The 977,487-nt window shown below is 43.0% G+C and overlaps 2 protein-coding genes across 3 annotated transcripts; both read left to right on the forward strand.

Moving 5' to 3' along the window:
* The first annotated feature begins 17,758 nt into the window (after positions 1-17,758).
* On the forward strand, positions 17,759-19,636 carry LRRC30 (leucine rich repeat containing 30). The gene has a single exon (XM_060120915.1). It carries the CDS (start codon positions 18,064-18,066, stop codon positions 18,967-18,969), a length of 906 nt encoding a protein of 301 aa, XP_059976898.1. The 5' UTR covers positions 17,759-18,063; the 3' UTR covers positions 18,970-19,636.
* A 194,909-nt stretch (positions 19,637-214,545) lies between these two features.
* On the forward strand, positions 214,546-968,230 carry PTPRM (protein tyrosine phosphatase receptor type M). Of its 2 annotated transcripts, XM_060121788.1 has the most exons (32): positions 214,546-214,972; positions 395,384-395,506; positions 490,602-490,873; positions 509,944-510,022; positions 519,635-519,750; positions 543,389-543,563; positions 550,929-551,222; positions 650,402-650,710; positions 657,963-658,072; positions 672,015-672,216; positions 675,008-675,110; positions 697,378-697,651; positions 698,659-698,695; positions 729,819-729,951; positions 813,229-813,380; positions 817,670-817,744; positions 822,644-822,831; positions 865,009-865,096; positions 881,257-881,333; positions 884,857-884,893; positions 908,034-908,131; positions 934,134-934,250; positions 934,959-935,009; positions 939,106-939,260; positions 939,496-939,631; positions 941,381-941,530; positions 942,225-942,398; positions 943,394-943,525; positions 947,704-947,829; positions 952,036-952,199; positions 958,222-958,357; positions 967,499-968,230. In XM_060121788.1, exons 1-32 carry the CDS (start codon positions 214,900-214,902, stop codon positions 967,550-967,552), a joined length of 4,410 nt encoding a protein of 1,469 aa, XP_059977771.1. In that variant the 5' UTR covers positions 214,546-214,899; the 3' UTR covers positions 967,553-968,230. The 2 variants fall into 2 exon arrangements, with proteins under 2 accessions (XP_059977771.1, XP_059977772.1); XM_060121789.1 differs by lacking the exon at positions 934,959-935,009 and having other exon boundaries at positions 214,548-214,972.
* Positions 968,231-977,487: the final 9,257 nt, after the last annotated feature.

The following is a 977,487-nucleotide window of genomic DNA, read 5'->3' on the forward strand; positions in this document are numbered from 1 at the left end:
CTCCAAAGTGATTTCTCAGCCATATGGCTGGCTGCAAAAACTCTCTTCTTCCCGTTACCCTATATCAGCCTCTCTGGCGTCGTTCCCCTCAAATGCCTTTCCTTTCTGTCATGGAAAGAACTTGGCTCTGTGCCAGCAACTGCCCTCCAAACTTGCATCCCTGAACTAGTCACCGTTCTTCAGCAGAGCTATGAGCTGTCCAGGGAGCAGCTCCATCCTCTTCAGAAGGCAGCTGGTGGCCAGCTCTTGTTACTGATTCATTCTTTTCAATCTCACTTTTAATCCAAGAAGATTTTCAAGTGATTTGAAAATCACCCCAAAGGGGGTTCTGGTGGAGTAAATCTGCTCCATCACTTTCCATCAGAGTTCAAAGTATGCCTAGGAGATGGAAGGACCAGAGAAGGTGTTAAAGAGAAGGTGGGAATGGAGTTGGACCTTGACACAAAAGTAGACTTAATGGGTGGGGATGAAAACAGAGGACCACTTCAAGCTATTTTCTGAACTTCCAAGCTATTCACATGTTAACTCTTCCCAAATAGAAACATGACAAAAAGAGCTGATATTCTCTTCACATTCTCCGTAGGAGTTGACTAGGAAGGGTTCTAAATCTTTCATCTGGCTTTTTTAGGTCCCTTATATAGGTGATATCATACAGTATTTGTCTTTCTCTGACTTATTTCATTTAGCATGTCCTCAAGCATATCCATGTTGTCACAAACAGCAGGATGTCTTTCTTTCTAATGGCTGAATAATATTCCATTGTATGAATACATACTACATCTTCTTTATCCATGTATTCATTGACAGACATTTAGATTATTTCCATATTTTGGCTATTGTAAAAAATGCTGCAATGAACATGGGAGCGCAGATAACTGTTTAAGATCCTGTTTCCATTTTTCTTTGGATAAATACCCAGAAGTAGAACTGCTGGGTAGTTCTATCTTTAATTTTTTTGAGGAACCTCCAAACTGTTTTCCATAGTGGCTGCACCAGTTTACATTCCCACCAGCAGTACACATGGGTTCTCTTTCCTCCACACCCTGGCCAACATGTCATTTCTTGTCTTATTGATAACAGCCACTCTAACAGATGTGAGTTTTGATTTGCATTTCCCTGATGGTTTGTGATGTTTGTCTGAGGAAATCTAGCTTCCATTGTTTCATTCACAGCCGACACTCCAGTGAATTCACCTGAATTAAGTTACTGAATATGCACAGATCCTTCTTTTCCTTCGTTAGGACTGCTTTGTCCTTTTCTCCATCATTCTCATTTCTAGCCTTTCACCATCTGCCACTGTTTATTTATGCTCTTCCTCATTTCCATTTCATAATTTTTAAAAATACTGACTTCTGACCACAGTTTCATACCTCCAAAGCCCTTAACTGTTTTTTTTAAGCTAGTAAGGAATACTAAAAAATAACAGTACCAAATAACGACATAAAATAAAAACCAAATACCAAGAGCTGTTGGGTAAACTAATAAAACATTACAACTTTTCATCCAAACCAGAATGGATCATGGTGGGTGATTTCTCAAATCCAGATCACCTTTCCTTGGCGGCTGGGTCTCTAAAAAGATCACAAAGTCAGGGAAACCCAACTGAAAACGCAAACATCCTTGTGCACAGGGAGAGCTGCAGGGTTAGTGACAGTTATCCAAACAGAGGGGGTCCTTGCGGGTGGGTGGGACTGGGAGGGGCAAGCTCACTTGAAGACCCGGAGGAGAAAGGAAATATGAGAAAGCCTAGAGAAAAGGTTTGAAAAACGATTTAACAAAGGCCAGAAAAGAAGAAGGAGAAGAAGAAGAAGAAGAATGAGGAGGAGGGGGAGAGAGGAGGGGGAGGGGGAGAGAGGAAGGGGGAGGGGGAAGGAAATAAGGAAGTACATTAGGAAAATTAGGTAGTCAACATCAAAGGAATTGAGTCTGCTTTTCTAATTCTTCCCTTTCCAATCTGCCTGTGTGTATTTACTACACTACCTACCTAGTGTTTCTAGTCCTCTGTCTCTTATTCAATCCAGCATCACTGCTGAGTATCAGACACTTTGGCATCTGCTAGGGCAGCGGCACCAGGATGTGGACCCTGCCCTGAGCAGCAGCCAGAAGGAGGAGGCGGTGATGGGGGAGGGCAGGTGGGACATTGAAGATGTCATTGCAGGGCCGAATAGACTTTTGACAGGGTAATGGTTTTTATTAACTAATTACAAGGCTTAACATAATCCCAAGAATGACATTTTACAGGTTTAACAGATTCAGCAGTTCTATCAACTAACTACATTAGCCCCAATGTCACAATAAAACTCTTCTGTTTACTGAAAGTCTGTAAGACATTGAGCCCTAGGCGTTTTCCCAAAGAGTAGAATAGACAGTGAAACTAAATGGAATAGAAAATAAATGGAGAAAAGCAGGGGGTGGGGAGGGAACAGGAGGGAAAGAACAAAACAAAGAAAGTGCATGGAGTAAATATGAAAAGGACGCAGGGTTTGATGACTACTGAGAATAAGAGCTGGAGGGATTTGGGAAGGTTATCTTTGAAAGTCATTGTAGGAGCACGTTTGCACTCAGAATCAAGTTGACACAGCAACCTCTTTTCCTACAAGAGTATTCAAGAAAGATTTTGTCTTCAGCACCTTCAACAAGCTTCATTTGAAATGGCCTAACCACAGTCAAGTCCTTCCATATAACATCCTGCCAAAAAGTTTCACAACTATCGTTTTGGAGCCAAGTAAATTATTTTTAACCAGTAGACACCAAAGACTCTTTCAAGTAGGTCATCAAACAGAAGTCTGTGTTCTTCCGCTGCTGATTCTAACCTCATAATTCAAAACAGTTGAAAGGTCTAAACACCAACAATGAACATACAAAATGCTTAACAAAAACCTAGCTCCTAAAGTGGGGAGGACTCCCGGGTCTCTGGTTTACCGCCTCTGGATTTATAGATAGTTGAACTGAGATGTGGTGCCCTTGAGTGATGCTCTCAGAGCTACACAGCTGATAGCAAAGCGGGGGCTGAACTTGAATCCCAGCCTCCAGACTCCTGACAGCAGCATCTCCCCCCCACCATACCGCCCTCTCCTCGTGAAGAAATAGTTTCAATCTCCTCTTTTTCTGCAGCCCCTCTGCTTTCAGGATTCTCCCGAGATTCCATATAAGGTCATAAGAGTAAGACTCGTGCATTGAACAGTCTGAGCTCGGGCACAAAAGTGAAATGTTTTTATTTTCTCCAACTGCTGCCTTTAACTATGCTTTCCTCTTCTTATGGCTTAAACACATCTTGGGTAAATTCCTCAGTTCTTTTGTTCATTTTATGTATTAAAAAATGTCCACTACCATTTAAAACTTCAATTTCTTGTTTTCTTGCCAACCCACCATTGAATGATTCTTACAATTTACTTCACACGGAGAGAATAATTGCAACTTATTTAATTGTTCATCTTTACCATTTTTGTTGCATGTTCCATTACTTAAAAAAAATTTAAACACTTTAATTTGAAATAATTTTGGACAGAGACAAGTTCCAAAATGGTACAAACAATTCCTACATATTCTTAGCCCATAATCCCCCAGTGATAATATTTTACTTCTTTGGCTTTATTATTCGGTTTTTTATATATATTATATTTTAAAAATACACTTATATGCACATTTTCCTAACCATTTGAGAGTAAGTTGTAGACATTATGCTTCTTTGCTCCTAAATACACTTCAGTGTGTATTTCTTTTTTAAAAATGACATTCTCCTATATAACCATGCAATGATTTTCAAAGCATAAAATTGACATTGATGCAACACTACAATCTAATCTACAGGCCTTATTCAAATTTCAGAATTATCTCACTAATGTCCTTAAAATAAAATGAGAAAATTAATTTCTTTCTGGTTCAAGATCCAATCAAGCATCACTCATTGCATTTAGTTGTCGTTTCTCTTTTGGCTTCTCTTATCTGGAACAATTCCTTAGTCGGGTGTGGGTGTGTCCGGGCGGAAGGGTGGGACATAAGACTGCGGTTGTGCCATGGCCCGGGGGTGGGGGGATGGGGGGTGTGGGGGGGAGTGGATGGACCACAGAGGGTTCCGGGAGGGTAGCACCAGGTGCCCTGCTACTCACTTTGCTAGTGTCATCCCATCCAGCCTCACTACAGGTCAGTGAGGAGGAAGCATAATCACCATCTACAGACGGGGACATGGAGGGGCTGCACCTCAGCTGCCCAATGCCCTGCGGCTCACAGGAGGGTGGGACCAGGACCTTCCTCAGACAGCACCGAGGCCTCCTCTGAGAGATAGACTAGACTCGGCTTGTGGGACAAAGCTTTGTTCAAGGAACTGCTGCCATGGCGGTTAGATCGGGGATTCTGAAAAAGCAAAACACGAAAGACTGAGCTCATAGACACAGAGAACAGAGTGGTGGTTGCCAGAGGTGAGGGTGGGCGAAATGGGTGGAGGGGGTTAAAAGGTACAAACCTCCAGTGATGAAATAAATGTCCTGGGGATAAAATGTACACCCTGGTGACTAGAGTTAACTTTGCGTTGCATGTTTGAAAGTTGCTAAAAGAGTAGATCTTATAAGTTCTCACCACCAGAAAACAAAATTCTGTAACTATGTGTGGTGATGGGTGTTAACGAGACTCAGTATGGTTATCACGTCACAATATGTACGGATATTGAATCATGTGGTACACCTGAAAGTAATAGAATGTTATATGTCAATTATAGGTCAATAAAAACAATTCTGGATTATGTGATGAGCCCATGCACACAGGACGCGGGTAAATGGAGGGGTGCATTAAACAGACAAATGTCAAAATATAGTAACAGAGAAGCGATTAAAGGCAAACGGGATAATACTACTCAGCCATAAAAAAGAGTGAAAGTTTGCCATTTGCAGCAACATGGATGGCCTTGGAGGGCATTATGCTAAGTGAAATAAGTCAGAAAGACAAATACTGGATGATATCACTTCTATGTGGAATTTTAAAAATTACAACAAACTAGGGAATATAACAAAAAAGAAACAGACTCACAGATGCAGAGAACAAACTGTGGTTACCTGTGGGGAGAGGGAAGGGGGAGGGGCAGTGTAGGGGGAGGAGAGTAAGAGGTACAAACTATTACATATAAAATAAGCTACAGGGCTTCCCTGGTGGTGCAGTGGTTAAGAATCTGCCTGCCAATGCAGGGGACACGGGTTCATTCCCTGGTCTGGGAAGATCCCACATGCCATGGGTCAACTAAGCCCGTGAGCCACAACTACTGAGCCTGTGCTCTAGAGCCAGCGAGCCACAACTACTGAGCCCGCAAGCCACACTACTGAGCCTGTGCACATAGAGCCTGTGCTCCGCAACAACAGAAGCCACCGCAATGAGAAGCCTGCACAATGCAACGAAGAGTATCCCTTGCTCGCCACAGCTAGAGAAACCCCACACACAGCAATGAAGACCCAACACAGCCAAAAATACATTTAAAATATTAAATAAATAAAAATTTTTAAAATAAAATAAAATAAGCTACCGGGATATATTGTACAACATGGGGAATATAGCCAGTATTTTATAACAACTATAAATGGAGTATAACATTTTAAAATTATGAATCACTATGTCGTACACCTGTAACTTACATAATATTGTATATCAACTATACATCAATCAATCAATCAGTAAAAACAATAGACAAATAAACAAACAGGAAAGTCAGGTGCCTTCTCTGTTTTTTATCCTCACATCAGATTTCCATCAGCACCCAGATGTTTGTTCCTTTCAGTGAGCATTTATTGAGCACCTACTGTGTCCTCAGAATTGTTTCAGGGATCTGGGGAGATAAGGAGCTTGAAATCTACCTGAGCTGAAGGAACAGACTGAGACAGTGAACAAATCTGCGGATAAGCGGGTTTGGAAGAGGAGCCTGACTTTGAGGGAAAGCAGTTGCGCTTGGATCTGCCCCAGGACCCCCCTGCTCACCAGGAGAACATGCTGTGACCTGGAAAGAGCTGACTGCTGGCACAGCTTGGCTAAGAGGAAGGTCCAGGAGAGGAAAGGACCAGGCTCGCCCTGCACGGATGAACTTCCTGGCACTCGAGCCCTGGGGCAGCCGTGGAATTGGCCGTCTTTCCTGTGCTCTGTCTAGTATCCATTCATGGGCTACCTATGGAGATGGGTCCTATGCGTTTTATGTGTATTAAGCCATTTAATTCTCACAGCACCCTTATAAAATACTGTGATTATCTCCACTTGACATATGAAGAAATGGAAATACATACAAGCTAAGTACCTTGCCCCGGTTCACATGGCCTTTCAGTAATAAATCTAGGATGACAACCCAAGATGCTCAGTGGCAACCAGGGCTCACGACATTGACCACCAGGCTGGGCTGCCTCTCACTGCGGTGGCTCTGAGCTGGCAGGCGGGGGCATGCTCTAATCAGAGTAGTAATAAGCCACTTTACTAAGAAGAAAAGCTGTGCAGAGGGATGCTGGCTAGTCACATGGTAGAAAGAGAACAGGATTTAGATCAGAAGACTAGGTGTTGATTGAACTCTGATACTAACTAGTTATGCATCAGTTAACCCCACTGACTCTCAACTTCCTCATATTTAACCTAAGGTTAACAATATCTACCTCACGAGTCTTCTGAATATCAGATAGACTGTATAACTGTGTCTAAAACAGCTCCTGGCACTAAGTAAATACGCGGTAAACAGAAGGTGAGTGAAAGATCAGTGAGAGATGCTTCATAGACACAGGTCTGATTGCCCTTGACGAGAGTGTGAAGTTCATGAACAAGGACAAAATAAGCATCAAACGTGTGGGGATGTTCAGTGAATGAATCTAGGGGTGTCTGTGGGGGTGGGGGCGGGTGGTCTATGTGTATAATAGCTGCCATTCATGGGGCAACTGTCATTTACTGAGGTCATCATGAACCTTCAATGTACCATTAATAACCATGAATTAAGGCATTTTGTTATGTACTTTGGGTTTCACCATTACATGCATTTTACAGATGCTTAAGCAGGGACTGTTCTGAGACATGGTGGTCCAGCCACCGTGCACATGTCTATGAAACCTAGCAACAGGCAGGCCTTGCTGCAAAGATGTAGCCAACTTAGCCCCAGAGCTCCTGCCTCCAGCTATGCTACTGAGGAAACCTGGGCTAAAACAGATGAAAAGAAATTTTTTTTTGGTACAAGAAAATACATTGAAGTAGATATGTATAGGAAAAAGCTCGAAATTTACATATGCAAAACATTAACTGGATTGTCTCCATACTTTTCTATACTTTCTATTTTAAAAACTTTAAATCAATAAAATGGTTATTTTAGCAAACGGTTGAAACAGGCACATTTCTTTCTTCCAAAATTAACAGACATGATCTGTAGACATAAGTTGAAAAGCCACAGTGACAATAAAGAGATTTTCAATGGATGTCCCATTAGTGTAAATTCAGGAGAAGCTCTGGGTGTTTTCATAACCTCCTATTTTATACTCTCCTCGTTTCAGTTGTATTTTATTGAGGGTTAAGGAAATAAGAAATGTTGATTTTCATATGTTGAACAAGAATCACTTGGAATATATAACAATGTAGTTAACATGGTAGGCTTATTAAATATGTTTCTATAATTCTATAACTTCTTTAGGTTTTAAAGACAGTCAAATTACTTACATGCCCTGGAATTTCAAAAACTTGTCAACAATGCTGCCCTCTGAGGCTTACGCCAAACTAAAATCCACTCAGCCTCAAAGAGTCTCTTTTGGCAAAAATTGGATGTGTAGGCTTAATAGTAAGTCCCAAAGCCCCACAGCATTTCCTGTTACTGTTTATTCCCCAGGGACCAAACTTAATGTGAGGAAAATAAAAGCTGCCTTGGATTTTTCCTGCTTTCACCAGAAGGCGTTAAGTCTGACTTTCATTTCCCTACAACGGTCTCACTTGTAGTGAGAATCTTGACTCGCAGGGTAGGAAGGGGCTCCGGGAAATCACCGCCTACAAACGGCCCGCATCACAGACAAGGACACGACCCAGAGACTATGACCATCCCCTCTGTGAACCTGCTCTGACTGGAGCTTGGACTGGATCACCATGGTTAATAAGAGGCATCATCCATGTTTCAAAAACTTAGAAGAAACAGTCAGCTATCCACAAAACTCATCCATTTGATATATGAGAATCTCGCTAAAGAACTGAACTATTGATTGCTGGGGAAGATGGCGGAAGAGTAAAACGCGAAGATCACCTTCCTCCCCACAGATACACCAAAAATACATCTACACGTGGAACAACTCCTACAGAACACCTACTGAACGCTGGCAGAAGACCTCAGACCTCCCAAAAGGCAAGAAACTCCCCCACGTACCTGGGTAGGGCAAAAGAAAAAAAAGAAAAAACAGAGACAAAAGAATAGGGACGGGACCTGCACCAGTGGGAAGGAGCTGTGAAGGAGGAAAAGTTTCCACACACTAGGAAGCCCCTTCGCTGGCGGAGACTGCGGGTGGCAGAGGGTAAAAGCTTCGGGGCTGCAGAGGACAGCGCAGCAACAGGGGTGCGGAGAGCAAAGCGGAGAGATTCCCGCGCAGAGGATCGGGACCGACCGGCACTCACCAGGCCGAGAGGCTTGTCTGCTCACCTGCCGGGGCGGGCGGGCCTGGGAGCTGAGGCTCGGGCCGGGAGTCCGGGGAAAAGTCTGGAGCTGCCGAAGAGGCAAGAGACTTCTTCTTCCCTCTTTGTTTCCTGGTGCGCGAGGAGAGGGGATTAAGAGCGCTGCTTAAAGGAGCTCCAGAGACGGGCGCGAGCCGCGGCTAAAAGCGCGGACCCCAGAGACGGGCATGAGACGCTAAGGCTGCTGCTGCCGCCACCAAGAAGCCTGTGTGTGAGCACAGGTCACTATCCACACCTCCTTTCCGGGGAGCCTGTGCAGGCCCCCTATGCCAGGCTCCCGGGATCCAGGGAAAACTTCCTCAGGAGAACGCATGGCGCCTCAGGCTGCTGCAACGTCACGCCGTCCTCTGCCGCAACGTCACGCCGTCCTCCGCCGCAACGTCACGCCGTCCTCTGCCGCCGCAGGCCCGCCCCGCACTCCGCGCCCCTCCCTCCTCCCGGCCTGAGTGAGCCAGAGCCCCCGAATCAGCGGCTCCTTTAACCCCGTCCTGTCTGAGCGGAAAAACAGACGCCCTCCAGCGACCTACATGCAGAGGCGGGGCCAAATCCAAAGCTGAGGCCCTGGGAGCTGTGAGAACAAAGAAGAGAAAGGGAAATCTCTTCCAGCAGCTTCAGAAGCAGCGGATTAAAGCTCCACAATCAACTTGATGTACCCTGCATCTGTGGAATAAATGAATAGACTAACGCATCATCCCAAATTGAGGAGGTGGACTTTGAGAGCAAGATTTATGATTTTTTCCCCTTTTCCTCTTTTTATGAGTGTGTATGTGTATGCTTCTGTGTGAGATTTTGTCTGTATAGCTTTGCTTCCACCATTTGTACTAGGGTTCTATTCGTCCGGTTTTTTTTTTTCTTTTTTTCCTCTTATAAATTATTTTTTTATTTTAATAACTTTATTATATTTTATCTTACTTTATTTCACTTTATCTTCTTTCTTTCTTTTTTTCCTTCCCTCCTTCCTTCCTTCCTCCCTCCCTCCCTTCTTTCTTTCTTTCTTTCTACTTCTACTAATTCTTTCTTTCTACTTTTTCTCCCTTTTCTTCTGAGCCGTGTGGATGAAAGGCTCTTAGTGCTGCAGCCAGGAGTCAGTGCTGTGCCTCTGAGGTGGGAGAGCCAACTTCAGGACACTGGTCAAAAAGAGACCTCCCAGCTCCACATAATAATAAATGGTGAAAATCTCCCAGAGATCTCCATCTCAACACCAGCACCCAGCTTCACTCAACGACCAGCAAGCTACAGTGCTGGACATCCTATGCCAAACAACTAGCAAGACAGGAACACAGCCCCACCCATTAGCAGAGACTGCCCAAAATCATAATAAGTCCACAGACACCCCAAAACACACCACCAGACATGGATCTGCCCACCAGAAAGACAAGATCCAGCCTCATCCACCAGAACACAGGCACCAGTCCCCTCCACCAGGAAGCCTACACAACCCACTGAACCAACCTTAGCCACTGGGGACAGACACCAAAAACAATGGGAACTATGAACCTGCAGCCTGCAAAAAGGAGACCCCAAACACAGTAAGATAAGCAAAATGAGAAGTTAGAAAAATACACAGTGGATGAAGGAGCAAGATAAAAGCCCACCAGACCTAACAAATGAAGAGGAAATAGGCAGTCTACCTGAAAAAGAATTCAGAATAATGATAGTAAAGATGATCCAGAATCTTGGAAATAGAATAGACAAAATGCAAGAAACCTTTAACAAGGACCTAGAAGAACTAAAGATGAAACAAACAACAATGAACAACACAATAAATGACATTAAAAATACCCTAGATGGGATCAATAGCAGAATAACTGAGGCAGAAGAACGGATAAGTGACCTGGAAGATAAAATAGTGGAAATAACTACTGCAGAGCAGAATAAAGAAAAAAGAATGAAAAGAACTGAGGACAGTCTCAGAGACCTCCGGGACAACATTAAACACACCAACTTTCAAATTATAGGGGTTCCAGAAGAAAAAGAGAAAAAGAAAGGGACTGAGAAAATATTGGAAGAGATTATAGTTGAAAACTTCCCTAATATGGGAAAGGAAATAGTTAATCAAGTCCAGGAAGCACAGAGAGTCCCATACAGGATAAATCCAAGGAGAAATACGCCAAGACACATATTAATCAAACTGTCAAAAATTAAATACAAAGAAAGCATATTAAAAGCAGCAAGGGAAAAACAACAAATAACACACAAGGGAATCCCCATAAGGTTAACAGCTGATCTTTCAGTTGAAACTCTGCAAGCCAGAAGGGAGTGGCAGGACATATTTAAAGTGATGAAGGAGAAAAACCTGCAACCAAGATTACTCTACCCAGCAAGGATCTCATTCAGATTTGATGGAGAAATTAAATCCTTTACAGACAAGCAAAAGCTGAGAGAGTTCAGCAACACCAAACCAGCTTTACAACAAATGTTAAAGGAACTTCTCTAGGCAGGAAACACAAAAGAAGGAAAAGACCTACAATAATGAACCCAAAACAATTAAGAAAATGGGAATAGGAACATACATATCGATAATTACCTTAAATGTAAATGGACTAAATGCTCCCACCAAAAGACACAGATTGGCTGAATGGATACAAAAACAAGACCCATATATTTGCTGTCTACAAGAGACCCACTTCACACCTAGAGACACATACAGACTGAAAGTTAGGGGATGGAAAAAGATATTTCATGCAAATGGAAACCAAAAGAAAGCTGGAGTAGCATTACTCATATCAGACAAATTAGACTTTAAAATAAAGACTATTAGAAAAGAAGGACAATACATAATGATCAAGGGATAAATCCAAGAAGAAGATATAACAATTGTAAATATTTATGCACCCAACATAGGAGCACCTCAATACATAAGGCAAATACTAACAGGCATAAAAGGGGAAATCGACAGTAACACATTTATAGTAGGAGACTTTAACACCCCACTTTCACCAATGGACAGATCATCCAAAATGAAAATCAATAAGGAAACACAAGCTTTAAATGATACATTAAACGAGATGGACTTAATTTATATTTATAGGACATTCCATCCAAAAACAACAGAATACACATTCTTCTCAAGTGCTCATGGAACATTCTCCAGGATAGATCATATCTTCGTTCACAAATCAAGCCTTGGTAAATTTAAGAAAATTGAAATTTTATCAAGTATCTTTTCTGACCATAACTCTATGAGACTAGATGTCAATTACAGGAGAAGATCTGTAAAAATTACAAGCACATGGAGGCTACACAATACACTACTTAATAACGAAGTGATCACTGAAGAAATCAAAGAGGAAATCAAAAAATACCTAGAAACAAATGACAATGGAGACACGACCACCCAAAATCTATGGGATGCAGCAAAAGCAGTTCTAAGAGGGAAGTTTATAGCAATACAATCCTACCTTAAGAAACAGGAAACATCTCGAATAAACAACCTAACCTTACACCTAAAGCAATTAGAGAAAGAAGAACAAAAAAACCCCAAAGTTAGCAGAAGGAAAGAAATCATAAAAATCAGATCAGAAATAAATGAAAAAGAAATGAAGGAAATGATAGCAAAGATCAATAAAATTAAAAGCTGGTTCTTTGAGAAGATAAACCAAATTGATAAATCATTAACCAGATCATCAAGAAAAAAAGGGAGAAGACTCAAATCAATAGAATTAGAAATGAAAAAGAAGAAGTAACGACTGACACTGCAGAAATACAAAAGATCATGAGAGATTACTACAAGCAACTCTATGCCAATAAAATGGAAAACCTGGAAGAAATGGACAAATTCTTAGAAATGCATAACCTGCCAAGACTGAATGAGGAAGAAATAGAAAATATGAACAGACAAATCACAAGCTCTGAAATTGAAACTGTGATTTAAAATCTTCCAGCAAACAAAAGCCCAGGACCAGATGTCTTCACAGGCGAATTCTATCAAACATTTAGAGAAGAGCTAACACCTAACCTTCTCAAACTCTTCCAGAATATAGCAGAGGGAGGAACACTCCCAAACTCATTCTACGAGGCCACCATCACCCTGATACCAAAGCCAGACAAGGATGTCACAAAGAAAGAAAACTACAGACCAATATCACTGATGAACATAGATGCAAAAATTCTCAACAAAATACTAGCAAACAGAATCCAACAGCACATTAAACGGATCATACAACATGATCAAGTGGGGTTTATTCCAGGAATGCAAGGATTCTTCAATATACGCAAAACAATTAATGTGATACACCATATTAACAAATTGAAGGAGAAATACCGTAAGATCATCTCAATAGATGCAGAGAAAGCCTTCGACAAAATTCAACACCCATTTATGATAAAAAACCCTGCAGAAAGTAGGCATAGAGGGAAGTCTCCTCAGCATAATAAAGGCCATACATGACAAACCCACAGCCAACATCATCCTCAATGGTGAAAAACTGAAAGCATTTCCACTAAGATCAGGAACAAGACAAGGTTGCCCACTCCCACCACTCTTATTCAACATAGTTTTGGAAGTTTTAGCCACAGCAATCAGAGAAGAAAAGGAAATAAAAGGAATCCAAATCAGAAAAGAAGAAGTAAGGCTGTCAATGTTTGCAGATGACATGATACTATACATAGAGGATCCTAAAGATGCTACCAGAAAACTCCTAGAGCTAATCAATGAATTTGGTAAAATAGCAGGATACAAAATTAATGCGCAGAAATCTCTGGCATTCCTATACACTAATGATGAAAAATCTGAAAGTGAAATCAAGAAAACACTCCCATTTACCACTGCAACAAAAAGAATAAAATATCTAGGAATAAACCTACCTAAGGAGACAAAAGACCTGTATGCAGAAAATTATAAGACACTGATGAAAGAAATTAAAGATGATACAAATAGATGGAGAGATATACCATGTCCTTGGATTGGAAGAATCAACATTGTGAAAATGACTCTACTACCCAAAGCAATCTATAGATTCAATGCAATCCCTATCAAACTACCACTGCCATTTTTTACAGAACTAGAACAAAAAATTTCACAATTTGTATGGAAACACAAAAGGCCCCAAATAGCCAAAGCAATCTTGAGAACGAAAAACAGAGCTGGAGGAATCAGGCTCCCTGACTTCAGACTATACTATAAAGCTACAGTAATCAAGACAGTATGGTACTGGCACAGAAACAGAAAGATAGATCAATGGAACAGGATAGAAAGCCCAGAGATAAACCCACGCACATATGGTCACCTTATGTTTGATAAAGGAGGCAGGAATATACAGTGGAGAAAGGACAGCCTCTTCAATAAGTGGTTCTGGGAAAACTGGACAGGTACATGTAAAAGTATGAGATTAGATCACTCCCTAACACCATACACAAAAATAAGCTCAAAATGGATTAAAGACCTAAATGTAAGGCCAGAAACTATCAAACTCTTAGAGGAAAACAGGCATAACACTCTATGACATAAATCACAGCAAGATCCTTTTTGACCCACCTCCTAGGGAAATGGAAATAAAAACAAAAATAAACAAATGGGACCTAATGAAACTTCAAAGCTTTTGCACAGCAAAGGAAACCATAAACAAGACCAAAAGACAACCCTCAGAATGGGAGAAAATATTTGCAAATGAAGCAACTGACAAAGGATTAATCTCCAAACTTTATAAGCAGCTCATGCAGATCAATAACAAAAAAACAAACAACCCAATCCAAAAATGGGCAGAAGACCTAAATAGACATTTCTCCAAAGAAGATATACAGTCTGCCAACAAACACATGAAAGAATGCTCAACATCATTAATCGTTAGAGAAATGCAAATCAAAACTACAATGAGATATCATGTCACACCAGTCAGAATGGCCATCATCAAAAAATCTAGAAACAATAAATGCTGGAGAGGGTGTGGAGAAAAGGGAACCCTCTTGCACTGTTGGTGGGAATGTAAATTGATACAGCCACTGTAGAGAACAGTATGGAGGTTCCTTTAAAAACTACAAATAGAACCCAGCAATCCCAACATGACCCAGCAATCCCATTACTGGGCATAGACCCTGAGAAAACCATAATTCAAAAAGAGTCATGTACCAAAATGTTCATTGCAGCTCTATTTACAATAGCCCGGAGATGGGCTAAGTGCCCATCATTGGATGAATGGATAAAGAAGATGTGGGACATATATACAATGGAGTATTACTCAGCCATAAAAAGAAACAAAATTGAGCTATTTGTAATGAGGTGGATAGACCTAGAGTCTGTCATACAGAGTGAAGTAAGTCAGAAAGCAAAAGACAAATACCGTATGCTAACACATATATATGAAATTTAAGAAAAAAATAATGTCATGAAGAACCTAGGGGTAAGACAGGAATAAAGACACAGACCTACTAGAGAATGGACTTGAGGATATGGGGAGGGGGAAAGGTAAGCTGTGACAAAGCGAGAGAGAGGCATGGACATATATACACTACCAAATGTAAGGTAGATAGCTAGTGGGAAGCAGCCGCATAGCACAGGGAGATCAGCTAGGTGCTTTGTGACTGCCTGGAGGGGTGGGATAGGGAGGGTGGGAGGGAGGGCGATGCAAGAGGGAAGAGATATGGGGACATATGTATATGTATAACTGATTTACTTTGTTATAAAGCAGAAACTAACACACCATTGTAAAGCAATTATACTCCAATAAAGATGTAAAGAAAAAAAAAAGAACTGAACTATTTTGGGGAGGGGATTAAATCCATTATGCGAAAGTCTTTGGGAATGGTATTTTAACTTTGGCTTCTCCTAGTTGTGTTGGGGGAGAGAAAGTAGGGTTAATGCCTAATTATGTAGTTATTTCTATTATGTGGTTACAGAGTCATTTCTTTACCTATGTTCTCTCCAGACCTACTCCATAGAAACTTGAAAACAGAAAACCATATCCTAGCCACAGTTATTCCAGCTCTGTATACGTTTAAGCCCAGAGTTTTCTTATGGTTCCAGCCAGGGCTGTTGAGTCAGACTAACTGGGTTTGAATTCTGGTCCTGCCATTGAGTAGATACTTGACGTTGGGCAAGCAACTTGATCTTGCATTAGCAACTTGACCTCTCTCTGGCTTCCTTTTCCTCATATTAAAATGGAGTTAATTTTAATATTCATCTTCTATGTAAAGTGCCTAGTGCAGTGCATTTCACATAGTAAATATTCGATCAATATTGGCTATTGATAAGTGCTCAAAAAGTATTTTTTGGAAAGAATGTATTAAGGGGAAAGAGAGAATTGTCACAAAGAAGAAAGCCATGATTCTTTCTCAAACCACTCCAGCTCCTGCTGGTCTCAACATTTCAGATATTCTAACATCATTTCTCAGGCTCATGGAAGCAGAAGAATTCTATTGTCACATGAAATTTACATATATAAGGTGTGATCTGCTCCAAAAACCTAGGATACAAATTTAGTCACGTTACTCCCCTACCCCCTTCCCCAATTAATACCTATGGTATACTCAGATATACCATAAAAAAAAGTCTAGAGTGGGGTTCCCTAGTGGCGCAGTGGTTGAGAGTCCTCCTGCCGATGCAGGGGACACGGGTTCGTGCCCCGGTCCGGGAAGATCCCACGTGCCGCGGAGCGGCTGGGCCCGTGAGCCATGGCCGCTGAGCCTGCGCGTCCGGAGCCTGTGCTCCGCAACGGGAGAGGCCACAACAGTGAGAGGCCCGCATACAGAAAGAAAAAAAAAAAGTCTAGAGTGTCCACCTTTGTCCGGGAATGCCTGGGGCTTAATCAGTTGAAAAGGGTCAGAGCGCTCTCAAATGCCAAGTGGGGCAGAGATGGCCTGGCACTGTCTTACACTTCCTGCCGCTCCACCTCAGTGGATGGGCCTGCAGCTTCCCCGGGGCGGCACCCAGCCAGAGCCCAGCTCAAGGTCCTGGCTTGGTGATGACTGTTCTGAGACCACAGTCAGAGGACCGGCACTGCTGTCCAGGAGGCCCAACTGCTATGCCATGGCTGTGTCAGCAAAAGCCGCAGGCCTGCGGGCCACGCCAGCCGTTGCAAAGCCCATACGCCCTTTTCTCAGAACCTGGGCCATCAACCTCGATATCTCTTCTCCCCTTAACCACAACTTATTTTTAGGATTATTTCACCTATGCAGATGTGTCCGCCTGTGCCCCCGCCTGTGCGTTTGCCGGGGCCGTCACACAAAGCTCCACAGACTTGGCCGGTGGGGGAGCTTAAACAGCAGAAATCTATTTTCCACAATTCTGGAGGCCGCAAATCTAAGAGAAGGTGTTGGCAGGTAGGTTGCTTCTGAGGCCTCTCTCCTTGGCTTGCAGATGGCCGTCTTCTTCCTGTGTCCTCATGTGGCCTTGTCTCCAAACACGGTCACATTCTGAGTTACTGGAAGTTAGGATTTCATCGTTGGGTATTTGGGAGCGGGGGCACGGTTCAGCCCCTGACACCAACAACTGACTACCTACTTAGGATGTAAGTTAACTTGTTCAGTGAGAGAGATGGAGAGAGAGAGATGGAGAGAGGTGTGTACCCAGGGAGGCCTCTCCAGACTCCTTTCCAGGACAATAGGCACCATGCTTTCCTTACTAAGTGGACAGTCAAGGGCTGTCCAAACATTTACAGAGCACCCTACCAAACCCAGGAGCTCTCTGTAGAACAGAGGACCCCAGAGCTTCTCTGGGAGAAAATGGGAGTGTGGTCAAGACCCCTTCACCCTCTCCTCGAGGAATCACCTCTGACCAGTACCGTGTAAAACCTGTCCTGGAGGATTCCAGGTGTCCCGGCTCCTTCTGTTACTTTTTCACAACGACATGATTCACTGCGGTTTGAATCGGTGTATGTTATGTCTGCCGATCCTTAACTCTGGGAGCATAACTCTGCGACTCACATTCAGCCTGGCTTCACTCCACGGTCCGGATAAGCCTGAGACCTGCAGACACCCTGGCTTTATTTTTCCCCTTGGCTTCTTTTCGGAGACGGGCTGGTTAATCGCCCTGCTCAGCTGTGACACCCAGAAAAGCAGAGACAGGAAAGTCAGACACGGCCTCCCCTTGACCTGTTTGCACACACCAGACCAATAAAGTGCGGGCAGAATGACAGTGACAGCTGCCCCGTGGTGTTCAGAGGGATCCGAGAGGTTCAGTTCTGCAGCCTCAGGGACAAGGGTATCATTACAGCCCGGCTGCTCCGAGAGAAGCCACTTCAACCCAGCCTGGAAGACGGGCGGCTCTCGGCGGCGCAGCTAGACATCTGGGACCCCGAGGACCAGGCATCTGGGACCCTGAGAGCCGGGGATCTGGGACCTCCCCCCAAGTCCTACTCACCCTGCGGCACCACCGGCCACGGCTCCCATCACCCGATCGGCTCCCTGCCGGGCTTCGGCAGCTGGGCCGGGAGCCCATCCCCACCTGCGGCGACAGAGGGGCACGAGGAAGGCAGGTAAATGGGGGCCAGGCAGTCTGGTGCCCGCTGCAAGGACAAGGGCCTCCCGGGGCGGGGGGTCCTCCGGGGGAGGCAGAAGTTCTCCCCGTGGGACGATGCTCTGCTCTCGGGGAGGGACCCGCGGTGTCTGCTGAAGCGGGGCCTGCGGCACGTCAGTTTCAGCCTGGTCACCAAGGGCATGACAGATGCTCCCGACTTCCTGTGGAGCCTGTCAGAGGTGCAGAAGCTCAACCTGTCCCACAACCAGCTCCGGGCCCTCCCACCCGAGGTGGGGAAGCTGACACGGCTGGTGGTCTTGAACTTGTGCGGGAACCGCCTGAAGACCCTGCCCCGGGAGGTCAGCCTCCTCCAGAGCCTCAAGGTCCTGTTTGTGCACATGAACTGCCTGACGGAGCTGCCGGCAGAGCTGAGCGCCTGCCGGAACCTGGAGGTCCTGAGCCTGTCGCACAACTTCCTGTCCCAGCTCCCCGCCAGCCTCGCCGACCTCTCCCGGCTGCGCAAGCTGAACCTCAGCCACAACCGCTTTGCGCACATCCCTGTCTGCGTGTTCTCGCTCAGGGAGCTGGACTTCCTGCACGTGGGCTCCAACCGCCTGGAGAACATTGCCGAGAGCATCCAGTGCCTGGCCAGCCTGCAGATCTTCATTGCCGAGAGTAACAACATCCACACCTTCCCCCGCTCCCTCTGCCTGCTCACGAGCCTGGAGCTGCTGAACTTGAACAACAATGACATCCAGACCCTCCCCGAGGAGCTCTACCTGCTGTGCAGACTGGCCAGGATCGCTTGGAACCCCATGGACAAAGGGCTTCACATTTCCCACAACCCTTTATCCAAACCTCTGCCCGAGCTGCTGGAGGGGGGTCTGGAGATGCTCTTTAGTTACCTGAAGGACAAAAAACACACCTGACGTGGGCGCTGGAGACACCAACAGACTTAGCCGGGTACTTTCCTGGTCTAAACCTTCTCCTCTTCCTGTTTCTGTGGGTCGATGCTTGTGCTATTATTTGCTAAATCACACTGAACGCCCCTTCTAAGGAGGCGTTTGCTTTTAGCTCTGTATGTTCTTAATAACCCGCATAATACTATGTTCATCTCCTTCTAAACATTAATTGAAAGAGGACTTGGGTTTTCCCCAAAGAGAAATAATTCTGATTCTTCTGGGGAGCGGTGGGATTCAGCTTTTGGAAGGGAGGACAGCAGGTCTGATTCAAAGTCAATCAAAAGTGAAATATTTGCTAAGTCTGTGCAGTGGGCCAGGTACGATATAGGAGGCATTGACACCATCTGGTTTCAGCCCCTGAATTGGCAACGTGGGTAGCAATGGCAAGACATGCTCCCACCTCAGCCGCCATCAAGCATCACTTGGGACCAAAGAGCAAGCTGGGGCCCTGCCCTCCCGGCAATGACCAAATCAGCCAGAGCTTCCCCATGAGTCCCTGGGGGAAACAGCCACAGGAACTTTGCCTCCAGAATGACTGTTGGGTAACAATCCAGCTGCTCACGCTGACGTCTGGTGGTGAGTGACGGGCGTACAGAGTGATGGCTTTCAGAGAATAAATACAAACGAAAGCTAACATTCAGTGTCCACCTTCTTTCCCAATCCTCCTCTTGCACTCACGGTCACATCCTTGAGCTTTTCTAGAGACACTTGCCAGTGGTTACATTATCCTTTAATAATTTCATTATTCCTCCCGTATACATTTGCCTTCTCAGAGATGAGCTAATAATAGGGGAAAAAAAGTGGCCAAAAGGCAGGAAGGAGGAGGTAAGGCAAAGACAGGCCACCCAAAAAAGTCATTACCTTTTTCACATTCAGAGAAGGGTGATATTTGCCACTTGGCTTTCCCATATGGACATTTAAAGATGAGTTTGCAACACGCAAAACTCTTTAGACAAAAGGATCTGTAAAAATATGGTTTGTTTTGTTTTTAATTCTGAGAGTACACAGCTGTCAGTTAAACGCAGAATCAGGACGAGGAATTACAGAGCTCCTGCCACGAGAGTCCCTGAACCTCACTGTTGTCACAGCAGCCAAGAGCCCCTGAGACATCACGATGTGGTGACAGTTCACGAATTAGAATGAAAAGGTGGCAGTGAACCTACAGTACCTTCAGATCAGTGGAAGTCCAAGCATTCGGGTTTCTTGGCACGTTTGTTTACAGGACACAACGAATAATAGCAAGACAGGAATGGGGGTTGCTGCTAGGATTTATCTAACTTCTTACTACCCTTAGTTTAATTCAGTTAAATTTATATTTATTAGCACCTTCCCTGGGCAAGGACCTCGAGAGGAATAACGCTGAGCTCCTTCTACCAAGGAGCTCAAAGTCTGGTGAAAGAGACAGACCCATGTGGGTTTCCACAATGTGGCAAGTTGTGATCCCCACTAAAGAGAAAGGACTGAAGCAAAGATGACACACTAGATGGCGTAGAGCAGACTGAGTCCCGGGTTTCAGAAACCAAAGGACACGATCAGGATGAATCAGTCAAACCCCCATTCTAGCAGTCGTCTCACCCTAATTCCCCCTTCTGCCTTCACCCCCTGTGGGGAAGGGCCACAAAGCCTGGGGCAGTGGGTGGCTCTTTCTCAGGTTCAGACTCAGGCAGCTTTAGTATGGGGGACTGCGGTCTTACGTCTTCTAAGGGCTGCTCAAGGCGGGGGCGGGGGGGCGGGGGCTGGTGGTGGTCCATGTAACTTATTCACAGGACAAGTGATTTTCCAGCAGACCCCAACATCAATTTCCCATCCAGCAAAGAAGGCAGCCAATTCCTGCCTTTACCATCAGACACCATCGTTCCATGAGCACCTTGGTGCATGAGCTCTTGTGTTGAACCCCTGCAAACAGATCTTACCAGTGTCACTGGGAGGCAACTGCAGTCCCCTCCAGAGCCCCCTCCAGAGCTCCCTCCAGCAGCAACCGGAGACCCGCTTATCCCCGCCAGGCACACACAGGCACACTCAGTAACCACACCCACGTTTGCTTGCTGGAGCCAAGACTATTTAAAGACATCAGAGGAATTCTTACTTGATCTCATGACTCAGTGGGAAATTGTGGGACGCACCTTCCTCTGCAGAGCAGGACTGAGGCTGGAGCTGGAGCCCATATATGCAACTGTCACACAAACACCACTGGTGCCAGGATCGCGCTCATGGTGTCTGCTGCTGAAGACCCACTTGGGCTCACACTGAATTTCCATGACCTTTGCTCTGGCGGAGAGGCAGGCTGGAACACCACCATCACGCTTTTCCTGCTGAGCAATCATTTTATTTCTTCTCCTTGCTTTTTCAGTCACTTGATACCTCACAGTAACTCTATTCCAGGGAAAGAACATAAGCATATTTTGAAGGTGACCCAAGAGCTTATTATACGTCTTGAGGAAAAAGTGCTATCAATGTGGTTGCCAGCATCTATCGGTGCCTTTCAGAGTATAGAAGCGAGGTTTTCTTTGTTAAAGCTCAGCATTGAGGACATCATAAAAGTAATTGCAGCTGCCTGATGAACTTTAGATATTGATTCTTTGTGAATGCTCCTTTTTATCGATAAAGGGAAGTGCTGAGCAAAAACCTGGCTAACGAGCTTGGTTATTCAAAACATTAACGTGGAGGGAATTTGACACAACCCTGGGTGTCTGCTCTCAAATCCTGCAGTTTGCTGACGGGCTGTGAAATGCTTCCTGCTTATCTTTTGTAGTTCTGATACTGCCACATTCAAATAACTCCCAGGTATTTCTAAGGCTTCCAAATCAAAGCATTGAGGCTCACTGCATTGGCTGAGGAGTACGTTTAGCAAAAGAATACGAACTAATTGGGTGCTTGATGTGGGGAGCTGGCTGTTCACATCCTGATGATGGGTTGGTTTGCATATCACTGGGCCCTCTGTAAGGAAGGATCTCAGTGGTGTGTTCAGAGACACCTTTTGAAGCAGCTTACAAGCATACAATTAAGAAATCCTCTGTTCCTAGGAAAGGAAGACAGCTTTGAAAAGACACATCTGTTCAAAGAATAATACCGCTAAATGCATAAAACTGCTGCACATTAGAAAGAAGAGTGTCGTCATTAGTTACTTGTTGACTTAATAAATGGTTAATAGTAGAAATGGGCTCCATTCTCAGGCTTTAGCTAATGCACTGCGTCTCTATATTAACCAGAGAGACAATCAGGGTGCACGTGTACTTCACAACCAGGCATGCCTGCAAAGAGATGGAGAGGGAAAGCTGTCATTATTGGCAGGGATACTTTAAACCCTTTTCTTGTGGGAATGGATTATTGCATTTTAAAATTCCATTTCCTATGCCTCAAAGCACAGACTGAGTATGCATGTGGATGGCTATGCATTACACACAGAGGAAGATGAAAGCACTGTGGGCTTGGTCACTGGAAGACGATGCAGGTATCAACACCCTGAGATGACCAGGGTGAGTGAGGCTCGAAGCTGGGCTGGGGTGCCTCTCATCAGTAACATACATCGGTGAGGGAGAGTCTGGACAAAGTCCAGACTTTCACTACAAACAGTGAAAAACAGAAGATGAGTTCAGGAAATGGTCTTTTTTAAAAAAGCAAACATTAAATCTGTTAGATTTTAGCTAATAGGAAGATACTACTCCATGACTCCATCAATACCTCCTTAAGTATCCACATGTACTCTATCTTCTTATCCCACCAAAGAATTATGTTCAGCACTGTGTGAGATATAGAGAAACACAAAACCTCCAGCCTAGATTAAATGCGCAACTAAGTACTGGTACCCGTGATGTAATTATAATTAATCCAAGAGCATAAAAATACAACTTTTCATAGATTTTAAGAAAAGGAAACAAAATTCAGAGGAACATGAAAGCTATTATAAACAATAATGGGAACAATCTTGACCTTGTTGAGAAAAGAACTTTTGACGAGTGTTCCTTTGACGGTACCCATCAAGTTATATGTTGAATCCAAAGCATTACTAATTAAAAAAAAAATGACAGCATAGTAATAAAAGGGAAGCAGAGAGGGCTCATAATGAATCTGTAAGAGCTTGGGCATCATTAGGCGAGCATAACTGAAAGCTATTAGCATCAAGCTTGCTATGCAGATTTTTTTTAAACATCTTTATTAGAGTATAATTGCTTTACCAGATTTTTTTTAGTAGTGTCCTAGGCATCTATTTGCAAGGAGAGAGCTTATCTCCCATTGCTTAAACTTACTTCTCTTTTTTTTTAACTCTTTATTTTATATTGGAGTATAGCCGATTAACAATGCTGTGATAGTTTCAGGTACACAGAGACCCAGCCATACATATACATGTATCCATTCTCCCCCAAACTCCTACTGTCTAGGACAGGGAACTCTGCTCAATGTTATGTGGCAGCCTGGATGGGAGGGGAGTTTAAACTTACTTCTTATTTCAGCACAGGACAGAAAGTGAAAGTGAACTTGAGTCCATCAGGAAAGTGTCAAAGTATTTCTGGACACTCTGGAGAGAAGCATACATTATGAAATTCACAGGACTACTGGCTTCTGCAGAATGAGCTAGAGCGGCCTATGGAACATCATAGAGTCCCCCATATTCTTTGGTCTTCAGCGACTTGAGTTCCCCAGAAGAGCCAGGACATGCCACTGGGGGCAAATCCACATTCCAGCCTCAGTGGCTTCTTTGGTGTTGCTGGTTCTCTGATTGCAAAGCCACTGGAATTTGTCTTCTTGGCTGACTTAGATCTTCGCATCCAGCATAGGGAAGAGATTCAATCATAATGCATTCATTGAATAGATGAGAAAGTGAACGAGTATGTACAGGTGACTTCACCTGTCCAGGCCTCAGTTTTCTATAAAGTGAGGCGACTGAATTCACTTTAAAGTAAACTCCCTTTAAGCCTTTTTTAGCTTTGAAATTCAGACTGTATTTTTTTTTGTCTTTCCCTTGTCTAATGCCTCAGTAAATAGCTACCTGAGATAAGAATTGTTGTGATGACTCAAGAAAAGCCAAAAACATGGATGAAATGCGTCAAGATCACTACCTCCTTGCAGTACCATAAAAAAAATCATTTAATTTTCAGTGACTTTCAAAAATATGAAAAGAGCTAAGCCTTTATTCAGGGTGAGTCTAGGAGTTTGCAGACCTGTAGATTGTCTGGATTCCATCTCTAACTTATTGGATTGGAGGCTCAGAGGGAGTATTTCTCTTTGGCTTTGTTTGAAAGATTTGAAGCTCCTCTTACGTTTCTGGAAGAGAAGGAATTCCTAATTATCTGTTTCCCAGTAAAAAAAAGAATGAATTTGATTTGATGAAATAATATCATTTGGGTATGCAGAGCTGAAATCTTTTCTCTTATAAAAGAGGAAGCATAATGTGTTTCAAAGCTTGAGTTGAACTCTTGTAATGAGTCATGCCTTCTCTACATCCCAGTCCACATACATATGTGAGTCAAACTTGAATTTTGCTATAAATTTTCCAAAGCAACTCCTGCAGGTGGACACGCAGAAAGCTACAAAACAGCTCTTCCTTTGGTTTCTCTGATTCTTAATAGAATTGCTCCTCTCTCTGCCTCTACTGTTTTAATCAAAGCCACAAATGGGTGATATTTACAGTGTGGAAATTAGAAATTAATGACTATAATTTGGTTTTTGACTACCTCTCCTTCTAGAAAGTCAAATTACAATTGTGTTGGGTAAGAAGTCCTGAATAATTTTGTTGCCATAAGTACTTTGAAAATTCAAAGGATGGTTCTGGTATTATCCTCCTCAGCCTAGGATTATGAGTGAAGGTTCAGGAATATTTTCACTCTGGAAACCACAGGAGTAGTGTAAATTAAGAATCTAGCAAGAAGGATAAATGTCTACTTTATGTTTTATTGTTTTATACTTTCTTCTTATCATGATTGTCTATGGTAAATAATCAAGAAATCTGTTTATTCTCTCAGAAATGTATATGTTTGTTACAGAAAATTTTAATTGTTCAACTAACCACGTAATATGTTGGTTATAGAATAACTGAGTTGATCCACTTTGTTTGTACCTGAACTTGCCAGGGTCTCACGGATTCATCCACTACTGTCATTTTAGCTGGCTTTCTTCTGTGGCTGAAGAGGGAATGTAATCCTTTCTGATCAGAATGAACAGGTTCCTTTTCTTCTGCCACTGAGGTTGTGTCCTTCGTGGTCATCATCTATTGTGCAAAGGCCAAGGATGCATTTGACAAAACCACACGGCCTGTGTGCAGTAAAGGCCTGACTCAGCAGTTCTTGGGTGTTGAAACTCTGTACATTTCAAAGAAAGGTCTGGCCTTTGACCAACTCCTGGGAAATAACCTCTAAGGTTTTAGGATACCCTGTCTGATAAGGGCATCTTTGTTTACCGGGGGCCATGGGTCACACCAGACAGTCTGGGCTCACCGTGTGATTTATGGTGAGGTCTTGGGCTATACAACAGCTGTGTAACCTCTGGAGAGGCTGAGAACTGAGGTACCAAGTTCAGCCACGGGGAGCTCCATGCCTCCAAGACACACTCCCAACAAAAACCCTGGACACCAAGGCTCAGGTGAGCCTCCCTGGTTGGCAGTACTCCATGCACATCAAATATCATTGTTGGGAGAATTAAGCAATGATCATCAAATTACTCCATTAGGAGAGGACAAGGGGAAGCTGTGCCTGATCTCTCCTGGACTCTGCCTGGAGGCACTCCTTTTATCTTTGCTGATTTTAACTTGTGTCCTTTCGCTGTAATAAACCATAATCATGAATATGAGAGATTGTCTGAATTTTATGAGTCCTTCTAGCAAATTGTTGAACCTGAGGGTGCTCCTGTGGACTCCAAAAAGCATGAGCTAAAAAGTAGATTTTATTAAGAAAGCAAGAGAATGAATAAAGAAGACATGTGGTACATATACATATATACAATGGAATATGACTCAGCCATAAAAAGGAATGAAACTGGGTCATTTGTAGAGATGTGGATGGACCTAGAGTCTGTCATACAGAGTGAAGTGAGTCAGAAACAGAAAAACAAATATCATACATTAATGCATATATGTGGAATCTAGAAAAATGGTCCAGATGAACCTATTTTCAGGGCAAGAATAGAGACACAGACATAGAGAACGGACGTGTGGACACAGCAGGGGAAGAGGAGGGTGGGATGAATTGGGAGATTAGGTTTGACAAATACACTACCATGTGTAAAATAAACAGCTAGTGGGAACCTGCTGTATAGCACAGGGAGCTCAGCTCGGTGCTCTATGATGACCTAGGTGGGTGGGATGGGGGGGCGAGGGAAGTCCAAGAGAGAGGGGATATATATATATATATATATATATATACATATAGCTGATTCACTTCATTGTACAGCAGAAATTAACACAACATTGTAAAGCAATTATATTCTAAAAAAAAAAAAAGAATACTTGCTGGAAAAAAAAGCAAGAAAAGGGAAGCGAGAGGTCCTCACATTCCTCCTCCATGTCAGCCGCATGTGGGGTCTGCCCTCCTGGGAGATAACTCACCTGCTGTATAGTTCCTTCTTTTTATAGGGAAAGCCTGAGCACAGTATCCAGACACCTTTGGTGTCTGCCTGTCTGGTTTTGATTCTGGGAGTTATCTAAGAAAGCCAGCTGCAGAGCATCCCAATTTTGGGGGCATGATGGATTTGCCACAAGCGATGGATGTCGCGAGTCCCAGAGAAGACAACCTGGGGTACCATTCCCTCCTCCGCTCCCACTCACTCCAAGCAGCCCGGTGGGAGCTGCCACATCATTTTGGACATTCTTGTTCCTCACACAAACTTCTGAGAATCTATTAGGCATATCACAATTTCCCCCCAGGTGAAATAATTCTACTCTATTCGGAAGTCATTTATAGGTCCATCTCAGTTATTCAGGATATAGCTAAGATCCCAGAGTTAACATCATACATTTTACACATTTATTCATAGGTAAGAGCTTTAAGCCATAAGAATAATGAATGAATGAATGAATCCATCCATCCGTCCACCCATATTATGTTATATAATGATAAATGTATGGAAGAAAAATAAAGCAGTGAGAGGGAATATGGCAGGAAAGGTATTTGTTATAAGGTGGTTGGGAAAGTTGCCAACAGCATCCTGTTGGAACAGAGAGACCTGTAGAAAGTGAGGACATTGTCACGTAGGTATTGTAGGATAAAATATTCCAAACAGAAGAGAAAGCATATGGAAAGATAGACTGTGTCTGGCATGTCCATGGACTGAGGTGGATGCAGGGGAGGGCACTGAGGTCACTTTGGTGTCAGGATGGCTCATGGACAGCTTTGGGCCATTGGAAGGACTTTGGATTTCGCTCTGAGTGAGGTGGGACGCCATTGGAGGTTTTAAGTAGAGAAGAAACACATACTGACTTACATTTCAGAGGTGTTACTTTGACTACTGTTGAGAATAGACTGTAGGGGCAAGAATAAAGCATGGAGACTAGTTAGGAATCTGTTGCAGTGTTTCAAGGGACAGGTGATGGTGGCTTGAACCAGGGCAGAAGTGGTAGAGGTGATCTCATTGTGGAGATACTTTGATAATAGCAGTAACAGAAATTGCTGATGAATTGGATATGAGGAGAGAGAGAGAGAGGGAGAGAGAGAGGTACAGAATAACCTCAATGGGTTTGACTTTAGCAACTGGAAGAGTAGAATTGTCATTTACTGAGAGAAGAAGGGTTTAAGAGAGATCAACATGTTAATTTTGAGATGATTAATAGATTTTCAAATGGGTCTGCTAAGTAGGTACTTAGATAAAGAAAATAGGGTTCAGGGAGAAGTGTCCATTGGAGATTTAGGAATCACCAGCAAAACACACAGGAAGAAGTAAGGAAAAAATGTATCTCTTGTGAAGGGCTTCAATCAAAATTGGTGATTCTTTTTCCTTAAGTTTTGGTACTCAAAGTGCTATGCAAAGTGCTATGAAAATTCCATGTTTGGTGATGCTTGTTTTTTCCAGGTGCTGGATAAATAGGATGTTACTATATCTAGATCTCAGAGCTGTATTTGTGAAAACCCTTGAAATCATCGGTTAACAGGAAGAGACGCTTTCTCTAGTCACATAGAAATCAGAGCACAGAAAGGCAAGTTCCGAGTGGACACCTGATGCCCCATTTGCCTTCCTTCTGCTAAATTACCATCCACAGTCCTACCTGGCAGGTGATTTTAATCAGTCATCAAGTAGACAAATATGTCGGTATTGCTCAAGATTCACCGAAATACAGTTGGAAAAGCCTCAATTTGTCTTCCTTCACCCTTTTTCCTTCTCTGTGTGTTTTAATTTGTTTAGATCTTAAGGAACATGATTAAGATTGTTTAAAACAAGGGTGAGGGGGAGCACTTGCATTTGATTTCCTCTCCAAACTTTGGAAATGAAATTTTTACTCCAATCTATCGTTCTAATAAAAACATTTTAGAGTGCACAATGTGACAAATATAATTGATGAGCTGGCCCTGCATTTTCTTTTACCTGTGTACTGCACATACCTACTTCACCTCATGGCATCTGGGTGGGTCCACAGACAAGGAGCCCAGAAGGCTTCTCTGTCACTCTCTGGTGTCGTATGTATTCTACTGTTTTTCTTGATCTGAATTACTAATGCCCCTCCTATTTAAGCAGAACCAAAGAGCTTTCTTTTGGAACTCTAACTAAATCTGATCTTTTATTTTGGCCTCGTTTCATATTCTCTCCACAGGCATGGAAACACCATGAAGTCAGGTACAAGGAGAAACTATGGTACTTTAGATGATGATTCTTACATGTAAAACAGAGAAACTGCCCCATACATTCTGATCTGGTTTTACGTAAGTCACAGAGAGAAAGGATGCCCCTTCTGGGATCAATGCAGGATGTGATCCATTGTCCCCCCACCCCCCACCCCTTTTCTTTTTGCACAGGGTATTTGAAAGAAAATAAAACAAAATGCTGAACAGTTTTGAAAAACAAAGAAAAAGTCCTACTGGCATGTATGTGCTCTTATTTTACCCACATATTGGTCCATAACCTCATTGTCCTCTGCATCTTGCAAACACAAGTCTTTTTGAACATGTTGTATGCTCCGAGCTCAAACCGCTCCCAACTCAAACCAGATAGCCCACAGAATTTTATCTTCTCTCTGGGAAATTATTTTCTCCACATATGTTTTGATGATGACAGCCCTTTTAATGTCTTGCTGTTCCTCCTCCTTGGGGGAACAGAAATGTAAGGAATAATTTCCTATTTGATACTTGCTTTCTACCCATGTACCACTGCAGTTTGAAGACTGTCTACATACCTGCTAATAACTTACTTTAAATCTATACTTTGGGAAGATGAGAGACAAAGGGGAAGAGAAGAAGGAACTTAAAATAACACGTTTGAGAAAATATGTGTAATATTTGGAAGAAAAGATGATTCACTAATTCTACTGGCTGTATCACATTCTATAAAGCTACATCCATGGGGGATGGGCAAGCTCATTTCTAAGCTAAATTCCATAATTCTCCTACATAGGAAGAATGATAGAATCTCACTCTAAGTGAGGATGTTTTCCTGTATACATCACCTAATTCAAAACTGTCATAGTTCATCATTCATTCGAGAAAAGAATGATCAGCATTTCAGTTTACCTGCTAAAATGACACAGCCATAGGAAAGTAACAGACACACAATTCAAAATTCACAGGATTAATCACCTTTGAAATTAAAATTCCTGATTTTTCTTTTATCAAACTATAGTTGATTTACAATATTGTGTTAGTTTCAGGGGTACAGCAAAGTGAATTCTTTTCAGATTCTTTTCCATCATAGGTTATTACTGGATATCGAATATAGTTCCTGGTGTTATACAGTAAATCATTGTTGTTTATCTATTTTATATATAGTAGTGTGTATCTGTTAATCCCTCCCCACCCTTTGCCTTTTGGTAACCATAAGTTTGTTTTCTATGTCTGTGAGTCTGTTTCTGTTTTGTAAATAAGTTCACTTGTATTATCTTTTAGATTACACAGATAAGTGATATAGTATAATATCTGTCTTTGTCTGACTTACTTCACTTAGTATAATCTCTAGGTCCATTCACGTTGCTGCAAAATGCATTATTTCATTCTTTTTTATGGCTAATATTCCATTTTGTGTGTGTGTGTGTGTGTGTGTGTGTATACATATCACATCTTCTTTATCCATTCATCTGTTGATGCAAAATTCTTAATGTTTTTTAACTTAGAGGATTGACATTATTTTGAATTTTGTGTAAGAAATGAGGCATTGTTATTAATGTCACCACATTATTTCAAATCTATAAAACTCAAATTTTCATATAATATAACAATATTGTATAACTCAGAGACGTGTCAATTATTTTGGTATTGAAGGTAATAGAAAACTGTACCTTGTACCCAATTCCATAGGTCAAGAGATGGCCAAGCATTTGTGTTTTTTCTCTTAATACTACCAGGCTGCCATCCAACCAATACTTGCAAACTCTAGAATTAGAACAAACGAATCTTAAAATTCATCTCATCTAAATTTCTCCCCCATATGTATCTTTAAAAAAACCATTTATGCTCAAACACTCTTCAGCGACAGGGGGCTCACCCATGTGCAAATGGTCCAGTCCATGGATTTCTTGATATGTCTTCTCCTTGTTCTCCATCTCAATAAATGGAACCTCGGGCTTCCCTGGTGGCGCAGTGGTTGGGAATCTGTCTGCCGATGCAGGGAACACGGGTTCGTGCCCCGGTCCGGGAAGATCCCACATGCTGCGGAGCGGCTTGGCCTGTGAGCCATGGCTACTGAGCCTGCGCGTCCGGAGCCTGTGCTCCGCAACGGAAAAGGCCACAGCTGTCAGAGGCCCGCGTACCGGAAAAAAAAAAAAAAAAAGGAACCTCCACCCACCCAGAAACCTGAGATGCATTTTAGCCTTCTCCCCATCTTAGTCCTTCATCTAATCTCTCACCCAATCCTGAGATTCTGCCTCCAAAATCCTCTTTCCACATCCTCCTATTGTCCTATTCAATCCACCACTGGGCCTCATTCTGGCCTCCATATTCATTCCTTTGGTCCCTTTTTCATCCATACTTCACACAGGCACCAAGAGGGACTTTTTTTTTTTTTTTTTTTTTTGCGGTAGTCGGGCCTCTCAGTGTCGTGGCCTCTCCCATTGTGGAGCACAGGCTCCGGACGCGCAGGCTCAGCGGCCATGGCTCACGGGCCCAGCCGCTCCGCGGCATGTGGGATCTTCCCGGACCGGGGCACGAACCCATGTTCCCTGCATCGGCAGACAGATTCCCAACCACTGCGCCACCAGGGAAGCCCAAGAGGGACTTTTAAAAATGCAAACTGGACCATGGCAGACCCCTGCTTAATGTCCTATCAAAATGTACTTGCAATAAAATCCAAAAGCCTTAACACGATCTACAAGGCTTCACAAACCCCAGCTCCACTGTTCATTCTCTTATGAATGTGCACGCATCCTGGCCCTCTTTAGTTCCTGAAGATTCTGAACACTGTCCTGTCTTAGGACTTTCAAGCACACTCTCTCCTCTCCTTGGGATGACCTTGATGGCTAACACCTGCTTGCCCTCCAGGTTTCAGATCAAAAGCACTTTCTCAGAGAAGCTTTCCCTGGCCTTTCACTTTTTTTCCTTCCTAGCGCCTACCACGGTTGAAATTACATGCATATGTGTGTAACTGTGTGCACATACAATTAAATGCATGTCGTCACACATATACACATGTACAACTAGTAAGGATCTATCTCCCACCCCCCATGACAGCACGCAGCATATTTTCCTTATTTCACAGCTGCATTGCCCCACATGTAACTTTCTTTCTGGGTCACATTAAGTACTTAATGCATTGTACAGAATGCATTCATATCTAATTATTCAAAATCATTAATTTGAAAATCGTGCCTTAGTTGAAATTTGTTTTATCAACCAGATGAAATAAAATGATGTATGTTTATCCATCATGAAAAAGTGCTTTTCGGTACAAAAGAAAGTTACATTCATTTAAAAATATCGTACTTGAGAAGCAAAGAATAAACAGATGAGAGTGGTCATCACTTATTTAGGTTAACGCTAACATTAACGGTGCATAATTAATCACGCAGTCATGAGTTAAATGAATAAATGATGACCTTGGGGACCGAATGGCCACCGCGCACAGTATCATCTCATTCACTGTGTGTCTGGTGGATGACATTACCTAGTTGCTGCAGTTTAGTTACATATGTTTCTTAGTTGGTAGTATGTGGAATAAATAATAATTATTTAATGTGATATTGTAAAAAATATAGATAACATTCCTTGAGTACTTACTCTGAATCAGATTTATTTAATTCTTATAAGATCTCCATTACATAGATATCATCTTCCCACTTTACAGGTTGGAAAACTGAAACTTGGAGAGCTTAAATTACTTGTCAGTCTAGCAATGGAAGGAGCAGGGCATCGACCCCAGGTCTGTCTGACTCCACTGTTCTGTCTTCTCTTGGGTACGTTTCCCTGACCTGCCCAGGGAGGGCACAGGGGACCACCTTCCTTTCTGTTTAGATATCTCCCCTTAATAGCACACACAGATTTCTTAACTCAGCTTGATGAGAAAAGACTGAAGTAAAGAGAGCTATGTAGTTTACTGATGATTAAATCCTGTTTGTGCACTTGAACGTGTATTTAAGAAAGAGATTAATATTCAAGCTTGTGCACAGTAGTTCCTGGCATTACTACCAAATTCCCCAATATTGGTATTGGTGAGGCCTCATCTAGGAACTGATCCCCACTGGGTCACACTATAGTGACTTATATCTCTTAATTAATCTCTACAACAACTCTATGAATTAGGTATTTTCCATAAGTAAGGAAAGTGGGGCAAACACTGTGTCCAAGTCATGGAGCAGCCAGCCTGGAGCGAGTGGATGCCTCCTCCCCACCTCCCGGGGATGCTGGGCGCATCCCTGCTTCCTTAGGGAAACGTCAAGAGTCAGGACCGTCATGAACAGGGGGCGCCACCGAGGTAGGGACTGTTGTGGGGTTGATCAGAAGTCAGTGTGAGTCCAAGCTGGAACCAATAAGAGAAAGGAGGGGTGGGCTATGTGAGTGAAACCAGAGGGGGCTGGATGTCCAAGCTTCCAGCACAGGTGCTGAGCAGGTAAATGTGTCCGAGGGCGCTGGCCAGGCGGGCAGACCCCTGCCCATCCTCGTGCCTCCGGCCACCAGCCAGGAGCCTTGGGGGCAGTCTCGTCTGCTTCTGGGAAGGCCTCCCCCTCACCTCCCTGCTCGCCGGCACTGTCCCTGCTGTCACCGTTAGAGTGGACCCTACCGAACCAAAACCAGCTCCTCTAAGGAAGCTGTTCATTTTGAGCTGTGATGGCCTGCGGTCACATCCTCCAAGGACAGACTTTGCACTTTAGCTGCACGGAGTGTGTATCACCACCCTCCCTCACCGTCACGTTTCTCCCACAGATCATCTTTGAGTTCCTAGTGGTTGATGCCCCAACTCGCAGCCCTGGAGAGTCAAGGTGCCTCTGATGTGGGCCTCCCACCCCAGACTCCAGAGCATCCTTGGCTCCTGTGGGCATCTTGTTCCCAGACTTCCCTGGTGTTTTCCGGTGAAGAAATTCTCACGTGGGTTGCGTGCTTGCAGAAAGGGCTCTGTCCTTGCCCCGGTGGTCCATCCTCTCTCTCCCCACAAGCATCCTCTGTCTGACTCTGGGCTGAGGCTGACAGCCGTGGTCTCCCAGGTGGAACGCAATCTGTGACACACTTCCAAACCACAGTCAAAGCTGGCCAGTGCTAAGCCCCCTGCATCCCGGGCTCCAGAGCAACTTTATCGTTCAGGGCTTCAAATGCCAACGTGTCCGCCTAGAAAGTCTATCATTTCTGACTCAAACATTGTAGTAAGTTCCACAAGACATTGTAGTAAGACTTTACTGATTATTTTTTTCCAATAAACGAATGCAAACATTTTTACACCCTGGTTTCAGTTCCAGTAACTGTGTTAAAATATTTGGCTGAGAAAATCGAAGACAGTTGAAAGAGTATTGTAGACATCAACTCAGCCCTTCAACAATGCGTTCAATACCTCGAAAAGCAAGAGGAAATCAAGGATGAAATGGAATAGTAAACAGAGCGAAGGCAGATTTCACATATGGTGGCAGCTCTGTCATTTCAAGCCTCAGACGGAACAGTGGATCAAAATGCCGAACGTGATGGATGAGGCTTGCGTGTCCCAGATGAGTTGCTTTGGCTGCTGACGCAGAGCATGGTTTTTGCACGATGTATTCTAAGTCGGAAGGAAAAGAAATTTAATGTCTGGCAAAGTTTAGTCTCATCCCACGGGAACTTCCATGCCCTGGGATATCCTTGCAAGAGATGGGAGTCCAGGCACGCTATTCAGTGTTTAGCCCCTCAATGGGAGAGACAAACAACAAAGAGATCAACAGCTCTGCCAGGCACCCCGGGTTGGTCCCTTGCAGGATCCTCCCGGGCCATGCCCACCTCTCAGATACTGATTCTGCCCTGTCTCACCAGCAGAGTCCTCTCAAGCCCAAGGCCCAGGCGTCCCTCATGTGTCCTAAAGTCTCCATATGGTAGAGCTTCATTTCCTACCCACTGCAGTGGTTCCTAGTTCCATTTCTGGCTCTGGTTTCCATGCAGAGTCCTCTGAAGCTATCTCCCTCTGCTGGACGAAACTTTATTTGTGGAGGAACAGGGTCCGCCACTGGCTTCTCTGATCCCAGGACTGTGTGGGAGCCCCCTCTCCACTTCCCAAGACGCGGTCATGGGATCATCTATCCCCCACGAGCTGCAGGTGAGACGTGGTCCAGGCCGTCCTTGTTAAGTGGCTGAAGGGGATTAGTGTCACTCGCCTCTCAGGCTCTTTGAAATGTGCCTCTAATTTCAAAAGTCATGAAGTAGAGCCGCCTGTCCTGCACTATATTTATCATGTATTTCAACAAAGCTAATCCCTGTACTGTACAAGGAAACACCTGTGTCCACAGCCTCTGGCTCTGGTGTCCCAGCAGCGCCCAAGCACAGTCGTAGGTATGTGCCCGTGAGGGACACTTGTCCAAAGATGCCATCTGATTGAGTGACCAGAACCTTTTGTGCCTTCTGTGTGTGACAGGAGATTTGTGGCCTCGTGGACGCTGTCCAGCAATGTGTAAATTACCTGGCATAGCCCACTTCTGCCTGAAACCATTCCTGACATGCCATCCGTTGCCACAGAGACCACGTCGCAGTGTTTGTTATATCTTTCTCTCTCTATCATGGGTCTTAACCTCCTTTCATCACTTTTTCTCTCTGGACTGAATTCTAAAACATCTCTTCAGGTCTATCTTTTCGTTTGTTAATTTCTCTTCCTCTGAGTCTGGGTCAGTTAAATAGCATTCACTGAATTTTAAATTTCAGTGCTTATATTTTTCACTTCTAGACATTCTACATGGCTCTTAATCCAATCTCCTAGGTCTTTCTTTCTAATCTCTTCTTCATTACTATTTTTGATCCCTTTTCTTTCCGTGTCATTGAACTTACCCAATGTATTTGCTTTAATGTCTGTTGTCTGATAATCCAACATCTAATATCTTATTCCAGTTTTGCTGAATTTTGTTTCTGCCTCATGCTCATAGGCCTAGCTTCCCTGTACATTTCACGATTTTTAACCATGAAGCTTTATCTGAAGGAACTGAAAGCATCCTTTGAAAACTAGGTTAAAGTTGGGAAGGAGATTCTTTCAGAGAGGATCTGCATTTGCTTTTGTTGGTTCCCGGGTGCCTTACCTACCAGGGATGGCTTTCAGCTAATGTATAGGGTTAAAGTTTTGGACTACCCATATAAGACTCACCTGCTTGAGGCCTGGCTTGTCCTTACGAATACTAGGTGGAAATTTTCTTTCTCTACCCAGCTCAAATCTTTAAAATTGGACATTTCTCCAGCTATCCCCTGGGGAGAGGAATGTGGGTTTATTTCCGGTTCACCTTTATGTTGAGGGCTGGCAATCTGGTTGAAGTTGTGCTCTTTTGTGGGGCAGGGGGAGACTTCTCACCTTGGACAGACCCCTGGTTTTGTTTCCTTCTCCTTATGCCCTAAAAAGCTATGGACATGTAAGCTCAGGTTCGTCTAGGTTTGGCAAATACTTTAGTTTGGCAAATACCTGCTTTGGTAATTCCTGTCTTTCTCTAAATCCCCACTTTCCAGGTCTCTGCAGCATCGAAAACATTTTTAAAAATACAACACCTTAGGGGCTTCCCTGGTGGCGCAGTGGTTGAGAGTCTGCCTGCCGATGCAGGGGACATGGGTTTGTGCCCTGGTCTGGGAAAATCCCACATGCTGCGGAGCAGCTGGGCCCGTGAGCCACGGCTGCTGAGCCTGCGCGTCCAGAGCCTGTGCTCCACAATGGGAGAGGCCACAACAGTGAGAGGCCTGCGTACCGCAAAAAAAATAAAATAAAATAAAGTAAAATAAAATACAACACCCAGGAGTTCCATGGTGGTGCAGTGGTTAAGAATCCGCCTGCCAATTCAGGGGACACTGGTTTGAGTCCTGGTCTGGGAAGATCCCATATGCCTCGGAACAAATAAACCCGTGCGCCACAACTACTGAGCCTGCGCTCTTGAGTCCACAAGCCACAACTACTGAGCCTTTGTGCCACAACTCCTGAAGCCCACGTGCCTAGAGCCCCTACTGCACAACAAGAGAAACCACTGCAACGAGAAGCCTGCGCACCAAGAGTAGCCCCCGCTTGCCACAACTAGAGAAAGCCTGCGTGCAGCAACAAAGACCCAACACAGCTAAAAATAAAAATAAATAAAAATAAATTTAAAAAAAATACAATACCCAGAATTTGTACCTGTTTTATATGGAATCAGTTGGGTTTGGCCATGTGCTAGAGACAAAAACCTGGAATTCAGACTTTATGGAAACGTCAGTTTACATCTCTAGCATTCAAGTAACTTTATGCGTGTATAACATACAGTTTTAATGTGAGTGTTTTGGGTAACATTTCAGAAATTAAGATTGAACAAAATGTTTATTGCCTTTGTTCTGATTATAACAACATTATATGCTCACAGCAGACACTAAATGAAATGGAAAAGTATTGATAAGGAGGTTAATATCACCACTAATCCCACCATCCAGAAGTAGCTGCTATTCATATTTTGTTATATCTACTTTTATTCAGCTTCGATAGGCTATTCTATTTTTAAATAGTTGAAAATTGTTTTCAAATAGATTTATTTAACTGGAAGATGATCATTCTTTTTTGATATGTAAGTCACAGGACAGCTTTATTTCTCTCCTTTCTATTCTGAGGTCGCAGCAGATCAGTTAACTGGCTTGTAAGATACACTACATTCCTCAGTGTAATCTAGCCTGGTGCATCTAATCAAAAGAATCCACTTAGAAAACCACGGGGGAGTAGTAACTGAAGAAACAGTGCCACTCGGTGAGGGGTGTAAAGTGTCCAGCTGTAAAGGACTGAGGCAGAAATGACCTTATCATCATTTAAATACTGCTGTAGGCTGTGTTTGAGCTCACAGGAATGGAAAGGGGGATATGGTGGAACAGGGCCAGGATTGAAAGTGTCATTTGTATTTTACAAATAAAAATGCTTCGATATAATAATATAATTATAATTACAGAAGTTTCACATTAGCTCAGACCTCCAGGGCCTGTCTCTGAGACAGGGAAAGAGGTGCACCCACCTCACACCCCAGGCATCTTGAATGTGACCATCTGGACTCCCTGGGTAGATAGGGGCTCTTTATCCAAGATGCTAAAGTCTCTGAAAAATGACAAAGATCTCCAGTTGAGCTGAAATACTTTGGTCTGTAACCATGCTTTCCTGTCCACTAAAGCCTGGAAGGGAGCCTCCCTGAGTGAACATGGACCCAATTTCCCGGTGCGGGGAGGTGTAAGGAGTGCAGAACATGGGAGAGGATTCCAACGAAAGAACCCAAGGCCACAGGTGTCAGCAAGGCCAAGGAAATACAAGTACCTCTCGTTAGATCCCAGGAGCACAGAAGGTGGAGGGTCATTTTTTGACTCATTTAGAAGTCCTAGCTGGGTGTACGCTACCTTTTGACTCAGAGTCAGACGAAGGATAATACATTGAGCTTTATTTAGGGTGAGTTGGACCCCTTTCCATGACAAAAAGCACAGGCTCTGGTGTCAGAGATGATCAGAGTCTAGGTGCTAAGTCAGCAGCTCCGTGGCTGTGTGAACTCACAAGAGATACTTACCGTGTCCTCTATAACATGGTGATGATAATCCCTATCGTTGCTGGGGTACTGGCAGGATTGAAGGTGATCTCTCTACCTGGCACAGGTAACCAGCAGTGATTTCACCTGACTGTGTAGGTCCATGTGTTCTGGAGTCATACTTTGATCATGATTGCTCCTAAAATAGCTAGCACATAGTAATTTTTTATGTTCCAGTAAAACTTTATTAAAAAAAAAAAGCAGGTGGCAGCTGGATTTGGCTTACTTGTCAGTTTTTTTAATTTTTAATTTTATATTGGAGTATAGTTGATTTACAATGTTGTGTTAGTTTCAGGTGTACAGCAAATTGATTTTTTTTTTTTCCGGTACGTGGGCCTCTCACTGCTGTGGCCTCTCCCGTTGCGGAGCACAGGCTCCAGAAGCGCAGGCTCAGTGGCCACGGCTCACGGGTCCAGCCCCTCTGCAGCATGTGGGATCCTCCCAGACCGGGGCACGAACCTGCGTCCCCTGCATCGGCAGGCGGACTCTCAACCACTGCGCCACCAGGGAAGCCCTAGATTCCTTGTATTTTGAGGAGAGGTGTGTCCAGGTGCAAGCACTGCAGCAAAAGCTCCCAGGTCCCAGCTGGTCTCATTCCCCCCGAGAGACTACATCCTTATTCTTAAGGGGTAAGGGGCCGAAGGTCTCTGCTTCTGAAACTTCTTCCTGCTGGACAGGGGCTGCAGACCGTAGCCTACCCTAGAGGTGTAGAAGTCCCTCACTGACTGTTCCAAGGACCTGGAGGGACCTGGGCTGCTTTCCACTGGAATGCGCTGACTGGGACTTTCCAACAGCTCCAAGCTTCTGAGTTGTGCGCTCAGTGTCTGCTCAGGCATCTGGACCTGGGGGTGGCCCCTTATCTCCAAGCCTTTTGCCTGAGTCCTGATTCTGTCCACGAGACTGACCAGATGTCCGTCCATACCGGCTTTTGATGCACCCCTCCTCCCCTTGACACCTCAGCCTGTCCATCTGCTCCGCTCACGTAGCCGGGATTCCCCACAAACACGTGCACCTGCGGGGAATTGGAAACGGAAGCAGAAAGGAAGACACAAGTTTGCAGGTGTGGCAGAAAGAGGGCGTTGAAAGTTGAGTCCCACTGTGAAAAACGATCAAGTCGTTTTACCTGGAGGCTGATTTAATAAATGATAGCCGTGGGCTTTGGCGTGGGTGGCGCAGTGGTTTAGAGTCCGCCTGCCGATGTAGGGGACACGGGTTCGTGCCCCGGTCTGGGAAGATCCCACATGCCTCGGAGCGGCTGGGCCTGTGAGCCATGGCCGCTGAGCCTGCGCGTCCGGAGCCTGTGCTCCGCAACGGGAGAGGCCACAACAGTGAGAGGCCGGGGTACCGCAAAAAATTAAATAAATAAAATAAATAAGTAAATAAATAAATGATAGCTGTGAGTCAGTAGGGTGGTGTCAGATAAATGAAATATTTAACACGATGTAATAATCCCTCCACTAATGTTAGAATGCTCGCATTTGTTAATCCAAGCACCCCCTGATGAGATTGGCTGAGTGGCTGAACATTCTGGAAAGCTGCTCACTAAATCATGGGACCCCCTTGAGTCAGGGGAGGGAGGTCCTTCTTTCCTGGTCCTCTCAGGGAACCCGGTGTGCTTTCCTCCAATTAACAAACCATGGATTTAAGGACACCTAGAAAATTTCTCTCTCTCTCTCTCTCTCTCCCTCTCTCTCCTCTCTCTCTCTCTCTCTCTCTCTCTCTCTCTCTCTCTCTCTCTCTCTCTCTCTCTCTCTCTCTCTCACCCCCTTGTGGACAGAATTTGCACAAGCCTCCTGCAAACTCCCTTCTCCGGTGGAGGATGCTGGTAAAAGTACCTCTTCTTATCTCCCACCTTGTAATTTGATATCTGCTGTGAACAGAGGGACAGACAATAGACCTTCCCCAGCACAGCGGTTGGTTTGCTTGTTCACAAAACTGGGGTCAGCTGAGGCTTTGTCAACTTTTGGCTTTCTGATGAGCAGCATAAAAGAAAAAAGAAAAAGAAAAAAAAAAGAGAAAGAAGAACTTTTATTCAGAATTCCCAGGCTCACAATAGAGTTGTTAATTCAAGACCAAACTGCTTAGATAAATCGACTCATGGCACCCTATTAATTTATATGTTAAGTACTCAGTATCCATTTCTGGATTATTTTCATTCGATGATCAAACAGTACTACCTCTAAGGGAGACAAAAGCAGTTGTATTGTTCCTGTGTCCCAGAGGCCCCCTTCACTGGCTAAGCCTTCTTCAGCACCACTGCAAACTCACCGAGGACCAGACTGGCTGCACGTGACACGGACGGGTCTTTGCTCCGGCCACCTGTCAATCACTCTGGGAAATATATGTGAAGTCATATTTTTAAAGCTTCAAAGAAAGTTCTTGTTCGATTTCAAATAGGATGACTTCCAAATCTTTGGGAAAGATATGAGCAGGAAGAACCTCGTGCACTAACAGAAAACTTGAAACACAAACCTTAGCAAAGAGCCACGAAAAACAGTCAGTTTTTAAGGACGGGGGAAAATATGCAGAACTTTATATATACAGTGCGATTCAAATTTTAATACGTGCACAGGCATGCATGTGGGTAGATGTTAGAAAAAAGACCAAGGAGAAATGGGCCAGAATGTGTTGGTTTCTATATGAACATATGTTGCTTTCATATTTAGAGAAAACAATGTAACAGCAACAACTACAAAATAAGAAGGTGGGACCAGATGTGTAGACAGATGTGCAGGACATCCCCAGACCAAACCGCTGGTCAGCCTTAGGGGCTGATGGGCATGACGTCTTCCCAAGGGGCTGGGTTAGCAGACCTGCCCAGCCCACCTCTGCTCCCAGCACCCCGTCTCTTTGTCAGGGATGTGTTTCACCATACGAGACACATCATTTGGTAGGAGATGAATGAGTTGAGAAGATATATAGGGCTTAGAAAATGTTTCATTTTTAGAAATGTATCATGCATAGCAATTAAAGGCACCTCATACCTTTCAACAATCATTTTGCGTCAACGGGAAACAACCAGGTTTAACCTAAAATGGAAAAAAATAAGCCAGTATAAAAAAACTCCCAAATATTGACATAGATTTTTTTCAGCCATCATTCCTGGGTCAACATATAATTATTGAAGACCTCCTTTGTGCTTCTAGTCACTGACTGAGGTTTCAGAAGAGAATAAGAAGTCTCTCCCCTCATGGACCTTACCTTCTTCTGGGAGGAGACAGGAAACCAACGAGGAAGGAAAGCATGACGGGGGTGTGTTCATGGTTGTCCAATATTTTAGTTTGCTTTGTAACCGCTATATATGATTTCAGAGAGTGTTAACTCCTATAGAGTAAAATTAATCCAGGCTAACGGTGTAGATGGTAATATGGGGGGAAGCAGCTGCAGAAGGAGGCAGGTTTGGACCAAGAATGCAGAGAAGGTAAGACCCCATCTTATTCACTCTTCTTCCCCCAGACGGCTGAGCACAGTCTGAGGAACTACAGACTAATAGTTTTCTTAGTCAATGTTATCAACATCATAAAAATATCTATTATGACTGACATGCTTTAATAATTTTTTGAGATTTACCTTAAGGAACATTTCTCTGGCCCAGAAAACCTCAGATTATCACTGAAATGAAAATGTCACATCAGCATGAAAAGAAAATGTCATATGAGAAATTAATTTGCCTTTCTAGGCTCCTATTGCAAACGATGTGTGAACACACTTAGGAGAGAAATTCTGGTCAGCTGATACTCGGGTTAACAGGGAACCACCAGATGTCACACTTAGCAAGGCTGATATGCAATGTTAGGAAATTGGGTCACGGGAAAATAGACTTGATACTAGAATCTCACAGAGTGTAACCCAACCATTGATGGTTCAGAGCACCTTGGGGTCTTGTGGTGTCTGCTGTGACGACCCCTTGATTCTGCCCGTGTGCCAGTGAATCACGATGGATTATTTGGTCCACTGCAGAGAGAGATGGCATGAATACACGGGGACAAGAATGGGGACTCTTATTGGTGGTAGGACAGGGCATAAGTCACGTTTCCCCCGCCCCAGTTGTGAAATAAGTCCCACACGAAGTAAAAACAAAGCAGTAAAAAGTTGAAAGATGAAACTTGACAGAAAAAAACCCTCTTACATTGGAGACCATAGTGTTAAGTTATCAGAGGTTATACATGTCCTTGTCTTTGTAAGCAGGGCTGTGGCTCCCACGGCCCCTCTTCACTTTCCTGGGCTGCCAGACAGAGAGGCTGAGCTGGCAGGAAAAGGATGAGGCTTGTCTCCCCTCCCAACTTAGCAGGTCTGAGAGCACCTGTCCTGATCACGTGTCCTTGGTCTGATACCACCCTAGTCTTTTGTGCTTCCTTCTGCCCCCTTGATATGATCGCCGTGTCAACCCTTTTTTTTTAAAAAAAATTTTTAGCTCACCCATGCTAGATAACCCCTGCCCTCACATCTCTCCAAAACTTATTTCAGGAAAGAACTTAACTTAAAACCCTTTGTTGTTTGGAGAAACACATGTGAGTCTGTGTTTTCTTGTTTTCTGTGGTATTTGCATTTTAATACTCACCTTGAATTTTTTCTAAAAGAGCTATGTCTCTTTTTTAGGGTTTTCAGAAACTGATTAAGAATGGTGGTCTTGTATATACACTACCAAAAGTAAAATGGATGGCTAGTGGGAAGCAGCCGCATAGCACAGGGACATCAGTCCGATGCTTTGTGACCACTTAGAGGGGTGGGATAGGGAGGGTAGGAGGGAGGCCCAAGAGGGAGGGGACATGGGGATATATGTATACATATAGCTGATTCACTTTGTTTTGTTTTGCTTTGTTTTTAAAATTTATTTATTTTTGGCTGCATTGGGTCTTCGTTGCTGCGCGCGGGCTTTCTCTAGCTGCGGCGAGCGGGGGCTACTCTTCATTGCCGTGTGCGGGCTTCTCCTTGTGGTGGCTTCTCTTGTTGTGCAGCATGGGCTCTAGGTGTGAGGGCTTCAGTAGTTGTGGCACATGGGCTCAGTAGTTGTGGCACACAGGCTTAGTTGCTCGGCGTCATGTGGAATCTCCCTAGACCAGGGATCGAACCCATGTTCCCTGCATTGGCAGGTGGATTCTGAACCACTGTGCCACCAGGGAAGTCCCTGATTCACTTTGTTGTACAGCAGAAACTAACACAGCATTGTAAAGGAATTATACTCCAGTAAAGATATAAAAAAATAAAATAAAAAGGGAAAATAAATAAATAAATAAGTAAATAAAATGCGTTAAGAAGCAAAAAAAAAAAAAGAAAGGTGGTCTTTTTTTCCCTCATCCAGGGAGTGAGTTAACAAAAAATATTTATTATTATCATCATCATAATGACCACTATGGACTTTCGAAACTCTTCCATAGGCACCATTCTTTCCAGGACCCTACAATGGCATCTATAAGTTGTCAATCATGTCACCTACCTTTGAGGCTTGCTACGGTTCTTGAAAAAAAATATTCGAAGATCCTTCCTAGTTCTAACATCCTGCAATTGACCTGTTCCATGGAACAGGCTCCTGCAATCTTCTTTTTCTGTCTAATCCACAGACATAACTGTTTATTTCGATACAATAACTGTTCATTTTCAGTTGCATCTGCCAGGAGTGTTGCCATAAAGTGTGGCATACTTCCAATCTTCGGGCGATGCGCCTCTTTAAAGACCCAGATGCTGGAGAAAATGCATCCCTTGGAATCACTATGGACGTGTGGTACGTTTACCTGCTCTGAGCTGGGCCAAGCCTGTTGTGGGAACTACGTGATGTAGGCATCATGCATGTATGGCTTCGTGCAACGTTAACATAGAATGTTTGCCCACATCTGGCCGTGTGCTTTGAAATACACACTACTTGTAGGTTCTGACCATGGACAGCAGATGGCGCGCTCGTTTTAGGATTCCAGCTCCTAAGTGCGGCAGTAACCACGGAAAATTTCAGGTGCATATAAAAATTTATGCATTTTTTTTTCTCTGCCAAGCCAGAAATGTACTCCATTTTCTTTAATCGGGTTCATTTGCTTCCTACTGTGTTACTTCAATTGGGTAATAGTCAACCCGGCTTCTCCTCTGGCTATCTTCTTTCCTAGAGCAGGGTATGAGGTTTGAGATTGGCCGGAGTTGAGGGTTAGTGGTCAGTGCAGGTCTGGCAGAGACATTAAGTGCTGTATTTTCCTGCAGGGCTAGGCTGGGTGTCCTTCCTGACAGTTGCAAGTGGCCTCGTGCAGACACCGTCTTGACGGGAGCATGTTTGCCCTGGGTGTGGAGCCTGTCTACTCCCCTGTCTGAGGCAAGGGAGCCTGGAGCCGGGAAAAAGCTTCCCCAGAAAGCTGGGAGGGCGTCTGTGCCAGGCAAGGAGTGTGCTGGGGGCAATTCCCAGGGGCACCCAGCTGACCTCCCGGGAGGCACCTGTGCTCATTCCCAGTGATGGAGCGTGAGCACGCCTTTGGTCAGCTACCGGGCACTGGTTCATTCACTCATTCCTGCAATCATTCATTCCGTAAACACAAGGCCTCCTGTATGCCCAAAGTGCTGTTTGCCCATGTATTAGTCAGGGTCCAATCAGGAGACAAAAACCACATCAGCTATTTTAAGAGAGAGAATTTAATCTAAAGAACTGTAAACTCTGCATAAACTGTTAACCAGGCAACCAAATAGACAAAAGAAGAGAAAGGTATCCTCCGGCGGTGGTGATGGGAGGAGTGGCTGTCCCCTGGGGGTGGGGATGGGGGTGGGTACCATTTCTGGAAGCCCCGGCCAGTCCTGCTGGGTCTTAGCTCTGAGAAGGCTCCGCTCAGCTGGTGCGGGTCTCTGAGCCTGTGTGATGAGAGCGGTTCTGTGAGTGTTAGAAAAACTGCAAACTTGAGTCGGCCGCTGCTGTGGACAGGAAATGCCACCATCGGGGTGAAGAAACGCAGCCAGCAGGGATGCTCAGAGGAATGGTGAGCTCTGGGAGGATCAAGTCCCAGCTTCGTGCTCCCTCCTTGCCGTCTCCCTCTAGCGCCCCCCATTGGCAGGTCGGGGCCAGCGCACAACAGTGATGGGTAGTCAGGGCTCCTGCCTCTGGGGCAAGGTGTAGAGACACTGCCGAGTCATGCATGGAACTTCATTCCCACCCCCATGGGCTGAACTTAGACTGCGAGCAGGACCCATTTCCTCTTGTTGCTCCAATGGGACATAAAATTTCACTAAACGTAACATAACTTATTTCCTCTCTTTTGCTTGAAGATTCAAATGAAATTTCCTCACTCCCATCTTTTCACCTCCCTCCCATCATTACATACTCCTGTTTCCTTAGCCTGGTCTTACTCTTCACAAAAATCAGATATAAGAGCAAGAAAAGTATGTCACAATGTCATCGTGGGTCTTTTGTTGAATGTAAATGGATGTGTTGGATTGAATTAATGCACTTTGAAGCTAGACAGAGCGACTACACTTTCAACAGCTTCCATTATGACGGTAACGTCTTGTTATCAGATCTAATCCATTTGACATACATATATTGGCTTTCCCGTTCTTTGTTAGAATGTTGACTTATGCATTTTTTTTTTAAATCAAGCAAAGTGGAAGTGGAAGGTATTGTGGAGGTTTGGGTCCAAAGGAGAGGAAATAGAATTGAATGGAGAATTATTTTGAAGACCACCTGGTCATTGCTTTTCATCCAGAAAATGCATTTATCAAGGACAATAAGTATCAAAGGACAAGCCTCAGTCCAAACTGTACAGAGGCTGAAAGCTAGGAAGGCAGGTGGTTGGTGAAGGAAGGGTACCAAACTAGAAGTACTGAAGATAGAGGTTGGGCTGGGAATTATCTGTTGGCAGTACATCTCCTGCTGTTGTTTCTCATGGTTCACAGGCCAGAAATTTGGAAACTGCATTTCCCCTCCTCCCTGGCCAGGAGTGCTTGGCATACATTTAACATTCCATCAGTGAGATGAGCTCAGTTGATATTTGGAAAGCGGGAGGAGGATGTTTCTCCCTCTGGAAGCCATGGTTGTGCTTCCAGCAGATGAGTTATCAGCAATTTCAGCCCTGACATTTGTATCAGCCTGCAGAGGTTCATCTAGGGGACCCACAGCAATTCTCTGTAGGTTCCTGACCTGGGGCGACAGCACCTCTTTGGTCTCTAACAGCAAATCTGAAAGTTATGGTGGTGCCTGATTCCCCCTCTTTCAGGCTTCCAGTGGTTTTATAAGCACCTAATTTCCTCTCTTCAATCCTTTCCTGCTTGATCTACTAAAGTGGTCTCTACTTTCCTGAGCAAACTCATACTTAATTCAGAGGTGTGAGGGGAGCACAGTCCAAAAGGCACATTCCTTTATAAAGTCATTTTCTCTGATGAGTAAGTCTTATGCCACCGTGTTTACCAGCTGGACAAGTTTCAAGAAGCTCAGATATTATATTCGCTATATTTTTTGATGACCAAACTTACGTTTGGACAAATCTTGATAGCTTCAGAAACCTCTTCTTCCTGATCCAGAATTAAATATCCTTCCAGTACCTGTAATGTACAAGGGACAGCTGAGGTGACTATTATGAGGAAATGCCTGCCTTTTTTGCTGGTATGAACCAGACAATCCAAATTAGAAACAAGCAGACAGTGCCCTCTTTCCTGTGGACGACGGTAAATGAGAATCACTTTTCACACAGTAAATCTGACTCAAGTCTTTTATGAAAGGTGAAATTTAATATTCATCCCTGGAATGAAGATTCATCTCTTTAAAAGCTGTTCACTGTCTCAGGGTGTTAGTACTCATGTGGGATGGATTGAGATGGTTCCATCAATTCTGTCTTCCCAGGGGTCCTTGATCTGCAGGAAAAGAATTTAGTCCCTGAAACTGAATTATTTTGAACAGTCCTTGTCACAAATAGATTCTTTCTCTTTGCTCTGTCTCCCACTATTTATACTTTTTTCTAGTTTTAATTTGTCTTAAATCTGCATTATATTATGAGTTTATAAATGTAAAATTTTATAAATTGCAGAGGGTTCAATAAATGCTTTGTTATTATTTCCCATTCACAATTTCTTGAATAAGTTCTTTCCTTGTAAATACTGAAAAGTGGAAGGATCTGGTAGCATTGTTGGTCAGAATAACAGTCTAAATGGAGAGCACTCGGTCCATCTGGTCGTGGCATTTCTGAGCAAGGACCATGCTGACCCATGCAGACCAAATCTACAAGGCTATTGTCCTTTCATTTGAGTGATGTGTTTGGTATTTGAGTGAGAGACATTGATTGATAATGCTTAGTATTTGCTGTTCTTTAGTGCTACTACACAGATGATCTTATTGGTTGGTCACAAAGATACGAGGAGGTAAGGAGAACAAGTAGGAACATGCCTCCATTTGACCACTTTGGAAAGACACACACTTTTCCCTGCAGCTGTGACAGCCAGGCACCCCAGTTTGACCCAGACCAGAATTAGTGCAGTCTGCCCTGCTCTCTTGGCCTGGCCCTGATAATCCTTAGGGCAACAAAAGGGTAAGACAGAAAGAAATACCAAAAAAGACAAAAAGACATTTCTCCAAAGAAGACATACAGATGGCCAAGAGGCACACAAAAAGATGCTCAACATCATTAATCATTAGAGAAATGCAAATCAAAACAGCAATGAGGTATCACCTCACGCCGGTCAGAATGGCCATCATCAAAAAAAATCTACAAACAATAAATGCTGGAGAGGGTGTGGAGAAAAGGGAACCCTCTTGCACTGTTGGTGGGAATGTAAATTGGTGCAGCCACTATGGAAAACAGTATGCAGTTTCCTTAAAAAACTAAAAATAGAATTACCATATGACCCAGCAATCCCACTACTGGACATATACCCAGAGAAAACCATAATTCAAAAAGACACATGCACCCCAATGTTCATTGCAGCACTATTTGCAATAGCCAGGTCACGGAAGCAACTTAAATGTCCATCAACAGATGAATGGATAAAGAAGATGTGGTATATATATATATATATATATATATATATATATATATATATATATACAATGGAATATTACTCAGCCATTAAAAAGGAACGAAATTGGGTCATTTGTAGAGATATGGATGGACTTAGAGACTGTCATACAGAGTGAAGTAAGTCAGAAAGAGAAAAACAAATATCGTATATTAATGCATATATGTGGAATGTAGAAAAATGGTGCAGAGGAACCTGTTTGCAAGGCAGAAATAGAGACACAGACATAGAGAACAAACGTATGAACACCAAGGGGGTAGAGCAGGGGCTGGGAAGTGGGGGGTGGGATGAACTGGGAGATTGGGATTGACGTATATACACTAATATCTATAAAATAGATAACAAATGAGAACCTGCTGTATAGCACAGGGAACTCCACTTCGCTGTACAGTAGAAACTAACACAACATTGTAAAACAACTATACTCCAATTTAGAAAAAAGACTAATTTACAATGAGTTGAATAAATTGTTTATCAATATGAAAAAAAACAAGAAAGTTGACCAACCACTGTTTTAGAGGCTTTAAAGTTTTAGATTTTATGTTCCTGTCTATGAGCTACTTCACATTACTTTTTGTGTGTGATATGAGTAGGAATGAAGATCTATTTGCTTACCAGTTGTCTCAACACATTTAACGTGACTTTATTTTCCACACTGAATGGGTAGGTCATTATCTGAACTTCAGTTTCATTGATCTGTTTGTTTATCCTGACATCAGCATCAAACTCTGCTCGATTACTGTAGCTTTGTATAAGTCTTGCAATCAGGGGCTGTTAGTTCTCCAAAACTGCTCACCTATTTCAGGATCTTTTTTGCTCTTCTAGGTTCATTGCATTTTCACATAACTTTAAGAATCTGTGTGTCAGTGTTATAAAAATTTCCATTGTGATTTTGAATGGGATGGCATTAAATCGATAAATCAGTTCAGGGAGAATAAGACCTTTAATACTTCCATTCATTGAACATGGTATGTATAGATCTTCATTTAGGTCTTTATTTCTGTCAGTCGTATTTTGTAGTCTTCAGTGTAGAGGTCTTAAATATCTTCCATTAATTTTTTTCTGTGTATTTTGTTATCCAATGATACTATAAATATAATTGTATTTAAATTTTGGTTCTGCAAATTTGAAGACAAAATAAGAGTCTATTACAATGAGTCAAAAAATTAAAGACATGTTTTTGGTGTAGAAGTTATTATTACAAATTACCTTATAATTCTATGATTTCTACCAAGTGGACATATTTGCTTATGTTGCCACCTCACCCGTATTTTGTTGCTGTTGTTCTTAATAGATGGCAATATTTGCATGTGATTCTGGTATACTAAAAATAAAATTTTCCTTTTAAAGAAAAAAAAAGAAACCTTCAAGAAAAGTAGAAATAAAGCTTGTCCAGCTATTCTAAAAGTCTAAGAGGTGGAGAGAATAAATTTATCCTGTCACTTAAAGAGTTGGGATTCTATAGAGTTGCCACATGATCCAGAAATCCCACTTCTGAGCATATATCTGGACAAAACTATAATTCGAAAGGATACATGCACCCCTATGTTCGTAGCAGCACTATTTATAATACCCAAGACATGGAACCAGCCTAAATGTCCAGTGACAGATGAAAGGCTAAAGAAAATGTGATGTACATACATACATATATATATGAATATTACTCAGCCATAAAAAAGAATGAAATAATGCCATTTGCAGCTACATGGAGGGACCCAGATATTATCATACTAAGTGAAGTGAGTCAGAAAGAGAAAGACAAATACCAAATGATATCATTTATATGTAGGATCTAAAATAAGACACAAATGAACTTATCTATGAAACAGAAACAGACTCACAGACATAGACAACAGACTTGTGGTTGCCAAGGGGGAGGAGGGGTGCAGGAGGGATGATTTGGGAGTTGGGGATTAGCAAACTATTATATATAGGATGCAAACTATTATATATAGGATGGATAAACAACAAGGTCCTACTGCATAGCACAGGGAACTGTATTCAGTATCCTGTAATAAAAACCATAATGGAAACAAATTTTAGAAAAAGAGCCGGGATTCTATTTGACTAAAACTCTAGCCGGTCTTCCAAGCCGCTGATCAAGAACCACGACCACCAAGCGCCGTCAACACAACGAGCCTGCCCCGCATGTTGGTTGGCTGACGCAGGTGCCCTAGAAGGTTCTCCGTATCTCTGAGTGTCTTGTCCCATCTCCTTGACTAGATTGGAAGAGTCTTGGACAGAAACTAGGAACCAGAGAGCCACACACAGCCACCGTGCCTCTCCTGCCTGGCAGCCCAGCTCCCGTGAGGCTGACCAAAACACCACGTGGTCACTTCTGACCCTCCAGCCAGCGTTCCCTGGCAGATCCAAGCACGACTCCTGTGTGGGGAGGGAAAGAGGCAGCCCTCCGGTGAGAGAGTGTCCCCGCTTTCCACACCCACACCCGCACCCTCTTCCCCAGGAGCTTCTCTTCATCCTAATACAGATCAATACATGGGATCAATTGTGTGACTGTGCACTTGTGGGACTGCGAAGACAGTGGGAGCAATGGCCTTAGGGAATGCTAGAATAATGTCATCATTCTCTCTCTCTCTCTCTCCCGCTCTCTTTCTCTCTCTCTCCAGCTTGTCTTTGCTTATTTTGGTAGGTTGGCTTGTTCTTTCCCTTCTAATCCAAACAATTTATATTCACTTGGCATGGGGCGCTGCCGAAACCAGGCTTACATCGTGTCAGTACAGCAACCTCAGAGGAGAGGAGCATCTTCCTCCTCCTGAAGCTCTCTCGTGGGCCTCACGTGGGGGACACACTCACTGCAGTGACCAGCCCCTGGGACGGGGCCGGTGCTATGTGTCCCCAGGCAGGCTCCCAGGAACCACGATTGGTAGCCCCACTGGAAACAAGAGCTGTGGACAGGCAGCTCTCCAGAGGGAGGTACCCACCCCGAGTGTCTATGATGGTGATTCCCCTGAAGAATCAACACATCATCTGTGCAGCAAATTCCTCCTCCTATGGATAAAGGGAACAATGAGAGTGAGTATTTGATCCCATAGCCATACATCTCTGCACAACCACCCACAGGCGAGTTCTCCTGGGGTGAGCAGTGGAATTCAGGCCAGAAGTCATCCTCTTTGGCAGAAGCCGACAGGGAGGCATCCCCCGTGGCCATTTCAGCCGTTGGTATTATGTCTGGCTCAAGCCAACATTATCTGTCATTCAGTTTCAGGAACATCTGACACACCTTTCCATGCTGAGAGCTAATTGCCCTATTTTCAAACCTGGAACTGTCCCTCTTGTGATGTTTTTCCAATTGCAGTGATCTATTTGTCTAGCCAGCAAGCACAGCCAAAGCCAGAGCTATTCTCGAGCGTAGTCGGAGTAGCGAGCAGGGGAATTATTCAGCCACACGGTAAACAAAGGGAAATTCTCTCTGAATCAAAAGTTCCAAAGCAATAGCATCCTTTCCATAACCACACATATATGATGATAAAAATGATTTGCTATCCATTCTTACTCTTCATGAAATGAATGCACTCCATCATGAAAGTTGTGCAGGAGCTCCTTACTTCAAATAAGGCCATGAATACATTACCAAAGTAATTAAGTGAGAACCCAAGTGAAATAGAGCGGTGTTCCCTACCAACAGTTCTCTGTAACCAGATAAAAAAACAAAACAATCCACAGGTTAGACACAGGAGATAGAGAAATAAAAACCAAGGCAATAGACATGTAAAAATAAATAAGATCCACTGCAGAACATTGAGCTGGATCTCACGTTTCTAAAACCCCTCGTCATATTATTTTTATTACCTAGGAAAGAAGAAACAATAGGGACTCACTTTAACCTGAACTTTGAGTTATTACTTTATTATTAATAGTTATTGATCACTTGCTATGTATAAAGCCTTCTGGCAAGAAGTATAGAGAATACAAAAAAAGGGGCATAAACTATTGATCCTGTCCTCCAGGAGATCAGAGTCTAGCTGAGGAATTAAGTTATATCCAGTGCACACAAAACTATGAAACTAGATGACGAGGGTTCTGTGTCCTATAAGTAGAATATATGCAATTTTCCTCTGGATTTTAGAAGAAAAGAGAAATTAAGGCAAGGCTTTTTGGAGGTGCCATTTGGCCTTGGCCTCGGCATGTGCACCAAGGTGTCATAAAAGGGGATGTTAAGTGGAGGGAGGGAAGGGGTGTGCTCCAGAAAAACCTGGTGAGGTCTGGCAAAGAGTGGCGTATGCAAGGAGCAGAAATGCAGATAGGAAGAGCAGGAAGATGCAGCTGGAAATGGAGGTGGTAACAAACCAGTGCAAGCCTTCAACGCTAGGATGAAGCTCTCCAGACCTTCTGTACAGGGACGAAGAGGCTGTCAGAACCTTTTGAGAAGGGGTGTGCTGTAGTCAATGGGGTGATGTAGGAAAATCATTCTTGGTCGTGCAGAAGGACATTGGCATTGGAAGAGGATAAACTGGGGGCATGGAAAGTGGCCAGTAAGCTAGTTAGAGCTTGGGTGTTGTGTTCGTTTGCTAGGGCTGCCGTAACCAAGTATCCCAGGCTGGGGAGCTTAAACAACAGACGTGGATTTTCACAGTCCCAGAGGCTAGAAATCTGAGCTCAAGGTGTCGGCATGGTTGGTTTCCTCTGAGGCTTCTCTCCTTGGCTTGTAGGTGGTAGTCTTCTCCCTCTGTCTTCGCACGGTCTTTCCTGTGTGTGTGTGTGTGTGTGTGTGTGTGTGTGTGTGTGTGTGTGTATCTTAATCTCTTCTTCATATAAAGACATGGTCATATTAGATGAGGGCCCACCCTAATGACCTCATTTTATCTTAATTACCTCTTAGATGCCCTATGTCCAAATACAGTCACATTGTGTGATACTCGGAATTAGGACTTCAAGCTGTGAGTTTGGGGGGTGGACACACTTCAGTCCGTAACAGGCATAATAAGGGCTTGAATGAAGATGGTTTCCTTGGGTGTGAAGAAGAAGAAAAATATCAGGAGGCATCATGAAGGCAGAACTAAAACTCTTAGTGAAATGCTGGAAGTGTGGGGAAGGGAGAAGATGCTGTGGAGACCACGTTTCCTAAAAGGTAAGGGATGGAGGGGAAGGAAGAAGAAGGATGAACAAGGTAACCACAGATAAAAGTTGTTTTTTGTATAGAGGAGAGTTTAACACAAAAGGTAAACAAAGGGAAAGAAGGCAGGAGACAAAGAAACCAAAGGTGGTCTCGGGCAGGTGGAAGAGGGAGAAACGCAAGCCACTGAATTCAGTCTACCTATGGGAGGGGTCATCGTTTCCTTTTAGTTAAGACAAGAGAAAATTTAGAGAGTACAGAAGATTGTGAAGACACGTCAAAATGCAGAAGATGGAAAACAAGGGAATTCCCACCAGGTGGTCTCAATTTTCTTGGTAAAACTCAAGGCAAGATATAGTGGAAACATCTAGATAAGTTAATGAACTGAAGTTTTTTGTTTGGGAATCAAAAAAAGGTGTTGGGGTCCCAGCTCTGCTGTGAGACCCTGAGCTCCTCCTTCCCTCTTTGCTGCTTTTCTAGAACAGGAAGTCTACCTCCCTGAGTGCACCTGAAATATGCATGTAAAATCGTCTTACAAGTTGGAAAGTCCTCTGAAGCCATGGGCTGTTAATCATTGTTTTGTTTATTTATTATGTGGGCGGGAAGATCACCCATCAAGCAGACCCTTTAGGACCATACTGGGTCCAAATGGATCTCAACCTTCATATGCCCTGGGGCCCCATCCTCAGACCAGATTGAGCTGAAATAGACCTATTCTCCAATATGCTGGGCAGACTCCCCTTCCCCGGAGCTTCCCACCTTCGACCATTGGACCCTGAACTTGGTACTTTCCTAAAAAGTTACTGATGTGTCTCACCACGGTGTCCAAAATAATTCACTGCCCACCCAGTAGAGTTAACGTGAAGTTAGCTGGCCCTTCATAAATCACTTCCGTTCTTGCATTTTTTATATCAGGATGTCATATTCCCTTCTAATCTCATATATCACTTCAGGACACAATGTCACTCGCAGATTTTTGAAAAATTGTAGAAAAGATCTTCACTTCTTTGATACATATCAATGACTCTCATTATTCAGAAATTGTCACTATGACTCTTAGATTGATGAACAGCTTGGTTTCCAAAAGTTTGTTTGAAGTCCACTGTTTTCCCCAAGATGAATATTTTCTATTATAAAAATGATATACGTCAGTTAGGTTTATAGGTCAACCTACAAGAATCTATACAACCATAAAAGAGAATGGACACCATAGCCTTACATCACTCTGTCCAAGCTACGGGAAAGCGTTTCGTCTCCCAGCTTCCTCAGAAGCAGAGAGAAGATTCTTTCTCAGAAACACACATCTCAGGACCCCGAATTGGGTCATGTGTCCATTTTTAAACACTTTCTCTGGGACAGGGTGTGTTCATTGACTTCAGCCAGTCAGGAGGTGGGGGTGATGTAAGACCTCCCTGAAACTCCTGGACTGATGGGGGAAGGACCAATCAATACCTGAATAAAGGAAAAAAGAGGAAGGGAGTCTGGATTCTGGACAGCCAGGTACCTCACCCCCATTCACCACACATGTGCTACAGAAAGAAGCAAGAGCAAGAAGTGTTTTCTCTCTGTTCTTTGTATGATGCCAGCTTGGAAACCTCCAACTTCACCTTTCCTCCCTAAATCCCAGCTGCCAGCATACCCAGGCTTCCACTGAGACCAAAGGGGTCCATAGCAGACCTCATGTTTGGAAGCCTAGTGCAGAATAACCCGTTCAATCCCCCCAGTTCTTCATGCCAACCATTCCCCTCTCCCACGCCCTCCCCCTACACCAACATTGGTGTTGCTGATCTCAGTTGACTAGTAAGAAGTTGCTAGATACACTAAGACACACTGAGGTCGACGAGTCACTAACTCAGGTATTTGTGTCGTTAAAGTAGGTGATTATTTCTAACCCCAACATCCCAGTAAATCACGGATTGGTGAAATTTCAGGCTGCATAAACAGAGAGAGATAATAAAAAGAGGAGGAAATGGAAGTAGGTAAGTAAGCCAGCTGTGCCTAAGTCCAGCTGTGCCTGGGTCCAGCTGTGTCTAGGTGTCTTCCTTTGGATGCACTTTTCTTACTATTCCTTCTATTTCATCTATGAACATACCTGGCAGTAGCAGCAGGAGGAAGGAACATGGTAGGGACTGTCGCATTTTCATACGTTACGGACGCCTTCCACATTCATTTGCCAAGTGAAGGCCGCTGCGTGGAGTCATAGATGAGTTACTAGACAGGCAGGTGACGAATGATAGAGACCAACACACTGTATTCCGTCATCGTCCATTATAGGAAGCACTATTATTACATAACACTAAGAAAGGGAAAAAATACTGCCAGTTATAAGAGTCATCAGTGTTAAAAATGAAAAAAAAAAGTGCATTTCGAATTGATGGAATACAGTATGCACCTTCTTTCCCAAACTAGGTTATTTTCTAACTCATTTAAGTGCAGTTTGGAAAAAGGAGGTAGAAGCATCAGAGATCTGAAGATGAAGATTTGAGGAATTCGTTTTCCTTTTTACCAAGAATATAGGCAGGGTTTCCCATTCCTGGGTCTTTTAGACCATCCATTCAAAAACCCATTAATAGTATATGAGCAGAGGCCGTGCACAAGGCACTCTGCTCGGCTCCGTGGGGCGCAGAGAGATGTAAACCATGGCAACAAGCCTCAAGCCGTCGTCTTTATGACTTAGTCGAGAAGAGGAATCACAGAGAATAGAAAAGAAAACCTTAAACAGAAGAAGCCATCATATTGTGTTCCAGATAATTCTGGAAGGATCACTGGGGTCTGGCGCCATAGGGAAGACTTTGGACTTGAACTGGATCTTGTGGAATGGATACAGTCTAGACAGCAGTGGCGGTGTTCTGTGCTCCGCTACCGGGCAAGAGCAGAGTGCTCTGATGTAAAAAGGTCCTGAAGAACCTAGGGGTAAGACGGGAATAAACACGCAGACCTACTAGAGAATGGACTTGAGCATAAGAGGAGGGGGAAGGGTAAGCTGTGACAAAGTGAGAGAGTGGCATGGACATATATACACTACCAAACGTAAAATAGATAGCTAGTGGGAAGCAGCCACATAGCACGGGGAGATCAGCTCGGTGCTTTGTGACCACCTACAGGGGTGGGATAGGGAGGGTGGGAGGGAGATGCAAGAGGGAGGGGATATGGGGACATGTGTATGTGTATAACTGATTCACTTTGTTATAAAGCAGAAACTAACACACCATTGTAAAGCAATTATACTCCAATAAAGATGTTTAAAAAAAAAAGCTGAAAAAAAAAATTCATCAGAGACCTCCCTGGAGCCAGCCACATGCTAATGCCCTCCCTCCAGCCTCGTTAGGGAACAGTACACTGATTTAGTTTCCTCTGCCTTCACTGCATTGATTCTCTCTGTGATATTCCAGCCAGTGAATCTAAACCAGGTTCTTCTCATACAGTTCTTAGCCATGCATCTTGGTGGATTGAATTCTCTTTATGCCCCAACTCTCAATATCCTGGGACTGATTGGTAGAGTTGTTATTTGGGGAATGGTATTCTGAGAGCACTTACTCAGGGAGCCAGGACTACTAAAACCCAACCCATCATCACAACTCTCTCCTAAGTCTCTGAGGTTCAAGGACGATGATAAGTATATTAAGGGCTAAGGAAGTTGGCACTGCCTTTGGTTTTGACCCAAATCCCAGTGTAGAACTCCAATAGGCTGGGCTGGATCTTGACAAAGACTCAGTTGTCCAGGACTGATGCCCGAGTAGTCACATTTCTCTCTTTCCAAACCTAAATTTCAGATTATACTGTTGCACAAAGAAAAGCCATATATTTATATCCCTGACAGATAAGAACTAGAACAGAGAGTCCTCATTTCCTTGTAAGAATTTATGCTCATCTCCAAGTTCAACCTGCCCGAGAATGGGGCCTGATCCGCTGGCTTTGATCATTTCTTCCTTGACCGTGGAGTCAGGCAGGGAGACATCTCTCCCCTGGAAAGTCTCAGGAGTTACCCTCGTTTCTGATCTGCAAAGTAGAATACATCGGACGGCAAAGGAATGAAAACAAAATCACATAGGATTCCCTTTCCAATGAATATCATTTACTGAAAAGAATAAATGATGTGAAACTCTAGGCACTGCAAAGCCCAGGGAAGAGGTGAAATATTCAGAGAATTTTTATATACGTAAAGCAAACAGAATGTTTCACATTAAGATAAAAGAAAGTATTTTTTTTTCAAAAGCAAGTTGGGGAGGGGAATCATGGAGACATGCTTCAATATCAGAATTACTGCAGCAGCTCTGGACTTGGCTTTGTCCTTTGGGCCATCTGAACACAGACAACGGGGTCAGCTCCCAGCTTGGAAGGCCCGCTCTCTCCTCTCCGTCCCCTCCTCATTGGCCTCTATCATGACTCAGCATCTCTGACTTTTCCTGCAATGTTAAATAGTAAAAGGCCCCAGAAAGTTCTTGATTTACTCTTTGTCTTAGATCCATCAACCAGTTCTAGAAAATAACGCTACAAGTCATGTCGTTCTATGGTAACAGCAAACGATGGGTCATTAGTCTCAAAGACCAAAAAAAAAAAGGTTCTAGCCAAAGTTTTGACTTCCTGCTACATTAAAAAAATGGAGCCAGGGAGATTCCCGTTAATCTGCATGAGGTCCTGCACAGTCCCAAGCTCCACCCACTAGAAACTGAACCAAATCTCCAGCCCAGAATATGATTAGCTGATCAGCAGAGGGTTGAGTGATGGGTGGGGACTTGAGACCAGGTGGCTTTCTTCCTTCTCAAAGCCAAATGCTGATCTCGAAGGGAGACGCTTGGCAAGCCAAGGCCAAACTCACATCCCTCTGAGGCCCCATTTCCCGTCACACACACTCTCACTTCCACTCCCACTCCCCCATTGCCCACCACTTTTCATTCCCTGCTTCTCTCAGCCCCTTCAGCCTGAGGGTTCCTGCTTCGGCTGGGGGCTCCTTGCCACGTCCATGGCCACCACGGTCGGGTCAGAGGGTCATGGGAAAACTACATAGAATTAGTCTTAAACACACAGGCACACGCATGCACATACACACACCCCATACGTAAGCATACACGCATGCACACACATACACACACAAGCACACATGCACATACAAGGGTACACACACACAAATTCTTTTTTAAAAATTCATTAGAATGCTTTTTCTCAGACCCACCCAGATTCCTCGCTCTCCCTCCCAGCATTTCCTATTTGAGTTTACAGTTGACAGTGTTACAGTCAAATGCTGGAAATAATAGTCTCCCACTAAATGACACCTGTTAGAAAGTTCCTTCTTTATGGGTTTCAGAACACAGAGTTGGGGTAGCGAGAGGATGAGAGATGGATTCAAGCTCTTCAAACATCACTCTATTGATCTATGTATGAAAAAATATGGAATCTGTCAAGCAAACAGCACTCTGTTCAATGTAAAATGTAATACCAGCTGTGGTAGCCACTGCTGCCAGTACATATATTTCAGGAAGTCAATTTACTTTTAAATGGAATTTTAACATTGGTGAAAGGAGTCACACTGGAACCTTTTTTTTTTTTTTATTTTGTGGTACGCGGGCCTCTCACTGTTGTGGCCTCTCCCATTGCGGAGCACAGGCTCCGGACGCGCAGGCTCAGCGGCCGTGGCTCACGGGCCCAGCCGCTCCGTGGCATGTGGGATCTTCTCAGACCGGGGCACGAACCCGTGTCCCCTGCACTGGCAGGCAGACTCTCAACCACTGCGCCACCATGGAAGCCCCACACTGGAACCTTTATTTATGTGAAAACTTCTTCAGCAGTGAGGAACAATGCACAAGCTCACAGTCTGTAGAGACGGAAACTACACAAAGCTCAGGAGACATGTTTGTTTTCTCAATCATCTATTTACCTGCGGATGCAGTGGGCAAAGACGGAGAAGGAGGTGGGGGGCAGGGAGGTTCCATGGTACAAGCCTGCCAGCTTACCAGCTCCTGGAGGTCCGTGATCAGTGTGAGTGATCCCCTCTTTGGGGCCTGGGGAGCTACCTTCCTTGGGAGAAAGGGGGAAAGGTGACGATGGCAGGGCCACATCACCCTGCTGAAGGTCTACATGGAAGGGAGGTCCATTCTCTACATCACCTCTGAATTAGAGCTATGTGATCATGGGCCTTTTGCTTAACCTCTCTGGGCTCAGTTTCTTCATCTGTAAAGTAGAGATGGCAACCCTTACCTGTCGGGATTTCGTGAGAGTTAAATAAGAGGACATATGTACAAGTGGCGTCGGGGTAGCTAGTCAACAATGAAAAGGTAGTATTTCCCTTTTCTCTTCTTTTTTTCCCCTGAAGTGGAGACTTGTGTCTTGTTCAAGGTCCAAGGGTAAGGTGGATGAGGCCAACCCACCTTTCTGATTCACGGCACGACCAAGGAAGCCTCTCCCTTCCTTACAGGCAGGAGCTGAGGAGGGTCTGAGACTGGTTCGTGCTAACGAGTGGGGTAAACTTACTGGTTAAGGCTTCTTGCTCAGTTAGCAGAGGTGCTGATCTGTCTTGGCCCAGGGGGACTTGTTCTAAGAGCTTAAAAACTGTATGAATAGTAAGCCAAGAAATGCCTGTGGCTGGGCTGGAGACTATCTAAGTAAACAGCAATTCTGCTGATGGTGCATTTTCGGCACCTAGAAGGGGTCCTCTTCTCAGGCAGGACAGCAAGTCCTGTCTCTCCCCACCTTGCGGAGCAGGGAGTTGCCCGTGGGGGAAAGTCACAGAATAACCTCTTCAGGAACAATAGATTCCGACCGTCACGGAGCCATGAGGGAATTTAAGGTCATCTGTCCAGCTCCCATCAGATGTCTGATCCCCCGCGTCCTGTGGGCATCTCGGGTGACCTGCCCGTTGGTGAGCTTCTGGAGCTGTGTGTGTGTCATGCACAGGCCTGTCCTCGGGGCCCGTGGACGGGGGACTCACTGGAGAAACCCCATTCTCTCGGATCGCCCACTTTGGCTCCCTGACTCCTTCGGATGTGACACGAAAAAAGAGTTTTATTAATATTATAATGTACCAGATAATACATGTTAGTTAACAAGAATCCACACAGCTCATTTGGGTTCTAATTAACATCTGAAAATACATTCTCCACTGTAAAATCCATATCATTTAATCACCGAATTACATATTCCGTCCGTGTTCGCAGTTCCCAAATTGTGGTGCCTTTGATACAAATATCATTATAGAATGGATTACATGCTTTTAGTTTGATATCATGAACACTGATATGTGCTTTGGGAAAGATTATAAAGAAATCACTTGAGCACCACGATGCCCCTACCCCCCAGCCCTGCCACATAAGCTTTGGGGAGATCCACACAAGGGCACAAGAAAAATGGACCCCTGACTCTCCTCAACCCCAGAACAGCTTTTAACACATTTATGATTACAGTTTCCCCTTCCCTCTCCCTCTCCCTCTATTTCTCTTTTAAGGCGAAATAGAATCCCCCTTCAAATAACTTTTTTTTTTTCAAAAAACTCACATCCATTGGTGTCCTAGGAAATTTAGGGTCAATTCTTCCTGTGTGTTTTTTTTTCCCTTCCTTTTTACACTGCAGGTGCCTTAGTATATATTGTATTATATAAGTGGATTAATTTTCTCCCTTTTGGCTCTAAAACATTTCATTCAACTTGTTTTGGATTTCAAAGCTCAGTCTTTCTGGGTAGGCAGCACTCTGAGTTTTCAAAACAGACTTCTCACAGGATATTATTTTTGGTCTTTAATCACAGGGAAACAAAATGTGGATTCGGGGCCACGCCCTCCATCCCTCTTTCCTCTCTTCCCCTACCAACCTTGCACCTGGAAAATGCAAGACAAATACAAAATCTAACCTAGCAAAGATCCAGAAATATGCCTGGTGCCATCTTTGTTTTAAGTGAGACCTTCATCTGCACCCGCGCCCCTGGAGTCAGGAGAGGGACCCGTCTGCTGTAGGCTTCCCTCCCGGAGTAGCCCTCGCCTGTATCTCCCAGCTGTACCCCTATTGGCTGAGTGATGAACAGGGTAACTTAACCTTTCTCAGCCTCAATTTTCTCATGTCTTAAATAGTGATATGGTAGCTAAGTCATAGGGTTCTTATGAGAATTAAATGAGGGGCCCATGGAACATGGCAGGCACATGGTAAGCATCCTTAGGGCACCATCATCACCCCTCTGAAGGTTCCTTCCCCAACACGTTACAGAGCGCTCCCCACCCCAGTCTCCTCCCGGCCCTGACAGCCAACACAGCCACTCTCATCCCTTCACTCTCTATTCCTACTTCCTACCGGGGCAGGGAGGCCATTACTTGAAGACAACCTCTCCTGTAACCGACCAGGGCCCTTGGACTCTTTAATCAATAGAAACTGATAAGAGGCCAGAGGAGAATTTCAGGTGGGCAGGATAGGAACTTGGACCTGGCGTTTGTTTCAAGTCACCTGTGACAGGTGTGACAAAGCCAGGAAGGATGGAGAAGAGACAGAGGTCACGGGGGGCCAGAACCTCTCCTCCCAGGGCTCACAGTGGGTGACTTTCTCAGGGACGCCTGAGACGGTTCAGTCAAGGTCAAATCCATCCTGCCCCTCCTTTCATAACGTGGTGGTTTGGGGACAACTTCATCTCACCCCCAAGAGCAGCGTGTGGCTCTGTCCTTAGCGTGTGGTCACCCTTCTCATCTCTCCTTCTTCAAAGATCATTCCTGTAGCAAAGGTGCTCGTGGATACTTTTTAGAAACCAGTAAGGCTCTGTCAGTAATGTTTCCTGGAGGACTGCAAATTTGAGCCAGTGTCCAAAATACAGTAACCTGGTAATAAATCATTATATCTTCTTTTCCAAAGAAAAGTCACTTCCAGGACAGATCTCTGCTTTTGCTTCTCCACAAAATGATGAATGGCTCCGTACAAAGACAGACATTATATTAACCAAGCCAGATCTGGGTGCGCAGCCGGGGCAGAGCTTAGGGGACTGCATGAATGCAACGTCCAGCCTTGACACAGCTCCACTCACCGCATCTCCCCCAAGACCCCCTCATCCCCCCACACTGTGCCCCCCTTGGACTGGAGGCCCCCTTCCCTACAAGCCCTCCCATTGTTCGTCCTCGCCCCGGTGTTTCAGGGCATAATGAAGAAGCTGGCTTGTAACCCATACGATTTTGTCCTGACAGCATCTCCCTGTGTTCCCTCTGGCTGCAGGCTCTCTACGGCAGTCTGGAGAAACTTCTGAAATCTCTCTTCAGACCCATTAACTGGAGAGTGATACAGCTCTGAACCAGAATACTGGATGATTTGTTATCCCAGAAACATTTCATTTTAATCTTTAAGAAATTGCTCTGGGTGATTCTTGGGGAAAAAGAAAAAAAAAACCCTGAAAAACTATAGTTAAATGCTTTCACAGTCAAAACCACTTGCTGTTAAAATCATTGACTACATTTTTTTTGGAATGCTTGACTGATTACATGCTCTCTTCTTTAGATATATTGACAGATTCTCAGGCTGGGTTGGTTCCCCAAGCACACATAACGCATAATCCTTGGCAAAATTACTAAAGGAATCATTTATATGGGCTGGAAGACTGCAGTTCTACCTGGAGAATTGCATTATTTCTTATCTCAACTACCCCGCTGTCATTCTCAAAGTGAGCTCGCTGCGCGGCTCCCCAGGGACCTGCCACCGGGAGGCTGGGACGCTGGCGGCAGCAGCCACCTCCCGAGATGCTGAGCCCGGGGTGTGGGATAGAGAGCGGATGCCAGGTCACTCCTTCCCTCCAGAGAGAGCTTCTGCTCTGTCCTGTGGACACCGAGGCCCCCTGGGCCCCAAAGTGACACTTGAGTGACAGAGAAATGGCTCAGAGGGTGGGTTCAGGACCGGTGCAGGCCTGGCCTTGGCCGAGTTAGGTAGCATCTGGCTAAGCCTGGCATCCGCATCTAGAGTATGGTACCCACCTTGTTTGATTCTATGAGGATGAAATCAGATCAAGCAGCCGAAGAGGCAAGCACGAGGCCCTCAAGTCGCCCTCAAGTCGTAAGCCATCCGGAAACATGAGCCATCCAGCAACGGTCCTGTTCATTCCGCTGCTTCATGACCACATTCTCTGCGAGGCTAACACACTTGTGCTCCCGAACCAAACTGGAAACTCATATTGTTTCATCCCAAGCCTGCTTTTCTGCAAGACTGGAAAGATGGCTGAGATATCCACACCCACCTCCCCCTCGTCTCCCTTAGGAGTGAGGACGTCCTTCCCCGATGCCCCCCTGCTGAATCCCCCTCCCTCCTCATTAGCCCAAGTAGGTGTAGGCTTGTCTGTTCTGAGCCACTTCCTGACAAGGGGAATGGAGCCAATAGAAGGGTCTAGTATAATCCCCGGGCGGGCGGATGTTGGAGGCTCCTGGGATCTCACTCTTAGAAGAGCACTGCACAAGTTCAAGGAGCCAAAAGAAGCCCAGTGAACAAGGGGGCAGGCGTAGGAGGTGAGTTTAGAGAAGGAATCACAGAGGGACTTGTATGGGAGCTACCCCGGGGGTTAAGTAGGGGAATGATAGAATCCAACTTGTATTTTAAAAAGAGCGTCCTCAACACTCACGCGCCAAATGGCACAGAACCAGAGCAGCCTGGAAGGGAGGAGAAGGCAGGGACCTGGATGAGGTGATGTTTCCCTGTCAGGTGTGAGGAAAAGAGTGAGTTTAACACATGCCACAAAGAGGAGAAATCCTTCTGACTGCTCCGAAGAAAGTAGAACTACTGAGTTAAAGGATGATAATATAATTTCCTAAATTAGGTAAACTTAATGATGCAGGGTAATACAACGTCTACTTTAATAACAAAGTCACATAGTCAGGATTATTCTTGGTAGACAGCTGGCCCACGACATCCTTCTAGAAAAAACCAACAGTCAAACCAAAGAATGTTGGATGGTGACACGAAGCATACAAGAGCGTGGACGAAAATGCCCTCAGTTTGGACCAGGAAAAGATGCTAAGATATAAAAACAGGTGAGTTAGAGGAGCAGAAGCACATTGGCGGGATGAGGGGGAAAGATGGGGAATGATTATGGGAAACAGGAGCTGCCAGGACCCAGGATCTCAGAAGACGTGGTTTATAGGAGGGAGGCCAGACACGAGCTGTTCTTTCAAAGTTCCTGCAAAGCCGCTCTCTAAGCAGAGCGCATGGGGGCCTCTCCATGGGTTGAGAGGTGCCGATGGTGGCCCCAGTGTGGGTCATTTCTGTACACACTGAGCACTTTCCCCCCAGGATGGGAGGCCGGGCTCAGCTGTCTGCAGTGATCACCTGCGTAGTCTGCAGTGATCACCTGCGTATCAGATCCTGGGAACACGAAGTGAAGACACGTAACGAAAAGAAGCTGGGTTTCAGACCTAAGAGCCCATGAAAGGAAAACAAATAGACTTAGGTTGTTTTCATTTTTCTCAAAAAAAAAAAAATGTCACCACTTGTCTGAACCGGCATACAAAGTTGTTTCCCAATCAATCCATCAGCAGCTCTAAAAATCCATGCTGATCCACTCCAGAAAATCTGAAAGAAGAAAACCTCTTGAGAGAAGGAATGATTTGCTTGCTCTCTAAATAGACTGTTTGCTATGTCTTTTAACACCAGCTAATGTTTGCAGAACATCATTGAGGTCAAATTGGATAAAACATATTTAGATACAATCAGATCGTTTTGTATTCAAAACAACTTCGAGGAGAAAGGCAGCCTGCTGTCCTGGGATTGGAACCTTCTAGGGAAACGCGACTGAGGATTTGCAGGGTTACTTGGCCTGTATGCTGAATGTTTATGCTGTCGCTGTGTGTTTATGCAGTCCTGACTTCCGGGTGATGTGCAGAGACTCCAGGAAAATCTGCACAAAGGCTGTTTAAGCAGATGGCAAAGCTGGACTTGGGCAGAAAGGGAACTTATTTGTCTCTTTTGTTCTATGTTCTTCACTCCTTTCCAGAATTCTCTATTCCCCACCATTGTAGAGTCTTAGAAGCCCATAGTCTCCTCATATTTGCTTCTGTTTTCTCCAACCTGACTCCCTCCCATGCAAATAGGAGGTTGATATGACGGGCAGGGTCTGGGAGCCAGTGTTGAGTGATCTGCCCTACGTTAGTGTCTCCTTATTCATCCTCTGTGCCTCAGTTTCCCCATCTATAAAGCAGTGGAAATGAAAGTACCCATCTAGCAAGGCTGCAGCTAAGATCAACTGAGCTGATCAGGATGAAGCAATCAGGCAGTGCCGGGGTCTGGTAAACACCCAATAGAGGCAGGTGAGACTGTTACCATTCTTATCCTTCTCCCAAGAGATTTTCATGGTTTCCCCCTTCCCTTCAAAAACTTTTCATCATTTCAGGTCCTCACTGCTGAGGGAGGGCTTCACTCAGTAGTATAGCATTCCAAGCTCTGTCAGTGTCTCTTGATGTCCCCAACCTAATTTTTCACTTCTGTCCTTAAAGCTCATTTGCATCCCGCAGACTCTCTGCCTCATTCAACGTTTGTAGAAATTGCATTTTGTGCCAGGCTCTGTGCTGGGGGAGGTGAAATAAAATGAATGACATTTCCCTAATCTCCCAGGAGATAACAGAGCTCTCCCATGCTGCTCTGCCTTATCACGAGTCACCGGTGGTCTCTGTTTCGCACATTGGGGGATGGATGCATTGGTACAGAGCCGCCGCCATCCATCCACTGCGGGAAGAGGTGGACTGTTGGTCACAGCACTGATCATGATGACAAAGTAAGTGAGTGGATAGCAGATTTGTAGCGAGACAGCTGAGTGGCTATGCCCTTCTGGGTGTATGTTTGTTTTTCTCTCAAGGAGCTCTGGTGTTGAAGTCCAATGTGTGATTTCACTGAGGTTTACAAAGAAGCAACGGTTCACAGAGGCACATTAACTGCACATCTGGATTTGACCTTGGATCTTGCCAGCGATCTTAGGGGAGGAGAGTGGTGGCAGGTCTACAGCCCCTTCCTCTGTGCCCCCAGCACACAGCACTCGGCACGCTGCCCTAGTGACCCCTAGAGTCCACTAGTGGACTCTCAACCACTGCGCCACCAGGGAAGTCCCCCAGCTGCAGATTTTTAAGCAGGGAAGAAGGGAAAGGATTGTGACAGTAGGAAGAGGGTGAAAATCATTATAGAACTGTTTTTTTCTCTTTGCCTTGGATGCAGTTCCATCCTAAATCAGAGGTTGTAATGTTTAGTCCAATCTGCGTTTCTGTAGCATTTAGACATTTACTGATGTTACTTAACTTTGGAAACCTTGTCAGAAGGGGATGGGCTTCAATTTATTTATTCAGTGTAGCAGACATAGTCTCAGGCCTCGCAGAGTTTCTCTCTCAAAATAGGCTGCTGGGCTTCCCTGGTGGCGCAGTGGTTGAGAGTCCGCCTGCCGATGCAGGGGACAGGGTTCGTGCCCCGGTCCGGGAAGATCCCACATGCCGCGGAGCGGCTGCGCCCATGAGCTATGGCCGCTGAGCCTGCACGTCCGGAGCCTGTTGCTCCACAACGGGAGAGGCCACAACAGTGGGAGGCCCGCGTACCGCAAAAAAAAAAATAAATAAAAATAAAAATAGGCTGCTGAGAAAGATTTGTCCCCTGGAATGCCTCCCTTCCCTGAGCTCAAGGACCACTTGGGTACCGAGCATCTAGAGGGCAGGCGTGATCTTTATTCCCTGGTACCTGTGTGGGTCAAGGGGCCAGGACATCTCCTCCTCAGTCCCAAATGTCTTGTCTTCCTCTCTGTTAAAATTTGAGCAGCATTAAAACCCCACATGCCATGATAAAGCCATCATGATGATGAACAGTGGCCTTAACTGCGTATTAAAGGATATTTATGTTGGGATGACGAAGTTAAAACCCCTAATTGATTGGAGACACTTGAGTAACGGGATCCACGGAGCCCCATTAGTATCACATTGACATACTCGCTTATCTTGGTAGCTGATGGCTAAAGGATGCAGATGAGAACCTTGCCCCGCATCCCATCGAGGGCAAGCTTTCTGACCCTAGATTTATGTTTGCTAAAGCAGCAAACCCAGCTGCTGACTTCATGGTCTGAATTACAGATTTTTCATTTAGCTGGACGACATGAATCTGTGGCTCCGATTATGTCTGCACTTACAGCCCCCCCAAATGCCCACCACATTCTAATGCACTTGTTTACCTCCCCCCACCCCAGCCTCCCTTGGAGTAAAAGTACATCTGCAGCGTCCGTCCCCTTGTCCCTCATCCCTCAGCAGAGCTGTCACTAGACAGATGCCTGGACCACTCTCAGCAGCGCCTTCCCCTGTTGTTCTGCTCCTTGCTGCCTTTGTCTCTTCCAAGGAGGCTTCCTTCCATCAGAACTTTCCAATCTAAGAAATAATGAACTCGATCCTCCCCCTCTGTTCAGGGAATGCACAGAGCAGAGCAGAGCAGAGCAGAGCTTTTTAAATTTAACAAGCTTTGACTGAGCCCTGCCTTGCACTGGGCACTAGAGCCCCCTTCCCAGTTTTGGGGTGGAGGGTTGCTCATGTTCTGTGCAACCAGCAATGTATCTGGTCCCAGCTTTTTCTCCCAAACTTTCCTTCCAGCTGATTGGCTTTGGTCCTGGAATTTTGAGACCTAGTCTGCATCCTACATCCAGGCTCTGGTCTTTCCTTTTTCCTTCCTTTTTAATCTTAAATGAAAATATAATCATCCTATACATGCTGTTTTATAATCTGCTTAAAAAATTTTTTTTAATCAATTGCAGTGGTGATACATACTTTGTTTGCGAGTTCATATGTTACCTAAATATGTAAAGTTAAGTCTTCAAAGAATATTTCCAGACTTTTTTAATGCAGAGAGAAACACAAGCATTAAACTATAAATGTACAATTAAAATGAAATTTTAATATACATCTTTTCTTGAAAATTATTTTTTATTTTTATTTAGCACATGGTGGATATTTTCCACATCAACCAATTACATCTATATTATTCTAGATGCACAGGTCAGATGTAACATCATTTATTTAATGTACCCATTCTTGTTAGATATTTAGAATATTTTCTATATTTTGCGATCACAAACAATTATTGGATGAGCATTCTTTTAGCTGAATCATTTTCCCTTTTTTTCTTTTTATTATGGAAAATTTCATCCATACACAAACTAAAGTAAATAATATAATAAAACCCAAACCCAGTACCTAAGTTCAAAATTATCAACATTGTGTCCCTCTTGTTTCATCTGTTTCCCTCCCCAACACACACACACACACACACACACACACACACACTTTTTGTTTCCCTAGAGTACTTTAAAACAAATATGACACTTTCTAAATTCTTTCTAAAAGACAGGAAGAGAAGTATAAAAAAGGATCACCAGATAAGACCTCCTTCCTTCCTTTCCTGTCTCACCCCCACCGCTCTGAGGGCCCTGGTTTCTGGGAGGTTAAGCCCTGTCTCCTGCTTTTCCTACGAGGTTAGAATGGCAGACGTGTTGCACACCTATTTTATAAGGTACGTCATGTCTCACTCATCGTCTTTCTGAATTGAATCGAGTTACTTGGCCTTTCTAAGCTCGAGGGTTGAAATAATAATAATAAGCAGATTGTACGGTTGTCCTGGGCGGTGAATGGGATCATGAAGGTGGGTAGGGAGGCAAGCACAGTGCTGGCATGGAGGAAAAGACACATGGTCCACGCTAAGCCCTTGCCCTTAGGAAAGCAGGTCAAGCAGAACCTCTGAGCACCTGAGACCAGCAGCCTGGCCTTGACCTTGAGGAAGGTGGCTCTACAGCACCAGTATGTGTCCTGACTCGTCTCCACGAAAATAGGCACCCCAGTGCACGTCTCTGCATTGAGACTATGCCGGACCGTCCATGTGACTGTGACATCATCAATCCTCTAAAAGCCAAATGTCTGACCAGACTGTAGTGGGTTAAACCAAGTCCTCTGTGACCTGCATTTCCTTGGTAGGTCTCACATGGGTTCCAGTCCCTGCTCTGTGGCCTGCGACACCAGGTAAGTCATGGTATATCTCTGGGTCATTGTCTCACCTGGGGGACCAGAGCGCTGGATCCCAACATCCCTGAAGGCTATTCCAGCACAGAGGGCACACTTAGAACCTGGAAACACCTTCTCTCCGGGTAGGCTGGAGGCTGGTTGTAGGATGGAGGGTGCACCCGGTGTGCGTGGTGGGGCTGCAGGGCTGGGAGGCCCCAGGGTTTACAGTCACAGACCTGCACCCAAGGCTCCTTCTTCACCAGATCCACGAGTCACGGAAAGTCTCACCCTCATTAGGTTTCTGCTTCCCCAGCTGGGACGCAGACATCATAACGCTGCCTCACAGGGTTAGTCGTTCACTCACTAGCTCCTTCACTCATTCACTCTCCAAACTCCACTGAGTGCCTACAAGGCACGATGTCCCTGCCTGGTCACTGAGAAGACATCAGTGAACAGAACAACAGAACTCCCTGCCTGCTTTCTTGTGGGGATGCATAGAACAGAGGCAACATCCTTTATTTAACTTACCCATCACTGATAGATATTTAGAATATTTCCTTTTTTTTTTTTTTTTTTTTTTTTTTTGGCGGTACGCGGGCTTCTCACTGTTGTGGACTGTCCCATTGCAGAGCACAGGCTCCGGATGCGCAGGCTCAGCGGCCATGGCTCACGGGCCCAGCCGCTACGCGGCACGTGGGATCTTCCCGGACCGGGGCACGAACCCATGTCCCCCGCATCGGCAGGCGGACTCTCAACCACTGCGCCACCAGGGAAGCCCAGAATATTTCCTATTTTAAGATCACAAATGATTATAGGATGTGGTTGGGAGTAGAGGAGAAGTGAACAAAAATGAATTGTAAAATAAGTCGTAAGTTGGATGGAGATAAACGCTAAGGAGAAAATGAAGTGGAGGCAGGGATAAGGGTGATCGATGGACCAGTGAGAGAGGCGACAGGATGGCAGTTTTAGAGAGGTAGCCAGGCAAGACCATGGAGAAGGTGACACTGAGGGATGTGAAGGAGTGAGCCGTGAAGACACCAGGGGGAAGAGCTTCTGGGCTGAGGAAACAGAAAGGGCAAAGGTCCTGAGGCAGGACCATGGTTTAGGGCTGGGAAGGAAGCTAGTACGACAGGAACAGAGGAAGGAGAGGGCCAGGCCAGGCAGGGAACAGGACAGATCATACTGGTCCCTGATAAGATAGATGGATCCTGCCTTTTATTCTTCCTGTGTCTGGGAGCCACTGAGGGGTCCGGGAAGAGGCATGGTATCATCTAACTTAGCACTTTACGAAGCATAGTCTCCTATCTCCTGGGAGTCCCTGAGACCTTTTCAGGGACCCTCATGAAGTCAAAATATTTTCATAGTTGTGTAAGCCTTAATTTTCCCTCTCCATTCTCATCTTCTCATGAGTATACAGTGGAGTTTTGCAGAGGCTACACGACATATAACCTTTAATTGCTTGAAAACAGAGGCAGATCAGAGAATCCAACTGAATTCTATTAAGCCAGACCTTAAGGAGGTCTGCAAAACATACTTTTCAAACTGTATACTGTTACGTTTCTCACTGCATTGTTTTTGTTTTAGAAAATGTTATTTTTCATAAAATTATTTATGTTAATGTGCAATGGGTGTGTTTTTTTTTACTGAATTATTTTTAAATTTTCAGTTTTAAATCATGATACGGTAAATATCAATGGGTATACCTGAGGTAGCAAAGCTTTTGGAGGTCGTCAATTATTTCTAAGGACATAAAGTGTTCTGAGACCAAACATGTGAGCCCCACTGGTCTAAGAAAGGTTTGCACGGACCTCGTGTGTGGTGTCGAGACGGAGGAAGTGATTTCAATAACAGGACGGAGGGTGACTAGGATGGTGGCGCTGGGGCCGTTGAGGAGCGTGTAGAAGGACGTGCCTGGAAAATGCTGCCTGATCTGTACATCCAGAGCCGCGGTACCCGCAGACAGAGGAGGGGAGGGGTGCCAAGTGGGGGGTGGGAAGGGCATTAAGCCATGTGTTCTCTTTCCAGTCAATTTCTCCACGAGGCCCCGAGGGCTTTCTTCCAGCCCAGGCAACTAGCAGCGATTCATCACTGTCTAAGGGGGAAGTTGCCTTTGCAGAACCAAACAAAGGCATTAAATTCTTAACTTTTAAGTTCAAGAGGCTTCTTTTTCCCTCTCCCTCCTCTAAGCTGGGGGAGAGGAAAAGCAAGATAGGTGGGCACTGGCTGCCTCCCCCTCTACCTGTATTGGGGGTGGTGGAAAGGGGGAGAGCCCAGCTGGGCACAAGGACCCAGTGACCGAGGGAAATGACACCAGCTTGTGTCGCCAGCAGTGGACAGGAACAGAGCAGGGTGAGTCCGGGCCAGGAGAGTCTGTCTCCATCTCAGAGAAGACAGGGAGCAAGTTCTCAAGTTTCCTACGTCCCAGAGGAGTCTGTGGTCAGGACAAGGAAAATGCAGAGTGGCGAAAGCCCTTTTGAAGTGACGGTAGAACCCAGCGGACGCGTCAGGGAGGAGTCCACAGGAGAAGCAAAGAGGATGCTCGCATGACGCCACGGGTACCAGCACAAGGAGTACCAAGTCCCAACGACCACTGCTGCTCCCTCCTGAAGGGCATCACAGCGCTGTGTACACGTCCCAGGACTGAGCGAGGAATCCTGAATTGAACTGAGTGCATCCAATCCCCAAGATGACCAAGTCTATCCATTAGGTGGATTGTATTTCTGCCATCAGGAAGCATGAATGAGAGATTAATTGGGTCACAGAAGAAAAGAGAAATGGACATTTCTGCCTGTCTGCATAGCTCTTCCTTGGTTCCACTTACAACATGGAAATATTCATCAAAGAAATACATATTTAAGTCACTAACATCTTAGTCTGAATGAGCTAATCACTGTGGTTCCCAAATGTGGAAGATTGCGTTCCCAGGGGACTTTGGTAATGTCTGGAGGCATTTTTGATTGTCACAACTTGGGGAGAGGGGTTGGTTGTTGCTGGTATCTAGTGGGATGAGGGCAGGGAGGCGGTTGGACATCCTATAACACAAGGGTCAGACTCCACAAGAAAGACCGATCCAGTACCGAATGTCGATAGCGCTGAGGTTGAGAAGTCCTCCATTTCTCTCCTGAATCAAAAGATAGTTTCATCATTAAAGGACTGAATTCCTCAGGGAGGAAGGTCGTGCAGATGGGGAAGAATAGAAATTGAAACTGAGACAGAAAATAAATCCTAGCCTACTCCAGATTTGGAAGGGCCCATAGTTTCAGCACAGTCATTGATTATATGTACCACCAAGAGAAGCGGGAACGTCAGGTTAATTGCATGCTACTTTCAAAAGTACACAAGACAAAGATTCCAAATACTAATAGTATGAGGGGAGAAATAAATTAGGATTTGGGGATTAGCAGGTACACACTATTATATATAAAATAGGTAAACAGGGCTTCCCTGGTGGCGCAGTGGTTGAGGGTCCGCCTGCCGATGCAGGGGACCATGGGTTCGTGCCTCGGTCCGGGAAGATCCCACATGCCGCGTAGCGGCTGGGCCCGTGAGCCATGGCCGCTGAGCCTGCGCGTCCGGAGCCTGTGCTTTGCAACGGGAGAGGCCACAGCAGTGAGAGGCCCGTGTACCGCAAAAAAAAAAAAAAAAAAGGTAAACAACAAGGACCTACTTTATAGCACAGGGAACTCTGCTCAGTATCTTATATTAAACTATAATGGAAAAGAATCTGAAAAAGAATATATATACATATATACGTATAATATGTATATGTATAACTGAATCACTTCGCTGTACACCAGGAACTAACACAACATTGTAATTCAACTAAACTTCAATGAAAATAAAAAATAGTAATAGACACACAATATGACAATCACACTGAGATTTCATTTCATCCCCACCTGGCACGCACAGCCTACACTGAATCTGGGTGAGATTCAGGCCAAGTTAGGCTTACAGATTAGCAAAATCCTACCCTTGGAGGTCAGCGAGTCGCCTTCAATAGTCAAAGGTGAGATAAGCCTTACAGTTCTTATCTACTCCCATTCTGAGGGAGTTGCTTGATCACTTTTCTTTTAAAAAACCTAGTTCAGTGGAAGCTCCGGGCAGAAGTGACCCCTGGCACACACACACAGCCTTTCTCACTCCTGTGTCAGCCGGTCCACCTCCAGAGCCACCAGCGGCCTTCAGGTGGGCTGCTACCCCCAGAGCAGGAGCCTGGGACGCAATCCCCACACCAGGCAGAACACTGCCAGGAACTTGACATCTGTCCTTATCAAACAAATGGGCCACCATTTGTGCTTGGGTTGGTGAGCTGGTACGAGGGAAACCTTTCTGACGATGGAGAAATTCACAGGCATGCAGTTGGGTCAGAAGCCACCAGTCCAGCATTGGTGACTGTCCCCCTCTAGCCCCATTTCTCCAGAGTGTCCTGCGCTCAAAAGCCGGTCATTCTCTTGTCTCTTGCCTGGTTTTCGCGATGCTGTCATTTGGTTTCTTCCTAACCCCATGTTCCTCTTGGGGCTGTCCGACCTCCCCTTCCTCCTGCTATGTCCTTATTTGTTCTTTAACTCTCATCCTCTGCTTCGCTCTCTGTTTGGCAACCTGCCTGGACCTCTCAGCCTCTGCTACCTCTTCTTGGTGGATAACTTCTGGATTCTTGTCTCCCTTCTGAATTCCCTCCTGAGGTCAAGGCCTGAATTTTCAACTATTTACTACTCATATGACTCTCTGCCCAGTTTCATCCTCCATAAAACGAGGATAATAATAGTGTCCGCCTCATGGTGTCATTGTGAAGAATAAATGGGTAATAGCTTGCCACAGGGAAAGTACTCAGGGACTGTTGGCTATTGTTATTATTACTGTTATTATTGTTATCTATTCCTACTTAGAAGCCCAAACACTACGTCAAACTTAGTATGTCCACAACCAGACTCATTTTCCTCCTAAACCTGATTCTTTTTCTCTATCCCACCTTTCCAGTTACTCCGCTTTAACTAGAGTGATTCTATCATTTATTGTGCAAACTGGTACACTTGTAAAGAGAGAGGTCTTCATAATCACACCAGAACAGCAGGCTGAGGGCACGAGAGTCCCAGGCAGCCTGGAGGCTGTGTGATCCTTCTGTCCTGAAACCGCTTCTCTGGACCACCATCCCCTCTAGTTTGCATTAGTAACAGACTCTCCTCACTGAGCCCTCTCCCCTCCAGCTCTCCTCCTATTTTCCCCTACGTATCTTTCCCTCCTGCAAAACTTGCAATGTTTTCTAAGAACTTAAGGAATAGGGCAGGAATTATGTAACCTAGAGTTCAAGGCTTTCTGAGATCGCAGCCAGCGTTTATAACCTCATGACTCAGAACCAAGTCAAACAAATGGGCCACCCACTGCCCGGGGACCTACCCTCCACCTTCCCCTCCCCGCTCCTGCCTTTACTCTGGAATGTTCCTCCAGACTCCCACCCCCAGCCCATCTTCATAGATCCACGTCCTACTTACTCACCACCCAGACTCCTCCACAAAGCCTTCCTACAACAAGCATTGAGAGCGTAAGGGCGTCTGATTTCCTAGCCACCAGTAACTTTCTCTCCTTTGAACTAATATGATACTTTTGTATCCCTTTTGTGGCATTTATCCCCTCTGACCTTGAATTGGAATTGGAGCTACTCGGATTCATGCATTTATCTTCCCATAATATACTGCAAATTCCTTCAGAACAAGGACGTGAATTCAATTTATCCAAGGAACTTAGCACTCGGTAGGAGCTCAGCAGGTATCTGTGATCCTTCCACAGGATCTCTTGAATACTTTTTTACCGACTGCATGTAAAAGTACGTTGACTGAACTTCCTTCCTGGTTTTGTCATCAAATAGTTTCAGCCTATGTACAGTCCCCAGAAGCTGGTTAAAGCTCTCGTTTCCCTTTTTTCCCTGGGGGGAGGGCAGTATGACATGAGGGATGCTTCAAGAGAGCTGGAAAGAGAATGCGAAGGTCATTAATGTTCATACGAAGTCAGTTGCCATCAGGCAGTGACAGTGGGGTTTGCAGACAGGCAAACTGAGAATTGGGAAGTATAATACAGCTTCGCTGACCGACACCCAGGAGAGGTGCCGAAGGGGCTCCGAAGGGCTGTCTCAAGCACCCCCTTCACTTTACCCAGAAGAAACAGCGACACAGAGGGGTGAGCAAGGTGGCTGCGGGGTCACAGACCACGTGTGACATTCAGAACCCCTATCTCCCACCCTTGATGTTTGTATCTTTAGACCCATATTCACGTAAAAGAGATGAGTCACTGGGTTGTATCCCTGGGAAGCAGAAGGGAAACATTCGAACTTGTGTTATCTCTGTAAGTGGAGAACGGTTCCTCACTGACGGGCAGGGTTGGCTTGAGGAGACAGGGTGGCCTGGCATCTGCCCGGCTGGCCGGTCACTGCCTGGGGGTCCACCCCGTAGCCCGCAGCCCGAGGGGAGATGTGCTGGGTCACGTGGCAGCCCCCCTTGCTGAGGTGCGCTGAGGGCCAGGCAGGCTCCTTCCAGAGGCTTCTTACCTGTCCTCACAATGTGTAACTTATCTGCACACAGATGAAGATGAGCAGGGTCAGCCGGGTACAAACGGAGACACACCTCAAATTGTTGCCGGCCTCTTTTTTCTTTTAAGAGCATCTTCTAACCCCTGCCAGGCGACCATTGCTCTTCTACATGTCAAAGGTCCTCTAGCACAGCTGTTGATATCATCTTATACTGTTTGCATGGAATTTCTTCACACTTCTGTGAAACCTCTCCTGGGCATTAGCAGGGTAGAGCTTTCTAGAGATCCCAGCAGAATGAATGGCCGAACTCCCCTGAAATGAGTTTCAGGTGACATCCAGGCCTTAAGGGAGATACTTGGAGGGGGGGTCATGGAGCCTTCTAGTTGTCCTTTAAATCATTCTCTGCCTAAGGTTGGCCTTGAAGGTAAACCTGCTTTCCTTACTGATGCACCTGGGAGTGGGGCCTGAGAAATCTGGATCCTGGACCACCCCCCAGCACGCTAGAGCAGGGCAGCCCTGGGTTCCTCCAGCAGAGGAGAGAATTCTGAGCAAAAGCCAAGTCTGCATTTTCACCTCCCGTGTTGCCTTTTGCTCCCTGAACAGTAGCAGCAATAATAATAATAGACGAATGAGTCTACTTATTAAGAACCTGCTATGTGCCAGGCACTGTCCTCAGTCCTTTACATGCTTTATCTTTGAAGCCGTAATGAGTAAGTGTTTGGATTTGGGTATCAGGTTATCATAGTATATAACTTTGAAGATTTGCTGTAAGAATAAGTGAAAAAATCTCTAAATAGTTAGTACAGGGACTAGTGTATAAGGAGTGTTCTGTCAGTGTTAGGCTTTCAAGATTGGTTTTATTATCCCCATTTTACAGATTTGGAGACTGAGACTCAGAGAGGTCAAGTATCCTGGATTGTATAGCCAGGAAGCAGAGAAGTTAGGATCTGACCCCGCTCTATCTGATTTTGTCCACTGCTGATACTTTCCACTGCTATTAAATATCAGGTATGTTACACCGAGTGTCCCATAGGTTTCTGGAAGAATAATACTCCTGATTCAGGGCATCAGGTTTGTTCCCATTCATTTGACCCAATGAATCCCGTGTACCAGCTCCATAGATCATAATAGAAGGTAAGGGATTTTCACTTCTACTACGATATGGTAGCTGTATGGCAATAAGCAACTTCTCTTTCCAGATTAGCAATTTTACTTTTTAAAATCTGGAGCTCACAGTTCACACATCAGAACCAAACCATAAGCCTTCTTCGTGCCCATGTCAGAGCTGTTGTTCATGGTAGAAGTTCAAGGAATGGGAAGTAGTGAATGGATTTGTGGGGAGTCATCCCCTGGGGTGTATATGTTCATATACAATACTTGTAAGTCACAAGGCAGGCCCACCTGGAATCCCATCCAAGAGGCTACAGAAACTATTACAGCTGTTTTAGCACCAAAAAAGCCTCTAGATAAACTTGCTAGAAGATGGTCCCATGACAACGACCCCAGGACAGCTTGAATCAGATCCAACAAGTGTCCATTTCAGTCTGAGTAAGTGGCCGTACTCCCTCCATTTTACTAGGAAAGCCTGGGCATGACTAACTAGCTCTGTTCTAACATGTTCACCAACATCCTACTATCACAAAGGATGCCTTTTGGGCTTCTTTTCTGCTATTTCACTGCTAAGAGCCCTGAGATATAGGTCCTCAGCCCCTGCCACTCTTATTATGGGACTTAGGACCATTCGTTCACTGTGGTGGAACGGGCTCTAACGCACAGCTGTGGCTGGTCATTGTACCGTCATCTTACTTTTCACTTAACTCATGACCCTCTCTGTGAGCACATGTTCAAAATGAGCATCAGTGCAGCTGTATTATGTACAGCATACACGGCTTTGTTACATCCTTGTTCCCCTTATTGTCTGGATGGCATTGGGTCTGCAGAGCACAGGAGCGTCTCCAGAGAGACAGATGCAAGGCAGCACCAATCCTGTTTTCCACCTCAGTTGCAAAGGAATATTAGAGCTCTTAGTACGTCCTCTAGAACATGTTCAGGCCAGACAGTGTTTTGCAATGTTTGAATTTAAATATTTCTGGAATGATCCAAACGAGTGGTTCTAAAAATATCTTGGTAAAGGACCAGTTTGTTTTTGTTTTGCTTTTTTTTTTTTACTATTTATAATTCATCGCACCCTGATACATATTTTAAATGTGATAAAAATGAATTACTAGAAAAATTAAATGAAAAAGGACATAAAAATATAAGCCCTAAGTTTAAATTAGATTCAGCAAGCATAAAATGACTCTGTCAAGTTCCTATAAAAGTATCTAAATGCTTATTCTCAGTCTGTACTCATCTCATGGACCTGAAACAAATTATTGAGGGCCACCTTCCTGGGATGACGATTTGAGGATGTGTATGTTTCCATGGGCCAGGACGTGCTCTCAGGACCTTCACTCTCCCCTCTCTGACAGCCGGAGTTCTGTGTCTATCTTAAGACCCTGAGCCTGGAGTATCACCTTTGGCTCTTATATTATGACCCTGATTGTATCAGTATCTGGTCTAAGAGCACACCTGACTGTTATCGACTCCATTCACGAACACACAAATCACAGCTTTCCTCTCTGGTTCCTTAAGAAGGGATGCCTTGCTGCTCTGATTAATTATACATCAGTTAATTAATTTGTTGGCTTTAGTGAATTGAATCAATTATTTTAAATGGCTTTTAATTGTTCATATATGCATTATAACAAAAGACAAAAGAGGTTAATAGAATTCAACATGAAAACCTCCCAGGACAGGGGATGGCCTTGTAAAATAAATTATTTAAAGTTTCCCAAAGTGTCTTTGTGAAAAGCCAGTGGTATCTGAAGCAAGACAGGATTCTGTGTAAGCATCCTTTCAGAAGTAATCCTAAATGTGGTGTGAGAATATATTGAAAGATCACTGCGACTCATACAACTGCCTCTAAGCTCCTGCGTGCAGGTCTTTCAGGAAAACTCAATGGCTCCTTGGGGACAGGATCGCCTCCGTCCGTCAGTGTGATCGGTGAGGCGGGCATTGAACGTCTGTTAACAAGAATGGGTGGCTGGGAGGGTTCTAGATTCTCTCTTGTTTCAGGGAAGAAGTGAGAAGGTAGAGTCTGGACAGCACTGGCTGGGGGTGGGGACAGGAGGGATGCTTCAAGGGTCACTTCCTCATCTCAGCCAGTCTAGAAACCTGAAACCCAGAAACCAGTACAGGAAAGACATCCACACAGCTTGCAGCCCCCTGGGAGGGGCAAGGATACACTCAGCCACTCCCTTCCCTCTAGGGCCTTCCTCAGCCGCCGCAAGGAAGATCTTCCATAATGAGCCGAAGTAGCTCTTGGGCTCAACTTCAATATTTTTACTAGGAAGTCCAGCTCATCCATAAATAAGCCTCATTTCACAGGCTGATTCCTGCTTTTGAAAACTGTCTGTCCGATGTTCAAAAGGGGTGGCTGGTAACCAGTAGAATAAAATTGGGTTGGGGTGTTTTTTAAACCATTATTTTTTTTAAGAGTTTTTAAAAAAGATATTTATTTATTTATTTGGCTGCACTGGGTCTTAGTTGCGGCATGCAGGATCTTTAGTTGAAGCATGCGGGATCTAGTTGCCTGACCAGGGATCGAACCGAGCCCTGCATTGGGAACACAGAGTCTTAACCACTGGACCACCAGGGAAGTCCGAAACCATTTGATTAATTCATTTACTGTCCAAACATTTGAGAGCCCCCTATATGCCAAGCTGTATGCTAGGTGCTGGGGAAAGAGAGAAAGCTGTCTGTCTATACTCTCGACAGGATGAGTCTCTGGTCACAGGCATTTACAGCACTGTGTAATGAATGTTACAAAAGGCAAATACTGAGGGCTATAATAACATACTGAAATGCCACTTAACCCAGGCTAGCAGAGTCCTGGAGCTTTCATAAAGGAGGTGAATCTGGAAGGACAGGGCAGGAAGCATCAGCTAAGCAAAAAGTCAGGTCAGAGAGGAAAGGCATGTGGCAGAGAAAGAACCAGAAGACCTGTGAAAAGCGGCACCATTTCTGAGGAGTTTGTCAGGGCCAGGGTGTAGGGTGCTGGAGGTCCAGACTGAACCACACAGGTGATGAGAAGCCATCGTGTGGTTTTAAAATGAAGAATGGCACGACTGGTTCTGTGTTTAGAAAGTGCATCACGGCAGCTGTGTGGAAAATGGATTGGAAATGGGTGAAGAAGGTGAGCAGAAAAACTAGGACCCTGCTGCAGTGATTCAGGAGAAAAGTGATGAGAACCCCAAATAACGAACCCACGTGGCTGGTGATGGAGATGAGGGGTGGCAGTGATGTGGACTCTGTGCTGTGTCACCCAAATGTCCTGTCGGAGAAGGACTTGTTGCCCTGTTACTGGGAACACTGTGGCTGGGCCCTCAGGGATTGTACCTGGAGCGGCACAGAGCCCCTCCCCGAGGTCACTCCCCATCCCACTGTGGACTGATGGCTGGGTGATGGGAACAGGTGCAGGCTTGGCCAAAGTGGTTTAATTCAGGGCCACCCTGGAGGGCTGTTCCAGCCCATTTATTCTGATTTCACTTAAGAAAGCATGGTGAGCTCCTGCTCTAAATCTGGCATCACTCTAGGAGCTCAGAGGAGGCAGGATGGATAACAAATGGTCTCTTCCTTCCGCAAATTCTCAATTTAGTGGAGACTAGCACTTAAATAATAGTGAAGCAGTGTGATGAAATCTCAATGCAGACAGAGGTGTTTACAGAGTACAGAGTAGAAAGGTTATTTTTGTCAACTCTTTCTGAGGTACTACCATCTGGCCCCAACCTGCCCATCCAATCTAGTTTTCCCACTCCCCACATTTGTGTGCTCACTGCCTGTGGGAGGTAACGAGCCTCCAGAGACCCTTGACTTCAGAAACTCATGCCCGCCTCCCCAAAACACACCCATTGGTGAGGGCTGCTTTCTCTAACCAGCAGGATTTTGTGGACATGATGAGGTGTAACTTCTGAGGCCAGGTCATAAGACATCATACTTTTTGTGAAAATACACCATGTGCTGGTTTTCAGGACACTGGACATCAGTCATGAAAGACAGTGGTTGCCATGAGATGGGAAGCAAGTGATGGGGGCCCTGCAACCACCTGAGTTTACTGCCTTGAGAGAGTCCCCAGGGCACATCACAGGAAGGGGGCGACCAGGAGGCTCACTGACTTGAGGAGACAGAGCTGAGAATCTAGGAGAAGAAGGTGGCCAGAGTTTACAGGACAGACTTTGGGAGGACAGAGTGGCATTGAAGGAGAACTCCAGAGATCTGCAGGCCACCCCTGCATGTTCAGCTGAGTACTGAACAGTGTGTGGGGGTGAGGAAAACAACCCAGAGACAGGGAAAGAACCACCCTTTCTTCTCTTAAAGGATGACAAGGACTCGTAATTGACATTCAGAGAGAGCCAGGAATGGTGCCTGTTCCCACCAGTAAGAATGGAAAATCTCATAATTCACAGAGCACTGGGTAAAACATTCAGAAGAGTCTTGCCTCAGCGGGGGATGGCACTACTCTTGTCCCACATAACAAATCGTACATGCAAGACCTGAAACAACCAAACTATTCCTAAACAACTTAATTATATCCCAAAACAAAGCTCAAGAAAAAACTGATAGGAATGCAAAATATCAAGTACCCCAAAAGGCAAAATTCATAATTTCTGGCATCCCATTAAAAAAATTACCAGGCATGCAGAGAGCAGGATAATATGATTCATAATGAAGAGAAATCTCAGTCGATCAAAACTGACCTAGAACTGACACAGGTGTTAGAATTAGCAGACAAGGACAAGCAGTTGTTAAAAGTGTATTTTATATGTTCAAAAAGTTAAGCAGAGACATACAAGGTATAAAAACAACTAAACCCAACTTCTAGAGATGAAAACTAACCTGTCTGTGCTGAAAATACATTGAATGGGATTAGTGGCAGGTTAGCTATCGCAGAAGAAAAGATCAATACACTTGAAGGCAGAAACTATCCACATGACCATAGAAACAGTATTTTTTAAAAACAAAAGGAGCGTCACTGAGCTGTGAGACAACTTAAAGCACCTTAATATACACGGCATTGGAATCTCCAAGGGAGAGCAGGGAAGAAAAATTATTTAAAGAAGCAATGGCCAGGGCTTCCCTGGTGGCGCAGTGGTTGAGAGTCCGCCTGCCGATGCAGGGGACACGGGTTCGTGCCCCGGTCCGGGAGGATCCCACATGCCGCGGAGTGGCTGGGCCCGTGAGCCATGGCTGCTGAGCCTGTGCGTCCAGAGCCTGTGCTCCACAACGGGAGAGGCCACAACAGTGAGAGGCCCGCGTAACGCAAAAAAAAAAAAAAAAAAAGAAGCAATGGCCAACAATTTTTCAAAATTGAAAACTGTAAACTTAGTGTCCCAAGAAGTTCAATGAACTCAAAGCACAGTGAATATGAATTAAACTACACTGACAAATCAAGACAAAATTGCTCAAAAATAGTGATAAAGAAAATTTTAAAATCATCCAGAGAAAAATGATACGTATGTACATGTACAGAGGCACATGCTTAAGAATGACAGCAGATTTCTTGTCAGAGCCAATGTCAGAGATAAGACAATGGAGAAACATCTCTAAAGGCAATGAGTCAACCTAAAATCTACGTCCAAAAAAATATCTTTCAAAAATGAAAACAAAATAAAGATATTTTTAGACATACAAAAGCTGAATGTGTTCATCACCCCAGGAGACTCATCCTGCAAGAAATGCTATTAAAAGAAGTCCTTCAGACCAAAGGAAAAGGATGCCAGATGAAAATCTGGATCTGCACAAAGAAATGAGGAGCCTCAGAAAATAGTAACTAATGGTTAAATAGATGATGGTTTTTTTCCTGTTGTTTAATTATCTTTAAAGATAAATGATTGTTTAAACAAATCTAACCTGGTTATGCAGCCAGCCTCCCTAAGGACTGCGTAAGTGACTGTTGCAGTCCTTCTCTGCCAGAGTGTGTTCGGGTAGAGGGTCCAGAGAATCCCTCTTCTGCCTATCCTGCAGACAGAGAGTAGTTCTCTTTTATTGCTATGTTCAACCCTACGGCCTGCAGCCTCCACTCTGTTGTGCTAAAGACAACGAGCCCCATATTGGACCATTTGAGGTGCTGCAAGCTCCTCCTTAAGGAAGGGTTACGAGCTGTGGCCTACCCCTTCTGTCCTCCTGGCACCCTAGTTCTTGCCTCAAGTTCAGCAGTGAATACACGTCTATTTTATGAGTGAATGAACAAATGAATGCTTAATGTAAAAAACACAAATTTCCAGGTGATTCTACTACATAATAACATGCACAGTATAAACAGGCTGTAATCTAAATCTTGATTCTAAGAAAGTTATTTAGAATTAGCAACATATTTGCCTACATAAAAAATGAGCTAACATTTATCATACATCTGCTATGCTAGACACTTTTCTAAGTTTTTTAAAAGCATTTTTTAAATTGAAGTATAGTTAATTTACAATGTTGTGTTAGTTTCAGGTGTACGGCAAAGTGATTCAGATATAGTTCCCTGTGCTCTACAGTAGATCTTTGTCGTTTATCTCTTTTATATATGGTAGTGCATATATGTTAATGCGAACCTCCTAATCTATCCCTCACAGCCCCACACGCTATCCCTTCTGGTAACCATAAGTTTGTTTTCTATGTCTGTGAGTCTACTTCTCTTTTGTAAATAAGTTCATTTTTATCACTTTTTAAGGTTTCATATATAAGCAATATCATATATTTGTCTTTCTCTGACTTACTTCACTTAATATGATCATCTCCAGGTCCATCCATGTTGCTGCAGATAGCATTATTTCATTATTTTTATGGCTGAGTAATATTCCATTGTATATATATACCACATCTTCTTTATCCATTTCATCTGTTGATGGACACTTAGATTTCTTTCATGTCTTGGCTATTGTGCATAGTGCTGCTATGAACATTGGGGTGCATGTATCTTTTCAAATTAGAGTTTTCTCCAGATATATGCCCAAGAGTGGGATTGCAGAATCATATGGCAACACTATTTTCAGTTTTTTAAGGGACCTCCATACTGTTCTCCATAGTGGCTGTATCAATTTACATTCCCACCGACAGTGCAAGAGGGTTCCCTTCTCTCCACACCATATCCAGTGTTTATTATTTGTAGACTTTTTGATGATGGCCATTCTGACTGCTGTGAGGTGATACCTCATTGTGGTTTTGATTTGCATTTCTCTAATAATTAGTGAGGTTGAGCATCTTTTGACTCACGCTTCATCTCATGGAATCCCCCAAAAGCACCCATATTAGTTTGCTAGGGCTACCTTAATAAAATACCACAGATCGGGGAGCTTAAAGAATAGACATTTATTTTCTCACACTTCTGGAGTCTAGGAGTCCAAGATCAAGGTGTCAGCAGGGTTAATTTCTTCTGAGGCCTCTCTCCTTGGCTTGTAGACGGCCATCTTCTCCCTGTGTCTTTACATGGGCCTTCATTTTGTGTGTGTCTTTGTCCTAATTTCCTCTTCTTATAAGGAAACTAGTCGTATTGCATTAGGGCCCACCCATAGGACCTCATTAGATTCAACTATCCCATTAAAGGCATATCTCCAAATACATCACATTCTGAGGTCCTGGGGGTTACGATCTCAACATACGAATTTTAAGGGGACACAATTCAGCCCATAATAGTACCTATAAGATCAGTTATAACTATCGTTTTCACTTTACAGAGAAGAAAACTGAGGCAAAGTGTCGCTGAACTGTCCAAGCTCACACCTTTAACCAATGTCAGAGCCTGGAAGTTAACACAGGTGGTCTGAGGCCTCCAGAACCACATTCTTACTAAACACACTGCCCTGAGTCACAACTGATCCAACTGTTCTCAGGGTGGGCACATGCTCAGGCTCACCGTCAAAGCCTGATTCGTCAGTTGGAATGGTCCAAAGACCTGAGTGCCGGAGGTATTCAGGCATAAAGGGGAGACACTGAGATTGGAAATTAGCAAAGGGGGCTCCACAAGCAGCAGCTCTGGAGTGTTGGTAGGGTGAGTGGCAACCGGAATATTTGGTGGCCGCAGCCCTTGTGACATTGTGACGGGTCAGAGGACCAATGGCTCTTTCTATGTATTCATCAAGTGGTTTACTTCTGAAGCTGCCTGTATTTACAAAAGAGACCAATGAATAGAGCAGAAGACATAATTAATATGCCACTGGGATCTCAAAATAATATGTGGATTGTTTTAGGGCTTTTAATTTACTTTAACTTTCTTAATGTACTGTAATATACTACACAGATATATGCAATATAATTTAAAATCACTGGAGGCTATCTTTTCTGATAGTAATTAATTTCACAGCGCAGCAGTATTTGACTAAATCTCTCAGGCAGCCAACGGCATGGATTCCTCTTTTCCTCCACTTAAAATGCTCTCAGGAACCTGTCTATTTCTCTAGGCCATTTTTTTTTCCTGGCCTGTTTGTATCCTGTGCAATATTTAGATGTGCCAACCCCAGCTTTTGTTTTGTCTTTATTATGAAGTAATGCACACTCTGAAAGGTTTTTATGAAAGAGCCTATGTGAAACCTAGGGCATTGAGGGATACCCCCCATCCATGTGGTTTCATTCAACAAATATTTAGGCACGATTCTAGGCATTGGAAATGCAGCTGTGAAAAAGTTGTCTCGATGACCAGTGATGTATGACAGGTGAGGACAGGCCTCCAACCTAATCATGACTCTTCTCTTGGCCACTGGAGAAGATGATCCCTGCAGAGGAAACGCCCAGGTACAGGAAAGCCGAACTGGGTCTGCTGGGGAGAAAGTCCAGAATATGAAATTTGCCTGGCCCTGGAAACGCTCTCTGCCCAGGGCTGACCCAGCACCTGGCCCTCCAAGCCCAGTGGTCCCTGCATGGTGGCTTTCAGCCTGTGTGCGTGGGTAGAGAACACATCTGGCTAATTTCTCCTCCACCAGAGGCATGGGAGTTACATTTTATGCGTGTAACCCAAAGAAATCTAAACCTTCAAGTTCTCAGTACAGCATCACATGCCGAAGAAACACCAGTCAGACATCAAAAGGAGCAATTCAAAGCAATTAAAAAATCTGAACACATTTTCAAAAAAGACCAAGAAGGGATTTCATTCATAAATGTGAGCAAAGCTGTTAAAAATCCATTTTTACCATCTGTCTCCCCAAAGCCCCACTCATCGCACAGCAGCTGCCTCCGTCGGCTTCTCAAGGTTCTAAAGGAGACGGGGTGGAGACAAAGAGCTGCATCTGAACTTTTCACCAAGCCTGGCTCGGGACAGAACAGGAGCCTCTGACTTCTGTGCCAATCTCCTGCTCTGGGAGATCGCTGCCTGACTCCCGACCCGGTCCCGTAGAGGATGGGTCCTGCCCGTGCTGCGGGCTGCCCTCCCCTTGGAGGCCTGCTATGCTGTCCTTTTCTCCCGGTGGAGTTTTGGCGAGGGGAATGCAATCACTGGAGGCTTCTTTCTTGAGAGCAGTTGACTTCACAGCACGGCGCTATTTCTTGAGCTGAATCTCTCAGGCAGCAGATGGCATGGATTCCCTCGTGATTCTCTTCACTCGGCTTTGCCTACACCTAAAGGAAAACTGGCTCATGGCGGGGAGACAGGCATAGTATGGGGACGGCAGGACTAGGCTTTGTCCTGTCTGGTACCAAGTGACATCTAAGCTCAGGCTGGAGTGTAAACGTGTCCTGGGCTTTCCAGGATGCCTTCCGGCACTGGGTCAGCAGGAACAGGGGGACGCTTCTGTTGGTCCATCTTCTTCTCCCCATTCTTATTCTGTCCCATCCCATCATTCATGACTATTAAGATACGTTACTTTGGAGGACTCAGCCTCTCTTCTCCCTGCAATCCTTCTCTCCCTCCGTGCCATCAACTCTTAATTAGATCTTCCCTCCCACCCTTAAGTCTACAGTCCATAAATTTGTAAGCCAAGAGTACCTTTGCATCAAGCTCCTCTACACCCAAGACACCTGATCATGTTTGGTACCTGCTTCTAGGCCATCGTCAAAAGCCAAGGAACAGGAGGGTTTGGGAAGCCTCATTGAAAACCTTTATTTCTTAACAAGAATCAGTGATATTATGTATAAGAAGTTTAAATATTTTATATTAATTGTATTAAGAATGTTAATTTTATACTGATTATAGATTTTTTAATTTTGATTTTTTATTGAAATATAGTTGATTTACAATGTTGTGTTAGTTTCAGGTATACAGCAAAGTGATTCAGATATGTATATATATATATTTTAGATTCTTTTCCCTTATAGGTTACTGCAAAATATTGAGTATAGTTCCATTTGCTATACTGTAGGTCCCTGTTTTTATATATAGATATATTTATATATTAAATATAGATATATTTATATATGTATTTATATATTTAATATCTATATTAAATATAGATATATTTATATATGTATATAAATAGATATATTTATCTATTTTATATATAGCAGTGTGTATCTGTTAATCCCAAATTCCTAATTTATCCCTCCCCCCACTTCCCCTTTGGTAACCATAAGTTTGTTTCCTATGTCTGTGGGTGTATTTCTGTTTTGTAAATAAGTTCATTTGTATCTTTTTTTTTTTTTTAGATCCCACATATAAGTGATGTCATATGATATTTGTCTTTGTCTGTCTTACTTCACTTAGTATGATAATCTCTAGGTCCATCCATGTTGCTGCAAATGGCATTATTTCATTATTTTTATGGCTGAGTAATATTCCATTGTATATATATACCACATCTTCTTTATCCATTCCTCTGTCAATGGACATTTAGGTTGCTTCCATGTCTTGGCTATTGTAAATAGAGCTGCTATGAACATTGGGGTGCATGTATCACTGTTGGTGAGAATGTAAATTGGTACAGCCACTATGGAGAACAGTATAGAGGTTCCTGATTATAGACTTTTTGATACTGATTATAGATTTTTTTTTTAAACTAACAGAACAAGAAAGGAGAAAAATTTTCAAAATTGTATGGGGTTCCCACCACTTTTGCATAGTACAAAAATAACCATGTATCTCATTGAGTATGCCAAATTAACTTTGTTATAAGTTTCATTTTACTACAAAAGAAACTAAAGGCGTATTTATTATGGAGAGAGACCTAAAGTTGATACATTTCTACAGTGTTTCATTATATATGTATAATATAAATCTATATGTGTATATTTGTCATAGTTTGGTGTATATCTATCATGAGTTCTGCTATTGCAGTTGTATTTTCTGCTCAAAACTATAAAAAAATTAGAGGAGAGACTACCCTGGTGACACAGTTGTTAAGAATCCACCTACCAGTTCAATATCAAAAAAACAAACAACCCAATCCAAAAATGGGCAGAAGACCTAAATAGACATTTCTCCAAAGAAGACATACAGATGGCCAACAAACACATGAAAGGCTGCTCAACATCACTAGTCATTAGAGAAATGCAAATCAAAACTACAGTGAGGTATCACCTCACACCAGTCAGAATGGCCATCATCAAAAAATCTACAAACAATAAATGCTGGAGAGGGTGTGGAGAAAAGGGAACCCTCTTGCACTATTGATGGGAATGTAAATTGATACAGCCACTATGGAGAACAGTATGGAGGTACCTTAAAAAACTAAAAGTAGAACCACCATATGATCCAGCAATCCCACTACTGGGCATATACCCTGAGAAAACCATAATTCAAAAAGAGTCATGTACCACAATGTTCATTGCAGCACTATTTACAATAGCCCGGAGATGGAAACAACCTAAGTGTCCACCATCGGATGAATGGATAAAGAAGATGTGGTACATATATACAATGGAATATTACTCAGCCATAAAAAGAAACGAAATTGAGTTATTTGTAGTGAGGTGGATGGACCTAGAGACTGTCATACAGAGTGAAGTAAGTCAGAAAGAGAAAAACAAATACCATATGTTAACACATATATATGGAATCTAAGAAAAAAAAAGGTTCTGAAGAACCTATGGGCAGAACAGAAATAAAGACGCAGATATAGAGAATGGACTTGAGGACACGGGGAGGGGGAAGGGTAAGCCGGGACAAAGTGAGAGAGTGGCATGGAATTATATACACTACCAAATGTAAAACAGATAGCTAGTGGGAAGCAGCTGCATAGCACTGGGAGATCAGCTCAGTGCTTTATGACCACCTGGAGGGGTGGGATAGGGAGGGTGGGAGGCAGACGCAAGAGGGAGGGGATATGGGGTATACGTATGCATATACCTGATTCACTTTGTTATACAGCAGGAACTAACACAACATTGTAAAGCAATTATACTCCAATAAAGATGTTATATATAAAAAAAAACCTAGCAGTGGGTTAAAAAAATAATAATAATAAAATAAATAAATAAATAAAAGAATCTGACTGCTAATTCAGGGGACATGTGTTTGAGCCCTGGTCCGGGAAGATCCCACATGCCGCGGAGCAGCTAAGCCTGTGCGCCACAACTACTGAAGCCCGTGCGCCTAGAGCCCGTGCTCCGCAACAAGAGAAGCCATCACAATGAGAAGCCCATGCACCACAACAACGAGTAGCCCCCGCTCGCCACAACTAGAGAAAGCCTGCGTGCAGCAACGAAGACCCAACGCAGCCAAAAATAAATAAATATAAATAAATAAATTTATTTAAAAAAATTTAGAGGAAAAAGAGTTTGTTAGTTGCTAATTAGCAGCTAATTGGATAAACTAATTTTAGCAGTGGATTTAATAGCTGATAATGGCTAAGGGCTTGCCACACCCAGATAATATGCTGCATTTTAATAAATGCCCTCAACATCTTATCTAATGACTGAACAGGAGAAGAAACTTAATTATCTATATTAGGCTAATTTGGAGATATTTTGTAGGATTTTCCAGTACACTGCCAGTCCTACTACAAAGACAACTCAGAAGCATATTTCAGAAGACATATTTCCCTATCCATATGGAACTGGTCTTGTCCTAAGAAAAACAATGTATCACAGCATGCCAGGGAACCTTCTGATAAGATGATCTTTTCAGTTTTTCTAATCTCTTGCAATTTGACAAGTGAAAACTTGAAATGAGACCTCAGTATTTAATCTTGCATATCTTTGACCATTAATGGAATTCAACATTTTAATATATCTTTGGTCATCTATGTTTCTTTTTGTAAGGTGTCTTTTCATAGTCCTTGCTCAGTTTTTAAAGAGTATTTGCCTTCTTTTGGATTTATACAAGTTCTTTATATGGTAAAGGTTATTATGATATTTTAATCAATATAAAGCCCAAAGGTGTAGTAACATAAGTTTCTGCTTTTGTAAATTTGCAGGGATGGGGATTGACTGCAACTGAATGCAATATTTCTGTTCATCTTGAATTCTGCCTTCTATTGTTGGATTACCTGTGTCCCCAAAGGACTGCGCATGACATTGTTCTTCCTGGTCTTTGACATTTAAAATATTTATAATTTGGCCAAGATAAAAAGACTAGAAAAGAAAATATATCAGTTTCTCATAATGAATCACCCACAAGAGATTTTTCCACTGTGTGACTGGCATTGTATTTGCATAAAGTGAGAGGTAAGACGTACGAAGTGTATGATTCATCAGCAAAAAGAATTTCCAAATGTCACATTTAAGCTGCCTTTTACTGATAGCCGAATATGTAATACGGCAGGACCTCATACTTTGGACAAACCATTCTAAGGGGATCTTAGGATCCTTCCCCACCTCCGTGGCCCCCTTGCCCTTTGCTTTCTTATGCTAAATTCATCTTTGTCACCTACCTCTCTCTCTTACTTGTTAGGAAACATTTTAGACATCAAAAACACGCAGAGACTAAGTAGCAAATATCAGTTTGTCCCTACTCAGCTTAACCAACGACTATCAAAAGCAGTGGAAACCCCCTGTATTGTTCTTCATCCAAAATATCCTGTTTCCTCCCCACCCAGAAGTCACTGCAATCCTGGATGGGGTATTTATTCATCCAATGCGTGACTATACTTACGTTACATGGTCATGAACCTTTAAACAATATATAGAACTAACTGGTTTCCATGGTTTTCTAAAGTTTATGTAAACAATATAATGCAACATGTAACTTTTATTCAACGTTGTTTCTGCGATTTATCCATGTGGTTACTTGTAGCTCTAGTTATTTTCACTGAGCATGGTATTCCATTGTAAGACGTTTATTCGACTTTCTCTCCTTGAAATTCATCTTCCACCTTCATTTTCCTTTATAAAGCCAGGAAGTGTTCAGTGTCCCCCATCCATTTTCACCCCCATAATTCCAGAGCATTCAAAAGAGGAAACCCTTTCTCCACCATTAACTTTTCAAAATATTTTTCAGTGTGTGCTGCCTTTGTGCTACTATATTACCCTTTTGCATTATCTGCTATTATCTCTTCTTCATTCTCTATCACTTTATACACAGAGGGAGAAATGAAATGGAAACTTTCCTTTTTTTTTTTAGAAGTCCTGACTCTTATCACCACTCCCTCATTTGGGTACAGTTCAGTATTTACTGACAAGCAGGGCCTCGAAGTTCCCAGGCAGATTCATACTTTACTCCTACTCCAGCCATACTGATATCCTGCCCTTGACCTCTGACTCACTGCCACCAGGCACAAAGTTATGAAATGGACGAAGTTTGTCTCCAGGAACATAAACTTTCCTGATTTGGGGGGGCTCTTTCTCTCATTCAAAGTCTTAAAAAGTTTTGCTTTTGATCACAAATGAAAGCCTGTAGTGTTTTCGGTTCTATCAGAACTTCTGGCCTCTACAAACAGGAGTTGGGGGGGGCGTCCAGGGGGCTGTCTTTGGCCTGGCATCATTGTTCCCTGATAGTTCGTGGGTGTTGGGATCAGAGAATGCCATCTCCCATCCCAGCTTTGCTACTTGCCAGCTCTAAGGCAGTGGCAAGTGACTTACCCTTCCTCTCTCAGCCTACATCTCCTCATTAAAAAAAATAAGTAAACTTCCTCCCAGGATTGAATAGAATTAAACATACCAGATATGCAGAAGCAGGCACCTAGAGCAAATACTAAATAACTTAGTTTTCTCATTTTCTTTCTTCCTCGATGGTTCTCCCCAGAGTTCCATTCACACCCAGGTGGATCTGATTACCTCCCCACCCCAGCATCCACAGGGCTGGGAGCAGAATTTGACTGCATCCCGATCTTCAGAAAGGTCCTCCCTGGTTTCTTAAAACTTGGCTCGAAAAAAATCATAGAAAAAACTAAATGAAAGTGAATGTGCTATATGGACTCAATTTCATTGGAAATAGCCTACATCACGGCTCTTGCCGGAGACGACACAGGAAATCACCATCCCAATGCTGAGCTCCTGGAGTCATGTGGAATGGCTCAGACTTGGGACTTCAGGGTGCACCCCTCAGTCCCCTCTCCCTAAATGGTTTCCGACACCCTGGAGAACCACGCTCCTAATCCTATCTTGGCTCTTAGCCAAAGACCCAGACACCTGTCCATTTCCTCGACGCCTCCCCGGTCTGGATGCACGGATCAGCTTCTCTCGCATGTTTCTAACAGTGCACCTGCTTGCTTCTCCATCCGGATGCCAGAGTTGCATTTCTCCAGAAGACTATTTCAGAAAAAAAAAATACAAGAATTGTTTCATTCATAAGTGAAGTAAAGTCAACTCAAATCAGCCCAGGGCAAAACAGTATGAGTTGGGGCTTTATGGGGTCCTGCAACTTTGAAGGCCAAGGGTAGGCTGGATTAGATGTGGTTGCATCCAAGGGGCACCCCCCCCACACACACACACCTGCAACTAGAGAAAGCCCGCGCGCAGCAATGAAGACCCAAAGCAGCCAAAAATAAAATAAAAAATAAATAAATGTAAACACAACACAAAGCTGCTGAAAGAGGACTGGAAAGCAGTGTGTTTCATGGAGCATAAGGGGTGATTTGAGTGCAAGCATTAAAGCAGTTACCCTGGAGCAATTATGGATGTAAGTGACCTCAGACAGGCTCTGAATTAGCAAGGGATCTCGCCCAGGAAGCCTGAGGTTGGAAGGCGTGCCATCTATTCTTTATGCCGGCAACGCCTCTTTTGCCCTTTTACACACAAACAGAGAAGGAAATACTTCCAGGGCTACTTCTCACAACTGCGGGGGGAAATGTGTCTGCATTCCTGCACTGGCCATTGTGGCCGTTATGATAATAGACAATAGAGGATGCCCTGCAGCTGGAGCGTGGGCTGGGGAAGCAGTGTTCAGACTCCCATCGCGAGAAAGACAGTCCGTGAAAGAGCCAACAACAGTGACAGCTGACGAGTACTCATCTCAGCATCCGGGCTGGGCCCTGTGCAAAGCGATTTCCAGCGAGATTTCACGGGAGCTTCATGACCACCTCCGGGGCGAGCGATTTGATTATCCCCGTCCTACAGACGAGGAAACGGGCTGTAGCTGATGTAAGCTCTCTCAGTAGCTAAGTGGCAAAGCCAGCGTTTGAGCCCGTGTGCTGCTGGCTGCGGACTACACCCGGGTCTCAGGCCAGACCAAGGCCCTGCTGCTGCTCCTCTGCTGTCCAAGTAGCACGTCCACACCCGGCTTGGCCTCAGGTTTTCACTCCTGGGAAGATTTGGGTGGCCCTACGAAGGGGATAGCAGCAATCCAATTTAGGGGCAGAATTAACAGGCTGTGGTGACCCCAGGGCCCCCTGCTACCCCCTTGGCCACCTCTCATTTTGGCTGCTGCTGCACGAGATGGTCCTTGCAATGCTGCCCGTGGGACCACTCCAGGTGCCCACGGCACCTTCGGTTTTTCCAGCCTCAGGTCTTTCTCCAAGGCCCCCAGAGCTCACTCAGCCCAGAGACAAGGGAAACCAGACATGGGAGAAGGATTTGGAAGAGGGAGGCAGCCCTCAGCCATCAGGACTGCGAGTGGGTGAGGAGAAGGGAATGGAAGGAGAATCCTGCGTGTTCCTTAGCAGGTCCCTGGAGGACTGAGCCCAGCCGCCCTGGGTAGGACCCCTCAACAGTGCCCACAGGTGGCTTTTCCTCGTCCCCCACCTTCGTCTTCCCATTTCTTACTCCCGTTCCCTGGCATCACCTAAGAAAGTCCTGCACCCAATGCTTGACTCAGGCTCTGCTTTGGGGGAAACCAAACTAAGACAGGAAGTATTTGGGGTGCAGCCCTTCCCTGGCAAGGACAGCAGTGGAGAAACAACAGGAGTGGCTGCAGGCCTCTCCCTGGGCCTCCCCTCCCCACACTCCCCTGGGACCCTTCTCTGTGTACTGCCCTCGGCTCTCTGGAGCAGACTCTGAGATGAAGAACAAGGCGTGGAGTGGAGATGGGCCCCTGTGAAAGGAAAGCGCTCGGCTGGACTGGAAACCAGGAGGCAGCTGCAGTCCAGGCTCCCGGAGCCTTGACCAACCCTGTGGGCTCCTCTCTGGGTCACTGGATGCTACTGCCCAGGAAGGGCGTGACCTTGGACCCAGCTCTCTGATCTGGACAGCAAGCTCTTCCCTGCACAGAGAGCTGGGCGAACGGCCCTGCGTCTGCCGCGCTGCGGGATGGTACCGTTTGCTCGTGGGCCCATCTGTACCCCCGTGTGCAGGGCACACCCCTCAAAGGCAATGGCCTGAGCTGTTTGGTTCAACAGCCAGCATGTCACCTGACACAAGTAGGCAACCCATACCTGTTAAATGATTGACTATCTAATAATGATTAGAAAAGCTCCTAGTGTGTCCTCCATTTTACAGGAAGAAAGAGCTGGAGCCCAGAGGGATTCAGTGACCTGCCCAAGGTCATAGCCAGGGAGAGGGAGGGGTGGAGCGGCTTTAAATGCAGGATCTTGACCCTGAGTCCACTGGTCCTTCTATCTGCTCTCAGAAATCTGGACGGGTAGTGTTAGGTTTTCTCATTTTGATTCTCTGCAGGATACATACAGCTGGGCAGATTTCCAGCCATATTAAAAATAATAATGAAGAAAAAATCCAGAACTGTTAACCACCTAGGAGCTTCGGGGCTAGAAGGACACAGTGACAGTGCTCTGTCCCCAACACGGAGGGGAGAGGCTGAGTTGTTGCCTCGTGCGCTGGGCGGAGCCAATAGGCATATTTCCTGAAAGGTGATCCCAAGCTCTACTTTTAGAAAAGACTGTTCTAGATCACGCCCACCTGCCCATTTCTAATCCTGCCTCTGGGTGGATGAAATGACCCACTTTGTACACTACCCTCCAACTCTGGGGAGTCACACTTACAGGAGGACAGGTCCTTTGGGACAAAACTATAGCTGAGCTAGGGATGCCCAAGGATCAGGCAGGGTGGCGTTTTATCCACCTGGAGCGAGCCAGGGAGCAAGATGTGCTCTTGTGTCTTCCTGATCACCTAGGCAGAACCTCAGCGTGATAGAGATGCCGTCTCTCACAGCCCAAACCCCAAATGCCGCCTTATCAAGCCACCAGCTGCCGTTCCAGAGGAATCTGATAATTAGTTCCTAAGTTTGGCCAGCTGCAGGATGTAAGAAGAATAGAAGGAAGCTGGGGCCTTGGCGGTCACATTTATAATTAGCAATGTGCTGATTCTCAGGGTGCTCTCAGGATGGAACTCGAATCTCCGCGCTGCACTACTATATTGTGATCCGGGGCTTGGTAGTTACAGCCCTTTGCAGAGAGCCAAGCACCTATTCCTGTTAAGGAAGCAACACAGGGGTCCCGGGCGGCTTCCTCATCCAGTTTAGCAGAATTACTGGGACAGGCAGGCAGGAGGGCCCATAAGTCACAGCCTGAAAGGGCACTTGGTGTATTTATTACACGTACATCTTGGGTCCCTTGTTATTTATGCACTCGTTACTTTGTATTCAACCTCACCTCTCTGAAATATTTCTGAATCTGGGCAAAAAAAAGAAGCTAGAACACAGCTGGATACCTCTACCTCTCTGGTAGCAACCATCAGAAAAGTTTACCAGCTGCTCACCTCCCAGTGTCGGCCAGTGAGGCATACGTGTCACAACTCTTCACGCACCTGCTGTCAAGGTGGCTCTTGCCCTGGGCTGCTCTCCAGCCCCCATCTGTGCATCAGCTCTGCCCTCCTCCCTGCCTCCCCTTCTAGAACTTTCTGCTTGGATCCCTCATTGGCCTCATTAATGACATGACATAAATATCACTGATGACTATCTTCTTGTAATTTGTTCCCTGGCATCTTCTGCAAAGTATTCAATTAAAACCGAATTGGAGATCAGAAAGACCTGGGCAGACAGGCAGCTACTTGCTAGATTTTCCTGCCTGGGGGAGAAGCAGCATTCTCACCGTGTTCAACCCCAGAAACGCAGGCTGGGAACGCCAGCCCCGCCGGGAACTGGTGCCAGGGCTACCTTGAGCCACTGCCCTCAGAAAACCAAGCCGGCGCTGACTCTGGTGGGAGTGCAGCCCGAGAAGAGAAGAAAGTAATCTCCTTTCAGGAAAAGACGTCATTTTCTCCCTGCAGCTGATGGGAGGCGGGGTGGCGTGGAATTCATCAACACAGCACAGCCAGATCTGACCGGGGTTTTGAACAAACATCTTGGGGGTTGTTTAAATTGGAGACAGTCACAGATAAAGACGTATTTGGTCCAGCTGTTTGCTCAGGACTCAGCCCTACTAGCTCAAACGCTGCTCATTGTTTTGAAGGCTTTATATTCCGAAGTTGCTCCCAAGCATATCTGCAGGGGAAGAAGCAGAGCGCTGATCGCATGGGTGAGCTGTGAGGGCCTGGCTGGACTCAGGAAAGAGACGGAGATAAACGCCAGAGTGGGGGACCGCTTACAGTGACCGGATTTTGTGCAGAGGGCGAGACCTCAGGGGACACATCCACTCCCAGCGGCCCCCAGTTCTCGCTGAGTGGAGGGGCCGGAGCATCTGGGATCACCGAGGCCTTTTCCGGAGCCGGGCTTTGGCATTGAGGTCAGATGGAGGGAGAGGAAGGGGAGTGGCTTCCTGTCTGCCTGTGTGTCTCCCAGAGTGGGGCTCCCTGGCCCTGGGCAGGAAAAAGATGGCCTTCTCTGATAGGAATGCTGTTGAATTGTTTGGAACAATAGATTCGGGTCTTGGTAAAGGCATTATTTGAACTCAACTGTTTTGTCGCTTCTGAAAAAAGGTTATGATGTGATCCCCATCTGATTAGCGTGGGACGGGGCTAAGCAATCGCTTTTCTGAAACACCAAAGTCACGACAAGCCTGGCTGTCGTCTTGGCAGCCGCGCCCTGGGATGTCTGAGACTGCCAAGGGCGAAGGGCAAAGCAATATATTCGGAAGAGAGGGATGAGATATATTTTGTGGTCGAACCCCATCCCTACACATCCACGCAAAGGCTCCTGACGGTCCAAGAGCCCAAGAGGGTGTGAGAGAGAAACGCATCGCCTGCTGAGGAAGAGGAAAGTGGGCGTGAGAACGCGGAGTCAGAAGCAGCCCAGGAATCGGGCCACTCTTTCCTTTTCCCTGAAGGGGAGAGACAGAATTGAGGGGTCCTTCTGGGAAGCCACCTGGCTTCTCTGGGCACCAGTGGGTCCCAGACCCAGTTCTCCTTATCCCAGACCAGTGCTCATGGCAAAGTAGGCCAAGCAACCAGGGCTCCTGGGAGCTGGCTGGAGGGTGGAGCCTGGTGGATGAGGGTGAGCTTGTTGAGAGAAAGAGAGACAAACTGGATTGGGTTCCGGTTGCAAAGGGCAGATTGGAGATGAAGACAGGAACATACCTACAGAATGAGGAGCTAAGCCATTAGGGGAGGGGTCAGCAGGGGTAGGGATGGAGAAGGGCTGTCAGCGGGATAGTTCTTTTTTTTAAAAAAATTTTATGGAAGTCTAGTTGATTTACAGTGTTGTGTTAATTTCTGCTATACAGCAGAATGATTCAGTTATACATATATATACATTCTTTTTCATATTCTTTTCCATTATGGTTTATCACAGGATATTAAATATAGTTCCCTGTGCTGTACAGTAGGACCTTGTTTATCCATCCTATATATACTAGTTTGCATCTGCTAATCCCACACTCAATCCTTCCCTCCCCCACTTCCCCTCCCCCCACTTGGCAGCCACAAGTCTGTTCTCTATGTCTGTGAGTCTGTTTCTGTTTCATAGATAAGTTCATTTGTGTCAGATTTTAGATTCCACATGTAAGTGATATCACATGGTATTTGCCTTTCTCTGTCTGGCTTCCTTCACTTAGCATGATCATCTCTAGGTCCATCCTTGTTGCTGCAAATGGCAAGAGGGATGGTTCTTAGCGGGTCACCAGAGGTTACGGTGAAAAGGCCTGGATTCTACCCCACCATGGTATGGCCACGGAGGGACCATGGTACCCCATCGTGAAACAGCTTCATTTAACCTCTTTTGAGAAGTCTTTTGAAGAAGTGTGAAGAAAGCCTAGTTGTTAAAGTGAAAAACAAATTAACTACTATTCCTAAGTATAAAGTGCAGACCTGTTTGAAGGGGCATCTATGGAGCCCAGGAACCCATCTCTGTGGTAGGGAATGATTAGGGAAGGGCTGGAAATTTTTCTTCTTTCCCCAGGAAGAAAACATTTGCTCCATGGAAGCCAACTGTATGTGTGTGTGTGCACCATGAATATTCATGATGGATAAATGCCTGTTGAGACAGGTGCTTGACAGCAAGTACCCAACAAGGACAAAACTCCAAAATGGGAAGTCCCCAACTCACATGCCTGCCTACTGGGGCCGGGCAGAAGTCAGTAGAAAGGGGATTATAATCCTCATAAGGACTCGATTTTGGCCTTCTATTGCTGTATAACAAACCACGCCCAGACTTAAAGGCTTCAAACAGCAGCTTATTATTTTCTCTCATGTCTCTATGGGTTGACTTGACTCAAAGGAGACCTTGCCCCAGGAGTCCCAGAATGTTCCTTCTACATTTTATTAGCCAAGCAAATCCCTCAGATCAGCCCGGATTCAAGTCTCCTTGTTACTTTCTACATTCTTGCATCTGAACAGCTTGCCTTTATCTCCAACGTCCCTTTTGAATTTGACCACCGGTTGGATTCCCAATCTCTCTCTCAAGCTTGCATTCCCCCATGAGGCATCACTCTAGAAGGAGCCTGCTTCCACTGTAATTTGGCTCCCTTTTACTTTGACATGAGCACTGTGCTGGGATAAGAGGAACCGGGCCTGGGATCTGGTCGTACTGCAGGTTACCTGAGTGGCTTCAGAGCAAGACCCTCCACCTGTGTCTCCTCAACTGTAAACGCCCCGTGTTGGTGAGGGGTGACCAGTCACATTACAGGAGAGCCTATGGGGTGGAGACAACGCCACAGCCATCTTTGGAAAAACCATTCCCCACAGCGTCTTAAACTGTCCTCTTTCCAAATGGACTGTTTTTGCTTTGCACATTGATTGTATAGGCACCATATGCAAATAAATGATCACTATACTCTCTCCTAGTTTTCTTGAAACATACAACCCTCCCAGGTCTAGTTTTCATTTTCCTTCTTTGGGTGGAGACCTAGTACAATCAAGATTCCACTTTCCTTTGAAGACATCTGTGAAAGAAATGACAGAGCAAACACGGTGACAAAGGGCAGCCGACGCTCTGGCAGGGAGACTCTAGGGAGCGGTGGGGACTATGGTGAAATGGGCCTGTGGTCCCGTCCCTCAGAGTGGCTGAGTATCATCACATGAGAAAGACTGTTGATTCTATCGCCTCTAATTTACTTTAAAATACTTCAGTGCATTCGGTAGGATTCATATGTGTGTACGGTTTCATTTTAATCAACGCCCTAGGTGCAGTTAACATGAAAGGACCCTTCAAATTAGAAATCCATACTCCAGGTGTGGTTAGTTAGCATTTGAAAGATCCCAGTCAAAAGTCAACATTCCAGACACAAACACTTCAGATATTGCATCTGGATCTGGGCCAAAGGCTTCAGTAATCATCCTGCAAATGGTGACTCTGCCTCCTGGGGTCTTGGGTGTATACCTGCTGTTTGGGGACCATCATACATGAGGTGTGTGCCCATCTGGTCTCTGCAACTGCAGGATTCCCTCAGCTTCACTGAAATCCAGGAGCCCATTGGAACGACCAGATCCCCTGCGTTCACACCTGGCCTACAAAAAGGGGCAACCCTAGAGCTTTTCATGGACGTGGGCGTTTCCCCTCGTTGATACAAGTCTCTATGCCTTAGTGCAGAGTGTCTTCCAGACCTTCCTGAGGCAGCTGGGCGGGGCGGGGGGGGGGGGGATGGATGCGCAGGTCACACATGATTAGTCCAGATCCAAGCTCCTACCTTCCTGAGTCTCGGATTCCCTCCTCTACATTGTGCCCCAAATCTCCCAATTTGTAAGTGTTGGCAAGTGAATTTGGTCCATGATGTTGGCCAAATAAATCCACATCGTGTGACTATGGGCAGTTACTTCACCTCTCTGTGCCTTTGTTTCCTTATCCGTCAAAGGGGGATCATAATAATAATACTCACAAGGCTGTGTCATGGGCTAAGATGAGTATATATTGAACATTTCGCAGGGGCTGACCACACGATAAGCACTATGTGTGTGGACAATTTAAAAATAACTGAGTGCATTTCCGCCAGTCAGATGTCCAGGAGCTGCCTACTCTTGACCTCCCCTCAGTTTTCCTGTTGCCCATTTGCACTGTCCTCTTAGCCTCATGGAGGGGGGCAGAAGTATGATCTGTAATAAAAAGTGCACTAAAGGAAGCCGCTTTACCAATGAGCTGGACAAATATATTTCCAGTATCCAGTCCAGATCCGGGCACAGGGTAGGTGCTTAACAAAAGTGTTGACTTATCTGGACACATTTAATGCCAGCTGCCTCATCTGGAAGCCAACTTTCCCTGGCAGAAATGTTGGCCCAACAGTCTGGCATGAAAGCACCAGAAATCAGCCTAGTAATTTCTCTTCAAGCCTGGCCGACTGGTTAAAATCTTGAGGTTCAAATCGAAGCTTCTAATCTTACCCCCATCACAGTTGGAGTTGCTACCTTAGGAGCAGATGTGTCTGAACTTGAGCACAGGTAGAGGACCGTGGCTTCTTTAGGAAACCCTATTGCTTTTCCTTTTCCTCAAGCCTTCTGTCTCTGAGAACTGAAGAAAGATCAGAGGTGAAGGGAAGAGAGAAAAGGAGCTTGTTGCCTACTAGGTGGCTTGGTACCAGTGACAGAAGGGATTTTTAGAGGAGGCAGGATGTCTCTGAGCAAGGCTTAGGCTCATGGGGAGATGGGAGACAGCAGGGCCCCCGTAGGCCCCAGGGGGAGGTCATCCACGGGGTGTCTCCTTCCTGGAGTGACCGTCCCAAAGCCTCATACCCTCAAGTGGGTGCCGTCGTGATGTGGCAATTGTACCCAGAAGCCTGGACTAACTGCTATGCCTTCTCCATCTTCCCATGGGGTCAACCTGTCCGTCCTCTCTGTACTGTCTGTAAATATGGTCCCCGCACATTTCAGACACTTTTCCCCTGGGCGCTGTCTCAGCCCCCAACTTAGGCTTAACATTTTGAGCTAATGCCTTTTTCTGCCACCGTGTTTGGGGGTAAACAGGAAAGAAGTTCTCATTTCCAATCCTCACATCCATACCCTACGCTGAATGCTTACACAGCATTCCAGAACCAGAGACAAAGTCCATCAAAAGGGTTATGGCTAGAAAGAGAGAGGGACCTCCTACAAGGGAGGGCTTTTCCTAAAACCCTTCCCACCACAGCTGACCCCCCATCCTGAAAAGACCCGAGACGCCTTTGTTCACAAGATGCAGTTGGCTCTCTGGGTCCAGGTCCTCAGAAGAAAGTGAAAATTTCCCTGAAGGGAAAAATTCTCTGAAATTCACTCCCTCCTATGCAGAGTTAATGACACAAATCTGGCAGGACTATGTGATTCTCACTGGAAGAAAATTTCAGGCGAAAACATTCACAATACCATATTTTAGCTCAATTTCGACTCTACGAAGAGTAGCTTATTGATTCAAAGGCTGGATTTGAAAGTCGGTCTGTCCAGGTGTGCACCCTCACTCTACCACTTCCTAATTATGGGATAGACTTCACTCCTCTGTACCTTGGTTGCCCTATCTTTGGAGTGAGCACATTAATCGTTCCTCCTCCATCGGGTTCTGGCGATAATTAAGGGAAATAAGAAATATAGGCTTAGGACAGCGCCCGGCACACAGCAAGTGCTCAGTAAGTGTTGGCCGTCGCTGTTCTTGGGGTTGCTACAGCTCCAGCTTCACTGGTAACTATTTTCTAGTTGGGTAAGATGAACCACAGTTTTGTGTAGGGAAAAAACCTGTGGGTCTATGTGTGGATGTGCTGACTTGAACATCCAGGCACAGAGTTTAAAATAAAATAGGAGAAATAGAGGAAAGGAAACCATAAATAGTTGAAAACCATTGAACTGGATGTAAAAAGACTCGTGGATGTTTTTTAATAGAACAGATATGTACGTGCTGACTAGATGCTCGGAATGTGCTCTATGCTGGGAATTAAAAAATGAACAAAATATAGAGTCAGCTTCCTTCAGGGAGCCTGTGGTCTTGTACGGGGGACTCAGGGGTAAACGGGCCGTTACGGCAGAGCCCAATGTGTGGGGAGGGTCTGAGGTGCTGGCTTGGGAGCCAAGGCTTCTGAGGTCCTTTCAGGATGGGGGGTCAGCTGCGGTGGGGGGCGGGCATTTAGGAAAAGTCCTTACTTGTAGGAGGTCCCCCCCCCTCCATCGTGATCCTTCTCATTGGCCTGATCTCTGGGTCAGGAGTGCTCAGTGAGCATTATATGAGGGGTCTATCGGAAGGGTATTTGGCCCACCTGGAGGGTTTTTGAGCAGAAAGAGATTGTTGAAAGAAGTAGCATCTAAGCCAAGAATTGCAGGTTGAATTAGAATTAGGTGTAGAGCGAGGAAGATCGGTCCTGGTAGGAAGAAAAACGCAAGCAAAGACCACTTAACGGACAGGGATGGTTTGAGGAAGTGCAGAGAATTCACGACAGCCAGGACATTGGAGCTGCCGGGGACGTGAGAGGAATCAGACCGCAAAGGCTTCCAGGTCACGTGACAGGCCTGCCCCTCATCTGAAGGTGGTGTGACTCTCAATGTCATTCTTCGTTGCACGGGCAGATTGGGTCGGAGGGCCAGACTGGGGGCTGCTTGCAGGAATCCTGGTTAGAAGGGCAGCCTGAGTCGAGCTGACGGCAAGAGGAATAGAGAACAGTGCAAGGATGGAGAGGGTGTTGATAAGTCAGAATCCAAGTGACCGGTGATTCAGTGGATGTGGACTGACAGCCAAGGAAACAGGGTGGGAGGAGGGGTATCAGTATTGCAGGTTCGGGCAGCTGAGCACATGATTTTCCTGTTTTAAAAAAAGTTTTGGGGCTTCCCTGGTGGTGCAGTGGTTGAGAGTCCGCCTGCCGATGCAGGGGACACGGGTTCGTGCCCTGGTCCGGGAAGATCCCACATGCCGCGGAGCAGCTGGGCCCGTGAGCCATGGCCGCTGAGCCTGCGTGTCTGGAGCCTGTGCTCCGCGACGGAAGGGGTCGCAGCAGTAAGAGGCCCGTGTGCTGCAAAAACAAACAAACAAACAAAAACAAAACAAAAAGTTTTATTGAAGTAGAGTTGATTTACACTGTTGTGTTAATTTCTGCTGTACAGAAAAGTGTCTCAGTTACACACATATATATCCTTTTTCATATTCTTCCCTCTGCTATACAGTAGGACCTTGTTGTTAATCCATCCTATATATAATAGTTTGCATCTGCTAATCCCAAATAGCACATGATTTTCTCAAATAAGGAGAAAGAAAGAAGGAATTTGGAAACGATATGAGGATGCTGTGTTAAAGGCGCTTTGGGACATCAGTAGAGGTGAGATGTAGGCCATCAGATATAGGGCTCTGAAGGGCAGGATGGAGTGCTGGCTGAGAAATCACACACACACACACACACACACACACACACACACACACATACACACATACACACATGCATGTCTTGGCTCTGTTCCCAAGACTCTATGGAAGGCTGTCATCAAGGGCGTTGGGATTTTGATTGCTGAATGAGTACCGCTTCCTTCCAGAACCCACCCCTCTGGGACAGGATGGGAACACAGCTGGTGCCCAGCAGCTCACATGCCCTGACTCTGGGCACGCCCCCCGGGGGATGGGCTCGCATCAGTTTCGGCTGTGTTGCGCCTTCCTTGTTCGTAGGGGATGAAGATGAAGACTCAGCCTGTCTGCTCCAGAGTGGGGGGCTCCCTGCACTCTCCTCCGTAACTGCAGACAGAGATGAGTATCTTCCTCCACCAACATGAAAGCACGTTCAATGTTGGAGGGGATGCTCGCTTTGGTGCTTATAACTTACTCCCACCAAACACTCACCAGGGCATCCAGGGGAAAAATAACCCCCTTGCCATCCACCAGGTGCGTTTATTGCAGGGACAGAAAAGCCTAAGCAAACCTCACCAAGTGGTCAGAATCTTAACAAGGACGCAATTCCCTTAACATTCAGGTACAGCATTAACCTCATCCATAAGCCAAATTGAAAAACAGCAGAAATAATAATAAAAAGGAGATATTTACGGTGGCAATGTAGGAGAGGGGATAGTAAAGAGAGTCCCCTCCCCCATCCTCAGCCCCTGAGTTCCAGGGTCCTGAAGGACTGGAGACCTTCCATCCTCCTAAACCCCAAACACTCACCTTCCCAGCGCAAAGCCTTGGGATCCTTACGGAAAGATGCCATGACCAGCCTGCATACATTGGGACAGAAGATGAAAGTCGCCTCTATAAAAGTCAGCTTTTATTCTAAAGCAGAAATTTTCCCCATGTTTATGGAAAAACCACCATCTCTGTATGTGTTTTAAAGTTTTCGTTTAATGAATGAGCAAAAATGTCAGGTCGGCTCAAGGGGCAGTCCCTGTGCTGTCAGGGCAACCGGCCACCCTCTGAAGGACACGGGAAGCCGGAGGCTTGGTGGCGTGGATGCTGCCGGATGAGCTGCAACAGTTTCTGAACAAAAACCTGGATAAGGGTGTACAGTGAGGAACAACGGGGCTGGGACAGAAGTGTGAGAGAAATAACAACAATGCTTTGTGTTCAGATCACAGCTTTTGGTCTCGATTTCAAAGCCCTGCCTGCATACGTTAAATGTCCAACATTCACCCGAGGTCAACATCCTTACCCCATTTCACAGATGGGGAGAGCCGCCCAGCGAGGGCCGAGAGCAGCCACACCCACAGGACAGCAACGAATACAGCCTCTTTTTCTCCCACCCAGGCTGCATCCTTCCTTCTGCGTCGGAGTCACAGCCAAAAGCTGAGACTGGAACAGAAGCAAAATCAGCTCAGCCTTTCCTCCTTCAGAGGGAATCCAGGCTCATCCCCGGCCGCTGCACATGGAGGTGTCCCTGGAAGACCTTGCAGAAGCAGGGCTCCCATCTGCTCTCTGTGGACATTTAGTATCCTGGGGACATTTCCGCCAAGTTTATCCCAGGCCCTGGGCTGGATGCTCCTTTCATGACACGCAGGGGCTTTGCGCTGTTTGTGTTCCTGGCCGTGGCTCTCCCAGCCCTGATGACCCTGGATGGGAAGCCCATCAGGTGGTTTCTGTGTGCTGGTGGCTTAGAAATGGGGAGGGGCGGCAGACACAGAGATGGAACCCCCATCTTTAATCCTGTACCAGCGCCAGCACAGTTGGTAACTTGCCTCTCTGGAACTTTGGTTTCTGAGGGGACGATTCCATTTAAAAAGGACACAGTGTTTTCCCATCAGGCTGATGAAATGGACTTCCCTCAATGGTAGGAGGCCCCGCAAATCTGAAAACAGGAAAGCATTTTGCTTTGCTGCAATTCATTTTTTGGTTAAAGAGTATTCAAAGAGGTAGGGAGATAAAACTCATTTTGTCATTTACCAGCCCTGAGGGGAAAAAAAGGAGGGGGGTAGGGTGGGAGCAAAATATGGAAAATAATGCAGTTGTCAAATAGAGCCCAAATGCTGGTCTTGGCTACCTCTCATTTCCTAAGAAATCTTTAAGCCTCCACTTCATAAACCCAGAGTCTGAAACAGACTCTGATTTTGACACTGTCGGTTGGTGTGGCGTGTGACGAGAAACGAAAATCCTAGCGCAACTCTTTGGCAGTAATCGTCTGAACACTTGAAGTGCTGCAGGAATGATTTGCCAGGCCCTGTGAGGAGTATTGGGCTGCTCTCCACCAGGACGTTGGAGGCTGTTTGATTGTCTGTGTTTTTTCCTCTTTCCTGTTTGTTTTCCAAGCAGAGGGGTCAAATGTAGAGCAGCGAAGCAGACAGAAAACACATTTGGATTTTTTGGGTCCCACTTCCTGCTTGTTTCTCTCCTCCCTTCTGTGAGTTTCCCTCTTAAACTCTGTAAACATCGCCTCCCCAATAACATGTCCATCATTTCTATCTTCAGATGCTTGCCTTCTTCCCTGCTTTACCAACACAGTATAGCTCCCTCCGTTCCTCTCTAGATGGAAGCCATTCTAGCTTAAAAAAGTAAGGGAGGTTTTGGGAGGTCAATATGGCGCTCCCCACACTCAGCAGAATTTTTTCCCGTCATAGAAGACATAGGGGCAACTAGGAAGAAATGCTTCCCCAGACCGCTGGTACCCCAGGAAAGTAGCTCCAAGCACAGATCTCACCCGTGGTAAAAATTATAAAACAATGACACCGTGAACGGCCTTGCCACCCGAGCTGTTATAACCTGCAGACCAGAGGCACTGAAGCAAATCTGCTGGGTCCTGCTTGAGCAGTACACACTGGACTTTCAAAACAATGCATCCAGATGGAATGAGTAAACGGACATAGGAAGGCCAAGTAGAGGAGGGAGTAATGAAAGCTTCTCAAGGGCAAATCTGTACCTACCTGAGATTCTTGGTCTCTGCTTGAAGGAAGACAAGATGTTCTTTGCATGAAGATCTGTCGTGGAACAGCTATGCTTGGGATGCACGTGTGGATGAGACGGGCCTGCTGGAAACAGTACCAGGACCCTGTTGAGCAGCTGGGGTGGAGTTCTCAGACATGCCCTGTCTTAGGTTGGCATCCCAGATGTAATCCCCTGGACGGACAAGGGTTCAAGTGCAATTAACCCTTGAGAGGGCACCCAGGAAGCAGCTTTAGGACAGAAAGTGAACAGAGAAGAAAAGGTAGCTAAGAAAGAGCAAGGTAGTTCCCGTGGCAGGTGCCTGGAGCTCCATCCTGCTGTAGAAACCAGGAGCCAGTGTAGAAGACACACTTCCAGACATCCACCAGCTGTTATTGGCTGAGGGCTGCTCCTGGACTCACGGTCCCTCGGCACTTTGGCTTTTACCATGGGTGGATGAAGTTCGCTCTGGAGGCCAGTGAATGCTTCCAGAAAGGAAATCTGGGTGCTGAGAACTGTAAACCCAGTGTACTGAAGTGGAGAGGGCCATGGATACAGGTGGGGTGCTGCAAAGGCCCCTCATGCCTTCTCATTTCTATATCACAATAACATATATACATATTTTTTCTACCAAGCCTCATGGCTTGCAGGATCTTAAGTCCCCTGACCAGGGATCGAACCCAGGCCCCCTGCAGGGGAAGCTCAGAGTCCTATCCACTAGACTACCAGGGAATTCCACAATAGTATATTAAGTGGAACTTAGAGAGTCACGTGGCTCTTTGGTGAGTGATGCTCCTAAGTGGTGGCCCAGAGTTATGTAGATGAGGAATACTAAGGATTTAGAAGATTAGTCGCTGAGTGGCCCGTGGAAGGGAAAGGCTTGTCTGAGAGGGGCTTGGGTAAATTATCCCTATAGATCCTACAGAACAAAAGGTCGTATACCAATTGCATATCTATTCCTAAGCAGGCAGATGAACAGAGGAGGATGAAGGGCCTTTTCCAGAAAGGAAGCCTCCTCCTAATTCAACAGCTGGCGTGTTCACTATGCTCTCCAAATACCTGAGCCTTCTTTTTTATAAAAGCCAGTCCTTAGCGCATGGGCACATTCTTTGCATCCTTGTTTCCGCAACATACTTTGACCCAGCACTGGGCACATAGTAAGGGTATCCAAGAGATGTTTGATAAGTCAGTCAGTGAGTGAATGAGGAGTCATATCTCTCTAACAAAAAGGCTGGTCTTTGACAATTTGTCAGTGACCTTCCCTGCAGGTTTAATATAATTTGGTGTAACCAGAGTGACATAGGACAGCAACAACCATAAGCTTTTGGCTAGTACATCCATCGGACATGAGGATAAGCCTGTGAGGGCAGGGACAGTGCTACGTCACACACCAGTGAATTTCCAGGGCCTTGCAACTGGATTTCTTGGATGAACGAATGAATGAACAACCAATGTAAAGGCACAGGGTGGAATAGCTGCTAAGAGCATAGACTTGGGAATTATGTGGCTTGTGTTCAACTATCAGCTTTGTCCTTTACTGGCTCTGTGACTTTGAGCAAGTTATTTAAACTCCTTGTGCCTTGGTTTCCTCAACTGTAAAATGAGGTTAATAATAGTATCTAGTCCATAAGGCTGTTGTGAGGATTAAATGACTTAATGCATTTAAATCATTTACGATAGTGCCTATAGCAAATAGTAAACCTTATTTAGAGTTTTACTGTTGTTCTGGAATCTCAGAGCCCCCTAAACATCAAGAATTATTTTCCTAAAAAATGAAAATATGGCCAATGTGGCCATTGCCTTTTAAGTAAATTCTAAGTCCCGCTTTCATTGTCTGCAGAACTTTGGAGATTTCACAGCGTACCAGGCAAATGAGTTTCTTCAACCTCAAAAACTTTCAAATATGCAATCCCTATCAAAATCTCAGTGACTTTTTTACAGTCATAGAAAAAAAAATTCTAAAATTCATATGGAATTTCAAGGGACTCTGAATAGCCAAAACAATCTTGAAGAAAGAACAAAGTTGGAGATCTTGCATTTCCTGGTTTTAAAACTTATTATCAAAACAGTATGGTATAGGAATAGAATAGAGAGCCCAGAAATAAACCCTCACGTATATGGTCAAATGATTTTTGAGGAAGGTGCCATTCAACAGGGAAAGGACAGTATTTTCTACAATGGTTTTGGGAAGCTAGATATTCACATGTAAAAGAATGAAAGTGGACCCTTACCTTATGCCACATATGAAAATTAACTCAAGTGGATAAAGAGCTAAACATAAGAGACAAAACTATAGAACTGTTAGAAGAAAATGTAGGAAGAAAGCTTCATGACATTGGATTTCACAATGATTTATTGGATATGACACCAAAACACAGTCAACAAAAGTAAAAAAAGATAAGTTGGACTGTAACATAATTAAAAACTTGTGTCAAAGGAAACAACCAACAGAGTGAAAAGGCAACCCATGGAATGGGGGGAAATATTTGCAAATCTTATATCTAATAAGGGATTAAGATCCAGCATATATAAAGAACTCCTACACCCAACAACAATAACAAAACCTGATCAAAAATGGTCAAAGAACTTGAAGAGACATTTCTCCAAAGAACATATACATATGGCCAATATATATATGAAAATAAGCTCAACCATGAATTATTAGAGAAGTGCAAATCAAAACCACCGTAAGACGCCACTTCATACTCATTAGAATGGCTGCCATCAAAATACACAAAATAACAAGCGTTTAAGAGGATGTGTGCACAGTCCCTTTTGCACCGTGGGTGGGAATGTAAAATGGTGCAGCCACTATGGAAAACAGTGTGGAGGTTCCTCCAAAAATTAAACAGAATTATCACATGTTCCAGCAATTCTGGTTCTGAATACATACCCCAAAGAATTGAAAACAGACTGTTGAAGACATATTTGTACACCTTTGTTCATAGCATTATTCACAATAGTGAAAAGGTGGAAGCAACTCAAATGTCCAGTGACTGGTGAACGGATAAACAAAGGTGGTCTATCCATACAATTCAGCCTCAGAAAGGAAGGAAATTCTAACAAATGTTACCACACGGATGAACTTGGAGAACCTTATGCTAAGTTAAATAAGCCAGTCGCAAAAAGATGAACACTGTATGGTTCCACTTAGAGGAGGTCCCTAGAGTACTCAGGTTCATAGAGACAGAAAGCACAGTGGTGATGGCCAGGTGCTGGGTGGGGGGATGCCGAGGAATGGAGAGGTGTGATTTAATGTGTATTAGATTTCAATTTGGGAAGATGAAAATGTTATAGACATTGTTTGTACAACAATGTGAATGAACTTAACACTATTGAACTGGAAACTTAAAAATAGCTTAAGATGGTAAATTTTATGTTATGTTAAATGTTATGTTATTTACCACAGTTAAAAAACTTAAAAACACACACACAGAATTGAAAAATACAGTTGAATGAATGGAAAGCTAGACCAGGGATCAGGAGATTTGGATTCCTATTCTGAGTTTGGTTCATGCATATCTTAGCTCGACTTAGCTAAAAGATAAGTGAGAAGCAGTACTGAAAAAGCACGTTGAGCATTTTTATTTATTAAAATAAATTTATTTATTTTTGGCTGCTTTGGGTCTTTGTTGCTGTGCGCGGGCTTTCTCTAGTTGCGGCGAGCAGGGGCTACTCTTTGTTGTGGTGCGCGGGCTTCTCATTGCGGTGGCTTCTCTTGTTGCGGAGCACGGGCTCTAGGTGCGTGGGCTTCAGTTGCTGTGGTGCACAGGCTCAGTAGCTCCACGGCACATGGGATTCTCCTGGACAAGGGCTCGAACCCGTGTCCCCTGCATTGACAGGCGGATTCTTAACCACTGCACCACCAGGGAAGTCCCTGAGCACTTTTAAAAAGGATGGTATTGTTATTGAGGACCATTGGCTAATTACGTTATTAAAACACTGCACTAGCAGAACAAACGTTTTTGCCCTGACAAATTGTAGGCAAAAAACAGATGACTGAGAAGTTATCTTGCCGGCTCATATTAACACCCTAATAATAGAAAGAGGGCAAACCTGAAAAAAGGCAGTCATTTACTTAAAAGCAATTTTAAAAGGAAAAAAATAATAACAGTAAATCTGTGACCCAGACTTCATTTGCTATTAGGAATGAATTTGGATGGGTCTTGCACTGTTGCATCATGAAACAAAACTAATTTGAGTTTGGATGATTTTCTGTTTCATATGGTGTATTTAACTCTTATCAGATGGATATATGGACAAATAAGTATTGACATGTGCACAGTAAATTAAGCTAAAGCCATTTTCTTCCGTTAGGAATTTAATGCGGGGAAAGCATTACGCAGGGATGGTTTCTTCAGACACTCGCCCTTGTCAGAGAAAGCTATAGACCTGAGTTATCAACATAGTAGAAAAGGAGAAATGTGGTCCTCACACCCGCGTGCTCGCCCTGAGCCCTGTTGACTGGACTCCGGTATGCCCTGTGTAATGGGCTTGTTGCTAGGTAACAGACACAGGGACCCCGGAAAGCCTTTCCTCGGGGCTGCATATATTTTCTACTAAAGCGCCGGCTTCTGTGGTCTGGAAACTGTTTCCATTAGTCATTGTCTCTGTTGCTCTTCCTCCCATTTGTTTTTGTTCACAGATTCCAATTTAACAAATGAGTTCATACATCTTATGCCATTAAACAGCCGTGTAAAATAGAGACACCGCTTTAATGGTCCTGGTTTACTCCAACAGGTAATTTAATAAAGAACATTTGGCTACTTGTATTTGTCCCTACTTCGTACAAGGAGAGGCGCTGGGAAAAGCATGCAACCAAATGAAAATGTTTCCTAACAATAGAACGCTGTCTTAACTGTGGGTTCAACCAAGCAAATAAATAAATCAATAAAATTGCTCTTTGACAACGGTTTGGGGGAAAGTGGAGAAATTTGAACATGAACTAGGCATTCGATGCTTTTAAGGAATCTTGTTAATATGTTAGAGGCGGAAGTTGCTTTGCCGTTATGTACAAGAACGTCCTCACTTGTTGAACATGATGCTCAAGGTATAAGTGCCATAATACCTGTGAATTACTTTCAAATGGTCCAGACAAAACTATAGATGAAGCAAATATGACAAAATATTAACAATGATTAGATCTGGATGGTGTAATGTGTGGATGTTCATTGTCTGTTCTTTTTTTATTTTTCTGAAAATTTTCATAATGAAAAGTAATTTATAGTAGAAACAAACAGACAAAGAAACCCACAACTACTACCTTAGGAGGAAGGTCTTACTTATAACATGGAAGGTCCATGTTTTCTGCTCCTGCAAAGAATGAGAAGAATTTTAAAGTTAGGGGTGGAGTAGCAAAGTAGGAGGAAAGAGATGGGGGACACAGGGAGGAAAAAGTGTGATGCTGAGGACCCTGTGACGTGAACTGCCATTAAAAAACCCACTGTTGAGTGAACAAGGACTTGTGGTGTTCGGTCTGAAACCGTCATGCCTCTGAAATATTATTCACTCCTCTTGAATCACAATTATTCAGTAAATTGAGCTACACTCAGAATGGGTTGTGAGAGTGAAAAATGAGTCAGGTGTCAACTTCTATGTTGCAGAAAGATCCAACTCACCCATTTCCATGGAAGCTGGGGTCAGAGGTGAGCATGAGAATCTGGTTCCCTGGGAAGTCATGGAAATCTTTGGAAAGGGTTTGAACCCTACGAAGAATGGAATTGGATTTGAAGCAATCTCATCTCGATCTCAGGGCTCAGCTGACATTGGGCCAAGAAATTTTAATCTTTTGTCAAGACTAAGAAGACTGAAAGAAAGTGTTATGTTACCCCATTTGTAACAACGTAGGACATACATTAGTTGATCAGTTAATCAGATCATAGAATAAGTAGAATGCATTTACTGTGACAGTCATTCAATACCTATTTATGGAACATATACTGTATTCTAGGTATATGTTTATGAGCTGAAGACCATGCAGCAGTAGGGGGTTTTATTTTGGCATGGCATTATAAAAGAAGGCTCTAGACATCCCTTGAAGACAGAGCAAAAGAATTTGCTGATAGACTAGATGTGAGATAGCAGAGAAAGAGGGGAGTAAATGGTGACAGTAAATGATACAGGGAGACTGGGGGAGGGGCAGGTTGGGGGCAATAGTAGGAGATCAGGGCCTGGATATAAGCATTGACATCTGCTATCTGACTTCTAGTGAAGATGGTCAGGAGGCAGGTGTTCACGGTCTGGGTAGAGACGAAGAGTTTGGGGTGAGTGTGTGTGTATGACTGTGTGTGTGTGTGTGTGTGTGTGTGTGTGTGTGTGTGTGTGTGTGTGGTTATTGCTGTTTTAAGGGTATCTGGGATTTGTTTTAATCAGGTATGGTAAGACACACAGACACAGAAATAACTATCATGAAGGAAGAGTTTATTATACTCACAGTTCTGTAGAAGCAGGAATCATGGCATGTAGGGCCACGGGGGAAGCACCAAGGTGAGATGGGTGGGCAGACAGAAAGAGAACAAGTTGTGGGAAAGAGCCTTTATTGTGGTTTCCATGAGAAAGAAAGGGCAAAGCAGGGTAAGCAGGTTTAGGGCTGGCTGGTTGGAATAACTTCAGTGGGCTCTGGGGCAGAGGCTGTGTCTATATGTCTGGTACCTGGCCCCAGGATGATTAGGGCAGGTGGATAGTGGCTCTAGATCAGTTGGTTTGCATTTGAAAGGTGGACTCTGAGGCAGGAGAGCTGTTTACTACAACTCGGAATCTGCCAGCCCCGGGAGGGGCAGTCCCTCCAGGGTCAGCAAAGCCCCAGATGTCAAGGCATCCACATGCAGGAACTAAAAAACATGGTTATTACAATAATATTTAAGGCCATGAGCATGGATGAGATCACAAAGGGTTGGGACCCCGTGCACTTCAAGCAAGAGGTCAGCAAGATGAAAAGGATCTTGCAAAGAGAACTGGTAAAAGGAAAAGAAAGCCAGCAGAGAATTTCAAGGGAACCAGCAGAACATGGTAGCCCCAAAGTCAAGTGGATGGAGTGAGAAACTGGGTCAGTGCTACTGATAAAACAAGAAAATGACATGGGGGCCATTGGTAACCTTTGCAAGAACAGTTTTGGTGCAGAAGTGGGGACAAAAACTCAAATGAATCAGATTCAAGAGAGAATAGGAAGGAGGATGTGAGACAGAGTGTCCTCTTCTGGGGTCTTTTGCTGTAAAGGGAGGGCAGAGATGAAGCAGGAACTGGAGTGGGGCCAGTTTTAAGATGGGAAGAAAACCTGTTTGCGTCTGATCAAAGGAACAGGAAGAGGCAGAAGCTTCACGGGAGAGATGCCCAGGGGTAGACGAGAGGGGCCTGAGAGGAGAGTCCAGCCTCGGAGAGGAGCAGGGCCAACTCTGCCAGAGCCTCGGGGGCAGGCTGAGGACCCGGGCACAGGTGCTGGCCGTCGTGAAGATGCGGTGATGGGAGCGGGTGGAAGCGCGTCCACTGGCTTCTTCTTCCTCAGTGGTGATTAGCTTGAAGCTTGTTCTTTTTTCTGATGCTGATTTGATGCTCTTGACTAGATGGGAGACACCATCTGATTCATAGGGAGTGCAGGAGCCTAGCCCACCTCCTTTTTATTTTGGCATGGCATTGTGTACGAAGGAAATTGCAAGAAAGAAATGTAAATCTCTAAATATAGTGACATAAACTAGAAGAATGTGATCCTGATTAAATTGCTTATCCCATGTTGTGAACAAATGTTCGGGAGAAGAAAAAGACCCGCATGTGATAACAGTACACATTTTAACCCTCCTTCCAGTAAGCAAAAAGTTACTGACTTACTAGAGTATTCTAAAGGTACAAGAGAGAGGGGAAAAAAGTGGATTCAGCATTTGACTATTACATCAGCAAGGGCTTAACAGCCTCCAAGGGAGTTCTTAAGAAAGTGGTTTAGGAGGAAGACATGTGCGTGCACACGCAAACCCCGTACACTCAACACGCTGACCCTCCCCCGCCCCGACAGAGCACAGTCTTGGGAGTTACGCTCCAGGCACTGGGACGCCTTTATTCCAACAGCTTATTTTTTTGACCTGACAGTTGTTTTGTGCCGGTCACAATGACACGTCCCCTGCTCCTCTATTATAAATAAAGGCAATTCACAGTGCTCAAAGACACCTATTTTTTCTTTTTTTCCCACGTTCGTAATTTAATCCTCTAAGTGGGTACGGTAGACTTCATGGAGATCACGGGATTCTGAGCCCGATAAGAAATCATCACTGCTCCCGCCGCAGGTGAAGAGCATCCCTGAGAGTCCCTGGTCCAGGGTGCAGGTGCAGTGACAGAACGCCCTGGGCGCCCTAGGCTACGCCATTGCCCACTGATTCTCCCGGAGACCTTCCCAGGGGTTGGGCCTCACCGGGTCTGGGCTGCCACTCCCCGTCAAGGGTCTACAAGGAGTTTCATGAGCAACGGCTGTTCTTGCCTCATTTAGTGAACTCCCCACCACCTCCCAGAACCTACAAGCTTTTCAGATGCCCTGTGAGCATTTATTCACCTCCGTTGGGGGAACGCTTGGCATTCAAATTCAAGTCGACTCACTTGGGCCCTGAAAGTCATGCAACCTTGAATTCTTCCATTTGCTGCTGAGGAGACAGCCACCGTCAAAATTTCTGGCCTGGGTCATGCCTGGCTCTCGGAGAGACAAATCGTAGTCAGCTCCATCATCAGAAAAGATCTGGCAGGCAGAAGGTTGTTATTTGTACAGAAGGCCCCTGTGTTATCTGTTATGCTGGTCACAACTCTTTTTTCTTTTTTTCCAGGCCTCCTTCTCTATCATGAAAATGTATCATAGTTAAGAAAGCTCCCGCATCTGGGGTCCTCTGAGGCCCTCACTGATTTAAACCCTGGGCCGACTTTGCTGTTTGCTCTTTCTTCCCATGGAAACAGAATCCACACTGTACGGCCAGGTTCAGGGGAAGGAGTTATTAGTGTTTACCACAGGGATAGCCAGCACTGCTTCCCAGCTCTCCTCTTCCAGGTCTAGATTACGGATGAATCTTGATTCAGGCCCAGAAACCCTTGATTTATGTCACTAATAAGTATGTGCTTTGTGTTGCAGTCACTGTGAACCGCTCAGAATACGTGATGTGCTGGTCTTAAATTGATAACCATCTGTTGTAGATCATGGGCAGCTCAGAAAAAGGAGACAAGGATGGGAATCAAATACATACGATATGACCGGAACTCAAGATGCAAATCCCAGCCTCTGGGTCAGGGCGTCTCAGCCGAGTCCAAATTACCCAGCACATCATCAACATCAACTTCTTGAGGTCACCAAGAACACACAGACCCTCTTTCGCTTTGTCAATGTCTTGCTTATGCATCAAACTATACACAAAGAACCCTGATCGCACAAATGAAAAATTGCTCCATTATCTGCCTGCCTTATGGGGAAAGGAAGGTCCCACTGCATTAAGAAACAGGTACATTTCAAACACGACATGAGTAAACTTTGACTCCATACTGAAGGGTGCAATGCCTTTTCCCTGCATCTGCACAGAAAAATACATCCTTTCCACGTGAGAAGCTGCAAGGTCCATGGGAAGTCCAGCAGAGCCCAGCACGTGGCCCTTACTGTCTTCCTTCAGTCCCTTGTCCTAGTTCACTTGCTTTCACTAATCAAGATCTCGAAGAAATGTGTCCTCTTAAAGCTTCAGTTTGGTTAATCACTTCATTGGGTTACTTTTCAGAAAGTATTCTTGATAGTCCTTGAAATGGAACATGATTAATGGAAGTTCACCGGAAATATTAATGAGGTTGAAATGCCTTTCCATCCATCTTGGAATTCTGGTACCTCCCCAACCCCCGGGAACTGCATTTTAGTCTAGGCGGCAAGGTAATTGAGCTTTGCACAGTGAATGGCATGAGATGGGTGCTTGTGGGCTCTGATAAGTTCATGGAGGAAGGGTGATCCTTGACATGATGACACTCTAAAATTTGCCTAATTTTTAGAATCTTCTGGGAGCGATTTTTACAGTTTGTATCAGTAACTGTTTCCCCCAGAAAACAGAGGGGGGGTCATCAAATATCTGGCTGTCCTTTTACATTGTGCACCAGGTAGAGACAATCCCACTTCCCCTAAAGTTCTGAATCGTGACATTAAATAGCGCAAGGAAGTAAAAGCATGGCACTCCACCAGGACTGTCAGCTGAGATAGAAAACCCAATTAGCAGCAGCTTTGGCACCTGAGACGCCTGCAAATGGAATGAATTGCCGAAGGCGTGTCTCACTGAGAGAACACTGCCTTTTCATTCAGTTATAGCAGGAGTATGTGCTACTTGATATGGTGCATTAATTGTTTTCTTAGGAAGCGGCAGTCTAAATATAACTTTTAGTACGTGCTTTGGTAAGAGGCATTTTATGTAGCTGGATCTATATATCATCGTTGACTATTTTATTAAATGCTAAAACTTTTCAAGCGATTGTGCCATATTTACAAATTATCTAGACTAGCAAAAACCATATAGGGGCGTGCTCAGGTTAATTACTGCCTGGGAGATTTTGGGGGTCTTGACATATTTTCAATTTCAGTAGGAAAAACTCAGCATTGCTAAGAGCGTTATGCCAGTAACTAATTCCCATAGACGCGGACATGTTGTATGAAACTCAGCTGTCAAGATGGACGGTCTGGATCCACGGCCACGCAACTTAGGAAAGGAGGAATTTTAAATGAAAACTTCTGGAAGACAAGGAAAATTCAGCTAGTCTATTCCTCTCACTGTCACCACAGCGACTACATCCCAAACATTTGTTTCTTGTTTCCTTATAAAGTTAAATTTGAGGCCCAGGTGACTACCACCTCTGGTAAAGGGTAGGGAGGGGGTGAGTACAATTAAAAATCTAGCATCAGATGTATTTGATACGGCAATTTTGTCTTTGTTTTGTGAAATGACGTCATTTTCCACCTGCCCTCCCAGAGCACTAAGGTCTGCTAGAGATGTGTTAGGGACCATTATAGGAACCAACTGGGGAGACTACACAAAGTTTGGGATTAGCAGATGCCAACTAGTATGTATAGGATGGACAAACAAGGTCCTACTGTACAGCACAGGGAACTATGTTCAATATCCTGTGATAAACCATCATGGAAAAGCATATGAAAAAGTAGATATGTATCTATAACGGAGTCACTTTGCCGTACAGGAGAAATGAACGAAACATTCTAAATCAACTCTACTTCAATAAAATTTCAAATATTTCTCATTATGCCCCCTGCTCCCTGCTCTGAAAAGGTCAGCTCCATGTGAATCTCCCTGTAATACCAAGGTTTAAGAAGTATTGGGCTTCCCTGGTGGCACGTGGTTGAGAGTCCGCCTGCCGATGCAGGGGACACGGGTTTGTGCCCCGGTTCGGGAAGATCCCACATGCCGCGGAGCGGCTGGGCCCGTGAGCCATGGCCGCTGAGCCTGCGCGTCCGGAGCCTGTGCTCCGCAACGGGAGAGGCCACAACAGTGAGAGGCCCGCGTACCGCAAAAACAAAAAACAGAAACAAAAAACAAAAACTTTTCACAGGGAATTCCCTGGCAGTCCAGTGGTTAGGGCCGGGCGCTTTCACTGCCGGGGTCCAGGTTCGATCCCTGGTCGGGGAACTAAGATCCAGCAAGCTGCACAGCATGGCCTGAAAACAAAACAAAACAAAACAAAATGTTACACAAATCAGAACAGAATACTAAAAGATGTTCAAATAAACCCCAGGAAGGCAGAAAAGTGGAATAGAAGAAAGGAAAATGAACAGAACATAATTATAAAAAATGTTCAAATAAACCCCAGGAAGGCAGAAAAAGTGCAATAAAGGAAAAGAGGACAAAGAGTAAAGTGGTAGAATTAAGCCTTAACATATTAATAATTAAATTAAGCGTAAATTCAGTTCATCTTAAAACACCAATTAAAAGACGGAGATGGGCAGACTGAATTTATTTAACAACACAGCTATATACTGTTTAAAATAAACATCAAATATATTTGTGTGTAGGTAGGTTGAAAGAAAAAAATGGGAAGAGACGTATCATGTCAACATTAATCGAAAGAAAGCAGAAATTAACCTCCGATCGGGCAGATTTTAGAGAAAGGTGCAAGTTCCCCAGGCTGCCTTCCACCTTCCAGAATCTTCTGTGCTCACTTACTGTGCTATGTCCACGGATTTGTAGTTAAGAGCAAGGAAGGCTGGTGGGAGTAGGAAACAACAGGACCACTGCATCTTGGCCAGAATTGAAGTCCTCAGTACTTTTCTTATTTCTAAAATAAACTAAGCTAGATATTTAAGTAGTTTATTTAAAGAATATTTAAATTATTAAAATAAACTCTCTATGAGAGAACTTAGAACTTACACTGAATTGCAAATCAAAGTGATTTTTACTTTTGTGAATTTCAATTTTGAAAATTTTATTGATTCATTCTCCAAAAATATTCTTGATCGAGGATAGTCTTGAATATTCATTCATTCTCCAAAAATATTCTTGAATAAAGCTAATGTGTGTGCCCACGGTCACCCAATAGGTACGTAGCAGAGTCTGATTGCTTTCCAGGGAAGTCTGGCTTCAAAGCCCACGTCCTTCCCTTGGCTGGCCCCATTCCACCTCTCCTACACACCAGCATAAAACAAGAATGCTGGCTTATGACATTTGCCATGATTTGTATGTTTATCCCCCCCCCCTTTTTGTTTTTTTTCCCGGTACGCGGGCCTCTCACTGTCGTGGCCTCTCCTGTTGTGGAGCACAGGCTCCGGACGCGCAGGCTCAGCGGCCATGGCTCACGGGCCCAGCTGCTCCGTGGCATGTGGGATCTTCCCGGACCGGGGCACGAACCCACGTCTCCTGCCTCGGCAGGTGGACTCTCAACCACTGCGCCACCAGGAAAGCCCTGCTTATCCCCTTTTTGATCTCCATTCCACCCTCAGGCACATCCCTCCTTATGTCCATCCTTTATGTTCATAGATGAAATATATATCAGTAAAGAAAAAAATTGCATAAAACATGGCAGCCTTTTATGAAAATACACCAGATCAAAGGAAAAAATAAACCACTACACAAAGAATCATTGATAACACTAGGGAAAGGGCTTCAGAGAGAGAAAAATCTAGCTTGTTTACCTAATTTCTGGTCATTAAATTGCTTATGGTCCTGAATTCTCATGAGTCACACTTATAAACAGGAGAGCTTCTACAGGAAAAGAAAAGAAGTGAGCCAGGGCAGAAGGAAAGGTGTCCTGGACTGGCTGGCAGAAGAGATGAGGAAGCCAGGGGCGGGTCCTCCTGTCCCCAAGTGTGGGGGGGCAAGACCCTATTTCTTGCCCTCTGTGTCCTGCTTCTGCAAGGGGACAGCATCTTCCCCAGAGGGTGTTCTGCTCTGTTACGGAGAGACCCAACCACACTGGCAAAGGGCCTAACTGGTCTTACTTGCTCTTAGCTGTGCGAAGTTCCACCCATTTAATGTAGGAAACCTGTAATTCTCCCATTTTGTATCACATACTCTCCATGGTCTTACAGGAGAAGTATAGAGGCCTTTTCAGCTGCCTTGACTCTGTGCCTTTCACACCAAACCTCATCCAAGATCGAAGAGATAGGCTCAAGTTTAAGAGCATTAAGTTGCACAAAAATAGGGCACTGCATTTAGACGCTCTCCCCAGAGACTCTGGCAGAGGCAATGGGAAATGGCGAGCTGAAATGTAGAAGTGAACTGGTGGATTTAAGATAGTTGACCAGACTGTGGGTTCATTGCCTGCCGTGATGGACAAAGGGAGACTAGGGCATGGCTATATATTTTTAGATATCAGGTCAAATGGAAAATAAGTAAAGTAGTAAGCTTTTAAAAGGTATTTCTTTCTTTGCCTGTGGACTGAGTGGACATTCCAGTCAGTAAAGAAGTAAAAAGATAGGGCTTCTTCCTTCTCACAACCGTGAAGATCAGTTTTCAGTCCTTTCCTGTGTAGGAAACGGACGAATCCTGAACTGAATGACACAGCCTTATATGTTAGGACAGGCTGATGATCAGAAATCTTTCATTTCCCATATCGTATAAAGAGGCGATGCTGTTTTCTTAAAATTACCTTCTGACAATCTTGTTAAACCTACATCAAACAATAATAGAGCCTATTTTATTCATTCGATAACAAGAGAAACATTCATTCAGAAGCTTTTATCGTAGGATTCCTACGATAGGAATTTAAGTAGTTTTCTTAAACTCTACTTTATGGAGAAATTATGTTCAAAAACCCAATCCATGGAAAGTGCCTCATGCCCTGAGTTTGACAGTTACGTCACCCTCAGGAGATTCCTTCTGCCCCTCTACAGCCCATCCCTCCGTCTACCCACAGACACAGCCAGCCATTCACCTTTTTCCCACAATTTTTTTTTAAGCCACAAATGTGTGTTTCCACTTATGGTGAGGAGTGAAAGAGGGCCACAGGGGTATAAAGAACTTTCGGGGTTATTTTGAAAGATCGTCCAGGGTCTATGTCATGCACAAGTACTATCCATGAAAGGTTAGTATGCGCTCCTTCATTTGCCTAATGCCAGGGAGGGGCAGATAGGGCTGGGGTTAAGCTTAGCTCTGAGCCTTTGAGAAAAGAGGCACGGTGGGGAGACCAGATACGCCCTCTCTTTTTCTCCGGAACCTCGGACAATGCAAATTTGATAGAAGTGTTAGCGCATGTGTATGTGCTGGGGGCGGGGCAGAGCGCTGGGCTAAGCCCTGTGGTTTCCACCTGTGTGGTTTCAGGTAAGTGATTTTGCTCCCAATTTCCCTCACTTCTCCAGTAAAGTGAGAAGGCAGGACTGAATGATCTCTGAAGACTCTTCCGGGTCTACAAATCCGTGTTCAATCATAAACAAGGTCTTTAAAACACCACTGACTGGGAGTTGTTTTAATCAGTTGGAATAAAAACAGAGAACGAAAAATTTGTAAAAGAAAGAACTTTACAGTTCTCTGTATCTCTTGCAGACATTATCCTACACCTGGGTGGTTTGGCACAAGCGTTAGTTCAATTGTCTCTTTTAGCTCTTTTTAACCATTATTTTAATGATTCTGTCGCTGTGATCTTTGAAAATTAAGAGGAAAATGCATAAAAAGTAAACAACATCAATGTCTCTGTATCATGTTGAAAAATACGGTTTTCCTGGAGGAGGTATTAGGTTTACTTTTTAAAGACTGGTGTTTTAAGTTCTGGGTCACTTTCATTTAAAGAGGCTTTTGAAACTAATTAATACAAAAATTATAATTCTCTAACACTGATTTTAGGAATTAGAAGAAAAACAGAAAAATACTTGAGGTCTTTCAGAATATTCCAAACAGATTACCGGTAGAGGCAACCGTAATACTATTTCAAGTTGAGTTATAACAAAAGTTATAACACCTACTTTCTTTTAATAAGAAAACTATCCAGGGAAGGGGCAAGTCAAACTTCAAAATCACTTTTCTGCTTTTTCAGAGATAATTCTACATTTTTCTTCTAATTCTTACACAGTGGATACATGAATCTTGCAAATGTTAAACACAATTATTTTGGGGTTTCTGATCCAGTTTGTGGATTATATCACTTTTTCCCTTCTTTGCAATTACCCTCTGATACCACAAATAAAAACTCAAATAAGTCCATTTTACTACTTATTATTGTAGAATATTTAATGGAAGAAACTAGAATCTTTAAATTATAATGAAATTCATGGGTTTTTGGCAGCAACTTTTATGGAACCAAAAGAAGTCATGTGCATCTTTTAGAGTCTCCATCTAAACCAACTGAAAATGTCATAACGTTTTTTTAATTTAACTCAATTCAGCAAACTGAAAACAATGAGAAAACACATTTCAAACAGCAAGTAAACTTGAAACTTTTCTAACATAATTGTGGAACATGAAAATAATTTCTGAACTTGAACCAAGCTGATAGTTATTTGATTTGCATCTCAGCTCTATAATTTTGTTTATTCATTATCTCATTTAAAAGTTATCATGGATATATCATCTTCAAAAGCTAACCATAAATGGACTTCCCTTGTGGCGCAGTGGTTAAGAATCTGTCTGCTCCATGCAGGGGACACGGGTTTGAGCCCTGGTCCGGGAAGATCCCACATGCCGCGGAGCAACTAAGCCCGTGCGCCACAACTACTGAGCCTGCGCTCTAGGGCCCTTGAGCCACAACTACTGAAGCCCGTGTGCCTAGAGCCTGTGCTCCGCAACAAGAGAAGCCACCGCAATGAGAAGCCCGCACACTGCAACAAAGAGTAGCACCCGCTGGCCACAACTAGAGAAAGCCCGCGCACAACAACGAAGATCCAAAGCAGCTAAAATTTAATTAATTAATTAATTTTTTAGAAAGCTAACCGTATAGATTTTGTTTTAAATGATACATATTAGTGTAGATTGTGCTTATATAGCAAAGTTGTATATCGTTTCAGTAACTTATACAGACATGGTTATATGTGTATATATAGATACATGTATAATGTATATGTCTATACAGATATAATGTAATATATACCATAATGTAATACTGCTATACCTCACAGGTAGCTTAAAAACTATCAAATATTTTAACCATTATATATTTATAATATTTCATATATATATATAACATTTTTTTCTTTTTTTAAACCTTTCTTTCCCTGGTGGCAGGCTGTGGAGTGTGTTCTAAATTTTTAGTTAAATCCTTACTTGTCCATTAGTTCATTTTAGATCAGCTCAATTTCTTTCAAATCCTGAGCATATAAACCTCTGCTAATTTGCATAGCTGTGCATGCAACCTTAAATGTGAAGGAAATTAACGGTAGGAAATTGGAACGTACTGGAGGAGGGGTCAGCAACTTTGGTTGGCCCATTACCCCTGGGACAGGGGACAGCAGTGTCTCAGGTGTCGGGTGTCACCTCTGTGACTGGTTGGAGACAGACAGCGGCTGAACCCTCAGCCACCAGCTACTCCAAGTCCAAGAAGCAGAGGCCCCAACAATACCTTCATTCACAGCTTCTACATACTAACTGGGGACAAAGTCCCACTGAAGGTCAAGAGGGGCTGTAGCTATCAAGACAGGCGGGCTCAAGTGTCACATCGAAGCCAAAAACTTGTACCTGCTGCAATTACAGTGATCAGGGCAGGTCCCCATCCTGGCAGGGCCTCTGTCCTGAGAGGGGCCTTGTGGGCTGGGAGGTTCTGTGTGTGGTCCCCAGTCTCTGGTTCACTGGCCACTGGTGAAGCCATAGTTTAAGCTGTATTTAAACTGTCAAGGAAGAGAAAGCGTTCATTAGAAAACTAGGAACATTCTCCCAAGGTGGTCACATCCTCTGTGCAATGTGCCTGGAGAGACAGGATTTAGGCTTCCTGGAATGTTTGTGACATTCGTGATGAAAAAAGTCAATTAGATTTTTCATAGAACTATTCGAGTGTTTGCTATAAAATGAGAACATTTATTGAGTATTGGCTATAAAATGTGAAGTCCACGAGCTTTTGAGATGTGTGTGCGTGTGTGTGCGTGACTTCTGTCTCTGGTCCACTGTTGTTTCCCATAATGCTAAGCCCTGGCCCATAGGCACTAAGTAAGTATTTGCTGAATGAGGGATTGTTTCAAGCACTATCCGTAGGATTTCATAGTTTACATATAACACGTCACTTAAATGTCAACAACCCAAGTAACACAGATGGTGCTCACACCCCAGCTGGCAGATGAGAAAACCTGTCTCAGGGAGTTAAGTGACTTGCCCTCCATCACACACACAGAGGTGACAGGCTCAGCATTCGAACCCTGGTGCTCTCTTTGCAGAGTCTGTTCTCTTCATCACATCTCACGACTTCAAAGAGTCAGTGCTTCACGCTTACTTTACACTAAAACATAACCAACCTTACCCCAGATATTTCATGGCCAGACTGGTTTCCCTGCTTCTAGCATGTTCTGACACTTGGGAAATAATTTCCTTTCAGATGTGCCATTCTTGTCTGTCTGCTCCTTTAACTGGCCGTGTCTGAGTCTGCCAGAATTGATCAATCTGATGTCATGAGCCTGAATTGATCAATCTGATGTCATGAGCCTGTAAATGCTAACAATAGATTTCAGGATATGGCCGTACTCTCCTTACCTGGGGAGCCCTGACTTGCACCTGCATTACCTACTTGTACGAGGGGATGATGGGTTACTTTTCTTTCAGTGCCACTGAATGAGTTTAGCTCCGAAGGTAGATGTTGTATGGAAATCCCTGGAGAAACAGTTTCTTCATTTCATGCTTACAAGGGACTGTGGGGCAGAGGTACAGTCTGTTACAACCAATGAGCCCACACCTACCCTGAAGGGCGAGCACCTCAGCTTCCACGACTGCTCCCTCCTAAGCCAATGGAGGCTGCCACTGGCTTTTGTCGCACGGGCGCTTGAATTAGGAGCTGGGCTGAGACCAGACGGGCAGCAGATTGGCTATAAAACAATGTGATTACTTTCAGCTATGATAGGATTGGACCATGGGAGCTGCCGGTGAGCCTCTCGATTTTATCCATTTTCCATATGAAGGTCTGGCTAGCTTTTAAAATTTTTTCCTTAAAGTATTACCTTCGCATTAATATTGTCTTTTTGAAAAAGTTTTATAACTTGTCTCATTTGCAGTAAACTTCATTTATGTTCTGGGGATGAGCATAATAATGCAGAATCAAATGGAAGGTAAGGATTATCATCTACCTCCAGGGCTCTTTTGAGTAACAGTCAAGATATATAGAGAGAGGAATAGGCTATTTTCACCCACAAAATTCATGCCCTGCTGGAAACAATATGAACTGGGCAATAACGTTCGCGATAACTATTTGTATTTTGGACATGTTCAATGCATAGAGATTAGAGAAGAAAAATATATTCCAACTGAGCAGCCCACAGCCATTAAAATAAAGTATTCTGTCTGAAAGTTGGCCTGAACTATTCTCCTCTATCTTATTTCCCCCAACGGCCCAAAAATCTAAGAGGGCAATTTAGAAAGTTAAGCTGGAGAGGGGCTAAAGTGAATTCAAGATCTTATGAAATAAATATTACAGGATACAGGGACAAAGAAGCATGGGTGTGCTCTCATCAAGATGTAATTTTTTGTGTCCCAGAGAGAACATGACACTTGCCATCTTGAAAAGACAGCATTGGGTGTTGGGGGTCCATGAGCAGTTTTCTGAAGAGAGGATTCATAACTTCATCAGGCTTCCATCCGTGGGTATAGTTTATTAGGTTATGAAGCATTGTTTTAGCAAAGTATTGAATTTTTCACACTATGACAACATCTGCCTTTTGGTCCTTTAACTAGGATGTCTGAAGGTTTAGATTCCCCAGGGCTCTCAATTGCTTCTAGGAAGAGAGTCAGACCTGGATCTGGGGCGAACAAACTATACCATGGGAGTAAAATGATCTCAAATGAGGCAACATATGTAAACTTCTCAGGCTGCTGTTGAACACACAGAAGGCAATGCATTGGATGGTAGCTGGTTGCCCTAAAAAAAAGTTTATCTCCTCATCTGATGAGCAGGTCACTCAGAGACACTTCCAAGTCTCATTCTGACTCTCCCTGGACAAAGTGCAAAGAAATCAAGAGTGAGGATGATTTCTCCTCCCAGCACCTCCAGCACTCTCCTGCCCAGCGATGGCGGCCCCATCATCTGCTGGATCGTCCAGGGCATCTTTCTTCGTTTCACTCATTACTTGGTCCAGCTTAAATCCCCCCAAAGTAGTTGAAGACATAAAACTTTGTGTAAGGAGCAGTTTCACTGGGTATTAAGACACAGCTAGATTATGAAGACACAGATCAGCTATAGTTGATCTGAAACTATAGACCTCTCAGAGCATTTATTGACAGTCATGGACAACTGCCACAGAAAAGTGCACACTGGCCTCAAGTAGACCTTTAGGTGGGTTACTGGATCCTCACAGCCCATCCCTGAGTCCATGGTTCTCAGATTAAGAAGCCCTACTCTAAAACACAAATGCCATATGATACCACTTATATGTGGAATCTAAAATATTATACAAATGAACTTATCTACGAGAAAGAAACAGACTCACAGACGTAGAGAACAGACTTGTGGTTGCCAAGGGGGAGGGGGTGGGGGAGGGAAGGATTGGGAGTTTGGGATTAGCAGATGCAAACTATTATATATAGGGTGGATAAATAACAAGGTCCTACTGTATAGCACAGGGAACTATAATCAATATCCTGTGATAAACCATAATGGAAATGAATATGAAAAAGAATCTATATCTCTGTCTATCCATCTATCTATATAACTGAATCACTTTGCTATACAGCAGAAATTGACACAACCTTGTAAATCAACTATACTTCAATAAAATAAATTTTAAAAAGACAAGCCCTACTCTAGAGCAGGAGTTCTCAACCTCGACACTCACATTTGGGGCTGGAAGAGTTTTTGTTGAGGGCTGTCCTGTGCATTGTGGGATGTTTGGCAGCGTCCCTGGTCTCTACTCACTAGATGCCAGAAGCCCCCTCCCTCCATCTGTGGCAACCAGAAGTGTCTCCAGACATTGCCCCTCCCCAGGTGAGAACCACTAGGGCGGACACATCCCAGTGGGACTCTATGAAATCATAATGTCGCCAGACTGTCTAGATTCACAAGGGGAACAGGAGCCCGCGTTCGTGTGATATTTTTACCTTCATGCACTCACTTAGCTACACAAACACCCAGTGAAATAGTGGCCACCAATGTAATAAGCAGCAAGTTCAGGTTTAAAGCCGAGTCTTCTGTTGCCAAATCCAGTGCTCTTTCCAGATGCACGGTAAGGTAATTGGACTATAATTCAAAGTTCTAGTGGGAGGTCTGGCCCTTAATCAGCCACGTAAGCCCTTAAATTGTCTACGACTCAGGCTTGCATGGCTCAGCTGCGTAACATGAAGGGTACCTCCGCCTGCTTCCCGGCAAAGTTAGAGGAACAGACTGCTGAGTGATAGCAATTAAAGACGACCCACACCAGTTTAAAGGTAAGGTGTTATTAAATTGAAAAGTATCCATTAGTCTATAAGAATTACATGGGCATCGGCGCTCTGAAATCTCCTTTATGAATAAAATCTTGAAAAATGATGATGCTTGTGGAATATTAAAAACTGAAATGGCCCAGGGATTGGCTGTCATACATGGCATTAATTTCCTTTTGTACGGTCCGGTAGAGCAGGCATATTCAAAACCGGTTGCTCTGTGTTCCAAAAAGAAGCCACTCTAAGAAGAAATAAAATGAGCTAACAATAACTGACTATTATTTTTTTTTTGTCGATTTCCAAACCCTTCATTGGATTTGCAGCCCAACAAGGATGCTATTTGAGTAGAATAAAAATACCCTGACTTGAATCTGTAAAGAATTATAAATGAGTTACGTCTTGCTCTTGCTTAAAAGCAGAAAGCCCCCATGACTCTGAAAAATGGGTGTAAAGGAAGATGAACTGGTAGTGGTGGGTCTTGGCTACAATCACCTCACTGCTTGTTATGGAGCTGCCAGGGACAGTCACCCCATCATGAAGGTAATTGGTTCTTCCCCACAAAACGTGTGGGAGGGAGGCAGAAGAAATCACATCCCTTGTTAGCTTCTGGGATTCAGTGATGCAGGGCATCAGCGGCCCGTCCGGGCATCAGCAGCCGTCCGGGCATCAGATGTTGGTCCCTCATCCTAGGGCTGCGGCATCTTCACAATGATAATTGGAATAATTCTTATTCAGTTGCTCTTGCGGGCCCATGAGGACAGAAAAATTATGCTTAGCCCCAGAGGTCACTTGCTTGGCTAATTTTTCACTAATTATTTCTTAGTTGCTTCTTTTTTTTCAGGACAGAGGGAAACAAAGCGTTCTCTTCTAGGGTTTTATGAAGAAGGGTTTAGAGCCTTTACAAAAGTGCAGGATTCATAGGACTAGGGCTTTTATTTTATTTTTTAAAATTTATTTATTTTATTTACTTATAATTTTTGGCTGCGTTGGGTCTTCGTTGCTGCGCTTGGGCTTCTCATCGCGGTGGCTTCTCTTGTTGTGGAGCCCGGGCTCTAGGCGCGTGGGCTTCACTAGTTGCAGCACACGGGCTCAGTAGTTGTGACTCACAGGCTCTAGAGCACAGGCTCAGTAGTTGTGGTGCACGGGCTTAGTTGCTCCATGGCATGTGGGATCTTCCCGGACCAGGGATCGAACCTGTGTCCCCTGCATTGGTAGGCGGGCTCTTAACTACTGCACCACAAGGGAAGTCCCAGGACTAGGGCTTTAAAAAAGAGGTCAGGACATATACGGTACACTGAAATTGGTCAAGACAGCACCACGCCTACAATATAATTTTTTAAAAGATGAGACTTGGCAGGGTGAGGCACAGCAGGTGAGGGATGATAAGTGATGGGGTGAGAGTAGGCGGACTTGGTCCAGAGATGGCTATGAGGCTAGTTAGGTAATAATAAAAGGACCCTGAGTGAGGCTGGATTCTGAGGTTTATTGAAACACAGATGGAGAAACACTTAGTAGGAACTAGCTAGTCTGAGCATCGCGCAAAGTGGACTGAGCTACTGATAGCTCTCATAAATTGCTATTTAAGACTTAACAACCCGGACTTTGGTACTTGTCCTGTTATCTGATTAGTGTGATTCTGTTGTTGGAAGCACAGGGTCAGAAGGAACCTGTAAGGAGTGAGGGTGAAGAGTTTCCTCCTAAGGGAATTGATGGTCTTGCTGTCACTCACCCCGGACGGGTGCCTATCCCAGGGCAGAAAATGTGGTCGGAAGTAAACATAGGACCAGAGGGCGAAGATGAGCCTCTTCATCTCCCTGGGACCAGGGGTGAGTTTGGCGCTGTGATGGGTGTGCAGCCGCGTGGCACTCAAGGTGGTGGAGACGGGCCGGGGGAGTCAGGGCCGAGGAGATGGGGTGGGTGTAAGTTAACCAGCGTCAGTCTCTTCTGCTGTTTTTGAAACTTCAGTAAAGTCTGATGGAAAGCATGGCAGGATCAAGTTCTGAGAAGATAAGAACTGTTTTTCTCCCACGTCATCTTTTGTGGTATTCACCCTCTATCCATTCCAGCAGTGACACCCCCTGCTGCGAGGTGTCAGACACACCAAGAACAAAGACGTCAAGGGAATGTTTGAATACGTTTTTTTTCCACTGATAACAGAGATGCCGAAGGCTGAGGATTTCTGTTGCCAAGAGTTAGGTTGTGGGGATGCTGAGAAGGATTTATGAGCCCCCAAGGCTGCGACAAGTCAGAGAGAATGTAGGGTGACATTTTGGCAGTGCTTTTACCCAAAAGATAAAAAAGATCAAGCAACCGATGGGAGGAAAGGTTCTAGAGCAGAGCACGGCCAGAGCGCATGTGGCAGGGGTGCCTCGGGAAGGCCCCTTCTCCCTGACCCTCTGGGCTAAGCACCAGGGGAAGAGAGAATAGCCCCCCTGAGGTTGGGGGCATCTCAGCAGTAGAGCCTGAGAAGCAGCTGGTCTTGAAGTAAAGGAGCAGCCTGCAGACAAGGTGTGGCTTGTAGAAACAGATCAGGGGTTTTCAGCAGAGAGGAGCTGGACGTGTACCTCTTCTTTGCTCCAAGCCTCTCCCAACTCCAGAGCAGTTAGAGAGTAAAGTCGATTGTGTTATTTGCACCCTTGTGCCTGGATCCCAATGATACGAGGACATCAGTCAAAGCCGCAGCTGATAACCTTTATTGTTGCAAGCCAGTGGGGTTTTAGTGGGGAGGTTGCTTGTCACAAGCTAATGCAGAAAGCCCATCCCAAAGCTTTCCAAGCCCACAAGAAGGACAGGGAAGGACTGGTGGGCAGGGGACGCTTGAAGAGGCCTTGTGATTCTGAGCAGGGCTAGGATGACACAGAGAGACATGGGTCGACCTGAAGACCAAAACACAGTAGAACATGGGACCCTCAGCGGTAGACCAAGCACGGGAGAATTCAATGAAGAAATGGATGGGACGTTGGCCATGGATGCAATATTGAACTGAGCCGAATAAAGAAGAAATGAATGCTCCCTGCTGTTGAAGCCACAGTGGTTCTTAGATTATGCATGGGGGAAGGTGCTGAGAAGGGAGAGGAAAACATCCCCAAGGATGTACACAAAATAGAGCGAGGAATCCTTAGAACATACTCTCTATTCATTCGGCAATAGCAAGTTTTCTGCCATCTGCGGAAATGGGGCTCAAGAGCTCCATTTATAGAGAAGTCAAGTCTCCCTTTTACACACTTGACTTGGTGACTATGGAATCCAGACCTGCGTGTGTGTGTGTTTTGCGCTGTGGGGATGAATCCCATTGGTGGCAGAGAGGGTGGGGTTGCAGCTGTGCTCCTGGGGACACCTCTGACCTTGAGGCCACGGAGGCCACGTGCAGGGGTAGTGCCTGATCCATGTTCCCGGGACCCCTCACATCCCTGAGGAACGTCTTCAGAGACTAATTTCTAGCAATCAAGCTGCTGGGGCGGGTGCCACAGTTACTCGTTGTAATCTGGTTTGCACAGTGACGGCAGCCATGCTTTATCAGGGGGTCTACTGAGCACCACCCACTTTGAATACAGAGAAGGTTTGCATCTTCTGGCCATTTCCTCAAGTATGCAAGACATTAGAACAGGCTTCGTTGTTCTAGAACTCAAGCTCCATTTCAAGCCCCATTCTGCCCGATGGCAGAAAATGTAGTCTTAGGCAATGACAGCTTTTCTCCATCCCTTCAGGCGTGAACTTCCCTCTGGGGTGGCAGTGGCCACAAGCATATCCCCACTTTGGAACCCTCTCTGGGTTCCCTCACCACTTTTCTGCACATCATTTCTGCAGCCCTCTGCCCTCTCCACAAATTGTCTTTCTGGGGCAGGAAAAATTTTCAAACAATCCACCTTTCTTAGGGCACAGAAGATTCAGGGGGCTGTCCTGTGTCCTCTGCATCCAGACCCACCCAGCTACAACTTGACCTACATAGCTACCCCACGGGCATGCCCAGACAGGAAAGATGCTGGCGGCGCGGGGCGGGGGGGTGGGGACTGGGGTCTCAATTGCTTCGAGGTAAAAAGGAGTGTGTGTGTGTGTGTGTGTGTGTGTGTGTGTGTGTGTGTGTGTGTGTGTGTGTGTGTGAGAGAGAGAGAGAGAGAGAGAGAGAGAGAGAGAAAATTTGGGGGTATACTTCAACTAACACTTCTCAAAATAATCTTGCCATATATCATATCATTTAATCCTCACTGAAATGCCATAAGGAAAATATTATTACCCTAATTTTACAGAAGATAGAACTGAGGTTCAGAGACAGTAAATAGCATGTAAATAAATAGCATGCGACTAAGTAGCATCTAAATAGCTCGCAAAGGTGGTCGATGGTTTATCCGGAGCCCAAGCGCAGATCTGTCAGATTCCAAAGCCTCTGTGTTTTCCACGTTAGCACATTTCAGTTGTTCCCTTTCCTGGGAACTTTTCTTCCATGTTCCAGACAGGGTGCTGGTGTCTCATCTTCCTCCTCCTATTACCTTAGCTTCACCGGCTAGTAGATCGAACATCCATTGCAGAGTTTACTACAGATGCCGTCAGAATGGCCAACAGGCTGCTCTGGGGAGGAGGACTGAGGATTCTTTCTATGGGGGTCACGTGTATTTTCTGCTTAGAACCTATAGCCCACCCTATAGATATATCCTGCAAGGTCCCATCAGCGGCTATAACCATGCTCCCATTTCGTAGCCCCAAACGTGTCCTAGCTCCCATCGGCGTCTGATGGTACACACAGGGGCATAACCAAACCCGGCAACCTTTCATTCTTTAATCCATCCATTAGGCAATACTTTCTCCTGCAAGAGCAAAAAGACCATCTTAGGTGTGTTTTCGAGTCGCTGACACTGAGAGTAAATTGTCGCCTTGAAAGCTCTGGGGCACCCCAAGATGCCACCCACCCGTCTGGAGCAAATGCGCACATTTACAGATGCCTGTGGTTTGCCTAATTACTTTTTCACAAGCCCTCAGAAACCACTGAGGGCTTCAGCTGCACCATGCGTGTGGTTTAATGAGGTTTCCGAACTCCGTGTTATGAAATTGTCACCAGTTATTTGTCAGGAAACAAGCTGCCTTGTGAATAGAGCAGACTTAAAACTTGGGGTACCCACATTTTAATAATAATTCTTTGTAATTACAAAAACATCACATGACTTCAGTTACACGCAACAGATATTTTCTGGGCATTTGTTTTTAATGCACCTGAGTTTTCCAGGTTTTGTGTTCCTCTGAGCGTCTTTGAGGGATTGAAAGTGACAGGCACTGCTACCCTCATCCTTAAATTTGAGAAAGAAATAATGGTTTTCTCATGAAAATAGAGCTCTCCAGTTGATCAATGTTGATTTTCTTTCCTTGAAGATGGATTAACTACTGTACGCTATTATGTTTACCCTCTTCACAACTCATAGTATTTTATCATAGTCATTGCATTCATTTTTTTCTAAAGCGTATTTAATGTAAGTACTATCATCCCTTGGTTATTAAAGGGATTGATTGGTTATTAAGGGGGTGATGATCTGGTGAGTGGATTATTCTTGCCTTTGGCTGGTAGGTTATTTCTCCTTCCTTCTATCTCTTTGGGCTCCTTGCTATGTAACCCCGCTGTTGCTAATTACGAGTTCTCCACACCAGCTGGAGCGTCACTACGGCCCCATCCACCCCTGCTCAGGTCTGATAACACCTCTGTGGCCAGGGGAGCCTCCCATCCCCTGGAGCCACCGGGCCTCCTCTCAGAGTCAGGGAGCTTAGTACCGGGGCCTCTTACCCGCTAGCAGGTGGGGTTTGGAAATAAACTTCTACCAGGGTTTGTCCTCAGGTCAAACTGCATGAGCTTATTCAACTCTCACGATTCACAAAGCCCCCGTGTAGAACTTCTCCAGCCTTTGGGGGAGGGATATCTCGCTGTCCATATTCCTACTCCAGGAATCTCTCGGGTTTCTCTGTCCTGCTCTAGGGAGAACCCAGTCCGTACTCCGGAAAGTAATTAAGTTAAATTACTAATACACGTTCACTGTACAACATTTGGAAAATGCAGAAAAATAAGCACACACAAAACAAGGGTAATGTCATGACCCAGAGATATCCCCAGTTTTTAATCTCCGTGTATATGTCTATTTTATGAAAAGGGATTATATCATAATAGTGTTTTGTTAACTGATTTCTTAAATTAACAATATCTTATTATTATTTTCACATTGCTAAGTAATGCATCATATGACTGCATCATTACTTACTTAACAAATCTTCTAATGCTGCCTATTTAGAGTGATTTCTTTTTTTATGACAGATAAGGGGCAATATAAAAAGATTTCCAAGGATATGGGTGCATATCTTATTATTTCCTTATGATCAATTTCTAGAATTGGAATTGCTGTGTCAAAAGGTAAAGTGAGGGCTCTCTTCTTGACCTGGTTCTACCAGTTCTGCTTCCCACTGCTAGGTTTTCCTAGTCCTGTGTTTGTCAGTTCTGATACTCAGACCCCCTTCAGCAGAATTAGATGCAGATTCTTTTTTTAATTTGATTTTTTTTGTGGTATGCGGGCCTCTCACTGTTGTGGCCTCTCCCATTGAGGAGCACAGGCTCCGGACGCACAGGCTCAGCGGCCGTGGCTCACGGGCCCAGCCGCTCTGCGGCATGTGGGATCTTCCCAGACCGGGGCACGAACCCGTGTCCCCTGCATCGGCAGGCGGACTCTCAGCCACTGCGCCACCCGGGAAGCCTTAGGTGCAGATTCTTGATTGCCCCACCCCCGTGACAGGAGCTGCAGATCGAGTCTGCATACCTAACCCACAGCACAGTTTGGGAACAGGAAAATCAGGCTCCTCCAACCCGTCTCATGTGACTAGGAACGCCGTATGTTAAAAATGTACTGGGCTTTGTTTTATTTTTAGTTTTTATAAATTTATTTATTTATTTTTGGCTGTGTTGGGTCTCTGTTGCTATGCATGGGCTTTCTCTAGTTGTGGCGAGCGGGGGCTACTTTTCGTTGCGGTGCGCGGGCTTCTCATCGCGGTGGCTTCTCTCGTTGCGGAGCACAGGCTCTAGGTGCGGGCTTCAGTAGTTGTGGCACGTGGGCTCAGTAGTTGTGGCGCATGGGCTTTGTTGCTCCACAGCACGTGGAATCTTTCTGGACCAGGGCTCGAACCAGTGTCCCCTGCATTGGCAGGTGGATTCTTAACCACTGCGCCACCAGGGAAGTCCCTGGGCTTTGCTTTAGTCACATATAGTAAGATGGCAGACGTGGAAATGAGTGTCACGAAGAAGTTTATACTCACAGATCCTTAGAAAAGGATGCACACCAAACCACCAGGGCCACATGGGGAAGCACCAGGACCCATCCAGAGACAGAAGAGGACTGGAGAGAGCATGGCCCAGAGCCTGTATTGGGGTTTCCTTGGGAAGGAATGGCGAGGCAGGGTAGGCACACTGAGTAGACTTAGAATTGGACAGTTTGAACAATTTTGGCAGCCCAGGGGCTATAGGGGTGGTCCCTAGCTGTCCGCTACCTGGTCCTGGACTAATTCAGGGCGAGGGGACTGTATGATTACAACCTCCTTTTGAAATAGGTATTTACTAGAATTGAATTAGAATTTTGCTAACCTCTTCAGACTTAATTACAGCTCCACCCTCCCAGATTTCCTAATGACTAGCCCTAGGATTCAGCTTCTAGTAACGCCCACCAAAGTCTCCTGACGCCCAGAATAGTCCCTAAATGAGCCTGCCTCCCGCTGAAACAAGATCACCAGGACTCTGCTGAATTCTCCTCTGTGTCGGTTCACCCAACATCAGGCACAGCTAAGCTGAAGCACCCGAGCCCAAAACAGGTTAGCTTAGTTCAATGTTCTATAGAGAGAGGTCTGCTTGGGGAGAGGCTGAAATTCTTGGCGAGATAATATTTACGAATTAGCTGTGAATTTCAAATATCCCTGCATCCATCTCACTTCATTAGTATGGAATCAAAAATTATAATTATGGAGTAAATGTTTTTCAAAGAGGAGAGAAAAAGCGTTTTTGCCACAATCCTTGTTATTTCTCTTTTGTAGGGAAATCTAAAATTGGACCAGAAAAAACGGGACTATGAGATTTCAAAACTCTCCTTGTGACGGGATTACTACATATTATTATTTCTATTCATAGTTTCATTGCTTCTGATAGAGCTGTTATTACTGGAAACAAAAACACAACAATAACCCTCTGAAATCTTTTCCAGCAAATTCTCTAAATAGGTAGGCATCTTCCTACTTCGTCTCAGTTCTTTTCTAGGGGGTCAGCTAATTTTACCTTTTAAAACCATTGATATTCAAATCCACTATTTCTTTAATATCGAGTTGCTTGCCAAGAATTGTCCAACCTCTTCTTGAGCACATAAGTGAAAATGTCCTTATCTATTGTTAAGGAAGCAACTGTTCTCTGTGATATCCACTGAGGAGGTGGGGACGACTTCCCCCCTTCATCAGCATCCTTCTGTTCATGGGCCGTTTGTTCCTGCCTCACCTGACTCTCCTCAGATGTGTGCAGGAGCTGTAAGTTCCCTGTGGCATCAGCCTGCAGCCTCTGTGCCCTTCCTCAGCGTGACAGCCCTGGGCCGGGGAGAGACATCCTTCGCACAGCTGCAGGGAGGTTTGGTCCTCATTAGCCCTCGGAAAGCTGCCAGCTCATCCGCCTGCCCTTTCATGGACAGGCAACAGGTGACATCCTGCAGCAGCCGTGGCGCCGATAGAACTCCTTGCTCTGGGTCACTGTTGTCACCTGGCGTTTCACTGGTGTTGATCACGTGGGCACAGTTCGCCTTACTAAGACCCTAGGCATCCATTGTGCATTCTGGTCTAGCCCTGCAGGCCAGGCGCTGGGCTGGAGCCATTTTCCACCTCACTGCATGGAAATCAGGGCAGGAAGGAGCAGCAGAGACCTACTTTAAACAGTCTCTCAAAGCTAGGTTTGATGTAGCAACGTCATTGTCAGAGATCAGCTTCTCTGGTCCCTTTATGCACTGATGGAAAGTTCTGGAATGGTCACCGCAAAAAAGCTTTTCTCTCTCCTAGCCCCTGCCAATCATTGTGTGGATCCCTGGTGTTCTTCTAAGGCGGGCCTCCCACCGCTGGCTCCCTCTGTCCCTTTGATGGCCAACCTGGGTGTAGATGCCTGTCTATTCCAGCTGCGCTCCTTCTCAAGACTTTTTCTAAAATGTGAAATGCTGAACTCTAGCCAGCATGATGCCATCTCGTTTTACTTCAGCCAGACCCCAATACTAAAGCTCTGACAAAGACACTCAAACTGTGTTTTAGAAATGAGAGGAGGAAATCCAAGTTTTAGAGCACCACGCAGGAGTGAATGTTAGCTCTTTGCAAAGTCAGTTTGGACTTGTACTCAGAATGGATTGAAAGACAATACAGACTGGATTCAGCTACAGAAAATGGTATGAAAAGTCCCAGACGCAACTTTATGCAGAATATCTAAAACCTCACAGAGAGGGCTTCTAGTGGGATTTTCCCACTGCTTATAAAATGTGTACACTCATGCCAAGAGAAAGAAAAGACAAGCGGGACCACCTCTTCTGTCTGATGGGATAGCCCATTTCTTCACTCTCTTCTTGATAGTTGGCTCTGCAAACACCAGCATCATGTCAGCTGCTGGTTCTACAACGAGAAACGCTCTGTACGGATTACAGTGGCAAACAGGTAATCAATCGTCCACGGGGGCAAAAGGGGGTGCTCTCCGAAATCTGCACACGACTTGTTTCTCTGTCTCCTTTGAAAGAATATCCGTGTTCAGAGACATCTCGGGTCTCATCTGCAGCCTATGTGGAAAGGTACACACGTGGAAACAACACATTTTCTCCAAACATGTGACAAAACTAAGTGATGCTCTGGGGACTGTGCTTGGGAGGGAAGGAGGGAGAGAGCTGTTCTCCGGGAGGCAGTTTGCTGAAACATTTCCTTTCCTGTTCTGTGGCTTGGGAGAAAGAGGAAGCAAAAGCCAGATTGCAGGAGGAAGCCTTCTTTTCTGGAGCCCACTTGTTTGTCAGCCTTACAATGCAGAATAATGTTTGTGACTTGGGGTAAGAAGCAAAGGCTGAGACATGTGACTTTTGCAGGTGTCTTTGGGGGGGTTGGTGGGGCTCTCCAGGGCTCTTTGCCCCCTGTTAGTGCCTTAAAGTTTGTCATCTTTACCACCCAACCCGCCTGGCCCATCAGTCTTTTTTGATCTGAAGTCCTTATTATTTTATATTTTGTTTGGGTGATGGCTGTCTCCACACTCCTGGGGAAGCCGTGCTAAGGAATTCCGTGTCCTGGACTCCAGGAAATAGAGCAGGAACTTGCATTTTGCACAAAGCGTTTGAAAATGAAGCAAAAACAAAAACCCAAAACACGTATTTCCTAAAACTTTGCGGTCATGATGATTTCCATTACTGTAGCATATGTCAATTTGTTTCTTTTTTCTATAAATAACAATAAATGTGTTGGAGAACCGTGTCATTTCTAGCATTGTTTAAAATTTTTCAAATTCAAAAATGATGGGGGCTTCCTTGGTGGCGCAGTGGTTGAGAGTCCGCCTGCCGATGCAGGGGGCGCGGGTTCGTGTCCCAGTCCGGGAAGATCCCACATGCCGTGGAGCGACTGTGCCCGTGAGCCGTGGCCGCTGAGCCTGCGCGTCCGGAGCCTGTGCTCCGCAACGGGAGAGGCCACAACAGTGAGAGGCCCTCGTACCACAAAAAAAAAAAAAAAAAAAAAGATGAATATTTAAGCAATTAGATGGAATTGATGATACATATTTTGTCAGATGAAAGACGTGTGATTGAGTAAATGTGGTTTTCTCTAGGCAGTTGGTAAAGCACAACATTTCTAGCTGGGGAAAGCAGAGTCATTCACATCCCATGGTACCACTGCTGAGCGCAGTTCACTCTCTAGCCCAGGGCACATTACGGGGTCGGGGTGCCCACATAGTAACTGGGGCTCTCACTCGGAGCTTGCAAATGAACACTCAAGGATGAGCTCCATCAGGTGGCTGGAGGCATGGGCTCAGGTGTGAGTGATGCACAGTTTGCAGCCAGAGTTAAAAAGTTTCATTCTAGGTCAATTACACCTCCATTAAAAAAAATTATAACGCAATACACTGGTAGGATTATGGAAAGAGTGAATGATGTTTGACTTATAAGGATGAATACCTAGAAGCTGGTAAAAAATTTTAAGTTCTTAAGTTCACAGAAATCAAACTGAAATCATCCCTTCGTGACTTTGAAGGTGTAATCATAGCAACATAGTCTGTTATATGTTTTTAATGTCCAGGAAATAGTCCTTTGTGTGTTGTCAAAACAATCCAAATAAAAAACACTACAGTCGAGTTAAGTGTGATACGCTTTCTATGTATTTGTATTATTTTGTTTTGTTCCCACACATGGGGCAGAACGTATACCCAGAATAAAAATGACTGATACTTTTTAAGGATTTAGTTTTACAAAAAAAAGCGTTTCAAAATGTTCAGCAGTGGATAGGAGAGACTCTCGTTTACAGCATCTTCATATCACCCTTCTCCCTTTCATGTTTCCTGATTCTCTCTAAATTTGGAATGGTATAAAGACAAAAGACGGAAACAAGCGGGTATGTCTAATAACTGGGCTGTATTTTAACAGGTTAATTCTCCACCAATATCTGGGCTGCCAGTCTAGCTGCTACCTGGCTTCATTTCACAAAACAGCCCCCAGGAAGATCCTTTCTAAAGACAAAGCAGAGTGGCATCTTCCAGCAGAAGAAGGAAAGACCTGTCTCTCCAAGCTGCTTTTTCTATGGACAACGTAGCTACAATCAGAAAAATTGGAAATACCAGGCAGGATTAAGAAATCAATAAATTTTTCCCCTTACAAAAGCCTGTGACTGTGAACAGCTTCACATGGCTTAATTTTTGGTCGTGTAAATGGAATTTAAACTGCAGGCAATAAATCAGGGACACCTTTGATTCATTATAGATAATCGAGAGGAAGCTCTTCTGATACTCAGTGTCAATGGAGTCATAGCTCCAATTTCCTTCAAACTCTACCATCAGTCAAAAGAAGGGACTGGCCCCCGGTGGGGTGGGGACAGCACTGGGCAGTGGGTCACTGCCACCCTCTGTCCAGAGCCTCCTGGGAGCCAGGCACTTACGGATCCATTTTACTGCAGCCCCTGTGGTAGATGGCGTAACCCTCCGGGGTGCAGGCAGCATGACCAGGGCAGTTATTTACCTTCCGGGGGCCTCGTACGCCTGTACAGGTAGCACCCACTTTCAGCTCATCCTGAAGACTGCTTCCCCCCTTCCCACTCCCACCCCCCACCCCGGGCCCCCAAACCCCCTGCTGCCATCTGACTGCAGGCCGTTCCACCAGCCCAGATGTGTGGTCCAGTGCCCACCCTTCACCCTCGCCATGCAAGCCTGTCTTCCTCATCACAGAGAGAGACCGATGTCACTCAGGTCGTGTCCGCAGCCCTCCCGGTCACACAGGGCCATCCTCCTCACGTGCACAGGGGCTCTCGTGGCCCTGGGCCCTTGCACTGACCCTCGGTCTCTCGGGCTCTTCACCAGCCTCCCTCATGCCACCCCACAGGTTCTTTCTTGGGGATCCTATGGCTTTTCCTGCCATTTTAATTTTTGTCTTTGAAAGCCCAGGCTGTGCTAAGGTTCCTGCCCATTTTCTTCAAGGCAGTTCCACAGACTAGCTTAAGTTCCATTTTCCTCTAAGATGCTTCTCTGCTTCTTCCCATTTCCACACGTTCATATCTGTGACAGCACAAAACACCTTGATAGTGTTTTGCAGTTACAACTAGCAGCAACTTTTTGAATTAATGCTGCGCTAAATAATGGCACATTCTACAACTGATGGCATCTTAGATTTAATAAAATACAGCAAAGGGAGGCAAAGAAGATGCAAAGCACTTCTTTGGGGCTGCCCCTGTATCATTGGTACAGAGCACCCAGGCCCCAACACAGCGGTCAGGTCAGGAAGACGAGCTGCCACCCATCCCCAACCAGGGCACAAGAACCTCTGCTTGGCAACCAATATTTCCCCTTATTTCCTTAGGAATTGTGAGCCTGTGAGTCAAAGGCTTTCATAGCTATCATCACACAAAGGGGGAGAGTTGCTGTCTAGACATAGACTATAATTACTAGTATTATTTAAAGTCACTGAAATGCCTGAATGACAGAAAGGAGCAAAGGGTCTCCTATAAGCCAAAAGCCCTACAATGGGCCCCAGCGAACACCTCCCTGGAGGATATGCACCTACTCCAGGTGTTGGGGGTAGGGTGTGCCTGGTAAAAGAAGCTGCAGTGGATATAAACTGTAGGCAGTATTTCTTTCTTTTTTTAAGTTCTCTTAATTTGGTTTCCTCTAAGGTCAATTAAAATCTTGAAAAGCTTCTGCAAGGCAGCACGGGTGCCCACAGAAGCCAAGAACTTGTCAGTAAGTCATTATATTTGTGCAACTGTCAACAGATCCTACCTACCGCCCCTCCTTTTATACTTTTAGAAGTACAACTTATGGTTCATTCTTAGATCTACACTCGTCAAAGCACAGTATTTGGAAAACAACCATAAGACTGTGGCAGTGTATATAAACAGTGCAAGCTTTTAACAAAATAATCCGGCTTCCAATATTTTCTATTTAACCACCTTTAATCATACTTACCAACATGTTTGCTCTTCTTACTCACATCCGTATCCTTTTACTGTTTCTCACAACTGCAAAAATACCCTCCCTCCTGGGCAGGATGGAGGATTTGGATGTGGGCTGGGGAGACGCCCAGACCACCAGAGTGGTCCTCCATGGAACCCTGGACTCGCCTCAGCCGTGGCTTCCCTTCCAGGCCACGGCTGTCACCTACTCCCATGGCGGGCAAGGCCATCTTCCCTGGACAAGCCCAAATCTAAAAAGACATAGGTTGATCTCTGGGGGCTACACACTAGCCATACTCCTGCCAGGGGGCTCTGGTTCCAACACCCAAGGTTGTCCCTGTGCTTCCACTCTTATACTTGGATATTGGACCTTGACAGGCTGCCTCAGCCCATCTGACTCCTGGACCTCAGCCCGTTTGACTTTCCCACCTCCATTTTCAGGGCCTGGGTCTCTCTTTCCTGAGCCCCAGCTGGTGGCTTGAGTTCTTCACCCATATCCGTCATCTTGACATCTTGGCTTGGATGTCTACTGTGCATCTCCAACAGTATATCCTGACTCTAACTGTACAACCTCCTCCCACGGCCAGACACATCCATCTCCCGATCTTCTGCATCTCATTCATGGTCCTATATTCATTCCATTCTTCAAGCCAATATACTAGGACTCATATTTGATTTGACAGTATTAGATCCTTGGGTCTCCCTCTCCCTTCTCTGCTCCCTCCTCTCTCCTCCCCTCCCTCCACCCTCCTCCCCTCTCCTTCCCTCTTTCCCCCCTCCCCTCCCCTCCCCTCCCCTCCCCTCCCCCCTCCCCTCCCCCTCCCCTCCCCTCCCCCTCCCCTCCCCTCCCCCTCCCCTCCCCCTCCCCCTCCCCTCCCCCTCCCCCTCCCCTCCCCTCCCCTCCCCTCCCCCCTCCCCCTCCCCTCCCCTCCCCCTCCCCTCCCCTCCCCCTCCCCTCCCCTCCCCTCCCCCTCCCATGCCCCCTCCCCTCCCCTCCCCCTCCCCTCCCCTCCCCTCCCCCTCCCCTCCCCTCCCCTCCCCTCCCCCTCCCATCCCCCCTCCCCTCCCCTCCCCCTCCCCTCCCCTCCCCCTCCCCTCCCCTCCCCTCCCCCTCCCCTCCCCTCCCCTCCCCTCCCCTCCCCCTCCCCTCCCCTCCCCTCCCCTCCCCCCTCCCCCTCCCCTCCCCTCCCCTCCCCCCTCCCCTCCCCTCCCCTCCCCCTCCCCTCCCCTCCCCCCTCCCCTCCCCTCCCCCTCCCCTCCCCTCCCCTCCCCCCTCCCCTCCCCTCCCCTCCCCTCCCCCTCCCCTCCCCCCTCCCCTCCCCTCCCCCTCCCCTCCCCTCCCCCTCCCCTCCTTCCCTCCCCTTGCCTTCTGTGCGGCCACACCACATGGGCATTCTTGCTGCTTCCCCTGAGTTCTCCGGCTCCCTGTGCCAGGCCCCTCATCCTCCAGGACAACCACGTGCCTCTCACCTTCACCTCCTTCAAATGTCACCTCCCAGTCAGGCCCTCTGAACCAACCTATTTAACACTGTGACCCAGCTCCATCCTATAGGGCCTTCCCCCTCTCTGAGCAATGGTCACCTCTCAAAACACGGTGTAACTTACTCTTTATATTCTGGTAATTGATCATCTGCCTCCTTGAGACCATCATCCCCCTAGAGGCGTGGCTTCTCTCCCTCTTGTTCACGACACATCCGCACACCCAGAATAGTGCCAGCATGTGGTAGGAGCTCCATATATATTTGTCGAGTGAATGAATTCAACAAATCCACGTCCTGAGGAAAAGGGACGTGAATGATCAACACCAGGAAACATTGTGGTAAATTTCCAGGACACATTTTGAAATTTCCAATTTCATAAAAGGAATCCAATGGGGATCCAGGCAGAAGAAGAAAATACATAAAGGCGGCAGGGGGAGCATGTCCCCTGGGTCATCAGTGCCGGACCATAGCGGGCCATGCAACACTCAGCGGGACAGAACAGGCCACCAATCTTATGTAAGAAGCCAAGTTTTCCTTTGGATATAGATGTAGCAGACTGTCCGAACCAGGCAGGAGCCCAGAGGAGCTAGCACCACCCAGCCATCTCTTCTTGCACAAGTCTGCTGAGAACCACTCATAGGAAGGACAGGCCGCGCTTGGCTGTGCGCCGTCTCTGCTTCCCGAGAGCTGTCACAATGCCACTTCAGCCCCAGACCACAAGGCTGTCATCTATTGAGTGATGGATCCGCCTGGGCCAGGGCTTTTCACCTCCTGCCCAACGAAAACCTCACACCCCCATTTAGGAGATAGACGGCCCCATTTTATACATGAGAAATCCAGCGTGGACCAAGTTAAGCTACTCCCCACAGTACACAGGGGTAGAACCAGGATTTCAACCCAGGCACAGTAGCAACCCAGGCCTTACACTACATGGCATTATAAACATTAACCTGGCATCTATCAAACTGCTGGGTGAACAGCACCCACTGGCCTCCTCATAAAGCTGAGAACTCCATCCTGCAAAAGTAGTTTCCAAATCTCTGTTTTTCTGCTTTTCCTACAGTTCAAGAAAATGTCAGAAAGCAGAGTCCCCTCCCACAATCAATACAAAAAGTATTGGGACCTTCCATCTGGAAAAGATAATACGAATAAAGGACCTCATGAATACAATCTTTACTATTCTGAGTGTCATGGATAAAGTTGATGTTCTTTGAAACTTGAGACCAATTAAGAAATAAGTAGAATGGTGGTTACCAGAGGCTGGTGGGGGATGTGGGGTGCTGGGGAGGTGTTTTGGGGTGCTCACTTGGAACTAGTAGATAAATAAGCCCTGGAGAGCTAATGCACAACATCATGATTATAGTCAACAACACTGTAGTATAAACTTCAAAGCGGCTAAGAGACTAGTTCTTAATTGTTCCCACCACAAAAAATAAATGATAATTATGCGACATGACAGAGGTGTTAGCTATGGTGCTAATTGTTTTGCAACACACAAATGTATCAAATCAACACGGTTTATACCTTAAACTGACACAATGTTATATGTCAATTATATTTCAATTAAAAAAAATGAAAGAAGAGGAAGGGGTCTTAACAGTCTATGATAAACCTTTAATGTTCTTACTCAGAAAGGTGAGAGTGGGAGGGAATGAAAATAGATTCAACCTGTTTGGACTCTGTGAGGAATCTCATGCCCTAAAAATCTATTTTCCATGTGAGGATGAAATCATGGACTTGGAATCAGAAAGACCTGCATTTGAGACTTATCCCTTACTTAAACATGTCTTCACTTACCCCACACTCTCACTGTCAGAACAGAGCAATGATTTGTTTCCCTCTGCTCTGAGGACTGGCTTCATTTAATTTGCAAGGAATTATTTGCCTCTGTTTCTGTTGCTACTTGATAAAGAAATATTGCATCTTTTAAGAAATGGTTGGAAGCTCAGACAACAAAACAATAAAGAGAATAGAAAAATAGCAAGAATGAAATAGAACTAATTAGACTTGAACCTGACATCACTTTCCATAGCTAACACCATATATTAGTGCAAAAGGGAGAATAACGGTTTTTCATTTACCTTCATATTTATGTTCATTATGAAAAATCACATAACATATTTAGGGAAATCCTTGGTTTAAGCCAGTGTATAAAAAGCTTTTTATTTGAAGTATATTACACTGGTCTGCTTCTGAGCAAGTAATTTTTTCTGCATAAGGAAAATATTTTTGAAAAGAAAATATTACAAGCACTGTTCTTTTTTATTTTAGAACTATATATTTTCAAATAATGAATACAATATCTACTACTGTTCCACAATATTCTCATTATTTCTATATCATCAGAGAGTATCCTTCTGGGGGTAAAATTTCAGAAATTACCAGAACATGGAGGAACACTTTGTTGTACCGTCATCCTTTTAACACATTTTGTTGAGTAAGCCACAATGGAATTGGGCTTATTTTTGCTTTCCTTAACTGGATCTGTATTGTGAAATGAGGTTTGCATCTTACTACTTCTTACTGTTGCATTCTTTAAAAAATTTTTTTTTAATTTAAGCTTATGAATTCTATTATAAGCAGCATAATTAAAATGAGGTAAGACATCTTTACTCACAGCACTCTGGTTCCTCAGTTGGGGAACTCCACACCTCCTGCCTGAGAAGGGAGAACAGATAGATACACAGCCGACCCTGAACTTGTCCCCAGAGCCACCACTCTGGATGCAGCCTGGCTCCCGTCAGGCCTTCAATCCCAGACTCATCTCCACATCACCTCCCCGCAGCCAGGGCCATCAGGTGGGTACCTCAGGCAGCAGCCGTTCTTAAAGGCTTTGAGGGCCATAAGTGCCCAAGGACCTATGACCATCGTAGGCTTGTGGGGCAGTTGGGGAACCCTACCCACGTGCCCCAGCCTCTGTTGTCCTCATCATCCCTGAGGGAGCCCCTGACCATGTCGTGCTCAGAGTCACCCTCCAGACAAACACAAGTTTTACAACTTCCTCTCTTGGCCAGAACTGCCTGATGGAAGCATGCCAGCAACATGGGGTGGGGGAGGTCCAGAGTCAGCAGGGTGCCCCCCTCAGGGTGCTGTAGACATAAAGCAGCCGCTAGCCACTGTGGTTTTTCAAATGTCAAATTATTAAATGTAAAAAAAGTTTAAAACTCAGTTCTTCAGTTTCACTATCTCACATACACAACAGTCACACGTGGCCAGCGGCTACTATATTGGACAGCAGAGAGTGTGGAAGATCTCAGCCATTGCAGAAAGTTCTCTTGGGCAGCTCTGCTCTAGAAAGCATCATATTTCTCCCAGCTGTTGATTCTGGGTGAGGAGTCCCGCTGGGTCAGCCTGAGTGGAAGAAATCCCAATCTTGTTCTGGCTCTGTCACCAACCTGCTATGGATCAGGGCAGGTCACCTCCTTACCTGTGAGGGCTTCCTGGAATTAGATTTTGGTTTGTAATGGAAGAAGGGCAGACCTCACATGACCCAAGGGTCCCAGGTTACTTGTCTCTGCTGTGGCATTTTGTAGAATCACTTTTATTGAATGTTAGTTTTGCATCATGCTTTCTACTTATGTAAGGACAATCACATACAATTCAGTACTGTGTTCATTTTGGGGAACATTTGAAAAATTATATTACATAGTATTCTCTTTATGAGACCCAACTGGAAAAATTCTCTCAAGTCTCAGGACCAGGACAAAATGTGTTCCACATAAGCAAATAGTGGGCATTTAGGTTTCAAAACAACATGAATATTGTAACTAATCTAATTTTCCTCTTTGTTTTCACAGCAAGGAGGCTCAGAGCAATCCCATTAGAAGCAGTTAGACTGAATCTTATGGTCTACATTTTTCTTCCTAATTGTATCTCTAATAAAAGCTATTGGGAAGCCATCAGAATATTTTTGGGAATGAATTGGAATAAATTATTTTATGAATTGAGGGAAACATATGTTCAGAACCCCCGAATCTTTAAACACATCATGAAAATGCATAACCTAAATCCGTGCTAAGAGAATCCATCTACTGGGAAGATATCCTTAGAAAGACATCTTCTAACCAGACTTGACCTTGGATTTGGAAATTGGGTAGACATGTATTTCTGGAGTATAATAAAAGACCAAAAGATATTAGGGGTCCTGAAGTAAGAAACTCAGATGTTCTAAAGACTGAAAAATGAAAATACATAACTGTTTTTAAGAAGAAGGCTTCATTGCTGTTGTTAAAAAAAAAAAAGTTGGAAGTTTCCAAAACTGTCGTATTAACAGAGTTCTCACTCCTCCCACGTTAAGCATGACTCTATAATCGAAAAACACCTCTTGATGGAAGAATAAATTAGTAAAAGTAAAAGCATCTCACCTCTCAAAACACTTCCATCCTTTTTTGTTGTTTGTTTTGATCACTGTCAAAAGTATACTTTTTATGTAAAATCATATTTTTCAAATAAAAAAGTGTCATAGAAAACTAAATAACTTTCCACTTGGAGTTGTATTGTCATTGTATCAGACTTCATGAAAAAGGAAAAATAAATGTCTTGGAATCAAATTTGAAAATCCAGACTAGAGTGTACCCAGATATAGTATATAAGGATTATCTGGACATCACCGGATTTGTGCGTCCTTACAGTACAGAGCCCCAAAAGAATCTCCTAAACAAACACACCGGTAGGGTTCCAACATGAACATGTGCTCTGTAGTAATCATGTAACAGGGATTGTTTTCAAGAAGAAATGGTATTCAGCCATATACTGAAGCATAAAAAACAACACTGAGTGTTCTTTTCACTAAACATCTGAGAGTCTCTTCCTTCCATATGTATCACACAAATATATGATCATTAGTATATCTATGTCTTCTCAATCATTTTGTCAAGTAAAAGGCACAATAAAGGAGGATTATTTAAGTAATAATAAACGCTGTTTATTGGGAATTTACTATGTGCCAGGCACTCTGACCCTCATTCCTGATGGATTCTCTTATTAACAAACTGTGGGGTAGATACTGTTTCTGTCCTCATTACACAGTGGAGGAAATTGAAAGTAACTTTTCCAGAGTCCACAGCCACGCAGCAATGGATGGGACCCCAAACTGAGATAGCTTGGCCAGGACCCCGAAAGTCGTCTGCAGAGGGGAGGGGACCTGGCTGCAAGTTAATGGTGGAGCTGAGAGAAAACCCAGGGAGAGGGACCCAGATCTCAGCAACCTTCGCTTCGAGAGCTCTCCCAAGCTCCTTCTCCACTGCCCAGAGAGGATGAGAGGGACCATGTCCTTGGAACAACAGGCATGGACAGGGGGACCCAGGACAGATGGCTTCCCCAATATCTGGGAGAGAGAATTCTGACCTGGCTTCTTATCAGCTAATGGTGAAATTTTTCATTTTGCTTCTCCCTGAAGAGAGGACAAATTTGTTTTCACTTACACATGGCTAATTTGCCTGTAGTGTGTTTAATAACCATCATTCTAATTATCAGAATATTCTGACACCAGATCATTGTGACCCCAAGAGGCTCAGGTCTCCTGTCTCTCTGCTTCCAATTCTATTAAACAAGGACGGATCAAAGCCTTTCTTATCAAAGTACCTTTGATTATGACTGCAACAAACAGACACTGAGCTGCCTTGATATCCAGCTTAAATGGCCAGGCATTGTCCACTCACAGCTCCATCCACAGTGAAAGGCCTCATCCAGATACAGATTCTAGACAGAATAAGTAAGACATCCTATTTGAGACCAACATGCTAACATTCACAAATAATTAAATACTAACAACTGGCTGGGCATCTTTGTATGATTTGTGGTCACTTCAACTTAAAGATGCCTTAGTAACATATACACACTACTATGTATAAAATAGATAACCAACAAGGACATACTGTAGAGCACAGGGAACTCTACTCAATATATTGTAATAACCTATAAGGGAAAAGAATCTGAAAAAGAAAAAAGAAATATATGTATGAATTGCTGTGCTGCATACCTGAAACTTACACGATATTATAAATCAACTATACTTCAATAAAAATTTTTTAAATAAATAAAAAAAAATTTGTAGTGCTATAAAAAGGATATATAACTGTGAAGTTGTAAAAGAAAAAAAAGAAGATGACTTAGTTATCCATAGAATGAACATAGGTGGACGCATCCTCCTTTCCAGGTTGAGTAGAAGTGGCTGGAGTGGAGGGAGGGTGGATCAGATGTTTCCCCTTATCTGGAACAAAAGCATCTCAGCTTGAAGACTGAGGCTCTGCAGTCTGCCCAACCCTGTACCTCTGCCCCAGGGGATGCGGTTAACAGGATGGGGCCACCTCCTTGATGAGGGAGGATGCCCAGCTGGGCTTGCCCAAGCCCTGGGTCCTGGCAGCTGCCTCCTACCCTATGAAGACTCTGGCCAGCCTGCAGGATTACTGGGTAAGCAGCCCCAGAGGAGCTATAATTCAAGCATTTTTATGATATTTTTCAGCTCTCTTGGGATCCCCCTCACCATATTTAGACGTTGGCTTTCATTACTCATTCCATGTGAAAGTAAGTGACTGCCTGGATTTCGGTTTAAGATTACAATTGCTGTTTATAAATCTCATTGACCTATTCTTGTTTGTAAATATGTATATAGCTTGTTTAGATACATTTATTTGATTAACACACTTGGGTTCCCTTTATATGTGTTACTTTACATTCTCTCTTGAACGTGAAGGAAAATAGCGTTCCCTCGTCTCCCCCTCTTTCTTTCGCTCTGGTCCAAAGGCAAACAAAACTTGGCTCTCGTTGACCAGCTACTGGGCACCTGGGCTTGCTGATATGATTTCCCATCCCCTCATCAGCCCCCACCTCCCACCCTCACCCTACACCGGCTGTTTAAAGACAAGTGTGTTGACAAACATGCCCTGGACTTTCCGTGCGTTCGTGTTTTGTCAAGTCCAGCAGGTTTGCCGTAGAGCAAGGTGTGGGATGAGGAGCCAATGTAAACAAGAACTAGGGGTCCTAAGAGGGTCTTCTTGAGGGTTTGCCATCCAAGGGCCCTCAGCAGACCCGGACGCTCCTTCCAAGCAAACGGGCAGATCAAAAGCAAAATGATCAAACAGAGTCTTAACAAAGACCTTGAGCTCAGTGTGGTGAAGTGTGAATTGCAGAAGCTCTGCTTCCCGGTCCAGCTCCCCGGGGAGTCAGGTACAAAGACAAATTTTATTGCAGTAATGAAAAAAGCCATTGATTTACATGGTTCTGGAAATGCATCCAGCCAGATGAAAGAACACAAAGGAAACAAGAGATAACACGCTCTCCTCCCAACTCCTCCCTCCCCCTCCCCTCATGGATGTGGATTTCGGGGAAAATATGATTTGTGGATGAGGCAGAGAGAGGGGCTGAACATCAGATGCTGCCTGGTCCCACTGGTGGAATCGTCCAGCTGGTCATCAATATGGGCCGCATGGCAGGCGGACAGCCTCTTGCCAAGCCTAGCCATCCTCATCCCGGCCTTAGCCTATGTTTTTGACAATTACTTGGATAAAGATATAAAATGCATGGAGAGTGTATGTTTGTCTTTTTTTCCCCCCTGCTGGGCCTGTGAACCTCCTTCTTGTGTTTGGAGAATTGCTTACAGAACAAGTCCTGCTGGGAGCAGGGCTCACCTTCGACACCCGATCCTGAAAGAACCAGACGCCTGTGTTCCCGGCCTTCCTTGCTGCTGGGGGGTGGCAAGGCGAGCTAGGACCAGCCGCTCGGCCTCACCCCCCCAGCTCTGAACCAGAGGGTGGGGGCTCAGAGCAGTGACTGGGGGCAACCCCTGCTGGTGGCAGGAGATGGGCTGCATTGTTAGCTCCAGGTTTCTGGGCCGCACCGGCACACCCACCGTAGGGCCACGTCCCCGGTCCAGGGCCAGAGGCTGGGGAAGCTGTGCATCCAGGCACAAGGGGCAGCCACGTCCTCCCAGTGGGGTTTCGTAGGCTGCTTTGTGATGGCATCTTTCCTGCAGCTCAGCCCGCCCTTTCTATGCCTTGGCCCATGGTTCTTCTGTGGCCTTCCCGGTGAAACTCTGAGCCACCCCAAATCTTTACAATCAATTACTTCTCTGCTCGCATCAGCCAGAGTTGATTTTGTTGCAGGCAACTAAGAACATTGACTTTGTGGCATCCTTTCCAAATCTGATGTCCATTAGATGACAGAATTGAGAAGAAAAACGTCCTCAGGAACGCAACCTATTAAGAGGACATCAAGCCGGGATAGCTGTGTGACCCTACAGTTGGGCCCAAGAGCCAACTCCGTGAGATCAGACTGCAGTTGGAGACACTTCTCCAGCCTGAGTTGGAAAACACAGACACTTTGAAGAAACAGAGGGACACCCTCTGGGTCGGTTAAAAAAAAATTTTTTTTTACCGCAGTGCTAGTCAAATATAAAGAAACATAAAATTAGGTATAAACGCCTTAAGATCGTGGCTCATTTACAGTTATAAAACCAAAACAAATTTACAAATTAATTACCAGCAGAACTACAAAAGCAATAACATTAAAATTAACATCATTAATTTAATGCGAGAGGCGATGATGTTTTGCTGAAACTGGTTCATTGCTCACCACACGGTTCGGCACCAACCGCTGAGGCTCAGGGGGCTTCTAGGCGGGGACGGCCCATCTGCAGCCCTGAAGCTAGCAATCCACTGAGCCCTGGGTGCCCTCACATCCATCACTCTTCAGCTTCCTCTGGATCTTCAGCAAGAGGGTTCTCTCCAGGCAGCTGGGCTTCTGTCTCATTGCTCTGACTTAATGCACTGAAATTCCTTCTTCCTCCAAATCAATCCTTCCTTAACCGAGTCCTAACACCCTGGCATTGAACTCACTGGCCCAGCATCAATTCAATATTGACCCTAGTCAAGCCAACTGAGGCTAGGAGGCAAGATCAAATGGTACTAAGATGATGGTTCCCTCAGCATGCATGTTCACAGTGCGGGGTCAGATACCACTTCAGAGAGTAAAAGCACATGGTGAAGCCCTACTTTTCATTCTGGTGCAAATGTCATGGAAATTAGGATGAGTACCCATCAGGGTCCATGTCTGAGGATGTTCAGCGAAGCACTGTCTATGGTGGCAGGAGGTTGGAGGTGACCTAGTTCCCTTCACTGGGAAGGTGACCCGTGGCAGGTGCATACTGTGCTCTATTGTGCAAAAATTAGACCCCATGGAAGTTCACGTATCAACCTGCATGAACCTAAGAACCATGGTAGAATGTGATTTAAAATACTATTTACGGGCTTCCCTGGTGGCGCAGTGGTTGAGAGTCCGCCTGCCGATGCGGGGGACGTGGGTTCGTGCCCCGGTCCAGGAGGATCCCATGTGCCGCGGAGCGGCTGGGCCCGTGAGCCATGGCCGCTGAGCCTGTGCGTCCGGAGCCTGTGCTCCGCAACGGGAGGGCCCACAACAGTGAGAGGCCCTCGTACCGCAAAAAAAAAAAATACTATTTACATTAGCTAAAGATACCTAAAAAAAAAAAAAATGCATTTTGCAAGAAGGCATGCAAATACAAAGATGCATATTACGTTTAAATATTTCCCTGTAACAGTATGACAGGAAGGGAAGTGAAAGATGCTGATAAAAGAGACTAAATATGAAAACAACCAAACTTACTCACTCACTCACTAGCAAATGACAGTACAGCCTTATATGGGTCAATGATAATGTCCATGAACAGTAAGGCTTAATAAACGCTTAAGTCAACACTCTGTACCCAAGGCAAAAAAGAAGAAAGAGAGAGGGGAGGAAGAAAAGGAATGCTGATACTGCAGGGATCTGCCACATACGCAGATTACAAAGTTTCTGGTAAAAATCTTATTTCACGTGATGAGAAAAAAGTCTTTTGAAAGTTGCAATTAGAAAATCTGGCTTTAAAAGACAATAAGAATATTGTTTGATACAGAGTAATGAACAGCTATTAGGATTTGGGTAGTTCCTCCCAGAAGCCTCCTTCTGTCCCACAGATCCACATCTTTAAAAGTAACCCAGGGGCTTCCCTGGTGGCGCAGTGGTTAAGAATCTGCCTGCCAACGCAGGGGACACGGGTTTGAGCCCTGGTCTAGGAAGATCTCATATGCCACGGAGCAACTAAGCGCGCGAGCCACCACTACTGAGCCCACTCGCCACAACTAGTGAAGCCCACACGTAGAGCCTATGCTCCACAACAAGAGAAGCCACCACAATGAGAAGCCCGTGCACCGCATTGAAGAGTAGCCCCTACTCACCACAACTAGAGAAAGCCCACGTGCAGCAATGAAGACCCAACACAGCCAAAAATAAATAAATAAATTTATATATTAAAAATAATGTAACCCAGCCATTACCCTGACTCCAACTTATCCAATGCAAGTCTCCCAAGCGTGATTTGAACGTAATGAACATGGCGCTTTTCTTTACTGCATAATAAGTTTGCACACAGCTTTATCTTTTCAAGCCAGAATAGGCTATGCTATTTCAGTTACATTTGAGTGAAATACCCAAGTCATGATTCATGAAAACATTTCATTAACTGATTATAGATCTTGTCACTTCAGCGGGGGAGCCAAGAAGAGTACTCTGACCTGAAAATCCTTCAGTGGAGGTTGAGTGACACACCAAGTGTTAGAATTCCTTGTCCAATTTCTAGTAAGAGAGGCTAAGAAAGTGACATTTCTTTCTAACCAGGCATCGACCACATATTAAAAAGGGAGGTGAGTTCCATAGCCATCTTGGGATACACGAAAATCCTTTAAGACTTGGCAAATACGTTTTAAAAATAGTGGCTTTGTGTCCACAAGAATCAGCACCTGTTGATTCTTTTTCTTTTTTTCCATCTTTATTGGAGTATAATTGCTTTACAATGGTGTGTTAGTTTCTTCTTTATAACAAAGTGAATCAGTTATACATATACATATGTTCCCATATCTCTTCCCTCTTGCGTCTCCCTCCCTCCCACTCTCCCTATCCCACCCCTCCAGGCGGTCACAAAGCACCCAGCTGATCTCCCTGTGCTATGCGGCTGCTTCCCACTAGCTATGTATCTTACGTTTGGTAGTGTATATATGTCCATGCCTCTCTCTTGCTTTGTCACAGCTTACCCTTCCCCCTCCCCATATCCTCAAGTCCATTCTCTAGTAGGTCTGTGTCTTTATTCCTGTCTTACCCCTAGATTCTTCATGATATTATTCCCCTTAAATTCCATATATATGTGTTAGCATACGGTATTTGTCTTTCTTTTTCTGACTTACTTCACTCTGTATGACAGACTCTAGGTCTATCCACCTCATTGCAAATAGCTCAATTTCGTTTCTTTTTATGGCTGAGTAATATTCCATTGTATACATGTGCCACATCTTCCTTATCCATTCATCTGATGATGGGCACTTAGGTTGTTTCCATCTCTGGGCTATTGTAAATAGAGCTGCAATGAACATTTTGGTACATGACTCTTTTTGAATTATGGTTTTCTCAGGGTATATGCCCAGTAGTGGGATTGCTGGGTCATATGGTAGTTCTATTTGTAGTTTTTTAAGGAACCTCCATACTGTTCTCCATAGTGGCTGTATCAATTTACATTCCCACCAGCAGTGCAAGAGGGTTCCCTTTTCTCCACACCCTCACCAGCATTTACTGTTTCTAGATTTTCTGATGATGGCCATTCTGACTGGTGTGAGATGATATCTCATTGTAGTTTTGATTTGCATTTCTCTAATGATTAATGATGTTGAGCATTGTTTCATGTGTTTGTTGGCTATCTGTATATCTTCTTTGGAGAAATGTCTATTTAGGTCTTCTGCCCATTTTTGGATTGGGTTGTTTGGTTTTTTGTTATTGAGCTGCATGAGCTGCTTACAAATTTTGGATATTAATCCTTTGTCAGCTGCTTCATTTGCAAATATATTCTCCCATTCTGAGGGTTGTCTTTTGGTCTTGTTTATGGTTTCCTTTGCTGTGCAAAAGCTTTGAAGTTTCAATAGGTCCCATTTGTTTATTTTTGTTTTTATTTCCATTTCTCTAAGAGGTGGGTCAAAAAGGATCTTGCTGTGATTTATGTCATAGAGTGTTCTGTCTGTTTTCCTCTAAGACTTTGACAGTTTCTGGCCTTACATTTAGGTCTTTAATCCATTTTGAGCTTATTTTTGTGTATGGTGTTAGGGAGTGATCTAATCTCATACTTTTACATGTACCTGTCCAGTTTTCCCAGCACCACTTATTGAAGAGGCTGTCCTTTCTCCACTGTATATTCCTGCCTCCTTTATCAAAGATAAGGTGACCATATGTGCATGGGTTTAACTCTGGGCTTTCTATCCTTTTCCATCGATCTATCTTTCTGTTTTTGTGCCAGTACCATACTGTCTTGATTACTGTAGCTTTGTAGTATAGTCTGAAGTCAGGGCGCCTGATTCCTCCAGCTCTGTTTTTCATTCTCAAGATTGCTTTGGCTATTTGGGGCCTTTTGTGTTTCCATACAAATTGTGAAAGTTTTTGTTCTAGTTCTGTGAAAAATGCCAGTGGTAGTTTGATAGGGATTGCACTGAATCTGTAGATTGCTGTGGGTAGTAGAGTCATTTTCAAAATGTTGATTCTTCCAATCCAAGAACATGGTATATCTCTCCATCTATTTGTATCATCTTTAACTTCTTTCATCAGTGTCTTATAATTTTCTGCATACAGGTCTTTTGTCTCCTTAGGTAGGTTTATTCCTAGGTATTTTATTCTTTTTGTTGCAATGGTAAATGGGAGTGTTTTCTTGATTTCACTTTCAGATTTTTCATCATTAGTGTATAGGAATGTCAGAGATTTCTGTGCATAAATTTTGTATCCTGCTACTTTACCAAATTCATTGATTAGCTCTAGTAGTTTTCTGGTAGCATCTTTAGGATTCTCTATGTATAGTATCATGTCATCTGCAAAGAGTGACAGCTTTACTTCTTCTTTTCTGATTTGGATTCCTTTTATTTCCTTTTCTTCTCTGATTGCTGTGGCTAAAACTTCCAAAACTATGTTGGATAAGAGTGGTGAGAGTGGGTAACCTTGTCTTGTTCCTGATCTTAGTGGAAATGCTTTCAGTTTTTCACCATTGAGGACGATGTTAGCTGTGGCTTTGTCATATATGGCCTTTATTATGTTCAGGTAAGTTCCCTCTATGCCTACTTTCCAGAGGGTTTTTATAATAAATAGGTGTTGAATTTTGTCAAAAGCTTTTTCTCCATCTATTGAGATGATCATATTGTTTTTCTCCTTCAATTTGTTAATATGGTGTATCACGTTGATTGATTTGTGTATATTGAAGAATCCTTGCATTCCTGGAATAAACCCCACTTGATCATGGTGTATGATCCATTTAATGTGCTGTTGGATTCCATTTGCTAGTATATTCTTGAGGATTTTTGCATCTATGTTCATCAGTGATATTGGCCTGTAGTTTTCTTTCTTTGTGACATCCTTGTCTGGTTTTGGTATCAGGGTGATGGTGGCCTTGTAGAATGAGTTTGGGAGTGTTCCTCCCTCTGCTATATTTTGGAAGAGTTTGAGAAGAATAGGTGTTAGCTCTTCTCTAAATGTTTGATAGAATTCGCCTGTGAAGCCATCTGGTCCTGGGCTTTTGTTTGTTGGAAGATTTTTAATCACAGTTTCAATATCAGTGCTTGTGATTGGTCTGTTCATATTTTCTATTTCTTCCTGATTTATTCTTGGCAGGTTGTGCATTTCTAAGAATTTGTCCATTTCCTCCAGGTTGTCCATTTTATTGGCATAGAGTTGCTTGTAGTAATCTCTCATGATCTTTGGTATTTCTGCAGTGTCAGTTGTTACTTCTTCTTTTTCATTTCTAATTCTATTGATCTGAGTCTTCTCCCTTTTTTTCTTGATGAGTCTGGCTAATGGTTTATCAATTTGATTTATCTTCTCAAAGAACCAGCTTTTAGTTTTATTGATCTTTGCTATCATTTCCTTCATTTCTTTTTCATTTATTTCTGATCTGATTTTTATGATTTCTTTCCTTCTGCTAACTTTGGGATTTTTTGTTCTTCTTTCTTTAATTGCTTTAGGTGCAAGGTTAGGTTGTTTATTCGAGATGTTTCCTGTTTCACAAGGTAAGATTGTATTGCTATAAACTTCCCTCTTAGAACTGCTTTTGCTGCATCCCATAGATTTTTGGGTCGTCGTGTCTCCATTGTCATTTGATTCTAGGCATTTTTTAATTTCCTCTTTGATTTCTTCAGTGATCACTTCGTTATTAAGTAGTGTATTGTGTAGCCTCCATGTGATTGTATTTTTTACAGATCTTTTCCTGTAATTGATGTCTAGTCTCATAGCGTTTTGGTCGGAAAAGATACTTGATAAAATTTCAATTTTCTTAAATTTACCAAGGCTTGATTTGTGACCCAAGATATGATCTATCCTGGAGAATGTTCCACGAGCACTTGAGAAAAATGTGTATTCTGTTGTTTTTGGATTGAATGTCCTATAAATATCAATTAAGTCCAACTTGTTTAATGTATCATTTAAAGCTTGTGTTTCCTTATTTATTTTTATTTTGGATGATCTGTCCATTGGTGAAACTGGGGTGTTAAAGTCCCCTACTCTGAATGTGTTACTGTCGATTTCTCCATTTATGGCTATTAGTATTTGCCTTATGTATTGAGGTGCTCCTATGTTGGGTGCATAAATATTTACAATTGTTATATCTTCTTCTTGGATCGATCCCTTGATCATTATGTAGTGTCCTTCTTTGTCATTTATAATAGTCTTTATTTTAAAGTCTATTTTGTCTGATATGAGAATTGCTACTCCAGCTTTCTTTTGGTTTCCATTTGCATGAAATATCTATTTCCATCTCCTCACTTTCAGTCTGTATGTGTCTCTAAGTCTGAAGCGGGTCTCTTGTAGACAGCAAATATCTGGGTCTTGTTTTTGTATCCATTCAGCCAATCTGTGTCTTTTGGTGGGAGCATTTAGTCCATTTACATTTAAGGTAATTATCGATATGTATGTTCCTATTCCCATTTTCTTAATTGTTTTGGGTTCATTATTGTAGGTCTTTTCATTCTCTTGTGTTTCCTGCCTAGAGAATTTCCTTTAGCATTTGTTGTAAAGCTGGTTTGGTGGTGCTGAACTCTCTCAGCTTTTGCTTGTCTGTAAAGGTTTTAATTTCTCCATCAAATCTGAATGAGATCCTTGCTGGGTAGAGTAATCTTGGTTGCAGGTTTTTCTCCTTCATCACTTTAAATATGTCCTGCCACTCCCTTCTGGCTTGCAGAGTTTCTGCTGAAAGATCAGCTGTTATCCTTATGGGGATTTTCTTGTGTGTTATTTATTGTTTTTCCCTTGCTGCTTTTAATATGTTTTCTTTGTATTTAATTTTTGACAGTTTGATTAATATATGTCTTGGCGTATTTCTCCTTGGATTTATCCTGTATGGGACTCTCTGTGCTTCCTGGACTTAATTAACTATTTCCTTTCCCATATTAGGGAAGTTTTCAACTATAATCTCTTCAAATATTTTCTCAGTCCCTTTCTTTTTCTCTTCTTCTTCTGGAACCCCTATAATTCGAATGTTGGTGCAATTGATATTGTCCCAGAGGTCTCTGAGACTGTCCTCAGTTCTCTTCATTCTTTTTTCTTTATTCTGCTCTGCAGTAGTTATTTCCACTATTTTATCTTCCAGGTCACTTATCCGTTCTTCTGCCTCAGTTATTCTGCTATTGATCCCATCTAGAGTATTTTTAATTTCATTTATTGTGTTGTTCATCGTTGTTTGTTTCATCTTTAGTTCTTCTAGGTCCTTGTTAAATGTTTCTTGCATTTTGTCTATTCTATTTCCAAGATTTTGGATCATCTTTACTATCATTATTCTGAATTCTTTTTCAGGTAGACTGCCTATTTCCTCTTCATTTGTTAGGTCTGGTGGGTTTTTATCTTGCTCCTTCATCTGCTGTGTGTTTTCTGTCTTCTCATTTTGCTTATCTTACTGTGTTTGGGGTCTCCTTTTTGCAGGCTGCAGGTTGGTAGTTCCTGTTGTTTTTGGTGTCTGTCCCCAGTGGCTAAGGTTGATTCAGTGGGCTGTGTAGGCTTCGTGGTGGAGGGTACTAGTGCCTGTGTTCTGGTGGATGAGGCTGGATCTTATCTTTCTGGTGGGCAGGTCCACGTCTGGTGGTGTGTTTTGGGGTGTCTGTGGACTTACTATGATTTTAGGCAGCCTCTCTGCTAATGGGTGGGGTTGTGTTCCTGTCTTGCTAGTTGTTTGGCATAGGATGTCCAGCACTGTACCTTGCTGGTCGTTGAGTGAAGCTGGGTGCTGGTGTTGAGATGGAGATCTCTGGGAGATTTTCGCCATTTGGTATTATGTGGAGCTGGGAGGTCTCTTGTGGACAAGTGTCCTGAAGTTGGCTCTCCCTCCTCAGAGGCACAGCACTGACTCCTGGCTGCTGCACCAAGAGCCTTTCATCCACATGGCTCAGAATAAAAGGGAGAAAAAGTAGAAAGAAAGAATTAGTAGAAGTAGAAAGAGAGAAAGAAAGAAAGGAGGGAGGGAGGGAGGAAGGAAGCAAGGAGGGAAGGAAGGAAAAAAAAGAAAGGAGATAAAGTAAAATAAAATAAAGTAAGATAAAATATAATAAAGTTATTAAAATAAAAAAATAATTATTAAGAGAAAGAAAAAAATTAAAAAACAACAACAAAAAAAACGGACGGATAGAACCCTAGGACAAATGGTAGAAGCAAAGCTATACAGACAAAATCTCACACAGAAACATACACATACACTCACAAAAAGAGGAAAAGGGGAAAAAATCATAAATCTTGCTCTCAAAGTCCACCTCCTCAATTTGGGATGATGCCTTGTCTATTCATTTATTCCACAGATGCAGGGTACATCAAGTTGATTGTGGAGCTTTAATCCGCTGCTTCTGAGGCTGCTGGGAGAGATTTCCCTTTCTCTTCTTTGTTCTCACAGCTCCCAGGGGCTCAGCTTTGGATTTGGCCCCGCCTCTGCGTGTAGGTCGCCTGAGGGCGTCTGTTCTTCGCTCAGACGGGACGGGGTTAAAGGAGCCGCTGATTCGGGGGCTCTGGCTCACTCCGGCCAGGGGGAGGGAGGGGCACGGAGTGCGGGGCGGGCCTGCGGCGGCAGAGGACGGCGTGATGTTGCGGCAGAGGACGGCGTGACGTTGCGGCAGAGGACAGCGTGACGTTGCGGCAGAGGACGGCGTGACGTTGCAGCAGGCGCCGTGAGTTCTCCCGAGGAAGTTGTCCCTGTATCTCGGGAACCTGGCAGTGGGGGCCTGCACAGGCTCCCCGGAAAGGAGGTGTGGAGAGTGACCTGTGCTCACACACAGGGTTCTTGGTGGCGGCAGCAGCAGCCTTAGCATCTTATGCTCGTCTCTGGAGTCCGCGCTTTTAGCCGCGGCTCGCGCCCGTCTCTGGAGCTCCTTTAAGCAGCGCTCTTAATCCCCTCTCCTCGCGCACCAGGAAACAAAGAGGTAAGAAAAAAGTCTCTTGCCTCTTCGGCAGGTCCAGACTTTTCCCCGGACTCTCTCCCGGCTAGCCGTGGTGCACTAACCCCCTTCAGACTGTGTTCACACCGCCAACCCCAGTCCTCTCCCGGCGCTCCGACCAAAGCCCGAGCCTCAGCTCCCAGCCCCGCCCGCCCCGGCGGGTGAGCAGACAAGCTTCTCGTGCTGGTGAGTGCCAGTCGGAACCGATCCTCTGTGCGGGAATCTCTCCGCTTTGCCCTCCGCAGCCCTGTTGCTGTGCTCTCCTCCGCGGCTCCGAAGCTCCCCCGACCTCCGCCACCCGCAGTCTCCGCCCGTGAAGGGGCTTCCTAGTGTGTGGAAAGCTTTCCTCCTTCACAGCTCCCTCCCACTGGTGCAGGTCCCGTCCCTATTCTTTTGTCTCTGTTTTTTCTTTTTTTTCTTTTGCCCAACCAGGTACGTGGGGAGTTTCTTGCCTTTTGGGAGGTCTGAGGTCTTCTGCCAGCGTTCAGTAGGTGTTCTGTAGGAGTTGTTCCACATGTAGATGTATTTCTGGTGTGTCTGTGGAGAGGAAGGTGATCTCCGCGTCTTACTCTTCCGCTATCTTCCCGGAAGCGTCAACACCTATTGATTCTTAACTCCAAGGCATAAAATAAGCTTGTTATGGTTTGGCATTGAATTGAGCTGTCACCTTAAATGAAATCACAGTAAGGAGATAATTATTCTCAATTCTGCAAATAGATGATGTGACATCTCTCGGTGGTATGAAACAGCTACTATCTTGAAACTACTGTCTGACCATCATCCTAGGTGAGGTCAACCAATCTGCGTGACTGTGAGTTATTCATGATACAAATTTTTGCTTCAAAATCTATATGCTTTCCCAAATTTTGCAGTTAGCCAGGGCCTTGGGAGTTTCTCTGCTCAAAAGGCTGTGAGTGGGAGTGATGGGTGTCACGTCTGATCTGAGGAACTGAAGACCTAGAGTGAGTTTCCCGCTCTCTCAACTCCCCACTACGATGACCACTGAGCTCACCTGTGAGGTGTGCAGTGTCCGTCAGACGGGTTCTCTGGGGGATGATGAGGGGCAAGCTCCCCAGACACCTGTACTGGGTGAGTAGCACGGATAAGAAAGACGCTTCTGCTCCATTAAGCCACTGAGATCTGAGGGTCACTTGGTCACTGCAGCGACCTAGTCTATACAGACTAATATTCATATATATATATATATATATATTTTTTTTTTTTTCTTCAGTACGCGGGCCTCTCACTGTTGTGGCCTCTCACTGTTGTGGCCTCTCCCGTTGCGGAGCACAGGCTCCGGACGCGCAGGCTCAGCGACCATGGCTCATGGGCCCAGCCGCTCCGAGGCATGTCGGATCTTCCCGAACCGGGGCACGAACCCGTGTCCCCTGCATCGGCAGGCGGACTCTCAACCACTGCGCCACCAGGGAAGCCCTACAGACTAATATTCATATTGAATAACTTAATTAACAATAACCTAATTTATCACATCTTGGCAGGAACAAAAACAAATTTAAAAGATAACTATCATTGGAGTGCTAAGCAAAAACAAAAAAATTTAAAGAAATTTTTTTAATTCAGAGGAAGAATATCTGGAGGCTGTATCATAGGATGAGGGGAAAAGTAAGTGATCCCAAGAGCAAGTGCTCCTAATTCAGAGGGGGTGTCAGTGGGCTATAGTGTTAACAGAAGAAGGTGGATAAATTGGGTGATTGGGAATGACATATATACACTACGATATATAAAATAGATAACTAATAAAAACCTACTGTATAGCACAGGGAACTCTACTCATTACTCTGCAATGATCTATATGGGAAAAGAATCTAAAAAAGAATATATATATATATATATATCTGATTCACTTTGCTGTACAGCAGAAACTAACACAACATTGTAAACCAACTATATTCCAATAAAAATTAATTAAAAAAAATTAAATTAAATTAAAAAAAAAACAGAAGAACGTGGGTTGCGAGCCAAGCCTTGTAATTTAGGCCCAATTTGAGAAGCTAGAGCAAGGAAGTGAGGGAAGATCTGAAATTAAGATTGGGCCTGGACTGGTTCAAGACAGTGAAAAGAGAGGTGTATTTAAGAGAATAATTGGAAATACAATTTGAAAGTATTTTAATACCGTGATGTGAAGTCCACTGAAAGTCAAGCTAAGGATTTTGTATTTATATTAAAGGCAATAGAGAGTAACTTGGCTTTTCAGATATTTGACTGGAGAGAGAGAAAAAGAGAGAGACAGAGAGAAGCAGGGAGGGGAGGTGTGACATCAACTCACATCAGTGTTCAGGGTGGATTTCAGAGCAGACTGAGGGGAAGTCGGGAGACCTGTCTCCAGGCAGAAGGTGCACTGGGTTGTGATGATGACCAGGAAAAGGAAAGGAAAAGCCTCATGAAGAATTTACAGATATTGGTGAGTGAGTAGATGCAGAAAGCAAACGAGAAAGATGGCTAGCAAGTCATTCATTCATGCATTCATTCATTCAGCAAATACATACTAAGTACCCACCATGTGCCAGGCACTATTCCAGGCACCTGGAACACAGCGGCAAACAAAACCAAGTCCCTGCTGTTATGGGATTTAAATACTAGTCGAGAGATGCAGACGATAAGCAGATAATAAGGCACCAGAGGTTATGTCGAGGCGGGGGGCGGGGAGAAAATAAAAGAACTGGGTGAGGGATAAAGAAGGACAGAGGCAGATCTCCCTGGAAACCTGAGGAGCATCTGAAAAAAGTAAGGAAGCAAACGTATTTAGGAAAAAGAATATATAGACCACCTAGTTCTTTTTAGGTAATTACTTCTAGGAATAGGTATTCCATGCACATGCAAGAAAAGTCAAAAAGTGCAGCAGGTGCACTCTGGAAATTCAGTCTCCTTCCCTCCCAGCACCACCCAGTATTCCCAATGGAGCCAACCAATATGGAGGAATGAATGCATAGAAATAAAGTGTTAACTAGTCATACGTCTACCATTGACATAATTGTTTAATCCTTAAATATTACTATGGCTACTGAGCTAATAATTGAAAATAAACGAGAGCAAATTAAACAGGCAAGTTCATATCACATCTAAACATCACAGTACAAAAAGGGAGCGTTGAAACGTCTCCATTGAAAACAGACGTTATTTTCAGTAATTTCTAACATGACTTAATAAGCAGAATTTCAATATGATATTCAGATTAACTTAAATTTCCTTTACTGTGTCTTTTTTTGACTAAGATGTAAGCATCTGAGAGTGCTAAATATACTCCTTGAGGGATGAATTTTAAAGCAAATCAGCTCTGGCGAATGAGTCATTGTGTGTGACCACAGGTCTGGATGTTTAATTGCTAGCATTTTGTTTGCTGTTCTCCATTGCAGAAGTTGTGCTTGGTGTTTGTTCCTCATTCCTTTCTTTGTCTCAGTCCCTTTTCGTTCAGAATCAGAAACAAAGATTGTCACTTCACAGGGAGAAAGGAAGCAAGGAGGTCAAACCACAATAATACAGAGTCTATTTCAAAATTGGAATTAAGTGTAGATAGGGGCTGATTTTCCAAATGAGTCTGTCTCCTTTTACTGCTAGTATAAACTAATAGCTTAACCAAGATAAATGTTTAAAATATTTATAACCCGCAAGCCTTACATATTTTTTGCAGTCAGGAAATCTTATTTGTTCGTTAAAAACAACGATCTTTTATCCTAGTTTACGTTATGCATCATATTTATCTTAAAGTTTTAAATTCATTTAAAATGAAATGTTTTATTTTTTCTCCCCGCAAGTCCAAAATAGTGGGATTTTAGTGTATTAACTTTTCCAGGAATTTGCCTTTTTGTCTCTTTGTAGTACATATATGTGTGTGTGTATATATATATACACACACACACATATATATACACACACACACATATATATACACATATATATTTAATTACACAAAGATATGTGTTCATTATAGAAATAATAGGAAATATAGCTTAAGTTTTAAAACATTTAAAAGATCTGAAGGTCTGAACTTGAACCATCAGGTGAATAATCAAGATTATTTATAATGAAGATATTCATAAGAGATATTAAAGTTAGACTTCAGTTCATCCCCCAGGATTTAGTTAGGTAATTAGAACACACAAATTTATCACCCACCTTCATTTCATTTAAAAATGAATGCATGGGGGGCTTCCCTAGTGGCGCAGTGGTTGAGAGTCTGCCTGCCGATGCAGGGGACGTGGGTTCGTGCCCTGGTCCAGGAGGATCCCGCATGCCGCGGAGTGGCTGGGCCCATGAGCCATGGCCACTGGGCCTGTGCGTCCGGAGCCTGTGCTCCGCAGCGGGAGAGGCCACGGCAGTGACAGGCCCGTGTACCGGAAAAAAAAAAAAGAATGCATGGTGACTGTGACACTCAAAATTGCTATTAGTTTTTTTCTCTACTAACCAAACAGAGAAGATATTGACTAATTCAACCCACAGCTGAACTATACCTAACTAGTCAGAAATAAGAGGTTGAAATTCCATTTGTAAAATATCCAAAGGAGAAGACTCCCAGTTTTCCCGAATCACCTGTTACTAAATTTCCTTCCTGCTCTGAATAGCTTTACTGTAAAGAAGCTCTTCACTGCAGTTAATTCAAATCTCTTAAGCCATAACTTTAACTCTACTTCTTCTCCTGGGACCAGTTGTGTTTGACTCTATCACCTGTGATGTTCACTTCTCTCCAAGCATCTGTCTTGATTTCTAGGCTGTTTTGGTTTTCCCTTGCCTGTAATTCACTTGTGCTCATTTGTTTGACAGGGACAACTGTTTGAGTTGTGTACTTGTAACACACAAGGACAAGTACACACACCCTCAAGCTCAATTTCCAAAATGGTTATGACCAGTGGGGGCACTTTTTTGGTAAAAATTTGTAAAACCTTGTGAAAATTACCTAAGAAATGCCAAATTCATTCTTACTGTAAAAGATTAAAAAATATAGAGCCAAACACCAATACTTGCTCTCACCTAACTTCACTTACTTCATATCCAACCCTTTCACTGTCTATACTTCGAGTCAATTCTTTGGCATTCTGTCAGCCTGTGTTGACTTTTCCCCCCAAGATTCAATTTGGCCTTATTTTCTCTGTCTGTGTAGCAATAGAACAAATACAGATCCATAGAATCAAAATACAGTTAATCATCAATAGGAAAAAAGTCTTACATCTTCTTATAGAGGCTGGATACTCAGATCTGGTCGCTGCTACTTGACCAGCCATCTGAGTCATACCAGTGACTGGTGTCTAGTTGCTGGTAATCCACCAGGATACACTCAGACAGAAGAGTTTGATGGACATCCTCAGCAAAGCCCCACTTTATCCCCCCACAAAAAGCCCGACTTAACCTCAACAACCTTTCACAGACCTATTACTTTTAAATGGTCTTTCAGGGCATTAAAGGGCCCACTCACTAGCTGAGTGACTTTGGGAACCTCGTTTATCATGATTAAGTCAGGTAGTCGTATTAAACCACTTCTGAGGGCTTCCCTGGTGGCACAGTGGTTGAGAGTCCGCCTGCCGATGCAGGGGACGCGGGTTCGTGCCCCGGTCCGGGAAGATCCCACATGCCGCGGAGCGGCTGGGCCCGTGAGCCGTGGCTGCTGGGCCTGCGCGTCCGGAGCCTGTGCTCTGCAACGGGAGAGGCCACGGCAGTGAGAGGCCCGCGTACCGGGAAACAAAACAAAACAAAACACTTCTGAATTTCTTCCCTGCTTCTAAATTCTTTTATATCCTTTATTTTCTTCAAATAAAAGGCTAACCTAAGATAATTATATTAGCAAGAATATTCCCCCCAAAATAGCAAGCATTTTCCACTGGGAATTTTCTCCCTGTTTTCCTATTTAAAATACCGGTTGAGGCTAACACACCGTTGTGAATCAACTATACTCCAATAAAATTTTTAAAAAAAGAATACTGGTTGAGAGACCTTGACATCCACAACCTAGAATGATTCCTATTCCAGGATCAGAAAGAACCAAGGTATCTTCCCTGAACTATGAAGTCCCTGGCAGGAAAATTTTTCAAAAATCAAGTTCCACAGATGAGGCCAGGCCATAAAGGAGAAAGAAAAATATATTGCAAAAGGGACCAGAAATAGACTGGGTATGAGAGTGGGAAAAAAATATAGTGTCATGGGGTAGAGAGTTGGAGGCTTTTTGAGTTCTGTATTGGTTATCTATTGCTGGGATAACAGTTTACCCCAAAGTTAGCTGCTTGAAACAACTAAGAGTTATTTTCTCTTACTCTTTCTGTGGGCCGGGGAGCTGGGAATGACTTAGCGGGGAGTTCTGGCTCAGGGTCTCTTATGAGGTTGTGATCAAGCTGTTGGCTGCGCCTGCAGTTTCTGAGTTCTTGACAAGGGCTGGAGGATCCACGTCCAGGCTCACTCACATGGCGTTGGCAAGAGGCTTCTCTCCGTGTGGGCTTCTCTGCAGAGCTGATCACAGCACGATTTCCACAAACCAAGTGATCTCCAGGGAGAAGGCAAGAAAGAGATCAAACTAAGAACAGCGTCTTTTATAATGTAATCTCAGAAATGGCATAAAATCACTTTCACCTTATTTTTCTGGTCACAAACACCATCCTGGTGCAACGTGAGAGGGGAGCATACAGGGTGTGAATGCCAGGATCACCGGGGCCATCCAGGGCTGGTTACTTGGCTACCACACCTCCCATGTCACAGCCCCTCTGTTTGGAGATGGCTTTTTGGCATAAAGGAAAGAAAAACTCAGTGTGGACTTTTAGTATAAACAAAAGCTTCACAGGGTATGAGGAGCTAAAGTCAGACTCAAAGGTCACTAATGCTAGAGGCTAGGGGAGGTGGGCAGGGTTGCCTGCATAACGAAGTTCCTAAATGTCCATCGACAGATGAATGGATGAAGATGTCATATCTACAATGGAATATTACTCAGCCATAATGAAGAATGAAGTAATGCCATTTGCAGCAACATGGATGGACCTAGAGATTATCATACTAAGTGAAGTAAGTCAGACAGAGAAAGACAAATATCATATATTACTTATATGTGGAATCTAAAAAAATGATACAAACTAATTTATTTACAAAACAAAAACAGACTCACAGACATAGAAAACAAACTTATGTTACCAAAGGGGAAAGGTGGTGGGGGAGAGATAAATTAGGAATTTGGGAGTAACATATGCATACTACTATATAAAAAAGAGATAACCAACAAGGACCTATTGTATAGCACTGGGAACTATATTCAATATTTTATAATAATCTACATGGGAAGAGAATCTGAAAAAGAATATATATATATATATATATATATATATATAAAAAACTGAATCACTTTGCTGAACACCTGAAACTAACACAACATTGTAAATCAACTACACGTCAATAAAAAAATAGTTAACAGTTAATCAGAGCAGAAGTTGTCAAACTTCTTCTGGAAAAGGCCAGATAATAAATTTCTCAGGCTTAATCTCCAAAATATGCAAACAGCTCATACAACTCAACAACAAAAAAACAAACAACCCAATTGATAAATGGGCAGAAGACCTTAATAGACATTTCTCCAAAGAAGACATACAGATGGCCAGTAGGCACGTGAAAAGATGCTCAACATCACTAATTATTAGAGAAATACAAATCAAAACTACAATGAGGTACCACCTCACACTGGTCAGAAGAGCCATCATTAAAAAGTCTACAAATAACAAATGCTGGAGAGGGCGTGGAAGAAAGGGAACCCTCTTACACTGATAGTGGGAATGTAAATTGGTACAGCCACTATGGATAACAGTATGGAGGTTCCTCAGAAAACTGAAAATAGAATTACCAAATGATCCAGCAATTCCACTCCTGGGAATATGCCCAGACAAAACTATAAATTGAAAAGATACGTGCACCACTATGTTCATAGCAGCACTGTTCACAATAGCCAAAACAACCTAAATGTCCATCGACAGATGAATGGGTAAAGAAGATGTGGTACATATATACAATGGAATACTACTCAGCCATAAAAAAGAACAAAATAATGCCATTTGCATAAACATGGATGCAACTAGAGATTATCATACTAAGTGAAGTAAGTTAGAAAGAGAAAGACAAATACCATGTGATATGACTTATATGTGGAATCTAAAATACGGCACAAATGAATCTATCTGCAAAAGAGAAACAGACTTAGAGAACAGGCTTGTGGTTACCAAGGGGGAGGTGGGGAGGGAGAGGGATAGAAAGGGAGTTTGGAGTCAGTAGACACAAACTATTACTTTTAGAATGGATAAACAACAAGGTCCTACTGTATAGCACAGGGAACTATATTCAATATCCTGTGAAAAACCAAAATGGAAAAGAATATTTAAAAAAAAGAATGTATATATATGTATAACTGAGTCACTTTGCTGCACAGTAGAGATTGACACAACATTGTAAATCAACTATACTATATACAATTATTTTTAAATTATTAATTTAAAAATAAAAAAATAGATTTCTTAGGCTTTGTGGGCCATAAGGTCCCTGTTGCAATGACTCAACTCTGTCATCATAGTCTAAGAGCAGCCACAGATAGTATATACAAGGATGAGCATGAAGGTGGACCAATAAACTTTATTTGTGGCTGCTGACATTTGAATTTTATGTAATTTTCTTGCAACACAAAATATTATCTTTTTATTTTTTAAACCATTTAAAAATGTAAAAATTGTTCTTAGCTCATGCGCTATACAACTGTGGGCCAACTTGGTCCATGGCCTGTGGCTAGCAGATCCCTGAGGCAGAATGAATGTGATGGTGAAGCTGAGTGAGACCTGATTGAAACAGGAGTAATATAGCACAGTGCTGTTTTCCAAGATAAGTTTTCATCTTAATAATATGGTGAATACTTAATGCTCCTCATTAAGTAATCAAACCTCAAAATATATACGATCCCCTGAAAATGCTTATAAGCAACTTTAAACTCCTGATGTTTTAGTTAATTGGAGGAAATGGAATCAGACCAGATATATAGGAGACCAAGATTTAAATCAAAATTTATATCATCTTTTAAAAACAAAAATCTGAAAGTTCTTTTTGCTTAGCACTTGCTATGTAAATATTTCATTTGATCATATTTACTTGTTGAGAATCCTTTTCCCATCCTCCAATAAAATAATTAAAAAATAATTTGACACACGATTAAGAGGATGTATACAATTTAAGCCAAAGGTATTTCGCTAGGGAAAGCAAAGACAGCCATAGGAATTTGAGATTAGGAACTAATCTTTAAGGGACTGAAATTGTGAGACCAATGTAACTCCTAAACAATAGACACTGAATTCATGAAACGTCATTAGTAAAACTGTAAGTAACAGAAGGGCCGGACCAGGCCCTGAACATTATCAAGTCTGCTGTGATGGGTCAGGAGAAAGTTAGTGCTGAGGTCTGAACTCTTGCTCTTTTGAATTTTATTTCATCTGTTAAGAAGATGAGGAATACAATAAGGACAAATTATTTTGCATATTATTTGTGTTTTCCAAATTGGAAAAAAAATGGAATCAGTCTGTTTCCTTTAATGATTACTTAGATTTCATTTCAAGAGCAGGCTGAATGCAGGTCCCTTTAATACAATAATAGGACATAAGCCATCCACTGGGCAGTCTCTTCCCAACTGCCAGTGGCCTCAAAGCACAGCCTTCTGAGCTGTTGCCAGGGTCACTCAACTGAGAAGAAGTGTCCCTGAACTGGCCAGATCACCACATGACCATGCCGTCCATTTCTCGATCTCATGCATGCCCTGCTTCCTAGTTCATGCAGCCATTCAAACATCTATGTTTGAGTTTCTGTAATTTTCCCGGCCCCAAGCTCCGCATAAGAGAACTTCTACCCAGTGCATATATGACTGAATCCCAGCAAGGCTACGTATGGAGCCCCTCACCTCTAAAAATTTTCAGTTGTACAGTCAGAGAAACTCAATCTAACCATTTCCTCTGACATTTATAATAATAAAATACAGAGCCTTTTTTCATTGATTTTATCTTTGTTGTTTTCAAATGTAAGTAGCAGCCAAAGCTAAAAAAAAAGCCCAATAGCATATTCTTATCCTGATTAAGAAATGAACCTAATATTTATTCTACATAAAGAGTTGCTAAGTAATAACTGTATTATTAAATTAGAAAAACAAAATGGTGCTTTTAATATTTGTCTTTTAATCACCTCCAAATAGGACGTTGCGTATTAAGGAAAATACATTTCTGATCACAGTATAGCATCCTTAGTTCAGAGAATCCGTGCTCATACATGGACAAAAGCACTATCTGGATATGATGCGCAGGGCTGTTCTCACTTCTCACATCCGGGAACCCAGCGTGACATCTCAAAGGCATGAGAAAAAGTGCCAGCTAGAGTAGAGGATGCTGCTCATAAACTGTACAACCGTTGTCAGTGGTCAGAAGGAGTTGTTTTCATCGGAGAGACTATAGGAATGCCCCAGCGAGGTCTGATTCTTTACTGATTTCATTTGGGCAGAAGACACACTGCCCTATGAACCACTGCTTTCATTCTTAGGAGGGAGCGCAATTAGTTAGAAAGGAAAGAAGTGTACGCCCTGAAAGACAGATCATAAGAAGGGACATTCCCTTGCTTGAACTACTAACCATCCGTTAGAGATCTAATAAAAGTTGGCACTTGTTGTGATGTCTGAGCTGGGGTGAAGCATGGAAGGCGGGCCCCTGTGTCATTGCTGCGTGGGACGCTCTCCGTTTTCCCACTCAAGCCTGAGAGGTCATTAACCAACATTCTCTCTCTCAAACCTCTTTCCGCCCGACTCTGACCTCTGGAAAATTAGGTGTGCTAATGCTTTAGGACATTTGTCAAAATGGTAGTTCGAACTGATTTAATAAGAAAGGATGCATATAATTTTAAAAGATTTCTTTTCCATGTGTGATATATTTACTCATAGTCATAACTGAATGAGCAGAAGAAGGAGTGTCATTCTCAAGCAGGGAAAGAAACGCTTTTAGGATTAGCAAAAAGAGATATAAATGGTAAGCACCTAATTGCACATCAAAGAGACTTACACGATCTTATTTCCTGTCTTGCCCATTCTGAGTGGAAATCATGTAGATGAAATCGAAACTTCAGCATAAAAGCAATAAACCAATGCATGAATATGCAGTGCCTTATTTACATCCAATTCAAGTCAAAAATGATTTAACGATAGGGATTATGAAGAGTAGTTTTTCTGGGGCGAGACTAGTGAGGTTGAACATACAATTTCAATTCCAGTCAGGAGGGAGACGTTTTAAACTCTTCTTAATCAATACAGAATTTTCCCTATGTATCAATACCTAAGACAATCTATTACGGGTGTTGGGAAAACTGGACAACCACATGCAAAAGAATGAAACTGGACCTTTTTACACCATACACACAAATGAACTCAAAATGGATTGAAGACTTGAACTAAGACCTGAAACCATACAACTCCTTGCAGAAACCATAGAGTGTAAGATCCTTAACATCAGTCTTGGTGATGATGTTTTTGGATTTGACACCAATCAAAGACAGCAAAAGCAAAAATAAACATGTGGGACTACATCAGCCTCAAAAGTTTCTGCACAGCAAAGGAAACCATCAACAAAATGAAAAATCAACCTACCAAATGGGAGAAAATATTTGCAAATCATGTATCTGATGAGGGGTCAATATTCAAAATATGTTGTACAACCTAATAGCCAAGAAAGAAAACAAATGATCCAATTTAAAAATAAGCAGAGGAGCTGAACGGACATTTTTTCAAGGAAGACATACAAATGGCTAAGTGCTCAACATCACTAATCATCAGGGAAATGCAAATCAAAACCGAATGAGATATCGCCTCAAACTCGTTAGAATGGCCATCACCAAAAAGTCAAGAGATAACAAGTGTTGGCAAGGATGTGGAGAAAAACCCTTGTGCACTGTTGGTGCAACCTCTATCGAAAACAGTATGGAGATCCTTCAAGAAATTAAAAATTGAACCACTGTGTGATCCAGCAATTTACTTTTGGGTACATTTCCAAAGGAAACAAAATCACTATCTCAAAGATATATCTGCACCCCCATGTTCATTGCAGCATTATTTACAATAGCCAAGACTTAGGAAACAACCTAAGTGTCCATGGATGGGTGGATAAAGAGGATGTGATATACATATATAGTGGAATATTATGATTATGCGGCCATAAGAAAGAAGGAAATTCTGCCATTTTAGACAACATGGATGCACCTTCAGGGCATTTCGCTAAATGAAATGATAGATAAAGACAAACCCTGTATGATCTCACATATATATACAGGATCTTAAAAAAACAAATTCACAGGAACAGATTGGTGGTTGCCAGAGGCAGGGGTGGGGGGTTGGGGGAAATGGTGAAGGGGCTCAAAAGGTACCATCTTTTAGTTATAAGATAAATAAGTCCTGGAGATGGAATGTAGAGTACGCTGACCATAATTAACAATATTATATTGTATATTTGAAAGTTACTAAGGGAGTAGATCTTACAAGTTCTCATCACAAGAAAAAAAAGTGTGACTTATTTTGGTGATCATTTTGCAGATATACATATATCCAATCATTATGTTGTGCACCTAAAAGTAATACAACATTACGTGTCAATTATACCTCAATAAACCCTGACAGCATAGGAAGTCCTTTCTTTGCCTGCTAATCTGTCTTGAAGAGATCAAATTGCCCAGGTGACAGATTTGCTTTAGCTTCCATGGAAGCTTACTGTGCCCAGGTTAAAGAAATCTTCTACGGGGAACCTAAGTTTTCAACCCATTAGAGCTTAGAGTGATGGGGTAGATGTGTACTGAGAGTGATGGTCAAAGAGTCAATCCTACTTTTACCCCTTAGCTTCTGCACCCATGAAGTCAAGCTATCTTTATACCAGCCAGTAATTCAACACATATACCCCATCCTGAAAGACAGCATCCCCAAGCTCATGCTGTTTTGGAACCTTTAATAAGCCATTCCAACATTCTTATTGCTTCCAGGTAATGAGATGTATGGGAGAGCCCACTGCATTCCATGGTCACGTGCCCATTGTCACATATCTTTGCCATCAAATGGGTCCTTTGGTGCAAGACAAAGCTTTTTGGATTCTGTACCTATAACTGCATCATTCTGTAAGCTCTCAGACAGTGGTGCTTGCAGATGCACTACAGGGGTGGATTGCAAAGAGATAGATGTCACTTCTAATAAGGACAAATCACTCCTCCTTCCAGAGTTGAACGTGTCCAGCGTAACTGACTGTATGGCTGGCAGATCAGACATATCAAAATAGAGCTCCTGATACTCTCCCTCAAACCTGCTTTCCCTCAGTCGTCTCCCTCATAATTAATGGCAACTCCATCCTTCTGGTTGTTCAGGCCAAAAACCTCAGGAAAAGCATTTTCCTCACATTCTACCTCTGACCTGTTAGTAAATCATGTTGGCTCTGCCTTCAAAATACATCCAGAATTCGTCCTCTCCTTCTCCATTGCCACCACCTTGAACTTACCACTGCCAACTTTCACCTGGATTATTGGAATAACCTCCTAACTCATCTCCCTGCTTCTGCCCTTGGACCCCTGAAGTCTATTCTCAACCCATCATCTGAGTGAGCCTGTGAAAGCACAGCTCATATCACATCATCTCTCAGTTCAAAACCTTCTAATGGCTCCCAGTCTCACTCAGAGAAAAAGGCAAAGTCCTTACAAGGGTCCATATATCCCAGTGTGACCCGAGTCCTGGTAGCAGACAGGCTCTAAGGTGGTCCCATGATCCCCCGTTCTGGGATGCCCTGCCCTTGAGTGTGGGTGGGGGCACCATGACTGGTTTCTAACCAACAGGATACAGAGAAGTGTTGGATGTCATTCTTGTAATTACATTGTTTTATACAACATTCTCTCTTGCTGACAGACTCTTTCTCACTCTCCCGCTGGCCTTGAAAAAGCAAGCTGCCGTGTAGTGAATGGCCGGTGGAGGGGCCATGCAGAAGGGAGTTCTATGCAGCCCTAAAAGTTGAGGGTGGCTTCACGGACACCCAGCAAAAAAAAAAAAAAAATCCGTGAAGCTTGCAGTCTTACAGATGCAGGGGAATAGATTCTGCCAACAGCCCAAGAGAGCTTGAAAATGGATGCTTCCCTAGTTGAGCCTCCAGATGAGAACACAGCCCAGCTGACACCTGACTGTTGCCTTGTAAGACCTGAGCTGAGGACCTAGGTAAGCTGCCCCTGGACTCCTGACCCAAGGAAACTGTGAGCTAATCAATGGGTGTTTTTGAGCCTCTAAGTTTGCTGTAATTTGTTATGGGACAACAGACCATTGATGTAGTCCTGTTACTTCTCTGACATCCCTCCAATACTGTTCCTTCATCCACGCTGCTTGAGCTACACAGGCCCCCTTTCTGTGTCCCAGATGAGCCAGACACAAACCCATCAGGAGGCCTTTGCATTCGCTGTGTTCCCTCAGCTTGGGATGTTCTTCCCCAAGATACACACATGGTTTTCTGCCCTCACTCACTTCCTGTTTTCACATGAAAACCATCTGCTTGGTAGGTGTTCCCTGGCCACCTTATCTAATATTTCACATCCCTCCCTCATATCTTAACTTCCTTCCCTGCTTTAATTTTTCCTCCTTAGAATTTATCACTCTCTAACTTATGTTTTAATTATTTATCTTGCTTCTTGCCTTTTCTCTCCACCAGGACAGGGATTTGTGTCAGGTTTGCTGTTATTATTATTTTGCGGTACGCGGGCCTCTCACTGTTGTGGCCTCTCCCGTTGCGGAGCACAGGCTCTGGACGCGCAGGCTCAGCAGCCATGGCTCACGGGCCCAGCCACTCTGCGGCATGTGGGATCTTCCCGGACTGGGGCATGAACCCATGTCCCCTGCATCGGCAGGCGGACTCTCAACCACTGCGCCACCAGGGAGGCCCTGCTGTTATTTTTTGTACGGTGAATCCAGTCCCTGTGGATGTGTGATTCTCTTCTGCCACATTCAATGCTCGGGAGTGGGTACCAATTCAGCGGATGTTTGGGTTTAGCCAGGGTTGGAGTACGATGAGGAGATGGGGGCCCATGGGCTCTGTGTGTTTTCTGGGGACTAGTTCTGGTGCTAGATCATGGAGTCTAGGAGAGAAGTGGGGCATGAAGGTCTGGGGTATGGCTTTGTGAGTGGCTGGTTGAAGTCAAGTGGAATAAAAGATTACTGGGTCCAAAAGACTAAGGAACTGGGAGGCCAAGGTATTGGAGAAACCATTCCTTAAATTCTGAAGTCTCCAAGAATGCTGACTGGGTTAAGAGTGAAGTGACTCAGGTCATCTAAGAAGAAGGGAACATACAGAGAGGTTGGCAATTGACAGCCCTGACCTTGGAAAGTTCAAGATGGAAAAGCAGCCTTCACCCCAAAGCTGAGGATAGTAGGACCCCATGGAGTAGCCGAGTTCCTGTCAGAGCAAGGATCAGAAAACTACCAAGTCCAGCCTGCCCCCTGATTTTGTAAATAAACTTCTACCGGAATACAGTCACGCTTGTTTAAATGCTTCCTAGGCTGCTTTTGCGGTAGCGTGGCAGAGTTAAGTATGCAACAGGTGCAAGAGACAGTATGGCCCTTGATGCCTGAAATATGTACTTCTCTGTCCTTCACAGGGAAGGTTTGCTAATGCCTGAGTTAGAGCAAGAAGGGGAGTGGAATATTCAGGCGAGTAATTGAAGATACTCTGGGACTTTGTTGAGGGTGGACCATGAATTTCAAAGGGACCTTTGGAATGATGTGGGAGAATGGAAAGGGTAGAGGGTGAGGTCAGACTAAGGGCATATTCAGGACAACCTGGCCAATGATGGTGATCTGGAGGCTTGGACTTCCAGCAGTGACTGAGGTAGCCGGGGAGGTGGGAGGCTTAATGGGCTGAACCCCAGGATGCTCCAGGTTGGGGTGGCTGCCCGTGGGTGGAGGTGGCAGCTGGTGGAGCCAACAGCAACTGAAGACCTTGGAGGGTTGACTTGCCCTTGGCTGACGCAGGGGACACGCAGCCGTGAAGGCCTGCGTGGGCTGGACTTGTTAGCCTGTGGTCTGGGGGCAGGGCAACCCCTGGAGTGCAAGCACTGCCCAGTTCCTGGACGGGTGCCTGGAATATAGGGGCAGGAGAGGAAGGAAGGGGGGGGACGGGGAAAGGCAGGGAGGCAAGCAGATGAGCCACAGGAATAACAGTTAAGATGATAACTCTGGGTTACATGCATTAGTTCTAGAAATTCATAAACCAGATAAAATATTAACATGCTTTTCATATTAAAACGTGTCCTATGACCCGAGACAATCAAAGTAAGAAATCTTATTATCAGTGCTAAGGCCTCTTCGGGTCCTAAAAATCCATGGTTCAACAATAGCAAGATACACTGTGTATCTTTTTTTTAATTGCAGTATAGTTGCTTTACAATATCATGTTAGTTTCAGGTGTACAACACAGTGATTCAGTTATACACACACACACATATATATTTTTATATATATATGTGTGCATATATATATATATATATTCCTTTCCAGATTCTTTTCCCTTATAGGTTATTACAAAATATTGAGTATAGTTCCCTGTGCTATACAGTAGGTCCTTGTTGGTTATCTCTTTTAAATATAGTAGTGTGTATGTGTTAATCCCAACCTCCTAATTTATCCCTCCCTCCACCCCCCTTTCCCCTTTGGGGACCATAAGTTTGTTTTCTATGTCTGTGACTGTCTGTCTGTTTTGGAAATAAGTTCACTTGTATCATTACACTGTGTATCTCATTCCTTCTTAATTTAGTATTCTTCTAATCAACTACCTACAGCCGTCACCAGCGATTAGAGCGCTTCTTTAAAACTTACCTGGATTCTCGTGTCAAAACTCTTGCCTCCTAAATGAGTAACACATGGCCGCTGGCGAGCCCTGGCGGAACTGCTCCCACCCCAGCACCCCACCCCGTTAACGACTTCTACCTGCATCAGCCACGGGCAACCGTCCTCACCTTCCATCAAAATAATGACAGGGAAGACATTTCTTCTCCCATCTCTGCTCCACTCTGCTAGGAAGATCCACGCCCCGCAGCTGCAATTCCTCCTCTTTCCCAGCTTCCCATGAGGATGTATAGTTTTGTTATAGCCTCAGAGAAACTTAACCCAAATTCCCGGTAGGTCAGGGCCAATTCTAGAACATTGCACCAGTTAATGACTGCATTTTAATACATCTTTTCATAAGAGCAGAACAACCCTCCTCCTCTTTTCAGTCTGGGAGCTGCCTGCCTGATTTGCATACTGTTAAATATTTCTCAGCTCGGATGCCTTTAGCAAAGGTTTTTTTCCGTGTAAACTTCCTTCTACCAAAGGGCCACCCCTAACAGGAGAAATAAAAACAAGATTCTCAAAAGAAGATTTAATAGCAATTCTGCGCAGAGCTGATCTGGTTTCATCATCGAATCCTTGACATTCCATAGGGAAGAAGCCTAATTGAAGGGTGGAGAGGGAAGGAACTCTGATAGCCAAAAGTTCTGAGAGCCAGAAATGAAATCTAAAAATAATATTTGTCAATGTACCCAGAGGCTATTGCATGATGGGTGCCCACAGGAGAAGGGCTCCAGGCAGCTGCCTCTGCCTCTGCCTCGGGCTGCTTATGTTGATTCGCCAGAAATAGCAACAGCAAGTGTTCACCTAAGGCTTCTGCCATCATCCTCCCAGCTACAAATGTAACTCTCAACCTGAGGATCAGACCGATTCTTACAAAGAACGTCTTCCGTCCCCTTTGTGGGCAAGTCTGAATTTTGCTGCAGTGCTGGGTCTGTTTTCTTTGGAATCAATGAATTTCTAATATTCTTCTAGCTGCTGTCTCTTGTGTTACTACATTTATTTACTTCCTCCTTTCCGTGTGCTTTCTCTACTTTTCCTGCCTTTATTTATTCTTCTTTCTCTGGGCTCTGGAACCCCAGAGGAGGAGCAATTCCAATATGGGAATTCTCGGGAAGACTTCACAGAAATGTTTAACATTCTAGGGAAAGGAAACAGTACAATCAAAGCCACTTGGTATGTTCTGGGACCTATGAGCAGTTTATTGTGGCTAAAGCAACGGCTACATCAAAGCTCAGTCAGACTATGAACCTTTGTCCTAGAGGCAATTGTCAGCCACGGAAGATTCTATGCCTGTGACATGACTGTTGGAACAATTAATGCTATAGAACAATTAATCTTTATATCACGGAGGTCTGCAATAATTATCTATGCCTGCACAACAAATTACCCCCAAACTTGAAGACTTCAAAGTTACTATCTTATGGTTTCTGTGGGGAGGAATCCAGCACAGCTGGTGTCAGCCGAGATGGAGGTCCTCTCAAGGCTAGGCTGCGGGGATCCAGTTCCCAGGTAACTCGAGGGGTTGTTGGCAGGCTCAGTTCCTTGCTGGCTGTTACTTGGATGTCTACCCTGGTTCCCTGAGGCTTTGCTCTGGGTTTCTCCATGGAAAACCCACTTCCTGTCAGCTTCTCCACAGAGCAGCTCACAATATGGCAACTGGCCCCATCAGAGAGAACAAATGCGCAAGCAAGAGAGGGACACCGAGACGGAAGCTGGAGTCCTTGGGGACCTGCTCTCAGAAGGGACATCCAGTTCTCCCGATGTGGTGTCTTCTGGTCATTAGAAGGAGGCCCTTAGGTCCAGGCCCCACTCGGGGAAGGAACTACACAAGGACACAAATACCAAGGGGTGGCAATCATGGGAAGTCGCCCAAAATAGGAGGAGAATCTGAAGACGGTGGTGTCCGTCACTTGCGGCACAGAGGAGTCAATGCCCTCCAGCCAAAGCCGCCAGGAGCCCGCTTGCAGCTGAACAAGCTAATCATTTATTTAAGTGTTGCAAGGGGGAGGCCACACCCCGGGGGAACCTCGCAGTGTCTCAGAAGGTGGAGTCAGATCCGGCTACAGGGTCTGGGCCTCGGTTGGGTGATTGGAAGGCATCTAAGGAAGCAGAGCTCACTGTGGCCTGGGTGCTGTTGAGAGCGGGGGCCCTTCTGTGACTGGGTGTCTCAGTGAATCTTACCCACAGGGAAGAGGGGACTGGGAACGGGATAGAGCTGTAGGTGGTGAAGAAGAAGCAGTCTCTCATTTTGGCTGGGGTGGGGGCGGGGAGGGGGTTTGGTACTTTGTGGTGTCACCGTGACCTTGCTCTTGCCTGTTCTTTGGCAAAATTATGAAGTGGCCTTGTTTTGGCTCCTTTACCAGGGTCTGAGGCCGTTTACTCTAATGGGAGAATGACAGGATCAGCCAGGAGCGCCAAGCCAGCTTCAGAGTGTCAGGGGCTGCCCTTTCCTCCTCAGTGGTCAAGTGAAAAGAGGCCATTGATACTGCAGTTAAGACAAATGGTGGTTGAGAACATGACTCTGCAGCTAGACTGTCTGGATTCAAGTCCTGACTTCACTGTTTACAAGCAATAGGACCTGGGCCCATTAGTGAACCTCCCTGGACTTCAGTTTTCCAAACTTAGAGCGGAAATGATAAGAGTGTTTATCTCATTGGCTTGTTCTGATGATTCAGGAGTTAACATACATGTGAAGTATCTAGGACAAAACTGGCATATGAGTATCATCTGTAATCCTTGAAGGAGCAATTCTGTCAGAGTGGCAGAAGCCAGAAGCCAGGCTGCAGTGGCCAAAGATAAATAGCGATTGATGAAGTAAGTTCGTTATGTGCCGAATAGCCCTTCGAGAGGGATCCTGACAGAAAAATCTGGAAATCACACAGATAGGGAAAGGGAATTGGTTTATCCAAGGTCGTACAGAGCAGTGCTTCTCAAAGTGTTAGAAATGCAAAATCCCCAGCCCTCCAGGTGACTTTTTAACAGTTTTGCTAAAATATAATTGACATACAGTCAATTAGGTCAATTTAGGTCAATCGCATTGACCTAAAATGTACAATTTGGTAAGTTTTGACACGTGCACCCAACATAAAACCATCACCACAGTCGACAAATTCATCACCTCCTGGTAATCCCTCCCTCCTGTCCCCCCACCATCCCCAAGAGATTCTGATGCTAATGTGTGAGAACCACTTTGGTCTCGGGACAAAGCATGTCCTTGGGAGGACCTGAAGTCATGGTCCCCAAAATAGTAATAAAGATGAAATTGTAACTGTGAGGAAAGGAAGAAAATGGGAGGTAATTGGCAAAATCAATGCATGGGAAAGGCAGCTCCAGGCTCACAGACCAGATGAGGATTGTCAGACTCAAGGCTGTGAACAGAGCACATACTCAGTTCTCTCACTGGGCAACAGGGCCGGGGGCAGTGGGGACGTAGGACTTTTGGAAGGTCACCGTCTCATACTTCTGCTAGGAAAGTGTTTCAACTCCAGGTCTGTGGTCATAGCACATCCCTGTCAAGAACCCTTAATGGGGACTTACCTGGCGGTCCAGTGGTTAAGATTCTGCGTTTCCACTGCAGGGGGCGTGGATCCGATCCCTGGTCAGGGGAGTTAAGATCCCTTATGCTGCACGGCCAAAAATTTTTAAATTAAATAAATAAATAATTAAAATAAGCCATGGCTTCCTCTTTAAAAAAAAAAAGAAAAGAAGGAAAAAAAACCCTTAATGGATTCCTTTTTCTATAAGATGCAGTAAAAACAAACAGACAGACAGGAACAAGCTGCAGCAGAGCCATCTCAGCCTGGCTTTCAAGCAGTCTGACCCCAACCGCCCTTCCAACACTATCTTCCCTCTTTCCGCTCCAGTTAGCTCTGGTCGCGTCCCAGGGGGTTGTTTCCTGTTCTGCCTAATTGCTCTCCTTTTCCTCCCTTCAGAGAGCACATCCTCCTCTGCGGGTCCACAGCCCGTCCACTGAAACACTGCAGTTTCCTGAAGCCTCCCCCGGTGGCACACCTGGGATTACTGTCTTTTTGCTTGGAATGGTTATATCATACATGATGGCGTTCTTGTCGAAAGTGGCAAATTCTTAAAGGCAAGGATTGTGTGCATCTCATCTTTGTGTTCTAGCACCTGGCATGCACTGAAACATACACTGAATGTTTGCTGATGAAATGGATGGATGAGCCAATGAATTTGCCCAGAATTCTTCGTCTTTCATTTATATGGCTGAGTCAGGGTACCAGGGTTTCTCAAGCTTGGCACTTTTGACATTTTAGTCCAGATAATTCCTTGGGGTGGGGTTCTGTCCTGTGCTGTTGGGTCTTTAGGAGCATCCTGGCCTCTGCTCACTAGTTGCCAGTAGCATTCCTTTCCCATTGTGACAACCAAAAAAGTTTTTCAGACATTGCTAAATATCCCCTTTGTGTGTGGTAAGGGGAGGGTTTGGGGGAGTAGGATAATTCTGTTTGAGACACTTGAACATTAACTCCCCAGGTGTTCCTATTAAATATTCATTAAGAAAAGGATAGTGGTAATCTAATTCAGGTCAAGGGCAGAAGGAAAGTGATTAACACTTGGAAACCTCCTAAGTCCTAGGAAACTCCCTACATGTTCTAAGTGGCTTCCTTCCCCCATCCCCCCCGTTCCCTCCCCGTTCCCTGCTACTTAGTACTTTATTCCGATAGACCGTCCATCAGTTCCTTTTAACAGCAAAGAAAAATATGTCCTGAACCAGAGTAGTGAAGCTTTAAGAATGGAATGACTTGGGCTTCCCTGGTGGCGCAGTGGTTGGGAGTCCGCCTGCCGGTGCAGGGGACACGGGTTCGTGCCCCGGTCCGGGAAGATCCCACATGCCACGGAGCGGCTGGGCCCGTGAGCCATGGCCGCTGAGCTTGCGCATCCGGAGCCTGTGCTCCGCCACGGGAGAGGCCACAACGGTGAGAGGCCCGCGTACGGAAAAAAAAAAAAAAAAGGAAAGACTTCAAGTCAGTTGGAATTTTGAATAGGATACCACCGTGTCTGAGCTATGCATGTACCTCTTTATCTCCTCATCATGTCCACTGTGTATGATCTACGACCATCTGTTCTCAGGAACTGAAGATGCTAAATCACTTCCCCACATTTGTTATGAGATAAAACCTTTACCATCTTGACTTCATGTGGACAAGTTCTGAAAGTGAGAAAGTCAGGAAGCATGTCATACTCCATCTCCCTGAGCTCTCTAGATGTTTACAACCTTAAGTGTTTCCCCCTCCATCTTTTAGATGCAGTCTTAGTTTTAATATATTTTCTTCCTTATTATAATATGATCTATGGTGTTCATTTTGCAAGTCTAATTCAATGGACCATTTGCTAAAAATGGGCTACTAAAACAGAAGAGCGTCATGGAACCCTAAGCCTCTGTCCAATCAGGCTAAGCCCTCAGCGTACCTCCTGTGGGTACCACTCACTGCCCCATCATTTCCCCCTCCCCTGCTATAGGCAGGTGGCTGCCTCTCTCCTTCACAGCCTCTTCTTTCCAATTCTCCCCTTTCTTCTTTCTTCTCCATCTACATCATGCTGACATTTTCCTTTGATCTTTTCATGCTTTATAGACCCTTTGTCTCTGTTCTCACACTCAGCTTCTGTCTGTGCTGTGTGCTTCAATTTCAAATCACCGGGAACATAAGCTGTATATCACTGTTCCCCTCCTTAAGTCACAACAGCAAAGAAAAAAAAAAAAGAAAAAGAACTCATCTTTCTGCCTGAGCGAAGCCTTATTCATGCAGTTAGTTGGTGGGTCTATTGCTCAGTACCAGCTGGAGCGAACCCTGGACACGATCCTCTTAATGAGAGAACTTCTGATGCAAGTGAAAAGCATATGCTTGTAGGGAGTAGCCTGGAAAATATGGTAAGATACCCACCAGTAGGAAAATCAGATTTCATCATGGTATTCTTATTGTTTTGATATCCTCACAATACTTAGCTTTCCATAAAATTCTAGAATGTGTCTTGGAAGCAATGACATTGGATTTATGTATTAATTTTGAGTGTGTCTCACACAAATGGGAAATATCTTTGATTTGGGTCCTTAACAATCAGTAGGAGATTCAGCAAGATTGCCTCTAGGAAGTCGGCCCCAGGGTGAAGGATTCTGCCATTCTAGGTAGGTCACTGCGACTACATCCATCTGTTTCTTTCCCTCATTGTTAGGAGGAGCATCTATGGCTGTAGATAAACAGAAATGGACATATAACCAGAGGTGTGGATTTGAGTGTACCTATAACAGCTGCTTAACAAATGTTACAAACAAGTTTGGGGAACAGTGATCCATGGTTCCTTCCTAGAAAAGCATTTAGTTCTTTCTGTCTGTGGTCCTCTCTTCTCTTTTGAACTCTTATTGACTCATCAATGTTCCCTGATTACCTGTGCAGCCTGCAGAACTTAGAAGGAAAGACAGTCCAGGTTCTTACTCCCAACTACCAGAAAAGTCTTTCCAAAACAGAAAAATGCTTATTTATCTCTTCAAACCCCAGGGAAAGTTGAGAACTTGACAGACAAGCAAGCTGAGAAAGGCAAATGTGCTTTGCCTAAAACTGAAAGGTGTTGGCAACTTTTGCAAAAATGGAATTAGAGACTGGAGTGATCAGAGAACCAGAGATAAAATATGGAGACCTTATTAATTCCTCCTGAGTGGATCTTCACAATATGGTCTCAGTATTTCATTTGATATGAATTCCCTGAATAACAAATATACCCAAATTCATGTTGCAGTTCAAAATGTATTTTCCAAAGCCGTATACAAATAATCTTGAGTATCCATAACTCTATTATTTTTCAAAAAAAAGAATATATTCTTCTTCATGCTTTTATTAAAGACATTTTAAAAACCAGTCTGCTTTTTTTTCAAATTTATAATTTCATAACATAATATAAAAGGAGTATGCTTCTGTAAACGATACCTCATCTTTTTTTTTTATAAATTTATTTGTTTTGTTTTTATTTTTGGCTGCATTGGGTCTTCGTTGCTGCTCGCGGGCTTTTCTCTAGTTGCGGTGAGCGGGGGCTACTCTTCGTTGTGGTGTGAGGGCTTCTCATTGTGGTGGCTTCTCTTGTTGCGGAGCACAGGCTCTAGGCACGCGGGCTTCAGTAGTTGTGGCACGTGGGCTCAGTAGTTGTGGCTTGTGGGCTCTAGAACGCAGGCTCAATAGTTGTGGTGCACGGGCTTAGTTGCTCTGCGGCATATGGGATCTTCCCGGACCCGGGCTCAAACCCATGTCTCCTGCATTGGTAGGTGGATTCTTAACCACTGCACCACCAGGGAAATACTCCACATCTTTATACTGACATTGACATTTCTCTTCCTGAAAAGAGACACGATAATGCCAATAATATTTTAGCCTTTCTCCCTTATGAACTCAATGAATTCATAAAGGTAAATGTCATAAACAGAGATCAGCAATCATATAGTATATATTACAAGGGATTTCATTTTGATCTGGTGAGAGGTATTGCTTTGCAGTACTTTAAAGATTATTATAAAAATATGGAGGGTTCTTGTTTTTAATATTAACTCTTTAGCTAATGTAACATTTTCTGTCTCTATTCTCTTACAGCTTTTCTCCTTTTTTATTCTCTGAATCACATTTGTTGTGACTGCATCTCCACTGGATGTCCACAAATGTATTATCAGTGTTTTTCCCCATTTTCAGTCATAATAGATCCTTGAATTGTAACCTTTTGGGAAATAAGATTCACCAGTCCATAATTTCAGGTAGTCTTCATGATATTCTGAAGTAAAAATATGGCAAATTGTCAGATCTGGAAGTGAGACAGGCTTCTGACAAAATCCAACACCATTTCATTATATAAAAAATTCCTTGATAAACTAGAAACAGAAAGCAACTTTCTCAACATGATAAAGACCATATCTGAAAAACTCACATCTAACATCACAGTTAATGCTGAAAGACTAGGTGTTTTCCCCCCTTGGTCAGGAGCAAGACCAGGGTATCTGCTCTCACCACTTCTATTCAACCTTGTACTTGAGGTTCTTACCAGGGCAATTAGACAAGAAAAAATAATTTAAAAGCATCTAGATAGGAAAGGAAGATGTACAACTATCTTCATTCACAGTTGACATGATCTTGTATATAGAAAATCCTAAAGAATCCACTTTAAAAAAGCTAGTAAATTGGTTCTGCAAGGTTTCAGGATAAAAGATCAGTATACAAACATCAATTGTATTTCTATACACTTGAACGATCTGAAAAAGAAATCAAGATCTAAATAATTGGAAAAATATCTTGTGTTCGTGGATCAGAAGACTTAATATTGTTAGGATGGCAATACTCCCCAAACTAGTCTACAGATTCGATGCAATCCCAATCAGAATCCCAGCTGAATTCTTTGTAGAAATTGACAAGCTTATTTTAATTTTTTTTTTTTTTGGCTGTGCCAAACAGCATGCAGGATCTTAGTTCCCTGACCAGGGATCGAACCCGCTGCCCCTGCATTGGAAGCGCAGTCTTAACCACTGGACCACCAGGGAAGTCCTGACAAGCTTATTTTAAAATTTATATGGAACTGCAAGGGACCCAGATTAGCAAAAACTATCTTGAACAAGAAGAACAAAGTAGGAAGACTCACACTTCCCAATTTCAGTGCTTACAACAAAGCAATATTAATTAAGCCAGTGGTGGTACTAACACAAGAGATTAAGAGAATAGAAATTAGAGTCCACAAATAAACCCGTGCATCTACTGTCAATTGATTTTCAAGAAAGGTGTCAAGATTATCGAATGGCAAAGAACATTCTTTTCAACAAATGCTAGTGGGGAAACTGGATAATCATATGGAAAAGAATGAAGTTGGGATATATAAAAAAATATAACTCAGGGCTTCCCTGGTGGCGCAGCGGTTGGGAGTCCACCTGCCGATGCAGGGGACATGGGTTCGTGCCCCGGTCTGGGAGGATCCCACATGCCGCGGAGCGGCTGGGCCCTGGAGCCATGGCTGCTGAGCCTGCGCGTCTGGAGCCTGTGCTCCACAACGGGAGAGGCCACAACAGTGAGAGGCCCGCGTACCACACACACAAAAAAAAACCCCACAAAACAACAACAACTCAAAATGCATCAAAGGCCTAAGTGTAAGAGCTGAAACTAAAAAACTCTTAGAGGAAAACACAGGGACAAATCTTTTTGACCTTGGGTTTGGCAAAGGATTCTTAGATATGACACCAAGAGCATGAGGGACAAAAGAAAAAATAGATCAATTGTGCTTCATCAAAATAAAAGCTTTTGTGCTTTAAAAGACATTATCAAGAAAATGAAAAGGCAACCAACAGAATGGAAGAAAATATTTACAAAGTATATATCTGAAAAAGGACTTGTATCCAGAATATATAAAGAACGCTTGCAATTCAATAACAATAAGACAAATAACACAGTTTAAAAATGGACAAAGTATCTGAACAGACATTCCTTCAAGGAAGAATATAGAAAATGAATAGAGTAGTAGAATTTGTCAGTGTGCCCTCACAACCTGTAGGGAAGGAAATATGCTGATTCTAAAGACTATTAGGGAGTATCTTAGGAATGTTCCTAGGATGAACAAAGAACCATTCTTCTTGTTGCATAGTTAGATAGCCCCTAATTACAGCCAGATCTATCTGTTCTTATTCTATGTTCACTAATCAGTCTGCTGATCCAACAGATGACTAACAACCAGCTCCTATCTGAGTGGCCCGAGAGTCAGGTGCAAAGGACCACAAACAGTCATCCTATTAGATACAATTCCCAAGATCAATTAATGGATGAATATGCTCATTTCCAAACCACTCAGTGAGCTGGATCAAGGGAATTGATCCCCTAGAGTCTGCTAATCTTAGATGACTAATAAAATAAACGCACATTCTACATGTGTGGCTCTCATTCAAGTTCAGGTATATCAAGACATGGGGCATAGGGGCTTCCCTGGTGGTCCAGTGGTTAAAACTTCACCTTCCAATGCAGGGGGTGTGGGTTCGATCCCTAGTTGAGGAGCTAAGATCCCACATGCCTTGGGGCCAAAAAACCAAAACACAAAACAGGAGCAATATTGTAACAAATTCAGTAAAGACTTTAAAAATGGTCCACATCAAAAAAATCTAAAATAAAAAAAAAAAGACATGGGGCATAAACAACCAGTTTCTTTTCTCTCTCCCTCTCTCATGCTTTTTTTAATCCCCCCAACTTCATTCATTTCCCATTCACTCAGGCTCAATATCTTAAAGACTTTCTTTGAATTCTCTATCTACATCCTCTTCTAACACTCATCAGAGCCAATGGATTTTTCCTTCTTATCCTTTCTCCCACCTAAGTCTAGCCTTGAGGACAGCATAATTAGTGGAGGAAAATTATTTCAAAGTACCAATTGTTGTGCCCACTCATCCCACCCCTACTCCCACGTCAGTCATTCATTTGTTCCCTAAGCGCCCCCGTAGATCAGAACTAGACAGGAGATGCCCATCGTCACCAGGGAACCAGGAAAAGACAAGGCAACAAAAGCAGAAAACTCTTGATTCTTAAGTTCAAATCCTTGGGGTAATGCTGAGTCAGATCCACATCTGTGACTCCCCTACCTAGACTGAAAAAAAAAAAGAATCTCCAGGCTGAAAAAGAGAGAAATGAGGAGACTGGTTGGCAGAGAAAAAGAAGTAGAGTTAAACGTGAGTGTGAGAGTGTGCCATGCCTTCTGCCTGCTAGCATGAGTCCTGAGAAAGGACATAACCGATCTTCTTCTTAAGTTTGGGGACCCATGAAAAGAAAGTATTTCTGATAGAGTGGGGCTGGGAGATAGCAGACAGCAAAACTCAGAGAGAGAAGTCCCTCCCCAGCCCTGCCCATCTATCCTGCCATCATTGAGAAGAAGCTGGGGGTGGGGCTCAGATGCTGTGACAGCTAGGGACAATCCACCTGGTGCCCTACGGGCTGGTGTGGATGGTGTCTGGAGGATCCCAAAGTCTTCCAGTTCTGGAAACCAGGGTTATCTAAGGGAGGGTCTGTAGGGGCTCTCACAGTCAGAATGAGGGAGCTCTCAAAGAAGGATTCTGTGGGGACAATCTCTGCTCCCAATGACTGTCCAGCCTTTGTCTGAGGGACCATGATCCCACGCCCACACAGAGGACAGATGAGACGAGTGACACTGGGATCAGTTTCCACCATAGTATGGAGAAGGTTAATATGAATGTCTCTCATGTCCTCCTGCCCCACTCCTTCCGCCCCCTCCTGAAATGGTGGAGCTCACAACCCTGAGGACTTGTTTTACCTGGAAGTCACTAGAGTACAATTCTTCAGCAAGTAGAATGGAGACTTAGCACCAGAAATTGAAATGAATTCTAGAGAATGAGGGCAGTTACGGGTTTTGTTTATGTTCTTGTTGCCCACTTGAGTAGGACCTTTCAAATCAGTACCTGCTCTCCTCATATGACTAAAATATCTTTTTAATAAGCTCCCTGCATCCGTCTTACATGCAGCTGCCAGGTTAATCTTCCTAAATGCCCACTTTAACAGCGCATTCGAAGGCTTCCTGTTGCTTTAGGATGAAGTCCAAACTCTTCATCCCGGAGGCATGGTGAAAGGCCCTACGCCATCTGCTCCCCAACTACTTGTGAATATTTTGCTTTCTGCCATTTTCGTTCAGGATCCTCTGTTTCCAGAAAGTCATCCCTCTGACCTCCAACCTCTATGCCTTTGTTTATCTTCTTCTCCAACTACCTTCACCGTATCGTAAATGTTCTCCCTGCTTCTTTTTTTTAAAAATATGAATCTGAAGTTACCCCATCATTTGCTTAACAAACAGCTTTTACAGATCATTCTTGTAGGTTTCTAAACACACCTATCCATTTTCAGTCTGCTATGTTATAAGAAAAGTAGTGATGAGTTGCCATGGGAAACGAGAGGAAGGGGAGATTAGCGCAAGATGGGGCTGTCAGGGAAGGCTTCATAGAAGGTATGCACATGTGCTGGGTCATTAAGCAGGTAAGATTTAGATATACAGAGATAGTAAATGTGGGGGAAGAGGAGTCTGCAAGGAAGAGATAAAACTATGAACAAGGAAATGACCCATACATTTAGGGATTGTTGAATGGTTGAATCCAGCACAAGCTGAGTTCCATTTTCTTAACTCCTAAAATATTTTTTGTCTGTACCACTTATTTTGTATGTAACTGATCTCTATAGCTATGCCGTATCATCTCTCTGTATATACCATATTAAATAAGCTATCTATCAACCTATATATTGGAATGATTCATGCACATGACTTGTCTCCAAGTAGAAAAACATTACCTGGGTGTGGGTGGCATGTCTTAAGGATCACAGATAATTTCTGACTGGGTTGCACCACCTTTATTAATGACAAGACATGAAAAATTAAGGAAACTTAGATACTTGACCTGACCATTGACTTCTCTGTGGAGCTAAATGCCATTTCTTTATCATTTAGAATGTTTCTAGGAAATGAAACATTTAAAGTGACAGATGCACAGATGCTGAGACTTAACAATGATGATTACAGAATCTGAGTATAATAAAAGAAACTACAGCAGACATAGTAGACACGGAAGAGAGAACAAGAAGATCCAAAGTAAGGGTAATTGGTGTTCCAGATGCAGAGAACTAAACCAAAACAAACAAGATGGTTCAAGCATATAGCAAGGACTTTTTAAAAATGCATAACTATATGCTCCATTACTCAGTGGAGCCTCTGATGCCCTATATCATTGCTAGAGTCAGTTATTCCAGGCAGGATATTGAGCTTCTAACATTACAAATTGGAAAACTGGATCTTTTTTTTTAATTAAAAAAAAAATTTTTTTTAAATTTAGTTTTGGCTGTGTTGGGTCTTTGTTGTGGTGTGCTGGCTTCTCATTGTGGTAGCTTCTCTTGTTGCAGAGCATGGGCTCTAGGCACGCGGGCTTCAGTAGTTGTGGCTCAAGGGCTCTAGAGCGCAGGCTCAGTAGTTGTGGTGCATGGGCTTAGTTGCTTTGCAGCATGTAGGATATTCCTGGACCAGGGCTCAAATCCGTGTCCCCTGCATTGGCAGGCGAATTCTTAACCACTGCACCACCAGGGAAGCCCTGGATCTTTCTTCACATAGAAAAAATAAATAGTGGTTAAATTATTTTAGAATTAATTCAAGTAAATTTTGAGTTTAATGGGATTTTGTAGGCTGATTTAGGTACAGAGTCAGTGTTTTTAGTATTGTTTCAGTGTGGAAATGCATTCTGAGTGAGAAGGCCCTAACTTAGAAGGCCCTAACTTATGTCCTAGAACATAAATCACTTTTTCATTTGGGAACTATCTGTATTTTTTTTTTGTAATAGCTTCAGAGCCTCACAGAAAACTATACTCAGAACAGGAGTCTAGTAAACACCTGTTGGAAAAAGAATAGATGTATGTAGGTGATGAAATCTGAATTCACTTGTAAGAAGAATAGTAGTTTGTGTACTGGATAGGAAACCCTCGTATTCTTCAAGTGATAATTATGAGGAATCACAAGCACAAGATAGTTACTACACACTAAAAATGACAGTAAATCTTGTCACAACAGGGCAGAGATGGTGGTTCCACCCATCTCTTGGAAGTTGTATATGGGACAAAACTTTGACCTATGTCCACAAAATGAAAGGATTCAAAGGACCTTGGAAGTGAAAGTGACTTGTGATTGCACAACTCTCTTGGAAACTATTTAACAATTTCCACCCTTAACCTACATTTCATTCACTTATTCATTAATTCATTGTTATTCATTTATTTATGTAGTTCCAGTTACTTATTCAGCCAATGTATGAATTTTCTACTGCTACGGTTGCCAGTAACACAAATTTAGCAGCTTAAATCAATGCAAATGTATTATTTCACAGTTATGTAGGTTAGAAATACAGGTCAGAATGAAGGCATCAACCAGCCAGGGTCTTATCTGGAGGCTCAGATGGGAGTCCATTTGGGTTGTTGGCAGAATCCGGTTCCTTACAGATATAGAGCCAGGTCCTCATTTCCTTCCTTTCTGGCTGCTGGCTGGGGGCTGCCCTCAGCACCTAGAGGTCCCCTCTCCCAGTCCTTCCATGTGAGCCTCTGAACATAAGAGCCAACAAGAGGGCATCGATTCTTCTCATACTTGGAATCTCTCTGACTTCCTGTTACCAGAACAATTCAGAACAGCACCCACCCTATCTTAAGATCCATTACCTTCATTATATCTGCAAAGTCCCTTTTGCCATGAATTGTAACACGTTCACAGGATCCAGGGATCTGGGTGTGAACTTCTTTATGGGGCCATTCTGCTTACCACAGCCAACAATAATTATTGTTGTTACAGACCTTTTTCATTTTTAATAAATTCTCTACTCAGTGAAAGTTGCAGGGAAAAAAAAAGCTGATCATTAACCTTGTTGAAACCCCGCCAAGAAGTGATCTCTTAGTCACATGGTTCACGAGTAACCTAATTTTTTAGCCTTAAAAAAAATCATTTCCAACCCTTAACTATATTAGTGGTTCTCCACTGCTTACTTTGCAAATTATCAAATGTATTTTTTTATGATGGAATCATGAACAGCATAGAGAAATTGCACACAAATATATAACAAGGATATGATCTATGTAACTAATTCACTGCTAAATTTTCTACCATGTGGAGAGATGAGCATTTGCATTCACTGGTGTTGAGAAGTAAATTTCTGGAGGGTGATTTCACATATAGAAAAGCCCTAAAATATGCATATTCTTTGACACATAAATTGCCCTTCTAGAAATTTCTCTTGAATAAATAATAATGGAATGGATAAAGCTCTCACTACAAAAATATTCAAGACAGCATAACATGATAGTAAAGGATTAATGCAATCTAAATATATAAACAAGAAAATGGTTAAGTAAATCATACTTCTTTCATACAATGAAATGTTTTCTGGAGATATTTGGATATCTGACCTCGCAGGGGACCTCCCAGGTCAGGGCCAAACCTGGGAGAACTAGAAAGGGCTTGGATTTTTCCATGCCCAATAAATGCAGGGACAGAAGAAACATCTGCATAGTGAATCCAGACCAAGTTCCAATATGGAGCAGGGAGCATAATTTCCCCTGTCCCTGGGTGGGACTTAGTTGTGATGAAAGACCTCAGACTATGAGAGGTTTCCATAACTCCAGAGCAACACAGGCAACCTGCCCAAGGTTTCCGACATAGAGCCAGACCTGGGGAGACTGTGGCAGGTGAGGGTGCGGGTCCATGCAAGCTCCCTGGAGCTTTCAGGTACAACCCCAGGGCAAGGGGAAATCATGACGGGAGATTAGTTCTTGCTCCCAGTAGACTGAGAGTTAGAAATAAAAATTAAGATGAACTTTATTTACATTTCTTAGATACCTGAGATTTCTACACACAACACATGAACAGAGAAAGTCTAGATACTCTATGATAGTAATGGTAGTTACCCCTCTAGGTGTTACTGTTATGAGTTATCCTAACTTGATTCTTTGAGATTTTCTATAATTTCCATTTGTTAAGATAATGGAATAGGTATGAGTCTTACATGTGGAAGAAATACGATCATTCTTTATTTTCTGTTAGTCTAATATAGAGTCTAAGCACCAGCCATGTAGCAGGTAATTCTACCCCAACTATTCTGGAACTCTCTCCTACACCTAATCAGGCTTCTGGAGCGGATGCTGTATTAAGGTGTGTGAATGCCTGGGGAGAAAAGGGTCCCTAGTATCACCATGTCTTTCACACTGGATCCCACTGTGTCATGAATGAGGTGGGAGATCTGTGGTCTTCCCGTTACCCACACCTGAAACAGGCCTTGAAAATGTGCTTGTCCTGAAGGAGACATCACTGTGTAGCTGAGAGCACATCCGCGAGTTCTAGATTCTGCTCCCAGGAAGAAACAAATACCAGCCCCTCTTGAGCCGATCCTATGACTCTGAGCCTACTTCAATGCCAAAGGCTATGACCTAAAGTTGCAAAAGATGACTTAGGTGGAAATGTGCCTTTTATAGACGTGGTAGGTACGGAAGCCAAGTTTAATCTCTTTTAATGTTTGCACTGCATAGAAGCTTCTCTTTGGATCCATGCCACATGGGAGACTTCTCTCTGCGCTGCGATGAACTCTTATTTCACACACGAGGTCTACTGGTTTGCAGCTCTGATCAAGTGAAAAGGAATACATTCTGAGTTAAGGTGTGAAGTAGTAAGAACAACGTGAAGAAGAGGCAGAGCCCAGAGCAGGTTACAAATTCTGGGCCATTCTCTGCAAGCCTGGGTCTTTTCGTTTTGACTAAACAAATCACAGAGAAGGAATTACTAAGATCCCTTCCTAAGGGGCTTTCCGGCTTAGCGTCCACACAGATAAAACCAGGAAAATTAACTACACTCCACATCTGGCACGTGGCCCAGACTCTCTGTGGGAGAATGATGAGGCCTGGCTTGGGTTACAAAGATCACTGATTAGGTTTTCAGGTGGGGACAACTAAGAAAAAGCAGTAAGACAGTACACGATATATCTAATTGTGATCTTTCTTGATGCAGATAACTCCTTGAAAATAAGGGCATAGACATGTATACCTATCTTTAATTTCTTGATAGAAAAGTGGGATAAAATATATGAGAAAACATGAAAAAATACTTATACCAAGGCAGAATAAAATTTATAACTGTTACAGTTTGACGGTCATCAATGCATTTAATATAAATGGATTTTTCTCATCGGGGCTAAATAGACAATAAACCCTACAGTCAGTTGGAGTCTCTAAGTACACTCAGAAACTTCTGGTTCTGCTTGTTCATTATGTGGTGTTTGAAGACTTTAGAGCAATAGGATATAAAAATGTGTCACTTTGGTCTACTTTGCCTTCAAGTGACAGAGCCTGTATTATCTGCTAATTTTAATTACTGTGGGTCGGTCCTTATCTGTGCCTTGCTGATCTTACGCCTCTAGTCATGGTCTTGAGTGACACTGGCTGACATTCAGAAGACACCCGATGTTTTCTTTTCTAGGGCTTAGAATTCCTCTACCCAGATAAGAGGGCAACAAGCCAGGAGACCCCTCCCTGGAAAGGTCTCTCTCCTCCTAACTGGGGGGCTTACTTGGCAACCGCATGTGTGCATCGCTCCTTCACTAGAACTGGACTTAACCATAGGAATTGCTTTGTTCAGTCCTGAGTGCCCATATTTTACAATCATTCACACTTTTACACAATCGCTTTTTACCCTCAGGGAGTTTTGCCCTTTTGAAAAATTTGAACCATAGTTTTATTATTCAACCTCAGAGAGGAAATACTCATGAATATTCTGCTTTCTCATATTCACATTCATTTGTGAATTCCAGAAACTTTTGGCTGTAATCCAAATGTCCCTGTGTCCATGATACTAGTTCCTCACCATTCAAAGGGACCTTTCATCTCCAGTTGGCTATTAGCAGTGAAGTCAGACTCTCAGAAGAGCTAAGAGAAAACATAAATCGGTGTTCTTTTAAGTCATTCTTGCTTCTTACTGGTGTAAGCCGTCCAGTCTGGGTACTAGAATATGACAGTTTTTGGTGAAATTTGGAACAGAGTCAAAAGGATGACTTCTTTGCTAAACGATAAAAAAATAGATAATTGGGAAAATAGATATACATTTCTAAGGTAATGCCCCCCACCACCAAATGAATACAAATACTTATTAAGTAAGGGATAATTGCATTCTACTGTGTGAATATGAAACTTTAATTAAACAGTTTTCTGTTCTTGGATATCTTTCCAGTTTTAACTTATAAAACGAACATGGCAATGCATATTCATGATTGTTGTTTCTTTAAAAAGTTCTTTCTTTCTTAAAAATATTAATCAAAATTTTCATATTATAAATATGACATTTGTTAAATATAAAACTTTTAAGAAATATGCCTAGGGAAAAAAATTTAAATTACTCATAATCCAGCTCCTTTTAGGATTTGGGGGTTTGGAATATCTGTCTCCAGAATGCATGGTATTCACAGGTGAGATCTTGTGATACTTCACAAGGTGTAATAATAAATACAAGGTGGATAAAATTCCCCATTAAGTGGTAAGTTCCCATCATTTAAATTTTAGCAAATATTTAAATTCTATCAAACATTTAAATTCTATCTGTGAAGGTCATCTCTCTGTATTTCATCTCTATGTCTCCCTAAGGTCCCTGAAGCCCGGTAAAATCTAGTCACTTTAGATGTGGTTTATGCTGGGAATGACAACTACCCTGAATATAAATAGATATCCATTAAGTAACATTGGTCAGAAATCAAAGGTCTACGAGGGCTCTGCCAATGGGTTCTAAATTTCCTGGGCTAAGATAGGGTAATACAAACACTCCAAACTTGCCCAGCCTGGCCATCGGTTTCCCAAATATCCGGAGGGAACTCAGAGCTGCTGTGACATTGCTCCCCAGGAGACAAAGCAGCTCATGGGCGCAGCAAATCAGGGGCTAATCTGTGCCCTAATTGGGGACTTCTCTTCCCTGTGGATCAAAGAAAGCCAGCTTTCCTCTTCCCTCCAGCAAAATGTGTATAAAGGGAAATTATGCCTGACTTATATTAGCGTTTTTGAGAGTAAATAATGAAAGAGCAAAGGGAAAACTAATAGATCCAATGAACTTAAACCTTCCAAATAAAATCTGACAGTTTCAAAAGAAAGGCAAATGAGCCATGTCAGGTTGGGTTGGGGGCTGTGATATTCGGTCCTATCAGAGACATTTTGTTAGCATGGAAAACTCTTTGGGAATAAATAAAAAGGTAGAACTCTGCCTGGTTCAGCACTGAAACTGGTCTTATTGTCAATTTTAACAAAGTTTCAAAAAAGGGGAGAATATGGTGAAACGTCCCAATGTGCACTTGACGTCAGGCTCTCCTGCAAGGAAATGGGCCAAGCCAAATGGAAATGACGTGTAGACCTTTTGAAGTGGAAATGAGTCACTGAAAGGGCTTCAGTTTGGATAAGAAGAGGGCAAATTATAGGAATAATGATCTAAACTGTGCTTATTGATTACAGCTTCATAACAGAACCTTACTAGCATTTGTTAGATGCTTTCACACATATTTTTCAGATAATCTTCCAAACGAATCCTGTAAAATGATGTATCCTCACTTTACCTATGGAGAAACTGACATTAGGCAAGTGTAAGTGACTTAGCTGAGGTCATAAACTCATAAGAGGCAGAGCTACCCCTGACAGTCTGCAAAGGCCGGGCAGTTATTATCCAAGAAAGCGGTGTGGAAAGTACTGTGGGCACACACCACAGACTCGGGCACAAGCTCTTACTGTAGCAAACACAGTTAATACAAGTTTTTAGACATAATCAGAAAGAATATTAAAAAATAAATACAAAATATTATCCTAACTTTATATCAGAGTACACTCCTCTTTGGAATGATATGTGTGATCTTTACGTTCAACTTTTCCAAAAGGAGAAAGGTCAGAGCTGCAGAAGGTCCAGTGATCGGGAATAAAAACAAATCTGCTCTGAGCAAGTGGTGTCTCTTCAACTCAGTGTATCCCTGAGAAGACATTGTCATCACAGCAACAAAATGAGTTCAAGTGGGGCTTCCCTGGTGGCGCAGTGGTTGAGAGTCCGCCTGCCGATGCAGGGGACACGGGTTCGTGCCCCGATCCGGGAAGATCCCACATGCCGCGGAGCGGCTGGGCCCCTGAGCCATGGCCGCTGAGCCTGTGCATCCGGAGCCTGTGCTCCGCAACGGGAGAGGCCACGGCAGTGAGAGGCCAGAGTACCGAAAAAAAAAAAAAAGAGTTAAAGTGCACTGATGTTAAGTCTTGCGTGTATATGTTAACTTTGTCCTCTCTTCTGTCTTCTCCTTTCAAACATGAAGCAGATATCTGCTAGTGTTTTTGCCCCTTCTCCCCAACCCTCATCCATTTCCAGCTGTGCTTCCCTTTTGGGGAACCTCCCCCTCCTGCACTTGGAGTTCATTTGCCCTTGAAAGTCTCTGCCTGTACTCCAAGGATGAGATGGATAAGCCAGCTGACCTGACAGTGCTCAGTGATTGGTTCAGAGTTGGTCATGTGACTCAGGGTGTTAGAACCAGAGCGACCTGCTTTATCTGATGTATTAGTGTCCTGTGGCTGCTGTACCCAGTGAACACAAACCCGGTGGCTTAAAACAACAGAAACTTAGTCTCTCACAGTTTTGGAAGCTAGAGCCTGACATCTGTTTCCCTGAGCCACAGTCAAGGTGTCTGCAGGGCCATGGTCCCTCTAGGGGCTGCCAGCATTCCTAGACTCCTGGACGCATCACTGCCATCCCCACCTCCATGGTCACATGGTCTCCTCCTCCTCTGTGTGTGTGGTGTCTCCCTCCACTTTCTCTTATCAGGAATTATTATGTTATTGCGTTTGAGGTCCACCCGGAGAATCTAGGATAATGTCCCCACGTCAAGACTCTTAACCTAATCATATCTGCAAAGACCTTTTTTTCCTTATAAGATAACATTTACTGGCTTGAGGGATGCCGACCTTCCATCTTTGGGTGGCCATTACTCAGCCTGCTGCATCTGGGCAGAATTAATGACAGGAAACACATCTTTTTCATACTGGACTTGGGCTTGCTTCCAGTGGACAAGGCTGTAGAATTCTTGCCTGAGAAGGGCCCAGCAGGAGAAGTGGAGCAGAACACAGGTCTTGATGACATCCTTTCAGGATTCAGCCAGGCCCCAAACTAGGCCAGCCTCTGGACTACAAGTTATTTTTGCCTCTAAATTCCCTTTTTCCTTAAGCCAGATTTTTTTTTCCACAGATAAAGCAATATAAATTACATCTCCACTATGAGAATACATCTTCTGGAAAAGTGTCTCACATTGAGCCCATTTCATAATCTAGGGGAGTGGAAATTTTCTACTTAAACCCGATCCTTTGGAATATCCATGTGTGCATTTTATGATCGTTTACTTTGAGTCAAAGGTAGAATCAAGTTGTTTCTGAGAATTCCTGTTCGTTTTTTTTTTTTTTTTCTCTTTTTCCATTGTCTGGAGGTGTTTCTTATCCCCTCCTTTCATGCTGTTTTTCTTTCCACTTCACCTGACTCTCACTCCATTTCTTTTCCTTTCTCACTTCAAAGGTCTCCTAACTGAAATGTGCTGAGGCACTTGAAATGTGGTACCTTGGCGAATTACTGTCAGACTCTGTAACCTTTGGATCAGCTAGAATCTTGCTGTGAGAGGAGACAGCAGGTATTGATGGAAGCTTAGAAAAAAGAATCATTAGAAAGTTCACATTGGTAAAGTTCTTCTATGAAGAGAAAATAATAGAAAAGAGTTAAGTTGTAAAATGGGCAATTAGCTGTTGACAATTAAAATGTTTGGTATAAAATATTCTGAGCATATAAAGTAAAATATATGTTGCAGATACAGAGATTTGGGGTCATGAAGCAATGTAGCTTTCAAGATTTAATTTCAAGAAGACGGATTTTTAAAAAGTTTCTTATGGTGTTTCTGCTAACAGGATGGGGAAACTTGGGCTGAACAGTTGGATATGTGCTGAGTGTGTGGCCAGGTGAAAACTAGATTGAAGCAGGTGATGACCCATGTTTATCCAGACATGAATAACAGCAGTTTTAGAAGATCTGCTAAAGGCTCTGTTTCATTTGATGTGTTTATTAGTAACTTCACTCAGGCATGTTTATCAAGTTCAAGTATGACATGAGCTGGGAGAGACAGAGATGAATATACTGAGTGATAGAACCCAAAATGAAACTGTCAAGCTGGATCTTGAACTAAATCTAATGAAACCAAAGTTAAGTGGCCTCTATATTAGGTTCACATTCAAGTTCACAAACTCAAGATCAGGGAACTATGGCTTAACAGCACTTTCAGGAAAAAAACAGTTATTTTTGGTTAATGGCTAGAGCCAAAAAATTTTTTAAGTTGCCAAAAGAGTTCACTGGATCTTGGTTGTCTTGCGACTAACAGAATCTGGAACCGGGGAGATAACCATGACCCTCAGCCCATAGCAATCACTGTGCTTTCAGTGAGAACGAGGTAAACTGCCTTTGGTCCAAAGGATAGGGACCAGGTGATGAGTGGCAGGAGGAAGTACTGAAAAGATGCTTAAGATGCTTAGTGAGAAAAAATATAATTCCAAAGTCATAAGGTGTGTGTTCAACATTTGAAGCCATACAGAGTCCCGGGCCACATTTCAGAAATTTAGATTCAGTAGTTAGGAAAGCGATTTCAGTAATGTATCTTTTTACAAACCTCCCCAGGTGATGATTAGACGGACTGATTTTTAAAACTCAGATTCTAGATTCTAGAGCAGCTTCCAACTTTTTACGCACCTAAGAATTTTTGCTTTCCAAATCGTCCACATCTTTTAAAGTATTCCTTAAAATCGATCCATCCTCAAATACACATCATGTGTTTATCTTTTGCCAGATACAGAGTTGGAGAACGCGGGGATCACTGCTGCTCTCAACCCCAACCTCCAATCACATCAAGAGCTTTAGGAAATGCCCCACCCCCATCTCCAGCCTCAGGGATGATAAATACAGGCCTGGGAAACTGTCATTCTGAAAAAGCTTCCACGATATGCTGAATGTGACATTCAACAAGGCTTTCTTTTGCTCAAGAATTCCGTCTTCCATAAATTGACAAGGTTTATTTCAGGAAGTGCTAGGGAAGGAATGATGTAGGTAGAAACAAAGGCTGGAAAGAGTCATTGACACCAGCTGGCTAATGAGTTACCATTCCACCTCTCCGGATGTGGTGGGCATACACCCACCCTCTGCACATCTGCATGTGACACAGGAGGCCCTGGGGGACCAGACCCATCATTTGTGTCCCTAACGGGTTCTCAGAATTTCACGCGTGTCACCCCATTTCTGCTCATGCGAGCTTGTATGCACTTAGGCTAGGGAAGAGATCCCTGTTAACTGTGGGATTCTGTATTTGAAAATAAAAGACATGCTGAATGTTTCAGACTTTTGTGAAGGCTTCCTGGCAGCCTTATTAATTTGTTCTTATTTTGGTACTCACTGTTCTTTCGTCTGAGTGGTTATTTTAAAATGGGAAAGGAACCTAAATTAGTATTATACATTTTAAGACATACATTTGCATACATCATGAACTTTAATTTATAGTTGGGCCAAATAATTTTAACAGTTGCTGTAAAATCCGTTATTTAATAATAGTTTTTACTACCATACTGAATGCAGCAGTAGACAAGCTTAATAGCCTCGTGTCCACAACAAATTTCCAGCTATTATGTGTACATCCCGCACGCCTTTGACAACTCCATGGACCAGTCAAATTCCCACTGATTGCATTATTTGAATCTTGCTAGAAACTAGTTCACCATGTGCGCACAGTAGTTTTTTAGTGAATACATCTGTTTTTCCGACCTCAATTTCTTTTGCTTTCTCAGATTTACATCATTATAAAAACGACTGTTATTTTCAATAGAATAATTTTCCATAATCATATATGTACCCCTTCATAGGGCATCTGCGATTCAGTTCTAAAGCACAAAGAGGAAAATGTGCATAAATTAACTACATTTAACATTTATACTTCTGGTAGTAAACATAAGAGAAGATTTCAAGGGGGTTAAAAAAAAACATATTTTAGACATATACCAAGGTAGTTAAGTAAGGAAATTTAAATTGGGCCATTGGAGAGAAAATGTAAAAAGTATAAAAATATAACACTAACTTGATCTCTGTTTTTGGCAACTTGCTTTTTAAAGTTATGTTTATTTTCTTAAAAGTGTGACTGTGGTTTTAATTGAGTTACCTAAACTTGAGGTAGTTTTGATTATCTGAATTTAAGAAACTCTAAAAGTATTAAATCTGATTATGCTAAATACTCCATTTATCTCATTTATCTTTGTACCAGCCTCAGTTAACAATAGACTTGTTTTTTGTTGGCTTAATTTTCTAATCATCTACTTTCTATCACCAATTCATTCCAAACTCTACCTACAAATATCTAAATCTCCTCCCAATATGTTTAAACATAGCATTCTATTAATTTCATCTTCTTGGAGACATCTCTCTTGGACTCCTGACCCAGTGCAGTCTTCTCTGGATCTTCCACATGGCTGTTCTCCTAGATGTCCCTATGCTTTAATCCTGAGAATTCTGTCTTTTCTGTGTTGCTTCCCTTGTTATCCCAAATTCTATGCTTTTGAAATTATTGGTTTGCTTATCTGTCAGTAGTTTCCTTAGAAAGGGTTAATTTTTCTGAAACTTTGCATATTTGAACAGGTTTTTATTTCACCCTTATTGCAGTATGGCTGAGAATGTGATTCCAAATAGGAAATAATTCACTTTCAGAATTTTGAAGGCTTTGCTCTGTTGTTTTCCGGCCCTTCTGAGTGCTACTGAGAAGTCGAAGTCATTGTGCGTCACACTGCATTTTCTGAAGCCGTTTTTTCCTCTCTGGAAGCTCATGGGGTATTTTCTCTGTCCAATTGTTCTGAAATTTCACAATGATGTGCTGTGGTTTGGATCTATTTTCCTCTATTATGCTGAGCACTCAAAGGGCCCTTTTAATCTGGAGGCCCTTCTTTTCTTGGAAATTTTCTTGGTTTATTTTCTGATTATTTCTTTCCCACTGTTTTCTCTTTTCTTTCCCCTTGGAACTTCATTATCTAGATAATGAATGTTCCTGGCCTAATCCTGTGATTTTCATCTCCTTGTCTTTCTGTTCTACTTTAATGGAAATTAAATTTTTTCTACTTTAACGAATAAATTCATCAATTTTATTTTCCATCCTTTCTACTGAATCTTTCATTTCTGCTATTATATTTTTAATTTCTCAGAATTCATTTTTATTATCTGGATATTCCTTTTCTCCAACATCCTGTTCTCATTTTAAAGAGGCTCTGTCTCATTGCCCTAAGAGTGTTATTGATAGATTTTTTTCTTGTAGTTTTCATGTCTCTGTCCAATATCTGGTATCGGTTTTTTTTTTCTGTTTATTATTTATGGGTTTCATAGTAGAGATTTTCCTCTGCTTTTTATTAGTCACTGGTTCTCTCCTCATATTTAGAAGTGGGGCTTTATTTTATGGTTGTGAGTTATACCTCAGTAGGGCTCTAAACAGAGAGGGGTATTATGGGGTATGGGGTATTATGAAGCTCCAAGCACATGGGTGAGGCTTGTCAATTTCAGTGAGCTCCTGGATGGTTTCACTGGGAGAACTCCAATGTCAGACTCCACGTCATGTCTCCTGGGCTGGTCAGATTGCTCAGAGAAGAATCTTCCCATCTTCCATCTGGAAGGTGAAAGCCTGGTTGTCAGTGTTCTAGAAGCTGAGTGGGGGAAAAAATGGTTGAGGTGTTTCAAAATTCATTATTTACACTGTCCCTTAAGCTCCATTTTCAACCTGGTATTCCCAACCTCAGTGGTGCCGAATGTCCCCAAGCTGTGTCACCTCCTGTCGTGACTTTGCCTGAACCTTAACCTCTTGTCTTCCGCCAGAGCCGATGAGAAGCCGTCGCCTGCGGAAGCTGACGAAGGGTGATTTGGCCGGGGGCTGTTAACTACATTTGAACAAACTCTTAGCCAATCCTCCTGTTTGCAGTCCACCTAGACCCCTACTTCCTAAAGCCTTTGGGACTTCGGGTGCTTCTTGAATTTCTTAAATGCCAGCGTAGGGTTTGTTTTTCCTTGTTCCGCTGGGTAAATTGCCATTCTTCTTTGCACTTTTCCACTTTCAAAATTTTGTTGCCCTTGCCCCCTCTCCCATTTATTGTCTTTGGGGTTTAATTCTTTTTTCCCCCTTATCCCTTTTTTTAAGGTTTCAATATTTCATTCAAGTTTTTTTAATTAATTAATTAATTAATTAATTTATTTATTTAGCGGTACGCGGGCCTCTCACTGTTGTGGCCTCTCCCGTTGCGGAGCACAGCCTCCGGATGCGCAGGCTCAGCGGCCATGGCTCACAGGCCCAGCCGCTCCGCGGCACGTGGGATCTTCCCGGACCGGGGCACGAACCCGTATCGCCTACATCGGCAGGCGGACTCTCAACCACTGCGCCACCAGGGAAGCCCTCAAGTTTTATTTTAAGCGATGTTAATTACAGCATTTGAAGGGGAGGATCTAATTCCACACAGAATGGAAGACTCTAAAATGTACCCATTAAACTGCTTAAAAATGAACTGAATGGCGAGAATACAGCAGAAGTCCAATTTAGATTCTGAGTGTGCTCACCATGTGATTATCATTATTTGGGGCTTCCGGGAGGAGGCAAAGGTACACGTGTGGGTTCAATATACTAGCTTTAACCCAAAGGACTGATACATTTATGGGTCTTTCTGCCTGCAGTATCTTTTCCTATAAAAGGGGGATAAATATAGGCTCATGATACTATTTATAAGACATAATCATTTTCATCTCTGCATCGCTTTACCCTGTATAAAGCGTTTCACATATATCTCCTTTCGTCCTCCTGATACTTTTATAAGTCAGTTAGGGCAGGTGCTGTTAGTCCTTTTACTTAAGTAAACTGAGGAGCACAGAGGTTCCTTTGCCAGAGGTCACATGCCAGCCAGGGATGGAGTTGGACATGCAGTGCTTCTGGGTGCCTGGGGGTCTGATGGAGCTATTTGAACAGAACAGACAGCAAGGAGAGGAGCACAGCTGATTCTGGAAGCTGACTGAATGTTTACATAATTCAGAAGAAAATGAACGTGTTAGGCAGGGATAAGAGATCTCAGTTTCTATCAAGCAAATGGTTAAAAAAAAATTCCAGGCGAATCTGTGGTTAGGGAAACAGAATGAAACCTAGAAATTTAATCAAGATTTCAAGACATCAAGTTAGATTCCCTGGTAAGGATACGTATGACACAAGTCATTATCTCAGCACAAAGCCCTGTTTCTTAAGGTTAAATACTGATTTTCTTATCTTGGATGTCCTCTGGAAATCTTATTACCCTCATGGCTATTCTTCTGTATTAAAGGAGCATGGAAACACAGAAGGCAGCACACAGTATCTGCAATCACCGTCTACTAGCATCTCTCTCCTCTGCTGAGCTGTACGGCCCATTTGGAAGAAAAATACAGGAAACCTTCGGACTTATCATCCTCTTTTTCATGCTAATCCTGTCATTTTTATCTTTAGCGCCTTATTTAATGAATTAACAAATAGCCATGGAGTCCCTTGGTAGGTGGCCCCAGAGGAGATACAAAGAGGGAAAAGGCGACCTCTGTCCTGAAGAAGTCATCATTTTTGAGGGAATAAGACATCAGATCATAGCAGTGAGGTCGAGATATCAGATCTTACCAAAATATGGGATATTCACATCCTGTCCAAATATGTCATTCAAAATCATTCATTCATTCAACACAATCTGGCTACTTTCCCGGGCAGCTGTTGAGCGATGGTGGCTGACCCGGCTGGATTAGGGCCATGTTGGACTTGGGATTTCTGCAAGAGGCATGCCGTCTTCTTACACTGTCTCTGAAATCGGGCCATTGACTCCACCATTCTTGGGCAGCTCTGCCTTGATGTCTGGCCTCTTAGTTCTACTTTCATACCCTTTATTTATTTATTTATTTATGGCTGTGTTGGTTCTTCATTGCTGCGCGTGGGCTTTGTCTAGTTATGGCGAGCGGGGCCTACTCTTTGTTGCAGTGTGCAGGCTTCTCATTGTGGTGGCTTCTCTTGCTGTGGAGCATGGGCTCTAGGTGTGCAGGCTCAGTAGTTGTGGCTCGCGGGCTCTAGAGTTCAGGCTCAGTAGTTGTGGCGCACGGGCTTAGTTGCTCTGTGGCATGTGGGATCTTCCCAGACCAGGGATTGAACCCATCCATGTCCCCTGCATTGGCAGGCAGATTCTTAAGCACTGCACCACCAGGGAAGTCCCCACATCCTTTTTTCTTCCAATGTTCCACCGCGGCAGGAAGGGTATGGCTCTCTACCTACTGTTCTCTTTGACGTGGACTCTCACATACATCCTCCTCCCTCCTGAGGGGACTGCATCCTGCCCTCGTAGCAGGGGACACAGTAGTGTACCATAGGCAGGGAGAAAGCCCTGCTTGTTGAGAATTAAAAAAAAAAAAAATCATCCCTCTTACCCTGCCGATTGAATTAAGCATCATGAAGGAAATAAACAGAGTATGAAAAAGAGGATAAGAAGAGATACCTGGATTCATTCATGAGAGAATTCCTTCCCCAGGGGAAGGCATTCACTGGAACCTGAAGGATGAGAAAAACCAACATGCAAAAGGCAGAGGGAACCATAAATGAAATCCGAAGCAATGGTAAGTCATGTCCATTAAGCTGATAATTAGGGAGGACAAGCAGATGGGAGGTGAGCTGGGTCTTCTCGGTGTTCCTAGAAATCAGTTCACCCAACAACCATTCCCAGCCATCTTCTCCTATGCTTCCTCCACTAGAGAGGCTGGGAAACTGCGACTGAAATTCCCAGCACCCTGGGAGCAAGACGTGGCCATAGGACACCATTTTTGCTGATGAGCTGTAGCAGAAGGTCCTTTTGGGGTCCTTCCCTTCCCCAGAAAAAGTCAAAAGCCCCCAAGAAGAAGTCATCTTGTCCCTTGCCATTCCTCTTCCTCCCTTCCTGGTGTGCAGAAGGAGGCACTTATGTTTCACAAGGCTGGGAATGAGCAGTAAGACCGGAGGAACATAAGCCCTGCGTGGCGTGGTGGTGGGGCTGCATCACCTGGGCTACCCATCTCCAGGTGAGAAACTATAGCATGGTAACTTCTTTTTTAAACATTTTCTGAGCAGTTTACTTGAATTCATAGTTAAACCTCATAAGAATTTTAAAAAAGTAGGTGCCGTTGTCATCCCAGTTTTTAGATGAGGAAGTTGAGGCATCACAAGGTTGCATAATTTACCCAAGAGACTCGGTTGGTCAGTGGAAGAAGTTGGACTTTGAACACAGGCAGTGTGTACCTCAATCCCATCCCCTTGACCACTGGCTACATGCCAGTGTTGGCCGGGTTTTCTGTTACCCACAGATGACTGTAACCCTAACCTATCCATCCTTGAAGGATGGATAAAGTTTAGACAGCAGCTTTCAGATCATCGTATCAGTACATGTCGGTGCAGTGTGTGCCAGAGGAGGGCAAGAGAGACAACAATTTGATGAAGAATGTAGGCTAGGTAAAGAGACCAAGGTGAAGACAGAAGATACAGCACAGTGAAAAGGCAAATACCGTGTGATATCACTTACATGCGGAATCGAAAATATGACACAAATGAACTTATCTACAAAGCAGACACAGACTCACAGACATAGAGAACAAACTTGTGGTTGCCAAGGGGGAGAAGAGGTTGGGGAGGGATGGAGTGGGAGTTTGGGGTTAGCAGATGCAAACTATTATATATAGGATGGATAAGCAACAAGGCCCTACTGAAGAGCACAGGGAACTATATTCAATATCCTGTGATAAACCATAATGGAAAAGAATATGAAAAAGAACGTATATATACATGTATAACTAAATATATAGTTATATACATGTATATACATGTATATGAAAAAGAATGTATATATACATGTATAACTAAATCACTTTGCTGTACGCCAGAAGCTAACACAACACTGCAAATCAACTACACTTCAGTAAAATAAATTGAAAAAAAAAAGAAAATATAGCAGAGTGAACTAGAAAGGGAACTGCAAGTCACAGATCTACTGGCTACGACTGACTGTGGCTTAATTATACTGCCTTATCTTTAGCAGATCTAAGTCATTCTGTCTTTAAGCCTCAGTTTCCTCATCTTTCAAATGGGCATAATAATCATACACGTCTTTTAGAGTTTCAATGCCCTAGCAGAATGCTCTGCTCCGAGTAAGACTTCAGTAAATATTAGGCCCCAAAACATAGTGAGATAAAATCAAATGTTTTCCTCTGTGGCTTGTCTCATCTTCACAGTAATGACTGTCTGGAATCTTCAATTCAAAATGCAACATTTGGAAACTTAAAAATATTAAAGATGAAGAGAAAGTAAAGATGATCTTTTCTTTGATGTGAGCGGTGAAATGTTTTTTCTTTTTTTTCATATTCTAGTGAAAACCTGGCCTTATTACAGATCACAGGCCCCTGCACACCATTGTTGCAATAACTTAATCTGAGGGAGGATTCTGACTTTGTCAGTGTAATGTTTCTTAATAGTATTAGTCAAGCAGAGCTTGAAGGAACGTACCTATTGACTTCAAAGGATTTGTTTTCAAGAAAGTGAAATAAAAAGGAAATAAGAATTCATGGGAACTGGATTGGGTACCATGATTTCCACACCGAGTTTAGGAAAAGCTCCCTAACCTCCAAACTGTGTTCTGAGAAAACAGTTGTCTGGTACAAAGGCACGAGAACTGATATAAAATGTTAGTTCAAAGCCTTTGGGGAAAAAAAGAGGGACCCAAAGACAGTCATTCTCTCCTTTAATGAACCCCCATGTGGAGAGTGGCTGCTCCGTGGGGAGCTGGTGCCTTTGAAGTGACTGTGAATCAGACAACCAAGTGCCACCTCACGGCCTCTGACTGAGCTAGCAGATTTCCAAGGCTTCACAGCTCCAAAAGAGCCTGCACAAAGCATTTTCTTCCAGGACTGCTTGCAGACTTAAACAAAAGACGCAGAGAGTGACTGTACAGGGACCACCAGTGGACTCTGAAAAAATCTTCAGAAATCAGGGTTTTTTTTTTTTTCTTTGTTTTTTTTCCATATTCAATGAACCAGCCTGAAAACTGTGGCTGACGTGTGTGTGGAAGGCTGTTACCGCGTCTCTAATGTTGCTGCTTCCAACAGGAAAAGCATGCTGCTGGCTCTCCATCCCCAGGGACAGGGCAGACAGGCTTTTCTGGTCAGCGGGGTGCTGCTCTGCAGGCAGTTGTTTCCCCTAGTCCAGGATGCAGGGGTGGAAGGAAAGGGTACAGCATGGCTTGTTTCCCCAGAGGGCCCCTCGGTGTGCAGCAGCCTGAGCATCCTGCCCTCCCAGCGCAGGGAAGGCCCCAGAGAGCTGTGTCCTTCCCCGCAGAACATACAGAACAGCCCGCAGAGGCGACAGACTTTCTGGAGATCAGATGGTTGCCAGGGACTCTCCGGCAGAGCGCTTCCTGTATCTGCCGTTCCCGGGAACACAGGTTTGGACGTGGATGTAATAAGCATATTTTCTAGTACCTTGACGTCACCATGTGGGGTCCACCTTGCTACAGACCCCACGAGTAAGCAGGGAATGTTTTGAGACTATCAACCTACCATTTTACCTAAAATAAAGCAAAAGGAAAAAGTTCCATAGAAACAGATTGTTATAAAAATATGACCTATTTGCAAATCGCGAACTTATAGTCCCACCTGGTAAGATGAAAGAGAAGAGCTGCATAGTAAACTAAAAGTTTAGTCATCGGGGGCCTGTTTATAAAGAACTTGTACCCGACAATGTCGTTGACACTCTTACAACACAATGGGATAGACAGGACAGAAATTATTATTCTCATTTTGCCGAGGAGCAAACGAGAAAGGGCTGTCATGATAAATATTGTGGTTCCCTTGGATGTGGCCTGGTGTTGGGTCTGGCAGCTGATATAAACTCAAATGTGCCCAAAAGCAGAGGCTGTTGAGAAAAGATGGAGGGGAAGCCCTGCTGAAGATCGTCCCATCTAAATGGTAATTGGGCCCAATTAGGTGTTTCTGTCCCATCTCCCTGCGCAGAACCCCAGCACAGAACTTCGTGCAGAGTTGATTCTCTTTAGTATTTGATTTTAAAACCAGCGCTTAATAACTTAATAACTACCTCTAATGATGTGCCAGGAACTATTCTGAACACTTTATATCACTATCTCATTTAATCCTCTCAACAACTCAGTAAAGTGGGTACAATTATTACCTTCATTGTACAGGTAAGGAAACCGAAGCACAGAGAGGTTAAGTGACTTGCCCAGTGTCACACAGACTAACGGTGTCAGAGTTAGGATTTTTAAAAAGAATAGGCAAATGCATTGTCCTAGTATCAGCATTTCAGGAGCTTAATTTCTATTCTGAGGGTAATGTGGGCAAAGCAAAGAACTGAAACCTATTCCCTCTCCCCTTTTAATTAGGCCTCGAGAAGGAATTCCTGGGGCATCTAAAAATTCAAAAAATTTAAGCCTTTATGCACAAGTGGCTTTGAAGTCTGCTTGGAGGAGCCTAGCCTTTTGCTGGTGACAGGTTCTGGCCTCAGGTAGGATACAAACAACTTCAAAAAAGAGCACCTGCCCCCATTCTTTCTTCTGTGCAGGTGAGAACCGGGCTTCACTGCTGAAAGTTTAAATGCCCTGGTTTCTTCTGGCCCCCGTGAACTGCTAATGTGTTTTTCACACACATTCAGAAGGTGAGTGAAGCTGTGAAGTCCTGACTGAGTAAGCCGACTCTGATGGCGAGGGCGTGCACCCAGCAGGGATCTTCTCATCTCTGCGTCCACTCTCCCCACCCCCCAGCGCTGCCCGCGGCTCACGTGCTTCTCCAGGTAGCGACAAGTGGGGGCGGGGGCGGGGGGGGGCGGGCAGAGACTGGGATGCACTCTACACCCTTAGGGCTTTACTTCATCAGAGAGGTTTGTTCAGGGCCTCAGATGCACGCAGAGCTGCCACGTGTAATGCCATTTCTGCAAGCCAGGAAATGGAAACTAATTTAAATCACACAGTTGGGACTCAATCAAGCTGGACTCCAAATTCCAAGCTAGCTCTGTCTCCCACTCCCTCTCTTTCCCCCTTCTCCCTTCCTTCTTTCCTTCCTTCCTTCCTCCTTACCCCCCTCCTTCCTTCCCTTTGTTTTCTCTTCAACGACATACTATCTTTGATCAATGAAAGAATACATCATTGTGAAACCCATACGAGGGGGCTTATTTACATTTTCCATTTATTATCTCAAAATACACTTCCACAATCTCAACGTGCCTCTAAAAAGGGAATTAATCATTGCAGCAGGGCCTAGAGAACAAAACGTGAGTTTTCTAGGACAATGTTTTCCGTTTCTGCTGGGTCCTGTCAACCCCAGTTGAGCCACCTGGGAGGTATTTAAATGATTCTTTTGTCGATGCTTTTCGGCAGGTGTGATAGATACTTTTGATGGATCAGGAACTTTCTGCCTGTGGTTAACCAACAAATTCAACCTAACATTGAGGATAGGTGGGGATAGGTTACGGTCTGTTTTCTTTTTTTATTTACATTTTGACTTTCAGGAGGTTGGGACAAATGTCACAAACAGAGTTACTGATGCTAAAAACACCATCACAGTGCAGACAGTGGGCAGCGTGGGCTCCTGCCCTGGGCCCGGGCCTTCCAGGACCCTGGGGATCACTAACCTATAAAAATAAATGTACTAAGGGGCACGTGGTCACGTCTGTCACTAGGTATCTGGTGCTCAGTGTTGAGAGACCATAAACCATAACCCTAAACATCCAATCTCAAAACCAGCTCTGTGCTGGCTTCAGAGAAACGCTTCACCCTGACTTTTGTCCCCTGGCCTTGGAAGGGCACTGTGAAGATTTCCAGGGTGTGCTGCCACTGACACGCACATGGACACACCGAGGTGTGCGGATAATGTCACGGCAGAAGCACTTCGTTAAAAGTCCAATCAATTAAAAATCAAATCCTTGCTTTCAGGTAGCAGGAAAAGAAAACTGTCTTAAATGTGAGTGAGTGGGGTTTCCTCGTAATGCCAACCACCAATTTTCTTGCTTCGCTTTGGGTTCCAAGTCTGTAAGAAGTCACACACTAGTGTAGTATTTGCATGTGTGAAACTGGGTGATTGAGGAACATCTTTCAAAATGAAATGATTAATATTACTGTTAAAATGGTAGATATGTAGTTATACGTGAAACAGGACACTGATTCTTTACATTGACAACTAGGTGGACATTGAATGCTCACATGGCTAATAGGTTTCTGTTTATTCAAAATTCATCATGTATCACTGAATTTAAAATATTAAAGAAAATGTTAAGCTTTTTATGAATCTTTTTTTTTTTTTTTTTGGGGGGGGTACGCAGGCCTCTCACTGTTGTGGCCTCTCCCGTTGCGGAGCACAGGCTCAGCGGCCAATGGCTCACAGGCCCAGCCGCTCCGCGGCATGTGGGATCTTCCCGGACCGGGGCATGAACCCGTGTCCCCTGCATCGGCAGGCGGACTCGTGCCACCAGGGAAGCCCTATGAATCATTTTATTTCAGTCTTGGTATTCATAATCCTAATTTGTAGTTTGCATTTTACTTCTAGCAGATATCTTTGAATCATTGGGAAGAAAGGAACCTTCAGCAACTATAGGAAAGTAAGTTTAATTTTCTGATTAAAAAATTTTGAATTTACGTTTTTGATGAAAATATACACTCAAATTTTGCATAATTTGAATACACTAATCCTTTCTCAGTGTTTTCCCAAAGAGCCTTCTATGATGACGGAAATGTTCTATATCTGTGCTGTCCACATGTGGCTACTGAATGCTTGCAAGCACCACTGAGGAACAAAACTGGGTGAAATGTGGCTAAAAATGTTCCATACAGAACAGATCATTGCTATCACTAGGACAAAAATTATTTGACAGTCTCGATTATGGCAACATATGAGCGATTTTACTAAAATAAAGGTAGTATTTATGCAGTATTGTTATCTTTGTCAAGGTAGGAACATATAACATATTATATAATAGTTTGCCAGCTTGATGAATAACTTCGAAATATTTAGACATATGATGGGGGCTGGCTTGACAGCACCCCTAACTGTGACCAGCCATTCTGCCTATGTCATCGTTGTCCCCAGAGAGACAGGAGTGTCATGTGGTTGGATTAAAATTTAAAAAAACCTCCCCTGCTGGAAAAAAAAAAAAAAGTGACAAGAAATGTCCCATCGGAAGGACTCCTACAGCATCCTTTCCTTAGAGGAAGTCCAATCCATTCCTTTTGAAGAGAGGCCTTCCATTTGGGCTCAGTGCTGCTTTGGCCAGTTACCTGGAAGAGGGAGTGAAGAAACAGTAGCTTAGCTGTTAGAATTGCCAGGGAAGGAACTGCTGGCAAAAACCCCACCACTGTTTGCAATGTGGATTTCAGGCTAATAAGGGCAGAGTTGGCTTAACACTGTCATGTTTAGAGATCAGAGATAATAGAAATTCATTGGGTCTCCCACTGAGCTTTAAGTAACCTGAGGAAGGGACAGGGCACCTTCTGGTTACCAGGGTAACAGCACTGGGAATCCCTACAGGGCTTTCTCCCCACTGGTGAAGGGACCCCTATCTGCGCAGCTGACTCCCATGCCCCCACCCAGCCACCTCACACACGTCCTTGCCCCGGGGTGGGGTGCTCCAGCTCTAAGGCTGTTCCGTACTTTCTCCTGGGGGTCCCCAGGGCAGTGAGCCCCAGTTGCCCACAGTGGAAACTTGCTCATTCATACACCCTATATTGACTCCACCTCACCCTTCTGTCTCACTTTCCCATTCCTCTTGTACTGCTTCCTGGGATTACTTCCTCAATAAAACCTAAAACCACTTACACTTAAATCCTTAACTTCAGGCCTGTTCCTGGGGCAGCCCAGCGTAAGACAACCTCCAGCCCATAGCTCAGTGCCTGGCAGATATATGGCCTTCTTAGATATTTGCTGAAAGAACTCACATACTTTGCAAATGAAATCATACCTTAATATTAACTTCTTCACCCGACTCAAAGAAGGAAAATGACTAGATTGACATCTCCTTATGTGGATCCATCTCACATCTACTAATATAACAGCTCCACTGGAAAGCACATGACCATTCAAATAAAGGAAATTTGGGCTCCATCACATCACAGGACCTCAGCACCAGGGAAAGCCCAGGTGACAGACCCTCACTGCTGATCCTTGGAGGTGTGTGACCCCCCTGCCTCTCCATACTTAAAAAGTTATTTTGCAATCGAGATAAGGCTCAACAAGTACCTATCTGGGAGAAGAAGCAGGATGATGTAAGGTCCGTAGTATTAAAACGTCAATGATTAATACAGAGCCTTCGAAAGAGCACTTCTGATAAGGATCTAATAAGTGGAATTCTCCAAGAAAGAGGAGCTGTTCGTTGGGCACCAAAATCAAAAGTCCAGTCCCTCAATTTGCCCCGGGGAGGTGACAGCTGTGACATATCCTTGTCTGTTGGTTCTAGGGTCCACTGGAGACAGGGTCGAGGAGAGCGTGGGATCAATGCACTTTCTGGGCCTTTGTCAGTACCGGAGGGAGCCCGGGGCCCACTTGCTTCATGGGTTTGCCCTCTTGCTGGCGCGGTTCCCCGCCCTAGAACACCGTGCAACTCACCGGTAGTTACTTGGTTTCTAACTTAACCTCTTCCCAGGCCTTCTACTGCTTTCAATTAGCTAGGCCTGGCGCCTGCAGCTCCATGTGTGTTATTCCAAAGGAAATAGAAGGATTGCCCCCCGCTTCCCCACCTTTTTCTTTTTTTTCAATTTTACAAACTGAACCTCTTTACTGATGCATTGGAAGCTATTTTATCCACTTAATGAAATAGGCATTCCACACCCAAATGGTAAATTATATATTTCAAGACATCATTTGATTCATTACCCACGCCTCCTCCCGCGTTCCCCAACACTTTGCACCAGACACAGAAATCACAGGTTACGTAGGTCCGTGTGACCGCCGCCTTCCGTGCACGGCCCGCGGCTCGCTCGGGCCCACCAGGGACGGCTGGGACGCAATGAAGCGGCCGAGCGTGTCCTGCTCAGAGGGTGCGAGGTTCCGGGTGCAGGAGCGCGGGTGGCCCGCAGGGCTGCCGGTGCGCTGCGGGGTCTCGGTGCCCGCGGCCGCAGCTAGCTGCCCGGGCGCCCGCCAACTTCGCGGCGCCCCCGGCGCGGAGAAGCCGCAGACCCTCGCAGCCCCGGGATCTGCCGGCTCGCCTGGACCGCAGCCGCCGGGGAGCGCGGGCCCCGCGACTCCCGGTGCCTCCGGCCCTGCCCGCCGACACTGCCGTCCGGCGCCGGGATCGGAGCCGCCTCGCCCGCGGGGCCGCAGGCCGCTGTCCCGCCCGCCGCGCTCGCCAACTCCCGGCGGCCCGTGACCCGGGACAAACTTCTGGCCCAGGCGCGGCCCCTGCGCGGTCACCCTCCCGGAAGCCGGCCGCGAAACCGAAGCTGCGGCGGGAGGGGAGTGGGAGGGAGCGGGTGGCACCGCCCGGCCGCCGCTCTCCGAGCGGTGACGCCGCCCCCGCGGCCACCCCCCGCCCAGCTCCCCCCGAGGCGCCGCGGCCGCCGAGCGCCGGGCGCGGGCCGGCGGGGCCGGGCGCTCACGCCCTCTAGCGGGCCGCGGCGGCGCGGGCGGCCGTGACGTGGGCGCTCCCTTCAGCCGGCCTGCGGGGCACCGCCAGTCAGTCGGGGAGCAGGAGCCCCGCTTGCAGCCGGCGCGGGCTCGGCCATCGGCGCGCCGCCGCCCGGGGGCTGGCTCGCCTGGCGGCGCAGAGGCGGCGGGCGGGACGCGCGAGGCCACGGCCCCGGCCCCGGCCACCGCGGCGCCGGAGGCTCGGGTCCCGAGCCGGGGAAGGAGAGCGGCGGCCAGCGCAGCCGCCGGCACGGAGGGCGGATTTTGGCTCCACGGACGCGCCCTCCGCTCCCTCTCGCAGCGGCGCAGCTCCGAGCGGGGCCGGCTGTAGGGCGGGAGGACCCAGGACCCTCGTCCCCGGCCCCGGGAGCCGCCGGAGTTGGGACTTCTGCAACTGTTAGCACTTTGGGCGTCTGGTTCTGGTTTTGGCTGTTCACCCTCCTCTTCTTGCCGCCTTGGAGGCAAAGCTCCCGGCCGCACTCCGCCCTCGCGCCCACCCAGTGCCGCCGGGAGCGGCCCGGCGCGCACTCAGCACCATGGGGAGACTTGGGACTTGCCTGGCGACTTTGACCGGACTTTTGCTAACTGCGGCGGGGGACACGTTTTCAGGTACGCGGGGCTGCGTCTGCCGGGGCCTGGGGCGCGCGGGCCGGAGGGGGCCCGGGACGCGGGCAGCTCCCAGTGGGAGAGCCCCAGTGGCGAACGGCAGGACCGGGCAGGGGGCGCGGCGGGCCGGGCACCGCGTCTGCTCGTCCCCGGCGCCGGCGCGGGGCCGGCGGCGAGGGCGGGCACCTAGCGCTCCGGCGGGCCGAGCGGACGAGCCCCGGAGCCTGGCCCCCGTCTCGGCACCCGCCTCTCCGCGGCCTGGGCGCGTGTCGGGGCGGACGGCGCCACTCGGAATCCCGGATAGGTTCCGAGAGCGACAGCAGAAAACTTTGCCTGAAGTTGGGAGTTGCAGCCGCCGGCCGCCGGGCGTGGGCGCTGCGCGGTCCTTCCCACGGCGAGCGGCGGCCGGGCCGGGTCGCAGTGCCCGCTGCGCCCGCGCGATCGCCCGACCAGCCAGCGGCACGGGCGGCGGCGGCGATCGTCGGTTCTCCTCCCGCCGCCCGGCTCGCGGCGGCCTTGACCCCGGCTCGTCCCGGCGGCTGCGCTGCTGCCCGGGAGAGCCGAGGCGGCGTCCTCGTCGGTCCCGGCGGGAGGACCGGCGGCCCGGAGGGAGTGGCCGGCCCGCAGGCCCTGGGCCGCCGTGGCTGTGCCCCGCTGGGCTCCCCCTCCGAACCCTCGGCCCCGCGGAACGCCCGACCGGGGGCAGCGGCCAGCCCACCTCTCGGCCCGCGGTGCCGCGTGGGGAGGAAAGGGAGTGGCGGGGAGGTGCCTGCTGCGCGCTGGCGGTCCGAGCTCGGAGAGCTCCTTGCCGGAGGACGCGTGGCCGGGAGTCGGGGGTCTGGAGGGGCGCCAACCCCGCATGGTGTTAACCTGGAACACACGTGGGTGGACAGCCGGCGCTTGCACACCCGCACACTAGCACACTTTCTCGTGTGTGTCAGTTTCATTAAGGTCTACGTAGAATGGTGGCACTGGGCTTGTTTTTCTTTTAATAAAAAGCCCGCTATTTGGCCTTGAACTTAGGTTGCAAAATAGGTTTCTATGTTTATTCGGGAGGAATGAGTAAGTTGAACTTTTTGTTTGTTTGTTTTTTAAATTTCATGAAGGACACTTTCACTGACGGTAAAGCGCATATTTTAAAACGTTTCAAACGTTTGCCTCTGACCGTCAGATCTGTGGAAACCTACATCTTTACTTTCCCGGAGCCCAAGGGACACGCAGGCGCACAGGCCGTGCCCCGGTCGTCCCTGAGCCCAAGGACCCTTGACCACAGTTGGCCGCCGCCAGGAAGCCGAGCGTGGAGTTGGCTGCTCGCTCTATGCTGTCAACTTCAGTAGAGAAATACCCTTTTCCCAAGTTTAATATGTCATTAACTGTCTGGTAATTGCACGTGCGCCGGAGGATTTAACAAATTGATCCACTGCTGTCTGCTATGAACTTGATGCAGATATTGGCCTGCGTTCTTTCTTATTAGTGAATTATGGAGTAGATTCGCCAGTTGTAGAGCCTTGTAACTCATTAGTGTTAGAAGCCAAGGATGAGGGCCTTAGTTGATGGTTTTCTCTTTATTAAGAATCCATAGCTCCCTGCCTGGGATTTGTTTCAAGTTAAGCTGTGTCAGAAAGCATTTGGATGGATTTTCAAGTTGTGGTCGAGGGGGTGGAAAGAAATATTTATGTAGCTTATTTAAATGATCGTTTTCTCATCATTAAAAGGGACTTTAGCCTATGTAGTACTGGCCTGTGTCCTTGTTAATGCTTATGTAAATTAATAGTCAAACCGAAAGAGACTTTTTTTTAAACTCAATTTTAGCCAGATTTTTCTTTCAGAGGAAATATGTCATTCTGTTTGTTTGTTATCATACCATTGATTGAACTGTGCCTCCTTTTCATTTGGAAGCCAGAGTTATCCTAGTATGTTAGAGGGTTAAGAGGAAATGAAGGGCAGTATCCCAGAGAGAATGCTTAGCAACAATGAAATTAAAAAAATTGAAGTTGGCAAAATTTGTGTGTGCAAGGATCAGATAAACTGCAGTGCATTATGCTTTTTCGCTTCACTTTGGGTTTTAGGTAGAACATGTGGGAAGCACTTAATGCTTTGGAAAAGTCTTTTTTTTTTTCTTTGTATGTTGGGAAAGTTAATTCTGATGTTATGAGTGACACTGACACTTGTTTCGCTTTACGAGTCTTCTGGACATTGAAATATTTGGCTGCTGTCCCCTGACATGGGGATCCTTTTAGAGACAGGAGCTCGATGGTAAGTGGCTTGAGGGCAAAGGCAGTTATTTTTCCTTCTTGGTTCTGATAAAGCACTTACATTCACTGTTTGTTGAATAAATTAGTGATGTGACTTCTGATTATTTGCAAACATTCAAATTGTTTGTGAACTGACTGACCCAGAAGGGAGGGAGAGGAGAGATTGTGAGATTGGCTTGCATCGTCCCTTCTTTTGAAATGAACATTTTCATCGCGGATTCTTCTTAGGGCACCCAATGGACTGAATCCCGAGGTTTTATGTAATCAGTGGAGGTTTTTTTTTTTTTTTTTTTTTGTGTGTGTGTGTGTGTGTGTGTATAACTAAGATTTATACACAAGATACTTTGCTGTTTCCCCTCTGCATCCTCATATCCTCTTTTGGAATGCATTCAGAATTGATATGATTGTTGATTAATCATTTCTGGAAGGTACTACACATAATTTGAATGCCAGATATCAGAAATAGAGTGCTAAACATATTGGAAGAAAAAAGAAAAGAATTAGGTTTTTTGTCCAGGAGGACTTTTATTTAGTATATATAAACATTCCATTTTAAACATCACTTTCCATGTTTACAATTTCTAACTTGTTAGGCAAAGTATTGGAGGCTCACTTTCTGCCTTCTATCTAGGCTTTGAATGGTCATTCAAAATAACTCCTGTAAAACGATATACAAGTAAGAAGCAAGGAAGAAAGTGGAATCATTCTTGCTCCTGCTTGAAATTCTCTTTTCCAGATTGAGAAGCCACATAGCTGGGAAGTCATTCCTCTTTGACCCATTTTCTCAAAAGCCAAGTTGTAATATATCCTATGCAAGGAAGTGTTTGGTTTTATATAATAATGAGACTGATATGGTAAGGTCTGGTAAGCAAGGCTTGGTTTGCAGAAGTAGAAATGCAAACAGATTGGTCCTTTGCTTCCACCTCAGTATTTGGAATAGATTAAACCTTAATATAATCTTGTGAATTTGAAACTCTTCTTGAGAAATTTCTTTTTTAAAGTACTCTTTTAAGGACATTTGTGGGAAAACATAATCTGAATGGAGTCTGTAGTTGAGTTAGTAGACCTGTACCAATATTTAGTTTCTTAGTTTTGGATAATTCGACTCTGATTAAGTCAGATGTCAATACTAGGCGAAGACGGGCGAAACATGTACTGAAATCTTTGTACTGTTTTTACAATAGGTTGAAAATTATTTCAGAATACAAGATTGTACAGTACCCTTTACAAAGAGTGTGAATAGATTCGTTTAGCAGTTTGATTAATTTTTTTCTTTTTCAGATAACTAGAGTCATGACATTTTATATTTTTATGGTGCTTTAGTGAGATTGTTCATGGACGTGATGAAAAGATTTCAAGTTTAAATCGGGGTGCAGGATAGCAATATGCCGAGAAATCACTTTGACATTTTTAGTGTTATGTGGATGTAAAGAAGTATTGCTTGAGCTTAATCAATTGTTCCGATCTGGAAAAATCACAGGTTTTAGTCTCTGATGTTTTCAAAGGGTTATTTTACAGATTTTCAGTAGAGAAGTTACTTACATATACTGATACGTAGGTACGTGTGTATGCAATTTGAGTAATTCTAAACGAACACGTAATGAACAAGTAATCTGAATTATGTCTTCACATGATATGAACCCCACCTGAGTCTCAAACATAGCCTTTAGTTTTGGGAAAAGTTGGTTTTAGAATTTAGGTACTTCTGTGACAATTCGATAAAAGTTGATGGCTTTATTGGAAATTGTCGTAGTTTTATAACAATTGTAATTCATTCCAGGAGTTGATAGGCTGTACGTATCTGTTTCAGTAGAGGCACTGTTTTGGATTAAGCGTTGTTTTCTCTCGGTTTTTGTTTTAGGCTTAGTTTTCTCGAATAAGCGTGTATTATCTAAATATCCTAAGACAGTTTTTAGTTAGGGGTCAGGCATTTTAATAAGTAGTTACATACTTTTTCAACAGTATAACATTTTTTTTTTTTAAGGTGGTGTCTATCATGCTTTGTAATTCTAGGATTCTTCTCTTTGAAAACCAACGTTCCCACAAACTTTTCTCCAGGGGCTTCTTATCTTTATGACCACAACCTATTAATAAGCTTATTTTGTAAGTGAGAGAAGGTTTCATTACTAATGTTTTTCAAACTCACTAATGAAAAGTTTAAAGAAGATGCAAAAGCACATAAACCTCCCATCAGAAGAGGATGCTGCTTCTCCAGTTCCTAAGATACTGCCATGGTTTAGTGTTTAGTCATCAGAAAGCCTGCGTTTATACTGTTGCTCCGAAAATCAGTAGGTAGGGCTGGTGTTAGGTGGGGAGCAGGAAAGCTTTAGTCATTACCCTTGGTAGCCTGTGGTCCCCCCGCCATCCAGGGCGGGCGGCTGGCAAGGCCAGAGCCTGATAAAGGGGTGGGAACGTGGGAGAGGAGAATGAAAGAAGAGCACAGGTCTGAGAAGGGAAGGGTTGTGTGTGCTCACCTGTAAGAACACAGCTCTGCAGATCCCGGCAGGCAGGGTCGCTGCTCTTCCCCTCTCTTTGCTGTTAAGGGTGAAACGTATGGAGAGTTTAGGGAGGAGGATCAAAAGAGTGACAAACGGGCAGGGAGAGCAGGTGACAATCCTACACGTTGGTGGCTTTAGGTGGCCTGGGGGAGGGCGTGGGGTGTGTTCAGCCTGTGCTGCTGGTGAGCTATGTGTATATCTGTGATGCTCAAAAACCAGGCGTGCCCGAGGGTCACCGGGAGTGGTCCTTCTCGACGTGGTCTCTATGGCCGACATGGTGACTCTGATGTCCAAGGCCCCTGGCGGGTCCCACAGCATCCCCAGGTGATCCTGGCCATCTTTCGAGAAACGTTGTTCCAAAAGAACAGTTCTTAAAGTGTTGTTCTTGGACTAGAAGCCTCAGCATCACTCAGGAACTTGTAGACAGGCAGACTCCTGCCCCCTCCCCCCCCCCAGGGGGACAGAATCAGAAAGTCCTGGGGGGAGCTGGGGGTGGGGGCAGCAGTAGGCGCTAGAACTAGCCCTCCAGGAGCTTGGGATGCCAGACATAGAGTGTGAGTTCTAAAAGGCCTGGCATCCTCATTCTGCATTTTCAGCCTCCCTTAACAAGAGCTGAAAGGACCTAGGGATGAAAATATAACTCACGTCCATGCACTTGTGAACACCCCTGCCCCCCATCAGCACGGCCCAGGTTATGAACAGGCCGATGGGATGGTGCTGTGACTCTCAGCCTGTTAGGGGAAACCACCAGCGTGATGTTTCAAATAATGGTCTTATCTGGGGAAGATATTGGATCCAGCCAGTTGTGAAACGAAAATGAAAAAAAGTCTCCTCTAATTTTACTTACCACAGTGTAAAGTTTTAATGAAATCTTGCAGTCACGATTAGCCACTGGAAATTTCTCTGGGTTGATACTGTGTTTCGAAGATATTTGTTGGCTTGTTGTAAGAAGGGCGTAGCCCAGTGCACTTATTAAAATGATGCTTTTAATTCAAGTGGATGTTTATTGAGCACTTACTGTTGGGAAGGCCCCTTTAGGGGGTCGGGGAGGCATTGGGGGTGGTAATGGGCAAAGAACAGAAAGATATAGTTAACCGTACTTTGGAAAGTTGTCCAATTATTAAAAGTTTCAAAATCTACTGAAATTGAAAGAAGCAAGGACTGTCTTAGGCGAGAATGAGAAATTTGCATAAAATTTGGAATTTTAATATGGAAATGTGACACTTTGCCTTTGGAAATGAACTTCACTTCCAAACAGAAAAGAGAAGCTTTTCAATGTATACCTCTTTAAAGTACTGATAATGTACTTTAATGTATCTCCTAAGATAGAGCCTCGTTTCTCTGTTAGCCACAAAAGACAATCCCTGACTCTCTGTCATTTAATGCTCCAGGTAAACAAAATCTATTGTGATGTCATTAAACAGATATTTATCTTAAAAACACTGTCGCCAGACTTTCAGAGAATCAGTGGCAGGTGGAGTGCTTTCCACGTGGCAGGCAGGCCTCCTGCTCCCTGCCCCTCCGGCTGCCATCCCCAGCCCATCACTAGATGTAGCTGCATCCCCAAACCCACCTGCCTGCCTCACCCGCAAGGCTTCCCGGATGCATCTACTTACAGCTGAAGGAAGGCACGCTCTTGATGGGCCTTCACCTGCTTGTAACTCATTCACATCAAAAGAAATTCTTTAGTGGAAGTTGCTGCATTAGTCGCACTTCTCAACACCGACCTCAAGACAGCTTTAGGCTCTGCCGTGATTTCTTCTTTTTCTGGCCGTGTCATAAATGGCTGCTATTCTGTGTATAGCAGTGGGACTTGGAGAAGTAGTATATCTGGCAACTACCTCAGAGTTCATGGTAACCACTGGTGCCTTCACCATCAGGCCTTTTGGTAACTGACCAGAAGAGTGGCCACGAGCAGGTGTGTGTGACGTGTTCACGAGGAATGGGGGTACCGCGCTTACATCTGCAGGAGACGCCTTCTCCAGCATCACCGGTTCACGTATATAATTCAGGAAGTCATTGAAATTTGGACATCTGGATTCAGTCCATTTTTCTGCTTAAAACTGAGAAGACTCCTGAGTCGTTGAAAACTTTTTCTATGAAGCAGAAAGTTTGGGCCCCGAGTTGGAGGCAGCGGGAGGGTGGAGGATCTGATGCAAGGCTGTGTCACTTACCTTCAGGCTGGGGCTCCAGGGGAGGGAAACTGTGGTGGTCAATGATCCAGGACCTGCAGCCGAGAGCAGATGGGAGTAAAGTTGTCAGAGACTTGTCAAAATGGAGAAGTTTTTAGACCTTCCCTTGGAGAAGGAGACTAGCGTTTAACAGAATGATTTATTTAAAAATACAACAGCCTAAGCAGAAGCAAAGCGTTTGCTTTGTATGGGGCACAGAGCAGAAACACTTACAGAGCATCGGTTTTTCTTCAGATGGGTGAATGCTCACTTTCATTTCTTTCCTATTCAATATGCAGAAAGCAGATTTATTTCAGACAGTGAAAAGAAGATGTTTTCGTTTGGGTTACTGTGGATGTCAGAGGCCCGGTACTTCTCCCCGGTTCCAGTGGTGGAATCAGAACCGGGTCTCTGGTGGGCTTCTGACCATGGGTGAGGGGGCTGGAACACACCCCTGCAGTCCAGTCTCGATGGGTTCTGTTTGATTTCTCTTCTCAGCTGGTGTAGTTTGAGACATTTTAAATCATGTCATAACCACGTGCTTGAAGTTGGCTTGTGATATTCTCTTTAGACACAAAACTATAAAGTTGTCTAAAGCATTTCTTTTAAAATAAATACTCATAGCATATAAAATCAAGTTACTGAACAGTGTTTAGCATGTAGTAATCACATGGTAAATTAATGAAGTTAATAAATATTTGTTGAAGGAATGAATAAATGATTGAATAAATTTCCCTTAGGGAAGAAAAAATATCAAATTACCTCTGCTTACTGCTGTTTTTTTAATCTTTCTATCAAGTTTGATTTTTTTTTAAAGCATTTGTAATCATCTTAACAGTAGGCCCAGGTTGTGGGTTCGGTGCTTGATACCCTTAGCAATTTATAGGGGCATAGAGATTCAGTCGCTAAATTTAAAGGAAAACAGTTACCTTTTGTTAATTAAATGTGCAAAAGTGAGCCTATAATTTTATCGTGTATAATAAAAATTTATAAATCAGTTATGGCCATAAAGTAGAATTTTGGTATAATACTGATCTCTAAAAAAAAAAAGAAATTTACTATGAGGTAGATTGACCATGTTTCTACTCTAGGAGCATTCGATTTTAGTTACTGGAGTATTAAAAGAACCATGTATCACCAGTAAGAAGTTTCCGTGACAGGCAATAGTATGTATCATCTCCTGTTTTTATTTCTGTTATAGAATGAAATTAATTGCCCCTGCTCAGAGCTCAGCCTGCACCTTTCCATCAGCTCATGTTTGATTCGCAGGCAGGGTCTCATTCCTTCTTCATTCACTGTGGCATATTCTCAGGTGATGAAACTTCATAAAATGAGGCTGCTTTGACAACAATCTTGTGATCTGTTCTCCACTTCCTAGACTTTGGACACCTAGGCCTAGGAACGTGGTGTGAAGTCTCCACGATTGACATCCGTTGGCATATGTCCTGTGTGTATGTTATGGGGGCTCTGGCCCTATTTTCTCTGTCAGTTACCATTTCATCCTGTTCGTGTGGCTTTTTAGAGAGCCTCTCCCTTTGTTGCTAGCCCCTGTGGGGAGCTTGCTGAGAGGCCTGTGTTATCGACCTCGGAAGGTTTGGAGCGGGGGTCCGGCCATCACAGTGGGACTTGGATAACTGGAGGGTGTTGTGGCCTGATGTCAGCTCTGGGGCCCCTGGGGGAGGAAAGAAGGGCAGAGGTGCCCCGGCACGTCAGGTGTTCCTGATTTCAAGTTCTGTTTCTGCCCCTGAACAGCCATGTGGTCTTGGACATGCTGTTGGATTTTTCTGAGGCTTAGTTTCCTTTTCTGGAAAAAATACCTTTTAGGAGTATCCTAAAGACTAAACAAGTGGACCAATGCCACGAGGTTAGGAGGCCTCATGAGGAAAAGAGGGGACCAGTCAGCTCTGCCATCGCGCCTTGTAGGTGTGACCACGCGAACTCCCTGTTTTTCTGTCACAAAGGCTTAAATATTGGCAATGTCATATGGTTCAAACTCATAGATCCCCTTTCTGGGTCCAAGGCTTTGTTATTTGAGTTGCCTGGGGGCTCTGTGGGTGGTGTGTATGTAGATGTGCTTATACACATATCTATGTTATAAACATATGGCCAACATTATGTTTTAAAGAAAAAAAAAAAAACCCTTGAAAGTTACAAAATGGCCCCCTCAGAATTGGCACCGTGAAGAGCCAGCACTGCTTGGTGCTGGAAGGCAGTGTCGGACACCTGCATTGGAATCACCTGAAGCTCTTCTTATAAATGCAGATATGGAGCCACAGAAACTGGTAAAGGAACACCTCTGATGATCTTTTTTTAAAAAAATTAATTAATTAATTTTGTTTTGGCTGAGTTGGGTCTTTGTTGCTGCGCACGGGCTTTTTCTAGTTGTGGTGAGCGGGGGGCTACTCCTTGTTGCCGTGCGCGGGCTTCTCATGGCGGTGGCCTCTCTTGTTGCGGAGCACGGGCTCTAGGCGTGTGGGCTACGGTAGTTGAGGCTCACGGGCTCTAGAGCGCAGTCCCAGTAGTTGTGGCGCACGGGCTTAGTTGCTCCGTGGCATGTGGGAATCTTCGCGGACCAGGGCTTGAACCCGTGTCCCTTGCATTGGCAGGCGGATTCTTAACCACTGCGCCACCAGGGAAGCCCCCTCCGATGATCTTGATGCTCGTTAAAGTTGAAAGCGTACTGGCAGGACGTTAGCAATGACTCAGAGACCCTGCCCTTTGGAGAATTTATCACATCTTTTCTGACTAGTGTTAAGAAAGCATCTGAGGATGGTTACATGAAGTTTCACGTACCACGCTATAATTGACTGGAGACTATTTCTCTTAAGAAGCAGAGGCTTTCTGGTGTCAGAAGAGAAAATGAATTACAAAACACGGTATTTTATAGAAACTAAGCCACTTTGTACCCCGTCTTTCAACTTGGTGACCTCCAGTAAATGTGACATCCATCTGGAATTTTTAGGGTATAATAAAAGAATAAAGATATTTCAGAGAATCAGAACACAGATCATTTTAGATCTTTAGATTTGCAGCTGTGAGCCGAATTTTGAGATGACTCATTCAGAGAAGATAACAAGACATGATGACATTGGGGAGGTAATTTTCCAGCACTTATTTCTATCTGACATTCATTGAAACATGGACACTGTAGAAGAATCGGTCTTAGGGGCCCCATAAGCAGGGGCCAAAAGCGTGGCATTTTTATTGTAGTCGTTCCTAAAAGACTTGCTAACCTCAAAATGGGCATCCCCGTCTGTTACAGCACTTGAAGTTTCCACCAGCTCATCATTTTGACCAAGGAAGAAAGGTGCTTGTTGAAATGACATCTCTGGGAGTGGTGGCTCATTAAGTCATCTTAAATATGACATCCCCAACTCGCTATCACCTCAATAAGTTAATATCCTTAGATGTCAGATTTCTCCCTCGTAAAATGAAGACGTTTGATTCAAGGATCTGTAGGGTCTCTCCAAATACTTAGAGAGTCTGAGGATTGTCACCTGAGTTCACGTTAGTTTGTCAGGTAGCACGGTGTAAGGGAATGAGACCTGGATCCTTGGGTCATGTTTGATAGATGAGGATGAGAGGGTCCCATCTGATGCAGCAGGAAGGTGCTTGTTAACAGGAAGTGGGTGTAGCGGGGATGTTGGAAGGATTTTAGGCGCTTCCCACGTCTGCCATCGGCTGCCTCTGCTCAGATGTGCACAGAGGAAGCCTACTCTTTTCCTCCATACTTGGGGATGTAGCTGCCATCCACAGCTGCCACCAAAGGCTCTGCAGCAACAAGGATGTTTAGGCCGGGCTTTTCTGCGTAAATCTTGGCAACATAGATAAGCCTTATTTCAGGGGCTTAGAATTGATAGTAATAAGTGATAACTATATATTGGGCATTCATTGTGTGCTGGGTACCGTGCTGAGAGGCTATGATACTCTCAAACCTACCGCTGCCCACTAGCTAGTCAAAGCTTGGCTGAAGTCTTTGGTGGGAGCTTTGGGAGGTAAAGTGGTCTCCATTCCTAACAAAGCCAGGTTCCCTGAGCACGGGGTGCGTGCACTGTACTGTCTCTCTCTTCCCCTCCCGGTGCGCACAGATGCAGGTTGCCTTTTCCTGATTTATGCCTTGATTTGATGCCATCCACCTGTACTGAGGTGTGCTCTGTGCAAAAGCATTTCAAATGGAGTGTCGAGTCAGTTAGAAAGATGCTGGGTGATGTTTTATTATGTGATGTAGAATCTTTATAATGACCTTCTGGGGAGTTTCCTTCGGGGTCACAGTTCCAGGAAAAAGTTTGAGTTTCCTTGTGATCTTCCTTCTTGTGGACACAGTGAATTATATAACTCGTCACGTTTTCCTCTTTACGTGGGCTGTTAGGATGCCAGATTCACATATGTGTGCTGTAGTAGTTCGAACTTTTTTGAACAGAAAAGCTCAGTCAAACTGGACTTCATCAAACAGGGGATTTGTGGGCTCTTGCAACAGAGAAGGCTCTGGGTATCCCAGCTGGTCCTAGTGGCTCAAGGCAGTCAGGAGAGTTCTGTGTCTCCCGGGCTGAGTCCTCCAGCTCCAAGCCCAGTGGAAAGAGAAATTCCCTCCCCGCCAGCCGTACAGACCACTCCTGCCGCGGGGCTTGTGGAGTCAGCTCACATCACCTGTCCCCACTTTAACCTCGTGCCCTGCTTGGCCCGCCCACTGGGCCAGGCGTGGGGTCCGCCCGCAGTAGCCACAGGGAACGAGAGTGCGGAAATTGAGGCTTCTCCACGGAAACTCAGGCTCTGTTACCCGCTGGATAGAGTGGCTGCTGCCTGGGCCTAAAGCCGCAAAACACCGAGAGCCACGATCTCTGCAATAGAGCCTTAATTCTGGCTCCTTTCCTGGGCCTGAGTCTTAGTACCCCTCCTCACTTGTCTCACCTCACGCCCCTTTATCATGCTGTGTTTTATATATCATGATAAGTGCATTGAGACTTTTGGAACTGGGTGGTGGTGATGGCAGAAAATAAATGAGTTCCAAGTCTTAGCATCTGAGCATTCAGAACGCAACTTTTGTGTATGTGCACTTCTTTTACGTCCTAGTGACACCAGGAACATGGTCTCAGCTCATTAACAATGAAGAACACGGGTGTGGGAAGACGTCGGGGGGGGGGTGTATGATAGCCGGGTTCAGTAGTTCCCCAACTTATTGTTTAAAGCATCAAAACCTTTTGGTTAAGCAAAATCTTACATAGGTAGAAAAGCATAAAAATCTTTTGGTTAAACAGAATTTGATGTGGGCAGGTTTAAAAAATGACTCTCCAAATTGGAAAAGCGGGTGTCTGATGAGCTACTGCCCAGCAACAGATGCCCCCAGGCTTGGTGGCTTGAACGACAGCCATCTACTGTTCTTCCTGTTCTGTGGAGGGGACGCGTGTCTGCTGGTTGGCCGGCTTCAGGCGGGTCTAGGATTGGCCTCGGCTGGGCTGCCCTTCACGTGGTCCTCCACCCTCCAGCAGGGAGAGTTTCCAAAGAGAGAGCAGAGGGTTGCCAAGGCCTCTTGGCTTACGCCTGGGGAGGGCACGTTGTCACCTCTACCTCACATCCTTCTGGTCACAGCCAGTCACATGGCCAGTCTGGAATCTAGGGTGGGGAAATAGACCTCGCCCTTGGTGTGCGGGGTGGCAGGGCCACGTTCTGAAGGGTGGACACAAGGACAAGGGGAGAATGGGGCCCTACACAGGGCTCTGCCAGGCCCCAGGGCCTGCGTCCCGAGTTGCCTCTGCTTTGCAGAACACAGTTGGGAAATCATTGGCACATGAAAAAAAGGGAAAATAGAATTGCAAGGCCTGCATTCGAGGGCCCACCGGCCACTTGCTTGTCCTCCGAGGGGAAGCTGTTGAGCTCGGTAGACCCAGTTCCTTATCTGTGAAGAGGGTCATTCTGGGATGTTCTGATTCAGAGGTTGGCTTCAGAGATCGCATATGTTAATGGATGGTATACAAAGGAACTTTTACAAAGTGCTGTGTCTCTGGGTGTATTCTGGAGGTGATTCGAGTTTGCTTAAACCTGAGTTCTCATCCTGGCTGTGTCATTCGTCAGCGGGACAGTCACTTGGCTTCTCTGAGGCTGTTTCTTCATCTGTGGAGAGTGATGCTGTCTTCCCCCTTGGTCACCCTGGGGAGAACACAGCGCCCCATCTCTAAGAGCCACAGCCCCTGTTCCTCTTAGAGGCCTGTGACCACAGGATAACCTTGAGCCGTTGTCTGGTGTGTTTCCTTTATGTCTGCAAGCCCCAAAGGGTGTGGGTCCCCAAGCCCCAGGTTTTCTTCCATTTGTAATTCGATTTATCAGCTTATTGCTACATCCTTTGGCTTCTCAGGAGCAAGGGAAGAGGAAATAGGAATATTTCGTGCCGCTAGGTGTCGGTCCTTCACGTGTTCGTTACCTCCCAAAACAGTCCTGTCAGGTGAAATGGTGTCTCTGTCATTTGATGGTTTTCTGGAACTGAGGCCCCAACATTTCAGGATGTGGCACAGACAGTGGGTACAGCTCTTTGTGGATCCCAGGGGACTCCATCCCTCCAGAGCCTCTGGGGCCCAAAGCACAAGGCGTAATTTTTAAGTGTGCTTAAGTATTTCATACAGTTTCTCATTTTGGTGTTAAGGACGATTGTAAAGTTGGGGTAACCCAGCAGTGCACTGTAGCCACTGCTATTTCATAGCCTCTGAAATAGCAAATTAGAAGGAAACGTACTCAGCTTCTAAGTAACTTGCATGAAATGAATGGATGAGAGCCGTTATCCATATTTTTCACAAGCAGAGAAGGGGTGAATGCTGTTTTCTCCATGGTTTGAAATCCTCTAGATAGAATCGTATTTTTGTAATTTCTTGTGTTTAGCATTTGGAGATCGGATTGAGGTGAAAAGTATAAAAACCTTTGCAAAGCTCTTGTCCGTGTGTGTTCGTGGTCTCAGGGGCAAAATGCCACTAAGGTCAGTGAGATTTTATTTAAGACTTTTCACTTCAGGTGGAGGTGAACAGGCCTTTGGAGATGGTTGTTAATCACCTTCTTTAGAACAAATTGCATTTGCTTTTGAGGTTGGACAAAGGCAAAGATAGCACGTAGATCCCTACTGGAAGATTGAAAACACTTCAATGAGTCAGGTCTGATTGCAGTCATCACGGGAAAGAACTATTTGGTATATAATAGTTTACAAGGGTTAGGTACTTTGCTTATTTAAATCACTTTTTTTGTTGCAACATCATTGGGGAGATCTATGCCAAAATAAACCGTGCATTAATAAAAGTAGAATAAGTGAATATTAAGAGGTTATTAGCATCTTACAGAGTGACTTTTTTTTTTTTTTTTTTTTTTTTTTTTTTTTTGCGGTACGTGTGTCTCTCACTGTTGTGGCCTCTCCCGTTGCGGAGCACAGGCTCCGGACGCGCAGGCTCAGCGGCCATGGCTCACGGGCCCAGCCGCTCCGCGGCATGTGGGATCTTCCCGCACCGGGGCACGAACCCGCTTCCCCTGCATCAGCAGGCGGACTCCCAACCACTGCGCCACCAGGGAAGCCCTAGGTTTTTTTAACAGAAGTATTTGTGAAATGATTGTCATTGTTAACAGATGCAAATTTACATGTAAGTACCTATTTTGGAAAGATTCCTGAGCAACTGGAGGTAAAATGAGGGGGTCTGTCCATTGCTAGGGATGAGGGAGAAGCCAGGACTGGACCTTGGGATTCTGATGTTTGGTTCTACCCGCAGGTGGCACGTGATTTGGGTCAGGTCTCCTAATTGTGACTCAGGTCCCAGAAGAATAAAATGGATATTATAATAACTCCTTCGAGTGCCTAAATGATGAGGATCAGATTAAATAATTTAAACATTTGCTTTCTCAGCTGCAAAGTCTTGGCCACTTGTGGTCATCACACACCTGGGTTGGTTGTCGGGGTTGCAGCCTGAGTCAGGACCTTCTGGGGGGCTAATCTGTGTGCCTGCAACCCCCCTCCCAGGCTGGTGTTTAGTGAAAATCAAAAAGCTGCCAGCCCCGCGTGGTCCTCCTTTTGCTCTTTATAGATGGGAAACTGCGGTTAAGTTGGCATCTTTTCTCCTTGGGATGCTTTCTGAGCGCATCCTGTTTGTTCTCTTCTGGACCAGCCCTCATGTGCCAGGATTATCACTGATGCCTCAGTTCTATGGACCGAACCCGAACACGGGGTGAGGCATCTTCCATGGTGGGGAGGATAGTTCAAGAGTTGTTTGTAGGGCATCCTTTTCCAGAAACGAATAATTATCGAGGACTAAGCCTGGACTGAGGCAGGATGAGATCCTCCGCCGGAGGAAGTGGCTGTGGCCTCGAGGTTGAGGACTCGTGGGCTGCTTTGCGCTCAGCCCTTGGGGTCCACGGGTGTCCAAGATGAGGGCTGGCTCACAGGCACCCACAGAAAAACTCGATGGGCACAGGCAGGTGGAGGGCTGGCCTGCAGGGAGCTTGAAGCTGACTCTGCAGGAAGGGAGAACCTTGAGGGCAGCTCCCAAGCCCACAGGGGTGGGTGTTGGTGGAGATAGGACCCCCCAGGGGGCCTGTGGGCACTCCTAGGTGTTGTTCAGAGGGAAGGGAGAGAAGTGACTTCCAAATATCATCTTTAAATGTTTGGGTTTTTTTTTTTTTTCTCTTTAAATGGCATGTCTCCTAAGCAATTAAGTTTTTGAGGTGGTGGTTGTCTACCTAGAGTAGATGCAGAAGGGAAAAGGCCTGGGGAGTTGGGGAGAGGAACCCACTTTTCATAAGTTTTTAAATTGGAAGATCATTTTGTGTCTAATGTGGTGTCTCTCCCTCTGTCCCCAGGCTGTGGAGCCTGTTTGCTGCTGTGTTTAAGGGTCTCTATGCGGGGTGGGAGTTTGGCCACAAGTAGGAAAATGTGGGGTGTTAGGGAACATTCAGGAACCAATAATTTCTTCTTTATTACCACACTTGGTATCACTGTCCCAGGCTTTCTCTTTTTCCTTTTCGTCTTTTCTCCTCCATCTACATCTCCTGTAATAGGTGGGTTTTAAAAGCAAGTGGAGAACAGGTACCTGTACCCCGCTGGACCATCATCCCTCTTACTGTTGAGAAATTATCAGTGACAGGCTACTTGGTGTCCTGTTACTCCTCTGAAGGGTGAGGACAGGACAGAGGGTGTTGGTCCCAACAGAGGGAAGTGGTGAGTGAAAGCATGACCATGGCCATGCCTGTCAGGCAGTGGTGGGTGCTTTCTCTGTTTTATTTCTAACCAGCACAGCAGTTCTTAAGGGTTAAAAGATTATAATACAACGAAGGGACAGCCAATGGTTATTGAATACTTAAAATGTCTAGGCATTATTCTAAGTGCTTTTTATGTGTATTACCTGGTTTAATACTGATAAGCACCTAAATGACCCCCATTTCACAGGCCAAGGAATAAGCTCAGAGGCTAAGCAAAGGGGCGCCTAGCTCAGGCAGGTTGCACGGGCAAAGCCTGAGTCTGAAGCCGCTGAGCCACAGAACCTGCCAGTTCTTTGTATCCGACACAGTCAGAATCCCCCTGCACACACCATGGATGTAACCTGCTTCTATTTCAAGACTCTGCATCTCTTTGTATGTATCCCTTTGACTGATTCGCTGGGAGTCCAGGAGGGTGGACACATGCTTCAGGCAGACAGGGCAGTGGTCCCTGAATGACAGGCTGAAGGAACGGAGGAGAATCCCAGCTCTCGGGATGACTTTCCCAACAGAGTCAACGGGTGGATTTACTCATTCTGGAGACAGTGTTGTAACATAACCAGCAAAACTGGTAAGAGTCAGGAACAAGGTTTGCAAAACTGGTAAGAGTCAGGAACAAGGTTTAGATCCTGCTTTATGAGCTCTTGCTCTAGTTAAATGTTTTTGCTGAACCAGGAGCCAATGCCGGTAAGTTCCAGGATTTGTGGAACTTGTGTGTCCAGAGGTAAAAATGATCAGACACTTCCTTGCACGTTGATAAACTCACACCTGAAATTTTGCATCATATGTTTATACAGTTGAGGAGGAAATTTATGCCCTATGGTAAATACTGACATTTTAAGGTAAGACTTTTACAAAAATCTTATAAAGGCATCCATTAGAGAGAGAATCCAAATACCAAAGGCATTTGATATGTCCATTGGCCATTTAAAAATACATGAACGAGGTTTTCTTTAATTGAGAGAAATTTTACCTGACTAATTTTTCTTCCTGAGCTGTTATTTACATTTTATTTCTCCATAGAATCTTATCCTGTTATAACATGTTTAAACTTGAGAGTCTTTTAGTGATGACTTACCAAACTTCTCTGCAACAAAAAACACGTATAAGAATGAAATTTTAATTCTATTTAATTTCATTTTATCTATTTTAATTTCTAGCAACAGAAATTATTCTTAATGACTTATAAGTTGACAGCTTGATTCGTTTCATTCCCCAAATTGTTCAAAGCAAAAAATTGGAAACCAACTAGTCTCTAAAGGATTTGTTGTCCAGTCCTGCACCTTCTCATTTGCTGGCAGGTAAACCGAGTAGATCACATCTGTTGGTTTTTAACTTAAAGGCAGCTTACTTAACCAGAATTATAGAAATATTCAGAAGTGGTTCTGAAAACAAAAATAATTTTAATATACTTTATAGTCAATGCATGCTTTAAATATACATGTATATTATGTAAATATATATATACATATATATATTGGGTTGGCCAAAAAAGTTCGTTCGGGTTTTTCCATACATCTTATGGAAAAACCCGAACGAACTTTTTTGGCCAACCCAATATTATGTTGAAGAAATATATATGTATATACACATATACACGATTTTTGGTCAAACCTTAGAAATGAAGATTTAGGCTAATCGGTGAATGAAAAAATCTATGATACCATTCCATTTATCATAGCAGTCCTCATCAAAGCTGTCATTCAAATCAACCTTACTTTCTATCAGAAAAAGTCTAACAGTTTTTAATTTCAAATAAGTGTTAATTTGCATTTTGAGGAAAAGATTTAAAAACAGCAAAAAGAAATATGACAGATTATTAAAAGCAGTTTAGTCAAGTTTAAAATGATGTAGATTTAATAGAATTAATTATATTCTGTAATAGGTTATAAAACCATGGCAAATCTATACTGTTTCTCATTAATTTATGGGAATGTAATATAACGGTCACCTAAAATTATGAGGTATTATAAAGTGACGATTAGGGTTAAAAAAGCATGTGCTGTTTTTCTGTTAAATGCATGTGAATGTGTGTATTGAACTCTGGTGTTTTACCTCTGGGAATAAAGAATTATGGACATACTTTCAAAATTAACTACATCAATTTCTGAAGATATAGGGATCCAGTTTTTCCTATGGATGTAAAAGAGAGAAGTACGTGCTACTCAAAATAAATTGACACGGCAGCAAACTAAAACATAGCATGTTTTTGTTAAGAGAAAATATTAAATATTTGCGGGGGTTGACTTTCATTGAAAAACTTGCTTTATAAATAAATGTTTGATAAAGTAGATATTAACTGTTTTACTGTATAATGCAAACAGACCCTAAACTAAATCTCAAGGATTTTTATTTGTGAATTTTTCCTGTGTAATTTGAAAAATGTGGAAAGTGTTGCAATTATATTGAAAAGAATCAGCGTCAGGAACGTCCACATTTTTACCTGTTTGACAGTTGTTTTATTTCCAGCTAATATCATGCTTGAGTGTGAGTATATTTGCTAAAAAAGAATCATTATATTTAAAACTATTTTTTTTGCATTATTATTTACTGGTATCATTTTTTAAAAAATTTTCACCACTTCTTTGGCTGTGAAGTGACTTCTTTATGGTCAAGGGAAGGAAGACGTGTGGTCGTTAAATTTATAATATATCTGATTTTATAACGTTCCACAAGGGCTAAAATATTCTATCTCTAGTATGGTACATTTTCTTACCTTTAAATGAAATATGGATACAACAGGGAAGGTCGTGGAGCCTTACAGTGAGTGGCTGGTGTTTGAGTCATCATTAAAGAAGGCTTCCTTGACAGTTACAGCTCACATTGTTTCTTTGAAGCTCTGGACGTTTTTATACTGGAAAAGTGTGCCTTCCTTTTGTATGGTGTGACATCTGTTGAGAAAAGGCAGGCAGGAAAGGAGGACCTACCTGATGCTAGGACGGGAGTTGGTGCCCTTTCCGCCGTCAGCGCTGTGTACGCCTTAATTTTCCCATAGCCTTAGCTGGGAGGTCCCCTGCTCCGTGGCTCTGTTGGGACTTTCACACTGACACTGGAAATGATGGGGCTGGGCCCTATGACTGGGGGTCCGTAGCCTTTATCTTTCTAGCTAGAGATCTTAATTTTTTAAAAAAGACAATTTTTTAGAGCAGTTTTGAGTTCACACCAACATGAAGAGGAAGGTACATATGCTCCTGCTGCCACCACGCATGCGTGGCCTTCCCCATCATTGACATCCCCCACCAGATGGTATATTTGTTACAGTCGATGAACTTGCACTGACACATCCTTATCACTCGAAGTCCATAGTTTACATTAGGATTCCCTCTTGGTGTTGTGCGTCCTATGGGTTTGGACAAATGTGTAATGACATGTATATGCAGTTACGTATCACTGCCCTAAGAGTCCTCTGTGCTCAGCCTGTCTCTCCCCGTGCCCCTCCTCTGACAGGAAGAGGCAGAAACCCAGCTGGTGAACTTGGGTTTACAGTAAGTCCATTCTAGTCTTGACTAAGTCTGTGACTAGACAAATATTTTATGTTTCTCTGCTTCAGCTCCCCCTCCTGAGATGGAAACAAGTCATTACAATTTAAAAATAATTTAGATGGACTTTAGCTTCTGTTATTAATAATTATTATATGAATACCAAACAATAAACTCCTGATTTGACGTGAAAGAATCTTGCAAAAACATTAGTTTCCCATTGTGTAACTAAATCTGCTGGACAATTGGTGGTTTCCTGTTGAATTCTCACAACTTGGAGGGAACAAGAGACACAGGGGGCTGTAGCCATCCTTCAAACCGCCTGCATGTCTCCAAGGCACTGTATTTATTTGAGATTTCCTTCTCCACTTTGTGTGGCCTTTCTGATGTTTCTTTAGTGCGATGTGGGTAGGAATTGTCTTACTACCTGGATCTTGAAGCACAGGCTAAATGGTTTGTTCAGGCCCTAGAGAAAGCCAGGGCTCTGGTTTCCTGTGAGTTCTAAAGCCAGGCAGCAAAGCTTTTGTGAACCCACTACTTGGGGAAATGATGAAGAATATTATCCCTTTACTAAGAGGAAGGCACATTTCTCCTTTGAATTGCTTTCAGAAAATAGAACACCAGCAGCTAGTCATTTTTTTTTTAGTAATTTTCATACATAAAGATATTTATAATGTGCTTTGAGTGAGACTGGAAAACATGGCAGGATGGTGGGTTATTTGAGATCAACCCATGGGCCAGGGGTTGTTTCCAGAATGATGACCCTCTAAAGCACAGGTCTCTAGAATGTGCACCCCTGGAGTGTGGAAAGGTGATACATCAGTATGCAAAAGGGGGACAACTTTATTTAAATGTGAAAAAAATCCATCCTAAGGGAATGAGTGGCTATGTATGGAGAACCCCCTGAAAGCAATTCGTTAAAGCATTATTTAGAGTAGTGAAAAGTTGGGAACTCCGGGAATATCCAACAATAGAGAATGGATTAAGGCATGGTCTATTCCTATGAGAGAATGTCATACTGATCACAGTATAGAGATGTGAGGCAAAAACTAGTGGCAAAATCATGTGTATAGGATAATGCCAACTTTATCAGATGATTCAAAATGTTTTTTAAAAAAATCTATGGAAATGTATAAAGTAAAAGCAACATATTAATAGTGGTTCTTTCTGGATAGCGGATTTGTTGGTTTTTTGCTTTCTTTTAACTCTTCTATGTTTGCTAGATTTCCTTCGATGTGTTTATATATCCATCTTATGTTGGGAGAAAGTTATTTAAAATAGTTGTTAGGGGCTTCCCTGGTGGCGCAGTGGTTGAGAGTCCGCCTGCCGATGCAGGGGACACGGGTTCATGCCCCGGTCCGGGAAGATCCCACATGCCGCGGAGCGGCTGGGCCCGTGAGCCATGGCCGTTGGCTGAGCCTGCGCGTCCGGAGCCTGCGCTCCGCAACGGGAGAGGCCACAATGGTGAGAGGCCCGCGTACCGCAAAAAAAAAAAAAAAAATAGTTGTTAGGTAAGAGTTGATTCCATGAGTAGTTAACTCAGTAAAGAAATGTGATGATTTGGGGAGTATGAACCAGCAGAGAGGAACCGAACAAGGGAAGGAGGAAAATTCTCAGAGGACACAATCTACCTCCACTTTCCCTTGCTCTAAAATGTGTAAAACACAAACCATATAAACGTAGGTGTGAGAACACACTGCAGTGTGATTTTTAAAAACAGATTGTACCCTTAGCCAGCTGTCTCCTAATCCTCACTTGGCTGGCTTTTCTGTTGGAATTGTTTCTTTGCTAGAATGTTAATGGATTGGTTAATTTGTGAGCGGCACTCCTAATTGTATTAAATCTCTACAACCTTATTAAGCATTTGTGCAGAATTAGATCAGAGAGTTTGGGGAAGCAGCGTGCCAGTGGTCGGAGGGAGGGAGAGACAGGCTAGCAAGTGGGTCTGACCCCATCCCCAAATAATACAGCACAGAGTGAAAACCCCACTGCTGGAAGTTCAGAAGGATTCTAAAGCACGTAAAACAGCCTCCTTGCTGTATATTTAAACACCACTAATGAGAGAGAGAGAGAAAAAAAACCAGAACCAGCTTGTTCTTTTTATTTAGATCTGTTAGGATTTACTTTTATTTGGGGGAAAAGAAATGAGTAAGAACTAACAACATGTCAAGAGTACTAGGTTTTTAATTCTGGTCGCCTGTGTTTCTATTTAGATACCAGGGTAAAGGTGTTCTGTGCTTAAAGAGAGAGAAACGGTTTCAGAAAATAGAGTTGGACCATGTTTATTTTGAAAACTAAAGCCCCAATGGACTGAAATATAGTGCTTCTTAAAATCCATGGTGGGCAGCTACTTTCTGCTGCAAGTAAGGGGGGGGTGCATTCGGCCCCTGAGAAGGCTTAGCGCACCTTCCAGCAGTGGGTTTGGGGAGGATGGATGAGGAAGGTTTAACATTGACCTCTGGGCATCCTGACTGTGTCCCATCGCTTATCTGTAACTATCGGTGTACGTTTCCCCCCAGAGTGGAAAGTTTATTACTCAGGATTATCGCAACAGTAATGGAAAACCAAGTAAAACTTTTTAGCAGCCTTTTGTTAGATTTAAAGTTATCGATTCCTTGTATTGTGTGCCTTAGCACTTTCAAAGGATACTGAAGTACTCTTAAGGATGAAGACGGTTCAAACCCAGAAGCAGTCAGAAGTTTTACTTTCTTGATAGCTCCACAGTACTGTGCTAAGAGTGTTTTTCTTGTCACTGTGGTTTTAAATTGGATGGTCCCACAGGTTTCGAGAGTCACGTGGAAAATAGAAAAATAAAGGCTATCGTTAATTTTAGAAGTTGTACATCATCATGTTTGTGCCGGGGATATGGGCTTGGAGTGTGAGAATAAGGCAGGTAGGACATTAAGGAAAGAGAGGGGGATGAGATGCTGCCTTTCCAGCTCCTGGGGAGCTCAGCTCAGCGTGTCTGTCACACGCCAGGTCAGGAAATCTGTAGGGATGTCCCAGGGTGTCCCCCAAAGCGTTCCTCGCCTCCACTAGGCAGGATCTGCCGTTTCCTCTGCCTGGATGCCATGGGGATGGCCCTGCCCTGGTTGCCACCAGCACAGGGTAGCCTTGTGGCCCTCCCTCCTTGCTGGCTGCAGTGTCCCACCTGCTCTGGACCGTTCCTACCCCGTGATGTGGGGAGCATTACACCCAGCTAGTGGCTGCCAGCCTCCCATCTCAGAGGCAAGGGAAGCGGCTCCTTATTTTAGCCCCTGCTCTGGGGCTGGCGGTGAATTGGCCTGACGTTTGTAGTCAACAGGGTCCTAGAATAGGGGAGTTAAAAGATTGGAGTGTGTGTTACAAAAAAGGGTTTAATTAGTAAATGCAAAGGTGGTGAACTGTGTGTGTGTGTGTGTGTGTGTGTGTGTCTGTGCACACATGTGCTGTGGCTGGGGGTTGAACTGCAGATAAAGGGGCCCTTTGCTTCGGAGCCCTTCCATGGGGGGTGGGGCGGTGTGGAGGCAGAGAGTTGCTGGAGGAACTTTCCATGTTTGTGAGAGGTGAACAGGGGGTGTGGCTTCCCCTCCCACCTGGATCTGAACATTTTCCAGACATGTACAGCAGGTTCCTTCCGTTCCTCCCAGATCTTCTAGGTCCTTGTAATAATGTGAGCACATTTCATGTTGTTACTCAGTTAAATATATAGGATGCTTCCTGGAATAAAATTGGTGGCAAGGAACGTGTGCCGACTGACTGCTTAGTTAATAATTGCTGGTGTGGAGCGTTCCTTTACTTTGCTTTTTTCCCCTTAATTGGCTGAGTATTAACAAACTCCTGGTTTGTTTCAGTGGCGCAGCCAGTTTTTAATGGTTGTACAGAAATTTCAGGACGAAAGCTAAAGAATTAACATAATAAATAATTATTGTTTCCAGAATTTTTTTGCTGTTAGGATTATAAAATGTGTTAAAACACAAAGCCACTGGAGCGGAAAGTAATGGCCCTGACAAGCACGGTGCCAGCAGCGCTCACAACGGAGCAGCCCTTCCCTCGACGCCAGGCAGATCTGCGTCCCACGGAAACGTTTCCTCACATTATGGAAGTGTTCTTTTCCCATCAGCAGTGGAGAATGAAACTCCAGGCTTCTAATTAACCTTGGCTGACGTTTGATTTCATACCCAAGTTCAAGGCAAGAGGTGGTGGGGTCTCCCCGCTCCTGCCAGGTACATGACCACAGGCAAATTTCTCCATTAATGTCAGAACACATCTGTGTGGCTCATTGTCACTGCCACACGTCAGTCATTAATGCATTAGCAGTCACTTCCGTCCACTTGCTTCCCGCTCATTCCCTGCTGGAGGAAAGAGCATGGCAGGAATTTTACTTTGCAGGCCTTTAACCTTGAACCTCTGTGTTCATGACATAAAGAGCTTGTAATGCTTTACAGATTATAACTTGTAACGCTCATATGTTTTCTCCCAGCTGTGAATCTCAACAGCTTGGTGAGGAAGGCCCTACACCCTCAGTTCACAAAGGTGGGGACCAAGATTCAGAAAACGTATGTGGCTTTTGTTCCTAAGTCAGATGGAATGACATTGTTCCTAAGAGGGTTAGAGGGCTCCTTTGAGGATAGAATTGTCTTCACCATGTCTCTCTATGACACCCCTCTCACCTCTTGCCCAGTCTAGTTCCTGAAGATGTTAGGGAAGCAGTAGACATTTTTGATTGTCCAAAGGAAAAAGAAAATCAGATGTATAGAAGAAATGGTAAGATCAATTCCCATTAACTAATTTGAAGTGGGGCATCAAAGGATAAGAAAATTACTAACATAAGAATGGAAAATAACCTGTATGTACCATTAGATATCAGTTGTGAGCTCCCTGGTGATCAGTGGAAGAGGGAAATGCAGGTAATCTTGCTCTGAGAGAGAAACCCTTTTCCTGCGCCTGGGTTTCCGCCGAGGGCTCTGTGTCAGCAGATCCAGTGATGCAATGGGCCATCCTTCTCATGGACAGTTTCAGAGTCATTATGGCAGCATAACGCACGCAGCTGTTTTTTCCTTTCAACCTGACCTCCAGTTTGAAGGAATAACTTAAAACAAGTCAGCGAAGGCAACCCTGTGGGAGGTACAGAGGATGCCTGGCTGATTTGATTGAGGGACAGAAATCAGCATACCTCGCTGAGGGAAAAACTGCTTCTTTCTTAAGTGATCGTCCTCGAAGCCCACTGCTCTACACTGCGTGTTGACGGCCGAGACCTCAGCAGCCCTGTCGCTGCGCTGTGGACTTCTAGAGCCTTCCAGTCTCTGAATGGCCAGGCTGGACTTGGACAGGAGCCAGGGTGCCCTTGAGGCGCAGACAGGACTTGGCTGTGATCCCAGAGAGCCCCACTGTTGCTGATGGCAGGGGCAGACTTTGCTGGGAGGATTTTGGAGCAGGCAGTCACCACGGCTGTAGGAAAACCTCAGGAAGGCGCCTGTGAAGTATCAAAATCTAAGCAACCTCAAGGCTTTCCTGATGTGCCTCGGAGGAGGAATCAGCTGCAAATAGCCCCTGTAGGAAGGAAACAGATTGACCTGCATGTGGAATGGCTTTTTTTATTGGCTCCTTAAGTGCTGGGGAATATCTATCAAACAGTGACTTTTGTTCTGTTCAGCACTTTCAAGGGGGATAGTAATTAGGCACAGGTTGTTTGGGAACACCTGTTCATGACAGTGTCACCCTAGGAGATGCAGCGTGGCTGAGGGATGCTTTTTACCCCACAGAGAAGTCTCAGGTGGTTGCATCCATAGAAGAAAGTGGGGCACAGATACTTCAATAGTGATGTTGCTCTATCTGCACTTTTAATATGTTCACCGTCACTGATAGATAGAGGGCTTCCCTCTTGATATGGTATTATGAATGCTTCTGCTCCCATTTTTGGGTCTTTGCCACGTTCTGTCGTTCATCTGTGAATATTTGAATTTGATGTACATCTCCTATCCTGAGGCCACTTGAAGCAGTGAAGTCTTCATTTACCAAGATAATAATAAAACCTAACATTTTCATAGTTTTGCAGTTTTTATTTTTTCCTTCTCCCCCAAACTAACTGTGTCCTAAAAAAATAATCCCATGAGATTGATAAATAGCTGTCGCATTTTAAAGTTAGGGAAATATACTTAGGCCTGGAAGGGCTAATAACTAGGATGTGAACAGTGGCCTTTGGGGTCCACACCCAGTATTCTTCCCATGACCCCATAGAAAATGTATCAAAAAAAGATGATAGGAAAATTTCCCCAGCTATCTGTTAGTTACAGACTAGGAGAATAAATACTCATGTGTTAAAACGTCGAATTCAAGTTTTTTACTTCTAAATGATTAAAGATATTGAAACGGAAATTCAGAAGTGAACAAAAGCAAATTGAAATGTAATACATTATTTTCAGTTACCTTTTAAAAATATTGTATTTTCTTTCTAGATTTCCAATTATGAAATACTTCTCCACTAAATATTTAACCTTTAATTGGGACTAAATATATAAACTTGATACTTAAGGTGGGTGAGTTTTTTTTAAAAAGAATTACTGAGAAGCGCTGCTCAGGTAAAATCCCATTTGCTATTTTTAGAAAATGACCTAATTTCTCTCTTTCATTTTGGAGGTAAGCGCTAGAGTATTATTTCTTTCTGTGCATAGACTTTTTCCAAGGCGTTATGTTTCTTCCCCCTTCCCCTAATAAGTAGGAGGGTGCTTCTTGGTCATCCCAGTGAAGATTCTCACCAGATAGGCACCTCATTTACAATTAGGTTAATTGTTTTTAATTGAACTTGATCATTCTCTGTCCCCGATCCCTGGAATGCTATGTGGCATATATAGGACGCTAATTTCTTCAATAAGTGAATGAGTTTCATAAATTATTGCATTGGACACCTCACCTTTTACCCTAAAACATCGCTAGCAGAAATCTCGTTATGTAGATAACCTTTTACACTTGATCTTAGCCAAAAGGCCAAGAAGCGATTGTAGATAACCTTTTAAAATGTGTTTGGCACACATACTTTGAATTTAAATCTTCTAAGAACATTTTAGTAGAGTCATTTTTTTGTAGTTTCTTTAATTTTTATATATGATACAGTTACCCCTGTAATTTCTTTTTGTTAAAGATAATATTTCTTTTTTCATAGAGCAAGTTTGGAAAATAGTAAAAATTACAGGAAGAAGAAAAAAATGTTTATAATACTGTCATTCATTCTTACCATAATTCAGTATTTTTCTTTCCAGTTTGTTTGCAAATTGTGTATGTTTTTAAGAATTAGAGTCATAGAAATTTCATCCTTTTCTTTTTTTAACTTAACCTTAAATTGTGACCTTGAATTAAATTAGCCTTAAATAATCTTAAACTATATTTTCCTTATATCCTTAACATTTAAGAAGACATTTGAGAGCATATTTCCACGGCTGCATAATACTCCTTGCTATCGAAGTGTGTTTTTTATGCATTAATGAACACTGAAATGTTCAAAACCTGGAACAATGACATTTCTAAATGTGTTGCATTTACCAACATGGGATATTTTGCATTTTCAAAAATGGACTTTATTGAAAGGGCCCTTTTGAAATGAACGAGAAGTTCTAGACATCACATGAGATCAGATTCTTAAATAAAACAAAGGCTTGTATTTGAAAAACTTCCACATATACGAAACTAAAACAAGATGAAATTCTTTTGATCTTAATTGGAATATATATTGGCTGAGATTTTTTTGTGTCTGAGCTCGGAATTACCAAGAAAATCTTTGGTTTTGCAAAACTCAAAATGTTTATTGCCAACAGCCAAATAATGCCTTCTAGTAAATAGCATGGCTCAAAATTGCGTTCCTGTGTTTATCTAACTGAAATCTGAATGGAGTGCTGTGATCGTATTCTGAGTTGTACATACTTTCATAGGAATGAACACAAAGCATAATTATGAGGTTAAGATAAATGTGTTCAGTGTTCATGAAACGATGTCTACTCATCCAGTCTACATGCATTTATTGAGCACCTACTGTATGCTCAATTCAGTGCTTAATTCTTTCAGGGGAGAGAGAGGAAGTTAGGCACTCAGAATTTTCCAGAATTAAGTAATGTCATCTTTCAGGCAGGTATAAAATAGTGCTGATCTGGTGTCCTTTTCTAACAGGGTTCCAACAACCACTGTCGAGCTTTGCTGTACTAACAGTGTCGCTGATGTCAGCACTTTCTTGGAAGAAGTCTTTTTTGCTTATTCAACTTTGGCCTCCTGTTAGATTTTTTTTTCTGCTAAACATTGCTGTTATCTTAGCTTTTTTTGTTGTTGTTGTTGACTAGCTCTGTGGCCTGAGAATTCAGTTTTGAACTCTTTCTTTTTTTAAAGCAACATAGGTAAGCAAGCCACTGTGTGTACAGTTTAAGATGATTTATACCCACTTACTTGGTAGTCAAGTCTCATTCCTAAAGGATAAACTCTATTCCTAGTAGGGACCCTCACGTTGTTGGAAGTCTGTACATGGTAAAGCATGAGTATCAAGTTTTGGGCCAAACAAAAATATTCTGTCTCCTAATTTTTGCCATTCTGAAACACAGTGGCCTTCTGTGGCTCAAGTAGTTTCATCAAGTGTTTAGAATTTCTTGGCTGCAACCTGTTTCTGAGAAGTTTAACTCAGCTTTTGTTGAGAGAGGTCATTCTTCAGTCACTATGAAGCTATTGTAAAAGTATGTTAAGAGCTGGTAAAGAAAAAGGAACTTGAAGTCTTGATTAGAAAATAAGATGCCCTCCTTGTGCTTTAGGTTTTGAGATGTAGCTAAAATACATATTTTTAATTGCTACAGGGCTGTATTCAAACTTGAAATAAAAAAATGTCTCAGGGGGGATCGGTGGGGAGGGATAAATTAGGAGGTTGGGATTAGCAGATACACACTACTATATAGAAAAGAGACAACCAGCAAGGACCTACTGTATAGCACAGGGAGCTATACTCAATATTTTGTAATAACCTATAAAAGAAAAGAATCCAAAAAGAATCCAAAAGAAGCCTATAAAAGAAAAGAATCCAATATTTTGTAACAACCTATAAAATATATGTGAGTGTGTATATGTATACACATATATATAGAACTGAATCACTGTGCTGTACACCTCACCCTGTCCTCTTGCCCAGGTTCCCGTGTGGGATTCACCCCATGTTCCTCTTGGCAATCTTCTCGTCTTCCATAGTCTAATCTCAGGTCACCTTTCACTGTACTTTTCTCCTCTAGCACGCCCTACTGTGGTGGGAAGGCCATCACTCCCCTTTTCTGTGTTCTCAGAGGGCTTTACCCAATTCTTGAATCCTTTTCCGAACCTATTACAGGGCTTGAGGGCAGGACTCTGGAGCCCAAGTGCCTGGATTTGAAGCCTGGCTAATAATAACAACTACAGAAACAGTACAGTTTTTTGAGCCCTTCCTATATGCTGTTGCTGTGCCATTACAGTGCCCTGGGGGAGAGGTGTTACCACGATCCCCATTTTCCTGATGAGGTGACAGAGGCCTGGAGCATTTAAGTAGCTTGCTAAGGTCTGCTTAGCAAATGGCACAGTCGGCCATATACTCCAGGCGGTAGCCTTCAGAATCTGTGCTCTTAAATATGGTCAGCATCTGTAACCGTATAACAGATTCACTTTGCTGTATACCTGAAGCTAACACAACACTGTAAATCAACTATACTCCAGTAAAAATTAAAAAAAAAAAAAAAAAAGAAAAGATGGTCAGGGCTGCAGAGAGGTGGCCTCAAGTAAGGGCAGGGCAGGGGGTCCCGGTGCACTAGTTTCTAGCACTAACGTGCTGTTAGACCATGGGTGAGTTGGTCCACCTCTGTGAAAATGGTGAGATGGAGTCCTTTTACTCGTCCAGTAAAAGGACTATGGAAAGGGAATTAATAGGAGGGAAATATCAAAAGAAAGCCAGTGAGAAGCTCTGGACAAAGGTTTGGTTGGCTTTGGTGGAATTTCACGTTAACTGTTTGGGTTATCTGGGAAATTTGACGGTGACAAAGCTTCTATAAAAAGCACCGTGTAAACTGTTAGGCAGTATACAAATGTTAAATGATTCTGTTACTCACTTAGTCCCATTTCTGCTTGTACTGTCAGCTTGGAACCTTAAAAATAAACTTGGAATAAAAAAAAGGGGGGGAATGCTTCAGTGAGTTTCAATATATATATGTTGATATTTGACATTAAAACTATTGGGAGAGGGCTTCCCTGGTGGTGCAGTGGTTGAGAGTCTGCCTGCCAATGCAGGGGACATGGGTTCGTGCCCCGGTCCGGGAAGATCCCACATGCCACGGAGCGGCTGGGCCCGTGAGCCATGGCCGCTGAGCCTGCGTGTCCGGAGCCTGTGCTCCGCAACGGGAGAGGCCACGACAGTGAGAGGCCTGCGTACTGCAAAAAAAAAAAAAAAAATCCAAACTATTTGGAGAAAAAGATAAAGTATTACAAAAACGTTTGAGAACAATGTCTTTGGAATAACTTTTATAACCTTTGTCCATGCTCTCCCTTACCTTTATGGTGAAGAAAAAAGTTGAGATTGCAAAACTCCCAAAAATACCTTCTTGTAACTCCATTTTAGGAGAGTCGTTTGGCATCTTTTTGGGCGTATTTGATTTGGATGTTAAGCTGGTTTTTGCTGAGAGCTCCTGCCTGTTAATGTCTGCCAGGCCTTGGCTTGCCCGGCTTTTCCTCCTCCCCCTAGGCCGGGGCTCTGCGAGATCAACGTGAGATGCTGTGGGTGCAGGACCTCCCGTTTCTACCTCCCTCTCTGCTTTGCTGTAGGACAGTTTGTTGGGGGCCCAGAAATACTCCCCCTTCCTCCATCTTCCTTTCTTTCTACTGCTGGCTGGTGGGTTTGGCTTTAAAACGGACAAACTCCCTGCTCCCCTGTCTCAGAATTAGTGATTTCTGCCCTTTCAGGGAGCCGCTGTGAACACACAGTGGCCTGTTGAGTTTCTGCTAAGCCTGCGGATTCACAATGAAGCATTGATGCCGGGGCTGCAGCAGCCCAGCCTGAGCTCCGGCCAGACGCACTTCCAGTGGGTGTTTGGATTTGTCACGTCGGCTTTTGTTTGTAGTCAGATGGGGGGGGGGCTTGCTCCCCCTTCATCTCCATCCTTTATAACGTGGTGATCAGCCGCCTCATAGGTTTTGATGCCAACATAATCCTTTATGAAATCATCACATCACATCACACTTGCTGATTTTTTCCTCATAGGAGAAATGGTTTTCAGGGGACGTATTGATTGGTGTAGTTCCTGTGAATTGTGCCTGATCTTTTATTTGAGATTCACTAAAATGGTCACTCTCTTTGGGAGACCAAAAAATGATTCAGGTTGCGAATGAGTTGTTCCAAGTCTTTTCATGCCGAGCAAGTCTCCATGCTAAATTTTGGACCTCAGGAGACAGATTTAGGGTCCCGAGAGTTAAGAGCGAGACATGGTGGCTGCCTGGCCACGTGCCAGAAGCCGGGAGGTGAGGCTGGTGGTTCGTGGCAGGGCTTGGACGTAGCAGATGCTCTGTCAAAGCAAAACGATACAAAAAACAAACTCCACCTTGATTCGTGTGGAGTATGTGCTAAAATCTAGAAAACCGAGATTCTCTGGTGTGGGAAGTCCCGTGGAGTTCCCAGCATGCGTGGTAGCGCCTGGAAATACTCATTTCAATTCAGATATGTCTGAAGTGGGCCCTGTAAGGGGCTGCAGAGGGGAATTTGCAAGTGGTGTTTGTTTCGGGAATAAGTATTGATGGTGATACCAAAAGTAGGAATATTGAAGGAATGTGTCTACTCAGGAAGAGGAAATAAAAGGACTTTGAAATTTTCGTTTGATATTACCATCCTGTGAGATGCATGGTCTAGCAGAAACTGTAAGCAAAGAGAGAGGTGACAGAGGGCTTGGCTCCTGGAAGATGTCCGGAGGTGTCCTGTCTGCCTGGTGCCACATTTATTTCCACGGGAATGCGTGGGTGGTGAGTGTCACTGCCAGCCCAGGTTTCCTTCAGCTGAGGTTGGAAGAGAAACATTTCTCCTAACTTAGTTCTGGATGGAATGGTAAAACAGTTCAAGTACGCTCCTATTTCTCAGTGGTATTACACAGTAATTTTCAATTTACATTACATTAAAGCTGTCCTAGGCCTCCAAAACAGAGTTCTGGCTTTTCTCTTTGGTGCTACTGCTGTGTTAACATTCAGAATACTGAGGGAAACTTCTAACACAGATGAATTTTTAATGTGATCAACGACTTCAGTTTTACTCACTAGAAACTTAATAAATATTGTGCAGCAAAAAGGCTGTGCTTCTATAAAACTTCAGTGATCAAGTCTTAGAAATTAGCTGTATTTATCACCCCCCCCTTTTTTTTTAAGAGATCGGCAAAAATGTCCCCCTTCCCCCTTTTCTTTGGTAGCATGCTTCATAACAAAAAGTTTTAGGAAAGTAAAGATATTCTTGTTCATAGCACATCAACATTCTTTTCTCCAACAGAGGCAGAAGGAAGGCACGGTGAAAATCAGATTGTCTTTTCAAGACCTTGCAGGGGATCGAGCCAAATCTTCTCAGTTACTTGAAGGATTAGATTAGTTCCTTGGTTTCTCTGGGAGTTGAATCGCCTGCAGTGAGTTGATGTTGAGCAGGCCTCGCTCCTTCTGTTGTTGCCTCTTCTGCACAGTTTCAGTTCTGTTTCGGTTCTGAGGCCTGTGGTAGGGATTTGGGGAGGGGTCTGCTGTGTTGCTAGCCCAGCTGGCCCAGGTCAGCTCCCTAAGGCCTATTTGGGCCCAGACTGAGAGATGGCATGGGGGGAGGTGGTATGTGTGTGGGGTCTGGTCCTCCCCTTGGGATAAGCCTTTGCAGAACAGAAGACACAGGCAGAGGCTGCAGTTTGGAACCAAGGAAGTGCTTCTGGGGATGAGCAGAGCTGGGAATGGGGAAGGCGGGATGCTCTCCTGGATCCCCCCTCAGAGCAGCCATTCCCTTCACTTGTCCTTTGGATGGATCAAGATGGGGGGTGGGGAGGAGGCCTTCAGCCCCTTCCCAGGACTGAACGGGGCGGGGAGGTAGCTGCCTTGCTGCCTGCTTCCTGCCCTTGATACCTCCCTAGCCTTGCTGCCACCTGCTACCTGCTCTGTTTCTGGACTTAAGACCTGGACCATCCTTAAAACCCCTGAGGATCTGGTGGCCTGCATTGGGCACTGGGGAAGAGACTTCTCTGGCTAATGGTGTTGAGGCTGGAGAATCAAGCAGGCGATTTGGAGGCCTTTGGGGTAGGCCTAGCTCCAGGAAGAAAACACACCCAAGCCGTGGCTGCTTCCGGGTCCATCGCCCTCCTTCCTTGAAAGATGCAGGTCAACCTTAGGCTCTGATCCTGGATGGGGGGGAGCCAGATGGGGAGGGGGCCGCGGGAACACTGCTTCTCGTTCTCTACCAACCAGAAATCAGATGTGCAGGTGAAGAGCACCTGACCCTAGGGTCCAGTTCTGAAGTCAGCAGAGAAGGTAAAGCTCTTCTGGTTTTTTTCTCAGGGCAGATTTTGAATTGTCGAATTCACCCGAGGATTACGATTCCTCTGTGCGTTGTATGGGCACACAGTCACGCGTACTACATGCTAGCGGAGTGTGACGATGTTTCACAGCGCCTACCTTTTGGAGGTTGGCAGAGTGGTGCTGTGTTGTTTGGCTAGTTTCTATGGGTTTAAAGCCCAAAGAGGCTCCTCAAGCCCTCCTGCCCTCAGATACCTTCCTGGTTCCTAAGCTTTTCTCCAGACACAGAGCCTGGCTCTCGTTGGATGTGTCTTTTGTCATCTGTACCCTGTCCTGTAGTTGCTGGGGGAAGCTCCCTTGTCAGTTTTGGGTCCCTGGATTCAGAAGCAGATTTGTCTGACCTTCTCGGCCTGGGTTTTTCCACACATGCTTCTGCCTCATTTTGACTGAAGCTGCTCTGTCGAGGCCCCCCGACCCGCCAGCTCGTCCAGTGGCTCCCTGTATTCTTCTTGGCCATCACTGACTTCTTTCTGCTGCTTCCATCTTGCCTTGGAGGTTCCTAACCCGCATGTGGAGTCTCCCATTCGAACTTCACAAATGTCCCGGGGAAGGTGGAACCGGGAGCCGGGTGTGTGCAAGGCCCCGGGTGCAATGCTGTACACGTGCTGCTTCATCAGATGTTCCCACCAGCTGCTGAGGGGAGGGGCTGCTGTCATCACCGTTTCAGTGACGTAGAAACTGAGATTCGGAGCTGCAAGGAACAGAGATGTCTTTTCCACTTTTACTCTGGAAATTCTCACGGCAGCCAGCCGATGCTTCCTTTCTTTGCTCTTTGCATGTGGAAAAGCCCGTAGATAAACCAAGGCCAGAGTGAGTGACGTGCGTATCTCCCACCTGAGGGAGGCAGCCTGGTGGAGGGTTTAAATCTTAGAGCTTACACCCTGGGGACGGATTTCTGGCTCTAAGACTTACTGTGTGACCTGGGGCAAATGACTCAACCTCTCTGTGCCTTGCTACGAGAGATATTGGTTAACTAAATTGAGCATTTGAGTACAATTCTAATAGTCTCCTACCAGAAAAGGCGTAAAGATTTCTCTGGCCTGTGGCAGCCTGATCTGGTAGAGGACAGGGCTGCGGGGCCTTCTTTAGGGTAGGCTTGAGGCTGTTCAGTTTCAAGTTGCTGACTGCCTGCTGAAGGCTAAGATGTCGCTTTCCTAAAATAAGAATCCTGGATGCCATAGGTAAGCTGCTCATTCCTGGCTCTGCTGTCCTCAGAGAACTGATCATCCTGTCTACATAGGTCAGAGTCCTCATGGGTGCTTCAGCCCCACCCCACCCCCCAAACGTGATTTTCTTCCGCCTGCCTCTGAAATTGAATCCCAAATGGTATGGCACTGGGCTGGGGGGCTGGGGGGGGCGGGGGGGGATGGGCAGCCCCGTAGCTGGCCTGTTACCATCTTAGCCTTACCAGCTGCCCATGTGCTGGCCTTTTAGGGACATCAGGCCCTCTTGCTCTGCAGGATCTGTCCCCCACCTGTTCAGTAATGAATGAAACTGTAAAGCTTCCACTCCTTGGTGAGAGAAGAGGCTGAACAGGCCAGCACTCCTGGGAGAGGCATCACATCGACTGATAGTTGCATCAAAGGAATGAGAATCCCCTTTGCTTCCGAACAGATCTTTTTGGAGACCACAGGATAGAAGTGCCCTGAGAATATTGAAATGGAATGGGAAAGAGAGGCAGGGAGAGTCTGGAGGGACGAAGAATCATTTTTCCTGATTCAAGTTTTATTTCAGGCTGGCAGGCTTCTGCACACTCCTGACATCACACCAATTTACATACAGCTTGTCCAAGACAAGAAAAGGTTCTACTAATGTTTTACATTCCACTTTTACGAAAAATCTCAGAGTTCCAGGCAAAAGACAGTCTTGTTGATCTGTAAGATTGCATTAAGAAACCACTCTATTGGTTATCTGATTTTTTTTTCCCTTGAAGCTCCACAATTGGTCTCTGGAATTAGTGTCTGAACTTTCAAGGTCCCTAAAATGAGAATGGGAAGGACGTGGCTCTTCTCCATCGCTGAGAATCCAGATTTCCTTCCGATTTTTCCTTGAGTCTAAAAGCACTCAAATTTTCCATATAGGGCTAAAGGCACTAGAATTTTCCATTCGTGGGTCCCATGCTTGAGCCACAGAGATTTGGGGATGAACTGGAGTGCAAAAAATCGTAGTAGTGTTGGCAGCTCTGAAACAGCTTGAAGAATTTGAGGGGAACTCTCTTGGGAACTGGGGTGGGGCTGTCTGAGTGAAGAGTAGCCTCTCCCAGTTAGAACAGATGTAAGGAGAGAGAGCAAGTCCAGGAACATCTGGAAAACCCTGGAAGTGCAGACTAGTCCCCGTGGGCCGAGAAGGTTGGCAGATCAGCGGCTATGGAGGCAGATGTCAAGGTTAGCTATCTGGGAACCTCTTCACAATCCTGGTTTACTCCCCCAGGGTCCATTTGTGCTGTTATTAAATGAAGACATACTTGTCCATGCCTGTCTAGAGTGTCCTTTCTAGCTAATGTCCTTTAAAACTAAGAATAATTCTATACCCCTTAGAGTTCCTGAGATTTTTTTTTTCTGCCCAGCCCTCTTTCTTTCTTCTTCTGAGATTTTGGTCTTCTGAAATCATAGTGACTTTTGACCTTGTGATCTTTTTTGGCCTTGCTCTAAATGATTGGAGTTTCTGGGTTTTTAACTAATTAATTAATTAATTTTTAATCGAAGGGTAGTTGACATGCAATATTATATTTAGTTAATTCCCTGTGATCATTATAAATTAAGAAGAACCTTTAATTTAAGAGTTAAACACAATTGAGCCCTTACTTATATATTGTCTCAGTCCCTTTTGTTTCATTCAGTAGGCGCTCAATAAATAATATTTGCAGCTGATGCCGACCTAGTCACCTCATCTCTTCCAAGGAATTGAAACACCCCTGAGAGCTGGGGCCATATTGCTCGTGCAGTTATTGATCAGGACGTAAATGTTTGGTTGATTTCAGTGCAATGGAGAGGTGACCCTGTTTGATTAATCTCCTGGGATCAGCAGATGACTACTGTCAATGCCAAGAGGGCTAACTAATAATTTTTTTCACTTGAACCAGGTGAATAAATTGCCCTGTTGCTTAGATGCAGAAGAAGGTTGAGTGGAAATCTGAATTTTCCCTGGTAACGTTCATAGCTTTATTGGGGCTGCTACATAGTTACTGGAAACAGGAAGGTGGCACATGGGTGAATCAGTGGGAGACTGATGGATCTGGCTCACTGAGGCTGTAGGGTTTGCAGTGGGGAGCAGCGTATCACAGTGGAGAAGAACCTTCATTTTCTGCAGAATGATTTAGGGCAAGAAGCAGAACCAGAGAACGTGTGTTAATCAGAATCCAAATCAGACCTACCAATTGTGCAGATGATTTAAGGGTTATTGTGGAAATTTATTTAAACCACCAACTCAGCATAAAACAGCATAAACAGGAGGCAAAGCTGGTGTTGCCATAGTGATAAAGTACACACAGGGCAATGAGCCTACAGTATATGTAAGGCAATCAAGTACATCTGGAATGCTGGTTTCAGAAATAGAAGAAGATGCTACAGGTTTGATTTTATGAGATCAAAGATCATTTCGAAGCCGAGGAACTGAAAGAATATTAAAGAACCCAGAAATGTTCATGTTTGAGGTGATGAGAGCTTCTTGTACGCTTAGAAGGAGGGAGTGAATGATAAGTGATCGTACAAAGAACAAAATAGTTTGTTGTCACTCTGAAGGGATGTCTTTTTCTTTTTTTTTGCTGTACGCGGGCCTCTCACTGCTGTGGCCTCTCCCATTGCGGAGCACAGGCTCCGGACATGCAGGCTCAGCAGCCATGGCTCACAGGCCCAGCCGCGGGGATCCTCCCAGACCGGGGCACGAACCCATGTCCCCTGCATCAGCAGGTGGACTCTCAACCACTGCGCCACCAGGGAAGCCCGGGATGTCTTTTTCTTTAGAGAAAATTGGATCACTTATAGGCAGTTGATCTAGTTAATAATCTGAATTTTATCCGCTCCAACCAAATCATCTGGGTGAACATTTCTTGCCTTTCCTGCCTAATGTGAAACACTAGTTCAGTGTACCTCTCCTTTTTCATAAAGAAATTGTCAGCTGCTAGTGACAAGCAGCTAATGAGTTTGACACGGGATCAGTATTGCCATCAGTCTTTAGCACAGACATGTATTTATCCCATAATGTGGCTTCCTAAAGCATGGACTTAAAGAGTTGTTTTCTACTCCAGGGACATATAAATAAACTTCATTCTAACCACTCTTCTTAGAAGATTCATCAAATTTTTAAGAGAGATGATCAGTCTTTAACTGTTTTTACACATCAGGATGAGACTGGAGTTGAGGATTTGACTCTGACCCATACTTGGCCCTCCTTCACCAACATACGATATTACAATAGGATTCAACCGGTGGCTTTTTCTTTCTGTTTTACAATTTGAGGTTGATGTTAACGTTGAGAATTTTCAGGAAGCTTATCTTCAAAATCACTTGTGGCTTAACTCTGATAATTTTTCTATTTGGGGAGCTGGTTTGATTTTGCTTGAAAAATACAAGTCAGTCATGATCTTACCACTGTAATGAAATCACTGTAGTCATTTGTATATTTCCATTCTGGTTTTTAAAGGAGGATGGTTTATTTCATATTCTCTGCTCTTTGGGTTTATTTGTTCTCAGTGTACCTGTAAAACATTCAGTGACTGGGTGTCAGGTGCAGAGATGACCCCGGCCCTGCAGATTATCTGTGACCATCCCTTCACGTATGGCATGGGGGTGACTGGCGTGGGGTTTAGGGTCAGGAATTGGCACAGGGGAGAGGCCTGAAATTTCTTCTTATGCCCACCGAGGAGGGTGCCAAAGCCTCAGGACCACCAGGGACAGTTGGGCCTCCCCCAGGATGTGGTCACTCGGTGGCAGAGGCTCCGGAAGATGGTGCATCCTGGGGCGGAGCTCTCTAGAAATTTCTGCTGAAAGTCATCTTGACTTGTAAGATTTTCCCTGTATGTCTGAAAAGTTACCTGTGTATCGATACTTGCTGTGCAGGTGTTTTTACCCACACCTTGGAGCTGCAAAACCTAATTGGCTGAGCCAGGCCCCACCAGCCAACAAAGGAGCCACATAGAATGTAATATTTTCCAGAAGAAGTCTGGCTTCGCTTTTGAAGTCACACCCGCGTGTGATCGGTGCCTCTGGTGGCCTCTCATGTCTGCATTCTCATCCTGAAATAGGAGTGGAGGCACCTAGGACTCTGTTGGAGTTTCCCACCCCCTCTGTCTCTCTCTGAAGTTCTCTTTCATTTGCATCCCAGTGACCTTGCACAGAAAGTGTGGGTTGGGGATGAGGGGATCCCTAATCACCATAAGATTAGGGGTCCTGAGAGGGTTTTGCGCAGGGGCTGGGAAGCAGTGGAGGACATACGGGTGGGTGGGGGGATGGAGCATTGCAGCCCAGGCAGACATGGACCAGCATTGGGAAGGACACACTGAAATATGCTCTTGTCCACCACGAGTACTTTCTGGAAAGGCTTTGACTGTCCCTCCCCCACAGTACAGAGACCCCTCTTGGAAAGATCTCTGTGCTTCCCTGACAGACTCTCCACATGCTGCTGAATTAGGGAGCAGGAAGTAGTTTGAGATGGCCTGGCCTTCTTAGAGTCAACCTTTATTCTTAAAGTCCCATCCCTTTACTTTGACGAGCATCGTAAAATGCAGACCAGAGATCTTCAAGATGGTGGAGCAGTAAGATGCGGAGATCACCTTCCTCCCCACAGATACACCAGAAATACATCTACATGTGGAACACCTCCTACAGAACACCTACTGAATGCTGGCAGAAGACCTCAGACCTCCCAAAAGGCAAGAAACTCCTCACCTACCTGGATAGGGCAAAAGAAAAAAGAATAAACAGAGACAAAGAATTGGAACGGGATCTGCACCAGTGGGAGGGAGCTGTGAAGGAGGAAAGGTTTCCACACAGTAGGAAGCCCCTTCGCAGGCGGAGACGGCGGGTGGTGGGGGTGGCGATGCTTCAGAGCCACGGAGGAGAGCACAGCAACGGGGGTGCAGGGGACAAAGTGGAGAGATTCCTGCACAGAGGATCGGTGCCGACCAGCACTCACCAGCCTGAGAGGCTTGTCTGCTCACCCGCCGGGGCGGGTGGGGCTGGGAGCTGAGGCTCGGGCTTCGGAGGTCAGATCCCAGGGAGAGGACTGGGGTTGGCTGCGTGAACACAGCCTGAAGGGGGCTAGTGTGCCACAGCTAGCCAGGAGGGAGTTCGGGAAAAAGTCTGGACCTGCCTAAGAGGCAAGAGACCATTGTTTCAGGGTGGGCAAGGAGAGGGGATTCAGAGCACCATCTAAACAAGCTTCAGAGACGGGCGTGAGCCGCAGCTATCATCTCAGACCCCAGAGGCAGGAACAGACCACTACTGCTGCTGCCGCTGTCACCAAGAATCCTGTGTGCAAGCACAGGTCACTATACACACCCCTCCGGAAGCCTGTGCAGCCCGCCACTGCCAGGGTCCTGTGATCCAGGACAACTTCCCCGGGAGAACGCATGGCGCGCCTCAGACTGTTGCAATGTCACGCTGGCCTCTGCCGCCGCAGGCTCGCCCCACATTCCATACCCCTCCCTCCCCCAGCCCTGAGTGAGCAAGAAGCCCTAATAAGCTGCTGCTTTAACCCCGATCTGTCTGGGCGGAAACAGATGCCTGAGAGAGACCTACACGGAGAGGCGGGGGCAAATCCAAAGCTGAACCCCGGGAGCTGTGCGAACAAAGAGGAGAAAGGGAAATCTCTCCCAGCAGCCTCAGGAGCCGCAGATTAAATGCCCGCAATCGGCTTGATAAACCTTGCATCTGTGGAATACCTGAATAGACAACGGATGCTCCCAGAATTGAGGCGGTGGATTTTAGGAGCAACCGTTAACTTGGGGTTTGCTTTCTGCGTTTGATTATTTTTGGTTTTATGTTTATCTTAGTTTTTAGTGCTTGTGTTCATTGGTGGGTTTGTTCATTCATGTTTGCTCTCTTCCTTTTTTTCTTTTTGTCTTTTTGTGAGTGTGTGTGTGTATGTTTCTTTGAGTGATTTTTTCTGTTTGGTTTTGCTTTCACCATTTGTCTTGGGGTTCTGTCTGTTCGTTTTTTGTTTTTCTTTTTATGAGTGTGTGAGTGTATGTGTCTTTGTGTGATTTGGTCGGTGTAGTTTTGCTTTTACCATTTGTTTTGGGGTTCTGTCTTTTCTTTTTTTTGCTCTTTTGTTTTTCTTCCTTTTCTTCCATGCCTTGTGGCTGGCAGGGTCTTGCTGCTGTGGCCACGTGTTGCGCCCGAGCCTCCAAGGTGGGATAGCCAAGTCTAGGACATTGCACCACCAGAGACCTCCCAGCCCCACATAATATTAATTGGTGAGAGCTCTCCCAGAGATCTCCATCTCAAAACTAAGACCCAGCCCCACCCAACAGCCAGGAAGCTCCAGTGCTGGATGCCCCATGCCAAACAACTAGCAAGACAGGAGCACAACCCCACCCATTAGCAGAGAGGCTAAAATAAAAACAAAAATAAATAAATGGGACCTAACGAAACTTAAAAGCTTTTGCACAGCGAAGGAAACCATAAACAAGATGAAAAGACAGCCCTCAGAATGGGAGAAAGTATTTGCAAACGAAGCAACTGACAGAGGATTAAGTGCCAAAATATACAAGCAGCTCATGCAGCTCAATATCAATAAAACAAACAACGCCACCTAGAGGGGTGGGATAGGGAGGATGGGAGGGAGGTGCAAGAGGGAGGAGATACGGGAATATATGTATACGTATAGCTGATTCACTTTGTTATATAGCAGAAACTAACACACCATTGTAAAGCAATTATACTCCAATAAAGATGTTTAAAAAAAAAATCCAGTGGAAAAATGGGTCTAAGACTTAAACAGACATTTCTCCAAAGAAGATATACAGGTTGCCAACAAGCACATGAAAAGATGCTCAACATCACTAATCATTAGAGAAATGCAAATCAAAACTACAGTGAGGTATCACCTCACACCGGTCAGAATGGCCATCATCAAAATATCTACAAACAATAAATGCTGGAGAGGGTGTGGAGAAAAGGGAACCCTCTTGCACTGTTGGTGGGAATGTAAATTGATACAGCCACTATGGAGAACAGAATGGAGGTTCCTTAAAAAAACTAAGAATAGAACTACCATACGACCCAGCAATCCCATTACTGGCCATATACCCTGAGAAAACCGGAGTTCAAAAAGAGTCATGTACCCCAATGTTCATTGCATCACTATTTACAATAGCCAGGACATGGAAGCAACCTAAGTGTCCATTGATAGATGAATAGATGAAGAAGATGTGGGACACATATACAATGGAGTATTACTCAGCCATAAAAAGAAATGAAATTGAGTTATTTGTAGTGAGGTGGATGGACCTGGAGTCTGTCATACAGAGTGAAGTAAGTCAGAAAGAGAAAAACAAATACCGTATGCTAACACATATATATGGAATCTAAAAAAAAAAAAAAAAAAGGGTTCTGATGAACCTATGGGCAGGACAGGAATAAAGACTTCCCTCATGGTCCAGTGGTTAAGAATCCGCCTTCCAATGCAGGGGATGTGGGTTCCATTCCTGGTTGGGGAACTAAGGTCCCACATGCTGCGGGGCAACTAAGCTCGCACGCTGCAACTAGAGAAGGCCATGCGCCCCAACGAAGACGCAGCGCAGCCAAAAAAAACAAGAACAGGATTCTTTCTTGAAGGCCGCTAAGTGAACTCAGTGCTGGAGCCCCTGGGGACGCGCTCGGGAACGTGCTGGGTAATGGAGTACGAGGTGCCAGCCACGGGCCAAGCCTGTGGGCTCCTGTGCTGTGGTTATGGAGGGGATGCCCTGGGCCCTTTCTAAAGCCCCACGTGTGCTTTGATGAAACGGGGACACGGGCAAGGGAAGAAAGATTGTATGTCATGGAAAGCAGCAGGTTTGGACCCGGGCCAGAGGTCATGTTTGTGTTTGCTTCTTGTCGCTCAGAGGAGGGGCATTTTGGTGGGAGGAAAGTCTCCTTCCGACCCCAGGAGCCACCCTATCACATCAGAGGTGGCCACAGAGGCACAGAAGGCCTTTGCCTGGGGTCAGAGACTGGGGTGCCAAGCAGCAGGAGAAGGAGGAAGGGCCACCTGTTCTCCCTTCCCTTCCCTCGAGGTGCTCTGGTGGGATCCTTCCTCCCTTCTTGTAAGGGGACTCCTGTTAGGGATGCCACCTGTGTTTCAGACACACAGAGTAAGGCCCTTCTGCAGCCATCAGATTCCCACAGACTTGACCCAAAGTAACAGCTGTAAAGCCTTGGGGACTGCTTGCTGATTTCCTTTGGTTTGGGTTCTGGGTCTCAGAAAGGCCCGTGTGCAGGGCAGAGCTTTGGTCCTCTCTCCAGGTACCGGAGTGCACGGCAGGGATGGGCTCCGGAGCATCCCTCCCTCTTTGGCCTCGTCCTCCTTCCTCCCGTCCTGGGCTGGCTTCCCAGAGGGCTGGGAAGAGAATGTGGTTGTCCCGGCTTCTCCCCCTTTCCCTCCCTGCCCACTCCCAGGAGGGAGCTGCTGGTGGCTTCTGGGGCCAGGATTTATGGGAGGCCAAGGTGACCCGCCCGTCTGCACTCATGCGGCCAAGTGGAACCCGGCGTCTCTTTCACGTCTGGCCTGCTTTCCTGGCTGGGGCCCAGGACGTGGTTTCTTAGTGTTTCCACATGTGAGAGGCTGGGCTGGAGCCTCTGACATTGTTCTTACCATCAGCACCTCTTTGATCAGAAGAAGTGCAGAGAGGGAGGCTCTGTATTTACACAAAAAGCAAAAGGGAATTTAAAATAGTATGTTTGAGTAGGTGCCTTGGAAGTGGAATTCACAGCTGAACGGGGCCTCTGGCATGTTCTGAAGCTACCCAACCATGTCAGTCAGTGGATGTGCAGGGATCACTGTTCTGACAGCAGGATCTTGTATGGGGATTTTATAGTTTTAATGGGGATTTTATAGTTTTAAGGTAAGTTTGGAAAGGAAAATTTGGAAAACTTGAAGCGATGGGGAAGCCATTTTTATTCGTAGGTTGAAGAATCAAAATCGTCCTCAGTTTTCAAGTCCTTGCTTAAATGTCACCTCTTCCCTGAAGCCTCCCTGGATTCTCCCTGACTAGCACTAATATCCCCCTGCTTGATGATTTTCTAGTGCCCAGAATATATGACCTTTGTACATTGCAGCACTTACTGTTATTTGTTTAAGTGACTTTGTCCTCCGTTTATCTGTAAACTCTTTGAAGGCATAACCTCCCTTTTTCCATTCTGTTTCCCTGGAGCATAATTACATCCTCAAAAATAAGGATTTATTCAATGGAATCAAAATATATCAGATAGCATTTCTCTTTCTGTGTATGGGAAAAATGTAGTTTTCCTGAGTAAATTTAGAAGATAGCTGTTTCAATGAAAAAACTTAAGGCTTAATTAGAAAACTTAGTTTCAAAGAGGGTTTGCATCAAGCTTGGACACTGGGCGTATATAACTATACATCTATTTCACTGTAAGCCTTTTGTGAGAAGACGGTCATCGTTAACCATGTGACTAGCGCGTGTGGCGGAATGTCTGGGAAGTGGGAGGTTCAGGAATGCCGCAGCGATGAATACATTGAGAACATTTCTGGTTTCAATTTGGTTTACCTACTCTCGGTCTGGAAGATCTGGAACGCTGCCCTGGACTTTTTGGCTCTGTGTGAATTGGCTGTGAGGAAGAGGAGGAATTCTGAGCTTCAGGGGCTGGGATCATGAGAAGTAAGTGGACAGGAATCTTCTCTAAGACGAAGCCATTGAGTCTGCCTTGCTGATGACAGCCCAGGGTTGGAACTATTCTTCCATCATTCATAAAAAAGGTTTTATTTTCACATGCAACTTGCTCATAACATGGCTCGAAGCCCTGAAACAAACAAACCAAAAAAAACAAAACAAAACCAAACCCCCCAAAAATACCCACAAAAATTTTCTGGAAGGGATTACTTAACAGTTCCCATTTCATAGACAGTTGAATAAAACAATGTTGTCTTTCCTTCCCTGAGGGAACTGGGGGTGGGGGACAGTGAGCTTGAATCTCTGAAGGTATCACCGTCAAGGAAGTCTGAGGCTTGTAACTTTCCCTTCCTTCTCCTCATTACCTCCACTTCTGTTCTTCTCATTTAATATTTATTCCACTAGAATAGTACTTTTTTAAAGTGTATTTTTCTCCCTTGCTTTCACTCTGACTTGACACATTTTGGAACTTCTGTTTAATGTGTTCATGAAGTTAGCTTGAGTACGAGTCCTTGGTCTAAGATGTAACATCCAGGCTGAGTGAACAGATTGGCTAAGAATTGTGTCTGGAGAGTTGGTGGTGTTTTGCTTTTGATTCTCAGGCTCTTATACAAGAAAACAAGTCCTTTTCACTGGCTCCAGCCCTGACACAGACCTTCCCCCTTTCTCCTCTGTATAGCACGGTGGCCAGCAGAGTCAACAGGGCAGGGTGGGCAAGGCGAGAGGTGGCCCCCTTCCCAGCAGGAAGGTCAGTTCTCCCCGACAAGGATCACACACTATGGATAATGACCACCAGACCCCTTCAACTTCAGACACACTTGCTCACCTCCTAAGTTATTTCAGTTTGGTCTCGTTCAAATGAGTTTGTCACATTGAAATGGATTAAGGAGAGAGGGGTGCCCACAAGTGGTAAATGAGGAGGAGAAGCCAGATGAGGATTAAAAATATATCTTGAGGGCATTATGCTAAGTGAAATAAGTCAGACAGAGAAAGATAAATACTGAATGATATGGCTTATTGTGGAATCTAAAAAAGTATGACAAACTAGTGAATATAACATAAAAGAAGCAGACTCACAGATACAGAGAACAATCTAGTGGTTACCAATGGGGGAGGGGCAGTATGGGGGTGAGTGGGAGGAACGAACTATTGGGTGTAATATAGACTCAAGGATGTATTGTACAGCACGAGGAATATAGTCAGTATTTTGTAATAACTGTAATCGGAAGATAACTTTTAAAATTTTATAAAAATAGGGCTTCCCTGGTGGCGCAGTGGTTGAGAGTCCGCCTGCCGATGCAGGGGACACGGGTTCATGCCCCGGTCCGGGAAGATCCCACATGCCGCGGAGCGGCTGGGCCCGTGAGCCATGGCCGCTGAGCCTGCGCGTCCGGAGCCTGTGCTCCGCAACGGGAGAGGCCACAACAGTGAGAAGCCTGCGTACCGCAAAAAAACAAAACAAAACAAAACAAAATTTTATAAAAATAAAAAATTTTAAAAATTGAATCTTTTAACCCATAAAAATATGTGTCTTGAATGATGAGGTGACCTGATCAAATAGCACGTGTTTGTAGTCAGGATATTATTGAGAACAACCTCAAGACGTTTTACTAGGGTGTTTCTGAATCTTTTGGTCAGGAATTGAAAGCACTCACTTCATATTTTCACTGCTCATAATAACACAGCTAAAACGGGCTCTTCATAGTAAAATATTATGTTGTCAGAAGCAAACGCAATATAAAATGCTGTGAAAGAAAAAGGAAATGATGATCTGTGTTTGACTGTTGACCTACAGAATACCTGGAGGTAAAAACAAAACGAAACAAAGCTAAAAGTAATTGCTCTCTCATGATTTGAAAATGCTGTCTTTTCAAGTTGATATGTATGGACTTACAAAGGATGTCCTCCAACTGTTGGTCAGCCTATAGGGTGTACCCTAATCGAAGCCATCTTTAACATACCAGTAAAGAGTAGAAGATGTATATTTGGGGAAAATAAGGTCCCAGACTCATAGGAAGTACAATGGCTCTTTAATTTAGGGAGATTGGCACAGGATAAGGTATTGCTAATATAGATAGTGTGCCATCATTGTTCCTCCCCCAATATTCATTCTTCCTTTCTTCCTCCCTCCCTCCCTCCCTCCCTCTCTCCCTCCCTCCCTCCCTCTCTCCCTCCCTCCCTCTCTCTCTCCCTCCCTCCCTCCCTCTCTCCCTCCCTCCCTCCTTTCCTCCCTCTTTCTCTCTTTCTTTCTTATATTGGAGTATAGTTGATTTCCAATGTTGTGTTAATTTCAGGTGTACAGCAAAGTGATTCTGTCACACATATACATAAATCCATTCTTTTTCAGATTCTTTTCCCATATAGGTTGTTACAGAATATTGAGTAGAGTTTCCTGTGCTATACAGTAGGTCCTTGTTGATTATCTATTTTATATTTAGAAGTATGTATATGTTATCATTGTTTTTCAAGTCAAGATCCCAGTAGGTACCAACTATTTTTTACACCACAGCAAAATTAACAAAGAAAGCCTTTCTTATAAATGGCCGACAGCAGAAACTGCTTTTATGGAGAGAGACACCGAGGTAGCCTCTTCAGTAATTAGGGAAGAGCTTGGTTACCTGGTGTGTAAAGAGAGGTCATCTTCATAAAGGAACATAACTTGGGAAATTCATCATTGGTGGTTCACTTAATAATCTTGCTCCAAGATTTTCCATGAAGGAAGTAGTATCTTGATGACTGCAGTGTGTAGTGGTTTGTTATGGTCATGATGGGGCAAGTATTGGAGATCGTAGGGTCGTTGAAAACCATTGCTTTAAGGCACTGGTTTTCCAAATTCTCCTCTGCTGGTTCCCAGAAGTTTTACAAGCACCTACGTTACTAAAGGCTAAAAACAAAACAAAACAAAACAAAAACTTGAGAGAAAAAAATCCAAAAGAAATCCCAAATCCTTATATCCCATACCTGCTATCTTTCAAAACCAAATAATAAGAACCTCAGTTCTGCAACATCTTTCATCATTCTTCTTTTCATAGTTTGGTGTCACTTTTGATTTGAGTTCAAAACTAAATGTTGAGTGCCAGCTTAAATATACCCACACCCACACCCCCCCACACCCCCCACACCCCCCCACACCCCCCACACCCCCCCACCCCCCCCCACACCCCCCCACACCCACACCCCCCCACACCCCCCACACCCCCCCACACCCCCCACACCCCCCCACCCCCCCCCACACCCCCCCACACCCACACCCCCCCACACCCCCCACACCCCCCCACACCCCCCACACCCCCCCACCCCCCCCCACACCCCCCCACACCCACACCCCCCCACACCCCCCACACCCCCCCACACCCCCCACACCCCCCCACACCCCCCACACCCACACCCCCCCACACCCCCCCACACCCCCCCACACCCCCCACACCCACACCCCCCCACACCCCCCACACCCACACCCCCCCACACCCCCCACACCCCCACCCCCCCACCCCCCCACCCCCCCCACCCCCCCCACACCCCCCCACACCCCCCACACCCCCCACACCCCCCCACACCCCCCCACACCCACACCCCCCCACACCCCCCACACCCCCCCACACCCCCCACACCCCCCCACACCCCCCACACCCCCCCACACCCCCCCACACCCCCCCACACCCCCCCCACACCCCCCCACACCCCCCCACACCCACCCCCCCCCCACACCCCCCCACACCCCCCCACACCCCCCACACCCCCCCACACCCCCCACACCCCCCACACCCCCCCACACCCCCCCCCACCCACACCCCCCCACACCCCCCACACCCACACCCCCCCACACCCCCCACACCCCCCCACACCCCCCACACCCCCCCACACCCCCCCACACCCCCACACACCCCCCCACACACACCTGGAACTGTTCTTTTGAATCACCTTAAAAAAAGTAAAACTTAAAAAACTTAAAAAAAAAAAACTCTTCAAACTGTATGATCGGACTTCACCCCTGTGACATTTAGGATGTATGTTATAAAAAAATACAGGCGCTGGCAAACCAGCTCCAGAGCCCTTGTTAAGCTTTTTCCATTCTGCAAAGGCAACAGGAGTGATTGCATTAAATCCTTGCCTGGCAATTTTGTGTGGGACTGGGTATTGAAATGCAGCAAAGCAAATAATGAAGGCATATGTTTACCTATAATTCTTTTTACCTTGGGAGAAGGATTAAATAGGAACAGTTTGGTTGTTGTCAAATTCTTAGCAGTTGCTTTCAAGCATGAAACAGTCCCTGGGCTCTCGGAGGATTTACTTAGCAGTTTGAATAGAGAGGTCTTTACTGCTAATGGAACTGAGATGGCAGGCTTAAGCAATAGGGTGCTTTATAGCCTCTTTAGCCACTTGAGAAGATGTAACATCAAACAGCTGAAACCAGCTCAGTCTCCATTGGTGTTTAGGAAGTTGTGCAAAATTGGTGAATAAATAATTCAGGGTTCGACGAGTGTCTGGACGCCAAAAGTGTTGAGAGTCTCTGAAAGCCCGATTCACGGAAGGTTTCTTTCTGGGAAGGAACTCTGGAAGCGCCTACCTGAGCTTGGCCCCAGGGAACAGTTACAGATGATGACATTTTCTATGAAAGAGTTTTCGCTTGGGATTGACGGAGCTTTGTAAAGAAACATTTCACTGGGGACTCCAATCCTGGAAAAGTGTTATTCATAAAAAAAAAAGAATATTTTATTTTCAGTACAGATGGTTGGCAATGACTGCTTGTGTATGGAGGCATGGATGTGTGTTTAAATGATAGGATAGGGGCTTCCCTGGTGGCGCAGTGGTTGAGAGTCCACCTGCCGATGCAGGGGACACGGGTTCATGCCCCAGTCCGGGAAGATCCCACATGCCGTGGAGCGGCTGGGCCCGTGAGCCATGGCCGCTGAGCCTGCGCGTCCAGAGCCTCTGCTCCACAGCGGGAGAGGCCACAACAGTGAGAGGCCCGTGTACCGCAAAAATAAATAAATAAATAAAATATAGGATAGTGATGATGATGATTGCTTAGAGTCTTCAGTAACTTTAAGCTCTTTGCTATTTGATGGTTAGGATTTAAGAAAATACCTTTTGATGGGGTGGGAGAGAATGAGTCACAGTTTGTCTCATGGTAGCTGGTCGAAGCTTCTGCTTCACCCTGTAGTCGGTCTGTTCGTGATCATGATGGAGACATATCTAGAACGTGTTCTCTAGTGAGCAGGTGGAAAGCAGGTGTCGGGCACCGGCTGGATGGATGCATGGATGTTTGCAAACATCCTGACTCTCCTTCTTGGCAGAGTAAGTAGACCTGTGCTTCCACGTCCATTTGAACATAGGTGGCCACGTGACTTGCTTAGGCCAATTAAATGTGTCACTTCTGGGCAGAAGCATGAAGAGCCAGCGTATGCCTCACCACATCCCATGCCCCCTGCCAGAGCAAACTGCAATATTTTGGCCCCAGTTGAGGAGGACTTTAAAGAGCCCCCGCTGACCTGCAGTGGGCATGGAGGATCTGTGAGAAATGATGCGTTCCTTGGTGTTTTATGATTGTTACTGCAGCATAACTTGGTTGACCCTGACTAGTATAACTCTTGAGGTCCTAGATTCTTCTTGAGGAAAAGAACTGTGCTCAGGAGGCCTTGTAGCTATTTCTTTACCTCGGGCGCAGCAGAGAAATTCCTGCGCCAACCTGTTGAGTCCAAGGTCACACGGCTAATAATTGGTGAGCTGGGATTTCAACCCAGCCCCCAGAATCCTTGCTTTTAATTACTGTAATTTGACTGTTAAATGAAGAAGAGAAGAGTATTCTTGAACTTTTATAAATCATACTTGGACTGCATTTTCTGAAATATGTAGTTTATGGTTCTGTTTTTGGTTTAAGACTCCCCAGGTATGTACTGTATGTACTTTTAAAAAAATATATTTTATTATTTATTTATTTATTTTATTTATATTTTTTGGCTGCATCAGGTCTTAGTTGGGGCACGCAGGATCTTCGTTGAGCTGTGTGGGATCTTTCGTCATGGCTCGCGGGCCTCGCTCTAGTTGCGGTGTGCACGTTTTCTCTCTCTAGTTGTGGCGTGCAGGCTCCAGGGCGCGTGGGCTCTGTAGCTATGGCACGTGGGCTTAGTTGCCCCACAGCATGTGGGATCTTAGTTCCCTGACCAGGGATCGAACCCGCGTCCCCAGCATTGGAAGGAGGATTCTTTACCACTGGACCACCGGGGAAGTCCCTGTGTATGTAGTTTTGCTTTATCTTTTAAGCTTCTTACCACCTCCACTCTCTCTCTCTTATGATGGTTGGGGTCAGGGCTCTCATATGAGAGGAATTGATACCGGGCTTCCTTTGGTCTATACTAGGCACTCTGGTTCATACTGGACTCCCTGTGGTCTATACCGGGCTCCCTGTGGTCTATACCGGGCTCCCTGTGGTCTACACTGGGCCCCCTGTGGTCTATAGTGGGATCCCTATGGTCTGTACTAGGCCCCCTGTGGTCTATACTGGGACCCCTGTGGTCTGTGCTGGGCTCCCTATGGTCTATACTGGGCTCCCTGTGGTCTCTACTGGGTTCCCTACGGTCTGTGCTGGGCTCCCTAATTTATTGGTTTTGTCCTTTCGAAAGGAGCTGTTGATGCAGCTGTTTTCTGTAGGATGAAAACAATTGGAGGAAAAGACCAAGAGTGGTAGTGAACTTGGGACCATGCCTGAGATTTGTGAGTCTAGGTGAGGTGCTGTCAGGGGGCCCCTGGAGGCACAAATGCAGCTGAGACAGGCCTGGCTGACACATCTGCTGGGGGCCGCACTGTGTCTGGGCCCCAGGTCAGGGTGGTGAGGGAGCGGCAAGCCCAAAGGTGGGCTGGCAGCCCTCATGCAGGTGTAGGGCTGGTGAGGGGCTGGGGCAGGGACAGGCCCAGGCCAGCTGCAGCGCTGAGTGAGACGGGGCCTCCGTGGTGGCTGAAGCGGCAAGCATGCTAGGCTCCTGGGCAAAGCTGCACCCTTTTCACCCGAGAGTCGAGAATCAAATGCTCGACTTGGCCAGCCTGTGTGTGTGTGTGTGTGTGTGTGTGTGTGTGCGTGCGTGTGTGTGTGTGTGCACGCACGCGCGTCTGTGCATCTGTGTTGAGGGAGAGAAAGAAAACAAGAATGGGGCTGTTGAAACAAGCCAAAGTTTGGCCAAGTTCTCCTCCAAATCTTTAATCCCTCCAGGATATTTTTTCCAGGCCTAAGAGGAAGAATCATTTTCTAAAACTCTGTCTTCCTGATGTCTCTGTGATTCCGGGGGGTCACTTGTGGAGCATTTTCATCTCTAAATTCTCTGTATGTTAAACTTGCTTTAGTGCTATTTGAATTTCTGGAAATGATCATTTTTTCTATTTTCCTTTTTTGGTGTTAGGTCGTTTCTTGTTGGGATGATATTTTACAGTTTAGTTCCTTAAAAATCGTTTTGCTTACAGTGTTAATTTCACCTTTATTTGAAAAAGGTATGTTTGTTCTTAGTTGGAAATCACTTTCCGTTGTTAACCCTTTTTTCTGATTACGTGAGTCCTGCATCGTCATAGGATAAACCAGAAACTACCACAAGATATCAAAAAGAAAGTAAAACATAATCCAGTTACTTAAAGAAGTACTATTAACAAGTTTTTGTCTTTTTTTCCAGATTTCTGTGTATGTATATATGCTTTATACGTGTGTACTTACACGCAAAATAGTGCATACGCTACATACGTAGTTTTTACAGCTTGCTTTGTTCAGTGACCAAGATCAGCATTATTTTTCCAGGCTGAAAAATAATCCTGGAAAACATGATTTTTAATAGCCGCCTACGATTTTAATACTATTCCGTAATTTATCTGTTCTTACTTTTTGCAGTGTTCGCCATTTGGGTTGTTGGCAGTCTTTCACTATTAATGATGCTGTGTTGAGGGTCTTTGTTTCCATGTGAGTTGAGAGGTGATGAAGGCCTAGAGTAAAAAAATAACTCCTGTTCCTAAGCTCCTCCCATGACCGGCTATGTACCCAAGAGCAACCCAGTGAGGGGATTAGCATTGTTCCCCACAGAGAAACAGGCAGACCAACCCATCCGGTGCCCACAGCTGCAGGCCAGGGAGCTGGGATGTGAACCCAGTTCCTTGGGGATCCAGGCCCAGCTCTTCCCCACCTCTCATTCCGGCGTGGGGAGTGCTGAGACCAAATGATGAAAGGGCTCTTGGCTTATATGTGGAATCTAAAAAAAAAAGATGCAAATGAACTTATTTACAAAACAGAAATAGACCCACAGACATAGAAAACAAATTTATGGTTACCAGAGGGGAAAGTTTGGGGGGAGGATAAATTAGGAGGTTGGGATTATTAACATATACACACTACCATATATAAAATAGACAACCAACAAGGACCTACTGTAGAGCACAAGGAACTATACTCAATAATTTGTAATAACCTATAAGGGAAAAGAATCTGAAAAAGTATATATGTATCTGTGTGTATATATATATATATGTATATATATATATGTAAAACTGAATCACTGTGCTGTATACCTGAAACTAACACAATATTGTAAATCAATGTACTTCAATTAAAAAAATAAATTAATTTAAAAAAATGAAATAGAAAAAGAAAAAGAAAAGGAAATTGTGTGCGAAAAGCTATTATGATTAAACAAGAACCTGCCCATGCTGATCAGACCTGAATATATGGGAAACTATCAAACAAACCCTCCTTCCCCAGCCTTGGCATTTTAGATTAAAAAAAGAAGGCCTGGAGTGGTTGGCCTGAGACCTCTGATTCTCTGAAGCTGTGAGTGTACCACAGCCCCGAGGTTGGTCCCCCATGTTCTTTCCTTCCACTGTGCTGGACTCTTCAGGCCTCCTTAAGACTAAAGAGTGAGGGTCCCAATTCTCTATTCATCGGGGGGCAGATTACATCTGTAAAGGGGCTTCTCCCCACATTACCTAGTTTGAAATCAGTATCTTCCAAAGTCCAAGGGTGGCCGTCCTGCAGACTGGCTGGATTGGAATTCCACCTCCACCTTTTCCCAGCCCCGTGGCCTGGGCAAGTCATTTCACTTCTCTGAGTCTCAGTTTCCTCTTCTGTAAAATGGAGACAGCAAGAGGGTCCGCCCCACGGGCTTGTTGTGAAGACAACACTAGCGACAGGGCAGCTGAGATCTTCAAGGACGTTGAAGGAATCATTTTTTCTTTGCCTCTAACAAAATATATAGAAACTGCAAGAACTTGAAATATACCTATAGCCGTCATTGAGAGTATATATTTCAGAAGAGTATTAAGATAAAAGTGTTGGTGAAAAAAGCTTTTAGAAGACTAAGAAAACTCCAAGTTCAAAGGCTTTTTTTAAGCCGGCACTAGAATGTCATCTCAAATATGCTTCCTTTGTTTTCAGATATGAAAGTTGTTGGAAAAACACAAAACGAAACAAGCTCATCACATATCAATAAGCCAGAGTTCCTGATTTGGCTTCACCTACTAGTAATTTTCCAGCTCTTGGAAATTGAATGAACGCAGATAGATGTGTTTAAAACATCTAGTTTTAAAACATCTAACGAGATGTTTTAAACATTTAAAAATCCCACACGATTTGATTCAGTTCGCTATTCTGGGCATGAAAATGAAGAAGGGATAAGGCCTAATCCTGGCCTGATGGTAACGTCACACTGCAAGGTACAAGAATAGGGAAGGAAGCTTCCGTTGTAACTGCTCCATGCCCTTCTGGAATGGAAACACTGGGCCACAGCAAGGGGGTTGAGGCTCACCAAGATGCATGTGTTCTGTCTCTGTCAGTCAGTGGAGAAGTGGCAGTGATACCAGCGGTGGTGGGCAGTGTGTGACATTGGCAGTCACGGGCCTGGGTTTGAAACCCAAGCCTGCCGTATGCACCTAGAACGGGTCACCCCCATGTCTCCCAGCTTGTATTTTATGTACGAGAGAGAGTCCTTCCTCCTGTGAGGATTGAGTTAACATTTGTGAGCGCATGTGATGGAAGGAGGGCTCCCGGGATTCCCCGGATGTTTCCCGGATGTGCTTCACCTGGGAAAGGGGGCTGCATGGATCAATCATCAGAACTTCATTCTCCGCATCAGGATCATGTTCTAGGTTTTCTTTCAAACTAGGTAATTTTTTTATACTCTGCAAGCAGGTGATGTGAATATGAATTGGTGTGCCTCTGTGAGACAAGCACTCACTTTAGAAACGTTTGTCCCCCCCCCGCCCCTCTTTTAAAAGGGCTTCACAATCCTTGGACCTTGGCAGGTCCATGGAGTGTAGGCCTGATGTACAGAGTTCAGGCAGCAAGAAGATTTCCATTTCACAATCTCATATGTAGGGACCGAAAAACTGCAGCTAGCAACCTGGAGGTCACGACCAGAAGAGCATGTGGGGGGAGATGTCATGGGGAATGGGAGGGAGCCTACACCTCGCCCCCTGTGCCCGTGATAAAGCTGGGGGCTTCATGAACTTAACGGCCTGCTGGTCACGAACAGTAGTGTGGATAGCCGTGCCCCTGCCCGGGATCTGAGCCTGACCTGGGCTCCTCCAGATCCTGCTCTAGGTTGCCGGGATTACAGCTGTGAGGTTTGGGACCGGCTCTGGTGCGCTATCCAGTCAGATCCCCTGGTGGGAGTTGATGGTACTCAGCTGCCCCTCCCTCGGACACCTGACTCTGGCCTCCCCACCCTGTGTGGGCAGCTTAGTGCCCTTCCTGTCTGCAGGGGGAACTCCTGGGTCCCCTCCTCTTCTGGTGGCTCTGGGATGACTCACACTACAATCTGGGTGGAATTAGGAGTCCTCCTGGAAACTTTCTACCGCCTCCTGACCCCATCGACCTGCACAGTCAGCCACTCAGTCCGCACTCTGGGCAGGGCCTGCTCCCTGCTCAGTTTTGTGGCCATCAAACATCATAGTCACTTGGAGCCTCAGACCTTGGCCTTTCCCTTGTCAGGGTCACAGCTCCCTCCCTCGAGGGCCTGGTGAAGCCCTGAAGCTGGACAGGGAAAGCGGTTTACTCTTCACTAACGAGGCTCACGTGTCCTGTCCTCGACCCCCTGATCATCCTGTCCTTGGACTCCCAGCCCCTGGGAGTGGGATCCTGTCTGCCCAGGGCTGGACTCCAGGCCTTGGGGTCCCCTAGGAGGGAGCCTTTGGGATACAGAACGCCCAGGGACCTGTGGTGATGCTCGGTTCATGCCAGCCAATGTTTAGGAAGCACCTCCTCCCTGCTGGGCCTGTGCTGGATCCTGAGGGAGGATGAGGCCCCTGGGTGGGTACCAGGCGCACAAGCCTTCCTGTGCTTGGGCTGGGCTTACCCTCAGCGCCCTTGGAAATGTTTCGGATGGGGGATTTTGTGACAGGGAGTAGAACTGAACTTTAACCCAGTTATTTTCCCTCTAAAAGGAGTAGGAAGGAAACCAATAGTACAGCTTAGTTAGGAAGCAGGTTAGGGAGGGAACCCTGCTACAGTGAGCAGAATTCCATTTATTCCAAATCAGAGGCCCTTATTTGTGTAAATGGGAATCCCGGTGTGGGCAGCTCCCCTGCCTCCTCTATTTGAAAAGAAAAAAGCCAACTGGTTTTTTTCTAAAAGAATTTGCAATATTTTCCAATGGCCATATGACAAGTATACTAAATATATTTCATATTTATTTCAATAGCAATATAAAAAGTATGTATGTCAGGATACATGTTCTAAGAGCCACTATTAGGTTTCTGTATGCCAGGCTGGATTTTTTAAAGTATCTGAAGCATTCACTGCTTTTCACTTTAATATAAAAACATTAAAGTAATTCAGAAACAAAAAATGTTAAGTCATTTAATGATCCTACTTAAAATTAATGCAACTGATTTAGTGTATTTCTGTTATCCCCTGGTGTCCTATTGTTGCACAGTAGTTATTATCTTTGAAATGAGAGTTGAAAAAGATAACATTGCTTTCTATCTGTGTCTTTCATAACATTGCAAATCTGGTGCAAAAACTTGTTTCTAAATCAGACATGTCTTATTCCATTTTATTTAATAGAATAACATATTTAAATCACTGTGTGATACGCCAGAACCATTAGTTGGCATTTTAAGAGTCATTTAAAGAATGTACTTTAATTTACATCAGAAGGAAAACTAAATTAGAATTCAATTCCATCTTCTGTTTTTTTTTACTATATTCAAAATGAAAACTTTTCTTATTTTAAATGCTAGTTTTGTCCATGACGGTTAATACAGTCGTTCAACAAATAATTGGGTGCCCACTCTGTGTCAGGCACTGTTCTAGATGCTAGCAGTGCGAAACAAAGTTGACATGAAGCTCTGTCCTCAGGGAGTCCCCATTCTATTTATGGACACATGTGTGGGCCAGGCACCAGGCTGTGTGCTTTCCATGCAGGAACCATTTTAGCCCTTGTATCAGTCCGAAGAGGAAAGCACTATTATTGTTTCTGTTTATGGAATGAGGACACAGAGGCTTGATGTGGTTTGCAGTCTCCAGGCTCATAGGTGACAGGCTGGGTTTCCAGCCCGTTTCCATGTGCCCTCGTGCTGGTTTTGTGACCACTGTGCAGTGGGAGAGTCCTCAACTAGGTTAGCTTCAGGGAGGACCTGGAACCATCTACATACGGTGTTAGGAACTAAGCTTAAAAAGAGTAGTGGGGGCTTCCTTGGTGGCGCAGTGGTTGAGAGTCCGCCTGCCGATGCAGGGGACACAGGTTCGTGCCCTGGTCTGGGAAGATCCCACATGCTGCGGAGCGGCTGGGCCCGTGAGCCATGGCCACCGAGCCTGCGCGTCCGGAGCCTGTGCTCCGCAACGGGAGAGGCCACAACAGTGAGAGGCCCGCGTAACACACACACAAAAAAGAGTGGTGGGCTGTGGACTCCAGGTGATGGTGATGTGTCAGTGCAGGTCATCAGTCGGCGGGATGGGGGTGGGTGTTGATCATGGGGTAGGCTGTCCATGTGTGGAGGCAGGGAAATCTCTGTACGTTTCCCTCAGTTTTGCTATGAACCTAAAACTACTCTAAAAATGAAAATTCTTTAAAAAAAAAAAGAAGAAAGAAAGTATGGAAGCAGCCTCAGAGGAAGGCCATTGAGATGCTGAGGGCGCCAGCATCTTATAAAGGGGATTTTAAGGAATTACTGAATTAGGATCAATGGGAAGAAGGTTCCAGAAGGCAGGTTCCAGGTCAATATAAGAAGAGCTGTCACCTGCCCACGGAGGGATGGATGGCCTCATTAATGGAGACCCCAGGCCTGTGGGCATGGTCAGGACTCAAGTGTTAGATGCATTCTGGCCTCCTGGAGATGCTTTGATTCTTTAGGTTTAGGTGGGGCCTGATCCTCTGAATTTCCAGTCAACATAATAGATGATCCATTTGTGGGGTGGGAGTCGTGGTGGTGTGGCAGAGGTCACAGAGGTCCAAAAGCCCTTTTTTGAGGAGAGTACATGGATTGTATTAGAAACTGAAATGCCAACGTGGCTGAAACACAGAGAGTAAAGCGAGCATTGAATTAGGAAAACGTGGAGGAGTAGGTCGGGGTGTGTGTGCAGAAAGGGGAGGGTTTGCTGAACCCTGGGAAGGATCTTCCCTGTAACTGGAAATCTTTTAGCCTCAAGCAGCGCAGGGTAACAGGATTATATATGTGTGTGTGGAGTGTACACACACACACACGTACACACACACACACACACATACACACACAGATACACACAGTATTTTTAAAGCTGACTCGGGCTGTGAAGAGGATGGATTTAAAAGTGTGGATGGAGAGGGGCAGGAGTAGATGGCTGCAGATGAGTCCGTAGACTGGGGAAGCATCCCAGGTGAATGAAGATGGACAATGAGGAGGGTTTGGGAGCTAAAGTCAGGAGGACTTGACGATAGATTGGATAATGTGGGTGAGGGAAAGGGAAGAACTAAGGGGGGAGGTGGGGAGAATTAAGAGGGGAGGTTGGGAGAAAGGGAGTGGGATGAATTGGGAGATTGGGATTGATATATATACACTACTATATATAAAACAGATAACTAATGAGAACTGACTGTATAGCACAGGGAACTCTACTCAATGATCTGTGATGACCTAAATGGGAAGGAAATCCAAGAAAAGGGGGATATATGTATATGTATGGCTGATTCACTTTGCTGTACAGCAGAAACTGACACAACATTGTAAAGCAATTATACTCCAATTAAAAAAGGGTGGAGGTTAATGGCAGTTAGTCATGGAGGGAACCCTGGAGGAGGAGACCCAGGGTTGGGGTAGTGTTTTGAATGTAGGGGATCTGAGATGGCTAATGGGAGCTCAGAGGGGGAGGTTGGGCGACGGAGGCCCAGGGGCTGGAGAAAACTGGGGAGCGAGAATAGCCTTACCCAAGGTCCAGGGATAAAGAAAGGCAGAAGTGCCTGATGCTGCCTGCCTGGCGGGGGAGGAGTACCAGGGCGGAGGGAGTGAGTCAGGACAGGAGGGGAGATGAGGCATGAAGGGGATGGCCTTCGACTCCCTGGCTGGAGGTAGCTGGGTCTTCGGGGACAGCCCTTGAGGTGCAGCGTGGAGGCTGCAGATGCTGGAGGAGACAGGAACTGGGAGGACCCTTTCTGAGAAATTGGGTTACGAAAAGGAGCAGAGAAGTAGGGCAATGGCTCAAAGGAGATGTGGAAGGGAGGTTTGAAAACAGTTTAAAACTTGGGAGAGACTTTTGGCCTCTTTGCTGATTTATTTGAGAATTGGAGGGGATGAATTAAAGAAAAGAAAATTTGGAGTAATGCTTTTAAAGTTTCAACTTGGTTCCTTTAAAACGTTTTCCGTCGTGAACTCTGAAGCCATCTTTGAGGGGATGATGGATTTCTGTTGCCAGTCTCTTCACAGGCGAGCCCTGGATAAGGGACTTCTTTGAGACCACAGCTTTGTTTTTCTCCCCTAGAGATAAGATAAAGGCACGGTGAACACCACTCTCTGCCTTATTATCTAAGAAGGGGGGTGGTCCCAGATGCATATTGTAGTTTTAAGAGGTACCAGTGGGCTGAGATCTGCTCACTTTACATCCTCTGAAAGTGAGACCCTACGGCCAGGATCTGATTTTCCTCTTTACTTGAGCATCCCATTAAAATCTGGAGCCCTGGGGACTACCATGCAGAACCATTTTCCCCTCCTCCTGATTTGTTTTTCTGGTCTGCAAATCTGTGTCCTGTTTCATTGAAAACAAATGGACCTCTTTAATTAAGAAGGTTTTAAAGTCATGAGATTGCAAAGTAATCTTGAATCCAATCCTCTGGAATTTTTAACCAAATCACCCAATATCTTTAAGCTCTAAGAATCTGTTCAGCTTTAAATTGAAACTGAATCCCAGGAGAAAATGTTACCAGGTCTCATCAAAACCTGTGTTAATTTCCTTCTTTGTTTTCACTTGTCCTGTCTTAAATAATCAATCAGCTTGCTTTTTTATGGCAGTGAGTCTCAAGTTGGGTAACTGTGATAAGATATAATTCTTCCCATTAACTTGACTGTAATAACACTTTATATTCATAATGGCCAGGAGTTAAGTGACAGAGGGCTGACATTTTAATTTTGTAACACACCAGGGCATTCCTTGTGGAGCTCCTGAGGATGGTAGGGTCCAGTATGGGATTTAGATAATGGTCTGGAGAAACAGATCTGTTTCCTATGTAGATGGATGGTTTTTCTAATACCGTCCCCGTCTCCCAAGTCTGCGCTTTTCCCTGCGATTGTTCTAATGCTATATATCCATCAGGGGTGAGGCAGTAACATTAGCTGTGGACCTTAATGGATTTTTTCCAACTTTACTGAGGTATAATTGACAAATAAAAATTGTGTATATTTAAGGTATTCTCATACATGTACATTTGGTATGTGTATACATTGTGAAATAATTACCACAGTCAAGCTAATTATAACATGCCTATTACCTCACATAATTACCACTTATTTATTTGTTTATTGTGGTGAGAATATTTCAGATCTACTCTCTCAGGAAACTCCAAGTATACAATACAGTATTATTAACCATAGTCATCGTGCTGCAATATATCTCCAGAACTTACCCTGCATAACTGAGACTTTGGACCCTTTGACCCACATCTCCCCATTTTCCATCCCCTCCCATCCCTGCCCTGCATTCTTGCCCAGGCTCTAGAAACCACCATTCTACTCTCTGCTTCTACGAGTTCCACGTTTTTAGATTCCATATGTAAGTCAGACCGTGGAGTATTTGTCTTTCTGTGCTCAGCTTACTTTGCTTAGCATAATGTGTTTTGGGTTCTGGACGTTAATGAAATTTGATTGTCAATATATCCTGTGCTGATTGTACTCACTCAAGTTAAACAAAATTGTAAGGTGCAGGTGGATAAAAACCCAAATGTCAAATGCTGGCTGACCAGTTTACAGTGAGAATGTGATATAGCGTTCTGTGATGGACACGTGGTACCCAGATCTAAATGGTCTCCGGGGAAGCCAGGTGAGAAGGTTGGGTGCCTATGGAATCAGCACAGGGGACGATGTCAGTGGCCACTTGTCATCCGCTGTTTGACATAGTGTATCCATTTCTATTGTAGCGACAGACGTATGGCAAGAACCAGACCATGACATTTCTGTGGCTGTGCCATTTTCCTAGAAGTGCTCTATTGGACATTTTATATGCAACGACATGAATGATATCCTCAGTTTATAGATGAAGAAAGTGAGCCTCAGAGAGGTTGTGTATTGGCCTAAAAGTTGCACAGATCATAAGGGTCGGAATTAGAATTGGAGCTCACATTTAATTCTAAAGGCTGTTTCTATTTACTGTGCCGTACTCTTAAGATGTGGGTGGCCCATAGGTCTTCAGTGACACAAATCATCTCTAAGAAACCTCAGTGCCTCAGCACCTGATGGCCTTTCCAGGAGCAGAGCATCTGGTTCACTTTGCTGAGGCCTTTTCTGAGCCAGGGCAGCTGAAAAAGGCTCCCAGCTGCCACTGGGGACCACTTCTGCTCTAATCAGGGATGTGTAAAATTCTAGCCATCAACTGGGCCTGGAGTCTGGATAAAGTGAATATTACAGGTGATAAATGATCCCAGGCAATTTATCCAGATTTAGGGATGGTTTTGGGGAAGGAGTTGTAGAGAAGAACTGATGAAGGCGCGTTTTAATGGCCTCTCACCAAAGCTGTGTGCTGTTTACTGTTGGAATTAGTATGACTGATTCGTACAGTGCTCTGAAAAGCTGTGAAAACGGCTAGAAAAATTCTGTGATTGCCTCGGTGCCCTAAATAGCCTTATGTCAGCAACTAGCATTAGCAGTCTTTCGTTAATCCATCGGATTTGTGACGCCGCACATCCTAAAGCAGGAGAATCCTCAGGATTAGCCAGGGATGCATCACACGGCAGCTTGTCATTGCGGTAGCGGTGTTGAGACGGCGTGTGGAAACAGAAGCGCCAGAGCGAGATGCTTCTCTCAAAGCAGTAGTGCTCCCCTTTCTTCATTCAGTCCAGGGATCCAGAGAACGTGGGCACATTACTAAACAGCAGTCTCTATCATGGACTCTTACACTCTTCGGAGGCAACTGGGCTTTTTAGTTGTATTAATAAGACGTTGTATAAACAACATTCCAAGTGCCTCTTGGAAAGCGGACCGTCGCTGCTAAGTTCCCAGTGGTTCAGAGTGGGCAACCGCTCCTTGCTGAAATGGCCTCTCCGTCTATTTTGTGAGCACGTGATCTATTCTGAGCCTCCGTCTCCACGTGCTTTGCCCTTCCTTTAATTCGTCTTGGGTCGATTCTGTATCAGAATCACCCAGCAAGTAGTCACGTCTTTTCTGGTTTCTTCAAGCCCCCCAATACCTCCCCGTCCCGTGTTGCTGGTACCCTGCCCTGCCTTCTGTTCAATAACTTCCCCTCCCATCTGCCCTTCCCTCCGCTCAGAATTCTTCATATCCCATGTTGGTTCTTGCATCTCAGGCTTTGTCAAGGCTGAACAGAGAGTGTGCGGGTGTTTGGAGAGTGTGGAGTTTGGCAGATGTGGTTACAGATCTGACCTGCTCTATACATCATTCCGGCAGAGGGACCAGGCACCGCCCACGCATAACTCTGGATTCTCCCATCTTTCTCTCCGGAGACTCCTCCTGCATCTTTCCCATCTCAGTCAGTGACAGTGCTGTTTCAGGCCCCCCAAATCTTGGAGCACTCCTCGCTTCCTCTTTCCCTCTGCCCCACCTTCAACCTGTTAGCAAATGCTGTGGGTTCTACCTTCAGCATATGTCTGACCACCTTCCTTGCCATCATGCAGGACTTGGTTGGTGAGATCCTTCTCCGGGATTATTGCCTTACTAACTGGGCTTACCTGCTCCCCACATGGCCCCATGGTGGTCCACTCATACTTCCAAAGTGTGAACCAATCATGGAATCTTCGGTGGCTTTCTGTTTCATTGGGAAAAATCCAGAATCCTTGTCAAGGCCCCAGGTGCTGTGTGATCTGCTCCCCACACTTCTTTGGTTTCATCTCCTGCTCTTCTCTCGGTCCCTCCTCCCGACACAGGCCCCCCTGTCGTAACCACAGCTTCACACACTTCCTCCTGGGAGCCTGTTCTGGATGCTTCCTCTGCCTGGAATACATACCCCCAGTATTCCTCACAGCTTTTCTCAATTCCTTTAGATCAGATGCCACCCATATCAAAATACTCACCCTATTTATTTTATTTTTATTAAAGCCATTTTTAACATGAAGTATAGTTGATTTACAGTGTTGCGACTACCCTTGTATTATCCATCAAAATACCATTTATTTTTAGTAGTTTATATCCTCCGAGAGGATGTTCTCAATAAAGAAAAGGATTTGTTTTTTTCATTCTGTTCACTGCTGCATCGGTCCCCTCTGTCCCTCTGCCCTGTCACCCCTCTCCCATTTGACAAGCGCAGACCGGTTAAATAAAGTGCAGACCCCTTCCTGTGGCATTTGGTCAAGACTGCAGTGCCCAGGTCCTTATTTAATTTAGGCCATTACAGTGAGCACCCCAGCTACCCCCGCGTGTTTACTGGACTCCAGGTTTGCATTGGCTGAGTCTTTGTTCCTGTGGCCGTGAAGGTCTTTTCTCATTTTTGCTTGTCCACGGCCCATCTTGACTCCCACCCACAGAAAAATGTCTTGGTTTCCTCCCAATAAAATGTATCTCTCTCTGCTCTGAAGTCTGCTGCCACTTATACAGCATCCATCCCATTGGGCCTTATGGAAGTGGTGGATGAGTAGCTATCTCCTCCTTATCCTTGAAAGCTCCTTCAGGATGGATTTATTTTCATTTCATGTTTCAGTCTTGTATCCTTAGTTGTCACCTTGTGGCCTGTGTTGACCCAACTTACTGATAGAAACAGATCTCAATTCATATTTCAAATGATCTCAGTGAGTGTGGAAAGTATATGAATTACTTACTTGAACAAGAAATAACATGCATATAATAAATGAGAATGTGTTATTTTCTTATTATCTTAGGATAATAAACAGTGAATTATTAATAACACACCAGCATATATTTTATTTAATTTTTATGTGTTTAAAATATAAAAAAAAAACTAAATTGGACTTATTATTGGTCCTAAGAGGGTGTTTTTAGGATGTGGGGGGAAATGAGTATTTTTACTTACAAAGAAATCACTAGTTTAAGAAAAAAATTTTAAATGTGCATTGTGCCCTCTAAAATGTTGCCATGTATTTGGAATGTATGCTCTAAATGTATTTGGAATGAACATTCTATGTATGTTAGAGTTTTGAATATTTTTTACAAAAGTATAGAAAAAATAGAAAAAAATGGACTTCTGTTCATTGTGAAATCAACCTTTATTTTATCTTCCTAAATTTAAAGTTCTTCTGATACGAACGGCAAAGGCAATTTTATAATACTGGGTCCAAATCTCATTTTCTTCTTATCTTTTCTTCCCACCAAATAAGTAGCACCTCATGATTTAATGTACTAATAGTTAGCATAAAGTGCATATTACTTTAATACAGAGTAAGCACTCTGTGTTAGCTTTTATTATTCATAAAATGTGACATTCCCTTTTCAGACTCTTTCTTGACTTAGGATTCATCATATACAGCCTTATGTGATACTTATTTTTGTATATCTCTTCTAGCCAACTATTCCTTAAGATGGTAGAGAATTTTGTGCATGGTAAGGGATGAATACATAATTTATCCACCGAAAAAATAATGAACTTGTGAACATTCTTTTAAAATTCAAGTTGCTTTGATTATTTGATGTTCCATAACACGGAGCCCAAACATGGGGAAACACCTGAGCTCAGACAAGTTAATTCCTAAAGGATCCCAGAAAAGCCACTGGAGACAGAAGGAGCCATTGGGAACTAAGCAGGAGTCCCACGTGCCTGTCTACGGCTTCCTGGCTGGGAAAGTTCTCCTAAATTACTAGGGGATGTATTACAGCCTTCCGAGACCTCCAAGGCACCGTAAAACCCACAGAAGGCCCTCTTCAACTGAATTTTATAGACTTGCCCATTTGGTTAAGATTAGTTACTCAGTTTATTTATGGTGACTGACTCATTTGGCTTCTGTTTGTTCAGCAAAGGTAGGAGGGAATGTCAGAGACAGCACAACAGGCAGCGGCTTCTGTTTCCCAGCTGTGCAGTCACAGGCAAGAAAGGGGCCTTTTTCAGAGCTTTTGCTGGGGTCCCTCACGTTTAAGATGAGAGCAGCTGATTTTTCAGAGCCTGGACCTGGCCTGTAACCCGTTCTTTTTTTGTGTACTCATTAACCATCACAAGACTGGGAATTTAGCAGGCATTCAAGGCATCCTTGGAGGGCTGGCTAGTTGATAGACTATGGCTCACCTGCTGAACTTGCTCCATGCGAGTCTTCATCTGGTTCTCCCAAGGCTCTGTGTTTGGCCGGCAGCGTCAGTCATTTTCAGATCAATGAGTGGAATTGATCATTATATTACATTAATTGTATTGTATCATACCATTTACTTTCAAGTCAAAGTGGTCTTCCCTGTCATGATGATATTTATTTTATTTATTCTCGTAATGATTCAAACCTACTGTGTATCTCAGAATTGTTAAGTCACTCTGCTGAGAAATAGCAGGGTCACACCTACACAAGAGGCATCTTCTGAGCTGCTTGCAGCCCAGGAGGAGACGGGACCTGCCCGCATCACTGTCAGGACCAGAGGGCAGGCCTGTTACCTGCTGAGAGGTTTAAGAGGAGGGAATGTTTTTGTAGAACTGGAGAAATCCAGGAGACTTCAGAGAAGAAGGTGCATTTTGAACGAGGCTTTGAAGGAAACTTCGGATTTAAAGAAATGGCTTAGGTGGGAGATTTCGAGTGTAGACGTTATAGTAAGAGAAGGAAGTGGGCACGGTTATTAGTAACTGTGTGGCCATGTCAATGAAGTTATGTAATTCAAAGTGTTAAACTTTTAAACATTAAAAATAAGTTAACTCTTCATCCACGTGTAGGTATCTAAGTACAGTGATGTATTTTGTCAAATTTAAGCTAAATTTGATTTTTCCCCTTTCGTCTCCTTTTGGTGCAGGATATATTTCAGAATAGTTTCGTGTTGTTCAGGTTTTTTTGTTCTTTTCCTGTTTTATTTCTTTTATGTGTTGGGATTCTTCATAGTCAAAATAGAAAAGAAAGTATCAGATGCTGTGCTGTCCTTTGAAGGTAGGTTGCACGGTGTCCCTGGTGGAGGTAAGGACATCAGTGTTTACTCCGTAATGAGTACACGCCACCTCTTTCCCACTGGCCTTGGAGCCGTGCCATTCATTTGTTCACTCATTCAAAAACTATTTATTAAGCACCTACTATGTGCCCCAGACACTGTCTGGTGTCTGTAAATGTGCATGCATGGCTTATGGTATGTTTTATATTTTTTTTCTTTCTCCTATTCCATTAACATTTCTTTGGGGAATATGCTAGGTTCCTAAATATCATCATATGAGTGCGTGTCAAAAAATCTCAGAAGGGAATAAGGACATTGATGAGCAAGATGGGCCGGTTGAAAATGCCATTCCTGTTTTGGACTTGAGTGCAAATATTAAGCACTCTGTTTCATAGAGGTGTGTTAGAACAGAATGCGTTGATACTTTTGAAACATTCCTGGTGCTTTGTATTAATTTAACAGATAATTCCACAGATGAATCAGAGCAGCGTTCAGAAACTTAATTTTTCATTTTGGTTAATCTTCCTACCTACTGGGGTTTTGGTAGTGGCTTAAGCTTGAAGGACTTTTCTTGGCTTTTGACAGAAGAATAGATATTTAAAGATTTTTATACATTTATTAATGCTAAACTTTCTTTAGCCCATTTCAGCTCTTCTCTGATTTGAAGGTGAGTCAAAGACCATTCAGTCAACCAAACAGAAAACTAGAGGTCGGTTAGTTAAAGCCTCACAGGGTATGTCTTCTCTACCCTACCCCATGCTCCCAGTTAATGCCATTCCTGGAGAGACCCAGCCAAACGAGATTAGTAGAAGGAGGCCCAGAATAAAATGATAAAGAGCATTGTATCTATACGAGGAAGCCCTTTTGGAAGACAGAAGTTGAAGGCTAATAGCTTTGACTTTATATGATTAATCTAGTTTCTTTCATTAAAAATTTTGTGCTTCTTGATGTTTTCATCTAGGGCTCAAGGTTTTGGAAGTGGAGAAAGGCAGTGTATGCAATTAAAGTTTCAAATTCTGTTATAAAGAGAACAGTCAGTGTTTCTGCCTGCCCTGTGTTGTACAAACTTCTCGGTGGCTTTTAATGTCCTAAACAGGGGTCTAATGACATGTGCCTTCAGGCATCCACCTTTGTGTCTGTTGCAGTCTTTTCATGATTTTAAGTTCATTTTTATTGATTGAGAATGAGACTGTCTTCTGAGGCAAAATCATGAAGTAGTACATGACTGTATTAAGTTATTTAAATTAGAATTGCAGTTTTAATGCATTTGCTATTTGAGTATTATTAGGTTGATTCTTATGTTAATTTTAGATTTATTAACAGATGTGCTTGAGTCTGAGAGTAATTAATTTTTTCTCTTGATTCAGCAATCATTTGTATAGTCCAAAATGCAGATGGATTTCTTATGGTCTTTTAGAAGATGGTTTTCTTTTGATTTTATCACTTGGTACAAGACATGTTTCATTAGTAACACTTCTAAATTTAATTAAATATTACATTATTCCATAAGCAATAATCATTTCTAACTCTTTTCCTCACAGTGGAAAAGTTGATCTTCTTAAATAAACTTAACCACGTTTGTTTCTCCAACACTGTAGTATTTTACCTTGTGTTTTTTTTTTTTCCAGGTGATGCATTTAAACTAGGTATCTCATTTCCACATTTTTTTTTTGGTTTTTTGTGGTTTTTTTTGCGGTACGCGGGCCTCTCACTGTTGTGGCCTCTCCCGTTGCGGAGCACAGGCTCCGGACGCGCAGGCTCAGCGGCCATGGCTCATGGGCCCAGCTGCTCCACGGCATGTGGGATCTTCCCGGCCCGGGGCATGAACCGCGTCCCCTGCATCGGCAGGCGGACTCTCAACCACTGCGCCACCAGGGAAGCCCTCATTTCCACTTTCAAAGCATTTTTTTTTTTTTTCTGATTTGAGTGACTCGTACTGTTCTGAATTCTTTTACTTCTTATAGATGTGGAGTTAGCAGATCCTTCTACTGTGGGGCTTATGCAGTTGCTTGGTGTTTCCATTGACTGATTTCCTGTGAACAAATCAAATGTCTTTACATTAGTGTTCATGTCCCAGTTAGAATATATCTGTGCTTGAACACTTACCCAGAGAATGCTGCCACCTCTTCTCTTTTTTTTAAGTTTTTTTTTAAAGAGTTGTGTGCAATTTATTTATATTTATTTAAAAATTTTTTGGGCTGCACCCCGAGGCATGTGGGATCTTAGTTCCTGACCAGGGATCAAACCCGCGCCCCCCGCATTGAAAGGCAGAGTCTTAACCACTGGACCGCCAAGGAAGTCCCTGCTGCCATCTCTTAACAAGGGGATCAGTAATGTAGGAAACAGCCTTGTTATCATGCTGTATTTTACTTGTACCCAGATACAAGTTCCTAAGTCGTTCAAAAGAAGTGAATACCAGTCTTTTCCATAGAATTTATTTGGTGGGAATAGTGGGGTAGAGGTGGTCTACAGTTAAAGATGAACGGTAGGATGGAGAAACAATTGGCCATGATAGATACTGACCTGAGAAAGGAAAATGATACTTCAAATAAGTTTCCTGTATCTTCTAAGGTCAAAAAAATGTCATATACTTTCTACTTTATTATACTGATGATTAGCATTTGGGGGTCTTTCTTCTGAACCAGTACAGATAAGCAAGTTTGAAAACCAGAATTATCAGGAAGTAACCCGATTTTCCTGCCTTGGGTCGTCTGCAGATCTCCCAGCCGATTGGGTTGCGTATCATAATTTTAGGTTGTGTCCTTATTCCGAGGATGCCGTGGGAGAGGGACACATACGTAATGGCAGGGCCACTCGACCTACCTGGAAGGGGAGAGGCAGGTCTCTGAAAAAGGAAGCAAACCCACCCACCTAGCGGAGTGGTACGATTGATGGCTAGTGGGGTCTGGCTTTTCGACTTCCAAGCCAAGGTCATTGCCATCAAAACCTTAATGCATGGTCAAAAGGGATGGATTAATTAGGAGGATGCCTGACTCAGTGGAGAATGTTGTCAATTTAATTCTCACTTCGAGAAGTTTGAGTTCCAGAACCTTGACTCGAAGCCAATAAAAGCTTGTAATTACCGTCTTTTGGCACATAGGGCTCTTATAAAACAAATTCATTGTCAGTGATGTGATAAACGTAGACCAGAATAAAGCGTGAATCTGCTTTAAAAAATTTTTATTTTTCTAAATGAGAGTGTAAATAACTCCTGAGGGCATATAAGCTGTGATCTGTTCCACAGGCAGGTCCCTTCAGCCTTTCCCTCCCCCAGCACACCTGGGCCTGGCCCCATGCCTCCTCCTGGGGCTGCTGTCCTGGCCTTTTCATAAGTCATATCCTCATGGGCTCCAACCCACCCAGGCTTTCCAGCTCCAGGGCCCTTTTGTTATCTTCCCAGCCACTTTCTGTTCATTTCAATAGATGTTCCCATTTCTTTCACCAGGTGTTAAATTCCTTGAAAGCAGGGCCCATCTTAAGTTTTTCTGTATTCTTAATTTTCCCAAGGAGAGAGTGCTGAGAATGAAGTAGGAGTTTCATAAGTACTTGTTGTGTTTCTTATTTGATTTGCTATCGGAAGCATCTTTTATATTGAAGGGCCCATGCTAGGCTGAATTGTATTCAACCAGTTCTTCATTTCCTTAGTCATATAAAAGTTCCTGTGTTATTTATCCAAAAGGAAGTCTGAATTACTAAGGAGAGAGGTTATCCAAAGTATAATTCGTAGACAGATTTCCTCAGCCAGTAGATTTAATTTGTCTTTTTATGTTAAATACTGTGTGTTTATATATGTGTGTATATTAAATTTACATTTGATTTTTCCTAATTGTTCTTGGAGAGTTGTTATAAATGTGATCAGAAATATTCCATAGTATCAGAAAGGAGAGGAAGAGACAAGAAAAGTCTTTGTTAATCCCCAAACTGCATAATAACAAGATAGGATTGCTATCATGTAACAAGAGAATGTTTAAATTCTCTCACTCAAGATGTACATATCTTTCAGATATTAATAACAGAAATGTGTGTACTTTAATCATACCCTGTATATAAAACCAGAGGGAGAGTGTGAATCTTAAGAAGAGGGTAATTACCCAAGTCTGTATTTCTGTATCAGATAGGCTGCTCTAATCACTAAACATTTTTATAGAAGTTCATATAATACTGAGAACGTAGTGATTAATCAAAGGTAATTTTATTTAAAAAAAATTTTTTTTTGAAGTATAGTTGAATTACAATGTTGTGTTCATTACTGCTGTACAGCAAAGAGACTTAGTTATACGTATATATACATTCTTTTTCGTATTGTTTTCCATTATGGTTTATCACAGGATATAGAATATAGTTCCCTGTGCTATACAGTAGGACCTTGTTGTTTATCCATTCTGTATATATATATCAAAGGTAATTTTAAAATGGAAGGCTTTTATTTATAGACATTGGTGTTTTAGGATCAGAGAATAGGGTAGTAAGATATAGGTGAACATTTTATTGAATACTCACTCTGGGTCCTGCACTGTGTTTTCATGCATGAGAATCAATGTTCCCTTCCATCCATGAGGCAAGCACTATTGTAAATAATACTCTACAGATGTGGAAACTGAGGCTTCGAAGGGTCAGTAAATGATGTAAGGTGGATCCAGCCCTGACCCCAGGCCCTTGGGGTACTATGAGGGATGTAGAGCACTGTCTGGGAGCACTGAATACATAAGGTGCATACTAAGGGCAGGCATCTGACTTTGCAACCACCTGTTCTTCTGCCTGCATCCATGGCAGACACTGCCCCAAATACCTTAGGATCTAAAAGCAAGTAGCTCTGCTAGGCTAATTGACTCCGTTACGTGAAGAAAAGAAAATTAGACATTTGTTTCCGAGAAAGATTGCACCGAAGTAGAGAGTGCCCTTAAATCGTATCGACTTTTAAGAAGTGTTTTAGGCAAGGAGGGTCTCCAGCTTTTTCCCCAAGAAATGCTCCACAGCATTGTACCCTGGGAGGAATGGAATATAGATTAACCTCCTTCCAGAGAACCATTTGTTCTCTTTCAGAGATGAGGTCTGCTCTTACAAGTTGGGCAGACTTCACACCTAATTATTCTACTGTCATTACAATTTCCTCCCCTAATCCTCAACCTCGTGGAGGTTTTATTACATGGGTTGGTGGCATTAGCCTGTCAACAGCTGGATGAGACAGAAGTTAGAAAATGAACTTTTCAAGGTCAGGAAGCTAAGCGGCCGGAAAAACCAATTTGTCAACTTAAATCATCTTGGGAATGGAAAAAATTATTCCACAGCGTGGGAGAGAAAAGGCTGCAGTGAGCCCCTGCTTTGTTTTCTGCTGTCTCCTGTTGGTTTTTTTTTTTTTTTTTTTTAATAGCAGCATCATGTCTGGATCACAGACGGTTTAAGTGTTGACTTGATTTGTCAGAAGCTGTGGTGTGTGGTCACTTGCGGTGCTTATCTGAACGTTGATCATGAAAATCGTGGGCTCTTTTTACCCTTCTGGCTTAATTACCTGCAGACACATCAGCCTGCAAACACATGAAAAGTAAAGGGGCCTGAGCATTCAGTAATAGCCTCTCAATCGACGTTTTGTTACTTTTTAAAAGACTTTCACCTTTGTATTCGTTATCTTTTAATAATGAGATGTTAATCCATTTTCCATATTTGGGGTGATAGCATATGTGGAAGGAATTTCACTTACTGGTTTTATAAAAATTATTCTTTCACAATATTTAGGAATATATGGTATAGTATTTTATAAAATTTAAATAGAATCTTCTCTTAAAATAGGTGTTCTTTGTGCTCTAAGAGCAAAGACATGGATTCCTTTTTGAAACCATGAGATGGGGGTGTTCACAACAGCAAAAACACATGTTCCCTCATGACGCTCCCATTCAATTTCTTGAGCTTTGTTTTTCCTTCATATAAGTCTCCATAAAAATACAATTTTTTGTATATTGCCATGGCATGAAATAAAAGCCATTATTGGGAAGCCTCTGTTTCTTAGCAAGGCTCAAAGCTATGTTTCTTTTATTTTCAGTATGAATCCATGTTTTTCAGGTTATTTCAATGGACTGAGAAATCCAAATTACTGTTTCATTAAATAGTAAAGCAAATATGCAATTTAAAATAATCTGGGCTTTTTATTTCTTTTTTAGAAGCCCAAAGAAAAGTTGTTAATTTTTACTCAGCTTATCTCTTTCTTTCTTACGTTGCGTTTGTACGTATAAGTACAATTCATGAATGGATAATCTATTGATGAATTTCAAAATATCATTCTGTTATTAAAACAATTTAATATATTGATGAAACCAAATTTTTAAAAAAGTTTTTAAAACTTTTTAAAATGCAAGAAAAGTTGTAATAACCAGGCAGCACATATTTAAATGTAATAATTCTGTAGGAATTTGTTTTTAAAAAATTTCCTGTACACTACTATTACTTATTATAAGAAGAGTGTTTTTCTCTTAAAGGTTGCATATTCACTGAAATGCCATAAATAGAGTATTTTGTGATACTCTGGGGCTTTCCATGACTAAAGATGCTCTGAGATGAATTCGTTTGCAAAATGAGGACTGGGTTTTAAAAATAAACACCCTGTTAATTGTGTTTCTAAATTTAGATCGTTATATACTGGATTATCTTTTCTAAGAGTGAAGAGCACTTTATTTTATTTTCAAGTCAGAAGATTTTTATTTACTGTGGAAACATATTTAACGCAGATGACCAATGAATAATCTCCCTTACTTCTGTAAAACATGCTAATTCATGTCCATCTCATGCTCAACACAGTAGGATTGTGTGTCCAGGAAGAGTCACTTGTATATATTCTCAGCCCTGTTTATGCAGGTTGTATTTGTAATCTAATTAATGTACCAAATTACTCTATCAAGAAAATTGATGAGAGTGGGTAGGGGATAGAAAGAGAGTTGTCCTATAATAAAAACTTTTATTTAATCCTTTGGAACAAAGTTTAATCCTTTGGAACAAACAAGGGTGAGCTGTTTCAGGGGAAAAAAAAATTAAAAAGTTACAGCACTAAGGTAAGCAAACCAGCTGAAAAAAAGAATTAGAAAAGGAATAGCAGAAACCTAGACTGGAAATCTGAGAGAAAAGCATAAATGGTTGAGGTTTATGCAAAACAGATGAGGGGAACCTCTAATTGGCAAATCCAGGAAAAGGCTTTGGCAATACCCCAGAGGATTAGAGGATGACATGCACGTCTGTCATTTAACTTCAAAATAAATTGTTTAATTTCTTTATTATTTTTTAATTCTCATTTTGAAACTCCTTTCCAATTAACTAAAAAAGTAAGCATTCCTGAAGGTTGTACAACTGGACTTCTGCTTTGGCGGTTATTATTAAATATATGTTTAGATATTTTGTAAACATATTCAAGTATATTTAAATATAATTTTAAAATTTATATATATGTTATATATTATATTAAATGTTATATATGTATAATATGAATGTTATATATAATTTAAACTATAAATAAATAAAGTTGATATATGTATATATAAATATATAATTTAAAAATATATTTAAATTTTATAGACATTTAAATATATATTATTTATATATTAATATATAATTATATATATTAATAATATATATTTATATATATATTATTATATAATTTACTATATATTAAAGTATATAACTATATTTAAAATAACCATATATTTCATTTCACTTAATATGTCTACATACAACTTTTGTCAGTTCTTTCAAACAGTTATGCATCTTCTGTCATATTAAGGTAGTTAAATAGAAAAAGAATGTGTTTCTCCCTAAAACTCTTAAAAACCTTGTGTGATTAAACTTTGCAGTAGTTTTGTTGGAAATGTTATGTTTTTAAGTGAAAGCCAGCAAGCATTTAATTAAATATTAAATATTTAATTGGGGTAAAAACCAGTGTAATTTAATTATATAAAAGCAATTTTTAAATAACCCACCTCATTTGACACTATTTATCAGGAGAGCAAGCATCAGGTGCATTAGCATGCCTGTGATTTAATCATGCTTCCATTCTACATATGTAGCCATTTCAGCTATTCCAGGAAAATCTTTAGTGTTTAGAAATGAAATTGACTCGTGACCCATCCATTTTATCCAAGGGGCAAGCGTTGGTTTGCTTTTGGCGTACTTCTAATCGTGAAAAACTAAGAGACACTTTGAGAAAGCATGTGGAAATAAAGCTTAAAGCCGTTTTAGTGGTAGGATGCTGACATGCATCTTGGCAAAGCATTAAAACGCACACATGCTACTCTAAAGCATGTAGTAGCAGTAAATGCCCGAGCTTCTTCCCTGGCTCTGCGGAATACTGCTCATTTGGCCATCAGACCAATGACAACTCAATAGACAATGCAGATGAAGGCCAGCCGTGGTGCCATCACTTTTGGATTTAAAACGCCTGCAGAAATTAAAAGAAAAGGTCCATCTAGTGAGTGACATTGTAGAGCAGTAGACCATTGAGCTGCCCAGATCATCCCGAGCGGGCAGTGTCTCAGATCCAGAATCTGGCCTCTGGTCTTGGAAGAAACATAAGTCGGGTTTTGTCAGTTCTGCAGGATTGGGTCTGTCCCAAGCTAGAGTCATGTTGGTATTTTATTATTTATCATGAGCAAATACGGCAGACTTGAAAAGAACTGGGTGCCCACACCCTTTAGCCAGGACGGCCTTTCTTTGTTGGCAAGCTCTGTGCGGACCCATTAGAATCACACTGTTCTTGGTGGACCTGGAATGGAATGTACTAGGAGGCTTAGGTTTCTTCTGTAAACATGGGCCCGGTTTACACTCGCCCATGTGAACATTAGCAGGAATGCATCCGTGTCCACTGCCTGTGTCCTGCATAGACGGATAAGCTGTCAGGCAGGAGTCCTGTACTTACTGAGCTTGCAGTGTAGACGGGAGGCATCTTGGTCACATACTGAGGCTCCATGAGTGCAGGTGATGGAGGCGGCAAGCCAGGTCTCAGGTCCTTGAGGACTTGACAGCCATCTGAGACCAGAAGGAAGAGAGGGGTTACTCCTGCGAAAGGAGGGGTGAAGAGCACCGTGGGGAGAGGAAGCCCGTGTGTAGAGGCCCCGGGATGCAGGGGACCGGGTTTCCATGGAAAGGGCAGGGGGCTGGTGCTGGGAGGGAGGCCGGGGAAGGAAGGGGAGGGACTGTGGGGCTGGGGAGAGGCGGGCCACTGTCCACTGTCACCCTGGGCATCCTTGTGCTCAGCCTTACTGCCTGCGTGGGTACCCCCGCTTCCTCCACTCTGCCCCGTGTGCCCACCTGAGGCCGTTCTCCTTCTGTTCTTGCCTTTTATTAGACAGGATCCAAATCGGCAGTGTTGGTGGCCAGAGTTGTCAGTGACACGTCTTTGTTTCCTTAGAACCTTCTTTGCGTAGAACTTGCCCTTGAGTTAGTGTGAGGTTGAACCAGGAGTCCCGTCTCAGCAGCTGTATCATGGCACTGGGGACCGTCTCTGTTTTGACAAGGGAGGTGGCCTTGCCGTTTCTCCATTCTTCAGCCTCCCTCCAGGGTCCTCAGTTTTTCTTTTTATGCAAGTAGATTTCTGATGAGCTGCCCCTCACCCCAAGTCCATCTTGAAATCGTATTGTTGGTGGTGGGGGGAGCGTAGGATCCTTGTTGGGGTGGCTCCTGCATCCATTGCCAGAGTGGCACACTTCTGCGATCCCCACACCTAGAGGCCGGGTGTCCCGGGGCATCCTCTCCTCTCCTGTGGCCTCGATGGACGCGGCCAGTGTCGGCCTCGAGAATCTCCGTGGATGACAAAGTGACAACGATGGATCCTTTGATGTGTTTCTTTTAAAGCTTACATTGCGTATCTTCAGACATTTTGGGTTGAATTGTGACGTTTTTGACTTTCAAGTGGCCGTCTCAATGCCAAGCCTCCCAGTTCTGAGGCTTCACTTCCCTCCCTGGTCAGGCTTTCATCCTCCCTCTACTGGTTAGTCATCCCGGTCCCTTCTTAATGCCCAGAAAATAAAGGATCGTTTTTTCGTTTGGCTAGAAGCTCTCCAAAGCCATTTAACATTTATCTGGAACTAGGCATAGTTCCATACTGGTACTTCTATATATTAGTCAATTCCTAATGCCTTTCATTCCTAATCTGTAAAACGGGAAGTTCAAATTTTTTCAGGGTTGGTATGAGGCTCGTACGACATCTGTGTAAAAAACACGTCCACTGCCACGTTTGGGGTAAATGCCAGTTTTCTTCTCTTTTTCTCCAGTCTGGGCTCTTCCAGGATTGCTGCCTGCTGTCCTGCTGTGTTTCTGACTGTGTCTCCCAGGCAGGGCACGGGGCCCTCACACCCTGGGCTCACTTGCTCTTTGGAGAGGAAGCTGTGAACCGGGCATGTTCGTTTTTCGTTACCTGGCTTTGCATTTCACTACGCCCACCTCTCTGCTGAGGCCCTTCTCCTACTCTCCCTGTGCTGAGACCTTCTCCTTCAAGGGCCCCGAGTCACCTTGCCTGTCTCATCTGAGCAGGACTGGCGGCCCAGCGCACTTTGTCCTGATTCTGGGCTGACACTGGCCGCTTCCTCACACTGTGACGTTGTTTGCGTATCTTCGGTAGATGGAGAGTCTTTACGAGTGACTTGCGTTTGCTTCCACCTTGCTTCCTCCAAGTTGGAATGTTTGGGGAGGTCTCTGTATATTTTTAGGAGTAGAGGCAGCGTTCTAGAGGGGAGAATGTCACAGATGGAGGAGAAATGGGTTTCTGTTCCTCCTTTAAGATATGATCTCTAGTACTTTTTGTCCTATGTCTTGAGCACTTTCTGAGGCCACTACAAGCTCTTTTTATCTTTAGCAACTTGGTCATGAGACAAGTTCTGGTGATACCAGGGCTGAGTGAAATAAATTTAAGGTATCATTTTCTTATATATTAAGAGAAACAAGTTAAAATGAGAGGGCTTCCCTGGTGGTGCAGTGGTTAAGAATCCGCCTGCCAATGCAGGGGACACGGGTTCGAGCCCTGGTCCGGGAAGATCCCACATGCCGCGGAGCAACTGAGCCTGCGCTCTAGAGCCCGCGAGCCACAGCTACTGAGCCCTCACGCCTAGAGCCCGTGCTCCGGAACAAGAGAAGCCACCGCAATGAGAAGCCCGCGCACCGCAGCAAAGAGTAGACCCGCTCACCGCAACTCGAGAAAGCCCGTGCACAGCAACGAAGACCCAACGCAGCCAAAAATAAAATAAAGTTATTAAAAAAATTTAGGGCTTCCCTGGTGGCGCAGTGGTTGAGAATCTGCCTGCCGATGCAGGGGACACGTGTTCGAGCCCTGGTCTGGGAGGATCCCACATGCCGCGGAGCAACTAGGCCCGTGAGCCACAACTGCTGAGCCTGCGCATCTGGAGTTTGTGCTCCGCAACAAGAGAGGCCGCGACAGTCAGAGGCCGGCGCACCGCGATGAAGAGTGGACCCCTCTCGCCGTAACTAGAGAAAGCCCATGCACAGAAACGAAGACCCAACACAGCCAAAAATAAATTAAAAAACAAAAATTTTAAAAATGAGAAATGATTTTAAGACGCACATTGAGGGTAAAGATTTATCCTTAAATCAACCAAGCAAAACTCTGATGAACTGTGAACCAGTAGTTTCCTGTCAAGTGCAAGAATTCCATTGAAAAACCCAATCTCCTGAGGGTCAGTTCAGATTGTTTCTCGGATGGTTGAAAATAAAATCCAGTCATAAAATCTTATGTTAGATTTTTAAAGTGTCTCTCTCTCATATATGATAGTTCTGGGCTTTTCCTTTACTTCTTGTGAAAGTGAGAGTGAGAAAATTATTAGATTATCAGTACTCAGAGGCAGCATTCCAGATGAGGGTTCCTTCTAGATAAGGGATGTGTATCACGGACAGTGAGAGGTAATGTGAACCTGTGAAGATGTTGTTTTCTACGAGAGGTTGTCGCTTGTTTCTATTTCAGTTTTAGCCTAACAAGGAAATACGGTATCGTCAGAGGTGGTCTAGATTTGAAAGGCTCCCCGGGTGTGTCTTGGCCACATCCCTAGCCAGCTCTCTCTTGAGTCTGCCTCTTAACAGACGGGAATCTGGCAAATGGTGACGAAGGCTACTTGCCTCCTTGACTTCGAAGCGTGATTGAGGTTGTTGTGTAGGATACAGCAGTGGTTCTCAAACTTTAGTGGGCGTCAGAACTACCGGGAGGGCTTGTTAAAATACAGATTGCTGGACCTCACCCCCAAACTGGGGTAGGGCCTGATAATTTGCATTTCTAACAAGCTCTCACGTGGTGCTGATGCTGGTCTGTGGATGTTTTGGGAGAACCATTGGTGTATAGATAGGTATGTTGAAGTGCTTTGGAAGCTAAGTTTCTATAATATTCTTGGAATAAAAGGTAGATTTTGATCTCCTTACATTAGCCCTATATTTGTTCAGCATAAAAAGGACAAAACCAATGATTGTTTTGCTTGATGAAATTCTTAATGAAAAAAACATCTTGTTTTGTGTCTTCTGTCCCTTACTGAAACAGCATAGAAGTGTCAGATTCCCCCAATCCATAATTTATTGTGGTATTTGGCACGAAGACTTAAAAATTAATAGGAAGCTCAGATATCTTAGCTTAAAAATATTTAATTCTTGGATTAAAGATCCTTTAAAGTTGATCTGAAATGGGTGACAGTCTTTTTTCTTTACCTTTACCTGTGACCAACCCATATTCTCTTAGTGCTAGAAAGAAGACTTTCTGTATAGAGTGCCACAGTGATGTGGAAATTCAGGATCCACACTGGTCTGAAGCACCAGCATCCCACATCCCGTTTATTCATTCACCGTCGGTCAACACAGAAGGTAGAAGGAACATTATGAAAAACACATGGGTCTTGTCAACAGTGGTGCCGGAACAACTGGACATCCCCATGCTGTTTTTACCGACCAGGGTTCTTGGCCTCCTTAATCAATAGAAATTGATCAGAGGCCAGACAAGAAATTCAGGCCAGGCTTTATTGGGGCCCCTGCTGCAGCAGGAGGAAGCAAGAACAAACAACAGGTTCCCTTGCTCGTTCGCCACCCGCCCCCACAAGGTGGTGAGCTGGGGTGAGGGTAGGGGCAGGTCCAGGGGTCAGGCCGGAGGCGTGGCTTAGGTGGTCTGCCCACCCCTTAGGTGGTGCTGTGTGCAGGGGGCATGTGCAGTACCCTGCTTTTGCTCCCAGCTCTTCAGAATTAGCAGTTGGTTTTTTGGTCCCTTTGTATCTTCTTGTCCATAATTTGTGCACAAGTGTGCATGCGCTCAGTTTTTAGTCCCTCATCGTTTCTTTGTATTTTGTTGCTTGAGGAGACGTTTGTCCAGGTGCAAGCGCTGCAGCAAAGGGTCCCAGGTCCCAGCCTGTCTCAGTGCCACAGATGAACATAGACACTGACATTTTCTTTTGCAAAATTTTACTCAAAATGGATCATAAACCTAAATGTAAAATGCAGAACTATAAACTCCTGGAAGATATCGTCGGAGAACATTTAGGTGACCTTGGGTTTGGTGTGATACCTTTTTAGATACAACACCAAAAGCGTGATCCATGAAAGAAAAAAATTGATAAGTTGAACTGAATTAGAATGTAAAAATTCTGCTCTGGAAAAAAAGCATTCTTAGGAGAATAAAAAAAGACAAGCCACAGACAAGGGGAAAATATTTACAAACACATATCTGATAAAGGGCTAATATCCAAAATATATGAAGAACTCTCAAAACTCAACAGTAGGAGAACAAACAACCCAATTAAAAAGTGGGCAAAAGATGTGAATACACACCTCACCACAGAAGATGTAGAGATGGCAAATAAGCACATGAACAGATGCTTGAGCAGTATACCGTGCAGTTAGGAAATTGCAAATTAAAACAGCAGAGATGCCATCATACACCCATGGCATCCAGAATGCTGACAGCACCAAAGACTGGCAAGGCTATGGAGGAACAGGAACGCTCATTCATTGCTGGTAGGAAGGCAGAGTGGTACAGCCACTGTGGAAGACAGGCTGGCGGTTTCTTACACAGCTAAACATAGTCTTACCAAATGGTTTAGCAGCTGTGCTCCTAGGTACGAGTTGAAAACTTATGTTCATACAAGACCTTGCACGTGCCTGTTTATAGCAGCATGATTCATAATTGCCAAAAATTGAAAGCAATAAAGATGCCGTTCAGTAGATGAAATGCATAAACAAACTGTTTTACATCTAGACAACGGAATATTATTGAGCTAAAAAGAAATAAGCTACCAATCCACAAAAAGACCTGGAGGAACCTTAATTGCATATTACTAAGTGAAAGAAAGTCTGAAGTCTACATACTGTATAATTCCAATTGTATGACAGTCTAGAAAAGGCAAACCTCTAGAGACAGTAAAAACATCAATAATACCTTACTATCCAAAAAGATTTTTTTAAAAAATAAAATAGTGGGTGTTGGTGAAGACATGAAGAAATTTGAACCCTTGTACACTGTTGGTGGGAATGTAAATTGGTGCAGCCACTATGGAGAACAGTATGGAGTTTCCTCAAAAAGCTAAAAATAGAACTACCATATGATCCACAATTCCACTTCTGGGTCTATCTCCAAAATAGTAGAAATAATAGAGGTTTGTGCACTCATGTTCATAGTAGCATTATTTTCAGTAGCCGGGAGGTAGAAGCAACCCAAGTGTCCATCGGCAGGTGAATGGATCAAACAAAATGTGGTTTTTACACATAATGGACTATTATTCGGCCTTAAAATGGAATGAAATTCTGACACCTGCTAAAACATGAATGAACCTTGAAAGCATTAGACTTAGTGAAATAAACCAGTCCCAGAAGGACAGATACTGTATGATCCCTTTCTATGAGGTCCCTAGAGGAGTCAAACTGATAGAGTCAGAAAGTAGAAGGGTGGTTCAGAAAGTAGAAGGGTGGTTCCCAGGGGCTGGGGGAGGGTTGGAGAGGGATGGGGAGTTACTGTTTAATGGGGACAGAGTTTCAGTTTTGCGAGATGGAGAGAGTTGTGGTGATGGTTGCACAACAATATAAATGTAATTAACACTCCTGAACCGTACACTTAAAATAGCTAAGATTGTATGTTTTATGTTATGCATATTTTACCACAATTTAAAGCAGGAAAAAAAAGATCAGTGTTTGCTTGGGGCTGGGGCTGGGGCTTGGGGAGGGGTGAATAGGGCAGCGAAACTGCCCTAACCATGGGTATATGACATTATACATTTACCAGAACTCATTGTGGGTCCATCACAGGGTGAGCACTCATGTAAACGTGGACTTAGTTAATAGTAGTGTGTCAATATTAGCTTCTCAATTGTGCAGACGTAGCACACCCCGGCAAGGTGTTCATAGTAGGGGAAACTGAGGGTGGAGGAAGGGAAAGGAAATAGGTAGGAACTCTATTTTCTGCTCAATTTTTCTGTAAACGTAAACCTGCTCCAAAAAATAAAGCCTGTTCATTAAAACAAGCAAAGAAACTTAAAAAACACATGGGGCTAAACCACCAAATGGTACAATTGGGCTCGTTTTTGAAGTAATTCCCATACTGGAAATAGTCCCGGTGAAATCAACTACCTGGGATCATTGGATCGTTAATACAAATATACGGTTAATCTTTCTCTGTGCATCTCACCCCTCCTGCCGCCATCACTGCACAGATGCCCCGGGAAGAATTCAGTGCCACGTTGGAAATAGAACAAGGGCTCGACCTTAGCTTATGTGTTAAATAGGGACATACGTTAGGAGCACAGTGAGAACCGCCTTGGAGGTGCAGCTGGTTACTCGCCTTCCTTTTCAGGGCTGATTGGCTGGATTTCCCTTTTCTTTGAGAGAATTAGGAAAGTTTTCCTTGTTTCCCTGTTTCCTTCATGGAGGGGACTCACTTGTGCAATGGTTTTCTCTTCCCTCCAACCTGGTACCGTGTCCTCATACTGGGGAGAGCAGTGGGCCTGTCCCAGCAGCATCGTTACCGTAGAGTGATGGTCTGGTCCCCTTCCCATCCTCCCTCCTCTCTCTCCTCCCACTCTCTCAGGTGGATGTGGGATTAGGAAGCAGAGACAACCCCATTTTCCTTCCATTTCCCTTTGGAATCTTCTCGCTTTTTAGTAGCCTCACATTTTCAGATGTGCGGTGACCATTTCTGCTAAACTCAGGGTTCTTAACTGAACGGAAGATTGAGAGGAGGTAGTTGTGCCCCGGTCCATTTACTATTCCTTTAAAAGATTCTAAACACGACCGTCTTTACCCCGTGAGCCCAGCGATGCCACATCGTTGGAAGGTTTGAAGGCCAGGCGTCCCCGTGTGCTGCTATTTCTGGATTTCTCATTGACAGCAGCCAGATTACAGTGAAGCCGGTAAACTGACAGTTCCGGACAGGACCGCGATTGCCGTAGGCAGTCGGAGACAGCAGGCCTCTCCGTGCTCCCGACTCAGGACAGGCATTCCTCCTGAGGTGCCTTGTCCTTTCTGATGATGGATTGAGAGAGACAAGCGGCACACGGGCAGGCAGACACCCCGCCCAGGCATTTGGTGCCATTTAACAGCTTCCTCCCGCTCCTGACATTTTCATTTCCCTCCTTCGCCCCGCGCATCACTAACTGTTTGCATCTTTTCTTCTTTACACAGCAGTAATGCAAAATGACAGAAGCCACATCCAAGCTCCATTCCTCATTTCCTCGCTCTGTTCTAGTTCAGTTACACAGTGGGTTTTCCACGAGCTGAGCCACGAAAGGCACATTCCAGCTTTCATTGTACCCTGTACGGGGTGGAGAGGGGGCATCCTTCAAGATAGCCTGAAATCTGCATGAACCATCGCTGCTCAAAAAGCAGCGGGGAAACAGAAAGGTGTTGCATCTATGAGTTCCTCACGCCGGCTTGGGCTTGCCTTGCTGGTCAGGAAGCCTCTTTCCCAGGAAAGAACAATGAGGATTTTCAGTTGTATCCCTTTGGGAAGAGGACTGATGTCTGCTGTTCGTTCTTGAGTGCTTTTCCGGGCTGTGCGGCGACTCAAATGTAGCCTCACAGAATGTGTCTCTTTAGCTCCGGAACGATCCCTAGGAGGCTTGAGAATCTATTTAAAACTTTGAGACTTCCTTTCTTTAAAAAAGGTAGCGCTGGGCTTCCCTGGTGGCGCAGTGGTTGAGAGTCCGCCTGCCGATGCAGGGGACATGGGTTCGTGCCCCGGTCTGGGAAGATCCCACATGCCGCGGAGCGGCTGGGCCCGTGAGCCATGGCCGCTGAGCCTGCGCGTCCGGAGCCTGTGCTCCGCAACGGGAGAGGCCACAACAGTGAGAGGCCCGCGTACCACAAAAAAAAAAAGGTAGCGTTCTTTCATAAATATATCTACTTAAAAACTGAACAAATTCAGTGTGGGCATTGCAGAATGGTCAGTGAATTGATGGAGACATTTTTCAAGATTTTCAGCTTCTGACTTAGATTCCATCAGCTGGCCTCTTTATCTCTTATTTCCAACATATCCCATCACCTGTCCTGTTAGGGATTGCACATTTAGGCCTTTTATTCTTTGTTTTTAATATAACTTTATTTATTTTATTTATTTATTTTTGGCCGTGTTGGGTCTTCGTTGCTGTGCGCGGGCTTTTTCTAGCTGCGGCGAGCGGGGCTACTCTTTGTTGTGGTGCATGGGCTTCTCATTGCAGTGGCTTCTCCTGTTGCAGAGCACAGGCTCTAGGTGCGCGGGCTTCAGTGGTTGTAGCCCGAGGGCTCTAGAGTGCAGGCTCGGTAGTTGTGGCACACAGGCTTAGTTGCTCCGTGGCATGTGGGATCTTCCCGGACCAGGGCTTGAACCCATGTCCCCTGCATTGGCAGGCGGATTCTTAACTACTGCACCACCAGGGAAGTCCCCCCTTATTCTATTTTGAGGGCTTGCTTTCTCCTTTCTCCTCCTGGTAGGGGCTTTGTTGGTAGGTTGGACGTGCAGCCCGACATGACATGACCGTGAAGTGTGACAGAGGAAGGGCAGCCCCTGTGTCCCACTTAGAGCAGGTGCTCACTTGCTGTTTGGTTGACTTAGTAAACAGCCGAGGATGTGACATGTGCTGTTTATCTCACATGAAGTTTGCCTGGTGAACAGCCTGAATGGTGACTGTCAGCAGAGACTGTCTTCTCTCTTTTGGCCGCCTTCCTCTGGGCTCTGGGAGTACTGTGGGCCTCCTCTCCTTCCCCTCTTCTCACCCCCTGTGCTGCAGTCACACTGATGCCATTTCCAGCCCTTAACTCCTTAGCATTGTTTCTGCCACAGGGTCTTTGCACTTCCTATCTCTCTGCGTGGAGCTCAGGGCTCTGCCCATGGATCTTCAGATGGCCAGTGTCTCCATACCCAAATCTCCGTTCATATGCCTCCTGGTAGCTAATGAGGTCTGATGTAGTAGCCTCGTCTGCAACTGTAAGGACACACACACACACACACACACACACACACACACACACACACAGAGCATATCTCCCTCCCCTGCTTTATTTTTTCCACAGACTCTTCTTCTTCTTCCACACTAAATATTTTCATTATTTTGTTTGTTTGTTTGGAAAGAGCCTGAAAAATAGGCATTACTGTCACTAATGGTTTTATTCTCAAGTGGCAATATAGTTACCCAAACCTGTTCATATATGTAGTTGTCCTGGGAGGGGTGAGTGACTGGTCCAGGCGGGGAGGGCACTCCTGTGTGCCTGGTGCTAGCTCGGTGCCCCCTTCCTGGAGCCACCAGACCACTAACAGCCAATGGCCATGGGAAGGACCACATTCTCCCCATCACCTGGCCATCAGCAGGCCTACCTCACAAGCTTTCCAACTATTTACCCTCAGCAGTTCCAACTAGTCAAGTTTTCCTATGCTGGTGACCCACTTCTTTGTAGCCTTGTTTAAAGAGATTTCATCAGAGTGGGACTTCAGTTCATTGAACAGATATTTATTGGGCAAGGACTCCGTGTGAGGCACGGTTCTAGGTACTGGGGACACAGCGGTGAGCAAACACCCTCAAAATCACTGCCTTCCCAGAGTGTGAAGGTACACAGCTAAGTGCCCTAGTTACCTCTTCCTACACAACCAGCCAGACACCCATGCCCGCCCCAAGCTGAGTGACCTAAAAGCACAGCAACCATTGCACTGGCTCAGGAATCCGCAGTCTGGGCTGGGCTCAGCGGGAAGACTCTTCTTGGCTTCATGCGGTATCTGCTGGGGCAGTTCCCATGAGGGCTGGAGCAGGCCTGGTGCACAGGAAAGTAAAAGGGCCCGTCTTTGAAAACTATCAATGGAAAAAAATGCTGTTAAAGGTATTAAAATACAGAACATCTTTCCTTCCTTCCATGGTCTCTTTCTCAACGCGTCACAGTGTTTTTTATTTGTTCCGTAAAGGATGGGTTGCCTTGGACTTGGGGATGCTTGCTGGGCAGTGCAGCCCATTCCTGGCCCCGGGGGTGGGATGGGGTGCCCTGCCTTGCAGTGCAGCACACACAGCCCACCAGCCGGCCCAGATGCCCTGTGCCCCGGCCCGGGGTGGGGAAGGCAAGCCAGGCTTCCCTACTTCACGTGGACCTGCCACCTCAACCTGTAGTGGACTAGTGACCCTCAAGGCGGTGCACCCTCCATGCTGGACATGCTTGGTGCCTGGATTGGGGGTGGATGAGGGTTCACCCACCTCAAGTCACTTGTCACACGTGCTACGGCTGCCAGCTTAGGGGGGTCCAGCCCCTGCCGTGCTGTGCCCTGAAACATCACAGGATACACCCCTATGTTGCTGCCCAGGCCACAGCTTGGAGCAGAGGAGGTGGTGGTCACTGGGTGAGGGTGGGCAGAGGAGCCAGGAGTTGGAGGGGTGGGCAGCTGGGGACCTGCCCCAGGGACCACTCAGGAGCCCAGGCTCCAAGTCCCCTGCTCCTGTTTCCTTGTCTCATGAAGTTTCATGTACAGCATACAAACTCAAAGGTAAAGTTGTTGGGAATTGCAAGATGGTGACCACAGAGCATTAAAGCCAAGTGCAAGTCCACATGAGCCCAGGGCCCGGGTGACAGCACCGATCCCACATCCTCCGCCGTTGGCAGGAGGAGGTGCTTCTTGGTGACTTGCCCAGTGGAGAGCAGGTTGGTGGTGGCTGTCGGCTGGGAGCTCCGTCCAGGCTGAGACGGGCCGAGGGAGGGGTGGTGGCCTCTTCTTTGTGGCATGGTGGCTGGATTCCAAGAACTAGTGTCCCGAGGAAGCCAGGCAGAAGCTGCATGGCATTTTATGATCTAGCTTTGGAAATCACGTAGCATCACTCCCACCGTTAGTGGGGGCGATCACAAAGGCCCACCCAGGTTCCCAGTGAGACTCCACCTACCGATGGAATCATGGAGGTTCCAGGGGAACTTGGGTCTGGATGTATCGTTGGAGCTGTATTTGTAGAAAACATCATCTGCCCCAGTAAGAGAGCTTGTGAGTCAGGGATTAGGGCTGTGAAACAAGTAAGCAGAGCCAGGCAGAAAAGGAGCCTTGGTGAGGGTGAGGTAGTTTACACCATTGAATAGAGGTCAGGTAGTGCCTGTCTGACCTTTAGGGAAAGCTGGAGGTGGAGCCACGCAGGTATCTGGGGAAAGGATGTTCCAGGCAGAAGAGAGAACCTGTGTAGGGTGAATTATGAAAGCAGAGGGGCAGATGCAAAGTGAGAGTGGAGGAGAGAAGTAGGAGAGGGTTTCAGGAAGGGAGCAGGGGACAATCCTTTCACGTCTCGGAGGTTGATGTAGAGCTTTTCCTTGTGTGTACGGAAAGCCATTGTTTTTGAGCGATAGTGCTGTACGTCCTGGCTCACTTTTTAAAGAGATCCCTCTGGCCGTTTTTTTATAGAACAGATGGTACAGGGACAAAGGTGGAAGCAGGCTGACCCATTAGGAAGCTATTGACATATTCAATGCAAATGTTGATGGTTGCTTGGACCAGGTGGTCACGATGGAGGTGATGGAGTGACCAGCCTCCGGATGTATTTTTCAAGGTAGGATTTGGTGACGTGTTGGATTTGAGTTAGGCAGAGTTCAGGGGCACACTCGTTATTTTGAGTTGAAGCACATTTTTAATAAATAATCCTGGGGACCGACTCTGGAATATGCCCGGCTGGAGGAGATGAAGCACAGTTACTTGACTGATAATGATGCCAGATAGTTTCAGGTGTTAGAGTGTCGTTAAGACGGAGTGTTGTCTCTCACTGTACGGTTTAGATTTTGTTAGGTGTTTCAAATTAATCACGAGCATAATTAATAGTTGTAGTAATTAGATTACCACTTTGTGATGATCTGCAGTGCAAGAGAGAATGTGAGGAAACAAGAAAAAGGAAGACCTCGCAGGTCTGTGTCCTCGGTGTCCTCGGTATGAGAGACATCAAAACAGGTCCCCTCTGAGCATTTCCATATTGATGCTTCGTGACAGGTTGGTATGTTACAACAGCTCCATATGGAGACAATTTTAATGTAAAGTGGAACTCTCCTAGGGCCCTTTGGTCCCAAGCCACCAAAAAAGAATTGTTTATGAGGATACTAACATTATAACAATAGTTCTAGTTGAAGTGTGGGTTACTCTGGATAACTGTGGAGAAACCAGGAAGCAAATATATGGTTTTACGTTCCTTCAAAGCTGAATTCAGTTAAGGATCAGTATGCATGATCTAACAAAAATAAGGAAGTTCTGCATTTTAGAACTTTAATGAATTACTGAACGTATATCAGTCAGAAGATTGTTAAATAGCGTTTTGAACAGTTCTTGTTAACCTGAAGAGACACTTAACAAACTATCCATAGACTGATAGAAAAAGGATATTTGCATAGAAGTCCCTTTTCTGCCATGGTTCGCCCTGGAATGATTTCGAAAGTTTGCATAATGAGGGCAAAAAGTTGCAGGGCTACATAGAAACTGCATGCTACTTAATAAATTATTCATGTTAGCCTAAAGGTGTAAGTATTCAGTGAATTGAGAACTAAAAAATTAGCTCTGTATTAGTATTTATTTATACTGGTATTTTTTTTTTTTTTTTTTAACATGCTCACCTTTTCCTGCCAGAGGTAATCCAAAGGCAATTCACATAAAATGTTGAATCAGGTTTTGCAATTCCCGGGTCTGTTGTGTTCATCCTTTTCTATTTTTGTTGTTGTCTTTTGTTTGCTTTTAGAGAAAGTTTCTTTCATGTAGAAAGAAAAGTCAAACTCTCATTAAAGCTGTCCTTCTGCAAAGGAGGAGAGCAGTAACGCTCTTCACCGCAGGCATGCCTGCAGCCCAGGCTGGGGTCTCCCACATCTGCTCTGGAGTGAAGAAGGGTCACAGTGACACAGTTTTGTGTCCTGGTGGTCCTGGGTTGCCCCACTTCCCCGACCTCCCACGGTCCAGGTCAGAAACCATGATTCTTATCCTTCTTTGTCTCAATTGTTGACTTAGTTTTCAGTTGCAACAGTGTTTAACACATTTTAGTTCAAGAGTCTGTGCCTCTACCCTTGACCTCTAGAGTATCCAGAACAATAGGCAGGGTGGTTCCTTCGAAGCAAATGTCAGAGCAAATCATTTCTCCACTTAAAGGCTTCCAGCAGGTTCTCATCTCAGAGTGAAAACAGAACTCCTCACCATGGCCCAGAGTCCTGTATGGTCTGTCCTGTTTCCTCTGTGTCCTTCTGTCACTCGGCCCCTCCCCCCAGTTGACTGCTGCCACCCTGGCCGCCTTCCTGCCTGTGGACCAGGCCAACTGTGCTCCCCACAGAGGGCCCGGATGCCTCAGCCCCATTCCAGGATGCCTGCTCTGCTCACTTCTTCACCCTGGACCCTGGGGGGGTCTGTGTAGGCGCCACCTTCCCAATGAGGCTCACGCTGACTGCTTGCTCCCTGTAACTACTGCTCTGAGCATCCTCGGTCCCGGGCTCCCCCTTACCTTTGTCCCGGTCTGAGATTTTCCTGCTTAGCATTCGCCAGTATTTGTTGAATGAATGACTGTTGTATATCCTGAAACTCTTCTGTGGAAATGCTAAATGTGCTGTCTCCAGCGTTTATTAGAGAGCATGCAAAGCCACCTTGTGAAGGCCCCACGACCACCAGGAGTGTCCAGTTAGAGAAGAAATCTGGGCGGGAAGCAGTTGAAGCAGTGGAGAGCTTTTGTAGGCTTAGGTCTGGGACTCAGCACGTGCACATAACCCCGTTCCACCCCTGTTTAGTGGTCATGATAACAGGATGAGAATGGCACAGGTGGCTTGAGTGGGTGGCCTGACATGTGTGGATGTCCTGCTTGTGTTTAACCTGAGGGAATTTCATGCACAGGTGTCTGTCCCTTCCCAGACCTGTTTGAATCCCAGTTTCTAGAGCAGTGGTGGCTGCCATAGCTCGTGGGATCCGTAAAGTGTGTGCTTGCCTCCTGGGAGACTGGGTCACCATTTGCTTGGAAACTTTCACAGCAGGAAGCAGTGAAGCAGAGGACATTTTTGGAAGACTTAAATGTCAAGAGATAAGGCTAAAGGCAACGAGTTGAATCTTTTGTTTCAGAGACCTTCCTGATGGGCAGCTTTGCAATTCCAGCCCTCTGCAACACACAGACACACAGACACACACACACGAAAGTTAGGGAGAAAATGCATGTTATCTTATACCTTTATTTGATTTAGTGGATGGTTGAATTGCCTCTTAGACTATTTCAACACTGTCCAATAAAAATATAATATGAGCCCAAATTACAATGTAACATTTTCTAGTAGCTACATTTAAAAAGTAAAAAATTTTAATATCATTTCATTATATATTTTAATACATGTTATTTACCCGAAACATTGTCATTTCAAAGTGTCATCAATATAAAATTGATTAATGAGAGATTTTGCATTTTTTTAAACCAAGCTTTCAAAATTTGGTATGTATTTTAGACTTGCGTCTCAATTTGGACTAGCCACCTCTCGGGTTCAGTAGCCGTATGTGGCTGGCGGCTGCTCTGTTGGACAGTATTGGCAGCTATAAAGAGTTGGCTGTAAGATAAAAACCTTCCTATGTATGGATTCTCTCTCTTTTAAAAAAGTTTGTTTTGATTCAACGTGTATTTTCAGTCTATTAATTATGTTGTAGCAAGCTTGATGTGATGAATCAGACTATGGAAGAGAGAAAAAAATGTGTACTTATAGATGATCATGAACGTGGTTATTAGTGATGACAGTTATATTTCACCTTAATCATTGGTGAATCAAGTAGCAAAGATATAAACAATAGAAACAGCAGATAAGAAGTGGGATCCACGCACACATTCACGTAGCAGTCTGATACAGCTTTCTGTTTTGGTACATGCGAATTTATAGAGGTCTGGCTTAAGAAGTCATGTACCAGTGAGTGCTCTTTCGTATATGGCAAGATTATCATCTTTTCAAAACTGAGCTGAAGCTTATATAAAGCAGTTATATTTTGGTCCTCTTCCAAGGAATTGTAGCTACTAAACACCCCACATGAGTTCTGAAGATAATATTCTAAGGATGCTTGCAGTACTGCAGGGAACTCGACTGACTCTGAAAGATGATTGGAGGGTGTAATGCCTGCTAAGGGTGGTCTTGGATGCCCGTGATAAATAAGACGAAGAAGGGAGCTCTTCACATCAGAATAAATGGCATTACATTTTGTTCTTATCCTTCTGAGCAAAACAAAGGTGACAACCTTTATACTTAAAACAAAAAACCTATTACTTAAAGATGATAAAATTAAAAAAAAAATAGCATTGGAAAGAATCCCTGCGTCTCAGCATCCTCCAGTTCATTCCCTTCTGTGGAGCACTTTGTCCCTCCTTGTGCTGTTTTCCACTCCCCACCCCCAATTCAGAGAGACAAGTAATTATATACACACCAGCTAAATGTCTGGTGAAATCTCCGGGCAAAACTGAGTTGACTCGTGTGGAACTGAATTTAAAAATACTTGATGGAATATTGCTGCAGTCTCTGCCTCCTTGTCAGGTTGCATTTCCTGCCTTGCCTCGCTCGCAAGACCTGTGCTTTGGTCCTGAGCGCTGTTGCTTTGCCCAGCCTCTCCTCTTCGCTTCTTCCCCACCACGTAACGCTAGCTTCTGAGGGCTCGCCACCTAGCCGTCCTTCATTTTGTCACTCTCAATTAGAAAAGAATATAATCGTAGCCTATTTGAAATTTTTGTTTCATACCTAGACAACTGTCTTTTTTAGGAAGAACATATTTACATAGTAAAATAGAGGAATGTTTCATCATTGTGTAAGTGGCAGTGGAATAAAAATAATGCACTGCATTAAAAGTCTGTCCAGATCTATAGATCTGCTTTGGTAAGCTCTTCCTTCTGTTTCTGCCGATGCGTAGAAATGAAGCCAAACACTGTCCTTTTGATCAGTTTAATGGAAAAGAAATGACTTTTAGTTCTCATGGTTCAAAAATATAAGTAGGGGGCTTCCCTGGTGGCACAGTGGTTGGGAGTCCGCCTGCCGATGCAGGGGGCGCGGGTTCGTGCCCCGGTCCGGGAGGATCCCATGTGCCGCGGGGCGGCTGGGCCTGTGGGCCATGGCCTCTGGGCCTGCGCGTCTAGAGCCTGTGCTCCGCGATGGGAGGGGCCACAGCAGTGAGAGGCCCGCGTACTGCAAAAAAAACCAAAAAACAGTAGGAGTAGCTAAAGACCCAGGCTCTCTCCCTAAAGTGACACATTTTGTCCTACATCTAGTGTGTGATTTGCAGTAGAGAGCCTTGCGTGTTGGCATGGTAATAATTACGTGTTGAAACAATGTGCATACTCAAGCTATATCTAGAAATATCATTCTCATCAACGTGGAGTAAAACATAAACGAAATCAGTTTTAATAAAATAATCCTGCCATGTAAATATTGCAAATAGAAATGCATTCTTCTTTTGGGGTGTTATTAACAGGATCCTTGGATTAGAGATTTTCATTTTAGTTTAGGGCCTTCATTCTTTCAGTGTTTTGTAAACACTGTTTCACCTGCTCAGGTAGTTTGCATTTCATTTCATTTCTTTTTTTTTTTTTTTTCATTTTTTAAATTGAGATATAATTGATATCTTAAATAATTGATATTTAAATTGAGATATAATTACACAGCACTGTGTAAGTTTGTGTACACTATAATGACTTGACTTAAATACATCATGAAGTGATTACCACAAGAAGTTTAGTGAACATCCATCATCTCATATAGATACAACATTAAAGAAATAGAGAAAAATTTTCCTTGAGATGAGAACTCTTAGGATTTACTTTCTTAACAATTTTCATGTATGAGGTACAGCAGTGTTAGTTATATTTATCATGTTGTATGTTACATCCCTCGTACTTATTTATCTTCTAACTGGAAGCTGGTACCTTCTGACCAGCTTCATCCATTAGTTTGCATTTTAAATCATCTCACATAACTTGTTGGAACCTGTAATCAGTGCTGAGGACACTGTGATATTTTAAGGGAATACTGAATGGCATTCGACGTGTGAGGGAGGTGCCTGGTTTGCTGGACCCCCTGGAAGAACATGGGGCTTAAATTCATGGCGAGGAGCCAGCTGAGAGCCCAGGCCTTTTGAGGACAAGAAAAGTGTATAAAAAAGTTAAATCCAAAGCACGCATGCGGCGTCAAGCGTCTCTGAGAGTTTCCTGTTATCACAACTTCTTTCCATTCCAGTGGTGAGGACAGAATAAACATCGGCTGTTTGGACTTGTTTTCAGAACCACTTCCTGATCTTCTTTTCACCTGGTGAAGAACCACTGACCTTTTCCCTGCCTTGGACCCTTCTTCACACACTTACTTCTGCAGAGAATCAGCAGGATGTACACCTTGGTGGCTGGTGGGATGAAGTCGTTTACTTTTTCACTCAGTACATTTTTCTGTTGTGAAACTGCTAAGTGTGTGGCGCTGTGCTAGGCTCCAAGGGATGAAGACATAGTTCGGACTTGGCTCTGGTTCTCCAGAACTGGGTTCTAAGCTTGTAGAAGCTCCGGGAGGCAGAGGCATTTTTCTTCGCTTACTTCTTGAGTGTTTCCACTCCACAGCATTCTTCTGGGATTTAAAGAGTTTCCTTTTCTCTTGATTTTACTCTGGCTGACGCTTTCTAGTCAGACTACATTTAATATGCTACTCATCCCAAACACCCTTCACTTCTCCTCTTAGGATCTTTCTCTTTCCATTCTGATAAAGCAGTTGTGTAAACCTATATGTCATTTCTAGAATTGCTTCAAGGCCCCCAACGATTACACTTTGCTTACAGTTTATAAAACCCCACTGGACTCTATCTGAACATGAGCTTTTAGAACTGTTGGGAGATTAATACGTGCAACGTGTCAGGGAACTACTTTACTTTTTCAGCAGTAGTATTGGATGCTTGCAACCCCAAATGACAAGCGATTACTGGTTTAACAGCTGTATGTTTCAGCAGATACAGCAAAACGATACGTTTCAGTCTCTACGTGGAGAGATGGCAATCCACCAGAGCTTAAGTTTTTTTCCCTCTTATCCTCAGCAAGAGAAGCAGATGGACCACAGTTTAAAAGGGAGTGATGAGAGGTGCCTTCCTTAGAAGGCCTTTATTTCGCTGGTTGATTAATATCTTACTGTCCCCTTTAGACACCAGTTCCATCAACACAGAGGCTGCTCTGTGTCTGCTCACCACGTGGCAGTGTTCTTGGCACATTTACTTGGCTCATTTTTCGGAGGAAAACCCAAAGTCCTCCCTACCCGAGCAGACCCACTGCTTCCCCTGGGCTCACTCCTTGAGTGCCAGGCTCTCTTTGGGAGCCCTTGCCTGCCCTTTCTCCTGCCCGAAAGGCTCTGCCCCCCTTTCGTTGAATCTCTGCTTAGATGCTAACTCATCAGAGTTATTAAAGAGCTCCCCCAGATTTAAGAGCTACCTTCGTCCCACATTCCCTGTGCCCCTAACTTGTCTTATTTTTCTCCTTGGGACTTAGCACTCAACCGATGACATATTGATTTCTTTCTTTATTGTCTGTCTACCCTAAGCAAGATGTGACCTCCACAGAGACAGGGTCTCTGGGCTCAGCACTGTTTTATCTCTGGTGCCTGAGTGAATGGCAGGCACTTGGTTATTCTTTGAAGGAGTGAATGAAGGATTAGGGGCGCCTGGTGGGTATCTGTGGGATGAATGAGGGAGGGAGGACATGGCTCATTTGGTACCTAAGTGTGGAAGGACTTGGACACTGTCCCTTAGAAAGTAGGTGGTGATTGTACTGAGTAGAGGGATACAGCCATCCCTGAAGAGGGTTTACCATGAGGAAAGGGGTTGCTTACCCTGTCATGGCTCAGTGCTCCTGGGTAGATGACTGTAGGTCTGTTTTTCCTTTCATACACCTATTTTCTAGCCTAATATCTAATAGCACCCGCTTTCATTCTCAGAAGTTTCCTGGGTTGGATGGTAAAATATGTGGCCATCCTACTTAAGAGATCCGATTACATCCAGGGTTGCAGTTCTGTTATGAGCACTGACAGTGGGAAGCACTCAGAGAAGCAACTCTGTGGGCAGCCCTGGCTGGACAGGGCCCTAGGGGAAAGGGAAGGTCTTCCTTCAAAGGACCACTGAGCGTGTGCAGTTCTGGACCAGCAAATGCTATGACATCGCCCATCCTGTTGAAGGGGACTTCACGGAGACTCAGGAACAGTAGTGACCAGAGGAGATTCTAGTCAGTCCTTGTGGCCTCTGTGCAATCCAAGCGCTCCCCACCAACCTCATCCTGCAAGTCCCCACCCTGGCCAGTTTCAGCTGTGGGTCAGGGACCATTTTCCTACTAATAGGAAACTTGTGCCATTGAATGAAAAACACCAACAGGGTGGGACTAGGAGTCTATCCTGAGATTGGGGAGCAGCTGATGTCAGGCAGATATCCAAGAAGAGTGTCACATGGGCTATATTTGTTACAGGTATCAGGTAATGATATTTAACTAAAAAATTATCTGAATATGCTCACTTATAGTAAATGTAATATGTCAGTCTAAACTTCATCTTATACCTCTCAACTCTTCTTCTTACTTTGCTTATAAAAAAAATAATTTCAACTTGCTGTTAGAAGAGTTAAGCCTTCTTTCTCTTGTCAACCCAGCCTTCTTGAGGTTTTCAAAGTTACCACTTTGGTTTATGTCTTTCTACATATTTTCTCTCCTTATGCAAAGGTATATGAGTATGTACATATATCTAAAGCTCACCCCTCTGTTTTATTTTATAGATATGGCATTATGTTATACCCAAGGTTTACCAAAGTCTTTTTCACTTAGCATTTTCAGAACATCTTTGCTGGTCAATACATACTGATCTTCTTCATTCTTTTTAATTGCAGCGTAATATTCTATAGATGGATATATCATCGTTTATTCGGCCATGTCTCTGCTGACGTGCTTCAGGCTATTTTCATTTTTTACCATTACAAATAATTTTTTAAACTACATATATCTTTTGTACCTACCTTTAAGTGTTGATGCTTTAATTTCTATGGAACAGATTCATGCCAGGAGGACTGCTGAGTCAAAGGGCATTTAAAATTTTAACTGTCATCACAGACACTTTCCCCAAAGGATGTACAGTTCATTCTCCCTGTAGCAACGTAGAGCATGCCTGTTTTCTCACACCTTTGCCAGCAATGTATGCTCAAATCTTTTTATTTTTTTCTAATCCTTTAGGTAAAAAAAAATGAGATTATCTCTTACTTTTGCCCCTTATTTTTGAGTATGTATTTTATCATATAGTCAAGTGTTTTCTTGCATCTGTACCTCCAAGATATGTAGCGATTACTAACTGCTGATCTTCATTAAAGGTAATATAGAAAATTAGGAAGATATACTGTTTAAAGTTTAAAAATCAATTTCATGTTCATATGCCATATTTTATCAGTTATTTCACATATGAGGTAATTTTTTTTTACTTATTTCTAGGTTTTATTTCTAAGTATGGCTAATAAAGAAGTTTCAGGTCAAGGTTTATAATTGGAAAGTTTTTTCTTTTCTCAGAGATCTATAGGTAAAATTTTAGCATTCGAAGTTTTGTGATGAATTATGACAGTCTCTAGTAGATTTTGTGCGCCTACACCAATATGGAAAGTCCTAAGACCTTAACAGACATCTCACCAAAGAAGAGATACAGATGGCAAATAAGCATATAAAAAGGTGCTCCGCACCATATGTCCTCAGGGAAATGCAAATTCAGATGACAGTGAGATGCCACTGTACACGTTTTAGAATTACCAAATTCTGCAACACTGACAACATCAGATGCTGGTGAGGATGTGGAGCAGCAGGAACTCTCATTCAGTGCTGGTGGGAACGCACAGTGATATAGACACTTCGGTAGATGGTCTGGCAGTTTCTTACAAAACTAAACATGCTCTTACTGTATAATTCAGCAGTTGTGCTCCTTGGTGTTTACTCAAAGGAGTTGAAGACTTCTGTCCACACAAAAACCTGCTCATGGATGTTTATAGCAGTTTTATTCATAATTGCCAAAACTTGGAAGCAATCATGATATCCTTCAGTAGGTGACTGGATAAACTCTGGTCCATCCAGACAATGGAATATTATTCAGAGCTAAAAAGAAGTGAGCTATCAAGCCATGAAGAGACATGGAGGAGACTTAAATGCATATTACCAAGTGGAAGAAGCCAATCCGAGAAGGCTACCTACTGTGTGATTCCAACTACAGGTCACCCTTGGACCACATGGGTGTGAACTGCACAGGTCCACTTATATGAAGATCTTTTTCCACAGTGAATACTACAGCACTACCCAATACGTGGTTGGTTGAATCCGTGGATGCAGACCTGGGCTACAGAGGAACCACGTACAGGGAGGGCTGACTATAAGTTTTATGTGGGCTTTCAACAGTGCAGAGAATCAGTGCCCTTACCCCCTGCATTGATCAAGGGTCAACTCTCTATGACAGTCTGGAAAAGGCAAAACTGTGGAGGCAATGACAAGATCATAGTGGTTTCCAGGGGTGGAAGTGGAGGGAAAGATGAATGGGCAGAACACAGAGGATTTTTAGGGCAGTGAAAATACTCTGTATGATATTTTAATGGTGGATACATGTTACTGTGCATCTGTCGAAACCCATCGTATGTGCAACACCAAGAGTGACCTGTAATGTAAACTGTGGACTCGGGATGATTAGGATGTGTCTGGGGATTCGTCCTGGGTGACATATGTGCCAGCCTGATGGGGGACGTCAAAAGTGGGGGAGACCCTGCATATGTGGGAGCGAAGAATATGTGAGAAATCTCTGAACCTTGCTCTCAATTTTGTTGTAAGCCTAAAACTATTCTAGTGAAATAGAAACATTGACAAAACAAACAGTATGGAAAACTGCGATCCATTAATTGGTCATGTCATTTTTCAGTTAGTAATTAACTTTGGCCACAGACTTTATCTACCCATTATTGAAGTATGATTTAGTAGAAACTATGCATTCTAACTATTTCCCATCAGAAGGCATCAGATGTGACGGGGTGGGGCAAATCCACGAGTGATGGTGCACTTGGGCCATGTGTGATTCTGTGCTAGTGATAATGGCTTTCTTGTCCCTTGAACCAAAAGCAACCATGTAAACAGCGACTTGCTTAGAGCAGTGTGCTATAGTCAAGGTGCAGGTTTCTTTCTCCAAGGGCCTTAGCGTGTCACGAAACCTTCACTGATTGATGCTCGAAATGTTGCAGCACAAAAATATATGTTGCCGTCTGGTAGTGATGGAGGGACTTGTGTGCCTGTGCTACATGAGGGGTGACATTTTTGAGTAGACGTAGGAAAAATGTCCCCACATGTTAGAACTGCTGTGTGTTTCCTCTGTCCAGATGCACATAGACAAGGGACCGAGGTGTGTGGGAAGTGCTTCTCTACTGCTTTTCCTGGGGAAATGGGCATTTTTTTGCTTGCACAGGGAAAACTGAACAGATACCTATTATCTTATAGCTTTGTGGTGTCATTGAAAATATTGAAATGGCTCCTTCTCTTTGGTCCTCACAGCCTGCACTGGCCTCGGCCTCATCTACCTGTGTGCCATGCGGGTGTCACTCGTCCTTCCTCTGCCCCCCCAAGAATAGCCACCCTTGATTCTGCCCTGGGTGCTGCCTTAGCCTGTGGCTCAGCCCCTAGTGGACCTGCCAGCCTAGCCCACGGGAGATGACCATGTCCCCTGTTCTCTAGATGGCGCAGACATGTTCGGACCTAGGAGTCCAGCATGGAAAGTTTGATGGCGTTGAGGGGACATGTGTGTGAACTGGATCCAGAGGTCATTCTTGAGCTCAGAGGAAAGACTGCCTACTGTGCTTTGGAAACCCTTACATCTCTGAGGGTTGACATGTGCAGAAAAGAATTAATTCATCTTGAGGGTGTTTTCTCCTTCTGTGATATAGTTCTTTTTTTAATGTGAATCTCAGAATTGCCTGGATAATAATAATGATAATAATAATAATGGATACACTTAATGAGACCTTCTTATTAATTATGTTTTATCTCATTTAATCCTCATAACTATGAGAAGATACTCATAGTATCCGTTTCGTTGTTGAAGAAACTGACATTTAGTGGGTTGAAAGGAGCTTGCCAAGTTAAGCATAGCTAGAAAGTAGAGGGTCTGTCTGCCTATAGGACTTCGCTGAAAGCAGTTTTTCTTAATGAGCAAATTTGTAACTGTTGGTTAGTGGGTAAGGGGAGCTTCTTGTCAGACGCCGTCAAATCTCTCTTTGTAATTTTGTTTTTAGCATCGGTCGGATGATGCATATCTCTGCCCTGTACCCTCTCACTTCCTGTGTTCTGGAATTAAAATGGTGTTACATTTTGAAAAAGAATGCTTCTTTGTGTCCAGAAGTGGTTCCCAAGTGCATTGCTGGTTTAACTAGTAAATGTTGCTAATTGGCCCTGCCTTGCAGATGGCTCGCCTCACCAGGCACGTCACCTACTTGGTTCTTGCTTACTTTTCCTTGCATAACAACTCTGAAGTTTTTATATTCATTTTACATTCATTTTGAGTTTCCATATATGTACTAAAAATGAGGTCCTCTCCTACTTGTGGCTGGAGATGAGTATGTTTGTGGTTTAGTTGGGCAGATGTAGGGATGGGGGACCCTGGACGAGAAATTCCCAAAAGTCTCTCCGGATTCCTCTTTGTGTGCTGGCAGTGGCCGTAGAGGAGAGTTTGTTATGATAGAGCAGAACATTCTCGAGCTGATACTTACAACCATGCCTCGCACCTCATGAGCCCTATGTAAGTGCTCACCTTACTTTCTACACCTTACGGTGCTGGTCCTCTTAGGTTCTTCACTTTCCAGAAGAGGGAACAGGTTGTGTATCGTTTCTTCTCAAGGCCTAGCAGCTAGTAAGTGGCAGAGCTGGGATTCCAATTCAGTTTGGTCAGATTCTTGAGCCCAGTTTGTTACCCATAGGCTTTTAGCCTTATCCTGGTTCACATGTTTTTTTTTTTTTTTTTTTTTTTCAGTAAAACTTAAAAAAAACAGGTGGCAGCTGGATTTGGCTTACTTGTCAGTTTTGCCAATCACTGGACTAGACCATTTGCCTAGTGGTTTTTTTTAAAAAAAAATTATTGAAATATAGTTGATTTCCAATGTTGTGTTAGTTTCAGGAATACAGCAAAGTGATTCATTATATATATGTATATTCTTTTTTAGGTTCTTTTCCCCTATAGATTATTATAAGATATTGAGTGTAGTCCCCTGTGCTATCTAGGAGGGCCTTTTTTGGTTATCTATTTTGTGTATATAGCAGTGTGTATATTTTCATCTCAAACTCCTAATTTATCTGTTCCCTCCTCTCTTCTTTGGTAACCATAAGTTTGTTTTCTATGTCTGTGAGTCTGTTTCTGTTTTGTAAATAAGATCCTTGTACTTAAATATTCCAGCTGGAGGGTATCTCAGAGCTATTTTGAGGGAATGTCTAAGAAGATATATGAAGCATCTTGAAGTCATATATTTCATCAACCCTACAGTTACACCACAATGGGTCTTTTTTGTTTGTTTGTTTTTTGGCATCTCTAACAAATAGAGCTGTTGAAATACTTTCTACTGGTAAATGCGAACGAAGGAGACACTGTACCAATCATATAATTGTCCCATATCCTGGAAAAGCTAGAGTAAATCAGGGAGAGCTTAATAAAAGTCAGGGGGCAGCACTGAGTGAAATTTAAGATGCTACAGGCCTCTTTATTCCTTTTTTTCCAAGAAAATGTATCATCTTGATGACATAGACCCCATAGCCAAATGATTCCAAATACAATCGCCAGTTAGTGTGTTTATTAATGCTGGTTTCTCAATCAAGATGTTTCAAGAAGTTTTATAATGTACCGTAAAATTAGACATTAGTTATTTATAAGAAATGACAAATTTTTAAGGCTTACAGATAATTTGCTTATGGGCTTGGGGCAAGTCCTTTGGGATTTTTCATTTTAAATGGTGCTGTGAAGCTCTGATTTCCTTTTGTCTCAGGCATTGTGAGGTTTTGGCTAGAGGGCCCTGGGACGGAGACCTACTCTTTGGGTTTCTTTAGCATCCTTGTGGCTTTGTGTCCTGCAGTAGTTGTCGGGTATGTGTAATTTGGGATCAATTTAATAGTAAAAACCCAGTTTAGAGAACAGCTTGTTTCTAGTTTGCTTTCATCTGCAGCTGTGTAGCTTTGACCTTCTATGTAACCTAGTATCTGCGGGGCTTACTTTTTCCTTCAATGAAACAAGGATGCATTCTCTGCCACCAGGATGCCCTTTTAACATCCTGGGCACTGAAGCATCACTCCTTGAGTGTTGCCATCCTTTCCCTTATCTCTTCCCCTTCAGTGACAACTAGAGGATCGTATTGGGTGCAGGAGGTTGGCAGAGGAACTTGGAGAATGATTTCCCAGAGACACCTTCTTTTCCACTGGAAGAGACCTAGAAGCCCTGGTCTGAGAAGTAACTTTCACTGACCCAGAGTTTTCTGATGTATTCACATTCTCTGGTTGCCTAGCAACCACAGACTCAGCAGATGAAGACACCAGGCACTTCTTAGCTCATACTTCTCTGTTGGAAGGCTGGGCTGGCTGGCTGTGCTAAGCTCATCACCAGGCCAAAATCAAGGTGTCCCCTGGCCAAGCGCTGGTCTGCAAGATCTGGGGAAGAAGTCACTTCCAGGCTCGTTCATGTTGCTGGCAATCCAGTTGCCTGTGGCTCTGGTCTGAGGTCCCTATTTCCTGACTGGCATGGGGCAGGGGGTGTTCTCAGCTTCTTGAAGGCTATCTGCCTTCCTTCTTATGCCCCTCCAACTTCAGGGCCAGCAATGTCTCATCCTGTTAAATCTCTCTGATTTCCCCTTTGGCCACCAGCCCTAGAGAGCCCTCTCCTTTTAGGGCTCAAGAGAATAGATCAGACTCAGAGATCAGAATGTCCTACTCTTAAGGTCAGCCGTGTCATATGACAACATGGCATCAGCATGTTTTCATAATCGTCATCGTGTGTATGATGATAAAGGTAACAGTGAGTATAATCCCAGGAGTGACATGTCTTCATATTTACAAGTTCTACACGGTGTGGAATCTGGGGGTACATGCATTTTTAGGATCCCACCCACCACGAGGGCTATCTCCGAGTGCCCCCGGCTCCATCTGCACCCTGCTGGAGTAATCACCAGTCTGGACCATTATTCAGTGACCCAGCAAACATCTTATTTCTGTAGGTTTGGCTAATTTCACTTGGTTTTAAGAAATTACCAACAGCAGTTTCACCTAAAGTATAATCATTATCTTGATCCTCGAAGGGTGTTAAAGATTCCTCGTGATGATAGTAAACCTATTAGAAAAGACGGCATTGTTCCAGACTTACAGGGCCCTGGATGTGCAGACTCTTAACTGTCTCACAGGCGAAACAAAGACATGGGTCAGTTCACTGCTCATTTTATTGTGGGAATGAGTCTGCGGAACTGGTTTATTCGGGGTTCCTGCAAATATAATTGAGATTATAGGTCATAAATTAGAAGGTCTGTTATATAAATGGGCAAATGCAGCATTACCTTATTGATCAGTTCCCGAAGTCCTAGGGTGAAAAGCAGTAGCACAAGCCTTAGAAGCAGTTTACCTAATGCTATTGATTTTTTTGAGTTTGCCGCCTAAGGAGTCCTCGGGGCCACCAGGCAAGGTCAGGCAATAATTCATGTCTGGGAAGAGCACCTGGAATGGAGTCAATGTCTGTTACTTTATCATAGAGATAATCACACAAAAAGGGCACCTGTATCAGTTAGAGTTCTTTGGTTGCAAGCAATAAAATTGGACCACGGTTAATTTAAAGCAGAAAAGGAGTTTATTGTAAGGACATCAGGAAACTCACAGAATCCAGTGGCAGACCAGGGAGCTGGGCTGAAGATAAAGGTCAGGAGAGATCCAGAGCAGTTTTAGGGAGCAGATTTATTACCTAACTACTGCCCTGTGTTTTCAGGGCATGCCGCAGGGAACAAGATGGATATTTTTTTCGCTCCTTGGGCACCACACTAATCAAGACTGAAAGCCCTGGAGAGACTGTCCTGTGGACCTTTCCAGAAAGGCAGGGACCCAGAGCCTGCACCCCCTGGTGGAGGGATGCACACCTGGAAGGGATGCAGGATGCAGTTACCAAGCAAGGAGGGAGCGGCTGCTGGGGAAGTACCCTAAAACAAAAAACCAACCTTCACTCTGAAATCTTTTTGCTTAAAATGCTTTCTTAAAAACTATCCTAGGGGGCTTCCCTCGTGGCGCAGTGGTTGAGAGTCCGCCTGCCGATGCAGGGGACACGGGTTCGGGCCCCGGTCCGGGAAGATCCCACATGCCGCGGAGAGGCTGGGCCCGTGAGCCATGGCCGCTGAGCCTGCGCGTCCGGAGCCTGTGCTCCGCAACGGGGGAGGCCACAGCAGTGAGAGGCCCGCGTACCGCAAAAAAAAAACCCCAAAAAAACTGTCCTAAAAAAATGTATTGGGTGGTCATTTCAAAAACACACTTTTGCCTTAAACAAGATTGTCTTCTATTGCTACATAAATGCTGCCTTCAATCATAGAAATCCAAAATCCCCAAATGCTAATGTGAAATTAGAATATTTCAGGCGTATCCCCGTATTTGCATAATATCAATGACATCCTTTGACTAGGTGGATAAGAAGGGCCCATTTAGCATATCCCAGTGAAAACCTGTGACCAAAAAAAACACCAAAAAACCAATCTGCAAGCAAATAACACAGGAGGACAAATCATTGTTTGTTGTCCAGGAGTCAGGTTTACTGATTATTTGTAAAGTGAATACAAACTACGAAAATAATCCACATTCTATTTGTTGCATGATAATAGCTTTTAAAATGAACAACATTTGTGTCTAACCTAAAAAACCCTCTGTATCTGACAATTTATGGGTAAGTGATCATGTTGTAATAGCATTGTATCAAAAGCTGCTTTTCTTTATAAGCCCTTATATTTAATCCCTCCAACCAGCCAACAAGCTACATGCTTCCCAGGGAATGAAAGATTGAAGGTAAAAAAAAGAGGGCAAAGTTAACGACATCAAAGAGAAAGCACCTGAAAGAGGTAATAGTTTCAAAAAGAATTTTGACTGTTTTATAAAACAAATATAAGCTGCTGTAGAAAGAATTGGTGTAAAATGAGGTTATTGCTTTTGACTTACTCAAAATGATTTTTTTCTAGTGTATAACCTCAGCTAATCTTGTAAAAAATGTTTTAAAGTAAAATTTTAATGGGAGCATTGGGAATGACACTGACTAGTTTTACTATTAGATCACAAAAAATGTTTTAAATATTGATAATGTAATTTTGACAAGAGCAAATCATTACTTGTGATAGCATAGAATTTTTATACTTAAAATATGAGATTTCTAAATGGATAAATAGGCAAAAGGGGGTTTGTTGGTGAGTTAGGTAGAATCTAAGATTGAATTCTGTTCTGACAAGGAAATAAAATAATGGCATGAAACCACCAGGGAAAATTAAAAAGTGATACTTTTAGTGAATGTTCTCCATTTTAAATAAAAACCTTGCCACGTAATGACTTACACCTATAGTGGAATTGAAGCAACATATTATTTACACATTTAATCTTATTTTGATTTACTCTGATTTATCTGATATTGGCAGCCTGTTAGATGATAATTTAAAAATCCACTGCTACCGTAATTACTTTAGGAAACCTTCCTAATGGTAATTTTATTCCCCAGAATAATTTAACTTTCCATTTAAAATGCACCTGTAAACACGATGAAGTATGTATTGGCAACAGAAGATGTTTATGTTCATGTAGAATGCTAATTTCCTTAGTGGACAGCAATACAGTGCTTCATATTTTATGGTGATGGAGATGGACTAAAATTACTTTTTACTACAGGTACCTTCTATGTTTGTGTGTAGCATGAACAAGGAGTTTTAAGAGTTGAAAACTTGAAAAAAATTCCCCAGAAGTGCCTTCGTGGAGGCGACTGAGATTATGATGTCATATTTTGTTAGTTCTCACTCATACTCCAGTTCAAGCTACTTGCCCAGCATGGTCGCACTTTCGAAGACCTTACATCTGGCTTTTTCCTCAGAAGATGGGTAGGACTGGTTCTTTCTCAGAAGCATGGCACTCTATTTCTGAATCTTCACTGCACACCTGAGAGATACAGTCCTCTCCTGCCCTGGACCGTGGCTTCCTTGCTGTAAGCTTTATTCCACAGGGAAGAAATGACAGAAAAGTCCTTGAGTTACCCTCCCTAGAAGAAAGGAGAGGGAAGATGGAAAATCTTCCAAGGAAAGATGGTGTTGGATATACGGAGATAGTCCTTCCAGAAAAGCTCTGGGGATGGTGTTACCCCCAAGCGTCTGAGGATGCTCTCTGAGTGTCCTCTGCCAGTCACTGTAGGACGGAGCCTTCTAACTCTATTCTGCAAATGTTGAGGACAGGTACAGGTGTTGGGGAAAATAAATCCTAGATGATGGCATTCAGGAGACCCCCAAGGTCAGCCTGTGATGGAGGAAGGTTGAGAAGACTTCATGCCTAAGGTGTCAACAGCGGGTGCTTAATCAAGTTACGAACAGAGGAGCCAGCACTTCCAAATCCTGCGGGTTTGCCATAGGGTGAAGACATAGGGCAATAGTCGCCCCAAGAATCTCTCACCCTGTGCTTTTTACTTTTGGTGGAGCATGTAGCCCAGTTGGTTATGGCCTAGTTGGCAGGATATGTTTATTCCGGGAATTTGACTTGATGGACTGAAGCAAATTTATGCAGGTAGAGCTGCTGAAGTAGAAATCCCTCAGAAGGGGCCAATGCTCCTGGCCAGCCCATGGGCATCGTGCTTGTCCAGCACAGGAAGAGACATTCCGCTGTGGTGACTTTGGAGGAGGTCTTAGTGACTAGATGCAAATTAGCATACTACTCCTTCCCAGACTTCTAGAATAAAGTAATTTCAGGAGTTATCTGTTAAGTATTTCTTTTTTTTGAACCCATTATTCTGAACAAGATTTGAACCAGGCGTATGACACGTCCCTGTCCTCAAGCATGTCATAATTTTATGGAAAAAAACAAGATAGATATTGAGGCAGTTCCAGTATAAATGTTATATTCGTGGAATATAAAGTAAGTAGAATTGATGTGAAAAAGAGCTGCTTCCTGGTTGAAGTGAATTGCAAAGAAAATGCATGCGCGTTTCTGCAAGAAGCAGAAGGTACCTTTGAAATGGGTGATTGAGGAGGATATAGAGAAACTGATTACAGAAGTGGAGCCAGGGTTAAGATACCCTACGAGGGGATGGGGAAGCACCCGTCCACCTATCGGGATTGGAGAGGGCTGTTGAAGGGAATCAGGCATAGGAACGGTGACTTTCATAGATGAATTCAGCTGGTGCCGAACCAGGGACTTCAGGGTTGGAGGCTGTGGATGAAAATGCCAGACCTCTCCTTCCTTGAGCCTTCCGACCTCCTCCTGATGCCCCTGCTTGGAATCAGAAGCAGAGCCCATGTACATTGGCCTCCCGGTCATGGAGGGTGGATTTGGAGTAGCCAGTGGGGAATATCGAGCACAGGCTTTATATAAAAGTTTGAAGTACACAAATTTACATACCATTCCATGTTGTGATGAATAGTTTAAAGCACAGTGAATCGCACGTGAGGTTTACAGATAATATTTAGTTGGTAAAACCTCAATCTTGTCTTTCATTCTTCGGACTAGGTAATCAGAGGAATTCATCATTCGGTGTTTTTCCTGACACTCCAGAGCACGTCGAGAGGTGTAGGGGTACTGAGCACATATAGAATCCAGACCCAAGGGTGGAAGTCTACTGACATCTGTGGGTGTAGGGAAGAGGGATGGATGCTGAGCTACGTATTGGAGACACTGAGCTGTAATAACCTCTCTTCATCCTTTTTTGGCATTATACTTTTTTTTTGTTTTTGCGGTACGCGGGCCTCTCACTGTTGTGGCCTCTCCCGTTGCGGAGCACAGGCTCCGGACGCATAGGCTCAGCGGCCATGGCTCACGGGCCCAGCCCCTCTGCGGCATGTGGGATCTTCCCGGACCGGGGCCCGAACCCGTGTCCCCTGCATCGGCAGGCGGACTCTCAACCACTGTGCCACCAGGGAAGCCCTGGCATACTTTATTTGGCTGTGTTGGGTCTTCGTTTCTGTGCGTGGGCTTTCTCTAGTTGCGGCGAGAGGGGGCCACTCTTCATCGCGGTGCGCGGGCCTCTCACTGTCGCGGCCTCTCATTGCGGAGCACGGGCTCCACACACGCAGGCTCAGTAGCTGTGGCTCACGGGCTTAGTTGCTCTGCGGCATGTGGGATCTTCCCAGACCAGGGCTCGAACCCGTGTCCCCTGCATTGGCAGGCAGATTCTCAACCACTGCGCCACCAGGGAAGCCCCTGGCATTATACTTTTAAAAGGTGTGAAGTTACTAGAAGCTGTGCTGTGGTAAGCTTTAAAAATGCCAAGGAATCTTGTAAACAGATGAGGGCCATGACATAGAGCATTTGAATGGAGAATTAAAGCCCTGAAGACAGAGACAGAGAGATACAGACCCCATAGCTCAAGGTGATTGTAACTTTCTCCTTTGACTGTGGCGACCTCATGAATTGTTCATATATAGAGATTTTTTACCCCTTTGCCTCTAGTATTTATAGGCACACTGTTAACTCATAGCTTTAATATATTACTCAGAGGAGTATTGTGGGTTACTTCAAATTTCAGAGATGCTGCAGAAAACCATTTTTAATTTGAGAAACAACATATAAAGTGTATCCAATGTAACACAAGGGAGAAATGTTCTTAGGTAAATTATTTAAGTATCCTAAGAAAATAACTCAGGACATGATAGAACAGTATCAAGGTGCTGGAAGAACGTTTTTATTATTCAGAATAACTCCTGAATAATATCATTTTATGTGTATCTCTTAAATACAATAATAAAAATATGATCTTTAAAATATGGTACAATGGAAATGAAGCTAGTGAGCAATCATGCAAGAAAGCCTTGTACTTTCATGTGGACTGAGTCCAACAAATACTGATACCAAGCAGGTGTGATAAATAACAGTTATTTGGTTTTAGGGATAAGGAAGACTGTTACAGAGGAAGGCAACCTTGTGTCACCTTTATCCTAAAAAGAAAACGTTTTAAAATGTGCTTTTAACGCAACTCAAAGATAATTTGTGTGCTAAACATTTGAGCTAAATTTGTGAGCTAAATATTTGAGCTAAGTAGAGGAATTTTAAAACAGAAAGTTTATGCTGCTTAGCTTCTTAAATCTTGGTAATCTGAAGCTGAAGTAATTGTTGCATGGTGTTAATTTAGTAAATTATTTGAAAAAAGTAGGGTATGCATGACAGCTGAGATCTAGTCATCTTCCTTTATTGAAAAGCGTTGTAAAATAGATAAAAGGACACAAGCTTGTGCCATAAATAATTATTTTTAAAAAAGCTCTGTGTGTGTGTGTGTCTGTGTGTCTGTGTGTCTGTGTGTGTGTGTGTGTGTGTGTGTGTGTGTTAACAAAGTGAGCCAAATGTGACTTCCTTGGAGTATTTTCTGATTTTCATCTAAGTCAAAGCAAGTTCAGTAATAGTATTTGTACTTTCATTACTTTCTTTACAATCTACCTGTATCAGAATTTCCTCAATAAATCTAAACATGTAGACATAGAAGGGGTCACATATTGTCTTGGCCTGACTGTACTCTTCTTGGAGGTTCAGGGGAGTGGAGAGCACATGTTTAGTGCACTGAAGGTCATGGTCATCTAATCCATACAGTGTAGATGGTGAATCGATGTGTTGGGGGAGAGTTTCTGGAGAAAAATAGAAAACACCAAAACTCTCTTTTTTAGTTGTTCATGCTGTCATCTCTGGTAAGCATAAAATACTACCTTATAATTCTCAGTGTGAATAAAACACAATGATCAGAGTAACTTTCCTGATAATAAGTAAGTAATTGATGTATAGATTTTTGCCTAACTTGCTTACTTGAATCAAGCTTAAAGGAGCCAGTATGTTATTAAATGAGCCTCTGTGCCTCCTTCTGTTTAAATTTTGCTGTGTATGGTGCGTTTCTGGGGGACCTGTTCATTGAGAAATGATGGATGCCAGTAAGAGAATGGCAAATTGAAAGAAAATTCATTCAACTTTTAGAGGGAGAAAAACTGTTTCTCTTATTCTTCCCACCAATGGGCCCAGCATGACCGAATTCAGTGGAAATTTCAGTGGGATTCAGAGACAACTTCCAGCTCTCTCTACTGTTCTGGACAGACACTGACAGTTTCCATCTTTTATTCTTACCATAGCCTGACTTGAGTAATTCATAAGCACAAATTGTGAGATGATGAAACCCTAAAATGACACAATCGAAACCACAAGTTATAATATCCTGAGATATTTCCAAGTTTACTTGCCAATGAGTGAATGCATCTTTAATGTTGATTTTTATTCTATTCTATTTTGAGATTTAAAATACCAGGTTTTCAAAACTACAAATGCTCTATAATTTAAACTAATTATAAATACTTGAAGATACTTCTGTCTTATACTTTGATGTAAACTTAATAAGCATGGGATATTCAGTAGGTTAAGAATGCAAGAAGCTTGGTTTAAAATGCCGTGGTTTTAGGGTACGAAGCTGGAAATCAGTTTCTCAGTCTATTCCACATTTAACACTGACTGAATAGGTATTTCCTGAATGTTTATAATACACAGGCCATTTTATTACATACTATGAGGAATTAAGGAACGAATTGGACGGATATCCTGTCCTTATGTAGCTTACAACCTAGTCTGTGAGATAGATTTCATAAAAGTATGAAGCTTTTATAATTTGAAATAATAAATTCCAGAAAAGACTTAAAGATGTGTTAACGCACTGAACACGCCTAATGGGAATGTATTTTGTGTAAGTACTGTGCTGGACGCATAGTAGTCATGTTTACATGGCTTTGGGTATGGAATGCCGGGGAGCCTGGACAGGTAGTTAGAAAGGTTGCTTGGGGTCATGATTCAGAAGAAAGAGAAAGGAAAGATCATACAGCATAATATAATATTTTACTGTATGATGTGTTTAGTAGACTTTAATATTAGTAATATTTAGTAGACTATAATGTAATACCATATAATATCATATTGCATAAAACTATATATATATATATATATATAGAGAGAGAGAGAGAGAGAGAGAGAGAGTAAGGAATTTAGGCTTTAAAGGCATGGAGGAGCCACCGGACTCTTTTGAGCAGGACAGTGACTTGATCTGAGTAAGATTAATCTGAAAACCAATGGGACAGGGATTAATGCAAAGAAGAGAAGTTAAACAAGAAGCTGGTTGGCATCCGTACCTGAGTTCTGCATGGTGTGACCTCAGACCACGGCAGATCAGACTCCAGGGGCAGGAAAGAGGTCTCATACCCAACCATGTTGAGTGCGTTTGCCCACCCAGTGCTTCAGGACCTGTGATCCACACGGCCCTTGGACATGGAGTGGCCCCAAGCCCCTCATCCGTGTCTTTGAGGCAGCTCTTGGATTTTCTCCCCACCCAGAAAAGCCCCTCGTACACAGGAAACAATCCACTTTAATACTCCAAATCCTGTCTACTCTGGGGCTATCCTTACAACCTCCCACTTCCTTTTTCACTGACTTGATCTTAGATCTGAAATGAATGAGGAAGGTCTCATCATGTTGTGGATTATTTCTCCAGGCAGGTCTTCTGGAATTATTTGTCCACCCCTCAGGGCTTGGTGGTTTCCTGGTTTGTAACCATGTCTCACCCAGCTGCACGGCTCGAGAAAATGATGTTGACTTATGTGTAGGCTGCCTGACAGCACAAGAATGCCGCCATCAGCAGTATGACCATCCTTTGTAAATTGCAAAGCCCTTTTATGTAAATTATCCCCTTTGATTCTTCAAACAACCTACCTCTGGGGCAGGTGAGATTCCTGAGCTTAGTTGAGAGTTGAGACAAGTGAGAGATGGTGACATGTGTGAGGTTTCCCAGTAAGTGATGAAGGGGTGTCGCACAAAGTACAGGTACCTGAGCAGTCAGGACCGAAAACTTATGGGGCAGGAACAATGAAAGACAAGCACAATTTTACTGCATTTCTAAGTACCAGGCTTTGTGCTAAGCAAATGGCTTATGTGCTCACCTAATCTTCATCACAGCCCACAGGACAGATAAGGAAACAATGTATCAGATAAGGAAAAATGTATCAGAAATCTAAATGTGACCCGGACCCTCCCACTCCACCCCACACTCTCAGCACATAGCTCAGTGCCCGGCCCCAGGCTCCGAGACCACACCTGGTGTGCTGTTTCTTTGTAGTGTCAAGGAGCAAAGGGGCCTAGCACAGACCAGCAATGCCAATGTGTGCTGTTCTTATATGAGGGAATCAGGTAAATGGTGCGAATGTGAACCTGAAATTAGCAGTGATCTACTGAAAACTTTACAGACCAATGTCAGAAAATAAGCAACCAGTGAGGCCTACTTCGTGAATTTACTTTCCTGGCTATAGTCTTATTTATTCCACTCATTAAAGTTATAATTAGTAGCAAGTACCTTTTAATTAAAAAAACCTCATTTTCTTAGCTCATATGGGTGGTTTATACTCAGTGTTTTTACTTGAATAATATACCTTCCTAAGAGGGGTTTATTTGCCTTGATGGCGATAAATCATTATCCTTTATCACTGTACCACAAAGGGCCCAATTAAATGAGTACCAGCTCTATTATTTTTCCCATTCGGGTACCTTAGATTGTACCGTACGAACTGACACTCTGTTTGTTGGTCAAGTATCTGCAGAAATCAGAGAGGGAACTGTTTGCCCAATGGGTACAATCAGGATCTTGTATCAACAGCTGTGGAATTTCATGTCAGCCAAAGTAAAGTCTGCCTTGTGATAGATGAACAGAAGCGACAGGCGGCTGGATAGCTCTCTGCTGTTTCTATCTGGAAAAGCATATATAAGTAGACATAGATCCACAGTGGCCCTCTGGTCAGCAGAGGACCCCAGCGTGGAGCAGAAGGCTGCATTTCTACAAGGTAATTTGTTAGTTGTTGAGAATGGCTTTGGAAGGGAAATCATCTTTTAAACTGTGGTTAGGTTCTGAGGCCGGCTCCCAAAGTGCATATTTACCCACTGTGCATTCTTCCATTGCTCTGTGTTGTTTATATTATTACGTTTATCACATTATATTATACCTGCTTTCATTTTTTGGTTTTGCTTATTGGGCTGAGAATTCCCTATGAGCAGGGATGGTGTGTCTCAGAAAGTACTTAGGCCTATTCCTGGCACATAGGAGTCACTAAGAATTTTCTTTTTGGGGAATGAAAATATTGGGTTGGCCAAAAGGTTCGTTTGGGATTTTCCGTAACGTCTTATGGAAAATACTGAACGCACTTTTTGGCCAATCCAATACAATGTTTAGTAGGTTCTAGAAAACTACATGGATAATAAATGTTTTTGAGAGAGAAATCTATTCAGAATTCCAAGTCTGGAAGCCAGGAAATACTCCTGGCACAGTAAATTGGAGAATGTCTGCAAGCAGTATAATTCAGTATTTTAAAATGAAGTGTGTAGGGACTTCCCTGTTGGCGCGGTGGTTGGGAGTCTGCCTGCCAGTGCAGGGGACACGGGTTCGAGCCCTGTCTGGGAAGATCCCACATGCCGTGGAGCAGCTAAGCCCGTGTGCCACAACTACTGAGCCTGTCCTCTAGAGCCTACGAGCCACAACTACTGAGCCCACGTGCCACAACTACTGAAGCCTGTGTGCCTGGAGCCCGTGCTCCACAACAAGAGAAGCCACCACAATGAGAAACCCACGCACTGCAACGAAGAGTAGCCTCCGCTCGCCACAACTAGAGAAAGCCGGAGCGCAGCAACAAAGACCCAACACAGCCAAAAATAAATAAATAAGTAAAATAAAATTTATTAAAATGAAAAAAATAAAATGAAGGGTGTTACTAAAGTTCATTAATTCTAACCGCCTTGATAAAACCCTTTAGGAAAAGCTTAACCTTTCTTCAGTCACATAGTAATCAGAAATAAAGGGTTCAGGGCAGGCCTTCTTCAAATCTATAATTCTAATCCAAAGGGAAATTAAATTATGATTATATGTTGAGTTATTTGTTTTCTGGAATTTTAATGGAATGTGAATAATGCTATTACAATAGATCTCAAAAGCAACGTCCTATGACCCAGAAAGATATTTACCTTTTTTCACTTTGAGGATGAATATTTCTTAGATACCACATCTCCATTGATTAAGTAATTTTAGAAAGAGAATGGTTCAGTGAATGTTTTGATTGTACATTTTTGTATTTTTGAGACCTCTAATTACTTTAGCCAACTTCCTTATAGGGGAAAATAAGAAAATCAAGAGGGAGGGGATATGGGGATATACGCATAGTTATAGCTGATTCACTTTGTTGTACAACAGAAACTAACACAACATTGTAAAGCAATTATACTCCAGTAAAGATACATAAAAAAATATGATTGGCCTTACAAATCACTTCAATGTTTCTAATTGCCCAATTGTTTCCACATCATAATCATTCAAAATGAAAATGTTGGTGTTCCTTAATAATGCCATTATAGCAATACATTGTCTGCTCCATTGTATATATGTGCCATATCTTCTTTATCCATTTATCTGTCGATAGACACTTAGGTTGTTTCCATGTCCTGGCAATTGTAAATAGTGCTGCAGTGAACATTGCGGTGCATGTCTCTTTTTGAATTATGGTTTTCTCAGGGTATGTGCCCAGTAGTGGGATTGCTGGGTCATATGGTAGTTCTATTTTTAGTTTTTTAAGGAATCTCCATACTGTTCTCCATAGTGGCTGTATCAATTTACATTTCCACCAACAGTGCAAGAGGGTTCCCTTTTCTCCACACCCTCTCCAGCATTTACCGTTTGTAGATTTTTTGATGACCGCCATTCTGACCGGTGTGAGGTGATAACTCATTGTAGTTTTGATTTGCATTTCTCTAATGATTAGTGATGTTGAGCATCTTTTCATGTGTTTGTTGGCAACCTGTATATCTGCTTTGGAGAAATGTCTGTTTAGGTCTTAGGCCTATTTTTGGATTGGGTTGGTTGTTTTTTTGATATTGAGCTGCATGAGCTGCTTGTATATTTTGGCACTTAATTCTTTGTCAGTTGCTTAGTTTGCAAATATTTTCTTCCATTCTGAGGGTTGTCTTTTCATCTTGTTTACTGTTTCCTTTGCTGTGCAAAAGCTTTTAAGTTTCATTAGGTCCCATTTTTTAATTTTTTATTTTATTTCCTTTAGGAGGTGGGTCAAAAAGGATCGTGCTGTGATTTATGTCCTAGAGTGTTCTGCCTATGTTTTCCTCTAAGAGTTTGATAGTGTCTGGCCTTACATTTAGGTCTTTAATCCATTTTGAGTTTGTTTTTGCGTATGGTGTTAGGGAGTGTTCTAATTTCATTCTTTTACATGCAGCTGTCCAGTTTTCCCAGCACCACTTATTGAAGAGGCTGTCTTTTCTCCATTGTATATTCTTGCCTCCTGTGTCAAAGATAAGGTGACCATAGGTGTATGGGTTTACCTCTGGGCTTTCTGTCCTGTTCCATTGATCTATATTTCTGTTTTTGTGCCAGTGTCTTGATTACTGTAGCTTTGTAGTATAGTCTGAAGTCAGGGAGCCTGATTCCTCCAGCTCCGTTTTTCTTTTTCAACATTGCTTTAGCTCTTCGGGATCTCTAGTGTTTCCATACAAATTGTAAAATTTTGTGTTCTAGTTCTGTGAAAAATGCCATTGGTGATTTGATAGGGATTGCATTGAATCTGTAGATTGCTTTGGGTAGTATAGTCATTTTCACAGTGTTGATTCTTCCAATCCAGGAACACAGGCCAACCACATTTAATCTTGAGTTTCATGCGTGAAGGCTGCTCTAGTCATAATGTTCTGTCTTCCCCTATTTTTGCTGGTTAAAACCAAATTTTCTTTGTTTTTCTGATGATACCAGGAGCATGCTATCCCTGAGTCCACAGAATACACAGATTATCTGAGGATTGGAGAGAAATATGGTGACTCAGGAAATGGCATTATTGTACAGGATGCATGCATGAGAGATTTGGGTGGAAGAGGTATATTTGTCCTTCCTTAATTACCTTGTCAATAAGAAAGAGAGAGTTGGAGAACAAAACCTTGGAAGTTACAGAGGGATCTGAAGAAATAAGATCTCCTGGAATTAGTTTGCTTCTGCTTTGGAAGTAGTATTTCTGGGGCACTGAGTTCACATTATCATCATAGCAAATTCTCAGGCATTGCCTTGAACTGGTGTAAATCCTGTAAATGTTCACTCTGAAGGTGGGTGGGTGATGGTACTGGCAGGCTGAGATGGGACTTCCTTGCTTTGACATTGCTCATTTTATTTTTATAAAAACACATGAATGTGTTTTTATGAAAATGTTAATAACTAACATTGGAGGGGGGTGACCGCTCGCTGAGCATTCCACCCGTGTGACCTTATTCTACTTCCTACTGGCCCTATGAAGGTAGGAGCTGGTGTTATCCACTTTCATGTGAGACTTTCACGTCTCATTTTTTGGGAGTAACTTGCCCACAGTTCCACAGCTAAGATGTGGCAGAACTAGGACGGAAAACCAGGCAGTCTGATCCCAAAGGCTAACCTTTGCTACTACTACTATTTTGCAATGCCTTCCTGTTCTAGAACTATTAAAAGGCCAATGAACAGAAATAAACAGAGACATGGTACATGAGTAACCAATAATATATGCCTAACATTTAACTTAATTCACTTTTTCTGCCAAAAAAATGTGTTGACTCTCTACCATGGGAAATGCTGTGTGGGAAATATGAGGAGGAGTTCCGCATGAGGTTCTCTGCTCAGGAAGTAAGAGGGTATGATAGAAGCCATCTAGAATATCAGTAAACAGCTCAGATTCAAAGTGGGAAATAAGTGCTTTCTAAAGGTTATAAAAAGAGTAATTACACCTAAAGAAAGTCTAGGAAGGCATTGTAGAGGATGTGGCATTTGCACTGGGCTTTGGAAGACCAGGTAGTTATCAGAAATGCAGACTCGGGTTGGGGATGCGGGGAATCAGGCTCAAAGGGGAGGGGGACATACATGAGTAGGTATCGGGAAAGGAAGAGATGCGGCTGGAATTTTCAAAAATGAGATTTGAATTGTCATGTGCTGTAGAAAGAGATTTGGTGGTGCCAGGTGTTAGAAAGCCCTAGGACCTGAGCAGTGATCAGTAGGCAGCGGGGTGTCACAGAAAGCCTTGGGGTTAAGTTGACTTGGGCATGGCTGGTTTCCACTGTGTCAGTCTAATGATCAAGGCCTGGAGCCAGTGATCCCAGAGGCGTGGTAGCTTGTCTTCTGGGGGTGTGGTCTTCCCGAAGCTGGTCAGACTCCTCCTCTAGCCATATTGCCTTTCCTTTGTGTTGTCAACTTCCCTTAACTCGGAAGACTCATCGGCCCCAGATCATAGGGGGGGCGTGCTTGTAATCTTAATAAATCCCATATGTCTCGTGTTTCTGGAGTCATTTTCCAGTCTGCAAAATGTCATGAGAAGATACACATGATGATCTGTAATGATGACTCTTCCTCCTAAAGAATAATGCTTTGGAAAACACTTTGAATTTGATCAGGTGTGGACAGTGAATAGTACAGGAAGCACAGGAAACAGTATTAAATACAAAGAGAAGGAATAAGACATAAGAAAGTGTTCACGAAAGGTTATAGCTCTTTTATAGAATGTGCTGAGTTTCTAATGGTCAGAATAAATATGTTTAAAGCAGTAGTTTAAAAATTGAGGTTGAAAAAAAAGACTTAAAGAAAAGGGAAACAGAAACAAAGCTTTCTTGAAGCTTACTAAAAACAGTCTTTGTGCTGAGTTTTTCCTAAGTATCGTCTCAATTAATCCTGGCAGTAGCCCTGAGCTGGAGGGTTGCATTATCTCCATTTGCACATGAGGAAGCAGAGGCTTAGAGAATTTGAGCGACTTGACCAGTGGGAGCGAAGTGCTCACAAGTGGCAGAGTGGGGGCATGAATCCCGGTCAGATGACTCCAGAGGCTGCTGTTCTCCAGCTAAATGGAGGGTCAGAGCTCATCCTGTTAGTAAAATCTCCTAGCAAGACATGCAAACCAAAAAGGATCCCAGACCCTTTGAGTTATTCAGAAACATACATGCACCCCAGTGTTCATAGCAGCACTATTTACAATAGCATGTAAAGCTATTGTAAGACATGAAAGCAGCCTAAATGTTCATCAACAGATGAATGGATAAAGATGTGGTACATATATACAATGAAATATTACTCAGCCTGAAAAAAGAATAAATAATGTCATTTGCAGCAACATGGGTGGACCTAGAGATGATCATACTAAGTGAAGTAAGTCAGACAGAGAAAGACAAATATATGATATGGCTTACATGTGGAATCTAAAAAAATGATACAGATGAACTTATTTATGAAGCAAAAATAGACTCACAGACATAGAGAACGAACTTATGGTTACCAAAGGGAAGAGGTGAGGGAGGGATAAATTAGGAGTTTGAGACTGACACATACACACTACTATACATAAAATAGACAACCAACAAGGATCTACTGTAGAGCATAGGGAACTCTACTCAATTATCTTGTAATAATCTATAATGGAAAAGTATCTGAAAACGAATCATTTTGCTGTACACCTGAAACTAGCACAGCATTGTAAATCAATTACTGTATATTTCAATTTAAAAATAAATTTAAAAAAGAAGAAAAGTAATTTTTAAGTGTCAGACTGGTTTTGATAATACTTTCCCCCTTTCTGTTGTGGGTTGTGTTTACGGGGGCACAATGAAGCATGAGGCATGGGCTCCCTTTAGCTGTTGGAGATGGGCTGCCACACAGTCATTTGTGCTACTGTATCATGTGTCATTCAATGGCACTTAGTGCTGGGATGGGACGTGCTGGGGTTGTCAGGGTGGATACACTGCCTTGCAGTCATTTCTGAAAGTTTTGAGTGCATTCAGTTGTCCAGTAAGTTTATGACAATTTACCTGATCTTTCTGTGCGTCATCATGTAATTTTAAGCTTTAAAAATGCCCTGGTGGGGCTTCCCTGGTGGTGCAGTGGTTGAGAGTCCACCTGCTGATGCAGGGGACACGGGTTCGTGCCCCGATCCAGGAAGATCCCACATGCCGCGGAGCGGCTAGGCCCGTGAGCCATGGCCGCTGAGCCTGCGCGTCCGGAGCCTGTGCTCCACAACGGGAGAGGCCACAGCAGTGAGAGGCCTGCGTGCCGCAAAAAAAAAAAAAAAAAAAAAAAAGCCCTGGTGTATCTTTGACATATAGTTTATTTTCGATGTACTTGGTATTTCTTGTTTAGAGTTGGCCTACCTCAGAGGGCTTTTATTTAGAATTAGCTGCTCTGACCATTGGCTTCTGGAAAGTTAATAGGAACAGTGGTGTTTGGTGCCATGCTGCCTGTTAAGGTGGTTCAGGTGATATGGACCATGCCTTGTGGCCACCCTCCCATCAAAGCGCAGCTTCGCTGTCTACCTTCACTAAAGCACATGGGTTTTGACAGGAATTGACATTGCTCTCATGATGGTTTGAAGATAAATTGGTAAAAATGTTGTTTAAACTCCTTAATGTAAAATATTTTTATAAAAGTTCCTTTCTCAGGGCTCCGATGACACTGACAGCATTGTTAATACTCAGTATTCTACTGTCAGCAATTATTTGATGTCAGTTTAATCATTTCACTGGTTAATGTTGGCTTTTTAGCATGATCATTCAAATATACCAAAAGTTTGGGTTCATTATTCCTCACCAAGTAGATTTATTTTAAAGTCAAGAGAATTGCATCACTTGTAACATCAGGTATGCCTTTTCCAGGATTCTCCTTTAAATCAAGTCATTATAACTTATTGTTCTGATACTTAGTCATTGATCTGTTTTGACTTGTTTTGTTTCTTAATAGGATCATGAAAAGTCATTTTGCAAATTAGGCCTTCAGAAAATGAAAACAATCATGTTCCCCTGATTCTAACAGCACTCATAAAGTTTAGCACGCAACATCTCAATTTTAGTCTTCCTCTGTAGAAACAGGTTTCCTGAGTAGATTTCTTTTCATGCACTGTAGTCTGTTGTATCTGTACCACAGATAATTGTTTGTATCAGATGTCTCACTTTCTGGCATACTTTGAAATAGTAATGCATAGGAATGTGTAAATGTTTCGTCAGCTACAGAAGGTGCAAATGTACCATATAAGAATGGTTTGAAAACTTCTAAGAGCATCTGTGTTTTCACAGTTACCAGTTCATGCCGGTCAGCCTATTGCCGGGTCTTTTTTATGCCTGTTTCTCTGCAGAGCCTGTTCGCAGGGCTGTCCTAACTGTGCAGGCTTTATCTTTATGGATGATCTATAGACACACAAACGAGGAATTGTAGCAGCAATGTTTCATTCTTAAGGCTGAATGATGACAGGCATAATTACTGAGGCTAACATCTGGAGTATTTTATTAAAGGAAACCTGCCAAGATTGTTAGCATATACCAAACAGCATTATCCATATGTGCCATTTTATCACTGTTGAATGTCAGGGTGTGTTCATAGGAAAGGAAATGGATAAAATCCAGCAAAGGATCACTACTAACATATCTTTCCAGACCGGATTGTAGTTTAGCTCAGTGGAGCAGTTTGCTAGAGATTTTCAAGATCATGAACATCACCCATCTGGAGAGTTCCTAGATAGACCAGTAGTACCTAGTTACTTGGTCTTCCCAGAATTAAAATGTACCCTTCATTAAAATCCTGCTGAGTTTTTTTTTTTTTAATGTTCTTCAAATCCTTAAAAGGAATAAAGACTATCATTAAAAAATAAACAAGATCGGGCTTCCCTGGTGGCGCACTGGTTGAGAGTCCGCCTGCCGATGCAGGGGACGCGGGTTCGTGCCCCGGTCCGGGAGGATCCCACATGCCGCGGAGCGGCTGGGTCCGTGAGCCGTGGCCGCTGAGCCTGCGTGTCCAGAGCCTGTGCTCCGCAGTGGGAGAGGCCACAACAGTGAGAGGCCCGCATACCGCAAAAAAAAAAAAACAAGATTAACAGATTTTGAGGGCCTACTGTGTGTTCCATCTTTTTGAAAGCTTGGTACACACACTTGAGGAGTGTAGTAGGGATCTCGTCCAGTCGGGTGTTAAAAGAGCACTCTGGTGCAATTATCAAATTTCTTGGAGTAGTACGGAATTACTGTTCACTCTTCTCCTTAGCAGACAACTCTACAGTCGAATAGAGGGTATTAAGTCGGCAGATTGGTCCTTATCAAACTGTAAGAGGTTCGATTCCTATGAATACTGCAGTTCTTGTAATAATCTTGCAATTCAGTTTATTTAAATAGTAATCTAGAGAGAGAGGCTACCCCACCCTGGCATGGTCATAGTTTGCCTCCTTAGGCACGAGTGGAGGGAATCGTGCCCGTCTGTATTCTGTACCCAGGAATTGAGAAAAAGACAGATCTTCAAAAATCATACCCAGATAGTTTTTGATGGAAGGAAGAAAAATCTGGTCCCCAGAAAATGCTCCTAGTTTGTCCTCTCTACCAATCACTGCAGATGCTGAAGGCTGAAAAAGGAGTGAGAACATGGCCATCGTTTGGTTCTAGTGCCATCTGGGTGATGGATTGTGTTTATGAATAATATCTGCTAATAGTTCGTCAGTTGGGTGGTGGAGGTCCATGCAGGGGCACAGGGAACGCTGGAGGAGATAAGTGCTTTATTGTGCCTGTTGGACAGATCTGCCTACCACAAAATTGCATCTCCTTCTCTTGGAACCAGACAGCAAACTCCCTTCCACACCCCACATGCTGTTCCCTCACCTGGTGCAGATACTCCCTTTACAACGTCTGCACTGAAAGCAAAGTCTTCCTCCCCACCTGGGTCCTGCTACCCTGCCTTCACTTCCTCATTGGCCCCTCCAGCACCCGCAGCCACAGCATCGGGGCAGCATCAGGGCAGCCCATCCTGTCTGGGTCTTTGAAGTCGGCTCTGGCTTTGGCTTTGGCTTTGGCTCTGTTCTTCCTTTGCTCCCAGACATCTGCCGCGTTGCTGTCATCCCTGCAGGGCACACATCACCCCTTACAGAAAACCCAGACTCCTTGGGAAGACCCAGTGGCCTTCTGCCACCCCTCTCACCCTCTCACTGCAGCCAAGACGTCTGCCCTTCTGACACTTTGCCTCTGCCCTTCCTCCTGCCTGGAGGGCTCTTCCCACTTGGGTGGATTTCTTGTTAATCTTCAAAGGGACAGCCAGGCCTTAACATTTTAGTTTCCGGGTGATGGATCCTCCTCCTCAGAGTCTAGTGCCTCTTTCATTCCCTAGGGATGCACGGATCCCATGGCATTTCAGCGTTCTGTCTCCTGCGGTAGAAGGACCAGGAAGATTTGTCAGAAATGAGTACTGAGTAATATGCATTCACCATTAGACAAACGGAGGCAGACCCCTCACTTTTAAAAATGTGTTTTAGCAGAATAGACGTCCTGCAGGTAGATTGGAAAGCAGGCTGTGCACGAACCCTGCAGGGAGAGGTGGGATTTTGCCGCTGTTGTGTTCCTGCAGTATTACAAGTCTGTGTCTTAAATATGGGCAAAAACATCTGTCACACAGCAGTGTTGACTTGAAGCTTTTTACTCATAACTTCGATATTTGGCTTGTTTGATTTTCAGACATTCTCATTTCTGTATTACTATTCTGCAGTTTTAAAATGCACCAATCACCAGTACCTTAGTGTTTCCCATGTATGCATGCACACACACACACACACACACACACACACACACACACACACGTACATAAGGATTTACAGTCAGTCATAGCATCTATAAACATTTTCATGTTTCTGAATGTATGTATACTCTGTAGAGGGAGAAGGTTGCTAAGATCATCTAATCCCAAGAACTACACCATCGGTAAATACGCACAATTAAAGAGACACTAAGTTGGGACTTAGAGGGAGTTTGAGGCTGTGGGAATGGAGGCATCTGAATTTGTTGTGGGCATTTTGCCATCCCCAATAATGGGCATCTTTTCTGGCTTCCTTTCTTGCGTGAAACTGCTTCCTGACCCTCCTCCCCTGCACTCTCCTTTGCTAATCCCTGCCAGTGCCCCTCCCCACCAACCCCTGCATATTGTCTGTTGCCTCCTAGTGCCATGAGAGCTGGGAAGACTCTAAGCAGTAAGCAGTCAAGTCCGACCAGAAGCGATGCTGCTACACAGCCTGGCACGTAGGAGGACTCTGGGAGGCTCATGTAGTGACTTACTGACCATGTAGACATCCAGATCGCTAGTTGGGGAATGCAGGAATGTGCCCAGAGAAACCAGAGCAACTGACTCAGACTGTATCTCCCACTGAATTTTTGTTCTTGAAGTAGGTTGGTGGAAGGGAGTTGATTTGCATTTTTTGGATTGATAGTGAATTTGAACATCATCTAAACTTTCATTGTTGATTTCTGTTCCTTCTTTTTAATGTCTTTTGCCCATTTTTCTCTGTGACTTTAGTAAGAGACAGAGCATTTGGATTCCCTACAAAAGAACTACTTACTTGGTGTATGCCTTGTAGCTGTGAGTAGCTAGGTACGTAAGCTGGCTGGGGCAGGATGTTGCCTGGGATGGCTGAGAATAAAACAGGGAGTTTCGAATTTTCTGAATGTCCTGATTGGTTGACGTTTAGAAGTCAGCTACAGGGATTGAGGTGGAAAATATGTACATATTCTGTCTTTTCTGCTTCTATTGAATATCAATAGTGTGAGTCCAGCCTTACTCTAAAATGGCCCTCGAGATGTAGCTTCGTTTCCTTGGTGGTTTTCTTGTTTTGTTTTGTTTTACTTTTTTTCTGTAATGGCTTTCCAGAGAAATAACTTCAGGCTCAAATTACTCATTCTAATCCCAGGATTTCCCTGTTTCACCTGGTTCAGTGCAGTCAACATTTCATAGTTCATATGAATACCTTACCCATCCAGCATCATGATAAAAGGAAGGATATATTTAACATGAGTAAACATTTCTTGGATGATTGAAACTTATCTCAAAGTATAAAATTTTGCATTTTAACCATTCTATGGGAAAATTACCTAAAATATATTCCCTGTATCAGACTTCTAAGATCTTAGTATAATCATTATTTTCTGATGGGTGTATATCAAGAAGTGGAATTAATGAATCATAGAGTATGCGTATGCTTTGCTTCAGTAGACATGATCAAACAGTTTTCCAGTGGAATTGTACCAATTTACACTCCTTTAACAGTGTAAGAGTGTTTTGGTTTTCCCACCTGCTCACCAACATTTGGTCTGTCATTTTGATGTTATCTATTTTGGTGGTTGTGTGGTATTGTCACATTGCAGTGTTGGTTTGCAGTTCTTTGGTGAATAAGAAGGCCCATAACCTTTTCATATATTCCTAGCCATTTGAATATCTTTGTGTGAAGAGTCTGTTCAAGTCTCTTACACCATGTTTTCTTTGGATAAACTATCTTTTAAGTACTCATTAGGGGTAGTTTTTCTAACTTCTGCATTTAAGTCCTTTGTTGGATACGTTTATTGCAAATACAGTTTTCCACTGGTTATGTTGCATTCTTGCTCTCTAAATGATGTCTTTTGATAAACAGAAGCTCTTGATTTTAAGAAGTCTAAATTATGTTATTCCTATAATAGTTAACATTTTCTGTGGCCTCTTTGAGAATTTTTTTGCCTATGCCAAGGTTACTAAGATGTTTTTCTATAAACACTTTATTGTTTTATCTTTTACATTGATATTTTCAGTCTTCTGGAATTGAGTTTTGTGAATTGTGTGAGGTAAGGCCAAGTTATGTGGCTTCCAATTGACCTAGCACCATTGACTGAAAAAAGAAGCGTCCTTTCCCCATTGCACTTAAGTGTCATTGCTGTAATAAATCAGTCTATTGTGCTGTCTTCATTGTGAAACACTCTGATGGGGACTTATAGAATTTTATACATCTCGCAAGTTTTCTTCTGAAAAATGTATAGGTTAGAATATGCCATCAGAGTGAGTTGCTGTGGAAGGGCCCTTATCTTTCCATTCTAACATGAAAACAATAGATAAAAATATTTTATAAAGTTAGATATATAGCTGAGATTGAAAACAAGGAAAGAAAATCTGTAGATGCTCAAAATGAAGTGAGGATTCTTGATGGTGAGAGGAATTGAATCCACATGGCTGATAAGGATAACTGGACCAGAGAAACCCTTTATATGATGGAGTTTTAATGCCTCACAGAACCAAGTTAGTATGAGCAGGAATTAACTTACCTGGATAAATCCAATAACCAGGAAAAGGTGACTCAGCAGAATTCTGCTTGCTGGCTAAAGGATAAACATAGAAACTGAAGTCCTAGGCAGTGGATGTAAACAATACAAATTATGGAACATTGGATCTCCTAGATTGTGCAGTGACTGCATTTGGAACTGAATTCATCCTCTGATTATTCTGGAGAAGCCCTGGACTAAGAAGCCAACATAAAATCTGACCAAGTACTCTACAGTCACATTGGGTTGGGGTAAAGGCAGCCAGAAAAACATTCCAAAGAAATGCCTCCTAAGACTCTAGGAGAAGACAGTTTTTAGTAAAGATGAACTCATGGTAAAATTTTACAAAGGCCTTCAAGGAAAGAGGGAGAATAATAAGAACTTTCAAAGAAAAAAGACGACTGACTGCAGACTTTTCATCGATAATACCAGATGAAAGAGACATTGGAATTTAAAGTGCTAAGAGAAAATAAATGTTAACCTAGAATTTTATACCCAGCTAAATTATCACTTGGGATTAAGGATGAAATTAATACATTTTGACATGAAATAAAAGGTAATTTTCTAAAGAAAAATACAAATAGTTAATGCATACTAGTAAGAAATCAACCATGCTAATAATTGCAGAGATAAATATTAAAATAACAATTATTACTTATTTCAGTCCATCAAAAGTGAGATAGTAGACAATCATGTTGACAAGGATTTTAGGACATGTAAGAGTCTCACACTTAGCTGCTAAGTTTACATTGCTACATTTTTAGAGAACAGGTTGGCAAAGGCCTTGAAATTGTGCAAGGTCTTTGAACCAGCAGTTACACTTAAGGAATATATCCTAAGGTAGTACAGTTGACCCTTGAACAATGTGGGGGTTAGGAGTGCTGTCCATACATGCAGTTGAAAATCCACATGTAACTTTACATTTGGTCCTTCATATCTGCAGTTCTACTTCTGTGGATTCAGCTAGCATTGGATCATTTAGAATTGTAGTATGTATTTAGTGAAAAAAAAATTCATGTGTAAGTGGACCCATGCTATTCAAACCTGTGTTGTTCAACTGTAGTTGAAATTATATTTATTTAGTTACTACATTGTTCATCCTAGTGTTTTTAAGAGCTCAAAGCTGAAAATAAAGTGTCCAACATGAGATGATTGGTGAAATAAATTATTGAATCTGTATAATAGAATACTGTATAGTCATTAGAAACAACATTTCATAATACATCAATTGACAAGAAAAAATACATTAAATGAAATAAATATACCAAATAAAAATATTGTAAAATGTGAATGACATGATCTATTTTTATAAAAGCAAATAATCATTGTACCTAAAATATTTGAAAATATATAAACATCTATATCTATATGTATTTCTATATATTCCTCAAAGTGGTTGTACTTGGGTTGTTAGTATTGTGTGGTTTTAAAATATTCTTTTTATTGTCTCTTTTGTTATTTTTCCAAGGTTAGATTGTAATATTTTATAAGGAAAAGAAAGAAGGAAATCTCATGTTGGAGGAAACACACAAAACACGATTGTAAGCATTATGTAGTATTTATCATACGCAGCAACTTCACAGTACTGGTGATCAGCAGAGTCCAATCAGCTATGTCTCTTTTTTTCCTTGATTATAAGAGTTAAGTTGAAGTTACTTCTGCATTTTAAATTCCAGTAAATAATTATAACTTTTTAAATTTTCTTTAAAAACTCAGAGGATAAAAGAGCACTATATTGATTATTCAATATATAGAATGTATGGATCTTATTTCTCTTTATGATTCTCTACTCGTATAATTCCTTTTATATGTTCTTTTCTTTCTAGACAACCAAAGGACATTGTTTTGGGTCCAGATCATGTGAAAGTGACATATGGCGACCCTATAGTGATTATAGACACGAGGGTATGAGAGAAGTAAAAAAAAAAAAAAAGGCATTAATAGAGGGTTTTTTGTGGGGGACAGTTTTTTTATTTTCTCACTGAGATTTTGAAATAGTTCAAGAGAGGTACCTGTTTCAGATAGAAGATAACTTCAAAAGTGCTGGAAGCCAAGATTCGGATACGGAGAAACAGACTGTTCCAGTGGAACACAATGCAAACTACACCCTTGTTCTTGCCAATAAAAAAGCAGAGTTGCTTCTACTTATGTAAAAGAGATTATCCTGAAAATAGATGCTGCACATATTGAGAATTTTGAGGGTGTTAGGAATGAGTTTTGATTTAAAACAAAAAAATATGAAAAGGAACTATAAATTATTGGCCATCTAGCCTTTAAACTTACCTAGGAAATAATTTTTTTGAGGCTACCCATGTAAAACTGTTTCAAGATTTGGGGGTCGGGGAGGAATGGAGTAGGAGTGGAACAAATACAAAATTTAACTTTTAAGGCAGTAATTTTTAGATCATTGATAATTGGTGACCCTTTGATGCCTGAATTCCTTTTGGAGATAATTGTGGAATCAGTTTTAAAAACCCACCTCATGTTGGAGAGAACATTTATAAATCTCTTTATAGGCAAATATATACAAAACACTATTTATTACTTGAGACCATATCCTTTTAACTTTGTATTATATGACATAAGATTATGAAGGAAAGAAAAATATTTTATTAATCTCCTGCAGGCTCTTTTGAAATGACTCAAAGGAACTTTACTTCTAGGTCTTTAAGGAAAATATAAATTGACATCCAGTGCCAGCTACCTAAAAATACACTGTGTCATTCTTTACAATTTGTGTCCCATATTTTCTGTGTTAACTGTGGTTTAGAGAGAGAAACAGAAAAAGTGGGAAACCCAAAACTAGTTCTGGCTCTACTAAAAACTAGACATGTGGCTTGGAAAATCACTTATCCTCCTTGAGTTCATTTTTTTTTCCTATTATGTGAGAGGGTTGAATTTATTAGTAGGTGATCTTCAGAGTCCTTGCTACTACAATATTCTATTTGTGTGTTCAGACACAATGATCCAAAAGTTGATACCCTATTTATTTTCCAGCAATAATTACATTAGCACTAGAATAGTGTGGAATATGCTGTTTAAAAGTGTGTTTGATTATTTATACCCAACTTCTTTATTCAGCTCTTGAGTTGGCTTTCAGAAAACATAGGGTATAAGCCTTTTAAATAAAGTGATTATCTGGACTATAGAAAGATAAATTAAGCAGAAGATCAAGAATATATATTTTTGGTAGTATATCAGACTTTCACAATATCATATTGAGATCCTTAATTGTAACCAAGTAATGTTCCCAGTCTGTGTTTAACTATACATCAACTCGGTGGATGGTTCATAAAGAATATAATTGACAGCTAGTAAAACCCGTGCAAAAATGAATCAGCTTTTAACTTTGTATTAAATTATCCTTTTCTAGAAGATTGAAAACTATAATCAAGTTCTTTCTGTGTAATTTGCTATAGATTACTACTCTAAGAGAATAACATCCTTTGTTAAAAAGGCTTTTCTATTATTGGCTAATGGTGTCCCCTCCTCCCACTGAATTAAAGCTTTCAGCCTCCTGTCAGATGCCCTGAGCTTTTCACCTGAACATTTTTACAATGAGGTCATAATGAATGTTGGAACTGGTATAGATTATTTAAAATAGGCTTACATTAACTGTCTATCGCTGTTCTTGACCTCCAGAGAGAGAGAGAAGAAACAAGTTCCTTAGTACAGAGATGGAATTTTTATCAAATGCTTTAAAGCTTAAACTGTACAGGTGAAGTCTGTAGCCTCCTACTGCTAGTTTTTCTTTATTTCTCGGGTCCACTTATTAGATGAGCAAGTATGGGTATTCTGACAGTTGTAATGTGCCCATTGTATATCATAAACACTAGAAAACAATATAATAATACGTTATACAGAAGAATTAGGAACTTAGAACTGCACTTTCATGCATTTATCAAAAATAATACTAAACTTTATGTATTAACATTCTGTAATTGGAGTGTTGAAAAATGCAGCAAAGGTCCCTGCCTTCATGGATAACAGTCAAAACCTTTATTATGATTCTCTTTATAGAGGCTAAGTGTAGGCCTTTCAAAAAATTTAGTGCCCATTCCTGACTTAAAAAAAACACTCAATAAAATAGGCATTGGTGACCAATTCTTTAACATTAGATAAAGTATTTAGATTGAAGAAATAAGGTTTACATGTTTCTTCATGTTGAGATATAAGAAGCATTCCCATTGGCCCCCAAACAATGCAAGGATGACACCATCTTCACCTGGTCACCTTTTTATTGGAAGTATTAGCCAATGAGATAGGACAAGGAAAGAAAATTAAAGGCATAAGAACAGTACAAGGGGAAGTAAAACTATCCCTTTGCAGGTGATACCTGAAAAATCCAAAAGAAGCAATGAGAAAACTAACACAAACAATAAAAAATTCAGTAAAAAACCAGGATATACAATTAACTTACAAAAATCAAACATTAACTGATCAAAAGATAAAATGAAATAGAAAATCCTATTTATAATAGCAGCAACAAGAAAATAAAATACCTGGGAGTAATATTAAACATACATGTACAAAATCTATATAAGGAAAGTTACAAACCTTTCCTGAAAGGTCTGAAAGTAGATTTGAATAAATGGATAGTCCTAACCCTTACTTGGATAGGAAAACTCAACACTGTAAAGATGTCATTTATGTTCAAGGTAATAAATTGAATGCAACCAGTAAAAGTGACAAGTTTTTATTTTGAACCTGACAGTTTGATTTTCATGTTCACATAGGAACTAAACATGCAAGAATATCTAGGAAAACCTGAAAGGGGAAGAGTCATGGGGGATTTGCTTTCTCTGATCTTCAAGCCTCTGTAATGAAAGAGTGAGGTGCTAACTAATATATCTGTTGGCTACTGGGGGAAGATAAAAATAGACCCTAGAACGCATGATAATTCAGTGTACTGAAAGTGGATTCTCAAATCTGGGAAAAGATAGACTTAAAAAATTTAGACATTATTTATTGTATTTTTCATACTGGCAAAATACACGTAACGTAAAATTTACCATCTTAAACATTGTTTTGGTATATAGTTTAGTAGTGTTAAGTACATTCACATCAGTGTGACCAATTACCAGAAATCTTCATCTTGCAAAACTGAAATTCTGTATACATTAAGTAATAACTCCTCCCCTCCCCTCCCTGACCCCCCAGCCCCTGGCAACCACCATCGTATTTTCTGTCTCTATGAATTTGACTAGGGACCTCATCTAAGTAGAATCATATAGTATTTGTCTTTTGTGACTGGCTTATTTTACTTAGCATAATGTCCTCAAAGTTTATCCTTGTTGTAGCATGTATTAGCTTTTTTAAGGCTGAATAATATTCCATTGTATGCATAGCCTACATTTTGTTTATCCGTTCATCCATCCATGGACACTGGGGTTGCTGCCACCCTTTGGCTGTTGTGAATAATGCTGCAATGAACGTAGGTGAAAAAATACCTCTTTGAGACCTTGATTTCAATTTTGGGGGGTGTATATCTAGGAGTAGAATTGCTGGATCATATGGTATTCTAGTTTTTATTTGAGGACCACCTTACTGTTTTCACAGCAGCTGTACCATTTTACATTCCCACCAACTATGGGTAAAGGTTCCAGTTTGTCTACCTTGTTGCCAATACTTATTACCTTCTGTTTTCACACATGTATTTGCTTATTTTTGTATAAAGGAACATTGGGAAGATAAACCATAAAGTATTAAAAATGATTACTTGGGAGGTAGGTGGAAAGAGTCAGGATGGGGGGTGAGATTTCTCTTAGTACATCTTCTGCTCCTGGCCAAGATGGAGTAATAGGAACTGGATTTGCCCTTCTACTTGAAGCAGCCTACAAACCCCACAAAAGCACAAAATACACACACAAACAAAACAAGGAAAAGAAAACAAAAATACAAAAAAGGAAGGTAAACTGAAACAAAGGTTTTCAAGGCTTGGACGTTGGGCAGCGAAGGACAGTGAGCCCTGAGAGAGGGCATACCAAGGAGGCAACCCTGTGGTGGCCTCTGCTGAGTCACGGGGAGAATTTCCAGAGCACGGTGCCCGGCAGCCTGCGTGGAGCCTTGCCGAGTCACTGAGTTGAGGAGATGGAGATAGGAGTCTGGGGAGAACAAGGCGGCTGGAGTTCACAGTAGAGTCCTGGACAGGAGGGAGCGCCCAGAGGAGGACCCCAGGGCTGTGCAGTGTGCCCCTCTGGTTCACAGCAGCTCAGCACACGCAGGTGAGGAGACTTGGCCAGCTCTGGGAAAGGAACCATCAGGAAGGATGGGAAAGATTGGAAGGAACGGTGCCTGGCAGCACACACGGGGCCGGGAATGGAGCCTGTGCCATCAACCAGGCTGAGGAAACTTCTGGACTCAGAATCAGGGAATCATCAACCCTACACTGACTTCCGTCTCAGACCCGCCTAACAAATCATTAATGCAAGACCTACGAGGATCAAACTGTCCAGGTGACTTCACTGCTTCCCAGGTCAAAGCAAAGAAGGTTTGTAGAATGTTCATACAGTTTTGATTTTTGAACAGTGTAATGCTTTAAATATTCACATTTAAAGTTAAAATGTCAAGGAATGAAAAAAGCAAACCAGAAAATTGAAATCAAACAAATGGACCTGAGGATGACATAACCACGCAGAAGAAAAGGCTAATTCACGTAAATCTTGGGCTCCATACACTATATATTCTCTAGAAGAAAAACACACACAACTGCAAAGGAATCTTGAGCTCTCCTTGGTGGTACTGATGTAGGCACTCTGAATTATATTTGTGTATCGTTGGATAGAGTGAATGAGTAAATACATTGACGTTATTGAGAACCAGGGCTACATCGTCGGATGGGGAGATAAAAGTATGGAATGCATAGATCTTGATATTTGACAAAGCTTTTCTGAGGCTATATTGATTCAATACATATTATTAAAATGTTCAGAAATGTTGGATTGTCTAAATGCAGTAAGTTAAATCTTCCTTACACCTACCTTCTAGTGACTGAAATTGAAATGTGTCTGGGCAGTAAGGCTCTACTCCTAGTACCCTCCAAAAGTGACCTGTTCCTGATTTCCTATTGATTTACCTATTTATTTTCAATAAAATCCATAAAAAATATTGTTTATGTTTGGCATAAACTCCTGGAGAACAGTTGGGCCTTTGCCCAAAGCTGTCACTCATACGTATCTGTTGAATGGAAAGTAATGACACTTTTCTGCTTTTTCATCCCATCATTCTAGTGTTATATATACTAGTGTGATAGTTATAAAACATCATATATATATATATTTGTTTTAATCAACCACCATGTTAGGAATTGCAGGTAAAAAGACAATCATGATGGTTTCTATTGTTGGAGAAATGTGGCTTTAACTATTTTTTCCATTTCTAATTTTAAAATAAAAAAGTGAAAGCAAGATTGACCCAGTAAAACCTGATTTAAATTAGACCAAGCCTAGAGGAAACCTGGCCCTTGACAAGTGGTGACTATACCATAAAAGAAGACTGATTCATTTATGCTGTCGTCACTCCTGAAGACTGCTGGTGCATTGCATGATTTTCCACCAGGATCAATTCCTTGATCTTGAGTGTGAAGATTTTTCAGAATCGAGCTGTGAACTTTCATTGTTATTTTTTAGCAGGACATATACGATTCCCCTTGGTCAGAGCGCATACACTCAGATAAAACCAAAGGCAGTTTACTGTTCAATGCAAGACAGAGAAATTAGCAAAAATTAAGAAAGTAGTATTAAAGGTTGGCTACTCCTGATATATACATATATGTTAAATAAACTTAAAAAATTGTAGGGTGATAGCACCCTGGCTCATATGTTATTTTTACTTTTAACTATTTATTGTTATAGTAGTGTTACTGAAGGATGCGTTGAATTAAAATGTTCTTATTTTTCATACACTTGTCAGTTAACAGACTGGGAGTAATTTAGAGTTGCATTTGAACTTAGATTTCAACAGATCCAAATGGCTTATCTCAACTGTAAGGTGTTGCGTCTGTGGCGCTTACTCAGCTTCTCCACGTGGTCTTCAGCAGTGAGAAGGCTCATTCTGGTCATTGGCCACATCTGAAGGATGGACTGTACTCTTTAACTCTGCCCCCGGATTTAACTTGCTTATTCTTCTAAGCATTGATGTTTAAGTCTCCCTTCTGAAATGACAGAGCGCCATTTTTCTTCTTAAAGAAACATAGCTTTATTGATACCTACTCCACACACCGTACAATTCACTGATTTAAAGTGTACAGTTCAGGTGTATACCTGGTGGCGCAGTGGTTAAGAATCTGCCTGCCAGTGCAGGGGACACGGGTTCGAGCCCTGGGAAGATCCCACATGCCACGGAGCAGCTAGTCCCGTGAGCCCCAACTACTGAGCCTGCGCGTCTGGAGCCTGTACTCTGCAACAAGAGAGGCCGCGATAGTGAGAGGCCCGCGCACTGCGATGAAGAGTGGCCCCCGCTTGCCTCAACTAGAGAAAGCCCTCGCACAGAAACGAAGACCCAACACATCCAAAAAATAAATTAATTAATTAATTTAAAAAAATGTTTAAAGTGTACAGTTCAATGGTTTTTGTATATCCAATGAGTTGTACAGCCCTCACCACAATCTAGCTTTAGAGCATTTTCATCACCCCAAAAGAAGTTCTGTACCCATTAGCAGTCAATCCCTGTTTCTGCTCCCCAATCCAGCCCTAGGCAACTACTACTGTACTTTGTGTTTCTACAGATTTGCTTATTATGGGTATTTCATCTAAATGGAATCATGCGATACATAGTCTTTTGTGATTGGCTTCTTTCACTTAGAATAATGTTCTCAAGTTTCATCCTTGTAGTACATATCAGTGCTTTATTCTTTTTTATGACTTAATCCGTTGTGTGGCTATACCACATCTTAACGTCTTATATGTCTATTCATCAGTTAATAGGCATCTGGGTTATTTTTTCTGGCTATTTATGAATAATTTTGCTATGAACATTGGTGTGTAAGATTTTGTACGGATGTATGTTTTCATTTCTCTTAGTTATATACCTAGGAGTAGAATTCCTGGATCATATACTAACTCTGTGTTTATGTTTTAGAAAAACTGCAGGGCTTTTCCAAAAAAGCTGTACCATTCTTATTTCTACCTGCAATGTATGAGGGTTCCAGTCTCTCCACATCCTTGCCAGTGCTTTTTTTTTTGTCCATCTTTTTGATTCTAGCCATCCTGATGGTGAGAAGCAGTTCTCAGCATTCCCTTAATGACTAATGATGTTGAGCATCTTTTCATGTGCTTCTTGGCCATTTGTATATCTTCTTCCAAGATCATCTCTTTAGATCCTTTGCCTGTTTTTAATAGGGTTATTTATTTCCTGAGTTTTAAGAGTTCTTTATATATTCTGGTTATCAGTCTCTTATTAGATATGGTTTGAAAATACTTCTCCCATTCTGTGGACTGTTGAGAGTATTTTTATTTTTACTTTTAAACCCTCATCATCTTTCAAATATTTAAAGATTACTGATCTGTGACTTGCACAGTGCTGGTACCAGAAGGTCTTCCGCAGAGGTTTATGAGTAAATGAACGATGTGTCTTCACATCCCCTCTCAGTCTCCTACCCACCCTAACTATACTTCATTCCCCAGTTGAGTCCATATTCTGCCATCTCTCAATCTCTCACTGAGTGGGCAATGGCCATCCTACGGGAATCTGCTGATTTTCCCTAATGCGGCATCAGAGGTGTGGGTGTACTGGAACCATCACCTCCTTTGAACTTGACACTGCTTTTCTCTTCACTCAGCCTGAGGTTTCCTGACTTTTGAACGCAACTCTGTTATTTTTTGCAAATAAACAAACTGTAATCATCTGTCTTGGAATAACAGATCTAAGCGACACAAAACTCTGCCTTTAGTTTAAGGAGAATGGGTACGTAAGTGCAGAGCAGAGGATGTCAGCCTTGACAGCAGTTCTATGAAAAGACCTGGCCTTTTCAGTTAGCTCATTCCATACAATTCACTAGTAGGACAAAGTTTTTTGTTTTGTTTCTGCTGTTGTTGTTGTTTGGGGTTTCTGGTTGGTTTTAATGAAGAGCTTCCCATCATTTAGAGCTCTGAAACAATGGAACGGGTGATTTAAGGGAGGGACAGTATGTAAACAACATCATTGACAGTATGTAAGTAGTGGCTGGTTGAACGGTGGTCAGGGATACAGTAGGAGGGACACTTGACTGCGAGGGACTGTGGACTGAGTAACTCTTTAAGAGCAACCTCTCTCTCCTCTAATCCTTTTCTATGACAAAGATACTTAGGAGAAAGGCGTTTGTGTGCATTCTGAAGTTATATTTTCAATTTATAGAAATTTTCAATTTATTTTTTCATCAGATACTATTTAACCGTAAAAGATCACTTTTATTCTTTACTCAATTATTTTGGCTTCTAAGGAAAACATGTCATTCTTAGTATTAATCCTTAATGAAGTTAAGTGTATGCTCAGATAAATTTTTGCTTAGTTGTGTATTTTCACTTTTTTTGTCATTAAGTCTTACAGCTGTATTTAGTAAAGTCTTTGGAGAGACGGCCAAGTAGCTGATTTTTTTTTGTTTTTTGGTGCGGCAAGCCAATAGCATGTCAAAATTTGAATTTATGTTGAAAAGCTGTTTTGCAGACATAGAAGTCCAAGTAAACAGCCCAAATACTATTTCTCCCCAATTTGCTTGTGGGAAAGTGAGTATGTGTTTAGCTTTTCCTTCTAGAATAACTTGAGAATGGTTAAACAGTTTTTCCTATGTGCTGTGTTAAGCATTTGCAATTTTGCAGCAAATCCAAATGTAAGAAATTTAACCCCAATTAATTATGTTAAGTGGTTGAAAAAATATCCATTACTTAGGGTCATCATCTGTGTGCTAGATGTTTTACAAATGATATTTTTTCAAATGTAATCCCCACAATAGCACTGTAGGTATTACAGTCATTTCTATAGTATAGGCACTAAAATCAAGGGCATCAGAGTTTAAGGTAATTTGGTCAAGGCCACAGAATCAGTAAGTATGAATAACAAATTTGGGATTTGAACCCAAATCTTCTTGGCTCCAATCTCAGACCTTTTCTTAAAGCTTCTCCAAGTTATTCCAGTTTCTGTTCTTTTGTACCATAACATGAGATACTTAACATTCAGATATTTTGTTATTTTAAAATATCACTTCAGATTCATTACTCTGGTTTTTCATGACTACCTAATATCCAAAACAGCGGCATTTCTCCTATTTTAGTTGCTAGAAACAGGAATGATTTATCTGTGTCCTGGACTCTCTGTGACTCCAACCTCAATTTCTATGTTTATTCATAGGTTAAAAAACTGAAGGATCATCAAGAAACTAGCTATTAATCATTTTTAAAATTAAGTTCTCTCCAACTTTCTATGTGTGGTTTTCCTGAATGAAATGCCTTCATGTTTGTTGTACATCAGAGAAATGGAGAAATGCTCCCTTATGGCTTAACTTGTTTCCCCAGAGGACTTCGCAAGGATGGTTTGTGTGTCCCTGATTCAGGGCACGTGGATCTCCTTTGGGCAGTGAAGTGGACGATCATCACAGGGTAGATTATGGAATCATGCTCAGGGCTGATCGCTGGGTGGAATGTTATCTGTTTTCCCATTTTACCGTTATTCTTTAATTTTCTGCTACAGCAGAACTTCTATTGTATCTAAAAAGCAGCATCTATTTGATAGGAAGGATAAAAAAAAACAAGCAGTGAAAAACATTGGAAACAGTATAGTCAAGGTAGAGTTCATGTCAGAAAAAAGGTATAGCATTCATCGAAGTAAAGCAATTAAAAGTGATATTGGGACTCTTAGTTTTACTTTCCGTACTGTCTGTTATAAAACCGCTCTTAAGTGTTTTTCCCTTATCGTCCCAAAGCACACATTTGAGTTTCTTACTTAAGTTATTATCTTTACCAGCTGCTTCGATTTTTTTAAATCCCTCTGACTTAAGGGATTTTTAAAACCTCTAATCATATGGAACCATATAAATGTAACCTAACTTTAAATCCTGGTCTTATTTTTATCTTAATGGCAAAATAATGAATTAAAACCAAGCTCTGGGCATTCTGTGTTGTTGAAGTTACCTCTCGTGTACTCCAGGAATGAAAAATATGTACTCTCAACATATGTTAATGCTCATATGAAATCCCTTTCAAGTGTCAAATGTTTATGGAAAAAAAATCTACTTTGACTCTGAATTTTTATTATGCCTGAAACCTCACAGTAACATTATCTTTAGATTGTGTAGGCGTGGAGGGGCCGTTGTTATAAGTATTTGGCACTTACACAATAAGATCTGTTCTGTAAGGACCAGGGTGGACGCTTGTATGTGAAAATGGCTCTCAGTATTATGCTGAAACACAATCACTTTAAAGAATCTGCGTTCCCAGGTTTTTGAAAGTATGTCACCTTTGGATGATTAATGCTGAAAATGAGCCACGTCCTGCATTTAAAAAACCTGTTTATTTAAAAAGTTGGCACATCCATTATTTACTTAGCTCTTTGAGTATTTAACTGCCATTCATTTCTATGTGAGTTTCTGCTTTCCCTCCCCAAGTTGTAAATTTGTGTTTTTACCGGGTAGCAGAGAAGGGTCTCTATTACCGTAAACCATACATAATTAGAAACATAAATGTGGTTAATACCCAGAGACTAAGTAAAGGACTACATTGTTGCCGTAAGTACAAATGAGTATTTTTGGATTATATACGGTTTTGCTGATCTGTGATCCTCTTCATTCAAATTTAGACAGGTAATTAAAAGTCATTTATGTGGGGTTGTTGTATTACTCAGGAAATAGGGGACATTGAAATGTAAAGTTTCTGTGCCTCACAGTAAATTCTTTCCCTAAAGACAAATAATTGCAGAGCCAGAAGCATTTTCTTTCCCTGGGGGGTGGGGGGAGTTTGCTGAGAAAGCTTACTTAGAAGTCCAAAATACCGCAAATTTGTTGAGACAGTTTCGCTTAGTTGACATGTTGATTGCATGTCACATCAGACACAATACCCAGGGACTTATTCTGTAAGGTTTCTGGCCTTCCTCTTTATCATAATTGTGGAGTGTCACACTGGTGTGATGGAGACAGATTTAGAACAATTGTTGATTGGAAGCTCTTGATAAAGACAGGGAGTTCAAACACAGGCCCTGTCTGGAAATTCAGCAGTGAACATCACTCATCGATCATAATTTAACAAATGGGAAAGATTAAGACAACCTGCCATCCATCACATCCATTTAGCTGCACTCCAGAGTGGATTCAATTGTATTTAACAACTTTTCTCTTACAGGATTTACATACTCCGAAAAGGGAGTAACACTTCTTCATCAAGCTTTTGTTTTCTGTTTATCAACGTGAGATTTTGAAATTTTGTTCCAGAACATTCAGTATCTGGTAGATTCTTTTCAAAGTCTTTATGGCCCTTAATTTTCTCCAAAATTTGTTTTTAACAGTAAGCATGAATAACAAGTTAGTAGAATAGCAAAGGAAACATAGTCTTAGGATACAATGGTATAAAATAGTAAATTATTCTTAAATATGAGTGTTCTGAGTTGAAACACGTTTGACTGGTACTGCAGGTATTAATTTGGAGCCCTTGAAGAAACTTTAAGGGGCATAGTTTTAAGACCATAGCACCCTAGGGTTAGAGAGCACCTCAAGCTGTCACCCAGTCCCTTTAGTTCACAGATGCGGCCCTAAGAGGTCAGTGACTATCACAGCACGGTCACTGTGATTTCCTGCAACAGCACCAGGATAAGAATCAGGTTCCCTGACTCCCAGGAATAGCTTCCCTGACTCCCAGGAATAGCTTCTCTTTTCATTTCCACTGTACATCGTCATGTATCGATTCTACACGAATTCTGTGAACCTCTAGTCTTATCAGCATCTTGGGGATTTAAGGGTGAGGGGAAGGATGATCATGGTGAGAACAAATATCACTGACTCTTAAAACTTGATACTATCAGTTTGAGTTAAAGAGGAAATGTGTGGGAGAACATAAGGGAAAGGAGATCACTCCTGTTCTTGTGTCTCTCCAGCTTACTTAACACTTGTGAGCTGATGAAAAATTTATTCATGAATTTTGCTAATGCAGTTCCTATGTGTTGCCCTCTTAGATAATTTCTACATCTGCGGAGGCAAAGACAAAATACTTAAGTTTTCTTTTTGAAGAGCAAGAAAATCCAAAAAGAAAACATTTTCTAACATCTTGATGGATGTTATTGGTATAAAACGTTATGTATTAATTAGGATTAGATCCAGCCCAAGGTGGTGGAAAACACAAATAAGAATGTTGTAAGCAAGTAGAATTTTATTTTTCCTTTCCAGTAAAAGGAGTGTGGAAGTAAGTAGACCCTGACCGGGGGGATCGGCAGCCTCCTTCTTTCTGGATCCCTATACCATCCTAATGTGGTACCTCAAGGTTCAAGATGACTGCTCGAGCTCCAGCCATCACTTCCTAATTTTAACTAACATGAATTAAGTGATGAAGAACAGGAGCAGGGAGAGGGGAAAAGGGCCAGGGTGAGCTGGTTTATAAGGTAGTTTCTGGAAGCAGACACATAACACTTCCACTTACATTTCATTTTCATTGATCAGAACTTAGTTATGAGAACACTTCTTGCTGCAAAGAAGACTGGAAATTTTGGAATGATTTTGGAAAATTCAGTTTCTATTCTGAGTGGCAAGGAATCCAGCTAAATCAGCCTTAAATTATTCTATTTGATTTTGATAAATTACAGTATTTGAATTTGAAAGTTTTATCTGCTGTTTTTTAATTGGCATAAGCTTAGCATGTCAGGCTGGAGACTCTGACATTTGTGTCCAGTGGTGCCACTAAAGCTTTGACTATTAACCACCTTTTCCATCTCACATTCTCTCTGTAAAGTTCGTGTTTATAGTCAATGCATTTTCCCTGGACCAGTACATTTACCTTTTTTTTTCTCTCATGAGCGTAAAGAATGAAAAGTACTTGGTACATGCCCTACGACTTCTAAGAAAATGCCTCAAAGAGAAATTTTTTGGAACATCTGTATTTATGTTTCAGTTGTCTTTGATTGTCTCTGACTTGGGATGAAAGGTGCAAGCTAATGACAGGTCAGGCTCTGGGAAGGATTTCTGGGGGGACCATTCCCCCACATTGATACCAGCCCATCACTAGACAGACCCATGCACACAAGGCACAGGACTATCATACAGAGGAAGGGTCTCTTCCAAGCTCTGCTTTGCTATAAAGTATATCTTCAGACTTCCTTTCTCCCCACCCAGACCCTTGGATCCTCCTCTGTATTCACATGCTGCCTCTTCGCCTCCCCGTAGCCTTGACCTTGCTGCATCCTTGAAAGAGGAGGTTCGATGTAGCTCAAACCAGCAGGGGACATTGCTTCTTGAATCCATCTGATCTTCGGAAATTCCTGGGGGGGTGTTTTCACAGTGTGGACTCTTGGGTCTCATACCTGCGCCACTGAATCAGAACCTCTGGGCATAAAGCTTATGGGTTCATTTTCCAAAGCTTTCCCAGGGCTCCCTAGGCAGCCAGCTTCCTGCTGTGTTTAGGAATCTTTTCACAGCAATACAGGCGCTAGACATAAACCCCCTCCCTCCAAAAATAAAATACTTTCCACACTAAACGTTTCACACCTGTGAAGGGCTTGAAACTCCCGGTCCTCTGTTCCACACCTGCACCAAAGCCAAAGGAGGCCCAGTCCAGCTTGGCATTAAACGTGCCAGAGGCTTTTCTGAGCCATCTATGCCCATGGGCCCAGAGGACACACGATTAGTATTAATATCCAGCGCCACAAAGAAGGACAAAGATGGGGCACCCCAAATCTGTGTGCATCAAGGGAGGGGCTTGGAGAGGGGCCCGTAGGAAGAAAAGGAACAAGGAGGGATATTGCTTCTGTCCAAGGCGAATGAGGCTTCAGCATAAATGCAGCGCGTTTGCCCAGCCTCTGTGATATTTCACCTTTAAACTAGGTTTTGGTTTAGCTAATAAATCTGGAATATATTTACGTAATTGTGATTTTATATATACTTAAGAGTTTACGTTTTAATTAAGTTGCTACTAGTGTTCTAAGTCCTAAATCAAGAATAGCATGGAATTCTGTGAACAGATAAAAATTTCGGGGGGAGAGGGCAGGCAAGTCTGGATTCTAGCAGAGTTGATATTAAAAATTAATCAGAGTTGTACTTTCTTTCTTAAGAAGTGAGGCAAAAAAAAAAACAAACGAAGTGAGGCAGACTACAGATCTATTATGGACATTAATTAGAAAAGGAGAGGAAATGGTTTGGGATTTTACTACTGCTCAGAAAAGCCTTAATGGCATTAATGTCCTCGGAAGTATTGTGACATTGCTCAAGTTCAGTTGAAAATAGTCTGTGGTAGCCCTACTGGCATGTGGGGAAAAGTTAATTCTCTGAAGAGTGATAGTTCCAAATTCATCAGGACAAAAACTCCCTGCCTTCCTCTGGTGTTTATTTTTCCTTCAGCTGAGCTCCCATCTTAGCTGCAGTCCTGCTTTGTAGCAGGCATATCTAATGGTCCACGGCAAGGGCCCTAAACCCAGGTGACTTCCTGGGTGAGTGACAAGTGACATGAGTGAGTGAGGGCTCAGAGAAGAGGGGCTGCTAGTCAGTTCCATGTGGGAATATGGGCCCAGCTTTGCCAGATCTGTTGAGTCTGGAATTTCCAAAGTGAAAATTTCATGATCTATGTGGCCAAGCCATGCAGAGGAAATAAAATACAAAGAATGGGGTGCTGGATGCTGTGAAACCTGAATGCGGCCCTCGGGCCACGTGTTTGCTTCCTCTGCCCAGTGGTGGGAGGTTTCGTCTGACCCCACAGATTCGACAAGGCTGCAGACTCTCATGTTCAACTGGTCTGCATCTGGTTATTAAAATGTTAAGGGTCGGTGAGTCACAGGGCCTGGGGTGGGCGCTCCTGGGAGCTTTGTGTGTGACGGATGTGGTGGCCTGTGCCCTCCCCTTGTCTGCTAGCCTGTCCAGGGCAGTTCCTCTGCCCCGTCCCCCATCCTGTGTTCCCTTTGGACCATGCGGACCAGACCCTAATGCGGACGCGGCATTCCCAGTGGAGTGGCCATGAGACACACTGAAGGACAAACATCTGCTCCCCCAGCCCAGGCGACGGCCATGGCTGCCCGTTGGCCCACCCCGTGTTGCCCTCGTGTGGCCTATTGTAGGTGCTCTAGCTTCCCTAGTGACCACGCTCGTAGCATATGTGGGGTTTCACTCTGCCGTCGGCCATGCGTGCATCTCAGAAATGCTTTCTCAAGATATTTTGCCTTTTTCTTAGAATTATTCTTTCCCGTGGACACATACTTCTATTTTTCGTTCCTTTGTATTAGTGATGCTTTTCCCTTTGCCTTTTCACACCTGAACCTTGTGAGTTAGTGGGGAATGCACACAGTAAACAGCTTAACAACGGACTAGATTTTCCTTGTCTCTTATGTTATTTTGCCATGTTCTCTGCGTTTTACATCTTCCCATCATCCAGCCACACGGGGCTGGTGACAGAACTCTCATGCTTGCTTATCGTTTCCTTGTCTTTGCTTGTACTACTCCCTTTGCTTAGAAAATTCTTCTTGCTTCCACCACCTGTGCTGGTGTGATCAAATCAATTTGATTTTTTACAGTAAGAGACAATATCTTCTTCCTTGAATTTTGAAAGGAAGAACCTTCGTCTGAATGTCTCATAGAGCAGGGGTCCCCAATCCCCGGGCCGTGGACCGGTACATGTTAGGAACCAGGTCGCACAGCAGGAGGTGAGTGGAGGGCGAGTAAGCAAAGCTTCATCTGCAGCTCCCCGTCACTCGCATTACAGCCTGGACCATCCCCCGCACACACAGCCCGCCCTGGTCCATGGAAAATTTGTCTTCCATGAAGCCAGTCCCTGGTGCCCAAAAGGTTGGGGACCGCTGTCATAGAGAATTCACCCCTTTATATTTCCTGTCCCATATGGACACCTATGAGAAAAAGTGTTTTCTCTCTCTTAAACTCTAAGGCTGTCCGCTATGGGAGCTGTTAGCCACATTGGGCTATTTAAATCTAAAAGAATAAAAATTAAATAAAATTGGGATTGACATATACACACTACGATATATAAAATAGATAACTAATAAGGACCTACTGTATAGCACAGGGAACTCTACTTAATACTCTGTAATGGCCTATATGGGAAAAGAATTTTTAAAAGAGTGGATATATGTACATGTATAACTGAATCACTTTGCTGTACACCTGAGACTTACACAACATTCTAAATCAACTACACTCCAATAAAAATTATAAAAAAAATATATATATAAATAAAAATTTTATTCCTCAGTCCATCCCACTAGCCACATATCAAGTACTCGGTAGCCACAAGTGGCTGGTGGGTACAGGGTTGGACAGTTTTGAACATTTCCTTCATTGGAGAAGCTTCTGTGAAACTGCTCAGGTCTCTGAGGGCTTTGATTGGTTTTCTCCATCCCACTTTCAGCTCCATCCATTTCAGCTTTCAGAGGAAGCCGTGTGGGGCAGTGGTGAGTGTGTAGACTGGAGTTTAATAGCTTGGCTTGGTGAACTGGAGCAAGGTGCTGATAATCTCTCTTGGCCTTGGTTTCTTCATTGATAAATGGGAATAATCATTATATATGTGTGTATATACATGCATATGGGCTATTCTGACTGCAAAATGAGGTCCTTCGTGAAAAGTTCTTAGTGTGGCGGTGACCACACACTGGGTGTTCAGTGAATGTTGCTTGTCTACAGTAGATGTTCAGTGGGCATCACACCACATCACACCACGCCTCCCCACCTCGGCTGTACTCATGCTGTGACATGGGGGCGGGGGGCCACCTGGGTCTGTGGTCCAAGGGTTCAGTTTTACTCAGGACAGGAAGAGCCCATCCTCCCTGCTATGCCTGCCTCACTCCAAGGGTGAAGCCAATGTTTGTCATTGCCACTGAGCAAGGGCCCAAACTGAATAACTTTGCTGTAAGCCAGAAACTAATGCAACATTGTAAATCAACTATACTCCAGTATAAAATACAAATTAAAAAAAAGAGCTAACCCAGAAACAATGAGTCCCTGTAGCAATTATTTTTTGGCCTTGAAACCCTATTTCACCACTAAAAGAAACCAAGCTCCTTGGAGAAATGGTTAATTCCTGGTCTGAAGAATGGAATGTATAAAAGGAGCTCAGAACATCTTGTCCTGTCAGATCATAATTAATATTACAGACGAAATAGCACAGTGTCCAAGAAACTCAAGAGACAAACTGAAGAGAATTCCACAGGCCACAGATAGAAAATTTTGAGCAAAAAAGGGGATAATAATTGCAATGGACTGAAACACATAAAATATGATGAAATTAGTGAGAGTGTAAAGATACTAAAGAAAAATAACTAATCATCTTTGGAGGATGATAAGAAACCAAGTTATTATTTTGAAAATTAGAAAATGAAGGTGATGTGTTTTTATCTGAACTGTGGTGGTGGATACACAAATCTACACATGCGATACAATTGCATTAGAGTAAATGTACACACACACACACAAATGTGTATACATAAAACTGGGGAAATCTGAAAAAAATAACTAAAATATTGGCAGCAAGTAACTTATTGTGCCCAGAAAAATTTATTTTCCTGATTTTTAATAGACCATTATCTTTGTTGGTCACTAATATTTTCAGTTAATGGAAACACAGAGGAATGGTTCTATGTTTCCCCTATGACATCTGTGAAGCACTGAATGTGGTCATTTCTGATAAAACCGTTAAAACTCTTAATAAGTGACTGACCTTTAAGGCTGGGAAACTACATCTTAAGGGATTTTCATCTCGATAAGATGCCTGTGCCTCTGATTAGATTGGATTCATCTTTCAGGTTCTATTCTGAAAGAAACCATGAATTCCTTTAGTGTAAATGAAACATTATCCCTGGCTTCGCCTCAACAGATGCAGGGGAAATCAGCCTTTTTGTCCTGTAATTGCTTTCATCAGCTCTCTAAGGCAACAGCCAAATTATAGATCCCAGGGGAGGAAGTTTTCCTGCAGGGAAGTTCCTGTTTACAGGAGTGGCTGTGCACCCATTTGTCAAGAGCTGTTCTTCTCCTGACTGCCACCTCCATTCCTCCCAGTTCTATAAAAAACACATCTTTTAGAACCTAATTACTTATGTCATTAACACATTGTCCCCCACTGAAGTTTCCCAGAGTTCGAAGGAAGACAAGCTATGGGTGTGTGGGAAATGTATACGTATGGCTGATTCACTTCACTGTACGGCAGAAACTAGCACAACGTTGTAAAGAAGCTATACCCCAATAAATAAAAAATCTTCAGATATCTAAAACTAAAGGGGATAAACTTGGAATTACTTGGAAAAAGGTGATATATAATAGCCTAGTATAAAGGAATCCTACATGCAGTTTTCATCTTCCCATTTTTAAGGCGTCATATACATTGAAAGAAGAATTTAAGGTGCAGGGAGTGAAATATATGTTGGCTGTTTCCAACAACTTTAAAAAATAATACAACACAGAATTTTGGATAAATGGATGCAAAAATGAGCTTGTCATTTCTTTTCTTAAGCTTCTGGGATTATCTCAGTCTGATTCTTCAAAATAATTGAGTCCCTGAACTTCTCCTATCCTGTGGTGTGTCTTTCTAGTCATCATTTCATTTATTCACCCAGCTGTTTATTCATCATTTCTATTTAAGGTATTGCATTAGGAAATTAAATGTATAAAAAGATAAATGTATATTTCTTTATAAAGAAATATAAAGAAATGTATGTTTGAGAAAAGTGGTTCTGTCTTTTAAGAGAACTCCTTTCGTTTGAAGGAGACCCTGGGCTTCTGTGTAGCAGATCAGAGTTTGGGCACTGAGCAAGACTCTGAAGCATCCTTGAATCCTGTAAGACAGAAGTGTGAGAAATAGCCAGAGATAGGTTATGGTGAGCCTGCATTTGTAAAATTGTTAATAATTTCTACTGAAAGTAGAAATTTAACTTGAAAATTGAGAATTCAGTTGCACTGATTTATATAGGAGAGTATTGGCCCATTGCATGGGCACCAGTGTCAATGCTCTATGTGCTTTTCCTGATTGAATTCTGATAACAGTGAAACCAGTGATTATATTCCCATTTGACTGAAGGGAAAAGAGAGGGCAAAGATGTTAATTAGCATATCAAATTGTCACCTAACCCTGAGTATCCAAACCTAGGTCCAAAAGATTAGAGTCCAGTGCTTAGGCCTTAAGTTATTCCAGGTAGTAAGGAAAAGGGTCCAAATATCAATTCTGTATTATCACCTGTGTGGCCATTGATTGTCCCTTAACTTCTCTCTGCCTTTTGTCACCTATAAGAATGGTAATGGTAACGCCTGTCTTACGAAATTTAAAACGCTGTTATGGGAATGTTGTGGAGTAACACATATAAAAATGTTGAGTGTAATGCATCATGTTCTATCAATGAAGCTAATATTCTTATACTTATTCCATTGCATTTTTACATGGAATCTTTCACAACACTCTGAGAAATTCTTCTGTCCTGGATCACAGCCGTGACTTGTTAATTTGTACCTGAGCGTTTACTGGGTGATTACTGTGGAATACCAGAGTGGTAGAAATAGATACAATTCCTTGACTCATTTTGAATAATATTGTGTTCTTAAAAGAAAAAGGGAAAGGCTGGCTGAAACCTGGTATTTTAACAAACTAGGCAAATGGAACTCTTGCCTCATTTAAGAGATAGATGAAAGCCTTTCTCACTATAGGATTAAGTAAGTAGCTGGGTAGGTCTGTGAATCTTCCCTTGAATATTTTGGACACAAAACAAAAAAAGGGAATTTATATGTAGTATAGATTATTCCTTACATACATTTTGGCTTGTAAACTGGTTTACATAGAAACCTATGCTCTTCTTTTAAATTGGAGATTAAGAATACCCATAGAAGCTATCAAAATTAATAATACTTTTGTTTACAAGAAAGCAGGAATACATTATTCAGCAGCTCTTGTTCTGAGCTTAGTGTGTTCTTATCTGAGAAGCTTCATGAGTATTCTGAAATTACTGTAAAATTCATCAGACAAATGGCAATAATTACCATGAAATCAGGCTTCTGACTTAGGTTTTTCTGCAATTAGTGGGAAAGCCTCATACTTGGATTTATGTTATTTAGACTGGGGAAATCCTTTTTTGTGTGTTTGTTTTTAACATCTTTATTGGAGTATAATTGCTTTACAATGGTGTGTTAGTTTCTGATTTATAACAAAGTGAATCAGCTATACATATACATATATCCCCATATCCCCTCCCTCTTGTGTCTCCCTCCCACCCTCCCTATCCCACCCCTCTAGATGGTCACAAAGCACCGAGCTGATCTCCCTGTGCTATGTGGCTGCTTCCCACTAGCTATCTGTTTTACATTTGGTAGTGTATATATGTCCATGCCACTCTCTCACTTCGTCCCAGCTTACCCTTCCCCTCCCCATGTCTTCAAGTCCATTCTCTATGTCTGCGTCTTTATTCCTATCCTGCCCATAGGTTCTTCAGAACCTTTTTTTTTATGGTTTCATATATATGTGTTGGCATATGGTATTTTTCTCTTTCTGACTTACTTCACTCTGTATGACAGACTCTAGGTCCATCCACCTCACGACAAATAACTCAATTTCATTTCTTTTCATGGCTGAATAATATTCCATTGTATATATGTGCCACATCTTCTTTATCCATTCATCTGTTGATGGACATTTAGGTTGCTTCCATGTCCTGGCTATTGTAAATAGAGCTGCAGTGAACATTGTGAATTATGGTTTTCTCAGGGTATATGCCCAGTAGTGGGATTGCTGGGTTGTATGGTAGTTCTATTTTTAGTTTTTAAGGAACCTCCATACTGTTCTCCATAGTGGCTGTATCAATTTACATTCCCACCAAAAGTGTAGGAGGGTTCCCTTTTCTCCACACCCTCTCCAGAATTTATTGTTAGTAGATTTTTTGATGATGGCCATTCTGACTGCTGTGAGGTGATACCTCATTGTAGTTTTGATTTGCATTTCTCTAATGATTAGCGATGTTGAGCATTCTTTCATGTGTCTGTTGGCAATCTGTATATCTGCTTTGGAGAAATGTCTGTTTAGGTCTTCTGCCCACTTTTGGATTGGGTTGTTTGTTTTTTTTTTTTGATATTGAGCTGCATGAGCTGCTTGTAAATTTTGGAGATTAACGCTTTGTCAGTTGCTTCATTTGAAAATATTTTCTCCCATTCTGAGGGTTGTCTTTTCATCTTGTTTATGGTTTCCTTTTCTCTACAAAAGCTTTTAAGTGTCATTAGGTCCCATTTGTTTATTTTTATTTTATTTCATTAGGTCCCTCATTGTTTATTTTTGTTTCTATTTCCATTTCTCTAGGAGCTGGGTAAAAAAGGATATTGCTGTGATTTATGTCATGGAGTGTTCTGCCTATGGTTTCCTCTAAGAGATTTATAGTGTCTGGCCTTACTTAGGTCTTTAATCCATTTTGAGTTTATTTTTGTGTATGGTGTTAAGGAGTGTTCTAATTTCATTCTTTTACATGTAGCTGTCTAGTTTTCCAAGCACCCCTTATTGAAGAGGATGTCTTTTGTCCATTGTATGTTCTTGCCTCCTTTATCAAAAATAAGGTGACCATATGTGCATGGGTTTATCTCTGGGCTTTCTATCCTGTACCATTGATCTATATTTCTGTTTTTGTGCCAGTACCATACTGTCTTAATTACTGTAGCTTTGTAGTATAGTCTGAAGTCCAGGAGCCTGATTCCTCCAGCTCCATTTTTCTTTCTCAAGATTGCTTTGGCTATTCGGGGACTTTTGTGTTTCCATACAAATTGTGGAAGTTTTTGTTATAGTTCTGTGAAATTTTCCATTGATACTTTGAAAGGGATTGCGCTGAATCTGTAGCTTGCTTTGGGTAGTATAGTCATTTTCACAATGTTGATTCTTCCAATCGAAGGGCATGGTATGTCTCTCCATCTGTTGGTATAATCTTTAATTTCTTTCATCAGTGTCTTATACTTTTCTGCATACAGGTCTTTTGTCTCCTTAGGTAGGTTTATTCCTAGGTATTTTATTCTTTTTGTTGCAATGGTAAGTGGGAGTGTTTCCTTAATTGCTCTTTTCAGATTTTTCATCATTACTGTATAGGAATGCAAGAGATTTCTGTGCATTAATTTTGTATCCTGCTACTTTACCAAATTCATTGATTAGCTCTAGTAGTTTTCTGGTAGCCTCTTTAGGATTCTCTACGTATAGTGTCATGTCATCTGCAAACAGTGACAGCTTTACTTCTTCTTTTCTGATTTGGATTCCTTTTATTTCTTTTTCTTCGCTGATAGCTGTGGCTAAAACTTCCAAAACTATGTTGAATAATAGTGGTGAGAGTGGGCAATCTTGTCTTGTTCCTGATCTTAGTGGAAATGGTTTCAGTTTTTCACCATTGAGAAAGATGTTGGCTGTGGGTTTGTCATATATGGCCTTTATTATGTTGAGGTAAGTTCCCTCTATGCCTAATTTCTGGAGGGTTTTTTATCATAAACAGGTGTTGAATTTTGTCAAAAGCTTTTTCTGCCATCTTTTGAGATGATCATATAGTTTTTCTCCTTCAGTTTGTTAATATGGTGTATCACATTGATTGATTTGCATATATTGAAGAATCCTTGCATTCCTGGGCTAAACCCCACTTGATCATGGTGTATGATCCTTTTAATGTGCTGTTGGATTCCGTTTGCTAGTATTTTGTTGAGGATTTTTGCATCTATGTTCATCAGTGATATTGGCTGTAGTTTTCTTTCTTTGTTACATCTTTGTCTGCTTTTGGTATCAGGGTGATGGTGGCCTCGTAGAATGGTTTTGGGAGTGTTCCTTCCTCTGCTATATTTTGGAAGAGTTTGAGAAGGATAGGTGTTAGTTTTTCTCTAAGTGTTTAATAGAATTCACCTGTGAAGCCATCCGGTCTGGTCTTTTGATTTCCATTTGCATGGAATATCTTTTTCCATCCCCTCAGTTTCAGTCTGTATGTGTCCCTAGATCTGATGTGGGTCTTGTAAGCAGCATATATATATGGGTCTTGTTTTTGTAGCCATTCAGCCAGTCTATGTCTTTTAGTTGGAGCACTTAATCAATTTACATTTAAGGTAATTATTGATATGTATGTTCCTATTATCATTTTCTTAATTGTTTTGAGTTCGTTATTGTAGGTCTTTTCCTTCTCTTGTGTTTCCTGCCTAGAGAAGTTCCTTTAGCATTTGTTGTAAAGATGGTTTGGTGGTGCTGAATTCTCTTAGCTTTTGCTTGTCTATAAAGGTTTTAATTTCTCTGTCAAATCTGAATGAGATCCTTGCTGGGTAGAGTAATCTTTGTTGTAATATTTTCCCTTTCATTACTTCTGGCTTGCAGAGTTTCTGCTGAAAGATCAGCTGTTAACCTTATGGGGATTCCCTTGTATGTTATTTGTTGTTTTTCCCTTGCTGCGTTTAATATTTTTTCTTTGTATTGAAGTTTTGATAGTTTGATTAATATGTGTCTTGGCGTATTTCTCCTTGGATTTATCCTGTATGGGACACTCTGCACTTCCTGGACTTGATTAACTCTTTCCTTTCCCATATTAGGGAAGTTTTCAACTATAATCTTTTCAAATATTTTCTCAGTCCCTTTCTTTTTCTCTTCTTTTCTGGGACCCCTATAATTCAAATGTTGGCACATTTAATGTAGTCCCAGAGGTCTCTGAGACTGTCCTCAATTCTTTTCATTCTTTTTTCTTTATTCTGCTCTGTGGTAGTTATTTCCACTATTTTACGTTACACTTATCCGTTCTTCTGCTTCAGTTATTCTGCAATTGGTTCATTCTAGAGAATTTTTAATTTCATTTATTGTGTTGTTCATCATTGTTTGTTTGCTCTTTAGTTCTCCTAGGTCCTTGTTAAACGTTTCTTGTATTTTCTCCATTCTATTTCCAAGATTCTGGATAATCTTTACTGTCATTACTCTGAATTCTTTTTCAGGTAGACTGCCTATTTCCTCTTCATTTGTTTGGTCTGGTGGGTTTTTAGCTTGCTCCTTCATCTGCTGTGTGTTTCTCTGTCTTCTCACTTTGCTTAACTTACTGTGTTTGGGGTCTCCTTTTCGCAGGCTGCAGTTTCGTGGTTCCTGTTATTTTTGTTGTCTGCCCCCAGTGGCTAAGGTTGGTTCAGTGGGTTGTGTAGGCTTCCTGGTGGAGGGGACTGGTGCCTGTGTCCTGGTGGATGAGGCTGGATCTTGTCTTTCTGGTGGGCAGGACCACGGCTGGTGGTGTGTCTTGGGGTGTCTGTGACCTTATTATGATTTTAGGCAGCCTCTCTGCTAATGGGTGGGGTTGTGTTCCTGTCTTGCTAGTTGTTTGGCATAGGATGTCCAGCACTGTAGCTTGCTGGTCGTTGAGTGGAGCTGGGTCTTAGCGTTGAGATGGGGATTTCTGGGAGAACTTTCGCCGTTTGATATTACATGGAGCTGGGAGGTCTCTGGTAGACCAATTTCCTGAACTCAGCCCTCCCACCTGACACCCGGCCAGAGCACCAAGTCCCTGTCAGCCACACAGCTCAGAAGAAAAGGGATAAAAAAAGAAAGAAAGAGAGAAAGAGAGAGGGAGAGAGGGAGGGAGGGAGGGAGGAAGGAAGGAAGAAAATAAAGTTATTAAAATAAAAAATAATTATTAAAAATAAAAGAATAAAAAAAGAAATAAGGAAAGGAGAGAGCAACCAAACCATAAAACAAATCCACCAATGATAACAAGTACTAAAAACTATACTAAGAAAAACAAAACAAAACCAAAAGAATGGACAGATAGAACCCTAGGACAAATGATAAAAGCAAAGCTATAGAGACAAAATCCCACAAAGAAGCATACACATACACCCTCACAAAAAGAGAGAAAGGAAACAAATATATATATATATATATATATATATATATATATATAAAGGAAGAGAGCAACCAAATCAACAAAGAAATCTACCAGTGTTAATAAGCTCTAAATACTAAACTAAGGTAAACATAAAACCAGAAACAAATTAGATGTAGAAAGCAAACCCCAAGTCTACAGTTGCTCCCAAAGTCTACTGCCTCAATTTGGGGATGATTTGTTGTCTATTCAGGTATTGCACAGATGCAGGGTACATCAAGTTGATTGTGGAGATTTAATCCCCTGCTTCTGAGGCTGCTGGGAGAGACTTCCCTTTCTCTTCTTTGTTCTTACAGCTTCCGGGGTTCAGTTTTGGATTGGCCCCGACTCTGCCTGTAGGTTGCCTGAGGGCATCTGTTCCCCGCCCAAACAGGACGGTGTTAAAGGAGCAGCTGATTAGGGGGCTCTGGCTCACTCAGGCGGGGCGGGGTGGGGGGAAGGGGGGTACGGAATGCAGGGCGAGCCTGCGGCGGCAGAGGCCAGCATGATGTTGCACCAGCCTGAGGTGCGCCATGCATTCTCCCCGGGAAGTTGTCCCTGGATCACGGGACCCTGGCAGTGGTGGGCTGCACAGGCTCCCAGGAGGGGAGGTGTGGAGAGTGACCTGTGCTCGCACACAGGCTTCTTGGTGGCGGCAGCAGCAGCCTTAGCGTCACATGCCCGTCTCTGGGGTGCGGGCTTTTAGCCGCGACTCGCGCCCGTCTCTGGAGTTCCTTTAAGCGGCACTCTTAATCCCCTGTCCTCGCCCACCAGGAAACAAAGAGGCAAGAAAAAGTCTCTTGTCTCTTCAGCAGCTCCAGATCTTTTCCCGGGCTCCCTCCCGACTAGCTGTGGCGCACTAGCCCCCTTCAGGCTGTGTTCACGCAGCCAACCACAGTCCTCTCCCTGGGATCCGACCGAAGCCCGAGCCTCAGCTCCCAGCCCCCGCCCATCCTGGCGGGTGAGCAGACAATCCTCTTGGGCTGATGAATGCTGGTCAGCACTGATCTTCTCTGCGGGAATCTCTCCTCTGCTGTCCGCACCCCTGTTGCTGCGCTCTCCTCTGGGGCTCTGAAGCTTCTCCCCTCCACCATCCCCAGTCTCAGCCAGTGAAGGGGCTTCCTAGTGTGTGGAAACCTTTCCTCCTTCACAGCTCCCTCCCACTGGTGCAGGTCCCGTTCCTGTTCTTTTGCCTTCGTTTTTTCTTTTTTCTTCTGCCCTACCCAGGTACGTGGGGAGTTTCTTGCCTTTTGGGAAGTTTGAGGTCTTCTTCCAGTATTCAGTAGGAGTTGTTCCACATGTAGATGTATTTCTGATGCATTTGTGGGGAGGAAGGTGATCTCCACGTCTTACTCTTCCACCATCTTGAAGGTCTCCTTTCAATCAGGAAATCCTTTTTAAAGCCTAAACCAGACTATAGTTTCAAGAATTACTCAGTAGAACTTCTTTAAAAGGTTTTGTGAAAAATAAGTAAAATCAGATTTGAAAAAAATCGGACTCCATGTCTGCAGATTTGGGGCTCAAAAAGGCCACAGTGTGGAGAATAGCAGATTCTGTTGCAGAAGAATAATTTATGTATTTATTTTCCTGCAAGTCACAAAGGCATGGTAGTTACTCATAATGGATATTGAGTGCTAAAGATTTTGCCCAAGGGCATTCCGGAAACTAAATTGGCAGGTGAAAGAAGGTTCAGTTATTCTGTAAAGAAGCATGTCTTTATGATGAATGGAGTGGGAGTGAGGTGGAGTAATTATCAACAGTATTTTAGCAAATCTTTTGTAAAAGTAAAATCCTGCAACCTTCCCTTTATCTCCTGTTCTGCCCTCCCAGTCCTTTTACACAGCTCTATTTTCCCCCATAGAACTTAGGAGCTGTATAATTGGCCTATGTGTGTTGTTTATATTCTGTTTACTCTATTAAAATATATCCAAGAGCCTAGAAAATTGCCTGGCCTGTAGTAGGTAATAGATAAATACTTTTTGGATGAATAAATGAGCCCAAAGACAGTCTTTATTTTGTGGTCTTCAGTTTATTTGTCTAAAGAATGAAAACTATATGAGATTACCCTCCCCTCCAACATTTTCCCAGAGCATCTATGAGGATAATTGTGACCATATACATTATCTTATTATCAACTGAGATGTGATTGTATCTCAAAATATCTTTTGATTCAATTTAGAATGTATTCTCTCATAGGAAAAGACAAAAGCTAAATGTATTTGGATTCCAAACTCCAGTAGAAAGACTACCAGAGAGATGGGATTTTGAAGTCAGAAGTCTTGCTCTGACCCCAGCATGCCATTTTCTATGTCTTTCTATCACGTAGGTTATATTAAGGATAAAATCAGAGAAAGTATAATAAATAGTGGTTAAGAGACTCAACTCTGAAGTTCTGTTGAATTGGACTCCAATCCTGATTTTGTCTTTTGGAAGCTGATGAATCTGGGTAAATCATCAAAATTCTCTAATCATCCATCTTCTCTACTATAAAATGCCAATAATAAGTGGTACTTCTTGGGATGTAAGGATGGAAAGAAAAGGTTATCAGCCCATCAGTCAGTAGTAATAGGACTAAGTTGTTTTAGGTTAACAGTTTTGCTGAGAACAGTTAGAAAACTGGACTATATATATATAGCCTTCTCTTTGAAGTCAGAGGCCTTCTTACGAGTAGTTGTGTGATCCAGGAAGCTCAGAGCTGTGTGAGTCCTGCATGTAAGGTCACTTTCCTCCCCAAGAACAAGACTGAGTGTCTCAGCCTCTTAGCCTGCACTTTGGTAACTGGCAATATCAAAGAGCAGAGCTTTCAACTTAAGAGCTGGGGGTAGGGCCACTAGATTGGAGCTGAGGGTCTATCAGGGAGAAGGTAAGTACCCCAGGCTTGGAGACCCCAAAGGCTATGTCCTAGGTGTTAGGGTGAATAGGAAGGAGACTAGTTCAAATCAGCTCAATCACTGATTAGATTAAGGGGTCTGGAATTGCTACTACCCCAGACCTATCTGCCTGTCAGAAGCCCATCAGAAATAACCAGGCATATGAAGAGATGGCAAACCCGTGACCAAAAACCAAGAGAAAACACAGACAGTAGAAACAGATCTACAGGTTATCTCCAAAAAGGAATTGAGATTTATTATGTGCTTTAAAATAACTATGATTACTATGTTAGAGGAAGTCAAAGACGAGTGTGAGAATTTTGATATGTTACTAGAAATTCTAAAAATGAAAAGTACCATAGCTAAAATTAAAAACTCAATAAATGATTTAAACATATGAAAAGTAGTGAAAAGACAGAATGAAATATCCAGACTGATGAAAAGAGAGACAAAAGATGGAAAATACAGAGAAGAGCCTAAGAGACATATGGTCATGATAGATACATGTAACTAAACACGGCAGAAAAAGCAGAGAGGAGAATGGGAAAGGAACAATGTCTGAAGAGATGGTGCCTGAGAATTTCCAAAATTGATAAAAGGCATCAAGCAGACATTTGGGAAAATTTCAAACCTCAACAAGATAAACACAAAGAACCGAGGCACATCACGGTCAGATTCCTGAAGATCAAAGACAAAGAACGGACTTCTCTGGTGGCTCAGTGGTTAAGAATCCATCTGCTAATGCAGGGGACATAGGTTTGATCCCTGCTCCGGGAAGATCCCACATGCCGTGGAGCGGCTGGGCCTGTGAGCCATGGCCGCTGAGCCTGCACGTCCGGAGCCTGTGCTCCGCAGTGGGACAGGCCACAACCGTGAGAGGCCCGCGTACAGCAAAAGCAAAAAAAAAAAAAAAAAAAAAAAAAATGAGGACATAAATCAGCTATTTTCAAACATATACAATTTTATCAGTCCACTGATTTCTTTAGCACCTGGAATAGACCCAAAGAATCGTATTTAAAAAAAAAAAAAAAGAATCGTATTTTAAATCATTAGAACCAGACCGCCATATACAGTGATCTTTCTGTAAAATCATGCTCAGAGTTCCTACCTGGGATATTGGAATACCTCTCCCTGCTGCCTTTTCACCCCATTATTACTTTGACGATAGAGTGAGACCCCCGCTTCCCACATTTCTTTTACCAGGTGGATGGAAATGTCTGGTGACTGTTTCCATGGAGAACTGGGTCCAGCCAAGGAGGATGGGGTGTGGGGGAGAAGGGCGTCAGGGGCTGGTATCTGTGCGTTCAGGGAGAGCAAGAGGGAAGATGATGGGACCTCAGTGACTCTTACAGGCTTTGCCCACACTTGAAATAATCACAGGTGGCCAGTAGCCCTGGACTGAATGCCCTTCTCCCCCGTCCTCCATCCTTCTGCCAGAAATGAGAAAGAGCTGGATGGATGGAGCCCCATCTCCACACTGAGGTCAAGGCCACCCCTTTGGACTGTGGAACCTCGGGCTGGAGGGATTCGGATCTCTGGGGACATCGTGGAGCATAGCTGTCATATCCGTCCTGGGCACTTACACAGACTTCATCTGTTTGGGAGGGGAAATCTCTGGTGTTTTGTTAACCCACTGACATTTGGGTTTTCCTGTCCTGACATTTGGGTTTTCCTGCCCTGTTTTGGGTTTTCCTGCCCCATTAATACAGGAGGCAAAAGCCAAGTGTAATTTCCCAGCCTCATTAGTGATGGTGACGGGTTAGTATTTTATAGCACCCAGCATCCTCATGGTCACCGTTAAAACAAACCACTTTGTAAACAGGAGGCAGAGTTCTTGACTTGGGGACCCCAGCCTTCTATTCCCATGATTGGAGATGGTGCTGATAAGGAAGCCCCTTCCCCCCACAGTGGAAGTAATGCCCGCCATGGATGTGATATGCTAGAAACTTCTCTTCAGTACAAAGCTTAGAGCCACTGGCCAATGCTTCACCCTAGGGTAAGTTTAGAATTCCTCAGTTGATGTTTCCTGATAACAAATGAAATGGTCCAAGTCTGCTTAGGACGAGATCTCTTCCAGTAAGGAGTTATTTCAATGAATGTGACATGCTTTGAAGGTCTTCCAGCCTCTCTCACGTTTGCCTTTGGGGTTCTTTGCCCAAACGGGCCCCCCAAATGGCCTTGTTAAGAACAGGAATCTCTGCAGGGTTGGGAAAGGGATGTGGCCAAGTGGCTCGCTGCTGGAGGGGAGTCCTTGGGAGGGGGTGGGATGCATCCTTTGGCCCCCACCCCCGTTACAGCCCCATTTGAGCTGGCAGACTCACCACCCACCTTTTTTGTTGGCAACACTACTGCCAGATGTGTGTGTGTGTGAAAAACCACCATTTTTTTTGGTCAAGCTGTTTTGACGGGGGTTTGGTTTCTAAATAGTAATTGATCATTAATTGCATTTCTTCCTACAAACCAGCACCTGCCTAGTATCCCTGTATACTTTGGACTATCCAGATGTAAATTAATAAGATTTTTATTTTATCTGAGATTATGGGTGTGTTAAAAACAATTCCATGGGGCCATGTGGGAAACGCATGGGAGGACTTGGAGCCCTATTTAGGTGTAATTACAGTCTGACCCCATTTGCTCCTAAGAGCCTGAGCTGTCATCATGGGATGGCAGACTGTTTGTGCTCATAGGGTCACAGGCAGAAAGATGGGGCTTGCTGGGAGAGCCCCTCACTTTAACGATGATTTACCTGAATCTAGCGTTCTGTGGTTTATAAAGCCTAGGTATATATTCTCATTCCCTGTGTCAGGAATATTAAAAAAATATCTCTTCAGAAATCCCTAGGGTTAAAAAAGTTCTGTTTTTTAAGTGAAGTTGCCTGGAGAAGCTAGCTCTGCTCTGCTTTGTCAAGCATTTACAAAATTCATTTAAAGCAAGTCGGATAAAAGCCCGTGTTTGCAGAGGGCTTAGGAAGCCTGGTATTTGGTGTTGTAATGGCAGTTAAAGTCAGTTAACTGTTGCTTTTTTGACTTCTAAACCAAGGTCCGTATTCACTTTAGGTTTTAAGACCTGGTATCCTACATGATAAGAGTTTGCATATAAATCCCCCAATACATAATCTCTCTCGGGGTTTTGCTAAGAAAATTGGAATTACAGGATAGTTTCGTGACTAAAGAATATTTTCCTCTTATCGTTTAAATAAATGTAAAAGGAAATACCATGGGGGTAAGTTCCGATAAGCTACATTTAAATTTATATCTTTTGTTCACTTTTAGATTCCGTAGTTTTGTTTTTAAAGGAACATTCAAATGATTTCTAAGCCTCTTAGTGAAACAAGCTTGCTATTTTTTAACACACCATCTTTTATATTGCCACATCTTCCTCCAAAATACTTTGTGGATTTAACCGTTTCTCCTAATTTGGAAGCCACCTGTGTGCTCCTGGGCGATGGTCAGTCTCTCTTCTGTTCTGGTTCATACTGTGCAGCTGCAAATTGAATTTTATTCCTTGCATCCATCTCTGCTCAGGAGTCCAGAATGGCTCTTTATTGGCCATGAGAGCAAATAAAAGTTTTCTGTTAGATGTGGAAGACACTCTAGCACTCTAAGACCTGGCATTCTTACCTGGACTATGCCACACCCCCATTGTCTTCCACCCACCTTTGGTCATTCCTGGAACAGTTCCACAAATCTGGATGGAGCGTGTGCCGTCTCATGACTGCAGTTTTTTGCATCCGATTTCTTCATTTGTGGATGAGTGCCTTTCCACTAGAATTGCCTCCTGCACAGCCTCTGTCCCCAACAAAACTGAATTCTAGTATAACTGAAACATTCTGTGTCCAGGGTTGAACATCCAAGACCAGAAGTGATAAGATGGAAGCAAGTGCCCTTGGGTTCGAGTGTATTTGTTTTTTGTTTTTTTTTTAATTTTTATAGATTATACTCCATTTATTTTTTTGATAAATTGATTGATTTTTTGGCTGCATTGGGTCCTCGTTGCTGCACCCGGGCTTTCTCTAGTTGCAGCGAGCGGGGGCTACTCTTCGTTGCAGTGTGCGGGCTTCTCGTTGCAGTGGCTTTTCTTGTTGTGGAGCACCGCCTCTAGGTGCACGGGCTTCAGTAGTTGTGTCACATGGGCTCAGTAGTTGTGGCTCGCAGGCTCTAGAGCACAGGCTCAGTAGTTGTGGCACACAGGTTTAGTTGCTCTGTGGCATGTGGGATCTTCCCGGACCAGGGCTCGAACCAGTGTCCCCTGTGTTGGCAGACAGATTCTTAACTACTGAGCCACCAGGGAAGTCCCGTTGAGTGTATTTGTTGAATGAATGATTTTTTCATCTGGCATTTACCAAGCCTAAGAACAATTTTTAAATTATTTTCCTCCTTCCTGTTCCCCCTCCAAGTTTCCCTTTGATTATATGCATATAATCAAATGAATTAAGTGTTTTTTGGTTTCAGCCAACTTCAACTCTTCCTGAAAATCTCATCTTGTAAGGATTCACCAAGTTTTCTGCCTAAGTTGATAAACCAAGTTAAATTCTGCTGAACGCATTTCTGTGTTTTTTGGATATTGTCATCTCTGCATTGTGATTCTGAGTGTCATTTGTGCTTGGCCTGTATGACATTCTAGAAAAGTACCTTGAGTACTTCTCTTTTAATATTTCTGTGATTTCTAGAAGTAGGAAACATGACAGTAATGGCTAAGTTTAGGTTTTATTAAGGTTGGACATGAACTTGTGAGCAATGTAAATAATACTCAGAGAAAACAACCTACTCAGCTCAGATGTCCTTTGGCGTCTTAGCTGTGACCACTTGGCAAAAAGTGCTCCTGCAAAGCTTATTAGGGACTTCAGTGGATGCTGTTCGCTTAAAGTCTTTCCTGTTTATTTTTTGTAAGTATTCTTAATTTTCTAATGCCTCTTTAAAGGAGAAAGTCATTTAGGAGTTTAATAATTGGGAAGGGGTGGATTCTGGAAATGTTATGATGAACAGGAAATGGAGGAACAGATCTTCAGTTTAGTAGAGAGTTGAAGACAGTTTGTCAGGGGATGCAGCTCTTTTTCTACCTGTATAAATTTGATTGAACATATTTGGAAATTAGAAATTTTGTAAAACATCCATGGAGAAGTAGCCAGTGATCTCTCTGTATCCCATCCAATACTTGTGAAAGGAAAAAAATTGAGGTGAGTAAGTTTCGAAAGCAGCCACATACTGACGTGATGTCTAGTTACCATTATTGACGTGCTTATATCATCCTGAGAAATTTATCTCTGCCAGCTTTCGTTTGCTTCTCAGTTGAAAGAGCACGATCCTTCCTAGATGGTAGGGTTGTTAAGTATGCGTGTTCAGTGGGGTATGTCAAGTCACTGTTACATAGCAGGGGGTCAGTAGCATCAAATTCCCTTCTCATCCCCTATGTGTAATATAACCAGGGTTTAAATCAACACACTTAGTTCATATATGACTGCGCACCAGCTTTGTTGTACTACCTTTAAGATGTTTCAAATGGTTAAATTTGCTTCTCTTTGAAATGCCATTTTTATCATTGTTCACATAATTTTGTTTTGGCTGTGTGGGCTCATGTTTTTGGTGGAATCACACCATTTTCTGTTGGTTTGATTTATAATTCTATTTTCTTTTTGGCTGTATGCATACTTTCTCATTTTGGGACCCATGGCACTGTTGGATTTTTGGCTTCGCTCACCTTTTTTTTCCCCTTCTCCTCTTTGGCCCATCTCTTCCTGTTTCATTTTGACACCGCTAACATAACTGTTCACGCGTGTTTTGTAAGTCTTCCCAGTACATCTTTAATGGCGCAGTATTCCTTTTTATTCTTTTTTATTTTTCAAAATGACAAGCTTATATTTCAAGGATGTGAAAATGCCTTAGAACACCATGTTGAATATTGATTAGTGGGCATTTAAAATCTTAACCAGGGTTGTGTAGTTCTGTTTTGGTTTTCTATTTCTTCTTTACATTTTTTTAATCATATACCTGATAGTTTTTGTCAGCAGTGAATGATTCCTAAGGATCCTTCTGTGCATAGCACTGTGTTGGGTCTTGCAGGAAGCATTTTAAAGAGACCCTATGCAATGAATCCCCATTTCTTGTGAGTTTTTGTAGGCAGAGTTTCATAGAATATGATTGTCATCTTCTGGGTGCTTGAATCTAAAACAAATATGGACACAGAGCCCAAGTAAATATTTGAACGAGAGTATGTAAATAGTAAACAAATAGACATTCGCATCCCTTACCGTGGACTAGACTCGGACTCCCCCTATTCCCGCTCTTCATTTCCTCCAAGTGTTGAGATGTTAGGCTGCTCTCCACATCACCTGGAATAATTTCTAGGCAGTTGTACCACTTGAAAACAAGGTAACACGTCCTTTGATTGGACAGGCTGTTGCACTTTCTGTGATGGATAGCATCTTTGCAGCAGGTTGCTTTATGCTTTCCAGTTTGTCCTCTGGAGAGATAAGCAGCAGGAATGGACATCGATGGTTCGGGGATCTCAGGGCAAGAGGGAGGCAGGCTCACCTCCCTCTGAGGGGGCCAAGCTGGGATGGAGGCCCTTGCCTTCTCCTGGCAGCTGGAATGTGGACATGTCGACGTGCAGCCAACCTAGAAGCTTAATGCAGGAAATGTGAACCTTGAGGGAATGACCAGGGGAGTGAGTTAGACACGATTCCCTGTGTGGCTTTGGCAGAGGGCAGAGTGCCGTGAGAGTCCAGTGGTCCTAGGCGGACTGCCCCTGGGGCCCAGTCCTATCTGCATCTCTCCAGGTCACCGCCAGAGCATGGCTCTCCCAGCTACCATTTCTTAGTTACCCTTCTCATGAATGGCTCTTTGTTTAAATTGACCAGGGTACACTTTGTGATATTTGGAGCTGAGAATCTGAAGATAACAGTCAGACAAATCAAACAAGTGGTCATAGTGGAGGACGTGCACCCTTACAGGAAAGGGTAGAATTATCCATGAAGAAACAGGCAAACAGAGATTGGCCTGGAAAACAAAAAGACCATCCAGAAGGAGTCAAGGTAGATCTATTAGAGGTGAGAAGGGAAGTTTAGGGCTGATTTACAGGACTTAACAAAGAAGAAAACAAGCTTCGTTTTTCATCTCGAAGGTCCTTTGAGGAGGTAGATATTGTGATCTTGTTAAACAGCCTGGCTCTTTTTCACAGTGAGAAGGACCAGAAATAAGAAGATGAATAAGAAAATGGCAACACATCCTTTCAGAGTGTGGGTAGGGGTGGGCTTCTTGCTACAGGGAGGAGAAGAACCTGTATGACCCATACAGAGGAATCATTGAAATTAGGTCCATAGCAAGCACAGGACTTGAAGACAGTGCAAGAATTTGGTGCCGTGTGTGTCGTTTGGCTTTTAAACTGATCCAAAATAAAATGAGATGAAAACACTCTGCTCCCATCTGTGTCTTTTCTTAAGTATTGTCGGTCCAGTGTGTGGCCAGACCTTTTTAATATAGAAAATCCTACCTTAAAAAATGATAGGATACAATCAATTATCTTTGTGCTCTTCCACAATTTTTTAATTTTATGGTCCCTTTGCCACTTTCTGTGTGGGAGACTAAGGTAAGGATTTGAAGAATAGGAGTTTTGAACTGCTCTGGTCACATCCATTTCAATGCAAACCTCGCTCTCTCTCTCTCTCGTTTCACTTGCACAGATTTGTTTCATTTTGGGGTCTTTGTAAGATCTGTCTTCATTTCCTCTGTCCCTGTCAGACTCCTATATTTCTTTGTCCTTTTTGGCCAAACACCATTGTTTTCATCCTCCTTGTGGAGCAGGAGATGCTCTTCGAGCTTTGATGTTAATTTCCTTTCTCTCGCAGCAGCTTGGAGCTGGCAAGCACTAACATCTCTTTCCAATTTTGAAGGGAGATTTGATCTCTCAGCACCCTGCCACCGTGTCTGTGTTTTCTTTCTTTCTTTTTTTTTTTATATTCTTTGTTTCTTTATTGAGGTATAACCGACATACAATATACTGCACATATTTAAACTGTACAAGTGGTAAGTCTCTGCATATGTGAAACCATCACCAAAATCAAGATAGTGAACATACTCATCGGCCCCAAATTTCCCTTGCGCCCTTTATAATACCTTCATCCTGTCCCCAGCGACCCACAGATCTTCTGTCACATTAGTTTGCAATTCCTAGAAGGTATGATTCCTAGCATCATACAATATGTCCTCTTTTAATTTTTTTTTAATCTGGCTTCTTTCACTTAGCATCATCATTCTGGGATTCACCCATGTTGCATGCAATGCATGTCCAGTCTTTTTAATTGCAGAGTTGTATTCTATTGTGTGGATATACCAGAGTGTGCATATCCATTTCTCTGTTGGTAGACATTTGAGTGATATCCAGTTTCTGGCTGTTAGAAATAAAGCCACTAAGAACATCTGTGTACAAATCTTTGTTTAGACACAGGCTTTCGTTTCTCTTGGGTAGACGCCTAGGAATGGGATGGCTAAATCATATGGTGGGCTATATATTGAACTTTTTAGGAAACTGCCAACTGTTTTGCAAAGTGGTTGTATCATTGTACATTTCCACCAATAGTGTAAGAAGGTTCCAATTGCTCCAGATACTTGTTAACACTTGGCATGGTCAGTTTTCAACTTTAGCCATTCTAATAGGTGTATATTTGTACCTCATCTTTTCATGTGCTTATTTGCCATCCTACATCTTCTTTGGTGAAATGTCTATTCAAATATGTTGCCCATATATATATATATATATATTTTTTTTTGGTACGTGGGCCTCTCACTGTTGTGGCCTCTCCCGTTGCGAAGCACAGGCTCCGGACGCGCAGGCTCGGCAGCCATGGCTCACGGGCCCAGCCGCTCCACGGCACGTGGGATCCTCCCGGACCGGGGCACAAACCCGTGTCCCCTGCATCGGCAGGCGGACTCCCAACCACTGCGCTACCAGGGAAGCCCTGTTGCCCAAATTTTTAATTGGGTTATTTGAGTCTTATGATTGACCTTTGAGAGTTCTTTATATTTTCTGAGTACAAGTCTGTTTTCAGATCCATGAATATTTTCTCCAGTCTGTGGCTTGTCTTTTCATTCCCTTAACAGTGTCTTTTTAAAAAAAAATTTTTTTAACATCTTTATTGGAGGATAATTGCTTTACAATGGTTGTTAGTTTCTGCTTTATGACAAAGTGAATCAGCTATACATATACATATATCCCCATATCTCCTCCCTCTTGTGTCTCCCTCCCACCCTCCCTATCCCACCCCTCTAGGTGGTCACAAAGCACCCAGCTGATCTCCCTGTGCTATGTGGCTGCTTCCCACTAGCTATCTATTTTACATTTGGTAGTGTATACATGTCCATGCCACTCTCTCACTTCTGTGTTTTCATGATGGTTCGTTGTGGCTGCTTGCAGTGCAAGGTTGGATTTCTGATGCAAATGGAAAAACAAACAAGCAGTTAATTCTGTGCATCCTTTTGTCTTCCTGTAAACACACCTGCCACGGCGTGTTACCCCTCTAAGCGCTCCTGCTTAACGTGCTTCGGTTTGTCAAGAATTGATTTGTTTGGCAGAATTATTCATAGTTGATTCTAGGAGTAAATTTTCTCCGGTATCTATCTGTAGAAATAAATCTCACTTCTCCATGCCTTTCTTTAATTAGCTTGTTTCTGTTGTCATCAAATATTCATTTAATGAGTCTATAAAGGATCTTCAGTGCTGTTTGGGGATAAAATTCAAGATTGACATCAAACGTGTCCATTTTAGTAAAGATGCAATTGACTTAAGTAGTATAAATGGAAGGGGTATCCCTGAAACAGTCATCCTGCTGTAATCATGTGTAACGATTACACTGTAAGGAAAACCTGCCTTGAGGAATTGCGAAACCAAGGGTCAAGTTCACCTCTGCCGTCACCTGCCTCCCTACTGTTGGCAAGTCAGAGTAATGGTCTGACCCAGGGGTCCCCAGGAACCGGGCGGCACAGCAGGAGGTGAGTGGCGGGCGAGCCAGCTAAGCTTCATCTGCCGCCCCCCCTACCACCCGTCGCTCGCATTACTGCCTGCACCATCCTCTCCTCCCCTCCGCCCCGTCCGAGGAAAAATTGTCTTTCATGAAACCGGTCCCTGGTGCCAAAAAAGTTGGGAACTGCTGGTCTAACCTACTCCTTTGTCTGTAAGATGGGATAACATTTTTGCCCTCCTTTTTCACCTGGCAGTTGTGGCGACCACATGGAATCATGAATGTGGCAGTGCGGTCATCCCATTCCTGCCCTGGGAGGACCCCAGCCGGGGGTTATTCTGCTCTGCTCGGCCTTTGCAGCCTGGTCTTCATCCCTCCTTTGTACTCTTCGTGCTAAGCAGCCTTCTCACAGGTCCCCCTCCCTCTGTGTTTATACTCTCCGGAGTCCCTCTAACTGCCCCTCAAGGCTGGAGCCATCTTCCTGACTACCTTAAATGCCTTCTCCCCTGTGGATTCTCCCTTGTTCATCCTGATCTGCAATAGCCTCGTAGTGATCTCTGGTCCTTCATCACCTTAGCGACCTGTGGCTCTCTGTCGTCATGATGCTGAATCGTCGTTGGTCCCGCATGTGTGCTGGATTGCTAACAAGATGAAAATCGAGGGTCAGGATCCTGAGTCTTGCACTCTGTTACCACACTGCACAGAACCCTGGTATGGACCAGGGGTTACTGGATGCTGACTGGAGTGGCTTTGATAAATCAGGGAAACCCCACAGACTCAGTTTCCTTCCTTGCATAGTACTTCGGGTGCTCTGTGTGCCTGGGTAGAGATGTAAGTTGGCCATCCTTAAGTCTTACTACAGATAGTTAAGGGGTGACCACCCTGGGCAGCCAGGTGCCAGGCTCTGTGTCTGTAATAAGATCGGGGTGCTCGCTGTGTGGCTGGGGAGACCAGCGCTCGAGTGTACACCGTCCAGAGCAAGAAGGGAGATGTGGTCTCACATGGGAGAGTTACGGGCGTTCAGTGAAGAGCCAATACGCTGGGAATAGGGTGAGGGCTGGCATGTGCTGCGGCAATGGGTCTTCATGGACGAGGCAGCAAGGGTTTGCTGGGAGGGTGCGTGGGACGTGCCCCTGGCGAATGTACAGGAGCGTCCAGGAGCCTGCTGTGCATGGGGGCCAGTGTGGTTGTGTGTGGAACCCGGTGTGCAGAGCAGGTGAGGATGCAGGGGGAGATGCCCTTTGGTCATGTGGAAATGATCTTGGAGAACTGGGCTCCTTAGGAGAGAGGCACGTGGGAGCCAGAGGAGCCTCGACTTTAGGACCAGCGATGCCACAAGGGGCGAGGAGAATGGCCATGGTGGAGGGTCTTCCCTGCTGTTCAGTCAGTGGCAGCATCACAGGGAAGAGCCCTAAAATTCAAAGCCCCAGCATTACTTCCAACAATTCTGATTCTGCAGGTCTGGGGTGGGGCTCAGCATCTGTGTCTTAAGAAACTATCCAGGTGATCTGATGCAGGGGATCATTGACCCACCCTTTGAGTAGATGCTGAATTGTCCCTAAAGAGCTTTGTAAATCCAAACAATTATCAAATTTGCACGTTATCCATTTGTCCTGGCAGGCAGGTCATGGATAGCTCTGTTCGGAGTCTCAAAAGGATCCGTGAATTCTATAAAGCTTAAAATCACTGAGCTAGGAAAAAATAATGTAAGACAGAATGAGAACAGTGCTATAGCCAGAATACAGGAGAGTGGTCACCTTTAAAGAAACATTTTGTGATATAGGGAAAGTTGATGTTTACAAGAACCCAACTATAACACATTAGGAAAGGGAAGGCTTGGCATCCCATTTGTAAATCAGGATTTATGTTTGGGTGAATATCTCAATGTTTAAAAGAGATACAATGCTTGGTGGATGTAGAGATTTCACGATTTATCTATAATAGGGTTTTTTTTAAACAATTTTTTCCCTGACCTAATTAAATCATCTGGTTTCCCCTGAGTTTTATTTTTTTAATTTTGAAGTTAGCAATATATAAAAGTTCAGTATCATGAAGGTCTTTACTGAGAATTTTTAGTAACGGTGCCACATTTTGCTCTCCTGCGGTGAAGGTCACGCCTGCATTTCTATGATAAACATCTTTCTGAAATTTATGAAGGAAAAAATTGATATTGATGCAACTTGGTTTTCACTCCCAACCCGAGAGCTTTCACGTCAGTCAAGTGTACAGCTGAAAAGTGGTACCTGCTCCGTCTTTTCTTCCTAAACCCAAAGTGGGCATATGGTTGATCCTGGCAACACAAGTACCAGGAATGGGATGCAGTAACTCTAGGGTGGAGGCTCTGATCAAGGATGCACTTCCCAGTGATGGTTGAGGCTGAGGGATCCACTGGTAACCACAGTTGTTCTTGGCAGTGGGGTTTGGCTCCTGGAGTCCCATATTTAATCATTGGCTTAAACATTACATGAAAGGTTACTATTTCTTAAGCCCAGTCAATATTCTATTGATCCACAAGGGTTTATTCTCCATTCATATGGTACCCAGCACTAGGTTAGATATTGTCCATATGGCCAAGCGCCAGGGCCAACAATTAGCTTACTGAAGAGCGTCCCATAAGAGAGACCCAGGCCATGTGTGATCAAATGCAAAATTACACACTCAGATGATTAAAACCAATTATGCAACAACACTTTGATTAACTAATCCCAGTGACCACAGCTTCTTGTAACAACTCAGCCAGATTGAAAGAAAAAAATGTTTCATGAGAAGCAGAGTTCTCCACTTTCCTGACTTTATATTAAAAATATCCCAATGGGGCTTCCCTGGAGGCGCAGTGGTTGAGGGTCTGCCTGCCGATGCAGGGGATACGGATTCGTGCCCCGGTCCAGGAAGATCCCACATGCCGTGGAGCGGCTAGGCCCGTGAGCCATGGCCGCTGAGCCTGCGCGTCCGGAGCCTGTGCTCCGCAACGGGAGAGGCCACAGCAGTGAGAGGCCTGCATACAGGGGAAAAAAAAAAAAAATCCCAATGAATCATTTCTGAAGCAAATAGGGCTCATTGCAGGCATATTATGAAGTCATTGACCTTGATATTATATTCTTTTTTGGAACCTTTCTCCATCAGCGTTTTCTATGTCTAGTGTTATCTTTACCAAGATAAGAAATATATCTTGTTCTTTGTACTTGTGGATTTTTTGCCTAGGCTACACACTCTAGGTCTAAATAAATACTTTTTGGAGCGGGTGTGGTTAGAGAACCAGTTGTAGGAATACATTTTGGTTAGTGTTTGTTTTAGTTTTAGATTTTGAGCCTCTTTGCTAGAGACTGAAAAATGTAAACTGGTTCAGATAATTTTAGTCATGAGTCCGCAGGTGCCAAGGAGTGGGGTATGTTGAGAAGAGTCCTACTGAAATTATATTGGTTATTCTCAAATAATCCTTTCAGCACATATGATGTAATCTTTTGGGGGTATGCTTGGATAGGAATGATCACCCCAAATTGGTCCCAGCCCACACAGGGTCAAGAATGGTGGGTGCCTGGTCCTATGATTTGGGTTCTCTGCTTTTCCCAGCCCTCACATCCACGTTCATATCAATAGGGTTTCTTCTACCTCCTCACTATGTCGTCCTAAACATTCTCCTCTCTTTAACGTTGGGCTCAGCCATCCTTTTGCTTACATTATTTAACATTATCTCATTTAGTTTTTAGATGATAATCAGACCCCCCCCCAACCATACACCTTGGCTACACACCAACACATTTTAACCTCCATTGTGTTCCTGATAAAGAAGTATTGTATTTAAGAGAAGAGAGAGAAAAATAATAGGATGTATACCTTTAGAATGGAAATACAGTTGACCCTTGAGTGACATGGGGGGTTAGGGGCACCAACCCTCCACGCAGTTGGAAATCCAGGTACGATTTATGGTGGACCTTCATATCTGGGGTTCATCCGTATCCAGGGTTCCTCTGTATCTAAGGTTCATCTGTATCCCTGGTCCTGTGTCCCTCGATTCAACTAGCCAGGCCAGATCGTGTAGTGCTGTAGTATTTACTACTGAAAATAATCCGAGCATAAGTGGGCCCATGCAGTTCAAACCCCTGTTGTTCAAGGGGTCCACTGTATTATCTTAGGGATCATCTAGACCTGAATTTGTTAAATATTGTTAACTATTAGATTTTGATGGTACAAGTCTTTTGTTGGAACCCCAACATTTAAAGTAAATAAAAGTTGACTATATCAGGTAGACTCAGGGTTTAGAATGACCTGGAATGGGTCTGGAAGAACCTTCACAATCTGAGGGTTCTGAGGATTACAGTGTGAAAAACCAGCAATCTAGTTCCTCCTGCTATTTTATATAGATCAGGACGCTGAGGAAGGGGAGCCAACATTGACCTATTTACCAGATAAGAAGGTAGGTAAGTGGATAGGTAAGTAGGTAGGTGGGTAGGCAGTGTAATATGTATGTGTATATATAAACACATATACTGTATATATACAAAGTCGTTTAATCCTTATAACATTCTAGAAGGTAGATGGTTTTACAGGTGATTAGATGAGGAAAGCTTTTAAGTTGACAGAGTTGGGGCTCACCTTAGGTCTTTTTGGCGGCAAATCTACATTCTTTGCATCATACCTTCACGCTGCCGGATGGTGCTCCACCTGAAGCCACACGGGCAGGGACAGGACTGACACCTAGGCCCCTGCATCCTGGTCCAGGGCTGTCCCCCTAGACCACCTTTTCTCTTTAGTCAGTGGCCAAATAGTACCTGCTAAAAGAGTAACGGGAATATTGAGGAAGCAGTTAAAAAGATGGACACTCCAGCAGTGCTGACCTTGAGAAGAGTTAATGTTCTTAGTTCCCTGTGTTTTAGCAACTAATTGGTCATGTAAAATGACTGGAAGGAAGCTGATTCACAAGTGATTTTTGTGCTCTCTCAGTATTGTTCTTAGCTCAGAGAATTTTCCATGGAATCCAGCTTCCTAATTTAAAACATTATATGATGAATTATTTTTCTTCAAAATACTCTCTTTATGGCCTGAGAATTGAAGTTTGATGTTGAATTTTCAAGTATTCACTACTTTTATGTTTCATGAACTTGAAAGGTACAGAACATGTAATCATTAACATTCTTTTTAGGTTTCGAATATAAAATCAAACATGAACGATTGAAGCATTAAACCAGAGTTCCAGTACAATACCCAGAAAATCCCTCTGCCTTTTGTTGACTTATGCTGAGGCCTTATTATGCAGATGCTTAGAATAACGGGCCGTGGATATCTTAGCTTCTTGCCTCTTGTTGCTGACTCCGATTTTCTTTTTCTCTGGAGCGTTTTGGGACAGGAGATCTTCAGGATGAGTTTTGTTTTTCTCTTGGCTCCTGCAGCATTTTCCATCTTTCTCCTTTGTAACTACTTCCTTGGCCCCCGAGTTGTCTTCCTGGAGGACCAGGGCATCTTTATCACCCTCCACATCTTTCCCGTAACCCTCGCCCCTTCCCCCCAGGGCCCTAATGTAACATCCGGCACACAGTGAGATGAGGGAGGAAAGAGATGCTGTGAGTCAGATCAGAAAGGCAGGAGCTCCAGAAGCAGGATTTCTTCTTTCCTTGCTGTAGCCAGTGTGGTTAGTGAATAGAGACCATTAGTATTTCTTTTTCACTGTTTCTAGTAAAGATAGAAAAGTGAACAATTTTCCATCTTACTTTTGTTACACAGATCTTTAAGAAATTCCATTAAACCCAGTAGGTCTGTAATGAGTAGCAAGCACCTTCCAAGGACTGGGGATGCGGAGGTGAAGAGAGTATTTCTAGGCCCAGAGAAACTCATGGTGCAGTAGAGAAGATAAACAGGTCACAATCTTATTGCTGTATAGGTGATACGGACGTCTACAAGACCTATATATCTTGTGATGGTACAGCGGCAGGAGTGGTTGATTTTATCTGTGAAACAGGTACCCAGGAGAGGTGGCCTGTGAGCTGGGATTTGCACAGAAGAGAATAGGAGTCTGCCAGCCATTCTCTGGGCTGGGGATGCAGGGACACAGGGAGAGCACGTGGGCAGCAGCATCATTGAGGTGGATCTCCAGACAGTCGGGGATTACTAGATTATACTCTGAAAGGGAAGCGGCGGCAGGAAATGAAGATAAAGAGGTAGGCAAGGTCAAGTCCAGAAAAACCCCCGGGTTACGTGATAGCATTTGCACATTATCCCGTGGGCCGCGAGGTGCCCATGGTATAACACAGGGGATAACACATAAAACAGCTGTGTGCTTTATGAAAGGTCAGCTTGCTGGGCGTGTGTGGGGTAAACTGGAGAGGGCAGAGCCTAGACATGAGAGGATGGGCCAAGTTCAGTGGGGACGTGAGCTGAAACTCCAGTTGTGGTGTGCTGGGGATGGGAGACTGATAGGAGAAGCTTTTAGGAAGTTTTGGGGGAAGGTGTTGGGCAGACTCCTGGTTGACTCACAGAGTTTTGGCTCGAGCCTCTGGCTTGTGGTTCCACCAGCCAAAGTCGGCTGTATCCACACAGAGCCGCCTGGCACTTTAACTTCCTGTTTCAGGTACCATGTCCCCACGCCTGGCTGTGGCCCCCTTTGATGTTCATCATCTTGTAACAGTGAGTGCACTTTCCCATCTGCCACCAGGTCCAACCGTCACCCTCTCCTTGGGAGATAGATCATAAATATTACAAAAGTGTCATATCTTCCATAGGCATTAAATCCTCGGGGATTTGCCTATGGTCAGAATTGCCCTCTGAAAATCCTTCAGGAAACTTCTGGGTTGAAGACCAGCATTCTGTTTGTCAAAAGACTGTAGGTCTTTAAACATGAGAATGATGCTGAACCCAAGAGATGTATGCACTTAGAAAGGAAAGACTTCTGTCTGTCATCATCCTCCCATTTTCATGGTTGAAACCACACACGTTAATTGTACCTATGATGTAAGTCCTGCATATGCCCTTTTTGTACGGTGAGCAAGACACACCATCTGTGACCTGCCCAGAGATAGAATAGGTAGCTGACAGATCCAGGACTTAATGAATCCCGGGCCTCAGATTCCCGTTAAGTTGAATGAGTCTTACAAGTTCCCAATTTTTGTTGTAGAATAAGTACTCCTAATAATAGGAAATTGGAATGAATGCTTTACCAAGAGGATATAGGAAATTGTATTTACTTTTTCTTTATACATAATTTGATTCTACCCAATGAATGGGATGTATAGAAAAAATGTTCATTGAGGGAAATATATTTGGTTGAGTTTGGGTTAATCAGCGAAAATAAACAATTGGCTGGCTGTTTTTAGCTGAATAACACGGCTTGGCTGTACTGCCTATTGGTGAGTTCAGGAGTTTATTTTATCAGCTGTCCCAGATAATGATTTTATGCTAATAAAATCATCAAGAGATGAATTTGTAAATCATACTAAACTGGCAGGAGCACTACGGGGCATAAAATTAAATTCTGTCCTTTATTAATTTCCTGGGTATCTCTGACCAACAACCAGGATCGTTTTCTACCTAGGATACCTCTTCTTGTTGAGTAGTTCCACTTAGGAGAAAAATTACAGATTGGGAGTTTCTTAGCATGAAATTAGAGAATGGAATTCAGTGCTTTCATCAAGCAGTGTTATTCTGTTGCCCTTATTCACCTGAGAGATATTTATAACTTAAAAAGAGTTATTTAGAGCAGTGATCTCCAAAAGGCTTTCTCCATGCCCTTTGAGGCGTATAATACACAATCTGTTGATGTATGGAAGAAAATAATTGAACTTAATTTATATTTATTTTCTAGTTTGTACTTTAAAAGGTCAATTATATGTGTGTCTAATAATCTGAATATGTGGAGTACTACATTATGTAATTTATAAGTAAAATGGGATGGTTGGGCCTTTTAATGTTTATTTATTTATTAATTTTTAAAATCTTAAAATCCAAAATGTTTATTTAGCTTTTTAAATTGAAGTATAGTTAATTTACAATGTGTTAGTTTCAAGTGTACAGCAAAGTGATTCAGTTATATATAATCTATCTATATATTTATATATAGTGTATATATATATTCTTTTTCAGATTCTTTTCCGTTATAGGTTATTACAAGATATTGAGTATAGTTCCCTGTGCTATACAGTATGCCCTTGTTGTTTATCTATTTTATACATAGTAATGTGTATCTGTTAATCCCAAACTCCTAATCTATCTCTTGCTGCCACCTCTCCTATCCCCTTTGGTAAACATAAGTTTGTTTTCTATGTCTGAGTCTATTTCTGTTTTGTACATAAGTTTATCTGTATCATTTTTTTTTAGATTCCATCTGTAAGTGATATCACATGATATCACTTTCTCTGTCTCTGACTTACTTAGTATGATAATCTCTAGTTCCATCCATGTTGCTGCAAACGGCATCATTTCATTCTTTTTTATGGCCGAGTAAAAGGTTGTGCCTTTTTCAAAATCTGAAGTTACCTTTACCTTCCTCAAAATGTTCGAAACTACTGATCTAGAGCACTTTTCTAAAATGGGTCAAGGATTAGTTTATTCTGGGACCTCTTTTAAGACCCCCTCTTCCTGAAGATCCTGGTTAAATAGGTCAGACTAGAACAGTGGTTATCAAACCTCAGTGTGCATCAGAATTACCTGGGGGTCTGGCTTGTTAAAACACAGAGTACCGATGCTGGGCCCCCCAGAGTTTCTGATGCAGTAGGTTGGGGGTGGGGCCTGAGAACTTATATTTTCAACAGAATTCAGGGAACCACTTTGAGAACCTCAGCTCCCACCTGGGACTCGGGACACAGGCGACGCCCAAAACGAGGCGATGATTACTGATCTGGATTTTGTTCTTGCAGATACTCCAGCATTTTGTTTTCCTTTCCTACTCCTATTGCTCCCATAGAGGCAGACAGCTGCTTTTCACACTATGCTTTTCAATACTGGCATGGAGGATAAAAGCGCCAGTGTGATATTAAGGGAGATTCAAATGTACAGGGAATTCGTATGAGTGGTTTACTTAAATCCTCCCTGAGGTACTTATTTGTATGTGAAAACTGAGACAGGTTACAAATGATTTGGCTGTATCTGTACAATATTTTGGAGTAGAAATAACACCATTACCCATTTTTAAAAAAACAGATTTTGAGGGGCTTCTGTGGTGGCGCAGTGGTTGAGAGCCCGCCTGCCGATGCAGGGGACGCGGGTTCGTGTCCCGGTCCGGGAAGATCCCACATGCCGCGGAGCGGCTGGGCCCGCGAGCCATGGCCGCTGAGCCTGCGCGTCCGGAGCCTGTGCTCCGCAACGGGAGAGGCCACAACAGTGAGAGGCCCACGTACCGCAAAACAAAACAAAACAAAGCAAAACGAAACAAAACAAAACAAAAACCCAGATTTTGAGATGAATAAGAAAAATACATGGTTGGTTGTTGCCTTTTTAAAATCAGGCCTTTTTAAAAATTAGGAATTGATAGACTGATATGAAATGAAGAATGCAGTAAGTGTGATAAGCCGTAGAAACTTGGACAAGACAACTCATATCCTTTGAATTGTATAAAATATATCTATTGGCAAATAGCATTTTTTACAATAGAGCGCAGCATGAGCCATTTAAATGCCCGTGCCATGTGTAAAAACTGCTTGCTAGATTAAATTATGTGGAAGAGCATTCTATAATGCTTAGTGTCCGATTCACTAATCATCAGTGGGGCATTCAAAGTTTAAGAGGCACTGTATACTTTCATTGTTGGCAGGCAATTAAATGTAGATGTCACTGGGATTGATTTACAAGAAGAAAGCAGCGGCTTAGCTATATTGGTGCAGGGTTTTTTTTCACTCTTAAAACAGTTATGTATATTATAGCTCACTTCTGTTTATCCTTTGAAAAATGTAGTTTATAGCCATTTGTCTCACAGTTCTAAATTTGAAATAAATGGAAAGGACCACCTGAGATTATGTGTATTTTAGGAAAATAGAGCATATAACATTAATTCTTTTAGCACTAGTTTTTGATCTGCCCTCTCTGTAGAGAGTCCCATTTAATACTTTATGCATTTGATAAAGGCTGCCTTAAATGGGGTCACTCTGTATTTAGAACAAATGAGAAAAATGTTCCAGAAATCTCCTCAAGGAGTATTACAGTCTTTTTACAAAATGACTTTTAAAAGGGCTGTAATTATAATGAGAATGATTGCCGGAGTATATAAATCAATTTAACCTGTTAAAGTCAGAACAACTCAAAATGTGTGTGAATCTTACAAAGAGTGTGAAATTGACATTGGATTGTCCTCCATTAGCTCCTTAGAAACGGCACTTTCAGGAGCTTATTTACAGTGCAATTCATGTAACAGTCATCATATAAATACCACAGGCTGCTGTTTACTTATTTTACAGGGGCGGATTAAGGGTGAAGATGTGTAGACTAGAGAGTATGAACTCTGGACGCAGACTCTGCTTGGACTGCGAGTCCTACACCAAACTCTGGGTGATGTGGGCAATATTTGACCAAACTGCCATCTGTAAAAACAGGGGTGTGTCCATCAAGGTCCAATCAGGAGACAGAGAACAGGCAGTAATTTGAACAGGGAGCGTTTAATATAAAGAATGTAACAGCAGATTAGAATGGAGAGATTGGCTGGTGGAAAGAGTGCTCTAAAGAATAAAGGCAGAGCAGATGTGAGGGGCGGCCCCTGCTCCAGGGCAGAAATGAAGTCCAAGGAGAAGTTCCATCCGGAGCTGAGATCCAGGGCCGGTGGATGGCAGGGAAGTCACGGTGGGGCCACACGCATAGAACTTGGAGGAAATGTGTCCTCTAGGGCGGCCGGGAAAGCTGTGCATAGGGGTGTCCTTCTGGGGCCGTCTCTCACAGAGTCGCAGAGGGGAGCTCTGGCAAGCGCTGTCTGCAGGGCCTTGCTGGCCATTGTGCACTGGAGAAGCTGGGCCTGGGAAGCCCCTGCCTTGTGGGCCTGGGGCTCCTGAAGCTGTGTGCTAGGGAGCCTTCCAGGGACCTCTGCAAGCTCCATCCTTCCTCCTGGACCCTCTACTGGCAAAGCTTAAAGTCTTGCCAGCTGGGACAGGAAGTGTAGTCAGAGGGCCTGGCTATATTTTTGCAGAGGAAGCAACGAAAAGTGAGTTTAGGGCTCAGAGGTAATACATCAATACTTGGCAAAAGGATATTGATGCCCGCCTTTAGACTTCGTGAGATTAAATAATACACGTAGACATTTGCGTGGGTTTTGTTATGTGACAGTTTCTTTGATCAGACGTATTGAGACCACAGTCTTACACTGGTTGTGATGATTAAATGAAGTAATGACTGTCTGTTGTCTGAAGCAGAGTCTGGCTGGCATGTAGCGGATGTTCAGGAAATGTTTGCAGATCACATGGCGCTCACATTGTAGAGTTGACTAGTAACTTCAAGCTGAACAAAGGGTCCCAGATAATGGTTCTCACCCTCACACCATAAAGGTTACAGGTAGCACCCTTTGATGGATCGTGAAGTCCGTTTTGTGGACCCAGACCCAACCTTTTACAAAATCGAATAGAACAGAAATGAAAAAGGCCAGTGTATCTCAGTGGCCATAAATGTGGTTTGTGAAATGTACATATACATGTGCTGGGTTACGATGTCATGACTGTGGGTCACAATAAAAAAAAAAAATTGCTTAAATACTGCTCTACAGAGTGCACTCTAATCCTTGTCCGTTTGGTTTCCTTTGTCTTCTCTCTAGTCCTGAAGGTTTAGTAGGATGTAGAATGGTCATGTGAAAGAACTTTTAAGGTTTCCTTTGGGGAAAAAGTGGACCATCCTCTCCTCTATAGCTCCTGTGCTAATGATGTCATGCTACTTTTGGATCTACTGAATAATTCTCTGCTGCTCCAAAGAAAGAAGAAAGATAAATTCCCTCCAATATGCAAATGACAATATTTTATTTTCATAAATCATGGATGACCTTTATAGACAACTAGCCTTCCTATCTAATTATGGTCGGGAAAAAAATAAGAGTTCAACTTTTCTAAAACAAAAGTCATAATTTGTGGAGACTTCATTAACGTTTAACTGGCTTATAGTTTTCAACCATAATAAAACATGAACATGTTCAATGATTTAGTCACATTTGGAGCTGATTCATCTTGGAATACACCAGGACAGGACTGGGTATTTTTTGGGTTCAATTGAGGTAGTTTTCATTGTTTAAGTGGATAGTACCTTACACTTAGAAAAAAATTTTAAGCAAAATTATTGCAGCCAAATTCTGCATAGAATTTTGGGAAATTCATTACCCATTTTTCTGAAGAAGCATTTATTGGGTACCTACCATGTACCGGCTCTAGGAAATGTCAAGACGACTAGGAGTTATCATCAAAATGACTTTTGAGCAGAATTCCTAAGCTTTTAGACACCCGTTCCTTTTAAACTCCATAGTTTTCATGAAAAAAAAATAACATGGTTTCATCTGATTTCTAAAGCGCGTGGCATCACGCTTCAGTAATAGCACAGATAGCCTGTACTTTTTAGTTGGGGGGTAAATACTCAAACTCACGGCAGCCCATTAAGACTTTGTTGAGAGAAGCAATATTCATAAAGACTGTTTCAAAGAATATTACAGTTTTATCCTAGAATGCACTGATCTCCCACTAAATCACGTTTATCCAATCAAAGTTGGATGCCGTGCTATCCTGACATGTTACTGAATAAACCCTAAAACCCATTGCTTTGCTGTGGTGATCGCCCCTGAGAACTATGTTCATTAACTCATGTTGATTGTTTCATACGAGGGCCCTGGGAACATATTTCCCTCTGGATTTAGGATTAGGAGTTGTGTTTCTTTCAAGTTTTCAGTTTGGGAGATAGTGTCGCATAGTGTTCAGAATATGGGTTTGAAAGACAGGATCCCTGGGTACAAATCTCTGCATCACTGTCTTCCAGCTTTGGGACCTTGTGTGCAAGCTCTGTAACCCTTCTGTGCCTCAGTTTCTGTGTGTGTAAAACTAGTACCTTGGTACCTACTTTATAGGCTTGGCCTGAGGATTAAACACGTCCCCAGTGAATATAAGCCCCTGTTATTAGTTTTGGTATTAATGTTATCGTCTCATAGATACTGTGAATTGTGTAATCATTTTTTCCTCTTGGCACTGGCTACCCCAAAGCTTACAGTGAAATGTGTGGCCAATGCCCCGTGAATGAGCCTAGTGATATTTTTTATTACTTGGCGATAATGGTGGAGTCCTAGTTATAATCCTGATATCATCTTGTCCTTTTTTTTTTTTCCTGCTCTACTTTCCTTGCTTTTTAACTTTCACTTCTCCTCAATTTTATTAATTTAATTGTCATGTTATTGTGCACTGCCTGTCCTGGAACAGGCCATACAATCATCATTCTTGGTCAGAAGCCATCATCCTTGTTGTCCATTACCTGGGTATTTGACACCCATTGACACTTCCTTTCACATAATAACTCCTTCTTATTCCAGCACAAGTTGTGTGTTGTGTTCAAATTTGCTAAGGAAAAGCCTTTCTCAAGGTATGATGGAAGCAGGTGGGCAGGCACGTGTGTGTGTGTGTGTGTGTGTGTATTTATGTAAGAGAGAGAGAATAAGAGTGATGCAGGCCACCACCCACCCGGCTTGCATCACCTTTCCTCCATCTCTTGTATGACCTTTGGTTTAGTCCTGATTCCCCTCCACAAAAGAGAAATAATTTACCTTGATTGAGGGGTGAATATGGCCCAGCCATGAGCTGCTGGGCATCGGTCCAAGTAAGACAATTCTGGGGAAACCTTGGCAATTTGTTGCTAACTGTATGCCTCTACATGATGGCAAACGGTCTGTGTTATCCTGAAAAATGCAGGAGACTTATTTTTGGAAATGCTTCATTTCATGATGTTTCAGGGACTTTGCTCCCTTATCACATTCTTCACTGGCCCTAAGGCACTCACTTGAAAAGCCCAGCTGGCCTCTGTTCTTTGCTCCTGTAGTGCCACAGAAGAGCCCACACACTTCACCTCTTTACAAAGTACACATTAAATTTTCCAATTCTGTGTTCCAACTCTTTGCAACGGAGTGAACTCCTCAGAGTCCTTGTAGGAGGTACAGACGGCAAGGACAATTTAAGATCTAGTAATAGCTGGTACTGGTGGACTTGCCTGACTCTGTTAGACCAGCCACACTTGCTGCCTTACTGATTCATCAGAAACACCAGGTGAGGGACATGTTATGTTTGTTTTATAGGTAAAGACATTGGGGTTCTGAGAGGCTAAATGATTTGTCTACAAACACAAAGCCAGCAGGGCAAGAATGAGGAAGCGCCAGGCGTCTGACCCCGGAACCGGTTCACTTCACCTCTACGCAATGTTGCCTTGAAACCTAAAACCTTCATTTTGCTCTCTTGAGTTGGTTATATCCCATTGCTTTTTACCTTAATTGCCTTATTTTAGCTCAATAAACCACCTTTGCTATTTTAGGGTCTTGAATCTGTTGGATGAAGGCCAGTAGTGGATCTGAAAATTGATGTGCAGGGGGCCATATCTTTGGGCAACAGGAAATTCACAGTCTGTCCTATTTTCCAGTGTTTCCATAATCCTAGATGGGTCTACGAGGAACCATGGCATTCTTTTTATGTTTCCTTTCAAGTGATAAAAACAGCTTTATGTAATGGGAAAATTATATCCTTGCACCAATGTTGTATTAGTCTTTGGGGTTTGCTGTCAGTCATGCAAGCTCTCGCCTTTATATTTGGTTATATCTGCAGTGCCAAGAATTGTTTCCTAAACCAGATCTTTAACCAGACTTGAGCTGTTTTGCAGATGACCCCAGCCCCCCGCCCCCCGCAAGCTATTTCTCACTGTTTAAGATTGCACTGCAGGACTTTCATCAAAGTGCTATCTATGCTTCTATTTGGGGGGGGGGTTCCCTTTTCTGTCAAAATTCATGGTTCTTTCATTCTTTTGAATATTATTAGTGCTACTGCTGTTTGGGCTTATTCCTACAGCACTGAAGCTATTTTCTATATCAAAATTAGGATTTGCAACCAAGGGAGAATATTTCTCATAAATGTTTGCGTGGCCTTCTAACATTTCTTTCCCAAATTGGAAAGTTGTTAGTATTATGTGCTTAAAACAAATCCACTGTGTTTCTGGACTTGTTAAAGCTGAGTAAGAGGGAAGTATAAATTACCAATTGTTGTCAAGGTGAAGTATTGAGTTAATGCTGTATCTTTATAATGAGTTTTCTGTTCCCAGCAGAATGTTTAATTGGCCAGTTCTGTTAAAAGTGTTACAGAGGATGGTGTCCAGGGCCACTGATTTCACCATCATGCCTAGAGCCAGTGACTAAGACAAAAGCAGAAAGCTGGGGGACACCTCTTAAAATGGCCCGAGGAAAATGGCCCGAGGTCCCTTGTCTCTGCTCTGTTGAACATTTTTTCTCAGTGATTTGGAGGCAGACAGAAAGCATGCTTAATCAAATTGGCAAATCACCCAAGTCTAGGTAGGAAGACTGACACCCAAATGGCAAAATCAGGATCCCAAAAACTCTCAACAGGCTGGAGAGATGCCCTGCAAACATTTTATGGGGTTTAGAAAGGATAAATGTACAGAAAGTCACTTCCCTTATTGCAAAGGGGAGAAATGGCTCCATGGCAGTGGTATAAGGAAGACATGTGGGATTCCAGGCTCTAGGAATCTCGGGATAGACCAGCAGTCAGCTCAGACTGTTGACAGTCTGAGGTCAAGGGAAGTAGCCAGTTGAATTCGGGCTGCAGTACTGGGGGTCATTGGTTTGGAAGAGTGCTGATGAACTGGACAGTGTTCAGAACACCTGCCAGGATGGCAAACATCTGAGAACCTTGTAGTGGGAGGGCGGGAGGGGGAGCAAAGCATGTTTTGCCTGGAGAAGCAAAAGTATAGAACTTGATGGCTCTTTTCAAGTAGTTAGCTTTCCCGTGTAAGAGCTGAGATTTTTTCACTGTTTCTTCACAGGGAAGAGCTGAGATAAATGGGTATACATTTCAAGAAGCAGTGTTTGGGCCCTTTTAAGGGGAATTGTCTACATGTGAGGTATGCTTTTCTAAATGCTGGGTGCCCACCTGTTCGGAAGCTGTCTGTCTAGAAGGTTGTAGAACTGATGGAAGCATGTGGATGGAAATTGGACCAGGTGACCCTACCTCTGAGTTTGTGCAGTTGCTTTATTATTATTGTTTTATTTATTTTCTTGCTGCCAGGGCATACAGTACAGCCATAGGGTAATTATATTCTTATGTTTGTGTTTTCTTGACCAGACCCTTAATTCTCATCATTGGCAAGTGATTATAATTAATCTTTTAAATTGATATAATTAATAGCATTATATAATGGGCAGTAGAATTTTCATGATATTAAGATGATTGATATAATCCTTCACTTTGGCAATGTGAAACATTGGGGGAAAGATTTGATGCTATAATAATTTAAAGTCAACAGGAGACACTTAAGAAGATGTGGGGTGGGACTTAAAATCATCACAGTGCCCAGGGTGCTGCAACAGCGGACCTGCTTTGCATATACTGCATTTTCTTTTATTCTTTGTTTAAGTTGCTTCATTTTTAGCATCGACATCAAGCAGATGTTTACCACATGTGTAGTTGTGAATTCATTCTTGCCTTTCAAAATTGTGTGGACTGTAGGCAAATTTATAATCTCTTTTAATTTTGAGACCTCAAATCTCCAAAGTATTAAAGCAAAACCTGTTTCTATGTTCAATTCAGAATAATCCTTAGAAAAATATTTTGCAAGCTAGGTCCATAATATTTACTGTGTTTTGTCCTCTACCAGTGGTATGGTGGAAGTATCTCTCTTCATTTTTTTGGACAAATCATAATGGGTTTTTTTTCTATTAAAAACACATTGAACACCTAGGATGGTTCTATTAAAGTTTTGAACACAAGATCAATTATGCCTAATTCATATGAATCTGGAGAATATGGGTTATAAATCTGCTTAGGTCTTACTTTCAGTTGGATTGTACAGACGTTGGATTCTTTTGGGAGAACAGTATAATATAGAATTATTGACAAGGCATGGTGAATACTCAGCTAGCGCTTTGCAAGGATGCAATGGGGTCAGGATCCACAGTTCCTGAGCAAAAAGGCCAAATCAAATCACTTTGAGCATTGAGTAGGTTTATGGTTCCCTGCAGTCATCATAGCTTACCCAAGACCTCTGGTCATTATTTATTAATGCTACTCTTCCTTCTTTTACATTTTAGGTGGTTGCCTCTTTGATGAGCCTTATAGCACGTGTGGATACAGTCAGGCTGAAGATGATGACTTCAACTGGGAACAAGTGAACACCTTGACCAAACCAACCTCTGATCCATGGATGCCATCAGGTTTGCTCTTAAAGTTCCCTTTTTAAAACCAAAGGTGCACAGGAGTCTTAATCACAGTAAATGTTCACTGGGTATTGGTTGAATGAGTGAGGGTGTTGGTCTTGGAGTTTGGTGGCAAAGGCTGATTAGCTGGTGGGGATGGTATGTGAGGACCAATGACAAAGAGTTGACCCTTGTATCTCACCCTTTAAAATGTAAAGCTTACTTCCTTTATTGTTAGATACACCTGAGCTAGATTAATGGCCATTACCCAATTGACCCTTTCCCAAGGAGCAGAACATATGGGAAATAGATCGACGTCTCTTCTGGCAGATGAGTTTGGTGATTGGAACTCTAGCTGGGGAATCCAAATAACAAAGTCTCCATCACAAATAGACCTTGGGAGGTGACTCATCTGGCACCTGGGGGATCTGGAGGTTACTAGTGATCTTCAAAGCCTTCTGATAAAATGGTTTTGCATGCATGTGGGTCCTTTTTCCACTGTAGAAGCACTCAGTAAATTTTCTGATGAGTGAGAAACATTTGATCCACTGAACACCAGCAAGAGTTCTACTTCCTTAGTTGGAAGATCAGGAAGATGGTGACTCATGGACTCTAATCAGATTGGCGCTTGATCATTTTAATAGACACCATTTTTAGGCTGCGGTGTTGCATATCCATTTAAAATTTTAGATTTGCAGATTCACTTGACAGATGGGGTGATGACTGTGTCCCATTCAGGATTCAAACTGGAAGATATGAAGGAGGGGGAGGTGTAGCTTCTTGTTACCATCTTGTCCTTTACTTCTTTCTGATGTCCCATAATACCATCTCAGACCAAGATGTCCAAGCTTTAAATATAGCAAGGATGGGTTTCTAGTAGAGGCCATTACAAAAATGGTTACACGTATCAGAGACCAGTTGCGCCCTGGAATAGTCAGTTGGGTAATTGAAGCAACACAGGAAGAGTGCCCTTGCAAGTATTTGGCCTTTGAAGGCCCTCCTGCCTTTGGAAGAATGAAGTGGGGGTATTAAACATTCTGCTTGAATTTATTTTTCTTCTGTTGACTAATAGAATACTTGGTGATTAATATTAGGACTTTGTAACTTAAGATCTCTGAATGTTATCTTTTCTAACACTTTTGTCAATTCCATCTGGTTTCTGATGGTTACATAAGATGTATCCTCAACACCTACCCCCAAACAGGTGCAAGTTTTGGGTTAGGGTTAGGACATGTGGGTGGTTTGGGTGTCAGCAGGTCTGGAGGGAGTTGGGGGAAGACTAGCAGTGGGTCGTCTCTCCTCTGACTCTGCCTATGGACATGGGTCCAGATAAGGCTCCTGAAAATGGATAGTTCTTCCACCACATGAAAATGTTTACCAAGGGCTTCCCTGGTGGCGCAGTGGTTGAGAGTCCGCCTACCGATGCAGGGGGTCCGGGAGGATCCCACATGCTGCGGAGCGGCTGGGCCCGTGAGCCATGGCCACTGAGCCTGCGCTGTGCTCCGCAACGGGAGAGGCCACAACGGTGAGAGGCCCGCGTACCAAAAAAAAAAAAAAAAAAAAGTTTACCAAAACTGCAAATACGTGTATTTTTTCCTACTATTTATTAAACAAACTTTAGTTATTAAAAAAAAATTCTTTGAGCCCTAGTGTATACTAATCGTGATTACTGAGGGAGATGAAGGATTATGAAATGATTCTTTCTAGGAACTTACCTACTTGGGAAAGAGGGTTACAAAAATACAACTAGCGAGCAATCTAAAAGTGCATAGAATTAAGTGTGGTATAGACTAGAAGTATTCTAAGAGCAGTTTTCTTACTGTAAGCCCAGTGTTTTTGGAGGACGTGGACTTGGGCCCAGCTGACCTACCCTCCAAAAGTGAGAAGTTAAGTTCTCAATGAAATGTCATTGTTAGAAGTTACCGTCTTGTAAACGTGCATATACTATCCTGAGGTATGGATGTGAAAACTGAGTTTCCAATATGTCTATACAGCCATGAGTTTTAAATACTCTTCCATTTCAGGATTTTGCCTCTTCCTCCTCCTCCCTTTTCATTAATAGGTATAAAATTTATTCCTTTCACAACCAAATTCCAAGGCTGGCCTTCGTACACTAAAACAGAAACTAGTTTTATGAATTTCTCAGGGTAAATGGGTGGCAAGATCAGATACAACCATAACTTTATAAGGGCTAATTTTTAAAAACCTTTATTTAAAATATTGTTGGATTTGTTCTCACATGTGTATTTGTATTTGGTCTTGCACGTGCAGGCTGGTTCTGTGATGCCTTAGACCCAGGGTTGGCAAACTATATCCTGCCAGCCACAGCCAGTTAGCTGCTGTTTTTTTGGTGTGGCTTACATGCTAGGAATGGTTTTTACATTTTTATTTTTTATTATTTTTTAAAAACTTTATTCATTTATTTATTTATTTACTTACTTACTTATGGCTGCATTGGGTCCTCGTTGCTGCGTGCAGGTCCCCTTTATGTGCGGCAAGCGGGGGCTACTCCTCGCCTAGGTGCGTGGGCCTCTCACTGCGGTGGCCTCTCCCGTTGCAGAGCACAAGCTCCAGGCGCGTGGGCTTCAGTAGTTATGGCACGCGGGCTCAGTAGTTGTGGATCGCGGGCTCTAGAGCGCAGGCTCAGCAGCCATGGCACATGGGCTCAGCCACTCTGCGGCATGTGGGATGTTCCCAGACCAGGGCTCAAACCTGTGTCCCCTGCATTGGCAGGTGGACACCCAACCACTGTGCCACTAGGGAAGTCCCCTTTTTTACATTTTTAAATGGTTTTATTTATTTATTTATTATAAATTTATTTATTTATTATTTTTGGCTGCGTTGGGTCTTCGTTGCAGCCTGTGGGCTTTTCTCTAGTTGCGGCGTGCAGGGGCTACTCTTTGTTGTTGTGTGCGGGCTTCTCATTGCGGTGACTTCTCTTGTTGTGGAACATGGGCTCTAGGCACGTGGGCTCAGTAGTTGTGGCTCGTGGGCTCTAGAGCACAGGCTTAGTAGCTGTGGCGCATGGGCTTAGTTGCTCCGCGGCATATGGGATCTCCCAGGACCAGGGATCAAACTTATGTCCCCTGCATTGGCAGGCGGATTCTTAACCACTGTGCCACCAGGGAAGTCCTAAATGGTTTTTTAAAATCAAAATAATAATAATACTATTTTGTGACACACGAAATTCCAATTTCAGTGTCCATAAACGAAGTTTTGTTGGCACACGGCCATGCCCATTTGTTACATATTGTCTGTGCCTGCTTTTGGGCCGCAGTGACAGAGCTGAGTAGTCTGAGTAGTTGGAACAGAGGCTGTAGGGTTCACAAAGCCTAGATATCTCGTTTCTGGACCTTTCCACAACAATTATACTTTTGGCATCAGCTTTAATTGTTGTTTTGGACTCCTGGCTTACACTGTAATGATTTTCTGTATTCATATTATAACTATTAACATAATAAACATTTTTTCACATTTTCTTTCACTTTCAGATGACTTCTTTTCCAAACATTGGGCTATTAAAATCAGTAAGAAAAAAAAATGTGATGATCAGGGATTTTCTCTATCTTTCCCATAAATTTGCTATCTATTGGAAAGCACCGTGACATTCTTTACTGTTTAGTACCAATATCCTTGTGGAACTCTTGTGATTCTAATAAGCAAATAATCTACCAAGATGAATTTAACAATTATGATGGTGATATAGACTAAAATTTTTACTCTGATTTTTAAATTTACTGTAATTAAAGTTTACTTTTTCTGTGTCTTTTTGGAAAATGATGCTTCAGTGTGCAGGGTTTGTTTCTCTGTATCTTCGTGTGTGAGGTTATTTTTTAACCACGTTTAAACTATTTAAATACAGTCTGGAGCTTTATACAAGCTGGTTGATAACTATTCTGATGCTGTGATGTTAGCTATGGAAATACATAGTTAGGGAAAATAAATACCAAATGTCATTTAATTTTTTTGTATTTCAAGCCAACATTTATGTGATAGTTGATGATACTTTTGCAGCTAGCTCTGAACCACACGGTTTTCCTGATGGTGAAAGCATGCTACATGTGATTTCTCTTTTATTGGAAAGCACGTGGTTCATTTCATATTCATTGAGCTCCATTAGCAATGGGCAACTCTCTTAAACTTTACCATAAGGATTATACTCTGAGCACAAGAACCCTTGATTAAGTAACCAAATGATAACCTGGTACATTTTGATAGTACCATTGCTTCTATCACTTTATATAGAGCAGTGCCTTGTATGATTATCCCTATAGACTAAGAAGTGTTTGATTAGGAGTGTTTTGTGGTGTAAAAACATGTGCACAGTTTGAGAGTAGTTGATGTGTTTACATGTTGTTAAAGTATTCGTGTTTGGACCCTACTGCTCCAGTTCTATGAAATGGATAGTTAACATATTCCATATCTTATGTATTAGAAAATGTGATCCTGTTTAATTTAAAAAATTAGCAATAAATTCATCCATAATATTAAAAATGTAAAGGTAGCTTACAACCATAGCCATTTGATACTTATAAAATTGACATTTATTTATAACCCCTGTGGTCCCCGTAAAACATCATACCTCTAGAAAGGCTGTAATGAAGTAAATTGGGCCCTAGTGCTGGGAGAATGTAATACTCTTCCAGGTTGTATAGTGCTCCTATACAGGTTGTATAATGTGCATCCTGGGCAACCTCACTTGGCCTCCACATCTTGGTTTTACATAATGCAGATTGGGAGTGGTGGGGTTGCCGATCTTTGTGGAGATGTGACTGAGGATTGAGTCATTTCCGAGGGTATCCATGTGAAAGGCAGAGAGAGGGCCACGCAGGATGAAGGAGCAATGTGGACTCTTAGTGTGATGCCCCAGAAAATGGAAAAAAAGTGACTGCATGTATTTGTTTGGGGAAAGATGATGGATTGACAGACAAAGGAATTGCAGTTTCCTCTTGGGGTGCGTTCACCAGGCATGTTTTCCTCCTGGGGAAGACGTCCTATGTATTCACACTTCAGGGCTTATGCAAAGTCTTCTGCTCTTTGAGTGACAAAGAGCAGAAAACTTTGGGCTTGAAAAGACATTTTTCCTCCTTAAATTTCAGTGTGTATCTAGTGAGTAATATTTTTGGCAAAGAACATTCGCACAGTTGTTTAATTATTTCTTTCATTCTTTGAATCTGTCAACATTCAACAAATATGTATTGAACACCTGCTACGTGCGAGGCATCGTTCAAGATGCTTGGGCTTCATTGCTGAACGAACCAAATAAGGATCCCCTCCCTGGCGATGCACCTACATTCTCAGTCTAGTGAGATCATTCTTGGATTGCCAAAAGATCAGATCCCGTGAGACCATGTTTCCCCTCATTAATTAATGACTTTCTAGATGTAAAAACGTAAAAGGTAATATAAAATTTAGTTCATCAGACTCAGCACACCATAGCATCAAATTTAGCTTTCTTGGCTGTGCTGTGTCTTAAAAACACACAAAAAGCAAAAAGCAAGAGCAAAAACATTGAAATCCCAGGCAAGTGGCAGTGCAGTACCTTCTGATAATTCTCCCTCATAAACCAAAGTAATCTTGTACACGTACATGACTCCTAGCAGCTGGCAAAAGTTGCTTCTTTGCTGTGTATCCTCTGATCCTCATGACGACCCTGGGAGATCAGACGGCGTTATATCTGTTTCACACCCAAGAGGACTGAAGTTCAGAGAAGATACACCTGCCCCAGGCTTATAGGAGAGAAAAGCCCCCATTTTTGCTTTTCTGAGTACCAGGGAGGCAACTTCCCACCCGAGCACTTGCATCTAGTGAGGGGGGCACGGGCAGCCTTCCTTCCAGGTGGCAACTATTTGGATCTTCTGGAAATGAATTGGAAGGCTCTCCCCATGGGGTTGCTGCCCACTCCCGGGTCAGATTCTGGCTCTGTGGCTTCACAGCTGTGGACCTTGGCCGACTCTTCAGCTCTCAGGTCCTCAGGCTCCTCATGGGTGTAGGATTAGTTCGTGATACATGTTCGTGGAGTGATGTCTGGGGGCCTGGCGCTAGGAGCTGGAGCGACAATAATGGAGTCTGTGCTCTGGCTGACTGTGAGGCATGCGGGCTGTGATAAGCAGACAGACTTAGAGTGTGATGGGGAGACATTCTAGGGCTGTGAAGAAAAACTAAATCAGGACAAGGGCTTAGTAAGGGATGGGAGCGGCAGACAGGAGCAGCCGCTCTGTGAGCAGAGATGGGGTCCCACCAGGGACAAGGAGGCCTGGAGGCTGAGTGGTCCTCCCAGAGGGAAGAGCAGGGGCAGAGGCTGAGGCAGGGGGAACTCTGCCGGGGGAGGGGGCTGTCAGCCCTACAGAATCCCGAAGGTGTTGGAAAGGCATTTAGAACCTGCCTCATGGGGTTATTGACCAAGGGAAACAAAATTATCCACTTCAGAGACTTAGCCTCCTACCTGGCCCAGCACAGAATTCAAGAAACGTCCTCCTTTTATTACTCAGTAACTTTCCAGGAGCAGTTGGTAGGAATTCATCTTTTAGTTTAATTTGGACTCTCTGTGAAGCGGGCAGTTCATGCCGATTTCCTATTTTCCCTTCTAAGTGATACCAAATAAGAAACAAAAGGTATAGATCTTCATATAATTTTTGAATGGATCGAAAAGCAAGTTGAGAGAAGTCCATTAAAATATGAACTTTTTTTGCCAGGATGGTAGGATTGGGGGTAATTGTCCTGTCACTTCTACATTACACATTTTCTTTATGATTAAGTGTAACTTTGTAATAAAAAGTATTATAAAATACTTTAAAAATGTGGGGGAGGTCTTTGAATTTGGTGTTATTTTAGTTGATTCTGAATATTTCTGCTCCAGAACTCAGGAAATGACACGTTTTATTGTCTTTGAGCATCTTATTCACGTGTCCCACAGTGAGGTCCCTGCCTGACATCCAAGGTGTAGGATGGTCCTTGATGAGCATCCTCTCTGGATCTCACTCATATCACCCTGGTGATGCTCAAAATGGGTTTCCAGTAGCTTTGAAACCGTGAATGATGAGACACGGTGAAAGGAACTGGACCGGAATTGCATCCTGCCAGCAGTTTCTAAGTTACAAAATTTAGAAAAATAACTTTAGGTGATAACAAAAGAACCCCATTTCAGATCAGTGATCTTTGGGGAGTTCTTAGTTAAACAGCAGAGGGCTCTGGGTGGACTCATTTTAACATGAGTGTAGACAGTGTGCTCCATTCAGAGGTAAAAACATGTAACATACAATTTACCATGTTTTTTAAAGATTTGTTTGGTGTGGACCATTTTTGTAAAAGTCTTTACTGAATTTGTTACAACATTGCTTCTGTTTTATGTTTTGGGTTGTTTGGCCTTGGGGCATGTGGGATCTTACCTCCCTGACCAGGGATGGAACCAGCACCCCCTGCCTTGGAAGGCAAAGTCTGGACCACCAGGGAAGGCCCCAATTTACCGTTTTTAAGATTAGAGTCTGGGCTTCCCTGGTGGCACAGTGGTTGAGAGTCCGCCTGCTGATGCAGGGGACACGGGTTCGTGCCCTGGTCCGGGAGGATCCCACATGCCACGGAGCGGCTGGGCCCGTGAGCCATGGCCGCTGAGCCTGCGCGTCCGGAGCCTGTGCTCCGCAACAGGAGAGGCCACAACAGTGAGAGGCCCGTGTACGGCAAAAAGAAAGAGTACAGTTCTGTGGCATTAAGTACATTCACACTGCCGTGCAACCATCACCACCATCCATCTCCAGAAACTTTTTCGTCTTCCCAAACTGAAACTTTGTACCCATTAAACACTAACTCCCCGTCCCCCCTCTCCCCAGCCCCTGGCCACCACCATCCTCCTTACTGTCTCTATGAATTGGTCCACTCTGGGTACCCCATGCAAGAGGCATCATGCAATAGTGGTTCTTTTGTGTCTGGCTTATTTCATTCCGCATAATGTTTCCTATGATTCAGTTTTTATTCAAGATCAGGGCAGTCATTCTTTATTTGAAAAGTGTCTTGATTTTTAATAGTTAAGTGTTTCAAGGGGACCAGCGTATTCTGTATGAACACTTATTTCAATAGTTTATATTCAGTGTTCCACAAATGTTCTCCTTTAGATTTGTTCTAAATTCCTGTCTTGACTGATTGGGAAACTGTTACAAAAAGGAAGAACAGTGGCTGACTATTCTTTAAATATTTGCTAAAAAGTATACAAGTGAGCCTGTACATATAAATTGTTTGTTTGTGTTTTTTAAAATTAATTAATTTAAGGCTGCATTGGGTCTTCGTTGCTGTGCACAGGCTTTCTCTAGTTGTGGTGAGATTGCGGTGGCTTCTCTTGTTTCAGAGCATTGGCTCTAGGTGTGCAGGCTCAGTAGTTGCGGCGCATGGGCTTAGTTGCTCTGCGGCATGTGGGATCTTCCCAGACCAGGGATCGAACCTATGTCCCCTGCGTTGGCAGGCGGATTCTTAACCACTGCGCCACCAGGGAAGTCCCAATATGTGTTTTTAAAATAGGTTTATTTCTTGCTTAATTTCCCGTGAAATTGTACGAGATGACACCATAAGAGTTATGTGAAACCAAGTAATGGAATAAACACGCAGGCCAATCGTGACAGATGCTGTAAATCTCACTGTGGCTGAGTTGAGGAGGGGCTGAGGGTCCAGGACGGGGTCCAGGGCCATGGGTCCACTGGGCAGTTGTGATGCCAGGCTGAGAAATTCACACCCAGGTGCTGGCTGGTGCCCACGTACTCTGTGTTCTGTGTGCAGGCGCCCTGGAGCTGGGCCTGGCCGCGTTGTTGGAAGGGAGGAGGGTGGGGAGAAGGGACAGCAGGTTTTGATGGGACACTTGGAGACAGTCTTACCATCTTTTGAGATACCTTGGACTACAAAGGGGCGGCGAGTGGGGCTGGACCGAAGACCAGAGAACCCTAGACCTGAGGAAGACTTACCAGTCGGGTCCAGGGAGTGGCAGCCTCTCTTAATGGAAGGCAGGGTCTTTGGGTCAGAGGAGTTTTGGGTGGGCCGCTGGTGTGCTGGCTCGCAGCTTGTTGGTGGCATGAAGCTGTCCTCACACAGACACCAGCGTGGGGAAGGCCTGGGCCATTCTGTGTGGTACCGGGGTCCGGTCACCCCTGTCTCTAGCCTGCCACAGACCAGACCATCACAGAGGAAAGGCCCCTTTTCAGCCCCTTCGGGGACCAGTCCCATGGTCCAAGAAATGGAAGAGATGAATACATTTAAAGAAGAACTAGTTAAGCCTGGGTTGTTCTTTTTGCCATAGACCAGGAGGAGATGGAAGGCCCTTCCCTCTTCGGGCCTCCAACTGTGTGAGGCCCTGTGTGTGCTCCGGGCACTGGGAGGTAGCGATGACCCAGAGCCAGTCTTCCAGAACAGAAGTGGTGGGCCCAGTGCCCTGGTGGGGGCCAGGCTGCTGCCCAGACAGAAGCCAGGAGTGAGGGCAAGCAGAAGGCCTGATGGAGGAGGTGGCACCCGAGAGGGGCCAGGCAAGCATGAGGAGTGGGACCAGAGCAGGTGGGCCTGCCGGGCAGAAGGATCGCCCTGTCCCGCGGCAGTGCTGGCCAGCGGGGGGCACAGGCTTGCCCAGGGCTGCTCAGGAGCAGACAGTGTCGGGACTACAGGCACTGCGGATGGGGAGGAAAGGGGCGAGGCTGGAGGAAAGACACCCAAAGGCCGTCCTCAGCTGGTGCAGGATGCACAGCAAGGAGGCCATTTGACTCGATTTCTGACAAAGGGAACGAGAAAGGAATTGACTCTGTTTGCAGAGAGGAAAAGAAAGAACTGCTCATACGAGGGATCAGGAAAAGATGTAAGAAGGAAGTTTGAGATATGGGGACATATGTATATGTATAGCTGATTCACTTTGTTATACAGCAGAAACTAACACACCATTGTAAAGCAATTTTACTCCAATAAAGTTGTTAAAAAAAAAAAGAAGGAAGTTTGGTTAGTAAATAAGTATCCTATCACAAAGCATAGGAATATGTAGGAGAATTTCCTTGTTCTTAGGAGATTCATGTTAAAAAGTGTGTGTGTGTGTGTGTGTGTGTGTGTGTGACAGTATGTGTGCAAATGTAGTGAGATGTTAACAGTTGTTAAGCCTGGGTGAAGTATGTATAAACATTTATCATACTACTTTTTCAACTTTTCTATAGTTTTAAAACTAAGCAAAATTTGTACTATAAACGTGGGAAACAAAAGACACATGGAGCTTCACTGTCTTAGTGCCAATGAGATTCTTATCCACAGATGCCTTTTAGGCAAAAAGCTATCCTGTCAAATCACACTGAAAATATTTATATTTAAGAAGCCTAGGTTGACTCCCATTTTCCCTTCTGAGCATCTCGGGTTGATACCTTGGTCTTCACCGGAGAAGTTTAGTGGAGCTGATGGGCCCATGTACAGTGACACACTTCAGGGATATAATTTTAGGACTTTCTAAAATAGGACAGATGCTTCACGCTGCGGTCTTATGCCTTGGTGGGTGAATCAAGTATAAAGATCGTTATCCTATTGGTAGATATTTTGGTGGCTAACTGGAACTTTGTAAGAAGACGCATAAGGAATTATTACATTTTATTTTTGGGTACATGCTTGAATTCATTTGTATCTCGTCCATAATGTGGGGCTGAACACAGAAAAATTCATAAAGGATTTCTTGGCAAGCTTCATGAAATGATTGAGCGGATCATTAAATAAGTGGACTTTAATTCATAGTTGACAGATATTTTATCCTAGGAGATTGTGATAAATTATATCTTAAAGTGATATTTAAAAGCTTTAAGTGGTTGAAAGGGAAATAAATATGGCTATTTAATTAATTGCCGGCTGGACATCCTAACTCCTTTCTGTGGTGGACGACACATCCAGAGAACCCATTATGCAACTGACTGTACCCCATATGTGCGGGGTAGCACGTGAATACAGCGGTGCCCTCTGAGAGGATACCACGGGAAGCTGTTTTTTCCAATGCCCTGTTCTTTTTTGAATGCTTCAGGTTTCCGAATACAGAGGTGCTTCTTAATTTTATTTCTCCTGGTTCCTTCTAGGGAACATCTTTTCTTCTGTGACCCAGAGAAAATGTACAAAATATTGAAATCCTTGGCATAAGACTTGGAGACATAGGCTGGGTTTGATCCAGGCACGTTTAAGGCAAATAGGAATCAGTAGGTTTCTGGGGCATCTTGGGAAATGATGAGACCTCTCTTATAGTCATTCCTTTCATGCTGCTTCCTCTTCCCATCTCTGTTGACCGTGACGCCCGTCCTGTTAAACACACACCTTGTGGAAATGGTGTCACCTCCCCAATTGTACTGTATAAACACAACGTGCCTGAGTCCCCCCCCCCCGCATTGGTCCTGGCTCCCTGCGGAGTGACAGGCTGCAATTTACCAGCAGCTCAGTGACTGAGCTGATGACGAGTGACCTTTCTACCACTGCAATCAATGCTTGTTATTTGGAAAACAAAATGATAGTTTGTATTTTTCAGCGGACGCGTCATTGGGGCAGCCCCCACTGACATGTGAATGTGTTATTTGGGCTGGATGAGTCGTTTCAGACAGGAATGTTAATTTATTTGAATTGATCTGGGTCTTGCTCTTATAAAAAGGTGTTGGACATTTGTTGATGGCACAAATTATTATAAATAATTGGTTTTACATGTCGGTCAAACAGAGGCATTTAATACCCATTTTACACAATAGCACTGTATACTAGCTTTGGCAAACCTTTACCATCCATATTCTGTTTAGATTTGATGTTTTGCAATTGTTTTGAAATAGAAAACAATTGAAATACGTGAACCTGTGTATGTCGTATTTCAGTAGCGTCTCTCCGCATGCTTCCTGAAGTGGTTTGTGAGGCCCCATTAATACGTAGTCATGAGGGTGAATAACTCTGGGAAAAGATGCTGGGAAGTGGAGAGCCGCCTGAAGGGAGAACCCTGTGGTATTTGGGGGGGGGGTGTTGAGTCACTGCTTCCAGCTCCCATGTTCTAGAAACAGGGAAGCATGTGCACCTCTGTGCCCTCTGATGTAGATGTGGCCACACCTGCTGTGGCTGGTGACTGTGCGTTCAAGTGACACGTGTCTCTTTCAGGCAGAAGCTTTTAGAGCCAGATTCCCTGTGTTCTCTTCCCTTTTTCCTGCCTTGGTGATTGCGATGCTTTTAGCCTGGGTGCCTGAGTGACAAAATGTAGAAACGACTCCTCCTGAAACCCAGCCCTGCTCCCAACACACACACACACACACACACACACACACACACACACACACACACACACACACGCACACACACACGCACGCACGCATGCAACTGAGTGCAGGGGTCATGTGCCTGAGTGAGAGAAAAACTTCCTGTGTGAAGCCACTGAGATTTTGGGGTTGTTTGTTGAATGATTCTCAAACTCTTTGGTCGTAGGACCCCTTTACACCCTTAAGATTGTTTTTGAAATATCCAAAGAACTTCTGACCATGTGGGAAGTTTCTATTTATATTTTCTGAGTTGAATGAAAACTGAATAATTTTGAAAACAGCGTACATCAGAGTACGTGCACTCCGTTAGCCATCAGAGCAATGATGTACACCTGTCAGTAACTGAGAGAAAAATGGGAATAATAAAGTCAAATAACGTCCTATTACTCTCAGGAAAACAGTTTTGACCTTGTGGACTCCCTGTAAGTAACTTGGGGATTTCAGGGGTCCCTAGAAGATACTTTGAGAACCGCTGAAGTAGATCATCTTAAGAGATATGCCTCCCTTGATGACTGACAATTAAAGGCTTGGCGGAGTCTGGAAGGAAAAGAAAGAAGGGGAAAGGGTTTTGTAGATACAGTTGATCCTTGACAGCATGAGTTTGAACTGTGTGGTTCCACTTATATGCAGATGTTTTTCAATAGTAAACACTACAGTACCACATGACCCATGGTTGGTTGAATCGCGGGTGTCCAACTGAATCGTGTATACAGAAGGACCACCTCTAAGTTATACCCAGAATTTTTGTCTGAGCGGAGGGTTGGTGCCCCTAACCCCTGCATTGTTCGACGGTCAACTATTGCAAAAAAGGATATCCTTGAGTGTTATAATTCACATTTTTTTTCTGAATAAAGACAATATAAATAGTTTGTTCCTATTGTTGAAAAGTATTTTCTTTTCACTAATAAATACTCATTCTAAATGAAATAATACACAGAGTTACATTGTATGAAGCCACACAACTGTGAATATTACAAATTGTATGAAGTGGAGTTTATGAAATCTCGTGCTCTAGAAGAATTTGAGAGTAGGATTAATATTCATATATTTGAAATTGTGTGTAGGCTTTCTGGACAGCTGTGGGTTGGATAAAGTGAATTATTTAAACTTATTCCTTATGAATAAGCCTGTATAAAGTCGTTCAGTAGTGCTGCTTCTGAGATTTTTAATTGTGGAACTGTCGTATATATTGTCGTGATAAAATAATGTCAACCCCTTTATCATGAAGTGCATAGTGACACAGTGTTATAAAGATGGCTGAGCATTATTCAGGGAGACTTAGAAATTGTGTTTGATAGAAATTGCATATGAATTGATAACAAATTCTTAGGTGAACTTACCAGTCACACATCTCCTATCAATAGCCCTGTTATGTAAGATAACACATTTATTTCCAAAGACATGAGTTCTAACAGAATTTGCTAATATTTAAAAGGCATGACGGGGAAACATTTTTTGAGTTTAATAATAATTTAGCCGTGCAAAGAGTTAACAGGGGAATCTGGTAATCTTTATAGATTTTTACAGCTATGAGAGGTAGTTAATACTTAATCTTGAGGAAGAAGACAGACGTGGATGACCTTTCTAGCTCTTTCTAGTGCTAGAACCTTTTCTCCTTTTCCAATAAATCCTTAGGAAGCACCTGCTGTGGGCAGGCACTGTTTTTGTATCCTAAGAGGTAAAGAACATCGTGGACAACCTAAAGTATCAATACAAGGAGGCGATGCCTTGCCTTTCAGAAAGACCAAGTATTAAGATAGAATAATGTGCTGAACGGAAGAAAAGAAAATTAAATTCATGAAGTGGCAGGGACTTACTAAGGATTAATTTAATCTACTAATTGCTTACCCATTATGGTGGCTTTTGAAGCCTGGGACTCACTTTAGAAAGTCCTTGTTATTTGGAGTCCCCTGCAGGCTGAGAACACTTTACCGAGGCTTCCTAAGAAGGTTTGATGGATGTGATGTAGAGCCAGAAGTCGCCATCTGCCCATCGGCTGTGGCTGGCCTCCACAGCTGCCCCAAGATGCCGAGATATACCCTTCTCCTTTCTCAAGTACAATTGCGTGGAGGGAAGGGCAGCCTCACTCATGGAGAGTATGTCTCTATAAAATGCCTATACTTGGTTCATACATTGTTTGCCCTGACACTGATCAAAGAAATGGAGTGTTATTTGTTTCATTGAAACCTTTAAGTGACAAAAATATGTAGTAGTGACTGGTATGGCCAGTCACACTTTCTTACCCCTGAAATGAGGTGGTAGTTTCTTTTCTTATTTAATGTATCTTTTAAAAACACTTTTAATTTAATTTTTATTTTATATTGGAGTATAGTTGATTTACAATGTTGTGTCAGTTTCAGGTGTACAGCAAAGTGATTCAGTGTGTCTTTAATAAGAATTTTAATCAGCCTAAAGCCAAGTCACTTTCTAATTTGGGCAGTTCCTCAAGTCCCCCAGCAGATGGAGACGTGCAATTCTTTGCTCTTTCATTGGACGGACTGCTTCTTGCCCCTGTGACATTTTTGCACTTATAAAATGCAGTGTCAAGTTCTGCAAATGAGCTAACAGCCATGCCCTCTGCTCCCCTTCCCTTTCTCTCCTTCGGCCCGGTTAAGAGCTGGTATTTATTCCTGTGTTTCATAAGGTCTTCATCATTAGCGACCTTCCCCAGCACATAAGAACAATATTTTCTTTGATGACATATGCACGGCAAAGCAAAGAGCAGAGAACCCACTGCACCCCCAGGGAGCAGGTTTAAACCCTCTGTGATCCCTCTGCAGGCCACAGCCTTCTGTGATTCAGCGTAAATCCCAGGGGTCAGATATTTTTTCAGCCGGCAGGGTAAACTTTGGTCACAGATTTTTTCTGAGGTCAGCATGGGAAGTAGAGAGAGCCTATCCTCATTTGCCTCTTTCCATAAAACTCACACAAAGAGAAATTGTAAAACAGTCTTGGTTCCAAGGAGTCTTTTTTTTTTTTTTTTTTTTTTTTTGCGGTACGTGGGCCTCTCACTGTTGTGGCCTCTCCCGTTGCGGAGCACAGGCTCTGGACGCGCAGGCCCAGTGGCCATGGCTCACGGGCCCAGCTGCTCCACGGCATGTGGGATCCTCCTGGACCGGGGCACGAACCCGTGTCCCCTGCATCGGCAGGCAGACTCTCAACCACTGTGCCACCAGGGAAGCCCCAAGGAGTCTTTTGATTCAAGTGATTTTTTTCTTTTCTTTCCTTCTTGATTAACTTATGCCATTCAGTTCCAGTGAGTTAAAGAAGGGATTGCTCATCTAAGACCCCATCTTTGACAAGCTCAACAAAACCTTCCAAAAATATTAATTGTTGTGAAGCCCTTTAACATCATGATATTTGTTGCATTTCTTGCTACTTCTACTAATCAATGGGGGAAAATGATTGGTTTTCACATTCTTAAGTCCAGTGCTTTCTGAGCTGATGAATTTTCCTCTAGTGCATTAAAAAGGAAAGAAAGGTAACATCCTGGGGTCATTCATGGGAGCAGCTGCTAACACTTGAGAATTGCAAGTGAGAATTGATTAACAAAAAATGGAAAACAACTCGACTCCCAAACAAGTAAATAAAAACCCCAATTGTGACCAAAAGCATTGTTCTTTAAGGAGCTAGTAGTTTATCATATTTTTGTAGTGTTAGACTTTCTCTATAATTTGAAGACACAGTTTACAAATAGGTTGTTTTCCAAGTCAAATCATTAATTACATTCATGGGAGGCATTTTCCCTTACTTTGTAAAGCAAGTGCAGTGATGATGCCACAAATGTCTATTGACTTACTGAATGAGTTCTGAGAATAGGACTCATCCAAACTCAATAGATCCTGTGATCTAATCTAGTTCCTTATTTTCAAATTAAAGAGCTTTCTAAAGAAAATGAAGCTCTTTGTTTTTTGCTAAGAATTTATAGAGTACAAAGATGTAGTAGATACCATGACAAATAAATCTCAAAATCCTAGTGCCTTAACACTGGAGATGTTTATTTTCCACGTATATAATAGTCTAGAGTGGTTCCGGTTTGGAGGTTTTGGGGTTGGGAACCCCGTTCCAGACGAACGTCCAGATTGAAAAGGACTCTGCCAGCTTTATTTTTTTTAAAGTAATTAATTAATTTTTGGCTGCGTTGGGTCTTCGTTGCTGTGTGTGGGCTTTCTCTAGTTGCGGCGAGCAGGGGCTACTCTACGTTGCGGTGCACAGGCTTCTCACTGCAGTGGCTTCTCTTGTTGCGGAGCACGGGCTCTAAGCGCACGGGTTCAGTAGTTGTGGCTCGTGGACTCTAGAGCGCAGGCTCAGTAGTTGTGGTGCACGGGCTTAGTTGCTCCACGGCATGTGGGATCTTCCCAGACCAGGGCTCAAACCCATGTCCCCTGCATTGGCAGGCGGATTCTTAACCACTGTGCCACCAGGAAAGCCCAAACATGACTCTGCCGTCTTTAACATGCATTCTCCAAGATTGCCCTCAAGTGGACATCTAGACGGCAAAGGGGAAAGTCCGTGGAGGATCCACATGGGAAGTTTCTATGGACCAGACTTGGAAGGGGAGAGAAAAAACTCAGGGGGGGTCCCTGCAACCTGCAACGGCAGCTGGGGGTACAGTTTAGTGAGATTCCCCTGCAGAAGGAAATATAGAACATTGAGTGACTAGCCTGTAGCCCCTGCCACACTTGGCCTTAGAGGATTTCATTTAAGAAAAGGTCATAGAGTACTTCCCGGTAAATTATTATATGAGAAAATTACTTGAAATTGAATATAATGTTGGCTTTCTTTTCTTTTTTTTTTTTTTTTGTGGTACATGGGCCTCTCACTGTTGTGGCCTCTCCCGTTGCGGAGCACAGGCTCCGGACGCGCAGGCTCAGCGGCCATGGCTCACGGGCCCAGCCGCTCCGCGGCATGTGGGATCTTCCTGGACCGGGGCACGAACCCATGTTCCCTGCATCTGCAGGCGGACTCTCAACCACTGCGCCACCAGGGAAGCTCTCTTTTTCTTTAAAGAAGTGCCATTAAAAATTCCAGTTAATTTACTAAAATAAGTTTTGAGAATTAACTTTAGCTTCATGGTGTTTTGATATAAAAGTCAGTGAAGAATTAATCCATAACTGATAGATTTTACACACGTAGAGCCTTTCCTAAGCCCTGTGTTATTAAACCATGCCCTAATATTTCTATAAAACAGATATTCTCTTACCTTAACTCTGAGAAGATAAGTTCCCAGATACCGCAAAGATATATGAGCATATATTGCTACTTAATTCAGTAAAGTAAATATCATTGAATAAATGTCAGCTTTTCCAGGGAAATCACTGCATATGACCTCTCTGGATAATATATTTATCAAAAAAAATCAATACTAAGAGTAAACAGATTTTTAATACATCTGAAGAAGCTTCCTAATAAACCAAAATGCCAACTCATAATTTAAAGGTATTGATACCAGTGGGTATTTACAGATGACATCATCATAATTTTTGTAGAGTATTCTTCATAGTGGTCTGATGTGATATATTTAATTCAGTTTTAACCTTGGGCCTGGGAGAAGTGCTGTATTGTAGAAGTATGTAAAGACCACTCTGACTTTTCTTTCTATGTAGGAAAACTCCAGTGGGTGCAGAGCCCATGGTGCTTCTGTTCTCTTCCATTCTGTTCTGCTCTGTCAGTGCTGCGTGGTTTCGCTCCCCTCTCCCCGCACCTGCCATTCCTCTGACAACATCTGTGCTCAGCTTCCTGGGATTCATTCCTCTCATTACATGGGCTTGTATGTCTCAGACTTTTGGTGCCCATTGGTTATATGACTGACATATGATACCTTTCTTTTTAATGTCAATCACAAATTTTTTTTTATTTAAAATTTTTATTTTATATTGGAGTATAGTTGATTTACAATGTTGTATTAGTTTCAGGTGTACAGCAAGGTAATTCAGTTATACATATATATCTATTCTTGTTTAAATACTTTTCTCATTTAGGTTATTACAGAATACTGAGTAGAGAAAAGGAATGTTGAACGGTTGTATTTTACATTGGCAAAAATAAAAATGGTTTCCTTCCGGCAAAAGATTTTTTTAAACTTTATTTTCAACTTATGTACAAAGCTGGCCCTTGAGATTTCTCCCCAGCCTATGCGAGCAACATCTCACAACCGAAAGTTGGAAGTTTGGATATTTCAAAACTTGGAGATAATACGTAGATCCCCAAACCACAATTTGGTTGCACTCAGCTGTAGAAAATGTTTTCTGATTCTATTGAAGTATCAGTGTGGGTTCTATTTCTCTCTGGAATATGCCCAGTGGGAAGGCAGCTGTTAGCATACGTTGAAAGAGCTCCCTGACTTCAATCCCCTGACTCTAGGACCTTGTTCAAGCCACTTGACCTCTCTAAGCCTCAACGTCTTCATCTGTAAAATGGGAATATTACTTACGTTATAATGTCATTGGAAGACTTAAATGAGAGAGAACGACGTTTGGTGCAGAGTCCAGTGAATCATTTTCTCCTTTTATGGAGCATGCTTTTGGTGTTGTACCTCAAGATCAGATCGATTTTCTCTTATGTTTCCTGCCAAAAAAGTTCTGCATCTACTTTCTTCCTACATGTTTTCCATTTAGGTTCAGGATCCATTCTGGTTTATTGTTGTATATGGTGTGAGGTAAGGGTCTAAGTTGATTACTTTTTTGGCACTTGTATATCCAAAAGGCCCAACCCCATTTGTTGAAAAGACCATCTGTTGTGGACTGAATTATGACCCCTGCCCTCACCCCCCACCCAAATCCATGTGTTGAAGTTTTAACCCCTAAGGGTAACTGTATTTGGAGATCAGGTCTTTAATCCCATGTGACTGGTGTCCTTAAGAGAAGAGGAAGAGACATAAGTAACGTGCTGACACAGGGGACAGGCCCTGTGAAGACACGGCAAGAAGAAAGCCACCCGCGAGCCGAGAGAGAGGGTTCAGAATGAAGCATCCCTGCCAGCACCTTCATCTTAGACTTGCAAACTCCAGAACTCCGAACATTTAAAATAATGCCATTTCTTTCACTTAAGTCCCCCAGTTTGTGGTATTTTTTATGGCAGCTGTGGTAAACAAATGCACCATCCTTTCCCCCGTTGAACTATCTTGGCACTTCTGTGGGTTTGCTTTGCACTCCCAGTTATAGAGAAATCAGCTGCTCACAATACTGAATCTGTTGCTGAAACGGGAGACTTGACTTTGCCACGAGAAGGAGTAGACTATCTTTACCGGCACATCTATGACCTACCAGGACATTTCATTGTAGCAAGTGGTTCTTTTTCTCCATGCACAGAGGAAATGCTGGAAATGTGGTTAAAATTTGGTCATTTCCCCTTCCCACTCTTTTACTCAACCATGCACCAAGATCGGGAGGTTTAAAATGCTGAGTCCACTGGGAGTGTCATGGGTGAGGGTGGAGGGACAGGAGAGCCATAGGCCCAAGCCCCACACTCAGACTCTCCCCATTATCTTCAAAAAAGGATAAACTTCAGGGCAAAGAGACACAAGACTGAAAGTAGAATGTATTCCTCATATGGCCAAATCTGTGTCTCACTGCTAGATCACACCACTTACAGTGTACCCAAAATTAGTATTTTTAATCTCTTTTATTCTCTTCTGAATAGCACAACTATATCGCCTTATAATGTGTTTAGTGTTTGAAGTATTCATATGTAAACAATTAAAATAACACCATTGAAGGATTATACCTTGGCATCTCTGCATTTTTTAATGCTGTGGGGATCTCAAAAATAGCGCTGACGTGGGACACATTAGCCCTGAGTTGCCTGGTGCCAACTGCTGCCAGTGAATAAATCAGGGTGTGGAGTGATTGTCCGAGGCAGCTCCAAGCTCCTTGATGGCAGCCTGGCCAGGCCTCCAGTAGGACGACCTCAGAGCCCTTTTCCAAGTCTACACCACGCCATACAAAGCAAGCCTCCAATACATCCAGCAAAATGCTCAACCCCAAAGTTGTAGAAAGTTCTTCCTGTAACCCAGCCTGTTCTAAGAGCTGGTTCAAAGGCTGCCTTCGGTGGTTATCTCCTCCTGGAAGTTATTGTGGGCAGCAATGCTCATTCTCCACTGTACAACTTCGATTTTCTATGGCCGTTATATCTTGGTAGTAGATTGGTGGCCGGCAGTGTCATTTGATGTAGGGATTCTGCCAGGAGACTCTTCTGCTTTCTCTCTGCACATAATCTGGTCCATCAGCCTTGCAGCTGGCTTCAGGAGGACCTCGAGGTGTGATATACATTTATTTTTCCTGTGGGAATAATTTTGAATAGTGCCTCTGTAACTGGGGGTTTCTCTTTCTATCAGGACATCATTTAGGTTGACAGAGGAAATTAATGTGCTCATTCTGGAAAATCCCTATTGGATTACCCAGAGATGCCACATGGAAAATGTTGCAAACTTTTTGTCGTGTCATTGTTTGTGAAAGATTTATGACGATCCCCTTCCTGAGAACTGGGGGCAAATGCACTGTGCACAGGACAAGTCAAATCTGCCTTTCCTCTGCAATTGTCACATCTCCATGGACCCTTTTGGTCGCCCCCGCACTGGGTATCACCAGACGGAGTTAAATGCTCTGTGAGGCCAGCTGCCACGTGCAGAATCACCACCACACATCTCTCTGCCCTCTTTCTGCCCTGAGCCACTAGGTTTCTAGTTTCTCTGGAATGAAGATGGACTACCTAGTACTTGAATAGAGCACCCAGGACTGGGCTTTAGTCCTCCCTCCTCCTTGCTCCACCGTCCTGAGCACTTGCAGGTGCCTGACTTTGCCCGTCTCCAGTACGATTGCTGCTCGAGACCCCCTTCCTGTGAAGCCCGCTTACCCCCTGATGTCCCCCGAGTTTGTTCTAGTCCTTTGGGCTCCTGGTACTTCCCGCGGGGGTTTCTATGGCGCTGCTGTTCTTGCTCTGAATGGTGAGATGTCCCCCCATCTGATGTGGTCTCTCCCTGAGACCAGGGGTGCACCTCCACTCAGAGAAGGTGTGTTTGTTTAGCATGCAGTGGTCCTCTGTCATTGCAGATCACAGCATTGAGAAGTGTTAATGGTGCACATCATCCCTGTGGCTTACCAGCTACTCAGATGCCTATGAACTGTTGTAGGTTTGTGGGCTGTTGCCTGGTGCCTTGGAAAGTACTTAACTGGGCATAGCCCTCGCTTCCCCTGGCCTCTAGGTGTGGCTGAGCACCACCAAGGAGAATGCAGGGGATCTCAGGAACAGTAGAAGCCCTGGGACTTAAGCCCCCAGAAGGCTGCCTTTTTCCTGGCAAGGGCTCTGGGGCTTCTGCAGTGTTCTGGGACGTCCGGTGGGTTCTTAAGCCACAGTCTTAGAAGCAGCTAATCCCAGGTTCAGGGTCTACAGCTCCTGTTGCTGTGGCCCCTGACAGCAACACCCTCCCACTAAGGATTCCCAGCAGGGCCACTAGGCTTGATTTTGACATTGATGCCCTCTGCTGCTTTCACTGAAGCAGGGGAGGACTCTCCCATTCAAGTTAGGACTTGAATTAGATTCATTAAAAGGTCTCGGAGCTTTGTGACCACCTAGAGCGGTGGGATAGGGAGGGTGAGAAGGAGATGCAAGAGGGAGGGGATATGGGGATATATGTATAGTATAGCTGATTCACTTCGTTATACAGCAGAAACTAACACACCATTGTAAAGCAATTATACTCCAATAAAGATGTTAAAAAAAAAAAAAAGATCATCCTGTTGTCTGCTGGTTAGAGTTACCCTGGGGTTAGAACTCTGTTTCTTGACAAAGAGACAGAATGACAGAAATGAGTGAGTTTGTGATGTGCTCTCTTAGCATAAAAGGGGAAATAAAACATCCATGAAGGTTGGTAGTTTAAGAAAAAAAAATCATGGAGATGTTTGAACAGCAATATGAACGGCACACTTAAAATGGCTAAGATGGTAAATTTTATGTTAATGTGAATTTTAGCACAATTAAAAATTTTTTTTTAATTTTAAAAATCATCTCCAAGTCTCTTCCAGGCTTCCCAAGGTTGGTGATGAATGAGGATTCAGAAGCTTATTTATTAATCATTTCAGCAGGCTAAAAGAGGTTTCTCCAAACCCAATCAATATGCATTTTAAAAGTTAATTTTCCTACCATTTGCTCATAATAATCTTGATGTTTTTGTATTAGTGAGAATTTATATAATATTTCATAAATATTCATTGTTCTTTTACCACCAGTTGTCTTCTGGCTTCTGGTTATAAATATTTAGGCTATATTTCTCTCTGCAATCAGATTTATATTTTTAGTTGCCAACTAGACAGATACTTCAAACTCAAGGGGTTCAATGTTGCACTTACGTTCTGTCTTGTATTTGCCAGTCTCTGATACTAGATGAAAACACCTAGTGGTCAAGACAACAAAGTGGTTAAAAATAAACATTTGGTTTTGATTTATAAAATCAGAGGAAAATTAGAGCACTTGGAAGTATTTTTTAGTGGAAGGTTTTTTTTTTTTTGGTTTGTGTTTAAGTTCTAGTATTCATATTTTTTATTGTGGTAAAATACATTCACAATGTGTGTATCCATCACCACTGTGAAGTTCCAGAACATTCTCATCACCCCAAAGGAAACCCTGGGCCCATTAGCAGTCACTTTCCATCCCCACCCCAGCATCCCCAGCCCCCGGAAACTACTAGTCTTCTTTCTGTCTCTATGGATTTGCGTATTCTGGACATTGCCTACAAATGCACGGTGTTAATTTAATTGAGATTAGTCTTCAGACAGGTAAACCTGTTCTCACTCATTTTGTGGTTTGCTGTTTAAAAAGAATCTCAATGTCCAGCCACTTGGGGTTGGTTAAACTTTGTCTGGGGTGTCCCTGTATTAGAATATGCTAAAGCCATTAAAGGGGGCTGTAGGTACACGTTTGTTGACCTTTAAAACTATTTATATTATTTACTAAGGGAAAAATTAGATTAAATTATAGGGTGTGATTGCATTCTGCAAAGATGCAGGCGCACAGGCAGTGTCTAGAAGGAGATAACCAAGGTATTGACAATGACAGTTTAAGGTAGATAGCTTGAGTTTTCTCAATGACCTTTCTATAGGTCTTTAATTTCTGCTTTGTGTGAACATTTGCTTAAATGAGAAATAAAGAGTTATCTGTTGCCTCAATCAGCACTAAAATGATTAGTGTAAGACTTCTTGGTATGTAAAAAATCTAACTACAGTATATTACTATTCTTTTAATTAATTATCTTAGACAAAAATTTATTGCCCATACAATCTTGAAAATGAAAATACCGCAAGTGAATTAGTATTGAACCACATCAGTCTATCTTCACAGAATGCAGTTGGGGCAGAAATCAGTGTTTGAATATTTTAAAGTGTTTTAAAAATAGATGTATAGATTAGCTTGACTAATGCAATTTCCAGAAAAGGGCAGACAACTCAACCAAGCAGTAAAATAAAGGATTTGGACCAGATAAGTTAAAGCTCTTTAATTCTGCAATTATTTGGCATAGTGATTTTAACACTCATGTTACCTGTTTTTTGTGACTGTAAAAAGAGGAACTTCTAATTATGTGCCTTTTACTATAGTCACAAAACTGGCAAAATGATTGAATTAAAAGAAAAGCTAGTTGAGAAACCTATTAAATGATCCCTTTATGTTATCCTGATGGAGAATGCAACATCTTTTCAGAGATAGATTTGAGATGAAAACTCTATTTTAGTCTAAATTCTTTTATCCATTATTTGTCTTTAAGATTATTGTGTGTTCTCAGATTCTTTTTTCTTAATTATTCTTTTTTAAAATTAATTAATTTATTTATTTTTGGCTGCATTGGGTCTTCATTGCTGCTCATGGGCTTCCTCTAGTTGCAGTGAGCGGGGGCTACTCTTCATTGCGGTGCGCGGGCTTCTCATTGCGGTGGCTTCTCTTGTTGTGGAGCATGGGCTCTAGGCACGTGGCCTTCAGTAGTTGCAGCACGCGGGCTCAGTGGCTGTGGCTCACAGGCTCTAGAGTGCAGGCTCAGTAGTTGTGGCGCACGGGCTTAGTTGCTCCTCAGCATGTGGTATCTTCCCAGACCAGGGATCGAACACATGTCCCCTGCGTTGGCAGGCGGGTTCTTAACCACTGCACCACCAGGTAAGTCCCTGTTATCAGATTCTTGACACATCTTAGTATTGCACAAATACTAGCCATGCCTCTCTTCAACTAATTTACATTGATCATGTGCCGTGTTCTGATGTTATTTTCACCATATAATATTTGACAATAATGATATTAAGAGCTGACATATTTCATGCTTTCCATACCTACACATTCTCTGCCTCTAATTTGCCTTCCTAAGACCCTCACTTCAGCCACTATTTAATTATGTGCTACCCATGATCATACATGATGATCACTCATTTTTGTTACTTTATGTATATTTTTAATAACTTAAATAAGGAAATTTGAGGAAACAGTATATAGTATTCAAGGTGCCTTGGTGTAGGGTCTCACAGAATATGCTACATATTTATGTGATTTATTGAAGTTTTGGTTTTTGCAAAGCATTTTCATGGTGAAATATGCTTATAATAAAGTGATTAAAGTATGAATGTACTGTTAAACCACTATGATGCTATTATCTACTTAACCATCAACCAGAAACAGAACATTGTCCAAATCAAAGAAGTCCTATATCAAAGAAGTTATCCTTTCTATTCACAGTTGCCTTCCTCTCCCCAGAGGTAACAAGCATCTTGAGTTTACCTTCCTAACTTTATTGCTTTAGTAAAAAAAATTTTATCACTTATGCATACACCACACTCAATTTTAATTTTGCCTGCTTTTGAGCTTTGTCTAAATGGAATCTTACTCTCTCTGCTAGCTTATATCTTAGATGTTTTTTTGCCAACATTAAGATTCAGGATTGTTCTTGAGAAAGAAAAACGGAGCTGGAGGAATAAGACTTCCTGATTTCAGACTATACTACAAAGCTACAGTAATCAAGAGAGTATGGTACTGGCACAAAAACAGAAATATAGGTCAATGGAACACGATAGAAAGCCCAGAGATAACCCATGCACATATGGTCACCTTATTTTTGATAAAAGTGGCAAGAATATAGAATGGAGAAAAGACAGCCTCTTCAATAAGTGGTGCTGGGAAAACTGGACAGCTACATGTAAAAGAATGAAATTAGAACACTCCCTAACACCATACACAAAAATAAACTCAAAATGGATTAGAGACCTAAATGTAAGGCCAGAAACTATCAAACTCTTAGAGGAAAACTAGGCAGAACACTCCATGACATAAATCACAGCAAGATCCCTTTTGACCCACCTCCTAGAGAAATGGAAATAAAAACAAAAACAAATGGGACCTAATGAAACTTAAAAGCTTTTGCACAGAAAAGGAAACCATAAACAAGATGAAAAGACAACCCTCAGAATGGGAGAAAATATTTGCAAACAAAGCAACTGACAAAGGGTTAATCTCCAAAATATACAAGCAGCTCATGCAGCTCAATATCAAAAAGACAAACAACCCAATCCAAAAATGGGCAGAAGACCTAAATAGACACTTTTTCAAAGAAGACATACAGATTGCTAACAAACACATGAAAGGGTGCTCAACATCACTAATCATTAGAGAAATGCAAATCAAAACTACAGCGAGGTATTCAACTCACACTGGTCTGAATGGCCATCATCAAAAAATCTACAAACAAATGCTGGAGAGGGTGTGGGGAAAAGGGAGCCCTCTTGCACTGTTGGTGGAAATGTAAATTGATATCGCCTCTATGGAGAACAGTATTCAGGTTCCTTAAAAAACTAAAAATAGAAAAACTAAAAAGAGTCATGTATCACAATGTTCATTGCAGCTCTATTTACAATAGCCAGGGCATGGAAGCAACCTAAGTGTCCATCGACAGATGAATGGATAAAGAAGATGTGGCACATATATACAATGGAATATTACTCAGCCATAAAAAGAAATGAAATTGAGTTATTTGTAGTGAGGTGGATGGACCTAGAGTGTCATACAGAGTGAAGTAAGTCAGAAAGAGAAAAACAAATACCATATGCTAACACATATATATGGAACCATAAAAAACAAAAATGGTTCTGAAGAACCTAGGGGCAGGACAGGAATAAAGATACAGACATAGAGAATGGACTTGAGGACGTGGGTAGGGGGAAGGGTAAGCTTGGATGAAGTGAGAGAGTGGCATGGACATATATACACTACCAAATGTAAAATCGATAGCTAGTGGGAAGCAGCAGCATAGCACAGGGAGATCAGCTCAGTGCTTTGTGACCACCTAGAGGGGTGGGATACGGAGGTTGGGAGGGAGACGCAAGAGGGAGGAGATATGGGGATACATGTTTATGTATACCTGATTCACTTTGTTATAAAGCAGAAACTAACACACCATTGTAAAGCAATCATACTCCAATAAAGATGTTAAAAAAAAGATGTTAAAAAATAAATTAAAAAAAAGATTCAATGTTGTTATGTAACTGTAGTTAGTTCATCTATATTGCTTGAAGATCTTCCTGTATGAAAATGCCTCATTTTGTCTATTCATTTTACTCTTGCTGGACGTTTGGGTTATTTCTGCTTTTAGGCTGTCATGGAACGATGCTGCTTCAAATATCCTTGTGTACTAAGTACCTAAGAGCATAATTACACAAAGACTGGAACTGAGTACAGAGTATGTGTGACTTCTACCTTATTATCAGTACTGACCGATTTTTTCCAAGATAGTTGTACTCATTTACATCCTCAGTAACAACTTATGAAAGTTACCCTTGTGGTTCTTCTTTCTAATGCAGGGTATTGTCAATTCAAATTATTATTATTTTTTTAAAGACTTTTTTTTTGATGTGGACCATTTTTTCTTTAAATCTTTATTGAATTTGTTACAGTACTGCTTCCGTTTTTATGTTTTGTTTTTTTGGCTATCAGGCATGTCGGACCTTAGCTCCCTGACCAGGGATCGAACCCGTACCCTCTGCACTGGAAGGTGAAGTCTTAACCACTAGACCGTCAGGGAAGTCTCCAGTTCAGATTATTAACTTAAATTACCAAGATGTTAGGTATGCCATAGAATCCCATGTGGTTGAAATGTACATTTCCCTTACTGCCAGTTAGGTTGAACGCAATTTCATGCATATGGCCATTCGGTGTTCCTCTTTTGTGAAGCCCTTTTCTCATTGGTTTGTCCTAGTTCTTTAAATTTTTTTTATAAGTCCTTTGTTAGTTGTGTGTTAACTATCTTCTGTCATTCTGTGCCTTGTTTTTCACTTCCTGCCTGGTGTTTTTGAATGAATAGAATTTTTACCTTAGTCAGACTTGTTAAATTTTGTCTTTTATGTTTAAGACTTTTTGTGTACTATTTAAGGAATCTTTCTGTATACCAAGGTCTAGAAGATATTCTTCTATATTATCTTATAGAACCACTATGTATTTTCCTCTCTATTTTGTTGTTTAATCAACTTAGACTTTAGTTCTGTGCATGATGGAAGGGGCACATTCTGTTTTCCTCTGTCTCCCTTTCTCCTTCCTTCCCTTCTTTCCTTACCACTAACTTCCAATATGGAAACCTGATTTCCCCAATACCGTTATTTAAAAGATTCTCTTTTCTGCTGTGCCGCCTTTGCCATAAATCAACATAAAGACAATAACCATATACATATATGTAGTTATGAATCTGGGCTCTCTATTCTGTTGCACCAGTCAGGTTGTCCATTTCTGCACCAGCAACTACACAGTCTTGACCACAACGATTATGTATTATGTTTTCACATCTGCTAGGACAAGCCCTACCTTGTCCTTTCCAAGTTTTCTAAGAGTATTTTGGAACATTTCCATTCATATTTCAAAATCAGCTTGTCAAGTTCTACAAAAATACCTGTTGAGATTTTGACTGGGATTGTCTTAAATCTATAGATCAATTTGGGAGAGGTTTAGTATCTTCAATATATCATGCCTCTTAGTCAGTGAACATGATGATATCTCTATGTATTTAGATCTCCTCTAGTCTTGCTCAGTGAAGTTTTATAATATAACTTAGAGAGTCCTTGAACAGCTTCGGTTCAGGGTACTTGATATTTTTAAATGCTATAATAAAGTTATATAGAAAAATTCAATTGTTGCTGGTACCTATAAATATATTCCTCTTTTGTGTGTAGACTTTGTATCTACCTACCTTCTTAAATTGACTTATTAACTCTAAAAGTTTTTCTGTAGGTTCTTTTGTATTTTCTATATATATAGCATTCTTTTCTTATCAATGCACCTTCATTAATCGTTATTAAAATCAGTGGAGTTCACCGAGACTCCCCGATTGCTGTCCTCACCTGTGATTGGGGAACGTACCATCTGTGAATGTATCTGTGAATGTGAGATGATCCTCCCCTGCCCCAGACCTTTTAAGGAGTGTGAGATACTTGGATTTGGGCATCTTGCAAAATATGAGTCTAGCTAGAGCCTGATCAATAAAATTGTCCCACTTACCCCAGGCCCTTAAAGGTAATTGTGCATATTATTAAGATGATGAGAAGCTATTGAAATCCGACACTGACAGCATTAAACTCCCCCCTCCCTAGTTGCTAGCAGTCACACTCAATAGGCAGTGAGCCCCCAAACATGTACCAACTCTATTATGGCGCCACCAGATAGACCTTCTTCTGATGGTGGAAATGTTTTATGTCTGTGCTGTCCTCCTGTATGGTAAACACCGACCACGTGTGGCTGTTGAGTACTTGAAATCTGGCCAGTGCAACTGGGGAGCTAAGCTTTTAGTTAATTGAAATTTAAATTTACATAGACGCAATTGGCTAATGGTTACTGCTCTGGGGAGTGCTGCAGAGAACCCACATTTAGAAATATCCTAATCCTTTCCTTCTCGTAAGTCTGGCAGCCTTTAGCCAGAAGAACTTTTGCTTCCTCCTGTCTCCTTTCTCTGAGGCTTTCTTTTATCTTTCCTAGTTTGAGGCAGCTTTTTAGCTTCATTTGCTGGGCCCTGTGTCCTGAGGACTCTGACCTTGGGCATCTTACCCTGGTTACCCATTTCCCATTTTCTGATATTTCTACATGACAGCCCGCCGATACTATCACAAATGGGCAGTATTTCATCTGTATTGCAGTTTGGAAAGACATGTAGATAAATCCAAGCACTTGATCAACATTGATGTCAGTTTTGAACTCAGCCTCCTAGTAAATTGAGTTCTGCCTGTAATAAGACAGCTAGTCTACTTGAGTTCTACAGAGAGTACTACATCTCTTTATTGATTCATTGATTCATTCATTCATTATGTCATTCATTCACTCAAATAATTATTGAAAAAGTATTATGGGGGCTTCCCTGGTGGCTCAGTGGTTGAGAGTCTGCCTGCCGATGCAGGGGACACGGGTTCGTGCCCCGGTCCGGGAAGATCCCACATGGCGCGGATCGGCTGTGCCCGTGAGCCATGGCCGCTGAGCCTGCGCGTCTGGAGCCTGTGCTCCGCAACGGGAGAGGCCACAACAGTGAGAGGCCCGCGTACCGCAAAAAAAAAAAAAAAAAAAATGAAAAAGAAAAACTATTATGTATCTGGTAGGTAGTGCATATTCAACAGTAAACAGACTCAGGAAGGTTACAATTTATTGAGGAATATAGGCAAGTATAGAGGTAATTCCAATTGTATAATGGCAGTTAGAATTATAGAAGAGCAATGCTGGGAACACAGGGTGCTGTGGAGACCCAGAAGAAAGGGTACCCGACATCGGATGCTTGTACAAAGCTTCAGCGAGGAAGTGAGGTCTAATCGGAGAGCTGGAGGATGGTAAGGATTTATGGTGAGAGGATGGGGAATGAAGCCTGTTCTAGACAGATACATTAGTTCCCTGTTGTTGCTGTAATAAATCACCACACATTTCATGGCTTAAAATAAGAAAAACTATCTTATAGTCCTAGCGGTCAGAAGTCCCCACATGGATCTCACTGGGGTGAAATCAGGGTGTCAGTACTGCATTCCTTCTGGAGGCTGTAGGAGAGAATTAATTTCTTTGTTTTCTCCAGCTTCTAGAGGCTTCCTGATTTCCTTGTCTCGTCCATCTGCGAGGCCAGCAACCTGGCTTCTTCCTATCTCCACCTCTGACCTCTTGCCTCCCTCTGCCACTTGTAAGGACTTTTTTGTGATGATGTTGGACCCACCCGATAATGCAGGACAATCTCCCCATCGGGGTCAGCTGATTCGAAACCTTAATTGCACCTGCAGTCTTAATTTCCCCTTTTCCATGCAACTGAACACAGTCACAGCGGGGATTAGGGGATTAGGACATGGACATCACTGGGGGTGGGGGAGGGCTTTATTTTGCCTTCCACAGAAGAGGAATAATACAGCATATTCAGAAGGTGGAAAGAAATTCAGAATGGCTGAAAGCTTAGCCCATGCAGGAGCAAATAACAGGAGAATGGATGAAGAGGGAAAGCATGAAAAACGTGACTGAATTTCATCCTAAGGAAAATGGGGAGGGGTGGTTAGATTAAAGGGAAATAATTAGATTTGGGTTATTGAAAACTTCCTCTGCCTGCACTTGGAGGCTCATAACTGATAACACGTGCCTCCTTCATTGGCTATGAATTGAAACTTGTTAATTTAAATTATCAGAACTTAATCTGAAATGTGAAAGAGTAAGAAAAAATGAATTGGCCTGTATATAGGCAGAGAACCAAAAATGCAATGCTGAAAATAATTTGATGGGAGGCTATTCAAAATACTGGTTAAGTATTTAGATGTGGACTCTTCCATCTAGTGAATACCCATCAAAGGTGGACCCAAACTACATAGGAGGATTTGTTGGTTTATGTAAGTGAAAATTGTAAGGGTAATCTTTCAGGCATACTGGGTCCAGGGGCTCAAATAATGCCATCCCTCTTCTCTCCAGGTTGGCTTTGTCATCCATCAGTATGTCCTACAGGAGCTCCAGGCTGTAACCCTACTGGACAGTCACCCCAGCACCAAGAGGGGGGCCAGGAGTTCAAATAGAAGTCCTAGGATTTAGTCCCGTGCTCATCTCTGAACCCGACTCTGTGGCCAGGGACATGTGATATACAAATTGGGCAGTTCAGAGTAATAGCTGTGTACTCTGATTTTTAGGCAATGATATTTTGAAAGCTTGCATCTGAAAGTAACAGTATGTTTTAAGAGTTGTAAGGAACTTTGTAACCAAATTTCAATTAGACCAGCTCAGGGCTTCCCTGGTGACGCAGTGGTTGTGAGTCCGCGTGCCGAAGCAGGGGACGTGGGTTCGTGCCCCGGTCCGGGAGGATCCCACGTGCCGTGGGGCGGCTGGGCCTGTGGGCCATGGCTGCTGGGCCTGTGCGTCCAGAGCCTGTGCTCCGCGACGGGAGAGGCCACAACAGTGGGAGGCCCGCGTACCGCAAAAAAACCCCAAAAACAATTAAACCAGCTCAGATGGGTACATTGTCTAAATTTCTTTGTCCTATGTTACCATCAGTGTGGATCTGAAATCTATGTTATTGCTAGTCTCTGATTGCATTCTACAGATGGACCTGGATTTGAAATCTTAAGATGTACCTGCCTATGTTCTACAAACTTACCCTTTAAAATCAGCACAAAGGCTTTTGGTAATTGATATCATTTGCCTGACTTTGAAAAGGGAAATATTTAATTAAACTTCCTTTAAAAATGAAATAAAACCATGCTTTTATTTTAGATCACTTTCTTCCCTTAAGCAACTGTCTCTTTCAGTCTCTTTCAGCAGACTTGATCTCACTTACGGTAAGTCCTTTTCAGTCATCTTATCTTCATTTAAATACAGATGTACTTTAGGATAATTCCATGTTCTTTATACATTGAGTATCAATGACATCCTACTCCCAGCGTTTCTTGCAATTGTGCTTAATGTTTGTAAATGGGCCATCTCTACTCTTTTAAGGGCACAATTTCCTAGTGAGCAAATGGAAAATACATTAGAATGTGGTTATTTCTGTGATTGGTTTTATTTATGTGAAAGTGACAGAAACATTTGAAGTCACCTCCCATCTTTACCATCTTCTGTTTGGAGGTGCTGCTGTTCCTGACACAGCCGTCACCCACGTTTCTCTGAAGGTGACTCTCAGAAACACAGCTCTGAATCTGACACCTTTCTCTCCTTCCACGTTCCCAGCTTTGTTTTTAACATTTAACTGTTGATAACACTTTTTTTTTCAAACGTAAGCATCTCTGAAACTGACCTCATCATCTTAGTGTCTCTGTTGCACTCGCTCCCCCTGTTCTGAAGTCACCATGGTTCCTCATTACTTCCCACACGGTTTCTACCCATTTCTTTCCAGAATGATTGCTACCCATCTGTTCAGTTTCTTAGAAGATTTTCTGAACCTCTTCAATAACCTGATGTGCTTCTGTCTAAATCTCTTTCACTTCAATCTCAGTGCGATTGAGATAAAAACTTTCTAAAACATTATTAAAGTCCAAAGAGTTTTGAGAGTTGAGCTTATATCCCACTCCTCCTCTTGGCAACAGGTTTAGAAGCAATTTTTGTGAACTTTTTAGTCCTTGTGCATTATTTGGTAATACTTGTTTGTTCCATGGGCACCTGTCTTTTTAAAAAAAATTTTATTGAGATACAGTTGATTAACAATGCTGTGTTAGCTTCAGGTGTACAGCAGATTGAGTTATACACACACATACACACACACATGCATAATCTTTTTTCAGATTCTTTTCTACTATAGGTTATTATAAGATATTGAATATAGTTCCCTGTGCTCTACAGTAGGACGTTGTTGTTTATCTATTTTATATATAGTAGTGTGTATCTGTTAATCCAAAAGTCCTAATTTATCCCTCCCCCTTCCCCTTTGATAACCATAAGTTTGTTTTCTATGTTTGTGAGTCTACCTCGGTTTTGTAAATAAGTTTATTTGTATCATTTTTTTAGATTCCACATATAGGTGATATCATATGATATTTGTCTTTCTCTGTCTGACTTACTTCACTTAGTATGATAATCTCTAGGTCCACCCATGTTGCTGCAAATGGCAATATTTTGGTTTTCTTTATGGCTGAGTAATATTAGATTCTGTATATATACTACAGCTTCTTTATCAATTCCTCTGTTGATGGACATTTAGGTTGTTTCCGTGTCCTGGCTGTTGTAAATAGTGCTGCTATGAACGTTGGGGTGCATGTATCTTTTCAAATTATATTTTTCTCCAGGTATATGTATGGTTATCTGTCTTATCGTTTAGCTTGGACCATGAGCTCTTGGAGAGCAGAAAGCATGGTTTATGCTTACTGGGTAAATTATTTACAACACCGAGTACTAATCTTTACAAAAGGTAGCTGCTTGGTAAATTTAGTAGGGAAATGATAAAAGAGAGTTTTGAAGTTAGGTGAGAAGCTTGTTTTTTCTTCAAGATGGCAGAACCCATTGACGTGGGTAGCCCCTCCAATCTTAAATCAAATGAAGTGCTAGACAAATGTAGTTGACCCTTAAGCAATGCAGGGGTCAGGGGCGCCGACCCTCCACTCCGTTGAAAATCCGTGTATAACTTATAGTTGGTCCTCTGGATCACAATAGTAATACTGTAGAATTTACTATTGAAAAAAATCCATGTGTAAGTGGACCCACGCAGTTCAAACCCGTGTGGTTAAAGGGTCAACTATACATCAGAATTTTAATGTTAAAAATATATTTAAAAATACATACTCAAGCTCAGAACCCATTATGGGAAATCTTCAGGTAGCAGGAATGAAGAGGGAGGCCTCAGCCGTGAAGGACAAGGGGACAACTTGAGCAGCCATATATGTGCTTTAGGGTCTGGAGTTTTAGGCCGAGGCTGTAGACCTCACTGGAAATGGTCTTAGACTTGGGTGTGGAAGTCCCACTGGAAAAATTAACTTAATCCATGTTGGAACTTGGACCCTGGCAGGCACCTGCACTTTCATGTTTGATGAGCTAAATTTTCATCCTATGGGAGCCCCCAATTCAGAAGCGAATGTCAAATTTGGTCTGCAAATCAGTGTACCCAAAGGACTTCAGTGGGGATGCCTCTACAACCAGTACGCTTGTGGGACCTCCATGGGAAAAATGGATTCTGGATTATTGTGAGTTCCCAGACAAAAATTATGAACACATCTGAAAATCCACTGTCAAGAGGTGTAGTCAGCAGATACAGCAAACCAGATCAAACTCACCGATTACAGATAATGAAAGCCAGAGGAGTGCAATCTGCAGGGCACAATGAGGGCATTAAAAATAACATGCAAATAATTTAAAGAAGGAGAACCTAGAAATAAACATAGAGCCATTAAATGTTTTAAAATATCCAATATACTTGTTCAAGAGTGGACCAGACACAGCAAAGGCAGGATCCGGGTACGGAAAGATGGACCTGAGGCCACGGCGGGGTTGGTTTGTGCAGAGCTGGGCTGTGACCGCCCTGTAGATGGATGGTGATGCTGGGGATCCTCATTCTTCCTCGTTCTCCCCCTTTTCAGTGGACTCGGGGCATCCGATAGGCACACGTGCAGAACTACAGGCTTCATTGTTTTGCTCCTTTGCTTTCAATTTAGGTGACCGTATTTTTCTTAACTGTGTCTTCAGAGGTGATGTTATGAACCTGGTTCATGAGGAACTGGGCTACCATTTCAGTGAGGATCTGGTACCTAGAACTGTTTCAGGGATGGAGGGAGATAACCTATGTGGATCAAGGCTGCTTTCTGGGGGACCAAACTTGCTTTTCTTTTCCTTTCTCCCTGATTGCAGTGCTCTCTGCTGGTTTTTGTTGTCCACATCTCTTTCCCCTTCCGTAGGTGACAGCAACAGGTGGGTTCTGACTCCTCTTAGGTCCCTGGGTGGTGGTCCTTTTGAGAGTCTTGCATCCTGAGACAAGCAATTTTCTTCTGCATTCCCGGCATTTTCTCCTTTGATAAACCTGGGTCTGCTTCCAAGGTTCATGTTTCTTCATATATTCCAGTTTTCAAAGATGAAATTGTTGGGCTTCCCTGGTGGCGCAGTGGTTGAGAGTCCACCTGCCGATGCAGGGGACACGGGTTCGTGCCCCGGTCCAGGAGGATCCCACATGCCGCGGAGCGGCTGGGCCCGTGAGCCATGGCCGCTGAACCTGTGTGTCCGGAGCCTGTGCTCTGCAACATGAGAGGCCACAACATTGAGAGGCCCGCGTACCGGAAAAAAAAAAAAAAGATGAAATTGTTGGTGGTGTCATTGTTTTTTTCATAATGCTGACATAGAGTAGTTTTTTAAAAAATCAAAGTATAGTTGATTTACAATGTTGTGTTAGTTTCAGCTGTACAGCAAAGTGAGTCAGTACATATATATATATATATATATATATATATATACCTTTCAGATTCTTTTCCCTTATAGGTATTACAAAATATTGAGTATAGTTCCCTGTGCTATACAGTAGGTCCTTGTTGGTTATCTGTTTTATATATAGTAGTGTGTATATGTTCATCCCAAACTCCTAGTTTATCCCTCCTTCCCCAGAATAGATTTTTAAAAAGCTATCTGCTGAAATGTCTCCTTTAGGAAGATGATTTCCTTATATACTGCTTCTGGAATGTTGGCAGCAAAAATGGGAAACAGAAAAATTAAACTTTTTATAAGTTAAGTTGACTAAAGTTTATTAAAATATGAGCTATTAGGCAGTCCTTTGACACTTTGTTACCTTAAGTTATAAAAAAAACCCCACAAAACACCTGATACCTGTAGGTTTTTAAAAACCTTGTTTGCTACTGACCCACATACCCATCTGTCTGTTCCCTGCCCCCATTTTATGTATTCTACTAACAAGAATTCCTAGTTAAAATTATTACTTAAATATTGGAAAGGTATCTAAAAAAGAAGTTATCTGTGTTTAAAAAGTGATTGCTTGAATTTCTTTTTGTTGTAATCAGTTATTTTTGTGATTTTTAACACCCAAGAAGCCTTCCAAATGACCAAAAATTGCAGCACCATGTTGAGAAATGAAAAATAAGTACTGCCTAATTTGCTGAGACTTTGATCATTGATTTTAGGTAGTTTTATGTGTTTGAGGAAATAGGTATAAATATTTGGCTATATGTAATTTTTTTTTTTTTTTGCGGTACGCGGGCCTCTCACTGTTGTGGCCTCTCCCGTTGCGGAGCACAGGCTCCGGACGCGCAGGCTCAGCGGCCATGGCTCACGGGCCCAGCCGCTCCGCGGCATGTGGGATCTTCCTGGACAGGGGCACGAACCCATGTCCCCTGCATCGGCAGGCGGACTCTCAACCACTGCGCCACCAGGGAAGCCCCGACTACGTGTAATTTTTGACTTTATTTTTACATTTGACTCAGTGTGGGTGTAGTCTACACAAGTTTACTATTTGTTCCATGACTATAGGTCTTGCCTCACATAATTAATTACTCTAGAGGTACAGACATAGCCTTTTATCTTTTCGTCTCTGCTATCCCAGGAAAAGACATGTTTTCTTGTGTCCCAGTGTCCCATGTACATTCATAGCATACTGGAGTCTGTCTGTCGAGGGGACTGGGAGGGGCTTTGAGTGAATGTATTAAAGGCATTTCCCCAAACCTCCTATTTGCCAGTATTTCTTCCTTCATCTCTATTTCATCAAACCTGTGAAGTAGAAACAAACTTGACAGAGTGGAATTTAATGTTCCCTTTTTATGTCTTCTCACACTGCCTTGAAGAATTAGAGCTGTGTCTTGAAGTGGTTCCAAAGCAGAGAGGAGAAGCAGGGGTGGGCATGCGGGCCTAGGAGGCCACCATCCCTGACCACAGGGAGGAGACTCGGTGCCGGTGGGGAAATAGGTCTTCTTCACTGGGAGATTCTGGGCAGTGATTCCTAGGCAAAATGTACTTCATTTAAATGTGTGAACCTAAGCACATAGAGAAAATGTGGCCTGTACTTCTCAAGGGAACTCTATGAGGTTCAAAGCAAAGAGCTGTGTCGTTTTTAATTCTTCACCGGATTCAAGTAGAGAATGGGCTTGCATTGGGTGACATACTTGAGATTCTTCTCCTGCTGTGCTTAATCTTCCTGTTTGACAAAGGACAAGGGAGGTTGAATTGTTGAAATTACATCTGCAATAGCAAATGATCTCAGCTGATCCTGCAGCAGGTTTTTCATCAGTTGGACATGCAGTTAAACTCTAAATATGCGAAATGAGGCATGTTTTTGAATAAAGAATATTTTATTAGCTTTGTTAGTATTATGTCATAACTGTCTCTAATATTCTATATTAAAAGTGAATATATGGGACTTCCCTAGTGGTTTAGACGGCGCTTCCACTGCAGGGGGTGTGAGTTCGATAGATACCTGGTCGGGGAACTAAGATCCCACATGCGGCACGTGAGGCAAATAAATAGATAGATAGATAGATAGATAGATAGATAGATGTTTATCTGTCCAAGGTCTGTGGTTGGGAAAAACCCCTGTTTGAAAAAAAATAAAAGTGAATATAAACTGAGTAGAAACATATTCATCTCTGTTTTATAGCATTTTTCTGGTTGGAAGAAATGGAAGCAATTCTGAGACTCTCAGATTTAGATAATAGTAATAATAATAGTGGCCAATTATTATTAGAGTGCCTGCTCTAAGTCTGGTGTGATGTTGTTTAACTGCACACTTAATTCTCTATAATCATTACCCACGTTGGGGCAGTGAAGGACCCTGGGGCTTAAGGAGGTGAAGGAACCGTTTCAGTTCCCAGAGCCTGGCTTTCCCTGACTGCATCCTCCTGGAATCAACCAGTCTTCCTTGGGAGGCCTCTAGGAGGAGGTGGGGAGACAGCCAGCTCTGAAGTGGGCATGGATTCAAGTTCCCGCTGGGAGGCTTGGGCAAGTTCCTCGGCATCTCTGGGCCCCGATCCCATCTGCAGGTTACAGCACTGCCTCTTCACTAGGCTCCAGGGAGTTAATATAGGAAGAGAGCTTGGAAGGGTAAACAGGCTTCTCCAAAGCATTCCCTTCTCTGGACAGCTGCTCTTGGCCCGTGTCACCCGCCCCGGGTTTGGGCAGGGCGCCCGGAGAGGGGGCACCTGAGTCTGCAGTTCCTCCTTCCTCACTGCGGCCACTGCCCACGCTGTGTCCACAGCCCTTGCACTGAGTTCCTAATTCCAGTCCACCTCCACTTTCCCTGCCATACTCCCCCGACCCCAGCAGTCCTGTTCTGATTAAATGCTCGGGATGACCTGGGCACATGTTAATTTTGCAGTGAAGGTAAGTTTTACTGGAGCCCTAAGTGTGACGGGGCAGGGTAGCGGGGGAGAATGCGGGTGGGAGCCAAAGAGGGCAGCAGCCTGAGGATACTAGAGACTCATTCCTACCAGAACCTCAGAAGTGCGTCTTGCTTTGGGAGCAAGTGGACATTCTCAGCAACGAGTTGTCTGGAGAAAGTCAGTGGTCCTGAGCTTCCGCAGAACAAGGCGACTTTGGAATAATAGGAGGTGGGTGGAGTCTGAGAGTGGGGATGAAAAAGGCAACTGGAGAAGCAGCTGGAATCAGAAATACCTACTTTTCGGGATCTACAGGAGCAGAAGACCCCCACCCCCACCCCCTTTTCATCCCCTTCCCCGGCTCTGGTCCCTGCTTCTCTGGGCCTCTGGCACTGCCCTGTGGCAAGCTGCGGCTGAGGTATGGATGGAGCTGAGTCCCCCAAATGCAAGGCACTTGTCCTGGTGGCATTGTCACCTGGTAATCAGGTTAGTGGTACACGTGTTACAGCGCTATCCCTGGGACACACACGGCCACATGACTCATTGTGAATCGCCCAAGGATGCAAATTACCTGACATACATAGTTTCCTTAAGAGCATTCATTATGATCTCTAGGTAGCCTGCTTACAAATGCATTTCTTGGGCAAAGCCTGTATGTAAGCAGTGGGCTGTATACATTTGCACTTGACTCATAAAGCTTTAGAGATGCCAGAAATAGTGTGAGCTGAGTGCCTTATTCGCCTGAAAGACACCTACTTAGCAATGTGTGTGTGTGTGGGTGCGTGCGCGCGCATGCGCGCGCACACACCCACACCCACACCCACACCCACACCCACACCCACACACACACACACACACACACACACACACACACCCACACACACACACACACACACACACACACACACACGAGAGAAACAGAGGGAGGGAGGGAGAGATTGCAGTTTGAACCGACGTTTAGAAGGTACTGTCTCTGGAGTGTGGTGGAGGGCATTAAAGCTGTGGACAGATTGTAGCAAAATTTCGAAAACACGTCCCTTAGTAGTAGTGGTGGTAGAATGCATTGTACTTGTCAAGCCTATCTTGTGTGAAAGAGGCTCCAGCCAGAGGGCTGGTTTTCCTTAGCAACTTTTTTTCCTGTTTGACATGTCTAGCGTTTTACCAAAGCCCATTCTGTTTTTTCAATACTTTTTGTACTTTATGCTATTTTCAATGAAGATAGGAATTTAACTTCATTTTCAATGAATAAAAATCAATATTATCCATGGTTTTACATTTTTTTTCTGAACAGTTGAATACTTGTTCAAGTCTGCGTTCTGCTCAACAATTTTTTTCAATCAGTATTGGGCTGAAATTGCCACAAGTCGGTTTGCAGCTTGGCAACCAGCTTGCCTCTAGAAAACAGCCCTGCAAGGAAAAGTACGCAGATGTCAACCAGGTTGCGTGGAACATTTCTGCAAGGAGCAGGGGAGAGGCAAGGGTGACCTATCCTGTGTCACAGGCCGGGCCGGCAGGTCCTGAACTGGTGTCCGTCACAGCCAACCTCCTTCCAAGTACTGAAGAAGTCTCCCTGCGCCTCGTTCCCCTACAGTGGAAGCTGTTTGCCCTGATCGCACAGCCCCAGTTTGCACTGGGCTGGAGTGGGTTGCTGTGCCAGTTCAAAAGCCGTGATGTCTGCAGTATGGCTGCAGCCAGGCCCAAGCTGCCATCTGTGGGCTGAGTGCCAAGGTCACGGGGCCCAGGCGCTGGCTTCCCGGGGCCTGGCTCCCCCGTGGCACTGTGACACCAGTGGGGCAGATACCAAGGAACTTCATGGGAAGTTCTGTCCCCCAGTTAGAGTCTGTATTCTAAACACGTGGAAGAATTCATATAGCCAGGTGTGGTGGGAGATTTTGCACACGTATGGCTGTTACCCGAAAACTCAGTTCACCTCTTGGTGGGTGTGGAGCCGGAAGACACAACCAAGCCGAAGAGCAGGAGAAGGGAGGATTTACTTGCAGCAACTAAGCAGAACACCAGGGATCTGTCCCAAAGCCGTGTCCTGAACAGCGAAACTGGGAGAGTTTTAAGGTAATGGGACGTGCGTATTCACGAGGGGGCTTAGGCAGAGGAGAATTCAGCATAGGATTGAGGCAAAGGTCCCCAGAGTCCAAGCTTTAGTTAATTGAAGTTGGGAGGGTCAGCATCAGCATTCCATCTTCCACCTGGGTGGGAGCCTTAATTCCTGCAGAACTCAAAGGTATAATACGATGTGCATCCCTTGAGGCACCAGGACCCTGCCCCAAGGCTGCACTATTGTTTCTTGACAGCTCCTCCCTAGTTTCTGCATTCCGTCCATAAGATCATTAGTTACTGAGACCTATTCAAAAGCAAGTATTGTGGCCAGGCTTAGATCACAAAATGACTTAGGCCAAAACAGGTTCTCATGTCAAGAAAGCCATGCCTAGTTCTCTTTCTCCAGCTACCTCCTAACCCGTGTGCTCACATGGCAGCCTCTGTAGATGCGAGACCCCGGATAAAGTGATATCTGGGATCACCTTTTATAAGATGAAGTTCCAGCATATGGCATTGGGGTGAACACGAACCCTGGCTCTGAAACCTTTCTATGATAGTTCCTGTCCATCAAGGCCCTTGCCCACTGATACATAATCAAGACAAAATTGAATTAAATCCAGTTTCAGGTTACTGTGTTTTCATTAGCAACCCTGCCTCTGTGATAACATTGTTGGGTAGATGAGACACCACTGAGGGACAGACACTTATTCCTGGAATCCCAGCTCCTCTATGGCCATCCTTCACTTTCCTTAAGGCTTGCTTTCTCCCTAATTTCAGCTTTGCAAGTAACTTTTCACATTCGTTTTTATTATTTTAATGAGGCTGTAGGTTCTGTTAAGTCCGTTGTGTGTGTTCTTACTCTTCCTTTTATCTCTTCCCTTCTATAAGCTAGAGTGTTTTTCATAAGCCGCTTTTCTCTTCCCAGTCGAGGTACCTGGTGACTGCCCCATTAAGGTTTGTGGGGTGAGGGTGAAGAATTGTCTTTGCAGTGGGAAGTGAGCCTCTCAGATCTTAAGCTCCCTGGGTTTAGAGCAGGAGGGGCTGGATCTGCCCCCAGAATCTCCTGCAGCTGTTTATCAACAGGTGAGCTCCTTCTCTTCCCTTTGGGGACAGAATATGATGGATTCTCATGGCAAGTATGAAAATAAAACTCTACAAAGGCGTATGGGAGAGCTGTGTAATCAGTCCAGAATTTAAAATATCTAGTTGCCAACTTCCCCTCTGAATATTGAAAACTGAGACTTGGAAAGTTGTTTTCTTTTTTTTTTTCTTTTATAGTGATACTAGTTCAAAGTGCACTTGCTTGTGAAGGAGAAACTGGGTCTAGACGGTCTAGCTCTTTGAAGAGTGGACACTGGGTACCACTGCACAGTGCGTGGAGGGGTGTGAAATGTCAGCGAACAGCAGGAGCGCAGAGGCGCCCGTGGAACTTGTCAGTCTGAGGTTGGACTGAAGCGGAAAGAAGGGTTTGCTAAAACCCGTCCCAGCTCGTTTGCGCTGTTCACGTAGAACGCAGCTGACGATGTTTGAGCCACGTCTTTCTACGAGACGTCATGCTGATGAGTGGACCCCTGTGACTTGCAGGCAATGGCAGATTATGCCCACTTTGGTGAGGTTTCCCTTCTAGAGCATCTCTTATGCGATTTTCCCACAAGATAAACAGGTGCCCAGGCCAGGTGCCCAAGGTTTTGCATGGAAATCAAAGTAGGAGGGATTGAGGACTTGGCAGGAGGGGGCAGAGAGAAATGAGAGGAGAGAGAATGAACATGGATGTGATCGTAAGGATATAGGAGGTGCGCATTCGTGTGTTGTGATCTCAAGAGCACTTTTCAGCGGAAACTTCGTTAAGAATGACAAAGAGCGAAAGCTTGGGTTCAGGAGCCAGTAAGACCGTTTTTCAAAGACAGAATCAATCATTCATGTCTGGTTCTCCTTCCATGCCATAGTTTAAGTAGTGCATATCCTTTATTTTATTTTTTAAAAAATATTTATTTGTTTATTTATCTTCAGCTGCGTTGGGTCTTAGTTGGCACTCACGATCTTTTGTTGCGGTGCATGGGCTCTCTAGTTGTGGCACGTGGGCTCTGTAATTGTGGTGCTTGGGCTTAGTTGCCCTGCGGCATGTGGGATCCTAGTTCCCCGACCAGAGATTGAACCAGCATCCCCTGCATTGCAAGACGGATTCTTAAGCACTGGACCACCAGAGAAGTCCCAGTGCCGTATCCTTTAAATGCAACATTTCTGGTATCCACAAAGGAGCTGAGCGTTTAAGACAGAGGACCTGGCCCCAAGGAGCTTCTTATCCAGGTGTGGGCCCTTTTTCCCTGGCTCCTGCTTGGAACTTCCTGGGTCTTCTCCACTGAGAACGTGTGCCTTCACCTCTGCACATTTTTCTTCTATTATTTCTTTGGTTGCTTCTGTTCCTTTCTCAGTTTTTTCTTTCAAAATTCATATTAGATACATGTTCAAATTTTGGGCTTAACTTTTATTTCTCCAGACTCGGGTGGTTTCCTCATGTGCTGATGAATACTCAGCTGAGCACTTGAGGGGAATGTGCTGTGGGTTTCCAGAGCTCGATCTCCATGCAGCTGTCTTTTCTCCAGTGCTCTGTCCTGCGAGCTCCCACCACCTTGGCCTCTCCAAACTCTTTCTGACTGTCCCTTCAACCCAGGGAATGTGTGGACTCCCTGAAGGCCCCCTCTCTGCATGCAGCCTGTAGACTCTCGCAAGGGAGTAATTGGGGTGATTGTAGGGTTCACTTCCTTTGTTACCCATCTTTCAAGTATCACTTTCCTTTGTTCTCCGGAATCCAGTGTCTTGTAAACTGTTGTTTCTTATATTTTGTGTGTATTTTACTTGTTCCTTGTGGGATGGTTATATCTGGCCTGTACTCCGTCTTTGTGGCAAGCAGCATTCCCTTTGCGGTGCTTTTCAGAGTTTTTTTTTCTTTTTGGCTGCACTGCATGGCATTTGAGATCCTAGTTCCGCGACCAGGGATCGAACCCGTGCCCCCTGCAGTGGAAGTGCAGAGTCCTAACCACTGGACGGCCAGGAAATTCCCAGTGTTTTTCAGACTTTGAAGATGGGTCCCTTTTTCCAAAGAGTCTGTAACTGGACTACCATTGCCTTTGGAAAATGCCACTGTCATAAGAGAGGAAGTGGTGTTCTGTTGGTTAAGGAATTTTTACCTGATGCCCTAGTCCTTAGAAACTAGAGTCTCAGAGTTGATGTGGCATAAAGAGTTGACATAGGCCAGTTGTCTTCAAACTAGAATTTTTTTAAACAATAATGTGCTCCCCTCACACACTTCTAAATTGAGTGCAAAGTTTTTCATCATAAGTTGCAATATGTGTAAAGCATGTAATTCCAATAAATTATAAATATTGAGATTTTGATATAAAATCAATGATTATTCTATAAATAATATAGCAAAAAAATAAAAACATAATAAATATGTCATCTAAATACCATTGTAGTTTAAGGCCCATTTTCATTTTTTTTAATTTAAATTTTATTTTTTTAATAAATTTATTTATTTATTTATTTTTGGCTGCATTGGGTCTTCTTTGATGTGCGCAGGCTTTCTCTAGTTGTGGCGAGCGGGGCCTACTCTTCGTTGCAGTGTGCAGGCTTCTCATTGCGGTGGCTTCTCTTATTGTGGAGCACGGGCTCTAGGCGCGTGGGCTTCAGTAGTTGTGGCTCACAGGCTCAGTAGCTCCCAGGCTCTAGAGCTCAGGCTCAGTAGTTATGGTGCACGAGCTTAGCTGCTCCAGGATATGGGATCTTCCTGGACCAGGGATCAAACCCGTGTCCCCTGTACTGGCAGGTGGATTCTTAGCCACTGCGCCACCAGGAAAGCCCTATTTTCATTTTAAATCATGAAAGAGTTCTTCTTAGACATTTAGAGATTTTACATTATTCCTCTTTCTTCTTGGTGTCGTATTTCCATTCCACTTTCCCCATTTTCTGATATTTTCTAATGTCATATGTTTGCTCCTTTAACATGTTCATGCATCACCCTATTTTATCTACATCTAAAATTAACATATAAATTAAAATAATTGTTAAAACAATTTCTCATGACCGTAAAGTTTTATGTTTAAAAATCAAATTCTTCTGGATTGGCTTGTCACTACAATTATCAGTAGCACACAGGTGATCCAAACAACATAAATAGATAAAGGACTGATAGATAATATTTCAGCATAATGACTGAAATTTTATTTGAAATGCATCTTTTGGGGAAAAGAGGGTCCTTTATTTTTTCTAGTTAGTCTCTTTACCTGTGGGTAATAATTATTTCTTGCTGGAATAAGACCAGATGAAGAAATTACACTGATAATCCAGGTAAATTTGACATGAAGGAAACACACAGTGGTAACTCCTAAAACATGTACATATTATGTGAAGTAAGTTGATATAAATATAATGACATATGGCTTCTCTAAGTGATTTATTTGAAGTTTTGTGAATTTCAGAGAAAATGTACTTTTGCCTGGGGGTGGATATATACCAGAGTATTAGATACAATTTGGGGCTAATTATTTTGTCCTCCTCCTGCTCTTCTCTAGTAGTTGACAGTTGACCACTGTATACGCCTAAACTTGCACAATGGATAAAATATAAGATATGGATTTTATTATAACAAAAGGATCCCTAGCTTTGTGAAGGATTTTAAACGATTCCATTTACAAAATGATTTCTCTGCCATTGGTCCTATCTACTGCGTGAAACGATGCATACCTGCCTAGGGATGCACTTTGGCCATTCTGTTGTCCTGTATCAGTGTGATGGATAGAACCACCTCCAGTAGGATAATTGGGATCACCTTGTAAAACTGGACTTGTCTTTGCACCATGTGATTCTCAGAAGTCGTGGAATTTGGGCACAGGCCCTGGAAGCCGTCCTGTGCACCTCTGGGCAGCGTTAATCTCACTGCTGGTCTCCACTTGGAATGAGTTTCAAGGAGGCCGGTAGGGACGGAGGCTACTGCCCTCCTTATCCAAGCACTGAAGGATGAAAGAGGCTTCTGCCAGAAAGGGATGCTCTGCCACACAGATGGTCCATGCGAAAAATGGTGTCTTTCCTTAACCTCACACTCATTGGCCGAGGGATTTTACAAATTAATTGCTCCTTCCCCGGGGGTGAAATTAGTTTGCTTTTGTCTTGGCCAACACCCTCTTTGGAGGGAGCTTTTAATGAAAGTTGTCAGAGAAAGATGTAACTTAATTTCTAGGGAATATAATTCCAGACGACCACACTGCTTCTTCTAAACTAGCTTGAGTTTTGTTTATTTTATAAGTAGCTCAGAGAGTAAAGAAAGCACTGTTAATTTCCTCGGCTAGATCTGTCTGCATATTATTGCTTCTCCATGAGAGCTTTGAAATTTATCTAACCACATTCATTCAGTCATTCAAGAGCAGCTGTGACTCCATCCTAAAGTGAAATTATTCCTTCCCTTCTTTGTGGCTCATCCTCCCAGGTACAGACTGATATCCTGGCCTCTGTGACACTTAATTGCATCCTTATATATCTTCTCTTCACCCTGTGGACTCGGGGGTCTTACTCATCCTTGTATCTACCACAGACTCTGGCACTTAGCAGATTCTAGGAGGGAATAAAGAAAGAATTGTCTTAAGCACATCTGAATCCTGGCTTGTTCTTAGTAGCTATGCTATCTTGGGGACAGTTCCCCACCTTTCTGCCCCAGGTTTCTGCACACCAACATGGACATAATAAACCCTACACACAGAGTTGTGGTCGAAATTAAATGTCTGTGAAGCATTTACTCTGTGCCTGTGAGTGAATGCTTTGTCTGTGGCCTTCTTCAGCGGTAACCTGCCAGTCTTATTGCTATGGATGGAGTGGATGCAGGAATGCACTTGTGTCGTTGCCGACTTCCGTGCTAGGACGTGGAATTCATGTTCTGATAGGGACACACGGAAACTCCTGGGGAGTACAGTGCAGGAGAAAGGAAGACTCCAGGGTGAAAGGTGTGAATCAGTTTAAGGTTAGGGTTGAGGAAGTTTCTCAGGAGAGAGAAGGTGTGGGCAGTGACTTCAGGAAAGAATATCATTTTCTAGACGGTCCGTGTAGTGAAGTAGAGGTAATATGGCTGAGGGATTTCCAGGGGTTTAATAATTGTAGGGTGTGCCATTGAGAGTGGGGGAGGGATTGGGGGAGGGTTTGGGGGAGGGATGGAGAGAGGGTGGAGTGGGAGGCAACCCCCTCCACAGAGGCAGCCAGGAGCCACGGAAGGGTTTTGTAAAGTAGAGGGTCATGGTCAAGGGGCCATTTTGTGAAAAATTAATGCCAGCTGAGTCTCCAGCTCTGGTGATGAAGTCCATGGCTAATTTATACCTGTGCTGTACCTTAAACTTGAGTGAGACTGCGGGATCTTCCTGGAAACCAAGGGGTAGGGTCTCTAAAGGACCCCTTGGTAAGTCCTTTGAACCTTCAACCCTCACTGCCCACCCCCCTCCCCCCTCCCCGATCAGTCACATCTGCCCTGGTCCTGATGCTGTGCCACACACAGCAGGGTCCTCCCCTAGTAGAACATCTCCCTGGAGCCGGGGAGGCAGGCGATGCGTCTCCAGGTGACCCGTTTCCCTCCTGCTTGCCTGAGCCTGGCTGGTGCAGGACCTGGTCGGAGGAAAGTGAACTAACTAGCTGGATTCTGGCTGCTTCAGCCCACAGCCGACAGTTGGGATCACCAACGAAATCAAAGGTAGTCCTCTTAGAATGGGTCCTCTCTATTTCCTGGGGCCGTCGCCCAAGAAAGCTACTCACCCGACACTGTGAAATGCACTTTGCTTTTATTTTTGTGTGGCTTTGGGGAAGGGACACTTAGAGTCTGTCCGCAACAGACACTGATCTTGAATGTAGAGGAAATTAGGGTGAGAGAGCCCCTAGGTTTCCTGCTAGAAACTGGCCCCTTGAAAGCTTCCCCAGGCCCCAGAGCGCCTTCCCTGGGAGCCCCACCTTCTACCTAAAGACTCCAGTGTTCACGTGTTGCCAGGCTGCTGATCCGTTGGTGACTTCTGCTGCCGGTGCCACCGTGGCCAGTAGGGAAGGGAAAGTGCTTTCCCTTTGGCTGCTCTGTCCCGAGCATCGGTCAGACCCTTCCCGTGGATTCTTGGCTGGACAGAGACCAGGCTGGCATCTGCAACCTGACTTTGCCAGGGCTTCAGCTCCAGTGGAGGGAAGTGCGGCGTGGAGATCCTGCAGCAGGGCAGGACCTACCCCTGGGGCCTCTGCTGACCCCTGCCTTTCTCCCTCCCACCCCTGTAGCGCCACACCCCCCTTAAGTAGACCTACCTACTCCCAGCCCAGACAGAGGGGACTGTTGACTCTAGGAAGGAGGAGAAATTCTGGAACCCTGGTCCAAATCCTACCTCCACATTCCCCACCAGGACTGATCTCAGTGCAAGTGACGAGCCGATCACCCTCTGGTAGTGCTCACCCCTCCCCCAGGACCCTAGTCTGGCTCTGTGGCCTCAGCAAGGCTATGCCCTAGTAGCCCAGTGTGCAGCACTTCCCATGGTCTGGATTCTTTGGAGAAAGACAGCACCTGTGCAGTACAGGGGCAGCCTGGTACACGTTCCTTCTCACGCTGTCTCCATCTAGAATTTAGAAAAATGCTAGTGAAACACAGAGAAGACCTTCTCCTTGGCACTGTTGTCAGAATAAGCTCCCCAGAGGAGGTGGCATTTCTCAGTGTCCCGCAGGGCAGTATTGGCCCTGACGTTTCCACAGGGTGGTGTCAGTCTGCACAGGGCCTCATGTGTCTCGGTGGACGCACAGGAACAGCCCCGTCCGTGGTGGTCTGATGGTCACCAGCCCAAGGGCAGTTGGAAGCCACCGTGTTTGTGTGCTGGGGGTTGCTGTGTTTTGATTTTTGCTCCATAGTACTCTCTTTCTTTGAAAAAAAAGATGCTTAAGTATTAAAATATTTCCTTTTATTGCTAATTGTTTTCTTCTCTCCTTTTCTCATTTCTTTTTTTCTATTTTCTTTCAGTAAGTAGTAAGACTAGTCCTATCTAGACTAGTAAGGTACATTGTTCAGTTTACTTGTAATTGAGGAGATAGAGTAGGAGTTTGGGATTAACATATACATACTACTATATATAAAACAGTTAAACAACAGGGACCTACTGTATAGCACAAGGAACTCTACTCAATATCTTATAATAACCTATAATGGAGAAGAATCTGAAAAAGAATATATATACACATGTGTATGTATAACTGAGTCACTTTTTGCTGTATACTTGAAACTAACACAACACTGTAAATTAGCTATACTTCAATTAAAAAAATAAAATAAAATTCAGTTGTACTTTGTAGTTTCCTGTCCAATTACTAAGGTTAAAAGCTTTACCTTGCCATTTACAATACAGCAAGACACCACCTCAAAATACGGCTTTCTCTGCGGATGTGGTGAGAGGAGAAAGACCTCCTGGTCCCAGTGGCCTTTGTCCAGGCTGACTCAGAGCAGGACACGCACCTGCTGTCAGGTGCATGGTCTGGCCCAGAGGCCTGGGAGCAGACCTGCTACATTACGTAGCACTGGGCTGGCTGCTCGCTGGAGCCTCTGGGTGAATGGATCATCACTGTGCTTTCCAGACTTCAGTTTTTCTTCATGGATCTATGCCACATGCTTAAACATGGCCATCTGTCTGTCTGTGTCAAACATGGAGATACAGATCTTCTCCTGCTCCTCTTGGTATAAGGCTTACTGTCATTTCACATGTGGTGTCTGTCAGTGCTGCAGGGACCAGAGTCTCTGTATGGCCTTTTTTTTTTCCTTTCTCTGTGGTACGCGGGCCTCTCACAGCTGTGGCCTCTCCCGTTGCGGAGCACAGGCTCCGGATGCGCAGGCTCAGCGGCCATGGCTCACGGGCCCAGCGGCTCCGCAGCATGTGGGATCCTCCTGGACCAGGGCACGAACCCGTGTCCCCTGCATCGGCAGGTGGACTCTCAACCACTGCGCCACCAGGGAAGCCCCTCTGTCTGGCTTTTAAGAGGAAGTGGCAAGGAGCTAGGATGTGGACCTATGTGGCATCCCTAATTTTAGGTGCAGTTTATCCTCAGTAGAATAGAGGTTAATTGCTGAGACCCTGGTTCCCAAACTGTGTACCAGAGCACCCTGGAGCATCATAACAAACATACGGGGTGTTGCAGGATCTTTATGTTTTCAAGGGAAACACAGCAATATGGGCTGGACACCATGCAAATGACTACTATTAAGTTGTTTAGATATTTAATAAGCAGAGTGAGGAGGTATTTCCTTTGGCCTAGGGGCACCGTGGAAAAAAAAAATCACTGAAACCCTGAGAGCGATGTGAACGCAGAAAGTTTGGGAACTTTTGCTGTCAGGGAACAGTGAAGGCCCTTTAGAGCCAGGTGTGTGAGGGACGGAGTGAGAGAGAGAAGAAAATGCAGATTTGGCAACTGGGAAACTGGGTCAGAATGACTAATTTAACAGGCATCCAGGGTGGCTGGTAGCCACTGATCTCCGTGGTGCTCCAAACTAGAGATTGCTTCCCTTTCCTCCGACGTGACAGCCTGACGCTCCTGGCCCTGCTGGTCACCCTGCTGCTGGGTGTAGGGTACTGCCCTACACCCCTCAGACCAAGCGTTTTGCAACTGTCTTCTTTCCGCAGGATTCGTTCATCCACTGAATGTTTCTTGGCTACACCTATATGAGGAGACAACAGTGAGCAGAACAGACAGAAATAAATCCCTGATGTCTTGAAGCTTACATTTTTCTGGAATAATATCTAATAGGATATTATCGGTGTTTACTGTGAGCCAGGCATTGTTCTAAAAGCTTTGCATATATTAACTCATTTAATCCTGACAAAACTTGTTCCATAAGTATAATTAGTTTTGCCGTTTACATGCGTCTGGTGTAATGGTGATGACGTTCAGACCATCTCACTGCTCCTACACATTGGCTGGCATCCTTGGCGACGTGGTACCAGTCAGGCAAGACAGCAGTGTTTAGAGTGAAACGTGGCCCCTTTGGTCTGTTCACACATCTGCTTCTCTGATTGGGTCATGTGAGCCTGCTCTGTATTATCTCACAGCAAACCACACCCTTGACTTTGTCTACAAACACTGGTGTCTGAGCGTGTCCTTGTCTGCATGTGTGAGATTTACGTTTCAGACGTCATGGAAGCCACATTAGCAAAATGTCAAGCTTTTCAATGGGCACATCCCCTGGTAATGTGTCTTTCTAGGACTTCCTGTAAACACAACACGGTGTATTTAGGTGGATGGCAAACTGGCAGTGCCACCCAAGCAATTTCTGATCACACTGAAGAGTGGTTTACTTGCCTGGCGTGTCGTCCTGCCAAGTCAAGGGCTATGACTTCGGTAATGAGAGTTGGACTTAGTAAAATGGTTCCTCCCATTTTTTTTTTTGCTGGGCTCAATGGTTTCCTGGAAAAGCAGAGTCAGCAGAAACTAAGAAATGAAAGGTGTTGAACAGTGGATAGTTGTATCCAATGAAATTTCCATGAAATAACAGCTCATGCCGTTGTTCCTTTTTTTTTTATAACGAATGTAATATTTGCTCATCATAGAAAATACAGAAAATTATATAACAAAAGTAACTGCAGTCATATCGCCCAAAGAAAACAGCTCTCTCCTTTTGGACATATGTTCTTTTACTCTTTTTCCAGGCAAAGACATGCTTCCCTCTCTTTAACAAAATCTTACCATGTGTTGACGATGTGCATTGTGGTTGCATTTGGTGCAGAGTAGCATAGATGTACATTCCTCACTATTACTGGCAGAAAGAAAGGCAAATTGTCATCTCCTGAATCTTAAAAACAAACCCAGTACTTCCCTCGGCCACACATTCCCCTCCAGTCTGCTGTCCTTCCTTCTTTTTCTTCTCTTGGCTGTGGACCTGATGTCATTAAAGATACCTGTGGCCTTGTAGCCCTTCTCAATTCTTCATTAAAATTCACCTAATGGCAGAGGGGAAAGAAAACGTGTCCCATCTTTACCGCTTTGCTCTAGCACCTCCCACGGCTGAGCTCTGGTCCACAAGTCTCTCTCCTCTTCTAGAGAGCAGATTATTTGCAGTTAGGGACTATCTCCTATACATCCTTTACCCTTGGAGAAGGTAAGGGTTCAGTAAGCGTTTGCATTTCTTTCATGCTAGAGCCTTGCTCCAGGGCACCGCGGATCTTGGTTGGGCACAGTCACTGAGTGCCCACGGTCACCTGAACTCTGACCACAGAAGCCAAAGGGAGTCAGCCCCCACTGAGCATTCAGGGAGTCTGCCTGCCTCTTTACCAGGGCCCATCCACGTGGTCGTACTGGGGTGGATTTAATTTCCCACGTGAACACATGTGCCCATGATAGCATCCTCATATCCATCATGGACGCATGTGTCCTGAGGTTGTCAGGGAACATGGTTTTCTCCTAATTGTGGACATTGTCAGTTACCTGCCCCCAAATCTGTAGACACATTCTGCTTGTATTGTACAGATGCTTCAGGGGTTCCAGAGAGGGGCCAGACGTAGTCCATGACCACAGGGAGTTCACAACCCAGAGCAGGTGGCAATGCCCGACACAACCTGGCAAAAGAGCTGAGTCCTTTGGGAAGTTTTTTAAAAACTGTGTGTGTGTAAGTACATACATGTGTGTATCACATTTATATCTGGTCCCACCTCATATTCACGAAAATCATATGGGTTCAAGGATCTGGAATTTTAATGCTTCTCCTGGTTCTGATGAGTAACACGGTTTAGGAGCTACTGAGTTGGAATTTGTAGCGCCAAGCAAAGTCTGTGAGAGGGGAGGTGGAAACCTGAAAGCCACAAGACTGTAAAATCCTTGAAGCAGGGCCATGCTTCTGCACCCTCATGTGTACAGGGGCCTGGACCCCTCCCCCCATGCACACGGGAAGGCCCTTCATTCGTGAGTTCTGTTGAACTGAGCTGAGAGTGATAGAATTCCCTGTGCTATGCATCTGGCAAGAAGGATGCTCTGTTTTTCTAGACTGAAATAAGGAGTAAGAAAGAATACAGGGAAGGGGATCATTCCAGTCTAAGGAGAACCCGGGTTTTAGAAGCCATCTCAGGACTCTGGGATATATAGCCAGCCCTTGTTGGTGCTACAGTCACGATAATAACTGTGCTGGTGTATTTAGGGTTCTTGAAGAGGTAAATGAAGTGAAAGGTATGAAGTCTATTTGTAAAGTAAAAATAGTTACAGAAATGAATGATGGCATCCTGTAAGTATTTCAGTAATGAACCACTTTTCTTCTCTTTTTTGTTTGGCCTTCAGTAAGTTCTAGCAATTCACATTCAGTACTGTTGAGTCCCGTAGTATCAGAGATGTGCATTGACTATAAAAACCAAATTGTATTTTGAAATCAAAATGAAATGATTTTCATATTACCTGCCATTTGGATTACCTGTCCTATTGTTATCATGAATAATGAAAACCTGAATGTAGATGGTAATAATAGTGATATCTTTGTGACGATGTGTCTGGTTCAAAGCACTTCTGTGTTGAGAGGAACGAACAAAATAATGTATATTAATGTTGGAGACATTTTTGTGCATAATATTTTCAGGAAACCTGAAAACCTGAGTACATAATAATTATACATTCGCCTGCCTTAGAATTCAACATGACACTCTCTTCAGATTCAACATAACAATAGATGCATATTTGACTTCCAGGAAAATACTAGTATGGTCTACGTTACCTAATCAAGGTATTTATATCCCAGAAATAGGTGGCCAAAATTAGATTGCTAATATAAACTGGAATTTTAAAATCATGGGCTTATAGATACTTGGAATATAAATTGCAAAATTATATGTATAAGTAGCCCAATCACGTGATTGTATTATGTTATTGAGGTTTGAAAATACTGGCTGTGAGATCACTCGTAAAGATGTCTTAAGGTGACGTGACATGTTAGTCTCAAGAGTATGGTCAAAGATCTGCGAACGAGAGAGAGGCATGGACATATATACACTACCAAATGTAAGGTAGATAGCTAGTGGGAAGCAGCCGCATAGCACAGGGAGATCAGCTCGGTGCTTTGTGACCGCCTGGAGGGGTGGGATAGGGAGGGTGGGAGGGAGGGAGATGCAAGAGGGAAGAGATTTGGGAACATATGTATATGTGTAACTGATTCACTTTGTTATAAAGCAGAAACTAACACACCATTGTAAAGCAATTATACTCCAATAAAGATGTAAAAAAAAAAGATCATTTGTAAGGCCCTAGAGTATGTGGAATTGTGGGTCTCATGCACTTTGGTCATACAAAGGAAAAAGTAAAGACTTCCATGTGGTACTGCTAAAATTTTTCTATTTCTAGGGGAGACTAGATTTCTCCTTCTTGGGAAAGAACTGCCTAACCAGAGTCCTGTCTCCCTTGGGAATTTGTATTTTTCTTCTTTTCTTTCTCCTTTGTTTCTGTCTGTTTACTTATTTAGCTATTCACGTTTGCCTTCATTTTACTGTTGAATATTTTAATAATTGAGTATTGATTATCTTCCTTCTTTATGTCCACGTAGTAATGAAATAATCATTTAACAAGTATCAACTTACACTTTATCAAATGAATGTTCTGATTAACTTGGACCTAAATGAAATGCCTCCTTTCTTCCCACTGTTGTGAGTTAAATCTCATTAACATAGTTCAATACACCTTTTTGATTCGATAAATGTAATATAACAGGATTTAGCCAATGTGCTTTGCAGATATGCAGCCCTTGGAAAAGGTGGGCCAACTATACTTATGATACCTAATACAACAGAGATGCTATGAAATAGTTGTAAATACAATGGAAATGCTATATAATAGTTGCCTGAACATGGCAGATTCAACTTTTGGTTTTCGGAACTTTCTAGAATTTTAAAAAAATATATTTTCCAGCCAGTGTTGGTTGAATCTGTGATGCAACACAGAGGGTCAACTGTACTTAAAAATTTCAACTGCAGTGATAGGATTTGTAAGGGATTGGCTTGAAATGTATTCTTTGAAGTTCAAGAATAGGGTTTAGGCAGAATTGTGGTATCAGGTAGGGGAGAATTTAAGTTTCTTAAAAGTTCTGGACAATCACAATCTTCAACCTTACTGCACTTCGTTTGGAGGAAAATACACACTTCTTTTATTGTCAACAAGGGCTGGGTTGCAGTTGTCAACTATTGATTCTCTGTACTGGAAAGTGGAGCAGTGGTCTTAAATATTGCCGAAGGTAATTTATTTTTTACTTTGAAATAAAACCTTTGGGGAGCAAGTCTGCCTTGCTTATCCTGTCAGTCTTATGCCAACACAAAAATATATTTATTTTCTGAACGTTTCAATTAACATTACAGGCAGGATACCTGACTGGCAGAGGGTGGCTTCCTGAGTTTTAAAGTTTGTTCTAGATGAATTTGCGAGGAAAAAAATATACATGTGATTCACTAAGGAATAAGTTAAACTATTTATTAGAGGATGCATATGCACCTACAGTCATCAGGCAAAGTCTTCTTTTGAAAGTATCATATCTTGAGGCTTTGGGGAGAGATCCTGTGGGATGGGTCTGTGATAATCTCTCTGTCCATCTACCTCCAAAAGGTCACAGGGAAAGTAATCCAGATTTGTCACTGTTCTGGCAGGGTCTGTGCTGGGAAGGCATTGGCAATGTGTCCGTTACTTTCAGGATTTGGCTTCCTGTTCCGACGTCAGAGTTTGCTGTAGCAAGAAATTGTCAATTGATCAGAAATGTGCCTTCGGTGATGTGCCCCTGTGATGCTGTGTATTCTTCAGACGACGAATTGGTTTTACGCGGAATAAAAGCCCTTAGAAACATATGGTGTGACAGTTGGCAGCAGAATGTGTTTGTTTTGTGTAACTCCAGAAGCTGCTACTATTTGGCATTGACACGCCCTTGAAAATCCAAGATGCTTTGGTCAATGTGTTTGTTGTGTTAAACTTCATATAAATGTTATTGCGAGATTTATTGTACGAGGCAGGCTTACCTTCTTTGTTTTTAAATTTCAAGTTGATCTGAGATGAAAGGACAAGATGCAGTTTTTAAAGTACAACTATGAAGGTACTTGGAGAAGCTGTGTGCAAAACTCAGGTTCATCGCTTTTTAGTCACGTGGCATTATTGTAAGCCCCTTGAGTTGAAAAGCAGATTATACAGAAAGAATTTCTATCAACGCTGAAGCTCCTGGTAAATTGTAAGTGATCATAATGTAACTAAAATTGTATAATTCAGAAAAGATATAAGGGTTATTCTGGAGTCTCTCTTCTGCTTACTGTTTCTTTACAGAATAATTTTATTTCTCACTTTAGGTCAGACAGATTAGGGCGTTTGGGGCTCAAACCATTGCTTAATGAGAGGCACGGTCTGCACCGGATTATTCAGAGAGGAATTTGTAGATAATCTGGCACCAGAGTTGCTTAAAATACTCTGACATAAACTGCTTCTGAGGGTACCAGGGTGAGTCATAGTTAAGCTTTCTAGAATTCTCAGAAAGGAGTCACTCTAAGAGTTTAACACAGGAAATGCCAACGTTTTGAATTTAGCTTTACTGTGAGGACCTTTTTTTTCTAAAATGAATGATGTATTCTTCTGATGCTCAAAACAGAGATAACGGTGAACATAATCTGACTTTCCTTGTTGATTCATAATTCAGAGGCCGAGTTCCTGTGAGGGATTGTAACTGTGGGTCTAGTTCCTGGGGCAGGTTAGGGTACCCAGAGATGAAGAGGATGCTGCCCTAGACTAGCTTCCTCGCAGATGCCCAGCATGGCCCCTTCCTTTTTCCTTCAGAGTCACTTTCACATAAAGGTGGGTGAAGTGTGAGACCAAATGATCCTCTGGTTTGCGAGATTGATTTGTAAGTAATAATTAAGGGACACAAGGGTGCTATTTATAATTTTATAAGAACTACCGGTATAAAGCAGGACTGTCCGGGGAAAATCATGGTCATTCCAGTAATAATTAGCAGGTGTTGAGCATTTAACTGCAGCGGTATGCTAGGCACTAGGGGCATTATCTCGCTTAAGCCACAGGACAGCCCAGTGAGGTGGGCACTGTTGCTTATCCCTGTGATGGTTAATGTTACGTGTCAACTTGCTAGGTCTTGGTACCCAGTTGTTTGGTGAAACACCAGTCTAGGTGTTGCTGTGAAGGTATCTTTGGATGTGAAGGTATCTTTGGGTGTGATTAACATTTAAATCAGGGGACTCTGAGTAAAACAGATAACCTTCCATGGTGTGGGTGAGTCTCATCCAATCAGTTGAAGGTTCCCTGAAAAAGGAATTTCCTTCAAGACTACGTCATAGAATCCCTGCCTGCTGTTTCCAGACTGCTGTTCTACAGACTGTGACTTGCCCTACCCCCAAATTGCATGAGACAATTCCTTAAAAGGTCTCTCTCTCTGATATATACTACTATATAACCAGTGTGTACTATTGGTTTTGTTTCTCTGAAGAACCCTGACTCAAGCAATTCCTTTTATACAGATGTAACAAAGGCCCAGAGGGGTCATCTAAAGTCAAGTTAACACTGTTCATAGATGGAAAATATGAGATTTGAGCCTAGATTTTTGGACCCCAGGTCTCAAGCTCTTTACTGTTAAGCTCTGTTGTGTCTCAAGAATATACACAAAACAACCACAAAAAACCCTCATGGGATTTTTGTTTTAACTGGCCTCTTTCTTGCTGAGACTCTTTGCTGTTACTGAGAGTTTTGAGCTGTTTCTGAACATCAACCACAGCCTTTGTGATGATTTTTTTTAATCAGTGTTATAGGCGCAGACACTTCTCATGGAGACTATGCGTTCTTCAGTCGCCCTTATACACACTTTGTTCAGGGCATGTGAAGGAATATCCCTGTGCATTTTTCAGAATTTCTGGTAGGTGTTTCAGAGGAGGACCCACTCCTACTGATAGATTATCACTGTCATCATCAGTTAACGCCAATTCAGAGGTGACACAACAGGCTGGCGTTTCTCAAACCTGTTGGAATGGGTAACCCTCTGGACCTAATATTGCACCAGTCATGAGAGACATTCAGACTTCCGCTTTTATATTACAATCAGAGGTACATTCCTGTATGGAATTTATAATCAAGATTAACATTTTGAGGCACCTGCATGGCTCAAAACAACAATCATTATGATCTCTCACCGTTTCCGTGTATCATGAATCTAAGACATGGCACAATGGGAAAGGCTTATCTCTGCTCCATGATGCTGGGGCTTCGGGTAGAGGTCTCAAAGACCAGGACCTAGAGTTGTATGAAGGGCTGTTAACTCCCATGTCTAACAGTGGATGCTGGGTCAGTTGGGGACCTCGCTGGGTCTGCTGTCTGGAGCACCCACGTGTGGCCTTCTCATGGGGCCTGAGATCCCCAACACGGTGACCACGTTCCAAAGGCAAGCATCGGATCTGTAGGGAGAGGTGGGCACTGCGTTGCATTTTATGACCCAGCCTTGGACATCATGCAGCATCATTTGCACTGCAGTTGCAGAGGCCCCCCATGTTTAAGTGGAAGTAAACAGTGAAGGCATGTCATCACCACCTTTTAAGGAAGAGTTTCTGGGACAGGATATATACTGGCGTGGCCATCCTTAGAAAATACAGTCTGCCCAGTGTCCTAGGACCACAGCCCTTCATATCACATCCCTCCCGTAAAATACTCTCACTTCCTCCCCCAGGACCTATAAGTCTCATCTCATAAAAGCATCAGCTCAAAGCCCAGGATCTCACTACCTAAATCAGATTCAGGTGTAGAGGCACCTCTGGTGTGGTTTTGTACAGTTCAAGTACAGATCTTCTCAGTCTCAAGACCTGTGAACTAAAGGACAAGTTACCCACCCCCCCACCCCCGACCCCGGCCAACATGTAATGGTGGACAGGTGTAGGAGAGCTGCCTGCAGAGCCTCCTATCCAGAAAGGGCTGGAATGGCAAGCATGGCAGGATCACTTGTCCATAGAAGCTCTGAGTCACCACCTGGCGTGGGCGGTAACTACTTGATCACAGCTTAGTCCTGTGACCTAGGAATGATTCTTCATGACTCTGGTCTTCTGTGTGTGTTCTGGCTCTTCCATAAGAGTTGGAAGTTGAGTAGTTTTCCCAGCCTGATTTCTGCTTGCAGTAGTTTGGGTGTCCAGTGGCCTCTTTCCATTAGAATCGTTTCTGTCCAGTTTAGTCTGAGCTGGCAGTGTTTCTGTCAGCCCAGTTTGCTTAAAAACCTGAATCTTATTGAGGTTCACTACATAGGACAGAAGCCACACCCATAAATGTCTCTGAGATAAGCCCTGGTATGTCACCCTTAAGGTGTTTAGAGGCAGCCCAGGATCTGTGAGGCGTGCCCTTAGCATCCTTAGCCTTTTGTCTGCAGGCACGGTTCTCCAAGGCTCTGATATACATCTTTCTGGGATCTTATTAAAGGGTTTTATAGTGTACCCTTAGCTTCATCACTCAAAGTTGTTTTCCAGTGGAATTCATTATTATCTTTCCTAGAAAAGAGGTAATACAAACTGTAAAAGTTTGAGGTTCTGAAATTACTTTTTCCTGAAACAACAAATAGAATATGACTAATTGTGTTCAAAATTGTTGTACCACATGAGCTTTCACTGGGTAAATCTTGGATGAATGTGTGACACCTGGAGAACTTAGTGAAAACATGAAAAATGTCCATACCTACAGGCTTTACAGAGGCTAAGTTGGGTGTTCAGTCACTTTTTCATGAAGCGATGGACCCTTGTATTCTCAATCATGCAAAAGCATCTCACTTTCTCATGACTATACACGTCCTGAAGGATTTTCTTATGATTAAAGTTGTTCTACCTTCTTTCCCGTAAGCATCTTTGCTATAGACACCTTAGCCAAAGACATTTTTGTCATATAACTAATTGGCCATAAGGCAGTTTTGCTGTGAAAGATAAACTAATGAAAAATAAAAGAGGGGCATTAAAAAAAGACATAATGAATCATGAGAAATGAACAAAAATTAAAAAGACTTTATTGCAAAATACAAACTATTTGAATACATTTAAAATGTGCGTAGATTCATGGCAAAACTGTGCAAATAATTTTGGTTTATTTTCTGGGTTGTACTGAAGCACTTGTCTTCCAAGTCTTTTGTTCAGAGTATTTTGTACTTTTTTTTGCTGTTGAACCATCATTTGGCACCGCACTTTTTCTTTTTCCCTGAAATGTCTTCCTTCATTAGAAGAGGGATCAGTTTCCACACACTGGGATGCATGTTTTTTCGTTTTTTGTTTTTTTTGCGGTACGCGGGCCTCTCACTGTTGCGGCCTCTCCCGTTGCGGAGCACAGGCTCTGGACACGCAGGCTCAGCGGCCATGGCTCACGGGCCCAGCCGCTCTGCGGCATGTGGGATCTTCCCGGACCGGGGCACGAACCCATGTCCCCTGCATCGGCAGGCGCACTCTCAACCATGGCGCCACCAGGGAAGCCCATGGGATGCATGTTTGTATGAGCTTTGTATTGCGTTGTGAACGCACACTGCTGTGTGTTCTTCACACAGACAACAGACACTGTTGCATGGCTGTTGGTAGACGTTCCAAAGTTCTGTGGGAAATGTGGGTTCAGCTCTGTGCCTTCCAGTCCCTCAGCCTCTTTCTTCTCCAACGTAGTGTATTTCAAAATAAGAACCAGCTCTGGGGGCAAATCATACTCATTTGTCAGCTCAATAAGACCGTAAATAATGTCGCTGACTAGAAGAAATATTAATATGTTTCAACCAGTTGAAACCAAACTGTCAAACCCAAAACCAGTTATTTTATTTTGCCTTACGGCCAATTCATTATGCAGTGAAAACCTTTGTGGTTAAAATGCTTGTAGCAAAGATGCTTATGGAGAAAATACTGGACTGGAATCAAAATTTTTTTTGGCCATGCCACACGGCATGTGGGATCTTAATTCCCCAACCAGGGATTGAACCCACGCCCCCTGCAGTGGAAGCGCCGAGTCTCAACCACTGGACCGCCAGGGACATCCCAAAACTTTTAGTTTGTGAAAATTTTTTCAATACACTGAAGCCTAAATATCTACGGGATCAACAAAACAGCCTGATTAGCGATATTCTTCTGTAGCTATTGATCTGTCCTTTTTATAGTTATAGATAAAACTCCCTTCTACTATGAGGTTGGCAGTACCTTTTTTATGTTTGCCTTTTATCTTGCAATAGCAGACATATAGAAACAGGGTTTCCTTTTCCTTCTTTCTAGAATCCCTGCAGGGCCCACAATGTCCAGAGGTATGACACATTGTTGCAGGTTGGGTCTCCTGGGATGCAGACTAGTATGCAGGTGTCTCTTAGGGGGGTGCTTTTGGGATCAAAGTCTGGGGAAGTGGTGCGAAATGGGGGAGCAGTCCTGCTTCTCCCTCTGCTCAGTCCTGTGATACAGAATCAACAGAGATCTCAGCTGGCCCCATCTGAAACTTTGAAAGTTCTAATGACCTTTCAGAGTTGTCCTGAGTTGAGGTGAGGAGGCTGAGTCTTCCTACCCCAGTGCTGACCAGTCACTGGACATGGTAGATATGGGTTGCCTTGGGTGAGATCACTCTTCATCCAAGGCAGTGGTAGAGGCTGACAGCTGATGGCCAGTGGTATTCACTGCAGCTGGGGCAACACGTCCTTCAGTCCTAGAGGTGGGGAGGCATCTGGACAGCACATCAGCGTCCACTACCTGCACCTAAACTGCAGTGAGGTGGGGGAAGGCAAGACGAATTATCTGCATGTGGTCATGGCAGAGAGATCTCATAGGATAGAGCATATGGTCTTTGGGGTTGTTGTGTTTGTTTTCATTACTAAATCAAGGGAGAATTATTTTTATATCATGGTACAGGGATTAAAAGAATGACTTCCTTTCCACAAGGATCATAGGTTACTTGCAACACTTTTGACTGTTTTTCTAGTGAGAACTGGTTTTCTCTAGGATGCCAGGGTATCATGCAGCAGCCAGCATCCTAAACGGTGCTCTCATCCTTCCATAGGGACTGTGGGCCTCCCCGTGTGTCTGTAGCAGTAACCAGTGCCTAGCATTATCGTTATCTGCACAAGGTTGCTCGTGGTTTATGTGTCCCTGTACCACAGGGGATTGGAAGGCTGGGGCTATGTTTTCTTCATCTTATCTCATTTGCCTGGCAAAGTGCCCGGCACTGAAGGTGCTCCCTAAATGCGCAGTGGCTGACTCCTGGCTGCTGTCTCGGTTACAGTAAAGCATCGTTTTACCTTCCTTCTTGTCTCTGCAGCTCCACTTAGCCATTCTGAGTAGTTGCCGCTGCTTCTAATTCTAATCCCTAATCTTACCAGGGTTTCTGGACCTGTCAGTAATATTGGTCCCTCTTCCAAATACTTGTCCTTTTCCCTATTTCTACTGTATTTTATGTGAGCTCTGGGGCTTCTTGGATAACCCCATTCGATCTCTCTCCCTATTTCAGAGTAGCACTTTATTCTCAAGAACAGAGCAACCAAGCAGGTTTCAACTACGAATCTTTGGAAGGCCCCTTAGAATTTAATCTGTGGCTAGTTTTCCAGTAGATGCTTCTTTTTTTTTTTTTTTTTTTTTTTGGCAGTATGCGGGCCTCTCACTGTTGTGGCCTCTCCCGTTGCGGAGCACAGGCTCCGGACACGCAGGCTCAGCAGTCATGGCTCACGGGCCCAGCCGCTCCGTGGCATGTGGGATCTTCCCGGACCAGGGCATGAACCCGTGTCCCCTGCATCGGCAGGCGGACTCTCAACCACTGCACCACCAGGGAAGCCCTCCAGTAGATGCTCCTTGACTGGCAGAGTGCTGTTTAGGTTTGAACGTAGAAGGGTGTTCTGGTCTACTTGCTTGGCTGTAGTTTCTGAAACCCAAATCTAGGTTAATCGTAAATGGGAATTTATTGGTTTATAGAGTTGGGAGTGGAGGGGTGGAGTATGGCTTCAGGCACAGCTGGATCCAGGGGCTCAAAACAATGCCAGCCAGGCTCTGTGGTCCTTTCTGTAGCTCAGCTTACTGCCCCTTATGCTCTGGCTTTGTTCTCAGGCAGAGTTTCTTCCTGTGGTATGAAGTACAACTAATGATGACCCTAAGCTTATCCCTCAACAACTCCATATTGAAAAGGAGGAGGGACCTCCTTTCTCCATTTCAGCATCCGTATTATACATTTCATGGAGAGAGTCACATACCCAAACCCAGGTGATGCCCTGATGCACATGACGCTTCATTACCAGGGCATGAAGAATTCTCGTTTGCCAGCCAGAGGCCTCTGCTCACCTTGACTGACAGACTGACCCAGACCCTGTGCAGTTGGAGAGTCCCCTCAAAGGAGGGGATGCTGGCAAACTCAAGTGCCTACTGTCACCCAAGAGGGAGAGTGGCTACTCACGTATAGAGGGCTGTTTCTAGAGGGAAATGGACAAAGCAGAAATAGTCAAAAGCTTCATATCACAGTTCCATCAGCTCCAGGAGTCAGAATTTGCATACAAATATATTACTTTTCAAGATATGTAGACATGATATACACACTACTATATATAAAAGAGATAACCAACAGGGACCTACTGTGTAGCACAGGGAACTATAGTCAATATTTGCAATAACTTGTAAGGGAAGAGAATCTGAAAAAGTTATATATATATATACATATATCTAAATCACTTTGCTATACTCCTGAAACTAACACAACATTGTAAATTAACTAAAAAAAAAAAATGTAGACATAGGGTTGCTTCATACTCACATTGTATTTCCCTCCTTCATTCTGAGTTGTTCACTCGCTTCCATTCCCTCCTCACCAGACTATGTACCTGTGTGTGCGCCCAGTCTGCAGGAGGCTTGCATAATGTCTGCTGCAGGAAAATGAAACCAGAGAGTCAAGGTTTTTATTTGCATCTCTACTTAAATAAGTAGAATATTTCAGAGTAAGATGGACCAGGCAGCACTGCAAGATTTTGTAGTCGTTCTGTAGTCAGATGAAACAGTATGAAAAATACTGAATTTAGTTTAACCATGCAGGTTGTCATGTGGCTGATAAACCTTACTCATGCAATAAAAGGAAAACCACCATATTTCACATGAAAAAAAAAAAGATGTGGGTGACTGTTATCTAATGTCTGTTTTCAGAAAGTTTTGAATACAAGGAATTGCTTAAAAGTGAAATTTGCTTTAGGGAACCCCTTCTTTATACAGTAAGGATAAACCTGTTTCTAAAATGAAATATTTGCATTTTTCTTTTAAAACTATGGTAATTTATTGAATGAAGTAGCACGTTAATTTCTGGAAATTAAATAGCTCTCCCTGTAAATGTGGCGAACTTGCTTATAAATAAACTCTCAGGGGTGTTTCAGCCTTGATTCTGCCTTAGGAATGGGAAAGCCCTCAGTTCTTTTCCTCTCTAGTGCCACAGGGGAGCATGTGGCTGACCTGGCTCCATCTGAGGTGGCATCTGCCTCATTAATATATATATATATATATTTTGTCGAATATGTTACACCCAGAATGATTCTGACTTTCCCTCTTACCTGTGAAATGGATTTTCCTCCAGTGGCCAACTGTGATGTTTTGCTCATTTCACTTCGGGTGAAATCCTGATGCCTATGATTGCGGCACAAAATGTCATCATTTTCAGTGGGGATCCAGACTGTTTCAAGTTATCAAGAAAGTGCTCTTTTCTCGGAGAATTCCGGTGTGTGTTTTAATGACATTCTCCCCAGGCCTTCCTCCTGTACCCCATGCTCACTCCCTGCCCTCACAATCTTTATTAAGGAAAGAGAAGGAGTCCTAGATTTGTCTTTTTGAGAGTATATAGTTGAAATATTCAGATCTGGTAGATCTCTAAAAATACATGTGACTCTAGCTCCCATTCTTGAGTAGGAGATGAGAGTAGATGCTGGCCGGTGCATCCTTCTGGGCACGACGGCACCAGACACAAGGTGGTTTTTATGCTTTTAGTCTGTGTCTCAGTTTAAATGAAATGAATGGAATTGAGCTGTCTGTTAATTTGTGTCTTTGTGGCTATGATATGTAGACTTTTTGGAAGCACCTTAAAATAATGAGGTGCCAGTGAGAGTTGTGGGGAAATAACTTAAAAGAACAGACTAGCCACAATGCAGAAATCTGAGATGCATCTTTACCCAACAAAGATGGAGTGCGAAACACAGGAACGAGAGTCAGAGTGACCAGAAGTAACAGATCCAAGGGAAACTTCCAGTACAAACCATGGAACTGTCTTTAAGAATGCATGGTATGGGGCTTCCCTGGTGGCACAGTGGTTGAGAGTCCGCCTGCCGATGCAGGGGACACGGGTTCGTGCCCCGGTCCGGGAAGATCCCACATGCCGCGGAGCAGCTGCACCCGTGAGCCATGGCCGCTGAGCCTGCGCATCCGGAGCCTGTTGCTCCGCAAGGGGAGAGGCCACAACATTGAGAGGCCTGCGTATCACAAAAAACAAAAAAAAAACAACAAAAAAAGAATGCATGGTATGAAAGCTGCTACTTACATTCATATTTATTGTAATAGCAATAATCATAATAGTTGGCTAACATTTATTGAGGGTTTACTACATATAGTAGGATGTACTTTCCTAAATACTTGCATGTGTTTTGTTTACATCCTCCTAGCTACCCGTGATGTAGGTAGTAAAATGATCCCCATTGGACCAATAATGAAATGGATGCTCATGCTGTCCAATTTCTAACAGCCAAGATTTGATCCCAGGCTATCAAATTCCAGACACGGGCAATTCATCACCTTCACAGCATCTTGAATAAGAACTTGCATTATATACGTATGTTTACAACAGTTTTGTCCCAGTGTTTATTTTAAAATATATGTAATTTGAGAGACAACAAAATGGGGACTTGAGATTCTGGGCTTTGTTCTTGAGCTTTTAAATGATAGTGTAGGAATCCCATTTCTAGCAGTGGCCAACTAGCTTATTTCAGACCATCCTTCATGTAGGACAGCTAGATAATCTGGTAGGGGCAAAGGATATCAGTTTCAAAGCATTGAGGTTTGTAAGGCACCGAGAATTTGCGGGGCTAATATTCCAGAGAGAGGGCAGCCCCCAAAAATGGGCCCAGCATTTGGTGCAACTTTTCCTGTCCAGGCATTTGCTGAATCAGAAGTGTCACCTGGGAAGCTGGAAAGTGGACCAGAGCTTGTAGGAGACACATGAAGCTTGGGAGTCCCATCCTGCCAAGGAGGAGGAGCTGTGGTAGCTGATGCTCTCAGTGGGGACCCCAAAGCCTTCACCGAAGGAACAAGAGTGAACCTGAGAGAGACCAGTTCTCATAGAAGCTCTGGAATAAAGTAATTTGTTCCAGACCCATCTGTCTTTCACAAGAAAAAAAAAAATCCTCCTTGGAGGAAGATAACATCAACTGGAGCCTTGAATTTTCTCTATAATTTTTCATTTACAGTGTTTAAAAAACAATTTAAAAAACCAGGTATCCCCAAACACAGGATTTAACTAAAAATAAATAGGACAAGGAGCATAAAAATAGAAACTGTTAAGTGATCCAGATATTGGAGTTATTTAACTTTAATGTAACATTGATCAAAGGACTTTAATATAACAATGATTGAAATATTGAGAGAATAATTAAATGACAAGATGGGAAATTTTCAGAGAACTGATTCTATTAAAAAAAATCAAATGGAAATTCTAGAATGACAATCTGTATTAATATAAGTTAAAAAAAGAAAACCCAGTGAGTTGGTATAACAGAAAATTTTACACAGCTGAAAGGAGAATTACCCGAATTTGGACAGAAAAAATATTTAGTTTGAAGTTCAGAGAGGAAAAAAAAGAATGAAAAACAGACAAGACATAAGTAAGTGAAAGGTCTAGAATGTATAATTGGAGCCCCAGAAAGAAAGAAGACAGGTAAAGGGGCAGAAGTAATATTTGAGGAGATGACAGAAGTGTTTTCAAGATTGACAAACAACATCAAGCCACAAATGTAAAGAAAGATTAGGAACCTAAATAGAGTAAATGCAAAGGGAATTTGAGCACACAGTTTGACTACTAGCAGTAGTCAAACTGCTAAAAAACAAAGACACGAAGAAGTCTTAGGAGCAGCCAGAGAAGAAGGACAAGTCACCTTCATAGGAACAGTAATAAGACTGACAGCTCCCTCCCAACAGAAACGACAAAAGCTAAAAGCCAGTGGATTGACATCCTCAAAGTACTAAGAGAAAGTATTTACCAACTCAGAGTTCTACTTCCAATGAAGATGAAACAAAGTTACTTTTATCCAAAAAAATGAGGAAATTAATTACCAGCCCAGTTGCACAAAGGAATACTAAAGGGGGTTCTATAAGCAAAAGAAAAATGACCCTAGATAAAGAATGAAGGTGCAAGAAGCAATTAGGATTAATGACAAGGGCAACTCTAAATAAAAACCAACTGTGAGAACCAAAAATAATAGTAGCTTTTGGGGTCTCACATAGAGATTTAAAATGCATGAGAATAACAGCACATAAGTCAGGAAAAATAAAATTGAATTAGAAGTATTTTAAATTTCTTGAGTTTTGGGGTAAGTGGTGTAAGTACAATCGATACTGAACTTCATTAGTTCAGGGAGCCACATCATACTCTCTGGGGTGATCATGAGAAGAAGAGAGAAAGGATGTGTGAATAACAAGCTACTGGCATAGAAATTCAAATAATAAAAAGACTTAATCTGTGAGGGGGCAAGAAAGGGGAGAAAAAGGAACAGGTGCCTTATTAGGAAGTTTAATCCCAAATATAGCTAAAATTGTACTAAATGTACATGAGGTAGATCTCCACTTCCAAGGCAGAGATTGTCAGATTGGATAAAAAGGACAGGAAAACAGTTCTACTGCTTACAAGGGGCATATCTTAAATATAATGAGAAAGGGTAAAAATAAAATGTTGCATCCCCTAAACATAAGAAAAGCTAGCATATTAGACTGAAATCAGAAAAAGTTGACTTAAGGCAAGAGGCATTAGTAGCAAGAGGAAACTTTACACTGGTAAAAGATTCAAGGTAACGGGAAAATAGATCCCTTTAAAATGTCATCTACCTAATGGCATAACTTCAAAAGTTTAAAAAGACAGCATATTACCTAATATTCTGGCGGCTTGACTGCAAAGAGTGGAATTTGCCAAAGGCACAACAGATAGCTGTCAGGGCATTGGGAAAATACTGATAATAGCTCCATCTATACGTAGCTTTCAAATTCAGCCTGAGTCACTCCTTTCCACAGTTCCTTTCAAAGGAAATGGATGTCTTCTGTCATATCAGCTGTGTAGTTGATGGCATGTAAGGGAGGGCTCGATGGAGGTTGTGAGGTTGGAGAGAACAGACTTGCTCTGCCTTCCCAGGGGCTGAAGTTGGTGATGTGTGGGCCACACCTGGGAGCTTCAGATAAAGTCCAGAATTGGTAGTAAGGCTGCTTGCTTTTGTGCCATTAGTGGAAGTCTTACCAGAAATACATTGACTCCAGAAGTAGCCAGGTGAAGAGAAAGCATCCAAGAAGGGTGAAAAGCCCAGCTTCCCTCGTTTTTTGGTATCTCACCCAGTGCATCGAAAATGTGAGCAACTAGAAAATCCACACTGGGTTTCTGAATCTCTTCTTTCTTCTGTTCCCCATATTCCTGTTATTCTTTGTCTAATGAGAGCATCTCCATTGACTAGATGAGATGAAGACATGTATTTGCCTTTGGAAGGTAAATATAGAGCTTGAAAAAAAAAAAGCATTCTTGAAAGAGCTTAAAATAATATTCTTTACCAAGCCAATTCTCATTAGAACTGCTGTTGTCCACCAAGATAAACAGCTTCCATCAGGGAGCAGTTTTTTCTAATCAGGTTGATAGCTTTGAACTTCAATGAAAACTGATTTTGTAAATTGTTAGCTGGTGGGATTATGTTTTCAGGCTGGTTGTCTTTTTATTCAGAGAAGCCTAGCTAATGAGAGCAGGTGTTGGAGGGAAAATGAACCGTAAAATTATCTTTCTCTATCTGTTGGACCTAGACTGCTGAATTGGCCATTTGTTAGAATGCATTTTAGGATTTCCTCCAGAAGTTCTATAAAACAGAAAATTTCAACAGAAATATTAGTCTTTATATATCATAAGAGAATAAAAGAAAATAATTCCTTTAGCTAAAGGAAGTGATGGATGCAGTTGCTTGTAAATAAATGGTTGTCTACCTTTTTCATTGTCATTCTTCTTTTACCATGTGACCTCTGGTTTTTATTGCTGAAATATAGGAGAAATAGAAGTGTATTACAAAAAGAATTCTGTGACCTTCCAATTCTGGTCTTATACTTCTTTTTTCCTCTTTTGGCTAAAGTAGAAATAATGAGGATCTAGTGTGTTACCCCTTTACACTTCTGCGAAGGTTCTCCTTAACTTTTGTAAGAATCAAGTGAATTCTCTTTGTAAAATCTTGACAGGTCTTGTCAAAAAAAATTAGTGTGAAAAATGTAATGGAGCCTAATTTTATTTTACTTGAAACTCCATTGAGGGTTGCAAGTTTGTAGTATAAGATACTGGTAACCACTTGACAGTGCAGGTACCAGAACAGAAATATCCTTTCGCTTGCTTCCTATCCTTAAAATACTATTTAAAGATGGATCTAATATCTGGGAGTGTACACACAAGATTGTTAGCATTTGGTCACCTCTGAGCCATGGAATTAAAGGTTTGAGAGAGTGGGAGACTTTTTTATTTTTACTTTTTAAACTTTTTGACATGTTAGATTGTTTTACACTGATGTGTTATTTTTGAGAAGGGATTTCTAATGACGTAGAAGTTTCCTGTGTAAACATTATAGTATAAGGAGTATAGAAGAGAAGCTTCTTTTCTTATTGTTTCATGCAACAGACCAGAGTTTTGGTCTTTGTTTGACAGATTTGTTTCTAAGGAAATGATTTTTGCTAGTTAACCATTTTACACACATATCCTTGGAGGTGAGGTAGCAACAGCCCCTGCCTTCAGACGTGCAAAGCCCACTCCACAGCCCTCCGCACGTGGGCACCTGAACAGGGAGCACAGCCTGGGGCCTCCTGTGTCTGCAGAGCAGAGCCAGTGGCCTCACCCAACCAGGTAATTCAGTGCACACTCAGGCCTGATTCAGGCCCCCAACAGTGAGCTGTGCAGGCCCTAGGTCGCAGCCTGCTGCCCTGCCAGGGAGGGAAGCTAACTCACACCCCGTCCACTACTGAATACGTGCCCAGTCGTGGCCGTCCAATGAGCCTGACCAGAGAGCCCAGGCGACTGCAGAGCCCACCCTCCAGCCCCACCTGGGGAGGAGCCCAGCCAGCCGTCCTGTCCACCTGTTCTGGGCCGGGGCACAGCCCCCATCCCTGTCCTCTGAGCTCAAACAGATGCCTCATCCTAAATAAATCCTAACAGCAGGCCCACCTGCCCAAGGGCTTTACCAGCGGACACGCCCAGAAACCCAAGCCGAGCTGACTGGTGAGGAACCGTCTCTGCCAAAGCAAACTGCACAGCCTGGAAGACGAGCCTCACTACTCAGACGCACAGATTCCAACGTGAGGAATCAAGGGTCATGAAAAGCCAGGTAACTATGACACCAGCAAAGGAAACCAATAAAGCTCCAATGACTGACCCTAAAAAAGAGAGAATTATGAACTGTCAGACAAAGAATTCAGAATAGTCCGCCAGAGGAAGCTTAATTAACTACAAGAAAACACAGACAACTAAATGAAACTAGAAAAACAATGCGTGAGCAAAACAAGAAGCTCAGCAAGGAAACAGCCACCATCAAAACAACCACAACAATAACAAAACAGCCCTGGAGCTCAAAAATACACTAACCGCACTGAAAAGTTCAACAGAGAGCTTCAAGAGCAGACTGGACCATGCAGAAGAAAGGCTCAGCAACCTGGAGGATAGGACACTGGAAATTCCCCAGTCAGAGGAGCAACAGGAAAAAAGGAGGATAAGAGAGAAGAAAGCTGGGCGGAATTATGGGACACGGTGAAAAGAAACAATATTCGCATTATGGAAATTCCAGAAGGAGAAGAGAAAGAGAAAGGGATGGAAAGTGTATCTGAAGCAATAATGGTGGAAAACTTCCCAACTGTGGGGAGAGAAATGGACATTTCAGATCCATGAGGTCCAAAGGTGCCCAGATAGGTTGAACGTAAATAGCACTACACTGAGACACATTAAAATTAAATAGTCAAAAGTCAAAGACAAAGAAAGAATTTTAAGAGCAGCAAGAGAAAGAGAGACGTCACATACAAGGGAAACCCCATAACACTATGAGCGAATTTCTCAACAGAAACTTTTCAGGCCAGGAGAGAATGGGATGGTTTATTCAAAATGCTGAAAGAAAATAACTGTCAACCAAGAGTTCTATACCCGGCAAACCCATCCTTCAGAAACACAGTAGGGATAAAGACCTTCCCAAACGAGAAAAAGCTGAGGGTGTTCATTGTGGCCAGACCTGCCTTACAAGAAATGCTAAAGGGAGTTCTTTAAGTACAAGTAAAAGAATGCTAATTGATATGATAAAAAACATTAAAAGGTAGTGTAAATCTCCTTGGTAATGGTAAATATATACCCATTGATTGTGCATTATGTTAAATGATACATTTAACTTACTACCCGAATTTAAAAGTAAAAAAAAGAACAAGTTAAAATAACCATAGCTACAATAACCTGTTAGTATTTAACCACTATAAAAAAACATGTCAGTTGTAATAGTAATAACGTGAAATGCAATGAGGAGGAGAAGTAAAAGTGTAAAGTTTACCAATTCTATTGAAGTTATCAGTTTAAAATGGGGTTTTATAAATTTAAGATATTTTATGTAAGCCTCATGGTAACCACAAAATTCTGTAGTAATTACACTAAAGAACAAGGTGAAGAGGTCAAAGCATAGTGATACCAAAAGACATCAAAACACACACACAAAAGACAGTACGCGCTGTACACGACTTGAGAAATCCAACTGCTAAGGTCATAGAACTCATTAGCCTGTCCAAAAGGGAGTCCTCCGCTCAGCCCCTTTCCTCACTTTTCCTGCTTGTCCATCTTACCCCTCCGAAATACTTGGACTTCACAGAAACAAGGTTTACCCAGTATGCAGGGAAGTTATCTGAGATGTATGTTATAGAGGAATGATTTTATTTGACATGTAAGGATCTGTGATTTGCACCAGATTTGCCCAGGGAAGGTGATGCTCCTGAGCATGGGAGAGGCCACGCCTTACCCTGGACCGGCCACTCTTTGCCTTACAGGCCGTCTCCTGCCCTTGATGCTGCCTCTACCGTTTCAAAGGAATTCTGCTGATCGGGTGCTCTGAGTTGCCTCCCATCTGAATCCTTATCCTTGTTATTCTGTGGCACAGGTGGCAAGTGCATCGTTGAAAAATTCCTCCTCTGAGAAAGAAGCCGTTTCTCATCTGACTGTCCTCCCTTCCCCCCCACCAACTGCTCCCCGCTCTACTACGTCCACAGCCTTGCTATGTCCCGATTCCCTAAAGGATGAGATTACACCCCCTGTGGCCCAGGGCTCTGTCCTCTTCAGCTTTGAATCCCAGCCCCTAGCTCCCTGTCTAGACCGTGAATAAATGGTTCTGAGTGACTGAATGTACAATTTCTCAGCCTTGCTTGGCTTCCCTGTAAGTTTGTTTGTTTTTTTTTTTAACTGGAGGTTTGCAGTTCTGTAAATCCCTTAAAAAAATTTATGCTTTGTGCTTTTAAGTTTCTGCTTATAAAGTAAACAGAATAATGATTAAAATGAAACACAGTATATATAGTAATATGAAAACTAAGTGAGGCTACAATTACTCACCAAGGATTTTCACATCTTTAATATTTGAATGCAATCTGGCTTATAGCAGCACAGACTCGCAAGTGACAGCATAATATTTTAAAATATTTATACTTGCACCTAATAAGCATTTGCTATAGCTTGTTTTGGATAAATTGAAATGAGCCTAAAAACTCTACAGAATATATCCCAAACAAGCCTAAAACCCATCACACTTTGAAGGCTTCTCTTAAATTACCTCCTGTGTTGAGGTGAGGATGGATTCTCCTTCTGAGGATGTGGTCTGTTTTGGTGAGTCCAGGAGACAACTGGGCATACAGACCTCAATCCTCTGGTGGACAGAGAGTCTACACAAAAAGGTCTCTGCCTTCTACTTGCAACCCTGCACACCCTTTTCCCAGAGGAGGTAGTTGGGTGGAGAGTGTTTGGTATTGGGGTGAGTATGAGTGTGAATGTATTTGAGCGTGTGTGTGTGTGTGTGTGTGTGTGTGTGTGTGTGTGTGTGTGTGTGTGTGTGTGTGACAGAGACAGAGAGAACCCTTCTATATTCAGGAAGCCAGAATCATGACATAGATAGCAGTAACTACCAGGAAAAACATGTAGACAGGAATTTATAGGTAAATGGTTGATTGAGTACTGGGTAGAAAACCTTTCCTCCAAAATTCTGTCTTATCTAGGTACCTGAAATTCTATGTTTTTTAAAAACATCTTTAAAATGCCAATGGACTTAAGGGAGGGGGGATCATAGAAAGGCTTGAGCATCTAGAACATGGGTTCTTAATTGTTTTTGTGCCATAGACGCCCTTGGCAGCCTGGTGAACCCTACAGACGCCTTCTCAGAATGATGTATCTAAATATTTAAAATAAAATCCATTAGATTACAATGGAACCAATTAAATTGAAATGTAGGAATCCATATCTTAAAAAATATGACATAATAATAAGTGTCTTCATAAATCATTGCATGAATAAAGTAGTTAATATAACATGGTAATGTGATATGAACATCTGTGTGATTTTCTGTCTGATGACAAAGTCAGAAGTACTGCTAACATGATGGTGGTTTGTTGCCTATATTGTATTTGAAGGAAATGCTACATTCAGTTAGAAGGTATTGAAATTCAAGAAGCAATTTCAGGGCTTCCCTGGTGGCACAGTGGTTGAGAGTCTGCCTGCCGATGCAGGGGACACGGGTTCGTGCCCCGGTCCGGGAAGATCCCACATGCTGTGGAGCAGCTAGGCCCATGAGCCATGGCCGCTGAGCCTGCGCATCCGGAGCCTGTGCTCCACAACGGGAGAGGTCACAACAGTGACAGGCCCGCGTACCGCAAAAAAGAAAAAAAAAAAAAAAGCAATTTCATTCTCACTCAACTTCATGAACTCCCTGAATTTTATTCAGGACTCCTACCAGGGATTTTTCTAATTTAACTGAAGAAATCTTTAAGTAAATGAATGCAGAGGCATGGAGGTGCAGGGGAAGAGAAGTAACATCAGGTGGGGGGGGTGGAAGATGAACTTGACACTTCAACTGGGCTCCTTCTGCTAAGCCCATTAATTTGGTTCCCGTGACACTGAACAGGCTAAGAGTTGCAGTTACTCAGTAAATGTGACTAAGTCTGAATAGTTTCACCTTCCTTTGGATCTAAGGGGAAAGTATCCCTCATTCATGAATACATTAATGATTAATTAATTAATTAATACATTCATACAGAATCAGGATGTCCCCAGTGACAGGCAGGCCTTGGTGTACAGCCTGCCTGGGAAGTCACCTGGCGATTAGGGAGGTGGGCCTATGGCCTAAGTGGGTTAGGTTATCAGAAGTCACTGTAGACACTTTGACCAGAAAAGAATGAAACATGCTCCTACCTTCTTCAGCAAGATTTCTTTTTAAAAAGATTTTTAAAAATTGAAGTGTGGTTGATTTAGAATGTTGTGTTAATTACTGCTGTACAGCAAAGTGATTCAGTTATACATATGCATACATTCTTTTTTATATATTCTTTTCCATTGTTTATCATAGCATATTGAATATAGTGCTCTGTGCCATATACTAGGACCTTGTTGTTTATTCCTTCAGCAAGATTTCTATGGAAACTGTACAGCTTCCTATAGTCATACTTCTTTCTGTTAGGTTTCGAAGGGGGAAAAGTTTGGCAATAGCATTCGTCATCAGAATTTCACCACCCTTTTACGTAAGTGCTTGCCTTTTCTTTTAAGCATTAAAATGTAATATAGGGCTTCCCTGGTGGCGCAGTGGTTGAGAGTCCACCTGCCGATGCAGGGGACACGGGTTCGTGTCCCGGTCTGGGAAGATCCCACATGCCGTGGAGCGGCTGGGCCCGTGAGCCATGGCCGCTGAGCCTGCGCGTCCAGAGCCTGTGCTCCGCAACGGGAGAGGCCACAACAGTGAGAGGCCCGCATGCTGCAAAAAAAAAAAAAAAGTAATATAAACTATGGGTTTGACTTAATTGATCTGGGGCTTGGTGGTTTCGTGTGGGTAGTGAATGAAAAAAGGCTATAAGGTTTTTAGATTTTAAGCTTCCCTGGGTAAGAAATTATCTTTTCTTCCTGAAGTGGCCAGAAGGTGGCAATTATTAAACTGATGGCTTTGTGAGGAGTGCTGATGACTGTGCATATTCTGATGCAAGTATTCATTGGATGCTCTCTGAGCTTTAAGTACAGCTGACGTTTTGGTTATCCTCCCACTGGTAACATTTCATGGTTATGGATCTAGGATCTCTCTTAGTTGAAATCTCACAGATTCCTAGTAGAAGCTAGGTCCAGTGTCTTCCTGGGGGCTACGGGTTGGGCCGCAGGCAGGTTAATCTTTGCCACGTGGTCATGAAAGCTAATGGTTCTGTAATGAATGTGCAGCCGAAGTTGAAATCACAGCACCGACGCAGTCCTCCTCATCCTTCATCGGCAGATGAAGTCGTTCTGGAGAGCGGCATTTCCAAGATGGTTCACGGTTGACCACCGTTAGTACCAGGAATCATTTTCAGCACTTTTACATGAAAATCATTCTGAACTCTCTCAGGCACCCCTCTGCCTTGCTAACATGTGGGTGATAAGCTGAGGTCATCATTAAGAAAACAAAGGCTTTCGCACAGACCTGCTGCAGTGGAGTGGTTACGGCGCTCTTAACTACCCCCGGCTGCAGAGCTGCTACTTCTCCTGGCATTTATATCTTATAGCGTCTTTCCTTTTGTCAACTCATTTTCCTCGTGGTTGCCTGCGTGTCTGCTTTAAGGAGTCTCTTCCTTTCTTGTGAATTTTTGAAGGTTCAGAAACCAGATAATATAATTTTTCTATATTTGGTGAGCACAGCCTGTGGGTCATCTGAGTAAATGCATGAATTCGATGACATTTGTTTGGGCTGTCTGGGGTTTTTGTCTTGGTATATTTACACCCTAGGACTTAATTTTTCATGTTGCTGATCTATAACTCACTTCTAAATAGATGATAACCCATCCTCCCATGTCTTCATTTCTCTGTCCATCTACAAAATATAAAGTCTGATGGATAATTTTAAATATTAAACCAACTGAATGATTTTTTGGATTTCATTGTGTTGTTTATTTTTTTCCTTTTCCATTATGGTTTAATACAGGGTATTGAATGTAGTTCCCTCTGCTATACAGTAGGATCTTGCTATACATATCCATTCTGAATATAATAGTTTGCATCTGCTAATTGCAAACTCCCAATCCATCCTTCCCCCACACCCCCTCCTCCTTGGCAACCATAACCAACCAATTAATTCTTATGTGAAAATATGATAAAACCCATTTAAGATCTTTTTTCCTTAACAATTTTTAAGTATTTTTCGCCTTTAGTTCAGTTTTCTCCTCTGGGTGTGGAAGTAATTCTGCCTAATGAAAAGGTTTAAAGATGCTCTGTAAAACGCTCTCCAAAAGAACTGCCTCTCTGGCAATTAACTCCCATGGGCGTAAAGGAGCTTTCAAACCCCTCACAGTAATGGTTAGCTTTAAAGTATCTGACTCGTTTGTGTGCCGGGTGGGAGCTCAACTCCCTGGAAGACCACTTAAGGCAGCCATGCAGCTCTTGAAAGAAGTTTGGTAAAAGCAAGACACCACGCTGTAAAGAACAAAGCGTTTTAATGTGAACGACGACTGCTTCTGGAAGAGCTCAGCTGCTCTCCTGGAAAGACGTCCCGTGATTCCTGAAACAGCCTGAAAGAGCCGTGGAAGCGCTGCTCTTCGTGCGGTCCAATCACACCTCGATTTCAGTTGTTGCCTGCAGGCTAATCCTGCTAACGTTTGCACAGTGAATAAAGCAAATCACAAGTATTCCTCCATCTTCCAAGATAAGGAAGATCACTATTTGCATTTGTGTGGTGCTTTAAAATGTCCCAGTGATGATATGGTACTGGCACCAAAACAGAAATAGAGATCCATGGAACAGGATAGAAAGCCCAGAGTAAACCCACGCACCTATGGGCAACTAATCTATGACAAAGGAGGCAAGGATATACAATGGAGAAAAGACAGTCTCTTCAGTAAGTGGTGCTGGGAAAACTGGACAGCTGCATGTAAAAGAATGAAATTAGAACACTCCCTAACACCGTATACAAAAATAAACTCAAAATGGATTAGAGACCTAAATGTAAGGCCAGACACTATAAAACTCTTAGAGGAACACATAGGAAGAACACTCTTTGACATAAATCACAGCAAGATCTTTTTTGATCCACCTCCTAGAGTAATGGAAATAAAAACAAAAATAAACAAATGGGACCTAATGAAACTTAAAAGCTTTTGCAAAGCAAAGGAAACTAAAAACAAGATGAAAAGACAACCCTCAGAATGGGAGAAAATATTTGCAAAGGAATCAGCGGACAAAGGATTCATCTACAAAATATATAAACAGCTCATGCAGCTCAATGTTAAAGAAACCCAATCACAAAATGGGCAGAAGACCTAAACAGACATTTCTCCAAAGAAGACATACATATGGCCAAGAAGCACATGAAAAGCTGCTCAACATCACTAGTTATTAGAGAAATGCAAATCAAAACTACAATGAGGTATCACCTCACACCAGTTAGAATGGGCATCACCAGAAAATCTACAAATAGCAAATGCTGGAGAGGGTGTGGAGAAAAGGGAACCCTCTTGCACTGTTGGTGGGAATGTAAATTGATACAGCCACTATGGAGAACAGTATGGAGGTTCCTTAAAAAAACTAAAATTAGAGTTACCATATGATCCAGCAATCCCACTACTGGGCATATACCCAGAGAAAAACATAATTCAAAAAGACACGTGGGGGGCTTCCCTGGTGGCGCAGTGGTTGGGAGTCCGCCTGCCGATGCAGGGGAGGCGAGTTCGTGCCCCGGTCCGGGAGGATCCCGCGTGCCGCGGAGCGGCTGGGCCCGTGAGCCATGGCTGCTGGGCCTGCGTGTCCGGAGCCTGTGCTCCGCGACGGGAGAGGCCACAGCGGTGAGAGGCCCGCGTACTGCAAAAAAAAAAAAAAGACACATGCACCCCAATGTTCATTGCAGCACTGTTTACAGTAGCCAGGTCATGGAAGCAACCTAAATGCCCATCGACAGATGAATGGATAAAGAAGATGTGGTACATATATACAGTGGAATATTACTCAGCCATAAAAAGGAATGAAATTGGGTCATTTGTAGAGACGTGGATGGAACTAGAGCCTGTCATGCAGAGTGAAGTAAGTCAGAAAGAGAAAAACAAATATCGTATATTAACGCATATATGTGGAACCTAGAAAAATGGTACAGAGGAACCGGTTTGCAGGGCAGAAGTAGTGATACAGATGTAGAGAACAAACGTATGGACACCAAGAGGGGAAAGCGGGGAATGGTGGTGGTGGTGGTGGGATGAATTGGGAGATTGGGGTTGACATGTATACACTGATGTGGATAAAATTGATGGCTAATAAGAACCTGCTGTGTAGAAAAATAAGTAAAATAAAAAATTCAAAAAAAAAAGTCCCAGTGATGGTCCAGTTGGAGTTCTTAATTTACCCTGACAATAATCCCAAAGTTGCCACTCTTTTCTGCAGTGCTTCTCTACCACTTAGTGATTTGAGTATATCTCAAATAACTTTGCATTTTAATTATTTGATTCTGTGGTTGCCTACCCTGTTAGACTTGAAGTTTCTAAAGGGCTTTGTGCAAGTCTTCCTCATGCCCAGGATCAGTGGCTGTTACCTGTAGGGATCTCACCAATGTTTCCTGACTGAACAAGTGCTGAATCCCTCATCTAACTTTCCTTCCACCTCTGGTCTGGCTAACTACTCACCCTGTGAGATGCCCTTCCTCTAAAGAGCGGTGACGGAGTCCAAGCTCGTACTGCTCGCCATGCAACAGGCCAGTAAGTCGAGAGACGAGGTGTCAGGGCAAGGCATAGAGACTTTATTCAGAAAGCCAGCAGACCGAGAAGATGGCGGATTAGTGTCCCAGAGAACTATCTTCCCCGAGTTAGAGTTCAGGCTTCTTTTATACTGAAAGGGGAAGGAGTGTGGCTGGTTGTAAACTTCTTGGTGCCTGCCAGACCCCAGAGGGGATGTGACAATCCTTTGTTCTTGCAGCTGCCCAGGTAGGTCTGGTTATAATGTTCCTGTAAACCTCCAACAAGAGGCAGAGCCTTGAGAAAGGGCTACTATGTCTATTTCTGGCTATAGATAGCATTCTTTGATGAGACAAAAGTGCAGAGCCGGCATGAATAAGCACAGGCCACAGAGCACAAGGGTTAGAGCTAAAGGAAGAGATCCAATATGGAGTCAGGTTTGCGCTTCTCTGTTGTAAAGCCATCACTACCACCCACCTGCTCCAGCTGGCTTTAGTGCTCCTTTTCTGTGTGCTCGAATGACTGCTGGTTGGAGTAACTCTATCACTGCTCACACCTTTGCAATATAATTATTCTCCTGCCCCACTAGAATTAAGAATGGGGCTTGAGTCTTACTCAACTTTGAATCAGTGGTGCCTACTACAGTGCCTGGCACACAGTAGTTGCTCAATACATGTTTATAAATTTAAGGAGTGGAAGAAGATAAGGTTGGAATTGTAGACTGGTGAGACTTTAAATGCCTTGCTCAGAAATTTGGAATGTATTGTGGAGGTACTTGTGAAATACCTCAAGTTTGCTCTTTCTTCCTAGGGTGTTAATTATATACATGAAAAAGAGAAAAAATTAAAGAAAAAATATTGCTACCAGTAAGAGATATAAAGTGATTTTAAATATATCCATTGCCATTTTTTTATTTCTGATGCATTCAGGCTGTTAATTCAACAGCTAATCTAGTGCCCACCATATGCCAGAAAATATGCAAGGCTGGGGATATAGAAGTACAAAATTTACTATTTTGCTTTTTGTCAGGTAAAATTCAATTGTCAGTGTAATATAGAATCACTGTTCTTCTACATCACTTGGGCTCAGAATTATATTGGACACCATCAGCTCCTCAGCCTCTCAGCATCCATTCAGACATAAATTCCTTTGACTGTAACTCAAAATGTCCCTTTTATCTTCCCCTACTTCTGTAGTATCACTGCCCTAGATTGGTCTACTGTCATTGGTCTCCTCTTCCTTATATGTCCCCTGTGTGCCATAAACAGTTATATTATTGTTCACTTATATTCATGTTGCTTTGTAACTCTATCCAGTATGTTTATGTGCCCATGGTCTGTTTCTCCATCTGGATTAAGAGCAATGCCCTGTATAAGTTATTCACAAAAATGTTGGCTAAATGAGAGGGAAATTAGTCTTGAATAAAAATACCTAAGATAATCAGTACTTTTAACTCTTCTACATTTCTTCCCATTTCATTGCCAGCAGCCATGAATGGATTCTTTGTACAATAATGAATGTTAGGAATGATTCTCGTGGTGACTCTTGGCAGAACAGGTCGGTGGAGGACTCTTTTTGAGGAAAAAGACGGAGTGAACTAAGCACCGTTGACGGACTCTATGACACATCACAACTGTGTCTGACCCCCAGACTCTTTTAGCACTTAGCAGATAGTATTTGTCTTCTCTAGGCTTGTGTAAGCTAAGGAAATTGGACATCTGCTTTGAATAATACGACCTTAAATCATATTTTTAAGTAAAGCCACATGGTTGTTATTATATCATTTTATTACATTAGGAAGCACCCAGAACAAACAATATCCTCTGGGCTTCTGAAGAGATGCAGGGGCTGATCTAATTGTTTGTACGATATTAAATGTCTTATTTAAAATTCGTATTTTCCAGTGAACCTTGGTAGTTTTTAAAGGAATAGATTTTATTCACATCTCTTTATTTTGCATTTGGTCACTAACTCTTGTTTACTTAAGAAAAAATAATAAAACTAATTTTGGCTCCGTACTTTCATCTGAAACATGGTGGTTTTTAATTTTGCTTTTAAATAAGAGAATGGCTCATGTGATTTGAGAATCGACTAATTTTATTTTTTAAGAGTTATAATTCAAAGCTGAAGATGACCCTAATACCTTCTGGTGCATTTTTTGTTCCCCTAATTTTAATTTTCTCCAAAGAGCGTATGCCACAAATATTTTGCTATCTCACTCTGTGACATGCTATGAAATTTGGATTATCTGTGAGGCTAAAACATAAGCCCTAGAATCAGACTAACTGGGTTAAAATCCTGGTTTCCTATGTGACCTTGGGGAAGATTTTTAACCCTTCTGAATATGAAATGATACTAGTACTCCCCCCACCCATCTGTTATTGAGGGAATCAAGTAAAAGAATGGATATAAAGTGCTTAGCAGAGTGAGGGGCACATAGCAAGTACTCAGTAAATATTCAGTAATACCACCAATAGCAATGGCAATAATAATAAACAGAGGAAGCCATGGTGATTGTCTGTGTTTGGAACAGAGAAGGCCAGGAGGCAGCCTCCTGTGGGCTCAACCCCACTTTCACGTTAGCCAACCTGCTCATGTTCACCCTGTGACAGGACCACTCTATGTAAACCACTGGCCATTATCATTAATAAATAAAAAATGACTATTTTCATGTCTGGAGCGTTGTTTAGTATTTATACCCCGTAAGTCAAAACACTGGAGACTTAGAAATGTATATGCCTTTGGGCGCCCTGACTCGTAGGGCTCTATTCTATGGAAAAACAGTGTGTTCACGTGGATTTTATTGGAATATACATGGTAGCAGCAGCAGGTTGAAAAGGTTGAGCTGGGTCTGTATGTCTGTATTGACCTCAAGAGTTATCCATGTTATATTACTGTTAAGGGACAAAACAAACTCCAGAGGAAAGTGTCAGGTTATTATTCTTTGAAAAACATAGGAAAAGGCTAAAAAAAAATCATATATGTTTGTATGTATATAAAGAAGGATTTTGAAGGAAATACACTATGACTTTAGTGGGATAGGTTTGTGGATATCTGAGTGAGAAGTGGTTAATTTTCCCTTTGAAATCCTTTATGTTTTGACTTTTTATAATGGTATGTGTTACTTTTATTATTTCAAAAAAGTAAAGGAAGAAGTTAAAACACAGGGAAAGTAAGAACTAAGTCTCTATGTAAAAGAAAAAAGTCTGCAGGGATATTTAAAATGTGGTTATGTATTAATTTGCTAATATACAGATTTTTCCCCGGGATTTTCCCAAGTACACAGTTGTCTCTCCTGTAAGCAGAGCAGTTCATCATCAAGTGAGTACATTTTGAAAAGAGCTTAATAAAAATGAATAATTTAAAATGGTTAGAATTTAAGCTATATTCAATTGACTTAAAAGGGAAAATAAAATATGCTAGAAACAGGAAAAAAAAATCCCACCTCTTTAGAACTCTGTGAAAAATGAGAGAGAGGGGTGTTTGAAAACCTTAGGTCTTAACAGAAATGTAAAAATTTATACTGAATTCTGAAGGACAAAAATAACTAAAAGCTAAATAGTGGAACTCCTATAAAAGTAATTTTCTACCCAACCAAGCTCAGAGATACAATGATAGAATAATATATCTGAACTTGTTTCTAGATCACCTAACTAATAAACTAACTTGATGTACTAGATTGAACTATTTTAATTAAACTACAGTTCCTACTGGTTGGAAATACTGAGAGAGAAAACCAAAAGCTTCTTTCTGAAATTTTTCGTGAATGATAATTGAAATATCTAACAGTGGGTAAATTATTCAACATGTTATGTTATATCCAAGGATACCATGGGTATAAACAGAACATTTTTGGTAACATGCACCATTCTTGTCGAAAATCTGAATGAGCTTTACATCTTTACTTTTTTTTCATTAATTTTGTTTGCAAAATCTGTTCTCTCTCTCCTTGTGTATGTATACTATGTGCGTGTATGTGTGATTCACAAACATCGTATTGATATGAACTCATTCTTAAGTGATTTTAAAAATTAGTTTAGATTAAATTAGATTTTCAAATTTATTATCTTTTTTTGAATCATATGTCCAACATGTTCTCAGAAAGAGGTATTCATTTTATGTAATGCATTTTCAATGATGTAACATGATCCAAAATTCAGCCCATTTAGATATTGTTAGCTTAAAAATTGTTTTTATTATATGAAACTAATTATGAAAATGTTCAAAATCCAGATTCAACCAAAAATGGCTAAATTTTGCTCTGTAACACAGTGTCCCCAAAGTTGGTGTCTTCAAGCAGTACCCGTAGCTGTCGATTCTGTGCGTCAGCAGTTTGGGCCAGACTCAGCTGAGTGGCTCTGTGATCTGGGTCGTGCGGGGCTGTCTTGGCTGGGCTCCCCCATGCATCAGTGGTCAGCTGTAGGTCAGGGTCAAGTGGGGCCTGGCTGGGACAGCTCAGCTCTGCTTCCCAGGGTCCCTGTCCTCCAGCAGGTGGCCTGGACCTTTTCACCTGGTAGTGAACAAGTCTTCTTCTCTGGTAGCCTCAGGTTTATTTATCATAATTAGCCTTGATTTCTTTATAGACACCTATTATATGTATATATAGTAGCCAGACTTAAGAGGGTGTAATGTTCTTCCTAAAGCGATATAATGTGCCACATGCTTCATACTGAGAGGCAGCTTGGTATCCTGCTGAAAAGCACAGACTCTGAGACAGTTTGCCTGGGGTCATATCTCATCTCTACCACTCACTAGCTGAAAGACCTTGGACAAGTTACTTAACCTCTCTACACCCCAGTTTCTCGTCTTCTGTAAGAGTTAAAAGAGTTAATATAAGTAAAGCATTTAGAAGAATGCCTGGTATATTTTACATATATATATTTTGTGTGTGTGTAATATGTTAGCTATTATTACTCATATTAATAGTCAATATATTTACCCATTTATCTGAAAATTCTTAATACTTCGTTTTGTAAACACAACTAACAGCTTTCACAATCACCATTAATTGTTGTAGCATTTTTTCCCTCGCAATAAAAAATGTACATTTATAACTCAATGGATTTGGTAAAATTTCAACTCAGATTTTTCATTCCGAGTGACATCTAGAATGATTATGCATATCTGAAAATTAACATGTGGATCTTGGAAAGAAATCCGAATGGCATACCTGGTTAATATTTCTGACCTTGTTAAGCTGAATAGACAAGGATGATGTAGTCTATATGATCACATGATCATTGACACTCATGACCACAGGAGGGCCAGAAATTACCTTGAAGTAGGCATTCAGCTATTCCATCTCCCTAAGCTAAAACCAGATACATTTGGATAAAAACTGGGGCCGAGGCCAGACTTTGGCACATGGCTACTCTGTACCAGGCACTCCTCTAAGAAGCGTTCTAAGTGAATCATCTCATTTAGTTCACTGAACACCCTCTTTGAAATGGGCACAATTGTATCCCCACTTCCTAGTTTAGGAGACTGAGGCAGAGTGACGTTAGCTAACTCTCTCAGTGACATCCAATAAGTGGCCGAATTAGGATCCAAATCCAGGCTGTCTGGTGGCAGAGCCCCAGCCCTTTCCACCAAGGTCAAGGCGCCCTGTGTCCTACCCCGCACCAGGAGTCCACGTAGCCCTCAGAACCTCTTTCAGAGTAGGCACTCTTCTTATTTCTAGATGAGTCTACTCAGGGTTCTCCCCAGCCTGCTCTAGAAGGGCAAAGAGCATGACTCTATGTCTTTACTATAGGAATGCTGTCAAAATCACTGGGCTTCCTTCCTGATCACGCGCAGGAGCTTCACCAGAACCTCACAGGTGTTTGGGTTGGAAATTTTTACGTATTTAAGAAATTCACTCATGTTTAAAATCATACCCGACATTTGCTCTAACTTAAGTGTCTTGATTTCGTCGTGAGAATGAATATTTTCCCAGGCATCTCTTCTCTAATTGTATTTCTGCTAATATGAATTGCCTCTTCATATCGTTTGCTAATTATTTATCGGTGTCTTAATGCTTTTTCTGATGAATTATCCAACAGATTCCTTCAATTCCAGACTGTTCTGATCACTCGTAAATTTGATATTGTATCATCAGTGTAATGTGGAGACCAGATTCATTTCCTTGACTGACTAACCTTGTTAAATTTTGATAATTCCCCCTTTCTGCCCTCTGATCCCCGCGAATCCCTGCTGGGCTCTGCCTCCTGACCCCAGCCAGGCTAATGAAACATCTCATGTAAAATCTTTTGCTTCCTCTTCAGGAGTATGGGGAGCTCCCAACTGGGGATGTTAACAGAACCCTTGGAGTTTCTTGGAGAACGATTTTTTTTATGGCAAAGGGTGACTCCTTAAGCTGGAAATGTCAAATATGATGCATTTTTAAAATATTTCAGTTTGGTTTACATTTCATATAGAAGCTTACTGTGTAATGCCTTTTTAAAATCTTTTTTTGTTTGTTTTATTTTGTTTGTAATGTCTTCTAGAAACAAGACATAGTTTAGCTGGTAGACAGACTATCACCACACACACATGCAAAAAAAAAAATCTCTAAATTAACAGTAATTTAGGGAAAAAATAAGCAGAAGCTTATATTGTGATGGCTTGTGTCATTTGAGACTTAGAACAAAAATGAACTCTTTTCTAAAGCCGTCAATTGATAAAAAGCCTGGCTTACATGGGAAATTAAGCAGCCTCTTGAGAACATTCTAACCAGGCTACCTGTCACTTCCCCATCCTCGTACCTGGGGCTCATTTGCTGAGATACAGTCATTAGCGTCGTCAGATAGTTAAAACGTGTTTGTTTTATTCTGTGTTTGTTCTTTACCTATAAATTATAAAGCACACACCTAGTATTTTCCAGCTAAGTCATTAAAGCAGTTTGTCTAGATGACACACTAGAATACAAGTGAGTTCTCCTTAAAGCATCACTTTTCTTATGGAAGGATAGACATTACTTCTCTCAATGGAACCCCCAGGGTTTCTTCTGTTTTCCAGAAACCTCTTCCTTCCTGCTTTGTCTCTCATATGATAACTGTGTCTCAAAACTCTTTTATTGTTTTAAGAGTTTCTGGTTGACGGTTCTAGGTTGTAAACCCACAGGTTTTACAGCCACTTCAGGCTGCAGTTATGTAAATATTGGTGACCTTAATAGATCTGATTTGCTAATCTGTAAATTTTTTTTGTTTCTGTGCTCAATTCAAAATATTTCTAATATGATAGACAGCCTAGCTGTGAGGTTCTTGCTGGAAAAATCGGTCCAAGTTTTGTTGTTTGTAGTTCTCAAAAAGCTCAGTACATAATGTATCAGATGAGTCCTGCCATGGCTAAAAATGACTAGTTAAGGCAAATTCATATCTTTTGGTCACCTCAGTATTTCTATGAGTAATAAAGAATAAAAATACCCATTCAGTTATGCTATGAATCACTAAATTAACAATTGCATTATCTTTGAGGCATTTAATTTAAATGTCCTGAAGCAAGTGTTTTATACACATTTTAGGTGTGAGCTGTGCTTATTATTTTTTTAATTATTTTTTTATTGACGTACAGTTGAGTTATAATGTCTCAGGTATACAGCAAAGTGATTCAGTTATACATATATATATGTATTCTTTTTAAGATTCTTTTCTATTGTAGGTTATTAAAAGATGTTGAATGTAGTTCCCCATGCTATCCAGTAGGTCCTTATTGATTATCTATTTTATATATAGGAGTGTGTATCTGTTAATCCTAATTTGTCCCTCTCCCCCTTTCCCCTTTGGTAACCATAAGTTTGTTTTCTATGTCTGTGAGTCTATTTCTGTTTTGTAAATAAGTTCATTTGTATCACTTTTTTTTAGATTCCACATATAAGTGATATCAGGTGATATTTGTCGTTCTCTGTCTGATTTACTTCACTCGGTATGATCATCTCTAGGTCCATCCATGTTGCTGCAAATGGCATTATTCCATTCTTTTTTATGGTTGAGTAATATTCCATTATATATATTGATATATACCACATCTTCTTTATCCATTCATCTGTCAATGTACGTTTAGGCTGCTTCCATGTCCGGGCTATTGTAAATAGTTGAACTATGCTTATTATTAATTTTATAGCACCTAGATTGATGCGGAATTCCCTTGGGGAGCACAGAGTGCCTTTTACTAGCCAGTATGACATGCAAGAAGGCCAGGCCACATGAGTCCCCAGCTTCCCTCCTGCTGCGAGCACATACTGGACTCTTCAGGAGGGAAGAGATCATGCAGTTGGAGAGTATAGCTTGAGCTTCCCTGTGGGATGGTGTTGCTTCTTTGCCATCTTACTGTATTTTCACCAGAGTTTTAGGAACATGGCAAAAATCATTGCAACTAACAGATGTTCTTCTAGCTCAGTAATTATTGAGAATCCACAAGGAAGGCAAGAAGAGAGAGGGGAAAAATAGAAAGGGACAGAGGACCTCTGGATGAAGAGAGAATTTTTTTATTAAAAGTTTTCTTCTCGGGCATCCCTGATGGCGTAGTGGTTGAGAGTTCGCCTGCCGATGCAGGGGACACGGGTTTGTGCCCTGGTCCGGGAAGATCCCACATGCCGCGGAGCGGCTGGACCCGTGAGCCATGGCCGCTGAGCCTGCGCGTCTGGAGCCTGTGCTCCGCAACGGGAGAGGCCACAGCAGTGAGAGGCCCGCGTACCGCAAAAAAAAAAAAAAAGTTTTCTTCTCTAGTGGTTGCAAAATAACGTATTTCAAATTTGTGCTCGGGTGACATTTTCGAAAGGGGCACAGAAAAGGCCCTTCAAAAAAGGAAGGATGCCTGATGCCTGGTCTGTAGAACAGGAGTGTGGCCGTGGAGAAGGTTTCATCAGGCTGATATGGGTGCTAATAAGTGCTTTTAAAGTGCTGGCGGCACCTCCCCGCAGAGGTTTTGTTCCCTTGGAGCTTTGTTCCCGAGTTCATTTATTTCTCCACAGTCTTCATCTTCCCCATTTCACAAGGTTTCTCATCAGAAAAGACATTGTCTTTAGGACCATTGTTATACTGGCTGAGGGAGCAGGAGAAGGGATATAGTATTTTAGTATTTTGATATTTGAGGGATACGATCAAATTTAAAATTACAAATTAAAAAGAAGCAGCTTTCCCACTGAGGAGGCAGAGCACAGGTTAGATCTTCTTGATTTGGGGGTACTGGGGGGCCTTAAAGTACGGCCTTAAAGCAGTCTTGGGCTATGAAATCAGTTGTGGGTCATATCCAACGTTCATTGACTTATTTATGTTGTGAGATGAAATAGGGTAGAACAGGAAATGGGAGTAAAATGCACAGACACACATGGTAAGAAACATAGTGATGCATTTTTTTCATGCGAGTTTTGTCTGAATATGTGTGTGTTTGTGTGCACGCACAGCATCACACGTGTATGCTGCCTTGCGGCATGCTATCTGTTTGATACAATGAGTTATGGTGAAAATGTTTGAGAAATATTGCTTTTGAGGCATTGCCTCCGGAGCTTGAATGTAAAAAATTCAAAGTCGCCCCAGCTCTATCAGATGGTGTCAATGGGCCACTTTGGTGAGTTAAGGACTTCTTTGCGTTTCTTCCAGTCTTTACTATTGGGAGAATTTAATGAATTGGACTGAGCACTAACTGCACGTCTTACTTCCCTGCATTCTCTATTCCTTAAGAACAGCCCAGGTATATGGTGACTCTGTGTGCCTTGCGCACCAGCTCTCTTCTTTTCTCCTTGCCTTGAAACCGGTTCTTTTTCTGTTCCATTCACCATAGTTGAGTCCGTCTCTTCTCTGTGTGTCCACTTGCGTCCCACTCTTCCTTTTCATTTTCTTGTACCACTTTCTGTCATAGCCAAAGGGGTTGACTTGATGACCGTTATCTCTGGCTCAAGAAACGAGAGAATTTTTTTCCATTCCTTTCTTTCAGTTTTTCTGTCTCCATCTTCTTCTTCCACTGCCTAGAAAACATGCCTCTTGGGCACCCGGGGTGCTAAGCCATTGTCATTTTAAGTGCATGCCACTCAGTGGGCTCTGCAGGTCAGAGCTGGTCCCCACATTGTTCCTGGTCCAGGACCACTATAGAAATTGAGGGCAAGTCTTTAGAAATTTCTATAGGAATTTAACAGAGTAATTTTCTGTTTATTTAAGCTAACAAATTTGGGCTTGCATTTTGCATGTCTTTTTGTTTCCTTTTTTCTAGAAATCCATGTTCATTGTATTTTACATAAACTGGATCTGAGCTGCAGCAGAAAATTACAAAACTGGTCCTTCATCATCAGTGGTTTCAGAGGCACTGCTCTAGATAACTGAATTATTACAACTGGTGTATCTAACGGGTCAGAGGGAGAATGAATGGCCCCGTAACCCAGATTCTGGATATATGCTAGCAAAGATGGGACTTGTAAGCTACTTACGTAGCTTTTGGATCGTAAGTCCACCGATTTGAAGGCCTGGCGGTAGAGGGGAAAATGAAGACAAAACAGCCAAAGGGAGAGAAGAGCCAATGATCTGTGTGCTTTTACTGAAACTAAGAGGCTTAAATAGTGAAAGTTGTAATGGCTTTAAACTTCATAAAATGCTGCTTCTCTGTCAGCAAAGGTATTGAATAACACACACAATTCTCTCTTCCTGCTGCATCTGTTGTGTGCACAGAGCTTCTCAAATGCTGGAGGAGAATTCTTGCAGTTTCCTCAGCCTTTAAAAATCTGGAGGCTCTAACACCAATGCAAATTTTAATGATGGGGTAGAAGGAATAGCTAATTATATGTCGTTATTGCCACCACCTCATCAAATGCATTTGCCAATGGATACGATTAAGCTCAGTTTAATTCACCCAAAGATTCAAGAATATGAACATCACATGTTCTCATAACAGAGTTCTCCTTTTCAGAAAAACCAAAATAATGGTTCTTAAAGACCTTGCAAGTCTGCCTGTAGAGACGGCCCCTTTTGAAGCCAGCTCCATTCCGTGGAGATCTTTCCATTTACCTGCAATGTTATATTCTCTCCGCTTCTGTACTAGGTGACTTAAGGGTGTTTGTTATCTGAACAGAAACAGAATTTCAATGTTAATTTGAATTCTGATTTCTTTTATTTATTTGCCCAATTGGAGTATTTTTTGTGGGGAAAAAAACTGAGGTAAGGATGTATCAAAAATGGGGACCCAATTACTCTTCGGAAATGCATTTCCTCACAGTACAAACATTGAACTAGAAGGTGAAAATTAAACATTCAGCCATATAGGGACATTTAAGAAAGCAGACATAATAGTCTAGAATTGAATAGAAATGCTTTTTAATTCTTTAAACATCAGCTATGATGTTGACTTTCCTTCCATAGTAGGTAGGTGATAAATTCAAACAATTAAAAGGCATCTCACCTGCTATCCCTTTAGACACAACTGGGAATTTACCCCAGGATTCCAAGTTGCTAGACGATGCTAAACATAAATGTTCCCACTTTCTTCTGTACATTCAGCATAGGACAGTAGTGCAGCACTGCCAGGAAGTACAAGTGCCGGCTGAAATATCATCTTCTGTACTTCAAACCATGTGATAAGTCCTCGTGACCACACACAGAAGTGAAGATCTCCTTCCCAAAGCTTAAATGTAGGGGCAAGATGGATTGAGTTGAAGGTTTTGTAAAACTTCAGTACTAATGTTCCTCTCCCATAAAGAAAGGGAACTTAAACATTACCATTTTAGGTGAAAAAGGATAGGACCAGGAGGGTTGTGGACAGGCAGGCAGAAATAAATATACAGAGCTAAATGCTGAAGAATTACAGGTAATTTAGAGAAGCAGGCATTAGGAGTTATGAAGCAACATAGTAATCGTAATGATAATCACCAATAATTTTTGAGCCTGTGCTATATGGCAAACACTGTTCTAAATGCCTGTATATGCATTAATCGTTCACTGTGAAGCTACACAGAAATACCAGCTGAGCGACACTTCTCAGGGGACTATACCCCAGGGAACAGGTGCTCAGTAAAGAGAGACTTTTTCTCTAAAATATAGTATGCATTAAAGAAAGACAAATACTGTTGATGTCACTTATATGTGGAATCTAAAAAATACAACAGACTAGTGAATATAACAAAAAAGAAGCAAGACTCACAGATACAGAAAATAAACTGGTGATTACCGGGGGGAGGGGGAAAGGGGGAAGTGAAAGGAGGGGACGGAATTAAGAGATATAAACTATAAGGTATAAAATAAGCTACAAGGATATATTGTACAACACAGGGAATAGAGCCAATATTTTACAATAACTATAAATGGAGTATAACCTTTAGAAGTTGTGAATCACTCTATTGTACACCTATAACTTATATAATATTGTACAGCAGCTGTACCTCAGTAAAAAGAATACTGTGTGTTGATGAGCTGCTCATTGGTTTCTGGACTGTTTAGAAGCAGGACCTTTGCCTGTGACTGAGGGGACAGTCTAGATGGAGCTGCTTCCAGAGGGCAGAACCAGTGAGGTAGGAGGACGGTTCAGGTAGAGTAGGTGTTTCGACCAGCTCCACACACCTGTCCTTGGAAACCCTTTGACTGTTGCACAAAACCATGCACCGAAAATGCTAGATCTTATAAGAAAACTGGAGCTGACTATTCAAAATCTACACAGCTTTGTAGCCAGAGAACCAGTGAAACAGTCACAGCCCTAATAAAAATCCTGGCCTCATTAACTTCCACCTGGCACTTAGAATCCCTGTGAGTCCATCCTTAGCCCTGTGCCTGAGGGCTTCCACATCCTCCTTCTCACCAGAGGGGGCCTCGGAGTCAGTCATTCCCTTCTGATAGAGACCACTCTCTGCCAGCTGAAATATAGGATCTGGGTTCATCGTCTCCATCAGTCAGTGTGCTTTCCTCTCTAAACTCAGGAGGGGAGCAGAAGCTTCACAGCTTCTTCATCTGGTCTTGCAGTTTCCCAGACAGCCTCACAGAGCAGGAAGAGGAATGGCTCTGTAGAGCCACTAAACTTCTTGCCACTTTCGACCCTAAGCGAAGGCCCTTCTGCAGGAGTTTCACCTTTGTCGAAAGGCCATCACGTAGCCCTTTATTGGAGAGAAAATTTGCCTTGATTGCTCTACAACATTAATGTCCTGCAAAAAATTGCATGTGGTCTGAAGGGGCTCTAGTGTTATATGGATGTCACTCCCCTATTTGCTAATCCTGTTAGCTAATCTGCATTGCAGCAACATGCCTTGTAACGGGATAGACTGCATTCTGGTTCAAAAGGGGGAAAAAAAGGAGAAAGTATAAAAATCAGGACCATTTGAGTGTTTGCAACTTAAAATACCTGAGTTTCACCTTGACCTCAAGATAAAAATTAGTATTTTGTCCTAGAATGAAGCTTAATGAGTAAATATTGAAGGGTAGGCTGTGTAGTTGGGGAAAATAGTATTTTAGGGAAACCCAGTGATTTCCCAAACAACTATGGTATAAACGCTGGTTTATACCAACGTGTGAAAAGAGACTCTTCATCCAGTCATCCAAACTAGACTTTCCAGGATGCAGGAAACCTACTTTTGCTCTCCTGTGCATATTGCCATATTTACCATCTCTGGTCGCCCAAGTTTAAGTGATGGAAACACTCCAAGAAGTAATATTCTCGGCAGGGTGACAATACTAAAGCTTTTGGTGATTCAGAGTTGGCTTCAAGGCCGACTCATGCCTTAGCCCCATCAGGAAATATTCTACATTGCAACTATGTTGCAGATGCCAGAGCCCCAAATGATTGAATTTGGAATAAATACGCTTATATTTTACTAAGAGCGACAAAGTACGATTTTTAACTCATAAACACCAACTGCCCTCTTTCAATTTGTGGTGGGGTTGGTCGACCCTGTGTATTTTGAAGAGCTTTTTTTTTCACATTTTGTAGAGCATAGCTAGCCCAAATCACTGCAGTGGTATTCTCTTGTCACAAAATCCCTCTCTGTTCCCAACTCTTTCTTAAATCACATTTGCAGTTCTTCTTTATTACTGAAATATATGTTCCGCAATAACCCTTCCCTTGTGGCTTGACTTTCATATTTCCAGGTGCGTAACATTCATCTCCTGAAAAATTGCTGTATTTTCAGATAGCTCCCATAATTTTCCTTCACTGTCATGAAAGGGTTTGTTTTCTCCATATGTGCTCAAATGGCTCATGAAGAAATGTGGAGTTATTGGAGGGTAGCAGGATGAGTAATGGGCTGGAAACCCAGAGGCCCCAAGTTCTGATTTTGCCACTGACTCATCCTAAAGCCTGGCTAAGATGCGTCCTCATCTCTCTGTGACTCAGTTCCTATTTTTCTTACATGGCATTAACACTAGCTCATCTCATGAAGGGGCCCTGAGAGGTAATAGCCAGAAGCAAACATTTTGTAATATTGATCCTTTAACAATAGTCTATTAATTTATAAAGGATATATCTACATTCCTGGTTTTTATTTAGTCCTCCTGATAATTCCCTGGGAAAAGTAGTGTTCTCATTTTGCTGTTTAGGAAATCACAGCTTGTGGATGAGAGAAAATTTCCACACTTTTTCTGAGATTGTGTATGTATCTTTATAGATACGTGTGGGTGTTTACTAACATATATATACCCGCAAACGTGCATACACACACCTCCTTGAAAATTATGGTTCAATGAGGGACGTTTTTAAAGGAATACTCAACTGAGGGTAATAGTCTCTTCATGCCGTAGAAACCATGAGTCCAACCACCCTGAGTAGTGTTTTTTTTAATCTTTATTTTCCAAATTTAGTTGTACTTCCCCCGCCTCAGAATTTCCATACATGTTTTCCTCTCTGCTCAAGAAGGCTTGTGATGACCTGTTTTCCCGTTCATCTTAGAACATTTTGATTTACCTTTCTTTGTGTGATATATAAAATTCATGTATTTATTTTAGTTGCTATTTCTGGTGATCTTAGGCATGGAGAAAGTCCAAGTGACCTTTCCCAAGGTCAGGGTATCTGGGAAGCTTGAATCCATCTGGAAACTCTTCAGCACTCATGGGTGGGTTAGTGCCCTGGATGAAAAGTTGAAAACAAGGAGCTCACAGAGACTTCTGTGAACGACTGTCCCCCATGGGCACAGCCATTGATCGGTAAACTCTGTCATCCCCCCATTATGAGAACACCCCTAGTTGAGGAGAAGCCAGTTGTGACAGTAGTTGGGGGGATGGGTGCTGAGCTGCAAGAAAATCATGTTATATTGATGACAAGGAGTATCATCAGGCCAATTTTCTAAGATTCCACAAACCAGAACAATCTGTTCCCTTTCTCTAGATTATGTGAGAACCTCAGAGTGTCTGCGATTACTCAGTGGTGGCACCATTGTAGAACAGCGTTGTTTAGGGATGATGGAAAAGTTCAATATCTGTGCAGCCCAGTATGGTAGCAACTGGCCCCATGTGGCTATTGAGCGCTTGAAATGTGGTTCCTGGGGCTGAGGACCTACACTTTCAATATTACAGAACTTTTTTTTTTTTTTGTCCAGGTGCTGAATTTTTTTTAATTCATCTCTTTTTTTTTTAATTGAAGTCTAGTTGATTTACAGTGTTGTGTTAATTTCTGCTATACAGCAAAGCGGCTCAGTTATCCATATGTATATTCTTTTTCATATTCTTTTCCATGATGGTTTATCCCAGGATTTTGAATATAGTTCCCTTTGCTATACAGTAGGACTTTGTTGTTATCCATTCCATATGTAATAATTTTCATCTACCAACCCCAAGTTCCCAGTCCAACCCTCCTCCATATGCTCCAGCAATTCCACTCCTGGGCATATATCCAGACAAAACTACAATTCAAAAAATACATGCACCCCTATGTTCATAGTAGCACTATTCACAATAGCCAAGACATGGAAACAACCTAAATGTCCATTGACAGATGAATAAAGAAGATGTGATGTATATATAATAATATATTTTATATATATACACACACACACAACACACACACACACACACACACACACACACACTCACACAATGGAATATTACTCAGCCATAAAAAAGAACAAAATAATGGCATTTGAAGCTACATGGATGGACCTAGAGATTATCATACTAAGTGAAGTAAGTCAGAAAGACAAAGACAAATACCATGTGATATCACTTATATGTGGAATCTAAAATATGACTCAATATTATAGAATTTTAATTAATTAAAAAAAAAAACTCCATGTGGCTAGTGACCACCAGATCGACCAGTGCAGATCTGCAAACCATGCATATACCTATTATTTAGGAAACTAATTGCAGTGACATCAAGGGAATTTGCCATCCCCACTGACCTTGAGAGCACTTTGGGGATGAAAAGGTGTGAAAGAGGTGGGACTTTCAAAGCCAAGGTCAGATGTGTGGAACTGCAGTGTCGACCCATGGAAATGATGGTTACTTTTCAGGTACGAGCAGGAAGTAGTGTTTCCGGTTGTGACCGTCCTTTGATTTTCTTTTCGCAGGCTCCTTCATGTTGGTGAACACGTCTGGGAGATCTGAGGGACAGAGAGCCCACCTCCTCTTACCTCAGCTCAAAGAAAATGACACCCACTGCATTGATTTTCACTACTTTGTATCCAGCAAGAGTAATTCTGCTCCCGGGTTACTCAATGTCTACGTGAAGGTCAATAACGGACCTTTGGGGAACCCTATTTGGAATATATCTGGAGACCCAAACCGTACATGGAACAGGGCAGAGTTGGCCATCAGTACTTTCTGGCCTAACTTTTATCAGGTATGCCCTTTATTTTTCATTTCCTGTTTTGATGCATCCTCTAACTTCTGAAAATATAAATCAGTTTTATATTAGTCTAATCAGAGACTATATTAGAAGTGTTGGTATTTTTAGACCAAGGTGAGGAAAGCTTATGCTCGTGGATAGGGAGTGTATTAAGGCTTTGTTTTTACATTACTTAGAGAAATGAGTAGAATGCACCATTCAGACTTGTTTATTTATATATCTATTTAAGAAAATAAAAGCAGCCACCTGCAGCAGGGCAGGAATTGCCTTCTGCAAGGATGTTTTACTTTCTATGTTAAGTAGCCACATCTGACCCAGGGAGACAGAGCACTTGATGGTAGAAGTAAAAGTCTCTTCTTCCATGAGTGGATCTCAGGAATCATGGGTCATTAGGAAGTGAGCCGTAGTGGAGGTCAGCTGGTGAGATGCAGGGCCCTGCTCCCACCCCATCAGCAATGGGAAGAAAATGGCATGTAGACCGAGTCCTTGTCATGGAGGAGCTGCTCTGTGGGATGTACTGTTGGGACCACATTGCCCACCTGGAGTGGGCACTTAAAGGAAATGAAGGGTGCAGGCCAGAAGCAATTAGAAAGTGGTACCAAGGAGGTCCCGCTGGTCTCTCCGTCCTCTCGGAGAGGGCCTGTGCCCCAAGAGCATCCCGACTTGGTGTCAAAGGTGGGAAATTAGTGACGGTGGCGTTCTGTGTGCTTTCTCCTTTTGTCCACAGCCTCTTTGAAAATAACTTCACATTAAGAACTCAATTAATTTCCAACTAAGAGGGTGCATTAAAGAATTGCAGTATTTTGATTTTCTCTTTCTTAATTCCTTTGGCTCCCTCGGAAGCCAATGGGAACATGTGTCCAAGATCATCTCTCATGGTTAATTGAGGTGCTTGGCTAGACCCAGGGAGGAGAGACTGAGTCTTCTCAAGGGCCGCTTGTCATCTGAGCGGCATGATCGGCGCCCAGGAACCCACTCTGCAGGCTTGGTGTTTATTAGGGAAGATTTATCAATCCCAGTTCCTCTATCCCTGGGTTTGATCATGGTAATAAATGGGCTGTAAATTCTGTGCTGTTTTTTTTTTTTTTTACATCTTTATTGGGGTATAATTGCTTTACAATGGTGTGTTAGTTTCTGCTTTATAACAAAGTGAATCAGTTATACATATACATATGTCCCCATATCTCTTCCCTCTTGCGTCTCCCTCCCTCCCTCCCTCCCTATCCCACCCCTCCAGGTGGTCACAAAGCACTGAGCTGATATCCCTGTGCTATGCGGCTGCTTCCCACTAGCTATCTATTTTACGTTTGGTAGTGTATATATGTCCATGCCACTCTCTCACTTTGTCACAGCTCACCCTTCCCCCTCCCCATATCCTCAAGTCCATTTTCTAGTAGTTCTGTCTTTATTCCTGCCTTACCCCTAGGTTCTTCATGACATTTTGTTTTCTTAGATTCCATATATATGTGTTAGCATACGGTATTTGTCTTTCTCTTTCTGACTTACTTCACTCTGTATGAAAGACTCTAGGTCCATCCACCTCACTACAAATAACTCAATTTCATTTCTTTTTATGGCTGAGTAATATTCCATTGTATATATGTGCCACATCTTCTTTATCCATTCATCCGATGATGGACACTTAGGTTGTTTCCATCTCCGGGCTATTGTAAATAGAGCTGCAATGAACATTTTGGTACATGACTCTTTTTGAATTATGGTTTTCTCAGGGTATATGCCCAGTAGTGGGATTGCTGGGTCATATGGTAGTTCTATTTGTAGTTTTTTAAGGAACCTCCATACTGTTCTCCATAGTGGCTGTACCAATTCACATTCCCACCAGCAGTGCAAGAGTGTTCCCTTTTCGGGCTTCCCTGGTGGCGCAGTGGTTGAGTGTCTGCTTGCCGATGCAGGGGACATGGGTTCGTGCCCCAGTCTGGGAAGATACCACACGCCGCGGAGCGGCTGGGCCCATGGGCCATGTCCGCCGAGCCTGCGCGTCCAGAGCCTGTGCTCCTCAACGGGAGAGGCCACAACAGTGAGAGGCCCGCATACCGCAAAATTAAATAAATAAATAAAATAAAATTAACCAAGAGTGTTCCCTTTTCTCCACACCCTCTCCAACATTTATTGTTTCTAGATTTTTTGATGATGGCCATTCTGACTGGTGTGAGATGATATTTCATTGTAGTTTTGATTTGCATTTCTCTAATGATTAATGATGTTGAGGATTCTTTCATGTGTTTGTTGACAGTCTGTCTATCTTCTTTGGAGAAATGTCTATTTAGGTCTTCTGCCCATTTTGGGATTGGGTTGTTTGTTTTTTTGTTATTGAGCTGCATGAGCTGCTTATAAATTTTGGAGATTAATCCTTTGTCAGTTGCTTCATTTGCAAATATTTTCTCCCATTCTGAGAGTTGTCTTTTGGTCTTGTTTATGGTTTCCTTTGCTGTGCAAAAGCTTTGAAGTTTCATTAGGTCCCATTTGTTTATTTTTGTTTTTATTTCCATTTCTCTAGGAGGTGGGTCAAAAAGAATCTTGCTGTGATTTATATCATAGAGTGTTCTGCCTTTGTTTTCCTCTAAGAGTTTGATAGTTTCTGGCCTTACATTTAGGTCATTAATCCATTTTGAGTTTCTTTTTTTTTTTTCTTGGTACGCGGGCCTCCCACCACTGTGGCCTCTCCCGCTGCGGAGCACAGGCTCTAGACGTGCAGGCTCAGCAGCCATGGCCCACGGGCCCAGCCGCTGCACGGCACGTGGCATCCTCCCGGACCAGGGCACGAAATCGTGTCCCCTGCATTGGCAGGCGGACTCCCAACCACTGCGCCACCACGGAAGCCCTTGAGCTTATTTTTGTGTATGGTGTTAGGGAGTGTTCTAATCTCATACTTTTACATGTACCTGTCCAGTTTTCCCAGCACCACTTATTGAAGAGGCTGTCCTTTCTCCACTGTGCTTGTTTTATCTTTGTGCCCTCGTACCTGCAACAATTTCTGGTATTTAAATGTCTCTTGAATGGAAATTAAGGGGTAGTAAAAGCTGTGTTAGCACACGTGTAAATTGTTAAAATCCTTTTAGAGTGCACTTGGGCAATACATTTTAAAAATGTTAAATATTTAAATAAGTCTAATTTTAGCAATCTACTGTTAGGAGTTCATCCTAAGGAAATAATGAATAGTGGTAGCAAACAGTTAGCTACAAGGTTATTCACGGCAGTGTATTTATAATAATGAAACACCAGGAGCAGTGTTACATTTCTTACAACAGAGGATGAGTTCATCTATGCTACCTCAATACAAAAATTCATTTTGCAACAGTTAAGAATAACGTTATGAAAGATCATTTCATGATGTTATCTCAGCTTATTTTCTTAAGTGGGTAAAACTGGTAAAAAATCATAAAGCAGTAGGTTAAATTCAATTTTAAATTAAATATATGTACAAATATGTATTAATTATACATTAATATGTATTAATAATATTAATATGTATTATTGTGTATCAATATATATTAATACGAATTAATTATATATAAACACCTATAATATTAATATGTATTAATTATATATAAATACATATATAATTAAACTATATGGTGAAATAAATATATTAAGTAGTATCTCCCCAGCTAGTGACTTGAATTTTTTCTTTCTGTCATCTGTCATATTCTAAATTTTCCCCAATGTACATGTGCTGTTTTTATGTATAAAACAAAAAAAAAAGGGTTAAAAAGTAGTTTTTCTTGCAGAGGGAAAATGCTCTACTTACTGAATATCCTTCTTTTTTATAAATATATTGATAACCAATCAGGGTATAATTCAAAAATATGGCCTTTGGGACAAAGTTTCTTCTTTTGTAGGATTAAAATGGAAGCAAGGGAAGTGGGTTTGGCTAAGGCAGGCTTCATAAGGCTGTGTATGATGGACTAGGCTAAGAGGCTGAGTGTTTTTAGAAACTTCTTTTGGAGGGGACCTTCCCGAAGCAAGGGAAGTGGGTTTGGCTAAGGCAGGCTTCATAAGGCTGTGTATGATGGACTAGGCTAAGAGGCTGAGTGTTTTTAGAAACTTCTTTTGGAGGGGACCTTTCCACAGTAGAGAAGGCCTAGCTAGTTCCCCTCTGGAACCTGCACTGGACTCTTCTTTGGTCTCCAGGCATCTAGACAAGATCAGAAGGTCTGTCCTGCTCACCTTTGCCCTGATCTTCTTCTCTTTCCCTTCAGCAATGCACACCCAAAACCTCTAGGAGTGAGCCCTTGTGGGGCTCCACGGCTGCCAGAGCCTGGTGCGTTCATTTAGTTTTGACACTGGCTACAATCCAGATCTTAAATTTTTGTTTTGCCTTTGTCTTAGTCAGCTTGAGCTGCTGTGACAAAAAGAAAAACAAAAGCCCACAATCTGGGTGGCTTAAACAACAAACCTTTATTTCTCATCTCTGGAGGCTGAAAAGTCCAAAATAAGGGGCCCTCAGATTCCGTTATTGTTAAGGGCCCCCTTCCTGGCTTATGGAGGCCGTGTTCTGCTCTTCTTGTGTGTGCTCAGATGACCTCCCTATGTGTGCAGCAGAGAGAGCCCTGGTCTCTCTTCCTCTTCTTATAAGGGCACTAATCCCATTATGGAGCTCCACCCTCATTGCCTCAGCTAAGCAAAATCACCTCTCTGATGCTCCATCTCCCAATTCTATCACTTTGGGAGTTGGGGCTTCAACATATGGATTTGAAAGGGACACAGCACTCAGCCCATAATAGCCTTGAACACACCTGGCTCAGACAGTCAGAACTAAAGGAATGATTTAATTTATCAACAGTCTCAGGAGATCGGCCTTTAAAAGGAATTATCAAACTACAGTTGGCCCTTGAATAGTGTGGAGCTTAAGGGTGCTGACCCCCAACACACACACAATTGAAAATCCATATGTAACTTTTGACTCCGCCCAGACTTAACCACTGATAGCCCACTGTTGACCAGAATCCTCACCAATAACATGAAAAGTCAATTAGCACATATTCTGTGTGTTATGTGTATTATATACTATATTCTTACAGTAAAATAAGCTAAAGAAGAGAAAATGTTATTAAGAAAATCATAAGGAAGAGAAAATACATTTATGGTACTGTACTGTATTTATTGATACATTAAGTTTACGTCATCTGTTTGTAAGATGAATCATGTGTCAGTACCTACATCAATAGTGTCTCATATGATACAAACACCATAGATGTTATATGTATTACTAACACTAGATAACAATAATGAAAAGATAATGTGAAAAGTAAACTCATTATTTACAGTTGTAAAAATTCATGCATCGATAGCGAAGAAGCAGCAATGTGATTGGTTTACGGTCACCTCATGCAATCCATACAGTTGCTTTTTCGTAGCCTAGCCTGTATACCAATGAATGAATTGTTATCAGATTTTTTTTTTTTTTTTTTTTTTTTTTTTGGTACGCGAGCCTCTCACTGTTGTGGCCTCCTCTCCCGTCGCGGAGCACAGGCTCCGGACGTGCAGGCTCAGCGGCCATGGCTCACGGGCCCAGCGGCTCCGCGGCATGTGGGATCTTCCCGGACCGGGGCATGAACCGCGTCCCCTGCGTCAGCAGGCGGACTCTTAACCACTGCGCCACCAGGGAAGCCCCTTGAGCTCTTTTGAATAAAATATTTTGCCTTCCCAATTGTGAGCCTCTGACCCTCACCCCCAAACTCTCCTGCTCCTCACTGTGACCTCTGTCACATTGCTGAGCACTACCTGCTTTACCGTATTCAACTGGAATGTAGTTCTCATTATAGCTTTTTGGTTCACTGGGTGATTGTTAGTTTCATACTCTGGGTTTAAAGGTGGATTTGCAGAGATTCTTTAAACCAGTGTTGCTAAATGTTTAAGAACCTGGTGATCAAAGTTTGTTAAGCATCTGGATCCACTGGAAATGCATTTGTTCATTTAATTCCCAAGGAGTCTCACCAAGCCTCAGCCTTTCACGTTTTAAAGGCAGAGTTAAGGTTGTACTTCCCTCTTTTCTCCCCTTTATCTGCTGGGCAGTAAACATAGTGAAGTCATTACCCTAATAGTAACATAAACTATTAGATAAATGGCACTCAGTAGACGACACGAGAGATGTCAGCAGGAAATTTCCCCAATGCTGAGATAGACCTTAAAATCACCATGTTAAGACTTGATGTTCCCAGTTGGCATGGGGAAAATACATTGTATCAACAGGTGGAGAGGAAGGAGAATACCTACCAATCCTATTTCCATCCTTGGCTCCAGATGGCAGCTGAACTGGAGGTGATCAGAAAAAAAGCTGGAAAAATCAGTTTTCCGTGTTCAGGCAGCACTGCCCTGGATGGGGGCTTCCCCGCTGCACCCGTGGGGCGAGCACACCTTTACTAAGGAAATGCCTGTCATATCCTGATGTTCGTAAAAACCTGACTTATGCAGGAGCCATCTGCTTCTAAATCAATTTCCCAGACAGATTTCTCCATCAGGAGTTTTTTACTAGCCTGAGGATGTGCTTCTGCTTTAGGTGACTATTATATTTCTAATTGCAAAATACACAAAATTATTTTTCTGGTATCACGTGTACGTGCATGCCTGTGACGTTTTCTTTTATGAACATAGTTCATAAGAGTCAGTATCCAAATGATGCATTCTTAATATACAGATAGGCTGTTTCTGAGACCAAAAGCTGAGGACAAGATAATAGGACATGGACATTTAAAGGAGGTGATAATGTTTGAGAGACCCTCTCTCTCTGCACAGGGACTCTGCTTCCCCCAGACGTCCCATTAGTATTTAGGCTGCAAGATACATGACAGAGATCTAAAAAATTAATGTAGAGTGAGCACATGCTTGAAATACTAGTATATTAAAATATTTTATATTCATATAGTACTTTATATGATGCTTTTCACACTTTGTAAAGTAGTTTTGATCTAAGAATTAAGATGGATGAATTAAGTCTTAAAAGATTTCATATTACAATATTGCTTGTAAATGAGCCGCATCATACTGCAGTAAAAGAACATACGCTTTGCATCAGACAGAACTGGATTTGAATATGAGCCCTGTTTACTTATAAGCTTGGGCAACTTAAATGTACTGAGCCTTCCTAATTATGGGACTAAATATAAAGACAGGGCAGGGTGTGGAGATGAATGGAAGAACACATTTTGGATGTGCTGGCCTCTCAATAAATGGTGGTAGTTTCTGGAGGTTCAGATTTGTGGAAAACAGAAAAAAAGGGAAGCAGGTAATAGTCGAGTGCTTTCTCCTGCCAAGTCACTCCTTAAGTGTGTTTGGTGCGATGGCAGAAGGTATGCAATGAAAAAGGGTTCTGGGAACAAATCCTTCAGTGAAACAGTGGATGAAACGGGATGAAGCAAGGGCTTTCCCGCCAGAACATTCTAGCATGTTAGCCCTGGAACTGCTATCGTGGTGCTCTGGGCACTCTGCCTACACCTGGGGAGCAGGTGCTCTGGGCGGGCGGACCAGGAACGGGGGTGCTGGGCTGGGTTCCTTCTGTCTGTCCTGTACCTGATCCTCCCATGCTTTTGTCAAGAGTGTCCATTTCTCCCTCATCTTTGGCTGCAAGATACTGAGTTGATTTCTCTTCTTGGTCAGAGTCTGAGTCTTGTAAATCGTTGGATTTGGGGAGGTTCTCGGTGCAACCAAACACCACTGCACTGTGTACTTTGGATAAACATAGTGGGTTCTCTTGGGCACCTCTTTGTTTTTATAACCTTTCTGCTAACATGACCTAGATTAGCATGTGTAGAGTTTCAAAATGGTTCTTAGCAGAGTCAAGTGTTCTTGCCACTTTATGGAGCGTTTCCTATTTAAGGGAAAATAACATTCTACCAGTACACATCACAAGGGTAATCTGCATGGAATACAGCTAATTGCAGGTTAATTACTGTTCATTAACACATAAATCATCAAGTATCTGGTGATTAACATGTATTTAATTACTTAATTAGTGTTTGTCCTAACTGCTGTGACGTAGAACCTGCCCCTCTGTTAGGTGGCAGCATAAGTGCGGGCTACCTGCTTTCACCAGGGCACCTGGGCTGTGACACCTGCTTCCTTTGATTTAGACACTGCCTTTTGCCATTTTAAGAATAGCACGTTCCTCTCACAAGCACCCTTTTACTTTATTGTGCCGATTAAAAAAAGATTTCACTTTGATTCTGTTTCTTCTCCCCTCCTCTCTCCTCTTGTCCACCTGCAAGTTTCCGAGGCCTCTGATGGATTCTTCTGGGTTCTTAACCCCACCTGCACCCAGAGACACCCCTGGAACCCCACACTCACTGCCTTTCTCCCTGCTTTTGGAGATAGTGATTCTGAGTCCTGTCGGAGGCCAGGAGGGCAGTGATCTTTAATACAAATGGTTGCTTTGAAAAGGAAAAAATGCACAGGCGGCCTTGAAATCCCTCCCCCAGGCCCCTCAGTAAAGGTGTTCTGCCAGGCTGTGGGCAGTGACAAGAGGGATGGGAAGGTGAAGTCAGGGAAGATACTGGCCTTCTGGTTGCTCCAGAGCCTCCTGTAAAAACAAGTCCCTTAGAAGCACCGAAGGGCCTGACAGGAGAGGAGGCGAGGATCCGTGCTCTCAGTTCTCCGTGCACTGAGCTTATCAAGGGGCCAGCACTTTGGGGAGGCTAAGCGAAGATTTACCCTTTACCTGTCTGCTATCTTTCCTGGTGGACGAGGGGGTGAGGGAATAGGAGATGCTTGATCTTTCCCACCCCTTCCCATCACACTCCCTCCTGGACTCCTGTACGGCAGCCTCGCTTTCTTCGCTGGACTGGCCTTCAACCCACTTATTTCATTAGAAGGTCACGTAAGCCACGCCGAGTGGCAGCCGCTCGGCAGGCATTTGCTGCCCAGAGACAGTGTTTAAGGTCTGCGTGGATGAGTGTTTTCCAGACTGTGCTCCAAGGAAGGTTAAAAGGCACCGGTCAACCGAATGGGAAGAAGCACTGATTTATGCGAAGTAGAACACATTCTGTACTGCCAGGCCTTTCAGAGCCCGGGAGGGTTTCTGCATCTCCTCGGGTGACACATGGCAGGTGCAGGTGCCTAGCTGGAGCGTGCACATCCGTTTGGCTTTAGCAGAGCATCTCGAGTCCAGTATTCCCCGGAGCACCTTGGGAAATCCTGATATGTACTGATGGAAAAAGAGAACATTCCCTGACTCCATAAATTCCTTAGCTTATGGCCATTATTCCAAGTGCGTGACCATTGAATTGCTTCGTACCAAGTGCAAGACAATCGAATTGCTTCGTCCCTCTAGGAGGACACGGGGAATTAGATGTGGCAGTGAAATAGAACCCTGTCTCGAACAGGAAAGCTATTCTAAGCAGGTACTCCTGTCCTCAGCATTTTGTGCTTAAAAAAGATGAGTTTTAAGAAATCAGTGAGGACATATGAAGCTGTCACTCTACTACAGACTCAGAGCTGCATTTAGGAAGAAGCAGAGGGAGTCATGTGACAGTTTCGTATCTTCAAAGATAATATTTTAGATATTTATTTTGCAAAGCTTACCATGTCTCTGGGTTTCCTTCTCAGTTTCTATTTGTTATTTGATGATCAAGGACAAGTCCTTCTTCTGGGTGAACATCTTCCACTTCTCTGTGGTCTGTCACTTCTTGCTTCTGAGCACTTTTCCTTATCACTTTCCTATTTTTTTCTCTCTGCCTTAATTTTCTTACATATCCCATTTTATAGAATGGGCATGTGAGCCATGATTAGAAAAGATTGGAAAAGAACAATACTTCTTTTCAAAAGGGAAAGGGAAAACACAAAAGTGAAGAAAGTTGTGTTATTTACTGGTAGAAAAAATAGATGACATCATTTCAGAATGTCCTAAATGGCAAGACAAAGCACTGATAATTAGCTTCATTTTGAATCTTATCCTTTGAATGCCTTTAACGGAGAGAAAGTAGGTTTTAACTTTACTTTGATAACATGTTCATGGACTTCCCTGGTGACTTACTGGTTAAGAATCTGCCTGCCAATGCAGGGGACACGGGTTCGAGCCCTGGTCTGGGAAGATCCCACATGCCCCAGAGCACCTAAGCCCCTGAGCCACAACTACTGAAGCCCGCACACCTAGAGCCCGTGCTCCGCAACAAGAGAAGCCACGGCAATGAGAAGCCCGTGCAATGCAACGAAGAGTAGCCTCTGCTTGCTGTAACTAGAGAAAGCCCGCGCGTAGCAACATAGACCTAACACAGCCAAAAATAAATAAATAAAATAACAATGCTAAAAAGAAATGTGCATATAAACAAAGGTTTCAGTACTTCGTTCCTGATTTGGTAAGGTCTATCGTTTGTGGTTTTGCTTTGACTCTTCATCATTACAGAAACTTTTCTTTTCCTATGTTTTTGTTTTTTATTTAACTTATTTGGATAAAAAGAAATCAGTTTTTGTGAATATGATCCACCTTAGCTTTTTATTTAAACCAAAACCAGAAAGGAGCTACAAGGCTCTGTGTGGGAGGACAGACAGATGCCACGGAATCCCCTTTGTTCTAGGGGACTGACAGTTTCCACCAGCCCATCTTCTGTGGGGAGTGTTTGTGTTGGTGAGATAACACCTTCGCTTTGCTTACACGTGGCAGGGAAAGTGGCAGCGTGGAAAGCTAATTTTGCTCCTCACTAAAGCAGGGAACATTGGAGATGTTGCAGTGTTAAACTTCTTCCCATCTCCTGTTTGGCAGACTCAGATCCAGGATGGCTTTCCATGAGCAAACAAAACAGCACTAGTGAGTGGTTTAACCAGTTGCTTCCTACCTGAAAGGCAGTGGCTTTTCCCCAAGGCTCCAAAGATGGTGGAGCTGCACCGTCTTGTCTCCTGAGATGTTATTTGTTGAGTGGTTGAAAGAATATGGATTCTCTCTAGTCTACATGTCTTTACATCCCATGGCTGCCAGTAATATCTGGGAACTGAGAGCAAAAATGAGCATTGAGTCCTTCCAGTGACCAAGAACTTTGATAGAAGTGGGTCTCGGTGTGAATCCAAACACACGAATACAGTTTTGTTCTAAACATCACAGTGAGTGCCCAATGAGTAAACACTGGACTACTGCTTCTGGGGGACATAGGGCATTAGTCCCGTGTTGAGAGCCTGTGGTCACAAGACTTTCATCAACTGATCAATACCTAACCTTGGTTTATGTGTGTTTCTGTAAAGATGCCTTATTTAATGTGTATCATTGATTCTTAACAGTGAACTTGGCCCAGAGTGCTAGGCTTAGGCGTGAAGGAAGCTTATTTAACACACGTTTTCTCTGTAAGACACATCACAGCCTTCTTGCACTTGGCGATACCAGACAGCGTTTCAGCATTGCGCTGGGGGCCATCTTAAATAGCAGCATCGCCAGTAAAAGGCACAAAAAGGTGAAAATGTGACACATTTAGACGAGGATAAGGACACTTGTTAGTGGCAGGAGAAGGGAAGCTGGAAGGCAGAGCTTCTCCTTGCCCGGCCTCTGCTGGGATGTGTGTGTCCGGCGACGCCAACCTTTGCCTCTCTGTCCACGTTCACAAGTGACCAGGAATGCTTTGCAGGTATTGATTTTGGGGTTTCGAAAAAACTAACGAGTAGACAAATTCAGAATCAGCAAATAATGAGGATTCATTTTATTTTCTGTTAAGCAAAATTTCTCCCACCAAAAAAAAAAGTGAGGTAAGATTAAATACTGTGTGATGACAAAATTATTCCAGAATAGGGTAATTTGGCTCTGTGATTCCATCATACCCATCCCCCACTTCAGCTTTCAACTTTTCAAATAATCATAGCTTAGATTAGGCTAGAGAGCAAAGGCATTTTTCCTAAAAATGTATGTGTTTGGTAAAAACAAATAAAAACATTTAGCTGTAATCGAGCTAATGCCAAAGGACATTGTGCAGAATGAGATCTGAGAGTCAGGTTGGAATACAAAAGTGTTATAAATTCTCAGTAGTTTAGCTTATTTATAGAGGATTTGCCTTCTAAATGAGCTGGATTTTCCTTCATTTTTTAATTTAATTTTTAAGACAGTGTTTTGAGGTCTATCAAGTAATTCGTGTCTATGGTTTTGTTTTGGTATATTGCAATTATGCTTTTAAAAATTGGTAATGATACTCCAATGCTACGTGGGCATTTAAAACACCACCCGTATATAAGAGCTGAAACAAGTCAAGCCAGGAGAGGGCTTTCTCCGTTATTGCTAGAGTTCAAGGCTCCCCCAGGAAGTGCAAAGCATATTGTATTTGGCTGAGACGAACTACTGCTATCCATGTGTGCTTTCTTGTTATCTAGAGTAATGGCAGCCTGTTGGTGAGCAAAGCAGGAAAGCTTCCTCTTAAAGCAGGAGGCTGGATAGTAAATATTTCAGGCTTTTCGGGCCAGATGGTCTCTGTGGCAGCGACTCCACTGTGCTGTGATTGTGTGAGAGTCGCTGTAGACAATCCGTAAATGAATAAGCGTGCCTGCCTTCCAAGAAAGCTTTATTTTCCGACATGGAAATTGGAATTTCATCTACTTTTCATGTATCACAAAATCTTCTTCTTTTGATTTCCTCCTACCAGTGAAAACTGTAAAAACCATCCTTAGTTTGTGGGCCAGACAGAAACAGAGGTTGGGGCAGATTTGGTCCGTTTGCTGTAGTTTGCTGACCCTTGTCTTAAAACTGGCATTGTTAAAACTGTGTCATATAACTGTCCCTTGCATCTTTATTTCTAGGTCAAATAGATGATGACTACATTTCTTAGTTCAATCTGGAAGTGAAGAATTTAGAACATATGTACATCTATGCATTAAAAGTCATATATATTTGTGTGTATGTATATATATGTGTGTGTATGCATGGTTATATATTATATATGTGTGTGTGTATGTGTATGTGCATACGTATATGTCTATGTATTCTACATATATAGTCTCTCATACCTGCTAGATTAGGCAGTTGGGTAACATGAAAGAAGCCCAGACTTGGAAGTAAAATAGACCTAGAATTATACCCTGATTGCATGACCTCAGAAACATTCCTTAACCTTACTGAGTCTGCCTACTCATCCCTAAAGGGGAGTTAATATTATCTACCTCATATGGTTGACTGAGAAAAAATTAGATAATATGTACAAAATGTACCTGGGACATGGATGTATATGATAAATAAATGTTTTTTGAATGATTCATTTTTTTAATAAAGAAAAGATTTGGTGTGTTTCCCTCAAGGGATCCAAGTCTCACGTCTAATGTAGATTTTCAGTATATTCTGTCCTGTTTGATAAAAATAAGCATGGCCACATCCCTAAATCAACTTTCACACCTTTCTTTATTCTCTTTCCGGTGGTGCTGTTGGTGGCCTCGTGTTACTGTTTGCTGTGACCTCAGTGTATTTGTTCTTGGATGCAGGCATCTTTAGACGTGCCCCTGACTGCCACCCCCGTCCCCGCCCTGGGCTCTGCATACCTGTGTTATAATTCCCCTAGAGCAATATCTGTCCTTTCAATAGAGTAGTCCCTCATTTGACAGAAAGAGACAAAACTATTTCTGCTTCTGAAACTTTCTTGGTAAGGGCACTGGCTAGAAAATAGTACAAAATCGAAAACTTGCCAGACAGCAAGAGTTCGTGACAAGGAAAGCTTTTCAGGGGGTGCTTAAATCTGTTCTTAAGGAACCTATTTAAGTCAGGCCTCATCCTTTGAACTGCATGTTTTAACCCTGTTGTTTGTCAGGAAAAAAACAGTCGATTTCTTAATGGTCAAGTGGTAGGTAAATTCAAGGTAGTCGTCAACCTATGATTGTCCCACAGCACCTAAATTCAGATATCTTCATTTAATCACATTTACTTCAAAGTAGCAAACATTCAGTGCAAATCATACCCAGTTTATAGTCGTGGTTTGTGTTGAAACATTTATATCCTAAATTATAAACTTGATGAAAAAACGAACAAAACTTGTACTCATAAGTCCCTTAATTGAAATGAACTTCTAAGAAAGAGCTGGAAAGTGATCTTTTAAAAAACATGCTTCAGGGGCTTCCCTGGTGGCGCAGTGGTTGAGAGTCCGCCTGCCGAGGCAGGGGACACGGGTTCGTGCCCCGGTCCGGGAAGATCCCACATGCCGCGGAGCGACTGGGCCCGTGAGCCATGGCCTCTGAGCCTGCGCGTCCGGAGCCTGTGCTCCGCAACGGGATAGGCCACAACAGTGAGAGGCCCGCGTACTGCAAAAAAAAAAAAAAAAAAGTGCTTCAATTTTTTGGAAAGAAACATTGAAGTGATTGCTTCAAACTTGCAACACATTATGCACCTTCTGTTGTTTAAAACCTAAGGTGTCATACTAAGTTTTTATTTATCTATTTTATAGAAATCTACATGTCTGTGCATCTGTGTGCAGGTGTATAGACACAGACCCATAAACATATCTATAAAGATTGTTTTCCTCTTTTTGTCCCTGCAGTTAGCTGTAAGTCAGTGCTGGAACCTGCCAAGTTCAGAAGTTTGCTTCAGAAGTTTCCAGTTAAAGGAAAGGGCCAGTCCATTGGTCTCCAGTGTATCTGTAATCAGACTCTGGCTTTCTTTGCTTCTTGGTATTCCAGCTGGAAGACTGAGAGCAGCAAAGTTTCAGGTGTAAACTTATGTTCACTTCTTGGTTGTGGCCTCACTGGCGAGTCATCTTGCTGGGAAATTTGGGGAATTGGCTTCTTGCTGAGTCTTGCTCTGGCTCTAGCCTGGCTGAGATGCTGGGTAAGTGCTTGCTCAGGCATCTGTGGGTTTGCACTTAGCAGGCTGAGAACTGGGCTGGAGGTAGTGTTGGGTGTATCACGGGCATCCTGGCTGGTTAAGAAAGGAGGAGGGGAAGGTTCATGGTCCGACGAGCTCCATACTGTTCCCATCTGTCATTTGGCTGTTCTTGTCTCCCTTCTGTTCTTTCATTGTTACTTATTTTTTCTCCAACTAAAGCTTATATTTCATAAAATTGTCTAATTTTTTGATGCCCCCCCCACCCCCGAGCATGTAGTAAATAGTTGGACAATAAGGCTCAGAATCTTTGGGCATAAAACTTTTTTTTTTTTTGCGGTACACGGGCCTCTCACTGCTGTGGCCTCTCCCGTTGCGGAGCACAGGCTCCGGACGCGCAGGCCCAGCGGCCATGGCTCACTGGCCCAGTCGCTCCGTGGCATGTGGGATCCTCCCGGACCAGGGCACGAACCCGTGTCCCCTGCGTCGGCAGGCGGACTCTCAAGCACTGCGGCACCAGGGAAGCCCTCTGGGCATAAAACTTTTGAGGGTCCTAAGTTCTCTTAATGTGATGGATGAAGAAACAGATTCAGAGGTTTTAAGCTGGCTTTTCTAGTGTCTAATTCCTTCCCCCCCTTCCTTTCTCTCTCCTTTTCCATGGTAGGGCCATGGCCTTGTGTTGGATTCAATTAAATATGGTGCATTAAACTGACACGTGTCAACTTTTAAAAACAGATCCACATAAGCATGCTTTCTGTATGTACATTATATTCTAAGAGTTAATGCATCCCTTTAAAAATGAGGATTATTCCATTTTTATGAAAAGCTTCAGCCCTTGTAGTTGATAAAGGAAAAAATATAACTTTTGGTAAGAAGAAGGAGAAACCTGCTGAGGAAAGGGATCTTCATCTATTCCGTTCGTGATGTACTCCAAGCGCCTGGAGTAGAGAGATGCTTGGTGGAGACTTGAACTGGATGAATGAATGTATAAGAGGGAGGGAAGAAGGCAGGAAAGATGCGTGAACTTCTGGGTTTGGCTCTCAAAGTACCCTTTTCGTGGCCAGAGTGATGGCGTTCTTGGGTCACTGGGCATCAGTCTGTGCTGTGGCCACTCTGACCAGAGCATCTGGCCGGTTCCTGCTCTGCCTGCAGATGCTGTTCCTCCCGGGCAGGATCTGGCCGTTTCCCGGGAGCCCTGTCTGGAGAGCCCTGGGAAGGCTTTTTCCTCCACTCGTTCTCAGCGTCCATCTGCTTTTTGCCCCTCAGTTGTCCTGTCTCAGACTTCAGTAGAGAGAGAAATGAGCAAGATCCCATTGCAGGAATATCTGTGCATCTCTTCCTTTCTCTGTACTATCAGTGAAAAATATGTATATTAACCTCCTAAACAGGAGCAAGTTTCATTTCATTTCTGTTCTCCTGCTGGGCCCCTCCTCCCCCTGTGTGTTTTGTATTTCAGCTTGGTGGCATCCTGGCACAGGGACGTCTAGTATAGCAGGTGTTTCTGGGATGACTTCTATCTGGGAAGCCCCCGAGCTTTTCCACTGGGGGTCCTGCTCATTGCTTCCTCCATGCTTGCATCCATCACACAAACATAAATAATGCAGTCCTTTGGTTGCAGTTTTCATTCAGGCAACGGGCAGTAGTGAAAATGCCACGATATTTGGAATCAGAAAGATTGGGATTTTAAGTTACACCCGCCATAGACGCATCGCATGTTTTTGGACCATGACTTTGTATCTAAATCTCTTTGTTCTTGAAATATTGAATCCTTGAAGAATCTCTTCATGTGAAATAATAAATAAGACAGTGGAGTAATATCTGCCCAGGGTATGTAACATATTCTGTGTGTAGTAAATGGTCACTTATAATTACTTTTTTTAAATTGAAACTTTTATGGGGATAATTGTGGAGTCAGATGCAGGAGTAAAAAATAATACAGATTCCTATGCACACTTCACCCAGTTTCTTCTGATGGTAACACTTGGCAAACCTCAAGTATAATGTCACAATGACATTGTTAAAATCTAGAGCTTTTTCAGAGTTCCCCAGTTTTACTTGTACTTGTGTATGCATGTGGGTATATTTCCTGCTATATAATGTTTTCACTGTTTTATTGTGATAAAATACAAATCACTTAAAATGTATCATCTTAACCATCTTTAAGTGCACGGTTCAGGGGTATTAAATACATTCATAATCCATCACCACCCTTCACCTCCAGAACTCTTTCGTCTTGTAAAACTGAAACTCTGCACCCATAAAACAATAACTTCCCAGCCTCTCCGCCCAGCCACAGGCAACCACCATTCTCTTTTCTGTCTCTATGAATTTACTACTCTGGGTATTGCCCTTCTAGGACTGACTTATTTCACTGAGCGTCATGTTTTCCAGGTTCATCCATATCATAGCATGTGTCAGGATTTTTTTTGTCCTTCTTAAGACTGAATAATATTCCGTAGTATGTGTAGACCGCATTGTGCTTATCTACTTATCCATCAGTGGACACTTGGGTTCCTTCCGCGCTGTTGTGACTGACGCTGCTATGAGCTGTACGATTTTATTACCTGGGTAGGTTTGCGCCTCCATCACCACAGTCCAGACCTCAGCACGTCTAGCATCACAAGGATTGCTCCTGTTGTCCTTTTGTAACCACACCCATCTCCCTCCTGTTCCTTCTCCCTCCATCCCTGAGCCCTGGCAGCCACTCATCTGTCCTCCATTTCTAAAATGTTGACATTACATGATGCTATGTAAATGGAATCAAATAGCATGTAATCTTTCACGATGGGCTTTTTCACTCAGCACAGTTCTCTGGAGATTCATCCAAGTCAGGTGTGTCCACACTATGGAAGTACCACTGTCGGTTTAATCATTTACCATTTGAACAGCATCTAGACTGTTTCCAGTTTCTGGCTGTCATAAATAAAAGCTTCTATAAACATTCGTGTGCAGGTTTTTAAAAAAAATTTTTATTGGAGTATAGTTGATTTACAGTGCTGTGTTAGTATCAGGTGTACAGCAAAGTGAGTCAGTGATACATATATATATATGCACTCATTTTTAGATTCTTTTCCCATGTAGGCCATTACAGAGCACTGAGTAGAGTTCCCTGTGCTATACAGTAGGTCCTTATTAGTTATCTAGTTTATATATAGTACTGTGTATAGGGATTGACATATGCAGGTTTTTATAGGAATGAAAATGTTCATTTCTCCAGTGGTGCAGCTGCTGGGTTGTGTGTTAGACGGACCCTCCTCATGTTGCATAAGCCGTGGTCTCCCTGGTGACACAGTTTCGTGCTGTGTAGAAATGGAGGTGAAAATAATGTCATGTGGACCTTTTATCATTAACACTAGCCTGACAACAGACACCTTTAGACAATCATGTTAAGAACATTGATAACTTTGTTACTGGTTCTTTTATCTCCTTTAGCCTCAATTTCTCTGAAGTGGCTCTACCATCTCAAAAATGTCATTCTGAGAACCTCAGAGCGTGTTGCCCTTCTTCTATTGCCCTGCTTCTCCCAGGACCATACAGTCATAAAGCCCTCTTGATTTTGCCACTGCAGAGATTTTTATATCCTTCTCCTCCTAATTGATACTCTGCCATCTGAATTTCAGCTAGTATAGTCTCTTCTCTGTATTACTAATGTGCTGTGTTTCCTGGGATCTCTGAGCCGGGTCACAGCTGACCTTTATAGCTGCAGATCGCAGTCTCCTCTTCATGGCCACCGTCATGTCCACCTCAGGGCCTTTGCACCTGCCCCGGAAGGTGCCTTATCCTCTTCACACCGTTAGCTCATTCATCTTCAGCTCTCAGCTCAAACGCCTCTTCCTCATGGGAGGCCATCTGGTATATGTTCTTCTAGTATCCTGTCCTCTTCTTTCATAATGTGTTTAAAATTTTAATTGTATATATTAGTTGTATAAAACCTAGGGCCCCACGTGGTTCAGTCTGGTGCTAGAGTTTCCTCAAAGAAGTTGACCAGAAGATATGTCATCTTAAAGCAATTTAAATCTTATCGCCTCTGGAAAATGACTCAGCCTCTGTCTTCCACGTATCAGTTCTTAACCATGGTACCCTGCCCCACTTTTATGAGGTGAGTCCTTGAGGTACAGTGCTGTCTGACCCACCGCCGTTCATGTCCCTGCAAACTGGGTTTGAGTCTTAGTTGTTTTTTTAGTTTTAGAACCCGGAACACTGGCTGGCGGATATTGGGCGTTCCATTAATATTTTTGGAAAACATCAATGAATGGTTGAAACTACATATCTTATATATAGGAAATATTTGGTAAAAGTTGACAAAATGAGTGAATAATGAACACCTTTCTTAACTTTCCAGGTGATTTTTGAAGTCGTAACTTCTGGACATCAAGGCTACCTCGCCATTGATGAAGTGAAGGTGTTAGGACATCCGTGTAGTAAGTTACCTCAGCTTCTAATAATCCGGGGACGTGGTTGGGGGTGTATTTATGTTATGGATAAGAGAAGGCACTAAAACCTGGGGGAGACCGTCCTACTCAAGAGAGTCCCTGATGGGCTCTGGGTGGTGCTGTGCTAGCCCAGAAGTTCAAAAACATGTGCATCATGTGTGATGTCATTGTACATATCTAAATGTCTTTAAAGTAAAAATCGGGAATAAGGACTAAGGGAACATCCACATCCAACCCCAGCATAGAGCTTTGGGAGCTGAGCAAGCAAAAGTCTGCAAATGTGGGTGTCTGTGTGTGTGCTTAGGTGTACCAGCACGTGTGCTTGTGTGGGCACGTGCATATGTGTGTGCATGTGTGTGTCTGCATGTGTGCCTGTGCGCATGTGTGTATGTGCATGTTCTTGCATGTGTGTGTGTGTGTGTGTGTGTGTACGTGCGCTGTTTCCCATAATCACTACATGTTCATAAAAAGTAAGACAGTTATGTTTGCCTTTTGTAAATTGTGATGAATGGTAGTGAACTATACAAATTACTCTGTATTCTTTTTTTCCCCACTTAGCATTGTATTTAAGTCAATCCATGAGATTTTATCATACGAATATACTACATTCTATTTTTTCTTTTCCTCTACGAACATTTAGTCCCCCTCACCCCAGTTTTCCTCTATGACAAACACGGTTGCCGTGAACATCCGTGTGTGTGTGCGCGCTTCTGCATAAGGTGTGTGAGAGCTTGGGTGAGGTGTATTCTTCAAGGCAGAATTGCTGAGCGGTAGGGTAGAAACATTTTTAGTTTTACTAGATGCTGTGAAAAATGTCTGACCAGTTTATATGCCCACCAGCAATGCACGGACGTTTCATTTGCCCTATAGCCTTGCCCTAAATTGATATTGTCAGACATTAAATCTTTGACCATCCCAGGGATGGCAGCCTGCTTTATGTTTTAGGATCCCTGGCATAAAAGAGAAATTGGCTCATTCAGCCGATTCTAGATCTCTCTGAAGGTCCCCACCCAAATTCATGAGAGAATGGTTATATCTACACTGATGTTAGAAATACCAACACACGCAAGAGTGTCTGCTTTTACTGTGTGGATTGAGAGATTGGCGCCATGATCACTCCCTGTGGTGGTTTCAGAGAAGCCTGGGTGGTTGGTATCTGATGGGTTCTCATGACACTGTTGTCTGATTCCATCCAGAGGGGTTCTCCTCTCTGAGATCTTTACCTGGTGCTCCAAGTTCAAGCTCAGCAGTCATCTCATTCATTACTAAGGCAGACGTTACTTTTGTAGCACGGCGCTTGGCCTTTTATTCTGTCAGCAAGACTGGCGAGTTCAAGAAGAATTTCTGCCCCTTTTTTTCTGAAAAGGCAAGAAAATGAACAATGCTGTCCCTAATGGGAACAGCAGGACAAATTTAGGAAGCAGAATATAATTACCTGAGTTGGAACTTGGCCAAATTCTCAGAGTCATAGCCTCGGGCTTGGAAAAGCGCCATGAGATCTTCTAATGTGCATGAATATTCAGGGCCTCTGATTCACCTCTTACCGGGAGGTAAAGAGTCAGACAGTAATACTGTAGGCCTACTATGGGCTGAGCACTCCGTTTCCCAGAGCAAACCTCACCACAAGGCAGGTGTCCGTCCCTGCTGCCCTGGGTATAGGTGTGTTGGCCACTGGCCAACAAAATAGCTCCTCGGGTGTAGCCCCTCCCATCCCGCGGGATCCAAGTCATCGCCTTCAGTAAGAGAAAGACTTAATGCTTTTCCTTCTATCAGAGCCTTCCTGAAATGTGTCTCCTGCAGTTTTGTGCCTTCTTTCCAAGCCCAGCTGCCTGCAGCCATAGAAATGGAGTTTATGTCTCTCCTTTGGAGAATACCGGTGCTGATACTTAATTGGCTTTGCAAACTGCTGTTAGGAGATACAGAATCACAAAACAGGCTGTGTCCCAAGGTGATGGATGCTACAACAGCGTGTTGAACTGTGAGCTTTAAATGGTTTTGATGATGGCCTTTCTGTAGTTATTTCTTCTTGAATCGCTAAGTTTATGGGGAAAACATGCAAATAAAGATTTTAAAGAAAGCAGTCGTTTCGTCTTAAAATGGAAACCTTTCTAGTTTGTATTCTAAGGGCTTTCCTATCAAGATTTCTAAATCATAATCAATTATTTTGAAATGTTGATGATGTTCATTAAATTTACATCGTGAAGAAACGTATTTCATATCCAAAACTATGCTTTCCCAAAAGATGCAAAACTGCTGAACTTTATTTACTTCACTCTAAAGGCCCCTGTTTGGATTCATATAGGTTTATGAGTAGACATTACGACATTTTTTAAAGAAATAGCTGTTCCGTTAAGTGTATACAGTTGCTCATAAAATTGATTTTCACGTAGTGACAGTCAGATGCCAGATCAGCTTGAAATGTGGAGATGGCTGTGCAGTGGCTTCAGACCACTTCTAATGAAGATAGATAATTTTTGTATTTGGTACACATGCTAAAACTATATTTTGAATTCGGTTCAATAATCCTAGTAGGAGAAACTGAAGAAGCATTTTTTTCAGTTTTGAAATATTGTCTTCTGTTTTTAAGTAGGTTGTAACTTATGCATAGGTGGGTATTACTATTATTACCTTGTGGTGCTGATATGTATTTTTATATCTTGTAAGCCATGCAGCATTTTAACATCACATATCATTCAATTCATCCACTCAAAGTGCATGGGAACATGGGATGTTTTTCCTTTTACTCGGGTCTTCTAAAAGTTCCTTCAATAGTGTTTGCAGTATTCAGGGTACTAACTGAACTTCTTTCTTATACTTTTTTTGTTAAATCTATTCCTATGTGTTTTATTTTGATACTACTATAAATGGAATTGTTTTCCTAATTTCTTTTTTGGATTGTTCATTGCAAGTGTATAGAAACACAATTGACTTTTGTATACTGATTTTGTATCCTGAGACCCTGTTGAGCTTACTTATTATAAACTCTAATTGTTTTTTGTGGATCCTTAGAATTTTCAAGACCCATGTCATCTTTAGGTCAAGTTAGTTTTATATCCTATTTTTCAATCTGGGTGCCTTTTATTCCTTTTCTTGCCTAATTGCTGTGGCTAGAACCTCCAGTACAATGTTGAGTACAAACGGAGAGAAGACATCCTTGTCATGTTCCTGTCTTAGCAGGGAAGCTTCCAGCCATTCACCATTCAGTATGATGTTAGCTGTGGGTTTGGGTTTTTCATAGATGCTCATTATCAGGAAAGACATTCTCTTTTATTCCTACTTTGTTGGGTATTTAAAAAAAAATCAATCATGAAAGGGTGTTGGGTTTTAGCAAATGCTTTTCCTTTATGTATGTAGGAGAGGAAAAAGTTCTCCTTGACCCTCTTAGGGTCTCTGACTGGGTCTGAAAATGAAACTGACAAAGACAGTTTCATGGGAGTAAAGCATACAGATACATTTAATGTATGTTTTATGTGACATGGGAGCCTCATAAGGAAATGGAGACCTGCAGAAACAGACCTGGTGTATTTATGCTGGTTCTTGTGAAGAGCAGACATTCATGGAGGAATATGATATGATAGAGATTGTACAGCAAGTGTGGCAAACTGAGGAAGACAAATAAGATGTGTTGATTCTTCTTGGTGAACCTTTGTCTTTGGAGATAAGAAAGCTCCTTTCTTCTGGTGCAGGGAGGGCACCTCTCACGTGAGGGTTTTATGGCCTGTTTAGGGGATAAGGGAAGGGAAGGTCAGAGTGACCTTCTTGCTACTGCTGTTTTCTTGAACTCCTTCAGCTTAATTTATTCAGTGTGCAAAGGTGCCATATTTTGGGTAGCATTTCCTGAACTCCATTATTTATCAGATTATCGTATGGCTTTTATCTTTTATCCTATTGGTGGGGTGTGTTATACTGATTGATTTTTGGTTGTTAAATCAATCTAGCACTCCCAGGATAAATCTCACTGGGTTACAGTGTACAGTCTTTGTTATATCTTGTCATATAACACCTAAATATGAAGTTATTTGCATATATGATGCCTTGAATTCTGAAATCTAAAAATTACACAGAATAATGCCTCATTATTTTTCTGCCAATTAAAAAATAATATTATAATGAAAAAGATTGCAAAAACCCTCATAAACCTATGTGCCATATATAGGATAAAATGAATACAAAAATCCGAGACATTTCTGTATTACTACTTTACAATATGAAATAAGTCAGCAATTTCTTTAAACATTTAAGAAATGCTGAGTTCATAATATGGCATCCTAGGTTCAAATTTATTCTTATTTTATAAAACAAAATTAATTTTTCACTCATATTTATTTGCACACTCAAACATTGCTTGCGTACTTTCAAATTTAAATTTTTATGAAGACATTAAACAGTGTGATTAAAATAAGAATAACAGAGACATATAAAAAATTGGAACTGTTTTCTGAATTATGTTTGTTGAATAAAAACTGACCCATGTGCTTTGGTTGAGAGACGCACAGAACTCAGAATTGAGTTTATTTGAGTTTATCATTTTATTTATTTTTATTTTTAAAAAAGTTTCATTGGAGTATAGTTGCTTTACAATGTTGTGTTAGTTTCTACTGTACAGCAAAGTGAATCAGTCATATGTATACATATACCCCTCTTTTTTTGGATTTCCTTCCCATTTAGGTCACCACAGAGCACTGAGTAGAGTTCCCTGTGCTATACAGTAGGTTCTCATTAGTTATGTATTTTATACATAGTATCAATAGTGTATATATGTCAATCACGATCTCCCAATTCATCCCAACCCCGCCTTCCCCCTTGGTATACATACGTTTGTTCTGTACATCTATGTCTCTATTTCTGCTTTGTAAATAAGATTGTTTACACCAGTTTTTTAGATTCCACATATATGCGTTAATATACGGTATTTGTTTTTCTCTCCATTTTACACATGGGAACTTAGCTTGGCTTTTTCTCCAGTGGACTATCATTCTTCTTCAAAAGATGGGTGACTAATAAAAGTTATTTGTACACAGTGCCTAGCTTATTTTTCTATGATAAGGATGTTGACTCTTTTTCCCTTGACAAATTATTCCATTAAGATCCATTCTTACCTCTCAAGCAAAACAAAAGTAGTTTTGTCTTGAACCAGGTTAAGAGCTTCCTGCTCACAAGAGTTTCTTGGCCTCTGTGGCCCTATAAACTTGCTCACGTAGTGGAGAATAATAAGGACAATGCTCTCCTCACAAGTAAATGTAGGGATTAAATGAGTTAATGTACATAACGAACTTAGAACAGAGCTTAGCACATTCTAAGAGCTCAATAAATGTTAGCTATTATTATTATTATTATTATTAGGCCTACATCCTGATTGGCCCACAAGAATGAATTAGCTGCAGATTTTAACTCTAAGTAGCTAAATTGATTGATTTCTTAGATGGGATAACTTAGCAGTGTCCATTTTAAAAGTTAAAAAAATGTTTGCAAAATAGATTGTTTTCAGGTAGTCCCGGCTGTTCTTTTTAGCAGAAGTTGGCTCTCTTCTTTGTGATGATGTGCTACACAAATAGAAGCATTGACTGTGCATTCTGGTGGGTGGGCATGGCTGCAGCCCATCTCAACCTGTGCCATTACATTAAAATGTAAATGAAAATACAAAGGGGTCAGGGCACAGTCCACTTTTGTCCACTCCCGTTTGCACTTTGATGTCGCAAATTACCATTCTCTGATTTTGTTGTTAGTGTTTTGGTGCAGGCTTTGAAGAATCAATAATATGAGACATCTACAAAAAGATTTGCATCCTGGTCAATGATAATTCCTGGCTTTGGGATCAAATGCTGATGTGAGATCAATTAATACCCGAAAACCTCTATTCTTTTGAAAACTGTTTTCTTAGTAAGAAACAAAAGAATATGGCAGAAATGAAAAAATAGGAGAGTTGTACTCAAAAACCTTTTAGTATTCATGGAAGATATTTAGTTTTTAGAACTCCTGCAGATTTTAGAAAAAAACTGGCATAGCATTTTGAAAGGGTATCCAGGAGACAAATGGGCCTATAAATTTAGAGAGAAAGAGAGAATTTTTCTTCCTGAGTATGGGATAGATTGAAATTTTCCACTGTAATGGTGCTCTACCTGTGTTACAATTAGTTTGGCAAGGTTCAGAGCACGCAGCTGAGCGTGGAATTGAAACTTTTCTGGCTGTGGAGCTCTTTTTCTTGGGGTCTTTTCCAGTTTCCAGTGATAGATCCATTATTTTAAATAATAATGAACTTTTTTGAGGCTAAGTACGAGGCACACAGAATACGTCCTCCTGGCCGCATCTTGTTTAATCTTTATCCCAACCCTATGAAATAAGTACTATTTTTAAATCCTTATTTTGCAAATTAAAAAAAAAATCCACTAAGGCTTGGGTTGAAGAATTTTTGCTTCTATTCAAAGGTAGTAAGAGCCTGAGCTTGAACACATATTATGCTGAACTGAAAACAGTTGTAGGGTTTACAGCACTAGGCAGGGAGAATCCAGGCATCTTAAACCTCTGGAATGATTATGTATGCCTTTAATGTTTATTGAAAAAACTTACAAATGTCACCAGTAGAAATTTTAACCTTCATGATCTTGGAGGAAACTGATCTGGAACATAGAATTCCATAGCCCCTTTGTCTTATTCACCCTGGTGGATGAATTAATTAATTGAATTAATTCTCTTGCTTGAAAGGGATAATTTGCTGATAAAAGTGTTTACACTTAATAGGTTTTTCTGTCTTCATCTGGTTTCCATTGGAGGTATGGCTTTATTATTTTAGTCAGACTATTTTTTTTTTTTCTGGCAGTCTTCTTCTCAACCAAGAAACACTATTTCCCAAACTGAACACAGCCAATCTGTTCAGAGAAGAACCCTCCCAAAATACAATTTGAACAGAGGTATCAATTCCTTAGACTCTTAACCTTACTGTGCAAGTAATAAGCCCTGGTGTCTTTGAGAAAACCGTATTGAACATCAAATCCATTCTAAAGGAGAAGGGATAGCCCTCATTCTGGGCAGCATGTCTTAATAAGGATGGGGGTACAGAAATACTATCACACAATCCTATCTTTGGCCACCAAATTAAAAATGTAAGTTATATTCTAATAGAACTCCTAATACAATTTGCAAATTGCATTGATAAATGAGCATTGCTATGTCTTTCTCTTTGGTTCAGTAGCCATTGCTAGAAGCAGGGCCCTTAGGAAAACAACCTTCCAGGGCGGACCTACTATGGATGGACAGACCTATAGCAGAACCAGTGACAATTCTGATATTCCTGTTATTTATTATTGTTAAGTAAGCTGATGAAGCAGAGCACATATATTTAATCAGATTCTCCAGAAAGATTACAGAAATTAACACTTAGCGTTTTTGAGGGCGTGGTAAAAAGAGTACTCTTCTGCTCTGCTGGTAGAAATGCCAATTGTCATACGCTCTAAGGAAAGCAGTTCAGCAATTTGTGTCAAAAGTATTCTAACAATGCTAACTATGGGAGGATACAGCAGGGGTGATACTCAAAATAATTAACAACCCTTCAGCATAGGCTCCGAACTGACCCTGAGCTTAACCACGTGCGGTGACACTGCAGACCAGCAGCGGCAGGTATAACACCCCCTTAACCCAAGTTGTCATGAAAGATGGCTACACACCCAACACTCTGTGTTAGAGACCCAATGCGTTATAGTGACCTGCATCCAGAGGCAAGCAGAGTTAGGAGGCCATGAGATGGACAGGAGAGGGTAACATCAGTGAGATGTCCTGACGGAGGACATGTGTTATCTCAAGGGTCTAACAGCAAGCTAAGGGAATCCATGGAAACTTTATGGAAGGAAAAGCATTGGAGAAGGTCCTTGAAAGTAGCTGGAATCCCAGCAGTCAGACTGGGAGCCATACCTGGTGGGATGAGAGCATGGGGAAGGCAGACACCGGGCTGCAAGGCTCGCCGAGGCAGTGTGGCCTGATGGGCAGAGCCTGAGCTTTGGAACTGGCTAGCCCAAAGTTTCCACTCTGCTTCTGATGCTTAGTAGCCAAGTACCCACAAGTAAAATGGAAAAAATACCTTCCTCACAGAACATGTGTGAGTCATCAATGGAAAAGTTTCTGGTCCCTGAAATGCTCAAAAAGAACGTTACCTTTTTCCATTTTCTAAAAGCAGTGGGTCTTCCAGCTTCTTGGGAACAGTGAGTAGAAGAGAAATTTGATGCAGGGACTTTTTACACAGATCTTTAAAACCATAGAATGCTGTTATTCTTGACCAAGGGGAATTTGATTAAGTTAATGAGAAATAGTTTACAGGGCTTTACGTTAATATAATAGTATTAGAAACAATGACCCAGAGTTATACTGGGTTTTTAGAAGTTACTTAGGACGTTTTGCCTGCCAGGCATCATGAATGCATTGTCTGAGGTATTGGTGGCCTTCAAATTAGTAATGGGGGTTTCCTCTGTGTTACTGGTATTAAAATGCATTTTTTCTTTGTTCTTGGATACTAAGTCATTTCCACTCCTAATTATGTTTTTTACAGGCTAACGTTTAGTGCTTGTTTATCATCTTTGGGTGCCCAGGAGTGGGGTACCGTTCTTTGAAACTGTCTAGATGTGGTCCAGAGACACGTTGGCCCTGGGGAGGCGGACGAGGCATAAAGAATGCCTTCTAGCTGTCATCCAGGTTTATCCATCCCTCCCAGAAAACACTGGTGTCCTATCTTCTTCTTTTCTACGCCCTTCACCTCCCCCCACCCCACCTCTTGCTGCTCTCTCTCTCTCTCTATCCTTGTTTTGATAAGAGAATGTTTTCCTAAAAGTAGAAGTTATCATAAAATTTCATTCCTGACCTGTCACTCCAGGTCCTGACACGCATTTTCAGTGTGCTGTGGAAATGGGTCTGTGCTTCTCAGGTCAAACAGAGTGATCCTTTATTTAAACAGCTGTCCCTTATGGACGATGTATGTTATGAGACTTAATGCTGTTTAGCAGTTGGAATCATTCTTTCTTCTCGAATTGGAAATCCGGATCTGCCAACACCGCCGTGCTATAGCAGTCCCAACGTAATTTCACAGAATCTGTCTATGGGGATAGTATTTTTGGTAGCTGGGAAAGATTACACGAGTAATGCTGCATACCAATGAGTTGTATTAAAATATATATTACTCACAGCTCTGTACTTGGCTTAAAAAGTTTCCTTGGCAGCAGCATTTAACTTCTTACTGTTCTTTTCATGTTGCTAGTATAAATATCTAATATGTTTTTGTTCAAAACATCAATTAGGCCTCAGTATAATCTTTATTAATACAGGTCTGTTATTACAAGAAGGCTGCTGAGCTATGATTATTTGCACAGCAGGGACAATAAAGTATCTTCTTTCGGCCTGGTTCTATCCCAGAATGCCCGGCTGTTGCAGAACACACCAGAGCCTTCCAGAATCTCTTTTACAATCCTAATGAAATCTTTAAAGCTCTTAGAAGCAAAGGCATTCTTTCCTTCAAAGGTAAACAAAAGGGAAAGGCCGGAAATTGCAGATAGATTAAAAAAGACACCTATGAGTTCAGATCTCGACTTTTAACCTGTTTAATTCTTTCTCCTTGTGCAGCCAGAACGCCTCACTTCCTGCGGATTCAGAACGTGGAGGTCAACGCAGGCCAGTTTGCCGCCTTCCAGTGCAGTGCCATTGGCAGGACTGTGGCCGGCGACAGGCTCTGGTTACAGGTACAGTAACTCACTTTCATGGTTCAGAGAGAGTCCAGCGGGCAGAGTGCGTGTCCCCTGGGGAGCGCCCCAGAGATCGGGTCAGTGTCAGGCCCATATGGGAGATGGATGCTCTGAGCAGTTTCCCCAGTTCTTTTCCTTCTTTCGCAGTAAGTAGCCAGATTACAAAGAGCTCTAGACAAGCTCAGTGTTGTTCTCCACAAACTTTGTTGTGAATTTCTGGTTTTTCCCTTTGCTTTTGCTTAGCCATCTCATTTGGAAGATCTGGTTACCAAATTACTTTTGGAGCAGTATATTGGAGTCCAAAATACAGTACCTTTCCCCCACTCTTCCTCTGGAAAAAAACCCAAAGAAGCATACATACATACACACACACACACACACACACACACACACACACACACACATAAGTTTATAGGCCTTTCTGTAATTTTCATTTCCACAGCAATAAGCTTAAACTTATAAATTAATAGCACACCTTTTACCTTTGAGCACTTAAGCAGACATTTTTTAGGGTCATCATAACTTGTGTGTCTCGTTTTATTGTCTTTCAAACTCCACCATCTGTATTTTGCACGGCCAATAGTTTCATGGACAGATCAAGGGTTTCAGGAATTCTGACCAAATGAGCGGGAGTACGTGACCTGTCCCCTCTAACCAGCGTGCCCCCCACTTCTTTAGACTCTGGGTTTGGTTTCCCCCGTAGAATTCTCCAATTTTATTCTTATTGCTTCTTGTTGCGCATTGATCTATAGGCTGCTTGTTCTCCACCTTGACTAGTGTTGATTTTACCCCCCTTTCCTTACAGATTCTATTGTGGGTTTTGTTTTGGTTTGGTTGGTTATTTACTTATTTTAGTTTGCGACTGAGCTGTGTTATGTTCTAACCCTTCTCTGCGCCTATTCCGTTCCACTTGGGCTTCTGTTCCACGCGTGCCGAATTTTCCTTGATATATGTCACTCTCCATCTATCATGTGTCTCCTTCTGCCGTGTAGTAACAATTGTCATGTGTCACATTTGCCTGACACTCTTATTATTTTTAAATCCCATATTCCTTTTAATCATCACAGCTGAAGTCAGTGGTCACTTTTCTAACTCCATGTCTGGGGGAAATGGAAAACAGCGAAATGTGCTATCCCAAGATCACTCAGCAATGTATTGACAAATGGGGAATACATTCTGAAGGAGGCTTCTTAAATGCTTTGGGGTCCTCTGCACACAATCCTCCACCTTCTACCCTGATGTCACTCTCTTTTCTCATATCCTACTGTCCCCATGAGACAGTCCCCAGGCCAGGAGAGAGGAATGTGTGCAGAGGACTGAAATGGTATGTACCAAATTCATCTTTATTTTCTGTTTTTCCGAGTGCTTTTATTTTTTTAATTAGCTTATATTGGTGTATAGTTGATTTACAATGTTGTGTTAGTTTCAGTTGTATAGCAAACTGATTCAGTTATTCATATACATATATCCACTCTTTTTTAGATTCTCTTCTCATATAGGTCATTACAGAGTATTGAGTAGAGTTCCCTGTGCTATACAGTAGGTCCTTGTTGGTTATCTATTTTATATATAGTAGTGCGTATATGTCAATCCCAATCTCCCAGTTTATCCCTCCCCCCCATTTCCCCTTTGGTAACCTTAAGATTTCTACAGCTACAACTCTACTTCTGTTTTGTAAATAAGTTCATTTGTACAATTTTTTTAGATTCCACGTATTAGCAATATCGTATATTTGTCTTTCTCTCTCTGACTGACTTCAATCACTATGACAATCTCTAGGTCCAAATTCATCTTTACTGTTTCCTTCGCTCTAAAAATTTTGTAATCACTACTTTAAGAGCTTTTTGCAGTATGTGAAAAATGTGCTTGACCCTGGTCTTCGGTATTCAAATTTTTTTTTATCCTACGTCCCAGTTATTTTAGCTTCTTGATGTTAGAGCTTGAGAATTCTTTTTTTAGTTAGTGCTTGTTTCGTATTACATTTGATCAAGTTTGGCTACATATGTATGTATGGTAATTGATGAGACAGACGTTTTTAATTGGCATTTTTCACAATGCCTTACCTTTCTTTTAAAAATGAAAATACCCCCCCAAATTTTTGTTGTTGTTGTTTTTGTTTGTTTGTTTTTTGGGTTTTTTTGTTTTTCGGTACGCGGGCCTCTCACTGTTGTGGCCTCTCCCGTTGCGGAGCACAGGCTCCGGACGTGCAGACTCAGCGGCCATGGCTCACAGTCCCAGCCACTCTGCGGCATGTGGGATCCTCCCGGAACGGGGCCCGAACCCGTGTCCCCTGCATCGGCAGGCGGACTCTCAACCACTGCGCCACCAGGGAAGCTCCCCCCCCCCCAAATTTTTTAAAATAAATAATGAAAAAGTGAAACTACCCTCGTCATCTTTGATTTATCTCCAGAAATCTTAATTTTTCATGGAAAGCATTTTTTTTGTCCCTGATATTTGTTTTAATGTTATTTGAGAGACTACAATAAAAAGACTAAGCTTTTGTCTCAGCAGTCTTAGACATTTGCAGGAATTTACAGGCAAGTTGAAAATACAGTTTCCTTTTTTGTTTTTGTAAGTATCCTGGCCTTGGGAGGGTCCTGCTTACACTTGAGCACTTCCTTGGGGTTGGGATCTTTAACTCCTTCCTCTTAAGAAGTGGGAGACTTTGTTTTAGAGAATCCATCATGCTGTAGGGAGAAAGCTAGCTACCAGTTTGCAAAAAGTTTCTAATTGCAGAATTAGATTCTGCATTAGGTCTAAATGCAGAATTCCCAATGCTGATTCCACTATAGAATCACATGGAGAGCTTAAAAAAAGTGTGGTCTACACCGGATTCTGATTTAATTGATCTGGGGTAGCCTCAATCTGACTCTCATGATAAATTTCCCACCTACCAGGTCTGTCTTGTTTCATTCTATTAAATTTAATCATAGTGTTGATAAACTGTTTCCCAATCAATCCATTAATGCCTCTCTTTGCCAATTACCCCGTCTTCTCTTGCCCTTCTTACCATCAATGACTGCATATTGTCCTGCAGCTTTCAAGAAGGGTCGTGTCAAGAAGGGACTGAGGGTGAGACAGAACCGGGATGACTTTGAAATTCTAAGTGACACCGAGTTTGTCCTGGACTCAGCCTGCTATGTGGTTTGTGAGTCTTTGTGATGTTAGAATAGTTTTAGTGTTCAATAATTTATTTCCTCTGTTTAGATAGGCATTCTGGGGGGAGATGTTTATTTCGTTAGCAGCTGATGAAATAAGAAAAGGGTCTTTCGCTTGCAAGGATGGCTTCTATTAACCTGTGTTGTATGAGATGGTTTCCAGCAGCCATCGGGATTTGTGGCAGGGGATGGTTTCACAGAGTCCTTCTGCTCTCTTGCCTGTGCCCTGGCCCTTTGCTTCACGCAATTCTTTACAAGTTGTGGGGAGAAGCAGACCTGGAAAACTAGACCAGGCCTCTCTAGTCTTGGAGGTATGAATACGGACTTTTCTTCCTTCCTACCTGAATGTTCTAACACTTTCAAAAATGCTTTCCTGGGCTTCCCTGGTGGCACAGTGGTTGAGAGTCCGCCTGCTGATGCAGGGGATACGGGTTCATGCCCCGGTCCGGGAAGATCCCACATGCCGCGGAGCGGCTGGGCCCGTGAGCCATGGCCGCTGAGCCTGCGCGTCCGGAGCCTGTGCTCCGCAACAGGAGAGACCACAACAGTGAGAGGCCCGCGTACCGCAAAAAAAAAAAAAAAAAAAAAAAGCATCTGAACTCCCTTAGATCCTCAAAATAATTCTAAGATTCAGGCAGAAAACTGAATTAAAAAATGTTTAGGTTTTTCTATCATTTGAATCTTCCCAATAGTAAGTCAAGATTTAGAAATAAATAATACATCCTTTATTGGAGGAACATTGATACTGCGAAGCGTGATCATTTACAATCATTTGCATTACAGTCTTTTGAGTCCTACTGTAGGCAATTTGTGGAGTTTCATGGTGTATCCCATGGTTTTGTACTTCTTTTTTATAGATGAGGCTTTTGAGGTGCAGGATCGGCGAGGTTCAAAAAGGGAAATGGCATAGCTAGGAATAGCACACCCCTGTTTTTTCACTTTTACTTCACCACTGATTAATTCCACTCTGCTGTGCTGGCTTCTCCTATCCCGAGCTAGGTGAATAGGTAATATGCCCTTACTACTTTTTTAGAAGGATTTGGATGTAACTGACATTACGTAATTTACATCCAGGAGGCAGCTTGACAACAACAACAACAAAAAAGTCCATCTGTATTACACGTACATCTTGATCCACGTCTATGAAAAATGGCCAGTGGTTTGATTGTTTAAAAATATAGATTAAATATGATCAATGTCAGAGTCTTTCACAAACACATAACACACATAAATCTGAGGATGACACTAATGAAGAAATGTTTATGGTTAGCAGATGTGTCCCATCTGCTTCCATTTTCTCCATCTCATCCATGGGCCACACAGGTTATTGTCAATGTGGAATTGGTCTTTCTAGAATACAGAACAAGGAAATAAAACACAGCTCATGAACCTCCATTATTGTAGCTGCAAAGCATCTAAAAGACCTTCCAGACAGTGTGCAGGAGGAAGACAGCATCTATCAAACTATTTTTATGTAGTAAAAAACTGATGTGCATTGAATCTGCTGAGGATACTTGCTACATGCTATCAGATATGGTGATCTTTGCGTCCAACTGGGCTGTAACCATGGGAGACACTCAAATGAACTGTGTTTGTAAAACAATTCAAGCACCCAAAACAGGACCATGTATTTCTTGTTATTATCAACTTTCTGGTCACTGTGGAGCCTACATTTTGAAATATCTTAAGAGTATGTTTATATTTAAGATACTGAGAAGAGAAAATAGGATTTTAGATGTTCTTTTTTTATACTTAAATGTTATTTGTTGATGGGCAGTTTCTGAGTTACACATTTTTATACAGTCATTGACCCTTTAAGCCACATATTATTGTATTACAATTACTATTTTTCTTTCTGAAGTATTTAAAATTTTATTTCCTGCCATAGGCTTGTTTCTCTTGGGAATTAATATTTATAATTCCTCTTTCAGCTTTTCAATGAATCACCAAAGCTGATACTGACACTGGTAAATCTGAAGATGGTGTGTGCACATTCTTTTCCAGGGAATACAGCCCACTTTGCCCTCTTCTGCATCTGGTCCAGTTTGGGGCACTTTTGTAATTTCTGCCCTTCAATTCATTTTTGATACATTGTAGAGGCTCTTCCATTCCTTACTCTTTTCTTTTTTTTTTAAATAAAATTTACTTATTTATTTATTTATTTTTGGCTGCATTGGGTCTTCGTTGCTACGCGGGCTTTCTCTAGTTGCAGCGAGCGGGGGCTCTTCTTCGTTGTGGTGTGTGGGCTTCTCATTGCGGTGGCTTCTCTTGTTGTGGAGCATGGGCTCTAGGCGCGTGGGCTTCAGTAGTTGTGGCACATGGACTTCAGTAGTTGTGGCTCATGGGCTCTAGAACACAGGCTCAGTAGTTGTGTCTCATGGGCTTAGTTGCTCCACAGCATGTGGGATCTTCCCAGACCAGGGCTCGAACCCATGTCCCCTGCATCAGCAGGTGGATTCTCAACCACTGCACCACCAGGAAGTCCAATTCCTTACTCTTTTTACTCCATATCTTAGTCAGCTCGGGCCACTGTAACAAAAATGCCATAGACTGAGGGGCTTAAACAACAAATATTTATTTCTCACAGTTCTGGAGGCTGGCAGCCTAAGATCACGGGCCAGCGTGCATGTCCTTGGAGAGGACCAGCTCCCGGTTTGCAGACTGCCATCCTCTTGCTGCATCATCACTTGCATCCTCTGGGCTCTTCATCCCTTTATAAGGGCCCTAATCCCGTCATGGGGGCTCCACTCTCACGACCACATCTAAACCTAAATACCTTCCAAAAGCCCCACCTCCAGTACAAGCACAGTGGGGAGCAGGTCTCATCATATGAATTTGGCGGGGATGCAAACATTTAATCTACAGCACTCAGCTACCACATCAAACTCAGAAGTGGGTGGAAATGAAGGCGCTTCGGCCCTCAGGACAAATGGCAGAAAACAAGGAGGCAGTGGAGATGCCTTTTCGAAGGTAGACGGACGGAGGCTTTGATAAAACCCGGGATTGACACGTGCCTGTTGGGTGAATAGAAGCTGGTGAAGGAAAGCTGGAAAATCATATTTTTCTCTCAACAGATCTTAGAGGCCCCATCATTTTTAAATGGCCTACTTTTTAGAATCACAAAATTATGTCACTTCTGAATTTGGAACAATCTTCAAATTAAATTCCTCATTTTATTAATGAGAAAACCAGCTCAGAAGAGGTAGAGAACTTTAACACAGTCATCTATCCAATTATTATATTTATTATAGATAATTCCATTTTGCTAGTGAAAGTCAATTATATGTAAAAATATTTTTGCTTATGTATAAATTAGTAAGTTTTGTCACTTGGACATTTTTCTTCACTGGGTGACCTTGTATTTCAAATATTATCCTTTTAACCAAATATTCTGAGATTTACTATGAAAATATCTGCATTAACCTTGGAACCATTATAGCAGAATATAATTTGAGTTGTTTTCTTTTAGCAAACATCCTTTGGTGTTTATTAGAAGTAAGGTACCAGAATAGCATTTTAAAATGACTTCAGAACGTGCATCAATTCACAGAAGTAGAAAAGGAAATCAGATGACATTACTCTGAAGTACCCTCTTAAAAACACTGGTGCAACCCAGCACCTAGAAGGGTACCTGTCACATAACAAATCTTCAGTAAACCTGCTCATGGCTCGTGGCTTACAGATGCCTGAACGACCAGGTGTCTCCTGCAGGGGAGTCCCAAAGGTACATAGTTGGACCAGGAAAACAGGCACAAACTGTCTTTTTGGAATGCTTCTTTTAGGTCTGTGGTTCATCTTCAGAGGGATGGTGTTTGATGAGAAGAGGGATGGATAGAATCTGGTGGTGTCTTTTCTGCTGTTTCAGAACATACAGCAAGTATCATGCAGAGTTTGAACAATTTTAGAAGAAAATGTGATCAATACATCATCACTTTTCCTTCATTTCTTGTAACCTTTCCCTAGGCTTTTTAAATTCTCTATTGTAAATTTTTGTTCTTTAATTCCCCCCTTCAAAAAAAAATTCTTGCCATTGGACCTCAGTAAATGGTAATAGAAATATGGGTCTAATAAAGCTGGTCCTCTTGAGTTCTCACCATGACAGCAGACCTGTGTCATAGTAATTGATGAATAACCCCACCCACTCATTTTTTTGGTATGGAATATAATTCAATATGAGCTTTTAATTTGGGAAGCTTGCTCTTTGAAAAATTATATTCACTTGGGATTAATTTTTTTTTTTTAGTTACTGGCCAAGTGGTATTGTTTTCTACTGAGAGTTTGCTATATCATTCCTCTTAACTGGGTATGACCTATACAATGGTGAAAAAAGCATTTTCACCAGTCTAATAAGTTTCTCACATAGCTTTTCTGAGCTCAGATAATTTTAGACCTTTTTGAGCGAAAAAGGAAAATCCTGAGATTTTGGTAACTTAAAATGATTCTCATAGCTCCTCTGACCTTTATAATTTGGTTCATGAATGAATATGTACATTGTATTAATAATATTTACATTACTAGCTTCAACAGATGTGTTTGAAATAAAATAATTATAACTCCTTTTGCTGAGCCCCACTGTTTGCTGAGTGCTGTGCTAGGGTGTGTTTAGCCATTTTTTCCCTTAACTGATCCCAAGGAGAACTCTTTTATGTGCCCATTTATGGAAGAAGAAAATGGGCCTCAGGAAGTTTCAGTGGTTTTTCCATTTGCACATTGCTAGTAACAAGGTCTGGGTTTTGAACCAAGCCATCTAAGTCTAGACTCTATGTCCTTAACTGTAATGCCTTTCGCATAGCACAAAGACCCAAACATTTCTTCATGGATTCATAAACATCATATAGTAATTTAAGTGATACCTTTTATTGACATTTAAAATGAAAATTTTATTCATGTGCGTGTACTATTGCCTTGGCTTCCGTGTTGTGGAATGTGTATATTTGGTCAACCTTTCTCGGTGATTTTTAGTTTCCTTCACAGATTCTGTGGGAGAAACATCACAGCTGTATGTCAGAACCATTTTGTAATTATATATAAAAGCCATAAAATGATTTGAAAAGGAGTAAAATTATGGCTCCCTTATCAAACCTAACATGGGTGTTTTTAGACCCTATATATCAAAGCATAAATTTAACATCACTTACTGTCATAGAAAATACTAGGGGCTTCCCTGGTGGTGCAGTGGTTAAGAATCTACCTGCCAATGCTGGGGACACGGGTTCGAGCCCTGGTCTGGGAAGATCCCACATACTGTGGAACAACTAAGCCCGTGTGCCACAACTACTGAGCCTGTGAGCCACAACTACTGAGCCCGTGTGCCACAACTACTGAAGCCCACGCACCCAGAACCTATGCTCCACAACAAAAGAAGCCACCACAATGAGAAGCCTGTACACCACAAAAAAGAGTAGCCCCTGCTCGCCACAACTAGAGAAAGCCCCCGTGCACAGCAATGAAGACCCAATGCAGGCAAAAAATAAATGTAAATAAAATAAATAAATTTTAAAAAGAAAATACCAGGAAGACACAAAGAGGACTGTCTTCAGTTGCTATAGGAACCACTGGCTCCTTAAAATTTTGAGTGGTTGAAATCACATCCATTATTTAGTCAGTTAAATATCCACATATATGATATACTGTTGAACATTCAGCCTGAAACCACCAGCAGCCTTGAAAGCATATACCATATCTTTTAACTTATATGATTTTGGATTACCTTCATTTAAAGATTTATTTTACATGGATGAAAGAGTAGGACATATCTAAGGGGATTCTGAGAGAAATTAATTAATGAATTTTACTCTGTTATATTACCTGTCTCAGTCAAAAAAGGTGTAAACAGCTGGTGCTTTGAGGAGGATGCAGCAGGGGCAGCTGGAGCGTTTTCCTCCACTGCAATCTGAAGGCCTCTGGGCCAGGCTGTGGAACTGTACTGTGAAAACTGCAGGTCAAGATGGTTCATTCTGGAGGACAGAAGAGAAAGGCATCAACTGCTAGCCTTAAGGACTGCTTGCTTTGGACCCAAGAACCACGCGTCCTGTAAAAGCACTTGTTCTGGTTTTTTTCTCATATTCATCAAAAGGTTCATTTGTTTCTCTTGCTTCCAAGAATCCGCAGCTGTGTCACGAGAAGGGAAGGTGGAGAAAGCCCTGCTCTGGAAGTCCCGTGGTTGAGGGCTGAGAATACTAAACACTGTCTCTTCTGTCTCCTGTTAGTGATGCAGGCCTTGGAGTGAGGGTCCTGGAGAGTTTGGACACTGTTAGAATCTCTGGTTTTTTCCTCTTCTGTCTCTTCTTTTTGGAAGGGGAAGAGAAAAAACGGAAAATGTTTTAGCTAGGAGGTAAACATATCTGCTTTAGGTAACCTTGAAAGTTCTAGGAGATTTCCAGTCTGGTAACCTGGAATTATGTACCTAGAAAAGAGAGAGGGAAGAAACACGACAATTTTTGATGGGTTTTGATTTCAAAAATGTCTTTAGGACCAGAGAAATGGAATGGAAAACAAAGCATGCCGCTTGTAGTCCTAGAGGGACCCTGTTTGGGATAAGGCCAGAGACCTCTGAGACAGGCACACGGTGGCAGGCAAGTGGTTCCTATAGAGGATGAACTTTGAAATTATAAAGCAGGTCGTTATTCTCTTCTGTATCTCTCCTACGTATAAAAAAGCAACCCTTCATTCCCTTTGTTCAAAGCAAAGGGAATTGGCTATTGTCCAAGTGTAAGAAAATTATGTTTGGACTTCCCTAGTAGCGCAGTGGTTAAGAATCCACCTGCCAATGCAGGGGACACAGGCTTGAGCCCTGGTCCAGGAAGATCCCACATGCCGCGGAGCAACTAAGCCCGTGCGCCACAACTACTGAGCCTGCGCTCTAGGGCCCGTGAGCCACGACTGCTGAGCCCGTGTGCTACAACTGCTGAAGCCCGCATGCCTAGAGCCTGTGCTCCGTAACAAGAGAAGCCACCGCAATGAGAAGCCCACGCACCACAATGAAGAGTAGCCCCCGTTCGCCGCAACGAGAGAAAGCCCGCGTGCAGCAACGAGGACCCAATACAGCCAAAGATAGATAGATAAGTAAATAAATAAATTTATTTAAATAAAAGAGGGCTTCCCTGGTGGCACAGTGGTTGAGAGTCCGCCTGCCAATGCAGGGGACACGGGTTCGTGTCCCAGTCCGGGAAGATCCCACATGCCACGGAGTGGCTGGGCCCGTGAGCCATGGCCGCCGAGCCTGTGCATCCAGAGCCTGTGGCCCGCAATGGGAGAGGCCACAACAGTGAGAGGCCCGCGTACTGCAAAAAAAAGAAAAAGAAAATTATGTTTTTTCTGTGATAAGAAGTGATGTCCACTAAGCACAAAGGACAAGTGACAAACTAATGGAGTTTCTGTTTATCCTGAAGGTTTAGAAGCTGATGATGGCTTTCATTCAAGAATAGTGTAGTATACACTTTCCATGTCTGGGTGTATGATTATTATAATAGTTATTCAAATGTTGCTACAGCTTGGGGCTGCTACCCCTGGCATATTTCTCCCCTTTCCCAAATTGCATTTTTTCTTCTACTGTGGTGGCATCTTTACAATATAGTGACTTGATGCTTTTGCAGGAGGTGAATGACACCTGGACAAAATGGTTCTTTGATTCCTATAGCTTTGGAGTATTTATAAGCCAGCAGCAAAACCATCTATTTTTCCTGGGGAAATTATGATGGTTAAAGTAGTCGTTCAAAAATACAAAAACGAGAGATTTCCTTCTAATTGCTTCTTAGAATTATTTTCTTTATTTATATTTTTTCTTTTCTTTTTAAATACTGAATATTGTTCTCCGTGCTACACAGTAAGTCCTTGTTGGTTATCTATTTCATAGAGAGTAGTGTGTATATATTCATCCCAAACTCCTATTTTTATTTTTATTATAGAAATTATAAATGTATACAGAGGTAGACAGAATGATGTCATGAACTCAATATACCCAGCATCCGACTTCAGAACCAACAATATGTGACAAGTTACTTCCTCTGTGTGTCCACCTGCTCCCCCTCTGATGATTTTGAAGCAGTCCTAGTCATCATATCATGTAACTTGTAAATGTTTTCTAAAACAGGAGTTGGCAAACTTTTTTTGCGAAGGACCAGATAGTAAATTTTGTAGGGCACAGGGTCTTAGTTATAGCTCTTCATCTCTGCTATTGTAGCAGGAAATCAGCCACAGACAACACAAAAATGGATGAATGTGGCTGTTCTCCATACAGCTTTATGTATGGACACTGAAATTTGACTTTCATGTCATTTTCATTGTCACAAAATACTATTCTTCTTTGGATTTTTTTCAATCATTTAAAAAATGTAAAAAACATTCTGAGCTTGCGAGCTGTACAAAACAGGTGGCAGGATGGACTTAGCCTCAAACCCCTGCTCTAAAAGATAAGAGCTCTTAAAAAAAAATAGAATAATCACCGTGTATGCCCTGCGAAAACAGTGTTTATATATCCTTGGCTGTCTTGTAACTTTATTTCTTTTAGCAGTTGTTTCATTTGTGATTGCAGTAAAGTTCACACTTTGCAATTGGGTGGTGAGTGTCTTAAGTCCTTTTTATCTTTAGACTCCCTGTTCATTTACCTCCATTTGTGATGGTTGTTATTGTTGTGGAAAGTGCGTTTGTCCTGCACAGTCCTCCTGTGTTTTGAGTTTTGCTTATTGCCCTATGGTAGCGTCATTTAACGTGTTCTGACTGCTGTGTTTCTTGCAAATTATGTCTCCTTTTGTGATGTTATCAGCCACTGATGATCATTCCTAGGGTCATTAATTCATTCAGGGTTGCAGAACTGTCCCATTCTCAGTCCTTCTTTGTTTAGTCACTAGAATACTTCTAAAAAGAAAAAAGCTCTCCCATTATCAACCATTTGGGTATCCTGGTATATAAATCGTAAAGGGAAGGTGGTATTGATACTTGATATTTTTGTCCTTTTAAGCAAATTGTCAAAAATAGTGAGGTAGTTCACTGGTAGTTCACAAGTGACCAAAGGGGTTATTTAGTATTATTGTCATTGATGTCATCATTGTCATCATCAACCTGTAGATATAAACACATTTGATGAGTTTCGATCCATCGCACTTATTATCTTTATTGCTGCTCAGATCTTCCACCCCTAAACAGTGGGGTTTACCTGACCTGGACCATCTCGATGGCTTTCTTGCTTTGTGGTGTAACCGTATGTTCCAGGCTTGTATTTTCCACCTTAATGACCTAGAATTGGCCGTTTCTCCAAGGAGCGCTGGTTCTTTTTCAGGGGGAACTGGTAATTAGAACTTACAATCTGATCACAGAGTTGCTTATTCCTACTCATTATTGTTTCTGGATCTTCCCATCCTATGGAGCTGGGATATATACGTATGCACACATACACACATTTAAGAATAAAGCCTGTCCTGAGATCGTATTAACAATTCAAATTCAGAACTACAGGGCTTTTAACCTTTATCTTGCGCCTTTATCTTCTTTCAACTATGTTTTCAGAAAAGAGTTGTATGTTTTAAGGCATATTGATTGGGGAAAAGTGACGTTCTTAGCCTTGTTTATGTTTAACTAGCCTTGCCTCTTAGATTATGGACAACTCGGTAGGTTCTGCCATCTTCCTCATGGTCAAGTGCTGTTATCACAGTTTTGAAGTAAACAGGGTCAAGTCCTAGCTTTGCAGACCCAAACCTTTAACCCAACAGGAAATGTCAGTCAGCATCAGGTTCCTTAGTTTGATGTGGCTAGATTAGTCCCGTCAACAGATTTTAAGACTAAAGAACTTCTCATTTCATTGGTATTTCTTTTTTTTTTTTTTTGGTATTTCTAATTACTGCATTCATTATATATATCCTATATTATTTGGATGAACTTTTAAATAAAATTTAAACACAGGTTGTTAAATATTATTCATGTATTGTAAACATATATTGAACTATGTCTAAATATCAGAATGAGGTTCTAAATTTTTGTAATCAAATTCTTTACTTGAATATGCCTATAAGACTATCATATGTTCGAATAATATGTTACTTTGGCTATCTGTATACCCATTAGCCAGTTGAAGAATACATGTCAATAGATATTCACAGTATATAAGAACTTCTGGTTCAGTATTCCAAGTTGATAAATATTTGTGTTAGCTTGGTTATGGGATAGAAATCAAAGGTCAGTACCATCTGAGTTATTAAAATTAAAAAATACATGGGCTCCAGAAAGTAGACTTGTTGAGGTATTCAGTTATTATTGGATTTAGATTACAGGAAATGTTTTAAACAAAATTATTCCTGGCTCTGCTGATACTATTAGTGATCCCAGTGGTAAGAATTTCAACCGGTATCTTACAAATGGGCATATTTGAAAGTGGAGCGAGACGGACTATTTTCTCTATTAAAGAAATGAAAGTGCGGTTTAATCCTCACCCGTATGGCTAAGGAGGGGCGAATGGCTCTCCTGTATCTTCTCTTGGCCCCTGCACTCAGAGAGGCTCCAAAATGGGATTCATTTGCTCCCAGCGCTGCTAACTGCCCAGACCTCAATTTCTTTCAGTCATTGCTCTGATTATTGCAAAACTCTTTCTGAAAGACTTAATATGTATCTTTTTTTGCTGGTAAATTACTGCTCATTTAGAAGTCCTAGAGTTAGTCCACTGCAGAAAGAAGGTTGGAAGTCTAATTTAAATAACTATCAGGACTTCTTTTCAGGCTTGCTCAAATTGAAATGCACGCGTGTTTGAAGATGCTCTTGCTTTTCTAAAAAGCTACATTTAACCCATTAAGATCATTTCCTTGCAGATTTGGCCGTTATGGTTGTCTCATTAAGTTGACAAAAGATGGGTCAGCGGTTTCTTTAACTCCTGGACACCTGGTGCCGAGCTCTGCCTGGAACCGGGGATTTTGTCCTGAGGACTCGGAGCCTCTCTTATGGGGAAACTCATATTCTAAAGAACAATCGCAGTCCCATCCTTGGTGATGCCTCGTTGTCCTGCTGTAATGCTATTAAGAACCAGCTCTCCAGTCCTTGTCAGGGCCGCCTCTTCTAACTCTGTGAAATTGAGAGAAAACTGCCTGACAAAGGTGCTGTCTCTACCCAGTGGACATTTTCATCATTTTGTTTTGCGGGAATAACAGTCTCCCCATAGTTTCCTTGCTGCTCAGGGGTACCCCAGGTTCTGAGCACATTGTCATGTCTGGTCCTCCCTGTCGTGGAGAGAGGCAGACAGGGAGAGGTACTCGGCCCTTTCACATTGTCCAGCATCAGAGAAAATGGGCCAGCCATGGTTCCCTGCCTTCCCTGTTGGATTCTGACCTAAGGAAGAGTATCTGGGGACCAAAAGCCATCTTAAAAATCAGTCTGTTCAGTTACCCATTCAGTGCCTAAATCCCTTTCAGTATTACGCAAGAGGGAGGGGATATGGGGACATATGTATATGTATAGCTGATTCACTTTGTTATACAGCAGACACTAACACACCATTGTAAAGCAATTATACTCCGATAAAGATGTTTAAAAAAATGGATATATATATATATATATGTATATATCCATTCTCTTTCAGATCCTTTTCCTTTATAGGTTATTACAAAATAGTGAGTATAGTTCCTTGTGCTATACAATAGGTCCTTGATGGTTATCTCTTTTTTATATAATAGTGTGTATATATTACTCCCTAATTTATCTCTCCCCCCACCACCTTTCCCCTTTGGTAACGTAAATTTGTTTTCTATTTCTGTGGGTCTATTTCCATTTTTTGAATGAGTTCATTTGTATCCTTTTTTTAGATTCCACATATAAGTGATATCATATGATATTTGTCTTTCTCTGTCTGACTCACTTCACTTAGTATGATAATCTCTAGGTCCATCCGTGTTGCTGCAGATGGCATTATTTCACTTTTTCTATGGCTGAGTAATATTCCATTGTATATATATGACACATCTTCTTAAACCAATCATCTTGACGCACGTGATCTGAGAACTGGGCTAATACAGAACTGACAGGTGCTGTTGGACCTGCTGAATGTATTCAGCCTCAGGAAACAAGACCAGGATTAAAGTGTGAATGCCAGGATTTCAAAGGGAAAGAATGAATATGGCCCTCAGAAGCGCATCTTTCTCTGGCGTTTGGGCACGTGATCTGTTCTCGTTTTAATCCTCCCCCCGTCCCTGTCCCCATGGTCTTTGGTCCTTTTCTTGGGGCGCCCCCTCCTCTCCTGTCCTGTCACTTTCCATCTGGCACTGGCATCGCCCCTTCTTTCTCTGCGGGTCTCACTTCTTCCTCTTCCTTTTGTTCTCTCCGTCTCCCTGCCTCTCCCTCCCGCCTTCCACAGACTTTCCTGGTTTGTTTCTCTGCTCATCTCATTCCCCTTACGTGTGGCCTCAGTGGTCGACAGTCTTCAGGCAGCTATTCTGCTCACGTTTTCCAAGTGGGATTTTCGACTTGCATGAAATTCCTGGTGATGCCACAAATTTAAATGAGTCAATCTGAGTAATTAATCTTATAGATATTTAAATTTTGCCATGCGTCCCTAATTCTAAATATACATTTTAGTAGTGCTACATGCTCTTCAGTTAAATTATCTTAAGCACGCTTAATCTTACTTGGTTTGGTTTGTATTTTCCATTTTTGGGAATATCCACTTACGGATACTGAATATATGAGTCTCAAGGAGCATCCTTGCCTGATGGAAAGAGGTCAGAGTTAGACAGCATCTCATATAGTATTATAGGGAATTTATCATTCTTCAAAATATTAAAAATGGGAATTATTTTAATTTAAAAATGCTATCGAGGGCTTCCCTGGTGGCGCAGTGGTTGAGAGTCCGCCTGCCGATGCAGGGGACACGGGTTCGTGCCCCGGTCCGGGAAGATCCCACATGCCGCGGAGCGGCTAGGCCCGTGAGCCATGGCCGCTGAGCCTGTGCATCCGGAGCCTGTGCTCCGCAACGGGAGAGGCCACAACAGTGAGAGGCCCGCGTACCGGGAAAAAAAAAAATTGCTATCGATTAAGAGAATAAATGAATTTGTACCATAAAAGACATGCAGTACCACAGAAATATAAATATTCTTCTGAATATTTGATCTTTTACCCAAGATAAGCTGATTTTTTCTCCCTATTGTATTGGAAATATTAATAAGAAAAGGTCAGTGATTTAGGCCAATTCCCTGTCCTGTTTGATCTGTTTGTAGTATTTAAAAGGAGTTGGAAAATAACTTGATTTTAGGAGCCATTTGAATTCCCATTAAAAAACAAAATTTTTTTTTTAAAGGAAGGTTTTATTTATTTATTTATTATTTATTTTTTTGGCTGCCTTGGGTCTTTGTTGCTGCCCGCCGGTTTTCTCTAGTTGCAGTGAGCGGGGGCTACTCTTTGTTGCGGTGTGCGGGCTTCTTACTGCGGTGACTTCTCTTTTTGTGGAGCATGGGCTCTAGGCACGCGGGTTTCAACAGTTGGGGCACGTGGGCTCAGTAGTTGTGGCTCGTGGGCTCTAGAGCACAGGCTAAGTAGTTGTGGCGCACGGGCTTAGTTGCTCTACAGCACATGGGATCTCCCTGGACCAGGGCTTGAAACCATGTCCCCTGCATTGTCAGGCGGATTCTTAACCACTGTGCCACCAGAGAAGTCCAAAAAACACAATTCTTATAAATAGATAATAACTCTCTATAGAGATTTTTAGGTTATTCATCCAAAAAAATAACCTTAAAATTTTTATTCCCTTTTGACCTAATAATTTTAGGAAATAGGGATTGTCCTAAGATCATTTATAATAGTGACATATATAAATAATTTAAATGTGTAGCAATAGAGAACTACTTATATAAATAATGGCTACAGCCATACAGTGGAAAACATTAAAAAGCATGTTTTTGAAATTATCTAATGCTATGAAAAATTCTACAGATATCACAAGAAATTTAAATGAAGAGATCATATATATATATTATATATATCATATATTATATATATATCATATATTATGATATATAATATATGATATAGATAATATCATATATATGCATATATATCATATATAATATATATCATATATATAATATCATATATTATATATATATAAAACCACTATTTCAAATTTTATTTAAATTAAAATGATCTGTAACAAAAAGTAAACTAAACCTTGCCAATGCTTATTCTTTCTCTTTTCTTTTCTCTTCCTTTCTTTTTTTTTTGGTATAATTGCCATTCTACTGGGTATGAAGTGATATCTCATTGTGGTCTTGATTTGCATTTCCCTAATGGCTAATGTGTTGCGCATCTTTTCATGTGCTTATTGGTCATTTCTGTATCTTCTTTGGGGAAAATGTCTATTTAAGTCCTTTGCGCATTTTAAAATTGGATTGTTTGGTTTTTGTTGCTGTTGTTTTGCTGAGTTGTAGAGCTTCTTTATGTATTCAGGATATTAATCCCTTATGAGATAAGTTATTTGTAAATATTTTCTCTCATTCTGTTGTTGTATTTTTACTCTCTTGGTAGTGTCCTTTGATGCACAAAAGTTTGTATATTGATGAAGTCAAGTTTACCTATTTTTTTCTTTTGTTGCCTGTGATTTTTTTGTTGATTTCTTTTGTTGCCTGTGATTTCTTTTGTTGCCTGTTGCATTGTATTTAAGAAATCAATTCCAAATCTAGGATCATGAAGATTTCCCCCTATGTTTTCTTCTGAGAGATTTATACTTTTAGCTCTTAATTTTAGGTATTTGATCATTTGATTTAATTTTGTATAAAATGAAAGCCAAGTTCATTGTTTTGCACATGGATGTCCAGTTTTACCAGCACCATTTGTTGAAAAAAGTATCATTTCCCCATTGAATGGTCTTGGCACCCATGTCAAAAATCCACTGACCAGACCTGTGAGGGCCTATTTCTGGGTTCTCTATCCTATTCCATTGGTCTATGTCTGTCCTTATGCTAGTACCACACTGTTTTGATTACAGTAGCTTTGTAGTAAGTTTTGAAGTTGAGAACTGTGAGTCCTCCAACTTTGTTATTTTATTTTGGCTACAGTGACGGCTTTTGAATAGAACTGTTGCTAGCCCATAAGACCTAAACTGGCCTTAAAGATTTTCTGTGTAACTCTGACAAATCAGTATTCATGACTATTGCGCATCTCTGAAAAGCCACAGGAGTTTTCAATATCCTGATATTCATTGTATTACTGTCCTATTGCTGCTGTAACAAGTTACCACAAACTTAGTGGCTTCATTATCTCACTGTTCTGGAGGTTAGAAGTCCTGAAATAAGGTGATGGCAGGGCTGGCTCCTTCTGGAAGCTGTAGAGGAGGATCTGTCCTTTGTTTCTGCAGCTTCCAGAAGCTTCCTGCATTTCGTGGCCCATGGTCCCTTCCTCAGTCTTCAAAGCACTTGCTTCTCTGGTCACATCTCCTTCTGCATCTGACCTTCCTACTTTCTCCTACCTTATCATTACATTGGGCCTACCTGGATAATCTAGCATATAATCTTCCCATCTCTAGATCCTTATTTTTTTATTATTATTTTTTGATGGTGCTAATATATCCTTTAATGGCAGAATGTGGTAATTATTGAATTAATTATTGCTAACATAGTTTTCAAATGAAAAAAGAATAGAAAAAAAGCACAAATTAAACGTGACACAACCTGACCAAACACATGTCAAATTACAGTTTCAAGGTTATTTTACAAAATACCTCCATTTATACCATAGATCCTTATTTTAATCTCATCTGCAAACTCCCAGGTTCTGGTGACCAGGGAGTAGACATCTTTGGGGACCGCTGTTTTGCCTACTACGATTACAATGACTGGGCAGTGTTGCTGACAGAGGGGCACACAGATCCTCTAAAATACCCTTTTATTTTTCCCTGTTGGTATCCCTTGTAAATAAAGATTCACTGTCCAGTTGTAAGGATCAGGTATAAGTCTGTTAATATAACAATCTCACATTTCTTTCCTACCTATGGAACTTTTTTCCACTGAGACTATGACTCCTAGAGTCAGCAAATATTAATTGAGCTCTATTCCCTGTGCACCCATGTCCACAAAATGAATACATCTGTTTCATGACCCTGAGGAACTTATAATCTACTAGAAGAGAAAGATGGTACTGCAGTGTAACCCACTTTTAAAAATTTTCTTTCTTCTTTATTTAATTTTTATTTTATATTAGGGTATAGTTGATTTACAATGTTGTGTTAGTTTCAGGTGTACAGCAAAGTGATTCAGTATATATATCCATTATTTTTCAGATTCTTTTCCCATATAGGTTTTTACAGAGTATTGAGTAGAGTTCCCTGTGCTATGCAGTAGGTCCTTGTTGATTATCTATTTTATATATAGTAGTGTGTGTATGTTAATCCCAACCTCCTAATTTATCCCTCCCCTGACCTTTCCCCTTTAGTAACCATAAGTTTGTTTTCTATGTCTACGAGTCTGTTTCTGTTTTATAAATAAGTTCATTTGTATTGTTTTTTAGATTCCACATATGAGTGATATAATATGATATTTGTCTTTCTCTGTCTGACTTGCTTCACTTAGTGTGATAATCTCTAGGTCCATCCATGTTGCTGCAAATGGCATTATTTCTATCTTTTTTATGGCTGAGTAGTATTCCATTGTATATATGTACCACATCTTCTTTATCCATGCGTCTGTCGATGGACATTTAGGTTGCTTCCATGTACTGGCTATTGTATATAATGCTGCTATGATCATTGGGGAGCATGTATCTTTTCAAATTATGGTTTTCTCCAGGTATATGCCCAGGAGTGGGATTGCTGGATCATATGGTAACCCACTTTTATAGATTATATTTCCCAAATAGCTTTAGAATCCCTCCCTTCCTATCTCTCATCCCTCCTTTTGTCATGTGTTACTATAATTTTTGCAGAAAATACAGCCAGTTTCCTTGACATCAGTTGGGCTCCCACACTCCTTGCTTTGGGCCTTTACTGTACCCACAGATGTGCTCACGTCACCCTTTTGCCAAAAATCCTTGTGTTCTTGGCATCAGGATAAACTGTAACCCTCCACAGGTCCTATTCCTGGGTGTGGGCTCCACCATTCCAGCCTCATCACCTGCCATTCCAGGAGCACATTGTTTTCTAGTGGAATAGAATAAACCTACCGCCCCACAGTTCAGCTGTCTTGGCTGTTGACTTTTACAGAGCTCTTCTCACTTACTGGCTCCATTTTTCCTCCTTCACTGCCCGCGAAAGTCCTGTGCATCCCCAGTTCTGGCCTCAAGTCATGCTTTCTAGAGAGCCAACCCTCACCCCCCTCGCTGGTGAGGAGGCTCTTTTTCCTGGGTTTACTCTGTCAGGCAGTTCCTCGGTCTGTAGTGTAATTAGTGCCTTACCTGTCTATTTTTCTAACCAGACTATGGATTCAATTAGGTAAGGGATGATTCTCTTAACCCCATGCTCCTTGTATATGTAGAGTGCCTGCCTCATAAAAGATGTTTATTAAGTGTGGGTTGAATGAATGCTTGGATCCACCTACGTGTGAATGATGTAATAGAAAATACCTGCAGATTGAAGCAAGATTTATGATAGCATGTGGATTCTAAGCTAAAATGATTGCTAGCTGCACTCTTCTCCTTTCTATATACTGTTTCTCTTGAAGAAGCTGAATCTAACTTTCTGTGTGATTAAATACATGGGCTTAAAAAAAAGTCCCATTCCTGAGAGTTCATGTGACTCACTGGAGTTCTGTAAAGCTGTTAGTTTGAAGCTGTTTATTTTAAAGGATAAATTTGTGGCATGAAGTCAACAGCTATGAAGTAAAGCTCCTCTCAACATATATATGAATCCACACAGAGGTTTTCTTAAACTTGACTGCCCTCAGTACATCCTTGAGTACTTGTGAGGGATCCATAAGGGCATACTTTAAAATTCTTTTGAATAAACATTCTTTTGAGACAGGCTTATTTCATTAGGACAAATATTACAAGATGACTATAGAAGTATATTCTTACAAGATTCATGCCACAAGTAAGTAAATAAATTAGTAGATAGCCCTTTTGTTTTTGTTATTGTTAATAAACAAAACAAATAATTATAAATGTGAAGTATGCCTTTCTTCAGGGCTCTTTTTTTTTTTTCAAAACGAGATTAGGTTTTTTTTCAGTCTGAAAAAGACAAACTTAATTTTATAGAGTAGTAGGTCTAAGGTTACTCCTAGTGGTAGAATATAATTATTTATTATATTTATTTGGGGGAGAGGATGGGAGACAATGTATGAATATAGAGAGAAATACTTTCTCCTGTTGTATTAATTAATAATGCTGGATTGATGTTGTTTTGTTTAACTTCTCAGTGCCCTTTGTCAGACCAAATTAATGGGATTTAGTAATAAAAAAGACTCACATAGGATATATAAGGTATATATTTAATGTCACATTCAGATCTATGACTCTTTAAGCTATTAACAAGGCTGTTTTGACAGCTAGTACTAAAGATGGTGGGAACTGTTCTTCCGCGGGCCCGACGTTTCCTTCGCTGTGGCAGGAACTGTACTGGCGCAGCACCGGGATGCCTTGTCTCTTTCCACGCGCGGCTGCTGGACCGGAAGCCGGGAGCACGCCCGGCCCAGCCTCTCCTTTGGGCGCTCACTCCCCACAGCAGCCCTTCCTCCATCCTGCGAGTTTGCCAGCAGCACCCCACGTGGGGGGCCGGGGATGGTGTGGTTTTGCAGTGCGGCCCGTGGCTGGGTGGGTGAGTCTAATTCCGTGCTTCAGTTCTCGCAAGCCGATGGTTACCGCGCGTCGGCCGTGTTCTGCGTATTCTGCAGGGCCAGGTCCACGGGTACTAAACGAGGTGTTTGACGGCCTGTCCGCCTTTCTTCTTGAACTCATCCCTCAGCTGGTCCAGAATCCGGGCAGGGACTTGTGGTCCCGATCATTAGGCAAGTGTCTTTGGGCATGTATATCTTTAACTTCTCACAACTGCCCTGACAGTTGTATTGTCCCCTTACAGATGAGGAAAGGGGGGCCCCAGGAGCATAAATCACTCTGACGTTAGGTTTGGCACCCTGGTCCGTCTACTCCCAAACTCATGTCCGTTAGGACATACTGACGAAGAAAATATCACAGCAAAAGCTTCTAAAAGGCTGTGCTTAATATAAATCACTGAGTTCTACAGGTGAGTTTTATTGTTGGTAGCCTGGCGTGTTCATACCTATAAACACAAACATTTTCATACGGTCTGCGAGTCCCTGAATGCACAGGTGCGCGCCCATCTCCCCCGGGCCTCTTGTTCTCTCTCCTCTGACCGGGCCACTCCTTTTCTTCCACCCTCCCCTTTGCCTGGCAGTTCCTACTCACCCTTCAGATCTCAGCTCCAATGTCACTTCCTCAAAAACGGCACCATATCTAAAGACGGCCTCATTGTGATTTCCGCCAGCCACCTGCCCTGGCCATCATTGGTGATCATGCATCCATTTCAAGCCCGTATTCCCCAGCAACTGAAGCGCTACTGTGAACACTGGGGCCACTTTTCTGTTGTCCACTGTTGTGAGCCTAGTGTCCTAACACAGTGACAGCACGTGGATGGCACCCAGCATGGTTGCTGGGTGAATAATTGGACATAATGCTTGGTGTCGTGCATTTGCCTTAAGGTCTTTGCCCATTGTTTTCTCCTTAATACTTGCAAATAACATGTTAAAGATAGCCTCTTTCCTGATAATTGTAAGAAAAAGAATATATAGGGCTGAAATCTATCATCTTTCTTGAGGCTTTAAACTGTGGGAAGCATAGAATGGATTTCCAAGTGTGCGTAACTAAGGACTTAATTAATGTCTCCGGGATAGTGTAAAGACAACACTGTTCCAGTGTTGGAACCTGCTTTGTGTGGTCCTGAGCCGTGGGGTGTGCAAAGGAACTTCTCTCCTAGCATTTCAGTGTCAGGCAATATTAAGCACCTACTTCTGCTTGGTTCTGATGGCTCCAGGAAGAAAATCCTAAAGCTGAGACTCATCCTTCAGAACTTATGCTAATACCTACTTACATTTTTAATGTAGCTCTTGATAAGTTGTTTATCAGTTCATGTATAAAATGAGGTCAGTCATAGGGTAGTGTGCGAATTAATTTTGTTTCCAAGCCAAGTATAAAAAAAATGGTTAAGTATTACAGAAAGACTAAATGTTGATAGTTTGAGAGCAAAATGAAGAATTTTTCCATGTGCTTTTTCCTCTCCTCCTGTTGAGGCAGAATAACATAATGAACATTTTAAAGGGGCAAAACCAAAGACATTTCTGAACACTTAATTTTGCATCCCTCAAATCCTGAAAGTGTTGATCGAGGCAGAATTTCAGTTTCTGGGCACCTGTTTTCCTGGAACAACTGCCATGGTTAATAAACCGTGGAACCAAGATCTGTAAGGAGGTAACATCAGAAACATCCATTCTGTGCCTTCAGATGTCTTCCTGGTTCCATCTGACAGCTGATATTGTTTCTTTCTGCTCTCCCCATCCCCGTGTTTACAGGGCATTGATGTACGGGATGCTCCTCTGAAGGAAATAAAGGTGACTAGTTCCCGGCGATTCATAGCATCGTTTAATGTCATGAATACAACCAAACGAGATGCTGGAAAATACCGCTGCATGATCCGAACCGATGGAGGAGTTGGCCTATCCAACTATGCAGAATTGGTAGTTAAAGGTATTTAATGTTATTTTTATACCTCCAAATAGTCTATTAAAAGAGACATGTGGGATGGTTGTGAGTTCATGATTTGTTGAAAGCTCATACTTACCCTCATCTGTTTCTGAACAGTAGTTTGGTGACAGGCTGTATGGATGGATTACATTTTAAGTACAAATTTTGCACCTGAGCAATACTTTTGAAAAATGTATTTTATTTATGTTGGCTCAGTTGCATACAAAGCAATGAATGTGCTCCGGGAAAGTTCTTTTGCCAACTCTGTGTACAGAGATTGCAACCCTATAAATTTTTTTTTAAGGAATAAAATTTTTTTACTGATAGAAAATCACTTAAAATGCAAATATTCCCCAGCCACGGTGTTTATGATAGCAGGGTGGTTAATAAAATGAAGCAGTGTCAGTATAAAAATGTGCCGTCATATCATACAAGCCACATTGATAGTAGTGGGTTAACATTCATAATGTTGCTGTTAGGTTCTATTACTATATTTTGCATGACTGAAAAATTGAGTCATTATATTCAGGAAGGTGGGAGACGAGTAAAAAAAAGGTGGGGATAAATTTCCTTTGGCTGGTCTGATGTTTTTTGTGTGTGCATGGACTTAGGAGTTTATAGTATTAAGCTGGTAAGGCAGTTTTTGGTCCCAGACAGAATTTGGACTTTTAGATATACCGTGAGGCATTTTTATACCTTGTAGCAAGCCATTGCTGCTTCCTCCTACGGGAAGACAGTGATGCCTGCTTGTCACATGTTCTCCCCTGCATTTATTAAATGGGGAACATAAAATTGGTCTCTTTTGAATGGACTGTTCCTTTTGTCAGCAAATTTCTCTATGTCGGCAGTTTTACAGACTGCAGGGTTCAAACCCCAGAGCTAGCTGTGTGGGCGTGGTCCTATGGCTTACCCTCTCCGTGCTTCTGTTTCCTCATGTTTAAAATAGACATAATAGGGCTTCCCTGGTGGTGCAGTGATTGAGAGTCCGCCTGCCAATGCAGGGGACACGGGTTCGTGCCCCAGTGCAGGAAGATCCCACGTGCCGCGGAGCGGCTGGGCCCGTGAGCCATGGATACTGAGCCTGCGCGTCCGGAGCCTGTGCTCCGCAACGGGAGAGGCCACAACAGTGAGAGGCCCACATACGGCCAAAAAAAATAAATAAATAATACTAATAAATAAATAAAATAAAATAAAATAGACATAATAATGTGACCGACCCTAAAGGGCCATCAGGAGGACCAGATGCAAAAGGTATGTGAATGGCACTTAGAACAGGAGACCCAGTAGGCAACCGGCACCTGTTCAGGCTGTGATGGGGCATTGAGTGGCTCTTATTCTCCGTTCTAGTCCATCAGTGGTCCTCATCTGAGAATGCATGGCTGAACCACCTTTCCAAACAAAACAAAATACAAATACCTGCCCACCTATTCTCTACCACCATTACCACACCCATGTTGAATCAGAATCTCTGGGACCAGAGCCTCTGCCATAAAATCTATAGGTGATCCGGGCAGACGCTACTGCTGTGACATCAGCTCTGCCAACGTTAGTCACGCCTGGCTTGGGGGGAGCTTGCCCCCAGCACTGTTTATCTGCAGCAGTGGCTAATGTTCTGTGGAAGGAAGCCAGGAAGCACACCCTGCAATATCTGCTCACATGGTCTAATTTGCCACACCAGAGCCCTGTGATTTTGGGTTTGTAGTGAAACTGTAGCCCGTCTGGCTAGTTTCCGAGTTTAGGTTTTACCTGTAAGAAAACTAAAACTCTGCATAGATGTGCACACCCTCCCCTGCAGAAGCCTCTCGGGGAAGCGAGGGGTTTCCTTGTGGAAAATGGACACCGTTTGCCAACAGATCCAGCAGAACGGCCGCTGCGCTGTTGCCACGGCTGAGTTCTTTATTGTCATCACTGTCACTTAATTTTCATCTTGGTCCCGTTCTTTGTGACTGTGTTCTGTTTTCTGGTTTCTGGTTGCTACAGTGCTTCACTGTGCCCGTGCCCGGTGAGGCGTGGTGCTTTGTAATCAGTACGATAGAAATCTAGTCACCTCTTTAAAAATTGCCTCTGTGGGAAAGTTAATTTGTTGGGAGTTCTAAGCAAGTCAGAAATTTCTAGTCTGCCACAACACACATAAGCACAGAGCCTGAGTGGGTCCTTACTCACATTTCTGCTGCACGTTTTCCTGCCTTACGACAACGTGGAGGGATCTTGGGTCATGGTGATAAAATGTCCGGGCACCCTTTGCATCTCTGCACCCTGCCACAGCTGGTGACAATTGGCTTGCAGATATGGCTCAAATCTGGAGTTTGACTTTTCCTCCATTTATAATTTTTATAGCCATATTTTGCATGTATTTGATTTTTCAAAATGAGATAACATGCTGGATTCTACTAATTAAATAAAGCACTGCATTGACACAATTACTTTAAAATATATAATGGCATGTTTAGGCCACCTGTATGATTGAATACTTTGTATATGCATGTGTTTAGAGTGCTAATTTTTTCAAAATGGGAAAAACTTAAGTCCAAAGAGTTTATAACTTCCTTAAGGTCATTCCCTGATTTGATGCTGGCCCACAAATGAAGCCCAGGTCATTTTAAACTATCGTTCTTGTCTGTTTTATGTCTACCACTGCTTTTGGTAATCAAAGACATAAAAATATTTCATGTAATCTCCACAATTCATGTATATATACATATATGCCAAGATCATATTTAATTATAGGAGACATATATTAGGAATTCATATATGTATATCAATTAGATATATGTATATGATATGTATCTATAGGTATATAAATTCTTTCTTTGCTGGCTTGATTTAGAATTATTTTTATCATGCCCTTTCACTTGGATTAAATATTTTAAATTGCTTTTTATCACTTAGTATAGATTGAGTTCCTTCCTTCTTTCCCTTTGAGAAAATTTATTCAAAATTTGAATATTGAGATTGGTTCAAGATGGCGGAGTAGAAGGACGTGCTCTCACTACCTCTTCCAAGAGTACCTGAATCACAACTAACTGCTGAACAATCATCGACAGGAAGACACTGGAACTCACCAAAAAAGGTACCCCACATCCAAAGACAAAGGAGAAGCCACAATGAGACGGTAGGAGGGGCACAATCACAATAAAATCAATTCCCATAACTGCTGGGTGGATGACTCACAAACTGGAGAACACTTATACCACAGAAGTCCACCCACTGGAGTGAAGGTTCTGAGCCCCCCGTCAGGCTTCCCAACCTGGGGGTCCGGCAACGGGAGGAGGAATTCCTAGAGAATCAGACTTTGAAGGCTAGTGAGATTTGATTGCAGGACTTTGACATGACTGGGGGAAACAGAGACTCCACTCTTGGAGGGCACACACAAAGTAGTGTGCGCATCGGGACCCAGGGAAGGAGCAGTGACCCCAGGGGAGAGTGAGCCAGACCCACCTGCTAGTGTTGGAGGGTTTCCTGCAGAGGCTGGGGGTGGCTGTGGCTCACCATGGGGGCAAGGACACTGGCAGCAGAAGTTCTGGGAAGTAATCCTTGGTGTGAGAACCTCCCAGAGTCTGCCATTGGTCCCACCAGAGAGCCAGGTGGGCTCCAGTGTTGGGTCGCCTCAGGCCAGACAACCAACAAGGAGGGAACCCAGCACCACCCATCAGCAGACAAGCAGATTAAAGTTTTTCTGAGCTCTGCCCACCAGAGCAACAGCCAGCTCTACCCACCACCAGTCCCTCCCATCAGGAAACTTGCACAAGCCTCTTAGATAGCCTCATCCACCAGAGGGCAGACAGCAGAAGCAAGAATTACAATCCTGAAGCCTGTGGAACAAAAAGCACATTCACAGAAAGATAGACAAGATGAAAAGGCAGAGGGCTATGTACCAGATGAAGGAACAAGATAAAACCCCAGAAAAGAAACTAAATGAAGTGGAGATAGGAGACCTTCCAGAGAAAGAATTCACAATAATGATAGTGAAGATGCGCCAGGAGCTTGGAAAAAGAATGGAGGCAAAGATCAAGAAGATGCAAGAAATGTTTAACAAAGACCTAGAAGAATTAAAGAACAAACAAACAGAGGTGAACAATACAGTAACTGAAATGAAGAATACACTAGAGGGCTTCCCGGGTGGCGCAGTGGTTGAGAGTCTGCCTGCCGATGCAGGGGACACAGGTTCGTGCCCCGGTCCAAGAAGATCCCACATGCTGCGGAGCGGCTGGGCTGCTGAGCCTGTGCGTCCGGAGCCTGTGCTCCACAACGGGAGAGGCCACAACAGTGGGAGGCCCGCGTACCGCAAAAAAAAAAAAAAAAAAGAATACACTAGAAGGAATCAATAGCAGAATAACTGAGGCAGAAGAACAGATAAGGAACCTGGAAGACAAAATGGTGGAATTCACTGCTGCAGAACAGGGTAAAGAAAAAAGAATGAAATGAAATGAAGACAGCCTAAGAGACCTCTGGGACAACATTAAACACAACAACATTCACGTTATAGGGGTCCCAGAAGGAGAAGAGAGAGAGAAAGGACCAGAGAAACTATCTGAAGAGATTATAGTTGAAAACTTCCCTAACACGGGAAAGGAAATAGCCACCCAAGTCCAGGAAGCACAGAGAGTCCTAGGCAGGAGAAACCCAAGGAGAAACATGCCGAGACACATAGTAATCGAATTGGCAAAAATTAAAGACGAAAAGTTATTGAAAGCAGCAAGGGAAAAACGACAAATAACATACAAGGGAACTCCCATAAGGTTAATGCTGACTTCTCAGCAGAAACTCTACAAGCCAGAAGGGAGTGGCATGATATACTTAAAGTGATGAAAGGGAAGAAACTACAACCAGAATTACTCTCCCAGCAAGGATCTCATTCAGATTCGATGGAGAAATCAGAAGCTTTACAGACAAGCAAAAGCTAAGAGAATTCAGCATCACCAAACCAGCTGTACAACAAATGCTAAAGGTACTTCTCTAAGTGGGAAACACAGGAGAAGAGAAGAACCTACAAAAACAAACCCAAAACAATTAAGAAAATGGTAATAGGAACATACATATAGATAATTACCTTAAACGTGAATTGATTAAACGCTCCAACCAAATGACACAGGCTCGCTGAATGGATACAAAAACAAGACCCATATATATGCTGTCTACAAGAGACCCACTTCAGACCTAGGGACACATACAGACGGACAGTGAGGGGATGGAAAAAGATATTCCATGCAAATGGAAATCAAAAGAAAGCTGGAGTAACAATATTTATATCAGATAAAATAGACTTTAAAATAAAGAATGTTACAAGAGACAAGGAAGGACACTATATAATGATCAAGGGATCAATCCAAGAAGGAGATATAACAATTATAAATATATATGCACCCAACATAGGAGCACCTCAATACATAAGGCAACTGCTAACAGCTATGGAAGAGGAAATTGACAGTAATGCAATATTAGTGGGGGACTTTAACACCTCACTTAATCCAATGGACAGATCATCCAAACAGACAATTAATAAGGAAACACAAGCTTTAAATGATGCAATACACAAGATAGATTTAATTGATATTTAATTAAATATTCCATTCGAAAACAGCAGATTACACTTTCTTCTCAAGTGCGCATGGAACGTTCCTCCAGGATAGTGCGTTCCTCCAGGATAGATCACATCGTGGGTCGCAGATCAAGCCTTGGTAAATTTAAGAAAATTGAAATCCTATCAAGCATCTTTTCTGACCACAACGCTATGAGATTAGAAACTAATTACAGGGAAAACAACGTAAAAAACACAAACACATGGAGGATAAACAATATGTTACTAAATAAGCAAGTTATTATAAGTAACAAGTTACAGTGATCCAGACAGTATGCTACTGGCACAAAAACAGAAAGATAGACCAATGGAGCAGGATAGAAGCCCAGGGATAGACCCACGCACCTATGGGCACCTTATCTTTGATAAAGGAGGCAAGAGTATACAGTGGAGAAAAGACAGCCTCCTCAATAAGTGGTGCTGGGAAAACTGGACAGCTGCATGTAAAAGAATGAAATTAGAACACTCCCTAACACCATACACAGAAATAAACTCAAATGGATTATGAGTTGAATCAAAACTAAAACAAAGAGCTAGCACAAAGTTGTAGTTTATAAATAATAGGAACAATATTTTAGTAAATTTGCACTAAATTTATGGTCTCCCAAATAAAATTCATCTTTTAAGTGGCTCATTTAGCCTCAGTCTCATGAGATTTCCCCAGCTATTTTAAAAGTCAGTATGACTTACCACACGTTAAATACGTTAAAGAACAAAGATGCCCCAACCCAACAAAAGGAACTTGCGTTGCTGGTTTCTTGATGGTCTAGGGATCTACCTGGTATCATCTTAGGGGCCAACGTTTTCTCCGATGGAGATGCATTAAATAGAAATACATTATTTCATACAGTTATCTCCTTCCCTAACGTCATGTGCGGTGCCACCCACAGTGACACTGGCATGTGGAATGCCTTTATTTGGTGCCTGGAGAGCCATTCAGCTGGCACCTGATACACTGTGGAAAACAAGATTGCCTCTCTCTCCTGTCTCAGACAAAGATCCAGAAGAAGTCAGTCTCAGGTTTTCAGCAATGAGAGAGACCTTCCTGGGCTGTAAAGAGCGTCTGCCATTGATTGCTTAGAGTTTTATCAAGCTGGGCATGACTTGTGCTTTGCTGTAGAGCTTTCCTTTCTATTCACTGCTTTAATAAGACTCATTACTGCAAGATCCCTGAACAGTGGCAGTGCTGGACTTTATCACCCCAAGTGCTCACTGCTCCTGGAGCAGAACGAGTCCATTGGGATAGCTTTTGGGGGGAAACGAGTCATCCTGGAAATGCATTTATGATGAGATACACTATAATTTCGTCCGTGTTTTTCAAGTGATGATATCTTTGGGATACAGATATACGGAGACTGAATTTAATGATATAACTAATACCTTGGGTGATTTTGAAGACACTCGGTTATTTTTTGTTTGTTTGTTTTTTTAACTCTTGACAATGGAGAGACTTCTAGAGCTTAATTACTACCACTTGAGAGAGTTTTTACAAGTCACTTTTAGTGCAAAAAAATCCTTTGGTGCCTATGTAGCTGTTCGAGAAAAATGAATTGCGTCCTAAAACAAACTGGGGATGTACCCACCTGAGCAGGCTTCGGTTTTAAAGATGGCTTATTTCACAGATGTGAACGCTATGCAAACCTCCCTCAGTATGCTTTTTCGTATTAACCTGAGCAAAACCATTCTCGTCAGTTCATTGCTGAAATGTTAATGTCTTCCCTGTTTCAGTAATTGATGTGCATTTAGCTCTTCTCAAGTGTCTGAAGGATGGCCTCCTGTTTGCCTTTCAGAGCCCCCTGTCCCCATCGCGCCCCCTCAGCTGGCCTCCGTGGGGGCCACCTACCTGTGGATCCAACTCAACGCCAACTCCATCAATGGCGATGGGCCCATCGTGGCCCGGGAGGTGGAATACTGCACCGCCAGCGGGAGCTGGAGCGACCGGCAGCCAGTGGACTCCACGAGCTACAAGATCGGGCATCTCGACCCGGACACAGAGTATGAGATCAGCGTGCTTCTCACCCGGCCAGGGGAGGGTGGCACCGGTTCTCCTGGGCCCGCTCTCAGAACCAGAACCAAGTGTGCTGGTGAGTCCGGGGATGCTGGGACCGCTTGTCAGTGTCTTCTGGGTTTTGACCTGCAACCTCCGTGCAGGTGACTCACACTTCCCTCAGCTCTGCTGGGACCCTGTCTGGGTACAAAAGGTCCCTTCACCTGTGGACAGCAACCCAATAGCCTGTGGACTTCAAACCTCAAGGCTTGGTATCTCTCAGGAGGCCTCCGCCCCCTTTTCCTCCGTTCTTAATTTACACCTTCCTAGGAGTATCACCTAATTCATACGGGAATCATCCCAAAGTTGACAGAAACTGTTTGCTTTAATGATGTCTGCTCATAGGTCACCGCCTCTCATCTGGGTCCCTTTGTTTTTATGTTCCCTGTTGATGTGCTTGTAGCCTCGAGGGCCTTTGGAAGGCTAGATTCCATCTTAGCGATAGCTTTAAAGCTGTGTTTTTATGGACGGATATTGAATGGAGGGGCTGCTTGCCAATGACATGGGGCCCATTTGTAAAATAAGCCAGGGTGATTTGTGGACTGCACGCCGGCTTTAAATTCTTAGATGATAAAGTTCTAATTGACTGTGCAGAGCCCGCTCTGGGGGTTGATGGAGAGAGAAATGCCGAGTCTTATAAAAATCAGACCCTAAAGAAAGAGCCCGTTAGAGGTTTGAGTGCTGTTTCTGTCTGGCTGCTCTTGGGTCGGAAGTAGAGAGAAGTGACAGGTTGGGATACTGCAGTGTTCTTTCATCATTTGAATGCAGATTCTTGCACTGAATTGAGGGCTGAGGTGAGGAGACTCAAGAAATTTTTATGGCGATAATTAATTCTTCGGGTGGCATTATTTAAGAGGACACTTATCAGTAGGTTTCGTTTCCTCTTAAGATTTAAAAGTACTCAGAGCGCAGTCTAACCCTGTCTGGTAGGAGAAATGATTAAACCTTAACAATGGTAACTGCTTCATTCTTTCTTCATAATTTGGAGTGTATAGTTTCGAAAAGCCCAAAGCTCATGGAAAAAAATTATTTTTGTAAAACTATTTTTGTTAGAAGAGGGAACAGGACCCTTTCTCTTCTTGGGGTATGTGCTGTTGGGCCTGCCTTGTCCACCCAGGTCTGTTTCCCATGTCCCACGCCCCCATGGTCACATCACGCTCAGCGCAGAGCCTCTGGTCTAAGAACTGTGGTGATTCCCACAGCCGCCATGGGCGATCCAAGGAGAAAGGAGTTTGACAACACTTTCTCTTCCTCACTTCTCTATACCATGTCATCTCTTCTCTCTCTTTCACTGAATAAAATTTCCCTGCCTTTTTTGAAGTAATTTATCATCTGTCGTAATGCAAACAATAGCTGTGTAACCCTGTATCTATCACTTTACAATATAAGAATTGTCTTCAAATCTGTTATTTATTTTATAACTGCCTCTTGAAGTCTCTGGGGCCAATACTGTGACCCCCTTACTAGGGGCAGAGAAATAGAAGACCCTGCGGTCCTCCCCGCATCTGTGAGCAATAAGTTTGCATTCTTTTACTTCAGCGTTATTTTGAGGAATCCTGTTTGGGGGCATGGTGCTAGATCGTCTTCCTTCCTCTCCAAAAGAAGGTTAGAATCCCATTGTCTAGGCTGGAGAAAGGACCCAATCTGTCATTCTAGTCACTGACACCCCACCTACCTATTGTTTTCAGTTCTGTTCTTTTGTCTTTTCTTCTGGTTTTGTGCCTGTACATTTCAGGTATCAACATGATTATTGTCTACATTTCCCCTAAATATAAGGCATGCATATCTGTTTTCAGGAAGCCTTTTTGTTATGGCTGCATGATGTGTGAATGTAGAAACTTTCATAGTAGAATGGCAGTCCTTTTTTAAAACATTAAAACCAATCCTGAATGGATATCTGCATGCCAGCCCTGTGCCTTAGAGGTTTAATCTCACTTAAGCAAGGAAGCCTGATGAGAAAGCAGGCTTTTTCCTCTTACCATTTGTAACCTGCCATGGACACTGTTGCATACCTGTCCTGCACGGGGATTGAGCATTTTTGAAAAAGCTGTGGTCAAACAAGTCAATCTTAGGAAATAGAAATATGTTAGGTGAGAGGGTCAAAGCTAGAAATGAGAGGGGGAGATGCTGGGTGGGTGAGGAAAGGGAAGTTGAATGAGCCTTTTACTGTCAGAAGAAATACAGTTTCACCCTTTGTTGAACTGAGACTTTTGAGAAAATCTGCAGGAGAGCTTGTTGACTGCTCAGGTGAGCCGTGTGAAATCGTGGTATGCAGGACGGAATGAAAAGGGGGAAGGTGGATGCTACACACTCTAGACTGAAAAATGTGCTAACAGTCCCGGCCTCTTCCTCAGATGGTTCGCGAGTGTTTAGGGTTCAGCAAGAGCGAGTCACGGATCTCAAAACCTGAGAGAGACACTGAGCATTCTGCAAAGCAGATGGAAGATGGAAAACGGCCTTGGCCAGGCATGAACAGTGGGTGAATCCAATAGGGTGACAGGTAGTAGGAATAATTGGGCATCCATCCCGTGTGGTTTAAAAGGCCAAGAGTATGTGTCTGGAATTAGAGTAATAAAATTTAGCAGCAGCACATATAAAAAAAGAGATTGAGGATTAGGTTTAAATACATATGCATCTACAGTACGGTCCATATTCTGTTAATCACTCTGTAATGCTGTTGCCTCACCACCCCCTCCAAAAAACAAAAACAAAAAACGAACAAACAAAAAACCCTAATGTAAGTGTAGGTTGCATTAGGAAAGCAAAACGTATGTTGTAGGTGGTGATAGTCTTTTTCTACCAGTGCTGGGAAGCCTCCCTAATGTTGTCACACTTACTTCTGGTCCCCACATTTTAAGAGAGAAAGCACAGAATAGACTGTGCTCAAGGGAAAGCACCCAGGATAGGAAATGTTCTGGAACTTTGCTCAACCACCGAGGAATGATGGAAGAATTGAGAAAGAGAGTGGGGACGAGCAGGGTGTCTGTGCAGATTTGACAAGAGCTAAGTCATGCATAATGAGTTTCCAGTGGCTGGTGGGTTCAGGCAGAACCTGGCATTGCAGAAGGAGATTCTATACTCGCGAGAGGATTGAGCTGGCTGAACCTGAAGCCCTCTTCAACATGAAGAGTCTTATGTTCTCTTTCTAATGAAATGATCCTGTGTATATTTCTACCCTGAACGTCTCGGAGTTCACTTCTATTTTATCCTTTTCCAAATTCTCCCTAATCATGCATATCAAGTGCTCTGCTGGGCAGTGGAGGTCTGTGATGACGTTTGCAAAAATCTGAGCAAACGGGGGGAAAACCACTGAGTTTTTCATACAGCTAAACAGGTTAAATTTGAAAGACTGACTCTTATTCTGAGCTTCCAGCCTGGTTTTATGCTAAAATATCACTTTCATGAGATGCCAGTGCCTGAGGATACTACAGCTGGAGTCAGCAGTTGAGAATTTGGGCTCTGGTACCAGGCTGCCTGCGTTTGAGTCCTGGCTCTGCACGGAGCTAGACATGTGACCTTGGGAAGACTTCGTACCTTTTCTGAGTTTCTCTTGTCTTATCTATGAAACAGGGGTGATAATAATAGTGTTGTATCTCCTAGTGTGGCTTTGAAGCCTGAAGGAGCTAATGTGCATGTAAGATGCCTAGGACAGAACCTTACACGTCACAAGTAGTCAATACAAGTTAACTGCCCGTGGCGAAAAAAAAATTATCTTTTAACATTTTCATTCAAAAGAATTAGATGTTGGCAACCTGATTTTGTTGCCTGAGATTACTTATCTGGTAAATCGAAAATCGGAGGGATACAGTTTTATATTTGGACTCAGAGAATCCCCTGCAGTTGGGCATTGCATCCATGCCAGACGCCATTCTCTGATTCTTTTTCTATCAAATCTATTTCTTTTGGACAAACTCTATTTTCATTTCGGTGCTGCACCCATGGGGCCTGTCCTGTCACGCTGTGGTGACACCCACGAAACCGTATTTCGTTTCATGCATTGAAATGGAAAGATCACTGTTTATGACCCATCTCTGTGCCCTGGAATTGATTTTCATGTGTGGCTTGTATATGCGATCTCATCACCTGGTCATATTTCTTTCAAGAATCGTACGGGAGCACACTGCCAGACCTCTTGCTTCTTATGCTTCTGAAAATTATTTTCAGATATATGCACAGGCTCTTGCACGTGTGACCCTGATCAAATCACTTGGCTTCTCTGATTCTCCAGATAGGAGCCCTCGACACCTGCCCTGATAATATCAAAGGTGTTTTTGAAGATCGAGTTAGACATTATCTGTAAAGTATTTTAAACATGAGAAAAGGCCCTGCCGACATGGGATATTAAAAATGGTTATAGTCAGGAGCTACTTTGAAGATTTATACACATATCTACTTATTTTTCAACTTTGCATTTCAGCTATAGTTGGGAAACCTCAGAGAGCTGAAATTATTTCAGTATCCAGTGAAGCAAAATGCAATTTAGTTTGTGTTTTCTATTATATCTTATATCCTTATAACTATGTGCAGCCTGTATATCACAAGTCATTAACTGGTAGCTACTTGAAAAAGAGAAATGGGTGATGCTGTTAGCTTGATTTTCACAGTGGACTTTTTAAGTGCTTATTTGGGGATATCGCTTTTTATGTATCCTGGGTATTGTTTAACTGTTGCTAAGTGGCTTGCTAATAACTGGCACCAGGAGTTAAAACAGGATGATGGTAAACTAATGACTTAACAATTAGGATTGGTGAGAGTGAGAAGAAGCTGAACTGAAATGTGTTCTTTAGAATTAATATAACTAAAAACATTTGAAAAAAGAACGATTGCACTGTTTAAAAATTCTATGCATAAGAAATTTATTAAGCACCCATATTTGTAAGGCACTGTTCCAGGCCCTAAGGGCAGAGCAACAAGACGAGATCTGGCCTTCAGAGCTGATATATTTGGGGGTATTGGAGGGAGGAATTGTACAGGCAATAAATAAATAAATATATGTACGTGCTTGTATATATAAATATATGTATATTACATGCACACACATATATAATACAATAAATGCTGTGAAGAGAAATAGAGAAAGAGATAGAGAATGGAAAGGTAGGATTTTTTTTAATTAGATTATTTTTTATTTCTAATCATGCTAAAATAACCTAACATAAAATTTACCTTCTTAACCATTTCTAAATGTACAGTTCAGTAGCGTTCCGTGCGCTCAATCAACCTCTAAGACCTTTTCATTTTGCAAAACTGAAACTCCATACCCCCTCCCCCCACTTCCCCCCGGCAACCCCCGATCTACTTTCTGTCTCTATGAGCTTGATGGCTCGAGGTCCCTCATGTAAGTGGAATCATTCAGAATTTGTCCTTTTGTGCCTGACTTACTCACTTAGCACAGCATCTTCAAGGTTGATCCATATTGTAGCATGTGTGATTGCACCTTTGTAATTACTCTGATAATGTTGTATGGTGTATACTTAGTTTATGGGATTCTTTGTAAACCCCTTTGAGACTTTAAGCAATTGCATTGGTTTTCAATGAATAATTCTCGAAGTTTAAAAACGTTTTATCTTTCTGACTTGTGGAAATCTTACCTCCTAGAGCAGGTGGTAATGCTGTGTTTCCAGAGAGTTCCAGTATATGCATATAAGTGCTGCCTCAGGATGGTACAGCCATCCCATCAACAGACAGCCTTCTGTTTGTCAAGAATAACGAGTGAGATAAGAAACTGGAGGGTTTTTTTAAAATAATGAACTATTCTTTTAAACTAGTAAGGGGGGTACATTTTATGTTTGTAGAGAGGTATATATTTGTTCTATATATGCCTAGTTAGAACCTTTTCTGTGACTGTAATAAGAACTTCGATTATGTGTTACATTAAAATGCGTTTTTGTTCTACTTGGGGTTTGATAAACACAGTTATAGCTACCTTGTCTATCCTACTTGCAGTGACATGAGAGATGGGCCATACTTTTCATCTGCTTCAAGTCACTTCACCTTCCATTGCTCTGTGGCCTGTGAGAGAGTGAATTTATGCTCAGCCTGTGGTGGTGTACATTTCTGTGCATCTCCTGTTCTTTGCGATGGTGGTCGTACTGCTGCCCTGGAACAGATGTATTTGTGTAGCTCTCTCCTGCCTTTGCCACATGCTTGGATGGCCGTGGGGAATGTTCCATTAACTACAAGTTAATGTTCCGTGATGTCTCTTACCGTATACCCTGAGACCATCTTTAACGTGCTTTATGTAGCAACACACGCTGTCCTACCAGGCCTAGTCTAAATCTCACTAGATTTAGGTTAATATTGGTTTTGGAGTATTAATACACCATGTTTGCTAAATGTGACACAGGAGTGACTTGTTTTATTTTTAATTTTTATTGGAGTACAGTTGATTTACAATGTTGTGTTAGTTTTAGGTGTACAGCAAAGTGAATCAATTATACATATACATATATCCACTCTTTTTTAGATTCTTTTCCCATATAGGCCATACATAGTATTTACTGAGTAGAGTTCCCTGTGCTATATAGTAGGTTCTCATCCGTTATCTATTTTATATATAGTAATGTGTATATGTCTATCCCAATCGTTTTAAATACTCTTGAATGGGATTCGCATATGGGAAATGGAAAGTGATGGGTTTCTTGGCAACAGGGCCTTCCATGAAGCCCAAATTGCGTGATACCTGCATTCCACTGAAGGCCGACCTCTCTGTGTCTATTTATTTATTATTCTTCATTCCTCTTGTGGGGGCAAAACAGACAGTCTGGTTGGGATGGGTCTGATCTGAATTTAAACCCTGTCAAAACTTGATTTGTGTTCTTCCTAAATCAAGGGTAGCCAGATTTTTCTTTTCTGTACAGAACTGTTGCTGGCATTGCAGTACGTCTCTGGACCCTCACAGATCACCCATGGGCACGGGGGGGCAGGTGGGAGCCCATCTAAGACCTGACAAAGGCTGAGATTCAGAATGAATACAGGCCAAGACCTCATTGGATGGAACATAATTTATTTTTCATTTAAGTTTATTTACCAGGGAAAAAAATTTAAAGTGTGGTAATTCTAAAAGAGCTCTGCCAAAGGGCAACAGGTTTTTTTTAATGCATTTCCAACACATTAAACCATTTAATGGTTTAATGTGCCTTCCCTGGTGGCACAATGGTTAGGAATCCGCCTGCCAATAGAGGGGACACAGGTTCGAGCCCTGGTCCGGGAAGATCCCACATGCCGCAGAGCAACTAAGCCCGTGCTCCACAACTACTGAGCCTACGCTCTAGAGCCAGAGAGCCACAACTGCTGAGCCTGAGTGCCACACGTTAAACCATTTCCAACACATTAAACCATTAAACTTTCTTTTTTTTCTTTAATTTAATTTTATTTATTTTTTTATACAGCAGGTTCTTATTAGTTATCTATTTTATACATATTAGTGTATATATGTTGATCCCAATCTCCCAGTTCATCCTCCCCTCCACCCTGCTTTCCCCCCTTGGTGTCCATACATTTGTAAGAGCCTTTCTTAATTATAAACATTAAAAGGGTATTAAAAAGTATCTGCCCTATTAGTCTGCAGATGTAAATACATGGCATTGGGTAGTGCATCGCAATTGGGCAGAGGACAGGTGCAGAGCAGCAATGTGGCACCTTTTTTATTATAATATATTCAGTCCCTGCCTTACAGCTTTCGTGCCCCAGAGGCTGTAATACCCAAACCTGAAACCCTGCCTATAAACACTGAGTCAGCACTTTCCTCGTGTCTGAGCCCTAAGGCCATGGTGGGGGAGGAGGGGGATAGGGTTAGAACTATTGGGGCAACTCTGTATGAGAGGTTTGGAAAGGCCTCTAGGAAGACCAGACAGATGGAGGTGGTTGCTTTCAGAGTCCTCGTTATCCTGCCTCTGTGACTTTTAAGTGCCCTGATAGTTCTAGAAGGTGCCAAGCAGGCCCCTTGACGGTGAAGAGTGAGCATTAATAACAGACTTCTAGGTGTGAGGTTGAAGCCTTTGTAGGCAGCTCCCTGTGTAGCTTTAAACGCACTGAGGAGGGAAAGAAATTTAAGAGAGAGATCCAGGGATTATCAGTCAGTGGCTGTGGCTTCCCCCGGCCGTACCTCTGATGGGCCATTTGACACTGAAGAAAATCGGAGAACCCGCTGGGCTGCGTTTTGTATGTCTTATCAATGAAGCGCTTGACCAAATTCCTGGTTCTAGTGCTCGGATCCCATCAGTCTCTGTCAGAGGGGCTTTGCTGTCATAGAGAAACAGGCTTGTGGTCAGGATTAGTCCCCTATTAAGTACCGACTTCAGCATGCTGAGTGAGCCTAAGGCCACCAGAAGGCTTAAGGATGCTTCTGCTTCCCACAGCAGTATCTTCTAGAAAGAGGAAGACACCCACTAAATCTTAACCTGGGCAGTTTTTAAAGAGACCCTGGGTCATCTAAATCTTTCCCCAAATCTCTTATATATTAAAAAAAAAATTTAGTACTGAGAATGAAATTTTTAATTTTTATTAGAGCAAATGCCTTAGTTCCTTCTCAAACTTATGATTCAGTAGACTTCTATTTTGTGGTCTCTATGCAAGCATTTCTCATAGACTGGGTCCTCTGCATAATCAACATGCACTGCTTACTTAGGGTTTTTGTTAAGACTCAGGGCAGGACTGAACATTCTAAATTGCCTTTGTGAATATTTCGGACATATTCAGAGAAGACAATGTCCATTGGTTAACTTCTTTCACTTTAAAGTCTGCCTGACTTGGGGTGAGTGCTGGCGCTGACACTGACAGCTAAAAAATATCTCAACAAATTACTTAACCTAGGAACCTAAGTTTCTAATAATTCTAGTCTGTTTTCTACCAATACCAGCACCTTCTTCATAGAGCTGTTGGGAGAATTAAATGTGCTAAATGCATGAGAAATGGTTAGCAGAGAACTTTGGTCACTCTGAAGTCTGAGTATTGGGTTTGGCCAAAAAGTTTGTTCGGATCTTTACATACTATGTTGAGGAAAACCCAGTAGGTCTGCTAGCAAATTCTGATAAAACGAATACACTTATTGCGACTGAGGATACACACTATTATGGCAAAAGCTTCCAATAGGACATTTAAGCTGGTCAGATGGGTTTTGGTTGACCCACTCACCAAATTGCTTTAAGTAAAACAAAAAATAGATGTACGTCCTCAAGCTAACGTCAGAAGCTGTTGCAATATTCACTGGAACCTGGGAAAACGGTGCATTTTTGACTCTTCCCATGTTGTTGGGAAAAAGCACAGTGACCCAAAGTCCCTGAAGGGTGGCAAAGAAATAGGATAACTGTGAAGGCTTTATTCACGTTTGAGGCATCAGTCTGCAGTGGTGGTTGCCATTATTAGTGACCCAGTGAGTGTTTTTGACATGTTAGCCCTTGGAAGAGCACTGCCCCAGGCCCTAACACCTCTGAGTTTGCAGTTAACACCCAAAGCCTGACAAGCACAGCGTGATTAGAGCAGTAAGGCAGCCTCTCACTGTGATGGAGGCATCCTGGCGGATGTCTTCCCCTTTGCCCATTTACCTGCAGACATCAGGAAGGTATATAAGACCCTCATGGAATGAGATTGGAGGTGAGGGTCCTGATGCTGTGGATATAAGGGACTGAAGTGTGCACAGGTAAATTCTTCCCCTGTGGATTGCTTCTGAGACAGGCTGTACCTGGCTTCTGAGCCCCTGACCCAAGAGCAGAAAGAATTAGTCTCAGTATGACCTTTGTCTTCAGGACATTTCAGGAAAAGTTCACGCACCCTTAACTCGCCAGGTTCGCTCTGGGTTTGTGCCTCAAACGCAGCAAATCCAATTTCACAAATTGGGAAATAGATGGATTTTATCTTTGACCTCATAGGTCCCGTGTGCTTCTATCCATCTTGCCTAGGCAGGCTCAGATTCGTCCTCCTCTTATCACACCAGCTCTCAGCTCATTTGTCCTCTTTAATGTGGATGCATAACTCATTGGAACACATTCAGTGGCATTTGGGCTCCGATTAGAACTTGCCTGCTTCATCTGTAAGGATAATGTCGCTCCCGTTGTTACAAACTAAATTAAAAAGAAGTAAAATAAATGAGAGCTAAAACTTGCAGAGTGATAACAACAGATTATGAAAGCTTGATGATATGTCGCAACTTTAGTTTATGAGGGTTAACCACATTCCTGTGTTTGGGTAATATTGTTATAAATTAATTTTAAGAATACAAAGAACCGGTAATTGCATTACCTATTAGAATAAATTTAGAGTGAATAGAAAGCTTTAAAAATGAATAATGCATATAAATGAAATTAAAACTACAAATAGCAGAAATTTTATTAGGAAGTATCGTTATACCTATTATTAAAATAAGAAAAATAATAGAACAGTTTGAGATCAAGATTGCTGATCTTCCATCCATGTTATTACCTTTGTAGAATGAGTAATGTAAGTAATATAACTACTCAGGTAAAATATTTCTATTGACCAAATAGCAATATTTCTTTCTTACAGATCTAGACAAGTGACTATAGACTTGGATTTATAGCTGGCATTGAAAACTCTTTCTAGCATATATTAGCAGTAGAAAAGATACAGGTATTAACATATATTTCCATTAGGTGTTATATATTGTTACATATTTACTATTCTTTAGCTAGACTATATTGCTCTTAAGTTGGATCGTGAATTCATCATACATAACATTTTATTTGTTAATGTTTGTAGCTTGTTGATCTATTTTAATTACTGAATTCATAGGTACCATATAAGAAGGCAAAAATTATGGAAATATGTAGTGAAGAAGGTCATAGATTTCCTCATCTTTCTTGCAGTACCTTTCTTGGGGATAATACTTGGGTGTTTATCTTTGCACATCTCTCTCTATGCCCATTTAGACATATAAATATCAATCTATGTCCCAAGTCTCTTACTTACTAGTTCTAACAACGTGATATTATATTGTACGTAAGGTTCTGCAGTTTGATTTCACATCAGTCAGTACTCTCTGAACATCTCTTTAGTGGCTGGAGTCCAGTGCAATACTTATATATCTTTAACTCACTCTTAGTAGTAGCGACTTATTATTATGAAATATGGATACCCTAATTATTCAGCCCTTTGCCCTTTTTTTTTTACATCTTTATTGGAGTATAATTGCTTTACAGTGGTGTGTTAGTTTCTGCTTTATAACAAAGTGAATCAGTTATACATATACATATGTTCCCATATCTCTTCCCTCTTGCATCTCCCTCCCTCCCAATCCCACGCTTCTAGGTGGTCACAAAGCACCGAGCTGATCTCCCTGTGCTATGCGGCCGCTTCCCACTAGCTATCTATTTTACGTTGGGTAGTGTATATATGTCCATGCCACTCTCTCGCTTTGTCACAGCTTACCCTTCCCCCTCCTCATATCCTCAAGTCCATTCTCTAGTAGGTCTGTGTCTTTATTCCTGTGTTATCCCTAGGTTCTTCATGACATTTTTTTTTTCTTAAATTCCATATATATGTGTTAGCATACAATATTTGTCTTTCTCCTTCTGACTTACTTCACTCTGTATGACAGACTCTAGGTGCATCCACCTCATTACAAATAGCTCAATTTCGTTTCTTTTTATGGCTGAGTAATATTCCATTGTATATATGTGCCACATCTTCTTTATCCGGTCATCCGATGATGGACACTTAGGTTGTTTCCATCTCCTGACTTTTGTAAATAGAGCTGCAATGAACATTTTGATACATGACTCTTTTTGAATTACGGTTTTCTCACGGTATATTCCCAGTAGTGGGACTGCTGGGTCCTATGGTAGTTCTATTTGTAGTTTTTTAAGGAACCTCCATACTGTTCTCCATAGTGGCTGTACCAATTCACATTCCCACCAGCAGTGCAAGTATTCCCTTTTCTCCACACCCTCTCCAAAATTTATTGTTTCTAGATTTTTTGATGATGGCCATTCTGACTGGTGTGAGATGATATCTCATTGTAGTTTTGATTTGCATTTCTCTAATGATTAATGATGTTGAGCATCCTTTCATGTGTTTGTTGGCAGTCTGTATATCTTCTTTGGAGAAATGTCTATTTAGGTCTTCTGCCCATTTTTGGATTGGGTTGTTTGTTTTTTTGTTATTGAGGTGCATGAGCTGCTTATAAATTTGGGAGATTAATCCTTTGTCAGTTACTTCATTTGCAAATATTTTCTCCCATTCTGAGGGTTGTCTTTTGGTCTTGTTTATGGTTTCCTTTGCTGTGCAAAAGCTTTGAAGTTTCATTAGGTTCCATTTGTTTATTTTTATTTCCATTTCTCTAGGAGGTGGGTCAAAAAGAATCTCGCTGTGATTTATGTCATAGAGTGTTCTGCCTAAGTTTTCCTCTAAGAGTTTGGTAGTTTCTGGCCTTACATTTAGGTCTTTAATCCATTTTGAGCTTATTTTTGTGTATGGTGTTAGGGAGTGATCTAATCTCATACTTTTACATGTACCTGTCCAGTTTTCCCAGCACCACTTATTGAAGAGGCTGTCCTTTCTCCACTGTACATTCCTGCCTCCTTTATCAAAGATAAGGTGACCATATGTGCGTGGGTTTATCTCTGGGCTTCTATCCTGTTCCATTGATCTATCTTTCTGTTTTTGTGCCAGTACCATACTGTCTTGATTACTGTAGGTTTGTAGTATAGTCTGAAGTCAGGGAGCCTGATTCCTCCAGCTCTGTTTTTCTTTCTCAAGATTGCTTTGGCTATTCGGGGTCTTTTGTGTTTCCATACAAATTGTGAAATTTTTTGTTCTAGTTCTGTGAAAAATGCCAGTGGTAGTTTGATAGGGATTGCATTGAATCTGTAGATTGCTTTGGGTACTATAGTCATTTTCACAATGTTGATTCTTCCAATCCAAGAACATGGTATATCCCTCCATCTATTTGTATCATCTTTAATTTCTTTCATCAGTGTCTTATAATTTTCTGCATACAGGTCTTTTGTCTCCTTAGGTAAGTTTATTCCTAGATATTTTATTCTTTTTGTTGCAGTGGTAAATGGGAGTGTTTTCTTGATTTCACTTTCAGATTTTTCATCATTAGTGTATAGGAATGCCAGAGATTTCTGTGCATAAATTTTGTATCCTGCTACTTTACCAAATTCATTGATTAGCTCTAGTAGTTTTCTGGTAGCATCTTTAGGATTCTCTATGTATAGTATCATGTCATCTGCAAGCAGTGACAGCTTTACTTCTTCTTTTCCGATTTGAATTCCTTTTATTTCCCTTTCTTCTCTGATTGCTGTGGCTAAAACTTCCAAAACTATGTTGAATAAGAGTGGTGAGAGTGGGCAACCTTGTCTTGTTCCTGATCTTAGAGGAAATGCTTTCAGTTTCTCACCATTGAGAACAATGTTGGCTGTGGGTTTGTCATATATGTCCTTTTTTATGTTGAGGGAAGTACCCTCTATGTCCACTTTCTGGAGGGTTTTTATCATAAATCGGTGTTGAATTTTGTCGAAAGCTTTTTCTGCATCTATTGAGATGATCATATGGTTTTTATTCTTCTGTTTGTTAATATGGTGTATCACATTGATTGATGTGCGTATATTGAAGAATCCTTGCATTCCTGGGCTAAACCCCGCTTGAGCACGGTGTATGATCCTTTTAATGTGCTGCTGGATTCTGTTTGCTAGTATTTTGTTGAGGATTTTTGCATCTATGTTCCTCAGAGATATTGGCCTGTAGTTTTCTTTTTTTGTTACATCTTTGTCTGGTTTTGGTATCAGGGTGATGGTGGCCTCGTGGAATGAGTTTGGCAGTGTTCCTCCCTCTGCTATATTTTGGAAGAGTTTGAGAAGAATAGGTGTTAGTTCTTCTCTAAATGTTTGATAGAGTTCACCTGTGAAGCCATCTGGTCCTGGGCTTTTGTTTGTTGGAAGTTTTTTAATCACAGTTTCAATTTCAGTGCTTGTGATTGGTCTGTTTATAATTTCTGTTTCTTTCTGGTTCAGTCTTGGAAGGTTTTGCTTTTCTAAGGATTTGTCCATTTCTTCCAGGTTGTCCATTTTTTTAGCATAGAGTTGCTTGTAGTAATCTCTCATGATCCTTAGTATTTCTGCAATGTCAGTTGTTACGTCTCCTTTTTCATTTCTAATTCTGTTGACTTGAGTCTTCTCCCTTTTTTTCTTGATGAGTCTGGCTAATGGTTTATCAATTTTGTTTATCTTCTCAAAGACCCAGATTTAAGTTTTATTGATCTTTGCTATCGTTTCCTTCATTTCTTTTTCATTTATTTCTGATCTGATCTTTATGATTTCTTTCCTTCTGCTAACTTTGGGGTTTCTTGTTCTTCCTTCTCTGATTGCTTTCGGTGTAAGTTTGGGTTGTTTATTTGAGATGTTTCTTGAGGTAGGATTGTATTGCTGTAAATTCCCTCTTAGAACTGCTTTTGCTGCATCCCATAGGTTTTGGTTGACCTTATTTTTAATCATCACGTTATCTATTTCTATCTTTAGGATGCTATTACAATCTTTTCCTTTTCAATTTGTAGGAGTCTTTTATATAGTAGGGTTATTAACTACTTGTCTGTTATATGTTTTCTGAATATTTTCCCTCATTCTACCATTTGTCTTTTGACTTTATTCATGATACATTTTGTTGAAGAGAAATGTTTACATTTTGTATAGTTAAATCTGTCAATCATAGCCTTTAGAACTATCCATATATCTTAATATATGATTAAATTATCATTAGAATTTAAATCAATCCAAATATATTTTTTCTAAGTAGATGGTGAGATATGCAGTCACTTTTACTAATCAAACTGTTATTTTTCCAGTGGCTTGTTTTCCAGTCTTGTTTTAGAAGGTACTTCCACATTTTCTTTGAATATTTTAAAGAACGTTAATTTTCATACTTCAGTCTTCAACCAGTGAAATTCTGGTCCAAAAGACATTCAGAGAAGACCACAGGGCTGGGGAGGCTTCTGGAAAAGGTTCCTTTGCTCTTTAATGATGTACAAGGAGAAAGAGTCCTTTTTCGCCTTTGGATGTTATGTGATGTGGCATCCAGGAATGCAGCAGGCATCAAACAACCCCAGGGGAACCAGCTAAAAGGACAGCCAGTGGGAAAGCTGAGTAGACATAACTGAGTTAAAATACCCTCCACACGTCATTTTGGTTCCCCCCTCCCTATCGTCCCTCTCTTCCTCCTATCCTTCCTTTATTCAACAACTATTTGTGGAGACCTTCTTATTTGATAAACACTCTCCTAGGCATGGAGGACACAGTGGTAAAACACATGAGCTCTGGCCCTCATGGACACAGTTTTAATCTGTAAAGTCGTCCGTTTGTTTTGCAGCACATGCACATATTTATCTGGACGAAAGCTTGCAGAGAGTCCCAGGATAGCTGTAGGGAGGAGGTTCTAAAAGGAAACATAAACATTAGGGCACAGAGGAACTTTAGAAATAAATTGTTTTAATCAGGATGCTTTGGGCTGCAAGTAACATAAAGCCTGCTCATACAAACTAACCAAAAAGGAAATGTATCAACTTGGAGTAAGAGGAAGCCCATAGATAAGTCACACTTTGCAGTTTGTTGATTTAGTGGCTCAGTAATATTACCAGGGACATGAGATCCTTCCAAACCTCTTCTGTGTCAGCTCCAACCCAAAGATGGTCCTCTTCATGGCCATGGGGAAAACATGCTTTGTTCATAGCTATTGGAGGGGGAGAGAACCTTTCCCAAACCTAGAATATAACTCCTTTCTTTCAATCTGTTAGGACCAATAATAACAACAAGTAAATTTTTTTTGAGCTGATTTACTTAGTGTCCTTATTCTCAAATGTTAATGTACTTTGATGATGTTGGTGGTATACATCAGAATCACTTGGAAGGCTTTTAAAAGATTGCTGGATCCCACTCCAGACTTTATGATTCAGTAGCTTTGGGGTTGGGCTCAGCAAGTTACATTTCTACCAAATTCCCAAGTGATGCTGAGTTGCTGGTTGAGACGGACTTGGAGCAATAAAGATGCAGTCTTGCACTAGACACCTATTAGAATGTCCAAAATCCAGAACACTGACACCACCACCTGCTGGTGAGGATGTGGAGCAACAGGAACTCTCATTCAGTGCTGATGGGAATGCAAAATGGTGCAGCCACTCTGGAATACAGCTCCACACTTTCTTACAAAACTAGAAGTATATTACCACACAATCCAGCAGGAGTGCTCATTGATATTTACCCAAAGAAGTGATAAACTTATGTCCACCCAAAAACCCGCCCAAGGATGTTTATAGCAGCTTTATTCATAGTTCCAAAACTTGGAAGCAACCAGGATCTCCCTTGGTAGGTGATTGGACAAATAACCTGTAGTCCATCCAGGCAAGTGAATATTATTCAGCGCTAAAGAGAAATGAGCTATCAAGTCATGAAAATATATGAAGGAAATTTAAATGCATATTACCAAGTGAAGGTAGCCAATACGGAAAGGCTACGTATGTACAATTCCTACTGTGTGACATTCTAGAAAAGGCAAAACTATGGAGACAGTAAAAAGATCAGTGGTTGCCAGGAGGTAGAAGGGAGGGAGTGATGAGGCAGAACAGAGGGGATTTTTTTTTTCATTTTTTTATATTTTTATTTATTTTTATTTTTCATTTTTTTAACATCTTTATTGGAGTATAATTGCTTTACAATGGTACACTACCAAACGTAAAATAGATAGCTAGTGGGAAGCAGCCGCATAGCACAGGGAGACCAGCTCGGTGCTTTGTGACCACCTAGAGGGGTGGGATAGGGAGGGTGGGAGGGAGGGAGACGCCGAGGGGATTTTTAGGGCAGTAGAAATATTCTGTATGATACTGTAATGGTGGGTACATGCCACTGTACATTTGTCCAAACCCATAGCAAGTAGGACACGAACAGTGAACCCTAATGTAATCAGTGGACTCTGGGTGATAATGTCCTGTTCATGTAGGTTCATCAGTGGCAACAAATGTCCCATCTGGTGGGGTAAGTTGCTAATGGGGAGGCTGTGCTTGTGTAGGGCAAGAGGCATATGGGAAAGCTCTGTACTTGCTGCCTAAATTTTGCTGTGAGTCTAAAACTGCTCTAAAATAAAAGAAAGAAAAAGATATATGCTTGGGTCTGTGGATGGGATGAGCCATACCTAAGCTACAAGGTGTGGAGAACTAAATAACTATTGAAAAATTGGGTAAGGTTTATTCCCGATCTTGAATAAATGTGTTCAAGGTTGTTAGTACTCTGTATGAATCAAAATTGAGATCTGCAAAGAAACTTGCTTTTTATTTTTATTTTTTTAAGATGATTGATTTTTAGCAGGATACTAGTAGAATTCACCCTTGGGATCAGTTGGAAATCTATTCTTCATACTGAGTGTGTCTCTAACCTTGACTCCACTTATAATGAGAGAAATGTATAACACCTGAATTGTTTAGAGGATGTTGGGATGCCGTTCTCCATAGGTTTCTCACGCTTCTGCACATTTTACCAGTGGAAGCACTGATGGTCTTTGTTCTGGGCTATCTTTTTAAGGATGCTGGTATAGCGAACAGCTGCGGGAGACAGAGGCAGCGCCTGCTCCTGAAGCAGAGGGCAGGCTGTCTTCCTGTTCAGTATAATAAATGCCTCTCTCTGGAGCAAAGGACAAACAGGTGTGCTTATAGCCAAGTAAGAGATTTGGATTCCCTGAGCTCAGGGTCCCTCAGGCGTAACACAAACCTACTGTGTGGGTAGCACAGCCTGGCCCCTCACTGTTGCCCTTATGGAACTTTGGGGGCAAGGGGTGATGAGAGAAGCTTGAAGCTCATGCCACTTGTCAGTAATGAAGTCCTTCATCTCTGACCCAAGAATCTCATGTCTTCTGCTAACGTACATGAAACTGGGGCAGGCAACTCGTTAATTTGCAAGTTGGGTTAAGTCTCAGACCCTTCAAAGTTCTTGATAGTATGTACTTAGAAGAAAAAAAAGTTAGTTCTTTATAATGTCATCTGACTTCTACCTTTTGATGAGTAGGAAATTGAGACCTGGATAAGCGAAGCGACTTAACACAAGCGCACAGTGAATCTATTTACGCAAGTGCACAGTGAGTCTGTTTGCACAAGGGCACAGGGAGTCCGTTTACACAAGTGCACCACCAGTCTGTTTGCACAAGTGCACAGTTGCTGCTTTCAGAGCCAGCCCTTGGGTCAATCAGCTCACTCTGCTTTGCCCCTCACCACAAAATGGGGCTCTGTGAGTACAGCCCACAGCCCGGGTTTAGAGTTGATTTAAGGATGTAATGAGACAATAAGAATTTCTCATTTCAAGGGAGAACCAGACAGAGTTGACATAAGCTGAGTGAGGTGGTTAGTTGTAGAGAGTGCAGAGCTGTAACCTGACAGGGTGATTCAGCCCTAAGAGATGCTTGGAGGAGTAAAAGATCATTATCAGCCAGGCTCGCTGAGCTCTCACCCTTCTAAGAGCTACAAAGTGAGATCAGTTGGCCTTCCCTGCTATTTCTTGATTTCTGTGTTTGCTGACTGCTGCCATTCTGAGGCCGGGTGCTGATGTATTTTACATCATAAAGTGGGGCTCTGTTCGACCCACAGGTATTAACTATGCCTCATAGCTGGTAGGGTATGCAGACTTAGCAAGGTGGTGCTATTGAAGGTTTTTGCCCTCAGTTAAGCTCTGACACATTAGCAAGGCCATGCTGCTCACCTATTAGGTGTATGTTGGTATAGCTCGTCTTGTTTTTACATGGTACCATGTATCTTTTTCTCTTTTGAAATAATTTCTTTGTAGTACTACTTTGTAGTAGAAATCATAACTCTTCTATATTTTATCAATAGTATTCCTGACCCTTCTAGCATACCGATCACATCTCAGCTTCAGTTATTAAAAAGGTTGATATCATAATAGTAAGGTTAGGATTTCGACTGTTATGAAGGGTCTATGAGCAGATGACACAGTCATCTTTCATATAAATTCCAATATGGTTTCATAATTTTTTGAAAACAAAGACACATCTCTCCACCTCAGAACTGCCTATAGCTACTTTGTAAAAACAAAGCTTCACCATGGAAGCTGACAGAACGTGGCCGTGGGCCCTGCACCTGGGTTTTTACTGAGCCCCAGGCCCGTGGCAGAGAAAAGAATGTTATCTGGGTGACCTGTCTATAAGCTGGTTATTGTTTCCACCGTGGTATTGAAGCTCTCGCTGTAGCCAAAGTGAAAACAAAAGTGAGGCCAGAGAGGTGATTTCTGCAGATGATCTGGATCCAACAAACAGAGGAAATCATGGACAGGCCCTGCCGCCATTGTAGCTTCCTTCTCTGGCCACCTTTGTCTAACTCTAAGTATATAAAACACACAAACGTTCCAAGAACCGCACAACTTCTGAGAATGATTTCTAAAGAAATCAGTAATAGAGGTCACTATATTTTAAATTATTAGGGATTTGGAAGCAGAAATTCCAACAGTTAGCAATTACAATTCTTCCTAATAAGTTCACCACTTGGGCACCATTGGAAACATTTAAATAACAGGTTCAGAAAGGTAAACCTAAGCTACTCTTTTGGGCAGATTATGAATCTGTGGTATTTCATTTGAGACAGATAGCTAACATGTTACGTGATGTGTTTATTAGTTCAAATGAAAAATATTTATGCTAAGCCTTCTTTTTCCAAAGAAAGTGTAGAACCTATAATATATTTGCATTACTTATCTTTTTTCAGCAGTTTATGCTCAGAAAATGATATCATTTCAAATATTTAGTAGCAGAAGTGAAATATAAAATAAAAAAGGAGAATGGGAAATCACAGGCTCCAGGGTCTTGGTGCTGTGGTTAGTGTCCCCTTGTCACCTTGCAGCAGTGGGCACAGGGAACGCTGTGATGGGGATTTAGGAGGTGTCAAATGGGCTGCACTGGCATTTCAGTTGAAGCAGCTTTGGACCCATTTCCTCTTCCAGGTGGAGGAAGACTGCAGGGCGGGGGACCAGGTCTTCCACCCTGGAGCCATCACTCCTGGGAGTGTGCCTGGGTCCCCACGTCCCTGTCCTCAGCCAGCTTGGAGGGAGCTCCAGGTGCTGCCACCCCACCTGGATGCCCTGGGCACCTTCAACTCTGCTTCCCTAAAACACTGAGCATCTTCCTCTTCCCCCCCAGCCTCTTCTCTCTTACCTCTCCCCCCAGATAAATGTTCCTCTGCCCATGTCCCTTAGTTCAGTAAATAATTCCATGAACTGCCCACTCCTTCCAGCCAGAAACCTATGACTCGCCCTTGGCTCTGCACCCCCTACACCAAACCACTCAGTGCATCCTACCCATTCTTGGTCCTAAATGCCCCAGGTCCAGGAGGTCTGTCTGGGTTATGTGCGCAGCGGCTGCGCTGGCCTCAGTCGCCCCACCCGCACTCCATGCATCCTTCCTGTTCATCATCCTAGGTGCCCTTTGCTCCCCTCCAGGGCTGCTCTGTCCTGTAGTCAGAGATCTCATTGAAGTACAATGTGATCATACCAAGTCTAAGCAAAAGTAGGAAGACGGTAAAATACAGCTCCTCACCCTGCAGCCACCCAGCTCTCCCGGCCCTTCCAGGCCTCATCTCTCCATCAGCCCTCACGTGTTGTGCGTTGATCTTTCTCTGCTCTGGGAAGGCAGGGCATTTTGTCCTTCTCCTTGGCCATGCGGGGCCATTGGAGGCACTCGGGGAACAGGAGTGAAGAACAGCCGGCTCCCGGGACCCCACCCTCGGGCTCTGTCCTCCTCTCCGTCAGCTCCCCTGGCTCGTGCTGCCTCCGTTTCAGCCCTGTTGTACTTTGTTCATTTATCAAATGCTGCTCCTTCCTGCCAGGAAGGACCATGGGGGAGGTGCCCCCGCCCCCACCTCTCCTGCAGGTCCCTTCCCCAGGGGCTTGCCCTGAGCTCTGGGCTCTGGGAGAGGGAACCGTGCATTCCTGTAGGGTTCCTTTTTTTTTTTTTGAGGTACGCGGGCCTCTCACTGTTGTGGCCTCTCCCGTTGCGGAGCACAGGCTCCGGACGCGCAGGCTCAGTGGCCATGGCTCACGGGCCCAGCTGCTCCGCGGCATGTGGGATATTCCCGGACCGGGGCACGAACCCGCGTCCCCTGCATCGGCAGGCGGACTCTCAACCACTGCGCCACCAGGGAAGCCCCCGTAGGGTTACTTTTTAACCGTCTGATCTCTTGGCAACACGGGAAGCCTCACATCTTCGGGACTAACGTCTGTCTTGTTCACTGATGGACACACAGCACCTGCCCAGTGTGGGCTCTCAACAGATATTTAGTGGATGAATCCATGTCGTTCAGAGTCTGGATTGACGTCTGATGAGCAGCAAGTGATAAGGTTTTTCACCAAAGGAGCAGTTACATCAGTCAGAGTGTGAGGCTATCAGTCTGATACCCACCTGTTCCTCTGTCTGATACAGCATCCTGTTCCTCCTGTACTGACCCCCTGAGCTGCCAGAGGGCCTCCAAGGAGCAGCTGCCCCGCACCAGCGCTTGAGTGCAAACGAGGGTCAAGTACATAGAGAGTTCCCTGTGCGGGGGTTAGAATCAGGGGCTTTAGGGAGGCCTGTGGGGTCTCTATGTTCAGGACCCCAGCCGCTGGCCAGCTCCTCCCCGGAAGCTTGCATTTCGGTCACCTTGGACCTTGCCCCCCTCCCCGAGCACATCATCGAGGCCTTCTCTGTCACACCGCCGTGCCTTCTCACATGTTGTTCCCTGGCTCAGAAATGCCCTTCCTCCTCTTGTCTACTTGTCAACGGCTTAGCTCCTCCCCTGAGTACAGGAACCATGAGGCCTGCTCCGTGCCCCATGCAGCCAGTGCCCCATCCCCGTCCGGCGAGAAGACCCTGACCGTGTCTTTATGATGGCGTTTATCTCAGGCCCTCAAGACTCGCTCTCTGTCTCTGGCTCCGTTGTGACTCTGTCGGAGAAAGAAGACAAACTCAGACTTTCTTTTCACCCTGTGTGCACCAGTGCCCGGCATACACGGGCAGCCCACAAACGTTTTGGACGTTGAAAGAAAGGCTCCTGCTTCCTCTCATCCCTTCTAGGTCAGGCTCCTTTCTCCGTTTAACACGTTCTCCCGTCTTCTTTGGCACTGACCTCCTTGGAGAAAAGAATCTGTGGAAGGTCATTATCAAGTTATCTCAGCGCTTATTTAATGTGTGTTTAGCTGCCTTACTGTCACATAAAAACGTGTGACCATAAAATAAAGTAATAAAACTCTCAATAAAAGCTCCACTTCCACTCACTATTTAATGCCAAAGAGCAAGAGACATTTGAGGTTTTCATCTGTAGTAGTAAATCGGCATCATCAAGGTTGGTAGGCAGTCAGTTTGCCTTGAAATATTGTTAACTTGATGAATAAAAATGGATATTGTTAGAATAGAAAGCAGTGTGTTTCATTGTTCCTTAAATGGCTCCAAGTAAGGTCAGGATATGAAGGAGCCCCACACCATGGGGCCAGGTGTGGGGCCACCAAGTGTTTTTAAACAAAGAAACGTAGTCACTGAAGAATCAGGAGAGATGCCCCACCGACATCATCTTTAGTGCACTGTTATTTATAAGCTACTGCCACATCCGTTTTCTTACCTCATCCCCCAAATGAGTGTGAGGTGGATAACAGTATCCTCATTTCCCAAATCAGGGAGCTGAGGGTCTGGGAGGTCAGAGGTCACACAAAACGTGGCTACAGTTCCATGTGTGTCTGACTCCGAACCGTGTTCTTCCTGTCATGGCACAGCTGCTTCATGGCTAGGGGACTAAAAAATTCAAATTGATGCAAACATAGAGCGTCTTTAGAAAATACACCATCATGCTTCCTGTCCAAAGAGTTAACTTCCCATAGTGTCCAGGGGCCAGGTGGGCGCCAGAATACTTGTAGCCCTTCCACCGTCCCAGGGAGGGTGTGGATGCCAAAGCAAGTTCGTTCAGAGTCTGAGATTCTTTCCTAAGGACGTCAGCCCATTGTCCCTGACGGTATAGAACTTTCGGAATTCACGGGAAAGTAAACCTTTATTCCCAAATTATACTTTGAAGTCGGAAGATAAAAGGAGAGCTGTCTCAGGCCCAGTGCTCAAATAGAGGGGCTGAAGACTATTTTCAAATTCTAGAGACCTTATCAGAATTTGAAGTGAATGTGATAACAGATCCCTCTAGTTCAAGTCCTTAGTGCCATGAAACAGGGTTTAAAGCAGCTTAGCTCAGCCTAACACACACGGAATTAAAGCCTTTGGTAGGGTTTTGAAATGTGTTTTCATTTTCTCAGGAAAGAGAAAAGCAGATTGCTGACTTTCATGTACCTGGTCGCCTAGAAAGGTTTTCTATTCTGTAGTTCGGGGCCATTCTTAGAGCAACACAGAGAAGCACGGTGGCACTTATTCACATCTGTGATGGCCGGCCCTGGCCGAGCGGCATTTCCCATCGCTTCGTGTGCCAGGAGGAGCTGGTGGGGTGGGCTTAGGGAGCTCAGGCCCAACATCAAGAACAGCGGACACGCATCCCCAGCCCAGGCCCCTGCGTGAAGCTGGTTTGTTAGAGGTTCAGCGGCAGTGGCAGGGACTGGAGTTAACTCAGCATCAGTAAAGCCGCAGAGGGTAGGTGTGGACTGGAATGGTCCAAAATGAACAAATATTATTAAATTTGGAAAACAGCTTTATACACAGTCATTTATAGCAGTCTTCTGAGTTGGTGTTATGGGCTGAATTGCCTTCTCCCAAAATTTATGTGTTGAAGTCCTAACCCCCAGTCTTCAGAATGCCAAATGGTATTTGAAGAAGGGTCTGTAAGGAAGTAATTAAGGTAAAACAAGACCATTAGGTTGGGCCCTGACCCAATATGACTGGTGTCCCTATAAGAAGAGGGGAGATTAGGACACAGACACACACAGAGGGATGACCATGTGGGGACCCAGGGAGAAGACAGCCATTCACAGGCCCAGGAGAGAGGCCTCAGGAGAAACCAGCACTGCTGACACCTTGATCTTAGACTTTCCAGCCTCCAGGACTGTGAGAAAATACGTTTCAGGCCACCCCGTCTGTGGTACTTTACTATGGCAGCCCTAGAAATCAAATATAGTTAGTCACCCCGAGGTGGAGACTATCTAAACACAGCTGTCTCAAGCTACAACTGTACCCCCAAATCTATCTTTATTTCCCTCCTCCCTATAGTACGCCGCTGGAGAAGTGTGTACAATTTTGTGAAAGCCCTCGTTCCGCTGTGTTTAAATATGGTTTTGTGAGGATTATTCTTTCATTATAATTAGAGGAAGGTTGAGGCAGCAGTTAGTAGGAGCACCTGCTGAAACTGGCTAAGCCACTGCCAAAGGCCCAAGAGGAGAAATATTTGCTGTCTTTAATTGTTCTGAAATTATTAATAGCATAAGCTCTCACTTCAGAACACTTCATGTGTAAGAGACGTGAACGTCCGTGATTAGGGAAAAGGAGCACGATTGTTCCTCGGCGGCCTCCTGGCCATTTCATCACGTAGCTGATTTCAGCGAGCAGAGGATAAACCCTACAGCCAACAGCTATGTCAGTGATTCTCCAGGGACAAAGGGTGGAGAGGGGGGTCCACTGGACCCCCGGGCACAGCAAGGGCTGGTGTTGAAATCAACCCAACCCAGGTGATGTTGTGGTTTCGATTTTACCTGGTTTAGATAAACCCACGAAAAGCAAGTGCATTTAACGCCCTTGTTACTATAGTACTATCTCATTTTAAAAACATATCATAAAAATTAAAAAACAACATTTTCAGGCTCAACATTGCTACGATTGGTCTCTTTTTGTTCATAGTGCCTATTGATTTATTTTGAAATTTTAAGTAAACAAAAACTTTTCACCCTTCTTTAATGTCCAGAAAAGCAAATAGGTATTTGAAAATAAAAATGATTTGGAAAGGGCTTCCCAGGTGGTGCAGTGGTTGAGAGTCCGCCTGCCGATGCAGGGGACACGGGTTCGTGCCCCGGTCTGGGAGGATCCCACATGCCGCGGAGCAGCTGGGCCCGTGAGCCATGACCACTGAGCCTGCGTGTCCAGAGCCTGTGCTCCACAACGGGAGAGGCCACAACAGTGAGAGGCCTGCGTACCAAAAAATAAATAAATGAGGTAAAAATTCACTCTGTACTGTTTATGTTTATTATTATTATTATTATTACTATATGTTAGTATCAGTTAACATTTGGGCTAGCCACTTTTGTCAAGTAATCCATATCATAGACCAGATGGAATTAATGGTTTTAGTAGCTTATACTTTTAAGCCTACAGGAGGGGACACAGTTTCTCCTTTGAATCTGGACTCTGCCACTTAACTTCATAGATCACCTTGACCCAGGATCAGTAAACTACAGTTCATGGGCCAAAGCCAGGCTGCCTCCTAACTTTGTATGGTCTGAGAATCATGTAGTGGTTGAAAAAAAAATCAAGAAGACAATGACATTTTGTGACACATGAAATTATATGAATTCAAACTCCAGTGTCCATAAATAAAGTTTGATCAGAACACAGTCCTGCTCACTCTTTTACGTATTGTCGGTCTTTGGGCTTTAAAGGCCAAATTGAGTAGTCGCGACAGAAACTGGTCCACAGAGCCTAAAATTTGTACGCTCTGGCCCCATACAGTGAACGTTTGCCCAGCCCTGACCTTGAGCAAGTGGATGAACCAGGCAAGGCCTTAGTTTCCTAATGCAGCAAATGGAATTAGAAATCATTTCTCCTTGTTGGGCTGCAGTGAAGCCTAATTAGATGGTGAATGCAGAGCCCCTGGTTTCTCTGAATCACAGTAGACACACAGCCAGTGGTAACAGGATTTTTGTTTGGTGGTCATTATGTTTATTATTATAATTTCGGTGAAAAGCCAGCTGAGAGAGCAGTGTTAACTGATGGAGCTAACTTAACCTAACGGCAAATAAAGTACCGGGAAACAATGAATGTCGTCTAGTAGCATGCCAGAGGCCAGCAGGCTCTGCTGAAATCTGAGCTTGTCTCGCTTACCTGTCGCTGTTATTATCCTCAGAATTCCCCTCCTGACCCATCTTAACACAGAAATTTCTTTACCGTGTGTATCAATCTTCAGTTCTTAACACAAATTAAAATCTAACCATGATTTCCCTTGTGCCAGACTTGTAAGAACAATGTGTTTCTTGCCCTTCTGCATCCCCTTTCTTCCAGCAGGGAGCTGCAAGACTCCCCTCCATCTATTACTCCTGTGTCCCTTCACTGCATCCTGCTGGGTAACCTCCTGTCCCCTTGTTGACTTCAACTTTTCTACCATATCTGCTCAATTCTTAGTCATAGTCAACCTTTTAAAAGAATTTCAGCTTTATTGTATTGTATTTTTATTTTATTTTGTCATTGGATACCTGAGATGTATTCTTTGGACAGGAATGTATTTCTGCCATGTAGAGATACTGGCAAATACATGTAGCATGTGTGGTCATACTATGAAAAATAAATCCAGGATCAGGGAATAGGCTTGTGCCTATGCTGAGGAGGATATATCTTAAAATACAGTTAAATCTCCATTCTCCAGTAATCATATTCATTTGTTAGATTTCTAGTTTTTAAAATTCCAGTTATATACATCTTGACAATTTTTTTGTGCATGCACACACGTTCAATTCTTTTTCTTCAATTTTTTATTTGTAGACAATTTTTAAAGGTTACTTTCTGGGCTTCCCTGGTGGCGCAGTGGTTGAGAGTCCGCCTGCCGATGCAGGGGACACAGGTTCATGCCCCAGTCTGGGAAGATCCCACATGCCGCGGAGCGGCTGGGCCCATGAGCCGTGGCCGCTGAGCCTGTGCTCCGCAACGGGAGAGGCCACAACAGTGAGAGGCCCGTGGACCGCAAAAAAAAGAAAAAAAAAAGGTTACTTTCCATTTACAGTTATTACAAAATATTGGCTATGTTCCCCATGCTGTACAGTACATCCTTGAGCCTATCTTACAGCCAATAGTTTGTACCTCCCATTCCCCCACCCCGAAGTCGCCCCTCCCCCTCCCCCCTGGTAACCACTAGTTGGTTCTCTGTGTCTGTGAGTCTGCTTCTTTTATGTTATATTCCTGGTTTGTTGTATTTTTTAGATTCCACGTATAAGTGATATCCTACAGTATCTCTGTCTGACATTTCACTTAGCATAATGCCCTCCAAGTCCATCCACGATGCTGCAAATGGCAAAATTTTGTAGTTTTTTAATGGCTAATTTCACCTTTATTGAGGCATAACTGACATGAAAAATTGTAAGATATTTAAAGTATACATCATGATGATTTGATATATTTATGCGCTATGAAAGGATTCCCCCATCTGGTTAATTAACATACCCATTACATATTTACCTTTTTTTTTGGTTCTACTCTCTTAGCAAATGTCAGTCAAACAGCACAGTGTTATCAACTGTAGTCAGCATGTTTTTCATTAGATCCTCAGATGTTATCCATCTTAAAGCTGAAAGTTTGTACCCTTTTAACTACACCCCATTTCCCCCACCCTCCAGCCCCTGGCAACTACTTTTCTACTATTTCTATGAGTTTGACTTTTAAGTGATACCATGCTGTATTTGTGATGTAAGTGATACCATGCTGTATTTGTCTTTCTCTGTCTGGCTTATTTCACTTAGCATAATGCCCTCAAGGTTCATCCCTGTTGTCATAGTGTCAGGATTCCTTTCTTTCTCATGGCTGAATAATATTCCACTGTGTATCGATCTCTCTCTATATATATATATATCACATCTCCTTTGTCCATTCATCCATTGATGGACACATGGACACCTGGGTTGTTTCCTTGTTTTAGCTATTACGAATAATGCTGCAGTGAACATGGGAGTGCAGATATCTCTTCAAGATCCTGTTTTCATTTCCTTTGGATATATCCCAGAAGTGGGATTGCTGGATCATATGGTAGTTTTTTTGTTTTTTGTTTGTTTGGGGTTTTTTTGCGGTACACGGGCCTCTCACTGTTGTGGCCTCTCCCGTTGCGGAGCACAGGCTCCGGACGTGCAGGCTCAGCGGCCATGGCTCACAGGCCCAGCCGCTCCGCGGTATGTGGGACCTTCCCGGACCGGGGCACAAACCCGTGTCCCCTGCATCGGCAGGCGGACTCTCAACCACTGTGCCACCAGGGAAGCCCCGCATATGGTAGTTTTATTTTTAATTTTTTGAGGAACCGCCGTACTGTTCTCCATAGTGGGTACACCACTTACCTTCCCACCAACAGTACATATTTCCCTCTTCTCCACACCCTCTCGTCTCTTTGAAGACAGCCATTCTAACAGGTGGGAGGTGGTACTGTGATTTGATTTTGATTCCCTGGTGATTAGTGATGTCGAGCATCTTTTCATGTGCCTGTTGGCCATTTGTATGTCAGTCAGCATTTTAAATGTTGGATTCATTCACTTGCACACTTTCCACACACTTTCTCTAAGGTTAAATTTCATGCCCAGAATACGGAAGCTGCATTTTTATGTTATCTCCTCTGCTCTCACTCTCAGTCCTCACTTCCCCTCCCACAGGCATAACTTTGTTCTCTCCTCCTTCATTCAGCTCTCCAAGGCCTTCTCTAATTTATAACATGGTGTTTTCTCCTGATCTCACCTTTCAGAATATACACCTTTCACATCTGTTCCAACACTAAGCATCATTCAGAATGCATCTTTGCATTTTAGCCGTGTGATGAATTGCATGTGAGCGTGAGTGTGTGTGTGCTACGTGTGTTTAACTTGATTCTCTAGATAGTTCACGGCAGCCAGTTATCTTATAGTTTCCTAAGGAGGGACTATATTGACTTCTTGGGATAATGCCACATGTTGATTGCTGTCCAGTGAATGGCTTCAATTATGGTGTTTTTGAGTGGTAACTACTTATATAAGCATTTAAAAATATGAATATAAAATATATTCCATATACAGCCAAACTATTTTAGGGTTAAAAGTTTCCATTGGCTTATTTTCAGGGTTCAGTAATTCTTCCCAGAAGGTCGGTGGTGCTGGCTAGCAGTGATGCACAGGTGAAGGTGTAAGAGTTACACCCTTGAGAGAAACCACAGGAGGCTCGCACGTGGGCATGTACCCCCATCACCTAGTCGGAGGAGTGCCTTCTGCCTTTTTATAAGTTATGTTTTCCCCTCAAGAATGTGCTCTGTGATCATGTCAGCCCAGTTCCATGGGTACAAATGATGGCTGGGCCCTGGGGGCAGGGGAATGGGTGATCTCATGAAGCTCTTCTCAAAGGGCCAAGGTTTCCGGCGGATGTTTTTAATGGTGTCTTACATGAATGACTGTTGTAGCTGATGGAGGCCTTGTGGAAATGACTCAGAGTAAGCTTCTGGTTTGCTTGAAGCTTACTGACCCAGTATAATGGAGTGTAATTCAGTGGAAGCAGTAAATTTATATTCTTACAGTTAATATCAGTGTATTCTCGAGAATGAAGAAACCATGAATGAGGTTCCTAATCTGTTTTTCTGCTTAGGCCCTGATCTCAAGGAGAATATCGTGAAAGCATGGGGGAAATTTTATTTTAAAAATCCTCTTTAAAACCCTTCTCACCCCACCCACTATTAAAGCTAAACACCATGTCTGTGGGTCACCGTTTTAAGTGAGGAATAATGCAGATAGAGGGTATAGGTTTTATTCCAGCAACACAGTGCTCTTAACCATTTGAGGATTGTAATAACTTTAGCAGTAATGTCAATGGAATTACTATTCTTTGTCACTGGAAGATGGTTCATGACTGGGGATGGAGGGAAGAAGGAAAGAAGGAGGGAGGGAGGGAGGAAATGGACAGAGGAAAATGTAAGGCAGCCTTCAGAATTACTAAAGTAAAACAGAAATGTTTGTTTGCAAGGCAGTAGCACATAATAGAATCCCAGGGTCTTAATTGCATTAACATCCTTGCAGCAAATAATTCTCCTTCAAGAAAGGAACCAGCTGCACCAAGCATGTTTATGTGTTTCAGTAGCAACCCATCCTAACAGCTCTATAGAGACTACCTTTGGTTTGGTTCAGTCTTAGACTTGTGAGGCGTTAGATGCCCGATTCAGGAGAACTTGTTCCCGTTAGTTTGAGGCTAACTAAGGCTTTTGCTGGTGGCCCATGTGGTTCCTGATTCCCAGGAAAACATGAGCAGTGAAGGTTTAAAGGCTCGTAATTTATGGGACCTGCACAGGAAGCCCATAATTTGTGGGAATTATGTAGGAAAGGACCCATCCTGAGATGCGTGGGGGACGTTTCAGATTCTCAGAATTAACAAACTCTTTATAAGGGTGATGTTGGTTCACATGTCTGGGCATCTCAAGGCCCAGTCAAGTTGACACATAAAATTAACCATCACAATCATGAATGCCAGAAATTGAATTTGTAGATATCTGAAAATTGTGCTGGATTTAGGCAACAGTTCATATGGGATAAACTATTAGTAAACACAGTTATTAAAGTGATATGTGTATCTTATTCATCAAACCCATGTGTTTATGCCACTCTCCTTGATGTATTACGGTTTTACTATGTGTCAGTAAGAAATAATGTGTTTGGATTTTTAAAAACATAGTTACATAACAGAATTCTCATTTCTTGTGAGAACCTTGCCTCAATTCATATTTTTATGTAAAACTAATTATTGATATGGTAACTGAGCCCTAGTTAAGTAAAACAAATCATCACCCTCTATAACTGATCTGGAAATAAGACCCTTAGGAGTAAATAGTTGTGTTTATGGACATGATTCTAAAGTGGGGTCTTAGACCTACCATGCTAGACCAAGTTTGATAGACACATAAAGATGAACCTTACAAAGGCTACTTCATCACTGTAAACCATCCACGATGAAGCCACAAGGAAGGAGAAGAAAAGCATCAGTTCTGGATGGCGGTGTCCCTAACTGTCCCTAACTGTGCAGGGAGTCAGCAGCGTCGTGGGCTTTCACAGTGGCTCACGTGTCTTTCTACTTTTTCAAAGACGACTTCACCATCTTCAGTGGCAGCAGGCACTGGAATGAACTCAAGTGGGAACACAGCACATGACTCCAAGACACAAGAAGAAAGGCAGTTGGGATGAACTGGTGAAACATTGTGGGCACCCAGGAAAGAGAACACCACTTCCAAAATGTTTAGTGAAAAATGCCATTTTAGAGCAACCTGAAAATCTCTGACCTGAGGAAATGGGGTGAGCAACGGAAGCTTTGAAAGATGCTCCATTCAGCTCGCGCCTGGCAGCATCAGGCGGCACTTCCTCCATCACTCACGATACCTGACAGCCTTGGTGCGGGAACGAATCATCAAAACTGCCGAGCAGGGCTGGCCCTTCCTGTTCCTGTGTCCCCGTGTCCCCTGATGGGGGTACAGAAACCCCAGAACGGAGCTCTGCTTATGCCTGTAGGTGCTGGTGCCTTTGCTGCCAGAACTGCTGGGCTGATTACTTCCACTGCCCAGTTTCGAAAGGCATGAATCATTGGCCAAAAACGATAGTGAAAATGTGTGTGTGTCTGTGTGTGTGTGTCTGGCCTGAAAGGTTTACTGGAAGTTCGACAGAAATTAATAAAAGCTGCTAACAGAGGGGACTGCCACCCAGGCAGCAGGTGTTCTGGCCATTAGAAGGCTGCATGAAAGGTGTGGTTTTTGATTCTCCCCTCTACCTGCCTTCATAGTCACCGACTTTTGTGACTTCAGAGGGCTATCCTCAGATATAGATTCCCAAATTAGGAATAATTCTGAAATGATTTCAAGAACCCAGTAGTCAAGTCTGCTCCGTCCCATCCTGTTCTCTGCACCGATCTCTCCTTGGGGAAAGCCAGCAGGGTCCCAATCGATTGCCTTTCTTTGCTGACCTCCAGCCCCAAATTGGCCTGATGAGATTGACTGACACCAGGCAGCGCTGTCAGGCATTCGGAAACCTTACAGGCAGAAGGCTTTAAGACAGGCCGTACCGCACAAGTCATATTCTACCAGTGTTAACATGTATATTTATGGCTCGCCGGCCCCAGAGTTCACTGTCAGCGTCTGCTGTGCATTAAAATGGATGTTTCCTTTGGTTGGTTTCCTTGAGCAGTTCTGCCTCAGCTAATGCTGTCAAGGTTCAGAATTTAAAAATAGTTCCTGTTAAATGTCGAGAGCTGCTCCTGATTATTGTGGCCACCGGTGGACCATGTGGGATGAGATAATAAGAAAATTCCAGGTAATCCACTCACATTCGAGCTGTATTTAGATTTATGAAGCCCTCCTCAGAGGCAGAAATACCACGTAGGGCTGGAGCGGGACTCAGAGATATTCAGGTGTCTGTTGCTAACGATACGCATGGAGACAGAGTTTCCTTCCTCTTTTCTTATTTGAGCTTGGTTTCTGAAAACCTTGATCACACTGAAAAGCCAACACTCAGAGGGCAATGAATATCCTGCCCTCAGAAAGGTAGAGCAAGTAAGTCCTTAGCAGGTATGACTTGACCTATACGTACACCAGCTCCTTGACGATACCCGCACGCACTGTTGACTAGGTAGCAATCAGAGCCAGTGGCCAAGAAGACAACACCAAGTCGGGAGGTGCCTGACATGGGTGGAAATGCTGGTGGGAAAGATCCGAGAGTCTGGGAGAAGCTGCGTGTACTTGTTCTCAGCCCTTGTGAGGACCCGTCCTTATATTTGACTCTGTCAGAGGTTCTCAAAGTGTGGTCTCCGGACCAGCAGCTTCAGCATCCTGGGAGAACTTGCTAGAAACTGCAGATTCTAAGCCCCCAGCTCAGACATTGAGAATCAGAAACTCTGGGTGGCCTAGCTCTCCTTGAGCTGCCTCTTGGCCCACGTGTCTTGTAGTAAGTCCTTAACGTGATTCCAATGTGTTCTAAAGCTTGAGAACCAGTAAAGAATCACCTCCCCACAGAGGTGAGATGAGACTGAATCTTGGTTCCATTTCCCCACAGTCGCAGTCCTCAGGCTGAGCGGAGGTATGAGTAACACTGAGACATCTCTGCTCCTCAGCTTGACACCCAAGAGAGCAACAAGGTGGGGAGAAGTGATTTCTAAATTCCAAAGCCAGAGTGCTTCTCGCTTTGGCCTGGCTGGGAAGGAGAATTGGCACAGCGGGCCTCCCATCTCAGGTGGGGATGGCAGAACCAGTGTTCTCCAGATTACAAAGAGGGAGGAACGCTCTCTGCCAGAGCACGGGTCCCCTAGGCTGGCAGGAAGTGTTCTCGAGCCTTGTCCCACCTGCTGCATGAGGATGCAGCAGCCCCTGCCCTCATGCTATCTCGAAGATCACAGAGGCAAAGCAAGACTTTGACTTCTGCAAAATAGTCATAGCTGGGCCCAAAGCCCTAAACGAAATCTCTGGAGTTAACTAGACTACATACATTAAAGATTTGGGGAGATGGTGTATTTCTTTGCATCTGTTTAATCCCACCATCAGTTCAACGGCTTCATTTACTACACACATGGGGGCCTACTGCAGGCAAGGTGGCATTCCGTAACTATTCTCTCCTCGAGCCACCTCTTGGCCTTCTGCCTGTGACCATTCTATTTAAGGTAACTTAGGGAAGAAGGGAGAGAAATACTCACTTTCCTTTTCTTTCTCAGTAGGAACACCAAATTCAGTCTCTCATTTCCTACCAGAAGCTCAGAGAATGCAATAATAGTTCTGGCAAATGGGAGCTGAATGAATTCCTCCAGCCTGGAAAAAACACTCTAACCCTCCTGATGGCCAGGTGCTGCCGGTACGGAAGGTTCATACCCCTCAAAAGAGATGGAAATTCTGTCTTCATGGACTGACCTCTAACCCCCATGAGCCCCAGGCGACCTGGAGAGAAAGTGCCAGTGGTGGGGGGGGTGTCTCAGCTGTGCACTGATTTTCTCTAATCCAAATTACTTTGTCTGATTTGAGGGTGAATGCAGGACCGTTTTTGAAGGCTAAAAGTGCTTCGGGCTTTAAATTGAGAGCAGTCACGCATCCAGCGTGAGGGCTGAGAGGTTGCATAATGGATAAGCCCCTTGTTTTAAAGTAATGAAAGAGATTCATAGAACCGCTGGCATTTTGCAGTTCCTGGATTTTTCCTGTTTTTATGTAAGTTGTGTGTCTGTGTGTGCACGCGTGCGCGTGCACGTGCCTGCCATTCAAGTACTGTCTTTCTTTTAGGGAATTGGATAGAAAAATTGCTCAGACAATTCATATTGCTAACACTTGGCACTAGTTAGCATATTTTGACTGGGTGTTTGCCTGCCTATCTGGTGGACTTAAAAAAATAGAAAAAGATGTTCTAACGGACTTGGAACTGAGTAATGCAAAGGTAGGATGGGTGTGGGCCTAAGTTAGTATCCCCTGCAGCTCCCAATAGCCCGCTTCAGAGGGCGGCTGACCTGGGGCGTGAAGGAACAAAGTCATAATGAGGAAAAACAGTAGCACCAGGGGAAGTGGAGATGCTTGGACAGCTAATTGCCAGAGATTTCACACAGTTGGAAGGAACCGTGGGAGAGCTCGTGGCTCATGGCGTAAGTCAGAATAAACACGGAATCATATAAAGAAAATCAGCCCCCACCCTACTTTTCCAGAAAAGTTGAATTTGTCTTTTAGTTATTTATTTTGGATTTGTTGAGAACTCTTTCCCCTCAAAGGGTTCCCCTGCCCCTTGCATTTCGGTGAGGAATATTTTCTCGGCGCACGTAAGTGATGACAGCATTTACAGCTCTGGAATCTCCAGCTGTCTGGTTATGTAAATGACGTGCACACACTCCATCGTAGTTTACACAAGCGTGTTTGCAGCTTGTAGAGCTCAGTGTTAAATTTGTTTCAGAGCTTGTTTAAAGAAAGGTCCTTTGGGCACGGCGGGTGAATAGTTGCATGGAAATCTACCTCAAGGCAGGGTAACAAAGCCGCGGAACAGGTATATCTCAATTAAGGAATCCCCTCTGATAATCAAGTTAACCGTGCTGCAAACCAAGCAGATGACTCATGAATCCTCGCAGGTGGGGCCACCTGATTTCGTAGCCGTGGAACCAGAAGAGCTTCACGCTCTGCTCCACCTGGGCTTTGTCCTGTTAGACCAAACAGGCTCCCTTTGGACAAGGTCATGTCTCCGGGGGTTATTCGCTGCCTCCAGCCTTCTGATGCACAAGTATGGCTTCACGTGGATACAGGGCTGAGTACTTTCACAACAATTTTCCGTAAGTGAGCCCAGCGAATTCCCGGAGCCATAGTGGAGGTTGACATCATTCCCATTTTATAGATGAGTAAACTGTGCTTTGGCAAATGGAACTGTCCTCGAATTTCACAGCCAGCGAATTGCGGCACGCAGAGTTGTCCCCAAGACTCCTGCCGCCACCTCCAGTGGCTTTTGTCACTGTGGAAAAGCGTCCTTTTGTCACCTCTGGGTCAGCTGCTCCTGTTTGGGAGCCTAGTCCTTCCCAGGGTGCTCACTGTCTTCCTCTGCTCTGGTTGCAGTTCTCAATAGTCCCATTATTATTATTATTTTACTGTTGTGCAGCCGAAAACTCACTTATACTTAAACACTGCCTCAATCTCTTTGGTATTTTAAGCCTTTTAATTCCTAATTTCTGGAATACGTGGCTTTTTTTCCTTCTGAAAAGTGATTTCAGGGGCTGCAGTGGGTAAGCCTGTATCGGAGATGGGAGATATCCTTCCTGGAATCCCCTGAATCATTCTGGATCTGTGGAGCTCTCCCTGTCAGCGGGAACTTAAGTTACTTGGTTTTAGGGTGACTCAGAGGGATGTGAGGTAAAAGGAAGGATTCTTTGTTTTTTTAAAATTTATTTATTTATTTTTGGCTGTGTTGGGTCTTCGTTTCTGCGAGGGCTTTCTCTAGTTGCGGTGAGCGGGGGCCACTCTTCATTGCGGTGCACGGGCCTCTCACTATCGTGGCCTCTCTTGTTGCAGAGCATAGGCTCCAGATGCGCAGGCTCAGTAGTTGTGGCTCACGGGCCCAGTTGCTCCGCAGCATGTGGGATCTTCCTAGACCAGGGCTCGAACCCGTATCCCCTGCATTGGCAGGCAGATTCTCAACCACTGCGCCACTAGGGAAGCCCCAGGGAAGGATTCTTGATCTCTTCATCTTCTGATGGGTTGTCTGTGGCTGCGGAAGACCTGGCTGAGGTTTGCTGGAGCCGATGAACCGGAGACTTTGGAAAGGAGCTCCTTCTAGGCATGTTGCCAACCAGCCCAGGTTCCTGCGTTTCGATTACTAATTAGAAAAATCTGTTTTTACGTGGCTTCTAGCTACGGCTCTGTGAATTCCTAGCTCACATCCTTTGTCTCAGCTAAGCATTTATAAATACTTGGAAGATGTCAAGGAAATTTAAACTTCCTTATAAAACTTTATCTTACGAATAATAGGCACGCATGTTTTGCAGGAAAAGCTCATAGCCGTGATCCGCATTTCTGAGCAGGAGTGGGAGCTACGTCAGTGCCGTGGTTCTGTGGGCCTAATGCATGCTCAGCAGAAAACATGGGTGTCATGTTACATGGTGAGGCTTCCTGCCTGGCCTTCCCGGGCTAGGTCAGTTATAAGGTACCCTAGCACATCCTTGCATAGCTGTAAGTACAAGGCAAAAGAGCACGTGGTGGAGGCAGGTTCCCCTCCAACTTCTCTCTCTGAGCTGTGGGGCTTTCCCAGCAGTGGAAGCTGGCATGTTCCTGGGCCTGTTTCCAGAAGATGGGAGTGAGATCTAGAAGGGTCTTGTATCCCTAAAACTGTGGCAGCCTCAGACAGAGTCAGGATTTGTTTTTTAATTTTATTGAAATATAGTTGATTTACAATGTTGTGTTAATTTCTGCTGTACAGCAAAGTGATTCAGTTCAGAATATGTATATGTTCTTTTTCATTTCATTTCCATTTCTATATAGATGTATTCTTTTTGATATTCTTTTTCCATTATGCTTTATCACAGGATATTGAATATAGTTTCCTGTGCTATACAGTAGGACCTTGTTGTTTATCCACCCTATGTATAATAGTTTACATCTGCTAATCCCGAACTTCCAATCCATCCCAACCCCCCTCCCTCTTGGCAACCACAAGTCTGTTCTCTATGTCTGTAAGTCTGTTTTTGTTTCGTAGATATGTTCATTTGTGTCATATTTTAGATTCCACATATAAGCCATGTGGTATTTGTGTTTCTCTTTCTGACTTACTTCACTTAGTATGATCATCTCTAGGTCCATCCATGTTGCTGCAAATGGCATTATTTCATTCCTTTTTTATGGCTAATATTCCACTGTATATGTGCATCACATCTTCTTTATCCATTTATCTGTCGATGGACATTCAAGTTGTTTCCATGTCTTGGCTATTGTAAACAGTGCTCCTGTGAACATAGGGGTGCATGTATCTTTTCAAATTATAGATTTTTCTGGATATATGTCCAGGAGTGGGATTGCTGGGTCATATGGCAGCTCTATTTTTAGTTTTTTGAGGAACCTCCATACTGTTTTCCACGGTGGCTGCAGCAGTTTACATCCCCACCAACAGTGTAGGAGGCTCTCTTTTAAGAGTCAGGATTTTAGGATTGCTGTGGTGTGCTGGGTCCCCTTTGTGGAATGCCAGGCCTCGAGTCACACACCACAGTTCATGGCTCTGGGTCCTCTTAGCATCATCCAGACCCCCGTGAAGGTCCTCAGGATATGGACCACAAATGGACAGTGGGCAGATGTCTCCTATACATCAGTTCTTGTATCTCCACGTGGACTTCAGTGTGGACAGTCTCTGAGAAGCCATCTGTCTCCATTTGAGTCTCTCTAAAGTCTTATTTTAGGAAACTCACCTCAGCTAGACAACAAATATTTATGACTTTGTTCTCAACATGGCTTAAGAGTTTAATTTCCATTTCACTTCTCTGTAAGGTACTTGTCAACTCGACCCAAATGGAACAACTGGATCCTAACCCCTCCCTCCTCACTCTAAACCATGTCACTCCAACTAGATGACTGTGTATTAAATTCCATGAGAACCAGGAATCTGAACAACAGCGTGTTTGCCCTTACCCCCTGCACAACTACCCCAGGCCCAATCTCGAGGAGCTGGGATCCTGCATCTTCACAAGAGCCAGTGATTCTCATTATCAGGCAAATTCGTTTAAATGGAACAAGTTTCTTGGACCGATACTTGTTACCTAAATAGTATCTTAAATTTTTCCTACTAAGTATGCTTCTCAAAGCACTTGGCACTGTATTCTGTCTCTGTTGGAACATTCTTGAATGAGTCAAGTAAGTGGCTGATCTCTTTTTCAAGTGACTTGCCTGTGGGTGCCCAGCCAGCCACCAGTGGGAATAGATCCGAGAGGGGGCTTCTTGACCGGTGCTCATCCTAGTTTGACAAGTAGGAAGAAATGTAACTAGTCAAATATTTGAGACACCATGGTTTTGAGGTCCACTGCTGTAGAGGATGAAGAGAGCTAACGGGGCAAAATAGGGGTGTGGGACCCAGTGTTTAAGATTCAATACTACATCTGCCATTGACCACTGAGAGTCTTAATTCTAAAAATTACATTTTATAACAATTACATATAAAAATATGTATTCAATACAAATTATATATTAAGACATACAGAAATACAAATTGTAACATTGGGTAGAAAACTATATGTTAAATTATTTCATACATTGTGGTGATTTCTGGCGGTAGATGCTTATCTAATGGATAAAGATGTTAGGAGATCCTTTAGGTTAATTTGAATTCCCCTGGGTAACTGCCTTCCAATGCCTGGGCTGCCGGCTGCCTCCCTCCTGGGTGGCTGTCCTCACCTTTAAAGTGGCAGCACATCTTACCTGTTCTTTAGGGCCTATTTCCTGTGTAGGAAATATTTCTGCAGGAATCATCCCTGAACTACATAGGAGGTATTTGCAGTGTGGCTGCTTTCTGAAGAAAGGGAAATCAGCTGAGGGGCATGGTATGGGAGGGCACCTGCTTACTCAGAGGCTACTGTAGCTGCCCTGCTGCCAGCCAAGCTCAGCTCCTGCCTCTCCTTGTCTCCTGGGCACTGCAGAGCATCCTACGTGTGCACTGGGAGGTCAGCAGTTCAGCTCTGGACTGGACAAAATAAATTACTGAGAAATCAGTAAACAGCAGCTGAGGAGACTATGGGAAAATGAAAGACTAATGATGGAAGGTTGGTGAAAGGTTGGATCTTTCAGCTTACAGTTCTAAAAAGAAAACCTCCCTTTTTGTATTATATTTTTAAATTAACCATCTTTCCTTATTGTTTTTAAGAATAAATAATCAAGGAAGGAGAGAAGAAAGTGTTCCCTTTTCTAGCGCTTGAACACCTTGGTTCAGAACTTAAATAAGTGGTCATGTTATTTCTTTGTGTTTTGGGTGATTTAGGGTTTAATAATGTGGTTGGTTGATAGAGGAAGAAATAATGGATTGTTCTCTTTGACTTGACGTAGCTTTGCATGAGAGTGTTGTTTCCTTTCCTCTGGAGTTTTGCAGGCTGCCTGACAGAACAGCCTTGGTGCTGGAAGCTGGCATCTCATGCTCAGCTCCGTGGAGAAAATCACATGCCTGCAGATCCACCCTTCCAAGGCCACAGCATCCCATGTGCGAGTATGAAAAGATACAAGAGCTTCATCCTGTCCACTCAGAGTTTAGAGTCCAGAAGGAAAAGCAGAGAGGAAAAGTTAAATGCTTAATAAGAATGTAAGGAGTCTTAAAACCGAGTGGACGGCTGGCCCTGGGCTACAGACAGGCTTGTGTTCCAGCCCTTCAGCCGGGACGTGGGTTAGCCGTGGCCCCAGGAGAAGCCTCCCCAGAGGGCTTGGAGCTTAGGCTGAGGCTTGCAAAGCAGGCAGAGGTATCAGCGAGATGAATGGAGGAGAGGAAGCAAGGACGTTTCAGACAAGGGAGCGTCTCCCATAGCCTTCCTCCTCTATAAATCCATCTCCTTCCTGTGCTGGGTGAGATTCCACGGTGAAGTATGTAAAGCATGGAGCTGGATGCCTGGTACTTAAGGTGATCAATAAATATTGACTGTCGGGGCTTCCCTGGTGGCACAGTGGTTGAGAGTCCGCCTGCCGATGCAGGGGACACGGGTTCGTGCCCTGGTCCGGGAAGATCCCACATGCCGCGGAGCAGCTGGGCCCGTGAGCCATGGCCGCTGAGCCTGCACATCCGGAGCCTGTGCTCCACAACACGAGAGGCCACAATAGTGAGAGGCCCGCATACCGCCAAAAAAAAAAGAAAAGTGAATATTGACTGTCATTTTGAAGGATTATGGTTAAAGGATGAGGCGTCATGAGACAATGAATAAAGCAGTTGTATTTCCTCGGCTTCTATAAATTTTTTTTAATATCCTGGAGCCTGAAAGAGTCCATTACCTACTCTAGTTAGAATCCTGGTTTTGCCACTGAGTAGCTAAGAAACTAAATAAATCATCTTTTGCTTTAAGCCTCACTTTACTTCCATGTAAAGTGTGTCAGTTGGACTAAATGATATCTACTGTACCTTCCACTTTGAAAGATAGCAATTGACTTTGTTATAATGAATGAGGGAAACTGGGACTGGAGGCAAGAGAGTTAACCTAATTTGCCAGTTTCTTTTCCTGATTTATACTTTTTCATTCAATCAGTAATACCTATTTGAATGTAAACTTATTTTACATTCCTATGATAGTAAAACACTAAATTATTTGGGAATTAAAATTTAAAAACAGGTATACAGATTAGAGTTGGCTGATATTTCTTCTTATTTTTTCTTTTCCATTATGGTTTATCATAGGATATTGAATATAGTTCCCTGTGCTATACAGTAGGACCTTGTTGTTTATCCACCCTATATATAGTAGTTTGCATCTGCTAATCCCCAACTCCCAATCCATCCCTCTCCCATCCACCCTCCCCCTTGGCAACCACAAGTCTGTTCTCCAGATCTGTGAGTCTGTTTCTGTTTCATAGATAAGTTCATTTGTGTCATTTTTTTTTTTTTTTTTTGCGGTACACGGGCCTCTCACTGTTGTGGCCTCTCCCAGTGCGGAGCACAGGCTCCGGACGCGCAGGCTCAGCAGCCATGGCTCACGGGCCCAGCGGCTCCACGGCATGTGGGATATTCTCAGACTGGGGCACGAACCCGTGTCCCCTGCATCGGCAGGAGGACTCTCAACCACTGCCCCACCAGGGAAGCCCCATTTGTGTCATATTTTAGATTCCACGTGTAAGTGATATCATATGGTATTTTTCTCTTTCTGACTTACTTCACTTAGTATGATAATCTCTAGGTCCATCCATGTTGCTGCAAATGGCATTGTTTCATTCTTTTTATGGCTGAGTAATATTCCATTGTATATATATACCACATCTTCTTTATCCATTCATCTGTCGATGGACACTTAGGTTGTTTCCATGTCTTGGCTGTTGTAAATTGGCTGGTATTTCTTATATGGAATTATCTGCTCCATCCTGAAATAAACAAAGTAGGAAATCAGAGAAGTCTATTTTTAGAAATGTGTTATGGCAGCTGTGATGCCTCTAATAGCAGGTAATGCAGAAGCAGGAGGACGTTCTGAACTAAATGACTTTTTAGCATCTCTTTATTGTTTATAAGATGCTTCCTGCTGTCCTCCTTTTCCTTGGTGCCATTACCCAATTAATTTTCCTAAAATCTCTTTGGTCATTTCCCTGCTCAAAAGCCTTCAGTGTGTCTTGTCTCACAGGTCAAGTACAGAAGCATTAGTCTTTCTTGTCAGGGTTCATCTTCTTTTCCCTCTCTTGCTGTTTTCCCTTAGGACATTTCTGTTCCTACAGGTGTGATTAACTCACAGACCTGAAATACGTCCCAGTTTTTCATGCCATCCTGGTTTTGATGTCAGCAGTCTCACAGCCTAGCTTAGTCTCACAGCCTAGCCTCGTAACAAGCTCTCTTTGTTACAAGACTCAGCTCAAGAAAGAGGATTCACCATGTTGAAACGAGCAGGAGTTGAGAAAGAAACATTAAAATGTTTGTATTACGATTCTCTCTAGGCTGGGTGGCAGCATGTGGTAGGGCAGGCAGATACAGAGGGTCAAGGAACTCACAGACTCATTGAAGTTGGAGAGAGGTGGAGATGGAGGGTGGGTAAGATCTAAACTGGAGATGTTGTACGTCGCATACTTTGAGGCCGAAGATGTCTCTGGAGATGAAGTTAAAAGAAGAAGGAAAAAAAAAAGAAGAAGAAGGGGTGGGGAGGGGTTTGGCGTTCTTTGAGCCAGATTGACTTGAATGTGGCTCGAATAGATAAAAGCTTATAGGCTGTAGGAAGTGAAGGGCAGGAGAAAGCTGGACGCCAGAGGTGAGACTCATTGGGAAGTTGTTTGGGTGCCGTGGAAGTGATTTGGCAACAGTATCTTGAACGTGAACTAAGTGGTGTTAAAAAAAAAAACAAAAGTCTGGAAGATGCAAAGAGGCATAGAAGAGCCCAACCCAAGATCCTTTCCTCTAATCCGGGGTATTTAGGAGGAGGAAACTGTTTGGATTTAGGAAAATCCAGATGGAAATAAAGGGAGTAGCTTCCAACAGAACAGGTTTTCCAGAAAGGGCCAGGGGAATAGCAGGGCCCGTACACCAGGGTGGGCTGGGTTCAGTTGAAATTGTCCAAGGAGAGATAGAAGAGGGTATAGATCGTGTACAGTTCAGGCTGGAAGGTAGATTGGAGACAGACGTTGGCCATGGAAAACCACAGCTGACATACTGACGCCCCAGACCTCTGGACCTGGGCCTCCTGCTGGCAGGGTGATGGGAAGCCAGCAACTCTGTCCTTGTAAGAGAGAGACTGACTGGGACATTTTCTGATGTTCAGTTCTCCACAGCCAACCATCCTTTAGTACCAACTCAAAGCCAACCAGCCTTTAGTACCAGTAAAAAAAACAAAAGCCTCTGACATAGTTTTACTTCATTCCAGCAAGTTTCTTATAACCCATTTTTAGACTCATTTAAAGGTTTGAGCATTTCCAGTGAGTTCTGCTGCTAATTCTTTGTCACTGAACTCTGAGTCACTCTTTTGACCAACGCAAACTATTGTATCCTAGAGAGGACTTTTGCAGAAATATGGAAATTGTTTTGACGATTTCCTACTCTGGTCCTTCCACCTTAACTTTCCAATGCAAAGGCATCCTAATAATATTTACTAAGAGTAAATATTGTTATAGATGATGTGCACAGTTTGGGGTGGCTAAGGAACTCAGCAGAAAGATCAAGAGCAATATACCATGTTTGTAACACAACTAACGATTGAACGTTAACTGTTGGTTTCTGAAGAGATACCTCCTTCACCATTAAAAGAAAAAATATACGTTTATTAGCACTTATCTTAAAATCACTTAGAGTAAAATGACCAAGTTATAGAAACAGGTATAAAATGAAATGGTGTTTTTTTCCCTGGTATTTCCCCTTCCGTCTCTTAGAGAAGAAAATCGGAGTTTTTGTTGCTGTGGTTTCCTTTTCTGTATTTCTGAGGACTCTCTGGTGGCTATATGTGATCAGCATTGCCCTGTGGTAACATTAATCTGTGTGACTCATGGCACCGTAGTGAATTCTCACCTCTTTCAAAGCGGTAATTAGACTTCTGGTCGTTTATTTTTTTTCAACACAACGTTTTCTTTATTGATTCCATACAATTCTGGGAAATGATACATCTGCTTTTATTTCAAACTTAAGGGTTATTGTAGAAATGCTTTTTTTGTTTGGTTTCCTGAAACTCTAAAGGGTATCCATTTCTATGATACCTAGCTGCAGAGAAATTCTCTAAAATGGTTACTTTGCTTCTTCCAGGAGTCCCTTTGGCATTCCACAGCCTCCCAATTACATTGTCTTTGTTCTTGGTGCAAACGTCTCTGTCGTTTTTGGAAATACCCTCTGTTAACAAAGGGAATCAGGATTCACATTGAATGGTGTGTCTCTCAGATAAAGTATGTTTTTTGTTTTACCCAGAGCGTGGACAAATAGGAAACACACAAAGAAGCCAGACCACTCAAGGGTGAGTGGTGGGTGCCTCCAGCGGCTCCTTGGGATGGGAGGGTCAGGGCATGGCGGGGAGCAAAGGACCGTTCATCAGCCTTCCCTGTGGGTGCAGGTCTCTGTCCAGAAGGAGGGAAACCTGGCTACGTGGGCAAATACAGATCTTGATGTAAACACTGTTCTCAGTGTTTTGTGTTATAAGGACTAGTTCAGTTTTCAGCAGCATGAAAACATTCAGGAAGCAGTATGAAAATAGTATTAAATGACAGAATTTTTTACTTTGTGGCAACCAAAATCCTAGATTTCAATGTCTTTTAACTTAGAAAATCCAGCCCCTGACTCACCTCCCTTAGTCAACCCCTCTGATGGAGGAATGCCATTCTTTCAGGGATAACAGGGACTAGTGGAAATGGCCACATACTCATTTGGGGGAGAAAATCTATTTGGGCTTCTAAAAGTTTTTCTGTAGTTTCAAAAACGTCAAACTGTAGGAGTTATATCACTCTATTTATAGAGATTATACTTCTTAGCATTAAAAACTTAGGCCTTTCAAGAGAAAGGTACGAATATATGTTTTAAGTGCAGAGTTCTTTTACATCTATTAGTGAAAATTATATCTAAACATACTATCTTGAAATTCAAGATTTCATCATAAGCAATGAAGTCAAGTTAAAATGAAAAAAAAAAAACCCAAAAACTAAGGTTTTAGTATCATTCCAGTTTTTCTTCTTCTTTAACACAGACAATATAAGAAGAATGAGATTTTATTTTGGTGTAGATTTAATTAGATTTTGAGGAAATTAGGACATTCTTTTCCTGACTGTTAGAATACAAGAAATTAATATTGGACCAATTTTTTAAAAAATTACCTATCCCCAGGAATTTAGATAATCAAACTTTTAAAAATATGTAATAGTTAATACTTGAGTTTATATGCATGTATGTATATATTTTATTTAGAAAGCCTGTGTAAGGCCAAGGATTCAATTATTTATTGTAATTAGGCAGTCTTTTGACTGGAAATTTTATTTTTCTTATTTTGTCATTTCCAAGATTTCTTGTTTTTGAACAAGTGATATTCTCCTGGATCAGTGAATTCGTAAAAAGAACATCTTTTCTGTCTACATTTTTTTTTCTTTTTTGAAGAAGGCAAACATTTGTATACCCACACACTTAAGGAAAAAAGAGCAAGTGGAATTCTGATGGCTGATAGGAGAAAACAGATGATTAGGCTCATGCTCTCGAGGGTTTGGTGTAAACACCCTGATATGCCTCACTTCTGATGCATCCGAAAGGTACTGATTTCTGCATTCGGTGGGTACAGGACAAAACAGAAGCTAAACATGTGGGCATGGAAGCTAGAGGACAAGAGGAGAGTTGCCATAAGGTTTGCTTAGACAAACAGCATAGAATTCGTGCAGCTCTTGGTACCATTTGATCACCCCTTCTCTCTTCTTTCCCTGTCTACCCATCCACCCCTTCCCCATCAATTATTTCTTTTACTGGTAACAGCATTTCAGGACCATCTCAAGTTTACTCCAAAATTTCATTTCAGTGTTTACACATACAACAAGGCACCCCAGCTAGCAGGCTATGCTTCTCAGAAGACATTTACGGCACTATCTTTTGTTACTGGATTATATACCTTGAGGACTAATCCACCTCAGGAGCTTTTCCAGCTAACTCCAGTATTCATTCTAAGGTTAATTCCATTAAATTCAAGTCACTCAAGATTTACACTCATTTTTACAAGAACATTTCTGTCCATATAAATAATCTGAAGGCGATCCCACATTTTAAACACAGCGCATAAGTGAGGGTCTTAGGGGATGATCTGCTTCTCTTCGTTTCCTTCCATCTGTGTTGCTGGCCAGTATTCCTGCCTGGGTAGATGTTGTTACTTCTCTGGTCCCCACAGTCACAGGGTCACTGTAGTAGCTACACTAAGGTGTTTGGATGTTCATTATGTAAACTGATACATTCATCTATAATGAATTATTTTTTCACTACATTCATGTATAAATTAGACACCAGTTGGGTAATTCTGTCTCCTGCTGATTTCTGAGAGTATTTTCCTTAAGCATGTTTTTCACTGAAATGGTTCAAATACGTTATTACATAGACCATGTATTCATTATTTCAAGTTGTCTTACATGGTATAAGATAGCTTATCCTTAAAAAATTATACACACATCTAGGTATGATACCTTATACTTGTATAGCAAAACACAATTTACAAAGCAAATTGTCAATTATGCTTCGGGGTCAGAGAAACAGCTTCCCAGAAGCAGGTTTCATTGGTCCATTTTACAGTGAGGTAGCCGAGGTGCGTGGTATCAGCCGTACAAGGCCAAGGGTTTTATAGCTGGAGGGATCTCTGTGGTACATTTGCCAAACATTCAGGGCTAACCTGTTGGAGAAACAAAGAGGGGGATGTCCAAGGTGAAGTACAGAGAGAAAATATGCCTGGCCCACCTGTCAAGGAGTGCACTGCCTTAGAAAGGAAGGCTATATAAATTATTAGGGAGCAAATGGGAAATGCCTGCTTCATAGAGGAACTACTAAAATGCTCTATGACCAGGAGGAGGCATGTTCAAGCCCACACCATGCAGCCCAGGTGGCCCTGAGGAGGTGGTCTTTCTGCCGAGCCTTAAAGGATAACTAAGATCGTTCCTGGTAAAGAATACATGTGGGAGCTAATTTCAGGCATTAGCTGAAAGAAAGGGCATTCATGGAGACACAGAGGGGTTAACGTACTTTTAATTTTACTTTTAATTTTGAACTATCCGTGGGACTCCGTTAAGTGAAATGGGCGTGTCATATGTTGAGAGCTTACAGCCCAACCTTGATATGTGCATTTTTCTGAATTCATTTTCATTTTTGTTAAGTGACCGCTTAAAAGGTAACTTTTTGGTCAAGATCCAACTAAAATAGGAGGCTGATTATTAATAACATTAGGGATTATTGGGAAACCTATAGGAAACTTTTAAAATGGCAGATTTTTGTATTTGCTGTGTGTCTGTAAAACTGGGAAGAAGCTGCCTCATGAACCGAGTTGAGCAGAGACACAAGTTGTTTTATGTTTGTCATGCTCTGCTCAGGGTCAGAGAGCGTTAGACTTGTCCTCTAGGCAAAAGTAGCCTTCTGCTCCTGGTGAACAGGGAAGGAAACATTTATCAGAATGACATCATTCTTTTTAAGAACTCTATAAGGAAAGGAAAAATAATTCATCTACAATGTTAGGGGATCAACTCCTTTAGGAGAGAAAAAAAATATTTGAGTGTAAATTGCTGGATAAGTTCATTTTCCTTTCTCATGTAAAATTGTTGTGACATGTTAAAATAATTTATGTAATTATAGAAGGAAATTGGATTTTCTTTCAAGCTTTATATATGGATATGTGGTCTTAAGATTGAATGTATACTGAATATTATGCTAGAAACTGAATGATGACTCAGAAGAGTACAGTTGACATTTGGTTTCATTAAAGATTAATAGTAGCTCGGCTTGTGTGTTTTACCATATCACAAAAAGCAAGATTTAGTGGCTGGGGCTCTGGATTATGTATTAGGTGGCAAGACTTGTGGTCTAAACTGCCACTCACTTGCTGACGTTCCCGCTCACCAGTGCTCACTTTAATTTCCCCACCCATAATAACAGTAGTAATAATAGCCACAACCAGCATGCCCAGATAAGTGGTGAAGATGGATAAGGTCATGTCTACAGGCTTGAGACTTCTTAGAAAAGTAATGAATCGAAATGCAACAGAAAAGCCTTCTGGGGAGCAGCCATCACTTCTTCACTCTTCAGAGGAGGAGAACATTAAAACTCTAGTAGGAGGTGTAAATCCCATTGGGATGGTGAGGGAGGAAGCGCAGTGGAAAGCACAGTGGAGTGACCTTGGACTGACTTTGTCACTCATTGTTCACGTGACTTGGGACGAGTTAGTTGATGTGATGGAGTCTGTTTCATCCTCCTTAATGAGAGGTAACATGCGTAACCCAGACATGTAAGAATGGAATTCATGGAAAATTCGACCTAAGTTTCCCTCTTTAGTTTTGGACCATGTAGAGAAATACATAAAAAGCATTATTATCCTGTAGAGTTGACGAAATGGGGTTGTACACATAGGACGCTTTGGTTATTATTTCTAATAATTTCACCATCTCTCTAGTCTTCATTCTGTATTTTTAACCTGCAGCAGTGGAAAAGAAAACACCTTTTATGCTTCCTTGTCTTTCTTATCCCTTGTTGACTGTGACAGAGTCAAACAAGGAGGATTAGAGATGGAGTTTTATCTTTGTTAAATGGGCTTGCAGTTCATTGTGTATGTAAACATGGAGTTGATGAGATTGTTCTCCTGAGTCAGAGCCCTGCAACTCAGAGTAACGGAAAAAGGATCCTCCCAAGAAAGCTGATTATTATCTAATAAAGGGGCACTATCACTTTTTTTCCCAGTAATCTAGGGCAACAAGAAATAGTACTTGTAAAACTCTTATCAAGGAGAATCCTTGAAGGCAAGTTTTCGTATGTATGAATCGTTTTAATGAACTGTTGACACTAATTCGCATGAGCTCTTTTTATTGAAGTATCTGTGGCAAAAAGTATCTGAAGTATCTGAGCTCATTACTCTCCATTTAAAGAAATCACACCCCACCCCATCCTTTTTTTCATGCATATGGTGAAGTCGTCCCAATCCCCTGCACAAATAACCTTCATTTAATTTAAATCACACTTAATGGGTTTCTCATTGTGGGCTCACATGTCTTTAGGGCACAAAAAAGGGGAGACGCAAGACACTGTCTTTTCAGTTTTACTGTAAGCTATGTGTCTGAAAGATAATGCATGTGATTAAAGAGAATTTCCCTGGTCCTGTGAATATTCAAAATTTGAGGGGAAAAAGTCTTAAGATGTATTCAATGCCCTAGACGATGCTTTTTTTTTTTTTTTTTAACAAAATGGCGTTTTAGTAAGGTGAAAATACTTCTGAAAATCTTTATAGATTCCGTGAGAATTTCTTAATATGGTCTAGAACATGGAGCACACTCTGTGCTCCATTGGGTACCCGGTACGTTTGCTTCGTCAGCTGAATCCCTTCTTGGTCTCTTAGAACTTGCTGGATGCACTTCCAGCCCAATTATGAGATATTTATATTGTGCTGTACACTATTCTTGCAGGATTTTTTTTCTTCCACTTTTGGTGGATGGTTTTGTTCATTGGTGGTATGAAAAGAAAAAGATGACAGTCACCCAACACAGTAAACACCTGTTTTGCATGTCGTTTCTGTGCGACGGGTGAGCACAGCATCGAAATGTGCTCAACAGATGTGCTGTCATGAGGCATATTTCTGTAAGGACCATGATTTTTTTAAAGCTCTGGCACTCGTGATCATTGAAGCTTCCCAGGCACAGTGCCAGTGGCATTCTCTGAGCCTTTAGTTTCCACTGAAGTAAGGGACTTGGTTGTAACTGGATAAATTCTGATAATAAACGTGTGGCGATCCTGGGCAGAAACACCTGTGGGGAGGGCTTTGAGAAGGTTCTTAGTGTCTAGCAGTCTTCTGAGTAGTACCTAGTGACCGTCCTGCTATGTTGGAAAATTGCATTGGGCAATAGTAAATACTCTCTGTGCATGGTGACAATTAAGCCTTTCTGACCTCAGCCTTCGTTGATGTCAGGTGGCTGCTTCAAGCCATCTCTTAAAGGAGCTGTGGTTAACTAGTTAGGCTGCTTTGGTTCCAATAGAAACCAAGTGATACATGCTTAAAGCATGAAAGAGGCAGAGATGATAAGAATATAAGAATACAGACAGGACTGATCTGGGATGGAACCCAGGACTCTGTTTCCATCTTGCATCTCTGCTTCCTCCCTTCACTTCTTTCTTCTCTCTGAGAGCCGCCATCTCCTGCCCCGTAGGTCCTGTGGAAGATTACAAGGCTGTCCACAGCTCCCAGGTTGTATCCAGGCAGATACAAGAGGACCATTTAGAAAGACTAATTGTGAACTGGGCAGAGTCCCCGCCATCCTCACATAGTGACGTCTCGCTCCTGACCTTGCTCGTTCTTGGTCCCAGCTCCCTGTAAACAGAGGCAGGGGCTTAGTACTGAGCGAATCGGGGCAGTGCTGCAGAGAAAGCATAGAATGCAGGGAAGCATTTTTTATCCTTTTGTGTTTCTGCTCTTTTGCTTATTACTCTGCATGCCTCATCCTTATCATTTCGCAGCTCATGGCATATCTTTCTTCAATCTGGATCTTTAAGGGACCTTTAAAGATCACCTTATCCCCTCAGCCACTGTCACCTGTACAAAAACTCTAAAAGGTGTCCACCCGCCATTACTAAAGCGCACGTCTGGGTAGGAAGCTCACGCCTTATGGAGTGAATAATGCTTGGCCAGCTCCTACCTGCACTCCTGTTGATCTGAAGTCTGTCTCGCGGTAGCTCCCTCCCCAGGCCCACACTCTCCCTCTGGAGCAACACCCTTCAGCCTTTTGAGTGACCTTCAAATTCCTTAATATGTAAGGAGTCACTCTGTCATTCGCTTGAAGGTATTTCAGTGCTTCTGTTTACCTAGTATTATGTAACTGCTGTGGATGTAAAATGTTTGGCAAAGCTTCCGAGGGGGTGGGAGAGGACAGGGGAGCAGCAGAATCCCTCTAACGACGTTTCAGCCCCAGGGAGACTGCATAGCCTCAGTCGCAGGTAGCCATCCTCATATTCAGAGTTATCCGGCCATCGACAAAGGCCTCGATGTAGGAGTGAGAAGTCAGGGTGAGGACGTCTCACATAGGAGCACAGGGCCTGCCGCATGAGGTGCAGGAAGCACCAGGGTCAAGGGGTTTAGGATAAGCCAGGCCACCCCCACTGGGGAGGGAAAAAAGGAAAAGCAAGGAAGGAAAGGGACGGACCATCTGGGAGAAGTGGATAAACTGAAGAAACTGGAGATTTTATCAAGTTCGAATTTGGGGGGAACATGAATTCCAGGTAATAGTAAAGTACTTATATGTTCTCAGGGGCACGATTGCTGAAATCATATACTAATGTAAGAGACCTGCAGTGTCTTCTGATTGGTTTCAAAACAAACCATATTTATCTTATGATCTATGTGTAACTTAGTAATAGGTATAGTTCTTATTTTAAGTAAAGCTGGCATAAGTAAGTTCACATTCATAATTTGACACAAGGGCTTTATTCTAAGAACCCACTACCTTTGTTTTTTGTGGTTCATTGTAGTAAGTTGGTGTATCACTGGATCGTTTTAGAGCATTCTGGTGTTTTTCTCAGAATTGAACTCTGATGTGACGGGAGTCTTAGAAAATTAAGTGAAAAACCTTAGGGCAGTGACATCATCATCAAAATGGCAGTGTAGGTCACTCCCGACTTCAGTCTCCCTCACAAGAAGGACAACTGGCAACTGTCCACAGACAGGACCCCCTGTGAAGACCCCAGAACTGGGGGTGAGGCTGAAGCCACCCCTGGGGCACAGAGACCGAGAAGCCTGGGCTGGAAGGGCCTGCGGAGGGACTCCACTCTAACCACAGCACTCTCGCCAGGCCAGCCCAGCACCGCACCCAGAGGGCCCTGGGTTACGGTTTCTCCAGTGGGAAGAGGAGAGCCAAGGTGGACACCCAGCTTCCCCAGCGTGCGAGTCACTTCCCAGGAGGCCCACTGGGTCTCACCTCTCAGGGATGCAGGGGCGGGGGCGGGTGTCTGTGCAGCTTGAGCCCCAGGGACCAGACAGACATGGAGAAAGGGCCGCCGGCTCTCAGGTCTTGGCAGGCGTCCTCCTGCTTCCAGTGGCACCTGAACAGAGGCCCCAGCCAGTGCCCTCACCAACTGCAGAGCTGACATGGTGACCCGTCTGGCCAGGGAGCTCAGTGGGCAGTACCGTCTGGCTTGGATACTCCGCCGATGGACCGTATGCGCCAGGAACACGTGTTAAGACTCACCCAGGCAGGAGTCCAGGCTCGCAGCCCTGCCCGGCTGTACGGAGAGCCTCCGGCCCTGCACAGCCAGGGATCCTAACCCGTGACCCCAAGCAGCCTCAGACCTCAGCCTGCGGTCCCCCACCAGCCACGGAGCGTAGCCCACAACTCCCCAGCCCCAGCGCCATCCATGGCTCTGCTGATTGCTCAACTGAGCCAGTAGCCTCTCCAGGCAGGGGTCTCAGCCTGTGACCCCGCACAATCGCAGAGCACAGCCTGCAGCTGAACCTGACCTGAGACCCTGGACAGCGACCCCAGCTGACCACAGAGCTGTCTGCAGCCCCACCAAGCTGCAGGTACAGCTAAGGGCCCCTCCTGCCAGAGAGCCCGGCCAGTGATCTCACTGGACAGCAGAGCACAGCCAGTGGCCTACCTGAAGTCCACCCAACTTTGAGCACAGCCTGTGGCCCTGCCTGATCCCAGAGCACAGTGCAAGGTCCTATCCTACTGTGTGGTCAGTGAGCTGTGCCCGGAGCAACTGTGAACTGCCCACAGTCCTGCCCCATCATGGGTAGGTAACCACGTAAGGTGACTGTTGTGCGAACTAATTTTATGGTGGTAATTATTTAGCAATATATGTGTACATCAAACTATCATGTTGTACGCTTTAAACTTACGGGATATGATACGTCAATTATATCTCGGTAAAGCTGGAAAAAAAAGTTCAGTGTTAGGCAATTTTTGAGAAGGTTGTTATTTTCAATAAAAGGGAAAAGTTTTAAATGTATTAACGTCAGCTGGAATTGAACATCTAAAAAATTGTTATGGGTAATGTACAAAGTGAATAATTGATAATATTTACCTATTTATAATGGTTAATTGTCAGAATACACACATACACCCCCATACGAACGTATCTCCTACAAGTGAACCGTTTTCTGACTTTATTCTAATATTTATTTTAATCAATAGAGTGAGCGCTAAGTTGTAATCAATATAACTGCTCTGCTTGACCATATCAGGTACTTATGGATCAGTCGGCTGGATACATGCCTTTATGTTGGCACTATGGGTTCATATTAAAAAACTGTGGAAGATGCTGTACTTGCCCTTAGGAAATCTCATGTTGATCTGTGTATTATGAGGGCAGAAATGATTTTTCATATCTGGTATGAGATGAGCTCTGTTTCTTTGTTTACTTCTTTGTTTTTAATTTTTACCTCTGTTTAGTATTAGGGATCGTATTCATTGATTTGAACATTTCAGGCAAATATTTCAACTAAATATTTAGATGTCAGATTTCCTACAGCCTTACCATTTGGTTGATCTCCATCCAAGTTTCAGTGGGGACCTGATCTGATTGGTCATGAGTTTGGCTGTCATTCTTATTGTCCCATGGCTTGGGGGCATTTCTGCCAAAGACAACTGTGAGTCTAGAATATGGTGGCAGTTTCATGGCTGATAGGCAAGGTAACCTTCTACTTTGTCATCCAAACCCAGATACATTTGGCTAATAATAATTATTCCAGAACAACAGGCTTAATCCTGGGCCTATCCACTGTAAACTAGGGCATAGGTACTCTACTTATAGGTGACCATTTTTTTGTTCAAAGTCTTAACTTGTCCATATTTCAGCAAGTCACTGTCTTAAGACCACACTCCTCAAACCAGGAGGATCCTACTTCATATGCAAAACTATGGGGTGGAAACCGCACCTTCCTAACATAGCAGTTTTAATCACTGATAAGTATGAGTACTACTCTTATATTAAAATATATTTTTATGAAATAGGATCCAAAGCCTGCATATTTTTAAGATAAACTTTTGGGTCTTCACAGAAGTATCATTTTTGCAGTAAGTTGCTTAGTACAGCGTCCGCAGGCCTCTGTATTCTCTCTCCTCTGCTGTTAGTGCTATTTTTGTCTACATGTTTGAAAAGAACTGACTTACATGACCTTAAATTTTGAAGATGAGAAAACTGATTAACTGTTCTGAAAACTTCTGAACAGTCCTGTGGCTCCTGTAGCCTCCAACGACCTAAAGGCTATGACTAGAGGGATGGGAGGACCACCTACCCTGTATATCTCTTGAAAATCTGCCTGATTTGATACCACAAGAGGTTCCTTCTTTTGTATTAACCATTGCATCTCCTTTGAGCATCTGTAAAGGTTAAATACTCTCAAGGAAGGTATTCATTTAACAAATAACATTTTTTTGTGTGTTTATTTGCTATGTTTGTATTTCGTATAATATGGAGTATTTTATAATCATATAAACATAAGAAATGAGTTATTTCAACAGCTAGCACCAGATTAGGGAAGGAACTTTGTTCATTTGGGAAAATGCCTTGGTAAACCTCTTGGTGTGACATAGAACCGAAGACCATGGGTTTTCAGGTGTCAAGGAAGCAAAGATAGCTCACTCATCCCAAATAAAAACAGGGATTCGAGGACGGGAGGAGTGAGAGGAGATAGGGATGAGCTTTGGGGTAAAAAAAGGGCCGAAGGGTATCTTTTCAATATTTCATTACCTACCACATGGGTCTGTTATAAAATCCTTCCTGCTCACCCCCTGAGAACCTCAGTAAGACCTGCTGCACATGTAAAATGCCAGTGTAAGAGAGATTTTCAAGACAGAGCCAGGATGGAAAGTGCTTGTTCAGTGAACAGCTGTACAGCCCTACTGCACTTGAAAGCTGTCACAGGACCCATCAGCAAAGGAACTGACACAGAGCTCAGAGCCAAAAGGAAGAGAGAATATATTCCCACCTACTCAAAAGCCCTTAGAGGAATTGTTGGACACAGACACTAGCACCTTGGGCTAACTTCAGGGTGAAGACCACCCCTTCGGCCCCGCAGAAGCTGGGTATCCCAACTCACCTCTGGGTTACCAGATAGCAAGATGTTCTGCCTCCAAGTCCAGTCTGAGAGGCAGGGGAGGCTTAGAGAAGGGAAAGCAAATGGTATCGAACACCAACTGCTTCTCCATTGCTTAGATGTGTCAAGCTTCAAATCCTGTCCCGATACTTGATATGTGCCGGAACTCCAAGTCAAATGGTATGTAGGAATTAGAATGATACTTGTGAGTGTTGCACAGTGACAGATAAAAGAATATACTAAGTGCAAAATAATTAGGGTCCAAAATCACATACAGTATTGAGAAGATCGAAAGAAGTAAGAGGGAACAATATTGGTAGTTAAGTTTACTTAATTCTACGCTAACTTCCTAATGGCTGCAACATTATTTAACCAGTATTTCAGTTATCCTATTTCCAGGTTTTGGTATACTCAAAAGTCAAAGCATGTCCTTTAGTAATAAGACTTATATGGTCCTGGCTGTGTGTCTTATATTATAAAGTGCTGACTTCTGAGGTAGGTGATAGATTCATAAACTATTTCCCCTGTCAAAGAATCTTTTTAAAAAATAGATACCAAATGTCTCCAATTATTGGTGTTTATCAGTGCACAAATAGATATCCATTGGTACTGATTTATATTCTTCTGTATTATGTATATGAAACAAAGAGCCTTTGCCTGAGTCTGATAATATTCATTTCTTCATCAAAAACCAAAATCCACTTCTAGCAAAACACTACAAAATATTGTTAAAGTTGATTAAGTCTTGATCTATCCATTTAAGGATTAGTCTTTCAGAATTTGAGTGACATATGATTCAATATTTTTATTATCTTAATATAAATAAGTTAGACAGTTATTTTGTCTTCCTAGTTACATTCAATTTTTACGTAGAGAGATAACCTGATAATTAATTTCTTATATCCTGGAATGAGAAATGTATCCCTTAAGCAAACAGAAGTCCCAGCAGCTTCGGTATATGAAAGTTATTGGGATTTTACGTTCCTCTGGAATGTATTTTGTATGGAAATGTGTACACTCGTGAGGTAATAATCTTCGTAAGTCATTTTGAAATTTCTGTTTAATCAGATTCTGCATATTCCTGCTAACATATTTCAAAGCCAGATATATACATGTATAAACATATGTGTTTATTAGGCATTAGAGACTTCCCACATAGCAATTTTTTTTTAAAGCAAATCAACATACAGCAGGAAGGAGCTTAACCTGTGAAAGTTTGATATTTAAATGAGAAACATAATTTTAAATTAGTATGGAAGACTCAACAAAGTAGCACACGTGTAAAGTAATCGATTTACTACAGTTTTAAGAGAACAACTGAATAGAGCCAAGTACAAGTCCTATATTTTAAAAAGTAACAAATAAAAAAAATAGAATTTATCTTTGGGCTCCTTTCCATCAGCTTCCCCTTCCTCCCCCTCTCTGCCTTCCCCACCCCCATCCCTTCCTCCCCCTCGTCTGTTACCTTGTACCACTGCCCCCCACCACCGTTGGTGGTCTTTCTGCTGTTTTACAAGGCCATTCACTGTCTTTCTAAACACGTTCCAATCTGACTCTCCATCCTGATTACCGTTCTTAGCTGTACAGACCCCTCATCTGATTACTTGATTTTTCTTCTTGGAGAGGACTGGGTAGATCCTAGCAAAATGCTTAGCCCTTAGCATCACTAGAGAAAAAATTATTAAATAGCTGTAGATACAGCATGTGCATTTTTGTATTTATAGTTGGTACCTTCAGCATGTTTTTAATTCATGGACACAGTCAGTATGAAATATTAACCAGAACTTGTCCGTTACAGCCATATGAGCAACTCTGCTTCGATTAAAAGCAAGAATCCGTATGAGCATTATTGTCTGTACCACCTCCTAGAGCCCTACTTAGCAGTTCCCATAAGCAATAGCTTATTCATTAATTAAGCTAATATTGTTAAGTACCTACCACTTCATACACTGGAGTTATTTGCTGAATTGAATGTTTTCCTCCTTAAGTCTTCCTGATGTCCGAGGCATGAAGTTCAAACTCAGCTGCCGCCCTGGTTGATCTGATCTCACCTGTGACTGAGGCAGCCTGTCCAGGGGCCCTCGGCCCAGATCCAGACACACTGAGTTCACATCGAGCTTTTGCTAATGATATCATCCTTGCCAAGAAAACCTTCCTTCTTTTTCCCCACCTGTGAACAAGTCAGACCAATCTCTCCCTTTATGCAAGATCCCAGATCCCACCACCTTCATAAACCAATCCCAGCCCGTTTTATGTCCGTCTTCTCAGAACCCTCAAAGAAGACGCCATATCTGCTTTGCACAATATAGTGTGGGCATTCTGCACCATCTTCACCTCATATTCCATGTATATTAGATTCATGCCCACCACAAAAATAACAAATATTTTGAGCATTAGACTTCTTCCTTATACTTCGCTTGTATTCCCTGCAGCACTGGGCACAGCATTGGGCCTGATGTTGGGGTAATCAGTCATTGTTGAATAGTAAGTTGACTAGAGTGGGAAGTGATTTGGCGGCCTGGAACCTGATAGACTAGCTTCCCAAAGTCGCTGCTAAGGAGGTGTCCAATGATTCTTCCCTTGCCATGTCACCTTAAAGCAAGGATTTATTCAAAGCCACGTGCAAAGAGTATGTAAGCAGTGTTATTGGTGTTTCTGTAGTAAGCAGTCAGCGTGCTAACCCTGGGGTTATCTTAAAGCTCATCTGTCTATTTTAATATAATAAATCTTGAAGTATTAAGTTCTTTCATTTCCATTGCTGAAAACTTTTTCTCTGTGTCTCCTCTTTGTAGAACACAGAGAATTCTCCCTTAAAGAGTATGGAAAATAGTACCAAGCTTATGAATAATGCGCAGACAACGTGAGGTTTACAGATGAAATTCTCAGTCCAGTAACCAGCACATAGTATAGTTCCTCAATATATAATTGTTGAATAATGAATGAGATCATTAAATCTCGGTGAGACTCTATATGTTGTATATATAAAGGGATAAATTCTGTGTCATAACATTTTGAAAAGACAAGTCTTTTTACTCTTGATGTGAGAAGAAATTACACGTAAACTACCCAGTCTTTTGTTCCTAAATTACAATATTGAATACTTGCATTTTCGATTTTGGATCCTTTTTCTTTTTTTTCCCAAGACTGTGTGCTTTGTGTGTGTTTCGATTCTTTTCATGGAAATCATTGGCCATTTCATCTGTTCTTTGAGAAACTTCATCAGTCAGTTACTTAATATTTATTTCCATCTTTCCGATTTGGTCATAAGTGGCAGGTTGCGTAGGCTGTTCAGTAGTAAATATTTGAAATAGCCCACGCTGATCACACACCTAATCTTCACCCACTTGGAGATAACTGATGTAACCTATTAGAAATTAAGGCTGTAAATTTTCAGGTAGGGATTTCAGTGTTACTGCAGTCAATACTCTGCAGATCGTGCTAACAGTTTTTTCTATGAAATATGTTGGCTAGTGGGTGGAAAATCAATGCCTGGGAATGAAAAAGAGGTGTCAAGTTTGATAAGAACATCATGCGTTTGATGTTTGGAGGCCAGAGGGTCCTGTCAAGAAACACAGCAGTAATTCTGTCAGATACAGTATGCGAGGAATTAATGAAAATGCCAGAAACAAAACAGTCTGGACGGCAAGCCAGTTCTGCACAAAGTCAGGGCAAAACATGCATCTTCCTCTTGCATGTGAAGTGAATGCATTACAGTAAGACAATGGAGGAGAGGTAAGATGAGGCACATTTGCAGAGCTGTGGTCTCCGATACAAAGAGGAAAGGAGACAAAGGTGTCGTAGGTGGCCTTGCCATCAGAGGGGTTGTCACAAGTGTCTGGCAGACAAATGGAGACTGTTGTAACAGAGCATCGTGGTTGGGTTTGGAAGTTGCAAATCAGTCTTTTCTCGGCTAGTCAAGCTTGGCCTCATGACATTTATCTGTTAATACTTAGGGCATTTTTGCCCCTCTTATATGTCATCATCAAAGGAACTTGGTTCTACTTTTGAAATTCTTACTCTATATTGAAACAATTGTGTAGCACTGATGCTGATGTAATCCAATGAGCTCCTTGGATCCTTCGTATGTAAACACCCTTATAATACATGACTCATGCTCGGTCACTCTCCATTGAATGACCGACGATTCGCCCTCAAATAGCTCTTGTGAAACTGTAGGATAGAGAGGGGTCTCTACTGCTGTCTTCCATCAGACTCTGGAAACATCTCTGGAATTTAGAATAAGGTTAATTGTCATGTTAATCAAATTTTCATTGGTTTTACCAGGAGAGAAATTGCTGCATGGATAGGTGGGAAAAAGGTGCCAGCACAGTTTTTTCTAACACACACTAGCTCTTGGCCTTTTTTTTTTAAACATCTTTATTGGAGTATAATTGCTTTACAATGGTGTGTTAGTTTCTGCTGTATAACAAAGTGGATCAGCTATACATATACATATATCCCCATATCTCCTCCGTCTTGTGTCTCCCTCCCACCCTCCCTATCCCACCCGTCTAGGTGGACACAAAACACCGAGCTGATCTCCCTGTGCTATGCGGCCGCTTCCCACTAGCTATCTATTTTACGTTGGGTAGTGTATATAAGTCCATGCCACTCTCTCACTTCATCCCAGCTTACCCTTCCCACTCCCCATGTCCTTAAGTCCATTCTCTATGTCTGCATCTTTATTCCTATACTGCCCATAGGTTCTTCAGAACCTTTTTTTCCCTAGATTTCATATATATGTGTTAGCATACGATATTTTTCTCTTTCTGACTTACTTCACTCTGTACGACAGTCTCTAGGTCCGTCTACCTCAATACAGATAATTCAATTTTGTTTCCTTTTATGGCTGAGTAATATTCCATTGTATATATGTGCCACGTCTTCTTTATCCATTCATCTGCTGGTGGACACTTAGGTTGCTTCCATGTCCTGCCTGTTCTAAATAGTGCTGCAATGAACATTGTGGTACATGACTCTTTTTGAATTATGGTTCTCTCAGGGTATATGCCCAGTAGTGGGATTACTGGGTCATATGGTAGTTCCTTTTTTAATTTCTTAGGAACCTCCATACTGTTCTCCATAGTGGCTGTATCAATTTACATTCCCACCAACAGTGCAAGAGGGTTCCCTTTTCTCCACACCCTCTCCAGCATTTATTGTTTGTAGATTTTTTGATGACGGCTGGTGTGAGGTGATACCTCATTGTAGTTTTGATTTGCCTTTCTCTAATGATTAGTGATGTTGATCATCCTGTCTTGTGTTTGTTAGCAGTCTGTATACCTTCTTCACAGAAATGTCTGTTTAGGTCTTCTGCCCATTTTTGGATTGGGTTATTTGTTTTTTTGATATTGAGCTGCATGAGCTGCTTGTATATTTTGGAGATTAATCCTTTGTCAGTTGCTTTGTTTGCAAATATCCCATTCTGAGGGTCCCATTTGTTTATTTTTGTTTTTATTTCCATTCCTCTAGGAGGTGGGTCAAAAAGGATTTTGCTGTGATTCATGTCATAGAGTGTTCTTCCTATGTTTTCCTCTAAGAGTTTCCTCTTATTGAAGAGGCTGTCTTTTCTCTATTGTATATTTTTGCCTCCTTTATGAAAGATAAGGTGACCATAGGTGCGTAGCTTTATCTCTGGGCTTTCTATCCTGTTCCATTGATCTGTATTTCTGTTTTTGTGCCAGTACCATACTGTCTTGATTACTGTAACTTTGTAGTATAGTCTGAAGTCAGAGAGCCTGATTCCTCCAGCTCTGTTTTTTGTTCTCAAGATTGCTTTGGCTATTTGGAGTGTTTTGTGTTGCCATACAAATTGTGAAAGGTTTTGTTCTAGTTCTGTGGAAAATGTCATTGGTAGTTTGATAGGGATTGCACTGAATCTGTAGATTACTTTGGGTAGTATAGTCATTTTCACAATGTTGATTCTTCCAATCCAAGAGCATGGTATATCTCTCCATCTGTTTGTATCATCTTTAATTTCTTTCATCACTGTCCTATAGTTTTCTGCATACAGATCTTTTGTCTCCTTAGGTAGGTTTATTCCTAGATATTTTATTCTTTTTGTTGCAGTGATAAATGGGAGTGTTTCCTTAATTTCTCTTTCAGATTTTTCATCATTAGCGTATAGGAATGCAGGAGATATCTGTGCATTAATTTTGTATCCTGCTACTTTACCAAATTCATTGATGAGCTCTAGTAGTTTTATGGTAGCATCTTTATGATTCTCTATGTATAGTATTATGTCATCTGCAAACAGTGACACTTTTACTTCTTCTTTTCCGATTTGGATTCCTTTTATTTCTTTTTCTTCTCTGATTGCTGTGGCTAAAACTTCCAAAACTATGTTGAATAATAGCAGTGAGACTGGGCAACCTTGTTTTGTTCCTGATCTTAGAGGAAATGCTTTCAGTTTCTCACCATTGAGAACAATGTTGGCTGTGGGTTTGTCATATATGTCCTTTTTTATGTTGAGGGAAGTACCCTCTATGCCCACTTGCTGGAGGGGTTTTATCATAAATGGGTGTTGAATTTTGTCGAAAGCTTTTTCTGCATCTATTGAGATGATCATATGGTTTTTATTCTTCTGTTTGTTAATATGGTGTATCACACTGATTGATGTGCGTATATTGAAGAATCCTCGCATCCCCGGGATAAACCCCACTTGATCATGGTGTATGATCCTTTAATGTGCTGCTGGATTCTGTTTGCTAGTATTTTGTTGAGGATTTTTGCATCTATGTTCATCAGTGTTATTGGCCTGTAGATTTCTTTCTTTGTGACATCTTTGTCTGGTTTTGGTATCAGGGTGATGGTGCCCTCGTAGAATGAGTTTGGGTGTCTTCCTCCCTCTGCTATATTTTGGAAGATTTTGAGAAGTATAGGTGTTAGCTCTTCTCTAAATGTTTGATAGAATTCACCTGTGAAGCATCTGGTCCTGGGCTTTTGTTTGTTGGAAGATTTTTAATCACAGTTTCAGTTTCAGTGCTTATGATTGGTCTGTTTATAGTTTCTATTTCTTCCTGGTTCAGTCTTGGCAGGTTTTGCTTTTCAAGGATTTGTCCATATCTTCCAGGTTGTCCATTTTTTGGGCATATAGTTGCTTGTAGTAATCTTTCATGATCCTTTGTATTGCTGCAGTGTCAGTTGTAACTTCTTTTTCATTTCTAGTTCTACAGATTTAAGTCATCTCCCTTTTTTTCGTGATGAGTCTGGCTAATGGTTTATCAATTTTGTTTAATTTCTCAAAGAACCAGGTTTTAGTTTTATTGATCTTTGCTATCATTTCCTTCATTTCTTTTTCATTTATTTCTGATCTGATCTTTATGATTTCTTTCCTTCCGCTAACTTTGGGTTTTTTTTTTATTCTTCTTTCTCTAATTGCTTTAGGTGTAAGGTTAGGTTGTTTACTTGAGATGTTTCTTGTTTCTTGAGGTACGATTGTAGAGCTATAAACTTCCCTCTTAGAACTGCTTTTGCTGCATCCCATAGGTTTAGAGTCATCGTGTTTTCATTGTCATTTGTTTCTAGGTATTTTTTTATTTCCTCTTTGATTTCTTCAGTGATCTCTTGGTGATTTAGTAGTGTATTGCTTAGCCTCCATGTGTGTGTGTTTTTTTTACAGATTTTTTTCCTGTAATTGATATCTAGTCTCATAGCGTTGTGGTTGGAAAAGATACTTGATACAATTTCAATTTTCTTAAATTTATCAAGGCTTGATTTGTGACCCAAGGTATCATCTATCCTGGAGAATGTTCCATGAGCACTTGAGAAGAAAGTGTATTCTGTTGTTTTTGGATGGAATGTCCTATAAATATTAATTAAGTCCATCTTGTGTAATGTATCATTAAAGCTTGTGTTTCCTTATTTATTTTCATTTTGGATGATCTGTCCATTGGTGAAAGTGGGGTGTTAAAGTCCCCTACTATTATTGTGTTACTTTCGATTTCCCCTTTTATGGCTGTTAGCATTTGCCTTATGTACTGAGGTGCCCCTGTGTTGGGTGCATAAATATTTACAATTGTTATATCTTCTTCTTGGATTGATCCCTTGATCATTATGTAGTGTCCTTCTTTGTCTCCCGCAATAGTCTTTAAAGTCTATTTTGTCTTGATATGAGAATTGCTCCTCCAGCTTTCTTTTGATTTCCATTTGCATGGCATATCTTTTTCCATCCCATCACTTTCAGTCTGTATGTGTTCCTAGGTCTGAAGTGGGTCTCTTGTAGACAGCATATATACGGGTCTTGTTTTTGTATCCATTCAGCCAATCTCTGTCTTTCGGTTGGAGCATATAATCCATTTACATTTAATTATCAATATATATGTTCCTATTACCATTTTCTTAATTGTCTTGGGTTTGTTATTGTAGGTCTTCTCTTCTTTTGTGTTTTCTGCCTAGGGAAGTTCTTTTAGCATTTGTTGTAAAGCTGGTTTGGTGGTGCTGAATTCTCTTAGCTTTTGCTTGTCTGTAAAGGTTTTAATGTCTCCGTTGAATCTGAGTGAGATCCTTACCGGGTAGAGTAATCTTGGTTGTAGGTTTTTCCCTTTCATCACCTTAAATATGTCTTACCACACCCTTCTGGCTTGTAGAGTTTCTGCTGAAAGATCAGCTGTTAACCTTATGGGGATTCCCTTGTATGTTATTTGTTGCTTTTCCCTTGCTGCTTTTAATATTTTTTCTTTGTATTTAATTTTGATAGTTTGATTAATATGTGTCTTGGCGTGTTTCTCCTTGGATTGATCATGTATGGGACTCTCTGCACTTCCTGGACTTGATTGACTATTTCCTTTACCATATTAGGGAAGTTTTCAACTATAATCTCTTCAAATATTTTCTCAGTCCCTTTGTTTTTCTCTTCTTCTTCTGGGACCCCTATAATTCGAATGTTTGTGTGTTTAATGTTGTCCCTGAGGTCTCTGAAACTGTCATTAATTATTTTCATTCTTTTTTCTTTATTCTTCTCTGTGGTAGTTATTTCCACTATTTTATCTTCCAGGTCACTTATCCATTCTTCTGCCTCAGTTATTCAGCTACTGATTCCTTCTAGAGAATTTTTTTATTTCATTTACTGTGTTTTTCCTCCTTGTTTGTTTGCTCTTTGATTCTTCTAAGTCCTTGTTAAACGTTTCTTTTATTTTCTCCATTCTATTTCCAAGATTTTGTATCATCTTTACTATCATTACTCTGAATTCTTTTTCAGGTAGACTGCCTATTTCCTCTTCATTTGTTCAGTTGGGTGGGTTTTTACGTTGCTCCTTCAGCTGATGTGTGTTTCTCTTTTAATTTTGCTTAATTTATTGTGTTTGGGGTTTGCTTTTCAAAGGCTGCAGGTTCATAGTTCCCGTTTTTTTTGGTGTCTGCCCCCAGTGGCTAAGGTTGGTTCAGTGCGTTGTGTAGGCTTCCTGCTGGAGGGGACTGGTGCCTGTGTTCTGGTGGATGAGGCTGGATCTTGTCTTTCTTGTGGGCAGGAGCGTGTCTGTTGGTGTGTTTTGGGGTGTCTGTGACCTTATTATGATATTAGGCAGCCTCTCTCCTAATGAGTTGTGTTGTGTTCCTGTCTTGCTAGTTGTTTGGCATAGGGTGTCCAGCACTGTAGCTTGCTGATTGTTGAGTGGAGCTGGGTCTTAGCTTTGGGATGGAGATCTCTGGGAGATCTTTCACCACTTGATATTACGTGGGGCTGTGAGGTCTCTGGTGGACCAATGTCATGAACTCGGCTCTCACCTATGAGGCACAGGCCTGACACCCGGCTGGAGCACCAAGACTCTGTCAGCCACACAGCTCAGAAGAAAAGCGAGAAAAAAATCAAAGAAAGAAAAAGAAACATAAAATATAATATAATAAGTAAAGTTATTATAGTAAAAAAATTTAAAATATATTAGTATAAATAAAAAAGTAATTAAAAAAAGAAAGGAAGGAAGGAAGAAGAGAGCAACCAAACCAATAAACAAATCCACCAATGATAGCAAGCGCTAAAAACTATACTAAAAAAAACAAGACAAAACAAAACAAAAAATGGACGGACAGAACCCTAGGATAAATGGTAAAAGCAAAGCTATATAAAGAAAACCACACAAAGAAGCATACACATTCACACTCACAAAAAGAGAAAAAGGAAATATATATATATATATATATATATATATAAAAAGGAAGCGAGCAAGCAAATCAATAAAGAAATCTACCATTGAAAATAAGCTCTAAATACTAAACTAAGATAAACATAAAACAGAAACAAATTAGATGCAGAAAGCAAACCCCAAGTCTACAGTTGCTCCCAAAGTCCACCACCTCAATTTTGGAATGATTCCTTGTCTATTCAGGTATTCCACAGATGCAGGGTACATCAAGTTGATTGTGGAGATTTAATCCACTGCTCCTGAGGCTGCTAGGAGAGATTTCCCTTTCTCTTCTTTGTTCGCACAGCTCCCAGGGTTCAGCTTTGGATTTGGCCCTGCTTCTGTATGTAGGTCCCCTGAGGGTGTCTGTTCTTTGCTCAGACAGGACGGGCTAAAGTAACAGCTGATGAGGGGGCTCTGGCTCACTCAGGCTGGGGGCAGGGCGGGGTACGGAATGCGGGGCGAGCCTGCAGCGGCAGAAGCCAATGTGATGTTGGAACAGCCTGAGGTGCGCCATGTGTTCTCTCGGGGAAGTTGTCCCTGTATCCCGGGACCCTGGCCGTGGCGGGCTGCACAGGCTCCCGGGAGGGAGGTGTGGATAGTGACCTGTGCTCGCACACAGGCTTCTTGGTGGCGGCAGCAGCAGCCTCAAAGTTTCATGCCCGTCTCTGGGGTCCACACTGATAGCCGTGGCTCATGCCCGTCTCTGGAGCTCGTTTAGGCAGTGCTCTGAATCCCCTCTACTCATGCACCTGAAACAACAGTCTCTTGCCACTCAAGCAGTTCCAGACTTTTTCCCAGACTCCCTCCCAGCTAGCTGTGACGCGCTGGCCCCCTTCGGGCTGTGTTCATGCAGCCAACCCCAGTCCTGTCTCTGGGGTCTGACCTCCGATGCCCGAGCCTCAGCTCTCAGGCCCCACCTGCCCTGGCGGGTGAGCAGACAAGCCCCTTGGGCTGGTGAGTGCTGGTTGGCAGTGATCTTCTGTGTGGGAATCTCTCCGCTTTGCCCTCCGCACCCCTGTTGCTGCGCTCTCCTCCGTGGCTCCGAAGCTTCCTCCCTTCCACCCCCTGTCTCCACCAGTGAAGGGGCTTCCTAGTGTGCGGAAACCTTTCCTCCTTCACGGCTCCCTCCCGGAGATGCAGGTCCCGTCCCTATTCTTTTGTCTCTGTTTTTTCTTTTTTCTTTTGCCCTACCCAGGTACATGGGTACTTTCTTGCTTTTTGGGAGGTCTGAGGTCTTCTGCCAGCGTTCAGTAGGTGTTCTGTAGGAGGTGTTCCACGTGTAGATGTATTTCTGATGTATTTGTGGGGAGGAAGGTGATCTCCACATCTCACTCCTCCACTATCTTGAAGGTCCCTTTGCTTTTTTTTTTTCCCCTCTGCAGTTAGCTTTTTGAATTTTTAGCAGATAGCCATATTTATTTATTTATTTTGCGGTACGCGGGCCTCTCACTGTTGCGGCCTCTCCCGTTGCAGAGCACAGGTTCTGGACCTGCAGGCTCAGCAGCCATGGCTCATGGGCCTAGCTGCTCCACGGCATGTGGGATCTTCCCAGACCAGGGCATGAACCCGTGTCCCCTGCATTGGCAGGCGGACTCTCAACCACTGCGCCACCAGGGAAGCCCCAGATAGCCTTATTTCTAATCATAATATTGTCACAATATTAATAGTATTTCCAATCGCCATTTAGTCAGCCTCTTGATTTTTACCAGGCAATGCCTCCTCCCCTGTCTGAATTCTGGGAGACTGCAGAATGATTAAAGTTAGACACCTAGCTAGAATTAGGGTGTTTGCTAGAGGTAGTTCTGGGAACAAAATCCATGGTAAAACATGTCATATAACATCTTGAAAAGGTTTTAATATAGATGAATAACTGGGGCTACTTTTTTTAGTTTATTTTCTACCAGAAATGTGTTAGCAAAGGCATGATGCATTTTATGATTTCATGTATCTCAGAAGTAATTACCAAATTCATATTCTGTAAGTAGCAGATTTTTAATACCTACATTATTAGAACACACCAGATTGATTGTCTTGAATCCAGCCTTGGAAGTTAATAAAATGCACTTGTCAGTGTTGCAAATACCCGTTAATCTTGTATATTGTTTTGTTTTTATACAAACCATCCATGAGGAAATGAAGTTCTGGGAACTTTTACGGATTACTGTATTTCTCTCCTCGATGATTTGATAGTTGTTCAATCCTGCTTCCTTTTTTAAATTAAAGGAGGTTTGATCTTAATCTTATATTCTATATAATCCCTTCTATATTTAATTAATAATTTTTAATTATTAATTACATTTAAATATATACGTATACCTGCCTAGTATACTGCTTGGAAGATAACTGTTCAAAAATGATAGACATTATCTTTAGTGTTATAATTTAAAATGTGGTATTTGATGCATGGCTAGATCCATCTTTATTCCTTTCCAGTATAGAAGATTTCCAGAGATAGTGGGGAGTTGAGATTAACGCTCTAGAGATTCTTGAGACTTTGAGACTATTGAAAGGACTTTCTCTTGTTTGTGGATCCCCATACTCTGGTCCCAAGTAATAATCAAAGGCCTCAATTAGAAGGAAAACATTCTTGGATGTATTCCAAACTGGATATACTACCAGCTGATATAATATTAGGGTTGGCAGTTTAAATCTTTTTCATTCATAGCTTTACCAAAGAAGTCATCATTTCTATGAGATGGAAAAAAATGAAAGCTTTAGTGGATGCCTTCCCCCTAATGTGAGGGTTGGATGCACAAAGGGTGGGTACCTCTCCACTACTAGAACATTCGTTTGCCCTGTGGTGCTTCCCCAGGCTCTGACGCCACTCCCATCTCCCCAGGTCCATTCAACTTACTCTTGCCCTTGGAGCTATAGTGAGTGATGATGCGGTGTCTTTGCTTCCCACCGCAATCACTCCTTTCAGTTTGAGCCTCGTGGGTGACCCATCTCAGGCTTCTAGGTTTCGGCAGTAACTCAGGGCAGTGCGTCTCAGCTTATGAAAAGAGGACGGGTGCTGGCTGGTGTGCTTTCTCTGAATACGTATGTACCCTGTGTTTTGACGTATGACAGCCAGGCATGAATCTTACTGTCCTCCCCACCCAAATAATGTTGCCATTCAAAAGTATTTTTGTACTTGGATGATTCGGCAGGTCCAGAGCCAGCTACCCCTGCTTCCTGTACGGTGGTGGGGTACAATAAATGCAAGGTTGCATTGGGATAGCACATGTGTGCTACTCTTTAAATCATGTAGCAAGTCAACCAAGCTGACTTGGAGTTGAAGAGATAAGGTACGGTTCAAGGTCATTGGTAGAGGTAGCATTCAAAGGAGAAGAGTCATAGGCTTTGTGAGAATAGTGATATGGATTTTTTTTTTTTTTTTTTTTGGTGTGGGGAAACAGAAAAAGAATAAGATGTAGCCAAAAAGTAAAAGTGAATTTCTTTTGGTGTTTTACCTTTTAATCTCAGGTCTCTCAGTTTTCACATCTGTGCTCTATTCTGTCTTGTTGCCAGATGTTTAGAACAGTCGTTGCATTATTGCCTTGTGAGAGGGCTCTTTCTGTGCAGTCTGGGCCTGAGTGCATCGAGCAGTTCAAAATGTATTCCTCCAGTTGACCTGGAGAATGTTGTTCATCTCTCAGTTCCTGCGTTTGAGAGTTAATTTGCCAAAGTTGCTTTCATTCTACACGCCTTGGCTCTGGCAGATCACACATCTCAGAATGTATCCGTTTAGAAAAAAATGAGCTCTGCTGTTTAGCCATGTAGCATTAATTGATGACATTTCTTTAGCGTGTATTTACGTGGCTGTGCAGTCTTGTCTCCGGTTCAGTAAAGCTTTGTCTGAGACTCTCGATTTAGCTCACATTGTTGGGCTAATGACTTTGAATTAATGCAGTTTGTCAGCGGCAATAGACTTGCCATGAGAGCGGGTACATCCTGCTACATCTTCTTTAGACTGATGTGTGGAATCACACATCCCATTTATTTCTCTACAGCATTATAAACAACATCTGTGCCTCTGCTTTTCTGGCAAGGATGGAGCTGCTCAAATCTGAGATTTATATCGTGGTTTATCATCTTCCCAGGTGATTTTCATGGCAACCTTCAAAGCTTAAACCAAGAGCTTAAAGTGTTGCTCAAGTGTGATCGTAGATTGGCTTAAATAATGCCTTGAAAATCAGTTTACCATCTGAGCTGCTTGGTGCAGTACAGACCCATGTTTGACACTGGGAGGGGTTCTGAATTTAATTAGGGGCATCACAGGGCATGACCTAGGGTTCGTCTGCATCGAAATGCCTTTTGTGGGAGCACATTTGAAATGGCCAAGCATATTTGTCATTTCTAGTATCGGGTGGTTATATTTTCTGCCTTATAAAATGTAAGAGCTGGAGTTCTGCGTTATGTTTGTGCAGCATTTAAACCCAGGCCCTCTTACGAAGACCCCACTATCATGCTATGATTGAGTCCAGTTGTGGTTGGGATTCTGAACCCGTGCAACTCTTTGGCTTGGGCTGAAGAGCGGTTGGCAGCCTGCTTACTTCTTGTTGACTTAGACGTGAACCATGGCACCTGGAGTGCAGTTGGGGCAAATTGTCACTGACATGAGGGTGAGGTGAAAAGTATATGTCTGTAGTCTTTTATCTTTCCTTTAGCAGCTAGACACATGTTTCCTTCATGCAAAGGGAAGAAAATCACAGGGACCCGTGCTTGTCTCCCTTTAGAACTCTCTAGAATTAGCTTGTCATGAAATGTAAAACGAATGTGCAATTGTAAAAACTGCTGCCAGCTCTTTCCTCGCTGCTGCCTGATGGCTAAGTAGATTTGGAAATGAAAGGGGTTATTATAAAGTGATTACTGAATAGCTAGGTATGTCATTTGAAACAAGCAGCTAAAACCTCTCTGTTAGACATTCAGGCTGTAGTCTTGTTTTGTATCATTCGTATTTAAGACATGATTTTGATTGTGGAGGAGTAATCAGTAATCAAGCACTAGGGGTAATTTAAGAAAAAAAAGTACATACTGGGTGATATTTTCTTTCATTCCTTATTAAAATACATTAGAATTTAAATGAGGCATTCTCTAAAAATGTGTAACTATTAAGTAGGTACCAAATATAAAAATCCAGATACCAGCTGGCTCTAGTTCAGAGTTGAAGATTCTTCACTTGACTAAAAACTTTTCTTTTAAAATTCAAGTAAAACCTATTATAAAATAATATGTTGAAAGTGGCATATATCAAAGAATGAATGGTTTAAAAATTATATGCCTTAATATCTTATTACTGTCAGTTTCGTAGGGGAGGGGAGATGCCTTGAAGAATCTTAAAAGGAAAACATGAAACCAAAATAAAATGAGGTTCAGCTAACACAGGCTTTTCCTTTATCCTTCTCTTTCTTCTAAATGCTTTTCCTTGGAACCACCATCTGTGTTAGTGGCTTGAACAGTCGCACAGCCTCCAAATCCTTCACCCCGATCTTGAGCCTCAGGTTCCTCCTAAGGCTCATGCTGGCTGTCCATTCGTGGACATCATGCAGGCAGCAAACAGGTCCATCACAACCCCAGCTCTTCTCCCTCTGTCCCCTGTCTTGGCAGGACAGTCTCCTTTCTGTCCCTGCTCCCACCCTCCACTCCAGCCCCTGACTATTTAATGGATGACATTCCGTGGTGTATATCTCCAGGATGTTTTTTGGGCTGCCGTTTTCCTGGTACAGGCTGGCCCGGCCATCACCTGCAGGTCCGCCGGGGAGAGCCCAGCCTTGTACCCTTCCCTCCAGGCTCTCCCCTCCTCAGTCCACCCTCTACTGCCAGCAGGCCAGTCCCCATGTCTGACCCATAGGTCACCAGGCCTCCTCTCCCCATCGCTGAGGCCCCTTGAGCCCCTGTGTAGGCCTAACCCTTTACTGTCTCCAGGACCCACACTGACCTCACACGGGGGAGGTCTGATGAGGACACGCAGGTCGTCGCCTAGTCCCTTTGCTCTGGCGGCCTTATCACCTTGTCTTAGCCCCCGAGATAACTGAGCAGCCCGATCCCAACTTACTCCACGTCAAGAACTAGATGCCTGTCTATTGCGGTACTGGACCCTCTTGCTTTATGACATGTCTGATACTTCTCCTAGGAGCACATTCTATGCCTAGGGCCTTGCTGGTCACTGGTAGAATCTCCTAATGTTACCCTGACCCCTCTGTTTTAGTCTCTGCTGAATGGACATGTTATGGGACCACCCAACATTGTGTCTTCATTTATCAATCGTCTATTCCACCAGGAATCTCTCTCCTCTCTCTCTATTATTTGGTCCCATGATCATATCTTTATAATATATGCCTCCTCTTCTGGTTCATTAGGAGTAAGCTTTGTGTGTACTATGTTGACTTCCTTTTTAAAATTTATTTATTTAGCTTTTTAAAGTTCTTTTTTATATCATCCTCCTAGACTATCTCTCCTCTCTCTCTAGTGATAATGTCTTTATAATATATGCTTGCTATTCTGGTTTACATTAGAAATAAGCTTTGTGTGTACTATATTGATATTCTTGTTTTGTTTTGTTTTGTTATTTATTTAGTTTTTTAAAGTTCTTTTTTACATCATCCACACTGGGGGAATGCTTATCCTCTACTCCTGATGCTTCCATGGAGAGGAAAGGCCCCGGTCCCCTCTTCTGCCCTCTATCAAAGATAAACAAAGCCAGATACTAGTTAAAGAGGCCAGGACAGATTTTAATCAGAAATCCACTATTGTACTAGGGAAATGAGTCCAGCATGAACTGAACTCAGCTTGGATTTGCTCAGAGGTGACTGGGCCTTTACAGGAAGGATGAGGGGGTGGGAAAGGGGTGATGGGGGCTCCGTAGGGTCAGGGAAGTGAAACATTGGTCTATGTAACACCATCTGGTTTGCTGACTGTTGCTTATGGAATAAGTCAGGTCCTCCCGTCCACAGAAGCTGGGAGCTGGGGCCCTGTCCTCAGGTGTCGCTGGGACCAGCATCCATTCTCCAGGCAGCCTTGAGTTTCTCAGGGGGCCTGGGGTCCCCTAGGGATGCAGCCTCAAGCTGTTAGAAATTATGTCCGTCTTTGTTCAGGTCTCTGTGGGCCCAGGTAGGGGCCTGGTGGAGAGGAGGACCCAGAGGAGCCTGACTGGGGTTTGGTCCCAGAGAGAATCCTGTCCCTTCTCCCTCCTTCCCGTGTAAGCAGCAGGGACTCGTTGGACTGGTGGCATCTGGAAAAGGAAGTGAGGACGTTTGACCAGCTTCTTCTGGGCATCGTCCTCGGGACACAAATGTTCTTTCATGCAACCATGGATAAATAGACCTTCCCTAGGCGGGGGTGGAGAGAGTTTGTATCTGCTGGTGAATGAAGGGGTACGTGTGCATTTAATTCTAGAATGGATTCATTGTACAACTGCAGTAATCAAGGCAGTGTGGTGTTGGCTTAAGGATAGATGTATAGAGAAATGCAATAGAATTGAGAGTTTGGGGAAAAAAAACCTTATTACATTTATGGTCAGTTGATTTTAAATGAGGGTGCTAAGACCATTCAGTGGGGAAAATAAAAGTCTTTTCAGCAAATGGTGCTGGGACAAGTGGACATCCACATGCAAGAGAATAAAGCTGGACACCTTCCTTATATCATTGACAAAAATCACCTCAAAACGGATCATATATCTAAATGTAAGAGCCAAAATTATGCAACTCTTTAAAGAAAAATAGGTATAAGTCTTTGTGACGTTTGTGTGGATTAGGCAATGGTTTCTTAGATATGGCACTAAAAGCATAAGTGAAAAAAGAAAAAAACAAACTGGACATCATTAAATTTAAAACGTTTGTGCTTCATAGGACACCGTCAAGAAAATTAAAAGACAGTGCAGAGAATGGGAGAAAAATTTTGCAAATTATATATCTGATAAAGGACTGGCATCTAGTATATAGAACTCCTGCAGCTCAATAATAAAAGACAAGTAACCTAGTTTAAAAAAATAGGCAAAGGATTTGAATAGACATTTCTTTAAAGAAGATATACAAATGGCCAGTAAGCACACGCAAAGATGCTTAACATCATTAACCATTAGAAAAATGAAAACCAAACCCACAGTGAGATACCACCTCATATCAACTAGCATCCCTTTAAAAAGATAAAATTAAAAATGGGAAAATTAACAAGTGTTGCCAAGGATGTGAAGAAATTGTATCCCTCATACATTGCTGCTACTTTGGAAACAGTCTGACAGTTCCTCAAATGGATAAGTTACAACATGACTCAGTAATTCCACTCTTAGCTACAGACCCAAGAATGTACAGAGGACATATGTCCACACAAAAACTTGTACATGAATGTTCACAGAAGCACTTTCAAATGTGGAAATAGTCTAATATTCTCATCAGTTGATGAATGGATATAAAACTTGTATTATATCTATACAATGGAGTATCAGTTGGAATAAAAAGGAGTGAAGTACTGAAAAATGCTACAGTATGGATGAACTTTGAAAATGTCATACAAAGTAGAAGGAAGCCAGTTACAAAAGACCATGTGTGTATGATTCCGGTTATATGAAATGTCCAGAATAAGCAAATCTATAGAGTGGATTAATGGTTACTGAAAGCTGGAGGTGGTGGTGTTGGTGGCAATTGAGGAGTGACTGCTAATTGATATGTAGTCTCTTTGGGGGGTGATAAAAAATGTTCTAAACTTAGACCGTGGCGATGGTTGCACAACTCTGTGAATATAGTAAAAAAACATTGAATCATGCAATTTAAATGGGTGAATTTTATGGCGTGAATTAAAGCTCAAAAAGGTGTTGAAAAAAAAAGGGCTTAAATGAATGTAATAGCAAGCTTATCTGGCCACAGATATAAGCTTTTCTCTTTAATCACCTTTATCAGCGTAAATCTGATAGCATGATCTTCACTTGTCTAAAATCAATGGGTCTCTGTCCCTCAGTTGAGAACCTAAAGGGAAGACAGACTATTATGTATTGGCTTCCTAAGACCTCAACGTTATGCATAGCTAAGGATACCTTGTCTCTTGCATCTATATTTTATCTTGTATCCACCTTGTATCTAGACTGTTGTGTTTATATTTCTTCATTGGTGCCCAATTTTTGTGAGGCAGTTGTGGAAGAAATGTGATTATTTATCAGCAGCCCCTCCCCATGACCCCCAATCTGTTGGTCATCCATGACATGACTTCCTGACTTGAATCCATTATCTTTTTCAATCGTCATTTATTGTATTCTCTCATCTTCACCCCCGCAAGGAGGTCTAGTCTCCCCAGTGTGGCAAATTAACTCTCACAGCATTGGAGGAATAAATGTGATCATATTCAGTGGGGCTCCTCAAAATCCAGATTCCTGGACGTCCAACCCAAAGCTCAGCCTTGCCCCCTCCTCACACCCCCCAGGTTCGCTCCTACCACATCTGACCCACCACGTGCTCTGGCTACGAGGTATTCGTAAGTGAGAACGTGTCTGGAAATTCAGGAAAATGAACGCTACACCAAAGAAAGGTTGCTTTTAATTTATGAAGACTATATTCTTTACCAAGAATTCAACTTCAGAAAGGATGAAAAAAGCTAAGATATGTCATACTGTTTATCATATCAATAACTAATTAGAATTATTATCTGTGGATCCTCATGAAAATGTCTAATTTTCAATATGTAAGAATCATGAGTATTTTTTAACTAAACATTAAATGGCAAATGAGTCATCTATCTTATTAAGGTTATATAATATATTCCATAGTTTTAAGCCACTTCTAAGAAATATTCAAATGCTTGAGGAAGCATAGTTGTAATTTTTTAAAACAAGTTTTTGTGGCAAGTTAACAGAAATAAAAGATACATGTATCAATGAACTGTGATTTATTTTCAAAAGTTGAGTGAGGAATGAGCTGTAATAAAATCCTTATTTGTGATCGTTTCCTTGTTCTTTTATTAAAGAACAGTTCTTTCCTTAAAGATAGAAAAGGCTGAGGGAACACTCTGGTGATCCAGTGGTTAGGACTCCGAGCTTTCACTGCCAAGGGCCAAGGTTCAATTCCTGGTCAGGGAACTAAGATTCCACAAGCTGTGCATTGAGGCCAAAAAAGAAAAAAGAAAACATGGCTGAATTGTGTGCTCCCCAAAATTCAATTCAGAATGTGACTGTATTTTGAGAAAGGGTCTTTAAAGAAGTAATTAAGTTAAAATGATGTCATTAGGGTGGCCCCTAATCCAATATGACTGTTATACCTTACGAGGAAATTGGGACACAGACATATACAAAGGAAAGACCCAGGAAGACACAGGAAGAAGATGGCCACTTACAAGCCAAGGAGAGAAGCCTGGAACAGTCCTTCCTTCGCGGCCCTCAGAAGGATCCAACCCTCATGACAACTTTGTCTCAGACTTCTAGCCTCCAGAACTAGGAAAAAATAAATTTCTGTTGTTTAAGCCATACAAAAAAGATAGAAAACATGGCAAGTTAAAAAAAGAAAAGGTAGCACCAAACAACACAGCACACTTTCTCCAGATGTCATATTACTAGTGTATGTCTGTCCATGTCTGTAATTCAGGGATTCCTTACCAGGTGGGAAGAGGGTTGGCCCCGGATCACCTGGGCATCTGATTGCTGACCCCTTTGTCCTCCCCTGGGGAGCTGAGCATCAGAGTCTAGGGAGGTGGAGTAGTGGGGTCGACACATGGGGTTTTTTGGGGGAGGGTTGTGACCCCACCCCCCTAATCTTTATGGACTGCAGAGATCAGGATTTGAGTGCTATGAAGTCAGGAGACAAGGGTTCATTTGAAGGAGAAGTTTGGGGTGGTTACTGATAAGGGGTACGGGCAGACGACAGGCCTGCAAGAGTGTTGCAATAAGTGACTGTGAATCAGTACATCATTAATAAGTCGTCCATTGATTTTCTGGCTTCCAGGAAAACAAACAAAAAAATCCACATTGCCTTTCCATTTTGTAAATGAGAAAATTGCACTTTTTCATATTACCTAAGGCTTCATATTTGAAAAGGTCAGAAAAATAACACTGCAAAGTAAGACAGATGGGAAAATGGAGATGATTCCACACAGAAACTACTTTTAGGGTCAAGTCGATGCTAAAATTTGATAGCAAAATATGGAGATATCTCAGCAGAGAGGTAAACTATGCCATATTTACAAAAAGGGCAAGTTTTTTAAGTTGTTTGTTGATTGAGGGAACAGAGATAATTTCAAGTTAGAACCTTTGTTTTCTTTTTTCTTACCTTTTTAAAGCAAAGGAAACTGATTCCTTTCTTCCCATGGAAATCCCTCTTTCTGTCCTAATATTAACACCCTCAGTGGGCTGCTGGCAGCATGCTGTCCTTCTAGAACTGAGTTTTCTACCCTTTCATTCCCCAAGCATCCCTAGAAGGTTAGAAGGATGGAAAACTTAGCTTATTAAATACAAACTTGTCCATCATATGTGAATTTAAATGGAGGAAAATTCTTTTTAAAACAAGCTTTTGACGAAAACACAGAAGAATTGTTATACAGTGGTCCCCCCTTACCTGCGGTTTCAGTTACCCTCGGTCAACCATGGTCCAAAGGTATTAAATGGAAAATCCCAGAAATTAACCATTCATGTTTTAAACTGGGCACCATTCTGAGTAGCGTGATGAAATCTGTCACCTTCCAGTGTGTCCTGCCCTTAGTCACTTAGTAGTGGTTTACCAGATTGACTGTCACGGTATCACAGTGCTTGTTTTCAAGTGACCCTTATTTTACTTAATAATGACCCCAAAGTGCGTGGCAATTGGGATGTGCCCAAGAGAAGCCGTAAAGTGCCTCCTTTAAGGGAAAAGGTGAACGTCCTCTACTTAATAAGGAAAGAAAATAAATTGTATGCTGAGGTCGCTAAGATCTCTGGTAAGAATGAGTCTTCTATCCATGAAGTTGTCAAGAAGGAAAAAGAATTCTGTGCTAGTTTTGCTCCCACACCTCAAGCTACACAAGTTATGGCCAGAGTGCATAATAAGTGCTTAGTTAAGATGGGAAAGGCATTAAGTTTTACAATCAGATATTTTGAGAGAGAGACCACATTCACATAACTTTTGTTGCAGTATATACTAGTAATTGTTCTATTTTATTATTAGTTATTGTTGTTAATGTCTTACCGTGTCTAATTTATAAACCTTATTATAAGTCTGTTTGTATAGGAAAAAACATATTGTTAGTACTATCCCCAGTTTCAGGCATGGACTGGGGGTCTTGGAAGTTACCTTCCTTGGGTAAGGGGGCCTAGTGTATATAGCAATAAATCTAGCAGAGTTGAGTGTGGTCTTTTGTGAAGCCATTTGCACACATTCACAAATAATTTCAAACAGAAAACTGTGTAATCATAAAAAAAATTGTAAATACTACAGTAGGAGGGTCTGAACAGGTAAAAATGTTTTTGAAAGATTTATCTGCTTAGTATCAACTAGCAGAGAGAATGGTTCATATGGGTAAAACTAAAATTGCGTTCAATTGGCTTTTTTCAACACTAATCACATTACTTCTGTAACCGGAAGTGACTGGTTTGGGTACTATTTTGCTCTGGGTGAAATATCAGATCCAAACTTCTAAGGTTTTTTCGTGGGCATCACAGCTTTATGAGGGTTAGAGAAGGTCAAAACACATTCCAAACGAAGTTTTGACAGTTCTGAAAAACTCTGTGAAAATCATTTGCCTCCTCCTTTAATATAGCCTGAAATAAATACTAAGAAAGTCTTTTACTGGAGAATCATTTTTATTTCATACAACAGTTTCTTATAAAGTTCATCTATAGGATGAATTACAATTCGTTCATTCCAGGGCATCAAAACAATTGAAGATCCTAATTTTAGTGTACAGCAGTAGTGTTCCTCGTGCAGGGATGAACTTTACACTTTGGAAATGTCACCAAGGAACTCAGGCAGAAATGGACTATTCTGGTTGTTAGGGGAGCCATGTTTATAAAGCAGCAAGTAAGACAGAGGTGCAAGTCACAACACAGAACTTAGAAAGGCTTTTCATAGAAAACTGGTAAATACTGGAGAAGAGATGTTTTCTGAATTGACTTACGAAAACAAAGGAACTGAGCTAGACGCTTGGTATTTATTATTCTGTTAGCATCCTTTTATCAAATGCATTGATTAGTAAACATAGGATTCTTCTAGGATAAAGCATTCCTGTTAGACATGGGATCAGTAGTCAATAAACTTGATTGTTACAGAAAACAAGAAAACATATAGAAACATAATCAACATATGAACATGAGGATTTTGACATTGTGGGTGTATGAATGTCTGAGTTTTTATTTTAACTAAGAAGAAATAGTCATAAAAGAGATTGATTTTTGAACCAAGATTGAAAGGGATTGAAGGCTACTTTTTGGCAGATAAAAAGGTGACTATTACTGAGAACAGAGATGTTAATTTTGGAGGGAGAGTGGTATTTGGGATACGGCAGACAGACTCACCCGACTGGTGAGGAAAGCGAGAATGGTTATGATGTGTTTGGCACTTGTGACTTACTCATGGAATCATTCTTACTTGGTTCCTATGATAAGGGTGCATCAATTAGAAGTCCTCGGATTGATTCAGATGAACTTGTAAAAAAGCAAAGGTATGAGGGACAGATAAGATTAGGGAGGAGTAGCTAGAACTGGTACCTTCGTGAAAATGCAATTTTAAGTACTATATGTGGATATATGAATGTGAAGTTAATATTCATGGTTAAATGGTTAAATGAGTAAATGGTATTAGTTTGCTGAAAAAAAATCCACACACTTCTGTCAACAAGCACACCTCACAGCATATGCACTTCTGCAGACCTGCTCTATCAGAAGTTATAAAATCGTCCATTAAATTCTCTCAGAACTCTTAGTGTGTGCAGCATATATAGGTCTTTTTGGTCATGGAACTTGCACATTTAGAACAGCACATAAACATATGCATGTAGACATACACACACAAGCACACTGATTCCAGCAGGGCCACGGCATATGGTTGTGCAAGCCGTGCACAGCATAAACATGCAGTGCCGATTCATAGCATAGATTTGTATATTTATTGTGCAGTTTTCCAGCAGGTGACAATAAGTGCCTTGAGGATGGGCCGGCCATGGCCTTGGACAGTTGGTTACCTTCCTCATGCTCTTTCCCTCCTCGCGTAGCCGTCCTGAGTTCCGTTTTGGACCTCTCTTCGAGTATCCAAGGATGAAAGAGAGTGAGGTTCAGAAGTTTGGGCAGGGCAGGAGAAGCAATAACTGTACCCTAAGTGGCCAGAGCCAGGCCTGAGACTCAGCATTCAGGATCCAGATGTCTGGTTTCAGGGGTGAGAGCATCGCTGGTGTGATGCCTGTTACCCCTTGTGAGTACAGGGCTTTGTAAAGCTCTTCAGGTCACAGGCCTCCAGCCATGGGTATGTATCCAGAAGAGTTAAATCTTCAATGAGACATTGTCTTGCTTCCATTAGGTCTGGCTGACAGTAACCATAGTCTCTCTCTCATAAGAACCAAAGGTAGACTGCTCTTCAGGAAGGGACCTTCAAAGTGCCAACAGTGTTTCTGGGATATTCATGCCTTCCCTGTAATAATATTCTTTTAAGTTATTATGCAATATTTGGTAGTAACAAAAGAGTAGAAGTAATCTACCTAAATTGTACAGCATAATAATAATTGACTCCTTGGCTTAAAATAGAGCATCCTTAGAACCTCTGGATCTAACTGCAAGCTTCTCATTTTATCCCTCTTCCTCTAGATCTGAGATCAACAGTATTCTGAGTTTTCACGTAAATTTGTCCTTTGTTTTTCTCTTCTTTTGCTGTTAAAGTGGTTTTAACACATATGTATGTTAATTCCCTTTTGCTGATTTTTCACTTCTATAAAATTTTTTAATAGTTCTCTACTGTGACTTGACAAGTTTTTCACTCAATTCTGTATTTCTAAGATTCATTATTGCTTCATTCATATTCACTAGAGAATACTTTTCTTTTTTATTATTTTTTAATACAGCATGTTCTTATTAGTTAATTATTTTATACATATTAGTGTATATATGTCAATCCCAATCTCTCAATTCATCCCAACACCACCACCATCCCCCCCCATCCCCGCTTTCCCCCCTTGGTGTCCATATATTTGTTCTCTACATCTGTGTCTCTATTTCTGCCCTGCAGACTGGTTCATCTGTACCATTTTTCTAGATTCCACATATATGCGTTAATATACAATACTTGTTTTTCTCTTTCTGACTTACTTCACTCTGTATGACAGTCTCTAGGTCCATCCATGTATCTACAAATGACCCAATTTTGTTCCTTTTTATAGCTGAGTAATATTCCATTGTATATAGGTACCACATCTTCTTTATCCATTTGTCTGTCGATGTATCTACAAATGTATCTACAAATGACCCAATTTTGTTCCTTTTTATAGCTGAGTAATATTCCATCGTATATAGGTACCACATCTTCTTTATCCATTCGTCTGTCGATGGGCATTTAGATTGCTTCCATGACCTGGCTATTTTAAATAGTGCTGCAATTAACATTGGGGTGCATGACTGTTTTTGAATTATGGCTTTCTCTGGGTATATGCCCGGTAGTAGGATTGCTGGGTCATATGGTAATTCTATTTTTAATTTCTTAAGGAACCTCCATACTGTTCTCCATAGTGGCTGTATCCATTTACATTCCACCAACAGTGCAAGAATGTTCCCTTTTCTCCACACCCTCTCCAGCATTTATTGTTTGTAGATTTTCTGATGATGCCCATTCTGACCGGTGTGAGGTGATACCTCATTATAATTTTGATTTACATTTCTCTAATACTTACTGATGTTGAGCAGCTCTTCATGTGCCTCTTGACCATCTGTACGTCTTCTTTGGAGAAATGTCTATTTAAGCCTTCTGCCCATTTTTGGATTGGGTTGTTTGTTTTTTTAATATTGAGCTGCATGAATTGTTTATATCTTTTGGAGATTAATCCTTTGTCCGTTGATTCATTTGCAAATATTTTCTCCCATTCTGAGGGTTGTCTTTTTGTCTTGTTTGTAGTTTCCTTTACTGTGCAAAAGCTTTGAAGTTTCATTAGGTCCCATTTGTTTATTTTTGTTTTTAATTTCTCAATGGTGAAAAATTGAAAGCATTTCCTCTAAGATCGGGAATGAGACAAGTATGCCCACTCTCGCCACTATTAGTCAACATAGTTTTGGAAGTCTAAGAGGTGGGTCAAAAAAGATCTTGCTGTGATTTATGTCAAAGAGTGTTCTTCCTATGTTTTCCTCTAAGAGTTTAATATTGTCTGGTTTTAATTTAGGTCTCTAATCCATTTGAGTTTATTTTTGTGTATGGTGTTAGGGAGTGTTCTAATTTCATTCTTTTACATGTAGCTGTCCAGTTTTCTCAGCACCACTTATTGAAGAGACTATCTTTTCTCCATTGTATATCCTTGCCTCCTTTGTCATAGATTAGTTGACCATAGGTGCATGGGTTTATCTCTGGGCTTTCTATCTTGTTCCATTGATCTATGTTTCTGTTTTTGTGCCAGTACCATATTGTCTTGATTACTGTAGCTTTGTAGTATAATCTGAAGTCAGGGAGTCTGATTCCTCCAGCTCCGTTTCTTTCCCTCAAGACTGTGTTGGCTATTGGGGTCTTTTGTGTCTCCATACAAATTTTAAGATTTTTTGTTCTACTTCTGTAAAAACTGCCATTGGTAATTTGATAGAGATTGCATTGAATCTGTAGATTGCTTTGGGTAGTACAGTCATTTTCACAATATTGATTCTTCAAATCCAGGAACATGGTATGTCTCTCCATCTGTTTGTCTCTTCTTTGATTTCTTTCATCAGTGTCTTATAGGTTTCTGAGTACAGGTCTTTAACTTCCTTAGGTCGGTTTATTCCTATGTATTTTATTCTTTTTGTTGCTATCATGAATGGGATTGTTTCCTTAATTTCTCTTTCTGAACTTCCGTTATTAGTGTATAGGAATGCAGTAGATTTCTGTGCATTAATTTTGTATCCTGCAACTTTACCTAATTAATTGATAGGCTCTAGTAGTTTTCTGGTGGCATCTTTAGGATTTTCTATGTATAGTATCATGTCATCTTCAAACAGTGACAGTTTTACTTCTTCTTTTCCAAATTGTGTTCCTTTTGTTTCTTTTTCTTCTCTGATTGTCGTGGCCAGGAATTAACAAAACTATGTTGAATAATAGTGGTGAGAGTGGACATACTTGTCTTGTTCCTGATCTTAGAGGAAGTGCTTTCAGTTTTTCACCATTGAGAGTGAAGTTTGCTGTAGGTTTGTCATATATAGCCTTTATTATGTTGAGGTAGGTGCCCTGTAAGCCCAGTTTCTGGAGAGTTTTTATCATAAATAGGTGTTGAATTTTGTCAAAAGCATTTTCTGCATCTATTGAGATGATCATATAGTTTTTATTCTTCAATTTGTTAATATGGTGTATCACATTGATTGATTTGCGTGTATTGAAGAATCATTGCATCCCTAGGATAAATCCCGCTTGATCATGGTATATGATCCTTTTAATGTGTTGTTGGATTCTATTTGCTAATATTTTGTTGAGGATTTTTGCATCTATATTCATCAGTGATACTGGTCTGTAATTTTCTTTTTTTGTAGTATTTTTGCCTGGTTTTGGTGTCAGGGTGATGATGGACTCGTAGAATGAGTTTGGGAGTGTTCCTTCCTCTGCAGTGTTTTGGAAGAGTTTGAGAAGGATGGGTGTTATCTCTTCTCTAAATGTTTGATAGAATTCACCTGTGAGGCCATCTGGTCCTGGACTTTTGTTTGTTGGAAGATTTTTAATCACAGTTTCAATTTCATTACTTGTGATTGGTCTGTTCATATTTTCTGTTTCCCTCTGGTTCAGTCTTGGAAGGTTATTCCTTTCTAAGAATTTGTCCATTTCTTCCAGGTTGTCCATTTCATTGGCATAGAGTTGCTTGTAGTAGTCTTTTAGGATGCTTTGTATTTCTGTGGAGTCCATTGTAACTTCTCCTTTTTCATTTCTAATTTTATTGATTTGAGTCCTCTCCCTCCTTTTCTTGCTGAGTCTGGCTAAGGGTTTATCAGTTTTGTTTATCTCGTCAAAGAACCAGCTTTTAGTTGTATTGATCTTTGCTTTTGTTTTCTTTGTTTCTATTTCATTTATTTCTGCTCTGATCTTTATGATTTCTTTCTTTCTACTAACTTTGGGTTTTGTTTGTTCTTCTTTCTCTAGTTCCTCTAGGTATAAGGTTAGATTCTTTATTTGAGATTTTCCTTGTTTCTTGAGGTAGGACTGTATTGCTATAAACTTCCCTCTTAGAACTGCTTTTGCTGCATCCCATAGGTTTTGGATCATTGTGTTTTTGTTGTCATTTGTCTCGAGGTATTTTCTGATTTCCTCTCTGATTTCTTCAGTGATCTCTTGGTTATTTACTAATGTGTTATTTAGGCTCCGTGTGTTTCTGGTTTTTTACATTTTTTTTCCCTGTAATTGATTTCTAACCTCATAGCATTGTGGTCAGAAAAGATGCTTGATATGATTTCAATTTTCTTAAATTTAACAAGGCTTGATTTGTGACCCAAGATGTGATCTACCCTGGAGAATGTTTAGTGTGCACTTGAGAAGAAAGTGTAATCTGCTGTTTTTGAATGGAATGTCCTATAAATATCAATTAAATCTATCTAGTCTATTGTGACATTTAAAGCTCGTGTTCCTTATTAATTTTCTGTCTGGATGATCTGTCCATTGGTGTAAGTGAGGTGTTAAAGTCCACCACTATTATTGTGTTACTGTCGATTTCCTCTTTTAGAGCTGTTAGCATTTGCCTTATGTATTGAGGTGCTCCTATGTTGGGTGCATATATATTTATAATTGTTATATCTTCTTCTTGGATTGATCCCTTGATCATTATGTAGTGTCTTTCCTTGCCTCTTGTAACATTCTTTACTTTAAAGTCTATTTTATCTGATATGAGTATAGCTACTTCCAGCTTTCTTTTGATTTCCATTTTCATGGAATATCTTTTCCCATTCCCTCACTTTCAGTCTGTATGTGTCCCTAGGTCTGAAGTGGGTCTCTTGTAGACAGCATATATATGGGTCTTGTGTTTGTATCCATTCAGCAAGTCTCTGTCTTTTGGTTGGAGCATTTAATCCATTCACGTTTAAGGTAATTATCAATATGTAGGTTCCTATTACCATTTTCTTAATTGTTTTGGGTTTGTTTTTTAGGTCCTTTTCTTCTCTTGTGTTTCCCACTTAGAGAAGTTCCTTTAGCATTTGTTGTAGAGCTGGTTTGGTGGTGCTGAAATCTCTTAGCTTTTGCTTGTCTGTAAAGCTTTTGATTTCTCCATTGAATCTGAGTGAGATCCTTGCCAGGTAGAGTAATCTTGGTTGTACCTTCTTCCCTTTCATCACTTTACATATATCGTGCCACTCCCTTCTGGCTTGTAGAGTTCCTGTTGAGAAATCAGCTGTTGCCCTTATGGGAGTTCCCTTGTATGTTATTTGTCGTTTTTCCCTTGTTGCTTTTAATAATTTTTCTTTGTCTTTAATTTTTACCAATTTTATAACTCTGCATCTCAGCCTGTTTCTCCTTGGGTTTATCCTGTCTGGGACTCTCTGCGCTAACTGGACTAGGGTGGCTATTTCCTTTCCCATGTTAGGGAAGTTTTCGACTATAATCTCTTCAAATATTTTCTCGCGTCCTTTCTCTCTCTCTTGTCCTTCTGGGACCCCTATAATGCGAATGTTGTTGCGTTTAATGTTGTCCCAGAGGTCTTTTAGGCTGTCTTCAGTTCTTTTCATTCTTTTTTCTTTATTCTGTTCTGCGGCAGTGAATTCCACCATTCTGTTTTCCAGGTCACTTATCTGTTCTTCTGCCTCATTATTCTGCTATTGATCCCTTCTAGAGTATTTTTCATTTCAGTTATTGTATTTTTCACCTCTGTTTGTTTGTTCTTTAATTCTTCTAGGTGTTTGTTCTTTAACTCTTCTAGGTCTTTGTTAAACATTTCTTGCATCTTCTTGATCTTTGCCTCCTTTCTTTTTCTGAGGTCCCGGATCATCTTCACTATGATTATTCTGAATTCTTTTTTCTGGAAAGTTGCCTGTCTCCACTTAATTTAGTTTATTTTCTGGGGTTTTATCTTGTTCCTTCATCTGGTACATAGTCTTCTGCCTTTTCATTTTGTCTGTCTTTCTGTGAATGTGGTTTTTGTTCCACAGGCTGAAGAATTATAGTTTTTCTTGCTTCTGCTGTCTGCCCTCTGATGGATGAGGTTATCTAAGAGGCTTGTGTCGAGAATTCTTTTCCATTGTATAAATATCTGTCTGTTTTCTGGTCAATAGATATTTAGATTGTTGGCATATTTTCCTTTCTTTTTTTTTTTTGTTTTTGTGGTACACGGGCCTCTTGTTGTGGCCTCTCCCATTGCAGAGCACAGGCTCCGGACACGCAGGCTTAGTGGCCATGGCTCGTGGGCCCAGCCGCTCCGCGGCATGTGAGATCTTCCCAGACCGGGGCACAAACCCATGTCCCCTGCATTGGCAGGCAGACTCTCAACCACTGTGCCACCAGGGGAACCCACATTTTTCTTTCTTATTCTTTTGTTAACAATGCTGCTAAGAACATTTCTATACATATCTTCTGGTGACCCAGGGAAGAATTTCTCTAGAGATGTGTTTTTCACTCTTGTTGCAGTATGAAGTGTATTTTACATTGTGACACAGTCATACACTCACTTGTAAATTTACAGGAGTGTGTATAGGTAGAACTAAAACAAAATCTGCACAGTCCTCACGTTTCAACCTAAAATGCACTCTAATGTTTTAGTTTCTATCTCTTTCTTTAAAATGAATGCTAATCTAAGACCTGAGGGATCCAGCCTGCATTCTGAAAAACACTCCTCTAATTCAGAATTTCTCAGACTTTAATGTGCACTAAAGATTTGGCTTCAGGAGGTCAGAGGTGTGGGCTTCCTGTTGGTACCACTGCTTATTGTTCACCGCTTGTAATAGAGAAAATGTAGACTCAACCTGTCTGCTCCTCAGTAGGGGCATGCCGAAGTAAACTATTGTTCATTTATCTACTGGAATTCGATACACCAGTTAAAATGATCTATATGATCTATCTATAGATATAAACTAGATCTATCTATACATATAAACTAGATCTGTGTATTTCAACTTGGCTGATGTTGAACCAGTCAAGTTGCAGAGAATGGTAGCATTTGTGTTAAATTTTAAGTATCCCAGATACATGTCATAAAAGTACAAAACCATGTCTGGGAGTGACACATAATAACCTTGAGGTAGCCTGCAAGAACATGGAAAGGATTTGTATCAGCACTATTTTATTTCTTTAATCAAAAGTGATCTGAAGCAAAACACCTATGTTAATATTTGATATTAGTAGGTGCACAGGTGATTGTTTTATTTTGTACTTTTCAATGTGCCTTAAAGGTCTTATTACTTAAAATTTCAAAAACTTTAAAATAACACCAGAAAAGAATACTTTGTATTTAACAGAATAATATCTTTCAACCATGGTGGGACTCCTACCTTTATTCTTTACAGTTAGTTCAGGTGGAATAAAATATGACAGATATTAATGTCAGTGCGTGCATTGTCAATGCCAGCATTTCTTTATTTTGGACGGTTGAAAACAGTAACTTGTTTATTCCCTCTTTTTTTCCTACCCCCATTCAACAAACTCTTTACTTGAGAACATTAAATCTTAAAATTGTTTTTAAAAGAATTTTTAAATTTTAATTTTTTAAAAATTATCCTAGAAGACTTGGTGACACTAGCCTAAAACCAGACACCGAGGGTGACTAACCAAAGACCCAAGATGTATCCTTTTACTTTAATTTTTTTAATGTACAAACCAAACCAAGAACTAAACAAAGCGTCTATACACAGTTACCTGTGTGTAGGGTTCCTGACACCACAGGTAAATGCTCCCTCCAGGCTGTCAGTGGTCACTCACGTTCAGAGCGTGAGTGCAGCCTTACCCTCTTGCCTGAGAGGGTCTCTGTTCTCACCTTGGTCTGTGTCCTAGTAATTTGTTATGTAAGATAATCTTTACATTTCCCATAAGACATGAATAGGAATTCCACCTTTCTACAGCGATCAAAATTAGAATCATCGGTAGAATTGATACGTGGAGAGTCCATTTCCCAGCAACATAATGTAGTGGGTCACTTACCTTTACGATTTAGGCTGAATCCAAACCACCACTTGGAAAACAGGAAAGACATTGTGAAGAATGTGTCCCTCCTAAACCAGGAGATCTGGGAAAATGTTTGCTTCTGTGTGAGGCTTGGCATGGCTGCCCTTGCCTTCATTTATTCAATGACTGTTTTTTCAGCTCTTCGTACTATTTTTGAAATTCAGCTTGTTTTTTAGGAAGAAACTATTCTTTTATATAGGACTGTGTGGTATATTTAAGAATAGATCATTTTCAAGTGCGTTTCTTGATTCTAATCATGATGTAAGAATTACTAATGTGAAAAGTATTTTGGTGGAAGAGGCTATTCAAATTCATGTCATTCTTATGACAAGTTTTCATTTATTTAATTACATCACAGGTATATAATGCTGTAGGTTAAAGGTTGATATATTTCAGAACTTTCAACTGCGCACAAAGGGTACTTTCTAAACTATGGAAAACATCGGCTAATTCAAAAACTATAGCCATGTTGCTTGCAAACAGTGCCATGTGCCTGGAACCTTTGCTGCTTAGGAATATTAAATGACTGGGTAGGCCAAGATAAAATACTAGTTAACCAGGTCTCTGCTCTGATTTAACTGAATAGTAAAGTAAATAAAGCTATTACCTTATTAGTTTGTGTGACTGGCAAGGCAGAAATTCAGTAGCTGAAGATGACAAAAGGGGCCCACCGTGCCATTCTGGTTGTTATTCCTTTTATTGTAATAGACCTCTGGCAAGTCCGTGAAGAGGCAGAAGAGGGAAACCTGTTAGCAGGAGCCTTGGTTTGTAATCTGTGTTTTTGATTATCAATGACAGGATTCTAAAATTACACCCAGATCTATCTCACAGGTTCTGAAATTGAGTTTCTGAAAAAGCACTGTAGTAGTAATGAAAGGTAAAGAGCAGAGTTCCAGAGAAATGAGCTGTGAATTGAACCTGCAATGGAAATTGATCCTATCAGTCAGTCTCTGCCCTTATCCGTAGAAAAAGAGGCCTGAGTGTAGAAGGAGGCGGGATCCCTGATTAAATAGGATGCCAAAGTGCCGGAGGCTAGGACCGGCTCGCTGGTCCCCCGGGTCAGGATTGCAAGTGTCAGACACCTCTGCTTGAAACCTGGCTCAAACTGGCAGAAAGAGAACAGAAGGAAAGATGCTGCCGGTGGTGCCAGTGAGGGAATCGGCGGGAGCTCCCTGCCTAGGCTGCGGGCGTGACAGCCACCGCACTCCTCAGGGACACCGTTCCGGTCTCTTGTCGTGAGCCTGTAGGCCCAGACTGGATCCGCTGGCCTTATGATTTGTGCCAACGGGGCCTTCATTTACCCATCCTACTGTGGGCCAAGGGGATGTGAAGAGAACTGGCCTTGGAATCCACACACATCCTCCGAAGCATCTTTAGGATTGTAAGAAAAGAGAGGCAGATATCCTCCAACTAGTAAATACAATTAACTACCCTGTTATCTGACTCTTAAGAGATTTATTTTGTGCACGTGGAATGGTAGTAATAGTATGCCAAATTTGGGGAGCAGTATTTGCATTTTGCTCCCAGAAATGCCTTGTGAATTGCAGTTAGCCGACTGAAATTCCGCATTTCTATCTGTGAAGTTGCTGTTTATTTCCCGCAGTGTGTTCTATGTCGACAGCAATGCCCTTCAAAGTCTTCGGCGATCGTCGGCGTAACTCACTAGGGGAAGTGTCCCTGTGGAATGCCTCGTTCACAGCTTGCAGCACACTAATAGACACGGTTCTGGCGGAAACACTGAAGATGAAGGTGCTATAAAACACCAAATTAAGATGTAATCATTAGAAGCCATCACTGCATCAGAGCTCGGTTTTGCAGAATGGCAGAAGGAAAGGAGAAAAGGAGTAGTGAAATCCGGCAGTTTGCTTAGCATGAGTTGACAGGGTTGTCAGACGCCCTTCGTCACTGGACATAGCCTAACAGTGCTGTCGTCAAAGGGGATATTATCACAGGTACTTGGTAGCCCAGGACATTCAGTCTGTGTTATCAGATGTCATTTCCCATCTCACTTAGCGCTTGCCTTTGGGCCCTGGCAAGAGACAGTAGACTGTGTCACCTGCATCGTCGTGTTGATTCAACTTCTCTCTTAAGCTGTTGACTAAAGGGAGAAGCGTTTAGGACTCATCCCTCCCCTTGTTGATAGGATTTGACTCCGCCATGTTGGTATTGACATATTAAGAGACACAACAGAACTGTACTTATAGTAGGCAAAGGTCCACAAGGGCACAGATGGAAATATTCTGTTTGGAAATGCTATTAAAATACTTTTTAAAAAGAAAAAAAAAACAGAAGCAGACTTACAGATATTGAAAACAAACTTATGGTTACCAAAGGGGAAACGGGGGGGGAACGGATAAATCAGGAGCTTGGGATGAACACATACACACTGCCATGTATACGATAGATAACCAACAAGGACGTGCTGCATAGCACAGGCAACTCTACCCAATATTCTGTGATAACCTACATGAGAAAAGAATCTAAAAAAGAATGAATACATGTGTATGTATAACTGAATCACTTTGCTGTACACCTGAAACTAACACAACATTGTAAATCAACTCTACTCCAATAAAATAATTTTTTTTTTTTTTTTTTTTGCGGTACGCGGGCCTCTCACCACTGAGGCCTCTCCCGTTGCGGAGCACAGGCTCCAGACGCGCAGGCTCAGCGGCCATGGCTCACGGGCCCAGCTGCTCTGCGGCATGTGGGATCCTCCCAGACTGGGGCACGAACCCGTATCCCCTGCACCAGCAGGTGGAATCCCAACCACTGTGCCACCACGGAAGCCCTAAAATATTTTTTAAAAGAAATACTCTGTTTGGAATCTCTTCTCTTAACTCGATTTTGTTTCAGTTGACTGGGAACAAGATGCAAGCCGGTCACCACAACCCTCCTTCCATCTAAGACTCAGAACTCAGCCTCTATCTCTGGTCTCTTAATACCACTCATGACAGTAGGGGCTCTGGAGGCTTGGTCATGGACATGGTCGTTTGTGCTAGGCTTAGCTGTTTGACTTGGCAAGTTTACAGAAGGGCATAATTTTACTGTGATGGAATTCTGAGAGGTAATAGAGGGGAGGGGAGCATGCATTTCAAGACAACTTGGCCAGTAAACACATAGAACCTGTGTTTTTTAGTCCTGGGGCTTAATTCACCTGTGTGTGTTCTTGGCTAAGGCGTATTAAAATGATGCAGGCTTCCTGCTGCAAGAGAAAGTAGTTTTTCTAGTGAAATTAAGTTAGGACTGCATTGCTAGTTGAAACTAATATCTGAAGCATTTAGTCATTTAGTAAGTAAAATTGATGAAAACCTTAGAATAGTCCTTGTGGAGATGTGTGATTAATAAGGAAAGGGTCAAAGAGATGCATGTTAATCTGTTTATATAAGGGATCTGGAGCTTATTAAAAGTTTTTGTAAACATTCAACTAATGAAGCATTATATAAAATTAGACATTGCCTTTAAATGGTAAAAAGTCACTAGACTGAAAAACACCTACAATGTTATTGCTAAGTAACTTATTTATATTTTCCCTAACACTGATAATTTAAATATAAAAAATTGATTTGGTAAAAAGGAACATTCCATGAAAATCGTCCACTCAGGATTCTCCTGGGAAACTTTTTCTCATTTGTCCTTGGTTCCTAGAGTTATTACAGGATAGAGTAGCATGAATGGTCATTATTAACCTCGTGCTATGGTTTGGACAGATATCTGGCCGATAAATCCCATCTCACAAATATAAACCCAGAGCATTATTTCACATGAAACTTTTTCATTTGTTGGAGGTCACAGGGAAAGGGGACATCTCTAAGTTCTCTCTAGGTCCCAAATGATGAAGAAAACAAGGAATTTATGCACAAATAAAAAGCAAGATATGAACTTCAATGGTAGTCCAGACAAATTTCCTGTAGCTACAAAGTGTATGTGTGGTTGTCTGGAAAAGCTGGGCCGGGGAACGTGGCCTGGACCCCTCTTCTATGGAACCAGAAGGAGAAAGGTGAAGGATTCTTCCCAGCACTTTGGTCCCAAGATGAGATACACGGGACCTTTATTATAGTTTACATTCTTTGGTAATGTGTCAGGTGGAGTTTTAAGTATCTTTACATCCTGATTTCTTTTTATCCAATTTTCTTTATTTTGGTAGAGGCTCTGCAGTAGATTTGATAATGAAACATATGCTATTTCATTACCAGACATATGAATTCAGAGCCACAGTCAAACCTTGACCTTGGAGAAGTTATTGAACCCACCGTGGCCACAATTTTTTCATTTCTATGTTGGGAAGAATAGTGCTTAAGCCACAGGATTGTTTGGAGGAATAGAGATTATATACAAAACAACTCACACATAGTAAGTACACACACAGTACGTGGTAGCTATTTTTTGTTTGTTTGTTTTGTTTTTGTTTTGTTTTGCTAATCAGTGATTTTATTTTTTTATACCAATTACAGCTTTAATAAACCCTATCCTTGTTTATTATATCCTACTCTTCCAATAATGTTCTTTTTATTTTACACAGCAGGTTCTTATTAGTCATCAGTTTTACACACATCAGTGTATACATGTCAATCCCAATCACGCAATTCATCACACCACCACCACGCACCCCCCCCCCCACTTTCTTCCCTTGGTGTCCATACGTTTGTTCTCTACATCTATGTCTCAATTTCTGCCCTACAAACCAGTATATCTGTACCATTTTTCTACGTTCCACATATATGCATTAATATACGATATTTGTTTTTCTCTTTCTGACTTACTTCACTCAGTATGACAGTCTCTAGATCCATCCATGTCTCAACAAATGACCCAATTTCATTCCTTTTTATGGCTGAGTAATATTCCATTGTATATATGTACCACATCTTTCTCCATTCGTCTGTCGAAGGGCATTTAGGATGCTTCCATGACCTGGCTATTGTAAATAGTGCTGCAATAAACATTGGGGTGCATGTGTCTTTTTGAACTATGGTTTTCTCTGGGTATATGCCCAGTAGTGGGATTGCTGGGTCATATGGTAATTCTAGTTTTAGTTTCTTAAGGAACCTCCATACTGTTCTCCAGAGTGGCTATATGAATTTACATTCCCACCAACAGTGCAAGAGTGTTCCCTTTTCTCCACACCCTCTCCAGCATTTGTTGTTTGTAGATTTTCTGATGATGCTCATTCTAACTGAGTGATACCTCATTGTAGTTTTGACTTGCATTTCTCTAATAATTAGTGATGTTAAGCAGCTTTTCATGTGCTTCTTGCCATCTGTATGTCTTCTTTGGAGAAATGTCTATTTAGGTCTTCTGCCCATTTTTGCATTGGGTTGTTTGATTTTTAATATTGAGCTGCATGAGCTGTTTATATACTCTGCAGATTAATCCTTTGTCCGTTGATTCATTTGCAAATATTTTCTCCCATTCTGAGGGTTGTCTTTTCATCTTGTTAATGGTTTCCTTTGCTGTGCAAAAGCTTTGAAGTTTCATTAGGTCCCATTTGTTTATTTTTGTTTTTATTTCCATTACTCTAGGAGGTGGATCAAAAAAGATCTTGCTGTGATTTATGTCAAAGAGTGTTCTTCCTATGTTTCCTCTAAGAGTTTCATGGTGTCCGGTCTTACATTTAGGTCTCTAATCCATATTGAGTTTACTTTTGTGTATGGTGTTAGGTAGTATTCTAATTTCATTCTTTTACATGTAGCTGTCCAGTTTTCTCAGCACCACTTATTGGAGAGACTCTCTTTTCTCCATTGTATATCCTTGCCACCTTTGTCATAGATTAGTTTCCCATAGGTGTGTGGGTTTATCTCTGGGCTTTCTATCTTGTTCCATTGATCTATGTTTCTGTTTTTGTGCCAGTACCATATTGCCTTGATTACTGTAGCTTTGTAGTATAGTCTGAAGTCAGGGAGTCTGATTCCTCCAACTCCGTTTCTTTCCCTCAAGACTGCGTTGGCTATTTGGGGTCTTTTGTGTCTCCATACAAATTTTAAGATTTTTTGTTCCACTTCCGTAAAAAATGCCATTGGTAATTTGATAGAGATTGTATTGAATCTGTAGATTGCTTTGGGTAGTATAGTCTTTTTCACAATATTGATTCTTCCAGTCCAAGAACATGGTATGTCTCTCCATCTGTTGGTATCATCTTTAATTTCTTTCATCAGCGTCTTATAGTTTTCTGCATACAGGTGTTTTCTCTCCCTAGGTAGGTTTATTCCTAGGTATTTTATACTTTTTGTTGCAATGGTAAATGGGTGTGTTTCCTTAATTTCTGTTTCATATTTTCATCATTAGCATATAGGAATGCAAGAGATTTCTGTGCATTAATGTTGTATCCTGCAACTTTACCAAATTCATTGATTAGCTCTTGCAGTTTTCTGGTAGCATCTTTAGGATTCTCTGTGTATAGTATAGTATCATGTCATCTGCAAACAGCGACAGTTTTACTTCTTGTTTTCTGATTTGTATTCCTTTAATTTCTTTTTCTTCTCTGATTGCCGTGGCTAGGACTTCCACAACTATGTTGAATAATAGTGCTGAGAGTGGACATCCTTGTCTTGTTCCTGATCTTAGAGGAAATGCTTTCAGTTTTTCACCATTGAGAATGATGTTTGCCCTGGGTTTGTCATATATGGCCTTTATTATGTTGAGGTAGGTTCCCTCTATTCCCACCTTTTGGAGAGTTGTTATCATAAATGGGTGTTGAATTTTGTCAAAAGCTTTTTCTGCATCTATTGAGATGATCATATGGTTTTTATTCTTCAGTTTGTTAATATGGTGTATCACATTGATTGATTTGCGTGTATTGAAGAATCCTTGCATCCCTAGGATAAATTCCACTTGGTCATGGTGTATGATCCTTTTAATGTGTTGTTGGATTCTGTTTGCTAGTATTTTGTTGAGGATTTTTGCATCTATATTCATCAGTGATATTGGTCTATAATTTTCTTTTTTTGTAGCATCTTGGCCTGGTTTTGGTATCAGGATGATGGTGACCTCATAGAATGAGTTTGGGAGTGTTCCTTCCTCTGCAGTTTTTTGGAAGAGTTTGAGAAGGATGGGTGTTAGCTCTTCTCTAAATGTTTGATAGAATTCACCTGTGAGGCCATCTGGTCCTGGACTTTTGTTTGTTGGAAGACTTTTTTTTTTTTTTTTTTTTTGCGGTAGGTGGGCCTCTCACTGTTGTGGCCTCTCCCGTTGCGGAGCACAGGCTCTGGACGCTCAGGCCCAGCGGCCATGGCTCACAGGCCCATCTGCTCCATGGCATGTGGGATCCTCCCGGACCGGGGCACAAACTTATGTCCCCTGCATCAGCAGGCAGACTCTCAACCACTGCGCCACCAGGGAAACCCTGTTGGAAGATATTTTTTTGTTGTTTTGTTTTTTGGTTTTTTTTGCGGTACGTGGGCCTCTCCCTGCTGTGGCCTCTCCCGTCGCGGAGCACAGGCTCTGGACGCGCAGGCTCAGCGGCCATGGCTCATGGGCCCAGCCGCTCCGCGGCATGCGGGATCCTCCCAGACCAGGGCACGAACCCGTGTCTCCCGCACCGGCAGGCGGACTCTCAACCACTGCGCCACCAGGGAAGCCCCTGTTGGAAGATTTTTAATCACAGTTTCAATGTCATTGCTTGTGATTGGTCTGTTCATATTTTCTGTTTCTTCCTGGTTCAGTCTTGCAAGGTTATACCTTTCTAAAATTTTGTCCTTTCTTCCAATTGTCCATTTTATTGGCGTAGAGTTGCTTGTAGTAGTCTCTTAGGATGCTTTGTATTTCTGTGGTGTCTGTTGTAACTTCTCTTTTTTCATTTCTAATTTTATTGATTTGAGTCCTCTCCCTCTTTTTCTTGATCAGTCTGGTTAATGGTTTATCAATTTTGTTTATCTTCTCAAAGATAGCTTTACTGATCTTTGTTACTGTATTCTTTTTATCTATTTCATATATTTCTGCTCTGATTTTTATGATTTCTTTTCTTCTGCTAACTTTGGGTTTTGTTTGTTCTTCTTCCTGTAGTTCCTTTAGGGGTAAGGTTAGATTTTTTATTTGAGATATTTCTTGTTTCTTGAGGTAGGCTTGTATAGCTATAAGCTTCCCTCTTAGAACTGCTTTTGCTGCATCCCATAGGTTTTGGATCATTGTGTTTTCGTTATCATTTGTCTCTAGTTTTTTTTTGATTTCCTCTTTGATTTCTTCAGTGATTTCTTGGTTATTTAGTAACATATTGTTTAGCCTCCACGTCTTTGTGTTTTTTACTTTTTCTTCCATGTAATTCATTTCTAATCTCATAGCATTGTGGTCAGAAAAGATGCTTGATATGATTTCAATTTTCTTAAATTTACTGAGGCTTGATTTGTGACCAAGATGTGATCTATCCTGGAGAATGTTCCATGAGCACTTGAGAAGAAAGTGTAATCTGCTGTTTTTGGATGGAATGTCCTATAAATATCAATTAAACCTGTCTGGTCTATTGTGTCATTTAAAGCTTCTGTTTCCTTATTTATTTTCATCTTGGATGATCTGTCCATTGGTGTAAGTGAGGTGTTAAAGTCCACCACTATTATTGTGTTACTGTCGATTTCCTATTTTATAACTGTTAGCAGTTGCCTTATGTATTGAGGTGCTCCTATGTTGGGTGCATATATATTTATAATTGTTATATCTTCTTCTTGGATTGATCCCCTGATCATTATGTAGTGTCCTTCCTTGTCTCTTGTAACATTCTTTACTTTAAAGTCTATTTTATCTGATATGAGTATAGCTACTCCAGCTTTCTTTTGATTTCCATTTGCATGGAATATCTTTTTCCATCCCCTCACTTTCAGTCTGTATGTGTCCCTAGGTCTGAAGTGGGTCTCTTGTAGACAGCATATATATGGGTCTTGTGTTTGTATCCATTCAGCAAGTCTCTGTCTTTTGGTTGGAGCATTTAATCCATTCACGTTTAGGGTAATTATCAATATGTAGGTTCCTATTACCATTTTCTTAATTGTTTTGGGTTTGTTTTTGTAGGTCCTTTTCCTTTCTTGTGTTTCCCACTTAGAGAAGTTCCTTTAGCATTTGTTGTAGAGCTGGTTTGGTGGTGCTGAAATCTCTTAGCTTTTGCTTGTCTGTGAAGCTTTTGATTTCTCCATTGAATCTGAGTGAGATCCTTGCCAGGTAGAGTAATCTTGGTTGTAGGTTCTTCCCTTTCATCACTTTAAGTATATCATGCCACTCCCTTCTGGCTTGTAGAGTTTCTGCTGAGAAATCAGCTGTTAACCTTATGGGAGTTTCCTTGTATGTTGTTTGTCGTTTTTCCCTTGTTGCTTTTAATAATTTTTCTTTGTCTTTAATTCTTGCCAATTTCCTAACTCTGTGTCTCGGCCTGTTTCTCCTTGGGTTTATCCTGCCTGGGACTCTCTGCGCTTCCTGGACTTGGGTGGCTATTTCCTTTCCCATGTTAGGGAAGTTATTGACTGTAATGTCTTCAAATATTTTCTCGGGTCCTTTCTCTCTCTCTTCTCCTTCTGGGACCCCTATAATGCGAATGTTGTTGCATTTAATGTTGTCCCAGAGGTCTCTTAGGTTGTCCTCATTTCTTTTCATTCTTTTTTCTTTAGTGTGTTTTGCAGCAGTGAATTCCACCATTCTGTCTTCCAGGTCGCTTACCTGTTCTTCTGCCTCAGTTATTCTGCTATTGATTCCTTCCAGTGTAGTTTTCATTTCAGTTATTGTATTGTTCATCTCTGTTGTTTGTTCTTTAATTTTTCTAGATCTTTGTTAAACATTTCTTGCATCTTCTCGATCTTTGCCTCCATTCTTTTTCCGAGGTCCTGGATCATCTTCACTATCATTATTCTGAATTATTTTTCTGGAAGTTTGCCTATCTCTACTTCATTTAGTTGTTTTTCTGGGGTTTTATCTTGTTCCTTCATCTGGTACATAGCCTTTTCATCTTGTCTGTCTTTCTGTGAATGTGGTTTTTGTTCCACAGGCTGCAGGATTGTAGTTCTTCTTGCTTCTGCTGTCTGCCCTCTGGTGGATGAGGCTATCTAAGAGGTTTTTGCAAGTTTCCTGATGGGAGGGACTGGTGGTGGGTAGAGCTGGCTGTTGCTCTGGTGGGCAGAGCTCAGTAAAACTTTAATCCACTTGTCTGCTGATGGGTGGGGCTGGGTTCCCTCCCTGTTGGTTGTTTTGCCTGAGGTGACCCAACACTGGAGCCCACCCAGGCTCTTTGGTGGGGCTAATGGCAGACTCCCAGAGGGCTTTCACCAAGGAGTACTTGCCAGAACTTCTGCTGCCAGTGTCCTTGTCCCCATGGTGAGCCACAGCCACCCCCCGCCTCTGCAGGAGACCCTCCAACACTAGCAGGTAGGTGTGGTTCAGTCTCCTGTGGGGTCACTGCTCCTTCCCCTGGGTCCCGATGCACACACTACTTTTTGTGTGCCCTCCAAGAGTGGAGTCTCTGTTTCCCCCAGTCCTGTCAGAGTCCTGCAGTCAAATCCCACTAGCCTTCAAAGTCTGATTCTGTAGGAATTCCTCCTCCCATTGCCAGACCCCCAAGTTCAGAAGCCTGACGTGGGGCTCAGAACCTTCCCTCCAGTGGGTAGACTTCTGTGGTATAAGTGTTCTCCAGTTTGTGAGTCACCCACCCAACAGTTATGGGATTTGATTTTATTGTGATTGCGCCCCTCCTACTGCCTCACTGTGGCTTCTCCTTTGTCTTTGGAAGTGGGATATCCTTTTTGGTGAGTTCCAGTGTCTTCCTGTCGATGATTGTTCAGCAGTTAGTTGTGATTCTGGTGCTCTCACAAGAGGGAGTGGGAGCACGTCCTTCTACCCATGGTAGCTATTATTTCTCAAGTTTTCATGCTTATTTTCACTTTCCAATTATAGATCTCTTTATATTCATAAATGGTGACCACATTCAGGAAAACAAAAATCAAAATATATGGATCAATTGTATGTATGGGTATACTAAAGCAAAGTATTTTAGATTAGGTTTTCCCCAAACCTGTGAAAGGTAAATTCTTAGAACAGTGTAAGGTACATAATAAGGGCTCAGTAAATGTTATGTAGTTAGTATTACTGTATTTTCATCATCATTTCATAAACAAGTTTAAGCTTTCTCATAACAACAGGGTCCTACTGTATAGCATAGGGAACTATATTTAATATCCTATGATAAACCACACTGAAAAGAATATTAAAAAAGAATGTGTACATATATACATATATATATGTATAACTGAATCACTGTATAGCAGAAATTAACACAACATTGTTAATCAACTATACTTCAATAAAAGAAGAAATATGTATAAAAAGAAAGCCTTCTCTGTATATATTCTTCCTTTTAAGCCCATCAGAATGCTTATATTCCCTGCGTTTCATTTAGATTTCTAAGCTTGAAACTCTGTCCCTGGAGCTTGGACTAAGAAACAACACCAAGACCTGATCAGGGGTAGTAAAGAACTACTTCAGCATTGAGTGTGTGGAATTCTCTGCAAATCACAACCCAAAAAGGCCTGGAGTTCTGTTCAGAAGTTCATACTCTTTAATCATTGTATTATTTCATTCTGATTTCTCAAGCTTTTACTCTGTTTTCCAATTACATAATGATGAATTATCTTAAAAAGATAAAAAATATATACATCAACTAGCATTAAGACTGCTTTTGTGTATCAGAGCCCCAGAGGAAAGAGCCTTAGATAAAAGCACTGTATTTCTCTCTAATGAAAATTTTGGAAGTAGACCCTTCAGGGATGGTATGGTAGTGCAGTGATTATCAGGAACCCTGGGTTCTTCATCATCATTGCTTTGAATTCTTAATGTTTAAGCACATTATGGTCCATCATGGCTGCATGAGCGTGAGACACCCTATCCTCAATCAAGCTAATAGGAAGGAAGGAGGAACAAGGATGGCGAGCCCCTTCCTTTCAAAGACACTGCCCAGAATCCATTCTTGATGTCTCACGTTGTATGCTATCCACCAGAACTTGGGTAGAAGGACAGACCTCACGGCAGAAGAGACTGGAAATTTTAGTCCTTATTCTGGGTGGCCTCATGCCCGTCTAAGATTTAGGTGTTTTATTCATATGGAAGAAGAGAAGACAAGATACTGGGGATAAGGAGGATTATCTGTGATACCTGGGCTTCACTGGAACTTTTATTATTATTTTCTCTCATGTTCTCTTTTTCCTTCTTTTGCATCTTAGATCCCATGCGCGGCCCAAGAAAATTGGAAGTCGTCGAAGTCAAATCTCGACAAATCACTCTCCGCTGGGAGCCATTTGGGTATAACGTGACTCGTTGCCATAGTTACAACCTCACAGTCCACTACTGTTACAAGGTCGGAGGGCAGGAACAAGTGAGAGAAGAAGTAAGCTGGGACACGGATAACTCACACCCTCAACACACCATCACCAACCTCTCCCCCTACACCAACGTCAGTGTGAAACTCATCCTCATGAATCCCGAGGGACGGAAGGAGAGCCAAGAACTTGTAGTACAGACAGATGAAGATCGTGAGTACTTTCAAGTGTTATGTTTATGGGAAACAGACAGTCTTTTTAAAAAGCAGCTCATGTTTCTTTCTAATTGAGATCTTTACACTGAAAATGGAAGGAAGAATTACTTACTGGGTTGAATAACACACATGTATATCTGTGCTGCTGTATACTGAAGCACTGATTAAAAGGGGTAAAGGGAATAAAGATCCAGAAGCTTATTTTAATTTTTATGAGTCATATAATTACTTTTCTACATATGATTATTCTGTATGGCTCTAAGTAGTTCTTCATTCAAGTTTTATCATCATGTTGGACTGAAGAACTGTTGTTCCAGGTATTCGATTATTTATAAGAAATGCTTATTCAAACAGCATTCTGAAACATTTTTCATAGTTCAGATAAAAATTCAGCCCCAAATAGAGGCTGCCCTTGCTGTTCAGCACAGTGCTGAGAAATTACCTCATTAGGTCGGTGGTTATGTAATAGATCATGCTTTTCCGTAGGAGCAATGCTGTAATTGGATGTGACCTCAGTAACCAAGAATTTAATAAATAGACAGTGCATGTCACCAGCAACTCATCAAAAGAAGCAAATATACAGTTGCATTAAGCCTCTAAAATAATTTAAAATGGTAAAATGACACCTGGAATCCCATAGCATAGGTATAAATGTGCTTTTACACTGATTATACAGGGGACTCTCATGTACAGTAGTGAGTCCGTGTAGCACATAAAATACAGCAGTAGTTCATTGTGTATTTGGTTTAAAATTCATTTGCCAGGCATCAGAGTAAGTGGCAAACAACATGGGGAGCCACTTGCTTATTCCTGGGAAAAATAGATTTCACCTTTTTCTCTTCAAGCAGCTGATTATGATCTTTATTGATTGTAACATGTGTTAAATGTTTATCATAACACTATTTTTTCATTTAAAGAGCTGACAAGGTATTTTTGAGTGTTGATGACCTATGCAACACCAGGCATATTGCTATAAAATAAAAACATGGAAACAGCCAGAGTAAATGGGAAGCTCGACCACATCTTCTCTTTTCTTTTTTGTAGCCCCTCAAGTCCTGCCTGTGTTGGTTGCTCTCAAGTAGTTGTTTCACTACAGTTTTTTTTGTGAGAAGTATAGGTTGATATGAGTCACTCAGTCTAGGCTGAGCATGGAAGCCCTATCTCTATTTCTTCCAGCTCTTCCTTGTGTCCCAGGAGAGACTCAAGAAAGTTTCAGCACTGTCAGCAGGTCTTTTCTGGCCCCTTCCTCCCCTGCATTTTTGTATTTAATTTGGTCCTAACTCCTGTTGTTGCTACTTCCAAAATATTAGATTGTTCTTTTTTTTTGACTTAATTATTTTTATTATATTTCTGGTTTTCATATGAAGAAACTGAGTCAGAAAAGTGAATGGTAAACCCAGATGTCTGGTTCCAGAAACTGTGGCCTGTACTTCTATGTGCCAAAGTACTTCTAAGTACTTACTAATATGATCATTAGTATTCTAGAGGCCTTATTTATATAAACATTGATATTACTGTCTATTCTATCTTTCTGCATTGAGGTATTATTTTACAATCATTTTTTAATTGAAGTATAGTTAATTTACAGTGTTGTGTTAGTTATAGGTTTACTGCAAAGTGATTCATTTATATATATATATATATATATATATATTCTTTTTCAGATTCTTTTTCATTATAGGTTATTACAAGATATTAAGTATAGTTCCTTGTGCTCTACAGTAGGTCCTTATTGATTATTTTATACACAGTAGTGTGTATCTGTTAATCCCAAACTCCTAATTTATCTCTTCCCTGCACCCTACCTTTCCCCTTTGGTAACCATAAGCTTGTTTTCTATGTCTGTGGGTCTATTTCTGTTTTGTCAAAAAGTTCATTTGTATCATTTTTTTAGATTCCACATATAACTGATATCATGTGATATTGGTCTTTGTCTGACTTACTTCACATAATATGATAATAGATTTTTCTTTTCTCTCAACTTCCACTTCCTATATCCAGATTTTATGCTGAAATTTCTGTAGTAGTTTCTAACCTTTTATTGTTCCAGCTTTGTCCAATTCCAGTGCCCTCTACTCGTTCCCTAAACTAATCTCTAAAATACATTTGCATCATGTTACTCTCTCCACAAGAGCTGTCAGTGACTCTCTTTACCCATATCTCGGTATTCCAGGCTCAGGCTCTAGACTTGGTAGCTTTTCCTCCCTGACAGCGCATCCTGCAGAGACGTGCCCTGGTGCTGGTCCTGCTGCCACACTCCATGCATCCTGAGTGCTCCCTCACTGTCTGTCCTCCTCTGCACATCCTCCCCACCTGGCTTCCTACATTCCATCTCCTCCATGACCCTCCAGAGTTCTCCTCAAGTTCAGGTCCTTCATGAAGCTGTCTCCAACTCTCTCACCCTCATTCCTCTCTCATCCTTCTGACCTCATTTGCACTTGACAAGATCTTTAAATCTCTGAGCCTTAATTTCCTCATCTGAGAAGCAAGAATAATACAGTTCTCCAGCATATTAGGGTTAGAAGCCATTTCCATCGAGTGCTATTTGTAGCTGCAGAGAGGGGCCTTTTAATAGGTGAGCGTTATTATTGTTATTGTAAGAATTCAGAGGAACTTATTGTGACCCTTTCTTTTTTCTTTTGTGACCCTTTTTTTTTGCGGTACGCGGGCCTCTCACTGCTGTGGCCTCTCCCATTGCGGAGTACAGGCTCCGGACGCACAGGCTCAGTGGCCATGGCTCACGGGCCTAGCCGCTCCGCAGCATGTGGGATCTTCCCAGACCGGGGCATGAACCCATGTCCCCGCATCGGCAGGCAGACTCTCAACCACTGCGCCACCAGGGAAACCCTATTGTGACCCTTTCTTGTTCTCTCATTATGTTATATATAATTTTTTCCTCTTAACTGTAAACCACTTGAGAGAAGAAGCCATCTAATTTTCTTCTATAGCAATTTGCATGGTATTGAGTAGGTAATAAGCACTCAAAATACTTATTAGTCTTTAAATAAAATAGTAAAATTTGCTGATAATCATGTAATTCAGGCTTAAATCAACAGTAATGTTTCCATCAGTGAGAGAGGAAAGTCAAGTGCAGTCATTTCTAGAGATGAGAGATGTTTTGCTGAAGCATGAACTCACCAATACTTTTGAGTTTCGAATTTACATGAGCTAATAATTCTGTTAAGTGCTGTTAAAACATAAGGTTAAATAAGTCACTTTTTTGTTTGTGTGTTTAAATTATCTTGCTAGTCCCTGGAGTTGGGGCATGCATTACTTCCAAATAAAAATCTATTGTTTACATAGCACACTGGCATCCAGTTCATTAGAAAAACTTTGATTTCAAATTATATTTTCTAACAAGAGCAAAAGAAAAAAAAGACTTCAAATAAGACAGAAAAAGAAAAATTGTTAATACCTACCGAGCATGAAGAAAAAAGAATTGAAGTGTCACTTTACTTATCTGCCATTAACAAAGGCTACAATTTGTTGTACATCGTGAGTTTTATTGTAGTATAATATTTTTATTGAAATATTATTTATTTCATCAGAAAATATGTGGGAAAAAATTATCTTTTTATTACTGTTAAGAGTGTCACTAGACACTATAGGGCTCAATTCCATTAACCTAGATATTATGGTTCTATATCCCAAATCATGAATTCCTAGAACTTCTAAAAAAGGCACCAGACCTAAGTTCCTGTGAGGTACCAGTTTCCCTAATTTAACTGACTCTTCTGGTATTTTAATTCACTTGATCTGTTCCTGACCTAACAACAATTATATGAATCCCATTTAGGTTTTCCTGTTATTAACATTTTCATGATTACAAGCCCTCCAATACATTTTATTACATTCATCCTTTTAAAATATCCTCTGTTCAACATAATTTTGACAATCTCTCTTTTTTTAAATTTTACTCTCATTTATACTAATCGAATGAAACCAAAGATTTGTTTTTTTCTAAGTTTTCACCCTCTTTACGTCTGTACATAGATTACTAAATATTTTCAATTCAGAAATATTATCACAGAATAATAGAGCCACACATGCATCATAATTATCTTGATCCTGTGAGGAACCTGATGACATCAAAATAAACACTTTCAAGGTCAAGAGGAAGAGACTTAGTAGAGCTTTTTTTTTTTATTTTTATTTTATTTATTTATTTTTAAATTTATTTATTTTTGGTTGCATTAGGTCTTCATTGCTGTGCGTGGGCTTTCTCTAGTTTCAGCGAGCGGGGGCTACTCTTCGTTGCGGTGCGCGGGCTTCTCATTGTGGTGGCCCCTTTTGTTGTGGAGCATGGGCTCTAGGTGCGTGGGCTTCAGTAGTTGTGGCTCGCGTGCTCAGTAGTTGTGGCTCGCAGGCTCAGTAGTTATGGCGCACAGGCTTAGTTGCTCCGCGGCATGTGGGATCTTCCTGGACCAGGGCTCAAACCTGAGTCCCCTGCATTGACAGGCATATTCTTAACCACTGCACCACCAGGGAAGTCTGAGACTTAGTAGAGCTTTCTCTGGCATGGCCCATCGTAGTCCAACTTCTGATTGTGATGAGCATTTTAGTCTCAGAGCCCAGAATCCAAATTTTCTTAGAACTCACCGGTGTCATCACTTCTTAAATACCTTGTTTCTTTGCTTCGATGTAGTTTCACAGCAATTCCTTCAACCTAAGACAAACGATTATTTTCACATTTATATATTTTTTAGAGTTTGGACATTAGGGATCAACTTACTCCAACTTCCTCATTTTAGAAGTGAGGCAACTGAGACCTAAGGAGGGTCCGTGCATTGCCCAAATTTCACAGTTTATTCACTGGAAAGTCTTAAATCAGAACCCAGGCCCCCCCATCTGAATCAGTGATTTTTTTTTCTGCTAAACTCTCCTTAGTTCTGTTTAGAATAACTATCAATATAAATGTCCTAGATCTACCTTTAAGTAGCCCCTCAACTAAACAAATGTGTATTGCCTATGAGTCCTTTTGTAATTCTGGTCAGTCTTTCTAGTCTGAGGAGATCTCACCAACCCTTAGAGGGCTATTCACACCCTCCACAAGCTAACCAAACATTTCTTTAGCCCCCATGTTTTAAACTTTATTGAGATATGTTTATACAGTCATGAGTTGATTTGTGTTGTTTCTACTTTTTAATTATTATGAATAATGCTCCTCCTAATATTTGTGTACAAGCCTTTGAGTGACATGTGTTTTCAGCTCTCTTGGATATATACGTAGGAGTGGAATTGCTGGGTCATATGGTAAGTTTATCTGTGTTTAACCATTTGAGGATCTGCCAGACTGTTTTCAAAGTAGCTTTGTGATTTTACATTCCTACCAGCAGTGTATGAGGGTTCCACTTTCTCCACATTCTTGCCAATACTTGCTATTATCTGTCTTTGGATTATAGCCATTCTAGAGGGTGTGAAGTGCTATCACACTGTGGTTTTGATGTGCATTTTCCTGCTAGCTAATGATGTTGAGCATCTTTTCACGTGCTTATTGGCCATTTGTATATCTTTTTTTGGAGAGCTGTTTATACAGATCCTTTGCCCGTTTTTAATTGGATTATTTATCTTTTTATTGGGATTTCATAGTTCTTTATGTATTTTAGATACAAGTCTCTTGACAGATACATGATTTGCAAAAGCTTTCTGCCTTTCTGTGTGTTGTCTTTTCACTTTCTTGGTAGTGCCCTTTGAAGCACAAGAGCTTTTCACTTTACTGATGTACAGTTTATGTTTTCTTTTCTTAATTTTGTTTTTGGTGTCATATCTTTGAAACCATTGCCTAATACAATGTCATGAATATTTACACCTATATTTTCTTCTAGGAGTTTTGTAGTTTTAGCTCTTATATTTAGCTCTTTAATCTATTTTGGTATAATTTTCGTATTTGGTGTGAAGTAGGAAACCAACTTCGTCCTTTTACATGTGGATATCCAGTTGTCCTAGCACCGCTTGGAAAAATTATTTTGACCCCACTGAACTTTCTTGGCACTTTCGATAAAAATCAATTGACTATAAATGTGGGGCTTTATTTCTGTACTCTCAATTCTGTTGTACTGATCTATCTGTCTATCCTTATGCCAATATCATGATGTCCTAATACTGTAGCTTTTTAGTAAATTTGAAATTGAGAAGCCTGAGTCCTCTCAAACCACTTTTTGATTACTCACACCATCACCAAAAAGTTTGATCGCACCATCCCCAAATATACGTATACTTATAGGTAGTGCAGATATACTGGTTTATAAATAGGATAGGCACACTAGACACTAAATTGTGTATCATACAAAGCATACTCAAAAACTTAATTTAAATGAATATGAGATAAATGATATTTTTAAAATAATATTGTATGTTATTTTGTAGAAAATTGGCAAGTACATTTCTATCTTCCCTTATGTCAATTAGACTTTCTCGCTAATCAAAAGGTGTTACGTACTTTAGGTTTTAAAAAATGGCATCAAACTTTCCCAAATCTGTTTTATTAATAAATAAAATGAAATATTTTAAAAATATTTCATCTACATCACATCTTTGTAGAACTTCTATTTTGTGTGTACTTTTCATAGACATATTAAGTATAAGTCCAGGAGTTCATACATATTCTTCTTTGACATGCTTTTATCACTCAGTGTTATGGTTATAGAATTCATCCATGATGATGTATAAAGCTGTCATCTATTTTCAGTTGTTTTTGTATTTTATTGAGTGAATATAAACTAATTTCTTAAACTATTTTTTGTCTCCAATTTATTAGTTTTATTTTAAAATGCTACTATGCTGACATCCTAGTCTATGTCTCCTAGTACATATGTGCAAGAATATTACTAGGGAATATACCTGAGGTGGGATTATTGGGTCGTATGACATGTGCCTCTTTAACTTCAGTGAATACAGGCAAATTATTTTCCAAAGTGGCTGTACCAATTTATGGTCTCACAAGCAATGTGCGGGAATTCGCATTGCTCCACATCCTTCTTTATTTCTGAAGAATAAAAAAGTTTATTTACAAGATGATACTGAGCTTTGTCTAATTGATTCAAACTTTTTAGAGGAAGATGTGATGAAATTCTTTTCTTTATAAAGACAGTATAGCCAAAATGGTTTTAAAATGCAGGTTTTTGCAAGAAAATGGAATATATCTATTAAAATCTTACACCTCAATAGAGAGTTAAAAACCTGTCAAGTCTAGAAAAATGTATTTTGTTTTTGGTTTACTTAAATATGTATCGATTTTTCCCCCCTTCTAGTTCCAGGTGCTGTTCTTACTGAATCCATCCAAGGAAGTACCTTTGAAGAGAAGATATTTCTTCAATGGCGAGAACCAATTCAAACCTATGGTGTCATCACTTTATATGAGGTAGTATATACATTTGTTAGTAATTTAATTTTTACTGTAACTTCTATGATAGCTACACTATCTAGTATTTAAAAATGCATAGTAACATCATGCCTTTTAAGAAGTTGAATGCCTTTAATAGTTATAATGGTTACTGAATAGAAGCAAAAAAATTAAAAATGAGTTTTCGAATTATGTATAATTTCAGGATGTATATTCACCATGATTTAGATGCTTCCAGATTACATGTTATTAGATGTAAAGCCACACTATAATATACTTTAAAAATCACCTTTGTTAAAAACAGTAAGTGTTCTGTCATATACATTATTTGTATATGACAGGAGGCAACCATGGCATCCTGTTCTCGCCAGCTCTAAAATATTTTACTCCTGAATTATAGAAGAGCGCTGATGATCCAATTAGTGGAGTTGATAGACATTGTCTTGGGAATAACAACAGAATAATGTCTTCTGGTTTCTTAGCATTAGCAAAACAGCCTTTAGACTTCTGTGACACAGTTTTGTCTACTGATAGATAGCAGAGAAGAATTCGATGACTTGTTCAGGGAAAAAAATAACAGCAATAGCGGGGTGGCAGTCATCATCACATCTGTATGAGCGTGATTTCACTCTGCCTATTGTCATAGAAACAAGCAGGTGCATTTTTTTTTCAAGCTAGCATTTATGTGAATGCAAATTCAACAAAATTATATGTTGTTTGGTTTCTAAAATCCGCAGCCATTCTTCCTATGGGACCTCTACCTGAATACCTTTCAGAGCTACTGACAAAGCCGGAGTAGATTTGCTGTCAGACAGTCACCATTGGTGAACCCTTTCCCTGACCCAACTAGCCTCACAGCTATGTTTCCTTGTACCTTTTAAAAATTGGTATTGAAATGCAAAAAAAAAAAAAAAAAATTGTTGTTCATCAAAAGCTAAACAAAGTAAGAGAAAAGAAAAAAAGTTGATTTTCACATTAAGTTATGATGCTTTCCTTGGCTGCTTCGTTGTAAAAGAATCATGAAAATTCATGACTCTCTTTTGTAGAGTTGTTTTTTATAATCAAATCAAACAAGTTCATTTTTTTTCCTCAGTGATCAGAATCTTTTAGTTAATATTTTTGGCCCCATGACCATTTTTTAGTTCTGTTGTGTGGATTCTTACCTCAGGATAACAGAATATTTTACTAGAAAAGATACAGTCTTTGAAATCAACATTAAGTACCAAGAAATCAGTCCACCTCTCCTGAAAGCCACATGTTGATATCTAGACGGACAGAAAATAAAGGTGAGATCCTTTCTTTCTGATCCCATGGAGCATAATATTCATGGAATAAGTAACTTTAATGTGAAAACAATAGGAAAAGCAGAACCCATCAGTGTCTCTGATTTCAGCAGCCACAATATCCCTCCTAGCTGAACACTGATCTAAATGCTACTACAAAGGGGATGTGTGAATGTCTTGTAAATCAACATTTTAAAACTCAAGATATAGGTAAGAAGAGCAGGTCGGTTGTTTTTTCTAGGCACCAAAGGGAAAATGCCAGATGTGTGAATCAGGCTTAAGTGATTAAGTATAAGTTTCTGACTGTTGAATCTTTCTCTTCTTTTCTCCATGTTTTCTAGAAGTAGGAAGGAAGGTATTCCAGATTCCCCAAGGTGGGCCTTAGATGGTGTCTGTGCAGGGAGCTCCTCTTTGGCTAACACACACTGCACCCTGGGGCTCTCCCAGCCTGTACCTGAGTCTGCAGGAGACCCAGCTTCCTCCTGGTGCAGGGCTGCTGGTGAACCAGACCAGTCCCCTCCCTGGAGGACCACAGTCCCCTGGGACAGACATGCTAAGGAAATAAAACCATTGCCCAAAGGGAAACCAAGACCTTAGGAACAGTGTAGTCACAGAAACACATTTGACTGTAGGTCAAAACTGGAAGGCAAGATACGTTATCATAGTTGGAAAAAAGCTTAGTAATAAATGATATGGGTGTTTCTTGAGGAGCACACTTGTATGGTTTTTTGAAGGAGAGGAGAAAAAACAGAAGGAATGTTGTAAATGCTGTAAGTGAACATGCTGTGGGTTCATGTTATTCTCAAGTTCTCTCTTTACCTCTTAAGAAAGATATACCAGATCATTAATGATTGGAAAATGCTGACAATGTCATCTTTTGCCGGAAGTTACGGCAATGACGGCACTAAAGCAACCTTCCGGTCTCAGTTCTTTGTCGTCCCCATCTTCAGCCTTCTCAAACTAGCCTTCCTTCCTCTTGTCCCCAGCTGTGTTGTAGCCCCAGCCCTTCTCGTGCCTTACCTCCTGCTCAGCCATTTCATTCTATCTGAGACACCTTCCTAAAATCTGGGACTGGTAATTACACTTTTCCTCAATAGCTATCCAGATTTTTATTTTATCAAATTATAAATGCAGTATTATTCTCTGAAAGGATACTTTAAGCACAGAAGTATTCCAAATAAAATGTCTTTGCTTCCCAAATTCACTTTTCAGAGGTAACTACTATGAACAACTAGATGCATGTGCTTCCAAAATTTTACAAGGTAGAAATTTATAGTGCAAGTGCTCTTATGACTATACATGGATAAAATTTAATAAATGCTAGCAAACCCAGCATTTTATTATAAGAATATGCCATATAAGACCCCCTCCACATCATACAAAAATAAATGCCAAATAGGTTCATGAACTAAACACAAAAATTAAACTATAGCAACACTATAAGAAAAATAAGGAAGACGCTTTTGTAATATATCTTGACATAAAACCCAGAAGTCATTTAAAAAAGATTGACAGATTTGGTTATATAAGAATTTAAACTTCTGAATGATAGAAAATGCCACAAAGAAAAGTCTAAATACAAACAGAAGACTTGGGGAAATTATTTTCAACATTTGTAGCAGTCAACTGGCTGGTGGCTGTAGTTATAACACACTTGATACAGATTGATAAATAGACAACACTCCATTAGGAAAAATGGGTGAAGAATAAAAGGAGTTGATTCATAGGAAAAAAAAATCTGAATGGCGTAAGCAGATGAAAAGATAGCTACCTGACCTTAGCAAGGATTAAGAAATGAAATAAAACGGACTCTTCAGAACGTTTAAGTTGGTGCAAATCCAGTGTTAAGGGGTGATGTGGTGAAATTTGTGTGCACAGACCGTTGATGGGGACACACAATTTTGCAATCTCTCATGTAGACAACTTGGGAATATCTATCAAAATTCAGACACTGTATGTCAAGCCTGTTTAGGGAAGTTTCTCAGTCAGTAATACTCCCAAATGCACAGGGATGTATGTCCCAGTATTTTCATTGAACCCCAGTAACTTTATATGGCTCACGATTGCTTAGTGAATCAACTCCAAACTCCTGGTCACGACAGTAACACACCAACAAGCTTTTGAAAAAAAACATTTAGTATGTATAAGGTATTAGAAGAGAACAAAATATAAAAGATCCTCTCTCTCCTCTACTAGAAGTGAGCAGTCCTATCAGCAGCTAATTATAGAAAAGAATGAAATGAGGACCAAACGTCTGCCTCAGGGCAGCGTGTGCAGGGTTGTCGGGCACGTAGTAAAGGAGAACAGTCTGGACTCATCAGCCCACTGGGGCGCTGACGGATGGAGAGTTGAAAATACCTCAAGATCCCCCACCTGGAGAGCGGGGCTCAGTGAATCACTCTCCCCTGAGAGAGTTCACATGGGTGGAGAGAGGGAGAATTGAGGGGCCCTATTTGCTATCAGTGTTCAAGGCCATACATGGTACCATCCCAGCTGATACTTGTTACTGCATCTCCCATGATCCTCTCCTGGAACTGAATGAGCCATGTGTATGCAGTTTTCCTTTCTCCATGAACCTTCTGGTTTTTCACACCTGCTTCTGCTTATCCACTTCTTTCCTCCTGACTGCCTCCCCTCGTTCTCCTCCTGTGGCACTTCTGCTTATCTTTCAGCATCTCAGTCAAATTTTGAACTTTTCCGTGGAGCATCCTAGGTTCTTGCATCCCCTGGAATCCGATTTACTTGTTGGTTCCTTTGATTGCTTGCCCCTCTGTTGAAGGACTGTAGTTAAGGCTGTCTGGCATTGCAGCCTACTCACAACTCCCTGGAAGATTGATTCCCCTCGTGGTCAGAGATTACGTGTTATTCCATTTTGGTTCTCCAGAATTTGAGACTTAGAGAAGGGAAAGAGGATGCTGGAGTATTTCAGGCACTGACCTGCCAATCAGAAGGCATCCAATGTGAGCAGCAGCTGACTCCACCTCACCTGATCTAACCCCACATATGTTGTCTGCGTGTCGGTTTGCTTTCAGCGTGGGCATCCCATCAAGTCCCTGGGTCCACCCTGGAACGTCAGTGTTCTCCATGGAGGCATCATTAGAATCACCTTGGCCCTCAGCCAGCGAAACGGCCAGGTGTGACCTCAGCCCCAGACCTCCCTCCTGGGAGTCTCCCAATGCTCGTCCTTGGCCTGGTACTTACTAGGCACTTAATAAACGTGCTGAATGAACCAGTGAAAAAATAAATACTGAAAGTACATGTTGCATTTGGCTGTGAGCGTGGAGCTGGGTACCCTTCAGAAGTACTGCTCAGGAGGACAGATGCTTACTGACCATCAGCTGCGCAGGCAATGGAGTTCTAGGGTCAAGTTCACTGTGTTCCCGAGGAACCTTTTTATTCCTGGAATTCAGACTCCAGGGCTCTGGATGGGTTTGAGGGGGAATCCATGAACTTTCTGACATTTTGTGTCCACTTGGACACAACATAGTTGCTTGTTAGGGATTTGTTAGAGGTGAGGGAGAGGATTCACGATTTTTAAGAGCAGCGTGTATATGCTTTGTTATGGGTTGGGGAGAGGATCTGTGCTTTTTAACAAATTATCAAGGACTGTGACCGAAAGAACCCCAGTCTAGCTGATCCTGCAAGGCCATGGCTAGAGGCGAGTACAGACCCATCAGCACTGGTAAAACAGCAAGTCCTCTGATAATGCAATTGCTTTTTGCTTTGCAGAGCAAACGTCCTTCTTGCCGCACCGTGAGCATGTGTGTGAGTGCGTGCACAGACCTGCTCTCCCCGGAGTCTTTAGGAAAATATATACCGAGTGCCAAATATTTACTGATCACAGTGGGGTCAGAAAGAAGAATAAGCTATCACTATTCAGAAAGAAGAGACAACTGTATGAAAAGTTCCAATTCCTTTGGCATGTTTAAATCACGATTTCAGACTACAAAGAGCTCTTACAGCTCTCCGTGATTTATTGCCGAATGGATGGTAGGGACACAGTCACAACAGCCGGTGTTGAGCAGATCCAGTGATCGTTAGGACGGGTTTGGGAAGGCTTTACGGATACGTAGAATGGGAGCCCCGGCTCGAGACATGGATGGACATGTTTTTGGTTCCAGTCTCAAACTCCCGGCAGCATCTTTGAAAGCATTTCCTTCTTAACACACTGTGTTCTTTTGATTTCTATGTCGGTTGTCTCTTTTGGCTTCTCCCTGCTTTCTGGCTCTCCTTCTGTGCCCTATATTAAATATCAGCGTTTCCCCCAAGGACCTCATCCAGTTCTGAACTGTAATGTTCCAACTCTGCTCACCCCCAGGTGTCTACTTCCAGCCCAGACCTCTCAGCTCCCAGCCCTATGTCCTACACGGTGTGTCCTCCTGACTGTCACAGGCATCTCGACCTTGACATGCCCACCCCCCAGCAGTTAACTTCTCATTCATTCCATCCCATTTCAGTAAGCAGGACATCCTTTGCTCAAGCCCAAACATGGAGCCTGTCTTGGTTACTCCATCTATCCCCACATCCAGTCCATCACTGACTTCTGCTCATGTCGACTCTAAAACTTGCCGATTCTTTTCATGTATTTCTCTCTTCATGGCCCCACCCTTGGTCCAAACCACTGCCTTCTCTCACGTGTGCTGCGGCCTCAGCCATGGCCTCTGCCAGGGCTCCTAGGGGTCCTCCTACTACCTCTGGTGCCCCCTTCAAGAAAGCAATCCTCCACCTGGCAGCCAACGTGATCTCTTTATAAGGGAAGTCAGATCATTTTATCTTCACACTTAAAATTGTTCAAAGTCCCCTGTTGTATGTCTCCACACTTTCTCCCTTGGGGTACAGAGCACTGCAGGGAATTGCCCCCCCCCCACGTCTCCAGCCCCCCAGGGACCACGCCACCTCGCTGGCTGGCCTGCCGCCACAGGGGCCTTCTTTCTGTCCATCATCTGTGTCCGGAATGCTCCTGCTTCATGGTCTTAGTTCATGCTGTTCTTCCCCGGACTCCTAGCCTGGCTGACTCATTCCCAAGTTCAATTAACTGTCATCTCCTCAGGGGACGCTCCCCCAGCCATTCTGAATGGCTGAGCATGGGCCCCACCCCAAAATCCCCTTCATCTTAGCATCCTGTTTGTTTCTTCCATGGCACGTAGTGTTTAAAAATTATTAATTTACTTACTGGATGTCTCCCCAGCTCCTCCCCAGCCCAGTCCAGATTATTGGTTGCCCGAGGGCAGGGCCTATGTCTTCCTGCTGACTGCAGTGCTCGTGCTCACACATTTCAGTCAGTATTTGAATGGCAAGAGTGAATCTGAATTCATGGTGGAGGAAAGAGGACAGAGTTAGCTCTATCACATTCCAAGGATCTGAGAGTTTATAAGGAAAAGCAGCGTCAGAAAAGCCCAGTATTTGTGGGGCAGTAAATCTTTGTCCCCTGACCAGGACAGAAGAAAATATGATGTCATCCCATGTGAAGTTCTGCCAGTGTCCTTGTCCCTGTGGTGAGCCACAGCCACCCCTGCCTCTGCAGGAGACCCTCCGACACTAGCAGCCACGTGGCTGACAGGGTCTTTGAATGAAAAGAATTGAGCACAGTCTCAGAGACCTCTGTGACAACATTAAATGCACCAACATTCGAATTATAGGGGTCCCAGAAGAAGAAGAGAAAAAGAAAGGGACTGAGAAAATATTTAAAGAGATTATAGTTGAAAACTTCCCTAATATGGGAAAGGATATAGTCCATCAAGTCCAGGAAGCAGAGAGCCCCATACAGGATGATTCCAAGGAGAAACATGCCAACACGCATATTAAACAAACTATCAAAAATTAAATACAAAGAAAAAATATTAAAAGCAGCAAGGGAAAAGCAACAAATAACATACAAGGGTATCTCCATAAGGTTAACAGCTGATCTTTCAGCAGAAACTCTGCAGGCCAGAAGGGAGTTGCAGGACATATTTAAAGTGATGAAAGGGAAAAACCTAAAACCAAGATTACTCTACCCAACAAGGATCTCATTCAGATTCGACGTAGAAATTAAAACCTTTACAGACAAGCAAAAGCTATGAGAATTCAGCACCACCAAACCAGCTCTACAACAAATGCTAAAGGAACTTCTCTAAGTGGGAAACACAAGAGAAGGAAAACACATACAATAACAAACCCCAAACAATTAAGAAAATGGTAAGAGGAACATACATATCGATAATTACCTTAAATGTAAATGGATTAAATGTTCCAACTAAAAGACACAGACTGGCTGAATGGATACAAAGATAAGACCTGTATATATGCTGTCTACAAGAGACCCACTTCAGACCTAGGAACACATACAGACTGAAAGTGACAGGATGGAAAAAGATATTCCATGCAAATGGAAATCAAAAGAAAGCTGGAGGAGCAATACTCATATCACACAGAATAGACTTTAAAATAAAGACTATTACGAAAGACAAAGAAGGACACTACATAATAATCATGGGATTGATCCAAGAAGAAGATATAACAATTGTAAATATTTATGCACCCAACATAGTAGCAACTCAATACATAAGGCAAATGCTAACAGCCTTAAAGGGGAAATTGACAGTAACACAATAATAGTAGGGGACTTTAACACCCCACTTTCACCAATGGACAGATCATCCAAAATGAAAATAAATAAGGAAACACAAACTTTAAATGACACATTACACAAGATGGACTTAATTGATATTTATAGGACATTCCATCCAAAAACAACACAATACACTTTCTTCTCAAACGCTTATGGAAGATTTTCCAGGATAGATCATATCTTGGGTCACAAATCAAGCCTTGCTAAATTTAAGAAAATTGAAATCGTATCAAGTATCTTTTCTGACCACAGCGCTATACTAGATATCAATTACAAGAAAAACACTGTAAAAAATGCAAACACATGGAGGCTAAACAACACACTACTAAATAACCAAGAGATCACTGAAGAAATCAAAGAGCAAATTTTAAAATACCTAGAAACAAATGATAATGAAAACATGACCACCCAAAACCTGTGGGATGCAGAAAAACAGTTCTAAGAGGAAAGTTTATAGCAATACAATCCTACCTCAAGAAATAAGAAACGTCTCAAATAAATGACCTAACCCTACACCTAAAGCAATTAGAGAAAGAAGAACAAAAGAAACCCAAAGTTAGCAGAAGGAAAGAAATCATAAAGATCAGATCAAATCAGAAATAAATGAAGAGGAAATGAAGGAAAAAATCGCAAAGATCACAAAATCTAAAAGCTGGTTCTTTGAGAAGATAAACAAAATTGATAAACCATTAACCAGAGTCATCAAGAAAAAAAGGGAAAAGACTCAAATCAACAGAATTAGAAATGAAGAAGGAGAAGTAACAACTGACACTTCAGAAATACAAAGGATCATGAGAGATTGCTACAAACAACTATATGCCTATAAAATGGACAACCTGAAAGAAATGGACAAATTCTTAGAAAAGCACAACCTTTTGAGACTGAACCAGGATGAAATAGAAACTATAAACAGACCAATCACAAGCACTAAATTGAAACTGTGATTAAAAATCTTCCAACAAACAAAAGCTCAGGACCAGATGGCTTCACAGGTGAATTCTATCAAACATTTAGAGAAGAGCGAACACTTTTCCTTCTCAAAATCTTCCAAAATATAGCAGAGGGAGGAACACTCCCAAACTCATTCTACGAGGCCACCATCACCCTGATACCAAAACCAGACAAAGATGTCACAAAAAAACAAAACTATAGGCCAGTATCACTGATGAATATAAATGCAAAAATCCTCAACAAAATACTAGCAAACAGAATCCAACAGCACATTTAAAAGGTCATACACATGATCAACTGGGATTTATCCCAGGAATGCAAGGATTCTTCAATATATGCAAATCAATCAATGTGATACAACATATTAACAAATTGAAGGATAAAAACCATATGATTATCTCAATAGATGCAGAAAGAGCTTTCGACAAAATTCAACACCCATTTATGATAAAAACCCTCCAGAAAGTGGGCATAGAGGGAACTTACCTCAACATAATAAAGGCCATATATGACAAATCCCCAGCCAATATTGTTCTCAATGGTGAAAAACTGAAAGCATTTCCTCTAAGACCAGGAACAAGACAAGATTGCCCACTCTCACTACTATTATTCAACATAGTTTTGGAAGTTTTAGCCACAGCAATCAAAAAAGAAAAACAAATAAAAGGAGTCCAAATCAGAAAAGAAGAAGTAAAACTGTCACTATTTGCAGATGACATGAAACTATGCGTAGAGACTCCTAAAGATGCTACCAGAAAACTACTAGAGCTCATCAGTGAATTTGGTAAAGTTGCAAGATGCAAAATTAATGCACAGAAATCTACTGAATTCCTATACACTAATGATGAAGAATTTGAAAGAGAAATTAAGGAAACACTCCCATTTACCACTGCAACAAAAAGAATTAAATACCTAGGAATAAACCTACCTAAGGAGACAAAAGACCTGTATGCAGAAAAGTATGAGACACTGATGACAGAAATTAAAGATGATACAAATAGGTGGAGAGATATACCATATTCTTGGATTGGAAGAGTCAACATTGTGAAAATGACTATACCCCCCAAAGCAATCTACAGATTCAGTGCAATCCCTATCAAACAACCAATGGCATTTTTCACAGAACTAGAACAAAAAATTTCACAATTTGTATGGAAACACAAAAGATCCTGAATAGCTAAAGCAATCTTGAGAAAGAAAAACAGAGCTGGAGGAATCAGGCTCCCGGACTTCAGACTATACTACAAAGCTACAGTTATCAAGACAGTATGCTACTGGCACAAAAACAGAAATATAGATCAATGGAACAGTATAGAAAGCCCAGAGATAAAGCCATGCACCTATGGTCACTTTATCTTTGATAAAGGAGGCAAGAATATACAATGGAGAAAAGACAGCCTCTTCAATAATTGTTTCTGGGAAAACTGGACAGCTACATGTAAAAGAATGAAATTAGAACACTCCCTAACACTGTACACAAAGATAAACTCAAAATGGATTAAAGGCGTAAATGTAAGGCCAGATATTATAAAACTCTTAGAGGAAAACATAGGCAGAACACTCTATGGCATAAATCACAGCAAGATCCTTTTTGACCCACCTCCTAGAGAAATGGAAAGAAAAACAAAAATAAACAAATGGAACATAATGAAACTTAAAAGGTTTTGCACAGCATAAATGAGACAAAAAGGCAACCATCAGAATGGGAGAAAATGTTTGCAAATGAAGCAACTGACGAAGGATTAATCTCCAAAATATACAAGCAGCTCATGCAGCTCAATATCAAAAAAAGAAAAAACCCAATCTACAAATGGGCAGAAGACCTAAATAGACATTTCTCCAAAGACGATATACAAATTGCCAGTAAACACATGAAAGGATGCTCAACATCACTAATCATTAGAGAAATGAAAATCAAAGCTACAATGAGGTATCACCTCACACCAGTCAGAATGGCCATCATCAAAAAGTCTACAAACTGTAAATGCTGGAGAGCGTGTGGAGAAAAGGGAACCCTCTTGCACTGTTGGTGGGACTGTAAATTGATACCCCCACTATGGAGAACAGTATGGAGGTTCCTCAAAAAACTAAAAGTAGAACCACCATATGATCCAGCAATCCTACTACTGGGTATATACCCTGAGAAAACCATAATTCAAAAAGAGTCATGTACCGCAGTGTTCATTGCAGCTCTATTTACAATAGTCAGGACATGAAAGCAACCTAAGTGTCCATTCACAGATGGATAAAGAAGATGTGGCACAAATATACAATGGAATATTACTCTGCCATAAAAAGAAACGAAACTGAGTTATTTGTAGTGAGGTGGATGCACCTAGAGACTGTCATAGAGAGTAAAGTAAGTCAGAAAGAGAAAAACAAATACCGTATGCTAACACATATATATGGAATCTAAAAATAAAAACCAAATAAAAGCAATGGTTCTGAAGAACCTAGGGGCAGGACAGGTATAAAGATGCAGACATAGAGAATGGACTTGAGGGTACGGGGAGCGGGAAGGGTAAGCTGGGACAAAGTGAGAGAGTGGCATGGACATATATACACTACCAAATGTAAAATAGATAGCTAGTGGGAAGCAGCTGCATAGCAGAGGGAGATCAGCTAGGTGCTTTGTGACCACCTAGAGGGGTGGGATAGGGAGGGTGGGAGGGAGACACAAGAGGGAGGAGATATGGAGATATATATATATACGAATAGCTGATTCACTCTGTGATACAGCAAAAACTAGCACACCATTATAAAGCAATTATACTCCAATTAAAATGTTTAAAAAAAAAAAAGAAACAGAAAGAAGTTTAGAGAAGAAAGTGTAGGCAAGTCTTATGCAGGGAACTCAGAAGTTTGAACTTTGTCCCATACGCATTTGTATCCCATTAAAGTTTTTCATAAGGCCAGTCCTTATGCTAATTATACTGCATCCTCACTGCTGGGTTGGGTCTCCCCTTACCACCAGACTGCTACCTTCCCCCCCGGCAGGTACTGTGTTTGAATCACCACATGAGACCCCGGCTAGCCCAGAGTACAGTGCTTGGCACACAAGAGACGTGCAGTGAAGTTGCTGTGAATGAGGGAATTAATAAATTTGGAGGAGCAGTTATGTTGTCACAGCTTAGATCTGCCTTCTCTACCTCTTCTCTGGAGCTCTCAGGATGGAGTTCAAAGTGCGCAGCTAAGCGCAAAGCAGTGACATTGAATTCCCCCGACAGCAGCTGCTGGTGGACGTGGTCTTGTCTCTTGACTCAGAGGAACCTCCTGAGGGAAGCCCATGAGAGGGTTAACAGCAGATCTTCTGCCTGACTCTGATGATGTCATGCACGGCAGTGATTAATATATACAGCAAACATTTTCTTGCCAAAGCATGGTTGACTCAATCTAAATATTCTTTCAGAGAGGTCTCCTTAATTATAATGACATGCTATAAATATAAGAAGAAAGAATGTCAATTATCAGTTGGTGTAATAACAGTGTTAGTGTTCATGCACATAAATTATCAGTAACTTTAACGTATCTAAAAGCAAGAAAAGTGCTCAGTTTTGCAATTTAAAACTTTTGAATATGCCACATTTAAAAAGTATGCCTTTACAAGGAGGAGAAATTAGTAATCACCCCTAAAATGCATGTTCTTGAAAAGTTGATGAACTACTTAGAGTGACTTTTTCTTTTTTCTTTTTTTTTTTTTTTGTGGTACGTGGGCCTCTCACTGTTGTGGCCTCTCCCATTGCAGAGCACAGGCTCCGACGCACAGGCTCAGCAGCCATGGCTCACGGGCCCAGCCGCTCCGCGGCATGTGGGATCTTCCCGGACCGGGGCACGAACCCGTGTCCCCTGCATCGGCAGGCGGACTCTCAACCACTGCGCCACCAAGGGAGCCCTAGAGTGAAATTTTTTAAAACATCATTTGAAAGGACAAAATTTAAAGACACCTATGTTATATTTATTTTCACACAATCCAGACTCATCCAGGGTGATTTGAACACCTGTCACGTGGCAAACATAAAGCTTCCAGAATTGCACTGTGTCCAAAATGGAAACTCCTAGTCATTCAGAGCAATTTAAATTTTAGTTAATTAAAATAAAATGATTCACAGACATAGAAGAGATACTTATGGTTACTGAAGGGGGAAGGGAGGAAGGGATAAATCAGGAGTTTAGGGTGAACATATACACAGTACTATATATAAAATAGATAACCCACGAGGACCTACTGTATAGCACAGGGAAGTATACTCAGTATCTTGTAATAACCTATAATGGAAAAGAATCTGGAACAATATGTATATATGTATGTATAATTATACAATCACTTTGCTGTATACCTGAAACTAACACAACATTGTAAATCAAGTAACTTCAATTTTTTTGAATGATTTTAAAAAATAATAATAAAATGAAGTAAATTTTTCAGTTCTGCCGTCTCACCGGCCATGTTTCTAGTGCTCTGTGGCCACTTGGGGTTAGGGGCCACCACACTGAATAGTGCAGAGTAGAGCATTCCCATCCTGACAGTCCTATTGGACAGCATTGCTCTAAAGAAAAAGTAAATAGGACATATTGCAAACACCACAGTCACAGCATTAAGGGCTACTGACACGCATCTAGGATTTATTTTTGGAGAAGGTATCTTTGCCCACATTAAGGAAAACGCTTAAAAGTGCCCTTTTTACCAGCATACGATAATCCTATTCAGGGCAAAATCAGACTCTGGCCCCTGGATGAGAGATGAGGCCTTCCCCTTGTCAGGTCCTTATCTGTTTGAGCTGGTTGTCTATTTTGTTTTAAGCCAGCTGTAATGTAGTTTTCCAATAAGACACTTTGAAAACAAACAACTTCAACGTATTAGCTTAAACCTGAACTCATTCTTTATGTTCTAATCTACTGGCTTGCAGTTCCTCTGTCTATAAAAGTAATAACTCATCACAGTTTTGGCTGAGTTCCTGTGCCCGTTCACTGGATCCAGGATTTGAAGAGTCTAGGGGAGCAGGACAGCTTATCATAAAGCGTCTGACAGTGCATACATCAGGAGGGCTTATTGGATAAAGATGCAGTCTCGGTCGATCTGCCTCAGGTATTTCATCACATCCGTCTTCTCTTACAGATCACCTACAAGGCAGTCAGTTCCTTTGACCCAGAAATAGATCTATCCAATCAAAGTGGAAGAGTTTCAAAACTGGGAAATGAAACCCACTTTCTGTTTTTCGGACTGTATCCAGGAACCACATACTCCTTCACCATCCGAGCTAGCACAGCTAAGGGTTTTGGACCCCCGGCAACAAATCAGTTCACCACCAAAATATCAGGTATCGTACATTCATGAGCTGTGTCTTATATCAGAAGTAGCATTTGGGTACTTTCTCATTCCCATTGTCAGGTCTGCAGAGCTCACCCAAACGTACACGTAAATTCATGTTTTTGTAAGTATGAAAATCGGACTTATGGAATTCAATGAAACGCTGCAAATGTTTATCATTTGGGAGCTTCGGATCATCATCCTGCGTCAGGAGGTAGGCACTGTTTTAAGAGTGTGTGTCGGAGAACTCAGATATGGGCAGGAGATGCTGTTCCCAGCACTCTCAGCCCTTCGCAGTCCCAAGTTCCCAGAGCAGCAGTGTCGGGAAAGTCTCCATAGCGAGGTCTCTCACAAGGGAGTGCTCAGCAGAAAGGCAGCGTTATGTGGAGTCCCTTCCAGAAGGCTCAGCCTTCTGTGGGACCTTCACTGTTAGCAGTTTCACGTCCTCAAGAGAGAGGCTACTACAGAGGGGGGGCACCAAGCACTTACATCCGCCAGCTTGTTTCTTGTAGAGACTCAATTACACCATCCAACAAAGGACATAATTTGGGAAATATTTCTGGGCATGTGCACCTGTGCAGAAAATGTCTTTGTGCTTCAGACTAGAGGAAATGGAGTTGCCATCTGGTGTGGGATATGCAGCAGCAATAAACACAGTTCCAGGGGACGTCTTTCCTTTTCCACGTTTTCCCCTTTGGATCCGAGTAGGGCAGTATTTGGGTTTGGGCTGTGACTGTTTTGGTTGGGAGTAGAAGAGCAGGAGGCAGGTGATGGAGTAACTTCTCATCAGTCAGGGTCAGCTAAGTAATACTTAGCCTGATTTTTATATCTGTTGTCCCTCATCCCTAGTTCTATGAGAGATTTTCTTTAGGACTGAAGGAAGGGAAGGAAATACAGCACAAGTACTCTAAGCCTTCTACTAGGTTTTGAGGGAGGAGTGAGGTTTGGAATTTTGTTTTTAAGCAATTATAACTTAAGGGATAACTTTGCATTGTGTAAGAGTTAATTTATGAGCACAAACTTAACTTGAAATTTAATAGACACTTGATGTTTGATATAAGACATTAGCTTGTAAAAACAACATGGAGAGTTGGAAAAGAGGAAGGATACTTCAGAGGTTAGGAAAATGACATAAGTTGTACAGATGCCTGAGTAGAAAGACCACTGGGCCTGGAATCAGAAAATATGAGTTCTAGTTATAATTTTTCCCAGTGCTTTTTCTCTGATCTTGATCAAGTGAATTTACCCCTGGATGTAAATTAAGATGATATTATCTGTTTAAAGAGGTAATGTGCGCCAGTGTACATACCTCCAAGCCCCTTTTTTGGTAATTTCTCCCTATGGAAGCCATATTTCAACGATTATTATCTTAAAGAGGCTATTCTTTTAGAAAAAATAATTCACTTTTACCATTTGTATTAGGTAAAAATTCTGGTTGGTGTGAGTCTGGCCGCTCCTAGCCCTCCAAGTTCAACAGTTCTGTCCCGAAGCAAAGCCAGCTGACATTTTAGTTAGCCTGCAAAGGCTCATCAAGAATAACTATTTGATTTTTATGGTTCAAAGAAATTACGGATTCTGGGCCCCTATTTTCTACTTCCATGGACCTCAGAGAACTACTCTGTATCCAAAATGTAGCTCTGTGTTATGAACTGGAGTTAATTTTTAACAGAATTAGAGCTAATTTTAATGCTGAGAAGATCCATTGAATGGACCTGAGCTATAACCCATGTCTTTTACATAAAAGCTTCTTGTATGTAAGAGATTTAAAAAACGATACTCGCCAGACTGGCCTCTACTGTCCTCATCAGGGACCCGACCTGAGGGCCTTACAAAGGCCGGTGCTTCTGCGGCCCACGTCACAGCCTTCGTGCAGCGATGTCTCTTGTGCACCGTGAAGACAGAATTACCGAAGAGCTGTTATCTTCTAGTAACGAGCTGAACAATCTAGAAAGCAAAGACTGCCAGGAAATGGCCTTGGAAATGGGATCCGCCCTGGGAAGAGGGCTGACATTTGTAGAACTAGATTTGCCCGTCTCTCTTTATCTATTATCTCTTTGAATTCCCGTAATAACCCTGGAGGGTAATTTCTCCTATTTTGATAGATGAGTTAACTGAAGCTTCAGAGAGAATTACTGTGCCTAAGCTCTCATGCTGGTCGAAACAAAAGGCAACAGAAAGTCAAACCCAAGCCTTTCTTACTTCAACTCAGTATCTTTTCCTCGGTTGTGCTTTCCCAGAGAGCCCACCGGTGCCTCACTAGGTCCAGCCAGGCCCTCTGACTCCTGAGGACCTCTTCAAATCTCTGGATAGATATTTGGTACACAAGAAACCTTGACTTAGATGGGAGAACTGAAATGATCAGTTTTATGATCCCAGTAATTATTTCTTAAATTTGCATTTAATATTTTAAGAAAAGCATATGTACAGAAAAGTACACAAATTAAATTTATTTTACAATTTACAATTTAATTACAGTGATGTACATGTATGGATGGATGTAATGGCTACACCCATTTAGCGAGAATCTGAATCGAGAAACAGTATTACTAACACCTCCTAAGCCCCCCCTCGTGCCCCCTCCCAGGTTAAACTCAAGACCAAAGTCAACACATGATGGTTTTAACAGCTGTCCCTGATGTTCTGGGTTGGGTAGATATGTAAAGGCTGTTTGTGGTTGGTTCACAGAGGCAATTTAAACTAAGTGTGCTGTGTTTTTAATGCTCATTGTAAATGAAAGTAGAAAGGAAATGGAAAAGACAAACCAGAAATCATGAGTCTCCTATCTCATGCATCTTCCCCAGCACCCTCCATGCCGGCTTATGAACTTGAGACGCCCTTGAATCAAACCGACAACACGGTGACGGTCCTGCTGAAGCCTGCACACAGCCGAGGCGCACCTGTCAGGTACCAAGCGGAGAAGGGGTGGTTTTAGGTGAAAACTGAAGTCATCTCACGTGTGTTTTCTGGGGATTTGCTACACGCCTCAGTCAACATGTAAACCCATATCCCTATGAACTCTAAGTAAAAGATAGGACTGAGGGGAAGGATAGGGTTTTGATGTGGGGTGATCAAGTATTGTGTAAAGAGTTTGATTCTGATGCAAGTGGGTTGTTCTTTGAAGATAAGGAACAAAAACCCCAGTCCTTATACAATTACTCAGCCATAAAAAGAAACGAAATTGAGCTATTTGTAATGAGGTGGATAGACCTAGAGTCTGTCATACAGAGTGAAGTAAATCAGAAAGAGAAAGACAAATACCATATGCTAACACATATATATGGAATTTAAGAAAAAAAATGTCACGAAGAACCTAGGGGTAAGACAGGAATAAAGACACAGACCTACTGGAGAACGGACTTGAGGATATGGAGAGGGGGAAGGGTGAGCTGTGACAAAGTGAGAGAGAGGCATGGACATATATACACTACCAAACGTAAGGTAGATAGCTAGTGGGAAGCAGCCGCATAGCACAGGGAGATCAGATCAGCTCGGTGCTTTGTGACCGCCTGGAGGGGTGGGATAGGGAGGGTGGGAGGGAGGGAGACGCAAGAGGGAAGAGAGATGGGAACATACGTATATGTATAACTGATTCACTTTGTTATAAAGCAGAAACTAACACACCATTGTAAAGCAATTATACTCCAATAAAGATGTAAAAAAAAAAAAAAAAAAAAAAAAAACCCCAGTCCTTTCGGAGGTGGCTTTCCTCCTAAAAGGTAAATTGCTCCCTGTAATTTAGTTACCCAAGGTCAGGTGAGCCCTATTCCTTAAATGGACTTTCATGGAGTGCTTTTGTTTGTTTTGTTTACAGGGAGTTTTAAGTCCTTAACCTTCAGTAAATTGGCTAATCTCTCAATTGAATATGTGGTGTATAACTGTTTTTTTTAAAGAAACAGGTGATTGGAAAGATGATTGTGAAGTCTTTATTTGAACAGATTTAAGTTTATTACCATGATGTAGGCCTCATTTCTCATCGTGTGATGATTTATATAGCTAAGAAATTACAAAGTATAACTTTTACCGTGAATGAATAAAATAAATTTATTCTTCGTAGGAAGGAGCAAAGGAATGCCTGAATAACTCTTGAGTATGAACTTGTCATAAGCTCATTAATCTATATAAATGAAATTTCTACTTGTTTCAGAGGGATTCAGATATTTTGTACTAACAGAGTAGATTCCCTTGAAAATAACCTATTCCTTTGAACAGCGTTCTCCAAGGAAACATTTGCATTCACCATTAAGGCTACAGGGCCGGGGGTGGGGTTCCTTTCCCTGTGCCTTTTGTAGAATTTTATTTCATTAACCTTTTGAAACCTGGCCTCTCTTTGATCGCGTTTTCACTACAGTATCCAAGGCGGATCCATTGGACTTCTTTCTGCCTGATAAGATACGTAAGTTTCAGTTCACAGACTCAAGATGAAAAACAGACAAGCATTAGTTGATAGAGAATTCACATTAGGGTAGAATCACAGAAACTTTTATTTGAAAACCCTGCAAGATGATATGAAACAAGTTTTAGTTTGCTGACTTACTCAAAGTAGTAGCCCATGTAAGGGATTTCAGATCGCCACTCATAGGTGCAGTAAGTGAGAACACTCTGAAATATGTAAAAGCTCTGTTCCAGAGGTAAGATATTATTTCTGCAAGAAAAGCGATGCCACTCACTGCCCAGGCCCTTTGGGTTGATTTGTTTGGCACTGAGGGGTTGCACGAACTGAATGACCCCAGGCTCACCCTCATTGGATGGCTTTCCAAGACCCGAGCATACCTATGGCCGCGGGTCAGACTTTTTCACTCCAGAAAGCTGAATTATTATTAAATGAAAATTGACGCTCTGACTGTGGCCTTGAGAACATCATTTGTTTCTGACCAGTTTGAGTTGCCCAAACTCAGCAAAACAGGCCGTTAGGACAGGAGTCCAGGTTCTACTGCAGAGGCATCTCGATGAAATGAGAGGGTAGAGGTCATTCACTTTCAGAGCCTCCAAACTGAAGGAAGCTGAAACCCTAACCATTTCTCCAACACTCTACTTTATTCTCATAAAAACTCCTTTCACACATTTTCTATTCTTGTTGCTTCTTTCCTTCTAACCCTTTCAGTTGGATTGCCATCCTCATCTTTGTATAGATCTTTCCAAGTCTAAGTTTTCAAATAGCACTTCTTTGGGCAATCCATGTTAGTCCTGTCCCCAGAAACCCTCTTCTTATCTTTTTAAAGTGTCAGTTGTGTCCCAAACGACTACCCATATTTCCCATCATCTGCCTTGCTAAGGCACGGTTTTGTTCTTTTCCTTTACACCTTTCTAGTTGTTTTTGGAGACTTTGAAGCCTTACTACTTAGTTAGTTGTAGACATCCTCGGGCTTTGTATTCTTATGTCTATAAAAATAGAAATTCAGATGCTGGTCAGGGTGTCTGAGACGCAGGTCTCACATCATTTCAGCAGGCCCAGCTCTAACTCTGTGAAGATTTCAGTTTATCATGTCACGTGCTCTTTCACACCTGTCATACTGCCTGATTTTCCAAGTTCAGCACTGCTTTGCTTTTATGAAACATCATCTTGTTACTGGCTAAGCATTCCTGGAATTGACTGGGGTCATTGTGCATTCTGCCTCTATGATGCCCTCTTCTACAGTGTTAGCAGCTTGAAATGAACAAATTTACTATCTATATCCATCGTGGAAATCTACAATGCTAGAATCAAGATCAATTCTTGTGGCAAACAGTTCAATAAGCATTACAGGGAAATCCACTACAGATGCCACCTTTACTGGAAGGATGCTTGTCTTAAAATGGGTAAATTTTATTGGCACAAATTTGAGAGAGGAAATTATCTCAAACTCACCTGTCAAAAATATTTTTTTTTGAGAAAAGTGAATATTCTCTTCAAAGGATTCATTATTATAGTACAGCATAATGCGACTGATTATCTATTGAGTAGATGGAAGACCAATATATCTAGAAAGACTAGTTTGGGAAAAAAATGTCCATAATACTCTCAGTCTAAATGGGGTATATGAAAATTTTCAATTTCATTTAATGTTTAGAGAAATAAGAACTCTGATTAGGGACTCATAGGGACCTAAAATATAAAGCCATAATGTAGATTGAAACATTTGAACACATCTGGAAATTTGCAAAATGCACATGTAATCAACTGCAATACAAGAAAGCTTTTCCCAAATGGTAAGATAAATACTAGAAGAAGAAATGGAAGTGAACATCTGTTGGCTTTCCTGGATTTTGCACAGAATTATGTGTTCAAAAATACTGTCATTGTGTGATTGCAAAAAACCCATTCTTTTGATTGATTTGATTTTTCTTTAATCCATATTCATTGGTGTTGAAAATTCAGTCATACTTCACTGAGGCACTTTACTAAGTGAGGTGCTTGTATACTGATTCCACTACAAACACTCAGCTTGGTTAATGCGGATTCTTGAAATTGCACTAAACTCTCAGTGTAAATGATTGTTGTCTTTTTATCGATCAGCGCATCAGCTCTGTCACATAAAATTATTTAAATCCTGAGATGGCCAGGAAGAACACAAATTCCATCATTCCAGCCAGTAAACTAGCACCTAGGACAGATTTTAATGTCTGTTCATGGATTCAATTTTTTTTCTTTAATAAGACAGGGAAAAGCTTAATTTTCTTTTACTCATTTAGAATCACCTCATTTCTCTCTCTTCTTCTCCCCACTGTTTATTACATGCAGACAGAGTCCAACAGAGAAAACCCTAATAATTTGGCAGTAAAAGAGCAACTCTAAATAAAGAATGAGTTTTACACTAACTGTGGTGCTTTTCTTGCACTAACAAAAGTTCTGTCTGCGATTTTACTCTTGTGATGTATGTCTTTATATATAATCTGCTGTGTGCAGTAACCCTCATTAATGATGTTTTATACCTTCTAATCGGCTGTGGCTTGAGACTCAATCACGTTTTTGTAATTCAAATGACTCTCATTTTTGTTCCTTAGGCATTGTTGCTTTAATTTGTTCATAAATGTTTTGCAGCTCGGTGTCTTCTTAATTAAAACTCAGTGCTTGAATATGTTAACTAATTAAATATTTTGATATTCATTTCAGTGGAATGTTCAAAGATTACCAAATCATTCTTTGATTCATTCATTCAGGAGAAACTGTTGAGTGGGGAAAACATCTATTACAGTCGTGTGCGTACAGGGAGGGATGGAAGGAGGGCAGTAATCACAGCAACAACCAAAACATTAACACCAAGACTGAACCATGTGAATGTAATTTTAATTCATGGCAGCCACTTTGTTCTTCTAATAGTAAAGTAGTCCAGATTATTTCTTTTTAATTTTATTGAAATATGGTTGATTTCCAATATTGTGTTTAATTTCTGCTGTACAGCAAAGTGACTCAGTTATACATGTATATAATTTTTCATATTCTTTTCCATTATGGTTTATCTCAGTATTGAGATATGGTTATAGTATAGTTCCCTGTGCTATACAGTAGGACCTTATTTATTTATCCTATATATAAGAGTTCGCATCTGCTAATCCCAACCTCCCAGTCCTTCCCTCCCCCTTGGCAACCACAAGTCTGTTCTCTATGTCTGTGAGTCTGTTTCTGTTTCATAGATATGTTCATTTGTGTCATATTTTAGATTCCACATATAAGTGATATCATATGGTATTTGTCTTTCTCATTCTGATTTACTTCACGTAGTATGATAATCTCTAGGACCGTCCATATTGCTGCAAATGGCTTTATTTCATTCTTTTTTATGGCTGAGTAATATTCATATATATTATATATATATACACACACACCACATCCTCTTTATCCATTCATCTGTCGATGGACATTTAGGTTGTTTCCATGTCTTTAGCCCCAATTATTTTAATGCTGTGCATTGGCAGTCATTGGTGACTTATACTGTGGCTATCCTCTAAGTTGAATGCTTCCTCAACAGTTATGTTTAAAAAGCAATTTGTGAATAGTTTCCGTTGCTGAGAATTGGGGCCAAAATCTTAAAGTAAATAGGAACTTCACTACCTTATGAATGGGGAAGAGAGGAGGCATAAGGAATGGAAGACATATTTTGCCTAACTTTTTTCAACAATGTGTCCTAGGTAAGTAAGGTTTCAAATGAGATAGGAAATATTTCTTGTTAGTAAAAAGCAATCATAAATGCTTTATTCATCCAAAACACCTCTGATTTAAAAACAAAAAGATTTGTATCATGTAACACCTGCAGTTTCATATATAAGTCAAGAATTTATTTTTATGTACTATGTCCAGATTTTTATTAAACTGATTTTGCCTTGAATTTTTTCTCATGGTAGACTGCAAATGTGTGCTATTCTCATTTACTCCTAACACTTTTTTCCTTATGCTGCTTTGTTTTACGTGGTAAAGTAGGAAACGTTCTGATATTAAAGTGTCATTGTTAACTTCAGTATTTCTTGAGTTACTCAAATTACTCATCAAATATTCTTTTGTAACAAATGAGACAGAAAATGAAAAAGGCATTAAAGGATGCTATTTTTCTCATTGTACAGCTCTCTGTCTTTTGAAAAATCCACTCTTAGTCTTCGAAGAAGGTGAAGGACAAGTTTTCATTCCATTGAGGATAAACAGGCAGTAAAGCAATTGTATTTATTTTAAGAAAATGTGTTATATTTCTCACACACGTTCCATTTGATCCTGGAGCTGTATGGGAAACGAGCTTTATTCTCTTTGTGGGCCTGCACTCATGGCCCCAAGCTGGGTATCACACAGCAGTTTTTGTTAAAGGGACTCAGCGTGAGAGTGCCAGGGAGTCTGTGACACTTGCCACCTCGGATGGGACAGTGAAACTAACTTTTGTCAGTAAAAGAAAGGAAAGAGATCATTATTACTAATGAAAGGTAGGAGATAATCATGCATTTTGTTCTAAGAAGTTTCCTATTTTAGGAATTACAATTGTCGACATATGATTGACTACGGTTTAGAAGTTTGATGTTAGGAAGTATGGAGCAGATCCTTTTTACATTTTTTTTAAAGCAGCAGCAATCTGTATGATTGTCTCCCCTTTCTAAGTCCCAGGAGAGACATTATCACTGCGTTGTCACCACCTTCTTGGACAGCCCTTTCTCTTCTGCTTCATGCAAGGAGCCTTTGAGCATTTCAGCATTATAGGGTTCTTGTGAGGATTAAATGAGGTACCGTATTTCAAATAGTACTTCACACACACTAAATGCTACTGAGTGTTTCTTCTTGCTCTGACACCCTTCAGGCTGTAGCAGTAGGTGGTTCTCATTGTTTCTTTTCACACGACCAGCCCTGGGCCTCTACCTTTTCCTTTGTTTGTCTCATTCTCTTCAAATCTGCTATCACGAAAAATCTAATTTGACATGAAAAATAAATTAAGAATTTAATAAGTGTGTCTATCAATAAAATCCTAAATAGAATTCCTATAAATTCTAATGTCTCTCCTGCATTTTAAATTCTGATTGCCTCTGGTTACCTGTTTGTTTATGCATTTGCAAGTTTTGAGGAGCTGATACTATAGCTAGGTAATGAACCCTCCCCCGACCCCAGTTCTGTACAACAGCTCTTTAAAAAGGTTAGGTGTTTCCATGTTGACCCCTGAGTCGTTAGCTAATTATGGTCTTTATCAGCTCTAAACTTAAGTTTATGAATAAACTTAAGCATAAAACAAAAGGAAACCAATCTTCTGTTTAGAACCACTCTAAAAGTAAAGTTTGCAACGTGCCATACCAACGAAGAGTCCATGAGACAAGTAACTTGCTTGGCTCAATGGGGTCTGTTGTTGTCTCCACTCTCGAAGAATCTGCTCCTCCTTTCACTTTCTTAAAAGAAAGGTATCTGTTATTCAAGTACCATTTTATGGTCATTCAATCATTATGATTATATTAGAATTTATTCTCCAGATTCTAAAAATTGTCCTTTTTTTTGAATTTTATTTTATTTTATTTTTCTGTATAATTACCTGTGTTATACATATTAGTGTATACATGTCAATCCCAGTCTCCCAGTTCATCCCACCACCACCCCACCCCCACTTTCCCCCCTTGGTGTCCATTGGTTTGTTCTCTACATCTGTGTCTCTATAAAAATTGCCCTTTAATCAGAATAGTTTTATCTATTAGTTTGATCTTGGCTCAGAGGAACCAGTTAAATAGCGATTTGCAAATATTTTATTATTTATCCATAAAAAAATTTATCTCTTTATATTACTTTCTTGCTGGATGAAAGAAAAAACTATAGTGTAAAACCTTACAATGCAAAGTCTACCTTAAGATCCAAAGATTCTGTAATTTAAAAGTAGCTTCAGGGACTTCCCTGGTGGCATGGTGGTTAAGAATCCACCTGCCAATGCATGGGACACGAGTTTGAGCCCTGGCCCAGGAAGATACCACATGCCGTGGAGCAACTAAGCCCGTGTGCCACAACTACTGAGCCTGCACTCTAGAGCCAGCGAGCCACAACTGCTGAGCCGGCGCTCCACAACTACTGAAGCCTGCATGCCTAGAGCCCGTGTTCCACAACAGGAGAAGCCACCGCAATGAGAAGCACGTGCACCGCAATGAAGAGTAGCCCCTGCCCACCGCAACTAGAGAAAGCCAGAAAGCCTGCGTGCAGCAACGAAGACCCAACGCAGCCAAAAGAAAAAAAAAAAACTAGCTTCATTTTAAATTAACCTATTATAAATCAATGTATAATGTTCAGATCTACCCAGTACTTTGCTCTAAATTAATTGGAAACTACTGAATCTATCAGTAATGAATAAGCAATATCATTACGGCCTAAAAGATAAGACAGTATCAGGTGTCACGTGTGGTCTTTTGGATGGGCAGAATCAGTCTTCCATCCTTTGACATAGGCAGGAAACTCTTCTGATATTCAAATAATTACTCTGAATATGCATCACATGAATAGCGGACCTAACTTTCTAAAATGACTCCCATGATACAGGGAAAGAACATACTCTTTGGAGTAAATAAACCCAGTTTCAAATCCCAGCTCTCTCAACGACCATCTATGTGATGGTTACAAATCTCGTAACATCTCTGAGCCTCAGGCCACTCATCTTTCCAAAGCAAGGGGTGACGCCACGTCAGCTCACGGAGCTGCTGCTGTGGTTACATTGACGCAGTAGACACTAGGTTCCGAGCACTGTGTGACTCCCTGGGGATCCAGAGGGGCCTGTTGTGGGCTCTGTTCTCCAGGGGGTTGCAGTCTCGACACATGAGCCCAGCATGTGCTCTGGTCCCCTGTCTCGCGTGCTGAGGAGCCTGAGGGCGGGGCTGTACCTGGGGTGGGGGGTGTTGGGTAAGATTCCAGAGAGGAGCTGAGTCTTGACAGCTGGATGTTGCCCACAGGATGTATGTCACATGGAGACAGGAGGTTACGTGTGTGGCAGGGACTAAATACTGAGCAAGACAGATGCATCCCAGGAGGGCGGGGAGGACCAAGTTGGCCTGCTCTGGTGATGAGAAGTGTGATATAATTAGAGAGGGGTGGGATGGCGAGATGGGAGAAGCGGAAGGGAGATCAGGGGTAGATTGATTGATTGGGCGACCTTATGCTCCATACCAGGGGGTGGAGATGTATCCAATGGGCAGTGAGCAGGCATTCCAGGGACTTAGGTAAGGAAAAAATGTAGGGAAGATCAGCTGCAGCCGTGGAGGGTGGGTTACGGGGACGGGGCATAGGGCAGGTGTACAGGTGTTCCTTTTCATCCGCCCAGTTAAGGTATCGCTAACACTTAGGAAAGCGATCTTGTACATGTCAAATGCTAATTTTCATTAGAAACGGGACTTAGGGGAACCAGAAACATTTAGCTCTTTTAGAAGAAAAAAAGAGAATGTATCGCCTAATCAAAGTGATTGGTGATGTTAACCGTTTAAAATATTGTTAAAGTGCATACTAGGACACTCAAAATTGAAAAACTAGCTCAGCCATGACTCTCTGGTAATTTACTGGAAATTACTAATCATGTGAATATTTTTAATTAATTTATTTATTTTTGCTGTGTTGGGTCTTCGTTTCTGTGCGAGGGCTTTCTCTAGTTGTGGCAAGCAGGGGCCACTCTTCATCGCGGTGCGCGGGCCTCTCAGTGTCGCGGCCTCTCTTGTTGCGGAGTACAGGCTCCAGACGCGCAGGCTCAGTAGTTGTGGCTCACGGGCCCAGTTGCTCCGCGGCATGTGGGATCCTCCCAGACCTGGGCTCGAACCCTGTGTCCCCTGCATTAGCAGGCAGATTCTCAACCACTGCGCCACCAGGGACGCCCCATGTGAATATTTGTAAATCCCAGTTTTCATAAGCAGTAAAGAGGTGGCGTTTTTAGTCCTTCTTGCTCAGAAGAACCTTCTGGACCTTTGTCTTTTTGCTTCTCTCTACCTTCCTTTTACTGGATCACCCTAACCCCTTTGCCCTGAGCCTGTGCTAGGCACTTTGGGGACCATTGTGAAACACACTGGGGTGTGTTTGCAATGCCAGTGAATGGATGAGACGGCGTCTTGGCTTACTGAAAGAGCGCCAAAGGAGTGAATGCTCCAGGACGCGTAGTGGATGAGCGTGGCTGACTTTTGGCTAAGGGACAGGGAAGACTCAAGGTTTTGATCACACCGTTTCTCGTTGTTCTCATTCCTGTACCCAAAGGAACCCATGGTTGTCTCTGCAAAGATCAATGTCTGAGGTTGGACTGCAGGCTACACAAAGGCCCTTGAGTGTCATTTATAGTGGAGGCCGTACGTTATCATACGTGACCGCCTCCCTGGAGGTGAGGTCAGTAGCGCTGGGCACAGCCCCCCCACCAGCTGACCAGGAGCCCAGAAGCCACCTGTCAGGATGGGGAGGCAGACATGCAGGTTGAACTCACTGGCCACTGACAATAGAGAAAGTTACCTCCTGCTTCTTCCCCCCACACCGTCTGTCTGGACCATCCATAAATGAAACAGTGGAATCACTTAAAAGCTGTCTCAGTTGTAAACCCAGAGCCCCAGAAGGTTGCTGATACCTTGAATTGAACAACTTATCGCCTGAGTGGCAAATCTCACTGCTGCTCTGCCATTTGCTCTCAGCAGCTGCTGGGTCTTCCTAATCACGATTATTGATTCCACGGAGTTTAAGGGATGAATTTCTAGAGGTGTTCCGAGCTGAGACTGTTAGGCTTTGGGAGACAGGATCTTGGACATTTTGACGAAGACTGACTGATCCGACTATGGGCGCTTCACTTTCATTTTTTTAAGTGTTACAATCACATGAGTACGTGAGAAAAGATGACAAGTTCAAAGAGGCTGATAGTTACGCTTGGGGCAGGCAGTGAAAGCCCATCCAGGGAGCTGCTGAGAGCTGTGGGCTTTGGGAGCCAAGGAGCCCCTCGGAGAGGACCTGACCACGCTCCTCAGGTGTCAGAACCTCGTGATCCTATGGAGGGGGGCGGACATGGCCGTATAATGAACACTGTTTTATGTCATTCTCTTCAGCAGAACGTCTTCTCAACCAGCGCTTCTAAGTCTGGACAGTGTAATCGTTTATGATGAGAACAGCAAAGCACAGGAGAAAGCTGATGTGCCTTCTGTTTCATCAAAAATTAGTTTATTAAGTCTGTTATTACATTATGCTTGTGATGGTTACCTATATTTGGTTTTCAGCTCCTTAATTTAATTAACAGTCAGTTCTTCAATCTGTGAGATAGTAGAACGATTGGGTAGCAATGTTTGTTTTCTCCATATCATCGTATCCATTTTGAGCTGTTCTCTGTGTCCTGTTTTTTTCATTTCTCTATGTTTCCCTAATACTGTTTGCCTGTCCAGTGTCAGTGTATTTCCTGCTCAGTGAGAATTGGTAAGAGCTCTCTGAAGTTATTAGTCTCTAGCTAAAATTCTTGCCCTTTATAATATTGCCAAGTGTTATAGGAAATTTGAGGGTTGACATTTGCCTATTATTCATTCATTTGTGCACCAAATATCTATTGAGCATCTTTATTTTCAAGTCACTGTGCTAGGATGGTGATCAAGCTGTGTAGAGAAGCCCAGAGTACACTGAGAGCATATGACAGAAGGATGAAATCCCAACAAGGAAATCGGGATGTGCTGTTTCAGCTGAAACTCAAAGGAAAAGTAGGAAGTGGCCAATCAGGGGCTGGAAGGCAGGTGTGGGTCCACCAAGGAGAGGAGCAGCCTTTAGAACAGCCTAGGATCAGAGGAAGTAAAGAGATGTAGACAGTGGTCATCCCAGCAAATACAATTAAAACCACATACATAGTAAATGAAGCTTGACCAGCACTCAGGAGTATTAGTTAGATTTATGAATTTAATGTTGGAAGTGAGCCTTTTCCTAGGCTAATTATTATGTAAAATGTATGTAAATATAATAGGAAATGCAAAATGATCACAAAATGATTTTCATAATTTAGTTTCTGAATATCCTTCAGTACCTCAAACCTAATTAAGTGTGCAATAAGTGTTTATTGAATTGAACATCATCTTTTTCTTGTGAGAAGTAATTATCACTGAAACCTTTATAGATAAGAAGCCGAAGGTCTCAAACCTCCTTTTAACTCGTTGGATGTATAAGGAAGAAGAAGCGTTTAAAATTCATATTCTCATCTCTAAATAAAAATTAAATACCATGACCCTTCCATAGAGTGCAGAAGCATAAAAAAATACCCTACCCTTACCCTTGGATCAATCTTATTTTTTTTAATAAGAAGAGAAATTCAGAAGGACTACTTCAGATTTCATCAGGAACATCACTAGAATCTTGCACGCCTATACTGACCCCTTTGAAACTTCTGCTTCTCACCTCTCAGGGTCACTGACACCCTCCTTTCTCCTTTGCTTTCCACCCGCCCCCCATAGGTAGGAAAGGGGGTTGGGAGGTGGGAGAAATGGGCGAAGGGGCATGAACTGTGGGGTGATGGATGGTACCTGGACTTGTCATGGTGGCCCCTCTGTAGTGTATACAGATGTTGAATTATAATGCTACATACCTAAAAAGGTATATTAGAGTTATATTTTTTAAAAAAACTGGGAACCATGGAGAATTATTACAAAGAATTCTCTGAAAACAACTATCATCAAAATCAAATTAAAATGTAATGAAAGCTTAAAATTAATTAGTAATCAATTAAAAGAAAAGAACAATTGCATGGACCAGGCTTTGCATCTGGGCTGAGTTGTTTACACTACTGGGCTGTGTTGTGTACACTACTGTGTGATCTTGGGCATTCTGTGAACTCTGAGTCTTTCTTTAGTTCTGAAATTGGGTCTAACACAAGATATGTCCGTTTCACAGCATCATCATGAGGATTAATACAGGCGAAAGTTCTTTGTAAACTGAAGTGCTAAGAAAGGGTAAAACTATAATATCAGGATTTGCTTAACAAAACACACTGACTAGATTGATGTTCAGTTTTTTTTCCCTTTATTCCTTGTTTTTGGTAAAATGCTTAAAATTTCTAGTCACTACTGCCCTTTAACTTTTATGCCAATATACCGAGACGACTACTACTACTACTACTACTGAAGTAGACGACTACTTCAGTTGTATCTGTGGAGACTTCCCTGGTGGCACAGTGGTTAAGAATCCGCCTGCCAATGCAGGGGACACGGGTTTGAGCACTGGTCCGGGAAGATCCCACATGCCGTGGAGCAGCTAAGCCCATGCACCACAACTACTGAAGCCTGAGCGCTTAGAGCCCATGCTCCGCAGCAAGAGAAGCCACCACAATGAGAAGCCCACACACTGTAACGAAGAGTAGCCCCTGCTCACCACAACTAGAGAAAAGCCCGCGTGCAGCAACGAAGACCCAACGCAGCCATAAATAAATAAATAAAAACAAATAAATTTATATTAAAAAAATAGTATCCGTATTCTAAAGGAAGCCCATACTTTGACAATAAGTTTATGGTCGTTGTAAGAAATATGTGCAGTCATTCTGTAAAATCATCAGTTTTAGAAGACCTACTGTTCCAATCCAAACCCCACAGAGATGAGAAAGCACTGCTGGTTGGAGTAGTTACAAACAAGGGCTCTTTCCTGGGGAAGAAGGTGCAGAGGTGTTCAGAAGCATCAAATATGCAGCCAGTCACAGCATGGAGTTTGGTGACCCTGGGTTTAAATCCTAGTGCTTGTTTGCCCTGTAATCTCGGGCAAGTGATACTTTTCTGTCTCGTTTTCTTCCTCAATTAGTTGTGAGTGATAATATCTACCTCAAAGGGCAGCTAGGAGGTGAATGACAATAAGCAAAGCAGTCAGGACAGCATCTACCACAGACGTTATCAGCTCAATATAGGAAAGCTTTTCTTATTTATTGTTGACTCTATTCTGGTCTGTAAAGACGGCAGTACCGTGTAGATAACTTGGTAGCCTCTTTTCTTATGCCTGTGTCATAGGAAAGTTTCTAAGTCCCAGTATAATACTTCTGAACCTCTGTTATGATCTGACAGGAATAATAATTAGGCTAATAAAAAAATGAAGAATTGTTGTTACTTGGATTGAGTCGCTATAATGTGGCAGTCCCATGCTTGGTCCTTTATGAAGTGATTTCTAATCATCCAGAGCAGAGTTCCTGGTCAAATGCCAGCACTCTGTGTACAGATACAGGAACTGAGGTCTGGGGGGATTAACAGTCAGCCATGCTCTCCCTGTGAACAGTGCATGGCCTGCAAGGCCCCTCCCAGGAGCCATCCCTACCACAGACATCGTCCCTGCAGAATCTCTCTGGAACCAATGTGGTTACACCTTCCTTTGCAGACATGGGCTTTCCTGAAAATTAATATCCTTTCTTTATTGTCTCTTCCAGTGTTAAGAAAGTATATAATGCCTTTGTTTTTAGATTATGATCCTTGTAATCTTTGGGGTTTATCTCTAATACTTCATTCTTAGAAGCAGGGGTTTTTGGTTTTGGTTTTCTTCATTATTTCTTCATTTTTGTTTTTAAGCTAAGACTTCCTTTTTATTTTTTTGGTCAAGCCTAACTCCATCAAAATCTGCTCAGTGTTTACTAGCGAAATTTTGAGTACTTGAAGGACTTGGGTTAAACAGCTTTGTTTTAGCGTATTGGATTGTTTTAATCAAATTCATCAGTCTTTTTTTGTTGATATGTATGTTCTTTTTTCATATTACCGTGTTTAATAGTCTCCGGAGAATAAAGAAAGAAAATACCAATTCTTTTGAAATGCTTATTAATAGTTTTTTTTTTTTTAATTGTTCCCTCTTCTTTATTGAAGAATTGTAAACTGCAAGACCACCTTAAACCTTTGGGGCTAAAAGGTTCTTTTGTCACATTTCTGGAACCTTTTGAAAAGGTTCTATCCATTGCTAAAATTGTTGAAGGAAAGGAGGTCTAATTACCTGACTTCCAACCTAAAATTTTTCCTTTTTTCATTGGTACACATAGTCACAAAAACTAAAATGTCATTTAACAGTAAAACTTCAGTTTTATATTACTATATTGGCTCGGTTTTTTTATGAGTTATTGTAGCTGAATTGCTACAGAGTGTGTTCACAAAAGGTACTAAATCCCTTATTACCACTGCCACCACCCTTCCCCCACCTGATTTTAGGTGACTTTTATTGTATTAAAAAATAATACTCTGCATTCCTTTACCGCCAGGAAACAAAGATCATTTTTATTAAAGTTGCTTTTAGGATGACAGTGTCAGTCATCTCTTTGAAAATTCATTTTGGAAACTAAGTTTGTTCTTCCAGAACCCTTGAAAAGAAGCCTGAAAAATTGCAGGGGAAGATAATAATAATAGAGGAGATGTATTTGAGCAGTTATACTGTGAAACTTAATTTAACTTTCCCTCAAACTCCATTTCAAACTTGCTTTTGTGCATGAAAATATACTGTCTCACTTTCCTTCCCTCATGTCTCAGATTTTCTTTTTCTTCAACATAATCCCCTCCGAAGGATTCTGTGTAGGAGACCAGAGCTCCAGTCTGATGCTCCGGGGCCCTCAGGGCAGGTGCACAGGCCTTGCTCAGGGCCTTCTCTGCAGAAGGCCGGGCCAGGGGCCACTGGCCTGGGAAGGGTGCAAGGGGCTCCCACTGCCAAATTCTACCACCACTGCCCCCAAAACAACCAACACATCTGTAATATTTTGACTTCACCTTGATGATTAAAATGGAGAGCAAATGAAATACTAAAATTGAGAGATGATGGCTCTTGTAACCTGCGGCGTGATTAGAGAAGGCAGAAGAAGGAGTTCCAAGTTTGCCTGGAAGGCACCTGTGGGGAGGTGGAGGGGAGCAGAGACCGAGGCTCTGCGTGTTTGCAGGCTGCTCTCCCTGCCCTCCCCAGAGAGCAATCTACCTGGTTCTTATTCCTCACGTTGGGAATCACAGCGGGATGGGAGTCAGCAACCAGCCCTGGTTGTCATGCCCTGCAGCGTCCTTCTGCCAGGAGCTGGGCAGTATGGAAACTGTGAGGAAAACCCTGCCACTCCTGGGATTCCTCCCTGGGAAACTCGGGCACTCTCGGGACAGGCCTGCTGGGACCCTGGCAGGCATCTGAGCCAGAGCCCGGCCATTACCCTCAGTGTTTGGTCCTATTGATGAAGAATCCTCGTGCCTCTCGGGAGTCTGATGGGAGACTTGTTGAGACTTGGGTGTGTCTTTGTTGGCACAGGTGGTCGTAGTGAATGGAGATTGCATCGGGAATCCAAAGACATGAGCTTTTTGTTTGTTGGCATTCCTTTGTCTCTAATCTGGGGGGAAAGTTGATGGCTGTAGGCAGCACAGGACAGTCTTCAGGCATCACCGGCAGTAGGAGCGTTTGGGCACTAGGTCCAGGCCAGATGTCCTCGGGGAAGCTGATGCCACAAGAGATTTTTTTTTTTTTTCAATAGATCTTTTTTGGAGTATAATTGCTTCACAATACCGTGTTAGTTTCTGTTGTACACCAAAGTGAATCAGCCATATGCATACACAGTCCCCATATCCACTCCCTCTTCAGCCTCCCTCCCACCCTCCCTATCCCACCCCTCTAGGTCATCGCAAAGCACCAAGCTGATCTCCCTGTGCTATGCTGCTGCTTCCCACTAGCTAGCTATTTTACATTGGTAGTGTGTATATGTCGATGCTACTCTCACTTTGCCCCAGCTTCCCCCTCCACGCCCCTGTGTCCTCAAGTCCACTGTAGACACTGACACTCCCCCTCTGTACCCTCTTTCACGCTGTACAAACCTCTGTCAGCATCTTGTCCCAGTTCTTTGTTGGAGGGACCTGTTTCTAACACCCCGAGAACGGGGACAGTGTGGACTTCATTCCTCTCTTTCTTCTTCCCTTGTGCCTGGCACAAGGCTTGATATGTGATAAATATCGTAGAAAATAAGGAAATATGAATAAAATAGTTTTCTTCTCACTTGTTGACGTCACAACTTGCCTGATCTTGTACCAGGGATTATAAAAATATCAAAGCTGGAAAGGACCTTAGTGGTCAGGGGATGATTTGGTGGCAGTGCTGGACCCAGTCACCTGGGCATGGGGATCCCAGTTCACTGTGCTCTCAGCGGCACCCCCTTCGGGACAGTGGCATTTGTATTCTGACTCACCTGGCCTGCACTACTGCTACCTTTAGGGACTGAAAGATCCTGACTTGAGTATAATAATGAAGATATCTAGTATGGCTTTGATAGTATTGGATTTTTCTAGCTTTATTCAAATCCCTAGAGCTATTTAAGAAAAACAAGCTTTAAAAATAGTAGCAGACCTTGAGTTATAATTTTTAGAGTCATGCATTTGTTATGAAATTGTGATGATTAAATTATGACAAACGTAACTGAAATGAAATGTGCAAAGGAAAACGTCTTCACTTGTTAAAAGGAGGAGAAGTCACTCTTAAAGATGTTCCATCTTGGACTAATTTACTTGAAATTTGGTGCCTGTCGTGAAGATTAATAACATGTGGCCTTTTACACAGCTTCTCGGCCCAAGTCTGATGTTCTAGTTGTCCTTTTATTATCCCAAACCTCCATAACTAAAGGATTTTTCCTTCCTGCCCTTTGTTCCCAATATGGAGCTGTAATTGAGTTCATATTTCTCGCCCAGCCTTTCAGCTATAATTAATATTTTATTATATCAGATTTTGTCCCTAACTAGCAGAGCAGCAGGGTGTGGGAGCACGTGCTCAGGCGTGCTTACACATACACACACACACACACATGTGCACACACATGCAGAACAGAAGTAACTTAGGGATGCCAGGCGAGCTCCTGATGATGGATTATGGCCGAGAGAGCATCAATTTTATTTGTAGTACCCTGAAAATATGCCACAGCAATAGATGGCCGATCCTATCTAGAAGAGAGCAGGACAAAGAGAAATTAAAGTGGGCAACATAGAATATTCGACCCCACGGATCAGTTTATGCTGTGCAGTGTGTTACCCAGGGTCCGTTGTTTGTGGAAAACTAGTGATCAGACCTCATTTGTGAGTCAGTGAGCAGGACAGGTTCTGTCAGCTGCTCTCAGCACCAGTGTTATGGGGATCCTAGTCATGATGACAAACACATTGAACTTATTGAACTGACCTTTCTTTTTCCTCATTTTAAACTGGTGACAATACTTTTAAAATGTAGTTCAGTTGTACCAGGTCATTGGGATCTTCAGGGTGTCATTTCAGTAAATGCTGACAGGTTTAGGGAAAGGCTATGACTGAAAAAGAACAGGAAGAAAATACATTCTGTGTTATTGCATAAATAAACCTGAATTACACATTTATTTTACCTGCCTTGAATATAATTTATACTTTCATTTTCCCTCACCCCCCCCCCCGCAAAGAGTTAATCTTCAAGAAGATATTAATACTAGACTCTATTCTTTTTTTCTAGAGAGAGAATAGGTGGCTTTTACCAAAAATTGCAGATCAAGCTGAAAGTCCCTAATAGTGCCATGAAATGAAAAATATTCTAAGTTCTTGAAATGATGAGAAATGACAACTTTAAAGGATTGGCAAAAGCAACAATGAAACGGATCAGTACTTTTCTCCTCCTCACCCCCCACCATCCTGCTATCTGGTTGGATAATCCTTCAATATTTTATGCTGATAAGAAACAGAATAAGTGGGTAGGAAAATGGACTTATGACTAAGGGCTTAATCTGGAAATGAATTAGGACACACATCTTGAAGTCAGTTTCAAATCTGCAGCAGGCTTCCCCTAACACCTTCAAAGTTAGAAAAGACCAAAACCATTTTGTCACATTTGAACTTTCGAGTTTAACAAACTACATGAAAGATGTTCAGATGTTCTTTTCTAGGTTATACTTCATGGGCTAGTCTATATAAATGCAGATTTCTTATTCTCCTTCTAAAAGCCTCAGAGTTTTGTTGTAGAAAAGCCTAGCATCAATTAAGCTTTAAATTAAATTTCATTCTGTAGGAAAGTTCGGATACAGTGATGTCACATCTTTGGCAGATTCATCTTCACGATGGATTGTGCCCTCACGCTGCAAATGCCTTAGGAAAGTTTTATGTGATTTGAAATTCCAGAACAGTGGTGGAGGAAGGCTAGGAATGGTGAGACTTTGATAAACAAAGAGGCCGTGAGTAACACATTAAAAGGATAAAAGGATTTTAATTCAGCTCACTAAGCTAGAAACTTCTGTTTGGTTTTCCATCTGTGAGAATTTGCTTTTTTCAGTCATCCTTTCAGGAAAAACATTCAAACAGTGAGATTTTCAAATGTAGTTTTGAGATGACACTTGTGGTTGGAAATATCTTGTGAAAATCATCAGTGGGATGATGTTATTTGTACAAATGAAAAACGCATCAGTCACCAAGTTCTGTCCAGGTACCGCTGATCTGGATGCCAGTAGTGTGTTTATTTCCATCCAGGAGGCAGCAGTGTGTGGCCACTGGGCAGCAGAACGGATTCAGCCATTTTTCATTAGCACTTGGACTTTGATAAAGGGGAATAGAAAAGAGCTGCTTGACCTTTCAGTGCTTAAATTATTAAAGAGCAAATAGATTTGAGGTCTGGATGCTTGCAAATCTAATTTGTCTTGTGGAGCAAGGATGAAAAGACATTTTGGGTTTGAAATTGCTCTAGTCAACTTAGTTCTTCCTTTAATATATCTGAAGATGAGTAGATGGTAGCTATTTAAAAAGTAATACGTCTGGAGTAGAGTGCATGGCATAACGTACCAACTGGCTGAAATGGAGGCCCACTAAATAATCATTTAATTCTTGAATTTTCATCTGATCCTCATCAACTTGCTACTTGGAAAAATTAATTTTTTTCAGCCGTATTCACTTAGATGGCATTAAAATTACAAAACAATTGTCTTTCTCTAGGGGGTGTAAATATCGTATTGTTCAAGTTAAATCAGGCCAGTGCCTGGCACATACTAGGGGCTCAGAAAGTATGCATTGACTTAATAAATGAGGAAAGCTGGGGAAAGATGGATGGAAAGTGAGGATGGAGATGAGGGGAGAGAGGAAGCAGAGTTGCAGCTTCTGATTCTCTCCATTTCTCCTTATTTGCAGGTTGTACAGGATAAACTTGCAATCTAACCTGCATTATCTTATCGCAAAACCTTTTTCTTGGTAATTCCCTTCTCTCTTACCTCTTGGGTATTCAGGAAATGAATACAAAAGAAACTTAGTATTAAGTTTTAGTAAAGCGAAGCATATTAGTGAATATCAGTATATTTCCTCCCTCCTACTACATATAAGGTATATAAAGTAAAAATTACTTCTGGATTACGTTACGCCTTCAAAAATATGTACTTCGTGGCCCACTTCATTCTGTCTCATGAGATACAGAAGTGACTAACTGTATTGTCGGATGGTCAGGAGACCACATCTACTATTTAATTAACTATGCCCCAGATAGAATGGGCACCTCACCTCTGAACCTCAGTTTTCTCACCAGTAAAACCAGAAAATAAAACCTACATGTGCAAGGCTCCTGGCCTAGCACTTCCTGTATGGAATAACTTCTGCAAATTTTTTTCTTCGCATAAATCTTCATATTTCTACTTTGTCTAGTATACTAGGCTTTCCGGAAGTTGTTTTTAAAGTGGAATTTTGAAAACCATGTCCTATAGCAAGTAAATTGGAAAAGCTTGCTGATAGAAGAAAGCCAGTGTTAAAAATTACTTAATGGAGAATCTCTTTGCAAAGCAATTAATTATTCTTTGATTTATCCATCTTGTGAGAGTAGTTCTTGTATGCTGAATAAAAATTCTGAATAAAAAAAAATATAAAATGTACCTTGGAGACCCATCTAATTCTCTCATTTCATAGGAAAAAAATAAGAACCAAAGATGTTCATTTAAAACCCCAGTTTTAGCAGAATTAGGAGTAGAGTCTAGGGGGATGCACACGCCGGTGTCTGCTACCCTGACAGAAGGCGTTGCAGGAAAACAGTCACACTTTCTTAATGATGTTTGCACTTCTCTAACCGAAGCCTTGAGTGTTACACATTGTCCCTCTGTTACATTCTCTTGGTTGCATGCAATCTTCAAGGTTAGCCAACGCCATACTTGGTGGGAGAAATGCCAAAGAACTTGCAGATATAGTGGAATCGCCACATCTGACTGTAGATGTAAGAGGTCAGGGAGAAGCGGGAGTGAAATCAAAGCCCCCTCTGTCTCTGCCTGTGTTCCTTGTTCCCACCCACCCCCAAAGGAAGGTCCTTCCTAAATTCTTCCTTCCATGTTGGATACACCCTGCAGTGAGAACTCGGCAAGATTTGGTGGAGCATCTTACAGGACCAGTAGAAAGTCTTGATGTTAGGAAGTAAGGGTCATATTTCTCTTCTTTTCTTTAAGTTTGCATCCCTGCTCAGAAGTCCCTTTGTCATTATTTACACTGTAAGCCTGCTGGACTCCCTGCCTACTGAGCAGTCATTCTGATGTTGTACAACCGTCAGTTTTTCTTTGGACAGAATTACAAACTGAACGGCAGCTGCGTTGCATGACTGAAATAGAATGTGCTAAGTGGTTGTACTTCCAGAAACAGGAGATTCACTGGGTGCAGATTCAGAGTTCACACGGACAGGAGCACAGAGAGGGACCTCTCCGGGCCGACCCCAGCTCTTGGCCTTGGTAGGCACCTCCCTTCTATTCTGTTTCCCCGGCTTTAATGAGTGGCTGTGCTGAGCAGCCCCAGGGTTACAGTGTTGCTCGGGGAGTCACGGTGCTTTTCTGACAAAGTAAGAAAAAGATATATCTCCTTGTCAGAAGGACTTGCAATCTAGTCTGGATTCAGTTTTTGAAAGCTGTTGTCGAGGTTTGTTTTTTCTCAGTATTAGAAACTTTTCTTTTCCCCAACCAAACTGCACAACAGTTCATCATTCTAGTAAATGTATGTAGCTCAATAAAGAAGTCCATCCCTTCAAAGTTTCTCCTCTTCTCCTAAGGTTAATTCGAAATTCACAGATATTGGAGGAGGGGTGGGGAGGGAAAGGTGAGTCGGGACCAGGAGATCCACTCCTTGGTGGGGACATCTGTCTCACAGGCATCTTCTGAGGATACTCATTCCCATCTTATCTTTATGTAGAATTCAAGTAGCCCTGTTCATGATTTACTCTTAGAAACCACTTGTAACTCCAGGGTGTTGGCTTTTGAAATTCCAGTGCCTTTTCTCTGCTTTTCTGATGTCCTCACTTTCCACTGACCGAATATGGTGAAAGCAAAGGAATAGAAGAAAATATGGGAAGTTACACCTTGGTTAACCCAAATCATCACACATTGTATCTTGTGACTTGATAAAACTTCACACACGATCATGCAGATGTCACCGAAGAAAATATTACGTTGCCTTTTTTAATAAACTTACGGTTAATATTGATTGGTTCATTGACTAGGTAAACTGAGTTCATTTTCTACAAATTCATCTTCGGTTACATGTAAGAAGAATGTTACCTTGGTGTCCTGCTCACATAAACAGCAGAGATTGTTCTATGAAAACGTTTTAACTATGGTAAATTTTCTTTCCCTCCAGAAGTTATCTTATTTGGGGGTGAGAGAGTCCTGTGCAAAGGCATTAAGCACTTTCCCTCTCTGTCATGGAGCAAGTGTTGAATCCGTGTCCATTAGGCACTAAGCACTTATTGTTGGCTCTATCCAGTGTGTTCTTTATTTGGGGTCTCCTGTGGGTCTCCACAGTTGAAGACCATGGGAATCAGCTCTGTTATCCGAAACTATCACTGATAATACTCTCTTTTTTCTAGTGTCTACCAAATAGTTGTCGAGGAAGAGCGCCCTCGAAGAGCTAAAAAGACAACAGAAATCTTAAAATGCTACCCGGTGCCCATCCACTTCCAGAATGCTTCTCTACTGAACTCCCAGTACTACTTCGCTGCTGAATTCCCAGCCAACAGCCTCCAATCGGCTCAGCCTTTTACTATTGGTGATAATAAGACATACAATGGATACTGGAACACCCCTCTCCTTCCCCATAAAAGCTACAGAATTTATTTCCAAGCTGCTAGCAGAGCCAACGGGGTAAGTTATAAATGGCTGTTTACTTAGGCCATTCAGTGTTATCAGTGCGAACACAGATCACATAAGGTAGCAGTAAGAAGGAAAGTCATGCTTTTGTGTGTTTTTACTTGGAATAAATGTGTTTTATTCTGTCTTTTTAAAATTATTTTCACCTGGAGAAATTCATGGGAAGAAATGCATATATTCATATCTGTTTGGGTAGGAAGAAGATATTGTCAACATGATGGTTTTTATTTTCAGTTTTTACTTGTTACCAAAAGTTGGCTAGTGATTCTGCTTAGCCTACTATTTCACAGGGAAATAGTACAGCTCTAACACGTACACTCAGCTCATTTACAGTTTTGTGAGATTCACAACATCTGTCTCTTCAGCATATTCTGTCCCATTTCTTTGGTTCCACGAGAGTTTACGCTTCCTATAGCTGGGACTAAATTAGTTATCTTTCTTTTTTTTCTAAGAGAAAACAGCTTTGGAAAGATGAGATAGAAACAAAATAAAAACTATCAAGTTGTTTTTGAATTTTTTTCCCTTTCCTGTTCAGACCAACCCAGAGCTCTGATGAGATAGGAAAGTCTCCTTAGAAGGAAGGGCGAATTTTCCAGATATGACAGTGGTTTCCTCCTTCACAGCGTGGGTCTTGGTACCATCACTGCCTTTGGCCAGTGAGAAGCGGGGGAAATCAGGGGCACAGGTTTTGCCCACGAGTGTCTGCACAGGGAGCCAGTGAGGGTCCGGAGGAGGAAGCCAGGGGGGCCATCTGGCAGAGGTGTTCTGTGTGTAACTCCAGGCTCGCCATCTGCTCCCAGGGTGTCCACCAGCACCACCGCCAGCACTGGAGCCGGGAAATGTATCAGAGCGCAGTCCAAGTGCTAATCACTGTGTGGTTAATGCCACACTTGGAACAATGAGAACCTCCCTTATCCGTATTTAAAGAGAACTGCAGAGATTTTATTTGTTTCACATAAAACATGAATAGTGATTTTTTTCCCCCTCTTTATTTAACACAGGAAACCAAAATAGACTGTGTCCAAGTGGCCACAAAAGGTAGGTTGAAATTGTGCGAAGCTCTGCTGTCTTCTGTCCTTTACGAGTTTAGATGGCGTTTCAGAACTTCTTGAAATGTTCATGTCATTGAAATCAGTGTGTGCTCCTAGGTGTGTGCTAGGATTGTAGGCCAGTTAAATTTGACTGTGTTTCACACAGGTATTTCTTTTAAATGAGAAGTCACATTTCCGTGTTTCAAAGCAGTTTTCAATGGTTATCTTTTTAAAACTTCTATTAAAATAGAATTAATTTTTATATGATCTCGTTTATACTGTGGTATAAACCACAGTACCCTACATAGTAATACTGTGTCTAATGAATGTTCAGATGCATAATAGTAAATTACCTCCTGCTGTTTTAAAGCAATTATCTAGTTATAATAGATCTGTAGAGTCTAAGTGGGCTTTTTTCACTGGGGATGTGTGTCTCTTTGAACCCAGGAACCAGGTGATGTTATTGTGGACCTTGTGTTTCCCAGGCCTGGTTACAATCCTGAGAAAATGTGATGGAGGTTGAAAGGTAGATTAGGATGAACCAGCATAAGCTCACCACACAGGGCCTCCTAAAGACGAGAGTGCAGGGGGGGGGGTGGGTGTGTGTGTGTGTGTGTGTGTGTGTGTGTGTGTGTGTGTGTGTGTGTGTGTGTGTGTGTGTGTGTGTGTGTGTACACGTACTGTAACATCATCTCGTCAACCTCGCAGTGTGCTCTTACCATCCCATGTGGAAGTATTTGAGAAGATGCCGCGAGAAACATCCGATGCTGCAGGAAAACGAGGCAGTGTACGTTAACACTTGTAGTTAAACGCACTCTTTCAGATCAGTAGAGGAACCATGAGGACAGGGAGGAAGTGCTGGGAGATTGAATCTGGGAAGGACGGCAAGGAGGCAGAAAGCAGCAGATTTTGTCAGCTCATAGGGAGTCACTTGACAAGTTTTGTTGGATGAACGTATCTTGTTTTTGCTGTTTAACGTTCAGGCAGCTTAGTTTGAATATATCATGGGTGCCCATCAGCATTTTCAAAATTCTCATTGAATTCTTATTTCTTGAAGAAACATGACCTTTTTATTCCATTAACTTGGCAAACATTTCTTGGTTTCATGTTACGTGCCAGGCCTTGTGGGAGGTACTCACCTTATTTGTATTTTGTTTGTCCTCATGGGCTCATAGCTCTTATTTCCAAGAATCTCCTTATATTGATTTTAAAACACTCAGTTCTTTATATCATATTGTACCTGATTAAGAGCCTTTATACGTAGGGATAAATTAATTAAAAAATGAGATTACAGATATTGATGTGTTTTCTAAACTGTATTTCGCTGTTGACTATTAATTATCACAGTATTATAAGGCCTTTGAATGAGGTATCGACGTTCTCAGGCCTCCGATCAAGGCCCATGCTCGGATTGCTTTATTGAATTCTGCTGACCCTTGAGGTCTCAACAGAAAACCCAGTTCCAGAGTGCCTGATTCATAATGCCTTGCGTTTCACATCACAGCTGAAAGTTAAAATTACTTTCATATGTATGTTCTCATTTATTTCTTCTAAGTTACTGTGAGAAAGGAGACATGTATTGCTATTTTTATTTTTGAGACAAAGAAAATGCATTATTTGGGGAGATGAATTGACTTGCCAAGGTCACTCAGCTAATAATCTGTGTGTCAAGGCTTGATCCCAAGCGTTTGGCCTCCTACACCAGTGTTTCCCTGTATCTCATGGCTTTTCACCCAGCAGAACCTCTGGCCAATCGTAGTTCTGCAGCATATAAGTATCTGTCCTCCTTTTTATTAGAACTGAGTCACCACCCAGTTGACTCTGGAAACAACAGAATATCTGCCATCCTGTTCATGTGCAGAGTTAAATAATTATATAAACAACACTAGTAAATATGGAAATGTGATGTTTGCTGTTTTCACAATAGATTGAATTAGATGGTGATTTGGATCGTTTTCTTGTATCATCAGCTAGATTTAATCAATATTGTAATTTGTTTTTCAATTCGCCAAAGGATGATTAGGCAGTCAGATGACCTGATTGACTAAATATTTCTCTGCTCATATTTTCTGAGTCATTTGCAAACATTTACACAGCAACAAACTCTATCCAACCAAATAAGCTTTTCGGGGGGAAGAGGGAACCAAATTTTAATTTTCATTGCCTCACTTTGTCATTCCTATTCATAAAATCACAGCACAGGAGGGAACCTCAGGAGATAGTCTCCTGCTGGGTGAAAACTACACTGTTTGGTACCATTTTATTTCATGAATTTCTATATGTACAGGTTCAGCAACCTTCCTTTACAGCACCGTATAATGTTTCATCACCTTTATGATCAGATAATTTTTTGCTTATTCATACTAAAATTGATTTTGCAATGAAGGAAGCCATTCCATCTTGATGACTTCATCAAAACAGAGAAATTGGCAGGTCTGACAGTGTTACTGGTACCATATCATAAAAATGTTTGAAATTGAAAAGAGTTCAAGCATCTTGACTGTTTTTGCCACTTAGCACTGACAATATAGTGGCTTAATTGAATTTGCAGACACTAAACCACTTTCCTGAGCAGCATTTTGAATTTACAGAGATTTCAGTGTTCTCATGAAACAACTGTTGACAAGTATCTTTATAGAGAACGTATGGAGGTGGATTTTTTTCCACAAGGAACTAATTTGTAATTTCAAACACGGATATGTCTCTTAAAGATATATTTCATGCTAGTTATAAATTTAATGTAGTGATTATTTTAATCATATTCCAAGGGTACATTTTGATTCTAATCATCTCAAATATAAAGCCTCATAAAAAATTGGACACCAGGAAATACCTAAGGTGGGTCATTACATATCTCCATATGTTGGGGGATTGCCTGTATTTTTATGTATCCTCCTTTAATTTATATACCTAGATTCATCATAAGTATATGTGGTTAGCTATAGGCAAACTCACCCCAGACTGTTCTATCTCTTGAGTTAAAAAGACACCATACAGGACTTCCCTGGTGGCGCGGTAGTTAAGAATCCGCCTGCCAATGCACGGGACACAGGTTCGAGCCCTGGTCTGGGAAGATCCCACATGCCACGGAGCAACTAAGCCCGTGTGCCACAGCTACTGAGCCTGCACTCTAGGGCCCGTGAGCCACAACTACTGAGCCTGCAAGCCACAATTACCAAAGCCCACGTGCCTAGAGCCCACGCTCTGCAACAAGAGAAGCCACTGCAATGAGAAGCCCATGCACTGCAACAAAGAGCAGCCCCCACTCGCCGCAACTAGAGAAAGCCCGCACGCAGCAATGAAGACCCAATGCAGCCAAAAATAAAATAAATAAATTTATAAAAATTAACTAACTAAATAAATTGTAAAAATAAAAAAAGAAAGACAGCATATGATGACAATATACTTGATGTTTTGGGGTTACCCTCCCAACAGGATTCTTTTTAATCTTTATGGTGGAGTACATAGAATGGCTTTTAGCTATTTTTAGATTCTCCTAATTTTTATTTTGATTTTTAATCACATTCACATTTTTATAGCTGAATTCTGTTTAACACCACTTGATCCAGCTATGTCTTAGCAATGCTTGTATATGTTTTCCTTAACTTCCACATACCTTATGGCTGCCTACGGTAACTAGTAGGGTGGAAACTCTTTTCTGCTAGTTTTGGAAGAATTTGTTAGTGATCAATTCTAAAGAATTTGTTGATGATCAATTCTAAACTGACAGGAAACTTTTACTTTCACTTAAAAGTAAAAATCTGTCTTGTTAGTAAATTAGATTTCTTGTATTAAATGAGGTATAGCCATTCTAATTGATATAATAATTAGTTTAAACTGTATACTTTGCATTAATCTCCCATAAAATAACTTTTTCCATGACATGATGCCAGCTATGTTTCTCCTTGACAATATAGCCATTTGGGAGCTTTCTTGTTATACATTTATTTAAAAAAAATATTTGAGGACACACATAGATCAAAAGTGAGGGGATGGAAAAAGATATTTCATGCAAATGGAAATGACAGTAAAATAAACTAGGGGTCACAATACTCATATCAGACAAAACAGGCTCTAAAACAAAGTCCATAAAGAAAGATAAAGAAGGACACTACATAATGATAAAAGGATCAGTACAAGAAGAGGATATTACACTTGTCAACATACATGTACCCAGTATAGCAGCACCCAAATACATAAAACAAATACTAACAGACATAAATGGAGAAATTGGTGGGAATACATAATAGTAGGAGACTTTAACACCCCACTCACATCAATGGAAAGATCTTCGGGACAGAAAATCAGTAAGGCAACAGAGATCCTAAATGATACAATAGAACAGTTAGAGTTAATTGATATTTTCAGGACATTTCATCCAAAAAAACCCAGAATACACATTCTTTTCAAGTGCACATGGAACATTCTCTAGGATTGACCACATACAAGGGCACAAAACAAGCCTCAACAAATTTAAGAGGATAAAAAAAATTTAAGTGCCTATCACGTTAGGCATAGTGTAATCTTTAAAACTTCCAGACATAGATACATAAATATATCACTTTTTAAATTTTGAGGATTTTGAGTTCATAAAAGTTTTGAGGTTTTTGTTTGTTTCTTTGTTTTTAGTTTATGGGGGGGATGTCATATGTATTAACGTATTCCTCTCCTTGCTATGATTTGACTAACAGCAGTATAGCTAGAAATCAAGACAAAAACTGCATGAAAACCACATGCTAAATTATTTTCAAAAGTATTATAGTAGTCAGATATAAACCTTAAAGAAAAAGAAAACAAAACCATTATTCTAATGTCATATTTTAAGGTGAATTTTCTGTGCAAAAATGCTCCACTGTTTTTAAGTGTAGTCTTTTATTTAACTTACATTTGTATGGCAATGTGCTTTGCTGGGAGACCTTCAGGAAACTTTGAAGGATTTCTATTGTGCTGATACAATTTCTAACTATATTCAGAAATGTGAATGTCTCTTTTTTTAATCACTAGGCTCTTTGAGAAGTTTCTCTACACTGTTTTTCTGTTCATTGTTTTGTTCAAAGAAACGCCATCCTTTCTAGGCCACAGTGGTACAAAATGAAAGTACACTGATAAAAAGAACTGAAAAGAATGTCGAGATGTAAAGCTAATTAAGATTCCTTTTAATTACTCATATTCAACACACAAGCAAACAAATTATATAGTAAGGCCGCTCATATATGCTAATCTGCTATCATTTAGCTATGGGTTTAGAAATAGAAACGTAAATATGATACGCGTCTGTCGCTCTGCATTTTGTAGAGAAAATATTTCCTTTTCTCGACCTGAAAGTCTCCATAATGTATATATGAGTGCATTAAGGCCCCCGAGAAGTTCCCAAGGAAAGGAAACCTGTTTACCTTTGTTCAGCCCTAGAGTTTCTAAATTTATTTGATCCAAACCCATTTTTCAAGGAGCCCTAGAGTCATATAAAACCCAGTTTGGTAAATACTGGGTCTTCAAATTCCAGAAGATACCACCACCTGTAACTGAAACGGCAGGTTAGGAGCCGATACACCAGGTGTGATGTTTACTCTCCCGTGCGCACCTTTGTACCTAAAGGAGACCCTAAGCTTATCAGCGCCAGACGCCATTTTTAAAGCCTAGGAATTCAGCGATATTCTCTTTCATGATGCAGTCTTTTGATATTTTAAGACATAGTGCAGCAAGTTGTTCTGTAAAGGGCAGATGATAAATGTCTTAGGCTTCCCGACCCACACTGTCTCCATCAGAGGCCCTCAGCCCTGCCTTTACTGTGGAAGGGCCACCGTCATCATGGGTGAACAATGAACATGACTCTGCCAATAAAACTTTACTTGCAAAAGCAGGCAGTGGGCCAGCTGACCCCTATTTTACAGTAATTTGTAACAAAATCAAGTTTTTTCCTTGTAACCGAGAATAATTGTCACAAAGGAACACTTTACAAGGCAGAACACAGAGATCAGGTAGAAATCCTTCCTGATCCCTGTTGTGGACTTTTCCATTTGAGTTTTGAGCCTCAGTTTATAACTTGTCTTCTTTTTGAGTTGTGAATACAGGGCTGCCTGACATAGCTCTTTTCAAATATCTTTTTGTTCATATTGTTTACCAATTTCAGTATGGGATAGATGTTCTATTTTTATAGAAACAACGTAACTTTTCTCAGATGTAGAGTAGGTCAAATTTTCCTATAAGTAATGGAAAACTGCACAGGAATGTTGGTTGAACAAGAGTATCTATGACCAAGCAAGTGTTCTGTGCGTAAACTTGGAATTGGTACCAACTTTGTCACGAGTCTTAGAAATAACATTTTACTGTTTACAGTTTATTATGCAATTTTGCATACTGTGTCATACCAAGAAAATTATCTTTGTGATATCTTGGGAGTTCTCCATTCTCTGTCCAAACTGTTAGTTTATTCATCTCACTGAGCAAAACTAAGAAGTTTTCATTAGTAACACATGAAAGATGATGATACCACTTTTAAACCCAGTTGCCTCTGTTGTCTGGTTACAAGGAGCAACACTGTTTGAACAGTGCAAAGGGATATTTCAGACTATTATGTACCAGCAGTTTTGGGTTTATAATTGTCTGCAGATGGGAGATGATCTATTTTCCTTACTTGTTGCCACATTTCTGATAGCACCCAGGCTGTTCCATGTAAATTAGGCATCTTTCATGTAAGCCTGTCCTTAATTTTCCAATAGTTTTTCTTTGCATCATTTTCCAGCTGTATCATGTTAGAACTGACATTTTAATTTTCTCTCTTTTTTTTTTTTTCAATATCTGTGTGTCATGAATGTTAACCATTTAAACTCAACTGCTGAGCTGTTCAGGCAAACCAAGAAGCCCGCCTGGTCTGCTTCAAGAATCTTAATCATTTCTCTGGTCACATGTTAACCATGACAACTATAGCAAAGGCAATGATTAGTCTTTTTTTTTTTAACTGATGTTTTGAGATGCATTTTTTTTTCATTCCCTGAATGTGACAAAATAAAATTCCTAAATGGAAATTCTCTACAGGAAATTTAGTTATCAGAGAAATTTCTCTACATAAAGATGTTTTTAGTGAAGGAAGATAATATTCTTCACAAAGGTGATTTTAGCAAGAAGAGAAAATATTGTGACTTAAGCAGAAGAATTTTAAATAACCTATTACATGTTGAAAGCTTCAAGTTTGGCTCATCAGAATTAGCAATGAATCTTTCTACCCCCTTCTCAGGAGCAGTTGAAGACACTGTTCCATCTAGATCCTTGTTTTTTGCTTTTTTTCCCCCCCTTTAGTCAATCTGTCCACAGTCTCAGCCCAAGCTTGCAACTGTGTCATGGTTAGAAATCCAACTGCCTGATGAAAGCCTGTTTAAGGGAAACAAACTCAGAAAATTCAACGGCTCGCTGTGGTTGTTTTCCTTTTTCCTTCTCTTTTTGTTGTTGCTGGAAGAAAGTTGAGATGATGTGATATGCGGATGGAGATTCTCCTTGCTAGCCTAGCTTCAGTCTGGCTTTTTCTTCCCTCATGCATGCTGACCTGGGAATCTTCCTTTGCCATAGCTGCGATAATCGTGACTCAGCTTACGACACCTCACATTCGCATCGCCCCTGCTGCAGGCGACGACCAGCTGACAGGTCAGACCTTCAAGTATAGATGAGTCATCTTGCCCATTTCCTGCTCATTTTTCTCGGCTTCGTTTCCCCTCTACATCTCCTCCTTCGCTTTAAGGCTTGTTGACGATGTCTCCGACTCTCGGTACAGACCTGTGCCCGCGTTAAATTAAGTGGTGTGCTCGGCCTCTTCTGTGTGCACATGTATACCCCTGCATTCAGCACAGCCCCGCTGCATGATCCCATTGTCTGTGTGTCTGTCGGTATGTTCCTTTCTAGCCTAATGTTATACAGAATGAAATTTGCTGGATTTGCAATGGCAATGCCATCAAAGAGGATTTCAATCAAAACACGTAAAGATGTTTTCCCAGTTATCCACATTAATCCAGAAAGGCGTCGAGATCTGAACGTGAGGGGTTTATTTTCACCTTGTAGGGTCTAGTTTGCACACCCATTTAACAATCCACAGGCTCGTCTGCCAGTGTTGTTAAGTGAAGCCACCCAAAGATGTTTGGGGTGACGCTGTTCAGCTTTTCAAGTTCCTACAACTGGAGCAGAGCTGACTGCATTCCTTATAGATCCTTGTTTCAAAGCACAGTGTTTATAGCAAGCAGAGGCACATCTGCAAGTCAAATGCACTGAATAATTTAGGGAAGTTTTAAAAAAATTGAATGGCTTTGAGTCGTGGAATTGAACTGTGTGCCTCTTTATACCAAGAGAAGTTAGCTTGTCCATTTGAACTGCCTCTAAAGGTATATGGACAAACGTATAAACTTATATAGGAAAAGAATCCAGTACATTACTGCATATCAAAGGTGAGTGGTTAGAGAATGCCAGAAGACCAGCTTTGGTCCTGCAAGAGAAGCAAGCCATTGTCTAGGTTTCTAACACAGTCACAGGAGCAGGACTCAAGTTCTGCTTTCAGAGGCATCCCCAGTATGGTAGTTTGTTGCATGAGTTATAGGCGTGAGGAAGCCAAGTAAGAAACATGCAACTGCATTCCATAGAATTTCCACTCCTGCAACTGTTTTGTGTGTATGAGATTAAGGCATATACCCTAACATTTAAGAAAAAAAAGTAAAGCTTAACTCATAGTAAGAATTCATGAATGTTTAAGTTGTTCCGTGAGCTTATTATTTTAGAATATAAAGCAACTGAGACTCAGGAAAATTATAGACTGCTTTTTCTAAGGTAAAGAACTGTAGGATAATTTTACTTCTTTCTCAGCTGGAATTCCATACATATTTTCAGCCCTCTGTTTCAGGGCCTAAAAGCTATAAACTTATTACTAACAGTTCTGCCTTTGCTTTCAAGTTTCTTTTAAGCATATTTCTTTTACTGGTTGAAGTTCAGTTGTTGCAGACACTCTCTTATCCTGAACTTCTGATGTGTTCCTCCCAACAGTTGAAGTACTTAAGGGATCGTGTCTTTCTTACATAAGTCCTCTCCTCTAAAACCTTTACGTCTCAGGCCTGGCCCATGCACTCTGCGTAGGGTCTGTGTCCACCTTGAAGGTAATCTGGGATCTTCAGCAAGTCTGACCCCTGCCCCATTACGTCTGAGCTGGTACCAGTCTTGTCAGCAAACATTAAAAATAGGTTGGCCTCACTCTCATAAAATGAGTACTTGTAGGGAATATAGTTAAATAGCCCCTTTTGAGACTTTCCCCATAACCCACTGCTTTCAAATTCAGCACGTGGTCTACTAGGAATAAAGTAAGAGAAACTTCTGAATATAGTGTTCTCTCTAAAACTCCCATGATTAAGAAGACACTTCATAAATCAGCCTCCTTCCCAAAGCTTTCAGATCTCTCGTACCTTGCTATTTTGTAACTAGTCTGCGGAGGACGCATACGTAGCTGAAGTATGTGGCAGCTGTCTTTTAAGGGCTGCAGGTGATCACCGCCATTTACTTTGGTTTATTAGGGATGAAAGTGATGGAGTGTTAGAATAAGCCTGAAAAGCCAGTACAGAACTACTCTTGTCCTTTTTTTCAGTATTTCCTGCTGCTGTTAGTGATGGTTACTCTTACCCAGATAAATTCAAGCTCAAGTAATATTTCTTTTGTATTTTCTGTTTGCATCAGCCATCCACTTGGATAGCAGTAACACTGCTTTTTTAAATAGATTTTTTTTTTAAATAGATTTATTCCTGAGTTGTACTGCAAGCATGAGTCTTCATTCATTCAATCGCCGATTGACATGTAGCACCTTCTGATTGAGCACTGATCGAGCACCTTCTGTGTGCCGGGTCAAGGGCTACTAACTCTCATAAATATGTTTACTTTGTGTGGTTGCCCAGACTCTTGGCGTCAGACATATTTGCATGAGTGACACCAAAACCTAAACGCACACATGCTCTTATGAATGAAAAATGACCATCATGCTTGTCATTTCGTAGTTGAGAAGAGACAACGGCTTTGTAACAATGGGGGGAAAGGACGTGTATTTCAAAATCTTTCTCTTCGTGTCGAGTTGCTTAGAAAATGGTCAGTGGGACAGTTCTGAACATTTCACATCTGTGACCCATTGTTTATTAGATCAACACAGGCCCTTCTGGAAGCCAACAGGAAATCACGAGGGATGCATTCTGAATGCCTAGCAATTTTCTGGTCCGTTTTGTTTTAATTGTGCTGACATCTTGCCCCTACAAATGCTATTGGAAGCTGTACTTAGAGGAAACTTTGGTAAGACAGTGAGTTCTCTGCAGCCTAGATCCCGTTGTCCCAGAATGTAATCCATGCTGGTTCGGTTCACCTCGGTGTAGATGGGACCCTCCTCCCTTCTGTAACAGAGAACGCAAGCACCCGGTGACTGACTCCCAGCACCTGGAACGTGTCAGACACAGCAAAAGTGCCCATAAATGTTGGCTAATTTAATTCACTGAATGAATGAATCTCAGATGCAGGATGCTGGTATGTTTGATAAGCAGGCCTGTCATCACACTGGGGCTGTTTCTTAAACGTTTTTGTCCTCAGTCAACAGTAGGAATACATCACCACCCAACATACACACACACACATACACAGATGTTTAACTGAAGCAAAAGATTTAGAAACTGTCCTACCAATGCTGCTCTGTGTGAATAAGCTGCATTCCGACCTGTTCTATTCTGTTGTATCTTATTCTATTTCATTTTTTTTAATTTAGTTGCTACCTACTAAATCAATTTCATTTCCCACTAATGGGTTGTAACGCACAGTTTTAAAAAACAATTTACTAAACCACCATAGTTAGGGGATTATGAAAGGGAACAGAATATATAATTGAATTAATGGTCCAGTCTTACCCCAAAACTCCTACTCTAAAGAGAGCACACAGAAAATTCTAGAAACTGGAAATGCTTCTTTCTACTTCATTCCCTCAGTTTCGTTATTAATTGTCTATAATATAGAACTGCTTTGGGAGGAAAATTAAAAGCTGCACATGCTAGAAATTTCTCTTTAAGATTTTTTTACTTCACTTTATAAATACCTCTAGGCTGTTTATTTTATATTGATATTTCTATTTATGATTTAAAACCCCAGCCAGCTCTGAGATGCTGTGGAGAATGGTTTTCTTCAACAAGTACTTTTTATCATCTGTTTTGGTTAAGACATACATCTAAAATGATAAGATCTGTATTGTAGAGTATTTATAAACAAGGTGACTTCTGGGATTCAGGTACAAATCAGATACATCAGAGCATGTAGAATTACTTGCTAGATATAATTAGTACTAAAAAAATAGAGAACTAGCCAACACTTATTCCCACATAAAGTTTGAAGTTTTGGAAAAGATACGTGTAGGAGATGTGTGTGTGTCGATAAAGATAAACACAGCCCGACATCAGCTAAAGTGGCGAAAACAGATTTTTTCAGTAACTGCTGACCTGTAAGGGTCGCGCTGCACTCCAGTATGATTTGCTGAGAGGTGACTGGGCCTTTACAGGAAGGATGAGGGGGTGGGAAAGGGGTGATGGGGGCTCAGTAGGGTCAGGGAAGTGAAACATTCGTCTATGTAACACCATCTGGTTTGCTGACCGGTGCTTATGGAATAAGTCAGGTCCTCCCGTCCACAGAGGCTGGGAGCCGGGGCCCTGTCCTCAGGTGTCGCTGGGACCAGCATCCGTTCTCCGGGCAGCCTTGAGTTTCGCAGGGGGTCTGGGGTCGCCTAGGGATGCAGCCTCGAGCTGTTAGAAACTATGTCCGTCTTTGTTCAGGTCTCTGTGGGCCCAGGTGGGGGTCTGGTGGAGAGGAGGACCCAGAGGAGCCTGACTGGGGTTTGGTCCCAGAGAGAATCCTGTCCCTTCTCCCTCCTTCCCGTGTGAGCAGCAGGGACTCATTGGACTGGTGGCATCTGGGAAAGGAAGTGAGGACGTTTGACCAGCTTCTGGGCATCGTCCTCAGGACACAAATGTTCTGTTGTGTCAAAGGGGCTCAGAAGAGCCCACCTAGAGTTTGGTCACAGCAAGAATCTTTGTCAGTATATTGGCAAAGTTCTCAGGAAATAAACCCCAAGGAATTTCTTTCGCCCCAACGTGGCTCTTAAAGCAAACAGACTTTTTTTTTTTTTTTAATGTAACATATAACACACGGAAGTCAGTGAACTAGGTCTCCACTGAGGAAGGAAGCGGCTCCATTGTTTACGGACAACCTTCTGTTCGAGACACCCCACTGCATTCCTTCACTGACTCCTGAGGAAGCCCCACAGCCTGCTTTCTCGGCGCCTGTTCCTGTCCTTCCAAGTATCGCTGGAGAAACTGCAGAAACAGGCAGACATTCTCGAGGTCTGCACCTTGGCCACACTGATGTCCCCTGCCTGAGTGGTGACAGAGGCTGCGTCCACCCAGCCGGCCACTGCAGGGCTTGTTCTGCCTGAGAAGGTCTCCTCATCCCTCAGATTATCCAGCCAGGACCCTGAATTTGGGGTGTTTTCTCTCTTTGACTCTTGAATCCATCTAGAAGTTACCACTGAGATGGCCTGAAGTGTTTCCAGGGCAGAGGTCCAGCTTCTTCCCAGAGAAACAACCAGTTAGGCTGGTCTCATCATTAAATAAGCAACTACTTTCCCACAGGAATGAAAAGCCATGATGTCATGTATTCAGATCTCACATGTAGATTGCGCGAAGGGCCTCTTTGTCTCTTCCTACAGTGTTATCATCACCTTTTGATGACACTGGCTTTTAAGACATTTTCTGATGAAACTAGAATTCTCTCCTTTTCTCTGTCAGAAATCCCCCAGCCCTCATCCTTCTCCGTCTACTTACCAGCCCTCCCAGCAGCCCAGAAGCCCTGGAATGACCGGCTTCCCTCCCCTCCCTGACCCCCTCCTCCCTCTGCCTCCGTCCACACCAGTCCCCGCTGTTGTCCTTCAGACACACCAGCCAAGCTCCCACCTTCAGGCTCTCGCTCCAGCTTCCCCTGCTTGGGAACATTTCTCCCCAGATCCCCGCTTGCCTGACCCCCTCACCCCCTACAGCCTTTGCTCAAACCCCACCTTCTCAGGGAGGTCTGCCTTGAGCACTTGGCCTTCCTAAGGGTGCAGCCCCCCGATGCCTCTCTCCCTGTGTCTCCCTGACACAGTGTGTCCCTTTCCACTACCACGTCCTTGTTCTTCACAGCACTTATCACCTTTGTGCCTATTAGTTCTGTTTCTACTGTCTTTGTCCCCCTCCTGGAACAGAAGCTCCCTGAGGGCAGGAATCTGTCTGCCGAGCTCTGATAAATCCTAGACATCAAGAAGGTCCAGTGCCCACAAGGTAGCCAGGTCCCCAAAATGCCACCGAGATTCTCTTTGGAATCTTATTAAATTTATGCATCATCATCACTGTGGGAAATACGATAGATTCCTCCATTTATTCGGATCTTGTCGTACGACTTTTAATACAATTCTGGAGGGTTTTTTTTTTAATATATAAGTCATATGTCTCCCCCCAAAAGATATTCCAAGTTCAGCCACATCTCACCTTCCCACGGTCACCACCCCCCAGGCATTTGACGGGTCCCCGACTCACTTCTACAACTCCCTACTCATTGATTGTCCACGTCGCAGATGACCTGGCATGTGAAATCGAAGCCTGGCCCCGTCACTCCTCTTCAGAAGCCGTCGAAGAGCTTCCCATGGCACACAGAATAAAATTCCGAGCTTGGCATCAACAGTGCAGGGGCTGCACCCTCCAGCCCGGCCTCACAGATCCTCATCTCACATCCCTCTCTCAGTGCCCACCTTCCTTCTGTTTCTCCACATCACCAAGCTGATCCTGCGCCGGCTGTTTGCACTTGCTCTGTCCCCCGCCTTCCCATCACCAGCTGCTCCTCAGCACCAAGGTTCAGCACAAGTGTCACTTCCTCGGGAGACCTCCCTAGACCGTGGTCCCTGAAGTCCATGGCCTGGTGGCCCCCTGGCCACCGGCCAGCCCGTCACTCTGCCTCTCTTGGAAGTTCCCTGATGCCTCTGTATCTCCCTCCTAGGATATGATGGGAGCAGGGCTTTGTCTGTCTCTCCTGTTCTACCAGAGGGTGTTCAAAATTATTTACTAAGTGACTGCACAGTTGATGCTTTTCCTTGTTAAATTTATTCCTAGGTATTTTATAGCTTTCCTCACTATGATAGGTAGATTTTGAACAAATTTTGAATGAAGGTGAGAATCTTTTGACATTGGTTTATTGTGCCTACTTTTGACTGATTTTATGTTAATTGCCAAATATGTCTCTTCTTTATAGTATATATTTCTAATTCAGTCGACCTTTCCATTGCAAATAAAATAGACTCATGGTTTTGCAACCCATTTACAAAAGCACAGTTTTAATAAGCCGTTTCTTTTGGCCAGAGCCATAGAAAAGCTTCCTTTTCACTGAATTGTTTGGAGAGAGGCCCACCCACTCACAGCAACGTTATCTGTTTTACTCCCAGTCCCAGACTGCGTCTGTCCACTTCTCCACCTCCGCCTGTCAGACCCAGCCAGTGGGTCCTTGGTGCTGTTTGTGAGCAGTAATCTGGGGCAGGGTAAATGCAGAGAGGCAGAGTTTGTCCTTCTGTGGACCCAAGGTTCTCTTGTAAGATGAAGACATAACTGAAAGCAGGTCTTAGCCACATTGTGTAACTCCAAGGACTGGCTACAGCGTGAAGGTGGTAGGATTATTCACTGACCTGTAGCTCAGTCAGTGGCAGGAACAGCATGTGCAAAGGCCCCAGGCTGGGAAGTAGCTTGAGCAAGAATGAAGGAAGGCTGGAAGGATGCGTGAGCACTCAGGTTGTACAGGTGAAAGGAGGTCGACCGTGACCCTGTAAATTACAGTACGGGCTTTGATCAAGAACAGTAGGAAGCACTGAGGTGTTTGCAAGAGGGGCAGACAGGTTCACGTCTACACTAGACACCCCAGATGCACTGGAAGCATCGGAGGAGAGGTGAAAAAGGGCAAGAGACTGAAATAAAACCCTAAGAAATGGAAGATCATCCACCAGCCTGGAGGAAAAGAACAGAGTGAGTGGATACAAATAGAAGAGCTAAATTCCAGGGAGTTGATACAGAATGAGTCCCTGCCCTGGGTTATTGATCATCTACAATCAGCATGAAAGAACACATGATAGGAAACTAAAGGGACAGGTTCCAACACATCTTAGCAACACGTTGAGTACCTTGGAGGTGGGATGGTTTCTTTCAGCCTCTTGCCCGAGATCACCACTGCATTTATTTTGAGCGCTATTCACCGGGGTATGCGTATGAATCAAAACTGGCAAAGAACATAAAGGATAATAAAACTCAGCAATCCTGCTTGAATATATGCTCACTGAGATAAAGTCCCACCACCTTTAGCTGCAGACAGTTATATTTTGCCCTTTCAAGAATTCAGTCGTCCATCGACAAATGAATGGATAAAGAAGATGCAGCACATATATACGATGGAATATTACTCAGCCATAAAAAGAAACGAAATTGAGCTATTTGTAGTGAGGCGGATGGACCTAGAGTCTGTCATCCAGAATGAAGTAAGTCGGAAAGAAAAACAAATACCATATGCTAACACATATATATGGAATCTAAAAAGAAAAAAAAATTGGTTCTGAAGAACCTAGGGGCAGGACAGGAATAAAGATGCAGACGTAGAGAATGGACTTGAGGACACAGGGAGGGGGAAGGGTAAGCTGGGACGAAGTGAGAGAGTGGCATGGATTTATAAATACTACCAAATGTAAAATAGATAGCTAGTGGGAAGCAGCCACGTAGCACAGGGAGATCAGCTGGGTGCTTTATGACCACCTAGAGGGGTGGGATAGGGAGGGTGGGAGGGAGACACAAGAGGGAGGAGATATGGGGATATACGCATATGTATAGGTGATTCACTTTGTTATACAGCAGAAACTAACACACCATTGTAAAGCAATTATACTCCAATACAGATGTTTAAAAAAAAAAGAATTCAGTCATTAGGCTCATAAAGTGTTGTACTGGAGATAGTTGCTTGTGTCTACTATGAAATATGTGTGGAAATAGGTGGGGTTTTTTAAAATTAATTAATTATATTTATTCTGGGTGCACTGGCTCTTAGTTGCAGCGTGCGGGATCTTTTAGTTGTAGCATTCAGACTCTTCGTTGCTGTGTGGAAATAGTTTTATCTACTACTCCAGGGGCCGTATTGTATGTCTCTTTATACTTTCCACAACCTGCCCCTCAGAGCTGGGCACGTGAAAGGTACTCAGAGACCAGCTCTCATTTTCCGATGGAATGAATTCACTTCTAAAAGGTAAAATGGTCTTAAAGGTGTGAACTAATTTCCACACCACTTTTTTAAAATAACATCCCCCCGAGAGGGTCTCCTGACTGTCACGCCGTCAGGACTGGGTCTCCAGGAGGTACAGAGTGTCACGTGACCAAGTGTCCCGTGGGCCTCCGATGGCTAGCCTCCTGTCCGGCACTTCCAGGAAGGGCGTACAGTTCAGTTGTGATTAAAATAAGTCGCAGCATTTCAGTCCCTGAAGCCCTTAGCTGTTGTGGCTGTGCTCTGTGCTGCTCCACGAGCATCCACTGTCCGTACTTTAGGAGGCAAGCTTCCCTCGTTCATCCTTCACATTGAAGACCCTCTCATCTCCTTGGAGAGCTTGATGGGTAATGAGCTCTGCGTTAAGAGATGAGGATTCAAGGAAGTGTAACTTCTGTCTACCATCTTTGTTAGGACCAACATAAAACAGTTCGATAAATAACCCACTTCAACAAATTTACCAGTTTCTTGAACTCTTTGTAATACGTTAAGTGCATAATGAAATAAGTTAACTTATAATCAGTTGGGCTCTAAACGTACTATCCTATTATTCCCCAGTCATGGAGTCATAGAGCTTCGATTGGACCTTTTGAGAGAATTTTGGGTGAAAATTAAGCAAAGAAAATGCCTCCTTTAGGCTTCCTTGTCAATTAAAATGCCAAACTCTTCATTGAAGCTGATAATCAATATATTGGAAATAGTGGCTGAGTAAGACCTACCATTTTCCAACTAGTTAGGTGTCCTGGCTTTTTTCAAATGCAGTATCCTATCAGTACAGAGGATTAGCAATTCACATGCCCCGTCTTGGGCCTTTCTTAGTAAAGAGGGAACGGGGTATCACTGCTATACATTTCAGAGGCCAACATGGGCAGTTAATGTGAGGAGAATTTGGTTGGAATTTCAGCATCTCTTATAAGGGTTGGTTGAGGATTCTAAAATTTCCTTTTCATCTAGAAGAATATAAAGTGAGGGGAAGTTTTTCTTCTTCCTGCAACAGCGGCTGAATGCATTTTAATGGGCTGCAGTGTCACTGGTAATTTATTGCCCTTTTTTGTTCTTTTATGTGTTGTATTTGTCATTTTGCTATGGCAGTTTCATCTATAAAATGGTACAGTTGCAAGACAATGGTGAGAGGATACAGGACTGCCAGGGAAGATTCTGTTCCTTTTTCCTTGTCATTTTTGGAAGGAAACACTGAGTCAAATGTCAAGCATTTGGTTTCAGAAGTAATATATTTTAAAAGATATATATTACCCTGAAATAGTGTTGTTTTCCATTTTTACTACATAAACTTTAGAATTTCTATGTAAAAGATTTTCAGTGTAAGAGAGCAATTTAATTTTTCAGTATCCTTTTGTGTTTTCTCTTTCTATCAGCAGTGTGATAAAGGAAGATAAAACAATATGTTTAACTGTCTTTTATTTGTGTAAGGCATAGAGCTTCCTGACTTGAAAAGCATAAATTGAGATTTTATATTTTAGGAAATCTACCTTATAATTTTGTTATTAATCTAGTGCATTGTGCATATCCAAAAGGAATGCTGAGGGTAAAGTTTTGAGCTTAAACTAAAATTTGGGTAAAAGGTGCAAAATACTGGGAAAAAGAATGCCTGCAGTTTTAAAAAATAGAGATTTTGCACAGAAGATTTTATGTCACTGAGTTAAATTATTCTTGCCTTTTCTGTAAGGAATATATAGTATCAATTTTATAGTGAAATTATATTAATTCATACTTGATATCAGTTAACATGGAAAAGGCCTGGATATTTTTTTAAATATTTATTAAAGCTGTTTTACTAGGTGTTTCTTTTTACCTCAATGGCTAGCATGGAACTAGACAACATTGTAGCCATTCACTGACTATTGTTGATAGATACCAATTGTGATACTTTGGTTTTCAGCACTTTACTTGCTTTAGAAAAACGTGACTACCATTTAGAACATAAGGCATCAACATGAATTCCAACAGCTTAATGTCTAAGAAGCCAGTGAATTCCACTGAGAATTTGTAGGCAAAGGGCCATGTCTTACTGCTGTGCATTTTTGGTTGACTTTGAACTAGTTTCTCCTATAAATAAGTATTTTTAGAATACTGTAAAATGCTTAGTATTTGTGAGAGGTTGTTGTTTTGTTTTGTTTTATAAATTTATTAATTTATTTATTTTCGGCTGCGTTGGGTCTTCATTGCTGCGCGCGGGCTTTCTGTAGTTGTGGCGAGTGGGGGCTACTCTTTGTTGTGGTGCACGGGCTTCTCATTGCAGTGGCTTCTCTTGTTGCAGAGCACAGGCTCTAGGCACGCGGGCTTTGGTAGTTGTGGCTTTCAGGCTCAGTAGTTGTGGCTCGTGGGCTCTAGAGTGCAGGCTCAGTAGCTGTGGCACACGGGCTTAGTTGCTCCGTGGCATGTGGGATCTTCCCGGACCAGGGCTTGAACCTGTGTCCCCTGCATTGGCAGGTGGATTCTTAACCACTGCGCCACCAGGGAAGTCCCTGTGAGAGGTTTTTAAAGTGTTTATGGGTGTGAGCCAGTGTACTGAGTCAGAACGGAAAAGAAGTCAGGACTTCCTCCAGCATCTGAACAGGGCAAGATGTTGAGGAAGCAAATCAAGAGAACTTCAAGGATAGATGTAGCGTAGACAAAACTCTTTTCTGGAGAAAGAATTCTTATTTTAAATACTCTACTGACCTTATATGAGAATCAAGGGAAAGGTCCAGGACCAAAACAGAAAGTTGAAAAAGCACAGTCCTTTCAACCCAGGTGCCTCATCTTATTTGCCCTTTTGACACTATCAGTGTCAAAACTTGTTCATCAGTGTCTCCAGAGGGCTGACGGGGAGGCCCAAAGTCTTTAAAAAGATTGACTTCTGAAGTTCTAGCATATTCAAATCCCCCCACCCAGGCACACGCAGGCACGCATGTACTGCTTGTAGAGTTGTCATTGTTTTCATGTGATAGAATCTTGGGTTTGGCTTTGAATGTCTGATTCGTTCTCAGGCCATGGTTTTTCTAGCTTAGGGACCATATATTCTTAATCAAATAACCTGTCTCTCTCTCTCTCTGGAAAGGTTGCCCCAAGGGGAAGGGGGAAAGAGGGGTCGCTCTCCTTTGTGGAACTGTAGCCCTTGTCTAGCTGCCTTCCCATCTCATATGCTTGTCAGACTGGAATCCAGGGCTTCCAGAAGGGAGTATCACTTTCCTTGGTGGTGAATCATTTAAAACATTATTTGCATTAAAAATCAGTATATCACAGAGCAAAAGGCAACATTTACATGCTCCATTCAAAAAAATAGAGCTACGGACTTCAAAGAAATTTGAAGCCAGTGGTGGGCCACTCAGGATAAAGCCCAGATTCAAGCTTCTGCCTGTCTTCTCCCGCCTGCCTTATAGGGACAAATAATGGGAAAGTGCTGAGAGTCGCAGCTACCCTTGATCAGCTCAGAGGGAACAGTGAAAGCCCTCCAGTTTAGACTCCGGATCATCTTCAAAGCCACACTTCCTAGGGGCCATTTGCAAACATGTCAGACAGGAATCTGGGCCTGGATTTAACAGGGCAGTTCTCAGGGAACCTCTGGGTCCCAGCGTACAATTCAGAAAGTATTTGCTTTAGATAAAAGGTAGTGAGCTCAGGTCCAGACTTCTTGGGCAAATCTCTTAAACTCCAGAAGTCAGCTTCCATATCTGTAAAACGTGAGAATCTATTTCTTAACCTCACAGGGGGCGGTGGGAGAATTAATACAGTAACATGTGTAAAGGACTCTCACAAAGCTGGCTGCGGGTCAAGGCAGAGGAGTTGGCAGTTGCTGGTAACTTCTTTTGTGGCTTTGTTGTTTGTTGTTGTCCTGATAGAGGATTGTTTATGGCTGTTAGGGCTTTCAAGCGAACAACGAACAACGTAATCAATGCAGGCCACCGACCCTCCCAAGCTTGAATGTTGACCCTGCCCTTCCTAGAGGTTCAAACGTGAACTTCCCAGAAAATGAATGGATTTCTTGATGCTAAGTAGGGTTTTATCTACACGAACAGCACGTGGCTACTGGGGTCTCCAGGAGCACTGGAGCGTGAGAGCAATGTGATTATTTTATTATATGTCAGGACCTGTGATGAATCTCCCACAGATGATATTTCCCACTTACCTGCGTTTGGGATATAAACAGCCTCAGCAGGACCCAGCCTGTTCTCTTGCCACCGGCAACAATGGTGATGATGCTACTGATGGGAAAAAAAAAAAAAAAACCCGCTGCATTTTCAAAGACAGCTGCTTTATTTGAAGCAGTAATAGCCCAAAGCAATGCCTAACCTAGTGTGCACTTCGCTGTAGCCCAGCGCACGGAATAAAACGCCAGGCTTTCTTTTGTGGTCCTGGCCATTTGGGGGTTCGTTCGTTCCTTCCTCACTGTCGTTGGTTTAGATGTGGACACCTCTCTTTGTGTTTGTCCCTCAATTACACTGGTTCTCAAGGGAGCACGAGACGATGTGCTTTAATAGAACTCTGTGGAGAGGGATGATAGATTATCTCATTGAGGACCTTTTTCAGACACTGGGTATGAAGTTGGAAAAATATAGAGTGGTTTGTAAGGGAAGGAGAAGCAACATAAGTTTTCTTCAACATGTTGTTTTCATTCAGAAGAGTGAATAACTATCTCTGAGAAACAGTCTTTGAAAATCAGCCTGGCACCTGCCCGGGAATTAATAAATGGCATGTGTTCGGCACATCTATGAGAATCTCTGATGAGTTTTCCCATCTCCTCCAGTAAATATCCAAGCAATACATCACTCTAGCCATGTAATTGATGTTCAGTTTAATCTGTATAATGTACTTATTGGTATTGCTAATGATGCAGTTATTAATTATGGTTTATTATTAATTACAACAGTTTACTCAAGTTAGAGTTCTTGGTCAAAACACATTATCAGCATACCAGTTTTTTTCTGGGATTTTTGCCTAGGTGCTGTCCTTGCAGTCGTTTAATTTTGTTCATTTTTACTCAAGATTATATCTAACTTCACAGTAAACGTGACAAAAAAAAACATTGTGGGGTATTACCAATTTGGTTGGTACTTCGTGTATGTCTTTGAATAATCTCTTTAGACATTGGCATATATTTATATATAAATATGCGTGTGCACACACACACACACCCCCCACACCAGAGTGATTTACATGTGTCTTTTAGCCAGTTTAAAGGCTTAATAAAGGGAATTTTCAGATTTCTATCTTATTTCTTCTCTGAGTAACAAGGAAGTTAGAAAATGCTTCTAAAGTAAGGTCATAGGAATGATATAACCATTTTATTAAACAAAATTACTCATAATAATTGTAATCATATTAGCATTATCTTACAAGTTTCTCCTTTTTTTTTTTTTTTTGCTTTCTAAAAAGTCCCAGACCATTGTAATTATTCTCCAGCAGAAATTTTGACTCGTTTAAAGACTTCTAAAACAAATTCGACCTAGGATCATGAAGAATGGTCTACAGCTACCTAATCATTACAAGTATTGAGTTCATAACACTTTATTCTTGACAGATACTCATTTCCTGTCTCTCTGATATGTACCCAGTTAACTTTCTCATCATTGATGGATATATATCTCACTGTTTTGGTGCTGGAAATATAATATTTTGCCACTAGTATTTATTTCCATGCTCTTTCTTCCTAGTAATCCCATTTTATCATTGATGAAAGTTTGGTCAGTAAATCTACTGGCAAAGACTTTTATCTGTCATCAACATACTGAGGAAAGCCCTCTGTGCCCTGGCTAATCTCCGGCATGGTCCCTGGAGCCAAGGCTCAGATGGTCCTTCTTTCTCAGCATGTTGTCTTGATGGCCATGGAAGATCATCAGAAGGCAGCCGCAGACCCCACTCGTCTTAGTAACCCCCCGCTAAATGCCAGGGATCGGTGGAGGAAAGACCACAAAATTGGACTTGTCTTTACACTTCTACTTTTTCCTCTTTTTTCTTTCCTTTTATACCCATCACCCTATGTCAGAGAACTTTAACGCAAATGGAAAAAGAATAGGTCGGCTGTGAAGAGAGTACAGATGAGAAAGACAGAAAAATTAAAGTGAGACTTATTGGGAGAGAGCTTTGATTCAGCGTGAACTGCGGGCACATAATAAGATGCTGGGCCGGGTCATGTGAGGGCCGAAAAGTAAAACCACCTTTGTCCCAAGGAGCGCATATTAGCATGTAATATAAAGGACTTACCAAAATAACTGAAGTCAAGGTTGAAAATAGTCAAGAGGGGTGAAAAGAAGGTGCTATAGCAGTTCAGTAGGAGAGAGAATACTTCCTTCAAAGGCACAGGAACAGCGCTGGGCTAGGTGGCCTTTGAAGGACGGGTAGGATTGAACCTATGAAATGTGAGTAGGGATGGGTCCATGGAGAAGGAGTGGCAGGACCAAAGGGGAGATGCTGCATGTAGGGGGCTGGGGGAGACTGAGCATCTCCGTTTGGTTGGAACCCAGGTAGATGCAGGAAGGTAGAGAGAGAAGAGGCATGAAGTTAAGAAAGGGGCTGGGAGCCGGTTCATAGGAGGCCTGGCTGCCTTTTGTAATAAGCATTAGGAGGCTTTTGGGTTTTTTGTTTTGCTTTTTAAATGAAAGAATGGCATGATTAGGGCTCTTCTTTAGGAAGATCAGTATGGCTGGACTGTCTAAGCGGCTGGCTGGGATGTCTTCTTAGGAGTCAAGAGCAAAATCCAGAAGAGAAATGAACCAGGTCCATGGCAGTGGGAAAGGAGATGAAGAAAGTATAGCGTTTTTTGAATTTTTAGACATTGGGCAGGGAAGTAAACTGACCTAATGTCAGGTGACTGTTCTTCAACCTGAGGGTAGAGTAAATAAATCTCCTTTGTAATATATTTCTTTTTTATGTGCTGAGGGTCAAAATTTCCTTTCTGGACAACCAAATTCATTTCCTTGCTCGGAATTTTATTAAGTACATGCTACGTTCTAGGCACCAAGGATACAGAGAGGAAAAAGGGGCAGCTTTTCTCTGCAGGAACATGGACTCCTGCCTTTGTTTAAGCCTATACATTCAAAAATATTCCATTCACGTACACAGATGGCACATGGTCAACGTTCTCTTTTAAAACTCCCCCTCTGGGGCTTCCCTGGTGGCACAGTGGTTGAGAGTTCACCTGCTGATGCAGGGGACACGGATTCAAGCCCTGGTCCGAGGGGACCCCACGTGCCGCGGAGCAGCTAAGCCCGTGGGATCCTCCCGGACCAGGGCTTGAATCCGTGTCCCCTGCATCAGCAGGTGAACTCTCAACCACTGTGCCACCACGGAAGCCCAAGCCTTATTTCTTAAATAACTTCATTGTTTGAGGAAAATTATATGCTTAGTAAATGAGAGTCAGGAGATGATGTGACCCCACTTTCTGCTGAGACCCCAGGAATCCTCACTACGTCTCTGAGGGTCACTTTTTGTGTGTGTGGCTCATTGGCCTGTAAAAAGACACGTCACACCTCTGCAGGCAGTTTGCTATACCCTGTATACTTTTTGAACCTCAGAAATACGGATTTTTCTAGCAAGCACATAGAATTTATTAGGTACACTTACTTTTTGATAAGAGAGTGAATGACCAATTTCAAGCAGCAGAAAAAGCTGCAAGGGTCTTTTGCAAACAGTTACTGCTTTGTGCAGGATGCCGTGTGATCCTTTCTCCCACATAAATGATTTCTGAGAGCTAAACATAAGCATGACCCAAGACACAAAGTATGGAAAAAATGTCAGGGACAGTTGATTTTTATTTTAACGCCTTCAAAGTTTAGTTTTAAAGAAACTGTTGGAAATGTCCACTCTTAACTGATAACATCCTCAAAATCACCCACTCACATTTCCTTTATTGATTATTCAGTTCATATGAAAGGTGAACACAGTTGATGGCTTCTTATTGACAAGCTGTTCACTCATTTTATTACTTGATGGTGATTTGAGAAATGCAGATGGAAAAAATAAAGCCATTTCATCAGACCAGTAACGGCACTAATAATTCTCTGGAAACTTCCAGAAAGTAAGTTATAAGGGTTTGATCATCTTACCCACAGGCTGTAGGCCCCATCAATAAATGAGATCAGTAACTGTCATGAAATTAGAACAAAAATTAAAAAGTAGATTAATTTTTTAGAGATGGTATATATCAAACAATCTAGCATCTCAGTTTTATATGAAAAATTATGTTTCTGATTATTAGTTGTACGTCATACATGCCCTGCATGCCCTACGGTGGAAATGAGGTACAAAGGAAGAATGATAAATTCAAAAGCATAATCAGGTTACAAATAATACATAAAGTGTGAACGGAGATTATTCCAGGGGTACTGACTGATTTTGCATTCCCAGAGGGAGAAACAATGATGTACAATTTAAATGAAAAATCTTGGAGATGTTTCGTGATTATATGTAATGTTAAGGTACAGCTGGAAAAAGCAAACATAGATAGCAAGGAATTCTAATTTTTCTGAGCAGCAAGACATGAAAGAACTGACAATAATCTTTAAAACCAGGGTGTTGCTATTTTTAAGAAAAAGAAAAGACCTCTGCAAAAGGTGAAAAATAACTATGAAAATTATTTGAAATAGATTCTCTATTCCATAAAGTCATAAAAATGCTAGTCCAGAGTGGCTGAGGCGTCCCCGATGGATACTTCAGAATATCTCTGGGGACCAGTGCTCTGAAACACACTCGGAGAAACAGTATTCTTACATGTTTCCACACCTTCCATTTTGTTTTTTCTCATAAGGTTTCTCAACCTCCTGTTTCTCTTTTCAGCAACTTCCCACGGTTGCTGTCCCCCGACTCTTTTCTCTCTTTCCCCCCTCAAATACGAGAAGTGGAGTTTTGGTATTTGATTTTGCATGTTGTGAGAATGAAGTATTTTGTTGTTTGAATTCAGTGCAAACGTTGAACCCAAACACCAGGTCCGCCATCAGGAAGCGGGCCAGGTATTTCCATGAGTGGCACCGACATCCGCCCAGTGCCTGGTGCTCTTAGACCGGAGGGCACTATGTGCGGCCAGTGGGGTGCCCTCCGTGAGCTCCTGCATCCTTGCAGTTCCCATCACCCACTTGGACCAGACATTGGAGGCCCCTGGCCTGGGTGAGGCAGTAGCCTTCATTGCTCTCCAAAGGGAACGTCCTTCTTTCCTCCAGTTGGGTTTTGAAGCTCACCCGTGGCACCTCTCGTGGCCTCTTGCAGCGGGCACGGAAGGCTGAGGTGTCACTCGTCTTGCTCACCTCGAGTCCCCTGCAGAGCCTCTTTACAGGACCTGGAGCATAAAAGGAGCTGTTTATTTGAAGACTGTGAAAACCAAGATCGGCCGCATCACAGGGATGGGCATAGGATGGCTCGGGCAAGGGGTCCATCCTGTGTCCATCCCAGGGATGTCACTATCGGTGTCCATCCCATCTGCTCACTGGGATGGAACTCGGAGAAGAGGCCCTCTCTGCCTTTTCTCCTCCTCCCCCCCTTCCTCATCTAGTTGTGAGCAGGGAGGAGGGGCCCCAGCTCTGTGTTCCTGGATAAACCTGCAACCCCACCGAACCCACACATGTCCGTCACCATCTGCCTTGAGATCATCCGGATTCATCGCATGAGGCCCTTTTTCTCAAGGAGCCTGGGTGTCCACCTCCCCCTTCTTCCCCTAGACCTTCGCCCCCTTATCTCTCTGTACGACTCTCTCCAGGTCCATCCCTTCCGGCCCCTTCAAGGTCACTGCTCCAGCAGCCATCTCCTTTCCCTCCTGCGTCATCAACTTTTCCCTCTCTCGGGGACCGTGCGCATCACCATTCAGAATGCCCTAATTTCTCGCGTCTTAAGGAAAAGAGCTTCCCTGGATCCCCACACTCCTCCCTGGCTCTGTGGCGACACTCCCTCTCTGCCTGTATCACACTGACTTCCTCCCTCTCCTCACCGATTTCCCTCCTCCCCCCTCCCTCAATCTGCCATTCCTTTTCGTCTCCATTACTGGTCCCTCCTCGTGACGCACCCTCTCTCTTCACCTCCCAGGTGCCCTCCTGAGTCTCGTGGCTTTAAAGACCATCGTTTTGCTGGCAACGCCCCAAATGTTCACCCCAAGTCTAGACCTCTCCCCTTTATGCCCCACAGCCTACTTGAGATCCCTTTGGGTGTCTAGTATCTCAAAACTAACTTGTCCAAAACCAAATTCCTGATTTCCCCACCTACCCTTCCACACCTGCCCCTCCAAGTCCTCTGCATCCCAGGACATGGTAACCCCATCTTTCCAGTCACTCCTCCCAGAAACCTGGATGTTGTATCAACACGTCCTCCATCCAATTCATGGACAAATACTGATGGCTGGACCGTCAAAATAGATCTCGCGTGTGACCATGTCTCACAACCTCCACTGCCATCTTATTCCAGACCATCCTAATCTCTTGTGTGGACTATTGCAATAGCCTCGTAACTGACATACCTGTTTTCACTGTTGACCCCCGACGGTCTGTTCTAAACACTGTCACCAGTGACCCTGGTGATCCTACGTGATCCTGTTGAAAGCTAAGCCAGATCACATCCCTCCTCCGCTCCTAATACCCCCGTGGCTCCCATCTCGTGCAGAGGAAAAGCAAAGTCCTTCCAGGATCTCTTGAGGTGCCCCCAAGTCTGTCCTTATGCCCCCCACTTTCCCCGGCATATCCACTCCAGTCACACCTCAGTGTTTCACAGTCTCGTCTTGTAGCTTTAAACATTTTCTTTCCACTGTCCTCCCTGGGTGTCAGCATACCTCACACCCCTTCCTCTTTCTGGTCTCTGCTCACATGTTATTTCTCAGTAATTCTTCTCTGATAGCCCATCTTGGAGCTCAGCGGCAACCGCCCTGCCCTGCCATCCCCACCCAACACGGGTTTCTCTGTAGCACGAGCACCGATTGACAACCTGCACAGTATCGTTTACCTCTGGGTCTGCGTCCCACAGGAATCTAATTTCCACAAGGAGAGAGGCTTTTGTTTTACCCACGTGCTCACTGCTGTGTTTCTAGAACAGCACACGGCACATCGTTGGATGTGCAATAAACTCTTGATGTATAAATGGAGAATATTACTGATTTCCCCCACAGTCAAGGGCAGCCAGCCCTAGTCACCATCGTGCAGAGGTTCTGGGTAGCCACGCCCCCCTCCCTTCCCTCTAGAAAGGCTTTCTGTTTGCTCAGGAGAGGAAGACCTTGCCCTGGGGGCTCAGCCGCTCCAGGCAGCGGTGATGCCTCCGTGTCCTTCTGGGCTGGTGTCCGTGGGTCTTCGGGGGAAATTTATGCAGCCTGTTCAGTGGTCAGAACTGGGCCCAGACCCTCGAGCCAGTGGCTGAGTACATCCAGTTCTCAGCCTGAGAGCTGCTGTTACTGAATTTAACGTCCAACACTGGACCAAGACGGACTGTTTCCTGCCAAGTTGAAAACCAGCCAAACACTGCATTGGCTAATCGCTCCCTTTCTTTTGAGAGTTTTCACGTTAGACATTATATCTGAAACCTTAAATAATGCAGGCTCACTGGAATACCATCCTTTTTTTAAAAAAACTTTTTTTGGTCATCGAAACAAAACAACACACCCGGAGCTGTCACTGGGAGTCAGCAGCGTGGGCATCTGCGGAGATGATGTTCATTCTCCTTCCCCCTGAACATTTAGCTTATTTATCATTTTAATGAATACGTCCAAGCCTAGATAATGCCCACTGTGAAATGCATACATTTGAATTTATTCTCTTTAAAAGGAGCTACATGTGCAGTAACCTCTAAGCAGGATGCACAGTAGAAGAGAATAAAAACACCTTTCCATGAAGAATTAGAATTTATACCAAGAAAAAAAGAATAAAAGTTTATACCGTTAGAAACCCGTCAAGAAGATAAAACGGAAGGGGAAATATTATAACAACTCTCTTGCCAAGCAGTTTGTAAATTACACTCTTACGGGCATAGATTTGGGTAAAGGGGGAAAAAAACCAAGCTATCAGTTGCAACCACATTCTGTCACAAATTATCCTCTGTCTGAGGCTGACTGACAGCTCACAAGCACGTGTTTCCAAAGCAAGAAACGGGGAGAGAAGAGCATCCTGTGGGGGAAGGATGGAAGGATCTCAGGCCGGGATGGAGGGCAGAGCTCACGGAGAAGGCAGGGATGGTGTGTCCCTGAGGGAACCTGCAGTGAATGACACACCTTAGCGAGATTTTCCCGGGGTCGTGACTCATTTCAGCCCAACTTGTGTTTCCCCAGAGTAGTCCTAAACCCAGACACCTGAACGAGCCCCTTCACCCAGGCCCCACCACGGTGAGCTGGTGGCCGTACCTTTCAGGCAAAGGGAGGGTCGCGCACAGACCTGCAGGGCAGCCCTCCTCACGTTTTATCAGTTGCTCCCCCATTTTGCATGACTGCTGCCATGGTTACCTTGCACCTGTGTCCCACAGAGATTGAACATTTCATTTTCTTGACCTGCAACGTGAAATGAGTTAAAAGTAGGTGCTAAAGAATGATGATCCTGACCTTCGCTGGCTGCATAGCAATGTGCTTCCTGCAGGGAATGAGGGGCCGCAGGGCTGATCTCTTTCCCTGACCCAAGGATAGGTAGGGTCACTCCTCACTTCTCACAGAGCTTAGGAAAAAGGCTAAAGCACAACGTAACTAGTCACTTAGGTAACAGAAGCAAACACGTGACCATTAACAGGACGCTCTTCTCTTATGGAGTGTTTACAGTGTATGAGTTGAATCCTTGTAATTTTTTAAATTTAAATTTTTAAGCCGAATCCAGTTTTTCTAAATAATTTCTTCCCTGTGTGTTGTATTTACTGGAATAACTTAGTTACAAAAAACTTAGAGAATCATTTATTTAGAAAACGTATCTGGAGAACTTGCATTCTGTCCCTAGTGAGGTAAATGGAATGGTCCCCAGTGTGCCAGCATTTGGAAGAATAAAACCAATTAGATTTTATTTTTTTAAGTTAAGTTTTCAAACTGGATAAAAAAAAAATCAGAATTGAAAACCATTGGACTTTTTGTCAGTTTTGTGAATTTGAAATATGTTATTTTTACATGAATGGCTTTTTTCACCTTTTATTCATCTTTTAAAACATACACAATGAATCTTTAAATTTTTCTTAGCAGTTTATTCAAAGTAACAGTATCCTCCAAATCTACCACTTGGCTGTATGTTCCAGTGGCCTGTTGTAGTGGTATACTTCAGATGCTATTATAATAAAAAACAGTAAATATTTCCAGGGTTCATTTGGACAACTGTTTGAGGGATATTCTTTCAAACAAAACAACAGAACATCCTCCTGAAGTGGTCAGAAATAAAAATGGCCTGTAAAGAGTCATTATATCCGTCAGGGTTTGTATTTAATAAGGTGTGATTTTTCACATCACCACTGCTCTCCTTGCAACCGTTGCTTTGATTGGAAAGTACACGTGGGGTGGAAACTCGGGTGATCGTGGCCCTCCGTCTTCTGCCTTGTGTTTCTCCCCGATCTTGAGCAGCTCCGTCTGTCTGATGGCCACGGCCATGTTCAGGGTGCAGAGTCTCATATAAAATCTTAATATGAATAACTTTTGAAAGAAACATTTATATGTTCCAAGTGGAAACAGATGGAAAGTTACAGCTTGACACCCTGCTTCTCTGCGATGACTCATCTTAGACTAAGCCCGGCCCGGAGTGCACAGGAGACAGTGATGGTTAAGTTTTTCAAGAATCAGATGAAGCGTGAATGCAAAACCCAGTGGAAGAGTAGAAAGGGCTGGTACCATAGCCAGTGTTGATTTCATTTTTACCAACAAAAGCAAGAAGAAAATTCTAACATGAGAAATTTGGGCATAAAATTCCTACTTTCCCAATGACCTGTCTCCCTAGGGAGGGGACGTGATGGCTCAGATGCCAAGGGCTGTCGTGCTCTGATTAAAAAGGGAGAAGCCCTTCAAAAGTGGATTCTGTTTAGTGAATTGAACATTTCAGTCCTAATATTTTTCATCCTGAACTCATTTAGCAGAGGAAATGGATATTTCATCAGACATAGACTTGACATTCCATCACATTATACTGTAAACAGGACAGATAGTGTTTTGAAACTGGGAAAGCAGGAGAGCTAAGACAGTGGCCACTGGAAGGCCCTGGTTATCTCATTTAAACAGATACGAAATGTGGGTGCCAGTAGTGTGATCATCGTCCGCTTCCCACTTTGTGAATAAATTGCTTAGAAGGAGTCTTTTGCCTACCAGATGTGACCTAGATTTAGATTTTCAAAGGCAAGGGGGAGAAAAATCTCTATTGTGTTAAAAAGACAATTGCTGGTAAAATGCACAGTAAGTGAGCTTATCTCTCTTCTCCAGGTGTTTGGGCTAATATTGTTATGGAATTACTGCTTCATTTATGAAAAATAATTGGGGGAAATGTTCCAGCAAATCAACTTTGGATAAAGGCTGAGGATGTCTATTGTGTTGGTAGCAAGTTTCTAAAAGGCAGAAAGATCAGGGAGCCCATAGAGATAATAAAAATATTTTAAAAACTGTGTTTGAGAAGAGACTCTTATAAAAGGGTCAGTCGTGGGTGTGCTTTCCAACTTGTGTTGGGGTTTAGTGAAATAGGGAAGAACAATGCGAACAATTACATTCCTTTCAGCGCCTGTGAAAGCCGTTGAAAAAAAATCAAAGCTCGTCTGTCTGCTAACTCTGATAAGTCCTATGACTCTGTTAAATGCAGCAAAATTTTAAAAAGCTAACATTTTTATTCTCCCTTACCCACCGTGTCTTCTTTCTCGTTTCCTCTCCCCTTCAGGAGCTGCCACTCCAAAACCAGTCCCAGAACCCGAGAAACAAACAGACCACACAGTCAAGATCGCAGGAGTCATCGCTGGCATCTTGCTGTTCGTGATTATATTTCTTGGAGTCGTGTTGGTCATGAAGAAAAGGTGAGCTCCCGGCCGTTGCCACCCATATGCTTCTTGGCCCGCTGTTTGCCAAGAGGCTTCTTGTGTGTGAAAATACTCAGTTACTCATTTGGCTTTGATGACCAAGATACATCTGTGGCTCTGGTTGTTCCTATTTTGCATCATAAAGCATTCAAGGTTATGGGACAGAATTTAGGGTACATGGCTGTGATTTTGTGTAAATATGCAGTTTCTCATGCCGGGTCAACATAAGGATCATGTGTCTTCCCACAAGTTGGTTGGTACATAAAACTTGGCAGAATGAGTAAAATCATTTATTCACCAGGAAATGTTTAGTATTTACTAGCAACGGACTAGGTCTTGAGGATATGAGAAAAAGACCTTTCCTTCTCATTATATTGAAGATTATGGCGGTGACAGAATTTACTGGGCCCATGTTATGTGCGGGCACCATGTTCATATCCCATGAGAAAGGGACTCTCAGAAAGCAGCTGGACAGCAACGCAGGGCATGAGGACAAGAATGGTAGCATGTTGGATGTTATAAGGTTGCCCTGTTTGGCCAGGGGTGGTCAGAGGAGGAGAAAAACAGATATGGCTATAATAAGCAATCTTCACCTCTAATACGTGAAAAATAGGCAGTGTCTTTTGTCTTGTGGAAATGAGTGAAAACTTGCTTAATAATACAATGTTCAGTTTATATAGAAATGGTCAACATAAAATATAGACAGCAAGAAGTGAAAAGACAGATTGTCCCTTTTTTATGTAGTTTAAAAACAATTATAAACAACAGGGTCCTATGTGTAGCACAGGGAACTGTATTCAATATCCTGTGATAAACCATAATGGAAAAGGATATGAGAAAGAATATGTATATACATGTATAATCGAATCACTGTGCTGTACACCTGAAACTAACACAACATTGTACATCAACTAGACTTCAAGTTAAAGAAAAGATTTTTAAAAATGATGGAGTGTGAGTAAGGTTACGGAGGATAGGAGGTGAGGACAGAGGGGTCGGCAAAACCAGGTCTTGGAGGTCTTGTCTGGTCATCTAAGGAGCTGGACCAGGTCGTAAAATCCACTGGTGGCATTTAAGCAGGTAGTAATGTGACGTGCTTTTGCTCGCAGAAAGATCACTCTGATGTTAGGGTTGAGGCCAGCAAGGAGAGAAGAAGGCTGGAGTTAGGAAGACCAGCAACTTCAGAAACATAAGGAGCTACGTTGTAGTAGCCGTTTGCAGGCCGATCTGAGGGAGATGACGCAAAATAGAAAGAACCTCCTTGCTGCCGTGGCAGTCCGTGGGGGTATCGTCACTCCCCAGATGTGGAATGTGTAGGAGGTGGGACATGTGGGGCGTGAAGACGGGGAGCTCAGCTCTGCACTTTTTTAAGTTCACTTTTCCTGTAACGTGGAGTAGACATGACCACTGAGCAGTCAGATATGCTGGTGTGGGCCAGGAAGAGTACTTTCCACCGTCAGAGTCATCCATCCACATATGGCCGGCTGAAGCTGGGGCTGGGACGAGGGCACTTAGAGCTACTGTTGAGTCAGAAGGAGGTCAGGGATGAAGGTAAACCCTTGGGTCACAGCAATATTTACGGGGGGAGTTAATATCCAAATGTGTATACATACATATACATCTTTCCTTGCTTCTTCCTTCGTTTTCTGGTAACTGGTCTAGTTACGCCTTAGGACAACCAGCTGCTCTGTCCCAGCTCATATGTGACTAATGGGTCCCCATCATTTCAGCTACTCCTCCCCACTTGTCATCCATCCTCTCTTCCTTTCTCTTTGCTCACACATCGTTTAATTTCTCTCCATTTTTAAAATCTTTTTTCTTGTGTTGAGAACTTTCACGATCTACTCTCTTAGCAATTTTCAAATATACAGTGCTATAGTGTGGTGTATATATAGTGTTACTAGTATAGTGATATTAACTGTAGTCCCTGAGCTGTACATCCCATCCCCAGGACTTGTTTATCTTGTAGCTGGGAGCTTCCTCCTCCTTTTTCATTTCTCATCTCTCTAGCTTTCTTTTCTTTACCCTTCTCTGCTTCTCTAGCTGTCAGTCTCTTTATTTCTTTCTCCCTTCACATCTCTGTCTTTTTTCTTCCTTCTTCTCCGTCTTCTCTCATACACTTTTTCCTGGATGTGCTTTTTCTCTCCCCACCTTGGTGTTTATGTAGAAAGCTTAGCTGTAGTACCAGTGGTTGGTACTTTTTTTTTTTTTTAATTTTATTTATTTATTTTTGCTGTGTTGGGTCTTCGTTTCTGTGCGAGGGCTTTCTCCAGTTGTGGCAAGCGGTGGGCCTCTCTTCATTGCGGTGTGCGGGCCTCTCACTATCGTGGCCTCTCTTGTTGCGGAGCACAGGCTCCAGACGCGCAGGCTCAGTAGTTGTGGCTCACGGGCCTAGTTGCTCTGCGGCATGTGGGATCCTCCCAGACCAGGGCTCGAACCCATGTCCCCTGCATTAGCAGGCAGATTCTCAACCACTGCGCCACCAGGGAAGCCCGGTACTTTTTTTTTTAAATATGATCCAGTATAAATTCTAAGTAGCACTAGGCCCTTGTACGCCTGGATATTCAAACTAAACATTTTGGAGAGTTGATTTTTAGCTGTGGGAATGTGTTGGATTTTTGTGTCATCTGGCAAGTTCTCTGTGAGGAATAGCCTGAAACTACAAATCCAGTTGCCCTCGTGACCTTAGCTAAATATTAATTCATCCTCCAAGGGTCTGTTTCTGCAGGATTAATTCATTATTCCACCTTGGACTCTCAGGCAGTCATGGAGGTTGTGTTATAAATTATGCATTTGAAGAAACTGCCCATGGTAACATGTGGCCTTGATACAACTTTAGACTAAATTCCAATAACTCATATCAAATTTACATGATTATTTACTAGATAATAACCCTAAAAGGGTTATTTTCACAGCATGTGCCACTTGTGTATTTGCTTTTTCTGAAATATAGAATATGCTCCCTTGTAAGGCAAATTTTCCAATATACTATGCCTCTAAGTACAAAACGTATAAGATTTTGACCTGAACAGTCATGTGGTCCAAACTGTCCTATTTAATAGAAATTCCAAAAACTTCTAATTGTTCAGGGTTTTCTCCCAAAATTTCAGTCTAAATTTTAAAAGTTGTATTTTTAAACAGAACCGTTAAAATATGATAGTAATCATGAATAAGTGGCTGGAGAGTTACTGATACATAACAAGCTACAGTGTTTGGTTAGCAACAGGGAGTTTAGATTTGGAATTCCTAGACCTGTGTTTTAACTAATTTTGTGATTCTGACTTTCTCTGGGCCTTAGTTCCTTTCTCTTTAAGTTGAGCAAATTGCACTCCCCGATCTCTGAAATCCCCCCCAAACTCTCCGGTTTTCTGTTACGCGGCAGCCAATGGTGACACAACTATGCAGTTGCTGTCCTGCAAGTGCAGTGGGGGCTCCTTACTCTATCTCACGCTGTAAACATACACAGTTGCTTCTCCAAAGCTTGCTTTGTGCAGCAGATTCAGGTCTCCGTGTGTTGGCCAGTGAGGGGTTCATCTTTTAGCCATGCATTTCCCATTGTCACACAGGAGGCACTCAGTGGGGAGATGTAATGAGAGAAGGAGGGTGGGCAGGAAAGAGCTGGCTTTCAGTGTAGTGCTAGTCGTGTTTGCTTGTTCGAGCCTGTGCTAATCAAACTTGCAGGCCCACTCCTACCCGGGCCAGACTCTGGGTCGCCAATGCGAGCACATGCCATTGGTCATAAGGACATCCTGGGCCCAGGAGAAAGTGTGGGTGAAGCAAATGCATCAGTACTTCTGGAAATACAATTGGAAGTCTGTCTTGCTGGGGAAAAGTCAGTAGTGACCGTCTGGGTGGGTCAGCATGCCAGGCCACGTGGGCCTGAGCTCTTAGGAGGAGGGCCAGCAAATTTCACTGGGAGACATTGCCAGTTATTAGCTTAACTAAGATCATGTGGGTGTCTGAAGGCTCAGCCTTCTCTAAAAATTAATTGCTGGAATAGAACCTGTAAAATCTGTTCAACTCATACTAACTCATGGAATCCTTTCACACCTAGGCCATAATGACTGAAAACTGAGATGACCTTCAGTCTTATTTGGCTATAATATTTTACAAACCTATCACAAATTAGACTAGTTGTTACCTGTTTGTGAATATTAATACATTCAAGCCTTGCCTAGACTAATACAATACAAAACCTGCTTTTCCTTAAAACCTTTTACAAAACCTTTCCGTGTATTTTTATTTTATTCTTTAAGAAAGCAATTTCTTATTACTTTCCCCTTCCCAGAAGTATGTGTTCTTCTGAGGGTGCAGTGTTTTGACGCAGCAAATGTTAAGAAAGGGTGTTGAGATGAACAGCTATGAAATAAGTTTCATGCAGAGTCACATGACAACACACTCTCAAAATTAATATAAAATAAGTTGAGTAGCAGATACTTAGTTTTTATCATTTTCATCCCTGTATAATTAAATTTATTTGTATAAATGAAAATGCCTGCATTTTCAACATTTTTCGTAAGGAATAATTTATCTCAATAACATGTTTGACAGAATTTAGTATACCAGCACCATCTATTTTACCCTGATTAATTATATTTACTGTTGTTTCTAAAATTGCTGTAGATCTTTTAGAAATTTGAGAACATTTGTATCAATTACAGTAATACTTCTGTCTCGGTCATTGTGGTAAATAGAAATTACAGAAGTTGTGACTAAATGGAAATCATTAAAGAGATACACATTCTTGCTGAAAATAGCAAATGTTAGTTACTCTACTTCGTGAACATCTGTTATAGGTAAATGTGACCACTTTCATCCTCCAGCACCATACCTCTATCTCCTTCCCATAAAGCATTTTAACAGATGTACATTTTGCAAAAGCAGCCTATATCATTAAATATTTAGCACCTTTCTGTTATATTTTAAAAATACTGGAACTACCAAGATAAAAAAGTTCAATAACATAGGAAGAGTATCTGGAAACATGAAACAGAAAAGATAAGGGAAAAAGTCTGATGAAAGCCCTCTTTTCAAAGAGACGCCTACAGCATGTGAGTGCAGGTAAGTCGACATTAACTATAGTTTCCACCACTAGAACTGTTGACACTTGACATGGGAAAATTTTTTCCACTGCAGTTAAGTGTGAGTTACATGTGAAAAATGCCTTAAGTCTGGATGCTTTATTCGAAGTCCTATTTCAAAATCACATTTTCTGAAAGTGCATTGAGAAAGTCACCTCTAGACATGTCTTTTTGGTTATTTAGAATATGTGTACTTGATATGTAGCTGTGTAAATAATACTCAGTAGCTGAGACTTTTCTCCTCGAGCACATGCTTTTGGCATATGTGAAACAGGATACGTGTGTTCACAAATAGGTCCAGAAATGCCCTCCTAATCAATGAATCAGCTAGTGTCCTTCAGTTTCCTAGGTGATAACTGAGTGGGCTCCTTGTTCAGCGGTAAATTAAATTGACCTTTTTACGGGCTCTTCTAACCTGGACTTCATATGGTTACTCTAATAGCTCCCATATTCTGACTATTTCTGGACTCAATCTAATGGTTTATTTAACTATGTTCTATTCGGGGCTCTCTGGGCCCTCTTTATAAAGAAGATTTTAAAAGGAAGGTGGGGAACATAGGCACCAGTTTTTTTAGTTTATAGGAGGAGGGGGTCAGAGGATGATAAGGGCAGCCAACAGGCTTTAGAATCTCACAGACCTGTGTTCACACCCCAGCTCCTACCTGGTGGCAGCATAGATTTAGGGAAGTCACTTAACCTCCCTGAACTCAGTCTGCAAATGTGAAACGTGACGATAATGATGATGATGATAATGTGTGCGGGGGAAGTATGAAAATCAAGTATGGACATAGCTGGTGCTTGATAAATGATAGCCCAGAAGTTCAGAAAGCTGTTCAAGGTCCCGTGGGTATACGCGGCAGAGCCGGGGGTCAATCCAGGAGTGTCTGAGCGTTACCACCCCACTGGTCACAGCAGTAAAGCTCAGAGGTGCCTCTCACTCTGTAAGCCTCAGCTGCTCTTGCTAACCAGTAGCTGGAAACACCAAATAGTCGTCGGCTTGTTGCTGTTTACCCTTGCTGGAAGTCTACAGATATTTCAGACTGCCAGCCTGTTTTAATCTCCTTTTTGAGCTATCATTGGAGAATAGCTAAAAGAAAGCTTTTTCCTCCTCCTCCTTTACAGAAGCGTTTTGTCAATCCTTTCGAATACATGTGTTCCACGGCATTCTTGGAGCCGGTGGTTTACTTCTGATAATTCGCAGCGGTGAGGATGCTGTGTCCTCGTCTGGTTTAGTGAGTGAGAGAACTTTGTTGAGTTTTATGGTTAAGCCTTCAGCAAGCGAGCTTCTCTCCTTCCTCCTCAGAGACAAACCGTAGATTCAGGGGGCTGTGGAGTGGGCAGCGGCCCCTGGAGACAGAGGCTGACACGGGCTCTGCTGAGCTGTGTGACCCTGGCACGTGGCTGGCTTTCTGTCCCCCAGCTTCCCCAGTAAAATGCCCCGAAGGCATCATAATAGGACTTTCCCATGAGTGTTAGGAGAAGGAAATGAGTGACGACCGTTACAGTGCTGGCCCCAATGAATATTAACTGTCAGTACGCATGCTATGCTGCTTTGCCTGGGAGCTGTAGCTGAGGCTAGTCTCAGGTCCATTGCCCACCTTAAAGGCTTTGTTTCCACCCTCAGAGGCCAGGTGGGACCAGGAGCTGATCCTCCTTTGGAGGGGGTCCGACTCTCCGTGAGGAGTCCACGTGGAGAGCATGGGTCTTAGTTGTGAAGGTGGCTGGGAGCACAGCCGCCCGGAGGAGGACAGCTCACAGTCCCCGCAGCCTGAAGCCAGGCCTGGGTAGAGATGCTAGAGCTGAAAGCGCGAAGGAAACGCTCTTGGGCCAAAGTGGCCCAGCGGTATTCCTTGTGCAGAGGCCCCTGCTCCATCTGAGGGTTTTACTCCCTACACAGAAGGAAGCCAAGTGCTGGGGCACCAATACCACCTCCCTCGCAGACTTCCCGCTAAGCCCCAAGTTCATCTGAGTAAGCATGGCCTTGGCACTCAGTGCAGATTCTTTGGGTACCCGAACCTGTCAGACCCAGACCCGGGCTGGGGCCGGTGGTCTGCCTCCCGGGTCAGAACAGAGGACAGCATCAGTCTTTCCCAGGTCCTTAAGAGCATCCTGCATCTATAGGGACTCCCCGAGCCTGCTCTAGCACCTCTCAAGAGGTGTGGACCCTCTTGCCATGTGACCAGACCTGAGCCTGCACACACTGAGCTGGGCTCTCTCCAGCCATCTCAGGGCACAGCTGTCCTACTGATTCCTATTGGAATGACCTGTAACTTTCCAGTACAGCTCGTTTGTATCCTGTATCCGTTAGCACAGCTTATTAAAACGTGTTCTTTCACTGTATCATCCCTCTGAAGTTCAAGTCTAACGGTACCTATAAGGGGCTCAGAGGGGGTTACATATCTACCACTGAGATTGATGGTTCTCCGTGGTTGCTGTCCCGAGATGCTGTGCTGATGTCCTCAGCTCTGTCCCAGGCAGGCTCTTCATGTTGTAGAGGGTGTCTGTCTCATTCATGTTGACATGACCTCACGTTCTAGTTTGTAGGGTAGGAAACACCCAGAACATAAAAACCGAGGATGTTTTACGTAGGATGATTGTTTAAACCTGTCGTCTTGGTCAGTGAATCCGAGAATTCAAACTTAACATTCTCACTCTTTCTAGTTTTGTATTAATGAGTAAAACAGTAATGAAAAATACTTAGACTATAGAAAATATATATATGTTAAAAAAAAAAAAGTAGGCCAATATCTAACCTGACTTCTTTGGGCAAAATTCATGGTCCCTCTTCTTCTAACATAAATCTAAATTTCTTTTTAACAAGGAAAGGAGTTATATCTGGAATCTTCAACTTAGGTTCATTTATAGAAAGTTACATAAAATTAATTTTCAAAGTAGAGAAAGAGGAGCTACTGTGTTAGTAGAGGAATGCTATTTTCTTTTCTTTTCTTTTCTTTTCTTTTTGGCATAGCTCAGCATTGTAAGATGTGATGCCGTGTTAAATAATATATTGACTAATAGGAAAGGCATGTTTTTGCCCAGTGTCCTCACAGACTGTGCCTTTCAAAGGGCATAATGCTTCACTGGAAGGAGTTTTTGTTCTTATTTTCACGTGTACTGTTTTCCTCTTGGCCCTGCTGTGGTGGAACTAAAGTAAAGCTATTTTTATGGGTTTTACAGCAACAAGTAAAAATTGACTCATTTATTAAATCCAACATCCTTCTATTTGTTTGTAAAAACAACACAAAACCAAAAATTGGCAAAAATGTAGCGCAGGTTATCCTATCTACGAATGGCCGATTTTCTCTCTCCTGCACACGCAGGCATGAACACAGCTTTCTAAAGTTAATTATGTTCCTGAGATGACTTGGAGCACCAGTAACCTGATAGCAGAATTCCAGGGTGGACCTGGGATGTGTTTCTTCCCTGACTCACCTCATCACAGCGCTCAGGCTGCACCTTCCATGCATTCAGCCTCCTGAATTATTCGGGTACCATCTGCCTCTTCTGTTAGATTCTAACATGTTACAGGCTGTGGTGTGATCCTTTCGAATTATCTCTGACACCCCAGCACAGTCTTTGCGCCTAGTAGACATGGAGTATATTTAGTATTTAAAGGCAAAAAGCACTCCTTTCATGCAAGCCCTTCAGTACCGCCCTGGACTTTGAATCGCTGTGGCTTTTTATTATTAGGGATATATAAGTTTTATAATATAAGATGCTTTATTAATTTTTCTGTACTGTAGGTTTTCTGGTGGACAGATTCCCTCTTTTGAATAGTATGATTTTTAAAGGTCTGAATAACAATTATTTAAGTTTTTTATTTGATATATTAAAATCATTTAAATGAATAGGAATATATTTAAATTCAGATCTGGCTTAATTAAAAGAAAAATGGGCTCATATCTATCATTTACTTAAATTATCACTTATTCCCAAACCACCTTTGAAACATTTTTTATAATAGTGTACTGCCTTGCATATTTTTCACAAGCAACATCAATCTAGATAGAAATTATTATATTCAAAAAAAGAATAAGAGCCTCAGGATGAAGTTTTCTCTATACAATGAGCATCTGCCCTAAATAAATTAAAATATCCAGTTATTCAGGTCTTCATTTCAGTGGGTTCACAATGGAAATGCTCAGACTTAACGTCTTGGTAATTCATGTGGGTCTTCTCATCTCCAGCCCTTCAGCTGCTAATAGCGCTCCCACTGCATCCGTGCACAGCATTGTTCCTCCAAGTGTGCTTGATGAGAATTTATGGTAAACATTGGCTCACTGGCCTTCTGTCAGAAGGAAAACATTAATAGAAACAAAATCAGGAAAAAGCCGTTTCCTGAACAGCTTAATGTAAGTGTGGAGTTATCCAGAGCTATCAAAATGTCCTTCATCCTTTTCCCTGATTTATCTAAAAGCCTGGGTTGAGGGTTTGGAGTCAGAAGTCAGTTGTGGAAGAATTGGCTGCTCCGCAAAGCAAATTGCTGCATGATTCCTAGGAATGGTTCTTATCTTTACTAAAAGGGAAGGAGGAAAATCCCAGAAATACATTAAGACGGTGGAAACAAAGTGGGACATAGCATTAACTGAAATTCTTCACTCAGTGGCTGTCATCTGGGAGTGGTATTGTCCCCTTAGGGGACACTGGACATGCATGAGGGTGTCTGCACGGAGAATGGCTTAGTTGTATACATCTGTCAGCTGTATAGGTTCATAGTTACAATTGTCAAGGTTTTTCTTTTATAATTTATCCAGGTAGGGTTGACTCAGCATTCTGGTCTTAAAGTCACAGGAGGTCTAGATTAAGGTCTCAATCAGAACTGCCTACAAGGAGGCCCAGGAGGGCTGACCCCGGGGGGCCTGGTGAAGAGCGTGTCTGGAGAAGGTTGGGATGCTCAGGCCCGTTAGGTGTGCCACTATGTCACAGATATTACTGTCCCCTCCCACCCCTGGGGAAGTGAGAAATCTTGATTTCTTTTGTTAAATATTCTAAATTTTTTTAACACTGGCAACTAACCATTTTTTAATGCTTTGTTGGCCAGATGAAATGGGCATCCAGTTGCCAGTTGGTGATTCCTAATTCTATTTTAAGATAAGCCAAGCGGGAGACATGAAAATAACCCCATTTTAAAATTCCCTTACACGTTTCTGGCTATAGATGATGCTTATGCCAGAAAAAGACAATAGACTCTTTCCTTACCCACGTCTTCAGTACCTGAGATGCCCTCAAAATGATGAATAAATGGCTCCTACTTGGAAATACACGAAATTTAAGCTTCGTTTATGTTGTCCGTGATGCCGACAGGTGGTTTGGATCGTGTGCCTCCAGTTTATGACAAGAGCCCATCCCATCTCTCCCCGCTCAGAATCGCTGTTGACTTCTGTGTCGCTAGAGGAGCCTCAGATTGTAACATCTGTTAGAGCGCTTTCACTCAGAAGATTAACATTAAATTTATTAAATTCTATTTCTATTCTAATCATCTTCCTGGTCTTTCGAAACAGTTTCCCTAGCATGAGAGAGCCCTAGGCTGCCCCTGAAGTTGAATCCGGCCTCTGTACCCAACACCGAATTAAATCTTGGAGACAGAGTTTTGGTTGAAGTAGAAAACAAAAGTTTTATTGCCTTGCCAGGCAAAGGGGGCCACAGCAGGCTAGTACCCTCAGAACTGTGTGTCCCAGCTTGGAGGGGGTAGTGAGGAGTTTTATAGTAATGGTTCAAAGAGGGCATGGTCAGCTCGTGGACATGCTCCTGATTGGTTAGTGGGGAGATAGGAGTCAGCATCATCAACCTTCTGGTTCCAACCGGTCTGGGGTCTAGTGCTTGTGGACAGTACACCGTTAACTTCTCCCACCTGGTGGGGGTTTCAGTATCTGCAAAAGAGCTCAGAGATGTTGTGTTTCCCTTGCTGGAACCAGGACCCTTCCCCAAGGCTGCACTATTGTTTCCTGACCGCTCCTCCCTTGTCGCTGCATCCCCTCCCTTCCCTGATTAGCAGCTGTTTGAACTGCCCCTTGGAACTCAAGGAAGGTCATGGGGGCTGAATAAAGCCTATTTCCTATAATCAAGAAATAGGGGACACAGAAAGGCTTTTGTGCCCAGGGTCCTGTTCGGTTTCACCGCTGACCATGCTTATCATGGTGGATGGGGTCTCGGGAGGGAAGCCAGGCTCTCCTTCCTAAGGCGGCCTCCTGATGGACTGTGCCCAGCTGACCAAGTCAGAGCCCGGGGGGCTATGGGTTCTCCCGCTGCATAGCCCAGCCGAGGTAAGAGAGCCAGAAAACCTGGGGATCCTGTGAGAACAGGCTCCCTGCTAGCACCATGGCTGTTGATTTTGTTATGCTGAGTTTGAGAAGCAGTAGGACTTATGTATCTGCCATCATCTGAGAATAAAACGGTAGTGTATTTCCCTGTATACCCTTTACCTCCCACCCCAATACACATACACCTTTACGGCCTGTCTTTAAGAAGGAGAATCCAAATTTAAATAATCTCTGGTGCCCTGAAGTTTTGGAGCTGCGCCAGTGTCCAATCCAAGATCCCACTTGGCCTTGACATCAGACTGCAGTTATGAGACTCTTCCGCTGCCTTTGGCTGCAGTGAATCCTGGGGCCTTCACAGCACATCCAGAGACCTGATGCCGCAGCCCCGCCCCTCTGCTCAGCGGGCATCTAGCACTTTCCAAGGAGCCCCCAGGAGCCTCAGAGCCACTCCACGGCTGTGCCACACTCGCTCTGGGGCCAGGAACACCCACTTGCATTCCCTGGCAGGAAATTCCTCAATGCCTGAGCTCTACGGCCTTCACTCCCAGAGCAATTTAATTTCCTACTGCCCTAATTGCTGTGCTGGTGCCTGGACTTAAATGGCCCATCCATTTGGATCTCCAAACAGCCTCTGACTCACCCAGAAACTCCTCCCTAAGTTCTAAAATGGCTATTTTTTTAACCTGGAACTTTGGGGTGCCAGCCTGATTCTGTAAACCTTGCATAACTCTAGATCAAGTCTGGTTCATTGAACGCCCCTCACGTGGTGACATGCCCATCATTGTGTCAGCATGAGGTCCAGGCTCTGTCTGTCACCCCATCCTGAGCCCCTGCCATCCCCGGCTGATACCCAGGTTGGTAGTGATAAGTGTCCAGGGAAGCCTTCCAAGCACAGAGCTGCTGACAGTATTTTAACGAAGGAAAGCAACAGAAATAAATGGTTCATTCCCATTCTGCATACATTTTTACTTTTATGATCTACACTGATAGAAAGAACAACAATGACAACAAAATTTAACTGAAGTTGTAAGTCGCAGAGTTAGAATGATGATTCACTATATGAACAGAGAAACCGACTCTAGGAAGAATGTGGTTGATTAATGAGCTTTGTTAACAAGTTCACAGTTTCAAAGGTCAAAATTATAGCCCTGATGATGTACAGCGCGACACTCTTCACTGATGTTCAGGTCCTTTTCCTAACACAGAGCATCAGAGGGCATCCCCAACAATTATTTTAATACCATGTGTTCTATGACTTATAAAATTTTGGATTCTTAAAATATCTTCTAATTACTCTCCTGACTAGTGCATTAGCCTCAGCGTTTTTTAGTTTAGACTTAGGGCACTCGGCAATCATTTCCCTTTCACTGTGACACTGCTAATTTTGATGATAGTATGTGAAGAACCTACAACAATTAAGCTGGAGCTCTGAACAAATAACAAATCTTGTTAAGCTAAGGAAAAGGAAATAACCATAATGAGAGATCCATAAGCTACAAGAGAAACTGAGTTGGTTATAGAAAGACAAATTAAAGTAGATTTTTGGATTCTAAATTATTGTTGATTATGATAGCTTGAGGGACTCCCTGGAAGAGAATGGATTAGTCCACAAGTCTCTCCCAAGTTAATTTCGTGATTTGGCAAAACACAGCTTGTGAAATTTATTTCTCTGGCCACATGCAATCCCTTTTTAAATATGCATGAAAGGAGAAGCATACTGAACCGGGACCCAGAGATGCAGCCTTACTGTTTTTATTGACAAAAATGTCTTTCTACGTATATACCACAAAGAATTGAAAGCAGGGACTTGAACAGATGTTTATGCACCCTCATTCATAGCAGCATTATTCACAATAACCAAAAGGTGGAAACAATCCAAATGTCCATCAACAGATGAATGGACAAACAAAATCTGGTGCGTCCATACAATGGAATAGTATTCGGCCTTAAAAAAGGAAGGACCGTCTGGCACCTGCTACAGCATGGATAAACCTTGAGGCCATTATGCCAAGCGAGCTAAGCCAGACAGAAAATCACAAGTATTGTATGATTCTACCTCTGTGAGGTACCTAGGGTCGTCAAATTCATAGATACACAAGTAAACTAATGGTGAGCAGGAACTGGGGAGAGGAAAGAATGAGGATAGTGTGTAATGGGTGCCAGTGTTTCAGTTTAGGAAGATGAAAAAGTTCTAGAAATGGATGGTGGTGACGGTTGCCCACAATGTGAATGTACTTGTTGATGAAAACTTAATTAACTATCAAGTTAAGAAGAAAAAAGGGAATTTTATTCGAGCCAAACTGAGGATTATAACCTGGGAAGCAGATTCTCAGAAAGCTGAGAGCTGTTCCACCTGTTAGAAGTCAAAAGCGCAGTCATATACGTTTTTGAGACAAAGGATCGTCCATCTAAGTGACATCCTGATATATTACACAAAGTTCACCAAGGATACGTAGTCCAGGTAGGCACGGGCAAAGCGAGCAGCAAGTCGCCATGACCCCCTACGGAGCTGGGAAAGCACACAATGCTTTTAAGTTACATTTGCTACCGTGAGAAGAAAGAAAAAAAAATTGGTATTGACTGTTGAGCAGGTCTTCCCATCTTTGAGGAGCTCTGATTAATGTGTATGAGAGATGCACATTGCACATTAGGAAGGGAGAAGGCGCAAAACAAACACAGAGAGAGAATTTTATGTTTAATTTTTTTCTTGTCTTGCCTTAAAATATAAATTTTATTTCATCATACTTAATGCCACTGAGCTCTACACTTAAAAATGGTTGTTAGTAAATTCTGTGTTATGTAGATTTCACTACAATTTTTTTAATGGTTTAATATTGGTAGACAACGGATGTTTAGACAGGTTTTGAAGTACTGCCCTCACCATTCTAACCAGCAGTCAGCCCCGGAGCATTAGGCCAGCCTTGGTACGGGGGGCCGGGTGTATGAGGGAGCGTCTGCCTTTTGAACTCTCAGGCCTGGGCTGCTGGGAGGGTTGCTTTGCCGAGCTCACAGCAGGAGAAAACTGATGCAATTGTGCGTGTTTACCTGGGGTTAGGAAAGCTCCAGAAAGACATCCAGCCACATTCAGAGCACGCAGCCTGGAGTATTCCTGCATCGTTACTGACAACGGTGAAAGGAAGCCAAATTGCCTTCGAAAAGCACCTCCTGAATTGTCACCTTAATACCCCCCAAAGCCAAGCAGGACGGCCATCAACCTGGAACCAGCCGGAACACATGTGCCCAGATTCCTGGGGAGGCACAGGGTATTTCAGTCATAAGTGAAGAAAACAATGTGCCCTGTGCCTTATTTTAAGCCACCAGAGCGTGGAATGTGGGTAGTGCTGGCGGAGGCTCTCAACAGCTGTCAGTTTTTTATTTTCTTTACTAGTAACAGCAACTCTGCACAGATCACCTACAAACAGAATATGAGTATGTCTAGCATTTTAGAAGCTCACAGCACTTCAGATCCAATCCACATCACTCCCTAGTGCAGGCCTCAGAATTTGTGCACTTTCAGCCTTACGGCTTTGATTAAAAAGCAGAAAACAAATAGAAAATAAATCCCATACGTGCTGCCTAGAACGTAGGGCTGGGGCTCCTCTCATTCCATGGGTGAGTCCTGAGTCGGTCTCTGGTTTCCTGTTTCTAAGCAGACTTGCTGTCTCTGAGTTGATTGGAAGCCCTCTGAGGGCAGGATCGCTGAGTGAGTGAATAGACAGCAGGTCCTGCCAACATGACCCCTGGGCACTCTTCCCACCGCGTGGCCCCCTGCCCCCTGCCGGCTCCTCACAGAGGCGTTGCTGACTCCAGACTACCTGCTTCAGGTCATGACCAGGCAAGGAACAAGTCCTGGTCTTGCGCTCCTCTTCCTGCAAAACCCTGTCCCTGAACTGCAGCCTCCTTTTTGTGACTGGAGTCACGTGAAGACAACGGTACCCCCAGAATGGAATTCTGTGTGACTACCCTACCTTGAGGCACCACATTTTTGTATATATTATCTATGTCATCTGTAGGAGACTTCTTACAGGGCCCATCCTTCCTCCAAACAAGTTTATTGACCCAGTGAGTTGATAATGACCCAAAAAAGGATACAAGGGGCTTCCCTGGTGGCGCAGTGGATGGGAGTCCGCCTGCCGATGCAGGGGACACAGGTTCGTGCCCCGGTCCAAGAAGATCCCACATGCCGCGGAGCAGCTGGGCCCGTGAGCCATGGCCGCTGAGCCTGTGCGTCCGGAGCCTGTGCTCCGCAACGGGAGAGGCCACAACAGTGAGAGGCCCACGTACCGCAAAAAAAAAAAAAAAAGGATACAAGCAAGATTTACCTTGAGAAATCTGAGTTACTAAACATCCACAAGTGAACATGAGTTGGCTTTTCTCAATAGTCATTCCATCTGTGTTAGTTGTTACTTATTTAATAGTGATGGTGATGATGATGTTGATAGCCAATAAAAATTCAGCATCTGCTTCAGACTAGGCACCATTACAAGTTTTTATGAGTGTTATCACAGTTAGGCCTTGTAGCAACACAGAGACAAGTAAATTGTTTAAAGTCACACAGACCGTAAGCGACAGAAGCAGAGGTAAAGCCACGCCACCTGTCTCCAGAGCTCCATTCTGAGCAGTTCTGGCCCTTTAGTTGAAATGAAACAGACATAGAAAAAAGACGGACACAATACCTACCCGTGGAAAAGAAGCCACAGGAAAGTCCCATGACCTATATTGTAACCAGCATTCCCATATTTCTCATCCCAGTCATTTGGTGAGAGAAGAAAATTGTGCCCCGTGTGAGAGAGGAGCCCTGCAGGGCCAGGTGGACAGGCTCGGAGCTGCCCCTGGAACCCAGCTCTGCCGCTTACGCTCAGGAAGCAGAGGGGGGACCTGGGTGACTCAGGCTCTTTTCGAAGCCTTTGACAAACCGAGCATCTCAGTAGGCTTGAAATAGGCCACAGAAAAGGGCCACGTTCATGCCTAAATAATGTTCAAGCATCACGGTCCACACACTGTAAAACTCCACGTTGGTCCTGCAGCCCCGTCACCCAAATGCAGCGAATACTTGGCTTGGGAATCCTGCCACTGCCCCCACTTCTGGCACACGCGGTATTCGGCCCATGAGTCCACCCGAAGCCTGTCGTTGCCGTGTGTGCATCACCCTGAGGGCCAGGCCCAGCTCCTCGGCGCCGCCCTCATCAGCTGGGCTCACCTTTCCAGTGCCGAAGTCCATCATTTAGATCCTGTTTCCAACCCACAGGAAAGACTGGACCTTGACACTCCAGCTGTGTTCTCGTTTCTCATATCCTCACTTGTTAGATCCTCAGAGGAGCCGCAAGGCCGCCGGGCTATGGGGGAACAGGGTCCAGCCCTGCGTTTCAGCACTGCCAGGCCTCTCCTGAGGACGAGTCACTGGCTGGTGCTGGTGGAGGCGTCTGGAGTTCAAAGGCAAGGAGTCTAGTGTCCTGAGTGAAGAAATTCCATGCAGCGTGAGGTGTGAACCTTAGCCAGCCAGGCACAGGCTCTCCAAGTGGGCTTGTGAATCCTCCCTTCAGAAACAGGCAGGGGTGCCCTGTGGTCCTGATGTGTGGAAGGTTGGGTAAGATGAATGTGATAGAGCAGCTCTTATTTTGGTCTCTGCTGACATAGCGTAGCATCAGATGCTGAGACAAATATTACCTCCCAACGATGCAGGGAGATGGGATGGTGCGTCTAACATCTTACCATTTGGGCTGGCATCGGGGCTCTAAAATGATTTTCATACCAGCTTTCCGCGCTTGCTTGCTTTCTTATTCCCAGTTGTAGTTCCCATTCGTACTCTCTTCTGCTAGGCAGAGAGCCATCCAGCCTCCCAGCTCTGGACAGCCCTGAGGATGTTTCTAGCACTCAGCTAAAAGCATTTACTGACGTCTATATCTATTCCTACATTATTTTACAGTATTAATTTTAATCTGAAAGGTATTTCCTGAGAGCTATTACGTATTTTAAATGAATTTAACCAGGACATATTTTCATTTTTGATCACGTCTAATCTGATTTTGATGCCAAACTGTTTGGTTTTCACGTTAAACCTGGCAGCCCCAGACCACTTTATAGCCAAACTGAAGTAATAGGAGACTTATGGCAAGGTCTTTATAACATCTTTTGTAATTCTTACAAAATATGCTTTGAAGTAGCATCATAAATATCTTAAATTAAACTTAGAAAAAACAAACGCTTAAGCTACAGTTAGTGCCTGCGGTACTCTTGGTTTTAATTTTTTTTCCTCCCTCTCGCTAACAGATTTGCTAAATTTGGTAATCTGCAGATTGTTTCTTCTATATTAGTGAGAAAAATAAGTTAGTTCCATATTCATTTTTCTTAAAATAACTATTTTCTCAAGTTCCCTGTATAAGAATCAGCACCCAATTATTTGTGTTAATGGAGGAGAGAAAAGAGTCAGATAGAACAATGGATAATCACACATTGTTTACATAGGGGAAAAGTGCTGAATTTTGTGAAACAAAGCTGACTTACGGACCGTTCACCCCTCTCTTACTAACTTGCATGGAACAGGATTTAACCAGTGCAAATCTACATAAAAACAAATTTCACTGCTTTGGAATTCCCCTCAGTAGGACCTTCCAGTTGTGTGCCCAACCTCACGATAGCACAGACACCCTGTCGCCATAGGTAGGTAGTAAACAGGAACCTTTGTTCACCCGTGATCCAGATTCATCTAGTATCACACAAGTTAGCCCTGCCGGACTCAGTGGAAGAAGTTAAATAAAACACATCGCGTTCCTGTTTGACTTTGGAATTAAACTTCTCTATAAACATCCTATCAACACCCTTAGAGCAAGCTTCCTTAAAGAAATATTGTGAGTGTGTGGAAGGAAAATGCAGACTGAAAAGGATAAAGGTCGACGACACATCACAGTGAGAAACGCAAGACCATGGTCAAGAGTCCTATCCTCCCCTACCTTTCTGTGTTCATTATTTTCTTTTCCTTCCCCCAGAAAAGTTAGCTGAGAAAGGCCTGTTGCAGTGTATGACAGATACACGTTAGCAATGGCCGCCCCCAAAGCCACGCCTCCAAAAATACCATGTTGACAAAGGCAAGTATTGCTTATCAGATGAATGAGACAAAAACTTTTTGTTTGTTCTTCCAGGGCATGAGGGAAGAGGGAAAGTCATAGATTTAAATGGATTTCTTTAAAACTACCCCTCCCCACTGCTTAGTGCATTCTCTGAACACTTCATAAAGCGTCCTCCATGCAACGTTTCCAGATAGCAGTGCTTTAGACATAGAAACAACATTCTCAATGACAAAGGAGAAAAAAAGCGTACCTCACTCATTGATAGCCATCGTGAGATTCTTCCAATTCATGGGATTGGTAAGAATCTCGCCCAAGGCAGGAATTCAGTGTGGTGTATGTGTGTACTTTTATTCAGTCTAGAGGAATCACAGGGACTGATTACGAATTTTTTTTTTTTTCTGCAAAGCGTATATATTCATATAGGCTGAATGGATGCTAATTCCCTGAAATGTGATTTTCCTTTTAATGCTGGGTGCATTTTTGTTTTCTGTAAGTACTTATTCCTGACACAACTGTGTAAGTAATTTGAAAACATGATTTAGTATGCAAGGATTCACTTTCCACTTCTATCATTTGGAATGCGTTTAATGCACGAGATTGTTCAAACTAAATGATGCATAGAATTTCAAGAGCTGCAAGGAGCCTTGGAGTTCATCTCTTCCTAACCTCTCATTTTATAGATGAAACAGACCGAAGCCCAGATAAGCTAAATGCTTTGGTGGTGGTGTTGGGGGGCGGAGGAGGGGACCCACAGCTGTGAAGCCCAATGTGCAACTTCTGCACAGATTGCTTTAATGCGACTTTTCTGGTGACTGCCTAGCTGAGTGATGTCAGCCGAGCTGACTTCGGGACGTGTCACTGACAATGCAAGGGCCAGGCGATTAATTTGAGAACGTCTGTATTTTTCTAGTGCAGCTAGGTGAGCTCCACTAAGCAAGAAGTCTTAATCTGTGACAGGCCCCAAACGTGGGGACAAAGTGCCCGGCCCGGAACAGGCCGGATGTGACTGATCACCGTGCCAGCTACACAGTTACAGTCGTCACAGTCTTTGCTCCCTCAGACTACCAAGCAGTAAATTTTTACATGAGCTGAGCACTTGTTGTTATTAAAGCTTCATTTTACTGTTTTCTGTATGCAACAAACATTTAGCACTAAATTCACTCAAGAAAAAAAAAGCTCTCAAAATTATATATAGGCAGTCTTAGGCCTATAGCTACTTTATTTAGGGCCTTTAAAAGTAATATTCAAAGATTTGCCTACCTTTCTGTTTGTTATTAGAAATAAAAGTTTAGACTCATGGCCTTGGCTAGGAGGAGAAACTCATTAAAGGAGCAAAACACAGGAAGATTCCTGAAGGATCAATCTCTGGACCAGTCCAGGCAACATTACAGTCACTGGAGCAGAAGGTCTTTTCTTTCCCTCCCTCCTGGTGGCCAACACAGAGGTCCAGGCTTCTGCTGCTTGTGAAGTGACAAGCACATTTAAAGGTGGTGTGGAGTCACCACCGATTGTCAAAACGAGTCCAGGATGAAACCGTTCATCCCTCTTTACTTCTGAGTTGCATAATTTGCAGATGTCCTGCAGCAAAAATAAATTAGCTCTACATTTTCTATTGAGCAGAGCCTTCCGACAGGATGTCTTATGAATATTCTTCAGTCTGTTTGCTGAGGGGGAAGAGAGGCTCAGAAGATCCCCAGGCTACAAGAGTGGCAAGAAACTCATACTCCCAAGAAAAGATGCTACGTTAAAATTAAATACCTGGATAATTAATGCAAAGCACAAAAGTCATGCATTGTAGACTTAAGTAAACTTTTCTTGCTAAAAACTTTTTTCTTTTAAGTTCCAGTGTTGACTCTCTGAGGAAGGCTTATAGTAAAGGTTACGCTTCTTGCATCCAGAATGTGCAGGAAGTCTGCAGCTATAGATGTCTCTGTGGCAAATGGGCCGCATGGTGTCACCACCGCGGCCCGTAATTTATGTTGCTTAGGGACTGTAGTTTTCTAACAGATTGAACTGTTAGTTTTCAGGAGGATTTAATGAGATATTGGACCACATGCCACTGGTCTGCCATGGATGCGGGATTGTGGGAAACGAGGAAATGTTGCTTTGTAAACAGCTCGGACCTCTGTGAGGGGAAGCAGGCTGGGGCCTTGGTGAGAGAGAACCACGGCAGGAGAAAACATGGCAGGTTTCAAGTCCTGTGTTTGCATCTCTGTCCTGTGCTCATTTAGAACAGGAGGCTGTGTCTAGCTTGGGACCCTGTTGACTGCCCAGAAAAAATGGTCCATATCTGGAGGTAGGCAATAAGGGGCTGAGGTTCTTCTGTGTCGTTGTTGTTGTCTGCGTGTTCGTCGTCTGCATGGCCTTATAATTCCCCCAGATATGCTTGTGCTGTATTCCCATTTTCAATAATATTATCAGATAATTGACATCAATACTGAACTGAAAGATTTTTTGCCAAGAAAACAGTCTCTTCAGAATGAAATTCTTACACATCATTTTGAGAGCCTTGACAATTAGACTCTTCCCCTAACATTTTAGGACTATTTCTTTCTTTCCTTCTTCTTCTTTTTTTTTTTTTTTTAAATGACCATGGTCAGGACAAGAGGTCATTTCTCAAAAAAAAAAAAATTATTCAACTCATGAGTTCAAATTTTGGTTTGTCTCTTTAGGACAGGCAGGTGTTGTTAGATATTTCCTCTTCTCTGTAAGCGCTCATTCCAGCGTAAAACACTTTTTGAGCATCACCCGGGATATTTTACTTAAGATTTTTAAAGTTGGCATTTAAAATATATCTCTAGTTGTCTTATTTTAAAAAGCCTTCTTGATTCTGCACGACCCATCCTAACCAGCACCTAAGAGCACTTGCAGAGGGCCACAGGCAGTGAGAAAGGTCTGGCATAGGTCTGGGTTAAACATGAAAATATACCTGCCAATTAAAGGAAAATTTGTGAGTTTGAAAATGAATAATCAAGTCCACAAGGCTTCATGTCCATGGAGAGATTGTCTGTAGATAATCAAATACCCTATATAACCTGGATTAGCTTTTAATGGGAAACTGAAAGTCATCAGTTTTCTCTAACTACTGTTAGATAGAAGTAGACAACATAGTTGGAAACATTGCTTATGTAATTCCTTCGGTCCTGGGCCAATCCTGAGCAGCTGATCCTAGAAAAGAGGTGGGAAGCTAAATGAAAAAAGACACCTCCCCTTGTCAAGTTCCCCATAAAAACCACGGTGCCTGCTCTGTACATATTTATTTGTACCCATTTGATAGTATAATATAGCAGTTACTTCTTACAGATCATTCAAGGGAAACCTAGTGGAGTAAAAACACTAAAGTTCTCCTGAAAAAGGTTAAGTGCATCCTGGTTTGGAAGCCTAGGCAACGGGCCCTGTCCGGGGGCCTGGATCGTGACCCCAGCAGAGCCATGAAGTCGTCTGTGACCTTTGGCAAGTCTTGGGACCTTACCTGGCCTCTCCTGTTTGTCAGTTTAAGAACTGCCAGATAGGGGCTTCCCTGGTGGCGCAGTGGTTAAGAATCCTTCTGCCAATGTAGGGGACATGGGTTCGAGCCCTGGTCCAGGAAGATCCCACATGCTACGGAGCAGCTAAGCCCATGCGCCACAACTACTGAGCATGCGCTCTAGAGCCCACAAGCCACAACTACTGAAGCCCGCGTGCCTAGAGCCCGTGCTTCACAACAAGAGAAGCCATGACGATGAGAAGGCCGTGCACCGCAACGAAGAGTAGGCCCAGCTCGCTGCAACTAGAAAAAGCCCATGGGGCTTCCCTGGTGGCACAGTGGTCGAGAGTCCGCCTGCCGATGCAGGGGACATGGGTTCGTGCCCCGGTCCGGGAGGATCCCACATGCCGCGGAGCGGCTGGGCCCGTGAGCCATGGCCGCTGAGCCTGCGCGTCTGGAGCCTGTGCTCCGCAACGGGAGAGGCCACAGCAGTGAGAGGCCCGCGTACCGCAAAAAAAAAAAAAAAAAAAAAAAGCCCATGTGCAGTAACGAAGACCCAAAGCAGCCAAAAATAAATAAATAAAATAAATAATTTTTTTTAAAAAAATTAAAAAAAAAAAAAGAACTGCCGGATAATCCTCAGGGTTCCTTAGCACTACTGGTGTCTGATTCTAATAGTACCAGCTCTGATCTTGCCAACAGAAATAAATGGGATAAACTAATACCCAAGTAGCCTCTAAGAGAACCCTAGTCCACTTATTTGCTTTGTCCATTTCTATGAGGCTCACTCCAGTCCGGCAGATCTGTAGACTTAAATGTACAGGGCAACCTGTTTCCTGTAGCATTTTTTATTGGCAATGGCTACCAACGAAGTTTGAAACTTGTTCCTTGGGTTCTCCCATGCCCCTGATTTTGCCCTCAGCCTCTCCCTGTAGAATAATAAGGACTTGCTGTTGCCTCAGCCACACGCCCATCACTCCATTGGCCAAAAGGGGAACCAGGAATTAAGCAACAAAGGATTGACAGGTACATTTCAGACATTTGCCCTCAACGTCCCCCAGATTTATATGATGGATGGCAAGTGGTGCAGATAAACCTGACTGTTCCTATGTAACGTTTTGAGTTTGACCCTTTCTCACTTTCTGGATTACTCCATCCCTACAGCACATGCAGCGTGGTCACCATCCCAGCCTGTCTTCTGGGCTTGCTGCAGTTCATAGCCAGTTGTAGCTGGTCTTCAGGGCACTGGGGGGTTCAGTGTTGGGCAGGTTGGAGCTGTTCCCAGACACATGACTGTGTTCCTCAGTGTTTAGTCCGAGGACCCTCTGCCTCAAAGTCACCGGGGGTGCATGTGATAGTGGACACTTCAGGGCCACATCCCCAGGCACAGTGGGAGGAGGGAGGAATGTGTGTAACAAATTTCCAGGTGAGACAGTGATGCTGTCTGATGTTTAAAGCCACCGCCCTAGATGCTTGGACCAGCTGTTGACACTCCTTGCATATGTGAGGAAGGTTCTCAACCCTAGAAGGTTAACTTAAACACCACAAGAACAAGCTGCTCAATCCCACGAGAGCCCACTGAAGAAGAAAGAACATTTCAAGGAAAACTAATTCTGTGGTCCTCATTCTGCTGGTACCGTGTGACCATCCTACAGCAAACACCTTTTAGTATGAAGGCAGCTGGTCTCGTGTGGTCCCAGATGGACTCACCTGGCACCATAATTAATTGGGTGTGATGTCTATAAAACAGAGCTGTGTGTATGCGTGCGCATGAATGTATACACACAAATTCAAGTACTTGTGTCTTAATTTCTGGGGTAGTTAAGATTTCATCCTTCTTTTTTTTAATTTTTTTTAATTAATTCTTTTTTTTTTTTTTTTTTGTGGCTGCGTTGAGTCTTCATTGCTGCACGCGGGCTTTCTCTAGTTGCAGTGAGCAGGGGCTACTCTTCATTGCGGTGCCTGGGCTTCTCACTGCGGTGGCTTCTGTTGTTGAGGAGCACAGGCTCTAGGCGTGCAGGCTTCAGTAGTTGTGGCACGCGGGTTCAGTAGCTGTGGCTTGTGGGCTCTAGAGCACAGGTTCAGTAGTTGTGGCACACAGGCTTAGTTGCTCCACCGCATGTGGGATCTTCCCCAACCAGGGCTCGAACCCGTGTCCCCTGCATTGGCAGGTGGATTCTTAACCACTGCGCCACCAGGAAAGCCCAAGATTTCATCCTTCTTAATGAAATATTGTGCTCAGTTCAGGGGTTCGGAGTGGTAGAGACACATGGATTCATTCAGTGAGTACCTGAGTGCCCCCTTATTCAAGGCACTAAGCCAGGTGTCATGGGGATAGCACACATCAGACTAACCCAAGGACCTCAAGATCATGATAGCCTAGCAGGAAAGAGAAGCCACATTAAAAACAAAAAAAGAGAGGAGCCACAGACGTAAAGACAACACTGGGTTGAAAATGATAAAACACCATGGAATGTATAAGTAAAGGCTCTGCCAGTTTGGGGGGAAAACTTGCTTTCAGCTGGAGGAACCAGGAGAACTTCAGGGAGGAGGTGGCACTTATGTTGAAATTTTCAGGGAGGAGAAAGGAGAAACAGGTGGCAGCATGTGTTATGGGAGTGAAGTGCTGTCCTTATCAAGAATTGTTGTGCTCAGAATACTTCATGGCATTTGCTCTGACAGAGCACCTAGCCTGCTCATTTCACGTCAGCGCCCATGCCAAGGTCGGGTCTACTTTCCAACAAAGTATTGGTCCCCTTACAAAAGCAAACGAAGTAAGTTTACTCTGGAAGTAAACTAAAAGATCAAAGCAAAGACAGATGGGATGGGGAGTTTCACAGCATAAGAACAGGAAAGGTACTCTCGTTAATTTGATGAAAGAAGTTAACAACCTAATGGTAAGAAGTATAATGCAGATGGAGTGTGGAAAAGTACTTAGCTCAGAGATGGTAAAGCAGGAAGCAGAGGGGGAAATACCTACCGAGAAAGTACAGTTTGCTGTCTCTTATTAAATTAAAAACTGCATTGCTGCCTGAGTCAGAATGAGACTGTCTTCTCTTCTTAAAAAGTATCTTTGGCTGAGGATTGCCTGTTACTGTCTGAATCATAACTTCCACTGCTGCTTTCATTCAAAAGGAGCCATTAAACTCACATACTTCCTGAATATGCCCAGTGTATGAAAGCTTTCATTAAATCTACAAGCAGAGCCTTAAAAGAACAAGGACCAAATTAATTGCAACATGGGCCATGCATTTGTTTCTCTGACAGTCCCCGTGCTTTGGAGAAAAGGCGATCTGTGTGCCCTTATCTGAATTAGTAAACTCAATATCACTTTCCACTAGCATAGCCAAGTCAGCACCGTACGTGCTGCTCTGACACTGCTTACATGTTAATGCTCCCACAAACAGAGTCTGTTTCAACTGGTTTCCTGTCAGGTTCCCAAGCAGTAAATCCACAAATTGGAATAAGGGGTCTTCTGCTGTCTGCAGAGCTGGCTCGTGTGAGTTCTTCTCCAGACCGAGTTTCATAATTAGACTGTGGAGTAATTAAGAAAAATTCAGCACATGCAAATAGGGCAAAAGGATTTGCTATTTATGGTTGTTATACCACCATCAAGAAAATTTAATTTATAATATTATTATTCGGCTTCTCAATGACCTGCAGAACTCTAAAATGAGGACGTGGTGTTTTGTGCTCTGGAAAGACTTCTACCGCCAGAGTTTATAAATATTTGCCCCATGAGGAAATTAGAGTAAAAGTGATATATTTGAAATTTTAGCCAAAAAAAAAAAAAAAGACTCCAAAAATTCCTGTGCTCCAAAAGCTTTAACGTTTATTTACTTTGCTTTTACTGGGGGTTTGTTTTTAGAAGGTGGGGGTTTTTAATATGCCCATCTTATAGTATCATCCCACTAGTAATCTATAAATACCCACTTTCCCTACCAACTTTCAGCACTTGCAACTGGGAATTTAATCAGACAGTATATAATTTTCCTGTTTTAAGATCTTCACCTTTTAATACCTTCACCAAGGCCAAATGTTGAAAGCCAGTGGCCCCTGACTGGTTATACTCAGCTCCTAAGAAGGAGGTAGGCTTGAACAAGGTGGCCTGGCTGAGCCCCCAAGTCAAATAGGTATCTTCAAGGTAACTTTGTTGGTTGCACATTGTTTAGAATTAGAATTGCAAAGATGTCTACTTTGACACATTCCATGTTTGAGCATCAGGATTGTTTCCCGGGCAGAGATTTACATTCTCTCACTGGAAATGGAAAGATTTATTTGTGAGCTGTACACCTCCTCCTTGCTACATGTTTTCTTCCTTTGTTTCTCATTTCCTTGAAGCTGAAGATGAAAACACGAGCATGCATTCTTAGGACTAAAACAGGGGAAAACAGCATTTTTAAGAGTAAGGGCTTTGCATGTTAATTAACAGAAGCAATATTCACTAAGTATTAAAAATTCAAGGTTTAGTCCATCCAGGGTCAAATTGGGAAATTTAAAAATTGATGAGCTTATATTGTTAATAGTTTCCTGAGGGCAAGTCCATCCAGTATTTTGAGCTACTAATGAATTGCGTTTTGTATGGCAGTATAATAGAGAGAAAGCGTGCAGTCAGACATCATCTAGAAGTTCTTTTTGGAAACAGGCTAACAAGGGAGGCTGTGTGATCTCTAGCCACTGCAATCTCTAAAAATAGGCTGGATAACCATCTATCTCCAGAGATTTCAGAGTGATGTGCCCGGAGGCTGGGAGTTGGATCTGGTGACTTCTGAAGTCCCTTCCAGTTTTTTAGTTCCCATAATTATTCCTGCAAATATAAATACAGACAACATGGTTTTCATCATGCCAGTTTTCACTGTGTGAAAAAAAAAATGTCTAGAATTCAGCACTCCCATCATAGAACATTGCTGGCAACTATTCAGCTTCACCCCAAAGAGCTGTCTGTGTTCATAAAGGGAACCAGAATGCACATCGTCACCAACAGGATGGTCATTTGTGATGTCTTTTAAGTGGCTGGATGACCATGGCATGAAGGGCTGAGAGAAAGGTCATGCAGATTAGCTCCAGACATACCCAGTTGTTACTCAAGAAGGATTTTGCTCTGATGAGCAAAACACCAAAGGCCAGTCAGGGAAAAAAGGTCAAGGCCAGGAACCTTCTGGAAAAGAAGTCGACTTAGTAATAAACAAAGGCTGCCACCGTCTATCAGGCCTCCACGCCCACACAGGATTGATAATAATATCCTCCACTGTGGCTCGAAAGCCTTGTCCACAGTTCCATTTCTAATTATGTGTGGCTCAGATGGGACTGAAATACATCTATTTCTTTTCCACCTTTTCTTTTTTAGCCTTTTTTTCTGCCCTTTGTTTGTATATACCTTAAATTTCTCAATAATTTTGTACTTCTTTTTATATCTTTTCTATCAACTCCATCTTCTCTTGCCTTTCTGAGGAGATGTGGTTTCTTAGGACTCATTCAAATACTGATAGCCTTTGGAACAAGTGACATAATTTTTAAGCTTTTTTTTTTTAACCTTTTTAGAAATACAGAAGCTTTTCTTAGATTCGCGGTGTATATTTTCTCAGCCCATTATCCAGCCAATGAAATAGCTTCTTTAGTAATTCTTTACAAAGTCTTCCCTGCCTCCTTCTTTGTTTATTTATTCATTCAGCAAATTTTTGAGAACCTATTCCATGCCAGACACTCTTCTGGACATTGTGAATATAGTAGTGGACAAAATAGACAGAAATCTCGATCTCTCTGGAGACCCGAAAATGACTTCAGAAATTTTGCTCTGTGAGCAGTAATCAAGGACGAAAAGGTGAGAGTTGGAAGTACTTTTGTCTTTCTCCAAGTGCACCCCAATCTTCTTCATTTTCATAAATGTTGGCTAAATGACCACAGTCCACTAAGACTAGCCCAGAGGAGACATGCAATCGCTAGGGGCAAGGATGAATCAGAGCTTCTGCCGGGCTGGGAAGGGATGCAGGAAAGGAGGGGAAGGTGAGGAGCAGGTCCTGTGGCCGAGGGGCTTCCCCCACCTCCAGCCAATCACGGGAAGACAGCGACCTCTGCGGGACGGATACAGGATGCAGGAGCCATGCTGGGCCTCGCCAGAGGATGGGGTCCTCGCAGAGGATGGGAGCTGCCAGCACAGCACTTGTCCTCCCCAAGGGCACCAGAGCCTGGACGAGGGGGTGGAGAGAGACGAGGCCAGGCCCGGCTAAGCAGAGAGGACAGCAACCCGTGTGCAGGCAAGGCAACTGCCTCGGGCAGCGGGTGTTCCCCCTGGGTTCGTGTTATTTTCTCCTGCTTGTGCATCTTAGAAGAGTGAAATTGTGTGCTGAAATCTCTCCATCGGCTACTTCTCCTGACCCTTCAGTTGAAGCAGACAAACGGAGAACAGCTGAGGGCACATGAACCTGCACCAGGTCCTCCCCAAGTTAACCCACTCCCTCCCTCAGTGCTGGCCACACGGCAAAGATCCTTTTCTGTTGCTGGGCATCCCCAAAGCAGGTTAGCCTCTTATTATCTCTTGACAAAGAAAAACTGGACATCAAAGGGAGCTTGTCCTTCTAAATGTTTTGCTTACACTTGCACATGGAGTTGAGTAGCGTTAGTTGGGGGCTTTACTTATACTGGGCCTCTGGCTCACCTTCTGAGCCAACTTTGATGTTTTCAGTTCTTACTCTAATTGAATTGTCTTTCCTGTGTCGTGATTACGTCATGAAAGGCAGTCCCTCAGCTTGTTCACTGTAAAGCAGAACCACACAGAAGTGGGACTATGTTTATAGGTGCCGAGCACGTTGAAGAGTCTCATTATTTTAGAGAAGTCTCACCTCCAAGGCGGGGCTAAGGCTCTAAGATATTGTTTTAGCTAATCTTTAGTGCATTTTTAAGTATTTTAAAGTGAGCTGTTATGAATGCCTTATAAGTTATAGTACCTTTTCTCTTGAACTTCCTTGTTGCTAAACTTACTTCCAAAACAGAATCAATGAAGGGACTTTTTAGATACACAGATATCTCGTGCCCACCCACCCTGTGTGACCCCACAGAGAGAATAATCAAAGAGCTCTGTTTTTAAAAACGCACCACAGGTGACCCTATTTGGAAATGACTATTATACTGTACTCAAAATTACATACTATAGCTGCAAAATAACTGATTAAATGATAGTTTTGATAGCTTTCTTATCCTTGGAAAGCTAATACATGTTTATTATAAAATATTCCATCATAGCAGAAAAGTGCCAAGAGAAAAGGAAAATCATCTAATATATTCCCCTGCCCCCAATTCTGTGATTGTTCTGGTGACGATGTGTGCACACATGTATCCATGTGTGTATGTGCATGTGTGTGTGTGTGTGTGTGTGTGGTGTGTGAAGGCAATGGATGCTGTCTGTGTGGTTCTCCAGCTCATTTTTTTTACACAGTGTGCCACAAACATCTTGCCCTGCCAGGAATTATATTTAACAATTTAATGTCAGTCAATAATCTCCGAACACTCTGCTTTAACAGGAAATTAACTTTGTGGTCACACAGTCCTGACGATTAGATACGTTTACATTTCTTTCCAGAAGTTCATTTTTCTTGGAGTTTAGACCACCCCCTGTAGACCGCTGAAAACATTTGGGAAAAGCTCCTCATGTCGACATAAACTCTTTATTCTAAGAGTGAGTCACCAGCTTTCTTATTTCTGAAACATAAACAAAATACACTTAGCTTCTAAGTGGTTTTCAGTGTTAAACTGTCCTAAAAATAAATAGCTTTTCTTCTTGATTTAGAAGGAAAACCCCACAACGAGTTCTTTAAATATGACTAAATTCTGCTGTGGTTCAAACCCTACTTTTAATATTACTTCTAAAGATGTGATGTGGAGACTTTGTTATCAGAGTCCCCATTGTAGTCCATGATATAATCACGACACAGAAAAACAGGGAGGGAGAGACTTCCCTGGTGGTGCAGTGGCTGGGGCTCCGTGCTCCCAGTGCGGGGCACCTGGGTTCAATCCCTGATCCAGGAACTAGATCCCATATGCATGCCACAACTAAGGAGCCCTCAAGCCGCAACTAAGGAGCCTGCCTGCTGCAACTAAGACCCAACGCAACCAAATAAATAAATAAATAAATATTTTTTAAAAAGAAAAACCGGGAGGGAAATAATCCAGCTGTGGTTCTATAAGGGCAGTAGCTGAGACCTTTTGTCATTTGCCCCAGATAAGACTCTCCCATTTGCTTTTATTTTTTTTAACATCTTTATTGGAGTATAATTGCTTTACAATGTTGTGTTAGTTACTGCTGTATGACAGTGAATCAGCTATATGTATACGTATATCCCCATATCCCCTCCCTCTTGCGTCTCCCTCCCACCCTCTATACGCCTCCCCTCTAGGTGGTCACAAAGCACCGAGCTGATCTCCCTGTGCTATGCAGCTGCTTCCCACTAGCTATAGATTTTACATTTGGTAGTGTATATATGTCAATTCTACTCTCTCACTTCATCACAGCTTACCCTCCCCATGTCCTCAAGTCCATTCTCTACGTCTGCATCTTTATTCCTGTCATTCCCCTAGGTTCTACAGAACCATTTTTTTTTTTCGATTCCATATATATGTATTAGAATATGGTGTTTGTTTTTCTCTTTCTGACTGACTTCACTCTGTATGACAGACTCTAGATCCATCCACCTCACTACAAATAACTCAATTTCGTTTCTTTTTATGGCTGAGTAATATTCCATTGTATATATGTGCCACATCTTCTTTATCCATTCATCTGTTGATGGACACTTAGGTTGCTTCCATGTCCTGGCTATTCTAAATAGTTCTGCAATGAACATTGTGGTACATGTCTCTTTTTGAATTATGGTTTTCTCAGGGTATATGCCCAGTAATGGGATTGCTGAGTCATATGGTAGTTCTGTTTTTTGTTTTTTAAGGAACCTCCATACTGTTCTCCATAGTGGCTGTATCAATTTACATTCCTACCAGCAGTGCAAGAGGGTTCCCTTTTCTCCACACCCTCTCCAGCATTTATTTATTTTTTATTTTTTTTTATTTTTTTTAAGAAGATGTTGGGGGTAGGAGTTTATTTATTTATTTTATTTATTTTTGCTGTGTTGGGTCTTCGTTTCTGTACGAGGGCTTTCTCTAGTTGTGGCAAGTGGGGGCCACTCTTCATCATGGTGCGTGGGTCTCTCACTATCGCAGCCTCTCCTGTTGCGGAGCACAGGCTCCAGACATGCAGGCTCAGTAGGTGTGACTCACAGGCCTAATTGCTCCACAGCACGTGGGATCCTCCCAGACCAGGGCTCGAACCCGTGTCCCCTGCATTAGCAGGCAGATTCTCAACCACTGCGCCACCAGGGAAGCCCCAGCATTTATTGTTTGTAGATTTTTTGATGATGGCCAATCTGACCGGTGTGAGGTGATACCTCATTGTAGTTTTGATTTGCATTTCTCTAATGATTAGTGACGTTGAGCATCCTTTAATGTGTTTGTTGGCAATCTGTATATCTTCTTTGGAGAAATGTCTGTTTAGGTCTTCTGCCCATTTTTGGATTGGGTTGTTTTTTTTTTTGTTATTGAGCTGCATGAACTGCTTGTGTATTTTGGAGATTAACCCTTTGTCAGTTGCTTCGTTTGCAAATATTTTCTCCCACTCTGAGGGTTGTCTTTTCGTCTTATTTATGGTTTCCTTTGCTGTGCAAAAGCTTTTGTTTCATTAGGTCCCATTTGTTTAGGTCCCATTTTTTGTTTTTATTTCCATTTCTCTAGGAGGTGGGTCAGAAAGGATCTTGCTGTGATTTATGTAATAGAGTGTCCTGCCTATGTTTTCCTCTGAGAGTTTTATAGTGTCTGGCCTACATTTAATCCATTTTGACTTTATTTTTCTTTACGGTATTAGGGAGTGTTCTAATTTCATTCTTTTACATGTATCTATCCAGTTTTCCCAGCACCACTTATTGAAGAGGCTGTCTTTTCTCCATTGTATATTCTTACCTCCTTTATCAAAGATAACGTGACCATATGTGTGTGGGTTTATCTCTGGGCTTTCTATCCTGTTCCATCGATCTATATTTCTGTTTTTGTGCCAGTAGCATACTGTCTTGATTACTGTAGCTTTGTAGTATAGTCTGAAGTCAGGGAGCCTGATTCCTCCAGCTCCGTTTTTCTTTCTCAAGATTGCTTTAGCTATTCGGGGTCTTTTGTATTCCCATACAAATTGTGAAATTTTTTGTTCTAGTTCTGTGGGAAAATGCCATTGGTAGTTTGACAGGGATTGCACTGAATCTGTAGATTGCCTTGGGTAGTATAGCTGTTTTCACAATGTTGATTCTTCCAATCCAAGAACATGGTATATCTCTCCATCTGACGTATCATCTTTGATTTCTTTCATCAATGTCTTATAGTTTTCTGCATACAGGTCTTTTGTCTCCTTAGGTAAGTTTATTCCTAGGTATTTTATTCTTTTTGTTGCAATCGTAAATGGGAGTGTTTCCTTAATTTCTCTTTCAGATATTTCATCATTAGTGTATAGGAATACAAGAGATTTCTGTGCATTAATTTTGGATCCTGCTACTTTACCAGATTCATCGATTAGCTCTAGTAGTTTTCTGGTAGCATCTTTAGGATTCTCTATGTATAGTGTTATGTCATCTGCGAAAGGTGACAGTTTTACTTCTTCTCTTCTGATTTGGATTCCTTTTATTCCTTTTTCTTCTCTGATTGCTGTGGCTAAAACTTCCAAAACTATGTTGAATAATAGTAGTGAGAGTGGACAACCTTGTCTTGTTCCTGATCTTAGAGGAAATGCTTTCAGTTTTTCACCATTGAGAACAATGTTGGCTGTGGGTTTGTCATATATGGCCTTTATTATGTTGAGGTAGGTTCCCTCTATGCCTACTTTCTGGAGAGTTTTTATAATAAATGGGTGTTGAATTTTGTCGAAAGCTTTTTCTGCATCTATTGAGATGGTCATATGGTTTTTATCCTTCAATTTGTTAATATGGTGTATCACATTGATTGATTTGCGTGTATTGAAGAATATTTGTATTCCTGAGATAAACCCCACTTGATCATGGTGTATGATCCTTTTCATATGCTGTTGGATTCTGTTTGCTAGTATTTTGTTGAGGATTTTTGCATCTATATTCACCAGTGATATTGGCCTGTAGTTTTTTGGTGACATCTTTGTCTGGTTTTGGTATCAGGGTGATTGTGGCCTCGTAGAGTGAGTTTGGGAGTGTTCCTCCCTCTGCTATATTTTGGAAGAGTTTGAGAAGGATAGGTGTTAGCTCTTCTCTAAATATTTGATAGAATTCACCTGTGAAGCCATCTGGTCCTGGGCTTTTGCTTGTTGGAAGATTTTTAATCACAGTCTCAATTTCCGTGCTTGTGATTGGTCTGTTTATATTTTCTGTTTCTTCCTGGTTCAGTCTCAGAAGGTTGTGCTTTGCTAAGAATTTGTCCATTTCTTCCAGGTTGTCCATTTTATTGGCATAGGGTTGCTTGTAGTAATCTCTCATGATCCTTTGTATTTCTGAAGTGCGAGTTGTTACTTCTCCTTTTTCATTTCTAAATCTGTTGATTTGAGTCTTCTCCCTTTTTTTCTTGATGAGTCTGGCTAATGGTTTATCAATTTTGTTTATCTTCTCAAAGAACCAGCTTTTAGTTTTATTGATCTTTGCTATTGTTTCCTTCATTTCTTTTTCATTTATTTCTGATCTGATCTTTATGATTTCTTTTCTTCTGCTAACTTTGGGGGTTTTTTTGTTCTTCTTTTTGTAATTGCTTTAGGTGTAAGGTTAGATTGTTTATTTGATATTTTTCTTCTTTCTTGAGGTAGGATTGTATTAGTATATACTTCCCTCTTAGAACTGCTTTTGCTGCATCCCATATGTTTTGGGTTGTTGTGTTTTCATTGTCATTTGTTTCTAGGTATTTTTTGATTTCCTCTTTGATTTCTTCAGTGATCTCTTGGTTATTTAGTAGTGGATTGTTTAGTCTCCGTGTGTTTGTATCTTTTACAGTTTTTTTCCCTGTAATTGATATCTAGTCTCATAGAGTTGTGATCGGAAAAGATACTTGATATGATTTTAATTTTCTTAAATTTACCAAGGCTTGATTTGTGACCCAAGATATGATCTATCCTGGAGAATGTTCCATGAGCACTTGAGAAGAAAGTGTATTGTGTTGTTTTTGGTTGGAATGTCCTATAAATATCAATTAAGTCCATCTTGTTTAATGTATCATTTAAAGGTTGTGTTTCCTTATTTATTTTCATTTTGGATGATCTGTCCATTGGTGAAAGTGTAGTGTTAAAGTTACTGTGTTTGTGTTACTGTCAATTTTCCCTTTTACGGCTGTTAATAGCATTTGCCTTATGTATTGAGGTACTCCTATGTTGGGTGCATAAATATTTACAGTTGTTATATCTTCTTCTTGGATTGATCCCTTGATTATTATGTAGTGTCCTTCTTTGTCTCTTGTAATAGTCTTCATTTTAAAGTCTGTTTTGTCTGATATGAGAATTGCTACTCAAGCTTTCTTTTGATTTCCATTTGCATGGAATATCTTTTTCCATCCCCTCATTTTCAGTCTGTATGTGACCCGAGGTCTGAAGTGGGTCTCTTGCAGACAGTATATACACAGGTCTTGTTTTTGTATCCATTCAGCCAGTCTGTGTTTTTTGGTTGGAGCATTTAATCCATTTACATTTAAGGTAATTATCGATATGTATGTGCCTATTACCATTTTCTTAATTGTTTTGGGTGCTGAATTCTGTTAACTTTTGCTCATCTGTAAAGTTTTTGATTTCTCTGTCGAATTTGAATGAGATCCTTGCTGGGTAGAGTAATCTTGGTTGTAGGTTTTTCCCTTTCATCACTTTAAATATGTCCTGCAGCTCCCTTCTGGCTTGCAGAGTTTCTGCTGAAAGATCAGCTGTTAACCTTATGGGGGTTCCCTTGTATGTTATTTGTTGCTTTTCCCTTGCTGCTTTTAATATTTTTTCTTTGTATTTAATTTTTGATAGTTTGATTAATATGTGTCTTGGCATGCTTCCTCCTTGGATTTATCCTGTATGGGATTCTCTGGGCTTCCTGGGCTTGACTGACTAATTCTTTTCCCATATTACGGAAGTTTTCAACTTTAATCTCTTCAAATATTTTCTCAGGCCCTTTCTTTTTCTCTTCTTCTGGGACCCCTATAATTCGAATGTTGATGCATTTAATGTTGTCCCAGAGGTCTCTGAGACTGTCCTCAATTCTTTTCAGTCTTTTTTCTTTATTCCTCTCTGTGGTAGTTACTTCCACTATTTTATCTTCCAGGTCACTTATCCGTTCTTCTGCCTCAGTTATTCTGCTATTGATTCCTTCTAGAGAATGTATCATTTCATTTATTGTGTTGTCCATCATTATTTCCTCTTCAGTTCTTCTAAGTCCTTGTTAAACATTTTTTGTATTTTCTCCATTCTAGTTTTTTGTATTCTCTTCATTCTATTTCCAAGATTCTGGATCATCTTTACTGTCATTACTCTGAATTCTTTCTCGGGTAGACTGCCTATTTCCTCTTCATTTGTTTGGTCTGGTGGGTTTTTACCTTGCTCCTTCATCTGCTGCATATTTCTCTGTCTTCTCATTTTGTTTAGCTTACTTTGTTTGGGGTCTCCTTTTTACAGGCTGCAGGTTTGTAGTTCCTATTGTTTTTGGTGTCTGCCCTCAGTGGGTGAGGTTGGTTCAGTAGCTTGTGTAGTCTTCGTGGTAGAGGAGACTGGTGCCTGTGTTCTGGTGGGTGGGGCTGGATCTTGTCTTTCTCGTGAGCAGAGCCACATCTGATGGTGAGTTTTGGGGTGTCTGTGAACTTAGTATGATTTTAGGCAGCCTCTCTGAGAATGGGTAGGTTTGTGTTCCTGTCTTGCTAGTTGATTGGCATGGGGTGTTCAGAACTGGAGCTTGCTGGCCGTTGGGTGGAGCTGGGTCTTAGTGTTGAGTGGAGATCTCTGGGAGAGCTCACGCCGATTGATATTACATGGGCCGGGGAGGTCTCTGGTGGTCCAATGTCCTGAACTCGGCTCTTCACCTCAGAGGCTCAGGCCTGACACCAGGCCGGTGCACCATGACCCTGTCAGCCACACAGTATGAGCCAGGAACTAGTCTAGGTCCGTGGATTTCAGTAGTAAAAAGCAGTCAAAAAAGTCTGGCTTCATGGAGTTTGTACTGCTCGTTACAGGAATTCCAGTGTCTCCTTTCTCTTTCTTCACCTTGCAAATAACAGTCATTTTCTCGCAAGCTAAAAGGGAAGATCCTTGAGGACAGGGAATATCCGTCTTTCTCTAGTGCCTATTCTAATGCCTGGTCCATTGCAGAAACTCAACGTGTAATCAGGAAGAACAAATCTGGCTCCATACTGGATCAGTTTCTTTTACTTTAACCTTTGTATTTGATTGCTTTTGCTTAGTCATACTAGCTCAAGCAGGCATGAAACCCCCATTTCCTTTTTTTTTTTTTAATAAATTTAGTTATTTTTGGCTGTGTTGGGCCTTTGCTGCTGTGCACGGGCTTTCTCTAGTTGCAGCAAGCGGGGGCTACTCTTTGTTGCAGCGCGCAGGCTTCTCATCGCAGTGGCTTCTCTTGTGGCAGAGTTCAGGGTCTGGGTGCGCAGGCTTCAGTAGTTGTGGCATGTGGGCTCAGCAGTTGTGGCTCGCAGGCTCTAGAGTGCAGGCTCAGTAGTTGTGGAGCACGGGCTTAGTTGCTCCACGGCATGTGGGATCTTCCCAGACCAGGGCTCAAACCCGTTTCCCCTGCATTGTGCCAACACTCCCCCCCATATGCTTTTAGTAAAGGTTTCTGGGCATCTTTGTCCTTACTTCTTCACCCCCCCCATGACTCCCTCAGGAGCTGCCCCAGAGTCCCCTTCATCCGGTTACAGGAAGGCCAGCATCCAGGGCACCAAGGATGCTGCAGGCGTCCTGAGAGGAATAAGACAGACGTGGTTGCCACCCTCATGGTGCTTGAGGTCTGGGGAGGCGACTGAAAATAAACAAGGCAACAAAGGGAATCAGGACAAACAGACCCCTCTTTCCATCATGTTTACCTCCTCATACTCAGAGGTGACCTGTCCCAGGATTTTGTGAAAGTTTCTCTGGGTGGGTTTGACCATCTGGGGTCCAGGACTCTCACCTGAAGAGAGGATTCGTGGGTAGCACAGACCAGAAAAAATAAAGTAAAATACTTAGGGACCATGTTCACATATAAATCAAATGATTATTAGCTTCTTTATTTGTTTTCCTCAGCCCAGGAAAATGAGGCACAGAATTTTGGGGGAAACAGACTAACATTAAAAAGTAGCTAAATTATCTGACAATTGTAGCCAATGTATGGATATAGGGTATTTGTAAAAATAATAATAACAGTATAATTTAATCAATGTATAAGCATAAATAACGTAAAAAATAAAGGTTCTCCCCCGGCTGCCCACTTGCCCCCTCCATACACAACCCCACCCCTCGGACAGGGAATCTGACTCCTAAAAATCTGAAAAAACATACTAACTTATAAAAAGAAAAATAACTCAGAAGCTTATAAGAGAGTTTGATATTCATTCTAGTCCTTCTATGTATTTCCCCACATATTTATATGAAAAGATGAAGTATTTTGTGTTTTGTTTGTTTTTATATAAATTGAATCATTCCTTACTGCTAGTCTGTGACTTTTTATTTAGCTTCATGTGCCTTAGGGCTCTCTCCTATCACCCAGGATATTTGATCTATGTTATTCTTTTAACACTTAGTGTTTTCACATCCCTTTATTGATGAAAATGCAGGTGATTTCCAGGATTTTTTTTTTTTTTTTGCTTTCTTTTTACTTTCACAGCAATAGCTGCACTGACCACTCTCGTGGGGGCCCCTGAAAGCCTCTCTCATCTCTATTTCCACATCAGTGACATTCATCCACCTCCACAGGAGTAGGGACTGAAGTATATTCTCTGGTCTTTTAGAATTCCCTAGGAAACCATTCAGCCATTTGGTATTTTTGGTGCCTTTAACAATAATAATAGCGGTAGTAGATATTGGTAGTGACCTAACAGCAAACACACATAGAGAGACTGCGTGCCAATCACCCAACTCGTTTCAACCTCACAACAACTCTACTTTTATTCCATTTTACAGATGGGGAAACGCAGGTCAAGGAGGGTAAGTGACTTTCCAAAGTCACACAGTTAACCAGTGGTGCTGCTAAGGTTTGAACTGAGGTCAGCGGCTACAGAGTGTGTGTTTAGTTACCATGATACCCTCAACGGGCTAGGCCCAGTGTTGATGAAATACGGTGAGTAGTAGCCTTATACCTGCCTTCATGGGCCTTTCACTAGTTGAGAAATAGGTACTGGTAATCACACAGAGAATGTGCAAATGCTCTGTGGCAGGTGTAACCGAAGGTGGGGCACATGGTGGTCTGTTTACAAGCCCACAGTCAGGGGAGAGACTTAGCGTGGTCCAGGAAGGCTGCCCTTGGGCAGAGGCTCCAGTGAGATCTACAGGTGGGAGGAGTTAATGAGATGACCTTGAAGCTGGAGCCTCCCAGGCAGCAGAAGCAGCATCTGCAAAATGCCCTGTGCCAGGAGGGCCGTGGCAAGTATGAGTGACTAGAAAAGGCCGGGGAGAGAGGGTTTGGGGGTTCTCCTTGCAGGGGGCGGGGGTGCAGAGCCTATTGGGTGAGGAGGCTGCAGATGCAGACTGGAGTCGGACCCCAGGGTGCCTTCGAGGTCAGGGGAGGAGTTTTGGCCTCATCTGGAAAGTAGAAACCACGGCTGTGCTTTAAGGAAGAGGTGATGTGATCAGATTTGTGTGTTCAAAGCTCTCTCCGGGGAGTGTGGAAAAAAGCAGATGGAATGGGGCCAGTCTGGCTTCCAGAGACCTGCAGGGAGGCAATCACGAGAGAAGATGGAAGCCTAGACCAGTTGGCAACGAGGACATGGAGAAAAGGGGACAGATTTAAGAGGCGAGTTAACAGGACGTGGATCCTAGGGCTTCGGGTGAGGCAGACGTGCAGGAGGCATGGCAGTGCTGCTCACCAAGTTGGCCAAAACACAGCGTGAAGGGAAACGCCAGGTGTGGGACCTGCACCCACCTGGAGAGCGTGTGGACTTCACGAGATCCGCACGCGATTCCCTGTGAGCTGCTTTACCCTTGAAGGGCAGCCTCCAGTGTGTACTGAGCAATATATCGTGCTTTCTTCCACTCGCCATTTGGAGGTTTGTGTGCAGATGGCCATTTCAGATGCTTACATTTAATATCATTTTTTTCCCGTTTCTTTCCAGCGATTCTTAAAAGCGTACAAAGCTTTTCGTTCCATGAGCTAAAAATATCTCATTTCATAAAGAGAAGAAACTATGTCAGAAAGTGTAGGTTCCTAAATCCAAAATAAATGAATTTTGCTTACATTAATTATTTCTCAGATATTGATAGAGAAGTGGAAAGGAAATGTTCAGCAGAGCATCTCATTTTTAAACGGTAAAACAAACCCAAAAAAGTCCGGAAGGCATGCAGTTCAGCATAAAGCTAGCCACCGTTGTGCGTAAAATTTGAAACCGTGTAGTCAGAGGGGAGGTTACTCCTGTGCTTTGTACAGAGGATGTGCACGGCTGGAGTTTTTACAGACCCTCATTGTAGCAGCAGCCAACATTTTTCTGCATGCTCTAACCCTGAACCAACTCATAATTTTGAAGCCAACTCTGTAGGAAATATTAAGTGAATAATGTAGTTCTATAATGAGGCAAATGCTGAATGCTTCTGTAAGTCGCGGGCAGTGCATTGCCATAACGTTAAAGAAAACATCCTTCCAAAGGGCTCGTCTCAAGCCCTCATGGTTTGCCTGTGTTGTTTACGTTCAGTCTTTGAAAAACAATGACCCAGTTATGCTCTTTATGTTTTACTTGGGTGAACAGCATAGGACTTAAGGTTGAAGACCCTAATGTTGATGGTCTTTACTGTGAAATTTTTCTTGGTTTCATTATAACTAGTTTAATGGACAAAATCTAATTTTCTTAAAATGAAGGAATGTGCTTCAGAAGCACCTAGAAAGCTTTTTTTTCCCCCTAAGTACAGAGATTCAGATCCCCCCCCCCCGCTGCAACAGACCTACCCAGAGTCTCCATGGATGGTGTACAAGCATGTATTCTTTTTAAAAATTTATAACATTAAAAAAAATTAGACTCCTTCCAGTTAAAAGCTATTGGATTAATAAGGGTTGTAGCTACATTGAACCAGTTTTTCAGAAAATGCCTTCTAAACATTGCTGGTTATAAGTTATTTTTGTTTTATTCATTCAAAGGTCTCAGAGTTGAAAGATAAGTGGCGAAAACAGCCTCTGTTCTTGGAGAAACCAGCTCGGGGGTGGACGCTGTTGTCTCTTAAGTGGTCAAGGCAAGGACATACTGACCCTGCCACATCACTGAGGGCAGTACCTTGCCAGCCCGGTCCTCCTTATAAAAACTAAAGTATCCTGCCAAGTAAGCCCACTTCCTTCTTGTATCCTCAGCCCAAAGTGAGATGATGACAAAGAAATTTTGAGAACTCTTTCTCTATGCCTGAGATTGGCATCCTTCAGAACCAATATGTCGGGTTTTCATTTGTTCCTTGGGGTGGAGCGGAGGGGAAGGTAACCCACCTGAAGGAGGAGTTCAGAGGTTGCCACTGCCTACAGGTCACCTCCTCAGCTGGCCTGGAGTATCTGGGGAAATTCTCACCTGGGAGACCTGACCCCAGAGTGACCAAGGGGCTGCCCATCACCCTGAGCCTTTAAAGAATCATCTTTTAAGATGCGACGAGATAGTGTTAGTAAATTTACTGTATTGGCACACAAACTGCTTATATTTGCAAATTGGTAGGAATATGTCACTTCTTCTTTGCAGTTGCCTTTTTACTTTTAATTATTTACTTAAAAAATAAAATCAACAATACCATATTTTAAACACATACTCAATGCCAACCCTGTAAGAGTAGGCTTACTTTATCTCAATTTTCTGAACCGATAACACAGTGACAGCTGCTAACATGCTTTTTCTACCGGTTGTTCTAGACTCCTTTGGCTTTCAAAAGACAAAGATAATACAATGCATTTAAGAATCAGTAACTAAGTAAATTTTATTCGAATATCTTATTTTAGTTCACCCTCTGAAAGTAGTAAATCCATGTTCTACTGTTTGTGTATAATAATTGCATATAAAATACAGTTAATCTAACAGATACATTAGATTTTAAATATAGTGGAGCTAAAAGTAATTGACAAGGTGATTGCTTTACTGAGTACAGATAGTTGTCATTCAGAGAATATATGTGGAAAAATGTAGAAAACTACATAGTCATGGCAGATTTTTTTCCTGACACTATAACTAGACGGAATTTTCTTTTAATGAAAAAAAAATTGTGCCTGTATTGGGGGTGGGGCGGAATGTCATGTGGGGCAGGTCATAGCTTAACAGTTGTGGACTGGCGTAGAAAAGAGTAATTGATTTGTTATTAAGTGGAGGGCTGCTAAGGGCACAAGTAGGAGACTGAGCTGGCCTCAGGAGAAGTCTGTTTGCCGCAGAAGGAATTGCTGGGGGAGTGGCAGGATTGGTGGGAGAGGCTGCAGTCAGACTGGGCCGTTGACAGCTCCGCCCAGTCACCAGGGTACCAGCCTGAGTTCACAGACAGCCTGGGCTTTGGGAGGATGGCCTTCAGGTTGCTAACTCTTCATGTGGCCGTGTCACCTGACACTTAACCGGTGTGCCTGGAGGTCAAGTTTAAGGTAGAAGTTGGTAGAACATAGGACACGTCTGAATGGCCCATCTCATTGAAAACCACAAGAAGCTATGGCATCTGTCAGCCTCCTGCTCAGCTATACGGGAGACGGAAAGACTTCTCTGGATAGAGTGGAGTGGTTTCCAGGGAAGGAGACAGGCAGGAGAAAAATCTCTTCTTCACAAAAGAACACCAGCTGATCATTGTGGAAAGGATGGCAGGGTCAGAGGGCCACCATTTTGAAAAGGCCAGTGAAATATAATGTGCAAATGATTACAGATGGAGTGATACCTCTTGAGTAAGAAAGAAAGGAATAAGTAAATATATGTATTTGTTTGTCCATAAACACACACACATACCTTATTTTTGCAAGGAGAACTCAAGAAGAATAAGCCCAAAATGCCTGAAATTGATTACTCTGAGGATAGATATGTGGGAATGAGGTGGAGGAAATAAAGAATAATGAGCAAGAGACTTCTCTGAGTATAAATTTTTATATAGTTTTGACTTTTGAAGCACATAAATGTTTTGCAAATTCAAAAAATTAAGTTAAATTAAAAATATGAAACAAGCCTTGTGTTGAGTCACCCCGAGATTGAATATAGATGGAAAAACAAATTAAGAATATTACTGCCCAGAAGAAAAGAAATTAAGTAACTTTTGAACACAAGCCTCTGACTATGTACTGTTAGTGGTGTTGCCAAACCAAACTTGGGTCCACTCACCCATGCACAGTAAAATCAATCTACTGACACCTAGTAGTGGTGAAGGAAAGTGCAGCGTTTATTGTAAGATGGCAGACAAGGAGTGTGGGGCAGCTAGTGCTCAAAAAACCCGAACTCCCTGATGGGTTTCAGGGAAACATTTTTTAAAGGCAAGGTGAGAGGGGAAATTGCAGGGTATGTGATCAGCTCCTGCACAGTTCTCTGATTGGTTGATAGTGAGGGTAATGTCACAGGCAATTGTCATATTATCAATCCTCAGGCTCCAGCCGGTCTGGGTGCTACGTGCTCATGGTCATCAAGTAGTTAACTTCTTCCATTTGATGAGGGCTTTAGCATTTGTAAAACAACTCAGGAATGTGCATCAGATACTGTTATCAATGTACTTCAGGGAGGAACTAAAGATTCTGTGACTGCCATATGGCTGATTTACTGTTTAAATTGTTACCAGTTCTCCTCGCCCAACTGCTACTTTTCTCACTACATGTTCACAGCCTTTCAATCATTAATGTTGATCCAGGTTTTTGTGACTCAGGGGAGGCCTGGGAGACTACAGCTTTTCTACAAACAGGAGGCAGGCAGAGGACATGGGGGGACCCCACAGGGTCCTGCTCAGTTACAGTGGGATATATTCTAAGGACAAAAAGAACTAAAATTAAATCTTCAACATTTTTAGTAGATTTGTTTTTCATAATAATGTTCATATTGCTATTCTGAAATGATTTTTATATAGTAGGATAAGCAAATAAGCCCCAGAGTTTTCACTGTAAGAGAAGAGAACCAAATACTTTTTTTAAAAAGAAAATCTCTGGTGCTTCCCTGGTGGCGCAGTGGTTGAGAGTCTGCCTGCCGATGCAGGGGACACGGGTTCGTGCCCCGGTCCGGGAAGATCCCCCATGCCGTGGAGCGGCTGGGTCCGTGAGCCATGGCCGCTGAGCCCGTGCATCCGGAGCCTGTGCTCTGCAACGGGAGAGGCCACAACAGTAAGAGGCCCGCGTACCTCAAGAAAAAAAAAAAAAGAAAATCTCTGTAATGTTAAATTTGAATTGGAAATATCAGTATGAAATCATATCAGCATGAAGTCATGATTTAAATATATACGGTATATAATACCTATAAAATTTCCTAAGCTCTATTCACTCAAAAGAGCTAGAAACAATGAAACCCTGGGTGCCGTGAGCATACATAACAGTGAGATCTTGATTTCTAAATGCTGTTCCCTAATAAAAACAGTAGGGCTTCTTGGAGAAATGACTAATTCCTGCTCTAGGTCAGGGAAAAACCAGGTGAGCCTGTAGCATCTTATACCAGAAAGCAAGGTCATACCCAGTGACTAATGGGATGATGTCAGAGGGACACAGTGGCCAGCTTGAAAGGGCCACCAGATGCCAAGTTCGGGACAGTTCGATCATCCAGAAGAATAATGGCAGTAACTGATTATGAAGCATGGAATTTTAAAAAGTCCGTTCATCTATGGTAAATATTTAAAAACCAGAAAAATAAAAAAGAAATAAAGAGAAGGGGACAAGGGGAGTTTTTCCTTACAGGGCAATGCCAGTGAGTAAATGTAGAAATGGGAGGATTAGAAAAATCACCATTTTGCTAAGCCCAGTGTAGTAATTGATTCAGATAAGAATCATCAGTGTTTGCTAAAACACCTGGGTGAGAGATAGTCTGGGAGTGAGAATATTCACACAATCTTGTCACTCACAGATAATTTTATTCTGAAGGAAAACTTAGCCTTTACAGTGGGAACGTCTGCCAGTCCACATCTTACTCATCAAATTTAGCAAAGCCGATAGTGGCACAATTGAACATTATGTGCCCTCTGAGGGGATGCAGTTAGAAGGGTACAGCTATGACATAAACGTTTAATCTGGGACAACCAGAAATGTCTGTCCAGGTGAGACGTTCTGCAATAAAGCTAGCCTTGGACTCTTCAAAAGTCAACGTTGTCTAAAAAAACAAAAAAAAAAAAAGCAGAGAGACTTCTTCATTAAAGGAGGCTAAAGGGGTATAACCCAAAGCACTGTCTGAACCTGGATGCAGAGTTTTAAAAAAAGCATTTGGGGAACAGCTGAGGCTATTGGATGAATAGACTGCATATTAAATGACATTAGAGAATCATTGTTTTTCTCAGTTGTGATTGTGTAGGATGTGCAAGTGCTATCAAACGCTTCGGGGGTAAAACTACATAAGGTCTAGATACAGAGATAGAGAATGAAAGAGGGAGCGAGCAAATGCTCACAATTGCACAATCTAGGTGGAGGCAGTTTGCAAGTGTATGCACTGTTCTTTTGCCTTTACTGTAGACTTGGGAATTTTCAAGATAAAAAGTCGTGGGGAAGAAAGCTATCAACTAATGATAGTACAGTAATACAGCTGCATTTTCTCTTCCAGATGCTTATAGATTGATTTTGTGTGATTTTTATTCTTCTTCCCAGTATAAAAGTTGTCAACAAAATGTGTTTAACTCCCAAAGCCCATTAAAATATATGATTAAATGATAGCATAAGGGTTTGCTTCCCCCAGCGAGCTGGGGTGAGCAGTACTGAGTGGAAGCAGCCCAGGGTGCCGGACCTGCGGCCCTGGCCAGATGCCGTCCCCAGAGCATCCTCCTGCGCAGACTCTTACCATTAGGGCCCCACTTGCAGGGGGGAGGCAGAGAGCAAGAGTGAGTGCACAGCTGGCAGCCTTCTGCCTTGATTAAGATGAGAATAGCAGGGAGGGTCCCAGGGATGCCTGGGTAGAGACCAGGGCTGCAGCCAGGGTTTGCGGGGAGAGCCCTGCTCCTGTCTCTGGTCCAAACTTGGGGGCTCAGGGGCTGTAGGGACAGGGCCCTCAGCCTGGGGCCCACTGTCTGCACCCTGGCTTGTCTTGCAGAAGTGCTGTGGGGATTGCAGTGGTTTCACACACATCGGGTCTTACATGTCGAGTTCTCCTGGATGCGTGTTAAGAAAAGCCCCAGTGGTATTGATCTGGGACGGCAGATTTGTACTGACATTGTATACTTTCTCAGTGACACCCTGTAGTGTCACCCTCCTACCAAAATCCTCCTCCTTATGAAAGGCCATTTTTGAAGCCAAGCAACAACTTTTACTTCCAGCCTCCATCCTTCCAACTTTCACCCGTTATTTCACGTGTCTAAACACCACAGTTCAAACTATGTCTAGAGTATTTGATTCGGTGCCAACACTGCCGTGCGTCTCCCCTTCCCCGTCTTCCTGTCCTCATCCCCGTGATCCCCTTTGGCAGTTTCTCTGCTTTTAAGCTGAATCATGGCGGCCTAGTTAACGTGAGGACTTGCAGTGACCGAGTGTGCGGATTGTTTTAGCTGAAGGGGTTTTGAGAATAGTGGGGGAATAAGTGTGAGAAAGTTGTTTAGAACAAAGAGATAAGAAAGTCAAATACTATATGATATCACTTATATGTGGAATCTAAAATATGACACAGGGCTTCCCTGGTGGCGCAGTGGTTGAGAGTCCGCCTGCCGATGCAGGGGACACGGGTTCGTGTCCCGGTCCAGGAAGATTCCACATGCCGCGGAGCGGCTGGGCCCGTGAGCCATGGCTGCTGAGCCTGCGCGTCCGGAGCCTGTGGTCCGCAACGGGAGAGGCCATGGCAGTGAGAGGCTCGCGTACCGCAAAAATAAATAAATAAATAAAAATAAAATAAAATAGGACACAAATGAACTGATCTCAGAAACAGAAACAGATTCATAGACATAGAGAACAGACGTTGTGGCTGCCAAGGGGGAGGGGGTGGGGGAGGGAAGGATTGGGAGTTTGGGATTAGCAGAGGCAAACTATTATATATAGACTGGATAAACAACAAGGTCCTACTGTACAGCACAGGGAACTATATTCGATGTCCTGTGATAAACCATAATGGAAAAGAATATGAAAAAGAACAAAAGAACAAAGAGGTAACACGTGGAAAACAAGAAAAATTTAAATCTCAAGGTTCTGTCTCTTTTAGAAAGTTCTGTCTGTGGAAGGTTCTGCATGTGCTCAGGGCCCATGCGAGCAGCAGTGGAGCGTGCTGGACTCCAGCCTCACACAAACCAGCCCCTCACAGATCAGAACCCTCTGGTCCATCCGTGGTAGCACTGCATATTCCTACATCAGGCCGTATTTATTGTCGTGGTCCCAGTATCACAGTGACTTACATCACAGGCCTCTGGACATGGTGTGAGCGGAAAAGCACGTAGCCACAGCTGCATCCACCCAGCACATCCTGTCCGTTCACAGTAAATGTAGAAATCCACTTCTTCATGGCATTTCGCGCTGCTTTTTCACTTTTCTTGCTTTTGAAATACTGTGTTGTCCTGCGCGCTCCTGTCTGGGACTCCACATGCTCACTGTGACCTAGTGTCAGTCAGCCCAGGAACTGGGTTGTTTTCTCTGTTTCGTCAAATCTGAGCTACAAGAGCCCTTTTTATTATTGGGAGGGTCGGGCATACAACTCCTCCCTCTGGGAGTCAAAGAAATACTCCCGGGAGACTTCCTTTCCCCTAGAGCAGGACTCCACCTGGAATACGGTTCATCTTGACTCTCACGTTTCTGCCCATAAACCTCTCAGGAGCTGCAGGATTATCCACACTCTGGCCGGGGGCACTGCGGAGTAGCCAGGGTGGAAACGAGTCAAAATTCTCAACTCTTTGAATTTCCTTTTTTGTGTGTGTTCCGGGAAAGCCAAAATCAGAGGCTTTTCACATGAACTCCAGCAGAGGCTTTTCACATGAACTCCAGCAGCAAATTCTGGGCTCTGGCTGGAGTCTGTGTTTGCTTTGTGGCTCCATCACACGTGAAAGTGGCCTGAGGGTATTAAGTGGTGACAGCCTTTCAACAAAGCTAAGCGGCTATTCCCACGTGAGGGGTCTCCCAGCACTACATGGACGATCCATTTTGAATGGGCAGACTAACAGTAAAAAAAGAAATATAAAGCCAATTGGACATCGTATGAGAAAAAATAAAAAGGGCACGTCTGGATCCTTCCCTAAGCTTGAGTAATCTCTTGTTACTAGTTAGAGGGGTCCCTTTCCTTGAGCACTTTGATCAGCTGGTGGAGTCTTTTAGGAAGGTCTTCACGCTCTAGCATTATGGAGCCTCTGCTTCCACTGACTTAGCTGTCCTCTAGCATTGGAGCCATAATGTGGGCTGGGCAGAAGTGGTGGTCAGGGAGGCTGGCGGGGCTCCCTTGCATCAGCATCTCTTAAGAACTCTGGGATGGGACCTTGCACATCAGTTACTTCCTCGATGTATGTACAGGTAAGCCTATGTTAGGATGCCTGAGATCAGTCAAAGGTTTTTGCCAGTAATGTAACGAAAACTCTCAGCTACTGTCTCTTTTTTCAGGTAAAGTCTAATGACTGTTCCTTAGTGCTTTTACTGCAGAGAGATGGGAATAGGAGGAATTGAGATGAACAGTGTTTATCTCCTGGAAGAAAAGTGCTGTTGATGCAGGGAATGTTGTGCAGCTAAAAGATGCGCCGGCATCTGGGTCTTGCAAGGCTCAGAAACTCTCCTGTTTGCATGCAGCATTTGCCTAGAATGCCAGCCATCTAGCATTAGTGCCCATGTGGGGGGTTGACCAGAGCATTCTCATGGTAGTTGGCTTTCAGATTGCTTTTTACATTTGACAGTAACTATGTTAAGAAAGATCACTAGATTATGTCAAAAAGTAGTTTGGAGAAATATTTGTCTGTTGGAAGGACTCCAGTGCTGATGTTTCCAAATGGAGTGTGATGTTGCCATGTTCCCATACCAGTCCCAGCTCCTCTCTCATGAGCTCAGGTTAGAAGCCACTGTCCTTCTGAACCATGATGTCACTCAGGAAGGTGTGTGGTCGCTCAAACTCAGAATTGCATGGGGTATGTGGTGGGACAGAAAGAGCTCCCAGTGTATCTGTATCTGACCTTGGTGAATATCTGACCTGAGGATATGGAAACAGGCAAACTGAGGGGCCATTAATAACTCGAAATGTTGATTGCCTCTAAGTTAATTGGGAGTGTGTCATGTAGAAAGCCAAATAAATGCTAATTTCAAGCACTTTGAGGTAAGGACAGTATTTGGTTGTGGTTTGATTTGAAAGACTAGAATGGTTTTTGCACGTTGTAGGTGCTCAGAAGTATTTCTTGAGTATTTGAGGGAACACCAAGGCATCAGGCAATGTTGCAGTCACTGTCGTCTTTACTCGCTCTAAGCAATGTTTTGAGTAATAAGGGGAATTCTTCAAGGTTCTTATCATGTATTATTTTAGGTAATAATGTCCCTATTTACGCATTTATGCTTTTATGGAAAATAGTGTGTGACACACATGCTCTGACACTAAGCTAAGCATCTATGAAGCGGCCTGGATATTCACCCAATTGATGATTACATATAAATTTTAATGTGGTAATCAACGCTTAAATTGTCGGAAGGCTGTGGTTATAATGAAAGGATAAGGAAGAACTTTAAAAAAGTTACTTTTTATCACTCTGTGAAATTTCATGACTCACGACTTGGGCACTTCTGTTTCTGTTCCTAAGACAAGGTTAAGGTTAAGGGAAATAGAATTAAGAAGTTGCTTAAGAGTAAGCTTTTCTGTTTATTGGGAGCTACTGTTGTACATTCATAAATTTATAACCTGCATTATGTTCCAGCCGTATGTTAATGCTGAGTTCATAAGATTCATCAGGCCACATGCTGTCCTGTGGTTTCACTAATATAGTTCTCGGTTACATCAGCATCTTCTCTTTAACTCCACATACAAAACGCCGTACAGAGCAGTGTGTAAGCAGTCCTAACAGGCAAATGTTCAGACATAATTAAAGATGAAGTTTAGCTTTTCTGTTATGGTTGGTGACCAAGATAATGTTCTTTAACTGTATCATGGGAAAATAGAGAGCCAAGGCGTTTGGCTGTGAACCCTTGCTCATTGAAACTGCAGGCAGGATTTCTCCAATGGCTAGAAGCTCATTCCAGGAATTGCAGCCTCTAGGGATCAGGACGAAGGCTGGTAGAATGAGAGGGTTCCAAGTCTGATGGGTGGAAACAGGTCATCCCGGCTCTTTGGCCACGTTTTCCTACGTGTACAGTCTGCTTCTAGAACTTTGAGTAACTGGATGTCTGTTGGAAGATCACTTCCTTTGGTGCAAACTCAGAAGATAGGTGCCTTTCACTAAAGTAAAATTTTGCTACTGATTGTTAGGAATTGGATCATAATTTTAACCTGAGTTGTGTCTTCTTAATTAAAGACATGCCCCCAGATATATCACAAAACAGATCAGCTACAATAATCACTCATTGAACAGATGTTCACCCAACACCTACTTGTGCTGGACACCCGCTCGGTGCTGGTCCAGAAGTGGTGAGCGGAAGGGTCCAAGTGTAAGTTCGTCCAGGGGGTCACTCTGTTGTTCTGAATACTGACCCAGTGCTTTCCGCCTGGCCTTGCGGCCATACCCCTTAGACGCCTGCTTCCTCGTAGTCTCTGTTGAACAGAGCGCTGCCCACTTAGATGGGACGAAGCACGGACAGCTTCGAAAGCTGCCAGAGTCCCAAATCAACTCCAAATAAATCATTAAGATGATGGGTTTAACCGGGTTGGCTGGACTGACGTCTCCAAATTCACCAATTACTGTCGGGTTGTGGAGCAATGACAGCAAAAGAGGATCTGAGGGTGCAGGTGTTCCAGGACCTACCTGGAGGAACAGGATGCTGGGCCCACTGACCTTCAGACATCTGGCACATTGAGGGAAAGAGATCAGGTCAGGCTGCCCCTGTCCAGCCAACTCATCTTCTCCCGCCCCCGCTGCATCTGCTCTTGATTTTTTTCTGTATTATAATAATTATCATTTAATTTTTTTCAGCCTTCCCATGCATCGACTAGTGGTCTCATGCTATACAAATCTGTTTTACAGTAAATAGACATACTTTGAAGTGATGTTACAAAAAAGAGATGCCTCTCTGTGTTATATGTACCATATTCTGTTCATTCTGTGTTTAATTTGGGCCCAAGGAGGACAGAAGGACATACATTCACTAATTAAGCATCTCCACTTTTTTACCTCCTTTTTAGCTCATATCCAGAAATTTGTCTATATGCAAAAACAAAAAACACAGATTTGTATATATCTAGAGTAACCCTGCCCTTTAAGATGTTCATGTATGATTTCAGCCCAATTTTTAATTCTTCCTTCCGCTCCTCTTATGTTCTTAGAAATGATGAGAATTTATCTGCCCTCTCACTGAACCCCCAGCAGTGAGCGTGCTGCTGGTAATTCATGGCACCTTTGCCTCTTAACAGCTTTTTATTTCTTCCCAGACCAAGACCATCATCCTATGATTTTACATATTTTTCTCCTTGGCGCTGTCTCAGCTATCCTGTTCTTCCCCATCTCCTAGGCAAGCCCCTCCTCTTACTAAAGCACAATTAAAGCTGCAGAGAATTCCAGTAGACCCTCCTCTGTACCTGAGACCCCCCAGTGTCACCTGACAGCTCATCTCCCTCCTGTACCCACGCCCCTGCAGCCTCGTCTTCCTGGTAAAGGACCCGCACACCTTGGCTCAGACGCCCACAGCTGTGATTACCTTCCCATTCATCACCCCTAAAAATGAATGTGCACTTTAATTTGCAAATATAAAATATATGTATTTGCTTACAGTGAATTTAACTGAATGTGTATCCATGTAATTACTGCTAGTTCGGATGATTCTTGGGGAAATGCAGGCAGGAACTCCCATCCGATACAATTATTTGGTACAGCTCCTAGTATAGCATCATTCTGAGGTTTTGAAGGCAGCAGGATGTAACTGGTATTGCATATATTTACACTCACCGAGTTTCTTTGCTCTTAAAAATAACTGGAACTCAGAGAAGCGTGGTCCAAACTACTTTGGAGTGAATTCCTCCTTATAAATCATATTAGAAAAAAAACCACATAGGTTACAGGAAGTTTTTATAAAACAACTGGTTTGTATTCTTCAAAAGGCCAGTATCATGAAAAGAAAAAATTCAGACTGTTCTAGATTCAAGACACTAAAGACGCATGATAACTAAATGCAATACATGATCCTTGATTGATTCTCGAGCAAAAAAAAAATGTAAAGGACATTATTGGGATGATTTGGAAGTAATATGCATGTATATTAGATAATATTTTTGTATCATGGTTAGATTTCTTGAGAGTAGTAATAACACTGTAGTTATGTAGAATTCCTCGTTCTTAGGTGATACATGCTAAGTATTAAGGGTAAAATGACATAATGTCTTTCAACTTTCAATGATTCAGCAAAATAAGTGTACATATTACATATGTGTGCACACCACACACGCACAGACACGTAACTTGCAAAGATTCATTCTTGTTATTCCTTACTGCTTCTAAAGGAGTGAAAAATAGTTTCTAAGTTAACTTTCCTACTGATAAGTAAGAGATTTTTCTTACACTCCATGAGGCAAAGTAAAGGGAGTGAGCAGCGTGGGGTCGCAAGCATCCTGACTGTGGTCTCCCGCGCCCTCCACGGAGTCACCACTTCTGTACATGCAGAATTCAACCACACCACCTGCCCACTGCAAGAGGTGTTTCTCTGCTATTTCTTGAAAAAAGGAACCCAAGAAATTTAAATCACATGATGTCAAATGATCTAAAAAGGGTTGCCAACTTGTGGGGTGTAGGCCTCTTGTTCGTAAGAAGAGTGAACAGGGAGGAGAACTGCAGTCAGTATTGTGCCCTTTCTTGCTGTCTCAGCAACAGTGCCCTCAATGACACTACTTATTGGTCATCGCCTCCCATACTTTGGGATGTATATTACCCTCTGCTTTATGGGTGTATCAAAATGTGTGGGAAGGTAAATTGAGTCTTAACATTTTGAAATAAAATGACCTTTTCTTTTTAAATCCCTTTAGCTGTTGAGTGAAATAGTTCAGTAGGTTTTTTAATTGATATGCAAATAGAAGGCAGATTTGTTTTGAAAGCACAATGCCGTTTTAGAAAATACAAAAAAAAAGGGGAAAGAAAAAACCATGAAGCCTCTGCCTAATGTCAGTTACAGCTCTGGGGAGGAAGGGAGGGGACCAGCCACAGCCTGTAGCCACTTCCATGTGTGGCAGCATCAGTGTGCAGGGTGACAGGAGGGCCATTTCACCTGTACTTTGCTTCACTTAAGAGTTGTCCAGAGCTGCGTGTGGACTTGATACAGAAAATGACTGGATTGAGAGCATTCTTCATAAGTAATCCTTCTGTGGTAACTTAAAAAAAAAAATTTTTTTTTAAACCTAATACTTCCCATCGTAGAACCAGAAAACTTTAAGAATTTATGTCCTCTTGTTTTCTGCCCAGTGTATTGAGTTTCGTGATTCTTCTGGTCAGGGTATGGAAAGAATTTGGTTTATCAGCATGTACCATATTCTACTTGTTTCCTATGCATTTGCAAACATAAAATGATACTTTACTGCTTAAGTTGCTGTTGTGCGCTTAGGGTTTTTTTTTTAATAGAGTTGCTCTTCATCGTTAGCAGCCAAAATCTTGTGTGGCTAAATGATTTCAGTTTATCTAATTTGCTTGACAATTAGATAACCATGCTAGCTAGCCTTGGGAAGAAAATACGTTCACCATAAAAAAAATTAAGAATGTTGATATAAAGTTCAAAGCGAAAATATTAAGCCATTTAGTTAGTAGGAAGCTTTCAGAACTCTGCACTTAGTACGCAAAGAAACCATGATTTCTCACAGCTATAAATTCTGTTTCTGTCCATGAAAGGAAAATATATCAAGTTTAATCATTTGATAGAAAAAAAAAAATTCCATTAGGCGACCTTGGGCGGGGGGGGGTTCGCCAGACTAGCATCCCTATTAGTCCTATATGCATGTGTAACCTTAGGTTATGTTTATATGATTTCATTTTTAGAAATGTTTACCAAACATGCATATGGTTTCCATTACCAAGAATCAACTACACTAAGTTCTTTGGATCTGCTTTCTTTATTCTTTATGTTTAATTGGTTACATGCTTTATAATTTTCAGTATTTTGGCATTTTAGAATACATGCAGCAATATATTGCTCTGATCCATAGACAGAGAGTCCCCAACTTAGAACAGTTGGACTTAAAGTTTTTTGACCTTACAATAGTACGAAAGCAATCAGTAGAAAATACTTGGAATTTTGAATATCTTTCCTGGGCTAGCGATATGGAGTATGATCCTTTCTCGTGATGCTGGGCAGTTCCCAGTCAGCCACATGGTCCAGAGGGAAAATAACTGATACACTTAGAAACATTCTGTACCCAGACAACCATTCTGTTTTTCACTTTCAGTGCAATATTCAATAAATTACATGAGATACTCAACACTTTATTATAACACAGGCTTTGTGTTAGAGGATTTTGCTCAACTGCAGGCTAATTTAAGAGTTCTCAGATCATTTAAGGTAGGCTGATGTTTGGTAGGTTACACGTATTAAATATGTCTTCGACTTAGGATAGTTTCAACTTATGATGGGTTTATCGGGACGTAACCCTATCGTAAGTCAGGATGATCTATGTAGTTATATTTGGGATGATACATTATGCTTCAGTTATAAAAATAATTTGACACATCACTGTGTTCAGTAGATATCGTGTCCGCCAAAAATATTTCCATTTCCACACGGCTAGCTTTCATGCATAATTACTTACTTGTTCATCTCAAGATGTAATGTCAGCTTGTACTATGTAATATGAAATAATCTCATCTAGACACATAATGAATTTCTATTATCTAAGAGTTGTTTATATCTGATGACATTTTCCTTCTTTGGGAAAATATATTTCAGGAAGAGAAAAATTGCAAATATTTTTAAAATCAGTGGTTTTTTTGTTGGTTTTTTTGTTTGTATTGTGTTATGTTTGGCGTGCCCAGTGATTTGAATCACTATCGTTTAGTGGCAACGTGCTAAGCCTGTGAAGTATGAGAAATGTTTTTTGCCTCAAGAATCTCGTAAGACGTTATACATATTGAAAGGTAATTAATCAAATGAGACAGGATGAGGTCAGGATAATTACTGCTTTGGAGTTCAGAGAAAAGTGACATCACCATGAACCAAAAGATTAGATGCATCAAGGAACCCAGCCTTGAAGGGTGGGAAAGAATGAGCTGTCGTAGGGAGAGGAGAGAGCACATGCACAATGAAATGAGAGAACAGTGGAGGCAACAAAAGACTTCCAAACAGGCTGAACATTTTGTAACAAATGGCTGCTGCTCTTAATGCAATCCATTCAAATCCATGAATGGTGCACTAAGATTTTAATAGAAAAATAGGCAAAGGATATGAATAGTCAGTTTATAGAAGGGGAAGTGCAAACGATCAATGTATGCATTAAAAGCTGTTCATTCATTAATAAGCAATGAAATGTAAACTTAGAAAGTAAAATACTATGTTTTTCACATCAAATTGACAGCTGCTTTTAAAAGCCAGTAGGGTATAGTGAGAAGGGCCTCCTCATGCATTTTCTGGTGAGAATAGAAATTGGTATACATTTTTAAAAAGCCATTTATAGTTTGTAACACTGCTATTTTAAATGGACATGCCCATTAATCCAATACCACTGAGAATTTTTTTAACATCTTTATTAGAGTATAATTGCTTTACAATGGTGTGTTAGTTTCTGCTTTATAACAAAGTGAATCAGCTATACATATACATATATCCCCATATCTCCTCCCTCTTGTGTCTCCCTCCCACCCTCCCTATCCTGCCCCTCTAGATGGTCACAAAGCCCCGAGCTGATCTCCCTGTTCTATGCAGCTGCTTCCCACTAGCTATCTGTTTTACATTTGGTAGTGTATATATGTCAATGCCACTCTCTCACTTCGTCCCAGCTTACCGTCCCCCCCCCCCATGTCCTCAGGTTCATTCTCTACATCTGCATCTTTATTCCTGTCCTGCCCCTAGGTTCTTCAGAACCTTTCTTTTTAGGTTCCATATATATGTGTTAGCATACGGTATTTGTTTTTCTTTTTCTGACTTACTTCACTCTGTATGACAGTCTCTGGGTCCATCCACCTCACTACAAATATCTCAATTTCGTTTCTTTTTACATCTTCTTTATCCATTCATCTGACCACTGAGAATTTTTTCAAAGGGAATTTTCAGATTTATTGATAAGAATAGTCACCACAGTATTATCTGTGACAGTAAAAGATTTAGAAGCTAGCTAAATTACCAAAAGACATTATTAATGTCATTTTGATTAAGTATTGTTTAGTCATTAAAACCTATGTTTTCAAAAAAATTTTAATGACATTTGGAAGTCATAGAAATAAGTAGTACAGAAAAATCCAAATTTTAAAAAACGTAATATGTGTAAAAAATAAAGACTGGATTAAAGTATCCTGAACTGTTAGCAATTATTATTCCAAGGGGTAAAATTATAAGTGGTTGTATTTTCTTTAACCTTCTCTCTATTTACAGATTTTGTCCAATTGAAAATGAATTATTTTTAGAAAAAATATGTTAAACTTCCACTTAATTTATTGAAACAGGACAAATAGGTAGTTAGGGTAAAGTCTCAAAGAGAGGATTTCATAAATCAGTAAATGCCAGTGTGAATCCTTTGACCAGCTAGTGAAATGAAGTTGCTGAATAACAAAAGTGTGTGTGTCTGTGTGTGTGTTGGTGTGTGTGTGCACTAGTATATTGTAAGGCTGAGAAAAATGTTTTAGTGGAGACTCTGCTGAGGAAAGTTAGGGTATCGTCCACAGTCTAGGGGCTACAGAGGACCTAAGCAGAGCTGGGTTACACACCCGGGCCAAAAACATTAGTGAGAGTCAGAATAGGGTGGGAATTGATGTACAAGATTAATAAGAACCGGCACCGTTTAAAATAAATAAAACATAACAGAGAATAGGAAGAGCTATAATGGCACCCATCTTGTGTAGTAAAGGTGGGAATTATTCTAAGAAGCTTCTTGTCGTGAGTTTACACACAAAATACGTTCAAATGACTTTGTAAGTCTTAAGAACTAAGTGTCCTTTTCAGGGTCCTTTTCGGCCTGACCTGCCAGTATGTCAGCCTGGCATGGTCACATCTCAGGGGTGTGACAACACCAGTGACCAGAGAAGTGATTCTGGCCTATATTTCAGAGACATTGGTTTCTTCTAAATCGTCACGGTTGAATATCAGCAAAATTCTAGATGACGGATGAGTGAACATCTCTGTAGGGGCTCTTTTAGTTGAAATTCTACCATTTGCTTGAAAAACACCTAAATGTTTGTTATAAAGGAGTAAAAAAGACCCTAATTAATGATTACTATGCATGTTGCCAAATTAAACACAATTTTAAAAGTTCAAATAGGTAAAAACTAAAGGATAGTGAAAACCTTAGGATGAAACACAATTTCTGCTCTAGAAAATGTGTATAAATAATAAATTGGTCATGAAGAACACAATAGAATTAATTCTAGTATTTGTACCATTATTTGGTCTTCCAGATTTCACAACAAATACTAAAATTCATAGTAAAGACTATCACTTTTAAAAAGTATTTGGCAATTTGAGAGAAACACTTGGGTACTTGATCAACAGACACTCAGAAATTAGATATTATGTCTAAAAACCTTAAGCGTTATGTCTGAGAGGAAAAACACGAAGGCCCAAGTTCACATGAAACGGGTAGAGTTAGTACCACAGTGAGGGGCCCTGTCAACAGCACAATCACAGGACAAGGTCCATTCACACTCCTGCTGGTCTAGACTCGCGTATGGCCACGTGTGCAGCCACCTGCTTCAGTATACAGCCCGTTTACAGTGCAAGTGAGTTATTTCAGTCCTCCAGTAAACACACTCACATTGGCTAGTACTTATGTAGACACTGAATATGGGCCTCTTCATTCATGTAGCAGATGCCAAATGAGCAGCTGTGAGCAGCGTTCTAAGTTCTGCAGAAAGGAATCAACAAAATTTCTTCTCTTGTGGAGCTTGCCTTCTGATGGGAAGAGACAGACCACAAAGGAAATAAGTAACTTATCTGTAAAACGGAGGAAAATAAAACTGGGAGGTAGCCAGGGAGTGGAGGGGAGGGAGGGAAGTTGCAAGAGGCTAGTCTTGCAAACAGAGTGGTAATCAGATTTCTGTTTTAGAACAGAAGCATTTTCTATACTTCTCTTCAGTTCCTTTTAAAAGACTGAACGTGGCCACTGTGCTAAAACCAGACCATGATAGTGTGGTCATTTAACAATATTAGTTCTTCCCGTCCATGAACATGGGATGTCTTTCAATTTATGCATATCTGCTTTAATTTCTTTCCTGGGTGTTTTCTAGTTTTCTGCATACAAGTTTTTCACCTTCTTGGTTAGGTTTATTTCTAAGTATTTTATTATTCCCCAGACCACAGAATGTGACCTGATTTAGAAATAGGATCTTTGTATAGGTAATCAGATTAAAATGCAGTCATTAGGGTGGGCCCTAATCCAATGTGACTGATGTCCTTATAAAAGCGGAAATTCGGATGCAGACAGCCTGAAGAGACTCTGGAAGATGCCACGTGAAGACAGAGACAGACTGGAGTGTCATTGCTGTGCTGGGAGAACCAGGGAGATGAGGTGCTGAGGTCACTGTCATGACTCCCAAGGGACATGACCTGGGTCAGAAGAGAAGTGAGGACACGAGAAGATATAAAAAGCTTGCTGAATAAATAGGCAAAGATTTAAGAAAAGAAGAAACTGTCATCACAAACAAGGCAGTCTCGTAAAGAAAAGTGTCATAAAAACCAAGGGATCAGGTCTACAAAAGGGGACCACGGAAGAGGCAGTGGGGACGTTCCCGGAGGAGGAGGGTCACCTGTGCCAGGGCCGGAGCACCAGGAACCACTTTAGAGAGGAAGTCATCAAGAATGAATGGGAATGAACAGATGGGCAGGTGCGCGGAGAGAACATCAGCGCAAATGGGACCCCCAGGGATGACAAGGGACGTGTGGTTGGCAGGCAATGCACTGATTAATAGACCTGGAAACTAGAGTCTTCACTATCTAGGATTGTGACAGCACCTACTGTATTTCTTAATTACAAATTTAATGCTTCTTCATCCTCCCCAGTACATGTATGTATTTGTGTGTATTTATAATTTGTTATATGTAATTTGCATACAAAAACTGATTGTGTAAATTCTATATATATAAGATTTTTAACTAACATGACCGTCTCATAAATACAGAACAGAAATACATCGTTTGTCTTTCCCCCTCTGCCCACCTACCACCACCTTCACCCCAGCCTCCTTTCTCTGACCTCCTGAGCATCCTTCCCAGCCATTTCCAGGATAATCCCTCACCTTCTGACCTTCATGCTACTCCATCTGCCAGCACTCCAGAAGGCCAACTTGAAAATGCAAGACCCGAAGCTCTAGTGTTTCGTGTGGGTCCCCAGCAGATAACACACGCCGATATTAAGAACAACATGACAGAGCTTAACAGGGCTTGGCGCCCTGACCTATTGGTCGTGAATCCTGAACGTTTCCATGGGGTTTTGAAGTTTTTGTTCTGAACTATTGAATCACAAAGACAACAGAGCTCCCTTATGCTAAGTATATTCTGTGAGGACAGTCCTCGCACGTAAATGTTTTCTTAAATGCTTACTATGGTAAGGCTCAGCATAGTGAAACTCAACAGGCTTCAGGGTGTCATGGTAACATGAGCACGTACTCCTGTACCTGCAGCCCGCTGATGACAGAGTTGTGAAAGCTCACACCCAAGACGGTGCAGGGCGCTGTACCAGTCAGCACAGCTCCTGATTAATTACAAACCTAAAAAAATCCCACTTACAAAAACCCTATGGGCCAGAGAAGGTTCATTGGAAAGGGAGACTGAACACACCTCCCTGGGGCAGAAGCATAAGTTGTGGGTGGGGGCAGCTCCATTGGCATGTTTACAGCAGGTGTTTCAAGGAACCCATCGATGAGACAGTGTTAAGCCGTAGATGAGTGGATTGTGAACACACAGAGGAAGAGGGTTGTCAGAGTGGCACCTGTCTCCTTCCGTCCTTCATCCCACCAGTGATTACTGAGTGCCTACCCTGTAGTAGGGCCCAGGACTCCAGGATGAGCAAGACAGATGAACACGCATTCTAGTGCTGGCCGGCAACTTAAAAGAAACGAGGGTATAAAAGAAATATAAGAGAGTAGTGTGTGCTATGCAGAAAATTGAAACGGGGTAATAGGACAGAGAATGGTTGATGATTACTCTTGGCCTCCAGCAAGCCTTAATACACATGAGGCTGTGTCCAACATGAAACAGGACGGTCAGATCCACGTTCACGGAGCGTTCATTAAGCACGCCTCCTATGGCAGGCCCCTGACAGGAAATTTCGTAAGACAGACTCCTTGTCAGTGTTCTTTTGCTTCTTCACAAATGACAGTGGTCATCAACAAAAGAGTCCTGGGATTCAGGTGTATGTCACCCCAGTTTATGCTACTTTGGACTGGGTTACACTTTGAAATGGGGATTAGTCATATCCCACTATAAATTCAGGCCCAGAAAATGGTGGAGACTGAAGGAATTCCCAGAGCCACTGGGATTCTCCCACATTTGAAATGCCAGGCCCCTCCTGCACCCATAGAGCTTGGGGATGGTGGCAGTTGGTCACCAGGAGCCCGGATCCTATGAGTTCAGCCTTTCATGAAAGGCATGCAGAAGTTCTTAGTAATGCACAAAGTAGGTGTCACTGTGGTCACTGGATGAAATTACGGCCCCTGGGCCCCTATAAGAAAGGGTCTTATAAAGGGTCTGCTTCTGTTAGGTGGTGCCTTTGTCGTGACCCAGGGACAATATTGGTCAACAATAACATTAGATAGCAGTTTCTGAACCACAGCTCTGAAAGCGTGAGCAATGGTCGTTTCCAGTTTCATTATTAAATTCTTGTTAAGAGATTTGATTATCCCTGATGGCAAAGAAAATGCAGATTGCATTAAGTGATAATTTTGTATTTCTTAGCATTCTGTTTTCTTTATCAACTGACGAATTTTCTTCTTACCCACAGTAACTCTGTCTCTTGAACTTTTAAATCCAGACTTTGAAAAGTTTTCAATAATTAGTTGGTATTTTTCATATGAAATTCAGAACATCCATGTTAATGAATTAAATACATTTTTCCATAGGACCAAGCTTGATTTTCTGTGACTAGCACCATTTTGACCTCCTCCTCAATGCCAATGAATAGGATGAAATTTGAAAGTTATACTCTAAAAGTATATCTCCAGAACTGGGTTTCTGAAAAATCGTGTATTAGGAAAACTCATGGCTGAGGAGCAAGATGGGAAGCAGTGGAAAGAGGTGACTTATGACATCCCTAAAAGAGTTCTGTTTCGGGCTTCCCTGGTGGTGCAGTTGTTGAGAGTCCGCCTGCCGATGCAGGGGACACGGGTTCGTGCCCCGATCTGGGAAGATCCCACATGCCGCGGAGCGGCTGGGCCCGTGAGCCATGGCCGCTGAGCCTGCGCGTCTGGAGCCTGTGCTCTGCAACGGTAGAGGCCACAACAGTGAGAGGCCCACGTACCGCAAAAAAAAAAAAAAAAAAAAAGAGTTCTGTTTCCAGTCTATGATACAATAATGATGAAGCACCACATAAATGGGCCATCAACTGCATAATCATATTTTAAAATAGTAATAACCAATATTATGCAATAATTGTCATTTACCATCTCTTGCTTGGTAGAAACTTTTCAAGATCTGCCATTCTCAAAATTTGGGGAAGATACTTATAGAAGCATTTTCCATTATTTCAGGAAATACGCACTTTAAGAGGCATTGTCTCATGTGTCTGGCTGTATAGACAATTGTTCAAAGCCTTTCTGATTTTAAGGCTCAATTATTCTCTCCTTATTTTGATTCTTTTCTCAAGTCCTACCTTGTGCTTCTTATTTGGTTCCCTGGATGCAGAGTAACTTGCCTGCTTTGAGTGAGAAAGGCTTGGAGTGACCTTTCTGTAACCTCCAGGGCATATTTCACGGAACCTCTCCCTTCTCCCAGGAACTGTGGTTGGCCTCAGTTGAAGCACATGCCAAGGGTTCCTCCTCACAGGAGCGTGCCTTTCTGTGGCCCTGCTTTCTTCCTCATTTTCCTTCATGTTGACGGGTTTTATTGCAAAAACCCCTATTTCTGTTCCATCTTTAACTTTACCTTGGTTTTCTCTTTCTGAAAAGATCTCTTTTTACTGATTCCCAATAGAATTGTCTGGCCATTCATATACTCTGTATCTGAAATTCCCCCAATGATGTCAGATTTTTGAAGATATAAATTTATGTGCACTACAGTTTTGCATAGAGAGAATTTGTGGTTGAAAAGAGATCATGGTACCCTACTGAGATTAATTAAATCTCAAAAAATAAATAACACATTATTTCTAGAACCATAGACAGTCATATCTACACAGAACAATAATAGTTCAGATATGTAAAAACTATTATTAATACTCTCAGAATATCCTATAAGGTAAAGAAAACATATTCTGCTGATTTATTTCTTTCTGAGACTTTTCCTCTGATTCAATGTAATCATGTTGATAATATACTTGTTTTAGCGTGTTTTCACTTTTATGGGTTTTCAGGGGGATTGTTTGTTTTGTTCTGTTTTGTTTTGTTTTCTGAAAGGCCAGATCTCTCATTTGGTTACTCTTTTCCAAAATGTTTTTTTTTAAATACCAGGTATGTTTTGATTTAATTTTTTGCCCAACCGGTTTATAAACAGTCTCTGAGTCATACGGTGACATATTGTTTCCAAGAGCATGCCTAAGTATTTTCAGGGCAATTACAGGCATTTTGTAGGAGTGGTTGCTCTTTTTTTTGCAAAGAGCTGGCAAAGATTTTTATTTCAAATATTATAAACCAATATACTGTTGATGTCCATCAAGAGTTATCAAGGAACTCCTCCACAGCAGCTGACATGGGATGCTCCGGAGAATAGCTGACTTCTCTCTGGAAAATGGATTAGGAGGGCTGGTGTATATCTGTTGTGGAAAGAACAGGTCGTGTTTCCCTCTGGAACCAACCATGTTGCTGATGGACACAGCTTTGCGGAGAATGTTTGACTCTTAGGCCACTTGGAAACCTTCTGCCTTGCCAATATCTACCTCTTTCATTTAAGACTGTGGCAAGGTTAATAATATTTACACATACTTTTCTCTGTGTTGCGAGATGTTAGTATAAACTGGGACATGCTGGCTTGTCGATTTCTAAAGTGAATCCGTTTATCTTTGGTTTAGCCTGAAATTGCAGCAGAGAGTACGTTTCCTCCTGGGATTAGAATGTAAAATAACTGAAGCAGATTGAAGCTGGCAGTGACTAATGACGTCTCTGCACAGGTCGGCAAGTCAGTGGGTTTCTGAGTATCAGGTAGGAAGAGCCGGAGTAGCCAGAGCCTCTTTAAGATCAAGGCGTTTCTTCCCTTCTCCCTTGAGCCCAGCTCCAAAGTGGGCGCGGGACTTAAACAGTCCTCCTCTGTTCTTTCTAAAGACATCAGATTCACAGTGTACAAAGTTGTTATGTTACTGATAATTCCCAGCAAGCTTCCTTGTTTAATGAGCCATTTCAGCTGCCTGAAGGTATTCTACATGCAATAATTTTAATCAGTCACATAAAATTTATGAAGCTGAGTGTCCAGTGAAAATTAGCAGGAATTAGAACAGTTTCTTTGAGGACTCCTCAAGCCGTTGGCTACCTTGTTCCACCGTTAGTATTCTGGAAAGTACTCTGCATCAGTGATAGACGTCAGAATGACCACCTTGTCCCTTAGAGTCTCAGTTTGCAGGACTGCGGGTGGCTTCACTTGTTGTTTTGTTTTGCTTGTGGTCAGTATCTGCATATATTCTCCTATATCCCTTCAGCAGACACACCTTTACTTTAGAAAATACCAGAGTAATTTCTTTATTTCTCTCTTGAAATGTTTTATTTTTGCAGCTATTTTTTAAGCTTCAAAATGGTTTCAGGAACCCACAGCATCCCATTGAATTGATGAGATTACATGCCTACCATTTGCTTGGCGCATTTAGAAATATGTTTTGAAAGACATCACTGTGCTCCCTCCCCTCGGTTCATCTCTCACAGTCTGTGCCCACACGGAGAGCAGCAAGATTTGTGTTTTCCAGCTCATTAAACTGACAGCAGAAATTAGTTTCTGGTATTAAAAACTAAAAAGTTAAATTACAGCTACACGTGTCCTTTATGCAATGGGCTGTGTGGAAGATGTTTGATTTTAATGTTTGCTATAATGGAGAATTTAAATTACAATGTTTGTCAAATCTCTAATCTTTGTTACAGGGCGGAATATTAATTAGGCTTTTAACTATGAGAGGTAAATAAAACGGGCATCCACCATGCGCCCAGGGGTAAATTGCAGATTACCTACAAGCGGCAGAACACACTAAATGTCAGTTTTGTCAAACAAATTTAGAGGAACAGTTAAACTATTAGCTTCCCGTTGTTCTCAGGCCTTTCTTGCAGCAGCGACTGTTTAGAGGAAGATGAAGGGGGTTAGACTGAATCGGCAAGATGAATGAGGAGACCCTGCACTCAATTAACTGATAACTGTCTATTAACTTCTGTGGACGGTTTCAAATAAACAGCCGATTAACCGATGCACTTTGGGGGGACTCGGGGAGCCAGGGCACAGGGGCCGTGAGATGCTCAATGGGAAGGAAATTTTCGGGCTCTCATTTTTCTCTGTCTTCCACTTTCATCATTTTGTCAGAGTTTTCTGCGGGTTTAGAGGATACGCCTTGAGCAGCGGCCCCGCCCTTGTGTTTCTCTTGGTCCATCTTACCTGGAACCCTGACGTAAGCCTCTCCAAAGAGTAAGCAGGGTCCAGGTCGCTGGGAGCCTATCCTGGGGAAAAGAGCTCTGACTCTGAGTTCTTAGGATTCAGGAAGAGGAAGAGTCTCCATCAATGATCAAAGCCAGGGTTTCTTTGCAGCTGAGGGTGTGGAAGGGGTGCTGAGCAGGGAATCCTCACCTGATGGTCAGCCGTGCGCAGCCTAACAGGGTGCGTGAAGCCTGCCTTGCTTCCAGTGAAGGTGTCATTCCTCAGCTCGGTGTTTTTCTGTTGTTGTTTGATTGAAGAATAGTTGATTTACAATGTCATGTTAGTTTCAGGTGTACAGCACAGTGATTCAGTTATACATACATATATACTTTCTTTTTCAGATTCTTTTCCCTTATAGATTATTACAGAATATTGAGTAGAGTTCCCTGTTCTCTACAGTGAGTCCTTGTTGGTTATCTATTTTATATCTCATCTTGTGCTGCATTGAGGAAGCATTACATGGTATGATGATTATATTACTCTTGAGAAGAGCTGCACATTTTGATACGAAATTGTTAAAGAAACAGTGTGACTTAAAGGGGAAGAAGGAGATCAGAGACGGGAGAGGGAGGGAAAAACAAGACCAAGAAAATGTGGAAACTGCGAGTGATGATTTCAGGAACTTTAAAGTATTTCTGCTGGTTCTGAACTTACTTTCTTCAAGTATGCATATCAGCTTCCTTTTGGGGGGCACGCAGACATTACATAACACGAGCCATTTATCAGAATCCTTGTGTACAGCACAGATTGCCGTAAAATACTGCTGCTTTTCTTTACACACACATGCACACAAACATACACATAAAGGGATTTCATTTTTCGTATGCTAATTTGAAAAAGCTAAGCAGTTTATACTCCATGCTCCCCCTGGCCAGGCTGGGGCATCCCCCATGTGGAAATGTCCCATTGGGAGCAATTGGCATGAGAGAATGGGGGAAAAGCACAACACGCAGTGGATGGGTTCCCTAAATCCGTATTATTATTTTGAGTTAGAAAAGCTATAGTCTCTCCTGAAAAAGCCTCCTTTGAGGAAGAGCCAAGACTTTCTCTAGCTCTTGGGTATCAGTTTTGATACCTGTGACTATAATTGCTGCTTTACTTTATAAAAAGAGTGTTTTCTTTGATCATCCCTTGAATTACCTATCTAAAGATCATTGATGTTTTTAAATACCTAATTTTACTTTGGATCATATGTAAGCATTTATGTGCTGATGGATGCTGCATCTCCTTTATAAACGTTAATGAGAACCATCAGAGTAAGGGCAGTTTACTTATCAAATACTGCGAAACCCTCAGGAGCTAAGATCCCAATTACCAAAGTTATAGCAATCAGGTGGAATAATACTCAAGTGATTGCCCTTGAAAAATAGAGACATTTTGCTTAACCTGAACTTGAACTCTCTTTCTTCTGTGCTCCCCACACCCAAAGGTACTGCTGATTTAAGAGGGTGTTTATTTTGCAAGCAACAGTTAGAGGCATTCGTTATAGAAGAGTAGGGAGAGCATCATCCAAATGATAGTCCAGAGTCTATTCTCTCATTTGCCTGTGTACCCTGGTACCATGTAGAGTCTGTATCAAACACACTTTACTGAGGCTCTCATTGCCTCTGTGGTGGTTTTTCATGCCCATCTATCCTGGCAGCTTTAAGCTTCTCAGACAGGAGAGCTGATGTCTTCACCCATATTGCCAGCTGCTAGCACATTGCTGGACTCGCAGTGCTTATGAACTGCTGAATGAACAAATACTAGAAAAAACAGAGTGAAAGACATCTCTCGTGGATTCTCAGATATCCAGGAACAGCAGCATTATTTGCAACAGCAGTCAGCTGTTAGAGAAGGGTTGTCTTATTTTCCCTCCTAACTACCGAGTCCTTACCAAGTGTCAGGAGGTGTACTTCACCTGTATTCTCACTTAACCCTCATAATCATCCTACAACATATGTGATACACTCTCCCCATATGGGGAAACCCAGACTTAAGAAAGTGTCTGTGTCTTTCATACAGAAAACCAGAACTGGCGAAATATGTGTGTGGGGGAGGGGGTGTCTCCTCTGGCTGCCGCTATCTACTCAGTGAAATAAGTATTCACCTGACAGAGGAGAGGGGGGATCTTGGAGGTATGAAGAGATGAGAGAAAATGGAAAATTCTTTTTCCTAAAATCGAATTCCTATTATATTATTTCCTGCTCAGTGTAGCTTTTCTTGTCTAAGTATTACCACCCACCTTCTCAACTTCACCTCCAAAGCCTTCCACGGAATAACTCCTGGCCTTCACTGTGTGTAGGCAGCTCAAACCCTATGTGTTTTGCTGAAAGTTGGTTGACTTATTACAAACTCCAAGATGCTCAGCCATATGATAGTAATTGTAAGAATTAATGATTGTATTTTGTTGGAATGAAATGTTAAGGGAGCTTCAAGTCAGTGGCCTAGAGTTGCTGAATAGAAATTCAACCCATCTTTCCAGTATACATTTTAGCAAATAGTTTTCAACTCTGTCCATCTTAATATAAGTCTCAAATATTACAGAGACTTTTCACGTAATTGTTGTAGTTCTCTACATCGTTAGCAGAATGAAACGCTGAGCATTCTCTCTGTGACTCAGGGAGCAGAACATTCCTTTGCGCAGCCACCAAAGCAGCCCAAAGTCACAAGTTTGAAAAAGAAATGTGCGTGTGACTGAGGATGATTTGGGCTGTTTTTGCTGTTCCCCTCACCCCCAGGAGTCTTAACTGTTCACACTGCTCAAGCCAATACCCCACACAATACGAATTGTGATTTATGTCAGCTGCCATATAAGTTTGCTCTCATGCCATTTAATGGGGAGGTAGGTGTTTTATAAATTAAGCAAAGCCATGAATCTCTTCTGTGTATATAGCCTATGCAAGGGAAGCTTTCAAATACCTCCTACCCGCATCCCTTCCCCCTTAACTCTTTGATGTGCGTGAAGAAACGCCATAGCATGACACAGACAGGTCATTATGTTTGAATTAGTTGGGAGTGGGGAGGGGGATGGCAGTATTTCTCTTTGCTTCAGAAATCGAAAGAAAATGCAGTACCTGCTGGATACATCTCCCCTGAAAGTTGCCGGCACTGTTCACAAGACAGCTCCCAGATAAGCAGAGGGCTTCTCTAATGATTAAACCCGATTTTTCTAAAATGCTAATTAGCTAGAGAAGGATAATTTGAAAGTCTGTCATACTTTGCAGGAAATGTCTTTCATGTCTGTGTTATTTGCTCCTATGAATCACGCAGCCATCACCTGAGTTGGCTCAGTTTCTCACTTTTTATTTAAATCATGTGACTCCTCAATCACAAGAAAAGGAAAGACCATTAATGAGGAAAAGGAGAACCCCCTTTTCAGGATGAGGTGCTCAATTAAAAGGAAGGCTATTTTTCTATTTGTAGAAATCAGCTTCATTGTTACTTTTGAGCTCTGCATTTGGAACAATCACTTCAGTGGGTTCGTATGGCAAGTGCATCTCAGTTCACTTTTCTGTGAATTTCCATTGAAACATGGAAAACCCCAGTTATCGCTATGAAAGTTCTGACTCTGAGCTTGTCAAGCTAGAGGTCTTGGTCAGAATGTATTGGGAAAAATGAATTAAAGGGTTGGAGACCTGGCTGTTGTGCTGGTCGCCTAGCCTTCCGTAGGTGCGTCTTCATTCATAACATGGGTTCACGTGTTCCACCCGCCCTCACTTGTTGAATAAGCCATTCATCCTGTGGAATCTCCTGCATTCTGAGCTTTGCTGACCTGTTCTTGGTGTGTCATCCAAGGTGCCTTTCACCATCTGTGCTTACTGTGATCTGGGTGAGAGCGGGAGGCTGAATCAGATTCAGGCTTCTTGTTTTGGTAGGAACTGCTTGTGGTCGTGCTTTTACTTCCCATCACGCTGCATCGGGAAGCACGTAACGCTCAGATTGTTTGGCGGGTGGCGGTTTCACCAGCCTGATCCATCCATTACAAAGTTCCACTTCAGCCTTTCACTTAATGGCTTTTTAAGCTACTGATGATGATTGCCTAGATCTGTTATTTTATTAGGGATTTCAAAATGGTGACATCCTAATTCCATCACTCCATCCATATTTATTAAGTGTCATCTCGGCTCAAATATTTGGTTATCCTGAAATACAGTTCCTATAGGAAACTCGAGATAAACGTTTAATTCATTCCCTTTATTTTCTAGTTTCAGAATGAATTGGTGTCATAACAACTTTATCCAGTAACCAGTAGTACCATTATGGACTCAGGGATTTTTACCTATTTAATATGTTTGAACGCTTTACAATAACTAGTGTTTGCATGTTGAGAGCATCTCCTCTTTGGCCAGGAGGAGCCCCTTCAGGTTGTCTCTTGTGTTCTTTCAACATGACTCCAGAAATCTTTGGAGCTTCCTTGCTTTCTGGTCCAACAGGATGGTCTCAGCTAATCTGATTCATTGTCTGCCCCATGACTGGAATCAGCCATTTCTGCAAGAAATCTTGGGGGTTTTAGTAGGCAGTGGCACTTAGAGAATACATTCTGGCTTCAGGGGTGCTCATTGAACCTGGTTGCTTCTAGACCTACGTCAGCTACTTTCACCACCATCTTAAACCCTCTTGTCTGCTTATCTTTTTGCTGTACCTGAGAAGCCAGCATCTAATTCATCCCCTTTGTCACTAGGAAGAGAAAGAGCACCAGGTATAATAAAGTATAGGAGAATATCTTTGTAACCTCAGGGCAGGGAATGCCCTCAAACCATCATGGACATAATCATAAACTTGTATACCAAAGGACACCATAAACAAAATTTTAAAACAAGCTATAGAAGAAAATATTCTTAATATTTATGTCGAAGCACTAGTGGCCTAACTGTAAAAAAATATCTAGACATCAATAAGAAAAGACAAACCCAAATGTACAAATAGATATAAAATATACATAGGCAACTTACAGAATACCAATGTATGGCTAAGTGACATTTGAAAATATATTCAACCTCACACATAATCAGTTATGTGCAAATCTACACAATATGACATGCCATTGTTTTACCCATCAGATTGGCAAACATTTTTAACTGATATCAAGTGTTGATGAGTATGTGGGAAAACACAACTTGCTAAATATGATAATTTAGTACAACTTTGGTGTTACTTTTGAGATTTCATTTTAATTTTGAAAAAGAATTCCTGTCTCCCATCAACCCCCGCTGCCTCATACACACATACATAATAAATAAATAGCATATAAAGGCGAGATTATTTGCTTTTCACATTTCTAATAACAAGTAAGAACCTTTTGCTACCAGTGTACCAAAGTACTAAAGTAAATGTAGTTTGCTTTGCCTTTTATCTGTAAAAAAGAGAAACTTACAAATTCAGAATCAGAGGTAAAAAGTTTTAAGTGTGATTTTTGTATCTTTCCATGGGGAAAAGAATATTTCTGTCAATAAAGTGACCACAGTTTAGAATAAGTTAAGAAAACATAGGCCTGGATTGGGAAGAGTGGTTGGTAGATAAATGGATTTTTAGAAAGACCCAATGGCCAGTCAGATGGCCGTAGGGATGCCTGTAAGTAATGAAATATTAAAGCTGGTGCTTCTGCAGCAATCTCTCTCAGTTGCTGTGTTCCACACAGGTTGCTAGAGGCCCAAAAGAAATGGGCTGTATTTGCCCCTGAATAAATTAACCAGCAGCTGTATTTTACACTTGGAATAGAACGATTTTGTGAAAATTTTTCATTCTATATGTTTATGAGCTTCTTGGATACTTAGTTCTGCATATCCAAGGGGTCACCTGGATTTTATGATAATGTCCCTGGTTAATTCGGAAACAGAACACACAGTTTTCTTGTTTATTGCACTCTGATTTCCCTGCATGTTGACACCAATGGCTTGCTCTGTTTTTCATAGACAGGCATTCCAGTTTTTTAGTGAGCTTAACAAACTTCGTCAAGAGGAAACTGGAGGTACTATTCCAATATGACACGCATTCAAAATTCCTCTCTTTCTCACTCGTATTTATAGTCTGATGGAGGATCAACAGTGTACCAATTTAGTCTTGCGGCAGAGGGACATTTTTGAAACCATTAAATCTCAAGATAATGTGCACACACAGAATTCAGCCACATAAGCTGACTGTGAGTGGGGACCCGCTAGCACTAATGTCACTTTATTCCTATTTTGCTCTGTTGTGGATTTTACCCATTTCCTATTTTCTGTGCTATCGCTGGTTCTAGTCCCTGTGGATTCATATTGCCCTGATGCGAGAAATAAGACTAAACAAAATATTACTAAGACTGACAGATACTGCATCTATTATTTTTACTACTGGCTTTTTTTAATGTTTCAAAATCTTAGGCTGATCTGGGAAATTACAGTAGTCGCTCGTATGAGCTGTGAGTTACTCCCGAGTGGAAGATGTGTGTGTGTCAGGAGAGCAGAGTGTGTGTGTGCTCATTGGTCCTTGCTGCAGCCTGTTTTTGGATGAGGCCAGCTTAAAAACATCACCAGACAGTTATAAAACAAGCGCTCTCACCCTCCGGGCCAGATTGAAAATGGGGGAGGGTATGGGGGAAAGTTGGGCTCTCAAGGAATTTCTCTTTGGTAGGAAAGGTAACCAGGGAGGTGGGGAAGATGCCCAAGCAGATAGAAAAAAAACGGGGGAGAGTGATAATTAAGTGCATTTCAGGATTGACCCAGCAGCTTTTCCTCCAAGGCTGTTATAGGGATAATGTTAAGTTCAAGTTACCCAAATAAAGAGTTGTGGGTTCTTCTTTCAATTCCTCTTTTATCACTTAGAAAAATACATCTACATCCATGTTTTGTGTTTTCAAACTGGCAAGGTCCTTTTCATTCTTTCCACAAACTGAAAAGCTATAGGATTGAGCCCTGAGAAGTGCATGTCAATTCCAAGTACTGACCCAGAGACCTTTAGCTTCATCAGCTGTGCATCAGAGTCACTGTCTCTCTCTGTCTCTTGTCTCTCCCTCTCACACACAAGTATGTTCATCCCATATTTTTATAATTAGGAAATAATATTATGATTAATCAGATAATCAAAATAAGAACAAATAGAAATATTTGTTGAATGCCTACCACAGGCCAGTACAGTTCTAGGACAGGGCATATACAGCAAACAAAAGAGGCAAAAGCCTTGTCCTCATGCAGCTGATGCTAACATTTGCCAAGAAACATGGTGAAATACCTGTGGGCTGAGAATAAAAACAATGTTCCCCAGCCATATCCAGACAATGTTTTCCAATCAGAGGTTCCTTTGAAACTCAAGGGTGAGGAAAAGTTTTATCAGTCGAACACGCTACGGTTAAAAAGCTTTAGGTACTTGGACTCCCTCCAGAAAATAACAGATTCTATTCTTAATTCTGTTAATTCCAAAAATAAAACATAGGGTATTGGAATTATGTTGTTCCCACATGAGTCCATGAATTTTCTTGCAATAAATAACACGTTCCCAATCCCTTTATTTATTGTAATTTGTGATAATAACTGTCATCATCAGAGTCATACAAAAGATATACACATCATGATTTTGAAGTGACCCTGGATTGTAATACATGTAATTTCAACTTGTTTTCAAAGAAAGTCAACCTTTTCCAGATATTTCCTTTATAGCTTCTAAGTTTGAGAAAGACTAAGTTTTCATTAAATTTGTATAATATGACTCTGTTATTTGAGCCTCTTCAACATGAAATGCTCATGGTTATGGTATGTGTACAGAGGTACAAAGAGAGATGCTGACAGCTACGAGCCTAAGAGGTCCTCAGGGCTCTTCACTTCTCTTGGCTGGTGTGTGTTCCTTGCAGACACTCTGACTGGTCAGTGGCGCATTCTAGGGCATCTTTGCCTCTAGGTAACCCAACCTAAAGCTGTAGCCTTAAGTAATATGTTAATAAAATCGGCCCCCGCTTCTCAGTTGCAGGGGAGGAAGGCCAGTGTCGAAGGCCCCCTCTCAGTCTGCCTGAGGCAACTCCAGCCTATAAATTTATCTCATCACAGGGTCAAGAGGTAAACTCTGAAAACGAGACCCAACCAAGATCAAAACCCTGACTTGTCTCAGCGTGAAACTCTATTCTTTGTGATTAACACACACCATGTTCACTAGTCAGTGAGAACCAGAAGGCAGCTGGGTGGGGAGTGAGTGTGTCCATAGCGCTGTGTCTGCAAGACATGGACGCAGTGGTTTCTTAGGTGATGATACAGTGAGCAGCGAAGTTAGAAGAACACTCTTACGTTGGTCGTCGGCCACAAAGTCCCAGCTGGCAAAGAAAACTAGTCTTTATTTTCTGTGTCCAGATTTAAGCAACCAATAAAGTTTGCTTAATGAGGCCAATAACAGTCTCATGGAGATGGTTTTATCTCAACACAGGAAACGATGCCAGAGGTCTAGAGTTGTCTGGCCATATGGTCTTGGGAAACTTAACAACACTGTGCCTCAGTTTCCCTCTCTCTAAGATTGGGATAACAACAGTAATCTCCTCACTGGGCTGTTGTGAGAATTAAGAGTTAATGAATGTAATGTGCCCGGTTTATCTCAAGTCCTACATAAGTTTTTGTAATTATTATCCTCTTGGTTTTTCTATTAACTGTTATAGTGCCACTTCTTCTGCGTTGAAAGTATTTAAAATGTCGGATCATCTTCTTTTCCTTTTCCTTAAAATTTTGCCTTTAAAAACAACATCATCTGGTAGTTCTCACAGATCCATCTTTACGGAGACAGCCCCCTATTCACTGAGGTTTATTCGGCTGTATCTTGGCAATTTGGTATAATGTATGCATTCTTTGACTCAACCAATATCTACTTCATCCCTACTGTGAGAAAAAATTAAATATTTCTTCTCCGTTCCAGCTTCTGCACCAGTCCTTAACTAAGTCGAAGCACACACTTTAATTGTAGAAGCCAGGACCAGAAAGCCATTTGCCTTTTCCTTCTTATGTCTATATGCAATTTGCAAATCCTCGAGTTTTGCCTTCCCTGTAGAATTTTAAATGATAGATCATTTAAGAATGAAGATACCTTTTTTATAGCCAACCACTGATCTTCAGGTCAGTGTTACCAAGTCCTTTGTTGGTCATGATCTTTGTTGGCGTAACCCAACATGTCAGGGTCTCTATTAGGGTTGGGAGTGGGGCCAGTCGGGCTCGTTGGGGAACTGTGTCCTATAACCGTGAGTTGCAGTAAACCAGGAGCTTGACTAGGGTCCAAATTGAGGTTGACCTTTGGATTCCTTCCCCTTGAATCTGCTTGGTGCACATGGCAAACATGCCCTTCCTCCCTGATCTTCTGACAACTGCCACTCAGTTCAGATTCAGGGAGGAAAAGAAGAGGAGGAGTTATTTCTGCTTTCCTCCCAACCATGCTGCCCTTGGGTCTCCTAACTGGTGGCCATTGTCCTGCGGCTCTTCCTCCCATAGGACACGATGCTGACGACATCATTCTTCACCATGTTTTCTTTACTGGCTCTAAGTCATGCCTGTCACATAGTTAATAACTTGCCAAGGAGTTTTCTTCCAATTCCCTTGCCCTTGTTCCTTGTTTTTTATTTTTATGCCAGGAAAGAAATACAAAAGAAATGTTGGAATAGAATAAGCATGAAGGGACATCCTTTTAATTTGAATTCATCCCACATTTCTTTCCTTCTCCTCTTTTGTTCTAGTTGGGAAATTTAGGGCTCTAACTATCTTTTTTCTCCCTCTTAATTTTTTTTCCAGGCAGTATTGAAGTGTTTTTTTAATAGACTTTATTTTTTAGAGCAGTTTTAGGTTCACAGCAAAATCAAGCAAGAAGTACAGCAAGAAAACAGAGAGTTCCCGTATACACTCTGCCCCCCCCACACACACACAGCTTCCCCCTCTGTCAACATACTGGACCAGAATTGTACATTTGTTACAACTGATGACACGTCATTGTCACCTGAAGTACATAGTTTACATTAGGGTCCACTCGGTGTCATATGTACCATAGTTTTTAACAGCTGAATAATGACACATACCCACCATTATAATATCATACTGCCCTAAAAATCCTCTGTGCTCTGCTTGGTCATTCCTCCTTCCCTGCCTGGAAAACCCTGATCTTTTGTTTTTAATTGAAATATAGTTGATTTACAGTGTTGTGCTAATTTCTGCTGTACAGCAAAGTGGCTCAGTTATGCACATACATACATTCATTTTTTTTATATTCTTTCCATTATGGTTTATCCCAGGCAAACACTGATCTTTTTGTTGTCTCCATAGTTTTGTCTTTTCCAGAATGTCATGCAGTTGGGATCATACAGCAGGAAGCCTTTGCAGATTGGCTTCTTCACTTGGTGATATGCATTTATGTTGCCCCCATGTCTTTTACAGCTCGATTGCTCATTTCTTTTCAGTGCTGGATAATATTTCATTGTCTGAATGGACCACAGTTCATTTATCCATTCATCTATTGAAGGACATCTTGGTCACTTCCAAGTTGTGGCAATTATGAATATGGCTTTTATAAACATCAGTGTGCCATTTTTATGTGGACAAAAGTTTTCAGCTCCTTTGGGTAAATACCAAGGAGCGTGATTGCTGGATCATATGGTTTCTATTCTTTTGAACTTATCAAGGTGTGTTTTATAGCCCAGAATGAGCTCTATCTTTGTGAATATTCTCTGTAAACTTGAATATGTGTTCCAGTATTGTCGGATGAAGTATTCTATAGATGTCAGTTATTGATATGTCAGGTTGATTGATGATGCTTTTGAGTTCAGCTATGTCCTTACTCATTATCTGCCTTATGAATCTGTCCATTTCTGGTCGAGAGGTGTTGAAGTCTCCAGTGATAGTAGTGGAATCATCTATTTCTTCTTGCAGTTCTATCCAGTTTTTCTTTTTCACATAGTTTGATGCTCTGTTTTGGGGCACATACACATTAAGGATTGTTATGTCTTCTTGAGAACTGACCCCTTTATTGTTACCTAATGCCCTTCTTACCCCAGATTACTTTCCTTGCTTTGACATTTGCTTTGCCTGAAATTTAAAAAGCTACCCCTGCTTTCTTTTGATTACTCTTAGCAGGTTATAACTTTCTCCATCCCTTTACTTTTTTTTTTTAAAGCAAACACTGTTTTCTTTCTTTTAATATTTTATTTATTTATTTATTTGGTTGCACCGGGTCTTAGTTGCAGCATGTGTGCTCCTTAGTTGTGGCATACGAACTCTTAGTTGTGGCATGCATGTGGGGTCTAGTTCCCTGACCGGGGATCGAAGCTGGGTCCCCTGCATTGGGAGCTTGGAGCCTTAACCACTGCACCACCAGGGAGGTCCCTGCATCCCTTTACTTTTAATCTACACGTATCTTTATTTTTAAAGTGGTTTTCTTCTAACAACAGATTAGTCGGGTCTTGCATAAAGTTAGCAATAAACATTTACAACCAAATCAAGTCCACTTGCAAATAACACTATAGTGCATCACAGTTAGTGTAAGTACTTTAGAATAATGAAATATGCCTAATTCCTCCACCATGTCCCTTGATTCATTCTATCATTCACTTCACTCATACATAAACTATAACCATCAACAATATTGTCGCTGTTATTATTTTGAACAAACTGTTATTTGTTAGATCAATTAAGAATAAGCAAAATAAAAGTTTTTATTTCACTTTCATTTGTTCCTTCTCTAATCCTCTTCTTAATGTAGATCTCCTTCTGACCTATGTCATTTTCCTTCTTGCTGAGGAACTTCTTTTAAGATTTCTTGCAAGGCAGGTCTACTGGCCACAAATTCCCTCTATTTCTTTTTTTATTTATTTTTTATTGAAGTATAGTTGATTTACAATATTGCATTAATTTCTGCTGTACAGTAAACTGATTCAGTTATACACATATATACATTTCTTTATATATTCTTTTCCATTATGGTTTATCACAGGATATCCTCAATTTTTGTCTGAGAAAGTTTATTTTTCCTTCAGTTTTGAAGGCTAATTTCACAGGGTACAGAATTCTAAGTTGGTGGTATTTTTCTCTCAACAGTTTAAATGTTTCACTCCACTCTCTTTTTGCTTGCATGGTTTCTGAGAAGAAGTCAGGTATAATTCTTATCTTTGCTACTCTATAAGTAGGGTTTATTTTTCCCCTTGGACTTGTTTCAACATTTTTTCTTTGTCTTTGACTTTCTGAAGTTTGAATACGCTAGGTGTAGAATTGCTGGTATTTATCCTTCTTGGTGTTCTTTGAGCTTCTCAGGTCTTTGTTTTGATGTCTGACATTAACTGGGGAAAATTCTCAGTCACTGTTTCTTTGAATAATAGAAATAGTGACTTCTCTTTCTTCCTTTCTCCTTCTGGTTTCTCACTATACACATGTTACACCTTTTTTAGTTGTCCCAAAGTTTCAGGATATACTGTTATCTTGTTTTACAGCCTTCTTTTCCCTTTGCTTTTTTGTTTTGGAACTTTCTATTGTCATATCCTCTGGCTCAGAGAAACATTCCTCAGCTGTGTCCATTCTCCTAATGAGCCCGTGAAAGGCATCCTTTGTTTTTGTTGCAGGTTTTTTTTTTAATCTCTAGCATTTCTTTCTGATTCTTAGAATTTTTCATCTCTCTGCTTTTGTTTTCCATCTGTTCTTGCATGTTGTCTACTTTTTCTATTAGAACCTTTAGCCTATGACTCGTAGTTTTTTTAAATTCCCAGTCTGATAATGCCAACATCCCTCCCATATGAGCCTTATTCCAATGCTTCCTCTGTCTCTAAACTGTTTTTTGCCTTTTAGTATGCATTGTAATTTTTTACCGATGTCCAGACTTGATGTACCAGGGGAAAAAGACTTCTGCAAATAGGTCTGTAGTAACGTGATAGTAAGGTGTTGGGGGAGAGGAGGTGACCTATGATTGGGTCTCAACCTGTTAGTGAACTTGTGTCCCTGAGCTGTGACCTGCACAGGTGCTTCAGTGCCCCCACCTTGGGTGGACAGGATGGCTGGAGACAGCTGGATTTGGATATTTTCCTTGCCCCAACAGGCTCTGCCTTCCTCAACCATCTAGTAAAATAGTATTCTTGAGGGTAAGCCCTTTTAAAAAGCACAGAATGCTCTGGGTGTATTTCAAAATGTCTACTTTCCCCCCTCCTCCTGCTGGAAGCCCAATTTTTTCCTCCAGTCTTTACTTTGAGAATGAGGTAGGGTTCCTGGAGATAAAATTCAAAAAGGTGTAGGGTACCCCTAAGTCTGGACGTCCTTGGAGTTTTTAAGTCTCAGACTTGTCCACACTGACCCTCCAATAATTCAATTCTAGTTTAGGTTTATCTACCCCAGTGATGATTCTCACACAGATTTCTGCTCATGGGTTTCTGCTCTGGTGAGTTGTGATTCTCTGTATCTGCCTGTTTGTCTCTGTAATTTGGGGGGCACTGGTTGGCCCTGTGACCTCTGACAAGTTAGAAGGAGTTGTTGATTTTCCGTCTCTTTAGCCTTTTACTTGTTGTTAGGACAGAGTGATGACCTCCAAGCTCCTTACATGCCCGACCATAAACCGAAAGTCCTCTCTCTAATTTTTTATGCTCTATTTTTAGGTGTTGGTAGGAACATTTTTAGTTGTTGTTGTTACTAAGGGTCTTTGAGATTCATTCAATCCAAATTTAGAGATTTGAGATTGAAATATCTCAAGCAAACCATTTGTTTAAAAATCAAGATGGAAAATAAATTTACTTGTGTCTTTAGATAAGATTGCAAAGAAAATTGCCTCCACTTCAGTTTTCCTGCACAAAGCACTATTTCATTAAGTTCACAATGTTTTTCTGACAGTTTTTAAAGTTTTCTTTAAAATATAAAATATAGATCTGAAACACAAAGTCCAAAAGAGAAATAGATAGGAGAAAAAGAGAGAGAATAAATTTCAATTTATCCACACTTATTTCCAACTCTCAATTCTAAATCTAACCTTCCTCAACCATCTGTAATTATGGACTATAGCATTTAGCTGTGCATGAGGACAAATCAAAAATCCCAAGCAATGACTCAAAACCTCCGTGACCAAGCAAGCTACTTTTGATTAGGAGGTTGCAGAAAAACTGTCTTTTCTAATGCTTTGGTGTGACAATTGTTAATTCAATTAACAAGCATATTGAATACCACCTGCTTTGTGTAAAGCGTTGGCTAGGTGCTAGTAAATTAATCCTACTTTTTTCAATTCATAATATTTAGTTATGAGGTGATAGAGTATTCACGTTTGAAAGCAACTTGGTGATAATTATAATGTAAACTTGTAAGGAAATGTAAATTAATGAAATACTTTACTAGATACAGCACATTGTTCTAGAATGGGTACCTTTGGGGTCAAGAGAGATCTGGGGTGCAATTCCAGCTCCACCATTTGGACAACTTACTTAAGTCCTTGAGACTCAGTTCCTCCATCTATAAAATAGGAAGTAAAAATAGCTCTTACCAGGTTATTAGGATTAAATGAGAGAACACTTGCAGAGCACTGCCATACAGTGGTTATGTATTATATGTCAGTTTTCACTTCCCTCCCTTCCAACACAATTAAGTTTCTAAGTGCTGTATTAGTGGAGGGCAGAAGTGTCCACAAACATGCTTTGTTTGGGCTACATAGTCTTTTAAATTTTTAATTTGAATTATTTGACAATACTTAGAATTCAGATAGTTCCTATAAAATCTGGATTTCTGGTTTCTCCTGCAATTTACAATGTCTGGGACCCTTATGGGGCATCCACCCTCTGGAGCTGAGAGGCTGTCTCCCCTTCCATTTCTCCAGTGCCCACCACTCCTTATTGCCTTAGACCTGCTTCACTCCCTTGCAGTACCTGCCTGGCTGGCCCCCAGTGAGACATTTGTGTCTGTGGTCAAAGGGTGAGGTTAATGCAGGAAGGCTTGCTGAGGACGTGGGAGCCATGTTTTGAAGGTTCACGGACACAGAGTATGTGCTTAACGGACATGAGCCTAAAGCTGTGGGTCTCCAGCTGGACCTCTGCTGGATTTGAGCAGGTTCTCATGAGTCCTTAATGGGCTTCTTTTGTGCTTAAGGAAGATCAGCAGTCGAGTGTGTAGCCTGACATCACTGAAATTAGTTCACACACGGAGGATTAGAGAGGAGAAAGATCTTTCCAGTACAAGCTTGGCTTTTGTTGGAGCACACATCCGCCCTCCACCACCACCTCCCACCAGCAGTGAGAAGCACTTTCACTGTCATTTCCTAACCTGTAAGGATTAGAGAAACACAAGCAAGAGAAGACGAAGAGGGAAGTCTGGCGAACTTGACTACGTCTCTCTTCATAGGCAAAACAAAAGAAAATACTGGGGCAATTATCTGCATAACTCAGTCCAAAGCAAATTAAAGAAATTCCGGCAAAGGGGGGACGTTTTGCCTGAATGATGGTGCTAATTATCTCGGTCCTCCACTTTAGTGTTCCTGGGGAGGCCTGGCTTAAGAATGCTTTTCCAGTGAGCTGGCAGACACAGAAGTGGAGAGCAAAGGTACTGTTGTAACTGCAGCTGTGGGTCTGGAGCCAGTGCTACCTCTATCCAGAACACCTGTGGAGAACATCCAGGCCTAGATTCTGCCCCTTAGACTAGCGTGATTGGCTGGAGAAAAGGGGGCTCTGGAGAAGGTGACCAGCATCTGCACACTGGCACCCAGAGGAGCCATGCCAGCTTCCTTTTCAAAACCTTTACAACTTTTTTCGTAAATGCATATTTTTTAAATTTTTATTGAAATATAGTTGACTTACAATGCTTTGTTAGTTTCAGGTGTACAACAAAGCAATTCAGTTTTTTATATATATGTATTATATATATATGAATATATATAAGAATATATATTCTTTTTCAGATTCTTTTCCCTTATAGGTTATTACAAGATATTGAGTATTGTTCCCTGTGCTGTACAGTAGGTCCTTGTTGGTTATCTATTTTATATATAGTAGTGTGTATCTGTTAATCCCAAACTCCTAATTTATCCCTCCCTCTCTTGCCCTTTGGTAACCATAAGTTTGTTTTCTATGTATGTGGATCTATTTCTGTTTTGTAAATAAGTTCATTTGTATCATTTTTTTAGATCCCGCATATAAGTGATATCATATTTTATTTGTCTTTCTCTGTCTGGCTTACTTCACTTAGTGTTACAATCTTGAGGTCCATCCATGTTGCTGCAAATGACATTATTTCATTCTTTTTTATGGCTGAGTAATATTCCATTGTATATATGTACGACATCTTTATCCATTCATCTGTCAGTGGACACTTAGGTTGCTTCCATGTCTTGGCTATTGTGAATAGTGCTGCTATGAACATTGGGGTGCATGTTATCCTTTTGAATTAGAGTTTTCTCCAGATGTACGCCCAGGAGTGGGATCACTGGGTCACATGGTAGCTCTGTTTTTAGTTCTTTAAGGAGCCTCCATACTGTTCTCCACAGTGGCTGCTCAAGTTTTATTATACATTCCCATCTTTACAACTTCAACACTGTCACAGAAGTTATAGATCATTTTCATTTTTCTGTTTAAAAATGTATCTTTTTTTCCCAACAACTTTTGGCAATAAAAAAGGGGCAACTGGGGCTTCCCTGGTGGCGCAGTGGTTGAGAATCTGCCTGCTAATGCAGGGGACACAGGTTCGAGCCCTGGTCTGGGAGGATCCCACATGCCGCTGAGCAACTAGGCCCGTGAGCCACAACTACTGAGCCTGCGCGTCTGGAGCCTGTGCTCCGCCACAAGAGAGGCCGCGATAGTGAGAGACCCGCACACCGCGATGAAGAGTGGCCCCCTGCTTGCCACAACTAGAGAAAGCCCTCGCACAGAAACTCAGACCCAACACAGCAAAAATAAATAAATTAATAAACTCCTACCCCCGACATGTAAAAAAAAAACAAAAGGGGCAACTTATTAATGAAACCCTTCTGCCTTCCAAGTATGAAATCAAAAGATTATTATAACTACGGGCAAGAAAGCATTTGGATTATGTGGCATTTGGAAATGAAAATAAAGTTTATCCATATGGTCTAATGTTGTCAGTGTCTTACATTGCATTAATAATCACCTAATACGGGGGTGATTTTGATTATGCAGCTCATTTTAAATTCTGCTGTGTCCTAGGTTCATCAGAGTGAAGATGATTTACTAGAAACAGCTGCCGTTTTCTTGTGTACATGCTAAGTGCTTAAGCAAAATTAGAATATTTAGGGCATTATATTTTTAGTATTACGGTGCTCTCGTCTTCTTAAAGCTTCTTGCTTTATACCTTCTTCTTAAGCATCTCTAATTCTCTTCTCGTCTGTTCTGGGTGCATCAAACAACCTCCGGTAGTAAGAGCTATAAAAATGTGTTTTACCTGTGTATTCGAATGTCAGTTTCCCTTAGGTTTTTTTGGGTTTTGTCCAGGTCTCTGTAACTTAAGATTATGAGCTTCTGGTGGTTAATGAGCATGATAGAAAGGCCAGGGTTAAACTCTGTCTCCAAAAGAACTGGAACTCTCTCTGCCTTCCAGGGCCTTTTTGCATCTCTTTCACCCAGGGAGGGAGCCTGAGGACTCATTCCTCTGCAAAACTTGGCAGGGAAGTCGACAACTTGACTATTTTTACCTTCTGCCCTGTTGACCAGCCTTGATGGGGAGCTACTTGGGGTTCATTTGGGGTTCGGTCCAGTGTCACCGCCATCTGAGATTCGGCAGATGCCCCGCAGAGGGCTCTGTCCATGCAGGCTGCCTCACAGCCTCCTCCCGTCCCACGCACACTCCAGCGATGCTGTCTTCACACCTCGCCTGGGCTGTTCTTTGGTTCTGCAGGGCGCCCCTTAGAGTCACTGCTTGGATTATTTCGGTTTTGTATGATGAATATCTACTAGGGGGATCTACCCTTGGACCCTGAATATGGCATGTCAGGAATAATTTAGTGCAAAGTTAGTAACTGTAGAAGCCTATCAGTAAGTATATTATGACTGCATTGTACTATGGTCATTGGCCCTTTTACTTTAGCTCATAGTAGGAGAAGTGTAAGGTAATGTTTAGGCTGTACGTTCCTGACATGACTGAGGGGTTTTTTTTTTAATTGAAGTATGGTTGATTTACAATGTTGTTAGTTTCAGATGTACATCCAAGTGATTCAGATATATATGTATACTTTTTCAGATTCTTTTCCCATATAGGTTATTGCAAAATATTGGGTATGTTTCCCTATACTATACAGTTTGTTGTTTATTTTACATATAGTAGTGTGTATATCTGAACTGTCTGAGTCTGTTTTGTAAGTGCATTGGTATTACTTCTTTATTTATTTAATATATAGTAATATGTATATTATCTGAACTGTCTGTGTCTGTTTTGTAAATAAGTTCATTTGCATCATTTTTTTAGACTCCATATATAAGTGATATTATAAGATATTTGTCTTTATCTCACTTACTTCACTTAGTATGATAAACTTTAGGTCCACCTATGTTGCTGCAAATGGAATTATTTCATTCTTTTCTTAATGGCTGAGTAGTATTCCATTGCATATATGTGCCACATCTTCTTTATCCATTCCTCCGTCGAGGGACACTAGGTTGCTTCCATTTCTTGGCTATTATAAACAGTGCTGCTATGAACACTGGGGTACATGTATCTTTTTGAATTATGGTTTTCTCTGGATATCTGCCCCGGAGTGGGTTTGCTGGATCATATGGTAGCTCTATTTTTAGTTTTTTTAAGGAACCTCCATATTGTTCTCCATAGTGGCTGCATCAACTTACATTCCCACCAGTGGTGTGGGAGGGTTCCCTTTTCTCCACACCCTCTCCAGCATTTACTGTTTGTAGACTTTTTGATGATGACCATTCCGACCGGTTTGAGGTGATAACTTGTTGTAGTTTTGATTTGCATGTCTCTAATAATTAGCGATGTTGAGCATCTTTTCATGTGCCTTTTGGCCTGAGGGGGTTTTTCTGAGGACAGGCAGGAGATGGGTCTCCTCTGCATGTCTGCAGCTGGCAGAGAACCTGCCATCTAGAAGGCATCATGAGACACTGTTATGGATGAATACCATTAATTCCATACAAGTGATTCCCGAGCGTTGGTCAGTGCACCTTTTCCATCCTCACGCGTGTCTGCATAATGAACTCTCTGTCCCAAGGAAACTGGCCAGGAAGCGGAAGGAGACGATGAGCAGCACGCGGCAGGAAATGACGGTGATGGTGAGCTCCATGGACAAGAGCTACGCGGAGCAGGGCACCAGCTGCGACGAGGCCTTCTCCTTCATGGACACGCACAACCTCAACGGGAGATGTGAGTGCTGCGCGGGGCCTGCCCTCAGGGCAGCTCTCGGGTTTCCAGGATTCCAGGTGGTGCTGGGGGTTAGGAAACAAAACCTCCCAGAGAATTCTTAGGCCCTGTTGGTTTCTCCAGTCCCTTCAGATGATCCTGGACACGTCCCCACGTGCCACGGTTGCTTAGGAACGGTGATGTGGGCGGGGTGACAGGACCAGAGCAGACAGCACGGGCAGCCACGGCCACGTTTCTGTAAAGACCCGAGAGCAGTGACACGGAGGCTTCCCTCCTCACCATCCCTGTTGTTATGCAGCTCCTGTTTGTAAGCGAGGCAGGTGTGCAGTCACTCCGGGGAAGCCCGTTATAAAGCAGTTCACTAAATGGCAGTAACAAGCTAATTGTTTATTTGTTTAGCTGACAAGTTCTGCCTTTATTACAGGGCTGTTAGTGGCAATTAATAAGCTAAATTGTATTTCCACTTCAGAAGGCTTATGTTTCACACCAGGTGGGTAAACGGAGCTCAGCTAATACCTTCCGTGCTGCCACCTGCCATCCAGGTACAAGGTGTTATTTTAGGAAGCCAGCAATTACATGGATTGTATGAATACAAAAAGTGCAGTCGCCGTGTCCCTGGTGATCTTCTTGGGGACCAAAAGTAAATCCCGTGTCCTGTGCCTAATGATGTGGTTCACAGCGCTGACAGGTTCAAGGTCAGAGGTCTCTTTAACGTGTGAAATCCATGCCCAAAGGCTGCTGCCGACCCTGGCTCTGCAACCAGGATGCTGGATGGCTTGCGGATGGATAAAGGACAGCTGTCACCAACAGTAATAAAGTAAAGGCTGGGGATTGGGAGAATCACAGACACACGGTCTCTGGTGCGAGAGGGCTGATTCCATTGCGGGAGGTGTGCGCTCCTGTCCTGACCACCCACCTGGGCTGTTGGGATCTGCATCTCTCCCGGCCCCCCACCCTCTCTGATCACGCCTGCTGTGGTCAGCACCCTTCTCCCACACCTGCCTTTCCCTTACATTCAGCAAGGCTTCGTGGAAAGGCGTGTTCCTTTCTGTTCACAGTGGCTACTATTGTCCACCTTATCCCAGTTAGAGGCCCTACGTTTATTTATCCACATGCAGCCCTGGCCCGCTGGTGCGGGACTTCAGCAGACACGGCTCTCACCCCGGCGGGCAGGACACACTCCTCAACCGTGGTCATTGTCCTTTGCCCTTTCATGTCATTTTCAGTGTAGGTGGCAGAATCTGGGGTACTTCAGTTTACCACAAATTCCATCCCTTTTTTTCGTACAATTTTCTCTGCTTTTTTGTAGCAAATATATTTTCCATTTAAAGGTATGTAATACGTTTAACTGCCAAAATAAAGCAACTTAGGATGCATTTGTGTGTGTGGGGGGGGAGTCCTTCCCACCACAGACAAGATGAGAATTTTTGTCAGAGCAGTTATTTCTTGACCAACAGTGTGGAAGGGACCACGTGGATACATGCTCGCTCTTTCCATGATAACCCATTACTGTTCCAAATCTTCTATTTCATGGTGAAATTCCTCACGAATAAATTTACTTGGAATTGCCTACCCAAAGAGCAGAAGCCTACATTGGCAGTTTCTAGGCTTTTGAAGTTTGAGCAACAGGAGGTATTTGCCTCTGGACAGGTTGTTTAATTTGGCATTGACTTTTTTAAAAATGAATGTATCTGTGGAAATCCAAAACCGCCCATGTAGAGGGGGCTGCTGCAGCAGTGGGGACACAGCCTCTGGGGCTCGCCCGCCAGGAGGCGTTATTTGATGCTTCCATCGGTAAAGCCAATGGAGGAAGCACGGCACGAGGCGTTCCACTGTCCTCCCGCTCTCTGAACCATGGGTAGGTCTCATCCAGTCCCATCCATGGGCAGTGACCCTAATGGTAAACTTTGTCATCGTCATACTCTCTAAATGCCTTTAAATCAAAAGAGCAGTTACTGGAGAAGGAAATTTTCATGAAAAGTGTTCATTAGACCACTAGGCTTCTAGCCCAGACCTACTCCAAGCCTGGATATGTTTGAGATCTTTTAGGATTGGGAAGCAAGTAGTTTTTGGGAATGAGACGGTGAGAAAACTGAGGTTGGAGAATTTAAAAATAAGCCCGAGCACATTTATAAGAATGGGGAATAATCCATCCACCAAAGCAAATGGGAGTCGTACCTAAAAGGGGGGAAGGTAGATATGGATAGTGGGTATGGGTTTAATTTTTATACAAAAAAGGGGTGTAAAATATGTTTTTAAAGGTGAAAATAAACATAGTTATTTTGTATGTGCTTTGCACATTTTTACAAAACAAATAAAAATGTTAGCAGGTAATGGGCATTATGCTCCCTGACCCCTGGCATGTTTTATAGGTACTCGGGGTTTTGTCCTTGTTTTTATCAACTGCTCTCTTTCTTCCTGGCAGCTTATCATAAACATGCATTATAAATGTGATACTTCTCTATTTTAGAAAAATATAACTGACAGGCAGCCTGGGTTCTGGTTCTGTCATTTGCTAATTAACTCTATACTTGAAAAATATAAACATAGGTAAAATCATTGTCTGAAGGGAACTTCTCCAAGAGAGTGAAAATATATTAACGTGTCATCAGGATAGAGCTGACATGCAGTAACCACAGGGCTTTGGTAGAGCCGCCCGTAAACCAGCCATGTAAGTGGGCATTAGTGTCCTGATCGGGAACTCAGCGTCAAATAAACCGCATAACCACATCAGAGGAGTTAGAAGTTAGACTTAGATCTAACCAGCTTGAGCACTTGAGTACATTCAAATAATTTATCCTTGCACTTTAATGAAAGTAAAGTGTTTTTAAAGCACTAATCAATTAAGATGTTGAAGAGAGTTAAACTTTAAAAATAGGAAATATCCACTTTCAACGGAATCAGATAAATTGGATGGGATTGACTCTACCTCTTAATGACAGGGGGAAGAGAAGGTGTTGTAGTTAAATCTTGAGTGTTTCAGAGGAAGATTTCAAAGAAAAATAAGCACGTTTACAAGGATTTAAAGGCCTGATAAGACAACATGTAGGCATGCAGCTTTCACGTTAAATATAGTACACAGGGAGCATCATCTTTATTTTTCATAAAACAGATCGTAGCATTGTGAAAAGCTCTCTCAATATCCAAAATAGGAGCAGGGTGAGGATTTAGCAAAGTACAGAAGCATTGACATTCAGAATGTTCTCCAGAAGCCATGTGTAGACACACTCTCATACTTAGTTGTAAAAGTCAGTTCAGTGTGGTAGTAAAATTCTGCAAGCAAAGGCTAGAAGTCAAAAGGGAAATTAATGAATTTCTTAATCCAAAATGGCGACTGTGCATGTACCAAAATGTTCATTGCAGCTCTATTTACAATAGCCCGGAGATGGAAACAACCTTAGTGTCCATCATCGGCTGAATGGATAAAGAAGATGTGGCACATATATACAATGGAATATTACTCAGCCATAAAAAGAAACAAAATTGAGCTATTTGTAATGAGGTGGATAGACCTAGAGTCTGTCATACAGAGTGAAGTAAGTCAGAAAGAAAGACAAATACCGTATGCTAACACATATATATGGAATTTAAGAAAAAAAAATGTCATGAAGAACCTAGGGGTAAGACAGGAATAAAGACACAGACCTACTAGAGAATGAACTTGAGGATATGGGGAGGGGGAAGGGTAAGCTGTGACAAAGTGAGAGCGTGGCATGGACGTATATACACTACCAAACGTAAGGTAGATAGCTAGTGGGAAGCAGCCGCATAGCACAGGGAGATCAGCTCGGTGCTTTGTGACCGCCTGGAGGGGTGGGATAGGGAGGGTGGGAGGGAGGGAGACGCAAGAGGGAAGAGATATGGGAACATATGTATATGTATAACTGATTCACTTTGTTATAAAGCAGAAACTAACACACCATTGTAAAGCAATTATACTCCAATAAAGATGTTAAAAAATAATAATAAAAAAAATTTTTTTTAAAAAAAGAAAAAAGATAGCTTCTTTCATAAAAAAAAAAATGGCGACTGTGGTTGTGGGTTTTTTTCCTTCATTTGTGGGATCAGAAAATCTTTTCAGTGATGAAAGGGGGCATGTCCTCTAAAGTACAAGTAACTCCCCACAGAGACAGTGGAGACTGATAGTATTTACTACATAGACCCGGGTAAACCTCTGTTGTTTCTTTGGTCAACAGTCTACCCAGTGTCGTTTCCCCAGGAGTGACCTCAGGGCCATATTTTCTGGTGTTGCTTCTCTACCCCCACTGACATGCCTTTTCTCTTATTTACAGCTGTGTCTTCACCATCGTCCTTTACCTTGAAAACGAACACCCTGAGCACATCGGTGCCTAATTCCTACTACCCAGGTAACATAGCTTTCCGTTGTTTCATCTCTTCATAAACCCTGAGCAGTCAGAATCACCCAGGGCTCACTTTGCTGCCCACGTTGCTTTAGGAGCTTAGCGTGTTTGAAGTGTTGTAACCCGATGCTTTCTATGGCTTTCTGCGGGAAAACTGGGGGGGCCTTTCATCAGTCATTTACTGTTCTTTCTCTTTTTACTTTCTCTGCATTGACCTGCTTATGATGTATGACAGACCCATTTGTGCCAACTGCAATTTTAGGTGAGAACATTTCCCTTTATCACAGTTTATTACAGGAGTAATTTCTAAAGTCAGTGGCCACTCTGTAGGAGACGGCAGTTTGATGCAAGGATCATAACCCGGACACGGGGGTGGTGGATGGCCTGGAGGGGTTGGGGGTGGGCATAGATAATAAAAAGACTTTCTCTAAACATTGCCGTGTGTGTGTGTGTGTGTGTGTGTGTGTGTGTGTGTGTGCGTGCGTGTGTGTGTGTGTGTGTGTGTGTGTGTGTGTGTGTGTTGGGAATGATACCAAAAGGTTCCAATGAACGATCCCGGCTCCAGCACTCTCCCTGTCCAGGTTCAGAATTAAAAGTCAGCTTTGATCCCAAGGAAAAACACAGTTTGTCATCACTCATCTGTGTACTTGCAAGACCTAAAGTCTGTCCAAAGTGGTGACAGTCATAAACGTGAAAATAGCTTCTTATTATTTCCACTTACTGCTAAGCACTGAAAACAGCAGTTTCAAAAATAGCATTTTTCTAATTCTGCCAAATGCTTTGCAGAAAAATCATCACAGTAGAGCTTTGGCCCCCTCCCCCTCCTCGGAGCTACCCAGGGCACCCCCAGCATTTCAGATGTCTGTCACACAGTGGAATTTCAAAGGAGCTGCTGTTCTCAACAGCAAAACGACAAGCTGACACTTTATAATCACATGGTTTATTATGTGTCAGATGTCACCGGAAATGAAATAAAATGTTAGCCCCCATGGGACAGAATGCAATTAAGGTAGGAAATATTCCCAAACCAAACAAGCATGAGCTGCTGTTGCCTTTGAGACCGTAGCCCGAGCGTACCTGGCTATGTTCTCTCTCTATCAGTACTACTAACCTTACAGAAAAGGAGCACAACACAGATGACTTCAAGGTGTATAACCATCCCTCGCAGCCAGAGCTCCATCCTCAGCAGTGCCAGTCCTGCTTCCTAACTCTCTTTACAAGGGTTTATATCTTGGCAACATAATTTTTCCCCCTGTGCTTCTCTTTTCTCTTAAGTTGTTACGATTTTTATGTAGAGGGTGTTGGGGGTTTTTTCCCCCTTATGGTGTTTTCTGGGCTTGATTAAGCAAGTTTGTTGCTTGAGGAAAAAATGAACTCAGAAGTTGAAGAATGGACCTAAAGCAGACGTTCTGAATTTGCATCGTTTTGAGGACTAATAAACAAACCCCGCTAAAGCTGCCACCTTTTAATCCTGACCGTAAGGGAAAGAAAGCTGCATTTTTATCCTTTTCATAAGTGAGGGGCACAGGCTAATCTTAGGTGCCCGAACAATGCAATCTAAATGCAGATGACATTTGCAGAATCTCTTGATGGGAAATTTGTGATTTCTTTGTGTGCCTGGCATTCATTCCGCAATTCCTCTAGTAGGTGTTCTGACCTTGGGGGAGCTATGAGTGGGGAGGGCTGAGATGTGCATTGTCAGAGGGAAGAAAATGTTCAGATTTCACAGCAGGATTTAGATAAGCTTATTAAACAAATACCATCTTTTAAAGTTGGGGCTTTGTTATTACGAACACTAATGACATCTTTTAAAGTTGGTTAGGCTTCTCTACAGAGAGAGAGTCACTTGAACAGACAATTCAAATAGCAGAAATGATGCACATTGTGAAAAATAAGTCAGCCAGATCAACAAATAACTGTTACCGTGTTGAGCTGGTACCAACCTGCCAATGTGACAAATGGCGGTGCTTGGGGACTGTCCCTTCCATGTCACTCGGTGCGAAGGTGAATCCGTATGTTACATAGGTTATCACTTGAAACCATGCAATGAAGATACGCTGTACATCTACCCTGGCACTTTTGGGGAATAGTGCTATTTTAATTTACACTAAGACAGGAAGACGTGTTTTGTTGTGACTCACAGCTTAGCACAATTAAATCCTCGAGTGCATTTTATTCTCACAGGCTAAGGTGCCCAGCCCTAATGTATAAAGCTTTAACATGCCTTTATATCATTTTCTTGCAAAAAAAAAAATAGATAGCTAGATAGATGGATAGCGAGGTAGGACCGTCGCCTACCTCAAAAGAAGCATCCATTTCAATTCAGGATTTTTCAGCTGGTTCGTTGAAAATTCGAGACAGTTTGTTAAAGAATGTAGGTAGAATGAATTCTCAGTTCTTAGAAAACCATCGGAACTTATAGTGAGTAGCTTTATTTCTGATTTCCTCTTAGCCATAATTTTTAATTAAAAATTGTGGGTGGGTAATTTTTAACAAATATAGGAAGTTAGTGACAAATGATGTATTTTATCAGTAATCATTCTTTTTTAAGAAGTCAGAGGAAACTGATGAATCACTAATTTTGATGGAATCAAGATTTTCTGCTAGTTCAGGTGACCAAATTTCAGAACAGATATCACATCAGAAACCTTCAGTTTCCTCGTCGGCAGCTATGTTCTCAGTAATAGTGTTCTTTTCTTAGATGATCTGGTAGTGTTTAAATGCTTTAAGACGTGTCCACATAATAATGAGGTCAAGATATCATAGTGCAGTGGGGGTGATACATACAGTGGTGACAGTGGTGACTGTTCTGTGGACTTAAAACTTCCGAGAATGCCTCGCCCTGGGATCAGAGCACTGTGAGGTTGCCAGTGGATCCACGTGGAAGACCCACATGATTCATTTGGGGAAGTGTAGAAGGTCAGTCCACAGTGGAGGGCATTTAATTACGTTCATCCCAAAAGGTGCAAAACTGAGAGAGCGAGAGGCACAGAGGGGAAACTAATTAATGTTCCATGTATTTGAGTGTAAAGAGCAGAACTTCCTGCTGGAGCAGCTGAAAGCTCCAGGGCTTCAGGGCTTCAGGAGGGAGCCTCCCCTACATCGTGAGCTTGGCAGTTGCCAGCAAGCAAATCCGATGAGAAAATGTCCCGGTTTATTCGCAACTGTTCTAGTAGATGGGAACATATGAATTTCTAAATTTCAAAGCAAATCCAAATGAAAAAAAAAATCATAAAATCAACTTACCACCTTTTTTATTTTGTCTTTGTGTCTTTAGCCACCTTGTAGTGATCCAGGTACCATTTCAGCAGCAGCACATAGCTACACACCTGTGTGCCACCCTTCATACCATGCATCCCAGGTGCTTTGCAATGCAGATAGGAGTGAGGTTTCAAAGCCAGGCCCAGCTCACCAAGCGCCCTTGAACTAAATTTCCTTTGGAGCTGAACTTCTCAGTTTAAACAAACAAACAAAAACCCATAGCTGAATTCCCTATTGATAAACAATCTGGTCATTTTTTTAATTGAACTTATCTTTTCTTATATGTTTTCACTCTTTATGCCTGAAATCAGTTTTGATTTAATGTTCTCATTTTAAGTGACTTTCTCATTATATTGTGATGAGACAGACCCTCAGTTGTAAAATGGCTGAGGGGATTCAGCATTATAATGAGTTAACCTGTACAATGTGGAACTCTTAACCTAATAGCACCTTCCTGCATAAGACATTTTTTAATAGCTACAATTTCTGCAGTTCATTAATCTAATTTACTAGGAGTCTTCCATTAAAATATAGCCTCTTTAGGCTTATTTGACCAAATTCTGACATTAATTTTGTAATACAATTTGGTTGACTTGTTCAAGAAATTTAAGTGAGAAAATGTATGGAGTACAACTAAGACTTATTTAGTCGTTACTTGGTTCATGGGGGATGAAAAGCAATTATGATACTATTTTAACCTCCTTTTCTTATTGCGTGCTTAAATTAAACACCTCCATCCTAAGGTGATGGGGGAAATGAGGCTCTGCCCTCTGACCACCTATGAATAGAAAACTTAACTGTAAAATTAAAACACAAAATAAAAACTACCTGTACTTATTCACGCAGTACTATTGCTTATGCCCTGTTTCCTTTTTCTCCTCCTCTTTTCTCCTGATATGTATCTTCTTAAAAGTGCCTATAAATGGTAAGTTCCCCCATGCGCCCGCCCCATGGAGAAGGTGTGGAGGGAATGGGGGGGGTGTCTTCTCTGTAGAACAAAGCCAGCTGGTTCTGCTGTGCGTTGGCCTGCATGTTAGCTCCTGTAGATCATCCCATGAGTGCTGTGTTGGCCCACCGTATCCTGTCCAGCTTTCTGATCCTGGAGCATGCGAAGTGACTTATCCAACCAGGTTCCTTTCTCTCCCTCTCCCGCCCCCCCCAGTTATCTTGGATCTCATGTATCATGTCCACGTTTTCATTGCTAGCTTTGTAAGCCAACCCATCTTGTGCACTTTTTCTTTGCTCACAGAACATTCATACAGAGTTGATTTCCATCATCATACAAACGAGTTCACGAATCTTCGGAAGAACACAAGACTGGTTTTGCACCAGGCCTTGATGAAGTTTCAGACTGAAACTTCGACGAACTTTAGCCCCCGAAGGCTAAAGGATTCTTACCAACTAGCTTTGGGAAAGCAAGAGATCGTTTGGACTGCTTTGTAAAAACAAAGATTCCTGCCGCATCCCTACTAGTATTGCCAACCCCACTGAAATCTCTAGACACTTAACTTTTCTTTTTTGCTGAGCCATCACGGGGATCGTGGCAGCCGTAGGTTGAGGGGATGTCAGCAGCCTCTTCTTAGATTCTCGGCGACCCCGATGTAGCTGGTTCCCCTCATTTTTTCCACGGCCTTCTTTTCCCAGACGAGACGCACACGATGGCCAGTGACACCAGCAGCTTGGTGCAGCCCCACACGTACAAGAAGCGCGAGCCGGCCGACGTGCCCTACCAGACGGGGCAGCTGCACCCTGCCATCCGGGTGGCCGACCTGCTTCAGCACATCACGCAGATGAAGTGCGCGGAGGGCTACGGCTTCAAGGAGGAGTACGAGGTGAGCACGCACCCCGCACCTGGGCTCCCCCTCCGCCCGCCTGGGCGCGGCGCCCGGGGGCTCTGTGACATCTCCCCTAGCCGGTGGGGCCCACGAGGCCGCCAGGAAGGGACCAGCTGTTTCATCCCTGGATCCATTTCCATCCAGCGGTGAGACTTAACCACGAGGGGGAAGTCCTACCTTAAATGAAAAGAGGAGAAATACTTCTTCACCTTTTTCTTTATTCTGCATAAATACGCCATGAAAACAGAGGCCTGCCAGGCTCTCTTCCCCATTCCTCACCACCTTTCCTGGCTTTTCCTATAATAAAGTCTGATGTTAAATCCCAATAATTTTGAGGGTTATCTCAGGAAGAAGCTGTCCACCTAGAACAGTTGTAGGCCAACCAGCAATGTCTTGCATGGAGATGAGATGGCAGTAGAGGGACCGGCTAGTGTCACGGCAGTGACAGCTGTCACCGTCCCGCCAGCCCAGGGGGCAGGCCGCTGTCCTGCGATCCAGTGCAGGCAGCCCGTGGGGGCCTTTCCAGGAACAGCGATATATAATCTGGCACCGTATATAAATGCAGGACTCACCCCTTTCACAGCCTCTGTGCTCAGACTAATTCTGTTGGAAAGTCTTTCCCAAACTGAAGAGAATTAATTTATTTGAAGAGTCTGGTTCAAAAGAGCACACCTTCACTGAGTGTGTGTGCATGTGTGTGTGTGTGTGTGTGTGTGTGTGTGTGTGTGTGTGGTGAGGGGGGAGAAGGAAGGGGCTTGGATTTCTCTGTTACCTTATTAAGTAAAATTAGTTCACAATCACTGGTGAAGATAAAGTAGCAGCATGCTTACAGTAAAAATAGGATTAGAAAGCCACGTGGCTTTTTAAATCTAAGAACGTGTTGCTGGTATTGCATCTACCTGACTAGCTCCTAGTTGGAAAACATCTTGTCTGGAATTAGAGTATTTTTAAAATCAGTTTCTACCACCCACCCCTATCCTTCGACGTTCAAACTCTGCTTCTTTCTCCTCTTGGGGGGCCCTCATGATGCCTCAGTTTTATGCCCCAGATGCTGCATTATCTTGGGTTTAGCTTAATTGTCCAAGGCTCATTACAGCAGTCAGAGCCCCACCACTGCTCTGCTTCTTTGAAGGCCAGGTCTTTGTTCAACGCAGGCAAATACACAGACACACTTTGCTCTGCTGACACGTGTGTCCTCACGTATTACCAATGACCGCAGTTCAGAAGACTGCAAAGCCAAGAAAACAATCACAAACCAGGGCCCAAAGGTTTGATTTAAGTCCAGAAAACATTTCCAAATGAAGTTCTGCATTTTAGCCATCCTGAAATTCTTAGGTTTGCCTTTAGTGATTTAATTCATAATTCAGTGAAACTGACCGCCTTTGCATATTTCCTCCTGCACTTTTAAAGGCTGGCTTAGGAATTAATAGGATTAAGAGCAAGACTTCCAAAAGCATTAATATCTTATGAAAGACAAAATTAGATTATTGAGAAAATATCAGCCTAATGAATAGAGATGATGTCTTTAGTTCTATCCAATCTTCTGAATGCAGACAGTGCTCTAATGTTTATTAAACATGTTAATGTCAAAGAGATTAGGTATAGGCTCAAATAACAATTCGTAAAATAACCTGAGTCCAGTTTTTCATGGACTATTTTAAAATACCTACCTTAGGACTTCTGATAACACACCATAGATGACGTGTATTTGAAAGTATGCAGAAAATCAGTTCCGATTCACATCTCCTGAAGAAATATGATTTATAAGTGCAAACTGAAACAGTGTATACTCATCTGAAGTGTGTTATAATTGATGATTGAGTTGTTATACTCTGCAATAAAATGTTGTATTAGGGCTTCCCTGGTGGTGCAGTGGTTGAGGGTCCGCCTGCCGATGCAGGGGACGCAGGTTCGTGCCCCGGTCCGGGAAGATCCCATGTCCCACGGAGTGGCTGGGCCCGTGAGCCATGGCTGCTGAGCCTGCATGTCCAGAGCCTGTGCTCTGCAACGGGAGAGGCCACAACAGTGAGAGGTCCGTGTACTGCAAAAAAAAAAAAAAAATGTTGTATTAGTTACAGTTCAAAAAACTCTTTTTCCCATGCTAGCTATTCAGTGGATCAGAGAAGACTGTTTCTTTTTTTAATTTATTTTATTGAAGTATAGTTGATTTACAATGTTGTGTTAATTTCTGCTGTACAGCAGAGTGATTCAGTTATACATATATATTCATATTTTTTCAGATTCGTTTCCATTATGGTTTATCACAGGATATTGAATATAGTTCCCTGTGCTATACAGTAGGACCTTGTTGTTTATCCATTCTATATATAACAGCTTGCCTCTGCTAATCCCAAACTCCCATTCCTTCACTCCCCCATCTCCCTTTCCCCTTGGCAACCACAAGTCTGTTCTCTATGTCTGTGAGTCTGTTTCTGTTTCATAGATACGTTCATTTGTGTCATATTTTAGATTCCACATATAAGTGATATCGTATGGTATTTGTCTTTCTCTACCTGACTTACTTCACTTAGTATGATAATCTCTAGTTGCATCCATGTTCTGCAAATAGCATTATTTCATTATTTTTTATGGCTGAGTAGTATTCCATTGTATATATGTACCACATCTTCTTTATCCATTCATCTGTCGATGGACATTTAGGTCGTTTCCATGTCTTAGCTATTGTAAATAATGCTGCTATGAACATAGGGGTGCATGTATCTTTTCGAATTATAGTTTTGTCTGGATATATGCCCAGGAGTTGGATTGCTGGATCATGTGGCAACTCTGTTTTTAGTTTTTTGAGGAACCTTTATACTGTTTTCCATAGTGGCTGCACCAACTTAACGTTCACACCAACAGTGTAGGAGGGCTCCCTTTTCTCCACACCCCAGAGACAACTGTTTAAAACTGACATATACAGGTATCCAATGATCACATTATACACCCTAAAGTTACACAATGTTATGTGTCAATTATATCTCAATAAAACTGAGGAGGGGGGGAGTAAAAACTTTTCAATGCCAAAATCATTATCAGCTTTTTTTAAAAGAAGGAAGGGAAAAAAAGAAAAAAGAGCAAATACTAGAGAGGAAAGTGGGAACAAATAGGAACGTGCTATTGGGAGAAGTATGAGATGGAAAGTTCTGTTAGGAATAGTCCTAGCACTGAGTAATTTTCAGGTTATTAAGCAGCCCCCCTCCTGGGGTCAGGGTGCGGATGTGGGTGGGAGGACCGTGGTGGGACAGAGTAAACGGGACATGAGAAGTGATGCTGGCACAAGGGTGACTCTATAGAGTGGCCGCAGGGAGAGGGGAACACCTGCTCAGTCTCTCACCTACATCCCAAAGTCCCCCCTCCCTCGCCGTCCTTGCCTGCACATGGCTACCCCTCTCCCTCGCCGTCCTTGCCTGCACATGGCTACCCCTCTCCCTCGCCGTCCTTGCCTGCACATGGCTACCCCTCTCCCTCGCCGTCCTTGCCTGCACATGGCTGTATCCCTCTCCCTCGCCGTCCTTGCCTGCACATGGCTGTATCCCTCTCCCTCGCCGTCCTTGCCTGCACATGGCTGTATCCCTCTCCCTCGCCGTCCTTGCCTGCACATGGCTGTATCCGTCTCCCTCGCCGTCCTTGCCTGCACATGGCTGTATCCCTCTCCCTCGCCGTCCTTGCCTGCACATGGCTGTATCCGTCTCCCTCGCCGTCCTTGCCTGCACATGGCTACCCCTCTCCCTCGCCGTCCTTGCCTGCACATGGCTGTATTACATGCCCACATCTTCCCTGGAGGCACAGCCAAGCTTATGGGGATTCATGGGGCAGTGGCAAACCCCAGCTGCCATTATCCTGCTCGACTTTCTTTAGAGAAAAATCCCAGGGGATTTTTATTCCAGTGTGAATCTGGAAACATCCTTAAGCAGTTATGTTTTAAAGCCCAGTTTGGCTTTTAGAACTCTAACCAAACGCACCTCTTTGAATCTTGCTGTGAAGTCTGCAACCTTCCCTCAAACCCACACCAAAAGTCAGGAGTGTGTGGCTGCCTGTGTCGTGTGAAGCTCGAGGATCAGATGGTAAGAGGCCGTGGTTTGGAAAGAGGCTGTAGTACCAGACTGTGGATATTCCAGCTCAGCCTGGACCAAGCTGTCTAACCTCCTGGGCCTCAGTTTCCCCATCTGTAAAATGGGATAACTGTAGTGTCAACCTCATAAGAGTATTGTGAGGCTTGACTCATTTAATGCATCATAAGTACTAGAATTGAATCTGATATTCAGTGGCAACTTTAGCTAATAAAAGAGGAAAGGACTAATTTATAATAGGATCCAAGGCAGGGCATTCACCCCGTGGTCTTTACAGGGAAAGTGTGTCAATTACAATTTCAGTACCTCTCCTGTGTTCACACTCTGGATAGATAGTTCACTTACCATGTATCATCAAAACTTGCCATTCAAAAGTAACTTAAATAAATAGGTAGGTTTGACTCTGTGGACAAAGAGTTTGAGAACTGAGAAGTTAAATATTTTTTTCTTTTTTAAAATATTGGCGTATAGTTGACTTACAATACTATATTGGTTTCAGGTGTACGACATGGTGATTTGATATTTTTATAGATTACCCGTCAAAGTTATTATGATATTATTGACTGTATTCCCTATACTGAATATTACATCCCTGTAACTTACTCTTTTTTCTTTCTTACAGTTTACCAGATAAAATACAGTTTGCTCAGTTAAACCTGAACTTCAGATAAACAGAATAATTCTTTAATATAAGTATGTCCCAAATAATGCATAGGACATACTTATACTAAAAACTACTCACTGCATATATGAAACTCAGTTAATATTTAAAAGTATATGCTGTTGGGCTTCCCTGGTGGCACAGTGGTTGAGAGTCTGCCTGCTGATGCAGGGGACGCGGGTTTGTGCCCCGGTCCGGGAAGATCCCACATGCCTCAGAGCGGCTGGGCCCGTGGGCCGTGGCCACTGAGGCTGCGCGTCCGGAGCCTGTGCTCCGCCATGGGAGAGGCCACAACAGTGAGAGGCCCGCGTACCGCAAAAAAAAAAAAAAAAAAGTATATGCTGTCAACTTTTATTGTTGAAACAGTATTTTCATATCTAAGTTAGAAGAGTCCTAAGGGATGGTGTAGCTACAGACCACAGAATACTATCTTTTAAACAATGGTTCTATGAGTGTCTTTGCAAGGTCGGATTTGGGGAAAAGCTTACCTTAAGCTGCGCTTGTTAGTTCACTGGAGAATACCAAGCACGTGGGGTGAATGTGACATGTCTGGGTGCCGGGGACACCGAGTGCCCTGCCCTCAGGAGTCTCCCTCTGCAGGAGGAAGCAGTCATGGGGTGGTTGTAGCACCTCTTATGAAACCTCACAAGAGAGATTTGCGTTAGTACTTTGAAGGCTAAGGGTGCAAGTCTGGGCAAGGATGACTTTTTCCTCGAAGGAGGTGTTGGAGTTGGCCAGGAGAAGGCAAAAGAGTGGGATTCCAGGTAGACGCGGAAGCAAGAGAACGTGGGCAGTCAGGGCGCTGTCGTGAAGGGCCATGTGTCCCACCCAGAAGCTTGTACATCACTCTGGCCGCCGTGGGAAGAGAAGAAGAATTCAGGTAACGCATGCATCTCATTCCTGTACCTGGAGGGAGATCTTTTCACACAAACAGCTTAATTTTTAAATGCTGTTGTACACGGCACACAGGAACTGCTTGAAAGGTAATAATCCACATCCAAAAAGTAAAGGGGAGATGGAAGATGTATTTACTGGAAAAGAGGAGTATGAACTACATCCCTTTCTCCCCATGCAAAAAAATGCAATGCCGTGCTTGGCTTCCAGATTTGTTGAAGCGATGAATTACTTCAATTCGGAAGCATTTCTTGGGGGAAACCATCAAGAAAGCCTCAGGTTGCCGCCGTGACTCAGCACAATCACCCAATCAGTCGGTTTTCTTCAATCCATGTACGTTGGGAAACACCAGCCGCTTAGACTGTAAAATACTTTTGAAATAGTGACTTTTTCTCTGTTGACACTGTTTCAACAAATTCGTCTTTATCTTTTCCAAGACAGAGATGTCTGAAAACTGGCCTTAACCCTGGAAGGGTTCATTACCGCTCAAGTAGCCGACTGAAGTGTGTCCAAACCAGAGGGAAAACATGCTGGGGATAAGACAGAGCAGCACTGAGTGCAGAAGATTTTGTTTGTTTTTGTTTTTTGTCCTAACAAGATCATCATATGGCATCTCTCACCAGGGAAGTGCAATAATTTGATTCAAAAGAAACTCAGACATGAATCACAGTAAAAAAGTAAACAGGCTGAATTGAACAGAAAATGGCATGTTGTCAGCAGACTGGTTTGGGGATCTCAGGAGAAAGACCCAGTGGAAAGGGCAAGTTTGTTTACGTTGCTACAAAAGAGGAGCTGGTTCTTTCTTCCAAAAAGCAAAGATCAGTCTGTGCTAAGCGCTTGGAGGAGATCCGTGGGTTTACCAGAAGTGGAGAAAGGAGACCAGCTGCACTCAGGAAGCAGTGGAGGCCTGAGCGGCCGCCCCAACAGACTCCTGGGCCTTTATCACCTGGAGTGAAAAGGAAGATTCTCCAGCTCTGCCCTGAGCCAGCAGGCCCTGCCCTAGATGTGGGAGCTGCTCCCTGCTACCTGAGTGGGACGGAGGGGGTCCCAGCCTCAGGGGTGACCCTGCACAGTTGGAGAATGAATTCCTGCCCCTCTGTCGTCCCCAAAAGGTCTTCTTTGGTCCTGGATTTTTGAACTGATCTAATTGTCTTCTGGGATCCAAGCAGAAAAACATTAACCTGAAGTAGGAAAATAGTTGTGCAGTTCTGAAAGAATGTATGTTGCTATCGTTGTAAAATTAAGATAAAGGAAGGACAGCAATTTAAAACTACTCCCACATAGGACCTCCTGAAAAACACTGATGGTACTCTTTTATTAGCTAATAATTAATATTGCCCTGGGGCACAAAAATTTATTTTCCAGTTACTAGATCTGAAATGTATAAACCTAAGTAACTCGTGGCAGCTACTTCTCAGACAACTATGTGTGTGTGTGCATATGTGTCTAAACTTACTTAGAAAAGCATTATCCTGCCCCCACCTACTTTTATCCTGTGTGTTTCTCTGGGGTACAGACACGGATGATTAATTTTATAATGGAACATGGAGACTGGTTTTTTGCTCAGTTTAAATTGGGGAATTGGAGGCTTTATGCCAAGATCTTCAGACTTAAGTACAACCTATGCGTTTTTCCAAGGAACCTGGAGTGTTTTAAACATGTCTAACTCCTAGTAGCTCCTTGTAGATCTTTTTAAAATGTATGGATTGTAGGGGCTTCCCTGGTGGTGCAGTGGTTGAGAGTCTGCCTGCCGATGCAGGGGACACGGATTCGTGCCCCGGTCCGGGAGGATCCCACATGCCGCGGAGCGACTGGGCCCGTGAGCCATGGCCACTGGGCCTGCGCGTCCAGAGCCTGTGCTCTGCAACGGGAGAGGCCACAACGGTGAGAGGCCGGCGTACCGCAAAACAAAAACAAAAACAGACCAAAAAAATGTATGGATTGTATATTTTCCCCTCTCATCCTTCCTGTTTTCTAAGTAAAACAGCTGATTTTGTTAAGTGTAAGCACAGTGTTATATTTGATGGCTTTGTCTATATTTGACAAAGTGTGGTGAGCTAAGAAGGAATTGTCTTAGCCAAAAAAAGTCTCACTTGCCCTCCAAATCTGAGTCTCATTTTGGTTTGTTTTTTGTTTGTTTGTTTGTTTAATTTACTTGCCTCCCACCTCAGGGAAGCCAGTGAAAACTAAATAGAGAAAACCACTCCCTGAAAAACCATTTCCTCCCCATGGAGCCTGCAGTTCTAATTGCTGAGGAGATGCCCTTAGACAGCAAGGCCCTCAGCTGGGAAGACAGGCCAGCATCCCCAGGTGGGCGGCAGTGCCGCTGGGGAGAAGGGCGCCCTGTGCCTGGTCCCTCCCCATGCGGGGCTCGTGGGCTGGTACCTCTAGAAAAGTTCTAAGTATAGTGCCCACGGCCGCTTTGCTGGGTTTTGAAAACAGAGGCCGAGACAGGTGGAATGAGAGGTGCTTTTGTGTCCTTACCTGCTGGAACCATTGCCGACACAGCTGGCCCGTGCTCGTGGGTGGTGCAGCGTGAAGGCACCCCCTTCCCCTCACCTCCAGCCGGCACACTCTTCAGATGTGCTTTTCAGTTCCCGCTTCACATTCTGAGGCACCAGCTGAGTCCATCAATTGCCACAATCAGTGCAGGTTATTTTCTGTCCCACAGGACACAAAATAAACAAAACAAAACCATTGAAAGCCAAGGATGGGGACGTGGGGGAGCCTTGGCGAGCTCTGCAGATACATTAAGAATCACAACAGCTGCGCCTCCAGTGGCTGCCGCAGCCGAGTAAGTTTTGACATTTTTTTTTCCTTTAATTATTACAGTGATGCTGAGCCAGGTCCATGCGAAAATGATAAAAAAAAACTTCTGTGTGAAATTTTGAGGCTGCTTCAAGCTGTTTGGGGAAAATCAAGTGTGTGTGTTTATGAACACTTTCTTAGTAGATGAAAATCTCTGCGTATTTTAAATAACGCAACAGAGACGGTTGATTTTTACTGTGAATACTCGGTAGATTTTTCACTAAACTACAAATACAAGAGTGTCTGTTTTATTTGTCGTGTGCTCCATTTTGTCATGCTTGCTTTCAGGACGTCCTATGTGTTAGCTGATTTTTTTAATCCAGTTTCCTTTTGCCCACACTCCTGATAATATCCTGGACTCAGAAAACTTCGGAAAATTTAGTTAAAAATTGTTATTTCCCACGACTCTCTATTCCTCCCTCTGATTTTAGTTCATGGTGGTAGACCTTTTCCAGTTTGTTTGGAGTAGTTCTAGTTCACCGTCTGGTTTCCATTTTGAAGCTGGCCATTAGAACTGTCTTTATCTCCCCCGGGAGGAGTTAGGCGCTTTCCCCACTTGTTAACATGCTTTTAGTGTCGGGTGCCATTAGTCACAGGACCCAGCCCAGAAGGGACTGTCGGGATGCCTGTATCCCACACCTGCCGACCTCGTGTGTATCTGGTATCAGGTGGGTGCTGTCACCGCCTGCTGACCTGGTCCAGCTGGCTTCAGCACAGTGGTATTGCCTCTCCCCGCGACCTCCCCTCAGCACCTCCCAAGTCCTATCCATCACCTCCCAAGTCCCCCTCCCACCGTTTCCAATTCCATCCCTTCCTCTCCCAGCCCACCGGCCGCCCTCATCTCTTGCCCACCCCCTTGTAACTCTCCCCGACCTCATCTCTCGACATTTACTCTCCCCCTTCACATCTACCCTCCACTCTGCAACCAGTTTTGTTTGGGAAACACAGATGTTATCACATGTGATGCCAAAACTTCTGCTCTGGATTCTTTGCAAAATTAGGCCCCTCCTTAGCAGAGAGTGCTCAGTCCTCCGGGACGGGACGCGGCCCTGGGCCTGCTGCAGGCTGTCACTGTAGCCACAGCAGCTTCCCGCCACGTGCCTCAGGCCCAGCTCCTGCCACCTTTCACACCCTCAGCACCTCGTGTCTCTGGGCTGTGCTCCACGTCGTGGTTTCTGCCTCGAGTGACTCCCAGCTCCTCCTTCACCTGCCAGCTCCCTTCAGACCCAACATGGATGTTACCAGACACCAGGCCGTCCACGGTCTCATAGCTCTGCGTTAGAATAACATAGTGGGCAGTAATAATACCGTGGGCAATGTATTAACTGATAATATGGTAAAGTGTACATTAATGGATTATCCAATAGATATTTGAGAAACACTGCTAAATATGTTACTTTACATTTGTTGAATTGATTTCTGTGTATTTCAACACATACACCCCTAGAAGGGGAAATGAAGTTAAAGGTGGATAGAACTATTACAAATACACACTCAGAATGGTACACATCATCACGTAGGAGCAAGTGGGTTAGCAGTGTCCAGCCAGGAAAAACTGTGCTGACCAACCTGAACCTTACCAATACCTGTCACTTAAAAATGGGAAGAATGGCATGGTTCCATCTGATCATTTTTACTCACTGAATGCCAACCATATGTTTAAAAAAATTAGGGTAAATGTTTCTGTTCCATATTTGCTTTCATTTCTTTTTTAATCCCTAATAGAAATAATGTAGAAATATCTAGTGACTTCAATGCATTTCAAAACATGACTATTGCAAGAGAGAAACTGTATGTCATCCTACACAGATTCAAAGCTCATAAAGGTAATTTGTGTTATCATGGACGTATTTTCAGGGAGAGCAAGGTTTTGAGGGGTGGACTTTTCATGAAATCCTGCTTGGTTCCTAGAATGATGATGATGATGTTGATGGTTAGTCTAGCCCTAACCCTAATGTAGTAGCACTCTACAAAGATACACACACAGATAGAGAGAGACACATAGATATTTCTAACCACAATGCTCTTGCACTGTTATCACACCCATTTTACAGATGAGGGAATGACTCAGAATGTAAGTCATTTGCCCAAGGTCATCCCACTTTGGAGTGGTGGGATTTACTCCATAATCTGTTGACTCCAAAGGCCACGTTCTTTTCCACTACACCATGTAACTTCTTCATGGAACACCATGAAACACAGACCTGCAGAAGTTAACCTTGGGTTTTATTGATTTGACTTGTGGTTTCATGGCAGGAGCATTGTTTTACTCTGTGCAGTTTTATTTGCTTTGAAGAGTTCTGTCCTTTGGCAGAGGACAGAGCCAGCCCCGGGGGCCCCGCTGACAGCGCCAACTCTGGTTTGTTTCAGCATCTCAGCATCAGCAGATGCTGCCCCTTAACCTTGCTCAGCATCTCAGCTCCAAGAGCGCGGTCACTCCAACATTGCTCCTGCGCTGGCTTTTCCTTGTCAAGAAATGCAGGGAAATTATTCAGCAGATATCAGCCAGCCTGGCTCGTCGGAAACCTACCAGGACCAGGTATAAGCTGAAATCAAGCTGCTGCTCTTGAGGGGCATAGATCCCATAGGCTGTCTCCCTGGATTGCTGCACGACTGCCAGCCAACCCAGCAGAGGGAGGGAGAAGAGGAAGTGTAGACGCACGTTGTGTGTGAAAGCTGAAGGTCTTCTCAGAGATCCTCTCTGGAAGGGATTCTGGAAGAGGTTGCACCTTTTTTCAATGAGGTGATTCAACATAACGGTAACAACCTTGTGAACTGGATCTCTGACCTCCAGGCAAGACCAAGATAACATGTCTCAGCTTCGACTAAATGATGCAAAAAATAACCAGTTGAAAAGGCAATTATTCTTTTTCAAAGAACAGTGCTGGGAAGTAGAAAGGACAGTGGATTGGCCATGAGAAGACTGGATCCCAAGTCTTTGACCTGTCACGTCACTGAAGAGTCTCGCTGAGACCCTAACCCCAGACCCTTGAGCAAACCACTCACCTCCCCTGAAGCAAGTGGGTCAGTTCCGAAAACCAAGCGCTTCCTAGAGTCTCTGTATCATTAGTCGAGCAGTCACCTTGGTGATGTTGGACTCCCAGTTTGGTTGACACATCTCCACGGACGGGATGTTTTTTGGTTCATGCTTCTCCATGGATGGGATGTTTTTTGGTTGATGTGTCTCCATGGATGGAATGTTCTCCAGTGGGCAGCCCTGACCAGCTACCTGAAAACCGAAGCCTGGTGGTCACTGGTGTGTAGAGGGCCGTCACTGGGGACCCGCGGGCAGTTCTCTGGCCCCCTCTTGCCAGCTTTGAGTTTATTCAGCATTTCTGAACGAGGGAGTTTCTGTGCCCTTCCTCTTTTTTCCTCCTCTCTTTTCCCTGTTTCAACCTCTTCCCACTCTCATTTCTGACTCCCACCTCATCTCCAAAACACTGGGAAGGCCAAGTGGAGAGAGTGCAGTAGTGACATTAGTACTTTTTTTTTTTTTTTTTTTACGGTACGCGGGCCTCCCACTGTTGTGGCCTCTCCCGTTGCGGAGCACAGGCTCCGGACGCGCAGGCTCAGCGGCCATGGCTCACAGGCCCAGCCGCTCCACGGCATGTGGGATCTTCCCGGACCGGGGCACGAACCCGTGTCCCTTGCATCGGCAGGCGGACTCTCAACCACTGCGCCACCAGGGAAGCCCGACATTAGTACATTTTTGTATAAAGTCCTCACCGTGTCTGCAAGGTGTTTGTGATCAGAGTTCCACTCCATCTCTAATCCTCACTGTCCCCTTTTGTAAGGATCGTGAATAATAAGGAAATATATGGATTAAAAGTTTGGAATTAATTTCTTTCACATTTTATATTATATAAATCCACATTATTGTTACATGTCTTATTCAGACCAAAATAATATTGAATCAGAGGCCAGAGCCTTTTTGATCTGTCTCTGAAAAGAAAGAGAACATGCTGACTTTTCCAACTTCTTCTGAAAGCAGAGGAGCTTTACGTCCTCAATGGGCTTCACCTATTATTCAGTATCTTCGAAATTTTTAAAACTTCTTCACTCCCTTTATCTTCCATTGTTGCCCTTTAGGGACACGTGGAAAACCTTTCATCTGTTTACTTCAGGGAAATTTACAAGAGATACTGAATAATTATAATGCATTCAGTAATTATAAACGTCTAGCGTATGTTTTTATATGTATTGTATTTATGTGCTTTAGGTAATTATGCATTTGAGTTCCTTGCCAATTTTATGGCCAAAATATTTTACTTGGCTGATTACTAAGTGTATTTTAAGCTTACTTCTTGAAACATGAAGAGAATATACTATAAATCCAATTAACATAATTTATCTGCCTAAAGAGAATGCTTGATTTTATTTTCTTCTCTATTTTAATGATGAAAACCATTTGTAAGGATGCAAAGTAACAAAATATGTTTTTAAAGGTTTCCAAGTCCCGATTTTATCGTGTTTTTTTAAAAAGAAAATTTTGAAAGAAATTTGAAATTTTAAGAAAAGTGTAAACAGAAAAAAAAAAAAAGACAATGAAAATCACCCATAAACCTACTCTCAGTTTTCAGTAAGTTTCCATCCAATATTTTAATGCATTAGAATCTTTTTATAAATCGTTTCATACCTTGTCTTTGCCATGAACACTGCTATGAATAATTCTTTGGATTTACCTCCATTATTTTCTATAGATAGATTTCAAGAGGTGGAATTAATGGTTCAAAGTATATAAAATGCTTAAGTTTCTTTATGAACCTGTTATGTTGAAAGCTTGCTTCCCAGAAAAATTGAACCAATTCACACATGCCGTTAGCACTTTGCATGAGAATGCTTACCTCAACATACCAGCACTCAAATAAGCATTAGTCTTTTTCTTTTTTATCATCTTTGCCAGCTCGATAGGTAGAAAAAGAGTATCTCATTATTGCTCCATTTGAAACTGGACATGTCTTTATATGTTCACCAGCCACGTGAAAATTTTCTTTTGTGAACTGTTCATATGCTTTGCCTGTTTTTTTTACTAGGGTGTTAATGTCTCCTACTGACTTGTACGACCTCTTCTATGCTTGCTTTGTCCTTCTTTAAAAATGTATTGGCTGTCCTTAAGCTTTATGCTGGCATCATTTTAGAATCACCCTGTCCATGAAAAATGGGCATTTCATGAGGCTGACATTTTATACAGTCAGCTTCATGAAAAACTCCGTAATTTTGTTTGGAACTGCATGGGATCCACTTATAAAGTTCGGGAAAATTGACTTCTTGGCAATATTGGATCTTTATTTGGATCTTCTTTTATATTTTTCAGCAGAGTTTCAAAATGTTCTCCATGAAATCTTGTACATCTTTTAGTTATGTGTACTTATTTGTTAAGGTAATAGTATCTCTTAAAGTTACATTTTCTTTTTATTACAAGTATATAGAGTACATGTATAAATATATAGAGATACAGGTATATAAGTATATGTGTGTATACGTATGTGTGTATGTATGTATATTTGTATGTTGCTCCTTTGTCCACAAACATTTCTCAGCAATCTTTATTTCAGTCATTTCTCTGCAGATTATTCTGGAGTTTTCCATGGAGAAATCATGTCAACTTTCATTACTGACAGTTTTGTTTCTTCTTAATCCTTATACATTTATTTTTTCTTACTTATAAAGCTCACTAGAACCTCCAGTACAACACTGAATAAAACTTAGGTTGACAAGCATCATTGTCTTGGTCCTGATTTTCAGAGAAAAGGCTTTTAATGATTAATAATTAGTCATAATTAGTTTAAGGATATTCCCTTCCATTTCTGGTTTATTAATACTGCTTACCAAAGATAAATATTGAATTTGATAGAATGCTTTTTTAGCATTTATTGTTATACAAAATAATTATTTTATTTCTCTTTTTTAACATGTTAGTGTGGTGGGTTAATTAATGTAGTTAATATTCTAATTTTGAACCAACCCTTCATTCCTGAGATAAAGCTAACTTGGTCATGATATGTTTTAAATATTGCTGAAGGCTGTTCACTAATGATGTTTACATCTATGTCCATGAGTTACTAGTCTCTTAATGATCCTTCTTGTATTTTTATTTTCTTATTTTAGAATGAAAAATATATCTGCTTTTCAAAATGAATTAGATAGCATTCTGTGTTCTTTCTGTTCCCTTAGAAGAGATCATGTGAGATTCAAGTTATCTTTCTTTTTTTTTAGCTGTGACCTTTTTGTTTTTAATTGGAGTATAATTGCTTTACAATGTTGTGTTAGTTTCTACTGCAGATTATCTTTAAAACTCACCTACAAAACTGGCTAGGTCTGGCATTCTCCTCATGGTGAAATTTTTAATTATGAATTTTTCAATAGTTATAAGACTATTCTGGATTTCTAGTTTTTCTTGAGTTAACTTTATAGTGAATATCTTAATAGAAGTGAATTTTGTCTAATTTTTTACTCAAGGGTATACATTTGTTCATATTTTCTTATTATCTGTCCTTTATCATCATTAATAGTGTTTGTGCCTTTTCTCCTTCTTCTTTCTTGACTATTCTTGCCAACATTTTGTTGGTTTTATTAGTTGTTTCAAAGAGATAACCTTTGACCTTGTAGATCTTTCATATTGCATGTTTTAAATTTCTGATATTCCTGATCTTTTTTCCTTCTACTTTCTTTGAGTTTATTATGTTCTTATTTTTAAACAAGATGCTGAACACATTAATTTTCAGTCTTTCTTTTTTCTAGTAGAAGCATTTATTTAAGTATTAATTTTCCCTCCAAGTAACAGTCGAGTACTCTTATCCTTAAGTATTTTTAAATTTTCATTACAGGTACTTCTTTGACCCATGCATTATTTAGAGCATATGAGTGCATGAATGTGTGCGTTTTATTTCGCAGTGCATGGGAGATTTTTTTGGTTGTCTTTTTATTAGTGATTTCTAACTTAAATGTATGCTGATTGGAGAAAATTCATTGAAATTTGTGGACATTATTTAGAGCCGTCCACATGGTCAATTTTCTTAAATATTTTATGTATTCTTAACAACAATGTTGAGTGCCAAGTTCTGTATATTCTTTAGATCACGCTTTTTAAAAAGTTTGCTGTTCAAATTTTCTGTATACTTACTAGCTTTTTGTCTGTTTGATCTATTACTGAAAGAGGTTAAAAGAAGTCATATATTTTGAAGCTAAGTTATAAGTAACTATAAGTTTAGAATTGTCTCTCCTAAATGAATTGAGCATTTCATCATTAGGCACTAATATCATTGTCGTTAGTTTATATTGTCTAATTTCAATACAACTATGCCAGTTTCCTTCTAATTAGTATTTTCCTGGATATATTTTCAATCTCTCTATTTTAGTTGTGTCTCTTGTAAATAGCATATAGCTGGATTTTTTTCTGAATTTTTGCATTTTATTTTATTTTTTTATACAGCATGTTCTTATTAGTTATCCATTTTATACATATTGGTATATATATGTCATGGATTTTATTATTTCAGCTTTTACCTTTAAAAGTCTTACAGCTTTTACCTTTAAAGTCTACTTACAACTTAGTACATTTTTAATTTGCTGCGATTACTGATTTATTTGAATTCATTTCTGCCACCTTATTTTGTGAGTTATGTTCGTTCTACTTTTTCTTATGCTTCTTCCCCCCACCCCACCTGTTCTTGCCTATTTTTAATTAGTTAAATTTTTGTCTCGTTTTATTTTTCTGTCTACTAATTTGGAAATTATACACTTTTTTCTTTTACTAGTCACTATAGAAATGTTAGCATGCATATTTTAAAATCTAGAATTAAATTAATTGCTTAACCTTCTCCTCTCAGATATCTTTCCTCCCCTATAAATAGCTCATGATAAGGAGATTCTCTGAGAACAAAGATTCCCTGGGATTTGTAGCATCTACAAGGTAGTATTTCTTTAATTTGCTCATTCATGCATTCAGCAGATGTTACTGAGAACTCTCAAAGCTAGACCCTAGGATTAAAAAGATAAGTAAATCTTCGTTGTTGTTCTTAAGACCATCCCTTTTTGTTTTCTCCTCCAGGAGTAATTAGGCACCTACCAAAGACCACATATCTTTCTTACATCCTAAAACCATGTTTTCGACCTGGTCATCATGTAGTTCCAGTGGCTGCAGGGTTGCAGGCTAATAACCATGGTGCTGTACTTCCCGTGCAGTGGGGCCTCTGCCCTCCTTTGCTGTTGGTTACTGATGGCAGTCGGCACTCTCAGCCACCACCTTCCCATTACCAGAGATCCTTTCTGCTGTAGCCACTTGTGTTTCTCCCCTCTGATTGCAGACCCCCCAGTTCTGCTCATCGCCTTTCCACACAGGATGTACATGTGGATGGACTGAGCATCCCTGTCTAATTTCCCTTTCATACGTGGATCTCTGTGGTCTTCATCATTCACATGAGCCCCGATGTCCCTCTGAATCACAGTGCTTTTGGAAAATGGGATAGTATGTTCCACTCCCTGTGCTTTGTCACCTCTTCTTTCCTGCTTCCCTGGGCTCACCATCCCTCTTCCTCTCTCTCATCACTGCCTGCAGCCTGGACTTGAGCCAAGCACACACATCTCCCATCACAGCTTCATTCCTTCCTCTCTTCCTTCCACTGCTGGGCCTTCGGAGCTGTATATAAAAGCTCTAATTTATTTTTTTGGTGTTTTCTTCTTCTTTTCATTTATTTTATTGAAGTATAGTTGATTTACAATGTTGTGTTAGTTTCTGCTGTACAGCAAAGTGATTCAGTTTTATATATATATATATATATATATATGTTCTTTTCCATATTCTTTTCCATTATGGTTTATCTCAGGATATTGAATATAGTTCCCTGAGCTATATAGTAGGACCCTGTTGTTTATCCATTCTGTATGTGCTAGTTTGCATCTGCTAATCCCAAACTCCCAGTCTATCCCTCCCCTATTCCCCCCTCCCACTTGGCAACCACAAGTCTGTTCTCTAAGTCTGTGAGTCTATTTATATTTTGTGGATAAGTTCATTTATGTTATATTTTAGATTCCACATAGAAGTGATATCATATGGTATTTGTCCTTCTCTTTCTGACTTACTTCGTTTAGTAGGATAATCTCTAGGTCCATCCATGTTGCTGCAAATTGCATTATTTCATTCTTTTTTATGGCTGAGTAGTATTCCATTGTATGTATGGACCACACCTTCTTTATCCATTCATCTGTTAATGAGCTTTTAGGTTGTAAAAGCACTAATTTTTAAACAAGATCATCCCGGTGAAAACATCTCCTCAGTTGTCAGAGGTTGGGGGGGAATCAGCAGGTACAGTGGTGACAGTTGGTCTGGGTGGGTCATTTTATAAGTTGTATGTGCAGTTCAGTTCCTGTATTTAGAAGCAATCCAGCCTGTACTGTAAGTCTGGTGAGCAGGAAAGAGGAGAAAATGGACCTGGATAAACAATTTAAAACTGATAGAAAAGTACTTTGCTGAGAAGCCCCGTGTCGTTTGCCCATTTTCCCTGGCCCTTTTGAAACTCCTCTGCGTGTTAGTTCTGACTGTCTGCAGGGCTCCCACTGACCGGAGCGTCGAGTGGCGCTGGTGGGTGGCGCTGGTGGGCAGTGCTGGTGGGCGGTGCACATTGTCGTGCTGCTCCACGCCTTGTTGGTGGGGAGTAAATCTTTCATAGAGCCTTCAGTGGTTTATGTTTTGTTTAGGATCTCGATGTCCAATTTTCTTGTCAACTTTTTGTTCATAGCCTGTCACAGATCTCATTAACGCCACTGACCTCTTAACCATTTTAAAGAGCGTAGGGTGGGTTGCAGAACATGGCATTTGATCTCTTTTGCACTAAATAAAAATTTTTAATTTATGAGTTTGAGTTCTAGCCATGATTACTGCCTTGGTCAGGTAACTTTACTGCTTTTTTGATTTTTAAAATGCCAGTATTTGACATCAGCATTCCCATAAAATAAATGATTCTTCATAACTGCTTTTCCAGTGCTTTTCCCATGTGACTCTTCCCAATAGTTTTCCCCAAAGAATTGAGTAGTGGCTGTCACGATTCTTGTGAACTAGCAATTATGTCAAATAATTTAATCAGTGCTTGAACTGGGCCGGCATTGCTCTTGGAAGACCATTTTTCAGAATGACCTACCCCTGAGCATTTGTTCCATAATTAAACCTGTAAACACTTTTTCCCACAAAGACCCTCAGAAGTACTGTTAGACATTCAGAACCTTCAGGGAAGAGCCTGTGCACCACTGCTGGGCAGAGTTAGCAAACTTTGAGCAAGGATGGGCAGGAGTCAGAGTTCTCTGTTGTGCAGTGTCATTGTCAAGAGCCTGCATACATAATTAATCAAGGCAGAGCTCATTGGGATTTTGATTGACATCAGACACCATTCCGGAATCGTGTGTTGAAGGACCACTAACGGGGTCTCCCCTTAATTTACGGAACATATGATTCTCCTTCAACCAGAGTCACTGTGGAAAATGTGTTTCTTCTGCAGCCTGCGATGGTATGTTCTGTGAGAAAGTGATGCTCTAAAAATTAGGACTAGATTTTAAAATCATGATGAAATGGATGATAAAAATCACAGCATCCGCTTTCAGATGTGTCCGTTTGGTTTATGAGGAGGCTAATAATGAAAAAGGAAAGACTTTAATGCCTCCAAGAGACTCTCCTGTGTTCGGACCTTTGCAGAAAAGCAAATAGGAGAGCAGGTAAGTAAAGGAATTTTTGGCCATTTAGATGAGGCATGAATAAGGGCAGAAAGTCTAAACATCTCAAGACATTTCAAATGAGACCCCTGTTACGTCTGTTCAGGCCCCGTGTCATCCAGCTCTCTCTCAGTCAGCTTTGCTGTGCTGGTTGCTAAATATAAGACACACCATTTTTTAAATTTTTATTTTATATTGGAGTATAGTTGATTGACAATGTTGTGTTAGTTTCAGGCGTGCAGCAAAGTGATTCGGTTATATACATGTACAAGTATCTATTCTTTTTCAAATTCTTTTCCCATTTAGGTTATTACAGAATACTGAGCAGAGTTCCCCGTGCTATACACTAGGTCCTTGCTGGTTATCTATTTTAAATATATAAAACACACCCATTTAAAAAAAAAAAAAGTCCCAGCGTCCTCCTTGTGCTGCTGATACAAGGGCACACTCTGCTCTGGGTGCCCCCTTCTGGTGCCTCTCAAAACCTCCAATCCCTCATTTAGAAGAAGGGGTTAATGTCTCCCCATAGGACTGCTGTGGGAATGATATTCTGTGTGTGCATCCATGTATATGCATAAATATAGAAATAGACCTTTTACCTGTGTTCTGGAACTGGGCCCCTCCATTCTTGGATCACTGCCAGAGCTTTGAGCCACCATATCTGATGGAATCAGTTATTAGACCACCACCAGGCTTCAGTTTCCTGTGTCACGTTGAAATATTATTCACTCCTCTGTGCTTGGAACCCCCGGTGTCTAAAGCACTGGGTGGTTGTGACTCCCATTAGCGAGCTTCAGCCCACGCCTTCTTGTAGCCTCTTCTCTGTGGTAAAGATGCCTCACTTGGGGCAGAGCATCTCCTCCCTCATCTCCACGCCTCTGTCTTTGTTGCAGGCATCGCTTGCCTGCGCTTGGAGCCCAGTCTCCATGAAGCTTCCCCACCCACCCGTCAAGCCCTACCTGATTTCTCCAAACCTTTACCGCACGTGAGGTTCTGCGCCACGTAATTCACCCTCTCTTTACATACCGCTGTTACCCTCTGCTGTCTGTGTCGTGACTGTGACCACTAGATTGTAGCTCCTCGGAGGATGAGGCCGTCTGCTGTTTGGTGTGGTCTCCGCACTGTCCGGCACTATGCTCAGCCCCTAGTAGGCAGGGTGGTTGTCTGGGGCAAGGAGCCTTTTACAGGACTGTCTGATGATGTGTCAACACAGACCAGTGGTGCCCAAGTTTGACAATCAATCATTAGAATTTCATGGTTTTGAAAATTATTAGAACCAGGTGGCGGGCGTCTTCATGGTGGAGCTTGGAATAATCAACCTTCTTGTCGAAACAGCAACTAACACTTGCTGAGCATGAGCCAGGGGCCACACATTATCTGATTTAAGGCTCACCACACCCTCCCACTCTGGACAGGAGGAAACTGAGGCTTAGGGAGATTCATCTTCTACCCGTGTCACAAAGCTCACGCGGGTGCTGGATTTGAACCCAGACAGCTGCACCTTCTGGACACAACAGGGAGTCAGGGTCTCCCTCCCTATTTCCCCTGCGCTTTGACCCTTAAGATGTGAAGAGGTAGGAAAGATCGGGCAGTTGGTACAGGGGTCCTATGGACGTCAGACACCCAGAAAGCTTGACAGCTTTCTACTCATTGGGATGAGTGGCAAGTCACAATTTCCTAAAATATAAAGAAATGGTAGAGATGTTGGAAATTAAGTTTACTGACTACATGACTATATGGTGTTGATGTAGAACTTTCATCTTGTAAACTGACCTTGTTTTATTCATTCCGTGTGTACGATTTTCACTTTATTTGAAGGTGTTAAGAGTCAGGTGTAAGTGTGGATTTGCTCCAATTAATACTCAAGGGGCCAGAGGAAGGAGGCTAAAGAGAGCCAGGGCGTTTGTCCTTCAGCCCTGGCCACCCACGGGATGCCATATTGCACTTAAACATTGTAATAGTTTTTCCCAGTAAGTGCAATAGGTGTGATCAAGTAAAGGAACAGTGGAAAAGAGACATCGAAATGATTTTGTCGATGTTCCATATGTAGAAATAAATGTATTGCAAAAGTCAGTCTTCCAATTATACAACTTTCAAGTCTAACTAAGTAAAATCCTCCAGGGTAAAGGCGAAGCTTAAAGTGACCAGGATTTTTAAAAGCATGCTCTTTTGTTTGTGGGGGGTGTTGTGAATGTGTGGCTTTGTGTGTTTAAAGTTCTCAAGCATGATGAGCTGGGAAGTGGTCCACGGAATATCGTAGGTAGGCTGCCAGAAGTGCTACAGCTTTTCAAATAGTTTCTGCCTCTAGCACAGTAAGTGAATCTTCAGGTAACAATGACTTAGGTGGAAAAGGCAATATATTTTTTGTGCCTGTAACTTCACATTAGTTGGGAAAAAAAGTAGGATAGGGAAAAAAACTATGGAAAACCATAAGCATGTCTGCACAGCAGGATTTTGGTTTCTCAATATGTAATGTTTCATCATGATGTTCTGAATGGGTGGCACACACTCCTTCCTTAGTTCTTTCTTGGCCAACCTCCTATATGCATCTCAGTGCATACCCCCTGTGTAATCCAAGAAACCACCTAAATCAATCTCTAATGAAAAGGAAAGGTCTGGAGTCTTTGTAAACATAGTATTTATATAGCAGTCAGAGCTTCCTAAAAGTTCTTATTTGGGGAGCAGTGCGACAAACAAAAACATCGGCTGTCTTCTAGGCTGAATATTTGTAATATTTTACAGCAGCTAATTTAACTCGAGGACACAGTTCTAATGAAAGAAGTCATAGGACAAAAAGGTAGAGCTGAAATACATATCTTCGGTGTCCTTGTAAGTCTGATAAACTGCCATGCTGTCCTAAGCTTCTGCAGAACAGAAAGTGAGGAGACCCATTGCAGAAAACTGAATTATACATAATGTCATTAAGCCTCCACCTTCACTTCTGATTGAGAGATTTGCTGCAGGAGACAGTGAGAGCAGAGGCAAATGAAAAAATAAATAAATGAAAGACCTGATCACATTTTGGTGGAAATGTAATTGCTTATAAGTTCACCTGAAGTTCTTGGGTACGTGCGAAGTCATGTGTAGCTGCTGACGATAAGAACAGAGCCATGGCCCACAGCATCCTCGTGAACTCTGAGTGTAACCCTCAGGTAGATGGGTACGGAAGTAAGAAGTGCGCTCGCCAGTGATGCTGGCATCGGCACGTACTGAGTAACCGCAAACTCTCCTACGTATTGAAGTGGTCACTCTTTTTCTTGCCCTGTTTTTCCACCCAGAGATGTATTTCTGTAGATAACATGCACTGTTTACTTCTTTTTTTTAAATTGGTTTGCAATGGTGTGTTAGTTTCAGGTGTACAGCAAAGTGGTTCAGTTATATGTACATATATATGTATATACACTTATATATATATATTCTTTTTGCAATTTTTTTCTACTGTAGGTTATTATAAGATATTGAGTATGTTCCCTGTGCTATACAGTAGGTCCTTGTTGGTTATCTATTTTTTATATAGTAGTATGTAAATCTTAGTCGCAAACTCCTAATTTATCTCTCCCCCTGCCTTTCCCCTTTGGTAACCAAAACGTTGTTTTCTAGGTCTGTAAGTCTGTTTCTGTCTTATAAATAAGTTCATCTGTGTTGTTTTGGTTTTTTTTTAGATTCCACAATTAAGTGATATTATGTGATATTTGTCTTTCTCTGCCTGGCTTACTTCCCTTAGTATGATCATCTCCACGTCCATCCATGTCCGTTTACTTCTTTTCCAAAGTGGTTTTGTAACTGCTTCTTTGAAAGCATGTCTCAATAGACAAGCTCATTAGGAAGGTTATGAAATCCCCTTTTCCAAGATGATGTATCCTGGAAAATGCTCTCATCTGTCAAGGATGATCTCAATGTGAGCATTTTGAAAGGATGACCGTGCAGTAATGCCCTCTCTTGAGGTCATCATCTAGTGTCAGGACTGTGAAATGGAAACATCAGTGTACTTGTAAGACTTCATAACTCGGAGGCCCCACATAGCAGGCAGAGCTGGAGAAAGCAGCAAGACCCTTTTCTGACCCTTAATTAACTTCCAGGACTCTGCAGATTGCCGCTGGCTCTTAAGCATCCCCGTACAGTTCTTAATTAATTCTAGCTGCCGGAGTTGCCTACCCTATATCACTGCAAGATAAGCCCTAGCTGAGGAGTGGGGTAATAGCCATCGTAAGCCCGTGGACCACATTTCCTCTTGTTTGATGCTGTGTCTTGAAGGCCATGGCGGTGGGCCGTGTCTGCCTCTGTGAGTAGGTCTGTTTCATTCCACACATCACAGGACCATAGTGTTGGGACAGAATGTCTCCCTGCTTTGTATGAACTATGGCTCGACGACGAAATCAGTGATAGTGCACCTCCAGAAAAATTAAGCGTATGAATGCTCGCTATGGAAGAGATGTTCAGAGAAGCAGAAACTGCAGGTTGTGTCTCTAGTTCTGCATGTCACCTGCAGGGAGGGCATGTGTCCTGGAGAGCCTTGTGGGGTCCTCAGGGACATAGAACCTTTCATTGTCATAGAACTGCCATAACCTTTTATGTCTGGAAGGGCCGTGCTCAAAGGCTTTGAGAGTCATTAAGGTGATCCTTGCAACAAGCGTACTACTGCCATGTGCTTTGTACCGAGTTAAAAGGGGGGATATGGACCCTGTCTTGGGGCAACACATAATTTAACCTAACCGTGGTGATGAAAATAACATAAAATGCCGCATATGAGATCTGTAAAGAAAACTTAAGTGGCGCATACTGACAGCTCTAATGGAATTGGGTGGGGGGGGAAGATCATTGGAAACTAGAGAAGAAAGCACACAGAAGAGGTAGGTTTGAGCTGAGTTGTAACAGATCAACTTTGCAGGGCAAGGACAGGAAGGGCCCCCCTGCTGAGCCACACCACACCCCCATGGAATTGGATCCTAGGAAGGCATAGAAGGCCACTGTTGTGCCCTTGTCTTGGACGTACGCCAATGTTGCTTCCATTCTCTCCTTTTTACTTCTTCCTTTCTTGTACCTTTCTTGGCCTTTCCCACTTGTTCCTTGGCACAGCTGGGCTCTTGCGCATCCTGGCAGATCCACAGAGCTCTCCTTCCTTCCCCTGTCTTCCTCTAGATCTGTTTTGTCTTCTCCTCAGCCTACAGTAGGATGCATGTTGCAGGGTTCACCTTCCTGACCCCCACATCAGCAGAGTCTGGCCCTCCTGGGATGACAGAAGATGCTCTCTCCAGTGCTGTGGCCACGGCCACGTGTGTTGCTTATGCTTCCCGTGTGGCTGGTGCCCCCAGGGAGCCGAGCATCAGGGATGGAGCCTTTGCCTTGTTTAGGGAGCTCGACTGAGCCTTGGACTGACAGTCAGCAGCTTCTTTTGCCTCAGCCTTGTCTGCAACATCCTCCTTCCTCTAGAAAGGATGCAGGTCACAGACAGTAACCCTGGGAAACGGGGGCCACCTCCCAATTCATTCAGAGGCAGAGAAGGAAGCAGGGAAGGGAGGGAACCCAAGGTCGTCCTAGAGAGCCTTGTGGGGTCCTCAGACACGTTCACGAAGGCATCTCCCAACTTACGTGCTGACACTTAACACTGCCGTCTCTGATGCAATGTCCACGTTTCAGCATTCATTACTATTCGATTTAGTGATTAATTATCAGGCATTACAGATTTCCACAGTGTTTTAAATCCAATAGAAGTTATTTTGGGGGGACCTGAGGTTTGGAGACCAGTTGTTAGATGTCACACCAAAAGCATGATCCGTAAAAGAAATAAAGTCAAGAAAATAGACTTCATGGAAATTAAAAACGTTTGCTCTGGGGGAGATGATCCTAAAAGGATAAAAAGACTAGCTCTAGACTGAGAAAAAGATTTGCAACCCACATATTTGACAAAGGACTTGTATCTGGAAAATATAAAGGACTCTCAAACCTCAACAGTAGAAAGGCAAACAATCCAATTAGGAAATGGATAAAGACATGGAAGACACTTCACCAAAGAGGATACACGGAGGGCAAATAAACACATGAAAAGATACCATGATCAGCCATTAATAAAATGCAAATTAAGGTCATGAAGAGTTACACACACATAATAGAACAGCTGAAATAAAAAGTAGGGACAGTACCAAATGCTGGTTAGAATGTGGAGGGCTTGGATCTCATAAATTTCCAGAGAATGTAAAATGGGACCACGCCAGAAAAGAGTGTGGCGGTTTCTTAAAAAATTAAACATACCCTTAGCACACAACCCAGCAGTCACACTCCCGGGCATTCGTTACAGAGAAATGAAAACTTAAACTCTCCCAATAAAATGGTGCCTACGTCGTTTCAACTTCTGTTTCCTGGTTTTGATATTACACTACAGTTATGTAGTAACCATTGGTAACCACTGGGGAAAACTGAGGAGTAACCAGGACCTCTCTGAGCTATTTTTGCAGCCTCCTGTGAGCCTAGAATTATTTCAAGATAAACAATTTTTCAAAAGTTATTTTTTGGTATAATTTAAAATTCAAAGGTATTGGTTACTAACATAATTATTTCTTAACTCACTGGTAATAATAATAAAGTTGACTTTTATGAATATACTGAAATCTCTTTCCCTGAGCATAAGTAAAAGCTGTAACAAGAAAATGCATGAAGGATTCGTTTCTGTAAAGAAGAGATGTCTATGAGATGTTTTAGATAAATAACATACATATTATCATGGATAATAATAAGGTTTTATTATTATGGGTAATAATATCTATGAGATATTATGGGTAAAGCACCTAGAATAGTACTTAGAACTTAGCAAATACGCTGCACTTATCTTGTATTATTATTAATGTCATTTATTTAATATTATCTGGCATTCTTATTAATACTACTAAATTGGGAGCTTATGGTGATTTCACTAAAATAATTATGTAATCAAAATATTTTGAGCCAAAGTTTTTTCCTCCCCACACTTCTTCTTGGTCAAAATTCAAATCCCCTTTCAGAAGTCTTCTTTGCTGAAACAGCAGTCTCTGACGATCGTGTGAAAGTTCATTCTGTCTTCTGATGGAGATGTTAGTATAGTTCCTCCAAGGGCACTAGATCTTTGTTGTTTGCATTTCAGTATTGACCCTTGAGTTTACTTTACTTTCAACTCTCTTGCCTTCTCTAAAATGTTTTGAGGCAGTACTTCTAATAGCATTAAGCATCTCATTTTTAGTTTAATCCCAAACCTTGTAGTTCTAAATAAAAAATTGGACCGCAGGCCCCCAAGGTTTTCATCTAATATCTGGTTCCTTGGATTAGGGCCAAGTCTTCGTTTTTTAAAGCATCAGCACGTTCTAAATACGCTTTTTGCTACTTCCTTTTAATATCTGACCTTGGTTCACTTAAACTAATTGTTATCCTTTCAGCAGATTGTGATCCTAAAAAAAAAAAAAAACAGAAATTACACTATAGAACATTGGTGGAATTTTTAAAATTCTGAGTTCAGTGCCCTCCATTGTAAACTGTGCCGCTTCAGTAGTACTCTATTTTTTTTTTTTTAATAATTGAAGTATAGTTGATTTACAATGTTGTGTTAGCTTCTGGTATACATCAAAGTGATTCAGTTATACATGCATATTCTATTTCATATTCTTTTCCATTATGGTTTATCACAGGATATTGAATATAGTTCTCTGGGTCAGTAGTACTCTCTTAATCATGATAGTAATTTATTTAAAACCAAATAAAAGCATATCATTTTTAAAAAACTTTTTAAAGAACCAAGCCTCAAAAACATCAAATTAATGTACACTTGTAATGTAGGAATCTTCTGATTTATAATTGTCACCTGTTCGTTCACTAATACTTACAGAGCTCCGCCTATGTGCCGGGTGGATGCTGGGCACCAAGGGTGCGCAGAGGCTCAGCTCCGCCCCTTGGGGCTCCTGGTAGGGGAGGAGACTGGCCTTCATGCTCAAATGCCCTGTGCATGGCATACATTGTACTGATTACATGACAGTTGTAGGGCACTTAATGTGTATAAGCTCCTTACATGCTCTCTTAACTGACATTCATTGGTTTGAATCCTGAAAGCAATGCTGTTAAGTAATTTAAATTATTAGAGTATTCCAATTGGATAAATTAAAAACCAAATTCAGTAACTGGCCTGTGGCCACACGCTTAGGAATCAGTCAGAGCTGGGATTCCAAGCCCAGTCTTCTGGTCCTAGATCCCATGCTCTTTCCTCTTCTGCACCCTGTGTTGGGAGCCAAGATTGAAGGTGAATTCAGAGTTCCCCCAAGTGTGAAATGCAAGCAGCAGGTGCACTTGCAGGTGGCTTTTAGGAGGTCCACTCATGAGGAATAAACAGTGCTGATATGCAGGGTGAGGAAGTGACTGCCTGTCCAGTTGGTTCTTTTGGTCCTTCGATTGATTCATCCGTGAGCCTGTGTTTGGGGCTAGAGCATCTTTCTCTCCCAAGGAAGAAGAGGCCTCGGGCTCAGAATGTGGCTAAGCAGCGCTGCCAGGCAGGATTGATAGCGTTGTTGTGAGTTTGTGGCCTTTACTTTTTCTGTTATCTTTACCTGTGGTGTGTGTTTTGGCCTTCCACTTACTGAAGTGATATGAAATCTCATTTCCAAATGAACATTTAAATATATAATACTTTAAATAAGTAAATTAGAGGGAAGAGGTGAGAGAACAGGGGAAATAGCGAAGGTGGGACCCAGGGACTGAGACTTGGGAAGAGCTCGTGGAGCTACTCTGTCAGCCTCAGGTGCCTTCAGGATTTTTGTTTCATCTTCTCCTCCACCCACCTGCAACTTCCCAAACCAAAAGCATCTTCAGAAGGTGATGACAGTTTGTAGGGAGCACATGCAGATGAATAAAGCATTCCACCCAAGGCCTGGGGTAAGATGATTTTAGCCACTAATGTTTGATCTGCTTTGAGAGATGAGTTAGTCCTTTCGGGGTTCCCTCTCTCGGGAGGGGTGATCAGCATATGGAAACTTCCACCAAGATTCCCGCCCTGCCTGGTGCAGCCTCACTGTTTCAACTTTGTTTTCAGTCTCCTCCTCACACCCAGATTCTAAGGCTCAGAGCCAAGACTTGTGTCACAAGAAGTGTCTGGACACCTAGGGTGATGGTGGCCCCAGATTTTTTGTTTGTTTGTTTGTTTTTGTTTTTTTTTTTTTGCAGTACGTGGGCCTCCTTACTGCCGTGGCCTCTCCTGTTGCGGAGCATAGGCTCCGGACGCGCAGGCTCAGCGGCCATGGCTCACGGGCCCAGCCGCTCCGCGGCATGTGGGATCTTCCCGGACCGGGGCACAAACCCGTGTCCCCTGCATCGGCAGGCGGACTCTCAACCACTGCGCCACCAGGGAAGCCCCGGCCCCAGATTTTTTAATTAATTTTTATTGGAATATAGTTGCTTTACAATGTTGTGTTAGTTTCTGCTGTACAGCAAAGTGAATCAGCTATACGTATATAAATATTCCCTCTTTTTTAGATTTCCTTCCCATTTAGGTCACCACAAAGCACTGAGTAGAGTTCCCTGTGCTGTACAGTAGGTTCTCATTGGTTATCTGTTTTATACATACTAGTGTGTATATGTCAATCCCAATCTCCCATTTCATCCCACGACCACCCCTGCCCCCCTTGGTAACCATAAGTTTGTTTTCTACGTCTGTGACTCTATTTCTGCTTTGCAAATAAGTTCATCTGTACTATTTTTCTAGATTCCACATATAAGCAATGTTGTATGATATTTGTTTTTCTCTTTCTGACTTACTTCACTCTGTAAGACAATCTCTGGGTCCATCCACGTCTCTGCAAATGGCACTATTTCATTCCTTTTTATGGCTGAGTAATATTCCATTGTACATATGTACCGCATCTCCTTTATCCATTCCTCTGTCGATGGACATTTAGGCTGCTTCCATGTCCTGGCTATTGTAAATAGTACAGCAATGAACATTGCGGTGCCTGCATCCTTTCAAATTATGTTTTCTCCAGATATATGCCCAGGAGTGGGATTTCCCGGTCATATGGTAGCTCTATTTTTAGTTTTTTAGGGAACCTCCATACCCAACTTTCAATAAGAAATATCATTTGTCCAAACATCAGTCAATAAAGGAAAGCAGCTATGACTCCAATTTCAAAATATGTTATAATTTTCAATAAGAATGTTTGCTTCTAACAAAAGTTAAACTTTCTGACAATACATTGAGATGTAATTATTCTTCACGAAACTGTTAGCAAAGGTATTTCTAACCTTACTTTCCTAATTTCTAAAATACTCCTGCCTTCTAAATTTTTACCGTGAATCTCGTGTCTCGGGTCCTGCAGGAAGAGCCTGGGAACGGTGCCGATAGGTTTTATAAATGAATAGATGTCAAAGAGAGAGTCACAAACCTCTCATTAAAATTCCTTTTTCTGCTATACTTGTTCTTTCCAAGCCTGTCATGTCTAAAAAAGTGTCCTTAGATTTTCAGCCACATTTGATGGAGCGTCTGTGCTGTGATTTGTGAGGTGAGGACATTTTAAAACTCACAGCTCTCCAAGAAATACCATGGAAAAGATGTTTGTTTTTTAACAGAAAGGAAAGAACAAAACAATAATCGCCCCATTTCTAAATGCTGTATAGAATCCGTGGAGGGAAAACATAGAGGAAAACAATGGAAAGGACATTGTCAGGGTGACGCTAACAAAAATTGGCAGCAAAGTCAGTAAGGATTTACTGTCATCGAAGTCTGAAGCTCTAATGTTAGAACAGCAGTAATTGCTAGCGCTGACTGAGCACTTCCTGTTTACCTGGTGCATTGCACATGTCAAGTCTCTAGGTCCTTGAGACCGCCCTGTTGTCAGTAGGGAGACTTGCTATGTTTTCAAATAGGGACATGGCAGGTGCCCACGTGCTTTTTTAAAAGCTTACCCTAGGAGAAGTGTATAAACCACGGGGAGGTGAAGTGACCAGGTAGGAAGCTACTGCAGTCATGCAGACCAGAAGTGAGTGGAAGTCAACTTCTCTGGCTAGTCCCAGAAGGAAAGGAGGAGCTTGCTTTCTGCAAAAGCATCCATTTGTTCTCTAGATGCTTCAAGGATTCCTTTTGCCAAAGGGGACCGTTGCTCATCTCTGAAGATCTGGGCACTGTTAGCACAGGCTCACCGACAAATCACTCTTCCAAGGCAGGTACAGAGGTAGAGGAAATTACAGTTCTCGAGTTGTATTAACATCTCAGACCCTGGCAGTATCTGCATCTGAGGGGAAATGAAAATCCTTATCTCTCCGAAAGATGGTGGCGCTCTCTGAGGAAGGACTCAAACCCAGACTGATTTAGAGAGGCAGCACAGCAATTACATCAGTCGCATTCACCTGCCTTGAAAGCAGAGCAGTCCCCTTTTTGGTGGCCACCTGTGACAAGCCGCTCATTGGCATCACGATTTTGACACCCCATCTGATGACTGGGCCTCCTTGGGAGCGCCAGGGTAATGCAGTGAGGACAGGGCCAGGACCAAGTTCCAGGACCTTTGCAAAATTGCTTGATCTCATGATGTCCTGTGACTGATCAGAGATAGGCATGCCCAAATCAAAAAAGTAAACTTGGACCAAGATTTATGTAGTGAATGTAAACATATAAACAGTGCTGTAAATCCCTTGCAGTGCAGCCCCTCTGCTACCCCATCCTCCCTGCTCAAGAAGCAGCAGAGACCCTATCGGGACCATCTAGAAGGATGAGTCTGTACATGCAGCCTTTGACTTTCAAACTGAGGAATATCCGTCTCAGGCCCCCTTCAGGGGACAAGTGCCAGGGGACAAGAGACTCCCCGAAACTCTCTGCTGCCTCCTCAGCATCAGTGGGTGAGAACATCCTCGTGAAACTGAAAGTGGGGTCCAGCTGCTCGCCGCTCAAAAACCAGTAAAGAGGCCAGGTTGCTGGAAAGGAAAGTTTGCTTTATCTCGGATGCCGGCAACTTGGACAGGGTGAGGGTGGGGGACTCCTGTCCAAAGGCTGACTCCCCCCCAACTGACAATCAGTGGGCAAGAGGTTTCAGAGACGGAGGGAGGGGGCTACATGCAGAAACAGCACAGTCAGCCTTGACCGTCGTCTTGTTACTGGTCATCGGTGGTCTGACCAGAGTTATCTTGATTGCTTTAAGTACCGTTAATATTCAGTTCCAGGGTTGGTTTGTTCCCACTTCCTTGAGGCCAGTCCTCGGAATTGTGGCAGCTTATGTCATGGCTACAGTCTGGTCATCATGTAGTTAACTTCTTCCACCTGGTGGAGGTTTCAGTATCTATAAGACAGCTCACAGGAGATGGCTCAGAACATTATCTATAGCCCTTGAGGAGGAACTGAAGGTTCTTGACTTTGCTTAATGACTAAACTATTATTGTTTAGTCTTGTTGGACTGTTTTCCTTTGTTTCTCCATTTTCTCACTTCTCTGATTAAAGTTATTCTTTGGCTAAAGTTTTTCTACAGACAAAAGGCAGGTGGAGGACATGGGGGGAAGGACCATAGGGTCCTGCTTGGTTCCACTCACGTCTGTGGGACAGGGGCTTCCAGGCCTGAGAAGGTAGACCAGATGGGAGGCGTCACTGGGCCCTGCTGAGCACAGCGGGTGTCACTAAGCTTCCTTCCAGGGAACAAAGAGAAGAGGAATGAATGCCAGGAAAGAGTTGACTATCCCCAAACAGCTACCCTCTGCCTCTTAAAATTAATGCTCGACTGAAACTCACACCAAATATATCAAAATAGCCCCCTTTCTTGTATAGATATTTTATTTATTTATTTATTATTGATGTACAATATTATGTAATTTTCAGATGTATAATGTGGTTCACAATTTTTAAAGGTTATATATTCCATTTATAGTTATTATAAAATATTGGCTATATTCCCTGTGTTAAACAATATATTCTTGTAGCTCATTTATTTTATATCTAGTAGTTGGTACCTCTTTTTTTTTTTTTTTGGCTGCTTTTTTGGGTCTTCGTTGCTGTGCATGGCTTTCTCTAGTTGTGGTGAGCGGGGGCTACTCTTCGTTGAGGTGTGCAGGCTTCAGTAGTTGTGGCTAGCGGGCTCTAGAGTGCAGGCTCAGTAGTTGTGGCGCATGGGCTTAGTTGCTGCGTCGCATGTGGGATCTTCCTGGACCAAGGCTTGAACCCATGTCCCCTGCATTAGTAGGCGGATTTTTAACCACTGAGCTACCGGAGAAGCCCTAGTTTGTACCTCTTAATCCCCTACCCTATCTTGCTCCCCACCTTCCCTCTCCCCACTGGTAACCACTAGTTTGTTTTCTATATCAGTGAGTCTGTTTCTTTTTGTTGCATTCACTGGTTTGGTTTTTCTACATTTAAGTGATATCATACAATATTTGTCTTTCTCTGATTGACTTATTTCACTTAGCATAATACCCTCCAAGTTCATCCATGTTTTTGCAAATGGCAGAATTTCATTCTTTTTTGTGTCTGAATAGTGTTCCATTGTATATATGTACCACATCTTCTTTATCCATTCATCTGTTGATGGACACTTAGGTTGCTTCCATGTCTTTCCTACTGTAAATAATGCTGCTATGAACATTGAGGTACATGTATTGTGTCAAATTAGTGTTTTCATTTTGGGGGGATATATACCCAGGGGTGGAATCACTGGGTCATATGGTAGTTCTATTTTTAGTTTTTTGAGGAACCTCCATACTGTTCTCCACAGTGGCTGCACCAACTTACATTCCCACCAACAGTGTAAAGGGTTCCCTTTTCTCCACACCCTCTCCAACATATGTTATTTGTGTTCTTTTTGATGATAGCCATTCTGACAGGTGTGAGGTGATATCTCATTGTAGTTTTAATTTGCATTTATCTGATGACTAGCGATGTAGAGCATCTTTTCATGTGCCTGTTGGCCATCTCTATGTCTTCTTTGGAAAAATGTCTATTCAGGTTTTCTGCTTCGTTTTTAATCGGGTGGTTTGCTTTTTTGATGTTGAGTTGTATGAGCTGTTTATGTATTTTGGATATTAACCCTTTATTGGTCATATCATTTGCAAATATTTTCTCCCATTCTGTAGGTTTTCTTTTCATTTTGTTGATGGTTTCCTTTGCTGTGCATAAACTTATAAGTTTAACTAGGTCCCATTTGTTTGTTTTTGCTTTTATTTGCTTTGCTTTAAGAGACAGATCTAAACAAATATTGCTATGATGTATGTCAAAGAAAGTTCTGCCTGTGTTTTCTTCCAGAAACTTTATGGTTTCCAGTCTTACATTAGGTCTGTAAGCCATTTTGACAAAGCCACCTTACTATGCCTCAGTCTTTGTGATTCCGTGAGATATTGGCCTTGCCTGTGGAATGTTCAGCAACAACCCAGGCTTCGAAGTTACTGTTTCACCTCTTTTTCTCCACCACTGAGCTGAAGAGTATTTATTTTTCTCTCTGCCCACTTGATCAGTGGTTTTCAGATTTTTTTCCTGCTTCAATTCACTTGAGGGGTATGTCACATCATTAGCGGGAGCTTAGTACTGCAATGATTCTGAAGGTGGAAAGAAAAGGAGCTTTGAAATTGGGCAAATTTCCTGAAAAGCAGGTCTATTGAGGGTCCCTCCAGGGTGCACACGGCTTCACATCCCAGGAAAATCACTGTGCAGATGGTAAGAGAGCTGTGTGTCATCCAACAGGATCATTCCACAAAAAGTGGAAACCAGAAATGCCTGGCGACTTCTGACCCACGGCCAGGGCGACTTCAGAAAGCTGAGTGTGCAGTGTGATGCAGTCAGCACAAAGGCACGCGTCCTCGGCCAGCTAGGAGGTCAAGCACAAGGAGCACAGGGTTCAGAGCCGGGCAGCCCTGGGTCCAGGCCCCAGCCGTTCTGCTTCCCTGCTGTGTGGTTGCAGGCAATCCACTTCATGCCTTCTGATCCTAAATTCCCTTCTCTATACAGTAGAAATAAAGACTTGCCTGGTAGAACTTCAAAGATGCCATAAGCATATATTATTCATATAAGACATTGCTGTGAAAAGTCACTCATTCAGAGTAATATCCAACAGAATAAAAAACATTTTTAAGCTCAGTCAAATGTCAGGGTACAAATGTTTCTGGGCACTAAAACATCACATAATATTTTAGGCTCTAAACCTCAAGTCCATTATCACATACGAAAGAGATGTTAGGTAAAGGAAGGCAATATGGCAACTGTTGCCTAGAGCACCACCAGCTGAATCCTGCAAAATAGAAATTACATTTGGAACTGAATTACATTGTACTAAAACATGGCCATTTGAAGTCCTGAGATTAATTAGCAAGTTCCTTAAAGATATCAGCGTGTTGGCATTTCGATTTCAGTTTGTTTAGAAATAACAGTTCCTGGGTCAAGGTTCTTGTTTCACCCAGCCCTCACCTCTCTTGCCCTTGAAGGCTCACACACTCCCTCTGGCTGCCTCTGTCCGGGACATTGATGATGGCAGTGACTGGTGGCCACCGCTGCCTCTGGCCCCGAGCTGCCAGGGCCACCTTCCCATCGACACTCCACCCTGCGGCCTGTCAGGCAAGCGTAGGTGGCTTTAGTGCAATAGCAATAAATAGTTTACGTAGACCAAATAAAATGCAGCGTTGGAAGAACCCAAAGAGGTGTATGGCTAGAAAACAAAGAAGTTCAGAGACTTTGCACGCCCCAGTGAGGGCATCTTCCTTCTTTTTGCGTGATGATTTTAGTCATTTTACGTGCACAGTTTTATTCATATGAGAAAGGGAGGAAAACTTCGATTTCAGAAGCTTCTAAAAACAACTCGACCCTTCACTGCCTGAGAACACACCGTGCACTAGATACAGCCTTGACCTGCATCCCGTCCTTCCCGGCAGCTTTTCTGTTGAATAGGGTTTGGGGTTTTTTTCTCCTTTTTTAATATCTGGGAGCTGTGACATTTTTAACTGACTGCAGCATTTTGGAGTAACATTCTCTTGAGGTGGGCAACTGCGACGTATAATTATATCCTGTGGGAAATGATGGTGGTGTGAGGGGTAGGAAGGAGGTTACTGAATCACAAAAACATGTTTCCTGTTCAGAAAAAAATGGCCGCGTGTGAGATGTTCCACATCCTTCTTCTCTGTGCCCAGGGAGCGTGCAGCATCTTTACGTGGAGCCATTGGTATTCGCTGGACCTTAGCCTGCTTTCATTTTTATTGTTTCGGAGACTTATTACTCTTGCAGAGCGGTTCCCCGGTTTGCTGCCTTTTCTCGGTATATATGAGCTAAGGTAGTCAGAGGAAACGCTTTAATTACATTTTAAGCAGAGTCAAAGCCTAAGTCTGTTTATGAAAATTCTAACAGACGGTGCAGTGAGACCATTAACTTCAATCCCCAAAATAACATAAAGTGGTTTTTTTCATAATAAAAAGTCCATAGTTGGTGTGTTAAATTGTATCTGCATATTAAAAATCTGCCCTGAACGCTAAATATTGCCTAAATGTGCGTATTGTATTTAAAAATCCCTCCTGTGAAAAGCATCCTTGGAGCATGGGCCGTTGTCGTGTCTCCCAAGCTGGTCCTTACGCAGTTGCTCCGAGGATGGGGCATCATCAGCTGCAAAGAAACGCCTGTGCTGTGGTTGAATCGGATTTTAACCATTACCTGCTCATAACTTTTGTCAAGCAAAAACTGGAGAGATTAAGGAGGAATTGGAGGTTGTACTAAAACGTGAACTTAAGGGTGGGGGAGATGTTAGGAGTAGGTAAGCCAGGTATCCCCCGAGCGGCCAGAATTCATGTGCTCAGGAATCCTCTGAAGGAATTCCTTCAAGGACCCGAGCTCTCACTTTCTCAGCAACAGCAGGATTCAAAACCTGGTTGGCTTTCCTTCCAGTAAATGTGAGAGGAACAGCTCTTCTCTAGAGCCACATAAATGATGTGGTGATTACTTACTTCCCAGGAATACTGGTTCAGAGTACGAGTCTTCTGAAAGCATTCAGTAATTGAATTTATGCAGTTTTATTGGAACACATCCAGCTTTTGACCTTCTTGCAGATAAAAAAAGATAGCCAAAGAACCTTTTGTTCTTACCCCAAGAAAAATGCACAGCAGAAAATTGTCTGAAACGTTTGTTGATTTGCTTCATTTATTAAAAGATATTTAAAAGCCAGAAGGGCTGTGACATAGGACGTGGTAGAATGATTGTGTAGCAAAATTACTTAATTTTCCTCGGGCGCATTTCACTGGTGGGTTTATTAGTGACTACCTGTTCAGCTCATGGTCTGCAAAAAAGGAAGGGTGGTAGGTCACAGGGTCATCAGAGGAGGCTCAGTCCCTCGGGAAGACGAGGCCTGGAGGAAGAGCCACTTCTGCCTCTGGAGTCTCACGTCTGTGCCAGGCCTTGCTGTGGGCCACACAGGAAGTGGTATTCTATAGCCCTGATGACCTGCATTTCTGCCCTGATTGCTATTCTTGCTCAGAATTCCCAAGCCAGGGGCTTCCCTGGTGGCACAGTGGTTGAGAGTCCGCCTGCCGATGCAGGGGACACAGGTTCGAACCCTGGTCCAGAAAGATCCCACATGCAATGGAGCAACTAAGCCCATGTGTCACAACTACTGAGCCTGCGCTTTAGAGCCTGCGAGCCACAACTACTGAAGCCTGTGCATCTAGAGCCTGTGTTCCGCAACAAGAGAAGCCACCGCAGTGAGAAGCCCATGCACCACAACAAAGAGTAGCCCCTGCTCGCCGCAATTAGAGGAAGCCTGCATGCAGTAACGATGATCCAACGCAGCCAATAAATAAAAAGAATTTCCAAGCCAGGAAGGCAGCCAGGGGCTCACTATGCAAATGACGCATATGTCATGTCACGACTTCTCTGAGTTGCCCAATGGCTCTAGAGCAATAGATAAAGTTTTATTTTCTAAGTAGAAATTTAAACAGTTGACTTTTGTCCTACTGCAGGCATAAGAGGGAATCTAAAGTCTAAGGTAAATATGTTCTCAGCTATTTTGAAAATGTATGCTAATGGAAAGCCATGACATTTAAAACTGGGTCCATCTTAGAAATGTTTTTAAATGACAATCTCCGTAACAAAAGAAAACAAAGCCAGGTGATCGATCCAGAAAGCCCTTTCTTCCTCTCTCTGGGCTCCCCATTAGGTATATTACTTACTTTACAAGCCAAGGATAAGAACACATGGTCTTCATAATGCAAATGTATCCGTGGGCATGTATTCGTGGGGAGACTGGCTGTATAATTGGAAGCAAAACCGTGCCAGAAAGTGCGCGACGGACCACCAGATCTGTAGAGTCAGGGAACTGTGATGGTACCAGTCATCTGATCTTTCCCTTGAAGCAGCTTTTTGTTTTGTTTTGTTTTGATTTTGATTTTGTTTAAGAAAAATACATTCTGCCACTTAAACTGATTCACATAATTCCTGGATGGAAAGTTGGGGAGGCTCATGGCAAGAACTCCCACTTCTACGGTTGCTCTCCTGCTGTTGCTTCCCTGCTACGATCACATTATCCTAGGAGATAAGAAAATTTCCTATTTTGTGAAAGCAGTCGACAGTTAAGCAAAGTTTACTTGACATCTTTTATATTGTCTGTTGCAAACCTTCATTTGGAGACAAGGAGATACGATCTAGGTTGGAAAACAGTCATTGGTCATGTGTAGATTTAACTGCATCCCCTCCAAAGCCCCTGTCGGGAGGGGTGGTCCAGGAAGAGCAGTGGACTAAGGGTCAGAAAGCATTGAGGTCTGACTCAAGCTGGTCTGCGATGATCTGGTTGGGGTCTTTGTCTGCAGCAGTAAAGCAGGCAGGTGGTCCTCCATGGCTGCTACTCTCATGAATAGTAGTCAAGACGATGGACTCTTCATTCTGCTCATGTACTGATGCCCGTGGTCAGTGCTCAGAGATGGAGAGCATCGGCCCCACTCTCACAAAAACATGCAGAGGTCAAGTGCAGGGAGATTGGTTATCATCTCGTTGTTGATTTTGTCTGTTTTCTGGTCGCCAGTTAATGAGAACAGTCAAGTTAAAATAACGTTTTTTAGACTCGCAGACTTAGAGAACGAACTTATGGTTACCGGGGGGGAAGGGCATGCGGGAGCGGGATAGATTGGGAGTTAGGGATTGACATGTACACACTGCTACACTTAAAATAGATCACCAACAGGGACCTACTCTATAGCACAGGGAACTCTGCTCTACACTCTGTAATGACCTAAATGGGAAAAGAATCTGAAAAAGAATATATATATATGTGTATAACTGAATCACTTTGCTGTACACCTGAAACTAGCACAACATTGGTAATCAACTAGACTCCAGTATAAAACAAAAGTTAATAAATTTTTTTAAAAACAACTGTTTTTAACAGCGAGGGCTATTGGAATTCCTGTGATCACCATAAATGCTAAAGAAACCCAGCTGTGATGTGGGCGCCTTCCCCCACGGAAAGCGTCTGTTTGTCAGGAATGGGAAGGAGCTGGTGTGGCTCAGGGTGGCTTTGTCTCCGGTGACCCAGCAGGATCTCCTTGTACTAGTGGAGCAAGTGCCTCCTCCCTAATCCGTTGTTGACCCCCTCTCCATCTGTCTGTCTGTCTCTCATCCTGTGGGGAGTTAACTAGTGGCCGTGGGTCTACTGGAAGACACCCAGGTCTTCTTCAGAGTCAGGTCCCTTTTTCATCTTCCCATGAAAATAGCAAAGTCTGGAAACTTTCACATGGGTGGAGAAGGCAGAGGGGAATGAAATTGTAATTACATCACGACAAACTCAAAGTATTAATAGAATTAAATTGTTATAAGGGAAGTCAAATAATAGTTATTACTCAACGGTAAAATAATTGTCATTCATAGAGTAACAAAGACACTTCAGAAAAAGAAGATGACTTTTAAATCCCTGAAGCTATTTTAAATGCATATTTTATGGCAGAATAGACGTTACATGTCTAAATAAATCCTTTACCTATCCTATAACGGTCTTGTTCTAGATGGAATTAACTAACGATTTTCACTGTATTTTTATTAGCTTAATTTATTAATAATCCTGAAAATGTTTGTATTTGTTTTTGTCCTGCATTGCACAGTATCTTACCCTTCAGTTAGCAATGTATATTGTGAATCTGTTAATACAGCTCTAAGCGTGTAGTGCATCTGATCCTGGTCTGCCTCCATGGTTTTATTTCAAAATGATAAATACAGTGTAAAAACTATTATGATAATGAAGTGTCAACAATGACCATGACTAAGGTACCTTACTTTAAAATGGGCAATTGAATACTGTTGGTGGGAATGTAAGTTGGTGCAGCCACTATGGAAAACAGTATGGAGGTTCCTCAGAAAACTAAAAGTAGAATTACCATATGATCCAGCAATCCCACTCCTGGGCATATATCCGGACAAAACTACAATTCAAAAAGATACATGCACCCGTATGTTCATAGCAGCACTATTCACAATAGCCAAGACATGGAAACAACCTAAATGTCCATCGACAGATGAATGGATGAAGAAGATGTTGTATAATATATATATACAAGGGAATACTACTCAGCCATAAAAAAGAACGAAATAATGCCGTTTGCATCAACAGGGACGCAGCTAGGGATTATCACACTAAGTGGACTGGGCGTTTGGGGTTAGTAGATGCAAACTATTATATATAGACTGGATAAACAACAAGGTCCTGAGATAAACCATAATGGAAAAGAATAGAAAAAAGAATGCATGTATATGTATAACTGAGTCACTTTGCTGTACAGCAGAAATTAACACATTATAAGTCAGCTATACTTCAATTTTAAAAAATAAATAATAAAATAAAATGGCAATTTAAAACTCTAACTCTTATGCTTGCAGTGTTATCATTTCCCTCTTGGATGTGATGAAATGGTGTGTCCTGATGTTCTGTTGTGTGGAATTAATAGTGCAAGGGGGACAGTCAGGACAGGGCTCTTTTCCAGCCAGTCTCTGTTGAGGGCCGAGCTGTAAGGTAACAGCAGCTTTAACACACGGCAGTTCACAGAAAGCACGTGCACATTCTTTTTTAACATCTTTATTGGAGTATAATTGCTTTACAGTGGTGTGTTAGTTTCTGCTTTATAACAAAGTGAATCAGTAAAACATATACATATGTCCCCATATCTCCTCCCTCTTATATCTCCCTCCCACCCTCCCTATCCCACCCTTCTAGGCGATCACAAAGCACCGAGCTGATCTCCCTGTGCTATGTGGCTGCTTCCCACTAGCTATCGGTTTTACATTTGGTAGTGTATATATGTCCATGCCACTCTCTCACTTCGTCCCAGCTTACCCTTCCCCCTCCCTGTGTCCTCAAGTCCATTCTTTACGTCTGCGTCTTTATTCCTGTCCTTCCCATAGGTTCTTCAGAATGGTTTTGTTTGTTTGTTTGTTTTTAGATTCCATATATATGTGTTAGCATACAGTTTTTGTTTTTCTCTTTCTGACTTACTTCACTCTGTATGACAGACTCTAGGTCCATCCACCTCACTACAAATAACTCAATCTCGTTTCTTTTTATGGCTGAGTAATATTCCATTGTATATATGAAGCACGTGCACTTTTACAGACGGACATCATGAACCCTGCAGACAGTACCTGTGCAGGTCTCCAAGTACTCCAACTCCGCAGACCCCCACACTGCAGAAGTCAAGCTTTATTTGGGCATCAAAGCCCAGCAGACGGCCCCCAGACACTGCAGTCACTCATTCATTCAATGACTAATTATCGGACTCCTATCACGAAGCGTGGGCTCCACACCAACAAAAATGAGGACCACGCAGCCCCTGCCTGGGGACATCCACAGCCTGGGGCAGAGACGGTAGGGTATGCCCAGCACTGTGCACTGTGTGGTCGGGTCTGAGCCACCTGCAGGCGGCAGGGCTCCCCGTGGGGTCTGTGAGCAGGTGTGTCCCCACTCCGACCGCACTAAGGAGCAGCTCAGCTGATAAGACACAAGTGGACCCATGAAAAGGAATGATGAATTGGTCCCATTGAACCGCCGACTGATTGCTCACTAGTGGCCATTGCCAGCAATGGCCAAGATGGCCAAGCGCTTTAGCGGGGGATGGAGAGTAGGGGAGTATAAAGGAGCTTCCGTTCTAAAGAGGGAACTTGGAAAGCCATGCTGGGGCATGTTTGAGGATGTGAGTTCCTGGTACCACATTCTCTGACCCCAGAGCATTTTAGAACGATGTTTCCACACACGTGATCTGCCTTTGTGTCTTCCGCCTGCTCTTCCCTTCTCTCCCAGTTGGTGCCAGGAAATATAAGAGTAGGAACAGAAAAGACAACAAAACAGTGTTACTAAATGCTTCTTGCTACCATCCTTCTTCCCAGTACCTCCTTGTAGCGTTGACTACGTGAAGGTGAAACAGAACGTGAACTAAAGTGGAAATTAAAATCCCAGATTTTTTTTTCACTTGTCAACTGATAGCAGAGGACATTTTCATTATAACTTGAACAGAAAAATGTATATCTGACTAATAACATGAAGATTAAAGACCCTAGGCATAATAATGCCAAATCCTTAAATAAATGGACATCTAAGCTCCATTAAAAATGAAAACTCTGGCAGAAGTTCTTAGAGGATTTTAGGCTGGAAATCGTGAAGTCTTAGCTTACCTACTTTCACAGATTTAACCAAAAATAACCTTCCTTCAGTTTGCAGTTGGGAAGAAAAATGATATCTTTATATCTCGTAGGAGAATATTGAAAGGGTGTAATGTAATTAAGAAATTGAGAGAAATGTTAAATTTTCTGTAATAAATATTCAGGTGGGATGGGGATGAACACCCAACCATTTTCAGCGGATGGTACAGATAAATTGTGGGCTTACTCTTCAGCCCCCATCCGTGTTTGTGGCATTTTAACTAAAGGAAAACAACAAAAAACTAAATGAGATATTTAAGATATAAAGTAGTTTAATAATCCATTATTTCATTCCTGTGAATATTCTTTTCCTTCCTTGACCCTTGTACATTTTTTAAGAACACCCCCCAGTCATTCAGATCCCTGTGTTTGTTTACCGCACCGAATCGTAATTCGTCGTGTCACTTGTCTCTTTCTTCCAGAGCTTCTTTGAAGGGCAGTCTGCACCATGGGACTCCGCTAAGAAGGATGAAAACAGAATGAAGAACAGATATGGGAATATTATTGCATGTAAGTGTTGACAGCATCATCGTGCTGTGATGTAACTTTCTTCTCACATCTGCTGAGATTGCCCACCAGCCTCATGCGGCAAGAATTTGCAGTGCAATTACTACCTTCATCCCGCTGGAAAAGCTGGTGTGATGCTCGTATTAGGGAAGGGAAAAACTACCTAAATACCCCCGCTGTGTCCGTGTGTCTTGCTGTGGGGCTACTTTTACTTTTAGATTGAAGGTTTGGGTAACCTGGGTAATGTTCAAATGCTGAGACAGAAAATGCATTTTGGAAGGAGTAAACGTAACAGATCTAATGCTTCCCATCTGCTCCATGAGAAGGAATAGACATAATGATTCGAAGCACGCCCCGCTGCCAGGAGCTTCTCAGCAGACATGAGCTCATTAATCCTCAGGACACTTGGGGTAGGGAGGTCAGTAATAGCCCCATTCTGAGGACAGGAAACTGAAACTCAGAAGTTAAATGGTAGTCCCTGTATCACAACACTCATTAGCAGAAGAGCTAGGATGATATCTTAGAAATTCTCAGTTCCTATGAAGAGGAATGGTCCCAATCCATAATGCCTCGGACGGTTTTTAAATCAAGCCCAACCTCATTAATGTTCCGTAACGATGCCGGGATGCCTGGTAGATTGATGAGCTTCCTTCTTCCAGGGCTGAAGCCATCCATCCCCTGCATTAAACTGCTCAAAGCCACACGTGACTGCACCGAGGTACTGACAAGGTACTCACGGAATTAATACCATCTCTAAAGATATGTAAATTTAAAAAACAACAATAATGTGAAATATAGAGCACCTAGCTCATCCTCCCTTATTACTTGTGAACAAACTTGAAAGGTTTGGATACTCCAGCGGAGCTGTATATTATCTTTCTTGATTGTGGAAGTGCGGTTAGATTTTATCTGCCTGAGTTAACATTTTCTTGGTAGGACAGTTGAGCTTCTATAGCAGCGCCACCCAGTAGAATTTTCTGTGATTGTAGAAATGTTCTGTGTCTGTACTGTCCGGTGCAGTAGCCCTCACCATCCCAGCACTTGAAATGTGGCTGGTGTGACCGAGGAACTGAATTTTCTATTGTATTCAATTTTAATTATTTTTAATTTAGATCGTCCATGAGACGAGGGGCTCCCATATTGGATGGTGCAGACCTACAGTGTGTTTCATTTTTAAAAAGAAGTGTGTCGGGGTTTACATATAATATGAACCATCCCAACTGGGCCTGATCGTGGCCTGTTTTCCCTTTGGCCACTCACAAAGCCAAACCACTGGTTCTGCAGATGGCAAGTGCTAGCTTCGGGAGTCTTGTGCATTCATTTACTTAGAGCTTCATTTTTAGAGAGAAGATGTTCCCCTGAGATCTAAGGCTTCATTGCCCCTCAGTGAATTCAGTCAACACTTGGCCCCCCCCCCGAGGACCCCAGGGTGATGGGGACGATGTCCCTGCCCCGAGGACAGAGCAGCACAGGCAGATGAGAGATTGTGAGTCTGGTCTCTCTGCACCAGGACGCAGTCCTGCGTTGGAGCTGTGTGTACAGTGCTGTGTGCTGCAGGGGCTCAGAGAAGGAAAGCATTATTTCCAGCCAGAGAGGGGTCATGGGAAGAGTCCGTTGGCCAATATAGATCCTCCCAAGTTCCTTCGTGTTCTCTGTGAGCCTGCTGAAGTTTCACACCCTCAGAAGAACCCAGATTTCTCAAAGTGGCTTATAGGAGCCTTCCCAGGGTTCCTTCAGCTCTGCCACTAATTCCAAGGAGGCCCACCGAGGTAAAATGGGCACTTCGCAGCCATGCCACCCACGCCAGGTGGAAGAGATGTCAGTGAGCCCTTGTCCTGCGGCCGCCATAGCCGAGGTGTGGGCCTCACACCGAGCATCTGGAGAGCAGCGTCCAGGGCTCTGGTTTGGGCTGTGCTCAGAGACCCGGCCTGCCTCTGTTCAGTGTGACCTTGACTCTTCTCCTTCCCAATGTGTAGTTTGACGGCTGCACTTGGTAGATGCTTGAGAAATAGTTTTGAATGCTTAAAGAAAAAAGTGATAAAAGCTAGCATTTGCTGAGCACTTGCTATATGCTAGACACCCCCGTTACACCTGTTAAGCCCTTTACACCTGTTAACTCCCTCACTCCCTGTAATGATCCTGTGACATTGTTTATCTATTTTACAAGAGAGGAAAACTGGGGCATAAAGAAGCTGAAAAGGTTACACAGTTAATAAGATGGGGACAAGATTCCAACCCAGGGGCAGCTCTTATAACCACCACCCAGTGGATGCTGGATAGTCAGTCCCCACCGACCATTAGCATCATTGCCTGCACAGGCCAGTGTCTGTGACAAGAGGCAGCTTGAGAAGACTTTCACCCCCCTCATCCCCATTCTTCATCTCCCCAGGCCACCTCCAAATAAATATACAAACTAAGTACAAAGAGTATACTCCCTGTTGAAGGCAGCTTCAAGCCAAGTCCTCCAGCCCCCAGGCTGACCCCCTGTGGCCCCCTGTTCTGAAATTCTGGAGCTGCCGCTGTTGTGGGCCTCCTGCAGAAATAATTCTTCGATGGCTTCAGATCTGTTGCCTAAGAAAGATATCGGGGTCAGGGTCTAATTTATGTATTAATTGTTAGCCTATCATCACTAACCATCACTAGCTCAGAATGGGCGTCACCACCAAGATCATCTTCAACTCTCAAGACCCTGCACTTAGGACAGATTATTTCGTCGCCCTAGGCAGGCACTGGCTGTGGTCTGTGTGTCCAGCAGAATGTTGTCAGAGGTGGAGAAGGTTTAAATCTACCTCCCACCCCCATGAATGTACACTATCTGTGGGCTGGACCAGACTAGGATGCACGTGAACTAATAGGACAATGTAAATGACTAAGGGAAAAGCCTTTGGGGGCAAAAGAGGAATTTAGGATTGGGAACTAGAAGACACAGTTCACAGTCTGTTTCACCATGTATTAGCCAAGTGACCATGGGAAAGTCATGAACCTTCTCAATGTCCCAGTTTCCTAAAAAGCCAGTTGTTGTGGAAATGAACTTAAACGCCACATAAAAACATCGCTGATGGTTGTTACCTTTGAAAAATCACATCTTTCTTCTCTGTTACTCCTTACCCTTCCTCAGCTTAGTGGACTCAGTAGGTCATTTAAAATGGAAAAACAAAAGCAGCATTTGGAAGTCTCGGGTTGGAAATGATGAACTTGTGGATAATTGCAGGCGCTACGTTGCTCCCTAATTGTCAGCAGGATTCTGCACAGCGACCCGCTCATCACGGGCTGTGACCATGGGCTCTATTTCTGGAGAGTTTGCCTTTATTCCTGATAAATCCCAGAGGGGGTGGATTTTCCAGCTCTCACCTGCCTCCACCTCACCTGTTGGGCTCTTTCAGTGTTTCTTCAATCAGCTTGCGTTGTTTTTGTGCTTTTGTAGGGACAATGTCAGAAAGATGTCCTGTGCCCAGGCAGCTCTGTCCAGTCTCCTGATCTTACCCCTCAGCTGCCGTGGCATTCTGAAGGCTTTCCCCGCACACACGTTGTCTTTTTTTATGTATTTTTAAAGTAAAAATTGTCTATATTTAAGGTGTACAACATGATGCTTGATATAGATAAATAGCGAAATGATTACGATAGCCAAGCTAATGAAAGTACCTTCCCCTCACGTAGTTGTCATTTTTTATGTGTGGTGAGAGCACCTGAAATCTACTCTCCTAGCAAGTTTCTGGATTCAATACAGTATAATTAACCATCGTCATCATAGTGTACATTCAATCTCGAGACTTAGTCATCCTATGTAGCTGCCACTTCATACCCTGTGACCAACACCCCCCCATTTTACCCCTTCCCCTCACATGCTCCTCGTAACCACCCTTCCACTCTCTGCTTCTATGAGTTTGACTTTTTTTAGATTCCATGTACAAATGAGATCATGCAGTGTTTTTCTTTCTGTGTCTGGTTTATTTCACTCAGCATAAGGTCCTAAAAGTTCATCCATGTTGTTGCAAATGGTTACCTTTTCCTCCAGTTTTCTATTGCTTTCTAAAATCCCTCTAGAACTGTCTGTGGTTGTTTATATAATTGTCTGTAACGGTCTATGCTGACATATTCTGAGACATCAGCCACTTAGGCCACCTACCAAACAATTATTAATGCTCTTAAAATAGGGTGTGCAAATCCTTAGATGCCACCAGCAGCTAAATAGCAGGAGTTTGATACCACGTATGGCTTTTGCAGAAATACCACTACTGCTGGCTGGCTTCAATACCAGAACTGCCCTGATGCCAGCCCATGCCAAGTCTGGTGTTAGAACTCACAGCCTGAATGCTGTTTCTCTAGGGGGGCCCCAATCCAGCACGAGCTCCCCAGTAGGGTCTGATGAAGCCACTGCAGTGCTCAGCACCCCTCTGAGAATCACCATTTGGAGCTGTTTCATTTGAGACTGTACGTCTTTAGTTATGGCAGAGAAAATGAATCTTTGATATCGTTAAAGTTGTAGAAGGATTTCAGGAATAAAAATACTTATCTAAATCACCCTAATGTATACACTCATACTGGTTGTTTCTTTAAAGCCATGGAGAAAAGTATTACATCTCCCTTCCCCACCAAGAAATTCAGCAATTGTGGAAAAATCAGTTTCCCTGACTGGGAAGCCCACTTCAGGGAGTCTAGGCTTTGGGAATAGCACCACTAACTATGATGAGGAACTGGGGGATTCAATGAACAATGAACATGTCCTAGAGATTCTTGTTAGTGCTTTTCAGAGAACATAAGAAGTGCTTTAATGATCACATTCGTAGTTTTGCAACAGTGTTTGCATATAAAATGGTTTTAATGGTGCTTAAAAACTGTTTATTGGCTGTTGTTCTTAAGTAAGGTGAACTTTTCCCTCAGTTACACCATAAGTTTGCTGAGCTAGCCCTCTCCAAATATAAACAAATACCCCGTCCACTATTAACACACACACACACACACACACACACACACACAAGCGTAGCCCCCTGATAGTCTCAGCAGTTCTTAATTGTAATTAACAATTACAATTGAGAGAATAAGTTGCAAGTCACACAAAAAGAATGAAACTCTGCCATTTGCAACCACATGGATAGACCTAGAGGGTATTACACTAAGTGAAATAAGTCAGAGAAAGGAAAATGCTGTATGTTACCACTTATATGTGGAATCTAAAAAATAAAACAAACAAATGAATATAACAAAACAGAAACAGACTCACAGATACAGAGAACAACTAGTGGTTACTAGTGGGGAGAGGGAAAGGGAGAGGGAATTGAGAGGTACAAACTACTATGTATAAGATAAATAAACTACAAGGATGTCATGTACAGCACAGGGAATATAGCCAGTATTTTATAATAACCTTAAATGGAGTATAATCTGTAAAAATATTGAATCACTATCACTATTTTATACACCTGAAACTAATATAATATTGTAAATCAACTATACTTCCACTGAATAGGTAGATGTTAGATAGATAGATGGATAGATAGATAGATAGATGCAAACCAGGGCCTGACGCAGCTGAGGAAGGGAGCCCAGTCCAGGCGGAGGCCCTGAGGCAGGGACAGCCAGCCCGGGTCAGCGTGGCGTCGGGGACAGTAAGGACCTCGTGTAGCTGGAGCAGAGGGGGCGCCATCCAGGGGAGAGGCCGGAATTGTGAAGACCCTGGGGGACGGCAGTGAGCCAACACAGACTCAGCCTCTACACTCGGGAAGTTGACATCTCCTTTGAGAGGAAGAGAGACTTGATTATACAAATAAATGAAATAAAAATAAAAATGAAGTGAAAGTCAAGGGCCATAAGGAGAGGAGCGCAGTCCTGCAAGAGCCTGTACGTGGGAGCTGACTGATTCCGGAGGATGTGGAATGAAGACAGCTGACCCAGGGGCTAGAGCAGGGGTGTGCAGACATGCGGGAATCCATAGTTTGAGGAGGGGAAGGAAGGTGGGGTGGCCAGAGCTGGGAGAGGTGGAAGGGAGGTGGGGCCCGAGAGAGAAGGGGGTGGGAGCCAGGCCTGCAGGGCCTTCTGGGGCAGATTCAGTGTCTTAGTCTTTATTATAAGAACAAAGGACACCTCATTAAAGAGTTGGGAGGGATGGTTAATCTAATTTACATTTGGAAAGATTAGTCTAACTGCAGTAAAGAGTGAATCAGAAGGGGACCGTAGCTAAAAGATTCTCTCTTGGCCCAGGTGACAAGTGATGGTAATGTGTACTAAAAAGTAACAGATGGATTCAAGGAAGACACAGGGTCAGAGGTGACTCCTGTGTTTCTGACTTGGGTGGATGGAGGATGGACGGCGGACAGACAGACAGACAGAAGGACGGGCTGTTTACGAAATGGGTAACACTGGAAGGGAACCAGACTTGGAACTCAGGGGTGGCAGTGAGGTCGGCGGTAGTAGGGAAAGCTTGTGAGTTGAATCCAGGGATATACTGAGACGCCTTTGAAAGATTCAGATGGGATGTCAAGTAGGCACTTATGTGGACAGGTCTGGAACCCAAAAGAGATGTAAATTTGTGAATCTCGGGGCACATCAGTGGTGGTCGTGAGGTTCTCTGTAGAGGGAGCATGGAGGGCGTCAAGGGCCTAGCACCCAGCCTGGAGGGGCTTTAAAAATGAGAAATACTGGGGCTTCCCTGGTGGCGCAGTGGCTGAGAGTCCGCCTGCCAATGCAGGGGACGCGGGTTCGTGCCCCGGTCCGGGAGGATCCCACATGCCATGGAGCGGCTGGGCCGTGAGCCATGGCCGCTGAGCCTGCGCGTCCGGAGCCTGTGCTCCGCCACGGGAGAGGCCACAACAGTGAGAGGCCTATGTACTGCAAAAAAAAAAAAAAAATGAGAAATACTGAGACAAAACCGCTTAACATGTGCAAAGGAGCACATGTCATGGAGGGGAGGGCCACGCAGGGCATCCTGCCGGGTCATCTAGTACAATGAAGACGGTGATGTAACAAGGTGAGGAGCAGCCGTGAAACTGCCAAGAGCTGCTTGGAATGAGTAGGGGAGGGGTGAGGGGGTACGGCCTTGACTGTGAGGACCCACGACTCTTACATGAAGGGAGGCCCTTCTGAGGTCTGGTGTCCATCTGGACTCAGGGTGTCCGTGCTTAGTGAGGCGACTAAGAAGACAGTGTGAGCTGTGACCCGGTCTGTCCCACCCAAGTCTTCTCACCAACTACCCCGTCTCCGTGGCCCGGGCTGAGGGCTGCCGGTCCCCAGGACTTTGTCTTAAAGCAAGGTGCTTCTTTCTGCTAACTGAGCACCCGTGTCACTTCTGAGGGATGTACTACTGTCGTGATCCAGGTTAGGTATAAAGGCAGGCGAAGGCGGGAGAGAGGGGGACGGGGTGAGTGTAGGGGCAAGATACCCTGGGAGAGGGAGCTTCCTGCATCAAAACTCCGGCAGACGAGAGCAAGACAGAAACATATCCCACAATATGTGCAGGAAAGAAAAGGGTAAATTCTAGAAAAATCAGGCAAAATAAAATAAGAGTCAGGGGATCTGCCAGGAATCTGAAAATAAAGAATAGGCGTCTCTGACAAAGGGTCCAGGTAAAAAAGTCAGAAACAAGGCAGGACTAAGAAGTTGGTGACACAAAACCAGCAGCAGGAGTGAAGCTTAGCACAGAGCCAGCCAGCGCTCAGCTGAAAGCTCCTTCTTGCTTCTTGCTCAGAAGCTGCCTGGCTGGGCCTGAGCCCACCCTCCATCCCCACCCCCGTGGACAGCAGCAGGGACCCCAGGCTGGAGCAGTGGGGAGAGGTGCAGGACGCCCAGCACTTCCTGTGGGTTACCTTGGCCCCTCTGCCTCTTGTACCTTGAAACCAGTGCAGACCAGCCCTTGGCAAGATGTAACCACAGGAAGACCAAGGCTGTTATTTGAAGCAATCAATTATAATTAAAATTAATTTTGAGTCTCCTGTCGGTGGACAAATGTTACATACATCACTGTGATTCCAGTTTGCCTTAAATATGTCATCAATATTCAGCAGAAAGGGAGAATTGGTTAGAGATGAAAGATTATCAGTGACAGGCTCCATTTCTGCCGCTATAATAATATCTAATCGCTTACAGGTTCCGACTGCAAGGCTGTGACCCAGATACATCGTGTTTAATGTGAAAATGATGTTAAAATATTTGAAGCTATGTAGATGTATTTTAAACATAACGTTATTTGATAAAAAGGGCATAAATAACATGTTTCAGGGACTGAGGGACCTGCTTTAAATCTCTAATTACCCCACCTCTAATGTGTGAAGACAGTCATACACACACACACACACACACACACATGCATGCATATATACACACCCACATGTAAATACATACATATATACAAACATACATACATGTACACATATATGTATATGCATATACACAGAGACCTATTTATACACACACATGTAAATACTTATATAAACACATGCATGCACATGCATGTATGTATACATACGTGCATATGTATATACACACACCATAAACACATGCATAAATACACACATGCAGACATACGTTTGGAAAAGTCCCAGCCGATTATAACTTCTCAGCATTAAGCAATGGTTTGTTATGACCAGGTCTTTATGGGCCTGTTTCTTAACCAAAAATATGATTTTTGCCCTATTTCATGTAGTAAGGGCTTTTTTGAAAGAAATTGGAGGAATAGCAACGTATCTTTAATGCAGATTGAGTTTCTCAAAATGGCAGAGTTTATTACCCTCCTGGATGGGGTAGCATTGAGTTGTGATTATTATATAAACATTAATTGAGGTTTGATCACATTCCATTCATCCATGGCTAAATAGGTTTCTTTTTCCAATTATAAAAACAATTCATACACATTAAAGAAAATGTGTGCAGTGAAGAAAAGAGGGGGGAAATTGTCCAGGAGCACACCAAACAAATCAAACCCTGCTAACATTTTATTTCTATTTCCTTCAAATCTCTTTTCTCTATGCCTTGAAGTTGTTGGCTTTATTTTATAAAATAAAAATAGATTTATTGTTTTCTTTCTGATTCCTAAGACAGTATAAATATGTAGACAATTAAAGTGGTGCATAAAATCATAAATGGAAAAGTCAGTATCCCTCCAGATTCTGCCACCCAGCAGAAGCCCCATCCCTTCAGTTGCCCAGTGCCTTCCTAGACACATATCCAAATGCGTTCGATTATTTCATATAAACAGACTCTTAGGAGACTTGCTGCTTTGTAACCTGCTCTCCTTCACTTACAGTATGTCACAGAGATCTTTCCAAGTAAAGAAATTAAAAGTATAGTAACGCTTTGTAATGATCGTTTCAGATTCCATTGTTTTATAAGATCACTGTTGATCAGTTCCCTGCTGAAATCATTGGGTGGGGAGAAAATAAATTGTGTTTTAGGAAAGTAGCTCTCAGCATGGATTCACTGGAAAGGGGGCAGTCTGTAGGCAAAGATGAAACCGTTCAGGTGAGAAAAATTGTCAGGTCATGAAGTCGCAGCAGTAATGATACAGGTGCTAGCTCACCTTTACTTAGTTCCAATTAGGTACCAGACACTAATGCGTGACTTGTATTAACTCGGTCCTCACAGAAGCGCTGCAAGGTAGGCACACTTTTATTTCCATTTTACAGTGGTAGAAACTGAGGCACGGAGGTTAAATAACTTGTCCAAGGTCACACAACCGGAAAGTGACAGAATTAGGATCAAACCCAGGGATTTTTACCCAAAGCCTGTGATCTTAACCTCTGTACAACACTGTACAGAATCAGGGATGGAAAACAAAAGCTGCTGAGTGGATGCCAGGGGAATCAGATGAAGGAGTTGTTGAGAAGTATTCGGCCTATTTCCACACCTTTTCCTGTTTCCTCTTTAAAACTAGCTAAACTCATCTTCCCCAAAAAGTGGAGTTTTCAGTTCCACTCTGCTCTGCTGGTCCCCAAACAAGCCTACTGGGCTCGTTGTGCTGTGAATTGCCGAACTCCAGCAAGGGTGTTGCTTTTATTCGTAGAAGAGAGTAATTTCCTTTTTTATTGTATTTTATTCCTGTTTTTAGTTGATTTTCAGTGTTTCAGGTGTACGGCAAAGTGATTCAATTTTATGTATATATAAAACTGAATATATATAAATAGGTTATTACAAGATATTGAACATAGTTCCCTGTGCTATACAGTAGGTCCTTGTTGTCTATTTTATATATAGTAGTGTGTATCTGTTAATCCCCAACTGCTAATTTATCCCTCCTCCTCCACTTTCCCCTTTGGTAACCATAAGTTTGTTTTTACCTCTGTGAGTCTATTCCTTTTTGTAAATAAGTTCATTTGTATCATTTTTTTAGATTCCACATACAAGCAATATCACATATTTGTCTTTCTCTGTCTGACTGACTTCACTTAGTATGATAATCTCAAGGTCCATCCATGTTGCTGCAAATGGCATTATTTCATTCTTTTTTATGGCTGAGTAATAGTCCATTGTGTGTGTGTGTGTGTGTGTGTGTGTGTGTGTGTGTGTGTATCTCCCACATCTTCTTAAGATCTAACTGTTGTATGTTCTTGAGAGAGAACTGTCCTATGTTGACATGTATTATCTCACTTGGTCTCCTCAACGTTCCTATGAAGGAACCACCATCATCACCCCCTTTTACAGATGAAGCTCAGCAGATTCAGATTTTGTCTGAGCTCACAATTGGTGGGATGAGTAGAGCCAGCATCTGAATCAGGGTCTCTGAGTACCAAAGCCCTGTTATTTTCATGTACTACCCAATGTGAACATGAAATGGCTTTGGAATAACCAAGAAAACACACCCATCCTAGGAGAGAAACAGGGACGACAGTTTATACCTCCAGAGTCAGGTCCTGTCAGCCTTACCCAGCTGTGTCTCCAAGAAACACCAAGTCCTTGCAGTCTTGACCGCTTGGTTTTCGTGGTCAGTAACTGACCTATTGTTAACCACAAATCCCACTGGATTTCCCAACCTTCATACCTGAGCAATCTAGTTCTCCAAGCTTCTTCCTCCTTTTGACCCAGTTGCTGGACTCTGGCCGACTTCCAGCTGGTCGGCCTCCAAAGCCAACTGGGAGGATGGGGTTCAGCCAGTGGGCAGCTGGCGTTTCTGTGGATCCTTTGCCTGAGTGACCCCATATGTGCTTCAGGCCAGAAGCATCCTCTGGGCATCTCCCTATAGTCATTTGATACTATTCAGCCCCAACAGAAGGCACTGAGCTTTTCTAAAAGAATGGTTGGTACATATTAGTCTTCTTAATTGGCATCAGATTCAAAGTGAATCAGGTTTCAAGAAAATATGGCAGTGAGCCTCCATGTACTGCTTTATTTGCCTCCAACAATCTGTGTTTATTGCTTTTATAGTCACCTGAGATGAGGGCTTGATGTGAAAGAGGATGTCTGGGAATCCAGTTTCTGTTGCCAAGTCGTTCTCAGGTATCCGAGCAGCAGCTTGGAGTAGACTCTTGTGGCTGGAGGGGCGGATTCTCTTACTTCTTTTGCTTTTACTTTCACTGGCTCAGCGTGGAGGAGGGTGATACTTTCCTATTAATTTCACTGCTGTTTAGGATGGATGGTTTTCCCAACAGCCCACTGGGAGGCAGAGGATTAACTTGATAAGTGCTAACATCCCACCCAAGAAGGGCAGTTGTGCGAGGACCAGCCCCCCTCATTTCATGGCTGAGTAATATTCCACTGTACATATGTACCACATCTTCTTTATCCATTCTTCCTCCCAAGGACATTTAGGTTGCTTCCAAGTCTAGGCCCTTGGAAACAAGGCAGCACTAAACGTTGGGGTGCATGTGTCTTGTCGATTGATGGTTTTCCCAAGATATACACCCACAAGTGGAATTGCCATATCCTCTGTAGCTCTAATTTTTAGATTTTTAAGGAAACTCCATACTCTTCTTTCTGTGGGCTCAGCTCCTGCCCCCGTGTTCTCCTTCCTACCCAAGGGGGCACCCACTCTCCCTGCTGAAATATCTGCCTGCCTGTCTCAACTGATGCTGACTCATCAGTACTCACACTTATGTTGTCACAGAAAGAAAGAACCTGCCTGTCTCAACTGACACTGACTCATCAGTACTCACACTTATGTCGTCACAGAAAGAAAGAACCTGCCTGTCTCAACTTACGCTGACTCATCAGTACTCACACTTATGTCGTCACAGAAAGAAAGAACCTGCCTGTCTCAACTGACACTGACTCATCAGTACTCACACTTACGTCGTCACAGAAAGAAAGAACACCTCGTAGGCCTCATTTCAATAATTCCCAAACATACCTACTCAGCACACTTTATAAAGTATGGCAGTTGTCCTCAAGGAGCAGGCCATATAGTCACTGCCTCTCCTTCATCGTGGAAGGGAACGAGCCCCTCTCAGGAGGAGACCAGCAGAAGGGACCCCACGGGCTATGAGACAACAGGTCCTCGAGGTGCCCTTCCCACCTTGAAAGTACTGCTTCCTAGGAGCCCAGGGCTCGAGTGGAATGTGAGGAGGTGTCCTACAAGGAGGCATGGAGAAAGTGGGCTCTTCGTTTTTTTTAATTTTGGTAACAGACACACAACATAAAACTTAGCATCTTAACCATTCTTAAGTGTACCGTTCAGTGACATTAGGTTTCTTCTGCACCCATGAAACAAGAGCTCACTCTTCCCCACCATCCCAGCGCTTGCCAACCACTATCCCACTTGCTGCTTCCACGGATTTGACCACTCCAGATGCTTCATATAAGTGGGATCATACAGTATTTGCCCTTTTGTGTCTGAGCGTATTATCCTCAAGGTGGACTCTTGTATTTTTAAAGTGTGAAATATAGGTACAGAAAAGGGTATAATACATGCATATATGAGTTAATACATGTTGTAAAGCAAACACTCGTAAAAGCACTAACCAAGTCCACAACCGGACCATGGCCAGCACCCAGGGAAGCCCCGGTGAGCCTCGCCTGAACACAACTTGCCCTTCTTCCGCCATATTCATTAGCCTAGGGAAGAGGTCATCCTTGGTGCCCATAGCCGTGTGTAGGGCAGAACCACTGCTGGGCTGTGAGAGGAGCCCTGCGGGTGGGCGCTGTGACCCTCACGAAGGACCCTTGTGGGGATGTTCGGAGTGGACACTACGTGGTCTCTGACCACAAGGGGTCATACGTAGTCTTGTAGAATCAGCTTTAAAATACAGAAAGAGCCTACAAATGAAGAGAAATAAAAGCAGTCCAGTCTACATAGGAAATAGGCTTCATATGTGTCTTACAGGCTTCTATGTCACGCGGGAAGTGGAGCAATTAAATTTGGAGAAATAATATGTAAATGAGTTGTGTCCTTAGGGGGTCAGTAGTTCCAGTAAGAGCCAGTTTTCCATTTCTTTGTAAATTCATTCCATGGCATATCCTGATTTAGATTATCTACTTATCTATCTATGTCTATATACCTGCATAGATTGAGTTATCTATCTAGATAACTAGATCTGGTCATAGATCTGCTGGTAAATTCTCCTTGAACCAGTTGTAACATCTTCCTGCTTCCTTCATTAACTAAATAAAAATCTTTGACATTTGTTGCTCTTAAAAAAAAATGGAGAAATAGCAGTGAAGTTAAAAAAAAAAACAAACAGCTCTGTGGGGGGTTAGCTGATTGAATAGTAGAAGATGTTGGGGAAATTCTTTATTTCAAAGGCTCTGTTGATGGGAGATGAGAGTGCAGCCTTGTCTGAGATCGAAGTCCCTAACGAGAACATTCCAGAACCACTTGAGAGGCCCAGTGGTGGTAGATCACGGGGACCTGGTGGCATTCATCCTGAGGTTCTCAGGGATATAAAGCATGAAAGAGGAGGGATTCTGACAAGGAGCACAACAGATCCTGAGATAGCCTTGCGTCTAAAGATTAGGAGGCTCGAATGTGCTGCCTGCCTTTTAAAGCACAGCCCAGGGAAAGTCAGGGAGAACAGGGAGTGAACCTAACCTCCTTCAGAGGAGCCGACTGACAGCCCAGTGTGTGCAGAGGAGCCGTGGTTCGATTCTGTTGCAGCATCTTTCATTCGGGAAGCTCAAATGGCTTTACCCGCAGAGCCGCTTCGAGCTCCCTCTGCAGTAGCCGTGTGTGCACTGGCTCTGCCAGCACGTGCGAAAGCAGTGACACGTCCCAGTGCCCCAAGAACCCGCCCCCCCCCCACGACACGGGCAAACTCTGGACAGGGGCCTCTGGTGTTAAGCAAAATGGATTCTAGGAAACTAGTGCTTGGAGCAGGTCACCACGGGGAAGATTCCTGCCTGCCCGTGGGTCCTGGGTTGCTCTTGTCGGTTTGGGCAGCCAGTGTAAAGATGGTGAGAAGCAAAGCACGAGTGTGTGTCACCCAGCACGTCGTGATGACAGCAGCTGGCGTTATCCATCACTCGCTGTACACCGGGCTCTCTGCTCATCTCTTCCTGTGTGTTATGTTCACGCTCACCGTAACCCCATGGGGAGGCACTGTGAATCCCCATTTTGCAGCTCAGGAAAGGAAAGCCCAGAGAGACGAAGCAACTCGCCCGAAATCACAAGTGAGGGGTTCCAAGCGGCACCCCTGACCCCAGAGCCCACACGCGGGACCACTGCCCGCACATATTCTCCCTGAGCAGAGCAGGGAGACACGGCTCCCTCCAGGCTTCGCCCGTGTCCCACCCACTTTATCCCCACTCTCCGGGTAAATGTACTGAGCCCAGGCTAATCGTAAGGCACAGACAGGAAACGATACGACCGTCTGTCCGGAACTGGAGTGAGAAGCCCCATCAATGAAGGAGAGTTAGAAGCTCGACACGGATCTCCCTCTAGCCCCACTGTTGGACACAGAACATTCCTCCAAGGAGGGCTGAACCAGAGGGATCAGCTGAAACGCTGGCTCTCACTCAGCACGTCAAGCCAAGGAACCGGTTCAAATCGACAGTTCGTCCAGTGACCTTGCGTCAGACGGTCTGTCACCTGCAGGCTCCCTGGCTCTTGCCTCAGTCTGGGGGTATCATTTCTCACCCACTAACCCAAATGAAATGTCGGCAGTTTAGAGGCAGGAGCTCCCACTGCCCTGCGTCAGGGGAAGAGTGGTTTGCAAAGTGCTCTCCCCAGACCACCTCTCAGAGACCACACTCCTTCCCCCTCGGAGCAGCTGGCCTTTATCTGCCAAATATTGGGTTTGGGTGTAAGCTTTCATTGGAAGAAAGGGCTCCTCTGCTTCAAAGAACATTCATTTAGGAAAACAATTTTTAAAGGACATATTTTTTAAAAAAACAAAAAGTTCACTTTTGACTCATTTAAAAGATATTTGGGGGAAATTCTGCGATGTTCCAGACCCTGATATAGGGGTCAGGGGTAGGACAGTGAGCAAAACAGGAAAATCCATGCCCTTATAGAGGTTGTAGCACTTTCCTTTTTAAAATTTAGATTTCAAGGAAATTATTGAGATGTCTCAGTAGCATTTATGGAGAAAATTTTCCATTCAGAAAAAATGTTTACTGTAGCTAACTGGGCCACCATCACGACCCCTATACAGTACTTGGTGTGTGTCAGCAGTTTGTGTTTTTGTTTAATCATTAAAACAGCCCAGTGTGAGGCAGGCGCTGTCATCCCTCCTTCAGGTGAGTGGCCGAGGCTTGGTGGTGTAACTGAGTGGCCTGGGGTCACGTGGCTGATGGGGACAGACTTGCTCCACCGGCCGATGCCCTCAGGGCAGGGGGAGAGAACTCTGGGTCAATGACTGAGGTTAGAATCATGTCCACATCTCCTGGGAGGCTGGGCCATGGTTTATAACCATCATTTGTCAAGGTGGATGTCACAGGCAACCTTCAGAATCTCAGGGCTCACATGTGATTTAGTGAAGTTGTTGAACTTCCAGTCCAAGAAATCAAGAAATCATTCCACTGTGATTCACAGGACTCTAGGTAAAAGTTTCAAACCTCTGCCAATGCTTCACATCTGTAAATGATCAAAGAGTACGTTAATGAGATTTCCTGTAAAACGCAAAGGATTATAAAAACCCTTCCCTGTCTTAAGAGCAAGAATGTAGGCGTGTAGTATTTAATTCTCCGTTTATCTTTAAAGCAGCTTGGATGTGGAATACCTCTCTGTAATGTGCTTAACATGGTGGGGCTCTGAGCAGCCTGACGGATAGCTCTTGTTAATTGCTGGGTTTTTTTTCCTTTTGCAGATGATCATTCCCGGGTGAGGCTGCAGACCATAGAAGGAGACAACAACTCAGACTATATCAACGGAAACTATATCGATGTATGTATTTTGAAACTGTCAGTAAACCCGTGTGTTCTGACACGTAGCACCCCGTGTGTCTGCTCTAAGACGCGTGGACACAGGCTGGTCCAACCCTGGGAGCAAACACATGCCCTGTCCCATACACGCAGAACTCGATGGTGGAGACATGTCAGCCTCGGGCTGGTGAGCTCCCCGTGACGTTCCCTGCCTCCTTTGCCATCCCACGCTTCTGTGGACTAAGAAAATGGTATTTCCATTTTTTTGTCAACAGCTTGGATTATTTGACACTTAAAAAAGTCTGCTTGCATATTAATAGGACAAAACTCTCTAATTCCTAATTTGATGATTTACCATCTCTTGTCATCATAGCACTTTCAAGTTGCCTTCAAAGTCATCTGCAGCTGTTAGCCAGGACCTCTGATGCATGCAAGACGTGTCATTAAATATGTAGGCTGCTTAATTATTGAAGCCTGCTCCTTTGTTCATTCTGCATCATGTTAACTTAATGTCTTACATTAGAATAAATTCTTTGGGAGACAGCATGTTTTCACTTGAAAGAATGAATGAAATCAAAAGTGTAGAGTGAAAATCAAGGGAAAGTTGCTGTTACCTCCAAGGCCCAAGTTTACATTAAACAGATCTCAGTTCCCAAGGCATCCTCTGTGCTTGGCCTTCATACTGTTTCTTAATCCATCGGTACTTCCTTGCACAAGTTTTATTCAGATATGTGGATTCCTTTCTTGTCTTGGTTGAGTATTACTAAAAATACTAGCATTACAATCTCTAAGAGTTATCTGAAAATGACTACGAGAATGTTATGTGTAGTGCTTCTTGGGAGGGTTTGGCATTTGGGGGTTATAGATTTGAGGCCTGACAGAGGATTATTTGAAGACTAATTCATATCTCAGTCTTCAAACAAAGACCCCTAGGCTCTACATTTGATAATGACCAAAAACATAACCAATCCAAGGTAGAAGTTTTATTAAAGCAAAGTTTCCTCCAAAGGCACATAACACTTATCACTTTATTTGGGAAATATTTAGGGAGTGCCTCACAGGAGTACTCAGAGGTGCCCAAGACCTTGTACCTTCTCCCTGAGGCCTCACAGCTTAGGAGCTGAAGTAAGGACCGTCTTCACTCTGACACTTGTTCCCTGGGGAGAGTCCGGGAGAACCCTGTTCACACCACAGTCCCAGCTCCCACAGCCCTCTGGGTCCTTGAGCAGAGGGACAGTGTCCAGGTCCTGCTGTACCCCTGCCCCTGACACAGGCCTCAGATGCTGTTAAGTCCTCAGCATCTGCTGAACCACCCTCTGAGGAGTGGCTGTGATCAGATCAGGCTTTGTCCTGGAGGCCATTTGAACTAAGCTCTAAAGGACGGCTGGGTAGAGACACAGAGGAGGGAGGACCTAAAAGTAATGAAAATACCAGATTCATTAGTTCTCGTTTTAACAGAGAAAAGAGTCAGAATTCAGGGCCCCTTTTCACTTAGTCAATGAGATTTTATTGAGCACCTGTTACAGGTCAGTAACTGTTTGAGGCACTGGTGTTGTAACTGTGCACAATTCAAACCAAAACCAAAAAGAAAGCTCTGACATAAGGGACCTGATGATCTAACCGGGAGGAAGAGACCACAAATGAAACAAGTCGGTTAAGTCTCTCTGGTGTCGTAGACGGTAGGAGGAACACAGTGGCGGTGGAGTGTCAACTCCACCGAGAAAGTGGGGGTCTGGGCCGGGGGGATATCTGGGGACTGAGCCTCCAGGCCGAGAGGCAGCCCAGGAAAAGGCCTGGCTGTGGAGCATGCCCGGCAGCTGTGGAGGAGTGAGGGATCTGGAAGCCGGGAGGAGGACGAACTGTAGGTCGGCTGGGGGGGGCGGGGTCAAAGCGAGGAGGCCTGCTAGGTGGCTGAGGGTGGCCTGGCCCGGGGCAGGCAGCCAGAGGGAGGGAGGTGGGAGGATTCTGGGTCTGGGCTGAGGTGGAGGCTGGGGAAGGAGGGGCCCGCATGCCTTCAGGAGGTGGGGTCACTGTTACCTGCACAGGACTGTGGTGGAGCGGACTCGGAGTGGGGAGGAAATGAGGAGCTGGGTTTATATGTGTTCAACTTTAAATGTGCATCAGACGTCTGAGGGGAGGGGAGTCGGCACTGGTTCGCCCCAGGGTTTCAGGGCAGAGGCGCGGCAGGAGGTGAGGATGTGGGGCTCCCAGGACACCAGGTGCCGACGGCTGTGAGGCTGGAGGAGCTCATCAGGGGAGTGGGGTAGACAGAGGAGAGTCCAGACACAGGGCGTCCCAGCATCGCCACCAGGGAAAGCAGGAGGGAATGAAGGAATGAAGAGCGGGAACTGCGGCCAGGCAGGGAGAAAGCCAGAGCGTCTCATCCGGAGGCCAACGAAGAAGGCATTTCGGGGGTTCAGTTGTGTTCATGCTGCTGGCAGGTCAAGTAGGGGAGGCCCGGGAACTGCCCTTGTGCTCAGCATCAGAGGTCTCCATGGACCGTGCCGGCCCCCATCTCCCAGCACCTTGCAGACTGACACATACGGTGATGAGTCCAACCAGGCCTTGCTGCGTGGAGCTTACCAGCTGGCAGGAAGTGACTCATCATCTGAATAAGCCTCCTTCATGTCTGTTGTGACTCTATGTCAGACACCTGCAGCAGGCCAGTTGTACAAAAGAATGTGTTTGCTTTGCTTGTTCACTCTTGTAGACTTGCTTTTAAGAGCAAAAAGATCTAACAGATACTCATCTAAGTGGTCTGAGAAATTGGTATTTACTCTCCAAGTATCTTGATTCTCTTTTTCAGCTGGTTTTGGGCATAGTATTTTGGGGCATCTCAGGGGACAGAAAGGGGAAGTATTAAGGTCCGTGGTGATATTATATGTTACCTGTGTGTCATTTTCTCTAAATTGGCTTAACCTTTCCCAGATATCGATCCTGTGATGTCCCTTGTTTCCTTCTTGCTTTGGTCCCAGTTTTCATCTTTCCCCCTTCTAGTAGGGTCATGATAAAAGGAAGGGGTCTTGCAGAACTTCTACCTCTTTAAATTCCTGGTCCTTGCTACAGCATCATGTCTTGGTATTAGCAGTGTTTAAAAATGGTGTTTGGTATTACTATTGATATAACTGCCTATATTGATGTAACAGAATATGCGTTAAAGCTTTGTCACATTGCCAATAACATCCCAAACACAGATGAAATCCTGTTGCACATTCCTAGCCGGTTTACACTCTAATCAGAGTTGTGGTCATGTTATTTCAGAAAATCCATAAGTTGTTAGTGTTTTCTGCTCATCCATCATCTCGTAGCCTGGGTGTGATTAAGTTACTCACCCACTCCCCACCGTGCAGGCATCAGGACTGTTATATTCGATGCACCTTGGCTCATTAAGAGGTGCTCAGTGGTCCCAGGTCTGGTCATGTAACTTTCAAACGATGCAGCTATTGGTATCTGTAGGTGCATCATTTTGGCAAACTTAGCATGTGATTTCTGTGCTGCTTATTGATTTTTCAGTTTGTCAAATATTCTTTCTCATTTATTTTTAGGGTTATCATCGACCCAATCATTATATTGCTACGCAAGGTAAGTTGATTCCAGCTTTGATGTCTTTCTCTGTTTGTTTGCCCGCTCTGTCATTTCATACCCAGCCCACCCTCCCTAGGAGCTCTGTTGCACAGTGCCGTAGCCCCGACGATTGCCGTGTTAGCCATCAACACATGCACCCTGGTTTCCCATCAGAGGTCCTGGTGATGTAATCATTCGGTTAGAACTTCCTGTTGAGATCATTAGAAGAAATGTGTTCATCAGTTAATTATTGAATCAACTCTGTCTGCCTTAGCAATTAATCTGACATTTGCAAAAATTGATATATAGATATTCATTGAATAAATAGGTACTGAATAAAGACCTGAGCTGGTCACTGCTGGGAATGCAAGCCGAATCCAGCAAGCACCCGTCTCACATTGGTGTGGGTCAGTGGGGAGGACATCTGCACACGCAGTATCACTTAAAACCTTGTGTGCAAGGTACAGATAACAGGTTTGGGAGACTCGGACAAGAAAGAGGTGGCTTTTGGGTGGGATGATTCAAAAACAGCTTTGTGGGGAGAAAACATCTAATTGAGAGAGACATCACGAGCAAAGTTCTGAAAGCAGCGAGTCAGTGCTCCTGGGTAGAAAGCGGTTGGTGGCTCACTTTGGCTAAAGGAAACAGAAAGAAAGTCAGAGGAACGTGTTGGGGAAGTTCATGGCGTGGTTTTGTTCTTTTTTTAATTGATTTTATTCAAGTATAGTTGTTTACAATATTGTGTTCATTTCTGCTATTGAATCACAAAGTGATTCAACTGTACATATATATACATGGCGCGGTTTTTGTACCCCCCCCAGCGATGGGGCGGGTCATCTGTGGAGGGTGAGAATCGTGGGAGATCTGAGGATTTCAGGAAGAGGCATTGTCAGGGATGAGTTGGTGAGTCAATACAAGGTGAACCAAAGAAGTGCTGGGAAGCAGAGAGGACCTGCTAGGGTTAAAGAGTTAGGGATGAATAGAGAATAGTGCTCTCCCTTTTATTATTTTATCATCGTTTCTGGTAATGCATCATATCCCAAAAACAGGAACAGGGAAATCTGAAGGATGCAACCTGCCAACATTTAGGGGTTGGCCGGGGGTTGCCCAAGAGCAAGTCAAAGGAGCAAGGGAATCAAGGATGACAAGAAATCATGGATGGAAAAGTCTCAGCTTGGAGGCGGGTAGGTCAGAGGTGTCCAGTGCGCCACGAGGAGAAGGAAGGCGCTAAAGGATTGAGGCCAATTCAGTGAATGAGTCACGAGGTAGAAGAGGCGGTCGTAGCCAGAGACCAGAATCCCAACACTTAGAGCAGCAGCAGCCGGTAGAACTTCCTGCATTGGTGGAAATCTTCTCTGTCTGTGCCATCCAGTATGGTAGCCGCTAGTCATTCGTGGCCACTGTTACTCAAAATGTATGCACTGCGGGACTTCCCTGGTGGCGCAGTGGTTGAGAGTCCGCCTGCCGATGCAGGGGACACGGGTTCGTGACTCGGTCTGGGAGGATCCCACGTGCCGCGGAGCGGCTGGGCCCGTGAGCCATGGCCGCTGAGCCTGCGCGTCCAGAGCCTGTGCTCCGCAACGGGAGAGGCCACAACAGTGAGAGGCCCGCGTACCGCAAAAAAAAAAAAAAAAAAAAAAAAAAAAATGTATGCCCTGTGAATGAGGAACTGAATTTGAAGTTTTAATATTGACTTAAAGAGCTACATTTGGCTTTTCTGCACTGGTGGTGTTGGGCACCAGAGCTCTGGGGTGGACAGACTCTGGGTGTAGCCAAAATGGAGCCTTACCCTCAGTCCCCACGGCCACAGCAAAAGCCTGGTGGTACCACTCGTAGAGCCCAGTCTTACGTCACCACTTATAATTCTACACCCAGGTCCAGTGTGTTTCCTTCCCTGGAATGATGTCAGTAAAGTCTCCTTCCAAGGTCGCCTTGCAGTCAGAAGAAACACCGCACAGACAGTGCCCGGTGTGAGCCTGGCACAAGGCAGGCCCTTGTTAGGAGGTGCTAAGGGCTTCAGAGAGCAAGGGCCCAGCTTGTCTCACATCTAGACAGAACGAGGACGTGTTTCCGGACCTCTGAGTCCAACCCTGGGAGCTTCCAAACCGAACTAACCAATGCCTGTGGAGGAACCATCACTAGTGCTTCACAGGATCCGCAAGGCTTTCAGAATGCCCCCAAGTCAGGGTCCTAACAGCTCTGATTTCATACACCTGAAGATTATTTGAAATTTGCAGTTTTTACAAATTTACATGAAAATTTTATTGCAAAATATACAAAACGCTCCAGAGTTCTTGATTAGCAGCCCACGTTTTCATAGAAAGTATAAGCAAAAAATTAAATCTGATTCAAATTTTCACAGTTTTCACTGTAGATTCATGTGACTCAACAGCCAGCAGAAGTAGAGATTGAAACCCGCAAAGCCCTACATGGGTCCCCTCCCTTCGTTCATTCTCTCTGCCCCTCTGTCCCCGAGGGAGGTCACGACACTTAACTGCTTAGCAGTCGTCCATGGCAGCCTTCAACCTCTCAAGTATTCATGAGCAAATATACTTGTAGGCAGCTGAGAAGTAGCAAATGTAACGTTTGCAGGAGACCACCACGGTGCCTTTAGCAGAGAAGGGTACCCCGCTGTTCACAGAGCGTGGCCCTTTCCTCGGTGCTGGGTGGGCTACAGGTTGGACGCCACGACCAGGCAGTCCTTCCATCGCTATTATTGGTGCAGCAGGAGGAGGAAGGAGTGAGCAGATTTTTAATCTAATATTCAGTCCAGACAGTACCCATCATGTTATGAGTCATACCTTCGGACCGTGACGTGCAGATTGATAAGTCAGAATGTCTTTTCTAGGGTATGCCGCAAGCGCAGTGTAACTGGTGGCCTCGGGTTGCCGGTAATAAAGATTTCTGCTCGCCTGCAGTAATTGACCTGGGCAAGGTAAATAGAACATGCTCGTGGGTAGCTTTCATTAAAAAAACAAAAACCACAAACAAGCTGATTCTCAAAGTCCAGCAAAAAGGGTGATGAAGTCTAACAGGCAGGTGCAGTTTTTGAATCCCTCCTTTGCTCTTTTTTTTCGTCTCTATTTTGCACTGAGATGAGTCTTTAAAATCACTTCACGGCAGGAACCCCTGAAACTACATGAATGGTCCATTTTCCTGACAACTGGTTTTATGCCCAAGAGTTGGAAATACATAGATTTCTAGCAAGTCCCTTCAATGCAGAGGGCGTGTCATGAATTTATCCCTTCAGCCTCTCCCCCTCCCTCAACTTTATTGATTTTTTTCCACCAGTAACTGACTTTGACCTTTGATGATAATGGTAATGTTTCTGCAAATTGAAGGGACCGCATTCAAGCCAGACCGGTGGCTTTTTGAGTGTGTTCTTCCCGTCTCCCCACCCTTTAATTGTTTTCCATCTGGCAGCTAATATATTGATGATCCGGTATGCACTTCATCACATCTGCCTGGCCAGCCATTAATACAAGTATAACACTCAGCACTTAACGACTTGGCGTGCCAGGGGTCAGAGGAGAGGAACTCACGTCTGTGGCTGCTTCGTCCACACAAAGAGGCGGGGCAGAGCTGGGATTTCGAAAGCTGGTTCATGGAGAGAGGCAGTACACAGGCAGGTAGGGTCACCCAGAACGGATCGTAATCCTCCAAGACGATTCGGGAGAACGCCTGCCAGCCACGCGGTGCGAGAACGAGAAGCGTTCTCTTCATCGTTGTTTACGTTTATTTTTCAAACTGACTTCAAGGGTCCTGCTTCAGAGAACTCAGGAAAGACAGTGTGAGGCAGTTGTGGAAGAAATGGCTGTAAGTCTGGGATGGACATGGCTGTCCAGCGCCGCATCCCTCTGCCTCACTTCCAAGCTCATCTGTGGGCTGGAGATGCACAGAAGCACGGGGAGATACTACCCAGAGGATAGGAAATCCGGGGGGGCACATCGCAGTCACGGGGTAGGGCACCCGCGCTTGGCCGGGTTTCAGAGGAGCCGGACGGGGGGTAGAGGGGGAGGCAGGTCTTCATCCAGAGGATGGACCGAGTGGGAGGACACCCAAGGTCCAGGAGGAGCACAGCCCCTGGCAGTGGTCAGGAGGGAGACCGCCTGAGGGGGAAGGGTCTTCATCCACGGCATCTTGGGTCTTCTGGGTTGCTTCTTGAAATGGATCGTCGCTCAGGACAAATTCACACAGACACACAATTTTACACAGAAGTTCAGGCATTCTCCAACTTACTAAAATCCAGCCTGAAAGATCTATACCCCCTAGATTAAGACCCCTGAATTAGAGGGGTTAAGAACAAAGAACTGACAGGTAAAGTGAGGACACATTAAAAGGCTTTGAATAAGGAGCATTATTTAATGAAAGGCAGGGAGGGAAAAAGGAAGGATGTTTCTACGCCATGTGGTGGTGAAAACAGTGCTTTTTAAAGAAGATTAATTAGTGTGGAATTATCCTGGAGAGAAAAACCTGCAAACAAAGATAACAGGGAGTAACCACAAGCAAATTTGGGATAGAAATGAATGACCCAGACAACAGGAATGGCAGGGGGCAGTTGTAGTTTTTATTTTACTCAACAATCCAGGTTGCATACAACTAAAGTATGTTTTCTAATATTAAATATGTTCTAGTGTCAAAACTGTTGATTTTTAAGTGTGATTCCTTCTCATTTAAGAAAAAAACAGTAGATACATATTCTTTCTGTATTCGTACTTTGGGTTTATATAGTACTTTCCTTTCTGAAACTTGGCATTTTTCTTTGTCCATCATTCAGTAAATATTAAGTGCCTTTTATGTACTAGGCTTTGTGCTGTAACTAATTTAATGTATTTTCTGTCCTCTGACCATTTAAGATATTACTCGTCTCATTTCATAAATAGATTTGAGGCCCATGGGGAGAACTAACACGTAGCTGAGTGCCTGTGCCTTGCATCAGGGGTCTGCAAGCATCTCTGTAGTGGCTGGTGGGGTGGGATAATGTACGATCCCCACCTTGCACTGCGTGCTGCCACTTCTGTGGGCCTCATGAAGCTCACCCCCCAAAGTCACGTGGTGAATCTTTCACAAAATGAGTCTAGGATCCAACCTCTTCCTCCTAAGTTGTGCTGCATCTCAAAAAGCAAATTTTCTATGATACGTTCATACCTGAAAATATTTCTTAATTAAAATTGTCTTAAATGTCCTGAAATATGACACTGAGCGTTTGGAGTCGCCTTGTTCCCAGCTGGGCATCTGGGCATCTGGAAGACACCCTGGTCCAGGGCTTAGCTGATCCAAGGAGTTAATGCTGATGGTAACAAAGAGACTCTGCATGGCAAGATCAAGGCCGAGCTCAGAACTCTAGTTGGGTGGCCAACCCTGTTGAATTAGCACAATTCAGAAAAAAAGAAACGGTAAAGTGGGTGTCGGGGCACCTATACGCAAGGAGAGTAAATTATATGGATTTTAACAATCTAGAATTTAAAAGATGTTCATCTTTCCTGCCCAGAGACTCTGAACGCTCAGTGTCACATTTCAGGACTCCAAGTCACGCTGGCATAGACCCAGGAACTGAGAGAGACTTACTGTCCATCGGACAGAACTGCCCTCAGCCTGGCAAGGGTAGTCTGTGTCTCAGGCCAGCCAGAGAGGAAGATGCTTCAGCAGAAGGCTGCTTCATGGCCTGGCATCCACAGAAGGGCCACAGGGTTCATCCACCGCTCCACAAGCGCCTACTCACGGCCTGGTGGAGGGCGGGCACGAAGCAGATGCCCAGTGGGACGGCAGGAGCGCGGGAGGGAGTGAAGGGGTGAGCAGATGCGTGAATGGGGAGCTGCCACGTGCCCAGCACCAACCAGGCAGTAGAATACTCCATCCAAGCCAAACGGCACCTCCGCTGGCCTGACACGGTGTCTACTGACCTGGATGGACTTTTAGCTCCAGTATCTGTGACTGTGTCTGTTCTAAGTTAAGGGCTGGTCACCTCCTGTTCTCATGAACACTTTTTCTTTCAACATGTCAGTAAGTCAAGGCACTGTTTTTGGAGACTGTCCACTTTGTCGAAGTCACTTTGCTCAGCTCCACGTTGACTCTGCTCATGCACATATGGCCCCCCAACTACACCTTAGATAGTCAGTCTTATTTGTCCATAATTATAAGCTGTTACTAATTTGGAAAAGAGAAACCTAAAGCAAATTTCCTCCAGAGACTTTGAGCTAGGGGCAGACTCTTACATGAAAATAATAAAAACGTGGGGTGTGAAGGTTTACAGTGGAAATACCTCCTATCCTCCACTACTGCAGAACAGTTGGAACTTTGCTACAGTGACTCCATTCCGTTTACTTTTCATTTGTGTTTCTTCTGCATTTCTTCCACATACCCTGTGTGGCATGAACATTGTTAATAAGGATTTTCAGAAAGATGAATATGGGTTAAATTTTCCCGGGCGTCTGAAGCAGTAATTACCAGGACCTAGAAGCGCACACTGCTGCCCTCAGCAAGTTGAGACTTGCCAGAGGGTCAGTGCAAGTTCTACACACTCTGTAAAGAGCTTTTGTCTCCTGGGTTCTGACCTCCAGGTGGAGATGAGCACTTGAAATTATTTCTCAGTAGAATTGAAAGGAAACATTTTTTTAAATCAAAAGCTAAGCCCTCAGTAAACAACTTTTGTTTTTATTCCTTCCTCCAAGCACCAGCTCCGCGCACACCTCAAGTACAAATTCTCCATTAGCAGCTATTGTTCTTCCTGGCTAAGGTGTTGCCGCATTGTCAGTGGGTTGTAGGTTATGTTTGGATTCACTTATCATATCCTATTAGAGGTTGATTTAAAAGTATTGCCCGGTAAACTGGAGTATGCTCTAGTTTCCAAACTTAAATAGGGAGGCTTTGAGGAAGTGTGATTTATACCTAGAGAAACAAGTGACCTCTGAGGAGGTCTAGGTATTCCCAACACCCAGGGCCAAGGTCTCCATGCAGGGCCCACCTTCATCTTACTCTCCATCTGCAGGTTTCCAAGGGAAAATGAACAATTTCAAGAAAACAGCTTATCCACAAACTTCCTTTAAAACAATAGTTTTTCTTCACCAGATTAATTTCAAAAGTTACTGGCCAATTAGCCAAAAGGTCGGATCACAGACATGGCTCAGCCCTGTGCTCTTAATAAACTCTTTCATTAGAAGTGAGAACGTTTAAAGGCAGCTTGCATGTTAAAAGATGAAACCAAAAATAGATCATGTTAGGTACCATCCTTCAGGGTTGTCACAGATGCTGTGGCGGAAACATATCCCTCAAGGAACAGAACCTAAGTCGATACAGAATAATTAGAAGACAAATGCTGTCTCACAGGTACTGGGTCCTCAACTGCCTGGAAACATGCTTTTTAAATCTTTCAGAGTAATTTGGAAGTGTTCCTGATTTGAAGTAGAAAAATGATACCATCTTTTAGAGATGGTAGAAACTTTAAAAAACCTTTAAGTCCAGCTCTCTTGTTTTGTAATTGAAACAGTTGAAACTTAAGGCACAAATAGATTTAAGTGACTCTCATCATGTCAGTTCAAATGAGTCACGATTGCAAAAGGATTTGCGAACTGTATGGGTGAACATTCATGTTTGAATAGTGCGTACGCCGTGTTCAACTTAGGAGGAACATCATGTGTTTCCAGCCTCCTGAGGGGCCTTGGTTAACAGTGAGGAAAACGTAGGAGGTCACATCTTTCTTCCAGGTTCCGTCCTGAAAGGACAGAGCTGTGACACACCCCCCAGGTGCTTTCTCTGGGGCTGGCCTACCCCGGCCTTCACCCCTCTTTGCAAAGCCAAGCTGTTCCTTTCAGGCATAGTTCATCGAAAATTGAACCAATATTTCTGTGCCTCTACCAAGTGCCTGCTAAGTACAGGGCTGGGCATAGAGCATTGGCTCGGGAGTTACACAGTGTGCCATGTATATAAGCAACCAGCTGCTACCAATCTGTGAGTTTACAGCAACGTCAGATTTGGGCGGTATTTTAGCTGTTTCTCTCTCCCAGCCCTAAACCATTGAGCAGGTGGAGAAGTGAGGCCTGATTTTGCCCTAGAACCACACTCTTCCTGCGTCTCGGGACCAGGGTCCTTTATCACCCATCGATAGGGTTTTGGACAAGTTTCTCAAGGCAGCAAACTTGAGGAAGTTTCTAGCCACTGCCAGTTCTTTTTCTCGCCTTCTCACTCAAAGGGATGCTTCTGGAGATCTCCCAGTGCCGTCGAAAACTTGAGATAGCCTGCGCTCCGCCGTGCCTAGGGTGTCAGCTTACCTCTACTTTATTAATTTATCATATTCATTCTCTTTTTCTTAAATAAAAATGGATCCCACTTGTGTACTGAAAAAAAGCTTAATGAAAGAAGATAGTGAGTCATGCAAGCTTTTATTTCTCTGGCAGTGGCCCCTGAAACATATGGAGGTTTTCCCCTTCTCGCTTTGCTTCTCCTTGACAGAAGGCAGGCAGATCCTTTGGGTCACCCAAGCCCTCCACTCTGAAGGCTGCCATTCTTTCTTTTCTCCTTGATGGCCTTCTCTCCGTGCCCCTCTTGAGAGCGTGAACAAGCACTCAGGATGAGTGCACGAGGGTTCTCTTTGGAGACAGGCCTGATGGATGCTCTGTGACTCCGCCAGCAAGAGGCTCTTGTAATGTGAACATTTGTCATGTTCCTCCCTTCCGAGGCTGCAAACGCTTTCTCGTCCGCCTCCTCGCAGCTCTTCGCGCAGTATCTCCATCAAGCCTGTCGCGGGGATCAGGGACCAGTGGGAATGCATCTCGTCTCTGGATCTGAGACTGGACCCTTGCCACACGCTGCCCACCACCCCGCCGTTGTCTTCTATACACAAGTTCCTCTTTGGAGGCCTTGTCTTTGCCGCCACTCAAATATGACTTATCTGCCTTTATCTTTCAGTTTCCATGTCAAGAATAATAGCAGCCTTTGCATTCCCATTCACAGGGGCACCACTGCAAGCTGGAAATGTTTATGTAACTGCTAGGGTGGCGTGATTCTAGAGGAGGGCTGAGTATAGTCCAAAAGGAACAAAAGCCAAGTAACGGTTCATTTAGGTAGACGGGGCTTCCAGAAATGCTTTGGAACATTCTAGTCCTGCCAGGAGTCACCCTGTTACTGGTTCTGTTCACAAATAGTCCTTTGCTTAGGTAACATGGTCACAATCAAATCTTTGAAACCTAAAGATTTTATTTGGCCGTAAAATTGCTTCCATATACAAATATGTTTTATGTCAGTGACTAGGACAAGGCTTTTTCCCCTGCAAGAGGCAGTAGAGCAGAGTGGTTAGTTAGAGTGTAGACACTGAAGTTACACTGCTGAGGCTCAGATTCCAGCTCTGCCAGCAACCTCTCAGTAAGTATTAGCTAAAATTCTTACCATTATTCCATTGATTCCAAAAACACATCGCTCAAAGCACATAGGTAGTCAGGCTTTAACCCAAGTATAGCGTATGCTCGTGTCATTTTCATAAAAGCTAATACATGCTACACCTGTTAGTGCTTCTTCCAGGATGTACCAAAGGGAACCACTTACATTTTCGCCAGCATCCTGCATCCCCCTCCAGACTGCAAGAATTATCGTCGCTGTTGTTGACTTTTAAACAAACATGGGTTGCAAAGACAATAAGCTAACTCATCAACTGCAGGGAGCATACTTTCCTTCAGTTTTTTTTTTTTTTTTTTTTTTTTTTTTTTTTTTTTGTGGTACGCGGGCCTCTCACTGTTGTGGCCTCTCCCGTTGGGGAGCATAGGCTCCAGACGCGCAGGCTCAGCAGCCATGGCTCATGGGCCCAGCCACTCCGCGGCAAGTGGGATCTTCCCGGACCGGGGCATGAACCTGTGTCCCCTGCATCAACAGGCAGACTCTCAACCACTGCGCCACCAGGGAAGCCCTTTCCTTCAGTTTTTGAAGTCTTGTAGGCATTGACCATCTCTGATAGCAGCAAAGAACACCAGCGTGGAGTCCTGAGGCCTCTCTGATGCATCCTTAGAGTCAGACTACATGTAAGTGAAAACAGCTTAATTCCAAGGACCAGACAAGTCCCTTCCCAAGAGGCTTCTTCCAAACCAATTTCTGATATAAGAATCACACAAGGATGCTTTGGAGAGGAGCTTTGGAAGGCCAGGAAACCACTGGAGGAGAAAATGGGGTGAGCAATGATCTGGGAAAGAGAATAATGATGACAGAGGAGCAGAGGGGGAAATCAGAGGGAGACAAAGGGCAAGACGTGTGCTCTTGGCCTGTTTCTGCAGCCTGTCTGTGTTGGGTGGGGCTGGACTGTTTGTGTATCAGAAATTATTTTAAGGCTTCCATGGGTGATCTTGTAGACTTTTATTTTGAAATGATTCAAAATAAATTGATTCCGGCTTCCCTGGTGGCGCAGCGGTTGAGAGTCCGCCTGCCCGATGCAGGGGACACGGGTTCGTGCCCCGGTCCGGGAAGATCCCACATGCCGCGGACCGGCTGGGCCCGTGAGCCATGGCCGCTGGGGCTGCGCGTCCGGAGCCTGTGCTCCGCAACGGGAGAGACCACAACAGTGAGAGGCCCGCGTACCGCAAAAAATAAATAAATTAATTAATAATAAATGAAAATAAATTGATTTTAACACATGTAGCTTTTGCTTAAGAAAAAAGAAAACCTCTAAAAATATTATGACAAAGTTAGGTCTCAAAGCCACTATTTTCATTTATTTTCTTCTTTTAAGGTCTTAAAATAATGGGTGAGGGAAAGGAAGAAGGTATCCAGAATACTTGAGTCATTTTGTTTTGAGTTTACTGTTTTCAAAAAGGTGCTTCTTGGGCTTCCCTGGTGGCACAGTGGTTGAGAGTTCACCTACTGATGCAGGGGACACGGGTTCGTGCCCCGGTCCGGGAAGATCCCACATGCCGCAGAGCGGCTGGGCCCGTGAGCCATGGCTGCTGAGCCTGCACGTCCGGAGCCTGTGCTCCGCAGCGGGAGAGGCCACAACAGTGAGAGGCCCGCGTACCACACAAAAAAGGTGCTTCTTTATCTGTTTTTACCGTTGACTTGAGACATAGTTAAGAGTGGTGTGGAAATGCACAAACTTCTCCTTGTAAAGATAAATTAAGGAAAACCACAATAAAAATTATGAAGGCTATAAAAATGTATAACAGAAGAAGAATTATAATAATGACTAATCAACATAGGATGAACTCATATTGGAATTAAGATACTAGAAAATACAAATATAAAAAATGGGAAGGTGACGATGAAATACGAAGTTTCTGGTATCTCTTAGGAAGAAAGTGGCTATTGATTAAATTTATCTTTATTAACACATTAAATAATACCTACTATATTATTCTTTATTGTTTTTAAGTATTTTATAATTATTTTTAGTGAATAAGATGAAAGTCAGATTATTAACCAAAAAAGAGCCAAGAGTTGAGGGGTTGTGACTGATACTACAGACGGAGGTTTCCCAAGCTGTTTTAGATTTTATAGTAGCCTGTCGATTAGTGTTTGCTTTATACCGATTTTCTAGTAATTAAATCTGACATGACCTTTTGGTGTCCAATCAGGATTTCATATGTTCTAGTAATGCACCTGGAAACTGACATCCCATGACACTAATTATCTAGAGAAAGCCATGAATGTTTGCACAGTTCATGTTGGCACACTTTCTTATTTCAGTCTGAAAGGAGAATTTTAGGGGATGGTATGAGTGAGGTGTAAACATCACCATGTGGATGGTGTGTCCTGGAGGAAGTGGATGCACACACAGTGGATGCCTAGTTTTTTCAGACATAAGAGGAGCACCTTGTGAGCCAGTTTAGGAGAAACAGGGTATTCAGCAAGTTCCTGCTCACCAATCAACTATACTTCAATTAAAAAAAGGAAAAGAAGTAGAAAAGTTAAAAAAAAAAAAAGACTCAGGCAGTGGGTAAACCTACTCCAGTGTAAGAAGGGATTTGTCATTGCGTGAGAACCATGGAAATGTAGTAACCAAAAAAGAAAAAACCCACTGTTTAATGTCATTAATTAAGTCATCACTTATGACCCTACTTCTTTTTTTTTTAAACATCTTTATTGGAGTATAATTGCTTTACAATGGTGTGTTAGTTTCTGCTTTAAAACAAAGTGAATCAGCTATACATATACACATATCCCCATATCTCCACCCTCTTGCATCTCCCTCCCATGCTCCCTATCCCACCCCTCTAGGTGGTCACAAAGCAACGAGCTGATATCCCTGTGCTATGTGGCTGCTTCCCACTAGCTATCTATTTTACGTTTGGTAGTGTATATATGTCCATGCCATTCTCTCACTTTGTCCTATCTTACCCTTCCCCCTCCCCATGTCCTCAAGTCCATGCTCTACGTCTGCGTCTTTATTCCTGTCCTGCCCCTAGGTTCTTCAGAACCTTTTATTTTTTGTAGATTCCATATATATATGTGTTAGCATACAGTATTTGTTTTTCTCTTTCTGACTTACTTCACTCTGCATGAAAAACTCTAGGTTCATTCACCTCGTTACAAATGACTCAATTTCATTTCTTTTCATGGCTGAGTAATATTCCATTGTATATATGCGCCACATCTTCTTTATGCATTCATCTGTCGATGGACACTTAGGTTGCTTCCATGTTCTGGCTATTGTAAATAGAGCTGCAATGAACATTGTGGTACACGACTCTTTTTGAAATTATGGTTTTCTCAAGGTATATGCCCAGTAGTGGGATTGCTGGGTTGTATGGTAGTTCTATTTTTAGTTTTTTAAGGAACCTCCATACTGTTCCATAGTGGCTGTATAAATTTACATTCCCACCAACAGTGCAAAAGGGTTCCTTTTTTCCACACCCTCTCCAGCATTTATTGTTTGTAGATTTTTTGATGGTGGCCATTCTGATTGGTGTGAGGTGATACCTCATTGTAGTTTTGATTTGCATTTCTCTAATGATTAGTGATGTTGAGCATTCTTTCATGTGTTTGTTGGCCATCGGTATATCTTCTTTGGAGAAATGTCTATTTAGGTATGACCCTACTTCTAACAAGGCATTATTTCATTATAGCTTCAATGCCAATCTTCTCTTCTTTTAGTAAATTAAAATTAAAATTCCATTGGACTGGTCACTAAATTAAATTTCCACTGGTGAACATTCTAACCCTGTAATGCTGGACATAAAGGGTGTTTCACATGAGAGCTGTCCTTAGAAAATGCTGCCAGTTATATTTTTGAATTTAGGTTAAATAAAGTATTCCCAAGTTTTCCCCATCACAGAACAATTTCTCAGTGTTCGCTTCTAAATCTTTAGTTGATTTTTATTGTTTCTTTCAAATGGTAATCGGGGGGGTATTCTTAACAATTCAGGAAAATAAGCAAATTTCATCCTGTGAACCTAGCCGTCTCCACTTCGCTTTTCTTTTTCTGCAGCTGAAACCAAAAATTATTCATAAAAATTCCATGATTTTCACTTAAGTAGCCTCAGGGGAGAGCAGATGCACCTATCAAATAAGTGTTGTTAAGGATTACTAATTATTAATGCAGAAGCCAACTGCTTTCTGTGTCACCATTGTCACTTTTGTGACATACCAGACAGATGCAGTCCGTAAAGCATGGTGGCATATTCTACCTTTTATGTTTCACTGCTGCAAAAATGAAAAGCTACTAAATGTAAAATTATAAACGTAAGTGTTATAGAAGCATCAGATTGAAAACTCACTTAAAGTTTTGTAATAAAAACTTATTCAGAAAACACTGAAGGGACATCTGATGTTTGGAACGTTGAGTAACTGACTTCATAATACTTATTCTAGATTATCTCCAGCAGCAGCAATAACAATAATGGATCAGAAATTTAGGGCGACTTTTTTTTGTTTTGTTTTGTTTTGTTTTGTTTTTTTTGTGGTACTCGGGCCTCTCACTGTTGTGGCCTCTCCCATTGCGGAGCACAGGCTCCGGACGCGCAGGCTCAGCGGCCATGGCTCATGGGCCCAGCCGCTCCGCAGCATGTGGGATCTTCCCGGACCGGAGCACGAACCCGTATCCCCTGCATCGGCAGGCGGACTCTCAACCACTGCGCCACCAGGGAAGCCCATAGGGCGACTTCTATTTATGAGCTTGAAAATGAATGCGTAAATCTTAGGCCTCTCTTTTCCACATCGGAAAAGGGGTCTTTCAGCATCAGGGGTCTTCGGTTCCGATGGAGTGAGCTGGATGCCACAGGACCTGACCAAGCCTACGCCCGGCCAGTGCCCAAAGCCAGGACTCCTAGTTTCTGCAGCTGCACTGCCCTTGGGGTCCCCGCCCCTTCCCTCTGTGCTCTGCCATTCGGTGTGCACCCCACACCATCCAGTCCTATCAGGTAGTTAAAGGCTGATGTGCGCAAACAAGGCCCCTGGGCTTTGGGGGTCATTCTGAAATTTTCAGAGTGTACCTGGATTGATGTGGGTGGGAATCCCAGTTTCAGAGTCACTTAGCCTCCTAAGCCTGGTTTTCATCATAAGATAGAAACATAGTTGTGATGCTGAATAAATGAGATGGTGCGTGTAACACACACCTGGCCTGAGGACTTATCCACCTGCCTCACTTAATTGTCCACCATCCTTCTCAGCCCGCTTCCCAGGTCCCCTTACTTTCCAGCCCAGAGCCCTCAGCTCCTTTGCTGACAAAGCAACGGTACTTCGCTACAATCCTGCTCGGTTGCATCCAAAACTGTCCTCCAAGGGCAGCCCTGTCGACCCCAGTCTGATTCAAAGGTCAGCTGATGCGTCCATGACCCACCGGCCTCTGTGCCAGCCCAGCCCAGGCCTGAAGCCCACCTGAGCCCCTGCTCTGCACCAGGGAGCCTGTCCCCCTGCCCAGCCCTGTGTGACCTTCCTGCCCCAGAATCACCACCAGGAGCCACAGGCTGCTCGCGGGCCCTGGGGTTCCCATCACTGCCTGGATGTCTCCGCTGCTGGTTTCCACCGGCCTGTGGATGGCAGGGAGCCACCCTCAGAATATAGTAATATTTTTAATATATCTAGAGTATTTTATAACTTTCCCTTTCATTAATTGGTATGGAGCATGAGCTCTTTGTTTACGGTTCTTTACTGTTCATGTTCAACATTGTCGTGTTTCTCGGGAGTTTTTTTTTCTTTTTTTGTGGTACGCGGGCCTCTCACTGTTGTGGCCTCTCCCGTTGCGGAGCACAGGCTCCGGACGCGCAGGCCCAGCGGCCATGGCTCACGGGCCCAGCCGCTCCGCGGCATGTGGGATCCTCCCGGACCGGGTCACAAACCCGTGTCCCCTGCATCGGCAGGCGGACTCTCAACCACTGCGCCACCAAGGAAGCACTCTCAGGAGTTTTTGTTCAATAAATAGAGTAGATCCCTCCACTCTGGACACTGATGTCTGTCTGCATCTGCGGGAAGCTCAGGGGCTCCCTCTGGACTTGAACTTTTGATACCTGGGCTCAGCTTTCTAGCCCACTGGGCCCACCGCCTCCAGGCCCCCTCCCTCCCTCCCTCCCTCCCTCCCTCCCTTCCTTATGGCTGCGGATACCTCGTCACACATCAGGCCAACCCACCTCCTCTCAGACAACCAAACACTTCTTCCTAGAAGGTAGGCTAAAAGATTGCTCCCTAGTTGTGTTTTTAATGTCTTCTTCTACTACTCATAAGGTCTGAACCCACAATTCTTGTAAAAATTTCGCATGTTGTCTCAAAATGGCTCCCATGTGTCCCTTCCCCACTCAGGTGGCACTAAGTCGCCCCTACTGGATGTTTCACCCAGAGGACCTGCCCCCCTCATTCCTCCCGCCAAAGTCACATCCACTCTGCACTCCACCACTGCAGGAAGAAGTACAATCTCTTCCTGACGTTGACTACTGTAGACATACATCACTGGCTGACAGTGGTCTGCAAAAGGTTTCCCTTGTGAATCCCCAAAAGAAGTTTGAAAAAATTATGTACCCCCTTTGAACATTTTAAGTTGCTATCTAAAATTTTCATCATAGGTTTATATACATTTATTTGTTAATAGGAGATAGGCAATATTTAATTATTTTCTAATATAAAAGGATTGATATAATGAGAATAAATATTTTATGATGTGCAATAAATAGAGTTTAACCACCTTACAGATTAAAGCACACCAAATCTGAAAGAAAACACATGAAACTTTCATCCATGGTTTGCATCCAGGAAAACCTGGCTGTCCTACAGAACAGCCCAGTTCCAGTTAAAAGGATAAGTGTTACCAGCCTCTACCACTTTGGATGTCCTGAAGTCCGAGCATCTCAGGATGAACCAAAACACCCCATTTTTAACACTGGATTTTTCCCTTTATATAAGTATGTTTCATAAGGGAAGGCAGGAAGCACTGTGAGTTTCCAGGGTCAGTATTTCAGTCCATCCCTTGGTTTCACACCTGCAGGTCTTTTCACCGGGGCAGTGCCCCATAGTAATATTTAAGATGAGTGAGGGCTTTGTCAAGTTTGAGAGAGACCACTGTTCCTGGAACTCCTCAGGGAGATCAGTTTGGGCAGAGTCCATAAAGCCGCTAAGTGTCTAGAAATTACTACTTTGGAAACTACCCATGTCCCCCTTGAAAAATCTCCTTGTGTCTGCAGAGGTGTGCACATCTCAGTTGAAGTTCAGGAGTCCCAGGACGCCGACCTTACTGCACTTTATATGCGAGTGTGGTGTGTTCTTGCCTTATACAGCCACAAGCCTCTTGAAAGCAGGGGCTATATTTCTGTTACCACTTTTGCATCCCTCACCATCCCTCCCAGGGTGCCTGGCACAGAGCAGGCTAAGTGCTCCCCCGTGGATGTGGGTCGCACACTCAGATTCCCACCAGGGGCCAGGAAGGGGATAAGAACGAATGAAGCAAGCTCGGAGGGGTCCGGGCAGGGGGTCGTCGCAGGGATCCCAGGGAGGCGGCACCTGCGACAGCAAAAGCCGAGACTGGAGACCCGGTCCAGGCACAGGCTGTGCGGGGCCACATTTGCCTCATTAAGGAATCTGGGTTTTACTCAGTGGAAACCCCTTGGAAGCTTTTTAAGCAGGAAAGTGACGTTTTGCAGAGGCAAGCTGTGGCTGAGATGGGGAGAACAGGCTGGGGGAGCCCCAGGGTGAGGCTACGCTGGTCATTCAGGGGGCACGTGGCTTGGCGGGGTGGGCGGTGAAAACGGAGGGAGTAAATCAGGATGTGCTGGGTTCTGGAAACGCTCGGATGCAGGGGGGGTTGCGGCCGCGGAGAAGGGGCCTTGGGAGAGGACGTGCCCACGAACTTGGCCTTTATTCTATAGCAGTGGGACCATGGGAGGCTTAAAAGAGGGAAATTGATCTCATATAAAAAGGCATTTAAAAAGGTGGTTTTTGGTGGCTGACATGGCTTTCCTTCTCTTCTCCTCTTGCCGGGATCGTGATGACTTGTACACACACACCTGTCAGGTAGGGCCCTTCCCAGTTCCTTAGATGCTTACCTGGGGGCATTGTGACCCGTGGGGTTAGACCTCACCCCATGGACAACTTTGCTGACCTCTCTCTGCCTCAGTCTCCTTTCAGTAAAATGGGGGAAGAGTAGCACCTATCAGATAAGGTTGTGATGTTTAAATTAGTAACATAATACATGTAAAACACTCAAAAGAGACCTGGGAAATAGTAACAGCTCAAAAGAAGTTAGGAATTATCCTGTTTACAGTGGAATACCAATTCGTATCTGTACCCTTTCTTCTCTTCCAAAAACTCTCATACACCACCATGAGCTCCAAAGGACCTTGACTTCCTATGGCTCTAACACAGAAAACATACTATATAGAAATGAGAATGTGAAAAGAAAGGAGGGGTAGGAGTCATCTATCAAGGTTTGAAATTATGATTTTTTTTTTTTTTTTTTTTGCGGTACGCGGGCCTCTCACTGTTGTGGCCTCTCCTGTTGCGGAGCACAGGCTCCGGACGCGCAGGCCCAGCGGCCATGGCTCACGGGCCCAGCCGCTCCACGGCATGTGGGATCTTCCCGGACCAGGGCACGAACCTGTATCCCCTGCATCGGCAGGCGGACTCTCAACCACTGTGCCACCAGGGAAGCCCTGAAATTATGATTTTTAATATCTCCCACTGCCCATGAACTAGAGAACTGGTCTTCCACAATAGAGCCATCCTTGAATGTCTTTCACTTACCCTTTTCACGGCTTTTCATTGTTTTCATTCTGCTCTAGTTCTCTCTGCCCTTTGTTGTTGCTGCTTCTCCAGGGCTGGGTGGTGTAAGAACACCCGTCCGATATACAAACTACCAAACGTAAGGTAGATAGCTAGTGGGAAGCAGCTGCATAGCACAGGGAGATCAGCTCGGTGTTTTGTGACCGCCTGGAGGGGTGGGATAGGGAGGGTGGGAGGGAGGGAGACGCAAGAGGGAAGAGATATGGGAACATATGCATATGTATAACTGATTCACTTTGTTATAAAGCAGAAACTAACACACCATTGTAAAGCAATTATACCCCAATAAAGATGTTAAAAAAAAAAAAAAAGAACACCCGTCCACACGTCTCTGCTCAGCAGAGAGAGGTCTGTACGTGCTGACGATCACCAGGGAAGTGGGATGTGGTCCTGGCCTGATGCTATTGAAATTTCAGGACCTTACCTTTTAAACGCTTCAGTTCCCCAGGGACAGCTGCTGAGAATAACCTTCCCGCCTAGTGTGCCAACATCTGTAAATGCATGGCCACAGTGAACATGGGGCTCGCACGCAGTCAGCAACTGCAGAAATCAGACACCTTCCGGGGCTGTCATTGCAGCCATTCATGCCAGAGGGAGCGGGGTTCACAGCATCCTTTGCCTGTTGTTTCCTTGTCTTAGGAGTTTATCTGTTTGTCCCCCCTGAGAGCAATCTCCAGTGACCTCTCCGTGGATTATTCTCCCCATGCTGAGGGTGTTTTCCAGCTTTGGGGAGACAGACATCAAAGGCTAGGAATACATCCCTAGCCCCTCCAGGCGGTCCTCCTCAGGTGGTCCTCCCCCAGTTTCAGCCCAGCGACAGTATGGGACTGAGAGTAAGCGCCCTGTGTACCAGGCACGCATCTGGAGACTCTCGGTGTTGGCTCACAATGGCACGGTCATCCGACGCCACCAGGAGCTGCTAAAACCACATGGTGTCAGTGAGGTCACCCCGCCCCAGCCTCCAGTGTGCTTTTTGATTTTGTTTGGGGACGTGTATCTCTGAATCATAATGTATTCGGGTCTCAGGAAATAATTTGAAATATGTTGAAGAGAAAAGGAAAACAGGATTGACAAATTTTGCATTTGTCGATGAAATGCAAATTCCAGAAATCCTTACCTTTGGGTTCCTGCCTTCTTCCGTGTTTCCCCCTCAAAAAAAAAAAAACAAAACAAGATTTAAATGAACATTCATGAAAATATCTTGAATCGTCAGCCAAGATAAGACTCTCTGGTGCCCACCCTGAGCAGCTCCATCATTGAATTGCCCCAGGTGTGGGAGGAGCTGAGTGGTGTGCAGGAGGGGCCCACGCTCACATCCAGCAGCACATGGTGCCGCCCAGGAAGGAGGCAAGGGACAAGGGACAAGGAAGATCAGGGCCGATCAGGGAGTGTCGGGGAAGGAGGCTGGGGGACCTTTTCCAGCACCAATTTTTTTCTTTCTCAGATCAACTTAGAATAATCTTTGTGTTCACATTCATTTTCAGATCTTAGCCCCAAACTGTTTTAGTTCTTCTGGATACCTGTCCTAATTTTAGCACTAAAAAGACCCTCACCTAATGCATTCTTCTCTCCTGATCTTTTTTTTTTTTTAGTCCAAGTTAATGGGTAAGAAAATCAAGACTAAATGATGATTTAGTGATCATTGTCATCACCCAAGTGAGCTTCTAATTCTTATAAATGCCCTTTATTTTAAAGATAACCCAAACGTAGTTAAGTAAACATTAAAAAACCTGTGTCACCTTAACTACCGCCTTGCCCCTCAGTAAAATGGCACAGCCATGTTCCCAGATAATACTTTATGAGGGAAGTTCCTTCTGAATCAGAAAGAACTGGGATTTCTTGATTCAGAGAGCTGGTATACGGCTTAGACTGTTCAGTAGATTCAAAACCTACGAATCTCGGGTGTTCCACAGTTCCACCGCCGTAGGAGACCACGTGACAGGTCAGAGGTGCAGCCGAATGCCCCGATGCTGAAGGTCTGTGGTCCTTCCCCAGGAGACCCAGGCCCTGGCCCCGGCCAACAAATGCAGAGTCTCTTGGGTTAGGACATCAGAATTGTTTAGAAGCTCCACAGTGATTGTAATATGCAACCAGCGTTGAGAACCACTGCCTTCGACGGAGAACAGTTAGTGGAAGCCAGGATCGCACTCTGGCTCCGGATCATGGGTTGAGTTAAGATTGGAGGCAAAGCCTCGGGGCAGGGGGCCTCAGAGGAACCACCTGCTTAGTGGTTGGGACCAGCTCCTGCAGCACTGCCCGGCGGCGCTCTGTGGACTGGGTGACCATCACGCTCATCCTGAAGAGGCTCCTGCAAAAGATGCCCCCCTTTCTATGAATCGGGAAGGAGTAAAGGCAATGTGCTTTCAAGCTTCTACAGATAATCTCTGAAATACGTCAAGAAACGGACTCATATTATCTATTAACATTACTTAATATTTGTATATTTAATATAACAGTATAATAGTAAATAACGTGGTTTATCCTGATGCATACAGACTTACTCATTCATTCGTTTATTCATTGAACTGCTATGTGCTGGGTATCCCACAGGCACTAAGGAAAGGGCAGTAAACTGCAACAGCCACATTCCCCACCCGCCCCCACCCCCCGGAACTTGAGACAAGTCATCACACCAGGGTCTGAAGCCAAGAAGGGGCAAGTGAGTTGCACCTGGGAACTTGCCCCCAGCCGTGAATGTCTCTGTTGGGCATAGAGGGGAGAGGGGGCTTTCTCCCTGAAGGCACTCGCCGTCCGCCATGCTGAGACATCTGATTCATCCACGGTAGCCCTTGTCATCAGAACTGTTTCTAGAAGTTTCAGAGTAGGTGGCACAGACCTGTGCATCTAGTGAAGGAAGCAGAAAGTGTCAGCCCTGTGTTTCAGGGTCACATTGGGAAGGCTATCTGTTTGCACAAAGATGGACTCAGGGTATTTTTTCCTTGTAAGTAACAAGCTCTTAAGTACACAGCGGAGGCACCTCTCTCCCCGAAAGCTAGAAGCATAGTGATTGATGGAATCCGCTGTTTACTTGTGCCCCCTGTAACCTTGCCTGAAGTCACTGAAATCTTCAGCCTATGCCTCAGGAGAATGGCACGCACATGCCGAGGGACGGGGCCAAATGGCAGGTGCCGCTTCATGGTGGGCAGTGTGCAGGGTCCCATAAGGGGACTCGACGCAGAGGCTCAGCGGTTGGAGGGGTTCTCACGGGGAGGGGAAGAGTGTAGCCATGGCAGCAGGAGGAATGATAGATGTTTGCATTCCAGAGAGGAGGGAATGAGGCTTGACAGTGAGGAAGAAGAAGAAAAAGTACACAGGAACCAACTGGTCATTGGTCAAGAGGAAGGGGAGATGCCTGAAGGCGCCCCCGGCAGTGCCCCCATTGCTCAGCCAATGAGTGACCAGTAATAAATATCTTTAAATGCAACTTGTTGTTTTTGTTTTTGTTTTGGCCTTTGTTTTTGCAGTTTCAACTCTTTTATTACCTTTGGGCTTTAGAAGGTGTGAGTTAAATTCCTTAATGTTCATTTTATAAGGCAAATGAAGGCTACAAGTTCTTCTTCCTAACCTATGGCTTAACCTACTGATTTCTGCAAAATAATTTATGGAGAAAGCTTTCTGTTTTTACTGATCAAATTCTACACTCAATGATAATATATCTCTTTAAAAAAAAAACTTGTCATAGAAAATTTCAAATATGTACAAAAGTCGACAGAATTGTATAATGAATCTTCATGTAACCATCACCTGGCTTAAAAATTGATCAACTTATAGCCCAAATTGCTTTAAATATACCTCCAACTTATCTCCCTCCATTCCTTATAATATTTTAAGGTAAAGGCACCTTGTTTTGCTCTGTGTGTAAAATGCCTAAGTGTGCGTTCATTCCACGAATCCTTAAAATAACCCTGAGACGTGTTCCTGAAATCAGTATGTAGATAAAGAGAGATGCAGACACTAAAGGTCTCAGTGACCCAAGTAACTTGCCCCAAATCACACAGCCAGTTCAGAGCCAGAGGCAGATCTCAAATTCTCATGTTTGAGCTCCAGACCCAGTGATCTGCAGTGTCCAGATACAGCAGCACAGCTGTCCCGACCCATCCCTAAACGTTCGTCTGAGTCCCCGTGTAACGTGACTCTCCACGCCTTTGAAGTTGTCTTTCTCTCCTGTCCTCACATGTCTGCTGGTCGTATAAAGATTTATGCTGTTACATGTAGACCCTCAAACATGCATGGACATGAAGTCGAGTTTGGGTTTTTAAAAAATCTGCATTAAAAGCAAGTTTAAGTTCCAGCTTTCCATACCTATACAGTATCTATAGCATTGGCATTTTGTAACCCATTTTTTCCCTCTTTTTTTCCCAGTCCATAAAAAGAGCTTTTGAATACTAAGATCCCAAAAGCTGGGGCAGCAGATCCCGGTCACGTTCAGTGACAGGAAGTACAACTGCTTGAATCCAACTCCTCTCTTGCTTGAAGGAGTCAGGCGAAAATTTTAAAAAGGATTAATTTGACAGATAGCACAGAATAAGAAAAATATTAGAAACAAGAAAAGGCCATTTTTCCTATAGATGCTCATTTCATTCTATATACCGTTTCCCGGGATATCTGCCAGTCGTTAGCAGGAAGAGTAATGGTACCCATTTCTTTTTTTAAATTTCACTCTTGAGTATTATGGAGATAAATAGCTAAATGATGAAGAAATAACTTTCTTTCACGGCAGTCGTTTAAGAAGGGCAAAAGAGCTCAAATGCAGATACAGTGGATGACACGAAAAAATTCAACCATGAGTGAAAAATTCAGTATTTCTAAGGGTGTCGTTTTAGAAAGAATACCCTCTCGCATCAACACTAGAAGGAGAGCTCTGTCCACCTAGAAAAGTAAGGGGACTGCCTGTGGCCATCCATAGATTTCTTTGCAAGCCCCAGAAATTTTCCAGTTGCAAACTCACAAAGAAAACAAAAGTCTCTGCTGTGTTTTGCTGCAGGACCAATGCAAGAGACCATCTATGACTTCTGGAGGATGGTGTGGCATGAAAACACAGCGAGCATCATCATGGTGACCAACCTGGTGGAAGTGGGGAGGGTAAGTGGTCCTCTCCGCCTCCTGGTCATTTGTTCCTTGCTTAGCCAGCTCTGGAAGCAGTGTGTGTCCTTCCAAAAATATCAGCTACCATGGCTCCTCCTCTCGCTTGCTTATAAATTATCAGGAAACATAGCCTGAATTGCTTTCATTTGTTGTGATAGCAACAGACAGAAAAGGCACTCAAGATTTAAAAGCAGTTGTCATCCGGCTATATTGAGCGCACAACAACACAAAAACACGGCGGAGCATGCATGCTGGTTGTTGGGTGTCAGAACACAACAGGAGGCCCCAGGAGACAGGACTGCATTCCCCACCTCTGGGAAATCCACTCTGAGAACAGCCAGCAGGCCTGGAGTCAATCCTGGGCTTAGAAATCCAGCATCTCCTCTCGCTTAGATTTTCCTTTCCTCCCTTTCCTGACCTGTAAAGTGGAGACGACACTCCGACCCCCTCCCCCCCCACCCACGCCCCCGCCACCCCAAGGTCTTGGGTTACTTCATCTGTATTGACTACGGAGGAGCTATTTTTATTTAACCAGGAATTTCTTAAGTAATTAAGATCTCGGTCGTGGGATGCGACAGGATTCTTTCCAAAGGGAAATTTTAAAACGAGCAGATACACAGGGTGCAACTGCTTTGTTGAATAGTGGCCCAATTCTGTGGTTCTGCTAGAGGACCCATTACTTCTCAGAGAGGTTGACGTTGTGAGATCTACCCTCCGCCTAGAGATTAGCCTTGAATTGAGATATCGGGGCAGAAACCATAAAGGGGTTGTTTCTTAAGATTAGCTGTCGGCCTTGAAAAGAAAGGAAATCCTGCCATTTACAACACAGATGCACCTGGAGGACATCACGCCAGGTGAAATAAGCCAGTCGCAGAAGGACAGAGACTGCGCAGTTCCACTTAAAGGAACGATGGAGGATAGTCGAATCTTAGAAGCAGAAAGTACAAGAGTGGTTGCCAAGGACTGCAGGGAGAGAGAGGTGGGGGGTGATGTTCAGTGGATATGAGGTTTCAGTTATGCCCGATGAACAAGTTCTAGAGATCTGCTGTACAAAGTGTACTTGTAGTCAACAATAGGCCTCGCGTACTTGATTTGTTAAGAGGGTAGACCTCACGATAAGTGCTCTTAATACACACACACACACACACACACACACACACACACACACACACACACACACACACACACACACACACACACACACACACAGGCATGCACCAAGAACAAAGGCACACAGGAAACCACAGGAGGTGGTGGATATTGTCTATAACCTTGGTTGTAGTGATGGTACCAAGGATATCTGCATGTGTCAAAACCCATCAAATTGTGCACATGAGGTTTTTTGTACATCACTTATACTTCTTCAGTACATCTGTTTAAAAAAATGGATTTTCAGAAGGTATCAGGAAGCACAAACCGGGAAGAAGAGAGACATTAAGAAGTGGGAGGGGGGCTTCCCTGGTGGCGCAGTGGTTGAGAGTCCGCCTGCCGATGCAGGGGACACGGGTTCGTGCCCCGGTCCGGGAGGATCCCACATGCCGCGGAGCGGCTGGGCCCGTGAGCCATGGCCGCTGAGCCTGCGCGTCCAGAGCCTGTGCTCCGCAACGGGAGGGGCCACGACAGTGAGAGGCCCGCGTACCGCAAAAAAAAAAAAAGGTTTTGTGGCAAGACTAATGAAATTGACAAATATCTGGCAATCAGAAGAAAGGAAATCAAAAGTAACAAATATTGGGAATAGGATACATTTTTTATCATAACAGAGGAGTAACAATAAATTTGAATATTTAGATAAAGTAGGTAATTTTCTTGACAAATATGATTTTCCAAAACTGACTCGAAAAGAAACAAATTCTGAAGAGACAATCATTATTTAAAAAGTGAATTATAGTTAAAAAGTGACCCATGGGGGCTTCCCTGGTGGCGCAGTGGTTGAGAGTCCGCCTGCTGATGCACGGGACACGGGTTCGTGCCCCAGTCTGGGAAGATCCCACATGCCACAGAGCGGCTGGGCCCGTGAGCCATGGCCGCTGAGCCTGCGCGTCCGGAGCCTGTGCTCCGCAATGGGAGAGGCCACAACAGTGAGAGGCCCGCATACCGCAAAAAAAAAAAAAAAAAAAAAAAAGTGACCCGTGGAAAAGCACTAGTCCCAAACGTATTATAGGTATATTCTGCTAAATAAATAGTCAAGGAATGGGTAATTCAAATCTTATAAAAATTATTCTGAGAAGAGAAAAAGAAAGACTACTGCCCCGTTTTATTTTAAGAGGCTAGTATAACCTTGATATCAAAACCAGAAAAGGACATAGCAAAAGGGAAAATTATAGATACCACAAATTAGGAAGAAATGAATACACCAACAGATCAAAAAAGAGAGCCCAGATGTTGATGTAGGCATTTGTGGGAAAATGTGTAATTAGTGGGAAAAGCATGAGCTTTTCCATCAATTGAACTGGGACATTTGATTATCCATGTGGACTAAAACAAAAAGCCCATAAATGAATACTAAAGACCAAAAGTTTTAAACACTTTAAAACTTTTAGAAGGAAATATGGGGGAAAATATTTATGGCCTTTGTTTTAAGAGTGTTTCAAATATACCAAAAGCTCAACACGTTAAGAAAAGGATGGGGAACATTGACTATTAAAATGTAAAATTTTCTGTAGAATAAAGGATATTAGTAAAGTGACAAGACAAGTGGGGAGAAGCTATGGGCCCCTTATGTAAAGTAGAAAAGCTTACAAAGCACTAGTTTACATACTAACAGTGTAAAAACCATTTCCGTCTCTCAATTCCCTGTCTCCTGGGAGACATCGAGAGCAGGGGAGCTGGCTGAAAGTGGGGCTGGGGGGGAGTCGCTGAGCTCCCCACCACCAACCCCTCACGTGGGCGGTGGAGATGTCATAGCACCTGCTTCACAGGGATCTTGTAAAGATTAAATGAGCTTCTACGTGTCAGGTGGTTAGAGAAGTTCCCACCCCATTCTGAGGACTACGTAAACATAGATATTAATGTAACCCTTACATTTTCTCCAGCAAAGCTAAGACCTACAGTGGTATCTATAAATTACCTTTTTTCACCCCAAATCAGTATTTTGCTATGAAAGCAGGAATGACCACTGGAGAAAAAAAAAAATTCAACTGCACCAGAAAGCAAGCTCCTTTCAGGGAGGAGACAACCTTACAAATTTTTGGTCTCTCTCTCCTGGCACTCAGGAAATGCCCAACAAAGTGAATGAATGCGAATTCTTCCCTCTTAGTGTTAGAGAGTAGCTAGCATCTGCTAGGTTAACTGTGAGATAGCTAAGCTACATATTTTATCTGTTTCTTCCTCTGAAATGTATGATTCATCCTGAATCTTCACTCGTCTCACAAATACTTGTTGACTGCCCCTAGTATGATAAGGAGCAAGAGAGATGTGGAGACGGCTTTGCACAGCTTTGCTTTCCCAGTAACTGTATTCCTTGAAAGTTATTTACCAGGTTTTACATCTTTGCATCGGAGCTCACTTAAAATAATCCCAAGATAAATTATTTTGAAAAGTAGATAATTATTAAAAATAACAACTACTACTGGACTTTTTTAAAATAAAGGCACACGTGTATTTTTTGCTTATTTGAAATTCCAAAGTGTGCCCTCTCAGGACTCAGTGACTGTGTTACCAACCAGGGTTCTTGGCCTCCTTAATCAATAGAAATTGATAAGAGGCCAGACAGGAAATTCAGGCCACGCTTTATTGGGGCCTGTGTTGCAGCAGGGGGAAGCGAAAACAAGCAACAGGTTCCCATGCTTATTCCGGAGGCAGGGCAAGCTGGTTCCTTGTATGGGGGTAGGGGTGTGTCCAGGGGTCGGGCCGGAGGCGTGGCTTAGGGGGTTTGCCCACCCGTTTGGTGGTGGTGTGTGCAGGACGCATGTGCCCTGTTTTTGCTCCTGGCTCTTCAGAAGTGGCAGTTGAGTGTTTGGGGTCTTTTTGTATCTTTTGTCCAGAATTTGCCCCAACTGTACATGCACACAGTTATTTTTAGTCCCTTATAGTTTTTTTGTATTTTGTTGCTTGAAGAGACGTGTGTCCAGGTGCAAGCACTGCAACAAAGGGTCCCAGGTCCCAGCCTGTCTCAGATAGAGGTGAGCTGTTTTCATGTGATAAACGCTCTTCCTTTAAGGAAGAAGCAGGACAGCATGGTCTTTGGCTAACAGGTCAAAGGGAGATTGCGCTATAAAACTACTATAGTAAAAAAGCTTCAAACACCAAAGCCTGTTGGACATGGCACCTTTTGCTGGAATGCAAGTTTCATTCCGAGTTACCTGCCTTGGAATAATAGCAAATAAAAAGGCCAGGCAGTGGTGGTCTCTGTTCCTTCCATCAGGCACTTGGACCCATCCCATACAGGGTGGCCACTGTTGATATTTTTGATGGAAACTATTCTTTCTGACAAATAACCGTGGACACTTCAGCTAACAGTGTGCAGCAGAAGAGGGGAGTCAGGGTTCAAGTTCAGCCATAAATGGAAGCCCACAGGCTCACAGAAATCCAGTAATTTTAGGTCTGGTAAGCCTACTGAAACAAAAAATCCTTGCAAATCCTTACCCGGTTTGTGGGGATGTGGCAAGCTCTGGAGAGTCCTCCCCTGTTACCATCAGCCTCTTGGACCAACCTGTCTTCAATTAGTAATGCACTTAATGGCATCTGTCCTTGAAATGTCTGGTGTGATTTGGGGATGTTGACAAAAGGTCACATGCCCTTCGGGAAAAAGTCGAATCTTATTCCAGGCTGTTTCCCATTGTTCATCCTGCACATTTGTTGAGAGATGACGTTTCCATTTTCCATGGTTGGAAACAGCAGCAACAAACCACTGAAGAAATGAAAATGACATGGTTTTAAGGGGAGCAACTAGCTACTTACCACGTTGAGCGCAAGCACGCAGTGTGTCCTTCATGAATCAGGCATGAGCCCGGGAACGCTGTTTGTTTACACAGACTTGATTCATTAAGTCAGAGCCGGGCAGCTTTCCCCAGATTTCTGCCCTGCAGCGCTCCACATTAGGCCGCTGTAATTGCTGGTGTAAGAGCTGCTGGGAGGCCTTCCCTGTCGCAGCACCTGTGCAGAAGACTCAGACGCTGCACTTCCCTCCAGCGGGATCCCCGGTACATCTGCCAGGACCTGTCATTATCTAAGATTTCCTGGTCACCCCCGTGCGTCCCTCTCAGCCCGTGTGTTGTGGGAAGGGACCCTTGTCAGTTTCCCTGGCACCTGATGACAGCTGCACACCTGGCATGTAAATTGCGCCGGATGTGCTGTGATTGTTTTCCCTCTTTAATGAACCCGCCCGAGGGACGCTGAGCTCTTTATCCATCGCCTGTTTCCCCGGCACTCCCATTGACACGGTTTCCACGGAGCCTCAGGACTCCGTTGTGTTCTACTAATTCATCTGCCAAAAGTCTTAGAACCAAATCTGGGGGCCTCCCAAAGGAGATTTTTTTCCACTGGTAATTTAAGCTAATGATTTCTAAACATACTTAGTCAGTTTTATGAAGGCCTCATTAGAATGTGACTGTTTATTAAGAAGCCAAATGAGGTCTCAGAGTCATGTAGGAAAATTATCGTTGAGCTGCTCTGAATAGTTCTGATAACAGGTGATGAAGGCTTTTGGAGCTAAGAGAAGTAGAGACCAGAGACGTTAAGCCCCATCAGTGTAAGGGATGCGAGGGGGCCACCTAAACAGATGCTTTAAAGGTTGTCATTTACCCAGAGGGGTTGGCCTATAATTCCTTTCACAATGTTTATCACTAAAAGGATAACAAAAGAAAAAAGTTAAAAATGAACACTGTTCGTCAGAATTAGCTGTCAAATTCACATGCAAGGAAGGTATATTAAGATTTCAAGTGCACCTGTCACATACAACAAAGAACGTTTGCTTTTCTACAAAAGCCACCAGATCCAGGATCAATGGAAGAAGCAAGAGAGAAGCAAGATTTCCCCCTTTATAACATGGGGAAATACTGTTTAATAGTAAAAATAACGTAGGTAATGCCTAACAGGACAAAATAATAATATTTTTTACAAAATTTCTTAAGTTGTTCCAGTTTGTACATGAAAGGGAAGAGACAAATTCTTTTTGAAGACATTGCTGAAATTTTTCTGTCTTGAACTCTCACGATTGCCTTTCATCGATCTTTTTTTAATGAATTAAATATTTAAGATTGACATTTTGTGACCTGGGTAATTACAGCCTTAACTTTTGATGAATTTATACTCATTCAATAAGTAGTCCTCTCCATTTTGATCTACCATCAACCATTTCAGCGGTCATATTAATGTAGCCGATTCAAGCCTTGCCTCTCTCCATAACTTTAATACAAAACTAGGAAAAAGAGGAAGTCTGCACTGTGGCCTGTGACGATTCCCACCCAGGCCACGCCACATTTCACGTCACCTCCTCCAGCACATCACCCAAGAAATAAGGCTCTAACTGGTCCTGAGCCATCAGCAGCAGGAGAGGGGCCCCCTGCCAGCCCCTCCCTCCACGAAGCCAGATTTCCAGTACAGAAGACTCCATAGCTGCCCTGTGAACCTTTGAGGTTTTCTCGGCCCAACGGTCTCAGGTCCCCTTTGTAAAAAGTTCTATCAACCCAAGAGCCTGATTTGTCTTGTTCACAAACTAACCCAAAAGTGGGCTTTCTGATCCCTTTTCAGCACAATGTATGCAACATTTAATGATACACTTACTGTATCCAAGGCACTAAGAAATACAAAGGTATTTATAATTCACTTGTCCTGGAAGAACATAAACTATGGTATTAGGGAACATTCAAACCATCAGCTATAATACACGTAAGTCAGAATGATGGTGACCCTAGTGAAGGGACTGAGTCTGCCTAAGGGAATCTCAGAGGACTGCATGGAGGAGGTAGTGAGGAGCTGGACTTAAATGGGAGAAGAGATTTTAAATGGCAGGAATGAGACAGAAACCACTTGAGGGAAAACAGAGAAAGGGGAGTAAATGAAAGATCGGGAAGGAGCGAGTGGTCTGACGCAGGTGGCTGGAGCCCTGATGGGGAGGTACTGTGAACCCGGAGGCAGGAGGCTGGTTGAGGTCTTGTCCGTAGGGGTCTGAAATGCCTTTCTAGGAGGGCAAAGGAGGAGCAGGGAGTGGGGGGTGTGCTTGTGTGGTGTACGGAAGGCATGAAGCTGGTGCATCCTATGTCCTAATTAATGTTGTTGAGAGACAGTTCTAGTGGCCGCTAGAGAAAGGTTTAGAAGGGTTACAGAAGGGCATGGAGACAGGGTAGGCCAGAGCAAGACTCGGTGAGGGACGTGGTGGGCTCGGACTGTGGCAGGGGTGATACCCACCCGGGTCCTTGGACTCTGTAATCAATCGAAATTGATAAGAGGCCAGACGAGGGATCCAAGCAAGGCTTTACTGGGGGTCGTGCTGCTGCACAAGGGAGAGAAAACAAGAAACAGGTGCCCTTGCTCGCTCCCTGAGGCGGGGCGAGCTGGTCCCTTAAATGGGGTGAGGGTGGGGGCGGATTGGTGGGTGGGGCCAGAGGAGTGGCCTAGGTGGTTTGCCCGCCCCCTGGGTGGTGCCGGGTGCTGGGATCAGCCCTGCTTTTGCTCCCGGAACCTCAGAAGTGACAGCTGGTCTGTGGCCTTCTTGTATCTTATTGTTCATAATTTGCCCCAACTGCACATGTGCAGTTATTTTTAGTCCCTTACAGTTTCTTCGTATTTTGTTGCTGGAGGAGACATTCATTCAGGTGCAAGCACTCCAGTAAAGGGTCCCAGGTCCCAGCCTATCTCAGTGGCATTTGGAATTTATGGGAGACACATAATTTGGGTGTTATTTGGGGATGCTGACGGGGGCTTGAATATGAACCCAGATTTCTACTGGGTTGTGACTCGGATTGATGTAAAGGCTATTAACCAAGAATGAGTATCCCTTCCCTTCCCAACCAAGGAAGGAAAGAAGAGCAGTTTTAATAAAGCCGTAACATGATTCATCAATGTATTTGGGGCATGCCGAGTTTGAGACTGAATGAACAATGTGGGGCTTTCCAGGAAGAGGGATGCGTGAGCTGAAGACACAAACTATGAAATGTGAGCTTCTCCCTTCGTTTACTGAGCATCTACTATGTGCTAGGCTTTGGGCTAGACTGGGGATGGCAAGATGAAAAGACCTGGCACAATCTAAGAGAAAGACAAGCCAACCAGAAAAGTATGATGTGAAGTGATAACCACTGAAACAGAAGCATGGCATCCTTGGCAGAAAGAGCGAGAAAAGGGCTGAAGACAGCCCTGGAAGGCGTCTATATCTAGGGGTGGGGTGGGGGGAGGGGAAGGGCTAGAGATGGAGTCAGATAAGAAGAGCAAGAGAGATGGGGCATAACCACGAGACCCAGAACCGTGACAAGTAAGAGAGGGTGCAGGTGAGCAGCGTGAGGGAAGCTGCAGAGAGCAAGGTGCATGGGACTCAGGGGAGGGTAAGGAACACAGTATATTGAGCACCTGCTCTGTGCCCGGTGTTCCCCTCAATGATTGAACAAGCCTTACTTCCTTAATTATCACAGCTGCCCTATGAGATACAAAGAGTCCTGTTTTCAAAATTAATAAACTAAGGCTCAGCGAGGTTAAATGCAGTAGACCCTTGAACAGTGCAGGGGTTAAGGGCACCGACCCTTCGCTCAATTGAAAATCCGCTTGTAACTTGTAGTCAGCCCTCTGTCTGTGCGTGTTGTTCCTCCATATCCAAGGTTCCACACCTGTGGACTCGGCCGACCTCAAATCGTATAGTACCGTAGTGCTCGTATTTAGTGAGAAAAAAGAATCTGCTCATCAGGGGACCCACGCAGTTCAAACCCATGTTGTTCAAGGGTCGGTTGTAATTTGGCAGAGGGCACAGAGCAGAGCTAGAATTTGAGTCTTCGTCTGCCTAGTTCCAAAGCCCAGGCTGTCTCCACCATTCCCCAGGACCTCCCTGTGAACAACTACGTGTGGTGTTGTTAACCAAAACTTCAGAAACAAGAGACCTGATTGAAATAAAGAGTTTACTGGGGGTTTGTTAGGACTGCAGCCCGGGAGACACTGACTGAAGAAAGACTTGAATTGTGGACTACAAAATGGGGGAGGCTTATAAAAGCAAAACCTGCATGGTTCCATGGGCTGTTTATCAAGAATTACAGTCGGAGCTGGAAAGGCGTGAGGGTGCCGATTAAGCAAGGATTGGTTGGGGTCTGAAATGGTTGCATAGTTACAAGAGGGAAGCTTGTAGCTTGCAGCTGGCAGGTATTGTTTTAAAGATGGCTGGTGTCCTTGAGTTTGGTATGGTTCACAGGAAGTTCAAGCTCTCAGTGGTGCAGGGACGTGTCTGAGCCGGGTCCTCAATGGCCGCCCGCCTCCATCTCCGTTTGCCTGTACTGTGATGGCCCCATTATAATTTCACTTTGTCATCAGTACCTACCAGGTTGCAGTGTGCCATAGAACCAGGACCCCAATGGCCATGGAGTAGTGGCTACACGTGTGATAAAGACATTAGTGTAGCTTGTTCTTGGAGAATTGAATCCAAGGAAAGAGATGAAGCAGCACCTAGAGGGAAGCAGGATCAAGATGTGATGATAGAGTTGGTGTGTGTGTGTCTGTGTGTGTCGGTGTGTGTGTTTGCCGCTGTGTGTCTGTGTGTGTCTCTGTGTGTGCATGTTTGTGTGTGTCTGTGTGTTTGTGTGTGTCTGTGTGTTTGTGTGTGTCTGTGTAGGGTGGATAGGAGCATACCTGGGAGTCTGAAGAGAAGATAGAATTGGAAGCAGAGATTGAAGGTCCAAGAAGAGAAAGGGGAGAGATGATCATACTAAGTGAAGTAAGACAAAGAAAGACAAATATCACATGACATCACTTATATGTGGAATCTTAAAAAATGACACAAATGAACTTATTGACAAAACAGAAACAGACTCACAGACATAGGAAACAAACTTATGGTTACCAAAGGGGAAAGGGGGAGGGATAAATGAGGAGTTTGGGATTAATAGATACACACTACTATATATAAAATAGATAACCAACTAGGACCTACTGTATAGCACAGGGAACAATACTCAATACTCTGTAATAACCCATATGGGAAAAGAATCTGAAAAAGAATAGAAATATATATAGATATGTGGAGATATATAGATACGTATGTGTGTATATAACCGAATCACTTTGCTGTGCCTGAAACTAACACAAATTGTAAATCAACTATACTTCGATTTAAAAAAAGAAGAGAAAGGGGGAAGGTGACAGAGGAAAATCACAGAGCAGGTGGGAGGGGACCCCCTCAGTTACTAAGCATATGCTACACACCAGCCAGTGTGTACACACACAAGAGGCTGCGGCTACAAAGGCATTAAGTGTATGCCTGTCCACAGCAATGGGGAGTCAAGCAAGGTGATTAAATCCTATGATTAAGGCTTTGCAGAGTGCTGCTACAGTAGTTCAGAAAGAAGGTGCCTCATCAGACCGGGAGTTGAGGATGCAGGGTTTGTCAATAAATGCTTCCCAGACAAAGCGGTGCATGGGCCTGAGTGTGGAGGGGCAAATGAGACTGAACCAGCAAAGAAGGCAGGGTGCTCCAGGCAGAGGCAACCACAGGACCCCGAAGGGACGCTGCAGCTGTGCTCAGAATGAACGTGGGGAAGGGGGAGAGACTGAGGCTTTGTCGTAGAGAGGCAGGTGTGCATGTGAGGAACTGGGCCTCTTCTTGCGACCAACACAGAGCCCCCGAAGGAGCAGTGAGGGAGCGACGTGGAGAGAGGGTCATGATGGAGATGCTACAGAGAGGAAGCAGTCCCAGGGCAGGGAGAGAGCCACTGGATTTAACAAGGAGAAGGTCACCTTTTGCCTGAGTGGTTCAGAGGGATGACCTCCCAGAGTTCTCTGACTGTATGCAACGGGAATCAACTCAGGCTAATTTAAGCCAAAGGGACATTTGTTGGAAGAGTATTAGGAGCTCAAAATGTTACTTTGAAGAATAAGACTTGCACACAGACAGGAAAGACAGCAGTAAATCCAGAGGGCCAGTGATCGGAGGGGCCCCACAGCCAGAGAGTCTGGCCAGGGTGCAGGGGCTCAGAGGACGGGTGCCAACAATTTCCAGGCTTTTTCACTGAGCTCAGGATTCAGATCACGAGGACAGAGCATCATCTCCCCCCGGTCGGTTCTCGTGCTCATCCCTGGCCGTCCTGGGCCCCTAATTAACAAGCCACCCCATGGGAATGAAGTGAGTCTCCAAGAGGAAGTCAAGGATGTATCAGGAAGGATGATGGATGAAATGGATGTTGTGACAGAAAACAGCATGACTCCCTACAGATGGTGAGGACGGAAGGCAGTCTGCAGGGTCGAGGCAGGAGTAGAAAATCAGGAGGTGTAGACTGAGCTTAAACTTGTCAGAAGCTTAGCCGAGAAAGGAAGGGAGAGACATAGGGCTGTAGGCAGAGGAGCGTTTACAATCGAAGGGTATTTTACAGGAGAAAGACCTTTGAAAATTGTACGTGTTAAGGGAAGGACCAGGAGAGGGAGGGAGATTGAGCTGTTAGAAAGTGGACAGCTGAGGAGGCAGGAGAGGATGCATCCAGAGCGCAGGTCTTCAAGTCAGCAGTAGGAGGGGAGACGTCTTTTCCTCTGAGCCTGGAGAACAGAGACAGATGAGGATGCAGGAGAATAAATGTGACAGAAACACACGCAACAGATTTGGGAGGGTACCCGCTCCGATAACGCAGGTTTCCCAGATGAAGACAGGAGCAAGGCTGTGGCCTGAGCAAATAGCCGTTTTAGGGCGCCGTCGAGAGCACAGGTGAAGGCTCAGCCAGAGGAGGAGCTGGCGTGCTCCTCTCTGAGGAGAAGGTAAGAGGGGGAGAGAGACAGAAGCAAGGCTCAGTGGTGGCAGCTGGACCCGGGTGCACGGGGATCCTGGGATCCTGGGAGCCAGAGGCAGCTCCTCCCAGAACTGACTGGGCTGTGAACAGGTGACCTTCATGGTGACCACGAGAGGGACCACGAGTCAGGTGACCAGAACTGACTGGGCTGTGAACAGGTGACCTTCATGGTGACCACGAGAGGGACGTGATGGGCTTTACCCAGTGAGCTGGGAACCAACCAGTTCTCGCCTCCAAGCCTGAGTTCACACATCCCCAACAGGAAGGGAAATTGGCGCAGTGAGCTGTAAAATTCCATGTTTATACGAAGAATATGGCTCTTTGTTGATTACATGTTGGCTCAGAGATCCATTTGAGTAACGGATGCATCATCAGCCCAGATGTGCCGTAATCCACGTGGCCTCAGGCCCCCCCAGGCACCCACGGTGTCTGCACTGAGTACCAGCAGCAGGAGAAAGCAGAGTCTGGGTTTTGTAAAGGGAGTGATTCAGTACAAAGCCACGAGTGTCACTTCCTTGGGAGAGAGGCATCCACTCCTGTTTCTTCTGCACTATTATACACGGATTTTGTAGAAGACCTAGAGCAGAACATTGCAGCGTGATTAGGTACCCATGAGACGAATTCTGCGAGGTTCTGTCTGTACATAATTTATGCAGACCATAAAAGATGCACAGTCTATAATTTATAGACCTTCTTTTGAAAATGATCTAATCTGACTACAGATTTGGAGAGAACATATTCTTTTCAAAAGTTCTCAAAATTGCCTATAACAATCCACTGGTTTATCAACTGGCATATCAAGCAATCTTACCTTCTGAGCACATTTCCATCTTTTTAACCGATGCTCAGCAGTACCGCCTCTGAGGCAGGCAGCAGGAAGGGGGTCTTCGGGGGAAATGTGGCCCCTTGCAATCATCTAATAAAGATATCCATGCGCAGCCCATCGTGTTCTGTGTAACCCCATGTGTGATTTTCGCATCTGGAAGAAGATCCCCTTGTGCACAGAAATAGTTACTTTACGCCCAGAAAGTTAATAAAGAATCATCACCATCACTTAATGTCCATTAATCCAATTTGGATAACCAGTCTGTTTAACTGCAAGGTAAACTGTGGTATAAAGGATATGCACAAACAACTTCGTTTAACTAGGAAACACTTCACTGACTACTAATTTGGGTGGCAATTGTGAAAAATAGGAGACTAAAGGAAAACACATCCTCTCAGAATAAAGCAAGGAGAAAACCACGGACCTTTCTTCTTCAGTCTCCCTGAAGGCTTATCGAATATTTCACATTAAACACTCAGACTGCCTTTTTATTTTTTTATTTTATCGAAGTATAGTTGATTTACAATGTTGTGTTAATTTCTGCTGTACAGCAAAGTGATTCAGTTATACATATGCATATTCATTTTCATATTCTTTTCCATTATGATTTATCCCAGGATATTGAATATAGTTCCCTGTGCTATACAGCAGGACCTTGTTGTTTATCCAGTCTATATATAATAGTTTGCATCTGCTAATCCCAAACTCTCAACTCATACCCCCAGCCCCCTCCCCCTTGGCAACCACAAGTCTGTTCTCTATGTCTATGAGTCTGTTTCTGTTTCGCTAAGTACTGCATTTTAAAGCTCAAAGTAATGAGGCTTCTTATAGAAAAGGTATCTGTAATGCTAATCCCAACTTCTGTAACCTTTATTCTCATGGTGTCCCTGCAAATAAGCGTGTGTGTGTGTGTGTGTGTGTGTACATGCATGCGTTTTTTTAAGGCTAGCTATTCCCCTCCCTCACACTTGCTTACATGGGTAACCAGACTAGATCTCTCTCACAACTTCCGCACTTCCTGTACTTGATAAAAGGTTCTTCCCAAATGTACGCATCTCACACACACACACACACACACACACACTCTCTCTCTCTCTCTCTCTCTCTCTCTCTCTCTCCTGCTCACACATACTTACCTCAGTTTCAGAAATGTCCTTTGCCTTGTCGGGAACAGCAGACTGTTTGTTCTAAGTGCAGACCATTGTCTCTTTTTTCCTGAATTCTGCGTGAGTCGACACAGTGAATTAATGAATTTCCTGGGGTGGAGGCAGGACCAGTCATACCTTTTTCTCACAGGCTCTGTTTCTCTGCCGTTGCCATTGTTGGACACCTTAACCCCTTGGAGTCTGTCCACCACTCCTGTGACTTTGCTGAGGCACCTGCAGCCAGTTAAGATGGGGTGCTCAAGTGACCTCGTACCCTGCTGTAGGTGAGGCCAGGGAAACAGAAGAGAGGCGCCCACCTTCAAAACATTCACCCTGCAGTTATAGAGGAGGACACACCATCAGGTACAAGAAGGAACTAAACACCCTTGGGGACCGTTCCGCCCTCCCAGACCACAGGCCTCCGAGAGCAAAGACTAGGGTATGTCATCTGTGAATCCCACAGGGTCAGACACATAGAAAGTATTAGGAAGTCCTCAGTGAATGTTTCTGAAGAGGTGGAAGAATAATTACAAAGGAACAGATAAGCTGGTGCAAGATAACGACTCGTACGAGGGAAACTTCTGTTCACTGCTCCCCTTCGCCTGGTTCTTCCACTCGGGAGAACAGACTGCAGGCGCAAGCCACCCATGTGTGTGTGTGTGACGTGGTCCCCTGGGCGCCAGTGAGGATCACGACAGCTCTGTGTGTGACGACAGAGAGGAGGCTACATCTGGCCTCCCCAGTCAACCCTTTGGTATGATGTTCTTGGTAACTCAGCCCAATCCATCCTGTCCCTTTAACAGAGGGCTAAGTCATTTTTACTCAAAGATGGATGAATTATAAATTAGGCTTCTTAGAGGATTCTTTCTGTGTGGCGAGTCAGCTGATGCTTTCTCATGGGCCATCTCTCACATGGCTAGGATTGAAACATGTTTGCGGGTCTGAATAACAGGTGTTTCCCAGCACTCGCTCTCCTGGCCCCCCAGGTAGTGCGAGCTGAGTGCAGATCAGCTGTTCAGTATTCTCCAGCTGTCCCCGCGGAGGTGACTGTCGGGTGCCCACATTCGGTGCCCACATTCATGGTCACCACCGTCAAGCCCCGTCGCTTGCCTCCTGCAGACACTCGTGCCGCTTTGTCATCGGTGCCCGGCCGTGGAACATCCTCGTCTTCATCTGGGTCTGGGCTTCCTGTGTATCCACCCCTCTACTGGCCTGGGCTGGGATCCTCACCGGCTCACTCTGTCGCCTCTCACTTTACCTGCCATGTCTCTGGGGTGCATGTAGGTGGTCACCTGCCTTAGTGTCGTGAAGCGCTTAAGAGGGCAGGGGCCTGGACGTGGCAGATGGACAGGTGCGCTGGGACAGACGCATCACAGCCCCTGTTGCACGGGTACCTTCCCGGGCCACATACGTCTGTAATTTCTTGGCAGTAGAATCGGATGCAATATGGGATGGTCTCCAAGCTGCCAGAGCTCCTCTTTTGCTCCACTCACATCACTTGAAAATTGAGTTCTCTGGGAACTCCCTGGCGGTCCAGTGGTTAGGACTCTGCGCATTCACTGCCAGGACCCGGATTCAATCCCTGCTTGGGCAACTTAGATCCCGCAAGCCGCACAGCATGGCCACAAAAAAAAAGAAAAAAGTAAATTGAGCTTTCCCCCCTCTTTGCACACTGCGGGTATATCCTATCCTTGAATAACTTGTTGAAAACCGTAAGTGATGTCCTATCTTGAATGCAGAATTGTTTTTTTCCTTCTCTGAACTTTCCAAGTCTGCTGACCTCATCTTCTGAGGCCTTGCCCTGCCTTCTCCTGAAGGCTTGGGGTTATCTGGCTAAGGAAATAGGTGAGTAAATGCTGGGGACCTCTTAGGAGAAGAGGGCCAAAGAGGCAAAATAATGCAGCGAGCAGGGTTACAGTCTGTGTACAACTGCTCTCAGATTCACCGAGTGACCAGACATCAGTATGTCTACATTCCTTTTACTAATTAAGGGATTTCAATAAAGTAGGGTTCAATTCAGTTGGCTAACAGAACACCAGAATTCACTGCCTCGGAACTTCTCCTCTCAAAGTATCTGCCGTATGTTTACGACCAGATCAGGACAACAGTTTACGGCTTAAGCCACTGCCCCATTTCTCTGGGACCAGGTTTCCAGCAATGAGAACGTGGGACAACTCTGGACACTTCTCTGATATAAAATCCAACCAAAGAACCCCCTTCACACCTGACAAGAAGGTGTGGACTACATTGCTTCCTCATCCTGTAAACCTCAGGATTAAGGAATATGCATTTGGGTAACATTATTTGAAAATTGCAGAGGTGCTGCTGGATTACAGAAGTGGACTGACCTCATAGCCAGGAGATGAGTTAACTAGTAGGGATTTCACTGGATTACTCACTGGGAAGTAAAAAGAGATAGAGTCTGAAAGGAAAGAGCTGAAGGGAACTGTGACATATAGTGGAGAATTAGCCCACAGAAGGGAATAAATATGAAGAGTATGGGAGGAAATAGATATTCCAAAAGCTGACATTGGGTTCACCTCTTTTAGCTTCAGACTGTCTACTTTTGAAATAGAAACAGAACCCTTATCACTGAAAATCCTGGACGGACAGAGAAGTCTTTGTTCTAGAAAAGGATGGTACAGTCATCACCTCACCAAAGATAGCTTCTTTTCTGATGTTGTTGGGTGGAGAATCCAATATCAAGAGTGAATTTGTAGGAGTTTTAATCCATTCAACTGGTTGAATCATACACATCCCAAACCCAGGACTATTTATATGAGGTTCAGTCAACAATTAAGCAGGTCATCTATTTGTGTCACTATATTCTTCAAGGTCTTTGCTGTGTTTAGCAGTTCCTGTGATAATCTAGGGAAGAGGGTTATAGAACAGGTGAGGATATTGAGACCCAGGGAGGCCGGGGCCTTTTCTAAGTTCCTCTTTTCTGCTCCTGACCCCTGGAGCCATTTACCTCCCCCCAAAAGATTAACTGGGACAAGTGTGCACCTCAGACTACCTCAAGGGATTTAGCCCAGATTCATGTTTCTGAAACTCAAGTTCATTGTCTCTCTCATTCTGGTAGAGACCATCAAGTGTGAGCTCTTATAATCAGTAGAGCACCTGGCGCTCTACACCGTGAGCTGTTCCCTTCTTAGTAATAGAGATGCTGACATGAAGCAAAAATGGCAGCCAGTGGACATTCTCTGATGCGATGGGTCTTCAGACCTCGCAGTGACTCTGTGATGTGAGCGCTATTGTTATCTTCACTTCATAGATAATACACTGAAGCTTCCAGAGGTTAAGAAACTACTCCAAGGTCATGCAGCTAGTAACTGTCAGCCTGTGACTGGAACTGCAGAACCTCCCTCCTGAGCACTAAGCTATATGGCTTCCAGAGAACCTCATTCTAGAGTCATGAAATCGCTTTCCCAGACCTGGAATAATTTTAATAGCCGTGTGGTCTACTGTCCTCTTTTTTTGCACATAGGATGCTGAGGACCAAAAAGAGTCTGTGACCTGCACGAGGTCACACAGCTAGAATCAGCCTCGAGCCCTCCTGCGTGCCCACCAGGCCTCTCCTGTCACACCACGCTGCGCCATCACTAAATGCGAGTTTTTGAGAGAACCTTCTTTATCAGTGGTCCTTAAAAGTAAAATGTTACCCCCCTACCGAGAAGAATGTCCGCCTGTGTGTGTGTCTGTGTGTGTGGCGTTTAAAGAACATTTCCAGGTCTCTAACTAACTAAGCCAGAGAGGTCCCATCCTGGAAACCTGGGGGGTGTGGAAGGCACAGTCCCTGAGCTCCCCTGGTCTGAGCCACAGGTGTATCCGTCGTGGTGTGCAGCGTCTGCTCAGCAGCTGGTAACAGAGGTGCCTGACACACATACAGGCGATCGACTGCTCCCAGCCCACACGCATACACTCACACATGCGTCCCAGCATCCAGTGTGTACGCGGCACCTAGCAGCCCAGCTGGCAGGGCAGCTGGCTCAGCTGCACAGAGCCGCACAGTGGTTCCAGGGGTTGTGTACGCTCACAAAAAGGAACGAGTGCCCTTTACAAATGTGGGTCGTACAGAAATCCATGTCCTGCGTGCCCCCCCACTTTTCGAACACACACTTTCTACCCCAAGACTGTTCCTCTTATTTTAAAACACAGCACCAGGAAGGTCCACGAGGATAGTGTCAGAAGCAGCTGGAAATCATGCAACAGGGACTGTCTCCTACCGAGGTCAGGAGAATCCCATCCCTCCAGTCCCCCCACCCCGTCCCCCCATCAGGGACTCAGGACTACTCCCGGAGATGCCCCCCGCCAACTTCGTCAGTCCACAGTGCCCTCCCCCTTCCACCACCCTGGGAACCTGCACTTCATCTTTCTGGTCTCATCTGTCACGTGGTCTCCCTTGTGAAGCTTTGGGTCTCTAGATTTAACGTTCTTCTTTCTACCTTCCAATAGCAGTTTTTGTTTTGCTAATTTTACTGCTGCCAAGCATGATCTAAGAGCTTTACAAGCAAGAATGTAGTTAATCTTTCTAAAACCATTATTATTATCCCCATCTTACAACTGAAAAATGGAGGCACTGAGAGGTTGAGTGACATGCCTGAGGTCACACAGCTCATTAGTGGGGCCATGCTTTGAACCCAGACAGTGTGGCTCTGGGAGATGTGCTGTGACCACTGAGCTGCCTCCTTCTGCCCTGGGTCAGGTCGGTTATTTCCACACCAGCTTCTTCACCAGCGTTAGACTCATTCCTCTCTCCTCTCAGTGCCCCAGCCGTGCCGGGCCTAGTCTCTGCTCATCATGGCCTTTGGGGCTGTCTGGACGGGAGGACAGTCTGGACGCCGCTGCCCTGAGCACAGACAGAGGCATCACGTCACTGCAGCAGTGGTGGGGAGGCCTCAAAGCTCCCCAGTCTGCCTCAGCCTCTCCACTTCAGATGATGGATATAAATAGGGATAATTCGTGCCCCACAGAATTAGTGTGAGGGGCTAGTAGTCAGATCATTCTAGGGCTGGAATGATGGTGACCCCCGTATGGTCTAGCCTGGACGGCTCTGTGACCCACACAGAGACAACAGATAAAAAACTTTAGAGGACTGCAGTCCTGCTGATCTAAATTGTCACCCTGATACATGGGGAGACTGCCATTGAGAGAAAATATGGAATCTTCTTCTCAAAGATACGTCAGATATCTCTCTAAGAAATGTCCCCTCTGATGGACCTCAGGAGATGTATATATATATGTATGTATATATTATATATAGGTGTGTATGTATGTATTATGTATACACATGTATGTGTATATTATATATGTTATATATAATATATGATATATATATGCATATATGTATATTGTATATAATATTATATATGTGTATATATAATATGTATATATAATATATATGTTGTCATAATGTTGTCATTGCTTAAAAGATTTCTGAATGTCTTCTTTCAGAATCACCTTTAGACTGTGTGACACACATTTTCATTGTCCTCAATGGTGGCAAATCTCCCTCTATTAGCAGGACGACTTAAATTTGGGGAATGGCTAAAAGTCAAGGCCAGTCTATTGAATAAGGTGGGGAACAAGCAGCCTGGGTAAACGTGTTTCTTCAAAGTGCTGATGCTCTGTGACCTAGCTGGGTAGGACCCTTGTCATCCATGTGCGGTCAGAGAGAAAAGCAGCAAGACATTTCTCGGGGGTTCTGCAAGATGACACTCAGAATTCCACAGGAGGCTTCAGGCCACATGTTTCTTTACAGCAGATGAAAACAAATGTGACGGATATGGATATGACCTTGTGCATATTATAAGTATTATGTGTCCATTAATTAATAGATGCTATTGGAAGACCACATAGAAAACCAGAAGCCCTGTAGGGGGAACCTTAGGCAGGAGCCTGAAGGTGAGAAAGAGGGATTTCCTGGTGCCATGAAGTGATTCCTCCAAATTCACACTATCCAGACCTCCAGCAGTTCCTGACTTCGTGCCAGTCTGAAACAGCCTTCAAGGATATCGCCCAAAGGAGGCCCCAGGGCCCAGATGAAGCAGGTTTGGAAGGGAGGAGCTAGGAACCTGCAATAAGCCAGGTACTTATGCAGAACTTTTATATAGACTGTGTCACTTACTCTTCAAAACCTCCCTTAAAAAAAAGTCAGTGCTATTATCCCATATTATGCACGAGAACACTGAGGCTCGGAGGATACGCGTCCCCGGCTGTAACACCACAAGTTAACAAGATAAAAGCCAGCGCACATCTGTCTTACTTCATCACGCTGGGACCAAAGCAATCCGCATTTTCAGGATATTTAAATGAGCGAATGTTTTCATTGCTGTGAGAGTTCTGTTAAAAAAAAAAAAAAAATGTGTGCAATAGATCTGTTCTCTTGGAAGCCTCGTTAGCAGCTGCTCTTGGCTGGGGCCCTTTATGGTCACTGTGCTTCCCAGCAGTGTTTTTGCTCTTGCCAACCAGCGGCCCCAGCAAAGCCGCACTCAGCTATTAATAGAACCGTGGTCACTGTCTCTTCGGATGTCTCCTTTCAGAAAAAGAAAGAGTCTGCTGAAAACCCCTTGACAAACCGAAACTTGTACCAGCGCCTTTGTCTTTTTCCTGCCTTCCACCTCCTTGTCGGTTGTGTCTATTAGGTGGTGCAGTGGTACCGCAGTTGAAGGGCTGACATTTAATCGCTTAACCCTTCGTGATCATGGGCTTCTTAGCAAAATGAGTCCTTGGGCCCAGGCACAGAGCACAGAAGCAGACCTTCACGTTCTACCCCAGCCCCCTTCCTGCCAACCAGAGAGTTGGTGTTACGGGAGCATCCACGGAAACCTAGCCATCTGTGATCAGGTATACAGAAGAAGGATGCTTTCAGCGTGTGCTTCTGTTCTTCCTGCCCCTCTCCCCCTCATACCCTCACTCACGCCAAGAGGCCAGGCAGCTAAAGTCATTTCAAGCCTTCCTATTCGGTATCTGTTCCCGAAGCTGGGCCTGGCGAGACTGAAGGAAGCATAATTGACCCTGAGCTTCCTCCTCCAAAGACCCCTGTGCTTGGGGCCTGTCCACAGCTTCTCCGCCGCCACCATCCAGCTCATCCCCTGGAGTGAGTCACTCTTGGTCCCTGGGCCGGCCTTTCGTTTCCTCCTTTCAGGACACAAGCCAGGGAGAGAATGAAGGGGAAGGAGACCGGCCCTGGCCCCTGCTGGCTCTCCCCTCAGGCCAGCCACTGGTGAGGCCACAGTTGCAAGAACCCAGTGATTCCAAAGCAAAATCCAAGCGTGAAAGTCTGTGTCTGGCATCCGTGATGATCTGGAAAAGGAAACTGTTTGGAAACTGTCTCTGTGGCTCCTCACGGCTCTACTGGATGTGCTTCTCCGCCGCGAGTCAGGACACCCTTTCCTAGTTTCTGTTGGGCGTTAATCAAACCTCCCTGGTGAGAGAGCGGACTTGCCCACCAGTGCCCCGAATAGGTGTGCAGGCAAGAGGGACAGAGAACACGCCGGAGTTCCCTTGCCTTCTGCCTATGTTTCCCCAGCAGAGAGCTGGCACAGCACCCAGCACTCTGCTCTGCCCTCTCCCTGCACCAGGAAGCCCAGCTTCACCTCTTCAGGCATTCAGGGAGATCTGTGCCCTCTGACTGCCTGTGGCCACCTCCAGTCCAGATCACCACAAAACTATCATCATAATAAAATTAAGAATTTCCATTGGTTGGGGGGGATACTCACAGTGAACCTGCTCTAGGGCAGGTGTTATCACTCAGTCCAGTGGGTCCCAAACACATCTGCACTTTGGAGTCGCCTGGGGGCTATAAGAAATTACGGATGCCCGTGTCTTACCCAGAAATTATGATTTTTTAAATTAATTTTTATTGGAGTATAATTGATTTACAATGTTGTGTTAGTTTCAGGTATACAGCAAAGTGAATCAGTTATACATATACGTATATCTACTCTTTTTTAGATTCTTTTCCCACATAGGCCATTACAGGGTATCGAGTAGTGTTTCCTGTGCTATACAGTAGGTCCTTATTAGTTATCTATTTATATATAGTAGTGTGTATATATCAATCCCAATCTCCCAGTTTATCCCTCCCCGCCTTACCCCCGGTAACCATAAGTTTGTTTTCTATGTTTGTGACTCTATTTCTGTTTTGTAAATAAGTTCATTTGTGCCATTTTTTTAGATTCCACATATAAGTGATATCATATGATATTTGTCTTTCTCTGTCTGACTTCACTCAGTATGACAATCTCTAGGTCCATCCATGTCACTGCCAATGGTGTTATTTTGTTCTTTTTATGGCTGAGTAATATTCCATTGTATATAAGTACCACATCCTCTTTATCCATTCATCTGTCGATGGACACTTAGGCTGCTTCCACGTCCTGGCTATTGTAAATAGTGTTGCAATGAACATTGGGGAGCATGGATCTTTTCAAATTATGGTTTTCTCCGGATCTATGCCCAGGAGTGGGATTGCTGGATCATATGGCCACTCTAGTTTTTTAAGGAACCTCCATACTGTTCTCCATAGTGGCTGTCCCAGTTTACATTCCCACCAACAGTGTAGGAGGGTTCCCTTTTCTCCACACCCTCTCCAGCATTTATTGTTTGTAGATTTTTTGATGGTGGCCATTCTGACCAGTGTGAGGTGATACCTCACTGTGGTTTCGATGTGCATTAAAAATGATGATTTAATTGGCCTGGAGTGTGGCCGAGGCTTTGGAATTTAATAACCCCCCAAATGATTCTAACGTGCAAATTTGGAAACCCCTGCCTTAACCTTAGAGCCCTCTGAGATGGAATAAAAACCACCCCCTGCAGATGAAGAACCTGAGATTAAGCAAACCTGAGTGGCTCACCCAGGCTCACCGCAGCCTTAAGGAGAGAGCCAGCCTCTGTAGCCAGGCTGTCGTCTGCCTCCTTGCTTCTCAGAGTGTGGTCCGCAGACCAGCAGCATCACCGGGGAGCCTGTCTTAAATGCAAATGCTGGAACCACACATGTCCAGACCTACTGATCAGAAACTCTGCGGTGGGGCCCAGCACTTGCCACAGGCCTCCAGGATCGTCTGATGCCTGCTGAAGCTTGAGAACCACTGCGACAGAGACATCAAGGTGCCCCGAAGGTCACAGTAACGTGCAGCCAGCCTGGGGAGCTAGATGTGGCCACCCCCTGGCGCCCCCTGCACCTGGAAGGCGCTTTCTGCCGCCACCGCCAGGGGGCGCCCAGCTGCACCCGGGAGGTTGGGGGATGGCAGAGCCGGCGGGAGGGCCCGGCAGGGTCAAGATCCCTGGGAACCGAGCTGGCCCAAGGGAACTGGAAGAACAGTACCCAAGAGAAGCTCTAAGCCTTTGGTACATTGCAGAGGCTTTTGGTTTCCCTGACTCCCAGGCATTGAAGCCTCCACACCCGTAGTTATTGAAACTTTGGGGATGGGGAGGGTAAAGACTCTAAAAGAGAAGAATAGGTGACTATACACTATGTCCTACAGCAATCGCATTCTAATAAGGCACTTTTATTAGACAAGGTATACCCAGTTAACGTAGGTTAACTTCGTAATTTTTGGAGAAATACACAGATTTTTGACTTATGTGTTCATTCCATTGAGAAACGTTTAATTTTTCTTTTTTTTTTTTTCTTTTTGGCCGCGTGGTATGCGGGATCTTAGTTCCCCAACCAGGGATGGAACCCCGTGCCCCCTGCAGTGGAAGCGCGGAATCCTAACCACTGGACCGCCAGGGAATTCCTGAGAATTGTTTAATTTTAAAAGTGCATGTATATACTCTATTCGTAGTTTTGTATCTATCCACAACCCTCTGCTTGCATGATTGAAGTCACAAAAAGGTAAAAGCAAGTCCCCTAAAATAGAGGAGACTTTGGTACGTGCCATATAAGCATCTCTGTTAATTACCATTGTGAAAGTAATTAGACATTCTGTGAGTGAAATTAGGGTTGTTATCAAATTAGACATCACAAATATGCATGATCTGCTCAGACTCACTTTACATCTCGGAAAAGAACTGGAGAAGTTACAGATCTCTGTTATTCTGGAATATTTTAGATCTGGCACAGGTATCCATGATATAAATCTTCGAAATATGGATAAGTCAAAATATTTATAAATGATTATCCTTTATAAAGTCACAGATAATGTTCCCATGAGGGGAAAAAAAAAGATTCCCTAAGGAAGCTGAAAATTTAATGAGGGCAGGGACCATCTTTTTTTTTCTTTTTTTATAAATTTATTTATTTATTTTTGGCTGTGTTGGGTCTTCGTTTCTGTGCGAGGGCTTTCTCTAGTTGCAGCGAGCGGGGGCCACTCTTCATCGCAGTGCGTGGGCCTCTCACTATCGCGGCCTCTCTTGTTGCGGAGCACAGGCTCCAGACGCGCAGGCTCAGTAGTTGTGGCTCACGAGCCCAGTTGCTCTGCGGCACGTGGGATCTTCCCGGACCAGGGCTCGAACCCGTGTCCCCTGCATTGGTAGTCAGATTCTTAACCACTGCACCACCAGGGAAGCCCCCAAGGGACCATCTTTGTCTTGTGCTGCACTATATCTCCAATTCCTGATGTTTCTGGCTTACATCTCCCCAAGTAAAGGTGATAAGGCTTATCTAGAACGGCACTGAATTGGCTGCCAGAAAGTTTCATGAGGAAGCAGCTAAGGTAACAACCAGCCTGCACCACACCGGAAACACGGGTGTACCAAGGTGTTCGGCGTTCTGGGAAAGGCCACCCCAGTCCATATTTCTTTTTGTAAATTTTCCCAACCTGGGATTGTCCTTCCTACGATGATCCTATGCTTGTCTCCATGAAATTCAGTTTTACATGTACCTATTGCATATTTTCGGTGTATGGGACACAGACCGGATTTGCTGGGTGTGCAGAAATTGAAAGCCCTTTGCATGCTGGCAGGTAATAAGCAGGTATAACGCGGTGTCAGAAGGGTGTCATACGAGCAGAACCGGCACATCTTATCAGAGCACCAACAGAGAGCATCCATGGAGAACAGACTCTGAAGGGGTGTGGCATTTGAGGTATTCTTTGAAGAATGGATAAAATGTTCAGCTAGATAAAATATCTGAGTGGGAGGAGAGCATCCTGAACAGAAGGAATGGCATGTGTAGGAGGCTGGACCATGAGGTCTGCTTGGGGATCAGGCCAACCGCTTGTCTCTGAACATAAAATATATGTGGTTAGAAAGCAGAGTAGTGAAAAAAAAAAAAAAAGGATGAAGATGCTAGTTGTGTCCAAATACAAAAAAGATCTTTACCTGCCAGGCCAAAGTTAATTTCTACTTAATTTCATGGGCAGTGGTTGGAAATGGAAGTTTACTGAGCAGAGCAAGTCAGTGCCATTGGGACCGCACTTGGAAGGGTTTTTGCAGCTACTAGTATGGAGGGGATGCAGGAAGTTACCAGAGCCTGAAGATGGTGGCGGAGGGAATAAAAATTTGGAAAACATATTTGAGAGAGATTTCAAAAGCTTCTTAGACTTGGCAGTTGGTTGGGTTTTGGAGAAGGATTGCCAGGTTTTGTGCCTGGGTGACTGAGGAAATCTTAAGAGTCATTAACATAGGGAGTTCACCGGGTTTTGTGTATTGAATTTACTTATACTAAAATGAATCTGTAATTCTAACTTGGGGAAAACACATAGCTACTACCTTCTTCAGGAAAAACAAAAAACAAACTCTAATCGTTACTTTGGGCTCTGATTTCCTGCTCAGTCCTCCTCAAAAATGTTCGATCAGTTCCTGAAACTTGAAGAAATTTAAAGTTCAGAGGAGCTAAAATACTGCAAGCTAACTTTTATAGTTTATTTTTCCAGGCCATTCCTGAGTAGAGATAGACAGGAAATGAATGGTTACTGTAACTGAGATGTTTGTAGTATAAATACAATTTGTTAACTTTAGACCATTTTCCTAGGTTTTATTCCTCCCATAACTCAAATTGTGTTTTATTCTGGGGAGAGAAGAAAATATATAGGTGATCTGAAAAAATAAAGTTAAGCTGTACTTCTGATTTTGTGTGCAAATTGTATCCTATAAATTGTACTGTGACCCGTCATTTGGAGAACTCCAAAAAAAAAAAAAACCCTAAATCTTCATTTCCTTTGTGTTTTCTAAAGGTCAAATGCTGCAAATACTGGCCAGATGACACAGAGATCTACAAAGACATTAAAGTCACCCTAATAGAAACAGAGCTACTGGCAGAATATGTGATAAGAACATTTGCTGTTGAAAAGGTAAGTTTTCACACTGCTTTGAAAAGCTTTGGTCAGACATTAGTGATATCAGCCTCATTAAGTTATCTGGGATAATTCATACGTGGTCACACCTGAATGCAGGTAGGCTCTATCCAGTGATTTCTCAAGATTGCATCTTGCCCTGTGATTCTGTAATAGCTCAGTTCCGTCTTTGAAGCAAATCATTCCCATTTCATGAAAATGTGTGTTTTGCAACTAAACCAAAAGATACACCTGGCTGTCTACTTCCTTTTTCTTTTTAACCTGATTGATATTGTTCAGCTCATCTCTCTGTCCTTGTTCAGAGGCAGTTCAATAAATGTCCTTCATGCTATATGTCCATGTGGGTTTCCCAGTGTTGAGTTCGTATCGGTGTGGAGACACAGGTCCTAACTCGTCCTGGATCCCCTCCACCTCCTTGAGGCTTTTCCAGCTTATGGTTTAATATGGACTGATGGATTTTCCAGGTGGAAGCTTCTACCTGGAAACACACATAAGTAGACCTGGGATGCTCTTGCATGAACCAGCGCTTCCATCCATTCACTCCCATGCTGGTTTCAGCCCTCAGGCCCTGCAGGCGTGGGGTCCTGAATGCTGTGCTCTGTCCCACGGCCTCATCCCACATGCATGGATGGGACTGCTGCTCTGTGCCTTCTCCACAGGGCGTAACGGGGAATCTCCTTACTCCCCCTCTTTCTGCTGACATAGGGAGGGGCCGGAAGCGAAGCAAACTGCAGTCCATCCAGAGAAGTGTCACAGGTAGGCTGTGGGGGGTAGTGGAGGTGACGTGGCTGACAAACGCTCTGCCTTGCTGTCCTCACCTTGCCTTCGAAGAAGGGGACCCACGGTTTGGTCTCTGAGGTCCCCCGGCTTCTGTCCACGGCTGAGCCATACACCGGATGTGGCGATGCCGGCATGAACTTACCAGTGGCGGGTGCCCTTGCAGGCGCCGGGTTGTAAGTGGACCAGGGCGGTTGGCTTCCAGCCCACCCCCCTACTTCTCACTGCATCTCGATGCACTTTCTGGATTAACAAGACCAGTTTTGGGAAATGAGGAAACTGCAGCGTTTGCTTACTGGCTCATTTACCCTGATTTTTTCAACTACCTCTCCTGGTTTTCAAATCCCTATTTGTCATACAATCACAAGGCTGAAGAAACTTTCATTTATTTTAATCTGTTTCTCAAACTATTTAGCTTTTTTTTTTTTTCCCCTCAGCCTGTCTTTTTTAATAAGCAGGCAGGAGGCTTAGAGACTTCAAACAACGTGGAGTTCTGGCTGACTCAATTCTTCAAGTTCTGAACCTCACACTTTGATGTCGGGTTTTTCCCTTCTTAGGCAGGATTGGGGGGGAAAAAATATGGAGGATTTTTGTATGGCTCTTGGCAAGAGCGCTCATGAATAACTGCATTGAAACAGATAGTGATAAAAGACCCAGAATATTTTCTTCTTTAAAACAAAAAAAAAGCATCCAAAAGCTGTCACTTAAACATAGAGTTCTTTGAACAATAGTCAGCTCTCTAATAAGCTGAAAATGCATCTCTGTGGCTAAAGGAAGGATTTGTTTGTCTTTTTAGCCTTTTTTTAACCTCTTAGTGTTCTCGGCTACATCCCCAGCTGCACAGAAATGTTCCTGAAATACCCAGTTATTTAGTCCTCAGACGAGCAGCAAAGAGGTGGTGGGAGGAAGGAAAGCATGAGGAGCTTGTTAGAGCGTTTGGGGAAATCAAAATGACATGTTGCCGAATTTTCTAACGGGGCAATTGGAATCTCTAAGGAAAACAAATCATTAGTACGGCTGTGGAGCACTTCTTGTAGGTTTTAAACGTCCTCATTAGAAAGGAAACTTAAAAAAAAAATAAAACAGCCAAGTGAAGTGTATACTTTGAGAGTCCTCCAATGCGGATTCTATTTTGAGAGTATTCGCATCAGAGGACCTAAAGGTGAAAAATGAGTTTGGGCTCCATCCTGAAAACAAGCAGGCAGGTTTGTAGCCTGAAACTGGTCAGTTCCTGTTTTGCATGGGGCGGTCATCCTTCCTTTCCCCTGTAGCTGGTGACTCCAAAAGCTGAACAGCTTTTAAATAACAAAGTGCCCATCGTGGCAGGAGGAAGACAGCTGAAAGGTTTCTATGGATCTAGGCTGTCTGGTGACTCTACCCCTGCCGCAGCTGGCAGAAAGGAAGCTGGCGATGGACACCAAGTTCTCTCCGCCTAGGAGGTGCCTGGGGCTCAGAGAGGCAGGGATATGGTCCTGAATCTGCAAGACAGAGCATGTGCCTAGGGATTCATCCATCCACACATATTTATCAAGCGCCCGCTCTGGGCTAAGCACTACTGTTTGTCGTGGGGGGGGGGGGTCTTCCTTCCCAGCTATTACAAGGAAAAGGAAATGCATACCTCGCTTTTACTGGGCTGGCCAGAAAGTTCGTTCGGGTTCGTCCCGTAAGATGTTACGGGAAATCCCGAACGAACGTTTTGGCCAACCCAACATATAGCATTAATACTTATTATATTACGTATAATATGATACTCATTTATTTAGCATTAAATCTTGTTAATGAAAAATGAACAAAAGATATACATGATATCAAGTTGGGAAATATTTTGGACTGTGATCACTGATCACATCTATGATTTCCCCCCTATATTACAAAACAGTGAAAGAGGAAACTGCCGTGTCCATGAACAAGAGTGAGAGGTGACTCAGAAGCCAGTTCCGTTGCTCATCTTGTCAGCAGTGAACACAGTAGAGGGTGGAGGTTTATTTGGGGAAAAGGTTTGCTGCATCCCAGACACCGACATTTACCCTGCTGAGAAAACGAGTCTTAGATCAGTTGGGCGCCCAGCCCGTGTTGGATGGAGTTCGGGTTCTGGGGATGCTGGCTCTGAAATCTAGCAAAGCTAGAAAGGGAAGTGCTCAAAAAATTAAAATTAAAAACAACAGTGTACGGGAGACATAAATGCCCTTTTGTCCTCTTTGGAATGAATGAATCTTTATTATAGGCTTTCCCACTCCCTGGGACCACCCCTGCCCTGCCCTGTCGTCCTGTGTAAAGCCAGGGGAGCTCTCGGGTTTAGAGGCACACCATGTGTCTTCTGATGGAAGCGTTAGCCAAATGTTACCATGGTTTCAGTGAGAGAAAGTGTGGGCTCCCACCACCCAGTAATCTTGCTCTGGGGTCACAGAGCGTATTTAGCAGATGACAGTGTTCACTTTCCTTTGTGACTCCCTGACGGCTTAATTCCTTAATGCTTCAACCCCACTGAAGAATAGCATGATTTTCAAAGAGAAATAAAGCTTCGGCACTTGTGGGTTATTAAACCAAGACAAATGAATGCCCTGATGGCAAACAAGTCTTAATTTTAAAACCTATCATTGTTTGCCTCTTCTAGTCTTTCAAAGCACATAAAAATTCCGAATTTCTTCCTGGCTACCTCTGCGTGAACAGCGGCTACTGGTGAAAGTGACAGGGTTCCTGGGTGTTTAATGTTAAGATAATAAAACCAAGCCCAGGGCCAGTGGAGAGATGGTGTCCAGGAAACAGTGCTGGAAAGAGAGAAGGGGGAAAGTCAAGTCTGATCTCAGGTTACCTCCAGCCTTGATTCTGGAAGTAATTGTTGTTTTCAAAGTAGACTCCTGGGCTTCCCTGGTGGCGCAGTGGTTGAGAGTCCGCCTGCCGATGCAGGGGACACGGGTTCGTGCCCCGGTCCGGGAAGATCCCACATGATGCGGAGCAGCTGGGCCCGTGAGCCATGGCCGCTGAGCCTGCGCATCCGGAGCCTGTGCTCCGCAACGGGAGAGGCCACAACAGTGAGAGGCCCGCATACCGCAAAAAAAAAAAAAAAGTAGACTCCTGTTTTAAAACACAGTCTTAATACATAGGCTCATAGTTAGAAAAAGAAAAAAAAAAGATGGATATAAATCAACTTAGTTATTCTCAAAACAAGAGTAAATGTTAAAAAAAACTAAAAACACTTGAAGTCTCTTTCCTTGTGCCTTCCCTTCGGTTCTATGGCGGACCATCCTCTCTCTTCAGGTTACTGGTCTAACATAGAATTCCAGCAAAAATACCTCTGGATTTCCATGGTTTATAATCTCGACATGCCCGTTTCCCACAGGCTGACCGCTGAAGGCAGGAGACACCATCTCCATGTCTCTGCAGCCCCAGCCCCTGGAGTCAGGCCTGAAGCATTGCGTTTGCATCTGATTGTTGGTGATCAGATGAATGGATGGATTAAATGTTTACCCCAATTAAAGAGAGAAACCTAACAAACTCGAGTTGCCAGTGAAAAGTGGTTCTCTGTGCTGTCCGGTTGGAAAGTGGTCCTTCTTCCAGTGGCCTTTCTGCACATCCTCAGCGTATGCACAGCCCGAGTGCCTGGTGCAAACAGCACCAGAACACGGAAGAGCTCACCAGGGGTCTGCATCTCAGCAGCTGGTCTTGAGTGCACAGATACCCCTTAGTTCCTTCCCGTCCCCGTTCTGTGCGTCTGTGGGCTCGCTCCTCACACCGTAGGATCTAAGTGACACACAGACTGTTAACAGAGCCTGCGTTAACAGGTTTAGAAAGAAGGCTCAAGGAATCCCAGCGACACACCCGTTTGCTGCCATTGCACCTGTTAATTAGCGTTTTCCCCAAACATCCCCTCCCCTTTCACCCCCACGAACATCTTCCTCCCTGTGAGGAGGCTTTCAAAGCGCCTGTTGCACCTAAGAATGACCCTCTTCCCAGCAGCTCACTTTCCCAGCCCCGGGGCTCCCTGACTGCTTAGGGGTCCTTGGCGCCCTCCTGGCCCCTCACCGTTTGTTCTCCTTTGTTCTCTTCCTGCGCTGTGCTGACTGAACCCTGGCAGCGAGGTGTTCATGAAATACGCGAGATCAGACAGTTTCACTTCACGGGCTGGCCGGACCACGGCGTCCCCTACCACGCCACCGGGCTGCTAGGATTCGTCCGGCAGGTGAAATCCAAGAGCCCGCCCAACGCAGGCCCGTTGGTGGTGCACTGCAGGTGAGGGGGGCCCGAGGCTCCAAAAGGAAGCATGGGGAGCAGTGGGTGCAGGTCTCCTTGGGGTGATGGAAGCGTTTGGAAACTCGATGGATGCGAAGGCGCCAGGTGCCACTGAGTTGTGCACTTTACAATGGTCATTGCGTGTTATGTGAGTTTCACCGCAATAAAAATCTAAGCAGAAGCAGGAGCACAGAAGTCCTTTCTCCTCCACTGACTGAGCCCTCTCTCTGTGCAGCGCCGGTGCAGGGAGGACCGGCTGTTTCATTGTCATTGACATCATGCTGGACATGGCCGAGAGAGAAGGGGTGGTGGACATCTACAACTGCGTCCGGGAGCTGCGGTCTCGGAGGGTGAACATGGTGCAGACCGAGGTACAGCAGCTCCCGACCGCCCGCCTGCCCTCCCTCGGGCTCTGACCCCGGTGCCCGCCCTGCACCTCACCTCCCAGGGCAAGGGGAGAGAAGAGCCAGCAGTTCTGTCTTCAGAACCCCCAGGAGAAAAAGTGAAGCACCTGGCCATCCTTCTTTCCCTCCCTCCCTCCTTCTTTCCTTTTCTTTTTCCTTCATAAACACACAGAAAAGGCCAGGAGTCTCCCAGGTAACAGAATCTGAGCCTAACTTTCCCCTTACTTCTGTGTCCAGGGTCCAGTCGAGGCTCTACGTTTAAGCATTTGGGGATTCAATACCATTTCTTTTTACTGTGTCTTTTAAACTAGCTGGTAACCAGAGCGAGACCACTCCTGAGAATAGCCAGGCATTTGCCAAGTAACCTTTAAGGGTAATCTCTGTGCATTTCGTTCTCTTCCTACTGTCCTTAAAAATTCCGTCCAGTGGCCTGGTATCATGGGAATTCGCCCATTTTCTGGAAGTGCTCTATACCGACTAGTACTTCTATAAGTTAGAACTCAAGGTGTATCAGGAATTTAAGTATTTGAGAAAAAGTATTCCATCCTGCTCCTAGGAAATTTACATTTTTACTACTATTTGATCCTTTTAAGTAGGCATTACACCCACCACCTGGAAAATGATTCATGAAGTAGAATAAGACTCCCTTACATTTAGGTTGTGCATTAAAGTTTACAAAAGCCACTGGGAAACCTAATTTCATTTTTTAACTAACAGAGAAGAATAACAGAAACTGTAAATGCTGCTTCCATGGTCTTTTTTCTTTAGAACAGAGTTTTTGTTTTAAAGATAATAATGATCATAATGTATTTTCAGTGTACTTAACAGTTGATCAAATGTCACCACATCCCCTTTTTCTCACTCAATCCATTTCTGAGGTGTTGTTTAATAGGACTGGGCTGTTTTCGAGAATTAAGAATTCAAGTTATTTATAGAAATTAAAGTAAAAAGTAATGGGCCTCTTTTGCATTTCATGTAATTGGAGAGCAATAATAAATATGCTAACACTTTACGAATTAACTGTAGGGAAAGCCAGGGCCAATTCAGAATTAGAGGGTTGGTTTTTAAACTGTAGGCTTATACGTACACACGAGAGCTCTTCCCTGGACACATAAGGACTTTCGTAATCATCGCATTAATTAATGTTTCAAAGTAAGTAGCTCTAAGTGCTCAGAACTGTTGATTTTTCATAGTGATGTCAAGTTTCCCTGGACCTTCTCTGCACTATTAATTTGGTTAGCACATTCCTCTTTTCATTATATGTAGGTAAGATTCTGCTATTTCCTCATCTGAAATACTGAGTTCCAAACTCGTGGGATCAGAATTGCAGAGACAGTGTAGCTCCAGTCACTCCCACATGACAGTGCTTGCTCTGGGACTTATCAGTGTCTGAGTGGTTTTCATCGATCTGTTTACGGCTTCTGCATTGAGCCCCTGTTTATCTCTTCCTCCCGCTCTACTGTACGCCGCACATGGCCAGTCACCAATGTGCCCGCCGTCCGTCCCGTTAGGGAACAGGATTACTGGTCCTGGAATAAGCCCCTCCTAGCGGTCAGGTCCTCTCCCCTGCTTTCTCTCTGGTAGGAGGGCGTCGTCTGTGATGGGTGGACCATTGTTCTGTTTTCCTGTCTGTGTGGGGCTGCGTTCCCTCCTTCTCTAGTTCTTTCTGGTTACCTTGGTTTCTCTACTACTAACGAGTCCCGTCTGCTTCGCCAGGAGCAGTACGTGTTCATCCACGATGCCATCCTGGAAGCCTGTCTTTGTGGGGACACCTCGGTCCCTGCTTCCCAAGTCAGGTCTCTCTATTATGACATGAACAAGCTGGATCCACAGACAAATTCAAGCCAGATTAAAGAGGAATTCCGGGTAAGTCATGCTAAAGGGACAGGTGGCCGGCTGTGACCTTGCTCCTTAAGAAGGACCTCAGAGTGGGCTCCTGAACCCATGAGCCAGCACAGGGTTTCTTAGCCTCGGCACTGTTGACACTGGGGACTCGATCATCCGTTGCCATGGGGGGTGTTCAGCAGCACCCCTGGCCCCTACCCACTGGATGCCAAGAGGCCTCCACCACGCCGTTCTGACAACCAGATCACGTGCAGACATTGCCAGCGTCCCTGCGTTGAGAACCACTGGTCTAGCAGAGCCAGGCCCCCCCTTAGCTGGCAGACACCACACTGTCCCACAGTGTAACACAGGTGCAGCCGGACCAAGCAATGTACATTCAGGGTGCTTGCCGGGCAAGAGTTCTTCGTGCAGTTCCTCATATTCACGTTGGGTCTAAATGCACCTGACTCGGCCGATCTCCACCAGCCTCTTACCCCCAAGCGCCCAGATGTCCAGCCCTAGTCGGACTCGACGGCACGTAATCCTGCACACCCACGGTGGTCCTTATGTCTGATGGGCACTGTCTGTGGACCAAGTGCAAGGAGCGTAAAGAGAAATAAAAATCCAACTGTGTCAGTGGGGTTCGGGGAGGAGGGGGACATCAGCTGCAGGAAACGTGGGTCTCCCGGGGTCTGAGACGGGTTCTCTTCCCAAGTGTGTGTCCTCTGTCCTCTAGACCTTGAACATGGTGACACCGACCCTGCGCGTGGAGGACTGCAGCATCGCGCTTCTGCCCCGGAACCACGAGAAGAACCGCTGCATGGACATCCTGCCCCCCGACCGCTGCCTGCCTTTCCTCATCACCCTCGATGGCGAGAGCAGCAACTACATCAACGCCGCCCTCATGGACGTGAGCCCCCTCACCCCCTAGGCAGGGTGTGGGGGGGTGGTCCTCCAGGGACAGTGCCTGTGTTATCTCCTGACTCCTCTGCCCTTGTTTTTTTTTTAAGATGTAAACTGTATTTGCAACAAAGTGCATTTCAGATTCCGTATCTGTTTCTGTGTGAGGACCAATGTTCTTAGTCTCTCTGAGAGCCCCAGTCCAGGCGATTGATAAATGAAAGATGTCTCGGTTACTCTCTGAGCTTCAATTTTTAACCTCCTGGCCGGAGAGCAAGAGACAGCTATTAAGTCACGAAAGCAGCGAAGTGGGATAATATGGTTTTTGCAGCATTATTTTAGTTGCCATTCCTCCTCATTTGGGCGGTAATTAACATGGGGGAAAAATTGCCTGTCAGCACAGATAGTACACAACTCATTACTTCCTGTCTGTCTGTTTACTTCTAACTGAATGAACATTTGCCGTTCAATTGATGGGCAAAGTGAACGGGTATTTTCAGTGCTAATATGGAAATTTTAATTCTATTGGTGTGATATCAGTAAAAGCGCATTTAAACTTGTTTGAAGCTCTGCAGAGCTGTAAAAAGCATGTGTGTCCTTTGATGGCAGGAATAAGTAACACCATCACACATTTAAATGACAAGCAAACAGATTTTAGGAAAAACAGAACTATTTTAATTATGCATATTTTAAAGTAAAGTTAAATTTTCTCCATTAAAATAGTTATGGATAGGGCCAACCTTGCCTTTCTACCAGAAATACCAAAAAAATTATGAAATACCGATTAAGTTTTCTTAGTATCAAAGTGAGATTATTTTATCATTATTATTCTGCAGATGAGTCTATATTTGGTCTGTTTTGGCATTGACAATGGTGATAGAATTCAACAGTTGTTAAATACATTCAGTGTTTTATGTCACAAACTCCCATGTGTACAAAATAACTTAGCTTCCTCCTGTTACATTTTCCTGGGTATATTTGGATCTTTCTTGTTTGTGTTTGCAGAGCTATAAACAGCCCTCGGCTTTTATAGTCACCCAGCATCCTTTGCCAAACACAGTGAAAGACTTCTGGAGGCTGGTCCTGGATTATCACTGCACGTCTGTAGTTATGCTGAATGATGTGGATCCGGCCCAGGTGAGACTCGAGATTTATGGCCATCAGGGCCCGTGCCCGGGGTCAAATCTGTGTTTGCTTTGTTTGCACATGGAGAAGTTCAGTCCCCCGTTGGCAGGTCACAAACGCCAGGCAAGGACGGAGAACCGGAGATGCTAAAAACCCGTGTTAAAAACCAGACAGGATTAGGGGTGGGCGCAGAAAATAGTCTGAAACCAAAAGAGATGGTGGGAGTGACAGGGCGAGACAGGGTCAGAAATAGGGACCAGATGGGCTTCCCTGGTGGCGCGGTGGTTAAGAATCCACCTGCCAATGCAGGGGACGTGGGTTTGTACCCTGGTCCGGGAAGATCCCACGTGCCGCGGAGCAACTAAGCCCGTGTGCCACAACTACAGAACCTGTGCTCTAGAGCCCACGAGCCACAACTACTGAGCCCATGAGCCACAACTACTGAAGCCTGCGTGTCTAGAGCCCGTGCTCCACGACAAGAGAAGCCACCGCAATGAGAAGCCTGTGCACCTCAACGAAGAGTAGCCCCTGCTCACTGCAACTAGAGAAAGCCAGTGCACAGCAATGAAGACCCAACGCAGCCAAAAATAAATAAAATAAATTAATTTTTTTTAGAAAAAGGAAAAGAAATAATGACCAGAGGGAGATACAAGGTAACGGGCAGAGTCAGAGCTGAACTGGAGCCTGAAGGTCGCAGAGCAAGCAGACCAGGACTGTGAAGAAAGGCCGTCAGCCTCTGACACAGTCCCAGATCCCGTCTTGGAGCGTCTGTGCGCCTCCTGGCGTGGCCCACTTGGAGCCCTCAGGTGGCGGTCGTCATGGAGGGGGTGGCAGTGCAGGCCGACAAGCCGTTCTAAGGGACAGCAATTACTTTGTCAACTCTTTGGTAACGATATTAAAAAGAAATAAAACTGGGACGTGAAGATAAGAAAAAGTCAGAATGATCAATGGGGCTTTTTCATAGCTCTTCTTCTTAAACATAAAAAGGCAGAGAACTGGGTGGTGGTGACTCAGTGTGAGTAATGGAGTGAGAAGCATTTTTTTAAGGGACTTGTCAGGACAGCGTGAGCACAGGGGCCCTGGGAGCTGGATGTATTGCCTTAGGGCCCGGCTATTCCAATCGAGGGCTGACCTGCTGTGACGGAGGCCCTTGTTAAGTAGTTTGAACTTGGCGTGTTGTAAGAATAAACTTGCTCTGGAACCGAATTAATTTTCTATCTCATGGACACAAATCCCTTAAAAAAAAAAAAGTCTGAAGTATTGCAGCATCCAAACTGGACGAGATTTTTCCTTCCTAAAATCCATTTGATTGTCATCAATCTGCCATGTATTCCATGGACCTTCACTTCAATTCTGTAATGTTTTTGTTTTGGTTTGGTTTGGTTTTGTTTTTGCGGTACGCGGGCCTCTCACCGTTGTGGCCTCTCCCGTTGCGGAGCACAGACTCCGGACGCACAGGCTCAGCGGCCATGGCTCACGGGCCCAGCCGCTCCGCAGCATGTGGGATCTTCCCGGACCGGGGCACGAACCCGTGTCCCCTGCATCGGCAGGCGGACTCTCAACCATCGCACCACCAGGGAAGCCCCTGTAATGTTTTTAATTATGTTTGAGGCACTACGTTATCTTGTTATGGCTCTAGCCTGAAGACTAGTTAATGAAATAATAATGATAGTCCTTGCCCTCATCTAGTCCTTTTTACTTAAGAACCTTAAATATTTTAGGAGTCTTCCCCAGTGATTCTTCTCCGAAGGATAGATGGCAACCATTGATAAAGGCAAGCAGACACCACAGCTGGGGGGACTTCAAAGACACAACCAGAAGTAGGACCAAGGATCCTGATTTTCTAACTCACAATGCCATGGGTTAAATTTCACTCATTCAAGAGTCCTTAGTCATAGACAGAGGATAAGCGACGGTTCCCTCTTCAGAATCGTTGTTTTTTCCCTAATGTGAATCATGAAATGTAGTGATATGCTATTTTTTTATCATTAGTGAACCAGACATCAGTGATTTTCACGTGTTCTTTTTGAATGACAGTGTTTGAATTCTAAAGCTGCATTCTAACCCCAAACTGTCTGGACTCACACCTGGCAGGAGAGACAGAGAAGCCCCAGTTCCATTCAGCAGACAGAGCCAGTGTTGAGAGTCAGAGAAAACACGCTCCTGGGATTCAGCCTTTTAGAGAACACTGAACGGAGCATTTGAACCGAAAGTCTTTGCAATTGCACAAGAATAGCCCTCAACTACTTTAAGTATTTATAGGTCTGGTTCATGGACATGTTATGCACTGTTTAAGCCATTTTCCACACAGTTTCCTTGGGCAGAATGCAGAATGCCATGTGCCAGGAGCCAAGCACCAGCCCGGGCCGTTCCTGTTTCTCTGGTGTAAGTGACAAGCTTTAGATCAGGGCCTGAAGTGAGAGAGCGAACAGAGAGCAAAGCTGGCTCAGTCAGGAGAAAATGGGCAGAACGGTCCAAATGTGCGTGTTCGAGCTTTTATGACCAGCTCAGCTTCCCATCATACACCTGTTAATTTTAACAGTGGGTACCCTTGGATATCAAAAAGAAGATAAAACTTCAGCAGGCTATCTTTTGATAAGGCAATTTTATAACGTCACCAGGAAGCACTGGTGAAGAAGGAAAAATTTCGTGGAAGTATTATTATTTTTTTTTTTTTTTGCGGTATGCGGGCCTCTCACTGTTGTGGCCTCTCCCGTTGCGGAGCACAGGCTCAGCGGCCATGGCTCACGGGCGCAGCCGCTCTGCGGCATGTGGGATCTTCCCGGACTGGGGCACGAACCCGTGTCCCCTGCATCGGCAGGCGGACTCTCAACCACTGCGCCACCAGGGAAGCCCGAAAGCATTATTTTTAAATAATAAATGTAATTTCTAAAATACTGTAGACTTAGCTAATGTAAAAAGGACACTTAGTTACTCTACTTTCATTCTTGATCATGAAATCCAAACCTTTAACTTCTGTAATAGAGGGAGGGAGATGGCTTCCGTTGACCCCCTGAAAACTATCTTACAATCTTGGATGTAAATCAACTGTTGTAACTTTTGATGATGAGATTTCAGATCCTTTGGAAAATAAAAGTCATCAGCAAAAGGAATTTCAAGCAGTAGGTTCTCCCTTCGTGGTACATCATTCTGCTTAAAATGAGATGTTCTTCATCTGCTCTTGGCCCAAAAAGAAACAGATCGTAGAATAATGAAGTAGTTCCCTCTTGCCCCTCCCCCCAGCCACTTGTCCCTCAGGTAAATCAGAAAGAAAAACGTTAAATGCTGCTCCCAAAACATCACTGCATACCAAGTCCCCAAAGAAGTTTCACTGCAGACTTTAAATGCCTTAATTAAGGTCTTCAGGCTTTCGAAAAGCTTTGGGAGGACAGATCAAGGGGGTTTCTCACCTATCTCCAAGTTCAGTGTTTCTGTGGGCAGCAGTAACTGAAAGTCCCTCCCTCATCGGCCACCCTGCCCAGCACCCCGCCCTCCACCCTCATGTCACGTGCGTCACATTCTTGCAAAAGTCCTAGTTTCCCAGTATCACCAATACCTGGAGTTTGAGACTCTAGGAAATTGTGTCTTTAATTAAAGCCACCTCCAGGTAAAAACAGCAGAGCAGTTACTCTAATTACACCAGGTTTCCTAGATATGAGCTGGGAGGGTTTGGACTAGAGCATGAAAATGCAACCCAACACTGTTATCAGTATCTTGTCACAAAACAGCCCTGTTCTTAAAATTGACTACAAACTGCAAGGCAAGCCCAGATGGGAGGATGGAGATTTGGGTGTTAACAGGTATGTCTTCATCTCAAGTGTCTTAGGTCTTATAGTGGCAACTCGTGGCATCTCCCCAGGGCCTGAGAAGAGTTCCTTTCAGCAGCAAAAGGGATCTTACAGCATGTGTTCAACAGCACCCACATGACCTCCTTGGGAAGCAGAATTCCTCGTGGCTTAAAGATGCTTTCAGAGAAAATGGAGAAAAAAGTACTAGACAGACAGGTGGATTTAAGGGCTCAGTCAACAAGAAAGTCCTGAAGTCGACTTGCTGGAAGGAAAAGAGAGAAAAGAAAGGAAAGGAAGTGAATCGAGGGTGTTTGGTCCTGCTGCCGGTAGTGACCGCATCCAAACTGTGAGCAGTAAATGTGTTTTTATCATTAATGTCGCGTCTCTGTGTTCTGAACTCAGTTGTGTCCGCAGTACTGGCCAGAGAATGGAGTCCACAGACACGGCCCCATCCAGGTGGAATTTGTTTCTGCTGACCTGGAAGAAGACATCATCAGCAGGATATTCCGAATTTACAACGCAGCCCGAGTAAGATCCGCAGCCACCATGGCTGGTGTTGTGGTTTCATGATTTTCTCATTCATTGAATAGGTAGAGTGTCTGTGTCAGTCACTATTCTGGGAGCTTGGAGTCCCTTCAAGGAGTTTGTGAACTCACTAACTTTATGGAGCTTATGTTCTAAAGGGAGAAGACAGACAGGAGAGGATAAAGACAACGCGTATCCTACTAGATTTGTTAGCAAGCGGTGGGTGCTGTAGGAAAGATAAGTGGGGAGGCAGAAGGTGCTAGGGCCTGGACCAGAGGGAGGGCAGATGTGCCATGCGAGCAAAGGCCCGACTGGAGTGAAGGGGCAGCCATGTGCTCTCGTGCAGGCAGCTTTGCAGGCAGAAGTGACAGTCGGTGCAAAGGCCCTGAGGTGGGGCCTTGTCTGGTGAGTTCCCGGAACAGTAAGGAGGCTGATGTGGCTGCAGCCCAGGAAGCGAGGGTGGGAGTAGCTGCTAGGGCCAAAGTCCGAGGGGTCGAGGGGACAGAGATCACGTAGGACCTTGCAGGCCGCTGCCAGGACTGGGGCTTTTGCAGTGAAGGAAAGAAGAAGCCATTACAGGGTTTTGAGTAGAAGAGTCACGAGCTATAACCTGCCGTTTGAAAGGCGCACTCTGGCTTCTGTGTTGAGAACAGACAGTAAGAGAGACGCATCAGGAGGCTGTTACAATAATCCAGGCGAGAAGGGACAAAGCAGGACGGAGCGGCAGCAGGGGGAGGGGTGGGAGGTGCAGACACTGATGTATTTTGACGGCAGAGCCGGTCGGATTGGCCGATAGTTTGGATCCCAGGGAGTCGAGGTGGTTCTCAGGACTTGCGTCCTGAGAGCTGGATGGAGCAGACATTAACCAGGTTAGGAAAGGCTGTGCGGGTAACGGGATTGTTAGGGGTGGGGGAACGCATGGACAGAGGGTCCGTTCAGGGGGGAAACATACTGGATTCAAGACGACTGTTAGATGCCTACGTGGGAATATCAATAGGCCCTCGAGTCTGTGAGGGTGCAATTCAGGAGAGAGGTCTGAACTAGAGACACAAATTGAGGACTTAGTGGAAGATTTAAAGCCATGAGACTGAATGAAACCATCGAGAGAGAGAAGAGAAAGGGACTGGGGAACTGAGCATGGGGCCTCCATCAGCAAGAGGTCTGGGAGGAAGGGGGCCAGGGCGGAGAGGAGAGAGCAGTGAAGGGGGAGGAACAGCCAGGAGGGGAAGGGGAGAGTGAGATCCCCTGTGTCAGGTGCTGCCGACAGCCACAGAGGATTTAGCCTGAGAGGTTTAGCCATGGCCAGGTTACTTCCTGAATCCTGCAATTCCATTTAATTATGATGAAAGATTAATTAACTATTGATATCTTAGCAAGAGTCACACCAAGAAGCAGAACCATATTCTACTCCCAGGAAACAGGGTGTAATCTGTGTCTCCCTGAGATCACAAACAGTGCCGGTCATAACTTATCCTTTACCTTTAATTTACCTGTAATTAAAGTCAAGCCTTTTTACCACTTGCTGCCCACTGTGGTCAGTGCTCAGGTTTGCGCTATTTTTCACAAAACTGTGTGAGCAAAGGCCCAACCAGAGTGAGGGGACCCTTTTGCAAAGCAATAGCATTCTGCGTGCTTTTATTTGTCTGGCCTGTCATTGGAAACACATGGATTTTTTTTTAACACCTTTATTGGAGTATAATTGCTTTTCAGTGTTGTGTGTTTCTGATGTATAACAAAGTTAATCAGCTATATATATATGTATATCCCCATATCCCCTCCCTCTTGCATCTCCCTCCCACCCTCCCTATCCCACCTCTCTAGGTGGTCGCAAAGCACTGAGCTGACTTCCCTTTGCTATGCAGCAGCTTCCCACTAGCTATCTATTTTACGTTTGGTAGTGTATATACGTCAATGCTACTCTCTCATTCGTCCCAGCTTACCCTTCCCCCTCCCCATGTCCTCAAGTCCATTCTCTACGTCTGCATCTTTGTTCCTGTCCTGCCCTTAGGTTCATCAGAACCTTTTTTTTTTTTTTTTTAGATTCCATATATATGCGTTAACATACGGTATTTGTTTTTCTCTTTCTGACTTACTTCACTCTGTATGACAGACTCTAGGTCCATCCACCTCACTACAAATAACTCAATTTCGTTTCTTTTTATGGCTGAGTAATATTCCATTGTATATATGTGCCACATTTTCTTTATCCATTCATCTGTCGAAGGACACTTAGGTTGATTCCATGTCCTGCCTGTTGTAAATAGTGCTGCAATGAACATTGTGGTACATGACTCTTTTTAAATTATGGTTTTCTCAGGGTATATGCCCAGTAGTGGGATTGCTAGGTCATATGGTAGTTCTATTTTTAGTTTTTTAAGGAACTCCATACTGTTCTCCATAGTGACTCTATCAATTTACATTCCCACCAACAGTGCAAGAGGGTTCTCTTTTCTCCACACCCTCTCCAGCATTTATCGTTTGTAGATTTTTTGATGATGGCCATTCTGACTGGTGTGAGGTGATGCCTCATTGTGGTTTTGATTTGCATTTCTCTAATGATTAGTGATATTGAGCATCTTTTCATGCGTTTGTTGGCAATCTGTATATCTTCCTTGGAGAAATGTCTGTTTAGGTCTTCTGCCCATTTTTGGATTGCATTGTTTGTTTTTTGATATTGAGTTGCTTGTATATTTTAGAGATTAATCCTTGGTCAGTTTCTTCATTTGCAAATATTTTCTCCCATTCTGAGGGTTGTCTTTTGGTCTTTTTTATGGTTTCCTTTGCTGTACAAAAGCTTTGAAGTTTCATTAGGTCCCATTTGTTTATTTTTGTTTTTCTTTCCATTTCTCTAGGAGGTGGGTCAAAAAGGATCTTGCTGTGATTTATGTCATAGAGTGTTCTGCCTATGTTTTCCTCTAAGAGTTTTATAGTGTCTTGCCTTACATTTAGGTCTTTAATCCATTTTGAGTTCATTTTTGTGTAGAGTGTTAGGAAGTGTTCTAATTTCATTCTTTTACATGTATCTGTCCAGTTTTCCCAGCACCACTTATTGAAGAGGCTGTCCTTTCTCCACTGTACATTCCTGCCTCCTTTATCAAAGATAAGGTGACCATATGTGCGTGGGTTTATCTCTGGGCTTTCTATCCTGTTCCATTGATCTATCTTTCTGTTTATGTGCCAGTACCATACTGTCTGGATTACTGTAGCTTTTTAGTATAGTCTGAAGTCAGGGAGCCTGATTCCTCCAGCTCTGTTTTTCTTTCTCAAGATTGCTTTGGCTGTTCAGGGTCTTTTGTGTTTCCATACAAATTGTGAAATTTTTTGTTCTAGTTCTGTGAAAAATGCCATTGGTAGTTTGATAGGGATTTCATTGCATCTGTAGATTGCTTTGGGTAGTAGAGTCATTTTCACAATGTTGATTCTTCCAATCCAAGAACATGGTATATCTCTCCATCTGTTGGTATCATCTTTAATTTCTTTCATTAGTGTCTTATAGTTTTCTGCATACAGGTCTTTTGTCTCCTTAGGTAGGTTTAGTCCTAGGTATTTTATTCTTTTTGTTGCAGTGGTAAATGGGAGTGTTTCCTTAATTTTTCTTTCAGATTTTTCGTTGTTAGTGTATAGGAATGCAAGAGATTTCTGTGCATTAATTTTGTATCCTGCTATTCTACCAAATTCATTCATTAGCTCTAATAGTTTTCTGGTAGCATCTTTAGGATTCTCTATGTATAGTATCATGTCATCTGCAAACAGTGACAGCTTTACTTCTTTTCCGATTTGGATTCTTTTTATTACTTTTTTCTTCTCTGATCACTGTGGCTAAAACTTCCAAAACTATGTTGAATAATAGTGGTGAGAGTGAGCAACCTTGTCTTGTTCCTGATCTTAGAGGAAATGGTTTCAGTTTTTCACCATTGAGAACGATGTTGGCTGTGGGTTTGTCATATATGGCCTTTATTATGTTGAGGTAGGTTCCCTGTATGCCTACTTTCTGGAGAGTTTTTAGCATCACATGGTTTTTTATAATGGCTGCAGATTGAAACTCGTAACTCTTTGGGCCAGTAGACGTTTCCTTCATTATTTACAGGCAGGCCCCTCCTTCCCTCGTGCCCACAGGGATGAGTAGGTGGGATCAACCCACTGGAGTTCAGCCCCGGGACTAATGCCTGCTTTCTCTCCACTCCCCGCTTGTTGCCCGACTCTCTGCAGCCCCAGGACGGGTACCGGATGGTGCAGCAGTTCCAGTTCCTGGGCTGGCCCATGTACAGGGACACGCCTGTGTCCAAGCGCTCCTTCTTGAAGCTCATCCGCCAGGTGGACAAGTGGCAGGAGGAATACAATGGTGGGGAAGGCCGCACGGTTGTGCACTGCCTGTAAGTGCTCAGATCCACTGGGCTGACGCCCTGCTTCACTGCCTCTCATTTCACTATAAATGGAGAAGAAATAAGCAGGTCTGAGTGAAAGCTCACCAGTCCGCTCATTAAGTGTTTGGTTTGCTTTGCAGAAAACAAGACCATGCACGTTTTACATTTGGATGGGGTGTCACTGCTATAAACTGAGCCCTGACCTTGTGGCTGGGAGCCAACCCTCCCCCTCAGAAAAACAATACCTGGGTGGGTTCAGTGAGCTCCTACCAGCTCTTGAGAGCCCATTGTTAAGCTATGGGGAATTTTCTGAGCTGGTTGTTAAACTGTTGGTAACTTGAAATCATCGGTGGTGGGGGTATTTACATCATGGATGTCAGCAAAGGCCACAATCCGGGCACCCTCCCTGACATGGAAAAGCTGGTTTACCAGCTCACTAGTTGGTAATTCTATTGGATTTCATGTCAGAGGTTTCAAAGGAACCGTCTCCTTCTTCTTTGTGGTTTTTAAGAGAGTTTTGTTTTGTCTCATTTTGTTTGCCTGGGGATATATATATATTGGGAAGATTTGCTTACAGCCAGTGTCTCCAAACTGGTCTCCCGGCTGGCAGTTTTAGCAGGTGCTAAAACGGGAGAACTTGGCTACAGAATGATGGTTTCCGACCTTGGCTACACATTTGGGGAGCTTTAAAAAAAAAAAAACACTACGCCCAGACCACAGCAAAACCACCTAAATCAAAATCTCTGGGGGTGCGAGGACCTGGATTGTTTCAGAGTGCCCCCAAGGTTGAGAGCCACTGGCTCGAGTCTCCGTGCTTTTCAAAGCACTTTCACCTGCATTTTCTCGTAGGTGATGGTAGCAGCTAATCAGCCAGTTGGAGCTGGCTTAATGGAGCCGGCGATTAGAAAGCCCTGCAGGCAGGGCAGATGGGTAGAGAATTTGTGGAAACTGAGAGTATTAAGCTGATGTCTCTTTTCGGTGGAGTGTCATTAGAAGCGCACAGTGAGATCTCTCCCGAACTGAAAGGAAGATAAAACTCTACTCCGGGCAGACCGACCCTTGTGAAATCAACAGGCGAAGCTAAGGGCTGGGTTACCGTCCACTCGGTGCTGTATCTCCCGCAATGCAGCCCCCGTACCCCAAACCCCACCCCCACCCCGGGGTCTGGGAGCCTCCCTGGGAGCCCCTTTCGGCACCGAACGTGGCAGTGTCTCATCCTGCAGGAAACTGCTGTGCCCTCGGAAAGAATCGTATGAACTGACTCATCCCTGCCCTCCGTCAGAGGCCCCACCCCCAAAACCTTGCCTTCCTTCTCAGGGACCCAGTTCATTAAAAACATCTCCACGGAGAAAATGTCCAAAAGGATCGATTAACAGCTCACGTCCCCTTTTTTATTTCTCTACGCCCAGATATAACTTCTGATCAGAATATAAACAGAGGGTCACCTGTGTGAGTTCATACAAGCCCAGCAAGGAAAACTGACATTTTGGTTAGAGTTTGTATTCGATCCCTTAGGTTTCTTGGAGATACTAAAAATAGTTTGTAGTTACCGATTTCTGCGTCTGGACTCCACCAGCGTCTGGACTAGGAATGCCACGCTTCCTAGTAGCTTCCTAACAAGGGCCAGTGCTGTAACCCAAAGGGCTACATCCCAAGAGGGGAGCTGAGGCACAGGACAGGCCTGAGGGGAAGACACAAAGACCCCTTGAATCACTGCACTTCATAGCCATGCTCTCCCAAGGCACAGCTGCGACCCCGAGCTAAACCATTACATCACCACCCCACGTGGTGGCTAAGACAGCGGGCCGTTCTTTAACTCCAGTGGACGTGGTGGGCACCTGCTGCTTCTGCCCTCCGACCAGCCCAGCCCCCACCCCCCTGGACTTTTCTTTGGAACCACCGTCCCCACCAAAAGTCCCTGCTGTTCCTGTGGGGCTGCCTCGTCCTCTCTCAGCATTACGGTGGGCATGAGACCCAGGCCTGCTGAGGATGCTGATCGTTGTTGAGATTTAAAAATCTTAATCTAAGGTTTTTTACTTGTGGGAACATGCCAGGAAGGGATGCTTTGACCCCCAAAGGCAACCTGCTTTCCATCTCTAAGGAGAGATCTTCGTATTCGGCAAAGCGCAGCGCCACCTACTGGCATTGGGCAGAGCGTCCCTGCCCGAGACGCCCTCCAGGGCTGTGAATTAGATGGTTCCTTGAGCCGCATTATGGCTCGCACTAAGCAAACGGGATTCTTTTTCTTTACACATGTCTTCCAGCTAGTAAAAACAGACAGAATGGAGAGAATTAAGATATCACCATCTTTCAACCCTTGATGAAAGTAATGGAAGTAGACAGTGGTCGTCGATAGCTGCTGAAAGCGTTAGGTAAAAAGCCGATGGGGGAAAAGCAGTGAGGCGTCAGTGCAAAGAGAGAACACAAACTAAGGGAGCAGAAGAGAAAGTCCAGGAACGGAGCCACACCTCAGGGTCTCCTGATTCACAACAAGGTCCACAGCACACACCTCCTGCAGGGCAGTGGTGTCCCTTCTCATGCTACACACAGAAAGCATCTCCAGGTGGACTGTAGACCAACACGTGAAGAGGAAAACAGTGAAGCTTCTAGAGAAAATCTTCAAGACCATGGGGTAACCAGAGATGTGTTACACAGGACAGTATCCATAAAGGACAACATTGGTAAATTGGATTTCGTTAAAGCTAAGCACTCCTGCCCCTCCAAAGACCCCAGTGAGAGTGAAAACACAAGGCAAGACAAGGAGTTTGCGCTACATACATCTGACAAAGGATTCATAGCCAGAATGCCTAAGAACTACTGCAAGCCAATAGGAAAAGGATAGACACTCCAACTGTTTGGGCAGAACACTTGATAAGAACTGCATTTTTTAAAAAAGAATAGCCAGATAGCCAATAAGCATAGAAAAGGCATCATTAGTTTTCAGGAAAATACACATTAAAATACATTAAAATCGGATGCCCCTGCATGCTCACCAGAATGGCTAAAATTTAAACGATAAACAAATAAATGATTCTAAGTGTTGGGAAGCTGTGGAGCAACTGGACTCCCAAACACTGCTGGTAGGAAGTAAATATGTACAACCATTTTGGAGCTGGTTAACAGCATCTACTAAAGCTAAATATAAATGTATCCTCTGAGCTCTTCTCCGAGGTCTGTGACTACAGAAATGAGTCATATTATGCAATAGGAAACATGCTTATAGCAGGTATACTCATAATATGGAAAGCTGCAAACATTTGTCAGCTCCTAGATAAAGAAATTATATAGTAGTACAATTATACAGTAGTATATCCATTCAGTGGAATTGTTCTCAGCAATGTAAGAGAACAAACTACTGATACAATATGGGTTATTCTCACACAGATAATATTAAGTGAAATAAGCCACTCAAAAGAGTATATACTGTATGATTCCACGTATTCAAAATTCCAAAACAGACAAAAGAAACTTACGATGCTAGATGTGAGAACAAAGATTATCTTGGGGTATTGATGGTGTTGATGAGGAAGGAATATTGGGAGGAGGGGGGTTCAGGGGGCTGATAGCAGTCTGTACCTTGATCTGAATGGTGGTTACATGGCATATGCATTTGTAGAAGTTAACAGAGATCTATATTTACCGTTTGTGGACTTAATTATAGGTATGTTATACTTTATCTAAAAAATTGATTAGGAACTTAATCATGGAATGATCAAGCTGGCATTGGAACACAGAGATCAATCTTAAAATCACAGAACAGGTTGATATCTTGTGCCTGCTTCCCAATGAAAGTTCATTTATAAAGTATCCTTGTCCAGAAAAAAAAAATCCTGAATTCTTATGATGCTCTGGAGCTAACTCCCAATAAACAGGAAGTATAGGATTAGAAATTGGTGTGTTAAGTGCTTCTCAGAGATACAGTGAATGAGAACAACCCAGAATGTGGGTTGTCATTTTCCCTGCAGGGGAAAATGACCCCATTTCCTCAACAAATAAATTGCCAAGAGAAAAAAAAGAAGAGAGCAAAGAGGAACCTATAGATTAAAATAAACTTGCAAGACATGTCAACCAAATTCAACATGTGGACTTTGCTTGGATGAGGATTTGAAAAAGTTAGCTGTAAGAAAATGTCTGAAACAATCTTGGAAATTTGGACAGTGTCTAGAAATTTGATTCTATTAAACTGTAGTGTTTATTTTAGGTGTAATAATAATGATATTGTGTTTGTTAAAAAAAGGATCCTTTATCTACTTGGAAAAGAGGTTGATTCCAGAGCTGCTGCAGGGAAGGAGATACAGGATGAGCGTAGAACATCTTGTGGTTCTAGAAAGTAAGGAAGTGCTTGAAAAGAGATGGAGGAACCAGCCTGATGGAGCTCCTAATGGCCCAAACCGGAACAATTTCAGCAACAAAATAAATATGGATACTATTTTAGCTCATAGAAGTGAAATTAATATGTATAAGTCTAAAGTGACTTAAATAAATAATAAAATAGAAATAAATAAGCAAATACATTTTCAAATGGTGGCTGAGAGACAGCTCTCTCTTTAGAGTAGAATGTAGAAGGAGAGAGGGAAGCGAAAACCAGTCAGGCAGATATCACTGTGACTTGTTGCAGATGGAATCTACCAATGGACACTAAAATCAGTGGATGAAACTTTGAGGAGAAACAAGATATTTGCATAATCCCAAAGTATCTTTCCCAAGATACTTACTAACTACAAAGAGAAGTTATGAGAAGTTATGATGCTAATTATACATAACTACACAGTGAAAAAATCTGCCAGACACCCACCGTCTTAATAAGTGACCAGGGGTGGGATAGGCAGGGTGGGAGGGAGGCTCATGAGGGAGGGGACATGGGGATGTATGTATATGTATAGCTGATTCACTTTGTTACACAGCAGAAACTAACACACCATTGTAAAGCAATTATACTCCAATAAAGATATTTTTAAAAGAATATAGTAGAATACAACATTGTAAATCAACTATACTTCAATAAAATAAATTTTAAAAAAGAATATAGTAGAAAAGGCAAAAAAAAAAAGTGACCAAGGTCGACATCACGAGCAACAAGACAGTTCAACACCATGAACCTTCAAAGGAGGTAACAGCCCTTCTGTGGCTTTCTTGCCAAAGTGCATAACCTCATTTCCAGTGATGAGAAGGCATCAGACGAACTCAAATGAAGGACTCTCTACAATTTGTATTTTGTGATGACTTCTCAGATCGTGGAAGGGGACCATGGCTGTTTTCTACATCTCACTCTATATCCCATACTCTACAAAATAACTGACCAGTCCTCTTTGAAAGTGTCAAGGTCGAGAAAGACAAGGGAAGATGGAGGACTGATCACGTGGAAGAGACTAAGGAGGTGTGACACCTAAATGCAAGGTGGGTCCTGGACTGGATCCTGGACCAGAAAAAGTGGTGACACTTGACTAAGGTCTGTGGTTTAGTTAATAGTGTTATACCAGCATTAACTTCCTGGTTTTGACCATCTGCTATGGTTATGTGACATTTTTACATCAGGGGAAGGTGGGCAGGCAAGGAACTCTCTGTGCTATTTTTGCAGTGATTCTGTACATCTAAAATTAATCCAGAATAAAAAGTTTATTTAAAAAGAGCCCTTATGTTTTAGAGATAAATCATGACATGCTAATGGGTTATTTACGGCCAAATCCGTCTTTGAGCATAACCCACACCCATCACAGTTTTCCTGCACATGCTACACGAGTTGTTTGTTTATTGAGAATTTTCCTGGGTGGTCCCTTTCCGTAAAAACTGGTAAATTGCCATATCAGGTTACATCATCAGGGCAGAGACCAACTGGGAGAGCAGGATGTGCGCGTTTCGCATCACCTCTAGTCAGGTGATCCCTGGGCCCCATTTGCATCAGTAGAGGGATGGGCCCAGGTGGAGAGTCCCAGCCGGGAGGGCTTAAGCAGCAGGTGCACACAGGTGGTGGGAGCCGTGCGGTGCGAGAGCGACCCAGGCCCACCACCTGCCTCTCCTCCTCTTCCCACAGGAACGGGGGAGGCCGCAGCGGGACCTTCTGCGCCATCAGCATTGTCTGTGAGATGCTCCGGCACCAGAGGACGGTGGACGTCTTCCACGCCGTGAAGACGCTGAGGAACAACAAGCCCAACATGGTGGACCTGCTGGTAGGACCCCCGTCCATCCCGCTCGGGGGGCCCTTTCCCGGTTAGCGTGAGACACCCGGCCCCTCGCTCAGGCTGACCCCTGGGAGGGAGAGACTCGTGTTCACAGTGCAGTCGCTTCACTCGTCCGGGTTTTTCTCCCTCGTTCTCCCTTCCTCTGCCTTTTCACAAGGAGACTCAGCTCAGCACATTTGACACATGGAAATAGTTGAAACTCACAAGCGAACATCCTGATTAATTGCTGTTCTCGGCAGCGCCTTCCACGTGGCTAAGCACTTCATCTTCACAGAGAAGAAATAATCATAGCACATGAAATGCCAGATTTTCAAATTACATATTTTATAAATAGCTTAATCACCTAATATTTATCAAAGCTGGGAATTGGAGTTTGACATCCAAACGATTGCATTTAATTACGGTGGCCATATCTGAGGAAAGGATGAAAGAGGTGGAGAAACAAAGGACGATGTGGAATTATTTTCTTAGAGTATTTCATGGAATCTCTTTTTTGTGCCGAGCTGTTGAGATGCCAACCACTGAGACTCAAGAATAGGAGGATAGCTTAAAGGAGGAAGCTTTTCGATGAGGTTTTTGTACTTCTCTGTCAGTGGAGGAAGGATCGGGAGGAAACAGTAAGACCGACCCCGAGGTGGGGAGAATGGGGGGGCGGGGGCGACGGGGTCGCTGATGAGCTTGGAAAGCCTGCGTCCTGGGTGCACAGCACTGCAGCAGGGGGTTAAAATTGTAAATGTAATAAAGGGACTAAAGAGGGAGTTGAGAGTCAAGCTGAGGCTCAAGAAGCAACCATGGCCCCTGCCTGTGATGGCCACATCCAAGCCCTGCTTGGCAAAAGCCCTGCTTCCCCCACTGACGTGCCTCATGCCCGACGAGCTGCTCCCGCCCCCAGGAGCACCGTGCTGCCCAGGGAATTTGGTAAACAGGCACCTGTTTGGCCAGGTGCAGACTCTCAAACCATCAGCAATTACCATGTTGGTTTCTGTGAAAAAAGGATCTTGCCCCCCACATGGCAGCTCCCTGCCCTGCCCTGGGGACGCCCCTGCAAACCCACCCTCTAGTCTCAGCTCTGCTCATTGGAGTGAAGTAACCTCGGACAAAGTACCTTGGCTGTTGAAGTCGCCTTGGGCACGTCGCTCTGCTTTCCTGAGCCTGAGTCGTGTAAACAGGGATAGTGTTGGTTTGTTGAGATCATCCCACATGACGATATGTGTGAGAGTGTTTTGGAAGCTGCCCGGGTGAGAACGACCTGGTCCCTGAGAGTGGAGGGGTCTACGGGGCACGGTGTGGCCTGGTCCCTGAAAACGAGTGCTGGGTGAGGGCGAGGGGGCCGCCGGAGTGCAGCATGTACACACACGGTGCTTGTAAGTGCCTTTCCCACGGCCCAGATGTCACGCGGATGGGCCAGGAGGCTGCCCCTCACATTCCATGCCCGGACTTCACTAGTCAGAGAACTCTCTCACTCCCCGGGACCCCCCCCCAATCCCGAATTTTAGAGAGTTCCCCCACCATGGAATTCTCCATCTTCTGGGCTTAGGGCAGTTGAGAAAAGGCCAGCCGGGCAGTTAGAGGCGGCCTGAGTTTAGAACAGATAAGCAGGTTGACAGAGGATGACAGAGGATGGAAACAAACGCATAATGAAAATGTTCTGACTGTGATGTCATTCGGTATTTAACGCCCTGATTCAGGGACGGGTGTGTTGCTTCCAAACTTCAGTTGGTACTTGAAAAAAGCTGACCTTGATTTTTTTTTAAATGTCAGTTCCCTCTCACTGCAGCCTGAACTAAGCAGGTCATTAGAAGCAGACCCTTCCAGGCCTTTCCCCCAGTGGCTCTGGCTACAGCTTCCATCACTCATCAATTTTTTTTTTTTTTTACATCTTTATTGGAGTATAATTGCTTTACAATGGTGTGTTAGTTTCTGCTTTATAACAACGTGAATCAGTTATACATATACATATGTTCCCATATCTCTTCCCTCTTGTGTCTCCCTCCCTCCCACCCTCCCTATCCCACCCCTGCAGGCGGTCACAAAGCACCGAGCTGATCTCCCTGTGCTATGCGGCTGCTTCCCACCAGCTATCTACCTTACGTTTGGTAGTGTATATATGTCCATGCCTCTGTCTCGCTTTGTCACAGCTTACCCTTCCCCCTCCCCATATCCTCAAGTCCATTTTCTAGTAGGTCTGTGTCTTTATTCCTGTCTTACCCCTAGGTTCTTCATGACATTTTTTTTTCTTAAATTCCATATATATGTGTTAGCATACGGTATTTGTCTTTCTCTTTCTGACTTACTTCACTCTGTGTGACAGACTCTAGGTCTATCCACCTCATTACAAATAGCTCAATTTCGTTTCTTTTTATGGCTGAGTAATATTCCATTGTATATATGTGCCACATCTTCTTTATCCATTCATCCGATGATGGACACTTAGGTTGTTTCCATCTCCGGGCTATTGTAAATAGAGCTGCAGTGAACATTTTGGTACACGACTCTTTCTGAATTATGGTTTTCTCAGGGTATATGCCCAGTAGTGAGATTGCTGGGTCATATGGTAATTCTATTTGTAGTTTTTTAAGGAACCTCCATACTGTTCTCCATAGGGGCTGTACCAATTCACATTCCCACCAGCAGTGCAAGAGTGTTCCCTTTTCTCCACACCCTCTCCAGCACTTATTGTTTCTAGATTTTTTGATGATGGCCATTCTGACCAGTGTGAGATGATATCTCATTGTAGTTTTGATTTGCCATCACTCACCAATTTTTATGGGCAGGAACAACGTGGCTTTTCCCAAATCCGCGGTGCAGACTACAGGACAAGGGTGATATTACATGAAGGAAGCTTCTGATCTCAGCCCACTTACCTATAATAGCCAGGGCGTTTCCGTAGTTATGTGTGATTCTGATAGAGAAATAGGATCCTTGGATGCCCAAAACCCCGAGGGTCAGCACCAGTTTTAGGGTGAACTCAGTGGCTGAGAAATGTAGGCGAGTCCTACAATTTCCTGAGAAAAATGTCTGATAAACTTGTCACAGTGCCTGCTGGCGGGATAATGGATAATATCTGGTGACCAGAGAAAAAACGTCACTATGCTCTTTTCAGTGGGTTTGAAGCTTCTTGAGTTGAATCAGGACTCTTGTCGTTGGCTTGTTTGTTTTTGCCTGTAAGTACAATTTCTGTTTAGTTTGGTACTTGTACATTTGTGTGTTGGCTGAGAGAATTAATTAGTTCAAGTCAAGGAGATAAAATCTGGTATAATTTTATTGGGCATAAAAGGCTATCCAAGACCTGTGTTTCTCCTAAGCACAAAATGTTGTACCAGCAGCTGAAAAGGGACCTCCTAGCTGCCTCTGCGCAGAATGAAGTGGGAGCCAGGATGCCCTGGAGCGCACCCCAGGAGGTAGGCGGGTGGGCGTGGGGAGCCCCACCAGGTGCGCCTGGGTCTGCTCATTGGGGGCCCTTTCCATTCAGACACCAAAATTTGCTGCCACGCCCTCCCTGCCAGGGCCGGATGAATGTTCCGCGTCGGTCGGTGTGCCCGTCTTCGTCTCCCCTTGCCGCTCACTGTTTTTCCAAATTGCTTCTGAGTTAGGAACTTCCCTATGCGTTTTGAAGCATGGCACTCTCCAGGGAGAGCCAGAAGGCCCTATGGATTTATTTCTTCAAATGTTTAGGTGTGAGGCTCCAGGGGAAAGCCAGTGGACTGCCAGGAAGCAAAATCATTTGAACACAAGACTAGATGTTTTGATGCAGCAGGGGCCGCTGGGTTTGTTTCCTGACCCCTCTTTCAGGCCAGCTTCTCAGTTATCCACCTCTTCAGCCAGGCTCCAGCCCCCATCAAAGGCCTGGGTTCCAGGGGGGTGGGGCAGGCCGCGACGGTACAGCCTGAGTGAGGTTGGCGCTGTTGGCCTGGTCAGAGGCGGACGGGGTCGCCCGCTCTGAGCCCCTATGAATCCAGTACAGTTGCTGGAAAACCTGCTGCTTCAACTAACAGTCCTCTCCCACCTTTGCTTCCACATTTGGCTTTTGAAGTTCCCAGGGCTCCTTTTTAACCGAGAAACAGCCTTTAGGGGACAGATCTTGCCTAGAGAAACATATTATCCCCTGGGAGGTGGTGGGAGCTTTGGCCAATGTGCTGATGTGACATATGTACGCATTATAGGGTGGTTACCGAGCTCACGATAATCAGCACATCTGTGGCCTCACAGAGTTAACACAGCTGACTGTGTGTGTGGTCAGAACCCTTACGATCGACGGTCAGCAACTTTCAAGGGTACAGTTTCACATCATTAACTCTAGTCACCGTGCTGCACATTAGAGCCGCAGAGCTTACTGCTCTTATAACTGAAAATCTGTTCCCTCGCCAGCATCACCCCACTTGTCCCTCCCCCGGCAGCCACAATTCTAGTCTCTGTCTCTATGAAATTGCCTTTTCTTTAATGGGAGCTTTAGAAAGGTCTGAGCCCTGGGCCCATGCCCGAGACTCTGACCCAGTTGGCGTGGGCCTGGCCTTTCAGCAGCGGTGGCACCAGCGCCCCAGGTGACCCTAACGTGCAGCCGGGCTCAAGGAACTTAGTAGCTAGTCTAGAAAGGCCCTGGCCCGTCTGCACGTGAGATCACCTGGGGCACTTCGCAAACACAGATGCCAGGCCACGGCCCAGAAGATTAGGGCGGTCGGAGCCCACGTGATGTGCTACAGGGCAAGAAACACGGCTCAGGAGGATACGGAGCCCGTCCCTGTCCTGCCACGTGGGCCGCAGGGCGAGGCCGGGCAGCTTCCTCTCCATCCCTCCTCCTCCCACTCAGACCTCTGCCAGGACCTCCCATGACGGACAGGTGACCACCCAGACCGGGCCCCTTCCCTCTTCCCTGCACTGAAGTCACATGCTGGCCCGGCACTCCTACAGAGGGCCTGACCCCCGCCCTGCAGCCTCCCCAGCGTGGACAGCACACTGACTCTCCCACTCACGTGTGTACACTGCCCCCTAAGCCTCTCCCTGAGAACTCACGGGAAACTGACGGGCTATGTGCAAGGTGGGGCATGTGGGCGTAGGTGTGCTGTATAGGTGTGTGTGGGTGTGGGCGGGTGTGCACCTGTCTGGCTGTGTGTAGGTGTGCATGTGTGTGTAGGTATGCATGTGTCTGGCTGTGTGTAGGTGTGGCTGTGTGTGTAGGTGTGTGTGCATGTGTGTATAGGTGTGTGCGGGTGTGTGTGCGTGTGGGCGGGTGTGCATGTGTCTGGCTGCGTGTAGGTGTGGCTGTGTATGCAGGTGTATGTGGGGGGGTGTTGTAGGCGTGCACGTGTGGGCGGGTGTGCATGTGTGTGTAGGTGTGTGTGGGTGTGTGTGTTGCAGCAGAGGATGTAGGCCTCGGGGGGGGGGTGTCAGAGAGGCTCACTCACGTCCCTGAGCTGTGCCCCCACCGGCCATGTGGCCCGTCTCTGGGACACTGGTGGCATCCACGTCCCCCGGGGCCAGGCCCTGCCACGCATCCCCCCAGGCTCGCAGCCCTGAGCCCACTGACCTGCGGTCACACTCCCTGCTCCTGAGGAGTCTGTGTGAATGCCCTGTGCCCCCACCCACCCCAGATTCTGATCCCCCGGAGGCGGAGCCCACCCCCGCCCCCCCAGCCCCAGCTGAGCTCCTGGCTCCAAGGAGGGCCCAACATTTGCTGGGCGAGCGGACTTTTCTTTGTACCTGGACCCGCGTCACCCTGAGTTGATCCCTGGGACCCAGAAGGCGGCGGCTACAGGCTAACAGGTCTGCATAGGGAAGCAGCTGCACAGACTGTTCTTGGGCTTTGAGGGAGGAGGTGCTTCAGACTCTTTCAGAGCTATAATGAGGGTAGTGACCCACCCACCCATCGTCAGAGATGGGCAGCTGCCTCCCAGGTGTCTCCTGGGCACAATGGTTGGTCACCCAGTGTGACCCACTGGGAACGTTGAACCAAACGGTCCCACCCAGGATTATTGGCACAAGGGGACCACTTCCCCTCCTGACAGGCGCGTCAGTCAGAAGGATTTTTTTCCAGACTGAAGGATTTGTCAGCAAGGATCCAGCCGAAACTGAAGCTGGTACTAGTTTCAAAAAGCAGGTGCGCGCGGGAGAGAAACTTTGCCCCAGGTGAGCCATGCAGACTCTTCTCTTTGAATCTTCTTAGGCGACGTGGGGTGTTTGAAGTGACAGACTGACCGTAGGGCCCCATTCTGCAGACACAGGCTGCCGTGCTGACAAAGGCGCCGTCCAGCCCTTCAGGGGAGCCCTCTGCAGCCGCCCACTGACACCGTGGCCTCGTGCCGCCCCTCCGAGAGCAGGGACCTTTAAAGCGTGACCTCACTTTGGGTGCCCTTTCAGACTTCACTTTCTCCCCTTTTGTGGAAACAAGAGGTGGGTCTGGAGGGAAGGTGAGGTCAGGGGTCTCCGAGAGGAGTAGCTTGTTGCCCTGGTTATGGTCCAGCACAAAGATGATGTCACCCAAATCGGGAGATTCTGGGACCAAGGCATAAACGTTCTTTTTTCCCTGAAGCACAGAGCTAGCTCGTGGGGCTTAATTATACTGTTCAAAAGCAAGGAAGCTGAGAGAGGAAACCACCAAAGACGGGCCTATACCTGGTGATCAAGTGTAATCCGTTTGCAGTGTGGGAAGATTTCAGGCATTTCTCGAGGTGCTTGGGGGAGGAGACGCAGCAATTCATGGCCTTTCTGCTCATTCCCCTTATTTTTCTGGTTCAGAAACCAGTCATCACAGAGTCCATGGGGGCTGGCAGCTTGCTTAGGAGGGATAAAATGAGAGAAAGAATTCATTTTGAAAACCATAGTCATGCCTGTGACCGGGTACTTGCAGTGACACCCCTACCACAGCCATCCCTCAGGATGAACCTGAGGGATTCACCCCTGGTTTCCGCACCCGCATTGTGACCTGAGACCGGCAGCCACATGGCCCTCTAAGTGCATTTTTCTGTGTTAAGAGGATGGTTCATCATCGGCGCTGAAACTGATTGCAAGAAGGGATTGATCTCTTAGTTTTCCATGAAAAAAAAAAAAAAAGAATTGTCTGTGATTCACAAAAACAGAGAAGTGATTGGAGCACTCCATAGCCAGCGTCAGCCCAGTGATCTGACAGCATAAGGATTTTGAAATTCAAATGATCTCTTTTAGATATTCTGAAAATGAAAGTATCAAACCCTGAAATAATAAATCCTGTAATGTGAATCAGAAAGTTTTAGTGTCACATATTTTTAGTGCCCTTAGGTGTGCTCCTAGGAGTGGAATCACTGGGTCATAGGGTGACCCTTTGGAGGGACCACCGGATGGTCGTCCAATGGGGCTGCACCATGTTACAGTCCTACCAGCAGTGTAGGAGGGTTCCAGTTTCTCCACAACCTCACCAGCACTTGATCTTGTCTGTCTTTTGTATTTTAGGCTGGCGGGTGTTAATGACATTGATGTTCAGTTTCGTGGCGCCTTCGGTGTGTTGAATGATCTGTTTACTTTGTCTTCGCCTCTAGATTGTAGGGTCCTGAGGGCTGAGGCTATATCTTGAATTCCCCAGTCTCTGGCCTTACATGTTAAATGGGCTGACTCAAAAGCTGCTAAACCCATTTTTCTGGTCACCATTTACATACACAACCAATGTTTGACCCCCAGCTGTGTGCCAGGCTCTTTGCTAAGGATGGTGTATTATCCACGGAGGGAGAGACCATGGCCCTTGTCTTCAAATAAATAGGTTGGTTTAGAGGGGCATTTAGAGAACAAAATGTAGGTGGAGAAAGAAAATTGCGATGACTAATTAGGCCCATATCAAAAAAAAAAGGAAATTCCTTTTTTTAATTAATCTGGCAAACCCCAAAGTAAGAGGTGCATTTCCTTGGTCGTGGCCATCATATTGGATGTGAGACAGTGGTCCTGACCACATGGCTGGTGAAAGCCTCCCTCCGACTGAGGGGGAGGGGGGCCTGCCAGTTGCTGAGTGACTGGGCTGCTGCCAGGGGGCAGATGGAGGTGTCCTCAACCCCCGTGTCCCTCTGCTCGGTTCAGAGGCCACACCCAGGTGAGCATCGGTCAGCTCACGGCATAAACACAGGTGCCGAAGGCCCTCCCCTCCCACCTGAAACCCCGCCTGGGCCAGGACCTCACATGGGGCTTGCTCAGGCCGTGGTCCAGGATCTGAGAATTCTGTGCTCGAGAGAGATGAGCTCGCTGCCCGCTTAAGAGCTGGTATGTGGCCCCCAGAGGGCATCAGACGTCCCCACTCTGTGCCTTTCCTTATCCTGTCGCCTCCACCTGGGATGCTTGCTAGGAGGACCACGTACTTTATCATTCAAACCGGGACACTCTTGAGAGTGAAAGGGCCTACAAGTCACGATGACGCCAGGACACCAGGCATCAAGTGGGACTGTCCCGGGCAAACAGGACACATAACCACCGCCCCCCCGCTCACGTGCTCATCCTCAGGCTCCCCCATTACCTGCCACCCCCTGCACATCTTCCTTAAGAAGCTCAGCTCCCTCCTCCACTGCACCCATGTTGGGGAGCATTCGTGGGCCCTGCTCAGCTCTGCCTCGTGAGTGCCATTGGGTGCCCATCTCATCCTCCTTGTTGGACATGGACTTCTCAGAGTCAGGGACAGGTCAAGCCACTTGGTACTTAAGAGGTGCTTAATAAACTCTCATAAAACGGAGGAAATGCTGCTGACTGACAGTCAGAGGTAAAGCCGGTCCAGGAGTGAAGCCGCGTTTATTTGCTGAGCAAATCATGAAGGCATGTCCCCAGCCCTCATTATCTTTCCTTCCACCTCTTGGCTTTCCAATAATTTGTACTCAGGATGTTGACGTAACAGGTGAACACATACGTGTGGACAAACAGAGATATGTGTTGCAGTTGTCTAGAGCTTTCCAGGAATTCTAATGAGCATAGATATCAAAATACCTCTTTCATCGGCCTTGTGGGAAACATCTACAAACGACGAATATGTGTGTGGTTCAGGACCATGACTTCCCAGTTCGCTTCTGATTCACATCCTTCTCAGTTTGCTTGCTTCCAGTTAAAACCCTAATCTGGCATCATTGCTTTCAGAGAAACTGCATCCCGCTATGGCCACGCTGACATTTTGTCCCTTCTGTGTTCCAGGATCAGTACAAGTTCTGCTATGAGGTAGCCCTAGAATACTTGAATGCTGGCTGACGGCGTAAACAGCCCTGCACACAAACCTTTCATCCTGCAAAGCCAGGACGTGCCATGGTGTTTGTGCCGATGAGATGAAGACTTCTCGACATGCTTATTTTGCTTTGCCTAACTAGCTCTCTTGAAGAGCCCAAGAAAGTGTTTATAAAACTGCTTGCCCTGCCCAATTCCCAGTACTGCTGCTGCCTGACGGAAGACTACCGTCAGCACCCAGTGGTCCAACCCTGTCCTCCTAGGCACCAGCTCCGTAGAGCAGCATGGACAGCTGGTAAACTCAAGAGCACAATTATATTCTTATGAAGGAATTTGTACCTTTGGGGTATTCTTTTGTGGCCCGTGAACCTTTGTTATTGTTACAACTGAGTGTACATTTTTGTTCTGTGGAGAATGCTACCTGGCATTATGATAATATATTATTTTAGTTAAAATTTGTATTTTAACATGTCGCATAATATATGTAGCTTTCCAAGACTAACAGATAAACATATAACGAACAAAGAGATGTATGAGCTGTTGTTTCTACCAGATTTGTATTGTTCCCAAGGGAAAAGCTTGGGAGACGTTCAGTTCAGAAAGGCGGAGATCGATGATCAGATTCACAGACCTGAAGCTTTGCCATGTGTTTATATTGTAAATATTTTTGATTTCATCAAATTATTTATTCATTAAAAGAAATTTTCGTGAAGCACGGTGAGTGACAATCATTTTTATCCAGCCCTGGAAATGACTTACTACTGTATGATGCTACCTTGTGTGAATTCTCAACTCAATAAATAAAGACCCGTGACCAGTGTCGTGTCTGCCTACTGTCCTGGCGCCCCGGCGGGGGCAGCTCCGGTCACTCTGGGCCTCTGGCAGAGAGATCGTGCCCGGGTCTGCTGGCCTGGAGCAGGTAGAGTTGGGACTCTGGAGAGAGAACTTTGGTCAGTGAGAGATCGAGGCCCATCCCGGGAGCCTCCCCGGGTGCACAAGCCCCAGAAGCTACAGCCGGTGAACTCTGACCGGCGGGCAGGCCGTTCCAGGGAGCTCTGGGCCAGACGCCAGGGCGGCGACTTTCTGACCAGGAGCAGCCTCTGCCTTTCTCTGTTTGATCTCAGTGGCCTGGGGGTCATGTCTGTCCTCTCCAAGCCTCATTCAAACCTGAAACTTGCTGAGAGAACGCTCTTTAGAGGGTCCCACGATCAGGGTGCATCTGAGCAGGACACCAAGCTGGACAAGACGTTTCCTGTAGGATGGAAAGACCGCAGCCCGAGGGCTTTCCTGGCCTCTGAAGAAGGAGGAAGCCGGGCCGAGGACGAACACTGAGTTTAAACTGAGCGCCAGGCTGTGTGACGTGATGGCCAGTAGATGGTGGGGACGGACCTTTGGCGAACGCCCATTCTGTGCTGGAAACTGCAGGCGCTCTTCCAAGTGGGAGCAGAGTCTCCTCCCCAACCCAGCAGTGTGATCGGGGACAGTATGGAGCCATCGAGCCATCGGACAGCTGGAGACAAAAGATTAAATAACCTGTCCAACGTCACCCAGGCTCGTCAGTGCCAGGTGCCTCCAGGGCCTGGGGGGAGGTAGGGGCAGTGGCCCCAGCACCACATCCTTCTTATGACACTCGGGATAGGAAGTGCCCCTCGTCCTGAGACAGGAGACAGCCCATCACCCGCTCCGGGGATCTCAGTGACTAAGGACGACAAGATCAAAGGTTGTCCATCAAGGGGACCGAGGCTGACCCTGCATCCAAGGCCTTCCCTGCTCTGCTGCACTCTGACTACACGATCCACGTGCTCGGGAGGAGCTGGCCGCGGCCCAGTGAGTCTAGACCAGGCCCCTCACTGCCCAGGTCGCCGTGGACAGTGGCCTCTCAGCATCCCCACCCCACTCTCTTGGACGAGCTCCTAAAAGATAAAAAGCGCTTGCTGTCTACCTCTCCGGGGTACAGGAATGGGGACGGATGCCTGTGGCCGGCCGCACACTTTGTGTACAGGCAGGGCCGTGAGGGAAGTGGCACCCTCAGTCCTCTTGGACAAAGTCATGGTGGTCTTCACTCCTCGGGTGAAAGAAAAAGCCGGTTCAGCAGGGCCTGAAGCCACCTGAGACTGAGTGTGCAGATGCAGCTCACATCCACGCCTACAGGATCAAACCCCATCTCACGTGGGAGCAGTGGTTTCCTCCAGACTTGTGAATCTCTAGGATTTTTACCTTCCTTTCCCTCGGTTTCAGCTCTTAGCAGAAATAGTGATAGGAGAGCAGGAACATCTGGTGGCTGTTTCTCATCTCCCGTGAGGCCTTCCTGCAGGTCGGGATTCCCGTCACCTTCCAGACACAGCAAAGGTCTCTGCCCTTTGCAAACAAGAGGCCGACCTCTCGGCTATGTGTTCCTTCTCTGTCTTCTCTCTGTGCCCAGGGTTCCCCTCACTGTTGTGTCCTGCGATGGCTGTGAAAGCCAGGTATGAAAGCCCCCCTGACTTCCTGACATGGTCGTGCTCAAGGACAGCCTTGTGACAGCTTTCAGTTCAGGTGCTGTGGTGTCTGTAATGTGTCAACTTGGCCTCACTGGACTGCATTTCCCAGATTCCATTCTCTGTGTGTTTTCAGGTAGGTGGGCCCCAGGGGTCATCCTGTGCCCAATGCTCTCAGAAGGCCCAGCTGCTACCCCAAGCCAACCAGGCGACCCAGCAGTGACCGGCCCTGAGCATGAGCTGTCCACCAGCTGTTCACGGTGTGGATGCAAACTCATGCCTATATGTTTAGGTTTTGTTAAGACATCCCAGTTCTGGGTACCAAAATCAGCATCAGTTACCTACTGCTGAATAACAGTTGCCCCAAAATTCAAATACTAAATAACCAATAAACATTGATTATCTCTTGCAGTTTCCATGGGTCAGAAATTCAGGAGTGGCTTTGCTGGATGGTTCTGCCTCTAAGGTCACTCATGCAGAGACTGTCCAAGTGTTGGGTCAGGGCTGTGGTCATCTGAGAGCTTGACGGGAGCAGGGAGATCCACTTCCAAGGTGGCTCACACACACCTGGCAAGTCGGGGCTGGTCATTGGCAGGAGGCCTCAGTCGTCTCCGCATGGGCTTCTTCACAAGCTGCCCAAGTGTCCTTGCAGCATGATGGCGGCTTCTCCCAGTGACCCAGGAAGCAAGGCAGAGGTCTTTTATGACCTGGTCTTGGAAGTCATGCCCTGTCATTTCCACCATATCCTATTGGTCACAGAAGTCTGCCCTATTCCGTGTGGGAGGGGAAACACTGGGGCACAAATCCCAGGATGTGAGAATCCTTGAGGCCATCTGGAGGCCGGCTGCCACCTGCCATCCCACCCCGGACCCCCACCCCAGCTGGACCTCTCCTTCTGTGGGCTGGTCAGCTGGACACAGTAAATCTTATCCCTGGATGCTAAGCCTGTCTGTCAAGGTCACTCCTGTCATGTGCTGTCCATTCCGTCCTGCTGTACTTTTTTCCTACCAGCTGCTTCTGCTGACATTGCCTCTAGTCACTTTTACTGTGCTCTAAGGAACCTTTATTGATATGTAAAGGAACTTACCCCATAGCCTTGATTACCATGAGGCTCTCTTCCCCCCACCTCCCGAGGAAATGGCCCCTCTGGACCTCCCCCAAGTAGATGCTTCCTCAGTTTCAACAGCTGCCCTTCATACTCCACTCAAGCTGATGGATGGCCACAGCCTGCAGCTGGTCACCTGGAATGGCCTCACCTCTGAAATCTTCAACTTGCCAAATTCTGACCCCAGCCTCTTCAGCTGCTAGCTTCCTCTTTGCCATATCCCTGCCATCCTTGTTCTTTGAGTTTATGAAGCCCTCCAGACCATTCTCTGGGCGAGCCGCCCCTTCTTACCTCCTTTCCCAGAACAACCTAAGCCCTGTGATGCATCACTTCATCCAGATTCACCAGCACCCCCAGTGCTCTTGACTCCTTATAGTGCCATCATATCTATCCTACAAATGGTCAGATTTAGAGAACTCCATCCAGGACTTCCAATCCCAGACAAGTTAGAGTAGCAAAGACCAGATGTACCCTCCTAATTGAAACAAATAAAAAATTGGGGGAAAAAATATTTTTTAAGGTGGTTCTCAAGACACTGGACATCAAATAATGAAGGGAACAGGAAACAAGTTAGATGAACCCTAGGATCCCCCAGCTAACAGCCTTGAAAGAATTTCCAGATAATGGGTACAGGAAGGGGGAATCCAGGTGTAACCCAGTGGTCTCCCTTATTTGAAAGGAGAATTTCCTTATTTGAAGTGAGAGTTCAAAAAAGCCAGGGTGGTTAGAGTTTGCAGGGCAGAGCAGCAGAGATGAGATGATGCATAGAGAAGGAATTCTGAACATCTGCACTGTCCCAATCAAGTCTTCAGTTAAGTACTGATCAGGATAAACATGGAAAGGACTTGAGGCCAAAGAAAGAACGACTCAAAAAGATTGGAAGGAAGAATACTCAGAGTTCACACGGAGCCGTATAGCTCCTATTCCCATTGGATAGAGAACCCAGAAAGCTTTGGCCTCAGCAAGTGGGGAAATTAGCTCTAGACTAAACACAGCTGTAGTCCTGCCTAGCGAAGCAATAACCAAAAGGATCAAACTGTTTCCAAGTAGCTTAACTGCACCACAGAACAAAACTCAAGAATATAGGGATACAAAAATATCCCGCACCCAAGAAAGTAAATTTGACAGTGTCTGGCATGCAATCCAAAATTACCAGGCACACAAAGAAGCAGAGAAATACGACACACAAGAAAAGAGGAGAAAAAACAATCAAGTGAAACTAACCCAGATATAATATGGATGATAGAATTAGTAGACAAATACATTAAAACAGTTATTTTATAACATTATTCCAGATGACCAAGAAGCCAGAGAAAAGATTTAGCATATTTAAGCAAAAATATGGAAGATATTTTTTAAAATCCAAGTAGAACTTCAAGAGATGAAAACTACAAAGCCTGAGATTTTAAGAAATGTTCTAAAGGGGGTTCACAGCAAATTCGACTGCAGAAGAAAAAAATAGTGAACGTCAGACATCAGTAGAAATCATTCAAAATAAAACACACAGAGAGAAAAGACTGAACAAAAATGATCAAAGTATCAGTGAACTGCTGATGTCGCCCCAAAGTGGGCGAAAAAGGGAGGCAGAAGTAATGGCAAAATTTTCCAAACTTGATGGAAATTGTAAACCCACAGATTCAAGAAGCCTAATAAACTTCAAACACCAGAAACATGAAGAAAGCTACACCAATGTACATCATAATCAAAATGTTTAAAGCCAATGACAAAGAGAAAATCTTTTTTTGTTTGTTTGTTTACATATCACATATGACCATTTTTTTCTTTTCTTTTTGAATTTTAGAATTTTATTTACTTTTTGATACAGCAGGTTCTTATTAGTTATCCATTTTATACATATTAGTGTATATATGTCAATCCCAATCTCCCAATTCATCATACCACCACCCCACCCCGCCACTTCCCCCCTTGGTGTCCATACGTTTGTTCTCTATATCTGTGTCTCTGTTTCTGCCCTGCAAACTGGTTCATCTGTACCTTTTCTCTAGGTTCCACATATATGCGTTAATATACGATATTTGTTTTTCTCTTTCTGACTTACTTCACTCTATATGACAGTCTCTAGATCCATCCACGTCTCTACAAATGACCCAATTTCGTTCCTTTTTGTGGCTCAGTAATACTCCATCGTATATATATATACCACATCTTCTTTATCCATTCGTCTGTCGATGGACATTTAGGTTGCTTGCATGACCTGGCTATTGTAAATAGTGCTGCAATGAACATTGGGGTGCATGACTGTTGTTGAATTATGGTTTTCTCTGGGTATATGCCCAGTAGTGGGATTGCTGGGTCATATGGTAATTCTATTTTTAGTTTTTTAAGGAACCTCCATACTGTTCTCCATAGTGGCTGTGTCAATTTACATTCCCACCAACAGTGCAAGAGGGTTCCGTTTTCTCCACACCCTCTCCAGCATTTGTTGTTTGTAGATTTTCTGATGATGCCCATTTTAACTGGTGTGAGGTGATACCTCATTGTAGTTTTGATTTGCATTTCTCTAATGATTAGTGATGTTGAGCAGCTTTTCATGTGCTTCTTGGCCATGTGTATGTCTTCTTTGGAGAGATATCTATTTAGGTCTTCTGCCCATTTTTGGATTGGGTTGTTTGTTTCTTCAATATTGAGCTGCATGAGCTGTTTATATATTTTGGAGATTAATCCTTTGTCCGTTGATTCGTTTGCAAATATTTTCTCCCATTCTGAGGGTTGTCTTTTCGTCATATTTATGGTTTCCTTTGCTGTGCAAAAGCTTTGAAGTTTCATTAGGTCCCATTTGTTTATTTTTGTTTTTATTTCCATTACTCTAGGAGGTGGATCAAAAAAGATCTTGCTGTGATTTATGTCAAAGAATGTTCTTCCTCTAAGAGTTTTATAGTGTCCAGTCTTATATTTTATAGTGTCTGGTCTTACAGGAGAATCCATTTTGAGTTTATTTTTGTGTATGGTGTTAGGGAGTATTCTAATTTCATTCTTTTACAGGTATCTGTCCAGTTTTCCCAGAACCACATATTGAAGAGACTGTGTTTTCTCCATTGTATATCCTTGCCTCCTTTGACATAGATTAGTTGACCATAGGTGCATGGGTTTATCTTTGTGCTTTCTATCCTGTTCCATTGATCTATATTTCTGTTTTTGTGCCAGTACCATACTGTCTGGATTACTGTAGCTTTGTAGTATAGTCTGAAGTCAGGGAGTCTGATTCCTCCAGCTCCTTTTTTGTACCTCAAGACTGCTTTGGCTATTTGGGGTCTTTTGTGTCTCCATACAAATTTTAAGATTTTTTGTTCTAGTTCTGTAAAAAATGCCATTGGTGGTTTGATAGGGATTGCATTGAATCTGTAGATTGCTTTGGGTAGTGTAGTCATTTTCACATTGTTAATTCTTCCAATCCAAGAACATGGTATATCTCTCCGTCTGTTTGTATCATCTTTAATTTTTTCATCAGTGTCTTATAGTTATCTGCATACAGGTCTTTTGTCTCCCTAGGTAGGTTTATTCCTAGGTATTTTATTCTTTTTGTTACAGTGGTAAATGGGAGTGTCTCCTTAATTTCTCTTTCAGATTTTTCATCATTAGTATATAGGAATGCAAGAGATTTCTGTGCATTAATTTTGTATCCTGCAACTTTACCAAATTCACTGCTTAGCTCCAGTAGTTTTCTGGTAGCATCTTTAGGATTCTCTATGTATAGTATCATGTCATCTGCAAACAGTGACAGTTTTACTTCTCCTTTTCCAATTTGTATTCCTTTTATTTCTTTTTCTTCTCTGATTGCCATGGCTAGGACTTCCAAAACTATGTTGAATAATAGTGGCGAGAGTGGACATCCTTGTCTTGTTCTTGATCTTAGAGGAAATGGTTTCAGTTTTTCACCATTGAGAATGATGTTTGCTGTGGGTTTGTCGTATATGGCCTTTCTTATGTTGAGGTAGGTTCCCTCTATGCCCACTTTCTGCAGAGTTTTTATCATAAATGGGTGTTGAATTTTGTCAAAAGCTTTCTCTGCATCTATTGAGATGATCATATGGTTTTTCTTCTTCAATTTGTTAATATGGTGTATCACATTGATTAATTTGCATATGTTGAAGAATCCTTGCATCCCTGGAATAAATCCCAGGAAATCTTAAAAGCAGCCGGGTGGGGGGCGGGGGGCGGGGGGCAGGTGCGGAACGTGTGCAGCAAAAGATAAAAATTACAGCACACTTCTTTTTGAACACAATGCAAGCCAGAAGATAGTGGAGCAATAATGTAAAGTATTGAATGAAATAAAAACTGTCAACCTGAAATTCTGTACCCAGCAAGAATATTTACCAAAACAGAGGTAAAATAGAGACACTTTTTGATATACAGAAGTTGAAAAATTCATCACCAGAAGATCTGTGCATATAAGAAATGAAGGCTATTTCTCAGGTGGAAGTCTGCATCTATACAAAGGAATGAAGAGCACTGAAAAGAGTGAGTACCTGGATAAATATAAAAGGCTTTTCTTATTGTTATTTAAATATCCTTAAAAAATAATTGACTGTTTAACTTTAAAACGTAATAACAATGTAGTGTGTAGTTTATAACATAGGTAGAAGGAAAAAGTATCACAACAATAGCATGAAGATAGAGGGGATGAACAGAAGTATCCTCCTGTAAGATTCTTCTGGTGCAGAAGTGGTAGGATATCACTTGGAGGTAAACAGTGATAAGTTAAAGATTCTAACCCCCAGGGCAACCACCAAAATGCCACAACAAAGAGTTACGGCTACAACAAAGGAGATAAAAAAATGGAATCATAAAAAAGACTTGATTCATCCAATAGAAGGCAGGAAAAGAGAAAAAATGGAACAAAGGACAGATGGGAAAAATAGAAAACAAAGAGCAAGATGGTAGATTTAAACTTGACTACATCAGTAATCACATTAAAATGTAACTGGGCTGAATGCCCCAATTAAAAGTCCAAGCTTATCAGATTGGATTAAAAAAGCAAGACCAAATTACATACTGCCTATAAGAAACACACTTTAAATATAAACAAAGAAAGAAACCTAACCATCTGCTTTCTTTAATATACCCAAGCTGCTGAGAGCTGCTAGGAAAAAAAAAATATGCAAATGGACATATTATTGCCACAGTATATTTATGGTGTCCATCTTTCCTTTCCAACTCCCCATCAAATAATCCAGGACTGTCTACACTCGAACTATGTACACTGCAACCATGGCTTTATTTCCTCCTTCGCAGGAAAAATAAATGATCCACCCTCATACCTATAAATGCATTTATCTCCACACCCATTCTCACCTCCGTTTCACCAAATTCAAAGAAACAAGCCTTCAAGAGACAGGTTCTGGGGGCAGGAACCATCTCTGAAGTCCCAGGCTTAGGACGGTATCAGGGATGAACAGGTGGGTTTGCTTTCTCTCTCCTGGGGAGATCCTTTTCGCCGCCTCTGTATTTGACACCCTGTTCCCCCAGTGTTTTAATCAGGAAATCTGACCTTTTCAGAACCACCCACCTAAGCTGCTTCTGGATTCCTGACCCTCGGAAACTGTGAGATAATACATATTTGTTACTTTAAGCTAGTAGGTTTCAAGGATAATTCTGTATCTCTGACTTAGGTTCCAATTCTGGTACCTAACAGGAGCTTCCAGAAAGAGGTACTTGTAGCCTAGAAAGTTAAGGTGTAGATCAATGCTCTTTATTACCCCCTAGGTTCCAGAACCTCCTGCTCAGGGGTTACTTCCCGAAGTACGGCACGCAGACCACAGATGGTTCATGTGATAATTGTAGCTGGTGCAAAGATGAACATTTATTTTTATCATATTTCTGAGTATCTCACTATGTATTAGAAAAGCACTGGCTTTCCATTTTCAGTGCTGATGGATTTCTTAGTGTCAGCGGGGCATCTGTGCATGGAGAAGAATAGTCACTACTAACTGTAATTTAAGCAACGTCCCAGTTATTAATCTTAGGAATTTATTAAACAATTAACATTTTTTAGATATTAGACAATCAACTTTGCCCTAAATATTTACAATTACTTACAACCAATAAATATTATAGATTCAACAAAATAAATGTTCCCAATCAATAAAAACCCTATATTACAAAGTTACCCCAGCACTTTTAGGCATCCCAAGTCTAACATATTAATTCCCTTCGATATGCTGACTCTTTAAATGCAAAATGGTCACACACAAAATATAAAAGCCACAAGATTGATTAATGCCCTTACACCAAAACAGGTTACAGAGATACTGATGCCATGGCTTTCATCTGGTTCCCTTTTTGATCCTCACTCTTTTTATTGCACGTCACCGATGTCACATGCTTTACACTGTCCTAGGATTTCAATAACACTATCAGTT

Source organism: Lagenorhynchus albirostris, chromosome 14, assembly GCF_949774975.1.
Source record: "Lagenorhynchus albirostris chromosome 14, mLagAlb1.1, whole genome shotgun sequence".
In the NCBI taxonomy this organism is placed as follows: Eukaryota; Metazoa; Chordata; class Mammalia; order Artiodactyla; family Delphinidae; genus Lagenorhynchus; species Lagenorhynchus albirostris.

What these genes read in the sequence shown, in the direction of transcription:
- LRRC30 (XM_060120915.1), top strand. Translation starts at nt 18,064, where the DNA reads ATGGGGGCCAGGCAGTCTGGTGCCCGCTGCAAGGACAAGGGCCTCCCG.
- PTPRM (XM_060121788.1), top strand. Translation starts at nt 214,900, where the DNA reads ATGGGGAGACTTGGGACTTGCCTGGCGACTTTGACCGGACTTTTGCTA. An exon ending in GGCGGGGGACACGTTTTCAG is followed by an intron (nt 214,973 to 395,383) that starts GTACGCGGGGCT and finishes TTTACATTTTAG; the next exon opens with GTGGTTGCCTCTTTGATGAG. An exon ending in GGTGTTAGGACATCCGTGTA is followed by an intron (nt 510,023 to 519,634) that starts GTAAGTTACCTC and finishes CTCCTTGTGCAG; the next exon opens with CCAGAACGCCTCACTTCCTG.